Source organism: Chiloscyllium punctatum, chromosome 26, assembly GCF_047496795.1.
Source record: "Chiloscyllium punctatum isolate Juve2018m chromosome 26, sChiPun1.3, whole genome shotgun sequence".
In the NCBI taxonomy this organism is placed as follows: domain Eukaryota; kingdom Metazoa; phylum Chordata; class Chondrichthyes; order Orectolobiformes; family Hemiscylliidae; genus Chiloscyllium; species Chiloscyllium punctatum.
Genome location: NC_092764.1, coordinates 27,086,434 through 28,138,138, shown reverse-complemented (window position 1 = coordinate 28,138,138; position 1,051,705 = coordinate 27,086,434). Strand labels below are relative to the sequence as shown.

General features: G+C 39.9%; 1 protein-coding gene across 5 annotated transcripts; it reads right to left on the bottom strand.

Annotated features, from left to right (window-relative positions):
- Positions 1–103,046: 103,046 nt before the first annotated feature.
- On the bottom strand, positions 103,047–608,959 carry zfhx3b (zinc finger homeobox 3b). Of its 5 annotated transcripts, none has more exons than XM_072595978.1 (11): positions 608,387–608,959; positions 513,047–513,296; positions 446,942–449,646; positions 427,016–427,512; positions 305,515–305,746; positions 174,593–174,700; positions 137,873–137,997; positions 135,485–135,685; positions 117,515–117,635; positions 109,817–115,282; positions 103,047–106,364 (listed from the first exon to the last, which is right to left on the bottom strand). In XM_072595978.1, the coding sequence occupies exons 3-11, from the start codon at positions 449,598–449,600 to the stop codon at positions 104,818–104,820; spliced, it is 10,956 nt and encodes a 3,651-aa protein (XP_072452079.1). In that variant the 5' UTR covers positions 449,601–449,646; positions 513,047–513,296; positions 608,387–608,959; the 3' UTR covers positions 103,047–104,817. The 5 variants fall into 5 exon arrangements, with proteins under 5 accessions (XP_072452079.1, XP_072452080.1, XP_072452078.1 ...); XM_072595979.1 differs by lacking the exon at positions 513,047–513,296 and adding an exon at positions 507,383–507,436; XM_072595977.1 differs by lacking the exon at positions 513,047–513,296.
- Positions 608,960–1,051,705: the final 442,746 nt, after the last annotated feature.

Below are 1,051,705 nucleotides of genomic sequence, written 5' to 3'. Positions count from 1 at the left end.
AATGATTTATAATATACATATGAGGACAAATATTTGTGGAATAATAGCTATTCAACTTCGTGCCTGGCATTTTAGTGCTTTGGGCACTCACGGTGCATTATCTTAAAATAGGACATATACAATTTATATTTGTCATCAATCTTTTCCAATTTATTTTGCTGAGTGAGGGAGATAATGAACAAACCTTCTTTGATATTTCCATGAAGAAAACGTTCTATGGAATATGAAATGAAATCTAAAAGGAGCTTTTGCAAAATAGTCAAGATCAAAAATTATATTACAGGAACAAATATACATTCCTGATTTTGAAGTTGCAGCTCTTTACTGCTCAAACATCAACTTCAATTTGGAAGTCCAAACCAAGAAACTAGTGTTAATGATCATGGTGGACTGAAGTCAAATAGGTTTGTTCAACTTCACTTTGTCCATTGCTTTATTGAAGAATTATGAAGTAAACAGATTGACTCCTGCAGTAAAACGATGAACAGAAAAATGTTAAAGGAATGTATTTGGCATTTGCCTTCTAATATTTGAAACAGTAGCCAATGGTCTACAATTACAAGCAATAAATTTTATAGCATTAATGCCAACTCCCTATATTAGTCCATATTTTTTCTTATATTGCATGGTAACATTTTTATTTTATTTAGGCAATTTCAATTTGCCGAAGTATTTTGAACACCAATTCATAACTACATTGATTTTCTCCCTCCATATCTAGTCAATTCCCTAAAAAGCATCTGCACTTATTTTAATTCTTTTCATTTATCCATGCCAAATATGAACTGCTGAAACTGTTTGTTTGCAAAGTCTCTTTCAAACATATTAGCCTTTTCTAAAAAGTGCTGTGCCAACCTATACATCTGATTTAATTTGAAGACATGAAATTCTGCTTTTAAAATTTTTGTCTGCATTGTGAAGCCAAACTAAAAGTAAAGGCAAAGAGAGAAAGAACAAGAAAGCAGTTGAGGTAATCAGCCATGGCATTCTCTCCTGGTTTCCCTCCAACACCTCTACTGGAAGTATATGTACATAATGTTACATGAGAGCAGATTGGGCAAGCTTGCAATTGTTTTCTTGGTGATATAGCCGACTCAATGTCAAGGAACATCCTTGAGCAGATGCAACTTGGGTAGGGGATCAGGCTGCAAACAATGCCTGTGAAACAATGGATGGAGTCTTCCTAACACTGAATGACGATGGTACTGGTGAGAAAATTGGGAGAATCACGTGGAATTGGCAGTGAGCTTTTGAGAGCAAAAAGCCCCATTTTTCGGCCAGAAGGCAAGATAAGATTCTTGGTAGTGAGCAGTAAGAGGCCTATTTGCATGCATTAACATATAGTAACGTCCATATTATTACTACATGTCACATCAGTGACAGAGAATTTCTTATTTTCCCACGCACCAGATAACATTTACCTGTAACAATTCCCGACAGGAAAGTCATAGCTGGTACCTGGTACCTCCAGCTTGCTGCTTGCTCCTCCAGACTTCTATCAGTCACCAACATCTTAGGCCATGCTCCATGGGCAGCAACCACATGCACACCTGTCCAGCAACAATGCCAAGTCTCATAAGCAAAGCAGGGTGACAATTATCCTCTATCCAATATGTGGGGCAAATAAAGCAAACCATGCAGGGTAGATGCCCACTGCCAGCACTTGAGTGGTTTGCAAAACTGGGCTTTAAAGATGGTGCTGACACCAGGAAACTCAGGACATCTGAGTTTCTACCTGTGGTAAATGGGAGGATATGATGTACAGGGCAACGTCGGTATGTGGTGCATAAATAATGAAGGAGTTTGGGAACATAGTACAAAAAAAAACTTACTCTCACAAATGAAACCCTCCATGAAACCCATCAAAAATGTTCCATCAAATAGTCAATGCCATGAGGAAACAAAAGAAGGTTAGCTGATAAAATTTGTTTAAAATATTGTGTTTCTTCTTACATTTAAAGGGTATTTATTTTAGAGTTTGGGTTCTGAACCGGTATCATTTGGCTTTTTGTTTGTGTTTATGAGGGCATTTAAAAATTAACTTCTTGCTATTTCTAGAGCCGTGATACTTTTTAAACTGGTTCTTTTTATGATTCCTTCACGGGGTGTGGGAGTCGCTGGCTGAGTGAGTATTTAATGCTTATTGCTAGTTGACCACAAGAAGGTGGTGGTGAGCTACCTTCTTGAACTGCTACAATCCATGTGCCTGTGGGCTGATCTACAATGTTGTAAGGGAGTGAGTTCCAAGTCTTTGACCTAGCAGCACTGAAGGGACAGCAATACATGAGAGAGAGTGTTCCCAGGCTGATAGTAGGGATTGTTTGCAATGGGAGTCTTCCATGAGCATAGAGAGTAAACATTGAAGAGTATTAGTTTGCTTTCTGTTTGGAAATAGTGTTTTTTTTTGCTCAGGGACAAAATCCATATCTTGGAAACTTTTCAGTCTCAGTTACAGAGTCCTAAATATAATCTATCTGATCAGATTTCAGTCCAGGATCTGACTTGTCCAGTAAAAGCATCAACTGTGGTAATGACATTCATGAATTAAAGGCTATCTTCTTTTGATGGCCCGCTATCTTGTCTGTGAGAACACAATTCATCTATAATGGCCGCTTCATGATACTGCAAAAGAAAATTCTTGTTTACATGTCCAACTATATGTTGATCCACTGTGACGAATCTACAGTCTAGACTTTATTCAGGAGCCCAAATTGTTATCTAATCCTCTGCCACCATTAACATTTGCTAGAAACTGGTTTCTATGCTCCACATTGAGTTCTAATGGTGCAAGCTCACTGCCTGAGACCAGATATGGGCTGTTGATATTTATGATGTAACTGTCCATTTGTCTCCCTTCAAGTATTAACCTTCTTTTTCTAAATATTATATAGAAATCCTGAGTTTATTACTATCATTGTACTTATGTTAAAATGTGATACTGGTATATTTAGTTCTCACTGTAATTTTCTGAACCTACGTATCATTTTTATGGTACAGGTGGTCCTAGATTTTTCTCTGGCCAAACAGTCATGTTCCAGATGTGCATGGGATACCTGCAGAAGCTTCATTATAGCACACTCCAAAGGAAATGCCCAGGAAATTGAATTTTCCACTGGGCAGTTCCAATACAGTTGGAACCCTCCAAAAGTCTCCACTTAAATCCAAGCCTTTGGATTGTTAGACTATTAAATGCATAGCCTAAGGATAACTATTACACTGACTTTATTCTTGTTTCACACACTCCCAAGTACACCTCTCCAAATGACTTACTCCCCAGGCCGCAAGGTGACACACCCTCTCTCGAAACCAGAACATCCTTACCCTCTCACTAGAGCCTTCCCCAAAAACCTCTGCAATCCAAAGCCAAACCCCTCTCCACCAGACCTTTACCATGCCTCTCATCTGGATCTGACAATGTCACTCCACCACCACCACCAGACCTGATCCAAAACCCCCTCCCCCATATGGGATGGCAATCTTTGGTTCCCTTACTGGTCAAAAACCTATGTCAGCCCTGAATATTGCTTAGACCCATTCTTTGCTGGAAGTAAGTCTTCAGATCCACGACCTTTTGAGAGAAGAAATTCTTCCTCATCTCTATCTTAACTGGGTGATCTCTTACTCTGAAGTTATGCCTTTTCATCCAAGACCTTTCAAAGGCCATGGTCTAGCCCCCCCGAGGAATCTTCCACGTTTACATAAGGTCAACTCTCATTCTTCCAAAACCCAGTGAGTACAGGCTCAACCTGTTTAACCTCTCACCGTAAAAAAAAACCCTTAATACCTCAGACCAACTTTATGAAACCCTCCCTGGACTACCTCCAATGCCAGTCAGACTTTCCTTAGATAAGAGGCCAAAAACGTTCACAGCATTCCAGGTGTCATCTGACTCGTGCCTAGTATAGTTTTAGCTAAACCTCCCAACATTCCCTTTGAATTAAAGGTCAACATTCCATTTGCCTTCCCTGTTATGTGCTGAACTTGGCTTCTAGTTTTTATGATTCATCCACATGGACATCCAAATCTCTCTCAGCTGCAATTTCTGCAGTCATTCCTCCTTTAATAATATTCAGCACCTCTATTCTTCCTGTCAAAGTGCATACTTCATACTTCCTCACATTATATTCCATCTGCCAAGTTTTTGTCCATTCATCTAATCTGTCAACATACGTATGCAAACGTTTGCAGTTCATTTACAACATGCTGTGTTAATCTCCATTTGCCAATCTTTTGCATTATCACCTGGCTCTCTTTTAGTCTCCTTTCAAAAGTAACTAAAAAATGTACAGATGCACTTAAATAAAATAAAGATAAGAATAAACAGAAATATAAGAATTATTTTATAATGAGAGAATTGAAAACAATAAAGAGAACATAAATGAAATGAGCTATAAATAAACTTGATTAAACAAAAATAGTAAATAAAACTGATAAATTGAATGTGTGAAAAGATAATAAAGAAACAAAAATAATAGAAAATATTGCCTCCACTATGTATATTAATATATTACAATTCTTACATATGTATGCATATCTTCCAAGTTAGTTTTTACAATGATATCTTGATGCGTCATTTCTGTTAAACTTTGTTTTTTCCTCTTACAACTATGCCTACTTTACCACTTGTCTCGGGTGGGCTGAAGGACTAAGAGTTAATGATGATATTCGACAGCTGTATGACTTTGAATGAGTCCTGTAAATGTTCCTTTACAGGTTGAAGATGGCATCTGCAGCTTGTTTTTCTGTTGCGGTGTTTTCTGTATTAGCCAGCAGTTTTGTCTTCTGTAGCTGTTTTCTGCACCTAGCTGTTCGTTACTCTGTATAAGAGAGAGAGCTTTGTTCCAAATCATTGGACATCACCTTGGACCGGGATCACGAGTGATGCCAGGAACAACCTCAGCCTCCAGACCAGCTGTCAATTGAGGGGTCCCCAATGGCCAGAAGGGAATGAGGCTTATTTTCTTTTCTCTCTTTTTCATTATTTTTAATTACTTAATAAATGTCCCTTACCTTTTTCGCCTTTTATTATTACTCAATAAATGTTCATAGTTAAGCAAATTATTCTTTTTGATCCATCTCTCAGCTACATTTTACTGAATCTGAAAAGGGCCATTTGGTTTCATCCTGTGATCTGAGAAATCTTTGGTGATGAGGATAGGATTCAAGAAGATGTGTAAGAGAAGGGAAAAGCAACCTGATGCTCTGGAGACCTTCTATATTCCAAGAAGGAATGTGGTAGGCTCTTGGATTACAAGGTGTATCCAAGCAGTGCATTCTTTTCAGATTTGGTTAAGTATGGTTAAGAGAAGGCTAAGAGAAGGAAAATTGCTGTTGTCGAGCCTTCTCTTAACCATACTTAACCAAATCTGAAAAGAATGCACTGCTTGGATACACCTTGTAATCCAAGACACCAAACTATTTACTTCTTACATAGTTTTCTGTGGAGGATAGGTTCTATTGTGCACATGCATAGCTGACAATCCTTATACAATCCTCTAAGATAGGAAGATCTACACTACCTACAGGAGGTGCACAAAGCAAGATCAACATTAGCAGGATCAACATTATTTGAATTTAGAGAGGTTAATTCAGTCGTCTAATAACAGCAGGGAAGAAGCTGTTCTTGAATCTGTTGGTGCATGTGTTCAAGAAGTTCGAGTCAGTGATAGGAAGCTCAGTGTTACAGATCTTCAGCGCTACAGGCACAGTGCTGCTTGCCAAGCTGCCCAGCTGCAGATTTGCCTGCAGGAGTTGGCTGGTGGAGATGACGGCTTCACCAGTCATGCAAACATGCTTCCAACACTGCCTTTCAGTTGGCTTCAATGCCTTTGGTACACCATATGTCAGGGCACTGCTTGTTGGTGCTGACAGTCCTGGTTCCCCTGATTGTTTCTCCAAACCTGCAGCCCTCTGAACCTCAGCCCTTACTCCTGCTCTCCCCTCCCAGTCGCCTTGGTTTGGTTCTCAAATGATCTCTTCTCTAAGTCCCAGTGACAGAACCTCATGTCTAATTCTGTTTGCTCTGAGCATTCTCTTCCTTCTCCTTGTAACCCTAGCAATGCTAGTGTAGCTACTAGGTTATGTTGATCAAATATCTGGCATTAGTGTAATGAGGAAATTTCAGGAATGAGATGCTTTCCTCTACTTGAAAGCTTAATGTAGTCAATCAAACCTTTGAGCTCTTATAAGGTTGCTCTCATGTCTTGGGTATAAACCTGCCCTAAAGCCACCTTGACGTGGTGAGGTTCATCCTCCATAACGCATTACTGATTTACTGATTTCCCAATTCTTCATTTTTGCCATGTGCAAGATGTTTAGAGCCTTGATCTTTACAATGTTTTCCATGCATGCTCAACTAACTGAATCTGAGTTGGAAACCTTTATATTCCCTTGTGTTATAATCCTACTGCATTATAATGAATCGTTGTGCAGAACGGTTTCATTCCAATGACTTGAACTTTCACATACACATGTGGGGGAATGTTCCAACATGGCTGCATGTGGAATAACTCCCCCATTATTATTATTATTATTATTACTCTTTAAGTGCCCTTCTCTTCAGAGTTCTGTGAATCATGGGACTTGGTCGCGATGTTAGTGTTAGGAGTTGGTAGAATTTATTTACCTTTACCCTGCTCACACAACAGATTTTTTTGCTCATGTTTAGATAGTTTGGATGTGTTTGCTTGGCGCAGGAACATGTGCAAATTCATCTGGGGCCTTTCCTGTTTACACTGTGCATTTTCTACTTTCAGGGAGAGATGGTGGTTGTTAAATTTTCATGTGATACATCACCATTTACTCTTCTCCTCTGCACTACACTTTTCACCTCATCACTATAGATGACATTCCCCTTTCTTCTGGCATCCACTCTGTTTTCCTTTAATATCCTCTGGTTATCAGTCCTTTCATTTTTCTCCCTTGATATTCTTGCAGTTCTTTTGGATCCCAATTCCTGTTCATGTTTTCATGTTCACCCTTTACCTTACAATGGCCCTTATTTAATTCACCAGCTCTTTCTCCCTCTCCAGCACACCTGATTACCCCCATTGTGTTACTATCCTTAACATGTAGCTCCCATCCTTCCTATTCTCTTGCTGCTTGTTCCAGAGTAGATTCCCCTCTTTCGCATCCAGATTCCTACTTCTATTCCCCAAGATCCTTCCAGTGCTCCCAACAACCAGGTCCTTTGTGTTTCATTAACTTAGATTCCTTACCAGTTCCATCTTTATCAAAATTTTGAGGTAAGCTTCCTTTAAAGTTTACCCTTTTAAGAGTTAATCCCCAGCTGGTGTTAAGCCTCTTTTGAATTAAGCTCTGCTTGTTGGCCCTGGTCTTTTGCTGGCATCAGCAAGTTGACCAAATCAGCCTTGATACCTTACATTGTAAAGGTTTGCATAAAGAAATGTCTTGGTTATGAAGAGACAGAGGTTCTGATGAATTTATACTCAGTAGAGTTTAGAGATAACGGTCCATTCTGTAAGCCATATTCCTCATATATCGAGGAGCAGGAGAATCGATGTTTCGGGCATAAGCCCTTCTTCAGGCTTATGCCCGAAACATCAATTCTCCTGCTCTTCGGATGCTGCCTGGCCTGCTGCGCTTTTCCAGCGCCACACTTTTCAATTCTGGTCTCCAGCATCTGCAGTCCTCACTTTCTCCTCATATATCGAGTCAGGTCCATGAAATATGTGTTTCCCATTTTTGCCTGGCAAGATTGTGCCCATGAATATAATTTCATAATGGTTTGAAGTGTTAATGTGTAGTCATGATATACTAATGATGCTGACCAGACTGAAAGTTTCTGAGAACTTAACATCAAAACTTCAAGGTGCCATTGGCAAATTGAATTTTTGTTTCCGACTCAATCGAGTTCCCCTGCCCACCCTTCTAAACTCTTGGTAGGCTTGGCTGGTTCTAACAAATGAGTTTGATTCCACATTTTCTTCTTTGACAGGAAATATTTCAAAGGGGTTATCCTGATCTACTACCATAACTTCAGTCGGAGTCAAAGGGAAGAGTGTTAATGGTTTACTTTTAGCTACTTGTACCATTTTCAGGAATGTCTAATAAGGTTGGAGACTGGAAAAACCCTGTGTAAATTATTTTCTCCAAATCCATTTTTCTGAAGTTCCCCAGAGCTTGTCTTGCAGCCAAAACAGCATGACCTTCACTCAGTTTGATTATGAGCCTAACAACATTGCAGAAGACTTGTCTAAAGAAGTAAAATGTTGACTGCCAAAGTTGTCTGAAAGTGAATGAAAATTAGTAAACAGATGTGCACTTTGAGACTCCTTTGTCCGACATTATGCACCTTCCCTTCTGCTTCAAAGGGACACAGTTCCATCTGAAGAAATTAGTGGACAGGGAACACAAAGATAAATATTTTAGATAGAGAACACTCATTGCACCAGTACCTTTTGCTCTAAGTACTTTGTTATGTCTCACCCAATTCCTCCTTTCCTACTTAATGCTTGACACTCATAGGTACTGCACTATTAGAACTGACATGATATTGTTTTTTTTTAGGTTGACCATGAATTTCTTCACACATAAAAGAACATATTTATGCTACTACATGCATGAGTTGAAACACATGATCGTACTTGCTTTATATAGGCACAAACGTACAAATTTGACTAAAGTCCTTCCCAGACAAATGTGTTTGCCTGAACAGCAGTTACAGTGATCCTGTTTCAGTTAAATATCCCCAAGTAAATCAGCCAAAATAAACAGGTTGTCAGGATTGGAAAAGCTTTCTACTAAAAACTCCAATTGTGCAGCTGGTTTGAATTACCAGTTTAATAATGCAACAGTAATACAGTCAGCTGGATTGTAAACATGATAAAACAGGATACTTGGGGCCGAATTGTAGTAACAGCTAAAATACAGTTCTCAAAAGTTGTCTGAATAAATATAAAGTATTAATCAAGTTAGCCCTTCCACTTCAGGTGTTACCTTACTAGAAATATTTCGCATTCACCTCAGTTGTATTTAGTGCAACACTCAGTTATTATAGTCAGGGTGTGGTTCTGTCAGAAAATGTTAAGAATGTGTAATTATAGCCCATACAATATGGAAGCAATGGAAACCTTATATGTTACAGTCTGCTACCAGAAGTAATGATGATTTGTTTCATGAAGATCATTTGGAAGAATGGATAGGTTCATGTACCACTCTATATCATGCAAACTGAACGAAATTTAGTACTATCATAAATGGGAGTATTGGTCATAATATAATTTACGTGAACAGATATGATCATAATCCCTGTAAGAAAGACTTATGCTCTTGGCACCAAAATGATGGCCAGGTTGTGAATTTTAAAATTGCAAAAGATTACAAAGAATCCAAAGCGTACACCCTTTTCCTTTTTTTGCAAGCCACTCTACAAGATAACATTGGAAAAGATAAAATCCTCCACTTCAACAGGTGTAACTAAATGAACAACTGGTATTGAAACAACATTGCTTTTATCTTGTTTAGCATGCTGATTTGAATATAGAAATCTATAATATGAACTTTCCACCAGTACTGCTCCAGTAGTTGATTAATTCAGAATTATTGAAGGTCATAACTTTCAACCAGAACTTACCAACAGAAATGCTCACAATGTAAGTCAGAAATCTAATTTGACTCCACTGTTAGCTCAGTATGTATATCCATCAGTGGCGAAGGTACAGAACAGTAAGATAGAGTAATAAATTCAGTGCCTGATTTATGCTGAGCTAATTTATGAAAACTAGAGTGCTGTAGGTTGGAGCAGGCAGTGTTCACATGGATGAGTGTTTTAATGAACTTCTACATCCCTGGGAAAGCAAAAATGCTATATAATGACAGTTCAAAAAGTGTGGAAACACAAAATACAGCAAATGCTTTAAATCTGAAACAAAAATGGAAAATGCTGGAAATACTCAACAGCATCTGTGAAGTTAGAAACTGAGTTAATATCTTGAGGAGACAGCCATTTGTCAGAACTGGGAAAAGTTAGAGACGTAGCAGATTTTCAGTAAATACAGTCAGGGCAAAGAGAAGAAAGAAAAAAGGAATCAGCGGTAGGGTGGAAGGTACTTGTGGTTAATTGACAATGGTGATGCTGGTGCAGGGCAAAAAGATATGTCAATGCATTAATTAAAGGGACCATAGGTGGGTTCAGAAGAGGTATAAATTGGACTAGCAGAATCAGGATCACTAGCTGCCACCTGAAAAAAAGGGGGATAGAGGGTATGATGTGTAATGCAAAATGATGTAGAATTAATAAGCGATCTTGTAGTTAAGCATCCTTTATGGTTTAGCAAATTTCAAATTGGGTCTCAAACCAGTGTCCTCAACTTAAATCAAAGCAATTACAGCAGTGTGAAGAAAGAGTTGTCTGAAGTGGTCTGGGAAAATAGAGTGTGGGGAAAGTTGGTGGATAACCAGATATTTTAAAAGGCTCAGCAAAAATTTGAAATTTTTAATTAGAAGCCAACAGAGGATTTCTAAAAGTTAATAAAAAGGGAAAGAATTGATTAATGAAATAACTTGGCAAGAAGTGTAAGAACAAACAGCAAGATCTTTTCTGGGTGTTTAAAGAGAGATTAGCTAACGTTAGCGTGGGACCCTTGAAGAATGAAACTTGGAAACTAGCATTAGGGAACAGGGAAATGTCAGATAATCTAAATCAATATCTTGCATTGATATTCGCAGTCAATGACATTGTAACCATCCCAAAGTTAACAGAGAAGCAGAGTGCCAATGGGAAGAAAGGACATGTTAAAATCTTGATTTTGAGGGACATGTTTTTGGATAAACTAATGGGATTGAAGCCAACAAGTTGCCAGGTCTGCACCCAAGTGTTTGCAGAGATAGTGGAGGCATTTGTCAAAACGGAGAGAGATTCCAAAGACATGCAATACAGAAGTATTTGGGTGTTCTTGTATATGAAATAAAGAATGCTAACATGGAGGTGCAGCCAGTAATAAAGACGACAAAAGAAAGTTTAGTCTGTATTAGAAGGGGTTGGAATTTCAAACGAGGGAAATCATGTTATTACTGTACAGGGTGTTGGTAAGGCTGCACCTGGATTACAGTACTTAGTTTGGTCCCCATCTTTAAGAATGGATATATTTGGCATTGGAGACAGCTGAGAAGAAATTCACAAGACTGATTCCCAGGATGAAAAGTTGATTTATCATGAATGGCTGAGCATGTTAAGACATTATTTATTGTAGTTTAGAAGAATGAGGGGTGATGTTATTGAAAAATCCATGAGCATCATTGGTTTGACAGCACAGATGTTGAGAAGTTGTTTCCCTCAATTGGGGAAGTCGCAAATGATGGGATAGAATTACAGAACATGGGAACACTCATTTAAAACTGAGGTGTGGAACAGATTCTTCTCGGAGAGAATAATGAACATCTTGATTTATCTACCCCAGGTAGTTGTGGATGCTAGATCACTGGAAATATGTTAAGAAGCGATAGATAGATTTTTGAATTGTCAGGGAGTTGAGGGCAATGAGGAGCTGGGATGAAAGAGAAGCTAAGACCCGAGGCAGATCAGCCATGATCTTCCAAAATGGTGGGTCAGGCCTCAAAGTTGAATAACCTTATTTCTTATGTTTTTAATGATGTGAACTTGCTGAAGAGAGCATTGAGACTGAAAGGCTGTAGGTGCCAAAGAACAATTTTCCCTTTTTTTCTCCTTTCAGCATTTCAAAAGAACTATTCTCCCCAGACCACCCATGTCTCAGCCCAGACAATGTTTCCTTTCTCACAGCACTTTCATGCAGAAGCACAGGAGATGGGGCATTTGCTTTTTCATCAGCTCCCTTCCCCCAGTCCAGGACCCCAGGTACTCCTGCCAGACAGAACTTCTATTACCTTCAAATTAAGGAACTTAGTTCATTGCTCATTATATGATCACCTCTGCACAAGGACAACAAAATGCAGATTGAGCTTTGCAGAATGCTGTTCAGTTTGCAAGCCTGGCCTTGAGGTTCTAAATAATTGACACTTGAATTCTCCACTCCACTTCTATCTGTCTACTGTCTTCTACAGTGGTTGAACTAAAAAAAAAGAATTAAGCTCAAGGACCTGTGCCTTATCTTTCACTTAGGATACTGACACCAAGTCTGCAAAAGTTATGCTCCACTTTAAGGCATCTCCAGCATTCAGTGTGCTTGAGTTGACTCACTGTTAGAATTCATGATTCTCAGCTGTGTTCAAGCTTCAGTGCAAGAAATGACATTGTAACTTAGCTTGATGCTTCAGTACAATACTAACTTTTGGTCTTAGAGGCATCAGCAGTACAAAAGGAAGCCATTCAGCCCATCATGCCCATATTAGTTACCAACGATCTGACTACTCTAATCATTTTTTCCATTTCTTTGCCCTGGAAATTATGGCAATACAAGTGATTATCTAAATACTACTTCAAATGCAATGAAAGCTTTTGATTCAACCACACTTTCAGGCAGTGAGTTCCAGGCTCCACCACCTTCGAGGTGGACACTTTTCTCTTGAGCTCTCCTCTTAGCCTTCTACCTCATACCTTAAAATGTATGCCCCAGGTTATTGACCCTCTGCTAATGAACAAGTGTCTTCCTATTCACTCTATGCACCTCTATCTTGTTCACTCTCAAGCTTTGCTGCTTCCAAGAGAAAAAAAACCTCAATCTATTCACTCATTCCTCATAGCTCAGACAACATCCCAGTAAACCTTCTCTCCACCCTCTCTAATGCTATCACACCCTTCCTATAATGTGATCAAGATCTGCATAGAATATTCCACTTATGGCCTAATCAGCATTTTATCCTGTACCAGTACCATCCTCCTTGCTCTTGTATTTGATGCATCAGCTAATAAAGACTAGTACCCCATATGCCTTCTTAATTACTTCAACTAATTGCCCTGTTACCTTCAGGGATGTGTGGCTGTCACACCACAGTCTCATTGATCTATATTATTTTCCAAAGTCCTACCATTTATATTGTAATCTTGTGTATTGTTAGCCCACCTCAAATGCAGTACCTCACAATTTTCTGCTGCCATTAAGGGAGTACAAATCTGTTTCTATTTCTAGGACATATTAGATTTTACCTTGTTTGCCTCATTATATGGAAGCAAAAGATTCCACATCATCAAATGAAATAAAGCAGGTGCTTTCTCTTAATGAGCTGGTTAACACTTGTCCTTTCACCAACACCTGAGAAAACAAATGAATTCATCAATGTCATGACAGTCTGTGAGATCATATTAAATTTACAAAACATCAGAAGCTACATTCTCAGCAAGAATGGTTACATTCTAAAACAAGAAGATCACATTCTGAAGCTGGAAAGTCCGCATTCTAAACAAAAATGGCCACATTATACAGCAGGAATGGCTGCACTCTCGAACAGGAAATAGCCACATTCTAAAACAGGAAATAGTCACATTCTAAAACAGGAAATAGCCATATTCTAAAACAGGAGTGGCCACATTCTAAAACAGGAAATTGTCACATTCTAAAACATGAAATAGCCATATTCTAAAGCAGGAAAAAGCCATATTCTAAAATAGGAAATAGCCACATTCTAAAGCAGGAAAAAGTCATATTCTAAAATAGGAGTGGCCATATTCTAAAACAGGAGTGGTCACATTCTAAAACAGGAAATAGCCACATTCTAAAACAGGAAATAGCCACATTCTAAAACAGGAAATAGTCACATTCTAAAACAGGAAATAGCCATATTCTAAAACAGGAGTGGCCACATTCTAAAACAGGAAATAGCCACATTCTAAAACAGGAAATAGCCACATTATAAAACAGGAAATAGCCACATTCTAAAGCAGGAAAAAGCCACATTCTAAAACAGGAAAAAGCCACATTCTAAAACAGGAATGGCCCCATTCTAGAGCAGGAATAGCCCCATTCTAAAACAGGAAAGGTTACTTTCTCAGACAAGAAAGGTCACATTCTAAATGGCCACATTCTCAAATGGGAATTGCCACATTCTAAATGTACATGTTGCAAAACAGGAATGACTGCATTCTCAAATAAGTATGGCTGCATGTTAAAACAGGAATGGCTGCACTCTAAAGCAGTAATGTCCTTCTCCATTATATTTTCCTGTTTTCTTTCCGAACTAACAAAAAAAGTAGCAGAAGGTCCCTTTTAGTTGATTTTTGATGAAAGAATCAGCTCATCACCAAATGGTCACAAGACCAAAAGACCATAAGACATGTGAGCAGAAATTAGGCCATTCAGATCATCGAGTCTGCTCCGCCATTCAATTAGGGCTGATAAGTTTCTCAAAACCCATGTCCTGCCTTCTCCCCATAACCCTTGATCCCCTTGACAATCATGAACTTATCTATCTCAGTGTTAAATATACTCAATGATATGGGGTCCAAAACTGAGATATGGGGTCCAAAACTGCGCATAATACTCCAAATGTGGTCAGACCAGATCCTCATAGAGTGTCAGAAGTACATCCCTGCTTTTATATTCAAGTCTTCTCAAAATAAATGCCATCATTCCATTTGCCTTCCTAACTACTGATTCAACCTGCCAGTTTACCTTGAGAGAATCCACTAGAATTCCCAAATCTCTTTGCACTTCAGATTTCTGAATTTTGTCCCTATTTAGAAAATAGTCCATGTCTCTATTCTTCCTACCAAAGTGCATGACCTCACACTTTCCCACGTTGAACTCCGTCTGCCACTTCTTTGCCCACTCTCCTAACCTGTCTAAATGCTACCTGTCCCTATACCCATCTTCAAATCACCTGGAAACCGAGCCAAAATGCCCTCAGTTCCTTACTTAATGTATAAAGTGAAAAGTTGTGGTCCCAACACTGAGCCTTGCTGAATGCCACTTGTCACCAGCTACGATCTTGACAAGGAGCTTTTATCCTCACTCCCTGCTTTCAGCCAGACAGCCAAACTTCTATCCATGCTAGCACCTTGCCTCCAACACCTTATCTTAGTCAGCAGCCTTCTGTGTGACACCTTGTCAAAGGCCTTCTTGAAGTCCAGATAGATAACATCCATTGGCTCTCCTTGGTCTAACAAGCTTGTTACTTCCTCAAAGAATTCTAGCAGATTTGTCAGGCATGACCTTCCCTTGATGAAACTATGCTGACTTTGCCCTATTTTACCATACACTTCCAAGTATTCAGAAATCTCATCCTTCATAATGGATTCAGTATCTTACCATGGCCGAGGTTAGGCCAACCGGTCTGCAATTTTCTGTCTCTTGCCTTACTCTCTTTTTCAACGGGGGTGTCATGTTAGTGATATTCTGGTCCTCTGGAACCCTCCCTGATTCTAGTGATTCCTGAAAGATCACCACTAATACCTCCACTATCTTTTCAGCTACCTTCTTCAGAACTCTGGGGTGTAGTCCATCTGGCCCAGGTGACTTATCCACCTTCAGGCTATTCAGTTTTTCTAGTATCTTCTCCTTGGTGATGACCATCATGCTTAGCTCTGCCGCCTCACTGGCTTGAATTTTTGGGATATTACTTGAAGACTTGCATGTGAAGTAATTATTGTTCCTCAGCCATTTCTTTGTTCCCCACTACTATCTCTCCAGCATTACTTTCCAGCAGCCCAATGCCTACTTTTGCCTCTATTTTGCCCTTTATATATCTAAAGAAACTCTTACAGTCTTTTTTTATATTACTGGTTAGCTTACCTTCATATTTAATCTTCTCCCTACTTATTTCCTTTTTTGTTGCCCTTTGTTAACCTTTATAAGTTTCCCAATCCTCTTGTTTCCCACTGCTGTTCACCACATTATTTACTTTCTCTTTTGCTTTTATGCTATCCCTGACTTCCCTAGTCAGCCATGTTTCCCTCATCTTCTCTGCACCATGCTTCTTTTTCCTTGGGTTAAATGTCTGCTGTGTCTCCTGAATTACTCCCAGAAACTCCTGCCATTGCTATTCCATTGTCTTTCCTGCTAGGCTTCTCTCTCAGTCCCCACTCTTGCCTCTGCAGTTGCCTTTGTTCAACTGTAATACCTTTACCTCTGATTCTACCTTCTCCCTCTCAAATTACAGAGTGAATTCCTCATATTATAATCACTGATTTCAAAGGGTTCCTTCACCAGAAGCTCTCTTATTATGTCTGATTCATTGTACAACACTAAATTCAGTATTGCCTGTTCCCTTGTGGGCTCCACCACAAGCTGCTCCAAAAATCTATCTTGCTGACATTCCACAAATTCCTTTTCTTGCAATCCACTACCAACCTGATTTTCCCAGTCCACCTGCAGATTGAAATCCCCCATGATCGCTATAACATTGCCTTTCCTACACATCTTTTCTATGGTCCTGGTGTATCTTGCACTCCACCTCCTGACTACTGTTTGAAGGCCTGTACTATCCCACTATGGTTCTTTTGCTTTTGCAGTTCCTGAATTCTATCCACACAGATTCTATATCATCTGACCCTACTTTATTTCTTATGACTGATTTAATTTCATTTCTTACTAATGAGGCAACCCCACCCCTCCTCTGCCCACCTAATTTTCTTTTCAGTAGGATGTATATCCTTGAATATTCAGCTTCCAATCCTGATCCCCTTGCAACCATGTCTCCGTGATGCCCATCACGTCATACCTGCCAATTTCGACCTGCGACTCAAGCTCAGTTACCTTATTCCTTATGCTGCCTGCGTTCAGGTACAACTTGTTCCTAAAGGAACATGACCTGCTAATCATTTTGAGCATTTTCATCATTATGTATCAAAAGAAATATAACCTAAGCAATTCCAAAATGAACACAAACCACCAGATTATCAAGTACAGGATGTTACTAGTATAAAAGACAATATATCCCACTTTCTGAAGCTGGAGGCTTGATGGATTAAACTAAGTAAATGAAAAGAGGCTGTGAGTATGAATTATCCCATAAGTCTGCAAATCCTTTCGCTCACAACCAGTAGTTAGGAATCAGTCATGGCCAAAATGCAACTATTGGGATAATATTGCTCAGTTTTGCATCATATTATTTGTTGGTTCAACATATTAGAAAAATAAAATCAAAGAAGGTTGATTAAAAGTTTGATCTGAAATAGGCCCCAAACTGATACTTTTACAAAGTAACTCTTGTAATATTGCTTATCCTCTTCCCAGAGTTGTCCCCTAACTGAACATCATATAAACATAATTCCATGCATTTGACATTATCTCATGTTGCATAAGACCATCTATTTCTATCTCTAAGTTCACAGTCAAAAAGTAAAGACCAAAGAAAGATGTGCATTTATATTGCACCTTTCATAACCCAAGGGTGCTTCAAAGAGATTGTTGTTGTAGGAAACATGACAGCAAATCTGTACACAGCAAGCTGTCACAGCAGCAGTGTGCAGCTGAATCTGTTTCTTGTGCTGCTGATTAAGGGATAAATATTGGTCAGGACATCAGGGATAATCCCTGAAACCGACCTGAAAGAGAAAATCAGATATCTCACATGAAAGGCTGAACCTTTGACAGTGCAATTCTGGCCTAGATTTTGGTGCTCAAGGCTCCGATGAAACGTTCATTCAATCTTCTGACTCAAAGATCAGAAATATCACCAAACCAGTCAAGTCTGAAAATTAAAATAAATGAAATTATTATACATTTCTTATTCAACTATGGTTAAAGAAAATAGCAATTTGGTATTGTCACTGCAAATTATTCTTCCCTCTACTGATTCCAGTATTTCTTTAAAACTAGTCTTACCCTCAGACAAGATTTGCTTTTTAATCGTTTCACAACTGCATTCATTGCTGCTGACATTTCGAATTATTTGTGTCCACAGATTGGCTTTCAATGCAGCAAAGGATTTAGATTGCCACTGATATATGAAGCCACTTTTTGACAAATCCCATAAATGATGTCAGCTCTGATGTATAATAAGGTCAAGTCTACGTTTTTACAAATAAACTTTAACAGGTTTTATTAGACATAACTATGTATAAGAGACGTTAAAAGAAGATCTTTTCTGGAGCCAAACAGGCTCATGCTCCAGGTCTAAGTGATCTGGTATCATAATTATACATCTCCTCTCTTATGTTGGGTCACCATTCTTCGAATAAGGTCATGGTTAACCCTTCATGCCACATCTCCCTTCCAAATTAATTTCTCCCCAACATTTAATGGAATATTTCAAGGATCTCATTTTTTTTATCTATATGTACCAAGATCAAGTTGATGGTCTCTGTGCATGTCACCACCACATCAGGCATATGCACAGAGTTCATGAACATCAATTTTATGGCAGGAATTTTCTCCTTTCTGAGTTGGCAAGATTGATTTTGAGTGAGATGACTTGATTATAAATAAGTTCAAATCTCAAGAACGTTCTTCCAATGATGAGTTCAGAATCTTACCATCAGGTGGTCAGAATACCTAAACTCACGTTAACAAAAGACTTAACAATCTTGTTCTATGCAATCAAGAAACCTGATGTCAAAAAATCTCAAGTGGTAAAAAAGAACATCCCTTGTAGATCTCAGAATGAATCACCTTAAACATTTCATTCAAGTGACTCAGCATCAGCAAAGTACTAGCCCCACAATGTCATCATGATTGGTCTCAGGCCAACTCGGCCACATCATCAGGACTTCATGCATGCACTTTGAGCCTGAGGGGGTTCACTTTGTACTGAAGGGCAGCTAGACATCTTCCATATATATAGCACTGACATTGAGCGAGGCATCATCTGTGTCTTTGCTTACTATTTTTAGCAAGCATGGTCATTTACCGTGAGTTAGAGGTAGGACCCTCTATGGTTTTGCTTGTCAAGGATAAACAAGCAGCTTGTAACAGTGGTGAGCATTAAAGAGTAATTGTAACAGTCAGAGAGATGGTGGGCATGTCACTATATGGCACCTTGCTGTGTCATTGTTTGAGCTACAGCATGTGCCAACAGCTTACCTGGTAAACATGTAAACAAAATAATGGCAATATGTCAAAGTCAAAGGGCAGAGTGTTTAGTGAAAAGAGGGTAGATTCCAGTCTGCCAGGGGATACAACCACAGTCAATCAAGTGTCACTTCGGTGCTTGACTTACGTGAGTCTGGGAAAGTATGCACTCGCAATCCAAGGATTACAGATGGATCAACCTGGGTGCTGTTGAGAGATCAGCTGGGGGTTCGACTGTGGTTAGTCGGGGTCAAGACATTCAGGGGTAGGCCAGTCATGGACACTATTAGTCAGGGAGTTTGGTCCCTGGCATCCTTGGGAAAGCAGACATCTTTTATCCAAAGATAGGCTTCACTGTGGAAGTTCCGAGGGAACAGTGACAGCAATATGGGGAAACTGTAGATAGTAATGTGGAAATTCATAGTTAATTGGAGAGGACTGGGAGCTCCCAAAGTGGGGTTTCAAGCAGGTTACTGTAACACTGATCTCTACATTTAAGGCAATGACTTAGGAATTCCAAAATGATGGCTCTAGGTGCTAAAGTTGGCGTACCAATGATAATTCAAAGGTGCTTAACCAAAATAGGGCAAAGCTGAATGGTACTCAGATCCACAGCTGAATGGTACTCAGATCCACAGCTGAATAGTACTCAGATCCATAGGGACATCAACACCACCCCCCTGCAAGTCACTCACATGAATACGAAGTTTGGCCCTCATTATATTGGTTCCAATTCAGGAAGTTCACAATATGACTGAAAGTGAATGCAAATTAGGACGAGTAAGTTGCAGCTTTCTCCTCCATGGACAGACTTTGCATTTTTCTTTTTGGGGCCCTGAAAAGGGAAATTGCTTTAATTTATGTCTTCACTGATTTAGCAATGCTACTCATTTCCCTACAATTCTTATAACATGGAAGTCAGCAATTGACAATGATTATGTTCAACAAATTATGGCCTTGAGCAATCACAAAAATTACATTGTGCCCACTGATTGTCACCTTGTGATGTGATTTCAACAAACCTGATTGTAACAAGGAAATAAAAGGCTGGATCTGATATTCTGAATTGACAATGCCAATCTATAATAAGTACTGAAAGGCAACACACAGTAGCTGCCATATTGCCATGCAGAAAAGTAAGTCTGGAAGGACATGGTCTGGGAATGGAAGGGAGATTTAGGGGAGTTGCACTTTATGGGGGATTACTGACAGAAGACTTGTCCCAGTGAAACCCAAATGCTTTGGTCATCCACTATACATTTCTGTGATCTCCTTATGAAGCCTCCAGGCTACCCTCTGTATGGACATAACTTTCAGCTTGATTTTTAAGGCTGTAAGTGCTCAGGTGTCCCTTCAATAACTCTATATGATTTATTTGACTTTCCTCACAGATAATCTAACAGAGTTGAAATGTCTAATACCATATCTGCCTTTCTCATGGCCTTGCTCCTACTGAGAAGGAACTGGAGAATAAAACGGTGAACACAAGAGTCTCAGCAACGAGAATAGCAAACTTCAGCAACAACCTCTGAGAGAAAAACTTCAGGAGAAAATTCACCAAGGAGGCACAGAGGAATGTGAGAACCAGAGCTTATTAGCTTTGCTGCAGTTATCTACAAATGTTGGAATGGTAATGCCACAGAAGATTAAGGATGTTCCAATCCATCTCCTCAAAGCTTTGCCTGGAGGATGAGGGCAAGGAGGCAATTGAGTCTTTGTGGCTGTCAAAGTCACAGCTACTATTAATTTCCATACCAGCACTTGTTTTAGGGAGCAAATGGGAACACCCGACTGAATCAGCCAGTCTGCCACTCATAAGCACATCCAACATAATAATGACGCCATTTTCAACAGAGCCCTCCCCTCTATTACCTTCAAACAGCTTGGACACCAAGATTTTTTTATCATGGCTAAATCCATGCAAATGCAAGTTGCTATCAATTGTAATATCTTGCTTTGCAAACATCCTATCACCAACCAGCAGTAATTGTGAACAGGAAAGGAATCCACTTCCTAAATGTTCAAATCAGTTATGATCAGCGAGATCTTTTGGACGTCTGTGCTAAATATCCTGGGAACTGCCATGACTTGAATGTACTGGTGCACTCAGGGGTGTCTGCCTACACCTTTCCAAAGTGCTTGGTTCATAGATGGATGGCTGCAGGCAATCAAGGAGTGCCTGTCCAAGCATTTGTTGATGACCATTAATCAAATGATGCAAGGAGTAGAAAGATACAAGATACAAAACTTACTAGGGACAAGGCTGTAGGGCTACAATAGAATGAGCTGTAGGCTTCTTGAAATAAGGTTTAATGCCTGCTCTGCTCTGGCAGTGCTGTGTAGAATAGCTCAGGCAGGGTGTCCTCCAACACGGTGGCATTCTGTGTCCTACACAACTGGAGGCAAAAACTGGGGGCATGTCCCGGATGTGTAGAAAATGGAGAAGTGAAAATGATCCTTTAAGGATATGGCTGAGGCTGAGGGTCAGGAGGTTATCATTAAAAGAGCTTAAGAGGCTATCTGACAAGGATCCCAATGCTTCATTGAAAGAACATTTTTAAGTTGTTGCTTTGTTATTCTTTGCTTTTTTTCTCTTGCAGATGAAATGGTACATTATCCTTGCTAATTTGCAAATGATAACTTCAACTGAACCTTCCCTACGTCATTAAGAAGGAAAAAAGCATTAGTGGGACAATGTACTTTCATCACATGGTGCTAAAGTTATGTAGCTCTGAACTATCGTGAGGATATTCAGAATGAAATGAATGAATTAATGGCACAAATAGAGGTCAATGGATATGATCTTATAGCCAATATAGAGATATGGAGATGTGGTAACAAGGAGATCAAAGCTGTGTACTAAATTTTCAGGGTAATGTGAATATTTTGAAGGACACCAGGAAGGAAAGAATGGTGGGATAGCTTTGTTAGGACATTATGTAAGAAATAATCCAGAATCAGAATGTATGAGTCCATATGGATGAAAGTAAAACATAATAAGGGGAAGAAGGCACTTGGTGGGAGAAAACTATAGGCTCTTGAACAATAACTATACTGATGGACAGAGAATAAATTAAGAGATGTGATGGCATGTTACAAAGTTACACATATTACAAAGTTACATGTGTAACTTCAATCTTCATGTCAAAATCAAATTGGCAGAGATAGTCAGAAGGTAGAATTCCTAAAGTCCATTTGGGACAGTTTCCTAGAATAAAAGTCACAATAGCCTTATCAGATGGTAGGACTGCTCTCTTATAAGACACAGATGCGTGATGATGGCTCAACCTGAGGGTCACTACACCTCAGGTGAGGAGAGAGATTGAGGGGAGCCCTTCATGGTAATCTCACCCTTTACAGAAACTGACCGGCACCTATGGCATCACACTGCATTGCAAACCAGCCATCCAATCAACTGAGCCAACTGATGGTCGGGAACGGTTTAATAACCAACAAAAGATAACCATGAAGAAAAGAACAGGGAGAAAATAAATCATGAGGGTAGACTATCAAGTAATATCAAGACAGACACAAGTCCTCTTTGAAGACATAAAAAGGAGTGGAAAGGCCAAAGCAAATATAGGCCATTTGGAAAATGAGAGAGGGAAGCTTCTAGGATGTGACAGCAGAGGTAAATAAATATTTTGCACCAGTCTTCATAGTAGAAGACACAAACAGCATTCCAAACTACTAAATAATCAAGAAGCAAATAGTGGGGTGAAAATATATACAATTACTGTAACTAGAGACAAAGCACAAGGGAAACTAACGGGACTAAAGGCTGATGAGTACCCTGGATCTAATAGGATGAATCCTAGGATATTTAAAGGAACTAGCTACAGAGATAATTGAGGTACTGGTAATAATCTTCTAAGAATCTTTAGATTCCAAAGAAGTCCACAAGGAATGAAAAACTGTTTTCATCCTGATTAAAAACAAGAAGGAGACAAAAAAAAAGGTATGACCATGAGACCATAAGAAATAGGAATGGACGTAGGCCATTTGGCCTTTAGACCCATTCCACCATTGAATGTGATTGTGACTGATCCAACGTTCCTCACATCTGTTTTCCTGCTCTTTCTCCGTAACCCTTGACTCCTCTACTGATCAAAAATCTATCTCAGCCTTAAATAAACACAAGGCCTCTGCCCCAAAACCTCACCCTCCAACCCTCCATTCCCTCCCCACAGTTGTCTGTGGCAAGGAGTTCCATTGATTCACAATCCTCTTAGAAAGGAAGGTCCTCCTTAACTCAGGTTTAATACCACTATGACAGTCATTTCCTATCCTTAGAATAAGCCTTTACTGCACCAGTGCATCTCAGAAAAGGCTTAAAGCAGCACACACTGAAGATGTTGGAAGTGACAGGGATGTTAAATTAACTTAGATAACATTTTCTTTGAGAAGTTTGTAGATCTTATCAAACTTACAAAGAGCAAAATGGTAATTTATGAGATTAGACACAGCTTAACTGCACACAAATAAAATCATCCCCACTGTCTGCACATATCACAATTGCATAAATTGTAAATTGCAATTATTGTTATACTTCCACCTTGCTGAATAGAACAAGTAACAACAACAAAAATACTAAGGAGCTTTTTAAGGATCAGCTCCACTGTCTGCTCACACAATAGTGTTTTGATGATGTCGCTCATGTTCTTCCTTCTCTCTAAGATCTCTGATCCAAGTGGGAGGCACCAGCTTACTTCACAACTCTTGTACAGAATGAATTTAGTCAGGTCATTGTTTTTAACTTTTGCTGATTTAGCATTAGTTCAGTCATGTTCATCAGCTATAGAGGTAAGTAGTTACACAAATTGAGGACATGAATTTTTCTATGCATTAGAACTAGGTTTAACAAGTAGAAAATGATGTTTAAAGAGCATTCATGTTTTGTATTGTCCAAGGTCTTGAAATTCAGCCAAAGAATTAATTGGTTTCATGTATAAAAATACAAATCAAAGAATTACATATGTACATATTGAAGAATGAGATAAAGATTTTTGATCAGTAATTTAATCAAAGATATATTTTGGCCTACGCCCATTCTTATTTCTTATGGTCTCATGGTCAGAACTTAACCCCCATTTGAAGACATGTTAAAAATATTTTTGTAAACATTTGGTCATTCTTTATTTCCAGTCTGTTACATTATTGGCAGCTACGTAATGGTGATATGTTGGTGAGAATCCACAAAGTTTCAGATGTTACAATACTGCAATCCCCACCTCTGACCAAATGCTGGAGAGAAGTCACTGATGAAGCATTTGAAGGTGGTTACATCAAAGGTACTGATATGAGGAACTCCAGCATAATGTCCTATAGTTGAGATGATTGCCCATAAAATCATAAAATGTAGGAGCAGAAGCAGAACATTTAACTCATCAAGTCTGCACCGCGATTCAATGAAGTCATGGCTGATGTAATAATCCTCAACTCCACTTTCCTGCCTTCTCCTAATTACCCTTGATTAACTTACTGTTTTAAAAATCTCTATCTCAGCTTACTTAAGAAGCCCACCTCCACAGCACTCTGCAGTAAAGAATTCTATAGACGCACTACCCTCTGACAGAAGAAATTCCTCCTCACCTTTATCTTAAATGGGCAACCCCTTATTTTGAGATAAGCCCTCTGATCCTACACTCTCCCACATCAAGAAACAACTTTTCTGCATCTACCCCACCATCCACCCCTAAGAATTTTGTTTACATGATTCATGTCACCACTCATTCTTCTGAACTCCAATGAGTGCAAATCTAATGTACACAACTTCTCCTCATAAGACAGTACTTTCATAACAGAGACCAACCTCATGAATCTTCTCTCAACTACCTCCAATGCCAATATACGCTACCTTAGATTAGGGGCCCAAACTGCTCACAGTATTCCAGCTGTGAAATGACTAATGCCTTGTATAGTTTCACCAAGAGTGTCTTATTTTTATACTCAATTCTCCTTAAATAAAGACCAACATTCCAATTGCCTTTCCTATGGTTACTACCATTGAAGCAGTTCATCCTAAATCAAACCCTGCTATTTCCAGAATTGTATCAAATGTTAAAGTTTCCATTTGAGGGTAATAGCAGTATCCCAATATAGTTGACTTTTGACCACTGTTAATAGAAAACAAGGACCAGGTTTCTTCACTCAACAAGAATTATTATTTATTGAGGCCTGCCAGTGCTGGGCCACGCCAACCCCCCCAAGTCGTATCTGAGTGATATGCATCATGTGGGTGTCATCCACGTGAAGGGAAGTTGCGATCTGGAAAAAGGGGGCCACCTGGGACTTTTTGATGTGCAATTGATCATCCTGGGAATAGATACAGTGGAGGCAGAAGAATTGGGAATAAGCGATGTCATTTATATAGGAGGTAGAGTGGGAGGAGGTGCAGTCTACAGCTGTGGGAGTCAGTGGGTTTGTAGTAGATGTCTGTGGTTAGTTGATCACCGGAGACGGTGATGGAGAGGTCCAGGAAGGGGAGGGAGGTGTCCGAGATGGTTCAGGTGAACTTGAGGTTGGAGTGAAAGGTATTAGTAAAGTTGATAAACTGTCCAACCTCCTCATGGGAGCTTGAGGCGGCACTGACGCAGTCATCGATATAGTGGAGGAACAGGCGGTGGGGTGGTGCCAGTGTAATTGCAGAAGATTCTAATCTCCAGCATCTGCAGTACTCACTTTCTCCTCATGTCTTTCAATGGAAGCTTTCACTAGTTTGTAAGAAGTAATGAGTGATTGGAAAATGTCTCTGATTTATCATAGCTCATACTAACTGCTACAGGAAAGGTAAACAGCTTTTGTCAAGTTAAAGTGGAGTTTTTATAATGTAGAGGGCAGGGGAGAACAACAGCACATCCTTCTGTACCTTTCCTTCTATGTATCCCTATCTCTGTAACTTGCCTCCAGTTTCAATCTGCTCAGTTATAGAGTCATAGGGATATACAGCACAGAACTAGACCCTTCAGACCAACTCATCCATGCTGACTACATATCCTAAATAAATCTAGTCCCATTTGCCAGCATTTGGCCCATATCCCTATAATTTTTTCCATTTCGTGTACCCATCCAGATGCCTTTTAAATGTTGTAATTGTACCAGCCTGCACCACTTCATCTGACAGCTCATTCCATACATGCACCACCCTCTGCATGAAGAAGCTGCCCGTAACATAACCTTTTACATCTTTTCCCTGTTATCTTAAACCTATACCCTCTAGTTTTGGACTGCCCCACTCCAGGGCAAAGACCTTGACTATTTACCCTATTCATGCCCCTCATGATTTTATATACATCTAGAAGGTCACCCCTCAGCCTCTGACGCATCTACAGCTCAAACCCTCCAGTTTTGGCAACATCCTTGTACATCTTTTCTGAACCCTTTCAAGTTTCACAACATCTTTCCTACAGCAGGGAGACCAGAATTGCACAAAGTAATCCAAAAGTGGCCTAACCAATGTCCTGTACAGCTGCAACACAGCCTCCCAACTCCTATACTCAATGTACTGACCTATGAAGGCAAGCATACCAAATGCTTTCTTCACTATCCTATCTACTTGCAACTCCACTTTCAAGGAACTATGAACTTGCACTCTAAGGTCGCTTTGTCCAGCAACACTCCCCAGGATTTTCCCATTAAGTCTATAAGTCCTGGCCTGATTTGTCTTTCCAAAATGTAGCATCTAAATTAAACTCCATCTGCCACACCTCAGCCCATTCATCCATCTGATCAAGCTCCTGTTGCACACTGAGGTAATCTTCTTTGCTGTCCACTACTCTTCCAATTTCGGTGTCATCTACAAATTTAGTATGTTCACATCCAAACCATTTATGTAAAAGTCAAAAAGCTGTGGACCCAGCCCCGATCCTTGTGGCACTCCACTGGTCACAGGTCTCCAGTCTGAAAAGCAACCCTCCACCCTCTGTCGTCTACCTTCGAACCAGTTCTGTATCCAAATAGCTAGTTCACCATCTATTCCGTGTGATCTAACCTTGCTAAACAGTCTACCATAAGGAACCTTGTAGAAGTTAGCTGAGAACCAATCAACTTCACTTGCAAACAAATCTTTGGTTCTTGACAGAATGGAGGAAAATACTAAATATCTCCAAGAAATGACGGAGACTAAAAGGGCATATATTTAATGGTAAGGTCCTAGGGAGTGTTGCTGAACAAAGAGACCTTGGAGTGCAGGTTCATAGCTCCTTGAAAGTGGAGTCACAGGTAGATAGGATAGTGAAGAAGGTGTTTGGTATGCTTTCTTTATTGGTCAGAGTATTGAGTACAGGAGTTGGGAGGTCATATTGCGGCTGTACAAGACATTGGTTAGGCCACTGTTGGAATATTGCATGCAATTCTAGTCTCCTTCCTATCGGAAAGATGTTGTGAAACTTGAAAGTGTTCAGAAAAGATTTACAAGGATGTTGCCAGGCTTGAAGGATTTGAGCTATAGGGAGAGGCTGAACAGGCTGGGGTTGTTTTCCCTGGAGCGTCGGAGGCTGAGGGGTGACCTTATAGAGATTTACAAAATTATGAGGGGCATGGATAGGATAAATAGACAAAGTCTTTTCCCTGGGGCCGGGGAGTCCAGAACGAGAGGGCATAGGTTTAGGGTGAGAGGGGAAAGATATAAAAGAGATCTAAGGTGCAACATTTTCACACAGAGGGTGGTACATGTATAGAATGAGCTGCCAGAAGAAGTGGTGGAGGCTGGTACAATTGCAACATTTAAGAGGCATTTGGATGGGTATACGAATAGGAAGGGTTTGGAGGGATATGGGCCGGATGCTGGCAGGTGGGACTAGATTGGGTTGGGATATTTGGTCGTCATGGACGGGTTGGACCGAAGGGTCTGTTTCCATGTTGTAGATCTCTATGAATCTATGACTCTATGACTTGTGTAAATGAGAAACTGCATGAGATTAATATTTGCAGTAAAATAGTACCAGATAAATCAAAAGGCTTAAAATCAATTGCAAGAACCCATTGCTATAAAATAATTCACAACAGGTATTGAATTATTTGCTGTGAAATTCCGCAGCCATTCTGGTTCATCAGTTTTTTTTAAAAAACAACTCTTCTTTGTCCTTGTGATCCACAGTTTTTAAAGACATAGTTCTTACTTTATTACCTGCTGAACTAGTATCTTAGCAATTTTGGACTTATGTTTGAGAACTCTCAAAACACTTTGTGCTTTAGCTTTTGGCAGTCCTTCTCCTTTGAAATAATATTCAGCTCCTCTGTTCTTCCTGCCAAAAACAACATTTTTCCACATTATGTTCCATTGTCAAGTTTTCAAGTCATTAAGATATATTGTAAATAATTGCAGCTTCAGCAATGAGCCCTGTGGCACGCTACAACTTATTTGTTGCCATCCTGTAAAGGCCCCTGTTTTCCCCTCTATTAGTTAGACAATCCTCTATCACACTAACTCTAATAGCAGATTTTATTAAGGAGGCTAAGGTGTGGTACCTTATCAAATAACTTCTGAAAATTCAAGTATTTCCATTTCTTTTCCTTTGCCTATCTTACTTTTTACCTTTTCAAGGAAATCTAATAAATTTGTTTGACATGATTTTCCATTCATGAATGATGCTGACTCTATCTGATCGTATTAATTATTTCTAAACGGTCTGCTATTACATCCTTTATAATAACCTCCAGCATTTTCCCAAAAATAGATGGCAAGCTAACTGGACTATAACTACCTATACTTTTGGCTCCTTCCCTTCTTCAATAAAATTGCTACATTGGATGTTTTCCAATACTCGAGGGGTTTTCCAGCATCTAAGTTTTCTTGGAAGATCACTAACACTGGATCCTTTATTTCTGTAGTTACTTCTTTAAATATTCTAGGATTCATCCCATCAGTTCAAAAGCATATGTTGGCCTTTAGCCTCATTAGCTTCCCTCACACTTTTTCCAGTGGATAGTTATTGCCTGTAATTCCTCTTTCCTTTTTGCCCATTGATTGCTTAGAATTTTTGGAATGCTATAAGTGTCTTCTACATGAAGACTTATATAAATAATTTATTCAAAAGTCCATCATTTCATGGTTCCCATTTTTATTTCTCCAGGCTGCTTCTCTAACAGGCCTATGTTAACTTTGGCTTCTCTCTTAATTCTTATATATGTTAAGAAGCTCTTGCGATAATTCTTGATATTACTTGCCAGTTTGCCCTTAAAGTTTATCAAAGCCTTGTTTAGTATTTTATTGCTCACTTTTTTTTTCACTTTCCCAATCCTCTCATTTACCACTAATCTTTGCCACATTATGTCATTTTTTTCAATTTCATGTTATCCTTAATTTGCCTGATTACCTATGGTAGCTTATCTCCTTTCTTTCTCCCTGGAATATAACTTTGTCGTGAACCATGAAGTATTTTCTTAAATATCTATCGTTACTCCTCAATTGTCTTTGCTGCTAAATTCCTTTCCCAGTCCACTCCAGCAAGTTCTGCTCTCATTCGTTTACCTGTGTCTATGTTTTGTGCAGTTGTTTCTGAACGAGACTCTTCCTCTCAAGCTGAATGCTAAATGCTACTATATTAAGCCCATTGTTTCATTAGAAATCTTTGATTTTAGCATCATTTATTAAATCTGCCTCATCACATGTCATTGGATCCAAACTAGCCCAATCCCTGGTTGGATCTACAATGTATTGATCTGGGAAACTGTCCTGAATGCATTATATGAACTCTTCCTTCTGGCTACCTCTGCCAATCTGATTGTTAATATCTACATTTAGATTAAGATCAACCATAGTTAGTGTACCACCCTTTTTACATGCCCCCATTATTCACTTATTCTCTGTTCCACCTGAAGATAATTCTTACCCATATCTTCTTTGCTGATTTTTACCTCACTCAAATAGATTCTACATCTTCCAATCCTGGATCATTTATTGCTGTCATATTTATTCTATCCCATTCAAACAATGCTACTCCATCTTCATTTCCACCCTGGCTGACTTAAAAAATGTCACATAACTCTAACTAAACCTGAACCCAACAATTTTCTTTCAGGCTAGAAAAGGTGCAGAATATTCTCAAAAGGGAGAGGAAGCAGCAGGAGGTCAATCCAGCTCAGCACTGTCCCCATGACTTGTCCTACCTGCCTATCTTCCTTTCCACCTATCCACTCCACCCTCCTCCCTGACCTATCACCTTCATCCCCACCCCCATTCACCTATTGTACTCTATGCTACTTTCACCCCACCCCCACCCTCCTCTCACTTATCTCTCCATCCTGCAGGCACTCTGCCTCTATTGCTGATGAAGGGCTTTTGCCCGAAACGTCGATTTTCCTGCTCCTCGGATGCTGCCTGAACTGCTGTGTTTTTCCAGCACCACACTAATCTAGAATCTGGTTTCCAGCATCTGCAGTCCTTGTTTTTACTGCATTGGAATTAATGACAGAGGAAGAGAAAGGGATGAAATACTGAGGAGAGAATACAGAAAGTCAGGCAGGAATTGAAAAATTAGGTCATCAAGGTTAGTTATATCTGGATTACTCCCAGTGCCACGAGCTAGTAAGGGTAGGAATAGGAGGATAGAGGAGATGAATGCTTGGCTGAGGAGCTGATGCAGGGGAGAAGGGTTCACATTTTTGGATCATTGGAATCTCTTCTGGGGTAGAAGGGACCTGTATAAGAAGCACGTTTGCACCTGAATTATAAGGGCACTAATATACTGGTGAGGAGATTTGCTAAAGTTGCTTGGGAGGATTTAACTCGTAAGTTTGGGTGCGTGGAATACAGGGAGATAGTGCAGGATGAGATCAATCTGAGACAGGTACATTTGGTAAAGAAGCAAGTCAAATAGTCAGGGCAGGCAGGAACAAAGCAGAGAATGAGAATACTGATAAATTAAACAGTATTTATTTCAATGCAAGAGGCCTAACAGATAAGGCAGTTGAACTGAGGGCTTGGTTGAAAACATGTGACTGGGATATTATAGCAATTACAAAGACATGGCTCAGGGATGGACAGGACTGGCAGCTTAATGTTCCAGGAAACAAATGCTATAGGAAGGATAGAAAGGGGGCAAGAGAGGAGGGGGAGTGACGTTTTTGATTCGGGATAATATTATGGCAGTACTTAGGGAGAAGTATCTCCAGGGAAGTTATTTGTGTGGTATTGAGAAATAAGAAAAGGATGATCACCTTATTGGGATTGTGTTATAGACCCCCTAATAGTCAGTGGGAAACTAAGAAGTAAATTGGTGAGGAGATCTTTTATCTGTAAGAATAATAGGGTGGTTATGGTAGGGAATTTTAACTTTCCAAACACAGACCAGAACTGCTAAAGGATTAAAGGCTTGGATGGGGAGAAATTTATTAAGTCTGCACAATAAAATTTCGGATTCAGTCTGTGGATGTACCTGCTGGAAAAGGTGCAAAACCTGACCTACTCTTGGGAAATAAAACAGGGCTAGTGTCAGTGGGGAAGCACTTTGGGGCCGGCGACGACAATTCTATTAGTTTTAAAATAGTGATGGAAAAAGATAGACCAGATCTAAAAGTTAAAGTTCTACACTGGAGAAAAGCTAATTTTGATGGTATTAGGCAAGAATTTTCGGGGTGGATGTTTGCAGGTAAAGGGATAGCTGGAAAATGGGAAGCCTTCAAAAATGAGATAACAGGAGTCCAGAGGCAGTATATTCCTGTTATGGTGAAGGAAAAGGCTAGTAGGTGTAGGGAATTCTGGGTGACAAGAGAAATTGAGGTATTAGTTAAAAATAAGATGGAAGCATATGTCAGGTGCAGACAGCACAGATGGAGTGAATCCTTAGAAGAGTATAAAGGCAGTAGGAATACACTTAAAAAGGAAATCAGGAGGGCAAAAGGGGGACATGAGATAGCTTTGGCAAATAGGGCTAAGGAGATTCCAAAGGGATTTTATAAATACATTAAGGACAAAAGGGTAACTAGGGAGAGAATATGGCACCTTAAAAATCAGCAAGGCAGCCTATGTGTGGAACTGCAAGAGATAGGGGAGAGCAATTTGCAACAGTGTTTACTGTGGAGAAGGACAAGGAAGATAGAGGACATGGGAAATGGATAGTGAAATCTTGAAAAATGGCGATATTACAGAGGAAGTGGTGCTGGATGGCTTAAAAATGCATAAAGGTGGATAAATCCCCAGGACCTGATCAGGTGTGCCCACGGAAGCTAGGGAAGTGATTGCTGGTTCCCTTGCTGAGATAGTTGTATCACTGATAGCCACAGGTGAGGTGCTAGAAGACTGGAGGTTGGCAAATGTGGTGCCACAATTAACGAAAGGTGGTAAGGAAAAACGTAGGAACTATACACCAGTGAGCCTGACATTGGTGGTGGGCAAGTTGTTGGAAGGAATCCTGAGAGACAGGATTTACATGTATTTGGAAAGGCAAGGACTGATTAGAGATAATCAACATGGCTTTGTACATGGGAAATTGTAGCTCTCTGACTTGATTGAGTTTCTTGAAGAAGTAACAAAGAGAATTGATAAGGCCAGAGCAGTAGACATGATGGATATGAACTTCACTAAAGTGGTCGACAATGTTCTTCATGATTCTCTGGTTAACAAAGTTAGATCACATGGAATAGAGGAAGAACTAACCATTTGGATACTGAACTGGTTCAAAGGTAGAAGAAAGAGTGTGATGGTGCAGGTTTGTTTTTCAGACTGGAGGCCTGTGACCAGCGGTGTGACACAAGGATCAGTGCTGGGTCCATTGATTTTCATCATTTATATAAATGATTTGGCTATGAACATGGGAGGTATGATTAGTAAGTTTACAGATGACATCAAAATTGGAGGTGTAGTGGACACAGAAGAAAGTTACCTCAGAGCACAATGGGATCTTGATCAGATGGACCAGTGGGCCAAGGAGTGGCAGATGGAGTTTAACTTAGATAACTATGAAGTACTGCATTTTGGAGAGATAAATCAGGGCAGGACATACATACATGAAGGTGCTGTGGAGTGTTGCTGAACAAAGAGACCTTGGAGTGCAGGTTCATAGTTCCTTGAAAGTGGAGTTGCAAGTAGATGAAGGGCTTTTGCCTGAAACGTTGATTTTGCTGCTCCTCGATGCTGCCTGAACTGCTGTGCTCTTCCAACACCACTAATCCAAAATCTGGTTTCCAGCATCTGCAGTCATTGCTTTTACCTAGGATAGTGAAGAAGGTAATTAGTATGCTTGCCTTTATTGGTCATTGAGTACAGGAGTTGAGAGATCATGTTGTGGCTGTACAAGACATTGGTTAGGCCATTTTTGTGTAGTTCTGGTTTCCCTGCTAAAGGAAGAATGTTGTGAAACTTGAAGGGGTTCAGAAAAGACTTACTAGGATGTTGCCAGAGTTGGAGGGTTTGAGCTGTAGCGAGAAGCTGAATAGGCTGGGACTATTTTCCCTGCAGTGTCAGAGGCTGAGGAGTGAACTTATAGAGGTTTATAAAATCATGAGTGACTTTATAGAGGTTTATAAAGTCATGAGGGACATGGATAGGGTGAATAGGCAAAGTCCTTTCCTAGGTATAGGTTTAAGGTAAGAGGGGGAAAATTAAAAAGAGGCTTCAGGAGCAACTTTTTCACGCAGAGGATTGTGCATGTAAATGAGCTGCCAGAGGAAGAGGTGGAGGTTGGTACAATTACAGCATTTAAAAGGCATCTGGATGGGTACATGAATAGGAAGGGTTTAGAGGGGTATGGACCAAATGCTGGCAAATGGGACTAGATCTTTTTAGGATAACTGGTCAGCATGCACTAAAGGGCTCGTTTCCATGTTGTATATCTCTATGACTCTTTAGCTCTAAATGGCCCGAGTGGAAACTAAACTGATAATTGGTGATCAGATTATTGGTAATTCGTGTCACTTGATAGAATGGTTAGCCTTCAATTTCCCTTTAAGGGCAGTTATGTGGTAATTGTAATTGTCCTACCATTTTGTGGACGGAATGAAACTATGATTTTTTTTCCACTTTGGCAGAGAGATTCCAAAGTTGCAACTTTGATTGAGGTATGCCCAGTTCTGGAGTGTACCAACTGTACAGTGAGGTTGTTTTCAGAATCCATAGCCTTTGCTGTATTCAATGTACTCATAGTTTTCTGATGTCAAGTGGAGGAAATTGAATTTGCTGAGGACCAACATATGTGGTGATCTGATCCCTGATCTCTGGTTAGGACATCAGGAGATGCAGAAATGGATTATGCACTCAAAATTTTTGATTGAATATTTTGGTTGTGAACTCCTTTGCTTGTCTTTTTTTATTGCTGGTTTCTATCATCATTGAGGAAAGCAATGTTCATAAAACCTCTTCTCCTCATTAGATAAACTATCCATCAGCATTCACAAATGCAGGGCTTCAGTCTGACCCATTGGTTGTGGAATTGTTAAGTTGGCTAGAGCTTGCTGTTTCTACTATTTAGCATCCTTTGCTGTCGCTTCACCAGATGTGAAGTTATTCAGCTTGTTCTTCTTCCAATTCTGTAACATACTCCAGATGATATGTCTCTGGCCTGATAACTGCTTCCAGTGGTGATGATGCTGATTGCTGTGGTAAGGCTTGTTGCCAAGGCAGTCTCCTAGATTGCTTCTGCTGTGGTTCTGGCTACTTGTAACAAGAATTTAAGACCACATGATTTGTACATGTGCATAATCTGCCTTGTTTCTGTTACACAGATAATACATGACATGTTTCAAGCGGCAGCATTTTCACTGTTTCAAGTCTACTGGAACAAAATTACACAGCTAAAGAATACTGATTTTAATTAAGCAAACCAGGAATGTGTTCATCTCTGAAGGTGGGTCCATCTACATCTACCAGCCTTTCCTTTCATCCTAACTAGAATCTACTGTCTCTGGATTCTTGTTATCTCATTTCTGAAGGTTTCTCACTTTCCAGCCGTCCCTTTACCTGCAATCATGTGCCCCCATTTAGCTTTTGAAAGTTCATGCCCAATACCGTCAAAATTGGCCTTTCTCCAATTTAGATGGGTCATTACAATTCTGTGTATTGACTTTATTTACAGTCATAGAGTCACAAAGATGCATGAAAACAGTCCCTTCAGTCCAACTCATCCATGCCAGCTAGATATCCTAACTTACTCTAGTCCCATTTGGCACATATCCCTCTAAGCAAAAGTGAGGACTGCAGATGCTGGAAATGAGAGTTTAGATCAGAGTGGTGCTGGAAAAGCACAGCAGGTCAGGCAGTATCAGAGGAGCAGGAAAATCAATGTTTCGGGCAAAAGCCCTTCATCAAGATGAAGGGCTTTTGCCCAAAACATCGATTTTCCTGCACATATCCCTCTAAATCCTGCACATATCCCCTCCTATTCATATACCCATCCAGATGCCTTTTAAATGCTGCAGTTATGACAGCCTCCACCACTTCCTCTGGCAACTCATTCCATACACGTACCACTCTTTGTGTGAAAAAGTTGCCCCGTAGGTCTCTTTCATGTCTTTCCCCTCTCACCCTAAGTGTATGCCCTTTAGTTCTGGACTCCTACACCCCAGGGAAAATACCTTGTCTATTATCCATGCCCTTCATGATTTTATAAACCTCTATGAAGTCAGTCCTCAGCCCCCAACGCTCCAGGGAAAACAGCCCCAGCCTATTCAGCCTCTCCCTATAGCTCAAATCCTCCAACCCAGGCAACATCTTTGTAAATCTTTTCTGAATCCTTTCAAGTTTCACAACGTCCTTCCAATAGGAAGGAGACCAGAATTGCACGCAATATTCCAGACGTGGTCTAACCAATGTCCTGTACGACTGCAACATGACCTCCCAACTCCTGTACTCAATACTCTGACCAATAAAGGAAAGCATACCAAACACCTTCTTCACTATCCCATCTACCTGTGACTCTACTTTCAAGGAACTATAAACCTGCACTCCAAGGTCTCTTTGTTCAGCAATATTCCCTAGGACCTTACCATTAAGTGTATAAGTTCTGCCCTGATTTGCTTTTCCAAAATGCAGCACCTCGCATTTATCTAAATTAAACTCCATCTGCCACTCCTCAGCCCAGTGGCTCATCTGATCAAGATCCCATTGTACTCTGAGGTAGCCTTCTTCGCTGTCCACTACACCTTCAATTTTGGTGTCATCGGCAAACTTACTAACTACACCTCCTTTGTTCACATCCAAATCATTTATATAAATGGCGAAAATTAGTGGACCCAGCATCGATCTTTCTGGCACACCACTGGTCTCAGGCCTCCAGTCTGAAAAACAATGCTCCACCACCACCCTCTGTCTTTTATCTTTGGGCCAGTTGTGTATTCAAATGGCTAGCTTTCTCTGTATTCCATGAGATCTAACCTTGCTAACCAGTCTCCCATGAGAAATCTTGTCAAACGCCTTACTGAAGTCCATATAGATCACATCTACCACTCTGCCCTCATCAAACCTCATTGTTACTTCTTCAAAAAACTCATTCAAGTTTGTGAGACATGATTTCCCATGCACAAAGCCATGCTGACTATCCCTAATCAGTCCTTGCCTTTCCAAATACATGTAAATCATGTCCCTCAGGATTCCCTCCAACAACTTGGCCACCACTGATATCAGGCTCACTAGTCTATAGTTCTCTGGCTTTTCCTTCCCACCTTTCTTAAATGGTGGCACTACATTAGACAACCTCCATTCTTCTGACACCTCACCTGTGACTATCAATGATACAAATATTGCAGCAAGGGGCCCAGCAATCACTTCCCTAGCTTCCCACAAAGTTCTAGGGTACACCTGATCAGATCCTGAGGATTTATCCACCTTTATGTGTTTCAAGACCTACACCTCCTCTTCTCTAATATGGACATTTTTCAAGATGTCGCCATCTATTTCCCCAGTTTCTATATCTTCCATGTCCTTTTCCACAGTAAACACTGTTGCACAAAATTGTTTAGTATTTCCCCTGTCTCCTGCAGCTCCACAGATAGGCTGCCTTGCTGATCCTTGAGGTGCCCTATTCTCTCCCTAGTTATCCTTTTGTCCTTAATGTATTTATAAAATCACTTTGGGTTCTCCTTAACATTATTTGCCAAAGCTATCTCAAGTCCACTATTTGCCCTCCTGATTTCCCTCTTAATTATACTCCCCACTGCCTTTATATTTTTTGAAGGATTCTCTTGATCTCTGCTGTTCATACCTGACATATGCTTCCTTCTTTTTCTTAACCAAAACCTCAATTTCTCTCGTCATCCAGTATTCACTACATCTACCAGCCTTTCCTTTCATCCTAACTGGAATCTACTGTCTCTGGATTCTTATTATCTCATTTCTGAAGGCTTCTCATTTTCCAGCCATCCCTTTACCTGTAATCTATGCCCCCATTTAGCTTTTGAAAGTTCATGCCTAATACTGTCAAAATGGGCCTTTCTCCAATTTAGAACTTGAACTTTTAGATCTGGCCTATCTTTTTCCATCACTATTTTAAATGAATAGAATTATGGTCGCTGGCCCCAAAGTGCTCCCCGACTGACACCTCAGTCACTTGCCCTGCCTTATTTCCCAAGAGTAGGTCAAGTTTTTCACCATCTCTAGTAGGTACATCCACATACTGAATCCGAAAATGTTCTTGTACACACTTAACAAATTTCTCTCCATCTAAACCCTTAACACTATGGCAGTCCCAATCTATGTTTGGAAAGTTAAAATCCACTATCATAACCACTCTGTTATTCTTACAGATAACTGAAATCTCTTTACAAATTTGTTTCTCAATTTCCCGCTGACTGTTAGGGGGTCTATAATACAATCCCAGCAATGTGATCATCCCTTTCTTATTTCTCAGTTCCACCCAAATGACTTCCCTGGATGTATTCCCAGGAATATCGTCCCTCAGTACAGCTGTAATGTTATCCCTTAATAAAAATACCACTCCCCCATCCTCTCTTTGACCCCTTTCTATCCTTCCTATAGCATTTGTATCCTGGAACATTAAGCTGCCAGTCCTGTCCATCCCTGAGCCACATCTCTGTGATTGCCATGATATCACAGTCCCATTTTTCTAAGCAAGCCCTGAGTTCATCTGCCTTGCCTGTTAGGCCTCTTGCATTAATGTAAATGCAGTTTGATTTATCAGTCCTACATTGTTCTCTGCTTTGTTCCTGCCTGTTCTGACTGTTTGACTCACTCCTTTTCCTAATTGTACCAGTCTAACATTGATCTCTTACTTCACTATGTCCATGGTTCCCACTGCTCCACCCCAACCCCACACCTTACTAGTTTAAATCCTCCCCAGCAGCTCCAGCAAATCGCCCTGCCAGTATAATAGTCCCCTTCCAATTCAGGTGCAATCCGTCCTTCTTGTACAGGTCACTTCTACCCCAGAAGAGATTCCAATGATCCAAAAATGTGAACCTATCTCCTCTGTACCAGTTCCTCAGCCACATATTCATCTGCTCTGTCCTCCTATTCCTACCCTTACTTGCTTGTAGCACTGGGAGTAACCCAGATATAACTACCCTCGAGGATCTCCTTTTTAAATTCCTGCCTAACTTTCTATATTCTCCCTTCAGAATTTCATCTTTTTTCCTTCCCATGTCATTAGTTCCAATGTGTACAATGACCTCCTGCTGGTCCCTCTCCCCTTTGATAACATTCTGCACACTCTCTGAGATATCCTTCCTCCTGGCACCAAGGAGACAGGATGACCTTCAACATTTCCTTTTTGAATAGACTGAGATATTTTTCCTTCAAGTAGTATCTGCCAATTTTTTTCAGGCTTTGAGAGAAGATAAATCTATGTCTGAGGATATATCCTGCACTGAAACTTAGGTCACAACACAGTCTCATGGTTTTATGCAAAGCCTATGGTGAATTATTTTTCCAATGGAATGTTTAAATAAATATTGCCATTGATTCTCCACCTTGTATCAGCTGTTGATGTTAATAATGACAGCCATCAGTTTTTCTCAGCTGTATCATTATAGGACCCACTTGCTGTTCTGATTTTCAAACTGCCCTTTGCATTGCAATTGCAGACAGTTATTGGATCTTTTTAGGTAGAATAATGTAAAGGTGTCCAATACTACCAAATTACTTTGATTGGCATTTGTGGCTAGCCAAATATACCCAAACATGCAAGTTCCTGGCAGCTTGACATTCCTTTTCAAGTCAGACATATGACTCCGGATACCTCTGTAGCGATTGTACGTCATCCTGTCCATAATATGGTGGCAATTCCAACCATTTCTGCTTGACCACTAAGTATTCCTAAATGCCTTTTCATACAACACAGAATAGTTCTCCTTTTGGCATGTGATTCTGTTCTTCACACCTTTGTCTCTGATTCATTTCTGGTATCTGTAACATACTTTGGTACCTCTAAAAATTGTATATTGTATTGTTGAATTGTCTATTATATATATATGGTTAAATAGTTATCAGTCACCATAGTTGTCAGGCAGTATTCTTGCCAGTATGTCTGAATTAACAACTCAATTGTGTGTTATACTGAGCACACTCTAATGGATCCACCATTTGAAAAAGTGCACTTGGTAAAGTTGTTTTATTCTTGAGCAGGCTTTTAAAGATATGGCTAAACTTTATTTGAACTTAAGATATAATCTGTAAGAATAATATAGTCCTCATGGACTCAGTTTACTCTGTTCTGTAGACCTAATGTATATTTTGCAGTCATCACAATATTTAGAACGTAGTATTTATTTCGATTACATGGTGTGTTAAAAATAATTTTGAATTTACGTTAGTACTGGTTTCATTCCTTTAAAGAAAAGAATCATTAAACACCCAAACTAAAAATAAAGGAACATTCACTTTACAAAGTGAACAATCAATTTGGAGGAACAATAAAATATGCTATGAGAAAAGAAAGTTGAGGTTCAAATGCACATTTGTCTAAAAATCCATTTTCCATTATGGCTTTAATTTTATGCAAAGCAATAACAGGGTCTTTGTGTGTTCCAGGGAAAGAGAGAAAGCTGGAGATGGAGTCTCCTAACTCACTTTGATGGACATTTCCAGCACCAGAAATTCTGAGCAAAATGTGCATGATAACATCATTAGAAAGGTCAGCCCTAGTTGCGCTTGAGGTGACGCTGGTGAGCTCCCTTCTGGAACTGATGCAATCCTTGGATTGTAGAAACCTCACAGTCCCATCAGAAAGGGAGTTCCAGGACTTTGACTCAGTGACATTGAAGGAAGAGCGATATCATTCTACATCAAAATAATCTGCATGTTGTAGAGGAACTTACAAATTGTGATTTTTCCATGTATTGCTGCCGTTACGGTCTAGGTGTTAGAGTTTGGCAGGCACTGTCTAAAGTTCCTGGGTGAGTCATTGCAGTCCATTTTATACATGATACACACTATTCCCACAGTATGTTATTGGTGAAGATCACGTGCAAAGGATACAGTAGATGACGTAGATAGAAGCACAGATAAATTTCTGTCGGATGTGGAAAGATCCTTTGGGACCTTGGACAGAGGTGAGGGAGGAGGTGTGGGCACAGGTTTTGCACTTCCTGCAGTGGCAGGGGAAGGTGCCAGGGGGTGGGGGGGGTGCTGTGCTGATGGGACACGTGGATCTGACAGGGGAGTCGGGGAGGGACTGGTCTCTCTGAAATGAAGATATCTGCAATTATCTGTACTTCCATGCACGTCATCTACTCTATCCATTGCACATGATATGGTCTCCTCTACATCGGGGAGACAGGATGCCAACTTGTGGATCATCTCACAGAGCATCTTTGGGACACCCGCACAAACCAACCCCACTGCCCCGTGGCTGAACACTTTAACTCCCCCTTACACTCCACCAAAGACATGCAGATCCTGGGCCTCCTCCATCACCAAACCCTTACCACCCAATGCCTGGAAGAAGATTGCCTCATCTTCTGCCTTGGGACTCTGCAACCACATGGGATCAATGTGGATTTCACCAGTTTCCTCATTTCCCTTCCACCGACCTTATCCCAGTCCCAAGTGTCCAACTTGGCACCGCCCCCTTGAACTATCCTAACTGTCCATCTACGTTCCCACCCATCCGCTCCACCCTCCCCTCCTACCTATCACTTCCATCCCCCACCTTCATTTACCTACCACATTCCCAGCTATCTTCCCCCCCAGACCCAACCCGTCCCATTTATCTCTGAGCCTCCTGGGCCACAAGCCTCATTCCTGATGAAGGGCTTATGCCCAAAAGGTTGACTCTCCTGCTGTTCGGATGCTGCCTGACCTGTTGTGCTTTTCCAGCACCACACTCTCGACTCTGACCTCCAGCATTTGAAGTCCTCACTTCCTCCTAGAGCAGAATATATCTTTGTTGTCAAACCAAAATGCTCTGGGGACTTGGCCTCTTACTCCTGGACAATCAGATTTTGAATGTAGGTACTTTGACCTGGAGCAAGACATCCACCATGACATTGTTTGCAAGCACACTGAGGTCATTAAGCGCAGGGCTATGCTGCCTGAGCTTGGACTTTTGAAGGCACAGGCTCCCAGTGATTAACACCATTTTCACTCCCCTCACTCAGGCCTTACTTTCAAACCTCTGGGATCTGATTATGGAATGTCTAGATTATTGAGTCCAAAGGATTTATTGACTTTAAGGCCCACTGATTTCTCTAATATTATTTTTCCACTTAAATTAATACTGTGCAATTCTTCATATACACCAGTCCCTTAGTCTCCATTATTTCTTGGAGACTTTTGGTATTTCCCTCCATTGTTTCACTGTTGCTACCTTGAAAGCATGGACAGCATTAAGGATATATCTACAAAAGAAACTGCAGATTTTCAAAATGTTGGCCCACCAATACCTTCTCAAAGGCCAAATAGGAATGGGCAACAATTGCTGGCCTTGCTCAGATTCTATAAAATAATAAATAATGTTGTTTATATTTTTATGCTGTACCACTTTAGATGGTTTTGTAGAATTTTATGTATGCAAATAATTTTATGATTGTGCTATGAGGCTGGGAGAGTTTACAGATGCAGCATTAAGGGGGACATGGTGGCTCAGTGGTTAGCACTGCTGCCTCACAGCACCAGCAACCTGGGTTCAATTCCTACCTTGGGTGACTGTCTGTGTGGCATTTGTAGTTCTCTCCATGTCTGTGTGGGTTTCTTCCCACAATCCAAAGATGTGCAGGTTAGGTGAATTGGCCATGCCATATTTCCCATGATGCAATAGTCAGGGTTAAATGTAGGAGAATGGGTCTGGGTAGGTTACTCTTTAGATGGTTGGTGTGGAATTGTTAGGCTGAAGGGCCTGTTTCCATACTGTAGGAAATCTAATGTATTAACTGCATTTGAGGTCAAATTTCATTCTCAATTTTTCTAGTACATTATACACTTTTCCAAACAAAATCTGAAGAAACAATGGGTAGAATATCCAAAATAATGTGCAACCTGCTGATAAGAAGAATGAAGCTAATTAGCTTGCTTCAAAATATCATTGAAAGCTTCTTGAAAACTCAAACCTGTTACAAGCGGGGGAAACAACGTTTAAATTGTACAGAGTATTTCTCATAACCTGGTATCTTGGATGCTGCGTTTCATTTTACATATCAAATCTCAGGAAAGATATATTGGCTGTGAAGGGCATGCAGCACAGATTCCCCAGAGTGATCAGGTCGCTGAAAGGGTTATGACGACAAACTTGGCTTTTATTCCCTGAGTTAAGAAGGTTAAGAGATTATCTAATTGGGGAATAAAGGGATTGTATGGTGTTGTGACAATGACACTAATTCCTTTTTTTGTGGAGGAATTCACAATAAGGACATGGTCCTAAAATTAGAATTAAGCCATTTGGGAATGAAATTCTGGATACTTTTTCAGGCAAAGGGCAAGGAGAATCTGGGGCTATCTTCCCCAAGATACTACACAGGCGTAAACAATTCACTGGGCAACATCAAGAAATACTGGGACAGGTGGTTTCATGGAGCTAAGATACAATTGGCCATGGTCATGGAGGAATAGGCTCATTGGGCTGAATGGCCTGCCCATGTATTCAAATAATTTACAGCACAGTACACTCAAAGTGCCGAGTATCTGGGAAGTGTGAGTGAATGAATACTTTCAGGAAAAGTTTCCTAAGTACCTAAGTATAGAAAGCTCATTATAATGGGTTTAAAATGTTGTGACAAGTAATTTACAGAGGAAATCTATTCTCAATAAAATGCTGCTGGAAGTTCATAGCATATGTCTAAGCATATCAATGCTTTAATAATTGAATTGGTTGGATAGATGTAGGTATAATAGACATTTCCAGCATTCAGGACATATTATCAATACATTTCGTTTTTCTTGGTACTTGGCCCGCAGTCCAAGTTCAGGCCTTGAACTGCATACGTTTCAATAGTCTATTATCACAGGAATCTTTTTCAATCAAAGTAAGTGATTTGCCAAAAGGTCCAAATCAGGAGAGAATAATTCACTCCTTCTGCTCTCAGTGATACATTTTTACTTTTAGAAACAACTTATAAATAGAAAAATCATGAAATTTCTTCATAGAGATAAGACATTTCATCTCAAAATGGATATTTCACAAAGCAAAATAGGATACCAATTGTATGGTAAATTGATCCATAAGGTTAACCTGAAAAAATTACTTGCAACTACTCGATTCAGAAAACAGAATGAAAGAAAGCTTGTATAGATCCATAAAAGAAGAGTAAAGCCAATAAATTTATTGTAAATTTGTGAAGAAATTATTTCTTTAAAGTAAATAATATTGAAATATTTTAACTTTAAGATGTCTCTTACAAAGTCAATTTTGAAAACATCGAACAGAAAGCCTGGTTAGCAACTTGGACAGAAAATTAGCTCCTTCACATGAACTTGCAATTGTGAACAATTTAAATGAGAAGTGGTGACTAGCTAAAGTCACAACACTTATTAACAGTGTCAACTATTGTAAGCAGCATGTCAGAAAGTGAGATGTGCCAACGATGTGAATATGATACAAAAGTCTGGGCATCTGAGTCGAAAAGCATTCACTATTGATGAATGTAATACATACAACATTAAAAATAAGATTAACCTCAGGAATCAAATGGAAAAAATGCCAATGATTTTTCTTGATGTATTCATAATCCATGTATCTATTAAGATATTATTGATTATGTAGAATTGAAGAACAGAATAAAAGCATACAGCATTATGCTATGAGGCTGGGCGAGTTTACAAATGCAGCATTAAGGGGGGCATGGTGACTCAGTGGTTAGCATTGCTGCCTCACAGCACCAGTGACCTGGGCTTGATTCCTGCCTTGGGTGGCTGTCCTGGTGGAGTTTGTACATTCTCTCCATGTCTGTGTGGATTTCCTCCCGCAATCCAAAAAAATCTATGTTGTCTTTGACACCAAAATGAGTGTTGTTATGACCAGAAGAAACAGGATTATCAGCTCCTCGCTTTTTAAATTCTCTCAGTTGGTCACGACAAATATTTTTCTTTCTTATACGCTGCTATTACACAAACAATTGCAGTATAAAGCTTTTGGAGCCCTTGAGTTGCGAGATTGAAATATGAGTCCCAATGACTTAACTGGTGTTCTGTTACATCAGCAATTGCAAAGGTTGCAGATAACCCTGACTTCTTGATGATTTTTTTCCTCCAATTTGCTTTTTAACTTGCATTGGTTTTTGAGATTGAGAGAGCGTGAAAGAGATAATGTTTCAATATTCTTATAGTTACCAGTCTATGTTGCTTTCCCTCTCCTTTGTTGCTCAATGGCTGTTGTTGATATACAGTTTCTTTATAGATTTTAGTGTCCATGTCATCGTTTCATTCTAAACTGAATAGTTGTAGTCAACCTTTTATCTCCCAATACTTGAATTGATCAAGCAAGTGAGAGTGGGTAGCACGGTGTCTCAGTGGTTAACACTGCTGCCGTCCAGTGCCAGGGACCCGGGTTCGATTCCAGCTTTGGGCACAGTCTATGTGGAGTTTGCACATTCTTCTGTGTCTGCGCGGGTTTGCTCTGGTTTCCTCCCACCACCCAAAAGTTGTGCAGGTTAGGTGATTTGGCCATGCTAAATTGCCCATAATGTTCAAGGAGGTGTAGGATAGGTATATTAGTCAGGGGTAACTTTAGTCTAATAGGGGAGAGGAATGGATCTGGATGGGTTACTCTTCGGAGGGTCAGTGTGAACTTGTTGGGCTAAATGGCCTGTTTCCACATTGTAGGGGTTTTATGATAAGAGATAAAAGGTTGCCTACAACAATCCAGTTTAGAATGAAACAATAGCATGGGCACTAAAATCAGATACTGTATTTGTGCTATCACAATAATTGTTTTTGTCAACCATGATAATATCCTTGTAGGTTGTAGGTTTATGTTGTTTATGAGAAACTGAAGCTAATCTGGAATCACCCCGCAAAACATCTTCAATTGGAGTCCATTGTTTTCGTAAATGGTCCTTTCCTTAACAACACGAAAAAGGTCTTAGTGTTTGGAATGAAACGTGCAAAATTTCAGGAACCCAGCAATAGCTCCAAGCACATCAGACACAGCATAGCTAACTGCAAAACTAACCCTGTCTATTCTCCAGCAATACCCAACATCAGATGAACACCCTTTTCCTATACCATTTGTTTAATTCTGATGTCAGATATGTATGCAAGAAACAAATGTCTGTTTTGCCAGCAGACCTGACAACCAGAGAAAGAATAAAAACAAATTCTAGACATGAATATACAATCAATATACAATTTAAAACACCATATTACTAGAGTGGGATAGTATACAAAAGGTTGACACATGTCTTATATTCATCGAAATTGTTTTTGAAAAATAAATGGAGCACCATTACTCTAGTTTAACAAAATTGAGGTTTTAACGTTATCAGCTCATGTTAGTTAAATAGGGAAAGGAGAAATAACCATGGCTCAGTGGTTAGCACTGCTGCCTCACAGCGCCAGGGACCCAGGTTCGATCCCAGCCTTGGGCAACTGTGTGGAGTTTGCACATTCTCCCTGTGCCTGCGTGGATTTCCTCTGGGTGCTCTGGTTTCCACCCACAGTACAAAAATGCCCAGGTCAGGTGAATTGGCCATTCTAAATTGCCCATAGTGTTAGGCTCATTAGTCAGAGGGAAATGGGTCTGGGTGGGTTGCTGTTCAGAGGGTCAGTATGGACTTGTTAGGCCGAAGGACCTGTTTCTACAGAGTAGGGAATCTAATCTAAAAGCGTGTGACTTCTTTGAATGAAATTGTCAATTAGTGCTCAAAAAAGACTGTTCTATACTTGTATCCCATATCCAATAGGAATTTTATTAAGATACTTATAGATAGCAGCTGAACTTGAATCTGGTCTCAGCTAGATTTGGTTACAGAGCAATGAGTCAAGTGCTCATAATCTAATCAAGCACAGTCAGCATAGCTTCATGAAAGGGAAACTGTGCCTGCCTAATTTATTAGGGTTGTTTGAGGAAGTCTCAACTAGAGTGGATAGAGGGGACCCAGTAGATGTGTTAAACTTGGACTTCAAGAAGGTGTTCGACAAGATTCCTCACAAAAGTTATTAGAGTCCATGGTGATGGAGAATTGGATAATGGGCAGGAAACAGCGAGTGGGGATAAGGGGTTCTTTTTCAGTTGACAACGTGTGACCATTGGGGTTCAATAGGAATCAGAGTTGGGATCAGAACTGTTTACAATACATATTAATGAGTTGGAAGAGGTGAATGCATTTTAGCCAAAAATGTAGATGATGACATAAAAATAATTGGAAAGGCAAGTTGTGAAGACGATACAGTTTGCAGAAAAATATTGATAGGTTAAGTAAATGGCTAAAAGGTAGCAAATGGAGTATCATGTGGAAAAATATGATATTGCTTATTTTGGAAGAGAGAACAAAAGAACAGAGTAATATTTAAATAGAGAAAGGCTACAGGAATCTGCAACTCAAAGCAAAATGGGGATATTTGCACACAAAACACAGAAAGCTTCCACACAGATACAGCATGTAATAGGGAAGGTTAAGGGAATGTTGACTCTTTTTTTAAGGGCTTTCAGTATGAGTATGGAAGTCTTACCTCAACAGTACAAGGTGCTGGTGAGACCACATCTGGAGTGCTGTGGGCAGTTTCGGGATCTTTATTCAAGGAAAGATATCATTTCAATGGAGGCAGTTCAGGAAAGGTTCACAAGGATGATCCCTGGGGTATGGAGGAATTGTCTTGTGAGCAAAGGTTAAACGGGCTGGGACTCTACCCACTGGAGTTAGAAGAATGAGAGGTGATATAATTGAAACATACAGGATTTTTCAAGGTATTGACAGGATAAATACTAATAGAATGTTTCCCCTCATGGGAGAATTTAGGACCAGACAGGCATAGACTCAGAAAAAATGGATGCGAATGAAATGAAGAGGAATTTCTTCTCTCAGAAAATTGTGAGTCTTTGGAACTCCTTGTCACAGAACACTGTGGGCACACAAGTCTTGGATACATTTAAGGTTGAGATAGATGGATTCTTGATCAGTTGAGGAATGAAGGATTGCAGGAAAAACAACAGGAAAATGGACATGAGGAGTGTTGATGAGCCATGATCCTATTGAATGGCGGAGTAGGCCTGAGGGGCCGAATAGCCTACCCCTGTTCTTATATCTTATGGTCTTGTGACCGTATGGTCCATCTCACAATGCCACCCAGTCCCATCTTCCTTTTCTTCTTTTTGTTCTTCCTACATTCTAACGTAGATGATTGGTATGCAAATAGTTAGATAAATAATTGTTGGTGTTCTAACCTGTTCTCAAAACCATAACACAGTACAAAGTCATTTCTGAGTATGTGCAAATGCTTATTAGTGGCACTATGATCAGTTGAGGTATTTGCCTTATTTGCAGTAACTGTTAAGCTATTATACCCAAGAAAGGATTGTATCAAAATAAAGTATCAGCAGGATTACCATTTCTTTTTCACAGATTAAATACTGTTGTAAATGCAGCAAGAAGTCAAATAAGACTTAAACTCTAAGGACCAGTTTGATGTAATTTTTCCATATATTTTCTCAGATGTCAGAATTCTGTAAGGATTAAATTGTAGCACAGGTCAATGATTTAGTACGGCCTTGCAATCTTCCATTCTGTAGCTTGCACTGTTAATCATGTATAACAACTATTCGCCACATAATAACGTCTCCAAATGTACCAGTGGTCTATTTGTACAAGAGAAGACAATAATGAAGAGTAATTTGAATTAAAACACAGATTGTTCTTTTTCATATGATTTAACTGATTGGCAATTATCAAATAATTGTTGTTTAGAATTTTTTTTCTTTTCTAGTCCATTGGTTGAACCTTGCCATTTTTTTGTTGAAGTGTCATTTTTGTTGAGTTTCAAGGAAGGTGTCTTTCTATGAAACCTAGTGGGTTCTATCATGCTGCCATACCAAACACACTTTATTAACTACCTACTGCACACCCATGGTGCCCCACTCGTCCAATTCTATGACTTGCTGTCGTTGGAAGAATTCGTCACTGCTGGGATATCCCAGAACCGATCATCATCTCTGATGTTGACACTATTCTTAAAAGACACTGTGCACCCAGTCAAACATTGTCAGACCAGAGCTGCACTGCAAGTTTCCTGACATTTGCCCTGGAATCAGCAGAGAAAGGGAAAGTGGTTCTCTGCTTTGCAGATGAACACCTGGATCTCCCAGTGGACAGGGTGGTTCAGAAGAGTATATCCATTACCTCAAGGATGGATTGTAGATGCTGCCAGTCTGGTCTGAAGTTGTCACCTAGGTCGATGTGGTCCCAGCAGAGCAGGAAGAATGTCCAGCACAGCAGGGAGAAAGTCAATGACCTTCTCCTCTCTGCAAAGTTAAGTACCACTAACATCTCTCTGCTACTTCACTCACATATGAACTCTCACCAGTGCTTGTGATCCAATTTATCAGCTGGGTGCCTGTTCCTAACTGCAAATTGTCTATGCAGCAACAGCCCAATGATAGGTGCTGGTGCACTCCAAAGTGCAGCAGTAGAATGCAGAAGAATAGTGTAAATAGACTAGAGATATGCCATGAAGGCACAGAGAGGCTGGCATGAATTGGAAGCCAAGGTCTGTGCATATGTCCAGTATGTGACTGCTGCCCTGGAGCTTGCCCTGTGATGTTGGTGCTGGGTGTTGGGGTGGAGATCCAAAGATATAACAGTAGCTTAGGACCCATTTTGACTTTCATATCTGAAATGCTTGGTACGTAGTGTCTACCTGTACTCGGAGACAATAAGAGGTTCTGTATTAATGAGGCATTGAGGATGATAGTGAACCCTATTAATAGTATCCTTCACTTCCTAACAAGAATCTTGTCTCAATGCCTGGATCTCTGTTGAAAAATGCAATTTGTTTCTCCTGACATTGAGAAAAGTCTCACTGGAAATCTGATGAGATTCTTCCAGATTTCTCAACATTTTGAGCATTTTAAGATTCTGCTCCATGTTGTTCCACTAGATTCACATCACCCCCATTTCTAATCTTGATTAAGAAATGACAAGCATCTCAAAAATGATGAAGGAATTTGGGGTTGGAATTTCAGTCTGGGGTCTGGAACCTAAGCCCCATCATCAGGCTTCTAATGCTATGCTGTTGCTAGGTACCAGACCATAACCCCCTCAAAATATTCAGAAGATTGTCTGGACTCAAACCTTTTCTTATTTTAAAGGTAAATACAAAGTATTGCATCCCGGATGCAATTCAATTGGTCAAATTACTTGATGTTAAGGAAGACACAATTTATTCATACACTATAGTTAAAACACAATAAAAGAAAAATAAAATAATTGTCTTAGGTGTAACTGTATTGGAATGCTTAATAAAATCATAGATACAGTAACTATTACTAATTAACTGTTCCAGTTTGGTAACACCCTTAGCAAAAAGCAAATTCAGAAAACACATATAACTTCAGCAGCAGGGAGAGAATCCCAGCTTTAAGCTGTACTAAGTGAGGAAAAAAATAACTTCCACGATTTCAGGCCCCAGCAACAACTACTGAAAGTTAAAGCTAAAAGTTCTGGTTCTGTGGCAGCTTGACCACACCATTCAAATTGCTTCTATTGTTCCAACTTCAAAACAAAATCTCAAGGCCTCACAAACTGTTCACTTCATGAGCTTCCAACTGGACTAGACAGGTCAGATGCAGGACGGATGTTTCTGATGACTGGGGAGCCCAGAACCAGGGGTTACAGTCTAAGGATATGGGTAAACTATTTAGGACTGAGATGAGGAGAAATTTCTTCACCCAGATAGTGGTGAACCTGCAGAATTCATGACCACAGAAAGCAATCAAGGCTAAAACATTATATGATTTCAAGAAGAAGTTGATGATTGCACTTGCTGCTGAAGGGACCCAGAAGATATGGGTGAAAAGTAGGAACAGACTGTTCAGTTGTATGATCAGCCATGATCACAATGAATAATGGAGCAGGTTCGAAGGGCCAAATGACCTACTCCTCTTATTTTTTTATGTTTTAATTTCCTTGCAGTATGGAAAATGGGGAACAAATGGTCAGTGTCCAAAAGCTTAGTTATAGAGTTTTTGCTCTGCTCAAGCAAAGGTAACATTGTACTACATCTTGAGAGCACTTGGTTAGAATTTCCCAAAGTTTTGAATCAGCAGTAACAATACATACCACTGTGCTCCCAACAGCTGTGTACTAATGTACCTCAGTTTACTCCTCCCATTCTCAGATTTGATCATTTCCTTTTGTTCCTCTGCAGCCTGTTAATAAGCTCTTCAAGGAGCTCAACAGGCAGGTAATTGAAGGCATATGACTTGCCAACTCCTACTCTCTCTTTGAAAATTGCAGTATATTCTGGAGGTGTTGGAAAACTGACACACTATCTGGAAGAATTGTTTTTCAAAGTATTGTTCCAACATCTGTCTGATGGTCATTTGAAATTCCAGCTCTAGCAACTATTGAACCTTTGGATTGTATAAAACCATCCCAGGCTTTATGAACTGCAGATCATTACTTTAACACATGGTTACTTTTCTTTCTTCAGCAAGAAGGAGGTGATAGCCTATTAATCCAGAAACTCGGCTAATGTTCTACTACTTCCATTCTGACTGCCAAAGCAGATAGTAGAGTTCAATAAATATCGGGAATTAAGAATCTAATAATGACCACTGCTGATTGTTGGAGAAAGACTGACTCACAAATGTATTTTCAGGAAGGAAATCTGCCATTCTTACCTGATCTGGCTTCCTTGTGACTCCAACAATGTGGTTAATTCTTATCCTGCCCTCTGAAATGACCCAGGAAACCATTCAGTTGTATCAATTGCTCCAAACTCTGGGTCTATCTCCTGCATATGGATTGCAGCAGATCAAGAAGGCAACTCACCACCACCTCGTCAAGGGCAATAGTGCCCGTGTCCCACAAGTGGAAAAAAAAGTTGCAAAAGGATGAGAGGGACAACTTTTCTGTTCTCTCATGCTTGTCCTTTTTGTCTACTACAATGACATAAATTTACCCCAGACAATTTTCTCAATATGTACTATCTATAAATGCACAGCCGCGTATTGCAATTGCAACTATCATTGAGAAAGAGGAGATCGATAATATAACAGCAAAAACATCACATGCAAGTTTCCCTCTAATTTAACAACTCTAACAGGTATCTTCATCATTGTTAGACCAATATTCTGGAATTCCTGAGGATTTGAGAATAGGATTAGGGATCTCTTGCTGCAGTTATACAGGGGCTTGATGAGGCTACACCTTGAGTATTGTGCAGTTTTGGTCTCCTAGACTGAAGAAGAACATCTCTGTTATTGATGGAGTCCAGCAAAAGTCCACCACACTGATTCCCGGGATGGCAGGACTGACATATGAAGATAGACTAGGTCAACTGGGCTTATACCTACTGGGGTTAACAGGGATAAAGGGGAATTCTCATAGAAACATGTAAACTCTTGATGGGACTGGACAGGCTGGATGTAGGAAGAATGTTCTCGATGTTGGGGAATCCAGAACTAGGAAATACACTTGAAGAATAAGGGATAAACCGTTCAGGACTGAGAGGAGGAGGAATTCTTCACTCAGGGAGTTGAGAATCTGTGGAGTTCTCTACCACAGAAGTCCAGTTTGTTAGATATATTCAAGACGGAGCTAGACGTGGCCCTTGTGGCTAAAGGGATCAAGGGGTATGGAGAAAAAGCAGGAATGGGATACCAAGATTGCATGATCATATTGATGCAGGCTCGAAAGACCAAATCTCCGAGTCCCGCACCTGTTTTCTATGTTTCTATGTATCGAATACAACCATGACAAGAGCTGAGGCAGTTTAAGGATACAGTATTCTACCATTACAATTAGCATGGATAATAATTACCAACTTACAACAATGCAAAAATAATTAAAACAAAACAGAAACCGAGAGACTTCTGTGCATTTTGATTACAAGAGTACAAAGGGTAATTTGTACCCTTGCCAAGCTTCATCTGAAGACTGCACTTGTTCTTAATTCCTGAATGAAACACCTGAAATATTTGACAAACAAATCTGGTAATAATGCTTACACACTTTTTAAACAGGCCTAGCTTTGCAATTACTGTAAGAATTCTGTGCTATTTTATGGTGATCGATTATATCTGTATACCATGCAAATTGCTTATAAAAGTTTATATAAATTTCTCCCTCTCATTACCTTGCAGAGCAGTAACATTACAAACAGGTCTCATTAATGTTTTTACCTCACTATGTGACTAACTGCTATTGCAAAGATCAGGTATATGTAGCAAAAGCAAAATTAAAATCTAGCAGACATGGAGATTATGGCCAATCCTTCTTGTGTCTGGATTGTCAGAGACCAGGTGTACGACTGAAGTTGTGTGTCTTAACCCTGCGAATATCCTGACGCTCGACCAATGTGGAATTTCTTGGAAAGATTCAAATTCAAATGGGTAATTCCTGGGCTCTCTGTGACTCTCCATGAAAATGGCCTGCTACCCCACATACCCAACTCACCTACATGCCCACCTCCCCACTTCAATCACTGAGTCCCTTTACCCATCTATTCTCTTACCTACTAATGAATTTCATCACTTTCTCATGTCATTCACTTAACCCAAAATGTTTGTTCATCTAACCATTCACTTACTCATGCATTCACCCTTTCACTCATTCATCTACTCAGTCACACACAAACATTCAAATGGGATGTTTAAACCTACCACAATACAGCTAATGCATTAAAAGGGGGCATGTCCTATTTTCCCTGAACTACTCCCAATGGATGCTGCAGGCTTCTGTGAAGTTTGGCAGTGAAGATCCCGTTAGAAGTGAGCAGCAATATTAAGTTAGAGGGATTTATAAGTGCCGTGGAAATCTGATGATCATTGCTGCAGCTTGGAAGATCTTCGCCTATGTTATTGTTGAACAAAGGTGAGGAAGAGCTCGATTATAAAACAATTTAATGTCTAATAATTTGCTGCTGTAAATGAAGTTGTCTGATAATGAAGATATAAATCTCTACAAAACAATGGCACAGCAGAAAAATGATTAGCTGTAACTCATGTATTATTATGAAAGATTATGTGCCCAAAGCACCCAATACCTCGTGACAGTGATGCTTCACTGCGTTTTTGACGTCTGATGTATGATTGAGAGAAAGGTTGGCACTGAACAGAGTTGCTGGTTTAGAGCACTATCAATAGAATCCTGTAAAGAAAGTGCCTATAAATATCTGTGGCTGGTACAGGATCTCAGGAGGTAATATAAAATCTATCGTTGTGTCTCATATCGTCTAAAACTACATTGAAAAAAAGGCAAAGGGAAACATGCACAAACTGACAACTCAGTAATCAGATAATTTGTTAATGATTTATTAACAATTTATAATTCCTTTAAAGATTCCTTTAAAGCAGCACATTGGATGCTCAAAATGTTATCTGCAAATTCCCCCACATTGACAGGTATCCAACTTACCGCTGAAACTGTGTGTTTCTGATGTGTAATCACCACTCTGTCTTGTAGCTCTACTCAACAACATCAAAAGGAGAAGTTAATTGATCATGAGTGGAGATACAAAAGAAGCAGGCAAAGTATGCAGTTAAAATGTAAAAATATTATCAATACTCATTTTATGCAAGCAAGTGACAGAGTTGCTGGTTAACACTAGGGTTAACATCTTTACTTGCAAAGTACAAAAATGTTGCTTACCTGACATCAGATTTATATTACATTTTCCACTTTAATGAATTTTTAACAGTTACAAAAACATAGAAGATTTGCTGTGGCTGACACGGTTTTAGCTATTTAAGCCTGGTGACATTTGACATTTAAACATTCTGATCCGCAGGTGGTAAGATCTCTGAAATTCATCCAGCATCAACAGAGTTCAGTCCTTTTATCAGAACCTCTCTTTTACCTCAGGAGACTGGTTTAGAAAGAGCACGTCAAATTAAAAGCAGACGTGTTCGTGTTACAAAGTGCCTATTATACAACAATCCTACATTTTTGCAAGCAAGAGAAAATGTAGCTTCCATAAGGCCTACATGATCATTTTGGTTAGGAACTATGCAGCATTTTTTAAACACAAATAAGACAAAAAGCACAAATGGGAAAACAAGCTTTTTTTTAACAATTTGAGTGCATTATAGTTGTTCAACTGCACAACTTCTACGCCATTGGATTGACCATTTACCTCTTTACAGTTAAGAATCTAAGGGTTCTCACTTATTTTACACGTGTCAAGCTCAATACTGGACATTGTTTTCGGTATATCCAGTATAACACTGATGTTTGAGAATTGTAGCCTCGACTCCATTGGGACTGAAGCCTTCTCCATCAAACTTCCGACAGAGCTATAAAGTGCTGTAGCAGCATGGAGTCCGAGGAACCATAACCATAGCACAGAGTGAACTACAGTGATATGTTTCTCAGTGAGGTGTACTTGCTTATGACAGGTTCATTGACTCCACGGAAGCTACAGTATGTCTTAATAATGTTACATGTTTTGTTATTGATATCCATGCCAGAGTAATGCAAGTATAATGCATTGCTGCTTGAATCATTAGACTTGTTTCACCTTGATTTTTGTTCGTTTACAAATTCTATGAAACTTATTGCAATAATCAATATTTTCCTCATCTCTAGGACATCAGTTTGTTGGTGAATGACAGGCATGAACAGAATTGGAAAAAGGCTCATTCCTGTTTTATAACACTGCACAGTAGCTATTAAGTTACAGAATTTTCCAGTCAACAGGCAGTGCTCAATAAAATCACTTTAAATGATTAAATATGGAAGGGTCTGGAATGAGCCTAAGTAAAATATAACTGATTGGGACAGCTATTAAAAAAGTGCTAGTTTAAAAATTTAACTGCACTCCAATTGTAATGTCTCTGCCACTCCCGATTGCTTTTGCACACACACAATAGCTTTATCAGCTAGAGAGTGGACATACTCTAAAAGATGTGCTATGGGGCATGTCTAAGGTCATGACCCATTGACTATCTGGCAATTGCCCAGAAAGTTTAAACTTCAAATAGGCATAGACTAAGCTTTGCAGCCCTCTGAAGATGTCTACAACTCTGAGTTAGAGTCAGAGACTTAGACTGATTAAAGCATTCCCTAACTCTTGAGGAATATACATAAAACAAATTTCCCAACTCCCCACTGGAACGCCCAGTCATTCACACTGCCCCAGCCACAACCGGTCACTCGATTTTCCAATCATCTGACATCCACCCTGACACCCAAACCACCCGACCTGACCTCACAGCCCAAACCCCTATTTCCTACACACCTGCCACTTTAGCCACTTATCCACTCACCTGCCCCTGCCCTCCACCCACCTGCCACCCTACACTTCATGAACCTAGCAAACATCCCCCTTACCCACCCTCCTGCCAACCTGTCCTGCCAATCTACCTCCTCATCAACATACTTTACACATTGTCTTCCACCCAGTAGCTTATTAAAGAGAATTTGTGAGTTTTAAACTTTATTTCCTTCCTGGAATACAGTGCCATGAACTGTCCCCTATGAAGATTCTCTGCAGTGCTGTCTGCAAGGTTTGTTGCACTGCCTGAGCTCGGACAGTTACTGCATTGGAGTTTGGGCCTAAATAATCATAGGAAGGTAACTTTTTGTGTGATCCAGGTCAGAAATAGGGAGTCCAACCCAGATCGAAAGATTTGAAGCTAGCACTTGCAATGGGAATGATGCCAACAAATGAGTAAATGAGTTAAGAATGAACTGAGCTTATCAGAGCTGATCTTCAAAGTGTTCCATGGTAATTAGGAAATGTATTTGATTAGTGGTCAACTATGTGGGCACAACCAGGACCACAGACTCCAGTCTGACAGCAGTCTATGGTCCTAGTTACACCCATCTGATTGATGGACAGCTTGCAGGTAAACAAATACAACAAAAATTACATTGTTATAACTCAGCAATTCAGTGGAATAGGAGAGATTGCTTTTTTTTGAGATCAGGGTTATGTAAGAAAGTGCTTCAGAAAAATGAAACAATCTTTTATGTGGGTTAGTGAAGTTCAAGTTATTTCACTCTTTTAGAAGATAGTTGACCATGCCCAGTAATTGGACAACTGGACAATAACATAGCTGGTGCTGCTGTTGAAATGGAATAAAATCATCCTGTAAAAGTGAGCTACAATAGTTTGTAACAGCTTACATATTGCCATTGTGTGAGTATTTGTGACTGGTCTGCAGATCGTATGTGCACTTGCCAGCCATTTCAGAATCCATTGAATTGAAGTAGAAACTAATCATCTACAACCCTGAGGAACTGCCGAAAGAAAGAAGTAAAGGGTTGTTTATGACTATCCAAGAGACTGTGCAGTCAGTACAGCCACTAACCTTACCTGGCTATCCAATTGTGAAAACAGCAGGTGGACACAGTGCACTAACAGCCTCCTTGATGAAGTGAAAGTATTTCACACATTGTTCCTCAGAGAAGTGGAGGCAATAGATGTGCTCCCTGAAGTGCCACAGTAGATTTGGTCTCATATGATCTTCCTTTCTCTTCTATCGGGAGCTAATGCTCCCTCCTGACTTTGTTTTCGAATCGGTTTAATTCTTGTTGAGTGTGGTCTGGTTATTTTAACAGCTCTCCCATCTACGTCAGTCATAGACAAACTGTTCAGACCACACTGAGTTGGAATGCCCTCATTCTAAAACAATCAAAAGCATTTCAGACCCAGTTCAAAGTTATTACCAAAGCTAGGAATTCACTTGGGACATGCAAAAATTGCTAAAGAAAAACACAGTAATTAACCAATAGTCTGAGGATACACTAACTAACTTATAGCCCATGTGAAAGTTCTGCAGGATTCTTCTAAACTGCAAGATCAAATGTGCTAAGCAGCAAATTGATCATTTAGTAAGCTAGGTACTGAGACAAAATGACTTCACAAAAGCATCCTGCAACAAGTGTTGGTCCCTAATTTAAGTACTTTGCGAACAGTTTTGGAAGCCTTGAACACTAGCCAGTGCTTGATCCAGTGGGGCCAATAGCACATCTGGCACAGATAGGGCATTCCAGCAGTCCGTCAGGTGTTAAATTCCCATCTGAAATTATATTCAATTTCTAAACCAATAACTCCAATGTGAAGTAACCATCACACAGGCACAGTGGGTGAATTGGCCTCCTTTGTGCAGAAACTTCAATTATTCTATGATTTATACACATCAGCAAGTTTAGCAAAAAAAAAACAGCTCTTGCAGCAACAAAACTGAGTGAACAGAAACAAGCCAGGGATTACCAAGGCAATGTATTTTTCATCTACTGCAAAGGGGCATTAACAGCAAGATTGCAAAACAGGTTGAGCTCCAGAGTGAATGGGAATATAAATGGAATTAAACAATGATGTGGAACTTGTGCCAAGTGCACAAAATGAAACAGATGCAAATAGTGCGATGTTTGAAGGCAAGCCAACGCACAACAGCTTTTCTTTTTGCTAGGCTTGGCAACCTGAAGAAATCCTGAGGACGGAACTGATGGGCTTCAAGGCTGAATGGAAATGATTGTAGGTTCTTACATATCGAAGAACTGGCTCATTGAGAGATTGTGAAAAGTCATGTGGTGCTATGGCCGGGAGATTGGTGGGGGGTGGGGGGGGTGTTGGTGGGGGAGGTGGGGTAGTTGGAGATCCAAACCAACAATTTGTTTTGGTCAATAAAACTGTTATTTGTGGATGTGATGGCAGCCTGGGAATCAGTGGGGTGATGCCTCAAGCCTGCAAAAGAATCAAATCAGCCTATTTATTTTGAGACCACTGGTGAAGCTGTTTCAGACTAGAAAGTTCCAGAAGAATATATTAGATGAGTGCAAAGACAAAATATGATTGACTGACTGCTGTGAAGTAGTACACTTATGACTTATGTGTCAGGGACACATGGCAATATGGGTACCTGGAATGGCATTGCAATTATCCATAAGGGTACTTCACTGGAAGGGAAAAATGTTAGAGCTCCACTGGGGATATAATGTGGGGAGCAGTCATGCTGGTAGTGATTAATACATCTTGGCTCAATGTAATGGAGTACTTAAAATGAAAAGAAACTGGTACAAAATGATTTGCTGCAAAAGTCACGTCATGATAACATTAGAATGTAAGTCCCTTATCCTTGGAAGTTGCTAGATGGCTTCAGTACAGTAATTGCAGAATGACTGCCTTCATGGTAATATTGTATATGGAGTGTTTCAGGCAAACTTCAAAGGGCTAAGAATGTAAGCAAAAATCATGCCAGCAGATTTCAGAATGAGAAGCAGAAATGATTGGTATCCATCCAATTCAGTCGGTTGAAAATGTGACAAAGCAGTACTAGTGACAAACATTCTAAGTACATGTAATGAACATTATAAACAAAATATTCTAACCTAAAAGTATTTCCACTTATCAATAGCAGAATCACTGAATGGAGGAGAAGTGGTTAAAGAGAGGCAATTATGAGTTAATTTTTTTAAAAAAGCACAAGAAAGGATATCCCAAGAAGTGCACTGTTATGAACTTGACTCAATAGTTGACATATTAATAGAAAATATCTGAAACATGGACTGGTTTCACCTATCAGTTACAGTGAGCATGGAAGTTAGCTGCTTGTTGTACAAATGTTCAATACTTCAGTAAAGAGGAGAATTGGACATGTTTTTTAACAACACAGGAGCTAAAGTAAATTGGCATACTAGGTTAAGAGACAGATAAATTGAGACACAATGACAGACTTTTAAAAGAATACTTCAAGATATTAAGAATATATTCTCCAGTGAAGAAAAGTTTCTAAAGGGGGAAGCTACGATCAATGTTTAAGTAAAGATATCAGGGAATAAACATATTTTCTTCTTTTTAGAATCCCTACAGCATAGAAACTGGCTATTTTCCCTAACAAGTCCACAATGACTCTCCAAAGAGCATCCCACCCAGACTCACCTGCACTCCCCCTCCACTTCCTATGGCTAACCTATACACTATGGGCAATTTAGTATGGCCAATCCACCTAACCTGCATATCTTAGGACTGTGGGAGGAAACCAGAGCACCCAGAGGAGATTCGCACAGACACATGAGAACATGCAAACTCCACACAGACAGTCACCTGAGGCTGGAACTGAACCCTGGCACTGTGGGAAAGCAGTGCTGACCACTGAGCCACCATGCTGCCTGATGCAAAGATATATCTGTGCAAAGATGACTTGCAGATCAGATGATTAATCAGAAAATCAATAATAGCAGGGAATGAATAAAAGATTAGTCAGGAGGAATAATTTATGTATGAGCATATGAGAAACCTAGCCAAGAATGTAAAAACAGATTCAAAAAGACACAAATGCAGAAAACAAGTAACTACAGACTAATTGCTTGATGTCTATCATAGAAAAGGTATTGTAATCAATCTTGAAAGGGGTTAAATCTGTGCCCTTAGAAAATTTCAAGATAATAAAAGGCAATGTAAATGAACATGTTAACATGGATAGAAGATTGACTGACTGGTAGAAAACAGAGAGTATGTGATGAGTAGAGTCCAGAAGGGACCTGTGCTGGTAATTCAACCTTTTACAATTTATGTTAGTGACTTGCATTAGGGGAGAGAAGACTTGGTGGTCTTCTTTTTTTTAATCACTCATCGGACATTGACATCACTTGCTGGTTGGGCATTTATTGCATGCCCCCTAGTTGTCCTTGGAAAATTGGTGATGAACTGCCTTCTTGAGCTGCTGCAGTTCATCTGTGGTGGGTAGACCCCCACAATGCCATCAGGAAGGAAGGAAACTCTGATTTTGTTCCAATGACACTTATGGAACAGTGATATATTTCCAAGTCAGGATGGTGAGTGGCTTGGAGGGAAACTTGTGGGTTGTGGTGTTCTGATATCTGCTACCTTTGTCCTTCTAGCTTGAAGTGATCATAGGGTTAGAAGGTGCTGACTAAGGAGCCTGGCTGAATTTCTGGAGTGCAGTTAGTAGATGGTACACACAGTTACTAATGCGTATCAGTAGTAGAAGGAGTGGTTGTGGTGCTAATCAAGCGGGCTGCTTTGTTCTGGATGGTGTCAAGCTTCTTGAGTGTTGTTGAAGCTGTATCCATCCAGGCAAGTGGGGAGTACCCCGTTACACTCTGATTTGTGCCTTGTAGACTGTGGACAGGCTTTAGGGAGCCAGGAGGTGAGTTATTCATCACAGGTTTCTTAGTGTCTGACTTACCTTCTGGCTATTGTATTCCTATGCTGAAAATGTGTTGCTGGAAAAGCGCAGCAGGTCAGGCAGCATCCAAGGAACAGGAGAATCGACGTTTCGGGCATAAGCCCTTCTTCAGGATGCTGACCTGCAACACATTTTCAGCTCTGATCTCCAGCATCTGCAGTCCTCACTTTCTCCTATTGTATTTCTATGTATTGGTCAGTTCAGTTTCTGGTCAATTGAAACCCCCGGATGTTGATAGTGGGGGACTAAATTATGGTAACACCACTGAATGTCAAGGGTTTTGGAGTTGGTTATTGTCTGGCATTTATGTGGTGCAAATGTTACTTGATATTTTTCAGTCTAAGCCTAGATTAGATTAGATTACTTACAGCGTGGAAACAGGCACTTCGGCCCAACAAGTCCACACTGACCCACCGAAGCACAACCACCCAGACCCATTCCCCTACATTTACCCCTTCACCTCACACTATGGACAATTTAGCTTGGCCAATTCACCTAACCCGCACATTTTTGGATTGTGGGAGGAAACCAGAACACCCAGAGGGGACCTACGTAGACACTGGGAGAAGGTGCAAACTCCACACAGAGTCACCTGAAGCGGGAATTGAACCCGGGTCTCTGGCGCTGTGAGGCAACAGTGCTAACCACTGTGCCACCGTGCCACCTATTGTCCAGGTCTTACTGAATTTGGACATGGACTGATTCAGTATCTGAGAAGTCATGAATGGTACTAAATATCATGGAGTCATCGGCAAACAGCAGCACTTTTATACGATATTTCAATTATTTCCACTGAAAATGATCTTTGACAATGTCCTTTCAAGAGTATAGCAAGCTGAATCTGCAAGTTAAACCATATTTCACAGAATGGTGATGAGAACAGGACATTGCTATCAACATTTAATAATGAATGAACAAAAAACCCCCAATATAGTTCTTCCACAATAAAGGAAATGCCACTAATTTACTGAGAAACATCAACGCATGTCTACTGTGATACATATCAGTCTGATTAAGCTCGTCTCAACAAATAAACACACAATTGAATAATGTGAAGCCAATGAAATGTTAATAATTTTCAAGTGAAATTTAAATTTAAAGAAGAAACCTGTGCCAGCTTTATGCTCTGAATATGTTTTATGTTAATGGTAATGGCGTTGGACAGAACAGAATTGGTTGTCCCTGTTAGGCCAAGAAGTTGTTTTTATAGCTCCCCTCTGTATCTGCAGCTTTGTCGGCTTACGCTACATTTCTCCACTGAGATGTTTTCTTATCAAGGAACCACAGGTATGTCCCATGCACTCTAAATTTCAATTGTCATCATCTGGAAAAGGGAAAAAAATCAAGAAAGTGGAGTGGTGCAAAACTCATCATGAACATTATGTTATCAACAAAGTTCCACACCTATCCTTAATTCCCTTTATAACAAAAGCTACCATTTGCATTATTAATTACTAGTTGTTCCTAATTGCTAACTTTGTGATTCATGTACAAAGAATAAAACCAAATATGAACTACCTTGAAGTCATTCTCTTTACACTTATCTGCCTCCTTAAACCCCTTTAACTCTCAAGAATAAGGAGTTCACTTATTCTTTACGTTTCTACAGTTAAAATGATCAATGAAGTTGCCTCCAGTGCTTCTTCCATGCTTCAGTGTATGAGGAGTCATGAATGGTGCTGAACATCGTGCAATCAAGAGCGAACATCCCCACCTCTGACCTTATAGAGGGAAGGTTGTTAATGAAGTATATCAAGATGATTGGACCTCCGACACCACCCTGAGGAATTCCCGTAGTGATGTCATGGAGCTGAGATGACTGACCTCTTAACAGGTACAACGATCATCATTTTTACCATGAAATGACACCAAAAAATGGAAAGAATCCCATCTAATTCCCATTGACCCCAGTTGTGCTAGGGCTCCTTGATACCACATTTAATCAGACGTGAACTTAATGTCAAAGGCAGTCACTCTCAACTCACCTTGGATATGATATTTGGGGGAAGGGAAGGGGATAGCTAGGAAATTAAGCTTCCTTAAAACAGAGCAAGTGTAATACAACATTTTAATTTTCATCACATGAATGTGATCTTACTATCAGTTTTATCAAGCAGACTGTAAAGCTTTCTTTTCAGTTGGATGTGGAGCCACGAGGCAGAGAACACAGAACTTGTAAGCGTTGAGTTCCCACATCTCACAATTCCCCTTTGTGTATAGTTTATTACATATGTATTTTCTGTGTTTCCTTACCGAAGGAAAAATATACTTGTCAACGAGTGAGTGCAACAAGGATTCATCATATTGATCGCTTCTTTTAGTGGGATTGACTGATGAGAAGAGATTGAGGAGGTTGTATTCTCAAAGTTTAGATGAATGAGAGGTGATCCCATTGGAGTGTATAAAATTCTTACAGAACTTAACAGGTTAGGTCCAGTAAGGTAAAAACAGGTTAGGTCCAGTGACCTCTCAGAACAAGAGGTAGATCATTGAGGACTGAGATGAGGAAGAATTTCTGCACTCAGTAGGTCATGAGCCAATGTAATAAGTGTTGTCTGCACCGAAAGTATGTAATTGTTTTTCGCCTGCGTGGTTTCATATATGAAACTATCCTCATGTAATGTATCACTGGTGTTGACCTTTTCATTGCCCAGAAGCTCCTTCTTAAAGGCTTAAATTTATGTAGAGGTGATTACCAATTAAACTACGCTTTGAGAGTTCTCCCTCAGAAAAGTCAAACTCATGCCATTTTGCTGCGGTATCAGTTAAGCAGATCAATGGAGTCTTGATGTAGTAGTCAGTACAACATGAGTTGGAGTCTGTTAGTCAAGAAGTTAATTCTTACCACGAGCTGGCCGTTGACTACTTGCCAGATCTTTTCTGATTTTTCTCATGAGCCACATACAGATTGGATGTATCAATTCTACGAAGCCCTTTCTTGCTGATGGCACGCAAGATTGTTAAGAGTTCTTTTCTCTGGAGCATCTATAACTTGATCTGTGAAGTATTACTGCATATATTGCTTGTCTGAACCATAATTAAGTGCTTGCCTTCCATGTCTCATTTCTGAAGTGACTGAATACAGACAAATCACCAGGACCTAATGGCCTGCATCTAAGGATTTCATAGGAAGTTGTTGCAGATGTAATGGTGGCGACATTGGTCAAAATATTCCAGAAGGAAATGCATTCCAGGAAGGTTCTAAAGGATTGGAAAACTGTTGAGGTGACACCCATGTTCAAGAAAGGAAGGAGATAGAAATCAAGAAACTTACTGGGGAAGGGTGATTAGACCCAAAATGTTAGTTCTGTTTTCTCTCCACAGATACTGCCAGATATGCTCAGCTTTTCCAGCAGTTTCTGTTTTATTGTTGTTGTTGATCAAGAATCTATAGGTCAGTTAGCCTAGCATCTGTCATTGGAAAACGATAGAGTCCATTACTAAGGAAAAGATAGCAAGGCATATAGAAAGCAATCAAATAAAGTCAAAATGGTTTTATGAAATGGAAATCATGCTTGACACATTTTCTATAGTCTTTGAGGAACAATGAGAATTGATAAAGTGGGATTGGTAGTGCATTTGGATTTTCAGAAGGTATTTGAAAAGGTTCCACATAAAAGTTTATTGCACAAGTTAGGAGTACACGGTGTTGTGGATAATGTAATATCTGGATTGAGGATTGGTTAACACATGAAGACAGAGAATTGGGATCAATGGGTCTATATTGGGTTGGAAAGAACAGCTGTATGTCACAAAGATCTTTCTTGGGTTTCAATTTTTTGCTTTCTACATTAATGAGTTGGAGGGGAGGACAGAGTGTGGTATAGCCAAATTTCCTTACAATACAAAAATGAATGGGATGACATGTTGTAATTATGGATGGGCAAAATACTTGGCAAATAGAGTTTAATGACACTTGTGCACTTTGTATGAGATTGGAAGAATCAAAAGCCAGATTCCGAAAAGTGGAATCTGGATGTTTCTTTGCAAGACCTGAGGGTATAAATGTCTCAGACTCCATCTTAATTTGGGTTATTTGCAGCATGACATACTGATGGGACATTAGTATGCAGGTACGACAAGTAATTAAGAAGGAAAATGAAATTTTGCCCTATATTGCTGGAGAACTGGAGTTTAAAAATACAGAAGTCTGGTTACAGCTATACAGGGAATTGTTAAGACTGCACCTGGAGTACAATGTACAGTTTTGGTTCCCTTAAGTAAGAAAGGATAGATTAGCATTGGAAGGTGTTCATAGGAGATTCACTAGGTTGATTCCTGGGATGAAGGAGTTGCTGTATCAAGAATGGCTAAACATGTTAGGTTTTTATTAGATAGATTACAGAAAAATGAGGGGTGAACATATTTGAAACATCCAAGATTCTGAGGAGAGCTGACAGAGTAGACATTAAGAAGACAGTTTACTAGTGGGGAAATCTCAAACTAAGAGATATAGTTATAGAATATGGGATTCACACATTTAAAACTGAGATATAAAAAATTTCTTCACTTGGAGAATAGTGAATGTTTGAAGTTATCCATCCCAGAGAATTGTTAAGGCTAGATCAAAGAGGATCAAAGGTTACAGGGAGAAAGCAGGAAAATGGGATTGAAAAACTTATGAGGCCTGATTGAATGATGGAGCAGACTCAATGGGCTGAATGGCCTAATTCCTGCTCCTACATACATCTTTTGGTTTTAAGATTACTGAAAAGAGGAGAGTTTTGCAATTTTGAGGAATTGAGAGCTATGAGGAGCTGATATGAAAGAGGAGATGAGGCCTGGGGCAGACCAGTCATAATCTTATTGAATAGTGGATCAGGCCAAAGGAGCTGAATGGTCTATTTCTGCTCCTATTCCTTATGCTCTTATGTTCAACACAGGACTATAATCTTCAGCCTTGCGTGTTTGTGCAACTTCATTGGTAGAAATTTCTTCTAGCTTGAATGAATTTTGATTTTAATCCAAAATAATCTTGTTCTGTTTTCTGTAATCACAGAAATTCTTTCATATCCAGGATTAATGTCTAGTTGGCCTTCAATTAGGCCAAAACAGTGGAATTGCCTTCATAAATGGCCACTGTTGCTTACTGTAATGCGTGTTTTGCCTCCAGCAGGGTGTCTTTATTTTATCCAGCAATGCTTATGTAATGCCTCATAATTTAGGGAGTAGACATGGGTAATATGGTGTTGAAAGATCCAAAGATATTATTACAGCTCACTAACCTATTATATTCACAAGAAATTCAGATTTTGCGCTAATGTTAAATTATTTAGTTCCAAAAATAGCATGCTTCCATCAGTATGTCATGCTGCAAGTGACCCAAATTAAGATGGAGTCTGAGACATTTACACCCTCATGTCACATACAAAAATGCTGTGAGCATGTATCTGAAGAATATATCAATATTCTGGTTATCACATATGATATAATACTAGTCATAGGTTTACCAACATGCAGAATTACTTGTTTCCTTTTCACTGCAGCAAATTATTTCCTTTTTGTTCAATATCTCAAGAATACGTCTTGATGGTCTATGATTATCCTTTATAAATATGTCATCTCACTCCTAGCAAAGTCTTAGCAAAGCTTGCCTCAGGGTCCCTGTCAGAGGTCTGCTGAGCCGAACAGGTAAAGTGTCAAAAGTCACATGATACTATTTTGAGGAACAGCAGGGGTGTTATCACTGGTGTTCTGGTCAATACTTATCTGTAAATCACAAACATAGACTGCATTGCCATTATCAGATCATTGTGTGTGGGAGCTTGCCATGAGCAAATTAGTTACCCCTCATCAGTATTTCACTGGCTTTAAAATACCTTGGACTGTCTTGTGGTCATGCAAGATGCGACAAATGGAAGTTTTTCTTTCGTATGTCCTGAACATTCTTCCTAAATTTGGAAGATCCAGAAATAGAAACAACATTCTAATTTTGATCTAACCAGCCAATTTTATAGTTTAACATTCCTTTTTACCCTTTACCTTTATATATAAAGCTCACACTCAATAGGTTCTTTGTTGAATAAAACAACAGCTTCATCATCTTGTCATTTCATGTGTACCAGAATTCCTGTGGCTTCCCCAATCCAATCCTTACTTTTAAGTTTTAATTTTGATGGGAACTCTCATTGTGCAGTGAAATTTTGAAAGTTTGGTGGAAACCCTGGTGAAACAGAATTCTTTCCCTTCATGTGCAGTATAAATATTACATCTTGCTGTTGTGTTTTTAACTCCATATCTAGCATATCAATTTTCTTGGCATATAATTTTTTCTGGCGCCTTTCTCCCCACCTTGTTTATCTCCTTCTGAACTTAGGTCACAACCATAGTTTTGTTTTAGGTTGTGCGCAAATGTTGTTATTGTGTTGTCTTTCTATGTATACTTTAAGAGGCACATTAATCCCCCCAGGATCACTATTATTTACTGCTTAATAGGCCAAAAAATTTTCATGAACAGCAATCACAGTCACTTTAGTGAGAACTTCTTTTATTTTATCAATATATCCTTGACTTCTCAAATGCCTTTTGAAAATTCAAATGCACAACATCCATTGACATTTGTTTTATCAATACACTACATTGTTTCCTCAAAATATTCTATTAACATTTGCGGCATTAAACTTGCATTTAACCAATCAATACAGTGAATATTAAGTGTATCAGTATTGGAATTCAGATAAGCAGATGGTGCAGGATTTGATTCTGCTGTTAATTGTATCTTAATTATATTTAATTGAATGCAGATGATAGGAATTAACTGAGGGATTCACTTGTGTTCATACAAAGATGGATTATGGGTGCTGGGCTAGCAGGTTTATGTTCTATATATACATAGATACAACCTTTTTTTCTTGGGATTTGAACATTGCTGGAATGTTAATGGCTGATTCCTAAATCCCCTTGAGAAAGCAGTGCTGAACCATCTTCTTGAACCCCTGTTGTCTATACAATATAGTTATTCCTATAGTGGTGTGATGGAGGATGTTCTAGGATTTTGTTCCAGTTATCATGAAGGAATGGTGATATTGTTCCATGTCAGGTTAGTGAGTGATTTATAGGTATTGGAATTCTTATGTGTTTGCTATGCTTGTCCTTCTAAGTTGTGGAGATTGTGAGGTTCTGTTGGAAGAGCCTTTTTGTGTTGTTGCAGTGCATTGTTCATGGGTAAAGTGAATGATGGATGCTCCAGTTGGCTGCTCAATCAAATTTCCTGAGTGCTACTGGAGCTGTCTTTACCTAAGTAAGAAGAGAGTATTTCATCACACTCCTGACTTGTCTTGTGGATAGTGGACCAGCAGTAGGGAATTGGGTAAGCTACTTGACACAAAGTTCCCAGCTTATGCTTTTGTTTGCATAGTACTTATTTGGTTAGTCCAGTTAAGTTTCTGGCCAATGGTTCTTAGTGATGCTAGTACTACTGTATGGAAAGTGGTTGATGGACATGGTCTGGCACTTGTGTCATATCAACACATAACTGTATGGAAGCATATGTGTGTTGAGTTTGGCTCCAATTCTACCCTTCACCAATGGGCTTTCTCCAAAATAACAATTGGAACCTCATTATAATTTCATTGAACATTCAGTTTAGAAACTGACAACCAATATCATCTCCATCTCCATTCATATTTAGTCAGTGCACATGTAAGTATTTTTCTTGGTGTATAATTTCTTTTATGTCTTTCAGTTTACTTCTGAACCTATTCCAGAGCCACAGAATATTTTGGTACTTCTGCAGATGTAGGCCTTGTGTTGTGATTTTTCTTATTTCTACTTTATGAATCATTATAATCATGGGGATCATTGCTGTTTACAGCTCAATAAGAATAAAATAATCTCTAAACAACTGATAAATTTTCTTTAAGTAGAATCAATTTATCAAATAACAAGGAAACATGGAATTAAGAATCAAATAATGATCATGAAACTGTTGTCAATTGTCAAGAAAAATCCCATCTCCTTTCACTAGAAAGGAAGCTGGCCTACATGTTGACTTCAGACCCACAGCAAAGTAGTTGATTCTCAACTGCCCTCTAGGCATTTGAGGTTGGCAATAAATGCTGCCCTAGCTTGTGATGCACACATCCTGTGAATGAATAAAAAGAATTTGGCTATTATCTGTCTTAAATGTCTTTTATAAATTCTCAATTTCCACTGAAGTTTCTTTATCAATACAGTCTATTTGTATTTTGAGGGAGCACAACTAACATTTGCCATATAACTATTACAAACTGATACTGACTGTGTTCTTAAGAGACCAATGTCTCAAAATGACACGATTAATATTTAATGTTAGAATTCAGCCAGATAGAAGGGGATAAAACATTGCTGTTAACTAAACATTAATGAATATACAATTGGTTGCAATTATGTTTTAAAACATGGTTGAACCATCAGTTGATCATTTAAGGTTTCAGTTATGCCAACATATGAGTATGATTTTATTTTGTTAAAACAACATGAAATGATTAGATTTCCTACAATGTGGAAATAGGCCCTTTGGCCCAACAAGTCCACACAAACCTGCCTAAGAGTAACCCACCCAGAACCATTCCCCTCTCTAATACACCTAATGTTATGGGCAATTTAGAATGGCCAATTCACCTGACCTGCACATCTTTGGACTGTAGGAGGAAACCCACACAGACACTGGGAAAATGTGCAGACTCCACACAGACAGTCGCCTGAGGCTGGAATCAAACCTGGGACCTTGGTGCTGTGAGGCAGCAGTGCTAACCACTGAGCCACCATGCTGTCCCAAACCTCAACTGAGACTGGAACTTGAGTCCAGTGCCTTAGACCACTCTGCCACACTACCAACTCCAATGTTGAGCAATGTTTGCTGACAAGACATTATGCATATGAATGTGAACAATGAAAATCATAGCATGTTCCTATGTTGCCAGGGTTGGAGGTTTTGAGCTATAGGGAGAGGTTGGATAGGCTAGGACTGTTTTCCCTGGAGGATCGGAGGCTGAGGGGTGACCTTTATAGAAGTTTACAAAATCATGAGGGGCATGGATTGGATAAATAGACCATCTTTTCCTTGCGGTGGGGGAGTCCAGAACTCGAGGGCATAGGTTTAGGGTGAGAAGGGAAAGATATAAAAGAGACCTAAGGGGCAACTTTTTCATGCAGAGGGTGGTATGTGTATGGAATGAGCTGCCAGAGGAAGTGGTGGATGCTGGTACAACTGCAACATTTAAAAGGCATCTGGATAGGTATATGAATAGGAAGTGTTTGGTCAGATATGGGTGCTGATAGGTGGGACGAGATTGGTTTGGGATATCTGGTCGGCATGGATGAGTTGGACCAAAGGGTCTGTTTCCATGCTGTACGTCTCTATGACTCTAGGATTCATACAGTAGAATTCAGTTTTAATGATACTGTGTATGCCTAAATAGATGGTGTTGCTATGAGATCCACATTCAGCCCAGTTCTTACAAATGACTTTGGGTTCCACGAGAAATGTCTGTGATTTCATGACACTACCCTTTGCAAATGTCTGATATGTAAATGATGCATTTAGTGTATTTGAATCTACGGCTGCAAGCAATAACTTTCTTGGGCATTTTAATGAGCTTCATTCTGTGCTCAAATTCACCTTTGAGATCGAGTGGTCCTTTTTTCTCCTGTTGAGAAACTAGTCAAGTGGTTCTCACTACAATGTACCCACAAGCCTACCTTATATTTTATGTATATAGTCTATGAAGCTGTAGGTATCCCAACCTTAGATTGGCCTTTCCTACAACCTCCTAAAGAATGACTGAGTAATTTGTTCCCTGTACAAGCTTGATGCTGAAATAGGGTACATCATTGCTAACCTGAAGGATAATGGCCACCTTGATCAGAGAATTTCTCCCCGTATATCATGCAAACTTATGAATAGGTCAAAGGCTGTCACTTTTAGTACTGAATAGGAGCCAGTCTACCTCAGTCAATCTTAAAGATTGAGTTATAAGTGAAGTTAGCTGTTTTGTGTTGCCAGTATGCAGGAACAACACGACTGGGTGTTTCCACTTACAAGGTACTGCTATCAAGTCACAAAACCATTCTGCCTATTACACAAGTGAGTAATGTGGCAAATAAATTTGTGTGGCTGTGATGCTAAAATGTACACTGTAATTCCCAAAAAGTGATCAATTATATTAAATAGCACATCCCTTTGGTATGGTATGAACAGCACCCAACCAACCCATACTTCCAAATGCCAAGAGTTTGAAATTAGATGTGATTCTGAAATTAAACAGTATTTGCGGAATATTCCTGAGTGTATGGAGAACACAAATTTATGATTGTCGGTCATGCTAGCAATGTTGCCCACATGCACAGACGGGAAGCAATCTCTATTAAAATATAGAGCTGGCAAAAAGAAAATGAAAGAACACACACCAGCTCAATAACACAACTCCACAAAATAGACAATGGCCAATTTTTAGTTTGGTTCTCATAATGTTGTGACCAATCATTCGATCTGCCTGCTTTAAAATTTAAACAAATTGTGGCAGTTAACTGTTTCGATTATCATTATTATTCCCCATGGCAATCAGCACTCTGTTTGTTTATATAGTTTTCCCTTAATATTGGTAATTGCATGAATTGTCATGATGAGTAAAAGACAAAAAGCTTTGGCAAATTGTATTTTTGGCATAGTTTTACATCAAATGGTAAAATCCATAATTTCAACAGTTTAGAATTGGGAAAAAAAGAAAATCATGTGACACAACTCTATTTCTATCATTCTTACAACTATTTCCTTAGGATGCCTTTGCTGGAGTGACCAGTTTTTGATGAAGATGCTTCTCTGAATCATCTTGATGCATAAATCTTTTTATGGCAATTTATAGCCAGATAACTCCACACCCAAGCATAGGCATTTGGCACTATGAGACATTGATTCCCAGTTTAGTTTGAACCTGTTTAGTTTCAGTACATTTGGTGCATTTATATCTTGGTGGCTTTAGTTACTGCAAGCAGAAGCCATCAATAAAGGCTTATTAGTTCATTTCCTGTTGGGTTTTTAATTTGCACAGTTGTAGCTAGCATTCCATTAGATATCTTAACTGGCTATCTTTGGTAAATTTTAAGATGTGAAAAGAGGTAAATTGAATATTACTGCTTGGGCTATAATTGTAGGTAATTATCAGTATCACTGAAATAGTCTCAACAGCTGCATACAAAACAATTCTGCCCTTATTTTAAAATTCCGAATGTTTCTTCCATACAATCTGTTTTCTATTATATCTTGTGGTAAAGCAACTCGCTCAAAAACTGCATATTTTACATGAGAAATTTCCACATACTTCATGTAAACCTTCTCAGAATATTTCTTGGGTTTTTATGCCAGATATTTCATCCCATCAAGTTCTTCCAAATTAATAAGCAGCAAACAGACAGAGGGAGACACTGTCATTTCCAAACTTGTGATGCAGCAATAAAATGTTGAAGATTTTCACTTTTGGTATTTCCTAGTTTTCCTACTAAGTGTCACTATTTAAAATAAATACATTTATCAATACCTTTTTTTGTAGAGTAAATTGTTAAATTGCACAAACCATTTAATTCCACAGAAATCATTGAGTCCAAATACCTTCAATTATTACACAGGTGCAACATTAGAATTCTACCATCATTTGGGATGTTTTTAGGTAATAATAACAGATTCCATTGACATAGTTAGGAACCTAGCGAAAACAAAGTTCAACATGTTGGTAGAGATGGAAGTAAGAAACTGATTGTTGGAAGAATAGTGGTCCTGGGTCAATGGAAAGGTTATTGAGTAGTTTTCAAGCAAACTGAAAATAACAACCGGTTTGGCACCTGAAGTATACAGACAATACTGTGGAGGAATCAGTTTGAAGTTTTATCTATCCCTTGAGTGATTCTAAGTCACAAGTAAATTTTGCATGCCAGTTTTCTTGTAAAGAGTATGATTTGTTCATTAACTCTTCTTGAAGGTAAAGTGTTTGTTTGTTTGTTTGTTTGGTTTTTTTTGTAACTTATTCTCATAGTCTTCTGTTTTTGTCACAGGTTCAATGAAGAAGAATACACATAGGTCCAAAGATCTACAGTATTGATTTTAGATCTTTTTACATGGGGATGTAGTTCTAAATATATTATGTATCTATTAATGGAGACCAAAATACGCCACAGCTTTTTGATATTTAAAGCATTTTGCTGTATGAACTATCCATATTGTTGCTCATTTTAGAATGAGCTGTCTGTATAGTTGCTTATATGTAAAAAGAGGCCACCAGCCTCTACTTTTTTTTAATCTTAGGGATTTACTTTAATCTTGTGTGATAAGAAAAACTATTTAGTCATCTAATAATAAGAGGCTCTTGTCTTCAACAAGATGTAATTTATTGTATGATAGTGACTATGTACATGCTACACAGACATGATAAGTATTGTTACCTGATGGTAGGTCTGATTTCTCAGAAATCCTGAACTTTTCTTCCAGTAACATATGATATCATCAGAGTGGGTGGTGCTTAAGGCACTCTTCAATATTAACCTTTTCAGACCCCTGCACAAAATGTGAATGTGCAAGCAATAAAAGTAAATTGCTGCAAAGTTAAAACCAGAATCTGCAGAAGTTCTGAACTTTGTACAGCTGTATGTTTTGTGATCCAATTTGAAACATTTTTTACTTCCAATGTATTGAATATGAGCGTTTCACTTCCTAGTCACTTTCATTTTATGTAGGGTTCCAAGTTTAAAACATTGTACTTGTTGAAATAAATTGTTTGAAATATTTGAATTTTGAAATTGATGAACAACTCATAGATTCCTTCATAATGCATGCCATTAGATGAATACCTTCTTGAGAATTAGATACATACCAAGACAGGGATTAGGCAGAGATATGTATTGTCACTGATAATTGCAAATTGAAGGCTTTTAGATCCTATAAACTTTGTAGGGAAGAATTCAAATGTAAGCTTTTCTAATAAAACATGTGCTGCTGAAATGATATTTTGGTAAATGGTTACAAGCAGATAAATGTAAAACTCAGAAGTAATGTACAGAATATATTATCAAACTATGCAAATTTTTAGGCATGATGAGTTTGACTCGAGGGTCTTTCAACCTAATTGCATCAATGCTTATATTATTTTCTGTCACTTAAGAAACTAGGCATGAGCATCATGGCATTGAAGAATCCAATAGACATTAATTATAACTAACTATCGTGTATAAATATTACATTCCTCACACAAATGAGTATCTGAGCTAAACCTAAACTAATAGATTACTGGAAGCACAGTAAATGTGGAGTGTCAAGTGTCAAGTGATCCAAGCTAAGATGGAATATTGGATTTTATATCCTCAGGTAACACGCTATGATGCAGTGATACAATGATGAGCATGTCATGTCACCCTCTTTGAAGATGTCAAGGAGATACGGTTAGTAAGTTTGCAGATGACACCAAAACTGGAGGTGTAGTGGACAGCAAAGAAGGTTACCTCACGGTACAACAGGATCTTGATTAGATTGGCCAATGGGCTGAGGAATGACAGATGGAGTTTAATATGAATACAAAGTGCTGTATTTTGGGAAAGCGAATCTTAGCAGGACTTATTTACTCAATGGTAAGGTCCTGGGGTGTGTTGATGAACAAAGAGCTCTTGGAGTGCAGGTTCATAGTTCCTTGAAAGTGGCGTCCCAGGTACTCAGGATAGTAAAAAAGGCATTTGGTATGCTTGCCTATATTGGTCAGTGAATTGAATATAGGAGTTGGGAGGTCATAATGTGGTTGTGCAGGACATTGGTTAGGCCATGATTGGAATACTATGTGCAATTCTGGTCGCCCTGCTGTAGGAAGGATGTTGTGAAACTTGAAATGGTTCATAAAGAGTTTATAAGGGTGTTGCCAGGGTTGGAGGGTTTGAGCTGTCGGGAGAGGCTGAGTTAGCTGGGGCTATTTTTCCCTGGAGTGATGGAGGCTGAGGGAGTAACCTTACAGAGATTTACAAAATCATGAGGGCATGGATAGGGTGACTATCCAGAGTGGACGAGTCCAGAACTAGAGGCATAGAGGGGAAAGATTTAAAAGTGAGGTAAGGGGAACTATTTTCTCAGTGGTGCATGTATGGAATGAGTTGCCTGAGGAAGTGGTGGAGGCTGGTACAATTACAACATCTAAAGGGCATCTGGATGGATATCTGAATAGGAAAGGTTAAGAGGCACTTTGGACCAGGCCAGACCCCTCAAAACATTTCAAGAAGGTAGCCCAGACCCTAATTTTGCTAGTTGTTTTAAGCCGGTATAAAGAGGATACTACAGAAGAGAATCATCTAGTCAAACCACTTAGTTTCAAACAAAACAGAATTTATTTACAAGATTACTGAATGAAACACAAACAACATAATACTGAATAACTTAACCTCTCCGAAAACCCAACATGATGGGTTAATTATGCTGTTCCAAATACTTGCAACAATTCCCATAAATACCCCTTGGCACAAAAGGAAAAAATTAAATAGAGATTCTTACAGGCGAGAGGTCAGACAGAGTACCAGCCTGGAACTGCTTCTTTGGGTCCAGCAGCTTTTCCACATTACTGTTAAAAGCCAAACCAGAGAAAAGCTGAGCTGGGAGAACTGGCCACTCCCCTTTTATTGTATAAGTGTACTCTTTTAAAACTTGAAATCCTTCTGTCTAAGGCAGTATTTGTTAGCTATTATCAAATTGGCCCTAAAACCATTCAACCCCAGACTTTTCTGAGTCTGTGGTGTTTACGACCTCTCTGAAGAAAAGGCTAAGGACAGCATAATCTTGTTAAAGGAGCAGCTTTGTCATACCTCCCCCTTTTAAAAAAAAATGAACCATCACTATCCAAAGATGGTTTCATTTTAAAACCCCTTAAACCTAAATTGTTAGTATTCTAAGACAGACACACATACATTACATTAACTATAAATGTGCAAACATGCACAGCTACATTCTGTTTCAATCTGTTGTACTCCTGCTACTGAATTTCTCTGTCTTTTCCTCTGTTTCTGTCTGGTCTCAACAATGAGTTGGGAATCAAGCTTTCTTGTCCTGCCAGATGCACAATTGTCACACTGAATGGCTATAACAACTAGCTCCATCCAAACAGTCTGGCATTTTTTATTCTTCAATTTCTCCACAAGCTTCAATGGTTATGGTTGGTGTATATGTTTGTCTCAAATGTTACTGGGAACAGAAACACTGAAATGTTGTAATGCCAACCCCAAGCTCAAAGTCTCCTTCTCAACTGTCGAATGTTCAACTTCCTGGAGAAATATCCGACAGGTCTTTCTATCTGCTCGTCCTCTTGCAAGTGCACAGCACTGACACCCACATCACTTGCATCTTCCCTCTCTCTCTCTCTCTCATCCTGCAAATCTAAATGCTGAGCTATTACTGTAATTTCCTTTCCTTTCCTCATGGAAGGAGGAAGCTCTAACTCCAGTTTGTCTGCTAATTCCAGCAGCATGGCCTTAATCACCTTTTTGTAAAAAAAAAAAACACCCCCAAAGTCACTTCCACCCCCAGAAAACTCTTGGTGACTGAAAGAGCCACTGTTATTCCAAGCGCTGTTTAAATCAACTGAATTCAACACCCGGAACAAAAGACGCTAACACTTACCACTCACTGCCTTTGAGTCCAACAACCCGAATCCCAATTTGGAACTGCAAAGATCCCCCAATCCGTTATTGACCCGGCCAGACCCTCAAAATTTTAAGGTGGCCCATACCCTAGTTATTTTAAGCAGGTGTAAGGTGGATATTCCAGGAGAGAATCAGCTGGTCAAACCATTTAGTTTTATTTAAAAGATTACTGAATGAAACACAAACATCAGAATACCGAATAATTTAACCTTGCCAAAAACCCAACAGATCATCCTAACTTAATGATGCTGTTCCAAATACCTGCAACAATCCCTATAAACGCCCCTTAGCACAAAAGGTAAAATCAAACACAGATTCTTACAGGAGAGGAGTCCGAGAGAGAGTACCAGCCTGGAACTGTCTTTGGGTTCAGCAGATTTTTCCACATTACTGCTTAAAAACCAGAGAAAAGCTGAGCTGGAAGAACTGGCCACGCTCCTTTCATTGTACAAGTATTCTTTTTCAAATCTTGAAAGCCTTCTGCCTGAGGCAGTATCTGTCACTATTATCAATTTGGCCCTAAAACCCTTCGACCCCAGACTTTTCAGAGTCTGTGTTGTTTATGACCTCTCTGACAAAAAAGGACAAGGACAGCATAATCTTGTTAAAGGAGCAGCTTCATCACAGTGGCATATGGGCCAAATACTGATAATGGGACTAAATTAATTTAGGCTACCTGGTCTGTTTGGATGAGTTGAACCGAAGGGTCTTTTTCCATGCTGTACACCTATATAACTCTAAGTGTTGCTCCAATTATCTTATCATAGGTCTGCAGGGGAACTGATCCAAGAAAAGAATGACTTCTCAAATTCATCTTCTGATATTCTAACTTCATATTACTGCACTAGTAATCCTGAATCAGATATGAATGATCTAATGATAACAATTCAATCCCTAGTATGGGAATTGAAAATCTATTACTGGGTCAAAATGTTTGGATTGCTGGATCACCCAACATGTCCATCTGGTTCACTAACCTCCTTTTAGGGAAAGGAATCTGCTATCCTCATCAATAATCTTCATTCTTTGTGTGCATGCAGCCGGCGGGAATAATCTGAGCAGGCACAAGCAGATTGACAACCACAATAATCTTAAAGGACTTATGGAATGTGAGAAATAGACTGTGGTCAATGAAGGGAAACTCAACGGAAATCAGTCATTTGTAGTTTGACCGATGTGTAACTCCAGACCTGCAGCAATGTAGTTTACTTCCAACTGCTCTCGGATAGACTAATAAATCACTGAAAGTTGTACGCAAGAAAGTGACTTACCATCACTTTCTCAAAAACAATTAGGCTGAGGAATAAATGCTAACTTTGTCATCAACACTTGTACATCCTTGAACTTTTTTTTTAGAAAATACGGTAACATGTGATTTTTGCACACAGAATAGTTCAAAGACCTGGAAGAAGTTGTAAAAGTTGTGATGCAAATGGTTTTGAGATGGAGATCATCAGCTGTGTGCACCTTTTGTTTCTGTTATCATTGAAACTGGTGGTGATGTTGCTTGTTCTGATCCACATCCATCTCTAACCAGCCCTACTGCATAGTTGCCCTGGGCAATCTTATGCATGCCAATATCTCTCTTGGAATAGTACTGTCAAGGGTACAAGCATGCCACTATTTCATGAGTATCCTCAAAATCTCTACAACATATGTACAAAGTCTTTTAATTGACCCTTTTGACATCACATTCCTTCATGACTGGGGGTGACACGGTGGCTCACTGCTGCCTCACAGTGCTAGGGTCCAAGTTCGATTCCAGCCTCGGGCGACTGTCTATGTGGAGTTTGCACATTCTCCCCATGTCTGCGTGTTGTTAGGAGCATTAGTTATAGGGGGGTGGGTTACTCTTCGGAGGGTCGGTGTGGACTTGTTGGGCTGAAGGGCCTGTTTCCACACTGTAGGGAATTTAATCTAATGACTGATCAGCTTCCACTTTGGGCATTTTGAACCTGACAAAATAAAAATATGGTGATAGCAATCACTATTTCAATATGAACTTAAAACAGGAAATTTTGAGAGAGTAGGGTGGTGGTGCATTGCAGCGCAGCCAACAGTTTTCAGAAAATTGCAAACCTTGTGGGCAGTGAGTGTAAACTATTATTTTTAAACATTTGCTGGAAATTATCTAAGCAGTGAAATGAGTTGGTAAAGAACATGTGTGCAGAGAGAATCAAATTTCCTACAATTCTAGTTTCAAATACCAACACTTGTAACAAGGACACAGCTGGGCACCTGTTTGAAGCCAGCCTGTGTTTATTTAGTTTGCAGAGATTAAATCCTCTGGAGTCTTAAATCCAGGGTAGACTAATTAAAAAGATCTTGCTTCTTAAAATCACCCTCTGCCTTATTATTTGACAAAACAAATCACATTTAATAAACAGCCTGTTTTTCTTGGTGTACTGAAGAATGCATTGCATTGGGAAGCTTTTTCCAACTCAAGATAATTCCAACTGAAATATCACTCGCACACTTAATCACTCACTCTTACAAGTGTGTAAAACTATTCTAACCTTCAAGAGTGCTATTCTTACCTTGGGATCGAGGTAATCATGTTGAAATAAGATCAACATATTGAACAGAAAATCTAGGTGTTGGACTAATATATGCCTTCATACAATCACACTTCATTCATTGAAAGCAGCTGAGCATTATATTAAACATTATTTAAATTTTATATTATCAATAATTTTAGCTAGAAAAATTAAATGATCTATTTGCAAGTTAAGTAACACATATTCAAGTAGGAACTGATTAGCAGGCATACATTTTCTGATGTCCAGGTAAGACATCAAAAAACGAAGTCTTCAGTGCAATGTTACATAATTAACTTGGAGGTGCTAGTGTTGGACTGGAGTGGACAAAGTTAAAAATCACACAACACCAGGTTATAGTTCAACAGGTTTATCAGGTGGTTCCTTCATCAGGTGGTTGTAGCAACGCTCCAAAAGCTAGTACATCCAAACAAACTTGTTGGATTATAGCCTGGTGCTGTGTGATTTTTAAATTACATAATTGAAGTGCCCTTGGAACCATATTGGTTTGGGTAAATCTGCCCATGAAAGTTTCCTGAAACAAGCACAAACATAACTTAAATGCCTCAATTAGCATTCCTATCTTGCAGCTTGTGCCAGAGTTTGCTGCCTTCTGCCCTGTGGCAATGACCATCATGTTCTGATAGCACCTTCATCAGTTTACTATGCCTTCCTCATAACCATTTTGAATCCCAACCTCAATCTCACTTATCGATAACCTTCAGCCTAGATGTCAATATTGATTTCATCCTCATGTACAAATTAGTTTACTACACTTGTGTCTACAACCTCTCCCTGCTGTATTTCTCAGCCTGCAGCTCAACTCTTCTGAATCTGAATTGTGCTTTCCCTCCCCATCAGCTCAATCACCTAGCATACATTGAACTCTGGAATGCTATGTATCCTTCAATTTATGGTTTTGCCCATCAACGATCTTCTTAAACTGACTTTTATGATCATACCCTTGGCCATCTTCATTAATTCTTCTCCAAAATGCTGTTCAATGTCCATCCCTGCTGTCAAATGTTTACAGTCATAAGCTCAGCAAATATAACATCATCTACATTGAATTAATTAGCTTTTACTTTGGCAATAAAGTCTCTAATCATCTGCTGAGAGTTGACAAATTCTCTTCCAAACCAAGTTCCCAAAAATCATACACTATTTACATACAATTTGCTTACTGCCTGATGGTTCATTGCTATAGAAGCTGAATTTGAAAATGGTCCTCCATCAAAGAGGAATGGTAAAATACAATTGGTATGACAGACATTAAGAAGTATTCATGGTTTGGGTTTTTGAGAAACATGAGGAAGAAAACAGCTGTTGTTGTTTTGAGCATTGTAGCATTTTCCCAATTATTGGTTACAAAAGGACTTTTTCATTGATGCAAAAAGAAATAAATCATGAGAAAGATCACAAGATTATTCATGTAAATAGTATCATACCGGATGCAAGAAATTAGGACAAACAACAGACACAACAGAAACTAGTTAATAATAATATGTGTCTGGAGTAAGAAAGTGAGGGAAAATAAGGCCAGCTCTATGAATCATCTTTTTTTTTACCAATTGATTCAATTTTCAACTTACTGCTACATAGCACATGGAAATTTTCTATTAAACTTGTCATTTTAAAATTATTTTTTACTAGTGTTTCTAAACATTGTCATTTGCCTTCATACACCTTTAGTGGAATTTCAAACTGATTGAACCTCTCAATACTCCAGGGCCATTAGTACACTGGGACTCTGCTGGTATCTGCAGAAAATGTTTTTGCGGCTTTTAATGAACTCGTGACAGAACCATCATGCCTCTGGGTTTTGCCGGTCAATTGAGAGAGGGCATATAAGGTGACAAATCAGATCCATCAATGATTTAAAGGAACTAAGTCGTAGGTTAGAATAGCTCCAGTATCGGATTTCTGAAGGTGCAGCAAGTGCATGACAGGAGAGGTGAACTGGGATTGCTACCTTCCCTGGATTTCTAATTCTTAGCAGGAAGTCTGCTACAACATTGGAAGGACTGAAATGATCATTGCCAAGTACAAGAGGAAGAGATCAGCTTTCTTAATCAAGCAGGCAGAGGTGTAAATGTTCATAGATGTGAACTGCACAATTTCTGCCCTTTCAACAAGCACCAAGAGATTCAAGACTTCAGGAGTGCACAAGAAAATGAGTGACATAGCAACTTCAGGTATTAAGCCCCACTCTCTGCCCAGCATTCACCTGTGCAGCACTTTTCAGAATACTATTTCCACCTCAATACATGGCTCTTTCTCCAGGCATTCTCCTATCAGAATAGCCTTTTCCTTTTGCTATCTCACATTGTATCTCACAGTCATGATCCACAAATGTTGTCCTACCTTGCTATCTATACACTCTATCTAACACATACAATTCTTTGCCTCCTCTCCTTACAGATGAAAGAGCACAGAACTACAGAGAGATGCAAAGATTGAGGACAGACCTCCAATGATAATCTTGATGGCCACTGCTAATGCTTGCCCACTTGGTCCACAGAGGAGATTTTGTTTCAAGAGTTTGCAGAGATCAGCAATGCCCTGACAGGGGACTCTGAGTCTCTTTCACCATAGTGGTGAAAGCTGATCCACTGCTTGTGGATCCTGTATTGTGGGTCTTAGTTCCTTGGAACCAGATCTCTGCATCTCTCTCCTTTGCCATGTGGAATGGCATGTAGCTGAGGAGTTCTCCTCAGTTATTGTTGTTGGTGTTTCTATCTTCTTGTCATCAGATATGAAAGGTAGAGCCGTGTAAGTTACCATGGTGAAGAGAACATTCAGCAGAAGATAAATGAAGTACAAGTTAGGTGAACTGACTTCCAAGAAACTGGTTATCACCTCTCAAGTAGTGAAATGCTTAGGGAAGGAGAACTGTAAGAAGCAGACTCTCACCTAGTCAACACTATGCCTCTTTAATTTCATTGATCAAAGGACTCCCAACCTGTCAATATCACTGAAAGGACACTCCCCACTGTGCACTCACCTCAATGGGGCCCATGTATGAGAAATAGGCTAATACACTGTGGAAGGCGGAATGTTAAGTTGATTGTAGAAGCAAATTACTGCAGATGCTGGAAGCTGTACTGAAAACAACAAATGGTGGAGATTGCAATGGGTCAGGCAGCATCCATAGTGCGAGACCAAGCTAATGTTTCAAGTCCAGATGACTCTTCACCAGAGCTAATGGCGACAGTCTGTGTGGAGTTTGCACATTCTCCCTGTATCTCCCTGTGTCAGCGTCGGTTTCTTTGAAGTGCTCCACTTTCCTCCCATAGTCCAGAGATGTGAAGCTTAGGTGAGCTAGGCATGGGACATTCAAGTTTATGAGGATGGGGTAGGTCTGGGTGGGGTGTGCTTTAGAGGGTCAGTGCAGACTCAATGGGCTGAAATGGCTTGCTTCTATATTGTATGGATTCTATGATACCATACACTAGACACATTTTTATTTTTTAATGTAGATGAGTTTTTGAAGAAGTAACAAAGAGGATTGATGAGGGCAGAGCAGTAGGTGTGATCTATATGGACTTCAGTAAGGCGTTCGACAAGGTCCCCCATGGGAAACTGGTTAGGAAGGTTAGTTATCATGGAATACAGGGAGAACCAGCCACTTGGATACAGAACTGGCTTAAGGTAGCAGACAGAAGGTGGTGGAGGGTTGCTTCTCAGACTGGAGGCCTGTGGCCAGTGGAGTGCCACAAGGATTGGTGCTGGGTTCACAACTTTTTGTCATTTTATATAAATGATTTGGATATGAGCATAAGAGGTATAGTTAGTAAGTTTGTGGATAGCACCAAAATTGGAGGTGTAGTGGACAGTGAAAAAGGTTACCTCAGATTACAACAGGATCTTGATCAGATGGGCCAATGTCCTGAGAAATGGCAGATGGAGTTTAATTTAGGTAAATGTAAGGTGCTGCATTTTGGGAAAGCAAATCTTAGCAGGACTTATACACTTGATGGTAAGGTGTTGGGGAGTGTTGCTGAACAAAGTGCAGGTTCATAGTTCCTTGAAAGTGAAGTCACAAATAATAGGATAGTGAAGAAAGTAAAGGGAGTGTTGCTGAACAAAGTGGTTTCATAGCTCCTTGAAAGTAGAGTTGCTGGTAGATAGGATAGTGAAGAACGCTGTCCTTTATTGGTCAGTGTATTGAGGACAGGAGTTGGGAGCTGAAAACGTGTTGCTGGAAAAGCGCAGCAGGTCAGGCAGCATCCAAGGAGCAGGAGAATCGACGTTTCAGGCATGAGCCCTTCTTCAGAAAGCCCTTCTTCGATTTTCCTGCTCCTTGGATGCTGTCTGACCTGCTGCGCTTTTCCAGCAACACATTTTCAGCTCTGATCTCCAGCATCTGCAGTCCGCACTTTCTCCTACAGGAGTTGGGAGGTCATATTACGGCCCTACAGGACATTGGTTAGGCCATTTTTGGAATATTGTGTGTAATCCTGGTCTCCTTCCTGTTGGAAGGATGTTGTGAAACTTGAAAGGGTTCAGAAAAGATTTACAAGGATATTGCCAGGGTTGGAGGATTTGAGGAACAGGGAGAGATTGAATAGGCTGGGCTGTTTTCCCTGGAGCGTTGGAGGCTGCAGGGTGACCTTATAAAGGTTTACAAAATCATGAGGGGCATGGATAGGATAAATCGACAAAGTCTTTTCCTTGGGGTGGGGAAGTCCAGAACTAGACAGCACAGGCTTAGGGTGAGAAGGGAAAGACATAAAAGAGACCTAAGGGGCAACATTTTCATGCAGCGGGTGGTATGTGTATGGAATGAGCTGCCACAGGAAGTGGTAGAGCCAAGTACAATTGCAACATTTAAAAGACGTTGGGATGGGTGTATGAAGAGGAAGGGTTCGGAGGGATATGTGCTGGGTGCTGAGTGGTGGGACTAGATTGGGTTGGGATATCTGGTCGGCATGGACGAGTTGCACCTAAGGGTCTGTTTATGTGCTGTACATCTCTATGACTCTATGACTATATGGCTACCAACTTGTTGCATATTATCTGAAGGCCCGCACAGAAAATAGCAAATTTTACTCAAGTTACTTTTGGGAATGGAACAAGGAGGGAAATCAAAGGGAAAAATCAACCTTTGTAGTTTATGTAGACCTCCTGCTGACTGGTACCATAGGTGAGTATATTCATCATAAAATCCTATTGAGGAAAATACTCATGCTCGTTCATTATTTGTAGCAAACTCTCAAAATCACGAGAATATGTAGTTCTGAGACATGTACTTCCTGAGGGCAAAATTTTTTCACAGCAAAGTGAAATGCAGCCATTGCAGAATGCCCTAATGATTCATCAGCACTTCGCAAATGGCTAACAAGCTACTTAACCATTGAGCTCATTTTTCCACATTTAGTACATAGTGTGCACAATACATCTGCTACATGGCTCACCAACAATTTATCCATGAGGCCTTATATTTTTCAACGCAGATCAGCATTAATGCTACATTGACAATCTTTGATCAGAAAACACACCTACCTCCAAGTCATTGATAATCACTAATTTATGGCTACTGATATATTAAAAACCTGTAGCAAATGTATGAATAAATCATGCTTGTCATGTTATTTTATTAATACTATATGCCAACAGATACTATTGGCCATTTAAAATCTTTGCCATTTGATCTATTACAATGTTAATTCTTTTATGTAACATGATGAGCAGTGGGAATTTTTAGTTAAATATGGGGTCAAGTGACATACTCCAGCTTCTCTAGGCTCCACATTCACATACAAATATGTTTAAAATTTACTTTGTAATTTGTAGGCAATTCCAAGGCCTGTTTAAACCCCATGTTTGCCATGCATAAAGGCTCTAAAGCCTATTTCCAATCTCAGTAGTACAAGTGGTGTACTTGCAATTGGAAATGAGACTCCCACCAATATAAGACTTAATTCCTCAGGATATTGTCCTCAGGACAACCACCTTCAGTACTTCATTACTCACTTTCTCTACCTTATAAGATTGGAAGTTGGATGTGTGTTGATGATTGGACAATGTTCAGCACCAGGGGGGGTGATGGCTGAATGGAATTATCGTTGGACTATTTATCCAGAGAACCAGATAATATTCTGGGGACCTGGGTTCAAGTTCTGCCATGACAGTTGGTGGAATTTAAATTCAATAAAAATCTGAGATTAGGAGTCTAATGATGGCCATGAATTGACTGTCAGGGGGAAAAAAACCCATCTGGCTCACTAATGCCCTTTAGTGAAGAAAACTGCTATCCTTGCTGACTCCAGACACGCAGCAATTGATTGACTCTGTCGTCTGCACAATTAGGGATGGGCAATAAATGTAACACCCTCAACCTGTGAATGATTATTAAAAAAATGTGCAACTTCTCAGATACTGAAGTAGCCCCCATCTCTATATAACAAGACCTGGATAACATTCAGCCTCGAGTTTATAAGTGGTAATCCACTTCTCTTCTTGACTTTGATGTGGAGGTGGCAGTGCTGGACTGGAATGGACAAAGTTAAATATCACACATACTGGGTTACAGTCCGATAGGTTAGTGACCTGAAGAAGGGGTGGAGCTTTGAAAGCTTGTGGCTTCAAATAAACCTGTTGGACTATATCCCGGTGTCGTGCGATTTTTGACTTTCCCCTTGACATTGATATTATTATTGCTGACTCTCATGAACAACATCTTGGGGTTACCATTGACCAAAAAGTAGCCATATAAATATTGTGCTTCAAGAACTGGTTAGAAGCTGCAGCAAATAACTCACCACCTCACTCCTCAAATTTGGTTCACTATCTACAAAGCATTTGCCACTTCATTGGAACCAGCCCTGTAAAACCAGCATTGCAGCATAATTCCAAAGAGGTGAAGGTAGGTTGAAGTATGTATTATCATTGGCCTTTTGCTGTTTGTTGGTTTCAGTGGTTTTGAGGCAAATGCCATGCAGACTATTATTGGCTGTCTGACAATCCAGATCCTGCAGAGACAGCTTACCTGAGGTAGCTTTGCTTGCATGACAATGTCATCACAAAATGCAATCATCGAAATAGACAGCACACGATCTGTACATTGACTCTGTTTGTGTTGGCTCTCTGAAAAAGCTGTTCAGCTAGTTTCAATCCTCTGTACTTTCATTACACCTTTAAACATTTGAAAAATAATATTATTTTATCTATTTCCCTTCTAAAGGCTTTATGGATTTTACTTCTTTCTGGTGGAACATTCTAAGGCCCAGCAAACTTCCTTAAAAAGATCATTTTCCTAATTTCACCAGCTAACTGATTCATTGAAGAATGGAAGTAGCTCTCTTGTTATCTTACAAACATGGAATTTGTTGATGTTGTACATGGGTCTTTAAGGATACAAAAGGATTCATCTTTGATTGCATGCAATCAACAGTGATCCTGTGTTTAAATCATGAGGACCTGATCGGAGAGTGAAGTAGGATTTGTGGGAGATAGACCTGAGGCAAGTTCCTCCCTCCAGTCTGTGTAGTAATGTGCTGTCTTGATCTATAATCCGCAAACAGTCACAGAGAAACAGTACATCTTTTTCACGACAAGATTCTTCACATTACATGAGAAAGTGACTATCCTTGCACACACGAGATCACATAAACTCCTAAGGAACCTACACACTCAGAAACTCTACCACCAACTATCTTCTTTGCCCTGGCATTATAGTTTAATGATGCCCAGCATGATCCTACATGCTCTCCTTGTGGAGTCTATGGTGGTAGTCAATGCAAGTAAACCCTTTCCCATCAATCTCTATGACCTTCCATTGTATATCACCATTTCCATTTATATCATGTGCCATCCCCAGCCAATGTGATCCTTTTCCCCACTCCCACTCCCACCTATGCTTCAGACTTCCCACTAGTGTTGAATACACCTGTCCTCTATTGCTTAAATGTGTGGCACAGCAAGGTAAGGCTGCTGTGATCACCCATGTTGGCACTAAATAAGTGAGTGCTAAGAGAGCAAGTGAGCCACCCTGAGATGCAGCTCGGTCCAATCTGTGGGCAGGGTGCCAATTCCTGTGTGCAGTGTCTTTGCAGCACCATTCCAATGCCAATTGCCCAATGTACTTCAAAGCATAGGTGTAAAGTACAGAAGCATTTTGAAAATGGATCACAGAGGAGCTTGGAAAATTCTTGAAGGTTGGTACATTTCAAATACCAATGTCTGTGAATGAGGAGTATGTGCAGCTGATACTCATTCAGCATACCATGCGATGTTGTTGCCAGGTGTCCGAGATGGCAGCCTGGCGGAGCAAGTGGTGAGGTGGAATCACCAGTACCAGGTCTGACTTTCATGTTGGCATCTAATTTTTTTGCGGGGGGTAGTACGAAAGTAAGTTGCAAATTAAAATGAGGTGAGATGTGCAGTTAATGAGGCTGTTAACAAGCAATAATCCCCCTTAACATTCATCTCACTGTTTCTTGATGAGAATCTTGTCTTGACATCCAACTTAGTTGGAAAAAGCAGCTAGTTGTTGATTCAGACGATTTTCCCAGGTTTCCAGTCCTAACCCCTATCAGTCAGAGTCCTATAAGACTCTATCTCATATGCATGCTGATAACACAGTTTGCTTTCACATCACCTCGCTGAGCTGCTTCACTGTCTAAATGGTAAACAAGCTGTTCTGAAGTACAGTATGGATGTACAGAAAATTCCTTCAGCTAAGTGTTACAGACATCAAAGCCATTGCCTACAGACCACACAGCAAATATGTTTCCAGGTCTCCAACTCTTCTCAGCCTCTTTCTGCCAATTGTTGGAGGTTGAACCAGACAGTTCACCACCTTGGATTTACTTTTGACCCAAATTGATCTTGTGAGCACATATCTATGCCATCACTGAGACTTCCATCTCTGTCACATCATCTGACTTGATGGTTGAGTTATTTTTAATCAACCTATTTAGACACATTATGAAACATGTCTAGAGCAAGTGGGACTTGTAGCCAAATCTTCTGGCCAAGAGGTTGGGACACTACCAATGAGTCACAATAGCCCAGCTTCATCGAATTTTTTAAAAAAAATTATTCAAGCTATTTTTCTAATCAACTGTTTGAGAGATGTCATTAGACTCCTCTGGAGCAGTTGGTACTTGAACCTCCCAGTCATGGAGTAGGCTCACTATGATTGTATCACAACAGCCCAACATTATCTGACTACATCCGTGCCTCAGATCATCTCAGCTGATTGCAATGTACATTGGTTCCCAGTTAGGCAACAATCCAATTTTAAATTTCTTGTTTTTAAATTCCTCTTTGGCCTTATCCTTTCTTATCTCTACAATTCTCTTCCAGCCCTACAACCTTCAAAGACACACATACGCTCCTTATTCTGGTTTCTTGAGCATTGCTAATTTTAATTGCTCTACCAGTGTCTTCAGTACCTAAGGCCTTAAACTTTGAAAAGCTCTTTCCAAATGTACATACATCTTTCTCCTTTGGATACTTCTTAGAACCAACCTCTTTGACCAATCCTCGATTCCTGATGAAAGGCTTATGACCAAAATGTTGATTTTCCTGCTCCTTGGATGCTGCCTGACCTGCTGTGCTTTTCCAGCACCCCACTCTGGACTCTTTGACTAAGTGATTGGTTGTCCAGCCCAATAACTCTCAATGTGCCTCAACTGTCAAGTATTGTTGAACTACAATCTTGTGTAGTGCTATTCTACAAAGTTCAGGGTACCTAACAAATGCAAGTTATTGCAATTATATCACTGTGGTGCTTATACAAGCTTCAACACATTATCACTCTAACTTGTACAAAATGCCATGAAATCGCACAAGGATATCCCTGAGTACATTTTGATTGTAATTTTCAGCCTTTTAATGGGAAATAAAAGTAGCCCGGACTGTGAAACTAAAAGAAGCACAACCTGGATGGAGGCATGTGATTATGGGCCACTGTCCATCTTTCTGATGGGAAGTACTTGATTTATGCCTACAGGTCAAGAGCACCAGATTGGGATATAACCTTGGGAAGGTATGTTCAAATGACTTTGCAGTCATCATTTGAACTTGATAACTAATGAAAATGTAAACTTCAGCATCTCAACTTATTGCGTTTTCCTTCTCAACATTAAGAAAACAAAAACTAGCGCTACAAAAACTGAGATTGTTGGAAATTCTCAGCAGGCCTGACAGCACTTGTGGAGAGAAATCAGTGTTAACCTTTTGGTCCAGTGACCTTTCCTCAGAACTGGACGAAACAGGTGACAAACAGGACTCCTGGTGTGCAAAACTGCTGAAACAGCAGTGGTCTGAGGAAGGGTCCTGAAACGTTAACTGATTTCTCTCCACAGATGCTGTCAGATCTGCTGAGATTTTCCAGCAATTTCCATTTTTTTTGCTTTTGATTTCCAGTATCTGCAGTTCTTTGGTTTTTAAAAACAAAAGCTATCCATGTGATTAGTGAATGCTGTGGAAACTTTAGCTATTGAAAACTTTGCTGATTTAATTATTTTACAACAGCTTTTGTGAAACCAGAGATTTGCTTGATAATGGAGCTCATTGTTAAAATTCTTTAAGCAAACTTGGCATTTTAATATGAGGTGTAGTGGTTTTGGCTGCAGAATTTAATAATGTTATATGCATATATAAAGATGGTACCTTCTCTGCATGCTGCAACTAGAGGATAGAAGGACAGGGGTATATGGGGAGTCAGGTTGCTTTGAATACACCTGTGATGATATTTTATAACCTTTGCCCTCATTGAACTGGCTGATCTACAATAAAATATTCTCCAGTTAACCATGCACCAATGAAATGCATGAGCTACCATTAAAGATAGCATACAGCAGACTTCTGACATTTTCTTTAGCTAATTTCTAAAAATACAGAGATTTTTACAAATATTAGAGAATTGATGCTACAAAGGGACATTTAGGACTTGAATTGAATTGAATTGATTTTATTGTCATGTGTACCGAGGCACAGTGAAAAGCTTTGTTTTGCAAGCAAAACAGGCAGATCACAGAGTTAAGTAGCATAGGTAAGTAAATAATAGGTAAGCAATGGCAAAAACAAAACCAAAAACACAGGTACAGGCAAGTGTTAAGAGTTTGTGAGTCCATTTAGTATTCTAACAACAGTAAGGTAGAAACTATTTCAAAACCGGCTAGTGTGTATGTTCAGCCTTCTTCTCATTGGAGAAAAACATTGCCAGGGTGGGATGGATCTTTGAGAATGATGGCGGACTTTCCTTGACCTGGTAGATGGATTCTATTGATGTAATGACTTTCTATTGATGTAATATCATTTTACTTATTTTAATGATAGCAAAGATTTTTTATTAAAATTATCTGAGCAAAATATATTCTTGACTTATTTGATGCTGGATTATCCACTTGTGACAGGAATTGGTTACAATGTGAGTTACAAGACAGATGGAGATAAACACTTTCCTCCCCAAAGTGATATAACTAAAAAAGACATTTATTGAGGGATTTCACAGCAAGAAAATTCAAATCTGTCTTGGAAATACTTGGAGATAAACGTCTGGACTACCTTGTATTTCCAAATTCTTAACCACCTTTCCTGTACCTGATAATATGTATAAATGAGTCCATGTTATCCACACATGATACAAAGGCGAATTCCCATAGGATGCAATTGTGTAGACTGCTAGATGATATTTATCTTAAAGAGTGATGCATTTAGATTCTTGTGAGATTTCCAACATATGTGTATGCTTAATCACATTCTGCTTTCACTAATGTTGGAGACTTTACTATGCAAGCATATAGATTACCAATTACAATATCTCCTGACTGCAAAGGACCGATTGTTCTGTCTTATCAGGGTGTGCAGCTGGGATTAGCCTTGGCTCAATTTAAATCATTTGAACATCACCCCGATGTCTTTCATGGCTGGGTATTTTCAAAATTCATTGTCTTGACAGCTTTCCCATCTACGTATGTCTTTATTCTGTTCTCATTGATGGACCTTACTTAGTCAGACCTCTTTTTCTAATTGGAAAAAAACGGTTTATCTCTGCAATAGTTGTAACATATTCACCCTTTTGGATAGTTGATTCACTGACTGGCACCAGGGTCTCTGTTTCACTGTCACCCGTGGAACTTTAGAAATATCCCTAGCCTGCTGGACAACCTGATGAGTTAACTCCAAGTTTGATAGCTAAGACTACTCTTATTTCCTTACGAAATTCCAGTGTATGAATTGCACAGGAACATTGCACAGGAACTGTAATAGCAACCACTGTATTTTTTTCAAGTTTTAGAACTTTACCAATTCTATCTTAAAGCATCAGAACAGTGTCTGAATATATACTGCAAAGTTAACGGTGCAAAAAAATGTTACACTGAAACTCTGGAAATTCTGGTCTTGAAATAGATTCCAATCTGAAGTGGTAAAAGATTCCCTCACTGAAGAGGTAAAGTCATCATTTTGAACAGCATATGCAGTGCAAATCCAGTGTTGTGTCAACCAGGTATGCATCATGTTCAGGGTTCCATGTTTAAACCGGTGAGATTCTTCCTCTTGCACACTATACCTTTCTGATTCTAATTTTTGGAAAAGGCTTGTGTTTGCAAGTATGTGTGAGAGCTTATTCCGAAACAGAAGGGTTAAAGCTCCAGTCAGGCAGGAGCCAATAGTATAAACAGGATTTGAGCTGGCTAGAACCCAAAGAGCAGCTTCCAGTTTCAAACTATATTGTAATAGCACCCTAAAGTAAAAGGGAGCTGTGAAAAGATCTCATCAGATTGGCTACATTCTGATCAAGAGAATTGATGACTACTTAGATGTGTATATCACTCACGGTCATGTTGTGTTGTAGTATAATGAAAATCTGTTTTATATCTTAATGTGCTGACTATCCATAAAAATGTCACAGTCCTAAAAACTGCAAAATGGACTTGAAGTAGCATTAAAACTATATGGCAGTCTTGCCTGAAATTTGTTTCAAAGTTTGCCAACAAATCATCTGGTAATACATTTCTCATTTTTGATGGATGTATTTCATGACAGATTGACTTTACCAAATGCAATAATTACATCAATAGTTGAATTCTACACAAATTTCATTTTATAATACAATCAAAATTTAAATACTGTATCATCAGTGTTTGATGCTGTCAATGCAATGGAATGCAAGTGCTTAAAAACATACTGGCAAAAACATACCACACATATGTACTATCAGACATCTTTTAAAGCAGGTGCCTAAGCATACAAAATGCCACATTCCACATGGAAAGTACATAGAGTCATAGAGATGTACAGCACGGAAACAGACCCTTTGGTCGAACTCATCCACGCCGACCAGATATCCCAACCCAATCTAGTCCCATCCAGCATAAAAACACCACTGTACAAGTCTAGAACCTAATACAGGGGGTGCAAGTCCCTATTAACTAGACAAACAGCCATTTAATGGCTGTAGGAGACAATCTTCTTGCAAATGGACGACCTTTATACAGTTGGAGCTGGCCCCACGTTGTTCAGGATAACTATCTGCTTGCAACTGAATCAACAATTCTGAAAGACACTTGGAGTCTATCATTGAAAGACAGCTTTTTTAAAAAGAAGTGGACCTGCAGTGATGAGAAGGAGGAGTGTATTCAGTGAATTAATTCAGTTTGGCCGATTTGGAGGCACTTACCTGGCAATCCACAACTTAATCATAATCTGAGTGTTATGTAATAAATTTACAAATTGAAGTATGTTCAGTTGACCTCATTCTTTTAGGAAGAATGTAGAACATGAGGAGGTGGGAAAATGCCTATGTTTAACTGCTTTATATGGTGTTGTGAGTATTTTTATTTTAAATTGCATTGGGCTATTAATTTTGAAAAAATAGAAATTCAGGAATGACTAAAAGGCCTTTGAGCCTCTTGCAGTCTTCTAATGATAATATTTACACTGTTATTTCCTCTGGTGCATATATAGAATTTGTTATCCACTGTTTTAACAGTTCTTAACCCAATAATTGCAAAACAATTCTGATACAAAGCATTAGAGAACCTTCTTAATTGCTGAGAGCTCTTGTCATCTTTTAATAAAACAAAAAAAAGCGTAATTGGTTTGCATTCATGTAATGATCATATGTTTTACTGCAACTCATCACAATTATCATAGTGTTTCTTGTAGATTCTTCATAAATTGATTAAGTCAATTAATCTCTTCAAAGCATTGGCCAGATTTTATATGTATCTGCTAATATAGATACATGTTGTTAAAAAGAAACACACGTCAAGTCTTTTATCTTGTACTCATCTGGTATGTAAGAAACTGAACTTTGAAAGGGAACACTAATTTATACAATACGAGAAAAGAGTGCTGATTGCTGGGCCATGGTTGCCATGGAGAGTCTGCTGATTTTGTTAGCTGTCAATTTTAGCCAGATGATTGATTTTAGACCAAGCAGGTAGACTTTAATTGAGAGTATGGGCTACCTTAGTCAGTCAGTCAGTAAGTTCTGAAGAAGTGTCATACCAGACTTGAAATGTTTCTGTTTTTCTCTCTCTAAAGATGCTACCAGAGCTGTTGAGTTTCTCCAGCATTCTTTGTGTTTGTCTCAGGCTTCCAGCATCTGCAGTATTTTGCCTCCAATCAATGAGTTTCCATGCCTGGGTCTGTAGGGTCTTTTGGTGCAGTTGTAGTGTCCCTACTTTTGCAGCAGAAGGCCTAGGTTCGAGTCCCACCTGCTAAAAATGTATGTCATAGTATGCCTGGACAGGTTAGTTAAAATGTCTACTATCTATTCTGAGTTTAAACCACTAGCCAAGATTGACAATTAGCAAATTCAACAACATTTTCATACCATTCAATCTACCCTCTTCTCATGTTGTATAAATTGGGTGTTCTCATTCAAAGTTTGGCTTCTTGCATCCCAGTCCTAATGAGTGAAAGACAATCACCTTTGAATGTGTGTCTCCTTTTAGCAATGTTTAAATTCTGTACCACCAAGTAATCATTTGCTACTTAATAGGTTGCAGCCAAAGTAGCACTCATTCTGTCATATTTCAATTTGCTAAATAGTACCTGGATACAGTGAGGAAAGAATTTGACTTGGTGAAAAATCAATGTAAAACCATCAAACTTTTCCAGTGTCATTCTTGAATTTGAACCATATCACAAATATTAATTTGGGTGATTTTTGGTAACTTGACCTGAAGGTAGCAACGGCCTCATGAGTTTATTATTCAAGCCCAGTGTCTAGTTAAGGCCTCTTTTTGCCAAAATAAACAGAGTGCACATAGTGCTGGAAATTTTAATTACTAAAACTACCTACTATCCATCAGTGCCAACAGTAATGAAGAAGTTTGTAACAGCATTATTTGAAACTATTGCCAGCTGCACTCATGCAAGTCTCTGCTAAGTCTGACTGAACTGTTTGTGGGTATTTTAGTCTGTGTTGGCTGCCCCAGAAGTACAATATTTTAGATAATTACTTTTTTGAAACAGCAGGACATTGTGTATGAAATTCTCTACAAATAATATAAAAGTGCACTACTACGTAGTACAACCGTTTATAACAATTGGGAGAAAAGGAACACTGGAAATGACACTGGAAATCTAACACAAGCACATGTGCAGGAGCAAAACACATTAGCTACACTGAATTGAGGAGCAGTTTGTTTGATATCTCTGTTTTACTGAGACTGTAGCCAAGTGCCTGATGATACACCTTGTTGCTGAAAGCAACCTGGTCCTGCTTTAACATTAATAGGACTGACCATGAACTGAGTGTACTGTTTCCATGCCCAGTGCAAGTACCGCAAAACAGTTTGGAGCTGGACTCCTCTGCAGAGTCCAACGTTGTGTACAGGGCTCATAGTCAAAAAGTGTGGCACTGGAAAAACACAGCAGGTCAGGCAGCATCCGAGGAGCAGGAGAATCAACGTTTCGGGCATAAGCCCTTCATCATGGATTGTGTAGAGGGCTCATGGTAGGCTGGTCCTGGGTGAGTCCAGAAGTCAATCTTCTGTTGGATAGACTCTCGAAGTTCACAACCATGTCCTCTGCTGTACTGCCAGATTCCAAACTTACCCTCTGGTAAACTTGTTGGTCTTATCCTCTTACCCTTGCTCCTGTGTACTTAAGATCAATAAATCTCGTAGTGCAGATAGCTCTGACGACTGTGCAGAATGTCGATTTCAGACCTGGTGCTTGACTGACAGGCTGCCTTCTTCTTTTATGGATGCATTAGGTCTAAAAGTCCTGGAAAGGGAAGTGAGGGGCAAATGTTACATGTTGGTGGCCAGGGTTAGCTTAACACTGCTCACCGCAGCCCCACTTTGTCATGCAGTGTGTGAGAGGGAGTAATTGCAGTGAAAAACAAATTAGAGTACAAGAACCTGTAACCATTAGGAGAAAAGGAAATGCGAGAATGATACGGAAGGTATAACACCTTCGCAGTGACATGATTGAAATTTAACTGAGAAGCACAGTGTCCAAAGGGTCTGCCTCATCGAAAAGGCTGTAAATTAAAACAAGAACTGTGGATGATGGAAATCAGAAACAAAAGCAGTAATTGCTTGAAAAGCTCAGCAGGTTTGGCAGCATTTGTGAAGAGAAATCAGAGTTAACGTTTTGGGTCCAGTGACCACTCTTCAGAACTGACGGTAGCTAGAGAAAAGTTGTTTTTTATGCAGAAGGTTATGAGGCGGGGGCGGGGGCGGTGGTTTAAGGAGTAAACATTAGGTGGAGATAGAGCTCAAAGAGAGAGAAAACAGTTGGGCGGAAAAAGGAGTGGATAACAATCAGCCAAGGAGAATGAACATCTACTAGTAGGAACTATTAGCAGTTAACAATAGGTAGTAGTGTGTAATAGCAGACCATGTGATAACAAGGCCTGGTGTGTGGGGGTTGGGGTAAGGACATAGGAGAAGGTACCTCAAGCCCCAAAATTGGTGAATTCAATATTAAGTCCCAAAGGCTGTAGAATTCCCAAGTGGAAAATGAGACGCTGTTCTTTCAGTTTGAGCTGAGTTTCGCTGGAGCACTGCAGCAAGCCTGAGACAGAGATGTCCACGTGTTGAAGTGGCAGGCAACTGGAATCTCAGGGTCTTTTATTCTCAGAACACTCACTGCAGCATAGCGCCAGCTGAGATATTTCATTGCTTGTATTTCTGTGATATTTTGGAGTGATGGGGAAGGACAGCCAGCAGCCATAGCAGGCTGTCATCCTAATTCCCGTCCCTCCCACAAGGAGCCAATCTTTCTCAACGGGGCAGGGTGTGACCAAATGGTGGCCTTCCTCCCATCCCTGTCTACTCCCCATGCCTGTAATATCCTGCAAGAGGAAAAGGAGTGTGCTTGGTAAAAGACTACTAAGATATGTTTGCCAGGACAGAATCATGCAGACAGTGTTAAAGATAGTGGTGAAGTTACAGGGGTAACTGTGAGGTCAGTGTGCAGGCAGCACAAGCAAATAGTTCAAATCTGGTCTAATCATGTACAAAAGCAAAATACAGTGGATGCTGTATATCAGGAATGTAAAAAACAATTGTTCTCAGTACTCAGCAGGTCAGGGTGCCTATGCGTACCCACTGGGTTCTGAGGAAAGGTAATCAATCTGAAACAATGTTGTCTACAATGTTGCCTGCCTGCATATTTCTTTTTGGTTTCTACTGAATAATTGAATGGGTGATGAAAAACCAAGGTGAGGAAGCTGCTGAGAGCAAGGTGCACAGGTGTTAAACACAGCCAACAGGAGATGTCAGTTGAGTGTCCTACCTTCAAGGTCCAGCTTATTAATGTTCTAGCATTGCAAACAGGAGCTGGACACAATTCTTCTCAGGTTGGCATTCGTGGGTGATACTGGGCAACCTACCCTGACACCTTTCTGTCATCTATTTGAACAGCTGTTTCCAATCTCTTCATCTTTCACTTCAACAAAGTCAAAAGTCACACAACACCAGGTTATAGTCCAACAGATTTATTTGGAAGTACAAGCTTTCGGAGCACCGCTCCTTCGTCAGGTGGCTAGAGAGTGAGCTCCCTGATGAAGGAGTAGTGCTCCAAAAGCTTGTACTTCCAAATAAACCTGTTGGACAATAACCTGGTGTTGTGTGATTTTCAACTTTGTCCACCCCAGTCCAACATCATGACTTCAACCAGAGCAGTGAGGTGGGGAATGAAAGTGCATAACTGTAATTGCTTTAACCAGCCATTTGATGGTAAGAAGGGCAGAAGTCCGCTTAAATGATAACAGTGACATCTGATATTTTGAACCCCCTATTCCCCCCTCCCCACTCTGAGATCTGACAATAAAAATGGAAATGAGAATCCTCTCCCTTATTTTGAATGTGTCTCAATGATGTCTTTGCGATTTCACCTGTTCCCGTCTTGTGAAACTATTTTACATTGCAACTCTGTCAATAAAAAGAGACGTTCAACTGCAGTGGCCAAAGCTAATTTGAAATTCAGAAGTTCCTTTGGAAATTCAGGCCAGACTAGCACAAAAAGCTGTGAAACGGAACTGCTTTCACTGTGATAAATTGCAATTGGGGTAGAAAGACCTGAATGGGAGTTATCTACAGGCCCCCAAATAGCTGTCTCAATGTAGGATATAAGTTGAATAAAGAATTGAAATTGGCCTGTCGTAAAGGTATTTCGACAGTTGTTATGAGGGATTTCAACATGCAGGTAGACTGGGAGAATCAGGAAGATACTGGACCCCAAGAAAGCGAGTTTGTGGAGTGCCTCTGAGATGGATTCTTAGAACAGCTTGTACTGGAGCCTACAAGGAGAAGGCAATTCTGGATCTGGTGTTGTGCAATGAATCGGATTTGATCAGGGACTTTGAAGCAAAGGAACCATTAGGAGGTAGTGACATAATATGGTAAGTTTTAATCTGCAATTTGAGAGGGAGAAGGGAGAATTGGGAGTGTTAGTATTGCAGTTGAACAAAGGGAACTATGAGGGAGGAGCTGGCCAAAGTTCAATGGTACAATATCCTAGCAGGGATGGCAGTGGAACAACAATGGCAGGTATTTCTGGGTACAATGCAGAAGATGCAGGATCAGTTCATTCCAAAAAGGAGCAAAGATCCTAAGGGGAGGCAGGGGTGGCTGTGGCTAACAAGGGAAGTTAAGGACTGTCTAAAGATAAAAGAGAAATATAACATAGATGAGTGGGAAGCTGGAGGACTGGGAAACATTTAAAGAGCAACAGAGAATAACTAAAAAGGCAAAACGCGGAGCAAAAATGAGGTACGAAAGTAAACAGGCCAGAAATATAAAAGGAGGACAGTAAAAGCTATTTTAGGTATGTGAAAAGAAAAAAACAATGGTTAAGACTAAAATTGGGCCCTTGAAGACAGAAATGGATAAACTTATTATGGGGAACAAGGAAACGGCAGAAGAGTTGAATAGGTACTTTGGGTCTGTCTTCACTGGGGAAGACACAAGCAATCTCCCAGTGGCTGAAGGACCTAGGGTAATGGATGAACTGAACGGAATTTATTAGGCAGGATAGACTGTTAGGTCTGAAGGCTGATAAGTTCCCTGGACCTGATGGTCTGCATCCCAGGGTACTTAAGGAGGTGGCTCTAGAAATCATGGACACATTGGTAATCATTTTCCAATGTTTTATTGATTCAGGATCAGTTCTTACAGATTGGAGAGTGGCTAATGTTGTCCCTCTTTTCAAGAAGGGAAGGAGAGAGAAAACAGGGAATTATAGACCGGTTAGCCTGATGTCAGTGGTGGGAAAGATACTTGAGTCAATTATAAAAGATGAAATTACAACTCATTTGGATACCAGTAACAGGATAGGTCAGAGTCAGCATGGATTTACGAAGGGGAAATCATGCTTTACTAATCTTCTTGAATTTTTTGAGGATGTAACTATGAAGATGGACAAGGGAGAGCCAGTGGATGTAGTATACCTGGACTTTCAGAAAGCCTTTGAAAAGGTCCCACATAAGAGATTAGTAAGCAAAATTAGGGCACATGGCATTGGGGGGCAAGGTACTGATTTGGATTGAAAATTAGTTGACTGACAGGAAGCAACAAGTATGATAAACGGCTCCCTTTTGGAATGGCAGGCGGTGACCAATGGGGTACCACAAGGTTTGATGCTAGGACTGCAGCTGTTTACAATATACGTCAATGATATAGGTGAAGGCATTAAAAGTAATATTAGTAAATTTGCTGATGACACAAAGCTGGGTGGCAGGGTGAAATGTGAGGAGGATGTTATGAGAATACAGGGTGAACTGGAACAGGCTAGGTGAGTGGACAGATGCATAGCAGATGCAGTTTAATGTAGATAAATGTGTGGTTATCCACTTTGGTGGCAAGAACAGGAAGGCAGATTACTACCTAAATGGAGTCAAGTTAGGTAAAGGGACAGTACAAGATTTAGGTGTTCTTGTACATCAGTCAATGAAAGCAAGCATGCAGGTACAGCAGGCAGTGAAGAAAGCTAATGGCATGCTGGCCTTCATAACAACAGGAATTGAGTATAGGAGCAAAGAGGTCCTTCTACAGCTGTACAGGGCCCTGGTGAGACTGTATTTTGAGTATTGTGTGCAGTTTTGGTCTCCAAATTTGAGGAAGGACATTCTGGCTATTGAGGGATGCAGCATAGGTTCAAAAGGTCAATTCCCGGAATGGCAGGACTATCATATGTTGAAAGATTTGAGCGACTGGGCTTGTATACACTTGAGTTTAGAAGGATGAGAGGGGATCTGATTGGGAGGTATAAAATTATTAAAGGAATGGACACTCTGGAAGCAGGAAGCATGTTTCCGCTGATGGGTGAGTCCAGAACCAGAGGACAGTTTAAAAATAAGGGGTAGGCCATTTAGAACAAAGTTGAGGAGAAACTTTTTCACCCAGAAAGTAGTGGATATGTGGATTAGTGGTGCTGGAAAAGCACAGCAGTTTAGACAGCATCCGAGGAGCAGTAAAATCGACGTTTCGGGCAATAGCCCTGATGAAGAGCTTTTGCCCGAAACGTCGATTTTCCTGCTCCTTGGATGCTGCCTGAACTGCTGTGCTTTTCCAGCACCAATAATTCAGAATCTGGTTTCTAGCATCTGCAGTCATTGTTTTTACCTAGTAGTGGATATGTGGAATGCTATACCTCAGAAGGTCTTGGAGGCCAAGTCTTTGGATAATTTCAAGAAATAGATGTATAGAGCTCTTAAAGATAATGGAATCAATGGTTATGGGGATAAGGCAGGAACAAGATTGTGGATATCAGCCATGATCATAATGAGTGGTGGTGCTGGCTCAAAGGGCCGAATGGCCTACTCCTGCATCTATTGTCTATTGTTTCTTTTGACAAAAAAAGGGTTTAAATGTGCAGCATGATCAGGGAGTCAGGCTGGCAATCTAACAGTGCACTGTAATCGAACAGGGCATGTTCTTTGTTGGTGGATCAACTCACACACTGTGCTGGGCTTTGCACCAAAATACAGAACATCAGTGCAACCGATTGCTAAAGTGCACTTCATTGGACAGCCTGGGAACTTCATAAACTTGTTTTTGAATCTCTTCAGTGCTCAGAGTCCAGTTGCCTGTGCTTTTTCAATATTCACACTTGATCTGCTTGGAGACGCCCAGAGCACATCGTGGCTGTTAGTTTCAATGCATTGACAAAAGCTATAGTTCTCGTCCGTCAGCCATACATCCTACATACAGAAACAAAAACAGAGTAGGTCTGGCGGCATCTGTGGAGAGAGAGTACAGTTAACATTTCGAGACCAGTAACTCGACAGATACTGGTGTCAGTCTAGTACCAATCATTGTCATCTTAAATAGTCTTCCTTTAAATTTTGACTCTGCACTAACTTGAAGTAAAAAAAAGATGGTGTGATAGGCAGTAATCTTGAGAATTTGCATCTTGTTTAACTAGAAAATCTTTTTGTAAAACGACACAAAGACATTACTATGATCCAGACTTTTTTTTGACACAAAAAATCATTGGCTGCAAATGAGTGTCACTCTTGTTCAATCCATGATGGAAAAGTTCTCCATAGAGCAGGCACAGAAATTAGTATTTCTTAGTTGATGTTCTCATGGAACTTTATTGGTTCACCAACCTTGCCACTAACTCGTGTCACCAGGCGCCAGGGTGAGGTGCTCTTTCAGGCTTGTTTGCCCTGGCTTCAATCCTTAAGCTGATAATGATCTCCACATGGTAAACACATGTTGTATTGCAACATATTATTACCACATGGAGATCAAAGGATTGTTAGTATGACAAAAAAGGTCAGATTTGGTGCCCACTGGTAAAAATTAAAATATTTCTGCATATTTTTGACTTGCAAAGATTGGAGCTGACATTCACTACAATACCTTAATGATCACCATATGGTCAAAACAGGTGGGCAACTAGGCTTGTAATATCAGATACTGAGTAGCTCATCTAGTACTTTAGTAGTCTGAGCAACTGTGAATGTAAAGGGAAAGAGTTGATCTGTGTAGATTTAACTTTGCACATAAAAAAGACTGGTTGTAAATTATAGCAGAGCTTTTGCACCACAACAATTTTAAGTGTGCCATGCAATGCAGCTGATTTAATTATGAAGGGAAAGATGGGATTAACAGCAATTCTGCCTAAACATGGGGTCTGAAATACTGCTGCCACTGAGCACCAACTGCACATAAAGCAGGAGAATTTCAACCCAAATTGAAAGATGTGGCACACACTAATATGGCATGGTCAACTCACGTATACTCACATGAATAAAACTTTATTCTTCAGACTTTTCTGCAAACAGGCAGAGTGAATTGTTAACTTCCTACTACCCACCTGCACCTGCATGAAAATGGCAAGAATCGTTCACTTGTACTAGAGTACAATGGTGAGACTGAAGATCTTAAAATTTTGTTTTGAATAGGAGCAAGGATCTTTTTTTAAATGAGTGAATAACATAATCAAACACAAAGCTTTGCTCATACTGGTTTTTTTTAATGTATCACAATGAGCAAGAAACATACTTGATGAAGTATTTTCAAAGGAGTATATTCAATTACCATCTACAATCAACTTAACTATGACAACAAGGTTTGTGACAAAATTTTTTAAAGTTCGAAATCCACGTGGTTGTTAGTTTCCATGATTTTGGTACAGTTGAAATTTTTTTTCATTATTGTTACAGTAACAAAAAAACTAACAAGACTACATTATAGAAAAAACATCAAGAACATCATTTTTGGTTTAACTTGCTCTTTTTTGTACATTGCAAGGCTGGAGATACCTCTTTCACCTCAGGGTAATGTTTCCAAAGTTGCCCAAGATGTAAAAGTCAATGCTGTTCACAGTGGGCAGTTTCTCCACAAGAATGACAATAATCTTCTTTATTGTCCAAGAACTTAGATACATCAAGTATGCTGACTTGTGTTAATGCTTCTCTTGTCTTATTCTTTTTCCCCATGCCACAAAAAATGGACACTTTTAATGTGGCACCATTCTCATTGCTTAAAGCTTTGGCCACATTCATATATAGTTAAATAATTTTTTTTCAAAAAACTGCTCAGTGCTTTTTCCCAGCTCCGTGTTTCAGTACTGGTGGTGCCTTTAGATGCAAATATGTCTTGTCCACTTTTCACCTGTACGTCTTGCTACGTTTAACTGTAAAACTTGGGGTAGCCTGACCCACACAATTATTAGTCTTTGTAAATGGTAGAGTACAAGTGCTACTGAACAGACTTTGGAAACAAAGGTCAGAGTTCCAAGAAAATACAAACCAGAAAATTGCACCTTAAGAGGCCATGTCATAGTATATAAAGATAAAAAACATAAAACAAATCAGTATTTAAAATATAATGCTAGTGTTAAAATGTTAACAGTTAATATGAGGAAAATTATATATGATACAGAAACATACTAACATACAAATTAACAGTTAAATGCCGAATATATTTCATAGAATCACATCAAAAAACAAAACAAAAACAAAAACTGTACAACCTTGGAATAAAATTTTTCATCTTGTGGGAGCTATTTTTTCTTAACCTCATTTAGAAAAGAATTTGAATTTTCCACTTTTGAACGTCATCAGATATCTTTATGTAAAATAGGCCTACTTTTAAATGTAATTTAAATTTCTGTCACCTCTGAAACTGAAGTTATACTATCTGCATGTAATTATTACAAAAAAATCATTTTTGCACTGTGCACAAGCCTGATTATGAATATGTACAACAGCTTATTGACTACTTCAAAACAAAAACAAAAAAAAAAATCAGTCCCTGCAACAAACTCCAAGTTGATAGTTTGGAATGAACTGGAGTTCTGCAAATTTTGTTGGCTTTTGACATTAGTAAAAGCATCAGCCAAACTGAACCATGGAAAGGTGTATTCACAGTCTAAAAATGTTCCATTTGCAACAGAAAGATGAAAAAAGGAATATCAAAAAAGCAAGGGCTAAAACTGATTTATTGGTTTCCAGTAAAGCTTAGCGAAAAGCAAGGTATAAGCAAGCATCTATTGTGGGACTACAACATTTGCAGCAAAAAAAGACTTTTTTTAAAAAAGAGTTCAGACCTTTTTAATGCTAATGAATTTTTTGACATTAAATGTGACTACAGAGATGTACATAACACAAGTGCCCAAATAACAAAGACATTTTCTTAAAAGATCACTATCTGATATTCTTGGTAGTAGCAGTGTCTTCTAACCACCACTGCACTTATTCCACAATACAAGGACAAACCTTTAAGTAAAAAGTTTTTTTTTGGTATTTTTGTTTGTCTTAGGGCACTACTTTGCTTACAGAAGAAGCAATGGCAGTGACCTGGATATTACCATTCCTTTTTTGTTAAATTTTTATTAAATCAGAAGAACAAATTCTCAAGTATAAAGATGCCTCTTTTCATCTTTATGCACCAATGGTGAAAGTGTATGTCTTTGGATTTTGTTAAAGCGCGAGAATTTTTTCTCTTATGACAAAAGAAAAAATAATAATTAATCTCCTCCCTCCCTCCCCCCCCCCAAAATAAAGACCAGACTGCCGCCACACTACACAAAAAACAAATGTCTGCTTCATAGGAAAAGTTTCCATAGCATCTACAAAAGTAGAGAGGTAAGTGCACAAAGGTTACAGACACAGGTAAATAATCATTATGTTCCTTTAAGGTTCACAAAAAAATTGAAAAGGACCCTATCCACAAAAAATCTTTTAAATTTACTTTTTTTTCTTCCTTCTATAAAACTAGAGCAAACCACCTTCAAAGAGGAAGGTGAGCATTAAGGAAGGTTTCAAGGTTGGAAGGGGAAGGTGGGAAAGGAAGGAATACGACAGAAAAGCATAGACCAGTAACTTGATTCAATCTACCCTATAGGAATGAACAAGACAACATCAAAATGAAGAGCTTTCTGTTGGACAATACAAAAGCTAATGTACACAAAGGTTTTCAATCTACCATACTGTTTAGGTCATTTCCAATGCAACAAACTACTCAACACCAAAATGTTCATATCTATCATAAATACAGAAAGTTAGTTTTTCTTTTAAATTCGTTGTTATCTCAGCTACAAGTCCTCAACACTCTTGTGTTTTGGTGGCAATGGGAGTGCTTAATTATCCCTCAGATTATACAGCAGAAGAGCTATTCTTTGTAAATCCCCAGTAAGATGTGTTTAATATTTTAACTCTTTTGAATACTTTCTGCCCATTTGAAAAAAAATCTTCTTCTGGAACAAAAAAAATAAAAAACAGGATAAACAAATGAACAAAAGTAAAGTATGATTCTGAAAACAGAACAAGGTGTGAGCTATTGACCTGAGAATACAAGACATTACATTTTAGCTAGCCATTGGTATCCGAATGCTTACATAGCAAGAAATCTAAACTGTAAATGGTGGATTGTCATCCCATAAGGTACATGCTGACATCTGCTGTGCTATCAACTTAGGGCATGTTTGCACTGGGGAAATAAAGGGTTTCAGGTTCAAAGACCACTGTAATTAAATTGAGGCAGTTCATTGCTTTCTGGTTTCTGTCATTGCTCAGCTAACCATAGTACCTTCTAGCAACCAGTGTAACAGGTTTAGATGTTGCCAGCATATCAATATGAGACAACAATCCTGAAAGATTTTATTTTTTTGGTTAGAAGCTTTGGAATTGCAGTTAGTCTTTTTTGAAATTGGTTTGTTTTTCTTTATTAATCATATTGTCCATCTTCAAGCTTACAATCTGAAGGTGTCCATTCCTACACTAGTCAGACTACTGTCTCTGCGGCAGCTGGGGTCATTTGGACCCTCCAGCGGACAATCCAGGCCATCTGACTTCTGGCTGAGCTCACTGTCAGACTCATCTGAATAGCCGTCTGTTGGTATAGAGGTCTGAACCCCTGAGGTGCTGCATGAACTTGAGGTAACTGTTGAAGATGAGGAGAGAGAAGGTAAAGAAGAGGGCTTCCTGACTGAGGCTCGGGAAAGAATGTTAGGCCAAGATTTTATGGAGGCATGGGGGGACAGGCTGGAGGAGGGGCTGTCGTTAGAGTGAGTGGCAGACTGCGAGGTAGATGCGGTGTTAGGATCGGGGAAGCAGGCTGAGTGAGGTAATAAACTAGCGTGCTCTTTGGCGTATCTTGCTGCTCGTTTGATTGTTCTGTGTTTGTGCAAGGTTGACTCGAGATGTTGACTTAGAGCTTCATCCCCGCTCAGTGTAGTATCACAGGCCAGGCAGTGGTAGGTGCTGGTCGGGACACGAAGCACCGTCTCTTGCAGATTTATCACAGACTGACCAAAGAAACATATTGACTGCAGGTGGCTCATGGCTGTCTCTTCATCAGTGAAGACCATCTGACACTTGCGACAGACCAACTTGTACTGCACCTTTGGAACAATGAACAGGTCAAGCGAGTCCGTACTTTTGCTTTCTGTTTGTTGCCGTTCTTCTGGTTTGGAAAGGGATGTTTCTCTGGGAGCACTGGCTTGCTCTTCTGTTTTAGGAGATTCTTTGGCGGATTCTTTATCTGGGGAAGCTGTTAGTTGTGGGCCGGGGACTTGGCTTGGTTTAGGCTGCTGCTTTGGCTGTTGTTGCTGCTGTTGCTGCTGCTGTAGCTGTTGCTGTAATTGTTGTTGCAGCTGCTGCTGTTGTTGTTGTTGCTGCTGCTGCAACTGCCTCTGTTGCTGCTGGAGGGCATCTTGTAGACTTTGCTGATATTGCTGATATTGCTGCAGCAAAGACCCTGGTGACAGCCCCATTAGAGCTTGGGATAAAGCTGGGTTGTAAGGAAAGAGACCCTCCATCCCATACATTGGTTGGAGGTATCCTCCTTGAAGGGCTCCGGGAATTTGTGGGGCATAGTATGGAGAAAAGCCTGGCACAAAGTAGGGCAGAAACTGGCTGGTGAGCAGGGCAGTTGGATCAGAAGCCAGTGCAGTTTGTAGAGCCTGAAGCTGGGCTGGATCAACCACATACTCCATGCCCGGAAGAGGTACAGATGTGCCAGCACTGTTATCGTTTTTCTCCTTGTTTGCTGTGGGCATAGGATCCGTTTTATCTTTTTCCTTTTCTTTCGCCCTCTCATTTTCTTTGCTTTTACGTTGTTCGGGTTGCTGTTGCTGGGTAGCTGATGCTGGACGTGGGATTGTTGTGGTAGCCTGTGTTGGGGCCTGCGATGTCAATGAAGGAGGTTGCTTGCTTGGCAGTCCAGTAGTCGAAAGGCCAGGGGAGGGTACAGTTGAACCAGGAATGCCCAAAAGGTTAGGTTTGGGAGAAGTTAAAGCTAAAAATAAATAGAAAGAAGAAACATAAACCACCAACAGATCCACAAAAGCGCTGCCGAATACAAAAAAGGTTTGTTTATCCACTCAAACACTGCAGAATAGTTTGTTTTTTTCTTGCACAGTACGACAAGAATTTTACAAATGCAAGTGGATCTTTCATTTTTATAAGTTAGCTTTAAGGCCATCAGCAACAGACAATACAACTAGAAAGCTGCATAAAGCTACCCGACAAATTTTTGTTGGCCAGATTTTATGTCAGCACTATTGCCTTTAAAAGTTTACATAAGTAACCTATTTCAATTCACCTTGCATTGCATATTTCATCATTATCCACTTTTTTTCTGCTTTTTGAAATATTATTTTATTCCTATTCTTATCCTATAGCTTCTACTAATATGCAGTGCATCATTATCTGGATTAAATACACACTAGTGAGTTGTCCTCAGGGCTTGAAGCAATGAGGGGTGGCATTTGGAACTGCCCACCAAATTAGGTGAGACAGTCACACCATCGGAATGTCACTAGATTAGTAACCTTGAGTTCAAGGCGAATGGCTCTGGGGTCTTGCCACCAAATCCGACAGTTTAAATTCAAGTAGTAAATCTAGAGTATAAAGTTAGTCTAAATAATGGCAACTATCTTTGATTGTTGTAAATAATGTCCTTTAGGAAAGGAAATCTGCTGTTCTCAACCAATCTGGCTGACACGTCACTCCAGATTCATAGCAATGTGGCTGACTTTTAACAGTAATCTGAAATGGCCCAGCAAGCCTCTCAGTTAGGATTTGGCAACAATTGCTATCCTTGCCAAAGATGGCCACATTCCACGTTAGAATAAAGAAAAAAAAAACACCAATCTAAACTCTAGCCCAGCTAAAATATCTAGTTTGTGCCCAGTTGCTTACTGGTATCAACAATCCAATGTGGATAGAGTTGCAGGGAGGGAGCTTTACTAAACAGAGTGTTCAGTACCTCAAAGGAACTGGACATGTTATCATGACAAATCAACATGACTAAGCTGTTTGAAACAAAGTTCATAGTTGTGTTTATAATCACTTGTTGAAAAACTTTAATTTACTTTTAATTGTTAATGTACAGGTTAGGGAATACTGGAGCAACCAAATTAAATGAACTGGTTTGGGATTCCAAACAGATCATATGGTGACATTTTCTCCACCAAGCCAGAGCTCTGCTCCTCAAGGTGTTTGGTGAGCTCAGTTGGATGGTGCGTGATGCCAACAGCATGGTTTCAATGGGTTCAGCACTAGCTGAGGTTACCACAGAGGACTTTCCTTCTCAACCTCTCCCCTTGCCTGTGAATATGGTGACCCGGAAGTTAAACTGTCGCCAGTTGTCTCTCCCTCTCTCTCTCTCTCTCTGAGTCAGCAACCCTACGGTCTGGCAGGACTATAATTACATTACCTATCACCATCTCATGACAAACATCATAGCTCCGATGGACCTCATTCTTACCTATGCAAGATTATAGGTAAAAACAGGGTCCAACTGAGTTACATTGTTTGTCTTAATGGGGAATACTATGCAGCATCACCTGTGTGTCAAGCATTAGATAACCTGCAATATCAATATGAATGTCACCCCTGTTCCTCCATTAAGAGGTAAAAATAGGAGCAAAATAATAAATTAGAGCCCTAATTTTAAACAATTGCCATATCATAAATTCACATTTTTGAAACTGCTTCAATGGTAAGAGAATAATTTAGATCACTGAAGAACTACTAATTTTGGATATTTTGCTGTGTTAAACAGCAGAGTTTTCCAAGCAAGTAACAAGCTGATAAAAATGTGGGTCAGGACATACAAAATGAAGCCTGCTAACACATGTGGAATATGTATTCACATCTCACTGATAGTGGAAAAACTGTGCCTGTTATAGATCATTGGACATTAGGAATGTAACTTAGCAACGTGGTTGACTAAAATCGACATCTATGCAAGCCTGATGAGCAGTAAAATCCACTTAAATGCAATTTGTAAAAAAATAGTACAATTTAGTTTTGTTGCAAAGGGACGTGTAGCTGGATCTCAAAAAAATAGACTGGTTTCATATGGGTGTCTTGGCATGAATAATGTTAAAGTATGTGAAGATTTTAAACACAATCTGCTTATTCAGTTCCATACTCTCTTTAGTAAAAAACTTAAGAATTCCATTGTTCCAATTTGTACCCTTGAATGTCTATGACATTTTTACATAGTGCTGTGATGAAATCCCTGTCGTATACTCAGAATTAATTATCTAAACCTTAAAAAAAAGGTTGGATTCCATACAGGTATTATTCTCATTTTGCTGTATTTGGCATAAGGTTTTTGAACCTTAATTTCTTCTACTTTTCTCTTCTTTTAGATAAGATACTGAGAAGTTTGTTTCTGCTTCTTTCATGCAATATTGGGCACAGAGACACACTAATAAAATAAAGGAAATCTTTCGCAGGATATATTTAAGGTCTAAAGATCTATTTATAACTAAAAACAAATCTTACTCTTATTTCAGAATCTGTATAACAGTACCATATACAGTGCCGCAATTGAAACTGCAACAAGTTCCATTGACTTTAAAGGACCAACGAAAATCAGAACTGATAATGAGTTATTCGTGCAATATTTTATTAAAACATTATTTAGTGTAATAACAACATTTGATTCTATTAATAGAAAAAAATGAGTAACATTATATCAAAATACTTTCTTCTTTACAGCCTGTTCCATTTAAACTGACATTTTTAATGTCATTGATATGTTTTAAAATTGTAGATCCTATAGACATGATCCCGTACAAAGTATGTCAAATATCCTGCTATTATTAAATTAATAAACATAGATTTATGTTAAGTCTGTACCAGAGTCACTACATCATAAAATAATCTATGGGTTAGATTAATTGCTGATGTCACAAAACCCTGTCAGCAAGTCCGTTACTATCAATTTACATGCTGGAGAGATTATTTGATCAATGAGGTTTCCATTTCAGGATGATAACCAAATTTCTTTATGGTTCTGTTTTATTATGTATATGCATGGTAAAAGTGAAAGGGTAATATGCATGGAAGGGACACTTCCAATTTTGCATAGAGTGGATAAAGCACTGCAGGTCAGGATTGGTTGCCCAAACAAAACCCCTTTACTCCAACTTCAGAAAAGCATCTCACAATACTTAGTCTTCCACTCTCCACTCTATTCTTGGTGCCTTCCAGAGCAAGATTGCAAAAAAGAATCAAACTTGTATCAGTTTATTGCCTTGAGATTACATCTTCTGCAATCTGTTTTAAGCTTGTTGCTAGCAGGCTTCAAAGACAGGACACCTTCATCCTATCTGTTGGGCTAGATTTGACTCCAGGTGATACAAGTTAAATTTGTATGGTAGGCAAATATCAGATTGAAATCTACCAAAAAAAATCCATGCTATGTAAACTTAAACCAGTAATGCTACCCACCTGTGTTAGATGAAGTAAAGCCAGGTAAAGATGAAGGACTGCCCACACCTGGCAGTAATACAGGTGAAATCCCTGGCAATGTTGGGTAGGCAGTAGGAAGATTAAGAGCTTGTACTGGTGGATTTTCAAACAAGCCTTGCTGCTGAAGTGTTTGCTGCTGTGATGTTAAACCAAGAACCTCATTAGCTTTCTTAATACGGTCTAGTTCTTGTTGTGCCATGAGCCGACGGACTGTAGCCGGGTCAATGTATTCAACTTCTTTATCTAGCTGACTTCCAATAGTCTCCTTCACTTTGGAGATATGTTGCTGGGAGAAAATGTGGTCTCGCACAGATAGCCGGGCACTATACTTGATGCCACACAAAGTGCACTCTGATTTGGGTCCTTCATAAGTAGTCTGATTGATACCAAAGTGTTTTGCCATGTTCAGCTTAGATTTTTTCTCCTTTGCCCTAGCATTCTGGAACCAAACTTGAACAACTCGTTTTGGCAACCCTATTTCATTTCCCAAAACCTCACATTCCAACATGGTTGGCGTTCGATAATCATTAAAGCAAGATTTCAGCAGCTTTAGTTGGAGATTCGTCATCTGAGTGCGGAAGCGTTTTTGGCCTGGACGTTCATTGTCTATGGGCCTTGACAATGTATTGCTTCCACCAGGGCAAGGTGAAGAGGGATCAGCAAGGCTTGACGTTTCACTGTAATCAACAGTACAATCATTTTCCAACTCCTTAGCGTAATAACTAGGTGATGGACTGACTAAGCCAGATGATATCCTGTCTTCATTATCTTGTATTGTTGATTGCACAATCTTCTGAAGACCCTCTGCTTGATAAAGGATTGGTTTTGAATCAGTTAACATTCCTGTTGCACTGTCATTGTCTGCATTCGCCTCATCTCCAGTTGTAGTGTCAGTAATTGCTGTGTTGACTGAGGAACAATCATCATTATCAAGCCTAGTTTGGTCATATCCCAAGTTCACTGAAGAAATTGTAGGACCATCAAAGTCTTCAAGTCCCTCCATTTTGATAGATGATGGACTAAGAAGAGCTTTGGGTGAAAATTCTCCACTTTTGTTCACTGGTGAAAGAGTAGCAGACTGACTGTCACTGTTTATTGATGAAAGCTGGGCAAAACTGGTGCAATCTGTTGAATCTACCTTTAATAGATTTCCACCATCAGTATCACTTGACAAAACAGAGGACATGATCAAGCTGTACCCAGCACGTTTAGCTTCATGCCAGTGGCGTGATCGGATGTGAGCTTCTAGTGCTGTCTTAGCTTTAAAAAGGGCTCTGCAGAATGGACAGCGTCTATGAGCTTGTGCAGGACCAACAGCCCTAAATTGACCTTTTCTCTCCCTAGCACGGGTATTCTGGAACCAAACTTGAACAACACGTTTTTTGAGGCCGACTTCATGTGCAATGTGGTCCAACATTTTCCGGGTTGGATTTGAATCAAGTAGGTACTTCTGATAGAGGATTTCCAACTGTTCCGGGGTGATAGTTGTCCTTAAACGCTTATCTCTCTGAGGTTCATCGCCATTGTTTCCACTATCATTATCTCCAGGGCTAACGCTTGCTTTCTCTTCCAGTTTTCTTTTTAGTGTGTTCATAGCGGAATTTGGTGTAGAAGGTGAAGAAGCAGAGCTTGCTGGGATCTGAGGTAGAGTTCCAGAAAGTATCTGACTGGCTAGCAGAGGGTTAGTGGGGTCAAAAAGCATGAAGGGCATTTCTATTGGGCGATCTAAGAACTGGGGATGCACAAATTGATTTTGTGCAGATAGAAAATGAAGCTGTTGATGCTCCTGCCAAAGGTCGAAGGTAGGAAATGCCAGTTTGCACTGATCACACTGGTAATGAATCATCTGTGGAGGTAGGCTTCCAAGCTGTTGTGGTGTTGAAGTGTGAAGTGGATTTAAAGAAACATGAGGAAGCTGAGATGGGCTAGGAACGGCTTGGGGTACAGAGCACTGCTGCTGTGACTGTGAAGGGGATGAGAGCTGTGGAGTCTTCTGCTGTGTTACCTGCGTTTTCTGATCTGGTTGCTGCTGCTGCTGCTGCGCCTCAGGTTTTGGTTGTAACAGCTTCTCTTGTGAATGCTGCTGCTGTGTATCAGGAGATTCAGGCTGCTTTGGCTTCTCATCAGGTAACTCTGGGTTACAGGGGCCTTCCTCTTTCTCAATTGAGGTGCAAGGCATATTTCCAGATGTTACACTTGCTGTTGCCACTGAAGATGAACCACAGACAGCTGAGGTCATAGGAGTGCTGCAAGATGAAGCAGAGGGCCCTGACATCTCAGATGCATCCATGGAGTCCTCTGTCTGACTGTCATACTGACCATCATCATCTTCATCTTTATAGCACAGTTTTTTTTGGTGTTTAATGAGGTCAAAGATACGCTGAAATACCAAACTGCATTTCTTACATTGGTAATTCAAATTACTCGTGCGGATATAACGATCGTTTGACAGCTCACGGCGTTCACCTTCCTTTCCTTCACCTTGGTTTTCATAATTCTTGCGTGCCTTCTGTCGTGCATTTTGAAACCAGACAACAATCACACGGGTCGGAAGGTTCAGCAAATTAGAAAGCTGCTCAAATTCGTCATCTTTTGGATAAGCGTTCGCATCAAAGAAATCCTGCAAGACACGCAGCTGATAGTCAGTAAATCTTGTCCTGGTTGATCGATTGCTTCTGTAATACTCAGCCCTTGCAGGTTCTGGAGAGGGAGGCTTCGAATCTGCCTTAAGGTCTTCAAGTGATGTAACAGGAGGATTGTTGAAATTGTATGGGGAGTCTTTGTTGCGCTGTCGTTCTTTAAACAATGTATTTCGGAACCAGTGCTTTATTACTTTCTGTGGCAACCCTGACTTGTCAGACATTTCTTTGATTTGGTCTTCATTTGGTGAATTATTTATATCAAAGTACCCTCTGAGGATTTTGAGCTGTTCATCAGTGATGCGTGTCCGTGGCCGTTTGTTTTGCTGTTGTTGAAGTAGGTTCGGGTTGAGCTGCTGCTGATAAAGCTGAGCCAGGTCTGCTGGTTTCGTGTCCACCGGTGTTAGCTGGGAGGGTATCTGAGGGGGTAAAGACTGTAAAGGCATTGACTGCATCAGAAGAGGTGAAAAAATAGGCAAGTCCATTGGCATAGAGAGTTGAGAAATTGAGACAGAAGGTTGTGATGTTGAAATAGCAGGTGGTGTGTGAGGTGGCGCAGTTGATGTAAGATTCTGAGCAGGAGATGACTGAGGTGGTGCAGGCGGAGGGGGTGGGGGTGGTGGCGGGGGAGGGGGTGGAGGTGGAGGAGGGGGTTCCGGTGTTTGTGGCCTCAGGGGATACAGTTTATCATAGTTGTCTCTGTACTGTTTGGCAAACTGCTCAAGCTCCTCGAATGGCAAAAACTGCTGATGCACATGCTCTTGATGGCTCTTTAGGATTAATATATTAGAGAATAATTTTCCACATGTATCACACTCCAATTTATCCAGATTATCACTTAAGCCGTTTTTACTTTTCTTCTGAACTTTTTGTTTATTTTCATTGTACTGAATGACAAGTTCAAACCCAAAATTTTCAAGCAAGGCTTTGGTGGCATTACCCCGAGCATCAGAGGGAATTCGAGGAGGGAGCAGAGAAGATTCACTACCACTATATGCTGTTTGGTCTTTCCTTTCTTTGGATTTATGTGCCTCGATGGAAATTTCCTTTGACATCAACCCTTCATCAGATTTCTCGTAACTTTCTTTGTCTTTCTGCCCATCCTTGTCTTTGTCTTTTAGAACTGCTTTTGGCTTCTTGTCCAGCTGTTGGCTTTGTTGGAGCAAACTAGTATGTTGCTGTGTTAGAGAAGAGTGCTGCCCTTGTGGCTGAACCAGTTGGTGCTGGAGGTTTTGACTGTGGGGTTTCACATCTTCAAGTGAAGTATTTGTCCCCGGTATTGTTAATGTAGCACTGCTCGCTGGTACGTTGATTTCTGGGTTCAGCTGGAACTCTGTTCCAGGAATATAGAAAGGGAATAATAGCTGCTGTTGCTGGAGCTGCAGTAGAGCCTCAGTGGTCATGGGGAAATGGGGGAGTAAGGCTGGATTGAAGAGCTGGGGCTGGAAGAGAGCAGCTTGCTGAAGTTCTTGTTGTAGCTGAGCCTGGACTTGGGCCTGAGCCTGAGCCTGGGCCTGGGCCTGGGCTTGAACATGAGCCAATGTCTGCACCTGCTGCTGCTGCTGCTGCTGCTGTGGTTGTCGAGAAGTGATCATATCAACTATTTTTCTCTTGCTGGCATCTTTCTGTTCTAACGACGTGGCAATACTCGTTGCAACAGAGTTGCTAACTGTAGATGTTCCAATGGAATCAGCAATGATCTGGCTTCCACTCATTAAACCCAAGCTACAGGTAGCACTATATGTAACTCCACATCCACTGCCACTTAAACTAACATCAGCATTACCATTGCTATTACCACTTGGGCTTGGACTAGATGTTGACAATCCTAAAGTGGCATTACTGCTACTAATGGTGCCACCAGCACCTCCACTGCTACTAGCAGCTTCTAACTTTGCTGCTCGTGCTTTGGTCTGGTGTAACACTGATCTCATATGGATCTCTAGGGTTGAGCTTTGGCTGTAGGCCACATTACATGTATTACACTTGAAAGGTTTGTTATCTGGGCTACTTGTTGGTTCAGATTGACCAGTAGCAGATTCCTGAAGTGCCCTTTTCAGCTTGTGCAGGTGAGACACAGAATTATAATGGACAAGCAAGATGTTCTTTTGCGTAAATGACTCCTTACAGACTGTGCACTTATAGGGACGAGAGGGATCCAAGAATTTCTCCATTGTGAAATTAGGACCTTTCCTAAATGGCAGGGCCCGTTTTGGCTCAGAGCCAGAATCTTCTTGAACAGATCCAGAGTCACTTCCAACAGGGCTCTGCTTCTCATCTGAATCACTTTCCTCATCTTTATCTTCATCTGCTCCAAGAGTTGGATCTTCACTCAGAGATGCATCACCTAGGGCTATAACATCACCATTGATTGCAAGTCCACTATAAAGTTGCTGGATGTCACTTTCACTCAGTTCCAGGTGGCTTGTCTCAAGGTGCTTTTTCAAGGCTTGAAAAGTACGGAAGCTGCGCTGGCACAAACTGCACATAGTGGCAGCTCTAATTACATGATACTGAGAGTGCAGTTGCAGTTTCTCAATGGTCTTGAAGGCTAGGCTACACTGATTACAGCGGTATTTGTAGACATGACGATCTGATACAGGTAGTTGGGGCCTTTTTGCGTGAATCTCATTGAAATGGGCCTGAAGTGCAGTGGAAGTCTTAAACAACTGGTTACATCCTTTCTTCCAACACAGGAACCCAGCATCATCCTTCACTAAATTCTGGTCAATAGAAGACTTTGGTTCCATGCTACGCTCTGTATTTTCCGAAGGTACACTGCTCTTTTCTGGTGGATCTGATGTTTCTAATGAAAACAAATTTAATGAGAACTATCAGTGGGTAGTGTAAATTCTTATAAGTCCCACTTCTAATTTGTTTTTACTGATACAAGACTTGTCATATTAAATAAAAGTTTAGATTTACAATACCATTTGTGCATTGTACCTCTGAATACCAAGATACAATAAGTTACCACTTTAGTTAAGCACCTTAAATGTTTTCTGGTAATTTGAGTTGAATGATTTTAGAAACAGATCAAATTGATATAATTTACTAGTGTTTGCTTTTCTTGCCCTGAACCAATAACTAGTGCCATAGGTGTGAGGTAGTGATGTTTCTATTATATTGCATTCAGACTTGTATACACCCGCATTCTGGACTTCAATACCATACATTTCATTACATAAGTATTTACAGTACTTTAAAATTCATTTTAGTTTGCCACTGTGCTAGAAAGTAGTGAATTGGATATTCAGCTAGTTTTGAAGCACAGTTTGGTTTTTGCAATTGGCAATGATGTATTTGATGGAGTATTAGGTGCAAATAATAATATTAATTGCTAATGAGAACCTGCCACTTTTTTAAAGCAGCCTGAATCAATACCCATCAGGAAAAACATTTTTAAAACAGTGGTGACTCCATAATCTGACATTTGCCAAAGGTAGATTCTAATGGAATAACAAGCCTGGATGAACACAAATCAGGCAGCCCTCATTCTAATAAATTTAAAGAAATATCTACTTCATTTCCCACATTAAGGGATAAAATTTCAATAAGTACAACTAATTCTACAAAATACTTTGATGTTCAAATTCAGAATTGTTGGCTGATTATTTCATTTTGTATTGCCATTGAGATTCACTTCCTGCAGTCTGAATTCAATTACAATAAAATAAACCAAATGCCATTTCCGTGGAATAGGGGTTGCAGAAATTTAAAAAAAGGCATATTCTGTAGTGTAAGAGTTAAGTGGGCACATTATAAAATGAATGTACCCTTTCTAGAATGAAGGTGTCAGAACAAAATTACTGAACTGAACTGTAAAATTCAGATAATGTTGAAATCAAAGGTGCTGGAATGCTGAGGCTTACAGAAATCTTTGAAGACACAATCTGACCTTAAAGAAAGTACAGATTATGGGGTTCACACTGATAAACAGACATAAGGCTCTACATTAACTTTTACGGTATTGACCAGTGGAACAAGTTGTCAGTTAACTCATTTGCCCCCAAATCCTTAAATAATTGCCAGTGGAAAGAACAAGCCTCACTTTTGGGATGCACAAAACCTAAAGCAGGAAAAACTAACTCATATGGAACACTCATAACTCTTTGTTATTGTGGGAGTAATTGTAACTTTTGGATTGTAGTGTTAAAAGAGCAATACAGGAGCAGAAAGCCAACATAAATCCTGCATAAATTTTCTCTACTCTGACTAAGTTTTGGGACACAATCAATATTTGATTGGCTAAGAACACATTCTACACAGCAATGATCCATCTAATATCTGGACATTTTCATTTTGCAATGTTGCCCCAGAGGAATCCAAGATTAGAGCATTTGTCAGGGTACAAGTGACACAAAATAAAAGCAAAGTACTATAGATGCTGGAGATCTGAAATACAAACAAAGTGCTGCAGTAATTGAGCAGTTATGGCAGCATCTGTGGAGAAACAACTAACATTTCAAATCTGATATGACTCTTCTTTAGAGCTGGCTTCTGAAGGATAGTCAGATCAGACTCGAAACAGAACTTTGTTTCTCTCTCCCCACAAATGCTGCCAGACCTGAGTTCATCCAGCAATTTCTTTTGCTACATATCAACCTAACAGTGTCCCAAGGTGAAAGTGAAAATAAACACTGAGATTTGGTCCTGGTTTACTTGGGATTGTTCTTAGAAAGGGATCTAAACCAGAATATTTAGAAATTAATGTGTAGAATAGTTATCAATTTTGGGTTATTTGCTTGTAATGTTGCCTAATATACAAGTGACGGACACAGCTTGGCTGATAATGAGATGATACTTACTTGCTGCAGGCAAATGAGCAATGGTTAATGTAGAGCCATTAAACATTAATAATAAACAATTAATTCAATTTACAGCATTTAATCTTTTTCTTCTGAAAATGCACAGTTGTTCCATTCTATAGCTTGATTTGTGTGAATACAATGACAATACAAGCTACAGAATGATATGTACCTGGCAGTGCAATTTGAAATGGAGCAGGTTCCCATGCAGCTGCTATCATCCAACATACCTTGTAGTTTTGTGGAGTCCTCTGCATTGGAACTTGTTGCAGTCACTGCATGGCTTTCTCTCTCTGGAACAGTTGTAGGAAGAAACATGGTGCTTGGCATCATCATCTCTGGTGTGGTTACCTATACAGAAGAACTTTAATCGTTAGGAAGAAAGATCTAATTTGTTCAATCTGGTTTCAGCAGTATGTTGTTAGCTCAGTAACATTGTTTTTGAAATAATGTGCCAAGAATAAAAGTTTCTATGGAGACAAAAAGATCTAAACAACACGGAAGACCTGCACTAGACTTCATTAGTTATGTTTTCCTAAAATTCATATTCTGATTACTGACAATGATTTTATCACTTATTCAAAGTCCTGTGTTATAACTGGCTATAGAAGACCAGTTGAAAGTGCTACCTGACTTCAGAAAGGTTGCTATTAAATCAATCCTTCTTAAATATAACATAAATTATTATACATAACTTATAAACAAGAGAGCTTGACTGAAAACAAATTAGACACAATTTTCCTCTAACTTGAATATTCTGTTAAGCTAAATACATTAATAGTTTTCAATTTCATCTCTTAATTACATTAAAATTTCTCACTGTTCAATTAATTCCTTTTATTTGCTTTGCAAACTGAGAATTCTCAGTAGTTTTGCCCCTCGATGATCTGGTTCTTGCCATCTGAATATTTTTCTTTGATACTTCTAAGCTTTTAATGTGGTGTCCTATATACTCATCCTCTTTCTAATACCATTCAATATTCCCTCCACATTCTCTACCCAGTTCCCACCTGCCTCCTCCAGCCCCACCAACCTAGACCTTCCCTTCCTTCTTCAGATTGCAGAACATTATAATCCATGCTTGGCTTTATACAGGTTCATAGAATCAGAGATGTACAACATGGAAACAGACTCTTCTGTCCAACCCGTCCATGCTGACCAGATATCCCAATCCAATCTAGTCCCACCTGCCAGCACCTGGCCCATATCCCTCCAAACCCTTCCTATTCATATACCCATCCAAATGCCTCTTAAATGTTGCAATTGTACCAGCCTCCACCACTTCCTCTGGCAGCTCATTCCATCCACGTACCACCCTCTGCATGAAAAAGTTGCCCCGTAGATCCCTTTTACACCTTTTCCCCCTCACCCTAAACCTATGCACTCTCGTTCTGGACTCCCCGACCCCAGGGAAAAGACTTTGTCTATTTACCCTATCTATGCCCCTCATAATTTTGTAAACATCTATAAGGTCACTCCTCAGCCTCCAACGCTCCAGGGAAAACAGCCCCAGCCTGTTCAGCCTCTCCTTATAGCTCAAATCCTCCAACCCTGGCAACATCCTTGAAAATCTCTTCTGAACCCTTTCAAGTTTCCCAACATCTTTCTGATAGATTAGATTAGATTTGATTGCCTACAGTATGGAAACAGGCCCTTCGGCCCAACAAATCCACACCGACCCGCTGAAGCGCAACCCACCCAGACCCATTCCCCTACATTTACCCCTTCACCTAACACTACGGGCAATTTAGCATGGCCAAATCACCTAACCTGCATATTTTTGGACTGTGGAAGGAAACCGGAACACCCAAAGGAAACCCATGCAGATATGGGGAGAATGTGCAAACTCCACACAGACAGTCGCCTGAGGCGGGAATTGAATCCGTGTCTCTGGCGCTGTGAGGCAGCAGTGCTAACCACTGTGCCACCATGCCGCCCAAAGGAAATACATCTAATAAGTGCAGTGCTGAAGATATATGCATATATTGTTCCTATCTACACCCCTGACAGGCTCGGTAATATTGTTTAATTAGATTCTCTACAGTGTGGAAACAGGCCCTGCAGCCCAACAAGTCCACACTGACCCTCCGAAGAGTAACTCATTCAGTCCCATTTCCCTCTGATTAATGCACCTAACACTATGGGCAATTTACCACGACCGATTCACCTGACCTGCACATCTTTGGACTGTGGGAGGAAACCCATGCAGACAAAGGGAGAATGTGCAACCTCCACACAAACAGTAGTCTGAGGCTAGAATTGAACCTGGGACCCTGGTGCTGTGAGGCAGCTGTCCTAACCACTGAGCCACTGTGCCGCCCCAGAATTGCACGCAATATTCCAAGAGTGGCCTAACCAATGTCTTGTACAGCCATAACATGACCTACCAACTCCTGTACTCAATACTCTGACCAATAAAGGAAAGCATACCAAACGCCTTCTTCACTATCCTATCGACCTGCGACTCCACTTTCAAGGAGCTATGGACCTGCACTCCAAGGTCTCTTTGTTCAGCAACACTCCCTATGACCTTACCATTAAGTGTATAAGTCCTGCTAAGATTTGCTTTCCCAAAATGCAGTACCTCGCATTTATCTGAATTAAACTCCATCTGCCACTTCTCAGTCTATTGGCCCATCTGGTCAAGATCCTGTTGGATCCTGAGGTAACCCTCTTCGCTGTCCACTACATCTCCAATTTTTGTGTCCTCTGAAAACTTACTAACTGTACCTCTTATGCTCGCATCCAAATCATTCATGTAAACGACAAAAAGTAGAGGACCCAGCACTGATCCCAGCACTCCAATGGTCATAGGCCTCCAGTCTGAAAAACAACCTTCTACCACCACCCTCTGTCTTCTACCTTTCAGCCAGTTCTGTATCCAAATGGCTAGTTCTCCATATATTCCGTGAGATCTAACCTTGTTAATCAGTCTCCCATGGGGAACCTTGTCGAACGCCTTACTGAAGTCCATATAGATCAAATCTAACGCTCTGCCCTCATCAATCCTCTTTGTTACTTCCTCAAAAAGCTCAATCAAGTTTGTGAGACATGATTTCCCTTGCACAAAGCCATGTTGACTATGCCTAATCAGTCCTTGCCTTTCCAAATACATGTAAATCCTGTTCCTCAGGATTCCCTCAAACAACTTGCCCACCACTGACGTCAGGCTCACTGGTCTATAGTTCCCTGGCTTGTTCTTACTATAGACCAGTGAGCCAGACGTCAGTGGTGGTCAAGTTGTTGGAGGGAAGTAGTTTCTTTGCTTCCTTTGAACAGCAAAGAATATAGGCAATAATGGACATAGAGCAAGTTGGAAAGTCATATTCATCTTTGCTTGCACTATAGAAAGTCATGCTAGTCTGCAAGACTTGGCTTCACACAAATGTTGGTTTATCATCTTTTCAACAGGAGTAATGTGCCATATTTGGTACCTGCTTAAGTTTTAAGGTGACAATAAGCAATCTGCTAAAATGTGTAAAATTGTTGTCAATTTCCCTTTGGCATCAAAAGTTTTGTGCATTCAGAGTCATTTATTATTAATTCTAATGTCGCTGTCGAGCCCACCTGCAGACTTGGATGACTTTCCATAGAGCAAGCCTAGATGAATATGGCTTTCTAACTTGCCCTATGTTCATTATTGCCTGTATTCATTGCTGTCAAAGGAAACAAAGAAACTACTTGAGATAATTTCCCAGATAGTTTTGTCTATGTTTTCTCCCAGTCTCTGGAGGGCTTGCCACATTACCTGAGATTCACCTTCAAGGTATACTTGAACTCATTACTTCAGCCTATCTCACAGATGGTGTCCAAGTTGTGAATACATGACTACTTTAGTGATATTATCATTTATGATACAGACTATAGTTCCACTCCACTTGAGTTGGTCTCTTGCTGTAAGTGCATTAATTTTGGATATGTCTGCCTAACTTGGATACTTTGTCCTTCCATATAATGTCCACAATGTTGTAAATGCATCACAGGTGCAGCCTACCCAACTGCTTTATATACCTGCAGTACATAGTCATGTCTTACATATGGGCTTGTTGATATAATCCCAGATTTGTATACAACAAACTTTTAGTTGCACTTTGATGTTCTGTTTTCCTCCACAATCTCCTCAATAAACAGGCAACGCTGAACTTGCTCTGATCATTTTATTTGTTATAGTTCTGTCAATGCAACCGTTTCTGGAAATTGTGCTTCCAAGTTAGGTGAAGTTAACTATGGTAAAAACAATGACTGCAGATGCTGAAAACCAAATACTGGATTAGTGGTGCTGGAAGAGCACAGCAGTTCAGGCAGCATCCAACGAGCAGCGAAATCGACGTTTCGGGCAACAGCCCTTCATCAGGAATAAAGGCAGTGAGCCTGAAGCGTGGAGAGATAAGCTAGAGGAGGGTGGGGGTGGGGAGAGAGTAGCATAGAGTACAATGGGTGAGTGGGGGAGGAGATGAAGGTGATAGGTCAAGGAGGAGAGGGTGGAGTGGATAGGTGGAAAAGAAGATAGGCAGGTCGGACAAGTCCGGACAAGTCAAGGAGACAGTTACTGAGCTGGAAGTTTGAAACTAGGACCGAGACACCCGCACCAATCAACCAAACCAACCCGTGGCCTAACATTTCAACTCCCCCTCCCACTCTGCCAAGGACATGGAGGTCCTGGGCCTCCTTCACCGCCGCTCCCTCACCACCAGACGCCTGGAGGAAGAACGCCTCATCTTCCGCCTCAGAACACTTCAACCCCAGGGCATCAATGTGGACTTCAACAGCTTCCTCATTTCCCCTTCCCCCACCTCATCCTAGTTTCAAACTTCCAGCTCAGTAACTGTCTCCTTGACTTGTCCGGACTTGTCCGACCTGCCTATCTTCTTTTCCACCTATCCACTTCACCCTCTCATCCTTGACCTATCACCTTCATCTCCTCCCCCACTCACCCATTGTACTCTATGCTACTCTCTCCCCACCCCCACCCTCCTCTAGCTTATCTCTCCATGCTGCAGGCTCACTGCCTTTATTCCTGATGAAGGGCTTTTGCCCGAAACGTCGATTTCGCTGCTCGTTGGATGCTGCCTGAACTGCTGTGCTCTTCCAGCACCACTAATCCAGTATGAAGTTAACTATGGCCTATAAATATCATTGGCATTTATAGTATTTAGGTTATAGTCAGAAATTGGTGCAGGTTGCTGTACAAAGGCTATCTTCCTTAAATTAATAATTAGCCTGTAGTCAACAGCTACTTTTGAAAAACCATATTTCGTTTATTTTATCCTACTTGAAACCATTACACTTTATAATTTTGTTACATTACAACAGTGATTTCACTTTGAAGTTAATTCTTCATTGACTATAAAACATTTTCAATTGCGCTGTGGTCATTGAAGGTACTATATAAATGTAAGTCTTTTTAATTATATTAAAAGTAAACAAATAATCTTCACAGCATAGCTTCTCCATAAGCTAATCAACAGGGATGTGTGTTATGTTCACCAATATACTGGCATTGTGCTCCACCGTGTCTTGTAAATAACCAATAGAAACGACACTCATTATCAACAGGTGAAATATGTGGCAAATTTAGGGGTTAGAATCCACACCACAGGCCATTTAATAACTTTTTTCAGAGTCAATACCCTTCATTCTCAAATGCACAGTGGGAGACAAGGGGTTCTGATTATTGTGATGTGATCCACATATCTGCTTAGTAAATCTGAATTCCTCAGGTTGACTGTGTATTGATTACTTTCAGTCAGATATCACTAACAAAATTATAACAGCATATACAATGATACTGTGACAAAGAAGGATGGATCTGTTGTATCAGCAATTTTACTAGTTCTAAGGAACGTTTAATGTCAAGGAAGAAGCATTATTTGTGCAAAATTAAACCTCTTCAACACTTACTTATATCGTTATAAAATACAGAATTCTGCAATACAGAAGTCATTAACTGCTTAAACTAGTAAACATACAGAAGGTAAGTTTCCTAGTCTAAATTAATAAGTAAGATAACCTCTCCAGGCGCAAACACTTAAAGATTCATTGAATAATAATAGTCTTTCAAACTGCATAACTGCAAATGAAAACAAAGTTGGCCAAATAATATTTGGATATTCTACTGAAATATTGGTATTAGAATGTAAGCTTTAGCTGCCATAATGCAAAAAATGACTTTTGTACTTGAAAGGTGAAAGCCAATCATGTGTGAATGACAGCAAGAATAGACAAAAATTCATCAACTCTGTTATTACACAGAACCTATTTAATCATAATCAGTGATTAAGTTCAGAGAAAGCAGTGTGGCTGCACAGTGCTTGCCTTCACTTTCATTCAATTAACTGTTGAAAAATAATAATCAAGTTCTTTTGCTACTCTGCATTTTAATCAGAGAGGATGTTTTGCAATCATTAACCATTTTGTAAAGCAGCATCTAAAGAGTGGTCAGTCATTTGTCAACTGAGACTGAAATGGAGAATTTAAATAATTTTAAAATTATGAAAACAGAAGATGATATACTAAATGTGGTTGCTGAACTAAGTTTATCACATTGCATACTACGTTAATATGTTAACAGCAATTACTTGTAGTGGGTATCTGTAAATCAAAAGTGATATTTCTATTTGGGTAGCTCTGCACTAACACATATAAGCCATTGAGATCAGTAGGAGTGATGAGCTGCAGTCCCATAGACACAGAGATCATAGAGTCATATGCTCTTTCAGAAAGCCAGTGTAGATTCAAGGGCTGTGTGTTGTGTGTTGAAACCATTCTACAAAGCACACTATCCTCTTGCAGTACACATTAAGAATATTCAGGAAATCAAATACTGTCCTATGGGCCCTGTAGCCTGGGTAAAACTTCTAGCAGCAGCTCCTATCACCTGGTTGTTGAAGCTTTTGCTGTTCCCCTCCTTCAATATTTCATTTATTCAAAGAAATGAGTCAGTAATAACAATAATAACTATGAAAAGTCATATGTGCTTAATTTCTGTGAGCAAGGGAAAAAATTAGAAATAAGTAATGACCAAGCTCGGAACTGCCTTGTAAACAAATTAACTGTATTCACACAGAGATGCTTATTAAAACATGTAGGTTTCTTCAGGGACTTGATAGAGTTAATGCAGAAAGGTTGTTTTCCTTTGTGGGAAAATCTAGGACCAGAGGATCTAATCTCCGAGCAATGGTTGCACTTTTAAGACAGGTGAGAAATTTCTTCTTTGAGCGAGCAGTGCATCTGTGGAATTTGTTACCACTGAGGGCTGTTAAGGCTCAATTATTAAGCACATTCAAGGCCGAGATAGACAGAACTTTAACAGTAAGGGAATCGAGGGTTATGTGGAAAAGGCAGGAAAGTTGAGTTGAGGATGAACAGATCAACCAGAGCAGACTTGGTAAGCTGAAAGGCCTGCTTTTGCTTCAAAGACATGGCTTTATTATCCTAATACTCAGGTGATTACCTTTTTATTTTCAGTTTCCAGTCACCTCAGCCAGAATTTGAAACCCATCCATGAAGGTTTCCACTGTGGGCTTGTCCCTATATAGGGATTTGGATCCACTCAGCTAAAATCACACTGGAGTCTTATTTACAATATATGGTCCATTTGTTAAGACCTTCATTTCATTTCCGATGGACACAGTTGACACCAAAGTTAACTCCTCATTCTAAAATGGGACAGTAGTCAAAATTTTGCTTTTTAGGTGCTCATGTGATCCATCCAACACGGATTAGAACACAGAACATAGAACATAGAACAATACAGCACAGAACAGGCCCTTCAGCCCACAATGTTGTGCCGAACATTTGTCCTAGCTTAAGCACCCATCCATGTACCTATCCAAATGCCGCTTAAAGGTCGCCAATGATTCTGACTCTGCCACTCCCACAGGCAGCGCATTCCATGCCCCCACCACTCTCTGGGTAAAGAACCTACCCCTGACATCCCCCCTATACCTTCCACCCTTCACCTTAAATTTATGTCCCCTTGTAACACTCTGTTGTACCCGGGGAAAAAGTTTCTGACTGTCTACTCTATCTATTCCCCTGATCATCTTATAAACCTCTATCAAGTCACCCCTCATCCTTCGCCGTTCCAATGAGAAAAGGCCTAGCACTCTCAACCTATCCTCATATGACCTATTCTCCATTCCAGGCAACATCCTGGTAAATCTTCTCTGCACCCTCTCCAAAGCTTCCACACCTTTCCTAAAATGAGGCGACCAGAACTGCACACAGTACTCCAAATGTGGCCTAACCAAGGTCCTGTACAGCTGCAACATCACCTCACGACTCTTGAATTCAATCCCTCTGCTAATGAACGCTAATACAGCATAGGCCTTCTTACAAGCTCTATCCACCTGAGTGGCAACTTTCAAAGATCTATGAACATAGACCCCAAGATCCCTCTGCTCCTCCACCTTACTAAGAACCCTACCGTTAACCCTGTATTCTGCATTTTTATTTGTCCTTCCAAAAATGGACAACCTCACACTTGACAGGGTTGAACTCCATCTGCCACTCCTCAGCCCAGCTCTGCATCATATCTAAGTCTCTTTGCAGCCTACAACAGCCCTCCTCACTATCCACAACTCCACCAATCTTCGTATCATCTGCAAATTTACTGACCTATCCTTCGACTCCCTCTTCCAAGTCATTAATAGAAATTACAAACAGCAGAGGACCTAGAACTGATCCCTGCGAAACTCCACTTGTAACTGGGCTCCAGGCTCAATATTTACCACCTACCACCACTCTCTGACTTCGACCGGTTAGCCAGTTTTCTATCCAACTGGCCAAATTTCCCTCTATCCCATGCCTCCTGACTTTCCGCATAAGCCTACCATGGGTAACCTTATCAAATGCCTTACTAAAATCTATGTACACTACATCCACTGCTCTACCCTCATCCACATGCTCGGTCTCCTCCTCAAGGACTTGTAAGGCAAGACCTACCCTTCACAAATCCGTGCTGGCTGTCCCTAATCAAGCAGTGTCTTTCCAGATACTCATAAATCCTATCCCTCAGTACCCTTTCCATTACTTTGCCTACCACCGAAGTAAGACTAACTGGCCTGTAATTCCCGGGGTTATCCCTATTCCTTTTTTTGAACAGGGGCACAACATTCGCCACTTTCCAGGCCCCTGGTACCACCCCCGTTGACAGTGAAGATGAAAAGGTCATTGCCAACGGCTCTGCAATTTCCTCTCTTGCTTCCCACATAATCCTAGGATATATCCTGTCAGGCCTGGGGACTTGTCTATCCTCAAGTTGGCTTTTATCAAGGTGAACCCAGAATTTTACCCACTGATATCAATATATAAAATAATTCATATGAACATTTTTAATAATTTAATTAAATTGCTATGCTTGTATTTCTGACAGGAAATTAAGAAACTGTAAACTACCCGACACAAATGAATCTGCCAAATACCATATTAACTTATTTACTTTATCCATAGATATTGTTTAAATTAAAATCAAGAACTGAAATTGGTAACTTGAATAAGTGCATTAAGTTTGGAACAAAATCATGTTAGAGCTTTGATGTATGGGATGGAAACAAAAATGTAACACCATATGATTATTCCATGATATGCTTAAAGGGATTGTGTCTCCAGTGCAAGTATCCATTCAATACCCTTCTCTGTTTTCCTGATGAAGTCTTGTTGCAGTGTGAAACCAGGGGTATTAGTGGCTTTTTTCTACCTCACTAATATGATCCTTTCTCCTGTATGAGCCCAGGTGATTGATTTCAGCAAGCTACTTGAGCATGCATGGGATCACAGTTGACCCAATCCTCATTTACCATTCCCACCAGTACATTTTCCAGGAGGTTTCACCAAATAGTGATCAGGAGCAGTGGTTTGGAAAATTCTTTCATCATTTGTCATAAATTGCAGAAGTCCGTCTTCGAAAGTAGCCAAAGGCAATGAACATGTGAATGCCACGACTTGAAAGCTCCCCCTCCCAGTTATACTTTCACTATTTGCACTTCAGTGGTCACTGAAGAAGGCACACTGCAGCCTTTACAAGCTGCAATGGTGACAGTATCATAGGCTAGGCTGCTAACAACAACCACTTCACAAAGTGGAAAGTAAGCAGAAGTCTTCTATTGAATAGAGAAAGTCAAAAGGCACTCAAGTGGGAAATGGACATTCTTCAGTGTTGGCAGCAAACCTTATACATCAGTGTCTGAATTTGACAGTTTGGACTATATGGGCTCTGGTCGTGGTCAGAAAATAGACAGCTAGGGAGCCTCAAATCTCCATCTGTTACTGCCTAGTGGACAAAGTCCTCACCAGTAACTCGTTGTTCTGGTATCATTGGAGATATTCATATTGTTAAATCTTTATGAACTACATTCAGTAATGAAACCTACACATTAGGCTTGCCTCATTTGTACTATAGATTATTTTAGTTACTTATCATTGTATTTGTTGAAATAAAAGATAATGAACATACTGAAGAGACTAATAGGAGGGGTCTTGTGGTATAGCAGGAGCGTGCCTTTCTCTGGGCCAAAAGGTCTGAGTTCTTGTCCCACCAAACTTTAGTGAAAGGCTGGAGTATTTTATAAAGGCAATGTAATTTCTTGAATTACAATCTAGGTAGACCGACCTAACATAGGAACCTGTTCTTGTAAATCAATTCATGGCAGGTTTATGCACACTACTAAACTTAATGATCAATTAAATGATAAATAGAACAAACCCCTGCTGCAATTCCCACAATTGGCATCCAGTATACAATATCCTTATTTTAGTAAATGATTTGGACTGGAAGAGGTTAAGCATTTTTTTGAAGGTATTTGTCCCACACTCATTTACATTTAGGAGTTGATTTACTTAGAGTTAAAAAACTGATCCTTTAGTTATCAGCTGGCAACTACCAGAGAAATCCCAAGGTCACTTTTAATTTGGATAATTTAATTGGCAAACATAGTTCAAAATGGCTGTCATCTCACAGGGCTCCTGTTTAATGAAGCATGATCATCTTCATTACCTGCATTTGAGCAAGACAGACAAAAGAATACCTTTATGCATAGTATTTAAAGAAATAACATTTCTTTTCATACAGATTTCAGAAAACTAAAGTTTTTTTCAGATGAACAGCCTTGGAATTAGGGATTATTTAATCATGAATATGTGTACATACATGTGTTAAGTCGATAAATATGGAGCTGGAAAAAGGACAGCAGGTCAAGCAGCATCAGAGGAGCAGGGAGCTGACATTTCAGGTTGGAACCTTTAAGCAAGACTGGGGAGGGGGTTGAGAAATAAATACGGGGGGGGGGGGGGGAGCTGGGGGAATGGTAGTGGGATGGCAACAGATGGGTGCAGGTAGGAGGTGATTGCGATCGGTCAGTGGGAATGGTGGACCAGATAGGTGGGAGGAAGAGGGGCAGATTAGGTCAGGTCAAGGGGGCTGGGCACAGAGGGAGGGCTGGACCTGGGATGAGGGGAGGGATGTGGAGATTTTAAAGCTGCTGAACTCTATGTTAAGGCCATATGATTGTAAGCTCCCAAGGTGGGAGATGAGGTGTTTTTCCTTCAGTTTGTGTGTGGCCTCATTTTGATGGCGAAGGACGCCCAGATGGACATGTCACCAAGGGAGTGGGAGAGGGAGTTGAAATAGCTGGCAACCAGAAGGTGGGGTTCATTGGAGCATACGGACCACAGATGTTCCCTGAAATGGTCCCTGCCTTTGCACTCAGTCTCTCTGATATAGAGGAGATCACATCAGGAGCAGCAAATGCAATAAATCAGGTTAGAGTAAATGCAGGTGAATCTCTGCTGGACGTGGGGCTTTAGATGGAGGTAAGGGGGGGAGGTGTGAGGGCAGGTTTTGCACCTCATGTGGCCACAAGGAAAGATATCAGGTATGGAGGAGAGGTTGCTGGGGAGTGCGGACCTAACAAGGGAGTCATGCAGGGAATGGCCTGTGTGAAAAGTGGATAGGGATGGGGAGAGAAATGTCATTTTGGTGGTGGGGTCAGATTGTAGGTGGTAGAAATGGCGGAGGATGATATGCTGGACTTGGTGTTTGGTGGGGCGGAATGTGAGGACCGGGGGACTTCTAACTTTTTTGTGGTTGGGGGGGTTTGTTTGAGGGCAGAGGTGTAGGAAATGGATGAGATGCAGTTGAGGGCATTGTTGATCAGGAGGGAAGGACTCTTGAAGTAGAAGGAATCTGGGATGTCCTGGGGTGAAACTGCTCATCCTGGGAGCAGATCTGGCAGAGGTAGAGAAATTGGGAATATAGGTCGCATTTTTGCAGGAAGGGGGTTGGAAGGGGGTGTAACTGAGGGTTTGAAATACATGTCGGTGCTGAGTCGATCGCTGGAGATGGAGGTGAGAGATCCTGAAAGGTGTCAAAGATGGTCCAGGTGAATTTGAAGTCAGGGTGGATGGTGTTGGTGAAGTAGATGAACTGTTCAACCTCCTCTTGGCAGCATTAGGCAGGGCTGAAACGGTCAGCAATTTAGCGGAGGAAAACAGACTGTTCCACATATCCTACAAAGAGGCAGACACAGCTCAGAACCAGGAGAGTACCCATAGCCATCCCTCTGGTTTGTAGGAAGTGGGAGGATTGAAAGGAAAAGTTGTTCAGGGGAGGACCAGTTCCACCAAGTGGATGAGTGTGTTGGTGGAGGGGGACTGTTTGCGTCTGTGGGAGAGGAAGAAGCAGAGGGCTTAGAGGCTCTCCTCATGAAGGATACATTGTGGAGAGTCTGGATGTCCATTGTGAAGATGAGGTGTTGGAGGACAGGGAATTGAAAGTCGTGGAGAAGGTGGAGGGTGTGGGCTGTATCCCGAACATAGGTGGAGAGTTCTTGGACCAAAGGAGACAGGATGGAGTTAAAATAAGAGATGCGTTCAGTGAGGCAGAAGCAGGCAGAGACAATCGGTCAACTGGGGCAGTCAGGTTTATGAATTTTGGGTAGGAGATAGAAACAGGTGGGGTGGGGTTGGGGAACTATCAGCTTGGAGGCTGTGGATGGGAGGTCTTCCGAGGTGATGAGGTTGGAGATGATGATTTGGTGATGTGAGGTTAGATCACGATCAAGGGGATAGTAGGAGGGGGTGTCAACAAGTTAGTGCCTGGCCTCAGTGAGGTAGAGGCCGGTGCACCAAACTCTCACATACATGCTAAAGCTATATGAAGGCTGACAATCTTAAAACAGATTGATGGTTAAACTCCTCATTCTTCCAGCGCCCTACATATCCACACATCAGTTTGGTGAAACATACAGATATGAATTTAGTTTGGATTCTTAATCATAGCTGGAATGTGTGCAATTTCAAAGGTTTTATCTCTTTAGTTTATCTTTCCAAACAAATTAGCATCTGCCCTATGCTCCTCAATTGGAAAAGTGGGCAGAGAGGACTCTTCAAATGCTATCTGGATAAACTCAAATGAAGCATGCTTAAATATTACAGGAAGTGATAAATGACTGGCAGGTTCTCATCTGTTCCTAACATGACTTGCTGCTATTTATAAATGTTCCCAATGGAGAGACCCCTGTGATTTCAAGCCTAGATCTCTGAGCTAAGATTTCCATGTTGCTGAGATGGCATTTATTTAATTTATAATGTGAATAAAAGTTAATAAGTTAACAAAAATTAACCTGTTGCTCAATTGCTATTTCACTGGTCTAATTCTGGCATCATAAGGTTAAACTGAACTTCAATGTAAGAGCTGTGGCGCACGACGCACACCACCAGTTTTTAGTGAATCTATCCTCACTAATGTATTATTCCTACATATTGCTCAATGACTGCCAACAGTAGGACTATACTGTGGCTGTAAAACAATGAATCATGAAACTATATGGCATCAAACTGCTTTACTGTTGTGGTTCTGTTCGCCGAGCTGGGAATTTGTCTTGCAAACGTTTCGTCCCCTGTCTAGGTGACATCCTCAGTGCTTGGGAGCCTCCTGTGAAGCGCTTCTGTGCTGTTTCCTCCGGCATTTATAGTGGCCTGTCTCTGCCACTTCCGGTTGTCAGTTCGAGCTGTCCACTGTAGTGGCCGGTATATTGGGTCCAGGTCGATGTGTTTGTTGATCGAGTCTGTGGATGAGTGCCATGCCTCTAGGAATTCCCTGGCTATTCTCTGTTTGGCTTGCCTGATAATGGTAGTGTTGTCCCAGTCAAATTCATGTTGCTTGTCGTCTGTGTGTGTGGCTACTAAGCATAGCTGGTCGTGTCGTTTCGTGGCGAGTTGGTGTTCGTGTATACGGATCGTTAACTGTCTTCCTGTTTGTCCGATGCAGTGTTTTCTGCAGTCCTTGCATGGTATTTTGTACACTACATTAGTTTTGCTCATGTTGGGTATCGGGTCCTTTGTTCTGGTGAGTTGTTGTCTGAGCGTGGCTGTTGGTTTGTGTGCTGTTATGAGTCCTAGTGGTCGCAGTAGTCTGGCTGTCAGTTCCTGATGTATGGTAGTGTGGCTAGTCCTTTGGGTTGCGACATGTCCTCGTTCCGTTGTCTTTCCCTTAGGCATCTGTTGATGAAATTGCACGGGTATCCGTTTTTGGCGAATACTTTGTATAGGTGTTCCTCTTCCTCTTTTTGTAGTTCTGGTGTGCTGCAGTGTGTTGTGGCCCTTTTGAATAGTGTCCTGATGCAACTTCGTTTGTGTGTGTTGGGGTGGTTGCTTTCATAGTTTAGGACTTGGTCTGTGTGTGCGGCTTTCCTGTAAACCTTTGTGGTGAATTCTCCGTTCGGTGTTCTCTGTACCATCACGTCTAGGAATGGGAGTTGGTTGTCCTTTTCTTCCTCTCTAGTGAATCGGATTCCTGTGAGTGTGGCGTTGATGATCTGGTGTGTGTTCTCTGTTTCTGTGTTTTTAATTATTACAAAGGTGTCATCCACGTATCTGACCCAGAGTTTGGGTTGAAGTTGTGGTAAGACTGTTTGTTCTAACCTTTGCATTACTGCTTCTGCTATGAGTCCAGAGATCGGTGAGCCCATGGGTGTTCCGTTGATTTGTTCGTATATTTGGTTATTGAATGTGAAGTGTGTTGTGAAGCACAAGTCCAGTAGTTTAAGTATGCCGTCTTTGTTGATAGGACTCATAACAGCACACAAACCAACAGCCATGCTCAGACAACAACTCACCAGAACAAAGGACCCGATACCCAACATGAGCAAAACTAATGTAGTGTACAAAATCCCATGCAAGGACTGCACAAAACACTACATCGGACAAACAGGAAGACAGTTAACGATCCGTATACACGAACACCAACTAGCCACGAAACGACACGACCAGCTATCCTTAGTAGCCACACACACAGACGACAGGCAACATGAATTCGACTGGGACAACACTACCATTATAGGGCAAGCCAAACAGAGAACAGCCAGGGAATTCCTAGAGGCATGGCACTCGTCCACAGACTCTATCAACAAACACATCGACCTGGACCCAATATACCGGCCACTACAGTGGACAGCTCGAACTGACAACCGGAAGCGGCAGAGACAGGCCACTATAAATGCCGGAGGAAACAGCACAGAAGCGCTTCACAGGAGGCTCCCAAGCACTGAGGATGTCACCTAGACAGGGGACAAAACGTTTGCAAGACAAATTCCCAGCTCGGCGAACAGAACCACAACAACGAGCACCCGAGCTACAAATCTTCTACCAAACTTTGAAAACTGCTTTACTCTTACATTTTTTGACCAAATTAACAATATTTACCTTTGAAATCTGATGAACTCAATTTGATATGATAAACATCACTTTCCTGTTACTTGTTTTTAGGCTACCTGTAATGTACTAAACACATCACACTGTAATGGATTTTATGTTGTTGTATTGTTGTCTTGGTACTATAGTTCCCAGCGCAGATGACAGAAACAGCAAATAAACGGGTGAGTTCACAAAGAAGATGGCTGGGATGATCCATTTTTATTTACTAGTTTGTTCTGCCCACTCGTCTCAATGAACTTGGCACACTCACAATGGGTTTGTGGCTAGCTACAGAAGAGTCATATGCAGGAAGCAGTGAGGCTATCACAGCTGTATAAAAAAGTGAATGTTGCAGAGATTCATTCAATATTTTATAAATAGCAAGAAAAAAATTCAGCAGTTCTCCAACTTAGCTACATATTGCATTACGCAGCTTGGGGGTCGATGCATTGGTTGATCTTTCTAGATGCTAATGCAGTGGTACAAGCATCCTGCATTATGTATGCCTTTAGGCTGTAAGGTAAATGTACTTCACGAAGAAATACATTAGCTTTAAGGTGCACTGCACTTGTATTTTAGAGGTAAAAACAGCAATAGTGTTTTCAAATTATTAATTATCAAAGCTAAAATGATTTGCTGAAGAATGAAAATCCCAATGTAAATCTCAAAATCACAACCATTAATCAATTAATACTCTTTCAACTAAGGAATCTTGTAAAAGCAGTACTCTCTTCATTTTCTTGTTGAATGATTTCTTTGTCTTTTTGTAGTGTTTATTTTTTGAATATTGATACTGAAACTGTCTGCAATGTACAATCAGAGTCACGAAGGAAGGAACAAAGCAGGGGAAAAAATGAGTTCCCAGAAGGTTTGTATTATTCTTATTAAAAAAACTGGAACATTCTAAACATGTCATATGTGGTTCAGGGATATCATTTGAGGCCTTGGAGAGCTCACATGCAGGCAAGTGGATTAAGTGTACTGCATACTTTCATTAAAAGGAGTTGCTGAAGACTTTTAGTAATGCCGGGAGCTCTGCAGCATAAGCAGGAAACAGTAACCATAACAACAACCATATTACAGGCTCTGAAAATCTGATTGCCAAATCATCAACTAAGCTGCTTTTTCTCTATCTGACAAATACAATGCTGTATTACATTGAATGCCTACATGTATTTTCTGAGTTAAGAGGTCACTTACAGTGTCTCAAAGTAGCAGGGCTTCCCCTTTACAAGCACAGAATTCTTTAATATATTTATTTCGCATTTTCCTTTCAGTTCAAAGTATATGTTACATATATGCAACACCTTTTAAATTCCCAAACTCACAAACTACCTACTGATCTAGTTGCCTTTAGAGGTACTGACAAGATTTATCATTATTTTGTCACTTTGCACTAGTTCTTAAAACTTCACCTCACAAGTCATCTGAGAATGTCACCATATGACTGTATACCTGAGCCTTTTGTTTACAAAACACACTCATTCTGTCTGAGACTCCTGCATTGTCATTCGCTAATTGACATTTCCATTGCTGCAAAAGCACTTCACTGATTATTCCACAGTAGCTGCACAAAGCCCAATTAGACTGTTTTAAGTAAATCACTTCACACCAGAATATGCAGACCAAATAGCCATATTTCCATATATACAGTTTACCATTTAGCTACAGCGTTATAAAAACAATTGTACTGAAGCTCTGTCTTACAGTGAGGTAACAAAATCAGTGACAATTAATAGAAGGTGATTAATATAAAATTTATACTTTCTCAATTAGACAAACAAATCTGTTAACATTTTATTACATTTTCCCTTTTATGAACAGAACTGACTCATGCAGGTATATGCAAGCCTGAAATATGGAATTTCCAACAATTCTCACTGCACTGAGTTACCCACTCTGCAGCTCTGACTTCTCTTTACAGCTAATACTCTTAAATCTCCTCATTGTTAATATGAAATTGATAAATAGGTTTAGACAATCACTGTGATCTGAAACTGTCTCTTTTGTTGCTGTTGATGACTGACTCCTGTACTTGGCTAATCAAATTAACGTTGAGGTGGAACTTCCTGCTCCAGCCAATTAAGCACAGACATTAGATAGCACTGGTAAGGGGCACCTTTCATCTGTCTTTCTACCCTGAATCTTCCTAATTCTTGAGTTGAAATACAGGTTAATGGAAAAATGCATGTCTGAAACATTAGATATTGCATAATGTGGGTGTTGCATTACTGCAAATGCTTTAGTTATTTCAGATAATGGGAACATCTCCTCACTTCTAAAGTGCAACACCAAAGACAGAAATGTATCTTATAGTTGAGATTTCTGTCTTTGCTATTAAAGCTTTATGTTTCAAAGATTTATTATTTCAACCTACTGCACTAAACAGACATATTAATATAACCTGAGTATTGATGCATATGTATGAGCCTCTGGGGAGGGGTGAGAGAGGTCGAGACAGTTTGAAGTTACACATTAATTTCGCGTATAATGGTTTAGACACTTACTGCCACAATGAGTTTTTCAACACAGTCAGGTGCCACACTGTGCAAGTGAGTCAGGTGTAACTGTAGGTGGATCTTGTTGTTCAACATGTCCTGACAGAGAGGGCAGCGCAGCATGGGCTGCACGGAATGTTGAGATAATACATGCATCCTGATGCGGTTTACGTCAGTATTGCTGTACTTGCAGTATGGACATTGGTACATCTGTGGGAAAAATTGGGGAAAAACATAACTCTTAAACATTCTGCAACACTATTACAAATAGTTGCACACAGTTTAGATGACTGGAGGTGTTTAAAATCTTGTCTTTGCCTCAAAATTCTCTTTTCCAACCACCCATAGTTCCCCCATTCCCTCCATATCCAAAAGATTCATCCAACACCCTAATGGGGAAAGATGCTCCTGCTCTGTTATGAATGCTGTTTGGATACAAGCTTCCAGGAAGAACATGAGAAAATTTTGGTCAAATCTTTCCAAATATCTTTTTTTTGCTGGGAGACATCTAGATTTGTCTGCACCTTCCTTCAGCATCAGGTATCACCATTGCAATTCCTGTGTCACCCACAGTATGTTTTTAAATTGTTTCTCAATTATGTCTTACTGTGTTTTCCTTTTCTTTCATTTTCTTTCCTCCATTCCTAAAGGCACTTGCTCATGTTGGACCACAGTTTCCCAGGGAAAAATATTCTTCCTGTAAATTTCTCAACTCTAAACCTGAATATTCAAATATACTTCTAGCTGATCTTCCACATTCTATACTCCATAAACCTAAAGTCATCAAAAGATCTTAAATTGCAATAAGGTCCTTTCACTCATCACCCATTGCTGGTGGACCCAAACAAGTTACTGCATAAGAAATACCCTGAGTTTAAGATCCTTATTCTTGTATTTAAATCTTTCCATGGCCTCTCCCTATTTCTTTAATCAACTTTAATAGTTGAACCCTCTGATATATTTGTGCTCCTCTGATTGTCGCCTTTTGAGCATCTCTTCTCCCTCATTTCTCTGCTCAGAAGCCAGTTTGTTTTTTGTCAATTATTCGTTAAACCACAGGTGAGTGCTGCTTTACTCCAAATAATATGAGGAAGCCATAACTATAATCCTAATTCATACAGTGATCAAAAATGTATTGAACTCAAGTCTTGAATATACCAACATTGCAACACCGATATCGTCTGGTGTAAACAGTTAAAGCCAGCTCGTCAACTCATGTTATCTCAGATTCCTTCCCAGAATTTTCCATATTTTTCTTTAAATCACTTTTAATTTTTAGTAAATGAGTTACGAGCAAATCTAGTGACCTGTTAAGTAGTAAAGGTGGAAAGTATCTTGCACAGAAAATTGAATAGTGAGGTTCTGCCATTGTTGATTCAGAGAGAAATTTTGACTAGACTTTTGTGGAACTCATTGCTGTCTTTCAAATAAGAGGAACCTCGATTATCCGAATATTGGATTATCTGGCAAGATCACAAGGTCCCGATGCTCAGCTAAACTATGTTATCTGGCATTCGATTATTCAGAATTTGATTAACTGAACGAAATACTGCACGCCCGTATCCATTGGGTAATCGAGGTTCCTCTGTAGTTCCCTGGGACTTCACAGATCCATCTTAAGCAAGAGGAGCAGTGATCTCATGTCCAACTACATGAATTAATTGCCCATAATGTGTTAAAAGGTATTTAAGATAATTCTAAGATGCAAATGCAGTGAATACACAGTAAAACCACAAAATATTGGCGATGTCTTTCAAGTTTATCAGCATCCAAAAGGGAAACAATAATTCAAATTTGCACACCACAAGCTACCATATATTCCCATCCCCCACCTAAATCACTATGAATATGATGAATGGTCTACATGTAAATACCAACCAATATCCCTTCCCTCTCAGTTGCCAATGGAGTCACTGCATGCTTCAATATCCTTCTTCCAGTTTTCAAATTTCTCAAATGTCCTTTTCAACAGAATGTTGAACGATCGCCTAAATCATTTATGAGTGCTAAAAAGATGTCATGGTCAACAGTGGATGGCATTCAGGCTCCTCAAGAAGTAGGTACTTTGCCAAGAATGTCACTGTGTGAAGAAGGAACTGAACTAAGATAATTGATGTTGGGGAATGGGGAGTTAAAATGCATCAGACAAGCACTGCATAATTGACAATGGCTGCAGTTGGAACTGGAAACATCAGGCGCTGAAGCTCCTTCTGAATGAAAGGTGTCTGAAATGTCACATTAAACGACAACATGTAATAATTGTATGGTAAAAATAAACTTGCACATGGACTTTTTATATAGAAATTAATGAAAATGTACTCAGGCTAGATAGTTTAATTATTTTGTGTTAACTTGAAGAATAATGATTTCAGAGTTATGAGTATCTTTGAGAAATACCTGCTCTGTGTTTGTTTCTTCCGCTGTCCGTGGCCTTTTCGAAGAAAGAGGCAACTCCATGCTTCCTGGTAGCGATGGTCGTTTTGCATTTGCTGAGTCCTGTTGTTCTTTGTCTCCTATAGGTACTGCAAACAAAGGGAATTTAAGCCATCCAATTTAATGATTACATAAGACCATATCAATCCCACCTATGTGGTGTCAGCATAGAAAAAATAATCTACCAGCTGTGAAATGTAGAGGATCCACATGGAGATACAATATAAAGTTTGGGTTTTCTCAAAACAAACCTAAACATTTCTTCACTGGATGTGCTGAGATCCTAACTAATTTTGATTGTCGGCCGATATCTTTCAAATTAGGGCCAATTTCTTGTAGTAGATACAGTTTAACCCATGAAATAACGTAATTAATAGCAAAAATGAGGTATTCTGCAGCAAGCACTATGCTCAAACTTCATAAGTAAAGCATTAATTGAATTTAACACTTGATTTATTTATAGATATCGCAATATGAAATTGTCAAAAACAGTACATAAGTGCACATATACACTCACATTCATTGAACTGAATTATGAGACCTGCAATTTCACACATTGAAGTCAATTTAGTTTTTATGATAAACATGCTGCCAAAGTACTCCTCTCTCCTTTGCAGAATATTGAATTAATCAGATGTAAGAGTTCATGATAAGTCCTAAACTCAACCTGGTTGATGATAATCCAGATAGTAGTAATGCAACACATTGCAATTGGAGACTTGTAATTAGTAGGGCCTTTGGAATAAAGTTTCTGGGCAAGAAACTAGGTTTCAGTTGGATTGTGATAAATGATCACCCCCTTGGGAATACATGGCACCTAGACTTTGTGTTGCCAGCTCAGCTAAATGGCTTCAGCAGCCCTGTGTGATCCATGGTACACACTCATCAGGTGGCCCAGCAGGGTGTGTTCCAGCTAGCCAAGACCTCGGAAAGGTAGCCTGCCTCCCTTAAAGATTCTTGCAACAGCTGCTACTATATCTCTCTGTGAAAGACGTGACTGGAAGGAAAAGTACAACAAACTGAGCAACAGGCAGAAAACACAATTTCTGGGCTTTCTTATAAAGCACTGGAGGGATTAGTGATGGAGCGGGACTGGAGGAAACAATCCATTGTTTCTCAAGGCAGCCAAGAGATACTCTAGATGCAGCAGGAAGAGAATAGGAGCAGGGAGCCAGGGGAATCTGTTCTTAGAGTTCACCTGCAGTGTCAGGTGGAAACACTGATCCCCAAGATCAGTGAAAGTGTTGGTATCTAAATCTCCTGTTCGCTGTTCCACCAACATATCACTCAGCTTAATGTACCTTATCCTCATCGTGACACTCATCAGTCATCAGGAAATGTTTACCATTCGGATATTTCATTTTCTCTTCATACGCATAACAATGCTGCCAGCTCAAGTTACTTCCACGTATCCCCAGTGATTCTCCTGTCTCGGGTATGTCACTCAAACACTTTGCAGGCCCATTCACTGACATCTTCCACCTCTCCTACAAGAAATGGAAGTCCATTACTACAGAGAGGAGATGATGCTTGTGACGTGGGGCCAGCTGTTACTTCTTCTTTACTCACCGATGTAATTTTGTTGCCTATCCCTAAGTGCCTTTGAGATGTTAAATCTGGCATTACTCAGAATGTTAAGAATAACAGTATCTTCATGCCTTATGCCACTGACAAGCCTTTTGCAAGCTACAGATTGTGAAACTGTGGACTTCCTGCTTCTTGTCTATCCCCATTTCACTCACCCCCAATGCTCCTCTTCAGATGGCCAAGAGGGCCAGCTACTGCAGTCTCACGGTGAAGATTGAGAACAATTATAGACCTCTGATGAAAAAGCACCACAACTTGATTTGATGATCATAACCATCAGCTCAGACAGTGACACCTGCAACTAGTATACAAGATCCCCTGGTGATGAATCATCAGGTGTAAATGAGCTGCAACAATGTGGTATTCTCAGAAGCTGGGCCCACAGAGCTCAGAGTCACTCGACACTGTCCTGTGAAGCTACCTCAATCACAATCAGCAGCTTTCCATCCACTCTGCAGTCACTTAGGGTAGGCAAGGGGCAGGCAAAGGCACTTTTAAGAAAGGTGCCAAAATTGTTGTATGCATTAGTGAAGGTATTATAAATGTATTCTTGTTGTTGCCATTTATTTCAATAAAATGCTGTCTGTGAGACTGAAAGATGGAGAATTGCAGGGCATGTGAAATGGAGATCACATGTCAGAGGAACAAAGTCTGAGTACATCTACTTATGGATAACCTGCCTGAAACTAGAATGCATACGTCCTTCTTCTTCCTCCTAAAACTGCCTGTGAAGGTGACAAAGCCTAATGCTCATGATAGGGGCCATGGAGGTCGCGTAAATGATTGGATGCTAACAGAATGATAGTCTAAGTAGTTAAGGAGCATCTCCCTCTAAATATGCGACTATTTACAATCTATATTAATGATTTGGATCAAGGGACGGAACACATGGTGGCAGCCTTTGCTGATCAGAATGAGACAGGTAGAAAAATACATGGTCAAGAGAGGTAAAGAGTTTACAAAGGATATAATGGGCTGCAGTAATAGACAAAAAATTGGCAAATGGCATTTAATGTAGGAAATATGAATTTGTGAACTAGCAGAAAGAATACAAAAGCAATATATGATTTAAACAGAGGAATACTGGAGGATTCACTCAGTCAGAGGGATCTGAATGCACTGTGCATGGATACAGCGTGCAGTAACAGCAAATGATCTGGAGGGCACATGAACTGTTGTTGTTAATTGCGAGGCCAGTGGGATATAAAAATGGGAAAGTTTTACTGCAGCTGCACAGGACCCTGGTGAGGTCACATCCAGAGTACTGCATACAGTTTTGGTGTCTTTATTTGCAAAAGAAGCAGTTCAAAGAAAGTTCACTCAGCACATTCCTGGAATGAAGAAATTATCTTATAAACAGAGATTGAGCCTACGTGCATTGGAGTTTAGAAGAATGAGAGGTGATCTTGTTGAACCATAAACGATCCTGAGGGACATTGATAGAGTGAATACTGGAAAGTTATTTCCCCTTGTGGGAGAGACTAGAACTAAGAGACATATTTTAAAATAAGATGTCTCCCATTTAAAATTGAGATTAGAGAATTGTCTCTTAAAGATCTTTTAGTCCTGCAATTCTTTTTCCTGGAAAACATCAGAGACTGTGCCATTGAACTTAATCAAGGCTGAAAAAGATAGATTTTGATAGACAAGGGAGTTAAGGGTTACAGGAGGCAGACTTAAGTAGAGTTGTTCTTATGTCAGAGCTGAAAATGTGTTGCTGGAAAAGCACAGCAGGTCAGGCAGCATCCAAGGAACAGGAGAATCAACGTTTCGGGCATAAGCCCTTCTTCTTCATTCCTGAAGAAGGGCTGATGCCCGAAACGTCGGTTCTCCTGTTCCTTGGATGCTGCCTGACCTGCTGCGCTTTTCCAGCAACACATTTTCAGCTCTGATCTCCAGCATCTGCAGTCCTCACTTTCTTCTTGTTCTTATGTCAGCCAGCCTCAACCTTATCAAATGGCAGTGCAGACTGCAAGGGCCACATAGCCGACTCCTGCTCAGAAGTCCGATGTCCCTTTGATTCACCCAGAGTCACTCACTTGCAGTCAATTGCACCATGCATCATTGAGAACTGCCAGCCAAACCGATCAATGTGCTCTCTCCTTCTGTTTCTCTCTGATCAGTGAGAAAATAATAATATCTGCCTTCCTCCCATACAGGACCCCTGTCATCACTGGACTGAGAAATGTCACCTGCTCTTGCCTGGAAGGATTCACTGCCACTGAAATGGAAAGTAATAGTTACTTTGACAATGATGTCAGAGTTGGAAACCGTGGCGTTGGGAAAAGCACAGCAGGTCAGGCAGTGCCCAAGGAGCAGGAGAGTCAATGTTTCGGGCATAAGAATATAGAGAGGGAAGGGAACTGAGAGATATATGGGGGCTGAGGGTGGGGTTGGGGGAAAGGTAGGTGAGATGGCAATAGGTGGATGCAGGTAGGACGATGTTGCAATAGGTTGGTGGGGGAGGATGGAAGGAATAGGTGGGAAGGCAGATGGACAGGTAGTCAGATCAAGAGGTCTGTGCCGACTTGGAGGGTTGGGTCTGTTGCCCAACCTGCTATGCTTTTCTGAATGCCATGCTTTTTGACTCTGACCCTCCTCTATCTGCAGTCCTCACTTTCTCCTATCTTGTCCAGATCCTGGTTTGAAGCTAGAATTCAGGGTTAGGAGGTAGCAAAGTTTAAGGAAGTGGTCCTTGAAGACCCTTGGAATGGTATGGTCTTCTTTTGAGTGTTCTCCTCATCTCTCTGCAATCTGTGCTCCTTTTCCAAATCAGGCTGCAGTCTGAGAAGAACTGCAGCAAACTCCATACAGATAGTTGCCCAAAGCTGGAATCGAAACTGGTACCCTGGTGCTGTGAGGCAGCAGTGCTAACTACTGAGCCACCATGTTGCTCCAATAATAGGACCCGAAAGACTTACTCTTATAAAGAACAACTAGTTATTGCAGGTCAAATGTACTCTTCCGATGGTCTATGGGTAAATGCCTCACTTGATGTGAAATTAACTTGTACATTATTACGACAAGTTTGAATCCTGGTCTCTGCTGAATTAGCTGGTTCAAGAAATAACAAGTGAAGCACTATACTTATCATTATTTGAATATGAAGAAAGGAAATAAAGCAAGGATTCTACTTTTTTTCCATTATCCAAAAGGAACTGTCCTCTTACAAGCATTGGGAATATCCACCTAATATTGTTTTCACTTAATTTTTAGTCAAGATCAGTTAGCTCAGCAGATTTGGAGATTTGAACCTGTTTCTGTTTGGTCTGTATACATTAAGCTGTGTCTCTCCAAAAGATCATCAAGCATGAGAGGTTCAGAAATACATTTCTAATTGCTGAAATTTCAATGCATTATTCCCTAAACTTTGTAGTGGAGACCCATCGATCAAATCTGTAAAGTTCTTTGAACGTTCTAATTTTGTGTATGTATTAGCTATATTTTTTCAGTCTATTGCTGAAGTTCAACGGCCTGAACACTACAAGTTTTTTCTAAAGAATATTTTATGTACAATTTTAGATGATAGCACTTAAATAATGGAAAATGAAAATCATACTTTTAGTTAAATATGCAAAATTACAGAATGTATCCCCTGCGACCAAATCTCTAATTCTTTTGAATATCAGCTTGTCACCATATAAGCCAACTAATAGATTTGCCCCCAAGTTTTACTGAGAGGTAATTCCGTGGAGATATGGTACTCAGAGAAGGCAATTTAAATTTTAATGTTACAAGAATGTTTTATGAAACCCTTTTGCTGCTCATAAAATGGGATTATTTGCTAACTTCAGCATTGGTTCATTTTATAATGAAAAGGCTATATCCTAGGGCTCAGCTAACTCTGTTCCACAGCTTGGAGGCAAAGGTTTCAGTGGGTGGCTGAAAGGAGGACAAATGAGTAAGATCATTTTTTTAGAAGTGAAACCAGTATTCTAATTGTATTTAAATAAATCTTAACGCCTTCTTTCACATAATTTCTTAATTACTTTTGACACATATCATTTCTGTTCACCTGAAGACTAATTTGAGAATAGGCCAGACTTTTGTAATATGCTAAATCTAACATCAAAACAATAACCTGTTTTGACTTATTGCATCTAAATAGTTGCCATCCCTACTGTTATAATTTTGCACAATTAAGTACAACTAAAATCAAGCAGAAGCTATTTTTATCAACATGGCAGTCATTCAACACATGTTCACCAGTATGCTTCTGTTCTGTATTAACTTCCTGTTGGGGATACATTAGCCAATCATCTATGACTCAAGTTTGGGCTTTGATAATGAGGACTGGCAAGCTATCCAAAAGCAAGGTATGTACAGTAAGGGAGTTGTACAGAGTGGAATGCCTTAATAGGCTTTCTGCTCTGAGCCCTATCAGCAGATCCAAATGTTGGATGTGATCAGATACCTCTGCTGAGACTGGAGAATGAAATGAGGGCACTTGTGGCTTCTATTGTACAACTATTCACCAGATAAACTTACTGATCCAGCTGGAGACAACATACAACAATGTCAAAGAACATTGTGTGTTGAGATGAAAAATTCCTATAAAGTAGTTATGGGCCTTACTCTGTTTATCACTGCAAGTCATATTCTGGCTCAAGGAATGTCCTTAAACAACTTTAATGGAAGAGAACAAGCTTGTATGGGTGTATGCCATATATTGAGGTCATAGTTGAATTATTATTTCCCAAAACCAGAGTTCTTCTAAAGAATTACAGCTATCTTATTTAATAATTACAGGTTAAAATTCCGTCCAAAATGTGATTATTTAAGAGCCAAACATACAGTAGTTCTCATGTAGACACTGTGATTTACCACGGCTATTGACATAAAAAAAGTTATTTATTACTCTTCCAACAAAATCGAAACCATGAAAAACATAAACAAGCAGTTTTTGATAAATACATTTTTGAATGGTATCCAAAAATAGTATTATGGTGGGTAAAAGTAGTTTATGTAAAGTATTTTTAGAAATGCTGCATGTAAATAGACCATATACAAAGTTCCAACATCTGCACTGTTTGGCTTTTTACACCATGTGCAAGTTTATGTTTCACTGAGTAGAGCATATGGATAAGTTTAGTTAATATAATTTAGGAGTGAAGATTGTCTTTCACATTTATTATTAAAACTTTTAATGTTTTTGACAGCGCCATTAGACTAACATTCCTTACACTAAGCCTAGATTCAATTGCTGATGATCTCATTCTAGTTACCAAACTGCATAAATCAATAAAAAAGTTTCATTATCAAATGGGAAAATTTGAATTCAGAAGCGTACACTTTAAATCCTTAGAGATTTTTGTTCAAAAACCAAATGGCAATTTCTACACCAAAACCAACAAGTCTATTTTGAAAGAGATAAATATCTGATGAATTAGAAGTTCATCTATTAAGTTTGATTAATAATTAATAACTGCTTGATAAATTAAGTAATACAATTCAATGCTAGCTGTAGTCACATGTAGTAAACACAAGTACGCTTACGAAAGGAAACGAATGAAAGAAGTTTAGTTTTTAAGGTACTAGCTCAGATTATTCAAATAAGTACTGGAAAACTCAAACTTTTACAGTAAACCTGATGGCATTCTGCTAAGGAGTTAAAATCAGGATTTAAGCAGGCCTTATTATAAGTACTTACAAGAGAAAATAATTTGCAAAGTGTTGTTACGGATTCAGGATAAAATCTCAACCAACAAAGAAAATACATTAAAAATAGCACTAGCAGAGAACGCATCAAGATTGGTGGTCCCAGAAATGTAAAAAAAAAGGCAACTTTTCCAGTAGCTTCTAACTTATGTTGATTCCAAACAATGATTTATATTTCCAGTCATATGTTAATCTGCTTCTGTCCCTTCTGTTGCTTTGACCACTGCAGAGATTTATTGGGCAGCCTTACCCCTGCTGCTATATGGCCAGGTCAGCTGTACAGTAAAAGTCACACCAACTAATAGATCGCTTTGACCTTAGTTTAGTATGCTTTATTGGCTCTTTTCATGTCCAGGAGCCCCTATGACAGCATAAAAACACTTACATCAGGCCTTTTAAAGCAGAAATTCTGCTCCTCAACTTTCCCTTAGGAAAAAGAAACTGACCAAACATTCAGATATAATGAAATTCTTAATTGTTTTATTCTGAACAAATAAAGCATAGACAGGTACATAACATAATTGCTTCCCTCAACCCCTGCACACATTCCCTTCCCTCCCCTCCAGCCCACTCTGGCTGGATTTCAGAAATTAATCTCTGACACTTAACTGTCATCTATACAATTGGTCCATGTTGCTTCATACTTTCACACTGGCATAATTCAGACTCAGCAACTTTGATGTTAAGTAAATATAAAATAATTAGAGGTATATTATATGGTGATGTCTGTGGCACATGTTAACATATTTCTTTGTCCCAATTAGCAGATTGTAAATGGCATCTTTAACACCCTGTCTTACAGCAACACAGCCCACACAATGCAAATGGAAAGAAATTGGCAGTTGTCCAAGATTGCCAAAGGCATCATCAACAAATTACAGGTCCAAAAAGCTCTGTTATATGATAAGTGTGAGGGTGCAATGCAAACACAGCTGCTTTATATTGTGCAACAGGCACACTAGACCAGTCAGTATATGGATTACTGGAAAACAAACAAAAAGAAGTCCACTTAACTTGATAAAATAAAAACTTGGTCTATTTCTACGTTACATTTACACATTTTGCATCCAAAAATTTAGCTATAAAATGGAAATGCACTACACAGTAAAAACAGAACACATTGTTTATCTCCTTCTGGGCTGGTCAAATCAGAACCAGCAGGAAGATCAACAGCTCTTATAGTAGCTTTGTATTACTGTGATTGGAGCAGTTGAATTCTTAGAAATAAGAATAATAAAGTGAGCACAAATACGTAAGACTCTTCGATGATATGTTTTGTGTGAATCTATGGCTTCTGAATTGGTTAAATTGTTAGCAAAGTGGGTTACTGTATACTGCGAATGGCTACCAGCCTGAGCTTCTGGAGCCATATTCTTTGTGAGGAAAAAGCCTAGACTGGAAGACATTCATTGAAATCTACAAGAGCCATGCATTCAGTGATAGGCTCTCACAAAACATGGCTCAGATCACATAAAGCAGTGGTGTGTAATAACATCTTTGGACAGGTCGATGAGAAAATAGCTATCCTGAGGAACTTTGTGGCTCTTATGGTGCAGTGGTAGTGTCCCTGTCTCTCAGTCATGAGTCTCAAAACGAAATCATACCTGTTCAAGGGGTGTGTAATAACATCTCTGAACAGGCTGATTAGAAAAATACATATTCTGAGCAATTTGGGGGCACTTGCTGGCTTGACACTCACCGGCACTGTCCACAACTTGGATTCAAGTCCCATCGGCTCCAGAGGTGTGTAATAACATCTCTGAACTGGCTGATTAAAAAATATCTAGAGAGCTGGTGCAGACATGATGCTGTGACCATTGCTGTGGAGTTCTTATGATGCAGTAGTAGTGTCCCTTCCTCTGAACTAAGAGTCTTGGGTTTGAATTCCACCTTCTCCAGAGGTGTGTCATAATATACGTGGACAGGTTGATTAAAAATACCTACCCTGAGGATCTCCTGTAGAGGTGCCATGTGATGACTAAGCTCAGGCATAACATTCTCTCTGCATCTGGTGTCTTCAGCCCTGTTAGAATTTCATACTTTTCAATCTGATTCATTCTCGTCTTTCTAAGCACTAGTGAATACAATTGAACCAATCTCTACTCAAATGATAGTCCTGCCATCCCATTTATTCCACCTCTCTGTTTCCTATCTGTTATGCCAATTCTCACTCCTTACCAATTTATATTACCCCTATCCAATGTATTTTAACTTTGCCCACAAATCTCTTGAGGGACCTTGTCAAATGCCATCTGAAAATCCAAATACACACATCCACTGGTTTTTCCTTGTCTAGTCTACTACTTACATTCTCAAAAGCTCCAGTAGATATGTTAAACATGACTTACCTTTCATAAACCCATACTAATTTTGTCTAATTCTGTTAATGCTTTCCAAATGATCTCTAATCCAGTCCTTTATAATAGACTTTGGCATTTTCACTACATTTCATGTGTGTGTGTTGGGGGGGGGTGCTAACTGGCCTGTCATTCTGTTTTTTACTCTCTCTCCCTTTTTAAAATTTTAAATAGTGGGGTTACATTCGCCACCCTCCAATCTGTAGGAACTGCTTTAGAGCCTACACAACTTTCAAAGATGATCACCAATGCACCCAACATTTCCTGGATGACTTGTTCTAGTACTGGGGTATAGATTATCAGTCCCTGGTGATTTGTCAGACTTTAAACACATTAACTTCCCAGCATCATTTTCCTCCTAATACTAATTTCCTTCAATTCTGCCCTGTCACTAGAACTTTGGTTGTGACACCCTTGACAGCAGTAATATTGAAGAGTTGTGCTCCAGAATCAGCTGGAGATAGAACTAAAGTATTTGTGAAGATAGAACTAAAATATGCATTCAATTAATGTGCCATTTATTTGTTCCCCATTCTAATTTCTCAGGCATTTGACTTTTATAAATGTTTGATCGGACTTATCATAATCATAGTCGTTCTGGACAATGCTCTCTCTCTTAAACAGCTTAGTTACATTAACCGACATGTTTGGACATGCTAGAACATGCTTTTGGGCAGGTGGGACTTGAACCGTATGGTTCAGAAGCTCGGGACAATGCTGCGATGCTACAAGACCCCTTCTAAGTCAGTCAATGGACATATTCACAAGTGGCTGCCGATATACCTTTAACAAGAGAACAATAAATTTTATTTGACAAATAAAAATTCAGAAACAAAATACTACACTGTACAAGAACTATTGTGAATGAACTCATTACAAATTTCAGAAAGGAAGATTCAACACTTTTACCCCAACAACAACCTTACAGACATTCAGACCTCAGTGAATCAACACTACTGTCTCCACACTAAAGCTCCTTGTTCAATTGGTATGGCTGTAATCAGGCTTTTTTTTTCAGACAATTTATGCTTTAATCATCACTAATTTCTTTAGTTAATGCATCTTCCTGAGACCCTTACTGAAGCTGTCAATTCAGCTCGGTTCTTTAAATCCATGTCTTGCCCTCAGTCCCTCTCAATCTCCCTGGGTTTGAAACTTTAATCAACAAATACCTAGGAATTATCTCATTTGAGCTTTTGACAAACTCAATTCACCCTTAACTATTTAGTTACATATAGTGGGTGAGCTGTCAATTCAACATCAGGCACACCCTCCATATGATAGGCATGAACCTGGGGTGGGTGGGAAGCTAGTGTGTTGGGTGCACAATCTATTTTATGTGTTGTCCCCAGTCAAAACCTCCTGACTGGGCCACTTAATATCCAAAGTAGTGAAGAGGTGAAACCAAAAGGTGGTGAGGGATTCAGAAAGAAGAAACCAGACTTGAGTGGTACTTCAATTCCACCAATAACTAACGATAACTCACTGTAACTACACTGATTTTTAACACTGATAATATTACAGGTAACAAACAGATTTTCTTTTATTTCACATATTAATACAGGAAGCTGAAAAAGTTGTATAAAATAATGGAATAGGTGTACTAATCATTTATTTCATTTAGATGGACTAGGGCCGACCAGTAAAATACTTCAATTCAATATACTTGAATTATACAACAGCAGGAATAGGCTGAATGTTCAGTGGCTCCACTTTTCAAGGATGTGTTGAACTGTGTGCTGTCAACATGAGTCGTGTGAGAGAGAGCAGGCCCTGTCTGTACCTAGGGCAGAGATTGCATTTTATAAACAAATTAGTGATTTCACAGCTAATGTAATGTACGGCCCAAGTGAACCCCTAGGCTGTTTCTGAGATACTTGCAAGTGTCAGAATGCACAATAATTTTCATCCCTTTCTGAACTTGGTTTCTTTCTCTTCCAAGTTGACAGTTGGTAGATATGAAGTGCCTTGTCATGTTGCTCCCGGCATCATAATTGTGGGTTAGTGCTCAATGATCAAGCTGGTCTTTTCCTGCTCAGCAATTAGGCATGTTTACAATTCACTTTGGGTAATTTGCCAGAGTCAGGTTGGGTTGAGGTTGTTGCTGGGAGATTGGCCACATTAAAGCCATAGCCATATTCTATACCAGATCAGCAGACTGACTTGGCTCCTCAATATTTGGCTCAAGTTATTTTTTACATGTTCCTTCTTACATGTTTAATTTTAAATTTGGACCCCAGAAAATATTAATTGGAACACAAGTTGTTTGCATTCCACTGTCTTTACTTTTATACCATGTATAAGTTACTTTAATTGCTAGTGAAGAATGAAGCAAGAATTATTAATGGTACATTATTTTCTGTTGTACCTATTTACAAATTAATTTTGAATTAAAATAGGGAAAATGATTAAGATCACCTCCACTTATACTGACTTCAAGCACAATTAGAAACAGATTAAATATATACAGCTATATGAATTGTCAAAAATTGTAACTACAACTTCATGACTAGCTGAAGCAAGGAATGCATAAAACATCTGAACACAGGTCTTGATATTGATAAATACTCTGGAATTTGGAAGATGTTCAAAGAATTCTCATAAATAAAATGTGGACTACAAGTACTTCACATGGTTGCTTTTCTAATGCACACCAATTTAAGCTGCAAAATGTTTTAGAATTGGAGTTGCTTAGAATGGAATGCACAGAGTTTTCTATTATAAATCCCCATGCCCATATTTTGAATGGAAAATATCACCCTGATTATAAGTGAGCCATTGGGCTTTCGCAAAATTCTGAATCCATTCTATTTTTCCCATGTGCTGATGTTTCCCCTCATTGTTTCTGAAATTTCAAATTCCAAAAATAAGTGTTTAATTAAAATACAAAATACAAATTCAAGCTTTAAAATAGCATGATTACATATATCCACCAATTGTCTATTCAGTCTTTTCGTGCTTCACTAAGTCTCCCCCATAAACCTAGGCTTGAAGTTAATGTTTTTGACCAGGATCATGGTGATGTAAGTTGAACTTGGACTGTGTGGACTGAGCTTGTGCAGCTTATTTAATTTCAAAAGGTATATTGATCTGTTCAATTGATCATGCTGAAGAGTACTTTCTTTAGTTTCTGCCAGCTTCAACTCAATTGGGATTCAAAGTTAGTTTTGAAAGAACAACACAACATTACTGGAACAAAACATACCTATGTGCATGAAAGGAAGGACAAAAAGAAAGAATAACCATCATGACTGCAAACTTGCTATCAGCTTTGTTTTGTGCTCTATGCATCTTTAAATCTGATAGAACTGGGCAGATATTGGGGTTAGAGATATCTTTCTTCATAAATCGCAGAAGGTTGTTTTGCAGGTGCAACAGGTAATTAAGAAGGCAAATGGAATTTTGTCCTTCATTGTTAGAGGAATTCAGTTTAAAAGCAGGGAGGTTATGTTACCGCTATACAGGGTGCTGCTGAGGCTACACTTGGAGTACTGTGTGCAGTTTTGGTCTCCTTACTTGAGAAAGGATGTACTGGCACTGGAGGGGGTGCAGAGGAGGTACACCATGTTGATTCCAGAATTGAGAGGGTTGCTTATGAAGAAAGACTGAGTAGGCTGGGATTATATTCATTGGAATTTAGAAGAGGGGGATCGTATAGAAGCATATAACATTATGAAGGGAATAGGTAAAATAGAAGCAGGGAGGTTGTTTCCACTGGCAGGTGAAACTAGAACAAGATGGGATAGTCTCAAAATTACGGGGAACAGATTTAGTACTGAATTGAGAAGGAACTTATTTACCAAAAGGTTGTGAATGCCCAATGAAGTTGAGGCTTCCTTACTGCATGATTTTAAAGCTAAAAAAATTTTTTTGAACAGTAAAGGAATTAAGGGTTATGGCGAGAGGATGGGTAAGTGAGGCTGAGGTCATGAAAAGACCAGCCATGATCTTATTGAATGGCAGAGCGGGCTTGAAGGGCCAGATAGCCAACTCCTGCTCCTGGTTCTAATGTTCTTATTAAAGGAAATAACTTAATTTTCATATGAATCTGTATTTTGGTTGACACTTGGAAAAGACTAAGACTGTCGTTTACACTGTGAGATGGACATTCTATTTCAGACAATGATGAGATGGAAACAGAAAGACATAAATACAAAAGGAAACCAGATTCTTTTTTTATTATAATATATTTCTAATTTCCTGGATGTAGGTTTGTTCACTGAGCTGGAAGGTTCATTTTTAGATGTTTCGTCACCATACTAGGTAACATCTTCAGTGAGCCTCCGGACAAAGCACTGCTGATGTTTCTTACTTTCTATGTATGTGTTGGGTTTCTTTGGGTTGGTGATGTCATTTCCTATGGTGATATCATTTACTGATGTCTTATGGTACCACCCCCTGAGAAAAAGATCAGGAAATGACATCATCCAGAACCTCAACCTGAGCTACAAATCTTCTCAAAACTTTCTAATTTCCTTGCAACTAAAACCAATTTGTGGGAAATATTTGATGCAAAGCAAACTCATAAAACTGAAGCAGTTGTGTTCACATATAGTAAAATCTGCATCTTAGGCTTGGGCTGATGTTACATTCATGCTACATAAGTGCCAGCTTCAACTAAGCTTGTTTAAACCATCCGTGACATAGCTCGATTGGCACCCCATTCATTAACCTGTAACATACACACCTTCCACCAGCAATGCACAGAGGCAGTAGCGTGCATTGCATCAATCAGTCAGGTTCCTTTGGCAGCAGCTTGAAAATCCAGGACCCCAGCCACCGATAAGGATGGGACAGCAATTGCTTGGGAACATCACCATCTCCAACGGCCATTCCTTCCCTGTTTGGGTGTCAAAATCTGAGATTCCCTTCACTGTTGTGGGTGCACCAACATGATGTGGACTCTGGTGGTACAAGAAGGCAGCTTGTCACCACCTTCTCAAATGCTGGCCTTGCCAGCAAAATCCAGACTCCATGAAAGAATATAAATTTGACAATGGTGACTAAATCACACCAACAGATCTTGGTTTAATTATCCTTAGCCTGTAACCCTGCTATTTGTGGAGATTACAAGACGTCTCACTCTCTGTGTGCAATGTTAAATATGATTGACTAGTAAATTGCATGTGCTTCTCTCACTTGGCATTGTTCGTGGTTAGCCACCAGGGACATGGCATTGCTTAACTGAGTGGGGTATTAACAGCAGATTATGATGAGCAAGATGTGACAGGGGGAGTATTATTACAAGTAATTGCCACTGACAGGAAATGCATACTATGTAACTCATAATACAATAAAGATTAACATATTTTTACAAGCCTGCGGGATAGCCAAAACATTATAGACTGCATCTGAACAATTACAGCAAAGATTCAAGATGATCTGATTGCATATGGCGTGTTGCCCTGGTCAAAATGAAATCAAAACTAGGTAGAATGCTGCAGCAGTAATTGACAAGCGCTTATGGAATCACTGAAGAAAACTAACCATTTTCACTGATTTTCATGTTTCTGTTTGTTCTAATCAGAGTGTAGCCGGCAGAATGGAAAACTGTAGTATTGGAAATCTATTTATGATTTCAGTTCAATTCATGAGAAAACTCACACGATGAAGGAACAAATCTTTAAAATGAAACCATAAATTCTCCTTACTCAGCAATTTTTGAGCACAATTAATTTCTCACACCATTTTTGATATAGCCTTCAAACTATAAGATATACCTAAAAAAAACTAAACTCAAAGCAACTTGAATTTCTTCAAGAACAAGAGATCCATAACATTTCCAGAGCCTCTTTTCACAATGAGGGCACTGGTCTATATGTATAAATAATTTCTCTACATGGATAAGCTGACTAGTGCCCATACCAGGATTAGGCCTGAGAAGTCCATTATTCTAAAATAGCAGTACCAACAAAAATGTCATATTCCGTTCTCTAAAAATCCACTTTTGCTCAACAATAATTGTCCATTTTCACCTAATAAAAATAATGTATGACATCTGGAAATTTCAAATTATGGATAGAGCCCAGATTGAACATGTGTTGAGACATTGAAACAACTGAAGCCTTTGAATTTTATTTGCCAGGAAAATAAATGTCATCTAAGTACTATTGTATGTACTGGACCTATTTTAGACTCACAATCCACAAACACAAAGCATATTTTTTTCTCATCCTTACAACTTTGTCTCTCCTTTTTTGTTCCATAAGCGACTGTCATATGTGTGAATAATTAATGAATGATAGTGGAGGTCTGACTACCAGATGTGGCTGGAACAGGTCAAACAGGACAACGGTTTGGCAGAAGTTTAGTGTCAAGGAAACATATGCTGCAGGAATGCGGTTGAGAGTAAAACTGTCCATCTCCACTAAACTGCTACAGACTTTTCCAGCCTGAAACTGAAGAGCAAACTCAGAGATTACCATGTTTAAATTTAAGGTTGTACTTTAATTTATCACATCCATGCAATGTTGCTCCTAGTTCAGGTGCTCACTTCACATCCCGGATGGGCATATTTTGTAAGTCCTGATTTTGGCTGATTTTCCGAAACCCTGGCCAAAACTTACATATGTGTCTCTTGTAGCGGATTATAGGCACGTGTGTCTGTTTTTAAACTAATGTGCATCTCCTACCACCTGACACAGCAAGGTCAGAACTGAAGTTGTGGAAGAGTTTACAATCCTGTTTGTCTGCCAAACTGGAAGTTAATGGTAGTGATGGAAAAGCCTTTAAGGCCAAGGGACCATAGCTTTTTTCCATTGGTTTACTGGATCTATATTTCAAAGTACTAAATCAAAATAACGGGATATTTTTAAAGGGGTATTTATCAATTGCTGTTCAGCACTTTTAATTTACGCCGTGGAACACTATGATGTCATTGCTTTCTTGTGTAGCCTAACAATGACAGCAGAGATGGCTGCTCCTGAAGGTTAATTCTCATGATTATATGAAGTAATATTTACAGGCATCTCAAAAATTAGGAGAAAGCATAAAGTGTGCCTGAGAGCTGAGCCAAATGTAAATTCATTTTGAATGAGCTGCATGAGTAAATATATTTTTCACAAGTACATGCATAAACCTTTACCCAGATAATTTAGCTCCCATAACTGGCATCAGGAGGGTACATTCTTAAGACATCCCACTGAGTCTGGCTATTCACTTTGCCTATTTTGTAATAAACATTAAACAGATTACCAGATTTTTTGTATCAAGTTTCTGATTAAAGCTTGCATGCTTGTGGGGATGGGGACATATATTTTTCTTGTATCTTCCAACAACCACACCAAATCAAGTACTTCTACTTAAAGTTTCCATGGGTCAGTGGATTGGCTATCACACTCTTCACTTTGTACCTGAAATATATCTCATTCATCTATTTTATTGCTCAGGCAGGAAGGATTGAAGCTGACAGGACAGAAAACCATTTTGTCGCTAGTGCCTAGACCTCAAAGAGTTAAATGTAGGCTGATTAAATGACATTGCTTTTCCTAGTAGAGGGAGGTTAGAAAGCCAGGTTAACCACATCTGACCTCTTGCACAGCTCCAGACATTAAAATGTCAGTCTCAATCAAACATCAGGCGTCAAAAATGATTACATTGCAGGCCCGATTTTACCCACATGTACAACAATCTGCTGGAGCACCATACATTACATCAAAGCCACACAGGAAACCTACCCAGAAAACTACCACAGGAGTGTGTGTGTGTATGTGTGCGTGCGCGTGCATGTAGTGTGGTGGGGGGGGGGGGGGGGGGGAATTATTGTCTCTTTGGCATCTACATCAGTTAGCTAAAGTACTTTTGACAGGCACATCACATAAACTTCCATCTCTCAGTGAAAAAAAATCTAAGAGCCAATTAGGTAATTATTAATTCATGTCATTTTCCGTAAGTCTCGTGTTTTCAGCATTGGTGTCTATAATACAATACCGTAAACTAATAAACTTTTGTGGCTATAAATTTGCCTGTCTTTCTTGCACTTATTAATAATAAAAATTCACAGTCGCACAACAGTTTAACCTTTTAATCACTGACTCCTGTTATCAGCATGAAGATGCCAGATTTAATCCATTTGTTTATGACTCTCAGCGACAACTTTTATCTATGAATCGTTCAAGTTATTTTCAGAAATACAATGCACTTGGTTGCCGAAACAACCTAAGTAATAAGAAAGAAAGACAACTATAAAATTGAAATTGAGTTGGTCTATGCTTGCATTGACTCTCTCTTCATCTCCACTGCAGGAGTTTAATGACTGACAGTTCTTGGCTCGAAGATATCTTTATTTGGTCAACATGGAGGAAAATGACCAACATTATTTTTAATTCGTCCTGATCACATAAATGCTTTAGTGTACTCTATAAGGTGACCTGCATAGATACATTCTTCACTGTGGAAGACACCAGTAGCACACCAGAATTTCAAGAGAGCCAGGGGTCAGAGGTGAGTATAGTGGTCATCACCAAGGGGAAGGTGCTGAGGAAGCCCCCAGACTGGATGGATTACATCCCAAGGTTCTGAAGGAAATTGATGAGAGATTGTGGAGGCATTTGTGGTAATCTTTGAAGAATCACTGGAGTCAGGGAGGGTCCCAGAGGACTGGAAAATGTCTAATATAACACTGCTGTTTCAGAAGGAAGGGAGGCAGAAGACAGTAAACTTTGGGCTGGTTAGCTTGACCTCATTTGTTGTTAAGATTTTAGAGTCCATTACTAAGGGCAAACTTGCAGAATATTTGGAAACGTATGGGACAATGGGGCTGAGTCAACATGGCTTTGACAAGGGGAGGTCATATCTGACAAATCTGTTAAAATTTTTTGAGGCAATATTGAGCAGGTTAGACAAAGGAGAGGTAGTGGACGTGATATATTTGAATTTCCAGACGGCCTTTGATAAGGCGCTGTACAGGAGCCTGCTAAATAAACTAACAGCTAATGGTATTAGGAACAAGTTACTGGCATGGTTAGAGGATTGAGTGACTGGCAGAAAGCAGAAAGTGGGGATAAAGGGGTCTTCTTCAGCAAGGCAGTCAATGACTAGTGGAGGGGTCAGTGTTTGGAACACAACATTAACAATCTGGACTAAGGTACTGAGGACATAGGACATTGCTAAGTTTGCAGATGACACTAGAGGATAGGTGGAGGGGCAGGTAGTGTTGAGGAGGTGGGGAGGCTGCAGAAGGACTTGGAGAGACTAGGAAAGTGGGTAAAGAAGGGGCAGATGGAATACAATATGGGCAAGTGTGAGGTTCTGCACTTTGGAATGCAGAATAAGGCATAAAATATTTTCTAAATGGGAATAGGCTTCCGAAATCTGAAGTACAAAGGCACTTAGGAGTTCTAATTCAGGATTCTCTTAAGATTAATATTCAGGTTCACATGTCAGTTAGGATGACTAATACAATGTTAGCATTCATTTCGAGACTGCCTAGAATACAAGTACAAAGAGGTACTGTACGAGAGGGATGGGGCTGTATAAGGCTCTGGTCAGACTGCGTTTGGAATATTGTGAGCAGTTTTGGGCCTTGTATCTAAGGAAGGACGTGCTGTCCTTGGAGGGGATCCAGAGGAGGTTTACAAGAATGATCCTTGGGATGAAGGACTTGTCATATGAGGAGTAGTTGAAGACTCTGGGTCTATACTTGGAATTTAGAAGGATGAGGGAGGATCTGATTGAAACTTACAGAATACTGAAAGAGGGGATATAGAGAAAATGTTTTCAGTAGGAGGAGAGACCAGGACGGGGGGGGGGGGCAAGGGTTTAGAGCGAAGAGACAACCTTTCAGAACTGAGATGGGGACAAATGTCTTCAGCCAGATGTGCGGTGAATACGTAAAACTCATTGTTACAGAAGGCTGTGGACGTTGAGTCATTTATTATATTTTAAGACAGAGATAGATAGATTCTTGATTGGTGAAGGAATCAAAGAATGAAGAGCAGGAGAATGGGGTTGAGAAACATATTAGCCATGATTGAATGGCGGAGCAGACTTGATGGACCGAATGGCCTAATTGTGCTCCTATATCTTCTAATCAACCTTTTCAGAGATATGGATCCCGTGTGACTTGAACCCAGGTCTCCTGGCTTAGAGGTAGTGAAACCACCACTGTGCCAAAGGAGCTCCCCAAGGTTACCTGCTTATAACCAGGTTCATTAAATAGTGCTCCTGTCTGTACCACTTAAATGTGCTACTGCTTAATTGGTTTCTCTTGTGCATTAAGTGCTTATGCAGAGAGTAATACAATTGAAGCTGGTTAATGTAGTCAGATGTTACTTGATGCAGTTGTTTGGGTGACTGACCATTCCTGCATTTTATTTCTGCATTTTGGGAAAGCAAATCTTAGCAGGACTTATACACTTAATGGTAAGGTCCTAGGGAGTGTTGCTGAACAAAGAGACCTTGGAGTGCAGGTTCATAGTTCCTTGAAAGTGGAGTTGCAGGTAGATAGGATAGTGAAGGTGGTGTTTGGTATGCTTTCCTTTATTGGTCAGAGTATTGAGTACAGGAGTTGGAAGGTCATGTTGTGGCTGTACAGGATATTGGTTAGACCACTGTTGGAATGTTGGGTGCAATTCTGGTCTCCTTCATTTCGGAAAGATGTTGTGAAACTTGAAAGGGTTCAGAAAAGATTTACAAGGATGTTGCCAGGGTTGGAGGATTTGAGCTATACAGAGAGGCTGAACAGGCTGGGGCTGTTTTCCCTGAAGTGTTGGAGGCTGAGCGGTGACCTTATATAGGTTTAAAAAATTACGAGGGGCATGAATAGGGTAAGTAGGCAAAGTCTTATCCCTGGGGTCGGGGAGTCCAGAACTAGAGGGCATAGGTTTAGGGTGAGAGGGGAAAGATATAAAAGAGACCTATGGGGCACCTTTTTCACACAGAGGGCGGTACGTGTATGGAATGAGCTGCCAGAGGAAGTGGTGGGGGCTGGTACAATTACAACATTTAAGAGGCATTTGGATTGATATATGAATATGAAGGGTTTGGAGAGAGGGATATGGGCCGGGTGCTGTCAGGTGGGAATAGATTGGTTTGGGATATCTAGTCAGCATGGACGAGTTAGACCGAAGGGTCTGTTTCCATGCTGTACATCTCTATGACTCTAGGATATGGGAAAAATTGGCAGCTAGAAGACATGATAAAACACAATAATTTATTTCAATAAAATTTATTATACAACTGATCTGGTGGACTGGGGTGAAATTAAATGAACAAAGAGGCCTCGGGATAACCTGATCTATTATTTCAGGTCTGCAAACAGGAATGCAGCAACGACAGTTTTGTTTAATTCTATCAGATCATTCAGGCATCACTGGCATGGCCGATGTTTGTTGTTCAATCCTAATTGCCATTGAGAAGGTGGTGCTCAGCTACATGCTCGAACCATGGCAGGGTGGTCAGTTATCCACCTGCCTCTGACCTGCTCTTATAGTCACAGTGCTTATCTGGTCGGTGCAGTTCAGTTTCTAGCCATTTAAATCCTGAGAATATTAATAGTAGCAATGTCGTGATGTTAAGACTGTCAAATGTCAAAGGGAGATTGGTCCTTGAGTAGCACTTGTGTGGAACAAGTATATTACTTGCCAATTTTTATCCCATACCTGAATGCTCTCCAGGTCTTTCTGCAGATTGGCATGGACTGTTGTTGTATCTGAGGTGTCACAAATGGAATTGTATGTTGTTAAATCATGAGCGAACATGCCCACTTTTGGCCATATGATGGAACGGTCATTGAAGAAGCATCGGAAAATAGTCTGAGGAACTCATACAGCAATGTCCTGAAACTAAACCAAATGGCCCCCAGTAACACAACCATCTTTCTTGTGTTAGGTTTGACTCTAATCAGTATACAATGTTGATTCCCGTTGACTTCAATTTTACCAGGGTCCCTTATTTTGATGCCATACTTTGTCAAATACTACCTTGATGTCAGGGCCAGTCATTCTCATATTTTGGACCAAGGCTGTAATGAACTCAGGAACTGAGTGACCCTCGCATTTCTAAACTAGGCATCAGTATGTTTAATTACTGCTGTGTACGTGCTTCACAATAGCACTGTCAATGTCACTTTGGAAAATCTTTTGTCTTTGTGTTTTGTGCTGACGGATCAGGCAGTCGTATCATTGAGGATGTTGATATTTGCATAGTGTCCATCTCCTATTTATTATTTAAATGCCGACCATTATTCACAACAGGATTGACAGAGCTTTGATCGGATTCTTTGGTTGTAGGATCACTTCATTCTCTTGGTCACATACTGCTTCCTCCAAACCAAAGGAGTAGCACTTCCTCCAAACCAAAGGAGTAGCCCGCCCGTTTCTACCTCCTGCCCAAAATCCACAAACCTGACTGCCCCGGCCGACCCATTATCTCAGCCTGTTCCTGCCCCACCGAACTCATCTCTGCATACCTTGACAGGGTCCTGTCCCCCTTAGTCCAAGAACTCCCCACCTATGTTCGGGACACCAGCCACGCCCTCCACCTCCTCCATGATTTTCACTTCCCCGGTCCCTAACGCCTTATTTTCACCATGGACATCCAGTCCCTGTACATCTCCATCCCCCATCATGAAGGACTCAAAGCCCTCCGCTTCTTCCTTTCCCGCAGTACCAACCAGTACCCTTCCACTGACACCCTCCTTCGACTCACTGAACTGGTCCTCACCCTGAACAACTTCTCTTTCCAATCCTCCCATTTCCTCCAAACCAAAGGAGTAGCCATGGGCACCCACATAGGCCCCAGCTCTGCCTGCCTCTTCATAGGATATGTGGAACAGTCCATCTTCCGCAGCTACACTGGCACCACCCCACCTTTTCCTCCGCTACATCGATGACTGTATCGGCGCTGCCTCGTGCTCCCACGAGGAGGTTGAACAGTTCATCCACTTTACCAACACCTTCCACCCCGACCTCAAATTCACCTGGACCATCTCAGACTCCTCCCTCCCCTTCCTAGACCTTTCCATTTCTATCTCGGGCAACTGAATCAACACGGACATTTACTATAAACCGACTGATTCCCACAGCTACCTAGACCACACCTCCTCCCACCCTGCCCCCTGTAAAAACACCATCCCATATTCCCAATTCCTTCGGCTCCGCCGCATCTGCTCCCAGGAGGACCAGTTCCTAAACCGTACAACCCAGATGGCCTCCTTCTTCAAGGACCGCAATTTCCCCCCAGATGTGGTCGATGATGCCCTCCACCGCATCTCTTCCACTTCCTGCTCCTCTGCCCTTGAGCCCCACCCCTCCAACCGCCACCAGGACAGAACCCCACTGGTCCTCACCTACCACCCCACCAAACTCCATATACATCGTATCATCCGCCGTCATTTCCGCCACCTCCAAATGGACCCCACCACCAGGGATATATTTCCCTCCCCTCCCCTATCAGCGTTCTGAAAAGACCACTCCCTCCGTGACTCCCTCGTCAGGTCCACACCCCCCACCAACCCAACCTCCACTCCCGGCATCTTCCCCTGCAACTGCAAGAAATGCAAAACTTGCGCCCACATCTCCCCTTACTTCCCTCCAAGCCCCCAAGGGATACTTCCATATCCGCCACAAATTCACCTGCACCTCCACACACATCATTTATTGCATCCACTTCACCTGATGTGGCCTCCTCTATATTGGGGAGACAGGCCGCCTACTTGCGGAACGTTTCAGAGAACACCTCTGGGACACCCGGACCAACCAACCCAACCACCCCATGGCTCAACACCTCAACTCCCCCTCCCACTCCACCAAGGACATGCAGGTCCTTGGACTCCTCCATCGCCAGACCATAGCAACACGATGGTTGGAGGAAGAGCGCCTCATCTTCCGCCTAGGAACCCTCCAACCACAAGGGATGAACTCAGATTTCTCCAGTTTCCTCATTTCCCCTCCCCCCACCTTGTCTCAGTCAAATCCCTCGAACTCAGCACCGCCTTCCTAACCTGCAATCTTCTTCCTCATATCTCCGCCCCCACCCCACTCCAGCTTATCACTCTCACCTTGACCTCCTTCCACCTATCACATCTCCAACGCCCCTCCCCCAGGTCCTTCCTCCCTACCTTTTATCTTAGCCTGCTGGCCACACTTTCCTCATTTCTGAAGAAGGGCTTATGCCTGAAACGTCGATTCTCCTGTTCCTTGAATGCTGCCTGACCTGCTGCACTTTTCCAGCAACACCTTTTCAGCTCTGTTTGGCATGCAAGCTGTTCTGCGTTACTGTTTCACATCTCTTTTTCAGTTATGCACAGTGCTACTCCTGGCATGCCCTGTTGCACATTTTATTGAATCAAAGTAGTCCCTTGGCTTGATGATATTAGTAAATTGAAGGATATGCTGGGCTAAGGGGTCAAGGTTTGCTGTTAAGTACAATTCTGCTGCTGATGACCCTCATACCTCGCATATACCTAGTTTTGAGCTGCAATGTCTGTTGAAATCTATCCCATTTATTACTTGATAGTGCAACACAAAAACTCAAAACTGGCACCCTGTCTTCACAAGAATAGTAAGATGGTTACTCCTACCCATACTATCATGGACAGCTACATAGTAACAAACATAGTAAGAAGAGATATAGTAAGTATTTCCCTCTTGTTTGTGCCCTCAACGACTGCCACATATCCAGTCTGACAGAAATGTCCTTCAAGATCCAGATAGTTCAGTCAGCAGTGGTGTCACCAAGTGATTCTTGGTGGGCAGTGAAGTCCTCCACCCAGAGTATACTTATGCTCTTCCCAATCTCAGTGATCCTCCAAATGGTGTTCAATATGGAGGAATATCAATTGGTCAGCTGAGGAAGAGCAATAAATTGGAATTAGAAGGAGGTTTTCTTGATCATATTTGACCTGATGTCAGAAGACTTCATGCAGTCTGGTTTGAATTTTGTATTCTGATGGTGGAGTCTTGGCTGTAGGGTGTGATTTGATAAGCATGGTTTTGTTACAGGCTGTTGCATGATTAATCTGTGGGACAGCTTTTCTTTTCGCACAAGCCCTCACATATGACAATCTTTGCAGGAACAGCCAGGCCATGTGTGCCCTTGTTTTTTCCAGCGTTTTATCGATGACAGACAGCATGTTGAGTTCTACTAATTTAAGATTTTTCTTTAACAGGTTAGTGTCATTGAATGGCTTGCTAGGCCATTTCAGAGTGATACCGAAAGTGAACCACATTACTGTGAGTCCAGAGTCACTGGAATTAGTGATCCAGATAGACATTTTATGGCAATTAATGGTAGTTTCATGATCACCACTATCGATATTTTTTCTGGTCCCGCTCTCCTTTGGGTATAAACTCTCACTCAGTGCCCAGTTTTCTGGATGTTGAACAGAACCCTGACTGGCACGATGGTTATCCCTCCCAGCAAACTGTTGTGCACCTCATTGTTGCAGATGACAAGATGCCGTGCTGCGGGATAAAACAAGTATTCTTGTTTTGCTGAGCTGTGTTGCTCACCACAGATCTCAAATAACAGGTAATCGAGGATGATGGCTGGGTAAACAGGGGTCCTAGCCCACCTTATTTATCATAGGGATCCTTGAGCAGGGGCTGATGGATTCAGCCAACTGGGATCTGGAGCCCTGCTTGAGCAGAAAGGATCTTGGTGGTGGTGCATTCTTTCCCTCTGGTTTCACCATAATCAGACATTCTTTGTGACCCCTCTAGTTAGTTTTCACCTCAATTTTTTTTGATCAGTTAACTATAAATGCCATCAGCTGGCATTGTGGGATTTGAACTTGTGTCATTACCCTGTGGAGGGACCTCTGGATTAGTAGTTCAGTGACAATACCACAATGCCATCATCATTCTGATCACTGAATAATAATGTAAAATAGATTTTAGATGTGGGAAATAACAAGTAGTTAATAGCAAAGGGACAAAATATCCTGCATACAAGAATGGAAATCTTATTCTCATATTGATTAAATTATTAGTGCTTCACGTCATAAGAGGAAACCCTGTAAGAAGCAAATGGATCACTGCAAGTGTTAAGAGTTTTTTTCATGAAATGGAACACCAGAATTGTTGCATTTTGGGGTGTGGAGCAAAGTCCCATTCAGCTTAATGCAAGAATAAAAATAGTTACATAGTTTTAAGTAACTTCTGTAGAGAAAAAAAATCTCCCATATCTTTATCTTAAATTTTACCTCATTTGGATGAACTGAAGTTCTTCAATACAACACATTAGGTCCTGCACTTTGGCTTAAGTGGAGACATAACTTGCAACACATTTAGTTAAGGAAACCACTGACAACACAGTGGAAAGTCATTTTAGAGAATGAACAGCAGATCAAGTACTATGAGCAAAATTATTCCCCTGCCTTACCCCAACCTAGCATTATATAGCCTTAAGTATTGGTGAAAAAAAAATGCTGTCAAAGTTTTGCATTTTTGCTCATCAGAACAGAATCATAAGAATACCATATCTCAAAGGGACCAACAATTTCTACTGCAAGAAAAGAGTGTGCTAATTAGTTGGCAAGGTAACCTTATTATGACATGATCTGATTTTGGTGAATAATTTATAGGTATTATTTACATTTCCACCTTATCGTGGAACAAGGTTGAGGAAGGGTCACTCAACTCGAAACGTTAACTCTGATTTTGCTCACAGATGCTGCCAGACCTGCTGAGCTTTTCCAGCAATTTTTATTTTTGCCTCTGATTTACAACATCTGCACTTCTTTCGGCTTTTGTAAGTTAATTTATCGTTAATAAGTAAATTGCATTTGATCAGAAATGATAAATAACAAATTATATTTAAGAGGGAAATCAGGAGGGCAAAAAAGGGACATGAAATAGCTTTGGCAAATAGAGTTAAGGAGAATCCAAAGGGCTTTTATAAACACATTAAGGACAAAAGGGTAACTAGGGAGAGAATAGGGCCCCTCAAAGATCAGCAAGACAACGTTTGTGAAGAGCCGTAGGAGATGGGGGAGATACTAAGCAAGTATTTTGCATCAGTGTTTACTGTGAAAACGGATATGGAAAATATAGAATGTAGGTAAATAGATAGTGACATCTTGAAAAATGCCCATATTACAGAGGAGGAAGTGCTGGATGTCTTGAAACACATAAAAGTGGACAACTCCCCTGGACCTGATCAGATGCACCCTTGAACTCTGTGGGAACTAGAGAAGTGATTTCTGGGCCCCTTGCTGAGAAATTTATATCATCGATAGTCACAAGTGAGGTGCCAGAAGACTGGAGTTGGCTAATGTGGTGCCACTATTTTAAAAAGGTGGTAAGAACAAGCCAGGGAACTATAGACCAGTGAGCCTGATGTTTGTGGTGGGCAAGTTGCTGGAGGGAATCCTGAGGGACAGGATGTCCATGTATGTGGAAAGGCAAGGCCTGATTCGGGATAATCAACATGGCTTTGTGTATGGGAAATCATGTCTCACAAACTTGATTGAGTTTTTTGAAGAAGTAACAAAGAGGATTGATGAGGACAGAGCTGTGGACATCAGAAAAGCGGTTGACAAGGTTCCCCATGGGAGACTGCTGAGCAAAGTTAGATCTCATGGAATACAGGGAGAACTAGCCATTTGGATACAGAACTGGCTCAAAGGTAGAAGACAGAGGGTGATGGTGGAAGGTTGTTTTTCAGACTGGAGGTCTGATTGGGTTGGGAGATCTGACAATAGACAATAGTTGCAGGAATAGGCCATTCGGCCCTTCGAGTCAGCACCACCATGGCTGATCATCCACAATCAGTATCCTGTTTCTGCCTTATCCCATAACCCTTGATTTCACTGTCTTTACGAGCTCTATCCATCTATTTCTTGAAAGTATCCAGAGACTTGGCCTCCACTGCCTTCTGGGGCAGAGCATTCCACATATCCACTACTCTCTGGGTGAAGACGTTTCTCCTCAACTCTGTTCTTAATGGCCTACCCCTTATTTTTAAACTGTTCTGGGTTCACCCATCAGCAGAAACATGCTTCCTGCCTCCAGAGTGTCCAATCCTTTAATAATTTTATACGTCTCAATCAGATCCCTCTCATCCTTTTAAACTCAAGTGTATACAAGCCCAGTTGCTCCAATCTTTCAACATATGATAGTCCCACCATTCTGGAAACTGACCTCTTGAACCTATGCTTCATCCCTCAATTGCCAGAATGTCCTTCCTCAAATTTGGAGACCAAAACTGCACACAATACTCCAGGTACGGTCTCACCAGGACCCTGTACAACTGCAGAAGGACCTCTTTGCTTCTATACTCAATTCCTCTTGTTATGAAGGCCAGCATGCCATTAGCTTTCTTTATTTCTGCTGTACCTGCACGCTTGCTTTCATTGACTGATGCACAAGAACACCTAGATCTCGTTGTACTTCCACTTTACCTAATTTGACTAATTTCATCCATCCACTCATCCAGCCTGTCCAAGTCACCCTGTATTCTCATAGCAGCCGCCTCACATTTCACCCTGTCACCCAGCGTGGTGTCATCAGCAAATTTGCTAATATTACTTTTAATGCCTTCATCTCTATCTTTGATGTATATTGTAAACAGCCACGGTCCCAGCACTGAACCTTGTGCTGGTCACCACCTGCCATTCTGAAAGGGGCCTGTTTATCACTACTCTTTGCTTTCTGTCAATCAGCCAATTTTCAATCCAAGTCAGTACCTTGACACCAATACCATGTGCCCTATGGTCGGCATGGACGAGTTGGACCGAAGGGTATGTTTCCATGCTGTACATCTCCATGACTCTATGATTACTGGAGTGCCACAAGAATCAGTGCTGGGCCCACTACTTTTTGTCATTTATATAAATGATTTGGATGCGAGCATAAGAGGTACAGTTAGTAAATTTGCAGATGACACCAGAATTGGAGGTGTAATGGACAGCGAAGAAGGTTACCTCAGATTACAATGGGATTTTGATCAGATGGGCCAATGGGCTGAGAAGTGGCAGATGGAGTTTAATTTAGATAAATGCTATGTGCTGCATTTTGGGAAAGCAAATCTTAGCAGGACTTATACACTTGATGGTAAGGTCCTGGGGAGTGTTGCTGAACAAAGAGACATTGGAATGCAGGTTCATAGCTCCTTGAAAGTGAAGTCACAAATAGTAGGATAGTGAAGAAGGCGTTTGGTATGCTTTCCTTTATTGGTCAGAGTATTGAGTACAGGAGTTGGGAGGTCATGTTGCAGTTGTACAGGACATTGGTTCGGCCACTTTTGGAATATTGCATGCAATTGTGGGATCCTTCCTATTGGAAGGATGTTGTGAAACTTGAAAGGGTTCAGAAAAGATCTACAAGGATGTTACCAGGGTTTGAGGATTTGAGCTATAGGGAGAGGTTGAATAGGTTGGAGGCTGAGGAATGACCTCAGAGGTTTATAAAATTATGAGGGACATGGATAGGGTAAACAGACAAAGTCTTTTCCCTGGAGTGAGGGAGTCCAGAACTAGAGGGCAGAGGTTTAGGGTGAGAGGGGAAAGATATAAAAGAGACCTAAGGGGCAACTTTTTCACGCAGAGGGTGGTACATGTATGGATTGAGTGCCAGAGGACGTGGTGGATGATAGTACAATTCCAGCATTTAAAAGGTATCTGGATGGGTATATGAATAGGAAGGGTTTGGAGGGATATGGGCCGGTGCTGGCAGGTGGGACTAGATTGGGTTGGGATATCTGGTCGGCATGGACGAGTTGGACTGCAGGTTCTGTTTCCATGCTGTACATCTCAATGACTCCAAGACTCTAAAATAAATGTAGACACAGCTAAGAAATATCTTATGAGTTGACTTGGCAGTCCACTTAGCATGTGTGTCATCACACCCAGTCACAAAATCCTTAAAAACTCTGTTCCTCATAAAGAACCTCTGCTTCTCTTTTTCTTGGATTTAACCTGCTCCAAAGCCAACAACAGCATACAATCAAGCCAAGCTTCAAGTGCATATCTTCAGCAGGTTTTCACCAAAATGGCACATGTCATAGAACCTTCTCAACTCTGCTTATAATGGTGTTAATGGCATATATTTTACATTATATTTTGGAAGTGGAATTTCATCAAATATTTGCTACCTACTGAACTACTGGTATTTTGGTTGCAGCTGAATTAAATACATTTCCACCTATGGTAAAGATTGAATCTCAACGAGTCACAATACTTTTATTCATAAGGTTGTACGGTGAAAAATGAAATCCTGCCATCAGAAGCAATTCAGAATATCAAAATTGCCCAATAAGAGAGATACATGATTAATAAAGACTTGCTTTGGTTAGGTGTTATTCTGAGACATTATCCCAAGACTGGGATGGGACTGAGAATTTTGGCCCAGGCATTGCATTAAATTGTAAAAACACCTGGTTTCATGGAAAAATGTCAGTCAGGTACACTCTTATTAAGACATAATGTATTCTTGGATTAAGTTGTCTGAAGTGTCTAAAGTTTATTATTTATCCAGAATAGAAATATTGCAGCTCATTATTCTACCCTACAATGCTCCAGGCATTCTGCATTACTTATAAAGACAGCAGACTTTTCATTGGTGCACTGTGCTGATGTTAAAAACGCAAACAATCTAACCCTTCTGACACTTTCCTTTATGATCCTCAGCTTCTCATAAGATTTTAGGTATCATCTATTAGGTTAATTTTTGCTGCAGTAATCGGCTTCTATCTTTATTTATGGCTCTGTGCAAAAACTACCTTTGAGTGATTTAATTGAATGTGAAGGCTATGGTATATTAGACAGGTTTAATACTCATTAGTTCTGATTTTGCAGTCTAGGTAGGTCATCAAACAGGCACCAATGAATAAGATTCAAAAATCATACCTACATTGCATCTTCTTGCATTTTCCTCAGCCTTACCATTAACTTGTCAATTTATATTTATTGTGAAAGATGACAGTAGGGTTTTCAAGAGGTGGGTTGGAGTCTCAGTGGCTGCAACACAAGGGGATCCTGATTTTTAACAAAGGGACCCAATTTCAGATTCCAGTCTCAGCTGGTGTTCACACTAAAGATTTCATCCTGGGGACATTTGCCGATCTTAGCCATATTATCATGGAAGCAGAAGGAAAAATCTAACCAGTAGAATATGTGGTGTTTTCTTCATTCAAAGTATTCCATGTTGAATGGCTGGTTGACGAAGAGGCACAATCAGATGACAACTTTGGAGATATTTATGGATGTGGTAATCTATTCACTTACTCCAAACGCAGAGGGAAGGTGGAAGAAAAGGGAAAGAGGATGGGAGGTTAAAAATGCTGTTTTGCAATTTACAAACCTTGCTGTTCTGTTTCCGTATTCCACAGTGGATTTCTATGTTGAAAACATTAAGGTATTAGTCAGGAAACTGACATGGATTTAATTATGGTGCTGGCGAGTAAAACAAGGGTCTGGCTTATAAATCTTAGTAACGCCACAGCTGACTGCAAAATTAAAAATTTAATTTAGAGTCAAGATTCTGTGAAAATAAATTATTGATATCGTATAGATTTGATAATTGAAGAATTTAAAATAAAACCCAGTTAAAGCCATAGTAAAGGAAACTGTCTCCTTCAATTTTATTATAATTATTTAAATAAATAATGCAATACATTACATTTTGAAAGTCCATTCTTTCTGCATCCACAAATACACATGTGTATCACATTAAAGATGAAAATAAGTAAAAATATTCTCAAGCAGATTGTCCAAGATATCAGACAAATGATTCTAATGTGTTTCTTTTTAAAGCTTGCCTGACAGTGCGTACAAAATCCTTTATTCCTTCCTTCCTCAGATCATTTAAATAAAATGATTTGCTTAAAACTCTGGAGAAATTAAAATAAATGCTTTTTTAATGCATTATTGTTCACCTTTACATTCTATTTGCCCTTTCAGCTGTTTGTCCAGCTAGCTCATTGTATCACAGATATATTCTGCACATCCAGCACTCAGAGAAGGGAAAAAAAAATCTTGCTGTTCAAGTAAAGATGCGCATGACCTATTTTTTCAATTTCAGTAATTAGGGAGGCATGGGGCCTGAAGGAATTATTCATGAATGCAGGAGCCCTGCTGTATACATTTATGTTAAACATGTCAAAGCCTATTGAAATCATGCCTGCCAGCACTATACACCATAAACACACTTCCATGACAACTTTTCCTTGCTTGCAGTCCATTAATACCATCTTTAATAGCTATTTCTCCCTTCCTCTCTCTCCAACTCAAATCAGAAACGGTCCATTTCACTAATCGCACAACGTTAGGTGAGCAACTTCAACCTTTAGGCCATAGTTTCATAAATATTTTATTTTTAGTACAGGAACTTGTGGAGCAGAATAGGGCATAGAAACAATTAGACATTTTAGAATCAGTTTATTCTAGAAACTTATTATTAGCCAGTTAATCAATGGGTTTGACAATATTGCTTGATACTTGCCTATTGTCGGTATTACCCTTCATTTTTCATTTAATTCATTCACTTATTTTTCATAGTCTTCCATTAAACTGCTACTTCCTTATAAATCTGACCGTCATGATAGATGCTTATATTAATAGATTATAGTTGAGAGGTTGTTGCTCATTGCCTCTATATTTTGCTCCTCATACTACTTGCGAATTTAGCATAAAGAATGCACTGGATGGAGGAATTCTCATCATCTTTTATGGTTCTTTGCAAGGTGTTGGTAAATTGCAATATTCCATGGGCTAGGCTGAACTAGCTCAGAGGACATTATCTTCACTTCCACGTCTTCTAACATGTACCTCTAGTCAAAGGTTAGTTAGTTGATGACATGCACACTTTCTATACTGCATGTAGGGAAGACTAGTTATCTATGTACATTTTTAAATATTGTCTAATAGATAAGTGTGAACAAAATCTGAACTTGATCACTGAGACCCTCTGTTAGGGAGGGTTTGAGGGCCTTTTCTTTGCCACCGTCATGCAGAAAAGTATAAAAGTCCAGATGAGCTAAAAAATTCAATTATACCTCCAGCAAATGAAATATTTTGTTGCCTGCCTCAACTAAGTTTGATGTAATTTAAATTGTTCATTAAATTAATTTTAAGAAATCGGTTGCTTCAACAACTGGAAATAGAAACGACTACAACAAAGATTAAGCACGACATCCATGAGCTGTCTCAGCCTTGAAAAATACATGAACATTTGTTAATTATTGAGTCACCTGGCTAATTGGAATTTCTATATTACCAATCAAAAATGCAAGCTCAAATTTACTAGTAGCTTCAAAAACAACTGTCCCTCTGTTCTCATATCAGTGAAGCACCTCTGTAAATGTAATAGCAATGTTAAAGATGAGTTATTTGGCACTTTATAGAGCAATGAGTTCCTAGACAAACTAAACTGTAAACCTATGTTCAATGTCAAATTTCAACACATTTTTAAATTTTGTATTTATATGAAATTACAAAAACAAAGACATTCATCTAACTTGATGCTGAATTATAGTGCATACATGGCATTAAAATTACTTAGTAGTATGTAAAGTTACCCAATCTTCATAGTTGAAGAAATCTTAAATCACTGGTGAGGAGATATGGAACAGAATCAATGACTCTCAAATGCATATAAAATGAAACATATCAATTCTGCTCATTTTGCCTCCATTTAGTTAATAGGGTTTTGGAGCTGGTGTTTCTCAAATCACCTCCTTTCAAAGAAAACAAAGCTATACTATCATATAGGAAGGGCTTAACACACCTCAATTTCATGGTAAATTTTGACGTCAACAAAATTCCATGAAGTCTCTGTAATTCTACAGGGATTTGTCTCTTTGGAATGGAAATCATGATTTTACCAGAAGTATGTGTACTACAGGTGATTTTTGTCTGTGAAATGAGAGCCAGTAACAGCTTGGACACTAACCACCTTTTTATCAGGACATAGAAGTTATACTGATCCTGAAAAATGCAAAATTATAATTGCTCTTCCCATATCACTGAAAGGAGAAGAATTATGGATCACTGATCGCAAAGCATGAAAAACCAGAGAAGGTTTTGTTACAACTGCTGATAAGTACTCTTCATCCTTTCACACGCACGGTTAGCTTTGAAACAAACAATATTATCATGCATGCTTGTGGACTAAGCAATCTTGGTGGTCAAAATATTCCTAAGTGTATAAATACTGTAACCAGTATAAAATAAGGCACTGAATTGTAGGCAACACATTGTCAGAATGCAGTTCATGCTGTCATAGGAATCTTTGTTTTATTAAAGTCTTCTAAGGTGTTCCAATCCAGCTATTATTGCATATATTATGGAGTCATACACCTGCATGTACAAATATACTTACATGCACAATGAATTTGATCCCCGCTCCATTAGCTAGTAGAGCTATGTGAAATTGGTTACTTTGTTAATGATAAGAAACAAACACAGAGTACTGGAGAAACTCAGCAGAACTGGCAGCATCTTTGGAGAGAAAAAACAAGTTAATGTTTTGAGTCTGGAATGACTTTTCTGGGGAACTGAGGAAGTCATATCGGACTTGAAATGTTAACTCTTCTCTCTCCACAGTTGTCAGACCCACTGAGTGTCTCCATTAGTCTCTATGTATGTTTAAAATTTACAGCTTCTGCAGTGTTTTGCTTTAATTCAGTATGTTAATATTAAGAGTTCTTATAGAATAGATTAAAAAGCACCAAATGCCTGCACACTGAAAGACTATTGTAAGTCTTATCTCACAGAATTGTAAATAAACAATGTTATTCTTGAAGAAATTGTGTGAAATAGGTGTTATTTTGAGTAAATTCAGCACTAGTACAGTTAAATTTTTTAAACATGCCACATTTTTTATGATAAATACACATTTTTATGAGGAGACCATTTGGAGCAAATTGAGTGAATAGAAAAGCCAAAGTGTAACCTTTTTGTGGCTCACTGGATAGAAAATAACACACAAGTGAAAAGACCAAATACGGGTTGGTGTTGTTTAGTTTTATAATTCTTATTAATCTTTAAATGCCCACAAAACTTCATAAATCATTTCATTAAAGTAATGCATCATTTTAATAAGGTTTTATTCATTTTTATGGCCTGATAAAGCAATTTTCATCTAAAAGAATTACTGTGCAATCACAAAGCATTTTGTGTGAAAAACTAGTTATTATGGAAATTGCGTTATCAGAGAATAATTTTTCCTATAGCAAATTGAGGCCAGACACAAGTGGAATTTAATAGAAGTGTGGTGCTGAAGTAAGCAACCATATTACGGAGAATGCCAGGCTAATATTTTAGACCAATTTCAGAAGAATTATTTTTTAAATTGATTGGCAATATTAATGGAAACTGCCTTTACATGAAATCCCAAACTCTTTCTATTATGTTCCTTCGATTTGTAGTCATTCTTTAAAATTTTTTTTTAAACTGAGACCGCTACAGATTGCGTTGACTATGCAATTATGGCATTTAAAAAGGGTAATAGTTTCTCTGCACTTTTTCAAATGTGATGAATATTTAAATGTTTCATGAATAACTGATCATTTTAATTAATGTGGTTGTTTTCCATACTTTTTGATGTCACTGTGCCTATCTGTCATCATTATGCTATGATTGGTCCAGTAGCTTTTTCAGGTGATATGATATGGCAGTAAGTCTCCAGGAAGATTACTACCACCCATCAAAATAGAAGCAATTACAAACCACGTGTGGAATTGCATTTAGTGCTGGAAACCTTTGGGCTCAAATGAGTCCCAGTGTTCAGTTTTATTTGTGGGGAAAGCTTGCTGTCGTTCAGCACTTAATAAAAAATTAGGAACAAATATGTTCCAGAATAATGTCCTGAAATAATTATGTTGATTTGCAGCATAATGCTAATGGAAGTTTCAGTATGTCTTTGGGCTCATGCAATAAATTCCAAGGTCATTACTCTACCCACAACATAAAAAGCACTAAAAGATAACTTGGAAGAGTAAAATGCTACTTTGTCACCTGGCAACCTATCCATATGATAAAAGAATAGCCAAATACAAACTACAATGCAAAATACACTGGGCAGTCTGGATCCAAAGAGTCGGATCAAAGTTCTCTCACCTTTGCAAGTGCAGACCGATGTTATTTCAGCCATGACCATTTGTTCAGCCATTCATCTGTTTGCTTTGCTTAACATGCTAACTTTCAAGAACCTATTAGATCAAATTTGACCAGACACACTCAATCCAAACTACTGCACATTATTATGTATACTATGAGACCATAAGGCAGAAGAGTTGATGTAGGCTATACAATGAGATCGTAGCTGATCTGATAAACCTCAATTCAACCATCCTGCCATTCCCTACAACCCCTGATTCCCTTACTGATGAAAAATACATCTATTTCAGTCTTTAATATACTTAATGACCTTTAATATACTTAATATACTTGATAGTCCTCTGTAAAGGTAAAGAATTTCCTAGATTTTCTGAAAATCTGAAAAGATTTTTTCCTCAACTTTGCCTTCAATGGGGAATCCCTTATTCTGAGATTATGTTTTCATCCTACACTTTCCCAGAAGTGGGAAAAATTTTCTCCCACATCTACCCTATTAAGCCCCTAAGAATCGTCTATGTTTCAATGAAGTTGCCTCATTCTTCTAAACTCCAAATGAGACCAAGTCCAATCTACTCAACCTCTCCTCATAAAACACTCCCTGGGATCAATCTTGTGAACCTTCTTTGAACTATCTCCAAAGCCAATTTCTCTTTCCTTAGATAAGGGAACCAAAATTGCTCACAGCATTCTAGGTGTGGTCTAACTAATGTTTTCTATAGTTTTAGTTGGACTTCACTGCTTTTTATACTTTATTGCTTTTCAAATAAAAGCCAACATTCCATTTGACTTCCCTAATTCCTCCTGAACATGCATGCTACCTTTTTGTGATTTATAGTTTGTTTTGGCTTTCTTTTGAAATTCTTTCTACTGTGTAAGGAACTGTTAAATATTGAAGAAACAAAATTAAAAATGATGCATTTTACATGCTGTCAGGAGAGTTTTTAGATGGTCACATTTCTGTATTCGGTGGCATGCAAAGATACAATTTGGAGACACCGAACCACTCCTGATAAAAGTTCTCGATAATCCTTCCCAGGGTAAGGGATGGATACATTTAGATTGAAATAGCATATAATGTCCTACCTGTTTCTTTGATGGGTTCCTTCTCGCCCACACTGTCTTTGTCTTTGGTAGAATCTTCTGCTTCCTGCACGGACTCATTAGCACCCTCCACATCTTCATTGCTTTCTTCTGGAGAATGAGAAAAATGATTTTAAGTGTGCTTCTTCCAAGTTGAAAGTGGTTCATAATTCAACCTGAACGAGACAGTACCTGAACATGCGCAGAATGGAAATGTCTCACATAGGCTATATTGGGTTCTATTCTAAAATGCTGCAATAGTGCCTGAGATGGATCTACAGGGTGTCTAACCTGCTTTTGCACCTGAACCAGTCAACTTGGACTAAAATATATCCATCATCACTGACACTTTATGCATGACACAGTGGAATGGTTGACTTTAACTTACCATAGAAAGTTACAGAATACTTTAAGGAAAAGGGGAGTATGAAATATGTCCAAATTAATTTTAAGACTGGAACAAGAAACACACTATACCAGTAAACAATTGTTGTTTAACAGCTTTTTTAGCACAAAGGTAACGTTCCTACCTCTAGCCTAGAAGGTCCAGGAAACAGTCTTGCCTGCCCCAGATATATACCATAACGCATCTGAACAGGTGGATTAAAAATATCTCCAATTGTTGTTTGACTGACCTACTCATTTCCACATCTAACCTATAGGTGTCACCCTAAGCAAGCAGACTTTCAAAGTCAACCTGTTTCCCCAGAACACCACCACCCTTCCCCCAACGTGTGCACATGGTAATAATATAACTCACCGTGATGTCTGGATACCAGGTTTGACACAAAAAAAATGAAATGCTTTAAAAGGAAGATCTTATAATCCTTTCTGCATGCACTGTTTTGGACCACATTAATTCATCAAATTAATATCTGAGGTTAAGTGCAGGATTCCAATAGGCCGTCCCTGTGATGACTTGAACATTCACCTCATGATGAGATCCATCATATAAAAGATATTTTACCACCACTTGTCCTGCTGTGCTACATTGATTTTTAATAAGACTCCTTACTGAGGTAACATTCTACCTTAAGCCAATTTTGAAAACCCAAGTTTTATTTTAAAAGATCAAAGGAAGCAAAAAATAAATCAGATTTGGAGAGAAAGCTAAGGTACCTCACATACCAATATCATCAAAAGCTAATACTGTATGAAGTAACTCAGGAAGGTCAAAGATCAGTTTGGCATCCACATTTCATCTTTAGCTTAGGCCTGTAAAATATCTGCACAACAGACCCAAATGGGATATTATTGTCCCCTTCACTCAGTCCGATTACATTACACTCTGACCACAGTCGCCAAGCTCACTGTGCAAAGAGAAACAAAACATTAACTGCTGATTTTAAAAAAAAGCTTTTCCGTACTTGTGGATTTTAAGCGCTTCACAATTGTATCTTGAAAGTAAGTGTAACCTGCTTTTTGCAAAAAAAAGCTTTGTGGTTATCGAAGTGACACTCCTTGCGCCTTTTTATTGTAATAAAATGAGAAACGACATGCGCGACTGGCAGGAGTGCGCTCACAGACAATGAGAGCTGGCTCCCATGCTGTGATTCTTTCATGCATACTCTGGATTTTTTTTTGATCTTGTGCACCTCCCTCTCCACACATCTCCCGACTGCTGCAGCACATCTACAGCTTTTGCAAGCACCGTGTTCTCTGATTGCATGTATTCTGCAGCCTGAACAACTTTCTCCTAATAATACTGTATCTCAAAACTGTAATCTGAAGGATTGAGGCCTAGTACATATGTCCATAGAAGCCAAGCATGAAAGAGAAAGTTACTTTCAAAAGAGCAAATATAGGCTTTTAAGGTATCCAGCAGAAGGAATGTACCTCAAAGGTCTGAGACTTTTTTTGCTGGATGCATCTTTCTCAATAGTTCCTGGTATGTGTTTCAGTTCAAAATAAGAATCCCAGACATGCCTCTCCTTACATCATTACTAAGTCTGACCTTAGACTGACCCCTGGAGCTGTTAGACTAATCTAAATGTGAATGAGCACTTTGTGCCAATGCTGTGAAGGAGCCGAATCCAGCAAACAGCAAAACTTTACACATCAACTTAATCACAAACAGCAGTGACTGAGGGCCCCAGAACAATGACAATCCTCCACTTCCCAAAGAATGAACAGTTTCTTCAATGCTTTAATGTAAGTCCTTATTAAGGACAATATGCAAAGTCAGGTCAGGTCAGGTCAGGTTAGCTGATTGAGATTTTTGCTCATTAAGTTCTCCAGCTGTTCAGTGAGAAAAGAAAGTAAGTATTCTTGAGGTTTCTTGGTATTAGTTCTGAAAAACCTAGCAGCTGCAGCAGCCCCCCAGTATAGATGATCTAACCTGTATAAACATTATCAGATTGGTTCACTGGAGGAACCATACAGAGACTGCAGATGACCCAACGCTGTTTCAATTAAAACACTTTTATATTTCTCTCTCTACTGGTATTTCACACTGCAGCATTTGATTGCCTCCTCCATCAGTTTTATGTATGTGCTATTGGGTGTTCAGAGCAAGGCTAGCATTACATTATACACGGGGGGCTCAGTGGCCTGAGAAGTACCACACATGGGGTGAAGTATAGGGGGCGGAATTTTATGAAGCAATATATTACTGGTATTAGGGGGAAGTAAGAGTATCCATTATTGATTCAGCAGGATATTCTCTCTAAATTGAACTGCAAGTATGAGGAGCTTGTACAAATTCACACTAATTTTTCTGAGAAGCTCATTGGAGTCAAAGAGATAAACCATTGGAATTAGATGTGAGCTAATTTCATCTAAAAATCAGATATGTTTGAAAAGGTTTGAATTGAGGCCCAAGATTAAATCTATCATTATGACATTACCTGTCCCTTCATAAAATGGCAATATCTGGCACACAGCTCCTCCATGCATTTGCAATCTATTTTATGGCTGCCTTTAGCAAAAGGGTGAGTTCAACCACTGTGCCTATTTGCAACAGATGTCGCTTTTGTACGAGTAATGCACTCCCAATTGTTTGAGTTTCCATTGTGATAAAAGCAGTGTGCTTTGACTTTGGAGTTCCACAGCAGTGTGCCATGAGCTGGCAGCTTGCAGGATTCACATTACCCATTCTCAGGAGGACAGCAAGAGGGCGATGTTGAGCAAAATGACATGTTTCTGGACAAGGTGGGACCAAAGGTCACCACAACCTACTCCCATACAAGGTATGTTAATTTCATCATTGCGAAATACCTGTTAACAGATCAGTTAACCATCATCCCAGATGGAGTGCAGACTAGCAAGACAAATCAAAATGGAATAATACCTAATTTCACCACAATATATCGTGGTGCCTGGAGTCACAGTAGTGTATCTGCAAAGCTGAGAATTACATGTAGGAGGCATGATCAGTAAGTTCACAACTACAACAAAATTAGTGGTGTTGTAAATAGTGTGAAGAAAAGCTGAAGCCAACAGCATGATATAGATGGACTAGTCAGATTGAACAGTGAAAAAGTGTGAGGTGATCTATTTTCGGATGACTAGCAAGGCAAGGGAGTACACATTGAATGGTAGGACCTTAGGAGGTACAGAGGATCACAGGCATCTTAATGTGCAAGTCCATGGATCCTTGAAGGCAGCAGATCAAGTAGATCAGGTGATTAAGAAGGATGAACAGCAAGGATGTGATGATACAGCTCTGTATATAGTATTAGTTTGGCCACAACCGAAGTAGTGCAGGCAGTTCTGATTTCTACACTGAAGGAAAGGTGTGATTCACTGGAGAAGATGCAGAAAAGAGATGTTTCTTTGGGTCTCCAGCAAAAACTAAACCAGAAAAAACACTAAACCAGGAGAACTGGCCACTCCCATTTCATTGTACAAGTATTTTCTAAAAAAAAAACTTAAAAGCTTTTTCAAGTAAATATTTCCAGACACATTGGAATCGCTGCCTTTACGATTCCCTCTTGAAAAAAAGCCAAGGACAACATAACACTATTAAAGGGGTAGCATCATCACACCTTTAAAACATTTAACGACTATTTCGATGAACACTTGAAGGTTATGGTCCAACGGCTGGAAAATGGGATTTGAATAGATGATGTTTGATCACCGGCATGGATATGATGAATCAAAAGGCCTCTTCCTGTGCTGTAAAAATGCTATCATTGTGTGACATGGGTAGTCTATTTAATAAAGTGGTCACACTGCAGATTAAGACTCGACAGGTAGAGCGGAAATGGGTAATCCCTAAGCAGAGTAGAAAGACCGGTCTGGCAGTGGAGTCCCCTTAGTCTATCTCATTCACTAACTGGCATTGCATTTTGGATGCAGGTGAGGGCAATTCAAGAATCTGTTAGGGAAGGTGAAGAGCCAGAGGTTGGAAGGAGCTTGAATGACACAAATGGAAGAGGGATGGAGTCCTGAAAGTAGAATGTATGCAGCTAGGCAAGATATTGTAAAGCAGAACCTCAAAACATTAAGCTTCAGATCTCTCCACGTACAAAACCTAGAGACTAGAAATAGGAATATTGAGTAAATGAACACATGGCTGGAAAATGGTGCAGAAAGGAGGGTTATGCATTTTTGGGGATCTTTGGGGCCTGTTGTGAGCAGTTGACTTTACAGTCAGGAAGCAAAGACCAATTAATACCTGTATCAACAATCTATTTATCCTCTTTTATTGTCTGTGTGTATGTGTGTGCAAAAGGGGACTTTATAAGAGGATTAGAATTTTTAAGTGTTGTTATATGCCAATGGTTTATATCTGTTTATCTGTAATAACTTTTAATAAGGTTCATAGAAAGCATAAACCAGGTTTCTGCACTAACCAAGAATTATTATTTGCTACAAGTTATTAGACTGTAACAACAAATAAACAGATATAAACCACTGGCATACAACATTACTTAGTAAAATCCTTTTGCCTGCTATGACCCACTGGGATAGCACACCACAAATCAAGCCCCACTAATCCTGGACTTGTAGCAAATGTTGGGTAAATTGGGGTTTAATACTTTAACATTTGGTACGGTTCTAGGATCTATTATTATGCAACAAGAATGAGCTAATTAATAACTTTGTTGTAAAAGAACTTTGAGGGAATAATGACCATAGTATGATAGAATTTTCCATGAAGTTTTCCTTTTTCTTTTGTACTAGAAAAGTGGCAACACAATGGCTCAGTGATTAACTCTGCTGCGTCACAGCACCAGCTCGATCCCAGCCTTGGGTGATTGTCTGTATGGAGTTTGCACATTCTCCCCGTGTCTGTGTGGGTTTCCTCCAGGTGCTCCGGTTTCCTCCCACATTCCAAAAACGTGCAGACTAGGTGGATTAGCTATGGGAAATGTAGGGTTACAGAGATAGGGTAGGGAGGTGGACCTGGGTGGGATGCGCTTTGGAAGGTCCATGTGGACTCAATGGGCCAAATGGCCTGCTTCCTCACGGAAGGGATTTTCTTCTATGATTCTATGAAGTTTGAAAAAGATGTAATTCAATCTGAAACTTGGGTTTTAAACCTAAATAACAGCAAGTATGATGTTATCTGGAGGAGGAGCTGCGGTGAATTGGAAAATTGTATTAAAATGTATGGTTGTTGAGAGGCAATGGCTAGTTTTTAAAAAATTAATGCTTAGTTTTCAAAAACATACATTCCTTTAAGACAAAGAAGCTTTTAGAATTCAGAATAGGAGGGCTAAGAAATGTTATGAAATAGGAGGTATTAGAATATGCACATAAAGTAGCAAGAAACAGAAAACAGATTGTAAATCATTCTGTGGTAATTAAAATGGGGAAAATTAGTAAAGACAAACATGTGTCCAATTCAAGCACAGACAGAAAATTTAATAGAAGGAAATAGAGAAATGGCAAAGAAGCAAAATAAATACCTTGTGGCCACAATCACAGAAATAGACACAAGAAGTCTCCCTGAAATAATTAAGATTCATGGGTCTAGTAAAAGTGTGGAACTGAAAGAAAGTAGTATTCGTGAAAATAATTAGAGAAATTAATGGAAATTAGAGTTGACAAATCTAACCTTATGACCCTCAAGTATTGAAAGAGATGGCTATGGAGATAGTGGATGTATTGATGATCACCTTTCAAAATTCTATCAATTTGCGTTGGTGTCTACAGATTGAAAGATTGCAAATCTAACCCCACTGTTTAAGAAAAGATGGTGAAAGAGAATAGGGAACTGCAGACCAGTTAGCCTGATTTGACAGAGCCAATATGGAGATATGAAGGAGAAATCATGTCTGATGGAGGTTGCAGAGACATAACAGGGGAACAAATGGAGGTGGTATATTTAGATTTTCAGAGGGCTTTCAATAAAGTCCCACTCAGGAGCTTAGTAAGCAACATTAAAGTACATGGGATTGGGCTTGATATACTAACATGGAATGAGGATTGGTTAACAGATAGAGAGTAGGAATAAGTGGTTCATTCTCAAATTGGCACGCATTGAATAGTGGCGTATCACAAAGATCTGTCTTTGGTCCCTAACTGTTCACAATACATACATCAATGACTTACAAGTTGCCAGATAACACAAATGTGAGTTGTGAGGAGGATGCAAAGAAGTGTCAAGGGAATTTATTCAGGCTGAGTGAGTGAACAACAGCATACAGGTGATGTTGATAAATTGGTAGATATACATTGTGGCAGGAGAAATATCGGGACAGAGTATTTATTATATGTTGAGAGATTGGACTGCTGATGTTCAAAGGAACATACATGTCCTTGTTCACAAGTTACTCAAAGCTAGCATTCAGGCATGGCAAACGATTTAGAAGGCAAAAAGTATGTTAGTTTTATCCTAAATGGATTTGCATACAGGAGCAAACGATTTTGTTTCAATTGTACAGATACTAGTGAGACCACAGCTGGTCTATAGTGTGTGTATTGGTCCCATTATCTAAGGAAGGATATACTTGCTGCACAGGGAGTGCAGTGGACCAGTCAGATTACTAGGATGGTCGGACTATTTTATGAGGAGAAATTAAGAAGACTTGTCCTGTATTCTCTGAAGTTTAGAAGAATTGGAGCCAGTTTCATGAAAACTTAAAAATTTCTTCCAGGGATATACAGAATAGATGCAGAATATTTCTCCTGGCTATGGGGTATAGAGCCAGAGGGCACAGTATCAGATTAAAAGGGGAGCCATCTAGAACCAAGATGAAGAGGAATTCTTCACTCAGAGGGTGATGAATCTTTAGATTTCTCTAGCCTAGAAAGCTGAGAAACATCAGTCATTAAGTTCAAGACAGACATTGATAGATTTCTCATTTCCAGTTACATTAAGGGATATGGAAATAATGTGTGAGTATGAGATTGAGGTAAATGATCAGTGTGATCTGGAATGGTGGGGCAGACTCAAGGGGATGAGAGGTCTCCTTTGTATATCTAATTTGATAAGTATGAATTAGTAGTGGCCTATAAGTAAGGGTTGAAAAGTTAAAATTCAACAGGATAACCACAATCGGTTTATTTCTGGTCCTAATTATATTGCACTAAGTTCAAATTCAAACAGCATGAGTTAATCTTCTGGTTAGTTTCAAGGCTTTTGTATGCGTGATGGAGTGCAACATTTCCACTGATAGGAACCCAAAACAAGCTCACATTGATGCTAAACTTGCTGCATAATTGCAACTTAAGTCTTGTCATAAGCAGCATTCCTTAAAATCATTACGAAAAAATGGCCAGTTTTCAGATATCAAGTTCAAAAATCTTTGTGATGCTGTCGCTGGCAAGATATTCATACTTCACCTCCACAGTCTGGATTCATACAAGCTTAGGTGAACAGGAAGGAAATGGATTTGGACAGCCTCGATTTTAGTTTTGAGTTTGCCCAAGGACAAGACTACTCTAATACAGTATGAAATAGCAAATTCATTTGGGAGGGTCATAAATGTGGTGGGATGCAGAATAAATGTCACAGTGGAATAGCACAATGTCCTCTTTTGTGATTGGGAATGAAACATACACGTAGTAGCAGGAGTAGCATCTGACTCTGTTAGAGCAGACCTAGGAATGCTTGATGCTGCCTACGTTTGCCCAGGATGGGAATGGTAACTTTCCACAGCTCCAAGATTCCTCAGTACAAGATCTTTTGAAAATACTTTTTATAAAATCACAAACTGAATTGTTGAAAGGAATCCAAAAAGTAACATCAAAGTCTATTTATATGTTGGTCTGATCTTAACTCTGAGCAAGTGTGTGAATTTTAAATGTCTTGCAATGTTGCCCTCTGTTGAACCTTGCCCAATTTCTTTCTTTTGTACCTTTGGTCACCCTTACATGTCACATATTGAAATGTGAGTAGGAAGATTTTAATTGTTTTCATTACAACAAATCATTGATTGGGGGTTGGGATGAGGATGGTGGCGGGAATTTGAGTGAAAGACGTGAAAGAGAGAAAAGCAGAAAACTGAAGTGACTGGAAATTGGTGATTATTTCTTTGAGACATTTGTTCAAAATGGAGCGTCAGATCACAGATGAAAATGCTCAAATGTTGACAGATGTCGCCTTTTACACCAATACTTCGAAGTAACCTACTTTAATTACAATTTGGTCTAAGCCTCCTACCATTAATTCACAAGAGTACTTTCTTTATTTGCACTGCTTTACTGTTTTTCTTAGTCAGATCATTTACAGCTGAGTTAATCAGACATTTTGGAAAGTCTCAAAGAACTAAAGCAAGATATTTGAGTGTAAGCACACTAAATGAACTTCTGTCAAAACACTCAAACCAAATAATTTGATGAGAAGTAACCTTCATGAGTATCACATAAATTGGCTTCTTTTTAATATCAAGGTATTTAATTAATTTGTGATGCTGTCGACTTTGGTTGAATTCATGTTGCACTGGTTATGAACTTTGGCTCATAACTTAGTGAGTAATATGGGTCTGCCAGTGAATTCCAGAAAGGAATGAGCTTGTTGACTACAATTCAGAAATTGTGAGATCAAGCTAAATGAGTCATTTTCCAGCAAGTACATGTGAATGAGAAATAAAAACAGAAAATGCTGGAAATGCGATGCAAGTAGATGAACTAGTCTTTTCTCTTTAGATGCTCCTGCCTTCCCAAATGTTTCAGACATTCGGCATTTTTGATTTATATCTCTCCACTCACAAATCTAGCCAATCTGCAGACAGGACAGAAACACACACCAAATTGAAAAAAAGGAGAATTTCCTTTGTTCTACAGGACTTTTTCATCCATGTGGAATGTCTACTGGACTTGAGAAGAAACAAAAATCAATCAAATGAATTAAAACTTCAAAGCAGGATTGAAGAAAAAAATGAAATAGTCTCAAGTGTAAATTTTAAATATGTGGACATAACGGGCAGGCAACAGTGTTGTGTCTAGCATGGAGAGAAAGAAAATGTAAAGATGAGCCACTTTGACTCCTCGTACAGGCCTCTGTGTGAGTATTGCAGGAGAGTATGAGTATCATCACTTGGTTGGCCTTCTCCAGAAGATTCTGAGTATGTGATGCTCAAGATGGAGAATATAGGTGGCACAACAAGAGGGCACTCAAGACAAAATAAGACTACGGCAGTCATTTCCATGCCATGCAAGATCTTTGGGGAAGATGATGACGTGGAGGCTGAAATTTAAACAGTGCAAAGGATGCTGGGATTATTTTGAGGAAATTTTGTGAAGGTTTACATTTTTAATACATCAAGGCACATTCCAGGTACCAAAGCTGGCTGTCCCTCTAATTCCCCACCTTGCTCCCATTCTGACCGTCATGCTCACAGAATCATAGAGATGTACAACATGGAAACAGACCCTTTGGTCCAACTCGTCCTTGCCAATCAGCTATCCCAACCCAATCTATCCCACCTGTCAGCACCCAGTCCATATCCCTCCAAACCCTTCCTATTCATACACCCATCCAGTTGCTTTTTAAGTGTTGCAATTGTATTGGCCTCCACCTCTTCTTCTGGCAGCCCATTCCACACATGCACCACCCTCTATGTTAAAACGTTGCCCCTTAGGTCTCTTTTATATCTTTCCCCTCTCACCTTAAACCTATGCCCTCTAGTTCTGGACTCTCCCAACCCAGGGAAAAGACTTTGTCTATTTATCCTATCCATGCCCCTCATGATTTTATAAATCTCTATAAGGTCATCCCTCAGCCTCCAAAGCTCCAGGGAGAACAGCCCCAGCCTGGTCAGCCAATTCCTCCAACTCAAATCCTCTAACCCTGGCAACATCCTTGTAAATCTTTTCTGAACCCTTGCAAGTTTCACAACATCCTTCCGATAGGAAGGAGACCAGAATTGCATGCAATATTCCAAAAGTGGCCTAACCAATGAATTGTTCAGCCACAACATGACCTCCCAACTCCCGTACTCAATACTCTGACCAATAAAGGAAAGCATATCAAACATCTTCTTCATTATCCTATCTACTTGTGACTCCACTTTCAAGAAGCTATGGACCTGCACTCCAAGGTCTCTTTGTTCAGCAACACTCCTTAGGACCTTAAATGTATAAGTCCTGCTAGGATTTGCTTTCCCAATGTGCAGCACCTCGCATTTATCTAAATTAACCTCCATCTGCCCATTGGCCCATCTGTTCAACATCCCGTTGTAAATTGAGGTACCTTTTTTCGCTGTCCACTGCACCTCCAATTTTTGTGCCATCTGCAAACTTACTAACTATACCTGTTATACTCATATTCAAATCATTTATATAAATGACAAAAAGTAGTGCACACATCACCGATCCTTGTGGCACTTCACTGGTCACAGGCCTCCAGTCTGAAAAACAACCCTCTGTCTTCCACCTTTGAACCAGTTCTGTAATCAAATAACTAGTTCTCTCTGTTTTCCATGAGATCTAACCTTGTTAACCAGTCTCCAATGGGGAACCTTGTCGAATGCCTTACTGAAGTCCATACAGATCACATCCACCGCTCTGCCCTCATCAATCCTTTTTGTTACTTCTTCAAAAAAACACAATCAAGTTTGTGAGGCATGGTTTCCCATGCATTCTGATGAAGCTCAATATAAATTCAAGGATAAGTGTCTCATCTTTACATTAGATATTGTCCAGCTTCTACGTTCAACACTGCAATGAAAAATATTTGATTGTAACCTCTGCCCCCATTTTGTTTCTTGTCCTTTGGTGGTTTTGGTATATCTCTCTTGCAATTCTTTTATATTCCCTTCAATTTGCTTTCGGGCAGCAGTTGCTTATATTATGCCATTTACCATCTCCTCTAGATATACCTTTTACATCTACAGTTGTGCCTTTGGCCCTGCACCATGAACACTTTTGTTTTCATTTAATCTGTTCTGCCTTACCCTCCATCCTATCAGAGACCTTCCATTTTGCTCTCTTTTCCCACAGAGCTTCACTTGCCTAAATCCTATTACATTTTTAATTTTCTCTGAGTTCTGATGAAAGGTCATCAACCTGAAACATAAATCTGCTTCTTTCCCCACAGATATTGTGAAGGCAACTCGGCTTCTTTTCAGCGTTTTCAGTTCTTATATCAAGATTTGAGGATAAATTGCATCCTATAGCAGAAAATCTACGGCTGCATGGATTTCAAAACATTTTTAAAAATTCCATTTAACAATATGTTAAATGGCCAGTGTGCACCTTTACAGCCTTGGAGATACAGCCATACAGATACACCACATACAATCTGAAAGTTCATTTGGACCCGGGTTGAAAGACAATTATTCATATCTCTTCCGCAGGCTATTTTCTACACAATATGTGTAAAACACTAGCCCACAGCTGACATTGTTTAGTTACTTGAAGTGTGGTTAGGCTGAGGACATTAATGCTGTCATGAAATGCAATCAAATCAGGTTGAAATATTTACCAGTGAATTGGAAAATGCAATGGCACGGAGATGGCAAGGGAGGGAGTAACAGGACACCTATTTTCCATTATGATGGAAATATCAGTCCATTCTGAATATGTATAACTCAGAAAAACATATTGATTTTTCATTTGGAATAAAAATCACCAACCTGAAACTGTCAGATCCCTTTGTTAATAGCTCATCCCCTGTAGATGTACTCCACCACAAACAGATTTTAATTGCAAAGCATTCACTCGATAAACAATAAGCAAAAAGGACAAGCCGTCCTAGACACTTCTATTTTCGCGATTACATTTTAAACAGAAACAATGAACCTTCATCACCAATGCAAGAATCGCCCAGAATTTACTGGAGCATAGCATCTCACGGTGTAACCTGTTTTAGTTGGCTTTCCTCACTGGCCAGCTCAAAGAAAACTTTTGCGTTGCAGATTGCTGAAAGTGCAAGCTGATAATGGCGCAGAGAGGTCAAAGAGTGGCTGTGACCTTGGTGAATGAAGGGACCAACAGTCTATCTCCTTAACTAATGAGAAGGAAACAGGAATGACAGAGAAGGTAATTGAGTGAATTAGAGTCTTACTAGATACAAAGACAGAAATATAGAGGGAAATAAGAAAAACTGGATTAAAAGATTCACCTATCGTTCTGTAGCAAATTTAATTTGCTTTAATAATGCAAATGCAGCATATTCTTGAAACTTATGGGAAGATTCAGGGTGAGTTCTTGTTTTGTGAGGCTAATGGTGAAGTGGTGCAAATCGCCCAGCAATTTATGGCAATTCTCAACTCATGGCAGATCTCTTCATCATCATAAATTATTGGACAATTTACATACTAATAACTGTGTGTACTCTGAACTTGTTCTTATTTTCCCAGCATATTCTAGACCATAATTTTATATTTTTAACCATGATATCAGTTTTATTAGCCTTGCAAAGGCATTCAAAACATGGAGAAGTATATACATCACAAAATGACTGACCATTTCGTTGTCACAAAGAGCAACATTTGTTCAGCCATTTTCTTTGTTTTTTTTGGAATAATGTGAAGGAAATGAGTGTGTCTGGTTTAGAATAACAGTCTAATTTATTAAACACCATAACAGCCATGAGTATTTGCCATTTCACCAGAACATGCTTGTGGGATTAAAATAAATCAAAGCTTTATTTAAAGAAAGGAAACCTCTTGGCTCCTGTAATGGCCAAGAATGTACTTGTGCACCACTCAGATACTGAGATGGCAAAGTTTGTGGATTAATGTTTTTGTCCTTTGTCAAATCAGCTGAAGTTAATCAAGGCACTATTTGACAATTTACCAGTCGCTACAGTACCCACAAACTAGGAAAAGAAACAAAATGGCAAGTATTATCAGTCTTATGAGTTGTGACCTCCCGGGTTCAATTTTTATTTCTGCTGTGGTTAGAATTCACCGACATTTCACATCATGTATGGACATACATGAGCCTGAAATCCAAACTAGTGTCTTTAAGAGAAATAGGGAGTAAACTCGGATAGGGAAAATGGAAAAAGCTCAATTTTTCTCCAAAAGTTTTACAATAAATACAGTCATCTCGAGTCTTCCTACATAGGAGTGCAGATAAAAAAGTCAAATGTAGAAGTCAATGTATGTGATTTGTAAGCTTCTAAATCATAAGAAAATGGAATGTTTCATACTAATCTAAGCAGCTGATTCTCTTGACGTACAGTCTCCCAAAAGGTAACCTATTGTATACAACCAGCATCAATGCAAATAGAATCAAGGGCCTGATTATACAGTCCTGCATTGCCATTCACAGTCAACTAATGCTCTTGCTGTGTTTGTAATTTCTCATTCATCCATTCTCCTTTAAAATGTTCACTCTTTTACTGTATTGATTATTCAACGATGTTTGGCACAAATTGAAGTTTGCACTTGAGAATTTGTTATGAGGTGAAGATTAAGAATGCTGGTTGTATTCATTAAACAACATATGACGGCTGTGTGTAAGCCTTGCCAAAGTGAAGACAGATTCGACACACAAGGACAATAGTGACAAGCCAGCTTGTATATTACTGAGTCTACTTTTAATTGAAATGCCTGTAAGGATATTTCTCTTTGTGAATGCTGTTATCCATACATGCAATCTTGAGACTGAATTTTTTTCTGAGTTGGCAATAATTAATGAGAAAAGGAATGTGGGAGCTTCTAGTTCATCACTGCTTTAAAAATTCTCTTAATTCTTGGACATTTTTCTGAATTTGTTTGTCTAATCCACGGCTGAAACTGAAATCAAGAACCTAACGCCAATATGGTACCAAATTATCCACAGTCAGATCTCAGCATTCAAACAAGAAACAATTTTACGCAAATTCTCTGCATTTTCTAAGAAAGCTTGAAGAGTTTCAATATTTAACAACCCTACTTATGATCACTGTGATACTTTTTGAACACAGAGAAATGTTCAGTAATGCAGGCAACAGTATGATACTGTCATTATGCCACTGATTATATCAGTGGGAGAGATTTTACTGTTTTTAGAACAAAAGTATTATTTATACTCATTAAAAATAGACTCTAAACATGAGGAAAATTGAGGCCGCAACATATATAATAGTTAGGAAAACTTCTGGAACCTAATGTGGTTTCTTCAGAGTTGTACCTGAGCACACTCTGAGCTTACCAATTGCTTCTTTAAAAGGGTGTGCAAAATGTCAGATCAGTTACTGCCCTGTGCAGCTAGAGCAAATCAAAACATTAGTCAAGAGATATAAATCAAAAGTACTTCAGACCGAAAAAGGTTAAATTACCTTACCTAAGCTCCACTCTAACTATTAGTATCTGCCTTGTGGTGACCAAATAAAAAAAGACAACACTTCAGAAAACTAAAATGCATCTGAAGTTGCAGCCTCACCTCCCATGTATACTGTTTCCAGAGCAGAGATACTGTCTTATCTGATTGGATGTTTTTTCCACAAAAAGGAACTACATTCTGCAGGTAAATTTTCTAAGACAAATCTATGACAAAAATTACAATTTTAGAGTCATAGAGATGTACAGAATGGAAACAGACCCTTTGGTCCAACCCGCCCATGCGGACCAGATATCCCAACCCAATCTAGTCCCACCTGCCAGCACCCAGTCCATATACCTCCAAACCCTTCCTATTCATGTACCCATCCAAATGCCTCTTAAATGTTGCAATTGTACCAGCCTCCACCATTTCTTCTGGCAGCTCATTCCATACACGCACCACCCTCTGTTATATCTTTCCCCTCTCACCCTAAACCTATGCCCTCTGCTTCTGGACTCCCCGACCCCAAGAAAAAGACTTTGCCTATTTATCTTATCCATGCCCCTCATAATTTTGTAAACCTCTATAAGGTCACCCCTCAACCTCCGATGCTCCAGGGAAAACAGCCCCAGCCTGGTCAACCAATTCCTACAGCTCAAATCCTCTAACCCTGGCAACATCCTTGAAAATCTTTTCTGAGCCCTTTCAAATTTCACAACATCCTTCTGATAAGAAGGAGACCAGAATTGCACCCAATATTCCAACAGTGGCCTAACCAATGTCCTGTACAGCCGCAACATGACCTCCCAACTCCTGTACTCAATACTCTGACCAATAAAGGAAAGCATACCAAACGCCTTCTTCACTATCCTATCTACCTGCGACTCCACTTTCAAAGAGCTATGAACCTGCACTGCAAGGTCTCTTTGTTCAGCAACACTCCCTAGAACCTTACCATTAAGTGTATAAGTCCTGCTAAGATTTGCTTTCCCAAAATGCAGCACCTCACATTTATCTGAATTAAACTCCATCTGCCACGTCTCAGCCCATTGGCCCATCTGGTCCAGATCCTGTTGTAATCTGAGGTAACCCTCTTCGCTGTCCACTACACCTCCAATTTTGGTGTCATTTGTAAACTTACTAACTGTACCTCTTATGCTCGCATCCAAATCATTTATATAAATGACAAAAAGTAGAGGGCCCAGCATCGATCCTTGTGGCTTGTGATTTACTGTGCAGAAGACATCAGAGTTTTAACAATCATTTCATCGAGTTATCACTTCTTCCAGGGTAGTCAGCAAAAAGGAAATCAACTTAAATTGCATAGTATAGTTACTGTAATTTTTATTCCTTTAAATGTCTCCATTCTATTCTTCCTCCAGTTATGGCAGGGTTTAACCTGGAGACTTTAGATTAGATTATTTACAGTGTGGAAACAGGCCCTTCGGCCCAACAAGTCCACACCGACCCGCCGAAGCGCAACCCACCCATACATTTACCCCTTACCTAACACTACGGGCAATTTCGCATGGCAAATTCACCTGACCTGCACATCTTTGGACTGTGGGAGGAAACCGGAGCACCCGGAGGAAACCCACGCAGACACGGGGAGAACATGCAAACTTCACACAGTCAGTCGCCTGAGGCAGGAATTGAACTGGGGTCTCTGGCGCTGTGAGGCAGCAGTGCTAACCATTTGTAGAGCAGGTGCCGGTAACACTGCTGCTTTCTCCTTAACCAGAAAACATACACCAGTGGTGCAAGAGGTAACACATTCCTCTCCTACTGGGACAACTTGTTTTCAAGCCAAATTTGAGATTTGCTGCAGGAGTGACACAATAGCACAGTGGTTAGCACTGCTGCCTCACGGGACCAGGGTTCAAATCCAGCCTTGGCCAACTGTCTGTGTGGAATTTATATGTTCTATTTCTCCTGGGTTGCTTCCAGGTGCACCAGTTTCCTCCCACAGTCCAAAGATGTGCAGGTTAGATGGAATGGCTATGCTAAATTATCCAGTAGTGTCCAGGGATGCACAGGTTAGGTGGGTTAACTATGGTGAGGATGGGGTGGTCATTAGAGGGTTGGCACAGACTTGATGGACTGAGTAGCCTCTATATGCATTGTAGGGATTCTACGATTTCAGCTGGGTACTTTGATTTTCTCCCAGCAGCAACCAAATACTGCACTCTCTCAAAGGGAAGGTGTCAACTTGTCAGTGTCTGCATTCTATCACAGTAATTTCATCCTCTGATACCTATAATAAAGGGGATTATAGTTCATGTTATTCCTGTTGCTCGAAATGAGGTGGAGTAAGTGACTACCCTGACACCAAGACCACATTTGACTTCGTGTGGCACTGGAGAGTCCAAGCAAAAAGCTGCCTAGTTGGAATCGTGTTTGGAAAAAAGCAAAATGTTTGTGGTGTCTCTCTGCAGGAGTTTGTTAGAGATTATTCTCCTAACCAATCTGTTCAATGATGTTATTATACATTGCTAGAGTAGGTGGGATTTGAATCCTTGCCCCTGGACATGACAACTGAACCACAAGAGCCCTTAGTCCCTCACAGGAGTGTGCCAGTCCAAACCATTGTCAGCTACTTTGAAAAACAACCTTCCCTCCATCATAGGATAAAAGTGGGATGTTCATTGTCCTATGATTTACACACCTCAGATACTGAAGCACTATAAGACCTGGAAGATATCAAGGCTTGGGCTGAAAGCTGCAAGTCAAAAAGTGAGGCACTGGAAAAGCACAGCAGGTAAGGTAGTATCCTTACTTTGCTGCCGTGTGGTTGGAGGGTCCCAAAGCGGAAGGTGAGGCGTTCCTCCTCCAGGTGTCGGGTGGCTTGGATTTGGCAGTGGAGGAGGCCCAGGCCCCAGAACTTGCATGTCACAGGCAGAGTGGGAGGGGGAGTTGAAGTGGTCGGCCACAGGGTGGTGGGGTTGCTTGGGTGCATGTGTCCCAGAGATGTTCCTTGTAACATTCCGTGAGTTGGCGTCCTGCTTCCCCAATGTAGAAGGGACCATTTCAAGAGCAACAGACACAGTGGATGAGGTGTTTGGATGTGCAGGAATATCTCTGCCAGATGTTTTGGGCCCTTGGACAGAGGTGAGGGGGGAGGTGTGGGTGCAGGTTTTATACCTGGCAAGGGAAGGTGCTGGGAATGGAGGGTAGTTTGGTGGTGCGCGTAGAGCTAACGAGGGAATCGCGGAGGGAATGGTCTCTGCGGAACGCTGATAGGCATGGGGAGGAAATTACAGCTCTGGTGGTGGGGTCTGATTTTAGGTGGTGGAAATGGCAGAGGATAATACATTGTATCCGGAGATTGGGGGAGTGGAAGGTGAGCACCAGGGAGTTCTATCCTTGTGGTTAGAGGGATGGGGTTCAAGAGCAGAGGTGCAGGAAGTGGAGGAGATGCACTGGAGGACATTGTTGACCAGGTCGGAGGGGAAATTGCAATCCTTGAATTGGGAGGCTATCTGGGGTGTCCTGGAGTGGAATTGCTCCTCCTGGGAGCAGACATGATGGAGACGGAAGAATTGCGATTAAGGGATAGCTTTTTTTTTGTGCCACAGAAATCCAGGCAATGACCATCTCCAATAAGGAACAAACAATTGCCCCTTGACGTTCAATGGTGTTACCATTACTGAACCCTCCACTATCAACATCCTCGGGGTTACCATTAAGCAGAAACTGGACTGGAGTAGCTATATAAACACTGTGCTATGGGGCACATCATGGGGTAAGAATCTTGCAGTGCGAAACTTAGCTCCTGACTCCCCAAAGCATGTCTACCATCTATAGGGCACAAATCAGAGATGTGATGGAATACTCCACACTTGCCTAGATGGTTGCAGTTCCAACAACATTCAACAAGCTTGAAACCAGCTTATCTCATTGGCACCATATCCAAAAGAATCCACTCTCTCCACCATTGACACTCAGTAGCAGCAGTTTGTGCGATCTACAAGATACTCTGTAGAATTTCATCCAAGCTCCTTAGACAGCACTTTCTAAACCTTTGAGCACTTCCGTCCATCAGGACAAGGGCAGGAGATACATAAAAACACCACCACCTGCAACTTCCCCTTCAAACTACTCACCATCCTGACTTGGAAATATACCACCATTCCTTCACTGTCTCTGGGTCAAATCCCAAGAGTTTCCTCACTAACAGCATTATGGGTCTACCTATAGCACATGAGCTGCTGCAGTTCAAGAAGGCAGCTCATCACACCTTCTCAAGGACAACTAGGGACGGGCTAGAAATGTTGGCCTGACTAGTAATGCCCACATTCCACAAATGAATTTTTTAAAAATTGCCCCTCTCCCGACATAAAAATGGCTTTTAAATTGCGATGCTTCTTAACTCCCCCAGACGTCCCTACATTCTGCAGCCTATAAAAGTTTAACACACAATTTGGCTCATACCAAACCATTGAAATCTTGACTTAATTTGATTTTTTTCCCCTCAATTGTTTAAAGCGGTGTTTGTTTATTTGCCTTGCTAATACCACTGTGTCCTAACATACATTAACATGCACCTGATTAAAAACCTTAAAAAACAATAGATTAGTACTTGAAAAGCTTCAATGCTTTTCAAATCTGTAAAATCTACTTTGAGGCAGCATCAGAGACGTATGATAGAAATTGGCTGCATCTGCAGGCTACAAAACCAAAAGTTACTTCACTTTTGCTTTTCCACATCAGGTTCTTCAGAAGAGTAATCTTAACATATTATTCTCCTTGACTTAACATAGTCACACAGTGTAATGTAGAGAACCAGGCTACGGCCATGTGGGACCAGCCTCCCTTCCGTACTTCACTGGATCTGCTACCTCGACCAGCTAACACTGCTGAGAAGCAGATTGTCCTGGGCTGGTAATGACTTTATGGATCCCCATTAATTTATATTTAAGAAATACCAACTGACCAGAGAAGAATTGTTCATCTGTGTCTTACTGCACATCTCAATCTTCATTTCCTTATCCCTATTACTTGCATATTCATTGAGGTTTTTGTTTGATTGAAAGTTTATTGACTACAGGGTTCTGTTTTAAGTCTATGTTATCCTCAGATCTGCTGCCACAAAGCAGTCCATGGTACAGTGCAGTAGACTTGGAGAACATTCAGGTGTGCACTGATAAGCAGCTCGGAAAATTCCTAACACACAATGTAAAGTGCAACAACAAAAGGTCTAACCAGCTTGAACAGTATTGAATTCTCACCATCAATACGCACTGACCAGAAACCTATCCAGACTCACTTTCTGACTCATGAAATCTTTTCTATCATCTGCAAGACATTAGTAAGGAGCGTGATTGAATGCTCCCCACCTACCTGAACGAGTGTAACTCCAGCTACACTCAAGAAACTACACAAAATTCAGGACAAAGGAGTCCAGCTGACTGGCACTCTCTTCGTCACTTTATGCATTCAAAATCACAGAATGCCCAATTTGACCAAACTAGGATGTACCCACACCACAGACCACAGTAGCTCAAGACCATCACTTTCTCAATGCCAATTAGGGATAGACAAATGTGCTGGCCTTGCCAGTGAGTATACATCCCATGGACAGGTAGAAGAACTTGCCCCTTCATTTGAGATTCTCAATTAACAAAATTTCGGGTGAATTATTCTTTGAGGATTATAAATTACGTATAAGAAAGTGCATTTTAACGAAGAATGAGAAAAATAAAGCAGTCAGACAGAGCCAGAACTTCTTTATTTAACAAAAAAAAGTCTGATATGACAGACTGTGACATCAATTAAGATGAGGACATAGATGGGTTTCTAAATTAAATAATCCACGATAAAGCAGTTGAAAAACAATTGAATAAAACAGCAACACAATTGAAAAAAACAAGCAGATCCCATACAATATGCTAAAAGAATTTAACAACTGAATGAGGCAGAAAAGGCTGTAACAAAGATAAGAGAATAAGAGAAGGCAGGAAGATAACCCAAAGTTTAGATTTATTTTTATAAGCTAAAGGGTGCTTATGACCGGTTCATTCATAATTGCATTAGATGTAAAAAGATTAAGCTGGTTTGCATGTTAAATTCAGTTCCATGATACTTTAACCCAAATATTAAATTTGGTTCTACTGTGGTATAAACAGGCTAATTTGTGTCAAAATTAATAAGTAATAGTCTTTTTTTTAAAAAATGAGTCTAATAGTCAAATTTCACTATGCTACAAATTGTTCTTTCAAATTTTAGTCATTTTAATAATTATTTATTCATGATGTTATATGTTTTTTTATATATAGTGTCTATGGATATACACATTAATCCATTTATATGCAAATCTTATCTCAGGAAATTCCTGAGATAAGCACATTTTCACCGTACTAATTTGTTCCAGGGAACCTGTATATCTAGTCCCGTTATGTGTAAACCTAATCTGGATATAAGCAATTTATTTTGAAAATCTGTGACCTGCTGCATATGAAAGGTTTCCAGTTCAATGTACATTCTATATTAATTGGCCACAAATAACAAAGGGAGCCAATTTATTATGTGGAATCCTCAGTGCACCAAGAAACACTTTCAACAAGCTGCTCTTCCCATCCCCCATACTGTGCATTTGGATGCATTCAGGCTTTTGATATTGAGGGTGCAACATTCAGAATCTTAAATCCAAATAATGAGGTCAATGCACAAGTGAGGAGACTGCTTTCAATTGATGAGAATGGGATCGTGAGGGATTGGACACACTTTTCCCACCCACCCCGCAGATCGGATGCATACTTCTTTCTAACCAAAAGACCACCGGGGATTGTACATGATATGTACATTTCTTCCTGACCCCAAAGCAGAGCAAAAAGGATTGAAAGCATAGCTGCCCGAGTAGACCATGTGAGTGAGCTCCTATACTGCCCTCTCACTTTACTGCCAGGAACTGAATGGATGAACAAACAAGCACCAGCATTAGTAATCCCAAACATAAAAAAGAGCAACAAACAGAAATTGGGAAGGGGAAATGAGACTGCACACATTTACAAAATTAGAAACAATAGTCACTGATCCTACGTCAATGTCCACTAACTATCAAATTCAGAGTGTGAAATCTACGTTGACTAAGAAGATGGCTGGGTTCCTACACATTTCTCTGTGCCCTCCCTGCATATCAGATTGCTGAAACAAGTCCCATGATCAACACTGGAGTTGTTTAAAATAATCTAATTTGCCAAGACCCCCACTCCCCTATACTATTTCTTAATGATAGGTTCACAGAGCCATTTTGCTGAGTTTACCTTTAATCATTGTAATTCCCACGCAAGGACCTAACCTCAGTGTGTTTTATATTGTAGCCAATTTCACAAAACACAAAAAAAACTAATGCAATTCTGTTTTTCTTAATTGATCAAAGCATGATGGTTTCAATCAGTAAAAATAACCTGGACACAGTAGAAACATGGATGTGCTATTGAAATACCTTATATGCAACATTCAGTGCTTTGGAAAATAGGAAATTAACTTGATCTCATGAAAAGAATAATTATCTAGCTGTATCTCATGTTCCAAACCAAATAACCAGAAGCATATTTCTCTTAATTTTTAAACCTGTCATTTGAGTAAAGTATTGCTGAATATACAACTAATTCAACTACCTGATAAAATGCACAGGAAACACCATAGAATAAATAATGATTGTTTGAGTGATTGGTTGTCACCTGGCACACTTTAACCTAAAAAAAGGGCTAAAACAGTGATCTTTATGTGGTGTGCATGTATTTCTTTCTCTCCTTTTCCTAGTTCCATTTAACTGATGTGTTTACAGTGTACAATGGCTGAATACATTCCGGGTCACAGTGCAAAAAACAAGACTGGCTAATTGCATTCTGCACTTCACTCCTGCAAAGCTTCCATCTCCTACAATAACAGCATGCCTGAAGTGGTAGGAATATTCATCAAGCAGAAAAGGCACAGACACCTCCTTGTTATGATTCTGCAAGACCAAGCGCTGCTACCCCAAGGTCATTTGTAAACCTCAGCCATAACTAACAGCAAAACAAGTAGGTGACATGGCTCTTCTTCATGTATTAAAATTACACATCATCATACTGGCAAAAAAAAATTGATTTCCGAAAACACAGAGATAGGTCATTCGTAACGTGGATTAGGGTCAATGGTCTGGATGGAAAATAAACCAGTTTCTATTTCTTAAAATTATTACTGTGGCTTCATGATAGATCACAAAATCAAAATTAGAATGAACAATAATTTGACTGTTCATGTTATTTCTCAGCCTTGTTTTACACATGCATCCAAGCATATACTTTATGCACAGTGTGACACAAATCATGTGTACCTGATATCTTCAACTTTGATGTCATTACGACTTCAAGACCACATAATTAAAACAATTCCATGGGTCAAAGTATTTGTTTTGTGAATCAATAGGGAAGAGGAGCTGAAAGTTGATCAAACTTCAGTCATGGCAATTTAAGACCATGAAGCTAGACTGTACAGTTATTTCAGATTTCAAAAGATCTATGTATATTGAAACCGTGACAAATATTTGTGAATGTTAAGCTTTTTAAGAAAATCTGTTTAAACAGATGTGTTTGACATTTGTCACATAACTATGTCGAAGAAATGTGATGAAGAGATTCAAAAAAGGCCATGAATTGTCAGAAGGAAGTGCAAATCTGAACCCTTTTATGATCTGGAAAACACGAATGGTTAACCATTGCTGTTCATAAAATACATGGTGCAAATTTTTGTCATTTATTATTTACATTTGAAGTGCCACAGTTCATTTTTTGCATGAGGTATTCACATAGGACTAAGCATGCCATAGATTTTACGACTTAGTATTTGGAGGTGTATCAGATTTATGAAGCAGCTTTTGAATTTTAGCAGTTTATTTATTTTCAGGAAAGTAAAGCAGTATGCACAACCTTATATGTTTTACTGTTTATTGCATAAATATAGATATTACACAAACTATATTTTAAAAGGAATATGATTTAATACCTATTGATATCAACTTATTTTAATTTTTTTTCCTAGTCTGCGAAAAATCTACAAGGCATTTTAAACAAGGTAAAATAGCTAAGCCTAGTATCCAACAGGAAATTGAATGGCGTAATAAGCCAAGATGTTTAAATCTGTCTTGCTTCAGAGGGGTGGAAGGATCTGAGTAATTGCATTTCCACTCTCTCCACTTCTCTACTGCCACCAGCCCCCACACCCCCCACTACTGATAATCGTTTCAGCAGAGGAAGAATTCAAGCTTCCTCTATTCAACAAAGACTTCCCTGGAAAAAAATAATCTGAACTGACTGCAATTTTAGTCCTTAGTCTGCTGCATTTATCTATCCCAGCGAGGTCGCTGATGTCAAGTGCATGCTCTTCAATTCTTACAATTTTTCTGTTCATGACATTCATTCGCATGCGTGCCTAAACCACACAACTGGAAGTAGCCATTGTGTGAACAATTAAATATATACATCACTTAAGTAGTTTTTTTAAGGAAAGTAACCGCGCTGTTCTGAACAAATGCACCTATCATTATCTATTATTTTGCAGCAGAAAAGCTTCAATTCTGCACAATGTTTCATTAAAAGCTCACTCCCTCCTTGAGATTTTTACATGAACTTGTTCGAATACTACATGACCAAAGCCTGCCTTCCAAGTTTGTGATAGGAGTAGCATTTTTGTCTTTTCATTTTCCAGCTATGTCTAACACAAAAGACAACTTTATGGCTGTACACAACTGCAGCATCCCTTTGACAATGGTTGAACTGTGAATTTTGAGTCAATTTTGTACATCTAAAATGAAATCAAATGGAAGAGTTCACACATAAGGGATCGTAACCAAATGGGTGGCTGTAATAAAATCCAAACAATTTGTCAAATTGTCTTGCAGAAAAACTGAGCCTGGATGAAGTAATTGCATTAAATTAATGGGAGTGATATTTATTTTGCTATAGATTTTTAAATAGAACAGAAATGCTACAAATTGAACAGTTTTGAGAAAAATTCCTATGTCAGAAGCAAAATATGAGCTTTGTCTCATAGAACAATTGCAGTTGGATGAAATTATTCCTGGAAATTAGCTTTTTCCAACCTTTGTCTGATCCAAAATAGCTGCTCAACAAAGAAACAATCTCGGAATGCTGCATACCTGAAGTATCATTCTGACTTTGTGCAGAACAAAAACATAAATGAAGACAAATAGGTGGACATTGAAAATTAGATACATTTCTTTGTCAATTCATTTTGCTGGTAACCATTACATGACAAACATTAAAAGAAATCTCTGCTACTAGAAATGAATGCTGCGACATCTTGTGATTTTATAACTCATCCTCACCTCCAGAAAAACACTGATGATTTCAAAACTGAAATTCAATGATTCTCAGTTGGACTGTTTCTCTGAAGCCAAAGTCCCATCCCAAAGAAACATGAAATAAAATTGACAGAATCACCTTAGGTGCTTATAAAGACATTTCATTAGAGATGATGTACTCATGTCAATTTTGGTCCTGTACTTCCTCCTAAATGGATTCAAGATTATCTTCATTTTTATGTAATGAACAATAAACACCAAATAATCATTTTCATTTTGCAATAATTATTCAGAGCACAAAATAATTGAACTAGACAGAATTTCATGAAATGCCATTTTCTAGTGGTAAAATAAAAGATGTTTAAATATCTGACTTTTGTAACATAGGATCTAAGACATGCAGATATTAGGATGTTTGATTGTTCTAGTAGATAAAGATGGAATCTTATTTTCATGCAATCAAGGGAAATTGCAGGGTGTCTGTAAAACACGTTTAACTGTTGCTTCAACAACCCAATCCTCTGTGTCCTTTTTTAAACAGAGGCAAGTATTTTGTGCCACCTGTGATAAGAATTTATTTCTTTCAATTAGGCACACTTGTCCCCAGTCCCAGTTCATCAGCTCAGTGCAGCAAAGTCAATGAAAGTGCCTGTAATGAAGTAATCAGATGCAGCCTGGCTTCCTACCTTACACTGGCCACCACAGTAATAACACTTTGCACATAACTGAAAAAATTGCATTGCTCATTATGCCGGACAACATGGCAAAACAACTCAAGGAGCAGTATTAAACAGTAAACCAGGAAGAAATCAAGGCAGCATTAACAAAGAAAAACCTTACTGTGAAAGGAAGGGAAAGCATTTAAAAGGAAGTATAAACAATATGAAGAGCGACAGATGTGGGTGAAAATATTTCTGTTTGGAACATTAGGGTCAGAACTTCCACCATGATATGAGAGAAACAGAGGTAGGTGAGGGACACGTGAATTCACATTGGATATGTTTTGTTGATGCTTTCGCTTCCTGAAGCCAGAATTGGGGCAAAACGGCTACTTGAAGTAGCAGTAAACCAATTAAGGGAAGGTTAAAGACAATTGTCAGGCATCCACTATCTCCCATACCTGCAATGTCAGGTTGCAACTCCTTTTATACAGGGAGGTCTCCTTCACAAGCTTCTCATGCTGGCTGTGCTCTCTGACCAATAATTGGTAATTCATGAAAAGTCCCTGCTCGGCAACGGTTTTCAACACACTGTCATTCAAACCGTGATGACACTGTCCTGGCTCAAAACCTGCCACAGGTTTTAAACAGAGAGTTTTCAACAGATAGTGATTGTGACGGGGTCAGTGAGGTGAACATTACAGAATATGAGTTCCCTGAATGAGACTTTTAACCTAGTCCAATCAGGGAACCCTGGCTGACAGATAAAAAGAGGAAGGTCAGAAATCCTGTTCACTCTGAGAGCTGGCTCTGAGGGAGCCAAACACTTTCCATCTGTAAATAAAGGGTGACTTGGTGACGCGGGTTACTGGCATCTGTGGAGTTATTTAAGGCAGCAAATGTTTTGGAGTAATAGTTGTTTTAACAAAGATAATCACACATGATTTTTCTATTAAATAAATTGAAAATTAAGATGGGAACTGGATTTTAGTGCCATTATTTCCTACTTTAATTCTATTTGTGTGACAGACCCATGAGATAAAAAAATGAAATGGCATTTCTGACTACTTTCCCAGCTCCAGCCCCACACCAGGTCCTAGCTCCCAACCCTGCTGTGTTTTCACCATCCCTCTACATCTACCCCTCTCTGAGAATGAAAGATCAGTCCTCAGCAGAGGCCTCACCTTCATTCCCCTACACTCTCGGATTAACGAGTTCAACACCCGGCGAGACATCAAACAATTCTTCTGCCGCCTTCGCCTTCGCACCTACTTCTTCAGCCACAATTCTCGCCCACCCTCTGACAACCCCTTCTCCCACCTCCAACACACCCCATCCACCTGGACACCCCGTTTTGGCCTCTTACCTGCCCTCGATGTCTTCATAGCCAACTGCCGACGCGACATTAACCGCCTCAACCTCTCCATCCCTCTCACCCATTCCAACCTCTCACCCTCGTAACGTGCAGCCCTCCACTCCCTCCGTTCCAACCCCAACCTCACTACCAAAGCGGCAGACAAGGGAGGTGCGGTGGTAGTTTGGCACACCGACCTTTACACCGCTGAGGCTAAACGCCAGCTCGTGGACACCTCCTCCTACTGCCCCCTTGACCATGACCCCACCTCCCACCATCAAACCATCATCTCCCAGACCATCCATAACCTCATAACCTCAGGGGATCTCACATCCACTGCCTCCAACCTCATAGTCCCACAACCCCGCACCGCCCGTTTCTACCTCCTGCCCAAAATTCACAAACCTGACTGCCCCGGCCGATCCATTGTCTCAGCCTACTCCTGCCCCACCAAACTCATCTCTGCATACCTCAACACAGTCCTGTCCCCCTTAGTCCAAGAACTCACCACCTACGTTCTGGACACCATCCACACCTTCCACCTCCTCCATGATTTTCACTTCCCTGGTCCCCAACACCTTATCTTCACCATGGACATCCAGTCCCTGTACACCTCCATCCCCCATCACGAAGGACTCAAAGCCCTCCGCGTCTTCCTTTCCCGCCGTACCAACCAGTACCTTTCCACTGACACCCTCCTTCGACTGACTGAACTGGTCTTCACCCTGAACAACTTCTCTTTCCAATCTTCCCACTTTCTCCAAACCAAAGGAGTAGCCATGGGCACCCGCATGGGCCCCAGCTATGCCTGCCTCTTCGTAGGATATGTGGAACAGTCCATCTTTCACAGCTACACTGGCACCACCCCACCTTTTCCTCCACTACATCGATGACCGTATCAGCGCTGCCTCGTGCTCCCACGAGGAGGTTGAACAGTGCATCCACTTTACCAACTCCTTCCACCCCGACCTCAAATTCACCTGGACCATCTCAGACTCCTCCCTCCTCTTCCTCGACCTTTCCATTTCTATCTCGGGCAACTGAATCAACACGGACATTTACTATAAACCGACCGACTCCCACAGCCACCTAGACTACACCTCCTCCCACCCTGTCCCCTGTAAAAACGCCATCCCATATTCCCAATTCCTTCGTCTCCGACGCATCTGCTCCCAGGATTACCAGTTCCAATACTGAACAACCCAGATGGCCTCCTTCTTCAAAGACTGCAATTTCCCCCCAGACGTGATCGACGATGCTCTCCACCGCATCTCCTCCACTTCCTGCTCCACCGCCCTTGAGCCCCGCCCCTCCAACCGCCACCATGACAGAACCCCACTAGTCCTCACCTACCACCCCACCAACCTCCATATACATTGTATCATCCGTTGTCATTTCCGTCTCCTCCAAACAGACTTCACCACCAGGGATATATTTCCCTGCCCTCCCCTATCAGCGTTCCGAAAAGACCACTCCCTCCGTGACTCCCTCGTCAGGTCCACACCCCCCACCAACCTAACCTCCACTCCCGGCACCTTCCCCTGCAACTGCAAGAAATGCAAAACCTGCGCCCACACCTCCCCTCTTACTTCCCTTCAAGGCCCCAAGGGATCCGTCCATATCCACCACAAATTCACCTGCACCTCCACACACATCATTTACTGCATCCGCTGCACCCGATGTGGCTTCCTCAATATTGGGGAGACAGGCCGCCTACTTGCGGAGCGTTTCAGAGAACACCTCTGGGACACCTGGACCAACCAACCCAACCACCCCTTCAACTCCCCCTCCCACTCCACCAAGGACATGCAGGTCCTTGGACTCCTCCATCGCCAGACCATAGCAACATGACGGCTGGAGGAAGAGCGCCTCATCTTAGCCTAGGAACCCTCCAACCAGAAGGGATGAACTCAGATTTCTCCAGTTTCCTCATTTCCCCTCCCCCCACCTTGTCTCAGTCCCAACCCTCAAACTCAGCACCACCTACCTAACCTGCAATCTTCTTCCTCACCTCTCCGCCCCCACCCCCACTCTGGCCTATCACCCTCACCTTAACCTCCTTCCACCTATTGCATTTCCACGCCCCTCCCCCAAGTCCCTCCTCCCTACCTTTTATTGGCTCACTTTCCTCATTCCTGAAGAAGGGCTCATGCCTGAAACGTCGATTCTCCTGCTCCTTGGATGCAGCCTGACCTGCTGCGCTTTTCCAGCAACACATTTTCAGCTCTGATCTCCAGCATCTGCAGTCCTCACTTTCTCCTACTTTCACAATCAATCTCAATTTCAAAACCATGTAGCTACCTGATGATAAACACTATCAGTTATTCAGAGGGAATTATTAAAAAGTTAGATTACTGCCTAGCCAAGGTGTGGCAAAACGCAGACTTTTCTATTCAGGCACAAAAGTGAAATATTTTCTATCTCTTCAAGGACTATCATGGTGGACATTCTATACTACCATAATATGATTTTAGCAACACATCAGTGTAAAATGCATATGAAAGAAAATTATGGCTGAACCATTGATACTTTGGGTTTTGACAAAGCCTTTTCACCTTTTAGCTTCCTACCTTTGTAGGTTTTAAACTTAAGGTGCAGAAAATACCCTGTAAGTTGTAACACTCACCAGGAATCCAATGTGTTGTTTCTTTACCAGCATTTAAAACACAGGTAGGGTGAGCTCCATGTCAGTCAAAGGATAGATTCCAGAATTCCACTTTCTTCAAATTTAAAGGGATTTCAAAGCATTTCGATAATTATTGTTATTCATTAATTCGGGGTATGGCTTTTGCTGGCTGGGCCAGCATTTAATGGCCATTCGAAGTGGCGAAAGTAGTGATGAGCTGCCTTCTTGAACCACTGCAGTTCATTTGACGTACGCACACTCATCGTGCTGTCAGGGAGGGGGTTTCCGGATTTTGACCCAGCGTTACTCTGGGATTGGCAATATAGTTCCAAGTCAGGATGGTGAGTGAATAGGAGAAGGATTTGCAGGTGGTGGCGTTCCCATGTATTTGCCCTTGTCCATCTAGATGGCCGTGGGGTTGGAAAATGTTTAAAAAGCCTTGGTGAATTTCTGTAGTGCATCATGTACATGGAACATACTGCTGCTACAGTGCATCAATGCTAGAGAGATTGTGGATGTGGTGCCAATCAAATAGCTGCTTTGTTCTGGAGCATGTCAAGCTTCGAGCGTTGTTGGAGCTAAACTCATTCAGGCAAGTGGGTTGTATTCTACTACACTTTTAACTTGTGCCTTGTAGATGGTGGACAGACTTTGGGAAGTTAGGAAATAAGATGATTGCTGCAGGATTCCTAGTCTCTGACGTGTTCTTGTTGGGACAGTTCAGTTTCTATTCAATGACAACCTTGAAGATGATGATGCAGATGTCATTCTTCAACTTTAGCAGTCTGATTCTTTGAAAGAAGAACTCAGATACTGGAAAACAGTCTGGTCCTGAAGGTAAAATATTACCTGACAGTTGTGCCAGTTATTAGGCCTCTTATATTTATTCATGGCCTAATGCTGAATGTTTTGCTGCTAGTTTTGACTCCTGCACTTTTGTTGCAAAGAGATCCACAGCCAGTTGTATTGTGGAGCACAAGATGTTTTGCCATTCAGATTAGTTAGTGACCTGAAGTGTCAGCTACTTGCACCATTCACAGTGCTTTGAAAGTTGATGGAAGTGTTGGATAATAGTCCCCTTAGCTTTTAAAACCTCATCAATATCTTTGTTTCTGTTTGTTTATGCAGCTCTATTTTTTTGAAAGACACGAACAACTCTTGGTTTGGGATTCCCTCTTTTTCGAAACAAATCAAATTCTGAACTTCTCGAACTACTATCAGACTCAAGGAGCCGCCCGAATATTGGGATGGGAAACAACAGATTTTGACATTTCAGCAAGTCAGTCAAAAATATTCTCAACTTTAAAAAAAAATTGCAAAGTACATAAATGTAACAAATGCACTTGTCTCAGCCTTGATTAGGTTACTGGCATTCCTACCCTTTAATTAAAAGGTTATGGGTTCTGTTTCATCATCAGAACTTGAACACACCATTGAGACTGATAGCTCGTGACTATTGCAGCCTTGGACGTACCATCCTTTCGGTTATAAACTAGTGTGTTTGTTCAGGTGACATAAAATAAAATCAAAGGAATCCTTCCAAGGTGAGATGAGAGTTCTGAGTGCCTTGATGAACATTTTTCATCCAAGGAGCAGACTTGATGACCAAAAAGCCCACTTCTACTCCTACTTATGAAATAGATTTAAGCTGTCCATTGTGTTTTGTGTAACTTTGTTGAGCTGAAAATTACTTGCATTTTGGTCTGTAGTACAGCAATTGTGCTTTAAAGGTGCTATGTAAATGCTATGCCTGATTTTACCTTTAAATGAAGTTATATTTCCAAAAATCGTCATGTGTCAAATTATGCCAAATATTATCAATGCTAAAATATTAACTTTTGTAGCAAGCCTATTTGGATATATTTTCTATTAACTTGTTCAGAGATGCTATTACACACCTCCAAAGCAGTTGGGACTTGAACTCAGGCTTCCAGGTCCAGATGTAGCGATGCTACCATTGTGCCACAAGTGCTCCAGCATGCCCCTTTGGACTTTACATGAATCAATCATCTTCAGTTTCTTCATCTATGACCTTCCTTCCATCATAAGATCAGATGTGGAGATGTTTGTGTGTGGTAGCACAATGTTCAGAATCATTTGTGACTCCTCAGATACCATGCATAGAACTGGAGAGCATTCAGGTTTGGGAGGATAAGTGACAAGTTAAAATTGAACCACACAAATGGGGGGCAATGATCATCTTCAACAAGACAGAATGTAATCATCACTCCACAACATTCAATGGCATTGCTAATGCCAAAGCCCCCACTATCAACAGCATTGACCAGAAACTGAACTGGACCAGCCAGATAAAATCTGTGGCTACAAGAGCCAATAATGAACATGGAGTTCAGTGGTGAAGAATGCAACATCTGCCTCCCAGTGCCTGTCCACAGCTAAAAAGAACAAGCTTGGAGAATGATGGAAGACTCTCCAATTGTCTGGATGAGTGCAGCTCTAACAATATTCAAGAACCTTGATGCTTGACAACAAAGATGCCTGCTTGACTGATACCTAATCCACCACCTTGAGCATTCAGTCTGTTCACCACTGACGCACCGTGGCAGCAGCGCGTACCATTTACAAGATGCACCACTGTGACACACAAAGGCTCCTTTGACTGCACATTCTAAACCAGCGACGTCTACCATCCAGAAGGACAAGGGCAACAGATGCAAGGGGACACCACGACCTACAAGTTCTCCTCCAAGCCATGCATCATCCTGACTGAGTTCTATATTGCCACTGTTGCTGAGTCAAAATCCTGGAACACGTTTCCTAAAAGGACTGTAGGTGCTTTACTACACTCCAAAGACTACAATGGTTCAAGAAGACCACTCACTGGTACCAAGTCAAGAGCAATTAGGGATGGGCAATAAATGCTGGCCCTGCCTGTAGCATCCAGATCCCATGAATAATTAGGGGAAAAAAACAGAATGAATCATCACTGTTACTGAACTAGTATTTTTAGTTTGTTGCCATAACCTTGGTTGGAGACTGCCAGAGTAACTTGGAGAAATGGAGTGAATGGCTAGAATTGGCCATCTATGCTATATTTCTGTGGGTTCCACAGATCACATGACTGGAAATTGTGAGTTATCCTACCGGTTTATTATTTTTTCAAAATGCTCACATTAACACACTCTGACTGAAGAGATCTATTTGTTAATCCCACATCTATCCATTCAGAAAACACTGCCATTGCTCGTGCATTTAAAAAAAAATTAGGTCAAGAATCTTGTCATGAGCAACAGGATGAAATAAGTAATGGATCAAGCAAACTGTACTGGTGCACATAGCTTCCAACATAGAAACCATCAAAAATTATTTTGTCAACACTGAAGAATGGATGTTCTAGGTGGACCTTAACTGAAATGAACACAGATAGACAGGTTTCTAACCAGTCATGGAATCAAGGTTTATGTGGTAAAGGCAGGAAAGTGGATTTGATAATTATCAGATCAGTCTGTCCTCACCGAATGGTGGAGACTTAATGGGCTGCTCCATCTTATGGTCTAACATTGAGTTGAGTTAGGGCATTGGAGAACAAGTGTGTTTGAAATCAAAGGACTTGACAAGAATTAGGCAGAATATTTGCTAATGATTGCTGTTTAGTGACACCTGTCGATGAGTGGTCATGACTGAACATTGATAATCTGAACTGGACTTGAATGTGATGCCCTACTATATCTTTGATTGGATATATCTATTAATAATACTTATTGAGATAGGAATACTGGATTCGATGCTGCTGAGCCAAATAGAATACTAATTTTATAAACTGATATGGACATTTTGGAGATGATAAAATTCTGAATAACATCTGCTGAATTACATGAAACTAAACTTTGTGTCTAGTTTAAGGAAGGTTCCTTTAATTTGTATAAATTCCACAAGTCATTATGAATACCTTGCTCACACGTTTTCACATTTCAATCCAAGTTTAAAGTTGACACGTCAATTTTCCATTGCACTACAAAGAAAACCTCCCTCTGCAGATTCTGAGCAACAATGGTACTTAACTGCTCTGAGTCATTAACCTTTAGTGCAGTGTGGTGTAATGTGATGTACTACACTGAAGTCTACTGAAGGGGCCTATTGATCCAGCTGGTCTTTTCCACATAGTTTGTGCCTTCAAAGTTGTTTATGATCAATATGCAAATTACTCGCTGCATTGATCCAATATTAATTTTCAATTAGGAAATCCACAGGGGTCTTGAGGGTCAATATCTAACAATTCAAAGAAAAATCTTGAGCAGGTGTAGGCATCGACATTCTCTGCCACTGAACAGCTTACTTATTTCACATTTATTCTCTCATTTCCTTTTCATTCTGTCATACACACCTCACACATAAGGGGTTTTATTTCCCTACACAGACACCATTAATACTGTTGGAAAATCTAGCAGCACTATGCAGAGCTGTGAGTCCCACAGATGTTCTGGAATTATTGGTGAACAAAGAGCAATACTATCAAAATTAAACACTTTGGCCAACAATCTGAAAAGCTTTGGCATTAAACGCCGACCATGGTACTCTGAGATCCCTAAGCAACTTTCAGTGTTAACTAGTACATTTCTACCAAGCCTAATTGGTTTATGGATAACATTAATTACCGTGTTGCTCATTAATGGATGAAATCTTTATTGGCTCCATTGATCAGTGTGACTTGTTACCCAGCTTCCTAACCAATGGTGGATATAACAAGATCATTTATTGGCATATCAATTAATGTAATCAATTTCTGGCCAGCAGATGCCATTCGCTATAAGGCTTGTTTAAACATACAAGACAAAAGGTGAAGGGATACTGGTTTCAAATTCTGGTTTATCCACACACGTACACCTTTTAACTCATATCCACGGTTTCAAATTTTGACTTTTACAAATTAGACTGCACAGTCTAAATGTTTTATGTATCCAAAATAAATTTCAAACTATTCTATGTGAAGTGAAATAGCAAAATAGCTTTTTATGATGCAGACACAATAGTTAGTTTTATTTAGAAACAGCGATGTTTGAGGAATTTTGATGCAACCGCTTAAAAAATGTTGGTGTGCAGAAGAAGAAGCAGAAAGCAGACATTGCATAAGCTAACGGAAAGGATGAATGCGTTAAAACACATCAAATATAAGCATTGTCATATAAGTTACAAATATTGACTGCACTGGAGGGGGTAGTAGCAGTAAATTACTGATTCAATGATCACACCTATAGCCTGAGGGATAGGAAGTTAGTCTTACAGTCAATGTTAGTTTAATTATTGTTGGAAGTGTATTTAAAAAGTGATAAAACATTTCCACTTGCTAAGCACAACCTGCACGTTGTGATATCAGTGGGCACCAATCTTCGTTCAATCATTTGTCAATGGCTTTTACTGACAACCCATGTCCTCACACATTAATTAATGGGTAACAATGAAAAGCACGACAGGTGTAGGACAGTCACACACCAATGGTGAGAGTACCATAGGGTAGGGAATTACTATATTCTTATTAATATCCTTATTGCCACAATGATGTTTGTTATTTAACTGCATACATTCCAGATATCAGTTTGCACGTTTAACACCATCTAACCCATTTACACTATATGCCTATTTAAACATGACAAGTTTAACACAAAATGACCTATCCAAAAACATAATAATATGTTGCAATGCGACTGTTGAAATCTGATAATTTAGAAAAACAGAACATGTTAAAAGTATATAGCAGCTCAGACAACATCTGTGGAGAGAGAAACAAGAGTTAATGGCAGAATTCTCCCAGCCTGAATAATGTGGGTGATGGCCAGTTGGTAACATTTGGCAAGATTGGAATAATGAGATTTTAAATGTTGAGGAAAAAATGTTCGATTTTCCACTCAAGGTTTTAACGGCAAGACAGTAATCTCATCAAAGAGCAGCTAGAGTCTCTTGGAATGCATTAACATCATGTGATTACTTAACCCCGCCTCATTTATATGCAGTTTGCTACTTTACAGTAGTCATTGGTATTGGAACTGAAACACTTCAATATTGGAGTACACCTTACTTTGCAATACTGCTGCCAAGCCAGGAACCCATTTCATGCATTGGACCAGGGTGCTTCACAGAGCTGTTTGCTTCTTTCCTTCATGCTCACTCATTTTGCGCATACTTGGATGCTCACCAGGATCTCTATTTTGCCCTACTGCGCACTGCTACTTCATTCAGAACTTACATCTTCACAGTATTTGTGCCTTGCCTTTTAGTACAGACACAAAGCTAGTCAGCCTGTCATGTTTGCCAGCAATGATCAGTCAATGGAGTAGATATGTTGCTGTATGGCACCATGCCACATCCAAGTCATGCATGCACAATATGCCAGCAGTATATGTACATGGTAACCACAGCATGTGTTCCAACCAATGACCATGTGTCAAAGTCTAAAGGGAATATTCCTTGGTCAAGTCAATGGGGACTGCAATTAGTCAGGGATAGTTGCACAGTGTGTTTGTGTGTGTGCATGTATGTATATACACATGTGTGCGTTCGTATGCGTGTGATATGTTTGCCTGGACCAAGAAGCTGAGCCTGTCAATCAATTTGTGAATTACGCTATTGACTTCCGATGTGACACAATTCTGGATGCATTCTGTATTCTCATGCATTGATCAACTGTCTTGACTAAAGATTCTGACCAAAAACAAACTTGACCAGATCATTCAACATTACAAATTAATCCTAATTATGGCTGTCAATCACAAGTAATGTCAGGTCAGCTGTAAGTATTCACCTTGGTTCCACAACTGCAATCACCTTCCAAGGTTCAATAGCCTCTCCAAGGTTCTGGTCCTGCTCACTTCACATTTTGGTCTTCACAATGTTCATACCATTATCCTCTGTGAAATGCCATGTTTCTTTGGTAATGTAGGGATTGCAGTGCTGGTGGTGGTGGTGGTTTGGGGAGGGAGTGTTCTCATTATTGCTACCACATGGAGAAACTTCTACTTAATATGTGCTAAATAGTTCTTGCAGCATATATCTAGATCAGATCAACAATATGCAAGCTCCGTGTGTAGGCATCCAACAGGCCTCCTCATATCAAAACTTTGTGGATTCCATTTAAATATTATTTGTGTGTGCTGGGAGCGCTGAACAATCATATTACCGAGGGACTGTTTTGTGTCTTACAGCGGTCATATGGACTCACTGGAACTGTCCTCAAGGGATCCAGGCACAGAGGCTTCTGTCATTTTTATTGCTGCTACACTAATGGTTTCCACAGGAATGGACAAGGAACACATGCAACTGGAAGCCTAGGATCAACATCTGCATCCAGTGGATGTGGTACAGCCTCAATCAAAGGAACCCTTATGATGTAGGAAACACAGAGTTGCTCATCTTCCAGGAAATGTTGTGCAGCTGAGAGGGGGTCATAGGTACTACATTCTGTTCAGAGGTGGCGCTCAGATTGCCATGTCATGACGTCTACCTTGCACGCAATGCAACACCTTCTTCCACTGGAGTCAACGATGGCTGCAAGATTTCTCATCCACATTAGGTTCCCATGCAGGTCATGTTGAGGAATTCATTGCAGTACAGTACAGACAGAGGATTCTGCTGAAGTTCATAAGATCATAAAGTGTAGGGGAAAGAAGTAAGCCATTTGGCTCATCAATCTGTTCCACCATTCAATGAGATTCTGACTGATATGATAATCCTCAAATTCACTTTCCTGCCTTATCTCAATAACCCTTGATTCATTTACTGCTTAAAATCTGCCCATCTCAGCCTTCATTATACTTAATGATCCAATCTCAACAAGTTTCTGTGGTAAAGAATTCCACAGATTTACTGCCCTCTGAAAGAAAAAAATTCCTCCTCATCCCAGTTTTATACAGGAGACCCTAACTCTGAAATGATCCCACAAAGGAAAACAACCTCTATGCATCTACCCTGGCAAGGATCCTAAGAATCCTTTGTGTTTTCAATAAGGTTACATTTCATTTTTTTCAATTCCAATGAGTACAAGCGCACCTACTCAACTGTTCCTCATAAGATATACATTCACAGCGCTTGTAATAGGGGAAGCAGCATGGAACTTGCCAATAAATCTTACTTGTTACTGCGGTATGGAGGTCTTAGCATCACGACATAAATGGCCACATTCCTCCCCTATTAAGGAAAGGATTTACTCCTCAGTGGGAGTCAGGCAACAAATATTGGGCATGTTACTACTGCTTTGGCTCTTTCTGCCATGTTTGTTGTTTGCTCCTAGAATGAGGCAAATGGAGTGATTGAATGAAGTGAAAGTGGCTGGCACAGGTGTTCGTGCTGCCGCATCTGGGCGAGACATGGTGAAGTATACCATGTCAGTTAGTATGAACTGCAAAGAGCATGTGGGTTAGCAGTTTGGGTAGTTCAGAGCGACTGGGGGATGATGCTTCATACAATTGTGGGAGTATAGACCACACACCTTGCTGGCTGCAGGAGAGGAGCTATAGATTGGGATAAGGTTGCAGAGAGAAGATGTGACCCTGTAGAGCTCTAAAGGCCAGTAACATTCTTCCTGCGTTGCTGGGTCTTCCTCGGCACTGATCCAGGTGGCTTAGCCAAGTAGTAAAGATCTATGGGCTCTGAATGCCCACATTAAACTAACATCAGATGTGACTCGATAGAGTTCAGGAAACATGTGCCCTCCTGACTTTATTAAGGCAGAGTATAGTTTTTCAACTATTAACTGTGCTGAATATACTGTTATTATTATATAGAAAATGAAGCTTGTGTACGTGACTGTGGCATACAAGTTCACTTTACCAGAACTAGTTTTCCCTGTCTACTGAAGCTACTGGGCTGGAGTCACTGCCACAATGGGAACATTGAATATTTCATAATTTAGTCTCAATGCGTCAAACATTAAACATATGGAAGAACATTCAAAAAGTGACTTGGCTTTTGCTTGAACACTACCGTTATCAAAAAAGATTCCTGGAATCCAGAATATTAGAAACACCTAGCACAGATGCTACTTTCTTTGTACTATTTATAATTTGGATACTGAAATGACTTATAAATAAATGAGGTGGCATGGCGATCATGGTTAACATTAATGCCTCACGGTGCCAGGGACCTGGCTTCGAGTCCACCCTCAGGCAACTTTCCCAACTTTCTCTGATTGGATGTGCTTAGTTGCCCATCGTGTCCAGGGATGTGAAGACTATGGATTAGCCTTGGGAAATGTGGGGTTATTGGGGAGGGGGAATGGGTCTGGGTGGGGTGTTCTTTGGAGGGTTGTTGTAGACTGAATGGGCCAAAGAGCATGTTTCCATGCTGTAGGGGTTCTATGATTCTAAATGAAAATGAAACCAATTGTGCCCTTCTGCTTCCCATAAACAAATCTCCTCAGACCAATTCTTAACAATCAGTGGGACCTTTTTAAGATTTGTGCCCAACAGAGTTTACTTTTCTCAACGTATCTGTAAAAAGTATTCACAATTGCAGCAGTTTTTTATATATGCACCGACATTCACCGTTAGCTGAATACATTATATAATCTTTCAATTTAGTGGCACTGACCATGGCAGCTTGTATGAAAAACGTTTTTTAAAGTGTTATATTAAATGCCTGCTTATATACCTTCAGAAAGTTCAGAATTACTATTAACAACTGCAATATTACAAACTGTTATGAAGGGATCAGAAAGAAGCTCTGACAATGTTTGTTTGGGAGACTGAACATTTCAAAAGGCTGTCGCTTCTCATGTGTAACACCAACTTCCTTAAGCTTAGACAACACAGAGGCATATCACTAATAGCTAAGGACAACCAACTGCTGACATATGACCCCACACGTGCCTGACAAGTGGCACAATACCAAAGAAGGCGAGGTAACTGTAGTGGAAACAAAATCATCCTTTTCTGCTCTTCTGCCTCTCTTGCTGTTAGATACATAGCATCACTAACCTAATACAGTGATTATATTCCATTTCAATCCAAATATTCAACCGCAGAATTGCTGATTTACACACAGGTTCCTACATATCTTTAAATGGCCACTTGACGTAAGTTGATGTTACAATGTAGTTTTACACAACAGTTGTACTCTATAAAATAATAGTGGATTACAAATGCATACAATATCAAGTCTCTCTTGCTAACATCTACACTTACCCAAGAGTAACTGTTTTATTTTCCTTAGTAATCTTGGAGACATGAATTAGGGATTGCACCATTAGGATACTCTGGTATATAGGAATTCTAATGTTAGAATGTCTGTGGTTCTTAACTACTCTTTATTTTGTGATGACCCATGCCTAAATACTATCATGGTGCGATGTATTCCTGAAGTTTAAAACTGAAATGCAAGCATTTAAGGATTAAGATGTTTGGGCTTGGTATATCAATGCTGAATGAATTATCATTCACTCTGATATTTCAGTAATTGTTCAAATACAATATCACATTTAAAAATGACAGTACCTATGAGGGGAACAGAGATAAAATCTTTTAGCATGAGCTTGTTCAAGCAATTTCTGTATTGTGCACTTGTGGTAAGCCATGCTAGTATCCGGAGGTAAGGGTAAATTAAATTAAGGAGAAAAAACTCCTAGGAATTAAAACGCTGAAAGATGTAAATGGAGACAAAGATGCAATTACATTTATCTGAGTGCTACCTTTGAATGGCTACAGAAAACCTTTAAAATATTTAACCTTGTGTTGAAGGTATAATATAATTGTGCATAAAATGTAACAAGCCAATCACAATGATTGTCTGTGCACTTGAGATATTGTGTTTGAATAATTTCTGATGGGAACTGTACTAAAGGGCTGCAATCCCCACGTGCGAAAAACTGAATGCTGGAATTATCAAAACTCAACATCTTGCAAATTAAATGCTTAAAAGTTAAAGGACCATGTTTGGTAAGTTTAACAACTGCCTTTGATTCCTAAAACCACCTTTTTATTGAAGCAGTAAAAATCTATGTTTTATATCTTAGATTAGGAGAATTAGCTGGGTTGATTTAAATTTACTATGCAAGCAAAACCATCTTGCCATTTTGACTGATGGAATATGAGGCTACATAACAAATTACTTAAAACAAATTCTACATAATTAGAAAGCTAGCATTGATCAGCAACATTGTCTGCAAGATTATTTATGGCAGCTCAGTATGAAGGTGAATTTAATAATTCAAAGAATCTTGCATGCTCCTGTTACCTTGCCCAAGTGGCTGGTTTTTATGTTTGAGCATGACAATGAGTATCAACAGACTATTTGACAGTGGAAGGCTTCACAGTAAAGGGCAATCTTTTCTTCAGTGACATGCACTTTCCATTACATGACATAGTAATCGTTATTGTCAACTATGATGGACTTTTCTTTCATTTGGCAGAGGCCCTGAAGTATTGGATTGACCATCGCTGCAGCTGAAAAAACCAATGCAGCACAAAGTCAGGAACAAAACTAAAGCATTCTGTTGGACCTATGTGAAGTTTGCCAGAGCAGGGATGTTGTAGCTGTGATTGATGCTATGTCATCATTTTCCACAGTGTCAGTGACCAATGTAGCCGATCAAGTTGGCAATGTTTTAAAAGTAATAGAATCAGACGGCTCTTGCTGAAGTCAGTTTTATTTACGAGGATTTCAATGATATCTGGATTATAATAATTGCAAGCTGAACATATGAACAGTCATTTTAATGTCATCAGAAGAAACCTTCAATATACAAGCATTGATTTGAAGAATGCCCCATTTTTGAGAAGTGAAGACGGTTGGATAGTTCTGTGCTTTGTCACAGCAAAGGTGACCATAGGAGTACAAAATATAATTACAGAGGACATGTGGAGATCTGCGTGTGTGTGTGTATCTGTATGTTAGCAAAAGCCTGCATGTGAGTGTGAGACTGTGGGTGTGTTTGTGAATATGTATGCATGTGTGTGTGAATGTGTGCATATGAATGTGTGTGTAAGTCTGCATGTGAGTGTAATTCGGTGTGTGAATGTATTTGTGTCTGAGACAATGTATGTGTATGAGAATGTGTGTGTGAGAATATGCGTGAGACAAAATGTGTAAATGAGACAATGTGTATGTGAGAGAATGTGAATACACAGGAGAGAATGTATGTGTGAGAGAATGTGTGTGAGAGAATGTATGTGTGTGAGAGAATGTATGTGTGTGAGAGAATGTGTGTGTGAGAGAGAATGTGTGTGAGAATGTGCATGTATGTGTTTCTTTTCCATTTTTGGTTATCCTTTCTACTGCTTGATCTTCCACTTAATTTTTCATTTTGTTACTTCGCATGTTTTAAAATAAGTCCCACTTTTAAAGTTAAAGATAAATTTTCTCTTGCTGGACAAGCTGCAGTCAGAATACTGGAGTTTATTCTCCTTTTTGTTCCCAGTTTTCAGTCTTTATGTCCTCAACCTTTTTTTCAAGCAGTAAAGAATTGTTTACATTGACAGTTATAGCCACTGGCAAAAAATTTACAGCCTATAAAATCTTTTAATTCTGTCTCAAGTGATAGGAAACATGACTTTTTATCTTCATCGCATGTCATAGGGTTTGCTGACACCAGTCAGCAGATTTCTGCTTACAAATTTGGGACAGATCATTAAACCAACCTGGTACCTCCCACTGACCAACTTTAGTAGTGATTTATTTGTACTTCTTTCAAACTAGTCTACTGTACTTGCTCCTCTTAATGTACCTTTCTTACATGCTTGCTGGGTAACCTCTTTGATGAACACCTTCACTCAATCTGTAAGTGTGACCCCAATCTTCATGTCTTTTGTCATTTCAATCCACCATCTTGCTCTTATACTTCTACATCTGTCCCAAGCTCCCTCCAATGCTCTCGTGAAGCCTGTTGTAAATTGCAGGAACAGTACCTCATTTTCCAATTTGATACTTTACAGCCTTCAGGGCTCAACATTGAGTTCAACAAATTCAGACCATGAGGTCAGTCCTCCATTTTGCTTCTCCCATCTCTAACCCTGTGCCCCAGCCCTCTTTCTCTTGCTACAGTGTTCCCCAAGGTCCTATCTATTTTTTATGCTTTTTTGCTTTCAATCAGAGCTGACCTTTATTCTGCTATTAATAACTAATCTGGACCAATGCATTGTTTTCTTCTTCAGAATTATTACAGCCTTTACATTTTGTTCAATGATTCTTTGATTCCTAATCTTTCTTGCCCTTTGAACTGTCTTCGGCCTTCCCCTTTGCTCCACTTACCCTCCTCTGTTTTTCAATACCACAAAACTCATCACAGTTTCATTTCTCTTCAGTTCCGAAGAAGAGTTTTGTTCTGCTGAGTTTCTCCTGAAATTTGTTTTCATAATACCCTGTTTCTTTCCATAGATTATAAAAACCAACAAGAAAAATAAACCTGGAAATGTAAACCCTACACAAAAGTATGTATTAATACCCAATCTGCTTGGACTCAGCTATTAATAAACTAAGAATTTGCCTTTAGTAGCACAATGGTAAGGATTAGTATTTAATTATAATGTGAGATACCTTTATTAGGAATCACCTGTTGGCACTGGCACCCATCATAAAGAAGTTTAACACAGGAGTTCATACAGTGAGAATCTTGGAAAGTTCATGTTGTATTGTGTTCTTCCACCATAACACAGCCCAGTATAACTATAGACAGCTGCCTGGCATAACTGGAGAATGTATGGTCTCACATCTTGTGACATTTCCAATTTAGTTTATTCGATAAGTGCTGGGCTCAATTGCTCAGCAAGGATCATTGTTTAGGAATAATGAACAACCGGTTAAAATAAATTATTTTTGTTAGAGGAATGATATGGGAATGTTTGAAATGCTGTGGGTGTCATATTCAGAGTTCTGGTGATTCAAATTGTGTTTTTGAATAACTTTGAGCATCAAATGAAAAGGGATTTGTTACTTTAAATATAACTAAGTGATGTAGTCTTCACTAAGGCCCTGTTATCAGCATGGGTTACAATTTAACTCTGTTTTATGAACTAGCTGTTAGTCTGATTCAAGTCAGATCAAATCATCAGCCAGGGACTACCAAACCAGAAGTGTTGACCTTCATGCTCCAAATACAGTTTATCACAGATTTACTAGCCTACTGAAAAGGACTGAACACAGAGGACGAGACTCCTGAAACATTAATCCACACCACTTCGCCTGTCAATATCAAAATGAATGTGAGGTTAATGAATTTAAAAGAGCTGGAGATATTACACATTGAGTAGACTGAACTGTGTGATCTCATTTCTATATTTCAACATCAACAAGTGTCTTCCTTTAGGTCACCAGATCATCAAAATCTTCAGTTACTTGGGTTACAGAACTAACAAGTGTGCATTTTTATCCTAAATAGTTTTCTGGATTTGTTTTGGTTCCTATAAATGTAAGTTTTTTTTATGGCTCTGTAACCCAAATCTATTTAGCCTAATTTGCTACTGATCCCATATTCGATTTGCCTCTTTTCCTCAAGTTGTATCCTTTTGTAGAACATTTGAGCATTCCATCCTTCTTGAACTGAGAGTTTATCTTGATTCACTAATAATCACAATTAAATTATTTCTCCATTTTAGCATCTGTAGCCAGATTCTTAAACTGTGGTCACTTACTAGCATTTGTTCTTGGATTAAGTGGAAGGACCAGATAGCTCGGATTCAGCGACAGTCAATGAAAGTTTAAAGCAACATAACAGGGAGTGAGTCACAATGAGATTTAGCTGTGGACCCTCCTTCAACCAAGGAGCAGAAGGCCAAATGCCTTCGGCCAATGGTAAGAGCAGAGTAATGCATTTTATCTTCATCTTCTACTTTTATCTGTAACTCTCTCTGTATGCACTGTGGTACCACCAGCAGGAGAACTAACCCTGGATGCTAGGAAGTGCATTGAGTATAAGCCTTGACTTTACTTGATCTCCAACTTTTCTCCCCTTTCAGTGTTGAATCACCTAACTCTTTAACCTACAACCTTGTACAAAGACAAAAATTAGATTCAAAGCTCGCCAAATGTGGCAGAATGAGGCACATATTGTATGACTATCACTCAAACCCCGCCCTGATCATTTCTGTTTTTGCAAATAAAGATTAGCTTTAGTTACTATCATCAATGGTCAAAAACTTTGATCCATTGTCGGCAAATTTGGACAAGTGTTTGTAATACTGTTTTGCGGGTATTTTTTCACAAATCATAGAGACATTGGCTATTTCATAATCAGTGAAATCAATGCAAACATGCAGCATGCACATACTGAACACCCTGTGCTGATGTTTTGGGTGGCACGGTGGCACAGTGGTTAGCACTGCTGCCTCACAGTGCCAGAGACCTGGGTTCAATTCCCGCCACAGGCGACTCTCTGTGTGGAGTTTGCACATTCTCCCTGTGTCTGCGTGGGTTTCCTCCGGGTGCTCCGGTTTCCTCCCACAATCCAAAAAATGTGCAGGTTAGGTGAATTGGCCATGCTAAATTGCCTGTAGTGTTAGGTGAAGGGGTAAATGTAGGAGTAGGGGTCTTGGTGGTATATGCTTCGGCGGGTCGGTGAGGACTTGTTGGGTCGAAGAGCCTGTTTCCACACTGTAAATAATCTAATCTAATCTGATCGCCGTAATGGAAGCACCTGCAAAGATAATCTCACATGCATTGAACTAATCAACAGTATTACAAAGACCAGATGCATCCACCAGGATATTACAGTCATTTGCTTGAACCAATCCCAGACTGTTCCTATTTTTGAACTAGGATCAGGAGGTAGAATAGATTAGAGTGGTGCTGGAAATGCACAGCAGGTCAGGCAGCATCCGAGGAGCAGGAAAATCGACGTTTCGGGCAGGAGTCCTTCATTCGGCTTAATTTCCAGCACCACTCTAATCTTGACTCTAATCTCCAGCATCTGCAGTCCTCACTTTCGCCTCATTAGATAGACACTGGTGTCAGCATGATCATTGTTTTACCAGGAGAAAAGTTTCGACAAAACATGTCTTCTCTTAATTTTGGATGTTAAGACAGCTGTTGGCTTCAGAAAAGTATCAGTAGAGAAAGCAGCAAGGCTATCTTTATACACACATTACTTTGTGTGATTTAAAGTTCTATCTTGTATGATTCAAAATCTCGCTTCTCAATGAACATACTGAGAATATTTGCTGGGCTATATGTTCTTCTTTCTAATTTTAGAAACTTTGTCAGATTGCATTATCTTATCTAAGTTACTATTCTTCACATGAAAGCCTACCCAGTGAGTGTTACAAAAGACTGCTTCACAATGAAGCCTGACAAAACTCTGGCAGCCACCATTTATTTTCCATTGGGTGCGATTTAAAAGTGGAAACCCTAGATTAGTTTCTCCTCTCTAATCCAGTGACACTGGCAGTTGCACTTTCCTATAACCATCTGGACTCTTAACAAGCTGCTCCAGCATACAATGGTAATTGAATCTGGAAACACAATCTGGAATCTAGTGCATTTGCTCAATCATATGACATCTAATCCAGAATCCATATACAGAGGAGAAAACTGTGATGTACACCTATTTAGTTGTAGAAATGTTGAACTACTCAAGGAGCAGATCAATAGTGGAACTTGGGACTCCAAGTTTGCAGGTTGTGAGTTCAAGTCATACTTTGGACACTGAAACACATATACAGTGTGACATTGCAGTGCATTACTGATGGGTTGCTGCATTGCTGTAAGTACTGAGTTTTGGACAGACATTTAGTCAAAGTCCTATCTGATCTGTTGGATGGAAGTAAAAGCCACTAATGGAAGATGAAGTGAGTCAATAATGATTAAAAAAGAACCAAGAACACTACAGCACAGGGAACAGGCCTTTCAGCCCTCCAACCCTGCACCAACACATTTTGGTGCTTCCATATTAAAACTGCCTTCACTCACAGGATCCGTATCCCTCCAATCTCTTCCTATTCATGTATTTGTCCAGATGTTTCACCTTTTGGTCCTATTGGTACCCTGTTCAACTCTTAAATATTAACCAATACAGATTCTTGTCACTTAATTCTTCACTGTTTGTGCAATCTTGCTGTGGCAACTTAATGACTGCTAATTTCTACACTACAACCGTGACTACACTTCAAATATGCTTCATTGGTTGCAAGTACTTTGAGATATTCTGTTGTCACAGAAGACACTGCCTAAGTTATTTTTCCTGACTTTCTCCTGAGGGTACATTATTTTATTGAATGCTACAGTTTGTGAACATGATGAGAGAGTTAACTATCATTGAAAGCAATATTAACAGTAGACCGTAAACTGCTGACGATCAAAAGCATTTCCTAAATAAATAAGCCACAACCTTAACATGTTGGCTCCTGTATGGCTTTATGAACACTAGGAGAAAACAAAAGTTGCTAACAGAAAAATGAAATGGACCGCTACCAATTGCATACCAAGGCAGGGATGAGTAACAACCGTGCTTATTGTTTCACTTGGATTTAGACTCTGTGCAGAATTTTCCTGGTTTAGCCAAGTTTTCTTAGCAATGGCGCCAGGAAGAAGGCTACTTGGGAGGGTGCCAGGTAAGTGAGTCATCACATTCCAGCCTCTAGGAAATCCTACCAGTGATGAGGTACAGTAGGTAAGGGCTAGCTAACAGACCGCAGTAGGTAGATAATGCCATTATTTAAGAATCCAGTTAGAGGCAGTCTGGGGAAGATGTCGAGACCTTCGTGGAAGTGGATTGCCTCTCTCAGAGGCCAAAGCCAACAGTTTCCCGAAGGTAGCTTAACATCAGCTGGCTGCAGGGGAGTTGTAGAGGTCGAGAGAAACCTTTTCTAGATTGCATGACTTCACCAGATCAGGAGATCACAACTGGAAACGTGGGGGTTTCCTTTCTATATGAGTGGCTGAGCAGCTATGACCATAATTTCTTTTAAATAAATTGAAATCTCTTCTGAAGATATCTTAAAACAGTGGTGTCCTTATAGTTCCCCATCTACACCAGTTGTATCTACCTCTATCTCCATAAATGGTCCTGATCCATGGTTATTTGTTAAAGGGATAAAATCCTGCCTTGTGCTGGCACACTGCCCAGACTTGGTAATAGGCATTAGAGGTTAAAGTACCTTTACAAATTGGATAAAGTCAGTTTATTTAGCCAGTATTACATTTGGATCAAAAAAGACAAACCAGATCAAATGGGAATAAATATTGAGGATGCATCCTGAGTCCTGGAATATCAACACTCCAATAATTGTTTTCACAACCAGCAGCATTTTGTAGAAAACTTATCACTGCACGAAAATATCCCAAATGTATGCCTAATCCCTTGTTGACTGTTAACTGATGAATACAGAAATGACTGGATTTTACAAACAAAATGAGGAACTTAATTTTTTTTAATAGATAGAAGAATTAGACATTCATCCAAATTTGAAAGCCCATCAAAAATACCTAGGAGTGGGGTTCAACAACACTGGAAATATGATATACTTCCAGGATGGCAGTACTTTCCATATGGAGAAAACAAGCTTCTTTTATTGAGCACTTTTCAAAGGGAGAATTACCAACATGTCTATGATTCTGAAACTCACTTTCAGTGCTTGGTTGTTCCTGTCGTAAACTCATGATTTTAGCAGTGGTACCAACAAAAAAACTTCCTGTTGCAGACAATTTTTTTCCTCACACAGAGCTTTTGCAGGAATGAGAACCCATGACAGGAAAGCCAAAGTTGCCTTTCTCCGCAAAGGAAAAAACTTGAAGGGGACAGAAGTTTCTGAGTTATTAACACTCTTTGGGGAGTCCCTGTGCCAGAGGCCAAATTTATGGATGATGCCAATTAGGTGTTTACATTTGCATTTAGGTGCCCTCTCCCCAGATGAGAATTGTCTGAAATGATAATTTGTTTTTAGATAGTTTCTTTAACATAAAATATAAGAGGGAATGCTTTCCAGGAGCATTATCAAAAACGTGTGACACTGAGCCACCTAAAGAGATAAATCTTGATGAAAGAGATGGGTCTGAAAAAAACATTTTAACAGAGGAGAGGTACATATTCAAAAAAACTTACAAAGTGATTTCCACTACTTAAGGCCTAGGCAGTGAAGGTGAGGTTATCAATAGCGAAGCGATTAAAACAGGAATGACAAGAAGCTGAAATTGGAGGAGAGCAGATATTTTTGAGGGTTGTAGCACTGGAGCTATGTTACAGAGGTAAAGAGGGAGAGGTCATGAAAGATTTTATGAAGATAGATGTGAACAGTAAACATGAAATTCTGCCACCCTGAAACTTAATGTAGGCTAGCATCAACAGGAGTGGTATGTGAACTGAACTTGGTGTAATTAGGATATGGGCTGCAGAATTTGAATGAGTTCAAGTTTATGAAGAATAAAAGATAGAAGACTGGCATTTGAGTAGCATTTGAACAGTCACGCTTAAAGGTAACCAAGGCCTGATGACAGCTTCAGTTGTAGTGGAGTTGAGGGAGGGGAGGAGCAGTGCAACATTATGACAGTGAAAGTAGAAATGTGACATCATGTAGGAACAGACTGGGTACTTGATTTCTGCAAAACCCATAGGACTTGAAGATGATGGTATCCCAAAGAAAAGTGACAGGCAATGGTACATAACCGATACCTCTTGCAAAAATCTTCCTGAATTATTTGAATGAAACATGCTGTTTAATGACATTCTCTCTCATTTTGTCTCAAGAACATCGCTTGTAGACAATCAGCATAGGAAATCTGTGAATTGAGCAGGAAACAGTGAGCTCTGCTACTTGTGATTTCCCATTCTCCACTTGCCAATTCTGGCTAGCGATACATTTTTACTGATGAGGATTCCTATTCTTTTGCATCTGAAACTGAAAGCTAACAGCTTTAGTCAGCAGAATCTTCACAAGGTAAAAATAGTGAGATGACATTGAGACCAACAACAATATTTTCCAGCATCACAGTGTGGTAATTCTGTATGAAGAATGAGAAAGTAAAGTAAAAGTTGTTTTCTTGTTTTTTTATATGAAACTTTGAACTCTCTGCACTGACTAAGGGTTGTGCGATTGTGAATGCAAGATTACGTTAATGCTGTTGTCAGGTAGAATGTTCTAGTGGGGATCGAAAATTACAAGTAACAGAGTCCACCAGCTCCTATCCACTAATTTTAAAAAAATCTTACAAAATATGTCCATACGTGCTACTGACTACTGCCCATATAATTAACTAAAGTCAATAATTCTTCTGTCAAGGACAGTTAGGCCAAAGGGTGTGGCAGGATTCAGTAACAAGGGAAACTGGTTAGATCAGTGAATTCCACTACTGTGCATAAATAGCCTTCCGTCTTCTTAAACTTTTATTATAGATCAATGTTGCATCTTAAGACTCATTGATCTGCATTTACATCATAAGCATGATATTTTTAAAAATAGGAAACTAATTCCGCATTTAATACTTTCCACTAACGTACATTAGTTTCTTTGATTTTTTTTATTATTAATTTGATGCACAATCCAACCATCTAAATACCTCTTGAAATGATGCCTTTGACTGTTTAACATTATCATGGTTTATTAGCATTGGTGAAAAGCATTTGGGCATTCTTATAAAACAAAGCAGTAGTTAAAAATAATCATTTGTATACAGCAGGGACCTAGCACTAACATGAGGGTCCTACTGGCAATTTTATTTGCAGGATTTGTCCCTGGAGCACAGCATAAGTAGGCTAAGCAATTAAGAATTTCATGCTGATTGCCTACAGCATGTTTTCCTATGCTATAAAGATAATAGCATGGGCGACTGAGCCCTTTTTCTCCCCCTGTATTCCTATTAGTACAGTGCTGGATATCTAAAGCCAGTTTGCGCTTTATTAAAGTCGCACTCAATTTTAAACCTATAATCAAATTTGCTGCTCCGACAGCGTCACCCCTGCCACCTCAAAAGAACGTAAACGTGCCTTGATGACTCATCCGCCAACATCCTCAGAGCTGTTGAACGCATCTCAAAATGAAAAAGGAAAACAAATGATCTTAAGGAATCACCTAATTTGGGTGAATACCTAATCATCCCCACTGGAAACCATCAGGTGAGGCTTTCTGGATGACAATGGGGGGATCAAATACGAAAGGTTTTATCAGTGTGCTTGTCCAGAATTCTCCTCATGACCAACTTACACACACATACATACACAGAAAAAGAATATCAGCAAAGCTTCTCTATTTCACTGCATTTAAATTGCAGTCACATCACCTCAGAGAGTGAGTGATAATTGTGGCTAGCCAGTAAATTACAACAGCCTCCACATCAATTATAACCATCACGTCTAGCAATGAAGAAAATGAGATCTTGTGACAAATTTCATGAGCCTTGCTACCCAGAAGCTTTCTTTACATTCCACAGATAGCAATTCTTTATCAGTGAGAGGTAATGGGAAGGTACAGGGGGCGAGATGAAGAAAGCAACACGACGACAGTCATTTAATTAAAGTCGGGGAAAAATTGTAATTTATTTTCAGGCACAGCAAAGCTGAAATTAGAAGCATTTTGAATATTTTTTTGAAAAGATCAGATAATGTTAAGCATTCCTTTAAAATACAGAACAGCAGTTTGACTTGTTACGTTGCAAGCAATATCAAAGGAGCAAGGATTAAAATTGGGCATGTTGGAGGTAGGCAGAGTAAGTGGCTGGCTCCTTTTCATTAAAGAATAAAAGCACATAAAATTATAATCTGGAGGAGTATTTTGTAAAAGTCATATTCGGCACTGACAGAAATCAAAGTTAACACAACAACATTCTGACGAACAGCTAAAACAGTCAGAATTACTTTTATTAGAAACATGCATACATATAAATTTGATAGGAAGGAAAAGATCAGCAGATCCGTCAAATGTGATCCATACCACATGATATATCATGATTAAGCACATTCCACCACCAATCACCCAATCTCTGGGAGAGACCATAACCCAAAGAAAATTAAGGAAATCTACCCGAGAAAATTAAATCTAATCCAAGATAGCTGCTACAAAAGCAAAACACTGTGGATGCTGAAAATCTGTTATAAAAACTGGAAATACTCGATAGGTCTGGCAGCATCTGTGGTGAGAGAAACAGAATTAACATTTCAGAGCCATGTTTCTCTCTCAGTAGATGCTGCTGGAACTGGTGAGTATTTCCAGAATTTTCTGTTTTGATTCAGAAAATATGATGTTCTACTATTATAGTTCTTGTAGCTGCATTCTGTTCCAGTGAATATACAGTACTTTATAACAACCTCAGCAAATGTGAGACCTCTCTAATGAAGCATGTGAACTACTAAATTTTAATGAGAATGTTTTTTAAAAGTTTTTGTTATCAGCTCCAGACTTAGTGCTGTAGTCAGTGTTAGCCTCAGCGAGTATGCAGTACACAGAGAATAAAGATTGGAAAGGATAAAAAGGTTCACACTTGCTACATCTTACTACTCATTCCCACATTAAATCAGCAAGAACTAGTATATGTCTGGACAAACACAGAATAGATTTAATTAAATTTTGCTACCAAGTGAATAGTTTGTCGAGTATAGTTTGTGTAACTATTATGTCAGTTCCATTTTTACAATTTCTGAATAAAAAAAGGAAATGAGGCAATTACAGACTGAAACAAGTAAAATCTAACAATAACCACGATGTTCGGGACCTCAAGCAAATCACAGTGAGTGGAAAAGTGAAGAACCATTAGGCGACAATATTAGGAGAATTTGAGTTGATTCACTGCTTGGAATGTGGTCTGATCTTCAAAATAGTGAATGCACATTTTTAGACAAATGATGCAAGACACCATATTGTTGAGTGCGGTGGTGAGCAGGCATGGTGAATAGCTGCCCGCAAGTGTGCAGAACAGACAGATCTGCTGGCTTGATGCCAGCAATGAGCTCAATACAACAGCTATACTGGTACCACAACACACCAGCTCACACCCTCCCTTAACCTCTCACAACTGAACATAAAAAGAACATAAGAAATGGGAAATGTAGCTCATAGGGTGCCTTGAGCATGCGCCACCATTCAGCAAGTTTATGGCTGATCTTTGACCTCAATTCCCATTTCATACCTATATCCCTTGATTCTGTTACATTCCAAATATCTAACAATTTCCATCTTAAATATACTCAACAACTAAATATTCATAGCCCAATGGGAGTTCACAATCTAGAGTGAAGACATTTCCCCTTATTTCTGCATTGAACAGCCATTTTAAAGATTTGAGATAATACCCTTAGCTCCAGACATTCAAATGAGAGGAAACACCTCTGAGCATCTACCCTGTCAAGCCTTCTCAGAATCTTGAATACTTCAATGAGGTTATCTCTCATTCTTCTAAACTTCATTTACCAACTTAATTCATTTTCTTTGAACAAACTTTTGACCAGAAGAAATAATTTCGTAAACGTCTACCCTGTTGTTTTAAGATTTCTATTCTTCAGTGTCATGGAGTTCAAAATGTTCTCTTGGAAAATCCCGGAGAATTTCAGCAAGACTTCTCTCCACTTCTACTCCAACTGCTGGCAACAAAAGTCAACGTATCATTTCGTATTCCAGACCACTTGTTATAGCTGGATGCTAATGTGCTGTTTTTCTTGTAAACTCCTCTGGACATCAACATCTCCTTTTAAAAGGTCTGTCACATTTTCTCACATTATACACTACTCAATTTATGTCCCTTTGCTGTATCTAGCCTCCTCACAGCCTTCTTTTGTTCCTATATTTGTATTCTCAGGAAATGTGGATACATTGCACTTAAACCCTTCACCTAAGTCATTAATATGGGTTCAAATAGCTGGGGAGCCAGTATTAATACTTCTAGTAAATAATAATGGGTAGCCATCAATACTCAAAAACCTAGAATCAACACAAGCATAAATTAACAGATGTGCACCAAATAGTGGTGGATTATAAGCTATAAATTACACATTACAGTCCACTCAGTACATAGGTCATCATTCTCAGTTAAAGTACTTCAAAGCTCTGTCTCCTCATAAATACAGGTGGTGGTGTTCCCATGAATCTGATGCTCTTGCCCTTCTGAATAGTAGAGGTCATGGGTTTAGAAGGTGCTGTCGAAGGAGCATCGGTGAGTTGATCTGACATTATAAGTCACTCGATAATAGATTTTAAAGAATATGCATCCAGTGAATCAAAAATGTTTTTAATGTTGGTTGGAAGCTGAGATAATTGAAATGAGTATGTATCTGGTGCATTAGCTGCATCACAATCCAGAGGCATGACCAATTGTCTCACAATGCCCACACTTACTTTTGTTGCCATTGAATTCAGTCCACATTGTATTTTAGTTAAGTGATCACTAAAATTATATGGTGTCATATTTGTAATGAATGAATATTTATTTTAATTGGGTTAAAATCTTTATTAAATTGAAGGAGATATTTGATACTCATCTGTTAATTTATTTATTACTTGTATTAAATAAGCAATTTCAACTTCATTGTGATTGAAATGCATAAATGAAATAATTCTTTTGGGGAGCACAGAAGGATATAAGTATTATAAATTAATACTATTTTAAATGTGGTTTGTAAAATAGCCACAATTAAGCAGTAAGCATAAACTACCCAGCTTGTGATAAAACAGAAACAGACACACTGGGGTAGTGAGGAGAGCAAATCTAGGAGAAGCTTATTGAGCTGATACAGATAAAACCTGTGCAAGTGAAAAGCTTATGTTAAAATACAAAGAAAGGTTCAAAGGGGAAAACTCAAAGAGAGAAAAAAAACAAGAGATGAAAGGATGAGATGCACGTCAGGACTACATAAGTAAAATTAGTTAACAAAGTAACTCAGAGGTCCAACAAACTAGAGGCCTGTGCATTGTTGAACATAAATATGTCTCAGTTTGGAAAATAAAATTTATCCACTCCCCCGCCCAATCGCACCCCAATTCCCTCACATTATGTTGACAGCCAAGGTTATGGAAGCTGTTACAACCTGGATTTTCTGTAATTAGTGCATTATTACATGATCTTCTTTGGCTTATCATTCCTTTCAAAACTCCCATTTCACCCCTGGGAAGGCCCCAATGCAATTAAGAAGCACAGATTTAAGTCAAACCTAGATTCAACAATCTGATTTATTAACTTTCAGTCCCCTCTACCTCATATATTCTTTCATAAAAAGATCCTTTAAAAAAAGGCCAGTGATTTCAATTCTTATCTAAGTCCATATTTAAATGGAGATTGCTTTTTAATCAGGTTGTCAAATGGACAGGTTAATTTAATCAAAGCTACACTAATGACCAATAAATTTAGAGGATTTAGTTGCCTAAGTGCCCAAAAAGTTGGTCTTCTTTGATTACATGAACAAAGTGGTTTCCTCCCTTACCAAGGGGGTGACAGACAGATTGGGGAAAAGCAGGATGAACAGTTGGGCTTCCTTTCAAACTCTCTGGGTCAGGGTTGTCCATGTACATAGGTGATAGTGAGGACTGCAGATGCTGGAGATCACAGTCAAAATTAGAGTGTTGCTGGAAAAGCACAGCAGGTCAGGCAGCATCCAAGGAGCAGGAATATTGACGTTTCGGGCAGGTGCCCAGATGCTGCCTGACGTGCTGTGCTTTTCCAGCACCACTCCAATCTTGTCCATGTACATGATCAGCAGGATAACTTTCTGTTGAAAATGGATACTTGTGATCGGGGCCATAAATTTAAGAAGGATACTTAGTGCCGAACAGCTCATAAACTTTTTAATCTTCAGCCCCTGGGTAGACATCTGGCATAACCTCGCAGGTTGATTTCTAGCTGTTCAGATTTCAATTGGGAAATCATGGTAGCAGTCCCTAGTGGGATGCTGTGGGCCTGCAGCCTGAGCTAGGAGTACTCCTAATTTGCTACAATATCTATGGTTTCAGATATCTGCACATTTCTGGTTCATTCTGTTGCACTTCTGCCAACAGTTATTCAGGTGCATTTCAATATGGATTACACATTAATCTTGAATGAGGAGCATGTATTAAATGGTGCCGTGCTATAACAGGAAATAGGTACGTACATCAATAAGACTATCAGTGCAATGTTCGCAGATGATGGTAAAAAAAGCTTGGGAGTAAAGAGCTGGGGATGGTGATTTGTAAGTTTAAGGGTGTAATATTGTAGTATCTGGATGCTTCTGGATGATTGCTTTTAGTTTAAGTCAATGTATAACTGAAAAGGTGCAGAGTTATGGCAAGGTATACTCCTGAATTGGGAAGGTAAGTTATGAAGAAAAGTTGTTTAATCAGGGAACTTCATTCTCTGGAAAAGATGTTAATGATTAGACACTTCACAGAAATCATTACGATTTTCACAGACACAGGGAATTTGGATTCAGTAAAATTGTCCAAAAGAATTGAGGAAATTCAGTTTAATGTTCAAATGCCATAAGAAATGGAAATTATTGGCAACATCTTTTGTGATAAGGTGTTGGAATTGTATAACAAATTACCTACAGGGCTTGCCGATTAGAAAACCATTGTTAGGTTCTCAAAAATAATCCATTAATTCCTGTTAGGAAAGGGCCATTAGCTGGAGAACCACATTAAAAAAAACTGAAAGATTTGGATTAGACAGTAATTTTGAATGAAGCAATCTTTATATAACAGGAGTAGACTGCACGTTCCTAATAAAAACTGGCACCAAATTAAACATCACTTTATAGGAGCTGTTGCAAGAAAACATACCATTCACCAGTTTTGGATATGAAACTCTTATAAAAGAAAAAAAATCCAAAATTAGATTACCTACAGTGTGGAAACAGGCCCTTCGGCCCAACAAGTCCACACCGCCCCGCCGAAGCACAACCCACCCATACCCCTACATCTACCCCTTACCTACACTACGGGCAATTTAGGATGGTCAATTCACCTGACCTGCACATCTTTGGACTGTGGGAGGAAACCGGAGCACCCGGAGGAAACCCACGCAGACACGGGGAGAACGTGCAAACTCCACACAGTCAGTCGCCTGAGGCGGGAATTGAACCCGGGTCTCTGGTGCTGTGAGGCAGCAGTGCTAACCACTGTGCCACCGTGCTGCCCCGAAATGATCAATTCTTTTTCTTGTGTTTTCCTTTGGAGTGAATGCCGCAGATTATGCAAGTCATGAGGTTTATAGACAAGGTCACTGTTGTTTTTGAGGAAGCACAGCTGGAATACAAAGCCTGTCCACTGGCCAGATGTGGACTTTCACAGGTCTGCTAGCCTCCTGGATATGAACCATTTTGATTCTCTGTTGAGCACAAGCTGCTTATTTGTTTCCCCTATTTTTAGCAAGACTGCTGTGAAAGTTGCTCAGGTCAAAGCCCTGATTAAAATGCATTTTTCGAAAATATTTCATCATGAAGTGTGTGCATGTGTCAGACTGTGAGTAAGTGACAACATCAGGAAGGTATATCACTGATTAGCCAGAGGAGCATCAAAGAACATTCAAAATCCTATTGCTTTTTTTTAAAAGGTTGAATTTCAAACTCTTCAAACTAAAATTCCACTAATTTATTAAGCATTCTTTTTAAGCTATGCTCAACTCATTCAGTTGGGTTAATAAAGCACGGTTGAACATCCAAACTACCATAACAATTTGGAATTCCTTGCCTTCCTTATTATATCTAAGATTGCATGCTTGTAGACATTTTATTTTGCAATATGTAAACATAGTAAGTCAAATGGTATACATTATTAGAAGCCCTCTTACAATGATGCTCTGATGCTGCTATCAAACGATGAAAAGTTTGAAGTTAATGTAACAAATCATAAATTACTGAATGCAAATGATAAACCAGCCACAACGATGTGACATCTGTCAGTTAATCAGTCCAAGTCTGCTGCTCGGTAGGGACCTGGGCCACTCAAGCTTAGTATCTCATGCTAACTGTTCAAGAACTGGCTAGAAACCAAGTGATCCTCTGTCGTTCAATGCACACACAGTGTGAAAACAGTATGCAAACAACAGATACCACTGAGAGATTTCAAGAACATAATCTAAGCAGGATTAGTGATTTGTTGTAAATTGCTCAAACTTCACTCTTGTGGTTTATGATATCACCTGAACCCCTCGTTTCATTACAACCTTATAAATGCTCCCCGATACCTCCTATTCCTTGTTTAGTTTGAGCGTTAATGGAAATATTTCTAATCTAAACCAGAAGGTCAAAAGCACAAAGCTGTCAGAAAGCAGAACAAATGTTCACTCACTTGCCAGCAGTGACAAAAACAACATGGATCAGAGGAGTGGAAAAATAACTGTCAATGTCAGGTAACCAGCACTTACCTACTGAAATTAACAGAGAACATTAATTCTAAGATTTTAATTTCCACATAATCTGATGGAATGTATAAATGTAGTGGATGAACCTTCTGCTCAGCATAAAATTGTCAGTAAAGAAATATATCCACTTTTTGTTTGCTTTTTGTACTGGAAATAATTATGAAAATATAAACAAGGGATGCCTGACATAGATATTCTGCACACAGTTTTGTTTTCATGAAGATGCCTAGGTTTCAAGATGTAATAACTGCTTAGTATCTATTTAAGGGGCTGCCTAATAAAGTAAAAAACTGTATTTTACAATGCTTACTCGCACATATTGGACATTATATGATCGTCCATCATATAATACAATTCTCTGTTACGCCATGACTTCTAGAACTTAGTGCCTGGCTTGTTGCTCCCCCTGGAGTAGGGAAACCACATAAGAACCACTCTCATAGACTATTTGGGTGTCATTTACATAGCTGTAAACATTGTTGTTATTGATATGTAATATTTTAAAGTTATTGTTTATACTACCAATTCCAAACATTGATATGTTTTGATTAAAAACTTTTGAGAATAAAAGTAGACATGAAAAATGTCCAAGTTTGTCAACACCTAGAAGTAAAACAAAGTATGTCTCAGGTCTTGGGAACACTTTTACAGAAGTAGTTTTTATGAGTGCTTCACTTGAGAGATTAATGAGTCCTGTTTCCTTCAGATGCTCACCAACCTTTCGTGTATATCTATCTATAATCCCCATCTTACAGGTTCTCTTTAAGGAGAAATGTCTTCAATGTTTGCAACAGTCAAGGCACCTCAAAAATTCTGATGAAAACTAACCACTAAAATGCAGCTTTAAGATTGTCTGCATTGATTGCTCAGAGGCTTACATTTAACTCAAGTTTTGAAAGGAGGGTGTGGTGCTTCTTTTGAAGAATTTCTGACCTGCAGACAAACCAGTGGCTACACCCAATTTTATGGCATCTAACACAAATATGTTAATTGTTAAACATTTAGCCAATCATGATATGCCTCTAGTAATGAGTCTCTTCAAACAGCTAATGAGCCATTTAACTAGTATAGATTTTGAAAAGCTCATTAATTCAACTGTGAAGCGCACACAGGTTTTTAGCAATGCCCCAAAGACAATATCAAGAAGCAGATGTTTACTAACCTGCCTCTGATGTCTTCTGCAAGAACAGTTCCTAGATTTTTGCAGAGGCAGGACAATCACTCAACAGAACACAATATTACAAAGCATGGAGATATGGTGCTGAGTCATCACTGTCTCCATAGTTCAGAAAATTTGCTGGATATTTTAAAATCTGATGACTCTAAGGCTAGCACCATACTTTGGAAACAGTGTGAAAGTGAAGTATTGCCATGGTACATACAAGGGTAGAAATAAATGTCATAAATAAAAACCGAAAGAGCTGTGGAAGCTGGAAATTAGAAACAAAAACAGAAAATGTTGGAAAAGTTTAGCAGGTCTGGCAGTATCTGCAGAGAGAAACCAGAGTTAATGTTTCAGCTGAAACGTTAACTCTGATTTCTCTCCATAGATGCTCCTAGACCAACTGACCTTTTCCAGCAATTTCTGTTTTTGTGAAAGAAATGTACGTTGGACAAAAATGCAGCAGAAAATTGTCGACAACAAAGACATGTTAACAACAATTGGACAGTCATGAAATATAGGGTCAACTCAGAGGGAAAAAGACAAACTCAGGGAAATTGCTTTCCATCCCAAAATAAGTCCGAAGGGATTACGACCATATGGTCCAACATTTCATCTATCTGTTGGACTCAGTGTATTAGTTGCAGCCGAAGGGTTGTGTGGTGCAGTGGTAGTGACCACGCCTCTGGGCCAGAAGTTCAGGGCTGCAGCCCCACCTGCTTTGTAAGTGTGTAATAACATGTCCGAACATGTTGACTCAAAATACATAATAAGTCACAGCCCTGAACCTAGCCAGGAGCAAATACAATCTCACAGATCAGCTGGTCCAATGGCTCATGATTCATTGCAAGAAAAAAAACTTCCTGAAACCTAACTGTTTTTAGATATTTTTAATCACTCTGCTTGGGCATGTTATGACACGTAACAAGGACAGAACGCCCCTGGTGCTCACCTTCCACCCTACCAACCTTCGCATAAACCAAATCATCCGCCGACATTTCTGCCATCTCCAAACAGACCCCACCACCAGGAATATATTTCCCTCCCTACCCCTTTCCGCCTTCCACAAAGACCGTTCCCTCCATGACTACCTGGTCAGGTCTATGCCCCCCTACAACCCACCCTCCCATCCTGGCACTTTCCCCTGCCACCGCAGGAACTGTAAAACCTGCGCCCACACCTCCTCCCTCACCTCTATCTAAGGCCCTAAAGGAGCCTTCCACATCCATCAAAGTTTTACTTGCACATCCACTAATATCATTTATTGTATCCGTTGCTCTCGATGCGGTCTCCTCTACATTGGGGAGACTGGGCGCCTCCTAGCAGAGCGATTTAGGGAACATCTCCGGGATACCTGCACCAATCAACCACACCATCCCATGGCCCAACATTTCAACTCCCCCTCCCACTCTGCCGAGGACATGGAGGTCCTGGGCCTCCTTCACTGCCGCTCCCTCACCACCAGAAGCCTGGAGGAAGAACGCCTCATCTTCCTCCTCGGAACACTTCAACCCCAGGGCATCAATGTGGACTTCAACAGTTTCCTCACTTCCCCTTCCCCCACCTCACACTAGTTCCAAACTTCCAGCTTAGCACTGTCCCCATGACTTGTCCGGACTTGTCCTACCTGCCTATCTCCTTTTCCACCTATCCACTCCACCCTGTCCTCCCTGACCTATCACCTTCATCCCCTCCCCCACTCACCCATTGTACTCTATGCTACTTTCTCCCCACCCCCACCCTCCTCTAGCTTATCTCTCCACGCTTCAGGCTCACTGCCTTTATTCCTGATGAAGGGCTTTTGCCCAAAATATCAATTTCGAAGCTACTTGGACGCTGCCTGAACTGCTGTGCTCTTCCAGCACCACTAATCCAGAACATGTCTGGGGCAGGGGCAACTTGAACCTAGATCTTCTGACCCAGAAGTAGGGACACTGCCACTGCTCAACAAGAACTCTTAACACATCCACTGCCCACAAAAGCAACATTTTAATTAATCTGTTCAGATACTCTTCCATGATTATTCCACCCTGGAATGGGTCTTGAAAAACCAAACCCCTTGTCCCAGAGGCAGAAACAGTACCACCGCACCACATTATATTCATATAGATACATGTATACAACTGCCTTGACCACATAACTGCACCAACTTACATTTATGTAGTACCTTTTAACATAATGAACTTTACAGAGACATTATGAAATAAAATATGACACTGTTCTAGATGAGATTAGAGTGGTGCTGGAAAAGCACAGCAGGTCAGGCAGCATCTGAGGAGCAGGAGAATCAACGTTTCGGGCAAAAGCCCTTCATCAGGAATGACCTACTGTACTTTTTCAGCACCACTTTAATCTTGACTCTAATCTCCAGCATCTGCAGTCCTGACGTTTGCCACTGTGCTAGATGACGTGAAACTGGATTAGTGGTGCTGGAAGAGCACAGCAGTTCAGGCAGCATCCAACGAGCAGCGAAATTGACGTTTCGGGCAAAAGCCCTTCATCAGGAATAAAGGCAGTGAGCCTGAAGCGTGGAGAGATAAGCTAGAGGAGGGTGGGGGTGGGGAGAGAGTAGCACAGAGTACAATGGGTGAGTGGGGGAGGGGATGAAGGTGATAGGTCAGGGAGGAGAGGGTGGAGTGAATAGGTGGAAAAGATGATAGGCAGGTCGGACAAGTCCGGACAAGTCAAGGAGACAGTGCTGAGCTGGAACACAACATGGTTGAAGAGCTTCAGAGCAGAGGTAATGACCTGGTCCGGACTTGTCCGACCTGCCTATCTTCTTTTCCACCTATCCACTCCACCCTCTCCTCCTTGACCTATCACCTTCATCTCCTCCCCCACTCACCCATTGTACTCTATGCTACTCTCTCCCCACCCCACCCTCCTCTAGCTTATCTCTCCACGCTTCAGGCTCACTGCCTTTATTCCTGATGAAGGGCTTTTGCCCGAAACGTCGATTTCGCTGCTCGTTGGATGCTGCCTGAACTGCTGTGCTCTTCCAGCACCACTAATCCAGTATTTGGTTTTCAGCATCTGCAGTCATTGTTTTTACCTAGATGACGTGAAAGTCTGTCGAAGAAGCAGATTTTAGGGAGTCATTCAAAGGAAGGAAATGAGGTATAGGAAGAGAATGTTAGTGGTGCCTAAGCAACTGAAGGCCTGACCACCAATGGGAGAGCCATTCAAATTTGAAATGCACAGGAGACCAGGATTTGAGCGAGTCAGATTTCTTTGACAGTTATGCGGCTGGAGGAAATTACAGTGATAAGGAGGAATGAGGCCAGGGAAGAACTTAAATCAAGGATAAGAATTTTATAATCAAGACTATGCTCAACTGGGACTTATTGTCAGCAAATGGGACTTGTTGAAAGTTATGACATGGGCAGAAGACTTTCAAACAATGTTTTGGAGGTGATACCAAGTTTCTACTGTATGTGTGTGTGTGTGTGTGGGGGGGGAGTTGGGGGGGGGAGTGGGGGGGGTTTGACATATTTGCTTTGATGGAGGTTTGGTTAGCTGAAAGGAAACAAAGAGTTTGTGCTAATAGGATCAGTGCTCAAGCCTCAAATGCTTATACCCTGAATCAACAACTGGGAGCAAGAACTGGTTATCAAATTTTCTAACACCACCAAATTGTGCAACAGTAAATTATGAGGAAAAAGTAAGGAATATCCAAAGGAATTTTGATAAGTTAAATCAGTGGTCAAAAATTTGGCAGATGAAAAAGCTATAAAAGTAGAAAAGCAGTACATTATTTAGAGACTGCACAACTGTGTGGTAAAGCGGGATTTGGGTATTTTGGTGCATGAATTTCAGAAAAGTGATAATTTGTCTAATTCCTTCAATATTTAATAAAATCTCAACCAAGTCTATGTATTTTCTACATTGAACTCTCAAATCTCTCAGCTACACATGCTAATGAAAATCTTTTAAACTGGGCTCCTTCTCTAAATAACCTTCTTGAATTCTGAAGGACAGTCATATTAGACTTGGAATGTTGACTCTCTTTCTCTGTCTATAATGCTGCCAGACCTGCTGAGTTTCTTCAGAGCTTTCTGTTCTGATTTCAGATTTCCAGCATTTACATTATTTTGAATTTGTTTAAGAATTACTTACATAATTTCCTTAAGGAAGCAATGACAAATTAGTGCAGTTGATCATAAAGTATTAGAGGTTATGGAGCTATGTTGAGTCAAACCTGCAGTAGGACTGTGTAATATCACTCATTTCCTGAGAACGCAACACATCAATGGAAGCAGAGGTAGATTGTTTGTCTATTGAGTGAATCATTGGATAATACAATGACTTTATCCACTGGATGTTAGCATCTGATTGCATTCACATGAAGTACAGGCTTCTGAAAGTATGCTGAATGGAGTGTTACTTTAGTTTAATCAATATTAGCAGTAATTTATTCTATATATTTTTAAAGACTCCAGCATCAACCCAATTAAGGAACTTCCCCTTGCAGCATGACTGTCGAGAAGCCAACAGTGCTCAATTTGCTGACTTTATACTATTTCCAAAATTTGGTCTTGATAATGAACACTGATATTTGACCAAAACATTGCTTATAATCTTGACCCTATCTCTGTAAGACTGGCTTTCTGTTATTCAATTTGAAACTATTGGGTTGTCAAACTGAAAATTATGAATAGTCCATGGGTCAGTTGGTTTTGCAGGATACGTCAGAGGTGTGATGATGGCAGCAAATGAAAGTAAATGGCAATGTGAAAGAGTGACTTATAACTCCATAAAATAGGAGATCTTCTCGGGACATGAGACTTATTTTTTAATGCTTGTTTTATGCAACCTCCTGGAGTTACCAAAATTAGATTCACTAAAAATTAGTGATAACTGCAGTACTGCAGCACACTACTTATTCAGACAAATATCTTTAATACAAATGCCACATTTGATTAGGAAAAGTCTAATACAATTTTTGGATTTCACTATCTGGCACCGTCCCTCACTATTATCCAGCAATATCAAATATGACATCAACTGTGAACAAAATTCCTTCCCAATAGTTGCCTAGCAACATCCTGCCCAATTCCTTTTCTCGAGGTGACTTTCTTCTCCCCTTTCTACACACACACAAACACACCTTCTTCCTTCCTCATAAATACAGTTTAAAAGTTACATTAGCTTCTCAACTCAGTGGCCCTGATTGAACAAAGAAAATCAAATTGTTTCAGTTGAAAACTCCCTTCATTGTATGTTGTTACTGTAACATTAACAGTAAACACAAAGGTAAACTTCAAAAAAAAAATTGCAGCAAAATCAAACCTTCAAGGAACAGTTGGTTCTGCTTCATTCTGTCTGAGTACTAGCAAAACATTGTTACAGGATGATCAGTAAGTAAGAAACAGTAGCTAACCTTAGCATGTCTAGTCTTGTCAGATAACTTTGTAGTGACACAGTTTTCTCTAAGGTGCAACTGCAGTAAGTATATATACTATTGTAAGTACATAAAAATCACATTTTCTTGATCTTCTTACAAACTCTGATTGAATGCAGTTAATAACATCTACAGACAATTGAACTGTTTGACCACTGCACATAACCACAACAAGCTGGATTTTAGGTTGCATACATTCAACTACTGACCAGTCCACATCGCTCCCTAAATGAAAATTGATCCCTTGAGCTCAACATTCTCGGTTGACTCTCTAGGGTAAGAGACTTGAACTATTAGAGGTGGTTTTTCTTTGGATGAAGTTTCAAAATTAGACCCTGTCATGTGAATATAAAAGAGCCCATGGCACTATTTCAAAGAAACGCAGGGACATTAGTATTGGGGCCCAGGCCAATACTTAATTCTCAATGGACATCACATAAACAGGTGACTTGCTTATTAACAATTATCATTTGTGGGAATTTGCTGTGTGCACATTGACAGCTGCTTTTCTACATTGCAACAGTGACTGCATGTCAAAGAACCTAATTGGCTCAAAAGTGCTTTGGATTATGATGAAAAATATTGTAAGAAAGCATTTTTCTCTGATACGTAAACTACCTTGGGAGATGTGCCAGTGTGTATTCTTTTACATGGATCATTCAAAGACTTCTAAAATGTATTTCAGAAGAGCTAAAATTGCAGTTTTAAAAATAGTATTCCATTTTTGACTATGCTTATCTTTCTGATAAATCTGAAGTATTAGTTATGAAAGTTTTCAATTAATTTCCATTACTGGTAAAGCAATCAACAAGATACATGCACTAATCACACTTCACCTCTGTTTGCATTTCTGCTTCAGCTTGACCAAAGGTAGAAACAATATTTCTGGAAAGACTGCTCGTCATTTTGATTGCCTTTACAGAATGCATCATCCATGAGAACTTAGAATGTAAGGATGATGGTGTTCAATCTTTGATTTAAAAAAAGACCTTTAATGAAGAAGTCTTCTTTTTAAGTTCTCCTATACGATGTCAAAGTGTTGCCTTGTGCAGTCAGGTTCTTCACTCAATATTTCAGTTTCTGACAAGACTCAAAAACAGTTTTGAAGAACAGGAGGTTAATAAGAGAACAAGTCCCCATCAAGCAGCTGAGTCTAATTCAACTGACATTGATGAGAATCAATGTTCCATCGAATGCATTACTTGGCAGAAACAGAATTTTGTCCCCAAACCTAGCTAGTGAAAATGATGCCCTTCAACATTAGTGAGAGGTGAAAATAAAGGGAGACCAAATTCCAGTTTATTCTTTTTCATAGAGCAAATGGATTCCAAGCACTTTATACATTAATCAATCAATAACATGGACAGTGCATCAGCAACAAGGCAAAGTTATGAATGACCTTTTAAACAAAAGGACGCTCTAATGCTCATAAGGCTGCTCATAGCTTAGTGATTTTTTGGCTTTTATTCACATGATTAACCCTTGGAGGCATAGAAACCTTGTTGTTCTGGAAAATAATAAGACAACCATGTCAGTATTTTATTGAAAGTGCAATTGCATAGAATTGTTCATATTCTGATTTTTGTTTAATTAGTAAAATATTATTAAAGGTTTACAAGATCACTGGCATAACTCTTTGGGATAAAACTGTGGCTAGAAGTTCATTTTCAGTGAAGCATAACCTTTTTGACAAACTCAAACTTCTTCCCAAGAATTCACCGACCCAATACCATGGCCTTCACTGACATTTCACCCCAATCCCCTCGATGGTGAGACTTGTAAATCAGAGTAAAGACTGTGCACCGACCTTACACTCTATTAAACACAGGTCAGCCAGGTTTACTGCATTTCTCTCCTGATGTAGTCCATTTCATCCCTGCATATCACTGTCCTGAAGCACCTGCCTGTGGTGACTGAACTAAGTTTATATCTCATAATCATTTTGGGGAACATCACAACCTCAACTGTGCCTTAGAATGAGATTGGTAAAACATATTACTTAAGGGACTATTAACACTCTTGGATGGAAGGTACTCTTCAAACTTTTCAGGTAATTTGTAATGTCAAAAGTCATGTGACTGTCTGACACTTTGGGGCATTGAACTCAAAATTTCCACTTTAGTAACTTTCATGAAGATCTTTCATTGTTTACACAGAGATTTTATAGAGCAGTGCATAAGGGTATACCAGAAGAAATCAAATCAATAATATTACAGACTAATATAGTGTAAAAAAATCATTTAACTGCAGAGATGTCATCAACTAAGTGAATAACATAATTAAAATAGTACAGAATATAGTGCAAAAAGCCTTTTAATAGATCTGAATGTTCTTAAAAGCTCTTAAGCAAAGTGATTGGAAATAGTACAAATGCATGACCCTGGGAGAATTATGCAAATCACTGTCCTCATTCACATGTAAGGTAATAAAAGTGGGCCACAGTAATATGATGCAAAGCTGCTCATGTTATCCATGGGAAAGCAGGCAAAAAATGGATAGAGTTATTCAAGAAATATTTTAAGATGTCTCCTTTCTCCAGAACTTTGTGCAACATCCAGGACTAAGTCGTGACATTCAATATGCTTCACCTCTAGTAAAGCCGGGATAAATCAGCATTGTCAAGATTGAAGGAAAATGTCAAAGGATGTAAGGGTAAATTCAGCAAATCTCCACTCCTGGCATGAAGCTTTCCTCGACTCGATAACAAACTGGAGGCAATATTGCAATACTAACACCCAATGGTGCAAATTCTACTTCTGCCCAGCAAGGTTCCACATTTGCTCAATATTGTTTCTTTATGGATATTGTTGCTCATGAATTGGTATATCTCTATTGGAAACACAACCAAAAAGAAAAACTAATTTGAATGTTCAAAAGATATATATATATAGCATGAGTCTGGCACACAGGCTTAAATCCAGACTATCAAGATGGAATGACAGTGTTCAATGTGAAATTGGTTTACAAAGTGGCTATCCAATCCTTAGTGCACTAAGACCCAAAGCACAAAGTAGCGTCAAACTAGCGTCTAGTTTCTGGTCTCATCCACAAAGGCCACAGACTGGGTGATGCGGGATGCCAGAAAATTGTCAAACTGGTTCATAAAGATTTATTCTTCTACAACTGGACTGAAGGATTTATGAGATCAGAGATGAAAAATCTTTGCTTCAAACCTGATGGTTCTTGATGCATAAACTAGATACTGATGCAGAAAATGCTCTTTTCCTTGGTCTTATTGTCCTTCACCTTGATAAAGAAATAATTTTGCATGCAAATCAAAATTCGCAAGTTAAATGATTTTCTGCAAAGTATTGCTAAATTGATTACAGCTTTCAAATAGATGTTGAATAATTTACAAATGTTAACATACTGTTTTTAATACATATTTCAAGACATATTACAGAAAGTAGTAGATAAAATAAATGGGCTCTGCATGGTGAGGCAAAGATTAGGAGGGATGACCAAAAGCTTAGTTGAGAAGATGAGTTTTGATAAGAACTAGAAGGGTAGAGGTCTCGAGGGAGCTCATCCTCATAGGCATGCTTAAGGTAATTGAAGGTTACAGGCCAACTGATATTAATGAGAACTTGTAAATGGGGAGAACAAGTTGGTCCCAAGGGCTTTGAAGATGAAGGTGTTCCTACAATCGTAGTGCAAACAGATGATCAATATTCAACTTTCATCATTTATCTTTTAATACCTGAGACTTTCATGGACTAAAAGTTGTTTTAAAAAGGGACACTACTGACCTAAAATGGCTTCAGTGATCACCTGACAAGCCTCAGCAACCCAGATGGAACATACAAAGCTGGCTGCAATGCAGTTTCAACTTCAATCACTACAGAAGTACTGAAACTCAGTGAGACATAAAGAAAGTCACATCTCTTGCTTTACTTACACTTGTATGATGACTGTTGGAGATGAAAGGTTACCACCGACTATCCAGTTTGGAATGGAACAATGAAACAAACACCAGATTTGACAAAGAAACTGGATATCAGCAGCAGTGTTTGTGGAACAAAGGAGACAAACAGCAACATGGACTGATAACATCGAGCACACTGAAAACTCCTCTTGACCCCTCTCTCTCAGCCTCAAAAGTAAGAGGCCGGTGTAAAAAAAATAACTTGGAACAATTACGATTTACTGAGGACTCAATATTTGAAATTTAGCTCCTGCTGAAGAGATAAGACAACAGCAAATTGTTGGGACTCAGGTTATTCTCACAACTAAAAAACTCTCAGAACTTTGAACTGTTTTATCTTCCTGTTTGAATAGATGCATCCCTCTTTCATTTTAAGTTTTTTTAAATGTGTTTGTGTGTGTTACATGTTGCATTTTTATTATTTTTTCCTGAGATAGTAGGTTAATAAAACCTCTTTCTCTCACTCAAGAAAATCTTGTAATTAATTGTCTCCTTAGTTTTGCTCTTCTTAATTATACGTTAGTTGAAGTGTGACAGCTGTGTATGGAAAGGAGAAATAAAATATATTTGCTGGGCCCCTCCAAAAGGGAGTTTAAAAGGAGTTGCTGATCAGTACACCAGACCTCGTCATAACAGTGCATAGGTAAAAAGAGAAGTCTTTGCTGGAGATGATTTACTGAATCATCATTAGAAGTGGAAAACAAGTTGATGAAAAGTAATTTTTAAACAGACAAAACTGATGGGCGCAAAACGTGTGTAATAAGTAAACTTTATCTTCCAAAGAAAGGTGTCTTGGTTTATATCTCACTGACTGGCTCAGATCCAGATTGATATGGGTGGCAGAGGATGGTTTCCTAATATTAAATATTATGGAAATATGATCAAGAAATGAGATCTCTAAAATAAGTTTATTGGTTCAAGTCACCAGCTATTCAACTGTTTCATAAAAACAAAGTACTTGCTCCAAGAAAGTATTGGAAATTCTTGAAGAGAGATGCCTGGTGGTGTAAGAGGTTAGAAGAACATGAAAAAAATCAATTTTTGTTTGGTTTGCTTTGTGATTCAACATTTTTTTTGGTTTAAAGAAAGAAGAGGAATATGGAAGGTTGATTCTATTATATGGAATATGGAAAAGGTTACCGATTGATTGTATTATAAGATTAAATACAAAATATGACAAATCGTTATTTTGTTCAATTTTCATTAGTTTTGTTTAAGAATTATTTGTAAGTCTTTAAAAGTCTATTTTAAAAGAAGGGGAACCTGTTAGTGTAGCAAGTAATGATTAATGAATTGCTTGCATTGGTATAAAGAGAGAAAAGGTAGGAATGGTGTGTAGAAGACATTAATAAACTTTATCCAAAAACAAAGGAGTCTTTGTGGCTCTTGTGGCACAGTGGTAATACCATTACCTCCAGGTCAAATGACTTGGGTTCAAATCCCCCTGCTGTACAGATGTGTTACAACATGTCTGAACACGCTAATTTAAATATTAAAAAAGCTGTCTTTAGGGTTTTGTGGCACAGTGGTAGTGTTCTTACCTCTGAGCAGAAGGATCCATTAGATTATAAGAAACTGGAACAGGAGTAAGCTATTCAGTTTGAGCATGCTACACCATTCAATAGGATTGCAGCAGATCTGACGTTCCTCACGTCAACTTTCCTGTCCCTTCCCTGTAACTCCTGACTCACTACTGATCAATGAGCTATCTGCCTCAGCCTTGAATATACGTAAGGACTCTGCTCTCACAACTCTCTGTGGCAAGGAATGTCAAAGACCCATAAACCTCTGGGAGAAGAAATTCATCCTTACTGTTATACTCCATCTCCCTTGAAATACGGGCAAACATTCCATTAGTCTTCCTGATTACCTGCTGCATTTGTGTGCAAGCTTTCTGTGTCAGATCCATATTCAGGTCCCATCTGTTCTAGAAGTGTGTCATAACATACCTGAACAGGTTGATTTAAAAAAGGGTATGGAGTTTTGGTTTCTGTCTCACCGTCTGACTTGAATCTAGATTGTTAATCTCAGTTTTGATGGTCTAGGCATTGGGAACGTCAATAAAATTTTCAGGACAGCGAAGGAAGTTTCCAAATAAATGAATCTTTTGTTGTGCAAAACCTTAAGAACTTATGGAAATGATATTTGGGGTGGGCAAAGAGACAAAAATGAAATGCATCTGAAGACCTCAGTATGGAAAGAGCACCTAGTGAGTGTGCCATGTATCAGTGTTTTATTTAAATTCATTTTCAGGAATGTCACTGGCTGGCCTGTATTTACTGCCCATCCCTGTTTGTCCTTGAAAAGGTTGTGGTAAGCTGTATTCTTGAACTGCTGCAGTCCACCTGCTGGAGGTAGACCCCAATGCCATTAGGAAGGGAATTCCAGGATTTTGACCCAGTAACAATGAAGGAACGATAATATTTTTCCAAGTCAGCACAGTGAGTTGCTTGGAGGGGAACTTGAAGAAGTGTTCTCATGTAAAGACCAGTGTAACGTGGCCTTCTACTACAACAACAGTGAAGTACCTCCCCACAGGGAGGAAGTATATCACTGAATTTTTACTGTGCAGAAAGAGGCTTACCTTGTTGGGACTGGTCCTCTGAGCAAGCCTTAACCACACTTTCAAGTCGTGCCTCCCAGACCCTAGCCATTTGAAACATGAAGCAATTTTTTTTTCTCACCTTGCATTTAAACTGTGTTCTCTAGTTCTCAATCATTTTATGATCAGGCATAGATTTGCCTTGTGTAATGTGTCCAGCCGCTGCATGATTTTGTAAACATCTATCAAATCTCCCCTCAGCTTCCTCCACTCCAAGGAACACAGTCTCACCTTCTCCAATCTATTCCTCATGCGGGAAGTTTCTCACCCCTGAAACCATTCACATATACACCTTCTTCACACTCTCTAAAGCATTCATATTCATCCTAAATTGTTGTATCCAAAATATATACACCTACTGCATAGAGGTCTAAATATTTTTCTATATGAGTTCAATGTAACACTTCTGCTCTTGCACACTATGCCCCATTAATGAAGCCAAGAATATTGTATGATTTACACAAAACTTTCTAAACCTGAGCTGCCACCATAAACATACATACCCCATTTTTTTGTTGCTGTTAAAATTCCTGATAATAATTATAATCATTACTGGACAAGTTAGACTCCAGACTGAAACCTGGCTTGAAAGATCATTTTTAGACATTTTATTAAGGTAGCCTCTGACTGAAAAATATACCCTAACAATGAAGATTTTGGTTTTAAAAAAGTTTATTAAGAAAACTAAAATAAGATAAAATAACGTGACCCACTTAAAGAATTCAAAACACATGTGAACAATATAATCCTAATAATACCTTAACAGTGCCTTTAGAGAACTGCTTTCTCTATCATCTGTATGGAGGTTGATTTAACTGTGGTTTCAACTCCCAACCTGACAGTTTCCTTCTTCAGCTTGCAGACAACTGAGTCTAAACTTTCTAAGCTTCAACAGCCCCTTCGAGATTCTGACTAATCACTTCTGCTCTGGTATTTTCACTAAACTCTTTACACAGAGGAAACCTATTTTTAACAATCGAAAACTACCTTCTTTATGCATTCAGTTTCAGCCAAAAACCCTGCAGAATTGCTCAAACTGAAAATTTAAAAAAAAAACTTTTTCTCCCAATGTACAGGTGATTCCCCAATTCAAAATTAAAAGAAAAATCAATCCCTAACCTTCTGAACTGGTGCCTAACATAGAACTGCTTACCTTGTGCACTTGAAAAATTATCCCAATATAAAATAAAACCCATCACACTGAGAAAGTCTTTCTCTTATAACACATTTTAAAAGAAATCACCATGGCTGCAGAAATACTTAAATTAATCGTCAAATCCCATCAAACATGCATAAAACCCTTATGCCACTATTTCAAATTCACAAATCTAAAGTCAAAAATAAATGACATTATGAGATGTATCAATCAGACACCTTGCATCATATACCATAGTACAGGCAGCCTCTGGGTTGTAAATGGATTCCATGCTCAAGTACATTCGCAAATTGATTTGTACTCAGGTTGGAATACAACGCATCCCAACATAAAATGGCTGTTCCTTAAATACGAAGAAATGCTCACATGTTGGATCTTTAAAACCAATTTTAACACATCCCATGGGATCTCTTTTGCAAGTATAGGCATTCGTAAGTCAGTTGTTCGAAAATCAGGGATGGCCTGTATTAGTTGTGTCCTTATGGCTGCTTATACAAGTCCAAATATCACCTGAGGAATGGTGTAGATTTTGTGGGAAAGATGGAAAACCAGAAGGTTTTTCTCAAATGTCATTATGAGAGCTTTGGAACCAATCTCTAATTGTCTGTTTCTTCCTGCAGTCATTATAAATGACATTTGATTAGTTGTCTAAATTATAGAATGAATGACAATCGTCCTGTTACCATTAAATCCTGTGATTCAAAACCTAAACTAAGAGCTACAAATAATTTTCAAAGAAATCCAAAACGTCATACTGAATTACTTTGCTATTTGTTTGTGTGGTGTAACAGTAACATTGTTTAACAAATGCAAAATAATAGCTGCTTAGAGGTACTGGACGAGGAAAACAGAAGAGATTGCACAAATCTGTAAAAACATTTTACATTTTAAATCTTAACTGTTGCTTGACTGTAGTTCTCTTCTACTCAAAGCAACCACTAAATATACAAATACGGTATCATATTTTTTATCTCTTAGCTGAGAGTTCTGCAGCCCTTCCCCAGCTATTTCTGCAATCCACTGCCTGCAACAAAACAGCCACCGCGGTATCACAACTTTGCACAATTGTTATGACTTAATAGGATTTATTAAAAAAAAGGAAAGGGCTCTTAACAAATCAAGGTTTGAGACAATAGAAAGGGGCAGAGATTGGTGAAGCAAGTACAGATAGCCAGCATTTTCCTCCTGGCTGACTTAGGAAGTGAAGTGTGAAGACTGAGTGGAACGGACAGGCTCTGCACTGTGATAACTGAAAGGGAAGAATCAGGTTAAGAGCAGAAATTAATGCTATTATATGTTCACAATGGAAGCTGCCAAATTACTGTGACCAAGAGGAAGAAGAAGAAAACAAGATGGCGTTTCTTGTCCATTTTGAACATTCTCAGACAGTGCTTTCTTTTTAAAAATGCAACTATCAACATGTTTATAGTTTAAAAAATGAACTTTTGTGGTTTGGCTGGAAGGGAATTCTGATTCAATTTTGGGATCAAACCCCAAAACTATGGATCTCTGCAGAGACTCTCAAATCCACTGAATTGGTATTTTTACAGTACATGGTATTTTTAGTTAAATGTCCTTATAACCTGCTGTGATTACATCTGAGAAAAGAAACTATTTTAAAATGTCTTCCTTTTTTTAAATGAAAGACCAGTTTGCTTCCTAATTCAACTGTTATCATTGGCTATTGAAAAATTATTTAATAAAATATATTTATCAGAGTTTTGTTTAATCTTGTCACTTCAGCATGAAAACGCTCTATTCTGTAACAGGGTGATGGATCAAGTTTGTCATTAGGCAGAATGATCTGAATGATCACTCTGAAAACTATCTGGCCATTCCAGAGCTGATTTGAATATTTGAATGATTTACTGGCGACATTCAGGTTTTGGAACACCTGAGCTGAGTAGTGACACCATTACATGGTAGAAAAGATGCATTTGACCCCATAGTGCAAACTGGACACAATGCTAATCATAAACTGGCTTCCTTGTATCCTCATGACCACAGCTGGGGTACATTCTTGTTGTGGTCAAGAGTCCAGAAGAACGCACTAATGAGTTTTATGCCGCCCAGAGCTCTGTGAAAAATCTACATTTTGTTTATACTCATTATCACATCAGCTATTTTAAATCCTAACAAAAGATGTCAACCACCACCATCACACCCATTATCAAAATACAAAGATAGAAAACCATGATAGCATGTAACAACAGAAATCAAAAATATACTGGACTGAGTGACACCAAGTCACACCACTGAAGAATAGGGATTACTACTATTAAAATACACAAAGCTGCTGAACTACAATATGGGCAAATTAAAATATTTGTTTTCCACAGGCTGAATAGTATCTTCAATCACATGGTGTATCATCAAGCAAAATATGTGGCATTCAGTGAGGTATTCATCAATAAACGTAATTAAACTGAGAATGTCATGGTCGCATATGTTTTTGAAACCTCTTTGAATGTGGAAAGACGCTTTCTGCTTTCAAAATGAAGGTCCCTCCATAACAGGAAAGCTTCAAAAACACAGAGCCGTGCATCCTGAGTAGGAGCAACCTGAACTGGTATGAGATAAATACATGAAGTCTGTAACCATTGTTTAATGGTAAAATTCACTTCGCGCAATTTTTCAATACATCTGGCTGTCTTTTTTTTCACGTTAGTACAGAAAAGAGACTGCAGTCCTCAAAAGGTTAATGCGACACTAGTGGAATTCAGCAACATGCCTGAAATAAAGTATCATTGAGACAGCTTCCTTTATTATTCTGGAATTATCAGTTACATTGCATCAGTTTTTTTATTGTGTAGTGGGTGTGAGATTACTTGATTAAAGATTCATGGAATCATATTTTTCGTTGTTGCTAGGCTGCCTTATCAGTCAGCTACTTATTTATTTATTGCAAAATCAGGGTCAGTGGTGGCTGATGAGAAAAAAAAGGAAATTTGTGCATCATCTGACCTCATTGGTGCCATAAGTTATAGCTGGAGGTGCATTAACTGCTCTCAGCTTTCAGAAATCAAAAAATAAATTAGGGGAAAAAAAAAGCCCACAGAAAATGACATGCACAAATAACCAGTTTGTGCAACTGCAGCTGATTTCCAAGCAGTGAAATTATATTGTATATAATCTTTTAATGTATTTATAAAATTAAGGAAAAATAATAAAAAAAATGTCATTCAAAAAAAATGGAAGTCATATAAACCCTTGTCTCAAATACCCACAGGCAACCTTTATTGTAGTGTAAAATGAAGGAAATATAAAAGCGCCCCAGCACAGCTTACTCCCATCATTTCTGAAAGGTCACTGGGAGACAGCAGCGACCTTGAGCTTGCACCTTTGCCTGATTAGTGACTCAGTGGAGTGTGCCAATCTCTGGGGTCAGATACAGAGAAATGAAAAATGGCCTGATATAACCTTATTTTTATTCTAAGGCTTTGTCACAAAGCTGCTGAGAAACTAGGATGTATATTCAGCTTGATGTTTTCTGCTCCTTAAGGATGGTTTGTCAATATTCTTGGTAGGTGTGTATATTCAAATAATGCAATATGATTACACACAAAAAATTATGCCACCTCCTGACTTTAATCAATAACTGCAGGGACCCAAACATTATCTTCACTGTGTCCTCTCTATTATCCCAAATGTCTGGAATGTTTCGTTTTTTTCGCAAATGCAAGGAAAAAAGGAAACCATTTTTTGAAAAAAAATGGCTCAACATTTATTTTGTCTTTTTGATGTTCTTCATTTACCTTTGAAGAATTTATTTTCAAATGTTCACTGGTTGAAAAAGAACAACATGCACAGAATGAAATTCAATCATGAGAGATGCTACTTTTCACTTGGATTGCATAATAAGATTGGAAAATGTTGGGAAGTGAATTTACAGAATATTAAAATGTACTACATTTAAAAATATTATCTGCATTGCTACCCTTCCTAGTAAAGAGGTTTAAAATCTCTAATGGGCAATAAGTATCACATTACTCTTCAAGGGGATTTTTTATTAGCCCCATAATTTCTTCCACAACGCAACTGTATATATTACTATAAACTAAGTTTCAAATTGTCATATGCACAGCAGTCACTTGATGTACCATCACAGATTCGATGGGATGTAGGTCCATTTTCTGTGGTGTAGGCCTCATGGCGTATCTACAATTTTTAAAATTCTGATGGAGTGTCATCCAACCAAACATCTTCCTTGAGATCTTAAATATGTTTCCTCAGAAGTGGGATGGTGCATTAGAAGCCAACTGACACAGTCACCCCAATACTTGAACAATAAATGGAAAATCCAACCATGAGCATGGTGGAATGGAGTGGTGGCAGATGAATTTCAATTTGGAAAATGTGATACATGCATTTTGATGTAAAGAACATGCAGTGACAACAGAAAATTAAAGACAAAATGTAAATGGGGTGCAGGAGCAGATGTTTATGTATATGAGTCATTGAAGATTTGCCAAGTTAATAAAGCATGTGGCACCCCACACTTAATAGGAATATAGTGTAGAATAACATAGATACAATACTAAGTTTGTACAGGATGGTATTTTGCCCTTATGTGGAGTGTTGTGTCCCACTCTGAATTTCACATTTTACAAAGGGTGTGAAGAGATTTTAGAGACCACAGAACAGATTCACAAAAATGGTTCTCGGGATAATTATAGATTGGAGAATTTAGGACTGCTTTCCTTGAAGGAGGGAATACTAAAATGAGATTGGGCAGTGGTACTTAAAATCATGAAGTGTCTGGACAGAATAAGTAGGGAGAAACCACTCCAACTGATGCAAGGATCAAGAATGAGAGGGTACAAAATTAATGTAGCTTGTAAAAGAAACAAAATTATATGAGGAAAAGCATTTTAATGCAGCAGGTGGGTAACCTCTGGGATGTACTACCTGAGAATGTGATGGAGGCAGATTCAATGAAGGCATTCAGAGGGGATTACACCAATATCTAAAAGGTCGAAAGTGCAGGGTAATAGGAAGAAGTGGGAGAATGACACCAAGTGAAGTGCTCATTCAGAAAATCATTACAGACACAATGTGCTGAATGGCTTCCTTCTGCAATGTAACAATTCTATGATTTAAATCAATGAATCAATGGAATTAGGAATCTTCACATTTCGAGTTGGTATCTACTACTGGTTGAAAACACCAGTGTTTTTCAGCTGTTTCCTACTACATCATTTTTCTCATCTTCAAAATGCCAACGAGCCTTTTCTGTACTTTATGAATCTATGAATTCCTTTAATGAGAGCTTGGGTCTGGGATCCAAATGGCACCATTGCTCTGTTATGTATCAAAACAACATCATTGGAACTTCATGCATTTCTTTTATATTGTCATGAAATTCTCCAATTCAAATGCTCTTCTCAAACTTTAGAAACATTTCCAGCAAATTGTAATAGTTTCTAAACGTTTATTTGTGGAATATGTAAAATCTATACATATTTCGGGTAGGGTGGGACTGGGTGTTGTCCCAGAGCAATTCACTTTTAAAACAAATGGAATGTACCCTGTATCTTGCATCCTTTTGAAACAAAGTCCACTATTTTATTGTCTGCTTTATAAATATTACTTATATTGTTCTTCAGTATTCATATGGCAGTGTTTTCCATATATAATGATCAGGTTTTGAACCATAAGATATAGGAGCCATTCGCCCTTATCCAGTCTGCTTTGCCATTCAATCATGGTTGATATGTTTCTCAACCCCATTCTCCTAGCTTCTCCCAATAATCATTGATCCCCTTACTAATCAAGAACCTATCTATCTATCTTTTATTACAACTTGGAATCTATACACTCAACTTTCATTTAAATTGATCAATTGAATCCTGATTTGATTGTGCATGTAACTCATTAGGTTATTAACTATTTTTGGATTAAATAGTTAGGAAAAAAGTTATTTACATTTTCACTAATTCAGTGTAAAATTCCTAAAATGAATAGATATGTGATAAGCATTCCCACCTCAATTTATACCAAAGGTGTCTTAAAATATTATTCAGATTCGATAGTCATACCTCACTATCCAATTTTATATTTCATAACCTAAATGTTCTGGGGCTTAGTTAAATAAACACTGGATACTACTTTTTTTAAGAAACCCTCATTTTCTCACAATCATTACAGCGCAGAAGGAGGTCATTCAGCCCACTGTGTCTGCATGACATCTCTGAGCATTTGGATTAGTGCCAATCTCCTGACATTTCTCCATAATGCTGCGCAGAGTTTCTATTTAAATAATCAACTAATGACCTCTTGAATCCTCAACTGACCTGCGTCCACCACACATTCAGTTGCACATTCCAGACCTTAACTACTCACTGTGTGAAAAATACATTTCTCACCTTGGCATTGCTTCTGTTACAAGACACATTAAAACTGTGCCCTCTGGTTCTTGATCCTTTTGCAAGTGGAAACAGTTTCTCCTCATCTATCTAGGCTATCCTGACCCCTCATGATTTTCAAAATGCCCATCAAACAGCCCCTTAGACTTCTCTCCATGGAGAACAGTCCCAGCTTCTTCAGTCTATCATCACAAATGAAGCTTCTCACTTCTGAAACCACTCTGATAAACCACTTCTACACCCCAATGCATTCATATGGTTCCTAAGTTGTGTAGCTTAGAACTGCACCCAATACTCCAGCTGTCCCATATAAGCTTAATATACATACCTTTGTATTTTATGCCCCATTTACGATGCCTAGAATACTGTACATTTTATTAAAAACTCTCTTTACCTGTCCTGTCACCTTTAATGACAATATGCATGGATACACCTCGGTGTCTGTGATCCTGCACACCTTTGAGAAAGTATCCACTATTTTACACTGTCTTTCCATGTTTTATGTGCCCACACTTCACTGCATTGAACTTACCTGCCACCAACCATGCACTGCACTTATGTGTCAATGCCCTTTTGAAATTCTACACTATCCTCATCACAGCTTACAACTGACCCAAGTTTTGTGTCAGTTGAAAATCTTGAAATTGTCCCTGCACACCAAGATCCAAATGATTAATATATATCAGGAAAAACAAGGTGCCCAGTACTGATTCCTGGGGGAAATGCCACAAACTTTCCCCAAGCCTGAAAAATGCTATTCACCATTATTCTCTGTTTTCTAGCCTCCACCAATTTTGTTTCCATGTTGCTCCTGTCCCTTTTATTCCATGACCCATTCATTTCCTTACGCATGGCGTTGTATTAGAAATCTATGTACTCTACATCAACAGCTTTGCTCTCATCAAGCCCCTGCTACCTCCTCACAAAACTCCAGCAAGTTATTTAAGTACAACTTTCCCGTAACACATCCATGCTGGCTCTTCCACATTAATCCCCATTTTTCATCTTACAACACTGAACTTAGTTGGGGAGGGGAGATCTTCGAAGTAAGCAAATGGCTGGAATATCCTTCTCCAAGGTCATGATGGGTCAACTTATATCATGTGGACATTTCAAGAAAGCAGCTCATCACCACTTTCTGAAGGCAACCAGGGACAGGTATAAAAAATATCGGCCAGCTGGTGACACCCACTTCCCACGAGCAAATGAAAATCTTTAATAATGACTGTGTCCACTGATCTCACCCGAGGGATGCTCAGTATCAGGCTTGTGCAATGTGAGCAACATTGATGTACTCATATTTACCATTTAGGTAAAAAACTAAAACTGCAACATTTTTGGAACCACGCTATCAGAAAATTTAAAATTGCACAGATAGAGTACAAAATCTGGTCTAAACAGAATTCCAGATCTCAAAGGTGCTGAAAGTGAACAAATGGAAACAGGATCCTTTAAGGCGAACCATGTTGCTTTTTTATCCGAAAGCTACACTCTGTGAGCAACACAAGTAATATAAATCTAAGCACTTCAAACTTTGGAATGTCCTGATTTGTCAGAAACAAATACCAGATTGGCCTTTCCCTGGCCAATCTCAGATTCCAAGCATCTGGTTAACACAATGAAATCCCAGTCACTTGAAGAGAAAAGAAAAAGTGCGCTTGTCCTCAATTATCTTCTAGTATTGAAAACAAAATCAGACAGTCATCCAAACTGTCTGACTGATCTTCCCAATTTTTTTTTGACATTTTTACACCCTGCTCATGTTGAAAAATGCGATGGTCTTAGAAAATGCAAGTTCATCCATCACAAAAGTGACATTCAATGTTAAACATAACAGCTTATGTTTTGTTTAAAGGAAGCATAAAACATCTGCTGTAGATTGTGGACAAGCGACTGACAGTGGAATGGATAGAACGAGTTTAATTGCCTTTTTTCTTATTAACAAAGAGTCCATTGTATCGTGCATATGGTCCAAGTAAAGGAGTGGAAAAAGATGTGCACATAAAGCAAGCTGTTCTCACATACTCTCTAGACTGCAGGTGTAAAACCAGACTGAAGGTACTGGGAGACAGGAGTAAAAGCTTATTCGTTAATTTGAAGCTCAGCAAAACTATAAGGTCAGGATTGAGATGGGACATTTGGCATCAGGAGATTCAGGTAGGTCCAACAAAATTAAAGGTTTATCAGAAAAAAAAATTTCTATGACAACAAATATCCAAAATTTACAGAATTGTTGGCGCACAAGAGGCCATTCAGCCTGTCATGTGAGCAAATCACCAATAGATTAGTTCTCACCCTCTCTCTGAAACCCGACACATTTTCTTTCTCAGGTAAATTTCCAATTCCTCGCAAATGCCTCAACTGAACCTGCCTCCATTATACACTCAAGCATTCCAGATCTTAACCATGTACTGTGTGTGAAAGTTTGTCATGCCTCAGTTGATTTTGATCTTACCAATTATTTGAAATCTGCTTCTCAATCTTCCACCCTATCTATTCAATTGAAACCTGTCCTGATTTTGAATAACTCTATCAAATCTCCTAACAAGCTTCTATCCTCCAGGAAAAACAATGCCAACATTCCCAATCTATCCAAATAATTGCTCATCCCTGGAAACATTCATGTGGATCTTTTTTGCACTGTTTCTAATGTCATCACATCTTTCTTAAAGTGAGGTACCTAGAACTGGATGCAGTACACCATTCAAGGCCAAACCAGTGTCTTAAAGAAGTTTAACATCAACTCTTATATAAATATAACATGTTATGAATGTTGGAGATCTGAAATAGAAGCAGAGAGTGCTAGAAATACTCAGCAAGTCTATGGAGTGAATTAATTTCTGATGAATCTATCAGGAAGGCTTTTCACACGATGAAACAAAGGGATGAAACACAGCTTTAAAGTGTGTTTGCTTTAATGCAAGGAATGTCCAAAATAAGAATAACGAACTTAGAACATGGATCAGTACTTGGGGGTACAATGTTGTGGCCATATAGTGACGTGGGTTTCACAGGGGCAGGAATGTTTGTTTGATGTTCCAGGGTTTAGAACATTTAGAAAGAACAGGGAGGGTGGAAAAAGAGGAGGGGGTGCAGCATTGCTAATCAGAGAGTGCATCACAGCTACAGAAATGAAGGTTGTTGAGGAAGATTTGTCTACTGAGTCAGTATGGGTGAAAGTTAAGAACAGCAAGGGAACAGCGACCACATTGGGGGTTTTCTACAGACCATCTAATGGCAGTAGAGAGATTGAAGATGTCATAGGCGAGCAGATTCTGGAAAAATGCAAAAGTAGCAGCGTTGTTGTTATGGGTGATTTCAACTTTCCCAATATCGACTGAAATCTCCTAGGTGCAGATGGTTTGGATGGAGCTGTTTTTGTCAGGTGTGTTCAGGAGGGTTTCCTTACTCAGTATGCAGACAGACCGAAGAGGGGAGAGGCCATTTTGGATTTGGTGCTCTGCAACGATGCAGGACAGGTGTCAGACCTCACGGTAGGAGAACACTTTGGTGAAAGTGACCACAACTGCCTCACATTTAGCGTAGCCTTGGAGAGTGAAAGAAGCAGTTACTGAGGGAAGATATTTAATTGGGGAAAAGGAAATTATGACGCTATCAGACAGGAGTTGGGAAGTACAGACTGGGAACAATCGTTCCATAGAAAGGAGACTATTTAAGGTACAGTTGTTGCAAGTGATGCACAAATTTGTTACTTTGAGACAGGTAATAAGGGGTAAGATTAAGGAATCTTGGATACGAGAGCAGAGGAACTTCTCGTCAAAAGGAAGAAGGCAGCTTACGTAAGGTAGAGGATGCAAGGATCGAGCACAGCTTTAGAGGATTACAGACTATCTAGAAAGGAGCTCAGAAATGGACTAAGGAGAGCCAGGAGGGGGCATGGAAAAGGCTTGGCAAATAGGATTAGGGAGAACCCAAAGGCATTTTACTCATACGCGAGGAATAAGAGAATGATTAGGGAGAAGGTAGGGCTGATCAGGGATAGCGTAGGGAACTTGTGCGTGGAGTCTGAGCAGATAGGGGAAGCCCTAAATGAGTTTTTGCTTTGGTTTTCACCAAGGAAAGGGAACTTGTTGTAAATGAAAACTTACAGGAGCTGGAATACAGTCTTGACCAGATCAAGATTGATGAAGTTGATGTGCTAGAAATTTTGGAAAACATTAAGATTGATAAGTCTCCAGGGCCAGACCAGATTTATCCTAGGCTGCTCTGGGAAGCGAGAATGGAGGTTGCTAAGTCTCTGGCGATAATATTTGCCTCCTCACTCTCCACAGGAGTCATACTGGAAGATTGGAAGGAGGTGAATGTTGTTCCTCTTTTCAAGAAGGGTAATAGGGAAATCCCTGGCAATTACAGACCAGTCGGTCTTACGACTGTGGTTAGCAAGGTTTAGGAAATAATTCTGAGGGATAGGATTTATGAATATTTGGCAAAACATAGTGTGATTAAAGGTAGTCAGCGTGGCTTTGTGAGGGGCAGGTCATGCCTCACAAATCTTATTGAGTTCTTTGAGGAGGTGTCAAGACAGGTCGATGACGGTCAAGCAGTGGATGTGGTATATATGGACTTCAGCAAGGTGTTTGATAAGGTTCCCCATAGTAGGTTCATTCATAAAGTCAGGAAGTATGGGATACAGGGAGATTTGGCTATCTGGATTCAGAATTGGCTGGCTAACAGAAGGCAGAGAGTGGTTGTAGTGGTGAAGTATTCTGCCTGGAGGTCAGTGCTGATTGGGGTCCTGCAGGGCTCTGTTCTTGGGCCTCTGTTCTTTGTAGTTTTTATAAATGACTTGGATGAGGAGTTTAAGGGGTGGGTTAGTAAATTTGCAGATGACACTAAGGTTGGAGGTGTCGTCGATAGTATAGAGGGCTACTGCAGGCTGCAGCGCGACATAGACAGGATGCAGAACTGGGCTGAGAAATGGCAGATGGAGTTCAGCCTGGATAAATGTAAAGTGATGCATTTTGGACAGTCGAACTCAAATGCTGAATATAGAATTAAAGACAGGATTTTTGGCAGTGTGGAGGAACAGAGGGATCTGGGTGTGCAATTACATAGATCCCTCAAAGTTGCCATCCACGTGGATTGGTTTGTTAAAAAAAACATGGTGTTTTGGCTTTCATTAACAGGGGGATCAAGTTTAAGAGCCATGAGGTTTTGCTGCAGCTCTACAAGTCCCTGGTGAGTACACACTTGGAATATCGTGTCCAGTTCTGGTCGCCCTACCATAGGAAAGATACAGAGGCTTTGGAGCGGGTGCAAAGAAGGTTTACCAGAATGCTGCCTGGACTGGAGGGCTTGTCTTATGAAGAAAGGTTAAATAAGCTTGGACTTTTTTCTCTCGAGGTGTACAAAATAATGAGAGGAATAGATAGAGTCAATAGCCAGAGACTTTTCCCCAGGGCAGGATTGACTGATATGAGAAGTCATAGTTTGAAGATATTAGGAGCAAGGTATAAAGCAGATGTCAGAGGTAGGTTCTTTATGCAGAGTTGTGAGAGCATGGAATGAGTTGCCAGCTGTGGTGGTGGAAGCAGAGTCATTGGGGACATTTAAGCAACTGCTGGACATGCACACGGATAGCAGTGAGTTGAGGGGTGCATAGGTTTAGTTACTATATTTTACATTAGGATTAAATCTCGGCACAACATCGTGGGCCAAAGGGCCTGTTCTATGCTGTACTTTTCTATGTTCTATGTTCTATGACAAGCCATATTGGTTGGCATGGTGGCTCAGTGGTTAGCACTGCTGCCTCACAGCAGCAGGGTCCTGGGTTTCATTCCACCCTTGGATGACTGTCTGTGTAGAGTTTGCACATTTTCCCTGTGTCCGTGTGGGTTTGTTCTCACAGTCCAAAGATGTATAGGTTAGGTGGATTGGGCACGGTAAATTGCCCATCATATGCAGAATAGATGGAGTAACCATGAATAATGCAGTGTGATAGGATAGGGGTGTGGGTCTCGGTGGGATGCTCTTCAAAGGGCCAGTATGGACTAAATAGCCTGCTCCACACTATCGGGAGTCTATGATGCATACTGAAACTGAAAAGTTAACTCGGTTTCTCTCTCGACCCCAGTGAGTTCCTAAAGCTTGATTTTTTTTAGTGTCATTGCTGTTGTACTCTTTGCTATTATTGATAAAGCTTAGGATACTAAATGTTTTATTAACTGTACTCTCAATCTGTCCTGCCACTATCAATCACTTATAAGATCCCAAATTAGTCTCCTAGGTCTGGTAATGATTCAACTGGGAACCAGAAGATATTACTTAAAATTAGCTAAAATTTGAAATCCTGGGTTCGGCCTATTGAAATATGATACAGAAAAGTAAAACAATCTACAATAACTATCTTAAGCTCTGAACATCCAGACTTAACAAGAGGTAAGTATAAATTCACAAGCATGTGTAGAGAAACAAACCAGCCTGCATATCAAAAGACAGGTCAGACCAAGGCGAATCCAACAGATTTGTAACCATTCGCCTAAATGTTAGTAATCACAGAGTTACAAAAACGCTACCTTCCTCCATATTTTCGGAGGCACAGCCTTGAGGTGCCCTCAAAACCTGCTCCATCTTGGAAGTTGTCAATGCCTGCTCAACTGCTAGTGGTTCAATTTTATTGCCTCAGATTGCACTTGCCTGGATTCCCGACAATGTTCTTCTGCACCAATTCATGGGCACAATTCTGATTCTTTAGCCACTCTGAGCAAACCATCACTACTCAACAGTGTTACTTTTGGTCCAATGACCAACACCATAGAGCCATCATCTCCTGATGCCTTCTCAACATCAAATGTACCAAACTGCTGGGACTCTCCTTTGCTCCAACTTAAACCTCTAGTTACACTTGACGGCTCCTGGGACTTTCTGAGCCCTCACTGGATCATCATCCTGGAACTCCCTTGCTAATGGTAATGCAGCTGTAACTACACAAACTGGATGGTGGTGGTTCAAGAAGCCAGTTCACAACTGCCTTCTGAAGAGTAAGGAGAAATGGGAAATTTATGCTGGCCCAGCCAGAGATGCCCACATCCCATGAGTGGCTGAGAGAGTGTCAAGACTGCTACCAAAGAGAATTTCATCAGCATCTCTGCCTGCAATCCATAATCAAGGAACCATCAAATTCTGCCATGAGTGTTTATTAACATCATGTGATTATGTCTGAACCCCGTGCTGCACAATCTAATCACATTCGTCAATCTGAACTGGCCATTCGTCAACAGGCACAATGATTATCGTAATGAAACATAATCTAGTTTTATTTGGTTTTCAGTTTCAATTCTTATATTAATCCAGGAGGGATGGAATGACTCAATGAGTTAGTGCAGCGTCTTTGTGGCTTAGATATGAATCCTTACAAAAATGGGATATGAATCTCCTCAGTATATATCAGTCAAAAATGCTGCAAGTGTAATTAGGTGAGGAAGACCATGCATATGGGTTCCAACATTTAACATAAAATTCCCCATATTTTTAAATTTACCTTCAAAAACATTCACAAACCCTGAAGTACAAGAAACCTGTCTTTCTCAGCTTGATTTCAAGAAGGTACGTTATGCACATTTGAAAAGTCAATGCACCAACTCATTTGGACAGTGTATAATTGAGTTTCAGAGGACAAAACTGGGCCAGGCCTAAAAACAGTGTGGGGACTGGGATGTGGGAACAAGCCACAAACCTTGCTTCCAATGTGGGCAGTTGGCAAACTTTGTGCTGCTTGTCCATTTAAATGATAGCTGCATGGAGTCAGTGGAGCCACAGGACACATGGCCATGAAGATCAATGCCAGCACAGCCCCAAGGCATCTAGGTACAGTGCTTCAAAAGGTCCACTGATCTCACAAGTGGGTTCACTCAGTTGAGTACATCTTCAAAAGGTGCATCTTACCAACTGCACCACTTGACTCACACACTGTTCAGTGCATCAAGCTCTCATTCATTCACATACTGCCAATCCTTGTCAATTGCAACTCACAACTTACTATCACAGCTTCACCTCACTCTCATACACTTGACAGTGCTGTAAGGTATTCCCCCTCCCTCCATCTCAGAGCTATTCAACCATGGAAACACCCAAATCCATTGTACAACACTGACAAACCTCCAACGTTCTTGTAGGACAAGGTACTGTACATCTTAATGCCCTGGGCTGCCCAGCTCTGGAGGTGAGGGGGGGTTCCACCTCCCTAATGATACTCAGATAGCTGTGTTTATTAGCAATATAATACAATCCTGCAGCAAGCACCTCCACTCTTCGTAACCCACCTGACTCAACAGTGCCGGCCTGGGCAGTGTACAGGGGTGTTTCTTATTGGTCAGCTTCAGGCTGATGACATCCAACATTACACCACAGCCACTCTGGATTTCCACGTTAGAATTATGACTGATGCTGGGATTGCAACTCAATTGACAACACTTTAGAACTCTGACTCCATCCAGGACAATCAGTTGATAGACACCACATCCACATTCTACATCACTGACACTCAGTAGCAGCAGTGTACATCATGTACATGATGCACTGTAGAAATTCACCAAGGCTTTTAGACACCAGCTTACAAATCATGTTTGCTGTCATTTAGGGGAATAAAGCCAGCAGACACTAGGGAACATCATCATCTGCAAGCAATGTTCCCTCTAACTTATGCTGCCTCGCAGCTGGTAAAGGTCCATGTATGCCAATCAGATGCATGGGTCTTGGAGTATGGAGACTGGTGCCATTGTACTTAACTTGGGGCCTGCACAGTGGCAAGAAAAAATAGAGGAAATGTAGCTTTCAAGTTCCCCTCTTAGCCAATCACAATTCTGACTGGACATAAATTGGCACTGCGTCACTGTCACTGGGTCAAAATCCTGGAAACCCCCTCCAACGAACAACACTATGGGTCTACCCAGCGCAGCTGGACTGCATTGGTTCAATAGTGCAGCTTACCACCATCTTTTCAAGGGAAACGAAGGATGGGCAATAAGTGCTGTCCCAGCCAATGATGACCACATCCCATGAATGATTTCTTTTTTAAAACTGCATTATTAACAAAAACAACCAAGTTTTCTTTTTACTTTGCACTTCTGCATCTTTGTACCTGATGACATCACAGCGAATCTGCTGGTGAGCTCAAGGTCAGGTGACAACATTCTGTCATGTAGTGTACTGGAGCGTCAACTTACAATACAATCTACCTTTCAACAAACAGGCTCCTATTCCAATGGTTGAGTGAGAAAATGCACTTAGCAATGTGCAAGAGAATTTTCGTAACCAGTCTTTGGTGAATTTAGCTGATTTCAATTGAAGTGACATTAAGGTCACTTGAACTGGCTTTGAAGCTACTGACTTAGGAGTAAGAGGATCAGCCAAAGCTCCTGCTGGAAATTGTGCCTCAGTAACCATTTAGGACAAATGTAAACAAACTTGTTTAGGTGGTCTCCGATGGTCAACTGCCTTGCTTGTAGTTACAAACAAGCAGTCAGTTACATCAAAATAAATATCACCAGGAGCTCAGGCACTGTACATCCAAAACCCAGTGAAGAGAGAGGGACACAGGAAAAATGGGAGAAGCAAAATTAAAATAAAGCTGACAAATGGAAAATAATTACCTTCAGATGAGTTATTTACTATTGAGACAAACATATGAGGAAGCATCTTGGAAGATTATTCATAATCAAAGTGTTACAATTCTATTTTTTGGATATTTTTCATGAGATTTCTCATTGTCAGTCTGTTGTATTAGCGAGTTGACAGTGAAAACAAATGATCATGTGTTTTGAGATCTGTAGTGATATCTGGATGTAGTGCAATTTACTGTGACACTGAATCCAATTGGAGTTTATTTTAATAGAATACTTCATAATATTGGTAAATGTGTATGCAAAGCACTGTGCTGAAATGATTGTGCATATAAGACTGTATTAGAGCAATTTGCGCTAAATAAACTGAGATATAGCTTGTTCTCAACCTTGTGACCTCCATCATTCGACTAATATCAAGTCAAGTATCATTGACTCCATCTGGAGTCCAGACAACAGGAATGAAAACACAATAGCTGTAAAAACAGTAAAGTGCAATGATCTGTTCATGATAACAAAAAGAAAACATTCAAATTTATTTTTCACTGAAGAAACTCTATTTTACTCTCTTTCACCATATTTCCATAAAAATAAGATGTGAATTTTGTTGTATATTATCTAATTACACAATATATTGCAAATAATCCTTCCATGATTTTGTTTCATACATATCTCTCTCACTTTCTATTAAAGTTGGTGGCAATAGCCTTCAGTTCTAATCTTGTCTCCGCACTTCGGATCTCATTTTATGTTGTAACTTTTTAAATCTTTAAAATCATCTTCAAATCTATCTTATGGCGATGGTTCTGACATAGCCGCTATTACTGCTTGCAGTAGCTTTCATCTTTGTTTCATTCCTGCACCAACAGCCACTATTGCAAGGCCCAATACAATGATAAAATAGAGTATTACTTAAATATAAAATAACTGTGGAATTCTGAGGCGCACAATGATTTAGATGCTTGAATGTATGACCCATATATATAGCTGGTATGCAGGTACAGCATGTAATCAGGAAGGCTAATGGGAAGCTATCCTTTGTAATGAGAGAAGTTGAACATAAAAGTAATGTTCAAGTATGCAAGGCATTGTTAAGACCACATCTCGAACAATATCTCAGTTTCCTTACTAAAATAAAGATGTGGATGTACTGGAAGCAATTCAGATAAAATTTAATGGTTGTTCACTGAAATGAATGGGTTTTGTTCTGAGGCCAGGTTAGATAGACTAGGCTTGGAGTTTAGAAGAGTGAGGGTTGACTTGATTCAAGAGTATGATGGTCATGAATGGTCTTGACATGGAAAGAATATTTCCTCTTGTGGGTCAGTCCAGAGCTAGGGAGCACTGTTTCAAAATTAAGGATCCCCAATATAGGGCAGAGATCACAGAATCCCTATTGTACAGAAATAAGCCATTCAGCCCAGCAGGTCTGCACCGACCCTCTGAAGAGCTTCTCACCCAGACCCAGTCTCCCATCTTATCTCCAAACTCTGCATATACCATAACCAATCCACTTAGTCTGCACATCCCTGGACAGTATGGGCAATCCATCTAACTTGCACATCTTTGGACTGTGAGAGCAAACCAGTGCACTCAGCAGAAATCCACACAGCCACAAGGAAAACACCGCACAGCCAGTCACTCAAGGCTGGAATTGAACCCAGGTCTCTGGCACTGTGAGGGAGCATTGCCAATGATTGTGCCACCATGCTGCTCTTAATGAGGAGAATATTTTTCTATCAGACAATTGTGTGGCTTTGGAACACTATTTCTTGGAAAGCAATAGTGATGTGGTCAATAAATACATTTAACTCAAAGGTAGATTCTTGTTAGGCAAGAGAATCAAAAGTTAATATTGGTCGGTGAGAATGTGGAATTTCAAACACAAACAAATTTGTTATATTCTTATCGATTAGTGGAGCAGGCCTGAGGGGCAGCATGGTCTACTTCTGCTTCTATTTTATAAATCTAAATGTTCACACTCCCAAAACCATAATACGATCCCCAAACACCTTGCACACTTGTAGCCATGTCAAATTGTGGCCAATCCATATTTACATGTTGAGTTTAACTACAATTAAGATACAAGCCTTGTCACTCATTATTTCCTTACATTTCATAAAAATGGCATTTATCCAGGTCTGTTTTTGACTTGATCTACGACAAAGTCATTAGCTATAGGTCTGTGGTGCCTACAACCATGTAACCTGCTGCTGGAGTAGGCAAAGAGCTTTCTTAATACAGAGAAATCTTGATCATTTCACTCATATTTATCACACTACCTTAAAAGCATGGGGAGGCAATGGCCTAGTGGTATTATCACTGGGCTGTTAATGTAGAGACCCAGATGGTATTCTGGGAACCCAGGCCCAAATCTTGTTATGGCAGATGGTGGAATTTGAATTCAACAAATATATCGAATTAAGAATCTAATAATGATCATGAATCTGTTGTCGACTGTCAGGAAAAACCCATCTGATTCACTAGTATCCTTAACGGTCTTGCTGACATTGTCCCAGACCCACAGCAATGTGGTTGACTTTTAATTGCCCTCTGGGCGATAAATGCTGCCTAGGCAGCAGTGCCCTCCTCCCATGAATGAATAAAGGATTTGATATTTAAATGTACCTCTTCACACAACACAGTGATGCTGTATGCCACAAATTTAAGTACTTAGCATTTGCCTTACTTCACAACAGGTGGTAAGAGAAATGTTCCGACCCATACTCTCATCATTTGTTATTCAATACGCTGTCCTTTCAAGTGACAATCCAGAGTGCGCAGGTTATGTATTTGCTCAACATGGAGACATAACCATTGGAACATAAAAGAAATATTTTAAACATGCTACCATACCACGAATCTACAGATATCCAAGAAAAGGCATTAAAAATATAAACAGACTGAACTTCCTTTTGTGTTTCTATATTTACTCTTTGATGAGATGCTGCCTGATTTTCCTCAAACCTGTGACTAAACTGACACCATGTATTCCTAATCACCAGAAACAAGCATCCTGCTGGACATCAATGCAGAATTCAGGGCTGGAGTTCTGGTCTCCAAACACTAAGACTGTGATGCTGTCACGTATCACAAACACTAGATGGTCCTCATCCTCGCTGAGAGATGTAAGTGATTGCAAAGGTGGTATTTTTAGTGTCTATGATGGTATGGAAAACCAGCTTGGTGAAATGACTTACTGAAGTTGTCTTATGATTGGTTGATTCCCTACTTTGAATCTGATTTTTTGACTTGCAACCATCAAGCACAATCAGAAGTAAAACATTTTTTTTTCAAATTTTCAGCGTGAAGGAAGGGTGGGTGATTGGAGTTAAGGTACAGAAAAGCCACATGTTAGAGTGTCAGCAGGGACTCAAGGGTTGAATGCTCTTCTTTTGTTCCAATGTTCTGATATTGAGTACAGCAATAAGACCATGACCTTAAGAAATAGGAATGGAAGTGAGACCATTCAGCCCATCGAGTCCATTCCACAATTCAGTCATGGCTAATGGGCATTTCAACACCGCTTACCTGCACTCTCCCCATGTCCCTTAATTCCTTGCGAGATTAAGAATTTATCAATCTCTGCCTTGAAGACATTTAACGTCCCTGCCTCCAATGCGTTCCATGGCAGTGAATTCCACAGGCCCACCATTCTCTGGCTGAAGAAATGTCTCCTCATTTCCATTTTAAATTGACCCCCCTCTAATTCTAAGACTGTGACCACGAGTCCTAGTATCCTAATAAGAGGGAATACATCTCTTAAACTCTACAAAACTTAATATCTAGGGCTACAATTTTATTGATGATTGTTTAATAATAGTTTAGTTACAGTTAAATTTCGAATGGGATGTTAAAGTTTTTATGGAATATCATGAAGGGCCATTCCCTACTATAATTCATTTGACAAGTCAAAGCAAAAGGTAAGCAAGTGCTACATTCTAGTGCAGTGCGGGTGCCTGCCTGCAGTATGTTAACTTCTGAGGGCAAAGGGGTGGGAACAAAGATGGAGAAATCTGTTTACTATGATTACCATACATCATAAATGTATCGTTCTTGTTCACAGCATGGGCAATAAGTACCATGGTTTCCACAGGCACAAAGAAAGACAAATTTAGTCACTTTTTTTAAAGAGCCCTAGGTCCCCATTATCTATTTAGAAATACTTCTGTGCAAATGACACTGGAGGCTAAACAGCAAGGGATCCAAAATAAAACTTTAAAAATGACTGAAGTAATGGTTTATGCTTTCAATTAAATACATTTATCCTTGATAAATGCTCCTCTAAAAATATCTATTCATTAAACTCTTTGTGTATTTGGGAAATGTTCTGCACAAGTCAATTGGTTCAATTGCCAATTTGAAATTTGAAGATTTTAATTAACATTTGTGGTTGAAGACAAACTCCTAACAACACATGGCTATCTATCTCTCAGATTCTTGCCACGTTCTGGAATACACAGACACAAGGTCAGTCTGAACTATTCCGGCAAAAAAAAATCAAACAATTTCCTTTTGAACAGACGTGTTAGATTAAAAAGCATTTATCTGGACCACAGTTGTTTTTAATTTCAGGAGGAAAGCAGGATGACAAAATTTAAAAGATATTAAAAGTTAATTTCTTTTCTTTCAAAGTCCTCCAGGCAGAGATTTATAAACAGTCTCAAAGCGCTCTATTGTGGTTCTTACGCAATGTCAAAATAAGATTACTCAGTCGTCTGTGTACGCATATACATAACAAAAGTAATCAAAAACCTAAGAAAATTTACTTCACCTTTATGTTTATATAGCATCTTCTTTCCATCAATACTAAGTCCTATAGTTTTAATTACAAAGGGTGTGTTATTAAATCAAACCAATATTCACAAAAATAACTTTGAAGCAGTTTATAGACAGATTGAGTATGCAACAACCAAACATTTCTGATCTTGGTTTTTTTAAATAAGCTTCTTATTTTTGTGAAAGTTACATTTGTAACTTATGGCCTTGTGTGTGTGGAAATCAATTAGAGTGCTTCTGAAGGTGTGAAACACAATCAGTTCTTAGCTTCATGTGTGAGGTGGATGAGACAAATGGGTGACTGTGTAAATTATCATACTATGGTTCATTAATGCCCTTCAGGGAAGAGACTAGCTACCCCTACCCAATCTGCCTTTATGTTTTGCTAGTTCCACGTTATGTGCTTGACAGTACCCTCAAGGCAATGAGAAATGGGCAATAAATATTGCCTTGCCAGCATCAGCCACATCACTAGAATAAATAATGTCAAAATGTGCACACATTATAGATCAGTATAATGACATACACCACCTGGGATTTTGTCAACACGTGTTATTCTCCACTTCACAACTGAAACTGTGTACCTTTTCCCCTTTCCAATATTTTGCCATTTCTCACATGATTATAGTTAAAATTTTAAGTGCTAGCCGCATGCCTGTAAAATACTTTTCATGTAGCAATGGGAGAGCTTTTCACTGGTGAACTCTACTGTCAGCTGACAATACTGCATTTATGCAAGGCTGCTGTTCAGCTTCCTGGTCAAACAGGGAGGATCAGCAGCACCACTCCAATTTTCCCGCTCAAACATATTGCCATTAACATAAGACAAGAAATTAAATTTCACTCCTGAATATTTTTATATTACATTAGTTTCACTTCATTTTTCTGTGTATTCTCATCATTTGTGGAGCCTAACTTAGTCAGATGGCTACACGTGTTGGCATGTCTCATGGTTGACACACATTGATGATTACAGCGGAATTAGGGACATTTCCTTTATAGTTGAAGAAAAATCATGTTATTTTCTAACAGAAGTATTTGTCATGCTGTAGGTGAACTCAAAGCTCCATATGAGACCTAAGAGCCAATATGATTGAACATTAGAGTAAAGCAAATTATTTACTTTACACACAAATGCATAAAGCTTATAGGTCTGTGCCACTAGTATGAATCAAGTAGTGTGCAATTCTCATGTGCCACTGATGTAATCTTGAAAAATTTAAATGTTTTATACTCGTGAATATTCATGGATGCGACATTTACAAGTATGAACTGGCCATAGGCCGATATAATGGACTAATTGATATTTCCCATCTTGCCTAACCCATCACATCACATTTCCATCCCTTAGGAGCTCCAGAAAATCCTCTTCACCTCCTCCAGCCCAGTGCTTTTATAACAGCAGCAGCAGTTGCTCAGTCAATGGCAAACATTGCAAACTTGCTAGATTTTTGTTTTAAGTCTGGCTACTGAAAAGATCAGAAGTATTGAATCTAAAAAGTCATTCCCAACAGTGGTACAAGATTCCCAACTTGGTTAATTCCAGTTTTAACATCTCCTGAAAGTCAACATGGAAACCATCAAAGAAGCAGCTGATGGAGCTGTGGGCTGGATGAAGACACCATTAACTTTTTCCTGATGCACCAATGGAAAATGGAGGTAGCAGGTGGGGCATTATAATTCCATAACAGAGACTATCTATGATTAATTCCATGATTTCTGATTTACAAGTTTTATTACAGGCTTAAAAAAGCAGGATCACACTTTTTGTTTAATACTGACAGGTATTCTTTGTGAATACTTACAGAGTTAGGCAAATTCTAATTTGAGATCAGGGTTTGTGAAGATGAATAAGAAGTCACAATAACAATCAACACACCCTCCTGTGAAAAGCTACTAGCAGAGAGTGTTGACCTGCTGGTGGATAAAATTCCACCACAAATGTAAAAAATGACTGAATAAAATATTAAGAAATAAACACTACAGCAAGACAGACAAATCAAAATGAATGCTCTTGTAGTTTTGTGGAGAGCGTGAGTTCTCATTCTGGCTTAAACAAAGGGTTAAAGATAATCGCAGGACAACTTGCATTTTAATGCAGCAAAAAAAAACTGACTCAGGAATTAATTTCCTGAAAATCTGCACGCATGTACATACTTTAAATTAGCCACAAAAAGAAAGCTCCAATAGCATCAAAACTAGACACTATCACAGTTTCACTGGTGTTTCAGTTATTGAAGGAGCTGTTTCTAATTCTTAGGAAATGTCTGTCTGCTTTTCTTTCGTGCACGAAAGTCTATGTATTACGAAAAGTAGACAATGCTGCCTTCTCTCCTGCCAGCTCAATGTCTTCCAGGCAGACTGGGATTTCCTAAACAGATACCAAAGACGTTACGTTTCACTGATCAAGCACAGCAGCTGTCAGGGAGGGGTACACTGCAATTCAAAACTTCCAGTAATCCAAAATACTCATCATTATAAGTCCATTAAAACCTACACCAATCTCATTTCTTTGCACTTGGGTCAGTAATTAGAAATAGAAAAGGTAGCATCTGAAACAATAGTTAAAATTAGTACAAATCTGGTTATTAATAAATCAATGCATACCAGTGAAAACCCAACATGTTATTTAGCAGAGGTGAACTCTGAATTGTAAATTCAACAGTAAATAACTAAGGAGACAAAACACAAACATATACCTTGACAATAATGTGTTGCAATAACCATGATAGTGTCAGCACTACCACCTAATCATCATTCCAACACACTGACAACATTATTTTTTGCCAAGGTTTAAAAATTGTTAAATATTGATGTTACTCACCCTTACCCTCTTTGTAGCGTCTTAGACTAAATATGCATATCCGCAACTGAAGAGGGAGGAATGAAATATTGAAATAGGACACTGTTGTTCTCAGATCATCTGAAAAAGTATAACCTGACCAAGAACCTGAACTTGTTAATCTGTACTACTTCTTACCCAACAAAGCAATCAATTGCTGACTAAAGATAACCATGGAGAAAGTTAAAGCTGAGATGTGAATTTGACTTGGCAATAAAGACCCTCTGCTTAACTTTTGGGAAATTCTTATTCGAGCCAAGTTTGTTTATTACAGGTCTCCAAGCTATATCAAACTATTAGCAGTTTTACTTGACGACATCAGTAAATATTACAGAGTGTTACCAAATAAGCACTTTGCAAATGTAATTTATTTCAACTGAAGAAGTCAAAAGATCAATCAAGCCTTATACTCGAGACATCAACTGTTACTTTGATTTTAGAATATTGTAACTTCCACATTTCAAATAGGTGTAGATGAGCCCTAGTTTATCATGTCTATAATTGCTAAGCTATGTAGGCAATTTTTTAGTGTCTCCAAATAATTAATCAAAAGATTTCATTTTGTTTCAGCTGTTGGTTTTATCGCTAATCTTCAAAAGGTGGCAGAATAATACTACACTAGACTTTGAATGACATTTTAACTGCCAAATAAACTTATTAGTTTGTTTTTTACAGAGCAAGTAAACAGTGGTGGCAAGACTTATATATGTATAACAATAGTATATGTTCAACCAGTTTTTGTTAAATTACACTATCCAATCGTTCAATGGGAAAATACAAAGGTAATAATTGCTTTGTCAAATGTGATGGAAGTCATATCTTTAGGAAGTGATTATTTTTCCTTATCTCATTGTTGCTGGAAGGAGTTATCTGATCTCAAGACCATCCTTATAGGGACAACTGTGATTTAAAAAGAGGCTAAAAATGCCCTCAAAACTGGATATCAGTAAGGGTTAAAATTAAAATATGCTGCCAAAGATGTACTTTAACAAATACCAAAAAAAGTTTGTGTTCAAATGGAAATACCTGGTCCATCTTTTGGATGTATCTCCCTCTAGAAACCAGTAACAAAAGTATGAGTGAGGATTAAATTTAGGAATGGGCTAAGTTTACACAGTTGAGATTATGGGATGAAAGCAGGCAGCTTTCTGCTTGGTAAGAAATGACGCTGAAAACACAGCTCAAGGTCATACAGGGCACTTCACAGATCAAGAACAATCTGATTCTGTGGCACTCCTTCGGGCAGGTATCATGGAATCCCTGAAGTATGGAAGCAAGTCCTTCAACCCATTGAGTCCACACTGCCCCTCCAAAGAGCATATCACCCAGACACACGCCCCATACCCTTTAACCCTTTATTTCCCATTGCTAACCCTAGCATGCACATCCCTGGACACTATAGGCAATTTAGCATGGCCAATCCACATAACCCTCACATCTTTAGACTATGGGAGGAAGCCCATGCAGACACAGGGAGAACATGTAAACATCAAAAAAAGTTGCCTAAGACCAGGCACGGTGAGGCAGCAGTGCTAACCACTGAGTCACTGCACTGCCCACAAGTTGTCATTTAGGGGGGATTGTGAAACCAAGAATCAATATGCCCTCTCAGATGGGCTAATTCCAATAAAATGCAGATAAACAAATTAATACCCATTCAAGGGCTTCAACTAACCACTGTTGGAATTAAGCCAGCAGTATGCAGGGAACATGACAAGCAAACCCTTGAGGGAATACTTGTAGGTTCTTAGAAAATCCTTCTAAGGCACTCAGTGCCTGACTGAGGGACCTAGCATTAGGAAAGGAGTGTGGGGCCTGTTGAGGACCACCCTTCTGCCCTCGCCACTGATTCTCTTCTCAACAAACTCCCCTTCAATCAAATAAGGCATGGCAGCCAATGTTGATAGTAGGCCTCAGGTGGAAATTGTACCAGCGGTAGCCACCATCTTCCCAGTGGAACTCAGTATGGCTGTTAGTCTCTGATTGGCAAACAGTCTTGGAGGGAGGGGCATCTGCCCCCAGGGTCCTTGATCCCACTGCATAGCCAGCTAACTGCCTGATTTAGCAATGAGCACAGAATGCCTTCAATAAGATCGAGAGTAAGAAAGTCATTAAAAAACTATGAGTTACAGAGCTTTATAAATAGAGGCATAGAATAAAAAAAACAAGGAAATTACAATGAAACGAAGTCAAACTACTGAATTAGCCTTTATTATCATGTGCAGAGAAAAGTTTGTAATGTCGCCACTTTAGCGTCATCAAAAGAAAAACAGGATTTGGCCTCAACTGGACCAATGTTGCCAATTCTGGATGATGCTCGTCATGCAGATGGATGTTGCATGATTGAGAAGAGCCAGCCAGGATATCCTCAGAGAAAACCATGTTTAACTAATCTGCTCGGATTTTTTGATGAGGTAGCTGAGAAGATTGATCAGGACAATAATGTAAAAGCATAATACATTGGATGCCGGAAATCTGAAATGAAAACAGAAAATGTTGGAAAAGCTCACCAGGTCTGGCAGCATCTATGAAGAGAGAAACAAAGTTAATGTCTTGAGTTCAATAACTCAAGAGTTCCAAGGATGATACATACAGACTCAAAATGTTAACTGTGCTTCTCTTTCCACCAATACTGCCTGACCTACAGAGTTTTTCCAACATTTCTTGCTTTGATCAAGACAGTGCAGTTGATATGGTTTATAGGTTGTTCTGCTATAAAGCATATTTCATCAACGTGAATTCGTTGAAACATGAGTGACAAATTGGGGATGCTGTTTCTAAAGCATGAACTTTTAAAACGTGTGTTGGCTGTAACGAAGGGTTGCACAAGAACACAACTATCGCGTTATCATAGAACTGACTGTACAAGGACTTCCAGAGGCACTGATGCAGTGCCATTCAATAGGTTTGTGAGCAAAGTTGAATCTTTCAAGGAACGAAAATGATTCAGGAGAAGAGTGAAAGTAATAAGGGTGGTTGTTATGGGGGACTTTAACTTTCCTGATATTGATTGGGAAAGCTATAGCTCGAGTTCGTTAGATGGGTCGGTGTTTGTCCAATGTGTGCAGGAGGGTTTCCTGACACAATATGTAGACAGGTCAACAAGAGGTGAGGCCATACTGGATTTGGTTCTGGGTAACGAACCAGGCCAGGTGTTAGAATTGGAGGTAAGTGAGCACTTTGGGGACCACAATTCGGTGACTTACTCGAGTGATGGAGAGGGATAAGTGTGCATTGCAGGGCAAGAGTTATAGCTGGGGGCAGGGAAATTATGATGCGGTGAGGCACGACTTAGGATGCGTGGCTTGGAAAAGTAGGCTTCAAGGCAAGGGCGCAATTGATATGTGGAGCTTGTTCAAGGAGCAACTATTGAGTGTCCTTGATAAGTATGTACCTGTCAGGCAGGGAGGAAAGGGTCGTGTGAGGGAGCCGTGGTTTAATAAGGAATTGGAATCCCTTGTTAAAGGGAAGAGGGCGGCCTATGTAAAGATGAGGCGTGAAGGTTCAATTGGGGTGATTGAGAGTTATAAGGTAGCCAGGAAGGATCTGAAAAGAGAGCTAAGAGCAGCAAGGAAGGGACATGAAAAGTCCTTAGTTGGTAGGAGTGGGGAAAACCCAAAGGCTTTCTATAGGTATGTCAGGAATAAAAGAATGACTAGGGTAGGAATAGATCCAGTCACGGATAGTAGTGGGAAGTTGCGTGTGGAGGGTGAAGAGATTGGGGAGACACTGAATGAATACTTTTCGTCAGTATTCACTCAAGAACAGGACATTGTTGTCGATGTGAATACTGAGTCACAATTAATTAGAATGGACGGCTTTGAGGTATGTAGGGAAGAGGTGTTGGAAATTCTGGAAAGGGTGAAAATAGATAAGTCCCCTGGGCCTGATGGCATTTATCCTAGGATTCTCTGGGAAGCAAGGGAGGAGATTGCAGAGCCATTGGCCTTGATTTTTATGTCCTCGTTGTCTACAGGAATAGTGCCAGAAGACTGGAGGATAGCAAATGTGGTTCTCTTATTCAAGAAGGGGAGTAGGGATAACCCGAGTAACTATAGGCCGGTGAGCCTCACTTCTGTTGTGGGCAAAGTCTTAGAGAGAATTGTAAGGGATAGGATTTATGAACATCTGGATAGGAATAATGTGATCAAGGATAGTCAGCATGGTTTTGTGAAGGGCAGATCATGCCTCACAAACCTTATTGAATTCTTTGAGAAGGTGACTACGGAGGTGGACGAGGGTAAAGCGGTAGATGTGATGTATATGGATTTTAGTAAGGCGTTTGATAAGGTTCCCCATGGTAGGCTACTGCAAAAAATACGGAGGTATGGCATTGAGGGTGAGTTGGAGGTTTGGATTTGGAATTGGCTGGCTGGAAGAAGACAGAGGGTAGTAGTTGATGGTAAAGGTTCATCTTGGAGTGCAGTTACTAGCGGTGTTCCGCAAGGATCTGTTTTGGGACCATTGCTGTTTGTCATTTTTATAAATGACCTGGAGGAGGGGCTAGAAGGTTGGGTGAGCAAGTTTGCGGATGATACGAAAAGTCGGTGGAGTTGTTGACAGTGAGGAAGGATGTGTCAGGTTACAGTAGGATATAGATAAGCTGCAGAGCTGGGCAGAAAGATGGCAAATGAAGTTCAATGTGGGTAAGTGTGAGGTGATTCACTTTGGTATGAGTAACAAAAAGATGAGGTACTGGGCTAATGGTCGGATACTTGGTAGTGTGGATGAGCAGAGGGATCTTGGTGTCCATGTACACAGATCTCTGAAAGTTGCCACCCAGGTAAATAGTGCAGTGAAGAAGGCAAATGGTGTACTGGCTTTTATTGGTAGAGGAATTGAATTCCGGAGTCCTGAGGTCATGTTGCAGTTGTATAAGACTCTGATGCGGTCGCATCTGGAGTATTGTGTGCAGTTTTGGTTGCCATACTATAGGAAGGATGTGGAGGCACTGGAACGGGTGCAGAAGAGGTTTACCAGGATGTTGCCTGGTATGGTAGGAAGATCGTATGAGGAAAGGCTGAGGCACTTGGGGCTGTTTTCATTGGAGAAAAGAAGGTTTAGGGGTGACTTGATAGAGGTGTACAAGATGATTAGGGGTTTAGATAGGGTTGACCATGAGAACCTTTTTCCACGTATGGAGTCAGCTATTACGAGGGGGCATAGCTATAAATTAAGGGGTGGTAGGTATAGGACAAATGTTAGGGGTAGATTCTTTACTCAGTGAGTCGTGAGTTCATGGAATGCCCTGCCAGTAGCAGTGGTGGACTCTCCCTCTTTATGGGCATTTAAACGGGCATTGGATAGGCATATGGAGGATAGTGAGCTAGTGTAGGTTAGGTGGGCTTGGATTGGCGCAACATCGAGGGCCAAAGGGCCTGTACTGTGCTGTATTTTTCTATGTTCTATAATAACACGGTACACACAAAATTGGCCAGCAGACAGAAAGCAGAGTATAAAGGCTAATAGACATGGGATGGTTTGTATTGGAGCTACCCAAGGTTTTGACACTTGCTTTTCCTGCTTTATAGTGATGATCCAGACCTTGGTATGCAGGGCAAAACTTCAAAACTTGAAGGCATTGCAAACTGTGATGATAATGTAGAACTTCAAAAGGACATGGACAAGTAGATGTGGTGGGAGGATAGATGGCAGAAGAATTTCAGTGTTGGGAACGGTGAGATGATACATTCTGGTAGAAAAAACACAGTTATTGTGAAGACAAAGATCTGTCTTTTCATTGAGAATATCCTCCTCCATATTGTGTGGCACTACTGCCATGCTAAATGGGATAGATCTAGCAACTCAAAACTGGGTATCTACACAATGCAGTAGGCTGTCAGCATGAGTAGAATTGTATTCAAACACAAGCTTTAACCTCACAGCCTGGCATATTCCCCATTACCATCAAGTGGGGAGATCAACCCTGGTTCAATACCAGGAGTAGCGCCAGGCAAACTTAAAAATGAGGACTAATTGCATGCAAACTGCAGAAGGAGGAGATACTGAGAGAATCACCATCCTCAATGAAGGAGGATCCCAGCACATCAGTGCAAAAAAATAAGGCTGAAGCACTTATTCAGCCAGAAATGCATAGCGGATGAAACCATCTCAACCTTTTCCTGGGGTCTTCAGCATCACAGCCAAATCGATCCTTACCACATGTTCTCAATAAATGACTGAAGGCACTGGATTCCAGGTTACTGGCTCTAAAAGTATTACAGTAATAGTACTGAAGACTTGTGCTCGAGAATGAGCTGCACCACTAGTCAATATGTTCCTGTGCATCTACCCAATAATGTGGAAAATTGCTCACTATGTCGTACACACAAAAAGGACAGTTGGCTTATAAGTCATTTCAAAGAGCAATTAAGAGTCAACCACAGTGCTGTGCTTCCGGAGTCACATATGTGCCTGACCAGATAAGGACAACAGATTTGTTTTCCCAAGGAGAATGAGTGAACCGGATGAGTTTATATGACAAGAGACACTGGTTGTCATCAGACTAGTTTTTGGTTCCAGATTTGATTGAATTCAAATTTCACCATCCGCTTTGCCAGAATTTAAACATATATCCCCAGAAGGCCTGGATTACTAGTTCAGTGACATGAGCACTGTACCTCCACTTCTGACCTAAAGGTAGTTGCATTTTAATATGTGTAATTGCTTTTGTGAATCACAGATTCACATTGAGTCCCACCCCATTAAAATGGTCATAATTTCCAGAATTGAGCCTTGAGAACAGGCATCATTCGAGGGAAATTAGACCTTGTTTTCTCATAGAATCAAGGAAAACGGGGAGCAAAAGTGGAGTTGAAACAGAAGAATCACAAGATTGATGGTGAAATAGTTTGAGATTTTGCAGAGATAGAAGACATTTTTTAATACAAGTTTTCTTCCAAAAAGGCATTTGAGGTCATGTTTAAAAATGCTGGATAAAGCTGTAATCAACTATTGGGAATCTTGCTCTGCAGGAGAAAGTGAGGACTGCAGATGCTGGAGATCAGAGCTGAAAATGTGTTGCTGGAAAAGTGCAGCAGGTCAGGCAGCATCCAAGGAGCACTAGGCGGAACCCTCCAACCACAAGGGATGAACTCAGATTTCTCCAGTTTCCTCATTTCCCCTCCCCCCCACCTTGTCTCAGTCAAATCCCTCGAACTCATCACCGCCTTCCTAACCTGCAATCTTCTTCCTGACCTCTCTGCCCCCACCCCCACTCTGGCCTATCACGCTCACCTTGACCTCCTTCCACCTGTCGCATTTCCAACGCCCCTCCCCTAAGTCCCTCCTCCCTACAATCTTGCTCTGCATCCAGGTTAAGGAGCACACAACATATCTGCTTTACATTTCTGCCAATGGTTTTAAATATACTGAATTCAAGGTTTCATAGCAATCTCTCTGCCTTTCAAAACCCTTAACAAAATAAAAAGGAAACATATTGTGCGCTCTTTGATTTGTATGCTGTGCGTTCAGGAACAAGATCCTTTGGGTAAATTATCGCATAATACATGCCCATGAACTGGCATGAAATTCCCCCTAATATCTTTCCTAACAGCTTTCCTTTCCCATCTCCTTATTGTGGAAATTGGAATGGCCTTCCAGCAAAATATGATCTCCAAAGTGCAATTTTTATTGCTCTACACATTATGGTGTTTAGTAACTGGCGCAGTAAACACTAATTCTACGCACCCCCCCCCCCCCTCCTTCCACCAAAACCCCTCCTCCATAACAACGGTTGAGTTGCATGCAACCACTGCAACTTGATTCATTTTTAGTATTACAATCCGCCTGCTGTGCCACATACTTGTCGCATGAGATCTACTCTCAGTCACGCTTATTTGAACAACATAGGCTGAAATTAAAAACCAAAAGTTTTGAGATGAAAACATTAAAAAGAACCTTTCTTTCCTTGTAGCATTTCCATGAAGTTTTTGTGTTCATGATTTCTTTTAAAAACTTGAAAGAGCATGATATCTTAGCATTCACGAAAAATAACATCAACTTTAATTAGATCACTTAAGATAGAACCAAAAAAAACTTTTTTGTGTAATTCAAAATACAACTCAAACTTTGAGGCTGTTGGTGAAGAAGTACATTTCAAAATAACGGAATTCAAAAGTGTGCCTTTAAAAGGTGAATATTTCTGTAGGAAATTAAATTATTTATTATTGTGACTCCCCCGATAATACAGTTGAAGGCATCAGAATAGATATTCAAAATAGTGAGGATGAACATGGAAAGACATATGGATAAGAATTCTCAGCTGACACCATTTTCCGACCTTCTTCCTGTCCCAACAAAGAACTCTTTGAGGAAACTTGGCTTTGTTTTTTAAACCATTCAAAGGCCTCTTATTCCTGACATTCAGAGCTGCAACAATGACTTTATGTGTTAGACAAAGATGGCTGCCAAAGTTTTTGCAAAGATTAGCATAAAGTGTTGAAATGATGTGTCCGCCATAAAGTTCTTTTAAGAAACTGACTTTTTAAAAAAGAAAACCTCAAAATGCATAGAAAAAGATATTCCTTCACCAAAATGGAACAAAAAAGGACAAGATTGTTTTGAAAAACTAATGGATCTCAGTAGACTAAAATAAAACAAAAAAATGAAACAGCAGCAATTTTGTAAAGTAAATGAAGTCTCATTGAAACCTTCAGAGGATTGTGGCAACATTTCTAAAGAGACATAAAATCTTGTGTTAAATTGCAGATTTATTTTGAAGGATTAAACAGAACAGTTAGGCATCTGACTTTGCGATGCAAAACATTTCCCTAATTTTATGCTACAATACTCAGTCTTAAAGACAAGTAATTTCAGTACTGAAGCTCATGGCTTGTGTTTGAAGTCCTAATACAGAAAATGTCAGATAAAAAAGGCTTTTAAAAACTGGGTTAATTCCATTTACTTGACCAATAGACATGTGTCCCATAAATAGGTTTCTCACTCAGGACAGAAAAGGTACAACAAACTGAAACAAAACTATCACAGAGGCCACTACTCTGTCACCAAGTCACCCTTTATTCACACGTGGTGAGTCCTTGAGTCAGCTCCCTCACAGCCAACTCTCGGAGTGAACAAAACTTCTGACAGTCCTGTTTGTATTTGCTAGCCAGAGCTCCCTGATTGGATTAGATTGATAGCCCTGATCAGCGAACTCAAATTCTGTGAGGTCCACCTGACTGACCTCATTACAATCACTACCTCCACCCTCCCCTGAGGACATAGGCCGGTTCTTTTATAGTAGCTCCTCCTGGGGTGTTTTGGCACCAGGTCATGTGCCTCCAACTCTGCCTCTGATAAAGGACAGCGTTGTAATGCGCGGTAGCTCACCTCTTGTGCCCAGAACACTTCAGAAGAAATTCATTTTCTTCTTCACGTAGCAAAGGTGTTGAGGCCACGATATCCTGTCCATTTCAGGCTCTGAAATATCTTCAGTGCTTGGAGAATGAGAACCCCCTGGCACCCAAACAGTCAGAAAGGCTGTCGAGAAGCCGAGCACATTTTACTCCCGCTCTATTTGCTAGTTTGCAGTTTTCATGTGGTCCACATGCTTCATCGGGACTGTTGAACCAAAACGTCATATGTCGCTGGACCTAACCTCACGTTGACCATGTCTCTTATCCATGCAGGGCCTTTCCTGTGGTTCCTACACCAAACTTTATCTGCCAAAGTAAACTGTTTCTCTCGCTTGTGTGTAGCATTGGTGTACCTCAATCCATTTTATCCTGGTCTGGAAAGATTATATTTAACCTGGTGCAGTGTCTTCTCCCCATTAGCAACTTTGGAGCTGTCCCTGTAGTTGCTTGAGGAGTGGCTCTATAATCAAATAGGAATTGGAACAGTTTGGAACCTAGTAAAGCTCTAGGCCATTTATTTAAGCCTGCCTTCAAAGTTTAAACTCCTCTTTCTGCCAGACCATTGATGGTGGGTGGTATCAAGCTGTCCTGATATGCAAAGTACCATTCAACTTTGTGAAGTTCTCAAATTCTCTATTGGTAAACGGTGGCCAGTGACCAATATTACCAGGAGCCATGTATTGCAAAATATACGCACAGTTTTTCTATCATCATCCCCATATTTAACAAATGAACTCTGCACATCCAACCACTTTGAGTCAGCATCCACAACAACTAAGAACATTGAACCCATTGAAAGGACCTGCACAGTCGACATAGAACCCAGTCCAGGGTTTAGCCGGCCATTCACACAAATGTGAGAGAGCTGCTAGCAGAGATTTCTGTTCACGTTGGAACATTGGGCACTGTCTCATCAGTTTGGGTATGTCTGCATCCAATCCTGGCCATCAGACATTACTTCTTCCAACATCTCTGTTTTGGAAACATTGGATAACCCTTGTGGAGTTCAGCCAGTATCTGTCAGCGACCTTTGCTCAGGACAATCATTTTTGCTCCCTGAATTTAGATGCCATTCTCTATTATGATCTGGTCTCTAGTTCCAAAAGGGTTTCAATTCTGGTTGTGATAGCCTTTGGTTTCTCCCACCTTGAAACTTTGGTTGCAGTTTTGCCAGGACTGGATCTTCCTGAGTCCAAAGTCTGATATTGTTAGCTGTAACTGGAAGTGTGTCCAGAAAACATAATACCATTACAGACTCTTCCAGTGGTGCACCATTGCTGGTGTATCTGCCAATGGGAGGCAGCTCAATGTATCTGCATTCACTACTTGGCCTCTTGAATGGTGTTCTAACTGGCAATTACACATACCTAGCATTCAAGCCCACCACTGAATTCAGCCTGAAGCTATGGGTGATGCTGCCTTGTCCTCTTTAAATAGACATAGCAGGGGTTTGTGGTCCATTATTATTACAAATTTTACATCTGTAAAGGTATTGGTGGAACTTCCTGACTCCAAATATGACCAGCAAACCTTCTTTCTCTATCTGGGAATATTTATACTCTGCATTAACCAAAGTCCAGGAAGCATATGTTATTGGATGTTCTTCTCCATTGGGCCACCTATGATTTAATGTTATCCTAATGCTATACGGGGAAGCATTGCATGTCAATACCAGATCTCACTTGGGATCATAGTGTGCCAACACCTTCGAGAATAACAGCTAGTTCTTCACTTCCTTCAAAGCTATGGCTAGTGCCATGGCTGACTCCTGATGTAAAGATGCCAGGATGGGAGCCAGGCTACATATGAGCTTTCCATAATAACTCACCAATCCAAGGAAATACCTCAGTTCCAGTTCAGATGTGGAAGCCAGGGCACCTTTGATCACCCTCACTTCAATTTCCATTGTGTGTAGCCCAGTCTTGCCAACTCTGTAGCCCAAATAGATCACTTGGGGTGCCTGAAATTCCCTTCAAAGGAGTATACCCGCCTGGGAGAAATATCTAAGGACAATGTCCAAGTTCTCTAAGTGCTCTTTATTGGGGTTCCCTGTTATTAGCATGTCATCCAGATAAATGGTGACCTGGAGTAGACCTTGTAAAATGTTCTCTGTCGTCTGCTGAAAAGTTGCACAGGCTGATGATACCCCAAATGACAGTCTCGTATATTGGTACAAATCCTTATGGGTATTAATTGTAGCAAATTTCTGGTAATCCTCGTCTAACCACAATTGCAAATACAGATGTCCAACTTCGTAAAGGACAGTTTCCCTGCTGTGTGTAGAAACTCTCCACGTGAGGGATTGGGTACTTATTCAGCTGCTTATTTAAAATCCCCAAAAAGTAAACTGACCCATTGGGCTTCACAATCAGTGTGATCAGTGCTGCCCATTCTGCAAACTGGACTGGTTAGACAGTTCCTTCGCTTTCCATCTCTTGACTCCTGCCTCCTCTCCTTTTGCCTGTGAGGTAAATGGTACTGGACAGGCCTTGCAGAATCATTGAATTTCTTCCTGGTGAAGATGCAAGTCTTGGCCTTGGCTCCTTTGATAGTCCCTAGGCCTTCCTGAAAAACATCTGGGAATTTAATTAAGATTTCACTCAGGCAGCCATTTTCTAATCAAAACATGTTGAGCCAATCTACATGAATCTCTCTCAACCAATTTCATCCTTTTAAGCTTGGTCCTGAGGCTTTTACTACAATCAGTGGTAACTGAACCAACTGCTTCTCAAAAGTTACCGGAACTGACGCTGTATCCTTAATCTGTAAAAGGTTCTCTAGTATAGGTTCTCAGTCTAGACAAGGTCTTGCGCAAACTTATGGGTTGGAGTCCAGAGCGAAGTTTGGTGAAGACTGGTTCTGCGATCATTGAAATGGGTACAACAGTATTGACCTCCATTAGAACCAAGTGACCATTTATGCAGAAGTTTATTTTGATTCTTTCTGATTTGCAAGTTGTGAAGCAATTTAACTGTTCCAAACCAGACCAAGGCAGACGTTCCAGGTTGTGCAGTCTCCTGGATACCAGCCTATGAGTTCTCTTACTCAATTTAGGTCCAGTGGGACTCTTTCACTCTCTTGAGTCCACATACCAACAGCAAGTACAATGGCTTGCCAGCCCTGGATCCTGAAGACAATTTAACCACTTGGCTGAGGCTTGGTTTTGTTTTGGGGTTTTGCTGTAGGCTGACCTAGAGTCCCTCTGATCAGTTTATGTCCTGAGGCTATGTAATTGTCTTCCCTCAAATGGTGTTCCCCAAGCTTAGTCGGCCTGACGAGGGAGTCCACTTCCACTGGCATACCCTGCAACTCACAGGCTTTACTTGCCAAATTTTCCAATGATAAAGCCAGTCATTGTGTCTGTTTGAAGTCCAGTTTGGCTTCAGCTAACAGGTGTCTTTGCATGGTTACATCATAGATCCCACATACCAAATGGTCTCTCAGCATCTCATTAAGGGTTAAGCCAAAGTCATATACCTCTCCCAGTTGTTTTAATCTCATCAAGTATCCTGATACGAATTCCCCTGATTCTCAAATTGCCAAGTAAAACTGAAAGAGTCTCAGAATTATACGAGGCTTACAGTTGTAATATTCCTTAATTAAATCCATCAACTCTTGAAAGGTTTTATTCTCTGGTGCCTCAGGGAATGTTAGGCTCCTAATAACTGAAAGAGCTACAGGTCCACAAGCTGTCAGAGGAATTACTTGTTGTTTTTCATCTGCCTAAAGTCATTTGCCCAGAAAAGTAATGCATTCTTTCCAAATACTAGGCTCAGTCTTTGACAGCAGGATTGAACGAGTCAAGCTTCCCAAATAATGGCATGATACCAGAAATGCTTAGCCCAACACAAAGCCGAATGTTGCAAGTGAATTTCTTCAGAAACATGTTTTTCTCTCTGGCCACTGAAATAACTCCACAGAGGCAGGTATCCTGTCACCAAGTCACTCTTTATTTATACATGGTGAGTCCTTAACACTGATCCAGATCCCTCAGAGCCAGCTCTCAGAGTGAACAGGATTTCTGACATTCCTGTCCTTATCTGTCAGCCAGGGCTCCATGATTGGACCAGATTAACAGCCCCAATCAGGGAACTCATATGCTTTGAGGTCTACCTGGCTGACCTCATTATAATCAATTCCCAAATTACCAAAATTGCCTATCAGGATGAATATTTGGCATGTTGTGATGTGTTTACATCTTACAATCTACAATAGTTCTGTCTGGACTGAGGAAGAATATTAAAGAAGGCTGCTTTTGATATTTTCAACTTTGTTTATTCTATTGATACATAATTTCTGTAAAAATATGATAGCATGTGAATCACAATTAAAACATAAACTTCAACTAATGCAATCCTGTGATGGCTGTTACATCTGCCATTTTACAGAAAAGTGGGGTAGATATTACTTAAGCTCTTACCCACCTGAAACCTAAACCCATTTTGCAGGCAACATCTGGTACATTACTGCATCCATCATGTTAACTGATAGTTTGACACACAGTGAAATTGGTGACAGCTAACTATAGGCAAGAACAGCTCCTTCAAGTCAACATGTGGAAAGAAACATATTAAAGCAAACTCCCTTAATTGTTTAAAAGGACATGAAATGTACAGTCATGTCCTTTATGCTGCTTTATGAATCATTATGTAAATGCATGAGAGATGAAAAGGTTCTGATTGAAGATGTAATATTTGGTATAAAAAGTAATTGTTCATGTTTCAGGAGTTCTGTTTATTAAATACAGAAATTTTAGTGGGACTGGTGCTTATTTTAATATCTCTCATCTGTCATAAACAGAGTAGGAGACAGTTAGCATATAGCATTGGACTGGGCCCTACTTTACTATCTAATCTGCAGGACTGCAAATGTAACATACAGGTGGCCAGGGCACTCTTCCTGAACCAATGTAGGTCTTCTTTAAGTGTGCACACTGGCTCCAAAGACATCAAAGGGACCTCACTCGCCTACAAATTGAAAGAGAGTTGTGATGGCTTTCCTGCCAATCTGCTGTTGTTGGGAGGTGAATTTAGAGCTTGGGTCCCAAAAAATAAGCTTTCTTTTGTCAACTAGGTGAAGAAAGTTGAGTTGCACAAGGAAAACATCGACCTTCACTGTGATCTTTGACCACTATTCACAGCAAACCTCTTTCCTGATCACTGACATTTATATTTCTACTCTTTAGTGGCTGCCTCCAGCTGCCAATTTTAATGATCAGGCAGCCACTTCCGGACAGCCTCCAGCTATTACTTAATAAAATTATTAAGTTGGCCAGGAGCAATGCAAATGATCTCTGGCTGCTGAAATCAGCAAAGCCTTCCCACTGCTGCACTTGGACAAGCTGAACAGTGCTCAGCCCAAACTCCTGCACAAAATGGAAAATCACTTCCAGTGTATGATGGGAAAATAATCACATTGCCAGTAAACCTTTTATTTAATAATAGTAGGGAGGAAATTAGATATTTAAAAAACAAAGCTGGTTGAACAGCTGATGTTAAAGAAAAACTATTTGAATAGCTTAATGTTTGATTTCTCAAAGTGTTTACCAAGATGGAAATTGCTTACATATTTATCAATTTTTCACAGAATCCCTAGAGAGTGGAAGCAGGCCATTTGGCCAATCGTGTCCATGTCGACCCTCTCAAGAGCATCCCACTCCCTATCTTATCCCTGTAACCTTTCATTTCCCAAAGCTAATCCACCTAGCCTGCACAACCCTGGTAACTAAGAAAAACTTAGCATGGCCAGTCTACCTAACCTGTACATCTTTGGACTGTGGGAGGAAAATGGAGCACAAAGAGGAAGTCCACACAGACATGGGAAGCACACACAAACACCATACAGACAGAGGCTGGAATCAAACCCAGGTTCCTGGTGCGGTGATGTCGTAGTACTAACCACTGAGCCACTGTGCTGCACCAACTTCTTTGGTGCAGTGAACATTATTGACATTATTTTGCAGACATACTTGATGAACCAAATAGAACTTCCTGAGAATGCTTAGGGCAACTATGAAGAAACACACAGGGGACTGGAGGATTCCCTGGATATGTAAGGTTTTGCAGGATTAGAAGTAAGTCAATGTGGAAATCTGATCGAGAAGACAGCATACCCCTAATGCTTTGCACTAGCCCTAAGTAACATAATGAAAACTAAGTGAGCATGTTAAATGGCTGTAATAGCTTATTGCTATGAATTTCAGACGAGATAGTCTGACTTCTCACTTCCTTTGAAGTTTGTACAACTACAAAATATTTAGTGAAATTCCCACACTACACTTAAACTTGAAGGCCTTTTGAGAAAATCCCACATGAAAGCCTACAAATTGAATTACATGAATTAAATGTAACGAAAGATTTGTTGCTAGATAAGAAATTGTTGCAAGAGGAAGCTGAGCTTGTGGTTAGGAATGAAAAAGATGGCAAGTTCATTTCCCATGTGTTCTTGGTACATGTTGGCCGGATTTCACAGTGTGAGTGCCCAGTATGTGAATCCTGTCTACTGGGTGTGCAATTTTGAAAAATGTGCACGATGGTAACAGACTGAAGAAATGGTAATGTGTGTCACACAAGTGTCAGTGTTTGAATTCTTTTCATTAAATCTAGATAAATTACATGACTATCCAAAGCCTGTGTAAACATGTTAAATTTTGCAGATGACACTGAAATAGTGGAGGTGAAAAAGATTTGAGTTGTCCGGGCTTTTGCCCGAAACGTTGATTTCGCTGCTCGTTGGATGCTGCCTGAACTGCTGTGCTCTTCCAGCACCACTAATCCAGTATTTGGTTTTCAGCATCTGCAGTCATTGTTTTTACCATGTTATTGGGTAGACAAATGCAACAACTTACATGAGTATAATGCATTGGATGCTGTAAAACATCCGAAGGAGTTTAACAGGAACAAAAGCAATTAAAAAGTTCACAGAAAGAGACATCAATAAATGTGCTCAAAATCTGGATAAAAGAGATGGGTGTTAATGGAGGGAGCATATCTCAGACTTTTGCCCCATAGCAAGTGAATGGATGATTTCCAATGGTGGGGCAATTAAAATTGGCGAACAATGAGTGCAGAGTTCTCAAAGGTTATCAAGGTTCAATCAGACTAAGGATCGGGCAAGGGTCATACAGGGTTTCAAAGCTAAGAATTAAAATTTTCAAGCTGAAGCACCATTAGGTGAACAAACACAGAGGTCAGATTTGGAACGAGTTAGGGTATGGACAACAGAGTTTTAGATGAACCCAAATTTCAGCAAGATGGAAGATGGCTAATCAAAAAGAATAAAGACTAATGATAAGCACGGTGCATTGGCAAAAAAAAGTGACATTCAATCCCATGAACATGCATGAATATCTCTGTAGAACCAATCCACAACCTAGCCAAATATTTCTCCTCCTTGCCATCTCAGCAGTTAAACACCATGAGAAAACATTCATTGGCACCTCCTTGTCTCTCCACCAAAAGTGTCTGTTACATGGTCAAATCATAGCCAAATAAGGATCTCAACTGTCTAGGTTCCCACATGAGAAGCTGAGCAACCTTTCTGTGTATGGGGCAGTGCAAAGATTTACCTAATTCTGAGGGAACTGGGGGCAGGGAAGGGCTGGGGTCATCCTGCTGAACTTATGAATGAACCTCCTGATCCCTCTCTCCTTGTGAGCATTTAAGGGTCTCATCTGACCAGGGCTGTAATTAGCTCAACTCCAGGTGGAAAAAGGGTGCCAGCCTCACGATTGGTAACCCATTGTAGGTAAGCTGTCAGTGGTAATGCTGCTATACCATAATCCAGAGATGCAGGCTAAAGCCTTGGGGACATGGGTTCAAATTTTACCATGGCAGCTTGTGCAATTTAAATTCAATGAATAAATCTGCACTAAAAGTGCTAGTTTTAGTAAAGGCACTCGTGAAACTATCAGTGACTGTCATTAAAATAAATCAACATTCATTTTTAGGGAAAGAAATCTGCCATCTTTATCTTGTCTGGTCGATAAATAATTTCAGACTCACAGCAATGTACCTAACACTTAACAAACCTCTGAAATGAGTGAGCCATTCAGTTCAAGGGACAACTAAGGATGGGAAGCAAATGCTGGCCTTGCCAACAATGTCCATATCTCATGAGAGAGCAAAGATAAAGAAACATTGGGTGGGGCTGTGGCTGGGAGTAGTCCCTTTGTCTGAACTGATTTGTGCAATATAACAGGACTTTTCTAGGCCAGGAGCATGGTCTCTGAGAGCACCAGTTCTCCCACATTCCCTTGCTTTCAACTGCTGTACACATACTTTTTACTTTCTTGCTTCTGATCCTCCATCAGGGAACTGAGAATTGGCATTCTAGTATTAGACAGAGCCTCTGGACGTGCCAATGTCCAATTGGCCCACAGGTGAGTTCAGACATCACTGTCCCAGGAGGTGATGTGTGAAAAAGCCTATTGCGAGATCATTTGGTACTTGATGTGATAGGCACCTTTCTCATCAGAGTTGGTGCGGGGATGTTATTCATGATTGCCCCAGACTTTGAAGAGAATAGGAAAGTCCTGGCCTTTCATTTACATTGTGCTTTTCAAGACAACTAAACATCTCAAAGTTCTAAACAGAAAAAAATATATATTTGCAGACTAGTAACTGATGCAATGTGCAAATCTGACAGCAAATTTGCAAATGAATTAGATAAATGATCAGAGAGTCCATTTTATTAATGTTAGTTGAAGGAAAAATGCTTGCTGTTAGCTCAGCAGAACTGCCCAGGCTTATTTTTATAGCATTGTGGGATCTTATCCAGTGCTTCCTACATCACAACTGTGACTAAACTTCTCCAAGTGTTCTATTGGCTGTCAAGCATATTCAGATATCTAATGATTGTGAAAGATTTTATATAAATGCAGATCTTTCTTTTTCTTTTCTAAATGACAGAATGCATGGGATCTTAGTTCAACAGCTCATCCAAAAATTAGTGGGATAAAAAATAGAATTGGGAAGTTCATTACAGGGGATAGCTCAATTTGCAGAAAGGTTGATCTATTCCTAGCCTCTTGTTCAAATTGTAAAACAGTGAGCTTTGAGTTTCCAAAATTTACAAGCATTTTATGAAGAAAATTAAATGGTGGGCGGGCAGTTGGATGAAATATATATAGAAGAACAGCATTCCAAATTTTTGCATATTTATGCTTTTAAATAGCAGTAAGTATCCCCTACATATTTAAAGTCAAACAAGATTACAGACCAAAATCTGAATGCTCCAATATTTGCAGTTTATGGTTTAAAGGTTTCTTAACAAAAATTTCAGTGAGGAAATATCCTTATTAACATATCTGGAAACAATGTAGCAAAAATTATAGTTTCATTTTTTAAGTATCAATTTGACTGTTTTTAAGTTTCTATGCACTCGGATCTGTTGTGATTATTGGTTCACTGTTTAACCTGGAAAAGATCAATTCAAGTCAGATTACTAAAGAATTTGCTTTCCCTTCTGAAGGTGCTGACTTGTGCTGACGTATATGATTTCACAGTTGCCAACGGCTCTCAATTAGCCAATTTTTATGTTCGACTTGAGGTGGTGAGTGGCAGGATGTCTTTTTTTTTGACACTGGGAAGTATTACAGCCTCACACACATAACTTTTAACTATGGGTCACTGGATGCCAATCAGAAACAGGAAACCTGCCAAAGCAGCACCCCTTTTGCCTAGGGACACTGGGGTGGATTGCAGTGACTATTGTTGCTTTAGCTGATTTATGTGACTCAAAACAAAATGCAGTCTGAACGTTGGAATTTTCAGCAACGAAAACAAAAGCAAAAATTGTTGGAAAAACTCAGCAGTTCTGGCAGCATCTGTGGAGAGAAATTATAGTTAACATTTTGGGTGCAGGGACCTTTCTTCAGAAGGGTCTGTTCTTCAATTCTGAAGAAGGGTCACTGGATTCGAAATGTTAACTCAGATTTGTGGTGGCAAGGTGGCTCAGTGGTTGGCACTGCTGCCTTACAGCGCCAGGAACCCGGATGTGATTTCAACTTCGGGCAACTGTCTGTGAGGAGTTTGCACATTTTCCCCATGTCTGTGTGAGTTTCCTCTGGGTGCTCTGGTTTCCTCCCACAGTCCAAAGATGGTCTGGGTGGGTTGCTCATTGGAGGGTCGGTGTGGACTTGTTGGGCCACAGGGCTTGTTTCCACACTGTAGGGATTCTTAATTCTAATTTCCCTGCACAGATACTGCTAGACCTACTGAGTTTTTCCAGCAACTACTGTTTTAGTTTTTGTTTCTGATTTCCGCATCTGCAGTTCTTTTGGTTTTTTTGCTTGGTGTTGGAATTTTCTGGTCTGATTAGATACTGAATTTAGGCACTGTGGCATCAGAGAACTTTGCAGACCAAAACCAATAAGGTGAATGCCCACCAATGTCAAAGATCTTGCTACTATTGTTTGTTTCATATCTAAATATCAACAAGGTCCCTTTGAGGTAGGAACAAATCTCCAAAGCCAGAAAAAGAGGGAAGGGTAACCCAAAACTTTCTCACAGGGATAGGTTTTGCTAAAAAGCTTTAAAAGAAGAGAAGGATGGAGAAATGAAAGGGTTGAGGCAGGAAATTCTAAGGGAAGGCACTTCCACTAATTCTTCATATCTTTGACAGTATTAAACACACCTTGCACAACTAAGGATGACTGCTAAAGTATTACATTCCTGAAAACCAGAATTAGAAATCTACTATTGTAGATCTTTTATTTATTTTTCAAAGAACATAATCTGTGCAGAGGAAGAAAATATGAAAATGAGTTCCTCTGCTGAGACGTTAGTAAGTATGATCTGATAGCCTGATCTGATAGAGATATGGCTACATGATGACAGAGATTGGGACCTGAATATTGAAGGGGACATGGCATTTAAGAAAGAAAGGGAGCTAGGAAGGTGGAGGATGGCTCTGACAATTGTTGGTGTTTATGATCTGTACAATGAAAAGAAATGGCCAGGAAAGCAGAATATAAAAGCAATTTTGGTAAAGATGAGTAATGATAAAGGCAAGAAGTCAGATGTGCAAATAGTGTCCAATCCCCTAACAAAAATCACTTATAGGATGGAGAAATAATGTAAGAAATAACATGAGCTTGTCAAAAACATATAGCAATAATCAATGAAAATTTTAATTGGTATATAGACTGGAAAACTTTTAATTAATGAAATGTTATCGGAATAATTTCTCAAAACAGCATGTTCTGGAACCAAAGAGGAGTCTAAAGTACACCTGATACTGTGCACTGAGCTAGGATTAATTAATGACTCACAGCGAAGGTACCCTAATGTAGCTGAAGTTATAATTAGTTTGGGGAAGAGAAGAGTGGGCTCCAAATACAAACTTTAGACTTAAATAAGAGCAATTCGAAAGGCGTGAAAGCAGAGCTAGCTAAAGTGAACTGGCAAATTAGCTTAAACAATAGATCGAACCTAACATGGAACAAAAGTAAGTCACTCAGATCTTTGAGTCTCCCCTGCTGTTCAGTAAGATCATGGCTAATCATGCTCAGTAGAAATGCAGCAGCAGATCTTTAAGGGGAACTCTAAACAAAAAAACCAAAAGAACTGCAGTTGCTGGAAATCAGAAACAAAATCAGAAATTGCTGGAAAATTCAGCAGGTCATAGAGTCATAGAGATGTACAGCATGGAAACAGACCCTTCAGTCCAGTCTGACAACATCTGTGGACAGAAATCAGAGATAATGTGGGTGGCACGGTGGCACAGTGGTTAGCACTGCTGCCTCACAGCGCCAGAGACCCGGGTTCAATTCCCGCCTCAGGCGATTCTCTGTGTGGAGTTTGCACATTCTCCCCGTGTCTGTGTGGGTTTCCTCCGGGTGCTCCAGTTTCCTCCCACACTCCAAAGATGTGCAGGTCAGGTGAATTGGCCATGCTAAATTGCCTGTAGTACTAGGTAAGGGGTAGCTGTAGGGGTATGGGTGGGTTGCGCTTCGGCGGGGCGGTGTGGACTTGTTGGGCCGAAGGGCCTGTTTCCACACTGTAAGTAATCTAATCTAATAATGTGTAGGGTCACTAATCCAAAACGTTAACTCTGCTTTCTCTCCATAGATGCTGCCAGACCTGCTGCACCTTTCTAGCAATTTCTGATTTTGTTTCATTTAAGGAAACTTTCTCAATATACAGGATATAAACAATGCAAGAAGAAAGAACAATTCCGAGACGAGGATCCACCATCCATGGGTAACTAAAAGACAGCAAACATAAAGACAAAGCATATGATTGCACAAAGATTGATGAAAGGTCAGAAAATTGGATTGAACTTATAAAAGGGAAAATTAAAGAAATACAAAGGGGAAGAAATTATTAAGTACAAAAGAAAGCTAGACAGAAATATTGTCGCTGGATTAATAAACCAGAAACCTCGGTCACATTCCTGGTGTCCAGATTCAAATACCACCTAGCAATCCTACAGCAAGTAATTACAAACGTCTGTTCACCATTATTCTCCACTAATACCTGGAATGGGCAGGTTGTCATATGAGGAGGGGCAGGGGAAGTTAGGTCTGTGTCAACAAGCGAAAGTGAGGACAGCAGATGCTGGAGATTGGAGTCAAGATTAGAGTGGTGCCGGAAAAGCACAGCAGGTCAGGAGGAGCAGGAAAATCGGCATTTCGGGCAGGAGTCTTTCATCATCATCAATTTCCCGATGAAGGGTTCCTGCCCAAAACATTGATTTTCCTGCTTCTCTGATGCTGCCTGACCTGCTGTACTTTTCCAGCACTACTCTAATCTTGACTGAAATTAGGTCTGTGTCCACTGGACAAGCCCTATGAGTGATGGAGCAATCTTGAGGGGCTGGGTCCTACTCCTGTTCCTAACTCATTACATTTTATTATATCAAAAATATATAATTAATGTGAAGTGTTTTTAAAGGCTTCTGATGGGGCGAATAGTTACAACTTACAGCTTAAATAACTGCAATACGTTCTGAGAATTTAGACAATTTGCTGTTCTTATTTTCATCTTCTTGAACATGTATGCCCAGTGTACTCAAAACAAAAAAAACTGCTGCAGAGTTCAACACCAAAATCCAGATTCGCACCTAATGATCGATTTTAACACTGGTTCCTTCCCCTGCAGTCAAAACAGTCAATGTGCAGCTTCAGTCCCAATTAAATTACGCTAGTACCTCAAGTGTTAAGAATAGAGTTTGAGGAAGGAGTTATTCATCATACTTCACACATCAGTAAGCAGGAACAATTTAACTGCAGAACAATGACCGAAGCTCTTCAAATGACTCAGTGACATGCAGCCATATAGTTTAGAAAGTTCCATGTTCAATCTATGTTTGATCTGATTATTATCTAATCCTTTGTAGAATTGGTGGTGGCTAGGTCCGGGGAAGAAGATGCATTACAATTTACAATTGACCTCAGCCGCCTGGGTTGGAAGAAAGGGAATAAATCACCGAATTATTCTCACTCTTAATCACAATCCAATGATGCCTACTGGGAAGTGCAGGGCTGTGATGCATAAAGTGCGGTGACATTAATTGTTTAGGTCCACACGTACAGAGGATGATAAGTCAGATGAGATACTGACGGATTGCTGGTATCAGCACAAAGATACTGCAGCACGAGGTACATCTTCATGAGAAAAAGAAAACCAGAGATTGAACATCGCACAAGCAGGTCAAAAATAAATTGATATTTCAGACGACACCTTCTCCAAGTCCCATTTACTTATTGTAAAAAAAAATCCAAGATGCTAATCCATTGTTAAGCAAGCTCGTTTTTAATGTGCTACTCTTTAAAATCCCATGTGGGAATGTAGAGACTTGTTTTCCAACAGTGTGTTTAGTACTTCCAACAGTGTATTTACAGTCAAAATTTAGTAAACAAATCATCCCAATTAAAAAAAACATAATGATAGTCTTTGTATTATTAAAAGAATAAAACAAGCAGAAGCAATTTGTACACAGTCTTGAATCTCTTTTGTCCAAAACGTTACCTGTGAGCGATAATATTAAGCAGACGCTTGATAAGATGCTGGTTACGTGTATGGCCAAGTAGCAGATATTCTAAATGGTCATTACAAACCCCTGGGGGTGGGGGCGCAAGTGGACACAAATCTGTTCCAGACTTCAAATTTAGAATTTTTCTCTGAGAACCAAATGCTAATTCCAGGAATTGTCAGCTGGGAGCTCCTGGCAACAGCAGAGAGTAGGAGTAGTGCTAGAAATGGCTTTTAATTTATATCACACAGCAAAACAAAAACAGGACTTTTAAGGCCTGGTTTGAGTAGGCGATTAAAGTTAGTTTTGCCAACAAACAACTTACAGGAGCTGCTGCAGTTAAGGTTCACAGGCTTATTCTCTGTTTGAATGTTGTACTTACAGCATGATTTGTGGGGGTGCAGAGAAATATTCCGAACAATAATCATTTTCATGCAATCTGTACATCAAGTGCACGATTTGCAAAAGACACTTACCTCCATTTTGAAAATGCACTGTCAAGTCTTTCTCTCATTATTGTTCAGATAATGCTTCTTTGCTCTAGTGAATAGGAGGAGGCCTACACTGACAAACTCAAAACAAATTTAAATACTTCCAACAACCTAGTCTTAAGCTATGCAAAAAATAGCTGACAACCTGAGCACATGGTTGTCTTTTAGGACTGCTGTAATTTTCAATTTGTTACGTAGGTGAAAAATGCCCTGATATTCTTTATAAATTACCTTATAATTTCACAATACCTAACATGAAAAAATATACAATTTATGGGTCTATTTGCAAACATTTGAATACTCATGGTTCTCATCAAAAAGCATGAACAATTCTAAAACAGAACAAACAAGCTTTACATTAACATCTTTGAATGCCTTATGACAGGAATTTGGGGGTGTGGGGGATGGTACTAGCAAAGGACACAATTCATCACTTATCTATTTAATGCTATCCTAATAAATTACCTGAAATGTGCAGCAACAAAATAAATTCTGACAATGTGATTTTACCAGGCTATTCATTTTGGAGAAAAACAAGTCTGCTCTTGTTATTTGTTAAAAGAAGAATCTGTTTGTTTTATATTCTATTCTCTGGTATATTGATTCCCACAATTTCCTAGATGTAAAAAAGTGTGTTTTCTGAAAGAACATTTACCATCAGCAAAAGCAGTTTTGTAAATGAGTGGTAGGCACAGTTGCACAGTATTGTGGAAATGATATTTGGAGATGCAAATGTGGACTGAATGGATATACATCGGAGTACAATACTGTGCAAGTACTAGTTTTGAAACTTTACCAATCAGCAGAGACGTAATCTGGTTAGGTCTGTATTATAAGAACATCAACAACCCATTACTGATTACAAACAGTATAAATGGTACAAGGGCATCATTCGTAAAGTTCACTTCAAAACCCTTACAAGGGCATTGTGGAATACTCTTTGAACATTATTGTGTTTCTATTAGAGTGTCCTATTCTTCATTGACTTTCCAACCCTTTAGATCAACTGCTGAACTGATGTGCAATGATGGTCCTTCATTGCTAAATTAAGCCTCCCAGATGAGTTTGCCCTATCAGCACAGCGTACTTCAACTTTTCGTGAAAAATATCTTCTCATTTGCCTGTTGAGTACCTATTTCTAGTCAGACCTTGGCAAGAGACATACTTGTCAGGAATCATATTAGACAGTGATACATAGAAGTTATAAGAGCAAGATTCCTAGCTGACTATTGCAAAACTGCTGGACAGCCATGCATTCCACTCAACCTTTAGCGTTTTGAAATGTTCTAGGTCAATTGGTGAGATACAATCAGATCTGAGAACAGATCCCCACTGTGAGATCACGTTTTGCAAATTTACCTAATTGGTAGACCCACCTCAATCTAAAGGGCTCTTTTAGTCACAGAGTTTGCTTTGGGGAAGTGGTGATAGGATAAATAAAGGCCAACTGACTCCAGAAGCAGACAGTAGGCATCCACAGCACCTGGTAATTGCTGAGGTCTGTTTGTTCTTGTTTTAGAAGTTCTTACACTCTCTAGCCCTTATCCCTGACATGCTCTCTGTGCCAACTCATGCCCTCAGTCACCTTCCTTTGCCTCCTCATAGTCCCAATGCCCCATCATATTCCCATGCCAGCTCCATACTTACTCAACCAATGGATGCTACAAGCAGACATGTGGAAGAGAAAGAAGGCTTGTAAGGTTTGAATACAGCTCCTATTCCTGCGACAACTGATTGTGAAAAAAGCTCACCCATTGTGAACCCATTCAAAACTTAAATCTTATGAACTTAATGTCTTATAAAAGCAATATTCTATTTCTCAAAAGACAGTTAATCTTGCAATAATTTATTTAAACTGTCAATAAAACTGGAAACTCAGAAACCCCTGAAACTGATTATTATTATTTGAAACTGAACTATGTTCACAAAAAAAACTTGGCAAATGTCAATAAAGAAAGTACTAAAATTCATGTGTTATTTCTTTTCTAACCTACACCAATTAGCCTGTGTAATGGTATATGTGCTTCTGGGGGAAGAAACCTATGATTTTATCTTGGGTGACAGTCTCTTTGCAAACTGAAAGCACATTAGCAACGGGTGTGTACCATCTACAAGATGCACTGCTACAACTCACTTCTGTGACCTCTATCACCTCAATGGACAAGAACAACAGATACATGGGAACACCATCAACAGTAAGTTCCCCTTCAAGTCACATACCACCCTGACATGTAACTATATTGCTAGTTCCCCACGGTCAATGGACCAATGTTGTGAAAATCCCTCCCTATACCCCAGCAACTGCAGATGTTCAAGAAACAATATACAAGAAACAATACCTTTTCCAGGGCAATGAAAGCAACATCCATATCCCAATCAATGAATAATAATAATAGTCAGAAAGAGGTAAATCATTGCAAGGAAACAAAGTCCCACAGCTCTAGAAAAATATTCTGGGTGCTATAAGAAGGTTTATGTTAATATCAAGCACTACATTTTAAAAATATTCTATTTTCTTCTGATATCACGTGGTTAATTCAAACTTAGCATGTTTAGTTTGAGAATAAACTTAATAATGCTAGAAAAAGAGTTAAAATACTGAAGAGGCAAGTGAAGAATGTTTCAAAGCACTATACAAGATCATGTATACATTCAAACTGTGTTCAATCAAAATATTTCTACTAATTCTTGAGCCTGTCCAAAGAAATTACTTTGGTGCTGACCCATAAATCCAGGCCATCTTTGTTTTAACAAGCAAGAGACCTTTGGCTGCTTTATGGCACAGCCCCAACCACAAGAAATCTCGAGTACTAACTGAAATCATAATCATTATGAAGGAGGAAATTAAATATAATATCAGTAGAGAATATTTTCATAGCGGAAACCTTCTGAGGCCCATTGCAGGCCCACTCTGCTCGTAGTGCTTACTAATGTTTTGCCTTCTGATGGGGTTTGGTTCATTATCAAATTAATCAAATCAAGATGCCTGGGGAATGTGAGTCAATATTCCCTGTATGTTAGGCTGAAGTTCTTGCTCACAGACATTTGCCTAACTTGCACAGTTTTTACAAAAGGCAATATCTGACCTCTCTGGTAAAATTATTTTTAAAACCTGAAAACAATGATCTAGATAAAACTTAATTTGAAAAACGAAAGATGTTAACATTTACATGTTCCGAACAGTGTATAAAGGAAACACTAAAAACAACTGAATGTAGAATATATATGCATCCATGCTAAAGCAGCCTCTAAATTTTTGCCATTTGCATAAAACCACTTTTGGCCCAGGATATCCAGAGACACAAGTCCATAGTGGAGGAAATGTTAAACAAGAGCAAAATCTGTTTGTAAGATCATTAAAAAGTGATATCAACTACAATGTATTAACATTTTTGTATCTTTAGTACTCATTTTGGTAGACAGATATTACTCTTTAAGTGCGCTAACATGGAGAACCTCACAATGCTCGTGGAAATGCACGGTTTCAGTTGCTTCCTAATTATCTTGTTCATGTTTCTTTTTGCCAGCAGAAAAACACATGTATGTTTTTAAACATTTTAAGGCCAGGAAATTAGAGAACTGATCTCACTATTGATCAGAGATTTCTTCTTAAGAATATACTTTAATGACACAACAATTCAGTAGTTACTGATTCAAGTTAGCTATGATTAGTTTAAAAAAAACATCATTTGAAGAGTGGTCAAGCTACATGAAAACGATCAGTTTTCAAGCCTGCAATAATTACTAATCAGAACTTTGCTTCAGACATGCATCAAAATATTAAGAGTGATGTTAGTGACCCTTGTAGTTGGCATGTAGCCAGTTTCCAAGCACAAATGTGAGGAAGAAGGAGAATAAGAAGACTTGTAAATTAAGTAACTATCATTTACATGTTACAGTCAAATTTCTGAGTTTGTAAAGTGAGGGCTGTGCCTGGGATGGCAGAGTGGAGGGGTGATGGAGTTAGGGACTTTGGTGGAGATGTGTTAGGGATGAGCTTTGCTCAGCACCTGCAGAAGATAAATGTCATGTAGACTAAAGGCCATGAGCTATATCCAGCCTCCTGGCTGATTTTTTGGAGAGTTTATCTGGTGACATTGTGTAACAGTGCAGCAAAACTATGTCCTGCCCGGTCTTCAGTTAAGTAGAAAATCTGTGGGGAACCTGGGGCAAGGTCCAAGCAGAGATTTACGCATTTCTTAAGTGCAAACTTTTAAATATCCCATTAATCAAGAGGGTTAATGCAGCCGTCCGGCTGTCAATGTCTATGGAGGCAAGTGCATCCTGAACTGAGGCTCTAAACACCATGTTAACAGTAGCCTGTACAGCCCTGCCAGAGATTCTCCTGAGACACATTAACGGTTTGGGACAAGAAGTCCTTTGACTTACATAAGAGCAGAAAAGTTCAATTAAGACTGTCCTACATACTAACGTTCTATATCTACATGCTAGTAGTGGAGAAGGGGGTTGCAGTAGTGATGTGGACTGGACGAGTAATCCAGAACTCCAGGCTAACATTTTGGGGACAAGGGTTTGAAACCCATTGTGGCAGTGAAATATGAATTAAATAAGTATCTGGTATAAAAAGCAAATAGAATGATGACCATGTAGTTAAATAGGAGCAGAAGAAGAAATAATTGATTCAAAAGGATTCTTATCATCTTGGTTTTAAGACTGGATCTTAAGCAGTAAATAATATTAGTATCACATAATAGGACCTGGCTGTCAGGCTTAGCTGATGTATGTTGTCAATGTGTTTGAAAAATCTGATATTTCAATATTGGTTGCTGTTTGGTAATAAAGTAAAATGATATCTGCATTTATAGAATGCTTTTCCATTCAAGAGCTGAATAGTTCGCACAATGACTTATTCTTGAGAGTACAATGATTGTTCAGTTGTTTGTACATGCTTGCAATTTTACAGATAAGTCATTTTTTCTGGAATCTTCCCAAATTCTTCCAAGAGCCATTCTCAGCAAGGATGCCAAATGGGCTACCATTAACTGCTATCATCTGCATGAATTCCATCATTAATAATGCGCTATGACGATAGCAGTGTGAGACATAAAACTCAATCCAATAAACAGTTTAAGCTGGATGTAAAAAGCCCCATGTTAATGTTTAAAGAGAAGAAGAGGAATGTTCCAGTACGATGCTCAACATTAACCTCTTAAACAGTGCCATGAGAAAAGATTGAAAAATTGGCCATTTACTGCCGTGCTATTTGCAGGTCTGCGTTGTTTGAATACTGGCTACCTACCACATTTGCCTATACTTGAGAAAGTGCTATGGGGCAGCCTGTGAACACGACAGGTTGTAAATAAATGTAAGACCTTCCTTTCTATCTCAAGGAAATAGGGAGGACAATCAAGAGTCTCCTTGTTCAGTTCTCTGCCCAACGGCATTCATTCACCAAGTTATTCACTGAACCTCGTTGAAGTGCCATGACTTTTTACTGAGGATACACTGCAAAAGCTATCTTCAAATCTATATCAGCTAGAATGCATGATAATCTGATCTACAGGCTTCTTAATAGTGAACTGAACTAACCAGTACCATAAGTAATACTCTAACCAAGCTTTATATCTTCATTAGGTTTGTCAGACTAATATTACGAATAAAGTCTTTGAATCTACAATTCGTATTGGTAAAAAAAAATGTTTCAATATGAATAGGGAAAGTGGCCAAACGTTTTTTTTCACTTGTGGTGAGATCATCTGCTCAGTTTGAACGGTTTAAGGTTGGGTTGCTAAATACTGTATATGGAATCAAAATTGTCATGTCATAGTTTCCCCTGGACAGTAATAAATTTAAAAGGTGACTGAATTTCTGTCCAAAGGTCACATTATCTGTACTGTGTACTCTTAATAAGCCAAAATCAACAGACAAACTTCAGAGGGATATAAAATCAAGCCTGGTGCAGAGAGGGGCTCCAATTCACTATCAGTCTGTTTTTCACTATTTGCATTGATCAAATTCGACTGTCAATACTTGTGACACCTCTTTGACCTAGGAACAAGTAGTATACCTGCACGGTAATATCAATGTATATTTCAGGCTGTTGAATTTATGCACTTGCTAAGTTACCATGGTTGGAAAATTACAGAAACATACGTGGCTCATGCTTCCCCACCAAGGAAGAAAATTTGGCAGCCAGCTGATGTGCCATTTAGAAGCTTGCTTCAAAACCACACAGCATTCCTAATATGATGGACAAACTTCCAGTCAGACTTCTGCCCCTCATTGATTGATTCAATCTGATTAGTCTGTAGCTCCAACATTGCCAGTAGCCTACAGCTCCATAGTGGGACTCCAGGTCAGTTAACTCAATAGCCCCCTTGATCCAGGATCTAGCCATGTCCATGGGCTTCAGGCTAGGGAGGATTGGGCAACTTAGGTGGGGGTAGATTTGAAAGAAATGGGAATATGGAAGGAATGGGTATGCTGGCTGTTCAGGGGTTTCCTGATTGACAAAGGCACTCTCTATTGCCTTCTTCAGCACATTCAAAATATCAGGAATCAGACTCCTGGGCCAACTGGCCACATCAACCATGTTGACATAAGGAGGGAAGATGTGTTGGGTAGGCCAGAGGTTATTAAGGTGGACAAATCCCCTGGACCGGATGGGATATATCCCAGGTACTGAGGGAGGTGAGAGAGGAAATAGCTGGGGGTCTGACAGATATCTTGATGGCATCCTTAAATACAGGTGAGGTGCCGGAGGACTGAAAGGTTGCTTATGTTGTCCCCCTGTACAAGAAGGTTAGTAAGGATATTGCAGGTAACTACAGACCAGTGAGTCTGACGTCAGTGGTGAGAAAGTTGCTGGAGAAGGTACTAAGGGCTAGGATCTATTTATATTTAGAAAATAATGGGCTTATCAGTGATAGGCAACATGGTTTTGTATGGGGGGAGATTGTGCCTTACCAACTTAATAGAGTTCTTTGAGGAAGTGACTAAGTTCAGAGATGAAGGAAATGCTGTTGATGTCATATGCATGGACTTTAGTAAGGTGTTTGATAAGGTACCCCATGGTAAACTAATAGAGAAAGTGAAGTCACTTGGTGTGCAGGGTGTTCCAGCTAGGCAGATAAAGAACTGGTTGAGCAACAGGAGACAGAGAATAGTAGTTGAAGTGAGTTTCCCGAAATGGAGAAAGGTGACCAGTGGTGTTCCACTGGGGTCAGTGTTGGGGCCACCGTTGTTTGTGATATACATAAATGATCTGGAAGAGGGCACTGTTAGTATGATCAGCAAGTTTGCAGATGACACGAAGATTGGTGGAGTAGCAGAAAGCATAAAGGACTGTCACAGAATACAGGAGGATATAGATAGACTGGAGAGTTGGGCGGAAAAGTGGTAGATGGAGTTCAATCCAGACAAATGTGAGATGATACATTTAGGCAAGTCTAATTCTAGAGCGAATTATACAATGAACAAAAGAGCCTTGGGAAAAGTTGATTGGCAGATAGATCTGGGAGTGCAGGTCCATTGTACTCTGAAGGTTGCTGCACAGGTGGATAGAGTGGTCAAGAAGGCATATAGTATGCTTGTCTTCATTGGATGGAGTATAAGAGTTGGCAAGTCATGTTAAAATTGTACAAGATATAGGTTCGGTCGTACTTAGAATACTGTGTACAGTTCTGGGCGTCACATTACCAAAAGGATGTGGATGCTTTGGAGAGGGTGCAGAGAAGGTTTACGAGGATGTTGCCTGGTATGGAAGGTGCTAGCTATGAAGAGAGGTTGAGTAGGTTAGGTTTGTTTTCATTAGAAAAAAGGAGATTGAGGGGGGACGTCATTGAAGTTTACAAAACCATGAAGGGGTGGATAGAGACAAGCTTTTTCCCAGGGTGAAGGATTCAACAATGAGAGGTCACGCTTTCAAGGTGAGAGGTGAAACGTTTAAGGGGGATACATGCGGCAAGTAATTCACACAGAGGGTGGTGGGCATCTAGAAATCATTGCCAGCAGAGGTGGTAGAGGCAGGCACGACAGAATCATTTAAGATGCGTCTGGACAGATGCATGAGTAGGTGGGGAGCAGAGGGATACAGATGCTTAGGAATTGGGCAACAGGTTTGGACAGTAGATTTGGATCGGCTCAGGCTTGGCGGGTCGAAGGGCCTCTTCCTGGGCTGTAAATTTTCTTTGCTCTTTGTTCTTTATAGGCAAGAGCACCACTATATTGGTGTCAACTAAACTCTGAACAAGTTTGATTCACTGTTACTATTTATTTGCAAGTGGTGGATGAGCTGCTGACTTGAGTGCTGAAAATATTAGTGACAGGGTCTAATGAAAGCGAGAAACTGAAGAAAATCAAAATGGTGTCAGGGAAATTGATGGGACAAAAGGCCAATAAATCCCCATGGTTTAATCTACACCCCTGAGCATTTAAGGGAATGGCCCTAGAAACAGTGAATACATTGGTGGTCATTTTCAAAGATTCTGTAAACCTACAGATTTTATAGTTTTTACAAACTGGAACAGTTCCTATGGATTTGAGGGTGAAATGGGTAGTGGGAAGAATGCTAAAGTTCATTATAAAAGATTTAATAACAGAGCACTTGGAAAAGAGTGACAGGTCTGGACAGGGTCAGCATGAATTTAGGAACAGGAAATTATGCTTGGCAAATCTACTGGATATGTTCAGGGAATTGATAAGGGGGATTCAGTGGACGTGGTTTACTTTCAGAACCTTCCTTTCAGGAGACTTTTAATAAAAATCTGCATAACAGATTAATATGTAAAATTAAAGCCTATGGGATTGAAGGTAGTGGTTTGTACACAAAAAGTAAAGAATAGGATTAAACTGGTAATTTTCCAAATGGCAGGCACTGACTAATGGGGTACAGCAGGGATCAGTGCTTTGACCCCAGATATTCACAATATGCTTGAATGACTTAGATGACGAAACTAATTGTAATACCTCCAAGTTTGCAGATGATGCAAATTGGGTGGCAGGATGGTCTGAGGAGATATAGAGATGCTTTGGTGTGATTTAGACAAATTGAGTGAGTGGGGAAATGCATGGCAGATGAAGTATAATGTGGATAAATGTAAGGTTATCCACTTTGGTAGCAAAAACAGGAAGGCAGATGAATACCTGAATAGCAATAGTTGAGGAAAGGGGGAGGTACAATGGGACCTGGGTGTTCTCGTACATCAATACACGCAGTGAAGAAGGTAAATGGTATGTTAGCCTTCATAGTGAGAGGATTCAAACATAGGAACACGGACAAGCTGTTGCAATTGCATGGGGCCTTGATGAGACCACACCTGGAATATTGTGTGTACTTTCAGACATTTTATCTTTGGCAAGAAGTTCTGGCTATGGACAGAGTGCCACAAAGACAGATTTCCTGGGATGGCAGGACAGATATATGAAGAAAAGAGACAGGATCTGTTAAGGATATACTCACTGGAGTTTGAAAGAATGAGGGAGCATCACATAGAAACCTATAACACTCTCTCGGACTCGACAGAGTAAATGCAGGAAGGATGTTCCTGATGTCCAGGTAGTCTAAAATCAGAGTCACAGTTTAAGAATATGGGGTTGGGCCATTTAGGACTGAGATGAGGAGAAACTTTTTTACCCAGAGAGTGGTGAGCCTGTGGAATTCTCTACCACTGAAAGCAGTTGAGGCCAAAACATTGAATGATTTCAAGAAGGAGTTAGATACATTTCTTAGGGTTAAAGGGATCAAATAGTATGAGGAGAAAGCGAGTATGTGGTACTGAGTTGAATGATCAGCCACAATCATGTTGAATGTTGGAACAAGTTCAAAGAGCCAAATCGCCTACTACTGTATTTATTTTCTGTTTCAAAGTTTCCAGGTGACGAGGAGTGCAGGATAGAGACTATAGTCATGGTTAAAGTCCATTAACTACCATATATACTTATGTATAGGTCGAATTTTGAAGACAGTTTTTTCAAGCTTAAATTAGGGAGTTGACTAATACACAGGCACACATTTTGAGGGTCTGAAATTTAAGCTGCTGTTCGAAATACCGCATTATTAGTAAAAGTTGATCTGATCACCCAACTAATCCTGGGTAAAGAAGAAAAACACAATGAATTATAGTAAAGGTGATTATCGGATAAAAGCAAGAGACCGGTATGAAAATTGAACATGTCAAAGATTCGTTAAAATCCTGCACAGTCATACTGCTCAACATCGTCATGGCCTGGTATAATGGCACACTTAAAATTAAACATTTGTTAAATTCTGAATGTGTAAGTGCCTTGAACTTTCCCGCCAAATTCTTTCCATTCCATTTACTCTTGTAATGTTATGAACCTCAGCAATATTAACACATTTGTCAAAGAATTAAAGACATACCAGTATGTGGCTAATATGTCTCACTTTTATTCAAATATAATGGCACAATTAAAATGATCAACTTTTTAACGATATTAACTTTTGGGCGCAGAGTGCACAAACTGCGACAAGCATCGATAGACTTCATACTGGTCTGAATGAATGATTGAATCAAAACGTGCTGTAGTAAACCAAGTGTGGTAATTAGAGTTATGAATGAATAAAGATGTGATATAGTAAACAAAGAGCAATGAATAGAGTTATTGGTTTGAATGAATGCAATTTAATACAATATATTAGGGTCGACTTATACAGGAGTTTTATGGAAAATACAACATTTTTGGTGAAAAATAATGGGGTTGACTTATACATGAGATCGACCTATACACGTGTATAAATGGTCTTAGAGAATTCGTGATTGCAATATGTGTCTTAATTTAAAAGTATCTCTGCATTCAACCATGGTTGCGAGCACTATGCTTTCTTTTTAACTGTTCAGGATCCCCCTTAATCAACGAACTTCATTATACATGAAGGACAGGGTAAACTTTAACTGGGATCAGTGTCTGCTTTATAATAACTGTCAACAGAATAAGGCCTATCCTTGATAGAGTGAACATGTAGTTCAAATATTGCACAGTGTGTCACTGCCAATAGCTATTGCCATGAAAATCACATGGATTGAAAGGGACACACTCAAAGCCTTTTTTTGTCTTTGGTCCAGTTTTAGGAAGTACCAAGCAGTACAATGTTCATGAGGGTGCTTCTGGAAAAGCACAGCATGTCAGGCAGCATCCGAGGAGCAGGAAATTCGACATTTCAGGTAAAAGCCCTTCATCAGGGCTTGATTGATTCCTGATGAAGGGTTTATTACCGAAACATCGATTCTCTTGCTCCTCGGACGCTGCCCGACCTGCTGTGCTTTTCCAGCACCACACTCTCGACTCTGATCTCCAGCATCTGCAGTCCTCACTTTCTCCTTCTCCAATGCTCATGGCTTTGTAAGTGGATTTGGTTTGAGATAGATGAGTGATTAGCTCAAGATGAGTTCCTACTTTTAATGCGTTCTTCATAAAATAAAGTTTAAACTAACTCATTCCCTTCAGAATCCATATCAAACATATGCCACAACCTGAAGTATTTTGATAAGCTAAACGAGTTTACTAACCTGCAGCCTTTGGTAGGTCAAGGAAAAAGTATTGGAGAATCTTTGTGAGAGACATGATAAAAATCAATGGTACTTACCAGTCTCAGCAGCGGGACACTTGCGAATGGTGAAGATTTGCCCAAGGTCATCATCATCCTCTGGCAAACCCTTCTGTAGCCGTTGTAATTTGCGCAGGCTCTCACTTCGTTGGTGTTTCATGGATCGAACGTGCTGAATCAGGTTAAGTTTTGCCTTGGTAGAGTAGTTACACAGTGAACAATGGTAGTAACATGCCTCAGCCTCCACCGTGCTGTCATGTTGCTGCAAGTGCTAAAAAGAGGAGAAAAATGAATCAATGTTTAATAACACTGATAAAATACTACTATTTAATCATGTTTTAATGAGCATATTCTAATACTTTTACTTTAGAAGGCGCAATAGCCAAGGCAGCACCTCTACCAATCAAAGTCCACATGATAAACCATCAGCACGTTCTTTCATCCTATATATATGACGCAGAGGTGGGCAAAGTTAAAAAAAAATCACACAACGCTGATTTACAGTTCAACAGGTTTATTTGGAAGCACTAGCTTTTGGAGCGCTGCTCCTTCATCAGGTGACGAAGGAGCAGAGCTCCAAAAGCTTGTACTTCCAAATAAACCTACTGGAATATAAACTTGTCATGTGATTTTTAACTTTATCCCTATATATGTGGCTTCCTGCTTGAATCGGTATTCTTGTGAATTGTCCTGATGAGTACAAGATGAAAAACTTTGACAAAATGTCTCTGCTTTCAGCAACACTCAATATATTTTTCTTCTTTTTACAAATATATTTACTGATACTATCCATTTTATTTGCTTAGTTTACTCCTATAAAAGAGACACTGGAGATGGTAGAGACAACACAAACTATTGTTCTAATCTGTACAGTTATTGAGGCTATCTTACACAGGCAAAATTATATAATGTTGTTAGCAGACATTGTTTCTAATGCATAAGGTGTCAATTTATAGAATTCCACCATTATGAGCTACCAACTGATTTGATTGGTTGACAGTTCTAGGAGTCTTTGCAATGCCAAGAGATTGATGCTGTATGGACTGCAGATCAAGCATATCCAGAGGGGGACTATGGAAACTGCACCAAGCTCAGTTATGAGTATAGGCAGGAGGGTTTGACCTGCTTTGGGAAGGGATGAGTGAGTTGGCTGATGTGTTTTGGGAGCATTTTTGTGGGTAAGGAGGTACCAACTTCAGACGGAATACCACCAATATCAAAAGGGTACCACCATGAAGGAAGTGCTCCACTCTAAAATCCTTCCTTTTTTAATGCCCTTTTGAAACCATAATTAAGTCTGCCTCTACCACTTTTCTATTTGAGGTACAATCAGCATTTTATAAAGGTTCATGATAACTAACTTGCTTTTTAGACGAGATCCTTTTATTTATAAATGGAGGATCTCATTTTTCACATCACTTTCTCAAACTTCCCAGCCTCCTTGAAAAATTAATGTTTCTCTTCCTGCACCTCCTTTAGAATCTTACCTTTTAGCTTCTTTCACTTTTCTTTCTTTTTCCCACTAAAATGCATCACTTCATACTTCTTTGCATTAAGTTTCATCTTTGCATGTCAGCCTAATCCTCTAGTCAGTCTGCAGTGTCTTGATTCTCCCTCCAAATTCAGTATACTTCCTAATTTTCTACTACCTGTCAATTTTGAAATTGTGCCCTGCTCACCGAAGATTTTTATAGATCATGAAAAATAATAACTCTAATACTGACCCCGGGAAACTCTATACCTTGCAATAAATAACCGCGCAACACTGCACATTCCACAGTATTTAGCTAACTTCATGTTGAAAAACCACAATCATTCACATGCAGCTTTTCGCTTCGAGTAATACTGAACATTATTTCACAATTCCGATGCCAGAGAATTTGGTCTTGACTCTCGAGTCCTCCTAAACCAGTGAGTTCATCAACAGTCAAATATTGAAGCGTTCTGGCTTACCAACAGAAGCAATTAATGTGAATTTGGTGTTTAGTAGTTGTGTGGGGAGGCAGTAGTAAGTAAAGCAAGAACAAGTTAGATGCAATGGGAAACTTTAGGCTGGAAGCAAACGCAGGGAATTTCATTAACCTGTTGTGTAATTTGATAATGTGAATCAGGAATTCAGAGGTACACTGCTGGGATTTTTCAATCATTTATTTAAAGTTCAGGAAATCTTTATCTGATATTGGTACAATTTTAATTTTAAAGTACTGGAACAAAACTTGCCATTTGGTCTGACAATTCCCCTTCACATTTAAGTCAGGAATTTTCCTACAGGACTTTGAGTTTCCCATCAGTATGAGGATGAGTGAGAACTAGGCCAATTTAAGAGTAAAATCAGGCAACATTTTTTACACAGAGTAATGACAACCTGAACCTCTCCCCCAGAAAACGCTATAAACTCTGAATCAATACCATTAAAAAAAATCACACCTCTTAATTTCTATCTTCTGCAAGATCCGCATTGCTTTAGCCTTGAATCATTTTTGTAAACAGTGAATCAAAGAACTAATTTAATTTTTCAGCCACATCCACTCTTCAATTTAAGATTTGTGTCTAAAGCTCATTTTCCCCCTCATTTCTCACATACACTTGACCTCTTTGGCAATTGTTGCAATTTCCTGAACAGTTCTAAGTATATATGGTTGATTAGCTGTTTCAAAAGTCCTTTTACACTTCAACCTTATTTTCTTCTGTCGCTTTGTTGAAATATTCTTGCTTTATCCCATCATTTAAACTGCTGATCAGCTTGACCTTCTAGCTCATAATTCTAAACTGTTAAATGCTGTCTTTTCAGTCTGTTTTCCTCCAGCCTCCACCCATTCTCTTTGAGCTCTGTGAACATCCTTTTCGAATGTGCAACTTCAAGGTTTAATTGTATAATGCTTCATTTACTCCTGACTTACCCTTTATTTGCTCTGAACTTTACTTATGACCAGATTTGCCAGCTTCCCCAATGCAACTCTTGATATAATGTCCCTTTTAGGGTTTTGTGGCAAAGTGTAAATGTTCCTACCTCTGATACAGAAGACCCAGCTCCAAGACCCACGTGATACAGAGGTGTGCTATAATACACATGCAAGGCTGATTAAAAATAAAAATGTCTCTATTGGTCAGTGGTATTAGTTTAAGAACGGTTTCATTTTTAGTTCTCCCTGAAATTTGTTGTTCTTGCGTTTGTTCTGTTGAGTGCAAGATCAAGAATTTTAGCAGCATGTCTCTTTCTCAGCTATCCCCATGTTTTCCAAGAGCAAAAGGCTATTTATGTAACAGTGCTGTACCATCTAGAAATTACTGAGTTTACACATGCCCACTCTCCATTCAACCTTTAGGTAGTTAAAATTGTCCGATCATCTAAACACTGCTGAGGTCAGATGATTTCGTCAATTCCCTGGGAAACATCTGATCAATGTTGGATGTTTAGTTTCTCAGGCGGCAACAAATTCCCACTGAGTAAGTATTCCTCGTTTCCCTCATTTAAGTGCATCCCAAGTGACACAGAGTGTCCCTGAGGCCTCTTTGATGCCATGCCTTCCCAGACCTCTATGTTGCAAGATCATAGAATAAAATGACACAGAAGGAGGCAGTTTTAAGCATCGTGCCTGTTTCAGCTCTTTGAAATAGTTATTCAATTAATCCTACATGCTACCACATGTCACCATAGCCCACATCTCTCAAACCCCTATAAGATCCTGCCTTATGATACCCTTCTCAATCCCTCACCTCTTATTATTACTTACACTATGACTCATAGTAATTCAATGTTCCTTTCCTGATATACCTTTTATCAGATTTCTTTAAATATAAGTGGCTGTCTTGTATCTCTAGAAGCTTTTCTTCTTTTGCCTTACTAGTTTAAACACCTCTCCATCAGTCAAACTATATTTTGAACACATCTCAGACTCTCTCCTCTTAAGTTGAGGTACATCCAGTCAGTAAAATACTCTCCTTTTCAATATGGCTCTCCTACTCTCTACACCCTGCTCTCTCTAACTCATCCTTAGGATCAAACTGAATTCATTGATATACGGGTGCCTCACTGGTCGTTGCATGTGGCTTCAGTAGTTTTAGATCTAGGTTGCTCCTTTAAGCTTCCACCCTGAATTTACTTGACAAGCATCTGGGTTCAAAGTAGTCTAAACTAAACGAAGATTGGAATAGAAGCCACCATAATCAATATTAGATTAGAATTTTGGGCAGATGAGAGATTTAGAAAGGATCTCATCACACAAGTATGATTTTGGACAAGGAGACAAAGAGGGCAGTGACAGTGATACACAAGCATACGGAATGAGGAAGAAATCATTTTTGAAAGGTACTTGGCCAAAGGTGAAACCAAAAGAAATAAAAAGGCAGTTCCACCATCACCTGCTAATTGTCTGTTAACCAAAATCCACATGAGTCATTTAATCACAGACCACAACATTTTCTGAACAACATTTGTTCAAAGACACTTCTGTCAAGCAATTTGTGAAATGGAATTACAATTTAGGACATGTGATAGATTTGATGCAAATCAATCCCCTGATTACGCACTTTATTAATGTAATATTCCTGGGAACTGTATGTATCAGAGAAAATGCTACACAAATTAGCGAAAATTTTAATTGTGATCAAATGAAAATAAATTCCGTACTACAGCAAATATCTTTAGCAAAAATGTGAAAGTTTATGCATATCATGACTGAGAAGGAGGTTTTAACCTTGCAGAATTAGCATGAATATTTAAAACACAATAGAACATTGCCACAAATTCACACTCTAGCCAGATTTAAGGTAGATATCGTCTAAATTGTGGTGATGCTACATTTGTATTTCACATTGCAGTTATAATCAAAAATAGTAATGAGAAGAACTAGCATTTATTTATCACCTCATTAGGCCTTAAAAATCTTTTAAATGCACACATTGTTGCTATGAGAACTGATATAAAAGGACAGTAAAGCAGTCAAGATAGGAAATTATGAAGCATTGAAGAAGGTCTTTTTTTAAAGTCATCTCTTTGCTCTTCTTCAGGCCTTTACATCGCTACAAGCTAGTTAATAATCCACCTCACTAGTTGGAATAATTTACAAGTGATTGGTATGTCAGAAGTCAGAGAAAAAGTGGAACTTACTGTTCTGACGAAACCAGTTATTTTGTAGAAACAAAGTCTTGGGAGAAACATTTAAATAATGCATAAGAGTATCAAGCATCTTTGAGAAGGTGAAGAAACATGTTGTTGGGTGGAACAGATCGATGAACAAACAATTGGCAAACAACACAGCTGTGATTCATGGTATAAAAGACAGGAGAGATTTTGCGTGTTAATTTTATTTTGAAGAGAACTATTTGGGAACATTGTGATCCAGAATAGTATTCATAGCCCAAAATTAGACATGCACATTAGAAATTACACTCTGTGCATCACATGATTTTATCATTAGATGGAAACATAGCACAATGAACTTTAGTTCATTCTGACAATTTTCACAATTACTCATAGCTGACTAACAAGCCTAAATATTTTTAATAAACTTCTCAATGTTCTACAATATTTTGAAGAATTAAGTATGTCAAGGCCAGCACTTAATTTTATTGTAATTCTCTTTAAAGAGCAGTTTTAAAAATGTCTGCTTTGATCTTATACATCTATGCTCATGTTCATTAACCATTACCCAGTGCAGCATCTCATAAACATAGTGGTTGGTTATAGCTAGCCCAAGATAGCCTTCAGCAGAGTATCACCTTGAGGTGTATATAGTGTTTATAGTTGCATTGAAAATAATACGAGTTTGTTTGATCAATTTTTGTGTAGAGAGGTTGTGGGAGGTAGAAGGGAATTTTTTCAAGCACTTTTCAGTTAGGGTCCATTGTTTGCTATGGGTTCAGAATTACCACAAAACGATTGTTCAAAGGAGTTATATATGTAAATGATAAACTATTTATTCTGCCCAGGGTATGTGGGTACATGATTGATTCACATCCACTGCTCTCAAAATGTTATATGCGCAGTATGAAAAAAAGACATGTCACAGCAAAAATGACATCTTATGGAAGAAAAAAACAGTATTTTTGTAGGTGGTGAATTTGCCCATTGCTGGATTGCTGTACACTATACACATGTAGACATATGAACATTGGCCAAAAGGTATCCTTAAGATATGTGCAACAATGTAAAACTTCAAAAGTGCCCCATTGACTACTAAGAAGCTATTTATTATAGTCTGAGCAAAGCTTCTCTTCACTTTATTTCCAAGTCAAACTGTGAATCATATTGCATGAAGATATTTAATACAAGTCTTTTTTAAACAAGTAATGCATTTCTCTCTTTGCATAAACACATAAGAAAGATATAAAACACAAGAAAGATTAAAATATCATTAACAAACTTGAGGTCACGATGCTTTCTCTCTTCAAACAGACATAATTATTATAGCAGTTCCCACTAAATCCCTATTGCAATACTAACACATTCTTTCTTTATGATTTTCTTAACTGATGTTTCTTTCTTCCTCCAACATCAAATGCACATGGCTGAGTTTAAATCTGCAGTCATAGTTCTCTTGGATGAGGACACAGACTGATCAATTCACTTTCTCATTTTACAGACACTACCTAACCAGGACTTCATGCCAATGGATTTTTAAGCTTTGTTTTGTTACTGTGTTTGATACATTAATAACACTGGCAAGAAGCTATCATGAGTATTATGGAACGAAAGTTTAGTGTTGGCCAGTCATTTTTATCATAACAAGAATGCAAATTTGGCTGCAGTTTTGACTCTAAACGTTGCTGTTTAATAAGAATTCAGTTAAATAAGAATTCATTTAAAACACGACAATCTTCTAAATCAATATAGTATACATTTATCCCAATATAGTAAATGTATATTGTTTTGATCTATAGCCTTCTATACTGTATTCATATCAGAATATACAAAAACACAGAAGACCCTGGGGCTTTTCAGAAATCTACTGGGATTCACAGCCCAGCAAAGGTTACTTCTGCATGCTATTGAAGTAAAATTTTAATTTGAAGATAGCAAATGTAATTTGTTTGTACGTGCTCCCCCTTTACTAATTATAATATAATCATCAGGGATCAAAATGTATTAAATTAAACTCTGTGCAAGTGCTTTCCTTAACCCTCTGAGTACTGACACCTCATTTTGACACTCAAGCATTCAGTGCAATAAGGTAACCATTTTTAACTGTATCCACAGAAGGCCAACCTTCAATTAACTTTAATTTCTGATTTGATTACTTTTCTTCTCATTCCAGCTTCAATACTTTTGCATTATGAAAAGTACTTTTCTACAGTAATTGAGGCTTATTGGAATATAAGCACACTGCTCACAGGCAAATTGTCTCCAACTGTCAAAAGCAGACGGTTTAGATCATCAACTTACATTTCTGACATCTCTTTCATAGCCTCAGGACACCCAAAACATACACAGCTGATGGCATACTACTTAAGTTATAGTTACTGATATGATGTAAGACATGTAGCAGCCAATTTGTACATAGTAAGATCCCAGAAACAGTAATGTGATAATGACTAGATAATCTGGGGGCTATTAGTTGTAGATTGATGGTTAACTATTAGGTAGCATATAGGATCACCATACAATAATGTCTGAAATTACATTAATCAAAATTCACTTTGAAAGGCCACCAGTACTAAACGAATGATGACTGAGAAGTAACTTTATGGACTCCACTGTTTCCAGGGGTTGCTGTTGCGTGGTTGCAATTCCCTTGGGCTTGCACCACTGGTGTGATTTTTGCAGCATTAAATCCACTGGTGGCCTTTCAAAGTGAATTTTGATTAATGTAATCTCAGACAGTATGGTATGGTGATCCTATATGCTGTCTAATAGTTATCCATCAACCGACAATGAATATCCCCCAGATTATCTAGTCATGATCACATTACTGTTTGTGGGACCTTACTATGTACAGATTGGCTGCTATATGTCTTACACCATATCAGTAACCACAACTTAAGTAGTATGCCATCGGCTGTGTATGTTTTGGGTGTCCTGAGGTTATGAAAGAGATGTCAGAAATGTACATTTGTGATCTAAACCGTCTGCTTTTCACATGCTATGAAAACAGTGCAAACAGCTCTTGATTATGCATCTCCAAAATAAATTAGTGGGGGATATTGACAAAGTAATCAATTTTCACCAAGAGTTCTGGCATTCTGACAAACCTCTAACAAACCTACTGCCACTGTTTCTGTTGGGAGAGGTAAAGGTTGGAGCTTTCCATGAATATCTGAGACTATCCCCAGCCAAACCCCTCAGTGTAAGAGAGGTTAGCAGTAGATCAGTTCATTACTCCAAATGGAGTTTTCTAGTCTCCATTTAATGAGGTAGGATACCAACCTACTACAATGTGCTCAGTTCTAAAGTATACTTTTAGGCTTATTTGTAGTGGCTGTTATTAATATATAAAGTGATGCAAATCTTATTTAATTTGGAGCTGGAGTTGGTGAAATGTCTGCTTTGTGGGCTTCTTGATTTGATTAGATTCCCTACAGTGTGGAAACAGGCCCTTCGGCCCAATTGTCCATACCGACCCTCCGAACAGTAACCCACCCTGACCCATTTCTCTCTGACTAATTGACCTAACACTATGAGGAAATTTACCACGGCCAATTCACCCGATCTGCACATCTGTGGACTGTGGGAGGAAACCGGAGCACCCGGAGGAAACCCACGCAGACACTGGGGGAATGTGCAAACTCCACACAGACAGTCACCCAAGATTGGAATCAAACCTGGGACCCTGGTGCTGTGAGGCAGCAGTGCTAACCACTGAGCCACCATGCGAACAACAGTCAGGAACACTTATCAATTACACTTTATAGTATAGAGACCTTGTTTAAGAAGGCAGACCATAATATTTCATTTGTTAAGGATTTTATTAATTATGAATAATAATTTGTCAATTGCAACTGTGCAATGTTCATGCCTGTACCGTATCGGGGGGTGAAACAATATTATTTCATAATAACTCCAATCCCTCTGATTAAAGGAGAAACAAAAGTTGCCTGGATTTGATAAAGATCATAGTTGATACATACAACATTAATAAGTCAGTGTAGAAAAACAATGAACACGGTTAGATCTGAGGGAAATGACCCTGTAAGCTAGATGAGATTGAGTTACTTATAGTTTCTATCGGTATTGTATCAAAATTCACACAACATCAGGTTATAGTCCAACAGGTTTAATTGGAAACACTAGCTTTCGGAGCACCGCTCCTTCATCAGGTGGTTGCCCCGAAAGCTAGTGTTTCCAATTAAACCTTAAATTCCCTACAGTGCGGAAACAGGCCCTTCAGCCCAACAAGTCCACAGTGACCCTCCGAAGAACAACCCACCCAGATCCATTCCCTTACATTTATCTGTGCACCTAACAACACTATGGGCAATTTAGCATGGTCAATTCATCTTTGGATTGTGGGAGGAAACCGGAGCATCCCCACACAGACACGGGCAGAATGTGCAAACTCCACACTGACAGCTGCCCAAGGTGGGAGTTGAACCCGGGTCCCTGGCCCTGTGAGGCAGCAGTGCTAACCACTGTGCCACCGTGCTGCCCTGGTGGACTAGTGTGGAAACAGGCCCTTCGGCCCAACAAGTTCACACCAATCCGCTGAAGCACAGCCCACCCATACCCCTACATTTACCCCTTACCTAACACTACCGGCAATTTAGCATGGCCAATTCACCTGACCTGCACATCTTTGGACTGTGGGAGGAAACCGGAGCACCCGGAGGAAACCCACGCAGACACGGGGAGAATGTGCAAACTCCACACAGTCAGTCGCCTGAGGCGGGAATTGAACCCAGGTCTCTGGCGCTGTGAGGCAGCAGTGCTAACCACTGTGCCACCGTGACGCCCGACTATAACTTGTTGGACTATAATCTGGCGTTGTGTGATTGTTAACTTTGTACACCCTAGTCCAACACCGGCATCTCCAAATCGTATTTATTGTTTGTTATCTTCTTTTTAAAAATTGGTATTTTGAGAACACAGTATATTGCAGCTGTAACTAGTCTGTGTACTGGCATGGTCTTAAGTGCAACCCACGCACATCAGGTTCACAAAGTGCAGATTCTGCTGAATCAATGATAGAACTGAATCTTCCATACGAAGCTCCCTGAATCTGACCAAACATTCAGTGTCCCTTTTCCAAAAGTTCTCCTTCACTCCAGAGGAAATGTTTCAATTTAAAATACAACTACCCATCCACAGTATTGAATTTTCAGTACTCCTACACCAAGTCTCATCAAGTTTATCCACACTTTAGACCAGTTCTGAAGGCTCAAAGGAAGCAATCCAAACTCTATTCAGTAGAAGTAAAACATGAAGTATGGTATAAAATTGAAAATGCAAAAGATTTCCAATAAAGCATCTTTCTATCTGGGCATGACTTCTGTTTTGTTGTCTTTATCAAATGATCATCAGGAGGATGAAATGCAAAACAAACTTAGGCTCCTTTTGCCATCCAGTCTGGAATTTTAAAGTTCTAATCTTCCAGCGGAGCCACGTGTATTTCCACACCCTTCACATTTATACTCTCCTTTCATGTCAGGGTTTAGTGAATGGATCTTTATTTCTTGCATTTTATTTAAACCTATTTATATTGACTTATGTTTTATAAGTACTTGATTATTTTGAAGGCTTGAGCACAATGTGGTCACAATTTTTACAACCAAAATACAAATTCACAGCCTAAAATTAAAATGATCTGCAAAACCACTGGGCATTTTAAAGCATGGAGTTTATTTTTGCTGGGTATGTTAGGGTGGCAAGCCCTACAGTCAATTTTGTGACCCTTGCCACTTTGTGACATTATAGTTTAACATTGCTCTGAAATTTCCTCTGCATAACCAATCCATTCTGGAAAGCTACATGTGATCGCTGATCGAGAGTCATCTGAGGTATAATGAGATTCATGTAAGTCAGGATAATGCAATTCAACACATGACTCTGACATCCGTATGAGAGAAGACAACAGTCCAGAATGAGTGTGTGAAGGTCTTAGACACTATGCTGGAGAACTGTACATGAGCTGTACTTTATATACAGATGTAAATAAATGTACATAAAACGTAAAAGAGCTTTCGTTACTGATAAGAAGCAAGCCAGCCTCAGGGGCAATATATGTGCAGACACCCACAGCCAGAGATACTCTACACTGGTATCTCAATACACAGGTAGCATTATTGACTTCAAGCAGAAGACCAAGCATCACCTTAGTTCAGCTATTGTCATTTTTGACTCTGAGTGAGATGGATTTGGTTTCAAACCTTAGTCTCCGGATTTGAGCACAAGTTCCACATAGGCTAGCAAAACATTATAGTATCGATGGTGTATTGAAGCTGACATTACAATTTCTTCGTATGGGAATCAAAACAAGATCTTGCCTTCCTTGCCAGGCAGATGAAAATGATCCTTTGGCAGTATTCAAAGGAAAACAAAGGAGTTAGTGAACAGGCCGTGCTATTTGCAATGTTGTGAATGTACTATGACTCTGTGGGGCTGTACTCTTGCCCCTAAGTCAGCCGTTTGTGGGTTCAAATGCCAACACAAAAATAAAGGCTGATGTGCCAGTAAAGTGCTGCACTGATAAAGGTGAGGCATTAAACCAGGACCCTATCTGCCACCCCATATGGTTACAAGAGGGGTGGGTGAATCTGAAGGGAAGTGGGCGACTTATGACTGCTGTCCTGATCAATATTCCTTAATCAACACCATAAAAACAAGATTCTCTGTTCCTCCGTTTGTGGGAGTTTACTGGCACAAATTATCTCTTGTGCTTCGGACATTTCAACAGTGACTTCATTTCCAAAGTACTCCATTGGTTGTAAAATGCTCTGATATAACTGGTGGTCTTGAAAGGAGCTAGACAAATGCAAGACTTTCTTTCTTTTTCTCCAAGCCAACATTTCCTCTTGCCAACAAAACAGGCTAATTGGTTATTTTCTCTTTATTGGACATTATTGTGTGCGAAGGACAATTAACTGCAAGTGGCTTTACTGGCATATCAATTCACAGATTGCAAAGAACTTATGAGAAAACTATCCACAAATTCTTGGGCCGAGTTTTACCAGGAATGAGAGTGGCCATGAGTGTGTGGTGAAGCTGGTGTATGATTGATGCCATTGTCTGTGGATAGGGTGTGCAGGTGGACTTGTGAAATTGCTGTTCAAGATAGCAGGCTGGAGAAAGAAATAGTGAGCTGGAGTCACCAGGTAACTGCTTTAACATTCATGTCAGGAACTATCATCGTTGTCTAATTTCCATCTGCATGTAAATGAGGTGAGACTAGCGAATAAAGACATACTAATCATGCAAATATACATCTTGCCGTTCATGAGCAAGTTTCTCATCTCACTTTGCAACACATGGTTGAAGAATTGGACATTTTGCTGTCTGTGTCAAGAATCGCGTGATGGTTGGTCTCAACCCGTTTCCCAATGTTCTCACCAATGCTCATATTGTTTAGGGGCTGGGAAGGTTCTCATTTTTGAACTGGAGAATAAACTTGGAGCACTGTTATTATCACGTACCACTTACTGGCACAATAATTCTTTAGTTTACAGATTACATTCAAAATAACCTTGTTTTATGAAATTCTATCATGAGCGTCCTATTTCTTCACTTCAAAGCTTGAATCTATGTGACTTTTACAGACGACTTTAACTGACTTGTCAAAAATCAATACCAGTGAAATTCATTTTTTGGTACTGTTGGTTTTGTGATGCAGCAATTTACCAAGATAACTCAGCAACTTTACACTTGGCAAATTTCCTTGCTTCAGTGTCAATATCCACACCATTGAATACACTCAGCTCAACTACATTGACAGTGTTATTTGTGTGGATTAGGATTTACAGATACAGCCTTAGGAGCAATAAATCAAGTCCAGGCCATTATATATTTCTGAAATATTAATGCACCTCTGAGAATCAGCTTTTTAAAAATGTGTTCAAGGGAATGTAGGCATCACTGAGAAGGCCAGTGTTTATTGCACTTCTCGTGTTGTTCTGGAAAAGGTGGTGGTCAGCTGCCTTCTTGAATTGCTGCTGTCCTTGGGGTTAACAAACATCTTTTGTTAGGATTTTGCATTAGAATAGTGCTTGCGGATTTGACACGGAACCCCTGGAGGAACGGTGGTATTGTGATATACTTCAATGTCAGGATGGTGTGAGACTTGGACAAGAACTTATAGGTGATGGTTTTCCTATGCATCTGCTGCCTTTGTCCTTCCAGATGAAAGTGGTCATGAGTTTGGAAGGTGTTTTCTAAGGAGCATTGGTGAATTACATCTTGTAATGGTACACATTGCTGCAATTGGGCATCGCTGTTGAAGGGAGTGAATGTTGAAGGTAATTGATGGAGTGTCAATCAAAAGAGATTCTTAGTCCAAGATGGTATCAAGCCTTTTGAATGTTGTTGGATCTACATTCATCCAAGCAAGTGAAGATTGTTCCACCGCACTGCTGACTTTCACCTTGCAGATGTTTGACAGTCACTGGAGAATCAGGAGAATTCTTAGCCTCTGACCTGGTTTTGAAGCTGCTGTGTGATTATGGTTGGTTCAGTTCAGCTTCTCGTCACTGGTACCACTAGGATGTTGACAGTGTGGGATTTAGCACTGGTAGTACCACTGAAATCAAGTGGATGTTGGTTAGGTTTTCTCTTATTGGAGATGGCCATTACCTCACACCTCCCACTTTACTTCCTCCTTATCAATCCAGGCCTGGATGTCATCCGGATCTTCCTTCACCTGGACTGCTTCAGTATCTGAAGTGTCATGATGGAACTGAATATGAACTGCAGCTGAAGATGGATACAAATGCTTCAGTCTTGTCTATTACATTGATATGCTGGCCTCCCCATCATTGTGAATGGAAATACTTATGAAGTCCCATATCTTTTTAGTTGTCCATCACTGTTCATCATGTAGCAGGGCTGCAGTGTTTAAATCTGATCAACTGGTTGTGGGATTGCTTAGCCTCATCTATTGCATGCTGATTTTCCTGTTTGGCATTTCCTGTATTATAGCTTCACCAAGTTAATACTACAATTTTAGACACATTTGGTGCTGCTCCGGGTATGTTCTCCTGCACTCTTCATTCAATCAGGATTGGTATCACCGCCTCATGGTAGTGGTCAGGTGGGGCTCTACCAGGCCATGAAACTGTAGACTGTAGACACAACTGTACTGCTACTGATGGTCCACAGCACCTCATGGATGTACACTTTAGAACTGTTAGGTCTGTTTAAAGTCTGTCACAGTTAGCAGACTTTGGTAATGCCACACAACACAATGTAACCTCAATGTGAAGTCTGAACATTGTCTCCACACGAGATGTGCTGCAATCACACCTACTGATACTATCATGGGTAGTCAAATCCATGCCAAGTAGATTAATGAGGAAAATGTCAATAGATTTTTCTCTCTTGTTGGTTCCTTCACCCATCTCGCAGACCCAACTAAACAGCTAAGTCCTGAAGGAAATGATTAGTTTAGCCAGTAGTGTTGCTGTGCCACATTTTGTGATGGGCATTGAACTCCTCAGCTGAGGATGCATTCTTTGCTACTCAGTATTCTCCAAGTGTTGTTCAACATGAAGGAGTACTGACTCAACTGTCGTGTTGGGAGCGGCCTGTGCTAGTCAGCAAGAGGTTTCCTTACCATGATTGACGTGAGATTTTGTGGGGGCAGGATTCAAGATTCAGGAATCCCAAGGCAATTCCTGTGTATTATCTCCTGCTGGCAGGACAGCACATATCCCAGGTAAGACACTACATATCATACACTATCTGCAAGATATGATTTCATGTGTATGAGCATGTTGTTTGACTAGCCTGTGGGATAGATCTTCCAATTTTGGCATAAGCATCCAAATGTTTGGAAGGATGACTTTGCAGAGTCTGCAAGACTATATTGTTTCTACACAGGTTGATGCTGGTGATCAGTCCCAGTCCTTTGCATCCTTGAGAGTTTGTAGAAATTTGTTACAATTGCTAGATTTGCTGGATCATTTCAGAGGACAGTTATCAGTCAGAGATATTGCTGTGGGTCTGGAGTTGCAGGTAGGTTTGTAAAGATGGCAAGTTTTCTGCCCTACAGGGTAGTAGTGAACCAAATGGGTTTTAATGGCAATGGTCACCATCAGATTGGCTTTTAATTCCATATATTTCTTGGGTTCAACTTTTACCATCAGCCACATCCCCAGAACATCAGCCTAAGGTTCTGGACTGCTGGTCTACTGACATTACTACTATATCACTGGCTCCACTGGGAAACCTCACAGACTGTAAAGTTCTGCAGTCCAGTACCAGCAGGTTTAATAATTTATCAATATTTCTTCACAAAGCAAAATTATACATTTAACAGAAATGAAAAATTAATTTTTGTGTAACTCTATATTTTTAACTAAATTATATGCTCTTTTCAGGTATTGATGTAAAGTGATTTTTTTGTCACAAAAGATTTTTCAAAATTCTATTAATGTAATTTTATCACCTTATTTTGAAAGCTAAGTGTTACCGGAAGAGGGAAGATTGTACATTAGTAATGTAATTCCATTCATTTTCAACTGCTTTTGCTTTTATGTTTTGGAAAATAACAGGAAAACATATGATGAAAGGAAAAAAAATAAAAGCAGTATGCATTCTCTGCAGTTAAATCTTCTGAAAATGTTTTATTGTTGGGGATTTTGCTCCTTTTTTCTCAACTTAACCAAGTTGATGTGGAGAAGTAGAGGTCAGTTTATTTTCTATGAGAAAGAGGAAAATATGTTCAGTCTGATCATTCTCATTGGTTTTTTTGTGTACCTGAGGTTCAAACGATATTTGTGACACTAAATTGTACTGGGTTATTATGAGCGTTTTTTTAAGCAAATGGCAAGATCGCATCTCATCCCTATGCTCTGACACTGAATTATTCAATTAATGGATGGTAGTGAGTAACTGCTGTATATACATTCCAGCAACAATTCACTTCTACCTTTTTAAAATAAAAAAAAGTCTTTTATGGGTTGACAATGTAGAATAGATTGCAGGTATAGATTACGACACAGACAGGAGGGGAATACTTAGGCATACAATGCAAAAGGATATGATAGCATTGTAGTGCAACTATGTTGATAATAATATTCAGAGTTGGACAGGAAGAGATAGTGCATAATGGTACAATGGTAAAAAGGTGAAATTCATGGCTCTTAAATATGTGTAGTATTCAGAACAAAATAAATGAAGTAATGGCATAAATAAAAGTTAACGTGTTTAAATGTATAGCCATTATGGAGACAAGTAGATCAAAGCTGAGAACTAAATTCATAAGTATATGACTTTTTGATAGGACAGCCAGAAAAGGGAGATTGGTAAGGTAGATTTGTTAGTTTGAGAAGAATCAGGTTTGATAACAAGAACTGACGATGTAGGGTCCATACGAGTAGAGATAAGAAGTAAAAAGGGGAAGATGACACTGCTGAGAGTAGTCTAAGGCCTGCTAACAGCAGCTTAGCTCTCAGACAGAATAAATCAGGGGATAATGAGGTAATAGAATAAAGGTAGTACATTAATCATAGGTCACTTTAATCTTCATGTAGATTGGGAAAATCACATTGACAGAGGTAGACACAAGGAGGGATTCATAAAGTATATTCTGGACAGAGTTTTCTAGAACAATATGTTGTGTGTACAAACAATGATCAGGATATTTAGGATCTGGTAATTTGTAATGAGACAAGTTTAATAAATGATCTTACAGTAAAAGACCACCAGAGGAACAGTGATGATAACATGGCTGAATTTAGCATTCAACTTGACAGTGAAAAAAAAACTGACTTGGAAATAACATTGCTAAAATTAAATAAGAATGATTATATAGGGATGAGGGTAGAGTTGAAAAGGAGTTTTGCAGAAAAAAATTGACAAACAATGCTAGATCTTTAAGAAAATAATTCATGACACTCAACAAGGGTTTTGGATGTAGGTTTGCTTGGTGAGCTGCAAGGTATATTTCTAGACCTTTCGTTACCCTATTAGGTAACATCTTCAGTGGGCCTCAGGTGAAGCAATGCTGAAAATTCCTGCTTTCTGATATATAATTGGGTTTCTTTGGGTTGGTGGTGTCATTTCCTGTGGTGATGTTATTTCTTGTGGTGAAGTCACTTCCTGTTCCTTTTCTCAGACGATGGTAGATGGGGTCTAACTCAATGTGTTTGTTGATAGAGTTCCGGTTGGAATGCCATGCTTCTTGGAATTCTCATGTGTGTCGCTGTTTGACTTGTCCTAGGATGGATGTGTTGCCCCAGTCGAAGTGGTGTCTTTTTCTGGCTAGTTGGTGTTCATGTATCCTGGTGGCTAGTTTTCTGCCTGTTTGTCCAATGTAGTATTTGTTACAGTCCTTGCACGGTAGTTTGTAAAAACCCCACCAACAGAGCAGCTAATGAACTTGAAAGACCCTATACAGATAACGAGCAAATCTAATGTCATTTACAAAATACCGTGCAAGGACTGTATTAAACACTACATTGGACAAACAGACAGAAAACTAGCCACCAGGGTACATGAACACCAACTAGCCACAAAAAGACATGACCCTCTCTCACTAGTATCCTCACATATGGATGAGGAAGGACACCACTTCGACTGGAGCAACATATCCATCCTAGGACAAGCCAAACAAAGACATGCACAAGAATTCCTAGAAGCATGACATTCCAACCAGAACTCTATCAACAAACACTCGAGCTATACCACATCTACCACTCCCTGAGAAAAGGAACAGGAAGTGACTTCACCAAAGCTCACTCAACAAGGGTATATAGCAGTGATAAAGAAATAGTCTAGCAACGAGGTAAACTGCCATGCTTAACCAAACAAGTCAAAGATAGTATCAAATTGAAAGAAAAACATACTGGCAAAGAAACAATGTTAAACTGGAGGTTAAAAAAGTTAATAAAGAAGGAAAAAATAAACTACAAGGGACAAACTACCAAGTGATATGAAAATGAACAATAAGAGCTTGTATAAAAATATTAAAAGCAAGAGAGTGAAGCCACCGTGGTCATGCAGAATTAGTCTGGGAAAATAACAATAGGGAGCCAAGAAATGGCAATGAGTTGAAGAAATACTTTACCTCAGTCTTCATGGTGAAGGACACTAACAGTATTTGAAAAATATGAACTAATCAAGGGACTCAAGATGATAAGGATATAAGTAACAATAACTCTCACTAAAGAAAAATTATTGGGAAAATTAATGGCGGATGAGTTGCCTGGACCTCATGCGATGCAACATAACACTTGAAATGAACCAGCAACAGTGATAAATGTTTGCACTAGTAATAATCTTCCAAGAATCGTTAGATTAGAAAAAGGACCGAGAGGATAATTAAACTGCTGATGTAATACCCTTATGTTAAAAAGGGAGAGACAAAAAATAGATAACTATAGGCCAGCTAACATTTGTCATTGAAAAGATGTTAGAGTCTATAATAAAGGACTTAGTCGCAGAATCAGCATGGCTTCATGGAGGGCAGATAAAGGGAAATCAGTAGATGTAATATATTTGGACTTCCAAAAGTTGTTTGATATGATACTGCATATTGAAACAACTCCACAGAGGCTCATACCCCATTACCAAGTCATCCTTTATTTATACGTGAAAAGTCCTTGGCTCTGGTACAGCCTCATTATTGTTAACTCCCAGGTCAGAGAGTATCTGACACTTCTATTTTTATCTGTCAGCCAGAGCTCCCTGATTGGATCAGATTAACAACCCCAATCAGGAAATCATATTCTTTGAGGTTCACCCAGGTGACCTTGTTACAATCACTACACTCATAAGGCTATTTAATGAGATAACAGCCTTTAGTGGTGGAGGAGTATGTTATCATACAGAGTTGGGATTTTCAGGATGGCAACCTATAACTAAGGATCAGTGCTGGGGCCGCAATTATTTCCAACGTATAAATGACTTGGATGTGGGAAGTGAATGTACTGTAGCCAAGTTTGTGGATGACACAAAAATAGATGGAAGGCTCGTGGTAGAGACAACATAAAAGGTCGAAAGAGGGTTATGGGCATGTGAAGTGATTGGTCTAAAACGTGGCACATGCAATATAATGTGGAAAAATGTGAAGTTATATATTTTGGCAAAAAGAATAGCAGAGTTGAATGCTATTTAAACAGAAAAAGATGCAGAAAGCTGCAACACAGAGAAATCTGGGAATCCTCATGAATGACTTACAAAAAAAAAGATAATATAGAAGAAAAATGTATTGTTGGCTTTTATTTCAAAAGGAATTAAGTATAAAAAAGGGAAGTCCTTCTAAAACCAAAATAGACATTAGTTAGACCATACCTGGAATACTGTGAATGGTTTTGGTCATTTTGTCTAAGGAAACATGGAGGCATGTTCAGTCAATGTTCATGAGATTGATCTTGTGTATGGAGGGATTTTCTTATGAGGGAAGCTGAAGTAGGTTGGATTTTTACTTGAAGGAGTGGAAACCTTATTGAAACATATAAGCTTCTGGAGGTAATGCTTTCCGTTGCGAGACAGCCCAAGGGCATAATCTCTGAGTAAGGGATCACCCATTTAAGAGAAAGATGAGAAAGTCTTCTTTTCCTCTCAGAGGATGGTCAATAATGGAATTCTTTAGCACAAAGGCCGCCAAGGCTGGGTCATTTTTTAATGAAATGCTGAGACAGTTAGATTTTTAATCAGTAAGGGAATCAAGGTTTATGGCAATAAGGAAGGAAACAAAGTGAAGTTGAGAATTATCAAATCAGCAATGATCTCATTGAATAGTGGAACAGACTCGATGGGCGAAATAGCCTGTTCAGCTGCTGTGGTCTTACAGAAAGCATGCTGGTAGGTAAACAGGGATATTAGCTATAAGGGATTGTAGTATACATCATTATATCTAGATGCTTAAGCTTTGACGTTGAACAGTGTTAACCTGCTGTATGAATTATTAAGACATCTGTACAAAATTTCTTTCATCATTAAGTTAATACTTGTATTAAATTGTCTGAAATGCACCTACACCTTTGTTCAAATAACTAAAAATGGTAAAAAAAACCCACTACCAATAAAACAGCAGACAATGTAACTTCATATAAAGCTGTGAAGCAGCTTATAGGGTACATTCATATTTAAAGCTTAACTGCTTATTTTTCTTCTCAAATTCTCTTTCTGTTTCTAACAAGTAGATTCCTCTTATGTGTTAACTGCTTTGGGCATCTAAAAGTAGGCCAGTTTGATCAGTATATTTAAAATTTTAAATGAAGCTGTATTGAAGAGCAAAAGTCTTGCAAAGAGTTATCAAAGGTCAATGTGCTCTCACAAGACATTTTCGAACAGTGTTTTAAATGTTAAGGCTTCTAAGTTAACCTGGACAATATTTATAAAATGCACTACCTGGATGCATTTTTCTGAGACTGTCTTCTGGCCAAATAATTCACTTCAATATCAGATAAACAAACAATATTGTATAATAAGCACCAAGAACTGTGGATGCTGGAAACTTGAAACTAAAACGGAGTGTTGGAGAAATACAACAGGTCTGGTAGCATCTGTTGAGAGGAAAACAAAGTTAACTTTTTGAGCCTAGAGCCACTTCTCAACTCAGTTCTGTCGAAGGGTCACTGCACTTGAATGTTAACTCTGTTTTTCTCTCAATAAAAGCTGCCAGACCTGCTGTGCTTCTTTAACATTCTCGTTTTTTGAAATGACATTGTGTGTTGAGGAACGCCATGAAGAATTGCCAACATGGGGAATAAAACAGAAATCAACATAACAATTATCTGGAAAATTTGCTTTGCAAATCTTTTGTATAGAATAGTGCCATGCTATTATTTTCATTTTGCAGATACTTGTCCGAGGAATACAATCATTACATGCAGATCCACCCTGGAATTAACCCTCAAGGGTGTGTGTGTGTATATGCTGATGGTTTCATTACAATTTTCAGTACAATGCTACAGTGTGCACTTCTGTAGGGTGTCTGTGAAGGCCCTCCCTACTGGTAATGCTCCTATATTTATTTGAAAATTGTGTTATGGGGTTCCAGTGATAGCTTGCAAGCCATAATCTCACACCTTGTGTGTGTGGGGATATAAAGAATTGCTCAGCTTTCACCTTAGATTGTCCCCAACTGTACATGTTCAACCAACCGTTTGTTCAGCCAAGATATTTAGACTGATCGTCTGACATTTGAAACAGAGCCAAATGCTAATAAGACTAATCCATTAGAAATGAACCATTAAAACTTCTGTCTATAGGTCAAGTGGCTACATTGTTAAACCACAGAGTGCTGTAGTGCACGGTTATCTGACAGATCTAATATTTTATTCCCCATTGTACTGTCAGTGGCATGCAAAACTGGAGTCTGAACTGTGTCAATAGGTACCACTGAATCACATGCTGGTCTTTGAGAAAATGTGAAATAAAACTCAAGTGTTTTCTCTAGGGCTAAATATTGTCAATGGGTTTTATGGTGATAGATTGGTGCATCCACACTGACAACATATTCAGTAATGACTCAATGATCTGACCACATTTGTTGAAGCCTAGTTCCAAAGGCATAGCTTGGTTGCCACAAAAGGAAGCTGACTTTCGGCAGAAATAAAAAGAAAATGAACGATACAAGGTTATCAAGAACACCAAATTAATGACAGATCAAAAGGTACCCGAGATAGGCATTTTCTTTGTCAATTTAGCTGGGGCTTTACCTTGGATGGAATTTTACAGTTGAAATGTTTTGTTGAGTGAGATTCATGGTGCTGGGTCTGCCAAGGCTCATAATGACATTTCTCAGGCAACTGTCCATTCTACATCTCATAAATTATGCAAATTGACTCATCAGCACCCTTTTCATGCAACTGGGAATTGGGGGGGGGGGGGGGGGGGGAGGCAGGAAATACTCCCCATTGCTGAGGCCTTCCAATATTCATGCCTCTTGTGCCATGCTAATTGTAGTGGATTGTCAGGCATAGACTAACTAAGAGCCACAATTTTAAAATTGAAACTGAAATAGAATCAAGAGGATAAATAATTTTCCTCATCTTCAATTCTCAAGATAATACTGGAAAGGAATACCATGAGGCACACTGCAATGCACTTTGGATTAGCCTTAGAAATGAATAGCCTTCAAAATGGATTTGGAGATGCCGGTGTTGGACTGGGGTGTACAAAGTTAAAAATCACACAACACCAGGTTATAGTCCAACAGGTTTAATTGGAAGCACACTAGCTTTCGGAGCGACGCTCCTTCATCAGGTGATTGTGTGATTTTTAACTTCAAAATGGATGCCAATTACACTGTCACATAATGATGTCAGTAAGTCAACACTTACTGACTTCAGTAAATCTGACTTCACACATAGTGTTGTAAATATATTGAAAGCTTAAAAGATTATTTTCAACAAACTGCTGTTATCTTTTAAAAGCAATAAAACTAAATATTGAAAAAATCTGAGGTGTAAGATTTCAGTTGTGAGCTGTTGTTCACTTTCCAAATATTTCAGTGGCGATTTTCTTTAACAATATGAATCATAAAAGTCAGAAATTTCAAGCAATCATAAGACATCGAAGAAGTAGGCCCTAGGGCCCATTGAGTCTGCTTCTCAATTCCATGAGATCATGGATGACCTGATTATCTACAACTTCACTTTCCTCCCCCATAATCCTTGATTTCTTTACTGATTAAAAATGTTTGACTCAGGCTTCAACATTCTTACTTAGCCAGCCTCTACAGTGAAAAACAAATTTCATACATTCACTACTCAAGAGAAGAAATGTCTCCTGTCTGTATTAAATGAGTGATTCCCTATTCTGAGATTATGCCCTCTAGTCCGAGACTCTCCTACAAAAGGTAACAGCCTCTCAAAATCTACCCTGCCAAGTCCTCTAAGAATGTTTCAATAAGGTCATGTCTTACTCTTTCTAAACTCCAAAGAGTAACGGCAAAGTGAATTCATCACAGTCTTACCACACCATAATGCTGCTCTCCTTGCGGGGAGAAGACCGGGGATGGCTTAACCTGAGGGTCACTATGTCTCAAGCAGGGGAGAGGTTGAAAAGGAAACTCCTTCATGGTAACTTCAGCTGGTGCAGGAACTGAACCCATACTGTTGCCATCATTTTGCATGGTAGACTAGCATTCCAGCGAACCAACTGTACCTTATTATTTACCTTATTTATTCCCTACATTATGTCTCTTGATTTAGTAATTTTGGACTACAATTAGGGTTCTCTACCATAAAGGCTGACACAAAGTATCTATCCAACTTCTATGCCATTTACTTGCTCCCCATTCATATTTCCTCAGCTTCATTCTCTAAGGGGCTTATGTTTATTTTGACCTGTGTCTTCTTTACTGTATTTTTAAAGAAGTCCTTACTGTTCAATTTTTCTTATGATTTGATAATTTACTGTCACAGTTAATTTTTCTCCACCTTTATTATTTGTTAATCATCTTTGGTTGGCTTTTAAAACTTTTGCAATCCTCTAGCTTATTAATCTTTGACATTTTGTCTAATTTGCTTTCACTTTGATATGATTCTTAACTTCCTTGGTTAACTAGTGTCAGTTCATCCCCTTCCTAGATTCCTTCTTCTTCACTGGGATTTTTGTTTTGTGCATCATGAACCATTTTCTTAAAAGTCTGCAAGTGCTCCTCAACTGTCCTTGATGTGTAACTTCGTTCCTCGTTCACTGCAGCCAACTCTGCCCTAATTTCTTTTCAATTACCCTTATTTAAATTCAGCACAGTTGTTTCTGATCCAAGTTCCTCATTTTCAAATTGAATGCTAAATTGTACTATGTCATGCTCTGCGTTTCCGAGGGGTCTGTTACTCAAATCATTTATTAACCTACTTCATTTAATATAATCAGAACAAAATAGCCTGATTCCTGGCTATATTCACAACATGTCGTTCTAGGAAACTGTCCCAACACTCTAAGAATTCTTCCTCATGGCTACCACTAACAATTTAACTTTCCCAATTTATATGAAGATTAAGTTCACCCATGTTAAACGTGCTGCTGTTTTTACATGCCTTCATTATCTCCTGATGCACGCACTGTCCTTTGGTATATGTTGGGTGGGTCTACAGATTGGTCCCATCACTGTGTTCTTCTCTTTGCTATTTCTTATCTCCAAACATATGTTTTATGCATCTTCCAGTCCAAGGTAATTTCTTGTCATCATGCTTATTCTATACCATACAACGAAAGGTATCCACATCCCTCTTTTCAGCCTGTCTCTTTGAAAAGTCACGTACCCCTAAATATATAGTCCTCAACTTTGATCGTCTTGTAACCATGTCCCCGTGATGACTATAAGATCATACTCATTAATATGTACTGGTGCCATTTAATTCATTTATTTAGTCCCAAATACAGCATGCATTTAACAGCCATTTGCCATGTTCCCACCTTTTGACCAATGCTCTGCCTCTTCTCATGTTTGTACAATCTGTCCCTTCCGGTCCTATTCTGGGTACCATTACCTAAATAGCTGTCCTGTAATACTGTCATATACTTTTGGTTTGTAAGTCTATGTATCCCATTTCTACTACTGTATTGCTTTATTAATTAGTTTACTTCACTATGGTAGTGAAATACTGACCCCACTGTACCACTGATGACTCCACATTAGAATCTACAAATTTCACTGTACTTCAGTTTTTATTCCACCAGAACCTTTTAATATTTTCCTTTAAGTGTTTACCTTCCTTCGTCTTTAGTATACACAACTTGAATACCAGCAACAGACAAGCTTAAGTCACTTTTTGTGTAAAAGTAGGTTTTACTAACCTGTCCTTTCATACTTCTAATATGACGATTAAATTATCACCTTGTTGGTGATTTACTGAATGAAATGAGAGGCAGCATGAACTGTTGCAATTTGCAGCAGGAGATTACATTCATGGGTAAGGTGGGCGAGGGTCTCAACTCCCATGTGTGGCAGAGTTGCTTGACCTCCCTAAAGTCAAGTTGTATTGCCACTTAGAGATTTATTTCACAAGACAACCCCACAGCCATATAGAGAGCTGGAGTAATAAAATCTTGATAGGTAATTGGATATTGCCACTGCCTGAGTGACCATGTTTTCTGGGTAACGAAAAAAAAAAAAATTACAATAGTATAAAGTTCAATCTGCACTGATTAATGATTAAAATCTCACATTCAGCTAGGTTTAGAAAGCCTCCAAGACAACCACATAGGGGAACAGCATCATATCATATGTACAAAAAGCATATAACTTAAACTGCAATTACTATAAAGGAGTGACAGTATTTTAAGTAGCAAATAATGTCTTAGTACTGCAATGGGTTGAAGAAAAACTGCAAAGTTAAAACAAAATTAAAATGTGTTGGGTCAAGGTACTTCAAAATATGATGATAGTTGCAAGCATTATTCTCTTCATAATTTTGCTTTCTACTCCAAAACAAAGCAGATCTTCTCTCCCAGCCGGCCCCAACGATAAATTCCATGCATCACCTTTGCTCAGTCACAACTCAGCACTGCGCAGCAGGAGCACAATGTGCAATCCCGTTTTATTTCCATATGGACAGGGGTCAAACGTGTAGCATCCACTGGTTTGGCAAATGCTTGAACAGGACCTGCTGTTCATCACAGGCTTCAGGAAATTCCACTGAGGATGCAGGTGTGAAAGAACAATGCGACGGACTGAGCCAAAGCATGATGGGCTTTTACGGACTATTCTAAATGAAGCATTACTGGCTGCCCACTTCGAAATGCGTTTTTCATTATGGCCCTGAATTCTTTTTTTTTCACAAAGTTAAACTGATTTATCTTTACAGACTTCTTCAAGTCAGAAATAAAAAGAGGGAGCAGTAATCTGCTGCCAGAATCATGCAGCGCCTCCAGTGGTCCCAGTTTAATGGCACATATGGCTGCAGAATGGTGCAGAAGCTATAGCACACAGCAAAAAGATTTTATCTTCCTCCCACTTTTGATGCCTGACTTATACTGTATCAAACCATAATTTTACTCACTGTATGCTATGGAACAATCAGCTCTTATTTAATGCTAAAGACATAAAAGCAGGCTGTCTGAATACTTCTTAAACTTGACACTTTGCTTTTAACAAGTCAAGTTTAGGTTAAAGATTTTTTTTTCCCATATAGACTGCACCTAGTGCAGTAGGAGGTTTTAGGCCTAAGATACCAGTGTGTCTACACCTGTCTTTAACTAACATACACGCACTGCTACCAGGGCGAAGTGGAAGCTTTGGAGATTTCTAGTCAAGGAGATTCTCCACTCCATATCTGTCATGTAGGATAGTTTGTCCAGAAAATAGAGGAAGAAATAAAAGCCACATGGCACCCGGCTAAAGTTTATGTATTTTAGTTTGCAGATGATCTGTGGAATTTTTACAGTGAGTGTTTCTGGTGATTTCGGATAGTTTAGTAATATAACATATGCGTCCCTAAAGCTGTGAGTCATGTGTTGATGCTTAGATTGAAAGGCTCTGCCCCTATGTGAAAGATTCTGTGTTGCTGCTGGAATGGCAACGATACAAATACCCCTGCAGCCTTCCTTGAAGGACATGATGTGGAGGTTCTGGTGTTGGACTGGGTGGAGAAAGTTAAAAATCACACACCAGGTTATATTCCAGATTATACTAGTTACCTGATGAAGGAGCAGCACTCTGAAGGTTAGTACTTCCAAATAAACCTGTTGGACGATAACCTGGTGTTGTGTGATTTTTAACTTCCGTGAAGGAAGCTCATGATAAGGCACTATCATGCCAACCAGTAGGTACAGGAATACGGGAAACAAATGTGGACTTGAAAAATTATGGTGGGAGGTTTGGAGGACTGTGCTAGTTTGATGATGTGCCATTTTAAAAATTTGATTCCACACGACAGTGAGCAGCTGTGTGATCAAAGAGGTTGAGGGAGGGAGGTGGGCATGAAATTCCAACTTGTACGAAACAGTTGCTTGTGGTTCAGGAGAGAGCCAAGCAAATGCTTCCCAAAGTTCTCAAAGGGGCTTGTAGTTATCTGTACTCCTCTGCTTCTAAATTAAGCAAGGCTAAAGATCAATAGGGGAGGGAAATTAACATCTTAATAAACAGTGCCTGCATCAACAGATGTCTAATGTTCACAGTATTCTGCAATAACTCCTACAGAAAGACCCAATTTCACAATATGGGCTATCAGTTATGACAAGTAACAACATGGGAGCATAAGAAAACAAAAAAACAGTGGTTAAACAAAAGGTCAGGGACCCATATGCCAGGCGTATTCCAGACAACTGCCCTTGATCAACACTTCAATTACAATCGAGATTCACTCTGCATGTTTCTAGTGTAAAAACAGCACGTCAGGATTAGCAGCTTACCACACTGGGTACAAGTGGATAGGACAGTCCCAGTTTACAAGTTTGCAATTTTGCTTTACTGTGGGCTAATGCCAGTGACACTCCGGAGGCTGATTGTATGGCCTAAGAGAAAGGACTGAAACAAAAAAAGAAGTTGCTGGAAAAGCTCAGCAAGTCTGACAGCAAATTTGAAGAGAAATAATAGTCGACGCTTCGGGTCTGGTGACCCTTCCTTAGAAATGGTGGAAAGCTCAGTCAAAATCATCAGCTTATGTGAGGCTCATAATGGAAGGGGAGGCAGAAAGGTTTCAACAATAATAGCTTAAGATCCCATTTACTTCTTCAATGCTGAGCAGGTCGAAGACATCTCCTTGTTCCTAACTGACCTTGGCAGCGTCCACCTCCTGCAAAAGAGCTGTCAAAGCTCCTGAACTGCAAAGCCCTCGGTTCAGGCCAGGAGAACTGCCAGCCTGACCATGATCCTTTAAAGATCAGTGAACTGGGCACAGTCAGTTAGTGGGCTATCTCCCAGAAGATTGTTGAGAGGCTCTTGCTGACAACAAGAATGGGATCAGGAGCCCCAGTTGGGCCCTGACAAAGCCCACAGTAAATTCCAACCCAAGGGAGCTGCAGGTTGTGCTGAGTCTTTCCAGCATTTACTGCTTTGATTTAGTGCTTTGATTACATATGGATTGCAGCTAACTATGGGGTGTTTATTGCAAACATTATGGAGATGGACATTTGTTTATTTGTAATGCAAGGCAAGAAGGAACAGTCATTGCATTTAGAATTGAACAACTAAGAGGCTGACACGAGGCCAATACCTGAAAAAACAAACCTGTCCCCACAAATAAAGTTAAAAGGTGGCATTTACAATCAGTAGAACAGCAGGACAATTGAAAACCACTCCCTAGATTCTGAAGGTTACATTTAAGTTTTGATAGCACATAACAAAAATACAAGTAAAAAACACTTCAGTCTGCATTGGACCATTCTGGTACAAAACCAATGAAGTGTTGGAAACCTTGAATTAAAGAAACAGAAATCTATGAGACTAATGCCTTACATCAGCATATTTGATATACAGTACTAAAAGTACTGACAACAGGATGTAATGTTTGATTGTTTAATAAGATGCTATCAACTATCTTCTTAAATCTGTTGCCAACTTGCTTATAGAATGGTCACATTGTTTAAAAGCATTGTTTTAGTATAATCAGTGATTAATGGCTGCTTCCACTCAAAAATGCCAATAGCAAATATGCATTCAATTGTGAAGAAGGTTTTTCTTTGCATGTGTGATCCTTTTGTTTTAGACATCGTGAGGCAGAACTGAAATCAGCAAATGCTTTTCATGTAAAAGGCAATGGCTTCAAACGCCCCTGTTCATTACAAAGAAAGGAAAACAATAGAGATCTTTCAACTTTTTTTTGTTTGAAGCGATTAAATGCATTCCAAATAATGCTCATCAAATAACAATATACAATTATGTTTATGTCCTGCTGTCTCACTGTTATTAGATATTGAATTTTTGGGATTACACCTTGGTAATGGATATACAATTTTATTGCTCGTTTTGGACTCACAATAGACAAACAAAATCTTTAAAAAGACTAGATTTCTTCTTCTGCCAAAATGGCCCCCATACATAGAAACAACAATATTATGTGGTTGTGGGCTACTCAGCTGTATGAAGTTAAAAACTTTAGCCAGTCACTAAAATCTTCACAGTCCTTCCTTTTAAAAATGTGATGATACAGAATGCTCTGGAAAATGTTCAAAAGGCAGTAAAAATGTCAAATGAAGTAAGTAGAACCAAACTTAAGATTCGCAAAGTAAAGTGCTGTTTTTAAAGCTGCACACTGTGGTAAATCCCGGTTCATGTTTTCGGGTATTCCATAAGGATTTGCTCATTTACTCTGCTCCCTGCTATAGGAAGGATGTTGTAAAACTTGAAAAGGTTCAGAAAAGATTTACAAGGATGTTGCCAGGGCTGGAGGATTTGAGATATAGGGAGAGGCTGATTAGACTGCGGCGATTTTCCCTGAAACATAGGAGGCTGAGGGGTGACCATATAAAGGTGTATAAAAACATGAGGGCATGGATAGGGTAAACAGACAAGGTCTTTGCCCCAGAGTGGGGGAATCCAAAACTAGAGGGCATAGGTTTAAGGCGAAAGGAGAAAGATTTAAAAGGGATCTAAATGACAATTTTTTCATGCAGAGGATGGTGTGTGTATGGAATGAGCTGCCAGAGGGAGTGGTGGAGACTGGTGCAATTACAACATTTAAAAGGCATCTGAATGGGTATATGAATAGGAAGGGTTTAGAGGGAGATGGGCTAAATGCTGGCAGATGGGACTAAATTTATTGATGAATCTGGTCGGCATGGATGATTTGGACCGAAGGGTCTGTTTCCATGCTGTACATCTCGATGATTCTGTGACTCTATTTACAGTTTAGTTAAAAGAGTCCCAATTTGTCTTCAGTTACAATACATGGTATTTGGGCAGATATGGATTGTAGAAATTGAGTCATTCATTGTGAGTTCCTGTGGTGTTATGTATATGCTCAACAAGAACAAGCAGAGGAAAATCGCCCAATACTTCTTTGTTTTTGAATGTACCAATACCCAAGAGGCTAATCCAGGGACACAGGCAGTCATTCTGCCTCTTCAGCTTATTCTGCCATTCAATGAAATCTAGTCGATCCGTCATTGAGCTCCAAGTATACTGACATTACAATAGCCAACGTGTCAGAATTAAAACTATCCAGCTTGTATTTTTCTGTGTTGAACCATAATTCACAGGCATAACATTCTTTCCACACTTGATGCCTCCTAAAGTATTCTTCACAAAATAAAATCTTTGGATTGAGCTGCTACTTAGTTTATTTGCTAAGTTTATCTAAAGGAGGAATTAGTTAATACAATGGGCAGGAAAACTGACAAGTGGTCCTACACATTACAGCTCGTGCCATCAGTGGTGGGCCCATCTGCCCCTACCCTACCATGATGGGGAACCCATTAGACGGGCTGCTTACCTGTGGCCCAATCAAGGCCATTAGATGTGTGAATTTTAGTTCTATTAAGAACCTCGTCCCAGAAAAGCTCTCACTTAATGGCTGAATGATAGGGCTAGAGTCCAACAGGGGAGGAGTGTCTCGTTCCTAGATTCCCTGTGTGAATCAGAGGTTCCTCTCACATCCCACAGTTTTCTCTTGCCTTATCATTCCTCCCCGGACCTGCCAACCCAGCCTTTGGATTTAACAGAGTACGGGGGCATCGATAGCTCTGTTATCTTCTGGGCCTTCTTTAATATTAGCAGTGACCCCCCAATGTTGGTGTCGGTGGTGCAGGGCTGCTGACTTCCAACCAGGCATGACTTCCTCCTGGAGATAGTCAGAGGTCCTGCTCATTCTAAATAAGTTGTCACCACCTGAGAAAATAAATTGAATTAGCTAGTCAAGCAGAGGGAGGCCTATGTCCAAGTTTATGCTTGGATAAGGAGAACCCACTTTCATTACAAAACTTATCCCATTGTTCCTTTACTCTATAGACAAGTTGGCTAAAAAGGCATTTGGCACACTTGCCTTCATTGCTCAGTCCTTTGAGTATAGGAGTTGGGAAGTGAGGTTGTACAGACATTGGTGAGGCCTCTTCTGGAATACTGTGTCCAATTCTGGTCACCCAGTAATAGGAAAGATATTACTAAGCTGGAGAGAGTTCAGAAGAGATTTAATAGGATGTTGCCAGGCATGGAAGGTTTGAGTTATAAAGAAAGGCTGGATAGACTGAGAAATGTTTCACTGGAGCTAGGCAGTTGAGAGGCAAACTTATAGAAGTTTAAAAAATAATGAGCAGTATTGATAGAGTTCATGGTAGTTGTCTTTTCCCTGGGATGGTGGATTTCAAGACTAGGGGGCACATTATTAAGGAGAGGGGAGCGAGGTTTAAAAAAGACATGGGTTTTTTTTACAGAGAGAATGGCTCACGTGTGGAATGAAATTTCTGAGGAAGTGGATACAATTACAATATTTAAAAGACATTTGAATAAGTACGTGAATTGGAAAGGCTTGGAGGGATATGGGCCAGGAGCAGGTAGGTGGGATTAGTTTAGTTTGGGATTATGGTCAGCATGGACTGAAGGGCCTGCTTCTATGCTGTTTAATTCTATGATTGTACCAACGTGTACCACAGTTAATCTAACTCTTCTACTTTTCTGAAAGAAAGAATATAGAATATCCACCTCCATTTGGTTTTTTTAATCTTTCTAGACAAAGCCCAAGGCAATCAAAAATGGCCTCTCTTGCCATGAGACAGAGATATTCTTCTCTAAATCTCTTCAGGATAGATAACTGGATTATGCTTAAGTTGCTACACTCTTGTCCTGATAAGGATAAAATGAGATTTCAAAGATGTAGTAATTAAAATGCATTTCTGAAATTCTTGGATTGGACTTAATTCAGTTCCTGCAATGAAAAAGTATGATAAACTCTGGAGTACTTTTTATTTACAAGTTATGTGAGTGCAATGTGTATGTTCTGAAAACTGGAGAGGAACGTGTCATTTTTCAATGTCATAATTCACAAAAACAGCTTTGAACTGCACATTTTTATTCATTTGTGTTTAAATGAAATATCCCAAGTTACCACCTGTGTTTATAACTTTTCTGTTTGATGTCATTTGGGGGGGAGGGGGTCACACTATGCCGACTCTGGCCACGTGTTAAAATTCCATTTGCATTGCCTTCTGCTGTTCTTCCTCCCAAACCACTTTACCTTGAATCTGGTCACTGGACACTGTTGCAATTGTCTGGTGTTTCATAAAGAAATATTCCGTGCATAAGTTTCCTATATCCAGAAATTTCATGAATAACATTTTTCAGAGTATGTTAATAATTGCTGTTTTGATGAAAAGAAGCTATATCTACAGTGAGAAAATGGCATTATAAGGCAGAGAAGATCAGGTCTTCAATTACATATACCATTTCGATATACACAATATATAGAATCATGTAATTCCTTTCTGTTCATAAAAATAACCAACACTTTGTTGGCCACACCTGGGAAGTTTATAAGCATATCGTCTTATGGAATAAATCTAAGGACTTTCAGTGGGTGAGGTTTTTTAAAATTCACATCCAGAATTAAAGGCAAAGTGGCTAATTACAATAAAAATTGCTTCGGCAAGAGAAAAAAGCAAACAGTGATAAATGGAACAAGGATACACAAAGAAGTTGTTGTTGATCAAAGCTATCGAGCAGCTATTCAGCTCAACTATTCTCAGTCTTCATAAATAATAGGGAGAAGAGTGCTTTTACTAATATTATAAGATTGGCAGAACACATGAAGTTAATTTGGTCAGATGATGAATACAAGTGAATTTTAAAGCTTTCAAATGGAATTAAATAATCAGGAAACCAGGCTAACGAATAGTGAATGGATTTTAACACAGATATATAAATGTAAGGTATTGCACACTGCAACAGGAAATATATGCCAAGTGTCCCAAATGAAAGGATGTCCATTAACAAAGGTGGAAAAAGGAAAGCACTTGGGTGTGATTATTGATGAATCAGTGAAAGTTTCCAGTCAATGGAAAGCTGTTACCAACAAGGTAATCAAGTATTGGGATACATCTCAAGGACATTTTATTAGAAGTCCAAATAAATTATTGTGATTTTGCGCAGTTTAGATCTGCAACACTATCATTTTTAGCACCCTGTTTTCAATTAACATCTGTGTACATTTGGAAAAAGAACACAAATTTTTTTAGAATAAGTTGTTAAGAAACCCACATATCTGAACGTTCTTCCATTTGAAGAAAAAAGGATTGAAAGCCCACAAAATCTGAATTCTGAAACTTTGAACCCAAATGTACAACTTCAAACTGTATTAGAGGTGAAAAACTTTGCTCCCTACATAACAGATGATATGAATTTTCATCAAAAACTCTTAATGTTTAAGGAGCTCTCAAAAAGCTCCTTAAAAAGAACACACTTGATGAACAAAAACAGAAATTTCTGGAAAAGCTCAGCAGGTCTGGCAGGATATGTGGAGAGAAGTCAGAGTTAATGTTTTGGGCCCAATGACCCTTCCTCTGACGACCCGAAATATTAACTCTAATTTCTGTCCACAGATGCTGCCAGACATACTGAGCGTTTCCAGCAATTTCTGTTCTTGTTTCTGATTTATAGCATCTGCAGTTTTTTTTTCAGTTTTTATGCTTGATGAACATCTGGTTTGAAGGGTACAGACCATTTTATGGACCAAGGCGCTAAAATAATTTATAGCACAAAGTAGTTCTTTTGTTTAAAAAGTGATATATTCAAAGTTGAAGTTTCTTTGTTATTGAGACCATGAAAATGTTATCTTTGGAAAGTAGTTTTTTAAGATGCATTATTTCATGAAATGTAGGCATTACCTGCAAGGTAAGCATTTGTTTCCTATCCCTGGTTGGTCTTGAGCTGAATGGCTTGCTTGGTCATTTCAGAGGTCAGTTAAGTATAAACCACATTATGTTGTGTTAAGTCTCACGGCCAGAATGTCAGTGTGCTCATAATATCATTACTATATCAGAGTATATGACCTGAAAGTATAGATGTCTCAGTCTCCATCTTACAGTGGATCAACTGAACTACAATAGCTGACTGGACGTACACTGCTTTGTGTAATCTACTAATGTAATACTAGCTCAGGGACTTAAGCATCTGAGAAACAAAACATTTGTATATAATTGCTAGCTGTGATACACATTTGTTGGATTCTTCAATACCATAATGTGCTCACATGATTTGTTATGTTACAAGGGATAATATGAACATTGCTGCATTAGGTCAAATACCCTACTGTGGTCAAAAACCCATATTATATTGCTGGAGTTACATGTAGGCCGGATCATGGAGCAATGGCGAATTTCCTTCAAGGATATGAGTGAATTGGTTGGGTTTTTAGAATAACTTTAGATTTGAATCCATGTCCCCAGAGCAACAGCCTAGCTCTCAGGGTTATAACATTCAGATATGTCACTGCTTTCCCCATAGGCCGGGACTACATAATGGAGATAGACTCAGACTGATATACTGAAATTTTTCATGAATATCTTTGGGGGTCACAGAAAAATATTGCAAACAACCCCTTCTGTTTAGTATGGATTTTATACATATTACTTGCCGCATGAGCAGGTGTGTGTTGTGTGTGATGTTCTCGGAGTCTGTTTTGATTAGTGATTTGAGCAGGAATAGATCACAGAATCCATACAGTGTGAAAACAGGCCATTTGGCCCAACAAGTCCACACCAACCCTCCGAATTGTCACCTACCCAGACCCATTCCCCCACCCAATTATTCCACAATTACCCTGACTAATGCACATAACCCACACATCCCTGAACACTGTGGGCAATTTAGCATGGTCAATTCACCTAACCTGCACAGCTTTGGACCGTGGGAGGAAACTGAAGCAGAGTTGTGAGGTCAGACAAAGGTGCAATTCATTAATGTGTTGGGGGTCAGGGTAAAGACAGAAAGCACGCAAAATCTTCTTTGGAGCACCTGGAGGAAACCCATACAGACATGGGGAGAAGGTGCAAACTTCACACAGACCGTAACCTGAGGGTGGAATCAAACCTGGGTCCCTGGTGCTATGAGGCAGCAGTGCTAACCACTGAGTCACTGTGCCGCCCCTTGTGTTTTCTTTATCCAGGCCAACTGAGAGGGAAAGAGTCTGAAGCAGCAGTGGAACAAATACATTTAGTTTTAAATAACTATAGGGAGCCATAGGGAGCATGTCTCCAAAAGTAAAGTTTAGCTTTCTCTGTTCCAAACTCCCTCTCCTTGATCCTCTTGAAGCCTCCCATCAGGAAGCTGCAGACCTCAGCAGTGGCCTCTTGCCATTTCACATTCCATCCATCATCACAACAGCTGATAAAAAGATTCATTTTTGGCTCTTCCAAGCCAGATGTGTTTGTCCTTGCTCTCAACACCAAGTGGTAGGATAGCACCATGTCCGAGGTGCCTGCTATTGGATGAGTGCAGAATTATTAGCTGCAAATAAATGCTTCTTTTGAATGCTCTGCTTGCTGGTGAAATTTAAAATGAGGCCAGAATTCAAAATGGCTCAGGTCTCCTTAGCCACATGATAACAGTTACAGTACTGTGTCAGTCCACCATCCTACTGCAAAAACTTATTTGATGTTCCCCGGCATCTTCTACCAGTGTTTATCCTGGGATTCATTCAGTTTTGCAGAAGAAAATATCTTCCAACATCTTCCAAATAAAAGCCACTTATTCTGAGGCAGACATTCTTCATTTCCATAATTATTTTAATGAGTGCCTCTGAAGTAAAAACGAAGCTGTGGGATACGCAGCCTTACTGCACTTCAAAAAAAGTCAAACAGAAAGTTGCCTGCTTGCTAGTGAAAGGGAATAACAGCTCCTTTTATCTTTGAGCATCAGATTCATCGAAATTGTTTGCATTTCTGTCAATTACTGAGGGGGGACATCAGAAGAAATTAATGCACTTAGTCATAATGAGTGTTCATGCATGTATGGTGGTTAAACACAACCACCATGGAGTGGGTTGCAGAACCTCGCGCATTTACTGATGAGCTCAGTGCAAAATCCCGCCTGACATTTTTCAGTGCTTTCCTCAACAGATCCCTGTGTGTAGTCTTCTGAACCTTGTGCAGCTGTGTGTTGTGCAGATGTCCAGCTGCTAGCTTTACTTTCTCTTACCATATGAATGACAATACATTGCTTTTCTTCCACTTGTAGGATGACTTTTACATGGACAGCTTTCCAATAAAAGCATTCCCTTGTGTGGCACATTACCAGAATTGCTTGATGATAACTCAGTTTGGACAATAAACCCTGAATGTGATCGTTTCTCATTGGCTAAACTTTCTGAAGTAAAGTCACAATAGAGAGGGAAAAAGCAAGGAATTTGTACTGAACATGTCAAAATAGGACGAACATCAAAACAGCACAAAACTTTACATTGCTTATAGTGGAAGATGTAAGCTAAATTTAGAAATATAAGATCAAGAGGCCATTCAGCCTTACAAGCCTGTTCTACCATTCAATGAGATCATGGCTGGCATGTGACCAAACTCCAGAAACCTCCATTTGCCCGATTTTGGTAACAAAAATACAGTCGTCTCAAATTTAAAATTTGTAATTACTATGGACCAGGCCAGATCCCCTCAAAACGTTAGCCTGGACCCTAACTTTGCTATTTGTTTTAAGCAGGTGCATGGCAGATATACCAGGACTGATGCAGCTGGCCTAACCACTTAGTTTTAAACAAAAAAGAACTTATTTACAAGATTACCAAATGAAACACAAACAAAAGAGAACAGAGTTAACCTATCCAAAAATCCAACAGATTATCCCAACTTAATGATGCTTTTCCAAATACTTGCTACAATCTCCATAAACACCCCTTTGCAAAAAAGGAAAAATTAAACACAGGTTCTGACAGGAGAGATGTCAGACAGAGTGAGGATCAGCATGGACCGTCTTCTTTGGGTCTCGCGGCTTCAAAACTGACTGACTGCTTTCAGTGAACAGCCAGACTGCGAAAACCAAACCAAATCAAACCAGAGAAACGCTGAGCTGAGAGAACTGGCCACTCCCCTTTCATTGTACAAGTTTTTTTAAACTTGAAAATCTTACGCCGAAGGCAGTATCTGTTGGCTATAATCAAACTGGCCCTTTGCTTTTATGACCTCTCTGAAAAATAAGCCAAAGACAGCATTACCTTGTTAAAGGAGTCGTATTGTCACATTAGTGACCTCGGATATGTTGTAACGTGTAGAAAGTGATTCAAAACTTTGACTACCCTTTGCTTGCAGAAGAGTTTCAGCTAAATATAACTTGGTACTATGTTAAATCATACCCAGATGCTTATGAGATTCATTACTCTTTCACAAAACAATTTTGAAGACTGTCAAACTACTGGTCATTTATCTCATTACTGGTCAGTTATTGCAGTGCGCATCAGCATTTGCGTAAAAACCCTGTCAACTAACAAACATACAAGAGACCTTAATTAATCCAAGGTATGTGACACTGCAACTTATCTTCAGAAGTGTACATTTTTACTCATCCTAGACTTTTATTATTTCTGGTTATTCTAAGTGACCCTAATCATATGATATAGAACATCTTCTAAATAGGGTGATTTTGACTAATGAAGCAGCAAAGTGCCCTAGCACGATTCACAGTAAAATAAAAAGAGCCCCTCAAAAGGGACAGAGAGATGGTGGGCGGGAACAGGCAAAACAAAAACAAAAGAATAGATAGTAAACAAAGAGACAGTAAACATGGGCCACCACCATGCACAACCTCCAAGCTGAAGTAGAGGCAGGGACTTAACAGCAGTGGTTTGCCCACACATCCAGGCAAAGGATATAATGTGAAAACTAAAGCTGAGAAAGTACTAGGTTAGTGGCTTCAACATGCTCAGCCTGAATGTTACTGTGTGCAATGTTAGGGAGCAAACATTAACTACATTTGTTTGACATTCTGCCCTCTATTTTAACTGTGGCTTTCATTTTATTCTAAGTTGTGTAAAATCTCCATTAAAATTGCAGAAAGGCAACACTTTAAGTCTTCTTACAATGACCAGAAACTGAACTGGATCAGCCATATAAGTCCTGTCACTTGCTGATCAGAGGCTGGTAATTCTGTGGCAAGTAACTCACCACCTAACTCTCCTGCTGTCCATCATCAAGGCACTAATTAGGAGCACAAAGGAATACTCTCCACTTGACTGGATGGGAGCAGCACAAACAAGAGTCAAGAAGTTTGACACCATCCAGGACGAAGCAGCTCATTTGACTGGCATCCCATCCATCATTTTCAACAGTTACTCCTTTCACCACGAACACACAGAGATAGCATTACTCACCATCTGCAAAATGCATAGGAACAATCCACCAAGGCTCTTTTCACAGCACCTTCCAAACCCATAATGTCCAGCAACTTGGAAGGACAAGGGCAGCAAATGCATGACAGCACTACCACCTGCAAGTTTCCCTTTAAGTTATGCACACTTCCTGACTTGGAACTACGTCATTATTCTTTCACTGCACTGGGCCAAAATTCTGACACTCCAACAGCACTACGGATGTACTGACACCGCCATCATCTCAACAGCAATTAAAGATGCCTAATAAATGCCGATTCAGACAATAAAGCCCACATCCTATAAATTTATTTTAAATAAAAAACCTAATATTTCAAAAGACACCTCACAGTGTTTTTAAGTATAGACTCCAGGTAAACTTAAAATTGCAGAAGAGGATTAGTTATAGAAACTGCATACTAATATGGGATATTTCCCTTTTCCATGATTTTTATTTTAAATATTCGATCAAGAAACAAAAACAGATGCATATACTTTAAATATTGCCAATTTTGTGGCACAAATTTGAAGATTTACTAAGGTGGTTCATTTAATGCCCCTATAAAAAACAAGATACATAGAAAGGGAAATCTGAAACAAACACAGAAATTGCTGGTCAGTAAGCATCTGTGGAGAGAGAAACAGAATTCATATTGCAAGTCCACTACGACTCTTCATCAGAACTGAAAGGGACTGGAAAGGCAGAGGAGGAGTGAGGAGGATACAGTGTGGAGGCCCAGCGCAAGACAAAAGGGTTGTTAATTGTAGTGCAAGAGAAATAGAGATGTAAAATGTGTGTAAATTAATGTGTGAAAGGAAGAAAATAGGCCCTCTCTGCTGAGGACAAAGTAAACAAGACACAAACAAGTGGCATGGGGATCAGGAAAGGACTTGTAGGAAAATTGGGGAAATGTAGAAACAGAGAGCGATGTCATAATGTCAGAAGTTGTGGAATTCAATATTTAGACTTAGAAGCTGTAAAATGCCCAAGTTAATATGAGGTATTACTTCTCGAGTTTGCGTTGCATTTTGTTGGAATACTGGAGCAGGACCAGGAAAGAAACGTTTTCTGGAGAGTAACATGGTTTATTGAAATGGCAAGCAACCAGAAGGTTGGGGTCATTTCAATGGACAAAGCAGAGATCTCGCCAACGCACAGGAGACCACATTGTGAGCAGTGAATACTGTAGATTACATTGAAAGAACTACAAGTAATATACTGGTTCACCTGGAAGGTGTGTTTAAGGAGTTGGGCAGTGTAGGGGGAGGAAGCAAACAGACAAGTTTTACACATTCTGCAGTTGTATGGGAAGATACCTTGGGGGAGTGAGGATGTATTAGGAATGATGAAGGAATGGACCGGGGTATCATGGAGGGAATGATCCCTGAGGAATGGTGACAGAAATGGGGAGGGGAAAATATGATTGGTGGAGCTTGCTGGAAGTGACAAAAATGGTGGACCATAATCCTCTGAATGCAGAGACTAGTGGGGTGGAAAATATGTAGAAAGGGAACCCAATAGTTGTTCTGGGAAGGAGGAAAAGATATAAGGGTAGAAGTATGAGAAATGGCTTGGACATGGCTCAGGGCCCTGTTAACCAAAGTGAGGGAAGCATACTCAGTTGAGGAAACAGCAGGTCATGTCAAAAGCGGCCCAGTGGGCAGTGGCATTATCAGAACAGAAGCAATACAGATGGAGAAACTGGGAGAACAGATTGGAATCCTTACAGGAATCGGGGTTCGAGAACTGTGGGTGTCCATGGGCTTATAATGTGTATTGGTAGTACAGCCAATCCTCAGATACCCCAGGAAATGGAGAAGTTCAGGAAGGGAGGGAAGAGTCAAAGATGGACCAGGTCAACGTGAAGAAGGATGGAAATTGGAAGCAAAGCTGATTAATTTTTCCAATTTTGGATGGGAGCGTTCTAACATCAGTCCTCCATTTCTCTTACATCACTCCACCCATCCCCACCAGTGCCCCATCATGACCCTTGTTAGCATCTTGAATACGTTGGTCTCAGCAAAGAAGACCCATTTTTTTCCCCATGTCATTCCTTAAATTTTCATCCATTTTACATCTCTATTTCCCTTTCCCTTTTACTTTTGCACTGGGCCTCATAACAGCGGTTCCAATCACTTCTGCTCAGCCTCTTCCAAAAGTATAAAGACTACCATTTTCCAAACCCTTTCAGTTCTGAAGAAGAGTAATAGTCGGCTCAATATGTCATCTCTGTTTCTCTTTCTCTGCAGAAGGTGCTTGACCTGTTGAGCTTCTCCAGCATTCTCTCTGCTTGTTTAACATCACTCTCCATTCGGTTGACTGCCAGAAGGTACAGTTTTCTGTTTGGCTCATACATGTTGGCAGCGCTGTTCGATCTGCAATAAGGTCACACGTTCATTACAGGCATGTAAAAGCTATTGAGAGATCGGAATTCTGTCAATATTTTCTGCATCAAAATTAAGACTATTATCTTTCCCTTGCACCTAAGGCACGTGAACCTGAACTGCACTGAACCTTTCTTCATGATGTTGGTGAAAGAGTGTAACGGTGGCGCCATGGCACCTGGGTTGAGGGTTTTTGTACAGAAGCAGATTGCGGCACCTATCAAACTTCTAATGATATTTAAATAGGGAGAGGAATATCACCACAAGAACAAGAATATCCTGGAGGAACAACTTTTGTAAGCTGCTTTATTAAGCAAAACATTTTTAAGCTAATGTCAAAATGACAAAATGAAGAGAGTCTAGACTGTGTTAGCACCGTAACTGAAACAGATGGCAGATGCAAAGCATAGTCTTGTGCCCTGTCTTGACAGACCTGGCTTTACCTTGACCTTATTTATACCTATGTACTGATCACAATCATAAAGACAGCCTGTACTTTTCTTTATGCTGCTGTTAAATTGAGAACCAAGAAGTACGAAGAACAAAATTATATTGGGAGTTGGAATGATTTTGGCCCCATATTCAAGGTAGTTTATCTAGGTGTAAACAATACATATTCTTTCCACACTCCCATGTGCAAACTATGAGACAAACGTGAAACCCAGATATTGAGCCATTTTAGCTCACACATTTGTGTCAGCCTACCCTTCTTCCACTTCTACTTCCTTCGGGTTCTAGAGCTTCCATTTATTGTAACTTTACAGATTTACAAAGGTGTATTGATCATATTCTAACTTCTTATTTTAAATAATGAGATGAAAGGTCTTTTTTAAGAAGCGAGTAAGCACTGGCTGATTGTGATTCAGACAATGAGCCCCAGTACAATCCGTCAGCTTCACTGCATCTGAGAGCACAGACTGCGATCTCTGCCAAGAACTACTTCTGTTTCAAATTACTATCACTGTAGAACAACACATTCAGATGCTGCGACGCAGCTAGCTTAGTCAGAGCCCTGCTGAAACATTAGCGTCCTTCCTGTCAACTCACTGTGCTTCACAACGTCTGCCAAACAAGCAGCTGTCAACTCACTGATTCAAAGCTGTGGTAATGCAGCCTGCTGATTCTGTTCTGATACACTGCAAGTATTCATGAAGATACAAATTCAGCAACAGTACACAAGTACCAAATCCAAATTCCACTCAACTAGGGAGTTGGCAGGTAGCTTTTAAAAAGTACATAGAGACAGTCAAATAAAATTAACTCTCAGAGTTCTAGAGTATAGTGAGTATGCAGTACCTTTATTGAAGAAGTTAGAAAGGAACACTGGATGTGTTTCCTTTTGAAAGATTGCTAATATTCTTTTTTAACTTACTTCATAATAAAAATGTAATAACTGCCAACAAACGTCTCACGGAAATCAAACATTTAGTACTGATTCATCTGTTATTATTTTTAAAAAATATCAAGTTAGTTACAGTCAGCCTTGTGACTCAAACATTTCTTTGGACAGTAATCTATTTTGGATGCATATAGAAATGACATGCATCACAGTTCTAGCAGTTATTCCTGGTTTCCTATTAGAAGATTAGATATTTATATCTACATCAGTGCAGTTTGCCAGCATTAGCTAAGCTCAGGTTGGTAACACTCTTGCCTCAGGGTCAAAAAGTTGTGCATTCAAATTACAAACTAGGACTTAAGCGCCACAGTGCCAATACTGAGGGAGTGGCATATTGTGAGAGCAGCTGCATGAGATGTGAAACATCTATTTGATACAAAACCACTTCCAGCTGGATTAGTGCTGATTTCACTAAAAGAGACACTTTCCTACCAACAGGAAATTTGGAGAAAGCATAAATGTAACAATTCCAAATTGCTAATAGCAGTAATCTATTGGGTGATACTTTCACACCGGTTTCCTTTTAGAAGAAGGCATCATTTTAACTCAATGAAAACTGCCAATATCAGGATGAATGAGCTAATTGTTTACATCAAGAGTTTCTACTGTTCTCAACTGAAATTTCTGTTGACCACACTCTTTCAAAGCATGACCATAATGTAGGTTTGGCAGTTTCAGCCTGATGTTACAGTCCTCAAGGGGTTAATTCCATTCTACTCAGCTTCATGTTGCTAGGCTGAAACAATATTTACCTGATGGATCGCCAGTTCCAATCCGAAACTCTCCAGCACGCTCTATGGTTTTGCTGTCTTGTGCCTTTACATCATTTAATGAGGTTTGCTTTTTTGCACACCTCTGCTGGTCAGCAAGGCCTGATGTAGCACACCACAAACAGCATACTTCTGCAACTGGCCAAATTAATATGGAAGATACTATCAGCATAAAAAAACGTATTAGTCTCCACTGTGAATAAATTAGCAGTATTGCCAACAAGGTCAAGTGAACACCTTTGATAAACAGAATATTTGTTAAGGTGAGTTCTAGTGAAAGCAGATCCTAGCCACTGTTCAAGAGCCAGTTTTTATTTTAATTCTTATCATTTGAATACGACAAGTTCTTCTAAGCAAATACTGTGTCAGAATCTTTTGATTCTAGCTTTGGTTCTGAGACGCGTGAGTTTACATCAAGGCTGTGCTGTGTATCCCTTAGACTTCCAACTATGGCAATGTATGAAAGTGAAATCAGTAGTTTCAAACAGTTTACTTTTTTAACATAATTACAAGTGCAGTGGACATTTGCTGGCATCGTGCACATCATCATTTATTTATCATGTCCTGTTCACCAGCATCTGCACCAACCAATTCATTCTGTAAATCAATAATCTATTGACTATTGAAATGAGTAATCAGTAAGTTATCATAATTTCCAGCCTTTGGTTCCTGGTTTAAGAAAATACTATTTCAAACAAGTTTCACCTCATCCGGCTAACAGGGTTTTTGAAATTAAGATGAATCCCATTTATCTAGCTATTAAGTGGAAAACTAAATACAAACACGTTCTTCACAACTTTACAAGGGTGGATCGGGTGGGAAGTTTTAAGAAGACATGAATCCAGATGATGTCCCAACCAACCGAACAATGCTCAGCTGAGGTGTGTTTGGAACCAAAGTGGAGATCTACTAGTGGGGATAGAAGGCACAACTGGGCTATGAAATGAATAATTTGCATCAGTGTTTATCATGCACTGGGATTTTGCTAAAGCTATGGCAATAGGCAGGATGCTTGGATATTGAGCATAATAAAAATTCATAAACGGGACATACAAGAAAGGACGGCATTAGTGAAAAAGTGGATGTCATGTGGTTAGTGTGGGATGCAACATAGGTTGATGAGGGAAGTAAGGGCTGAAACTGTCAATCACATAATCCTCCCAAAATGCTGGGAACATGCTAAAGGACTGAAGGACTGCAAGTGTTACACACCCTCCTTCAAAAGAAAGGATAAAGAGATAAACCTGACAATGACAAGTCAGCATAATATACTTGTGGGAAACTGAGAAACAATAATCCATATAGTTGAACAAGCGTGAACTACAAGACAGTCTGCATGGATTTGATTAAGCAAATCATGTTTAACGAACATGATTGACTTTGATGAGATAACAAATAGAGGGCAATGCAGTTGATGTTGCCTAACAGGTCGTGCAAAAATCGTTTTATAAAGTACTACATATTAGGATCATTAGCAAAATTTAAACCCATGTGAAAAAAAAGCAGTAAAAGCATGGATACCAAACAAACCAAGGGAAGAGAATGCATATGAATGGTTGTTTAGCAGAGCAGGAAAAGTATGCCATAGAGTAAGACGATGTTCAAAATAACACTTGTTAATAACTTGGAGGCACAGAGCACAAATTTTGAAAACTACAAATGATAAAACCTGGAAGTGCAGTGGATCATAATAAAGATTGGAAGGGTTTCAAAAGACGATAAGTAGTTTAATGAATGGAAGGACATGTGAGGTGATTTTCATTTGGTCAAAAGAACAGGGAGAAACTGCAAATTACAATGCAGAATGTAGAATTTTAAGGAGTATATGTCAAAAGATGTGCAGGGTCAGTGGATTGGCCAGGCTAAATTGCCCTATTGTGTGCAGATTAGGTGGATCAGTCATGGGAAATGCAGGGTCACAGGGAGAGGGTGGGAATAGGGCTGGGTGTGGGATGGATGCTGTATGGAGGATTGATGGACCAAATGGTCTCTTTCCGCACTGTAGGGACTGTATGATTCTATATGAGGAGTGAGAGAGCAATAAACAAAACCATTAATAAAGTATACAGGATCTGAGCTTTACCTAGACAGAGAATACAACAGCCTTGAAGTTATATCAAAGTCTAAAACGTACCATTTCATTCCCTGATGGAATATTGTCAAGAAAGGACAAGAATGCTTTGGAGACAGTACAGAAGAAATTTTGCAGAATGGTTTCAGGAATGATACATTTTAGCTACAAATTTAGATTGGGCAAGCTGGAGTTGTTCGCCCTAGAACAAAACAGATGAAGGAAGAAGTTATAAAAGCTGTGCAACATTATGGCAGGTTTAGTTAAAATAAACAAAGAAACGCTTGCCTTATTACCTTGTTACTTAAGGACTAGGGTTCAGAGATTTGGGTAAGAGATGCAGGGTGTTTTCAGAAGAACTTCCCCACGCAGTGAGTGACAACGGCTTGGATCTCTGCCTCCAATCAATATCTTCAAAAGGAAATTGGGTAGGCACTTGAGGCATATAAACTTTCAAGGTTACAGGCATAGAGCAAACAAATAGATCTGACTAGACTGCTCTACGAAGAGTTGCCATGGACTCAATGCTCTGAATGGTTGTCTTTCCATGCCATTATGTCTCAATGACTAAGGCTTTAAGAGGAATTACAATTATGTGGATAAACTGAAGAAGCCAGAGAAGGCCAAAAGGAAAAATGAATGTCATTCAAATCATGAAGAATTAGTATAGACTAAATAAAGATAAATTGCTCTCAATAACTGGAGCATTGACAACCATAAGGCAGATTTAAGGTGATTCGCCAAATAACTAGAGGTTGGAAAAAGGAAAGCTATAGAATGTGTGGATAGGACTTGGAATGAATTGTTTGACTGAGTAATAGATAGAGATTGAAATGCCTTCAAGAGGGAATGAGATAAATTCTTCAAGAGAAAATAAAACCTGCAATGCTATGAAGAAAGATATGGAAGTGATAATAACCAGTTCGAATATACTCCAGGTCTTTCAAACAGCCAATGAGCGGAATGACTTTTCTCTGTGCTGCATTATTTTAACTATCTGGCCCATCATAAGTTGATCAAGATTACATTGCATACATAGTAAATTTCCTTGGTACTTTTTTCACTAATTTGATATCACTCCTAGAAGTCAATGAGCTTTTACTTGGAATTTAAAAAAAAATTAATGGTATGTGGGTGTCACTGATTGGGGTGGCATTTATTCCATATTCCCATTTGCTGTTGAAAACGTGGCAGTGAGTTGGCTTTTTGAACTGCTGCAGTCCGTTGATGTACATAAACCCATAATGCTTTTATGCAGTGACACTTTCCATCACTTTACTGATGATTGAGATTAGACAGATGGGGTGTCAACTAGCCAGGCCTTGTTGTTTTTTACGCATAAGACATAACCAAGTAATTTTCCAACTGTCAGGTAGATGCCAGTGTCATAGCTGTACGGAGGTCAGAAATCCTGAATGTAGATTATCACTTTTTATCTCCATTCCCTAGCGGTCAATCAGACTAATGGGGTGGGTGACCTTCAGTGCCACAGTGAGGAAGCAGGTGGTTAGGGAGGGAGAAAGAAGATTAGAGTCTGGAATTAGGAAAGAATGGATACAGTGTCAGGTAACGTTGGGAAAGCTGACGGATATCAGAAGTTGGAGGAAAATTGGTAGCCGGGGTTAGGGGAGATCTGAAAAGGAGTTCTATGGGAGACTCTGAGACAAAAATGCAAATGCAAGGAGACAAATAGAAAAGCTAAAAGGGGAGTTTGGAAGGAGGAGTGGAGGTCAGGGACAGAAAAAAGAAAAAGGGGCACGATGGACAGAAATAGTTTGTGATTTGGAAGGTTTTTCGAGGTTGGAAGTGGGTAGAGAGGAGTGTTTTACCTGATCACCATGAGTTGATAAAACAAGTTTAATGGCTCTAGCTGGTCAAGAGAAAAAGCATTTAACTGAATGGATCCAGCAGTCCTTGTTTTCCATTAGTAGCTGGACTCCCTGACCCCTGGGCCCAGACATTTCAGCCAACTTTAAATTTAAAATGGCAGCTCACTATGAGGCACAGTCTCTCACTTATAATAATTAAATTGCAAACTCACCTTCTTTGAGGAGGTTGATGCTGTCCCCTGTACAATCACAGTAAAAAACAGAGGTAGATGGATTGGAATTGGATTCAATATTTTAATATTCCCTATGACACATATTCAGCTATTACAAGAGTTTAATAATATTTATATATTCCAAATCAGACTAAGTACTAACTGCAAACTCGAGGGCACAATTGCATTTTTCTACCAATTTCTGTATTCACAAATGAAAGCACTTTTCATTCAACCTATAGTATATATAGATTTTCTTCTTGATTTATAACTGAAATGGCAAATACAAAAAAAAAGACATATTACCCATGAGTCCTAAAGGAGACTGCATAAATGTAGAATACAAATCTCGAAACTGCATTCAAACAATGCAAACTGAAGTCATGAACATGTAGCTGAGCAGGACAGAGTTTGACTGTTCTAGATTGAGCAGAAGAAGAGAGGTGAGGGAATCGCTGCTCAATAAAAGTACCAAACTTTGATGAAAGCAATGCATTTCATTTCTCGATGGGAAATGGGAGAAACACAGAATGCTTCTGCCAGCTGAAAATAACCTGAAGCAAAAGATCTAGATTTACAAGTCCAAAAGTTTTACCTGCTGAATGTACTGATCTGATCAAAGCCACATTAGCTTTTTTAAAAATTTTTTTGTACAATAACTTGCATCATCTTCTGTGGGTGTTTCAGAATATAGTCTACGCCATTTAACAAACTTATTCTTTTCCTTTCTACAAAATGATACGCGGTCATAAGTTTCTAAACAATTTTTAAAATCTTTATTAGGCATTGGATTAAGCCCAAGATTAACATGAACAACAATCAGAAGTCCAATGCCTCAATCATTCCTGATGAAGGGCTTTTGCCTGAAACATTGATCTTCCTGCTCCTCAGATGCTGCCTGACCTGCTGTGCTTTTCCAGCACCACACTCTCAACTCTAATCTCTAGCATCTGCAGTCTTCACTTTCACCCACTTTCATTATTCATCTGCTTCAAAGATAGAAGCTGCTGAAATGCTTCAATTTTCATTTTCTGAGCCAGATTTTGGAGAAATCAAAACAATCTTTCTTTCTATATAGTTTTAGATGTGTCATCACTGTCTTTGGTTCTATGGGATCCCAAATTGTGCGACAGAATAAGAATCTTCTTAAATATCTTGTCTTAATAAGGGCTTTTTCAGAACAACATTGAATTCAGATCATACTTAGTTAGAAACATTACAAAATTTGTAATTCAGTGTCTGCAATTTTTAAATTGAAAATTTTAATAAATGCTTTCAACTGCAATTACACTTGCATGATTGATCTTAAGGGTGCAGTTCATAGCCATACACTCTGTGACTTTAAACACATCTGCAGTACATTTAGCATACTTTGTTCTCTTCCTCCGAAAGCATTGTGTCGATTAAATATCAATTCTCAACAAGGAATTAGGCTAATGCACTCCTCCCAGGCCCCTGCCCATGTTGCTCTCAAAGCAGTAGATCTGGTGTGACCAATGACCTGACTAACACTTTCTCTAATTCACTCTGTCCCCGGGGAAACAGCCCCTCCATGCTCCTCCAAGTTAGCCTTCAATCCTGACAGCCCACTTGAGATTGATATTATTCAGGTAATTGGAATGTTATTAAAGAATAACAGAAACTGTTAAATTATAAACCTATGGCGCAGATATCATTCAAGGGCTCTAAGTTATAAGCATCTATTTTGTCATTAAACTAAAAATATGCACGTGCAACTTGTTCTGACAGCTTTGTTTGTAAATGTACATTCTGTGAGCTATGCATATCATGAAGTGGCTGATTTGACTCTTGTCTGCATTGAGTCTCCTCAACATAGGCACTATAATTGTTCCCTCACTTAGGAGGAGATAAGGTTAAGCAAGATTCTGATTCTTCACCATTACCTCGTATATGGCATGTACAAATGTAAGTTGGTAATAGACTCAGATGGATGAACTCTCAGGGAATCATGGGATATGGGTGCATGTCACAATGTGGAGTTGAGGCAGAAGGATCAATCACAATTTTGGCAGAGTAGGTCCAAGGGGCTATATGAGAGACTCTCACTTCTAGTTTTTAATGTCCTGATGTTGGGCTTAACTCTAGTGCTTTCTGCAGTTGAAGAGTCTAACATTATTTACTACCTTGGTCGATACATGAAGAATGCCCAGTCTCAAGCAGCTGCCAATTGAACTAGTCAGCAACATAAAAAAGTACCTGTGGCAAAGACAGGTAGGATTAACAAATGTATAAAGTACAGAATCTTTTAAAGAGTGTTTCAGTTTTTATGCAACTTAAGGAGTAACAGCAGTTTTAGAAGGAGGGTCTTAGGCCCATCATGTCAATGCTGCCTTTTAGCTCAAAGCACTCAAAGGTTGTCTTGCTACCTTGTGCTGTCCAAATAATCCTTCAACTTCTTCCATCTTGAAATATATCAGCATTTGTCATTTAAAGCTACAAGGATCTCTACCTTAACAATTCTTTGTGATGAAGCATTCCATCTTATAACAAGTTTCAGAATAGAGATGTTTCTTCTGACTTCTCCCTTTACTTTCCTGAGTTAAGTGAACACTATGTCACCTTACTATAAAGGAACAGGAACAATACAAATCGATAGACCAGATTGCAGGAAGCCACCAGAGCAAGACTGTATTGTTAAGGTTGAAACGTCTGGCCTGCAAGGAACAGCTACCTACCTGCACTGGAAGTGCATTGAGAATGTCTGTTACTTGGCATGGATACATATCTGAACTAAAGAGCACTGATATTGCTGTTGCAGGGATAGGAAGTGCTTTGTTGATCTTGCTGTTAAAAAGGAAGCATGCAACTGCGGCTTGTACTGAAGCTCAAACCTGAGCTGAGTAAACTTTATATTAGATAATGTAACAATTATCGAATATCTTTCTGAGCAATACAACCCTGTAATGTAAACAATACATAATTGTAAAAGGATCAATAGCTGCAATCATTTTGACCATGTTAATTGTAAATAAAATTGCTATAACATGTCAACCTCATTTCCTTTCTCTCAGCATCATCCTAACAGACGACCATGCCAGGTTCCCATTATGTGCTCGGAACTTTATAGGTTCTCAATCAGACCTGATCAATGTGTCGAGATAATGCATGGAGTAAGTAAGACTCTTTCAAAATGCAACTTTAAAATCAATGGAGGGGACAACATAATGAGTGGTGTCCAAAGCCCAGAGGAAACCGTACGCTGTGCTGTTTGCGATTATATTTTATCATGGGCTGATAAACAGATCACTTTTAATGAGTACACAACATATGCACGTTACTCAGGTCTTTCAGCCTCCCAGGAGAACTAAGGTATATTAGTGCTGTAAACATCTTGACTGGGTCAGCAGTTCTACAGGTGCAAGGCACTTAAACCTTAAAATAAAACAAAAAAGAAGCAACTTTTAAAAACAGAACAATCGTCACCATATTACATCAGGAAAAACAAAAAAAAGTGGTCATATATATCATTCCTCAGCCATATTTCAGTAATGGTCTTCCATGTTGTCTATGTGGGAAACGTCTGAGTGAATATTTTTTAGTCTGGGGGAACTCTGTATTGAAACACCTGCAGAGTCCCTCACCCAACTAAACATTAAAACAGTGCAATTTACTTTATAAAAATCTGCCACTGCTACCAAAAAACATTTCTCTTAAGAACAAAATCAGACAGAAAAGAAAGTACATGCTAAGAAGTCAACAAGTACAGGTATAAAGATATTTTCTGGGATAAAGGGTCTCAATCTGGAAAAATTCAATGATTAATTTAAGAAATATTTGAAGGTAATATTTTTGATGACTGACAGGAACTATGCATCAGCGACAAAAACTCTTCAAAATCCTCTTCCTTTGTAGGCTTTTCAAATCTATGCTTGTTTTCATCTGACCTTTCTTATCTCTCACTCTCTACAGCAGTCTTTTATCTAACTTTCGCTACTATAAAGGTCTTCCGCTTTCTGGATGATATAATCACATTACTTGATAATTCTGGATAAAGTATAAAAGGAAAAATACAGTATCAATAAGGGGGGGTGGTCCAACTGGTTAAAGTAAAATATTACACAGTGCTGTTTAATTTGCCAATGATATAAGTCACTTTCACAAACGGCAATGGATGCTAGATCAGTTGTTAATTTTAAATCTGAGATAAGCAAAAGCATTAAGGGTTATGGGCCAAAGCAGATATATTGAGTTAGGCCACAGATCAGCCATGATCTCCTTGCATGATGTAACAAGGCTTGAGAGGCTGAATGACCTTTTCCTATGTTCCTGTGAACTTTAAGAATTTTCAAATGACATGAGTCAGCAGAATACGCTGTGACATCACAATCTGGTAGCTAAAACTTAAAGGAAACTGCTAACTATTTAATCAATGAAACCACAAGCCAGTCTTTTATTGTGTAAATAAAGTTGATATATTTAACATCAAACATTTATTGTGCAAGGAATATTCTACTTGTTAAATGGGAGTCATTCAGAGTCTGGATTTTCCCTTAAGGTAGCTAGTGGTCCAAAGCAGTCCTGTGACACTGACTGCACTTGCAGAGCAAAGTCTGTAAAGTCACCATGTTGTGTTCAGTTTTAATTGCTACTTGTCATATTAAGGTAGCCATTTGCCACCTGGCCACTGGATTTTTATCCATTACACTCTAATGAGCGAAAAGATGTAAATTAAAAAAAGAAACTGGACCTATTTAGATAAAGACAATTGTGGTCTCAAGACCTAGGGCAATTGCACCCATTAGTCAGTCACAGACATACTGATGTGTAACAGACATTTACAAAGGCAGGGCTGTGATGCTGTCCAGCTGGGACCATTCCTGCTGTGTGTTGCGGGGGGTGAATAAAATTCACAAAAAGGGTAAGGCTACACTGAAAGGCTCTTGATTCTTTCACACTTTTCCCTTAAATTCTTGTCAAGAAGGTAGCCAGATAGATCACTTATTGAGAACTTTTTTTTTGCCAATTTTAAGTCAAGTTGCATGATGTGAAACAGAGCCACCCCATAATGACAGTACAATTTGAACCTGTGGTCCACTGTGATGTCATTTACAAGAGAGGGAAAGAGAAAACTGCAGGTCAAGTTAGTGCAAATACTTTATATATTTTAACGTCGTGAAACTTTGTTGTCAGTCTGCACAAATCAATACTGGAACAGTATTTAGATTTCCAAAAGATGCTCACCATTGTTTAACATCCAGGTAAGCTGCCAACAAGCAGTTGGAAAAACTTGCAGTACACTTTCAAGCTATTGAAAAATGGAAAATTGCAAAAGGTTGTGCTAATTTCATGCCACTGTTGCTCGTACAAAGTGAGAAAAAAAAGTGAGAATTTTCAGGTTGGGAAAGATCTAATTTTAAGAACTAGGAGCAGGAACAGGCAATTCAACCCCTTGGTTATATGTGTTTTATGTGAAGAGTACAAATAAATGTTTCAACCCAGTCATTGGAAGAGCTTGCTTACAAAGTGTTACTTTTGAAACTTGGGGTTCAGGTTGATGAAGATGAGCAAAGCAAAACTGGTCGGTCAGGAACTGGTTGGTCACATAATTCTCCATATTCTTCCCTATGAACTTTAACAGCAAAGAACATTGCTCAGTTTAAGCTGGACTGTCATGTTGTGATCAGCTTATTTTGTATTACTGCTGTCCACTAATTTCAAACCATAATCTAATGAAGAGTGAATGTCTGAAAGTGCAGGATACTGTGAGATGTAGAAGCCCGGATCATGTTTGAAAATGCACTGAACCGCCACAACCACTTCTTGTCAATCACAAGGCAAGGTGCTGCTACTTCAGAGTGGATGTCAATGATGTTGCTCAACAAGATCTCATTCCTCAGAACAGAACAGTAAGTCAACGAAATCGATCACTTTTGAAACAAAGTTTTTGAGGACAAATGATAGGCTCATTGGTAACAGTTATTTGTGACACATTCCAGCCTGTTCAATGAAACAGACACTGTTCCCTTTCAGGGAAAAGAAAACTGCATTTTCTTTCCTTCACACACAAACCATCAAACAGAAAGAGCGAACCCCCGCAGCAACCATTTAGTGCAATGACCAAAGAGGGAAGCAGGTTTTCAGCTCTATCCATGACCACACAGGGCCATCTCCCCATGGTAAAGGAAAATCTATTATTTAGCAGAGAATATAAATGTAACTTGTGTTATTCCAAGTACTCGTAAGAGAGGCTCAACTTTTCAATATTGCGATCAAAATATGGCTCGAGTACTTTGACCTTGCTTTTAATACGCCATTAAGGTATAGGAAAACAACACTGCCCTAAAAGGCAAATGACACTCAGCCCGACAGTCTGTCATGTCTGCCATTTGTCATACAAATGAGTCACCGGGACAATTGTTTGCACTGACTGCTGGGATTGGCATTAATGACAGATGTGGGTTATACTGTCAAAACTGAACTGCCTATTACAACTGCACACTTCTAATGATTAATAAGGTGCATTGAAATTAAAGTCAGCACAAGCAGCATTAGAAGAATGTCATTTGTCAATGACAATAAATTTTAAATTTTGATCCTGAGGAAAAAAACAGCTGCTTGGTTCACTAGCCAAGCGGTATAACTTGTTAAAATAATCAAAAAAAGGGGACTGGACAATGCTAGTTAGTGAGATGCAAGACTGTTCCTCAACTCTGTGAACTTTTCATTTGTGAACTCTTCATTTGTTTTAAAAATAAATCATTACCTGTACTAAATATAAAAACTGTTTCAAATTAAATCTATATGCACTGACATTCATGTTCATTTTGGGACTGGAGAAAAAAATTCTGCACCATTCTTACTAATTCAAAGCATATTTCCATTGCAAATACAATTATACAATCACTCGCTAAGTTCTGAACAGTTCCAATATCATTTTCATACAATGCATAAACATGAGTGCTTTATAAATTCAGAATCTTGAAATGAAGTACTGCTGTGCAAATGCTTAGGTTGGCATGCCACTTCTTTCCTGCTAACTTAGGCAACGTGCCTTACTCTTCTGTGACACAGGCAAGTAATGTAATCCTGACCAGTGAGGCAAAATGAAATCAAGCCCTCATCCCAATTAACAAAGCTTGCAAACTGATGGTGATTTACTCATTGTTGGGTGTGTCATACAATGAAAACAAGGGTAGTTATCTCCAACTAACCTTAGACTCTCTCTCCTCACATACACAGACATATGTAAATGTCTGATATTCCAAACCGCCAACATGTCATGCACACTTGAGAGAAGAGGTAAATTATGCCTTTTATGACAAATAGCTGTTTATACATTTGCACAGCAACAACCACTCAAAAGACACATTCATGTTCCTGCACTGATTTAACAGCAGGTTGCTGAAATGACTTCTCACACAAAGAACGGCCTGAGCTGCTCTCTGACCTCTTCCAAATGGATAATGTATTAGCAAAACTGTAACTCCAGCAGAATAAAATCACAACCATAAATGATTAATCTGAAAATACCAGATTCAATTTGGAATAAAATCCTGCTAAGAATAATTATTTGTTACCTCAAGCACAAAGTACTTTTGGAAAGGGTTGGAATAACTGAATAGTGGTGCTGACTGGAAATGTCAGAATTATTTCCTTTGTAATGTAATAATAACCACTGTCAGAAACTGGTACATTTGGAAAAGATTTTAACAGAGTGAAAGCAATAATTCCATAATTCAACATTGCATTGCATTAAACATGAACCCTGAAGTCAGTCCAAGTTGGATGCACAATGCACGACTATAAACCCAAAAAAGTTTTAAAAATTAATGTACAGTCAAAAGTTTAGGATTTGAGATAAGTGTTCAAAGATTTGATAATGAAAATGGTCACCAACTAGTTAAAATGACCTCAGCCCTATCTTCGAAAACTCCTCACCATTTTTTAAAAAAGGCTTCAGCAAATCATGTACATTTCTGAAGCCATTGTCAAATGAAATTGCTGATGCCACATCAATGCCATTTTCAGGGTGCTGAGGGGTAGCGAGGAATTGCTACCTGGTACCCGTGACAATTCTTGTATAGCCACAGGAAAGAGGCAGTATGCTGAAGACCTTGCCAGTTGACATAGTACCCACATGAGCATTGCTGGCTGCTTTAGACCAAGAGTGAAAGATTATTTTTTTCTTAAACTCTCATCCAGGAGTCTTGACCACCATTAGGAGACATCAGACGGGGCATGTATCTGAAATATAAACCGAGGTTGCTGGAAGAGCTCAGCAGGTGACGAGAAATCACAGTTGACATTTTGGATCCAGTGACCCTTCCTCAGAACTGATGGCAACGAGGGAAATGTTGGTTTGTATGCAGATGATAGGGACAGGAGAGGGGAGCAAGTAATAAATGATCGTTGGGGATTGAGCCCAAAGTGAGAGGAGACAGTTGGACAGACAAAGGAGTGGATAACGATCTATCTAGGAGGGTGCATAGCTGTTAATGGAGATTGTTGGTGGCTAACAATAGGTAGTGTGCAATGGCAGACTATGTGATAACCAGACCTTAGTGTGTGGCGTTGGGAGCTAGAGCATGGGAGAGCTCAGACCCTAAATATTGAACTTGATATTGAGTCCAGAGGGCTGCAGGGTCCCCTTGTGGAAAATGAGGTGGTGTTCTTCCAGCTTGCACTAAGCTTCGCTGGAGCATTGCAGCAAGCCTGAGACAGAGATGTTGGCCAGGGAATATGGTGGTGTGTTAAAGTAGCAGGCAACTGGAAGCTCAGGATCTTTTTTTGCAGGCAGAACATAGGTGTTCTGCGAAGCGGTCACCCAGTCTACACTTCATTTACCCAGTGTAGAGGAGACCACATTGTGAGCAGTGAATGCAGTAGACTAGAATGTGTGATATAAAGGTAAAGTGTTGCTTCACCTGGAAGATGTGTTTGAGCCCTTAGATAATGAGGAGGGAGGAAGAATATGGGCAGGTGGTGCACCTTCAGCAGTTGCAGGGGAAGGTGCTGTGGGGGGTTGTCAGGAGTGAAGGAAGAGTGGACCAGCGTGTCCCGGAGGGAACAGTCCCTACGGAATGCGGACAAAGGAGGGGAGGTGAGTATGTGTCTGGTGGTAGCATTTTGCTGGAGGTGGTGGAAATGGTTGTTGATCATCTTCTGGATGTGGACGCTGGTGCAATGGTTGGGAGGACAAAGGGAACCCTATTGCTAATGTGAGAGGGAAGAAAGGATTGAGGGCAGAAGTGCTGAAATGGGTCGGACCCAGTTGAAGGCCCTGCTCCCAACGGTGCTAGGGAATCCTTGACTGAGGAAACGGTGGACATTTCGGAGGCTCCCTTGTTGAAGTTGGCCTCATCAGAACATATGTGATGGAGATGGAGGAACGGGAGAATGGAATGGAGTTTCTCCAGAAAGGAGGGTGTGAGGATCTATAGTCTAGGGCGTTGTGGAAGTCAGTAGGTTTGTCGTGGATATTAGTGGCAAGTCTATCCCCAGAAATGGAAACAGAAATGTTGAGGAAGGGAAGGGAGGAGCCAGAGATAGACCAGGTGAAAGTGTGGGCAGGGTGGAAACTGGAAACAAAATAGGTGAACTTTACCAACTCCATATGAAAGAGGGAAGCAGCACCAATGATATCATCGATATATCGGAGAAACAGTTGTAGGTAGGGGCCAGAAGAGGACTGCACATATACCCCACAGGCCCCACGAAGATACAGGCATAACTGGCGCCCAAGTGCGTACCCATGGCCAAACCCTCTGACCTGAAGCAAATGACAGGAGTAAAAAGAGAAGTTGTTGCAGGTGAGGACGAGTTCAGCCAAGCAGAAGGGGATGGTTGGTGGGTACAGATGGTTCAGGGTTTTGCTCCAGGGAGAAGTGGAGAGCCCTGAGACTATCCTGATGAGGGATGGATGTGTAAATGGATTGCACGTTGCAGAGGAGGCGGCTGGAGCCTGCAAACTGGAAATTCCGAAACTGGCGTGAAGTGTCGGCGGAATCACAAATGTAAGTGGGAAGGGACTGGACCAGGGGATAAAAGACCAAATCGATATTGGACGCAATGACTTCTGCAGGGCAGAAGCAGGCCAAAATAATGGGTCTGCCCGGGCAGTCCTGTTAGTGACTTTTGGGAAGGAGATAGAAGGGTGCTGTGTGGGGATGGGGACGCAGTGAAGGGGAAGATCACCGGGTGAAATGAAGTCAGTGACAGTACAATGGCCTGATTGCCATGGTACGTTCATGGTCCAGGGAGAGATAGGAGGGGGTTTCTGAGAGCTGGCACTCAGCCTCTGCCATGTAGAGGTCAGTCCGCCAGACTACAACCACACCATCCTTATCGGCAGAGTTGGATCTAATTGCATGGAGTGCAGTCAGTTCATAGTGAGATAGGTTGGAATGAGTGAGGGAAGGACAGAGAAATTGAGGTGACCGATGTCACGTCTGTAGTTCTGAATGAACAGATCGAGTGCAGGCAGAAGGCCAGACTGAAGCGTCCAGGTAGAGGGGGAGTGTTGAAGCTGGGCGAAGGGATCTGTGGGATGGGGAGAAATGAGCACAGAGGCGAAGATGACAGAAGAAGAATTTGACATCATGTCATGCCCAAAATTCACTAAGCTGGGGACGCAGAGGGATAAAGCTGAGACCTTTGCTCAGTACTCTCAGTATCAGACAGCGGAAGGTTGGGAGAGATGGTGAATACCTGACAGGAGGTGGGGTTGGGGGAGGGGATGGAGTCAGAGGGAAGGGATGGGGAGAAAGGTTCCAGAGGGCATTGGCTATCTCTGAGTTGTTGGCCCTGAAACTTACACACCAGACCTTGTTATCACGCAGGCGAAAGTGGGTACTGCAGAGGCTAGAAATCAGAGTCAAGATTAGAGTGGTGCTGGAAAAGGACAGCAGGTCAGGCAGCATCTGAGCAGGAAAATCGATGTTCCTGATGAAGGACTTTTGCCCGAACCATTGATTTTCCTGCTCCTCAGATGTTGCTTGACCTGCTGTGCTTTTCCAGCACCACTCTCATCTTGTTATCCCACAGTCTGCCATTACACACTACCCATTGTTAGTCACTAACAGTCTCCAATAACAGCTATCCACTCTCCCAGCCAGATCATTATTGACTCCTTTGGCAGCCCAACTGCTCTTCTTTCTCTTTGAGCTTTATCCCCGCCTATCATTTGCTCCTCACTCTATCTTCTGCATATAAACTGACATTTTCCGTAGCTACCATCAGTTCTGAGGAAGGGTCACCAGACTCAAAACATTAACTCTGATTTCTCTTCACAGAAGCTGCCAGACCTGCTGAGCTATTCCAGAAACTTCGGATTTTGTTTCTGATTTACAGCATGTGTTCTTTCAGTTTTTAATTTAAGGGCACGTATCTGTTCTGATTGTTCCTTCAAATCTCCTTTTTATCAGTTGTGATTTCTGCTGTCTTACACCCTTGGGAGCTGAGATGTGGCCTTATCATTTGAAAATAGGTGACTGTTCCGACCCAGCAGTGACACTACCCTCGCTGTGCCTGGAGAGGATATTTCAAGGAGGGGGAGAGGAAAGGAGTCCTATGTCAGGAAACAGGACTGTAAATAAACTCCTTAAACATGAAGTATTGCCTGAACTTAGTTTTAGAAATTTCTGTCTTTAATAAATGATTTGAAAATAAAATTGACATTATTTGATGTGGATAAATACTGTCCTGAACAGGAGTTTTAAAATCCGGGTCAAAATACTATATGAAAAGTTATGACCTTAATCAAAATTTATGTTTGTGAAGAAAGGTACTACTAAATAGAAGCAACATTTCCAAATGATTAATTCATTCTGAAACAAATTGCCATGTACTAAGCATGGGGTGTAACTATTTTTCAGTACTACCTACCACAAAGGGGTCCTAATATGACTCCTTTAATTGCCTCCTCATTAAGAAGCTTGATCACATTCTTTTGCCAAAGTAAATATTTAACACAATCTCAAATTGAGAGCCTTTAATTTTATCACTGTGCCAACAGTAGGGTGTAAAGTCCTTGCAGAGAGCCCATTCTCAAAATGCAAATATGAAAGATTATAACACAGTCAAAATGAAATAAATAAAGGTAATTTGCATATTGCATTTGTTGTTCTGTCAGAGTATGTTTGCTGGAATTAATCCTGTGATAGATTCAATTCTTAGTCTTACTACCTTGAAACAAATCTTGAAGTTAGTAATTCTTAATATTTAATGCCTCATAATTGCTTGGAATCTAATGGGGCTAAGTCATAAAATGGGTATATTTTTATAAACAAACTCATCCATAAAATGCCACAAATTCATGAAATAATATACCATTTAAACTCAGTTTACCATTTAAAATTTCCTTTTTCTGCTATGCAGTTTAACATGGTCAGAAAGAAAAGCACATGTGAGCTGCTATACAATGGTGCTTACTCCACATTCTTTTGTCTTTCTCATTTGGAGGCAACTAAAACCATCAATGTGTCAGTTCTATTGATATAGTAATGTTTACTATCCAGTTCCTTACGTTTTATTGATGTAGCAAGAAAAGAATAACTGAAGCTGAAGTGCTTGGTCAGACTAGGTATTAAAAAAGATGGAGCAAGAAAATGACCCAAACCTTGATGTGTAAGTCAGCAGCATGAGTTATTGTTGGGGTGCTTTTGTTTTTGCTATAGGTATTCAATCATGGCTCACAGCGATTTTCCTCACACTATTTTTCCCTCCTCACTTCATTAGTTAAGCAAACAACCTCTTTGTTGTCCTTTTCATGTACTCTCATAGCAGGAGAGGCAAGGTTCCCGCTACTGCCAGGACCTTCTGGTGCACAAGCCTCTGGTACAATACTGAAAGCCCAAATGTACATGACTCAAGATGCTACAAGGCAGGAACTACCTCGCACACTGTCCTCTTAGCAAACTGAAATGTCTCCGAAAGGAAAGCTAGCACTCTCCTTTCCAGACTGGGTTCTGTTGGATGGGTGGTCAATAGGAGGTCCATCCTTTACCCAGCAGAACACTATAGGAGGCTAAGGCACCAAACACAGCCAATCTGGACACAGAGACCGGCTTAGGTCACTGCTGTCACCAGGTTCAGATGGGATACACAGCATTGCAGGAGAAAGGTCTATGATCTTCTGCATTATGTAGGTTAGGTGCCATTCTGTTTTCTCTGTTACCTTATACTCGCTCTATCACTGCAGACAAACCTCACCAACCCTCACTATTGCATGCAACTTTTACATTCAATGGCTGTTACCCCCCTCATCCTCCACATTTTGTTTTACTTATTCATGGGCTGTAGATGCCACTGGCTAAGTCAGGGTTTATTGCTGACTCCATATTGCCCAAAGGGCTGTTAAGAGTAAACAACATTGCTGTAACTCTGATGCCACATGTAGATAGCAGATTTCCCTAAAACAATGGATGACTAATTCTTTGACGTAACCACTAGCCCTATGCCTCTCTAACTAACTTCCCACTTTCCAAAACGCTATGCAACCCTAGGGGGCTGGCAGCCTCCGTGTAAGTTCAAAGTGGACAAGAGCTGAGAAACATAGCTAAGATCCATCCCACTCTGATTAATGAGATGGTTGTGTGCCCTTGGCAGGAATATGAATATCAAGGGTGTCCCTGAGCTCCAAAGTTATGTCCTGAAAAGGATTTTCTCTCGGTCTGAGGTCAGCTATGATAATATGATGAGGCTTGTGACTTGCCAATGCTGACTGTGAAGGGACATTAAGGCCTGGAAAGGCAAGTACAAGCTGCATTCACCATAGGAGGTGATAGTCTAATGGTATTATCACCAAACTATTCATCCAGAAACCCAACTAATTTTCTGGGGACCTGGGTTCAATTCCTGCCATGGCAGATGGTGGACTTTGAATCCAATAACAAAAAAAAACTGGAACGAAATTTTTGTCGAGAAAAACCCACCTAGTTCACTACTGTCCTTTAGGAAAGGAAACTGCCAATTGTACTTGGTCTAGCCTACATGTGACTCCAGACTCATGAAAATGTGGCTCACTTTTAACTAGACCATGATGGATGGGCAATAAATGCCTTAGTTACCGTAAATGAATGAGAAAAGGTAACTGCTCTGACTTTCAAAGAAGGTGCTGGTGTTGGGCTGGGATAGATAAATTCAGAAGTCACATGACACCAGGTAATAGTTCAACAGGTTTATTTGAAGTGATAAGCTTTTGGAGATGTCATCTGATGAAGGAACAGTGCTCCAGAAACTTGTGATTTCAAATAAACCTGTTGGTCTATAACCTGGTGTCATGTGACTTCTGACTTTATAATTGTCACCCTTGGCTTCTCAGGAGTGAAGGGGGAGAACTTCAAGCTCTACATAAATAGGGCAAGTTGGGCTTTTAATAAAATGCAAATGCATGCAAATAAGATACTTGATGCTTATCAGTGGAATTCTTTCCTCAGTGATGAAACTGCATTGCATCAGCTTTTTAATTCTCACTGTATTTTTCCCCATTTCTCATCATTGGTCATGCTGTTCAACACATGGGAGAACTTCACCTCAGACCCTGCACTAGGGTGAGAAAGTTGATGCTCCCACAACAACCTTGGAAGATCATCTGCCTCTGTGCAAATGAAAATGGAACATGGGAGGTGGGGAACAGGAGGTGCAAGTGAACAGCTAAGCTGTCCTTCTCGCTCCTGTTACTAAGGCAGTAAAACATTCAATTTCAATATAGAATCCCAACAGTGTGGAAACAGGCCATTCGGCCCAACAAGTCTATACTGACCTGATGAAGAGTAACCCACCCAGACCCTATTACTCGACATGTCCCCTGACTAATTCACCTAACCTGCACATCTTTGGATGGTGGGAGGAAACTCCGGAGCACCCAGAGGAAATCTATGCAGATACATGAGAATGTGCAAACTCTACACAGACTGTTGCCCGAGGCTGGATTTGAACACATGTCCCTGGTGCTATGAGGTAGCAGTGCTAACCACTGAGCCACCATGCCGCCCCACATTTGTGGATTTATTTCACTTTACAGATAAACAAGTAAAGAAACTGCTACAATCAGTGTGTATCAGATCACTGATGCAACATGTGATAGTGCCTAGGTTGGGGTGATCGGGAGGAGGGAATCACTGTAAGCACAAAGGAAGAGAAGTTTCCTCTGTAATTAACAAGCTGCCATCTAAATCACAGGGAAACGCAGCTTTGATATTTAAGATTTTTGAGGATGCATTTCTGTTCATGGTGGTTAATTAAAGAGAATAAAAGGTGTCCTCCTGTTTTTTTCAGAAGAATTTCACCCCCAGGATAACTTGACTGTAATTTTTTTCAAACTGCCTTCAATCTCCAGGAGCCTCTTGTTTTAAAATTGCTCAAAGCAGATTGGTGACTCTATGCAGCCATCATTTTGGACAGCATTCTTTGCTGAAAAACATATTAATTCTTCCTGTGGTGCACATTGTGATAGAGCAAAACACACTGCAGCTAATTCCAAGAACTTGCCAGTACCAATGTCTCAGTATGTAATAATTCTTTATTAATATATTCAGAGAGAAAAAAAACTAGCTACTGGGAAATACTACATGGATACTTTTGTATGCATTAGAGCACATCTTATCAAAAGAATGATAAATCAGGCAGAATTCTGCTTCAAACGTTTGCAATTGTGTATTGACCACATATTGTAGTGTTCCAGGAAAAGCTGATAAAACAATGTTGCATTCAAAAACTCACTTCTTTGTAAACACATTTGCCACTGTCAGCAGCTTCTCTTTATTGTACAAGTGTTGCCGAGTACTGAGGAGAATTGCCCCAAGGATTGCTACGACACTAATCAAATGGGTATTTGTATCTTACTAGGTCTGAAATTGATCAAAACAATCAATCGCAGATCAGTTCTACAAGGCCTCATTAGCTTTGTGCAAACATAGTTAACAAGTGTTTTTCAACCAGTTCCACAGCCCAGACGGAAATCATTCAATTGAGTTGGCTTTCCTGTTGTTGACAAGAAGTTACGTTGTGCTGCCATGGAGACCATTTAAAAATAGGGAAAATAGGTAACGGTTCAAACTTTTGTTAACAATTATCAGGTCCATCAGATATCTTTGTAAGTTAGACAAACACCGATCAATGCATTTTACTGCCTGTCACAGGCATTGAGTTATGAGTTAATTCAGAATTGGAGTGTAATTTGGTTCCATATTAAAGAATTCAAATTACTGCAATGTGCTAAATACGAACTCCCAATACAGTCAACAGCTTTTGATTCCTTTTACAATTTCAAGCGTGAAGAATGGAAAACAGGAAATTTTATGAATCACCAGTTTTACAAAAGATAAATCAACATTCAAAAGGGCATATTGGTGATAACAATGCTCTATATTGGTTGAAATTGTAAAGTTACTTTTAAATCAATCTGTTCAGACAAGTTATGACGCACCCCTGTGGTAGGTGGGAATTGAATCCAGGCCTTCTATCCTAGAGGTGGGGTTAACAACCACTGCACTACAAGACGTCTTGATTGTGATTTATGCCAAATCTGCAATGTTAAATAATAATCTAAAAAGCCTCAATTTCTTCTGTCTGTCAATCTTTTGATGAACTTTGCCACCCTTGATCTGTACTATCTCCATACCTTAAATGTTTACTTACAACATTTTGAGTTAAACTTTGGCCATCAGTTCTCAAAATACGGTATAGTATCTTCTGACTTTTGCTCAACGTATCTAGCAATACAATTCACCTTCTATTCACTGCTATATTGCTGATTCCCAGCACTTTGATATGTTAAGTGCCATGTGTACCATCAGATACCTTTCCGCTTCCTCACTAGTTATTTTTACACTATCCTTAATATACATAAATACCCAATTTCCTTCAAATGTTTTGCACTTGTTGGTAATGAATTTCATGTGCCACTGATTTGCCCATTTGTAGATTTTATCTTTGTAGTTTCCTTTTAGCTTTAACCAACATGACGGCCCTCCAGCTTCGTAACATATGCAAATTAATCATTTTGCATTGGATTTCCAAATCCAACATAGATCAACAACAGCTGGCACAGTACACTTAAACCTTCAATAGTCCTGCTATCAGTCAAATAAGGCTCTATGATTTTCAGGTAATTCCTGACCAAGTTCAACATTTTACCTTGAATTCCCCATTGATTTCTGTTTTATTGGCAGCATCTTGTCCGAATATTTACTGACGCGATTGAATAGCTGTCCTTTCACCTTTATATCCTACTTTTACTCTATTAACTGACAATAAGAGTCTTTTTAAAAATGATTTTAATGGCATGTTCAAATGTGAACCAGTCAGTACTACAGTCCTCAGGATAAATGAAGAAGAAATTAAAATGATAGCATTTTGCTAGCTGAACTAAAGTGAAGACTAAGATCTTCATGATGATTAAAACCTGTTAATAAAACTAAAAACAAAATACTTAATGACTAAATTGTCTGCAGTAATTATTTATCCCATCCCAACTCATAGCCTGTACAATCTAAACATAAATATTCAGGAGGGTTGCTCTTCTGAACAGAGGGATTTAGACATTTTTGGGGACTTTGTTCTTTGCAGAGTCAAGGGAATTTTATTTGGTAATAAAGCAATTACTTGCAATCTGGGAAAGTTTGGTCCAGATAAAAAGTGAAGAAAATATTCACTCCTGCATTGTCAAACAATGGTCAAGTACCAATTCTAATAACATATTATAATCCCAGTGATAAACTAATTCTTAACTTCTACTTTTAAAAATAAGCACTACATGCAGTCAAATAATTTGCAGAATTTGCTAAATTACTTGTTGTCACCTGATGCCTGAAATCGTCCCACAACTGAGGTGCTATTACTGCAACAGTAAACTATTTCTTTGTGCAACAACCAGTATTTCAACTGCTCATAAAGATAGTATTTGTTTTGAAAGTTAATTCTTTTTGTTTTACCTGTGCCTGGATTTTTGATTATGGGTCCTGATCTTGCTATCAGCAGGAAATGCAGATTAAGAATCCATACATGTAAGCATCATAGGCAATTATGGTAAAGGGGTTCCTGAGGCAGGAGGCCAACAGCAGCTGCTAGGAGATCAGCAGACCCAACGTCAGAGTGGGAGTTGGTGATCCAAGTAGGGGAAAGGAAGTGTAGTTCAAGGTGGAGGCAAATTTCTGAAACACTTTAATAAATTGTTTAATTCAACCATTCACCCCTTCACTGGACAGCCAGCAGCCTCAGCTGTAGCCCAATAGATAAGGCGAGTTTGAGAATGTTCCTGGCTGGATAGAGTCTGCCTGCTCCTCACCTGCAGTCAACTACCAGTCATGTTTTGGCCTCAGTTCAGAATGTGCACATTAAGCTTTCACCACCTCCCCGATAGCTCCAAAAGCAATTACCCAAAGAACCTAACCTCAAGGATCATAACAAGAAACTGGCATGTCAGCTGGTAGAGGGAAATTGCAGGCCCACCCACTTCTCGTGTTCCAACTCTACCTGAATGAAAGTTTGGCCCCTGACTTTCCATTCTATTTAAAGTAATGTGATCAAAAATGTAAAATAGAATTATTAACAAAGCCAGTGTAGAGGTTGCCTGTTCATTAACATCCTGGAAGCTGCAGATCTGTAAACTGCGAGTTAATCTACTGGTACAGCTTGATCTCTGGCAAAAAGAGAGAGATTTGAAGTTTTCACCACTGTGACAATGCTCAAGTAAGTTAAAAGATAATTCAGATATTCTTATACCACAGCTGATGGTTTGGGACAGGCTCCTACTGAGAATAGCATTGTCCAGCTAATCTCAAATTTAAGGATTTTTTTTTTCTCTGCTGAATTTCACACTTCCTCCAAGGTGGTGTAATTTCTTCAGTGCCAAGTACCTTTCAGTATTGTCTACTGATCATTCTTCAAGTGTAGGCATCTGTCAATTCTGACAACCAATGCAGGCTAATCAACCAGGGTACATGACAAACATATCCCGAGTGTGCCCTGATCGGACGTTCTTGCACAGAAGTTTCAGCAGAAGTCACCAAATAACAGCCATAAGCAAGAATCTTGATTTTATTTTTATTTCCCAGAAGCCAGGTAGTAAAGGATAGAACTGGAGCCAATCTTTTACACACTTTGATAAGCATTTATTTCCAGCTGTACACATTACAAATGTGCCTCTCCTACAACCATAGTTTCATTCTGTTCCAATTCATAGGAGTGCAAGTGCATCCCCAGTTAATATAAGAAATGATTTGGAGCCACTCACACACACTCTTACAGACATACTCCCACACTCAGACATGCATCCTCTCAGAGACTTAGACCACTCTACACTCTTGCGCACACATATACACTCTCTCTCACAGACACTCACAACCCCCCCCCCCAGACACATACACACACACTCTCACACTCACACATGCACCCCCTCACAGCCTTAAGGCACTCTAAACTCACATACACACACATATACACTCTCTCTCACACTCACAACCCCCCAACCCAGACAGACAGACAGACACACACATGCACACATATACATATATGTTTGTGGGGTAAATTCGTACTTGCAGAGTTACACAGGGCTTTGCTCAAAAACTGCATGAATCAATCTAAACATCATGGCACAGACAGAGAACACAGGGGGGGAACACCTTCAACATATTTGGTTAAAACAATGAGTGCAGATGCTGAAAACCAAATACTGGATTAGTGGTGCTGGAAGAGCACAGCAGTTCAGGCAGCATCCAACGAGCAGCGAAATCAACGTTTCGGGCAAAAGCCCTTCATTAGGAATAAAGGCAGTGAGCCTGAAGCATGGAGAGATAAGCTAGAGGAGGGTGGGGGTGGGGAGAGAGTAGCAGAGAGTACAATGGGTGAGTGGGGGAGGAGATGAAGGTGATAGGTCAAGGAGGAGAGGGTGGAGTGGATAGGTGGAAAAGAAGATAGGCAGGTCGGACAAGTCAAGGAGACAGTAACTGAGCTGGAAGTTTGAAACTAGGATGAGGTGGGGGAAGGGGAAATGAGGAAGCTGTTGAAGTCCACATTGATGCCCTGGGGTTGAAGTGTTCCGAGGCGGAAGATGAGGCGTTCTTCCTCCAGGCGTCTGGTGATGTCGGAGCGGCGGTACCAAAACTAGATTGCATCGATTTAAGGTGAGGGGGTGGGGGAGATGTAAAAGGAACCTGAGGGACAACGTTTTCATGCAGAGGGTGGTGTGTGTTTGGAATGAGCTGCCAGAGTGGTGATGGAGGCTGAAACAATTACAACATTTAAAAGGCATCTGGATGGGTTCATGAATAGGAAGGGTTTGGAGGGATATGGGCCAAATACTGGCAAATTGGACTAGATTACTTAAGGATATCTGGTCAGCAGGGATGATTTGGACAGAAAGGTCTGTTTCTTTGCTGTACATCTCTATGACTCTCATGTCCAATACAGTTAAACCTAATTCATGTACAATTTTGTACCTCCCCACACTAAGAACACTGAGGCCAAATGCATTGTGAACTGAGATCAGCTAAACCAGCACAGACTTATAGTTAAAATTAGGGTCTTCCTGCCCTCTCAGATTCTGCCATTTATTATTTGAAGCAACTGAATCAAGATTCAATATGGCTTCATTGTGTTCTCTGGTGTCCCAGTATAGACATCCTCAATGTGTGGCTGGTTACAATTAAAAAGAACAAGAAAAACCATTTGAAAATGTTTTCATCTTATTAATGTGGGTTGTGCAATACTAGCATGCAAACAAATCTACTATTTTAAGGGATTCATTTGTGTTTTTAAAATAAAATCCTGCATTACAACAGTAACTGAAGGAAGACCTATGAGTGTACAATTTAACTTATTTCCAAAATGTAACATTGAGTAAACATGTTAGTTGTAGCTCAAACCAACTTATTCTTTATTTAAAATTTGGAAAGTAATTGGACAGAGTATCAGCACTCAGAAAGAACAATGTTAAAAAAAACTTGCTTCTGCTGCGTGCGATTCTGAACATATTTGTCCTAGAGCTGGATATGATTAATAAATCAAAGAATGCTTGAAGGAAAAGAAATATACATAGAAACCACATATAAGCAAGTATTTGAAAAAGAAAATTAAAACAAAAAAAGTTACAAACCAACAATTGTTGCCAGGCATAGTTATTTGGATGTGCACATAATAATATAGGAACTCTACCAAGAGCCCGGGGCCTCACTGCATGTACAATAACCACAAACCTTTTGAATGACTCATGTATTTACAAACCAAGACATGTTGAAATCAAAGGAAATACCACACAACATAATTTGCATCAACATGTTAGAGCCATTACAATTATGTGCTAGGCCACAACAGGTGGAGCCATACATCCCTCAACTTGTACACTGCAAAATTACCGCAGTTAGATCACTTTGAACAACTTCCCTTATTGTAAAATAATTAAAGGGCAACCCATTATGACAGATCATTGATAGAGTAGAACAGCTTCAACAAATTTATTTGTTTGGATCACATTGCCAAACAGGAAAACACAGAAGCTAAGTTGCACTCCCAGCTTGGAGAATAGCCAAGGGAATGCTTCCTCAACTTGTTAAAATTTCTCAGCCCCTTTGCCCACTTCACCTTCCAGTGATGATACATTTTATATTCTGCAAAAGCAGCTGAAAAGCATATATCTTCATAGTTTTACCTCGGGGTATCACATTTCTGCTAGTTGGTTCACAATTGCAAGTTTGGCAGCCCAGGCAGAAAGTAATAAAATAAGACTGGAGGATATCAAACAAATTGATGGACAAGATTTTTCCCTGGGGAAAGGTGAGAGGGGAAAGATTTGAAAGGGACCTAAGGGGCAATTTTTTTACACAGAGGGTGGTGCATGTATGGAATGACCTGCCAGAGGAAGTGGTGGAGGCTGGTACAATTACAGCACTTAAGAGGCATCCAGATGAAAATATGAATAGCAAGGGTTTACAGGGGTATGGCCCAAATGCTGGCAAATGGGCTTTCTGGTCATCTGATACGGGATATCTGGTCAGCATGGACAAATTGGAGCGAAGAGTCTGTTTCCATACTGAATATCTTTATAACTCTATGCTGTGTTGCATGCTGTTCACACACTTTTCAGTAAATTGTGAGCAATGACTATTTAAGAGAGTTGACATGATAGCTCAAGCAACACCACCTTGCATTTATATCGAGCACTGTATGCTGTAAATCATCCCAAGGTTCCTCTGGTAGTGTGGACACACTAAAACTTATACTGAGTTGGAGAGGAATGATTCAGACAGGTGAACTGAAATTTGATCAACAGAATAGGTATTAAGAATATCTTAGAGAGAGGTATAATTTACAAGCATTGGTGGACCATTCAACATATGTTAATATTTAAATATTTTAAATAATTTAAAAGCTCTTTGTGTCTCTCAGCTGTCTTCTGTTTCATCAAAAATAAGCTGCTTTCTCATCATTGCCAACATTTTAATATACTGGTATGTCACTGCTTATTCTAGTTGTAATTGGTGCTGTAGGACCAGTATAAAATACCTTCATAAAACTAAGTTCTAAAGGTATACCAAGTCAAATGATCAAATTTACAGGTTTGCAATTAATTTCATAACAGATTGTAAAAAATGAATGGGTTTATTGATATCACAATGCAGGCCTGGACTCTGCCAAACATATATACTGGTACTCACCCTAAACACATATCCCTGATTAGACCTTTACTAAAGGGTTATAATGTTATCATATTCCCTCAAATGTCCTATCTGTATGGTTAAGGCACAATCACAAAACTGTACAAGGATACACATATGGGTCAGCAGCCTGGTTGACAATATCATTTCTGTGGTTAGTATACAAGAGTAAGGAAATACCCCTTTACACTTCGACCTGTTAAAAATGACAGTGAAGTTCATTGGCATTTATACACAAGTGCAAGGGCAAAGTCAGCTGGGGGCATCTACAAATCCAACAACCATTGCCTAATTTGTATAACTTCTGTTGTTAGCTTCACAAATGCCGCATTCAGCGGTCTGCCATATGACTACAATCAGCAGGGTTAAGAAATTAGCTATGCAGCAGATTTAACCAAAACTTGCCATAGAGAATCAAACCTTGTCATTTCAAGTACAAGTTCCCTTTTAATGACATGCTAAATTAATCACTCCTAATTAACCTCATTGACACCAAAATTTAACTAATATAAGTATGAAGTCTCATTCCTTCAGCTTTTAATTGATGTTCCGGTTTTCCAAAGGTCAAATTCACATTTTTTGCTGTAAAAATGACTTTGTCTTTTTACACATTTCCCACTTTTTTATTTTCATTTCTGTACCTGATTGACACTGAATTCACCCACACTAATTTACATTTCTTTCTTAGTACTTCTTCTGAGTCAACATTTTGATCATAAGCTCTTTATCAGGAATAAGGGGGTGATCCAAGCTAGCTGAGAGGTATATGAGAGAGATGGGGCTTGGGGAAAGATAGCTGGGAATACGATAGGTAGATGAAGGTTGGAGGTGATCGTGATAGGTCGGAGAGGAGGGTGGAGTGGAGAGGTGGGAAGGAACACGGACAGGTAGAACGGTTCAAGAGGGCGGTGCCAAGTTGAAGATTGGATCTGGGATAAGGTGGGAGGGGGAGGAGAAATGAGGAAACTGGTGAAATCAACATTGATCCCGTGTGGTTGGAGGGTCCCATGGTGGATGATGAGGCGTTCTTTCTCCAGGTGTCAGGTGGCTAAAGTTTAGCAGTGGAGGAGGCCCAGGACTTGCATGTCCTTGGCGGAGTGGGAGGAGGCGTTAAAGTGTTCGGCCACAAGGTGGTGGGGTTGTTTAGTACGTGTGTCCCAGACATGTTCTCTGAAACATTCTGCAAGTTGGCATCCTGTCTCCCCAATGTCTTCCCAGGAGACCATATGGGGGGGGTGTGGACCTAACAAGGAAGTCATGCGGGGAATGTTCTCTGCACAATGCAGATAGGGTTGGAGAGGGAAATATATCCCTGGTGGTGGAATCTATTTGTAGGTGGCGGAATTGGCAGAACATGATGCGTTGTATCTGGAGGTTGGTGGGGTGGAAGGTGAGGACTGGGGGGGATTCTGTCCTTGTTGCGATTGGAGGAGTGTGTGGGAGTCATGGGTTTGAAGTAGATGCCCATGTTGAGTCATGTCCACACCCCACACCAAGCCACCCTCCAATCCCAGCACCTTCCCCTGCCACTGCAAGAAGTGTAAAACCTGCGCCCCCCACCTTCCCCCTCACCTCCATCCAAGGTCCCAAAGGATCCTTCCACATCTGACAGAGATTTACCTATACTTCCACACACACATCAGCTACTGAGTCCGTTTCTCTCGAATGTGGTCTCCTCTACACTGGGGAGACAGGATACCAACTTGCAGAACGTTTTAGAGAACACCTATGGGACACGCACTAAACAACCTCACTGCCCTGTGGCCGAGCACTTTAACACTCCCTCCCTCTCCGCAAGTCCTGGGCCTCCTCCACTGCCAAACTCTAGTCTCCCGATGCCTGGAGGAAGAACGCCTCATCTTCTGCCTTAGGACACTCCAACCACATAAGATCAATGTCGATTTCACCAGTTTCCTTATGTCCCCTCCCCCCACCTTAACCCAGATCCAACCTTCCAACTCAGCACCACCCTCTTGAACTGTTCTACCTGTCCATGTTCCTTCCCACCTATCCACTCCACCCTCCTCTCCAACCTATCACGTCACCCCCCTTCATCTACCTATTGCATTCCCAGCCACCACCCCTTCCCCATTTATGTCTCAGACCCCTTGTGCCACCCCCTCATTTCTGATGAAGAGCTCATTCTCGAAACGTCGATTCTCCTGCTTTTCAGTGGCTGCCTGACCGGCTGTGCTTTTCCAGCACCACACTCTCGACTCTGATCTCCAGTATTTGCAGTCCTCACTTCTCTCAGTCTTGTTCTGTTTATTTCACAATCCTTCAATTTGCTTTGTTAGGGAGATAGACAGTTGCTTGCCTTGTTCATTCAGATGCCAAATGCCCTGGTCCCCTTGCTGTGCAATCATTAGTTCCCACTGATCTATGCAAATGCAGTTGTAACTAATGTCAGGAAGTTAAGATTCCTTGTGTTACCAAACTGCCCATAATCATAAGTAAGAACAATCTGAAAATCTGTCAATTTATATGCTGATATTTGTTTTGAATTATGAGTTAAAATTATTTGATCTCAAGGTTTGTGTAACAATGGGTCAATAACATTTCCTTCAGTGTCATTAGAATAATGAAGAGCAGAGAAAAGCAAAAGTAGAGAAAAGTGTCCACTCCCGTATCTATCCAGTGACTAGTGCTGGAGCATGCATGCATCTGAATGTGTGATAAGGACAAATCAGGTCCCTTTGTCCACTGAAAAAACATTCCGAGTCATCAAACAATGACCATGTCTCATAGAACTGTACCCAAAAATGTTTACTGAGGAGAGATGGGGAGGAAAAAAAAACAAAAACAAAAATTAAAGGAGGGAATCCTTCTAAACAAAATTTCCTCTAACCTGTCTGCCATTCAGCACTCTATATGGTAGGCATTAAACCAGACTTTAAAATTTTGATTTATTAGTACTTACTGTTTTTATACAGTGTTTATTGTACCCATGTTAATATTAAATACAGCAATTTCTGCCAGAGGTGCCAGCAGAGGCTTAGCTTATAGCACAACAATCCTTACATATGCTTTGAGCTTCCTAACTGCTGCTTCATTACTTGGAGCACATTAAACAACTGTGCATTGGGAGTAGAAAATGAGACTGTTAAACCAACCTGATATAATTCTCGTCAACAAAGGAAAAGTGTATGGATCAATTAAGCTTCCACAGTGTAGCAATGAAGCAGATATGTGAAGCTGTGAGACTTAGAGGAATTGACTGCAGAAGGCATTATTGGTCTATAAGTACATGAGAAGCTGCTTTAAAGACAAACTGAACTTTTACATGTATGTGTGGCAGAAGACAAGGGTGGGTGTGCACAGACTGGGGAAAACAATTGGATGTGGGAAGAGACAACTTGGTAAGATTTGTCTCTTGGATGACTTCAAGGCTTTTAATGCTCAAGACTCTTGACAGCTTTTACCATTAAGTGTATCGAATTTGAGGTCAAAACACAAAAACAGCAAAACATGAATGATTTTCCACAATATCTATATTTGCTATATATACTCACACTGTATTAACTAAATTCTGTCAATATCATACACACTGTTGTTACATGAATTGCAACAGCTCACCTTGAGATTTTCTAATTAATAAAAGTAACCCACAGCCTGGGCAGAGAATGTACTGCTGTAGAGTCTATGTGAACAGGCAGTTAATCAAATGACTAATAGATCACCTTGAGTAAATGTGTTCAATAAAATGTTACTCACAGTATATAATAATGCACTCTTGAAAGTAAAGTGAGTGTATCAGGAACACATCTGGAAATATTTCACAGCAGAAATGCTGATTTCCTGTGTATGGACCTCTTGAGTAAATACCTTCAATAAAACATTAGCCCAGTGTTCATCATAACAATAGCTCCCTGTAGTAAACTGCATTCCCCAGGAATGCTTCCGGGTGAAAAAAATGTCTCTGCTATAATTTTCTTCAGTGTAATTACACAGTTTTTGCTCTTAACACTCTTAAATATACTGATTGTGTTTTTAAAATAGCACTATACATGCAGGTATGTAAAATGTCTAATCTAACCTCAGAGCTTCTGTGTAAGTGCTCCCAAGCAACATAGCACTGGCACATTCTCCTGCATGACATGCTTTCATTAAAGCATCCCTCAGCTCACCCTGATCCCAGCCCAATTTTGGAGGTAATTCAAACCACCACTGAGAAAAACTTTTATCTTTAAATATTCTGATGCACATCGAACAGTTTTATTTCCTCACTGGCTTTTTCCACTCCTTCTGAAGGATTTTCATTGTGTTTCGATATTTTTAAATCAACCCATTCAGACATGGTATGACACATACCTGGGACAGGTGGGACTTGAACCTGGATCTTCTGGCTCAGAGGGAGGGACATTGCCATCATGCTATAAGAGGCCTTCAGTGGGCATTTAGGTGTTTTAAATCAACCTGTTCAGATGTGCTTTGAAGCTGTTAGGACTTGAACCCAGGTCTCGCGGCTTAGAGGTAAGGGCATCATCTCTATACGCCAGAAGGCTCCTAGATATTTGTAATCAATCTGTTCAGGGATGTTACAACACACCACTGGAGCAGGCTGGACTTGAACCTGGGTCTTCCGACTCAGAGGTCAACTACTTGAGTCCTGGATATTTTCCAACCAACCTGTTCAAATGTGTTATTGACTCATTTCTGGAGCAGGACCCCAGAGTTAGGGACACTACCACAAGACACTTACCACAAGTATCCTCAACCTTTCCTGATCAACATGATTCGGGATGATATTGCATACTTTCTGGAGCAGGTGGGACTTGAACCTGGACCTTCTGGCTCAGAGATAGGGATGCTATCAATGCACCACAATAGCTCTCTACGAGGGTGCTATATTTTCTGATCAACCTGTTCAGAGATGTTATAACATATCTCTGGAGTGGGTGAAACTTGAATCCGGGCCTCCTGGCTTAAAGGTAGAGACAATACCACTGCACCACAAAGATCTCTACAAGTGTCCAAAATATTTTCCAACCATCCTGTTCAGAGACATCCTGGCTCAGAGGTAGGAACACTACTTCTGCACCACTAAGAGCCCCTACAAGTGTCCTAACTTGCTGCCTTTTAGAGAAATCACCCAATTTTCATTTCTATTGCCACATCCACACAGCTAGTTTCACACTCAGACAACAACCTGCAAGTATGAACAGACAGATCAGGTGAGAGACCCACTCCTCCAGCCTGCTCCACCATTTAATAAATTTATGGCTTATCTGAATCTGGCCTCCACTTGAGTTCTGCCTATCCCTGAGAGATGAGGAAGTCAAAGGTTATCTCAATTATATTTACTAGATTATAGTTTACAAAGAACTTGGATATTTGCATCCAAAATAAGTCAGTCCTCATTGTGACCATGGTGACTATAAACATGGACTTGCTGCAAAGGTCAAGGGCAGTTTTCAGATGCAAGGAACCTACATGATTTCTCCCTCTCTAACCCAGGACAATGGGTCAAATGTCATTGATCCTATTACCACTCACTGAAATAAGTTAACTCAGCACAAAAAGAAGCCTTTGCAGATTTGTATGGCTTGCCAACTCAGGAGATAAAATTTAAGCCTTTGGGATTGTCTATATTACAATTTCTATGTAACTTTCACAAACTGGAAAAACAGATCTCATTAAGGCCTCTGTAAAGGAGATTGTTGATGTTGAGACTAATGGATAAATTTCTGGAAAACATCCTATCCATTATGGTAATATCTCAATAGGTTTGTATTTCTATTACCAGATAGCTGAATAATCAAAAAGATTCATCTAAACTTGAATCCGATTCTGGCATTGTGTTTGGCAATAATGTTCAATTACCATTTCTTCATATTTAATCTATTATGTGGTTATGTTTGACACAGAATTTAGTTGGTTTATTTACTTAACCTGAAGATCCAAACTTCCAGTTGATCAAACCTCTTAATTTTTTGGACGAATACCTAATATGATGTTCCAATATTTAAACAGGTTAATAAATGCTGGCACCAATAACAAGGGCTTTCAGAAATAGCCGAATGAACAGAATAAGAGATCCCAGCTCCTGAAAACCTCTCCGTGGGGAATTATTTGTATGTATAAACCTTCCATTAAGCGAACTCCATTTTAACAATGGGAAAGATGTCTGAATGATAAAAAGCTTGCATCAAAGTAACAGATTTGGATTCCAAGAAAGAAGAGAGTTATATTCCTAAAGATGAACTTATCAAGAGCTCCATTTATCAATCGAATAACAAAATATCATCTTTGAAATATTTCTTTGGATAGGAGGTTATCAATCACAAAGTGCTGCATGATAAATCACTGGGCTGAGCATGATTGGAGGGGTCCAAGCTTGAACTGTTATATAGTGACCTAGTCCAGAATTCCAGATGTCACTCAGGGTTGGGTAACTTTCAGCAGCGTCATACAGGGCAATTAATCTCTCTGAAAGAAAATGTCAGAAATCCAGCTGAGGATTGCAGGACCCTCCACACTGTTCAAACCTGTAAATTAAACTACAAACTTCATTCAACAGAAAGCACTTGGCCCATTCATCATCATAAAACAATGTTTAAATCTTCCATCTTTCAAGGTGCAGCTTATTTGAATCCAAGCACAACAACTGAACAAAGCATTAACACCCACCAAGTTTATAATTGAATGGGGGCAGTGGGGGTGAGGCTGAGGGTGAGGAGCTACCTGTTTGACTTATGAAACATTCTGTCAAAATGCTAGAGATGTCAAACTGCTCAACCACGCCAAAGTCATTGTTTCAGATATTTGTGACTATTGAATTGCTTCAAATGAAAACCAAGAGGCATGAACAGAAATTCCAGTTCGTCTCCTCGTTCAGACCTCGAGATTAACTGTGAATATCCTATACTGCTGAGAACCACTTGGATGGCTAAAAACAAAATCAATTAAAATGGGTTACATCGAATGTCCCTGTAATCCAAATTTCAGTCCTGAAGTGACAGGGGGTTTGAAGTTGTATCACATTTAAATATGGCAATGTTGCTGAATGGAAACAAAGTAAGTCTAAAATTAAAACATAAAAACACATTCTTGAGGTCAAAAGGATAGGCATTTTCTATCAAGGTATTGTGGGCACTGAAAGTTGATAGATGTATTCATTGTAAATCTGACAAGCTGAACCCATTTTATCAAGGTCTGATCTGAGAAGGGACCCTACAAAATATTTCAGAGATCAGTGGTGACAATAGAACATTCGAAGATAGCACACTTAGGATGCAAAGATCTGCAATGCTCCAATTCCATGACTGAAGTGTCCTTGGAAGTACTGATCTTCAAAACTTGAATTAACAATGACATGTCAAGGGAATGGATTGCAGACAACTGCTCTTCACACAGGATGCCAAACTCAAAGAAAGGCACACTAGCTAACATTTCACTTTTCAAATATTTTGTAACCTTTCAAGTGAAAATCACCATCTTTGCTGCTTTTAAGTCATTTTTAACACTGTCTCACCTCTCGAGCTCTGTAACCACTGCAGTGAAGGAAACAGACAGTAAATTAAACTCAGTGTTTTAACACCTCTGAAACTGAAATAAATTGTTTATATTTGCTTGATAGTTAAGCAGTTTTAGCCATTTGAGTACTCGAGTCGTATAGGTTTGGAAGCTTCAGCATTGAGTCATGCCATGTGATTAATTGATTAATCTTTGCTGGAGTCAAAATAATATGGATATTGGACCAAGAAAATTTGGCTTCAATGTCCCGACTATCATTAAAGTGGTTGAATGTCACTGAATATTATCACTTGAGTGAGGTACCACAGAGAATCTGACACATCAAAGAAGGAATGCCTTCTCAATCTGGAAGTAGCAACACAATGACAACTGTACAGCATCAGGTTTGTGTTATATGAAGGTCCTACCATTATATATTTAATTGAGACCCCAACTGACAGCTTGATCACAGGGCCTGATTTAAATGAAACAATTGTTACATCTGTGCATGTTTCCCAGCTTAGATCAGTACGCCCCAAACAAAGAGGGAGTCGCTTCTGGCTCAAGAAGGTAAGAGCTTTTTATTTTGTAGCACTCCTTGTGGGCCAGAAGGAGAAGCAGCAGGGGTGCCAACTCCCCCTCCTTCCATTACTCCCAACATTCGTGATCACTGAAGGAAGTTTTGGGATTCCCCTCCATCAATCACCGCCTTTCTTGCCATCCTGCCAGAACAAGTCATCTCTCTGTCTACAAAGTGAAGTCCTGATTCGTCACTCTTGCCCAATCGCTAGGGGTCACCAGTCTCTGGTTGTGGCCTCCTGTTGCAGATTTTTCCATCCAAAAGAGTTGCCAGTCTCTCAATTTGCCCAGCTGTTCACTGGGAAACAGAAGAAAAATAAAGAGTGAAACACAGCTGTTAATTTTTTTCATCTGGTCAGATTGGGGAGGAAGGACGAAATTACACGGACGCTTCGTAAAAACCATTACAGCACTATACACCCTACTGATCAATGGTCAATTTTAGTTTTGATAGTATTGGACACAACATTCAGATTAGCTTTGGTAACTGAGAAACCATCACTTTCCTATTTACAGCTTTCGGCTTCTGGGAAACATTACCTCATGTACTGAACTATCTGAAAAAAATGATGACAGTATAATCTGATATCTCAGGTCAAACAAGTGAAAAAATTTCTTTCCCTAACTGTAAAATCAGTAGCTTTCATAGTGGTGAATGAAAGCAACAAAGAGAAGGCAAGTTACCAGAACAAGGTTCCTAACCAATAATTCAGGACTATTATTGCAAAAAAAAATACAATAAAACTCTATTTTAGTTTTTATCCTGTTTTTAAGTGAAAAAAGAGCACATATTACCCAGCATACTCATTCTTAACTAATGCGCTCTGACCTAACCTCTGAATGCTATCAGTTTCCGATATAACATCTCTATTAGGTTGTAAAATAAGTAAATATACTCCTAATGACCCAAGTGCTTAATGATGCTATTGAACAAATCAATTCTCTCATTCCCTTTGTCAGTCGCAATCTCTCCTGCCCAGATTTAGCCCTTATCTAATTCTAACACTGAGGTAGCATATTAGTAACTTTGTAAACCTGGAACTTAATACACAGCCAATATTTGAGGCACAATTTCATAACACATTTAAATTTTAAAAATGGTAACATGATAGCTCTGAAGTCCAAAAATACTCAGTCCTTTATATAAATAATAATTCAGTTCTGATTGTCTTTCATTACACTGCATCTGTAGAATGCAGGTTGCTTAACATTAATTTGTCAGTCACTAACTTTACAGACAGTAGAAAAAAATTCATGGGATGCAATTATTGATCGCTGTACAAAGCTTTGGATTCAGTTATTTTACTTTTTTTTTGTTTGCTTCCCACTCCTCCCCCTCCTATTACAAAGGCAATGATTATGATTGCCCTTCATAATCCTGTCATACGTCAAGTCAGACCACAGTGGAGAGTGAGGAAAAATTCATATGATGAATCCCACTGCAAAATTTACTGTGAATTTCAACCCTCAGAAAGGCCATTTCTGACTACTCCTTTCATGTATATGTGCACGTGCGTGTGTGTGTGAGACACGATGTTCACATCAGACTTCCTTCAATGCTGTCTCCCAGGGCAACCTTGCAAAAAGTGACCAAAGGTTCAAACAAGCAATGTAACTGGCCTTACGCTCATTTAATGGAGGATGAGGATCTTGTAGTATATACCTCTACCTTCATTAATTCAGTGGATGTGGGCATTGCTGGGTGGGCCAGCATTTATTGGTCTTGAACAGGTGGTGTTGAGCTGCCTTCTTGAATTGCTGTAGTCCATTTGGCATAGATAGACCCACAATGCCTTTAGGGAGGGAATTCCACAATGACAGCAACAGTGAAGGAACAATGATATATTTCCAAGTCAGAATGTGCGTAGCTTGAAGGGAAACTTCCAGGTAGTGTGTTCCCATGTGCCTTCTATCCTTGTCCTTCTTGATTGTAGTAGTCCTGGATTTGGAAAGTGTTTCTTAAGAACTTTTGATAGATTTCTGCACTGCATCTTCTAGATGGTGCACACTACTGCTATTGAATGTTGGTGATGGAAAGAGTGAATATTTGAGGTGCCAATCAACTAGGCTGTTTCAACCTGGATGATGTCAAGCTTCTCGAGTGTTGTTGGAGCTACACTCACCTAAGCAAGTGGGGATATTCCATCACAGTCCTGACTGGTGCCTTGTAGATGATGGACAGGCACTGGGGAATCCGAATGTGAGTTATTGCTGCAGAAGTCCTAGACTCTGATCTGCTCTTGTAGCCACAGTATTTATGTGGCTCATCCAGCTCAGTTTCTGGCACTCCCAAGGATGCTGGCAGTGGATGATTCATTGATGGTAATGCCATTGAATATCAGAAGGTGATGGTTAGATTCTGCCAATTTGAATATGGTCATTGCTTACACTTATGCTGCGCAAATATCACTTGCCACTTGTCAGCCCAAGTAGTTGTTGTTGGAAAGGAAGTATTACCTTGCTAGTGGTCTACCCCTAAGAGACAACCTTGGCTATTTTGGGGTGTGGTTTAAATTGTAATTGCTGCTCTCTCATACCTTGGGCAAATTCCTCATGTACAAATCATAAAATCATAGAATCCCTACAGTGCAGTCAGAGGCCGTTTGGTCCATCAAGTCTATATTGACTTTCTGAAGAGAATTCCACTACCTCCCTATACCCATAATCCTGTATTTAATGTTGTTATAATCCACCCAGACTGCACATCCCTGGACACTAGAGGATACTTTTGCATGGCCAATCCACCTAATCTGCACATCTTTGGACTGTGGGAGAAAACCAGAGCACTCGGAGGAAACCCAATGCAGAAATGGGGAGAATATGTAAACTCCACACAGTCACCCCAAGGCTGAAATCGAACCTGGGTCGAGTCAGCAGTGCCAACCACTGTGCTGCCATGCCATGAGATTAGAGACCACAAACCAAAAATCCTTAAATGATTGGAGGATATTTCAGTGAAGTCCAAGCAGATTCTCACCTGTAAGTCCACAGCTCATTATATTATTAATCAGAAGCAGGGACTTGGGTTAATTTCATTTCCTCTCATGAACTCAAGACAGTGAAACCAATTCTAATGTCTCTTTTACCACCTTGGAAGATTCTGACTCACACAGCAGAAAATGTGTTTGAGGATAGGATTTTTTAGGTTGATATGTTTCAGTTTAACGTTTGATCACATGTGAGCACCAAACCATTGGATGAATTATCACTATTTTTCTCAAGGGCATATAGTGTCCTGTTTTGTAGATGTGAAAATCTAATTTTTAATATATGAATAGGAATTTAGCATCTTCTGGCAAATTCTGTGTCAGGTTAGTAATTCATGGACAGATAGAAGATAAGTTTTAAAAATGAATTTTGGCAATTCAAATGAACAATGATAGGGCAGTTTAGAGTGCTTTAGTTGAAACACATACAACAGCAGACAACCTAAAAATCTATATCATACAAAGATCTTAATACATACGTAAGCGTGTGAGCAAAATTATTTTCCGGCATTCTAATAGCAATGGAATCTGTTTATTTTACAATTAAAAATCAATATGTGTTGATATGTTAACATTAGATCAATGATTTCTAAATTAGTCAGAGAGCAATAAATAATGCATTCCATCATAGACATTGGATATCAGGCTATATTTTAGTGAAGAATGACAATAAAAAAACATTGCAGAGAATGACACCATTAGTGGAAAATGTCCATATATTCCATAAATCAGTTCCCGATGCTATAATACCAAATAGAAAATGACTTATTTGTGTAAGTAAACATAATTTTGCCCTCCCTAACCTTTCTCTAGCCAAGGCTGAAATCCCTTGCTTATTATGACCTTTTAACGATCAGTAGACCATACCGCTGACCTCTTCGTGTGAGCAATAGCTACCCTTTTTATTAATAAAGTGCATGAAAAATGTAATCTGCAGTCAGTATTGAAATACAGTTTGGTGCAGCAATTAAACAGGCACGGGGCCGAGGGAGCATCCTCATTAAGAGCAGAGCAGGGTCATCAGTCTGCAGCACCTATCAGGCAACCGGACCATAGGATCTCATCAGTCTTACAAAAGCACCTCTGCACTTGGCAGAATTAATGTAAGTATGAATGCTTTAATCACAGAACCGAGCATTTCATTATTAACTTTGGTGGGGGAGGGAGTTAGTGTGGGAGAAGAGGAAGGAAAAAATATCCTTTGTCAAGATATCTAAAGTAAAATCATTCATCACACCAATATTTTGAACTGGAATCTTTTACATAGTAAAACCACAGCGAAAACTGATCTATTAGGGCATCAGGGCTTTGGTTGCAGAGAGTCAAAGCAGGAAGGTGACAGGATGCTATGCCACATTCTTGAAATAAAACTTTCCGAGCGACCTGTGCTCTGGGATCATTAGGTACACTTGATAAATTACGCCATGTTTCTGCTAATGAGGTCTTCAGTTCATTGTTGGATACCAGTAGCCTCTCCCAATTATACAAACTGTCTTAACTACCCAAGCTATCAAGCACAGAAACTATTTCACAGATCTGTTTTTTTTGGTGGGGGGGGGGGGGGGGGGTTCGCGGGGGAGCGGAAGGGTGCCTTTGCATTGACAATGCAATTCTTCCAATAATCAGAAAATGCTTTACGATGAACATTCTCAATTAAGTTGGTAAAATGTGATCAGTTTATGATGCAGATAAATTGATGCCTTCCATCTCTGTACTCGAAGCTCAGCTTTCTTTTTATATATAAATACCACCAAATATTTGCTAACAAATGCAGTTTCATTAACAATGCATAATGTCACCGTAGAAGTCAAGAATTTGGTGAGTATAGGCTAGAATGACAAGTATCTTCAGACAAAAGGAAATCCTGTAATGGATTTAGGTGTAAAAAGCACAAAAAAAAATGCTGGAAAAAAAGTCAGCTGTTTGGCAGCATCAGTGTCAAAGGGAAATAGATCTGAAACATTTAATTCAGTTCTCTCTCCACACAGATGCTGCCCAACGTGCTACTTACTTTCAACATTTTCACTTTATATTTCAAATTTACAGCATCACAATATTCTACTTTTTGATATGGATTTGGTAACTTTTTTTGTCACTCAATCATCTGCTTTTGCACTAGCAGAATGGCTGCAGACATGTGCTAAGTAACATATTAAATATCTTCCCACCCTATTGTGCAGAATGTTTGGAGATGTCAGCGTCAGCTTTTCATCATCAGACAATTATCACACATTCAAATATAAAAACACAAACAAAAAGCACTGTTTTCTCACGAGAAAACAAAGAAAAAGTTCCCAGTGCTTTGGTGTTATTCCATATTCATTAAATAAAAATCCTGTGCACCATCCCCTGGGCAAAACTATGCTACCTGTCAAATGTCAAGTTTGCCCAGTTCCTTCGATGAGCTGTTAGTTAGCACATCTAATTGCACAAACAAAGCTCAGTTGATTTGCAATTCATCATTAACTTTAAGCCTGTTTCCCAATATTAAGAGTGAATACTAAGTCTGGGGAGGGCCACTCAATAGTCTTCTACTAAACCGTAGGCTGTTGTGCCTCTGTTTCATCAGCTTATTTCATTCATATACCAAAGAGCAATAGGACGAAAATCAGAAGTGCAATATTTTCCCCTCAATAGCACATATAAGACACACACGATACAGGAATATATGCGCATACACAAATGAAGAGACACACATGTAAACACCCAAATGAATGTGGGGATGGTGCTATCTGTGCACCTTTCATTAAATCATTGGAAGGATTGAGTCGCCATGAATTGAAAGGCTTGTCAGTGAGAAATAATTACTTCAAATGTGTCCTTTAACCTTTTTACTGCAAGAACTCAACAATACATTGCTGCATTTTAATCAAAACAGAACGGCCAGTTCACTGAAAACAGGCCCTGGGTGCTTTAGATATGCAAAGGGCAAAAGCCTAGACTTATACACAGCAGAACCATTTCTCATGAGGCAAAGCTGCATTTCATTTCAAATCCTGATGTTTGTTTTAATGTCACAATCTAATTTGTCATTGCATTGATCAATATTTTCTTGGTATTAAACTGCTTGAAAATAATAGCCTTGCTGTTTTCGTTCTTCTAAACAAGACATTTACATTTTAATCTTATGGATTTTTGGAAATAACTTCATCTGTTTATTTGTTGTGTGGCACTATGAAATGAGCTTAAAACTAAAAGGTAAAATTCAAAGCCATTTCTACTACATAGAAAACACAAAGGTAAATATTGTTTTTTCTAATTAGCTGGTCAGTGCTCCATCAATAAAAATGCTAGTTCAACCTTTGCCCTTAGCCAGCTATCAAATCCTTTCACAGGTAATGAAATCTCAGCCTCATTTTATTTGTTTTATTGAAAAAGAAGGCAGTGCGACTACATTGAGGTTTGCCATTGCTGCTCTTGTGAACTGTCAGATTCAAATCACCAGCATATTTATTCATTTCCTCCAATCCCTTGGAAAAAGTTGCAGTTAAATTTATGGGAAAAGTATTACAATGCAATTTAAAAGATCATTTCAATAAAAATCTTACACTGTGAATTTTGCTAAGGGCGTGGGGGGAGGACTGAGATGCACAATTAACTTGCCCCTGTTCCTTCTGACGCAGTCAGCATACAAATTGTGAATCTGATTGCTGCCTGCAGCCAGAGTTACGTTGAGTAGTTGGGCAGTGGATGTAAATCCATGACAGACTGGTAAGTATCCACGCAAACCCGCAGCATTTGAAACCAGCCTGCACCATCTAAACCACTTAAATAACTTTGGAACAGATGTTGGAACTGTTTGTGGAAGAGATTCCGAGTTGGAGAACGGGTTACTGTCTCCCAACAGGAGACAAAGGTTCTCCAATGCACCGCTGGAGAACTTGGTGCAGCTGAGGCACAGGAGGAAGGAGGCTCTCTGTCTACGAGAAAGAAGAATATTATCCACGAAGAGGCAGTGCAAGCAGTAAGAGCAGTTATCCCTCATAGTCAAGTTCAGCATTCCAGCCCCGAAGCTTGGAGCAATATTGCAAGAGGTTCAATGACCTCACACTGAATACATTTTAAAATGCTCTACCCCACCAAACATCCCACAAACTTCACACACTCTTCAATACGTCCCATTACTCACCTACTATTCCTGTCAAGTATGATTCATACATAACATCCACAGCTTCACCCCATCCTCACACACTGAGCACTGCCGCGAAACTCACATTCACTTCACATGGCTTGAACAGTCCATCAGCTGCTCAGACATGACAGCGACATTATCTAAACACTTTGCATCATGTTCATTGAAGAAGTTACTGTTTTCTTGCAGGACAAAGTGATGTATAACAGAGGCAGCAGGAGACAACTTCTTTTCCCCTCCTTTGAAGAGATTGCGCTCATTGAGTGAGGTGGTGGCAACAGGGTATTAACGGCTGAAGATGATGTCATTTTCATACCTTATACTTATTTGCACTTACCCCTCATCCCACAATTACATCTGATTTACAACGTGCAGATGTCAAAACACATACCTTTTGGCTTCTCTCCTCACCAAGACCTTGCACTTGGGCACATGGAAGGGGATCGGCATGAAGACTGCTATCTAGTCAGGAATGGACATTGCAGGTTCCAGGGTTTAGATCTTTCATTAAGAACAGGCAAGGCAGTAAAAGAGAGGGAGGTGTTGCCTTGTTAGTCAAGGACAATATAACAGTGGCTGAAAGAACTTTTGACAAGGACTCAGCTACTGAGGTGGTAGGGGCTGAGGTTAGAAAGATGACAGGAGAGGAGAGGTCACACTGCTGGGAGTTTTTTACAGACCTCCACACAGTTCCTGGATGTGGAGGTGAGGATCTGGGTAGGAGTGAAAGGAACAGGGTGTTCATTATGGGGGACTTTAACTTCCCCAACATTGACTGGAAATGCTAAAACTCCAGTACGCCGGATGGATCGGTTTTTGTTTCTAGTCTGCAGGAGGGTTTCCTGGCATAGTATGTCAAAAGGCCAATAACAGGGGAGGCCATACTGGATCTGGTACTTAGTAATGAACCAGGCCAGGTGTTTGATTTAGTGGTAGGTGAGCACTTTGGAGAGCGTGACCATAATTCAGTTACGTTTAGTTCAGCGATGGAAAGGGATAGGTACATGCCATTGGGCAAGATTTATAAATGGATCAAGAATAATTATAATGTGATTTGGCAAGAATTAGGATGAATAGAATGGGGCAGCAAAATGCAGGGGATCGGGACAATTGAAATGTGGAGGTGGATTAAGGAACAGATATTTATTGTCCTTGATAGGTATGTCCCTTTCAGGCAGGGAGAAAGTGTTAAGGTAATGGAACTGTGGTTTACTAAAGAAATTGCATCTCATGTTAAACGGCAGAGGGATGCTTATGTGACGTTGAGATGAGATGGTTCAGATGAGGCGATGGAGAGTTACAGATTAGCTAGGAAGGATTTAAAGAGAGGATTAAGAAGAGCAGGGAGAGGACATGAGCAGTCTTTAGCAGGTAGAATAAAGGAGAACCCTAGAGCTTTCTATAGGTATGTGATGAATAAAAGGATGACTGGGTTAGGAAAAGTGCCAGTCAAAGACAGATTGGGAAGTTGCATCTGGACTCTGTGGAGATTAGAGAGGTGCTAAACGAATATTTCTCATCTGTTTTCACTCAGAAAAAGGAGAATATTATAGAGGGGAGAAGAATAAGATACTGGATATTAGACTTCAGAGGATTGAGGTTAGTAAGGAGGAGGTGTTATCAATTCTGGAAGGAGTGAAAGTAAATAAGTCTCCTGGGCCGGATGGGATTTATCCGAGGATTCTCTGGGAAGCTAGGGAGGAGATGTTGGAGCCTTCGGCCTTGATCTTTGAGTCGTCACTGTCTACAGGTTTAGTACCAGAGGACTGGAGGATTGCAAATGTTATGCCCTTGTTCAAGAAGGGCAGTAGAGATGACCCAGGTAATTATAGACCAGTGAGCCTTACATCTGTTTAGGAAAAGTTTTGGAAAGAATTATAAGAGATAGGATTTATAATCATCTAGCAAGCAACAATTTGATTGCAGATAGTCGACATAGTTTTGTCAATGGCAGGTCATGTCTCACAAACGTCATTGAGTTTTTTGAGAAGGTGACCGAACATGTAGATGAGGGTAGGGCAGTTGACGTGGTGTACATGGACTTCAGTAAAGACTTTGATAAGGTTCCACATGGTAGGATGTTGGAGAAAATCAACGAGGTAAAAACAATAACTGCAGATGCTGAAAACCAAATACTGGATTAGTGGTGCTGGAAGAGCACAGCAGTTCAGCCAGCATCCAAGGAGCAGCGAAATCTGCTGCTCCTTGGATGCTGCCTGAACTGCTGTGCTATTCCAGCACCACTAATCCAGTGTTGGAGAAAATGCAGAGGTATGTGATTGAGGGTGATTTAGCAGTTTGGATTAGAAACTGGCTTTCTGTAGGAAGGCAGCAAGTAGTGTTTCATAGAAAATATTCAACCTGGAGTCCGGTTACTAGTGGTGTGCCACAAGGATCTGTTTTGGGATCACTGCTGATTGTCATTTTTATAAACGACTTGGACACAGGCACACGTGGATAGGTTAGTAAGCTTGCAGATTACACTAAAGTCAGTGGAGTAGTGGACAGTGTGGAAGAATGTTGCAGGTTGCAGGGGGACTTGGATAAACTGCAGAATTGGGCTAAGCATTGGCAAATAGAGTTAAATGCAGATAAATGTGAGGTGATTCACTTTGGGAAGAATAACAGGAAGGCAGAATTCTGGGACAATGGAAAGATTCTTGTTAGTGTGGATGGGCAGAGGGATCTTGGTGTCCATGTACATAGATCCCTGAAAGTTGCCACCTAGGTTGATAGTGCTGTTAGGAAGGCATATGGTGTGTTAGGTTTCATTTGTAGAGGGATTGAGTTCCGGAGCTGTAATACCATGCTGCAACTATACAAAATGCAAGTGCTGCACTTCGAATATAGTGTACAATTCTGGTCGCCCCATTACAGGAAGGATATGGAAGCATTGGAAAAGGTGCAGAGGAGATTTACCAAGATGTTGCCTGGTCTGGAGGGCAAGTCTTATAAGGAAAGGCTGAGAGACCTGGGTCCGTTCTCATCGGAGAGAAGAAGGCTAAGAGGGGATACAAGATGATCAAAGGATTAGGTCGGGTAGACAGTGAAAGTCTTTTTCCTAGGATGATGACGTCAGCTTGTACGAGGGGACATAATTACAAATTGAGGGGTGATAGATTTAATACAGATATCAGAGGCAGGTTCTTTACTCAGACAATGTAAGGGCATGGAATGCCCTGCCTGCCAATGTAGCCACATTAGGGGCTTGTTGTCACTCATTAGCCAACTCAAACTGTTATAGAGTCATAGAGTGATAAAGATACACAGCACAGAAACAGACCTTTCAGTCCAACTCATGCATGCCGACCAGAAGACCTCAATAAATCCAGTCCCATTAGCCGGCATTTGACCCATATCCCTCCAAACCCTTCCTATTTATGTACCCATCCTGATGCTTTTGAAATGTTGTACCAGCCTCCACCACTTCCTCTGGCAGCATACACGCATCATCTTCTGCACGAAAAAGTTGTCCTTTCGAACCCTTTTAAATCTTTCCCTTCTCACCTTAAATCAATGCCCTCTAGGTTTGGACGGGACCTTCTCTATTTATCCTAAGCATGGCCTTCATGATTTAAAAAACTTCAATAAGGTCACACACACACACCGCCACAGTCTATTCAGCCTCTTCCTGTAGCTCAAATCCTTGTAAATCTTTTCTGAACCCTTTTAAGTTTGGCAGCACTCTTCCTATAGCAAGGAGACCAGAATTTGCATGCAGTATTCCAAAAGAGGCCAAACTAATGTCCTGTACTGTCGCAACATGACCTCCCAACCTCTGTACTCAATACACTGACCAATAAAGGCACTATCCTTCTTCACTATCCTGTCTATCTGCAATTCCATTTTCAAGACACTATGAACCTGCACTGTTTGTTCAGTCACACACCCCAGGACTTTACCATTAAGTGTATAAATCCTGCCCTGATTTGCATTTCCAAAATGCAGCACCTCACATTTATCTAAATTAAACTCTGTGTGCCACTCCTCAGTCCATTGGCCCATCTGATCAAGACCTTCTTCGTTGTCCATTACACCATCAAGTTTGGTGTCATCTGCAAACTTACTAACCATACCTCTTGTGTTCACATCCAAATCATTTGTATAAGTAATGAAAAGCAGTGGACCCAGCACTAATTCTTGAGGCACACCACTGGTCACAGGCCTCCAGTCTGAAAAGCCTCTACAACCACCCTTTGTCTTCTACCTTTGAGAAAGTTCTATATCCAAATAGCTAGTTCTCCCGCTATTCTGTGTGATCTAACTTTGCTAACCAGTCTGCCATGAGGAACCTTACTGAACTCCATAAACATCATGTCCATTGCTCTGTCCTCATCAATCCTCTTCATTACTTCTTCAAAAAACTGAATCATGTTAATGTTTTCCCACGCACAAAGCTATGTTGACTATCCGTAATCAGTCCTTGCCTTTCCAAATTGCTGCACATAATGAAATACTGCGTTTGAACTTGGGCTTTTAGGTGCTAATCCTGCAAGGTCAACTCCAATATCCCAGATGAAAATCAGCACTGCGCAAAATAGGCAAAGACACGTGGAAAACAAGTACTAGAGGAATGGATAAAAATGTTTTTAGTTAAGTTTTGTGTTGAATATTAACTGGCTTGTTTGATGGATTTGGCTTGATAAATTCACTTTTAGCTCAGCATTGTGACTAAGAGAATGCTTAGATACTCAGTAACAAAGTTGTGGGCATATTGGTGATTGGGGAATTGCCAATGTGTTCCAATAGTAACTGTAGTTGGTAACAATCAGGACCGTCCAGCAAGAAAAAGACTATTGGTTGCCTCTTCCTCTCTCCTGTGCTTCATTCTCAAGCTTGTATATGGCAGGTGGAAACGACTGCATCCTTAAGGTGTCAAGGTTTTGCAAATTGCAGCATACCATGCTCCGGAATGTTCTACAGTACTCCTTGCTGTGTGGTCCAGGCAGTGGGGGTGTTGATGTTGTATTGCAATGATCTACGTTTTGACTGACAGCATGGCTCCCATTGGTTGCAGCTCCAAGTCATAAGCTATATGGTCAGCAGTCACTCATTGCTTTGTTCTGGTGTATCCTGGCAATTGAGTTTACGAAGGATTTGGGTGATAGCTATTAATTGATGTATGCAGAGGAAACAGCAGGAACTTGTGGAGAAAGAGTCAACTGATACAGTCAATAGAAGTTCGGCACAAGTGTAATCCACAGACAGTACCTTATACAGGTCTGAATGACATCGACAGATATGTGGCACTATCAAATGAAAAGTCCAATGAGGCCTATCTCGACATTGGGAGTATCTTGCTGCATCTTTTGTGCATTTTCCCAATGGAAAAGTAAGTTTCTTGCTAGGCTGCGGTGATGGATAATTAAAGAGGGTTAGAGCTTGTTAAACACCTTGTTACTGCTGCAAAGTACCTTATTAATATTCAGCTTCCCATCTTATCAAACGTGCCAAACAAGCTGGATGTTGAGAAAGCTCAGTGTAGAAGTCAGAATGGGTCCCTAGCAATTTCTGCTCAATGCTTGCTCCAAATTTCTTCATGTTGGACACTGGTCACCAACATCTCAGGACACATGCTTCCCACATCCAGGGATATTGGAATCCAACACATGCCTGTCTCTAAGAACCCTCATGACACATCTCTGATCAACTTACACGATGTTTCTGCAGTTCATTGCTGTCCTTAGACTGCACTGGCAGCTATCATTATCATGCTGCAGTAAGGACACTGAGCCCTCAGGCACATGCACCCAGCTCATGGACTAGACCAGGTTGCATCTCTGGCCTATCTACGTACTCTCATGATGCTCACTCCCTCTGAACCTATCCAGATGCTCACAGCATTCCTACCTTGCATTGCTTTTATGTGCTTTGCCCTCCTAGCCAGCACTCAATGGTGGCACGGTGGCTCAGTGGTTAGCACTGCTGTTTCACAGCACCAGGGTCCCAGGTTCAATTCTAACCTTGGACAACTGTCTGTGTGGAGTTTGCACATTGTCTATGTGGGCTACCTCCAGGTGCTTCGGTTTCCTCCCACAGTCCAAAGATGTGCAGGTCAGGTGAATTGGCCATGCTAAATTTCCCATAGTGTTAGGTGCATTAATCAGAGGGAAATGGGTCTGAGTGGGTTACTCTTCGGAGGGTCGGTGTGGACCAGTTGGGCCGAAGAGCCTGCTTCCACACTGTAGGGAATCTAATCTAATTTCTGTCTTGCCTTGCTGGTTAATACAGACACAAGCCAGAAAGCTTGTCACGATTGTCAGCAGGCCTTAGTCCACTCCAGGAGAAAGTCTTCAACCAAGGTGTTCTGGCACAGTAGGGCAAAGGCAGCCTCTGCTATCAGTCCAGGAGCTTGAACATGGTCAATCAGCCAGATAACTTTTTTTTTACTTATTCGGGGGATGTGGGCATCGCTGGGTGCCAGTATTTATTGTCTGTCCCTAGTTCCCCTTGAGAAGGTGATGGTGAGCTTCTTGAATCGCTGCAGTCCATCTGCTGTGGTAAACTCACAATGCCCTTGGGAGGGAATTCCAGGAGTTTGACCCAGTGATAGGGAAGCAATCGCAAGATATTTCCAAATCAGGATGTTGAATGGCTTGGAGTGGAGGTTGTGGTTTGAACAAACAGAATCGTTTGCACTTGTAGAACATCTCTGAATTTCCTTGCAATACCGACAAACTGGCATGTCCATAGTCAATGTCATTCTGCTCACTCTCCCTCTCGTGCTGTAGTACAAGGAGTATAGAAGCCAGCAAACAGTCTCAGCCAAAGCCTTCAACATATGCCACCTGAGCCCCACAGATGCTTTCTATGTTCAGAAATGTTGTTACACACCTCTGGGAAGGTGGGACTCAAACCATAGCCTTCTAGCTCAGAGAACGGGACATTACTACTGGGTCACAAGAGTCCATCTTCACCCTCCCCCCTATGATCTTCTGCTAACTCAACAGCAGCCAGTAACCTGCAAAAAATTGATTGTCTCAGCCTGCCCTGGAGGTATGCCAGAATATGTCTGGTTGAGTTGATTAAAATAAGTTAGCGCAATTAGGTAACAAATAGTGCATTAAACCATTACCTCTTGACTCGATATCATGGTCTACATGCAGTGCACCCTCCCAGCAACCATGCTGATCATTCCTCCAAAAAGAAGGCTTACAAGGCTAGCTCAAAGAAATGTGTGCACACATTTGGTGCCAAAATAGCACCGAAAATTATGGGTGCTATTCAAGAGAACATTTTGGCCTTAATTTTTAATGTAATGACATTTTTCTTCAGAGGCAAACGTATAGATTACAGTTCATTTCCTCTAAAGTCATCCTCTGTCACAATTTATTTGAAATTCCTTAATCATTTTGACAAGAATCGACAAATAAAAGAGAAGGATCTAACTCGTGACAGTGCTGAAGTGCAACCTATTAAGGCTCTAGAAAAGGGATACTGTCTCTTTAAATAACTCTTCCTTTAAATATACTTTAGGGCATGACAAAAATTTCCTCATTTCCTTTTAAGAGTGCTTCACTGAACACTGTAGTTCAGAGATCGATGCAGTGATTGGCAGCTAATGTTTTTCCCCTGTTATGTCTTAGTAAATTCAGTTTGACAGCTGTTCCTACTGATCAAAAATGGCAAAGGTTGTTTGATCTTGTATACAAAAAGCTGGAAAACAGCGCTGAAGAAATGTCTTAATTGCATTTAATGATTTAAAACAGCAAAAACAAGCAGGTGACACTTTTAAACATTGGTTGCATTTCCCAAACTTAACATTGCTTCCAAAGAAGGCTTAAGAAATCAAAACAAAATTGTGTCCAAACATTTCTGCATATTCCAGCTTTGATAGAATCCTGACACAATCAAATTCAAGTTACTTTGATTCACACCAACTATTGTCAGATCTCAATTCTGCTCTTGCATTCTGCATAGCATATAAAGTGATATTTGTAACACCCTGTCCCATTGCAACATTTTATTCCACCTGATCTGTTCTATTTGTGAAATGAGCAAACTGTTTGATATTGATTAGTTACGTCAGGGGCTGGTGTATAAGCAATGAAGCTGTGGATTAGCCATTCTGACCAGCCTCCTACAAAGGAATAGGAAGAGAATCAAATGATGTCCCATGCAATAAGAACACAGTTATGTTGAAAACTACAATACAGCATGAAGTGGTTAAAGTCAAGATTAAAATATGAGAATGGAAAGAATTTATTGTTGTGGAGGGAGCAGTGAATGGTTGAATTACTGACAGGAGCCAAAAGTTCAGCAAAAGAGAAGGCTTGCTAAGGTGCTTCGAGAGTAACTTCTGATGTCTTAGATGAAAAAAAGCAGGGTCATTTTTATGGCATTCCACAGTACAAGTCTGGATAAGGTGAACAATAGCAATTCAAGGATGTTAAGTATTTACACCATGTGATGTGCAGAGGAAATTCAAGGCAGAATCCCCTGGTCATTAGACAAACCAATTTGCCATCTTCAAATTTAAATTATCTGTTGGAATTCATCATGGTTACAAAGATTATCCGCCATATGAAATTGCATTCTCACAGACAGTTGGTGATGCTTGATGGAGTGGGGGCAGAGAGTAAACTTGTCTTTTTCTTCTGGGTTTGGATTCCAGTCAAGCTCAAAATGTACAATTCAGGTTTCTATTGCCTACTGTAAAGACACCTTAATAAAGTGTTAATATTCTGAACCAATGAGCTGACTGCATAAAATTCCCTACAATCTGGTAGATACAATAACTGAAATATTATTGTTACAGATAAAAGCAGAAGAAATGTCTGACGTAGGAAATAGGATTGTTAAACTGGGGAGTGTGTGGGGGGCTCCTTTAATGATGGAATTAAACTTCATTGTTGTGACAGAGTTTGAAATGATAGTTAGCTCTGCTGTATCTGAACTAGGAATGCTTGATGCTGACACTGAATACCAAAAATATAAAGATATTCCATTCCCTAGCACTGACATCCCTCAACTTAATAAGGATCATTTTCCCAAATTGCTGTCTTGTCATTTATTGAAATTCACTATTTCCATAATTTCAATTTAAAATATAGATTAAACTTTTAACAATGTGATATAACATATTTGCACTATTGATTTTGCAAATTATCTTATGTACTGCAATTCTTACTTTTCATCAAACAGTCAGACCAGTCATTATATATTTAATCACAAGTGGGGGAAGGGGTATGAATGACTTCAACATTAGTCACTTCCGTAATAATAGGTTTCCTTATTTGAGATGCTGACAGTAACATAGCCATTCACAAACAACCTCAGATTTCAGAGCTAAGAGTAGCAACAAAAGGTGAACATTGCTTTCAAATACAGTAGTCCCAGTCATTAATATTTGTATCATTGTTTAACAAAGCACAAATCTGTGGGTCTCTCAACTTTCTATTGACAAACTGTACATATCCAACTCCATTTAGAATGAGCACTAATCAGCAAACATTTGTGGAAAGTAAACAGAAAGATTTCCACTCTAAAGACAATTATTTTGGAGATCACATGAAAAACTTACTAATATTGATTGTAAATTCCTCGTCAGAGAGTAAAAGATTCAGCCACATTAAACGCGCAAGATCTTTTGTGGGCTAGAAAATTTCTTTCCAAATCATTTATTTATTCTTGTCTTCTGTGAAATCAGCCCATAGATCATGTATAAGCACATTTGTGGTTACTTTAACTTCATAAAGACTGTAGTAAAGTTTTCCCTTAAAAGTAAAGAACATAATTTACTAAGCATTTGATTAATATTCTAAATATTTCTGCAATCAGATTTTTGCACATATCTTGGTAAAATGCATCAGAAGGAATTGATTTGTAAATATTCTTAACCGGTTGAACCTCTTGTCAGTGTTTCAAGTGCCTATGGCACCAGTGGAAGTGGATCAGCTGCAAGATTTGTTGCTAAGTGTCATTTCGTTCCACCTACAAAGCTCTCAGGCTCAAATACAGGAACTCAGTCATTTCCAAGTATATTTTACATCAGCAGACAGCAAATTGCACAGAAAGGCAATTAATTAATCACCCAAACCAGTATCCAAGTGTTTTAAAAGAAGGCATTTAAATACAGTAAACAGACACTTGAGAAGACAATGTATGTGAGGGCGGAGTGGCGAAAGCATTTCAGGATTTCATCTTTGATTGCATTTTCTCTGTCCTTAGGGACCAATCTTCTCCTGCCCTAAGTCCCTTAAAACCCTTGGCTTGTGAAACACTTCCCTCACAGAAATAGGGCAGACTCCTCGCTTGGAGCTGGTATGGTACGTGGTTTTCTTTTAAATGGTCTTTTAACAAGCATCCGATTGAACCCTCAAAGGTCCACTAGTACCTTTTAAGCACTTGGTCAGGAAGAGACCGACATTTTCAGAATTCAAAAATATTTTCCTATTTTCAACCCTGGCTTGCTATAAAGAGGGAGTTAACATAGGTTTATTTGAAAAGTTCATGTTTTTAAAAACACTACTTTATATTATTAGGTTTCAAGATTACAACAGAAGAAAGAATTCAAAATTAAAAAATGCAACAGTGAAGTTTACTACTTAAATTGTGTTCCAAAACCTGGGCATTACCTTGCCTGAAGTGCACAGACATCTGGACACAGGATGCTTTAGGTGTTACAGCAGAGACATCACAGATTTTAAAAGGTAGTAGTATTTATTTTGTATCATGTCTCACCCTGGCATTAGTATTACAGCTGGTAGTTCTCAGCATCTTCTCAGCATCTACACTTGTAATTTTTGCTCATTATATCATTTGGCTGACGTGCTAACGGAGGCCAACTCTACAATAGAGGCCAACGGAGGAAGAGCAGAGACTGTATTTTCAATGGGACCAAAACTTCGCAATGAGGGCAACAGTTCTGTACCTTGAAATACACCTCTATTGTTTGCCTAACTCACTTAGGTTTGTCAGGGGAAAGGAGGGAAAGGAGAAAAGCAAATTATCTTTGGTATATGGCCTGGACTAGGAAGTGGACTGCTTCTGTCTATAAGAATGGTATATTGCCTAATAGGTGATACAGTGCAGTGACCCTTACTTAGTGAATGCTAATAATTCAAAAATAACAAATTAAGCACATTGTAGAATCAGTGACTTAAGTGTCTTCAAGTACACTATGCATATCTTTAACACAGCACCCAAAAATATAAAATTTATCTCAATCCTTTTCGACAACTCTGGACAATAAACTCCTTTCACCTTCATTTCTTATAATACTCCCCCTCTGTTTACCTAAGTACCGCCATCAGCCCCCAAGGAGCTGTCCACCACCGTATCTGTTATTAACAGCCCCATTAACAAATAGCATTACCGGTATCCTGGAACTTGTGCTAATATGGATGGTCCCTCAGAGAACCATCTTCTGTACCCAACACATCAAATAGCAACATCAGTGTAGAGGTCTTTGCACAGCAGAAAACTCTCATACGAATAAATAAGGGAAGATTGTCCGGATTTTATTGCTCTCTTTTCACAACAATTTTTGATACATTCATAATCAGATATGCAGCGTAGTCAATTTCACAATAGAAGATACTATGTTAATGACCATTTATTTCAGATCAAACAATATTTTCTTAAACCTAATTGACAGACATGTAGTTTGTATAAACTGGTCACATTTCTCTGTTAATCAAATGTATTCGCTTGTGTAAATTTCCATACTCTATTCTACATGGTTTTGATGAAATTAAACAAGTTTCAGCCAGACTATATAGTGGTGTAGAAACAAATAGAAATGACATAAAAAGACCATGTAGTTGTTGATAGCTCTATGAGCTTACACAGCAATTGACCGAGCTACGCAAGCGGAAAGATCTCCGTTCCAGTTACAGACAGAATGGCATTAGGAGTAATGTATCTGATACTTCACCACCTTCAACTTGGGAGGAACAAACCGACTATGAAAAATTTGAAAATGCTGTACCCCTTTAAATGTAGCCAAAGTAGTCTAACAATATGGATGGTATCCCATTAATCCAATGGAAGTGTAAACATTATTTATACATCTGACTACAGTGTTTGCAGTACAATAACCTGCTGCTTCTATAAAATGCATACGTGCGAAACCACTGAAGTAAGAGTTGTCTGACCTCTTTTAAGCATCTGTGTCTGTTAAAAAAAATGGAATTCACAAACCCCCTTCTGTTTACCTGCAAATTTAATGACCTCCTCTCTTAAATCAAATCACACGGTTCCTATAAAGGTACTGTATTCATTTTAAAAAAATTTAAAAGAATATTTCTTGATGAGAAAACAAGGTGTGAAGGATATTTTCCAGAGCAACAATGAAAACCAGATGACAATCTTTCTACCACAGGAGAGCTTTATTACAAAAGGATGTAATCTTCAAACACTTTTCGGCTGCTTAGGAGCGAAAATGGAGAAAACATGAGCACACAATGGTAGGTGATTTATAGACTGCAGGCATGCCGAGCGAAAGCAGCCAACAATTAGGCAAAAAATTGTTATTAATGCACGAGAAAGGACTAAGGCATTGCAAGGACACAAAATCCAGACCAAGAAGAACAATAAGAAAATAAATTAATCAACATGAAAATATTTGGAATATTTAAGACATGTTGGATGAAGATGGAAATGCACAATACAGAAATATTATACTGGTAATAATTTCAGGTCTTTCAAATACATATTTCCCCACTTCCCTCTTTTTTTAAAGGTGCTTTCATCTTCTCTCCCCAGTCTTTTCTGAGTAACGCAATGGGAATCTGTAATAAACTAACAAAAGGCACGGTTCTATCAGAAGGTTAAAGGGGAGACAAGAAGTGAAATATCATTCCAATCCTGAGCTACATGTGTGATATTCTATTTCTTTTACATCTGTGACTTTTCACTGTTATCCTTTTGCTAAAAAAAAATTGGGGGACACATTGAGAGATTAATGGGCAGATCACATTCCATACAGCTGTTATGCACATGAAGTGCAGCAAGCAACTAGTGTTATAACACTCTCCTCCAAGTGCTACCATTGCCCTACAGTGAGAGGTTGAGAGTGCATCCTTTGCAGAACAAAATGGCTTTTTTCTTACATGGTGAAATTGATTTCAAAGGAAATACACAGAAAGCTTCATTCCTCTACTGCCTATTCTGCCAGCTGGAAGAAAAATCATTGTTTTTCTTTTAAATCATGGAGCTTGTTTAAGCCACTTAATTCAATTTGGAAAGAAAAATAGAGTGCAACCTGAAAAAAAGAAGTTTCTCATTTAACTAAACTGACCTAGCAAAATGATTTTGATCTATAAGGCACTAGTTCAACTATATCTGTAGAATTACCATTCCATGTTCTCCCTTTATAATTTTGAAGGTTTGCAACTGCAACCTATCCTCCTTTCTTCTTCCTTGTCTTCCTTTGCCATTTCTCCAATTTTTCTTCCATCTTCAGATGGCACTTTATTAATTCATTTTCATTTAAAATGTGGTGCTGTTCCAAAGGTGCTGGGAAGTCAATACTAATTTGCCTTTTTTTTGTTTAATCTGCCAATTTATTGGTATACAGGGGGTTTTATTGTAGAGTTTAATCCTACATGCAGCCACTGTCTACAGACATACTTTGCAGGAGAGGTCAGTGGATAATAATTAAGGACAATACATAAATCAATCACTGTCCTCTGTGCACTGTAATTTTACTGACTATTACTGCTTTCACACTCTAGAACCATTTTAGATCTACTTTTCCTTTCTAAAAAAAAGGGAGGAGGGGGAGGAGTAGGAAACACAGAAACATCCAAACTACTCAGGACTTGTTTATTTAGCTTTATGTATACTGTGGAATATCTATTTTCTCTTCCATTACTTCCCTCACATTTTCTGTTTTTTTAAAGGCCACTGTATTATACCTCATGCCAATGGAACCTTAACATCAGCCTTGAAAATATGTGACAATGTACATGCCATTCAACAATGTAAAAACACAACTGTCGGATATAGATGTGAATACACTTTAAATTTTCAAACAAACTCCTCACTTAAATTATGGGTTGCTCAAAACCATAAGCCTCACGGATTGATAAACAGCAGCAGTTTAATACCACGCCCTTTAAGGCTTCCACTGAAAAATAAGTGGCTTTTATTTAATTCCACTGTGTTGAACTTCACACTGAGTACGCCATGAAAATCTTACTTAGAGACACTGAATTAATTACTGAATTTGAAGGGCCTGTGAATGAAGGCTGAAGGTTCAATAATCACCTTCATTACAGTAATGCCTTTAATAGTTAACACCCATTTACATGGTAACCACACAAAGTAGCACACCAGAAGTAAAATATTTTTAAAATGTCTACAAATGACATAAACGAGCTGGCATTAAATCAAATCAGCAGGATTTTGAACACTCAGGCTTCCTTTTTGTTTTTTTTAAAACTTTAAACATTCATGATCAATCCTTTAGCTTGGGGCTTAAGGCCGAAGTAAACTAGTTGTGAACAAATTAGGAGATCATAAAATTAAATTATCCTCATATTGTAAATGAACATTATTCTTAAAAAGTTATACGATTGTATGATGGTACAATTTACCGAACTGTTTAAAAGGAGCACTGTCATATTAAATATAAGTTATTTTATATTTGTCTGAAGAAATCAAATTTAGGAAAACAGTTCTCTCAATTTACTCTTCTGAATCAGTTTCAAATCTTAAAAGTTCTGTTAAAATCAAAATACTGTTGATAAACCTTAGCCTCTTTAACTATACAACCTATATTTCAAAAGGTTCCCTTTTTATATAAATGTAATGGTAATTGATATTTTGAAGTGTCTTTTTAACACTAATGAAGCTGAGATTGATTTCTTTTATCCTCTTGCTTAGGATTTTGATATAAATAGCAAACACTTGGATTTTAAGCCTGATACATTAAAATCTTCCACAAACAAAAATAAAGTGAGCTAAACATCTAGACTGTTACATGGAAACTACTGCTGTTCAGATTTAAGGATTACTGCTAACACAGGCAGCATTGCATCTGCTTTTTTAAAACTTCTTTACAATTTTAGGTTACCATTTAGCAAAGAGCTTCCCCGAATTAGAACAAGCCTGTTACTGTTCCACACTGTGGTTCATGTATGTTAACTGCACTTAATACAATACTTTGCCTGGAAGGATTGTGTTTTTCATTTACCTGGAGAAAGAGATCTAAAGTACAATTTATACATTCAATTAAAAAAAACTATAACACAGAAATGAGACAGAGTTACAGAACAGAACTTGAATTCAACGATGCTGATGACGTCATAAAGCACCAACAAAGAAACCTGAGTCATTTATGAACTCCCAGATTTCAGTATTGATTTAAGCACTGCTCTTTTCAATTTAGTTGAATTTTCCATTTTAAAAAAACTCTGCATTTATTTTTCTTGTGACCATTCAAAATACAGCAGATAGTGCACATTACAGATGATACAATAAAAAACTATAAGTGACATGGGATGTAAAGCCACAAATCATATGATTGATATGCCAATTTTAACATTATCTTTAGACAATAGATTGCCAGGATAATTCCTTAATTATTTGTTAGTAGGAAGGCAACTTGTTTTTTTTACAGTAAAAAACATCAATCAAAATTTTTATTTTGAAATGTAAAGGTGAATTTGGTACTCACTTCTACTTCTTAAGAGTTGTTAAAACGACACCATTTTACATCTACATCCTGCACTCCTATTTATCAAATTTCATGGTATAGGACTTAAATCGGGATTGCTAATCATTAAACTTTCAAACAGTTCACTCATATCTACAAAAAAGACATCCTGTAACTTTGTAACAAGCAAATGCCAATTTTGTGCCCTGTGTGTCGCATTGTCTTCAGTCAAGAGACTCATTATACACCCTCACTCGAGTCACATCATGAGGTTTGGAAGTAGTTTATAAAAAAAGTATAACATTGTCAGGAATTTAAGTCTCTAATCAACAAAGATATTATTTTGGCCTTAAGCTTTGCTGTTGCATTGATATCATCAGGACATATGCTTACTGCTTCCTCTCCCTACACACTTAATACATTGACAGAAAATAGGAACTATCCAGGCATTTAACAGAAAATAAAAGCATTTCTCGTGGCAGTCACCTAACTGTTTGAACATGCTATGCTGTTCCCATACACCATATTATTACATCAGCCCCACATGGATTTGGAAATCGGTTTATTTGGCAAAATCTGGTGAAAGTGAAACAAAGAATAAACAAAAGATAATCACCACCCCTTACTCCCACTTCAAATGACATTCTCAATAAACTAGGGATGCTAAAGGTGTACAACACACTACACTTTAGGAGTAATCAGTACTATGGCAAATGTAGCATCTCAAAGTAGCACTGTACCATATCTTCTCAGGAGTGATTCGGGATAGATAACATATGCAAGCATTTCCAGTGCCAATCATAGTAGATAAATGAATATCAAAAAACACTGCATTCTTTTGCTACCTTAAGGTTCCACATACAAGTTACAGAATAATGTCTAGACATCACCTCTGGAACTATGTTGACATGTAATGATACTGACAGACCACTAAGCTGCTCTCTCTCTCCTCTTTCACAGCTCAAGTTCCAAAGAGACAAAACAATGCCGACAACAAGAATTAGACAGAGAAATCTTTAATTTATGAGAGAAGTGCATCAACATGCTCATTAAAGTATGTTCTCAAAAAAGTTCCTATTATGAGTTAGTGACCTGATCTTCAGGCTACTTCTGTTTTTTTATGAGAAGATGTCACTGGAAGAGATGCTTTGAACACCATCACTGCCTTGGTAAAATACACAAGAGCTGTGTTTTATTGTAGTATAGTTCAGATACAACAATGCACTTATAATAAAACTGCTGCTTACTGTTTTCCGATTTTAATTAGCACTTTTATATAGTGGCACAGTCACAGAGCAGTTGTTCAGTTAATTACTGTCCTTCTTTCAGCATCAGTTTTATTTTTATAAAAGCCAACACTTGCAAAATATGGCAACTTTTTTTCTGTGGGGCAAGGGCAGTTGTCTGTAGAAAAGAATCCATTTATAGTAAACTGGAACCAAACGTAAAAAATTCTCATCAAATTCATTTATTTTAAGAACTTAATAATCTTTAAACAAAATACAAAGAAAACTAACAGCTTATGAGAAACTAGGTTCTGAGAAAGAACAAGATGCATATTTAATCTTTGATACAGGTCAATCAATACTTTACAGTCTATTCATTCACAAAGCAAGAGACAAAACAATAACAGTTACTTTTATTGGTAACTTGAGAAGTTGCTGATAATATTATGAAGCTACAACTTTTTCTCATTAAAACACTGAATCCTTTGAACCAATTTTTTGGGGTATTTGACTATCAAGAATTTGAACTTGTGGAAAAGTTTCAGCTCTCCAGCTGGGATTAGTTTATGATTTACCAACAGATCCATCCACTGCCACCTGCAAAACGCAGCATGGTGACCCAGGCTTCAGATGAAGGTGCAAAACACAGGACTGTGCTCCAATCAAAATTCTTTGATTGCAATATTTACAGCTCATGACAAGATATTGGGCAGCATTGATCATTTGCAGCAATGTGGTAGTGTGTTAAGTTTTAAAGAAAGACAGAAATTTTACAACCTCTTTTAATATAGCATCAATTCCACAGGTTTCCACACTTAACACTACTGCTTTGCTGTAATGTTGCCCAACAGCTTTCTAACTCACCTATGTGATTTAGCTTGTCATGTTACTTTCCTGTATTGAGTCTGCTTATCAGCAAATCTGCAGTCCATGATCCAGTTATCAGATCTGAGGAACAAACAGTCATGTTCAATGTGATGTTGCCAGTGCAGAGCCTGATCCAACATGGACTGTATATATGGCTCTTGTAGGGGAAGCTTAGTGGTGTTATTACTAGACCAGTAATCCAGAGACTGGTAAAGATCTGGGGACCTGGGTTTGAATGCTGCCATGTCAGATGGTAGAATTTGGATTCAATCAAAAAACTGCAAGTAAAAGTCAAATAATGGCTAGGAAACCACTGTCAATTGTCAGAAAAAACCTATCTGAGTTCACTAATGTCCTTGAAGAAAGGAAATCTGCTATCCTTACCTGGTCTATTCTACATATGATTCCAGACCCACAGTAATGTGGTTGACTCTTAACCGCCCTCTGTGCAATGAGGGATAGACAATAATTGCTGGCCCAGCCAGCAATGTCCACATTCCATGAATGAATAAAGAAGGAAAAAAAATACAACACTATGTTCCTATGTGTGACATTGGCTCTGTCATCTTTAGGAGAAAGTGAGGACTGCAAATGCTGGAGATCAGAGCTGAAAATGTGTTGCTGGAAAAGCGCAGCAGGTCAGGCAGCATCCAAGGAGCAGGAGAATCGACGTTTCGGGCATGAGTCCTGAAGAAGGGTTTATGCCCGAAACGTCGATTCTCCTGCTCCTTGGATGCTGCCTGACCTGCTGCGCTTTTCCAGCAACACATTTTCAGCTCTGTCATCTTTAGCCAAATCTATATGCAAACATACGACAGGCAGAATTGAATTTGCATCATGTCTTGAGTTTTAAACAATGATTCTGAAAATAACTTGAAAACTTTGCTAACTGATAAGCTCTAACATCATAAATTAAGGACATTGGAAAGAAAAATTGGAATTCTATTTCGATTTCCAGATTTCTTGCCAGTTGGACAAAAACAGTCGTGAGTTAGAAATTGGTTGTGATTTTCCAAATTTGTCTTCTAAGTGGGAGCCACAGCCATTGGGACACCCCTACTACCACCATTGAGAAAGCCCCAAGTCAAGTGTCTATCAGGAACTTAAATGGTGACCTAGCAGGCTTTATGGAACATCACTTCCTGGGACAGGAATGGCTCAGCTCCCCTGAAATGAGGAACCTGGGGCCCGCACCTCAGTAGCACACTGATGGAAGCCATAGCTACTTCTAGAACATCATGCCCTCAGCTCCCCAGGTGGAAGATTAGAGGCAAGAAAGTTTTGTCTATTTAGGAAGGGAGGTTCTGGGTTTGGGAATTTTGGGGAGGAAGTCAGAAGGTTCAGAAATGAGGGCAGGGGTTGATAGCACTCACCTGCTCTAATTCCAGTGACTCATACCAAAGACTGACAGTCTACCTGAACTAAGTGCAGCCCAGATGGGATGAAACCTGATGTCAGTTTATCTCCAGAAGGATATTTTATCTGATGTGGCAATGATTACATTATCCCTCATAACATAAGAAACTGGAAAAGGATACTGTGCACTGAAGAATCTAACAGATATTTATTACAGATATCTAATATATACAAACTTTACATTCACAAGGACTTTCGTGTCTGGGCTAACATTAAGCTCTCAGTAGTGTGTCACATTTCAAGTGATTAAGATGGAGTCTGAGACCACTCCACCGTCAGGTCACATGCGACAATACAGTGATCACATTAACAGCATGTCTCATAAAGGCACAGTGACATACTGACTGTGAGACCTAAAACAATGCTCTAAACTGGTAATTAAGTGATCATGTAGGGATGGTAATTGGCTGCACACCAGAAAGGTTGACCATGGGCTTTCCTGTCCAGAACACAATTTTTGAGGAGGGATAAAGAGGGTGAATATCTCTCCTGCGCTTACCCACCCAATTCCCTGCCCTTTCCAATGCCAACCCAGGTATGGGTTTAGCAGTGGAATACGGCACCTCAGTAATGCATCTTTCCCCGTAAGTGGAGTTTGTGACGTACTATCCCCTTTTCCACTGGTAAAATGTGCACATAATCATGTAACATAACTTAGGACCATGGGAAGAGAAAACAAAGCTCCCACCACCATACCCTTTAATATGCCTGCTGCTACATTGCTGTACTTTCTTCAGCATTACATCTGATGGTCAGTGAACCGCCTTATTAATGTATCTGTCATTGCTAGTAAAATGTATAATTACTGTAATTATCATCACTGACTGGTAAATTGTAAGAATTTGAAAAGGTCCAAGGTAAAATTGTTATCCTTTTATTCTAAACAATGCCCCATGATTTTGCCCCAAAATTGACTTAATTGTCATTTGATCCATTCATATGGAAAAGAAGAGTATTTAAACTGTACCAAGATTAGTTTAAGGTCTCCCAACATGATAGTGGGTTAGGCCATTGAAATGGGAATTACAGGTTGGATTCCTGATCAGTAGTAGGGTTGCTGCATTCCTGAGGACTAACCAGGGAGCCCTGTTGAAAACCATGCCTGTGGACAATGGCTGAGGAAAAGACTAACCTCGCTGTGGCACTACCTGCTTATGAATAGCCTCCTGACAATACTTAGATCAACATGTGAAGGCTAATCCCTTTTGTGGAAGGTTTCTGGAACCCTACCTTGGACAGGATACTAGTTGTGAATAGAAAGGAAAGAGAATTCCATCAATTGTCTTATCTCTAACTTTCCTCAAGTATCAGCAACAGGCTTTCAGAATTGATTATTCTGTATGCAAGATACTTAAAAATACTGAAAGATTTAATTCAGAACTACTCAATAGATTGGCCCTTTCCTTTTCCTAGCAAAGTATAAAGTCTCAAGTGCCTTGATCCACTTTTTGTGACAGCTGCATTGAAATTAACTAATTGTCAGCTTTAGGTGAGTGAAAATGCAATTTGTGAATTCTCAACAATGGGAATGCATGTTTTGCCGTTAATTAAAGCTATACTTTGCTTAAGTTGTATATCTTAAAAGCTTTACTTAAAATCAACCAATATTTGTCATACAAACCAATGTTCCGATAATACTCTGGGCACTTCAAAACAACATTAAACTTAGCGACAGCAAAAAATAATTGTACTGTCGAGAGGTTTATGAGGAAGATGCTAATCAGGAGCTTAGAAGTAGCATTTCCTTTCACAAAATACATACAATTGTGAAAACATACTTTGTAACCATTTTATTGACAGAATCTTAACTAACTCAAAACATTCTTGCAACTGGTTTTTATTTTATGCCTTTTAAATCATATCAGAAGTTCTGAAACAAAGAATTGTACTGATTTTTTTCTGGACTTCAGTCCCTCGAAGCTTTTTATATTTGTCCTATATTTTATTCCACGGACGGTTAATTATAAGTATACCAGAAACATAGCTGTGCTTTGCAGACATTTTCTTAAAATAAAGCATGCAGCATTTTCCAACCTGCCCAAGCTCATCCATGAACCTTGACAACAAGGCCAGTGGGATGCCAAGATGTTTAGGGGGAAAAAAAACCAACGTTTTAAAATCTGTATTCATTCTATGTACTGATTGTGAGGCCGAGACCAGGGTCAGGTCAGTCAGAGGGAACCTTGTATACAAAAGAGTGAGAAGCAATGGTCTAATGGCCCTAATCTGCAAGGTGTTAAGGCAGAATGTGGTTGAAAGTTTACACTGAAACCCCTAAGGAACAGAATATCACTCCACTGATGGAGACTTACTGATGCTCTTTCACATGTGTGAGAGCCATTATAATGACTGCTATTGCATGAAGTTTTTATTTTTGATAGTCTTCAATGTAGTCTTTGTGGTCCATAAGGGTTAGAGTGTGATTGTAGAATTCACAACATTCTGAAGTACGCATTGCTATTCTCTTTCACAGCCACGCGATCAAAGTATAATTCTGGCCAGCAGCTTGTTGGATTTAGCATTTTGAATGAGAACAGCTGCAACACTGATATTGATATACTGTACTTAATTCAGCTGAAATTTCCTGATTGTGAAAAATCCCTGATCCGAGTCTGTTATTCATTTAATCAAAAGGCTTTGTGTAGACCTCAAGTCTGTCAGGTCACATTTATGCCTTTGATGGAACAAAAGCACTTATTACATTCCTGGTGATGAGCTATACCTGTGTACTACCCAACCAAACACTGTCTTTCCTGACACCCTTTTCACTATACACAGTGTTTTCACTCAAACACACAACTACATCCTTTCCATGGAGCTGACTGGTAATTCTGAACAGATCCTGAGTGAAGGTCTGATTGCCTTCACCCTGGGTTCTGTGGTCAATGCACCTCATTTGACTGCATCTGGATTTTCAAAGCCCAGCATCCCCCTCCCGCAAGAGATTCAGCAGAACACACATATAACACAGAAACGCACTGGGCTGGATTTCACAAGACCCTTGCTCTCCTATCCACACCATCCCCGCAAGTACACTAGCTTAAAAAGATATTGGTGTAGAATACATCTACAATCTGATGGCTGCCCCACAACTAATTAACACTGGTGCAGCATTGAATATTTTAAGGCAAGGCCTACACTTTTTTTGGGCGGACTCCTGCTTTTATGAGCTGCCAGCGAGTTAGACAGGGAGCTGGCTGTCCCAAGCAGTGGCTAAAACTGTGATGCACAGACTGAAAGCAGGTCACCCTAAGGGGGTTGAGAGGAGAAGAATCGGGTGAGTGGAAGCATTGGAGTTCAAGAGGCTAAGGGGCACGCCAAAAGAGATGCACCCTCCCCATGCCAAATACCAATCAATACAGACTGAGCTGCTAAGTTTCCCACAGGCATGATTTATGTGGGTAAATTGGTGGTCGAGGTCAGTAGGTGGCCATTAATAGAAATTATTTAGTGAATTAATTGGAATTACATGGGGTTCAGATAATTTTATGGACACCCTGCCAATCTTGCATCTATTAGGCCTTTATATGGCTTCTTAAAACTCTATCTAGAATCTCTTTCTATAGGTTGTTACTTCTTCAGACTGGACAGAGTGTCAGTATTTTTATTAATGCATTTAACTCTTGCATTATTTCTTTAAAATTACAATGTGGGAGACTGACAAAGCTATAGACACATTCACAAATATCAAGTGTCACCTTTCAATTCAAAAGTGATATGTTCAAACAGTTTCAGTGACAAAACATTTCATTATCTTGCTGAGAAGAGAGACATGATGCCACAGGGCAAAATGCCAAAATGTCAAACTTCAAGCAATCACATGAATTAATACCACAAGAGTAAAGGGTGCTATAAGCTCCCCAAGCTCTCATGTAATTCAAGAAAGGAACAAGAGTTGAGCACATTCCTTTTGTTTCCAGAGAATGGGTTCTACGTATGAATGTATATTGCTTCTAGCAAATGTAAATAAGCTATGTTATAAGCTTGAATTATTATCTTAACTTGTTTGCTATGTAGCTATTAGTGCACTTTAGATTGTTCAGTAAATGCTACCCAGTTATGGAATCATATCCAATAATATTTATTTAGTTTTGGGGTTTGCAAGTGAGGGTTTGTTCAGCATGGTCTGTAGTGTGCCTATTATGAAGAACCAAAGGAAGACGCTGTTTGATCTGATCAGTCAGTCATTGGGATGTATAGCTGATGTACCTGGCATTGCATCAGGAATAGATTTCATGTGCAAAGTTGCTCAACTAAAGAATTCTTGTTTAGGCTAATGACAAGACCTGTTTGTGGAAAGCAGCCACTGTATAATAGCAGAATGGCATGGTTTGTTTAATGTGTTATTCAAAGTTTTGAAATTTCACTATCTGTGTTCAAAATTAGGTTAATGCAAAACACTGGAGAAATCTTACACAGGTTTAATGGAGAAAGGACAAGTTTGGAGAGGGTGGTGTGAAGCTGGTGATATTACTTCTATGGAATAAGTTAAAAGTTTTCCTCATCTCAGAAGTTTCAGCGACATTAGCTTCAACCTAAATTATTTCCACTTTAAAAGAAACCTCTTAATGATTGAAAATCTCATGGAATTGTACGATTGTACCATTTTGATTCACTGTGCCAAAGAATGCATAAAATTAATTAGAAGCAACCCACTTTGAAAATGTATATCCATTCCCTGTGTATGTCCAAATCATTTACAACCTTCACTTTCTAAAGGTGTTTATTTTAAACTATACGATTTAAGATATAGGAACTCTATTGTTCAACAGTTCAAACTGAATTAAGTACAACTACAAATAAACAGAATAAGCCAACTTTAGCAACTGTGTACATCAGGAAAAGGGAGAGGGAGTACATTAGAGATTTCATCTGTGATAGGACTTATGCTTGTACTCACTCTGTAACTGGCATCTGGAGCGGATTTGCTACAACAGACATTGAAGAACTAGATTACATCCAGTTAACTGAGCTCTAAACTGATTATGCATGTGCCAAACTAATGGATTACATTTGCAAGAGGAAAAATAACATCCAATCAATCTCAATTACTGCAGACCACACCAGCCCAGATAAACTTGAAAGTATCCAGCAACTACCCACAAAGGCACCTCCCCTCCCCACCAATCGTTCTGTGTATCAGGCTCAGGATATTAAGCCAGAAATAAAAGTAGCTGATGACAAAATGCCATCAGTGTTGCAACAAGCATTAAAAAGACTGCAACCCTTTCTGTACGTTGTCTCTCCCAATACTCACTAACTGGAAAAAAAAGCACTATGTTCTTCCAATTCCTCATTTGCCTCAATATTTTTAGTATTTCGAACAAGGTCTTTGATATTTTAGTGAAATAAACTGATGTTGTGCACATTATGATAGATGGAATGAGGTTGATATTCAACTTTGAGACTTCCAGATGCACTTCATCCCTAGTTATTCAGGATAAAGTAATTTTTTTAGGTAAATTGGGATGATTGGACAAGGGTATAATAGGTGTAATTCAGCCCCCATTTTTAAAAGTTATATTCTATCCATGAATTTATATTCTATTATAAATGACTTCTGTTCATATGAATATTGGGAACCTTACCTATGCAAACTTGACAGGCTATATAATTCCTAACATCTGGTAGTCATAGTGCAGCAATGCCTTTACTGGCAGAATAGTGAAATGACAGTATTGCAAATCTACAGAGGTCATCAATAGGAACGAAAATGGACAGGAAATGTATGCTGATGCAAGAATTTTAATATTACCAATATCAAATTAATTTGAGTTTTTACAGAAGGGACATTTTATACATGGTTGGCTAAAATATTGGTTTGACAAAACCTGAAGTTGCCCAAAAAATGATTGCTTTTAAAAGCGAAAATAAAAAAAACAGGACTTTGGAAGAATAGAGCACAGACATCTTAATTAGAGGCACAGGTTCAATTCCGGACATTAACACCTATAGAAGCTTGCTTTTCCCTCAATAGGTCAATAGTCCCAGCAAGCCACCAGGAGGAGCACTTCGTGCTGGCAGAATGTTCTGTCCACAGGAAAAATGCAAGGGAGGACATGAATGGTCTTGTAGAAGCCCAGAGAGTAAACTGTCCCACCATCTATGCAATAGGGGTGGTTAGCTGAAGGAAAAGAGAAGCAAAGACCCAAAAGAAGGAAATATAAGCTTTAAATAGTTGAGCTTTGGAATGCCTATACATTCAGCAATATCAATGATATTTTGTGTTATTTATATAGGGTATTTTGTGTTATTTATAAATCAACATAAGTAGTAGTTTGCAGGTTCAGGAACAAAATAACAGCACCAAACCTTTAAGTTTACACAATATTATAGGAAATTTCAATTGAAGTACATGTGTATACAAATGCACACGCAAATACAATGGAGAAGGAAGGCGAATACATGCTTCCAAATCCATGTTTGGGCATGAGGCAGTTTCCTGCTTATGTACTAACCTGTACCAGGAGAATGGCACAATATGAAACAATGGAAAATCAAGGTAGAGATAAACAAATGTAATCTGTAAGTCTTTTATACCAATACTGAAATAAATTATCGACATAAAATAAAATTTACTGAAAGAACAACTTTACACATCTTGGTGGAATAAATTCCTTAAACTTTTAGCTCCCCAAGTTTTAAACTGCCTTTACTAATTTTCAAATCCTGTTCCCAGTAGGAAAACCCTCAGCCTGAACTCTCACTCCCTCCCACAAAAATTCTCAGCTCTGCAAACCTGATGTGGAAGGAATTTCTCTGGAGCTTTGCATTTCTATTCACGGGGTGATGGGGAGTGGGCGAGCTCTAGGAATCATGGTGAGGGAACAGCTCCGAGGTTCCCGGATGCCAGAGTGGGAGGCAAGCCTCAGTGCACTGTCACTTTGTTAAAGTTATTATTACATTTAAAACAAGCCTCCTTCAACCCTCACCCTCACACATCAAAACGCACTCATGTCTTATCCACCTCAGGCCCTATACAGCTGTTATGCCAATCATGCCTCCACCCACTATCCTTTCTCCTTACATTTACTATGCCAAAACAGTGTCTCCATTGGCAGATATCAGAACCCTTGCTGTGATGAGATAAAGTTCTCAAGTAGAGATTGAAGAACTCAACAGCTAAACAAAAACCCTTGTCTCATGTTGCATGATCTAGGCCCATCTTTTGAATATGAAAGAGTTCATAGCACTATCTGAGAAACAATGAGGTTGGCCTGGTCAACGTTTATCCCTCAACCAATACCATGAAACACAAATATACTTTGTCACAAGAAAGGAGCACAGAGAAGTTAAAACGTTTGAGTCTTCAGCCTGATTTCTCAAAGTTAGTAGAAAAGCCCGTGAGACGTATTCACGTAATGTCAGAAATGGACAACCAATCATTTGCCTCCCTTACTTTTTCCAAATCACAAAATATTTAGTATGATAACATTACGTTATTCACTAATGAACAATCCTGAAAAAAGGGCATTCTGAAGAAGGTCACTTGAATTGAAACGTTAACTCTGCTTTCGTCCTCAGATGCTGCCAAACCTGCTGAATTTTTCCAGCAATTTTTGTTTTTGTTTCTGACTTACAACATCTGCAGTTCCTGGGGTTTTTGTTTGTTCAGCAGTCAAACTGGAACCACCTTCTTTCGAGAAACAGAAATGGCACCCAGCACTAGTGCAAAAATGTGAAACAAAAGTGAGCAGCAGTGGTACCCCTGGTCTGAAGTTACAGCTAGAGCAGACAATGGAGCAGCAGCATAGTCAAAACAGGAGAAAAGAAAGCAGCAGAGAAGGAATGGGGTAAATAAACAAGGCTGCATCACCCAATCTCAGGTGAGGACCAAAAAATATCACCAGGAAAAAAATCAGCAAACGTGATTGGACAGCCCAGTAGCAAGTGAAACCTTGATGCAGCCAAACTCTGAGGGTCTGTGAGATCCAACAGACCCAAGTGATAGGTGGAAACAGGCAAAGTGCGAGCCAAAAAGAGCACACCAGTAAGTGAGACCTCAAGGCCAGAAACTCTAGCCGTAATCAGAACTGGTCAAGACACAGGGCAGATGGGCCCAGATCAAGCAACAAAACAGGCAGAGAGCAGCAGCCAGTGAAAACTACCATTGGTGACCCAAACTGAGATGTTAGAAACTATTATTAAAGATGTTTAAGCAGGGCATTTGCAACACTGCAAAGTAAACAGGCAGGGTCAACATTATTTTCTGGAAGGGGAATCATATTTAAACAATTTATTGGTGTTCTTGAGGAAGCAATGTATGTTGGAGGTAAAGTGGAAGCAGTAATGTACTGTGCAGTCATCTGATTTGGTATTATATCAAAGATTATTGTGGAAAGTAAACCCTATGGTATAGAGACATGTTGGCATGGATGAGAGATTCAGTAGCTAACAGGAAACAGTGTAGGCATAAATCAGTCCATTTCTGGTTGGCAAGGATGTAATGAGTGGTGTGCCACAGGGGTCAGTGCTGGGGCCTCCACATTTTACAATTTATATATATGCCTTGTATGAAGGAACCAAATGTACAGTTGCTAGATTTGCATATGACACAAAAATAGGTAGGAAAATAAGTTGTGCAGAGGACAGAGAGACTACAAAGAGGTATAGAGAGATTAAGTGAGTGGCCAAAGATTTGATAAGTGGAGTATAATGTGGAAAAATGTGAATTTGTCCATTTTGGCAGGAAGAATAAAAATGAGATATTATTTTTAAAAGTGGTGAGAGATTGCAGAACTCAGAGGTGCAGAAAGATCTGGTGTCTTTGTGCATGAATTGCAAAAGGCAGGTACACAAGTGCGGAAATCATTGGGAAGCTAATAGAATTTATTGCAAGGGGAATTAAATACAAAACTCAGGATGTTAAGCTTTTTCAGCTTTTTTTATATCAGATCTGGAGTACTGTGTACCTTATTTGGTCACCTTATTTGGGAATGATGTAAATACGTACGAAGTAGTTCAGAAAGATTTACTGGATTAATCCCTGGAATGGGAAGGCTGTGTTATGAGGAAAGTTGGACAGATATCAGAAGAGTAAATGGGGACTTGACTTAAACATATAAAAACCTGAGGGGACCTGACAGGTAGATGTGAGAAGGATATTTCCTCTCATGGGACATTGTAGAAATAGTTGATTAGATTAGATTATTTACAGTGTGGAAACAGGCCCTTTGGCTCAACAAGTCCACACCGATCCTCCGAAAAGCAACCACCCAGTCCCCTATATTTACCCCTGACTAATGCACCTAGTACTACAGTCAATTTTGCATGGCCAATTCACCTGAACTGCACATCTTTGGACTGTTTAAAAATAACAGGATGTTCATTTAAGATGGATGGGGAGAAATGTTTTGTCAGACAGTCATGAATCTTTGGAACTCTTCCCCAAATCACAGTGGAGTGTTTGGGTATTTTTAAGGAAGATGTAAATTGATTCTTGATAAGCAAGGGGTTGAAAGGTAATCAGGCAGTTATGTGCTGTATAAGTTACAGTCAGGATAGCCATGATCTTCCTAAATTGAGTGGCCTGTTCCTGCTCCAAGTTCATATGCCCTTATGCCGTTCTGAAACAACCATACTTGTCGGTGAGCAGGGAAGTATGCATGGTCTTACACTGGTAGCAAAGAAAATGCAACCCTTCTGTGGACAGGTAGACAAACATGCAGGCCATGGTACCACTGACCATGAGCAAGCAAAGCATGGAATCTTTGAATATTCCACGAGAGAGCAAAGGAGCACATTCACTAAGGCACCATGAACCATAGTGGCCAGCCAAAGGAAGAAACACTCGTGCTTTCAGAGCTGTTCAATGATAGCATGGAGCAGGTGAGTGCCAGGATGCCACAGAAGTGACACAATGCAAGGTTGCAGGAAGATCTTTCAAAGATTTTGAGAGCATCCTTTTTCAAAATGACCCTGCTCTTGGACGAGATGTAGCAACAACCAGTGCAGAATCAACAGGAGCAGCATCAAATTCCAGAGAAAACACAGCCCAGAGAAAATAAGGAGTGAACTGAGATGACTGAAGTATCTGACCCCAAAGCAGGAGCCAGAGTCAGAGCATCTTGTGCCACCGAAAGCCTGAATAGGTGCCTCAAAGATGTTGTACAGCTGGAAAACGACTTTAGCATGGAGAGGGGGAGCTGCAGATATCTTTTTAATGTCACCAAACTACAAATCTAGTGGCTGAGGCTAATGTATTTGTACATTGGTTCAAATGAAGTGACCATGAAACTAATAACAATTGTTATAAAAACCCATCTCATTCACTAATATCTTTAGCAAAGGAAATGTGTCGTTCTGCTATTGTTTGGCCTTCATTTAACTTCAGACTCATAGCAATTACATTGATTCTTAATTACCTTCTGGAATGGCCTTGTAGGACATTCAGTTAAAGGGCAATTAGGGAGTGGCAACAAATGGCTTCCTGCTAGCAATGAAAAAATGAATGGTTTGAACGCAAAGGAACTGGAGAAAAGCATGATGAAATAGATAGGATGAGTTCTGTAGAACTATTCCAAAACATAAAAGCCAAAAGGGAGGAGATTCCCTCCAATCCAACCACAGAGAAAGACACCAAATGCGTCAGTCAAATTTAGCTGAATGTTAACTGAATAGGTTGGGAACACGACAAACCGTTCACTCCATTGGTAAGAGCAATGCATGCTTTCTGCTCTGGAGAACTTCCACTTGCAATATGAAGAGTCAATATTCACCTTCACTCTTAAGATGGAAGCACACAACTAGTGTCAATTCTGCTCTGCCTCCAGGGGCCAAGAACACAGTCAATGTTAAAGACTTGTCATAAGTGGTTAAGTGGGTTACAAGTTAGTAACAGAAAAAAAAAATTAACATGTTAATAATGAGAAAGGGTAAATATTCAGCAACAGGATGGATTTTTGCAGATGGGTAGAGTATAAGGCAGCAGCTATCAGTAAAATAGTTGATGGCATCATGTATGTACCATACTTTGTGGGTAGACAGACCTGCAGTGCGCACTTTCCCCTTACTCCAAGAATCTCCCTGGCTCTGTACATAAGTTATAATGTTCGATAAACAGTCCTGGCTTTCCATTTCCATTTCACAGGTGAAAAATAATTGATGCTTTTATTCTGGGGATGTTTGTTTCCACAGTAGAGGTATTTATTCTAACTAAGTTCTGATTATTTTAAAATACTCTATTTCCAGAACACATATTAAATATGGTCAGTTTAGCAATGGATATGATATCACTTCTGGGTTTTGACAAAAGGTCATTGACTTGAAACCTTTCTATCTCTAGATGCTGTCAGTTGTGTTGAGTATTTCCAGCATTTTCTGTTCTTTCAGCATACTCAGCATTTTGCTGGATGTAAAATCTTTATGTCTTCATACATTTCTTTCCAACATTTGTTGCAGCACCACCATCAGTGGGAGGGTGTCATTACAACATGACAGATTTCCATTTTAGATGGGTGGGGGGGTGTGGGGGCACACGTATTTTATATGAAAACAGAAGAATCAGGGAATAACATCTAATGTGAAAATGGGATCTAGAATATCCCATAGTGCCTGATACAAATGTCCTTTTGGCTCCTAAGCATGACTGTAGGGTCAAGAAAAGTATTAGGTAAATAAAAATTTCCCCACAAATTTTCTAAAACCTTTCCATTTAAAAATCCCTTTATGACAGGAAGACTTACTGTATTGGACCATACATTTCTGACTTCTTAATAACTCTTCCTAAAACATGAAATCACATTATTTAGTGCAGTACTGGAGTCAGTATTTCATTCTGGATTCCAGCAATCAGGCCTATAGAATGACATTTAAAGCATGTTAAATGATAGAGCTATGTTGTATGGCTCTCCTCTGACGCACTATGCAATCAAATTGTGCACAGAAACTGTTCCCAAAAACACAGCTGTTCTGTGATTCTATCTTTTTTTTTCTTTAAATGGAACAGCTTTACTGGCAGGAAAGCTGGACTGAAAAAAAAATTGTCCCAAAGCTACTGCCAAGTTGGGTTAACTACAAGTCTGTGCCTGACATTGAGTGGAAGGTAAGTGGAATAAGGCTGGTAGATTTATGGCCATTTGTACCTGATTGTTCATACTAAAGCCATTATGGAATGATTAGAGAAAAAGGTGAAGCTTTAAGTCCAGTGAAAATCAATACAACTGTCTACAGCAATTCAGCTGCCTGAGTCGAGTACCATTAACTGGATCTTTATCCCGTCTTAGGTTACAGCGAGCTGGGTACAGACTTACTGCATGCCTACCTGAATAGTTTTTTGAAATCAGGAGGTTAAGCCATCTTTCTCCACTTCCATAAACAATGATATTTGCTCTTGAAAGTTGCCACAGATTATATATTACACCCAATATTATGAAACCTGTGTAGAAGCTGTTGAAAACTACATCTTGAAGTTTGCCAGCACTCCCCACTCTTCTATTTCCCTCTCACTGTATCACCATATGTCTAGACCAGAGCCTTTTCCAAACTATGATATCATAATATTGACACCCTCTCAAACCAATACAAAAAGGAACCTGAAAGTAACACTAAATATCCTCAATCATAAAAAAAAATGTAATTAAGTTACTGATTTGGTATTGTGATTTGTTTCAGATCTCAATCACACATTTTTTGAAAAGCACATTTTTGGTATTCTCCTCACTGGAAGGCTTTAAAACACAATCTTTCTGTCTGGACATTTTTTGTTTCAGCATTTTGAAAAGCACATTTTTGGTATTCTCCTCACTGGAAGGCTTTAAAACACAATCTTTCTGTCTGGACATTTTTTGTTTCAGCAGTAAATTTCTGTTCATGAGGATAAGGAGGTTACAAAGGAGTTAAGAAATAAGGAATGGATTCTTGCTGAGGCAACATCAGCATCAGCTCAGGAGACAGCAAAGTGGGAAGTCAGCAGGAGACCTGCGCTGCCTCATCCAAGGAAAGGCCTGCCAACTCTAATCTCAATCAGGCGTTGCTGAGGCCAGAGGCAGACTTTCATCTGGAATGAACACCTTGGAAATCGAAGTCACACTCAGCAAGAGGCGCAGACCAATCAGAATACAGAAGTTCTTACACTCAGCAGCACCACTGAAGATGCTGTCACTGCTGCGTGTCAAGGGGTCTTTTGGAACAGAACAAAGAATAAAGAAAATTACAGCACAGGAACAGGCCCTTCATCCCTCCAAGCCTGCACTGATCCAGATCCTCCATCTAAACCTGCACCGATTTTCTCAGGATCTGTATCCCTCTGCTCCTTGCCCATTCATGTATCTGTCTAGATACATCTTAAATGACGCTATCGTGCCCGTCTCTACCAACTGCGCTAGCAACACATTCCAGGCACCCACCACACTCTGCATAAAGAACATTCCGTGCATATCTCCCTTAAACTTTTCCCCTCTCACCTTGAACTTGTAACAGGATCTCAACTAGTTCAGGTTAGACAGGCCAGCCTGAATGGAGATTTACCCCATCCTGAAGTATAGTTTAGAGGAAGTGCAAAGGGTGGCATTTGGTTATACCACCACCCCATCAGCCCTACCCGTCTTCGAATTCACCACATTCAGGAGCAGAAGATTCTGTCCTTGGTCAAAAACTAATTCCACTGACGCCTTTTACATTTATTCTCGTTTTCTCCAAGTCCTATCTTTTTAAGAGAACTAACTTTCATGGTGAATAATATCATAGATCAGGATTGGCACATACACGGAAACATGCAGCAAGTTAATTTCTATCCATTCATGTTTCTTAACTCTTTAAAGTTCTGTAAAAAACAATCATCCACACAGTGTGGTCGAGGACGTTTGTTGGCCTATTTGTAGAACGTGAGCTGTAAAGGAGAAATACAGCAACTGCTTCTGCAGATGAGTGGAAACTAGCTCTTAATTCATACCATGTGTGATCTTGAAAGAAGCTGAAAACAAACAGTTTGAACCTCTGGGATTTAAAGTGGGACTCAGCTTCTTTTGGGCAAAAAGCTGTCCCAGACCTCAAAGAGGGAGGTATTTCTGAGAAGTCTGACCTTACATTTGCCAGAAGAATAGTCTCCAAATGTGTAGTACTGCATATTTATATTGCCAGCAACAAAAATAAATTTAACATTAGTTATTTTTGCTGGAAGTTCCAAAACCTAAGACCCATATTTCTCAAGTTCTAAAAGCTGCAATTTCAAGACTCTAACATCTAGGCACAAACAAAAATGCAACAGTCTCCTGCAGGGTTCCCACCAGAAAGGCTCGCACTATAATTTTATATTTCACTCATCAGTCCTAGCTATGTCAAACCCATTCATCAATCACAACATCACACAAGGAACATTAAAGTTAAAGAGAGCACAGCATATTAGATTTTATGCTAAGTTTAAGCATTAGACATTTTTGTCTAAGGAAGAGAGATTAATCTTGATTAATGGCATCATCAGATTAATATTACTCTTCGCTATAGGCCAAGCTGACAGGACCTTTTTTTAAAATTAAAAATATTAGCATGTTCATTTGAAATGCAATGACATAAGCACTTGAACGTACAGAGAGACATTTAAGGTTACGGCACATGAATAGTGTCGAGGTCATCTCCAATTTTAATAATAAAAGGCCAACAGCTTCAACAACAGTGTATGATGATTCTTACCACTTGCCAAGAAATTGTCCGAGACAACCATATCAGACACATTTACCTGCCCTCCAAAAAATAGTTTTGCTTTGTCCACAAGTTTCTTTCTCAAAGTGATAAAGAACAAAACAGAAAAAGACAGGAAGGTGTAAGTAAGATAAGAAGTGAGGGTAAGGGAGAAGGAAGAGAGGGAAGCAATGGGCAAGGCCAGCAAAGGAGAAACAAGAGGGAGGTAAAGAGAATATTCCAAAGAGGGCATAGCCACAGGTAGAAATCATTGCACAAGGGACCATTACACAGCACAATTTTCTTGCTAATTTCTGAAAATCTAACAATGTGAAGAGAACTCCAAGTGGGAGCTTCTTGATTTTATAAAAACTGTAAAACTGTGGTTGCTGTAAATCAGAAACAAAAACAGAAATCTCCGTTTGGACTGGGTTCTGAGGAAGGGTCACTCAACCCAAAATGTTAACTCTGATTTCTCTCCACAGACGCTACCAGATCTGATGGGTTTTTCCAGCAATTTCTGTTTTTGCTTCTTTATTTTAAGTAGGCAAAATGGAGCATGAGAGGGGTGGGCCTAGATACATATCAGGCAAAAGAAAAAGGTGTATGCCACAAAAGTCAGTCTAGGCAAAGACAGCATTTTTACCCATCCCTTGTTGCCCTCAATACCTTGCAGCAGTTTGATACATAGTGGCTTGCAAGACCATATCAGAGAGAAGTTAAGAATCAAGTACACTGGAGTTACTGAAGTCACATATACAGACCAGATCATGTCATGTTAGTTTGGGCTTTCACATCTGACAATTTCAGGTTCAGTTAAATGAATCAACTTCTTTTCCCAGATTTTATTTGATCTGAATTAAGATTCTCAGTTAGCATGGTGGGATTTGAACCCATATTACTTGAAACTTGCATGATGGCTACAGGAATCAATTATGAAATGAGAGAGGAAATCCCAGCATCAGTCAGGGGAAAGGGCAGGTAACATCAAGAGTGATTTGGATGAGGAGGAGAGGATCAAAAACATAAAATTAGGAGAATATGACAGTGAACAATACATTTCTGATATATGTGCCACACTAAGTGCTATAGAGTACTCTCACTTGGACCCAAAAGCATAAAACTACATGGCAGACAGCAGAGATTCAAATTACCTAATTGACAGAGTGATTAGTTAACAGTCAGAGGTGACAAGAACAATTCAGGCTTGTGAGTTTGGGAATGGCAGATAGGTGCTGCTGTTACTGATCCACATAAAAGGCATTAGAAACACAACATTTTTTGGTCAAGTTTATGGGTGATGAATAAATCGCTGCAGTGGGATATGAGTCGATCCTGTCTGATTTATCAGCCAAGAAACTGCACAAAGAACCCCAAGCTAACAGCTAAATGTGGGCAGAACTAAGGCAGAGAACAGCCAATGAAGGTAAGTACAAGGTTTTACAAATTGCAGGAACAAATGTAGGTATGTTAATGAATAATTGTGAGATAGCTCACAAACAGAATGAAAGAGATCATGAACTGAGAGCAGCAATGACAAATCAAACAGAATCTTGAGGTAAACAACTGAACTGACTGGGATCTTGAAGCTATCATGTTCACACTGTGGTCAGACTGCTGGTTTAGAATTCACTCTGGTCATTACGGGAAATACCCAAGTCTTAGAAGTGGTGCAGAGAAGAGTCAAAGGGTGGACCTTTGATCTCAAAGGATTGAGTTGGAGAAAAGTTAGAAATCTTGGATTTCTCAGCATTGCAGGGAGGAAAATAGCGGGGAGTTTTACAGAATTGGGATATCAAAAAGCTAAATTCTGAACACAATTTCAAACTAAACTGTGTTTGCAGGGCAAGTAGATATGGGACTGTGGACAACAAAGAATTTCCTAGCTGGGGCCAGGAAACATCTCTTCTTAGAAAGAGTGTCAAATACACGAATTGTGGAGGTAAAAACTTAAGTAATTCAAGAGATAATTGGATGTGTGGAGCAAAATTATTGGTTCTTACAAAGGATTGGACCAAATAACCCCTCTGAACTATGCATATCTTTACAGGGCCCTTGTGGCACAGTGATAGTGCCCACAACTTACATCCAGAAGGCCCAGATTCAAGTCCCACCTGTCCCAGAGATGTGTAATAACAGCACTGAGTAGACTGCTTAGAAACTAACTTTCTTAAAATACTTAAGTTTATAATTTCTGCATAGACTGAGGGAATTTGTTAAGAGAGTCATGAAGCATGTGGATTGAACAAATATAATGTAACCAATAGAAGAGGCAGATATATGAGTGACCCACCTACCACCTTCTCAACAGCAACTAGGAATATGCAATAAACACTGGCCACTGAAGCACACACCCCATCAACAAATATGAGTGAAAAAGAAGGAGCAAGAAGCATGGAGTGAGTAGAAGAGGAAAGTGATGAGTTCAATATAGTACCTTATTTTTACCTAAAAAACATTGGTCTTAGCATTTACACAACCCAGATTATATGACAGTGGGAGGCAACATCTGCAGCTCATGTTTCATACTGGCTATTGAGTTGGGCAGTTAAAATGGGCAATCAGTCATTTGAAACCTGTTGAGCAATTGCCTAAGGGGCCAATATTAGAAAGTTTGATGTCCAGCACTGGTAAAATGGGTCAGCCATTTAAACAAAAAAATCTGCCCCACGGCACCCACCCCCAAATCCACCCTCCACCCCTCAACTACAAATACAAATCAACTCATAGCCTAGTTGCACCATTTGATCTGACAGCAGCTAAATCAAATTAATTTGTTCTCTAACTCTAAATACATCTAACTTAGACAATATTTATTTCTCATCTATGCCCACTTCTTCTAAGACTACTGTGCAAACCGATTGTACAAGAAACTTTCAATCAGTAGCAAAGATTCCAGATGCCACATTTTTGGATACGTTAAGCCATATCGAAGCATTCCAACTGTCTTGAAATAAGGGAGCCTTATTTCAAAGGTAAAAATGTCAACCTCAGAAATACCCTCCAATCCTAGCTATTTGCTTTAGTTACATTATGGGCAGGACTGTTGTCTACTTCATTTGGGCACATACTTTGGGAAAGTGTTGCTTTTCTTACCTTATATAGTTTCAAGCTGGCCTCATGCCTTGAGTTGACAGTGTGCAATCGCAGCTTTTCAATGCTGTTGGTGTAGTAGTCGCATGCGTTGCATTTCAAGTGCACTGGGTTCCCAATTGCCACACATTTCAGTCGCCACTCGTTGGCCTTGCCCCCTTCCTTGATGTGTGCTACGAGCTGGTATTTTTGCACGTGCTTATCTGTTTTACAGTGCAACTGGAAGTTGGCCTTGAGCTGGGTGTTATAGCGGCAGAGCTTACACTGGTAGGAGTCACCAATGACTGCTTTCCATTCCTCCTCGGGTAGGTGGCGCTCAATGTTCATGTGCAGGCTGAGTGTCTCCAGGTTGTCCGTAGTGAATCGGTTGCAGACCGCACACTGAAAAAGCTTCAAAGAAGGATCATTCGTGGTCGTAAACGTTTCGCCAAGGTTCATGAGTTCTTCTGACACCAGCTGCCCGCCTCCCAGTCGCATGTCAAGAGGAATCTCACCACCAACTGCACAAGACCAAAAATGAAAGTAAGATAGATTAAGGGATTGGTAACAGTCATAAAAAAAGATAAAAAGTGATGGTCATACACTAAAATATTGACTTGATAACAAAACCGTTGATACGACACACTAAAATCCTCTTCCAAAGCTACCATTGACAGTACTGTCTATGTTAATGAGGTCAAACTGACTCACCAATACCTGGGGATAATATTGGCATGGTGCAAAGGCTTTATGCAAATTTAATGGCAGATCTACTGTAACGTTCTACTGGTACAGACAATAGTGACAGAGGTATATTCATTTGTGCTGTTGATAGGAAGCTGCGTGTAAGAGTCTGCTTTAGGCTCATGTCCCTGAATACAAAACTAGCTGGTCAAAATTCATTTTACTTGTGATCAGTTATTAGCCTTCAGGGACAGTGATTTCTATCAGCTAATGCCAGATTAGATTTAAACTTTAGCTCCTAGAGGTTTTAAAGCTGAACACCCAGAGTACGCATCGCAAAAGGAAACTTGGGCAAAACGTGGCCGATCACACTCAAAACAACTTGCTTTTGTCTCTCTGGTATCAGCAGTTTTAGTAGTAACATCATTTTAGAGTGTAGTGTAAAAAGTATGACCAACTATTTATTTTAATTACTTTCAGTACCCAGGCATACTGATGACAGTGACCATTTGATGCAATGTTAAAAACAGCCAGGAACCCCCTTTTACATTTATCTCGACTCTATACAGCAGCTCTAGTCTAAAGCAATTCAAACAAATAATGTTTAAGAATATTACTCCATTATTTTTAATACACGGCAAAACCTTTATATCCCCTACTTTTCTGAATATTATGGGATTTATCACTCTCTTAGTGATGAGTTGGCCCAAATAAAATGTTGAAAGTACACTCCAAATCAAAGAGAACTGTGAAGATCCACATCTTTAATAAATATTCTTTTTATGAATTTCTAATTCATGTATCATTCCAAAATACTAAACAGTTGTCTTTTTTTATATATATATATTCAGTTATGGACAGGGCTATTGAAGGTCTCTGGAACAATCAATTTTTATTTTGGATATTTATCATTTGTACTTTCAGATTCAACATTTTTTTAATGCAATGTAAAAGAAGGGTTTCCTGAGGCAACACAAAGTATAAAATGGCAACTCAAAAGGGATCCTTCTCTGTTGATTTGCATAGACATGGGAGAAGGAGTAACATTCTCAATGTGTACAACTACAAAGTGAAAAGATTGGTAGCTTGGGAAAAAAAGGGATGAAGTTTTAAAAAAATACTCAATACACAAAGCAGTTTTAAATAGCTGTAGTGAAACTTGTGTTATATTTCAGCAACAGCAGAGAGGTAGAGCTAATTATCCCATTACCGCGTCAATACATCCATTTAACAAAGTTGTGTCAGTGCCAGTACGATGGGTGATCTCATCAGTGGAAGGTGAAAACCTCTGTGCTGTACAGATCTGTCTAACGCTTCTTACTACACAATCTTTAATACATCACTGACCAGATAAAACCAAGAGCTGACCTTGTCCAACTTACAGTAAATTTATAACAACTTCTTTATTTACAGCATAAAAGCTCTACAAAAGTGAATGGCACTTCCTAACTTCATAAAATTCCAATTCTTAGGAAGAATTAGCTTTAAATCCATCATGTAATTTATATTCTTAAATACGAGATTGTTAATATATGCTCCCTTGTTGCCAATGCCCCACCAGGTTTTCAGTCCCCCAGAAGTGATGTTCTCCAACCTTGCAATGCTCCACCTAGTGGTCTGGCTGAGAAATGGGTAAGCCCATCCAATTTTGAACAAAGGTCACAGTTTGAACTCAGATTTCTAATGTAATAATTGGTCCATTTGGATTGACAAGATTCCGTCAAACCCTGGCAAGGTGAACTCAAATTTGTCATTGGAAACAACCATTTAAAAGTAGCATCTCCAGTGGATTTACAAAACAAAATTGAAGTTCAAATGCTATCAGAGATCCTTGCTGTCATGGTAATTACTAATGATACTGAATAACACAGTCAATTTTAATCAAAATAAATAGAAAGGTGCAGTTTTGCGACTTGATTTGTGATAAGTCACTACTCCCTCTTTAAAATAACAGCTCATCTGCCAATAGGTCTCTGTCTATTTTGATCTTCCTCCAATTAGTAGAATAAGTGCAACATGCATGAAAGGGCAAGGATGATTTTCCCTCAACTTCCTTGTTTGGTTAGTAACTGGCTTCATGATAGTTTATGAACCAGCTCAAGTTCACTATGCAACTATCACTATGAGAAATCTTCCTAGTACTGCATGGCAAAGTGCCATCATGCTTCTACCAAAGATTGTGCTGGAACTGCCATGCAGACAAATACTTGCTCTGTCAACATAACATTTGGTTTTTCTGAGTCAATGCTATGATCATGGCAAATACAAGACTTCTCTGAGCTGAGTGCATAAGCTTTCTTCATTACATTGGTTTCAGGACCAATTGCCTTTAAAATTTAATCATCATGCTGGCTTTCTGCATATTAATCAGCACAGATAAAAAAAATTAAACCTTAACTTAAGCTGTAGTATTTAAGCTGAGAGAAGATTTTGGCTTCTGTTGTTCAAGCATGTAAGAGTAGTGATGCTCCTGTCATCACAAACTGCGCCATCTCGATTAATGTTGAAGAAATTCAATAAAAAGTGTAATTTCATATATTGTTGGCTCTGTGGTTTCTGCTGATTAAAATGTGTATACATGTGCTATTTGGTTGCTGTTTCCTTTCAACCAAATTAGTTAATGCATTTGTGTATGTGACAGACAGAATGTCTAACTATATTTTATAGCAGGTAACACAGTGGGATCTCCAGTGAATTCTTTCCCTCACCTTTCAGTGCTAGCAAAAACTTGCATTTGAGTTTTGAGTTTGACTTATTGTTGTCAATACTGAGATACAGTGAAAAGTGTTGTTTTGTGTGTTTATACCATACAAATTCATCAGGGTAGCAGAACAAAGTGCAGAATAGAGCATTACAGCCACAGAGAATGTGCATAGAAAGATCAGAATTAACTTTTGAAAAGTACCTTCAAAAGTCCGATAACAGCTTCATCTAAGTTACCAGTATATCCTTTACTCCTTTCTACCTTACATGCTTAGCTAGCTTCCCTCAAATGTAGCTACACTATTTGCTTCAACTACTCCCTTGGGTAGTGAGTTCTATATTCTTTTCACTCTTGGGATAATGAGGATTCTCCTTGAATTCCCTATTGGATTTACATGTTACAACAACAGAACAACTATGTCAACATCATCTAAATTTACTACAATTCTGAGCCTTAAACCTTGATATCACATCTGTTTCCTTCTATCAATATATTCAAATCAGCCAAAAAAATGATGAGGCAATTAAAATTATTCAGAAGTGAATGGGCTGAAGTGTTCAATGAGCAAAGGGGAAAAGGGCAATATTTCCAAGTCTGTCAGAAAGCACCCCCAATATGCATTTTATTTTAAAAAACTGAACTTTGTTTTACTTACACTAATGTGAAAACACTGATATTGCAAAACTATTAATAGCTCAACATACAAATCAGAAACAAAACTCAGCAATACATTTTCAAAGACACCCACACATATGAATATGATGGGATGCTACAAATTTCCATGACAGAGTAAGACAAAAACTGAAAAGGAAGCAGAAGGGAGACTAAACACAGGCAGAGATTCATTTTCTGGAATATTTTACTTGTGAAGTATTTATAAAATGACAGTTTGTCTAAAAATCCAAAAAATTTGCAGTATTTCCAAACATTCAACCCTCTAATATTATACATTAGTGAAAGGTATACAATTTATATCTGCACTGGTTTGATTCACTTGATTTATATAAAAGTCTCAAAATTTGTTTTAGTTTGCATGGTTCAACCACTATCATAGTAACAATGAAAGATTTGTATGCAAGAGGAAGGGATAGTTTGAGGCATATGTTGCAAATATCAACATATTACGGATCTTTGAACCTAACTTCCCAATGTTTTTTCCTTCTTCTTTGATCAGCCCTTGTCAAAATAGAAGAGAGGGCACAAATGAATTCAGAGGTTTGAGATATTTGTTCATGCTTTGGTGCTTTGCAAGCCACAAAGTTACTAAGAATAAGCTATGATTTTGATTATTACAGATACGAGACAGGAGAACAAGAGAAGAAATCCTGCAACCATATGTATAGTGGCATCAAAAAGCATAGTGAAAGAATTAGATTATAATTTGGCTACACACAAAAACCAGAACAATTTTTCCCCCAATAGTTATTAAGAGATATAAAGAAAGCTCTCTGAGCTCTAATGGCACATTATTGGTATATTGTGTGGGTTTCCTACCGAGTAGCTCTCTGGTCATGAGCCTTAACTTTAATATGTGTACTTTCTCTGCAGACCAAATGTGATCAAAGCTCTTGCTTTACTGCTTTTATAATATGGGATTTGTGCTCAATTTTCAGACTTTTTTTTTCATTTCCTATGTGGACAGAACAGGCAATCCTTGTTATTTAAAATATCAATAGCCATTTCTCTTTCACCCACTCATTGGAAACAACGGATAAATAATGTTCCCTTAGTAACATCCTTGTCACCAATGAACAGGAGAAGCAAATTAATGTTGCCACCAAAGATGACAAAAGACAAAATCATTTTTGATATTTTATGAACCATTGTGATTTATCAGTCTCTCATTTTGATTCTTACTTTCTGACTTCAAATTAATCTGAAGTTTCATTATTTTTGGTGCATTGACTTTGTGACTTGCGCTATTTGATTAAGTTTGGCCATAAGCAAAATGAAATAACTCCACAGAGGCTGGCATCCTGTCACCAAGTCACCCTTTATTTACACAAGATACTGAGCCAGTTCCCTCTGAGCCAGCTGTCAGAATGAACAGGATTTCTGACACTCCTGTTCTTACCGATCAGCCAAGGCTCCCTGATTGGACTAGTTTTACAACCCCGAACAGAGAACTCATATTCTATGAGGTCCACTGGCTGATCTCATTACAATCATTACATCCTTCCCCTTCTGAATATGAGGATATAAGCTGGTTTTTATATATATATATATATATATATATATATATGTGTGTGTGTGTGTGTGTGTGTGTGTGTGTGAGTATATACACACACACACACACACACACACACACCCCTCCTCCTGGGGCATTTTAGCACTGGGTCAGGTTTTCCAAATCTGCCTCTGATACAACAGATAGCTCGCCTCTTGTGCGTCACGGAAGAAATTCATCCTCCTCTTCAAGGCTGCAATATCCGAAGTGTCCATCTCAGATTCCAACGTATCTTCAACACTTGATGAAGAGGGAGAACTCATGGATTCTGGAAGAGTTGGGAAGGCTGTTGAAGAGCTGGGCATGTTTTGCTCCCACACTGTTTGTGAGTTTGTAGCTTTCACATGGTCCACATGCTTATTCAGGACCATTGCACGTACTTGAACTTTGTACATCACTGGACCTGACCTCACATTGACCATGTCTCTCACCCATGCAGGGCCATTCCCATGATTCCTTACATCAAACTTTGTCTCCTGAAGTAAACTGTCTTTCATGCTTAGCGGAATCTTGTGTCCAGGATTAATGTTCTTGATAGTGTTTCATGCTCTGTTTCTACCACTGCTCAGATGTGGGAATTTCAGAGTTAACATGGGGTGGACTACTCTCCCATTAGCAACTGTACTGGGGCTGCATGAAGGGTGGTCCTATAATCAAATAGGAACTGACACAATATGGTATCGAATGTAGTTACGGGTTGTTCCTTTAAGCCTGCCTTCAAATGGACTGCTCTTTCTGCCAGATCATTGAATGATGGATGGTATGGAGGTGTCCTTATATGTCAAATAGCATTCAATGTTAGGAAATACTTAAATTCCCTGCTGGTAAACAATGGCCTGTTATCTGTGATTAATACTCCTGGGAATCTGTGCATTGCAAAAGATGTGGGCAGTTTCTCTATTGTCATTTCTGGGTTTGACCTATGAAGTCTATGCTCATTCCGCCACTTTGATTGGGTCACCACAATGACTAAGAACATTGAGCCCATGAAAGGACCTGCATAGTCAACATGCAACTGAATCCAAGGTTTACATGGCCATTCCCATGAATGTGGGGTAGCTGCTCGCAATAATTTTTGTCCTTGTTGGCACTCTGGGCACTGCCACACCAATACAGCTAGTCTCCATCCAATCCTGGTCATCAGAGATAACTTCTTCTCAACGTCTTCTATTTTGGAAACCACTGAATGAACTTGGTGGAGTTCAGCCAGTATCTGGCAGCGGCTTTTGCTCAAGACAATTATTCTTGCTCCCCATAATAATATACTATCCTTGACTGTAATCTCCAGGTCCAAAAAGATTTCAATTCTAGTTGTTACAGCCCTTTGGCTGGTAACACCACCAGCTGTTTCAGTTTTGCCAGCACCGGATTTTTCTGCGTCCAAAGTCTGATATTGTCAGCAGAGACTGCAACTGTGTCCAGAAAATGTAAAACCATTACAGACTCTTCATTTGGATGTACCGCTGGTGGTGTACCTGGGGTTTGACAGGAGGCTGCTCAATGCATTCACATTTGTTACTTGGCCTCCCAGTGTTCCAACTAGTAATTATATACACTTAGTATTAGAGTCCAGCACTGAATTCGGCCTGAAGCTATGGGCGACACTGCCTCGTCCCCTTTAAGTAGAGCTAGGAGGGGTTTGAGGTCCATTATTATTACAAATTTATGTCCATAAAGGTATTGGTGGAACTCTGTCACTCAAAATATGGCTGTCAAGCCTTTTTGCTCAATCTGAATGTATTTTCGGTCTGCAATAGCCAAAGCCTTGGATGCATATGCTATTGGGCATTCCTTTGCACTGGGCCACCTATGAGCTAACACTACCCTGACTACCATATGAGCAGGCATTGCATGACAATACCAGATCTCGCTTGGGATCATAATGTGCTGACACAGTAGGTGATGATAGCTGTTTCTTCATTCCCTGAAAACTATGGGTTGGCTGGGGGGCTATTTCCAAGGCAGGCCCTTTTTTTAGGAGTTGATGCAAAGGTGCAGGTTATATAAGAACTGCCCATAATAACTCACCAAACCAAGGACATGCCTAAGCTCTGGTATGGACTAGGGAGCCAGGGCACATTTCATCACCCTCACTTTATCTTCCAAAGGGTGTAACCCGGTCTTGTCAACTCTGGAGCCCAAATAGATCACTTGGGATGCCCGGAAAACTCATTTTTCCCTCCTAAGGCATATACCTACTAGGGAGAAATGTCTAAGGACTATGTCCAAGTTCTCTAAGTGCTCCTTCTTGGTCTTCCCTGTTATCATCGAGACAAATGGCGAACTGGGGTGAAATACTCTCCATCGTCCATGAAAAATTGCACAGGCTGTCGATACCCTAAATGGCAATCTTGTATATTGGTGCCAACCCTTTTGGGTATTATTGTAGCATACTTCTGGGAATCGTCATCTAACTGCAATTGCAAGTACACATGGCTCACGTCCAGCTTTGTGAAGGTCAAGACTCCCTGCCAGCTATGCGTATAAATCCTCAATGTGAGAAACGGGTTATTTAACCAGCTGTGAAAAGTAGTTCACTGTTTTAATAAAATTCCCACAAAGGCAAACTGACCTGTCAGCCTTCACAATCAGTATGACCATTCAGCAAACTCTACTGGTTTGATGGTTCCTTCATTATACATTTCTGTCTCTCCTTTTGCTCATAAGGCAAATGGTTCTGGGCAGGCCTTACAGAATCACGGAATTGCTTCCTGGTCAACATGCAAGGTGGCCTTGGCTCCTTTAATAGTCACTAGACCTTCCTGGAAAATCTCCGGAATTTAAGTAGGACTTCACTCAGATAGCCATTTCTAACCGAAAAATGTTGAACCAATCTAGGTGAATCTTTATCAAACAATTTTGCTCATCAAGCTTGGGCCTGATCCTCTTACTACAGTCAGTGGTAACTGAATCAGCGACTCCTCCAAAGTGACCAGAACCAAAGTTGTATCCTCAATCTGTAAAAGGTTCCCCAGCATAAGTTTTCAACCTAGCCAAGGTCTTCACAAACTAATGGGTTGAAATCCAGAGCAAATTTTGTTGAAGACTGGTTCTGCAATCACTGAAACAGTTGCACCAACATTGACCTCCACTGGAACTGGTTGACCGTTTAAACTGTTGCCTATTTTGATTGCTTCTAATTTGGATGTTGCAAAGCAATTTAACCATTCCAAATCAATTGTGGGTGGACTTTTCAGTGTGTGCACTCTCTTGTATACCAGCCTATGAGTTCCCTTACTCAATTGAGATATAGCAGGATTTTTTGCAATCTTAAATCCGCATACCAGCAGCAACCACAATGGTTTGCCAGCCCGGACCCTGAAGAAAATTTTAACCTTTTGGCCAAGGCTTAGTTTTGGTTTGGCTTTTGCTATGGGCTGATGTCGAGTTCCTCTGGTCAGGTTATGTCTTGAGTGAGGGTAAGCAATTGCCTTCCGTCAAGTGGTGTATGCTAAGTTCAGTCTGACTGGGGTGTCCACTTTCCTCAGAATACTGTAACTCATATGCTACCCTTGCCACATCTTCCAATGATAAAGCCACTTATAGTGCCTGTTTGAAGTCCAGTTAGGCTTTAGCTAGTGGACACTTTTGCATGGTTACATCATTAATCCCACATACCAAACGGTCTTTCAGCATCTCATTCAGACATCAATCAAAGTCACATGCCTCTGCCAATCATCTTACCCTCATCAAATATCCTGACGTTCTTGAATTGCTGAGTAAAACTGATACTGTCTCAGAATTAGAGGAGGCTTATGATTGGAATATTCCTCAACTAAATCCATCAACCCTTGAAAGGGTTTATTATCTGGTGCCTCAGGGGAAGTTAGGCTCTTAATAACTGAAAAAGCTGCAAGTTCACAAGCAGTCAGGAGAATTACTTGTTTTTAATCAGTCCCAATGTCACTTGCCTGGAAAAAATAACGCATCCATTCCACATATGGCCCCAGTTTTTGATAGCAGGGCCGGATGAGTCAAGCTTCCTAAATAACAGCATGATGCCATAAATGCTTACCCCATAATAAAGACAATTGTTGTGACAGAATTTTTTCAGGAGCATGCTTTTCTCTCATTGCCACTAAAATAACTCCTCAGAGGCCGGTATCCGTTAGGAAGTTACACTTTATTTACATGCAGAAAGATTGATCCCATTTCCTCAGAGCCAACTATTAGAGTAAACATTCCTGTTCTTATCTGTCAGCCAGGGCTCTCTGATTGTACCAGATTAAGAGCCCCAATCAGGGAACTCATATTCTATAAGGTCCACCCAGCTGATCTCATTATAATCACTGCAATAAATATCAAACTAAATGAAACTCTACATGTCTATCTAGTCCTTATACATACTTTCTAATCAACATGTTCAGAGATGTTGCAACTCACTTCTGGAGCAGTTGAGACATGAACCCAGGCCTCTTGGCTCAGAGGTGTAGTCCTTATATTCTTCCTTTTGACATTGGGACCAAAGGAAATAACATTATAGAATACAGTTGATGTTACCTTTTGTCCAGATGTTTACGAAGTACTGAAATGTGAATTTGTTTGGAATCTTGCAGCTTTCTTTCCCTCCCAGCACCATTGACTAAGGACCTTATTTTTACTTAAATTTAATATAGATTTGCAGCTTGTTTCCAGCCAATAAGACCATTTAGGGTAGTGAGAATTGAGTAGCTTCATGAATCATAGTGATTCTCCGGTTAAGTATTTCAACTGAACTGAAAACAGTCTAAAAACATCAAAAGAGAGCACACTTAAAGGGTACGCAACCTGCTTTGAGATATCCACATTGAATGCTGACATGCATCAGTGAGACAAAAAGATTTTTTTTTAAATGAAAGATGACTCAAAAGCCTATCAATGATGAAACAAACGGCAGCTGAAATAATGCAGAGGGTTAGACAGTGCTGTTTTAACTTCTGGGGCTGGATTGAAAATCTAGGTCAGACTTAAGAGCTGTGAGTCTCCCATGTCTGCTGGTTGTGAAAGGGCAATATCAAATAAGCTGGGACAGTTTGCTAGCAATCTAGCTATAATTGTTAAATTCACTCAGGTCAACTACAATGTAGCTACAAATCATTGCTTGGTGATACAGAACTGGAGTACTGCTGAAACAGACAAATTTTGTAAAAGCTTTTGTCTTTCAAGTATCAGGATAATTTGCAAGAATATCAACATGAAGAGGAAAAAAATTATCCTTTATGAGTGAAATATGCTGATTAATTGACATGTGCTCATTGACAGGTGTTATCACCTTGTAGATTCTGGTAGAGATACCTGAGAATGAATGTGACAAGGGAATAGATGATAGTTGTATATTAATTAAAGGATCATCGAAAGGGAACTTGAATGCATGTCAACACGAAGAGCAAGTAATCAGTGTGTTTGGAATTTCTGAAGTGTAAGTAGCAATAAAACTCTGAGGAGAAAACAATATACCTGTTCTCTGACTAAGTATGGAACAGAAGATTTGAAGGAAAAAGATGGATGCATGGATCAAAGAGAGTTTATTGTATTGGTCCACCAGAGGTTTCAGGCCAGGGATGAATTTGTCACGCCAAAATCTTTCAATTGTGCAGTACTGGATTAGGTGACATACTCGCTGAAAATGTGTTGCTGGAAAAGTGCAGCAGGTCAGGCAGCATCCAAGGGTTTATGCCCGAAACGTCGATTCTCCTGTTCCTTGGATGCTGCCTGACCTGCTGCGCTTTTCCAGCAACACATTTTCAGCTCTGATCTCCAGCGTCTGCAGTCCTCACTTTCTCCTCCTAGGTGACATACTCATATAGTATGTGGAATAGCTTGGTTAAATTGGTTTGCAAACTTTGCATAATTAGAGTGAGAAAAACATTAAGGAATTTGGGAATGAAAGCATTCTAAAATCTTTAAGACCAATAGTCATTCCCTGCAAAGTAGCCAGAATCATCATTTTATTAACACAACTGCAATATACAGTGAAATACTGTTGTTATTGGCTAAATTGTTGTTATTGAGTAAATTGGCTAGATACCCAACAGAGTTGCCATTTTGAGTTCATCAAGTTGAACAATTATGAAACATCTCAAGGTAGGTGACATTATTCAGGAAGAAAATAAATGAAAAATGAAAATGGATCACTATGTTTTGAAACTTTGCCTATTAGGAAAAGTCAGGAACTTGAAATGTATTGATCTTAGTCGTGCTTCTTATGCAAACCTCTGTGATGTGTTCTCAAGTACAGGAGGGTTTGTAATCTTCCTTTTGGTTGAGGGAAGTAAATGTTGCCCTTGAGCTTAGGAAGTTAAAAATATCAGAGGAGTGATAAAGCATACTTTAGTAACAGCAATTGTCCACGTTATTGAGACAGTGGATATGGTGCTTTTCTTTGTAAAAAGGTATTCAGTGCAATACCAACCCAGCACCAATAAAGAAGTTACTATGGCATAAGTTACATTCAAAAAAAATGCATGAATGAAACAAAAACTCAGGATCAATGTCAATTTTAATCAATAGATTCTAGAGAACAGAAAAATCTCAAAAATGAAATAGGTGGACAGCAACAGTCAGCTGTCTGATTACGAAGAAAGGTGCAAGCACAAACAAACTATTAGAAGTGGTGAGAAAGAAGTTTGGAACTTTTACACCAAAAAAACTCGTAGTATGGAGATGCCAGTGTGCAGTGCTCCAAAAGCTAGCATTTCCAATTAAACCTGGTGTTGTATGATTTTTAACTTTAAAAAAACTCAACTGGAGGGGATATGATATTTTGTCAATTTGTTTGTCTTTGTTTTGTTTGTTTTACTTTATTATTGCATTGATTGGTGACTTATTTGAAAATGAAACAAAAGGAAATCTGTTATTATCTAGAAGGATCCCCAGAGTTGCCTGAGATGTAATGGATCTAGTGAACAGGTAGTGGTTAGGTACGAATTAAGGGATAATTGCTTGTGAATTAGATGTATAAACATGACAGCAAGTAATCAGTGTGGTTGGAGTTTGTGGAGTAAGAGTAGGAATAAACCTCCTACTAGAAAAGTCTATGCCTATGCTTTGTCTGAACGGCATTAAAGCTGTGGTATTTAATAATAGATACAAATATTGTTATGGAGAACACACAAGTTAGGTAAGGACTGACAATCAACTGTCAAACCTTGTTTAAATTTAAACTCAGCCTGACTGATAATCTTAAATTAGTTGGACAACATGTGATCAATAATATTGATTTGCTAAGAATTATACTGACAACCAATTTAAGATGGCCATTCAGGCCCACAATGTAAGCCATACATATTAATACACAGAGCCATTTTGTTTGCAGACAGAAACAAGAGCACATACACTGTGTTTGTTTCTGCCTCATTCTTCAAAGTTATTCCTTAACCAACGAGTCAACCTGCTTGGTTTAAATTTAAACAAAGCTTGGTGGTTAACTATTAGTAAATGGGGAGGCAGTAGTTTAATGGAAATATCTTTGGATAACCAATTCATAAGGCCAGACCAATCATCTGGCAACATACATTTGAATCCTATCAGTGGCAGATAGAGAGATTTGAATTCAAAGAAATATTGAACTTAGAGCTGGTCTGATGACACCATATAACCACTGTCAGATGTCAACAAAAACCTAATTGATTTTTGGAAAGGAAATCTATTATTACTTGGTCTGGTCTACTTGTGTCTCCAGACCCAAAGCAATGTCGTTGACTCTTAACTGCCTTCTGGACAATTCTGGTTGGGCAGTGAATACTGGCCTAGCCAACAACATCATGTTGACATATAATTTAAAAAATCTAACTAATGTATTCTGTCTGGCAAAATCTCTACTAGTCAATGTCAACTAATCAGTATGGACTTCCTATACAGTATAAATATATTGTTCCCCTTTATTTTATTGTGAATTGTCCTGATGAGTGATAGAAGAAAACTTTAGCAATGTGACTTTTATCCTGCAATGGGACCGTTACTGTAATAAATAATAACGGCACTAATATTAGGTTTTGTCATGATGCTGGATCAAAATTTATGTTTTAACTAAAGTTTTATGTGATGTCAGTACTGTGAAGCAGAGCATACTACACCTTTGAGTACAAATTTCACAAAAAGACACAAAATACAGAGTGGTGTTCACAAATCCAAACATAAGTGAAACAGACAGGATTATCCTGCACCATATAAATTACTGTCTGCTATTCTTTATGTTTAACATTGGTGAGCCCAATGACCCTGTTGATTAAAAGCAACAGATACATGAATAAAATCTAAATCTGTCAAGATCTTGCATGCTCACCACAGATGTGCAAGAGATGACAGTAGAACTTGCAGTTTGTGAAAGAGTTTGACAACTATAAGCACAACACAGCCTTGCAGACTGCTTCAGCATAAGTTCCAATGAACTGGGAATTACATTATATAAAGGGCTTACTGATATTACGCATCTTAAAATGTAAGCATTTTAACTCATATGAGAATTAAACAGATGGTAAAAATTAGTTACAGCGATCAATTTTTAATTGTGAAGAGGCACTGGTTAAACAAGCCTGTACAAAAACACATTGGCACTTATCAAGCAAAACACTGCAGGTGTCTACAATACAATATAATTAACCCTTTACATGCTTGCCAATAACAACATTTATTTTGGCAATTCAGAAAATCATTGAATGGGCCCCTAACAATTGCAAGCATTATTTTGTCAAAATCACCGTACACAGTTAAGATTTAAATGCCACACAGGCATTAATTTGTTTAAAATAAATGACAAGTTCTACATGGAAGCAATATAAATACAAGCAATTGTAAAGTAGGAACCTTTCAGCTATTTAGCACAATTATAATTTTGGGTATTTCTTATCTTCTGAACATCTATATTACTGTATAATTTTTACATTATTCCTAATTAAACTAAGGGCCACCTGAGCCTAATATTGCAACCTCTTCTAGCTTTCTTTCCCCCTACTTTGGCAATCTGCCACCATTGCCACAGGGGACCCAGCAAATCCAACAAGCACCGTTATTCCTATTACCGAGAGTTTCTATTACCAAGAGACTCTTTCCAACAATATTACGAAAAAAATAACAGACTCCAAATCCCACTACATGAGTTCAGTGACAGATGTCACAGGATTCAGCACAATGTGTTAAAATATGCTAGGGCACTCTGATCTTTTTTAATCACCTTGCAGGAGATTACATTTAATATATTATAATGTGCTCTGGCAGAATTCCAAGTCCAATATTCTTACAAGAACATGTTACTGTTAATAAAACGAGGATATGGAAGAATTGTCCCCCACTGAGAGCTACTGTATCAACAGAAAAAATTCTGCCAAAATGAAAGGACAATTTTTTTTAAACTGTTGTGAAAACTGGAAAGATGCATCATTCTCAATTTGTTCCAACAGAGAGGGGGAGGGGAAGGGACTGAGGCGGAGTAGGGGCTGGGTGGTAGTTTCAAATTGTTAATTTGGATTTATTCAGTAAATTTACATTTCTCTTTGAAATTCTGTCCAAAGTCTAAACTCTATCCTCAGACCAGCACCCACTTAATTGTATTAATCATAATGAATCAAACTACTGTGAAAGGTGTGTAGGTCATGGGTTTATTTATCTTTTGTTCTCTATTAAATACAACATTAATTCTGCAGTCACAAACAATGAACAAATGTTAACTGTGTCTTGGTTAATATTTAAAAAACATAACCCAACAAACAGGAACTCAAGTGACAAGACAACAGTGTAGAGCTAGTCCATCAATCAAGTTTCTCCTGGAATTTATCTTCTGGCAAACAAAATAGCTGTGATTGCTGGAATAGTGGCAGTAAGTTGTTGGATATATTATTCTAAATGCCAGCATTCCAATCCTAACTTGGTCAAAATGAAGGCAGCACCTAAATGTAAAGCCTATGTTATAGCTTTAAAAAATGCTCAAGGAAACATAATCAATATTTTAAACTTGAATATGTTCAAGAACTTTACATCAACATTTTTTAACATTTGATGAAAACTTCACAAACTTTCCTACAACTGATCTCTAATCAAAAGCTAAGCAATGGTACTTTGTACCCAATGTTTGGGCTCTGTATTCTATAATGATTGTGGCTTCACAGGTCTAGCATTGCAGCGCCAGACATTCAATTAGAGACCTTGAGTTTAAATCCTAGCCTCGATGCGCTTTACTGGTGCTCAGCCAAACTCCTTGATGGCACATAGTACTATCTTGTATTACATAGTGCTCCATCCTGGGGGAGATGATGAGAACAATTTGTCAGGATAATGCTTCAGCTTAAACTGCCGTGCCTCCAATTAGCCATGGCACTGGCAGCAGCCAGGCAGGTCCAATGCCTTTTGTCCTCCTTGCTATGATGTACTCCAAGTGCTTCTCTCCAGTATGAAATATCAGTATAATGATGAGTCAAAGGTTGCATAACTAAGCTCCACAGACCAATGGGATGCAGTGCTGAAAATTCACCATCCATCCCAACTTGTCTCAGTGGTAGCATTTCTGCCTCTAAGTCAGAATAAGATGGATTTAACTTCAATTTCAGTGACTGGAACAGATAATTCAGGTTGTCCAGTTTTGAAGAAGATCTGCGCTGTTAGTGGATCTGTCCTGTTGACGAAATCTCAAGCCAAGGGCTATTGACAGGTGGATGTTAAAGATGACATGGAACTGTTTGAGGAAAGGAGCAGAGAGGTTCTCCTGGCATACTAGCCAATTTCACTATATTTTGTGGGATTCAGTTGTGTGTAAATTGGCTATCATATTTACAATATTACAATAGTGACTACATTCCAAAAATACTTAATTGCTTGTGGAGAACTTTGGACAAATAGTTTTATCTAAGGCAAGTCTAATTTTTGCTGCAAAGTTGTCTTAGTGAATAATAATCAATGTTTATACATGTGCAAATGTTGTACAAAGGTTTGTGTGGTGCAGCAGTTGCGTCTGAGCCTGGAGGTTCAGCTTCAAGTCCCACCTGCTCCAGAGGTGTGTGATAACATCTCTGAACAGGCTGATGAAAAATAAATCCCAATGTTGTACAAGTCACTTGCACTTACCAAGAATGGACTACTTCTGCATAAAATCTGAAAGCATTTTGAAACTGTATACAGCCGAAGAAAACAATTTTACAACAGATATTAAATGCCATTATAGAGGTAGTTAGTGTGTGAATAATTTATATTTTTAAAATTGATATATAGCATTCTCCCTTTGTAACATAAAGACAAAATGACAAGTTTAAGTGATATTCACATCAACAAAAAAAATGCTGATCTTTCTCTTGGAGATGGTGGGTGTCAGTAATTAAAAACAATTTCTTAGATGCAGGCAATGTTAGCAAGGCTAGATTTATTATCCATTCCTACGTGCCTGGCAGATGATCAGCAAATCTTTGTACAAATATTTTGTCTGCTTGGCCAATTCAAAGGACCCTCATATTGTATTGTGTATTGTAGTAAGTTCACCCCAGATTCTCATGGTTTGCCCAATTCTGAATACGATCGCTTCTGTGCAGTATTATTAACTGTATTTATACATCATACAAAGATGTGTATCTAGTATAACATTATTTATCTTTACTTGTCTTTCCTCTGAGGAAGGGTCACTCAAAACACTGACTCTACTTCTTTCTACAGATGCTGCTAGGCCTACTGAGTTTATCCAGTAATTTCTGCTTTTGTTTCAGATTTCCATCATCTGCAGTTCTTTGTTTTATTTCCTTATTGCAATAATACTTATGATGTTGAGGCTTTCATAGTGTTCAGAACAAGGCTATCATTACAAACTTAGAGAATTTGGGTTATTTATTTTGGAGGAACATAAACTGAAAGAGATTCAGTTCAGTTGTTTCAAAATAAAATGAAAGTAGGTTTGGACAAGATATTCAAAATAATGATATTAATAAAACATGTTGATAAAATACATGGATAGAAGAAAGTCCATTAAATGTAAGTGGTTACAGGGTCATAATTAGGCCAAGTTCAGTCCATATTTCTCCTGAATTTAAATTTTACCATGTGTCATGGTGGGATTCAAAATGCTAATCCCAGAACATTAATCTAGGGTTCTGGATTGCTCGTCCAGTGACATTAGTTATGCCCACCCCTCCCTAAAATGTGAAATCATACTTCCTTTCTGACAGTATGGAGATATTTTAAAATCAACCTGCCCTAGGGGCCAGGTGGGACTTGATCCCAGACATTCTAGCGCAGATGTAGGAACATTGCCACTGCACCACAAAGAATCCCTCTATACTACTCTGCAACACACTACCAGCAGACACGTTCAAGTGAAGGTGTCCTGCAATTTGTTCTGAAGATATCTGTAAACTTCCTTAATCAAAGTACACTAACATTATAAGAAGGCCAGAAGTTTAAGTAAGATTCTACATGAATGAATAGTGAGCAGCAATGTAGTGGAACCCTACAGAGTTGGAGAGGAATTACAAACCTATTCTCCTGAAACCAACTGCAGGATTTCCCTTTTTGTTTGCCTATCCATATACCTAATATTTTCAAAGGTGAGGAAGAGGGTGAGTTGAGATGATGTGGGAAATGGAGGAGATACTGATGGATCTAGATGGTTCTTCAAATCCTTTTAATCAACTGGTTTAGTTTGATCTGAGCACTTTACTGAATCATAAGTTAACACTTTCTCACTGATACAGATATGTTGGGGAAGACCAAAGGGACATGTCATATTGTCTGTGCTACTTCGAGTACGCTGAAAGGTTTTGTTGATCCTTCTAAATCAGAACTGTGAGCAAATTTTTAAATGAACTTGCCACTACGCAATCTGCAATAACATCAGGCTTCCTTCACACCAAGGTCTACTAACTGATGTGTGCAGTTTCACTCAAGGAAAGCCTTTGAATTGACATCAATTACACCGTCCGATGACATAAATTATTCAAATTCAAATTATCTACCATTGTAAAACCGGTTTAGCACCTGTAGATCTGCTTCATTTCAGAACAATTGGGTTCAGACTGTTTACTCAAGTCCAAAATCTAAACATCATAATGTTACAAAAAACTCCTCACTAGAACTATTACTATTTTTTTCAAAATGAGTCAACAATCTTCCATTAATAACTTATTCTACATTTTATAATGCTTATGCTGATGATACTTGCCACAAAGCTTCCCCTCTCCTTCCAGTTATTTAGTAACTTGCCTCAAAACTTAAGTGAAACTTGAGTGTTATTTTAAAAACAATAAAGAACATGCAGCGTCATTCAGTCTCATAACAAAATCAAATTTTGCATTAAAATTAATGGGCAACCTGTTGGTAATGGTGAAACAGCCAAACACACTGCAGACATTCTGGATGAAAATCTCAGTTAAACAATAAAAATTGGTCCAACATTGCTCTTAATTCAATTGTGTTTGATCTTACTTTAAAACCCGGTAAACATTTCTTTCTAGTATCCTCTTTACTGTTCACATTATGTATTGTCGTCTATCTGGGGACAAGTATGCCAGGCTGATTTACAGTTTACAGTTAAACTGTATAATAGAGGTCATCATATTCCTTCATAATGCAGACCACAATTTACATCACGGCTTTTTATTCAAAGACCATAAAATTTCATATTTTTACGAGAAGTTTAACACTTCACACTCTGTTTTAATATTTTTTACATGTAAGTGCTGTCGTGGACATGGTCCAGGGCAGTTATCACAAAATTATTTTTGAAATCCGCCCAATTTAAGGAATAATGATTATCAAGCTGCCAATCAGACTAAGTGGTCATTTTTCAGTGTAAGACCTCAATGGAATCAAATGTTTCATAAGATTACTTTTCCTATAACTGGCGAACATTTTTTACTGCTTTACTGGGATGTATCACTGGCAAGGCTTACCTACATGAAGTTGGTAATGGACACCTTCTTGAACCACCGCACTCTCTCTAGTCAAACTATGTTTACAATGTTTTCTGCAGTGGTCTGATATAACATTTCAGAGGACAGTTAAAACAATGAATCTGGAGTCACATTCAGGCCAAATTGGGTAAGAATAGCAGATTTCTCTCTTTGAATGCTATGAGTAAATCAGGTGGGGTTTTACACCATTGCAGTAGTGTTGTGATCATTATTATTGAGACCAGCATTTCATTCCCGATTTATTAACTAATCAAATTTCAGTTCCTCAGTTGCCATGGCGGGATTTGAACTCATGTCTGTGGAACATTAGTACAGGCCTCAGTACGGCTGGTCTAATATCTATCTTCACTGCTGTCATTCATGGACATTAGATTGTGTGGTGCTTTAAATTTGAAGACATACATTTATATACATATGGAACAATAACTAAGGACCATGTGGACATTATTTGAAATAAAGTTATTATTTATTACCTAGTGCAGGTGCAAGGGCTGATACTGGGTTTGAGGGGTCCAGTTGGAATCCGCCCAGCATAAACTGTGTGTCAGTTGTGTTTTCCAGCTTCAGGCCAGGGAGATTCATATTCTGGGCCAGGTAGTACTGGTAAAGCTCGGCCTCTGCAGGTGCCAGGTTACTGAGGCCTAAGTGTCTGTTGTGCTGAATCTGGTTCATGTTCTGCTGGAGTAGCATCATGTTGTGCATGTGCTTCTCACTGGTCATGTGAATGCGCAGGTTCCTGGCTACATTCGTCTCGTAGTCGCACACCTCACACCGCCAAGTGGGTTTGGTTTTTGGTTTGGTGGGCGAGGAGGCCCCGCAGGTGCTCATACTGGCGGCCGCTGCCGCGGCAACGGCTGCAGCCGCCACAGCTGTTCCAGCAGTGTGGCTAAAAACTTGGTCGCCCCCGCCATTCTGTAGGTTCTGCATGTTATTGAGATGCTTGTCGGACTGCATATGAATACTGAGATTGCCTTTGGTTGTAGTGGAATAGTTACACACCTCACATCGGAAAGGCTTGTAACCACATGTATAGCTCTCGCCCCGGGCCAACCGAGGGTGAGGTTGCCCAGATTTGCAATACACACATGAGCCACCGGATTCTGGGTGCTTTTCCTTCATGTGGGCCTCCAGCGTCTGCTGGTACTTGTAGTGCCAGTTACACTTTGGACACTTCAAGGTCTTGCATGAGTTCCGAGAATGCATCATGGTCATGTGCCCACCGAGGGAACGGGAGGAGCCCAGGACCGTGTCGCACTTCGGACACTCAACGCTGCTTCCGGATGAGCATTCCCCACCCCCCAGGTCGCAGGGAGTGCTGGCATGCTGGTGATGGGAGGTATAGTTTCCTTCCTCGCCATCGACAGGTTCATTTGGTTCAGGAGCTGTGGCACTGTCTTTATTGGCACTTTCATCTACAAAGTCCGTCCTACTACTCTCAGTATTACCGACACTGCTGTCACCACTTGCACTGTCGTTTGACAAGCTCACTGCATTCCTCCCGTTTGCACCATCGAAAACAACAAAGGAAGAAGTAGAAGAAGAAGAGGTGCCCCTTGGAGAAGGGTTTAGCACATTAGGCATTAAAGGAGATTTAGAAATGCTTTGGTTTGAGAGAGCGAGTTCCTTGCTGCTACATGCATCAGCCTCAGGGTCTTCCTGGGGCTCATCATCATCCTCATCCGACTCGTTTGTGAACAGTTCCTTGCACTCCTCATCTTCCTCTGCTTGCTCAGCAGAGTCCGCCTTTTCTATGAGGCTACTGTCAGCGCTAAACTCTCCACTGGCTTTTTTCTTCTCAATTTCCATCCCCAAGTCCTTGCTCTCTGGCATTTTGGTAGGCCCGGAAGCAAGGTGGCCCAGAGGGACTGAGGTAATTGGGGTCTTTAGGGCCGAGCTTGTCAGCCCTCCAAGGTTCAACAGAGCACTTTGTGCCAGAGGGATTGAATGAGGCTGTTCAGCTGCACTCGTGTTACCTTCAGAGTCTTTTAATAAAGCCAGACCAGCCTGGACAGCCTCATCACCATCAACATGGATTCCACTAAAAGTACCGTAGAAGTTCTGACCAGGGCCAATGAGGTTAGCTGTGGAAACTAAAGGGTGTTGAAAGTTTTTGTTTTTTGGTTCCAGAAAGCTTATAAGAGGTTCCTTGTCTTTGCCTATCCCTTGGATGATAGCAGACACGTTCTTATTACTTAAGAGCTTGTGCTCCTCTTCACTAAGGGTCATTCGGTGGTCATGCACAGCATGCGTTACAAATGACCTCACATATCCAAAAGACAACTTGCACAAAAAACACATTAAAATCGGCTTTCGTTTGCCATAGAGCACGAAACTGTCAAACTTAGACAAGTCCACATTGTTTGGGACATCTTTGGATACACAAGAGTTTTTGGCAGAGCCATCACTGTTCAGGTAATCCTTGTTGCTTTTGTGTCGCACATCAAAAACACGGAAAGTGTGCAAGACAGGACTGATGCCTGTCAGTGCTGAGGTATTTGGGAATGTCTGGTCAGAACCAAACCACTTCCCAAAAGATGAGGCTATGTGAAAAGTGTTGATGATCTGTGGGTAGACAGAGACGGATGTTGCAGAGGTGGACTCCCCTTGCTTGTTCCCAGCATTGGACATAGAGTTCATGAACAAAGCTGGGAGAACACTACTGCCACTGGACCCTCCAGACTGGATACTTTGCATGAGCTGGTTCACATTCTCTACGATGTAGGCAGAGCCATCTGCCTGATAGACAATCTCCCCAGTCAGATTCTCCACATCGCTTTCCTCTGCCTCGCTCATTTCACTGTCACTTTCCTCCTGGAGGAGCTGAGGATGGGAGTTCGGGCAATGATGTTCCATGTACTTTTGTAAACTTGAGAATGAGGATGAGCACTCGTTGCAGCTGACCTCCTTTGAGGACAGTGAGGGGTGTGAAACAACAGCCGCTGCAGCAGTCTCTGAGCTGCACTCGTCGAAGGATGTCCTCAGGTTCTCACACGGGACGCAGTTCTCTCGTGCAGACTCCATTGAACCAGCTTTATCAGAGACCTGGGGGTTGGATTCAGTCCATTCCTGATGCTGGGTTGCACTGCACCCATCCTCTTGCCCAGTGATGGTAGGGGAGTCACAGGTTTCCATAGTGATGGCTACATGAGCGTTTCATTGCAACCAGTCCGGCAGGGGCCTAAAAATTGAAACAAAATAGTCAATAAATGGGTGTACTACACAAAGATATAAACTCTTACGTCTGACATATTGTTACCAAATACTTTAGGATAGATTGTCCTTGAGAGGGATATAATTCCTCTATATTTTACAGAGAACCTCGTATTTACAAGATTACCATTCCATCAAATTCTCAGGCTTGAAGTATTGTTGGCAATAAAAGTGGTCAAATGTAGAATTCATTCGTATGAAATTTCTCTGTGCACTATTTTAGTTGGGGTATAAGCTACAATCAAGTAAAATGTGCTCATGTTGGACTTAAAACACCAAATAGAGGAATGTCCTACAAATAGGTTAAATTCCTGTCCACTAATTTTGCCAATGACTTCTAAGCAAATAGCATTAAAATAACTGTGAACAAATCAGTTAAATATTTATTTCATCAGCTCTTCAAAGTACATCAAATAATCTATACAAACTTAGCATACAGACTTGATTAACACTGTTTTTAAAGGATGCATTTCTACTGGCGGACAGGTAGGGCCAGGAGGAACACATTGCAATTGGCCTTTGACTTATGTCTTAAATATTAATTTACGCGGTTGTTGGCACATCATACTTGAACCACTTTTACTCAGAACACTTGACAACATGGGTGGCACAGTGGCTCAATGGTTAGCACTGCTGCCTCACAGCACCAGGGACCTGGGTTCAATGCCAGCCTCAGGCGACTATCTGTGTGGAGTTTGCACATTCTCCCCATGCGTGAGTTTCCTCCAGGTACTCTGGTTTCCTCCCACAGTCACAAAGATATACAGGTTAATGTGAATTGGCCATGCTAAATTGTCCATAGTGTTCAGGGATGTGTAGGTTAGGTGCATTGGTCAGGATTAAATGTACAGCAATGGGGAATGCATTTGAGTGGGATACTCTTCTGAGGGTCGGTGTGGACTTGTTGGGTCAAAGGGTCTGTTCCACATTGTAAGGATTCTACGATTCTATGACACTCATATGTTCCACTATCAACAAGCTTGGGACATTTTCAAGTACTAAAGACATTTTGAAAGTTTAACAAAGTGTGACACTTGAGGAATTAAACATGCAAGACTACTTTGGGGCAAGTGATCCAAAAGGGAAAAATTGCCTAACAAAACAGAATATAATATATGTATATATATTTACACTAAGATAACAGTAGAGGAGTAGATCAAGTAAATCACAAGAGAGATTTGGTTTTAAAAATGTCAAGATTCCAACCATCAACAGTTTTCTTAGTTATTCCAGAATGCGGGCATTGTGTCCAAAGTAGTTTTGTCCTGAGTGGATATAAAGTTTGTTTATGTCACTAACATTACTGATTGGTATTGGATTGGTACTGTTGGATCCTTTCCGCTAACAGAAATGACAGTGTGACGAACTAGTGAAGCAAACTTTTACTTAACCCAAGTTCAATCAATAAACCTTAGTCAAAAAATTTCCACTTTGAAAACCAATCCAGCAATAAACTAACTGAAAGCTAGGAAAGTCTGGGATTCTGTGCACATCACTCATCAAAGCAAGATTTTAAAAAAGCAACAAAAAGCAAGTATCTGTAATGCAATTACAAATTTTTTAACAGTCTAAAGCGGATTGTCTGTAGTTCTATGTTGCAGAAGGATTGGAAGACTAATATTGTTTGCCCACAGAGCTTTACATTGACTGACATCTGCTCAGCTACAAGTGCCTAAAACTGTCACTAATTATAAATGAGATTTATAGTGCATACATTCAATAGCATGTATGACTTTGCAGCTTTGCAATAGAAGGTGAATATTCTACTATCGTTGTTTGAATTAGGCTGCGGAAGATTTCAAGTGCATCAGCAGTTTCTTTACTGATGGAGGTGAATAACATTAACCCCCTTTTAACTTTAACGGAAGAATCAACAAATGCACATCTTTATAGCACCTTTAATGTCCTCCAGGTGTCTCAAAGTAGTTGACAGTAAATGAATTCCATCTGAAATGTAATGACCCCTGTTTTGTGGACAAAAGACATCAGCCAGAATGCCTCGAGTGAGATCTCAATGAAATAAGATGCAAGGTAAGCTATTTTTGGTGACATTGGTTCTGAGATAAATATTGGCGAGTGCACTCAAAGAACTCTTCTTTTCTTCAAGTGGTGCCATGGGATCTGTTACATTCATCCAAGCAGGCACACTTGCCTTAATGTTTAATTCAAAAGATGTCACCCTCAGCTTTGTGCTCTAGACCACAACACAAAAGGAGGCCATGTGGCACTTGAAGCCAAGGATGACTCTTTTCATGAGGAGTCTTATTTGCTCCTTCTTCACACCTCTCCTTTCTTTTTCCAAATATTTGTTTACTTTCCTTTTGAAGTGAACTATTGAAAATGTAGCCACCAGCCTATCTGGCAGATCATTCCATATCTTAACAACCTTGGAGTTAAAATGGTTTACTTCATGTCGTCCGTGCTTCGTTTTGCTTATCACCTCAAATCTCAGCCTTCTGTGTATCATTATTTCAACCATTAAAAATAACACATCTTTATTTGCTGTAGGAGTTTAAATGCCACTTCTTGGAGGCTTTTATGGCACATTGGGAGTATGCCACTTCTGAGCCAGAAGGCCTGGGTTCAAGGCCCATCTCTTCCAGAAGTGTGTAGTAACATCGCTAAGCAGCTTGATTAGAAAATAGGTTAAAAAATGCCTCTCCCTCTTAGTATTGTCTGCATTAAGGAGAATAACAGAGGTATTGGTAACTCCTCAGCCCTGGAACCTTCGTCAACTTCTTCTGCATTGTCTCCCAAAGCTTCATGTCACTCTTAAATGAAATTGAACAGAATATATTGTAGCTGTCAATGAGTTAATTTTAGTTATATTGGTTTAGCATTACTTCCTTTTGTAGTCTTCTATTTCTATTTATAAAGCTCAGGGTCTCCTATGCTTTCTTAAGTTCTTAATTTGGCTGTCATGCCACCTGCAAGGATTTGAGAACAAAGAATCGCAAGTTTTTCTCCAACATCTTTAAAATTGGATCATTCATTGTATCTCATTCTACCTATCAAAATACATGACTTAACATTGTTCTGTGTTGAATTTTATTTGTCATGTAGGTTGAATCTCCCAGTTCCAAGTTTTGCATCAGCTGCAAATTTCAGAATTCAAATTCATTCATTTTGAAGCTGTGCCTTGGTTCCTCATCTCTCCTACTGGTGGAAAGATCTTCTCCATATCCACTCCATCCAGACCTCTCAGTATTCTGTAAATTTCAATCAGATCTCCCATCTCCCTCTTAAACTCCATTGAGTACAGACCCTGCGTCCCTAACCGCTCCGAATATGACAAGCCCTTCATTTCTAGGATCAATTTTGCCAACGAAATTGAACAGGATAATTTTAGTTATATTGGTTTAGCATTACTTCCCAGCTTTTGTACTCTTATATCCCAATTTATAAAGCCCACAGTCTCCTACACTTTCTTAATGTCTTCATTTAGCTGTCCTGCCACCTTTAAGGAATTGGGAACTATGTAGTATTTCATCAAAAGCTTTTTGAATGTTCACATGGACATTATTAACAGCATTGCCCTCATCCACCCTCTGTTGTATTATCTAAAAACTCAACAATGTTCATCCAACATTATTTTCCCTTACATTTTCGCACTCACTCTCCCTTTTTAGTCTATGTAACTGTTTATCTTCTTGAAGGTTACTGTTTATTTTAAAACTTTCCTATTACCAACAGTAAATTAACTGGCTTGCAATTGTCAAATCTTTCCACCTTTTAGTACCACCCATATATCTGAGCAACTGGAAGATTTACGTCATAATTTTAAATGGAAGGGTAGGAAGCTGATCGGATTCAGAAAAATAAATTTCACCCAGAAGTTGGTGAGAATCAGGAATGCATTGTCAAGTGGATGATAGTCTTAAAAAGTTGGTGGATGAGCACTTGAAATGCAATAACATTCAAGGCTATGGATCAAGTGCCAGAAAATGGGATGAGTGGAGATAGGTCAGCAGAGACCGGATGGGCCAAAGGGCTTCTTCTGTGCTTTATGACTCTACAACTTGAATTCCTAATTCCATCAGCAGTCTAGGATGCATCCCATCTAGTCCTGGTGATTAATCCTTTTGAATTACTGTCAGCCTTTCTAGGTTAACTATTTTTATCTACATTTATGTTTCTAATAATTCAAAAAATTCATTTAACATAGCTTCATTTTTGGGAAACAGTGCAAATTAGCAGTTTTGTCATTCTGAGACAACTTTGAGGAACCCAGCCATAAAGTCCAGAGAAAATTTGATTAATTCTATTTGATAAAAAGACCCAGCTGAGTGCATTGAATTTAGCAAAGGTTATAGACCTTGACAACATCCCACCTTATAGTACTAAAGAAGTAGCTGTGCCCCTAACCAAGCTGTTCCCTTACAGCTACAACACAGGCATGTAATGGACAAAGTGGAATGGAGCCCAGGTATGCATTGGATTCCACAAAATGAAGAATGAATCCAGTTTCCGCTCCTCCGTTACCATCAAACTATTCTCAATTATCAAAAAAGTAACGATGGGTGTCATCAGTAGTGTTTCTATATGACATTTACTCAGCAATAACCTGCTCAGCGATGCTCAGTTTGGCTTCCTCCAAGAAGATGTTGCTGTGCATGGCCCTAAGACATCCACAGAACAGCAGGATAAATTACAGGGAATGGTGGAGGTAAGAATAACTGCACAGACGTCACTGCAACATTTGATGAAGTATAGCATCAAGGAACCTTGACAAAAGTGAAGTCAATGGGAATCGGGGGAAAACTTCACGAGATGGTATCATACCTATCCCAAAGGAAGATGGTTGTGGTTGTTGGGATGGAATCATCTCAGCCCCAGGAAATCTCGGCAAGAGATCATCAGGGTAGTGTCCTAGGCTCAAACATTTTCAGCAGCTTGGTCGATGAGCTTCCTTCTAATTTAAGATCAGAGGTGCCAACTGATGCTTGTACAATGTTCAGTACGAAGGCCTGAACAATAGGCAGGCTTTAGGTAGTAGTGTAGCATGAATGTTTCACAATTTCAGAATTGGGTGACAACTATTCCAAACAAGGCAGATTAAAGCCATGGCTTTTTAATATCCAATACCATAGCCATGACTGAATCTGGGAGCCAGAGTCACCAATGACGAGAAACCTAACCAGACCAGTCATATAAATACGAAGACCTCAAAATTAGGTTACAGGCTGGGAATTGTGTGGTGAGTAACAGCCTGTCTACCAATTATATGCTCTTCATTTTCTTGGATGAGTGCACGTCCAACACCACACAAAACGCTCAACACTTTCAGACAAAAATTCTGCTTAATGAGTACCTGTTCCACCCCAGTAAACAATCCCTCTGTTCAACAGCAGAACACAATGTCAGCAGTGTGAACCTCCTGCTTTATTCAGTCATCTTTAGTTGCCCTTGAGTAAGCTCAAGATGGTCTTAAACCACTGTTGTCTTTTACTGTCGATCGACCTACAATGCTGTTAGGGAGAGAGTTCCAGGATTTTGACCAGCGACACTGAAGTAATAGTAATATATTTCTAAGTCAGGATGATGTGTGGCTTGGAGAAGAACCTGAGGTGGTGGTGTTCCCACATGTTTGTTGCTCTGGTCCTTCTAGATGGTAGTGGTCATAGTTGTGGAAGGTGCTGTCTAAGAACCTTGGAGAATTTCTGCAGTGCATCTTGTACATGGTACACACTGCTGCTACTGAGCATCAGTGTTAAAGGGAGTGAATATTTTTAGATTTGGTGCCAATCAAAAGAGCCACTTTCTTGAATGTTGCTAGAGTTACACTCATTCAGATAAGTGGGGAATAGTCCATCACACTCCTGATTTGTGGATTGTAGATGGTGGGCAGGCTTTGGGGAATCAGGAGGTGAGTTACTCACTGCATGTCTGATCTGTTCTTATCGCCAAGTATTATCTCATAGAAAATCCATTGTACCATCTTACCATAACTCCTTTGACAGCACCTTCCAAACCCACAAAATGTATGACCCACAAGGATAAGAACAGCGTATGCAAGGAAACACCACCATCTTCAAGATCCTCTCCAAGATGCTTACCATGCTCACTTTAAAATATATAGTAATTTCTTCAATGTCTTCAGGTCAAAATCCTGGAATGCACTGTGAGTGTGTGTCCACAACAAGGAAGGCAGTAGCTCAAGGCAGCTTATCACTATAATGTCAAGGTAAGTTGAAGATGAGATGTGAATGCTGGTGGATCTAGCTAATGATGCTCACATACCACAAATTAATAAAAGAAAGCTACCACTACTATGAACCATACTAATACTTATAAATAAATTAGATTCCAAGGGCTGAAGGGCTGAAATGATTACAATTTGATTGTTAATCAACTGCGGGGAGCATGTAATGTGACGAAAGTGTTTTCTGTCAGGGATATTATCAGTAATATGTATGTGTACATAGTTTCTGTTGATTCAAATCAGTATATTATTCTGATTCTTGGACCAATGTTTCAGGAGTTCAGAAAAAATGGTCGACTCTATTTTACATGTTAAGTCAAATTAGTTCAATAAAAGGTCATCATCCCAATAGACACTGCACGCAGTGTACAGAGAAGTTAAATGCGAAGATACCACAGGAACAGATTTCACATCCTTGGATTGAAGGCCCTGGAACTTAGGAATTTTCTTAAATCTTCCCCAAAGATAGTGTTACATCAGTAGAAATTGAAATCGGTGCTCCATTTTACAGCATCTGCCATTTCTGTACATTGTTTGAGGTGTTCCAGTCATTAAAAAGCTGGAAACCTGCAGAAACATCCATAAGCAGAAGAGGCATTACTCAAAACACTTCAACTTCTCAACACTCGTGAACTGATCCGAACATCTTTTGCAGTTTTCATTTCCCCGATCTAAAGAAAAATACTGTACACTTCACTTGAGAGAGATGTAAATTCTTTTCCAAATTAATGTCTCACCAACAGGATGGAGCTGGAACAATCACATATTAATATTATGAATTATTAACACAGAGCCTTCTTATGAAGTGTGAAACTGCTACATTAAATATTTCTCATCCTAATACAATCCATGCTAACTACATTTTAATGTGCCCCTGATGTTCACCGACAGTGACCTGAAAGGCTTTAAAGCTTTTCCTTGCTACCACTCCGGTCATATGAGAGTTAATAACCTTATTGAATAATCAATGCCATAAATGCCTCTCAATTTACAGGAAAACGTGGTCTGCTAGGACAGCTATTGATAAACTGGCATGTCTTTGATCTTGCACTGGGAGCCAGTTTACTGAAACTGTGTACGGCACTTCTGAGGCAAAGGCAGCAGAGAATTTTAGAGACTTACAATTCATTCTCATCATCTTTTCCTTTTCAGCTTTACTGTTTCCATTGAAATTTTACACTGACTGGTCCAACAATGAAGGCATTGGTCATTTCAATGCAGTTTTTTTTAAAAGACCCTGATCCCACTGCTCTCATCTCCTGAAGGAGTTTGGATATAGTTCTATACATGCTATGTCCACTCTCAGTTGTTCATCTAGGTGCCCACTCTTTAATCATAAAACTGATGCCAAGTTCTCTATAATTCACAGCATTTGAATACAAATTTAATGCCTTCCTACATCAGCTCACCTAAAGTTAGTTGAATTAGCAGGTTCTCCTGTGCTGGGTAGCACATATACACTCTAGTCTGAGGACTTATCAAGAAGGTTAAAATTACAAACAATGTTGCAGAGATAAACCTGTCAACACCACTGCAGACAGGCTACTTGTAAGTACAGTATTCCCACCAAGAATATAACTGAAAAATGTCTTAATCAAAACTTTTTTTAAAGTGCCTTGTTTTTTTTTAAAAGGGTAAGAAGTATGATGATTGCAGCTCCATGGGCAAAAGAATTATTGCCATATAGCTACTGAACAGAAGTGATCATTTTAGATTTTTATTTTAACTTGAACTTCTCTTGCTCAGCCTGTAAACTGTCCCAGTTCTTCCATGAAGTGTTAGCCAATGGAAATTTTGGCAAATCACTCACCCTCTCAGCTCACCTTTCAATTTCTAATGGTTATATTCTGAGAATATTGTTGCAAAGCCTTTTTTTGCATTAACTGACAAACATGACCTGGTACCATGCTGTTACAGGATAAAATCTATGTTGCAGTTGGGCATAGCCCAAAGCACTTTCCTATAGTCTGTCACGTAAAACAGTCCTTGCTCCAACTCTATATCCATAAATTGTCAAATAGACAGCTCTCTGGTATCTTCTTTTTAATCTTTATTTCCTCACTGAATTCTATGGTTACATTTCAAAAATATGAATCACTAACTCCTTTCTCCAGATGTTTTCTGATTTCTCCAAATTCACTCAACATTCCCCAGTGTTGCTTTGTTTCTGTGTTTTAATTTTGGAGGTGGAGCTTGGGCTATGGGGAAGATTGAGAAAAAAATGAGAAAAGGAATGAAAATGAACAAACATGAGTTATACTATTTCTCCATTAGTGAGTTTGCCCTCCTTTAGGTTGACGACCATTATGTCATTTTTCAGAATTGCAGATACTGGAACTAACTAGAAGAGAAAGTCAAAAAGGAAAGTTGAAATAGATTGCTTGTCCTATTACTCTGGAGCAGTGTGCATCGGAGTGCTGACATTCTTCTTTCAAACTAGGGTTCTATCCTGTTTGAATGGTTTTTAATTCTACGAAGGCATGCTACGCAACACTGAACTTGCAAGACTTTAGTTTGAGCCCCATCAGAAAACACATCCACAGTAGTCATTGCTTAAAGGTCAACAAGAGTACAAATGGGTTGTCCCACAATAACCTCACCATATGGTAGCTTTAACCATGCGTATGAGCTGTCTATGGGGAAGAAATGAAGGAAGACAAAATGCTATATGCAGAGTTGTTTCCAAGAAAAGTCTCTTTCAAAAGGCGATCTAAAAAGTCACAACATAACTATTTTTTATTAAAGATAACACAAATTAAAAAGATCACTGCTTGTTCCAGTTGCTAGGGATTTTCTTTTTATTCACTTGCTGTCTGGCCAGTATTTATGGCCCATCCCTAGCAGTCTTTGAGAAGATGGTGGTGAGCTACCTTCTTGCAGTGCTGCAGTCTATATGTTGTCGGCAGACCTACAATGCTCTGAGGGAGGAATTCCAGGACTTTTGACCCAGTGACAGTGAAGAAACAGCAACGCATTTCCAAGTCAGGATGGTAATTGGCTTGAAAGGGAGCTTGCAAGTGGTGGTGTTCCCATGTCTCTGCTGCTTTTGTCTGGATAGAAGTAGTCATGGGTTTGGAAAGGTTGCCTAAGGATCTTTGGAATCTCCAGTAGATTACAGCTGACTAAGCCCAGTTAAGACAATAATCTCAATGATCTACTCACAGAACATTACCAGGTAATCATCTAGAAATATGCACTGACCCATCCAGGGCACATGTTGCTTATGTATGCATTGAAGGACTTAATGACAGGATCCACAAAATGTAAAATGTTAAAAGTAAACTTCTCAGCCGCATCCATATTACTTAATTTGAAAGGATATCCATGCTACATGCTGACAGATAATGATGTCCAGAGAACAAGAAGATTAGAGTAATGTAGGGAGACTGATAAGGAATGTAAATCAAAATGATCACATCTGATAAAAGCATGCTGTCCTCCCAGTATGATGTCCAGTTTTCATCAAAAACAGTTTATTCTAATCATCTGGCACTGTAACACAAGTCCCCAGTCGGGGGCACTATTCTGTAAATGGCTACTCAAGGAGAAGAGATTTTGCTACCTTTGTTTCTACCCATCAATTATTGCAACTGACTGCATGTGTAACCAGATGAAGATTACTGAAGTGTGATGTGTGGCAGGATAAGAACCACTAGCCAAGTAGTCACTTCAAACCAAAAGCTGTTTAAAATGCCAAATGTATTCCAGTTATTCATGACTTTCAACAGGACAGATTTACAAGCTCAAGTTGAAAGCGTTTTGTTGGGATGCACTCTCCACAATACTATAAGATATAGGAGCAAAAGTAGGCCATTAGTCCCGTTGAGTCTACTCCACATTCAATGAGATCATGCTAATCTGATAATCCTCAAAAAACCATCAGAACTGTACATGCTGGTAATCTGGAACAGAAACAGAAATTGCTGGAAAATCTCAGTAGGTCTGGCAGCATCTGTGGAGAGAAATCAGAATTAACATTTCAGGTCCAGTGACCCTTCTTCAGAACATCCTCAATTTCACATGCTTGCCTTTTTTCCCATAACCCTCAATTTCCTCACTGACTAAAAATCTGTCTATTCCAGCCTTGGATAAAATTTATGACCACAGTAACCCTCTGTGGTAAAGAATTCCACAGATTTACTACCGTCCGCCAGAAGAAATTCTTCCTCAGCTCTGTTTAAAGTGGGTGACCTTTTAATCTGAGATTATGTCCTCTGATCTTAGAATCTCCCAGAAGGGGGACCCACCTCCCCTCATCTACCCTGCCAAGATCCTAAGAATATCATAAGTTTCAATAAGGTTTCAGTAAAACTTTTTCAAAACTTCAATGAGTACAAATCCAACCTTCTCAAGCACAAACCACCAAAGGACTGCAGACACTGAAAATCCGAAACAAAAACAAATTGTTGGAGAAGCTCAGCAAGCCTTGATGAGAAAGCAGATTTAAATGTTTCAGATCCAGTGACCCATCAGAATCTACTCAACCCCTCCTTCTAAGAAAATCCTTCTCTACCTATAATCAACTGGTGATCCTTTACTGGACTGCATTTTGAAAGCTCAGGGCAACTTTTTACTTGATTACCACAAATAATTTGTGTGGATGGGGCTTCTTTTCATGGACTGGAAGGGGTTATTTCCCAAACTGAACAGAATAATATCATTTTCCCTTCTTATTTTCTGAACAAAAGCAGAATTTACAATCAACTCTCAACCCCTCACTAAGATGTATCTACATTAATATAACAGGTCAATGGAAAAGCCAACTGGTGATTCTCAGGACTAATGCCAACTGTTTTTTTCTCTCCCCCAGTTTCAGAGCATTCTGCGATACAATCTGTGTGCTGTGGGTTGTTTACAATGACTGATGTAATGCTGATTCAGCAGATGACCTACATGCTAACCACTGTATCTTAATGATATAACACACCAGTAAGGCACACTAACTGTTAGCTGGAACTTTTGTCTCAATTTTGCAGCAATTCTTCTACACAGTCCAACTTCACTTAAAAGTAAAACATTTAAATTGAGGATGTGTACAAATAATTACATGTTATCTTGATGACTTACTGAAGCAAAACTAAAAAGTATATTTTTGTGCTGATTTGAATCTGGACCCAATTTCAGTTCAACCTTGGTCAAGACTTTGCTTTAGAGTCATAGAGATGTACAGCATAGAAACAGACCCTTCAGTCCAACCTGTCCATGCCGACCAGATATCCCAACCCAATCTAGTCCCACCTGCCAGCACCCAGCCCATATCCCTCCAAACCCTTCCTATTCATATACCCATCCAGATGCCTCTTAAACGTTGCAATTATACCAGCCTCCACCATATCCTCTGGCAGCTCATTCCATACAGGTACCACCCTCTGCGTGAAAAAGTTGCCCCTTAGGTCTCTTTTATATCTTTCCCCTCTCACCCTAAACCTATGCCCTCGAGTTCTGGACTCCCCGATTCCAGGGAAAAGACTGTCTATTTATCCGATCCATGCCCCTCATAATTTTGTAAACCTCTATAAGGTCACCCCTCAGCCTCCGATGCTCCAGGGAAAACAGCCCCAGTCTGTTCAGCCTCTCCCTGTAGCTCAAATCCTCCAACACTGGCAACATCCTTGTAAATCTTTTCTGAGCCCTTTCAAGTTTCACAACATCTTTCCGATAGGAAGGAGGCCAGAATTGCACGCAATATTCCAACAGAGGCCTAACCAATGTTCTGTACAGCCGCAACATGACCTCCCAACTCCTGTACTCAATACTCTGACCAATAAAGGAAAGCATACCAAACGCCTTCTTCAAAATCCTATCTACTTGCGACTCCACTTTCAAGGAGCAATGAACCTGCACTCCAAGGTCTCTTTGTTCAGCAACACTCCCTTGGACCTTATCATTAAATGTATAAGTCCTCACAGTGACACAAGCAACAACAAAGGTATTTCTAAACCAACACATTGTTAAATGCTCTATATTTAGAAAAGTTAATAGTGCGAAATTCTTCTTTTAATGAAAAGCTGGAGACTGTTTGATTTTCTTTATAACAAATGGCCCACTTTATATAAAAAACATTTGAGCTGACAATCCGATTTTTTACAATGAAAAATCCTAATTTAACATTTTTTAAAAGGAATTTCCTGAGACTACCATTTTATAAAGTTTCATAAATAGTTCTAAACATACTCTGCAACAAAATTTTATTTCGCTGAACAGATCTTTGGACAGCAAGATATAAAAGACATTCAAAAACAAATGTTCTATGTAGATGGGGACACGAAATTTGCAAAGGAGTTTCCTGTACATAACGCTTCACAAAGGTTGATTAAACTCTATGTGGGTTTGAGCATGTGCACTTATCAACAGAACTTTCTTGCAGTGTGTGTATTACGCTTTTGTGATGTCATGCTATAAGATAGTGTTAGGGAAAAAGAATCCTACGTGCAGTGACATTGTAGCTATGATTGTGAAGAGTTCCCCTATTTGGGATCTTTAGCAAATATACACTCACATTCTAAAAGGATGCATTAACAACTTCACTGTTCAAGATGACCACAGGAACTCATCCAAGTTTGGCAACCTAGAGGCTGGAGTTTGTGTGGGTATGAGTGGAGAGAGACTGGGTTTCATCCTCCAATTCCATTATATGCCAAGCAGAATAAAAAGTGAATTCAAAACAGTAAATATGTGCATAAAACATAGTACAAAGAGAAACTTTGAAATCATGTTATTTATTCCCTGGCATATGTGGGATGAATGAAAAGGGAGGAAAAGTGCAGTCATACCCCCAGGCAAGCTCAGAAACCTGTCTCAGTTCACGCTGTGCACTGACATTTTGCAGTGCCATTCAAAGTGGGAACATCCAAATTGGAGAAAGGTTCTGAATTAAAAACATGGAGCCCATCTGAATACTTATTTCCATCTGCCTATTTGTCAACAGTCTGCTATAAAGCTGCTTTTATGACCAACTTTTTCTCAAAAGTTAAATACTTCTATCACACAGAGAGACTTTCCATGGCTCTGGTAATCAGTAGTTTGTACATCCTGACTCCAAAGTGGAATCAAGCAAAATCGCAGAAGGCCGTCAACGATTAGTTGTCTAAGCAACTCTAGCAAATTAGACAGCCTCATACCTCCAACATGAACAGTCAAACCAGCTGAGTCACTTTTAATTTGGCATTTATCAAATAAAACGTGTTGTTCACAGAGAATGAAACATTCCGGGAAATTCTTAATAGAAACATAAAAATAAAGTACATACAATAAATACAGAAGCAAAATACAAATCCATCATCCTGAAATATTAACTGTTTCCCATGCCACTGCTGTTACTTGAATTAATTGAACCACCCAGTGTGAGAGCAAGCCATTCAGTCCATTGAGTCCACACTGACCCTCCAAAGAGCATCCTGGCTAGACCTACGCCCCCTGCATTTCCCCTGGCTAATCCACCGAGCCTGCACACCCTGGACACGAAGGGCAATTTAGCAAGGCCTATCCACCTAACCTGAACATCCTTGTACTAGGAGAAAACCAGACCACTCGGAGGAAACTCATGCAGACACAGAGAGAATGTGCAAACTCCGCACAGTCATCCAAATTTGGAATAGAACCCATACTGAAGACAACAAATGTTGGAGGTCACAGCAGGTCAGACAGCATACTAATGTTTCGAGTCTAGATGAATCTTCATCAGAGTTCTCTCTTCATGTATGCTGTCTGACCCACTGTGATCTTCAGCACTTTTTGTCTTTACTACACATACCAGCATCTGCAGTAATTTGTTCCTGGAACTGAACCCAGGTCCCTGGCACTATGAGACAGCAGTACTAGCCACTGAGCCACTGCACTGCCCTGCTGAATACTTGCTGAGCAATTCCAGTATTTTGTGTTTTGATGCAGAAGCCACCATTTTTTGGTCCTTGCTCTGAACTCCATTCCCTACTACTGACACTACTCTCTGCTTAACGTTACCGGCAACAATCTGAGATTAAAGCAGCCTGCTTGCAACCTTGGAGCCATATCTGGCCCCTGAAATGAACCTTGTCTCATATTCACAACATCATTAAGATTGTACTCTCACGTCCTCATATCACTGAACTCATAGCTGTCTCACTTGGGGTTGCTAATGCCTTCCCCTCATTCATTCCTGTGTTACCTCTAGATTTAACATTAGATAGATTTTTGGATATGACTAACACCAAGAGGCATGGATATACTACAGGAAAGGGGCACTGAGGAAAATGATTAGCCTATATCTATTGAATGGCGGAGCAGTTTCGATGGGCTGAATGGCTTTCTCCTGCTCCTATGATCCAACATACTCCTGCCTGATTTGTTGTATTCTCGCCCCTGTTAACTGGAGATCATCTAAAACTCTGTTGTCTCTGTCTTAACACACATCATGTCCTGGTTATCTGTGATTTCTGCATCCACTAGTCTACACTGTCTCCTAATCAACCAGACTGTTGATTTGAAAATGTTCATCGTTGATTTTGGATCACCCCGAGGTCCACACTTCCTCCTTATCACTAAAATCTCAAGATCCACAACCGTCCCAGCTACATATGCACCCTTAATTCAGGCCTCTTGAGCAATCATAATTTTAATTGCTCCATCACTAGAATTACATTTTCAAGTGCCCACACACTCAGACCTTCTTCTTCTTATGTTTCTTCACTTCTTGCTTTCCTAAATAACTTGCTTTCCTACTTTAAGATGCTCTTTAAAACCTACTTCCATTACTTAGTATCTCCTATGTGAATTGGTGTCATATTTTGTTTCACAATGATCCTGTAAAGAATCTTGATAAATTTTATTGAAGATGTCAAAAAAATGATGAGGGCAGAGTGGTAGACATTGTTTACTTAGAGTCATAGAGATGTACAACATGGAAACAGATCTACTGTCCAACTTGTCCATGCCGACTAGATATCCTAAATTAATCTAGTCCCATTTGCCATATCAAATATTCCATATCCCTCTAAGCCCTTGCTATTCATATACCCATCCAGATGCCTTTTAAATGTTGTAACTGTACCAGTCACCACCACTCCCTCTGGCAGCTCATTCCATACATGCACCATCCCCTGCATGAAAAAATTCCCCTAGGCCCCTTTTAAATCTTTCCCCTCTTACCCTAAATCTATGCCCTCCAGTTCTGGATTCCCCCGCCCCAGGGAAAAGACCTTGTCTTTTTACCCTGTTCATGCTCCTCATGATTTTATAAACCGCTACAAGGTCACCCCTCAGCCTCCGACACTCCAGGGAAAACAGTCCCAGTCTATTCAGCCTCTCAGACTGCCTTTGATGAGGTTCTGCATGGTAGACTAATTAGTAAAATTAGATCACATGGGATTGGTTGCAGGAGACAAAGAATAGTGGCAAAGGGTTGTTTTATGGAGTGGAGGCCTGTTACCAGTGGTGTTCCACAGGGATCGGGTGCTGGATCCACTTTTGTTTGTCATTTATATGAATGATTTAGATGAGAATATAAAAGGTATTATTAGTAAGTTTGTGGATGGCACCAAAATTGGTGGTATCGTGGACAGTTATTGAAGATTATAGAGAGATTTTGATCAATTGGGTCAATGGTCTCAGGAGTGGCAGATGGAGCTAAATTTGGATAAATGCAAGGCATTGAATTTTGGTAAAAGGGCAGGACATATACAAACAAACATAGGTCCTTGGGTAGTGTTATAGAACAAAGCGATTTAGGGATTCAGGCTCATTACTCTTTGAAGTTTGCATCACATGTAGACAGGGTGGTTAGAAGGCATTTAGCACGCTTGCCTTCATTGTGCAGAGCTTTTGAGTGGAGGATATGGGAGACATGTTGAGGTTGAACAGGATGTTGATGAAGTCTCTTCTGGACTATGGCATACAGGTTTGATTGCCCTGTTATAGGAAGCTGGAGAGGGTTCAGAAAAGATTTACAGGATGTCAATGGGAATTTGAGTTAGAAGGAGGGGCTGGATATTTGGGACCTTTTTCAGTGCAGCGTAGGAGGTTGAGGGGTGATGTTACAGAGGTTTATAAAACCATGAGGGGTGAATGGCAGATATTTGTTTTCCCTAGGGTGGGGGCATATTTTTAAGGTGAGAGGAGAAAGATTTAAAAAGGACATGAGTGGCAACGAATTACATAAACAGTGGTACATGTGTGGAATGAACTTCCATAGGAAGTGGTAGATGTGGGTACAATTTCAACGTTTAAAAAACATTTGGATAAGTACATGAATAAGAAACATTTGATTGGAGATGGGCCAAGCACAGGAAGGTGGGACTAGTTTAATCGGCATTATGGTCAGCATAGACTGGTTGGACCAAAGGGTCTGTTTCTGTGCTGTGTCATGTAAGTTGCTGTAGTAGTAGTAGCTTAAACATAGGCCAGTGTGCTGCCATTCCATTTCTAGCTGTTGTTAGTCAGAGAAAGCCAGTGAAAAGTCAAACAGCAATAATACCAGTCCTACATATTTGGTAACTATATCTTATTAGTGTAAAAGCCTTGGCCAGAGAGTTAATTGCTCAAAGCTGTAGAGACACAAGATTGAACTGCGATGAACTGATCCAGAGGCTGATGGATCTATCTTGGTTGTTGATCTGTTTCTTGTTTGTGGAGGAGTTGCTTACCATAAGGCTACTGGATTTTTTCATCTATCTGGATTTGCAATCACAAATTATCGATGCAACACTCAATAATGTCCTTACAAAGACAGTACACCACTGCAGTCCCATCTACATGAAACGAGCACTACAACAGACATTGCACTGTATTTGTGATTACATAACCTGTTTGAAGTCAATGGTTATAACACTGAGCATCAGCCAACCTTGTCCTTACAATAAAGGAAACATAAAACAGCAGAGTTCTGATTGGATCAGTGCCACTGTCAATGTTTCTGGGAGTAGTTGAAGAATTTAGTTTTGAAATATTTTGTTCTTCCAAAATCACAACTGCTACTGCAAAAGGAAAAACACATTTCCTTATGATATAAGGGCAATAAAGAAGTCACAAAGTGTGGAAATTAGGGGTCCTGTAGTGATCTTGACATGATAATTGTAGCTAAAATTTTAAAGCAGGACATGTCATGAAAGAGTTAGTTTGACAAAATTAAAACATTTAATGATCTCACTTGTATCAATGCAAATAGTTGACTGCGCACTCAGTGAAAATGGTACTTCTGGCTATACAGTAAAAGGCATTACACCAGATGTCACTAAAAAGCTTTTCAAGTTCATTAAGAGACTCTTAGCTCCAGGCATACCTATTGCTCCTTGGTACAGTGCTCTTGAAATGGGAGCAGCATCTCTACCGCTAATGCCATCCACGGCTTATAGATTAAAAGGTTACCATTGATTAATGTTCCACTATAGACTGTGTAGCATTTCTAGTCAAGTGTAAAATGTTCACCATTAGGTGATATGCGAGTATGATTACCAAAAACATATATGAAACCTGGATTATCCTCGTTACCTTAAGCTCATTAAGGCCAGCATCAGAACTGTAAGTTTCCCATTTTGATTCCTCAAAGCAAACCCCAGCCATTCTAATAATGGCAAATTAATGCCCTTTTGTCGAATGCAGCACTTGATTGTTTCACAATTTCAGAAGGGTTGTCCTCAATCTTTCATCTTCTGTTACAAAAACCAGGATTTTTAAAAGTATTAGCACAAGCCCGGCTTTTTGCATCTCAGTGAATCTTTCAGAGTTTGTCAAGATTCTTCGCTTGTGAGAATGAAAACAGATTTGATGGTCATGAGAGCACTTTTATTAAAGCAAAAACTTTAAACATTTATATCCCTGCATGCAACAACCCCACAAAGATTTCCAGGACACTGCAGAAGTAGAAAAGATGAATCGCTGCTAACTATACTCTGTCCCACTCATACAGTGATGATACAATGGTTTATTTTAAGAAATTAACAGCAGCCCATTAAAATTCTCCATCTACAGTGTGCCTTATTTTCCCCCGGGGTAACTTTATAGAAGAATTTCCTAAGCTGCTTCGCACTCAGGCATTTGCTTGAAAACCCTCTCTTGTCTTTCAGTCAATACAGGAAAGCAGAGTCAATTCTTACTTAAGGAGGCAAAAGTCAACCTGCTGGTCGATCATTTGTACGTCTGTGAACATGGATTCCCGTAAAATCAATGATCTTCAGTTATTGCTATCAGTCTGTTTTTAAAATAGACTGGAAACTGTTTAAGTTCATACATGCAGTCAATGTGCCCAGGGCAACATCACTCACTTTTCTTCTATCCATCCATTCCTCCAGCTATGACAGTCTGCAGGCTCTTACTCAGACAGAGCTTGAATCTATAATTTTAAGATTATACTAAATTTACTTCACAGGATCACAGGCAATCTGATTTGTGAGGGCATCAGATTTTGAAGAACTGACATAGGTTACACTTCAACATCATGTCTCAGTACACCGACCCATCTCAGCTCCTGCTCAAAGTTATTTCAGGAAGCTGTATAGTCAAATATGTTATAATTCAAACAGCCATGTTTTTAATAGTTACTGAAATCTTTTCCAAGATTAGATCAAGCACTGTCAGGGAAAAGGTGTTCCAATGTATATACATGTGATATTCAAAAGGGAAAAGCTGGATTTTCTAAAAGCGCACTTGATTCATTTTACATGAAACTGGTGCAGCAATTTTACACTAATATATACAACAGAATTATGTCCTATATTCATCCAATATTGTTTAAACATCTTCTAGCTCAGTCACAAGTACACTGAATGTACCGTTTACTGTTTCACATTCAGTAAAAAGAAAAGGTTTGTGTTTTAAATGACTCTGAACGCAACATTAAAAAGTGGGGAGAAGGGAGAAGAACCAAGGATCATTAAAACAGTATATACGTAAAATAATATGATTCACACATTAACTTCTTCCAAACAGAAAGAATGCTAAGAAAAAAGTCAACATTTTAAATCATGGACTGGTTTTCTCTACAGCCTAATAAATTGCAGTCCCCTTTCTTGCTGTCACATTATGCCTCAGTAGTTTTAAATCTGCATTCTCAAACAGCTCACATTTAGGACATGTAGAAACAAGTTTGCTGTATGATTTGGACAGTTAAGGCAAGCTGTACTGCTTTTAAAAACAGTGTAAAATATAATGAAGTGCAACAAAAATCCCTTGTAGAGTAGACACTGCCACTAGTGCTCATATTAATGATCTATTCTTGTCACATAATTTAAAGGTTTGGACTTCAAGCAGACAAAGCAAGCTCTGTGGGATTGTGTGTCCCACTGGCATAACATGGCGGTGTCATGTAGGCCTAGACAGCTCCTCCTGAGTAAAAACATGCATAGGTTATGACTTCTAAACCCTTCCCTTCAGCAGAATATCTTCCTTCATTGCCCCCAGCTAATTCAAATGCTAATAGACTATTTCAAAACAATCTCTCAGATGCATCTAATTTCAGGAGAGGTGGAAGCTTCTCGTATTAAGAACAGAGTGCTTCAACCAACAGCATTCCAAAGTGACTCGTAGAATGCAGCACAGAGGAGGTGCTGCCTCCATTTCTGGCGAATTAAATATTAACAGCTTTAGTGTGTAATTTTAATCATTAATTAGCACCGGGCTAATTACGTATGTGACTCACATGAACGCAGGACATGTTGCTGGTGATAAACCAACATTGAAGAAAGCATGAAATTGTAACTGCTCTCCAATTAGCTGGAAGATGAAAGCAGCCCCTGTGGAGTTTACAGGTAGACTATTAGAAAGGTCCTTTCACGTTTTCTGCATATTGCCCCTGTTCAGACAATATGGCACTGGAGCCAATTCAAACATAGGGTTAACGGGCAAAGAACAAAATGCTGATGGCTCAGAAAACATGAGAGAACCAGAGGTTCAAGCTCAACTACCTTTAGTTGTTCTGGTCTCTCAGCTCATGCAAGCAACCAGCTTTCTGCGAATCAGGGTGCGGCTCTAAATCTCTCCTTTAAAACTTGAGAGGTGATAAAGGGTGTATATTATAATATCATACTGCAGTGAAATCACAGGTGTCCTTAGCCTATAAAGACAGTAATTTTAAGGAGGTAACTTTTGACATTTATTATTTTTATTTATGTGCTTCTGGATTATGATTTTTGCAATATTTTACACGATAACAGAAGACTCAATACTTGGCAGGAATTTCTCTGGTTTATTTGGCAGCAGCTTTCATCGTTATTTTTTCAGGTGAAACAACTGTCAAAGTTTGTGAGCAGTCATCGAGAAATGATATCAGCAAAATAAAGTATGCCACTTTTGAACAGCCTTGAAAATATACAAAAAAAAGCATTATTTTCCATTTCCAAGAACAATCAAAAGATTTTGCTCTAAGTTATGAATTCAAGGGGAACAGAATAAAGTCTGATACTGGTGTTAGGTGAATCCAATCCTAATTAGGGGGCTGGTTCACAATATTGCACAAGGTGCCTTAAAGGCAATTTCAGCAAAAAACAGCAGTGGTTGGGTCATGATGCTCTGTGCACTAAGTGTTGGACAGGCAATGTCAGGGACAACAAACCCCTCAACCCATCCAGCAAGATTAGGTACTAATTAGCCTCATTACTAAACTCATCTGAAGGCTGCTGGTTAACCAGAGGATGGGAGAAAGACACTGGAGATCCAGTCTGTGCAGCCATGAAACCTGCAATGGCGAAAAGGACTTTAATTGGGGGTCAGGGGCAATCAATTGCAGTTGGCGGTGGGGTAGGTGGGTGTTGAATAAAAGAGTGCAGGAGCAGTATTCAGCAGGCAGACATTTACCCACTATCCCTGTCCCAGACTGGGGCAAATGGAGGATGCCCCCATTCCCCTACCAACATTGGGCACCATATCTCTGTCAGGAAACCAGGCATTTTTCTCACTTGCCAGGAAGGCAACCAATCAGATCCATAATGGGTTGAGGCATCAAGTAACCATTAACTGATCGCCTAAGGGCCTTCACTGTTGGTGGATCAAGAATGTCATCCATAGACCTTCTCACCCAGAGGTTAATTCTTTAGGTGGTGAAAAAGGGGGAGAGTATCTCTCCTGAACAATCCACCACTTACATACCCTTTTCTTTTGCCTTCTTTGCCAATTCCAGGAAAGAGAAAACCACTATCACCAACTTTCAATCCAATGTTCAGACCCAGTTTCTTGGAACCCGGGTCCAAGTGGAATTGGAAAAATTAGTTACCAAAAAGAAACTCTCTGAAAAAGTAATCAAGTTCAGCAGTTAAATATGAATAGATATGAAACAACAACTATAGGAATTTCAGATTTTTTTGAAGACACGCAATTTATACTTATTCAAAAACAGCATACAAGGTTAACCCTTACTGGCTGAGTAAACAGGTCTGACTTCTGAAAAATAATTATGATTGAGAACTTGGCTATTGAAAGCTGGTAAATTTTACACTTACATAATCTTTTTGCTCCCCAGATTCCAAAATACTCTTGAGAGCCTGAAACTGGTCCTACTTCTGAAATTCAATTCAGTTTAAATACAAGAATATTTGACCCACTTCAATCATGTGCTGATCTAATTAACAGCCTAAGTTCACTTTATGCTTTTAATATGGTAGGTGCACATAAGTATTCGTAGAGGAAAAATGGATGCCAAGCATTATTGCGAGAAATGGCAGAGATTTTATGAAGGTGAAGCAAGGCTAGCTATTTGGAGAAGTTTAGGGAAAAGTAATATCCTGAATGTGTCAGATCTACTATCTACATGACAGCCAATCACTGGTTTGCAACTGCGATTTTTCACCTGCCACATCCACAATTTTAACTTCAGCACAATGAAGACATGCAGACAACTGGCTAGGTTGAACACAGGTGATAACTCTCAACTGAAAGGATCTGGGAGCAGTGGACCTTTCTCATCTTCAGCACAGCAATCATTTATTAAGGACGGAATTATGTGAGGAAGAAGAGGAAATAACACATTTTGAAAAATGCGTGTGTTAGCAGTGAAACTGCAGAACAGAGTTAGATTCTGATGCAAGCCTTCTTGATCATAGGTTTTCCATAGAAACTGACTAGGCATTGCAGGCTATGCTTTTAAACCACAGCCACAGCCTTTCTTTCATATAAACTTCCTTAGACTAAAGTGGAAGTGAAATATGCTAGGTTTGTCCTATTTAGAATTTGGTGTAAACACACTGATTTAAACCTGGAACTTTCATTTGAAAATCTAAATACCTCTATAACATAGATGATCATCAGTTGTCCTGCTCACTTGGCAAAAGGGTGCCAGTGTTGGCAGCATGTCAACACAAACAAGCTTTGCTTTGCACATACTGATTAAAAAGACCAGGCGCTTTCGACACTAATGAGTTTATTAGCATAAACAGCTTCACAAGCAGCAGGAAGCGAGCAAACTTCTAGTCTAAACAAAGTAGGAGTGACAATTGAAGCTGCTCATAAGTACAGTGAGAAAAGCAGCTCATCACAACTCAACTTTCTCTACAGACAGGCTTTTCACTCCTCCAGCACTAAAGCATACACAGAAATAGAGACTCAAGTCTGCTGCTGCTGCGTCTGGCATTTGGTAATCACTACTTTTAATCTGGAAAAGTGACATTGTTCAACTGATCTGACAATACGTTGATGCTTAGGCCTAGTGCTGCTTAGGGCTCGCCCATCAGTCAATGCTGATATGTAATTAGGCCTTATAATATATACAAACAGTAGGTGACTACAAGGGGGCCCAGTGTCAGGAGATTGATTAATGTTGCTAAACACAAAGGCTTCCATTCACACCATACCTTTTCCCAGTTCAACAATTAAAAGGCACGGTTCTTTTACTGATGGGTTGAAAGAATGCCAAGTGGAATTTTCACTGTAATTTGCCAATGAATCATCCCCAAAGTTATTGCACTGTGCAGGGAAGAGAAAAAAGTGGAAGAGCATAAATGTGAAGAACAGATATATGGAATAGTGTTGGTTTTGAAATGGAAAATGAGAGCAGATTTTTTTTTTTGGTTGGGGTGGCGGGGGAGCTGCAGGGAGTTAGTGATATGAATGGAAATAAGGTCCAAAGCTTTAGGTACTTTGAACATGGAAACAGTATGAAAGCTGGCAAGATAAAAAGGTCACTTAAAAAAGAGAAAAAAAAGAGAAAACACGATTGAATACTGTGGAGCATGACAGTGAATTGAATGCACTCAATTAAGTTTGTTTGAAATAGCTGCCATTTCTTTGGATGAAGTGGGACTCAACTAATGTGCACTTCAGATGCTAGAATTAAAAAAGTAACTGAAGTGCATTTTAAAATGCTATTTCTGGGCTCAAATTGGTCAGATGAAAAGGGCTAACATAACAGTCTTTTCAGTGGCTAAGCACAGGCTTTCCTACTCACCCTACATATATATATATATATTTTACACACACATACAGTACCTTATTGGGGGTCTGAACAAATACTTTTCTAGCAAGAAAAAATACTGCTCAGAAATACTGTGAGTAATACTAAGCTCTCATTGTCACTGCTTCAGCAGTGTAACCTCAATTTTTTTTTAAAAAGTGTAATAGCATTCTCAGGGAAAGAACAAAGGGGAGAAAGCAAAATCCAACTGTGTGTACATTATCTCCTATCCAGTTTCATTCAATGCATCACAAATCTCACTGTTCTATTTCTGATCTGGTTTAGCTCTATCTCTGGCACTCAACGATGCAAAAGCAGAACACTGCCATGCAAAGGAATAACTACATTTTACTTATATTTCAAATGAATCTCAAGGCACTTCCTCTTTCACTTAGGCACTATACTTCATCCTGGACCCAACAGCAGTTTCAACAATTTCAGATCTGAGGAGCAGCTCTCACATTTTTGAACAGCAGTTGCTGGTAATAATTCAGTTTTCTACACTTTCAGGTCAACCAGAATCAATTTTGTTTGTATTAGCATTGCTATTTTGTGCCAGCATCTCTTTGTCAATTAATTATTTCTGTTTCCAAACTCCAAGTTTAAAACAATGCTTACTGCTACACATCTTTTGGAATAGAATGAGTTTTGCAGATTTAACATCCTTTGTTGCTTTCGGCTTCCAGCGTGATGTGAGTACCTTGCTCCAAATTTTAAGTTTTCCTTAGACTGAACTAAGTCTGACCGAGTCCTCATTCCAGCAAAAAGTCTGAATCTTATGAATTCTGATTTCAATGTTTCATTGTCATTGCTTTCCATTTATCTGTAAGGTTCATTAATAAAATAATTTATGGATTGCCCTGGGTGCCAGACTGTTCTGTTTAGCATTACTTGTACAAGCACTGTGTCTGCTTTAATATTGAAGTAACAATCAAAGTCTTTTAAAATTTCATCAAAAGTGTATGTGCCTTATTAATATTTTGGGGATTTATAATGTTATCTGCTTTGGCACCTACTAAATATATGATGTTCAGCTTCAGATTTAGTGTAAAATATTTGAAGCAATCATGTATCTTAAGCATTATTTTCTCCAAAACGCTCAATTTTCAATTCTATTTCACCTACCTCTGACATTGAATCTTTTTTTGGAAATATTTTTTACTCCTCCATTTCTTTTTAATGCCTTTATTTATTTATTCTTTTAATGTTGTTTAAATATGTGGTGTCTCAACGCTGTTCGTAATCTGCCGTCTTCAAGCTTGTGTTCTTGCATGGAATCAATGTTCTTTAAATACTGTTGTTTTAAAAGTTTTTTCAGACTTTTAAAAAACTGTTTTAGAGCAATATTGTATAATATTCCAATAAAGTTTTAAATTCAATTAACTGAGTAAAGCTTTATTACTTTGATTCTTAAAAGACAGGAATACCCCAGGTTGAATAACGTGGTGGTTCTCACCTTCTGGAGGCCTTCCTGCCTTCTGCAGCTAAAATAGTAATCTCCCCTTCTTCACAAGTGAAGTATAAATTGTCATGCCTTTCACAGCCCAAAACACACTACTCTTGCACAACACAGTACTGTAAACAATCACCTGAGGCTACCAGCTACAGAATTCTTCCTGCCAAAATCTTCATTGAAATAACGAGTGTCACAATCTTCTAAAAGTTTCAAAGATCTTCAAGCTTTCTTCTTCCATTAGACTCTGTCTTCAAATCTTTTAAATTTGCCTTTTTGTCCCATTACTTATGACAATTGCATCCTCAGTAATAAATTAATTTCTGATCCTTGTTTGGTTTGCTACAGTTTTGCTTCATGGAACCACTTCACGACAGTGACGATGCTCATTTTTAAGATTAAGTATTCCCTTTCATTTCCTTCCTAGCCTGGTCTGTTGCACCTTTAGTATTGACAGCTGTTTCCCCTCTGCCCTCACCGAACTCAACACTGATTCCAGAGCACCTAATTGCTTCCATAAAGCCTTCTTCTCCAATGTGTTTCATGTGCTGACTGGCAGTGTTTTTGTAACGTGGTCAGTGAGTAAACTCACTTCTGAATTTCTCTTCCCCTGGGTCAAATGGATTCTCTTGTCACTATAAGGTATTTCAGCAATAGTGCACACCGCTGATTACCATGTCATGTCAGGTTCTGGCTACCAACCAATGGTGGGTACCACTTGTTTTGGAGGTAGTTCATTTCCACTATCCTCCTTTCTGTCTTATTTAATCAACCTGTTCAGCTATCTCACTGCAAATTTCTGGAGCAGGGGGTCTTTAATCTGTCTTATATAACAAGGGTCTAGTTTATTGAGTAACAGGAATAATTTCAGAATAGGGTGAGCATTGACTAGTTAAGCACAATTAGAACTATCAGGACCTAAAGATTTCATGTCTGTCCCCATCAGTGCTTCATACCAGAGTGCCTTATTCTCCTCTCAAAGACTGTGTTAAATTATCAAACTGGGTGGAGATAATGCTATTTCTATATTAATGTTTTCACAGCCATCACTTTATACACCAGCTGCTGCCAGCACAACACTCACCCGAGGACTAAGATCATCACTAGACAAGAGGTATGTGATGATGAGAGGTCAGCAGCAAGGCAAAGGAGGTGGTCTCTCAGTCAGCCCACCTCCTTCCCTCAATTAAGTACAGACTGCCTTTGAATGGGAAATGTGTTTGAACTCCCTGGAAGCCCCCAATAAAGTTTACATGGGCTTACCTCGTTATGCTCTCCTCATGTTGAACCCCTTGCCTAACACCAGGTTGTGACCAGAGGCAGTGGGGCGAGGTCCTTAAATAGGTATTAATACCTCACTTAAGGCATCAATTGGAGACTTAATCAGGTAGAGGTTGGAAGGCAACAAATTCCTCACAGGACTGATTAAGTTACCCCACGACCAAACTTACCATGAAAAGGGCATAAAGTTCCACCCATTGAGTCCATGAAGCTACGTTCATCAGTAAACTGAAGAGGATAAGGCAAAAAAGAATCGATTTCAAAAATTGCTGTTCTGGACATTATTCTTCTGTTATAATTTTACTTATGCTTCATACAACTGGTTTCTTTTCACAAATTCTGAAGGCTCTCAGTGAAAACATCATTTTCTCTTAACAACTCAATGATTAAGATGGGGATTTCAAAACTAGATGGCACATTTTGAAGGTGAGAGGAGAGAGACTTAAAAAAACAATGAGGCAATTTTTTTACACAGAGGGTGGTTTTGCGTGTGGAATGAACTTCCTTAGAAAGTGGTGGATGCGGGTACAATTACAATGTTTAAAGGATATTTGGATAGACACATGAACAGGAAAGGTTTGGAGGGATATGGGCCAGGAGCAGACAGGTGGCACGAGGTTAGTTTTGGATTATGTTTGGCATGAACTGGTTGGATGGGAGGGTCTGTTTCCATGTTGTATGGCTCTATGACTCTATAATTCTATAATCAAACTGTGCTGAACCATAATTTTTACGTTCCAAATCAATCATCATTGTTGTTTATTAACTTTCTTTCTGCTTCTCAATAGTTTCATGGATGATCTCAAAGTTCCTTAAAAAATGTTTTAAATATTCTAAGATCATAGTTGCTGCTCCTACGACTTGCCGAATGTCTATTTTCCAAGTGGATAAAGTGAAGAATGACAATCAAACGTTGGTTTTCATGTCATATTCACAGCATATTTTTTTTTAAAGCTGAAGTGAGTTAACTGCTTTAGTAATGACACCATTTCTGTAACAACCTGTATAGAGATCCACAACTTTGGAATTTAAGTGTTAGAAACTGGCAAGATCTTGCATAAGTGAAAATAAAGATTTTAAATTTTTCTGCATAACTGTGGAAGAACACATCTGCAAAATATGACTATTTTTTGATTACAGTAAGGCAATACTTCAGCAGAGTTAATGTCCATTGCAGTACTTCCACTCTGCAAAGCTGACTGTAACATTGGTACAGTGCCTCTCTGAAATATTACCGTGTCAGTGGATGCTCTATTCATGAAAAGACATTTGGACACTTTTTGTCCAGGGAGAGAAAAGGACCAAAATAGCTATGTAGCATGCATGCATGTAGCATTCAGTAACATTTTAAACATTGTTTACAAATGCAAGAGCCATCACTCTTTCATAAATACTTTCAATGTACTGAATGTTAAAATGGTGCTATTTCACTGCAATTTTTTTAACCATCTTACTTTAGGTTAATTTTACTGAAGTAGCTCATAGTAAATTAATCTTCAGCATAAAATGCACATTTTTAACCATAATTCAATTGACAACTAAAACAATCTAAATCTCACCTTGAATTAAAAAATAACAGATTTAAATGTTATTCATGAATCTTACTCCTCAAGATTTGATAACATCAGCTCTGCATCCATCATTTAAAACATTAAATTAACCTAATGATGTGCTACTGTCCTGTAATGCACTCTGACGAGAGTTATCCTGCATGAAACACATTATAGAAAAGTTACTGAGTGAAGCGCATTATTCTGAGAATAGTAGGCGCTAATCAATCAACATCATTTCTATATATGTTCCTTTTAAGTTAGTTGACACTATTAATTTTTGAATGGAAATTTCATTGCACTCTGCTAGCCATATCCCAACTTGTATTGTGTACTATTCACCCTCGCCCCCTGCGCTCCAATCTACACTGGTTCCAAGGTCATCACTGTGTCTAATTTAAAAGTCTCACCCTCTTGTTCAAATCTCTCCAGGGTTTCAAACCTCCTTATCTCTGTGTCCTCCTCCACAACCACTCCCACTCCCTGGTACTACTCGCCAACCCAAAGATCTTTACTTCTCCAATTATTACCTCGCGTGCATCCCTCAACCTCCTTCCTTTGAGGAAGAAGCTTTCTCCACTACAACATACTGCATCACAGATTAAAGTCATGTTAAAAATGGCATAATTTACATGGACTACATCATTATGTAAATCAAAATTAGCTACATGATGGTGAGCAGACATTATTTGCAAGCAAAATGTGGTCAAAAGAAATAGGAAGAAAACATATATTATTACAGCAGTGAAATGGTTAAGTCACATTACAAACTTACTGGAACCTCCACTTGGGAAACACTCAGACTCTGTCTAGTCACAATGAGCAGCTGATGAACTAAAGCAATTTAATTTTCATTGATCAGAAATGTAGATCGCTGGCTTGTAATGATGGGAAATTCCATTAAAAAGCCACATACACTGCTTGTATGCAAGCATTTTGAATTCTTAATGCTGTTCTGAAATGTGTGAAAGAAGTTTGAAAGTGGTGGGCTTTTAATGAAAAATCAACATTATTTATGGCTAATGAAAGAAGTTAAACCAAAGTGATTTAAAACATGGTTGTTTTCCACACCCCCACTCCATACCTACTCAGTTTCTCACCCTAGCAAATTGTAGGGCTTTATTCTTTCATTTCATTTTGATCACAATATATTTAGGCTCTATTCTACAGCTGAAAGATTATGTTTGAAAATACACATTTATCATTTAATATTCAAAGTCATTAACATAATGTCTGACCAATCAGCACAAGAAACGTTTCGCTGATGGTTGGGAAATGCATAGGACATTGGGCTCCAATATAGCATCTGTCTCCGCCAACCAAGAGGAGTAATGTGATTGTCTTCAAGCCATCATTTCACCTCTGGGATTCTACTCACTGGAGTTTAGAAGAATGAGACATAACCTCATTAAAACTTATAGGATTCTTCAGGGGCATGACAGGGTAAATGCTGAGAGGATGTTTCCCCTCATGGGAGACTCTACAACTAAAGGGCATAGTCTTGGAGTAAAGGGATGCCAGTTTCAGACTGAGATGAGTAGAAATTTCTTCTCTCAAAGGGTTCTTAGTGTTTGAATCTTCTTGCCTCAGAGAGCTGTGGGCACAGAGTCCTTGTGTACATTTAAGGTTGAGATAGACAGATTCTTAATCAGTATCAAGGGTTATGGGGAAAATACAGGAAAGTGAAGTTGCAAAATGTTGGATTTGTCATGATCCTACTGAATCATGGAGCAAGCTCAAAGGGATGAACAGCCTATTCCTGTTCCTACTTCTTAAGTTCTTACAGACAATGACTATGCTAAGGGGTCAGTGCATCCTATGTAATTGGTTCTATTATCTGTAAGCTCAAATACACAAACTGATTCACGTCTTCTCTGTAAAAGGACAACCTTCTTATTTCTGGGCTTTTCATTCCTTACAAGTAGCATTTGCAAAAAGATAGGTTGGAAGCACTTTCCTTTATTTAAAGGGCTGTGTGACCATCCCCTACATGAAAGCTACTCAACTAATGCTTCACGAATCTACTGTGGGCGAGTGTGTCAACATTATGTTCTCCAAATGTAGCCAAGTACCTCCAAGTGTCGTTAAAAACATGAAGGTAAAAACAAGGACTGCAGATGCTGGAAACCAGATTCTAGATTAGAGTGGTGCTGGAAAAGCACAGCAGTTCAGGCGGCATCCGAGGAGCAGGAAAATCGACGTTTCGGCAAAAGCCCTTCATCAGGAATATCCCCTCTATTCCTGATGAAGGGCTTTTGCTCGAAACGTCAATTTTCCTGCTCCTTGGATGCTGCCTGAACTGCTGTGCTTTTCCAGCACCACTCTAATCTAGAAATTAAAAACATAAAGCAACAGTTACACAAGACATTATAGATCTTGGGTTTGGGTGATACTGAAAATTACAACAGCAACCCTTCATCAACACAAGAGCACACGCTGAGCTTTGTGGTGTTTTAACAAATGCTGCTTTGCTTTTATGCACAGCAAGACTTCAAAATCGTGAGAGAAAATAGTCAAAAACTGGAGAATCTGATTGAAAAGTGCCACAATATGTAGGAGCAGATATTGCAAAGAACTAACTGCATTATGGAGATGACTGAGAACTTCATAATCAAAAATGCATAAGACTGAACTTACTCAGGGAGATACATGAAGGCAGTCTGAGCCAAAATGAACATGTTATCAAAAGGCATTGAAACAGAGTCACACGTGAAGAAATCCTTCTCTTCAATTTTGGATTTATGCTTTTATGGAAGTTTTACTGGGATGCAAGTCAACTGTAGATTATCTATCTTGAAGAAACAGTGATGCCAAACATGAAATACATAAGTGAAATGCATTTCAGGCAAACAGCTATTTGAAGGAAGAAACAAAAAGATTTATATAAAACTGGAAGACTCTCTTTGCCCATTTCCCTAGCTGTCAAAAATCAAAAATCTCTGATAGAATGAATCAGAGAAACATACACTGACCAGAACCCAGAAATCGAAAATAAGGGCAGGGGTAGGCCATCTGGTCCTATGGGTCCACTCTACCATTCATTATGATCACAGTTGACCATCTAACTCAACTGTTCCTGGTTTTCCCCCATTTCCTTTGATCTCTTTAGCCCCACGTAATATATCCAACGCCTTTTTGAAATTACAGTGTTCGGCCTCAACTCTTTCAGTGGTAGTGAGTTATATAGGCACAGCACTTTCTTGGTAAACAAGTTCCTCGTAAATCATTGACTCCATATCCTTAGACTGTCACTCTTGGTTCCAGACTCTCGTGCCATCAGGAACATCCCCTCCTGCATCTAACCTCTCTAGTAGAATTTCATAAGCGGATATAGGTTTGCTCGCTGAGCTGGAAGGTTCATTTTCAGATGTTTCGTCACCCTACTAGGTAACATCTTCAGTGGGCCTCAGGAGAAGCACTGCTGATAATTCCTGCTTTCTATTTATATGTTTGGGTTTCTTTGGGTTGGTGATGTCATTTCCTGTGATGTTATTTCCTGTGGTGAAGTCACATCCTGTTCTTTTTCTCAGGGGATGGTAGATGGGGTCTAAGTCAACGTGTTTGTTGATAGAGTTCTGGTTGGAATGCCATGTTGCTAGGAATTCTCATGCGTGTCTTTGTTTGGCTTATCCAAGGATGGATGTGTTGTCCCAGTCGAAGTGGTGTCCTTCCTCATCTGTATGTAAAGATACTAGTGAGAGAGGGTCATGTCTTTCTGTGGCTGGTTGATGTTCATGTATCCTGGTGGCTAGTTTTCTGCCTGCTTGTCCAATGTAGTGTTTATTACAGTCCTTCCACGGTATTGACAAAACATCTGGAAATGAACCTTGCAGCTCAGCGAGCAAACCTACATCCAAAACCTCTACCTGAGCTACAAATCTTCTCAAAACTCTCTAATTTCATAAGGTTCTATGAGATCCTCCCTCATTCTTCTGAACTCTAGCGAATGTAATCTTAATTGATTCAACTTCTTCTCATATGTCAGTCCTGTCATTCCAGCAATCAGTCTGGTAAATCTTTGCTGCACTCCCTCAATGGCAAGAACATCTTTCCTCAGATAAAGAGAGCAAAACTGCACACAATATTCCAGGTGTGGTCACACTAAGCACCTAGAGAACTGCAGCAAGACATTCCCACTCTTGTACTCGAATCCTCTTGCTGTTAAGGCTGACATAGCATTTGCCTTCTTTACCGCCTACTGCACCTACATGCTCATATTCAGTGACTGTGTACAAGGACACCCACATCATGTTGTACATTCCCTTCTCTCAATTTATAGTTGTTCAGATTATAATTTGCCATTTTGTTTTTACTACCAAAGTGGATAACCTCTTATTTATCCACATTATACTGTATCAAGCATGCATTTGACCACTCACTCAACTTGTGCAAATCACACTGAAACATTTCTGCATCCTCTTCACAGCATACACTCCTACCCAGCTTTGTGTCATCTGCAAATCTGGAGACATGACATTACGTTCCAGCATCAAATTTGTTAATATATATTGTGATTGCTGATCCTATGACTGATCTATGCGGTACCCAATTAGTCACTGCCTGCCATTTGGAAAGGTCCTGTTCATACCTATTCTTTGTTTCTTCTTTGGCAACCAGTTTTCTATCCATCTGAATTCACTACCTCAAATCCCACACACTTGAATTTCATACATTAATCTCGTATGTGGGATTTTGTTGGAAGTCTTCTGAAAGTCCAAATGAACCATATCCCTTGGCTCCCCCTCATCAACTCAACTGACTTGATTTATCAAGCTTGATTTCTCTTTTGTAAATCCATGCTGACTCTATCCATTCCTGCCAATGTTTTCCAAGTGCTCTGCTATTAACGCTTTATAACACACTCTAGCATTTTCCTCACTACCTACATCAAGCTGACCAGTTTATCCTTCTTAGTTTTCTCTCAACCTTGTTTTTTAAATAGAGGGGTTACATTAGCTACTTTTCAATTTGTAGGAACTATTCCAGAATCTATACAATCTTGGAAGGTGGCCATAAATGTGTCCAATATTTCCAGGGCTACTTCCTTAAATGGGGTGGCAATTATTAAGCCCTACAGTTTTATCGGCCTTCCCAGTTTTCCTGATTCTCCAGGGATGGTGAAAGACCAGCTGTGTATTTCCAGCATTTTCTATTTTTATTTCTGGTTGCTGGCTTTTACAATATTTTGCTTCTGGACATCATGAAGTGTGCACACCAACTAAGGAATTTTTAAAGTATTGGGACTATTGAAGGAAACATGGTGACCAATCTGAACACAGCCTGGCCTCATTAAAGGTCCAGCCAAACTAGGAATGTAATGATATTGGTTAGGGATTATCTTTGGTCAGAATACCAATAAGTATTGCACTGCTCTTCACCTTAGTAAGTTTTTTTTAAATCCACCAGGTCATAGAGTCATAGAGATGTACAGCATGGAAACAGACCCTTCGGTCCAATCCGTCCATGCTGACCAGATATACCAACCCAATCTAGTCCCACCTGACAGCACCTGGCCCATATCCCTCCAAACCCTTCCTATTCATATACCCATCCAAATGCTCTTAAATGTTGCAATTGTACCAGCCTCCACCACTTCCTCAGGCAGCTCATTCCATACACGTACCAACCGCTGCGTGAAAAAGTTGCCCCTTAGGTCTCTTTTATATCTTTCCCCTCTCACCCTAAACCGTATGCCTTCTAGTTCTGGACTCCTCGACCCCAGGGAAAAGACTTTGTCTATTTATCCTATCCATGCCCCTCATAATTTTGTAAACCTCTATAAGGTCACCCTCAGCCTCTGATGCTCCAGGGAAAACAGCCCAGCCTGTTCAGGCTCTCCCTATAGCTCAAATCCTCCAACCCTGGCAACATCCTTGTAAATCTCTTCTGGACCCTTTCAAGTTTCACAACATCTTTCCAATAGGAAGGAGACTAGAACTGCATGCAATATTTCAACAGTGGTCTAACCAATGTCCTGTACAGCCACAACATAACCTCCCAACTCCTGTACTCAATACTCTGACCAATAAAGGAAAGCATACCAAACGCCTTCTTCACTATCCTACCGACCTGCGACTCTACTTTCAAGGAGCTATGAACCTGCACTGCAAGGTCTGTTTGTTCATCCACACTCCCTAGGACCTCACCAATGAGTGTATAAGTCCTGTTAAGATTTGCTTTCCCAAAATGCAGCACCTTGCATTTATCTGAATTAAACTCCATCTGCCACTTCTCAGCCCATTGGCCCATCTGATCATGATTCTGTTGTAATCTGAGGTAACCCTCTTCGCTGTCCACTACACCTCCAATTTTGGTGTCATCTGCAAACTTACTAACTGTACCTCTTATGCTCGCATCCAAATCATTTATATAAATGACAAAAAGTAGAGGACCCAGCACCCATCCTTGTGGCACTCCACTGGTCACAGGCCTCCAGTCTGAAAAACAACCCTCCACCACCACCCTCTGTCTTCTACCTTTGAGCCAGTTCTGTATCCAAATGGCTAGTTCTCCCTGTATTCCGTGAGATCTAACCTTGTTAATCAGTCTCTGATGGGGAAACTTGTCGAACGCCTTACTGAAGTCCAAATAGATCACATCTCCTGCTCTGCCCTCATCAATCGTCTTTGTTACTTCTTCAAAAAACTCAATCAAGTTTGAGGTCTGGCGATGAGTCTGTTTAATAACTCATCCAAACAAAGGCACCTCCAATAGTATAAAGTTAAAAATCACACATCAGGTTATATCCAACAGATTTATTTGGAAGCACTAGCTGTTCCTTCATCAGGTGGTTGTCTGGCACCTCCAAATCATGTCCAACAGTATAGTATTTCCTAAGTGTTGGACTGAAATGTCAGCTTAGATCTTAGGTTTAGAAACCACAAACTGTTTCTGTCCCTACTGCTCCCCACTAGCTGACAAAACCTTAATCAATTCCTATATTATTTCAAAATTGGGCTTTCCTTCACAAATTAAAATTAACATACACTAGTTATAAATGCTAAGTGACTCTTCCATACATGGTAAATGCTACAGAAATGTAAACTTTCATCATCTCATTATGTTATACTAAACAAAAAAATACTTTAATTTGATGAAGACAATGTCCCTTTAAACCCTTCACTTATTTGACTATATACAGTAAAATAGCCAAAGTGTAATAAACGTTAGCCCATAATTTTGAGGAGAACAGATCAATTGTATTCTATGCTCCTGTGATTATAGCGCACAATACAGAATCTGAGGCAAAAAAAACAAAGAACTGCGGATGCTGGAAATCTGAAACTAAAACAGAACTTTCTGGCGAATCTCAGGGAGTCTGGAAGCATCCGTGGAGAGAGGGCAGTCAACATTTTGAGTCCAGTGACCTTTCTTCAGAACACTGGAGAACTGTGGAGCTTTCTCTCCACAGATGCTGCCAGACCTCCTGAATTTCTCCAGCAATTTGTGCTTTTGTTTCAGAATCTGACGCATTCAATACAAGGGCCCCAACCAAGCTGCATATATAAAACCATATAAACTTTCGATTCAAAAATATATGCAGGCTCAGCTAAAGCAACAGGAATATGAGAAAGCCAATATGGAGATGACTTTGTGAAGAAAATGGCACTATCTCAATACCAGTAAAAAACACCTGCTCCAGTATTCAAGCATATTGCTCCAGAATTTCAGAAAAACATCAAGAATTCTTATTCTGCATAAGATTCTTGAAAGTAGATAACATCTATGGCCACAAGTCCTTCAGGGAGTGGTCCATGTGTCATGTCCTCAAGGCCTGTAGGAAATGGGAATGGTGATTCCTGTCAGGTGATTCTGAGTGAACAGTCAAATTAATATGGCAGAACTTTTAACTCAGCAACAACACACAGTTTGACGGGTAGGGAGAAACATGTTCCCTGTCGGATCCTTCCTGCATGGAGAAAGTGAGGACTGCAGATGCTGGAGATCAGAGTCGAGAGGTGATGCTAGAAAATCTCAGCAGGTCAGGCAGTACCTGAGGAGCAGGAGAATCAATGTTTCAGGCATAATCAATACTTCAATTCCTGATGAAGGGCTTATGCCCAAAATGTCAATTCTCCTGCTATTCGGATGCTGCCTGACCTGCTGTGCTTTTCCAGCACCACACTCTCGACTCGGATCCTTCCTGCATGTTCAGAGTCTCAGCATCTCCAAATGCTGTTCCCAAAGGACAGTTTAAGACTTTTTTTTTGCAAAGAAGGTCAGGAAAGAGATCCAGTGGTTTTTCTTAAGGTTCGCTGTAACAGCTCCATAACTCAGGACTCCATGCCCTATGGGTTGTTCCCAGCAATCCTCACCAACATAAACATTAACTGCGCCCAGAAGAACATGCTCTCTGTAAAAGGAACACATTCATCTATATCTTCCAGTGAAAGAGTTGTCCATGATTGAATGTTGCAGACTTGCATGTTCCAAGCTCTAGGACGATATGCAGAGGCGCACACTAAAGTTTATGTCAGTTTTATCTCAATGATGCAATAAGAAAATGCCACTCACGCTGTCCTGTCGTATACACAAAGGGGCTGGGAACTGTTAAAGGCCCCTCCCAGCTATAGGTTTGATATGCCATAAACATTGAAAATACTTGTTATAACTGTAAATTATTTAATAATGTACAGAATTGGAAGAAAAGGATTATGTTTTGCACTTCATGCAATGCCAATTTTAAACAGTCATGTCACGTACATTTATAAATTTTACAAATGAATTATAATTTTGAGAAAAAAATAAGAGTAAGAAAACTTTTTTAAAAACAAAATAGTCTAACTATAACAGTATGTCACTCCTAGTTAAACTGGGGGAAAAAATGAACACTTGCGACTAACTGACTCTATTTGAAATTAGATAGTATGGTCTCTGCTCAATAGATTGCTTCTCCTCCCTCTTTGCTCTCCACCAACCACACCCCCCCGGCCCCTCAACAAGCCCTAACATAAAAGCCACACTGACTACACGCTTCATTGAAAATCTCCTGCAGAAGTGCTTAGGGAGAGGCATGATCTCATCAAGTTTGGAAGATAATGTGAAGATGAATACCGTGTTTACTGCTGTGTTAAGTCACTAGAAAGAAAGAGTGGTGAATGGGAGTGAAAGAGGCTAAAACCACTCTTTTGTTTCTTGAGCTGCAGGTTCTCGCAGGCTTTGTTTTACCACAATGAGCTCCTGAAAACTAATTTTACACAACCTTTTGAAGAGAGTGGTTACTTAATCTTCTTGATTATAGATGCAAAGCTATGACAGTGAAGGGCTCTGCTGGGTATGGTGTCTTCACATTCCACTTTGAACTTTGCACTTAAAAATTCAAACAGGGTTTAGTTTCTGTGGGGGTCCCACGATTCATGAACATCTAAAATCGTACCTGTTATATGATCTTGATGAACTTGGAAATAGTTTAACTGGAAACCTTTTCTTCCTTCTGTTTGACCTACTTAGGTTGCATTTATCGTCCCGCAAAACAAAAACTAACATCATGCTTTTACTAAAAGTTATTATCTGTGCTCCATTGCCCAACAAATTCCTGCAATTTCAACTGGGACATTCACCGTTATAGCTTATATTTTAAACACACATAGCAATATTTTCTACTTATTCTGATTTATAGCTGTGAAAATGTCCAAAACTCAAGGACAGAATCTTCAATAAATAGATTGTACATGAAAAGAACTAAAAGCAGGAAGGGCATGCAAGAACAGCAAGACCCATTCATCTCTTTCAGCCAAAATTAAAATGCCAGGCCACCCCGGAGAAATACGTTCCAGTTTAGATTTAAAGAGTAAATGTTATTGTTTCATTCATTCCTTCACAATTAGAACAGCAGCCCCAAAATTCCTGGTGATTTGACAACACTATTAGGTCAAGGGCAAAAACTAAAATTGTCATCGGCTCCAGGACAGAATTCCAGACCAAAACTCAGGGATTGGTTAACTGGTGACTGTCAGTGTGCACCTTTGGCATCTACCTTAATCCAGCCTGGCTGTGAGTGGAAAGTCTACTACTAAGGTGAAGCACGTATGCAGGTGACATTCAAGTAATGGGTGGGCTGAGGGGATGGTGACTTAGTCAGGTAGGGTGGTATGAAACAAGGGACATTACACCATTGGGAGAAAGTGAGGACTGCAAATGCTGGAGATCAGAGTCGCGAGTGCGGTGATGGAAAAGCACAGCTGGTCAGACAGCATCTGAGGAACAGGAGAATCAACTTTTCGGGCATAAGTCCTTCATCATGAATGGGTCCACAACCACCTGATGAAGGATTAGCACTCCGAAATGCTAGTGCTTCGATATAAACCTGTTGGACTATAATCTCGTGTTGTGTGGTTTTTAACTTTGTACACCCCAGTCCAACACCGACACCTCCAAATCAATAAACAATTCAAATGTTTCCTTCTACTTGTTTATCAAACATTTGCTTTCTGACAGGAACATGTGCTGAATGCTCTTTAGAAAATGATAATTACCAGCTGAGCAGGGAACAAACCTGAGCATCATAAATAGTACTTGTTTCACTGGAGTTCTGCAGCTACCAAAGCAACTGTCCTCGCGCTCCCTATCCCTCTCAATGAAGATGGACCAGGTAAAACAAAACTACTTCTGATCAAACAAAAATGGCCAGTTCAACTCCTAATTATCTTAATGAAAACATAGCATTTGACTCAAATATTGTTCACGTGCACCTCCTAGCAGTTAGCTGCAAAGCCATATTAATGCTAATACCCATTTAGGGAGAAGAGCCTCAGAAAGCTTTTGGGCAACCATATGAGGACAATGAAATTGTACAGCCTGGGAAGTTGTGATCTGCTAAGACCTTGTGGAACAATTAAAATAGGATCAAGAGAAAATTCTTATCAGCAAATTTTATTCAACAGTACCTACAATGCTCACACCATATTCCTGTGCGTATTCAATTCACGCAGATATTAACATAAGTGGGCTAACACCTACATAAAAACTGCGTACATTAAAAAAATGCGAATACATTAAGCACTCATTTCAACTCTGATGAGAATTTCTAATCTTACATCTACTAATAAACAATCTACCTTTTCTCCAGCAGCTACAAGTTAATGGCCACAAGGGAGAATATTTCTTTTCCAGCAATTTTGTTAAGTAAAGTCAGCCGCTTAAAGATAACTTAGAATAATTCTTCAGGCTTCATATCCACCTTATGAGCTGATCTGCACATTCCACGCTGATTACAGCCATCAACTGGCATGCATTCTATATCCAAAAACAAAGTTAAAAGCTGTCATTAAGTAAATTTAAGAGTTCAGTTGTAAAAAGATATTCTTATATAAACTAATGCCTTGTGTCTGTTCATCTGGCAGAAGATAAGTACCTTCCTCCTAAATTGGCAGTGGATGAGTTTTAGAAATTTGTTACAACACCTGCAAAATATAAATCATCAGAGTGTTGTGGCTGGCGAGTCAGGAATTGAGTGAAGCATCACTCGGGAAAATTCAGTACACATGAAGAACAGCATTTTACTAAACCGCAGCATACCAGGCCCGACCCGAAGATTTTTCCTCTCTATCTCTTCTCTTCAGACTTCCCACAATGTGTCCTGCAGATGTTGCCATCAATGCATCCGTCCAACTCCTGGTGGAGTTATTGAAAAGCAAGCATGAAGCACAATCATGTACAGACAAACCCACAAAGACACACAAATGCAACAGTTTGTGTGTATGCTGACAAACACACACTCATTTAGCTTACCCACAAACATGATTAAAGGTTTACAGCTTAGCACACATTTAGCAGGAAATAATAATGGCAACAAATTTGATAATGAAAGGGTTGCCTTATATGGTGGATTGAGAACAACAAAAGGTACTGGGACCACTTTAGACACAAACAGGGCAATAGCAATACCCTCTGCTGCGTCCCCTCAGCTCCTCACACCTACCAAACCCTCTTTGTGGAACCCTAGCCACCAAATGTCTCCCTGCACATCAATAATACTCTTCCTTGACTGGCTTACCAGGACAGTCACATCATCATGGGGAACCTGGGCCTAATCAGCAAAACTCGTGGCCTTCATCGTGTATCAGGAGCCCAGAAATCCAGTGTTGCAGTTAATGGGCCAATGCAAATGAAATGTATGTCTATAAAATAACAAACCTCATCCATACTTACAATTTAATAAAACTTCCAACAGTTGCTTGGCAGTACAGAACTTGAATATTGCTGAAAAAGCCACATTCTGACAAAGCTTCTCCTCTTGCAATCGTCAGGACAAATTGCATGAATTCCAATTTACAAGGAAACTTACAATAAAGTATGAGAATGTTGATTGGTTGGCAAGTAACCGCTGACTGCTAGCGGCATTGTGATGGAGAATGCACTAATAAATGATGACTGACAGTTAACTTCCAAGCTTTGTTTAAATTTTAAACCAAACAGGCTGACTCCAATTGGTCATGGCATTACCCTGAGAAATGAAACAGGGAAATCACTGTTGCCTGACTTGTTGAGTTGAAACAGATGCAGTGTGTGCACATGCTCTTTATGTCCACAAAGTACAGAGCCTTGTCTATTATCTTACTTGGCCTCTGCGACAAGCAAGTGAACAACACTGCAAGCTTGACTGACAGTTACAAGTTGGATGTCAGTTTAATTCTTCACACACTCAGAATTATTCAGCAAATGCTCTGCAATTGTGGAATTATATCGAGTGTTGGACACTGTTGTGAATTTTACAAATGTGGGGCTGGTTTGGTGCAGACAGTTCCTTGTTTGTTGCAAATGGCCATGGGGCTATGCTGTTGGGTATAGTCTTTCATTCTTAGAGATGTACAGCCTACATACCTGACATCACACCCTGCTGAAATTCATATCCCTCAGTAATCATTTGTGTGACAGATCTTTTTGGCTTGAGGAAAGCACCCTGCTAATGGTGAACGCTTTTGCATAGTAGTAATGTGAAGCATTACGTGTTGCTCATATATATACCTTAGCCTTCCAGGATAATCTGAGAAAGACAGGGTACTTTCCAGGGCCAAGACTTTCAGCCTGGTCATGAGTCTGTGTGATAGACCTGTGCAAAAAGACCTGATCAGCAATACCAATGGCCAATCAAACAGCATAGCCCTTTGACACAGTAATGTCTGCACCCAATCAGTCCACTCTGGAAAATTCACAACACAGCATCCAACATTAGATGTGTTTCCACATATGTACAATATTTGCTGGATGTGCAACAGTCATATGTCCCACTGATTTAGGATTGTCAGTTCAGCTCTCAGTGTTGCATATCAGAAGTTACATGTATGAATAGACAAGGTCCTCTTTTCTGCAGATGAAAAGAATGTAGGCATACACTGTGACAGGTAAATGAAACAGGTGATAGCCATTCACTGGTTCATTTCTCACTGACCAATCAAACTCAACCTAACTAAATAAAAGATTTGAACATAACTTTGCAGCTGACTTCAGACAGCATTTATTAGCACATTCTCCAAAGCAGCACCTCTACCAGAGTCCACCTGCCAACCAGTGAACGCTCTATTCTTATCCAGTATAAATGTTGTTTCACCTTTACATTATTTGGAGATGCCGGTGTTGGACTGGGGTGTACAAAGTTAAAAATCACACAACACCAGGTTATAATCCAACAGGTTTAATTGGAAGCACTAGCTTTCGGAGCGATGCTCCTTCATCAGGTGGTTGTGCCTCCTGGTGAAGGAACGGCGCTCCGAAAGCTAGTGTGCTTCCAATTAAACCTTTGGACTATAACCTGGTGTTGTGTGATTTTTAACTTTGTACAGTTTTATATTGGTATTCTTGCAAATTACTCTGATGAGTACAAGATGAGAAGCTACAACAAAGTACGTCTTTTTCAGCAATGTTCAAAAATTGCAGCACTAATTTTGTATTAATTTTTTTTTGAAAATATACACTAATAATTTTTTTCACATAACAACAATGGATGGCATCAGGATCCATGGAGTTACTCTTTCATCTAAATATTTGGAGCAGACAAGGATAACAACCGTAAGGAAAGATGTAGTTTTTGTGCCCTCTGGCTCCTCTATTGTGTCCAATGAGAGAACAAAATATAAGTCTAATTATAAACCGCAGTAAAAATTTAACGCAGTTAAAACTCCTGACTTCAACATCCAAACAGCTGTTCTTAAATACCTCGCTATTTTTAGATAATAGATATATTTTTTCTTAAACTAAACGCCAGCCCCAGAAAAACAAAGAGTCAATTCAGCTTGAAGGTTGTTTCAAATAAAAATAAAAGATCAGAAGCTGTAAAAGCAAAATATTTTTTCAACCTTTAAGTAAACTAATTTTTGTGTAATATCCTTGACAGTATAAAAGAACTTTTCAAATGGCTTCTTTATATAAATAATAAACCCAAAGATCACCTCACTTATTGCCTTATTTCCTCATCATTTTTAAAAGTAAATCTTATTCAGTTACACTCAACATTTACACTAGTTGTTTGGCTGTCGGTAAAGTGAAAGGGCAGGAGAATGGGAAGCCACCTTCTCAGTCTTGCGTGAGTTCGTAAAACTGCATTGTATGAATTCAACTCTCTTGCTATTTCTGCTGATACACACGGCCTTAAGGCTCTCTTTATTTGTAAACCACAACACAGCAGGCATTGCTGGAATATCCAACACGATGCCTCCCTGCTTTTTTTTAAAGAGCTCAATGATAGGAACCTTTTAATCTTGGTGGTTTTGTTTACCTGCTGCATATTCATTTCTATGTTTTCTCTCTTCTTTCACAATTCTATACTAATGGTTCTGTTACAATGACAAACTACATTACTTTCTTCCATTTGATTTCTATTACAAAGGTCTAAGTCAGCAAAGCAAAAGAAAAAACCTTTTGAATTTCAGAAGTTGAAGAAAACTAAATTGAAGACAATCCAATAAGTTTATTTGTCCAAAGACTCAGAATGCCAGGAGCCAGTGGCAAAAAAAAGTCTGCTGTTGTCACGCACCACTTAGGTGTGTAGCCAGAGAAGGAACAAGGCTTTCCCCTCTGTGAGCAAGCAAACTGAGGTTTGTAGACTCTCTGAGCTATGGTTTTACAAAGGACAAACGTTAACTAGTGGTTATAGTGAAATAAGAATTAAGGAGTTCTATTTGCTCAGGTATGATGAGCTGAATGGCCTCATTCTGTGCTATAACCACTTCATGATGCTATGAGTTGCTTCCATGCCTCTGTACTCTATGGAGTACAAACTTCAGAGAACCCCAAGACAGCTCTGTGGCAATGGTAGTTGGAGATCCAAACCTTGTTGGAGTGCAGGCCTGACTGAAACAAACAGACTCCTTGTGGTAGGCGAGTACTGAAAAGCAAAACAGAAGGATTTTAGAGCCCTCATGCATGAATCACAAAAAGCTAGCATTGAAGTTCAGCAAGTAATAGACAAATGGAATGTTTGCCTTTATTTCAAAGGGAAGGGAGAATGAAATTTGGGAGGTTTTATGAAAACTTTACAAGGCATTAAGTCACAACTCAAATAGTGAGAAGCTTTGGGACGTAATCTAAGGATGGATATACTAATATTGCAGGCAGTCTAGGTAAGGCTGTTACCAGGTATGGAGAGACTATCTTATGAGGACAGGTTGAGTAGGCTGGCTGTGTACTCATTGGAATTTATGACTCAGATGTGACCCTTTTGAAATATACAAGATTTTTTGGGGACTTGACAGTGTAGATGTGGACAGGTTGTTTACCGTTGTGGGAGAGTCTAGGAGCAGAGGCATAAGCTCAGAATAAGTGGTCACCCATTTAAGACATCATCAGGAAAAGGTGACAAGGAAACTAGAGTGAGCACTTGACACATTCAGCTCAACGCCTCCTCCCAACTATCTCCATGTTGAAAAGCAAGAAACACATCAAGGCATGATCCGTAGGCACCAGCCACATGGACCCCTATCCATGGACACTGGCAGTTGGGAGTTGGTGCTGGAAAAGCACAGCAGGTCAGGCAGCATCCGAGAATCAGGCAAATCAACATTTCAGGCATCAGCCCTCCCGATGAACAGCTTTTGTCTGAAACGTCGATTCTCCTGTCTGTTTGTAATTTTTATTAATGACTTAGATGAGGGAGTCGAAGGGTGGGTCAGTAAATTTGCAGATGATACGAAGATAGGTGGAGTTGTGGACAGTGAGGAGGGCTGTTGTCGGATGCAGAGGGACTTAGATATGATGCAGAGCTGGGCTGAGGAGTGGCAGATGGAGTTCAACCCTGTCAAGTGTGAGGTTGTCCATTTTGGAAGAACAAATAAGAATGCGGAATACAGGGTTAATGGTAGGGTTCTTAGTCAGGTGGAGGAACAGAGGGATCTTGGGGTCTATGTACATAGATCTTTGAAGGTTGCCACTCAGGTGGATAGAGTTTGTAAGAAGGCCTATGGAGTATTATCGTTCATTAGCAGAGGGATTGAATTCAAGAGTCGTGAAGTGATGTTGCAGCTGTACAGGACTTTGGTTAGGCCACAGTTGGAGTACTGTGTGCAGTTCTGGTCGCCTCACCGTAGGAAAGATGTGGAAGCTTTGGAGAGGGTGCAGAGAAGATTTACCAGGATGTTGCCTGGAATGGAGAGTAGGTCGTACGAGGATAGGTTGAGAGTTCTCGGCCTTTTCTCGTTGGAACGGCGAAGGATGAGGGGTGACTTGATAGAGGTTTATAAGATAATCAGGGGAATAGATAGAGTAGACAGTCAGAAACTTTTTCCCCGGGTACAACAGAGTGTTACAAGGGGACATAAATTTAAGGTGAAGGGTGGAAGGTATAGGGGAGATGTCAGGGGTGGGTTCTTTACCCAGAGAGTGGTGGGGGCATGGAATGCGCTGCCCGTGGGAGTGGTAGACTCAGAATCATTGGCGACCTTTAAGCGGCATTTGGATAGGTACATGGATGGGTGCTTAATCTAGGTTAGAAGTTCAGCACAACATCGTGGGCCGAAGGGCCTGTTCTGTGCTGTATTGTTCTATGTTCTATGTTCCTGCTCCTCTGATGCTGACCTGCTGTGCTTTTCCAGCACCATCTCTCAACTCTGAAATCCAGCATCTGCAGTCCTCACTTTCTCCATGGACACTGGCATCCAATGTGTGTACCTGCCTTCAGGAAGCCTCAAGGCATATCTCTGATCCTCTTTCAGGATGCTTTGGCATGTTAATGCTGCATCACAGACTGCACTCGCAGCTATCATTCAATGCTGTAACGAGGTCACTGTGTGAACTGGGCACACATCCAGCTCATGGAGCAGGCCAGGGTTCACCTTTGGGCACTATGCTTGCTCTCACAGCCCTCATTCACTCTGAGTCTACCGGATGCCCACAGTATTTCTGCATTGCCTGTTTGGAGAAAGTGAGGCCTGCAGATGCTTGAGGTCAGAGTCAAAAAGTGTGGTGCTGGAAAAGCAGAGCTGGTCAGGCAGCATCCGAGGAGCAGGAGAGTTGACGTTTCGAGCAGAAGCTCTTCATCAGGAATGTGAGGCTATTTCTGTAAGAAGAAATTATGCTCGAAATGTCAACCCACCTGCTCCTCGGATGCTGCCTGACCAGCTGTGCTTTTCCAGCGCCACACTTTTTGACTGCACTGTCTATTTGTATTTTGGTGCCTCAGCCTGAGATACCAAAGTCACATTAACATTGTCCTGATACACCATTTAGAACAACTCCAAAGTCAAGAAGCTTGTCATTGTTGTCAACAGGCCATCAAGTGAACAGGAATAGCATTCGCTCAGAGATCTCAGCACAGTAAGTCAAGGACAGTCTGCAATACCAGTCCCATCCTGCTTGGCCTGATCCTCGTGAGGGACCCCTCTGCATAAGGGACAAGGAGCTGAGTATGGAGGACAAAGAATCTATCAGCAGAAACCCAATCCAGGAATGAGCAACAACTATGACCAGCAAGGTCTCCCATTACAAGGAAAATGTCCTTTTGATTAAATGATGCAGATTTCTGAAAGAGAGAAGGCTTAGGAAGATACTGTAACATTACAGTCATGGTATGAAAGAAATGCCACATTGAATTGACTTTAGTCACAATCGGGTAGGTAAAAACAATGACTGCAGGTGCTGGAAACCAGATTCTGGATTAGTGGTGCAGGAAGAGCACAGCAGTTCAGGCTGCATCCAGGGAGTAGTAAAATCGCGTTTCGGGCAAAACCCCTTAATCAGGAATAAAGGCAGAGAGCCTGAAGTGTGGAGAGATAAGCTAGAGGAGGGTGGGGGTGGGGAGAAAGTAGCATAGAGTACAATAGGTGAGTGGGGGAGGGGATGAAGGTGATAGGTAAGGGAGGAGTGGATAGGTGGAAAAGAAGATGGGCAGGTAAGACAAGTCATGGGGACAGTGCTGAGCTGGAAGTCTGGAACTCGGGTGAGGTGGGGGAAGGGGAAATGAGGAAACTGTCGAAGTCCACATTGATGCCCTGGGGTTGAAGTGTTCCAAGGCGGAAGATGAGGCGTTCTTCCTTCAGGCTTCTGGTGGTGAGGGAGCGGTGGTGAAGGAGGCCCAGGACCTCCATATCCTCGGCAGAGTGGGTGGGGGGGGAGTTGAAATGTTGGGCCACAGGGCGGTGTGGTTTATTGGTGCAGGTATCCCTTGAGATGTTCCCTAAAGCGCTCTGCTAGGAGGTGTCCAGTCTCCCCAGGATGCAGTACAGGAGACTGCATCGGGAGCAACGGATACAATAAATGATATTAGTGGATCTGAAGGTAAAACTTTGATGGACGTGGAAGGCTCCTTTAGGGCCTTGGATGGAGGTGAGGGAGGAGGTGTGGGCGCAGGTTTTGCAATTCCTGTGATGGCAGGGGAAAGTGCCAGGATGGGAGGGTGGGTTGTACGGGGGGTGTGGACCTGACCAGGTAGTCACGGAGGGAACGGTCTTTGCAGAAGGCAGAAAGGGATGGGGAGGGAAATATATCCCTGGTGGTGGGGTCTTTTTGGAGGTGGTGGAAATGTCAGCGGATGATTTGGTTTATGCGAAGGTCGGTAGGGTGGAAGGTGAGCACCAGGGGCGTTCTGTCCTTGTTACGGTTGGAGGGGTGGGGTCTGAGGGTGGAGGTGCGGGATGTGGACGAGATGCGTTGGAGGGCATCTTTAACCACGTGGGAAGGGAAATTGCGGTCTCTAAAGAAGGAGGCCATCTGCTGTGTTCTGTGGTGGAACTGGTCCTCCTGGAAGCAGATACGGTGGAGGCGGAGGAATTGGGAATACGGGATAGCATTTTTGCAAGAGGTAGGGTAGGAACAGGTGTAACCCAGGTAGCTGTGGGAGTTGGTGGGTTTGTAAGCAAGCTAATTAATGGCACAAAGAGAAAGCGAGAATAACATGTGCTCTACTTTACAGCATTTTCCTTTTAACTTCTTTGTCATCCCAACTGCCCACCACCCTCCAACCCCATCTCCTGAACTCATGATGCTGGATATGATTTCACAGTCCCCAGCTAATCCACCCACTACCCAAAACGTGGACAACATACCAAGTAGTATACTTTAGTCAGTAAGATTGAACAAAGGGTCTTTGAGGGGCGTTGTAGCCGAGCCCAATTCTGCCTTCACCCAACATCTACATATACACTTAAGAGCTGGCAAGTTACTGGATGTTATGAGTGCTAGCTCCCTTTTATCCATCCACAGTCAGGGTCATTGACTCTTATTGTAGCAGTCCACCTATACCCACCAGCAGCTCAGCAATCACAGAACAGAATTGTCCAGGTGGTGTTTTCAGCAGAAACCTTCATAATGAATCACTAAGAAGAGCTGTAATTCAATAAGCCAATCCACATTACGCAGGAACTATTTTTGCGGTTTATTGGGATTTCAATTACACCAGCCATTTCGAGGGAGCTGTGAGTACTAAAGAAGTGTAATAAGAAGATCATAAAGTGGATGAATTTTGGGAGATTATTTGTGAATCAAGATAATGAAAGTAACCATTGCATAGCAAGTAGCTATGGAAAGGCGAGAGACAGACTTTCAAATAATGGAGACTTTTCCATCCCATTACCTGAGTCCTGACGTCCACTCAGAAATGGAGGTAACAACACAAAATAAAGCAGTTTCTTGTTTGTTTCTGCCACTTCCATTTACTGTTTAAGTTGTAAATGGACCTAATTCCTTGTGGATGGAGCTCTAATCTGAACTGTCGGCAGTCTCATGAATATAGGGAGAGGAAGCATTGTTAATCAAAGATGCTATGCTTGGAATACTGGATATGACCTTGGTTCAGGATTTAGAATTAATTTGGGTAGAGATGAGGAACAGCAGGGGAAAGTTGTGGTCGTAATCAGTAGATTCCCAAACAGTAACCACAACTTAGACAAACTTTAGTTGCTTCTGATAAAAGGGACAGCAATATTTATGGGTAATTGTAATCCACTTATGAACTGAAAAAGTTACTTTGGTATTAATAGCCTAGATGAGGAGCTTATAGAAAACTTTTGAGAAACTTTCTTAGTTCTAGAACCGGACAGAGAGCAGGCTACCTTAGTCTTGAGGTTGTAAGTGGTGTGACAGGGATTAATTTATGACCTCAGAATGAAGGCACTTCTAAGTATCAGCAATCATAATATGATTGAATTTTACATCCAGTTTGAAATGGAGAAGAGTGGATCCAAGACTAACATTTCAGACTTATAAAAGCGCAACTATGTGGGTGTGAAAGCGAAACGAACTGAAGTGAACTTGAATATTTGGCAAACAGATAGATGAGTAGAGATACAGTGCATTTAAGGAGAGATTTTAGAATATACAGAATAAGTAAATTCCAGTTATTAACAAAAATTCCAAGGTGCAGACCTATATACCATGGCTAACTAAAGAAGGAAAGCATTAAACTTAAGGAAAAATCATATAATTACGCAAATATGAGTACCAAGTCAGATAACTAGTTAGAATACAAAGACCAGTACAAAATGATTAGAAGATTAACTGAACAAATAAAGTAGAGCATTCGAGGACGTTAGCTGGAAATTAGTAGCCTAGAAAGCTAACTGGAAAATGGATAGCACTTGTTGCTCTGTGTGTCTGAAAAGAAAAAGAGCAAATAAAGTGATTGTTGTCTTCTAAAGGGCAAGAATGGGGAGTTTATAGTTAATTGTAAAGAAATAGTGGATAATTAAATAATTTGCTTTTGTCATCACTTTAGAGGATACAAACAAATCCCAGTAATGCTTGTAAATAAGGAGGATGAAGAGTGAGAGTGAAATTATAATCACTAGGGAAGCAGTACTAAGCAAACTGATGGAACTGCAATTGGTAAGTCTCCAGACTTATCTGCCTCCTGACAGACTTCATGGAGTATAATGTGGGGAAGTGTGAAACTCTTCACTTTCTCAGGAGAAAGAAAAAAGCAAAGCACGACTTCAGCAGGGAACAACTGCAGAGTTCGAAGGTGCAAAGGGACTTAGGTATTCTTGTACATGTGTCACACAAGATGTAGGCACAGCAAGTGATTATGAAGGTGAATGGAATGTTATCCTTTATTAGGAAGAGGAATTGAATATAAAAGGATGTTAAGCTTCAGTTATATTGGGCAACGGTGAGTATCTCAAATACTGTCTGTTGGTTAAGTCTCCTTATTCAAGGAAGGATGTATATCTGAGGAAGGCAATTCAAAATAGTTTTACTAGATTGGCAACTAAAATGGGCTAGTTGTCTTATAAGGAAAAATTGAACAGGCTGGGCTTGTCTGCAGTAGAGTTTAGGAAAATGAAGGCCAATTTGATTGAACTTCATAAGATCCTGACTGATTTTGAATCATAAAATCCTATTTAGCCAATTACGTTTGCACCGATGTCCAAAGAATATCCCACCCAGGCTCACTCTCACCCTGAAACCCCACGCTTCCCATGGTTAATCCACCCAGCCTGCATATCCCTAGAAACTACAGGGCAACGTTTGCATTGCCAATTCACCTAACCTGCACAATTTTGGACTATGTGAGGAAACCGGAGCACCCAGTGGTAATCTACACAGACAGAGGGAGAATGTGTAAACTCCCCACAGACAGTAACCCAAGAGTGTAATCAAACTCGGCTCCCTGGTGCTGTGAGACAGTAGTATGAGCCACTGTGCCATTGTGCTGCCCCTGACAAGGTGGATATGGAAAGGATATCTAATCATCTGAACTAGTCGAGAACTCAAAGACTCTTCTTAAATTTTAAAAATGACTATTTTAAGGTAAGACAAGGAGAAATCTTTTCTCTCAGACAGCTGTGCAATTTTGGAACTCTCTGCCTTAGGAAGCAATAGAGGAAGGGAAACTAACTATTTTTAAGACAGAGGTAAATAGATTTGTGATAATGAAGGGAATCAAAGGCTGAGATAGATGGGGAATATGGAGTTCGGAGCACAACCATATTGACCATGACCTAAGAGAATTGCAGAACAGGCTTGAAGGGGTGAATGGCCTACTTCTGCGCTTAATTTTTAAATCTGTGCAATCCTAAAAGGGTTCATTCATTTAGAACTGCAATACTATTTACCACCCTCAAGGTTTGGCTACTGCCAATTCCAACTTTCCAAAGCCCCATCAATCATGGGCAGTTCAGGTCAAGGATGCCGTTTGGAATGATGTTTAACAGTATTCCTTAGCTGTGGTCAAATAAAACATTTGGAACATTTGGAGACATTTTACAATCAACACCTTGTGACTATTTTAGTCTTAAAGGATTTCAAAATGCTTGTTCTAGTTGCTTATGAACTCACATTGCTTTATGTTTCAGAGTGTTGTTTCAATCTGCAGAAAAAGATGCAATTCAAAGAAGCCTCAAAAAGGCAGCCCTACTACTCAGTGAGCTACTTGTGGCTCTCTCTGGCAGCCTGTGTGTTAATGGGATGTAAGCTGAGGGGAATATTGTATGTTTGCCCCCATCAACACCAATGGCAGCTGCTGTAAAATCATAAAAAGCTAAAATGATTCGCAAGATGCCGCAAACCTCTATCTATCTGTTGAACATCTGTTTCAAAATGTGCCTTAGCAAAGCTTCCAGACTCACCATCAGACAAGTACATCATAAGTTAGACTTTATTTTACACTAACTGGTGAGACTCACCAACATCTACCACAGAAACAGAAATCCTCAGCAACAAGCTAAACAATGACTTGAACTAAGTAGGAATGCGACCAATTGCGCTCAGAACTGAAATTATGAGCAAAATTAAGGTGGCACATCCACATTTCAATAAGAGTGTTCAACTCACCCTTCAATGTAATTCTAACTTTTTTCTTTGTTCTCCTTTCGCTTCTAGCTTTCCACAATCTTTCCCTCTTGCAATGCTGTCCACATTTCTCTGAGCTGTGAGCTAATGGTCAGTCATTAAGTTCTGTACCAATACACCCACTGCCAGGAGGTACAAAGAAACAAAGCCTCATCTATGATTCATCTATGATTTTGCCTTTCTCCCAATTGGTATTAAAAGCCTTGGCTACATGAAATAGTGCACAAAAATAACAATGCTTTCCTATCTAATCAACATTAACTCTGCTAAATTTCAACACATTAGACATTTTCTTGAGGAAAATGCTTTGGTTTAATTTCTATCTTTCTTTCTCAGCTTCAGTGTATGAATTGGTGAGTGTATTTCCAGAACATTCTAAAACATTAGTATCGCATTCTTCTAACAGTGTCTGTTGTTCAACTGGCAGTGGGTGGCTTATGTATTGCTTCCCCTCTCCTGCCTTTCCGTACACCAGATATAATACCCTCACCCTTTGTACTTGACATCATATGAAACAGGATTAGCAATAGGCCATACGGCTCTTGAACCCTACTCCATCATTTGATAAGATCACAGCTGAGTTAATTGCGGTATTGACTTCATTTTCTTGTCTGTCCCTCATAATCTTAACGTCTTTTATAATCAAACATCTATCTGAATCGGCCTTGAATATTCTCAATGACCAAATCCCCACTGTTCTCTGTGGAAGAGGATTCCAAAGACTGGGGTCCCTCTAAGAGAAAAAAAATCTTCTCAACTGTCTCAAATAGGAGATCCTTTATTTTGAAACTGTGCATCTCATTCTAGGATCCCCACAATAAATGAAACATAATCCCAATATCTACCCGATAAAGCCTCACTCCCCCACCCCACCCAAGTTTCTTATATGTTTTACAAGATCACCTCTCATTCTTCTGAATATCAGGATTTGAGTACAGAACTAAAATTTTGTCATAGTACAACACTTTCATCTCAGTAATCAGCCTAGTGAGCTTCCTCTGAACTGCTTTCAGCACAAGCATATCCTTCATGAAGTAAGAAGACTAAAATTGTACACAGCAGCCCAAAGGCTGTCTCAGTTCTATTCTGTTACAATTATAGCTAGACTTCTATTCTACTGCATTCTCCCTTACAATAAAGACTAATATTCCATAGTAAAACATGTACAAGGACACCTAGATCCCTCTGTTAAGCAGCATGCATTTCTCTTTCAATTTCAATAAAATTTGGCTATTCTATTCTTCCTGCCAAATTGGACAACCTATTTTTCTCCTGCATTATGTTCCATCTATTCAATTTTTGCCCACACAACCTATCAATACATCCCTTTGCATATTTATTTAACATCCTTACCTCAGCTTGCTTTCCTATCTACCTTTGCATCATAACCACATTTGGCTAAATTATAGCCTCTCACTTCAATCAAGACATTAATATAGATTGTAAATAGCTCAGGCCTTGATAGCATTCTGCTATTTACAATTTACTAACCTGAAAATTACCCATTTGTCCTGACTCTTGCATTCCTGATGAAGGGCTTTTGCCCGAAACGTCGATTTCAAAGCTACTTGGATGCTGCCTGAACTGCTGTGCTCTTCCAGCACCACTAATCCAGAATCTGGTTTCCAGCATCTGCAGTAATTGTTTTTATCTCTTGCTTGTTAGCCAATCCTCTATCCACAATAAAAATCTTGCACAAAATTGTTTTACGTGACACCCAGTCAATGTTCTGCTTTAAATCCAAGTATTACGACCAACGTACTATCTCTTCAGGTTTTTTTTTATTCAATTGTGGGCTACATAACCCAGCCCTAGCTGCCCGTGAGAAGGTGGTTATGAGCTGCCTTCTTGAAACGCTGCAAACCACCTGCTGTGGCTTGACCCACAATGCCTTTAGGGAAGCAATTCCAAGATTTTGACCCAACATAAGGAAGGAATGGCAATATATTTTCAAGTCAGGATGGTGAATGGTTTGGAAGGGAACTTACAGATGGTGGTGTTGCCATGTACCCTGTATCTGCTGTCCTTGTCCTTCTAGATGGAAGAGGTCTTGGGTTTTCAAGGTGAACGTCTGCATCTTATAGATAATACACACTGCTGTCACTGAGCATCAGTGGTGGAGGGAGTGGTTCTTTTGGATGCAAAGTGAACTGCTTTGCCCTAGCTCATGTCAAATTTCTAGAGTGTTGATGGGGCTGCACTCATCCAGACAAGTGAGGAGTATTATATCACACTCCTGATTTGTGCTTTGTAGATAATGGACAGGCTTGGGGTAATCAGGAGGTGCGTTACCTGCCACAATATTCCTAGCCTCTGACCTGCTTTTTTAGCCACTGTGTTAATGTGGCGAATCCAGTTGAGAGTATGGTCAACGATAACCCCCAGGATGTTGATAGTGGGAGATTCACTGATGGTAACACTCTTTAATATCATAGGGTGTTGGTTAGATTGACTGTGATTAATGATGGTCATAGTCTGGCATTCATGAGGCGTGAATGTGACTTGCCACTTGTTCAAGTCTTGTTGCATTTGAGCATGGACTGCTTCAGTATCTGAAGAGTCAAAAATGGTGCTGAACGTTGTGTAATCATCAGTGAACATCGTCACTTCTGACCTTATGGTGGAAGGAAGGTCATTGATGAAGCAGCTGAAGATGGTTGGACCTAGGTCAATACTCTGAGGAACTTCTGCAAAGATGTCCTGAAGCTGAGATGACTGACCTCAAATAACAGTGATGTGGAAGTGCCGATGTTGGACTGGGGTGGACAAAGTTAAAAATCACACACCAGATTATCGTCCAACAGGTTTATTTCGAAGTACTAGTTTTTGGAGCTCTGCTCGTTCATCAGGTAGTTGTGGAGCAGGATTTTCTGATGAATTCAGGAACATAAGACACAGAATTTATAGCAAAAGATCTCAGTGTCATGTAAGTGAAACTATGTATTGAACAAACCCAGATTGTTGTTAAGTCTTTCATCTTTTAGAATGAGTTGCAGGTTTCGGTTCATAATGATGACCTAACAGCAATCTTCGTTTGTTCAATATATTGTGCCAGCTGCATGACACTCTAATCTTGTGCTATAAATTCTGTTTTATAATCCTGCCCCACAGCTACCTGACGAAGGAGCAGCGCTCTGAAAGCTAGTACTTCGGATTGAATTATAACTTGGTGTTGTGTGATTTTTAACTCAAATAACCATTATCATCTTCCTATATACCAGATAGGATTCCAACCAGCAGAGTGTTTGCCCCCAATACCCATTGATGCCAGTTTTGCTCAGGTTCCTTGATGCTACACTTAGTCGATTGTAGCCTTGATGTGAAAGACTGTCACTTTCACCTTACCTCTGGAATTTAGCTCTTTTGTCCATGTTTGAATCAAGGCTGTAATGAGATCAGGAGCTGAGTGGCTCTGATGAAACCCAAACTGGGTGTCATTGATTTAAGCTACTTATCTTAAATCCTTAAGATGCAGGCCATTAGGTATAAGGATTTGTCAGCTTTTAGGACCATCAGTATTTCTAGAACATTTTCTCATGTGGTGGTTTTATGTTCCTTCCTCTCTTTTACCTCTTGATTTTCAGCATTTCTTCAGATGCTTTCTGTGTCCTTTACTACAAAGACAGTTGGAAAAAACTTGTTCAAAGTTTATTTCATTATTTTTCATTTCCCAGTATTAATTCCCAATCTCATCCTAAAGGGACCAACACTTACTTTACCTACTCTTTTTCTTTATATGTACTTGAGAAGCTTTAACTGTCAGATTTTTATATTTCTTGTTAGTTTTTTCTCATTACACGATATCTCCCACTTTATTATTTAGCTGCTCCAAAATAGAGAAAGACACAACTCGAAGCAAATTATCTATATTTGCCTTGAGTGGGAGACAAGCCCTTCATTCCTAAGTGGTCGGACAAGTTGCACTAGTTCAGCAATTTTACAGATGAACTTGTACTATATTACAGTCTAAAGGAGGTTTTTCTCAATTTGAAGAAAGGTATATTAAAAAAGACAAAAAAAAAATCCACTTCCAACTATGCAAATCAAATAAAGCCAGGTTTAAAATCAAAAAAGCTGAATATATATAAATTAAACTAAAGCTGCTCTAATTAACTTTTTCAGAAGACTTGAAAAGCACAATCGCGGCACTTAGCACTTTCCACTGCTGCCTAAGGGCATCACAACTGCTCCTATGCAATTACCAGGTCTCACAACCTCATAATGCTACAGAGTTTATTAAAGCTTATATTGAAAGCAGCTTTGTAAAAACAATTGTCCAGCTCGAGAAATGACGTTATGTTCCTGAATTCATCAGTAAATCGGCTGATTTCTTCCAAAGTATCTTTCAACCGTCTTTGTGCTTTCAAGCCTGTCCCATCAGCCACCATCCTCGCCTTGGCAGCTGAACATGACTTGCCACAGCAAAAGATTACTTAGAAAGGGAATCTATCTTGACCTTTGCTGACATAGTGAAACATTCCTACGTAAACCAAGATAGGGCAATAAGGAGTGTAATTAGCTGCAGGCCAGTAATTACAGCTCAAAATTGCACTGGACAAATAATGCAAGGATTACCACTGGGACCTTGAAGGATTTTAATTCGCAGTCCAAGGCAAATGTAGACAAAAACACTCTATCACTTTTATTTCATCAGCTTGCTGTATGTAAATCAAGATGTTCTGTACTCCTCACAGATAAAAGCAGCAACCCAACGTTAAAGTTTTTGTACTATACACATCTGTATCGAGGGAGACAATAATAGGTCTTGTTGTTCCAGAAGTGACACCTGTTTGCTTCAGTGTGACTGTTATCACTTTTAATTACATGCTTCCAGCAACTCAGCATTTTTGTGTGTGCTAAGCAATTCTCAGTGACACCTAACAACTAAGTGATTCTTCAAACTATACAGAAAACCACTCCTACGCTTCTTAGAGAGAAAAAAGCTCCACTTTAACTGTGCCTAACTGATTTAATTCAAAACGTAGCTCAACTTCTCATATCAAGGAGTCCTTCAAGCTTACTCTGGCCTTGAATAGATCATAGCTGATCTTCTACTCAACTGCACCATCCAGCATTATCCCCATGTACCTTGATTCCCCTAGGTATCTAAAAATGAATCGATCATTGTCTTCTGTATAATCATCAAATGATCATTCACACCTCTGTGGGAAAGAATTCCAAAGATCCATCTCTCTCTTTGAGTTTGCAAATTTCTCATTTTAGTTCCAAACGGTCAACTCCTCACCTGAAGACTGAGACTCCCCAGTTCTCAACTCCACAGCTAGGTGAAAACCCTTCAACTATCAAGCATATCAAGTGCCTGAATACTTGTACCTGCTTCAATGTAATTACTTCTTATTCTTCTAAACTATAGAGAACATGGGCCTTTTCCACATGATCTCTCCACATAGGATAATCCCTCATCCTGTCTTGTGAAATCACCTTGCATTCCCTCTCAGGCAAACAAGTAATTCCTTAGATAAGGCGTCCAAACCAGTATGCGGTACTACCGATGCGTTCCCTCCAAGATTCCCTTCCTCTTATACTCTAATAGACCCTTATAATAAAGGCTAACATAGCACTTTGCTTGCATAATTATTTGCTGAATCTCCATTCTCAGCTTTTGTGATTCATTGCAGTTGCATTTCACCTTGTCCCAAGTTAAAAAGATTGAGAAAATACTTTTGACTTGTCCTTACATGAATGATTCTGCGGGACGATAAGAAAAAGACAGAATAAGGTTCACTTCTAATTCTCCCATTGGTTAGATAACTTTCCAATGCTCAGTGCCAGGGCTCACACATGATGTATGTTCATGAGCAGAATAATAGAACCCTGGCTTTAAAACTAAGATAGCTTTAGGAGGACAAAGTTACTCAAGAAAAATTAAAAAGTGAAAATTGATTAGTGAGCACATTCCATTTTCCTTTTCATCCTCTCAAATACTAAAAAATTTCCACCTTTTATTCCCCAAAAAAGGAAGAAAAATGTAAGAAGACACATTAACCATTTCATATTTAAAAAATGTTGTCTCAGTGATTCACTATAATAGTAACAATTCCCTGCAGTAACAGGTTGGATGATTTCATTGAGACAAAATTTAAGAACTTTCATCTTGCTTAATTTTGTGTTGAGTATTTTAAATGAGTAGGAGAAAGTGAGGACTGCAGATGCTGGAGATCAGAGTCGAGAGTGTGTGCTGGAAAAGCACAGCAGGTCAGGCAGCATCTGAAGAGCGGGAGAATTGACGCTTTGGGCATAAACCTTTCATTAAGAAGGGCTTAGCATTTTTATTTCCTGAAAGAAGGGCATATGCCTGAAATGTCAGTTCTCCCGCTCCTCACATGCTGCCTGACCAGCTGCGCTTTTCCAGCACCACACTCTCGACTCTATTTTAAATGAGTGACAACATGGAAGAAGTGAAAGGATGGCTACATTCAGAATCACATCATCTGTCTAATTCAAAACAGTACTGTGTAGACCAGTGTTCAGCTCAGTCTCTAAGCAGCGAATGAGGGTTGAGCCACGTCCTCCAATTCAAACACAAACAACAGTATGATTTCTTTAATTATGATATAGCTATGGCTTCTTTTGAACTTAGTGATAGCTTTCAAAATCCAAGAGAACAAAGCAAGTGTTTTAGGGAATACATACTTATGTTGGATTCTTGGGGCAGAATTTTCAGGTAAGAATTGGCAATCAGGAGACCTGAAACACAGAAGCACATAAAATAGCTGGAATAGACCATTCAGCCCTTCAAGCCTGCTCTGCTATTCAATATGATCAGGGCAAATCATCCAACTCAGTATCCTGTTCCTAATTTTGCCTGGTCTTCTTTGATCCCTTTAGTTTACAAACTATACCTAGCTATAAACTAATTGCACATTATAAGCTAACCTCCGACCAAGACTGCTAGGGATTCTCCTGGAAGTCCAGATTCCTAATAGGCTTGAAGATAGATAAGGCCAGAGTGGACAGGTTAAAAGATGCAATTCCATTCCCAAAAAAAAGTCAATTCAGTACTTCCCATGCAATCACTGGATCATCGATATAAATTTGTATCTTCTGACTTTAAAGAATACGCTCACTCTCATCTATTATCCATTAAATAAATGGAACTGATAAGCCCTATTAAAATAATGAACAGCTATAAAACTGGTAGAGAGGCAATAACCTAATTGCATTATTGCTGGACTGTTAATTCAGAGACCCAACTGAGGTTCTGTAACTTGGGTTCGAATCCTGCAATGGCAGATAGTGGAATTCTAATCGAAGAAAAATCTGGAGTTAAGACTCTAATGATGATATGAATCCATTATTGATTGTTGGATAAAACCCATCTGGTTAACTAATGTCCTATGAGAAAGGAAATTGCCATGTTTACCTGGTCTGCCTACATATGACTCCAGATCTATAGCAATGTGGTTGACTCTTAACAGCCCTCTTGACAATTAGGGATGGGCAATAAATGTTACGTAGTCAGTGATGTCCACATCCTGTGAGCAAATAAAAACGCTCTCCAAGTAAACAGAATCTTCAAAGCAGTTATGTCTAGGCTGTCAAGCATTTATAAAACCATTAAACAGTTGGATTATAGCCAAGAGCCCATAAAACATTACAAGTAAACAAACCTACTTCAGAACTGCTCTCTCAACAGATATCGAGATTAATCTTTTATAGTTTTTATGGAATTAAAACTTACATATTTTCATACAAGGCTATGTTTTCAATACTGTGAAACATAGTCTACTTTTTTATTCATTAGGTGAGCCTTGTTAACTCATCTGAAGAAGATTCTTACACATTTACAATGCTGAGCTTCTATTTGACACTTGCTAATTTGTAGAACTAACAATCTGGCTAACACATTGTTGAAGAGGTAGTTTGATCTTCTAATCATAGAACTGTCATAATTTCCTGACTGAGCACAAATAAAACTCATGCTAGACCATGTTGTGATGAACTGTAAAAGACTCAAAAATATTTTACTTCCCTTTTAAGTACATTCTGTTTCCAACAGTGATTCAGATCCTCATGCAGCTGGTGTAAAACTTGATAGCTGCTAATATCTAGCTGCCTCCATGAATGTTAATCAAGAGCACACTTCATTCTTAATCCTTAGTGGGAGTGGCTGGGTTCCATGGTCTGATCCATCCTCCACCCTTGTGAAAATGCCAAGGGCAGAGATAGAAATGAGACCATTTTCTCCCCCTCCATTGGACTGCATTTGGGTCTATGAAAATTTGGACCTTGAAATCCAAACGTTAATCTGGAGCTATAAAAAAATTAACATGACTCTTAGTTCCTATTATTGATAATGTTAAACAAAACTACAATATATACAAGTTAGTTATGTAATATTCATATATATATACATATTCAGTGCTTTGAGGTTTAGCATATTCTAATATGCATTGTTGCACAAGGAGAGCAAGTTGAATGATGACATGTTTGTTGCTCCAGGACATCCTCCTAATAGGACAAATGGTTGAGAGGTAGCAGCCATACATCAATGTCATATGGAATGTCCACTGGATCGAGGACCAGGCTTGGATGAAAACTCCAGGTTAAAATTGGCATGCTAAGGCTACCCTGCAGCCTCATTTACCAGGGACATGCCTCACGCATGATACAAATTACCATTGAGCAACCTAGTCCATTTATAACTCAACCATTCCTGACCAACTAGTCACACGCATATATTTCTAAAACTTGTAATCACAAGTTGCAGGCCATTCACACCTTACACCACACCTTGAATGAATGGTCATTTAAATGGGTCTGAGAATGTGGATTTGCATGGATCTCTCCAGAGGCACTTCTCCAATTCAATGTAGGTTAATATTGTCTTTTTAACAGGTAATATTGCTCAGATGATGGAAAAGGGAGGAAAATAGCCCAATACATATAATTCAACAAAATGTGTTTTGCTAGAAAATTGAGTGTTGAATGGGCAAAAAAGACTGTAATGTTGAAAAGCAGAGGAATTTAGGGAGGGATGGTAGGGTGGGAGTGGGTGAGGACAGGCATTATGGTTGAAAGGCATTATGAATTGTACCTCACGGGGAACAAATCATTAGAAAGCTACTAGAACATGAAATTTAAAGCATTACTCTGTTGGTAAACCTTAACATTCTGAATCAGATGATTGTGGGCTCATATTCCATTCAAAAGCTTGAGTACAGGGATTTATGCAGTACTGAGGGAGTACAGCATTGTTGCCAAAGCCAGTGTTTCAGATCAGACGTGAAACTGAGACCCAATACCTCTCTTAGGCAAAAGGTGACCCTCAGGTTACCACCACCAGCTGTTGCGCTCTAATGAGAGAGTAACATTATGGTCTGGTCAGACGTTGGTGACATCACCTTACCAATAAATGATGGTTAGCAGTTAACTTATAAGCTTTGCTTAAATTTTATACAATACAGATTGATTCTAGTCAGGACGCTGGCCTGACAAGTGAACCATTGAGGAGCTGTTTAGATGTAGTGTGTACCTACATGTCCTTAGTCCACAAAAAACAGGGACCCGTATGTTAAAGAAGTAGTTTCAAGAACACACGTGAGCCACACTGCAAGACTGGCTGGCAGGCAATCCTAAATGCATTGTTAATGTCATTCTTCACACACTCAGAATTATCCAACCAAGTGCAGAATCACGGCTGATGTTAGACATTGTGTTGTGACCTTTACAAGCACGGGCTGGTTGCATTTGGCCAATATCATGATTCTTGTGAACAGTCAAAGGGATAATGCCATTTAATATTATCTGCAAGCCTTTAAGCTGTACAATCTGCACTATTGGCATCATACCAACACTGAAATTCACACACCACATTACTCATTTGTGTGATAGGCAGAACATGTTGTTGGCTTGACTGCAGAATCCTGCGAGTGGTGAACATTGTTCATTGCAGAATAACAGTGTGAAACTGTTCACTTCACCTGTTGTTCAAACTTTGGGATACCTTACACTTCCAAGATAACCTGAGGTAGACTGTGCAGTCTCCAAGACCAATAGTGACTGCGCAAGGCTTTTCATGAGTTTGCATGATATATAGCACAAAATGACTTGATCAGGGTGGCCATTATTCTGTAGATTAGCTACGGTGCACTCTGTTCCGCCACCAATTCTGCAGAGTGAACAAATGGCTTTGGTCATCATCGATAAGTTTGTCAATAGGCTAATCTTGAGGCAAGAATCCTAACATGTATAGTGATCACTGAAGAAGGCTTACAATAAAAAACATCCAACTGGCTAATTCCTCAACAAGGACATTGAAGAAAGGGAACTCAACTGACTGCTCTCATGCTGGGATTTCTGAAGTTCCACACACTACAATGGCTTTATTGGAAATATTATAAATAAGTCCACCATTTGTTCATGTTGCATAAGTGATGCTGAAAACATATCAAAGTTATCTTGCAGGGTAATAGCTACCTGACCATTTCTTGCTGAATAATGTGTAAACTCATAAAAGGGCCCATAAGGTGGTTGGTCCTTGTCCTGAAAAATGCCTTGTTTTACCTCTAATTACCATGTACCATTACCAACAGTAAGATACCTCAAAGGTTTGAGCAATAGATGAAGCTAGTTGCTTTATGTTGCTGATATGCAGAAGCAACACAAGTGCTGTTTGTTACTAACAGAATATTTCCTTTAAGTCAAAAAGCCATTCCACCTATCACACAAATGCGCAATTTGATATATGAATTCCAGTACTGATGTGATGCTATATAGATAGGCTATACTACCCAAAGACTAATGGATCATGTCAAACAATACACCCTTTAGCTGTTGAAAATAGGCAAAGCACTGAACAGTCCGTAATTGCAAAACTCACAACACAGTGTCCCACTTTAGATCTGATTCTGCAATTGGACATTTGTTGTATAGTTCAGATTGTCCAAAGAATTATGCTGACAACCAATTTAGAATTGTCAGTTGGGCTCGCAGTGTGGTTCACCTGTCTTAAAACAGATTACTCTGTTCTTTGCAGACAGAAAGAATGTGCACACATGTTGTTCTTGTCTCAACTCAACAAGTAGCAGCCATTCATTTGCTCATTTCTCAGGACAACGTTCTGATCAATCAGAGTCAATCTGTCTGGTATAATAATTCAACCTGGCAGTTAATAACCAATCATCATCAGCTGGTGCATTCCCATGGGAAATCTCTACCATTCAGAGTCGACTTGCAAACAATCAGCACTCTTCTCTCACGCAGCACACATGCTGGTTTTCCCCTTGAATTGAAATTTTTGTGAATTATCCTGATAAGTGTAAGGCAAAAAAAGCTCAACAAATTGTGTGTTATTTCAACAATGCCCAATTTCTGTAGTATATAACAACTATTTATTCTTCAGTCAAGATCACTAAAATGTAGTTTATCTGGTCAGTGTTATCATCTATTCAGAGTTCCTATGTAGAAGTTAGCTTCCATGTTTCCCACATGCCTACAGTAATTGTGCTTAAAATTCATAATTAGCTGTAAAGTACTTTGGAATATTCTAAGGTTACAACGCTCTCAATGTAAGATTGTTTATATTTGAGGCATAGTTTATTCCTACATAAAATGTGGGTGAGATCACAGATGAATGACTGTCAGTTCTACATTATTGAGATGTTATTGATGCAACTGAAAGGATGCAGCACAGATTCACTGTGGGATGTTGGCATTATAGGCTAGACGGCATGGTGGCACAGTGGCTAGCACTGCTACCTCATAGCGCCAGAGACCCGGGTTCAATTCCTGCCTCAGCTGGCTGTCTGTGTGGAGTTTGCACATTCTCCTCATGTCTGCATGGGTTTCCTCTGGGTGCTCCGGTTTCCTCCCACAGTCCAAAAATGTGCAGGTCAGGTGAATTGGCCATGCTAAATTGCCTGTAGTGTTAGGTGAAGGGGAAAATATAGGGGAATGGGTCTGGGTGGGTTGTTCTTCGGAGGGTCGGAGTGGGCTTGTTGGGCCGAAGGGCCTGTTTCCACACTGTAAGTAATATAATCTAGACCAGCATTTACTGCCCATTTCTAATTGCCCCCGAGAGGGTGTTGGTGAGCTGTCTTTTTGCACCATACAGTTTTTGGGTGTAGGGTCACCACCACTGCTGATAGAAAGGGAGTTTCAAGATTTTGATCCAGTGACAGTAAAGAAATGGCAATCTGGTTCCAAGTCAGAATGGTGTACAATTTGGAGGGGAACTTACAGATAGTGGTGTGTTCATGCATCTGCTGCCCTTATTCTTTTATAAGGCAGGGCTGAGGGGAGTAAATGTTGAAGGTGGAGGATGAGATGCCAATTAAGTGGGCTACTTTGTCCTACCTGGCACATAAGAAGATGGTTGTGGTTGTTGGAAGTAAGTCATCTCAGCTTCAGGACATCTCTGCAGGAGTTCCTCAGTGGAGGGGCCTAGATCCAACCATCTTCAGCTGCTTCATCTAGGACCATCATCAGCTCCAAGGTGGGGATGTTCACCAATGTTCATCAATGTTCAGCACTATTTGTGACTCCTCAGATACTGAAGCAATTCATGTTCAAATGCAACAAGATATGGACATAATCCAAACTTCACCTGACAAGTGACAAGAAACATTTGTACCATATAAATGCCAGGCAATGACCAATAAGAGACTATCTAAGCACTGATCCTTGACATTCAATTGTGTTCCCATCACTGAATTCCCATTATCAACATCCAGAGGAGGGTGGGGTGGGGAGGGGGATTTGCCCTTGACCAAAAATTCAATGGCACTCACCACATAAACACAGTGGCTACAAAAGCAGGTTGGAGTTAGGAGTACTGCAGTGAGTAACTTATCTCCTCACTCCCCAAAGCCTGTCCACCATCTACAAGACACAGGTCAAGACTGTGATGGAATACTTCCCAGTTGCCTGGTTGGGTTCAACTCCAAAGACAATCCAGAAGCTTGACACCATCAGGACAAAGCAGCCTGTTGATTGGCACCACATCCACAAGCATCCACTCCCTCCATCACCAACGCTCAGTAGCAACAGTGGGTATTAACAATAAGATGCGCTGCAGAAATTCACCACAGATCTTCATTTAGCACCTTCCAGAGCTACAACCACTTCCAACTGGAAGGACAGGACAACCATCTACAAGTTCCCCACCAAACCAGTTGCATCCAAACTTGGAAATATATCGCCATTCCTTTAGTATCTATAGGTCAATATCCTGGAATTCTCTCCAGAATAGCATTGAGGGTTGACCTGCAGCACATGGACTGCAGCAGTTCACCACCACCTTCTCAAGGGCAACTAAAGGCACACAATAAATGCTGGTCCAGCCAGCAATGCCTATGAGTGGAATGAAATAAATTAAACTCAATAACTCTAGTCGTTGCTCCTGACTGTCATGCCATAATTGCTTCCAAAGGGGAGATGGATTTGGTTGAGCTTGTCTGTGGCACCCCTGTACCAAACCTTACTATGTACACTCAGTATATGGAGTTACACATCAATGTCCTTCGGACAAAGGACTGAATGTGCACTAGTTGCTGTAGAAGCAAAGAATGCATTCTTTTTGGAAGAGGAATAAAAAACAAAACCAGCAGGGACACATGCAAAAGTAAGCAGAGTTTAACTGGCAACATTTACAGCTGCAGTCAAACTGTTTTAAGTTAACAGAGTAAATAGTCTAAATTACAAACATCTTTTTCAAAATTAAATGGAGAATTTGTGTAACATGCTCGAGGATGACGTCTAGAAATTGATTCTAGATCACTGAACAGAGACAGCCACACCGCCTCAAGCAGTGCCTTGGCCGATCTGCTCCAATTTCCAGTCAAATGTAAAAGTGCTTTTCTCTCCTACAGCTCAATGCCAATGTCAAAATTTGGCACTGTGCCAATCCAGCTTACTTTCCAGTGTTCCCACGTTGTCAATGCAAAAATACGCTGCACTCGAATCAAGGAAATCTAGTGATCTGTTTATTTTGCTCAGCCTCTTCCCATTTACCCATGTATTGCTGTTGGAGGATGGTGGGTGGGGGAACAGAGAGAGAGATAATCAAAGGATTTGCTTTTTATTTGTGATGTCTCATAACTGCGTTGTAGTCTTTCTGATAGAAGAGCATGTCTATTACATATGGTCCTACTTCATTTTAACCGAGACACACTGATGTATTTACTTGGATTTTGTCCACAAAGTGGCTCCCAAGGTTCTACACCTGCCACTGTAACGGAGCTGATTTGTGAAAAGAACACTGGATTTCTCCATTGATTTCACTTAATAGGTAGCCAGTGGGACCTTTTGCCAATTAACATTTCTTCCTGGTTAAGTACTTACAGTTTGCCTTACCCTGTAACCAATGTCTCAACTATTCAACAAATCCAAGTGAATTCACAAAAGTCACTACAATGAGTACTTTCAATTGTGTCTGCACTGACCGAAATAATCAATCATTTACCTGGGGCAGTTTGAACTCCAAAATATTTCTGTATTGAAAAACCCATTTCTTCTCCTACTTATCTGCATGAGATTCATAAAGTACATGTTATATGGAGTTAATTAAATGAAAAGCCACCTACATTTGTGACCATAATTTCAACAGACATGGTAATTAATAGAACTCCAAAATATCTGTACTATTTTGGGATTAGCAAACCATACTTGTGAAATATAGAAAAACTCCTAACATCTCACTTTGAGCTGTAGGTGATAATCTTACAATTGTGTGTTTTAGACACCAATTCAACAATCATTGGAAATAGTTTTACTCTTAAATACAGCTACGTAGGGCTGAATCTTATATATTTTTGATGAAGTGTAAGATGTGTAATGTTTTTGGGAAGGATTTTCACTGCAAGATTGAGGAAAAGACTTCTCTGTATTTTAGCAAAAGCACCTCATTATTTACTTACTCCACCCACGGCTTTCTTCGGGTTAAATTCTAGCTTCATGTTACCATGCTCCATTACCTGAAAATCTATCCACTCGCTGGATATCTGCTGAGAGACCAACATCCCTGAACCTGTGCCATACTCAAAAGGTTGCTGTGCACGGGTGAACGCTGCATTCCACAGCTGCCCTCCTTGGTCAAGGACTGAATTTGAACATTTCAGAGAAGGGGAAGATGGCACAGGATTTTCCAATAGAAACCTGGAGATCCTGGTGGACAGAGGGTTGGAAAAGAGGGCATCCTCTTTCCTGACAGCCAGGAGAGGAGGCTAGTCTGAAGAAGCCACCTGGCTCAGTGATGCTCCACGGTGCAGAGAAATGGCCAGCAGTGTCACAAGAAGATCAATGACTATCTCTGCTCTTCCAGGGTAAATGCCACAATCTTCGCTCGGCTACCTCACTCTTTCTCTGCTACTGCACCCACTTCCCACCAATGCTCACATTTTGCCATTCTCATAAATGCATGCAGCATCTTCCCTCATTCACTACCATCTCCCCCCACCTCCCACACCACTAACGCTGCATGGCCTCTGCACTACCTCCTCAATTACCAGCCTCACCAGCCTGCACCAGGATGAACAGCCATGCCACCCAGTTTTGCCTCACTCAACTCCTCTCTTTCTCTCATTCCAGGAGAAAACAGCCCCCCAATATGTAGTAAGGGCCCTGGATGAGTAATAGGATACTTTTCAGCCTCTATGAGAAGAGAATCCTGGCCCTTTCAGGGGAAGACTGGATCTGCTCCTTCATTGATGCCAAGTCATCCATATCTTGCCAACTGAGTGAGTGCCACTCAACGCATGTTCAGTTTCAATCATTGCACACCACTTCTATCCTACTGGCCAGGACATCTTCTCTCTCTTCTGTTTCGCAAGTAGTGCCATCATGTCCACCACCTCCATGGAGAAATGACTTGTTCCAACAGAAGCCACCTTCTCGATCTCTGAGGACAAGAGTACTGAGACCTCAGAGGAAACATCAGTGAGGCTCTCTCCTCCACCAGCCAGATACAGATACCTCAGCAGAAATATTAGCCTTTGAAAATTTGGAAGCAGAAGCTAGTGGGTGCCTCACTGTGACAGCTCCTCAGCTGACTGCCAAAGAAATACTTCAAGCCACAGGCAGACAGAGGACAAGCGCCAGGCAGGAGAGGAACCTCTGGGTGTTGAAAATCCATGCACAGGGAGGAATGGAGGCGGCAGACAGCTGTGTGCCACTGGTTGTCCAGAAGCTGCAGCAGTGCAGCAACTCATTGTGACTGTCTGACTGCCTCCATGGGCAGCTTGGCGGCTACCATGGACAGCCACGTTCAGCACCCTCAGCATCTTCATTAGAGGTTCAAACACCAGCACTCCATTGCCACTACTTTAGGATTGAACAACAGAGGAATGGGAGCCCTGGTGAGCAATCCAGATGTCCACTTCCTTACAGGGAGACATGGCAGTGCCACAAGGCACCCTAAGGCACTCAGAGCCCTCAGACATCTTCACATGTGGCCATGCCCTACATCTCCACTCTGCAATTTGAAGCTGAAGAGGACTTGCTTGACAGCAGGAAAATGCTTCTCAGTTGGTGCTCCAAGCCCACTTTTACAGTTTGATGAGAGCCTTAATATCCAGATCCCCCTTCTGATAGCCCTTCCCATGAACCCCATGGGCTTCAAACCTCTCCAGGCCCCTACCTGTCTACATGAGCCTTTACCTGCCCACCTATGCCTTCAAACCCTGACATATAAAGTGAGCATGCCAAGTGTCATCATATACTGACCTCCCCCTTGGGGCCAGGGTGCTCCTGACTATGGACAAACTCCCTCCTGCATGGTCCCCTTCTCATCCAGGTTTTCCCCATACCCCTTTACAAATACTATTGCAGTCCTTCATAATTTTAAATTCTCCTTTTCCCCAGCCTGTAGCCCCCATTCCCAAAGAATTGGTTCCCAAGTCTCCTTCCCATGATAGCAGACCTCATTTAATCCACAAACCCAACCCCTCCACCATTTTCCGGTTTCACTGGATGGACCCAATAGACTAACTGGGCAGGAAATACCCAGTCGCCTCAGTGGTGCCTATGTCTTTACCTGGCACTGTTAGCCTTGCACCTCCGGTATGAAGCCACAGGACTGGCCCTAACTCATTGGTTTTGCCGTATAACCTTCTGTTACATTGTCCAGGTGTGCAATTGAAGTAGCACACTGCCTTATGCAAGACATATGCCCCCGGGCTAAGGCCTGCTGACCAGCAAGAAAAAATGCCCAAGCACCTGATTGTGATAACTGGCACAGCAAGGCATGGATGTTGTGGGCATGCAGGTAGGTACTGGCAAAAAGGGCAAGTGAGCAACCTTGAAATGCAATCTTGTCTCATTCAGTGAGCTCGGCATGTATCCCTGGTCTCAAAGTGTCCTTGCAGCAGCCTCTCAATGCTAGACGCCAATGTGCCCTGCAATGCAGGTCTATGCTTCCTGAATGATCAGAATGATCAAGTGGATCACAGAGAGGGAACACAGTGATCATGAAGGATTGGCTACTGTCAGCTGCCAATATACACAGATAAGGGATGCATAAACATATCCTGAGGTACTGCTGGTGCTGAGTAAAATGGAGGCTCCTCTCTGCCAACGGGTAAGCTGAAGTCACCAAGTACCCATTCGGACTTCCAGTCTCGACACCTGGTTTGTTCGGCACATTTCTGAAGCTGGATATTAATGAGGTGAGTTGTGGGGTTGATAAGGTGTTTAACAAACTATAATCCTCCTTCATTGACAACTCATTGCTGCCAAGCGAGACACTCCCCTTGTCAAATGTATAAAAAATGCAGCGAGGTCAAGATAAGCTTCAATGGACTTCTCAACTGATTCTACCACAAATCTCACCATCACCCACACCACTAAGAGCCATATACAATTTTACCCTTATTCCAAGTATTTCTATTCCTCTAAATTTACACTTTTTGGTTTATCTTTTCCTTATGCTACCCCTGAAAATAAAAGATCACATACTTTTCCCTGTTAAATTTAACTAGTAACTGCCACTGTATCAATTCCCCTGAGCTCCTCCAATGCAAGGAGAACTAGGGTGAGAGGAGAAAGATATAAAAGAGACCTAAGGGGCAACGTTTTCACACAGAGAGTGGTAAGTGTATGGAATGAGCTGCCAGAGGAAGTGGTGGAAGCTGGTACAATTGCAACATTTAAAAGACATTTGGATACGTATATGAATAGGAAGGGTTTGGAGGGATATGGGCCAGGTCCTGGCAGGTGGGACTAGATTGGGTTGAGATATCTGGTCAGCATAGACGGGTCTGTTTCCATGCTGTACACCTCTATGACTCTAAAGAGACCTTGGGGCACAGGTTAACAGCTCCTTGAAAGTGGAATCGCAGGTAGATAGGATAGTGAAGAAGGCATTTGGTATACTTTCCTTTATCGGTCAGAGTGTTGAGTACAGGAGTTGGGAGGTCATTATGCGGCTGTACAGGACATTGGTTCGGCCACGTTTGGAACACTGCGTGCAATTCTGGTCTCCTTCCTATCGTAAGGTGTTGTGAAACTTGAAAAGGTTCAGAAAAGATTTACAAGGATGTTGCCAGGGTAGGAGGACTTAAGCTATAGGGAGAGGTTGAATAGGCTGGAGCAGCTTTCCCTGGAGCGTCGGAGGCTTGAGGGGTGATCTTACAAAGGTTTATAAAATCATGAGGTGCACAGATAGGGGAAATAGACAAGGTCTTTTCCCTGGGATCGGGGAGTCCAGAACTAGAGGGCATAGGTTTAGGGTGAGCGGGGAAAGATATAAATGGAGACTTAAGGGGAAACGTTTTCACACAGAGGGTGGTACGTGTATGGAATGAACTGCCAGAGGGAGTGGTGGAGGCTAGTACAATTGCAACATTTAAAAGGCATCTGGATGGGTATATGAATAGGAAGGGTTTGGAGGAAGATGGGCCAATTGCTGGCAGGTGGGACTAGATTGGGTTGGGATATCTGGTTGTCATGGATGAGTTGGACTGAAGGGTCTGTCTCCGTGTTGTACATCTCTATGACTCAATAGGGTCTTGCTAGTGCAAAATATTGCAAATGCTGAAAATCTAAAATAAAAGCGGAAAGGGCTGCAGATGAATATCACATCTGGCAGCATTTGGAAAGAGAGAAATAAATTAATGCTTCAGATCCATGACCTCTCATCAGATCATCTGGAAAGTTAACTCTGTTTTTCTCTCCTTGAGATGTTACCAGCTTTGCTGAATACTTCAAGCAGTTCACGTTTGCATTGCATTATATTTCTGTTGTCATCAAATATTTGGTCGTGTTCTTATCTCACAATACCCAAATCCAAAATGCTTCATGACTATCGACATTTCATGGACTATCTGGGTTACCATGTCGGCAAACAGTTGCAAACTGTCTGCACAAAATCAATGGAAAATGTCAAACATAAACAGTCTGATGAATGACATGTGTCTGGAATAACAAGAAATACTGTGTGGCATGTTATAGGGGACTAAATGACATGGGCTATGGTGAGAAACGTGGCAGAATCACATGAGCAGTGTGGAAAGATCTATCTCAACACCAGGAGCAACTTTTAACTAAGTCGTTAACTAATGGGCACAGTCTGTACACAGTTTGGGAGCTTGGCCATGGTCAGTTGCCTATTCAGACTGTGCATAATCAAGAAGCATGTCTAACTACAGTCCAGGCAGTGCGCCACAGTCAGTCCTATAGGGCCATCACATGCAGTCAAAGAAACCGCAGAATGTCAGTCAGGAAGCTGCAAAGACAGCCGTCAGGTGTCTAGTCAGTCATGTCAACTGCTGCTTTTTGAAGTCAGTAGGTGATTTAGGGTGAATGGAGTCCTGGGAGCCTGTGTGAGATGCTTCAGCAAAGTTCAAGGGGTCACAATCGGAGAAAGGGTGGACTCATTGCCGAATGGAATTAGGGCATTGACGGCTGGTGGTGGCGGATAAGGACAGCGGTGAGGGAAATTCAAGATGAATGGGGGCCTATAAAACAAAATCAAATGGCATTGCAGTATATTGGAGGGGGGATGTTTATTGGCAAAGATCACCACCATAACCTCCACAGGGGAAGCACAGAGCACTAGAGTGGACATCATCAATGTGCCATTTTGGGATTTGGGGTAGTAAGAAGAGTTGGTGGTTAAATTTAATCTGGTGGCTCTCCACATTCGGGGAGGTTGGATGAAAATACACATAGTCAGGGCAATATGAGGTAAAAGGGGACATGCAGGCTTGGGGGGGTAACCTGGCAACAAGATGTGGCCCCATGCTGATGGTGTCCTCAGAGCTACATTCCCTGCCATCACTTGCTGTTCAGTAAACACTAACTGCAACTGGCAAATCCCTGGGACAACACCCAAGGAAGCTGGAGTCAGGGTCACTGTGATGGGTGAAAGCACGGGCTCCATGTCTGCTGGACACTTGAACACTGAAGTGGTAAATACTACAAAGCATGCACTTGCAAGCTCCTACGTAATATGCCTTGCATCATTTCATCATCCTTTTGCAATGCATACAGAGTGAACATGCTTAGGGTTCAAATGCTGGTCAAAAGTGGTTTGCACCATGCCACTGGCCTTTGCAAAGTGAACCCTGGCAACTCAATAATGTAGAAGTTCAGGGGAATAATTTAAAAAGAGCTGGACGCTAGTCAGAAGTGATCCAGAAATGGTGAACCTTGCAGGAGTCCTGTGGGAGGTGGAGGCGATCATTTCATCATCAGTCATGTCATGATGGACTCTGCTCAAGTGATGATAAGGTTCATGGTCGTTGTGGGTCCGGAACGAGAAGGGTTTGGAGAGCAGCAGATACTCCTTTTTGATGTAATGTGCTGTTCATTCAGCCAATAGGGTAACCCCCATTCTGAGCCTGAATGATCATAGAACATAGAACATAGAAAAATAGAGCGCAGTACAGGCCCTTCGGCCCTCGATGTTGCGCCGACCGAAGCCTACCTAACCTACACTAACCCAATAACCTCCATATGCTTAACCAATGCCCGCTTGAATGACCATAAAGAGGGAGAGTCCACCACTGATACTGGCAGAGCATTCCATGAACTCACAACCCGCTGAGTAAAGAATCTACCCCAACATCTGTCCTATACCAACCTCCCCTTAATTTAAAGCTGTGTCCTCTAGTAACAGCTGACTCCATACGCGGAAAAAGGTTCTCACTGTCAACCCTATCTAAACCCCTAATCATCTTGTACACCTCTATCAAATCGCCCCAAACCTTCTTTTCTCCAATGAGAACAGCCCCAAGTGCCTCAGCCTCTCCTCATTCGATCTTCCTACCATGCCAGGCAATATCCTGGTAAACCTCCTCTGCACCCGTTCCAGTGCCTCCACATCCTTCCTATAGTATGGTGACCAAAACTGTACACAATACTCCAGATGAGGCCGCACCAGAGTCTTATACAACTGCAACATGACCTCAGGACTCCGGAACTCAATTCCTCTACCAATAAAGCCCAGTACGCCATATGCCTTCTTCACCGCACTATTTACCTGGGTGGCAACTTTCAGAGATCTGTGTACATGGACACCAAGATCCCTCTGCTCATCCACACTACCAAGTAGCCTACCATTAGCCCAGTAATCCATCTTCTTGTTACTCCTACCAAAGTGAATGACTTCACACTTAGCTACATTGAACTCCATTTGCCACTTTTCTGCCCAGCTTTGCAACTTATCTATATCCCGCTGTAACCTGCCACATCCTTCTTCGCTGTCCACCACTCCCCCGACTTTCGTATCATCCGCAAACTTGCTCACCCAGCCTTCAAGCCCCTCCTCCAGGTCATTTATAAAAATGACAAACAGCAATGGTCCCAAAACAGATCCTTGTGGAACACCGCTAGTAACTCCACTCCAAGATGAACCTTTACCATCAACTACTACCCTCTGTCTCCTTCCAGCCAGCCAATTCCTAATCCAAACCTCTAATGCACCCTCAATGCCATACCTCCGTAATTTTTGCAGTAGCCTGCCATGGGGTACCTTATCGAACGCCTTGCTAAAATCCATATATACCACATCTACCGCTTTACCCTCGTCCACTTCCTTAGTCACCTTCTCAAAGAACTCAATAAGGTTTGTGAGGCACGACCTGCCCTTCACAAAACCATGCTGACTATCCTTGATCACATTATTCTTATCCAGATGTTCATAAATCCTATCCCTTACAATTCTCTCTAAGATTCATAAATCCTATCCCTTACAATTCTCTCTAAGATCCATGGTGATGATACCCTCGTTATTGGGGGGTGGGGGGGGGGTGGGGGAGGGGGGTGGCTGTGTGTCTCACTAACTGGATAATTATGGACAGCCCGCAGCCACAGGAAATGACTTTGCCAGAGCTCAGTTCCCAAAATAGCACACTTGACCATGAGCCTTGCACCCAACCGCTGGTGAGATGATAGTTTCTGTGACTGCCTTCCTAAAGAACGTGAAGGCAGCTGCTAGAGGACCCAGGCCTTCAGTGAGCCTGGGAGCAGCAACAGGTCACTGGAGGTCAAGAAATACCCAGCCCAGGCAGGGGTCACAGCACAGGGCCCCTCAGGATGCATGGGCTCAGTAACTTCTGGGGATAGGCAAAGCACAGTGTCAATGCAGGCTCTGTATGACCCAGGACATTGTGACAGAATGGCATTGATTGCCGGAATGGGTCCTTTGGATGGGAGTGAGAGGCTAGTCTATCCCGGTGGCTGTGAAGGTGACAGCAGTTTTGAACTTCTTTAAGACTGGCTCCTTCCAGAGAGTGAGCGACAGGGGATCTGTCTGGGATCTCGCACACCAACAAGATCCCACTGGTTCAGTTTTACTTCATGATGACGAGGACAGTACTGCAATCTGGCGGTGTGATTTAGAAACATTGCTGGCTTTCCTCAACTCCACACACATGGCATTGAGACAGCTGTATCACATCACTGTGGAATTCATCAATAGGAAGCAATTTTATTTGCTCAATATGCAGGCAATCTGCAATCACTGTTGCCACTTCCTGAAGATTTGTGCCCACCACCCTGGCAGCTGCCTCAACTCTGGTATCCCTGGTGTGTTTGAAGGTGCAGGGATCTTGCGAGGCTGGTTACTGGGGGAAAAAGGACTACCCACTGCGACTATGGCTAACGACACCATTGCACAAGCCCCTGTCTGGCAGGGAGGGGAGGACAGTTATAATGCTGCCCATACTAAGACTAGGGCCTTGGTGACGCAGACAATGGGGCTGCTGAAGATATCATTCAATGTGTGGGTTGGTCCAGAGGAGCCCTCCAGTACGGTCCAGGCAGAAAATGCTGCATTAACTCTGCACAACTGGAGCAGGCAACGAGGTAGTGTGACAGATGCTGAGGAAATGGTGGAACAGGAACAGTCTTCCGAAGAAGACGATGACAAGGAAAGTGAGTGGATGGAAACTGTCCTCTGCATGGTAGAGCTGAGCTGCTACATGCAAGAGAGGACCTGAGTGATACCCAGTTCTAGCTGGTGACAGCTGAGTGCAGAAAGCAATCATGGACTGTAAAATGTCACTGGTTGGCATTTGATTTGCATTGTAGGGGCAACCTGCAATCTCTATTTGTTTTGATTTATATTTACGTTTGGTGGTTGAAGATAAAAGCTCATGTTTGAACTTGTCTGATTGCTTGGCTGCATCTGTCAACGAAAAGGTGCGGGTGACAGTGAGATTGGGACAAAAATGGGGCCCAGAAAGGGTGTTTCGATGGGATGTAGTGAAAGACAAGTATACCATGTGACCCTGGTGATTATAAACAGCGACGATGGTGAGAGAATGGGGTTTTATGTGTGAGCAAGTGTCAGCCATGCTGGCAATTGGCTGTCAGCAGCATGGTTTTGTGCCATTATGTTGCTGGTGAGGGGGCGAAGCTGGATTGCCAATGCTTGTCCGGGTGCATCATGGCCTTTAAAAGATGGCATAGGCAGCAGAAATGCTGGTGTTTCAGAGGATGTCTGCTGAGTGGCAACTTGCTTTGATGAGCAATAGGATGGAACTAGATTTGAGCAAGAGCAATGACCACAGGGATAGAGTAGTTTACAAGACAAGTTTGGTAAAATATGGTAAGAAATCATGTTGGGTCTCACAGTGAATAACCCTCCATGAAACCTGCAAACAGCCAAAAATAAAAATGACAATTCAGCCATGAGTTGTGTTGACAGATTCAGCACTTGAAAGCAATACAAACTACCTCATAAACAAGAGTTCCATCAATTGAGCTAAACTGACTCTCTAGCTACTGCGAGAGCGTTAATTACATAACCAAAATGTCAGTTTCGACATGAATGAATAAGGCTATTCTTAGAGAACCCAAGAGTTCCAATCTACTGATTTCACGTGATTAAATCAACAAATGAGCTTCTTTCCTACTAAAGCAAGAAAAAACTGCTATAGGATTTCCACAATCTGAAAGCCTCAGTGGTTAAAGACACAAGGTACACAAACAGTTAACAAGGAGCCAGCCCACCATGGAACTGACATTAAGCAATTGATAAAATATAAATAGACAGTATCTGATCTTCTTTGGGTGGTATCTAAAACCCACATCTGTTCCTGTTGGTGTGTTTGAATTAATAAACCTTACTGTAAACCATTTACTAAATGGACTACTGTACCTTGTATAAATATCTACAGTGGAGACACATACTTTGGCTGCTTCATGGTTAGAAATTGTTACTATTTCTATATAGGTCACATTGGATAAAAAATATCGAGAAGCAGAATTTGTCTTTGACTGTGTGGAAAATTAAAACTTCCCAAGATAAATGTATCACAGTTTACAGAGTTAATTCAGATGGGATCAGAGAATTCCCAAGTTCAATTCATGCACTGAGGAAATCTCCGTCAAGGCACCTGTTTTGGGTATTACATTCAGCTTAAATAATGCAAGGAGATTAATTTTAGTTTCTCTTGGCAAAATGACATCCACCTCCAACATGTCCCCATGGCCTTGTTCACAATTGCTACTCAGTGAGCCCCTATAGAAAGCACACAGTTAGGCATCATATTCTGTTGCAATATGTCAAGGCTAAAAATGGTTAGGTTCATGCATGAAGAATGAGCATTTGGTTGAGGTGAGACCTGGCAACGCTCTGGAACTGCACTATTAAAAAAGTCAATGCAATTCAGGACAGCGGGTGAGAGATAGGGGTATGGGGAAAAGAGAAAAAGTGAGCAGGTGGTGTCCATCCAGTACAGTGGATCAAACTCAGCTCATGCCGATAAAACAAAAGTCTGTCTGTAAAAGATCTGAGTTTCACAAAGCTTTGAGCTGCAATACAAAATATTCCCAAAATACATGCTAGTTGGTGTTTGCAACCAAAGGTCAAAGAGATGACTGGTGCAGGAATTGAGAAAGTTGTCACATTGTGCATCAGAGGTTACTCTTTTGTGATTGGAAACAGTGGAGTAAAGGTTAGTTCTGCATCTGTCTAAGCTATACCCGACTAGAAAATGCTTGACATCGATTTGGATTGCAATAAATTAAAAGCACACCACTTTTAATTTGTGAGCACAAAATAAGAAAAAAAAACATCAAGTATGATTATAAAGCCCAACAAGTGAAAGTAACCTTTGTTTTAGACATTTCCTTTGTCATTCAAGACTTTCATCCACTATGAGTGCACACCAGTAGTTCCAGCATATGAAGGAGATTAATTCCTGCTCTGACTTCCAAGGATTGGAAAATCATGGTTGGTATATGTTGAAACTGATGGATGAAGTGCTCTGATAACAGAGCAGGGTCAGAAAATGACATCTTAGAGAGCAGTAACATTATTCCTTGAATTGAAAACTAAGCAGAATTATGCAATTTGTTTTGATTTTTAACGCAATTCAACAGACTAGGCTCAAAGTTTGTCTGAATAAAAGGTGAAATTATGAAGATATTTTGTTGCAGACTCATTTTTAAATGCATTCAGACACTAAATAAACATTGTAAGAATGAATCTGCAGTTAATTCTTGGCTCAGCAATCACTGCTTGAAAGAACTTTTACACTTTATAGAACTTCCTATGCTGGATACAATACTACAGTTCCAGTCTGGGAATTCTTCCAACAGCCTAAGGATATTCCTTGTTCTAACAACCTAAGGTAAGCACAGGCTGTGATCCAACAGGTGGAGACGCCACCACAGCTCGTGTGGACAGGTTATAAAAAAAAGTTCCCCTCTAATCTTATTCAATTTACACCACAAGTAAACTAAACCAAAACAGGTCTTAAGGTTACAAAGGTTTGTGTGATCATGAAATAGCCAAGGCAGAAAATCAATGCACTAGAAAAACAGCAAAATCTGCTGCAATGGGTGAAGCTTACAGGGGTTTACAATGAATTCAGTCCTTGACATGTCAAGGTGACGTCACCAGTCAGTATCATCATTCCTACAGTAGGGAATCTCATCTAATTTAATCTAATCTACAAATGATCACCAAATGTCATTTGGGTTGAACTGCACGAAAGATGATTTTTATCAGAAATAACATAGCAGGAAAAGCCAGGCAGACATACAGCTGTCCGAAAAGCTATATCTAAGAGTGAAGCAATCTTCTAAAAGATTATCTTAGCTTTTAAAAGTAACAACCACAAAATTTGCTGTGCTAACCACATCCAATTTTCATTTATTTAGCAGGTCAATGATCAAAAAAAGTCTCCACAGCTCGCAGACTTTCCGTGATCTAACTAACATAGGTTAATGAAGATGCTGCACACATTTTGCTCTAACCATTTTGAATAAGGCAGGTACGGAACTGTTGGAATTTTGGAATTGTAAATGAAGGCACTCTCAAACATGAGTAAATAGGATTTTACTTTTAAATTGCTTTTTATAACTTATACTTTGACAACATAAAAATTAAGTAGCACGTCATCTATTTTCTCAAACCTTTAGACTTGGCTATGTAAATGAAAAACTGAGCCATTGATGACTTTTGAACAGTTATGAGTCAATTAGCATTTTTTTTCAATGTGGTATTCAACTGTACCAAATTGTTTGTACTGAACAACAATCGTTAAAAACTGTTTGGCATTGACTTGTACAGGTAACTCAACAGATTTTACTGCTATTTTCTGAAATAGTTCAGAACTTAGAAAATACAAAATTGCGATATTTAATTGGAACTGTACACAGCAAAAGCTTTGAGAAGCAGTAAATCTCTAACAAAAATATACTATTTTAGAGTTAGTGATTTTGTGACAGTCGAAAATTATGCAAGAACTAGTTCAAGTCATTTGGTACAAACTCTCTGGTGCTATTAGCATCCAACAATTCCAGGGAACAAACTCTTTGGGATTCACAATGAAAAAAGCAAATATGAATTTATAAACAAAATCAGAAATTGCTGGAGAAACTCAGCAGGTCTGGCAGCATCGGTGAAGAAAAAGGAGAGTAACCATTTTTGGGTTCAGTCATCCTGCTTCAAAACAGGTTCTGAAGAAGGGTCATTGGGCTCCAAGCATTAACTTTGTTTTCTCTCTATAAATGTGCTGGACCTGTTGAGTTTCTCAGCAATTTCTGTTCTTGTTTCAGATTTCCAGCATCCATAGCCTTTTGTGTTTTATTTTCCCACAAAACCTGTTATTCACCATTTTTTATGTGTTGTCTTAGTTCAATCAAACCAGCTATGGCCACCGATGAGCTCAAATGAGATGGTGAGACCAGGTAAAGTGATGCCAGCTTTTGGAGACTAACAGTTAAGGAAACAACCATTAAGAGTTGAGGTTTGCATATTATTTGATTCCCTCCCTGACTTTGCTCTTGGAGGAAGCACCCCACTGTGCTGAGCAAGCCCTGCTGCTTGCTGCTACTGATACAGTTGCACTGAGATCAGCAAACATGTCCTTTGAGGAAATTCTGTTAACATTACTACTCTCACACAGCAGCACAGAAAGAATCACACTGTGCCACGGTACTGCATTTTCCTAAAATACAAAGGAACTACCCACAGTCTAGCACAATCTTCGATCCAAGGATATATGATAAAAAATACAAACCATGTTAATTAGTTTTAAAGTAGTGAATTTTGACTCTTTTCACGCAAGGTACTAAATTCGGTACAGACAAATGTCAGCAGTTACTTTTGCTGTGACCAATGTGAATCAAGTCAAAGGGCTATAGTTCACCCATGTAAGATCTCCTGAATAAAGCCCTTTGAAGCCCACTGAGTCGGCTTTGTGGCCTCTAACCAGTTTGTCCCAAGGGGGCCTAATTCTGATCTGTAGAGCTGCCTGCCCTGACACACTCATCTCAGGTGACCAGGTTTCCTGCAATTTTTCCGGCCTTGTCTCTAAAAAGCATTCATTAAAGGGATCCTATTCCATGCACACTGAAGAAAATATTGTCTTGTATCGTCTTAATGGGGAATAATTATAAGGTACGTATTCACAATAGAGTACACCAGAGGCATGAAAAAAATACACACATAGGGCATGGAACAAAGAGACCCATAATTATCAGTCTATTTTTCCCAATATAATAGATAGAAGCATTTGGTTACATGCAAGGATTAAAAGTCACCTTTTTTTCTTTATTCTTATTGTTATACTGTGTTGTTCGGGTGTTGCATTGGCTTTAGTTATACACAAAGGCCGTTCTCCAACAGAAATAAACAAAATGGAAACTTAAAGTCAAGGACTGAGGACTGAATCTGGTGGTTAACACCTTTATTTAATCCTAGGTTTACACCTGTCCCTTTGTAAAGTTGTACAGCAGATTCTCAGCACCTAACATTTTATCCAAATATTTCTATAATTATTGTATTACACTACACAAAAGGTCACAATTGTCGGTTAGTGCAAGACTATTTGCTGCTGAAGCAGAAAAGAATATCTGATCCCAGTCAGACCAAGTTAGAGAATACTTCCACACAGACACTTGTGGTTGTTTTTGTTCTGTTGCACCTCTGCCTGGTGCAGTTCTCGTTCCTTATAAACCCAATACAGTACAGCCTTTCACTGTTTAATTGAATTTCACAAATTCTAACAGCCATGTGGTAAGGAAGCAGTCCACCAAACATTGATTGCAATAGCCTTTGTATGTCTTACAGGTTTGAGATTATTGATGGAGAGATATGTAGTTGAGAATTTGATAACCTTTTATTACATAATTGTTGGATCTTCACAAGAAAGATAATGACCCAAGAAATACTAGCTTAGTGATACAACACAGCAGCCAGTTCAAATCAAAATATTCAGTTTGCGAAAAGGTCCTGGCAGTGACTTGAGAAGTGAAAGAAAGTGGTGGCCCTCCAGAGAGTGAGAATGGGAAGTTCATAGTAGATAATGAGGATATGGCAGATGAGATGAACAAATATTTCGTTTTTGCCCTAACTGTACAGAATACAAACCAAAAAGGACTAACAGCTCTAAGTCAAGAGGTAAAAAGCAGAGGGGCACTTGGTGAAATTACTATCACTAAGGAACTGATACTTAGCAAACTGATGGAGCTGTCATCTGTCAAGACCCTGGGTCCTCATGGACTTCATAGTAGGGTCTCAAAACAGTCAACCAGTGAGAGGTAGTAGATGCACTGGCATTCATTTTTCTGAAATTCACTAGATTCTGGAATGGTTCCATCAAACAGGAAAGTAACAAACGTAAGTCATCTGTTTAAGAATTGAGGAAGGCAGAAACAAGGAACTATAGACTAAATAGCTTGACATTTTTCGCTAACAAGTTGTTAAAATTGAACTTTAAGAAGGCTATAGTGAGGCAATTAGAAAAGCTGAAGGAAATCAGGAAGAGACAGCATGATCTTGTGAAATGAAAATTATATTTAGCCAATTTGTTGGAGCTATCTGAAAGAGTAAAATGCACTATGGATAAATGGGTATCTATAAACATAGTCTACAGCTGCCACATAAAAGGTTATTGTGTAATGTCGGAGTTCATCGCAAGGAGGATAACACAGAAGCATTAATAGAAGATTGGTTGGTTGGAAGACAACAGAGTATACATAAATAAGTCTTTGTCTGATTGGCAGAAGGAAATGAATTGAGCCCCACCGCGATCTGTGCTGGGCCTTGCTTTTATAATTTGCAACACTGACTTAGAACAGTAAAGGGGTAATAAGTACATCGGCAGATGACATAAAGATAGAAAAGAATGTTGAGAAGAAGACTTAAGGAGGATTTAGGCTGTACAGATTGGTTGAGAGAGTGGGCAAAAATCTGCTAGATGGAGTATGATGTGGTACAATGTAAAATTGTTCACTTTGACAAGGAGAATATAAAAGCAAAGTATTAATTAAATGGATAATGACTGCAGAATTCTGATGTGGAAAGAGATCTTGGTATTTTAGTGCATGACCCACTAAAAATAAACAGATAGGTACAGGAAGTAATTAAGTAGGCCAATGGAATGCTATCCTCAATTAAGAGAGAAATGAATATTAAATAAAGATACTATGCTTTAGGATTATACAAATCAAGGTAAGACCACATCTTGAATACTGTGTACAGTTTCGGTCTCCTTATTTAAAGAATGATATAAATACATTGGAGATGAATCAGAGGTGGGTTCCTATATTGATCCAACATTCCTACAGGTAGTTTTATGAAGAAAGGTTGGGCAGGTTGGGTTTGGTTTCACTGTTTAGAATTAGAACTTGGAGGAGTGGGGGAATAGACTGATTTAAGTGTATTAGCTCCTGACAAGATGGAAATGATGTTTCCTCTTGCAGATGAGTCCAGAACTCTTGGGCACAGTTTTTAAAAAATGGGATCATCCATTTAGGGCAGAAGGTATTTGAAGGAAGTAAATATATTTTTGTTGGACAAGGAAATTAAAGGCTGTCGGGTAGTTGAGAATGTGCAATTTGAAAAACACACAGATCAGTCATGACATTATTGAATGGTGGTGCAGGTTCAAGACACCAAATGGTCTTCTTCCCCTTCCACTTGTTTACAATCCAAATCTACAGGAAGAGCATCTTTATTTGTACAGCAATATGAAGATTCATCTGAAGACTGAGATACACATCGGATTTAAAACATATAATAGAACATAGAGAAGTAGAGGTGACTATTTGTGGTGTTGTGCTTTTCCTGAGACAGGTAATGTATCTCACTCTGCTGGCTCTTTCTGAACCTGGAACTCCTGTGAGATTGAACCTGTGAGATTGTTCGCTGGCCAAGACAATTCGGATCGAATTCAACTTCAAAAAGATGGAAAAGTGATTAAAATGGTCCAATTTCAACTGGACGAGAACAATGCCACTATATAACAAAAGTTACCAAAGCAAGACACAAAGGGTGTACCCATGTTAAAGTCAACATCTATGCACAATATTAAACTTTCACCACAAGACAAATTATGGTACAACCAAAGAGGTGAATACAATACTGAAAATTAGAAAAGGAACCACCAAAGCTGCTTCACTGCACAGGAACTCCATTAGCAGAACTCACAATCTAGGGAGGAGCTACTTGTAAAAGCTCCAGGAACACAAAGGACTTGAAAATGATTAAATATTTTTGAAACAAAAAAAATTGCTTCAGCAATCAACAGACTATACAACAGCAACTTGGATACGTATATATATTTATACATATATACAGCATTTGGCATATTTCACTTCTTAAGGAGTTTATGAAAAGGAGTTGACATGTGCACTATTATGTTGTTAATTAGCAATTTGCTGCTAATTGAATAAAGTTCTCATTATCAATTCTATCCAACCACTTCTTAATGTAAGTACATTAAAGTAAGTCATTCCATTGTTTTACAAAGTATGTTGATGCACTGCTGCCCTTTCTCACTTTATGCCACTTGGGAAATTCAAAACTGTTTTAGTTTGCTTTAACCCAAAGTTAGCTGCATAAAAGTTGAACACCAAATCTGGTTACTACCATGTTAAAAGCAGGTAATTGCCAAATTGGAAGCTAATGAGGCCATAAAGCTCCTTATGTGAATCCCTAGAAGTTAATGTGAAGGACATACTGGTTGCTGGACCCTACATTTGAAACTCCAATAACAATGCTGCCAATCTATACTTATGTAAGTAAAAATCCTAAAACCGGTTGTTAAATTGATCTTTTTCACACATTCATGAAGATCATTTCCAAAGTCAGACAAATCTATTGGTTCTAATTTAACACTTTGCCAAATAATCTGGCTGCAAAAAGAGTCATGGGAGGCAAACAGCATTTAGACACCAAAGAAATATCATTAGTCAATTAAATCAATCCTATGTAGAGTATATTTCAAAAGGTTCTTTTTACACTTGACTAAACACTTAATTGCAACAGTTCCATGAAGGCACGAAAATTTCTTTTAACTGTTTTTTTATCCTGGCTATGCCAGCTTTTCTTACCCATTCCAGCTATTCTCAAGAAAGTTACAGCCTTGTTGATCCACTGCACCCCATGTGGTGCAGGTACAGCCACAGTACTAATGTGCAGAACTTTGACCCAGTGGTAAAGCAACAATGACAATATATTTCCTCATCAGGAAACATGTGATTTAAAGGGAAACTTGCAGGTGGCAGTGTTCCTACATGCTGCTACACTTGTCCTTATAGGTGGATAAGGGTTGTGAGGTTGAGGTGCTGTCAAATAAGCCATGGTGCCTGATATATGGCACCAGTGATGCTGTGAGCAAATAGACACGGTGCTGGACGGGATGCCAATCAAATCAGTTGCTTTCTTTAGGATGAGATTCTTCAGTGTGGTTGGAGCTTCACTACTCCAGGCAAGTGATGAGCTCTCCATCACACTCCTCACTTGTGCTTTGTAGGCTTCAAAAAGTCAACAAGTCACCACTCATTGCAGCACACCCAGGATTTGATTTATTCTTGTAGCCATGGTGTTTATGTGTTACCGGGGTTTATGTATTTGTATGAAACCTCCTAAGGTTTCTTGTTAGGAACGACTGAGGATGTTGTTGGAGAGGATTTTCTTGGTAGCACTGAATGTCAAGGAGCTTTAGTTTTTCTTCTTATTGGAGATGGTCATTGTCAAATAGTTATAAAGTCATACAGCACAGAAACAGACTCTTCAGTCCAACTTGTCCGTGCCAACCAGACATCCCAATCGGACCGCGTCCCATTCACCAGCATTTGGGCCATCTCTCCCAAAACATTCCTATTGATATACCCATCCAGATGTCTTTTAAATGCTGTAATTGTACCCACCTTCACCATTTCATCTGGCAGCTCGTTCAATACGTGCACCACCCCCACTGCGTGAAAAATTATCCCTCAGGTCCTTTTTCAATCTTTCTCCTCTAACCTTAAACCTATGCCCTCTAGGTTTGGTATACCCTTCCTAGGAAAAAAGGAAATTTGTCAATTCACCCTATCCATGTCCCTCATGATTTTATAAACCTCTATATTGTCACCCTTCAGCTCCACCACTCCAAGGGAAAATGTCCCAGCCTGTTCAGCCTCTCCCTATAACTCAAACCATCCAGTCCAGGCAACAACCTTGTCAACATTTTTTTGCACCCTCTCAAGTTTAACCACATCTGTTGCATACAGGGACAGCCACAATTGCATGCAGTATTCTAAATGTGGCCTCACCAATGTACTGTACAGATGCAACATGACATTCCAACTCCTATACTCAATGTTCCGACCAGTGAAGGCAAGCATGCCAAAAACTTTCTTCACCACCCTGTCCAGCTGCAACTCTACTTTCAAGGAACTATACACCTAGGTCTCTGGTCAGCAACACTCCTGAAGGCCTGACCAAAAATTGTATTGGAGATGCAAATATGTGATACCACTCCTGTTTGCCTCTCAGCAGACCAAATCTGATTGTTGTCCAGGTCTTGCCACACATGGACATGGACCAGTTCAGTAGCTGAGGAGATGAAAGTGGAACTGAACAGTGTGCAGTCACACCACCTTTGACCTTACATTGGAGGAAAGGTCATTGATGAAACAGTTGAAGGTGGTTGGGCCGAAGAGAGTACCTGCTCCATTCCTGATAAAGGGCTTTTGCCCGAAACATTGATTATCCTGCTCCTCGGATGCTGCCTGACCTGTTGTGCTTTTCCAGCACCACTCTAATCTAGACTCTGGTTTCCAGCATCTGCAGTCCTCACTTTTGCCTAAGAGAGTACCCTGCATAATTTATGAAACTATGTCCTGTGGCTAAGCTGACTGGCCCTCAACAATCACAACTAATTTCCTTGTGTGCTAGGTATGCTCTCAGCAATGCAGACTTTCCTCCATATTCTTGTTGGTTCCAATTTTACATAGGTCTCTCAACAATGCACACAGTCAAAGCCTGTCTTGATTCTGACCTCCTGAAAAGGTTTCAGAAAAAAAAATACAAGGATGATGCTGGTATTGGAGGATTTGAGCTGCAGAAAGGAGGCTGAATAGGCTTGGTGGTTTTCCCCTGGAGTGTTGGAGGCTGAGCAGTGACCTTATCAAGGTTTACAAAATCATGAGGGGCATGATAGGATAAATAGCCAAGATCCTTTTTTCCAGGGTAGGGGAGTCCAAAAGTAGAGGGCATAGGTCTAAGGTGAGAGGGAAAATATTTAAAAGCGATTTGAGGGGTAACTTTTTCACACAGAAGGTGGTGCTTGTCTGGAATGAGCTGCCAGAGGAAATGGGGGAGGTGGTACTATTGCAACATTTAAAAGGCATCTGGATGTGTACAGAATATGGGCCCAGTGCTGCCAAATGGAACTAAATCAGTTTAGGATGTATGGTCATCATGGACGAGTTGGACCAAAGGGTCTGTTTCTGTGCTGTATAATTCTATGACTCTAATTCATCTCTTCTGTCCATGTTTGGCCCAAGATCACTTGTTGACTTGTCCTCTGTTAAGTGTTTATAATGGGAGTTCTTGTGATAATTTCATTGGTGAATGTGCCCGAATAAGATCTGAATGGATTGCTGTTGCTGTGAAAAGATACAATTTTTTTGTGCAAAACTGGCGAGTCATCAACTGTCCCCATGTACTATCCATAGTTACATCTCACCAGTCCGTACCCATTCTACCCACCACCCAGACCATCAACATTTGAACCTCCATCCACCCAATGTCACCATGACTTTACACCTTTCATACACCCCAGATTTTCACCCTGAGGTCACACAATTTCTAAGGGCATTAAAAAGCAGACACACAAGAAAAATGTTTAAGAAGTACTAATTAGCTGATGATCGAGAGGAGGCTGCTGGAGTAGTGAATGGTCAGATTGTGTACATTCTGTTTTTGTGGGTGAACATACCTGGGCAATCCTTTACACTGTTGGATCGATGCCAGTGTCACAGCTGTACTGGAGCCACTTGGCCAGTGGCATGGTTATTTTTGAAGCACACGTCATCAACACTACAGCCACAATGTTATCAAGGACCAAAATTGCCCATGTGCACTGAGATGCCCAGAATGATGGGGCCTCAAGGGGAAGCAGCAACAGATTACCTACTTGGATCTTCTCACTGAAATTATTTAAAATAGGTTGTGTTTTCCACCAAGGTACCAGGTTCCCCCAACATTGAACATGAGGTGTTGATGGAGCCTCTATGGTCTTTTACAATAAAATGTTCAGTCTGCAAAATGATTTGACTATAATGGATAGTGTTCGGCCTCCCTGTGTGAAAAGATGGTTTAAGTTTTTTAATGGCAGCATTCTTTCCTCACTGAAATCATTCACATTGCATATTTACTACTAATTTACAACAGTCATGGATGGTATATACTAATAAAGGTTACAGGTGATGATATCATGTATAAAGATAGATCATTACAAGTCATGTACTGTATTTAATTGGAGATTAATCCAATCATGTGTTTTCTAAAATGGAGCATGCTGCAATTACAAAGTAAGGAGCTTGCATATGAACTCTGAACTTGCAACTACAGAAAGAAAAGAGATCTAAAAGTCTTGCTTGTCATTGACAAGCAGGGATTTCACAGAGTTAACATGACCATTCTTGCCAAGGATGATCACAAACAATCCAGAAACAATCTGGAAGATCATTTTGAAGAACAACTTCAGGATTAACAGGATCTACTGACTACATTGACAGAAGATGCTGCAGCAAAGGTGCAAGTATAACTTCTCCAAAAACAAACTGCCTGAGAGGCTCATTGAGTGAGTCATCACCCCTACAACAATTACAGCCTTTGGGAGGGAGGCTTCTAGCAGAACAAAGAGCCAGGCTATTGATGCATTAGTTGAGAATTGATGCAAGTATGAAGCAATAACGATAGGGTAACAACAAACTATGTGCTTTAGATGCAGCAATCACTTATGCTACCATCAGCAAATCACACCAAAACAACAAAAATTGTAACAGATGTGGTTTGTTGCACCTACCTAAAAACTTTCCAGGCTTTCTCGAAATCTGTAAAGCATGTGGCACAAGGGACATTGGGTATACATGTGCAGGAACTCTGGTTCCGTTAATAACATATGTCCTGAAAAGGTAGGACAACACACATTAAAAACTCAAATCAACATGGGAGCTAGTGCCAACTTATTTCCACTGTGTATCTTGAAAGACATATACCTCAACAAGTAATACTTCATGGTACAGCCTACAACCTCCATTTCACAGTGTATAATGGATCACCAATTCCATGCACTGGCACAATCCCAATCCACAGCAGTGGGATTGGCTTCCCCACTGGTATACACCTTCTACCTGGTATATACAAATGGCCCAATAGGGGCACGACTGCAAAGATCCTGCTATTGTCACAATTCATCAAGTGCAAACCACACCGACTGTGGTGGAAAAGATCATGTGACTTATCGAATAAGTAGGCATACTTTCTTTTCCAGTCATGGGATGAGAGTGTTGCTGGTGAGGACAGAATTTATTGTCCAACCCTGAATGCCCGGACAGCAATTAAGAATCAACCACAGCTTTTGCACATTCTCTCTGTGTCTGCATGGGTTTCCTCCGGGTGCTCCAGTTTCCTCCCACAGTCCAAAGATGTGCAGGTTAAGGTGAATTGGCCATGCTAAATTGTCCGTAGTGTGAGGTTCTTTAGTCAGGGGTAAACGTAGGGAAATGGGTCTAAGTGGGTTGCTCTTCGGAGGGTCGGTGTGGATTTGTTGGCCTGAAGGGCCTGTTTCCACACTGTAGGGAATCTAATCTAATCGAATCACATTGCTGTGGGTCTGGAGTATATGTCACCCAGACTAGATAAGGATGACAGTTTCCTCCTCTAACTTTCATGGTCAGAATTTGTTTCTTAATTCCAGATTTTTTTGGATTCAAATTCCACTACCTGCCAAGATTCAAACCCAGGTCCCCAGAAAATTACTGGGGTCTCTGGATTAACAGTTTAGAAATAATACAGGATTTTCGTTTGTCTCCATGACTCACCTTCTCTCAGCCTAGTTTAAATACCTTCTTATTTCTCCCTTTTTTTAGCTTTGACAAAGGGTCAGTTAAACTCGAAACTTCAGCTCTTTTCTCTCCTTACAGATGCTGCCAGACCTGCTGAGATTTTCCAGCATTTTGTCTTTTGGTTTCAGATTCCAGCATCCACAGTAATTTGCTTTTGTCTCGGGGAATTAAGGGCTACGGGGAGAATGCGGGTAAGTGGAGTTGAAGTGCCCATCAGCCATGATTGAATGGCGGAGTGGACTTGATGGGCCGAATGGCCTTACTTCCACTCCTATGTCTTATGGTCTTATGGTCTTATCCAGTGTTTAACTGACTGCCACCTTTCTTCCAGGAATGCCTACCCTGAAGAAGTACTGCTCTTCTCTCCGACAGGATTTTTGTTTGTCTCCATGACTCACCTTCTCTCAGTCTAGTATAAATACCTCCCTATTTCTCCCTTTTTTTAGCTTTAACAAGGGGTTAGTTAAACTCGAAACGTCAGCTCTTTTCTCTCCTTACAGATACTGCCAGACCTGCTGAGATTTTCCAGCATTTTCTCTTTTGGTTAGAAATAATACAGTCTGGATTTGATGTGATTGGAAATTTTAAGGGTTGTTTAATCTTATATCACGAGGATGATATAACCCTATTTATTGATCCTCCAAGTAAGTGTACATTTGGGAGAAGCTCTGAAGGGAACTGTACAACATAGGGATAAATCATATTATTGGTGAGGTCAAACACCAAACAGATTGGGATAGCTCTGTATTTATAATAAAACTGGCAACATAAGCAAATGCCTAGCTAGATCCAAGGCACCTCAACCTGTCATTCAAAACATGTTCACACCAAATACTGAAATAATAATGAAAGCAAGACTTCTTTTTCCCCAGCTGGATGCAAATCATCGATGCTGGTTTGTCCAAGAGTTCATGACACTTAGGATGGCAGTTGGATGGTACTGATTCCCATATATACCATTTGGGCTATCAGTAATTAAGATATTTTCCATCAGCACATGAAGAGGTTTATTAAAAATGCACCTATATTTACACGTACAGCTAGAGAAATCATGGTCATGGGTAAAGACAAAGGCAGAATGTGGCCATTATCTTCACTCAATGTTGACAGCAGGACAATGACAAGGGTTAGTATTTCACAGCAAAAAATGTCAGGTCAATATCAGTCAGATAAATATTTCCATGTCCATTTATTCCACCCATGTATCCCAACTCAATCAAAGTTAGATTAGGGCAGTAAAAAATGGCATTCCTATAGGATAAAGAGGAACTGTGACCATGCCTCATATTCTAATATTTCCTCTCACAATATCTACCCAAATTCATGGATATGAGACTGGCTAAAGAAGGGCACTCCCTATGTGTGGCAAGACAGCCACCAACATATCTTCAATTATCTCCAGCAGACTCTGTCAGCAAAAGTCTTGCCAATTGCAGTAATATGACCTCAAGAAAGTTACAATTCTCGAATAGAATATGTTGTCAAAGTTCTGGTTGTGTATCTTTGCCACATGAAAAATCTACTGCCTTTGGATCAAAAGCACTATCATTAATACAGGATTGTCATTCCAATATAGAAGACATTAGTTCTGGCATTTGGCATCATAGAGTTTCACACATACTTATTTGGCAAGAAATTCATCATCACAACAAATCATAAGTCATTAGAAATAATCTGCAATATGCCACTAATGAATGCACCACCACATCAGAAGCATATACTTGCAAAAGCGCAAGGTTATGACTTTGAAGTCAAATAAGGCACATAACAGGGTGATTTCATCTGACACTGAAGATTAATCAACTCAACAAAGGCTAAGATATTCCTCTTGATCAGCACACTGAGGATCTGGACTTTTTAGCTGATGACATTCTCAAGATTGATCAATTACATTTTAGCCAGAACCAATATGAACAGCTCCAAATGGCTGTTGCCAAAGGGAAGTAGCTAAAGAGATGCAAAATGCCATTCTCCAGGGATGGCCTGACCATACTAAATAAGTATTTGAGATGATTCATTCATTTTGGTCATACATAGATGAGCTTGCTGTATCATCATAAGTCATTTCCAATGGCAAACAATTCCTAATATCAAAAGCATTGTGACAAGATATCATGTCTATGTTACACCAAAGACACATGGATATTGAACACATAAGGTGGCTAGGGTGAACCAGGAAATCCAATGACTCATGAATGCATGTGAGGCATATTAAGATTATCTTCAGTAGCAGGGAAAGACTCTACATCCATGCCATGTTATATCTATACCTCAGACAAAAGTAGAACAGATCAACTTACAGTGCATGGGAGGATTACTTCTCTAAGTTTCCATTGTTCAATGACTTAGTAACATAACTAACATGATCACTATTGACATAATGAGAATTATTTCCAGTTTATTCAGTGTTCCGAATCGGATAGTATCTGAGAACTTGCTGCAATTTAATTCCAAACCATTTTATGATCTGTCTACAAAGTTGGAAGTGACACATATCACATTGTCACCCCATTGTCCATATTCAAACAGTCAAGCAGTACATATAGTAAGCACCATTAAATCCGTGATCATGATATGTTGAGAAACAAATCATGATTTTTACTTCTCATTCCTGTATTTTCATACAAAACTAATGGAAAAGGGGTTGCGATTGCTAGCAAATGTTATGCTTGGAAGGAAGTATGAATGATCATGTCCAGTAACTAACTGTCTAAAAATTCTAGCACATAAGCCTTTAAAGACAGACAAGTATAAAAGAGGTATGGGATGACTGAACAAGTACAAAGCTACAAAATCTGCTCAAAGGGTCAAGTTAGCAAATTAAAACAATACAAATTCAAATATCTGCATACCAGCAAGTTTCTAAAAAATCTAACCATCTCAGAACAGGTAAAGTCATTGCTGATCACAGTGCTACAATGCTAAGGGATGGAAGCCAGCTCATTGTACAGTATATCACTGATGCACAAAGAGAGTGAGGAAGGACCCTTTGCTGATGATATTGTGATGGGATGTTGAGTGACAGCAACCAGAAGCAAGATCACCAAACTGAGATCTCTAGTACAGTAGAGATCAATGCATACCGTTTCAGAACAAGTATAAAATCAACTGATTAGGATGAACTGTCAAACCTCTGAAGCATTATGTTGAAGTTTGAAATTGGTTAGTCTTTTAAACTGCTTGTATGTCAACTGAATTGATAACGCATGCACTGATTTTTTGGGATAAGATTTTAATTTTGGAAAAAAGGGATGAGTATACCTTTAAGAGATTCAGTATGTGGATGTACCCACTAGAGAAGGTGCAAAACTTGACCTACTCTTGGGAAATAAGGCAGGGCAGGTGACTGAGGTGTCAGTTGGGGAGCACTTTGGGGCCAGCGACCATAATTCTATTTGTTTTAAAATAGTGATGGAAGAGGATAGACCAGATCTAAAGGTTGAAGTTCTAAATTGGAGAAAAGCCAATTTTGACGGTATTAGGCAAGAACTTTGGAAAGCTGATTGGAGGTAGATGTTCGCAGGTAAAGGGACGGCTGGAAAATGGGAAGCCTTCAGAAACGAGATAACAAGAATCCAGAGAAAGTATATTCTTGTCAGGGTGAAAGGGAAGGCTGGTAGGTATAGGGAATGCTGGATGACTAAAGAAATTGAGGGTTTGGTTAAGAAAAAGAAGGAAGCATATGTCAGGTATAGACAGGATACATCGAGTGAATCCTTAGAAGAGTATAAAGAAAGTAGGAGTACACTTAAGAGGGAAATCAGGAGGGCAAAACGGGGATATGAGATAGCTTTGGCAAACAGAATAAGGAGAATCCAAAGGGTTTTTACAAATATATTAAGGACAAAAGGGTAACTAGGGTGAGAATAGGGCCCCTCAAAGATCAGCAAGGCGGTCTTTGTGTGGAGCCACAGAAAATGGGGGAGATACTAAATGAATATTTTGCACAGTATTTACGGTGGAAAAGGATATAGAAGATATAGACTGTAGGGAAATAGATGGTGACATCTTGCAAAATGTCCAGATTACAGAGGAGGAAGTGCTGGATGTCTTGAAATGGTTAAAGGTGGATAAATCCCCAGGACCTGATCAGGTGCACCCTAGAACTCTGTGGGAAGCGAGAGAAGTGATTGCTGGGCCACTTGCTGAGTTATTTGTATCATCGATAGTCACAGGTGAGGTGCCGGAAGACTGGAGGTTGGCAAACGTGATGCCACTGTTCAAGAAGGGCAGTAAAGACAAGCCAGGGAACTATAGACCGGTGATCGTGACCTCGGTGGTGGGCAAGTTGTTCGAGGGAATCCTGAGGGACAGGATGTACATGTATTTGGAAAGGCAACGACTGATTCGGGATAGTCAACATGGCTTTGTGTGTGGGAAATCATGTCTTACAAACTTGATTGAGTTTTTTGAAGAAGTAACAAAGAAGATTGATGAGGGCAGAGCAGTAGATGTGATCTATATGGACTTCAGTAAGGCATTCGACAAGGTTCTCCATGGGAGACTGATTAGTAAGGTTAGGTCTCATGGAATACAGGGAGAACTAGCCATTTGGATTCAGAACTGGCTCAAGGGCAGAAGACAGAGGGTGGTGGTGGAAGGTTGTTTTTCAGACTGGAGGCCTGTAACCAGTGGAGTGCCACAAGGATCGGCGCTGGGCCCTGTACTTTTTATCATTTACATAAATGATTTGGATGTGAGCATAAGAGGTCCAGTTAGTAAGTTTGCAGATGACACCAAAATTGGAGGTGTAGTGGACAGCGAAGAGGGTTATCTCAGATGATAACAGGGTCTGGACCAGATGGGCCAATGGGCTGAGACGTGGCAGATGGAGTTTAATTCAGATAAATGCGAGGTGCTGCATTTTGGGAAAGCAAATCTTAGCAGGATTTATATACTTAATGGTAAGGTCCTGGGGAGTGTCGCTGAACAAAGAGACCTTGGAGTGCAGGTTCATAGCTCCTTGAAAGTGGAGTCGCAAGTAGATAGGATAGTAAAGAAGGCGTTTGGTATGCTTTCCTTTATTGGTCAGAGTATTGAGTACAGGAGTTGGGAGGTCATGTTGCGGCTGTACAAGACATTGGTTAGGCCACTGTTGGAATATTGCGTGCAATTGTGGTCTCCTTCCTATTGGAAAAATGTTGTGAAACTTGAAAGGGTTCAGAAAAGATTTACAAGGATGTTGCCAGGCTTTGAGGATCTGAGCTACAGGGAGAGGCTGAACAGGCTGGGGCTGTTTTGCCTGGAGCGTCGGAGGTTGAGGGGAAACCTTATAGAGGTTTACAAAATTATGAGGGGCATGGGTAGGATAAATAGACAAAGTCTTTTCCCTGGGGTGGGGGAGTCCAGAACTAGAGAGAATAGGTTTAGGGTGAGACAGGAAAGATATAAAAGAGACCTAAAGGTCAACTTTTTCATGCAGAGGGTGGTACGTGTATGGAATGAGCTGCCAGAGGATGTGGTGGAGGCTGGTACAATTGCAGCATTTAAGAGGCATTTGGATGAGTATATGAATAGGAAGGGTTTGGAGGAATATGGGCCAGGTGCTGGCATGTGGGACTAGATTGGGTTGGGATATCTGGTCGGTATGGACGGGTTGGACCGAAGGGTCTGTTTCAATGCTGTAAATCTCTATGATTCTATGATGTGACCTATGGCTATGTACTCCATCTTGCCTCAGGTCATTTGACACTTTACTGGAAGAAAGCTGTTCTGTTGTACCTTAATAGATTAAGATAAGCGCAGACACTTGAGTACGTGAGGAATGTAATGTTTTCACATATTAGCTAGTTACAATAAATGGCAATTGAATTCTTCAACTCAATAATATCCACATCTATTTTCAAATATTACTGGAGTTAATAAAAGTATTGTCACATCAGATAACACACTCTGTCAGAGGCAAACTCGCACTGCCCATCACTAAAATTCTGAAGCAAGGATATCACAGATGACAACTATTTGCCAGCCTTTTATATTTAAAGTTACAAGTTAACTATTAGCAACGCCATTCACTTACAGTTTAAAAGTTATGAGTTCAGATTTGCTTGCTACTTGCATAGATACCCAGCAGTTCCTTTTGCAAACTAGTAAGCAAACGTTTGGAAAAAGACAAGTCAGTGGACGGGGCAAAAGCTAAACAGAAAATTATTAAAAATGTTTGATTTTGGAAATGTTAAAACATGTGAAGCACAATTTACATATACCCAATCACCGAAGTAGCCCATTGCATAATTTCCTGCACCCAATGGCAACAGGAAAATACCTCCAGGTAAATATCCCTGCAATTTCACATTTAGCTACGTAAATAAATGAATCTTATAATAGAAAAGATTGTCTTTGTTGTCACCTTTGTACAATGTGGAATGGACATATGTATATATTGCATGATCATTTAGGGATGTAATATAAGGCTAATTATGAACAAAATGAATAATGAATACAAGTTAAATGGTGGATCACCTCCTTATATACAAAGAACTGATAAAGGATACATATCTCATTGTGCACTGTAAATTAACAAAACAAGAACATTAAAAGGAGCAGGAATAGGTCATTTAGCCCCTCAAGTCTGTCCTGCCATACAACAAGATCATAGTGGGTCTGCCCCACTATGGCAGCTTTCATGGGAGCCACTCATAGCCCTCAATTTTCCGATGTATAAAAAAAATTAATCCACTCTTTAAGTACCGATCTTTTCAAATACTTTCACTGATCTAGGCTCCACAACTCTCCAGGATAAAAAGAATTCCAGACATTCGTTACCTTCTCAGAGAAGAAATTCCTTTTAATCTAGTTTAAACTGACAGTCCCCAAATTCTGTAAACATGCCCCCTAGTTTGCAATTCCCCAACTAGTGGAAATATCTTCTCGACTTCTACCTAGTCATGCAAAATCTTGGATGTTTCAATAAGATCACCTCTCAATCTTCTAAATGCTAATCAATACATGCCTAACCTGTTTAAATGTTGTTGATAAATCAATCCCTTGATCCCAGGCATCAGCCTAGTGAATTTCTTTTGAACTATCTCAAATGCTCATATGCATTTTCTTGAAGACAGGGTTGTAAACTTCATACTGTATTCCAGAAACTGCCTCACCAACATCCTGCGCAGTTGCACTAAGACTTTCTATTTTGAAACTTCAACCCCGGGCAAAAAATGAGAAATCCCATTTGCCTTCATAATTACTTGCAGCACCTGATTGCTAACGTTTTGTTTCATGCACAGGAACACAGATCTGTCTGTGCTGTTCTTTTTTTGGGAGTCTCTCTCCATTAAGTAATAGATTGTTCTTTCCAACCTGCATAACCTCAAACTTATCTACATCAAACTTCATCTGCTAAGTATTTTCCCACTCACTCAACTGATCTATATCTACTTGTATATTCTTTATGTCCTTATCTCAATATGCCCTTCTACCTATTTTGTATCATCAGCAAAGGGTGGACATGTCACCCCTCCTCCAAGCCATTAATATCGACAGTGAATAATTGAAGTCAATCCTCATGGCACTCCAAATCTTTCCAACTTAAAAAAAACATATTAATCCCAAAGCTCTGTCTTCCGTGTGTTAACCAATCCACAATCCATGCAAACAGTACCTCCAATACCATGAGACTCTATTTTGCATAATAACCCTTCATGGACCATCTTAGCAAATATCTTCCGGAAATCAAAATATACTAAATATGTCACTTCCCCTAATCAACTCTGCTCATTATATTCTCAAAGAACTCTAGCAAATTTGTCAAGTATTATTTGCCTTTCATAAAATCTGTTGGCTCTGTTTAATCATGTTTAGGTTTTCTCAATATCCTGCTATTTCTTCCATAACAATGGTTTCTAGAATCTTCCTAATAACAGATGTTAGGTTAACTGGTCATATTCGCCGAGCTGAGAATTTGTGTTGCAGACGTTTCGTCTCCTGTCTAGGTGACATCCTCAGTGCTCCAGCATTTATAGTGGTTTGAATCTGCTGCTTCCGGTTGTCAGTTCCAGCTGTCCGCTGCAGTGGCCGGTATATTGGGTCCAGGTCGATGTGCTTGTTGATTGAATCAGTGGATGATTGCCATGCCTCTAGGAATTCCCTGGCTGTTCTCTGTTTGGCTTGTCCTTTAATTGTAGTGTTGTCCCAGTCGAATTCATGTTGCTTGTCATCTGCGTGTGTGGCTACTAAGGATAGCTGGTCGTGTTGTTTCGTGGCTAGTTGGTGTTCATGGATGCGGATCGTTAGCTGTCTTCCTGTTTGTCCTATGTGGTGTTTTGTGCAGTCCTTGCATGGGATTTTGTACACTACGTTGGTTTTGCTCATGCTGGGTATCGGGTCCTTTGTCCTGGTGAGTTGTTGTCTGAGAGTGGCTGTTGGTTTGTGTGCTGCTATGAGTCCAAATGGTTGTAGTAGTCTGGCTGTCAGGTCAGAAGTGCTCTTGATGTATGGTAAAGTGGCTAGTCCTTTGGGTTTGTGGCATGTCCTCATTCCGTTGTCTTTCCCTTCAGCATCTGTTGATGAAATTGCGGGGGTTTTTGGCGAATACATTGTAGAGGTGTTCTTCAAGCCACTATAAATGCCGGAGAAAAGATCACAGAAGCGTGTCACAGGAGGGTCCCAAGCACTGAGGATGTCACCTAGACAGGGGACGAAATGTCTGCAACACAAATTCCCATCTTGGTGAACAGAACCACAACAATGAGCACCTGAGCTACAAATCTTCGTACAAACTTTAACTGGTCATATGTTTCCTGCTTGTTATGTCCCTCCCTTCTTGAAGAGGGGTGTCACATTAGTTTTCGAATTGACTGGAACCCTCCCAGAATCCAGTGAGTTCTGGAATGTTTTAACCAAAGTCTTCACTATCTACGCAAAACCACTGATGCAGACTATCAGGTCCAAAAGACTCGTCTGTCTTCAGTCCCATTTGTTTGTCAAATAATTTGTTCCTCATAATAGAAGCTGTTACAAGACGTTTCCTCCCATTCGTGACTTGTTTAACTGTAATCTTTGAGATGTTCATAGCATCCTCTACCTCTACCTCTACAGTTGGCTGAATGTTGGCTTGTGACACTGAGTGATGCCAACAGTAAGAGTTCAATTCCTGCACCAGTTGAGGTCACCATGAAGGACTCTCCTTCTCAACTTCTGCTCTCACCTGAGATGCAGCAACCATCAGATTAAACTACCACTGGTCATCTCTCTCGAATGAGAGAACAGCCAAATAATCTGGTAAGACTGTGGCGGTTTTACCTTTTAGTATCCTCTGCCATGAAGACCCTAATTTAGCTACTCTCTTTCATTTTACACATTGACAGAAGCACTGACTGTTTATTTTTACATTTCTTGTCAATTTACTGTCATTAACAATTCATTAACTATTAACTTTTTAGTCACCCATTGCTGATTCCTAAAGAATTCTCAATTATCTGTCCTACCACTAGTTTTCACCACTTTGTACATCTCAGTTTTTTATTGAACACTCTCTTTGACTTTGTTAACCATCTATGGTTGATATTTTCGCACTAAGTCCTTCGTTTTAATGGAATAAATTTTTGCTGACTGTTATGAAATACATATGCCACTGCTCAACTACTGACTTTCCCCTTCGTCGATTTTCCCAGCATTCATAACTCTTTCTTCCTACCCCTGTAATTACTCTTATTTAAGTTGCTCTTCTTCGAACTGAATTTGAAATTTTACTTTGCTGTGATCACCTTCATCTGCTGGACCCTTAACCATGTGATCCCTAATTAATCCTACCTCATTTCACTTTTCCAGATCTAAAATCACCTGTTTTCAGTTGGGTTCTGCAACATACATGCCAAGAAACAATCCCTGATGTACTTGACAAATTTGTCTTCCACGTTACCCTTGTCCATCTGATTTGTTCAGGCAATATACAGACTACAATGACCCACAACAATTGTAGTGTCCTTCTTACATGCCTCCATTATTTCCTTTGAACTACAGTGAAGCAACCCTTTGGTGATCTAATGCCTGTGAAAAATGTTAGTACGTCAATATTTTCAAAAATTCAATGTTTGAACTGATTTTTCTTTAAATTACTGCTCAAGTATGAAGGAATAAAATACTGCTGCTTTTGAAAAGAAGAATTGGAATGAAAAAAGGAATTTGCTTCAGACACAGTGTGTTATGTAATGGGTTAACCAAATACACAGGTTCTTTGTTAAAATGACATTTATTAATTCAGAAGTTCTCATTTCCACTGTATGTGGGACTTATTTAGCCAACATACTCGTCCAATTTACTTCAACTAATGTGGTTAGATTATAAATTATCATTATACTTGCATTTTAATGAGCAATGAATATTAATGATTTACAGTTATCCCACACCTATAAAGCAACTTTTTAAGACCAGTTGAGAAGCTACAATATGTCGGTTGAGTTCTCATTACAAAATCAAGGTAACACTTGTTAGTAAGAAACAAGAGTAATAACACAACAACACAATGAAAAGTAGAAGTTAAAATAAATTAATGACTGTGAACACAGAGAGCCCACCTTAAGGTTTCAGTTATATGTTCCACTTGTAAGTAGGTTATGGGCTGACTTCCCTGAGCTGCTTATCAAGCTGTCAGAATGAGATGGGCCCCAGGCTTACTGCCTTCACTATTGAGCGCAGAACAATCACCTGAATGGAAGTGGCGCTCTGCCTATCCTTTGTTTGCCCTAGGCCCACTTCTCTTTGCCAATGTTTGCTGCACCTGAGTACTTATAACCTGTACCACAGATTAAAATAGAATTTGGCACAGGGCCTACTTCAGCACAGCACATGGCTCAGAAAGTCTTTTCTTGTACCTTTGCACAGAAATAACCATCAGCGTCAGAAACCATTTTAAAAAAAAATGTGCTCCATGCTTCAGCAAAAACCATAGCCATTTCTAAAAATGTAATTACTGATCATTATAAGTCACACACACACAACAAAACAGAGCTGGTAACCAGCTATAGAATTTGTTTAAATAACCTGGATTTACCATCCTTTCCAGCTGGGCAGAAAGTAAGACACAGGATACTTGGCACTACACTGCAAGAAAGACAACAACAAGCACAAACTGGCTATTGAATTCAGACAATTTGGCAGCAAGTCAAATTTTGTGAATACACTTCTGTATGGTAGAAAAATTAAAATTAGAAAAATTAGCACATTTATAAGGATTTAAATTTCCCATTTCAGACAAGTTAGTGGCCTAAGTGAAGTCAAGTTCATATGGTATACCTTTTCCAGCACTGTGACAATACATGGGTTTAGGTAGGATAATGATTATAATATAATTAGTTTTTAAGTTAATTTTTGCATAACTGTTTAAGTTATGAATGTGGATGACAAATGGTCTTTCACAGGTTATAAAATAGATGATTTTTTCCACTGAAAAATAAACTTCCTGTGTAAATACAGAGTTTGGTTTAGGAAAATTATACGCGGGAAAATGTGGCCAACCTCTCTAAAATTCCTAGTTGAAGGAATTTTAAATCCCATATGGTGAATGAAAAGAAGAACTTTCTGAGCTACTTAAGCTGCATAAGACTGAACTGAAAGTTTTTCCTTAGGGTTGACCACATGACCAATGGTTGTTTTGTGGACTGGTGAAGTCATGTTCACCGTGACCCTAGTTTCACTTCCTTATTTCTTTGCTTTCCTCTTCTGTTATGCTATTTGCCACAAACCAGAAGCATAGGCCTGTAAGTTTAATAATTCACAAGAAAACTGCTGTGATTTAGAAATATATTTGCCCCTGGCTGAAAACTGCATTACCACATCATAACAAGGAAAAGAGATGGACCAAATCGGGACAAGATAGAAGGCACCAAGGCATGTGCTGCTTGTAAATGAAACTGTCCTTATAAAGTTAGTCTGCATGCTATAGCACACAGCATCTGAAGGTATTTTTTGGTACGCAACACTGTTGCCTGAACTAATGAACTTCAGAACTGTAAGAGTTAAAAGACAAACTTTGAACTGCTTCATAGCAATGTTAACCCAATACTCCCAGATGTGAACTCAGCCACACAATCAATATGTGATGCTAACATCTGTGTATTTTGTTTACCAACCTTTCCCAACCATGTGAAATATCATCTTTCCTTCTCTCAGGCAACATCTTCAACTGCTGTCAAATATTTCTCCTGTCAATCATGCAAGAGATACTCAATGGAATTCTGACCTAAATTTCTGTAACTTTCAATTTTCCTCTTTGTACATAGAAAGTATTCTCAGAAAAAAAGCCAGCTGTACAGATACCTTTTTAACTTAAACTTATACAATCATACAGGCAGTGGTGGTCATGAATATAGGAGTCTGCAAATATCTACAACAATGGCAGGGAACAAGGTATCTTCTCATGAGACGTAAATACTTGGTCCTCAGCTGACATTCTTCCTTCTTCATTTTTGGATGTTATGATTCTGTCACATTCCAGTGCATTATTATCTCTGCTGCTCACTTTCCTGCAAACACTGCTTTCCTAGAAGAATAGTTCAATTACTTTGACCATTAATTCTTGCTGCATCTCTCATAAATCTCAATGTTTAAGTCAAAAAGGGCGTGTTCAATATGTCGTTGACATCCAATATGAACCATCTGTATTGCACCTATGGAATGGGTGCCATGTAGACTTCATCAAGGGGGCTTGCTGTATGTTGTAGATTATTTTTCTTTAAATGTGAGAGAATAAAATTCTAGTGACCTCTTTATATCAGGATTCACCATACAAATTAAAGCTCTGACATCTCTTATAACAAAATGTGGCCTTGCCGAGGTTTTACTGTACTCTAAAATAGAAGTGCATTAAAGTAAGGGAATTCAGCCCAGTATTAGATTTCTTATAGTTGATGTTGGCCATTGAATCATATGATCCAATGATGGTCTCAAAACCCTGAAAGTTCACATAAACACTTAATCAAACAAAGTTCCTCAGAATGGCATGGTTGGAAGTCAACTGCTTTTTATGCTCACTCTGGCCAAAGCTCTCTGACCAGGCTCTATTTAAAACTTCGATTTAAGTACAAACATACTTCAAATTATTTTCAAGTGTTTATAAAACTAAAGTGTAATTGACGGACTGAGTACTGAACACCTGAAAATGTTCGTTTTTAAGCTCATTTTACATAGTTATTATTTCAAACAAAAATATGAAAACAGAATTGAGTTATGGTATGAAAATTTTAGCATAGCCTGGTTTGTAAAATGCAATATAGTGCACTGATTTCAGGGCTGATTATGCAATATACATGTACATGATGAACAGTACTAAAATACTACACTCAGACAATTGTTTTGTTAACAAGGTTTCAGATGGGGTTGTTACCCTCCAACTTGTGTGCAATTGCAGTTATGTAACATTTTGCACATACACTCTACCAGAATTTAATAATCAGCATACTAGCCCTTGCCAGGGTGGAGCTTTTTTTTCAAATTGGCTACCATTTCCCTTCTTTCTGCACGACATTCTGAAAACATACCCGTTTTAAGATGCATCTCTTAGCAAGAACAATTATGTGACTCATATGGCAGAAAGTCAATGTACTCCCTTAAGTCACACACTTTCACTGTCTAATCAAAAAGTCAATCTCCCTCTGTCCTCTCCAAGACAACATCACAGCAAGCAAGCTGATCTGGAAGATAGAGAAACAGCGGGGAATCCGTTCTGGGAACTGATTTCACCCGTGAATTTCCTGTCTGGCCAGGGTCAAAAAGATCAAAGACCTCCACAAAATGATAAGACAACCCTTCATGGGTCTTACTGCCATAAGAATGAGACTGGGTTTTACCTCAATTCCATGACATTTAATGTCAAGAGTGATGAACAATGGTCCTGGTGGATTAAGATACTCAGAGGCATCACAACTCAAGTTTGTAACAAATGCATTTCCAATGAAAATACTTCATTGTACTATTTTACCTGTACACATTGTAAAAATATAATTATAGAAATTCAAAATAATATCAAGGCTACTGAACTATCATATTTGTTGCTCTAAAAATGTCAGTCATTTCAGGTCCAAGTCATTTAAAAGTAATCATCAGGTAACTAGCACTGAAGTCGGGAAATCTGGGGAAAAAGTGAAATTTGCCAAATCACAAGGGCTGAAGTAGACAAACTGTATTTCATGTTCTGATTTTTTTTTAAGTCTGTAATTGACACAACAACATGTTGGTGATATAAACCAGAAGCAGTGGAGCAATAGGCTGCTTTGTATGATGATACTGTTCACCTGTAGCTGTAGAGAACATGATATAAAATTGTAAGTTTCCTTCGGTCAGATAAATAATGAAGACTATCAGCAGAAAGTTGCACAAAGCAATGTGGTTTTGAAAAATCTGTTGTTTGGAGAATGGAATGAATCTTGCTGTGCTGGGCACAAGCTATTTTTTTTTAGGAAATTGGGCATTTGCCATTGACACCTGTATATGTTTCTCATTTAACAACCAACTTTTGAATTCTGCAAACTAAATGCACGTTAGTTAAATGCTGCACAGCTTCTTAAGGTCACAGAATGTGAATTCAAATCCCAAAAGTTAGTCAGTAAACAATTAATTTGAGGTTTCCCTAAAGGACTTTGTCTATTTGCAGGTCAGCACTGCTAAGCAAAATGCTGGTAAGCTAAAAATGGCAGAATTTGTTAACTGCAGATGTTACCAATGTCAGAAAATAACTGGACCACAACACTTAATTACCAAACAAAATGCAGGTCAACAAATGGTCATTATGATTGTTATGAAAATTAGACTAGTGCAGTGCTGGAAAGCACAGTCTGGCTTTATGCAATTTTTAAACTCAATATTAAAATTAATTTCAAAGGAACTATCTAATCTAAAAATGTGCAGTTTGGGTAGATTAGCCATGGGAAATGCAGGGTTACAGGGATGGGGTAGAGGGTTAGGTATGGGTGAATGCTCTTCAGAGGGTCAGTGTGAACTTAATGGGCTGAATGGCCTGCTTCCATGCTGTAGGGGTTCTATGATCTGGCTGCACAGAAAGAATAGCTGAGAGAGAGGTTAGTCAGCTATAGACCTCGTGTCACAAGTAGCACTTCATTAATTCAGAGGATGCTGCTATCTATTACGTGGTTCCTATCTAATCTTTTCACAATCATCCACAATATTATCAGCTTCCCTAGGGGAGTGGGGTAGTTCACACTTCCCTCTAGCCATTGAGTTCCTAGTGAATAGCAGACACAGCTAGTGGATAGCTCAACTCCACATCCACTGATCCTCACCAAAATCAACACAAGCAGCACATAATCCAGAACAGCAGATTCTACACATGCTTCCTTTTTGATTTCCTTGTGAATTTCACATCTCAGAACGAGGTTCATGAAGCTGTGAAAAAAAAGTAAATGAATCAGCTGCAGTTACGTTCAATCGACCTGAATTAAATACTGACTTGCATTTCCCTGCAGATTTAATACCCTAGTGACCTTGGGAGATATGACAAGGAGAATGACAAGAAACACAATCCGAGGAAGAGCACAGGCTTAGATCTTTCCCACCCATCTATTGGCATTTGACTCTTGTGGTATCCATTGAGACTAGGGAGTAGGTCAACCAGCTGCTTATTCAATTGTAAGATGTGGGGTGGGGGCAGGGCAGGTTGGTGACTGTGGAACAACATGTGAATTAAAAGCAGTTACTTTGCTAAAATCACCAGACAAGAAATGCATTGCAGTACAGAAGGTGTTAAAAATCCAATAAAAAATATAACATGACAGAAACACTTCAAAATATTAACAGAAGACAAGACTATTATTTTGGGTAAAAATTACCCCATGGAAAGGTCTCCATTTGAAATGTGAACCTATCTCACTTTGGATGTTGATAAATTGTGGTGCACTTCAATCATTTTCCTTCTGTATTTCATGTAAATAAGACAACATCAACTGGGTTAATATTAAGGCTACTTTCAGATAGTGCTACATGGAAAAGACAGCTAGAGTGAAAAAGTGCCCTTGCCCAAATGCTATTAGTGTCATTCTACATCAAATGGGCCTAAATCACCGGAGTTCATTTGATCCAAACTGTCAGTATCCAAATTACTATTGGCTTCTCAATAAGAATCTGCAATATACAAAGTGTTTACTGGTGCTGCACTGGTTTTTTGTCTACTCAATAGAACATTATTGACATCACAATAATGCCGTAATCCAACACAACTAATGCAAACTCCTTTTTCTTCTGGAGCACTTACATCTCTTCCCGAGTACGCCATTTTTTCCATGACAATTTACTGTTAGACTGAAGGTTATTTCCCCTCTTGCATGGTCAACTGGCAGCTTTAATTGTTAATTTATCTTCATTTTTATTGTTAAAAAAATCAATAATGTAAAATACAGCCTAAGAATTCAGTACTTTTAATATCTTAATTAAACATGCTCAGACAAATTGAGAATTTGCAATGGGCTAAAAAAAACAGGTTGAAGAGAAATGCATCCTTTACTTGTTATCAAGTGAGTAGAACATAATGACTGATAGGAGCACCATATTTGTAACAAGAAATCTAGCCGAGTTTGTGAAGAAATGTCTTTGGTTCAAGTCCGCACACAATCCTGTTAAAATGTTGACAGCATTTCTGGGGAGTGAACTCTGCTTCCCAAATGAAATCTGATCAGTGTGACTAGTGCTGGTGAGCTGGGAAATAAGGGTATACAGCAAAAAGCAGTAATTCCTTTTACCCGAAGAAGCAGCAAAAGAGGAAAAAAGGCTAAAATAACTGTGGGATTAACACTTTGATCTTTTTTTAAGTGTCTCGTGTTCACTTTCCACTGAATGTGAAGAACGCTTTACATTTAATCTTCAAATACTGTGATAAATTAACAAGACCAAAGAGCACAACACATTGGTCTGACTTTACAAACTCTTTGTGGTTGTGCAAAAAAAGGTCATCTCGGTCAGATTTTTGCATACTAGATGCATGTATTTGTTTTCACATTATTCCAGAGTCTGCTATCATTCACACCCTGTATAAAGCCAGCACAGGGCCTTCTCTGTGCTCCCTGACAGATACTAATGGCTGCTGGCCTCTGAGCCTGTAACCAAACTGCCTGCTCCACATTCCTGGCATTAATGAAGACTTTTACTGAGGCCTGTACCTCTGCTATGTAAACAAAATGGTCAAATCTCCTCCTTTAATGTTACTTCAACACAATACTGTCAAGACGTAAACAACTTTCATAATGGACATGCAACAAGGGCTCATTCAGATAATAAAATATACAATCCCAAGATAACATATGGCCATCAAACCCATCCCCACAGGACAGCACACAAAACAGGCTTTCAGGGTCATTTCATCATGAGTTTCTTTAGCAATACATTATCCTTTTCATATTCTTAAAAATCATACAGCTCACCAGTGCATTGCTTGAAAATGGCTATACAATGTCAAATTCATTGTATACAATGAGTGGTTTAGAAATTTTGATTCAATCTATTGCTTTAATGATACAAGTGTGCCATCGTTACTATTTTATTTCATTATAGCCACATACAAGCAGAAGATACTGATTCAATCCCATATTTGCTACATTGTAAATAGAATATCTTGCCTTTTTGGGTAGTGATAGGTGTATAAATACATGAAAGGACACGTATTACAAGCAGCAGAATTATCCTGTTCATTGATTTTAGCTCTGGGGTATTACAGAGCGAACTTGATTTATCTAGAGATTTTTCCAAAGCTTATTCCCGACTTTTAAACCTAAACGAGACTTTAAAGGCTTATCCACAGAAGAATCTATTAAATACAGCAACATTTGAACCTTTAGTGTGAGCATTTAAAGATAACCATCTTCTTTTGTGATCTAACAGCATATTAACATTACTACTCCTGCTTTCGCTGGACAGACCCACTATATACATACACACACTAAAAACAAACTTACCAGTTCCCCTATGTCATTAATTCTACAGTTTGCCACTAGAAAGATATTGATTCCAACTGGCAGTGTCTGCTAAATGGGCACAGATGTGCCAGTGCTACTTTCATGCAGAATAAAAACTCATCAGTGTTGCAGATCAAATCTATCCTTTCGCTACTGCAATCTTATCTCTGTAAAGCAGTAACAGACAGTAACCTCAAAACTCATTATAAACTGGAAGGATCACTGGTATCTGCTGGTTACATTTTTGACCTGAATTTCATTTAATACTGTAAAATGTTTACTACAAAATATTACAGTAAACATAAATAGAAATCCTCTCCTCTTCTCAACATCTTCACTTTTATTCCCAAGATTCTGTTGCTATCTAGAATGACACTATACTAAATCAAGCACAGATACTAGACAGGTATTATTCACATATACAATTGGAGCGGTAATGGTTGACACACAGGCAGATCTTCAGATTTACACAGATATTATGAACACTGTTATTGGTTGTGCATGCTCACATAGTTTAAAAATTATATGTATTCATTTGAAAAATGTTTTACTGTGTACTTTAAAATACCCAGTCATAACATTCTGATGCTCATACTATGTATTTATCTGGAAGCAAAGTCAAATGCAATGCAAGAATCTTGGTTATTATTCAGCCTGGAACTACTCAACAAAACAATTATGCTTACGCCAAAGCCAACTTTCTGACCTTTTAGTTGTGCCTCCATCTTTTGGGAACACTCATCATTCATCCCATTGCAAAGTCTGCACCCCTTGCTTCTGATTCTATCTACCTCCTCTTCCATTCTCCCAGTTTAAAGCTACCTGTTTGAGTGTTGGCATTCTATTTGATGCTAAACTCACCACCCATCGTTGGTACAGTTTTCATCACAAAGGCTGCCTACTTCCATCTCTGTAACTTCGCCTGTCTCCAGCTCTATTGCTGCCCATCAGCAAAAGAAACTTATTCAGCCATTTGTCATAACCAAACTGCACCAATCTCATGCTCTCTTTGCAAGATGTCCAGCTTTCACCCTCCATAAACTTTAGCTCAACCAAAGCTCTCCTGCCAATATTGTAATTAGCACCAAATCACCCTTTTTTCCTATATCTCAAATTTAAAATTCTAACCAGAGTTCGAGTCATTATTGAATACCACCTTCTTTCCTTCAATGTATTTTTGTCCAATTAGATTTTGTGGTCTTTCAGATACTTTCATGCTAAGTATGAAAGTACCAATTGTAAAAAAGACAGAAAAAAAGCTTGGCAATTATTCCACAAACTTTTATAGTCAAAATATATTGTTTGTCACAGGGTTTATATTAAGTATTTTCATATTCTTATGCCAATTCTCAATCAAATCAGAAATCAGATTTCAGTGCAAATAGAAACGCCCATTATTTCACCTCCAACATTTCTGACTTAGCAGGGATCTTGCTGGGCACACAGAGAAGAAGACAGACAGCCTTACTGAGATTTGAATTTGGCACTTCACAAGTGGAGCCCACCCCTTCCAGCATGTATTTCTTTGGGCTACCCCTTACAGAGACCTTTATTTTACAGTCCCCACTGGGTGTGTATTCAGCAATGTATGTGGAAATTTGACTTGGCTAACCCACTGCCTTCCCAGCCAGGCTTGACCTATAATATAGCAGGAGAGGATGTGGCGGTGGGGGGGAGGGTGCTGATTGGGTTTGCTGGCTTCCCACTTAAAGCAAAATTAGTTGCCAATTGCATTTGCTAACAAACCATGTATATGGAATAGTACATTGGCCGCACTGTAAATTGGGTGGCAGGATTCAGAAAGCTTTTTTTAATAATAACTGTGGAAAAGGCAGAAAGGAAGGTGGGGTGCAACATTTAGGGGAGGTGCTTTGGATTTTGTGCGAACCCCTCCCCCCCCTCCCTTCAAAGATGTACCACTTCTCCTTTGTTTCTCCCAGTCTGGATCTCTCATTCAGGAATGCTGGTAGGCCAGGCGATGAGAGGAGTCACACAGCCTTTCAAGGAGGTCTTGAGCTTCCAGCTACACCAATCGCCAACCTTCATTCTCCAGCTCTGATCGCTAAGTTGTTGCTTTACACATTTGGAGAGCCTCGTTCCTTCCTTAGCACAGTTCTCTGCCTACATCTGATACACCCCTAACCAATACCCCAGTAGCTTTGGCTCTTTCCTGCCTTTTGAGTAAAATACATTTGAGGTGCTGTGCTTAAATTTATCCAAATATTGGGCTTATATATGCAAGGGTCAATATTTTCTACTTCCCAGATAACTATTGCTGCTAAGCTAACTTCTGCTGAATTCACACAAATTTTGAATTGAAGAAACATCATTGTAATATTTTTGGTTTGCCAACTCTGAATTTGGACTTAACCCTCCCACTTCATTTAGGGTGCCAATAACACTCAGAAAAACTTCCATCATTTTCTAAAACACCAAGTTTATGACGAGCAGAACATCTGGAGATACATACAACAACCCGGACATTAATGAATAATCTCCCCAGTGTGTTTTACATTTTACAGTGGAGGCTTATAAATACACATAAAGCAATACATTTGTTGAGCCACTGACGTACCAGTCAGTAAATGCCTACCTCATTCTGTCTTGTTTGTTAATCAATCAAGACACCAATCAGTAAAACCTCACGTTCTAAGCTATTGTGCGCTGACTGCCCTGACTCCTCTCATCTTACCGCACCAGAAACACAAGCGAGTTCAATGATTTTGTTAATTGCACACTGCACGCAACATTGCCATCTTAGAAAGATGTCACATTACAGAATCAGACTTTCCATCTTAATATATCTCAATGCTTATACCTCTTTACCAGCATCTGACAAAAAGCCACTTCACCAAGTGACAAAATGGCTTCTGAAAAACAAAAGACTCAAATAAAATGTTCTTGAAAAATATACCATAGAATGCATCCCTCAAAAGCTTGTTCTGGACATTTGTAATGCAATTACAATCAACATGCTTACGCATTTATTAAAACTACAGCAAAGTGTTAGGAACAGACTAAAAGCAGATGATCCATCTTGTCTTACCACACTATCCCAGTTCTACACAGAGACCTTGTTCTTTTCACTGCTTTTCAAATGCTCCTAATGACAGAAGTCATACTAGAATAAGTAGATTCTGAAGTTGTCTGAGATTTACAAGATTTCTTTGCACCTACACAGAAGAACCAGCAGGTGATTTAAAAGGCTTGTGGGTATTGCTTTGAAAAGGGGAAGGTCAGCAACTGATTTAAAGGCCATAATTCTACCAGAAAGGCATTGAAAGGCCCATTGTTGTCAGAAATGTGACTAAGAAAGGCCTGATACCAATTCAACAGGCCTGGTGGAAAAACAGTTTCAAAGCAGAACATCTGAGATTTTCGTAAATAATGAGCCCTACTATAATTTGAATGGATGCTTTGATAACCCAGAGAAGTTCAAAGGATGTCACAAACTGGAACTAAAATTTTATCAATTACAATCACCTGCACCACAGACCCTCAAGATTAATATATCCTCAGCTACTTGGTATTTTTTAATATTCATTCATTGGATGGCACGTCGCTGGCTGGGTCAGCATTTATTCTGATCCCTAATTGCCCAGATGTTAGTTCAAGAGTAAACCATATTGTTGTGGACCTGGTGTCACAGATAAGCCAGACCAGGTAAGGATGGCAGATCTCCTTCTATAAAGGACAATAGAGAACCAGGTGGGTTTTCAGACAATTGACAATGGTAGCATAGTTAGCATCGGACTAGCTTTTTATTCAAAATTTTTATTGAATTCATATTCAATTTCTCCATCCGCCATGGTGAGATTCAAAGCCACGTTCCCAGAATATTAGTCTGAGACTCAGATTACCAGTCCACTGACATAACCACTTTGTCATTGTCTGCCCCAGGTTTTCAATAAAGTTTAAACAATTAATAGAATTGTTCAGGTTCAATTTCAAAATGCTTCACTGTAAAATGTGAATCAAAGCCTTTTGAAGATCTAATGATTGACAGAAGAGTATTACAAGCAAAACAACAAGGAATAAGAGTTGGTCACTCAACCCATCGAGCCTGCTCCACCATTCAATAAGGTCCTCGATGATCTGGTTTTAACCTCAACTCTGCATTCCTCCATATTCCCGATAATCTTTCATCCCCTTGGTAATCAACAATCCATCTACCTCTGCCTTAGAAATATTTAATGATTCTGCATCCACAGCCTTTTAAGGAAGAAAATCCAAAGACCCACAACCCTCTAAGAGAACAAAATATCCACTCCTATTTTAAATGGGTGTCCCTTTACTTTTAAACTATGACCCCAGTTCTAGATTCCTCCACCAGAGGAAATATCAATTCAACATCCACAAGGTCAAGTCCCCTCAGGATCTTACATGTTTCTATTAAGTCACCTCTGATTCTTCTAAACTCCAGAGGATACAGACCTGGCCTGTCTAGCCTTTCCTCATAAGACTGTCTGCTCGTTCCAGGTGTTTAGTATACCTTTTCTGAACACATTATGATCCTTCCATGAGTATAGTGACAAGAACTGTATAACACACCACATGCCATCTTACCAATGCTCTGTATAACTGAAGCATAACCTCCCTACTCATGCATTTAATTCTCCTTGCAGTATTAGCTTCCTTGATTACTTGACGTACCTGCATACTAACCTTCTATGATTCATATCGTCAACCTTTGTAATAATAAACTAAGTATTAATTGCAGAAGACCCAAAGAAGATTTTACAAATTTAACATTTTATAATTGATAATGAGTTAATTAGTACATAACAAATACTATTGAGAGGAAACTAAGTTGCCATTAACAGACACATTACAGGGTGAATGAACTGTGAAATGAATAAATGAATGCTAAAACATGTTTTAAAAAGAACCCTCAGAACATCCACTTTTACAGAGTTCAGTATGGTCCACATGGTTGTGTTTCCTATGGGCTATGTTCTCAAATGGCATAACCAGCTTGCCAAGTAATTAAGATTCAGGTAGGGGCTAAAGTGCAGAAATATGGACCTCACCATTTGCCACATCAGCAAGTTCTTCAAATTCCATTTAGCCATATAATGGGTGGTTTTTCCAGATGGACATTTTTTACACTGCCCATTTATAGGGTATGGCTTCAGTATCAGAATTTTAAAAATGTAACTGAAATGACCAGATCCTAACTCATAACTTCTCCAAGATACACATTCAATATTAGATGACTGGCATCAATTACTACTTCAAGTCAGTGTCATGAACAGCTCACCAATTGGATGCAAAATTGGCTTGACAGTAGGAGACAGAGTGGTGGCTGAGGGTTTGTTCAGATTGGAGGCCTGTGACCGGCGGTGTGCCTCAAGGATTAGTGCTGCGCCATGGCTGTTTGTCATTTATATAAACACTTTGGATGAGAATATGGGAGGCATAGTTAGTAAGTTTGTGGATGACATCAAAATTGGACACTGAAGAAGATTATTGAAGAGCACAATGGGATCTTGATCAACTGGGCCAGAGCACCGAGGAATGGCAGATAAGAATTTAATTCAGTTAAATGTGAGGTGTTGTACTGTGGTAAGATAAATCACAGCAGGACTTACACAGTTAATGATAGGGCCCTGGAGAGAGTTATCCAACAGAGAGACCTAGGGATGTAAGTACCTAATTCATTGAAAGTGGCTTCACACTGGTAGGTACATGATGCTGGCCTTCATCGGTCAGAGCATTGAGTATAGGAGTTGGGACTTCATGTTACAACTGCACAAGACATTGGTTAGGTCAAATTTGGAGGACTGTCTACAATTCTGGCCATCCTGCTATAGGAAGGATGCTATTAAACTGGAAAGGATGCACAAAAATGTTACCAAGACTGGAGGGTTGGAGTTATAAGGACAGGTTGAATTTGTCCTTACTCCTTGGAACATAGGAGGCTGAGGCTCTATAACGGGTGACCTTATAGAGGTTTATAAAATCATGTCATGCATAGATAAGGTGAATAGACAAGGTTTTTTACCTAGGGTAAGGGAGTCCAAAACTAGAGAATGCAAGTTTAAGGTGAGAGGGGCAAGATTTAAAAAGGACATGGGAGAATGGTGCATATATGGAACAAGCTGCCAGAGGAAGTGGTAGAGGTGGGTAAAATTACAACATTTAACAGACATTTTGACAGGTACATGGATGGCAAATGTTTAGAGTAATATGGGCCAAATACAGGCAAATAGGACTGGTTCAGTTTAGGAGACCTGGTCAGCATGGATAATTTGGGCTGAAGGGTCTGTTTCATTGTCATATAATTCTGTAAACAAAATGTCTTGTTCATTTTTATGACACTGGAGTACTTCCTTCCAATTCAGTCAATCAATCTATTTCACCACCATTCAAGTATGTACATACTGTGAATGGAAGATAAGCTTTATGATATTGGATTAAAATCACACCTATTGCAGGTAATCAATACATAGTATTCTGATCTTCAGCCAAAGTTCCAGTAGTTATTGATAGCCACCTACCAATTTATCATAAAACTGCAAGTCATAAATGGTTGTCTAGTTTGAAAAGAGAAAGTTAAACTTTAGACCTGATCAATACCAATCACACGACAATGCAAAACATAGCACATACACTGAGTACCAGTCATCTAGCTATAGTAAAGGAACCCCTATCAAATAATAATGAATAGCAGAGATGTGAATGGTTAGTTTGCTATTTGTTATATGGCTGCTCACAAACTAACAAGTGAATGGAGCATATAATTAGGTAACAGAGTTTAGCATACTCATACTTTTCCATAGACCATCAATAATTCTAATCCATAAGGGCAAACATTGTATGCAATATTCAGAAAATAACCAACATTCATATCCAAAAACAACATGTGACAATAGCTATTTGTGAAATGCTTCAGATATGTTTCTTTTTCATCAGAAGACCTTATTTGACACTCAGAATCCATACAAGACTCTGAATGACTTGAAGTGCAGCCTGGTAGAAATGCTTTTGACACAAAAAGCAAGAAAGCAGAAAGGTGCTATTTTGGTAACAACACTGAAAATCTCTTCACCTCTCCAATTCAAAGACACTCCTTAAAACCTATTAATTTGACCAAGCTTTCAATCACTCACCACAAGATTTTCTTCTTTGGATCAGTGTTAGGTTTTGTTTGATCACAGTCTTCTGAAGCACTTTCGGGCATTTCCCAATATTTAAGCTGCTATGTGTTGTTGTGCTGCAGTAGTCCTCATCTCCATCATACACAGTACTGTAATGCAGTTTATCATCTCCTCTCTATTCCTGTGATACATTGTAATCTATTCAATCCCATGATATCATATAATACAGTACATTCTATCTATTCCTGGAATGAATTATAAACAAGATTGTATGGATGAAAAAGACCATTTCACCCATGATCCACGCACACCAGCCAACACTGACTTTCTTCACCACAGTTTCTGATTCTTAACTTTAGGATTTTCATCTACACCTCTCTGTGCAGAGGTCTTATAACCACAATTAAGATGTGGAGGTGCCATTAAGATGTTGGACTGGGGTGGACAAAATCAGAACTGACATCACACCAGGTTATAGTCCAGCAGGTTTACTTGAAATCACAAGCTTTCGTAACACTGACCCTTTGTCAGGTGAAGATCTCACCTGATGAAGGAGCAGTGTTCCAAAAGCTTGTGATTTCAAATAAACCTGTTTGATGATAACCTGGTGTCATGTGCCTTCTGACTTTTACCGAAATTAATGTCTTGATATCCACTACATATTCGACTTTTGTTTTATGAACCTGCAGCCCCTGTTCTACCCCTTGAATTTTAATTTAAAATAATTATCTATATTTTCCTTTCTTGCACGCATTATGATTCCAGTTGATGTTATTATTGAAACCTGGCCTGATTTTGTTGTTAGCTTTAACAAGGCGATCTTTCACCGACACACAAGCACGCAATGCTGCAAATTTAATTTAAACAAGTTTCCCACGCACAAGAAATGAAAATCAAACTACAATAAAACCAAACTATGTACATACAATACAAATGTAAAGATTTCAGAGCATATAGAGCCAACAGCGTGCCTTTACATATTCACACTCGACAGAATTCCCTTCTCTGACACATCTGCAAGGGTTTAACGTAACACGTGCTTTAACTTCTGTCCTGAGCATCTGATAACCTCCACCTTGAGTCTTCACACAACTGAACACAGACTAACTCAGCTTCAAATAACCCCTTCAGAGTACAACTAAACATTTCCGGTCTGCAATTTTAAAACATTAAGGTAATCTATCTCTTCACAGTTATAAACTCTCTCTCTTTTTAAGAAGCAATTGTCTGATACAGCCACCTACAGCCATGACTTCTACAGATTGCCCAATCCAAAAAGACTTTCTTTAAGCTATGAATACTTCACCTAAACCAAAAAAAACTTCCAGTTGAAACCTAATGAACAACTGTTTACTCTGTTCACTCCTAAAAATGTTTCCAAAGTCAACAAATTGCCAATAGTCTCAATAAACTGTCTTTCTCAGATTATTATTAGTTACAAGAAATCACCATGGTTACGTAAATATCAACAAATTAATAACTAAACCACCTTCACACACACACAAAACTCACATGTCACTAGCTCAATCTGAACTGGAAATAAGTGATATTAACATATAGATATATCACTCAACGCATTTTCATTACTGATCAAAAATTATCCCCATCCTATTTCTAGCATTAAAAGCAGGAACACATGGATGTTAAACGTAGAATTACATAGCAACCAAACTTTATATGGACACCACATCTCTTTACGTCCTTGATACCTACTCTCAATAAAATGTGTACGATCACATTTTCTTTTCTGGGTTTATGAATGATTTTCAAGTTATACTGTTGCAGAATTAAGCTCTACTGAGACAATCATAAATTCTTGTCCTTAAAACAGTTTCTACTATATTGTTGACGATGTAAATTTCAAAATGATATCCAGCCAAGGTAAGAGTCATTGTCTCCTTCCTGTGCTGTAGCTAGTTTGAACAGCTTTGTATAATTTGGCACAGCTAAAACCAGTGAGGTTGTCAGCACATCTTTCAGGTTTTCAAAAACACTTTGCTACTCTTGTACCCACTCAGATTGCCTGTACTTCTTCAACAACTTTGTTAAAGGTGCAGCAAAAGTGTTGCAATTCAGAACAAACTTGTGATAAAATCTGATGCCAATGTAACACAAATTTTCACGCCGATTAGAGGTCCTCTCTCCACAGATGCTCCCAGATCTTCTGAGTTTCTCCAGAATTCTCTATTTGTTACAAAATTTCGGGAATGGGAAAATCCAAAATAGCCTTGCTTTAATTTCTCTTGGCCTAGTTTTAGAGTGTGGTCCAAATAAGTCACCTTTGTCTTTGCAAATTCATTCTTAGCCAGAGTTACACCAATCAAACTATTCAGTTAAATAGTGTAAGTGTCCTTCACAGGTTTAGCGAAAAACAACTGAATTGTCAACATAAAAAATCTGCCAAGTCCTTCAGTGACTTCTTTGGTTAAATTTTTGAAATGTTACTGGTGCATTTTTCATTCAAAACAACATGATGTTTTATTTCTTTGGCTCAGTCAACAAAAGGTACCAAAACCCTTTTACAAGTCTATTTCAGGTTAAACATGGGCAAGGAAGCCTCTTCCTGATTACCACTTACCATCCTCCCTCCACTGGCGAGTCAGTATTCCTCCATGTTGAGTAGCGTTTGGAGAAAGCTCTAATTGTGGTAAGGACACAAAATGTACTCCGGTGATGGATATCAATGTCCACCACCAATAGTGGTTCAGCAGCTGCATTGCTAATCAGGCTGGTCAGGTACTAAAGGACATAGCTACTAGGTTGGATCTGCAGCAGGTGGTGAGGAAACCAACAAGAGGGAAAAACATCCCTCATCCTTACTGATGTACTGGCTGCAGGTGCATCTCACCAAGACAGTATCAGTTAGAGTGAACACTGCACAGTCCATGTGGAAACAAAGTCCCAACTTCACATTCAGAATACCCTTCACCATGGTGTGTCACACTACCTTTGTGCTAAATATTACAGACTTTGAACAGATATAGCAACTCAAGACTGGGCATCCATGAGGTGCAATGGGCCATCAACAGCGGAATTATACTCCAGAACAATCTGCAACCTCATGGTCTGGCGTTGCCCAGTCTTAAGCATTATCATCAAGCCAGGAGTTCAATGGAGAGTGCAGGAAGGCATGCCAGGTACAGCATCAGACACACCTGAAAATAAAGTGTCAACCTGGTGAAGCTACAAAACAGGACTACTTGCATCTAGATTAGAGTGGTGCTGGAAAAGCACAGCAGGTCAGGCAGCATCCGAGGAGCAGGAAAATCAACATTTCGTACAAAAGACTTTCATCAGGAATAGGGCTTTTGCCCGAACGTTGATTTTCCTGCTCCTCGGATGCTGTCTGACCTGCTGTGTTTTTCCAGCACCACTCTAATCTAGACTCTGGTTTCCAGCATCTGCAGTCCTTGTTTTTACTGAGGACTACTTGCATGACAAACAGCATAAGCAGCAAGTGATAGACAGAGCTAAGAAATCCCCACCACCAACAGATCAGATCTAAGCTCTGCAAACCTGCCACATCCAGTTGTGAATGGCAATGGACAATCAGTTCACTGGAGGAGGAGGAGGAGGCTCCACAAATATCCTGATCCTCAATGGTGGAAGAGCCCAGCACATCAGTGAAAAAGATAAGGCTGATGCATTCACAACTATCTTCATCCAGAAGTGCCAATTGGATGATCCAGTGGTCCCCAGCATTACAGATACTAATCTTCAGACAATTAGATTCACTCCACATGATACCAAGAAGCACGTGGAGGCACTGAATACAGGAAAGGCTATGGGCCCTGACAATACTGGCAATAGTGCTGAAGGCCTGTCTCAGAACTTGCTGTTCCCCTGCCAAGCTGCTCCAGGACAGTTACAACACTGGCATCGATTCAACAATGTGAAAAAGTGTCCAAATATGTTCTGTATACAAAAAACAGCACAAATCCAACATGGACAATTACCACCCCATCGGTCGACTCTCAATCATCAGTTAGGTAATGGAATAAAATTCATCAACTGTGCTATCATGTAGCAACTGCTTATCAATAACCTGCTCAGTGACACCCTCTTTGGGTTTTGCCAGGTCACTCAGCTCCTGATCTCATTACAATCTCGCCTCAAACATAGACAAAAGAGCTGAATTCCAAAGGTAAGGAGAGAGTGACTGCCCTTCCCATCAAGGCAGCATTCCACCAAGTATGGCATCAAGGAGCCTTAGCAAATCGGGAATGAATGGATATCAGGGGCAAACTCTCCAGTGGTTACAGTCATTCCTGGCAGATGGGAAGATGGCTGTGGTTATTGGAAGTCAGTTAGCTCAGCTCCAAGACATCTCTGCAGGAGTTCCGCAGGGTCTTGTCCTAGGCCCAACTATTTTCACCTGCTTCATCAATGACCTTCCCTCCATTCTAAGTTCAGAAATGGGGGATATTCGCCGATGATTGGACAATGTTCAACAATCATTTTGTGACTCCTCAGATACTGAAGCAGTTCATGTTCAAATGCAACATCCAGGCTGGGGCTGACAAGTGTCAAGTAACTTTTATATCACACAAATGGCAGACAATGACCAAAAAGAGTCAATCTAACTACATGACAGTTAATGGTGTTACCATGACTGAATCCCCCACTGTCAACAACCTGGAGGTTACCATTGACTAGAGACTCATCTGGATTCACCACATAAACACCATGGTTAAAACAGCAGGTCAGAGGTTAGGAGAACAAGAAGAACAAAGAAGAACAAAGAAAATTTACAGCCCAGGAACAGGCCCTTCGGCCCTCCAAGCCTGAGCCGATCCAAATCTACTGTCTAACCTGTCGCCCAATTCCTAAGCATCTGTATCCCTCTGCTCCCCACCTACTCATGCACCTGTCCAGACGCATCTTAAATGAATCTATCGCGCCTGCCTCTACTACCTCTGTTGGCAATGCATTCCAGACACCCACCACCCTCTGTATAAAGTATTTGCCGCATGTATCGCCCTTAAACTTTTCACCTCTCACCTTGAAAGCTGGACCTCTTGTTATTGAATCCTTCACTCTGGGAAAAAGCTTATCACTATCTACCCTGTCTATACCCTTCATGATTTTGTAGACCTTAATCAGGGCCCCCCTCAATCTCCTTTTTTCTAATGAAAACAAACCTAACCTACTCAACCTTTCTTCATAGCTAGCACCTTCCATACCAGGCAAGATCCTCATAAACCTTCTCTGCACTCCTTGTGGTAATGTGGCGAGTAACTCACCTCCAAATTCCCTAAAGCCTGTTCACCATCTACAAGTCAGGAGACTGATGGAACACTCTCCACTTGCTTGGATGGTTGCAGCTCCAACAACACTCAAGAAACTTGACAACATCCAGGACAAAGCAGCCTGATGGACCGGCACCAGCTCCATTAGCAGTGACTCCATCCACCACTGACACTCAGCAGCGGTGTGTATAATCTACAAGATGCATTGCAAAAAATCATGGATGATTTCCCTTTACACTACTCACATTCTCTCTCACTTCTATACAGTTTAAGTGAACAGTTGCTTCAATGCCTGGTCCTGAGCATCTCATGGCTTCTTCCTTGAATCTTCACATAAATAACGATAGACTAACTCAATTTCAAGTAACCTCTTCAGGGTTCAAACCAACAGTTCTGAGCTGGACTTTTAAAATTAAATTAATTGTGCTGAGGCATTCTGTTTCCTATTGGTTCTAAACTATTTATCTTCTTTTGGAGCAATTATTTTATACATCGAGCTCTAACTATAACCTCTGCAAACTGCCCAATGCAAAAACATTTTCTTCAACATGTTCACTCAAGCCAAATGAGCAATTCCCAAATCTTCTAACTGAAACCTAACAATCTCTCTGTTTGCTTGTAAAGATGTTCCCAATGTAACCAAATTGTCATTATGGTCTTTTGTTAAGGAAGAAAACATCATGGCTACAGAAATACCTACAGTTTAATCATTAAACACCATCAGACACACAGACCAAAACCTATACGCCACTAACTCAAATCCAACGCAAAAATAAACAGGATTAAACATGTAAATCAAACCTTACATCATACTTATAGTGCACCAGGTAGTTTTTCACTTTTTGTGCATGAAACTGGCCACTGGTGAGCATCTTCTTGCCATTTGTTCCAAGCATGAAACCATTTAATTAAAGGATTGAGTCATTTAGTTGAAACTAAAACTATGAAATATGAACAGTAAATGATTGCTGTAGTACATCTCAACCATTTTGGTTCTGAGTTTACACTGAAACAACACCTAGGTAGATGTTCTGTTCCTACAATCAATGGTAGCCTGGATTAGCTAAAACCTGCTTTGCCTTTTATGGATCCAGGAGGAATATTCCAAGTTATTGGTCTCTTCAAAAGTATATTATAATAGTACAAGGAGGACAGACTACAGGCACTCCTCAGCAGTCAAACATCAGAATACATGGACAGAGTAGACACATTTGGGATCATTAATAATTCACAGATTTGTAAAATCAAGAGGCCTGTCACCAAAAGACAGGCAGGCTGTGTAAAGAAAAGCTCTTTTCAAAATGACAGCAGCTGAAGCCTCTGCTATGTTGAGGCTGTAAATCTACTGACCCTACTTTAAGGCCATCACTACTTAATTACCACCAATTTTGACCAGCTCAAAATCATCCCACACCTCTCAGACCCATGCTTTCAAGACCTGTCTCCAGTTTTCCTCATTACCTTGACAATAAAGATCAGTCTAATGGCTCTGCATTGTACTGCCTCTCATGCTTGAATGTCTTATTTGTCCCTCAGACACGAGAGCAGTATACAAGGTGTGGGCTGACCAATGCACTGTACAATTTCATCATGACTCTCTGTAACTTGTGGTTAAATATTTCCCTATTCTATTGACTTTGTTGATTGCTATTTTGCACTAGTTGAAAATGTTGAGTTCTAAGATTATCAAAACTCTTTCAACTGTTTTTAATCTGTGCCTAGTAAATCTTTACAATCACACCTGCAACAAAACCTGTCATACTTCAGTCCAATGTGCATTATACACAATAAGGAAAATGCAACAATTTAACATAAAACTACATTTGTGTCCAGAGATTATACATCTGTGGAACAGGTTATTCATCTGATTTGCTCTGTGACCTTAGGTACATGCAAATAATCTGGCATGTTTGTCTATGAAACAACAGTGACTAAATCTTTTCATTTGTTGTGAACATTTTGGAGGTGCCATGGGAGTTAACAGATGCTAAACTACTGCAAGACTCCTCAAAATTGGGAAACCTAATGCAGATGGGATGAACACTTCCCCGAGTACATCTTGCATTGTCTGCAAGTGCAACTGTTGTAAAAGCTTTCCAATTTGTCCCCTTCTCATCACTCTAGACTCTCCAGCATAGACATTGTGGAGAAGCTCATTTCTCTTCTAGATATCCTACAATTCTGCAGTGTGAATAGCTTCAGGCTATAGGTATATGATCATTTTCAAAACTGTTTAAATTTCACACCTGCCTCCTTCACACACACTTCCTTCACACTTCATTCCCTCGTGTTTGTTTGAGGGGGTCTACCACTTCCTCCACTATTTAGACATCCTTTGTTTCATTAATGGACAAATGCTTTGATATGAACGAGATTATTCTATGTCTGATCTTTACGTATTTATTTTGTTTCTAATCATATTAATAATTTCCTCCGTGAACACAATCATTAAATTATCCCTCTTTAATTAAGATTTTGTCCATCTTCCCAAATACAGTATTATGTAGTTGGTACCAACTTTTGTTTTAAAGCATCTTGTGACAATAAAGGTACTATATGAGTACAGTTGGTGTTCGATTTTATCTGTCCATTTAGTATTTCAGGGTAAAGGGTCCACACTTGAAAAGCAAATTGTATGTTCATCCTGCAGATGCTAACTGATTTAATGTATTTTTGAGGCATTTTCTAGTTTTCAGCACACTTTTTATCTCTTTCCTTGTCACTGGAACCCTTGCTCACTGACGAGTTACAACCTTGCCACACACTGCAGAACATTCCTTTATATTCTTCATATCTTGTTTCAGCCCAGCAACCCCATGACACTCCTTAACATTTACAATAACATAAATGCTGGCTAGAGCCGCCCATCATGGGAGCGTGTGAGGGACCCAGGTACATCACAATGTACAATGTCAACAATCTTCTGGGAAAAATCACACCGTCTCCCCTGTGACTCTCCAGCTTTTCCTTCCATTCAGCGAATGAAATGTGCATGTTTAAGATTGCCGTGACTACCATTCACTACTATGTCTTGTGTTGCCCCCTTTTACTACTTTGGTAAAAGTATAATGAAGTTCAAACAGTTTTTTTTTCAAATCTCACTGGTCATGATGAGTGCTGTACCACTTTCTAAGTCCATATTCTAAGTTCTAAAATGTATCAAGAAGGAGGTGTCCACCATAAAGGATAATCCAGATTGCTCTCCAATCATTCAGCAAACCTCATGAGATTAGATCTTGAATTCAACAAAGCTCTTTTGTGTTAATGATGTCTTGCTACCTTAAAACTAAACTGGAGATGAAATGCAAGATCACCAATTCAACTGTCACTTCTACCCTGACTCCTAGCAAAAGAGTGGTTCAATAGTTCTACTCAGTGCAGCAGTGACAATCAAGTGATGCATTTGCCATGTGCATTTACAAGTTGATGAGATATTACACACAGCCTAGGTTGATGTATTTGAAGCAGGTAAAATTCTTACTTCACAAATAAAGCGTGATCTTCACTACTGAGGGAAAAGGAAGACAACATAAAGGGTGGTAGATGTTTGAAACTCTCTTCCACAAATAGCTGTGGATGCAGGATCAGATTTAAAATCTGACATTGATAAATTTTTGTTAAACAAATATATTAAGATAAATGGGCCAAAGGTAGGTAAGTGGAGTCAGGACACTGATCAGCCATGATCTCATTGAATAGCAGAACAGGAGTGAGGGGCCAAATGGCCTACTGCTGTGTCTATGGTCCCAGCAAAAAAAATGATTACAATTACAGGTAAGAAAGTCTTTATAACGCGCATTTCAAAACGTCATGATTTCTCAAAACACGATGGGTATATGAATATGGGCCGGGTGCTGGCAGGTGTGACTAGATTGATTTGGGATATCTGGTTGGCATGGATGGATTGGACCGAAGGATCTGTTTCCATGCTGTACATCTCTATGACTCTATGACTCTATTTGAATATTTATCTGCTCTCATTTGAATAAAACTGCTACTTATGGCAGGTGAACAGTCTCTCAATACTGAACAGAATCATCATGACTCTAGGGTAGAGGTAGAACCAACAATGCACTAACTCAGAAGCGAAAACATGACCAAACATCCACTGTCATACAACTGCACTGCTGAACAAGTATCGAAACATGGGACTGGTACATTCTGTGCAGAAGTAAAAACTTCACTAAAATTTCTTAAAAGGAAAGGTGCCAGAGTTTGTAGTTCTAATTATGCCTTAAGGTCTCAGTTAATTGACAGTATGTTTGTTTTTATTCTAAATCTATCTACTCTCTTTTAATGATTCACAGTGATTCATTTTAAAATAAAAGGATAAGTGTTGATTACCTATCTTTAAACATGATTAGTTTAATATTTAAGTCTTGATTTGAAGCTTTCATTTCCTTGGATCCACATCCAAGTCGAAACTTCCAGTTTGAATTTACTGGTGACAGAAAGAAAAGATATACAATCAAAAATAATGATCCTGTAGCTGCAGGCATGAAGTACAATGTAGAGAATACTGTTTCAACTTGTTTCTCACATCAGCAATTTGTACTGTAAGTGGGCAAGACTCCAAGCACCTTGATGTGGGAGGGAGAGAGGCCGAAAAGAAATCAAATCTGACAGAATAGAAGATACTTAGAATGTGATAAGACTTAGAATGTGATGCCTCACATAGATATGTACTGAAAACAGAAAGTATTTATAACATTAGATATACCTAACAGGCAGGGTATATGTGGTGAATACATTTTTGTTGGGTATAGAGGTGTAATTCAGTGTGTGAATGGCTACACTTGTTAGAAAGAAATGGAATTCTCCTGTGCACTTCCAACCCCATGCCACTCTCCCCTGGCCTTTTTGTCTGAATATGCAATATGAGTTTTCCAATCTACATGGGGGCATGGGGGGGGGAGGGGGGGGGGGGGTGCAGGGGGTTGGTGAACCAGATTTCATCTCAGTCAGCATTATCATTTGCTGGAAAATGGAAAGGCCAATGAGGAGCCTGGAACAATACCTGGAAATATCATTATTACAGGTTTCATTGTAATGTAGTTAGGTGTTTAATGCAGTCTAATCATTATGGGGATCTTTCCCTTTAAAGTAAATTGATCCGTACATTGAACAGCCTTATTTGTTTACATGGATTACAGTGCTTTTCCAACAGAGAAAGAAAGTCCTCTCAGGCCGTGCCATCAACTATTTGACTGTGATTTAACTACAGAGAGAAACTACAGAGAGTTAAGAACACAACCAAGTCCATCACACAAGGCAACCTTCCATCCATTGACTCCATCTACACTTCTTGCCACCTCAGAAAGGCAGCCAACATCATCAAAGACCCCTCCCACATCGATTATACTCTCTTCCAACCTCTTCCGTCTGGCAGAAGATACAAAAGCTTAAACACACGTGCCAGCAAGTTCAAGAATAGTTTCATCCCTGCTGCTTTGTTGCTGAATGGACCTCTCAAATTTCAAATCTAATTTGATTTTTTTTGGTACAATTTTGTGTAAATTTGAATTCCTCACTTTGTTCTATCATCTCTGGCCCACCTGTACTGCACACAAAACAAAAGACATCACAGTACCTAGGTACATGTGACAATAATAAATCAAATCAAAATCAAATGGCTCTGGCTGATATATATAAAAATACTGGTTTTGAGACTTGGAAAAAAAATCTGTACTTGTAGGAAAACTATACACTTTAATAAAAAAAATCCACCTGCTAGCTACCTTACATATCATCAGAGCCTTCAGAGCAAAACCATTGGATTTCAGGAAGTGAGAACTCTACTTTTGAAACTGAAATGAGCATCTGTTGTTATTTTTCCCCTTCCCAGAGAGAACCATATAATTTGGATGGCAATGGACAAATTGAATGGTTGGCTGAATATCAAGTGCTACTGCATTCAGCACATCAACATTTTATGAATAAGTTTCAGAAATTTATAATATCAGATTGCCACTTTAGTGTAGTTCCTGGTTTATTGACACAAATCCTGAGAATTACAATAATAAAAAACAATATACTGCAGCTGCTTGAAATGGGAAGCAGAGAAAATGCTGCAGAAACTCAGCAGGTCTGGCTGCATCTGTGGAGACAGAAACAGAGTTCATGTTTTGAGTCCAGTATGACAGTGCAGAGAAGAGTCATACTAAACACAAAATGTTAACTCTTGTTTCTCTCCCTTTAGAAGCACAGGTCATAGAGTCATAGTTGTACAACATGGAAACAGACCCTCCTATCCAACTTGTCCATGCTGACCAGATATCCTAAGTTAATCTAGTTCCATTTGCCAGCATTTAGCTCATATTTCTCTAAACTCATCCTTTTCATAAACACATTCCGGTGCCTTTTAAATGTTGTAATTGTACCAGCCTCCACCATTTCCTCTGGCAGCTCATTCCATACATTCACCACCCTTTGCGTGAAAAGGTTGCCCCTTATGTGCCCCATAAATCGTTCTCCTCTCACGGTAAACCTCTAGTTTTGGACTCCCCCAACTCCGGGAAAAAGACCCTATCGAGGCCCCTTATGATTTTATTAACCTCTGTAAGGTCACCCCTCAGCTTCCGACACTCCAGGGAAAATAGTCCCAGCCTATTTAGCCTCTCCTGATAGCTCAATACCTGGTAAAATCCTTGCAAATCAAATCTGAACCCTTACAAGTTTCACAACATTCTTTCTATAGCAGGAAGATCAGAATTGCATGCAGTATTCTAGAAGGAGCTTAACCAATGTCCTGTGCAACCTCCTAGCTCCTTTACTCAAGACATTGACCAATAAAGGCTAACATACCAAACGCCTTCTTCACTATCCTGTCTACCTGCAACGCCATTTTCAAGGAATTGTGAACCTGCACTCCAAGGTCTCTGTGATCAGCAACACTCTCCAGGTCCTTACCATTAAGTGTATAAGTGGGATAAAGAAATGAGAACTCTACTTTCGAAACTGAAATGAGCATCTGTTGTTATTTTTCCCCTTCCCAGAGAGAACCATATAGCTTGGATTGCAATGGACATACTGAATGGTTGGCTGACTATTAAGTGCTAATGCGTTTCATCACATCAACATTCTATGGGTATAAGAATGATTTATCTTTCTGATTTATCTTTCCTGATATATCTTTCCAAATGCAGCACCTCACATTTATCTAAATTAAACTCCAACTGCCACTCCTTGGTCCATTAGCTCTCTAACAACTTGCCCACTACCGATGTCAGGCTCACTGGTCTATTGTTCCCTGGCTTTTCCTTTTTGACCTTTCATAAATAGTAGCACTAGGTTAGCCAATCTCCACTCTTCTGGCACCTCATCTGTGGCTGTCAATAATTCAAATATCTCAGCAAGGGTCCCAGCAATCACTTGTCTAGCTTCCCACAGAGTTCGCGGGTACATCTGATCATGATCCGGGGATTTATCCATCTTTATGTGATTTAGGACGTCCAACACCTTCTCCTCTGTAATATAGGCATTTTTCAAGACCTTTGAGCTTTTATATCAACAATGATATGTCGGATTTTTATGAGATGGTGAATTTCCCCCCAAAGAATGTAAAGTATTTTCCATTGACAATAGCATGGAATCGGAAGACTGTACATAGTGCATACAGGGTAAGTAGCTAAGAAAGATATGTGGATGGCATGGAGGTGTATGGGTGATCTGAGAGGGCAAAAAGGATAGATTCTGTCTAGGGTGTCATCTAAGTTGACCTGGATGATACATGTAGGATGGGTGAAACAAAAAAAGGTGAAGAGAGAGACTTAGGGAACCTTGAAACATTCTTAGGAATTCAGACACTGTGCTGGAGAACTTAGGTATGCCTTATAACTGGGCCACCACCACATTCACCACCACATTCACCACATCCCTAGTGGACGGCACGGTGGCACAGTGGTTAGCACTGCTGCCTCACAGTGCCAGAGACCAGGGTTCAATTCCCGCCTCAGGCGACTGACTGTGTGGAGTTTGCACATTCTCCCCGTATCTACGTGGGTATCCTCTGGGTGCTCCGGTTTCCTCCCACAGTCCAAAAATGTGCAGGTGAGGTAAATTGGCCATGCTAAATTGCCTGTAGTGTTAGGTAAGGAGTAAATGTAGGGGTATGGGTGGGTTGCGCTTCGGCGGGGCGGTGTGGACTTGTTGGGCCGAAGGGCCTGTTTCTAACTGTAAGTAATCTAATCTAATCACCTCCTCACACACTCCAGTGCAGCTTGCAAACTGCACTGGTGTTAGAAGATACAAAAATGGCATGTCAAATCACACATGGGTCTGCTGTGCAGTTTGTGTGCCACAAAATTACTCAGGTTTCCCAATCCTGAGGCAAATTCAGTCCAACATTTCTCAGAAGTGACTTGAAGCAGTTCATAATCAATAGACTGTTAAGAGGTCTAATGACTGTTGTTACGTACGCAAACATTAAACCAATTGAATTGCTCAATTAAGCATATAACAAATTTCCAAAGTTGAGTACATGAACGAAAAATGCACCTTGACATATGTAATGTGAATATTTTAACAGTTATTTAAATGCAAATTGTTCCTAGTAGTTATGAACTAATAAGGCAGTGTCTGCTCATGGAGTTCTGAATACTTTTACAATACAAGCCTCGAGGCAAAACGTCTAGTAATTTACCTCCTTGTCATCTAATATTTACTGTCAACAAAATTTCAAAATAAAACAAACATTTGTTAAGCACCTAAGTTTGATTTTAAAAAATTAAGTCATTTTCCAACAGATTAAATAAATGATGGTACTATAGAGGTGACATTAAGCATCCTATATCCAGATAACTGTAAATGGAGGAAATAACAACAAGAAAAGCACATCAGATTTCATTCCCTTTAAGGAGAGTGCTTCAACAACATACAATCTTCTACATTTGTCAATGAAGGGCATAATTAGGTCATGTGAGTAAGTTAAGTGTCAAATGTCAGTAAATATAATTGTACAGTACATTTACCACCCTATCAACAGTAAGTTACAACCCACAAATTCCAACAAATCACATTTGTACATTTCCAAAGCAGATACTCATCAATAGATCCTCCCCTTACACTTTGTCTTTTTTCAAAAACAAGTTATTGGGTTACAGGTTTTCCTCCTGTTCCAACAAAAACAACAGCATGCATTTGTAAAACACATTTAACGCAGTAAAGCATCCCAAGGAGCTTCACAGGGTCATTATCAAATAAAATAATTGACACCAAGCTACATCAGCAGATATTAGAGAAGCTGATACAATACTTGATCAAAGAGGTAGGTCTTAAGGAGTCTTAAAGGCGGATAGCATGGAAGGGAGGGTAGACGCTTAGCGAAGAATATCCACATCTTAAGGCCTTTGCATCTGAACACAGGGCTACCAACTGTGGAATGATGAATAAAGAGATTCGCCGTATAAAGTTACTTCTTTTAACCTTGTTTCCTATAATGCCTGTAATTTAGTAAGACCAGAATGTTCATTGGGCACAGCATCACAAGGTTTGTTATAACACTGTTGAGAGCAGAACATCATCTGATCTGATTGGCACCATTTTGGCATGACCTGTGCCATTCTCAGGTTTGAGGCTGTTCATAGCCTCTAACTTGTGCTATCTCTGCATGCCACAGTGCTGTCCAAGGTCTTCACCGGGACACCCAGCCAACAAGCCCCAAGGTGCCCCCTAGAGGTGCCACCTGCATACAACACAGTTGCTGGTCAATAGCATTCCCTTTTCCACCCCCACCATGAAAGACTGCCACTGGGCCCAACATAACCTCAGTAGGCACACCCTCCCTGACAGTGGGGCAGCAAGCCACTCTGGAGCTCAGCAGACCCTCGTGTTCTCCCAGCCTATAGGGCACTCAAGACTTCTGACTGCAAGACAGAGACGGCAGGCAGACTGCAAACAATAGCACAGCATGGCAAACAAACTTCATCGAGATCCACAGTCACCACAAAGATTGGCCTCACCAAGCAGTAGCCTGAGTGAGCCCTGGAAATGGCAGCAGCCAGAAAGGATGGGCACTGCAGCCCCACAAAAAGGAATCCACTAGGGTGCTGTCACAATGCAGCCAGGAACAAAATGAGGGCACCAGCAACCCAATAAGCCAAGATCTCCAACTCCTGGCACAGACCTTAGTTGCAATCCCCTGCTAATACCAGTTCCTCAGTCAGGAGAAGGTTCCCTGCAGGAGATTCAATAAGTAAAATGATTTGTTCCTCTTTTATATGAGCCTTCTTTCCATTTATTTGAATTTACTTGTATTTTAACTTACATTCTACTTATTTTTCTGCTTAGGAAGTCCCAAAGAAACCTAACTCCAGACTCAACATTTATTCCAACAGGAGCCAAGTCTTTAAAAATCACGATTTTCAGGAACGTAACACCAATTTTAAGTGGGAGCACCCTGCATCAGGAAAGCTCAAGGGAGCAAAATTGCAAATATGTAAAGTCTCAGGAGAGTTGTAGGGTTCGAGAAGATACAGAGGTGAGAAAGGGTGAGGACATGAGTGAATTTCAAAATTTACAAACTGAGTCACTGCTTAAGCTAATGGGTATCAGCAACTAAAGTGTTGAAGATTGAATGGTACCTTGTCCAAATTAAGACACAGATAGCTCAGTTTTGAATGACCTCAAGCTTACAGAGAGTAAAATGCGGGAGCTGCAGCTGGGAGTGTATTGGATAGGTCTAGAGACAAATAGGCGATGATTTCAACATTAGATGAATTGACATAGGAGCAATGTTGCATAATGTTCCAAATATAGCAGTAGACCGGCTTAATGGTGGCGCAGGCATGTGGTTAGAAGCTCATCCTGGGATCCAAAAGGACACCAATTGATCAAATTTTATTTCAGCCTCAGGCAGTTACCAGCGAGAGGGACAGAGTTAGTGACTAAGGAATGGAGATTGTGGCAGGGATGGAAGACAATGGTTTCAGCCTTCGCAGGACTGTGTTTAGTTCCTCCAAAGTTCTGTACATTACAGTATGTTTGGGGCAATAACAGAAGATGCTGGAAATACTCAAGAGATCTGAGTGGTCAGAAATTGAGATAACATTTCAAGTCAGTACATCAGATATAATTTAGGCAGCGAACAGTGATCACCTAATAACCTTCAGTAGTAGGTGTATTTCTTTTTCCCAATCTTTAGCCAAAGAGCATGTGATTACTATGTTAATTAAAGCCAGCTCGCTCAGCAAAGAATGTGGATCATTTGTGGGACTTTCTGAGTCCAGTATTTTCACAGTTCCACCGCATAATATCATAAAGTTGTTGAGCCATTCAGCACAGAAACAGACACTTCAGTCCAACTCATCTGCACCGAACAGACATCCCAATCTGACCTAGTCCCAATTGTCAGCATTTGGTCCATATCCTTCTAAACCCTTCCTACTCATATACCCATCCAGATACCTTTTAAATGTCATAATTGTGCCCACCTCCATCAGTTCCTGTGGCAGCTCCTTCCATATACACACCACCCTGTGCATGAGAAAGTTGCCCTTGAGTCCTTATGAAACCATTCCCCTCTCACCTGTGAGCTATGTCCTCTAGTTTTGGCTATCAGATGCATTGCTCACCTTCATGGGAAAGGCACAGATGACTGTGGAGGAGTTCGCAATGATTATTCATCACCAGAGCCATAAGCTGCCCACCCAGTTAAGCAGCAATGTTACAGAGCATCACGTGATCATTCACAGAGTATGGAAAAAATGCACTGACTGCAACATTAGTTATATAGTAAGCTAAACATTACAAAAGAGACTTAATTTTCATATTGCTCTTTGTGGGAAGTTGCTAATAGAAATTAGCTGACATTTTGCTGCATACAGCGATGACAATATTTCAAAATGATGTCACTGGCACTTTGAGACATCAGTGGTCTTGAAAAGCAGTAGGTAAATGCAAGTCAGCTTCCATAACTGGATTAAATTTGTCATGAACAGAAACCCATTCTGTTATTCTTCCAACACAACTCAAAAATCAACATTTTTGGATAAAACATCTTTTTTGCAAATCTTTATGCTGTCATGTTCTAGGTCGCTTGTGCAATTCCTAGTTGACTCATCTCTTCTCCAGAAGAATCTAAAAATATGACCAAAGTGCATTGTGATTTACTTAACAGAATGTTTCCATGTTCCACTACACATACAAAATTGGCTCTTAAACTTGGTGAGGTTGTGTCTAAAGGTCCAGGTAATCTTGCCTTCCTGAAGACATCTCCCTTTAATTGTCCTGTCATCATAAAATTTGAACTTGTCTGTTCCACAGACTGTCAGCCTGAATATATTAACATTCCATTTAAGAAGCTCCAGCCACCAAACCCTATCCCTTTGAATTAATTTCTGTACAAAGCCACTGACATAAACAAAGCAAAACTCATCCAGGGCAGTCTCCCTTATTAAATATGCTAATATGCCTAACCAATTACATGTGTTCATCAACAATGCAACTGGAATAATGGCATATCCATTGAGACAGGGTTGGCTGAAGCCTCTGCATTGAAAGAAAAATGATAAAATAGAGAAATTACATTATTTCCAAAAACAACTTCCCAAATCCAAAGATTTCTGGCTATGAATAATCATAGAAAATTCTGTGTAGATTCTTGCCAATTAAGATGCCAACTTTATATTTTCAGCCGCTGTATACTATGCCCGAAGGACAATTGTTTTTCAAATCATACTCGTTTGGTGCAAATGGATGCTGAATTCAATAATGACTGAGTGATATCATGTGAACTGTGTGCTTACCTTTTTAACATAGCAGTTATTTGCAGAATTTATAAGTATCTATTAGAAATATTTGTGCAGACAGTTTCTCTTTCTCTCTCTCTCTTTCTCTCTCTGTGGTAAAGCTAATGCAAATTGTTCAGTATAGATTTTAGATGACCTACTACACAGTATAAAAACTGTTATAAAGTGAGATAAATTGCACCTGTTACTGATCACTGGAGGGTTTGATGAAATTCTATAGCTACACAGAGTATGTGTGTTTGCACAAGAAATAAATTGTGTGCATTCACATTATATATTTGCAATTACAGCTGGTTCTGCCCCAGCTGGACTAGTTAACTAATATTTTTACAAGGCCAAAATACTTGTAACCTTATAAATCGGTATGTCTGGAACAGACATTGTTGTCTTTGAGATCATTTTAAAATTATGATTTTGTTTTGATATATCTGACCATTAAATCTATTTAAAACTAAAATCTTAAAAGAGCCTCATACAGGTTTGTAGAATGTCTCCAGTAGTGAAGGAGGTCAAAGTAATATGTATTGAAATCATGATGAGTCAAATTTGAATAACCCAAAACGTCAGCAGTAGCCAAGCTACCAGCTATTCATGTTGGCAGAATGGGATATCTAATGGACGAATGCCTGTGAATAGTCCAAGGGCCTACTGGTAACTCCAGATTAAGCAAACTCGTGCATTCTTGTCATATAACCAGAACAACCAGCATGGAGTTAGGCAAGGTTAATTCAAAACAGAGAAGGTTCCCATTTCTGGTGAAATCTACAGAAAACGCGAGTCACCCCAGCAACATGCAATGCCACAAGGTGGTCACCAGCCATAAATGGATGGCAGCACCAATCCAACAAGGTGGTACTGTCTTCTGCACAGTCAGCCATGAGGATGTGGCAGTTACAGCAACACATAGGAAAGTACAGCACAGAACAGGTCCTTTGGCCCACAACATTGTGCCGAGGATTATTCTTGATCTAAATTAAGATAACCTAACCTACACACCCCTCATTTCACTGCTATCCATGTGCATGTCCAGCAGTCGCTTAAATGTCCCTAATGATTTTGCTTCCACCAGCACCGCTGGCAACGTATTCCATGCATCACAACTCTCTGCAAAAAGAACCGACCTCTGACGTTTCCTCTGTATCGTCCCCCAAATATTTTAAAGCTATGACCCCCATGCCAAACAATCCTGTCCTGGGAAAAAGTCTGTGGCTATTGACTCTATCCATGTCTCTCATTACCTTGTATACCTCAATCAGGTCACCTCTCTTCCTCCTTCTCTCCAACGAGAAAAGTTCGAGCTTAAGAAAAGTCTGAGCTCACTATTGATGATTGGCTACAAAATGCTAAGAGACCCTTTTAACGCAGATCAAACAGTATTGTTTTACTACCTTTTACCTGATTGTTCTTTAATATTTAAAAATGAGATTTGAAATGGTGAAAAACAAGGCAAGGACATGTCAGTGGCGTGGGTTGGGGATTATCATCATTACAGATGGCAGACCATCTTTCAACTTACTGCGGCAATCAATAAAAAACAACAGTACAGCCTAATCATTCCATAAGCCATATTCGCAATGAAGAAAGTGTGGTAGATGGTGACGGAAGCCACAATTGCCAATTGTTTCCGCCATGCTGGATTCAAATGAGCTAAGATGTACCAAATGCTGAGAATGAGGAACAGTGGGGTATGGCCAACCAACCTGGAAATTCCATAGAAAACCATGGACATTAACGTCAAGGTGTTCAATATCATGTACTGCTTAAAGCAACTGAGGGGTGAGGTAATAGTAAATGCTGTACATTCTTCAACCAAACAGCCGGAGGAAGCCAAAGACTGAACAATTGGATGAATGTCCACATACTCATCTGCCTTTTCCCCAGTTGAAGCCACAAAGACTGTACAGAGTAGAAACACAGAAAACATGTTTGACTACACTGGCAACATGGCAAACTGTATCACAACTAAACAAGAACAGCACCCTAAGCTGACAAGGGTGACGGAGTTTCTCCAAAGCATAGTCTTAACACTTTTCAATACCTTTTACTGTACAGGGTCAGGTCATTGTAAGGTTTGAACAAAACATAATAATTTTTTCACATATTTACAATGACACAGAATCAAAGAATTGTTACAATGCCCAAGGAGACCATGCTGACTTTACCAGTTCTATTACTGATTCCAACATCCTGCCTTTTCCTCCTATCCCTGCCTACACACCACTTATATCCAAATAATCATCAAAAGCCATCTTGAATGACTCAATTGAACTTGCCCTCACCAAGTGTCTAGGCAGTGCATCCCACACCCTAACAACTCGCTGTGTGAACTTTTTTTCTCATATCACCCTTGCTTTGCCTACATTCATTTTAAATCTCTGCTCTCTTCTTTCTTCTCTTACAAGCAGGAACAGCTTTTCTCTATCTACTCCATCCTGCCCAGTCAGGATTTTGAAAACTTCTATCAAATCTCCTCTTAGTCTTTCTCTCTCAAATGACAGCCATTCCAACTCCCTGGACCTATCCTCACAACTGAAGTTTGTCATTGCTGGAACACTGTCAGTGTGTTTTCATTTGTTTTTTGTAGCATATTTGCAGGCAAACTGTATTTCATAGGAGCCTCCTCAGCTATTTCAAAGCTGTTTAACATGAGCACAGAATCCCCTGTGATTTGACTTGTTGAGATTTTATTGTACATTTTTGAACAGCTACCTTATGCTGGGGGAGGGATCTACTTCAGTCAGCGCATTTGGTTACAGGATAACTAGAATATGTAACTTCATCCTCAATATTCTAAAATACTATTTCCATTAGCAACCCAAATATAGTTCACTTGCTTCCATTTTATACACTTTAGTGCCCGTTTAACACGAGCCGTAACCTGAACAACTGGAGAATGATGATTTACCATTATTTTTCAAAGATTACAGTATACTGGAACATCTAAAGCAAATATTTTGAAATTTTAAAAAAGGCTTGAATGAATAAGTAATGTTAATGATTTGATATCTAACAGCTCAAGTTGAATTATTGTTCTCCCAAAAATACAATACTGTACTAAAAACATAAATAAAAAGCTGAATGAAGGTGGTGAACAAATCCAGTTCCAACTATGTATAAGAAAACCCAAGAGAAAATTAACATTAGTCCAGGGCATATGACAACAACTGAAGCCCATACATGTCAAAGCTAAAATCTAACCAGCTAAAATCTCACACAATGTTGGTAATTTTAATATAACTCATTTTAATCTCCATAGGTACAACGACCAGCTTAAATTTAATTTTTAATCACAGCTTTGACAACAATGGTGTGAACCAATGATCACAAGAAACGACAAAAAGATACACTTTATATTCTTTTGAGTTCTGTTACCCAGACAAACACAGAATTCATCAACATATTGCATGAATTCACAAGTCCACAAACATGGGTACAAGTTGCAAAATGTATACTTTTCATTTCATATTATTGCACAATATCTATTTCCAGCTGGTGACGTAGACTATGTTTTCACACTACAAAAAGAGACTGCTCTAGTTACAGTGACAGGGTCCCTACCCCTGGAACAAGAGGTCTGGGTTCAAGTCTTATCTACTCCTGAGGTGTGCAATAACATCTCGGAACAGGTTGGTTCAGAAAATATCCACTCACAAACTGAAAAATAGAAAAGGAATTTCAATCAAAATGGTGTGGAGAGTTCAAGTTGGATAGGATTACAACAATCTTAATTGGTCTAATTTAACCAATTTCATGAAACTGCTGCCCGAAGTAAAGCAATATAATCTGTGGGTTGGTCTTTTTCACTCCCTAAATGAACAAATCTGTCCTTCTGGTCATCTTGACTGATTACAAAATGTTGCAGACAATCACTCTTTTCTTTATAATCAACAACTTCCCAATTTAATTAAATGGAATCTTTAACTCAATTGTGTACACTAACAAACTGTATAGGTTATCAAATGGCACCACCCTTAAATGGAGACAGGATTAGAGTTTAATATAACCACTGTAGCCCAGTTTATATCGTAAAAAATGTATCACCTGGACAGAAAAGTTACTTGCTTGAAGAAGCCACTATGATTTAATATCAGGGATATCTGGTTGTTACTGATGTACTTATAAATAGTACTATAGATATTGTCTAGATATAGTAGAGAGGCCAATGTTTTTGTCTGAAGCAGATAATATAATTTAGAGGTAATTCAATTGATAATAGTAGTTCTCAACATTGCTAGCAAATCTGGGTAAACATAATACAAGCATTGGGAGAAGCAGAAATGGAATGAAAAATAATACTTTTGGCTTTTAAAAAATCAAATTTAATATAGTGACTTTAAGGGCTCTGTGACCTTAAATTTTAAAAATGGCTGCCATCACTTGGACAAGGTAGTCAGCCTGGAAGAGAACTCAGGTCGGACAAGCTGCCATTTCCTAACATGTTGACCCTTCTTGACAGCTTGTGCAACTACTTGATAGCTCTTAGCACTCTTGATGGTTCTCAACACTTCCTAGCAGGTTGTGCCACTTCCAAACAGGTCAAGACTGCATGACAGCTCTTGATGTTTCTTGATCGTCCTTGACACTCTCTGACAAGTTGAACAGTTCCAAGAAAGTTCACGCACTTTATACACACAAATTTGCCCACAAGGAATAATTCCAAAATTCTCCAAAGCTTCCTGCCAAAGTTTCTTTGACCACCATCTGGAAAAGAATTATTGAACCCAAATCCAATGTATGCTTGACCCACAACCCCAATGTGTTCTGGGACCACATTCACAGGAGTATTTCAGCTCTTCATATTGGTATCCTGCACAACCAAAAGAAATGCACCGAGAAAGTGCTGCTCTCACCAGGTCTAATCTCCATACTCCGGGTTCCAGACAACAAGGACTCCAAAATCCGACCTCAGTGGAGGAAGCTGATTAATTAAATGCCCAACTGCCTCCATGAGCCACACACACTACACGATGAAAATGAGAGGGTTCGGGGAAGGGACTTAGGATTTCAGACATCTGCAGCCATTTTTGCTATAGTTGAGAGTGTCTCCATCATGATAAAAATCCTGCCTGTGTTTTGTTTCTATCGAAAATGGAGGGTGCAGGTTTCAAACATCGACCAATCTGAGCAATGTCAACAAAAGCAACAGAAGAGAAGCTAGTTAGACAAACCAGTTTGCACTTCCACAGACCACGCACAAAAATTTTCATTTGATCCTACAATGTAGGCTGATGCTCATCCTTGATGTAAGACTTCTCTTTGTGAAACATGATGGGCTCTGGGCTCCTACAGATTGTATACACTGCACTAACTGTATTTACCTACATAAGCCTCCATTCCCTTTCCTGAACAGATACTTATTTAATACTCATCTAATATGGTCTCCAATTGTACCACATATCTGTAAAACTGGGGAGAAAAATTGTTCAAGATTATTGTTTGAAGTTTTTTAATGTGAAGCGCGTGCTTTCCAGCTCTATGCCGTTAGTTCAACTTAAATAGCATTTGTGCAGCTACTCATTTACTCAAGCTACTCAGCCTTAAAAAAAGATAATGTCCAATGGCCTTTTCTCTGCTGAGAAAAAAAATGTTCAATTTATCTTTCTTCAGATTCTGGAGCTCCAATTCCTGTTGGAGTTAGATGAACAAATACAATGCCATCCAGATTTTGCTGCTAGATCTCAAGGCTGACAGATTTTCAAAGAGAATTTTGAGATAAAAACTGGAATAAATCACGCCTTTGATTTACCTGTTTGAAGATCCGTATGTTTGTAATTGCAATGGAATGCTATTTCCATCATCACAGCTATGTTGTCAGTAACACCACCTCCATGAACTTCGTTGACTTCCATTCTATAAAATTATGGCACTATTAAGTAATGTCTGTTCAAATTCTAACTATGAGTTTAAGGCTTGACTGGGTGAGGAGGTGTGAGTTTGGGAGGTGACAAATGAGCCCCAATTACAAGGTTTCAACTACCTGTATTATCTACAAGATGCATTGCAGCAACTCATCAAGCCTCCTTGAGGCTTCCAAACCCATGAGCATTCCCATTAAGAACAATGGCAGCAGACACATGGGAGCACTACTACCTGCAAGCTCTCCTCCAAGTCACTCACCATCCTAACTTGGAACCATGTCACTGCCTCTTCACTGCCTTCGTCAAAAATCTAAAACTCCCTTCCGAGCAGCACTGCATCAGATAGACTGCAACAGTTCAAGAAGGCAAATCACCATTATCCTCTTAATAGACATCTCTCAAATTAAAAAGTGAGAATAAATGTATTTGACCTGACTCTATTTCACAAACTAAAATTTCTCTGGCCACTATCATGCAATAGGGGGGGAATTGAATTGAAACTTACAGAGTACTGAATAGCCAGGACAGAGTTCATGTTGGGAAGATGTTTCCATTGGTAGGAGAGACTAGGACCCAAGGGCACTGCCTTAGAGTAAAGGAAGACCCTTTGTAACAGAAACTTCTTCACCTAGGGAGTGGTGAATCTCTGCAATTCACTGCCACAGAAAGTTGTGGAGGCCAGGTCATTGAATGTATTTAAGATGGAGATGAATAGATTATCAAGTATCAAGAGGTTCAAGGATTACAGGAAGAAAGCAGGAGAGTAGGGTTGAGAAACTTATCAGCCATGATTGAATGGCAGGGCTGACTCGGTGGGCTGAATGGTCTAATTTCTGCTCCTATGACTTATGGTCTTAGGGTCTAATACTAGCTCTAAAAATAGACCGCCAGCATTTGAAACATTCACAAAGTAAATACTACCATTCTAAGTGGTAAACGGCATGCTAACTCAAGAGGTTTTTAACTCAATAAAAGGATGCACATGTACATTTAGACTACAAAGTGTTAAACAACAATCTACTTTGAGGGTCTCTTATTTCCACTGCTTTTACCGAACTGCAGATTCCGCAGCAGACACATAGGCCACTGAACTACCAGTCACCGAATGGTGAGATGGTTAAAGTTTGCTTCTGTCAGTTTCAATAAATACACAATGTATTACAAGGCCTTCCCAGCAAGCACAGTCAATATTTGGCAAACAGAATGCTTGCAAAAGCATTGGACCCTGCTGTGGTGAAGTTCTGAACAAGGTGAGATCTTCTCACAACACAGAGGCAAGAGTTAGATCGAGTACCGCTTAATTTTAAACACTCGTGACTCCATGGAATTTTTGACCAACCTGCGATCCACTTTTTAATGGAACATTTGTGACTAAAAAACAATTTAAATCGATAACTGAAGGCTGTTGCCTTATGACTATGATCCTAAATACACTAGCTGTGGTACTAGAAACCTAGCCCAGAAAGCAAAGCACCAATCTCGTGCTGCGTTTATTTTGTGATTATTATAATAACTACTAAAGACAGCTTTAAATAATCACCAGCCTGGTGGAATGCATGTCACTTGCTGTCTGCAGACAAAATAGGCAGCCCTACAGTAAGTTCAATTCAGTTTACCAGATTCAATACTAAAATTCCCTTTTGAAGCGTTCTTTTTAATATTCACATGTTCCTTCATCCAGAATTGTGTTGTTAGAAGAGCTAATCCAATTATATATTTCACGCTCATCCTTTCTGGTACAAAATATAGCCAGATTGGGAATGTATTTGAAATATGTATTTAATTATTTAGCAAGTGAATGCAGGGTGATACTATCTGGAAAATATAGTGTGGGTCTCCAGAGATTATACACAAAGATATACAACGCATTGGTCAGGCTCCACTTCGAGCACTGTATTCAATTCTGCTCACTTTGTAATGTAGATATATCTTTCTTGTGACAAAGACTATGTCAATGTTAAAGGGAATGAGCTATGAGGAGCGATTAAAGAAAATCAAGCTATATTGTTTGTTAAGAAGGTACTTCAGTAATTAAAGGGGTAGGAATAAGACTTAAGCATGTAAAATGTTCACAAGCACTAATCGGGGAGGGGGTTTAAAAAAAACAAAATATCAGTTCATACAAAGTTAGAAAAATAGAACCAAAGAATGTCAAATAAATTATTGAAAAACATAATGAGTCTAAAATTTGGAGTCAAAAAATGACAAAGGTGCTCAGAATGAAATTGTGAAGGCAAGACCATTAGGATGTGCAAAATACTGCTGGATATAATACAAAACAATATTATGTTGAGCTACTGTAAGGATGAGCTTTGATAGGCTGAATAGTTTTCTTCTTATTTTTAATTTTCATTATTTAGAGACCAAGATTTCCTGCATGACAAGTTCATTTCCTTCCTCTCATTATTTGGTTTTATTCTGTTTGACTTTTATGCTGGTGTGGGTAAAAATTTCTTCGAGATTTCTCCCACTGGCTTCTTGACAAGCAGCTGCAATCCCTGTCCCCACACTGAATCAAGCCAATCCTATACGATTCGGAAAAGAAATTTGCAGGCTTGCAATTTTTTAAAAAACTACTCTGCAAACTCTACAATCTAAATAAAAAAGTAACTCTGTTGCACCACATTGCAAGTTGCAGCTAACCTGGAGAAGAATCTCAAATCTACAATTTCAGACACATATCATAGTGGAAGTTTTAATTTTGAATGAGGCAATATGTCTTTATTTCCTGTGTTTCTTGTCTGCTTTGGGTCTGTGCCCAACTCCCCCCACCCCCCAACTCCAACCATCAACACCAAACGCACCCCCCCCACACCCCCCGCCACCTCAACTGATCCACTCCCAACTGTACACCCCCATCTAAATTATTCCATGCTTGCAGCCAACGTCAGTGGTAATCCGTGCCCTACAGCAGCTTCTGGAAGACTTTTGCTCTGCTACTCCAACACATTGTGGTGAAAAGACCAGGCTTATTCTCAGCACCTCCACACAGTGATGCATCTAATCGAGAGCTGAACAGAAGAGGAAATTGAATCAGCAACCTCCACTGATTATAATCCAAAGTACTTTGCTAATCTCTGGTTAAATGTTTAAAATCTTTTCAGTGGGGCAGTAACCCTTTACTGGATACTATTTACAATGCCACTCTCCCCCAAAAAAGCAGAAGTTAAACATTTAACATTATAGACACCATAGGAGTTTCAATTCAATTAGTAATTGTAAAATGGTCATATTGAACCAATCTGTATTACCTTTACCTCCTTTACGCCACACTAGAATAATCTGGCTAGAGACAAAAGTCAGTCAGTGCATTGCTGACTCCTAATACTAAGAAAAACCGGAAGCAGATTTACAAATAAAAACGCCTATTTTAAATTAAATTGTCAGCATTATGTTCCACTTTCCCAGTCTGCTATTGAAGTAAAAGCATTTCAAATAGAAAGCTGCATATGTGTTTTAATTTCCAAGATATTGGTCGCAGTCCAACAGAATCTACTTTCAACAAATAACAGAAATTGCTGACCAGGCAGATAAATAAAATGTTGAAATACAGCTCAAATAATGCCTTGAACTGTCCTGGAATATCAAGGACTAATACAAGTCAAACTAAATACTTTATTAAAGTTAGAGATGATTTTGATTTTGAATCTGGATTTTGTTTCCTCAAAGCCTCAGCTGCTCAAAGCTGCTGAACATAAAACTAGGCCCATTTTACTCTGCAGCTTGAGTCAACAGTATCTGCTGAAGGCAGCCTGTAGACACTTGCGAGACTGACATTTGCACTTTGTGAACTCCTTCCCCTAACCCTTCCTTTCAGAAAACTGCTTTGACTTCCAATGAAAAACTACTTCTCATTATGTTAAATAGATGCTAACCCTGTCCTCCTGAGAGAGGAAAAAAAAGGCCGCTGCAGATGTTTAAAGCTCTCTCAGCCCATCCTCAGTAGAACAATTACATCAATTTGCATTCCAGTTGAAGCTGGATTAGTAGTGGAATGCCTTTTCCAACTCTGTGCGGGTGAAAAAAGGAGAGGGGGGGTGGTTGAAAGAGATTTTCTTTCTCTGCTTCATTCCTAAATCTGAGACGCTACACTTTCATGAAACAATTGCCTATTGGAAACAATTTTCCAGTGCACTAAATACTTATCAAAGTTAAAAGGGGAAAACATTTCTAAAAAGCTAAGTGGACGTCAGGATCATGGTGCATTACCAAAGGAGCGACTCCTGTTGCTTTGATCCTTTCTGTTGCTACAGAAACAGACTCGCTCCTTTTTTTGTTAATCAAAACCAAATTATTTAGGAATGCGGCAAGACAGGTTGGAGTCTTGGACTTTTGTCTTCATAGATTTGGGAAAAAAAGTATGAAAGAAAAGAAAAAAATTAAACAAAGATTGTCTTCTGGACATGAAATGATAATGAGGCAAAAGAACCAAAAACATACTTTTTGCATTTAACTATCTGAATGTCCAAAGAATATATATGTATAAAACAAAGCAGCAGGACTGAACAATATGCAACTCTATTCAAATGCTGTATGGCCTTCATTTTAAAGGCTACATTTGAGTAACATGAAGTCAAACCCTTACAAAACCCATATCTACTTCTGATAACTCAGCTGGTTATGCTAGCTCAGTGTAGTCAAACTCTGTGATAGTTTCACTGGATAAATGTCATTGAGTAAAAGTAAAGTAGATACATACACAAAATATAATAAAGTAGATGAAGTAATAACTTTTGATGTTAGAGGATTCTACAAGCTTCTACTTATTTAACTTATTCTACTTATTATGGAATATTGCAATTCGGGTCTCCTTCCTATCTGAAGAATATGGTGAAACTCGAAAGGGTTCAGAAATGATTTACAAGGATGTTTCCAGGGTTGGAGGATTTGAGCTGCAGGGAGAGGCTGACCAGGCTGAGGATGTTTTCCCCGAGAGTGTCAGAGGCTGAGGGGTGACCTTTTAGAGGTTTATAAAATAACGAGGTGTGGTTGGGGGAATCCAGAACTAGAGGGCCTGGGTTTAGGGTGAAGGGAGAAAGATTTAAAAGGGACTTATGGCATTTTTTTCATGTAGAGGGTGGTGCATGTATGGAATGAGCTGCCAGATGAAGTGGTGGAGGCTAGTACAATTGCAACATTTCAAAGGCATCTGGATGGGGACATGAATAAGAAGAGTTTAGAGGGATATGCGCCAAGTGCTGGCAAATGAGACTGGATTAGGTTAGAATATCTGGTCGGCATGGACGAGTTTGACCAAAGGTCTGTTTTCATGCTGTACTTGTCTGTGACTCTGTAACTATATTTTGCTTAATATATGGTGTATTGTATGTACTTAACAACGAAGGCCCTAGTGGTATTAATCACTAGATTTTTAATCCACAGACCCAGCTAATTTTCTGGGGACCTGGTTTCAAATCATGCCACAGCAGATGGTGAAGTTTGCATTCAATTTTTTAAAATCTGATATTACGACTCTAATGATGATCATGAAATGATTGTGACTCCAGACCCACAGCATGTGGGTTGATTCTTAACAGCCCTCTCAGCAAAAATGCTGGCCCATCCAGCAATGCCTACATCCTATGAAAAAAATTTTAAAAAGAGTTGCAGCACAATATATTTGTGCACCTTGTGCCACAAAAGCCTCCCACCTTAGAGACAGAAGGGGAACGGTGTGGTTATTCACTTTCTGTCTCCAATGCTATACATCCAGATAACCTTTAATCTGACCCTTGAGAAACACCTTAAGGTATAAAAGTCCCAACGTAGGAAATCCTGCTGATTAAGAAAATGGCTTTGAGCCATTTCGAAAATAGGCAAGCTCTCTCAAATGGCTATATGAATGGTAGGTTTTATTTTGGACAAGATAACTTTGAAAAGACCAACCATTGTACTTTAGCAATATTAGCTTAACTATTAGTCCACTGTTTTACTAAAAGTCTAATAGACCGTCCTTGTTCCATGATATTATCCTGACTTTCTATACTTCTCAGCACATGTTTGATTGCTTTATTGTAGGCAAAGGAATTGGCTCAAAGACAAACAGTTACTGTGTGTTCAGTGGCTAAACTTCCTTCAAGCAAGCATATTTCTCCCACACAACAACTAAAGTTTAAAAACAAATTTAAAAGTCTCGACAGATCAAAATTTTAAAAATTCAGAAAACAGAGCTGATACTCATATTCTAATTTTTTAGAAACAATATATTAAAATTGGCAAACTTTCTGATTCTCAAAACTACACTAGTAATAGTGCTTCCCTCGATAGTTCAAAGAAAGAACTTCACAAGTTGACACCTCCCTTTTGCAGAACATGCTATGTGATGGTTTCTAGGTTATATTTATCCTAATATCCCAGCAGGTTTTAGGTGAATAGAGTCATACAGTACGGAAACAGATCCTTCAATCCAACTCACCTGTCCTGTCCAATCTTCCCGAACTAAACTAGTCCACTTACCTGTATTTGGCCCATATCCCTCTAAACCCTTCCTACTCATGTACTTATTCAAATTTCGTTTAAATGTTGTAACTATAGCTGGATCTATCATTTCCTCTGGCAGTTCATTCACATACAAACCATTCCCTGTATGAAAAAGTTGCCCCTCAGGTCCTTTTTAAATGTATTTATTATCACTAGGCCTCAGCAAACAAGATATAGCTGCAGCATAGAATTTAACGCTCATTTGAGACAGCATCTTCAAGTTAGATTTGCTCACTCTAACATTGTAAACATGGTTACAGGCAAATTAACACAATCACTGAAATGAAACACTAATGATGTGATCATACTGCTGTGTGATCCAATCCTTATAGGAACAATTCTTGTCTGTTGGACACAAGTTAAAAAGTAGTTTACTAATAGTTCATACAGATCACAAGGCTTTCGTTAAATTTCCAATACATTATCAAGGACTGAAAGTACTTAGCAGGAAGATGCCCTGTCCATGTGTTAAGGCACTCCTGTACATGTAATTAATCAAGTCACTTTCATGTACAAACATATATGCCTTATTTTGACATTTCTTGGTTGTTTCTAATGCAGTTCAAGCTTTATTTCTATGTAAAATATAATCTTGATCCTGCGATGAGATCAGCAACCACTGTGCTGCTCGACAAAAGAGGGTGAATGAATTAACAGGCACATTTGTAAATTGATAACCTGTTTAGGTATAAAATGGGCAGTTTGGCACAATAGCATATGAAAATGGTATCAGGGCACAACCAAAGTTATGCCTGTCTGAATGAGACAGCGTAGAACCACAGTCAAATTGAATTAGAGGAAGAGAGAGCTTCATTTGCAGACAGAAACCTGGATGGAACGTGCAAATGGGACACACAGTGACACACCACTCTATGTGTGCTCCAGCACATTTGTGTTAGGTGATTTGCCAACAATTTTAAAATTTAAGCCATTTCATGGATTAAAACTATTTCACATGCATTCTGCACAAAATGTAAATTGAACACAAAGGGACGATCAAGCAATTTAATGATTTTTTACATTTTGTTTACTTGCCAACCTCCCTCCTAGGTGGAACACAGTAGGCAAAAACAAAAGGGCTTTTCTTTGTCATTAACACGCTGTTCTCCACTGTCTATTCAGGTCTTGCCTATGAGAGGGTAAAACTTTTCTTAAAACAAACACTGTTCTGCTAACACCTGTACCATTTGCACCTTTGATACAAATAAACAAAAATATTTCATATAGAACTAAACCAAAAGAACATTGTGATTAAGGATTAACATGTGAGAAACAGAATGTAATTAGGTTGATCTTGATGAAATACTAGAGGAGGAAAGCAGAAGTTGTCTCAAATGTATGGCAAATAGCACTCAGTTTATGGTGGCATTTTCACTTTATTTACATTGACAAGTAGAAGACAGAAAGTAAATATTTTGCCAAGCAAGTTAAAAATTGACAATTCTAAAGCAAATTTTTTAAAAAATGCTTTTATAAGCTCCATGGTGAAGTCAGAGAACTGCACTTATCCACAAATATAATTTGATTTGATTTGATTCATTATGGTCACATGTACCTGGGTACACTGAAGATTCTTTTTGCATGCAGTACAGGTAGATCATACCATACAGAGGGTAATAGAACAGAGTGAAGAATACAATACTTACAGCTGCAGAGAAGGTACACAAACAGCAAGAACAACACTAAATTTAAAATTTGAGACATCAATTTAGAAGTCTCATAATGGCAGGGAAGGAGCTGTTCTTGAATCTGGTGGTATATGTGTTTAAGGTTTTTTATTGGTAAGAAATTTAGTTATAAGGAAAATCATGTAACAAATATAATTTTAAAGGTCGACATGTATTCCTAATTTACTAAGTACCAGTAAAGTTGTATATAGTTAAGTATATGTGGGTGATCAGTTTGTACGATGTGCAAGCAATCTGAATAGGCTGAGGCTACCCATATATATGTGCAAAGCAATAAGGAATTCAAATATTGGGACTCATCCCCTTCATGTCTATTGTACTGTATGTATGCAAACCACCATTGAAACAAAATAAAACAAATAATTACGGATTCTAAAGATTTGAAACAAAAAAAACTGAAACTGCTGGAGAAACTCAGCAGGTCTGGTAGCATCTGTGCAGCAAAAATAGAGTAAATATTTAGAATATTCTGTAGAATGGTTACTGGACTCAAAGCATTAACACTGTTTGCTCTCCACAGATGCTGCCAGACTTGCTGAGTTTCTCCAGCAATTTCTGTTTTTGCTTGTTCCACTGATTTCCTTAATTTCCAAAGTGCTAAATAGCTGATGTCATTTCAGTTGGTTCTACGGCTGTCTGTTATAGAAACAAAGCATGGGAAATAAAAGTTGGATGATAGTGCGGGCACGAGACAGCAATAGCAGTCTATACAAAATTTGCTGAATAAAGCCCATTCTATAAACATACAATTTACCAGATACTGTGTATTTTGCCAAGTGCACTTTATAACAACAAACCTCACAAAATTGTTTCAGGAAGTCAAGCCACCATCACTGCGGATGTTCACTATACTTCAGTTGTGAGCTCTGGGTCGATTTTTGTAACAAAACGTGGGATGTATTGATCCTGTTTTGAATTTGTTCCAGATACCCGCACTCCCTTCGTTCATCTAACCAACTGTACCTTTTAATTTAATATATAACATGGCACAAAAAGAAAAGTTTAAGCTTAATACAATTAAGGAACATTAGCTTTCAGAGTGGTCCTCCTTCATCAGGTGGTTGTTGATGAAGGAGCAGTGCTCTGAAAGCTAATGCTTCCAAAGAAACCTGTTGGACTATAACCTGGTGTTGTGCGATTTTTAACTTTGTACACCCCAGTCCAACACGGGCATCTCCAAATCATGACAACAATCAAGGAAGATATATATAAATAGGTAGAAAGAAATTGTAAAAAAAAAGTACCCATGTACAAGTATATATGTGGTTGGGACATCTCAACAGCAAGCACTTATTGCCCATTCTTAGTTACCCTTGAACTGGGTGGCTTGCTTGGGTATTTTAATGGACAATTAAGTATAAACTACATTTCTGTTGGTGTATATTTACACAAAAGCCAGACCAGGGAAGTACAACAGATTTCTTCTTGAAAGAACATGAGTGAACCACTTTACTTTTTACAATAATCAATAACAGTTTCATGATCATCATTAGACTTTTAATTCCAGATTTTTACTGCATTCAAATGCAACCATCTATACTGGCGTTTTGTGTTTTCACTCAAGAGATGTGGACATTGCTGGCTGGCCAGCATTTTATTACCCATTTCTAGTTGCCCTTCCGAAGGTAGTGAGCTGCCTCCTTAAACCACTGTAGTCCACATGATGTAGATTGACCCACAACGCCCTGAGGGAGGTAATTCCAAACTAGGTTCAAACTAACGATTCAAACTAGGATCCACTTAACACTTTCTATGTTTCTGGAAATACTAGTCCAGGGACAATATCACTCCCTCATTATGTCCAAATTTATAGCTAAAGTCAATGACAACAGCATTAAGCAAAAACCTAGATTAGTACTTTAACTAATCAGAGTCATAGAGTTATACAGAATGGAAACAGACCCATCTGTTCAACTCATGGGACTCTGAACACTTTTCCATAGTGCAACTATGCACTGCTTGTGGCACAGACACCAATGTAATTCGTGACAAAAAAAGTATGTTTAATTCTTTGTTTAAAACCTGCACTGGCAACATCTGTTGTGTATTGAGCTTTCAAAATGTACAAGCAATCAGGCACCAACCAGCTACAGGAATCTTCTGTCTAACCACAGCACAGAGAGAAAAAAAAGCACACAATTCCACTTAAGAGAAGTGCAAACTTCACAAACTGGACTCTTTACTCAGATTACAACTCACTTCTCAAAAACAAAAAAAGGGAAAGAACTGACAGGAACTTCTGAGCAAAAACCTTGGCACAGTCAGGCCAGGAAGATACCCAGGGATCAACAGAATTGGCTACTTTGTAGCTTTGAAACTATTAAAGAGATGCATTTGTTGAAATCCTGGAAAATATCACAAAACCCTTCCTTCAAAGTGGCATAATTTGAACACTTGCATTTTTTAACAAGAATACTCAGAACATAACAATAATTCAATCATTATGTGTATAGTTGCCTAAACAGTTAAACTTCATTTCATTTCAGAATCCTCAATCTTGTTTTGTGTGCAGCCTTACATCAATAAATGTTATTTTAGCACATTTTCAGAAAAAAAACTATATCTCAAACTAAAAACTAATGCTTTGAATCTTGAGGCTAACCAGACAAATTGTCCAAATATAAAGCACACACAACTATAAAGTATCAGTGAAACATCCAAGTCTCCAGATTTTCGAAACACAATTTAAAATTCCAAATTGGGTTCCCCCAATAGAGAGAATAAAATTTTAAAATATGAACAAAATGTACCCAGAAGTGTGGGAGGAACCAGCCCTTCTTGTATCTGAGGTACAAATATGCTCAGCTCACTAACTTGGCAGCATAACAATAGCCCGATGTAATTAAACCAGCTATCAGTTGTTAACATTTGCATATAAATGCATGCACAAATCACTGTAAAACAAGCCACAGCAAGTTAGTCTATTAGCATACGCAAATGCACCCCGCACAGCCCTGTAGGTAGGTCACAGCATCGCTCAGTTTGAGTGAGTGAGCCGACAAGCTTCACACAGGGTCAAAGCTCCATCTGTCAGGAACTTGAAATACAAATATTAATGTTCTGCCTGGAAACTGGCGCAGGCCACGACTGGTTCCTCATGCAAAATTTTAAAAAAGTTTTTTTTCACCTATCAAGTAACATCATGCTTGAAATAAAATGTGAAACAATCTTAAGGCACCCATTCTTCTTCACACTAGGTGTCTGTAAACGTATTGATGCTCCAACTGAGTGGAATGCCACGCCACCCAATAACAAGATGGATTTGAGGGAGAGGACGAGTGACTCGCGAGAGTTCTCACGTTGTATTTTCTATCACTGATTTCAGACACTATTGAGCTTCCTCCAAAAATGGGAGACTTCATTGATTTGTGAATGCGTCCAGTCTCGAGGGAGGCAAAATTAACCTTTACCTTGCGTTGGAAAATGATAAAATAAAATACAGAAACGCAACCCTCGAAACAATGCAACAAAATTGACAATGCAGAATGTGCAGTGATCACTGTTAAACAGGGAATACAAGGTAATTTCGCAAAGTACTTTGTTCTTCGAAAGATTAAGAATCAGAGGCGGGGCACACTCGATTTAATTAAACATGCACGCTCGCATCCACGGGTTAGGTTCCAAATCTTGTGTGGAAATCAGGAAAAGTTTCAATGTAGGGAATTTACCTTACTCCTTACACTGATGGACAAGGTGACCCATATGTAACATCCTCGTAGCAGAAGAAAACGTCAACTCGTTTTTCTTTCCAAGAATTGTGCCAGTCCTGCTGTGTTTCTCCGGCACACTCTGATTTGGTCTCAGAATTCCAGCATCTGCAGTTCTTTGGGTATGTTTTTAATGTCTATTTTGTGGGATTTTGTCTCAGTTGTTCTAAAGTTGTTTCTGCCCTCTAGCCTTGACCTGTCTCACCACTTCAACTCTCCTAGGCTCATGGCCCCCATGCTTAATTCAACAACCACCCCATCCTGTACCCACAGTGGTAAATCTCAGGAACCATACACATTTTGTTTTAAATAAATCACGTTTAACAGTCTAATACAGCTCTAACGCTGATAGTAAAAGAAAAACAACATATTAAACGTGATTCACTGGTTATAAAAACAAATTAGTTTGAGTATTCACATCAAAGACAGCCAATCCTTTGATAGTCTCTTTAACCTGCCAATCACATTGTCAATTAAAAAAAACCGAGTTAATTTTTGCTTCTGAAACTCAAACTAAAAAAATTCTAGGTGCTGAAATCCAAAGTAGACAGGCAGGAGACTGGAAGAACACAGCATCAGGTGCAGAAGTCAACGTTTCAGGTATCCATTTGGGGTACTCTGACACTCAGCCAAGCATTTGTAATGAGGTAATGACAACTCTTGGAGAAGTGTCAATAAAGAACTTGATCAACTGCAGGACAAGGTGCTAATTCTTTTCCTGTCTAAACCCAAGCATTCAAAGCGTTCCAGCAGAGAGATTTTTTAAAAACTCTCAGAAGAGATGTGACTTTTTATATAAGTTTGAAAAACAGGGCAGTTAAAATAAACTTTAAATCGTCACAGTTAACAAGAACTTATTCACCCTTCAGAGGTGTTTACATCTACTTTTTCAATCTGTGTCTCCCAAATGATGGGTGGGAATGGATGCAAATATGCCACCCCATTTCCAACAGATCCAGTTTTCATTGGTAGGGTTAAGGGGTGTGGCATAATTCAAACAGGAGGGAAATCCAACATAGCCAGGGATTTTGAACCTACTATTGAACACAAATAGATCTGATTTTGGCTGTGTCTCCCACCATGTGGGAATCACAGCCAAAATCAGATCTATTTGTGTTCAACAATAGGTTCAAAATTCCTGGTTGTGTGGGATTTCCTTCCTGTTTGAATTATGCCACACCTCTTAACCCTACCAATGAAAACTGGATCTATTGGAAATGGGATGGGATTTTTGGATCCATTCCCACCCATCATTTCAAAATGTTCTTGGTGTATTCCTAAATCTGTGAAAATTGGGCTCATCATTTCAACTTACTTACAATAAATAGTTCAGCTTCAGGGGTGACACAGTGGCTCAGTGGTTAGCACTGCTGCCTCACAGTATCAGGGTCCTAGGTTCAGTTCCAGTCTTGGGCAACTGTCTGTGTGGAGTTTGCACGTTTTCCCTGTGTCTGTGTGGTTTTCCTCCAGGTGCTCCGGTTTCCTCCCACAGTCCAAAAGATGTGCAGGTTAAGTAAATTGGCCATGTTAAGTTGCCCGTAGTGTTAAGTGCATTAGTCAGAGGGAAGTGGGTCTGGTTGGGTTACTCTTCGGAAGGTCGGTGTGGACTGGTTGGGCCGAAGGGCCTGTTTCCACACTGTAGGGAATCTAATCTAATTTAAGTGTACGTTATGTGGATGCTAAATTATACCCATTAGGTTTAACTCGATATATATAGAATACATAATTGATAATGGCCACATATATAAAACATCTACATACACATATCTGTAATATTTATATTATTGGTTTGAAGTTGTCTGTTTGTAATGTGTGTGTGTCTTGTAAATGAAAGCTTTTAAGTATGCAAAAGTTAAGCTCCAGTTCTATTTTTCATCATCTGACTATGTAGAACAGAACACAGGACTTCTGATTATCTCTCAGTTTACTTCATCTCCTTTCCCACACATCTTTCCATTTTCACCCAGTCAACAGAAACCTAATATGAATCAGAAAATCTCATGTGTAGAGGTCCACGGTTGATGTAAAAGATTCAGGCTTCATGAACTCACCATATAGCTAGAGATACAATGCAAACACAAATAACCAAGTAGGCCTAGAGCTTCTAACTCAGCAATGGAAATGTACCTTTTTTTAAATCCATTAGTCAAGCTTGTGTTATAAAATATGCAGGTACACAATGCAATTCTATAGCTGACTGAGTTGAATCTTCCTCCTGCCATAACTGGTTCAGACACATTTTACCTCAACTGAGCAACCCAAGTTATTGATTAAGTGCAATTAGATTGTTCAATTTCTCAAATAACAAACAATTCAAATTGTTATCAACTATGCATTTTTGTCTGGGTTCCTAAGTATTCCGAATCTTGTACTTCTGAATTCCATTTTTTTTTCAGAGAGAACAGTTGGGGACGATGTTGTAAATCAGTAAAAGGCAACAAAATGTGGGGATGAGGTGGAGAAGAGCCAAATGCAAAGAGGGGTTGTGAGAACAAATAATGAGGGGGATTGCAAAAGGCCAGGGGGAAAGTGGAGGAAAAAAAGTGATCAGTTTCTAATGGGTAACTGCATCACTCCTACTTCCAGGACATTTTAATAACTTAAAAACGTTGAACAAATATCTATGCTTTGTCTAAAAAAGGATGATACAGAACAAGCCAAATTTTAGTTTTATCAGAACCCAAGGGCACAATGTCATGATAGAGCACTCACTAATTATCTACACATCATAACTATTTAAAAGACAGACAGTAGATGAAATAAAGGTTTGCATATGGCCAGTGCTAATATGGACAGGCCCTGATGATAGCTTTTTTTTAATATGGTCATTACAAGAACTGTTTTAATATTGGTGCTGAATTAATTAGGATTTCAGGAGACTTGCATCATGAGTTGCATTCTGGTACTTACTATGCTAAATCCAACTTCTTTATCCTGACTCGACACTAGATCCATCTTTTTAAGTGTCTATGAATGTACTAGCTAGAATAGGTGAGTTGAATTCCTGGAATCTCAATTAAAAGTGCCAATATAAGAACGGCTTTTCAAATGAGCTAAAATTCAGTATTAATAACTCATAACATGTTATCCAGGGAATAAGAACACAAATTAAAAGTGTCACCATTAAAACAATACCAATGGTACGTAACGATGGATTTCAATTCTCAATATGTCAGAGTTAATTTGCAGGAGTGTTGGGAGTATCATAGTGACACATGCCAGTCCACTTCAAGCACTCATCATATTTTATGCATTAGCATTTTATTATTGAACAGAAGAGCAACAAAAGATCAGAAATTCTATCCAGTATACTTAATTTTTGTTTCTTTGTTCATTATTTGTTTCCCTCCTTTTTCATCTCCTCGACCCCCTCCACTTTCCAGAACTTCAGAGCTCAATGCAACAAGTTAAAAAAACTACGATTAAAGGATGTCATCAATACCAGATATGAGAAAACAGACAACAGCTACCTGGGATAATCATATGCCTTCCTTCCCCTATAGGGAGTGGCTGCCTCTGCTCAGTACCTCCCTGAAATAGCATAGCTGTGATACAGAATTCACTCAGTAGAGAAACATGGTTCTTAACCACCACACAATTCCTGATACATGCCATTTCTAGTTTAGGTCATCAAATACTTTTAAAAGAGGGAGAAAAACATATCTACACCAGCTTTCATTTCAGATCTTGGAATATATCAATGCACCACAGTTCAGTGCATTTCAAAGCAGAAGAAGTGAGAATAGTGCTAAGGAAACATAATCATGGCCAGAAAAATAAAGAACTGGAACCTATAATAATGCTGCAAACTGGCCACATGAACACTAAAACCACGTTAAATGCGGGGGAAAAAATTGTCACAGGCCAGTCTGAAACTACATGGGTCCTTTGAGACTATGATGAATATTTCTGTACCAAGGTCAAAAATCAAGAACAGATTTAAGTGTTTATTTGGAAAACACTGAGTCCTGGGAAAGTTGGCTTGTCCATTATCTGTAAGTGCTTCACAGCATCTAGTATTAAACTGATATAAAAGTAATTTATGCAGCTGTTAAACAGAAAGCTACTTACGCAGTTTTCAAAAACTACAATATTAATTTGGTACGCCAAGATTTAAAACAGAATCTTTTAATTCGGTATTTTCAACATCTCATTTCTAAAAAAAAAATTAGCTGAGCTCCAATTAACTTTCCAAAAGCTTTATCATATCTGATACAAATATGGCAGAAACACTTCCAAAGCGTTGGTCAAGTTACTTCCTTTCTCTCTATATGGCAGTTACATTTTTAAATGCAAATCAAGCTGAAAACAATCCTTGTTTGAACTAGCCTCTGTTCTCAACCAGTACCTGGTTTGTTTTAGGTGTATGTGTACAGTTCAAAACCTGCTTAGCCTAGCTTCTTCCCCTATACGAGCTCAGTTACAGTCATGATCGATATTCCAGCAGAATGCCAACCCTGAATCTGAGCAAATATAAGCTTCACACAAACTAAGGGCTGCTTCAGCCTATGCTTGTTCCCACCCATTCTTGGCCTACATTACTCATTCTTTCCCAGTACATTTCAAACAAAATAGGACTGTGGACAAGGCTTCAGTAATTTCAGCTCATCGTCCTCTACTGTTTCATTTCTGTTTAGCTCTTTAGGAGCTGACATGGAAAGAAGAGAATGAGTGACTCCACTCATCAACAAAGGATTAGTACTGCACTGCTTACCTTCTTCTCAGCTACATATGATGTGTTATTAAGTTTAACTATTCCTGATTTATTTTGGCAATATATTCATTAATTATTGTATATTCATACTACCTTACACAGATAAGAGAACAAAAAAGGTCTACTATTTACAATAATGAGTACACTGTGATGTAGAGGATTTAGATTTGATAAATGGAAGGGAAGACTAAATAGAGAACATAATTCCACATCCCCTACAGCAACAACCATAGCTACAATACCAAACACAATTATTGTACCCAGCTTCGAAGCTTATGCAAATTTACACGAACATACATAATGTGCCAGCAAGCATTTCATTCAAAGGCCTGTGTTAAACAATGTTCAAGCGAAGGTTAATCTGAATCATTCTGCTTTGCTGCTCAATTCAGCTTGCCGTGCAAAGCCTGACATCTACAGTTCTGTCTGGCATCGTCAAGGACTGCATCATTTCCCACGTAGCCATTGAGCAAGCCTTCTCTTTGCAGCACAGGTATCTTAGTACACTCACGGTCCTTTATTCCTGGCTTTGGTAATTCGTTTACGCTTTTGACTCAATCAATCTACCATGTGTATACGACAACTTGCTTCTTTGACTCATCTAAGTATGGAGGAACTCCGTTTCTCGCAATTGGATGCAGAATGGCCAAATAATTGGGAATCCTGATCAGTGGAGGTGCCCCATCTATTTACTATATTATGAGTGCTCAGTACATACAAGGCAGAATTGGGCTACCATTTACTACAAGTTTGGATAATAGAGAACTTACTGCATTACGTTTATTTGGCAGATTAAAAGTAAAACACATTTAATAATACTGTGCAACAGCAATGAAAAATTAATAAGAAAAGGTTTTTTGTTTTTATATTCAATAAGCAAATTAAAAACTCTAATTTATTGTAATTGCTATTGAAAGACAGAAATATTCAAGGTGTAATCAATTAGAAATACTTTTAAACAGCAAATGCAAAAATATCACATTTGCTGTCCCAGAAATGCCTCAAGGCAGATTTTAAATTATTTTATTACAGTACTGAACATTTACTATAAACAATGTGCATTTAAGTTCCAATAGCACATGTTTAAATATAGCTTCAGTTTTGCCAAAAAAAAATTAAACCAAGCTGTTTCTGTAACGATTTAATATTGACTGTTGCTTCACAGATACTCACAATACAAAATATTCCACCAATGAGCCACTTATGGCTGTTTTCACTTGGTGTCCTTCTCTTCTTTTGGTAAGAGAAGGCACCAAGCGAAGAGTAACTGGCTCACTTCTGTCAAAGGACAAACAGCCTCTGAAGGCATTTAGGGTTTGCATCAGTTTCTGACACCACTGTGCTTTTCAAATACAAAATAGCATGGAGCCCCTCCCCATACGCATACACAATCATTGTCAATTTAGAATTACAAGCAATGTATTGGTAAACACTATTGTTCTTAATGGCTGTAGACAATCTGTTTCTTTACTATGGTACACAATGCTGAGATGAAAGCCTAGCCTCACTTACAGTAGCCTTTAATTTGCGAGGGGCTCCAATTATCATTTAAAGACATAAATTAGAGGAGTAAAATGGTTACATCTCGCTACCAACACTGCGGGTCAACGGATGAAAAACAAAACATTTCCCTTCATTTTCCATTGGTTTCTCTACTAAGGTTGTCCACATATTTGCAAGTGAATTGTTCTATTGTGGATGAGTTTAGGGGTTTAATGGCTTTAGTGCATTAAAAAATGAGTCCACAAGCTGAATTAACATACAACAATACAGACACTGAACGGCCACTGATCTAATCGGCCAGTGCATACCCTAACACTAAATCACAGTCTTAGGAGACATCTAAATGACAAATGGAAACTATCAAGCTCGAGTAAAAAAACAGATCCTGTTCAGTTACAATTCGTCAATCATCTATGGGTATCAAAATGTATATAATTTATTTTAACAGCAAGTGTCAATAATTGCAAAACAGTGCCCTAATGAAGCAGCATTAACAGCAACTTGTCGTCTTTAATTTTTAATGTCATTTACTTTCAGGTTACATAATGAAAGAACAACTGAAAATAGATTGTATACTTCGTCTGGGCGGGAGTGAATCAATTTCATTTTGCGTTTTTTTGTCTTGTTTATTAAGAATATTACCTGTATACATTGCCATTCCGTTTCTTATCATGTAAATGGATATACTTTACGGATCACTTACATTGGTTTGGAGATGCTTGTGAACAAACTGCACTTTAGCATGTGAGTCCAATTTCTAAATATTGTAGATCCAATTAAATACGCATCAAGCAAAAAAAATCTAGCGTGCTGTATTGTCTGGGCCGACGATTCTCAATCTGGGACCTTCGCTAAGTATTACAGGGTTAGGGTTACTGATTTAAAAATAGGTCTGGCTAGGCATCTGCAACAGAGACCTGAATGCGGACGTGTGTGAGGGTGCAGAACCACAGACACACACACACAAAATGCAATGCAATTAAAGTACAATATTACAGTCTGAAAAATATAAATAAATAATTGCTGATCACTACCTTGACACCTCCCCTTTGGGCTGCCCTCCCCACCACCTCCACCTCGCACCCCCACCCCCCATCCTCCATCCCTCCCCTCCCCTGTCGTTAACTAGAATAACTGGTCCGGTGTGCGGTGCCTTGCACAGTCAAAATGCAATGAAATCGGATCCTCGGCGGGGACCATGTTTCTGGCAGAACTTCCGAGCGATGTGTCTCTGCGCAGGCAAACACCTGGCGGGAGCTGGGGCGAACGGTCGGGCGGAGTGCTCGGCTCCTGACCCTGCTCGGCTCATCCCTCTTCCTCCAGCCCACTCCCCTCAGCCCCGCAGCCTCCAGTCGCCGCCGTGCACGCACCTCCCGGCCGTCCGCGCACGAACTCGGGCTGACCCGGCCGGGAGGGCAGTGGTGAGGGGGGGGGGGGAGGGAATGGAGGGGTGGGGGGGGGGGAATCAGAGACAGGTCCCGTTCAAATCTCCAGCCTAATCACTCAAATACAACATTCAATTTCCAACAACAATCCGAGCTCGGCATCCACACGATCTACTGAGACCTCATATACGTATATTCTTTAAAAAAAAAGACAATGTGAGGGAATCTCGTCGGATCTGCCGACTGAATAAACTTTGCGCTCTTCATTGATTTTTTTTGTATACAAAAAGTAATAAAAATCGCCTTCGGTCTGATATCAGATGCCCTGAAATGGTGTGTTCCTCGTACAAATGATCTCAATGACTGACTGATGTGTCCTCGTTCCCCATTGAGCCTCGATTATCTGTTCCATCTCATCTCGCATCTCCCCTCCACTTCACTTCTGCTCTCCTCTCAGTCCACTCCGTCTATTTATTTCTTATTTCTCTCTACCTTCCTGAGTCTCCGTTTCTTCAGCGAGTCCACCTCATGGTTTTTTTTTGTAATTATTGTTGTTGCAGCCCCCCGACCCCTTTCCTCCCCTATCGCTCTCTGATGAAACCTGCCCCATGTCCCAGTCTCCCTGATGGGAGTCGATCCCATCTTTTTTTTTAGATATCTATATATATTTCGCTGCCTTATCTCGTCTCAAGCTCTCTTCTCTCCTGCTGCACTCCCTGTTTTCCTGTCCTGGATCTGCCGACAATACACCACCGTCCTCCTTACGGTTGTTCTCCCCTTCATTTTCCCTTGTTTTCATCTTCTCCGTTTCGTCTAGCGCCCTTTGCCCTTTTTCCCTTCCTCCCTGCCGTTTTCACTTTCCCCTCCGTCCTTCTCTCTCTCCCACTCACGCTCCCTTTCCTCTGATCCCTGATTCTTTCTCCCTATCTCTTTCATTTCCTCCTGTTCCTCTCTATCTCATTTCGCTCTGATCCGCTTATCTCTTGCCTTGCCCTCTCTGTCACTCTCACTGAGCTTTTCCCCCCATTTACTTCTCCCTTGGCTTTCAATCGCTCCGTTTCTCTTCCCTCTCTTCCTCCCTTCTCTACCTCCGGGATTTCTCCTCCGATGTGAGCGCCGCTCGCTGACTCTCCGGCTCTTTTTAAACACATTCTCCAAAAACCGATCGATCACATGTGACTCTGAGAATCCGAAAATAAAGTCAACACGGGATCAAGGCTTTCCTACATTCAGCTTCTCCCCCCTCCCCTCAACATCCCTGGAACTGAGAAAGAATGAAAACAAAATCCCGAAAAAGAAAATAAAAAAATACTGAGAGAGAGAGAAACTCTTTAACCCCGCCGTCTTAACGATCCCGGGACTCGAGGAGGAGGAGGGAGAGAAAAAAAAACAAAATGAAGAACTTGGAAATCCAACCTCTTTTAGCCAACCGCATCCCAACTAACACATCCAGGGACAGAGAGAGACCAAACGGGACGGAGAAAGAAAGCCCCGAGCCCGGCCACAGAAGCAGACCGAAATCCCCCTCGCTCCCTTTCCCTCGGAGAAAGACGGACCCTCAACGCCGAGCTCCAAGCTTCATCTCCCGGCTACGACCCCGGGCAGCTGCCGGCACTTCCAACCCTCAGTCCCGCGCTCGCATCGCGGCGTCTCCATCAGCCCAGCTCTTATCCTCTCAATCACCACTAAATAGATAGCTATTTACTTCAACAGACCGCTCGCAATCCTAAAACATTGCATTAAAAAATGACCATAAGGGGGGTCGAGACTATGTTGACGGCTGGTCAAGATCAGGTTGGTGCGGATGTAAACACACAGGTAAAAATAATCATAATGAACTTCAAGTATTCAAAGTTCTGCTCGGATGCGGTTGTATTTATCATGACCATTTGCAAATAATAATAATGAAAAAGTACAAGTGGGAGGAGGGGGGGGGGAAGCTTCAAGCTGACGGAGGGAGAGAGAGAGAGAGAGAGAAAGCGAGGGGCGCTGGCGATTGACTATAATTAACACATCCACAAAGAAGCAAAGCAAAGTGGCAAGAGAGAGAAAAAAAGTTGAAACTTACGATTTTCCACCGTCTGCTGTTTGTAAAAAGAGAATGGTGTAATCCAGATCAGCTCGTAAAGATCCCATACAAAGAGTCCTCAGGGCCCGGCGACACTCGCATTAGGACAGGCAGGACATTCCAGGAGCAAAAATTTCAGCGATCGCGGTGGAAAAGAGGGCGAAACTCGCAATGAAAAAAGTCGATGGATCTTTATTCTGCTAATTAGTTTCCGTGCAAAAATGGCTGTGATTAATTCAGTGCGCATGTGCTTCATTACGAAGGCACGACGGGAAGGGCTAATTAGCGACCTCGGATCAATATTCAAGTGACGCTTTTCGGAGTCAGCCACAAAGTCAGGAATATAGATATATATATATTTATAAAATGAAAAATACTGACTGCTACACAAATGCAAGCGAGAGAGGAGGAGGCGGAGGGGGCAGAGGAAATAAAGAATCTACTGTATATGTGTAATAATAAGGCGATCTGCTTAAAACTCCAACCCCTCTGCATAGATTCATTAATTCCAGTTCTGATTAACAGGGGTCCCTGCTTGCTCTTCCCAAGACGTTCAGGTTTTTTTTTGCTTTTTGCCCCTACAAATATTGAGCGATCGTTTTATGGGCAGATGATCTTTCATTTCTTCATCCTTTCTTTTTATCAATATAAAACAAATGATGTTTTAATTGCATTAGGTGGAAAAATCATAAGTGCAAGCGAGGTTCCTGGAAGGTTATAATTTTAGGGGTTTTTTTGGCACCAGGTTGCAAATGCGAAGTGGTGACATTCCAAGATCTTTACCTTCTAAGATCTTTAGCAGAAAAATCCTTCTATACAACATTTTGGAATCAATCTTTTTGACAATTAGTAAATTTCCCAAGACTAACCTTTTAAAACTGTTATAACATTTCCAAACACAGAAGCTGCATTACTTTTAAATTGATTAATAAACTATATTTTCTCCACGTTTTCAAAACTTTACGTTTGAATGCATAGAACTGAGAAACACACTTAAGAAACTTGCGCTCGAGAAGGTAAATTCCTTTCTGTTTCGCGACTTCTAATGCCGTATTTAATTTCGCAACAACTACATTTAAGATACCAGCGCAATATTTTCGCCTTTTTCTAATTAGATTAACGTTAATTCCCCAACAAGTTTTTTTTAAAAATGCTACTTCCATTGTGTATTACCAAGAACTGCATCTCTGTAGACAGCAATTTTTTTGCTAATTCACATTTTCTGTGTACTGTTGGCAACATCTACATTGTCAAAACAGATAATATTGTAAAATCTGTCCAAATATAATGTGAACTGAAATGACAGAATATTTTGGATTCCATATGCTTCTTCCAACTTTCCCGCTGTCCGCATTTGCCTTGAGAGAGTGGATTGTTTGAGAGGGGAATTAAAAAAGGGGGCAAAAGCATTGCGAAAATCAGAATTCGGAAATAAACATATCAGATACATTTACTAGAAGCAGGATCAGGGAAAACTGGGAATACACATTCGGTTGCTTGTACGGGTTATCGTCAGAGTTTTTCTCCAGCTACAATCGCTAGAATTGGAATTGAAAGTGTTTTAGTCACTGTATTGAGCGGATGTAACGGAATTTGTTGCGATCGATCGCCGATCTTTCGAACAGTTTTCAGGCTTGTTTGGGAGTTAATAAAATGAAATCAACCAACCACACAAATAAAAGCCAAGAGTTTCAACGCAACGTCGAATGCTGTATGAATAGCCAATATCAACAATTATCCACACTTCTGTAATTATATAAAACCGCTGGAATCAATAGCAGCTATGTTTACATTAAATGTATCATTTTCTACGTGTTATCAAATAAAAGACCGGCAGCAAGCTACTGCGGCTCACCCGTGGTGAATATACTTGGCCATGCATTATTGTTTTGCTCTTTCTGTACATATTTTCCCCAAATCAGCCCTGCTAAGTTACTGCTAAGTGTTTTTTTTTTGTCAGTCCTTACACCGATTTAAAAATCAGCAAATCTAATGTTGAGCGTGTTCTTTGACAGAAGTACGCGTTGAGGAAGAATGTTTTCTTGTGTGACCTATTTACAGTGCATTATTATCCGCGGAAATATTCTTGAGCTTGTCCCAGTCAAGCTATACAGATCAGGACAATCAGTCTTAAATCCATATCAAAGTGACCAATTGTTAGTTTCCCGCAAGCTTCCTATTCCTGTTTGTATATATCTTTATAGTTAATGCATTTCAATATATGTATAATATGCCTTGATGAATAAAACATGAATTGCTAAGTCAGAGGTTGTGTGTAGACAAAAAAAACCCCTCAGATATTTGGGATTGCAGTTGCTCTTAAAGCGACATGGTGCTAGATTCTCTGGGCAGTCCAGGTCTGGGATTTTAGGACACCGCAGTGTTTGTTTGGGATAGATCAGTGGGGCCTGGGGTCTCTCTGTCTCTCTTTCTCTGTTTTCTTTCTGGATGAAATGATAGTGGAGTTGAATGAATGAAGGATGGGTTGACGGTAGTTGTGTCTGGCTGGGGTTTTGCAGGTGCAATGGCAGCGCCCTCTGATGTTCAACACTGACCGCCCTAAGCACTTCTCATCTCTACTTCCCAACCTCCTCCACACCCCCAGCTGTAAATACGTACATGCAGAAAACAACAAATCTAACATCTTCTCATAAATACGCCTGACTAGCTGAGCTATTACAAGGGCTCAGATTAGGAACGGGGGTGGGTAGGGGTACTGACAGGGAGAGAATAGATACATTTGATTACCGAAAAGACGCATCCAAATAGAAAAACCTTTCGTGTCGAAATTATTTGCAATGTCTTTTCCGTTAAAATAACTGTTGAAGTATCCCTTTATCTAATCATTGTTTAATTTGTATGCTTGTCCCACCACGTGCCCCAAACGTTTAGATCGACACACGTTTCCGCAACTTTCCAAAAATTCGTTTGAAAAACAAAATGCGTTTTTAATTCATGTTTAAGGAAACTCAATGTTGCGATCTTAAAACTATGTTCTACGTTTTAGAGCAAAGTTAAAATTCTTGCGTTGTGCAGGTTCTCCACCAGCACAATCCCGATTCAGTTTGCGCGTAAAGGCGAGAAACGCTTAATTAATAAATAATCTCGACTTTATTAATTAGTACAATCTTAGTTTTATTGTGTGAGTCTATGTTTTTGATCAAGTCAACGAATATTTCGTCCAAACGAGACAATTACGTTTTTGATATTGCGCCTGCGATGAAACAGTTTACTCAAGTTTAAATGCCCCCTAACACTTTCAGCAATTTGACTTTGATGTTCTGCATTAGTTACATCGAATATTAAAGCTGCAAATTACCGTTTGCATGTTACACAGCGAGGTATGGGAACCAAGTGTTACCCCTAAAGGGTATTTGCAAATTGCAAATATTCCGTTATTTGGTGTGTGTATGTCTAAAACTCAGTGCAACAATAAATATTTGTGAGATTAAAAGAAAAGCCGACTGAGGTTTGTTTTTTTTCAAACTCTTTGTTTTAGGCTTTGATGTCAACAAAACAATATTGGCAATAAGATTACAATGGAAATAAACCGGCAGTATAGAGCACTGATTCCCATTAACAACATGATGTATGAAGCGCATTTTAACATTTCTGTCAAAAACAACGCTTCACTCCTCAAATGAAAAAGAATACATCTTAGAAAACATTTATCTCGAAATAATTTATGCAAATCATATTTAACAATTTCATCATGAAAAAAACACGCACCATTGCTAGCTTTTGTCAAAAAAAAGGAATTCGGCAAAAATGAAACTTTGATGGATAAAAAAAAGTCCTGTTTTTATTTCTCACTTTTAATACACGGGATGCACTGTCCTAAGCAGCTAATACACAGAAATTGTCTTTATTCCAATTCATAACGTTTATAATTCCACTCCACAGGCAATGTGTTTATTTCGAAGTTTAAGAAACAACTCCACACCGGAATCTAATAACAAGCAAAAATCTTAACAGATTTGTAGAAGGACTAAGATTTTTCCGAAAAAATATTAACAATATCATTCCATTCGGGTTTAAATGATAAGAGTTCAGTGCTGGGCAGTAAAACGCGTGGCCATTCCTAGTTTATACATCTTTTCAACATGAATGCAATCGACTGAACTATTTCAATGAGTTTGACCTGCGATGTAACGGCTTGTATTGATAGTGGACAGTGGAACTCCGACAGATATAGCGGAGATTTGATTCGCTACAAGTCCCGAAGGTTGCTCGGAGTTTCCTTAGTGATGCTAATACATCGCAGTTTAACGTCTTGCTAGATATCATAAATACTACAGTACTTACAATATGGTTTTATTTATGTTTTAGGAAGGAGCGCATTTTGGAAAGCAAAACTAACAGTACAATAGACGATAAGGAATAGCTGCTCAGTCCAAAGGACTAGGCATTTTATAAAAGGCTAGGTGTTTGGCTCATACTCCACTCCCATGAGCACAGACGGAAAGCAACGCTTGATAACACGAGAAACATACAACCGTATGCACTGGCGCAAACGATACACACACACACAAACTGGAGAGAGACCCCCTTGCAGTGCCATGGATTCATGTCCAAAAAAAACCGTGTCCAATTCACGGATAGTTTGTTCAATATTTGGTGTGTATATGTACAGTATTCTATATCATGCATTTAACATCTGTACCGTGCATATAAGTTATCAAATAGCTGCATGATTAATTTTTAATAAAGGCAATAGATATCCCCAATAACCATTATTACTAGTTTTGCAAAAACTAATGTTATCTAGTGCAATTCCAAAAAAAAATCCAGCCTTTCCCCTATTTCCTTACTGCCATTGCGATGCAACGGTGGATGGGGAATCCTTCGGCCGTGCCTTGCTTGTAACTGTTTTTATTATATACAGTCTTCATGTTACTGTAGACAGGCCAACAGCCACAAGTTCCCTATAGAGTTAGCGTAAAACTTTCATTTGTATACATTGTGTCGCCGTCAGGCTTGGCATTTAGAGTTGCAAGAATTATCATACAATCAGTTATACTGATAATTGTAATATTGTCTCCATTAATTATAAACAATGTCGCACTGTTATTTATCGATATAACATTGCCAAATTAGTTTGGAACTCCTGCAATGTTTCCAATTACAGAAGCCTTGCTATTTGGTTACTGGTTGAAGAGCCAGAAGAAAATGTGATGACTAGGAATTTCCTATAATTTACAATCATTTTTCAATGTGGTTATCATTTTATTGATGTGCATGTTTACCCTTAGTTTCGATGTATTATGTTTTAGAAACAGATGTATCAGCTAATTTTCTCATTATATATGTTAAGTCTCATACTCAGATAAAAAGCACACCATTCACATTTATTGAACAAATATAATGATGCATAATTGCACATGTTTAGTATCAAACAGGGATTCTATATATTAAATTCAAGATTTATAAATCGACAGTGCATTAAATATAACAAATATATTCGTTTTTTTTCTTTTGCATTTCTAAGTAATATCAGGCTGCACTGATCTATTACCCTACTGATTGTTCTGATTTATTAAAATCATATGTTGACATTCAAACTTTTTTTCCCAACCCGCAATACAATATGTGGAACTACAGATAATTTCGAAGTAAGCCAGTGCAACTTGAGTTCTGAATGCAAAATATTTGGCTAAAGATAATTGGCAACGGTTTTACATGCTGCAGTTTGCAAAGCACTGACTGAAGTTTGCTGACCTGTTGCCCTAAAGGTCTATGGCGTCGGTGGTTTCACGGCAGCAACTGAGAGGCTCAGAAGAGGGATTTTCCCTTCGCATCGACCTTGCAGCCAACCACCGGCTCACCTGAATATATCACGTGACCTCCCGGCACTGGGACCTCGTGACGTTTCCCACTGACAGGTGACGTGCTTTCGATTGGGAAGGTTGTCAAAAAAGGTGCTGTTTGCAAAGATTTGTGGGGATTGTAGTTCAGAACGTTGCTCCAGTCATATCTCGCTGGAGAGCCCTTGCTCCTAAACAAACTACAAGATGCAGAGGACAAGGCACCGAATGTTTGGAAGATGCAACGTAACTATTAGCATCTATCTAATCTCCAGCTGGAAAGAAATATCATTTACACACAGTATCAGTTACTTGCTACTATGCATTGACAGTTCATTCACTGCGCATTCATTACTTTCCTTTGCAGTCCTCATCACCTGAACATATTTTGTTATTTGCAGCTCTGAGGTTTGCCACCACTCCGAAGGGCATTAACTTTCATTAAACTACTTCAATATACACATTCAATACATTACAGGGATGAAATAATGACTTTTAAGCTCTGAATATTTAAAACGGATAATCAAATATTGATAAAGCTCATCAAAAATACAGATCTTAAAGTCAGAAAGCACGGAATATTTCAGCGCGTGTATATCAGAAAAGACATTTTTTTTTCCTGAAATAAGCAAATTATTGCCAGGTCGCAGTTTGATCCTGGCAAAACCATTTCTGCAATTTTGAAAATAGCTGCAAGCGGAGTTTTGTGCGACCGCTATACTGCGCGGAACAACATCAGATTACACTCGAAGATTTCGAAACTATGTAGGAGTAATTTTTCCAGTTGATTAACTACCAATAGTATCCTCCTGATTGCGTACCACGATGTCACGTTACGAAACATACTATGTCCCTGACCCTTCAACTGAAATGCTGAACCTGATTTATGGAGCAGTCAACACGTTAGAGAACAGTTTTCACTGTGACTTGCTAATTGACATCAACACGCAACAGTCGCCAGTGACTGACATCTAAAGGCTTTGAAAACAAAGAATGTTGCAGACTGATATCACAAAGGAGAAAGCACCTGACTCCCGCTTAGAAATATGTTCAGTTATAATGCGATTCCTCCCTACCTTGATACTTGTACAGTGAAAAACAAGTGAAAATACTTACAATTTATAGATACGTAACAGTTATAATCCATTGGTGTGTTTACACAAAGACTGATTATTTTCACGCTTTTATTCCCCTGGTTACAGAAGTGACTGCTCTCAGTTTGATCTTGACTATGGTCTCATAATCTGGACTGGAGCTGCATTTGTGTAACAATAAAAAAAACGCATCCTACTGGAGAGGGGGAAGGGTTCTGCTTCCTTCTTTCCCCTTAATTCAAAGTCACTTATTTGAACACTCAAAAATATTTCAGACACTGAATTCAGCCTCAGCTGCACGATTCTATTGTCTAGTCTGAATGACTGGGTAATTCAACTCTGTTTAGATGAAATGATCAGGTTGTAACCGCTGTTGTCTGTCATCGCTTATAATTACGATTTGCAATTTTTGTTGAAATGTATCCAGTCACACCTGCAGGATGAATAATCAGGAATAGCATCAGATTGTTGGGACTAGTACATATTGTTCCTGTGTTCAGTTAATATCAGCCACAATTGACCTCTCCATTTTGGACAATACACTAGAATCACATGACCGTGACTGTTTTTGAGTAGTTTGCCATTTCACATACAATATGGCAACTGGAGTCTGAATCAGAAGTTATAGGACCAGGCAACCTGCAGAAATGTTCAAATCAGACCAAACCTAAACACTTGGTTAGATGGATGTAGAAGATCCCATTGTACTACTTGAAAAAAAAAGTAAAGGTTCTCTCCTGGTATTCTGGTCTAAATTGATCCCTGAGCCAATATAATGAAATAATAAACTTAGTGGCGACTGTATGAGGGACCTTTCTGCAGGCCGATGAAATATTACATTGGTCTGATAAATGACACTTCAAGATAGTACCTTTCCTTGAAAGTACTTTGGACATAAATGACACTATCTAAATGTACATTTTCCTTTGAACTTTCATTCATTATTGGTGTTTTGAAAGAAGCTGCCTTCATGACCTCAGGTGACCCCAAAATGTTTCCCAGACAATGATGCAATTTATAAATAAAATCCAGAAAATTTGGCAAATTCTTGGGCTGTGCCTATGGAGAGAACAGACAATTTAATATTTCAATTGTTTGAATCCATTATCAGGACTAGAGGGGAGAATTTCTAAATGAACAAGACAAGTGTTAAAGGAGAGGGCAAAGCTGTACAGTTTGAAAAAGTGTTGTCATATTTGTATCTTGGAAATATATTTTCTAAAGGGGTTTTCTTGTTCCCCTACAGAGAAAGTTAGCAGAAATAACTGCTTATGTTGTTTCATGGGATTTTAACCCAACTCAGTTACACTGAGGATATGGGTGGGTCTCTGTCGAAATTACTTTGAGCAAAAGATCCATTTAAGAAATCTACTTGCATCCTTTTCTAAACAAATATAGCATATGATGGAATAGGTATTTACAGGATGAAATATTATTTAAAATGGGTCTTAACTTCATCAAAAATTACTTGGCAAATAGATCATTTAGTTTACAAGCTTACAGCATGATAACTTAAACTGGATCAAAATGCTGCACCCTGTCACTTGTGATAGGCGTTATGCTGATAAAAATGACAAGTGGAATTCCCAATGCAGAATACAAAACAATCAAACATTTTCATGAAGCTGCTGCCCCTTTCAAATATTTACAATTTAATTAACATTTTAATTTGATTAAAATTTTGCACCCCATAAATGAATGAGTGTGCTATAACAAACTTTAACTTAAAGGTAAATTGATATGTTAAAGGTGCTGCTTTGTATTGGCACCTAGTACTTAGGATCTATTCAGCATTATTTTAAACAAAATACTAAATTACATATATAGTAGAAATCAAATGCGAGTAAGCACCTTGCCCTGTAAACTTTAAGAGTCTCAGTAATTTTTAATGTCATCCATGGTACATGTGAGGGCTTAAATGATAATAGCATGCTCAAAAGTGAATTTTTATATAATATTAAGCTTGAAGTCATTTTAAATCCAGACATTTTTTATTCCATTAAACTACAGTGAATACTGTAAATGTTAGCCTTTCCAACAAGAAGACGAGTCTGCATTTTCTAGGCATCCTTAGTAGCTTTCAGCCAGTGGTGTGCATTTTCCCACAGGAAAGCAGCTGCTGCTGGCTGTACAAAGAGCCTGGACTGGAAAGGGTCTATTAATATAATGGTATGCAGTTCTATGTGTTAACAATTGGATCAACACATCAAGATGAAAAGCAATTTTGGTGATGGTACATTTGCTTACTGGTTTTGAAATTGTTTTTTCACAATGGTACAGAAATAAGATTTTTCAGCATGCAAAACCACAGACCATTATAGCATTAGAAGCTTTTCACTGCAGGATCCTCAGAGGCTGCGAGTCGCCTTTCAATTTTGCTGGTATGCATCACTGAGGGAACAAAAAAATCTTAGGTACACTGATATCAACTGTAGGCCACCCAATAGTATGATTCTCCAGAGACTTCTTTTTTAGGTGAAACCATAAGGAATACACTCCCACTGAATCAGTCTCTGGAAATAGTCAACAAGAATCTCGAATAGCTTGGCAGGAATTCAGTGATGATTACTGAATGTTTGTTTAAATCTTTCTGTTTTCTTCGTTCAGAGTAATGGTTGAGGTTTCAGCATATATTCTGGAACACAGCAGAAGACAGGGCTGCCAGCTTTCCAGATCCTTATTAGGACTACAGATTAGGACATATTCAAATCCAGTGCACCACTTAAATAAGATCGCACTCTGGGACATCTTTCAGTCCTCTCCTGGCTTGCAAAGGATAAAATAGAATCAAAAGCTAAATGGCAACACAACATAGCAAAACACATTTACTTTGCAGCTTGTATCATAATCTTCTCATTCAAAACAAAATCCAAACATTTAAAGTAATTTGATTATGATTTACCCCATTTTATGTTCTGAACCACTCTGTTCTGTGTCACTTTGTTATCAATAGGTGAAACATCACAGTGATTCCATTTTTAAACTTGTACCGAGTGCCATTTTTCTTTCTGAATTCTTTCTTCGAAATATGTCTGTCATGTTTTCGTAACCTTCCTAGACAGTCACTTAACAAAAACAGAAATGTCTGGAGAAACTCATCAAGTCCAGTTGCACCTGTGGAGAGAAAGCAGAGTCAATGTTCCAGGTCCAGTGGCTCTTCTTCAAAGTCACTGGGCAATTTGATTTGTCATTGCAAGCATTGTCACTCTGGATTCAGGTATTGGGAGGCACCATGGTGTTATGAAAACACCCAGTCATCTTGCTTGAGTCCAATTAATGTCTAGAACTTAGGTGGAACATCAAAGGGGATTAGAATGAGAAGATTCAGCCAGTCCTTTGGTTTCACTGAATGATGCATCAACATAGATCACCACTGCAGAGAATCGAGATCGCCAGTTCAGAGTTGTACCACATAGAACATAGAACATTACAGCGCAGTACTGACCCTTCGGCCCACAATGTTGCACTGACCAATGAAACCAATCTGAAGCCCATCTAATCTACACTATTCCATTCTCATCCATTTGCCTATCCATAGACCATTTAAATGCCCTGAAAGTTGGCGAGTCTACTACTGTTGCAGGCAGAGCATTCCATGCCCCTACTACTCTCTGGGTAAAGAAACTACCTTTTAGATCTGTCATCCCTCAATTTAAAGCTATGTCCCCTCGTACTAGTGATCACTACCTGAGGAAAAAGATTCTGACTGTCCACCCTATCTAACCCTCTGATCATCTAATAAGTCTCATTAAGTCAGCTTCAATACTGTTAGAATGCTGCGTTGTTTGAGGTAGTATCCTGTGGAAAGATGCTCAATTAAGGCCTAATTTGTCCTTTCAGGTGAAAATTTTAATAAATCTATTCAAGGCATACCAGGGGAGTTCTTCTTGTGTTGAAAAGTGTGACACTGGAAAAGCACAGCAGGTCAGGCAGCATCTGAGCAGCAGGAGAGTTCCGGTCAGAAGCCATCCATCAGGCATTCCTGCTGTGCTTTCTAGCGCCACACTTTTTAACTCTGATCTCCAGCATCTGCAGTCCTCACTTTCCCTCAAGCTCTTCTGGTGACAATGCCAACATTATTCTCTAAACCACAATAAGCAAAAAGAGGATATCAAATTCTTTACCTGATTGCAATTTGTTGAATATTGCACTGTATGAATTAATTGTTGCATTTCCTGCAAAACAACATGATGATAATTCCAAAGCACTCCATTAGTTTTAAAATTCTTTGAGATGTCCTTAGGTTCTAAAAGGTGTAATGGAACTAACTTTTTTTTTGTCTATTCTCACTGGGGAAGGAAAGCTTGGTTAAGAAAGGGTCAACATCAACAAGACATATTGTATCAATATATCTAGAATCATGAGAGGGATTGATATGTTGAAATGGGATGCTTTTCGCATGGAGAGTCAGGAAACTTGGCCCTTGAAACAGGATTACAAGGTTAAGAATTTGAAGTTTCAACATAATTCAATTCAAAATTGGTATTCAGAAATGAAACGAGAGCGAAGATACCATCGGTCAAAATGTTTTAGAATCATAGAATGTCACAGTAGAGATGGAAGCCACCTGACACATTGTTTCCATGCCAGCTGTATGCAAAATCTTCTACACAGTCTCTCTAAGGCCTTTACATCCTTTGTGACACTAGATACTCCAGTTGGGGAAGAATGGGTGTTTTGTGGATAAAGTTCCTTTATAACTTCCTTGCTTTTGCATGATGAGCATTTATTGCTGAAGATCCTAGTTCCTGTTCAAACACTTTCCTAAAGTATTCTGTGCATCCTGCAGATAATAGATATTGCAGCCACAGCACACTGTTATAGAGTCATTGAGGCATAGAGATGTACAGCATGGAAACAGACCCTTCAGTCCAACCTGTCCATGCCGACCAGATATACCAACCCAATCTAGTCCCACCTGACAGCACCCGGCCCATATCCCTCCAAACCCTTCCTATTCATATACCCATCCAAATGCCTCTTTAATGTTGCAATTGTACCAGCCTCTAACACTTCCTCTGGCAGCTCATTCCACACTCTCTGTGTGGAAAAGTTGCCCCGCAGGTCTCTTTTATATCTTTCCCCTCTCACCCTAAACCTACTCCCTCTAGTTCTGGACTCCCCAACCCCAGGGAAAAGACTTTGCCTATTTACCCTATCCATGCCCCTCATAATTTTGTAAACCTCTATAAAGTCACCCTCAGCCTCTGATGCTCCAGGGAAAGCAGCCCCAGCCTGTTAAGCCTCTCCCTATAGCTCAAATCTTCTAACTCTGGCAACATCCTTGTAAATCATTTCTGAATCCTTTCACATTTCATAACATCTTTCTATTAGGAAGGAGACCAGAATTGCACGCAATATTCCAACAGTGGCCTAACCAATGTCCTGTACAGCCACAACATGACCTCCCAACTCCTGTACTCAATATTCTGACCAATAAAATAAAGCATATCAAACGCCTTCTTCACTATCCTATTGACCTGCGACTCCACTTTCAAGGAGCTATGAACCTGCACTCCAAGGTTTCTGTTCAGGAACACTCCCTAGGTGGAAAGAATGGGTGTTCAAGCCATCAAAATAAACAAATGAAGTAACATTATAAATCAAAGTAATAGTTAGTATTTTTCAAAGAGTTTTTTTAAAATTAGAGGTTCAACCATTATTGTGGATTTAGTGGTTAACTTGAACCTCACCACCATAATAAAGACTCAGCATGTGCATAAAGAGCCATGTCATGGAATTAGAATCTGAATCTGTAAGTTTCTCAAGATTTCCTCTTTTATCTTCTCTTGTGTATAACAATAGATTAGATTTTCTTATGTTTAGATTAGATTAGATTGTCTACATGTGGAAACAGGCCCTTCGGCCCAACAAGTCCACACCGCCCCTCTGAAGACCATGGACTATCCTCTAACAACAATCCAGAAATAATCATGGTACAACTGTCTCACTGACTATGGAGTCTTCTATTCTTTCATGGTGTATGGACTTCGCTGGAAAGGCCACAGAATCTTTTTGTGGGAGATGCTGGATTTCCTCTTGGTATCAACCTTTTGCTGTTGCCTGAATTGAGTAGCATGCTTACTCGTGACAGGTCAGCTAAAAAGAATCACTCATTGTTGAAATTGACAACTCAAGTCTGTGAAAATTTAAACTACCATAACTGATCTTGTTCATGGCCTTGGTGAGACTACACCTGAAGGATTGCATACAGTTTTAATCTCCTCATCTGTGGAAAGGTGTTCTGGCTATATAGGAATAACAATTTATTAGACTGATTTCTGGGTTGGCAGGACTAATGAATGAAGAGAGACTGGATTGATTAGTACAATATTCACTTGAGGTTAGAAGAATGAGGTGGTATCTCACAGAAACCAATAAAATTTCAACTGGAAAGAATAAAAGCACAAAGGATTTTCCTGATGACTCAGAGTCTAGAATCAGAACTCACAGTCTAAAGATACTGGTTAGGCCATTTAGGTTTGGGATGAGGAGAAATTATTCACCCAGAGTCTGGTGAGCTGATAGGATTCTCTGCCACAGAAGACAGTTGAAGCCAAAACATCAAATGTCTTTAAGAAGAGCTAAAGGGATCAAAGGATATGGGCAAAACAGGAACAGTGCTCTAAGTTGGATGATGAGCTATGATCATATTGAATGGCAGAGCATGCTCAAAGGGCTGGATCTTGCTTTTTTTTAAACTATGAAATCTAGTTTTTGCAATTTGAGAAACAGACTATGAAACAGGTAATGCTAAATCAATAAGTGTTAGTGGTTAGGTTGTGGTTATAAAATTGTGTCTAGTTCTGGGCAGTAGGAATGAGGTAGCAGTTCGACCTCAGTAGGGATGCCAATTACATGGAAAGCTTACAGAAAAGATAAATTAAAATATGAATAGGGTCAAGAGACTTTAATTAGAATCATAGATGAGAGGAACTTATGTTCTATACAGTGGAACAGATCTGAGAAACAGATCTGATAAAAAGTTTTGTTGCAATAGACAGTGAAAATGTTGTTCAGGTATATCATGGCACAAATTGAAGTCTCACCAAAAGACCAAAGGGAGAATTGATTCTTTGAAATGCAGAGTAATGATAAAACATGGAATTCTAAACAAAAGCAAATTATGGACATAGAATCAATAGGGGTAGTTAATAAATATTTACAAAATTAAAAGGAATAACGTGGGATAAGGTTAAATAAATAATTTCATTTATGCAGCATATTTCACAAATTAGTATATTTTAAAGAATTTTACAATCAATGAAATACTTTTGAAGCCTAGTCGTTGTAATGCAGGATTATTGGAATATCATCTAAGAGAATGGAACTGTGAGTAAATGAATAGATTTTTCATGTTACCAATGCAGATCTGATAGACCAAATGATATTTCGCAAACATATCTTAAGTGAAAAATCATTCAACATCAGGTTATAGTCCAACAGATGAAGGAGCAGTGCCTTGAAAGCTTTTAATTAAATCTGTTGGACTAAAACCCCAGTGTTGTGTGACTTTTCACTTTGTCCACCTCAATCCAACATCGGCATTTCCACATTATAGATCTTAAGTAGAAGGTGTAGGGAAGGAATACTATTAGCGGAAGGCAAACTCCTTCACTCAGTACCATAATCAAAGAAAAACCTACACAGAAATCTGAGTTAAAATTGGGTTTGAACTTGTTTCTCTAAACTGTTAAAACTAGATTCTTAAAACCTTGCATTTCCCATTGAGATTTTCCCTTTCATTTTTTCAGTATTTTTTTCCCCTTTGGACTATATTTCATCACATATATGTATCTTTTTCATTATAATTCTGATTCTTTTACTGTAGACACTTGAAAGTTTGAAGATTAGTGGAAAAGAAGGACAAATTACAATGGGTGAGGTTTTTACAGTGCATCTGTATTCAGGAATTATAAATAACACATTTATGATTTAACTACAAATAGGGCACAGAGGAGCCTTCCTCTCAAGAGACAATCATTGATACTTAGCAATCTCTGTCACACATCACTACCCTCTTGAATATTCAATATCTTATATTGAATATATGACTAAAATCATCAGCTGACAACTTTCATCATCTTATGATCAATCCTATTGGTGTCTAAGGACAATTTCCTTCAATTCATCATCAGTTCAAAATTCTCAACTCACGCTGCTCCCCATCACTTGCTCCACTTAATCCTTAGAAAAATAGGATGTATAATGGACCAGGCTTTATTACATGCAATACTTCACCAGTGACATCTCATAATGTTACCTGTTATTTTTAATACACCCAAGAGCATGTGAACAACACTAGTCCAGAATTTCAACTTCTGTTCAGCATTGATAGGGAATGGTTCAGTGGGAATGTCACTGGCTAGTAATTCAGAACCCTGGGCTGACGTTCTGGAGACATGACAGAGAGAGGAATTTGGATTTAATTTTAAAAAAATCTGAAATCTAGAGGCAGCCTAATGCTGACCGTGTCACCAATGTCATAAAAACCCATCTGGCTCACTAATGCCTTTTAGTAAAAGACCTTACCTGATCTGGGCTACATGTAACTCCAGGCCCACAGAAAGGTGGCTGACTCTGAACTGCCCTCTGAAATGGCAAGACATTCAGCCCAAGACAGCCATTTCTCGAAAAATTAATTTTATTACAGCTGTCACTCAGGCTACGGGTTCACTGATTACTACAGAGAGCTATTGAAACTAGGCTGTTAAGAGAATTCAAGGTTTTAACGTGATTGTGAGGGAAGTGGAGTTGAGGACTATCAGATGAGCCATGAATGGTGGAGGAGATTTGATGGGCTGAACGGCTTACTTCTGGTCCTATGTTTTAAGATCATATTAATAATTTGTTGATGATCATCCAAAAATTGTATTGTGTTCTCACTCCTGTCACAAAATATGTTAAAGCCACTCAATCACAATTCATATCATTTCTCTGCATTCTTTTAGGAAAGAAGAGATTTGTGACATTAATTTGGTATGGAACCAAACCTTATTTCCAAGATCAGCTGCATTTAACAACAATAGCAACACTTTGTATTTACATAGCACTTTAATCATAGCAAACATCCCATTGCACTTCACAGGAGCCTTATCAAACTACCTTATTCCTCTGAACCACAAAGGAGAGTTCTGGATAGATAACCAAAAAAGCTGATCAAATATGTAAGCCTGAAGAAGAATCTTAGTGGAAGAGAGAGAAGCAAAGTTGTTAAGAAAAGGAATTCCAGATCTTGGAACTCCAGGGAACTGAGAGCATCTAGTGCTGGAGCAATGGATATTGGATGTGCTGAAGAATTGGCTTAGCAAAATAGTATTTCTTAGCTTCTAGTTTGCATCTTTTTGATTTCCCCCTCCCTCTTATCAGGAGTTACTGCCTTTGCTGTTTGAATTCATGCATCGCTAGACATCGGAGTGCATCTAGGAAAACTTAACAAACAGCAAAAGTCACAACTGATCTTAGGGGAACCTATTTGGGAGAGGTCACAGCGCAGAAACAGATACGTGCGTAGGTTTTTAAGTACAGCCTTGCTTTAAATCTACAGTAGTGAGTTGAGTTGGTTCTTTATTGTCAGTATTTTTTTTGAGATATGTCTCTGGAGTCATAAACATTAAATTAAGCTGGAGCAGTGTTTTGTGGAGGAATAAGACAGTGCTATTTTCTGGGTCTGTAGATGGGAAGAAACAAAAATGGCCTTTAGTAGAGTGATATACTCTTCTTGTGGGATATGGGAGTTTAGGGAGAGTTTTGGGATACTGAGGATTATATCTGCAACAGATTCTATTGGGTACGAATCCTATCCGGTCAAATGGATCAATTGGAATGTCAGTTAGAGGCAATGAGGAATTTACAAGAGCAAGGGGGTGTGATGGATGGCAGTCATAGGAAGGAAGAAAAGTCATGGATACAGTCAGAAAGATGGGTTAATTCCAGGAAAAGTTAGAGAGGTAGGCAGGCAGTGCAGGAATCTTCTGTGGCTATCACCATTTCAAACAAGTGTGCTGTTTTGGAAAATATAGGGGGTGATGGATTCTCAGGGGAACGTAGCATGAACAGCCAAGTTTCTGGTACCAAGACAGGCTTTAATGTAATGAGGGGTATGTCGGGTTCCAAGAGATCAATTGTGTTCGGGGACTCTCTCGACAGAGGCACAGATACATGTTTCTGTAGCTAGCAGTGAAATATCAAAATGGTAAGTTGCCTCCCTGGTGCCAGGATCAATGATTTCTCAGAGAAGGTGCAGAATGTTCTCAAAAGGGAGAGGGACCAGCAGGAGGTCATTGTACACATTGGAACCAACAACATAGCAAGGGAAAAGGATGAGATTCTGAAGGTGGAATATAGAAAGTTAGGCAGGAATTTTAAAAGGAGATGCTCGAGGGTAGTAGTATCTGGATTACTCCTAGTGCTATAAGCCAGTAAGGGTAGGAATACAAGGATAGAGAAGATGAATGCATGGCTGAGGAGCTGGTGTATGGGTGAAGGATTCACATTTTTGGATCATTGGAATCTCTTCTTGGGTAGAAGTGACCTGTACAAGAAGGATGGATTACACCTGAATTGGAGGGGGACTAATATACTGGCAGGGAGATTTGCTAGAGTTGCTCAGGAGGATTTAAATGAGTAAGGTGGAGTGGGGTGTGGGGGTGTGTGGGTGCGACCCAGGGAGACAGTAAGGGAAGAGATCAATCTGAGAAAAGAAGTGAGTCAAGCAGACGGGGCAGACAGGGCAGGCAGGGACAAAGCAGAGAACAAGGTAGGACTGATAAATCAAACTGCATTTATTTCAATGCGAGAGGCTTAACACGGAAGGCAGATGAACTCATGGCATGGTTAGGAACATGGGACTGGGATATCATAGCAATTACAGAATCATGGCTCAGGGATGGACAGGACTGGCACCTTAATGTTCCAGGATACAAATGCTACAGGAAGGATAGAAGGGGAGGCAAGGGAGGAGGGGGGCGTGGTGTTTTTGATAAGGGATAGCATTACAGCTGTACTGAGGGAGGATATTCTCAGAAATACATCCAGCAAAGTTATTTGGGTGGAACAGGGAAATAAGAAAAAGTTGATCACCTTATTGGGATTGTGTTATAGACCCCTAATAGTCAGTGGGAAATTGGGAAGCAAATTTATAAGGAGATTTCAGTTATCTGTAAGAATAATAGGGTAGCTATGGTAGGGGATTTTAACTTTCCAAACATAGACTGGGACTGTCATAGTGTTAAGGGTTTAGATGGAGAGGAATTTGTTTAGTGTGTATAAGAAAACTTTCTGATTTAGTATGTGGGTGTATCTACTAGAGAAGGTGCAAAACTTGACCTACTTTTGGGAAATAAGGCAGGGCAGGTGACTGAGGTGTCAATGGGAGAGCACTTTGGGGCCAATGACCACAATTCTATTAGTTTTAAAATAGTGATGGAAAAGGATAGACCAGATCTAAAAAGTTGAAGTTCTAAATTGGAGGAAGCCTAATTTTGATGGCATTAGGCAAGAACTTTTGAAAGCTGATTGGGGTAAGATGTTTGCAAGTAAAGGGACGGCTGGAAAATGGGAAGCCTTTAGAAATGAGATAACGAGAGTCCAGAGACACTATATTCCTGTCAGGGTGAAAGGAAAGGCTGGTAGGTGTAGTGAATGATGTTTGACTAAAGAAGTTGAGGGTTTGGTTAAGAAAAAAGAAGGAAGCATATGTCAGGTATAGACAGGATAGATCGATTGAATCCTTGGAAGAGTATAAAGGCAGTAGGAGTATACTTAAGAGGGAAATCAGGACGGCAAAATGTGGACACGAGATAGCTTTGGCAAATAGGATTACGGAGAATCCAAAAGGTTTTTACAAATACATTAAGGTCAAAAGAGCAACTAGGAAGAGAATAGAGTCCCTTAAAAATCAGTAAGGCGGCCTTTGTTTGGAGCCGCAGGAGATGGGGGGGATACTAAACAAGTATTTTGCAGCAGTGTTTACTGTGGAAAAAGACATGGAAGATATAAAATCTGGGGAAATAGATGGCGACATCTTGAAAAGTATCCATATTACAGACGAAGAAGCGCTGGATGTCATGAGACACACAAAAGTGGATAAATCCCCAGGACCTGATCAGGTGTACCCTAGAACTCTGTGGGAAGGTAGGGAAATGATTGCTGGGCCTCTTGCTGAGATATTTGTATCATCGATAGTCATAGATGAGGTGTTGGAAGACTGGAGGCTGGCTAACGTGGTGCCACTGTTTAAGAAGGGTGGAAAGGACAAACCAGAGAACTATAGACTGGTGAGCTTGACATCAGTGGCGGGCAAGTTGTTGGAGGGAATCCTGAGGGACAGGATTTACATGTATTTGGAAAGGCATGGACTGATAAGGGACAGTCAACATGGCTTTGTGCGTGGGAAATCAAGTCTCATAAACGTGATTGAGTTTTTTGAAGAAGTAACAAAGCGGATTGATGAGGGCAGAGCGGTAGATGTGATCTATATGGACTTCAGTAAGGCCTTCGACAAGGTTTTCCCCACAAGTGACTAGTTATCAATGTTAGATCTCATGGAATAAAGGGAGAACTAGCCATTTGGATGTAGAACTGGCTCTAAGGTAGAAGACAGAGGGTGGTGATGGTGGAGGGTTGTTTTTCAGGCTGGAGGCCACAAGAATCAGAGTTGCATCCAATAAATTTCATCATTTATATAAATGATTTGGATGTGAACATAGGAGATATAGGTAGTAAGTTTGCAGATGACACCAAAATTGGAGGTGTAGTGGACAGCGAAGAAGGTCAACTCAGATTACAATGTGATCTTGATCAGATGGGCCAATGGGCTGAGGAGTGGCAGATGGAGTTTAATTTAGATAAATGTGAAGTCTTGCATTTTGGGAAAGCAAACCTTAGCAGGACTTATACATGGAATGTTAAGGTCCTAGGGAGTGTTACTGAACAAAGAGACCTTGGAGTGCAGGTTCATAGCTCCTTGAAAGTGGAGTCGCAGGTAGATAGGATAGTGAAGAAGGTGTTTGGGATGCTTTCCTTTATTGGTCATAGTATTGAGTACAGGAGTTTGGAGGTCATGTTGCGGCAGTACAGGATGTTTGTTAGGCCACTGTTGGAATATTGCGTGCAATTCTGGTCTCCTTCCTATCAGAAGGATGTTGTGAAACTTGAAAGGGTTCAGAAAAGATTTATAAGGATGTTGCCAGAGTTAGAGGATTTGAGCTATAGGGAGAGGTTGAATAGACTGGGGCTGTTTTCCCTGGAGCGTCGGAAGCTGAGGGGTGACCTTACAGATGTTTATAAAATCATGAAGGGCATGTATAGGGTAATTAGACAAGGTCTTTCCCCTGGAGTGGAGGAGTCCAGAACTAGAGGGCATAGGTTCAGGGTGAGAGGAGAAAGATATAAAAGAGATGTAAGGGGCAACTTTCCATGCAGATGGTGGTGTGTGAATGGAATAAGCTGCCAGAGGAAGTGGTGGAGTCTGGTACAATTGCAGCATTTAAAAGGCATCTGGATGGGTATATGAATAGGAAGGGGTTGGAACGTTATGGGCCAGATGCTGGAAGATGGGACTAGATTAGGTTATGAAATCTGGTCGGCATGGACAAGTTGGACAGTAGGTTCTGTTTCCGTGCTGTACATCTCTCTGACTCTAATAGTTTCTCTTTCAATGTTTTGGATAGATGAACACTGCAGGAAGATGAGCAATGTCAGCTTGAAGGGGCAGGTTGGCAGCAACTGGGTTTCTTGGAGCATTGCTTGTGATGAAGCCCCTCCTTGGTGTATAAGAGAGTGAAAGGAATAATGCTGAGGAGTGCAGTCAACATTGCTCAATATGATAATATCACATGGACCCAGGTCGGGGGAGCAGCTTTGGATTTCAGAGGATTCACCTAACATTGAAGCCTCCTCAGTAAAATATTGTACCTAAACTGCTATCATGTAATAAACTCATATTGTTTCAGGAAAAAGTCTCTTCTCATTAGACTATGAAATGGTTTTGCTCAGCCACAGTGGAGTAAATAGATTCCCACCCTGAAAAAGGATTGTGACAGCAAATCAGTGAGATGGATCTTCCACCATTCATCTCCTGATATACCTTGCTCTGCCTAGTGAATCTTTAGGTCAGACCTTACTTTTTACAAGTTATTTCCAAGGAACAAACTATGAGGAGACTACACTTCATCAAGTCAGCTATTGCTGATCTATGCAACCTGTTACAGCAGGACTGGCTGCAGCCTGTTGGACTGATGGTGTGCTGACAAGTGCAGCTCACTCTCTCCACATCTGTCAAAGTCATCAGCACCCTTAATGCTCTCGCCAGAGGCTCTTGCTGCAGAGAGCATTACCTACAGTCTTTTCTTTTCAGCTGCGTTTATTGTCAATGCCATTGCCAGGTGACTGCGCAACTGCCCATTCAGAGAAACACAGCTTTGTAATGCCCCATTAATGTAAGCTGATGGAACACCGCCAGGAACAACGATTGCCCATGTCATCACATTGCAATGCGGAATCAAACTCCTGAGCATTGGCTTACCGAAATCTACTATTCAGAACACCATTGCAATCAGGCGGAACAGGTGTCCCCAGCGTTTCAATGTAGGCGGAGGAATTTTACTAGAATGAAATGTGATCAACTGAAGTCAGGCAAAGCAGAAGTAGGTCATGAATCCACTAGAGAGGAAGAGAAAGGAGGGAAGGAGGCTTACAATTCTTGGAGGAGTGGGTGCAAACTGGGTGATCCATGGGCACTGTTTGCAAATAGACTGCAAAGTCCTACTTACCTGTGAGTGCACGGATGACATCGTACATTCCTGTGCAGATGAAAACTCTGTTGTAATGGTGTGATGTCACCAGTGCCATCTGCACATGTGCAGTTGGTGGCAACATGCATTATTTCATTTGTACTTTCTGCCCTACCAAAATTGGCCTTGATTGCCAGTCCATTTCAGAGAGTAGTTAAGAGTCAATCACAATGCTGTGAAACTATAGCTACATGTAGACCAAACTACATACGTATCTAAAGGACATTAGTGAACCAGGTGGGCTTTTATGACAGTCAATAGTTTCATTGTCATTTTTTTACCAAGACTAGCTGTCAATTCTAGATTTTCAAAAAAAAAATTAGGTGAATTTAAATTCCACCAGCTACTGTTTGAACCCATGTCCCCTGATCATTAGTCTGGGCCTTTAAGTTACATTGCCATTTTGCTACCATCTCCCTCTCTACAGTGCATAGCTGCATCAAGCAAGTCATTAATGCCCTCTTCGCTAGAGTCAATGAGTATAGTACTTTCTTGATGAATGTCAATGGCAAGAATAAGAGATCTCTGAGATTTGCAGCACTGGCTATCTCATGTTGTGATCAAGGTCTTGGAGACTTGACTTTGCGGACTGCTTTCACCTAGGCGTCCAGCTTCCAGAAGATAAATTGGCTGTTTAATTTAACAGGAAAGATTTTCATTCTGTTACTATTGAATTGATGTGTGATCACAACCAATTGATAACACAAATTTCTAACAGTTCACCAGCAGTTGTTACACCGTCATCATTTGGTGACACCCTCAACATGCTTCCACTCATCCAGGAACACTACAAGGTATGTCTTTGGAGATGAAAAATGACCATGTTGACAACATAGATTAAAAATTGTAATGACAGGAAACTACAGATAAAAATTACAAATGGTTGATGTTAATTCCAAATACAATGTCAGAGTATCTTTTTTCTTCATCAAGCAATAAATCCCTAGTCTTCTTTTCTGAAAAAAAAAATTAATAACTCTACTTCTCCTGAAAAGCTTTATTTCCACTTTGGCTTCAATTGAAATGGTGGTACGCTGCTGTGTTAAATGTGAAGACCCTTGAGATATTTATGGTTGACCATTTCTGGGAGCCTGAGTCTCTGAGGGCTTGCATGCATTCTGCAACATTTCAGCAGATGCTGAAGAAGTCTAACCTAGGCGGTAGACTGGAAATGGAGATGATGTTGGTTAACCAAGTGACAAAGAACCAAACGTACTGACAAGCAACAGAGGCCAAAGCTTGGAGTAGCTGTTGTGCTACTGTCGCACCCACTGCTGTATGGGAGGGCAGACTGGAGACAATGAGTGATGTCTTGAAAGCACCCATCCACGTGTTCCATCTATCTGTTACAGCTTGATGTCTACCTCCCAAAGCAGGAGAATAAGTTTATGCCAAGGATGCCAATGCAGCTTCAAACAAAATTGCAATCATTGTCTTCAGTTCTGTGAAACCAACCACAGAATTCTAGATTTGGACATAGTCTCTAAGGTAAATTTCAGAGATACCTTTCAAGATGACAATATGCAGGCTGGAAGTGGATTGATGTTTACTTCCAACCATGATGACGAAACTTCTCATTAGGCTTTCCATTATCTGCTATCATGTTTTGTGTAGGTCAAGCAGTTCTCTTCTCTTAATCCATATCTGTGCCCTGCTCAGCAGAGATGGAGTGGTCTCTTCTGCTGTTCAGTAGTATTGGGTGTTTCTCCACCTTGTACTGGGTGGTCACTCAGGAGAAATGGACTGTGTGATGTTGGCCTCTCAGAAAGATTCTTCTCCCTTTTGGTATTTTCTTCAGGAGGTTATAGCTATTGAGAATGAATGCCAAGCAAGAAAAGATGCACTAAATTTATATGGATTGCACTGAGGGAACAGTGGCAGACTGCAAGCATCACTTTCCAGTTTAACGTAGTCGGGCAGCATAATTACCCCTATGGAGAAGGTCCAAATAATAGATAGATCCACCCCTTGTCTACACCCTTACTCCTGCTTCAAGTCCAAACAAACACAGACGTTTCTGGCTTCAAAATATCCTATACTGATAGCTCTTGCATTCTGCTGCAGCTCCAAAAATCCAACAGGTTGGGATTTTTAAAAACAATTGTCTCTGCTTGTTGTAAAGTATCCACTTACTCTTATCCTTGTTGGCATTGCTCTTTGTTTTATCCTATAGAGAAAAATCAGTGCATGCTTTGTGGAAAGAAGAGCGCATCTTTGTGGAAATGATGTACTGGTGCTAGAAAATAAAAGACTTATTTGGGATACCAAGGTATAGAATTGAAAGTAAGTGTGTGGAGTGTGAAGTGAGAAATCATCCTTACTAAAAGTGACTGTGCATAGCCTAAGAAGCTAGAAGAAAGTAATAGGTGCCAAGAATGAAGTAAGGCAGATGGGCAAGTATATATTTGAATTGAGATTGAGAACTCTTATAGAGTTGTGAATGGTGGTCAAGGATGTGATGCATGGCTGAGAGATGTGGGGAAGGGGAAAGAATCATTATCATGCATTGTGAATAACGTTGGAGACAATAAAAGCTATACTCACCGTTGTCATTCATATGTGGTGATTGAAATCCTTCCCGTAGTGGATACAGGTCCTGAAGAAAATTAAATTTGAGTTCATAACTTTAGCAATCTCTCTGATGGACTTAGCTTTTGGCATCCTCCTGGCATTGTTTGGGAAGAGAACTTCACTCCGCTTCCTGGTTGATTCCTGATCCGATCTACTGGGTTCTCAGAGAATCTTTGAAACTTTCCGACAACAGTGAAAGCTCATCAATAACAAAACAATTTTGCTTTAAGATCTATCTCTGGCTGACCTACCATCTACATTTCTCCAGAAGTGGCCACTTTTCCTGGTGGTTCAGAAAACCAGAAGGGAATTCAATGGTATACCGTGAGCCAAGACCAAGAACCAAGAAAAATGCTCTGTGAACCATTTTTCGCTGCAGCTCCTGTATTTTGAACTGCGACCCACTCCAAAAAAGCTCAGTGTTAAAATCAGGCGTTTCCTTTTTCCTTTGTTTGCTTTAATTGGATCCAGTCTAAAAATATAATGTATTAAAATGATGACAGGCAGTTTGCCACAATAATATTGGCAAAAGGTTTTGGTTATTTCATTGTGCACACTCAAAAGAATTTCCTATCTGTCTGGCTGATGCTTATTGTGGGCCAAATAGCAAACATATGACCTAGGGAACACACCCAAGGAATATCTGAACATCTAAATTTATTAGTTGCTTGATGTAAACTAATGCCAATAATAAACATGAACATGCTTGGGAATCTATAATGTTAGTTCAACAGCCTTTCTGTCACTTTATACAGCATGGTGCAGGAGCAACCCTGAAGAGATAGAATCACCACTTTTTCATTCTTGAATGCTTAACTGAATGCCTAACATAGTAATAGCGAACAGCAAATTGATAAATAATATATATGCCATTAATGAATTGCTGGTTCTGTCTGACTAGATGTTATTGCAGCCTTGTAATTCATAATTAGATTTGCTCTCCAATATTTGAAGCTACACACTACAGAAGTAAATTTTGGATAAGCTGTTTGCAACTGAATGATAAGCCCTCATTTACATAAAGCACCAAGGCATTTCAGTTCACCCAGACAATGTTATTCCATTGCTTTGAATCCCTATGTCTTGCAATAGCAGGTTGCTTCAAGCTTATGCTCTCATCAAACTTTAGCTTTCAAGGGTCCATCTTCTTTCACTTCAGTTTTGTGGAGTGATTTTATTGCATACTTCTCTTTCTATTCACTGCAGATAGGGATACAGCAATCATTTTGTAACTAACTATCCTATTAATGAATCATTAATTAGTGAAGCATGAGGTAATTGAAATGTAAAACCCCTCCCACAATGTTCCAATAAACATGCTTGGAAGCCAAATTTAAAAGAGTCTGTAACAAAATGCACGAGTTAATAGTAACTCATTAAACAGAAGTGACTTTGTAGGCTTGTGCACATACCCAAGAATTTCTATATAGTGAAGTAGCTAGAGCCAGATGATAAGCAGAACTTCAAAACTCCACTTTAAGGATGCTTGGCTTAGTGATCCTTGACATCATTTATCACATCCCAGAGTCATTAGCCGATGACAGAGGAAAATGGCAACACCTCCTGTGGGCTGGCACATCCCATCATGGTGACTAAGGGTTGCAACAGCTTGATAACTAATGTCAGTGGTGAAAACAGTAACACACAGTGGCGCTTGGTATTTTCATGTGTGACATCTGCTGCAGAACCTAATATCAAAATGTTACAAGGTGTTTAATGCTATCACTAACAGCACAGGGAGAGGTCATATGATGATGACAGTCATCCAGTACACTTTATACAAAGGTATTTCCCTCAGCATCTCCCTTTTCATTAAAGAAGCAACAAAATAGCATGCATGATCATCTGCAGTCTTCCTTATTAATCCATGGGATGTAGATGTGGCTGGCTGGGACAATATTTACTTCATATCCTTAATGCCCTCGACATGGGTGGTGGCAAGCTGTATTCTTCAGCTGCTGCAATCCTCTTAAGAAAGGTGTTGATCTCACAATAGTGAAGGAAATGGTGATAAAGTTCCAAATCAGGATGCTGTATCAGCATGGGGTATTTGCAAGTGGCAATGTTCCCATGCATCCACCGTCCCTGTAAGTTTAGATGATGGAGATATGGGTATGAAAGATGCTGTCAAGGTAGCCTTGGTGAGTGTATCGTGCAGATGGTGCACACTGCTGCTATTGTGTTCCAGTGATGAAGGGAGTGAATTGGAGTTATGGATAGGTTGCCAGTCAAGTGCGGTGCTTTGTCCTGGATGACATCAATCTTGAGTATTGTTGGTGCTGTATCCATCCAGGCAAAGGAAGAGTACTCCATACCAGTCCTGACTTATGCCTTGTAGATGGATAGGTATTGGGAAGATTGGAGGTAGGTTATTCATTGTTTTGTTTCTAGCCTATGGCTTGCTCCCATAGCCACAGTATTATATAGCTGGTCAAGTTCAGTTTCTGGTCAACAGTAACTCCCAAGATGTTGATAGTGGGAAACTTAACAATGTCATGCCATTGAATATCAAAGAAGGTTAGATTCTTTCTTGATGGAGATGGTCATTCACCGGCAATGTGACACAAATATTACTTGTTACTTATCAGCCAAAGTCTCGATGCTTCATAAGGACGTAGACTGCTTCTCTATCCGAAAAGTCATGAATGGAGCTGAACATTGTGCAATCATCAGCAAACCTTCTCACTTCCGACCTCATGATAAAAGGAAGGTCAATAGTGAAGCAGCTGAAAATGGTTGGACCTAGGACACTGCCCTGATGAACTCCTGCAGTGATGTTGTTGAACTGAGATGATTGACCTCCAAAACAATCAGTTATCTTTCTTTGTGTAATTCATCCAGTAGAGAATTTTTCCCCTGATTCCCCACTGACTTCAGCTTAGGCTCCTTAATGTCTTTTTCAATCAGATTTGGCCTTAATGTCAAGGGCAGTTGCTTTCACCTCATCCCTGGAATTTAGCTCTTTTGTTAATGTTTGGACCAGTCTGTATCGAGGTCAGAAGGCGAGTAGGTCTGGGAACGCAAACTCAGTGTATTGCTGAGCAAGTGTCATTTGATAGCACTGTTAACAATTCCTTCCATCACTTTGTTTAGAATTGAGAGTTGATTGATACAGCAGTACTTGGCCAATTTCACATTTATCTGTCTTTTTATGCACAGAATATTCCTGGTCAATTTTCCAATTGCTGGTAGATACTGGATGCTGGAACAGATTCGTTTGGAGCTTGGCTAGTTCTGGAGAACTAGTCTTCAGATTCTATTGCCAGAATATTGTTAGAAGGCCCATCACCTTTACAGTATCCAATCCTTTCAACTATTTATTAATATTATGAGGAATGAACTGAATTGGCTGAAGACTGGCATCTGTGATATTGGGGACTTCAAGAGGAGGTCAAGTGAGTTATCTACTTGGCACTTCTGTCTGGTAATAGATGAAAACATCTTGTGCACTGATGTGCAGGGTACCACTTCCTTAACGATGTATATATTTGTGAAGCCTCCTACTCCTGTTAGCTTGTTTAATCATCCAACATCTTTCATAACTAAATGTAGCAGAATTGCAGATCCAGGATCTGATCCATTGGCTGTGGGATCACCTGTCCTGTCTATTGCATGCTGCTTCTGCTGTTGGCCTTTGAGTAGTCCTGTGTTGTAGCTTTAATGGGTTAACACCTCATTTTTAGGTGTGCCTAGTAATGCTCCTGGCATGTCCTTCTGCACTCTTCATTAAATCAGGGGAGACTTGATTTCCAAATTAGATGATAAAAGTAGCGAGAGGGATATTCTTGACTGAGAAGTTACAGATTGTGGTTGAATACAAGTCAGCTGTCATTAACAGCATTCCACAGATCAGTTCAAAATCTGACCCATCCAACACAGTGGTATTACCACACAATCTGGTGGAGAGCATCTTCAATGTGAAAATGGTCCTCTGCCTCCATAATGACTGTGCAGTCACCCCTCCTATCAATACTGTCATGGATGCAACATCTGTCACAGCAGCTGTAGGAATAATCACCACAGTCATTGTGGACATGAAGTCCTGTCTTCACATTGAGGATAACCTCCACCATGTTTTGTGGAGCTAGCACTGAAGTATCATTTTAGGAAGGACATGAAAGAATTATAGAGTGTGTAGAAAATATTTGCAAGAATGCTTCTAAAGATGAGGGACTTCAGTTATATGGATCAATTGGAGAAGTTTGGCTATTCCTTTTGACAAGAGAAGGGCGAAAAGATATTAGATAGAAGTTTTCAAAATCATAAGAGTGTCTGTGCACAATAAACAGAGAAAAAATTGTTCCCATGAACTGGAGGATCAAAAACCAGAGTTCAAAATGTGGTTGGTAAAAGAACCAATGGCAACATGAGCAAAACCCACTTCACTCAGTGAGTGTTTCGAGTCAGGCTGAGCATAGAGTGGTAGAGGTTCAATCATGGCTTTCAAAGGCTATTAGGCAGTCCCTGAAGAGAAAATATTTGCAGAGAAAAGGTGCAACATTGAAACTAGCAAAATAACTTTTGTATCCAGGAAGTTTGGAAACAATGAGATGAATTGCTTCCATTTGGACTGTGACCATTCTATGATTCTAAGAGCATCTGACCTATTGTACCTTTGTTGGAGTAATGCAAAGATAATCTATTGCTCTGTTCTCTTCTTAAAGCCATTGTCGGACTCAGGTGAAAGCTGCTTCTGTGCTCCAATGTCTTTGCACATTCTTAGCAGTGAGCATGAGTAGATGTTCACATTCTGATGACAAATTAGACAAGAACTTTACTAGATAATTCATGAATCCAACAAAGTGTTGCATCACTTTCATATCTGTTGATCTCTGCAGCCCTGCTACAGTTCTCACCTGGTCAGGATTTAGTCATTTTCCGGTTAGCACATACCCATGTGCCTGATAATCTTAGACCATTAAACCATAAGAAATAGGAACAGGATCAAGGCATGCAGCCCCTCGAACCCATTCAGCATTCAATAAGATCATGGCTGATCTGATATTCCTCATATCCATTTTCCTGCCCTTTTCATAACCTTTGATTCCCTAACTGATCAAGAATCCATCAATCTCAGCCTTAAACATACACAAAGATGCTTCCCCATAGCTCTCTATGGCAAAGAGTTCCAATGGCTCAACTCTCTGAGAGAGAAATTCCTCCTCATCTCATTCTTAAATTGGCACACTTTTATTCTGAGACTATGGCCTCTGATCCTAGACTCTTCCATGAGGGAAACATCCTCTCAGCATTTACCCTGTCAAGCCCCTTAGGAATCCTATATGGTTCAACGAGATCACCTCTCATTCTTCTAAATTCCAGTGAATAGATTTCCAACCTTTTCAGCCTTTGCTCATAAGACAAGCCCTCTATAGCAGATGTCAACCTTCTCTGAATGGCCTTCACAAAATGCTATCTTTTCTTAATGCTGGGAGTTTTGCTTGTACTGATGAGGAGTTTTGGACTCACACCTGTGACGAGAAACTGTCACATTGGATTGCCTAGGATGATGCATTGAAGTTGTCATACACAGTATATTTTTCAGATGAGAGGTTTGTCTCTTATCACTGTTGTTCATTATTGTGCTTTAAGTAGTCAACTCTCTGTTAATTGTTGCATTTTAAATTGAACTTTTGCTGTACAATACTTCTTGAAGAGTTTTTTTTACTTTGGGTATTCACATTTGATTGAAGGAGTTCAGTGGCTGATTTATCTTTGAGCCAATGAAGATGCTGTCTCAAGTGAGGTCTTGTAAATTTCCATTGTTGCATGGTGCAGATAGTACATATAGGCTTTTAATAAAGCTATCCACAGATGATGTTGGCAGCTGCTATTGAAGCATGATCTCGATAGGGTCAAAATTTTCTTGAATTGAAATATCAATGAAAATCTAATATGAAATTGTCAAGCATCATTTGTTTCTTATCAATCTGTCTTCTATGTAACACATAATATTATTCCCTTGTTGAAGAGTAGTGTTCTTACTGGTCTGCATTTGAGTTCGTGTTCAATCTAAAGTTGTTCTAAATTTTAGGATTTATGATTTCCACATTTACCACTTTATTGATTTATAAAATGAACCTAATTGCTTAATGTTTTATGGTGAAACATTGCAATAGGTGGGAGATTTGCTTTAGATGATTTTTTTTTGCAATAGCTGAACGTTAATAGACACTTAAGGTTGTTGGCTATTTATTTGGCTTGGATGATTTCAATGTCCTATGAAAGTATGTTGTCATAGTACTAAACCTAAAAACTATTAAAGTTTCTGTTGTTTTAAAATGCCATTTTCAATATAAATTTCAGTTTTCCTTTTCCATGATGTCTCAAGGATTTCAAAAATATCTGTGGGTAGAAACTTACACAAAACTGAGTCAATTAATAAAATTCAAAGAAATGTTTTGACTGTATCATGGAGTCATTTGTGCCATTTCTTTTTGTCATTTAAGGTATTTTTGCATCAAATTTGATACTGTGTGGTCAGATTCATGCTCTTTTTATTATTTCTGATTTGTTATTGGAGCAATAAAAGTTGATAATCTTATTTGCTGAATAAAACTCACTTTCCTGCTCAAATGATCATAATAGCATACATTTTACTAATTTCGCTGTTTGAGCTCTGAAACTTTGATATCCAATAAATGATTTTTATTCCCAACTTTTTAGTCAATTTACTTCAGTCCTATTCTTGAAGACTTGTTTGTTGTTAACTTTGTCTTCTAATGAATATTCACTGACCTCTCTAGTTGCTTGAAATAAATGTTTGTTTCCCCTATTACTGGCAATAAAATGTTTTTATCCACCCTGACAGATGCTATTGAATGTTCCTCTGCAGAAATTTTCTGTTTAGAGGTTTGTTCCTCCTTAATTGCTGCTCAGCTTGGTGGTTTTTACTGACTGCCACGAGCTGGTATTAAAACTGTTTTGAAAAAGTAATTTTTTAAAAGTACTTCTTTACTCCAAATAACTTCAGGTTCAGTTTCTTGATCTTTTTTACCACTCTCCATGATTTTGTAGACAGTGGATCCCATGGTGTCACTGTCTTGTGTGGTGTGGTTTTATGTCCACTCCCATGAAATTGGGTTCAAGACAGACTGATCAGAGAGAAGAACTGTCTTCAGATATAAGCTTCTTTTGCAAGTATATTTGTTGCATTTTAAGGCAAAATACTACAATACTGCAATGCTATAATACTGCAACAGTTGACTTGCTGCCAACATCATTTGTATTTCAAATCGGTTGGTAGTTACTAGGTAGCACAGTACATTAGATCATCTGACTTACACATTCCTGCACTTATTGACAATGATCCACTGTCTTTGGTGATCAGGACACACAAATAATTTTTAAATACTGTCAGAGCTGCTAGCTTTTGCAAGAGAAATTTTAAAATTAATGTGCTTTTATTCATTGATGTTTTAAAAAAAGAAAGGCTATCTTGTTGTGACACATTAAAATTCTTCAATGACTTACAACATCTTCCCAGGGGTGGTTCATAATGGGCAATAAATGCAGGCCCTGTCAGTGATATCCATATCCCATGAATAGATAAAGTAAGAGGATACTGTCAGGCTTTTTTCCCCATAGCTGGAAAGTCTAGAACGAAGTGTCATAGCCTCAGGATAAGGGCTATTTGAAATGTCAGAAGTACAGTTCACCCTTAGTACCATACCAAATTGTAAGGAACTTAACTAGACAAGGCACATAAACATTATGGTTACAATAGCAGGTTGACTGGGTATTCTGAGGCAAATGATTCGCCAAACCATCTACAAGGTACAAGTCAAGAGTCTGATGGAATACTTTCCACTTGCCTGGATGAGTGCAGCTCTCAAGACCTTCAAGTACAAAGCAGCTCAGTCAATTGCCACTCCATCACCACAATAATATTCTTCTTTTCCACGACAGGTTCAATGTGGTTGCTATTTTTACCATTTATAAGATGCACAACAGCTTTCCATCAAGGTTTCTTCAATAGCACCTTCCAAACCTGCACATTTTAACCACTTAGAAAGATAAGGACACTAGACACTTGTGAACCACTGCCACCTTGAAGCTCCCCTCCACATCAGACCATATCTAGATTAGTAATGTTTTGCTGACCCTTCATTGTTGCTGGGTCAAAACTCTCAATGTCTTATCTAGCAGATTATCTTCACCACATGGATTGCAGTGGTTCAAGAGGGCGGCTTGCTTCCATTTGTCCAGGGTGATTAGAGATGGGCAATAAATACTGGCCTAACTAGTGGTACTTAATTCTCATGAATTAATGAGCAAATTGACGAGAAATTTCTTCACTCTGAAGATTATGCATCTTGGAATATTCACTCCAAAGGATGATCAGTCCTTGAATATATTCAAAAATAAGATCAATTAATGTTTGAATAATTTGACAATTAAAGATACTGAAATAGGACAAACAAGTGGAGTTGAAATAAAAGATGCCTGCTGTGATCTTATTGAACTGTATAGGCTGGCTCAAGGGGCCAGTGTAAAATGGAATAATAGTTTCCAGCATGTTTTACTGAACAATTGGATGGTACTCAGAGAGAGGGACCTTTTCTTTCACTTGTTTGGTTGAGACTTGGAAAAAGAGAATTGGACTCAATTCATCGAAGTAAGATTCACACAATTAATCTGAATCGTTGACAGTGATGTTGGCAGGTCACATCCTCAAGTCTCCCTCTCCTCTACATGGAGAAACACTATTTTGACTGCTGTAAGCTGAATAATTGAAATTAGTTTCTGCTGTATGCTGTTTACACAGAATTGGAAACTTAGACATTGACGTGTTTACTTGCTTTTGAAAAGAGCATCATCTTAAATTTTAAAAATCATGCAAAGGAGTCCTTCCTAAACAAGTTTAACTCTACTCTAAATCAAAGCTGCACTTCTTTTTTGGCTATTTATATTGGCTGATAGTGACAATAAACAACAAAGCACTTCACTATATTTCTTTCTTTCCTTACCCATACCCCACAAAAAACTGATAATAAGGACTGAAATCAAAAGAGAAAATGCTGGAAAATCTCAGCAGGTCTTGCAGCATCTGTAAGGAGAGAAAAGAGCTGATGTTTCGAGTCTAACTGACCCTTTGTGACAAAGGGTCAATTAGACTCAAAACGTCAATTCTTTTCTCTCCTTATAGATGCTGCCAGACCTGCTGAGATTTTCCAGCATTTTCTCTTTTGTTTCAGATTTCAGCATCGGCAGTAATTTGCTTTTATCCAGTGAAAGTAAGGACTGTGCATTTTGCTGCTGGCCTGTACTGAGATAGATGATCTCAGACAAGAAAACAGAGTTGTTCAATTAGCCCAAACATCCTTCGGTTTCTGAGAGAGAAAAGCACGGCATCCTGTAGCAACGCATGGTCTAATGGTCCTACCTAGTGTCTTTTCAAAAAAACACGCTTATCTGGGTGGGTGACACAGATTATGGCTGTTTTCATTGCACATTCCTAATTAACAAATGGAAATGCTTTGTCTGAGGGGAAAGATTAATGCTGAAGATTGCACACAGACTGGTGTTAGACCGTGGTGGGAGCAAGGTTAAAAGAAGCAGCAATATTAGAGAGGTCCCAGAAACAGGCAGACCAGAGGTGGAGCTGTGTGGGACCTCAGGAATAGGAGTAGTGAGGTTAAAAGGAGCAGGAAGAGTGGGAAGGTCCTAGAAGCAGACAGACTAATGGTGGACCTGTGTGGGTCTTGGGAGTGGTTGTAGTGAGGTTCAAAGGAGCAGAGAGAGTGAGTGTTCCCAGAAGTAAGCATACTAGCTGCAGAGATGTTTCAGTAAAATCAAAGTGTAACGTCCAAGAGAACACATAATTGGTAACTGTTCTGTGTTACTTTCCTTTTCTTGTGACTGGATATTTATTTAAGTTAAGACTGTAAGAACAGCTTAAAGACTTTACATAGATAATTAATATTCTAGAACTTCAAAGCTGAATTTCTTTGCTTGATGAAGTGAAGGGATTCTTTTCATATATTTGATATAAACAAGAGTAGGATTTTTCTAGTTCATGCCTGAGTCGGAGTAACATTAAAATGAAAACAAAGATCCAAATGCTGTTTCATTACGATATACTTGGAAGCTTAGGCTTATGATCCTGTACAATGTGGGAAAGCCTAGATGCTCCTAGCTGTCTGGAGTTAAATAGGTTGCATCTGAGCAGGAATGGGATCAATATCCACAGGAATGTTTGCTAATGCTGCTGGGGCAGATTTAAACTAGTTTGGCAGGTGGATGTGATGTTGTTCAGAGGTGAGAGGAGCTGAGTTTGAATTAAAAAAAAAGATTGCAAATAATATACAGATTGGGCAAATAATATACAGATTGGGTAAGAAAGAAATGAGTTCAGCAAGACTTTTGGGTGGCATAGGAGTTAACACTGCTGCCTCACAGAACTAGAGACCTGGGTTTGATTCCAGCCTTGGGTGACTGCCTGGAGTTTGCATATTCTCCCTGTGTCTGCGTGGGTTTCCTCCGGGTGCTTTGGTTTCCTCTTACAGCCCAAAGGTGTGCAGTTTAGGTGGATTGGCCAAGATAAATTGGATTAGTAGTGCTGGAAGAGCACAGCAGTTCAGGTAGCATCCAACGAGCAGCGAAATCGACGTTTCGGGCAAAAGCCCTTCATCAGGAATAAAAGACCATAGTGTCCAGGGAAGTGCAGGCTAGATGGATTAGCCATGGGAAATGCAGAGTTACATGGATAGGCTGAGTCTGGGTGGGATGCCCTTTGGAGGATCGGTGTGGACTCGAATATCCTCTTTCTGCACTGTTGGGAATCTATGAAATGGAATATATTTGAATTCCATGAGCCTGAGAAACAAGACAAATGGGACGAGAGCACAGATAGACACAGAGGAGTGTGGGATCATAGCTATGACCAAGACTTAACTGAAAGTTGGACAGGTTTGGTAGCTCAACATTCCTGGTGATAGGATATTCAGATGAGATCGAGAAGGAAATAGAAAGGGGAAGTGGGGTGTGTGTATGTGTGTGGGGAGTGCGGGGTGGGGGTGGGGAGGTTACAACATTTTTCATGGTATCAATTATTGAAGAGAAGAGGAATTATATCTTGGAAGGATGATTAAATGAGAAGTAAAAAGCACAGAAGGAGTAAATGTGTTGTTGTGTATGTACAATCAGGAAGAGATTAAGGATCAAATAAGTGATCAAATTTCAAAGAGATGCAAGATTAATTAGGCAGTAGGAGCATGGAAATTTAGCTACCCAAATATTAAGTGGGATAGTTTGAATGTGCAAGATAGGGAAGGAACAAGGTTTTGAATTGCATGCAGGAGAACATTTTTAGCTATATGTGGAAAGCCCAACAAGGGAGAGGATATTCCTGGACCTAATATTCAGAAATGAAGTCTGGCAGGTTAAAGGCATATCAGGAGAGAAGCATTTTAGAGATAGCAACCATAACTCAGTTAGATTTAGGATAGTTATGGAAAAGGATTATGATGGGTTGGGAATAAAATTTCTAAACTGGAGAAAGGCTAATTTTACTCCGATAAGTTATGTTTTGGTTGAAGTGGACTGGGAACAACTACTTGTAGACAAAACTATGTCAGAACAGTAGGAGGCGTTCAGAGAGAAAATTGTGAGACCATAGGGCAAACATGTACCAGTAAAGACATAGGATGGCACCAAGAATGGAGAACCCATAATGTCAAGGGACATAAAGGTCAGGATATGGCAAAGAAGAGAAAACTGAAGGCTTCGTATGGCAGACCCCAAGAGGAGTATAAAAAGTGCAGGCAGGAGTTTAAAAAGTAAATTAGGAAAGTTAAAAGAATGCATGAGAAAGTATTGGTATGTCAAATAAAGGAAAGCCTTGAGGCATTTTAAAAATATATAATGAGAAAAAAAATAAATAGGGTAAAAGTAGGGCCCATTGGGGACTGTAAAGTTTATCTGTGTGTGGATCCAGACATGTGGGCATAGCCCTCAATGAATACTTTGTATCAGTCTTCAGAATTGAAAGGGACAACAAGTATTGATATCACGGTGGCGCACTATCAAACACTGGAAGAAATTAACACAAGGCGAGGAGGTTCTCGTGGGCTCAACAGCTCTATAAATGAATAAATCCACAAGCCTGGATGAGATCTAACCCAGGCTGTTAAAGGAGGCAAGGGAGGTGATGTCAGAGATCTTGGCAGTAATTTTCAAATCATCTCTGGCTGCAGCTTATGTGTTTGAGTACTAGAGTATTGTAAACATGGTCCCATTAATAAAATAAAAGGGAGGAAGGGATAGTCCAGGAAATTATAGGTTGATAAGTCTAGGAGTTTTAGGAGTTATTAGGAAGAATTCTGAGGGACAGGATGTATTTGTACTCAGAAAGACATGGATTAACCAGAGATAGTCAGCATGGATTTTGAAGGGAAGATTGTGTTTGACAACTTAAATCAAATGTTTTGAGGAGGTTTTCAGGAGAGGGTAATGCAATTGATGTGGTCTATATGGACTTTAGCAAGACGTTTGAAAAAATTCCCCATGGCAGATGGTTGGGTAAGTAAGCGCTCATGGAGTCTGGGGTGTTATATAATGGATATGAATTGGTGAGTAAAACTATGCCAGACTTTTTTTTTGCATTCTTTCACACGACGAGGGTGTCGCTGGATGGGCCAGCATTGTTGCCTATCCCTAATTGGCCAGATTAAGAGTCATTGCTATGGGTCTGGAGTCACATGGAAGCCAGACCAAGTAAGGATGGCAGTTTCCTTCAGTAATGAAAGTTAGTGAACCAGATGGCTTTTTCCAACAAGCAGCAATGATTTCATGTTCATCATTAGACTCTCATTTCCAGAATTTTATTGAATTCAAATTTCACCATCTACTGTGGCAGGATTCGAGCCAAAGTCCCCACAACATAACCTGGGTCTCTGAATTAATATCACTAGGTACCTCACTATTGTTGATCTCTCAAGTTTGGCACCAGTCCCCAAATGTTCGTCAGGAAGATTTAGACGGCTAATTAGATTCCTTTTTCTCTCATTATGATATGATGCTTCAATAATTACTAATTAGATACTTAATTTATTTCTCTCTTAGTGAATTTAAACATTAGTGAAATCCTGTGCAGATAGATTTTATTTGACCCTATAATTTAGTGGCTGGTTGGCAAACTCTTTGTTTATTTCATGGCACGTTATGGATACGGCAAGTAGTTCTTTCCTATCCCTAATTGCCAGTGAACTGAGTGGCTACTAGAGTCATATTGCTGAGGTGTGTAGAACCAATTGAAGGTAAAGACAGCAAAAGGGTTAGATTTATTGAGAATGATTTTATGGTCATTATCACTGAATCTAATTCTTTAAAATTCCAAATGAATTAATGGAATTTAAATTCCACCAACTGATGTAATTGGAGCCTGTGTGCCCAGAACATGAAAGTGAGCTTCCTGATTACTTGTCCTGTGACATTACCACCAACTCCCGATAATGCATGTAGTCAGAAAACTATTTGGATCGAGGTGCCATGAGGGGTACAAGCACCTTGACTTTTCATAGATCTATAATTGACACAGATCCTCTGTACTTTACAAAGAGTTAATGCCTTAAGGAAGGAAGCAGAGAAAAATTAAAGTGAGGGAAAAGAATCAGTATTTAACGAGTAGTAAACATTCAAAATTTTATAACATCCTATTGAATTTTATCCAAAAAGCTTCAATGAATCTTGCAGATTTTTAAGGAAAATATTTGATCTGTTTCATTGCAAAGTTCATGGATTTATGACTCAGTGTGAATACCAATCTGGCATATTAAGTGATTTAATTTTTATATATCCTTCTATCCTTCTTTAGGTCTCCTAAGTCACACAGCAGTCTCCAAAAAGACGGAAACCAGGCAAAGTGATTCCAGTACTGTGCCAACTCAATTATATAATTGAATTTTGAATACCAGGGGTTGATATGCCCTAAGATTTCCCTCTCCTGTTAAAGAACTATGCCTGCATTTGGCACCTTTTCAAACAGCCCAGCCGAGATTAGGAATGCATAGTGTTAAGAACATTCTGCGGCACAGCATGTTAGCACACCAACACATGGTGCCATCAGGCCAGTGCCTGCTTAAAAATTAATATTGAAACATGCCATTTAACAAATATCTAATTTCAAATGCAACATCTCTGGGACCAGCTGGTTATCAGTGATGATCAGAGACCTCCGCTGCATGTATAAGTGGTGCATTTCCCCATTCTGCCACTCACAGCAATGCAAGCAGAGGGAGCATGCAGACATTAAGACCATTCCTGAGCAAATCTTTAGGCATAGAGTTCATTCAATACCATTGATTGGGAACTTGTTGAAGTATTTTGAGTATAATATTTAGTCTGTGACATGTTGTATTAGTTTTAAAAACAGAAGATTTGCCCGACATCTTCTGAATTTTAATGGACACCATATTGGCTGTGATTTGGAGTTTGTTTGGACTCGATACATATTCGCTGTTAATATATGTAGAAACAAAGAGTTGCTGTGAACTGACTGCACATTTTGAGGACAAGTTGCACACGGGCAGTTTAACTTCCTGAGGAATTGCCAAATTATATAATTTAAACTTCTAATAAAATATATGATAAAAAATATACATATTACAAACAAATATATTGTTTGGTGATTAAAATAAGAAATAAGCTTCTACTATGTACTGCAGAAAAAAAGTTTAATAATAAGATACCTGGGAGTGATTACAAAACAGTAATTCAATCATGGGGTTCAGATGACAGTTATAAACCACTTCAGCTTCACTCCTACAATTTATGCTATAATTTGAACCCCTCCATCAGATTACATCCTTGTAATCACTCCCAGCTATTCTGATTCTCTATCCAGCCTGACTGTGTTCCGATGGATTAACCCTTTCCTTCCCTGACTTACATTAACACCAAGTTATTGTAGAGTAAAATTGTTCCTTTAGCCTGGGTCGAAGGATTGTGCATTTGCAAAAAGAGTTGTGTCATAGTGACATCAAGTCACTTGAAGTTGGAGCTCAGCTGTGTGGGGCTTCAAGTAAAATATTTTCCCCTGCCATTCTCTGTATATAGTTATGTTCAATGGAGTCTGCTACTAGTCACTCAGAAGAGTGTAGTCCTCACATTACTGCAGACTAGCAACAGTGAACAGTCCAATGGAACCAGATGGGAAGAGCCTGAAATGAAACCGGTGATAGTAAACAAGAAGATAATCCAGTCATGCAAACTCTGAGCTCAAAGTGCAGCTCAGTGATGGTAAGGGCTGGTTAGCAATAGACTTTGATGTGTGCCTAGGAATTGAGCAATGTAACAGTAAGGCTCTAATTCCTAATTATTATGATTTTTATTAAGTGGAGATGCTTCTATTCCTTTAGCCATTCTCAACAGAACAGATATTAATCAGTCCCAGCACTGTAAGAAATGAGGTAGACTTTCCAATCTTTCCATAACAAAAGCTGACAAAGAAGGACCCAAAGCAAGCAGTGCCGGCTTCCAGAGGGTATTTCAGAGAGTGGTCCATTATAGAAAAGGAAACCAGAACACAGGTTGGTTATACACTGCAATCTGAAATTTTGGACTTGCTGCACCTTTGGTTTCAGGGGATGATGTTCCTAAAAGGATTCTGGGTAATCCAAGATGGAGGATGGAAAAAATTTCTGGCTGTAAGAGCTGCTCCTTTTTTTTTTGAGGTATTTTATGTGTTGGAGGTGATCTCCTCGAATTCCAGGAGCAGCAGTTACTGTTTTATATACTGTTGCATTGTTTTGGAACTTGAAAAAAAGTCAAAGCAACAGCAATTTAGAGCAGACAAATGAAGCACATGGTGAGGACAGTGCAGGAGAGAGAGAGAGAGAGAAAAAAAAAGAGAAAAAAAGAGAAAAAGAAGGAACCTGCACAGTTACCACCTTTGCTGTTTGAATTCATGTATCGCTGGACATCGGAGTGTGTCTGGGAAAATTAACAAACAGTGAAATTCACAACCAATCTTAGAGGAACTGTTGGGTGAAGTTCACAGCACAGAATCAGATAAGTTAATTATTGTTTTCAGTCTGTCCAAGAGAAAGGCTGCAGTTGTGAGTATAGTGGATTCTTTCTTGATTATATGTTTTTGGAGATAAGTCTCTTGATTAAACTTAAAATATAAGCCATAGCTATTAATTTAACCTGGGGCAGTGTTTGTAGAGGAATAAGACAGTGTTATTTTCTGGGTCTGTAGATTGTGAAAGAGCAAAAATGGCCTTTGTGGTGATATGTACTTCTTGTCAGATGTGGGAGTTTAAAGAGAGTTTAAGGGTGACTGCGGATTATATCTGCCATAAATGCTGTTGGATGCAAATCTTATCAGATCGAGTGGATTGGTTGGAGAGACGGATAGAAGCGATGAGGAATTTGCAACAGCAACAGTATGTGATGGATGGCAGTTAGAGGAAGGGGGAAAGTCTCAGATACAGTCACATAGATGGGTTAACTCCAAGAAGGGTAAGAAAGGTAGGCAGCTAGTGCAGGAGTCTTTTGTGGATATACACATTTCAAACAGGTATGCTGTTTTGGAAAATGTAGGGGATGATGGATTCTCAGGGGAACGTAGCATGAACAGCCAAGTTTCTGGTATTGAGACTGGCTCTAATGCAATGAAGGTACGTCGGCTTCCAAGAGATCAATTGTGTTAGGGGATTCTGTAGTTAGAGGTACAGACAGATGTTTCTGTGGCTAGCAGAGAAAAAGCAGAATGGTGCGTTGTTTCCCTGGTGCCAGGATAAAGGATGTCTCAGTGAGAATGCAGAATGTTCTCACTGGGGAGAGGGGCCAGCAGGAGGTCATTGTCCACATTGGGGCCAACGACATTGGAAGGGAAAAGGTTGAGACTCTGAAGGGAGATTACAGAGAGTGAGGCAGAAATTTAAAAAGGAGGTCCTTTAGGGTAGTAATATCTGGATTACTCCCAATGCTACGAGCTAGTGAGGGCAGGAACAGGAGGATAGAGCAGATGAATGCATGGCTGAGGATCTGGTGTATGGGAGAAGGATTCACATTTTTGGATCATTGGAATCTCTTTTGGGGAAGAAGTGACATGTACAAAAAGGACGGATTGCACCTAAATTGAAAGGGGACTAATATACTGGCAGGGAAATTTGCGAGAACTGCTTGGGTGGATTTAAACTAGTAAGGTGGTGGTCGTGGTGGGGGGAGCCAGGGAGATAGTGAGGAAAGAGATCGATCTGAGATGGGTACAGCTGAGAACAGGAGTGAGTTAAACAGTCAGGGCAGCCAGGGACAAGGTAGGACTAATAAGTTAAACTGCATTTATTTCAATGCAAGGGGCCTAACAGGGAAGGCAGATGAACTCAGGGTATGGTTAGGAACATGAGACTGGGATATCATAGCATTAAAAAAACCTGGCGCAGGGATGGGCAGGACTGGCAGCTTAATGTTCCAGAATACAAATGCGACAGGAAGGATAGAAAGGGAGGCAAGAGAGGAGGGGGAGTGTCATTTTTGATAAGGGATAGCATTACAGCTGTGCTGAAGGAGGATTTTCCTGGAAGTACATCCAGGGAAGTTATTTGGGTGGAACTGAGAAATAAGAAAGGGATGATCACCTCATTGGGATTGTATTATAGACCCCCTAATAGTCAGAGGGAAATTGAGAAACAAACTTGTAAGGAGATCTCAGCTATCTGTAAGAATAATAGGGTAGTTATGGTAGGGGATTTTAACTTTCCAAACATCGAGTGGGATTACCATAGTGTTAAAGGTTTAGATGGAGAGGAATTTCTTAAGTGTGTACAGGCAATTTTCTGATTCAGTATGTGGATGTACCTACTAGAGAAGGTGCAAAACTTGATCTACTCTTGGGAAATAAGGCAGGGCAGGTGACTGAGGTGTCAGTGGGGGAGCATTTTGGGGCCAGCGACCATAATTCTATTTGTTTTAAAATAGTGATGGAAAAGATCGAAAACTTGAAGTTCTAAATTGGAGAAAGGCCAATTTTGATGATATTAGGCAAGAACTTTCAAAAGCTGATTGGAGGCAGATGTTCGCAGGTAAAGGGACGGCTGGAAAATGGGAAGCCTTTAGAAATGAGATAACAAGAATCCAGAGAAAGTATATTCCTGTCAGGGTGAAAGGGAAGGCTGGTAGGTATAGGGAATGCTGGATGACTAAAGAAATTAAGGGTTTGGTTAAGAAAAAGAAGGAAGCATATGTCAGGTATAGACAGGATAGAACGAATGAATCCTTAGAAGAGTATAAAGAAAGTAGGAGTATACTTAAGAGGGAAATCAGGAGGGCTAAACGGGGACATGAGATAGTTTGGCAAATAGAATTAAGGAGAATTCAAAGGGTTTTACAAATATATTAAGGACAAAAGGGTAACTAGGATGAGAATAGGGCCCCTCAAAGATCAGCAAGGCGGCCTTTGTGTGGGGCCACAGAAAATGGGGGAGATACTAAATGAATATTTTGCATCAGTATTTACTGTGGAAAAGGATATAGAAGGCATAGACTGTCGGGAAATAGATGGTGACATCTTGCAAAATGTCCAGATTATAGAGGAAGATGTGATGGATGTCTTGAAATGGTTAAAGGTGGATAAATCCCCAGGACCTGATCAAGTATACCCGAGAACTCTGGGAAGCTAGAGAAGTGATTGCTGGGCCTCTTGCTGAGATATTTGTATCATTGATAGTCACAGGTGAGGTGCCGGAAGACTGGAGGTTGGCAAACGTAGTGCCACTGTTTAAGAAGGGCAGTAAAGACAAGCCAGGGAACGATAGGCCGGTGAGCCTGACCTCAGTGGTAGGCAAGTTGTTGGAGGGAATCCTGAGGGACAGGATGTACATGAATTTGGAAAGGTAAGGACTGATTCAAGATAGTCAATATGGCTTTGTGCGTGGGAAATCATGTCTCACAAACTTGATTGAGTTTTTTGAAGAAGTAACAAAGAGGATTGATGATGGCAGACCGGTAGATGTGATCTATATGGACTTCAGTAAAGCGTTCGACAAGGTTCCCCATGGGAGACTGGTGAGCAAGGTTAGATCTCACTGAATACAGGGAGAACTAGCCATTTGGATACAGAACTGGCTCAAAGGTAGAAGACAGAGGGTGGTGGTGGAGGGTTGTTTTTCAGACTGGAGGCCTGAGACCAGTGGAGTGCCACAAGGATCGGCGCTGTGCCCTCTACTTTCTGTCATTTACATAAATGATTTGGATGCGAGCATAAGAGGTACAGTTAGTAAGTTTGCAGAGGACACCAAAATTGGAGGTGTAGTGGACAGTAAAGAGGGTTACCTCAAATTAAACAGGATCTCGACCAGATGGTCCAATGGGCTGAGAATTGGCAGATGGAGTTTAATTCAGATAAATGGGAGGTGCTGCTTTTTGGGAAAGCAAATCTTAACAGAACACTTGATGGTAAGGTCCTAGGGAGTGTTGCTGAACAAAGAGACCTTTGAGTGCAGGTTCATAGCTCAAAGTTTGGGAGACGATTTGTAGCTCGGGTGCTCATTGTTGTGGTTCTGTTGGCCGAGCTGGGAATTTGTGTTGCAAACATTTCATCCCCTGTCTAGGTGACATCCTCAGTGCTTGGGAGCCTCCTGTGAAGCGCTTCTGTGCTGTCTCCTCCGGCATTTATAGTGGCCTGTCTCTGCCGCTTCCGGTTGTCAGTTCGAGCTGTCCGCTGTAGTGGCCAGTATATTGGGTCCAGGTCGATGTGTTTGTTGATAGAATCTGTGGATGAGTGCCATGCCTCTAGGAATTCCCTGGCTGTTCTCTGTTTGGCTTGCCTATAATAGTAGTGTTGTCCCAGTCGAATTCATGTTGCTTGTCATCTGCGTGTGTGGCTACTAAGGATAGCTGGTCGTGTCGTTTTGTGGCTAGTTGTGTTCATGGATGCGGATTGTTAGCTGTCTTCCTGTTTGTCCGATGCAGTGTTTTGTGCAGTCCTTGCATGGGATTTTGTACACTACATTGGTTTCGCTCATGTTGGGTATCGGGTCCTTCGTCCTGTTGAGTTGTTGTCTGAGTGTGGCTGTTGGTTTGTGTGCTGTTGTGAGTCCTAATGGTCGCAGTAGTCTGGCTGTCAGTTCGGAAATGCTCCTGATGTATGGTAGTGTGGCTAGTCCTTTGGGTTGCGGCATGTCCTCGTTCCATTGTCTTTCCCTTAGGCATCTGTTGATGAAGTTGCGCGGGTATCCGTTTTTGGCGAATACATTGTATAGGTGTTCCTCTTCCTCTTTTTGTAGTTCTGGTGTACTGCAGTGTGTTGTGGCCCTTTTGAATAGTGTCTTGATCAACTTCGTTTGTGTGTGTTGGGGTGGTTGCTTTCATAGTTCAGGATTTGGTCTGTGTGTGGTTTTCCTGTATACCTTTGTGCTGCATTCTCCGTGTAGTGTTCTCTGTACCATCACGTCTAGGAATGGGAGTTGGTTATCCTTTTCTTCCTCTCTCGTGAATACTACTGCGACCACTAGGACTCATAACAGCACACAAACCAACAGCCACTCTCAGACAACAACTCACCAGAATGAAGGACCCGATACCCAGCATGAGCAAAACTAATGTAGTGTACAAAATACCATGCAAGGACTGCACAAAACACTACATAGGACAAACAGGAAGACAGTTAACAATCCGTATACACGAACACCAACTAGCCACGAAACGACACGACCAGCTATCCTTAGTAGCCACACACGCAGATGACAAGCAACATGAATTCGACTGGGACAATACTACTATTATAGGGCAAGCCAAACAGAGAACAGCCAGGGAATTCCTAGAGGCATGGCACTCATCCACAGATTCTATCAACAAACACATTAACCTGGACCCAATATACCGGCCACTACAGCGGACAGCTGGAACTGACAACCGGAAGCGGCAGAGACAAGCCACTATAAATGCCGGAGGAAACATCACAGAAGCGCTTCACAGGAGGCTCCCAAGCACTGAGGATGTCACCTCGACAGGGGATGAAACGTCTGCAACACAAATTCCCAGCTCGGCGATCAGAACCACAACAGGTTCATAGCTCTTTGAAAGTGGAGTCACAGGTAGATAGGAAAGTGAAGAAGGCATTTGGTATGCTTTCCTTTATTGGTCAGAGTATTGAGTACAGGAGTTGGGAGGTCATGTTGCGGCTGTACAGGACATTGGTCAGGCCACTGTTGGAATATTGCATGCAATTGTGGTCTCCTTCCTATTGGAAAAATGTTGTGAAACTTGAAAGGGTTCAGAAAAGATTTACTAGCATGTTGCCAGGGTTGGAGGATCTGAGCTACAGGGAGAGGCTGAACAGGCTGGGGCTGTTTTCCCTGGGGCATCGGAGGCTGAGGGGTGACCTTATAGAGGTTTACAAAATTATGAGGGGCATAGATAGGATAAATCGACAAAGTCTTTTCCCTCGGGTCGGGGAGTCCAGAACTAGAGGGCATAGGTTTAGGGTGAGAGGGGAAAGATATAAAAGAGACCTAAGGGGGAACCTTTTCATGCAGAGGGTGGTATGTGCATGGAATGACCTGCCAGAGGAAGTGGTGGAGGCTGGTACAATTGCGACGTTTAAGAGGCATTTGGATGGGTATTTGAATAGGAAAGGTTTAGAGGGATATGGGCCGGGTGCTGGCAGGTGGGACTAGATTGGGTTGGTATATCTGGTCGGCATGGACGAGTTGGACCGAAGGGTCTGTTTCCACGCTGTCCATCTCTATGATTCTATGACTCTAATACTAACCTGCTCTTTTTCTCCATGGGAATAAGTCATTTCTTGAAGAAGATAAAGAAGAGTTAGCATTCTTCACTTATTGCACATAAACTGCCTCTGGGATACAGCAATAACAACTGTAGCCACAGTTGGGTGAAGAAATTTCTCCAAGAGAGCATAGCCAGACCACTGCTGAGAAGCAAGTAAGTAACCTTGTCCTGGTCCAATCAGTAATAAGAGTAACTGAAGCTTCAGAAATTTCTACAGCCAGTAGCATAGTCACAAAATCTTGAGATGTTAAGAAATATAGAGTTGGAAGAGATCTTCAACCATTCAAGGAAGAGGTCTTAGAGTTTCAAAACAATTTCAATTTCAAGAAACTTTAGAAAGGCTGATATCATGCCTGTATATACTGAAGCCAATCGTAAATGACAAATCTGTGCAATCAGGTACAAAGAACATTAAATTGGACTTGAAATATTAACTCTGATTTTCTCTCAACAGATGTTGCCAGACCTGCTGTGTTTCTTTAGCACTATTTTTCGTTTCAATTTGAGCTTGAGATGCCAAGTGGAAAGCTTTAAACCTCAGCAAAAGCTCATCAAGAAGAAGCACAGTACCTTCAAGTAGCTAATAGGAAGCCAGCCAGAGAGAAATAAATCTTTAAGTTGAAAGCTGATGTTATATTCAACCTGGAGAAATTGTTGACCTGCACAGATGGCAGCTGAAGTCTGATATTGAAACCCATCAGCGAGCACAAGAGACATGAGAGAATTTTTTTAGCCAAAGCTTACAAAATCAAATTATTGAGCTCAAAATGATACAGAATGCCATTAACTGTAAACTTGAACATAGGAATGAGCTTCAGTAACTCAGAACTCATTAAGAATTGGTACCATCTAACTACCAAAATGAGACTACTGAATTAGAAATCCAACTGGAGCAGTTAATCAACACAATCAAGTCTAGCAGGCTGACAATGAGAAGCTTGAGAAGGTTAACATAAATCTTACACTCAGCCAACTAGAGTTCTTATCCAAGGAGAATAATAAAAAGATATTGAAACAGAATTTTCAACAGTAATTCTTAGAACGCCAAGATTACAATGAATACTTAGTTGATGAAAACCTCTGCAACAGTTCATGTGCAATGATCAAGTCTTCCAAAAAGAAGTGCTAGAGAGGAACAACAACAGTCTTTAGCCCCATACTTAAGCTAGGGATTTCTTGTGGAAGGATGTTGTCATCCCAAATAGGGTCTAAAAATCTGAGAACAGCACAAGTGTTTCTTATCAGTGAGTGCATACCTACTACTCTTAGAGTCACAGAAGTCTATGGCCAGGAAAAGGACCTTTGGCCCATTGAATCTGCACCAGTCTAAAACAGCCACCTAACTATTGTAATCCTGGTTTTCAGCAACTGGCCCATAGCCCTTTATGTCTTGGCATTGCCTGTGTACATCTAAATACTTCTTAAGTATTATGAGGATTTCTGTCTCTAGCACCCCCACAGGCAGTGAGTTCCAAATACCCAACAGTCTCTGGGTGAAAAAAAAATCTCTCTTCATAACTAAAACTCTCCAGCCCAGGAAACATCCTGATAAATCTCCTTGGACCCTCTCCAGTGTTATCCCACCCCTCATATAACATGGATTCCAGAAATGGACATAATACTCTCGCTGTGGCATAACCAACCCTTTATACAATTGTACCATCACCTTCCTTCTCTTAAACTCTACTCATTAGTTAATCAAGCCAATTATCCCTTAACCATCTTATCTACTTGTCCTGCTACCTTAAGAGACTAGTGGACAAGCACACTAATGCCCCGCTAATCCTCAGTGCTTCTCAGGGCCGCACCATTCACTTTGTGTTCCCTTGCCTTGTTTGTTCTGCCCAAGTGCCACACCTCGCACTTATCCGGATTGAGTGCCATTTGGCACCGATCAGCCCATCTGACCAGCCTATCTATATTCTCATGTAATCTAAGGCTATCTCCACCACTTACCAGCCCACTACTTTTACTGAACGACATAAATAATTTGCTGATCAGCCCTCCTGCATTCAAGTCAAAATCATTTTTATATATCACAAGCAGCAAGGCCCCGAGCCCTATGGGACTTCATAGGACACAGACCTCCAGTCACAAAACGATCTTCAACCATTGCCCTCTGCTTCCTGCCACTCAGTAAATTCTGGATCCAATTAGCCAATTTTTCTTCGATTCCATGGGCTCTTATCTTTTCTATCAGTCTCCCACGTGGGACCTTATCAAAAGCCTTGTTGAAGTCCAACAGTTTCCTCATTTCCCCTTCCCCCACCTCATCCCAGTTCCAAATTTCCAATTCAGCACTGTCCTCATGACTTGTCCTACCTGCCTATCTTCTTTTCCACCTATTCACTCCACCCTCCCCCTGCCCTATCACCTTCATCCCCTCCCCCACTCACCTATCGCACTCTATGCTACTTTCTCCCCAGCCCCACCCTCCTCTCACTTATCGCTTCACCCTTCAGGCTCTCTGCCTGTATTCCTGATGAAGGGTTTTTGCCCGAAATGTCGATTTTACTGCTCCTCGGATGCTGCCTGAACTGCTGTGCTTTTCCAGCGCCGCTCTAATCTAGACTGAAGTCCAAGTGGCTATAATGAATGTAGTGGCCCCTTCCACACCCCTCGGTACCACTTTGAAACTTCAATCAAGTTTTGTCAGTCATTATCTCCCCTTAACAAAAACCACATTATGCTGGACATGACGCCAAATTAAACTAATGCCTTCTGCCTGCCTTTGGTCCATATTCCTCTTCTTTTTTGCATATTCATGTGCTGATCTAAAACTCTCTTAAATGCTCCGATCATATCTGCCTTCACCACCCAGCCCTGGCAATGCATTCAGGCACCTACCACTCTCTGTGTAAAAACCTTGCCCCTCACACTTCTTTTGCACATTCTGTCTCTCACGTTATATGCATGTCCCATAGTATTAGACATTTCAACTCTGAGATAAAGGTTTTGACTGTCATCCCAATCTGTTCTTGATTAATCCCTGCCCCTCCAAATGCATATTAATTCTGTCCTTCAGAATTGCTTCCAATAGTTGCCACACCACTGAGGTTAGACTGACTGGCCTGTAGTTCACTGATCTATCCCTTGATCTCTTTTTGACTAACAGTACAACATTGGCTGTCCTCCAGTCCTCTGGTAAGTCTCCTGTGATGAGAGAGGCATTGAAAATTGTTGCCAGCACCTGTGCTTTTTCCTCCTTTGCCTCACCTAACAGTTTGGGATCCATTTCACTCAGCCCTGGAGAGTTATTTAATTTTACGCCTGCCAGACTACTCCGAATTCCCTCTCTGTATATGCGAATTTCTTTAAGTCTACCAAAGTCCTTCTCTATATCCACATTGTTCCTCTCAGTTGTGAACGAGAACACAAAATGTTCAATTCAAACTCTACCTACAACCTCTGGTGTCTCACACAAATTACCACTGCTTTCCTGAATGGACCTTATTCTTCTCCTCATCATCCTTCTGTTCTTATTGCACTTGCAAAATAACTTAGGATTTTCCTTAATTTTACCTGCCTATATTCTTTCATGCACCCCCCCCCCCACCGCCCAACCACCTCCCCGTCTCACCTCCTCCCCCCCCACCCCACCCCACCCACCCCACCCCCATCCCTTTTAGGTTTGCCCTTGTACATTCTGGATGCCAGTAGTGTTTCTGCTATTTTGAACTATTGGTATTTGCCATTAGCTTCCCTTTATCCCTTTATCCAATCCTTTAAATGCCTTGATATCTAGGGATCACAGGATTTGTTAGTCCTTTGTCTTTATTGGGTCTGATAGATATTTTCCTAAAAGTAACTTCTCCTAGTCCATTCTGATCAAATCATACCTGACCTTAATACAGTCACCCTCCCTGAAGTTGGGAACTCTGATTTTGGGTCAATCCTTACCCTTTTCCATAGCAACCCTGAATCTAAAGGATCCACGATTGCTGTCTGAAAAATTATCTCCCATTGATACTTCAACCATTTACTCAGCTTCATTACCTAAAACTAAGTCCATGACTGACCTGTCTCTCTTGGGCCTTTAAATATTGGTTTAAAAAGCTTTCCTGGATGCATTTTAGGAATTCCTCTCCCTCTAAAACTTTCACATTATGACTACCCAGTTAATGTTGTGGAAGTTTAAATCCACTACTGCCACTACACGATTACTTTTACACTTTTGAAATTTGCCCACAGGTTTGATCTTCTCTTTCTCTCAGACTGTTTGGGGGTCAATAGTGCATTTCCAGCAATGTGATTGCTCCTGTTCAGTTTTTAAGTTCTACCCACAGGGCTTCATCTCAGAAGCCTGCTAAGGTGTCATCCCTCCTAACTGCTGTTATTGATTAATACTGCAACATTCCCAGCTCTTTTACCTCCTTCACTGTTTTGCCTGAACACCTTATATGCTGGAATGTTGAGCTGCCAATCCTGCCCCTTTTAACCATGTCTCAGTGATAGCAATTACATCATACCCCTATGTATTAATTTGTGCCCCTCAACTCATTTTGATTCGACCAACTAAACGTTTTCCATTCTGCCTTGTTCATCAGCACCTCTCCAATCTCCACAGGGTCCACACACAACCTCCGACTTTGGTCTTTGACTGGCCCTATTCCTACCCTAGCCATCCTTTTATTCCTTACATATCTATAGAAAGCTTTAGGGTTCTCCTTTATTCTACCTGCTAAAGACTGCTCATGTCTCCTCCTTGCTCTTCTTAACTCTCTCTTTACATCTTTCCTCACTACTCTGTAACTCTCCATCACCTCATCTGAACCATCTCACCTCAACGTCACATAAGTCTCTCTCTTACGTTTAGTTCAGTGATGGAAAGGGATAGGTACATGCCACAGGGCAAGAGTTATAGATTGGGGAAGGGCAATTATAATGTGGTTATTCAAGACTTAGGAGGCATAGAATGGAGTAGCAAAATGTTGGGGATGAGGACAATCAAAATGCACAGCTGGTTTAAGGAACAGATATTGCATGTCTAATAGTTATGTCTGTCTGGCAGGGAGGAAGTGATAAGGTAAGGGAACTGTGGTTTACTAAAGAAATTGTATCTCTTGTTAAGCGGAAGAGAGAGACTTATGTGACGTTGAGGTGAGAATTCTCTGGGAGACCTGGGAGGAGATGACAGAGCCTTTGGCCTTGATCTTTGAGTCATCATCGTCGACTGGTTTAGTACCAGAGGACTGCAGCATTGCAAATGTTGTGCCTTTGTTCAAGAAAGGCAGTGGAGATGACCCAGGCAATTATAGACCAGTATATCTGTTGTAGGAAAAGACTTGGGAAGGATTATAAGAGATATAATGATTATAAAGATTATAAGGATTATAATCATTTAGCAAGCAACCATTTGATTGGAAATACTAAACATGGATTCGTCAAGGGCAGGTCATTCCTCACAAACCTCATTGAGTTTTTTGAGAAGGTGACCAAGCATGTGGATGAGGATAAGGCAGTTGATGTGGTATACTGGACTTCAGTAAAGCCTTTGATAAGATTCCACATGGTAGGCTATTGGAGAAAATGCAGAGGTGTGGGAATCAAGGTGATTTTGCAGCTTGGAATAGAAACTGGCTTTATGTAAGAAGGCAGCGAGTGGTGGTTGATGGTAAATATGCAGCCTGGAGTCCGGTTACTAGTGGTGTGCCACAAGGATCTGTTTTGGGACCACTGCTGTTTACCATTTTTATAAACAACTTGGACACAGGCATAGGTGGATAGGTTAGTAAGTTTGCAGATGACACTAAAGTCGGTGGAGTAGTGGACAGTGTGGAAGAATGTTGCAGGTTGCAGGAGGACTTGGATAAACTGCAGAATTGGGGTGAGAGGTGACAAATGGAGTTCAATACAGCTAAATATGAGGTGATTCACTTTGGGAAAATAACAGGAAGGCAGAATACTGGGTCAATGGAAAGATTCTTGGTAGTGTGGATGTGCAGAGGCATCTTGGTGTCAAGTACATAGATCCCTGAAAGTTGCCATTCAGGTTGATAGTGCTGTTAAAAAGGCATACGGTATGTTAGGTTTTATTGGCAAAGGGATTGAGTTCCGGAGACGTGATGGCATACTGCAACAGTACCAAATCCTAGTGCAGCCTCACTTGGAATACTGTGTGCAGGTCTGATTGCCCCATTAGATTAGATTACTTACAGTGTGGAAACAGGCCCTTCGGCCCAACAAGTCCACAACGCCCCGCCGAATCGCAACCCACCCACACCCCTACACCTACCCCTTACTTAACACTACGGGCAATTTAGCATGGCCAATTCACCTGACCGGCACCTCTTTGGACTGTGGGAGGAAACCGGAGTGCCTGGAGGAAACCCACGCAGATCGCTGATCAATATCTGCTCACTGTCAATCCATTTGGGTTCCACTAGGGCCACTTAATTCCTGTTTTCATGACAGCCTTGGTCCAAACATGATCAAAAAATGCTGAACTCCAGAGGGAGGTAAGAGTGGTTGCCCTTAACATCAAAATTAGTGTGATGCTGGAAAAACACAGCAGGTCAGGCAGCACCCAAGGAGCAGGAAAATCGACGTTTCAGCCAGGAGCCTTTCATCAGGAATGAGGCTGGAAGCCTCGGGGTGGAGAGATAAATGGGAGGGGTTGGGGCTGAGGAGAAGGGAGTCACTACCAACGCCACACGTTCCGTGACTGCCGCCCCCATCGCAGCCCCTTCTACAGCAACTTCCACCCCTAAAGATTTCACCTGCACCACACGTTTCATCACTTCCACCCCATATGTCATCACGGATATCATGCGTTCCGCGATTTCCGCTCCCCTAACTGCTGTCATTGTCACTTTCACCCTCCACCAATGCTACTCTCCTGCACACTGCCAGCACACCGCCAGCACACCTCCCCACAGATCCCACTGTCACTATCCCCGGCCCCCCAGAACCCCGAGGGGAACATCACCTCTGCAAATGACTACACCCCATTCCCCCTACCATCACGCCCACTCCAGTTAGAGGCTCTGCCCCCCCAACCCCCAACTCCACACCTATACCAGGGTCCTAGCTCCCAGTCCTGCCAAGGTTTCACTATCCCCCCTGACCTCCCCCTCACTGAAGATGAACGATCAGTCCTCAGCAAAGGTCTTACCTTTATCCCCCTCTGTCCACGCTTCAACGTATTCAAAACGTGTCATGACTTTGAACACTTATTCTGCCGTGTCCGCCTTTGAGCTTATTTTTTCAATCAGGACTCTCTCCCACCTCTGAGGACACCTTCACACACCTCCAACACACTCCATCTACCTGGACACCCCATGTTGGTCTATTTTTGGCCCTCAATCTCTTCATTTCCAACTGCCACTGGAACATTAACTGCCTCAACCTGTCTACCCCCCTCCCCCACTCCAAATTCTCACCCTCACAATGCGCAGCCCTCCACTCTCTCTGCTCCAATCCCAACCTTACCATCAAGCCAGCGGATAAAGAGGGTGCAGTGGTGGTTTGGCGCACCAATTTCTACACTGCTGAAGCCAGGCACCAACTCAAAGACATCTCCTCCTAGCGCCCCTCAACCATGACCTCACCTTCCCATCACCAAGTCATCATCTCCCAGACCATACACAACCTCATCACCTCTGGAGATCTCCCACCCACAGCTTCCAACCTCATAGTTCGGGAACCCTACACCGCCCGATTCTACTTCCTTGCCAAGATCCACAAGCCTAATACCCCAGCCAACCCATCGTCTCAGCCTGCTCCTGCCCCACCGAACTCATCTCCACCTCTCTTGATATTGTCCTATCCCCCTCTGTCCAGGAACTCCCAATATACGTTCAGGACACCACCCACGCCCTCCACCTCCTCTAAGACTTCCATTTCCCCGGCCCCAATTCCTCATCTTCACCATGGTCATCCAATCCCTCTACACCTCCATCTACCATGACCAGGGTCTCTAAATCTTCCATTTTCTCCTCTCCCGATGTCCCCACTAGTACCCTTCCACTGACACTCTCACTCGTTTGGCTGAACTGGTCCTCACCCTCAACAATTTCTCTTTGAAATCCTCCCACTTCCTCCAGGCAAAAGGGGTAGCTATGGGCACCCACAAGGGCCCCAGCTATGCCTGTCCCTTTGTCGGCTGTCTATGCCTGTCTCTTTCCCACCCCGTCCCATTTATCTCTCCATCCCCGAGGCTTACAGCCTCATTCCTGTTGAAGGGCTCCTGCCCGAAATGTTGATTTTCCTGCTCCTTGGATGCTGCCCGACCTGCTGTGCTTTTTCAGCATAACTCTAATCTTGACTCCAGCATCTTCAGTCCTCACCTTTGCCCTTAACATCAAGGCAACCATTTGAGGGAGGGTGGCATCAAGAAGCACTAGCATAACTGGAGTTAGTGGAAATCAAGCGGGAAATTCTCAGCTGCTTGGAGTCATACCTGGCCCAAAACAAGGTGGTTGTGTTTGTTGGTAGACCATCATTTCATTGGCTGTATATTGCTTCAGGAGTTCCTTATTGTAGTGACTTAGGCCCACACCTCAACAATGGTCTTTCCATAAGGTCAGAACTGCAATATTTGCTGATGACTGCATAATGTTCACCACCATTCGTGACTCACCAGATACTGAAGCAGTCGAAATCCATATGCAGTAAGCTCTGGATAATATCTAGGCTTGGGCTGCTAAGTAACAGTTGCATCACTTAATACCAGACAATGATAGTCTCCAACCAGTGAGATTTTAATCAGCCGTCCTTGACATTCAGTGATATTACCATTGCTGAATCACCCACTGTTCACATAATGCGGTTACCATTCAATAAAACCAAACAGGATCAGCAATATAATTACAGTTGCTGTAAAAGCAGGTCAGACGCGAGGAGTTCTGCAGTTAGTAACTCACCTCCTGTCTTCTTAGTACCTGTCCGCCACCTAGAAGGCTCAAGTCATAAGTGTGACAGAATACTCCTCACTTGGCTGAAAGAATGCAGCTCTGAAACGCTCAAGAAGTTTGACAGCAGCACAAAGCAGCCCACTTGATAGGTACCCCATTCATCACCATTAACATTCACTCCCTTCCCCACTGGTGCACAGTGACAGCAAAGAGTATTGTCTAAAAGATGAACTGAAGCAACATACCCTACTTCTCCAACAGCATTTTCCAAACCCTAGACTCTACTCACCAGAGCACAGAATGAGAAGATGCACAGGAACACCATCAACTGCAGGTTTCTTCCAAACTGTACACCATTCAGATTTGGAACTATATTGCAACACTGTTCCTTCTTTGTTATGGAGTCAAAGTCCTGGAACTCGTTGTTGTGGTTCTGTTCGCCGAGCTGGGAATTTGTGTTGCAAACGTTTCTTCCCCTGTCTAGGTGACATCCTCAGTGCTTGGGGACCTCCTGTGAAGCGCTTCTGTGATCTTTCCTCCGGCATTTGCAGTGGTTTGAATCTGCCGCTTCCGGTTGTCAGTTCCAGTTGTCCGCTGCAGTGGTCTGTATATTGGGTCCAGGTCGATGTGCTTATTGATTGAATCTGTGGAGGAGTGCCATGCCTCTAGGAATTCCCTGGCTGTTCTATGTTTGGCTTGTCCTATAATAGTAGTGTTGTCCCAGTCGAATTCATGTTGCTTGTCATCTGCGTGTGTGGCTCCTAAGGATAGCTGGTCGTGTTGTTTCGTGGCTAGTTGGTGTTCGTGTATACGGATCGTTAACTGTCTTCCTGTTTGTCCTATGTAGTGTTTTGTGCAGTCCTTGCATGGGATTTTGTACACTACGTTGGTTTTGCTCATGCTGGGTATCGGGTTCTTCGTTCTGGTGAGTTGTCTGAGAGTGGCTGTTGGTTTGTGTGCTGTTATGAGTCCTAGTGGTCGCAGTAGTCTGGCTGTCAGTTCGGAAATGCTCTTGATGTATGGTAGTGTGGCTAGTCCTTTGGGTTGCGGCATGTCTTCATTCTGTTGTCTTTCCCTTAGGACAAACCAAACAGAGAACAGCCAGGGAATTCCTAGAGGCATGGTACTCATCCACAGATTCAATCAATAAGCACATCAACCTGGACACAATATACCGACCACTGCAACGGACAGCTGGAACTGACAACCGGAAGCGGCAGATTCAAACCACTGCAAATGCCGGAGAAAAGATCACAGAAGCGCTTCACAGGAGGCTCCCAAGCACTGAGGATGTCACCTAGACAGGGGACGAAACGTCTGCAACACAAATTCCCAGCTCGGCGAACAGAACCACAACAACGAGCACCCGAGCTACAAATCTTCTCACAGTCCTGGAACTCCTTTTCCATCAATACAATAGGCGGCCCAACATCCCAAGGGCTGCAGCGGTTCATGAATACAACTTACAAACATGTCAAGGGCTATAAATGCTGACCAAGCCCTTGACATCCAATTTGGAAGAATGAACAAAAAACAAACTGAGAATTCTGCTGGAGTTTAGTTGTTCAAGCGCAATAGATTTGCTGGGTGGATGAGTGAGTACAGAACAGGATTCATAGTGTTATAAATTCATGGTTCAATGTTAAGGGTAAAACAGGATACTAAGAAAAGAGCTTAGTGGGATGCTCAGAGTAAAGAGAGTTATAACTTTATTCTGGGTACAGCTACCGAGCATGTGCTAAGCAAAGTATTTCACAGTAATGTAAGATCATATAGAACTCAAGCTTAAGTCTGCAGGGCACCACATAATACTGCAGCCCTCTCCTATTATCCTTTGGATGCAGTTATGTTCAATAAAGGCTGTTGCTCTTCACCCATAAAAATATAGATCTCACATTACTATGTAATAATTTGAATTTATTTTGCATCTTTATGTATCTAAAATTTATTGTATCTCTTCTTCACTCTAACTTTCTGCACATAAGTGAATATAGTTGGTATATAAATGCACCAACAATTACAGAAAACTGCAGAAATGCTACCATCCTGCAGAAAGTCAAAATGCAGAATAATTTAGAACTTTAAAATGCGTAACTGTAGCCCACTGGTTTTTATCCTTGGGTTGGGAATGTTCCTTTATAGTCTAATCTGTGGAGGATAGGGTGTGTTGAAATCTGGTGACATGTTTAGAGCCTTACATCATATCTCAAATTGCCAAGCTCACGGTGAGATTGAAAATCAGCTGCCAATTAACACCTGCTTCTTGAGATCCAGCAAGGGGCAGAGTGTTCAAAGTGTTCAAGAAAAAGAAATATAAGCCCAGATCCTCTGATCACAATATTGTGAAAGCTGAGACTTTCCCTGGACTTGAGGGCTACGAAAGCATTTGACATTCTGGGGAGCTGATTTACAGTGGAACCCTGAACCTGGGATCCCTTGCTGATGTTCCTGTCTAGACATGTCAGCTTGTAAATTCAGTCTGTGTGCCTGGTGCTTGCCTACTGCTTACCATGATTTATTAGTATTGTTCCAAGCAGGTGGAAAGTCTGCTTGGAATATAGTCTTTTAAAGTGTCAAGGCATTTTCACAAACCCTCACCCACTTCCTCACTCCTGACACTGTGTATTCCCTCCCTCAACCTGAATTTTGCTCACCTCCCCCCCTCATGATACTGTTTACACCCAGCATCATTGCTCACACCCTCCTGACATTGTTCATCCCCTCCCGACACTGTTCGCCCTAGTCCTGATGCAGTTCACCCTTTGCCAACACTGATCTTCCTGACATGGAACACCTTAAGCCTCCCTCCAACACTGAGGTGAGGTGCATACTGGCGCTGATGGTGGGGTTTGTGACATGTTGGATTGAGGAAGAGAGGTGTCCATTGTTGGGAATGGTTCATTGTGTCACAAGTGCAGTCGTGGGGTGAGCAATATTGGGTTGACATGAGTGGGGATGCTAGAATTGAAAGCATTTAGTCTGTAGAATCAAAATCAGTCACAGTTGCTAAACTGAAGGAAGACCCCAAGGACCATTAGTCTTAAGTTCTTAAGCCTGCAAAGTGGAGTGCTAAATCTGTGCCATGTCATTATGACCTCCTAAGTCACTTCAATGATGGAGCCATGCTGCAGCTAGGACAGGAAGGTCAACTTGTAAAAAGGTTAGGCTGCAGCTTTGAATGTGATCAGTGTTCCCCTCGGCCAGTGCTTGGAAGATCTTGGCCAATATAAAGCAGTCAACATTCCATTTCACAATTATCTGCCTGGTGTCCATTAGCACAACATTGGGAGAACGTGTGTTTATACACATGCAGTCACCTTGCATTAAGTCAGCCAAGGGTCAGGCTGCCTGTCATTGAGAAAAATGATTAAAGAGTACAACTCTGATTCTTTCAAATGAACCAATCAGAACTTGTGTGACAACATATTAATACCTGAGCAGGAAATGAATTGTCTAATCACAATCTTGGAGCTATTTATGTTAACAACTGTAGGCCCAGTCACTGTGTCTTATTTTCTACTGAAGCAAAAATGCTAATTACAGGGTACAGTTCTGAATACCATTACAGACTAGTTACAGGCATGTTTAACACATCTGAAGTTGCATAGTAAACCATAGCCAATATATTTTATAGGGCAATGGTTTGCTTAAATGCTACACACATCAGAAACTATTCTATACATGATCAATTCACTCAATATTTATGAAGGAAAAGAATCCCAAGGGATAAACTACATTATTGAAGTGAGAATTCCTGATTCTTACCTGATGTTGTCTTCTAGCAGTAGGAGAGAGAACTGTGTCCTTTTCCTTTCAAATGACTCTTTTGATAAGAAAAGTGAAAAGGTCCACACTTCAAAGTGCAGAGGTCAAACGTGCGTGGTGCAGCAGGATGGGACTTGTGCAGACTTCTCTTTAGTTCCTTTCTATCCTTTCAGCAAACACCCTGTGTTTTGTACTTTGGTCCAGGGGAATACCACCAGTTCACAGGCAGTGGTTGTATGTAAGCAGTAAACCGGATCAAAATCCTTCAGTTTAGCAGTCGCTTTCAAACTTCTCCTGCTTGAAGCAAGATATTCATATCCTTGAATAAGAACAAGAAATAAGAAGAATGAACAGCACCTCATTTTTTTCCCAAATCAGATATAAACACATAGCAATTCAAACACAAACATTAATATTTTAAAATGTAATTGGCAAGTACAAACAGAACGTGTACAGCAACATCAACACTGTTACTTCATATGTAGCATTTACGTGAACTTTTGTCTTTATCTTTATTTATCTCCTTTGCAGTGATATAGCTCCTGACCTATGTGCTGCTGTTTGCCAAACTGGGGAGTGCATGGAGAGGCCAGAGTTATCTCAGTGGATTCTCCCACAAGTGGCACATTTTAAGTCAGCAGGAAAGGAAATTTGCTTCCAAGGGACAAGTTGGGGTAAGTGCTGCAGTCTGTCCCCACAGTGACACATTGTACCACCAACACACAGCAAAGCAGTAAGGGTTTCTCATACTTAATGGGGATTAACCTCCTCCAGAACATCAGCCAGAATTTACAGAAAGGGAAGACATACACGTTAGCACATCCTTATTGAGCTTTTCCAGCTTGTTAATCCATTGAAAATAAAAATTTATAGTTAGCTTAATTCCCATTGTTTCAATCACATCATATCCCAGCCAGGATAATATTATTTATATAAGTTACCATTGTGCCTTTCAAAATTACACTTCAACATATTATCTATAACAAAACACTGCACAACAAAATTAGAAGTCTAAATGAACTGTACATCACAGTATTATTGTTATTTATTTATTTATTTTCACTTATAGATAGAGCAAGGGATAATACATTTCAATGATAGATTTCACAGGTGGCCCTTTGGACAATAAAATATTTATGTCCCACATTAAAGTTTGCTTCGTCTAATGCTGCTGATTTTGTGCTGTGATTATTTTGCATTTAGATGGAGCTGCATTTCTAGCGTTGCAAACACTGATGTCATCAGAAAGTGAAAGAGATTTTGCAGTGAAGATATAATCACATTACAACCATTACTAAATGTCTATTACAGCAGCATGCTCTATATATTACTGCACCACATCAACAGGAATAAAGGCCAGCCCAAAATATTGGGAACATGCAGTCTCACAATGCAACAATTTTAACAGCATGACTTTGGAGATTACTACACCACCTTCATTCCTCACAAAATATTGACAGATGTACTGCATTCCTAACTATTTCCTACAATGCAGGAATCATATTCTATAACTAACATCAGGTTTATTGCCATATTCTTTTCCATTTATAAATTCTGATGATGTACCCAATTGTGTCATTATAAGTTCCTATTAAAAGCACAAAAATATTCCCACAATAAATGAGGTCCTGATCTCAAACTGGGCCCAACAGGGAAATACTGAGTGGAAACAAAGCATCGCCCCACAGGGAAATATAAATATCTGACAACAGGCTGACCCAGACTGGCCTGTGCTCTGCACCTTCAAATATCAGGCTCAAGAACAATATTTAATAGACGGATTTGGGTGCAGGTGACCAGTGCAATGCATTGGAAGAAAATCAAACTAAAATCTAACGTAGAAATAGATTATTTTGTCTTCTGAAATCAACCCAGAACTAAAATCAGAAGTAAAAGCTGCAGTCATGAAAGTGAACGGGCGAGATATATTAAACTTCAAATGGGCTGTTTTACAATATCTCCCAATGTCAAAATTACTCCAGGGCCCTGATGCTTCTTTTCTCATTCCTGTTAATTTTGGATATTTCGTTGACAACATCAGCAATGAAAAGGGCAGGGCAGGGATGTTTCTGCCAACATCTGTTACAAGTGCCCACTGGGATCCACAATTGGGATTCAGAGTTGTGCTCCCATCAGGAGAGGTGCCTGGCCTCTTCCCAATTCTTTGGGTCAGAGAAGGAGACCAAACTGTACATTGTACCAGAGTTCCATATCCCAATCCTGTAACTTCACTGATTGTACCAATCAATGAATCAAAGTGCACCAAACATTTTTAGCTACTCCTTTCCCATCTAAATAAATCATGTCATTATGATTTACTTATTTAAATTCTGTTCCCCAAAACTTCCTATGTTTCACCTTGTGGAAGTACTTACAAAATAATACTTGTTCAATCAGATTGTTTAAATCACTGAACATTTATTGAACTGACTGGCAATTATTTTCAAAACAGTTCATGTATAATTGGTGATTTGTTTCTGAAGATACTGACACAGCGCTAGAATATAATAAAATGTAAATGGATCAAATTTTTATTTCTTTCTAGTACAGAATAACCTCATTAAAATGTAGATCAAATTATTCAAGTTGTAAACTGCTTTGAAAGAGTCACTTAAGATATTTTATTTAAGCATACTCACCATTGAGAAAGGAAAATTGGGTTAATTTTAATATGGAACACAAATAAAATTGATTCCAAAAATCAAAGTTGACATTGCACTGCCAAGGGATTTCTCCACTGTCAAAGGTGCCCATCTTTCAGATGAGGCATTCAATTGAGTTCATGATAACTCTCTAAGTAGAAGATCCTCCATCACACTATTTCAGAGAAATGCAGGGGGTATTCAGTATCCAGGACAATGCTTATCCTCAACCAACAAAAAAGATCATCTGCTAATGGTCACATTACCTTCAGGGGGAACTTACTGTGTGCAAGTTGGCAGTCTTGTTTCCTATGTTTTCATTGGGTGACGACAGGGCAATCTTGATTATCCGAGCGACATGGTCGGAGAGTTTTTTTTCAGATAACCGAATGTTCGGATAATACATTTTACCCAAGCATAGGGACCTTGAGATCTTGTTTGGATAATCTGAAATTCGGATAATTGATGTTTGGATAATTAAGGTTGTACTGTACACTGCAAAGATACATCAGTGGCTGTAAAGCACTTTGGGACATTCTCTGCTAATGGACAGCTCAATATAGATTGAAGTCTTATTCTCATAGCAGGTGGTGTGAGTGATGGCACTCATTGGCCTGCATTTTGTGTGGGAGCAGGGACAGGTGGAATAAAAGTTGAGATGAGCTATCCTGAGCTTGGCCAGTTCACCTTTCAACCAGGGGCTTAGGGCTGTCAATTGGCTTGAGGTGGGTCTTCTGCCCCAACCCCCTTCTGATAGGAGGTGGCTCCTCTGAGAGCTTCTCATCAATCAAATGACGGAGAACTCTCTTGTCTCAACAGACCCCACAGGGAGCAGGAGACACTGATGAGACTGAAGGCAGTCCCCTGAGGATGAGAGGCTACGAGGCCTAGTGAGTGCATAGACAGATAAAGGTGGTGGTAGGGGTGGGGGAGGGGCAGGGAGATGGGGGAATGTGCAGGGATGGATTAGTAGTGGGCATTCCCCCCCCCCCCTCCCCCCCCCACTGGTTTCGCCTCTGATAAATGCTCAAATGGGAAGCAGCAACCCAGGCAAACCTCTTGGCATCCAGGCTTGCCAACTTTAAATGGTCCATCTGGACTCGGAACCGGCCTCACCTTCTTTGGGTAAAATCCGAGGAATAGCAGGAGGAAGCTCTTAAGTGGCCATAGCCGGTAATGGTCCTGAAGCACTGCCCATTGTACCAATTTTTTGGCTTCCCTTTCACCTGGTATCCTATCCCCAAGGGCAGTGGGAAGCTTTGCCCATTGTCTGAGCCTCTTCAGGACTGGGAGACTTGAATTATTTTCATGGCTGTACCTTATTTCAATGGATCCACCAAGATCTTATGATAATTGAGGGGGTAAGTTAAGAAAGTCAGTGATCTTCTGTGAAGTAGAACTAGAAACAATCATGAGAAAGGACAGGGAGTGAGTGTGAGTCACTGAGTGACTGTCAAGGTAGATGATTGCCACAAGACTAAAACATCAAACTCCACAAAAATATTGGTGAAAGATTTTGTTTTGCAGGATGCTGGGAAACAGTCTCCATCTGGCCCTGCTTTAATATTTTAAGAAGCCTTCAGGTTGGAGACAAGGTTACGAACCCACTTGAATTGCCCCGAAGTCTCCAATTCCTAAAAACTAAACTCCAAGGTACTGCTGTAAATATCCAGGAGAAATATCATAGATGTAAAACTGAAGTGCGGTAAGAAATTGCCCTTGTATCTCTCTGTACTGAACAACAGAATGGATTTCTATGTTCTACAGATGGAGACTATTTAAAGTGTTCGCAGATTATTTGTTACAAGTTCCAATTCCATAGCAATCATGTAACTTGTGCTGCTCATGACCCAGACTTCAATTTATTGACAGCATTTCCAAACATCTCAGAGTAAAGTTGCTCTTAAGAGAATATCTTCTGTGAAGATCTGAACTAATCCTTGTAATGACTGATATTGTCCAGGACACATTCATTTGACATTCAATATGAATCCTGAAAGATTGAGAGATAGTCTTCTGAACGAATTTTGTACAGGACAAAGTCTCCTGCATGGTTAGGATGGGATACTCTTAGTGGAGCTTGCGCAGGGTGGAATTATCACTGTAGTTGCCTCTATCATGTCTCATTGATTGGATATCATTAGAAATGTGCGCTATGTAGTGTCAAGAGGAAACTTGCCAATGCTGGGACAGAGAATCCTGACAGGGCTGAAGCAGGGATACCATTGCAGACCAGAAAATCCACAGTAAGTACTGAAGGGACCAGAGATATTTCAAAGATTGGAGGAGGTGTTCTACTCAATCAGACCAGGTTGTTCGATAGATAAGTGTCGAGGATAGAATGCAAGAAGAAGCTGCTTCTCAGTGCCTCTGACCACTTACACCCTTGCCACCCTGGGGCTGCCACGGTTACTCAGGTAGATGCCATCAAGGTCTTCCTAAAACCAGATATCATTTATCTGCAATGGAGGTGGGGCATGGGGGGAATCCTCAGTGGCACAGTCAGATGGCTGTAGGCCTCATTGCACTATTCTACTGTTTTTTTGTTATTCACAATCAACCTGATTTTGGATGGGAGCAGTAAGGAAAGCACAGCTCCCACTCTCACTCGTGCTATTGAGCAGCCGAAAGCACTTTGGTGCATCACAAAGGTAGCAGCACTAAGCTAACTCTTAGTCACTGCCTGTGACAGGAACTTCCAGGAGTTCAGATCTTTCATGGAGTAAATACTGTCCAAAGTGTCACCTCTAATTCTCCGAATAACTGAGTGCTCTGATTAAACTTTGCTGGTTCTAAAGCCAGCAGAACATTCAGCACATTTCTCAGGCTCCATGTTCATGAACCTGTTCTGTGCCCATCCCCCACTCAGTAAGTGCCAAGTCAAAGGTTGGACCAGAAGTTTATTTACATGACCTGTCTTTTAAAGTGGTAAGAACATGGTTTCAAACAGCAGAATGACCTTACTTGACATTTTAATTGAATTGGCCATTTCTTATATTCTACTTTATGCACATGAATTCAATGTAGCAGTATCTCAATCTGTCTGTGTCAGCACTTACATCTAGTGAGTTGTTTCATGAGTTTTATTTTAATGTATTTAAATTTAGTCAAATTATTGAAGCAAATCTTATATGGCCTATTTGTTCACTATGGCTCATGTTTAAGTATAGTTAAACTCTGACAGTTCGGGAACAACGTATCAGTGCAAGCAAGTTCCAATGTATGCAATCTTTTTATCATGACAGCACAGAGATCTCTTATTGTGCATCATGTACAGTTGTTGTATAATCGACTTGCACCTCGGCTGATAGCAGATTCATGGAGAAAGGAAGCTACTGAAATTCTGAAGTTGACATGTACAACTCAAATTATTGAAAAACATCAGACTGCGTTTTACTGACTGCAAAGATATGTTATGACACAGATGACATACAGTCACAGAGGTGTGCAGCACAGAAAAAGGTCCTTTGGCCTGTCACATCTGCACCAGTTAAAAACCAACCAGCTAACTTTCGAATCCCATTTTCTAGTAGTTGGCCCATTGCCATGTATGTCTTGGCATCACAAGTGCACATCTAAATATCTTTTAAATTTAATGAGTGTTTCTGCCTCTACTACCCTTAGAAGCAGTGAGTTCCAGGTTCCCACCACCGTCTGAGTGAAAATATTTTTCTTCACAGCCCCTCTGAACCTCCTGCCCCTCACCTTAAATCTGTGTCCCTGCAGAAGAAAAAGCTTCTTTTTGTCTACTGTTCTATGCCTGTTATATTTTTATACATCTTAAACATGACTCCCCTCAGTCTTTTCTGCTCCAAAGAAAACAATCCTAATCTATCCAAATTCTCTTCAGAATGAAAAAACTCCAGCCCAGGCAACATTCTGGTAAATTCCCTCTGCACCGTCTCCAGTGCAATCAGATCCCTCCTATAATGTGGATTCCAGAACTGGAATACTCTAACTCTAGGACATGCAGAGGAATATTGACTTACTTACACACACACACACGTACAGCATTGTTCTTGATTTATCCAAATCTTTTTAACCTTCTCATATTTCTGCCCATGAACCTGGTCAACAAGGTTTCAACACACATTTACTCTCAATGCTGAAATGAGGGTTGAAGTACGTTCATATTTACATTTTGTCTTGTTAATCGACAGATTCCACTGAAGGTTGGCAGAACAGTCCACTAGAGAATGGATATCAGTAATAAGGCAGCCTCATTAATCTCTTTATCATGTTCAATTACAAGAACACATAATGAGCTTTACTATTGAGAGAAGAAACAATGGTAGATGAACATTAACTGAAAATAAATCCATCAAGTGACATTGTGATTGCATAATCTCCAAATTATAGTTGCAGGTTTGTGGTGGTGGGGGGGGGGGGGGGGGGGGGGGTGGGCAAAGGCTGTTATATGCATCTAAATCTGAATGAGCTTATTCTTTTGTTTAATAAAGGCCATTCTCACTTGCAAGTTTGTCAATTTATCCCATATTGTAAAGTGTCAAGGACAAAGTCCTTGTGATCCAAGGCTGTAGGATACCCCCGAAAATCATCTAAATGATAAATGTTTAGGAAAATAGCAGTAAATAATAGGGCAGCCAGTTTCCTTGAACTATGCTGAAATGCTTTTGACATGTTCAGAGAGTTAGAGCAGGAAAATAGCAATGGGTAAGTTAATTTTAGTATGGGGGAGCTTGGGGAAAGACAATTACCTCACTGGGTGCAAGTTAATGACTGCTTGCTCAAGACACAGTAGCATTTCCTTGGGTTCATTACCATTTCGCCTGACAATTTTGAATTCCAATCTTAAATTAAAACTTTCAGATCAGGTCTAGAGAATTTCTAAGCACGAGTACAGATGACATTTATATTTACTAAAACTACAACAATTAAAATTCTTTCCCTGGCAGCTTTGCCCAAAATGTCCTCCCAAAGATGTATAGGGTTGCAGGTAAACGATAGAAATGTAAGTTTTAAAATTATTACATTAGTCAACCAAATAATTGTTCAGATTAGTGTCTTTTTAAGATGGAGTGCTTCTCTGTCTGTGATGCCTTTAATAGATGTTCACAGTAAAAACTTTGAGCAAGCTTTTAATACTTCAACTATTTTTGCTCGTTAACGCAAGCTACTGACATAACACTACATCTTTGGGTAATATTGATGTTAAATGTTTTCCTGGCATTACCATCTGTCACCACAAAGCATTTAGAAGTCCACAGAGTAAACTTTTGGCTTATAATTTTAGTACTAACAAACCTGTGATTATTTTTGGCTGCTTCTGCTTACAACATAGTTACAACATAGAGCCATCAGGGCACACTAAGGATCTGGCTGTTAGTCACTCGTTTTACCATTTTAGGAAATAATCTGTGATTAAAGACTAATGCAGTTAGACTGTGAAGAATATGGATATCTGATCTGCATACTCAGTGACCCCTTTCCCACTCTTGTGCTTTAATAACCCGTTTATTCCACAGGGTACAGAACCTGAAAAGTTTCAATTTTGATGTAAACTGCTTCATTACACACACACACACACACACACACACACACACACATATACACACACACACACACACACTCGAGTGGACAACATAATCATTTCACATTGTCCTATCTAGAATCAGCCTACTTTTGCCTATTTAAAAACCTGTTTCAAATCCAACAGTTAGAGCCCTTCCAGGATCTTGTGACTACTTTAATTAGATTCCTTTGGGAAAAGCACTTGAAAAAATACAGGACTAATAAACACTCCTCTATTTCTTTTAAACACAAATAAAAATAAGTCTCTATTAGCAGAGTGAGCACGAACGCTTTATTATCCAAGGCATATTTTTGTCATCCAGTGTCTGTTAACAAGCATTCTGTGGTGGTTGGATTTGTTACTTATGGGTTGTGATTGTTTCAGGAGTCATTTTGACTTCAGGTTTCCTAAAATAATGCAGTGGAGCATTAGGATTATTTCTGTTATTTTAGCTCTAACCTAGTGGAATAGGAACCTTCCAGACATATTGCCACGATGCATGTGGTCTTTAAATTAAACCACAAAATCACACTTAATGGGGTAGAAATTAGTTATAGCCCATCTAAGGGCATAACCAATAGTATGCAGTTACATTGTTTGGGCGAGCTGCCTGGGGAAACATGACAGGTGCTGGCAGCTCGCCCATTTTAAGTAGATTAATATCGGGCTGCTCCCTTGTCAGCAGTGCTGAGTGGAGGTGCAGGGCTACTGGTGGGTATTGTAGAGGGTGCAGGAGTAGTGGCTTAAGTCACAGTTACTGTGGAGGGATAGAGCCCACCTCTGGTCCTCACAGCCCCATTACAACAATTTCTGAACAAACTGCACCTTCTGGTGTTTGAGTCAGCTCTGCTCAGTTTGGTGGAGGAGTTTTAAGAAGAAGACTCCTGGTTTCCAGATGTAAATAGGCTAATGTCTGATTTAGATGCTGCCAGGGATGCTTTGAAATGGCCCAACTCAATATCAGGTCTTCCAGGTGGTCTTGGGAAACATTCTTTATAAACAGATGCAGTAGACCCAATTCTTTGTTTTATAATCTATTCTCAGTTTACGGATCTCATCATCAAAGTTAATATTTATTGTCTGTTACTTGTTGCCTTGAGAAGATAGATCTTTAACTACAACAGTTTGTATTGGGAAAGTTCTCCTACAATACTGTTTTGCAGAGAGGTCCAGGGTTTTCATCTAGTAATCATGAAAGGACAGTGCTGAATCAGAATAATATGTGACTTGAAGTTGCTGACAATCCCAAATACTTGCTGCTCTTGCCTTTCTAGATGATAGACATTATTGTTTTGGGAGGGGTGACCAAAGAAGCATTAGTGAGTTACTACAGAGCATACCCTAAGAATCCTTCATATCACATCACTGTTGTGTACACTTGTGAAATACTTTGAAGTGTTAAAGGAGTGTTGCCAGTTTTACGAAAGCTTTACTTTAATTGAAGTGTGAATCTACAGAGTAAAATTTGAAATTGTAGACTGTATAAAATTAGTTTTATGATGAAATTAAGTTACCTTTCTGTTAAAATACAGCATCTGTTATTTCAAAAATGTGTTTTCAGTCTTTGACATCCTGAGTAATTAAATTTTACATGGAAAAATTTTCCATCTGTGCTATTTTTATGAGATCAACAAAGGATAGCATCTGCATGGCATTCCCAGCATGTGGAACAGGTGCAATACAATAAAAACTTGAACAAAATGTTCATTATTTACAAGTGAATAAACAAATGTCAAATTTAAATATACATTCCTAATTATCGTAGTCTTTACACTGTGCTAAAGTATTTTACATGAAGATCATGGGCTGCTGTAAAGTTTAGATAGGGAAGATGACAACCTACCATCACACTTTAAAACAGTCTTTAAGACAAATAATGGCACATACTCCAAAAGCTTTCTTTGCCTCTCAACAGGTGCAACAGCTTATTCAGAATGAATAACATTAAAGTAGTCGTAAGTTAAGACGCCACCTCGAACATGTGTAGATCAACTGGCACTTCGAGGATGAGTAAATCTATGGGATCAGATAGCCTTCCCCTGCTCCCTGTTAGTCTCTCTGCACTTGTGTGAGCAAACATCGACAGCATGCTTGTGGGCAGTTTGCCGTCTAAACCATCTGCAATAAATTAGCCATAAATAAAGCGGGTGTTATCTCGATTCATTGCCTCAAATGCTTCCCTACCTGTTGGGACAATGGGCTGATCAATAACAAGTAGCGCAGCTGTGCATGAGATTGTGGGGCTTTACAGAGTATTTAGTATCGATTAGATTGCCCTCTGCCAACAGAAATGTGGTGTGAATGACAAGTAATGGAAGGAAGGAAATCAGTAGCCAGTGGCAGCCTCAGAGCAGCTTGGAGATATTGAATGGCTGAACAGAACCGAGTAAAATAGTAATTCCCATACATTACAGGACTATAATCTGCTTATAAAACTGAGTTTAGCAATGGCTGTCACAACATTTAGGTTTGCCATTGATGTTCTTGACCTTCATTTGATATTATGAAAGCAGCTGCTGTTAAAAATGTGAAATTACATTGAAAATCCCACAAGTTGTGGATTCTGCATGAATGCTTTGAAAAAGGAGGATGTTTTTTGACATTAATTTTAACAGTGTCATAATCATATGTCTATACTATCCAGCTGACTGAGGTACTTGTTTCCTTCCAGTGAATATCTTTGTGTGATTTGGATAAATCCAGGTTTTCTCTAATTCTACATGTGAGAGTTGTGTACAGAAAAATATCAATTGGCTGTCCAATTAATAACTGCCATCTCAATTATCCACTAGTTGGGCACAGAATGGAACTATTGATGAGGCATTTTCTCATCATGCAGATTCTTTTGTTATTTTATTTTGAACAAAGTCACATACAGGTGGCTTTTATCATCCGTACTTTATTTTCAGTACAGCTGATTGGCATATGTAAAATGAAAAGTTTACGAATTTGTAATTAATTGCCTGTTTCTACAACCCTTGACAGTAATCACTTTTTTAAGGCAGATAATGAAAGTTCCCGTGTATGTGTAAAAAAACAATTGAAGGTGGGACTACTGGATGAACTTCCATTAATGATACAGTGCTAAATGGTATTTGTCACTTCATAGATTATGATGCAAAATGTTACAACAAAGGACTTCAATGTTTTTTAATGAAAGTTCAACCCTAACAATTGTCGCAATATGGTAAATTGGTAAATTTGACAGTCTTCATCTGTAAATGGTTTGACAGTCTCAGTTTGAAAGATGAATGGACATGTAAATTAAGTGGACATGATTAATACATCAAAAACATGCTATGGGTCTAAGCTGTAGCAACAACTGAAATGAAAGAAAATTGTATGTAGCTGGTTTAGAGTTCTTACAACTCAACAATACCTCAGCACATTTAAATATTTAAGTGATACTTTTTATAATGTTAACTCTTCATAAACTCAAAAGATTTTCACACTGTGAGTATTCCTCTTTTCAGCTGGTAGTTAATGAAGGAACAAACTTATACTTTTGAAGGTTTGCATAAAACATAATAAATTTCAACAGTTATTGATTGCTGTTTTAAGGTCTGAAGTAGTGAAGTGTGTGTTGTCTGTCTTTCACAGTTAAGTGTTGACAGCATACTGAACAAACTACAGCTCACTAAAAGATGACATGTTTGAGACAATACATCTGAAAATCTTCCGAACAAGGCAAAATTCAACTTTAAAGAGGTAGATGTCCTCCATAATGTAACATCTGCACAAATTATCTTATGCAATGCTCTTAAACAAAGAATGAGGGGTGACTGCCTGTTCTGGTGGTTCAGGAGCTGAGAACAGACAGCTTGATCTCAGCTGAGTCTTTCAATCTGTCTACTATCTGTAGTTCTGTGGAAATGTACAGCTGGAGCTTTTCGATGTATATAATCAGACTCAACTACTGTTGGGATTAAAACTTTTATTTGTCTGGTCTTTTCCAGTCTACAGAAATAACTGACTTGGATAAACCAACAGCAATGGAACTAATCATTGTTAGCCAGTCACACACCCACTCTTTCATAAGGACTTCCATGAGTCCTTAGTGTCTTTCCAAGTTTGAAGAAAACTACCAGTTAGAATTTTGTGATGGAATTCTATACAATGAAATCCCAGCTTCATCAAAAAAGAACACAAGAAATAGGGGTGGGATAAAAACAGAAATTGCTGGAAAATCTCAGGAGGTCTGGCAGCATCTGTGGAGAGAAATCAGAGTTAACATTTTGGGACCAGTGACCCTTTTTCAGAACTTCTTTAGAAGTAGGAGTGAGGAGTTAGCCATTTGAGCCCTTAGTCCTGCTTCATCATTCAATAACATCATGACTGATCTGACTGTGCCCTTAACTCCACTTTTATGCCTGCACCTTTAACTATCCACTGGTGAAAGCTCTGTCCCACTCAGCCTTGAAAGTGTTCAATGATCTGAACAACACTGCTGTCTAGGGTAGAGATTTCCAAAGGGCATTTTTAAGGAGTAAATTAAAGGAGAAGAGAGATATAGGGAGGCAGAGGGAGCAGAATATCAGGGCTTAGTCACAGAAACCATTGATGACTTGCAAGACTCAAGAAACAATGCTTCATTTAATTCAGCCCACAAATCTCATCGGAAATTAGTCTGTTGATATAAACTGACTTTAAATTCATGGGAGCAGAGCTCCAAACTTGCAGCTTTATAACACATTAATTACAGTGCAGAAATGTTTCTTTCGAGTAATGTGCCAATTGAAAAAGCAAGGAATCTAAAATGACTTGAAAATGTTTAGTTAATCATAGCGATTGTGGTTAAACAATATCAGATGAATGGAAGTTTTGAAATATTTGTTGAGATAGGATGAGTGACACACAGCAAGCTATTGAAAAAGTGAGTGAAAAACCATTGTTAGCAATAGATCTTCCCTCACCAGTTGAATCATGCTTGGGGCTAATTATTTATGTCATATTTTATTCATCTGTTCTACAACTGATAGCCACCGAGCACATTGTCCTTAAACAAGCGGCATTAAAATTTATTACCTGTTTAAGATTTTTACCTTTATTTTCCCATCTTGTAGAAAAAAACAGGAACAAACCTCAATCTGCAATCACAGTATCACTTTATTGACTGTTGTATGCTTGTACAAATGATTGTTTCCTCTCTGAAAGGTCACATTAAACTGTTTAAGAGATTAGTAATATTTCTGGAATCACTAGAGCAACACATTAATTTCACTTTCCATCAAATGTTAAAGTTGTTTTTATACAGTACATATCGTCTCCATACTTCAACCAGTAAAAGGACATCTGTACTCCAGCCAAGCACAACAAGTTGACTACCTGTCAGTGCTTCTGAAGCAGTATATTTATCAAGTTGAAAAGCTGCTCCTGATCAATTCTATCACAAACCAGTATTGGAAAACCAGTTCCCAAAGGGTTAATCCTTATAGGGCTAACAAAATAAGTCATCTGCTTAGCAGCTATTGTTTTTGTTGGCTTATAGAATTATCATATAAATTTTAAATTTACTGTGGAGGCTCATAGCCAGAGGTGGTGCATCGGTAAATTAGACTTACAACCAAATCATTGACCATCGTATCAGTGGTACATTTAGGTCAATGTCAGGGTTAAAGGTCACAGAGGAGTTGACTGATAATAGAGTGCTTGTGGACATTGTCAGATTGCTCTAGTGAAGTACTGGGGCAGCTTGGGCCTCAGGGTATTTCTTTTTATCGAAAGACTGCTTGTCTCATAGGTGATGCAAGTCTGATAGAACCTAAATACCTTTTGATTGTAACTGTGAAATCAGTTCAGTGGTCACTAACAATTTGAAAGGCAGTTTATTGACTGGTTCAACAGAGGCAGTTATTGACTGCTGTGTTTTCCCAGCTGAGAAAGCATGTGGTGTATGCCAGGTTACTGAGGTATTGTTAAACATAACAAAGCTTTATTTAAAGAAAAACTCGAATATAAACTTTATCAGTTCTTGAATAGGTATTACTGCCTCACATTTATCAATTAAATATACTCAGAACAATAGTCTTTAGTACAGCAGTTTTCAACCCACAGAAATTTCACTCAGTTCAGATTAGTGTGTATGCGCTACATGGCTAAATGTTGGTCAGAGTTTTACTTCCTGTGTTATGATCCCCACAGAGACCGATGACTTCACAAAGTCATTCAAACTTCAGGTAGTAGTTGCATGTAGGAAGGCAAAACTTAAAAGCAGAGTAGGCCATTTGGCCCTCTGTGTTTGCACCATTCAATAGATTATGGATGACTTGGTTGGGGTCTCAGCCCCATCTTTCTGTCTGTACCTCATAATCCTTGACTCCCTGGTCTATCAATTTTAAAGAATATCAAATTTAAAGAAATATTGTCCACTAAATTCTCAGGAAAAAAATTCCACTCTGTAATGACCCTCTAAGAGAAAAAAACCAATTCTCATATCTGTCTTAAGTTATGTTCCCTAGTTTTAGACTCACCCACATGAGGTGCTATCCTCAGGGATCCAGCTATTCAATCCCCTCAAGATCTCCTATGTATCAACAAGATCACCTCTTCATTCTCCTAAACACCAATTGGTATATGCCTAAGCTGTTCAACCTTTCATCATAGGGTAAATCCTTCAACCCAGGAATGAGACAAATTAACTTTCTCTGAACTGCTTCTAAAGTGATTATATATTTTTTCAAATAAGGTGACCAAGGTTGTATGGTTGTGGTCCCACCAATAGTCTGTACATTTGTAGTAAGGTTTCCTTATTTTTATACTCAGTTCCTCTTGCAAAAAATGCCAACATTTCATTTGCTTTCTTAATCACTTGCTGTACCTGCATTCTAAATTTATACTGTTCATGTAGTAGGGCACCCGGATTACGTCATTGAATTCTACAATCTCTCTCCATTAATTTTTTTATTTCTCCTGGCTTAATGGATAAGTTCAAATTTACCCACATTTTACACTAATTGCCAATTTTCTGCCCAATTCCTAAACTTTCCCAATCCACATCCGTTTATATGCTTTTCCAGATTCATTTATTAATGAAAGAAGGCAGAAAGCAGGAAACTATAGGCCAGTTAATCTATAGGGAAAGTGATGGGATTCATTATAAAAAATGTTGTAGCAGAATACTTGAAAAATCATAATGTGATCATGCAGAACCAACAAAGCATAGTGAATGAGAAATCATGATTAACTAATCTATAAAACTGTTATGATGAAGTAACATTCATCATGGATAAAGGAAACCCCACAGATTTGCTGTACTTGGATTTCCAGAAGGCATTTAATAAAGCTACATACCAAGGATTGCTACACTAAATACAAGCACATCATGGTAGGGGGGTAACATATAAGCACGGGTGAAGGATTGACCAGAGAGTAGAGATAAATACATCTTTATCAGATTGATATGCTGTTACTGGTAGAGTGCCATTTGAATCAAAGCTGGTTCATCAAGTATTTACAATCTGTATCAATGACTTGAATGAAGGGACAAAATAGATGGTAGCTAAATTTTCCAATGAAACTAAAATAGACAAGAAAGTAGGTCAACAGGTGATAGGGAATCTGGAAAAGCATATAAACGGATGTGGATTGGGAAAGTTTAGGAAGTGGGCAAAAAATTGGCAATTAGTGAAAAATGTGAGTAAATTTGAACTTATCCATTAAGCCAGGAATAAAAAAAACATTAATGGAGAGAGATTGCAGAATTCAATGACATAAAGTAACCTATGTGCCCTATTACATGAACAGTATAAATTTAGTATGCAGAGGTACAGCAAGTGATTAAGAAAACAAATGGAATGTTGGCATTTTTTGAAAGAGGAACAGAGTATAAAAATAAGGAAACCTTACTACAAAAGTACATTTGCTTTCTTTTTGGTCTGCTGAGATGTTTGCAGAGTCTAAGGACTTTTGGAAGATTACAGTCAATGAATCAACTATCTGTGTTGTCATCACTTCTTTTAAGATCCTTGAATGCTGGCCATCCATTTCTAGGGACTTGTCAGCATTTATGTCCAATACCTTTCCTAGCACTGTTTCTCCAGTGATGGTGATTATTTTAAGTCCATCCCTTGCTATCACCTCCTGAATTTCAATTATCTTTGAGAAGTTTTTAAAAATCTTTTATTATAATAACAGATACAAAATACTTGTTCAAAGGATCCATCACTTCTTTGTTTTCCACTACCTGTTCCCCAGGCTCACTCTCTGGGGTACCGACACTAACTGTAGTTATTTTTTTTATTCAAATACGTGTAAAAATTTACTCTCTGTTTTTACTTTATTAGTCTTCTCTCATACTCTGCTTTCTGTTTCCCTTTTATATTGCTGTCATTCCTTGCTGGTTCATATAGTCTGTCCAATCTTCCAACCTACCACTACTCTTTGTAGATATGTCCAATAATTCTTTCAATTTAGTGGTTTTCTTAACTTCCTTGTTTAATCACGGATAACACATCATTCTTAGAGAGCTTTTTTTTTATCACTCAGATAAATGTTTGCTCAGAGTTATTAAATATTTCTGTACGGACCCATGTTTGAGTTTCCTAATTCACTTTAGCCAGCTCTGCCTCCATAGTCACATAGTTTCTTTTATTGAAGTTTAAACACTAACACTAGACATGGACCCATACGCTTTTGTTTCAAACTGAACATGAATTTTTATCATGTTTGAAGCAGCTTAGTGGTTAGCACTGCTGCCTCACAGTGCCAGTGACCTGGGTTCAATTCCACCCTTGGGCCACTGTCTGTGTGGAGTTTGCACATTCTCCCTGCATCTGTGCAGTTTCCTCCCACAGTCCAAAGATGTGCAGGTTAGGTGGGAAATTGCCCATAGTGTCCAAGGATGTGCTGGTTAAGTGGATTAGCCATGGGAAATGCAGGACTACAGGGATTGGGTGGGATGCTCCTCAGAGGGTTGGTGTGGGCCAAATGGCCTGCTTCCACAGTGTAGGGATTCTGTGATCATGGTCACTAAGAGGCTCCTTTGCCATTAGGTTATCAATTAATCAATTCCTATTGTACATTCCTCGGTTTGGGATAGCCTGCTCTTTTATTGGCTCAAGAGTGTACTGCTTGAAGAAATTTTCTTGAAAATACTTTATGGGCTCATTTCCCAGGGTACTTTTGCCTATCTAATTCTCTCAATCTAGGATAAAATAACCCAGGATTATTTAGGTACTTTTCTTACATGTTGCATCCATTTCCACTTATATGCTCTCTCCTACAGTATAACTATTGTTAAGGTTAGTATATAACCTCATGTGACCTCTTATGTTTACTATTTCTCATTTCTATCCAAAATGATTCTGCAACTTGATCTTTGTAGCATGTTACTTAACTGAGGAGGGTTTACAGAACTGAGAGGTATAGAGAGATCTGGGTGTCCTGGCACATGAAATCTTGAAAAACATGTGTGAGAAGACAATGAATAGAATTTTGTTGTTTATTGCACGAGGAATGGAATATAAAAGTAGGGACATTGTGCTGCTAGTGAGGCAACATTTGGAATAATAACTAAATTTTGATTATGTGAAAAGGATGTAAATGTATTTGAAATAGTTCAAAGAAGATTTACTTGACTGATACCTGGGATTGGGGGATTATTTTACGAGGAAATATTGGACAGGCTGGCCTTGTAACCCCTGGAGTTTAGAAGAAAAAAAGAAGTACTTTTTGAAGCATTTAAGACCTTGAGGGGACTTGACAGAGTGGAAATGGAAATGATGCTTCCACGCGTGGAAGGGACTAAAACTAGAGGAGGTAAGCAGTGTCCCATTTTGGGCAGCAATGAAGAGGAATCTTTTTCTTCGCAGGTTTGTGAGTTTTCAAAAGTCTCTTCCCCAGAGAGCCATGAAAGCAGAACCATCGAATACTTTTAATATTTATAAGAAGAGGTGGATAGATATTTAACCAATAAAGGAGAGATTACTGGGGGTATTGGGTGGGGGGAGGTGGTTGTGATGCCATAGTCAGATCAGTCATGACCTTATTGAATGGCAGAAAAGGCTAGAAGGCTGAATGACTGACTCCTGTTCCTAATTTTTATGTTCATAATATTACTTTTGAGGTTTGCTTTTTAATTTAGTTTCTAGCTGCCCATATTTTCTAAGCTAAATCTGTTTCCTACTCTTATCTATACTATTGGTACCTATAAGGATTAGGACTTCAGGGATTCCATCCCATTCCCCCTCACCAATCCCTGAACCACCACCATCATCACCACCCCAATCACCACCACTGTATGTTTTTTCCTAATCCACAATAAGTTTCCTGAACCTCAGCACTGTGCAGGCAACATAGCCATCTCAACTCTTGGTCAGAGCTGCAGAGAAAAAGAGAATTGGGTCTATCCTGGACTATAACTATGTTCCTGTTAATTCATCCCACTTGAGTCCTGTGGTGTTCTGGTCAGTTTAATCATCCACTCTCCAGTCTCCACTCTCATCCAAACAAGGTGAAGAAACCTCAAATCTTTTGGAAATTTCAAAGAAAGGCATGTCAAGATTTCATATTATAAGATGCTTATTGTGATAAATGACTAAAAGCATTATTATCTAAACACAATAGTAGTTAACTTGCTCCTTAAACCAAAGAATGAAATACCTTTATTGTTTTCAGCTGAAATAAAAAACAAACCTTCACAGATTGACATGACACTGTTCTTTCCGTAACAGTATCTATAAGTCATGGAGTGAAAAACCTATTGATCTGGCCACTGCAGATAGAACACAGAACATAGAAAACAGAACAGTTCAACAAAGGAACAGGTCTTTTGGCCCACCATGCCCATGCTGACCATTATGCTAGTCTAAACCAACTGCATCTGTCTGTACATTGTCTGTATCCCTTTCTCCCTGCTTCTTCATGTGTCTGTCCAAATGCTTTGTAAATGTTCCTATCGTCTCTGCTTCTATTGCTTCCTCTGACAGCACATCCAAGGAACCTACTACCCTTTGTGTAAATAACTTGCCTCACACAATTCTTTAAATTTTCCCTTTCTCTCCTTAAACGTATGCCCCTTAGTATTTGACATTTCCATTCTGGGAAATAGACTCAGAAAATCCACTCTATCCATGCCTCTCATAATTTTATTTACTTCTATCAAGCCGCCCTTCAACCTGCAATTCTCCAGTGAAAACAATCCATGTTTGTCCAACTTCTCCTTATAGCTAAAAATTCAAATTTAGGGAACATCCTGGTAAACCTCTTCTGCACCTTCTCTAAAGCTTCCAAATGTAGTCTCATCAATGTTTTAAACACCTGCAACCTAACTTGCCACCTTTAATTCTCAAAATCCCAACCGATGAAGACAAGAATGATGTACGCTTTCTTAAACACTTTGTCCACTTGCATTACCACTTTCAGAGAGTTACAGACTTGCACCCCAAGATTCCTCCATATATCAAAGCTCCTAACTGTCCTGTCATTTACTACATACTTAATTCTTGAATTTGACTTCCCAAAATGGATCACCTTAAACTTGTCTGGATCAACCTCCATCTGCCATTTCTCTGCTCAACTTTCTAACTAATCTATAACCTTCTGAAACCTTTAACAACCTTCCTCAGTGTCCACAGCTCCACCAATTTTCAGGTTGGATGTGAACCTACAAATCAGACCACCTACATTGTCATCCAAATTACTTACACATATTACAAACAACAGAGGTCCCACCACTGATCCTCGTGGTGGACTACTGATCACAAACCTCCAGTAAGAAAAACACACTTCCCCAATTACTCTCTGTCTTCTATAGCCAATAAAATTTTGTATCCAACTTAACAACTCATTATTGATCCCATATGACTTAATGTTCTGGATCAGCATACAATGAGAAATGCTTTAGTGAAGTTCTTGCAGACAATATCCACTGCTCTACCCTCATCAATCATCTTCATTACTTCCTCAAAAAACTCAATGGTAATTGTGAGACACTACCTCTCTGGCAAAAGACATATTGACTATTCCCAGTAACTCCATTCTTTTCCAAATGTGAGTAACTTCTGGCCCTAAGAATCTTCTCCATTAATTTCCCTAACACTGATGTAAGACTCATCAGCCTATAATTTCCTGGATTATCCTTGTTGCTCTTCTTGAACAAAAGAACTGTATTGGCTATTCTTCAGTCTTCTGGGATTTGATAGACAAGTGACCTTTCCAGGTCATGGCATGTTTGGATAATTGAGAATACAGCATCACTTATATTTCCACATCCCATCATGCAGACTCTGATTATAGTTTTAAATACTATGTGGTTGAGATCACTTAGTTGAGAACAAATTGAAAATTGAACCAACCTTTATTTCTCATTGCAATGGCTTTACACCCAAAGAGGTGGTATGCTCACCACAGATGGACTGATGGAGTCACAACAATTTGCTTTGAATATGATCCAATAATTTTAGTTGCTGGCATGTACTGAATTGATTAAGTTAACTGATAAACATGGGCAGCGACACATGGAATTCTCGCAATTAAAAAGAAAAAGAAGACTTCTTAAGTAGAGATAACAGACAGCACATTTAAAGGAAGTGTTGCAGAAATTTCCAGTTGCTGCATGAAGGAATAGCCCCTGTAACATTGACCATTACCAGGTATTGATTTGCAAAGCAAATAGAAATGACAGAATATTCATGTAATCATATTCTACTGTTACCATTAAGCCAGGAAATCAACCCTGTTTCAATGGACAGTAAAGGAGGACATGTCAGGAGCAGCACCAGGAATACCTAACAATGAGATGTTCCCTTGGCAAAGGTACTATATAGGACTATTTGCATGCCACATTCCAGAAGCAGCATAAAGGACATTGGCAAAGTGATCCCACAATCAACAGACTTTATCAAAGCTCTGCAGCCCTGCCACATTCAATCGAGTGCAGTGGTGGACGATTAAAGAAGGTGGTAACTCCACATTGTTGTTCCCTAAATGATGGGGAAACCCCAGCACATTAGTTCAAAATACTGATTCCTGTGATAAAGGGCTTATGCCAAAATGTTGATTCTCCTGCTCCTCAATGCTGCCTGACCTGCTGTGCTCTTCCAGCACCACACGCTTGACTCAATGCTGCCTGACCTGCTGTGCTCTTCCAGCACCACACGCTTGACATCAGTTCAAAAGGCAAGGCTGAACTATTGGCACCAGTGCAACGATGAAGATAGGTTGTTGGAGGTCAATCGCTTCAGCCACAGGACATGACTGAAGGAGTATGTCAAGTTAAAAGGAAAAGGCACCCCATAAGGCTGCTCTTCTTTAAAGAGATATGACTGGTAGTGAGGAGGAGAAAGTGAGGACTGCAGTTGCTGGAGATCAGAGTCAAAAAGGATGGCGTTGGAAAAGCACAGCAGGTCAGGCAGCATCCAACAAGCAGGAGATTCACTTTTCGGACATAAGCCCTTCATCAGGAATGTTGCAAGGTGGAATGGGGCTGAAAGATAAATAGAGGGTGGGAGTGCGTTTGGTCGGGGCAAGGTAGATGGGAAGGCAATTGATAGATGCAGGTGGGGGATGAATGTAATAGGTCGATGGGGAGGGTGCAGCGGATAGTTGGGAAGGAAGATGGAGAGATGGGAAATGTCAAGAGGGCGGTGGTGAGTTGGAGGGTTGGATCTGGGATGAAGTGGGGATAGGGGAGATTTGGAAACCAGTGAAGTCGATGTTGATGCTGTGTGGTTGAAGAGTCCCAAGGTGGAAGATGAAGCGTTCTTCATCCAGTCGTCGGATGGCTTGGATTCGGTGATGGAGGAAGCCAGGGACTTGCATGTCCTTGTTGGAGTGGGATGGGGAGTTGAAGTGGTCAGCCACAGGGCAGTGGAGATGTTTGGTGCGCATGTCCCAGAGATGTTCTCTGAAACATTCCACGAGTTGGCGTCCTGTCTCCCTAATGTAGAGAAGACCACATTGATAGCAGTGGACACAATAGATGATGGGTAGATGTTCAGGAAAACCTCAGCCAGATGTGGAAGGATCCTTTGGGGCCTTGGGTGGAGGTGAGGGGGAAGGTGTGAGCACAGATTTTATGCCTCTTGCAACGTCAAGGAAAGGTGCCGGGAGTGGAGGGTAGGCTGGTAGGGGCGTGGACCTAACAAAGGAGTCAAGGAAGGAATGGTCTTTACAGAATGCAGACAGAGGGTGGGGAGGGAAATATATCTCTGGTAGTGAGATCTGATTGTAGGTGGCGGAAATGGTGGAGGATAATGCGGTGCATCTGGATATTAGTGGGATGGAAGGTGAGGACTCGGGGGGAGGCATCTGTCCTTGTTGCGGTTGGAGGGGACAGGTTCAAGGGCAGAGGTGTGGAAAGTGGAGGAGATGCGCTGGAGGGCATTGTTGATCACTTGGGTGAGTTTAACCTGAGGGTCACCACACACGAGGTGAGTGGCAGTGTTGAGAAAACAGGACCTTCATGGTAATTCTACCCCATAGAGGAATTAAGAAGATGTTGTTAGCATCACTCTGCATTACAGACTAGCTTTCCAAGCAGCTGAGCTAACCAATCTCTCGGGATAGTGTCCTTAGCACAACCATCTTCAGCTGCTTCATCAATGACCTTCTCTCTGTCATAAGGTCTGAAGTGGGGATGTTCACCAATGATTGCACAATGTTCTGCACCATTTGCAACATCTCAGATACTGAAGCTTTCTACATGCAAATGCAGAAAGACCTGGATAACACCAGGCTTCCATTGATAATTGGCAAGAGACCATCATATTTGTCAAAGACAAACAAGAAAGAAAGTAACCATCTCCCAGTCACATTCAATGGTATTACCATCACTGAATCTAGCACTGTATCCTAGGGGTTACCACTGACTGCAAACTGAAACTGGACCCGACATATATGTACTGTTACCACAAAAGTAGTTAAGAAGCTAGGGATCCAACAACAGTAACAGTATCTGCCCAAAGCTTATCCACTATTTGCAAGGGAAAAATCAGGAGTGTGATGGAATCCTCTGCACTTGCCTGGTTGGCTTCAACTTAAGGAACTTTGCATCAGCCAGGACAAAGCAATCCATTGGGTTTACACTTCCTCCATGATCTTCAATATTCACTCACTTCGCTACCATCACACAATGACAACAGTGCTATCTACAAGATGCACTGCAGTAAGTCATCATGATCTCTGACTGCACTTTCCAAATACATGACCTATACAACCTAGAAGGTCAAGGGCAGCAGATACATGGAACACCACCACCTTCAAGCTCCATCCTGATTTGGAACTATAATGCCAGTTTTCCATTGTTGTTGGACCAAAGTCCTGGAACTGCCTTCCGATTAGCACTATGGGTGCCCACAATGATTTAAGGCCATCTGTCACCACCTACGCTCGAGCTGTTTGGAATGGGCAATGAATGTTGACCCAGCCACAATGCCCAGTCCCACAACAAACAAAAATAGTAGCGACAGAATAAAACTAAAATTTTCTTCTAAGAACTAAATATTGACCTAGATTTCCACTGTCATTGAAAATAACTTAAATAGTACAATCAAAGAGTTCCTCTATGAATTATAAGTACAAAATTGTAAATTAATTTATACTTAATGCTGTTGTGATTTTATTATACATGAAACAGCTAAAATCTTTCTGAATAGCTAGGAAGGACAGTCAATGTGTGTATTTGCCTCTGCATCACCACTACAGTCCAAATCAGAATATATAGCACTTACACATATTCTATCACCTATCGCTGCCCATTTTTTTTTGTGGATTCCATTTCTTCATATTCCTCAAAAATATTATTAACATTTGATGATCTAAATGTCTTTTTGCATCAGATTTCCTTTAATCTGAAATAAAAGCAAAAACCATGTCTTAGCTTGAACCAAACATGAACTTATTTTTCAAACATCCTTTGATTAAAGAAAAATAAAAAAATCATTTGTGTTTATAAAGCTGTCCAGAAGATTTAAATCTGTTTTACTCAATATGCCTTTCCCTTTCTAATCTTTTTTTTTTCTCTTCCACTGCCCCTCCACACTCCAGATTAATTTTACCATCTCGGGATTAATTTTAACATCAATTATTTTTCATTGTAAATATTTTAATCCAAATTAAATCCACATTATCATGTCGGAAGTCCAGATGGTTTCTGCCATTCATTCTTAAGACAAATAATTTAAAAACCATCAGATAGAAAAAAGAAAATGAAGTCTAATAGTGCTTGCATAAAGAAATAAAATCAAATATGTTATTAACTTGCAATTTTCTATGAATCTGGCAGTGATTTTGAGGTAATTCTTATTGGTATTAATGTTGCATTATAAGCATATTAATCCTAAATAAATCTGGATTAGTTTTGTCCTGCCCTGTCCAGATGTAGTGTGGCACTAAAAACATTCTTAGATTGTGCATAATAAAGCTGGTGAAAAACTTTCCTAAAAGCTATATTTAAATTATCTGATAATAGGATAGCAATGTCCCATTGGCTGACATCTTGGCTTGGAATTTACCAACAATTTGTACCACTATCTGTGGAGGGCATTTTCATTCCAATGTAAGAATTCTAGCAAATTATGGTGCAAGAAATTCCACACAGGCAAATATATAAATTGATGTCCTTCTACATAATAGAGGCAACTCCAAGCTTTTTGAATTACTGCCAACATTGTTTTTTGTGAAAAACAGAAATGAGCTTGCCTGGGGATTGTGGCCATGGAGCTATATCGGAGGATCAGGTTGAACAATAGTCTTACTTATTGGCGATTGTCACCAGAATTGCAGTTGCCATAAATTTCTAGCCACAATCTACTTCTACTATTTTTGAACTTTGAGCATATCCTTTGCCTTCATACAAATATAAGCAAAGCAGTGCAGATGCTCGAAATCTAAAATCAAACAGAAAGGCTGGAGAAAATCAGCAGGTCTGGTTGTATCTGTGAGGAGGGAAATTAAGTTAATGCTCCAATTTGAATCTTCTTTGGAAGTTTATATCCATTTTGTTGAAACAAAATCTCCCCAAACTCTGCCATTCAAGTTCACTGGAATCTGGTCAAGAAACAGAGCTTCCAAAAGAAAATGAATTTAGAGGCTAGGTGATTCAATGTTTAAGATGTTGAAAGGGGTAATGTATCTGGGGCTGAAATTGAGGGTGCCAACATTTTTATTTTTAGTGGTGCTTACACACCAGCTGCCAATCATAAATTCTCAGTTCTGCATGTTAGGTCCATTCTTGTCCATTAACTAAATACTCATCACACACTGGAGATTCCTTTGCTAAAATGCAACTAAGTGGTTGTGCCAAGAAGTTCAAACATTTTGCAGTTCTGTTTTGTGTCTGTTAATTCTTGTGTTTTCCACCGATGTTGACAGTGATTTCAGAAAGTAAAATGCAGGGGAATGGGGCTTTAAATATTTACTTTAATTCCTGAAGTGCTGAATATCTGTGTGCTTTGTAAAACAGATGTGAGTTCCAATGAATTGCATGCAACTCATCTTTTCAAAGAAAATATGAATCCAAATATTGTTTTACTTCCTCCTTTAAGTTGCAATCTGACATCATTTTGACATTAAACTTACTGTTGCTTAAATAATGGAACACTAACTTGGACAAACAAAGAATCGTAATCCTGAACATCTTGAGGTACTAAGATTAAAAAAATGTTTGTAAAGTTCACTGTTTACACAGACAAATGTTAATCACTGTTAAAAGAGGAAGTCATTCAACATCCTAATTTTAGTTAATAAACCTATCACGAAATAATATTACCATCAAAGTTGTTACTCTGTCCCTGCTGCCCATTGGCACATACATATTTTTTTAAAAAGTGCTTGATGGAGGCGAGAAAGTGGAAAGAATGGAAAGGAGGAACACTGACTTAATTGCTACCTCTTGCATGTTTTTTCATTATGTACAAAATTCAAGCTAATCTCAAAACTTTGAGGTTGGTCTGTATAACTTGAAGGGGTACATAGAGAGAGCAGTTGCTAATAGGCACAACTATGTTGTGATACATACCAACCTGGAAAATTGCAGCCCTGATTATAACAAACCTAAGCATTAACAAACAATGCTTGAACAAGGCAGACTTGGCTGAAACAGGGTTTTCCTATGAAGTATCAGGTCATAATTTAAATAGAGGCTCTTATGTGAGAGCATATAGAGGAAGTTGGCAGAAATATAAGCAGAAGAATTACATGCACTACATTTAAAACAAAAAAAACTTGTCAGGGTATATGCCTGCAGTGGAGTATAGTATGAGCTTTTCAGTTATAAAATAATTTTTTCTCTGGGATCACAAACTTTTCAACATGAGAATTAATGCACAAAGCATTTTGTAAAATAAGGTACCATTACAAAATATACATCTTGCATGAAACATTAGACAGACGCTCTTAACAAAATGGGCTTTGCAAAACAAGCATATTTCATGCTTCAGCTAAAACATACATGTTGATGCAAAGGACAGCATTTCATATTCAAATATTCTCCAATAACCACTCACTGAGTTAGAAAGTGAAAACCTGTTCTCTATGATTGACATTAAAATATTTCTAAATGCTGAAAATTCATTTCACCTCTTCAAACATGTCTGTGTTTTCTTCCCTTTATCTTTAAATATACAGTTTTGAATAAGCTGAAGTAGCTTTCTTCTGTGCTTAATCATCAAGTTGCCAACTAAATAAACAACAATTACTCTAGTTCTTTCTAAGTATCTACCATATCTGTAATGTGAGAATAAACATAATGAACATTTTAATAACCTTGCCATTTAATTACTTCAATGCGTAAAGCTGCAGCCCATATTGCTATCACAGCGCAAGTGGGCAAAGTTTTTCTGACAAATAGATCCTTAAAACTACACAATGTCAATATTTTACAATAAGTTGGTGTGCACGCAATGAAAAGATGTCCTTCGCAAAGCAATCCACTGAAGTGAGCTTCAGACCAAAAAGCTTTTCATGTGGTATGAAAAGAGTTTCCTTCATACTTCATAAGTGAATAGAACATCTGGGTTTTATATTTTATATATTATTACAAGTGCCCTACCCTACAGTTAACTGTGCCATACATGACTACACTCAGGTTAAAATTGCTCAGTTAAAGTGTTATCCAACAATGGTAGTGGGTCTTAATAACGTCTATGTATCTCAAATATATCGTGAATTGAACTATGTGTAGTTTGAAGCTTAATTCCACCCAGAATGAGTATGCAAGTTTTTTTACAATTTACTTCTGAAATTCCACTGGCACTTTATTTGTGACCACAGTACATAGCTATTTTAGAAATTTTGATGTTTAAAGGAGACATATCTCACCAGATGACCAGAGTAAGCCATTCAGCCATTCCAGTCTGTTTGTCATTCAATTAGATCAAGGCTGATATGTACCCCAACTTCATTGATCTGACTGAAGTTCTGTATTTCATGATTCCAATGCGAACAAGGAATCTATAGATCTCAGTTATCCCAGCAGCCACAGATCTCTGAGGCAGACAATTCTAGATTTCCACCACATTTTATGTTCTTCCTGATTGTCCTCCTAAATAGTCTAGCTCTAATTTTAAGGAGATGTGCAACATTCTTGATTTGCTCATCAAAGGAAATAATTATTTGGTATCCACCTCAACAAATGCCTTAAATTTCCAAACAGTCTGATTAGATTACAGCTCAACCTTCTATTTTGGAAGTTATGGATGATTGAGTGGTAATCTGACTGAGCTGCTGTTGTGGAAACTAGCATTTCAGTGTTGACAACAGACTACCCATAATTAAAGAAGAAAAAGGACACAACTCATTTTTCTTTCAGTTTATCTGTAAAATAACATAGCTGACACATTAGACATCAACTTTATACTTCAAGTTTGCTGCCAAGTAATGAATTCCTTATTAAAATAGGGCAGTGGAAAAATAGTCTTCTCATAAGGGATCTTGCTCCAATAATCCTACTCAGTTAATGGAACTCACCACAACTAAGAAATATACATTTTAATATCTCTGATAACTGCTTTTGATAAACAATAGGAGAGAGGGGCAGCTAAAATATCTCTTGCCTCAGGGCAAGTTGACTTGGAGCACAGTTTCTGACAGGAAAAGGAAGTGCTGATGTGAGTCCTTCTGCTGTCACTCCATGTTACAGAGAAACTTGTCCTGTTTAATGTTTACAAAGAAAATGTTAATTTCATACACAATTTGTCTTGCAAAGTAAGCACCACGCGCTGAAATATACTGCAGTACTCTCCTGAGCTTCAGCAACAAGATGGATGCTGGGACAAACCTCACAAGAATATGCCAAGGCCCTCCACTGTACACTGCTGGTCCACACTGCCTCAAAATGTGTGTAGCACATTAATCTGCCACAATATGTTCGAAGACCTCCATCAAAACAGCATTGGCCAACATAAACAGTTCAGATAGAAATAAATGACAAGAGTGGATTCATCCATGAACACAGATTTGCCAGCAACTCAAATCCATTCAAAACTAAGAGCAATAATAATCTGCCTGATCACCACAGTTTATTTAAACATCTGCAAAAATAGCAGTGCCCTCTGTTCAGTTCATTTTCAAGACGTGAAGGCCTAGTAGTATTTTTGCTGAGCTGTTAATCCAAAGACCTAGGTAATGTTTTGGGGACCCAGGTTGGAATCCCCCCACGGCAGATGGTGGAATTTGAATTCAATAAAAATCTGGAATTAAGAGTCTAATGATAACACATTGTCAATTGTCAGAAAAACCCACATGGTTCACTAATGTCCTTTAGGGAAGGAAACTGCCATCTTTACCCGATCTGGCCTACAAGTGACTCCAGACCCACAGCATTAGTGGTTGACTATTAACTGCCCTCTGGGCAATTAGAGATAGGCAATACAGATAAAGGCCTAATCAGTGAAGTCCTCATCCCATGAATGAATAAAAAAGAAAACTATTTATAGTCCAACTTTGCGGGATTACAAGGTGTGCCTTCTCTAGATTTAATTATTGCTCAGAGTCCGGAAACAAATTCCTTGTGATATGACAAACAAGATAAATATCTCATAGCTAAAGGTCACCTAATTCTTTAAATGATTATTGTCCACAGCATGTAAGACTGGCTCATTTCGGATAGAGATGTAATATCCAGATGACTCAATTTTAAATGCAAACATTCTCTGGATCACATCAGCCAGAACAGTTCTGTTTCTTTTTCCCTTATTAAAATGAAGTCATTAGTTCTGCACTTTAAGAAGAACTTTAACAAGAAGGTATTATACTGAGTTATACTTTCCATTGTCTTTAAGGTACTTTGGATTTTGGAATGACTCCATGGAAGCCGTTATCCCACTACCAAGTCACCCTTTATTTACATGTGCACAGTACATGGATTCTGACAACTCAACGCCAGTCCCTAGAGTCAGAAGAATCCTTGACACTCCTGTTTATATCATCCAGACAGCAGGTTAACAACCCCAATCAGGGAACTCATATTCAATAAGATCCATCTGGCCAACCTCATTCTAATCACTACATCTCTACCCCCTTGAAATCCAGGGATGAGGGCCTGTTCATTTTCATGTAGCTTCACCTCGGAAGTTGTCATCCCAGGTCTGGTTTCTCCCACTCTGACTTGAAGACGGAAGCGTGTACTGGAGCGTAGCCTGTCTCCTGTGCCTGGAGCATCTTGGAAGAAATTCTTCCCCTTCCTCCGGTGGTAGTGGTATTGGACTGTGACATCGGCTGCATCTACCTCAGACTTCCAGGCTTCTTCGATGCTAGATGGAGAGGGAAAACTGAGGGGCTGCATATGTTTTTTTTCTCCTGCCCTGATTGCAGGGTAGCAGCTTTTATGTGGTCAACATGTTTGTTCAGGACCGCCTGAACTTTGTACGTCATGGGACCTGACCTTGTGTCCATCTCACCTGGTGCCCAGACAGACTCATTTCCATGGCTTCAACACTAAACTTCGTCCCCTGAAGTAATCTATCTCTCTTGTTTAGAGGAGTCTGGTGTCCAGCATTGGTGTTCCTGATGCCATTTTGCCCTTCTCCTCAAGTCCAGAAATATCAGGTTTAACCTAGTGTGGAGTCCTCTACCCATCAGCAAATCTGCCAGAGCTATTCTTGTAATATTGTGGGGATGGTCCTAACAGTAGCTGGGACAGTTTGGTATTGAGTGAAGCTCTCAGCTGTTTCTTTAAGCCTGCCTTCAACATTTGGACTGCTCCTTCTGCCAGACCATTGGAGGTGTGGTCCGAATATGCCGAATGCCCTTTGACTTTAGGAAGTACTCAAATTCCCTACTGGTAAATAATATCCCATTCTTGTCGCCACTGAAAAAAACTACATGGAAGCCAGTATCCCATTACCAAGTCACCCTTTATTTACATGTGCACAGTGCATGGATTCTGACCAACGAGCTCAGAGACAGACCCTAGAGTGAGAGGAATCCCTCTTCCTCCTGTTTACATCTGTCAGCCAGAACTCCCTGAATAACCCATGTTAACAGACCAAGGAACTTATACTCAACGAGATCCACCTGGCCAATACACTACAGATTTCAATGTAATTTAAGCCAAACATTGATTCTCTAAGTTAATAAAATCAATATTAACTTTTACTTTAATGGGTCAAAGAAGCACAACAACTCTCACTGACTGAAACAACCAATGACATTTGGCCTTGCAGAACAGTTGCAATTGGCCTGTCTGTTTGCTCACTCATTGCTGTGGTTGTTGACTGTCTGCATAGTAACTGTTTCAATAATCTGTGCTGAGAGTTACATGTGTTATGAGGGATATCCTCTGTATAATGAACAGTGTCAACAGCTGTTTCCCTTACACTAGAATAGCACTTCCTGTACAAAGAAACATCAACTAGTCGACAGTGATGTAACCATTCTTAACTTTCAGCATTTAAAGTTAAATAAAGAGGATGACTAAAGTTACATGCAAAAGACACAAAAGCATATTTATTGATACCACTGACCCGAGCATACTTCATGAATCAATGGATTTTAATGTACGTCTTTACTGGCTATTACACCACACCATCTCATAAATATTAGGTTTTGATTACTGCCATCTTCCTAATAGTTGGCCAGCATAAAATGTCCCAAAACGCAGTCTGAAATTTAACTTAACTGCCTAATTGGATTTGGATAGAAGTAGGGGCAGTTGCATTCAAACGCAGTCAATAGAAATTTGTTTGGGCCTGTTTTGCATGACAATAAACCTCCAACGGAGAGGCCCATGGCAGAGTTAAAAGTATGCCTCATTAGCAAGCTGCCCATGTGAAGTATGCCTTCAAATAGGCAGCTACCATTTTTGAAGCGCAAGGATGGTAAATTGCTTGCTTTGTTGGCAGTAGATCAAGGGTAAGTCCTTGGAGGATTGTTGGAGAGGACAGTTGTCTGGGGTTAGGGGAGAGCAATCACAGTGAGTTTGAAGTCAAGGGAGTATTTCCACTTCTCTTGGATCCACAGCAAAGTTAAAACAAACATCTCAAAACAGTAGCTTTTGCCAGCCACCACAATTTAGGCACCATGAATGGTATCGACCCAATACCTACCCGATTCATTACAATCAATGTTCTGTGAGGATACAAGGTTTAAGATCTCTAATATCTGTTGTCTAACCAATCTTACCAAATTTTATTTTGAAGGTTTTGCAGGCACTCCAGTGTCACAAGATAATGATCCCTGAAATCAGGCCTTGCTGTATATGCAACAAAATCCCAGTCTAATCTGATATTTTCCCATGAAGTGCCTGGGAAAAAGGGAAAGGGAGTACTGCTTCTTTCCATCTCTGCGCTCTCCTTTTAGTTTCTCACTGCCATTCTTCTAGACATCATCTGAAAGGGAACTGAAAGTCCCAGCAACAGAAGAAGCTCATTTTTAAAAAGCCAGAATAAATCTAAAGTTTATTTAAATCTGAAGTGAAACTCCCAGCGGAAGAGAAACAAGTTTTGTTTAACTCCAGTGGCAGTGCAACTGAGTCCTGTTGAGGTAGGAAATGAAAGACAATGGGAGGCAAAGATATTTTACCAGCCACAATGCCAGTTTCCCATCCCAATTCCTGGAGCCAGCTATTCAAAGGAGACGATCTCAAAGTCTGACCATTTTACCTGCCCCCTTGAGATTAGCAGTCATTAAACTCTTTAAGAGTCTTGTTAAGGACAATTTAAGAAGCTGACAAATATTTTTGAATTTGCATGTTTGGAAGTAGGCATCCAACAGCAGACCTGAGGGAAGGGTTGGTCTTTCAAGATGTTCAAACAGGCCCTCCTTTGGCAGCTTCATGATAGGTACAACTAAAGACTCTGCCCATTGATGTATTTTCCCTATTTTTTTGTTCATTCACAGGATGATAACATTGCTGGCTAGGCATTTATTGCTTATCCCTAATTGCCTACAGGCATTTAACTGTGACTCACATTGATGTGTGTCTGGAGTTATGTGTAGGTCAGACGAGGTAAGGATGGCAGTTTCCTTCCCTAAAGGACATTAGTGATCCATATGGGTTTTTCCAATAATTGACAATAGTTTCATGGTCATCATTAGACTTCTAGTTCGGGATTTTTATTTCATTCAAATTACACTATCTGCCGTGGCAGGCTTGGAACTCGGGTCCCCAGAACATTACCTAGTTTTCCTGATTAACCGTCCAGCGATAAACCTACCTGGCCTTCACCTCCCATATTTCCCTTTATTTCCCACATCATGTCATGTCATTAGCCATAGCAGTAACGTGAATGCTTTTTCTATTTTCTATATATTTCTTATATCAGCACCCTCTCAATTACTTACATCCTTCTGCAGCCTACGGGTTCATGATGCATTGAGCTTTGAGAAACTGCCTGCTGCCCTTACTTGTACCAAAAGCATATCTCAATAACAAGAAGGACTCCTAATCAAAATCCCAAAGCACAGTTGTTTCCCCCTAGGGCTGGCTTAGAAAGCTGAGAACAGTTGTCCTTGCTATTTCCTATGCCTGATGCAGCCCTAGCTGTTTCATATCATTTAATCATTACTAATGTTTTCACGTTCCAACCTTTGTAGTGTCACTGAATGATATAGTTCAGGAGGAAGCCATCTGAACTATCGTAGCTGTGGCGGAACTTTGTCAGAACTATCCCTTTTTTTCACTCTGTCATGGGATTTGGGTGTCAGTGGATGAACCAATAGTTATCGACATCCTTTAATGTGGTCCTGAAGGTTGTGGTTAACTGCCTTCTTGAACTGCTGCAGTCTGGGGCAGGATAGGGACACTGCATAGTGCCATGAAGAAGGAAGTTTAGAGTTAGAAAGGAATTTGCAGCTGGTGATGTTAGCATAAATCTGCAATGCTTGTTCCTTCTAGGTAGTAGAGGGAACTGATTTGGAAGGTGCTGTCAAAGGAGCTGTGATGAATTGCTGCCTTGCATTTTTACAAATGGTGCACATTGCTTCCTCAGTGTATCGTTGGTGGACAGAATGAATATCAATGATGGTGGACAGCACATGTATCCTAATGAGTCCAATTTTGTGAGGGTTCCTTGATGCCACATGTGGTCAAATGATGCCTTGATGTTAAGGGCAACCATTATTTCCTCACATTTAGTTCCACTTCTGAAGTAAGGCTGTAATGAGGGCAGGAGATGAGTGGCCTTGGTCGAACCTAAGTTGCTTGTCAGTGAGCAAATTATTGCTAAGCAAGTGCTGCTTGTTGACAACTCCTTCCATCACTTTGCTGAGAGTATACCGAAGAGGTGGTAATTTGCCCTTCTTTTTGTGTACAGTACACAGCTAGGCAATTTTCTATATTGTCAGGTAAATGCCAGTGTTTAACTATGCTGGATAGAACAGCTTGGCTAGGGACACAGCTAGCTTTGAAACTTCAGAACTATTGCCTGCATGTGATGCTGGAAAGCTCAGTAGGAGGGCCGAGGTGGGACATCCTCTTGGCAATTCTGGCTGAAGATAGTTGCAAATGCCTCAGCGTTTTTCTTTTGCAATGATGAGTTGGGCAGTCCCATTCTTGAGCCTGGGGATATCTAGGGAGCCTCTTCATTCTATTAGTTACGTAAAGGTCCACCACCATTCTTGGATGGACATCATCAACTGCAGTGCTTAGATCAGATCAGTCAGTGTGATACCACTTAACTGTCTGTCACTTGCTACTACTGCTATTTGATGTGAAATCAGTCTTGTGTTGTCAAACCTTTTTCGAGGTATGCCTGGTGGTGCTCTTAGCATGCTGTACCACACTATTCATTGAATCAGAGTGTTCTCCTGGCTTGATAATGTTGATTTAGGGATATGCTGGGCCATAACCTGGTTGGTGCTTTTTTCTCACAATGTCTCATAAATGCCCAGTTTTGAGTTACAGGATCTGTCCATAATCAGTCCCATTGAGCATGATAGTAGTGCCACACAACACAATGGAGGTTTTCCTCAATGTGAAGATTGGGACTTTGACTTCACATACTGTCAAAGGGAAGATGCATCTATGACAGGTAAATTAGTAATAACAAGGTCAAGGGAGTTTTTCCCTCTTGTTGGTTCTGTCTGTCACAGATCCAGACGAGCAGCCATGCCTATTATGACTTGACCAGCTTGGTCAGTAATGATGCCACTGAATCATTCTCAGTGATGGACATTGAAAGCCCAATCCAGATTATGTCAAGTACTTATGCTATTCTCTTGCAAGTGTTCCTTTCAAGTGTGATTCAATATGGAAGAGCAGTAGTTCTTCAGCTGAGATGAGGTGGTAGGTGCTAATCAGTAAGAAACTTTCTTGCTCTTGTGTGGCCTGTTACCATGGCCATTGGTCCATACCAGCTGCTTTTTCTCCATTGCTTTTCAAATCTTTCCTTTTGAAGCATATCTCCACTTCTATTTTGAAAGTTGAAACCAAGACTCTTTCAGGCAGTGCAATCAAAATCATAACTTGTTTATTTAAAAAAAAGCTCCTCACATTTTCCCTGGTTCTTTTATCAAGAAACTTCAAGTTGTTTCCTCCAGTTACTGGCTCCTCCTTTGATTGAAGGGTTTCTCTCTAATACTCTATCAACACCCCTCAGTGTCCAGCGCATGAGGGTGGTGGTGGAGGGTTGTTTTTCAGACTGGAGGCCTGTGACCAGTGGAGCTCCACAAGGATCGGTGCTGGGTCCTCTACTTTTAGTCATTTATATAAATGACTTGGATGCGAGCATAAGAGATGCAGTTAGTATGTTTGCAGATGACACCAAAATTGGAGGTGTAGTGGACAGTGAAGAGGGTTACCTCAGATGACAACAGGATCTGGACCAGATGGGCCAATAGGCTGAGAAGTGGCAGATGGAGTTTAATTCAGATAAATGCGAGGTGCTGTATTTTAGGAAAACAAATCTTAGCAGGACTCATACACGTAATGGTAAGGTCCTAGGGAGTGTTGCTGAACAAAGAGACCTTGCAGTGCAGGTTCATAGCTCCTTGAAAGTGGAGTCGCAAGTAGATAAGATAGTGAAGAAGGCGTTTGGTATGCTTTCGTTTATTGGTCAGAGTATTGAGTACAGGAGTAGGGAGGTCATGTTGCGGCTGTACATTCGTTACGCCACTGTTGGAATGTTGCATGCAATTCTGGTCTCTTTCCTATTGGAAATATGTTGTGAAACTTGAAAGGGTTCAGAAAAGATTTACAAGGATGTTGCCAGGGTTGGAAGATTTGAGCTACAGGGAGAGGCTGAACAGGCTGGGGCTGTTTTCCCAGGAGCGTTGGAAGCTGAGGTATGGAATGAGCTGCCAGAGGAAGTGGTGGAGGCTGGTACAATTGCAACATTTAAGAGGCATTTGGATGGGTATATGAATAGGAAGGGTTTGGAGGGATATGGGCCGGGTACTGGCAGATGGGACTAGATTGGGTTGGGATATCTAGTCGGTATGGATGGGTTGGACCGAATGGTCTGTTTCCATGTTGTACATCTCTATGACTCTATGACCCTATGACTCTAATAGTCCCTTCATAGAATTATGAGCACCCCTAAGGCCAACAAGGAAAAAAGCAGAAGCTAAAAATACTGTTATCAAAAAACTAACAACTAAAATATCTCGCAAAGCCGATTTCATGTGTGTGATATTATCAACCAATTGTGCTGTTTTGCTGATTTGTGCTCACTACCTTAAAGGGAAATGCAATTATCTTGCACTGATCAATATCATGATGGCATATTCTGAAATAAAATGGTGCAATGTTACAAATATTGTGCCCCTTTAATCAGTAAATCTGGATTTAAGTGTATTTATTCAAACAGGTAATCTGACCTAAAATAAAGTGAAGAACAGATTTCAGTATTGTGTGCGCTTAATTCTCACTTTAAGGAATCCAAATATATACACAGGATATGTTTCCAATTACTCCAATGACCCTGTGAGGGAGTTGCCAATCCTAACATTTATTTCCAGGGTCTGCATTTTGTGCTCCATCAGTCAAAGGTTGCAAAATACAAATGTTAGAAAGGCCAATAAAAACGAGTTGATGTTTGATGTTACTGTGTAAATAATGCATCAGATATACTGCAATAATAATATGCAGTTTTACCAAAATAGACCATCTATGATGATCCCAAACAGATCAGGCCTGTCCTGCTTTTGTCGTCAAGATTTGTCACCTGTTATATGAATAGTATTTGACTGAATAACAGAACACATTGTTGCGGCAGCATTTATTTTAAGATATACTTTCAACCATTGTTTATTGGAGTACAATCAATAAAGGTTTAAATAAATATTAACATATTTAGGAATTCAATCACTTAACCTGGTGGCTTGCATCATGACTACAACTACAAAATCTCAGTGAAAATCTATGAACGAAAGGATGAAAAAAAGAAAGGAAGGAAAAGCAAAATAATGGAAATAATAAAGAACAGAATAACAGAATGGAACTAGATTTTAAAAAACGTCCAAACATGATAAACAATTGAGACGACTAAGATTGAGAAAAGAAAATGATAGATTAATAACAGACAAAGCAGGAAACAAAGACAGCAGGGGAAGAAAAAAAGGTTGAAACAGGAAAAGAAATGTCTGATATATAATTCCAAGGTGACCAGCTGAAAGTATGATTTGGAGATGCCGGTGTTGGACTGGGGTGCACAAAGTTAAAAATCACACAACACCAGGTTATAGTCCAATAGGTTTAATTGGAAGCACACTAGTTTTCGGAGCACCGCTACGAAACCACTTGATGAAGGAGTGGCGCTCTGAAAGCTAGCGTGCTTCCAATTAAATCTGTTGGACTATAAGCTGGTGTTGTGTGATTTTTAACTCAGCTGAAAGTAGTCCTTCTTGTTTCCCAGAGTGCCAATTTACCTCAATGCTACCTCAATTAGAATGGGAAACTGAAGATTCAAAGATTTATGTTGCCCTAGATCTGCTATTCCCAATTTCGTAAACTTGGCATGAATCACAGTAAAAAATATATATTTATGATCACTTCATATCATTTTGCTCCAACTCAATGTGATCCCTGAGTTAAATAGTCAGACTGTAAGGTAACAAAGTTACACAGTCATAAAGCCATACAGCATGGAAACAGACTGTTTGGTTCAACTAGTCCAACCCAACCATGTTCCCTAACTAAACTAGCCCCATCTGCCTGCATTTGGCCCCTATCCCTCCAAACATTTCCTTTTCATGTACTTATCCAAATGTCTTTTAAATGTTGTAAGTCTTCCTGCATCCATCACTTCCTCTGGCTGTTTTTTCCACACACTAAGCACTCTCTGTTAGCTTTTTAGATCTTGCTACAGGAACCATGTTATCACATTTTGGTTGTGACTACTATTCAAATAGCTCAAATGAATTTGGAAAATTAGGTCTATTAGCTTCTGTTAAAAAGAAGGAAAAATTGTTTGACATTCTTTGTTAACTACCTTGTAACCGACTTTTAATTAAATCAGTTGTATGATTAATATATAAAAAAAATCTTTGTGCTCAGGGTCAATAGCAACTCTTCTGCAGTGAAAGAAATTCAGTTATACAACAATTCAGTGATGTGAAAAGAACGGTTACCTTGTCCAGCTGGTACCAATGAATAGAACCAATTACATTACATATATTTGTAAATGTATGAGATTCTTTCAAGAACTATGCTTGAGGGAGAAGCTTTCTTTTTAGTCTGACCATGGAACATGTTTAAAAAGAATTTGAAAAATGTCAGTGCTACACAGTATTCTGCTCTCCATAACGTAGCTCTCTCCATTCAGGTTAAGTGATTTGGCCATTCAAAATTGCTCATAGCGTTTGGAGATGTGTAGGTTAGGTGCATTAGGAAGGGGTAAATGTAGAGTAACAGGGTAGGGGAATGAGTGGGTTGCTGTTTGGTGGGTCAATGTGGACTTGTTGGGCCAAATGGCCTGTTTCCACACTGTAGGGATTCTATGATTTATAATCATGCCAATAAAGTAAATCTCAATTATTGTCATGCCTATTTTGTTACCTGAAATTGGTCTGAACTTTCTTGGATCTTTTGAAAAGTCTGAACAATGCAGTGAGCTACTTTACTTTCTCAACAAAAATAAGTTTTTGAGCACGTTTGTTAAAATTTAATTCATCAACAAATGTTAAAAAACAAATTAAACAAATCAACAAATTAAAAAATGACATTTTTTAAATGAAAAGACTGATATTTAAAGTTTTGAACAATTGTAAAACTGCCACTATTTTGCAAGTTTGATTCAAAATATTTAAAATCACAAACAACATTCTCTGGCATAGTGACTGTAGTGTATGACCTCCATGACCTCTCTCTTGAGCCTTCCACACAATTGACCACACCATCTCCTCCATTGTTCAGCTCAGTGGAACACCTTCAGTTGACTGTGCTGTTACATAACGGATTGGAGATGAAATCTCTCCAGTTTCTCTTCCCACACAACTATATTTTAAATACACCAAGTTCTAGCCTCCTTCTCATCTGCAATGTTGCCCCTTGATCATATCAAAAATACATTAAATTTGAATCTACACGTATGCTGATGATAGCGGGCTTCATTTTCCCCCAGTCTCCAAGCCAACATCCAATCATAAATGAGGACCAATCTCATCCTGTTAGACATGGAAAGACCAACATCATTGTCATCTGCCTCTACCACAAACTTTACACCCCTGATATCGATTTAACCCTTTTCACTGGCCATTTAACCAGGGAGAACCAAATTGCTTGAAGCCACAGTAGCCAATTCAACGCTGAGTTGAGCTTCTAACGCTCAAGTGGCCAACAGTAAAATATCTTACATCCGTCAACATAATGCTGACTGCTTCTGCCTTCAATCCCGCCCATCTGCTGTTGTAACTCTTTGCCACCTATAGATGCGAATGTTTCATGATCCTCCACAAATTCCAGGTCATCCAAATCTCTGATGCTTACTTACAATCCCAAGCAAGCTCTTCTTAACTAAAATTCTTGCCTTTCCTGTCATGCTCTAGCTTTAAGTATTAAAATTTTCATCCTCAGATTTACGTTGATTCATTGGCTTGTGTCTTTCTGGCCTGGAGTTCCAGTTGGTTGCATTTTTCAAACATATTTTGAATGAAGCTTGAGTTTGTGTGATCTCATGTTGTTTCAAACACCATTGGACTAGAAATCAGCTCTGCCCACCTAACTGGCCATGTTTCAAGAATGAGTTGATGACTAACAAATACAGAGAATGCTAGAGAAGCAGAGCAGAATACCCGAAGTGTCAAACTAGACTTGAAACAGTAATTCTGTTTCTCTCTCCACAGATGCTCCCAGACCTACTGAGCTTCATTAACATTCTCTGTGTTTGTTTCAGAATTTAAATGGATAGATGAATGTTGGGAGTTTGTGCTAATGGTGTTTAATTGCAGAACATCAGCAGGAAGTTTAAAAAAAATTAATAGATATATATATATATTACTAATTTAGAAAGAACTCTGCTGCTTCAGCAAAATGTAAGTATCAAGTGGCCACATGTATATTTTAAAAGTCATTTACAGTAATTTAAAATTGGGTTACTCACAGGTAATAGATTGACATTGAAGAAATATGCTTATTTTTCAGTGATAAATCCATTTTCAGTGATGTTAATCAAACGGCACGTAGTTAGCAGTCAGGAAATAATTTGCAAAGCAATTTTTTGAATAATATTTTGACATTTTAAAATGCTGCTCAACTGTCCTGGTTCACAGAAAATGTTATGTTATTGATATGTAAATATGTTGGAGCAGAAACTTGCAAAAGAGAAACATCTCAAAATGGATGTGACTTGTAACTGACATGGCCTCAACACACAGGTAAAATGGTTCTACTTCTTGAATATTTCACAATTCTCACATTGTGCGGCACACTGCTCAGTTGTGGACACTGTTAAACAGTGTTGGTCTAAGAGCAGGCCCTTTGTTTACTCTCTAGAGCCTATTTTAGCAAGGTTGTAATGACGTCAGGAGCTGAGTGGCCCTGGCAGAGCCCCAACGAGGAGGCAGTAAGCAAATACTTTTGATAGCATTGTGGATGAAACTTTCCATCATTGAGGGTAAACTGATGGGGCAGTAATTGGAATGGTTGGGTTTGTCCTTTTTTTGTGTGTACATGACATACCTGGGCAATTTTCCTTGCAGTTATACCTTGATATGATCACAGTTGATAGTAATACTGTAAAAGTCAGAATCAGACTGAAACCTGTCTTGATTGACGATCAGTTTTATTTATGCTATTGTGTTTCTGTGGGGGTGGCAATCCCTACACATATTCACACTTTTAACAAAAGAACTTAAGTTTATGACTCAAAATGAGAAAAAAAGCTATACAATTGATTCTGTTATAACACATGCTTCTTCAATGCAAATTGCCTTTATTGCAATTGAAGAATTTAGACTGTTATTGGTAGAATGCGAACTTTCCTTACCTGCATTGGCTACAATGCAATTCCAGACCTATTAATTTAAACGCCACAACTATTGCATGATTTTTTTATAAGGCAAGATCACATAAGAACGGACATTTGGCGCTATATCAGAACCAACCATATTTGAAAGACAATTTGGAAAGGTGTTATCATAATTAGTGAAAAGAAATCTTGAACCTTTTTTTCCCAGCACATACTTTACAGACACTCAACACCAGTAAGGTTTCATTCCTTTCTTTAATTCAAAATTTCTTTCAGAATTGATAAGGGGACAATGGTTTGATTTAAATAATTTCCTGCATATTCACTAGATGTGAATTTCTCTGGTATTATTTCTCCTTGAGGCATAAAGACAAGCCAATTCATTGACTATTTCTACCTTTACTACTTTGAGAAGGTTGAAAGACCTTAAGACTTCATTACAGCTCCAATGCCCTGGACTTCCCCAAACACAAGCCCTTCTGCTGGAATAGATATTTTCTTCTGAACTCAGGCTGCTTGTAATCAAAGTTCCACTTGGTAAGTACCCCAGTAATTATCTTTAGGTAACCTGCTAGTCATTTAACATGGGTCGCATACAGTTTTGGAACGGTTGTGTCTTTAGTTTACTGTTCCAAATGACTTCTTGAAACTTTCCTAAAAAAATCAAACTTTTAAAGGGCTGAAAGCCAAAGCCTCATTTATTTCTACTTTAGAATCCAATTTTTTCCAAAATAATAATATTTTAAATAGTAATATTGTAGACTTTTATCAGAGTCTTCATCTGTTTATGTTAACCTAAAACCTGAAATTCCCTCATCAAATCTTTGTGACTCTCCAACTTTAGAGATGTACATTTGAATTTAGTTTTTTTGAGTAAGATCTTGGCCATTTGTCCAAAAATCTTATGTGACTTGTTGACAGCAATGTTCCTATAAAATGCCTTATGATGCTTTTCTCTTGTTAAAGGTACTATATTGCTGTTGCTAAATCTGATTGTTGTTACAAAGGCATGGAGGGACTTTTCTTACCATCATACACTTGTTTCATATTTGCACTCTTTATCCTTAATTGAGGATGGCACTCTCTAATGTTTCCACTCCTAGGAACATAGGAAATAGGTTCAGCACAATACCATTTGCTCCTGCTCTGCCATTCAATTTGATCATGGCTCATGATGCAACTCAGTACTCTATTCCTGCTTTCTCACGGTGCCTTTTGATTCCTTCAGTCCTAAGGACAAACGCTTTCTTAAACATTTAACATTATTGCCTCAACCATTTTCTGTGGCAGAGAATTCCACAGACTGTCCACTCTTTGGTTGATGAAATTTTCCCTAATCTCAACATCATATTCTCAGTATTTTTAAAAAAAGTCAGAACTTCAAAGTGCAGAAGTCAATGGTGACATTCCCTTCTCCACTCGTGTTGACATTTTTTTTCCTCCCCTCACACTGTTTCTGGACAGGAATGTTTTCTGCGAGATATTATGACCTTGGTCAAAAAGAAAAAGGAAGCATACATAACATTTAGGAAGATAGGAACTGACAAAGCCCTTAAAGTATATAAGGAAAGTAGGAAAGAACTTAAACAAGGAATTAGAAGGGCTAAAAGGGATCATGAAAAGTCATAGAGTCATATAGTCATAGAGATGTACAGCAAGGAAACAGACTCTGCAGTCCAACTCATCCATGCCGACCAGATATCCTAACCGAATCTAGTCTCATTTGCCAGCACTTGGCCCATATCCCTCTCCTGAAGAAGGGGTCATGCTCGAAACATCGTTTCTCATGCTCCTTGGATGCTGCCTGACCTGCTGCGCTATTCCAGCAACACATTTTCAGCTCTGATCTCCAGCATCTGCAGTCCTCACTTTCTCCCATATCCCTTCAAAACCTTCCTATTCCAATACCCATCCAGATGCCTTTTAAATGTTGTAATTGTACTAGCCTCCAATTCCTCTGGCAGCTCATTATATACACACACTAGTTGCCCCTTAGGTTCCTTTTAAATCTTTCCTTTCTCAGCCTAAACCTATGCCCTCTAGTCCTTATCCGGACTTCCCCACCCCAGGGAAAAGGCTTTGTCTATTTACCCTATCATTCCCCCATGATTTTATAAACCCCTATAAGGTCATCCCTCAGCCTCCGACACTCCAGGGAAAACAGCCCCAGTCTATTCAGCCTCTTCCCGTGGCTCAAATCCTCCAAACCCAGTAACATCCTTGTAAATCTTTTCTGAACCCTTTCAAGTTTCACAGCATCCTTCCAATAGAAGGGAGACCAGAATTGCACGCACTATTCCAAAAGTGGCCTAATTAATGTCTGTACATCTGCAACATGACTTGCCAACTCCTATACTCAATGCTCTGTCCAATAAAGGAAAGCGTACCAAGCACTTTCTTCATTATCCTATCTACCTGCGACTCCAGTTTCAAAGAAGTATCAACCTATAGATCCATAAAAAGCAAGAGGGGAGCCAGAAGGGTTCACCCACTCAAGGACATAGGAGCAAATCTATGTGAAGAGGTCGGTGACTTCCTAAATTAATATCTTGCCTCGGTATTCACCAAAGAGTAGGTACTGGTGGAAAATGATTTCAGGGAAGGGAGTGTTGAAATTCTAGGCCAAATTGCTATTCAAAAGGAAGAAGTGTTGTGCGTCTTAAAAAGGTATTATAGTAGATCATTCCCTGTGTCCTGATGGGATCTATCCCAGAGGATAGGGTGAGGCAAGAGAACAAAGTGTTGGAGTATTGACAGATATCTTTGTATCCTCTCTGGCCACAGGTGAGGTCCCAGAGGATTGAGAATAGCCAGTGTTGTCCCATTGTTTAAGAAAGATAGCAGGGATAATCCTGGAGATTACAGAGCTGTGAGCCTCATGCTGGTGGTAGGGAAATTATTGGAAAAAATTTTCAGGGACAAGATCTCTGCAAATCTAGAAAAAATTTGACTTATTAGCAATAGACAGCATGGTTTTGTGTGGAGGAGGTCATGCCTCACTAACTTGATCGAGGTTTTTGAGGAGGTGACAGGGATCATTGAAGAGAGAAAAGCAATTGATGTTGTCTACATGGACTTCAGTTAAGCCTTTGACAAGGTCCCTCATGGTAGACTAGTATAAAAGGTGAAGTCACACATATATTAGGGGCAAGTTGGCAAGATAAATACAGAACTGACTTAGTCATAGGAGACAGAGGGTAGCAGTGGAAGGATGCTTTTCAGAATGGAGGGTTGTGACTAGTGATGTTTCATAGGAATCAGTACTGGGACCTATGCTTTTTGTGGTCCACAAAAATGATTTGGAGGAAAATGTAGCTGGTCTAATTAGTAAGTTTGTGGACAATACATAAATTGGTGGAATTGTGGATAGTGAGGAGGATTGTCAAAGGATAAGCAGAATATAGATTGGTTGGACCCCCTCCACGCCAGTACATTCTTCCTTAGATACACGGCCACATAATACTCATGATATTCCAAATGTAGCCTGACCAAAGCTTATATAACCTCAGCAGTACATTCTCCTAACATCCTCCCCAATATCTCTGAAATTATCCTTCACTCCTTCCCACTCAGAAGCTCCAATTAAATGCTGACATCTCTTCAGGTGATGGAATTCAGTAAGTAGTGATAGGCTAGCATTCTGATCATTAAAAAACATATCACCACAAGAGTTCCCAGCCACAATGTGCAGCAGGATTTTGTTCCCTGGAGCATGAGCAGCATCAGGTAGGATCTGTAAGCAGTGATGAAGAGCAGAGCTGGCATTAATTTTTCTAGACAAGCTGACACTGACTCCAAAATGCTACTGTCTGTGTCAAGTGCAGTAAGTTGATGTGATTTGCAATTGAAGGATAAGCTAGTCTGGTAGCAGCCTATAACATGGCCTAAAACCATCTTATTGCATCAAATGAAGTTGGCAAAGCATAGATGTCTTCCGACATTAACATTATCTGGTTAATGCAAAATATTATTTTAACTTGCAGTTCAATGCCTTTTTAAGCAGCACTCATTGATAATCTCATAATGATGCTTTGATTTTAACTTTTTTTTCTGGATTCTGAGCTTTGCTAACAAGGTCTCACATATTACCCATCTGGAGTTATCCACAGAAAAGGGTGGTGTCCCTTGTCCTTGAATCATTGCTGCCCCTATTGTGATGGTGCTCCCACAACTGTGCTAGAAAAGAAATTCTCAGAGATTGATCAATGGCAATAAAGGAATTGTAATAATGGACCAAACCTCTACTCACTTCATGCAAGTTCACTTACATAGAGTTAAAAGTGGGTTCATTTCACTTTCAAAATTAGGATAGTTTGTAATCTGGAGGTAATAATATTCTTAATCCAGTTATTCCTCAACAGCATATTTGTAATTTAGGGTAATTAACTAATTTATTGAATTAGTCAATGGGTTCGCTGCCAAAAACATTCATATTATTTTGAATGTTTAAAATTCATGTAGGATGTGATTTTCAATTCTTTCTCAAATGTATTGGGGTAGTACTACCTTCTGCATGATTAGTTGCCTAATCCTTTTCCTGAGATAAAGTTCGTTGCTCCATCCAATGGCAGCATAAATACCTTTGGTTTCTTCCAAGCATTTGCAGACAAATGTTAATGCTTTTATCTTAATGGGAATCCAACATGTTGAGCACTTGCACTGTGAATTCATTTTCTAAAACAATTCCATTCCTTCTCTTTGGCTGTAAACTGCAGGTGTTCCTTTGACCATTGGAGAACTTTAACAAAATTCTTATGCTCCCTTTCATTGACATTTGAAGTTCTTGGAAACTGTAACAACTTTAATCTAATGCTGAATGGCTTTCCTTTTGCACACAAACTATCCAGCCTGCAAATAGTGTTTTACTTCCAATTATTTCACTTGATATCCAAATCTAATCTGACCAATCTGCCTACTCACACATCTACTGCCAATCCAAAAGATCTAATTATTCACACACTCAATACCAGGTTAAGCTATTGAAGGGCATAAGTACTGTTCTGCTTGGGTTTAGCAGCTGTCTGTGGATTTGCCATGAGATCAGCAGCTGATTAGCCTCACTAGTATTAGGTTTATCCTGCACTGCAGTCAGAACAGCACTGGCATCTTTTGATCCTTTCATGAATGAGAGTATTGATCTTAGTTTGCCAACTTTTGGGGTTGTTAGGCCTTATGTTTTACCAGCATGTTACAAAGCTTCTCCCTCAGAGGCCAAAATTAGTGTTGCCGCCAAAACAATCTTACTGTGCTGCTCTAGGCTTGGATCATATGTGGACTGTGCCGCAAACGTAGGGCCCTCTGGTGGGAAATATTATACAGTCGATATAAAGTAAGCAAAAGATGATTTAAAATTTGTACAATTGAGTTCAAATTAGATATGAATATACATCTTCTATTTACAAACCCCAGACATAAATTTTGGTGCTTCATAAGCAAAATGGGGGCATAGAAAGGTCCTGTATCATTTAGCAAAATCTGGCACCCCAAGAAAAAAAAATCTTCAATCCAGAATTGGACCAGACATTTCTCAAGCATCAGGTTGCAGTAGGTATCAGGCTCATTGTATGTGACAATGAAGGCTTAATGTTAGTTTAGGACAAGAAGTTGGCCTGCATTATGGATCCAGCCACCAACAAAATGGTAGGTAAATTCAATTTTTACTTGAACTCTGGAAGTAGGAGGGAACAGAATGCTCTTCCCAGATCCACAGTGTTCCTAGCCAGACATGATTGATCCTCTTCTGTTGTCCTTCCTTCCTGCATCTGTGTGAGCCTTACCGCAGCACCTTTGTCAGTGAGGCATGCAGCCTGAAATTGAAGGCTCTATTTGGATGGGCTGCCACTGGGGACACAAGTTGTGCCAACAGCTCTTCCTGAATACAAGTTGAGCCTATCTGTGGTAACCTTCTGGGAGGCAAGGGATGACCAATAAATACTGGTTTAACCAACGATGCCAGCATTTTTGAATGAACAATAAAACATTTTTGGCCTCCATTTTCAGGACCACACAGTAACAACAGCAGCAAACGTATCTGAAAAGTGCGCCCACATAAAAATCCGCCCCTTGAAATCTGAAAGAGCTTTTCTTTTTTTTAATCATGTACAATATTCAAACAAATCTTGGACCGTTGACCTGAATAGACTCATCTTGCGTGCATTGTGTGTTACTAATATAATGCCACAGAAGGCTGTCTCTCTGAATTTGCTGCAACAGTTTCACTTGAGCAGTTATAATAAGCTGAAACGCAGTGTAAGTAAATTAGTTAAATGTGACATTTTGAGTCTAACTCATCCCAAACTAAGCTGCTTTGAAAATTAGTCTCGGTGTCTGATTTATAGCTATCTAACAATTTGTGAAATTTTGCTCATGTGGGTCAGACATTATGGCTATTGTAAACCTCGGGTTCGATTCCTATTTAAAGGATATTTTTCTTTCTGTAAAATCCTTTCCACCACTGAGTGTTTCTGCAGTCTTGAGAAAATGAATGATTGTCGTAGGTGGACCCTTACACTCACCAAAGTCTGGATGGGCAATGGCATTCTCTTAATCTATTCAGACAAGACTGGCTAAAAATGCAGTGGAGCTTAAAAATGTCTGAAACACCAAAGGAAGCTCTAAATTGTCCAGAGCTGCTGCAGTGCTTTCCTATGTATTTTGGACCCCAGGTATGCTCAGCAAGAATAGACCTTACGGCAAAGGTGACTTATTACACTACAGGTTTGCACTTACATTGCCCTGAAAACTCACCCTCAACATTACCTTCGTAAAGCCCTTCTCCAAATCTCACTCCTGTAAAATGTTCACATCTTGCATGTACCAAAAGCATCAATGAGTTACTCAGCTCATTTAGAGAACTTAGAATCTTAATCAGCCATTCTGGGAAAAGTGCTCTGATAAGTTCACTCTGTTTAGTTTCCTTCATGTAGAATTTTCAGTATTTAATTTACTGCAGAGAAACAATGAGCACAGCACACAATTATTTCACATTTCAGACCGTCAGTTATCATTTTCACTTTGCACGAGTGCAAAATGAAACTTGAGCTATGAAATTGTGCCCATACTCACAGAAGAAACAAAGCAAAATGTACTTGTGTGTACCCTTTCTGCCATTGACACATTTCCAATCAGAAAGTAACTGTCTCCAGGTCCATTTAAAAAGTAACCTCTCCCTATCTATACTTTTACCTGTGCAGAACAATAACTCCTGCCAGGTGGAAGAAGCATTAAACGGCGGCAAGGTGGCAGCAGATGCAATAAAAATATAGTCTAGCTATTCTGTTGTAATACCATTTCCTTTATTTTTCTTTAGGGACAGACCAATGCAACCTTTTGACAATATCTCAGATTTCAGGTACATAAACTTTCTGTAATCAGAGAGCAGATACCATTTGATAACAAGGAACTCAATGTTTTCAGTACAAAGCCATCTAATAAAAACTGAACCACCAAAAGCACTTCAGTCAATCCCTGACCATGCTAACTTGGTAAATGTACTTTTTAAGAATTCAGTCTTGATGGAAGTGAGGTCAAGCGCAAACCATTAAAAATACTTTCTTTCACTGCTGCACCACAAGGAACACACCTAAAACCGCAGACTTCAATGCAATTTATCAAATATAATGGGACATATTTGAATTCAATTATGTGTGTGTTTTGTGTGTGGGATTTGTCGGGCTAGTAAGACATCCAGTTCCCTCCAGCACTAGTACTGGTGCCCAAGAGACAACTCTTAGAGGGGATTGTCTGCTGGTGTTGCCTTGTTTCCCCACATTCAGCACAGGAGCCATGGGAACATCAAACAAACAGTACTCAGAGTCAGCTACAATGCAGCACTCCCCTAGTATTATGCTGCTGCATCAGCCTAGATTATTTGCTCAAGTGTTGGATCACAACTTTAATCCATTACGTATCAACTCAGAACCGAGAATGTTTTTAACTGAATCAAACTAGCTCTTGGCTAAAGTGTACCTAGTGGCTTATCTTCCACCAGAATGAACCCCTATCACTGTTTGCTGCATAATTGTCCTGTGACTTGTATCACAAATCTGGATCAATTTTAAAGAAAAATGTTTTGCCAAGATTAAATGATGGTGAACTACTGAAGGTCAATCGGCAAAGAACCATACAAGTTATTTATTTATTCTTTCATAGGATGTGGGCATTATTGGCTGGTCCAGCATTATTGCCCTTTTCTATTTGCCCCTTAAGAAGGTGTTGGAGTGTTGCCTTCTGATGCAGTCCTCTGGTGCAGGTGCACCCAGATAGTAGTTTGGTAGGAAGTCGAGGAATTTTACCCAGATATGGTGAAGGCATGAAGATCTAGTTCCAAGTCAGGGTGATGAATAGCTTGGTGAGGTACTTGCAGGTTGCAGTATTCCTGTTCAACTGTTGCCCTTGTCCTTCGAGATGGTTCACATCGTGGGTTTAGAAGGTGCTGACTCAGGAGCTTCGATGTGTTACTGCAACACATCATGTAGATAAAGCCCTCAGCTAATAAAATCGAATGACAGAAGTTGAAAATTGATAGTCTATATTTGATCAATACTGTGACACCTACTCACTACGAGAAACAAATACAGCAATATTTCTCCCCTTTTGGTTGTGAGCATTCCATTACAAGATCAATTTGAACTAATAATTCAAAAACTGGGCCAAAATATACACACGTTCCACATTCATTCTACTCATCCTGGGTTGAAAACATGCTTTAGCAAAGATGGCTGAACCTATTCTTTGGGCTGTGTCAGCTTTTCATATTTTAATCTTCACTGCCAAGTTCAATGATGCATAAAATAGATTTCTTCATCCTTACAGGTTTGATTTCTGGGAGTTTGTTGAGTGATAAGTTGAGATTTGCCTCCTGTAGAGTGTCTGGAATCGCACCCTGTACCTCCCTCTTTACATAAATCTGATTGGACTGGTTGAAGGTTGAAAATTGGTTTTGTTCATTTGATCTCCCAGTGGCTCAGTCTTTTTTGACCTCACTGTATATGCCTCTTGCGGGATGTGCTTCCTTCACTTTTCCCTTCTTTTTGGGAATGGCCGACCACACCCAACCCCACCCTCCTGTCTTCAGTTCTGCTTCCCTGGAATACTACTGCCATCAGGTGGATGCTCAGCTTCTGCCAGATTCATCTGTGGTTTCTCCATTGAGTGATGCCTCACCTTCACTTTCCCCTGGTTTGTTTAAGAACTCCTTGAATCCTCTATAAAACCTATCGTGAAGGGATTTGTTAAGAAGATATCTGTCCTGTCATCTTTTATCATAGCTCTTCCTGGCCCTTTCAGGCCTTCATTTTGCTATTTGCCTGATGTATGACACACTGGTTCAGTGGTTACCACTGTTGTCCCACAGCACCAAGGATACGGGTTCAATTCCAGCCTCGGGTGACTGTGTGTGTGGAGTTTGCACACTCTCCCTATGTTTGACTGGGTTTCCTTCAGGTGGTCCGGTTTCATCCCAAAGTCCAAAGATGTGCAGGTTAGGTGAATTGCCAATGCTAAATTGTCCTGTAGTGTCTGGGGAAGTGTGGTAGCCATGGTAAATGTGATGTTACAGGGATAGGGTAGGAGGCCCTTTGAAGGGTCAGTGGGCCAAATGGCCTAATTCCACACTGTAGGGATTCTATTTTTTGAGTTCTGTTCTGACTGCTGTTACTAGTTGAACTATAATCCTGTTTGATTCAATGACCCATCCAGAGATTCCTCAAACCTCAAGGGCTTTTCTACCCTCTCTAGGTCTTCTAAATCTTTCTTTGTTCCTCTTCTTTGCTGACATTTGCTGATTTAACTCAGGTCTTGTTCCTTCAGTAACTTCAACCCTTTGAGAACACCTCCATTCTCTCTGTAAGAATGATCCTGACCTTCTAGTTGCTTGCCATTTCAGTACACATCTTGTTCTGCAGTTAAATAGAACAAGAAGTCATAGTTTTAGACTAAGAGGTGGCAGATTAAAAACAGACTTGAGAAAAAATTATTTCCTGCAAAGGATTGTGAATCTGTGGCATTCACTACCCCACAAAACAGTGGATGCTGGGACATTGAGTAAATTTAAGGAGGATATAAATGGATGTTTAATGAATAATGGGTTTAAGAGTTATGGGGAGTGGGCAGGAGAGTGGAGGATGAAAGTAGATCATCCATGATTGTATTAAATGCTGGAAATAGGCTCGAAGGTCTGAATACCAACTCCTGCTTGTAGTTCTTATGTTCCAACATATCTACCCAAGGCTTGCTGCAGTGCACAAATTGAAGGAATACCACTTCACTTTTCCTTTAGGCACTGTACAGTTCAACAGGGTTCAATATAGAATTCAAGAACTTCGGAATACGAACACTCCTCTATTTTGTTTACATGCCCCTCCAATGTTGATTCACGTGCATGGGTTTACTCTCAGCAGAGTTGATCTATTTTCTGCTGTTCAAACCTACCATTAGCACCTATTTTGTACCAATATATCTCCTCTACTATCATTAGATTTTCTTTTGACTTTTGTTCTGGGCACCTTACCTCCTCCATCGATCCTCCCCCCCTCCATCGCCGACATGAAAAAAAATCGTTTTCCAGCTCTCTTCAGTTCTGAAGAAAAGTCATATCAAACTCCAATTAATTTTGCTTCTTCCGACACAAATGTTACCAGGTTAGTTAAATTCTCTAATGCTTTCTGGTTTAATTTTGGATTCGGTGACGACAGCACTTTTTAAAATTTGTTTATCTCACATTAGTTTCATGAGTTGAAGTCAATCTGGTCAAGTGACCGGTGTGGACAGCAGAAGTCAGTGTTTTCTCCTTTCATAAAACCATTCTTTTCCAGGAAGATCCCAGACATTAAAATCAGATGATGGAAGTTAAAAATTGATAGTCCACATTTTACCACTGTTGTGACAAGGCTTGGGATGCTGATCAAGTAAGCTACTTTGTACTAGATGATGTCAAGCTTCTTGAGTATAGTTGGAGCTGCACTTATCCCTGGCAAGTGCGGAGTATTCCATCACACTCCTGACTTGTGCATTGTAAATTATAGAAAGGTTTTGAGGAAACAGGAGGTGCATTAGTCGCCTCAGAATTCTCACCCCTGGTCTGCTTTTGTAGTTTAATATTTGTATGATTGATCCAGTTCAGTTTTCGGTCAATGGTGTAGTCGACACCATTGTATTTGTGTTGTTGCCTCCAGATCTCCACAACAGAAGAACATGAAACTGACAAGGTGATAGTTGGTCTTGTTCAGTCCAGCATTGGTTTGCGTAGAGCCCCTCATGTAGCTGGGATGTGATGAGATTGTGCTGCACAATGCTGTGGTTGGCCTGCAGTGGGTGAACCTGTGGGAAACTGCTTTAAGAAAAGACCTGCACATGGTGATACAGGAGATTGGTGCAAGGTATACCTTTTTTTATGTCCTCATTATTAATGAGTTGATGAAGAAGTAGATGAAGTTTCGGAGTGTAAATTGTTGGATGGTATGACAATTTACAAATTGTCCCAGATATGTGGTAAAACCAACAATCCATAATCAAAGTCATGCTATAGACATGCATTATTCATACAATTGTTTGGTGGGTAGCCATTAGCGTGCATCACTTATTTATTTCTTGATCAAGTATCCAAGGCCTTGAAATGTTGGCAAGGAACACTTGTGTACAAATACTCAACACATTCACTTAAGATTTCTCTCTGGTATTTCAGTGGAGGCGTTGAACTATTTAAAAGAAATGCGTTGTCATTTCTGTTAAGTTAGCTGAGCGAGGCATATCAGACAAATGCATTAAGCATTTGTATGCTAGAATCCCACAGCGTCACTTCAGGGCTGTTCTTTTAATAAAATGAAAAAAAAACTCTGGAGGGATTGAAGTGATGACAAACCAGAAAAGCCAAGCTCAAACAATAAAGCAATCTGATTTTTTTTCTAAAGTGTGTTGTAACACACCAGTACATGATATAAGCCAAGAATTTTTATGGCTATATATGTATACACTACTGGCAATGTATACCACCAATGAACTTAAAGCTAAATCAGTGCATTTTGTGGATGTTGTGAGTTCATTTCAACAGCTGCTGTATAGGAGACGATGAATCATGACCTATGTCTGTGTGTCAACCTTAAATTGACTTATCTCATGGAACAGAGACCAACAAATTATTAATAGGACAGTGATGCCCTCATCTACTGTACGGGAAAGAACTTTTTCAATTTTGCATTTGTACCTGAAGGCTCTCGAGCCCATCCCCCACCCCCTCGGGTGAAAATGTCTGCATTATTTGGCATATGGACCATCTTGATTTAGCCTAAATGCAGTAAGATCACATAGCTGTAAAGTTTACAGCAGGAACTGAATAAGAAACATTTGATAAAAGCGTGCCAGACAAATAGCAAAAAAAAGTAATAGACTGCAGAGGCTGTGTTATGACGGTTCTAAATCTACCATAATCCCTTTAGGAACTTGCCAAATTAAATGCCCCAGCATCCTTCTTCCTAGTGTCAGTTGCTTCTTCCCATGCTTTATAAGGAGCTGTCTTCTATGATGGATCAAAAACACTGGGCAAAACTTTCCCATGCCACCATCTTTCAGAATATCTGCACAGCACAATGTTTATAGTGGCGAGCACTAATGGGAGATTTGTTTTAATTTGCACAGCCTTGTGTTTAGAATTAACTATCACCCACAGGCAGTCTTTTCATGCCTTATTGTCTGGGTGTGTTGGACCCATTCACAACGAGATGCATACATGCAGATACACAAAGCATCTTAAATGTTTACTATTCTATAAAGCAGCCCTAAAGAGAGCTTCAGTAAGTAGACTGAACAATGAGAAACAAGCCAGGCAGCGTGCCAGCGTGGGCCTCCTGCCAAGCCACATATCATTAGCCCAGGCTTGCTATAAGCAAGGAAATGAGAAACACATGTTGGGGAGCTGGGGTGAGCCGTACGGGACTCCGGGTCACTGACAGTCAGCCTAAAGCTTTCCTTTCCTCTGCCTCTGCCCGCTGATGTCAAATGTCAATGTGATTGTCTCAAGTTCTCAGGGCTTTTTTTAAAGTAACTCTTGAGTTATGATTTTCACAGTTATGGGAAAATAACAACCTTGTTTTCTGTTATGCTTTATAAATTCCTCGCCACTCCTTCAAATAGCTTGTGCAAGTGAGATTGGAATGCTCAAGAAGGACTCGGTTTCGTATGTGAACTGTACTGTATTTTTTAAATATAATCAGCTCTGCCTTATCATTAAGTTACACAGTAGGCTCTTTTTACTTGGGCTATGTTTTATACAGGCCACAACATGCATGTAGTTTTTCTTTTTGTGTGTCTCTGTGTTAATTTTGGCTTGTCGGAATACAGTCAGCAACGATGTATCTATAACAGTGCTTGCTTTATTTCCTTCTAAAGCTGGATTCTATTGACATTTGACCTTTCAAGCATTCCATAGATAGTGCAAGAACATGATAATTACTGACTGGTGGTGAGAAAATCAAACAGAAAGGACCCAGCTTTCCACTAACTGTTCTAAATATGCCATTAAGCTCAGAGATATAAATCATTGAACATATTTAACAATAACACGGTTTTTTGCATCAAGCAGACTTTCCTTCATGTGTGTCCATGATCAGCATATTAATAACGTCTTGACCAACAAACATTACTTTGAAGTCTGAGCCATTTTTGGCATGACTAAATCCACACTAGCAGTGCACGAGAAAGAAGATTCACCTAACAAAACAAGGAGAAACTGTGACTGGAAATGTAATTTTGACTACACTTTTCCGTTTCCCCTCCCCAACACCGAAAGTTTTATTTTGATTCAGCCTTTTTGCAACAATTTCAAATTGTAGACAAGCAGTTAGAAAAAACTAACTTCTATCTGGAAAAATGTTTGCTTAAAATGTACTAAACACCAATTGAATCCATGTTTCAGCAACCTGTGATGCCCAGTTAATTTCTGCTGGATTGTTAAAGCAATTACACTTGGTAAGAAAATGCTGGTAAAGTAAATATTACTTCAGCAAATATCTATTAACTCAAATAAACTTATTCTCCTGTCTGTACTTATCATTTTTGATCCCTTTAAGTTGTTCTAAAGTCAGTGTCTATTTTCCTATCAGCCTTTGTCAAAAATCAGCTACTTCAATACCATATTTCACATAAGGTATGAACATGTAACCATGGTACTTCAATGAGTTGTACAATATGTACACATTTCATGATGACACTTTCCTCTCCTGTAGTTTTTAAGGGTCATGCATCAGGTAATTGGCCAAGCACCATGAAATGGATGCTTTGATAGCAAAGTGTGCTGATACTAACGTCTGTGTAGAAAATACAAATAGACTATTGTTCTTCCCACTTTGATCATTTTCTTTTCCTTGCCAAATTGAAACAAAGATAATACAGTCATTACCAAATACCTACTGGAATGCTGGGTAAGGTAATGATTTATGATAATTTTGTAACTACATAAATAGAAAATTACTCTACTGGTCAGGTTGATGTTTCGACTGCACCATCTAAGCTGAATCAAATTGGTTCAGTTAAATCTGAAGACTATGGGAACTGGGTGGTGCAGTGAATTGGTTGGCAGCAATTGGTTTCAAATTGAGCAGACTAAGGAATAGAATTGTCTCTTCTCTGATGACTTTAGAAGATCCATGAGGCATGAGTATGGACAGGTTTCTGTTTTGTGTAGATGCTAGTACAAAGTAGGATGGATCAGTTGCTGTGAGACCATTCAGCTATGCAAGCTGTGAAGCATCGGATAGGCTTGTTAGACTAAGATGAGAGATGGTTTAACTGTGATATCTCCTCGAGTTAAACAGCTGCTGACAACCATTGTATTAATTCAATCATGAAGTGTTCCACTTAATATAGATACTGGGCTGGTTGTGCTAGGGCTCATGGAGACATGCCCAGGTGTAAGTTATTGACTGAGAAGAAAAGTGATGTAGACAATTTACCTTGGACCAAGTTGTGATGTAACAGAGTGCGCGCTCGTCCAAAATGTAGGCCTCAATGTTTTACCCGTAAAAACTAACAAAACAACATCAGCTATTCAGTCACTCTGATTTGCAGGACAACTTTCATAGATAAATTATTGTTAGAATAGAATTTACATTTCTATAGTGAATTATGCATCTTGAAGAAATCTCAAAATACTTCACAGATAATAAATTATTTTTTAAGTGTCATCATTGTTGCCTGTGATGAACACTCTGTATTTATCTTTTCAAATGGTTTATCTCCTTACCCTACACATTGTACTCTGAGATATCTGAAACAAAAACAAAAAATACTGGAGAAACATAACAGGCCTGGCAGCATCTGTGGAGAGAGAAACAGAATTAACGTTCTGGGTCTAACATGACTTGTTCAGAACTGGATTACTTTAAGATATCTAGCAGGTGGCTGGCAATGTTGCTCTATAATCAACCACTAGGTGGTGCAGGAAAGTGACTCAGGGCATCTCAACCGTTGACTTTCTGACCATGTGCATGAGGAAACATTTTGCCTCAATTGAATACCCCATGAAGTGGCTCACATCATAAACTCGTGATGGATTTAGGGTTTCTATTGATCATTGCTTCAGCAAGTAGGAAGATTTTTGAAATTCCATCGGTCTTTAGTTGATGGTTTTAACTGTCCAGATTTTGGATTAAAAAAATTGTGGTTTGACAATGACCAGATGTTTTCCTAGAATATTATGCAATGTGGACCTGACATGTAACATTAAAAAGAAAGCTTCTCACTATATTTCCATTTAAAAACGGGGGTCAGTTAGATCACTTGACTAGAACATGATGTTGAGTAAAACCAACAGCATGGGCTCAGTCTCTGTTCTGGTTGTGGTAGCTCATGGAGACCTGCCTCCTCACTTTATCCCATTCTTGTGCTATCGGTCCCTTAAGCTATACATAACCAATTGTCTGTCTGTCTGTCTCTCTCTCTCTCTCTGTAAAGCAGAGAAGACCTATGGTTAATTATGTACAATGGATCCTTAGCATTGCCATTTAAAAGTGGAAGCTGGTACTTAATACAGGGGACTTCTGATAGCAACCAAGAGGTCATTCAAACCCACTGTGAAACATTGCCAAAATTGTGGATAACTTCAGAAGATTATCATTTTTGCTAGCAAACTAATTACAAAATCTCAACCAGTGCATGAATAAATCTTTGGGAATCTACCTGGTAATGGCCTCCATGTAAATCTAGTTTTATGTTACTGGAACTTGACAATAAATATTCAAGTATACCTTAAGAACAAAATTTTAAACAAAACTGCTGACAATCTCAGATCACAGATGGGCAGGGAGACAAAATTGGCACATTGATTAATCACTTACAAAATGTTGATACTACTACCCTGTTTTGCAATAACTATTATAAAAATGACTTACAGTGAGCATTATAAAAAAACATAACCCAAACCCCTGAATGACCTGTGTGTACAAATTAACCAAATTTTGCGAACATTTTTGCTTTCTTGTATTCTTTCCTCCAACAGTGGGACAGCTTCATGCAAATGAGTTATAATTTTCTACAGGCCTTTGAACAACAAATTGTTTCACTGTCAGTAAAAGCATGCAGTGCAACCCTGGTTTTGAGAAGGGTTTGCATTGCCCTATAACAATGGCTGTGCACAGGATAACCCTTTGAGAGAAGCTGTTCCATTGGACAGAGACAATACAATAATTAGGAGATTTTTGCTTGATAAGCAGGCAGTTAAACAACTCTGTGAAGAGCTGAATAGGGAACTTCAGTTGAGCTGCACTAAAAAGTTATCTTGTATCAGTAAACCAAAAAGACAAAACAGCATTGACTGTTTTGCCCTGAATTATTTAATATTCCTAACACCTTTTCTTTAAACATATCAGCATTTCAATCTAGGTTCTTGCACTTAAGGAGAAAAATCAGCCTGTATCACAGATATTAGTGTCTGTCATTATTAACTGATCAGATAATTGAAAAGATGGAGCTGAAGCCTGTCAAAGCCAGGTATATTACAGAGAGGGACTGCAAACCATCAGGAGTCTTAGTTGAGTACAAACTTGAGACAAGAAAATCTTAAGTGAGGTGTTGAGATCTGAATTTGGGTGTGCCAATTTAGTGTTTGATGCTTAACTCAGTTATATGTAACATACCAGCTGTTAAGGAAAAACTTCTTATTTTCTTCGAAAGGGAACCTTCTGGATTAGGTGCCTGACCTCTGCTTTATGCAAAAGTTTATTTCCTTCAATAGTCGTTCCAGCTGCTTTATGAGATAAGGTGGATGTTTCCTGCTTTGACTGCGTTAATGAGATCTATTTGACAATTTCTGTCACTGTATTTGTGGCATTGCCAAAGTTTAGAATTATAAACGATTTTTGAATTTTGTGTGATTATGTATGCATATTAACTGTTGTTCGGCTTCAAAATGCTGTTAAATGAACCAAATAATTATTAAAGATCAACTGTTTTAATGATAATGACTCCAAAGGGAATGGAGTCATCATCATTCCAAAAACTCTCACATATTTATGGACTCTTGAATTACAATGCTGCTAATTGTGGTTTTGTGTATCTCATAATTTCCCAGATGGCAACAGCTGGCACTTTACAGTATTTGCTACCTCCACCAACATGTGGCATTGGGTGAGACTTATTTGAGAGAGATATTTGTGATGATTCCTCTTTTGTCTTTGCTTTGACTTGGGCGTACCTAATGACTAATAGCAGTAGATACAACACTTATAAAGTATCTAAGTTCTGAAAAGACAACATTTATTGCATGATAAACTATATTCTGTCAGACATAATTACCAGGACTTAGGGAGCAGGTAAAGATACATTGGCTCTCTTTGAAAGGTAGAGTAGAACTCCTCATCTCCACCCACAGACTGTGTATGAGATCAGTAGAATGGGTGCAGCCTACGTAACTCATTCAGAACCACTACTTTAGGTGACACTGTACTGTGTTAAAAAGTGTTTGAGTTTTGATATATGGCAGCTTAGGTTATAATCAGTTAACCTATTCCATTGCTCTTCTTGACTAACTTAACATTACATGGTGTGGATTGAATTTCCAAACTCTTTTTTAAACTGTCAACATTGTTGGTGCTGCACGACTTTTGTTTTTAAACTTTCGGTCATGTCTGGCTAGTTTTCTGACCAGACATTGTTGAATTTGTGAAAATCGTGATGATATCAAGTAACATTTTTAAAAAAAATTATTGATGAATGTTTAAATTATATTTTTATTTCTTTCAATACGATTTGCGTACTCCAATGATAAAGATGCTTGTGGTACAACTGGCCCCAGGTATTGTTAAATACCTACTTGACTGAATGCAATCTTACACCAATTACTTTAATTCTTCTGTCTCTCTGAGTGTTTAGCATTACTTCATCCTTCACCAGTTCCAGAAGAAGAGGCTGCCATGTCTGGTGGGTTGTAATGCTCTTTTAGGGATTGGTTTAGGCTCTGACCTCAGCCAGAAATGATAAACATTCATAGGAATTGGCTGGTCTGTTTGCACCTTGGTAACATTTGAGAATTCTCCTCAGTCCAGTTGAACACAACCTAGCACACACTTATCAAAAGCATCTTGTTGCTTGTGGCAGTAACACAACTCTTTCAGATTACTATAGTCAAAACATGTCCAGTACCCTGTGAAAGGATCACTATGAAGGGTTTTATACCTTGGACAATGTCTGAGATATTGTTCCTATTCAGGAAAACACATGTGTGCCAAGAAACTGGGCCAAATCAGTTGTAAAATTGGAAACGAAAACAGAAATTACTGGGAAAATCTCAGCAAATCTGGCAGCATCTGTGGAGAGAAACCAGAGTTAATGTTTCAGGTCCTATGACCCTTCATCAGATATAAAATACAGAAATGTGCATTTGATCCAAGATAGAGCAAATATAATTGTAAGGCTTTCTGCCCAAAAGAGGGCATCTGTTTGAACAATTGTTCCATGTCATTGTTATGCAAATGATGCCAGGGGATATCTCCTATGTTCTTCAAGTTGTCGGTGCTGATCTAAGCACTTAGTTTTCCTCAACAGCCCATTGCAGATCATTTCACCTTTTGCTTGATACCTAACATGGACATGTCATTGGAAAGAATCTTCTTGATTTGTCTCCTAATAAGTTTTATTAAACAGTTACTGTTTAATATGGAAACATAGGTGCAGCAGTAGGCCTTTCAGCCCTTAGAGCCTGCATCACTATTCAATACAATCATTCAAGTTCAGTATCCCACTCCCACTTTCTCTCATGCCCTTTGATTACTTTAGTCTCAAGGGCCACATTCAGTTCCCTCTTGAATATATGTAATGAACTGACCCTGTGGGAGAGAATTCCACAGGGACACAATTCTGTGTGAAGAAATCCTTCCTTCAGATCCTGAATAGCCTATCCCTTATCTTTAGACTGTGACCTCTAGTTCTGGACTTCCCCAACATTGGGAGCATTCTTCCCACATCTAGCCTGTCCAGTCCCATCAGGACTGTATACATTTCAAAGAGATTTCCCCCCCCTCCATTCTTCTAATCCAGTGAATACAAGTCCAGTCAATCCAGGTCAGTCCTGCCATCCTAGGAATCAGTCTGGTGAACCTTCACTGAACTCCCTCAGTAGTAAGGATGTCCTTCCTCAGACTGGGAGACCAAAACTGCACACAATACTCAAGGTGTGGCCTCACCAAGCCCCTGATACCCAGCTATTCAACCCCTCAAGCCTGTTCCACCATTCAATGGGATCATGGCTGATCTATGGCCTAACTCCACTTACCTGCCTTTAACCATATCCCTTAATACCTTTACTTACCAAAACTCAGATTTAAAATTAACAACTGATCTCGCATCAACTATCATTTGTGGACAAGTGTTCTAAACCTCTCCCATCATTAATGTGCAGAAGTGCTTCCTCACATCACTGCTGAATGGCTTGGCCCTAATATTTAGACTCTGCCCCCTAGTTCTAGATACCAACAAAACCAATGACCTATGTAGCTTTAAAAAGACCCTTGCCTATTGTTGAAATAGGTGTTCCTATTGGCAGGCAGTTGGTTAATCTCAGACAAGTGCTGAGTGATTGTCATGAGGATAGGGAATACAGCTGTGTTCCTCTACACGCTGCTAAGACAAGAGTTATACTGCATACTCTGCAAACACCAAATCATTGTTAGATGGCCTCCAGGAAAGCTTTCCAGGGCTAGTCTGAGTAATGAGGCCACTCTTGTGTTCATTTCCATCTGGAACTGCCCGGTATCAATGCCTGGCTTTTGGGTTAAAATGACAACAAGCTATGAATGGAGTAAGTCAGACAGCAGCTTCTGAACCGAGTGCATATGCAGCCAAGTCTGCAATTCAAAATTACTCATCAGGTTGCCCTGCTTCTACCTACAGTGTGGCCTCCTTGACAAACTCTGGATTGGAATCAACATAAGTTGAATAGGATGACCAATTGGGTTCTTGAGGCTGCTAAACAAATAGAGGGCACCCTCTCCCTGCCCTGGCTGTGTTTCTCCCTGGTCTTGAAGAACTTCCAGTCAACATGAAAGTTCTGCTCAGCACCTGCTGAGTAGCCTAATTGAATATTTGACTTAGCAGCATGTAGTGTTTGGCCAGCATTCAGACATGCAGTAGTATGGTTGACTCTTAACTGCACTTTGCAAAGGTATAGGAAGCCATCTAGTTCAAGGGAAACTATGGTTAGGCGACAAATGCTGATCTTTCTGTCAATGCCTACATCCAATCAGAAACTAAATGAAGGAAAATACATTGTTGATTGTTCTGCTCACAGATGTCCCAAAGCTACTGTCGAGGACAACTTGTCAGGACGGATTTCTAAACATTTAAGTTGGTGCTCAGCAGCAGGCAAAACTTTTGTGGGTAGCTATAAAAATGGTGAACAGCAAGGACCATTCCTTTGACTGCAAAATCCAGGACAAATGAGGAAGTGCCAGTATAAATTCAGCTTCAATATCATTTCAGGTGTATGTCCTTCAAAGATTTTCACTCTTGGAACAGACCGAACAGGGTAATTAGGTGCAGCCCAATAAATATGAGCACAACGTTTGCATTCATAATCCAATCTTGTGTAAAATTTTCTTGTCACTTCTTGACAACATACAGGGTAGTAGCTAATTCACGCTCTTTCCCCACCTCACCCCCTCCCCCCCACTCCCAACCCCAATCTTTCATACCCCTTCGCCCCTCCAACACACTGCATCCACCTGGACACCCCGCGCTGGCCTATTACCTGCCCTCGACCTCTTCATTTCCAACTGCCGTCGGGACATTAACTGCCTCAACCTGTCTACTTCCCTCCCCCACTCCAACCTCTCACCCTCACAACGCGCAGCCCTCCAATCCCTCTGCTCCAATCCCAACCTCACCATCAAGCCAGCAGATAAAGGGGGCGCAGTGGTAGTCTGGCGCACTGACCTCTACACCGCTGAAGCCAAACGCCAACTCGAGGACACCTCTTCCTACTGCCCCCTCGACCATGACCCCACCCCCATCACCAAACCATCATTTCCCAGACCATACAGAACCTCATCACCTCAGGGGTTCTCCCACCCACAGCTTCCAACCTCATAGTCTGGGAACCCCACACTGCCCGGTTCTACCTCCTTCCCAAGATCCACAAGCCTGACCATCCTGGCCGACCCATTGTCTCAGCATGCTCCTGCCCCACTGAACTCATCTCTACCTACCTCGACACTGCCCTATCCCCCCCAGTCCAGGAACTCCCAACATACGTTTGAGACACCACCCAGGCCCTCCACCTCCTCCAAGGCTTCCGTTTCCCTGGCCCCCAATGCCTCATCTTCACCATGGATGTCCAATCCCTCTACACCTCCATCCACCATGACCAGGGCCTCCAAGCCCTCCGTTTCTTTCCTCTCCAGACGTCCCCAACAGTATCCTTCCACCAACACTCTCATTCGTTTGGCCGAACTGGTCCTCACCCTTAACAATTTCTCCTTTGAATCCTCCTACTTCCTCCAGACCAAAGGGGTAGCCATGGGCACACGTATGGGCCCCAGCTATGCCTGTCTTTTTGTTGGCTACATAGAGCAGTTGATCTTCCGTAATTACACCGGCACCACTCCTCACCTCTTCCTCCGCTACATTGATGACTGCATTGGCGCCACCTTGTGCTCCCACGAGGAGGTTGAGCAATTCATCAACTTCACCAACACATTCCACCCTGACCTTAAATTTACCTGGACCACCTCTGACACCTCCCTCCCCTTCCTGGACCTCTCCATCTCCATTAATGACGACCGACTTGACACTGACATTTTTTACAAACCCACTGACTCCCACAGCTACCTGGATTACACCTCTTCCCACCCTACCTCTTGCAAAAATGTCATCCCGTATTCCCAATTCCTCCGCCTCCGCCAGATCTGCTCCCAGGAGGATCAGTTCCACCACAGAACACACCAGATGGCCTCATTCTTTAGAGATCGCAATTTCCCTTCCCACGTGGTTAAAGATGCCCTCCAACGCATCTCGTCCACATCCCGCACCTCCGCCCTCAGACCCCACCCCCCCCAACCGTAACAAGGACAGAACGCCCCTGGTGCTCACCTTCCATCCTACCAACCTTCGCATAAACCAAATCATCTGCCGACATTTTCACCACCTCCAAACAGACCCCACTACCAGGGATATATTTCCCTCCCCACCCCTTTCTGCCTTCCGCAAAGACCGTTCCCTCCATGACTACCTGGTCAGGTCCATGCCCCCCTACAACCCACCCTACAATCTTGGCACTTTCCCCTGCCACCGCAGGAACTGTAAAACCTGTGCCCACACCTCCTCCCTCACCTCTATCCAAGGCCCTAAAGGAGCCTTCCACTAATATCATTTATTGTATCCGTTGTTCCCGATGCGGTCTCCTCTACATTGGGGAGACTGGGCGCCTCCTACCAGAGCGCTTTAGGGAACATCTCCGGGACACCCGCACCAATCAACCACACCGCCCCGTGGACCAACATTTCAACTCCCCCTCCCACTCTGCCGAGGACATGGAGGTCCTGGGCCTCCTTCACCGCCACTCCCTCACCACCAGACGCCTGGAAGAAGAATGCCTCATCTTCCGCCTCGGAACTCTTCAACCCCAGGGCATCAATGTGGACTTCAACAGTTTCCTCATTTCCACTTCCCCCACCTCACCCTAGTTCTAAACTTCCAGCTCAGTAACTGTCCCCATGACTTGTCTGGACTTGTCCTACCTGCCTATCTCCTTTTCCACCTATCCACTCCACCCTCTCTTCCCTGACCTATCACCTTCATCCCCTCCCCCACTCACCTATTGTACTCTATGCTACTTTCTCCCCACCCCCACCCTCCTCTAGCTTATCTCTCCACGCTTCAGGCTCACTGCCTTTATTCCTGATGAAGGGCTTTTGCCCGAAACATCGATTTTGCTGCTCGTTGGATGCTACCTGAATTGCTGTGCTCTTCCAGCACCACTAATCCAGAATCTGGTTTCCAGCATCTGCAGTCATTGTTTTTACCTCATACCTTATAATGCCAATTCTAACTTGATGCTGAAACTACTGAGTCAATGGATTATCTGTTCAATTATTTTGCAGTATACTTGTGTGGTATAGTACTGGCTGTACAGCATGTGGCTTAATGGTTCCCTACTGCTCCGTTGTGTCTATGATCAGTTTGTATAATTAATGCTACTGTTCCTTTGTAGTTGCAGCCATAGAATGTAAATGGAGCACTTTGCTGGCATCATGCCCTCTTCTTATTCCTTGGCTTTTGTAGACTGGAGGCGTTTTGTGTCAAGTGAGGCCCAAGCCCATTCAATTCTTAAAACAAATGGGTAGGGGTTATGTTGAGCATTGTTCACCTATAAGTACTTTAAATTTGCGAAAGGAACTATGCAAGCAACTTGGGACCCTGAGTTGAAATACAATCAGTTTTGGATGTAAGTCCACCCACTGTTCAGCCTTCTCTTTGAATCCATTTGATTGGTGAGACAGAAGCATCAGTAACCTTTGTCTTTCATCATTTTGCTCAAAATTCAAAAGTCACCTCCATGGGGTTTTAGTAATGGAACAGAAAATTTCATAAAACTTCAGTGGATGTAGTACTGTTTCCAAGGAAGGGTTAAGCATTCTGATAGGGAGGATTTCCGTATTTGATTTGAACTTTTATAATCAAATACTCCAGTCACAGTAAAGCTCATCACTTGAAATTTTTGTTACAATTCAGAGAGCAGAAAGGTTTTGTCAGCTCTGATCAAGCCAAGAGGCAGGCAGTCTTATAGGGTATTTTAGGAATGATAGAAACCTTCCTCTTTTTGATTCACACAGAGAAAATGGGAAATAGTCCCGAGGGCTGAAATTCCCCGTGGGGGTCGGTAGGCTTCGACATGGGAAGAGTCAGGAACATGGTAGGGCACTTGCCTGTATGATTCCCAGCTGCAGGGGATCTTTACCTGAGATAACCTGGGAAGTAGATCAGCTGACCCATTCGCACAGTTGGGACACTGATCTGCATATTTAAAGCCCCATTTAATAACCTCTCAGGTCTTTCACTAGCAGTGGAGCAGCCTTCCTCAATGTGTGAGGGCTATTGGCTCTGTTGGACAGGGGTGGGGAGATAGAGCAGAGCATGGATCAACACAGGTGGAAGACACGGTGTCCCAGTCTCTGCATCAGTGACCCAATCAATTTGCTGAATTGATCTTCACACTGCTGAATCCCTTACTTACGCAGCCTCTCTGAGGCCACTTCACTTTGAGGCATTTACAAGGTTTCTGACTTGCTTCTGTGTGGTCTGCATCTCTTAAAGGGGCTGCTAAGACTCTAATGCTGCTGATTCCCCGATTGGCCTGCAGGCTTTCAGAACCTTTTCAACAGTGAACTCGGAGACAATCAACAAGGAAGCTAACCTGGGAAGGCTGCAAAGCTGATATTGCTGACAAAATGTATGAGCTGGGGACCCTTATTTGGTCCAGACATGGGGTCTTCTAGGAGAAAGTGAGGACTGCAGATGCTGGAGATCAGAGCTAAAAATGTGTTGCTAGAAAAACGTAGCAGGTCAGGCAGCATCCAAGGAGCAGGAGAATCGAAGAAGGGCTTTCTGAAGAAGGGCTCATGCCTGAAACGTCGATTCTCCTGCTCCTTGGATGCTGCCTGACCTGCGCTTTTCCAGCAACACATTTTCAGCCCAGACGTGGGGTCCCAAAGTCTGTGGGAAAATACAGCCTTGTAAATCAGAAGGTCACAGGCTCAAGTTCACTCTAGACACTTTACGCACAGAGTAAGGCTGAAACATTGATGCTGCACTTTGGGGATTATGCATAGTCAAAGGTGTGCTGTTACAGATGAGACGTTAACGTGAACCCAGTCAAACTCTCTAACACCAGCGACTGCCACTTCTGGAGACCTTAGCTAGCTGTAAAGCACTTTGGCATGTACTAGGGTTAAAGAAGTGCTATATAAATGCAAGTCTGTCTTCCTTTTTTTCTTTTTAAAGTCCAGTTGTATTCGCCTGTTTTCTTTCCCTCCATATTGATAGTGGCAGATTTGAGAAGCTGATGAAAATTAGGGAAATGAAGAGGAGTGGTTCCAAAAAGCAGGAAAATGGTTATTATAACATTCTTGAGAGAAAGGACCTATTTCCAGATGTAGGATTTTATCAGAAATCTTTTCTCAATATAAACCAAAGTGATGATTTTTCAAATTAAAAAAAAACGTGCGTGAGAAAACCTAATTTTCAACCTAGCACACATATGATGTTTGTTATTGAATGAATTTTCACTTTCGAACCTATAAACAGCTTTAGGCCAAAAGGTTATCAGCTCATTTCAGTTGGATAAATTATCCTCCTCACAGGTGCTATTATGAACTCTTTATTTACACAGTTATTGAACTGTTACACTAGGTTTTGTCTTTATGATGTATGTGTTGCCAAGCTCCAACCCTTTACTGCCCATTGTATTTGTTGAGAAGGTCTCCATACTGGATACATAAGGACAAGTGAAGACTTTGGATTCAACTTGTTCCTTTAACCAGTCTGCACACTTATATATGCTTTAAAACATCTTGTGTCTTTTAAACAACTAGGAGATCAACTTTTATTGCTCAACTGTTGTTCTACAACTTAACTACAATTTTTTGTTGTCTGCTTCTTTCTTCAGTGATAAAGTCAGAGGTAAAAAGGAAGAAAAGAATCTTGCAATTATACATCTTCATCCTTGAACTTAGGATGTCCCAAAGCACATTATAGCCTATGAAGTACTTTTGAAGTGTGGTGACATGGAAGCCAATTTTCACAACAAGATAATAACCATATGACCATAAGATGTAGGAGCAGAAGCAGGCCATTCAGCCCACCGAGTCTGCTTCCCCAATCAATGTGATCATGGCTGATCTGGTAATCCTCAACTCCACTTTGATGCCTTTTCCCCATAACCTTGACTCCTTTAGTCTTTAAAAATCTATCTCAGCCTTACAGATACTTAACAAACCAGCCTCTATATCCCTCTGTGGTAAATAATTCCATAGAGTCATTATCCTCTAGGAGAAGAAGTTCTTCCTCATTTTGTCTTAAGTATGTAACTCCATGTTCTGAGATTATGGCTTTTGCTCCATCTGCCCTGCAAAGTTAATTTAGAGTCTTATATGTTTCACTAAGGATGGTTCACATTCTTCTATGTTCCAATGAGTACAGGCCCAATCTATTTAATCTCTCCTCATAGGACAATCCCTCTACACCTGGCATTAGCCTAGTAATCGTTCTCTACACTGCATCCAGTACTGGTATATCTTTCTACGTAGAAGGCAGTAAAACTATTTTTGTTACTTATAATGGTTGATTGATAGATTTTGAACAAAACTTGCTTGCTCTTCAAAACAGTGGCATGTGACCTTTTACATTTACTTGAGATGGCAGATAAGACCTTGGCTTAGTATCTCTACTAAAATTTGGCATCATTGTGGCATTCCATCAGTACTATATTGATGTGTTAGTGCAGATTTTGCACTCAAATCGCCAGAGTTCGTTACACAACACTCCATAACTTTCTGATTCAAAAAGAAAGTGTCAGTTACTCTTCCAGGCCCAAAATAAATAACCCATACCTGGCTTGATTTGATTTACTATTGTCATAAGTACCTCAGTACTGTGAAAAGTATTGTTTTGCATGCAGTACAGGTAGATCATAACACACAAAGTGCATTAGGGTAATGGAACAGAGCGAAGAATACAATGTTCCAGCTGTGGAGAAAGTGCACAAAGAGCGAGATCAACATTAAATTTAAAATTTGAGAGGTCCATTCAGAAATCTGATAACAGTGGAGAATAAGCTGTTCTTGAATCTGTTGGTATACGTGTTTAAACATTTTAATCTTCTTCCAAATGGAAGATGTTGGAAAAGATTATAACAGGGATGGGAGGGGTCTTTGACGATGTTAGCTGCCTTTCCAAGGCAGTGAGAAGTATAGTTGGAGTCAATGAATGGAAGGTTGGCTTGTGTGATGGACTGGGCTATGTTCACAACTCTGTAGTTTCTTAAGGTTCTTGCCAGAGCACTTGCCATACTGTGATGCATCTGGATAGAATACTTTCTATGGTGCATCTATAAAATTTGGTAAGAGTCTTTATGGCCATGCTGAATTTCCTTTGCCCCCTGAAGAAGTAGCGATGTTGTGCTTTCTAGAGAAATTAGTCTCTCTGGAAAAATGAAGTATACTACAAGATATTCCAGCCAGTGATGTAGGCAATCTAACATGTATTGCTTTTGATCCTAACCCCAAGCAAATGCAAAGGGTTAATGGCAGGAAGCGTGATTACTATAAAACCACGCATCACAGCTAAATGGTGAATAATACAAATGGAATTGGCACCGTGGCAAATCGTACCCTGCAAATGACATTCAAGAGCCCTGCCCAAATTTTGTGAGGAATGGGCAAAGGTTGCCACCAGTGACATGGATGGCAACAGAGGAAAGATCAAAGGAGAACACTTCTGCCTTGTAGCATGCTTTACCTTTCCAAGGAGGGTAATTTTGTAGAGGATAGGATGTAAATATTGCAGAGAACATCACACTAAAGAAAAGGATGTAGCATGGTGGAAGCAGTGCTCTAACTGTAAAAAGCAAATCACTTTGCATATACTAATTTACCTTGAAAGAAGAAATCCATGCCCATAGGTATGGCTGCTGGAGAGATGTCAGCTGATGTTTCTGATTAATCACTTTACACTATACCACAAATTGGAATAATCAGACTTAAAGGTATTGAATGGTTTGTGACTATTATAATTAGGACCACAAAAAGAGGGCAAGTGAATGCAAATTGTCAGATAGACATTGGTACCTCATGCAACATAATGTACTAGATGGACATGTGCAAAGTGCCTGATGATGGTGACCTGAAAATAAGCCCTCCAATGTGATGGTGGGGCAATGTGACAGAATGAAGCTCATGCCATTAAGATAAATAAAGTTGAGAGCCCAAAGCAATGGAAAGAACAAACATCTGGAGTTCCAGATAGTGGGCATTAAGCAACATCCAGTCAGCACAGCTGAAGCAAATCAAAAGCTTGGAATAGTAACATTTGAAAATGCCAGAAAAGATTTGCAGCATTTTTCAGGCCACTGAGCCTTTGATTCTTGAACAGGTCCTGTGAAATTACCAAGTTTTCTTTAATGGATTCTGGATGTCTTCCAGGCTATGAGCCAAGTACTGCAAAATGGGATGAGAGTAGATGATAACTAGCATAGACACGATGGACCAAAGGGCCTCTTTCCATGCTGTTAAAACCTCTATAACTCTCAATGAATATTATCTTGAAGTGGATGAGAGGGTAAGGTCAATACAGCATCTGCTGAGGAGAGTTCCAGCTGTCCTGAAATCCAGCCTGAATGACAAAATAGAAGCGCTGGTAAACAAGGGAAGTTGGGAAGTCATGTTGAGTTTGTATAGGACATTGATGAGTCTCTTCTGGAATACTGTGTCCAGTTCTGGTCACCCTGTTATAGGAAGGATATTATGAAGCTGGAGAGGGTTCAGAACAGATCTATCAGGATGTTGCAGAATATGGAAGGTTTGAGTTATAACGAAAGGCTGGTTAGGTCAGGACTTTCTTCCATTGGAGCAGTAGGACGTTGAGAGGGAACCTTGTAAAATTTTATAAAATAATGAGCGATATAGATAGAATTAAAATGATAGTTGTCTTTTCCTTAGGATGAGGAATTTCAAGCACATTTTTAAGGTGAAAGGTGAGCAATTTTAAAAAAGGCATGGGGGTATTTTTTTTACGCAGAGGATGATTCTTTTATGGAACTAGCTTCCTGAGGAAGTGGTGGATGCGGGAACAATTACAACATTTAAAAGACATTTGGATAAGTACATAACGAGGAAAGGTTTAGAGGGATATGGGCCTGGTACAAGCAGGTGGGACTAGTTTAGTTTGGGATTTTGTTTGGCATGGATTGGTTGGACTGAAGAGTCTGTTTCTGGGCTGTATGACTCTCTGACTCCATGTCAGCGCTTAGATATTGGATTAGCAACATGGTGGAAGTGAAAGAAACCTGGAAAGTGAGAGTTTGCATTGATCCAAAGGCTCTCAATAACACCTTGATGCAATCTCACTTTCCTATGTCAACTATCAAATAAATATTGTCACAACTTGTGAAGGCAAAGATCTTTCTGCTTTCAATGCCATGGATGATAAATGGCAAGTGAAGCTAGATGAAAGCAGCAGTTTTCTAATTACATTCTGAATGCCATTTGGGAGCTACAGATGGTCGTGCTTGCAGCTGTCATTTCCACTATTTCAGGAGAATATTAACATAGACAGAACAAGATCATCAGTGATCTTCCCAGAGTGGAAGCGATTGTGGATGATTTGCCAATAAATGGATGTGAAGTCAGAATGGAAGAACTAGCAATATGACTGCTAGAAGGATCTGAACAAGATGAAGCTGAACAAGAAGATGCAATTGAAGATGATTGAAGCCAATTACTGTTGGATCCTGGATCCTCACAATCTGTGAGCTTTAGCAGAGTTGCAATGGCAAAAAGATTGGAAGGCACTGCAATAATTAGCTAGCTTCATGAACAATCCAGCAAAGTTCTTGGAGAATTTGTCATCAGGGTGTGAATCTTCATGTAAGTGCACTGCTAAGGATGTGCAATGGCATTATGGCATGGAAAAGAAGCGACCTACCAGAATCAATTGCTAGTGATGACAAGAAGGTACTATAATGTTAATAATGAAGTCATATTGCACTATGATGCCAGAGAGACAGGGCATAGAGCAACTCTTATTCAAGAAGAACACCCAGTTGCATTTGTATCTAGGGTGTTAACATAAACTGAGCAAATTGAGAAAGAGCATCTGGCTATTGTCTTTGCTTACAAATATTTTAATCATTACCTATTTCAGAGAGACAAAATAACAGTGGGTCTGACCATATGCTGCCACTTAACATTTCCCCAACTGCTTCTCTCTGTTTCAAAGTAGTTGCAAAGAATGTTACTTTGTTTGTGAGATGGTATCTGGATGTGACATGCACTCAAGGCAAACAGATGTACATGCGGCAACAGGCTTCTGAGAGCAGCCACACTCCTTTGGAGCACATTTGAGGATGCTAAGGTGGACCATTAAAACTTTCAGATTCAATGAGAAGCAGTCATCAACCCAATAGAGACATTGAAAGACAAGCATCTCACTCAAGTCAAGTAAACTGCACATGGAAATACAACGCTTGATGCCCTGCAGGAAATAGCAACAAAGGGATACCCCGAAGGCAGGTCATACCTGTTGTTGCAAGAATATTGAATGGACAGAGATGAGGTGGTAGCCCAAGATGGCATCTTGTACAATGCTAATAAAGATATCCCTAAAGAGATGAGAAGAGAGTTAATTAAATACATCGGAGTATGCAATCAAATATTTAATTTTCATCTGAAGAAGTCAAAAGAAGTGGTCTACTGGCCACAAGCAAAGAGATTGAGAATCATATTAGTCAGTGCAGATTTTGTATTGAATACAAAGCTATGCAAGGTCAAGAGCTGCTGTAATACATGACTGTCCATCCAAACCAGGGATAAGTTTGGAATGTACCTCTTCACTCTGACAGAAACTGATTATCTTGTCACCATTTATTACTATTCTAACTACTGGAAGTTAGAGTAGCTGATGTCAATGACTAACAGATTGTGGTATCCCTGAAATCTCATATCAGTAATAACTACATTCCAGACATTGTGATGAGTGACAATGGCTCTCAAATCAGATAAGAAGACTTCAGACACTTCACAAAGGATTGGGAATTTCAACACCAGATCCACCTCCCACACTATTCCAGTCAAATGGAAAGACCGACGTGACAGCAAAACTCGAAAAAATCATAAGACAATGGAACAAATCCAACATAAATTTGTACAAGGCAATCCTTTAGTGGAGTAAAGCATCTCCTGAAGGCATAGAAAGTTGTCCGACTAATGTTATGCTGCACCAAAACTATTCCAGTTGCAGTGGAAAAAGAAACTGTTGAATCTAGAAGTAGGCACAAGCCTGTGTGACCAAATCAAGACAAAATGATTGAAAGCTATAACTTAGAAAACTTGGAGGAGTGGCAGTGATATTTTAACCACAATTCCTTCCTCATGATAGGTTTGAGAGGGTTGTTTGCTGAACTGTGGGACCTGGCCTATGAAGATACCTATGTTTAATTCAACCACTACAGTTTTGGGTATCTGATTGACAAGCTCTGGAGAGGTGATTTAATATTAGAAATCTGACCTTATTATGTTCAAACTTTATTACTTCATTGTAAACTATTACTGAATAAAGACTTTCACACAGGGTTGTTCAACGGAAAAAGCATGCCAATGCAAAATGATATAGCTTGAAGAAACAGACTAACAATGAAATCAGAGACTCTAAAGTTAAGGTTAATATCCATCATCTTGTATTATACAATGTGCTCATTCAGCTGCAATTGTATCTTTTATCTTTAATACTTCAGTCATTCAGATTATGAACGACCAATGTCCACACATCAGCTGCTTACATCTACATTTGCTAACACCATGCTGCTAACAGAACCTGAGACCACTCAGTCTGTGCTGTCAGGAGGAAAATGACAATTTTACCGAGACAAGCGTGGAAAATGGTTAATAGATAACTCACCTACCATCTTCTGAAAGAATAACATACTACAATTAAAGCACCTTTGTTATTGCAGATACCAGCAATGTCCCTCTCTTACACATGAATATACCGTCGACCTACAGGGCCATCAGTTAAAAAGGAAAGTGCTACCATCTGCATCAACCAGGTATCTGAAGACTTGCAGCACATAATTGTGAGAAAAATGTGGCCTCCAGTGGGATTTAAATTTGCAGTGCTAGTGGTGCAAGTTTGTGTTTTCTCAATGGAGTACTTGAGTTGTGAGATCTGCTCTGGTAATGAAATTGTGTTTGGACATTGCACCACTTATTAATCTTCAATCTCTGACTGTCTGCCTGCTCTTAATCACAAGATAATCTATGCTTTTTTTATCTTAAGATGGTATTTTAAGTAAAGGGCCTTAGCATCTCTGTTTATTTATTGAATTCCTCCCCATTTAAGCTAAAAAATGCATGCTTTATATGCACACCTAAAGAAGTTCAATAGGTTTTGCACTTAGTTTGCAAGAGAACTTACCTTAGTGTGAATTTTGATGACTTCATTTTAAGATTAATGTTTTTAATACCTAATCTCTGATGTTTTAAGTCTGCTTTCCTTGCTGAATCCAACCAACTCACAATTAAAGTCTCTTAATTTTGATTAAGAACAAATATTTCTTTCCTTTTCAGTTTTCCTTGTTTTGCACCATTGGTCTCCATAAATGGATCCCACCTAAATTCAGCACAGATATTTAAATAGACATACCATAGATGCTAAAAATGATTTCAGGTAAAGAAAAAGAAACATACAATATGGCTAAGATTAGTGGTGAACCTGAGGACTAGAAAAAAATTAAAAATTGGCAAAGACAAACATAAAGAAGAATAATAAAGCGAGGGGAAAAAAATGTTGAGGGTAAACTTGCAAGTCAAATTAAGACCAATAGTAAGAGCAATATAAATAGAAAAAGAGAAGCCAAAGTGAACACAGGACCTTTAGAGAATGAGACTGGGAAAATAATAATGGGGAGCTAGGAAATGGCAGTGGAGTTGAATAAATATTTTGCAGCAATCTCCACAGTAGACAACACTGATTGTATTCCAAAATTACTAAATAATCAAGGGGGAAATGGAAAAGAGGAAATAAATACAATAACCAACACAAGAGAAAAGTGCTCAGGAAACTATTGGGGCCAAAGTCGGATAAGTTCCCTGGACCTGATGGGATGCATCATAGAATATTAAAGCAAGTAACTGCAGTGATAATGGATGTACTGGTAATACATTTGCAGGAATCCCTAGACTTTGACTTGGAAAACATGCCAATGTAACACATTCTTTTAAGAAAAGGAAAGTGACAAAACACAGGAAACACAGGCAAGCTTGTACAATTTCTGTTATTGGGAAAATGTTAGAGTCTGTTTTTAGATTAGATTACTTACAGTGTGGAAACAGGCCCTTCAGCCCAACAAGTCCACACCGACCCGCCGAAGCGCAACCCACCCATGCCTAACACTACGGGCAATTTAGCACGGCCAATTCACCTGACCTGCACATCTTTGGACTGTGGGAGGAAATCGGAGCACCCGGAGGAAACCCACGCAGTCACGGGGAGAATGTGCAAACTCCACACAGTCAGTCTCCTGAGGCTGGAATTGAACCTGGGTCCCTGGTGCTGTGAAGCAGCAGTGCTAACCACTGTGCCACCATGCCACCCAATAGGATATGATATGTTATATAGGATATGATAGCAGACCATTCAGAAATAAATAATATCATGAAGCAGTGTCAGCATCACCCAATGAAGGGGGAAATCATGCCTGATAACTGTACAAGAATTCTTTGAGGAGGTAACAAGCAGGGTAGATGAAGGGAAAGCAGTGGATGTAATATATTTGGATTTTCAGAAGGCATTTGATAAGATACACCTCAATAGGCTACTTCATAAGATAAAAGCTCATGGCAGTGGAGGTAGCATATTAACATGAACAGAGGACTGAATAATGGAAGACAAAGAGTTAGGATATGAGATGCATTTTCAGAATGATAACTTGTAACTAACTAGTAGTGTGTCGCAGGGATCAGTGCTGGGACCACAATTATTTACAGTATATATTAATGATGTTGATGAGGAAAGTGAATATACTATCTCCAAGTTTGCAGATGACATAAAAAGAAGTGGGAAGGCAAGTGGTGAGGATGACATAAAGAGTCTGCAGAGAGGCATAAACAAGTTAAATGAGTGGTCAAAAAATTTGGTAGATGGAAGATAATGTGGGAAAATGTGATGTTATACACTTTGGCAGGAACAATAGAGGAGCTGAATATTATTTAAGTACAAATAGACTGCAGACAGCTGTGAAACAGAGGGATTTGGGAGTCCTTGTCCACGAATCTCAAAAGGGTGTCAAGCGAGGCCATTAGGTATATTCTGGGCTGAGGTTGCCAGTCATTTAGTCAGTAAGGAAATCAAGTGTAATGGGGAAAAGGCAGGAAACTGAAGTTGTGGATTATCAGATTAGCCATGATTCATTGAATGGAAGAGCATATCTGATGGGCTGAATGACCTACTTCTACTCATATTTTTATGGTCTTAAGATGGATCAGGAAGGAAAAGGTGCAATACTATGCCAACTCAAGAGCACACCAACAGAACATGTCCATGCCTGCAATGGACTGAAGCATGTACCACATAATTATTTTTAGCCTGGTGCTAATGACATGGATAGGTGCTTGCTCCTGAAACAGTTGAACATTGTCTGCCATGGGTTAAGAGAGGAGTGGACAGGTGTGATGATTGCTTGTAAGGGCAGCCATGATGTAAGAAAGAAAATCAATAACAATACAGTGTGGTAAGTTCAGTTCTGCAATGTGAGTCTTGACCAAGTTTTTTTTTGATAATCCACACTTCTTCATTTGTTGTGGTTTACTTGTCCATTCACACTCATCAGCGAATTAGATGCCTAGAGCAGTAAAGTATGCAAGATACTAAATCACATGTTTAATATGAATTGCACTTGAGTTCAACAATGAAAATTTACATTAAACGTGGGTCATAATTGTGAGACAATGTCTTGAGAAATAAAAGTCTAAAATACATGTATTGAATCTCCCCAACACTTTAAAATGAAATTGCTTTGCTGCAGAAGGCTGATTCACAGAAGGCTCAATATTTTTCTTTGTTTTTATCTACAAATTATGCTTCAAACTATTGTATCTTTCCCAGTTCCATCCAAAGTTTGCTGATTTGATTCTAGGGTTACAATGTTGTCAACAGGGAAATGTCCATCAGTCTGGCCTCTCAGACAGAACTGGCTACAGGAGGTTGCCAGAGAGTGCACCAATTATCTCAGAATCACTTTGAAGGACCCGTGATCTTCATGTTTTACTGTAAACTTAAAATGGGCATTGCTATTGATCTGAGCTGGGAATCGAGAGGGTTCAAATAATCCTAAATTTGAGCAAACTCCTTTTACTCATCTGCCTTGGTGCTTATGAAGAACATGCCACAGCAGTAAGCTACACAGGTAGAAAAGTGACAGACCCAAGTCGATGTTGTTCAAAATAGCAGCACACTGTGCAGAATAGCATATGATCGTTTAATATATAAAAGGTCTTCTTTACAGGTTTCACAAAGGCACTTTATTCCAGCTGCATCAAAGCACAGTTGGCTATGACTCCACTAAATGTCTGACTTTGAATATCAAGAAGAGAATCTAAGCCATACTTCTGACACTAAAAGAATGAATTGAGCTGGCAAGAGCTTTGGGGGATGAGTCTAAACACTTTTCTTATCTGGCATAATATCTTTGACATGTTTCTGCCAACTTCAGCTTAGGAAATCTATATATACATATTGTACAATGTTTCCAGTTGTATTTACATGAGACTCTGTTGTTTGAATTCAATTCAAACCATAGCTAAAGGTATTTCAACACTAGAAAGGCAGCAGTATGTTAAACCGCTGCAAAATTGAATCCATACAATGACGATCTATTCCCAGAAGACATCACAACATGTTGTGTATGGCTAATGGGGAAAGTTTTAAATATAACAAAAGGCTTTTTATTGGCAGATTTTTTTCCACAGAAAATAGTGCTCACAAAACTGTTAACAGCTGGTTCACACCAGTGCTGACCACACCCGGATTTTGTCGGGTCAGTGGGACAGCATTTCATTTGAAGAATCTTGTCTTGTCAACTCTCTATTTTATCAGTGGGAGCCTTATGAGGTCAGAAAACCTCATGTTACACATTGTCCCAACGATTAGAACCCCATTCTGGACAATATCAAAACAATAAGGTCTAGCAATTCCACAGGGCTTAGTACTAGGTCCTCAACATTAGTTGATAAATATTAATGATTTCAACTTGGAGTGCAGGGCAAAATTTGCAGAACCAAAGCTCAGTGGTATTGTGAATGGTGAGGAAGATTGTACTAAATTTTAAGAGTACATAGACCGTTGGAATGGATGGACAAATAGCAGAATAAATCTAATGTAGTGTGAAGTGATATATTTTGGTGTGAAATGAGGAGGGGCAAGTTTTGTTTTCAATTTGTTCAAGTGAGCAGGGTGTCACTCACTAGACTTAGCATTTATTGCCTATCCCAAAATACCCTGGTGAAGGTTGTGGTGACCTGCCTTGTTGAACAGCTGCAGTCCTTGCAGTCTCACAGTGTTGCTCAGACTGGAGGTCCAGGATTTTGACTCAGCGACAGTGACAGAATGGCAATAAAGTTTGTCTTAGAGTGGTGGTGTCCCCATGTATCTGCTGCCTTTTTACTTCCAGATGATAGAAATTGTAAGTTTGGAAAGTGCTGTGTTAATGCAATTCATTGTGATACAGTACACGCTGTCACCACAGTACGAATAGGTAGCGTTGTTGAAGGTGATAGATGGGGTTTCAATCAAGTACACTGCTTTGTCCTGAGGTATCCAGAATCTTGAGTGTTATTGAAGCTGCACTCATCCAGGTAAATGTATTCCATCAATTGTACCTTGAGGGTGAACAGACTTTGGAGATACAATAGATGAGTTACTATACAATTCCCAGCCCCTGACTTGCTCTTGTAACCATTGAACTGATGTATATTTTTTCTTCATTTATGCAATGTAGGTGTCGCTGGCTGACCCAGGAGGTATTGCTCATCTTTGATTTGATCTGATTTATTCTCATCACTTGTACTGAAGTACAGTGAAAAGGTTTGTTTTGGGAGTAAACAAGGACATACAGATCATAGGGTGCTTAGACAGAGCGAGATATACAAAGTTACAGCTGCACAGGACGTACACAAAGCAAGATCAACATTAGCAAGAACAACATTATTTGAAGTTAGGTTTATTCAACAGTCTAATAACAGCAGGAAAGAAGCTGTTCTTGAAAGTGTTGGTACATGTGTTTAAGCTTCTATATCTTCCGCCTGACAGAAGAGGCTGGAAGAGAGCATTACTGGAGTGGGAGGGGTCTTTGATGATTTTGGCAGCCTTTTTGCAGCATTGAAAAGTATAAATGGAGTTCATGGATGGGAAGTTGGCTTCAGTGATGGTCTGGGCTGTGCAGACAATTTTCTGTAGTTTCTTATGGTCCTGAACAGAGCAGTTGCCGTACCAGGCTGTTACGTCCCCAGATAGAATGTTTTCTATAGTGAGGGTCCTTCTGGACATGACGAATTTCCTAATCTGCCTGAGGAAGAAGAGACATTGCTGTGCCTTCTTGACCGTTGCATCTACATGGGAAGTCCAGGACAGGTTGTCAGTTATCATCACTTCAAGGAACTCAACACTTTCGACCCTCTCCACCTGAGCTCTATTGATGTAGATATGGTCCGGTCCTCCTCCTTGCTTCTTGAAAGAAATGTCCAATTCCTTTGTTTTGCCGACCGTTGAGATAGAGGTTGTTTTCATTGCACCACAACACGAAGCCCTCCATCTCCTTTCTGTATTCTGACTTGTTGTTTGATATCTGTCTTACCGTGGTATTCTCAACAGCAAACTTGTAGATGGCGTTTGAATGGAATTTGGCTGTACAGTCATGGGTAGACAGGGAGTACAGTAGAGAGCTGAGAATTCATCTGTGTGGTGTGCCAGTGTGGAGGGTTATCGTGGGGGAGGTGTTGTCTACCTTCACTGATTGCGGTCGGTGGATTGGGAAGCTGAAGATCCAGTAGCAGAGAGCGGAGCTGAGGCATGGGTCCCGGAATTTTGAGATGATTCTGCAGGGGATTATGGTGCTGAAGGTGGACCTGTGACCAATGAGCAGGAGTCTGATGTAGGTGTCCTTGTTGTCCAAATGTTACAGCGATGAGAACAGGGTTAGGAAAATGATGTCCTCTGTAGACCTGTTTTACCCAGTATGACAAATTGTAGGGGATGGAGGCAGGCTGGAAGGCTGGAGTTGATGTGGGCCATGACCAAACTCTCCAAGCATTTCGTGACTATGGAGGTCAGAGCCACAGGGCGGTAGTCATTAAGGCACATGGAATTTTCTTTGGTGCTTGGATGATGGTGGTCTTCTTGAAGCAGGTGGGGACTTTGGCTTGTAGCAAGGAGAGGTTGAAGATGTTGTTAAATACCTCCGCCAGCTGGTCTGCACAGGATCGAAGGGAACAGGACCGGTCGCATTTTTCGGATTTCCTCTCGGGGGAAAAAGTCTGCAGCAGTGACAGAGGGAATAGGTGCGTCTGGGACAATTGGGGCAGGTGACACCAACCCCCTGGCATTCTGTTGAACTGAGCATACAAAGTTTTGAGCTTTCCCTGACCTGAGTGGCTTGTTAGAGTAATTTCAGAGTCAATGACATTGCTGTGGATCTGAAATCCGTGAGGCCAGACCAGGGTAAGGACAAAAGATTTCCTTCCCTAAAGAGCATTAATGCAGTTTTTTTTAAAGACAATTGACAATGATTATTACATATTTGTCAGTATGCTAGCTTTCAATTCTGGATTTTGATTGAATTCAAAATTTTACCATCTGCCAAGATGGCATTAGCCATGTTTTCTGGATTACTAGTCAAGAGGGATTAGCATAATGCAACCTCCTTCCCTGATTCAGTTCAGCTTCTGGCTAGTGGAAATTCCCAGGATGTTGATTGTGGGAAACTCTGCAATGGAAATACCATTAAGTGGCAGAGGACAATAGCTCGAATCTGTCTTGTTCGAGAAGGCTATTGTATGGCACTTGTGTGATACAAATGTTTTTTCCCACTTTCTGCCACAATTTCTGACTTCCCGCTTGTAAGCTCAGGCTTGGATATTATTCTGGTGTTTCTGCATTCGATTTAAGCTGCTTCAGTACGTAAAGGCTTGTGAATGATGTTGAATGTTGTGCAGTCATCGGCGATCATTCCCACATTGACCTAATGATGTAGTGAAGGTCAGTGATGAAACAGCTGAAGATAGTTAGGCTTAGGACACTACCATGAAGAACTTCTGCAGAGATATCCTAGGGTTGATATAATTGACTACCATGACCATCTTCATTTGTGCCATGGATTGATTCCAACCAGGAGGGTGCTTCCCTCCGTTCCCCTCCCAATTGCCATTGGGTCCAATTTTTTGCCAGGGGTTCCTTGTTGTCACACTCAGTCAAATATGCCCTTGATGTCAAAAAATAATCACTTACACGTCGCCCTCAGAATTCCACTGTTTTTGTCCATTATGAACCAAGTCTGCAATGAGGTCAGGAACCAAATGGCTCTGGCAGAACAAAAACAGAGGGTCAGTGAGCGGGTTATTCCATTGTAAATGATATTTGATAGCACTGTTGACAAATCCTTCTATTACTTTGAAGAGTAGACTGATAGCACAGTAATTGGCTGGATTTAATTTGTCATTTTTTTTGTCACACAGGATGTACGTGGACTATTTTCCACATTGTTGCATCGAAACCAGTGTTGTATTGGGACAGTTTTACGAGGATGCATCTTTTTCCAGAGCATAAATGTTTCATCCCAATGCTGGAACGTTATCAGGGCCCACAGCCATGGCAAAGTTCAGTGCCCTCAGCGACTTCTTGCGATCAAATAGAGTGAACTAAATTGGTTGAAGATTGATATCAGTGAAGCTGGAGATCTCAATGCTGAGATGGATCATCGACTCACCACTTCTGGATGGAAATGGGTCAGCCTCATTCTTTACACAGATGTGCTGGTCTCCTCCATTATTGAAGATTGGGATATTTGGCCAACTCCATATTTTCCCAGTCTGTGGACTCCTGAGCTCGACATGAACTCAGAAGAGTAGCAGACAGTGGGTAGACATGAACACCTCCATGGCCTGCTGCATGGACAGTTAGGTTCTCCAATCTGTCTTTCTGCCCCACCATATGGGATGGTGATAGGTCAGGAGTGTGGCACTGAAGTGCAATCAAATCTTTAAAGCAACTCCTTTAAAAACAAATATGGTTTGCAAATGGAATACTGAGAGTAAACATGAAAACCAGTTCCTCTTGGCTGGAGGAACTATATACTGCTTGGTATCTGGTAAATCTACTTGAATGTTTATTGTATGTAAGTTTTGGATGCAACCCTTTCTATCCCAGGTCTCCAAGGGAAAGAAGGAGATCTCCCTTATAGAGAACTCTCTACTGGGGATGCCCGCCATTGTAAAGTAAGACATTACCTCGCAATGCACATGCTCATTCTGAACTGCTGTCTGCTCACCAATGACAGAGTCATATAATCATAAAATTATCATTAATTATGATGAATCTCATTATATCACATTAGCTAGGAAGTTAGCTGGGGTCAGGGCCCAGGGAATGGATTGCGTGGTGGGGACCAAAAGCAATAGACCGAATTCTCACGGCTCCATAATAATGGACTTGGAGCTGGGTGGGGAGAAGGAAAATAAGAGAAGCAATTCTGGGACACTGGATACTGAAGTTGCTGGGGAATGTGTCCATGTGCAGGCCATGTATCAGACATGGGTTGCCTGGTTTGCAGAGTTGGGCAGCCAAATACATTGGAGAAAGTGAGGACTGCTGTACTTTTCTAGCACTGCACTTTTTGAGCCAATTACATTGGCCAAAGCCCAATTGGGGTAATTTTCCTATTGCTGAAATGTGAACGGAGGATTGAGTGCATTGAAGGTAGAATCCCTGAAGGGACCTTGGGAGTGCTACTGGAGCTAAAACCTTCATGTCTCATTGATTGGCCACTGCGGATGAAAGGTTGCATTTTGTGACCATTCCAGATCCAAGCAGATTGCTGTGCTGGTCCAGGTTTTGTTTGTTTTTTTTCTTGCTGTGCAGGCCTTCAATGGTACCTCCATACCGAGGAGGTTTCAGGGTCTCCAAGCTGCCTTAGCAGCATCAATCGCTCTCATATAGGTCTGCTTGGTCTCCAGAGCTGCCAAACATCTGATTGGACCTGCAGCATCAGGATGGCAATGGTGAGTATGAAGGTAGCCAACTAGAAAGCCACCTACAGAAAGATTCCTGAGCTAGTCTTGCTGCCAGCAGGTGTGGGTTCAAGAGCTGCATTTACTCTTGATGTTAGCATCCTGAAGCTCATATAAAAGCTCCACTCCAACAGCTTTGGCCTTCTCACTATTTAGTTGGAGGGAATTTCAGCTCATCACAGTCTAACCTGACAATTTCAGAAGTTAGTGGAGGAGTCAAGTGAGTTGGCAGTTAGGGACAGTTGGTCATCATCAGCATTCATGTGATTAGATTACTTACAGTGTGGAAACAGGCCCTTCGGCCCAACAAGTCCACACCGCCCCGCCGAAGCGCAACCCACCCATACCCCTTACCGAACACTACCGGTAATTTAGCATGGCCAATTCACCTGACCTGCACATCTTTGGACTGTGGGAGGAAACCGGAGCACCCGGAAGAAACCCACGCAGACACGGGGAGAACGTGCAAACTCCACACAGTCAGTCGCCTGAGGCGGGAATTGAACCCGGGTCTCTGACGCTGTGAGGCAACAGTGCTAACCACTGTGCCACCATGCCGCCCACGTGCTTTCATCCCAACATTGTGTTCAAATACTGCTGCTGAGGGGTATGTAAACGGAAATGTGACGAAACCAAGGGTAGGTGCTTGAGAGATGTCAGAGGAAGAAAAGCTATTGAAAGTGATCCTCTGACTATGACTGTACAGATAAGAATGGAACCTCTTTCCATGGGGTGGCACGATGGCTCAGTGGTTAGCACTGCTGCCTCACAGCACCAGGGACCCGGGTTCGATCCCAGCCTTGGGCGACTGTCTGTGTGGAGTGTGTATGTTCTCCCTGTGTCTGTGTGGGGTTCCTCCCACAATCCAAAGATGTACAGGCTAGGTGAGTTGGGCATGCTAAATTGTCCATAGTAATCAGGGACATGTCAGTTCAGTGCATTAGTCAGGGATAAAATGTGGGGAATGGGCCTGGGTGGCTGCTCCTCGGAGGGTTGATGTGGACCTGTTGGGCTCAAGGGCCTGTTTCCACACCGTAGGGATTCTATCTACAATATCTATGTACAGGAACCAGATGAATATAGTCACACTGACTTAGACAGGACTGTGCATTAACATGTTGGTAGCTGTAGGCAGTTTAAGAAGGACAAAAGTGGATAGTTTACCTTTGTCATAGTCACATAGCTTATGATTTTAGACTTTGACAAGACCTGCTCTAGTTCAGGGGAAAGGGCAGAAACGTGATTGGAACAAATCAAACATGGTGTTCCTGAAAAGAAATTGACATGGATTTGTGAACCAATGACACCTTCAAGGATTTTGTGGAAGTTAAGGAGGCTGGGGACGGAATGAATGTTTATATTAACAGCGAGGTTAGTGAGGAGAGGTTTGATAATGGAGGACTGGATGGGAGTGGAAAGAGCGGACAGTTAACAATATTCACCAACAAAAGACCAGGAATAGAAAGTTAGGTGGTGAGCAGTTTATCAGGAAGAGGGTCAAGGGAGCTAAAGTTGGATCTCCTGGGATAGATTAGCTATAAAGGACATGAAAGGAGATAAGTATTTGAATTGCTGTTTATAGCCTTACTTTAGAAGTTTTCGAGTCGAGAGAGTGGTGCTGGAAAAACACAACAGGCCAGGCAGCATTCGAAGAGCAGGAAAATCGAGGTTTTGGGCTTAAGCCCTTCATCAGGATTCAACCCTGATCTCCAGCATCTGCAGTCCTCACCTTTTTCCTTTCGAAATTTTAGGGGTTGTTAAGATATTTATAATGGCAAACACATTCAATAAAGTGGAAGAAGCAATTTGCTCTGCTGGGAGCCTTCAGGACAAGACAGCACAATTTCAAAACTTGTGATGAAAACAAAAAAAAATGCTTTTTCCACATAAAGTGCAATGGAATTCATGGAATCATCAAATTATTACAGTGCAGAAGGAAGCCATTTAACTCATTGATCTTTGAAACAGCATTCTCCTGCTTTCAACCCTGCACTTTCTTACTTTTTAAATGACAGTCTAACTTTCTTTTGAATGTTTTAGTTGATCTTGCCTCTTACTCTCACACTGCGTCCTACACTCTAAGAAAGTCCATTCAGAACTTTAACCACTCACTGGGTGGAAAATATTTTTCTCTTATCGCTTTTCTTATTGTGTCAATTACCTTTAAATTGACGCTGTCTCATTTTTTTTTCTGATTGGGAGCAGTTTCTCCCTATCTATTCTGTACAAACACCTCTGAAAACCTCTTTCAGAACTCTTCTCAGATTTCCTTTCCACATAGCAAACAGTTTTAACTTTCAGAATATCAAACAGTACAGCACAGGAACAGTTCCTTCAGTCCACCATGTTGTTTTTCTTATATAATCATATCTGCCTGTACATGGTCCATATCCCTCCAATTCCCTGCCTGTTCATGTGTCTGTCTAAATGCATCTTAAATATTGCTCGCGTAAGTACGTCTACCACTTGGTCTGGAAGCACTTCCTTGGCACCTACCTACCTCGGTGTAAAAACACTTGCTTCACAGATCTTTTTTTTCCAATCTGTCTTCATAACTGAAGTCTTCATGCCCGGGATTCTTCCCAGGAATTTTGAAATTCTTTTGGACAAAGTTTTATTTTAATTAGGTCAAACTACCAAGGATATGGATTCAGATGGACCAAAGTATATAAGGTGCTGATTCCTTGAGACCTAACTTAATGGCGCATTTTTCTTTATTCATGGATGGGATGAGGACCAGGCTAGGGTCAGCATTTATTGCCCATTCCTAATTGCCTAGAGGGCTTATGAGGCAGTAGTGGAATCTCATATTCCTATTCCCACATTCCTATTGTTATTTGGATTGAGTGCAGAGCTGAACTTGTATCTGAAAAGCTGCATCGAGTTTCCTCAGGAATGTCAAATTTATGTTAATTTGACTGAACTTGGGCTCATCAAAGCCTTTTTTTGAAAGATGGCATGTTTATCTATAAGACTAACATGTGGAAGTGTGACTTGATCTTCGGCACAACATTTCCCACTGCTGTGGCAAATCTGTGGCTAAAATGATAATGCACTCTTTCAACATGTTTTTAAATAACTTGTCGGTCGAGTGGAAACTGCTGTTGGATCTTGCAGGCAGGTAGAATTGATCAGTATTCAACACCTTAAAAGAAAGGAAACATCTTTACATTTAATGCTCACAACTTTTCCTTTTAATTTTGAGCAATCCAATCGGTTGTTTCCAGTATATGGCAATCCAGCACTAGATATGTATCGTTTTAAATGTTAAGCTTCCATGGATTGGAGGCATGTATTGAATCCATAGTAATCTACCAGAGGTTAGGAGCACATCAATATTCAAACTTTGGGAGAAGATTTGTAGCTCGGGTGCTCGTTGTTGTGGTTCTGTTCGCCGAGCTGGGAATTTGTCTTGCAAACGTTTTGTCCCCTGTCTAGGTGACATCCTCAGTGCTTGGGAGCCTCCTGTGAAGCGCATCTGTGCTGTTTCCTCCGGCATTTATAGTGGCCTGTCTCTGCTGCTTCCGGTTGTCAGTTCGAGCTGTCCGCTGTAGTGGCCGGTATATTGGGTCCAGGTCGATGTGTTTGTTGATAGAGTCTGTGGATGAGTGCCATTCCTCAGTGCTTGGGAGCCTCCTGTGAAGCTCATGGCACTCATCCACAGATTCTATCAACAAACACATCGACCTGGACCCAATATACCGGCCACTACAGCGGACAGCTCTAACTGACAACCGGAAGCGGCAGAGACAGGCCACTATAAATGCCGGAGGAAACAGCACAGAAGCGCTTCACAAGAGGCTCCCAAGCACTGAGGATGTCACCTAGACAGGGGACGAAACGTTTGCAAGAGAAATTCCCAGCTCAGCGAACAGAACCACAACACATCAATATTTTCCTGTTCATTGTTTAAAGTATGTTTCATTTCTGGTGTCCTGCAAATGCTCCCACTCTTGCTTTGATGATCAATTTTAGTTTCAAGTTTTACCTGAATGTTAGCCCCGAACCTAAAATTTATCCGAAAGTGTTTATGTAAGAATGATCTGGCAGCATAAAGTCAACAAACATGTCCTCCTCTTTAGAAGTCTCAGGTTTCACACCCTCTAAAAGAGTAGCAGTCCAATCCTCAGGTCAGATCCTGACTGGCAGAAGGATTTTCAGCAAGTGCTGATGCCCTACAGGTTTCCAAAATTGTGGGGGTTGGGGGAGTTGGCTGGGGGGGGCTGCGGGGAGGCGGTGTTTGTGGGGGGCGTGCAGTGCAATGCAACCAATGAGCCAGCTGGGTTTATTTCATGCACACGTCTTAGTCTGAGACAGTGGAAACTCAGGCAAGGAGGGTATGTGTATGCATGAGAACAGGGATAGGGAGATCCAAACAGCCAAAATAGCGAAATAGAGACAGAGGAAGGAAAAACCAATACACAGCTAGAAGCAATAGCAATAAAGAGACACAAGGACCAACGCCGTGCAAGAACACTGATTTTTATGTATCACAACTACAGCAAGCATTCACATAATCGACTTCACCAAGGGCCTCTAGTAAAATTATCTGCTGCACCTTGTTTTGTTTAAAAAGATATGCACACTTATAGAGTTGCTATTTGAATACTACTTGAATGATTATGGAACTTTATTAAATTATGTAGAGATTTATGGTTGAGAACTGACAAGGAACTTATCCTCTGGAACTTTACAGCAAAGGCTGTGATTCCTCTGCAATCCAGGGAGGCCACAATATAATCTGTACTCCTATACTGGAATCAAACCTGATTTTTCCACTACAGGCATTTCATGAAAGGACTGTTGCCCCCACATTGACATAATTCTGCATTATCTTTCTTCATTATGTACACAAGTGATAACTTTGCAGACAAATCACCTCTTCCACTTTATGGGATGTGTAATCTCATATGTGTGTATATTGGAAGCTATTTTGGAAAATTCAGTTTCAAAATGCAGCAAAAGAAAATAGTCCCAAGTGTGTGGCAAATAAATCATCCAGTTGCAAATATGGAGGTGTGCACAAGGGCTTGTTCAAATCCCATGTCTGGATGCTGTTCAAATTCACAGTAAGAACCAGAAGGGTTTCTCAGAGCTGGTAAGATGGGAAGTTGGGAACTTATAGAAAGACAAGGGACGTTGCCCTTCAATGAACAATTTCAGTTGTGTTTATCTATACCAAAAGTCTTCAGACTGGATGTTAATAATGTTGCATATGGCAGATGAATATGTATGTACTAAGTACTTGCAGCTGACATAAAGCATGCCAAATGTGCATCATTTTCAACCACATTCCCACATGTCACAAGAATCAAACTGATAATTTGAGGAAGAATGACATGCCTAAAGTGTCACAAGTCTTTAGCTTGATGTGTCATTTTTGACAATTAAAATTACATTTTTATGTACAAGTGCACTATTAGATTTTTCCACTGTCGACCTGCCAGCTTTGCCTGAGCCTTGACTCTTATTCCCTGAATTTTCAGATTCACAGATGGAATTCTTCCAATGTTTTTGTCCCAAGTCTCAGGTGAAATTTAATTGGATTCTTGGAGTGAGAGATGTGTAGCAGAATTTTAAACCACTCTTTGTTAAACCCAGTACACTGATGAAATCTTCTGACCAATAGCCTTAAAACTCAACTAATAGGGTGTATACAGGAGAATTCTACCAATGAAGTATGTATTTTATTTCAAAACAGAAGCTTGCACAAACAGATGTGTTAGCTTTATGTGTAGCATTTTTTTTAGTTGAAGTTTTTTTATGCAATATTGGTATCACTGACAAACATTTATTACACAAAAGATTGCATTCGATCCACGTAATTTATTGCATGACTTACAACGGCACTGTTAAAGTCAAGCCGTAACTGGCTATGTTAAACCATCTCCTCTTTAAAATATTTCAGAAATTCTATTATAAGCCACATGAAAATTTCTGCAACATGCAAAAGGAAACCTCCCAAGGATCAGCTCTGTGCTCAGGGGGTTAAATATGAAATTTATTTTTTCGCAAAGACCTTTCTTATCATGTTACTGTCAGCTCAAAAATGACATTTTCCTGATCTGATCCTGGAGAGATAGCTCTGGGATTTTATTAGCTGTGCAGATACTGACTGCTGATCAACCTATGGAGACCCATCAAGGACTGTTTTCAATCATAATCCCTGACCCTCAGTAACTTCCTCTTACCATCTATTGACATTGACCTTAAAATGCAGTAAGATAAGATAACAGATCCTGTTGTGTTTAAGAAATGTGTCGTCTTATGGAGCTTGAAGAACTGATGCCTCATTGCTTAAAATGCTCTATTAAAGTATATTTTAGCCAATGAAATTAACACAAAACTGATGGGAAAAATCTAGGCTGGTATTGTTACATCTTTCAAATTTTGACTAAATATAAAATTGGGATCTTTGTGTGATTATTTTGGCTAAGATTAGGAAAGAGGTCACTGCCAGGTCCCCTACAGCAGTTCATTACAATTTTCAAATTCCAATTCCCTGGCCATTACAGATAAATCTCCCGTGGAGGTGCAGAGGCTTTTAAATATTTTCACTTGCTTATTGCTATGCTGTTGACTTAGCAGAGATTGTACAGCCATGTCATTAGCTCAGTATCACATTGAAGTAAATGAAGAGGCGGAGTCAGACATCGTCACACAGTTTAAATCCAAATAATGCAGCTGCTGTATTTTCTGTTTGGACACTTCAGGAGGGAACGTGTTGCTTGAAAGGATAAAAATAATGAATAGATTAACTCCCAGAAGGGCCTCTCCCGAAAGAAGTGGAATCCCTTAGTCCTGTTTTCTTGAAGGGGTTATTTTGAAAAGTCACTTTGCCAGATCGAACTGAAATCTGAAATCTCAGAATGAACAATGGTTTATGTGACTCCCATTAAATCAACCTTCATTTGAGTGCTTGCCTGCAATCTTCTTTTCCAAGCATTTTTATTAAACATTGGTTTTCATTTTGCTGTTTTGTATTTTTTTAATTTTTAAGGCTCCATCTACATTTAGTTTTACAATATTGAATCATTTAATGGCATATTAGGCGTAATTTATGTAAGATCATTTTCAATAGCATCAAAATCAAGAATTGACATATCGTACTACAAGGTAAACACAATGACTGCAGATGCTGGAAACCAGATTCTGGATTAGTGGTGCTGGAAGAGCACAGCAGTTCAGGCAGCATCCAAGGAGCAGCGAAATCGACGTTTCGGGCAAAAGCCCTTCATCAGGAATAAAGGCAGAGAGCCTGAAGCATGGAGAGGTCGATTTCACTGCTCCTTGGATGCTGCCTGAACTGCTGTGCTCTTCCAGCACCACTAATCCAGAATATCATACTACAAACCATATGGGACAGTAAATACTCATAAAACCTGCCTACCCTTTTGAGTTTCATTAATCAAACCAGCAGATTGTGGAGCTGCTCCCTTATTAGACAGACACAATTGGTGGTGAGTTAACCTGAGGGCCACCATACCTTAGGCAATTAGAGAGGTTGAGAAGGTGACTCCTTCATGGTAACCTCAGCCAGTGATGAGAATTGAACCCACACTGTTCGCATCATGTTGCTTTGCAAACCAACCATCCAGCCAGCCAAGATAAACTGATCCCGAATGTGATCAGCACATCACAGCAGATTGCATTCAACAGGGGCAGCACAATGGCTCAGTGGTTAGCACTGCTGCCTCACAGCACCAGGGACCCAGGTTTAATTTCTGCCTTGTCTGTGTAGAGTTTGCACATTCTCCCTGTGTCTACGTGGGTTTCCTCCCTCAATCCAAAGATGTGAAGATCAGGTGCATGGGCCATGCTAAATTGCCCATAGTGTTGGATGCATTAGTCAGGGGCAAATATAGGGTAAGGGAATAGATCTGGGTGGTTTACTCTTCAGAGGGTTGGTGTGGACTTGTTGGGCTGAAGGGCGTGTTTCCATACTGTAGGGAATCTAATATGGTTGCCCTGACAGACATGCATGGAGGTTCTGAAAATGCAAGAGTTCATTAAATGTTGATTGTATTTTGAAAGGAAAATGGAGTATGGAATCTGATAGGGATCTGAGTGACATGGGCCATAATAGGGTGTTTGGCAGCACAATATGGTCAGCCCAATGAAGCCCATCTTGACAGCAAGATCATCATGCTCTACCTTTTCTGTTTTTCATAAACGGTGCAGTGAGATTCTCCGAGGACAGCTGTGAGATGCTAAATGATGCTCTTTATTGATGGTTAAATGCCTTGTTAATGTTTAATTAATATTCAAAGCCCCGCCTTAGCAAAACAAGCTAGATGTCAGGAAAACTCAACAAGAAAATCAGAGTGAGCATTGGCAGATTCAGCTCCACCACTTACTCCAAATAACCTCCATGTTGGACACTGGACACCAATGTCTCAGGACATGCTCCATAGGTACTGGCTACTGTTATGGACCAGGCAAAACCTCCTCAAAGTATATTAAGAAGATAGTCCAGACCCTATGTTTTTCTTATTTTAAAGGTAAATGTAAGACATTGTATTTTAGATACAATTCAATTGGTCAAACTACTTGATGTTAAGCAAAACACACTTTATATTTAATACTACAATTAAAATAAAGATAAAATAAAAATAAAACAAGCTGATGAAGGTATTAAAAGTAGTATTAGCAAATTTGCTGATGACTCAAAGCTGGGTGGCAGGGTGAAATGTGAGGAGGATTTTAGGAGAGCTGAGTTGGACAGGCTAGGTGAGTGGGCAGATGCATGGCAGCTGCAGTTTAATGTGGACAAATGTGTGGTTATCCACTTTGGTGGCAAGAACAGGAAAGCAGATTACTACCTAAATGGAGTCAAGTTAGGTAAAGGGGCAGTACAATGAGATCTAGGTGTTCTTGTACATTAGTCAATGAAAGCAAGCATGTAGGTACAGCAGGCAGTGAAGAAAGCTAATAGCATGCTGGCCTTCATAACAACAGGAATTGATTATAAAAGCAAAGAGGTCCTTCTGCAGCTGTACAGGGCCCTCGTGAGACTGCACCTGGAATATTGTGCTCAGTTTTGGTCTTGAAATTTGAGGAAAGACATTCTGGCTATTGAAGGAGTGCAGCGTAGTTCACGAGGTCAATTCCCGGAATGGCGGGACTATCTTACGCTGAAAGATTGGAGCGACTGGGCTTGTATACCCTTGTGTTTAGAAGGCTGAGAGGGGATCTGATTGAGACATATAAGATTATTAAAGGATTGGACACTCTGGAGGCAGGAAGCATGTTTCTGCTGATGGGTGAGTCCCTAACCAGAAGACACAGTTTAAAAATAAGGGGTAGGCCACTTAGAACAGAGTTGAGGAGAAACGTCTTCACCCAGAGAGTGGTGGGTGTATAGAATGCTCTGCCCCAGAAGGCTGTGGAGGCCAAGATTCTGGATAGTTTCAAGAAAGAGTTGGATAGAGCTCTTAAGGATAGTGGAATCAAGGGCTATGGGGATAAGGCAGGAACAGGATACTGATTGAGGATGATCAGCCATGATCATAATGAATGGTGGTGTTGGCTCGAAGGGCAGAATGGCTTACTCCTGCACCTATTGTCTATTGTCTATAATTACCTTGACTGTAACCCTATCAAAATAATACATATATCACCTATCACTAATTAACGGTTTCAATATAGTAACATCCCATAAACACATCCTTGCTAAAGGCAAATTCAGTAAAATAAATTGTCTGACATATAATTCAGCAGCTGGAAGAGAACCCCAACTTTTAGCTGGAACAGAGAGAGGAATTAGATCTTCATATCCAACTTCAAGACCCCAGCAACTGCTGAAAACTAACACTGAAAATCCTGGTTCTGTGGTAGCTTAACCCTACCCAGTCAAGCTGCTCCTATTGTTCCAAATTTAAGAAAAAAAAACCCAAGGCCTCACAAGCTTTATTGGCTTTGAGCAGGCCATTTGCCACCTCTGTCTCAACTTTCCTTCAAAAAAAGTACAGGACAAAATGCACCTCTAAAAGCTATAGTATTGTCATACTATACATACCCCATGTCCAACATAAGCCACTCTCTAAAAACCCTCATGGCACATTTCTGATTCGCTTACAGGTCATTTCTGCACTTCATAGCTGCGTTGTGAGCTGCGCTGGCTAACTATCATCGTAATGCTGCAGTAGGGATACTTTGGGCTCAGGGATGTGCACACAATTCAAGGACTGAGTCAGGCAGCATCTTCGAGCTCTTTACTTGCTATAAGAGTGTTCACTTGCTTTGACTTGCCTGGACGCTCACTCCCTTGTATTGGATTTTTGTGCATCTCCCCCAAGCATAACAGGCTCATATTACTGTTGTCTTGTCTTGCTATTTAGTGCAGCTTCAAAGCCTGGAGGCTTGTCACAGTTGTCAACAGACCTTCACTTCAGGGTTCCCAGTCATTAAGTCAAGGACAGCCTTTCATACCAATTCAGGACCTGCTTGGGATGGTCAGAATGAAGATGTGGTGAGGAAGGGGTGAGGAGCTGAATGAGGGGCACACCACACTGTCAGTGCTTATCTGGATGCACAATGGGCTTTTAAAGCTTGAGGGCGTAAAGGAGGTCAGTGAATTCTGTCAAATCCAGTCAGTGGCGATGTGCTCCCTGGAATGATGGGGTGGAAATTGGATGTGTGAGGCACTATGCTGGTGTGGTAGGCAATTAATGAGGTAAGGTTTTTAAGAGAAGATAAGAAAACTTGCGAACCCTCATGGCAGGAAGCTGTTCAAAAAATGCTTCACAACTCTCACTTTGTGAAAAAACATGACATTCGGCTAGTAAGGTTATTTCTGGATTAGTGGTGCTGGAAGAGCACAGCAGTTCAGGCAGCATCCAAGGAGCAGTGAAATCGACGTTTCGGGCAAAAGCCCTTCATCAGGAATGTTATTTGCTCACTGAGACAAATCTAAATGTTTGGGAAAACAAAATATTTCCTACATTCACTTGGGATAGAGGGGTTATCGTATGACCAAGGGTTGACCAGATTGCTGCATCCACAGGAATTTTAAAGAATGAGAGGTTATTCTTTGAAGCACATAGGATCCTAAGGAGACTTGACATGGTGGATGTTCAGAGGACGTTTGTTGGCGTAACAAGAATTAGAGTGCACTACTCAAAAGGGATCTACCAGTGAAGAAAGTAATGAGAAGGTTTTTTTCTCACTCTCTGGAGTATCATCTTCTCTGAGAACACCGGAAGCAGGGTCTTTTGAATATTTTTAAGGTTGAGTTAGATAGATTCTTGATTGATGAAGGAGCCAATGGTACTAGGGGTGGACAGGAAAGTGAAGTTCAAGCCACAATTTGATCAACCTTGATCTTATCAACTGGAAGAGCAGAGTCAAGTGGCTGACTGGCTGCGCTGCTGATCCGAACTTAAACGTCTGTACGTAGGCTCATTTCCAGCATTGATTTTATTTTCACTTCTTTACCAGCTGTGAGTAAAAATTGGTGGTGTTTTACTTGAATGTAAAAAAAGGTCTTTCTTAACACATTTTCTGTTTTCCCGAATACAGAATTCTGATTCTATGCTTACCATCATCAAACCTTTCTGCTCCTCCAAAAACTTGAACATTGTTGTGAATAAATACTTTTAAAATTGTTTGCTAAATCCCAATTATGAGATACTTATGCAGAATCATGCAACAGCAAATGAGATTTGACAAATGGTATTTTAGTTTCCCATGAGTCCTTAAAAAAATGTTTGGCATATTCAATAACATGGTAAATATCTCAACTTGTTACTTCTGGTGGGCTTGAAAATGAATACATGGATACACGGTGGCTCAGCAGTTACCAGTGCTGCCTCACAGTGCCAGGGAACTGGGTTTGATTCCATCCTTGGGTGATTGTCTAGTGGAGTCTGGACATTCTCTCCATGTCTGCGTGGGTTTCCTGCAGGTACTCCAGTTTCCTCCCACAGTCCAAAGATGTACAGGTTAGGTGGATTGGCCATGCTAAATTGTCCATAATGTCTGGGAATGTGCAGGCTGGGTGGGTTAGCCATGGGAAATGTAGGGTTGGAGTGTAGGAGGCTCTGTCTGGTTGGGCTGCTCTTCGGAGAGTCAGTGTGGACTTGATGGGCTGAATGGTCTGTTTTCACACTGTAGAGATTCTACAATTCTAAGTTATTAGGAGGTCCATCAGTAGAAATTATCTTGTTTGCAATGTTACTACCTAAGCAACTAGGCCTGTCTGTTCAGTTAAGCTCATACTGTTTCTTCAAACAAACTTTATTATCAATAAGCATATGGTAATCTTGTAGCAGACACTTTGTCCCTAGCTGGTCTAGTTCCAATCTTCTAGCACAGTCTCTCTCTCTCTCATATGACTACTGAGATCAACGTTATAACATATCACCCAGGTTGATCAGTATATTTTTGAAATCCTATCTCTACAGCAGCTGAAAGAAGGCAATTACACTGGACTTAGCAAGTCAAATTCAGTAAGAGGTGTTTTAATTCTTTGACGAGATCATTGGAGCATTTAGTCCCCATCTCTGACTGACCTTAGAGTGAACAGCATACTTGACCATTTCAGAGGGCAACAACACACAAAACCAAACTTTTCACTGTATCTCAGTACATGTGACAATAATCAAATCAAATAAAATCAATTAAAAATCAACCATATTGCTGTGGGGCAAGTCATGTGTTTGCCTGACCAAAGAAGGACAGCCATTTTCCTTCCCTAAAGCACTCTGGTAAACCAGATGGCATTTTATGGCAATCAATGATTTTATTTCAAATCTCAGCTTGCTCTGATTAGTGTGATGTATAAACTGATCTTCAAAAATCCGTAATAAGCCCTCAGCTTTTCTTTGCTGACGTTGATGATTGGGCTGAAGGAATCAAGAGTTGTATATTCAAGTTTACAAGTGATGCTAAGCAGGTGTAGCATGTTGTGTAGATGAGAACAGGAAGTTACAAAAGTAGACCAACTTGATGAGTCAGCATACTATAGCAATAGAGCTAAACATGAAGATGTGCAAGGTCATCCACTTTTGATCAGACAAAGATAAATCAGAAAAATGTGTTAGCTGAAATCACAAAGCTAATGGAATGCTGGTTATTATCTCAAAGAGATGTACATTCAATGATGAGGAAAAATACAAAGATCTGGCCAGGCTTGGGTTGGGCATACTGTGATCAGCTTAGGGCTATGAACCTTAGTAATGATATAATAGTTCAGAAAGGGGTACCCCAAAATCACCAGAATGATATCTGAATCTTAAAGGTTATATTATGAAGATGGATTGTATAAATGCTGGCATTTCCTTGAATTTAGAAGAGTAACCTAATCATTGAAATTTGATTCATTAAGAAATTACATAGGGGAAATGCAGCCAAAGTATTTGCTTTTGTTGGGAATCCCAAACAGGATCTCAATCTTAAAATTAGAGCCAGGCTGTTGAGGACCTAAACCCAAAGCTCACTCACCAAAAGGCTATAGATGATAGATCACCTGAAATTTTCAAGGTGTAATTGATGGACATTTGTTAGGTGAGGGAATCAAGCAGAGTGAAATTAAAATGGGTAAAATGACTAATCAGGGATTAAACAGAATCTAGCTGAATGGCAGAATAGGCTTGAGGGCTGAATGGTGTACTCCTGTCCCTCCTTTTCTATCAGAAAACTACATTGAGCATGATATCCTCTGATTTAATTTATGCCAAAGATGTGCAGATTAGTTGGATTGGCCATGCTAAATTGCCCCATAGAATACAGGCCAGGTGGTTTAACTATGGTAAATGTGAGGTTATGGGACTGGATGAGATACTCTTCAGAAGGTTGGTGCAGATCCAATGGGCCGAATGGCCTTAACCTATGCTAAAGGGATTATATATTGATTTAGCACTTTGCATTTTACTTGGTTAGTTGTCCGGTGCTCCATAATTACTCTGGATGTAAGTGATGCTGCTTGTTACAAACTCAGATGATGAAACCTTGTCAAGCATATTCTTCAGGCTTGACCCAAGCAAATGCATCTCATTAATTTGATCAGCACACCTATTCTAATTTTTAACATTTATAGCAGAGAAATTTTGTTGAGAATGTGTAATTACCAAGTTTTAAAATGCATTTTGGGAGATGCACTTCTTACTCATCATTGCATTTGAATTTATTGTTCATTTGACGGTATGTTACAGGTGCATTGGTTGTTCATCAGAAATCACAAATTAATAATTAACAATGAAAAATAATTATATTGCAAAAACTTGGTGATAGTAAACTGAAATTATGAGCAATGTAAAATCCCCTTTAGTCAATGTGCAAGCACCATCTCGTGCATTCTGACTATTTCTTCAATTTTAATAAACCTCCCTTCGTTGACACAATATGTACTGAACATGATATGGTCACAACAGTTATCTTTTTGTCACTTCTGGAGGTCAAGATTATTGTTGCATCATTGGAATTGAACTGAATTCAGTTTGATATTTAGTAACAATTAGTCAATAAGATCACTTGACTTCAGGATCAGTTATACCTCCCTCTCTTGCCAAGCCCAAGCTGGCAAGAAATCTATATATTCTTCGAAGTCCAAGAGAATCATTGCAGTGTAAGCCTAAGCTATGAATTTCAATTCCATACCAGTACGATCACATTTCTTTCAGGGGCTGGTCTCATTAATATGAGGCAAGAAGTTAGGGTAGAATCAAAGTTTGTAATTGCCTGGCCTCTTTAACCTTAACTTTGCATTGTTACCTTGCAAGTAAGTTGGCTGTTTCTTTTGTCTGTTTCTGACCAATTTAAACCTAAAATTGTCAAGAGTGTAGTTTAACCATTTTACTTAAGCAAGCATTTTGTGCTCGAATAGTCAACTGAAAAACTAAACTGGAACCACTGAGTGTATGATTTCTGGAAGAGCTCCCTCTAGTCTCATGTTACATTAGTACATTGAACTCCATAGAGTATTAAAAAGAAAGAATGAAATGATTGCATTTGTAGATGTATTTATTAAATCTGTGTTATGACACAAGCCTTGGAAAGGTGGAACGTGAAACCAAACCTTCTGACCCAGGAATAGGGACAATACCACTGCACCACATGCTTGCATTTATACAGGACCTTTCATCACCACAGGACATCCCCACAGCACTCGCTGTTCTAATGTGCAGAAAACGCAGCAGCCAATCTGCACACTGGTTTGCCCAGACAGCAATGTGATAACATTGAGATAATGTTGCTATAATGTTAACTGAGGGGCAAATGTTGGCAAGGTGCTGGGAAAACCTCTTTGAAAGAGTGCCAAAGGACTTTGCTCATTCACCTTCAACAGTAGACGGAGCATTGTCTAAAAGATGCCAGTTTTGACAGCACTGCACTGATACACTGATTGCACCTGGTCCATAAGTGAACTTATTAAAAATTTTAGCTGAAATAGTAGAAGGTGAAATAAAGAAATAATTTTAAATAATTTGTTTAAATGTGTGACATCTCAATGTGGATTTGAAGACTATAGCTTAATCTGAACTGTTTCTGGAAACTGACCATCCTAAATTTTCTTAGTATCATGAATCTACAAACAACTTTAGTGTTGCTTTTGATTTGCATACAGATTTGAATCAGACAGTACATTTTTTGTGGGATACACATTGCATGCCATGTGCATTCTTCACTGGAGCGCCACTGTTTGCAGTGGAAAAGCCCTCCAGCCAACCTCTTAAAAGTGAAGTAACCCTTCTAGATTGAGGCTGTTATATTAAACATAGCTCTCAATACACACACCAAGATCCCATACTAATGAATTTAGCGTCAATGATTTAAAAAAATACATGGAACAAAACAGTATTTGATGCTTTCATTTTCGTGGAATTGGTTAATGTGATGGGAAGAAATATCACAGGCATCAATGAGAGACATGCAAGTGTGAGGTTCTACCTTTTCTGTCCTAGATCCAAAGTTTCTTTGAAAACCAATATCATGTAAAAGGAATCAGGTGATCTTGGTCATTTTTGCATTTCACTATGTGGGAGTTTGTAGTGTGCTTATTGGCTGACAGGTTTCCTTCATTACAGTGGTGACCACAGCTCCATGTGAGCACCATGTGACCAATCTTGTGCTGATTCTTGGTAGCCAGGTGTTACAGAGTGTGAAGACAGATTGAATACTTCAGGTAAGAGAAAGTGAGAACTGCAGATGCTGGAGAGCAGAGTCGAGAATGTGGTGCTGGAAAAACACAGCAAGTCAGGCAGCATCTGAGAGGCAGAAGCGATGTTTCAGGCAAGAGCCCTTCATAAGGTATTCCTGATGAAGGGTTCTTGCCTGAAACGTCGATTCTGCTGCTCCTCAGATGCTGCCCGACCTGCTGTGCTTTTCCAGCACCACACTCTCTATTCTACTTCAGGTAAAAGTTTACACTTCTAGGAAGTTTGCCCAGCAGCCTTACTGCAAACTGTCAAAATTCATCACGTGTAGCCACTATAATCCTATGTAGAACCAGGCCCTTCGGCTCAACCAGTCCACACCGATCCTCCGAAGAGTAACCCACCCAGACTCCTTTCTCTCTGACTAACGCACCTAGCACTATGGGCAATTTAGCATGGCCAATTCACCTGATCTGCACATCTTTGGACTGTGGGAGGAAACCACAGCACCCAGAGGAAACCCATGCAGACACAGGGAGAACATGCAAACTCCACACAGACAGTTGCCAGAGGCTGCAATCGAACCTGGGACCCTGGTGCTGTGAGGTAGTAGTGCTAACTACTGAGCCACCATGCCATCCTTAACTGAGTCACCATGCTGCCCCTAACTGAGCCACCATGCCGCCCCTTTGTTATGAGCATGGGCTTCAAAGTGGTAATCAGGGAAAGTGATCGCCTACTGACATTATTGCTTGGCAGTTAATTGAGAGACAGCGATGGTGTTATGGCAACCTGAGTTTAAATCCCATCATGGCAGACAGTGGAATTGGAATTCAATTTAATAAAGCTGAATGAAGAGTCTAATGCTGACCTTGAATCCATTGCCAATTGATGGAAAAACCCAATTGGTTCACTAATGTCCTTCAGGGAAGGAAACTGCCTACATGTGACCTACAGCAATGTGGTTGACTCTTAATTGTCCTCTTGGGTAATTAGGGATTGGCAACAAATGCTGCCGAGCCAGCAATGTCCTCATCCCATGAAAGAGTTAAGAGAAAAAGATAGTTTACAAAAGTGCTTGACAACTATAGGCTAGCCATCAGCTTAAGGAAGACAGACATACTCCACTAATTCTGACTATATACCCTGAGTAACTATTAATGATATAACTCAACAATCTGTAGACAAATGTACCTATCTTGACAATGCAATCTCCAAAAAATGGCTGCATTGATAGTGCAGTAGCCAACAGCTTTCCCAGTGCAAGCTCAGAGTTTGCTGATTATCACAAGCAACTGAAGGAAATACGGTATTAACCTTACAACAAGTGCTGCTGTGTACCTCTGTGAGACTTGAGCTGATAATTTCAAAGATAGTAAGCATTGGGCAGTTGGATGCATTCCAAATGAGATGCATTCACATGGGCAAGAAATGGACGGATAAAGTATCCAACACTAAGGTACATCAAAAAGCAGAAAAATCTGGAATTGAAACATTCATCATCAAAGCCTGCTCAAATAGAGTGAACATGTAAAATGTGTGACTAATGATAAAATCCCTGAGGTGGTTATGCATTCACAACTTAAATTTGGATACTGCCTGCAAGATAGACTGAGATTAAAGGGCTCTGAGAAGGCAGACCTCAGGAAATGTAGCACGTTCAAAACAGACCAGGGAAAAAAATGTACAAGAAAGAGCGACATGGAGAGCTATCTCATGTAGTGGCATTGTTTCCTTTGAATGGCAAAGAATACAGTAGCAAATCACAAGATGCAAGGTGGAAAGATTGGAAGTCCAAACAAAATCAGACAATTCATGACTGTACTGTGGAAAATCATGCAAGTCTGCAAACAGGCTCCATAGCATTTTAAAACATACCACAGATGACTCTGGCACACAAGAAGCAACCACGTTTGACAATGAAGAGGAAAAAACTCAGAATACAGCAAAAAGGGAAGTATTTTGGCACATCCGATCTGAGTTGGTTCTTGAAACAGCAGTTATGTTCATCCCACTTCCCTGTCTTTTCCTCATTTCCTTCCAAAGATTTTTTTCCCCTCATCAATTTTTAATCTAACTTTCTTTTGAAGTGAATCTATATCCACCAATTTATCAGGCAGCATGTTCCAAATCTAAACAACTCGTTGTATAATAAGTTTATCTTCATGTCACCTCTGGTTCTTTTGCCAATCCTTTAATTCAGTATCTTCTGGTTCTCCACTCTTGCCATTTGAAACAGTTTCTATTTATTTACTTAATATAAACCCTTCATGATTTTAAACATCTGTATCAAATCTGCTCTTAGCCTTCTTTGCTCTACGAAGAATTACCATCATCTTCAGACTATCCACGTAATTGTAATTCCTCATCCTTGAAATCAGTCTAATAAATCTTCTGTATTGTTGCTAAAGCCTTTGTGCCCTTCCTAAAATATGGTGTCCAGAAGTGGATACAATGGTCTTGCTCTTAGATTCAGGTAGTACTGTAGTTGTTCCACTGTATCATCAATTGGTATTTTAATAATGTTCATCCATTGTTCAGTCATTCAATAATTTCATGCTTGTTGTCCTACCTCATATTCACTTTCCCATTCAGTCTCTGTCTCTCAATTCCCTGAATACCCAAAGATCTAATTGATCACTGTTTTAAGTGTTCACAATGACTAGCATCCACAGCTCTTCGGCTGAGAGAATTAATCCTATTTAGAGGACATAGGTTTGAGGTTGTGTTGTCTGGTTGAGTCAATGGATGCAAATTATTACAATAACACAACTGTTGTACTAGGTATGGTCACCAGGAGCAGAGATAAGTGTGTGTGATTCACCAGTAATATTATCAGCTGCCTTAATTAACTCCAGAAAAACAGCCCTGAGCCCTTCAAAAGTACTACGGGTGCATTGCTGAAATTTGGCAGCTGTATAAAGGCAAACCGCTGCAACTTAAATCAAATCATTCTTAAATAGCACGCATAAGCATTATGATAGATTTATTTTATAAACAATTGCTAATCTTATCTAAAATATTCCTCATACATGAAACTTGGACTTCATACGAGCGAGAATTATTTCATAAACTTTTCACTACACAGCAGATAGTAATTACAAATCTAAGAACCAAAGCAATGCATATTTGTTCCAGTCAACCCCTGCTGCATCTATAGTAGTCAGTAATCTCCATGGGGATAAGCTTTCACTTTGATGTCTATGTTGTACTTTTTTTTTGCTAGATTCCAATAACCAGTAAAGGCCAACAGACAGACAACAGGCAGTGAAGGCCTCACTGGTAACAACTGGGATGTAGGTTAGCCTGAGGCAGTGCTTTAAGACCACAAACCTCTTCATTGATTTTTGTTCTGATCATTCCATCTCTTTCAATGCAGGCAGTGCTATTTCTATTAACATTTCTGGTTACGTGCGCTTCCTTCATCTGGTTGGAATAATCCTTGAACACCACATTCCAGTGACAAGAACACACATTTTTGAAATAAAAAGTCCCCGTTAGACTATGGCAAATCTGCAGCATGTCACATACTTGAAACTATTATATTTTGTTGCTTTTTCAAATAAAAAAGCTGTCAGTGAAAGTACATTAACCATAAGGCTGCCTGCAAGTCCAAGGAATTGGACAGCCATCTCCTTGCACTGGACAATTTCATAATCTTTTAATTTCTGGCCAAATATTATCATGATCAAAATTCAGAAGTAGCTGTACCACTTTATTGTTAACCCTAAACTACAGAAAATCTATAAGAAATAAATTGAACTTTACTCACAATTTAGTTTTTCTAAACTATTCCTTTTACTATCTTTTTCCTTTCAATTTAACGTGACTTAGATTAGATTACTTACAGTGTGGAAACAGGCCCTTCGGCCCAACAAGTCCACACCGCCTCGCCGAAGCGTAACCCACTCATACCCCTACATCTACATTTACCCCTTACCTAACACTATGGGCAATTTAGCATGGCCAATTCACCTGGCCTGCACATCTTTGGACTGCGGGAGGAAACCGGAGCACCCAGAGGAAACCCACGCAGACACGGGGAGAACGTGCAAACTCCACACAGTCAGTCGCCTGAGGCGGGAATTGAACCCGGGTCTCAGGCGCTGTGAGGCAGCAGTGCTAACCACTGTGCCACCGTGCCGCCCGCTTCTTTCTGCCTGACTGACATTTTCCATATTCCTGCTCTATGTCGAGAAGAAAGAAGACACCTCTGATATACTTTTTATTCATTGACTTACTTATTTTTAAAATCTTTTTCTTCCTCTCCAATTTTGAAATTGGAAATAATGACCAAAATTGTGTTTTAATCGCTGGAAAAACAGATACAAAACCAAATCCAACTATTGGAAATCAGAGAAGTTAAGGTACATATGGTCAAATTAGATCAGGCCAGAGGAGACTTTATACACTAATGTAGGGAGATTTGCCATTGACTTCACAATTCTAGAATCTGGCTTTGAATCCAGTTCAGCCTTATGCAGTTCATTAGTGATCTTCTGTTACATAGGCATTTTTTTCTTTGGGACAATATTGGTTTGGTGGTGGCAGAATGGCAAATTTATATTTGCAGAAGACTGTATTTTGAATTGCTGTGGAATATGAGGTCTGTTGGAGTTTACTTTCAAAATAGAGTTCTTAGATGGCATGACAGTCTGACATACAGCATTTTTCAAAGGATAGGATCGTGATTTTGGGTGCTGAATACACTATCACATAGCTATCATTCGTATGCTGAAGAGATATTTTCTATTGTTGCTGCTGAGTTAAACTCTTGAAAAATAAAGGATAGTCAAACCGAGGTGCTCATGCAGTGACGTCAATTTGCCATTGCTTGAGTGAAGTAAATTAAGTACATGAGAAAATGTCTGGACATTCATGGCTGCCGTCTGCTTTTGAAAATCATCATCCAGAGGTAGTTAGCACCTCAAGGCATCACTCAGCTCCAGTAATTGAATACTGAACTCACCCCTAGCCCAAAGAGCCCTTTTATATAGAATTGTGTTGTTCCACTAATACTGTTGTGTCACAGGATATGGACCCAGAAATGATTGAGACATTAGGTTTCTGATCAAGGATTGAATATCCATTTGGTCATGTTGCGTTGACGTATGGGTGGATGAGGGAGAAAGCTTTTTTATTGTCGGGATGTAGGTGTCACTGGCAGGGGTGACATATGTTACCCAATTCTAATTACAGTTGAAATTATTGGCTGTCTAGGCCTTTTTCAAAGGTTAGGCAAGAGTCAACTATGCCAGCCTAAAGTCACTTGTAGACCCAAATTTGTAAAATGGCTGATTTTCTTCCATAATGAACATTAATGAATCAGATGATTTTTATAACAGTTAACAATGGTCATTAGCTTTTAATTCCAGATTTTTATTGATTTCAAATTTCACCATCTGCCAAACTGGGATTCAAATCCATGTACACCAAACCTTAGCTTGGGTCCCTGGATAACCAGTCCATTGATATTACCACATACCTAATTGCTACCAATGTTCCTTTCCAAGCTGTGTCAATTATTAGTGGTAGAGGATAGAATATTGATTAGCCTTAACAAGAAGAGACACTTGTTTTACAAAACATGAAGTCATTTATTGCACAATACCAACTAGTAAAAAATACATTGACTATATAGGCACTATTATTTTAAATCATCTGGAACCAGGTATGTCACTTTGATCCCATTGCGATCTTATGCAAGATTGACTGATTCTCAACCCAAAGACTATCTGACATCATCAGATCAGGTGGGGTGTAATGCAAATTCAACAATAACTCCTTCAGAACCACTACCTTATACAACAACTCTCTTCTTGTTTAACAGTTGTGCTATTATCCATGGCTCTCAGCTACAGTGAAAATATTAATTGGAAGCAAAACAAATTTTGCTTTAATAGAAGATCACTTTAATATAAAATCTTGAGCAATACCATAATCCACAATGTCCTTGTTGATATTATATTAGATATATTGATATGTAAACGTATTCCTTTCAAGTCACCTGTAGATTTAATTTGTAGGGTACATTTGGTTTGAAGATTGCATCTTTTGGTTCAATGAATCCAACTAATTTTTTGCCATCAAATTTTCCAGTAAATAATAAAGGTTGCAGGTAAATGTAGCTAATGAAACTCTTCATGCAAATTGTTGGCACTTAGCATTTTGCATAGAAATTTATATTTTCTTCTCTGGTCCAGTGCAGAATGCTTTAATGAAACTAAGTGCTGGGCAATCACATTCCTCGTGCAATGAACATACTTAACATGCCAAATTACATGCTAATGATGCATAGACTCATTTGAATTTTCATTACGTTAAAAAGCTGTAAAAATTTGAGCAAAAATTGGAGAAGGAAAAGAGCAAGGGGCATAGAACCTTAAACTGATGAGAAATAGTTGCCCACAAAGAAGATTAAAGTTGATTTAATACAATGGTATTTTTCACAATTTCTCCCCTCTCTCGCACGACTAGGATTAATAAGTGTGACTTACTATAGGCGAGAGGTTCACTTCAGGTGGAGGGCCATGAAGGAGACCTGGGATTAATCAGTCTCCTGTAATTTGACCCTGCTGCTTCTCATAATATCACAACATCTATTTCTCTAGCTGTAGTACCCTCTGGGATATAGCAATGGTCACCACGAAAGAAGTGAATATCATATTACTTATGCTTTACGTTAATGCCAGTTGCTAATTGTTGGCAAACAGATGTGATCTAATCTATGAATATACAAAAGGAATATGCGCAAAAAATGCTCCATACAAGGCACAAGTTAATCAGTTATGCTTTCTCTAATGCAATTAGTGACACAGCTAAGATTGGAGTTATATTAAAATGTGAAAAAGGGAAATTTAATCAAAACCAATGGAGACAACAATAGACACCAAACAAATACTGTAACCTCATCATCAGAGGTAATTAGATACTATTGATGGTTTCATTGTCTATTTCCTCAGGCAATACTGAGGAAGCAAAAATAGCTAGAATGCAAATACCAGCATAAACAGATTTTACAGGAATAAACCTGCCATAAATCACACTTGTATTCTCACACCAAGGCAACCATTCTACTTATAGTATACAACAAAAATTGAAATGATTCTTATCCCTTGAGAAGCAGTATATGTTGTTTAATAAACAATGGATGGCTCCCACATTGTTTAGATAAAAGCTATCTGAAAGCCAATTTACAATGCTCACATCAGCACGTACAATTTTTTTCTGAATTTGTCTATTCATCAAGTAAAGGATTGCACTGGGAATGTAATACTTTTGGCACTTAGTTTCAGAAATGAGTATTTCCTGGCTACATATTGTAAGAGTCCAATGCAAGGGATAGCTCGCATTTGGCTGTGTTGGTTGCTGCTTTCAGAAAAGCAGTCTCGACTCTTTGTAGTAATTATCGTTTTGTAGCTCTTGTTGCCTTCAATGACTTGGTAAGTGAGCCTCATGTCAAATTATAAAATGTCTTATGATATAGATCCACCATTATTGCAAACTAAAATTTAGAGTTGACAATAAATTGCATCTAATTGGGACATTAATGCAATATACTTATATGTATAGTGCATGTGTGTGAATTTGACTATACTGTGCACACAGTATATAACTTTGCCTTTGTTGGCAATCTACCACAAATCTACTTGGTGAGGCCACCAAGGTTTTAAAAGATTAACACTGACAAGCACAGGAGAGTTGTAAAGTAGTTTTGTGGCACTATAACAGCATATTATAACACACCTCTGCTGTTGCAAATCTGGCTGTGGTAAAGCCTGACATTCCAACATTCCTGCCTGTCACATAAGTAATGCATTTCATCCGTTTCCAACAAGTCAAGGTTGATGAAAATGTAGAACGCAGTTCTCTGCTGGGAGTCCAGCTCACCCAAAGCCACCTTTAGGCATGAACAGCTCCCTCAAAGATTAGCATTCAAGTGCACTGATCAACTGGATCAGCTGTGATGCAGAAAAAAAGGCTGAAATGGGAGGGATCGAGAAACAGGGTTAAAAAAACAAGGAAACTGTCTTGTTTAAACAGTTTAACATTAGAAGACCAGCAGAATGTAGCCTGGAGTATAAATGAAAGAGCACTGAAACCTTCAATTCTCTGTATTATTAAACTTTCACCTTCTAATAGAGGTCAAGAGAATGCTTTCATGGCTGTTTCCTCCTTGGAATGTGTTTTTGTGTCACACCGAATGGCAGTGAACATTTTCAATACACAGGAAACAATAAGCATCAGTCACCAAGGCATCATTTAATTCTTGGTCTTTTATGGTATTACATTTATACATAGAACTGGGCAAGGTAGGAAAATATTTTATGTATCGAAGTAAGTATCTAAATAGCAATTCTAAAAGTTATGTTCCTATATTTTCTTCCTGTTGTGAATGTTAGTGGTAAAATGACTGAATACTAGAGTAGTTGCTTGCTTGTAACCAGTCACATTTATGACAGTAACAATTATAGACAATAACCAATAGCTGAGTGGGGTAGGGTGTGGGGGTTTGGTGAAGAGTCCATAATCCAGAAGTCCAGGTTAATGCTTTGGGGACGTGGATTCATATCTCACCATGCAGCTGGTGGAATTTAAAGTCCATTAATTAACAATTTTGGAATGAAAAGCCAGCTCAGCAATAATGCTCATAGATCTATCATCAATCATCTTAAAATCTCACCTTGTTTGTTCATTTCCTATGGAGAAGGAAATCTCCATTCTTTACCTGGTCTGACATATATGTAACTGCAAGTCTATAGCAATGTCGATGATTATTTTCAGCTCTCAAGGGCAATGATAAAGGGACTGTCAATGATGGCCACATCCGATGAAAGAACAAAAGGAGAAAGTTCTGATTTACCATAAAAAATGGTAGAATTTTTTGACATTCATTGCAATTTGTGAGCAACCAATTTCTCATTAACACTAGAAAAGAATAAAACCAATTATCTTCCAATTCCTTTCAGTTCTGAATATGAATCATACTGGCCTTGAAATGTTAACTCCGTTTCTGTTTCCACAGATATTGTCAGACTTGTTGGATTTCTAGTACTTCCTATCTATGTATTGGATTTGTAGAATCTGCAGTATTTTGCTTTAATTCTCTTTAAAATTAAGTTGTATTTTCTTCTTCCTTTCATCCCTCTGCGGCCCATCTCACCTCTGTTAACTTATTACATTCCTCCTTCATGCCCATTAAGTTACATTATTATGAATGAATGTTTTTACTGGTTCTGTCTAAAATGGTCGTTCAGGCTTTGTGGTAGAATTCGTCTTTGTGCTGTTATTTTGTAAATTGACACAAATTAGCATCATGAGACTGTTTGGTTTTCTTTGTCACTCATAAATATTCCACTTTAATATTTGTATTTTTAAGTCTCTATCATAAAGTAGTGACAATTCATTGGAAATCTACTCAGTCCTCAGTGAAGTTGAGCAGCAGTGAACTTTGTATTAGAAGCAAATTGGCATTGTAGAAAGTTTACATGGTCATTAAAATGTGTGCTATAATGAGGCAAAATTACAATCATGTCACTGTATCAAGCAATTAATGTGCATCAGGCTTATTTCTTACAAGAAACAGCATTAGTTGTGCCTTGAAAAATGCAGGAAAGATGTTTGACATGAAGGGGTAAAACAAGTTACAGTATATCTTTCAATAGTTGCAGGGCTGTTAGAGTTTTTTCATAAGCCGTCCCTATACTTCCCCTGTATTGCTAGCCAGAGTGCACCACTCCACATTAAGAAAGGAGTGTCTCCATCTATGGCCTGTCATTAGTGTGTCAGAATGGCTCACAGGTTGATATTTAACCTGTTTGGCAAATCATGCATCTGCTCGAGTGGATCTTGCATGTGGAACTTAAAGCTCAGAGGTAGGGACGGTAACCACTATCCCACAGAACCTCCTCATCATTCACATTGGGCCAATGGAAAAATGACATGCATCCTCCATACTGCTTTCTAACATGGGTCAAAATGTGTGGTGCTGGAAAAGCACAGCAGGTCAGGCAGCATCCGAGGAGTAAGAGAATCAAGGTTTCAGGCATCAGCTCTTCAGGTTCTCCAGCATCTGCAGTTCTCGCTTTCTCCTAGCTTTCTAATATGTATAAGCCTTGGATTAGGTAAGTGCCTGACTTCTGCTTTTTCCATGCACTGATAGGATGTCTGAATTCTGGAACGTGCAATCTACAAATTGCTTGGAGAACTTAGCCAAACCACTTTCAGACCTTCCACCTGTGAAACTGGCAAGCAACTCAACCAAAGGAACCAAAAGAGGAGATAAGTCGAGGATATCAATTTCTCAATCAGTATGATCATGATGCAATGTGACAGCAGAGAAAATGTCTATATTTCAAGATTCTGACAAGTTTTATGTGTATATTTAGCATATTCCCACAAAGGAAATATTGTCTATTCAGTTACATCTGGAGTGGCTCAGTGATTAGCACTGCTGCCTCACAGCACCAGGGACGCAGGTTCAATTCCACCCCCAGGTGACTGTCTGTGTGGAGTCTGCACATTTTCCCTGTGTCTGTGTGGGTTTCCTTGCGTAGTCCAAAGATATGCAGGTTAAGTGAATTGGCCTTGGGAAATGCAAGAGATGGAGTATGTCTGAGTGGGATGCTCTTCAGAGAGTTTGTGTGGACTCAAAGGGTTTTTTTTAGATTAGATTAGATTCCCTACAGTGCAGAAACAAGCCCTTCAGCACAACAAGTCCACACCGACCCTCTGGAGAGCAACCCACCAGACCCATTTCTCTCTTACTAATGCACCTAACACTATGGGGCAATTTATCATGAGCAATTCACCTGACCTGCACATCTTTGGACTGTGGGAGGAAACCGGAGCACTCGGAGGAAACTCACGCAGACAATGGGAGAATGTGCAAACTCCACACAGGCAGTCGCCCGAGGCTGGGATCGAACCTGGGACCCTGGTACTGTGAGGCAGCAGTGCTATCTACTGAGCCACCATGCTGCCCCCTCCACATTCTAGCAATTCTACATTTTATTTGTCTTCCTTATGGATTGGAATCTGATTTCTCCTCCCCACATGCACTGCCTCCTCCAATCTATTTCTGTGCTGTTCCCTGATCAGCTTCATAGGTGTCCCTCCTTACATGCAGAGAAACTGTCAAGCCATCATTCCATCTGCTGATACAACAGATGAGAATAGGGACCCTGCCACATGGGAACCTTGAGAGCAACCTGCCCTTTCAAGTGTTCTGACACAATATGTGTGAAGACCCAATATCCTATTTTATCACAATGTCCCAAATGCGGTTCTCAACCAAGCAGGACTCCTACATAGATTTACAGTCAGTTTTTAAAAACTGCAGCACACGGCTGGAAACTTGGAAGTACGTTCTTCTTTTATCTTCCTTCAGAAAAATAACACAACCATTACTGAGATGTTCAAAATTAAAATAACTATCAGGTTTTTTTCTTTGATGTATGTGAAATAAAGCTTCTTGTAAGGAGTAGGCTGTCTGTCAACTGGAACGACACATCAACATGATTGATATGCATTAGAATCAGCCAAGTAGGCAGTTCCTTTCCCAACAAGCTCTTCAGTAAAGTTCCATCAAACGTTCTTTATTATTCTTTATTTAATCATGTTTTAGTCACCACTCAGCCTTATGTAACTTTAAAGGGTTTACTAGAACCGTTCACAGAAATTACTTGGGAAAACATGTGCATGAATGCAAGAAAGTAATTAGCACTGGCACAGTTAACCATATGCATATTGCACCGTATGAAGACATGTGAATGTGTGCAAAACAGGAGACCAAAAAGAAAAGGAAGATTCAATGACTGCCAGAATAGGCCATTATATGAAATATTAAAAATGTGGCTTTGATCACATTAAAGATTGAAAATCATTGTCAGACTATGGTTTTGAGAGTGCACACTGGCACATTGTTAAAGATTAACAATAGTGAGTCACCTCAAGAGTCCAAAGGTATGACACTTACAGGTGACACTCTGACCATAACAATTTATAACTAATTGATTGTAATGGGGTATCATCTGTCATTACATGACAGCTCTTGTTCTAACTATATGTACCTTAATCTACTGTCTTTAAAGAATGTTATTGTACTGGCGAACCAAGATATATGCAAGTGAAGATGACACAATTTTCTCAAAATTCAGAAAACAATTGCCACGGTATATTGAAACCAAGATTGGAAAGCAAATGCTGTAAATCTATGTGTATTCACATAGCTGTGTATTGCAGGATTGAAAGAATGAATGTAAACATGCAAATGTATGAGAAATTACTGCACACATGAAAACTGGTTTAACTAGTGTTAACATCCTATGAATGAATGAAAAATATCACCTCTCCTGTGTCTGTCCCCTTCTTCTCCGCAGCCTCAGTTTCCTCAGTGCATTCTAATCTGCTTGAGCTAAGTACTGGATTAAGCCAGCACAAGAAAATCATAGAATCCCTACAAACAGCAGAAAGAGACCACTTGGCCCAATGAGTCTGCATGACTCTTTGAATGGCACCCCACCCCCACAGTTACCATGGCCAATCTACCCAGCCTGCTCATCTTCGACTGTGGGAAGAAACCAGAGCACCAGTTGGAAATCCACGCAGAAACAGGGAGAATGTTCAAACTCTATACAAGGCTGGAATCAAACCCGGGTCCCTGGTGCTGTGAGGCAGCAGCGTTAACCACTGAGCCATTGTGACATGCAATTTAGTAGGAGGGCATTGTGATTCAGCTTTCATGACCTACGTTATAAAGTGTTGCTAAGTTTCAGTTAAATTAGGTCTGGAGTTATGTTGATTCACAAAATTTCATTTGTTTGGCCAAATTCAAACCAGGTACTTTTTTAATGTCTAATATGAATGATTGTTTCCAGGGGCAAATCTTTATTCTATTTAAATTGAAGTACGGTGCTTTGTCTTTATGATTTGGCCATGTGAGGTGGAATGACATGTCCTCAATGTAACCATATTTTATCCTTCCTAATAAGCTCAAAAGAAGGAAGTGTCCAGATCAGGCAAAAGTGATAAGCTCCCTTCCCTGATGGATGTTTGTGAAGCGCTTGATTTTTTTTAAAAAAGGCAACCTGCAGTTTATGGTGCTAGCACATAATTACCATGTTCAGTGAATTCAATTACACAACTTGCCATGATGGGATGGAGTCTGAAAAATGAGGAATGATTGGCAACACTTGAGTTTTCAATCTAGAAAAGAAACACGTAAGAGGTGATCTTCCAGAGGTATACAAGATTGATAAGGGTATAGAAAAAGTTAACCTGGAATATTACTTCAAAGTAAACCGTGAAAGTAGAACCAGGGGACGCATGTTCCAAGTCGCAGAAGGTAATTTCAGGTCTGGTAGCAGAAAATACTTCTTCACATAAAGAGTGATCAATGTGTGGAATAAACTTCCAGATAGTGTAGAGGAGACATAAATGCTGAAATCACTTTTAAAAAAAAATTAGATGTTACAACGTGGTTTTGCTTTCCTTGGATGGATGAATTAAAATTGACTGAACTGCTTTCTTCATTGACAATTATTTTCTGATCTCTGGGTTGATGATTCAGCACCATACGATATATACCACCAGACCTCCTTTAGTGCAAAATATTTCATTATATTGTATGCTTGGGACTGACAATTAATCACTTTACGCTCCTAATGAGCTGACTATAAATAAGAACTGAATTCTTTCAAATGTTGGACTGACCACATTTTGAATGAGGATATTTGTCAGGCTACAAATGAGAAATCAGGTTTATTATAAACCACAATCAGAAGGAGCAAATATCATATTGCAGCTGAAAAGACAAGACACTGTGGTTAACTTGATGCAAAAGAAATTAGTATAGCAACAGCAGCTCAAAACTTCGGCATTCCTTGTAAATTGGAACACACACCAAAAGAAACAAATTCACTTGCAGAATCAGACATTTTGTGGAGTATTTCCATTCACTTCAGTTTGTCATCTGTCTGCTAAAGCAGAAATTCACTAAAAATGGATTTGAGGAAAAGCATCTAATTATACTCAAGGCTGTGAATGTTGACTTGAGACAAGGGTAAAATCAAAAAGTTACCTCTGTAACACTAAAATACTTTATGTGACTCAAACTTAATTTTCAGCCAAGAATTTGATCTCACAACTGCCTGATCTATTGAGGTGTGTTGATGAGCTTGCCCATCTGATGTTAAACGGCTGACACGTCAATGATAGAATCTCTCAAAAGACTGTGAGGTTGTTGCAAGGTCCTTACCATCAAGTGATTGGAAAACCAACTGCGTCCAGCATGAATGTTAGGAGTTAATTGAGGTTTGGGATAGGGTTCTGGAGTCCAGAACGGATAAATGCCAATAACCTCATTGGCTGGACCTTTGGTTTTGTATTGATTTAATTAGTGGCCTGGTAGAAGTCATGGTATCCTTATCAGACCTTCGGGATTAACATTGCAATTAGGTCCCTGATGGAATTCTTGGATCTTGATGTCAATGTAGACCCCTGTTGTCTTGGGTGGGTGGATGAGTGTGAGTGCAGTCCAAAAGGAAAAATCAGTTCAGGACAGTCAAGATTTAACTGTCAGGAACTGGTATTGAACTGGTCTCCACTGGATTCTACTGGAAACAGCTGAGGTAAATCTCCCGCTCCACTTAGACAGCCTACACTCTGTTTCTGCTGGCTGGGGCATAGGGAGTTAAAAGAAACCTTAGCCCCTACCTCATAATTAAAAGTGGTATGTGTAGTAACCGTTAACTTGAGAGGATTTTTCATAAGAGCCATAGATTCCTTAAACCATCTGCCTGCAATCTACCTTTCTCCCCAAATATAAAATCCACCCTCTGGTGGGCTGGCAATGTTAAATGATTTCTGTCTCCTTCTTGTAGCCAGGTCATAATATTAAGCGTTTCTGTCACATATATGCCTTTTAAGGTAGTCCACCTAGACAGAGGTGACTCATCCATCGTTTGAAGTGACATTAACACATGATACAAATAAAGTGTATTTCAGCTGCACACACGGAACCTGCCTTTCCAGCAAAGAGTAAATAAATGAAAGTGGCCACCAGCTAGCCAGCTACCAAAATTCCATCAAGAAATATTAACAATACAGAGCCTTTCATGATTAAAAAAAAGACATCTCATCCATCAAATTCATATACTATGAATCCAGTTTTGAAGTTCAGTCCAATAATGCAGAATTTCACAAGAGGATTTTTCTTGCTATTCAACATGGGGCAAGTTAGTTTCTGAAAATCTTTTCTTTCAATTGGCTAAATTTTGAAGCTCCCTTTTCACTGTGTTTCAGAGTTCACTATTCTTGCTGACTTTCATTGTACAAAAACCATTCTGGATGTCTTGCTGAATCTTGTGCCGACTGCAATGGCAGCAGACAACATTTTCTGAGGTAACCAATCACTCCTGCCCCCAGATACTTCTCCAAAAACACAACGGTTGCACTTTTGATTACAACAACTGTCCTTCGCCCAATTAATTATGTTGCATTTGCTTCATAGGCAGTAGTTAATGGGAGTGATGTGGCTGTCCCTGGCTGGAGCCCTATACATTGTCTTCTTTGGGAAAGGCCCAATGAATTAAGTGCTACTTAGGTAGTCAACTGGAAAGCAATTGAATGAACACAGAGAATGCTGGAGAAATTCTGCAGGTCTGCCAGCATCTACTTTTCAAGTTCATTCTGGCTGCTTCCTCAGAACTGGACAGCAATGGGCCTTCCCCTGGATCAAGGATCCAAGGGACAGAAATCTCAGAGGCTGGCGATATATTAAACAGAAGAGCCAACAGGGAGTAGATGGCTGCCACAGGTCCGACACCCTCCCAAGGCCCAGCAGCATTGCTGGATCCCAGGCCACAAGTGAGTGATAGTTGGTGGAGAGTCATGAAATGGGTGTTGCCAGGGAAGGGGGAATAGCAGCAAGGGCGTAGGGTAACTCTGAGCAATTCTTGATTTTGGGTCTTCCGGTCAGATACCGAGGGAGGGAAGCAGGACCTCACACTGGAGCCTTTCAATAAACCTAGTTGATTGGCTTATTGAGCTGCCTGCCTGCCTGTCTGGCCTGGTAGTACCAGTCTCAGTGGCTTGAGATCCTTATGTGGGCAGTAATAGGCAATTTTACGACTGTAATTAGTGCCAGGGCAGGAAGGTTTTTCTGCCATAGGTCTTTCTGCCATGGATTTAATTGCGATGGATTTGGGAAGGTGACAGGGCCGTCAGTACTCTCCAACCCAATTCAATGGCCCTGCCACCAAACTTGACACGGGAAAGTACATTAAGTTCTGCTTTGTGGAAGGAATAACATATTGAAAGAATTTTTACTGCAATAATGCCCTGCAACTATTCTATATGATTTGACAATTTCATAACTCAGCAGCTTAAAACTTGAACAATGATAGGACAGGGGCTGACTATACACATTGCACTCAGTGCAGAATATATCATTGCAGTGCAATGATACCCAGAATTGTATCAATAAATGCAAATCAGGTCAAAACGTTTTATGGACTTAACTAAGAACAAGCTATGTCCTACCACATTCTGATATTGTGTAATTTGTACTCGGAATGGTACTTTACAGTACTACCTAATGTCATGTCTGTATTCAAGCCATTCTGATGGGAGCAGGTCATGCCTTTTCTGTTGAAACACTCTCTTATCAAAGGCTTGAACACAGACCAAAACAACAGTGTTATGTCGAGCTGATCATAAATCAATAGGGTCATTTACTGACTTGATACATTTTTGTTTAAAGGCATTTGGGTGTCAGAACAAGTACTTCTTCAGTTGCCAAGATGTAGAAACCTACAGGCTATGATAATTAAAGTTATGCAGAACAACAAATTACTTCAAACACTATTGTAGAAGTCTTTATTGCTCTTGCTGTAAAGGGATTAAGCACTAGGCAATAGCTTAGTACTTCGATCCATTTGAAGTTTCTTGTTTTAACATAGAACCAAAACACTCAAATATTTGTCAGTTGGGTTGCTGTATGGAGATATAAGTTTTAAAACAGCCTACAATATATGGGTTTTAGCTGGGTAGGAACATTTGGTTCACCAAATTTTAACAAAATGATTGCCCAACTTGACAAAAAAAATTATATTCTTCAAACTAGTTAGCAAGAAAATGTCATTTTATGATTGCTTTTGCAAGAGATAAAACCTGAATTATGTGTTGAATATTAGAAACACATTTAGAAAGGACATTGCTTGTTAAAAATTACACATGCAACTGCAGTACAATTTGTAAACCTGATTAGATGGGACGTTTTATTAGAATTAGCGTTGAGCAGATATAGTTTATGGATTGTTGAAAAGATGTTTGAAAACACTTTTGATTCTTTTTAAAATGTTATTTTGGGATTATTTTAAGCAAATATTGCTCTGTTCTCAGAAGAATATCTTCTATCAATTAGCTGATGGTTATCTTAATTGCTAACATGCATGCAGAATAGAAATTAATCTAGAGATTAAATCATTAAATAAATGTAACTTACTTAAATAGCAGTGTTGTGATTACCAATAATATTCAGGAATCAAAGTATATTCAATCCATTCCCTAATTCACACGCTTCACACAGATTAAATCATTAAAGAAATGTAACTTACTCAAATAGCAGTGTTGCGATTACTGTAATATTCAGGAAGCAAAGTATATTCAATTCATTCCCTAATTTACATGCTTCAAACAAATTATTCTGGGCCATTTATTTGTGCTAGTCAATGATTACTAAATGTATGAAGTTTCAAAGCATTGGGCTTCCCCTCTGTAAAATACATATTTCAAGGACAGTTTTGTCCACTGTGTGGTCGTTCTTAGATCAGTTTTTTTTCCATTGCTGCAAATCTTTCCAGATAGGGATCTATAGGGCCTGTTTAGATTAATGTGGTGGAGGAAAAGCACTTGGGAGTCAGAGGAGAAAAAAGCTAATTTTCTTACACAAGATCTAATTTGTCGCATGATAGCAACTATATACAAGTTACAACAATATGATGTACATTGTTACTGAGACTATGTGGGCCTTAATGCTTCAAGATCCCGCCAAGGCTGTATGACATCATATTGGGTGGTTCTTACGGCACTCTTCAGTCTGAATCCTTTTGCACTCTTATAAAAGAGCTCTCTGGCCTGCTGTCAGGAATCTGTTCCCAAACAATAAAACTGATCTCTTCTCATTGCCTGGGCTTAATGCCCATCCATCTGGTGGTTATGGTGGGGGAGGGAGGGACATTGAATTCAGAGGGTAGTAGACAATGACTCTACTCGGATTGTCCATGGTTGGAGGGCTCTACCAAATGAAGGCTTTCATCAGGTATTCATTGCAACTTAAAGACCTCATCCAACCAGCCATTGGTATTCAAAGAATCACAAGGATGTAGGACACCCAAGTGGGAGCCTGTTTTCTGGTCGATTTCCAAGGAGGGGGCTTGACTAATGCTTAATGCGGCAGGCCATCCCCAAAGAAGACAACAACATGGAGCTTTTGCTGGCTGTCTAAACGCTGGCTGTCTAAACACTGGCCAATTGCACTGTCACCTCCATTAACATCAATTGGAAAATCTCACTGGTTTCCCTTCCAATGGCCTAAATAGGTCCTGAACAAACTGAATTACATACCCAGCATGTTACCCTGGACAACCAGTTTGGGTACAGGATGAAGTGTGAAAACTGGAATGCCAGCTGTTGGCACAACATCTGCACAATATCAGTGCAGGCTCACAATGAAGCTCTCGGTCTCTGGATTCAATGATAATAAGATGCATTGGGATGTCTAGCAAGGTTGAAGTAACATTTGGATGAACAGTTGGATTTAAAGCAGTGTTTATTCTGAAAATTTCTTTCAATGAAATTAGGCAATTTTGCTGGTACTGGGATTATAATTCCAGTGTGACACATTTAATCATCTGTTACTACTAGCAAATTCATTCCAGGTTTGGTGGCAAACCTTCTTAATAGACAGAGTAGGGAGGAGCACTCCTGTTGCTGTCAGTTGTACACTTAGGCAAATTAATTGAGAAACCTAACTTGTAGGTTCAAAAATTGTTTCAAAGTATGCTGTTGCTGAGTGCAGCCATTAGGATAACCAATCTTGCGATGTGTGTCTCAGACAAGGGTCAAAAACATGTGGGTGACTTTTTTTCTCTTTGCCAATATGACACACTGCTCATAGGCTCATTGCTCCTTCTTCCAGACTGGGGTGCTTAATAGTCCAGGAAAAACTGAGCACTGTGTCATTGCAATGATAGATCTTCATATTTTTTTCACCAACAACAACTCCTATTCATAAAATACCTTAAAAGTTCATTCATGGGATGCAGGTATCACTGAATAGGTTAGCATTTATTGCCTAACTTAGATGCCCTTGAGTAGGTATTGGTGAGCTGCCTTCTTGAAACACTACAGTCCATTTGGACCCACAATGCTACTAGGGAGGGTATTCTAGTATTTTGACTAACAGTCACTGAAGAAATGGTTACATATTTCCAGGCCTGGATGGGGAGTTACTTGGAAAGGAAGTTACAGGTGGTGGTGTTCCCATGTATCTGAAGGAGCTCCCTAAGGAGCCGTGGTGAACATCTGCCGTGAATCTTGTGGGTGGCAAAAACTACTGCTACTGAGTCCTAGAGAGAAAGTATATTTGTAGATGTGGTGCAAATAAAGTGGGCTGCCTTGTTCTGGAAGTTGTCAAGCTTCTTGAGTGTTGTTGAAGCTACACTCATCCAAGCAAATGAGAAGTGCTCCTTCAGATTTCTGACTTTGTGACTTGTAGATGATGGGAAGGCTTCAGGGAGTTAGGAGGTGATTTACTAGGATTCCTAGCCTCTGATCTGGTACTATAGCAACAATATTTACATGTTCAATAGTAATCTTCAGGATATTGACATGGGGAGAGGGGGAGGGGGCGTTCAGCCACGGTAATGCCATTGAATGTCAAGGGATGATGGATAGATTCTCTTTTGTTGGAGATGGTAAGGCAATTGCATGGCAGAGATGCTCCCTGCCCTCAGTCCAAATCTAGATGTTGCAATTGGACAGGGACTGATTCAGTGTCTGAAGAGTCACAAATGGTACTGAACATCTTACAATCATCAATGAATGCCCCCACTTCTGACCTTATGATGGAAGGAAGGTCATTGATGAAAGGGTGTCACGATGGGTCAGTGGTTAGCACTGCTGCATCACAGACCCATGGACCCAGGTTCAATTTCAGCCTCGGGTGATTGACTGTGTGGAGTTTCCATATTCTCCCCGTGTCTGCATGAGTTTCCTCCCACAGTCTGAAGATGTGTATATTAGGTAGAATGGCCATGCCAAATTGCCCATAGTGTCCAGGGATGTGTAGGTTAGGTGGATTAGCCATGGTAAATGCAGAGTTACTTGGACAGGGATAGGGGTATGAGTCTGGGTTGGATGCTCTTCAGACAGTCGGTGTGGACCTGTTGGGCCAAATGGCATGTTTCTACATGTAGGGATTCTATGGAGCTGAAGGTGGTAATGCTTAGGATACTACACTGGAGAAATTCCTGCAAAGATATCTGACAGCACAAAGGACTGACCTTTAATAACCACACCAATCTTCCCATGTGCCAACTGTATCTCTAACCACCAGAGAGATTTCCTCCTGATTCCCACTGACTCCAGTTTTGCTCGTGCTCATTAATGCCACACTCAGTTGTCTGCAGCCTTGATGTCAAGGGCAGCCACTCTTACTGCTCCTTGCTAGAACCAAGGCTTTAATGAGGTCAGGAGCTGAGGGCCCTGGTGGAACCTAAAACCTGGCATCACAGAGCAGGTCATTGATGAGCAGGTGCTGCTTGATAAAACTGTTGACACCTTCCATCACTTTACGAATGATCAAGAGTAGACTAATGGGATGATAATTGGTCACAGCGAGTTTGTCCTACTCTTTTGTGTACAAACCATACCTGGGTTATATTCCACATTATTAGATAGCTGTCTGTTTTATCGCAATACTGAAACAACTTGGCTGGACTTGCAGCAAATTCTGGAGCACAAGTGTTCAGTACAATTGCCAGAAAATTGTCAGGGCCCATAGACTTTGCAGTATTCAGTGTCTCCAAACATTTCTTGACATTATATGGAGTGAACTGAATTGGCTGAAGACTAGCACTTATGATCCTGGGGACGTCAGGAAGAGGCTGAGATGGATCATCCACTTGACACCTCTGGTTGAGCTTTGTTGTGACTGCTCCAACCTTATCTCTTGCACTGATATGCTTGGATCTTCCATCATTTGAGGATGGGGATATTTATGAAGTTCCCTCCTGTAGTGAGTTGTTTAATTGTCCACCACCACACTTGACTGCATATGGCAGGACAGCAGAGCTTAAATCAGATCCGTTGGCTGTGGGATTGCTTTGCTCTGTTTAGCACTTAATGCTGTTCAGTACACAAGTAATCCTGTTTGTCAGCTTCACCAGGTTGACATCCCCTCTTTAGATCTGTTTGGTGCTGCTCCTGGCATGCCATCCTGCACTCCCCATTGAACTAGGGTTGATGCACTAGCTTGATGATCGATTGGGGGATATGTCAGACCATGAGGTGTCTTGTTTTGGAGCAGGGTTTGGCTGCTGCTGATGGCACACAACATTTCATGAATATGCTAACTCTGTTTGAATTCTGTCCCATTTAGCCGAATGACAGCACCACACAACATGAGGTCATGCTCAAGATGAAGATGGAACTTTGTCTCCACAAGGACTATGCAGTGGTCACTCTTACTGATACTGGTGTGGACAGATGCACCTGTGGCTGGCAGATTGGTAAGGATGTCACCGAGCATATTTCTCCCTCTTTATTTTTCCTTCATCACCTGCCACAGATCAGTCTAACAGCTATATCCTTTCAGATCAGAACAGCTCAGTAAGCAGTGGTGCCGCCAAGATAGGCTTGGTGATGGACAATGAAGTCAACCACCCAGGTTACTGTCTGCTCCCTTGTCACCTTCACTGCTTCCTCAACATGGAGGAGTATTGACTCACCAGCCAAGGGGAGGCGGTACATGGTATTCAGCAGGATGTTTGCCTGCCCATGTCCGATCTGATGCAATGACATTTCATTGGATCAGAAGTCAATGTTTTCTAATCCCAGTTAGAAATCCTAAATTCAGGACATGTAATTCTTAAGTGGCATTGATCTTTCTTTATGTTTATGTTTAAAATGTACTTTTTAAAAAAAAATGTCTCTCATAGCTAAATGAACCCATGTTTAGCTACTTAATATCATTGATAAAAGTCACAAAAGATGACATTAAGAATGGTTTGTAACATTCTATTCAATGCTGTGCCATGGTGCTGAAAATGTTAGTTCATTTGTGTTGTGCTTTTCCATTAGATTTTAAATTGTTTTTCATGCTAGAGAAGCAAAACAGAATAAAATAGCTGAGGTCTATAGTGATTGAATCGCAAGAAATTAACAAAGTCTGTGAAACTTGAAATTGCACATGCCCGTGTCTGTGTGGGTTTCCTCCGGGTGCTCTGGTTTCCTCCCACAGTCCAAAACAAATGTGCAGGTTAGGTGAATTGGCCATGCTAAATTGCCCATAGTGTTAGGTGAAGGAGTAAATGTAGGGGAATGGGTCTGGGTGGGTTGCTCTTCGGAGGGTTGGTGTGGACTTGTTGGGCCGAAGGGCCTGTTTCCACACTGTAAGTAATCTAATCATCTAATCTAAAATCTAATCATTTGTGTCTTTTGTTTCCCTCATTGTTACATAATTTCAGAGTGCCTTTGTTATTCTGTTAACTTTGAAATAAAACTTCTTTCCTGTAACTCCCTGCATTTGCAAATAAGTATGAAAAAAATGTCTAGAAAAGTTTTTAAATGACTCAAATTGAAATAAAACAGTAAAATGCTGGTTAAACCTGGTTGACAGGCACCATAGGAAGGTGATTATAACAAGGTAATCAACACACACCTGGAAACAGATCTAAATAGCAGTTCCAAACTTGTGCCAATGCTGTGCTAATGACCTGAAGTTATAAACAAATCAACACAATGTTCGCACAAAAGGCTCTTTACCGGCAGAGATTTCCATGGCCTTGTAGTTGCTGCATTAAATGCAAAAGCATCTCTTACAGAATTTAGGGCAAAGTGTTTTACTTTTGCCTCAGCAGTGAGCAGCTCTGGGGGAAAAAAATATACAACCACGAGGGGAGGAGACAAGATGGGCCTGGATAGTAAATTATGTGCTATTTCCTATCAGCCAGCCTGAGGGAGAATCTGAGTTCATTGGAAGCATGAAGCAACATTTTTCTGCCTTAACAACTTTGACTACTCCAGCTTCTCTGCATGAAATGACAGTATCAACAGGAGCAGCACATGCAGCAGAGAGAAATTTGACATCAACTTTAGATCCACATTACATTCTCACTTTGCACAATGCCAATTGGTGCAGTGTTGACACCTTTCATTTTGTTCTCACACTTACCACCTGAAGCCTGAAACAGAATGAAATGAGCAAGGAAAATATCCATGATTGGATTCAAATAGATTTTACTTGCCCTCTTCTCCTCCCCACCGTCCCCTCACCAAGTTGACAAGTAGGCAAACTCTCGAATACTACAGGGTATGTTAGTTCCTTTCTCAAGTTTATTTGCCAGAAACAATCAAAGTTTCCATGGTAGCCATACTTACAGGAAGGACTGGTGGTCACTCTCACTGCAACTCAATGTATTCTTCAAGCTGGACTTCCCACTGGGAAGACTGCAGCATGGATTTGATCCTATCTAGCACATACAGAAGTTAATGATTAATAGACAAGCATAAGCTTGTCTTTTCACAGTGGACGCATCAAATAAACTCATGGTAAATCAAAGCAAGTAGAACCAACTACAGTGATTCAAATGGTAGATGCTGACCTCCTGTGATGGCCTTCGATGATTACATATTTCAGCTCCTTGAAATCTACAGGAAGAACAAAAAGCAGGGAGATGAAACAAGTGATCATTGCGTCATCCACTTGACAATGCCAGACTGATTCAAGAACGATCTCCTGGTGTTGGAAGGAGAGAACATCTTACCACAGTAATCATTCCCAATAAGTTTGGTGGATGGTTTGCCAGCGTGAGTGGCTGATAACTTTCTGGTCCCAGTGCTACCAGAGGAAGAGATCACTGCTGAAACTGTCCCTCTGTCCCAGTGGAGAAAAATAGATAGCAGGTGAACAGGGGTGAGTTCTCAGAGATCCAACTCTGCTTTCTAGCCAAGACCAAATCAGGCTTCCCTGCTGTGCTGGGCTTCCAACAATTGCTGACCTCCTCCCACTGGCCAAAGCTATGTTGCCAGCCTGTCATCTGGGAAATAATCTTTGTGTCCATTAATTGATCATTTCAGGCTCTCAGTTTGTGCATGGAGAGACAGATTGTCCATGGCCTTGCATGTCATGCATTGAATAGAAGCCAGGGCAGAGTTGGCGGTTTAGTAGATGCCAAGATTGTTGGGGGAGATGTGTGGTAGGTGATGAAAAAATCACTTATGTAATTTTAAGATCCCCACCCACCATCAATTTTTTTTCTCATGGTGTTACACAACCAAGTGATTAACCTTTTACTTTTTCTAGTCTTCCAACCTTTTGCACCTCCTGTAATTTTAACTGTACTAGAGTTAGGCTGCTTGTGTCCATGTTTCAACTGGTCAGGTGCTCTTGGTTGAAAACCTGATTTGGGTTTAGCCTGTGAGGGCCATTTGAAGGTTTACAACTATTCAGAGGGAGAACATGGTCACTGACACAGGAGAAAGCATATGGACTCTGACAAAATGGGGGCAGAGAGAGGAGGAAGAGGGTGAGGGTGCAAGTGTAGAAACACTTTGAGCAGAGTCTCCATTTCATCTGCCCTTGCGCTATCTTCTGTCTCATGACTGTCCTGCACTCCCCTGCTAGGGGTGCACGTCCATACACCATTTACAATTCGGTGCAACATCAAGAGCCAAAGGACCTATACTGCGCTGTAATGTTCTATGTTCTATGAAACACTAACATCACGTTGCATGTTATTAAAAATCACTGATAGTTCAATGAAACACAGAACTACAATGGCAAAAAGGAGGCCTTTCAGCCCATTGCATTCGTGATACTATCCAATGAGCATTATGACTTTATAGAATCCCTACAGTATGGAAGCAGGCCATTCAGCTCATCGACTTTACACCAACCCTCCACAGAGCATCCCTCCCAGACCAGCCTTAACCCTGTAAATCTGTATTCCCATGGCTAATCTACCTAGCCTGCACATCCCTTGACACTATGAGCAATTTAGCATGGACAATCCACCTAATCTTCATATCATTGGACAATGGGAGGAAACTGGAGCATCCAGAGGAAACCTACACAGACAAAGTAGAATGTGCAAACTCCACACAGTCACCCAAGGGTGGAATTGAACCCAAGTCCGTGGCATCGTGAGGCACCATGCCACCCATTTGTTTGCCTACTCCACCACACCTTTGCCCATAAATTATATTCAAATAATAGTCGAAAGACCTCTTCAATTGGCTCTGCTTCCATCACACTTCCAGAGAGCATCTTCTGGACATGAGCTACTTTAGAAATCTACTCTGGCTCTTTTTATAAACAATTCACCTTTTTTTTCCATGTGACTACTACCTCTAGTCCAAATAATTGTTTCTAGAAGTTTCTCCACCACTGAAGTTAAATTGATTGGAGTGTAATTCTGGACTTATTCTTACAAAGTATTTTAACCAAAGGTGTAATGTCTACACTTCTCAAGTCTCATTTGTTTAGGGAAGAGTGAAATTTCATAGTCAGTGCCACTATAATTTCCACCCTCAGTCCTTTTAATATGCTTGGATGGATCTCATCCCGTATCAGTGCCTTGTCAACTTTAAGTAGCAAAGTACTGGCTCCTTATCAATTTTGAACATTCCCAGTGTCAGAGCTTCCTATTCTGTCATCATGGTCTACCTGGTATCATCCTCCTTGCATTTAAGCCTTCAACCAAGCCTCTTGTCTCTATATCTAAATCCATATTTTGGTCCCTAATTGCCTTACTACACCACTTCTTTGTTTTTAGGATGTGGGCGTTGCTGGTTATCTAACATTTGTTGCCCATCCCTAGCTGTCCAAAGGGCAATTCAGATTCAACTACATTGCTCTCAGTCTGGAGTCACATGTAGGCTCGACTGTGTAAGGATGACAGATTTCCTTCCTTGAAGGACATTAGTGAACCAAATGAGTTTTTACTACAATCAATAGTGGCTGGCTTTTTGTAAATTCCAGATTTTTATTTAATTGGGATTCAAACCAATGTCCCCAGAATATTTGCCTGGATTGCTGGATTAAGGGCCCAGTGACAATACCAATATGCAACAACCTTCCTTTGGTTTGCTATCCATTTACCATTAATGTGCACATAGAAGACCTTGGGATAACCTTTCATGTTGGCCATCAATCTTTTCTCCTAAACCCCCTTCACATCTCAAATATGCTTTGCCACTTCCTATCTGAACATTCTGTTTTCCTCTCAGTTCTCAAATATATTTAGTGTTTGACACCTGTCATAAACACACTATTTCTTCTCTGTTTTAATTTCTGGCTCATTTTTCATCCAGCATGTTTTGGATGTGTTTTCCCTCCCTTTCTCTTGCAGTACCATGTGCGAGGAAAGACTTAGAAGAAAAAAGCAGATGATGTGTGGCTTGACGTATGGTGCAGGAGGGAGGGCTTTTGATTCCTGGACACTGGTGCTACCTTTGGGGAGGTTGGCACCTGTACAAGCCAGATAGATTTCATCTGAATAGAACTGGGATGTAGTTTCTTGAAGGGCATTTTGCTTGTACTGTTCTGAGGATGTGAAATTAACAACAGTGTGGGAACCAAGGGAGGTGAGTGAACCTTACCTTTACTAATGCTTTTAATGGGTACCTAGTGAGTAAGTACCACAGCTTCATGCTCTTGCATCTCCTTGAAAATAATTTCATAGCAAGATGTACGTGTGGCACATCTTCCAGAGAGGCAGAACAACCTGGACAGCAACTTTCTAATTTCTTTAATCAATTGCAGATGCTGAAAGTTACTGTCTGATTTACTTATTAATAATATTGAGTCCTAATAGACCTCATTGCTATTTTTGTCATAAAATCCAGGCACTTATAAAAAACTGCTGCGTCATTACATATTAACAACATAATTCATAAAATCCAAGCCCTGCTAGGTTTGTATCAATATTGGGTGGCCCTTCATAACCTGTCACTGGCTAGTTATATATTGTGGTGAGGATGAAGAGGTGAAGGCAGTGAAGGATATCAACATACTTGAGAGAGGACTCACCAGAAAATAAATGATCACTATTTTAATCATCAGCAAATTGACATATTTATAGTTCTTTTATCCTTGGAATGTTCCTTATGTTTTTTTTGTACCTCCAGTGAAATGTATCACACTGTAACCTTGTAGCAGGTTTTGTCCCAAAATGTGAAACTTCAAACTAAAAACAAATTAGTTCACTTCGTTTTAGTACCAAGGAGGCCACCAACACAAACCAAATCCCAATCTATTGTTGACTGGTAAAAAAAAATTGCTATGAGAATTTATATGAATTTTCACACCCCAGAGTGACCTTTAGTCAGCTTCTTTCATTATCACTTATTGTTACTGATGGTATGATTGCAACTTATGAGTACGATTCTATTTAAAACTGCCAAAAGGTGCACTTGAAGGTTACTGGACAATTAGAGTACAAAGATGCTTATAAATGTTTGTGAAAAAAAACAAAGAAGTGTCTTAATTTGAATTCATGCATCCAGTGTACAAACTAGGTATAAAATACAATGACGCAGTCTGTGTTCTAACACACTTAACCCTTTTTTTCTCAAGCTTACAACAATGACTACACATCAAAAAGACTTGCTTGACTGTAAAGCACTTTGTGACATCTGATGATCATAAAAATATAATTCATATACTTCAAAAAAATACCAATTCAGTTAAATCAATCCATTTGCTCTGGAATAAATTTGACAACTGATTTATTCAGCAAAAAAATAACTAAAGTTCACGAAAAGTAAATAAACGTAAAGGACTCTAGGATAATATTGACTTTGGTTGACAGTGCAAAATTGGTAGTAGTTACTTAATAAGTTGCTCATTTTATATCTTTGCAGATTTTTAATTCCATTGACTTCATTATCTCACAAAGCCATGATCACACCAGACTTTAGTTCCAAGCTTCCACTGCAATAATTTGGACAAATTCATTTTCTGCTGATATCCAAATTCAAACTAAATAGAGTGCAACGCAATTGAGAAATTTTGGTGTTTAATTATATTAATTGAAATGTTAGGAAATGAATCATAAAGACTTTAACATTGACCAGTTAAATTAGAATAAATTCCATGTGATGGAGAATAAGAGACATTACTTAAAATTATGTAGCATTAATGACACAGGAACAAACCATTCTGCCCCTTTACCCTTCAGTGTTTATGCTCTACATGTGTCTCCTTCCTCAGCTGGATGATTGGGTGCAGTTCAGATCATCACATTATGGGAAGGATGACATTGCTCTGGATGGTGTACAAAGGAGATTCACTCGGATGTTGCCTGGGATGCAACATTTCAACCATAAAGAGAAGGTGGATAAGCTTAGGTTGTTTTCTTTGAAGCAGAGAAGGTTGAAGGGGGATCTGATAGAGGCAGATGAGATCATGAGGGATGTAGAAAGTGTGGATAGAAAACAACTGTTTCCCTTAGTCGAAGTGTCAACAACAATGGGACAGTATTAAAGTGAAAGGCAGGAGGTTTAGAGAGGATTTGTGCAAAACCTTTTTCACCCAGGGTTGGTGGTCTGTAGTACACTGCCTTGGAGGGTAGTTGAGGCAAGAAACCTCACAATCTTCAAAATGTAATTGGATGAGCACGTTAACATTCAATGTTCTGGGCCTGGTGCAGGAAACTGGGACAATGTGGATAGTAGTGTATTTTTGAACCGACATATTCAATGGGCCAAAGGGCCTCTTCTGTACAGTATAATTCCATGATTCTATGATCCACCCTTCTTCATCAAACCTTATTAATTGATTCCTCATTTCTCTCTCCCTCATGTGCTTACCTATTTTTTTCTTTAATCCATCTACACTTGTTGCATCAAGTACTTGTGACAATGAGATCCACATTCTAACTGCTCACTGGGTAAGGAAGATTCTCTGAGTTCCTTTTCAGATTTTGTGACTGTCTGTTCTTTTTTTACCCCTGAGCTCTGGTCTCCCTTACAAATGAATACATCCAGTATATGCACATTCTATCAAGTATTTTTCTAATTTGAAATCTGTATTAGATTATCTCTCAATGTCACCTGAAAAAATATTTCCTCTCATTTCTGATATTATTCAGTATAGTGTGTGTAGTGCCGGACATCTAAAGACATCACAGACCTGTTACTGCTGAATCTCATGTGGTTGGCAACAGACCCTCCAAGACGTTGGATGCATAGTGCTTGGGAGGGCCATGCAACTATTGAGCACAGAGATGTCTCATTCGTAATCAGAATTAACCAGTCAAATTGCCCCACCAATTAAGAACGACCGTGCAACTTCACCCACATAATCAAGAAAGCGCGATCAACCTCTCAATACTTACCATGTTTGGACTGAGTGGGGTTTCCCAAGTTATTTCCAACATATATTATTGACTTGGATGAGGAAAGTGAATGCTTTATAGCCAGATTTGTTGATGACACAAAAAATAGGTGGAAAGGAAATTATTGAGGATGACACAAAGAGTCAACATAGACAAGTAACTATGTAGGCAAAAACTTGACAGATGGCATATAATGGAAAATGTGAAGTTATGCACTTTAGCACAAAGAATAGAGGAGCTGTACATTATTTAAATGGAGAAACACTGTTGGAAGCAATAGGGAATTTGGGAATACTCATCCAAAAAAATCATAGAAAGCTGGCATCCAGGTTCAACGAGTAATAAAAAATGTTGGCCTTTATTTTAAAGGAGCAGAGTATAAAAGTATGAAGGTTTGATAAAACTATACAACGCACTCATCAGACCACAGCTCGAATAATGTAAATGGTGATGGTTCCCTTAGCTAAGATAGTATGTATTGGCTTTGGAGGTAGTCCACAGAATGATTATGAAGTATAGAGGAGATGGCTTATGAGGAGAGGTTGAATACATGGGATCTGTACTCATTGGAATAGAGACGACTGAAAGACAACCTTATTAAAACATATGAGATTCTTAGAGGATATTACAGGGTAAATATGGAAAAGGTTCGAAAGGACCAGATGGCAAAATCTCAGAATAAGAGGTTGCACATTTAATACAGAGATGAGCAGAAACTTTGTCTCTTAGAAGGTTGTGAATCTGTGGAATTCTGTGGAGTTGTTGTGGCTGCATTGTAAAGTATATTCAAGGTTGAGATGTGTAGATTTTTAATTACTAAGAGAATCAAGGTTTATGGGGAAAAGACAGGAAAGTGGAGTTGAGGATTATCAGATCAGGCATTATCACATTGAATGGTAAAGCAGACTCAATGGATTGAATGGCCTACTTCTGTGGGTCTGTCATATGAGCTTATGATTCCACAAATATTTTAGTACCCTTTCCAATTTACATACATACCTTTTATATGGTGGAGACCAGAACTGTTCTCTTGGCTGTTTAATCAAAGTGTTACGCTAATTTAACATAACTTTAGGATTTCTTTTCAGAAACAAACCTTCTTTCTTTGTTTGCTCTTGATCAAAAATCTGATTTTTAGCTGATGAGGGCCACTAGGAAGGCCAGAAAGGGCAGACTTGTTGACTGAGATGGGAGGCCGCATGCAGGACCCTGACAAATTGGAGAGGGTACAGATAGGAAAGGGCAAGGCTGCAAGAGATGCTTTGAGCAGAATACCCATTTTCATCTGCTCTCTCTTTATCTTATCTCTCATGTCCATCCGGCAATCCCTTGCTAGTCAAGGGCTAGAAACATTGCTGCATTTCAGTGAAGCACTGAAGCCACTTTAAATGATATTAAAAATTCAGATACAGCCCACTTTATTTATACCAGCCCTCCAATGAGTTTTATGGTTTTGTGTCTTTTCCCTATATCCCTGCATATTGTTTCTATGCAAATCATAATCCAGTGCCCTCTTGAAGGCCTATTTTGACTCTGCTTCCACCACACTTTCAGGCAGTACTTTCTAGATTTGAACCACTTGTTATGTCAAAAAGACTTTTCTCACATCACATTTGCTACGTTCATAAATCACTTTAAATTTGTGCCCTCTTCTTCTCAATCATTTTGTGTGTGAAAGAAATTTCTAGCCATCTTCTCCAACTAGATCTCTCATGATTTTGAAAACTTCAATCAGATTTCCCTTTGTTTTTGTCACAACACTCCTTCACATTAACTACACCTCACCACCACCACCAACCCACCTCCCCTGCACCCCCCCACAACCCCCTGCCACCAAATACAGGGTCATTTGCAAAAATTGTAATTCTGACTCCTGAGTTATCCAGTTGATGATCAGCACTAACCCAGTCCCAATTCCTGCAGAACAAAAGCCATTTGCTTCTAAGGCAGCGTGTCACCATCTTTCTTCCCAAGGACAATCCCACAATAAAACAAAAACAATCAAACAGAACAGCCACGCTCCTTTCACTTGAAATCTCTAGATTATTTCTATTTATAAGTGTTTCATTATCAGGGTTACCACATCAGCAGGTCATGCTTGGATTAACTAAAGCTAACCATATAAATGTTGGTGGAATATGGACATGAGTCTGAGATGCTGACAAACTGAAGCAGAAGAAAACCAGTTGGGGCCCTGTTTCTCAGGAAAGACGTGCTGGCATTGAGGGAGGCCAGAGGAGATTTATAAGAAGGATTCCAGAGATGAAGGGATGGTCAGCTGAGGAGCTGTTGAGAACTCTGAATCTATACTTGATAGAATTTGGAAGGATGAGGCAGGATCTGATTGAAACTTGCAGAATACTGAGAGGCCTGGATAGAGTAAACATGGAGACAATGTTCCCACAAGTATGAGAATTTCGGACCTGAGGGCACAGCTTCAGTGAAGGGACGGCCCTTTAGAACGGAGTTGAGGAGAAATTTCTTCAACCAGAAGGAGGTAAATGTGTGGAACTCTGCCATGAGGGCTGTGTAGGCCAAGTCATCCAATGTATTTAAGACAGAGATAAATAGCTTCTTGATTAGTGAGGTAATCAAGGGTTGCAGGGATAAGGCAGGAGAATGGAGTTAAGAAAAGTGTCAGTCATGATGTTTTTGGCGGAACAGACGCGGCAGGCTGAATGGCCTAATTCTGCTTTGATATCTTGTGGTCTTACTTCCTACCTTTTATCAGCCTGAGTAGTTACCCTTAATTCCCATGCCATTTAGCTTGTTCTCTGATTCACCATTCTTTGACCTTAGACATAAGTCTACTATGCAGTACATTATTAAAAGGTGTTTTGAAATTCTAAAGTACTTCATCACCTTTTACTATTGTTCCAGTTACTTTCACAAATAATTCAATCAAGTTTAGTCATATTATATGGGCATGTCATCTTATAATGCTGTACAAACTATTGCTCTGGGGAAGATTACTGCCACAATCTTTTTTAACTACAAAACTACGGGGCCTGCATGGTCCACTGTGGTAAAGGCGGACCACTTCCTGATCGAACCAGAGAAGTCTCATCATACTTAACAAGATACAGGTTGAAATTCTTCCCTCCTAGTGATACATGAACAATAATGAATGAGGTCAATAAATATGGTGAAAGTGGAAAAGAAAATGAGGTTCTTGAGGTGGAGAATAACTTGGCGGATTCAGCTTTCAAGCCTTAGATGGCAAGTTCAGAATCTCATCTTTGAGTGATAAAAAGCTACCTTTCATGCATTTGCGTCTCATTAACACCCCAACCCAGACTGTTAGCATCACATTTCCAATCTTCCTCTCCTCCACTGAGAAACTGGACAGTGTAAAATATCAAACAGTAATAACAGAGTTGTGATGTGCCTCATCTGTGCCCATTAAATCTCACACAATGCCTCTGTGAGCCATCTTGCTTCTCGTTGTGCAGAGCACAAAGTCCCTCCATGGCCAATGGCCATGAATGTCCTAGACCCTTAATTCATGCAATGCAGCATTGACAAAACTTCATTATGCTTGTTTTCAGACTAAAGAAGCCACCACTTCAGGATTTCAAGTATCTACTTTGGACGTGAGGGGCAGCTTGGATTTGTATATTTCTGCCAGGGCGTATTTCATAAACCTACAAAGGACATTTGCACTGACATGGAATCAGGAATTTTATTGCACAATGTCTTTTGTGATTACATATGAACATATAAAATAGAGTAGAAATAGGTAACAAAGGCCTTTTACAATTCTCAATATAGTACATTGAAACAAACTGTCCCTTGAGCCTGTTCCATCATTTAATAAGATCATGGCTGATCATTTCCTTTTTGGAATTCCACATTCCCATCTCGAGTCATAGAATCATAGAGCTGTACAGCACAGAAACAGACGTTTCAGTCCAACTCGTCCATGTTGACCAGATATCCTAACCTAATCTAGTCCCATTTTCCAGCACTTGACTCATATCCCTCTAAACCCTTCCTATTCATATACCCATCCAGATGTCTTTTAAATATTGTAATTGTAGCAGCCTCTGCCACTTCTTCTGGCAAATCATTTCATATATGCACCACCCTTTGTGTGGAAATGTTGCCCCTTGGGTCCTTTTTAAATCTTTCTTCTCTCACTTAAACCTATGCCCTCTAGTATTGGACTCACCCACTCTAGGGAAAAGACCTTAGGGATTCACCCTATCCATGTTACTCATGATTTTATAAACCTCCATAAGGTCACCCCTCAGCTTTCAATGCTGCAGGGAAAACAGTCCCAGCCTATTCAGCCTCTCCTTATAGCTCAAACTTCTAACCCCAGCACCATCCTTGTAAATCTTTTCTGAACCTTTTCAAGTTTCACAAAATCCTTCCTAGAGGAGGGAGGCGAATTACACACAGCATTCCAGAAGTGGCCTAACCAATGTCCTGTACAGCCGCAACATGACCTCCCAATTCCTGTACTCAATAGTATGACCAATAAAGGAAGGCATACCAAATGCCTTCTTCATGCATCTGACTTTCTACGACTCCACTTTCAAGGAACTATGAACCTGCACTCCAAGGTCTCTTTGTTCAGCAACATTCCCAACACCTTACCATTAAGAGTATAGGTCCTGCCCTGATTGGCCTTTCCAAAATGCAGCACCACACATTTATCTAAATTAAACTCCATCTGCAACTCCTTGGCCCCTTGGCTAATCTGATCAAGGTCCCATTGTACTCTGAGGTAACCTCCTTGGCTGTCCAGTTCCTTGTTTCACAAGAACCTATCCACCTCCATCTTTAAAAAATATTCAATGACCCAACTTCCACTCCATTCTGAGGCAGTCACACAATCCTTGGAAGGAAAACTACTTCGTCTCATGTTGTCCTAAAAGGGTGATCCCTAATGTTAATACATAGATGCTGATGTTGGACTGGGGTGGGCAAGTCAGAAGTGGCATGACACCAGGTTGTTTTCCAACATGTTTATTTAAAATCACAAGCTTTCAAAATGCTGCTCCTTCATCAGGTGAAGTCAGTGTTAAAATAGTGTCTCTTAATTCTGGACTCACACACAAGAGGAACCATCCTTTCTACGTTTACCTTGTTAAGACTGTTCAAGACTCTATTCAAGTCACCCTTCACTCTTCTTAACTCCAGTGATAGAGGTGGACCTGAGAGTCTTAGGCTCTGGCCTCTTCCCTGTGCAAGTTCCTGCTTGAAGCCGGTGATTACATAAAAGGAGGGAGGGAGTTAGTTGGAGAAGAGCGATTAAAACTTTGTGCAGAAAGAGAATGAGCTAGTGCCGGGTGCAATCAAAGAACAGCACAGCAAAATGGACTTTTCAGCTTTGGTTGCTCATTGGTGTCTCCCCACCAACACATGAGCAGCCTTGATGTTTCCCAGACACATCCACTAACTTCTCCTCTTCAGGAATGAGGAACATGATGGTAATCCCCCATCCTGCATCCCCCAACCCCTGCCGGTCTTGGCCCTCTTAGCCTGGTTGTGGGCCTGTTTGTCCTGCAGTGAGATAGAGGAGGTTTGACCATTTTGGAAGTGAAATGAATATAAGAACAGTTAGTGACATGCTGGAGTGATAAAGGTGGTATGGAGCTCCCAGTGAGCAAGGAGAAAGCTCAGAAAGCAGGAAGGGTTCGTAGGTATACAGGATAATGTGGGTCAGAACCTCTGAGTAGACATGGTGCATGTGATGCTGCTATTCACCACCTGTGGTGGCTGAGTTAGAGTGAGTGATGGTCCTTTGTGTGTGAGATAACTGAGACAAAATGGTGTCACTCCCCCTTGCCTAATAATTACTTTGCTGCTGCACTGCTTGCCATTCCTTTAGCCTTAGAGACAGCACTGTTCTCCTTCCAGGGTACAAGGTGGCTGGGTTTGGTAACATGGTTTCTTCCTGTGGTCAGCTGAGAACAGGACTAATTGTTTGTCCATCACTTCGTCATAAACGCCTCAGGTTTGTACTCCAGGATGTGGAACGTTCATTTATCTCATTTGAACGGATATGTTCACAGTGTAGAGATGAGCAGAGCGGAGTTAGGAGTCATACCCTCCTTCATTGTCTGGAATAGAGTTTAACTACTTCAGCTTTAAATATTGCATCAGATACTCGGAAAGCAGATGTTCCTAGCAATGGCAAGCACTCGGTCTCACTTTCCACAAGATTCACTGTGTAAGACACCAAAGATCTCACTTGCATAAATAGTAGGGGAAAAGTGGTACGTTTGTGAGATAACTTGCCCTGGACCATGGCGGAGTAGATATCATGAAACTTACTAGCCGCCACACTTGTAAATGGGAAAATTCAGCTGACAGTTTATTGCTTGTTAGCAACTAGTTACAGGTTACATTTATATGGTAGATGCTGTTTCAGAGACTTTGAGGCAGACCAGATGTTTGGTCTCCCTCTCTCGAAATGCTAAACAGTTTTGCCCACAAATCCAAATGGCATCATTGTAATGGGTGGTGCTTGTAAAACACCTAGTATTAACCCTTTCAGGACCCACAAAACTTGATCTTAACTTTTTAAGAATCCATGCTGATATATATTTGTGTTCCTTTTAGTTTCTTGATGTAATGCCAGAAAACTTTGAGTATGGCTTCCATTATATTTCCTACCACTGATGCTAAAAGAATTAGTCTATAGTTCCTTGGATTGGTTCTTTTAAATTTTAAATCTAGATATCACAACAGATATCCACCAGCCTATGGCACAACTGCTTACACACATAATATTGCCTCATTGCTTCCATAACTTATTTTCCTATATGAACAAAGGTCCCAAAAGTATGTGCAATATCTCATCATAACTGCATCATGAGATATAAAATTCTATCTTGTATTAGATTCAAAATAATCAGAGTTTACAGCACTGTTGAGGCAATGCAGCTATTTAACCCATGCCATCTGCCTGAAACAATTATTGACCAAGTTCAACATTTTTAAAAGTTTATTAATATATGTATCCATTTCCTTTAAATGTTGAAATAGATTCTACTTCCGCTATTGCATCTGGAACTCTGTGCCTTAATAACACAATACATTAAAAAAAACGTTACCATTTCATTCGTTCATGAGGAAGTTTGAATATGAAGAAAGACACCAAAACTTTCTGAGAAAAATGGAAGTGAAAAAGTGATTGGATCAAAGCATTTAACATGATGGAGAAATGGGTCAGAGGAGATAGAAACCTTTCACCTTTTATCACCTTAGGGAATCTCTTCTGCACCCTTACTGTGGCTTTGAGATCTTTCCTAGAGCAACTTTGTTCAAAGCATTAACTACTAACCACATGTGACTAATTAGGAATCCAGATGTGGCTAATTGCACTTCTGATTAGTAAATAAAATATGACTAATGGACAAAATAATTGGGCTTGTGATCTCAATACAGTACTTGTTTTTGCATGTTGCATGCAAGTCTACTTTAACATTTGTTTATGTTTGTTCATAAAACAGTAAGATAAAAGCTGGTGGGATTGTATTTTTCAATGCTCAATGTAGTTTGGTTCTTTGAATATTAAAAGGTGACAGATATGTGTTAAATAAATATATACATCTGAAGCATATTTGCAAGAGCATAGATATTGAAATTAGTGCACACAATTAAAAGTGTATATATCTGTAGCTCATCTGCATTAGGTTCCTAGTTTCTACTGGATAACACTTTTAGAGAAATGGCTAACATTGTATCATTACGGTTGAAGAGACGTACTGAGGCAAACATATTTAAAGGAAGCCTTTATTTAGAATTTAATTCAGCAAACATTAGCCACAACAGCACCTTTTACACTTCCAGTACAACTTAGATTTTGGTTTACAGCAAAATCTAGTAATATCTCTTCGTCTCCCTTTTCAAAAAGAAATGAATCTCTTGGTTCATTTATTGTCATTCACTCTAGTTCAGTCAGTTTATGATACAATGACAATTATGTTTACTTTGTTTATTTTGAATTGCATCTCATCGTCTATTGTGGATACAAGGGCCACAATTATAGTTAAATAACTGTTAAGGATAACATTTGCCAATTCATCAGACTGCCTTTTTTAACAATGCTTGATCTAAAATAGAGCTACTGGATCTTCATAACATATAAAATTGTATAAATGTTGACAATCCCATCTTCCTTCAAATAAGATGACTGGAACAGAAATTTAGGATTTGTTTTCGCTTTGAAAACTTTAAGTCACAACAGGGGTCCAAACCCAAGGTAAAAAATGGCAATTAAGAAGTAAGAACAAGATCATGGTAAAAATATTAACAAATGTACAATTCAAATTTGGCAGGATTTAATACACTAACCTAACAGACAGCAACACATGACAGAATATTAACTTGAAAGATTTTACGATCCCATCTAAAAGCTAACCAATTTACTGCAATTTTATGGTCATCTCTACTCAGATCACTTGCCTCCTGGGGATTAACTTTTTAACTGCCAGAGTTTTTGAAGTTTAATATATTAAATATTGCTTCATTCTTGGCAAGTCAGTATTACAATATCAGCTGTATAGATTAAGCTGATCTAATCTCCTGATTATTTTGGTCTCCAATATTAAACAAACTTTCTTACTTATTTCCTTGATTTAATTATTGCCATTAAAGGGGATCTTTGCCATGGGAAAGCCAACAATATGTTATAACTATGTTCTACAATAAAAAAATGATTTGCGCACTCTAGTATTGCACTCCATGTCATGTTTCAGGAATGTTCTAAAACAATTCATATACAATGACTTGGTTTGAAGTGCAGCAACTATGCTGGCAAACATTTTATACATCATAAACTCCAGCAAAGAGATAATGAGTGTTCAGTTAAAATCTTTTTGATGTTATTGACTAAGGAGAGAATGTTGGCCTGGGTACACGAACTACTCTTCTCTTTCTCAACCAGCAGAACAGGCAGATTTAACATCTGAAGTGCGGCATTTTGGCAAAGCAATAGGATTTGAATTCACAACCTTCTGATCAGGAATAAGAGAGTGAGCCCCAAAAACATAACTATGTTGTGAAAATGTGACTGTTTAAGTGTAGACGAGCTGAGCAGAAGATAACTCTCATTAAAATGGCAACAGTTGTCCTTTTTAACACAATCCCTTTCACTAATCTTGTGAAACAATAATGGACCATGGTATGTAGACACAGTTTCTAGTCAAGCTTATTTGTTGCCTCACCATTTTGCCCACTTTATTGATTCCTGATAGGATGACTCCTTGTTAGAAGAGCAGTTTGATACCTTATCCATTTGTGAGTCCTGACCGTTGTAGGGTAGCAGATTGCTGGACTTCAAGATCACAACTGAACCCTCTCCTGTCTACATCTAGTGGAAGTCGATAAATAGAGGGCTCTTATAGCAGTTTCCCTACTTCTGAGCTAGAGGCCTGGATTTAATCACACATTATGTGTAATGACATAAATTATATAATCTCCACCTGAACAAGTGCCTTCAGTTCCAATCATTGACCTGTAGTGGAGAGGATACAGGAGGTTTCCAATGGAGGAACCGACAGCTATGGCTCAGTGGCCATTAAAAGTGGGTGTCTACCCTTGGGGTATGGAGTAATCCATCGACACAAATGTGACCATCTTCCCACGTTTCCACATGGAGCCCACCGCAGTGCAGCCCACATTGTCACCCTGAAATCGAAGTGAGCATGCAAACTGGGTTTAACAGCTCTTAACACAATTCATTTGGTAGCAATTGCTCAATGCAGTCTGAGCTGGCTTTTACAAAACATTTCTTGAGTTTGAGGAAATGAAATGAAAATCAATTGCATCAAATTGTGGGTATGCCCTTCTATGATTCGAAATCTGACCTCCAATGAAAATATGTCCCAATTTGTGGAACAGGTGGAAGAAATAAACATGGCCTCAAAATTCAGGCTAAACTATTTTGACTGTTACTCAAACACTTTGTTCATTTTGACTTAAACCCTGTCAGGGTTATCCTTTTTATCCTTTTGTTCTAAACTCATCAACTCTAAGGATCATCAACTTTAACATAACTCAGATGCTCTCACACCAGCTGTGTATTTCTAATATTTTGTTTTTTTTTATCTGAACAGCGTCCATTTGTCTGGTTCTGCTCTGTTAACTCTCTTCACCCAATTTTATAATAGCAGAGAGGTTTTAAGCAGATTAATGCTTCTTTATCTAATATAAGCAGAGAGTACCTGGTGACATCTGTCCTATCATTTAGTTTAAAACTTATTTCAGTTTTTCTTTGTAGTCCTTACACTCTTCCAGGGCTATCACTACCTTCTTGAGTAAAGGAAAGCAAATACAGGAAGCAGAAGGGCTGACCTTTCTTGCTCAAGTACCAGGCTGGATCCTAAGGGAAGGAGGAGGACTTAGTTTTCATTTCAAGTTAATTCCAAAAATTATTTTTGAATCAACCAATTCAGACATATTATGACACTGCTATGGCAGATCGAACTTGAACCAGGATCTTCTAGCCCAGAAGTATGGACAATCCCACTGCAAACTAAAACCCCTGAGATTCAAGTTAATTCAATGCTAGTGAATAAACTATAGGTATTAATTGTATTTAATTTAATGTTGTGTTGGGCATGAACTATAGAAACAGTATGCTGTTATGCAGAGGAACATATGGAAACTGTGGTTCTTGGTAAGTGGGTGCCTAATGTCTACCTCTATAAATAAACACTTATGAAAGTATATGAAAATTGTTTTTTTTTTAAGATTACTTACAATGTGGAAACAGGCCCATCAGCCCAACAAGTCCACACCAACCCTCCGAAGAGCAAGCAAACCCCCCCTCCCCCTCCCTTTTACCCCTTCACCTAACACTACGGGCAATTTAGCCTGGCCAATTCACCTGACCTGCACGGTTTTGGACTGTGGAGGAAACCCACACAGACACAGGGAGAATGTGCAAACTCCACACAGACAGTTGCCTGAGGTAGGAATTAAACCCAGGTCTTTAGTACTGTGAGGTAGCAGTGCTAACCACTGTGCCACCAATCCTTCACTGACTGGGTTTCTTGAGTATCACAATAAATACCATATTTTTTAACCTTCAAGCCTTCCTGGTAGTGGAAAATGTATTAGATGCTACTGAGGTGGATACAAAATATTGGGATTACTACCTTTTGTCTAAGTGCAAAATTATGGGGTCCTTTATTGGACCTAATGGAAGAAATTCGTAGGCATGTGATTTTCATTAAAAAAGTAAGAATAACTTAGAATTCTGTCATTCACAAGTGGTGAATGCTGTTTTAATTACAATATGAAATCCGATAAGACTAATTTATTTTCATAGATTGCTACACTAAAGGATGAAAAAATGCACTTAAACAAATTGATTTAATGCTGACTCAGTCAGATAACTGGTATTGCTAACAGCAAAGTGTGAAACAAGTTGACCACTCTTGTTAACTTGTAAATTAAGTGTTCCTAAAGCCATTAATATCACATGATCAAATTGTTGAGAATGAGTGGAGCCAGATATGGCACCTAAATTCTCCAGTGGGAGCTTTGCACATGCCCAGGACCACTCAGCCTTGTAGTGTTAGAAAGTACAAGAGTGAAATGGGATGCAGTTGATGAACATAATAGTTCAGAATATAGGAGAGCATTTTTGAATGTCAAGTCTAACCAACTTAACTGTGATGGTCATTTCAAATCCCATTGTACTTCTTAGACATACTCATAATGGCAGTGCACTATGAATATAATATTCATTATGTAATCTAACATAGCAAAAGCAGGACACTAACAAACAAGGTAGAAATAAAGTTAAAATTTGGGATTGCTAAATGTGCAGTTGCATGCACTGAAACTTTGGCAGAATCCTGCTTGTCTTCCTCCTGGGAATTGTAAAGCATTTGCAGGTCAATAATCTGCTATTATATTACATCTGTTTTCTGTTTCTCATTGATATGAATAGGTTTGAAATTGAGGAATAATTTTCGCATTGCAAAAATCTGCCAGCCAGCCCATCAGATCATTTGTATAAAAAGGAACAAGAGACTGAAGTCTCCACTGACTAAGTTTAAAAAAAAATCAAATACACAAACATTAACACTTTCCAATCTGAATGGAAATTGTCTGTGAAATCCTTTTAAAAGTGTTGGGAAATTCCTAAATCCTTTGAATTAAATAATGTTTCAAAAGTTACACAGAAAATTCCAATCATTTTGGAAGATGTTGATGGGGTAGTAATGATATGTAATTTTTCTCCTGAGTAGGCTAGTTTGATTTGGAAAATTCCCAAGGTTGGAACATCAGAATAGTGCAACTTCCATTCATGAAAGCTCAAATGGTCATAGTAACAGCTAGAGACATTCTTTTCAACTTTACTGAAAGCAGGTTGGCTTCTTTCTAATGTTAAAGAGTTAGATATTTAAAGAACTTGCCAGTTTTACACACTACGTATCCAACTATCACAGACATTTACGTTTCCAGCACTGAATTCAAATGATCCTGTTGAGTCCAGGTTTCCATCATGTGTGAGTCACAGCTCAACTCCTTTCCCCTACTTTTGAAAATGGGATCTGTTAGATATGGGGGCAACACTTCCATTTCAGGTCATTCCTACCTTTTTTTTGCATTCTATATCTGTGAAAATTTGATCTAATATCTGTGGTCTGGTAAGTCAGAAGCCCAGACTAATGCTTTGGTGACACGAGCTCAAATCCCACGTTGGCAGTTGGTGGAGATCGAATTCAATTCATATATCTTAAAACTAGTCTTAGTACTTATGACCATGACAGTACTTATGACCATGACAATTACCATTGAAATTGTACAAACTATTTCAATCACTAATCATCGTCAAGGATGGAAATCTGCCATTGTTATCTGCTCTTGTCTACATGTAACTCCAGACCTGCAGTAATGTGGTTATCCCTTAACTACCCACTGAAATAACCGGGCAAGTCAGTCAGTTCCAAAACATCAGCAAAAAATGCCACAAACACATCATGAAAGAATCATGAAAACATATTGAATATAGATCTAGAAACTAGTCCCCATTAGCAGCTGATACAAAGGAAGAAGTCACATTATTAGCAAGGAGCAATTCTAGGAAAGACAGGAAGTGGGAGGTGGTACACTTTAATATCAACCAAGGCTTCTTCTGAGTTAGGTACTTGTGGATTCAAACTCCACTTTAGAAACTTGTGCACAAATTCTGGGCTTATGTCATATGCCACGTTGCATGGAGGTGCAATTTTTACAATGGGATGTTAAATCAGGGCGTGTCTGTTCTCTGAAATATAACCATAAGACCTGTGATACTACTAAAGGGGTGAGTCTTAGATGAATATTTATCCCTTAACCCTAACATCACTAACAGATTATCTTGACATTGCTGCCATTACAATGTTACTGTGTGCAAAGTCACTGATGTGGTTTCTTGTTGAAACAGATGTCTTCAAGTTTACTAACAACACTAACTATTTATACTGCTATTACCTGTAAGACTTACACATAGTCTGGAGTCTATTCTTACTTAATCAACATGGACACTGTTGGAAAAAAAATAGAAAATGGCAGAAGAGTGACAATGAGGAGCTTCCTGATTATTCTGGATCCAGACCAGATCCCCTCAAAAATATTTTAGAAAGGGAGTCTAGACGCTTACTTTTTCTTATCTTAAAGGCAAATATAAGGTGTCTCAGATGCAATGTGACTGTCAAACTACTTGATGTTAAGCAAAACACAATTTGTTCAAATACTGTCATTAAAATACAACCAATAAGAGGAATTTAGAATAATTTAATGAATTGGAAATTTAACAGAATAATGCATACAGTTCCGGTACAGTAACATCCCATAAACACACTCCTTGGCAAAAGGCAAATTCAGGCACAGATTCTTACATTTAGTTCTCCAATCCAGGAGGAAAAAACATCAAAGGAAGATTCAGAGAGAGTAGCAGCAGTTTCACTGAAGCTTCCAACTCTTTTGAGACCCCACCATCTTCTGCCATTACTGAAAAAAACAAAACTGAGAAATCTGAATCTGTGAGAGCTGTTCAGGTTGTTAAAAAAAACCCAAGACCTCCCAAGCTGTTTACAGAAGTCACATTCAATAGCTAGTTCAGTACCTCTGCCTTACAACCTCTCTGCAAAAAAGCCCCAAGACAAAATAACCTCTTAAAGTGACAACATAATCATGCTGATTTTGAGAGCTAGAGGTCCCATTTTCTAAACCCAGGTATTGAACAGTGAGACAAGATTCTTGTTAGTGAGAAGTGAGAAGTCTATCTGTATTAAATAGCATGCATTCACATGCTCATGATTCTACCATCTCATCTCATTGATATGCAGTTTCCTATTTTTCCCATCCACCAGATAGAAACTTGATGACCACAATTCCCAACAGAAAAGACATCGCTGGGTGCTTGTACTTGGTGACTTCAGTTCACCACACTCCTTCAGTCCTCTGTCAGTCACCAACATCTCATGCCACACTCCATGAGCTGCAAGTGATCCATCCTCAACCAGCAAGGACTCTGAATTCTCAGTGGCAAAGTGGAGGGCCAGTTACCTACTGCCATGTTTGGAGCAAACAAAAATATCATGAAGGGCAGATGCAGACTACAAACACTTGACCAGGTACGTAGTTGGACTTTAAAGACAGCGTTGGTGCCAGGAATCCTACGAGGTCTGGCAGTGGCTGATACTTCCTCCTGTGGCTAGTGGGGGCCTACATGAGTTGCTGTATTGGTAATCTGGCAAGTTTGAGTAGATAGTACAAGAAAAGTCATTAAGGTTATGAAGAGAAACCCCCAGGGAAACTTGCCATAATTGACACTCAGCTGACTGCTCGGAAGATTCAGTCCACAGTAATTGCAAGTAGACTTATTATTAGTTACTGTGATGACTGGTGCTAGCTGGAACTAGACACTGAGGTGAAGTGAGTGTTTTACTTTGACATTTTACATGTCTTAAAGTTACAGATCTCGTACTGTTACGGCTGAAAGGTCATGCTGGTGTTTCTTCACCCCAAACAGTGCTGTCTGCCTTTGTAAATGGATGTGTATGATTTGTCATTGATGTCTACTGTCATCTTTAGGAGAAGACATCATATGTTTGATATCCCATTTCCTGCTCATGCCTTAGAAAGGTGTTGAGTGTGTTGTAGACTGTTGTTGGACACAATTTGTGGAGATATATTAAACTCACTGACTGTGGAGGTTAACGTGTGAAAGTGACAACTCTTAACATAAAGGCAACATTTGACTGAGTGTGGCACCTAGAAACCCAGGCCAAATTAGTGTCAGTGAGAATCAGGGGGAATATCTTCTCTGGTTGGAGTTATACCTAGCACAAAAGGCAATGGTCATGATTGGTGGAGGTCAGTTATCTCAGCCCAATGACATACCTGTAAGAGTTCCTCACAGCAGTATCTTCGGCTCTATATCTTCAGCTGATTCATCAATGATCTTTCTGTCTCCATCAATCAAAAGTGGGGATGTTCACTGGTGATTGCGTGAAGTTCATTATCATTTTTAATTTTTCAGTCCATGACCAAAATTTTAAAGACCTGGACAATGTTCAGGCTCGGAGAAATTGAACTCTGCAGATGCTGGAGATCAGAGTCAAGAAGTGTGACACTGGAAAAGTACAGCAGATCAGGCAACATCTGAGGAGCAGGTGAGTCGACATTTTGGGCCTAATCTTTCATCAGGTTCAGGTTGACAAGTGGCAAGTAACATTTGCACCACAAAAGTGCAGACAATAATCATTCCAACAGAGAAAATCTTGCATTCACTGCATTACCATCACTGAATCCCTCACTATCAACATTCTGAGGATTAGCATTCAGAGCAAGTCCACTGCACCATCAAGAGTCTCCACAGTGGAAAGCCAGGTTGCTAGAAGCTGACAGCCCACATGTAGTTGATTGCTTCCAGGTCCCAAAACTTGCCTGTTGAGGCTGAGTCCAAATGGGGTCCAACTGGAAAAAAAGGAAGTCCTTATTTTCTTCTTTTTGAAGGGTAAAGATTGTAAGTAAAGGAGTGTCAGGGGATTGGAGGCAAGGGCAAATGTTGGACATTCATGGGGCATCCCTGGCCTGTTATGCAGACTTCATTTTCTCCAGCAAGTTGCCCTCCAAACCACACACAATCCTGACTTGTTCCTTCACTGTTGCTGGTACATTCCAGGAATTCCTCTCCAACAGCATTTTGGGTTCACCTACAGGACATGGACTGCAGTGATTCGAGAAGGCAGCTGATCACCACCTTCTCAAGGGCAACTTGGAATGAGCAATACATGTAATTGCTGTCCCAGCCAGCAATGCTCATGTCCCATAAGTGAACAAAAAAAGATTGGGAAACTGTACCTTTCTTGCCCACGGGGGATGCAGGTGATTGGGACATGGAGTGTTCAGGGCCTTAAATAGAAATTAATTGATCACTTTCAGGGTATTAATTTCTGGTGAGGCAAGAAAGTCATTCCTGGATCTTTTTATTGCAGAGATGACAAGGAGGGATTGTATTTCCCTCCAGGACAAACTCGTCAAATGATTTCCCTTTTTGCCATCTCTATTGTGAGCTCCAATAAAGGGGAAAATTTTCCCCAGATTGTACTTAAAGATGTGCCAACATGAAGGGGATAATTACAAGCCTAATGTGAGAGATTTTGGACTGTGAATAGCAGAAACCTTTTCAGGCTGAAGGTTGTATCACTGCCAAATGTGCTACTGGAATTAATGAATGAAGAAGGCTCCATATCAATGTTTAGAAATAGGTTGGAAAAATAACTGGAGGATAAAGGAATAAAAGACAGAAACAGGCCAAAAGAATAGGTGTTGTTTGGGCCTTACCGCATAATTGTGCATTGCAATTTCCATCGAATTCAACAGCTAATATGCTTAATGTATTTCCAACTATTTAATATAAGTGTTTTTATATGTTCCTGTGTTAAATTAATTAGCAGCAGCATTAGCAGGACAGAGTAGTAATTTTCACTTTGTCCCAGCATTATAAGAGTCAAAGATTCACAGGTGAGTTTGTGTTAGGCACATTTATTAAAAGTTATGAAACCAAGGACAACAAAAGGGAGTAATCTATGGATTAGCTATGATTTAGCTGAATAGTTGAGGTGCTGAACAGTCTACTCCTGTTTTTATGTTCTTCAATTGAAATGTTACATGTTACATAGGATGATGTAACATTTCAGAGTCCAACCTGTATCAAGGTCATTGCCATGGATAGGATATACTTTGGATAAATCATCATTTCATTAAAAGAAAAATACTTTTAGAGATGTGACTGTTCCTGGGTCCTGTCTTTATGTTTGGAGATAATCTTGCAATACTTATATTTCTCTTTGGTATTAATGGCACACCTATCCTAAAACACCATGGTCCAGTTACAGGCTACTGCCTTTGCATGGAAAATTCTAATATCACTTTCACTGGTATGGGGCACAATTGCCCTTTTGTCTCTAAATAAGCCAGTAGGACAGTCCTTCTCTGAACAAATTGCAACAGCACCCAGAGATGAAAAGTGGCCCTATCATTTAGTATAATTATTGCAATTCAATCTTCCCCTTCATAATAGAGACACTGGAGTTGACGTATTATGCACAGCATGGCCATCTCCTCTGCTTTGCTGAGAGCAGTGTTGTTGTCTGAGAATATCCAGGTCAAGTGGGATGAGATAATTGAGCTGGGACCAGCTTGACCCCAAGTAGTAATACTCTATGAATGTAATCTCAGTTTAGGACATATGTGTTGCTGCAATTTTGGTTTAATCAATTTATATGAACTTAAAATATACAGAGTTGAGAGAAAACCAAGCAATAATTGCAAAAAACACCATTTTTCTTTGTTTTCTTTCCTTTGTAATTTGAAACAATTTATATAGTCATATGCAAAAAAAATCTATTGCATGAAACATCGTCTCAGATTCAGTTTCTAGAAAGAAATCAGAATTATTCCAGGCTGCTACCATAAACTGGACCAAAAGCTAATGAGAACTGATTATACTTCAATATCAAAGGGGAAAAATATTGATGAGTAACATAGGATTAGGAGTAAAGGTTATGACTCCTAAAATAAAGGGGAGTGTCATTGGCATATAAAGTAATCATATGAAAGATGGTGAGTTATAAAGAGGTCATAATGTCACAGAGTGAATAAGGACCAACGTGTAAAGATCTGATAGCACTTATTAAATTAAAATAGATGACAGACTTAGCCTGTTTTGCCTCTTTGTGTTTGCAAGAAATAATGCTAATAGCAATATGAATCGGTGAAATATTACTGATATTTGTTGTGAGATATTGATAATGGCTACTAAGACTTTACAAAACATATGGGCCAAACTATAAATAGTAATATTTGACTGCTCAATTTTAAGCTAACATATTCTCATTCCTGGAATTGATTAGGGGGAACAAATGTTCATATATCAGTGGAGGCATAAATTGCAGAGTCTCAACCTGTTGACAATTCTTTACTCATTTACTTTTTAGTTGAAAGACTAAATTAATAGCACTGAGGTATAACTAGGTAATAGGTTCTACAGTTTTGGTGGTATTTTACGTATTTAATTCCAACTTTTAAACAGAGATTACTGGATATCTAAGAAGCAGTAAGAAAAGAGTTAAGTAAATCTAACGTCCTAAACCTGTAGGCCAATTGCAGACAGGAAGAAAACCCTTTTAGCTGCATCAATTGAATGACAACACACTTGCAGAAGAAAGAAAGAAGTTGCATTTATATAGTTTTCACAACCTAAAGATGTCCTTAAGCACTTCGGAAGTGTAACTATGATTATGTGGGTACAGGGCAGTCACCCAATTCACACACAGCAACACTGTAAAGCTTTGAACTAAATTCTAGGTATCTATTATTTTGTAGAATGGTAAAGCTGTATCAAAAGAGCTGGAAATGCAGAGCTGTTCTTCTGATTTTGTTTAGATTACTGACCTACAGACATCAGCAAACTCTAATAATTGCCACATGCCATGTCTCGATGCAATGTGATCTGTTGTCAGTGCATCCTCACTGTAATTCACTTTTTTCTCTTTTGATGCCTTTTCACTTTGTGTTGCCAGGTTCCACAGAATGCACAGAACTATCATAGTGCACCCTTTTTCTCTGGCTGAAATTATACTTGAGCATTCCCCCATACATGACACTGTTGTGGAGGAGTTTACTCAACCCTTTGTGTCGGAGGTGCAACTATTGGATAACTTCTAGGATGGAAGGTTGGAGGGATGTGGCAGATGCGTTGTAGAACAAAGGCATTGAGATAGCTGCCAGCAAAACAGCTGCAAACATGCATCATTCTTTTCTGATGATCGCACGCAAATTGCACATTGAAGGATAAGAAGTCTTTACTGTTCATCTGAACAAATAGCTCATCAGTGATGCATTATCAGACATGAAAGTGTTGAAAATCATAATTGTCACTCATTCTGTCTGTTGGCATCCATTATGAAGGGGATTACCTAGTTTGCTCCATCAGAGTCTCAATGACATCTTCTTAAAGTGGGTGATATGGGTAATGTCCACTGTGGCCAGCCTGGAAAGAACTAGCAGTAAGAAAATGAAGAATCATGGTCTCTTTACAGATATAAGAATTAGGAAAAGAAGAAATCATTTGGTTCTCTAGTCCAGCCTGCTCCACTATTGAGTAGAATCGTGATTGATCTGATTGTGGTCTCAACTCCAAATTCCCAAACATCCCTTCATAACCTTTGACCCCTTTAATCAATATTCAATTTCCCTCTTCCTTAAAAATATTCACTGATGCTGCTTCCACTATTCTCCAGGAAAGATTCTCCTAATCTTCTTCTTAAACTGGAGACATAGAACATTACATTACAGTGCAGTACAGGCCCTTCAGCCCTTGATGTTGCACTGACTTGTCATACCAATCTGAAGCCCATCTAACCTACACTATTCTATGTATGTCCATGTGCTTGTCCAATGACGACTTAAATGTACTTAAAGTTGGCGAATCTACTACTGTTGCAGGCAAAGCATTTCATACCCTTACTACTCTCTAAGTAAAGAAACTACTCTGACTTTTGTCCTATATCTATCACCCCTCAATTTAAAGCTATGCCCCCTCGTGCTCGCTGTCACCATTCTTGGAAAAAGGCTCTTCCTGTCCAACCTATCTAACCCTCTGATTATCTTATATGTCTCTATTAAATCACCTCTCAACCTTCTTCTCTCTAATGAAAACAGCCTTTCCTCATAAGACCTTCCCTCCATACCATTCAACACCCTAGTAAAGCTCCTCTGCACCCTTTCCAAAGCTTCCACATCCTTCTTATAATGCAGTGATCAGATTCTTCTTAATCTCCAGTTTATGAAGAAGATTAGGAGAATCTTTCCTGGAGAATAGTGGAAGCAGCATCAGTGAATATTTTTAAGGAAGAGGTAAATTGAATATTGATTAAAGGGGTCAAAGATTATGAGGGGATGTTTGGGAATTTGGAGTTGAGACCACAATCAGATCAATCACGATTCTACTCAATAGTGGAGCAGGTTGGACTAGAGAACCAATACTCCAAGTGCGGCCACACCAGAGTTTTGTACAGCTGTCGCATAACCTCATGGTTCCGGAACTCGATCCCTCTATTAATAAAAGCTAAAATACTGTATGCCTTCTTAACAACCCTGTCAACCTGGGTGGCAACCTTCAAGGATCTGTGTACCTGGACACCGAGATCTCTCTGCTCATCTACACTACCAAGAATCTTACCATTAGCCCGTACTTTGCATTCCGGTTACTCCGACCAAAGTTAATCACCTCACACTTGTCTGCTTTAAACTCCATTTGCTACCTCTCAGCCCAGCTCTGCAGCTTATTTATGTCTCTCTGTAACATACAACTTCCTTCGTCACTATCCACAACTCCACCGACCTTACTGTCGTCTGCAAATTTACTAACCCACCCTTCTACGCCCTCATCCAGGTCATTTATTAAAATAAATTTCAACAATGTTCTCTAGTTTTGGTCTCTCACACAAAAGGACAAATTCTTTCAGCATCCATCCCGTAAAGTCTTTTCAGGATTTTATATTGTTTAGTAAGATCATTAAATTGAATACAGGCTATCACAGATATCAGTTGAGTAAACCTAATCTGAACTGTTTCTAATTTATTAACATTCGTTTGTAAATAAGGAGACCGAAGCTGTACACTGTACTCCAGATGTGGAAATACAACATAGCTGCTATTACCTTCCATTCCCTTTGACAGTCATTGGCAACGCTTGCTATCCCCTTGTTTCAGCAGACAGCAAGGCCTGCTCCAAAACTCTGTAAAATCACAATGTCCTGCCTGGTGAAGCACAGTCCCATTTGGCACTGCTGCTCAGGAATATCCAAGGATCTAACTTTGGGCCAGTGGCTCCTGCAATCACTTGTAGCCTTCGAACAGGCTCTGCTGATGCTTATCCCATGAGTTGATAGTTTCCATATCAGAAGGAAGTAAACCAGAAACTTTGGACTGCTTTGAAAATGCACTACATGTGATACGACTCTGATCACAGTGTCAACACTGTGCTGGGTAAATTCTTTTCAATATTCCTTTCAGTCATATACATCAGTCAACATATGAAGCCAATCCCGCCTGACTTTTTCAATAAGTTTGTTGCGAGGTGGGATTTCTGTCAGTTAAACATCATATTGGGATTCTAATAATGTCAGAGGCCCCCCTATTTGAATTTAATCATGAGCAAGCTGCCTGATTCCAACAGGTGCACTTGCCAATCACCCCAGGATTCAAATGGAGTTTGTCAGCTTTCTTCCGGGAATGGGACAATATGTTGACTTTCATAATTTTAGATGCTCACCAACTTTCTTCTTGCTGAGGAAGTTGGGTTCAATTTGGGGTCATTGAACAAACTGTGAGCTTCATGTAACTTAGGGGAGGCTTGACTTCTCATTAAGCATGGAATGGGAGGAACAAACATTTGCATTAAGATGTGACACAGTCTCACTGTACACTTAAAAACACTGTTTAATTGTTTTCTAAAAATAAATTAAATTTAATTTAACAGAGCTGCAAATTTTAAACATTAAACAATTAACAAGAGATTTTTCGTGTTATGAATTTCATTTCTATGTATATAGTTGGAGTTGCATGGTGACTCAATGGTTAGCACTACTACCTCACAGCACCAGGGTCCCAGGTTCAATTCTAGCCTTGGGCAACTGCCTGTGTGGAGTTTGCATGTTCTCCCTGTATCTGCATGGGTTCCCTTCGGGTGCTCTGGTTTTCTCCGACAGGCCAGAGATGTGCAGGTCAGGTGAATTGGCCATGTTAATTTGTCCATAGTGTTAAGTGCATTAAGGGAGTGGGTTGCTCTTCAGAGGGTCAGTGTGGACTTGTTGGGCCGAAGGGCCTGTTTCCACGCTGTAGGGAACCTAATCTAATATTTTAAAATTGATATTAAATGCCATGTATATCAAATGTACTTTCTATATCAGTCTAGCATATACCTTGAACATCGAACAATGCAATAGACATAGTGTGAGATCATTTTAAGTTTCATTGTTGATATTGTGAATATCAAATTCCTGAATCATGTGTTCAATGTATAATGTTTCGTTTTTAAAAATAAAGTTTTACAGAAGGAAAGAAAAGCAATTAATGCATCTTGAAGTCTCGTGCACTTAAAAGGTTGGGTCCAAAAAATGATAAGTGATCTTAGGCCCTTGTAATTACATTGCTCACAGTAATGAAAGCCCTGGGAAATAATATATTTTGGGAGTTCAAATTAACTTCGTTAAAAGCAGTCAATAACCTTTAAAAACTTACAAAAATTATTTATTTCATAGAATCCCTATAGTATAGAAACAGGCCGTTTGGCCTAACATGCCTATTCCCCTACCCTATTATTCTACATTTCCCATGACTAATGCACCTAACCTACACATCTCTGAAAACCGTGGGCAATTTAGCAATCCCAGGAAAGGAAACCAGAATATCCAGCAGAAACCCACACAGATGTGGGGGGGGGGAAGCATGCAAGCTCTGCACAGACAGTCATCAAGGTTGGAATTGAACTTGAGGTCCTGACTCTGTGAGGCAGCAGCACTACCCCTGAGCCTCAATGCTGCCCCAAATTTCATCCAATTAAATAAGATAGTGTAGCTCAAGGAAACTTTGCAAACTCCAGGCAGTGAGCGGTCTGCAAAGGTCTTGAGAATGATGTGTACAGGTCATGGAAAAAGAATTGCAGCTAAAAAGAAGTCCTAGAATCCATTGATAGCTAAATGAAGATCAAAGTAGGTTGAAGTAACTCTGAAAACAGTATTTGTTTGATACAGCTGACAGCATGGGAAGACAGTGACAGGCATAGGTCATTAACACATTAAGCCTGAAATACCCCTCAATTAGACTATGGCTGATCATCTACCTCAATGCTACTTTGCTGCATTACTTCCATTTCCCTTAATATCATTAGTTTACAGAAATCTATCAATTTTATTCTTGAACATGCCCAATGATTGAACTTCTACAGCTGTCTAGGTAGAGATTTTCAAAGATTCACCACTCTCTGAGTGACATAATTCCTCTTCATCTCAGTCTTAAATGGCCCACCTTATCCTGAGATTATATCTCCTGAGAAAGATTGAAGGTTAGGGAATTTCAGTGACAGCTTGGAGAAGCTGGCTGTTTAATGAAAACTGAAATTATACAGGCATTTAGAAGCAGAGAAAAAGTCTCAGAAGCCCTGGAAATCTGGTCTTGGGAGATGAAATTGCATTATCATGATGTCAGCAATTGTTGATGCAGTCTGAGTTGGAGAGAGCTTTGAACATTCTTCAACACTAGATCTTTGAAAGTGAGCAACTGTAATTGGTTTGCAGAGACACAGTATGAATGAGATTTGTGTCCTATAGTATCACTAACATCTCAGTGGGCTATGTTTTGACCACATCAGCCATTTAAAGTGCAGTCTGTTGGTGCTAGAGTACGGTTAGTAACTCATATGTGCCTTGTGCAAACCATGAATATTACCTAAATCTTGATTGTAAGTCATTTATAATATGCACATATTTTGCGTCACATAGATTCACAGCATAGCAAGAGGCCTTTTAGCCCATTGTTTGTACACCAATCACTCTAGTCCCATTTCCCACCTCTTGTAGCCTCGTGTCCAATGGCATTTTAAGTGTTAATTTAAATGCTTCCTAAATTTTGTGGTGGTTCCCACCTCTATTACGCTTTGAGGCAGTGAGTTCCAGATGCCTATCACCTTCTGGATGAAAAAAAATTTTAAAATCCCCTTTAAGCTTCCTGCCTCTTGCCTCTTACCTATGACCTCTGTTTATTGTCTCCTCTTCTTAGCTACACTATCTATGCCTCTTGATCTATACCTCAATCAAGTGCCCCCTCGGTCTTCTCTGCTCTGAGGAGCCTATCTAGTCTCCCTTCATAACTGAAACACTCCAGCTAGTTAACAAATTGGTGAATATACCATGTCTATAGCAATCATATTTATCCTAAAATATATCAAGCAAGATTATACACAATATTCCTGCTACAGCCTAACTGCCATTATATATAGCTTCATCATACCTTCCCTGTTCCTGAATTCAGCACCACAAATAACACAGGCAAGTATTCCATTTGTCTTAATCACCTGTCTTATTGTCTTCAAAGATTGGTGGAGATGCTCACCAACGTCCCGCTGATCCTCTATACTTTCATTGTGTATTCCCTTGCCATATTAGTCCTTTCAAAATGCATCACTTTACACTTTACTGGATTAAATTCCATTTGAACTGTTCTGCCCAAGTGACCAGCTGTCTCTTGAGTCCTGTCATCCTATTCTTTCCTTTGCATTATTTTGACCACCAGTTTTCATGTAATCTGTGAATTTATTGATCATACATCTTACATTTATGTCCAGACCATTCACATACACATACACCACAAACAGCAAACAACTCAGCATCAAAACCTGCGCAATGCCACTGGACACAAGTCTTCAGTCACAAGAACAACTTTTAACCATCACTTTCTGCCTCTTGACACAAAGTCAGTTTGCCCAGTTGTCCTGTATCCCATGGGCTTTGACCTTCTTGACCAGTCTCCCCAATAGCTTGTCAAACGCCTTACTGAAGTCTATGTAGACTACATCAATGACACTATCCTCACTCACATACCTCGTCACCTCAAAAAAAACCTCAGTTAAACCCGTCAGATATAATGTCCCCTTGAGAAAGTCATGCTGACTATCCTTAACTAATCTTTGCCTCTCTTAATAGAGATTCATTGTGTCCCTCAGATTTTTTTGCACCTGTTTAACTATCACTGGTGTTAGACTCACCGGTCTATGGATCCCTCATTTATTGCGACTGCTCTTCTTTAAGAATTGTACTACATTCACTGTCCTCCAGTCTACTGACACCTCACCTTTGGCCAGACAGGACCTGAAAATTACTGGCACCTGCAATCTCTCTTCTTGACTCCCACAGCAGCCTGGGTTGCATCTGATTGGAGCCTTTGAAATGATCCAGATTTAAGCCTGCTAAAACTGCTAGTATATCCTTCTTCTCAATTGTAGTTTGTTTAAACATATCACAGTCCTTTTCCTTGACTTATAGGCCTACATCATTCTTTCTCGATAGTGAATACTCATTACACACTCAAGGTACTCATTTAAAACCTCACTTCTGTCTTTCCACCTCCACACACAATTTGCTACTTCAGTCGCTAATGGGCCGTAATGTTTCCCTGGTTATCTATTTGCCCGTAATATGGTTATAAACTGCCTGTGGATTTTCCTTTATTTTACCTGCCAGTAATCTTTTCTTGCCTCTTTGTCACTTTCCAAATTTATTTTTTAAGCGAACTCCTGCACTTTCTACCCACTTCAAAATGTTTCAAGTCCTCAGTATCTACCATAAGCTTCCTCTATTTTCCAAATCCAATCCTGTACATTCTTGACATCCAGGGTTCTATGGACTTGTTAGTCCCAGTTCTCACCTTTATGGTAATATGTTGGCTTACTTGTTCAGGAAACCTATTTAGTTATTATTCCTAATGTTGGTTTTGTATAATAAAGATTTTTTGCTGACATTTCAATTGAAATCTTGCCACTTACTGTCTTAGCTTTTGTTGTTCCATGAATTCTAACCTTAAAAATTTCAGGGCCTACCAAGGCAAGCCTTAAGTCAGAAGAATGAGGGGGAAATCTCATAGAAACCTATAAAATTCTCACAGGACTAAACAGAATAAATGCAGGAAGGATGTTCCTGATGAGAGGGGAGTCCAGAACCAGCTGTCAAAATTTAAGGATACTACAGAGTATGCCATTTAGGACTGAAATGAGGAAACATTTCTTCACCCAGAGAGCAGTAAGCTTGTAGAATTCTCTGCTGCAGCAAACAGTTAAGGACAAAACGTTCAATGTTTTCAAGAGGAATTAGATATAGTTCTTCAAGATAAAGGGATCAAAGGGTGTGGGGAGAAAACAGCAATAGGATACTGAGTTGGATTATCAGCCATGATTGTTTTGCATGGCAGAGAAAGTTCAAAGGGCTAAGTGGCCTACTCCTGCTCCTTTTGTTTTTATGTTTCTATGCTAACAAAGGCCAAACTTATAATATTTTCATAACTGACATCATAAAGTTGAACAAAAAAAATGCTTCAGCAAATCAGCCTTCCGCAACACACTATCTTAGTGTTCTGCTGTTCTAACAGGCTGTAAAAGAGATAGCCACATTGCATAGCAACCAATGGGTGACAGCAATGAATGTTAAAATAAATTCCAGTGAGTTTGAAGTACTTGGAGCGCCGGATCTATTGATAGTTAGAAGCTGAATTAACATCAGATAGTCATTAACCTTGGGGTACTTCAGGGATCTTGTCAATTCAACTGCATATGTTAATTCAGCTCCCTCATGCTGTCAAGCCTAGTTAAGTGGAATGAACATCTTATGTGCAAAACCTTGCTAAAGATTTAAATGGCTCAGCACAAGATGTATCTTGGAGAATTGCAAATGCCCTGTCTTAGCTTATAACACAGAAAGTGAATGAGGATGGTGAATTTTGTATCTTACAGTTGAGCCTTGCCATTAAAGTATCACAAACTGGCCAGTTTGGCAGAAATGGCTGTCTGCATGTGTGGCTATAATGGAAATCCTCTCAACTATCTATATGGCAGATTTTGACTTTGGTTGGCTACCCCTGGATTATGGGCCAAATACCTATATCTACAGGAGGGCTCAGAGAACTATGGCTCATTGACATGCCATGAACAAGCAGACACCCTAAACAAATGTCTTCTGCAACTTGCCAGCTACAGGCCAGCACAATAGCAGTCTCGCTATACTAACGTCACAGGCAGTACATAGGTGCAGAGGATGGGGAAGGACCCACATATATGTTCAGTGTGTATCATTTTCAAGACACACTGCAGTGATCAGAAAGATTGCTTCAATAGTATCTTCCAAATCTGTAACTCTACAGTTGAGAAGAACAATTGCGACTGATCAACTGATGCATGGGAACACCACTACCTGCACGCACTCCTCCAAATCATGCATCAACGGCTTTGAACTATATCACGGCTCCTCAGCGTCATTACATCAAGGAACTGGACCTCTTACCTGAACAAGACTGTAAGAGTACCAAAACCCCAGGGGCATCAGTGATTCAAGAAAACAGCTCACCACCACCTTCTCCAGGTCAATTAAGGATGGATGATAAATATTGGTTATGTCAATGCTGCCCACAATATATGAAACAACAAGAAAATGTCAAAAACTGGGGTGCTGGGGCCTAGAGCAGGAACTTTCAATGTTAATAATACTTGTGCAAATTGCCGAAGAGCATTCTTACTCTTCCAGGCCCATAAAAATACTTTTTATTTACTTCCCCTCTCTGAATTATTGCACAAACTTAAATCAGAATGGCATGATTAAAATGAGCTATTATGTTGTGTGATCAGGAGATGAAGTTCACTTGTGTTGAAAAGAAGGACAAGAGTTCCAGCTGCTAAACCTTAACATTCCAGTGGTCCATGGCCTATCGGCCCAAAGCTATTACAAAGTTCCAACTTCACAAGAAGATTTTATTGGGCCCAACAAGAACATAATCACAGTCATTGCAGAAGGTCAAGACTTCCTGTAATGAGGATCAGCTAAAAGAAAAAGCAAATTAAATCAGCTCCCATGCAACAAAGAAAATTAAACTTTAGATTATGAATTTTAATTCTACAAGGTTTGGAGTTTTGGTGACCTGCTTGTTGAAGTTTCACCTTTAGTGAAAGCTGTAATTTATCTCCTTTACTACATAAATGTCATGAGCCAGAAAGAAGTTACTTGTATTGGGAAGGTTTGAGCAGCTTCATGAGTGCTTTGTGTCAAAGTTACAATATCCAACAGAGTTTAGATTTTTTAGACAAAATGGTGCACTTGGCTACAATAATGTGGTCTTGCCAACATTGCCTGGCATAACAGATCCATACAGGCCTGCTGTAGCACAAATGTTTCCTGGGAAATCATGTGGAGGCATGGCAAGGAAATGTTAGGACAGACTGTTCTTGGATGTTGGGTTGTCAAAAAAAAACTCTCACAAGATGATGACAGCACTTGAACTGGACTACTGCTTCTGTGGCAAGATGGTCTATTTGTAGAATAAAGGGTAGAAATAATCAGCCCAGAAAGCAAGGTGAATAGATAGGATTAGACAATTTTTAAAATAAAAGCTATTCAGTCATAAGATGTGGCTGGGCCAACGTTTGATCTTCATTTCTAATTGCTCTGGATATGCAAGCAAAACTTTGATTAATTAGTATGTGTGACACACTACTACATATTTATGCTATAAAAAAGCTGTCAAAATTAAATCAATTTGTATAAAATCTTAGGAAGTTGCCAAGTATACTGTTCACCTAGAGTACTGGACAATAAGGAAACTACCTGAAGGACACACAAATGATTTCAAAATTGGTACATAATTTAAATCTGCAAGCAGCAGTTGTTTTGCTGTTGTAATAAAAACAGTTATTTCTTTATTATTTAATCAATCCAAGCTTAATGTAGGCTCGCAGCCACTAGCTACAATCCCAGCTGCATCTGGTTTATGCTAAATGACCACATGTTGAAACTAACCCAGTGTTGACTGTTCATAAGACTTTATGACTCTGATTTACACTGAGAGCAATGTGACCACAATGACTGATGTGCAGACGCTGCCAAGAAAGATCCAGAATATTCTGTGTAACAAATATTGATGAATCTTACAGACTTAATTAAAATCAAGCTACAGCTGGTTTTCCCCTCTTACTGTTTGTTAGAAGCTTGGGCAGCAGGTTATAAAGGCCATTATAGGTCTGTATCTTATTTTCTTTGTCTAGCCACATTGTTCATTAATGATAGATACTTTTGTGCTTGCTTTAATGGAAAAAATCTGAACCTGTGACCAAGACAGCATCATCTCTTTTCATTATGGTTTCCATCAATAACATTCATAATTAATGAATTGCAGGTTCAGACTTGGCAGAATTGAGTTTATTCATGGCTCTTAATCAATATTATCTGACCATATGTGTTTCATTATTGATAGTACAAAGCCAATTTTCATCCCTTTGGTTAAGTTAGTGAAAAGCAGTTGACTATCTCCTCTTGTCCCAACAAATGCATTGCTAACAGCTCTTTGACTAAGCTGTTTTGGTGTCAGGTATCTGGTGCAGACTCAAATTGCAACAGTTTTCTTTACCAAAGTATTAATAACATCTTTAAGCTATGCAATGCAGAATCTAAAATAATTAATATGGTCTGTTATACACAGCTGCATTTCTTTATGTAATCCCAGAGAAAAAAAAGGGAACTCAGAGAAGACTACCTTAAACCCCATGGGAACATTTTATGCAGTTGACTGACTATTCCATTACTTGTCAAGGTTCAGTTTTCTTTTTATACAGAACACGTGCTTTGTTATTAAGTTATTAAAAGACGTAAACCTAAATGATTTATGATCTATTGTTTAATTTAGTCCTGATTCTAACTTTTCACTGCAGTCTGGAGAAACACAAAGTATTAGTTGGGGATTTCTCTGATCTGTACAACTGGATGCATTTTCCACAGTACAGCCAAGGCTCCAGTAGAACAGTGCTCCACTGAAGAGTGGATTAATTTTAAATGCATAAAAGTAACTTTTCCATATGGGGCACAGGCTGTAACTTACATTTCTGTAGTGTTCTTTATGCGCAGAAAGATCTCTCAAGGTGTTTCACACTAGAATAAGAATGGAGAAATGATGAATAATGGAAATATGAAGGGCTGGATTTTATTCCTCACCTCTAATTGCCCTGGAGTCAAAACTTTGATTCATTACGATGTACGACCTACCATTACATGCATATGTTACAAAAACAATGTCAAAATTAAATCAATGTATGGAATAACTTGGGAAGTTACCAAATAATTACAACATAGTGGCCAGACCTACATAATCTTAGGAGTGACCCTGGGTCAATCTGTGTGCAATGAGAAAACTATTCGACCCCTTAAGACTGCCCTACTATTCAACCAGATCATGGTTGATTTGCCCTAGTCCTCAACTCCTCTTTCATGTCAGCTCAGTAAAGCCATCAACTTCTTGATATTTCAAAAATTTACCTACATCCCCTTTAAATACATTCAGTGATCCAAAGTCAACATCTCAGGGCTGGAGTCCTCACTTTCTCCCTGTTTTCAAATACTGCCTCCTGTCACAATCCTCCTAAATTTAGCCAGATGTAATCAGTTAAAATCATATGTCAGATCAATGCAATGTCAATTTGGAATCCATACAATTGTTAGATAATTCCAGGACCATTGAAATTAGATTGTTTATTTGCTGGCCATTTTTGCTAACATGATTGATCACGTACTATTATTGCATGGCAATTGTTTGTGTCCAATACTTCACTTGGAGTGGCCTGTGCTGTGTGATCAGGCAAAAGAAATACTTGCAAATGAGTGCATACATGTACCAGGCTCTCATCTTTGGCTGAGAGATGTTGGGGAATAATGTCAGCATTCAACTTTGTAACAATACTCGTTGCATTGGCACCAATATTAAAATGACATAGCGTGAGATGTCTTTCTTTAGGCTGATTCATCTTGCCTCAGAAAGTGAATTACTTACAGTTCATTAACTGTAGTTATGCTACTCTTGTTACACCTATATCATGCAGACACAGATCCTGCAATGGAACTATCCCTAAATATCAGCATAGAATTCCTGCAGTATGGAAGCCATTTGGCTCATTGTGTTCACATTGGCCCTCCTACACATCCTGGACATTATAGGCAATTTTGCATGGCCAATCCATCTAACCTGCACATCTTTGGACTGTGGAATGAAACCAGAGCACCCAGAAGATACCCACACAGACACAGGAAGAATGTGTAAACTCCAGGCAGACAGTTGCCTAAGGGTGGAATTAAACCCAAATCCCTGGGACTGTGAGACAATAGTGCTAACCACTGAGCTTTTGTACCACCCTATGATGTACAATATGACTTTATTATTTGATTGTTACATTATACAGCATCTTCTTACCAAGACATATTTTTCCACAGTAGCTAAATGTCCTTGTGGTACAAATATATGTTCGAGGACCCTAATGTATCATTCATCCTACACCTGGTTTTAACCCAGGGCAAGATTAGTGTAGGTTTTGGAGTTCTCATTGAATCGCTCATGAGGTTGTTTTAACACCACAGTCTGATTTGATAACTTTGTGTTGCCAGCCTTCTAGATTAGAGTTCTAGGTCTAGGAGAGGAAATGTGAACCAGAGTTTGACAAGCATCAAAAGAACATGGGAATATGTCCTGCAGAAACAGTGTGTGTGTATATAGCAGGGATGAGGGAGATGAGAGAGATCTAGCTTGTTGCACAGATGCGGGATGGCAGTGGGGCAGGAAAACATCCCAAGGATTCCTTGAGGGGCTTAAGCATCACTTCTCCACCACTTGGCCTCCGAGGAATCCTTTCATACATTTTGAAATACCTATTTGGTACCTTACACTAATTTTCACCAATGGTTTTGTCACTATAGAGCCTCCTGCGATTTTAAATTAAAGATATATTTCCTGATTGCATTGACATGCATCACTGGATCTTTGCACGTTTTATTCAGACATTTATGTTTTCATTAACCTGCAGCCTCTGGCAGTTAAAATTTTCATTGGCATGAATGCATTGTACCTGAGACAAATCCCCGGCCACCATTTAACCACTCGCCCGATGTGAACTGGCAAGGTTAAAATCAGGCCTTCTGTGTCTAAAGACATTATGATTTGGCATCTTTAGTTCTCAGTTAGGAAGTGATGTTGGAGATATGGAACTTTGCAACCAGTGACAGTATGAAGCAATGACAAGGGCACCCCCTGTGCACCGTCATAGCATGTTTGATTTCCAGACATTATATCCTCTGGCCTCCCATTAGAGCAACAGTGCTAAGTTAGTGTAAATTGCTGCAGAATTCAGGGCAAATTTTATGCAGTGGGCTTGCCCACAGGGAACTGGATGGAGACTGCCAGAACTCATTTTCCTTGTGACCCTTGTCAGCCACTAGAGAGAGAAGAATTTCTTTTTTGCTTTCTGGGCTAGATTCAAACCCAGATCCCCATGGTATGGATTCTTTTTTTACTAAAATTTTAGAAATCTGTATGGTTTCTATTAGAAGTGACAAACAAAAACTACCGTTTTATTTGACTAGGAATATTTAAGCTCTGCCTGGGAGAGCACGAGTATAACACTGGCTGAAAGATGCCCTACTCCCAAGCATAAAAATAGAAAAATGATGTTGTACATTAGAAGCAGCATTATAATTCAACTGCCAAGCTTGAAACATGAGTGAATACAATTCTGAGTATTTTCCAAGGAAAAAAAAAGCATGACACAAAATACATTCAGCTTTATGAATATTTAATGTCTCTGTCCCTACATGGACCCAGTTTAGCATACCAAACCTAATTATACTTATAACTGAAAGATGTTCGTAGTTTTAACAATATGACATGCCTAAGTGTGCTCCAAAGGTAGGGGTAGAATTAGTGGAACATGTCTGTTGACATTGCACATGTTTTGCATCCTTAACTGAGATAATCATAACTGAGATAGGCATTCAACTGTTTTATTCTCTTTTAATTAGTTAATTTTATTCCAAGATAAATCCACATAAATCTGGAGGTTAACTTTGTTAGGATAAAATATCAGCACCTGGCATGGACCACACATCTTGGCCGAATGTTTAGTATTGTCCTGCCTATTCAGAGTAATATTTACACATTAAGTCTATACATGGTGGCATTTTGGCAGATCGTAAATGTTTCATAAAATCAGAGACGTGAGAGGATGCACTCCTTGTCAGTGTAGTACATTCAACAATGCCAAATGCTCTGTTGGAATGATTTACAAATCCTCTCTCAAAATGTAAATCATAGAAATGCTGCCAGGTTGGAAGCTCTAGTCAATAGTCTGTTATTCGGGTTACACTCTATTAGCAGTTGACATGCTTGTCTGCCTACAATGTTGATGAGTGTTTCCTTAGCCCCACGAGTTGGCTAGTGACTGTAGTGGTCCTCACATGGAAAACAGTACTTACAGTGACCACATTTTCACTGATTTGCAAGTTAGAAAGCTAAGTATAAAGCAATGATTATGCATTTTGTGTGGTTGCGGTAGAATAATGCATTTTAATGTTAAAAAGGTGGTGTAGATGCTTTTCACAAATTCTCTCACAATTTCTTCATGAATTATTTTATTTCTCTTAAGGATGATTGATATTGTGTTTGCTGTTATGTACCAACAGTAACAACTTGTATTTCTCCCACTTTCAATTTGGTATAATATCTCAAGGGACATCACAGGAGCACAGTGAGACAAAAACAGATTTTGAGCCAAAGGTGGCAACTTTAGAACAGGTGACCAAATACTTGGTTGAATGGGTGCATTTTCAGCAGTGAAGGGAGACTCAGAAAAACAGAAAGTGATGGAGGATTGAAAAGGATACTGAGAAAATTCCAGAGTGTTCCAGGACCTAGATATCTGAAGATATGATCATTAATGCAACAATAATATCTAAAACAGGAGCGGAAGTTGCTATTGTTACAAAATGCAATGTATTTACTTTGTGGTATAAAAGGAGATGCATTTTCATGGCCTGGTCAAGGGTGGATAACTCACAAGATGGAAAGCCATAGACACAACTCCATTTCCAACTGTTTTATGTTCAAGACATTTGTTTTACACAATTTAATTACAATATACAGAAACCAGATCAATCAGTTGTTGTTCCCGACAATTGAATCTGCTGATGTTTCCCTGAAGCCTCACCATTTATACATCTCTAATAAGGTGTTCAACATTCTTCCAATTGCAATTTAAAGCTTGGGACAATCATCATTTATTTTAACCCTTGCTGTGCTGCTGACAAATCGTCTCATCATGGTATCATCTTGCTGTCCAAAAGTAACTCATCAACCAGTGGGACTCCTTTATTTGATCTAAGCCCAGTGCTCAACATTTGACATGCTTTCATCAAGTTGAGAACAAATTCACTTGATTAATGGCAGCATGCAACAAAAGAAAATGGAAACACAAGAGCGAAACCAAGAGCTGGAATTTCATGCTGGGGTTCAAATTGTACTTATGAACTCTCACAATTTACAATGACAACTGAATCTCTGCAATAAGATGAGTGGCTTGAATCACTCCCAAGTACTTGGAATGCTGTATATAATGTAGACAAGATGTTGAATATTATTGCCATTTTGTGTGATCCTGACCAATCAATGAAGTGTGGAGGAAAAGGATGAAGATGTAAAATTCTTTGTGCAATAGCCAATTTGAGGTGATAAGTCAAATGATAGTTTCAATACTCCATACGTTACTCACAACATCAACCCTATGGGAGAACATTACTGCATGTCTTCAGAATCTTTACATTCTGTTACAAAATAAACCATTGCAGACAGCTTGGTTCAGAAGGGAGTTTCAAGAGGTGAGTCTGTAGTGGATGGGAGTTTGTGATCAGAAAAGATGGACCAGTCAAGTGTTTTTCTTTGTTACACTCTTGTGGCATTTTGAGAGTGGCAGCTTCAAACCCTTTCAATTTTTTTGCAGTCTTATGGAACATATCCAGTCAAATATTTTTTTCAGGCTTACTTTTACATCTACGAAACTGAACTGGAAAGCATGTTGCGATGTTAACACAAAACAAATCCATGGCAAGTAAATGTTTCTGTTAGGAATGCATGGTTATGATGTATGGTCCACAAATATCATTGGAAACATCACTGCCAAAAAGTACACCTTGTCCCAGTATATCTGCAAGGTCAAGGTTTATAAGATTTTTATCAGATTAGTTGGATCATTGCAAACTATTTTCTTTGGGCAAAAACCTTTATCTTTCTTTAAATTATTAATGTTTTCACATGTTTTATGTGTTATCGCTATCTCTTTTGAAATACCAATGATGTGTTCTGCTTTTTCAATGACCCAGAAAACAATCACTTTTTAAATGGTCTAAGCATCTTTCGACAGTGCTAAACGCAAACATTTTTGTCATCTGGGACTAGCAGAAGAAGTGTTGATGATTTGACAATCACTAAAGTAAAATTAATAATCATGTTTGTGAGTGATACCAGTGATTCTTCAAATCTCCTTTGATTGGTGAAGTACTGAGCACACACACAAATCCATAATAAAGGATCACCTCTCTCTTTTTGTGTCGGACTTTAAGTAAAAGTATTATCCTGTAATTGTTTTTGTGTTGTTTAAAAGAAGAGTTATTGAGATAAATTCTGAATTGAGCATTTCATTTTTGGCATATTTCAGCAGCATTGCCCTCACTGCATTAATGGTTAAATTTTCTGCCCCACCCTTTGCCACTCAATCGTATACTGTGTGCTTATCCTCTCATATATTACTCATATCATAATTTTTGACTTGCGACCAGAGGCAGTGAATGCTTTTGGCAAGGTTCAGCCATAATCTCCCAAAAAAAAAGTCCAGCAGAAGGCACTATTGAGAATATTTGTGAATAAAAAGACTTTTGTTCATGGCCAAGCACTGAAAGAGACTTTCTTTAATTAAGTAGATTAAAAAGTCTTCTTTGTTTGTAAGCAATAATCATGGTAAGGAACATCACAGCTATATAATGAGAGGTAATGGCATAGTGACTGAAATAACAGCACAAAGGCTGGTATCCTGTCACTAAGTCATCCTTTATTTTTCGTACATGATACTGACTAGCTAGTTCAGAGCTGGTTCTGAAAGTGAACATAACCCTTGACATTCCATTTTTATCTGTCAGCCCAGATTCCCTGATTGAACCAGATTAACAGCCCCAATCAGGGAACTCACATTGCATAAGGCCCACTTGACTGACCTCATTCTGACTACTACAGTGGCCATGTTACTGGATTTGCAATCGAGAACTCCAGGCTAATATTCTGGGGAAATAAAACAAACAACTCCAAATACTTGAAATCTGAAACAAACAAAAACAGGAATTTCAGGAGAAACACGGCAGATCTGTCAGTATCTGTGGAGAGAAAACAGAGTCAACTTTTTGAGTCCTGGGACAGAACGGAAGAAGGGTCGTTAGATTTGAAATGTTTGCTCTGTTTTCCCTCCTTAAATTCTGCCAGATCTGCTGAGTTTCTCCAGCAATTTCTTTTTAGGTATTAATGTTCTGGGGATATGGGCCCAACTTCCACCATGGTAGATGTCACATTTGAATTCAATAAGAAAATCAGGATTTATAAATCTAGTCTAATGAAAACTGGGAAGAGAATCTGGTATCTTTACCTGGTCTGGTTTACATGTGACTCCAGATCCATAGCAATGTGGGTGACTCTTACCTGCCCTCTGAAATGGACGAGCAAGCCATTCTTTTATGAAGTGTTGACAAAGGAATGAAGCTGGACAGACCATCTGTCATAAATGTTGGCAAAGGAAGTAATAATGGCAGCCTTGTTGATCTTGTAAAGTATTCTTTTCCAACATATGGGGGTACTTTTACAAAATGCGAAGTGTTTTCTCAATAACCAGTCAAGCAACAGCTTAACATTGTCATACACATGGAATAATAACTTCCAGATAATGTCTAAAGCACCACCATCCCTATCCCTAGGTAAGTTCTCTCCCGTTGGAAGTGGCATGCAGTCAGGAAGGAGTTGCCCTGGGAGTCTTCAACATTGACTCCTGACCCCATGAAGTCTTATGTTATTAGGTCAAAGATGGGCAACAAAACCTCCTGTGAATTACCACTGACTGCTTCTTCCCCATTCTCTGTCCCCTTTGCCTGACGAATTCATACTCCATGTTGAAAACAGGTTAAAGGGTTATGGAGAGTGGGCAGGAAAGTTGAAGCCAAGCTGAGATCAACCATGATCATATTAAAGGGCAGAGCAGACTCATAAGGGTGAATTGCCTACTCCTATCCCTGGTTCTTAGGTTCTTACATGAGGATGATGGAAATGAAAACTGAGAGAGATGTGATGGATTTTTATCAAATAGTTTATATTATACACCAAAGTCAAAGTGACACCTTATGTTTTTGTAATAGATGACTGGCTGAAGTGAACAGACCAGGAAGATTTCCGATTATATAATATGTGTTGGGCTTGTTAAGCTCAGCTGGGCTGGCCCTCAGCGAGGTACAAATCAGACAGTCTTTTGGCTGCCAGACATTATCCATTGATCTCAAAAGAACTTGTGCATCAGGCAATGAGAGTTCTGGTTTGGCAGTGATTCCCCATTCTTTTAAACAGTGTGGAAGATTTGCTGTCAAAACTCATGTGAACAACGTTTGCTTCAGTGAGATAATATGGATTGCATGGAAAATGAAACCAAACACTAAAAACCAATGAATGCCTTCATAAAATGAGTTAGATAGAAACAAGGCAATAAAATTTTGCTTCCAGTGTTACTGAATTAATTGTCTATCTGCTTAAAATATTAAGGCATACAGTTATTAATCTGTTCAAATCATTATTTAATTTTGTTGAAAGTTAAATGTTTCAAATTAACACCAAGTTGAACTAACATAGAATCATAGAATTATTACAATATGAGAAAAGGGCCTTCCTTAAGAGCAAATCACCTATTGCCAGTTGATTGCCTTCTCCCCATATAACTGCACATTCTTTCTCTTCAGATATTTGAAATATTTAGCAAATATAGAGGCATTTAGGCAGAGAAGGAGGCCATTCTGTCCATTAAATCTACACCAGCTCACAAACAATCCAATCTTCGGAACCCAATTTTCCATGGCCTAGTCTGAATTCCGAGTGCTAAAAAATAGTATTCGGCTGGGTGGTTCACTAAATTAAGCATTTTAAGAATTTTCTTATTTTGATACAAATCATAAGTTTTAATAAAATGTAATTTTTACTTGAGTTTAAAGGATTATTTTGGAACCTTTGTGTTGTGAACTGCAGTTGTTCATCCAACTTCTCTTCACGTATTTCCAGAGGGAGCTTTTGGTGAGACATGTGTTTGGATACCTGCTTGATAGCACTCACAGTATTCTGACTCAGAAGTTCAAATCCCACTTCAGAAAGCTGAACCTAGAATGATGAATGATTTATTTATTGCCGCATGTATCTAAGGAGATACAGTGAAAAATGTTCTGTCGCCACAATCTGGCGCCATTTTGAGGTATAGCAAAAATAAAACAGAATACTTAAATAGAGTTAATTTCATTGGTCGTGGTCCGAGCAAGATTCCCCAAGACTTCTGCAAGGTCCCTGCTCTGGGCCTAGTGTAGACAGGAGTCCATGCTCTGCCATTGTTGCAGCTGATGCCCACAACGATTCCAAGAGTCCATGCATCGGGCCAGGACGCCAGAAGGCCTCATCCCTGGCACCAACTCCACTCCAGCCACCTCATGACAGCAGAAAGATGAAGAAAAGAAAACAACAAGATGGAAAGGAGAGAGAGGAAAAGAATGCGGCTGGCCTGGAGCAGATGGGCTCGGCCTGAACACTACCTGCTCCTCGTTCACCAGGAGATCCCGGGCTGGGGTGCAGCCATGTTCGGCTCTTGCTGGGGTTGTTGCCGCCGGAGACGCCCCCCTTCACTCACATCTCTCCAGGCTTTCAAAGAAAAGAAAATGAAGAAAAATTTTTTTAAAAGAGCCAAAGAAGAAAAGAAAAAAGAAGAAAAATAAAAGAAAGCAGGAGGAAGGGGACAAGCCCTGGGCTCAGTTCTGCTAACCAAGGCTGACATTCCAGAGTAATGAGGGAATGCCACTTTGAGGATACTGGATAAGGATGAGTTAGTCGAACAATGCCCTAGCTACCCATTTAGTTGCAATGAAGAATTCCATGTCACAATTTTGAAAAGCCAAGAGGTTATTCCTAGTGTCATTGCCAATCAATGTCCCTCAACAACACCATTTTAAAAAATTGCAGATTATCCAGTCATTATCACATTGATGTTTGTCGGACTTTGCTCTTTGTAAATTGACTGCTGCATTTCTACATTACAACAGTAATTTAACACAGCACTTCAGATGTAACTCCATGGCTGTAAAGTGCTTTAGGATGTCCTAAGGTAGTTAAGTGAATGCAAGTTCTTTTGTTATTTTTTCTTTTGCTCAGTTCTGCTCCAGTATCAATCAGAATATCCATCTGGCTGGATGTTAATGCAATGGAAAGTAGATAACAAGATGGCTATGGAACAGCGATCTTGCCCAATGGCAATTGAACAATTTTATCTCTCATTTGGGCCCTGTGCTATTAGGGCTTGTTTTAGTGGAAATTTAAAGTGGAATTTTAATCTAAGAACTTGCCTGGTTTAGGGATCTATTTCTAAAATCACAATTGCCAATTTTTGACTCTAACTGAGGCAGTCAGTGCACTCCAAAGAGTCAGAGAGCAATGTTAAATATGATTGTTAGGTTGAATGTCTCATTGTCAGTTCAGGTTCTCAATTTTAGCTCCAGTCTGCCAATTTCCTGAAATTCAGGAAACTTAGTGATTACAGTGCATCAACAGTGGATGGATTGAGGAGATGAGTGTCTTACATCTCCCATTTGGATCCAAATGTTTGCTTGAAGAACAGCGATTGGGAACCCCATGCTCTCTTCCCCGAGAGACTACCAATACATCCGAGGCCTCTGAAGTCTCAGCTCCATGGGTTTTATTTTATCTCTATCAACTAACCAAATAGATCCTTCATCTGCCAGTTCCCAATCAGACATTTAATTTCTCCCTCACCATGAGGCCTTTGAACCATTCTTTCAGGCCCTTGCCTCTCCAGGAGGTGTTGGATGTCACTAAACTGGACCCCAGGCTCATATCAGGACAAATAACTTCGAATCTCACCATGGAAGATGACGAAATTTGAATTCAATAAAAAAGTTTGGAATTAAAAACTAGCTTAATGGCAACCAGGTAACCACTGCCAACTGTTGTAAAACTCATCTGGCTCACTAATGTGAAACCTGTCAACTTGCTGGCTAGGCCAACTTGTATTACCCATCCCTAATCCCAAAGGCCAGTTCAGAGTCAACCACATAACTGTGGTCTGGAATGGCATGTAGGCCTGACTGGGTAAGAACAGCATACATACATTCTTTAACATACATTCGTAAATGATATAGATTTTTCCCCAAAAAATTGATAGAGGTTTAATGGTCATCATTAAACTTTTAATTCCATCACCTGCCATGGCAGGCTCTGAAGCCACATCCCCAGAATATTACCACAGCCTCTGGATTATCAGGTTTGGCAATAATACCACTGGATCATCACCTCCCTCATGTGACTCTACACCCACAGCGATGCGGCTGACTGTTAACTGGGATGGAGAATAAATGCTGGTCTAATGGACTGGCAATGGCCTAATGGTATTATCACTGGATCATTAATCCAGAGACCCATGCAATGTTCTGGAACCTGTCATTCCGCTATGGCAGATGGTGCAATATGAATTCAATAATCTGGAAATAAGAGTTTAATGATGACCATGAAACTATTGCTGATTGTCAGGAAAAAGTAATCTGGTTCACGAATGTCCTTCAGGGAAGGAAATCTGTCATCTTTACCTGCCTGGCCTATATGTGACTCCAGACTCACAGCAATGTGGTATCTACCCTTCAGGCACTCTGCCTGTATTCCTGATGAAGGGCTTTTGCCCAAAACATCGATTTTCCTGCTCCTCGGATGCTGCCTGAACTGCTGTGCTTTTCCAGCACCACTCTAATTCAGATCTGGTTTCCAGCATCTGCGGTCATTGTTTTTACCTTGTTGATTTTAACCCTACTGCGAATCCTCTTGCAAGGATGCCTGCCTTGAAGAAGTTTTCCTCCTCTCGCTACAAGAATCTCAGGTTGTCCCTCTCCCACTGCAACTCCCAGGTCATTTACTTCACCAGTTTTCTCATTTCACCTTCCCCCACCTCACCCCAGTTCCAAACTTCACGCTCAGCACTGTCCCCATGACTGGTCCTACCTGCCAATCTTCCTTTCCACCTATCCACTCCACCCTCCTCTCTGACCTATCACCTTCATTCCCACCCCCACTCACCTATTGTACTCTATGCTACTTTCTCCCCACCCCCACCCTCCTCTCATTTATCTCTCCACCCTTCAGGCTCTCTGCCTGTATTCCTGATGAAGGGCTTTTGCCCAAAACGTCAATTTTCCTGCTCCTTGGATGTTGCCTGAACTGCTGTGCTTTTTCAGCACCACTTTAATCTAGATCCTTGACTCTTAACTGTCCTCTGGGTAATTAGAGATGGGCAATAAATGCTGGCCTAGCCAGTAACGCCCACATCTCATGAATGAATAAAAAATGAAAAATGCCAGCATCTTATAAATGAATATTTTTTTTTAAAACCCTTAGCCCTCAGATTAGTCTCACCAAGTTCCTAACCTTGGTCACACCTGCTCGCTTCTGGAGAACAAGTTAGTTAGTTGGTGCACACTCTGTGGATTTTAAAGTCTATAGCATGCTCAGGAATCCAAACCCCTGAGGTTCCTTCAACCTTCTGACTGAGCTGTTCCAGGTAGGTCACCTAAGGAAAGAATCAGCCTTTAGGGATCTGAGTAACTATGGCACCAGCAGGAGCATTTGGCTTCTGATCACCATTTCCTATGCTAGTGGCTACACCAAACAAATTGTATACATGATTAATAGTGCCCAGTTATCCATGATGCTGAGGCCTAGTGACACTGCACAACCATAAGTGGGAATCTCAAACTAGCAAGGAAGTCAATTCTTTGAGATTGGAAAAATTGCAACCTGTGAGTCTAAGTTTCCAAAGTTCATTTTCTTCTCCTCATGACTTTTCCATTAGTCCCAGCAGGCATTGCAGAAAAAGAAATGGCAGATTTCCAGAAGAGCCCGATTTCAACATCGTTAGACTGATTTTACAGCTTCTGAATCCTTACAGAATTATTTAAGGCAGCTGAGGCAAAATTTCAGCTGGTCCCACCCAGATAGGTTTTCAATATCTGGCACAATCAACTGAGAAGGTAGAAGATATTTTTAAAAAGGGAAATATAGATCTGCATCAACTTTAAACCACAAAATTACTTTGATCATTCCATGTTGGGGAATACAAATCAATATAAGCCAACTTCTGTTCATGAGCTCTGATTAACATATTTCAGTGCAAACTTTAAGACTGAGACACATGAGAGGCTTTCTGAACTCTGCTGCTTTGATTAGACCTGAATGCAATCCACATCAACCAGTTCTATTCAGTAAGAAGTTTGTAGGTTTTATTATGAAGGTAACAGTCATAGAAAAACATTAGTAAGACATAATTGTTTTGTGATAATAAATTGCGAAAGACTATTCCAACGATTCAAATATTAGATTCAAGCACCCTCACTACAAGTCACAGCAGAAGAGAACATGTTAAACCCAATATGTACAGGTGATTTATTTATTTAGAGTTAAGAAAGAATAAAAATACCCTGTATCAGGCCACTGGATCAGTTACAGGATATTAATTAATACAACACACACACTGTGTGTTTTCTATTAATCCATTCCTCCTTCTCTATAATCAAAATTCATCAAAAATCCCCCCTGGGCCAAATAGGTAATAAAGAAAAATCACAAAACATGGCAGCAATTTAAAATTTCATTTGAGCTATGAAGACTGAAGATGACTTCGCATAACTTTTAAGTTCAGCAACTGATTGATTGTCATGTTTTGGATGAGATGTTAAACTAAGACCCCATCTGCCCTCACAGTTGGATGTAAACAATCCCAAAACATGTCTTCAAAGAAGAATAGGGAAGTTTGCCCAATTGTTCTGCACAATGTATTTCCCTTGGTCAACATCTAAAATATGTTCTAAAAATAACATTTAAAAATCTGGTCAATATCACATTGTTTACGGGATCTTGCTGTGTCCTAATCGGCTGCTACATTTCCTGTGTTACAACAGTCGGAATACTTCAAAAGTCTTTCACTTGATTTAAAGTGGCTTGGAAGTTTCTGAGTTTTACAGGATTTTCTATCGATGCAATTCTTCCTTGCTTATATTTTGCACAGAAAATTCTTCTTGCTTTTTAAAGTGATGTCACATTTGTTGTGATATCATCAGGAACTACTTTCACAGATCAGAATTAATTTCTTTTGTTCGTATCTCAAGATACATTTGCTGTGAGAGTAACTGAAAATAGCTTGATCCCAGGATTCATTTTCCTCGGATTTGATCTCATGGTTTAATACTTCATCTCAATCTCTTGACAAGATTAATGCTTTTTTAGTAATCATTGCTGTCTAATATTCTCTATATGATGTATACAAATTGTTCTATTTTCCACTGATGGACTGTGGATTATCACTCAGTAAACTTTCCATTCAATTATCCATCCGTGAGTACATCTGTACCTTAAACATGTGAAAGACTAACTCAACATTATCAACATTGAGAATCTTTTAAATGTTCATGATTCCAATGGAATAGATAATTTTCAAATTCCTTCAAGCAGAAGAAAGGGAATGAAACTTTCTGGCACTCTGAGCTCTGCTTTTGTTGTTTTGTCACTACTGCCTTTGGGCAGTACTTTGGGTCCCCTTTGAGAATCACAAGTTTTGTTGTCTCAGTGATTGAGTACAGGTGACACCACATACCTAAGGAGAAATAAATTGCAGCTATTTTTGAGAGGTAAACATGGGCCTGAGCAGGTTTCAACATGATGCAAGAGTAAAGCTGAAGATGAAGTCTACCTCAATTTGGAGCTACTTTGAACTTCAACACCTGACTCTTAAGAACCAAAAGAACTGTGGATGCTGTAAATCAGAGTCTAGATTAGATTCCCTACAATATGGAGACAGGCCCTTCAGCCCAACAAGTCCACACTGACCCTCTGAAGAGTAAGCTGAGCAGGTCTGGCAGCATCTGTGGAGAGAAAAGAGTTAACTTTTCGGGTCAAGTGACCTGAGGAAGGGTCGCTCGACCTGAAAACGTTAACTCTTATATCTCTCCACAGACGCTGCCAGGCCTGCTGAGCTTTTCTGGTCATTTCTACTTTTGTCTCTGAAGACCTCAAGTTTAGTGTTAATGCCAAATGGAAACTGAAACTGCAATTCAGTGATGCCACTGAAACAGGGTCACTTTCTTGAACATACTCGTCTAGCCAGGAGGCTGATTGGCAAATTTGGCTCGCTTGCAGTGGAATTTTTAATTCACACTCTGATGAGGTTTCTTTAAGACAGATGAGACATATGCATAACCATTATAATGACAGGACAGGGCAAGTGGATAAAGTGGTTAAGAAGCATATGGTGTGCTTGCTTTTATTAGTCTAGGCATAGAGTTTAACAGCAAGGATGTTATGCTGGAACTGGAAAAAAATGTTGGTTAGGCCACAGCTGGAGTACTGTAGGCAGTTCTGGAATCAACATTTTAGGAGGGATGTGATTGCACTGGAGAGAGTGCAGAGGAGATTTACCAGGGCTGCCTGGCCTGGAGAGTTTCAGTTATGAAGTGAGATTCAATAGAGTGGTATTGTTTTCCTTAGAGCAGAGAAGAGGGGACATGATTGAGATAGGTAAAATTATGAGGGATATAGACAGGGTGGACTGAAAGAAACATTTACAAATTGGTGGAGAGATCATTGACCCAGGTCATAGGTTTATGATAGGGAGCATTTAGAGGTGATGTGAGGAAAAGCTTTTTCACCCAGAGGGTGGTGGGAACCTGGAACTCACTGCCTGTAAGGATGGTAAGAACAGAAACCGTCTTAATATTGAAGCAGTATTCAGATGTGCACTTGGGATGCCAAGTCATACAAGGCTATGGTCCAAGTTCTGGAAAATGGATTAGAGTATTGACTGCATTGACTGTCAGGGACACAATGAGCCAAAGGGCCTTTTTCTGCATTGTAAACCTGTATGACATGTATCCATTGATACATGTAGTTTCACTCTAGTGGCCTGTGATAACATCAGTGTTGCCCCTTGACAAAACCACCAAATACTATCCTCTAAACCTGCCTCTTTTATAATGCTAATACATTTTACTAAGGTACCCTTCAAATTTGGGCATGACACAATATTTGTGCGAGGCCCCAGGGTACAGACCCTTGATGAGTAGTGCAATCACTTCTAGCTATTCATTCTGTGCTTGAATGAATCAATGATTTACTCCAACAAAGTGAACATGCCTTTCATATTTCAAGGAGTGGGGGCTGGGTAGCTACTCTTTGAACAAACTGTCCTCTTCTGTATTATGTTCACTCTCAGGAGACCAATGTGAGTTCCATAGACTCTGTAGGCAAAAGAGCTGAAATTATCGCAGCACCTTGAAAAAGACTGCAAAGTGAAAATATTGGCCGAAAGTTGTAAAATTATAACAGTCAATGCCAAATAACTGACCTGGTCAAAATATAAGCATTGGGGCAAATATTAACTTTTTATCTCCTTACATATAGGACTCAGGTATTTAATAACATGCGCAAGTGTGGAAAATTTGAACAGAGGAGGCATTTCCATGCAATAGATTTTCAGTCTTAAAGCGAATGAATAGAAATGCAAAAAAAATCACACATCATTGTTACTGAATCAGCAATCTGATTTTGGATTTACTTTATACCACTTCCATTTATATAAGCCAGCAATACCAGTTAGGAGCCTGAAGGTATCATTAAGAGTAGTGTGGAGTTGATTCTAGAGGCTATATATTGGTGTGCAGACAGGGCTGGATATGAATGAATGCGTCAGAAGATACTGTAGTCTGATCTAATTAGGACCAGCTGTTTTACCAGTCACACCCTTGGGCTTAAATTCAATAAATATGGAGAAAAGCTTCAGCCATGTTGTTCAGCTGTGCTGTAGGATAGAACTAGCTAAGTGTCGGTGTTCTTTATGATGTTTGTGATCCTTATAACGTATGTGGCTTCAGCCAAATGGGAACATAAAACAAATATTCACTACAATTTTTTTCTGACTTTAAATGCTACAATATTGTTCCTCAAATTACAGAAATAACTTTCATTTTGGAATAGTGCCCAGAGCTTCTGGGCTAAAGGTATTACAGCACAGTCTCCCTCAGTTTCATAAACACTGGAACAATATTTTGATGATAAAACCTTAATAAGCTGTAAGTACTTCTATGTTAAATATGAACCTTGCCTATCTTGACTGATTCTGTAAGAAAGCATATCTAAATAAAATACTTTAAGACAGCTTACTGGCTCCAGTAGATGGTAGGGCTTTTAATCAAGAGGAAAAGTCAAATCTCATGTTGATAAACTTGTCTGCTTTCACTGGGCAAGTTTCAGCAGTTCTTGATAGGGTCAGATCTATCTGAGCCTGTAAAAACCCACCTTCTGCTGCTTTTGATTAAGAATGGTATTAGCCTATCAAATCATCACACACAGCAGTAAGAAGTAGTAGAAATGGGGATGGGCACCAAAAAGGGGGAAGAAGTTAAGGAAAGGAGCTCTGCAGAGAGTGAATTTGAACATGTACATAAGTTTCCTAGGTAGAAATTATTTAAAAGAAAATCACTTTAAAGACTTAATGTACCTTCAGAGAATTCCTGCTAGTAAAAGGTGCACATTGCATGTTATTCATTGTTCTCATTTAACTTTATTGCAAATGAAGATCAAAATGTTTTCTGAACACAATCTTATTTGCATTGAGATAAATAATAAATGCAGGTGTGTTTGATCATAGATGACATTAGACAAGTATTGAAGGCATTTATGGACCGTAATTATAAATCAATAAACAATGGTTATTCAAAAGCATATGCTTCAATATTTCTGATATTATTCTGTACTCAAGAACTTGCAAAGTTCAACGGCTGTAATTTACAAGTCTATCAAAATACGAGTTACATTTTCTCTTCGTAAACATCTGAGCTAGAAGTTCTTCCAGAAATGCATCTTGACCAGTTTCTGATCCTCTCTCAACAGTATCCATTCGGGACATTTTCCATGGCTTTCACTAAACTGAAAATGATTTAATTCAAAGGTCAGATTGAAAATAACTTCTTGACTTTTATGGTTCTTTTGCTGATAATCTTTAGCTTTTCACTACAGCGATATGATAACTATTAACTTTGCCTGCTTTTCCTATGTTTAGACCTGCTGCTCCTGGATTATTTATTTTGTAGCTTGGGCTACTTTTCCCCACAGACTTTGCCACTTTTTGAATTGAATTTAATTGAATTGAATACCACACCGAACAGAGAGAATACCACACCGACCAGAGATTACCACACGGAGCAGAGGGGACACTGCACCAAGCAGAGAGTACACCACGCCGAACAGAGAGGACACCACAACGAGCAGAGAGGACACCACACCGAGTAGAGAGTACACCACACCCAAACAGAGAGGACACTGCACCGAGCAGAGAGAATACCACACCAAGCAGAGAGGAAACCATACCGAGCAGAGAGAATACCACACCGAGCAGAGAGAATACCACACACAAATAGAGAGTACACAACACCGAGCAGAGATAACACCACACCGAGCAGAGAGTACACCACACCGAGCAGAGATAACACCACACCGAGCAGAGATAACACCACACCGAGCAGAGAGTACACCACACTGAGCAGAGAGTACACCACACTGAGCAGAGATAACACTGCACCGAGCAGAGAGTACACCACACTGAGCAGAGAGTACACCACACTGAGCAGAGAGAACACCACACTGAGCAGAGATAACACCACACCGAGCAGAGAGTACACCACACCGAGCAGAGAGTACACCACACTGAGCAGAGAGTACACCACACTGAGCAGAGATAATACCACACCGAGCAGAGAGTACACCACATGGAGCAGAGAGGACACCATTATCAGAGAGCAGTATGTCTCAGTATATGGTGAAGTCCCCATTATCAGAGAGCAGCATATCTCACTGTATGGTGAAGACCCCATTATCAGGGTGTAGTGTGTCTCACTGTAAGGTAATGGCCCAATTATCAGAGTGCAGTATGTCTCACTGTATGGTGAGGGCACCATTATCAGAGTGCAGTATGTCTCACTATATGGTGAAGGCCCCATTATCAGAGTGCACTATGTCTCACTATATGGTGAGGACACCATTATCAGAGTGCAGTATGTCTCACTGCAAGGTGAACGCACCATTATCAGAGTGCAGTATATCTCACTGTATGGTGAAGCTGGCAATATCAGAGTGCAGTATGTATCACTGTATGAAGTCCCCATTATCAGACAGCATGATGTCTCACTGTATGGTGAAGGCCCCATTATCTGTGTCCAGTATGTCTCACTGTATGGTCGGTATATGAGAGATGTTCTCTCCAAAATGGGCTTTGGGCATGGAATCTGCAATTGGATCAGACTGCTCTACACCAACATTGTCAGTGCAGTCTCAATCAATGGGTGGGAATCAGATAGCTTCCCAGTCAGATCTGGATTCAGGCAGGGCTGCCCTCTCTCTCCTGCCTTGTTTGTGTGTTGCATAGAGCCATTTGCCGAGTCCATCAGGAAGGATGTGAGCCTGAGAGGGGTGACTATTCCTGGCAGCGGGGGCCTACAGGTTAAGGCCTCCCTGTACACGGATGACGTCGCCGTTTTCTGCTCGGATCAGCTGTCCATGCGCAGACTCATGTGCATCTGTGACCAGTTCGAACGGGCCTCGGGGGCCAAGGTAAACCGAGGCAAGAGCGAGGCCATGCTCTTCGGGAACTGGGCCGACCAATCCTCGATCCCCTTCACCGTCAGGACCGACCACCTGGGTATTTGGTTCGAGGGGGCTGGGGCGTGCGCCAGGTCATGGGAGGAGTGTATCAGCAAAGTGAGGCAGAAACTGGGCAGATGGAAGCTACGGTCGCTCTCCATCGTGGGAAAAAACCTGGTCATCAGGTGTGAGGCACTGTCATTGCTATTATACGTGGCACAGGTCTGGCCTATTCCCAGAACCTGTGCCGCTGCAGTCACCCGGGCCATCTTCCAGTTTATATGGAGGTCAAAGATGGACCGGGTCCGAAGGGACTCGCTGTACAACGAGTCAGTCTGGGCAACGGGGGAAAAAATACACCCAATGCCACCCTCACCCTGATGGCCACCTTTGTGTGTGGCTGCATCAAGCTGTGCATGGATCCCCGGTACGCAAACACCAAGTGTCACTACATACTGAGGTTCTACCTGTCCCCGGTGTTGCGAAGGATGGGCCTGGCCTCGCTGCCGCGGAACGCTCCGAATAGTTGGACCGTTCCGTACCACCTGTCCTTCATGGAGAAATTTATGAGGAAAATCACCTTTGACCACAAGTCCATCAGGAAGTGGTCAGCACGTAGTGTCCTTGAGACTCTTCGGGAAAAGGAGAGGGCGGATCCTGTCGAGCAGTTCCCTGAGCGGACTGTCAAAGTTATTTGGCAGAATACCTCATCGCTAGAACTTTCCAACAAGCACCAAAACATGGCTTGGCTGGTGGTGAGAAGGGCTCTGCCTGTGAGATCCTTCATGCACGCCCGGACTCTCTGCCGCACCGCACGCTGCCCTCGAAGCGGCTGTGGAGGGGGACAAGACTGTCACACATCTCCTTGTGGAATGTACCTATGCAGAGGAAGTCTGGAGAGAAATGCAGTGGTGCTTGTCGAGGTTCGTCCCGAGCAGCGCCGTGACGCGGGACTCCGTGCTCTACGGCCTGTTCCCCGGGACGCACACCGAGACGAACATCAACTGCGCCTGGAGGATCATCAACTCGGTGAAGGACGCTCTCTGCGCGGTCCGAAACCTGTTGATCTTCCAGCTGAAGGAGTTGATCCCGACTGAGTGTTGCAGACTGGCACATTCCAAGGTCCAAGACTACGTGTTGAGGGACGCGCTGAAGCTTGGGGCAGCTGCCGCCAAGGCGCGGTGGGGAAAGACCACCTTGTAACATCTGCCTGCCTAAAGAAGAACAGGGGCCCCATGCAGACGTTTTGGGCTCTGCTGATGCCTCAGCCAAATATATGGGCATGTGATTGAGAAATGCACAAACCTGTATATAACAATGATAAATTCTGATCTGTGTATGTAAATGTTGACATATGTATGGCATGACCAAATGTACAGACCATCAAATCATTTTATGAATAAAGTATATTTTTGAAATTAAAAAAATGGCCCCATTATCAGAGTGCGATATGTCTCACTGTATGTTGAAGCCCCCGTTATCTGAGCGCAGTATGACTCACTGTGTGGTGATGACCCCATTATCAGAATGCAGTATGTCTCACCGTATGGTGAAGGCACCATTATCAGAGTGCAGTATGTCTCACTGTATGGTGAAGTCCCCATTATCCAAGAGCAGTATGTCTTACTGTATGGTAATAGCCCCATTATCAGAGTGCAGTATGTCTCACTGTATGGTGAAGGCCCCACTGTCAGAGTGCAGTATGACTCACTGTATGGTAATGGCCCCGTTATCTGTGCACAGTATGTCTCACTGTATAGTAATGCCCCTTTATCAGAGCGCAGTATGTTTCACTGTATGGTGAATTCCCCATTATTAGAGTGCAGTATGTCTCACTGTGTGGTGAAAGCCCTAATTACCAGAGAGCAGTATGTCTCACTGTAAGATAATGGCCCCATTATCAGAGTGCAGTATGTCTCGCTGGATGGTGAAGGAGATATTATCAGAGCACAGTATGTCTCACTGTATGGAGAAGGCCCCATTTTCAGTATGCAGTATGTCTCACTGTCTGGTGAAGTCCCCATTATCAGAGTGCTGTATGTCTCACTGTATGGTGAAATCCCCATTATCCGAGAGCAGTATGTCTCACTGTATGGTAATAGCCCCATTATCAGAGTGCAGTATATCTCATTGTATGGTAATGGACCCATTATCAGTATGCAGTATGTCTCGTTGTATGGTGAAATCGCCACTTGCAGAGTGCAGTATGTGTCACCGTATGGTGAAGGCGATATTATCAGAGTGCAGTATGTCTCACTGTGTGGTCATAGCCCCATTATCAGAATGCAGCATGTCTCACTTTATGGTGAAGGCCCCACTGTCAGAGTGCAGTATGACTCACTGTATGGTAATGGCCCCGTTATCTGTGCACAGTATGTCTCACTGTATAGTAATGGCCCCTTTATCAGAGCGCAGTATGTTTCACTGTATGGTGAAGTCCCCATTATCAGAGCGCAGTATGTTTCACTGTATGGTGAAGTCCCCATTATCAGAGCGCAGTATGTCTCACTGTATGGTGAATTCCCCATTATCAGAGCGCAGTATGTTTCACTGTATGGTGAATTCCCCATTATCAGAGCGCAGCATGTGTCACTGTATGGTGAATTCCCCATTATCAGAGCGCAGCATGTGTCACTGTATTTTGAAGTCCCCTTTATCAGAGCGCAGTATGTTTCACTGTATGGTGAATTCCCCATTATCAGAGCGCAGCATGTGTCACTGTATGGTGAATTCCCCATTATCAGAGCGCAGCATGTGTCACTGTATTTTGAAGTCCCCATTATCAGAGCGCAGTATGTTTCACTGTATGGTGAATTCCCCATTATCAGAGCGCAGCATGTGTCACTGTATGGTGAAGTCCCCATTATCAGAGCGCAGTATGTTTCACTGTATGGTGAAGTCCCCATTATCAGAGTGCAGTATGTCTCACTGTATGGTGAAAGCCCCAATTACCAGAGCATAGTATGACTCACTGTGAGGTTGTCCTGTTTCTGCAGGAGTGTGGGATACCGCACCTCAGCAGTTACAGGTGATGGTCGAGCTTGTGAGCCCATGGGCCGTCAGTGTGGTCTGGGGGCAACGATAGCTGCGTTTCTGGCCTGGATATCCTGTTGCGGGGAGGCAACTTCACCATCTCCGAAGTTAAGGAGGTGGTGGGCGGGCGCCTCCTCGTCGCGGACGTTAAATACAGAAACGCTCCCGTGAGACTAATCAACGTGTACGCCCCAGCGGGTAAGAGTGAACGGTTGGCCGTCCTGCAACAGCTTCCACTGCTGCTGGCTACGTCCAGGCTGGTCATTCTGGCCGGAGACTTCAACTGCATCATTGATGCAGATGGACGATCTGGTGGGGGGGACAGTAAACCGGACGCTACGTCCAGAGCCCTGATGGAAACGGTCAAAGACGCCAAGCTGCACGACGTCTTCAGCACCCCTGCAGATGGAGCACAGCGTAGATACACCTGGTCACGGGCAGACGGGTCTATCCGCTCAAGGATGGATTACCTGTTTGTGTCCCGAAAGCTCTCGGTCAGATCCACCGACATCAAGCCGGTGTTCTTCTCTGACCACTGCCTCCTGCTGGCCGACTGTCACCTACAGGACGAACAGCGGGCGGGCAAGGGAACGTGAAAGCTGAACACTAAGCTGTTGACCCCGGGAAACATCGAAGAGCTCAAGAGGGATTACGCAGGTTGGAGAACCGTGAAACCCCTCTTTGAGTCTCCAGCGGACTGGTGGGAAATGGTAAAAGGGAACATCAAGAGGTTCTTTATCCTCAAAGGTGTCCAGGAGGTGAGAGAGAGGCGTGGAAAACTGTCCCAGCTCCAGGAAAGTATGCAGAACCTGCTCCTGCTGCAGACGATGGGGGTCGATGTCACGGAGGACCTCAAGGAGGTGAAGGGCCAGCAAGCCTCGCTGTTTGCCTCGGAGGCCTCCAGGATAATCTTCCGGTCCAGGGTCCACTCGGTGGAGCAGGACGAGACGTGCTCACGTTTCTTCTTCCAGAAGGTGCGCAAAGAGAGCTCCGTGCTCAGCAGCCTGAAGAAAGAAGATGGCTCGGTAATGTCATCTCAGGCTGACGTCATGAGGATCAGCAAATCCTTCTATGCCAGCCTGTATGACTCGAAGCCAACCGATAGCGCGACCTCCCAGTCGTTCCTGTCCTCTAGCACGGAGGTCCTAGATGACGGAACACGAGAGAGGCTGGACCAGCCGCTATCTCTGGATGAGCTGACCAAGGCCCTCGAGTCCTTCGAAAAGAATAAAACTCCCTGAAGCGACGGCTTACCGGTCGAGATTTATTCCGCTCTTTGGGACTAGATCGGCCAGGACCTGCTGGAGGTGTATGTCAGTATGCTTTGGGCAGGTACCATGAGTGAATCCATGAGGAAAGGCATCATCACCCTCATCTACAAGCGGAAGGGGGAGAGGGAGGAAATTAGAAATTGGAGACCGATCTCACTGTTAAATACAGACTACAAAATCTTGTCAAAGGTCATCGCCAACCGGGTCAGGTCTGCTCTGGGATCGGTGATCCACCCGGACCAAACCTGTGCTGTACCGGGCAGGAAGATCTCTGAGAATCTTGCACTCCTCAGGGATACGATCGCCTACATGCAGGACAGGGGGTGGACACCTGCCTCATCAGCCTGGACCAGGAGAAAGCCTTTGACAGGATATCGCATACATATATGAGGGATGTCCTCTCCAAAATGGGCTTTGGGGAGGGAATCGGAAATTGGATCAGACTGCTCTACACCAACATTGTCAGTGCAGTCTCAATCAATGGGTGGGAATCAGATAGCTTCCCTGTAAGATCTGGAGTCAGGCAGGGATGCCCCCTCTCACCCGCCTTGTTTGTGGGTTGCATAGAGCCATTTGCCGAATCCATCAGGAAGGATGCGAGCCTGAGAGGGGTGACTATTCTTGGCAGCGGGGGCCTACAGGTTAAAGCCTCCCTGTACATGGATGACGTCACTGTTTTCTGCTTGGATCCGTGCACAGACTCATGTGCATCTGTGACCAGTTCGAACGGGCCTCGGGGGCCAAGGTAAACCGAGGCAAGAGCAAGGCCATGCTCTTCGGGAACTGGGCCGACCAATCCTCTATCCCCTTCGCCGTCAGGACTGGCCACCTGAAGGTGCTGGGTATTTGGTTCGGGGGGGCTGGGGCGTGCGCCAAGACCTGGGCGGAGCGGATCAGGAAGGTGAGACAGAAACTAGACAGATGGGGGCAACGGTCGCTCTCCATCGCGGGAAAAAACCTGGTCATCAGGTGTGAGGTACTCTCAGTATTGCTATATGTGGCACAGGTCTGGCCTATCCCCAGGACCTGTGCCGCCGCAGTCACCCAGGCCATCTTCCACTTCATTTGGAGATCAAAGATGGACTGGGTCCAAAGAGACACAATGTACAAAGACCGGTGCAATGGGGGAAAAAAACACGCCCAATGCCACCCTCACCCTGATGGCCACCTTTGTGTGTGGCCGCATCAAGCTGTGCATGGATCCCCGGTACGCAAACACCAAGTGTCACTATGTACTGAGGTTCTACCTGTCCCCGGTGTTGCGAAGGATGGGCCTGGCCACGCTGCCGCGGAACGCTCCGAGTAGTTGGACCGTTCCGTATCACCTGTCCTTTGTGGAGAAATTTATGAGGAAAATCACCTTTGACCACAAGTCCGTCAAGAAGTGGTCAGCACGTAGTGTCCTTGAGACCCTTCGGGAAAAGGAGAGGGCGGATCTTGTCGAGCGGTTCCCTGAGCAGACTGTCAAAGCCATTTGGCAGAATGCCTCATCGCCAGAACTTTCCAACAAGCACCAAGACATGGCTTGGCTGGTGGTGAGTAGGGCTCTGCCTGTGAGATTCTTCACGCATGCCCGGACCGCACGCTGCCCTTGAAGTGGCTGCGGTGGGGACGAGACTGTCACACACCTCCTTCTGGAATGTGCCTATGCAGAGGAAGTCTGTAGAGGAATGCAGTGGTGCTTGTCGAGGTTCGTCCCGAGCAGCGCCGTGATGCGGGACTCCGTGCTCTACGGCCTGTTCCCCGGGACTCACACCGAGATGAACATTAACTGCGCCTGGAGGATCATCAACTCGGTGAAGGACGCTCTCTGGGCGGTCCGAAACCTGTTGATCTTCCAGCTGAAGGAGTTGATCCCGACTGAGTGTTGCAGACTGGCACATTCCAAGGTCCAAGACTACGTGTTGAGGGACGCGCTGAAGCTTGGGGCAGCTGCCGCCAAGGCGCGGTGGGGAAAGACCACTGTGTAACATCGGCCTGCCTAAAGAAGAACAGGGGGCCCATGCGGACGTTTTTTGGGCTCTGCTGATGCCTCAGCCAAATATATGTGCATAAGATTGAGAAATGCACAGACCTGTATATAACAATGATAAATTTTGATCTGTGTATGTAAATGTTGACATATGTATGGCATGACCAAATGTACAGACCATCAAATCATTTTATGAATAAAGTATATTTTTGAAATAAAAAAAAAGTAATGGCCCCCATTACCAGTGTGCAGTATGTCTCACTTTATGGTGAAGGCAATATTATCAGAGCACAGTATGTCTCACTGTATGGTGAAGGCCCCATTATCAGTATGCAGTATGTCTCACTGTATGGTGAAATCCCACTATCGGAGTGCAGTATGTCTCACTGTATGGTGAAGCCCGCATTATCAGAGTGCAGTATGTCTCATTGTATGGTGAAGCCCCCAGTATCTGAGCACAGTATGACTCACTGTGTGGTGAAGGCGATATTATCAGAGCGCAGTATGTCTCACTATATGGTGAAGTCCCCATTATCCAAGAGCAGTATGTCTCACTGTATGGTAATAGCCCCATTATCAGAATGCAGCATGTCTCACTTTATGGTGAAGGCCCCACTGTCAGAGTGCAGTATGACTCCCTGTATGGTAATGGCCCCGTTATCTGTACACAGTATGTCTCACTGTATAGTAATGGCCCCATTATCAGAGTGCAGTATGTCTCCCTGTATGAGGAAGGCACCATTATCTGTGCACTGTATTAATGGCCCCATGATCAGATTGCAGTATGTCTCATTGTATGGTGAAATCCCCACTATCAGAGTGCAGTATGTCTCACTGTATGGTGAAGGACCCATTATCAGAGAGCAGTATGTCTCACTGTATGGTAATGGACCCATTATCAGAGAGCAGTATGTCTCACTGTATGGTGAAGTCCCCATTATCAGAGAGCAGTCTGTCTCACTGTATGGTAATGGACCCATTATCAGAGTGCAATATGTTTCATTGTGTGGTGAAGCCCCCATTATCAAAGTGCAGTATGGCTCATGGTATGGTGAATGGGGCCCCATTATCAGAGCGATGTATGTCTCACTGTATGGTAATAGCCCTATTATCAGAGTGCAGTGTATCCCACTGTATGGTAATGGCCCCATTATCAGATTACAGTATGTCTCACTGTTTGGTGAAGCCCCAATTTTCAGAGAGCAGTATGTCTCACTGTAAGGTAATGGCCCCATTATCAGAGCGCAGTATGTCTCAATGTACAGTGAAGCCCCCATTATCAGAGTGCAGTATGTCTCAGTGTATGGTAAAAGCCCCACTATCAGAGTGCAGTATTTTTCACTGTATGGTGAAAGCCCCACTATCAGAGTGCAGTATGTCTCAGTGTATGGTGAAGGCCCCATTATCAGAGTGCAGTATGTCTCAGTGTATGGTGAAGGCCCCATTATCAGAGTGCAGTTTGTCTCACTGTATGGTGAAGGCCCCATTATCAGAGTGCAGTATGTCTCAGTGTATGGTGAAATCCCCATTATCAGAGTGCAGTATGTCTCAGTGTATGGTAAAAGCCCCACTATCAGAGTGCAGTATTTTTCACTGTATGGTGAAAGCCCCACTATCAGAGTGCAGTATGTCTCAGTGTATGGTGAAGGCCCCATTATCAGAGTGCAGTATGTCTCAGTGTATGGTGAAGGCCCCATTATCAGAGTGCAGTATGTCTCACTGTATGGTGAAAGCCCCACTATCAGAGTGCAGTATGTCTCAGTGTATGGTGAAAGCCCCACTATCAGAGTACAGTATGTCTCAGTGTATGGTGAAGGCCCCATTATCAGAGTGCAGTTTGTCTCACTGTATGGTGAAAGCCCCACTATCAGAGTGCAGTATGTCTCAGTGTATGGTGAAGGCCCCATTATCAGAGTGCAGTATGTCTCACTGTATGGTGAAGGCCCCATTATCAGAGTGCAGTATGTCTCAGTGTATGGTGAAGGCCCCATTATCAGAGTGCAGTATGTCTCAGTGTATGGTGAAGGCCCCATTATCAGAGTGCAGTATGTCTCACTGTATGGTGAAGGCCCCATTATCAGAGTGCAGTATGTCTCAGTGTATGGTGAAGGCCCCATTATCAGAGTGCAGTATGTCTCACTGTATGGTGAAGGCCCCATTATCAGAGTGCAGTATGTCTCAGTGTATGGTGAAGGCCCCATTATCAGAGTGCAGCATGCCTCACTGTGGGCTGCCTATCCAGAAGGCAAAGACAGCTGCAGTAGGAGGAGGCACAGAGCAGAAGCAGGCTTATATGGTGCATGAGGAGCATAGAGCTCAAAGAGCTGTCACAGGAGTCCCAGAGAACTCCAACCACAATTCCTGTGGATGGGTGAGTTACAGTGTTGTCCCTGGATACAGTGATTGTACTGTTTCCAGATTCTGAAGTGCAACTGAGGCCTCCAGAAGTGGGTAGTAATCCTCTTTAAATGGCTGCACGGGTAATGGCAGTGCTGAGCTTCAGTGTGATTGATTCCTTCTCGTGTTTGATGGGAAACCTGCGTGGGACCTCTCAGACATGCACCCTTTAACACGTCAGAGCAGTTACTGATGCCAACTGTGCAAATCTCACATGTTTATTACATGCTGTCAAGCCAATGTCAGTTGTGCAGCCTGAGCCCTAAGGTGCACTAACATCATTGCCCTCCCCCTGTTCTCTCCCAGGTAAAGGTGCAATTGAACTGCACACACTTGGCACTGAAAGAGCCATATTACAACACTGCAGAATTCATCTGCATGAAGGGCTTGCATTTCATCAATATGTAGCTCATCTGTGATCACTGTTACCACTTCCCCAAGGTGTGTGCCCACTACCCTGGCAGCTGCCACGTCTCCTGCATTCTGCAGCACCCTCACATACCTGGTGCATTTGAGGATCCAGGTACCTTACAATGCTGGTTGCTGGGAGACAGGAGTTACTCACTGTAACCATGACACAATTACAAGATCTCCCTGACTGATGTGGAGTGCAGGTTTAATGCTGCTCTTGCCACAACCAGCACTGTGGTGGAGCAGAGCTATTGAAGATGAGGTTCCACTTCTTTGTCTCATCTAGCAGGGCTGGGGTTTCATCTGGACAGTGTGCGTGGCATTATCCTGGCATACTATAAATTGGAGCAGGCAATGAAAAATGTGCAGGATGCAGAGGAGCAGGGAGAATGGCAACAGTTTTCTGAGGAGGAGGAGGAGGATACTGATACTCTCCATGACAGAGTTCAGTTATGGCAGGTGCTTCAAGCTAGACAGAACGTCATTGACACATTTGACTGTCCTAATAGAAGGCAACTTGATACAACACACAATGACAAATGCCATGAGTGTGGTAGGTAATCAATGAGGTGGGTTTGGTAAGATATATTGGAAGAATCTACTTACCCTCATGGTGAATAACCCTACAAAAATCCAGGGAAAGTGGACTTTAAAAAAAAGTTCCAGCTTTATGTCTTGCCCTATTCTCTTACATACAGATTTACATATCCTTGGACAGAGCAAAATACCTTCAGAAGACTGATAGACCTATGGAATTCACTTTGTCTACTCAATCTACAATTGCAAAAATTCCATCAATTCTCTAACATGGCTTACCTAAAAGAAACCGATGTTGATGATCATTCCTTAAACCACATTTTCTAAATTCTGACTAATTTTACGATTAATAGATTCAAAGAGTTAATTCACTTCTTACATTATATTGATTTTAGAGAACAGCACTAAAAACAACTCTTATGAAAGCAACAAGCCTACAGAATTCAAACAAGACAGGTCGTCAAATAATAAATATTTATGCAAATAGAATTGAGACATCAGAGCTTCAATGGCAGTATTACCAGATCCTCGAGACTGCAGGCAGTTCAATAGTTGCAGACAGTTAAATGAATACATCCTGAAAGTTTTCTTTATGTGAGATGTGTCAAGCCACAACAGCCAAGTGAAGGGGTATCTAATACTCAGCTTTAGACCCCAGCCCTATTTCACTGGTGTTCAGTCAGAGGGTGACTTACAGCATTGTCCAGCTTCAAAATAAAAAGAACGACACAGTCACTCTCATTTATCAACAACAAAAATACCTTTAGACTATTCATTTCAGCAGGTATTTTAACTCCCCTTGCCCAAGCAAAATTACTCAATGAGGGTTTTACAAAGCTACAGATTAATTATCCACACAGTACCAATTCTGTGGATATTTCAGGCAGGAAGTAAGGTACTGGTCCCAGTCAGGAGCAATGTTTGCAAATTGTGGTGCTACGCATCAACATGTTCTTGACGGCCTCTTGACAACATGGGGGTGGGAATCTCACCAGACCTGCCTCAAATGAAAGCTGCTCTGAAGTCTTCTTTTTATCTCGTCTTCAACAGTCTCCTGGATCAAAGATGACTTTCTTCCGTCCTGGGCTTTTAGAACATAGAACATAGAAAAATACAGCGCAGTACAGGCCCTTTGGCCCTCAATGTTGCGCCAATCCAAGCCCACCTAACCTACACTAGCCCACTATCCTCCATATGCCTATCCAATGCCCTTTTAAATGCCCATAAAGAGGGAGAGTCCACCACTGCTACTGGCAGGGCATTCCATGAACTCACGACTCGCTGAGTAAAGAATCTACCCATAACATCTGTCCTATACCTACCACCCCTTAATTTAAAGCTATGCCCCCTCATAATAGCTGACTCCATACGTGGAATTTTGTCCGAGTAACTAAATTGCCCAATGCTGAATCTGCCTCAAGTAGTGTTAATGAGGTGTTTAATGGGATCTCCTCCATTTGAGTGTTCATAGTCAATTTTCTCCTGGGCTTTGAGATGCTTTGTTGGTAGCTTTATAAATGGTTCTTCTCTAGTTTGGGCAGTCTTGGGTTAGTGAGTTGGACATCCTTGAAGAGTTTGTTCTGCCCTCCTGTTAACCACTTGCCATAATTCTAACTTGGAACAGAGAGTTTATTCTGGAAGACTTGAGTCAGGCATGTGGACAATCAGGGCCAGACGTATGCAGTTGCTTGACTGTCAGGTGATGTGACCCTGAGAGCGAGCATTGATTTTGGACCACCTATTTTGCAAGAAGATTCGCAAGAGCTTGCCAAGGCATTGCTGTGGATATATCTCAAGGGGTTTTGATGTGCTCATTGCACACTGCCAATGACTCTGGCACATACAGCAGAGCTGTTAACACTGCCACCTTGTAGACAATGAGCTTGGTGCCAAGTTGGAGGTGTCTGTCATCAAACACTCAGTTCTTTAGATGGCCAAAGATTGTGCTGGCATATTGGAGGGTAACATTGAGAATTTCACCACAGTGAGAGGCACCCAACGTGTGGGGGGTGATTCATAGTATCCTGTGACTCTCAGTGGATCTTGATATTTGCTTGCGGGGGAGGCAGTGTTGTGTGGTGAGAGCAGGCTGGTCGAGGACCTTTGACTTCCAGATGCTTAATCCAAGTCCCATCTTTTGTATAGCTCCTCCAGTCAATCAGTGATAGTTTGGAACTCAGCCTCTTGGTGCATGCACACATAGGCTTTGTCTAAACACTGTAGCTGCTGTGAAGTATGGAGGAGCACAAAGGTGGAGGTGAAGCTTTTGTTTATAGGGCCGGGGGAGGATAGGTTCTTCAAGTAAAGTCATATCTTCAGTCAGAGCAGGCCTAACCCACTTTCACATCCTGACTAAATTGTCGCTTTCATACTCATGCTGCAGTCAGTGGAATGGGGCCTTGTAACAAGGCTTATGTACCAGCTTCGTTTCCACCCCCCCAGCTTGGGCCCAGTTAGTCGCTCAGATTTCAGGCTCAAAGGCCCAGGAATTAAAAGGATGACATCAGCTAGGTTTCTTGCCCACAGCCTCATCACCCTCCCAAAACCTGCTCTCAAGCTTAAAAACTCCCCACTGTCTCCAAAATGGCAAAGTTTAGTGCAACTGGTAAAGAGTTAAAGAAACAGTAAATTTATGTAACGCTGCTACACAGACTCCGGGAAAATGGGAAACTGCATAAATATGGAAAAATCTGTCAGACATCGGAATCAAATGTAATTATCAAACAATTTTTTGTATTTGGCAGCAGCTGCATATGGAAATATTTAATCCTAAGATTTAAAAAAGCTCTTCAGTATTCTCCCATATGTAAAAAATCTTTTCAATTAATGATAATTTTCTTCAGTCTAATGTCAACCCTGTTTTACTTATTAACAGAGTGGCTGGGGTTTTTAGTGTCATTACTAAATGACAGAGCAAACGTAACCAGGTGGGATAACGATAATGGGTTTCAAGGTTTTGTGAGTTGCTGAATCTGAATGGATTGCTCTGAGACCCTCTTGGTAAGTGTCCTGTACCATATCCAACCACATGCTTAATGTGGTGATGTGGTGGGAGTGTAAAGGTACCTCATTATAATTTAATTTCTGATTTTATATCCGTTCTTCCAAGTTCCACCACTTCTTAATTCCACTAGCTATCCTCATGCCAAAATACTTTTAGAGGATATAATCCACGATAATAACATTTTTTTTGCCTAAGTAGCATTTTTTTTCTCTGTCTTGGCAATCACGAGCTCTGCTTTTTAACTGAGTAAACTAGCCCAGTGGAATCACATTCTTTTCAAGGATATTTACAGATTTCCAGATATGTGTGCTGCCCTCAGAATTTGTCTTTTCCCTACTTCATCAGTTTATGAGGCGTTCTCACAGCAATCATCTGCATTCTGTATGGAAGTGCGCCGACAGCTTCCTGTTGCCTTTCATTTCACGAACTTGCCTTAGTAACTCAGTTAAAAATTGGAGTTTCAGTTCAATGGATCGGCACTCAGTCCTCTGAATATTGCATAGGTGCAGCATTTTCTTGGTGCTCCTAATGGACACAGCAGTTAGCATAAAGTACAACAACAAGTTGAATTTAAGTAGTGTCTGTTTCATCGTGAATCATCTCAAAGTGGCTCACAAGAAAATAATCAGAAAGAAATTGGTGCTGAAGGAGAACATCAAGTCTTGTATTGACTTGGAACTGTGTTGGGAGTTGGGTCAAAGGAAGGGGGAATTCACCTGAACAAATCTGGAATAAGTTGAATTGTCTGCAGGAGGTATCAGTTTGTTCATTAACATTTTACTTCCAGCTTTGGGGGCCAATCCACTGCAGTGGATATGTTGAAAACCTGTATCTCTATACATCAGAGGTTGGAAGATGGTGACCTCCCAGTTACCTGCTGAGACAATTCAAATTTAGCTACCCATCATGGCAAAAAACACTGAATCATTTTGATTCAACTTTAACAGCAAATGAAATATAATCGTCTTCATAATAATAGCTTGAAACATTCTTATCCTATGCGTGCAAACTCATTGTTTGTCTCTGATAAGGCCTTCATGTGTATCACAGCAAGTGCTGTTTTTGATAAGGATACCTCTCAGGATGTATCATCAGCAGGACTCATGTGCTCTGATCCGCATGCTCCCATCAGCTAGTTATACAGCCTGTTATTGTGGTTCTGTTCACCGAGCTGGGAATTTGTCTTGCAAACGTTTCGTCCCCTGTCTAGGTGACATCCTCAGTGCTTGGGAGCCTCCTGTGAAGCGCTTCTGTGATGTTTTCTCCGGTATTTATAGTGGCCTGTCTCTGCCGCTTCCGGTTGTCAGTTCGAGCTGTCCGCTGTAGTGGCCGGTATATTGGGTCCAGGTCGATGTGTTTGTTGATAAAGTCTGTGGATGAATGCCATGCCTCTAGGAATTCCCTGGCTGTTCTCTGCTCAGACAACAACTCACCAGGACAAAGGACCCGATACCCAACATGAGCAAAACTAATGTAGTGTACAAAATCCCATGCAAGGACTGCACAAAACACTACATCGGACAAACAGGAAGACAGTTAACGATCCGTATACACGAACACCAACTAGCCACGAAAACACAGACTCTATCAACAAACACATCGACCTGGACCCAATATACCGGCCACTACAGTGGACAGCTCGAACTGACAACCGGAAGCGGCAGAGGCAGGCCACTATAAATACCGGAGAAAACAGCACAGAAGGACTTCACAGGAGGCTCCCAAGCACTGAGGATGTCACCTAGACAGGGGACGAAACGTTTGCAACACAAATTCCCAGCTCGGCGAACAGAACCACAACAACGAGCACCCGAGCTACAAATCTTCTACCAAACTTTGAACAGCCTGTTATGTTAGCAACTGGTGACTGACACTTCAGGAATGAGCAACCACAGATGGTGGTGGAAAAGAAAGCAGTGGAGTATCTGTGTGGGAGGAAGTAGTCTTCACTAAGCTCTGCTCAGCTGGATGGTGATGCTGTAGAAACATAGAAACCAGGAGCAGTAGGTATTCAGCCATCCAAGACTGCTCCACCATTTAACATGAGAATGGCTGATCCTCTAACTCAATGCCATATTCCTGTTTTCTCTCGATACACCTTGATGCCTTTAGTATCAAAAATGTATCTATCTCTTTCTTGAATATACCTAGCGACTTGGCTTCCACAGCCCTCTGTTGTTGTAAATTCCACAGATTGACCACTCTTTGAGTGGAGAAATGTTTCCTCACCTCCATCCTAAATGACCTACACTGGATCCTAAGACTGTGAATCCCGATTCTAGGGTCCCACAATTGAAAAAGAGAATCAATGAAAAGCAGCAGAGAATGTGCAACAGATTGGCATGCCGAAACCCTGGACTACAATTGCAGAGAGACTGCAGTCAGTCTTTCTCCAGCAGGAGGACCTTGATGTTGCAGAACAGAACATCAAGCACAACAATCAAATCAATCTATCCATACCTTGACTATGGCTGTGCAGAGTCTGGACACTAAATTGTCAACCACCTTAAATAGCAGCGTGACAGATAGCCATGGCTTCTGAATGTGTTTGCACCATCAGGCAGAATGGAAGCAATGAAATGTGACAATGTTGATAGTCCACTGAAAACCTTTTCATTTCTCACCTATTGACTGACCCCTTGTTACTTCATATTTCAATGATCCATTATGCCCCTGTACAGCTGCAGCTGCAGCAGTCTTTGGTGGGGCCCTGGGGCACTCCAAAACCAAGTAAGCATCAGCCAAAAAGGTCTCAACGTTCATAACAGTGATCTAAACAGCCTGCCTCCACCTCTGCTCAAGAGGGAGAATACTTTAAGCTGTGAAGATTCTGTTGTTTACTTGAACTTCAATAACTTTTACTCTTTTGCATGGTTTTCCAGTCTTGGCCATTCTTTGATACTGTGTGACCAATTGTCTTTAAACCTGTTTGATGATGAATGGGAAGACCTGAACTGACAGGAAACAATGGAAGATGTATAAGGGTTTGTTGTCACAAGACTTATTAATTTCAGTAGTACCAGGCTTTTGTGGGGGGTTAAGAGTGGTGTTTGTGTGCTGGTTGGTACAGGAAACATAGGCTTTGTATGTGTTTCTGAGATGGCTCCACTAATGTGCCCTGAATATGAAACCATTCCAGACAACAATGTGAACAGCTTTCCCTTTTGTATCTTCTGTTTTGGATTATCCAGATTAGATCTGAGCTCTGTGTCTTGGTCCTCCTGCTGTCCTCGAGCAGTGTGCAGCACATCATGACCGTCGTGGACAACCTCGTTTGCATAAACTGAAAGGCACTCCAGATCTGTCTCAGCGCCTGAAGCTTATCTTCAGGATGCTGATGGATTGTTCAATTTTACATATGGCAGTCATCATAGCATTGATGGAGTTCATTAGTTAGGTTCCTAATAGGTATCATCAGTCAAGGTCAGATTGTACATCATCTCTGACTTGCCGTGCTCTAAGTGTAACTGCAGGTTTAAGGACACTTTACAAGGATATTGACAGGAATGGAGGATTTGACCTATATTGAGAGGCTGAATAGGCTGGGGCTGTTATCCCTGAGTGCCAGAGGCTGAGGGCTGATCTTATAGAGGTTTATAAAATCATGAGGGTCATGGATAGGGTGAGTAAACAAGGTCATTTCCCTGGCTTGGGGGAATCCAGAACTTGAGGGCATAGGTTTAGGGTGAGGGGGGGAAAAATTTAAAAGGGACCTATGGGGCAACATTTTCATGCAGAGGATGGTGCATATACACATGAGCTGCCAGAGGAAGTGGTGGAGGCTGGTGCAATTACATTTAAAAGACGTCTGGATGGGTATATGAATAGGAAGAGTTTGGAGGAATATGGGCCAAGCACTGACAAATGGGTGTAGATTAGGTTAGGATATGTTGTCAGCTTGGTTGAGTTGGACCGAAGGGTCTGTTTCCTTAGTGTACATCTCCATGACTCTATGACTCCACATCAGGATCTGGGATTGCCAAAGAGAAAAATAATATTATGGCACTCTCTCTGGAAATCTTGTGTCGACCTGCCCAAATACCTGATGGTAGTTGCACTCAAGATGCACACTGATGGAGTGGAAGCCTCAGCAGTTGACCTAAGTTTCTGGTTGATTTAAGAATAAGCAACATTCCATGTATATGCAGTCAATGACACTCTGTTACCGTGGAGATCCAATCGGAGCTGATCACTGAGCACTCACCCACACTGACTGGGTGTTATCACAGTGACATTTGCAAATCACTGGCCCTAGCAAACAGCCTACTGGTTGACTTTTTTTTCCAGATGTGTGGGCCAGTGCTTCAGAGATACTGGATATCTCTCTCTGCCAGAGATGTGCGGGATTCAGAGAAAATAAAGTGGAGAGTGATGATGACTTTGATGAGCACTGTTAATGGCTAGCAATCAGGGCTGCCTCTAACTGGTTGCAAAGGTCCACCACCAACTCAAGTGACAATTGGAGTAACACTGTTGCTTCCAAACGTTAAGAAATAACATGCTTGTGAACCCTGTGTCACTCCTGCGAGGTGCAGCCCTCTGCCACTCTCTCCTCTGCTGTCCTTCGAATAGGTGACTGCTGTTCTTGCTTGTATTTATCCTCAACCATGATCCACTATAAAGCTGCCAGGGTGCCAACCATCCTACAGTGATTCAGAAAACTTCCAAAATACAGAAAGTGACCTCTCAGTAAAAGTCCCGTTAACAAACCCGTTTCTCCCTGACTGGTAAGGGAGCAGCTGTGAGTGCTGAGTTTACTGGAGCAATTCCATCAATTGGATTCAGTACCCTCAGTAAAATGGTTAAGCCACAAGAATATTGTGGCTGCCGTAGAAGGTCAGTGGCTGGGAATTCTGTGGCAAGTAGCTCACCTCCTGACTCCCCAAAGCCCATCCCACACAACGTGCAAGTCATAAGCATGATGGATATTTTCCACTTGCCTGAATGAGTGAAGCTCAATACACTCAAACAACGCAGCACCATCAAGGACTAGATGAATCCCACCCAACTAGTACCTTAAACATTCACTCCCTCCACACCTCCTGGAACTCTCTCCCTTGTAGCACTGTGAATGCACCTCCACAGCAGTTCAAGAAGGTGGGTCATCGCCATGGTCTCGAGGCATTGTTAATGTGGAAGGCAATAAATGGCATGTATTGTCAGCACTGGCCACAAAAATCTTTTAAAATTGTCATTGTGTTCTTTGGTCTTGCTTTTGTTGACAAGCTTCAGGAAGTGTTAGTTTGAAAGTGAGTTGAAATATGGCTTCACAAAATGAGTGATTAGCACGTGTTAACAGGCATCCCACCTCCCCGAGGGGCTTGTGCACAAACAGTCGAAGGTACTCGAGTTAAATGCAGAAGTCGGTGAATTGGAGCCAGAAAATTAAACAGTGTCTTGAAATATACACAAAGAACTGGAACTGTAAAGAGGCTTGGGAGGGGGGAGGTGGGGGAATTCCAGAGTGTCGGGCTGAGGTGACAAATGTCACGGCCACCAGTGGTGAGGTGAGGGAATCAAGGCTGCACAAAAGGCCAGAGGTAGAGGAACACAGCATTCTTGGAAGGCTGTTGGGCTGGATGAAGTTAAGGTGATAAAATAATGCATTTCATCCAGCGGGCACTTTGTTGTATCCCACTCACAGCCTGAGGCCGAGGAAAGGGTTAAAATACATCCACAACCTTTATGGAATGTGCAAGTATTTAGAGAGTAATATTAAATAGGTCGAATCTCATATGAGTTTGGATTACAGCTTAAGTACAGCAACAGAAGAAATAGTCGTATCAAATTCACAAAATGCATACTTTTTAAAAAAAAACACCCGGAGAAACATGCTGTTTGCAATATATTTTCAAATATTAGACACTGTAAGGAGAGAGGAAGGCAGTGCAGTAATTGCAAAGGAATTTTAGCCTGTGCCTATGTGAACTTCAGTTCCTACTTTTTGCATGTACTTATGGTAACCAGAACACTAGTTGTCACTCCCAGTTTTCTCTGACCGCATGTCTTTTCCTGTCTGCTCTGGTGCATCTCATGTAGACCACAAAGCACTGCAAAAAACACACAACATTGAAAACAGATGGGAATGGTAGCCAGCTGCTGGTGTCTAAACAAGGCACTTTCATTTTAGCAAACTAGAACAGCAGCCAATTACTGACAAGAACAGCTTCTTACCCCCTTTAAAAAAACCAAAGAAGTGCACTGGTGGCCTACTGAGAAAACCATGAAAGCGCTCACAATATTTGTATGAGTATCTTATTAATTACAAAACTCTTTTCTAGTTTGCTGCAGTTAATTGGTGTGCCTTTATCAAACCCATATCCCCTAGATGTTGGTGAAATAAGGTCAGACTGCACATGACTGTGAAGAAGGTACGTTCTTACAGAAAGCCAAGCTAAGTTGCGTGGGTTATTAACTTTGTTTAAACAATCTTTGGTTTCGGGAAGCAAAAACATTGTAGCCACCAAAACACAGTCAGTTTAATGAGAAAGCAGTTTCCAATTTACTGAAGAATTCTTGGGATATTTTTGGTGGTAGTTTTCATTATCCGAAAGACATTTGCTGCAATAGATTCACCTACTGGTTGGAAGCAGACACTACAATTTAACTTGTGTGAGCAACTACAGCTCCGCCAGAATTTGTTAAAAAAGGCACCAAGAGTACATGTAGTATTTCTAGATTGTTACATTTAAAATATTTCAAAACATTTCTACAAAGCCTTCTTACATTAGCACCTCCATGGAAGCTGTTAGCAAAGTCAAGACAATGTGCACGTATTATTTATAGCACAATCCAGTTCATGAGGCTGAGGCAGAAAAGATACATTAAATATCTATGCTGTCTACTTATCTAAATTATTTTTGACTTGCACTAGACAAATTTGTCCATGAGTAAGTGCTGAGGGTGACCTCCTAAATCTTCATTTTGACCCTCTCAAGTGTAAAGAACATGGGGTCAGAACAACTCTCACTTTTCAATTGTTAATGTAAGTACCGACATTCAGATCAATACTTCTTCTGACACAGGTAACACTTAACTGCACGTGCAGCAAGTCTGCATTCCACAAAGCTCTTGATATTTCTGTGCTATCATTAGCTACAGATACACGAAAAATTCTTTATCAATCCAGAAAATGTAAAAGCTAATGAAAATCACGTAGTGAGTATTAACTTTGGGAAACCATTATAAGGCAATCAAAATTTTATGATATCAGGAAATACAGATGGATATGAGTGACAATGCAAAATGAACAAATACTAATTGCTTTACTTATGCAAGTCAAATTGTGAATTAGTGTACTTTAATTGCTATTAAAGTTTGGCACAATAGCTACAATTTATTAAAGTGACAATATATTCAGCAGCAAGTCCATTCAAAATGTACTTCTTCAAGTTATTGAGATGAAAATTTAATGGTCTCAATTGGTCATGTGATCACTTGTTTAAACATTTGAATAGAAGCATAAGTAATAAGTTAGAGAGATTCAGCATGTTTTATTTTTTTAAAAATGCAGTTAGGGGAAGGCAGTGACATAATGGTAATGTCACTGGACTGCTATTCAAGAAGAGACAAGATTAGAGTGGTGCCGGAAAAGCACAGCAGGTCAGGCAGCATCCGAGGAGCAGGAAAATCAATGTTTTGGGTAAAAGCCCTTCATCAGGAATGTTTCAGGCAGTTCCCACTTTTGCCTGATATTCAAGAACTCCAGGCTACTGTTCAGTTTGAAGCCCACCAGGACAAACGGTGAAATTTGAATTCTGTAAAAGTCTAGAATGTAAAGTTAACCTAATGGCAACTTTATAGCCAGTGCTCTAAAATCCCATGGGCAATAAATGCTGACTTAGCTAATGACGTGCACATTCCATGATCAAACAAAAGAACATTATCACTTACGTGACAAATTAGTACCAGAGAACAAGTGTGTTACAAATCTGCAGTGTTCTCAGATATACAAGCTAGTATACTTATTTCCCCAGTATACTGAAGGTCAATGGAAAGGAGTTGATCAATTATGTATGGTGGAAGTCCAAAACAGTTCTGACAATATCATTCATGCTTTCAGATAACTGGATGGCTCTCATCATCTCATTTTTTGAAAGAAATGGGTGGCTGATTAGAATAAGGCATGTGTGAAGTGTACTTACAATCTGATAAAGACATGTGTAAGTGATTGGGAGATGAATAGGTTCACAGACTGTTACACAACCAGACATACGATGACGTTCAACACTCTGGAGAACTAAAAGAAAACCTTCACAAATTTGAAATGTTTCTAAAAGATGCATCAAGTCATAGAAATAGCGACTCTGTTACCTGACCAAATTCATCAGGTTCTTGACTAGTTGTGTAAAAGATACCATTGAGTGTAATAGCATTAATTCAATTTAAAAAACTGATGGCTTCCATAGCATCGGCCCAAATTATGTCAAAAGTTTCCTTTACCATGTTTTGTAAGAAAGCAAAATTTAGAATCAGCAAAATTTAGAATCAAACTACAACTACAAACATGATGTAATGCATTAATTGGACATATGATTTGTACCTCACTGATGCCCTGTGATTTTGGAGGTGTGGGGTACTACTGGATTTAACATTGTTGCAATAGAGGAATTAAAGGAAAACTTGCATTGACATCACACCTTTCATTAACTTCAGGCCAGTCCTAAGTTTTTTTGCAGCAAATTATGTGTTTGAAGTATAGACGTTGTTTTAATGTAAGGAACACAACAACCAATTTGTTAAAAGCAAATTCCCACACACAAAATGACAAGGTATTTCAAATGATATTGCTGAGGGTGATCTCTGATCTGCAAAATAGTGTCTGAGCATTCTTTTACATCCAACTAAGAAGACGCACAGGGCCTCAACTTAACATCTTTTCTGAAAGATGGCTGAGGGAAGATTAGATTACATTACAGTATGGAAACAGGCCCTTCGGCCCAACAAGTCCACACCGAACCGTCGAAGCGCAACCCACCCATACCCCTACATTTACCCCTTACCTAACACTACGGGCAATTTAGCATGGCCAATTCACCTGACCTGCACATCTTTGGACTGTGGGAGGAAACCGGAGCACCGGAGGAAACCCACGCAGACATGGGGAGAACGTGCAAACTCCACACAGTCAGTCGCCTGAGGCGGGAATTGAACCCGGGTCTCTGGCGCTGTGAGGCAGCAGTGCTAACCACTGTGCCACCGTGCCGCCCACTGTGCCACCGTGCCGCCCACAAAACGGTGTCAGATGGATCAGAATCAATCCGTGGAAGAAGTGAAGCAAATACACTAATTTTGCTGTATGTCTTAGGCCCCAAGAAAGAGTAGCCCCAAGGAAATAGGAGCTGGTTGCACCTAAAATGAATACTTTCACAACACAAAAAACAGAGCAGGAAAATTTCATTAATCAGACAAGCTACTAGAGCTCATTAAGGCCACACATTTCTACAGTATATTAAACACGTACAGCACTGAGGAATATTTGACCCTGACATTGTCTTAGTTATAATAATGCCTACGAGTCCATGAGTTCCCTCTGCATAACAAGGTTTCATCTGAAAGTAGAAACAGTAATATTTACAGCACGGAAGGTGGTCATTATTAAACACCGGAGGTTAAATGTTTCGTTAAGTGCAGGTATACACTTTTCAGGCCAGTTTTACTGCAACACATCACAAAACTCTAACCCATTGATTAAATGTTCACATATTTATACACACAATTTTGTCCTAGTTATCTTTTAATTAATATATAAACATCACCTATTCCTGAGATCCATGTAGTCTCAGGCATCCTGCCAGACCCTATGAGACAATAGCAGTCATCTCTTGGCTGTGTCACTGTAAAGGGTGATCCCACTTATTCCCACCTTCCTCCACCCCTTAGTCCGTAGTCCTGGTGGTATGGTGTTTCAAATTTATTTCACTGTGATGAGGGTTTCTGCCTCTACTGACTTTGAGAGTAGGTTCTAAACCGCATTCATGGGTGAAATATCTTCTCAACTTCCTTCTGAGCCTTTCACTAATCACTCTAGATTTATGTCGTCTGGTTCTTGACCTCTCTGTTTTAGAAAATAGTCCCCCCCTAGCAATTCAACTTAGGCCCTACATAATTTTATCAATACAGTCTCTACTCACCATTTTTCCCAATCCAATCCTCCGTCACAGAAAAAATTCTCCATTCCTGACAACACCCCCACAAGTTTCTCTGTACCCTGATCACATCATGCTGTATGACCAGAACCAAACACAGTACTCTAGCTGTACACTAACTGGTGTTTTTTTAAAAAAATACAACCATAATCCTCCCTGCTCTTACAACCTTGGCCAACAAAGGAAAGTATGTGACCTCTTGCACACATTTTGTGTTACCTTCAGGGATTTCTGGCCATGCATTTCAAAATACCCCATTCTCTATACCTTAAAATATCCTACAATTTATTGCATATTCCAAAATGCATGATTTCACACTTTTCTGTATTGAATTCCATTTGCAAACATTCTGCCTGCATGACTAGTCCATTGTCAAAAAGTGTGGAGCTGGAAAAGCACAGCAGGTCGGGCAGCATTCGAGGAACAGGAGAATCGATGTTTTGGGCATAAGCTCTCATTCCTGATCCTCCTCCTACTCCCCGGATGCTGCCTGACCTGCTGTGCTTTTCCAGTGCCACACTTTTTGACTCTGATCTCCGGCATCTGCAGTCTCCACTTTCTCCATGACTAGTCCATTGATAACTTTCTTGCAATCTACATCCTCATTATTGATGTTTTATCTGCAAACGTCATAATCACGGCCTTTACATTTAAGTTTAAAGGATATTGCAGTCATAGAAACTAAAGTTGTTGCAGACTGTTTGTAATAGAAAGCACAAAAACATTAAACGACAGAGAGAGAGAGAAATGCAGCATTTGGTGTTGGAAAGGGGGAGGGGAGCAATTTCAGCTGCCAGTGCACATCCTGAGAATGGATGGGAGCAGGCGACTGGAGAGGTCACTGTGCCAATGACATGCTCGAGGACTGCTCTGCAGGAAATATGTACCTCATTCGATCTATATTCAGCTGGTGCACTGAAATACAGTGGAGATGTCATGAACCTTGACTGCTGAGGATAACAATGGACTCCTGGGAGACTTGTCTTTATGGGTTAAATATTTGTTGGATGGCGGACTGCCTTAAAGTGAAGGTACTGTGAAAGCTGCCTGGGAAATAAACATTGACTTCCATAACCTGGTGCTCAATGTTGCAAACAAAGTGAGGCATTTTGAGCGTGAAATCCTTTCCTGTTTATGTAGGTGATGGGCACTGGGTGAGGAAACAGGTGGAGGCCACATAGAATCTATAACCCTGTGCAACACCATAAAATCATACATATTGCTCCGACTGCTGTCGGTTGTCCAGTGGGAAGGAAATGACCTGCTCAAACAATGAGCCTGTGAGTTGCTTCATGTTATCTATATACAGTTGATACCTTTATGCTTACAGTGCCCCTAGTGGCAGCTGGAAACAATTTGGATGTGTAGGATTTCAGTGGAGTATGACTTTTGCAGTCACTGCTGATGATGTTCTTAGTCTGGATGCAGCAGGTAGCTGATATCCACTAGGGCCTCCCTGGTGAGTAGATACCACTATCTCCTTGGAGCTGCTTTCAGACAAGGAGAATTATGTGCCTCTTAGTCTATATACTGCAGGGAAGGATATTGTTAAGTTCCTGCTTTGTGATCCCTCTGTTGGCCTTTCTTCCACCAGGGATGTAGAGCTATTCTTATACTAGTACAATGGCTGTAAGAGTTGGAATGAAATAAAGACAGCCCCAGAGCAATAATTAGAAACGGTAGATGAAAATTTTGGAGGCAATAATGGAATAATGCTGGAGAAACATTGTCAGCAATGGCCTGAAAATGTGGCAGTCTTACATCAGGTATTGTTCAGCTGACTTCCAGATGGAACATAGCACCTGTCAAAGCTGAATGACCAATTGCTATGAGTAACGCACGCTGGGTTCCACAGTCCAGCCAAGATTTAATGAAAACTTTGAAAACATTGGAGGGAAGGTACTTGCCATTTGAAGTGTTCCCTTTCTAATTTAACTGCCAAGCAATCTTTCCTTCTCTCAAAGCCTTACACCTCCTGTTAAAAGGCCTTAGACTTCTCTCCTCTTTCTTATCCATCCACGAGCTGCCCTTTCAAGCTCTGATTGACCCTAAGGTTTCGAGAGTCCATCTGTCATCCTTAATTGATAGCAACCCTCCCTCTGACTATTAATTAGCTATCCCAAGGATAATCAAGCAATGACTGTACCCACACAGGATGGGGCTTAGAACTCACAATTTAGTCAGTTAGTGCGGGGTAAAAAGGCTCACAAGGAAAATCCTGCACCGAGTCACATTATTCGTTTCAATGCAGCTGGATGTTCCTGAAGTTGGCATAAGCTGGATTGAAAAGAAATGGGATCAGCGAGAGGAGGCCTAGCAATGCAGAATTCTGTTTGGTTTTTTGATTGGGTTTGCTCAACTACCACCTGAAAAATCGAATATCAATTTCTCGTTGTGTTCCTGTACAGAAGGCCTCGGGTGACATGATCAACTCCAGCCAGCACTGTCTGGATGTCATTACAAGTGATGTTGCCTCAGCTGATGACACTACTCTCTGTAGAGAGGTTAACTTGCTGTTTGAAAGACAAGCCAATGACTGCATCACTAGGGGCAGTTATAGGTTGGGTTGAGTAGTGAGCAGACAAATGATTTGTTATCTTCAGCACTGAAAAAGTGAAGTTAATAACTCTGTTTGGAAAGGTACAAGGATAGATTCAATAATCCTGCACTGCTAACAGAGGGCCATTCTTAAAGAGAGGGTCTCAGAAAAGCAGACTACGTTATAGCTTTATCTCCATACCAGATCCCCTTAAGCACAGCTCTCAACTGGGAGCCTTGTATCTTTATCCTTGGGGAGGAGCAGAAAAAAAGGATCTAAAAGGTGGCAGAACGTTGGGAATTCCAAGAACTTGCCATGATTGACAAATATAATAATGCAAAATTCTATAAGATCACTGATGAAACTTCATTCTCATTTTTGTTAGACCACAGAAGAAAAATATCTTTCACTCTTTGACTCAGGAGCGTATAAGGCATGTGCTTCTGTGTCATTGGAAAGCAACATCTTCAATGTTTAAAAGAGTAGACATACAAGAGTTGATAGCTCCTAACTAAGACCACCTGCCTGTAACTACTCCCCCACCATCCAATATTTCCTCATTAAAATCAGGTTTCCTATTACTTTCTGATCAGCGCACTGAGTGGTTTCATTGTTCATGATTGTTAACAACTTGCAAAAGCAAGAAGTGAGAGCAGCATGTATTCACAACTACCCTGAGCAACAGATGGAAAATAAGATTGGTGCCAGTAAAACAACTGGCCTATCAGTTCGGTGTGCCACCACTATGATGATAGCTGCCTGAACACGTTTACTGGAACCTCGCCTTTTTAAAGTTAAAATGAGAGCTACAGCAGGAAAGAACATCAGCAGGGCAGCAAGAAAAACAACTGTTTTAACCTTTCCCTCCTGTTCCTCCCTACTGTTTTTACTGGCACAGAATCTTCTGTCAGGGGCTATGCAAATGAAGCTGAATTCTTGTAGCATTGAGGAGGAGGACATAATGTATCTTTTATCACTCACAACATATCTTCTGTTAAATGGGATCATTCTCATTTTCCGAAGTCTGTAATATTTCAATTTCCCCGAAGGCATGGAGAGTGAAATAAACAGGTACTTGCTGTACCCTGTGTGTTATTAAACCCAACGTGATTATTAAATGTTCTAGACATGTGCCAGTTTCTTGGTTAGTTTGAAATAGTAGATCAACAACATGGGGTAAGGGCAGTTTAATCAAACCTAACGACGCAGTTTAATTCTGTTGTTGTATTACACATTTCCCAGAACCGTCCGACTGTGTATGGAAGATGGAAAATATGGAAAGGAATTTTCCATTTAGCAAACAATTCTGTTGCAAAACTAATCTGGATGTCGTAATTGTGGTTTGAAGACATGGAAAGGGATTTATTAAAAATCATCTGTGATGTAAGGAGATATATTTTCTAATAGATTTACATTAGCCACAACCGACCCTTTCACAACACTTACCAAGTACCTGAACCTCATTACCTAAAAGGAAAAGGGCCACAGACACATCGGAGCACCACCATCTGCAAATACAGGCAGCCTCCGGGTTGCAAACACGTTCCATTCTGGACTCTGTTTGCAAGCTGGTTTGTACGTACGTCAGAGCACAATGCAGGACAGGACAACACAAAAGAGCTGTTTGTAAGTACAGAAAATGTCGGGTCTTTAAAATTACACCGCTGTATGAGATTTTGGTCGTAAGTACAAGAGTCCATAAGTCGGACATTCTTAAATTGAGAACCCTCTGTACTCCTACATACCACACCCATCTGATTTGGAATGATATCACTGATCCTTAACAGTGATTGTGTTAGAATACTTGAACTCACTCCCTAGTGGCCCCATGGAAGCACCTACATTACGTCCATTGCTGTAGTTCAAGAAGGCAACTCACCAGCACTTCTCACCATGATGTTTCTAACCCACAAATGAATGAACTATAATCATGTTTAATAATTCACACAGAAAGAGATTTATGTCTTTGCAAAAAGATCAACATACAAGAGTACTGCTTAACCTTCAAATGAGCTTCAGTACAAAATAGATTCCTGTATATCCCTAATATTCCTTCAAAGAACTTAAGTAATCAACTTGCAATGTAATGCTTCTATGTGTTACCTTCTCAATTGTAGTGGACTGTGTTTTTTGCAGTATCTTGGATTTCATTGTCAGCATATTGGTGAAAATATTGTTTTCACCAAAGGTAAAAAATCCTTAAGACAAGATATTTTATTTCTAGAAGCAAGAGTTTTAATTATTCTACAATTTTAATGACAAAACTTCCCAGTTTCCTTTGGATTTAACTTTTTATACCTATGTGTACCTTTTAGGAGAGGACAGGAACTCTGGGCAGAATCCTTGGGCCTGCCTGCACCTTTCCGAACTTACGTGGGTGGGTTAATTGGGTGGAAGGCAGAATGTCAGTGTCCCAATGATATGTTGACATTTCACCATTAAGTTCTCAGCAATATTTTCTATAATATTTTTTGCTGCTGTCCGGATCTCTGAGGTCCTGGAAGCAGAAACCATTCATTGACAACCAATTGACAATATTGGTTTCCAGCATCTGCAGCCCTTGTTTTTACCCAATATTGCTAATGCATACAGTCATGAAATGTGGAAAGAATTTTGATTTTCAGAATCTTTTAAGCAGGTTAGCATTCCCATCTTACATATTCTGCATTTGTTAGCATGCTATCAATACTCATTAACATCCCAGTCTGTTGGGATTACTTTCATGGGTGCAATCATGCTAGCCAAAAAGTAAACACATGTTCTTGAACCCAGCTATATATGGATAAGATACATATACCCTGGTAGACTAGATTTTCTCCAGGTTTGTTTGGATAGAGTCAAACTCCAAATGTGTATTTGTTTCCTTGATATGCTACTGTACAGAACTGAAATGTGTTTGTGAATAATATAGACACACACACACAAAGCTTTTTTATGAATAAAGTAGATTCTTGACATAAAAAGAAAAATGCAAAGTTCTTCACTAGCTTGGTTCCTTCATAACCAAGCCATTTCTTTACACAAACTCTTCCAGTGTAAGAAGTGAAACCTCATCGGATCAATCAGCTCATGAGGATACTCAGTAATAAGTGGTTTTGCATGTTTTAGTTAATTGCTTCAACTGCAAGGGATGAAGGCTGACTGGATCTGTGAGTTTGCTCAAGTGAGGCAACCGCATTGGCTGATACCAGAAAGTCTGACCGGTACAGGCAAGTGAGACTAAACTGAAAAGGTTTCTGAAATGAAAAGAGGACTCAGCAGAAAAGGCTCACAGAAAGATGGACTGGGTGGGTGGGGAATGGGAAGGAAATGCACTGGAAGAATTCTGGTATGCCAAGTTTTAGGGCATTACGAAAGAGGGCTGTATCAAATGAAGGTGACCTATAATCTGATTGCTTTCAATGAGTATGACAATGCAAAAACTAAGGTTGTGGATATCTTGCATGTGACTGCATCAAGAAGGGGGAAATCAATCATGAGTTGTGGAGGGTGCACCACATATTGTTTAGGTGGCAACAGGGGAGGCTTTCATCCAATACTCAGCAGCCTGAGAAGGGTCCAAAGGGTGATTAGCTTATGTCAAGATCCCAAATGGAAAATTTACACCTTATTCCTGATGTATCTATACAGATCAGCAGTTCAATAACAGACTTCTGACTAAATTAACCAAGCAGTTGCACTCGTATCGCTGAGCTGAAGAGAAAGAAAAAGGAGGAGGAAGCAAAGATAATAATGAAGAAGCAGGAGGAAGTGAAGAACAGGACAGATGAGAAGAAGAAGAAGCAGCAGAGGGGAAGAAGAAGAGTAGGAGAAGAAGAAGAAAGAGGAGATTGATGAAGAAAAAGGAGATAAAGATGGACTCCATAGTCAGGAGACTGCAATTGTGGATGAACAAGCAGCACATGAAGAGAGGAACCAAGGTTTTTATTGTGCAATGTTGGGTGATTTCTTTAAGAGACAGAGTTAGGTGTGGTAAGTTGAAATCCATCTAGCATTCTCAATAAGCCCATGTAGAAATAATAACCAACAATTTTGTCCTAGCAACACTGAGGGTCTTGTGGTCCCACTTGTTACTACTGTAGTAACTGCTGTGAACATGTTTTCTCAAAAAGATCTGAGAGAAGGTGTGGTGCAGTGATAGTGTCCATACTTCTGAGACCATGTTTGTCCCACCTGCTCCAAAAATTTGAAATAGTAGTTTTGAACAGATTGATGAGGAGAATATCTCCCCAACTCCAAGCCAGAAGGTCTGGGCTTAAGTCCACAGATGCATAGTACCCTGAGCATTGATTAGAACCTATCTTTCGGCAACTTGGACATGAAGAACAGCTGTGTTATGGTCAGTAATGTTACTTGGGTAAGTGGGATTTTAAAAATTAATTGGATGCCTGAGCCTCTGCAGTCAATTAAAAAATAATCAGCTTCATTGTCCAGACTATTTTAAAAAAATGTTTTCTGGTAACATAAAAGCTGCTAGCTGCACTTGCTGTACCAAACTTTCAAGGCTTTTCAGAGTCATTCAGCCCTTCCATCATCCCTCAATATGGGCTATACTGGAGTTGGCCTCAAAAATGCAGTATTCTCCTCCCGGAGACCATCTGAGCTAGGCGGAACGGCAACCATGACAGATGTGCTGCATAATAGAAAATCCTGTCCATATTTCTCTTGTATCCATTCAGAAAGCATTACTCTATCAAGGTTAAGCAGATGAATGCTATTTTTATTTGAATATTTTGATGCAAAGCAAATGACAAAAACACCAGGGAAAACGTTTCAAGGTTAAAGGTTGTCACCTTCTTGACCTCCCTCATTAAAACTTTAATCTCTCAGGTTTTTTTTCCCTTCAGTTCAATAACTTCTCAAAACATTGTCTTTCATCAATGTACCCCACCCTCCCAACACCCCCACCTTAATTTGCCAGCTCCTGTTGATCCTGTAATGTGAAATGTCTAAAAGCTGTTTTATCACGGTGAAGATTTTGCAAGTGTGGATGTTACCGATTTTGCAATGTAATGTACTATTTTCCAACAAATGTTTCAAAGGTTGTGGCTAAATTCTGAAGTCCGGTCACGTAAGGTATAGGGACAGAGGGGCCACAGATAGACTGTATATTTCTATATAAAATAGACACAGCGCTATCTGGTGCAGTTATATGATATAAAATATCATATCATAAAATATCTGAGCCCCACATCTTTGACCAGATGGAATTTGCTTGACTAGTCATATATTCACTTTGTCACTTGTATAAAAATATTACATATCTGCTTTGGAATTATTAACCTTTGTTTATTTTCGAGCTACCACCCACCAGTGTCCCTCAATTTCTCCTGCTTATTATTACCAGGATATGAGTCAAATATGTAAGTGACTTGACATTTGCAAGTGATCATGAAATAGCCAAAAGAGCCTTTTTAAAGTTTAAGCATTCTTCTTAGGTGAAAGCTTTTTTTTTCAAATGGGAACAATGAATTTTGACTGAGATTGAGAACTGCCAAACATATGTTCCTCATCAGTCTGAGCCAGCCAATGACCTTCACCAACTAATTTCTTCTGAGAAGTGAACTGAGGTCACAGTACTGAAAGGCAATGGCTCTAAGCCATTGATCCCTGGTTTAACTTTCAAATTAAAGACTGTGACAAATTCATGGAACAAGAAAATACTGCTGACACCCCATAATCTTTTGCAAATGGCAAGTGCTTTCTGATTAAGTGATGGCTATTCCACTTCTGCAACTCTTTCTATAGCAGAAATTCTTGAAATAGATGTAGCAAAGGGAATTCTCAAAATCCTGGAAAACAATCAATAGGGTGTGGTGAGCTCTCTGGGACATCAAACACAGCAAAGCAGAAGAGGAAGTACCCACGGTGGATTTAACACATAAATTGCTAAATTAATACATCCAAGGACACCATGAGTTCCTAAATGCTTTGCATTACAGGCCACTGATGACAAATAACAGCTGATTCATGGATTATTTAGCTTAAAGATCAGTCCATCAGTTTGTTTGACAATAGTTCTCTGATTAATTAAATATGCTTAAAATACACTCTTCATGTCTGATACTGGTTCAGCCAGCCATCCTTAGCATTAGACAAACAGACATTGATGTTTTGCTCAACATTTTATTACTAGACCCATAAGTCCAGAAAGGTTGCAATGAATCTGAACAATAAGGTGGGTTAAGTTACTTTCATTGTAAAATTGGTGTGTTAAATGAAAATTAAAATTTTTCAATGTTATGCACTTCAATGAATTAGGGTACATCCAAGGTTACACTCAAGTGACCAACAATTGGGAAGCAAGAGAGATTAGGAGAATACTGCTCATGTATGCACTCATGTGGGCATCATCCTTGCATATTATGCAAGGAATGAAGGAAAAATTGGACGCGATTGTAATGGACAGTGAAGAAGGTTACCTCTGAATACAGTGTGACCTTGATCAGATGGGCCATTGGGCCAAGGTGTGGCAGATGGTGCTGCATCTTGGAAAGTCAAGTCAGGGCAGGACTTAGATGTTTAATGGTAAGGTCTTGGGGAGAGTTGCTGAACAAAGAGACCTTGGATGCAGGTTCATAGTTCCTTGAAAGTGGTATTGCAGATAGATAGGATAGTAAAGAAGGCATTTGGTATGTTTTTCTTTATTGGCCAGAGCATTGAGGAATTGGGAGGTCATGTTGCAGCTGTACGGGACATTGGTTAGGACACTTTTGGAATATTGTGTATAATTCTGATCTCCCTCCTATTGTAAAAATGTTATAAAACTTGAAAGGGTTCATAACAGATTTACAAGGATGTTGCCAGGATTGGAGGGTTTGAGCTATAAGGAGAGGCTGAATAGGCTGGGGCTGTTTTCCTTGGAACATCGGAGGCTGAGGTGTGACTAGATAAACGTTTATAAAATCATAAGGTGATGGATAAGGTAAGTAGACAAGGTCATTTCCCTGGGGTGAGGGAGTCCAGAATTGTAGGGCATTGGTTTAGGATGAGAGGGAAAATTTTAAAAGGCACCGAGGAGCAACTCTTTCATACAGGCTGTGGTGCATGTATGGAATGAGCTGTCAGAAGAAATGGTGGAGGTTGATACAATTATAACATTTAAAAGGTATCTGAATGGGTATATGAATAAGAAGTATTTAGAGGGATATGGGCCAAGTGCTAACAAATGGGACCAGATTAGTTGAACATACCTGGTTAGCATGGATGAGATGGACCAAAGGGTCTGTTTCTGTGCTGTACAGCTCTATGACTCTCTGACTCTAAAATGCAAAAGTGATAAATTAAATTTGCAGATGGCTGCAGATCATAATAGATGGCATAAGTACATAGAATGGAAGGCCATTCAACCAATGAGAAGAAGATGAAACAAGTTTGAATGGCCATTCTATAAGAGCTATATATCAGGCCACACACCAGGAGGTGATGCAAACCTGTGTTTGCAAGTGTCTGGATTGCTGTGCCAAGGTAAGCAATGAGGAAGAAGAGGACGTGCACATAAGTCAGTTGTATATGTAAGTCACATATGTGGAGGAAGTGACAATTGATAAACTTAGCAAATTATACATGCTTAAGTCCTTCAGAATATTTAACATTGAGCAACCTACTACAAATGAGGCAGTAACAGAAAATACATATATTTTTGAATTAGGACAGCAGGATCAGAAAAAGTTATTCAGAAAGAAAGACTCATTTCTACAGCATCTTTCGCAACCTAAGAATACCCCAAAGTGCTTTCCAACATCTATAGTTAATTGCAAAATGCAGTCTGTGTTGTAACACAGGAAATGTGGAAGCCAATTTGTGTGCAGCAAGGCCAACGAACAGCGTGAGAAAATAACTAGAACAGAGATCCAGGATGAGCTTGCCAATCGGATACATAATTGGCTTACCAGCAGGAGACAGAGAGTAATGGTGGAGGGTTGCTTTTCAGACTGGAGGCCTGTGATCAGCGGTGTTCCACAGGGATTGGTTTTGGGTCCTCTTTTGCTTGTCATTTATGTGAATGATTTGGATGAGAATATAGGAGACATGGTTAATAAATTTGTGGATGACACCAGAATTGGTGGCATAGTAAATAGTGAAGAAGGTTTTCTAAGATTACAAACAGACCTTGATCAAATGGATCAATGGGCTGAAAAATGGTATATGGAATTCAATCTGGATAAATATGAGGTGTTGCATTTTGGTACAACAAACAGGGGTAGGGCTTACACAATTAGTGGTGGGGCCTTGGATAGTGTTGTAGAACAGAGAGTCACAAGGGTGCAGATATATAATTCCGTGAATTTTGCATCACATATAGACAGGTTGGTTAAAAAGGCGTTTGGCACTTTTGCCCTTATTGTTCAGTGCTTTGAGTATAGGTGTTGGGAAGTAATATGCAGTTGTACAGGACATTGGTGAGGATGCTTTCAGAACACGGTGTGCCCTTCTGGTCGCCCACTTTTAGGAAGGATATAATAAAGCTGGAGAGGGCTCGGAAGAGATTTACCAGGATGTTGCCAGGTATGGAAGGTTTGAGTTATAAATAGAGGCTGGATAGGCTGGGATTTTTTTTTCACTGGAAAGTAGAAGGTTGAGAGGAGATCTGATGGAAGTTTATCAAATAATGAAAGGTATTGACAGAGTTAATGGTAGTTGTCTTTTCACTAGGTTGGAGGATTTCAAGACTAGGGGTACATTTTTAAGGTGACAGGAGACAGATTTAAAATAGACATAAGAGGCAAACTTTTTACACAGATGTTGTTTCTTTCACTCGTGGAATAAACTTTCTAAGAAAGTGATAGATGTGGGTACAATTACAATGTTTAAAAAACATTTGAATTGATACACGAAGAGGAAAGGTTTGGAGGGATATGGATGAGGAGAAAGCAGGTGGGACAAGTTCAGTTTGGGATTAGGTTCGGCATGGACTGGTTGGACTGAAGGCTCTGTTTCTGTGCCGTATGACTCGATGACTCTGTGACTCTATCTGTTTTAATCAGATTAACCAAAGGCTGAAGATCGGCTTGGATAGGAATAGTATTCCAGTTCAAAAACATTGAAAATTTAGTTTCATTATTTATATATCCAGTTAATTATTAGAATACTTCAGTCAGCTCTCAAAAGCCCTTTTGCGGACAAAGCATTTTAAATCATGTAGGCTTTACACAAGGTCATTGTCCACGTCTAAATTACACAGCATTTTTATTCACTCAGTCCATATCTTATGTTCTAGCATTAAAAAAGATAGCAATTTATACACAATCATTAAGGAGATTTTGCTAAGACCATATGCTTAATCCAGCATTCAATGCGGGATTCCTGTGTCTTTCCATCAGGAGAAAGTGAGGACTGCAGATGCTGGAGATCAGAGCTGAAAATGTGTTGCTGGAAAAGCGCAGCAGGTCAGGCAGCATCCAAAGAGCAGGAGAATCGACGTTTCGGGCATAAGCCCTTCTTCAGGAAATTCCTGAAGAAGGGCTTATGCCCGAAACGTCGATTCTCCTGCTGTTTGGATGCTGCCTGACCTGCTGCGCTTTTCCAGCAACACATTTTCAGCTCTTTCCATTAGGACCCTGGAGTGGAGAATGCATCGTGGAGCAGTCCTGTGATTAAGGTGGTTCATGGACCTGCAATCCAACTACTTATTCCATGGTGCTGTGGGGTCTGTGGACCATGACTATGTTGGTTGTGTGATATTGTACCTTCTTTCAATTTTATTGAAAACTTCTACGGTTTTTCGGTTGCACTTCAGCCTCATCTTTTGGCACCTGGTATGGACAGGGGTGTGGGCAGGAGGCAGGAGGACCTGCTCATGGCCCTACTCCTGGGTCTGGCTCAAGGACCTATCAACTGGTCTGCGGGAAGTGGAAGAGGTTGTAATTTCCAACTGCTTGACTCTGTCTTCCACTTCTCGGTGTACATTTGGTTGTACTTGCAGGGCAAGCTCCAGTGTCTACCAATACCTTTGAAGCTTTTAGAGAAAGGTGGGCACTGTGGAGCCTGGATTATATTATCTCTCTTTCTGACACAATTTTGATTTAGTCCCCACACTTGATTGTGTGTTCTGTTATTGTTCTCGCTGTTTGTTAATTGTTGTTTCAGAAAATCATCAAAGTGGCATTGGGTTTGTAAGGTTTAAAATTAGGGGTATTAGTTTCTGGGCAAGGAAAAGTGGACTCTAGTGTCTAAAACAATAAATTTGCAATAATTTTTCAGTCTTTTGCTACCTAATTCAGCATATTGATATTGATGAATAAAACAAAATGGGGTGCCTAAGGGATGAAGTAGGATTAGGAGTGATAGCTGTTCTACGTGTTAACCTTTCCTTTCAAACTTTGGATACAGAAATAGGTTTCTGAAGCAAACTTTCCCATTCATCCCACCCCTGCCCCAGACATCTTTCTGAGGTCTTCCCAAGGTCACCTCTCCAAATTCCAGCCCCTCGCCCACCTCTACCAAAAAAGGAGAAGTTTAGGTAAACAGTTGTAACAGTGGATTCACAGATTTAGGAGGTCCCCTGCCTGTGTGTCTTCGGCCCAGGAACAAAAACAGAGCCAGAATTAAGAGAATTTGAATTATGAACATGAAATTGTTATTATCTGCTTGAAAGGGTGATGGTAGAAGATTCTAACTTTCAAATGGCAATGGGTATAAAGTTAAAAATATGAAGTTTTCATGCTGCTGGGAAAGAGAACAAATTGAATTGCTCTTCCTTTGATACACGGGATAACTAATTATTGGAAACAGAAGAGGGTGTTTTAATCAACCTGTGCAAGTAGACATCCAGGAAGGGAGCGCAGTGCCCATGTGCTGTTGCATACAACATACGTGAGATGAAACCCAAAACACAGAACATTTGCCTGAAATATGGAACAATCATGTAAAATTTGGGACAGTTGTTCACAGGTGGTGGGTTACCTGTGGCTTCCTTTGCTATAAGGTTCCATGATATCAAGGCCAAGTTTACATTAGCAACAAGCTTCCTAATGATAAGTGCAATGACATATGTGTCATTGTTGCCTGGATTGAAAAACAAACCCTTTCATCACAATTGTTTCTTCCCCTTCAAACCATCATCATCCTAACGTAGAAATCTATCACCATTCCGTCAGTGTCACCAAGTCAAATTCCTGGAATTCTCTCAGGGGGTGGCATAGTGGCTCAGTGGTTAACACTGCTGCCTCCCAGCGCCAGGGACCCAGGTTTGATTGGACAATTGTCTGTGTGGAGTTTGTACATTCTCCCTGTGTCTGCATGGGTTTCCTCCAGGTGTTCCAGTTTCCTCCCACAGTCCACAGATATATAGCCAAGGTGAATTAACCATGCGAAAATGCAAAGTTACATGGGTAGGATAGGGGTCTGGTTGGGCTGCTCGTTTTAGGGGTGGTGTGGGCTCGATGGGCTGAGTGGCCTGTTTCCACAGAATATGGATTCCGTTGGATATAGGTTTGCTTGCTGAGCTGCAAGATTTGTTTTCAGATGTTTCGACACTATACTAGGTAACATCATCAACGAGCCTCCAGATGAAGCACTGATGGTATGGCCTGCTTTCTATTTACATTTTTAGGTTTTCTTGGATTGGTGATGTCATTTCCTGTGGTGATGTCATTTCCTGATCTTTTTCTCAGGGGGTGGTAAATGGGATCCAAATCAATGTGTTTGTTGATAGAGTTCCGGTTGGAATTCTGTGCTTCTAGGAATTCTCATGCATGTCTCTGTTTGGCTTGTCCTAGGATGGATGTGCTGACCCAGTCAAAGCGGTGTCCTTCCTCATCTGTATGTGAGGATACCAGTGAGAGAGGGTCATGTCATTTTGTGGCTAATTGATGTTCATGTATCCTAGTAGCTAGTTTTCTGCCTGTTTGTCCAATGTAGTGTTTGTTACAGTTCTTACATGGTTTTTTGTAACTTACATTAGTTACATTGGAATCTCTCCACCCTTCAGGCTCTCTGCCTTTATTCCTGAATAAGGGCTTTTGCCCGAAACGTCGATTTTACTGCTCCTCGGGTGCTGCCTGAACTGCTGTGCTCTTCCAACACCACTAATCCAGAAATTAGTTTTGCTTGTTGTCTGTGGGGTCTTTCAAGTTCATTAACTGCTGTTTTAGTGTGTTGGTGGGTTTGTGGGCTACCATGATGCCAAGGGTCTGAGTAGTCTGGAGTCATCTCTGAGATGTCTTTGATGCAGAGGAGAGTGGTTAGGGTTTTTTGACATGTTTTGTCTGCTTTTTGGGGTTTTCTGCTGAGAAATCGGTGCACTGTGTTCATTGGGTACCTATTATTTTTGATTACGCTGGATAGGTGATTTTCCTCTGCTCTGCGTAGTTCCTCTGTGCTACATTTTGTGGTGGCTCATTGAAATAATATTCTAATGCAGCTTTGTTTGTGGGTGTTGGGATGATTGCTTCTGTAGTTCAGTATTTGGTTCGTATACCTGTAGATGAAGTCATAGAGTCATAGAGATGTACAGTATGGAAGCAGACCCTTCAATCCAATTTGTCCATGTCGACCAGGTATTCCAACTCAATTTCGTCCCACCTGCTAGCACCTGGCCCATATCCCTCCAAACCCTTCCTATTCATATACCCATCCAGGTGCCTTTTAAATGTTACAAATTGTACTAGCCTCCACCACTTCCTCTGGCAGCTCATTCCATACACGTACCACCCTCTGAGTGAAAAGGTTGCCCCTTAGGTCTCTTTTATATCTTTCCCCTCTCACCCTAAACCCTTTCGTTCTGCTGTCCATGCCCTTCATGATTTTATAAACCTCTATAAGGTCACCCCTCAGCCTCCAATGCTCCAGGGAAAATAGTTCCAGCCTATTCAACCTCTCCCTATAGCTCAAATCCTCCAACACTGGCAACAACCTTGTAAATCTTTCTTGGACCATTTCAAGTTTCAGAACATCTTTCCGTTAGGAAGGAGACCAGAAGTGCACGCAATATTCCAACAGTGGCCTAACTAATGTCCTGTACAACTACAACATGATCTCCCAACTTCTGTAATCAATACTTTGACCAGTAAAGGAAAGCATACCAAATGCCTTCTTCACTATCCTATCTACCTGTGACTCCACTTTCAAGGAGCTATGAACCTGCACTCCAAGGTCTCTTTGTTCAATAACACTCCCTAGGACCTTACCATTAAGTGTATAAGTCCTGCTAAGACTTGCTTTCCCAAAATGCAGCACTTCACATTTATCTAAATTAAACTCCATCTGCCACTCCTTAGCCCACTGGCCCATCTGATCAAGATCCCATTGTAATCTGAGGTAACCTTCTTTGCTATCCACTGCACCTCCAATTTTGGTGTCATCTGCAAACTTACTAACTGTACCTCTTTTGCTTGCATCCAAATCATTTATGTAAATGACAAAAAGTAGAGGACCCAGCACCGATCCTTGTGGCACTCCACTGGTCACAGGCCTCCAGTCTGAAAAATAACCCTCCACCACCACCCTCTGTCTTCTACCTTTGAGCCAGTTCTGTATCAAAATGGCGAATTCTCCTTGTATTCCATGATATCTAACCTTGCTCACCAGTCTCCCATGGGGAACCTTGTCGAATGCCTCACTGAAGTCCATATAGATCACATCTACCACTTTGTTATTTCTTCAAACAACTCATTCAAATTTGTGAGACATGATTTCCCATGCATAAAGCCTCCCATGCATAAAGCCATGTTAACTATCCCTAATCAATCCTTCCCTTTCCAAATACATGTACATCCTGTCCCTCAGGATTCCCTCCAACAACTTGCCCACCACCGACATCAGGCTCACTAGTCTATAGTTCCATGGCTTGTCCTTACCACCTTTCTTAAACAGTGGCACTACGTTAGCCAACCTCCAGTCTTCCTGCACCTTACCTGTGACTATCAATGGTACAAATATCTCAGTAAGAGGCCCAGCAATCACTTCATGAGCTTCCCACAGAGTTCTAGGGTACACCTGATCAGGTCCTGGGGATTTATCCACTTTTATGTGTTTCAAGACATCCAGCACTTCCTCCTCTGTAAAATGGACATTTTTCAAAATGTCACCATCTATTTCCCTACATTCTATATCTTCCATGTCCTTTCCCACAGTAAATACTGATGAAAATACTTGTTTAGTATTTGCCCCATCTCCTGCGGCTCCTCACAAAGGCTGCCTTGCTGATCTTTGAGGTACCCTATTCTCTCCCTAGTTACCCTTTTGTCCTTCATGTATTTGTAAAAACCCTTTGGATTCTCCTTAACTGTATTTGCCAAAGCTATCTCATGTCCCCTTTTTGCCTTCTTAATTTCTCTCTTAGTATACTCCTACTGCCTTTATACTCTTCTAAGAATTCACTCGATCTATCCCGTCTATACCTGACATATGCTTCCTTCTTTTTCTTAACCAAACCCTCAATTTCTTTAGTCATCCAGCATTCTCTATTCCTACCAGCCTTTCCTTTCACCCTAACAGGAATTTACTTTCTCTGGACTCTCGTTATCTCATTTCTGAAGGCTTCCCATTTCCCAGCCATCCCTTTACCTGTGAATATCTGTGCCCAATCAGCTTTTGAAAGTTCTTGCCAATACCGTCAAAATTGGCCTGTCTCCAATTTAGAACTTCAACTTTTAGATCTGGTCTATCCTTTTCCATCACTACTTTAAAACTAATAAAATTATGGCCACTGGCCCCAAAGTGCTCCCCCACTGACACCTCAGTCACTTGCTCTGCCTTATTTCCCAAGAGTAGGTTAAGTTTTGCACCTTCTCTAGTAGGGACATCCACATTCTGAATCAGACAGTTTTCTTGTACACACTTAACAAATTCCTCTCCATCTAAACTCTTAACACTATGGTAGTCTCAGTCTATGTCTGGAAAGTTAAAATCCCCTACCATAACCACCCTATTATTCTTACATATAACTGAGATCTCCTTACAAATTTGTTTCTTAATTTCCCTCTGACTGTTAGGGGGTCTATAATACAATCCCATTAAGGTGATCTCCCCTTTCTTATTTCTCAGTTCCACCCAAATACCTTCCCTGGATGTATTTCTGGGAATATCCTCCCTCAGCACAGCTGTAATGCTATCCCTTATCCAAAACGCCACTCCCCCTCCTCTCTTGCCTCCCTTTCTGTCCTTCCTGTAGCATTTGTATCCTGGAACATTAAGCTGCCAGTCCTGCTCATCCCTGAGCCATGATTCTGTAATTGCTATGATATCCTAGTCTCATGTTCCTAATCATGCCCTGAGTTCATCTGCCTTCCCTGTTAGGCCTCTTGCATTGAAATAAATGCAGTTTAATTTATTAGTCCTACCTGTTCTCTGCTTTGTCCCTGCTTGCCCCGACTGTTTGACTCACCTTTGTTTCCAACTGTACCAGTTGCAGATTGAAATCTTTCCTCACTATCTCCTTGGTCCCACGCCCCCACCCACCTCCCCCAACCTTACTAGTTTAAATGCTCCCGAGCAGCTCTAGCAAATCTCCCTACCAGTATATTAGTCCCCTTCCAATTTAGGTACAATCCGTCCTTCATGCACAGTCACTTCTACCCCAAAAGAGATTCCAATGATCCAAAAATGTGAATCCTTCTCCCGTACTCCAGCTCCTCAGCCATGCATTCATCTGCTCTATCCTCCTATTCCTGCCTTCACTAGTTTGTAACACTGGGAGTAATCCAGATATGACTACTCTCAAGGACCTCCTTTTTAAATTCCTGCCTAACGCCCTGAAATTTCCCTTCAGAACCTCAACCTTTTCTCTTCCAATGTTGTTGGTTCCAATGTGGACAATGACCTCCTGCTGGCCTCTCTCCCCCATGAGAACATTCTGCACTCTCTCTAAGACATCCTTGATCCTGGCATCAGGGAAGCAACACACCATTCTGATTTTTCGCGGCTGGCCACAGAAACGTCTATCTAGACAGTCTCCTAACACAATCAATTGCTTGGAACCCAACATACCTCTCATTATATTAGAGCCAGTCGCAATACCAGAAACTTGGCTGTTCATGCTACGTTCCCCTGAGAATCCATCACCCCCTATATTTTCCAAAACAGCATACTTTGCTGGTTTGAATTTCGCCATTGGCTGTTCACTCTACTGCAACATCTAGAAATGGCAGTTTGTTGTTGTTTTCCTCCTCTTTCGTGATATTAATGCCAGTAAGGGTATCAAAATTGTATCTAAATTCCTCTAAATTGTTTCGCTGAGTGATGACAAAAGTGTCATCCACATAGCACGGTGGGCGGCACGGTGGCACAGTGGTTAGCACTGCTGCCTCACAGCGCCTGAGATCCGGGTTCAATTCCCGCCTCAGGCGACTGACTGTGTGGAGTTTGCACGTTCTCCCCGTGTCTGCGTGGGTTTCCTCCGGGTGCTCCGGTTTCCTCCCACACTCCAAAGATGTGCAGGTCAGGTGAATTGGCCATGCTAAATTGCCCGTAGTGTGAGGTAAGGGGTAGATGTAGATGTAGATGTAGGGGTATGGGTGGGTTACGCTTCGGCGGGGCGGTGTGGACTTGTTGGGCCGAAGGGCCTGTTTCCACACTGTAAGTAATCTAATCTAATCTAATAGCAGACCCAAAATTTGGGTTGGATGGTTGGCAGAACTCCAAAAGCAATCATCCCAACACCCACAAACAAAGCTGCATTAGAACATTATTTCAATGAGTCACCACACACTGCAGCACAAAGGAACTAAACAGAGCAGAGGAAAATCACCTATACAGTGTGCTCAAAAATAGCATTTAGACAGGCCAAAAAGGGGCGAAGCCACATTAGATTTGGTACTGGGTAATGAGTCCGGCCAGGTGTTAGACTTGGAAGTAGGTGGGCACTTTGGTGATAGCGATCACAATTATGTTTACTTTAGTGATAAAAAGAGATAGGTGTATACCACTGGGCAAGAGTTACAGCTGGGGGAAAGGCAATTACGATGCAATTAGGCAAGATTTAGGAAGCATAGGATGGAGAAGGAAACTGCAGGGGACGGGCACATTAGAAATGTGGAGCTTATTCAAGGAAAAGCTCCTGTGTGTCCTAGATAAGTATGCATCTGTCAGGCAGGGAGGAAGCTGTAGAGTGCGGGAGCCGTGGTTAATGAAAGAAGCGAAATCTCTGGTCAAGAGGAAGAAGAAGGCTTATGTTAGGATGAGATGTGAAGGCTCAGTTAGGGCACTTGAGGGTTACAAGGTAGCCAGGAAAGACCTAAAGAGAGAGCTCAGAAGAGCCAGGGGGAGACATGAGAAGTTGTTGGCGGATAGGATCAGGGTAAACCCTAATGCTTTCTATAGGTATTTAAGGAATAAAAGAATGATGAGAGTAAGATTAGAGCCAATCAAGGATAGTAGTGGGAAGTTGTGTATGGAGTCAGAGGAGGTAGGGGAAGCACTAAATGAATATTTTTCAACAGTATTCACTCTAGAAAATGACAATGTTGTGGAGGAGAATACTGAGATACAGGCTACTAGACGAGGTGGGATTGAGGTTCACAAGGAAGAGGTATTAGAAATCCTGCAGAGTGTGAAAATAGATAAGTCCTCTGGGCTGGATGAGATTTATCCTAGGATCCTCTGGGAAGCCAGGGATGAGATTGCCGAGCCTTTGGCATTGATCTTTAAATCGCCATTGTCTAGAGGAATAGTGCCAGCAGACTGGAGGATAGCAAATGTGGTTCCCCTGTTCAAGAAGGGGAGTAGAGACAACCCTGGTAATTATAGACCAGTGAGCCTTACTTCAGTTGTCAGTAAAGTGTTGGCAAAGGTTATAAGAGATAGGATTTATAATCATCTGGAAAAGAATAATTTGATTAGGGATTGTCAGCATGGTTTTGTGAAGGGTAGGTCGTGTCTCACAAACCTTATTGAGTTCTTTGAGAAGGTGACCAAACAGGTAGATGAGAGTAAACCGGTTGATGTGGTGTATATGGATTTCAGCAAGGCGTTCGATAAGGTTCCCACAGTAGGCTATTGTACAAAATGCGCAAGAATGGATTGTGGAAGATATAAGACCAGAAGACCATAAGACATAGGAGTGGAAGTAAGGTCATTCGGCCCATCGAGTCCACTCCGCCATTCAATCATGGCTGATGGGCATTTCAACTCCACTTACCCGCATTCTCCCCGTAGTCCTTAATTCCTCGAGACAACAAGAATCTATCAATCTCTGCATTGAAGACATTTAGTGTCCCGGCCTCCACTGCACTCTGCGGCAATGAATTCCACAGGCCCACCACTCTCTGGCTGAAGAAATGTCTCCGCATTTCTGTTCTGAATTTACCCCCTCTAATTCTCAGGCTGTGTCCATGGGTCCTAGTCTCCTCATCTAACGGAAACAATTTCCTAGCGTCCACCCTTTCCAAGCCATGTATTATCTTGTACGTCTCTATTAAGTCTCCCCTTAATCTTCTAAACTCCAATGAATACAATCCCAGGATCCTCAGCTGTTCCTCATATGTTAGACTTACCATTCCAGGGGTCATCCGTGTGAATCTCCGCTGGACACGTTCCAGTGCCAGTATGTCCTTCCTGAGGTGTGGGGACCAAAACTGGACACAGTACTCCAAATGGGGCCTAACCAGAGCTTTATAAAGTCTCAGTCGCACAATGGTGCTTTTATATTCCAACCCTCTTGAGATAAGTGACAACATTGTATTCGCTTTCTTAATCACGGACTCAACCTGCATGTTGACCTTTAGAGAATCCTCGACGAGCACTCCCAGATCCCTTTGTACTTTGGCTTTACGAATTTTCTCACCGTTTAGAAAGTAGTCTGTGCTTTTATTCTTTTTGCCAAAGTGCAAGACCTCGCATTTGTTCACATTGAATTCCATCAGCCATTTCCTGGACCACTCTCCCAAACTGTCTAGATTCTTCTGCAGCCTCCCCACTTCCTCAGTACTACCTGCCTGTCCACCTAACTTCGTATCATCTGCAAACTTCGCTAGAATGCCCCCAGTCCCTTCATCCAGATCATTAATATATAATGTGAACAGCTGTGGCCCCAACACTGAACCCTGTGGGACACCGCTCGTCACCGGCTGCCATTCTGAAAAAGAACCTTTTATCCCAACTCTCTGCCTTCTGTCAGACAGCCAATCCTCAATCCATCCCAGTAGCTCACCTCGAACACCATGGGCCCTCACCTTGCTCAGCAGCCCCCCCGTGTGGCACCTCATCAAAGACATTTTGGAAGTCTAGATAGACCACATCCACTGGGTTTCCCTGGTCTAACCTACTTGTCACCTCTTCAAAGAATACCAACAGGTTTGTCAGGCATGACCTCCCCTTACTAAATCCATGTTGACTTGTTCTAATCAGACTCTGCTCATCTAAGAATTTAGAAACCTCATCCTTAATAATGGATTCTAGAATTTTACCAACAACCGAGGTTAGGCTAATTGGCCTATAATTTTCCATCTTTTGTCTTGATCCTTTCTTGAACAATGGGATTACAACAGTGATCTTCCAATCATCCGGGACTTTCCCTGACTCCAGTGACTCTTGAAAGATCTCAACCAATGCCTCCACTATTTCCTCAGCAACTTCTCTCAGAACTTTAGGATGTATCCCATCAGGGCCAGGAGATTTATCAATTTTAAGACTTTTTAGCTTTTCTAGCACTATCTCTTTTGTAATGGCAACCATACTCAACTCAGCCCCCTGACCCCCTTTAATTGTTGGGATATTACTCATGTCTTCCACTGTGAAAACTGATGCAAAGTACTTGTTAAGTTCTCCTGCTATTTCCTTATCTCCCATCACTAGGCTTCCAGCATCAGTTTGAAGTGGCCCAATGTCTACTTTTGCCTGTTGTTTGTTTCTTATGTATTGAAAGAAACTTTTACTATCGTTTCTAATATTACTGGCTAGCCTACCTTCATATTTGATCCTCTCCTTTCTTATTACTCTCTTTGTTATCCTCTGTTTGTTTTTGTAGCCTTCCCAATCTTCTGATTTCCCACTGCTCTTGGCCACTTTATAGGATCTCTCTTTTTCTTTAATACATTTTCTGACTTCCTTTGTCAGCCATGGCTGTCTAATCCCTCCCCGGATAATCTTTCTTTTCTTGGGGATGAACCTCTGTACAGTGTCCTTAATTATACCCACAAACTCCTGCCATTTTTGCTCTACTGTCTTCCCCGCGAGCCTCTGCTTCCAGTCTATTTTTGTCAGTTCCTCTCTCATGCCCTCATAATTACCTTTATTTAACTGTAACACCATTACATCCGATTTTGCCTTCTCTCTTTCAAACTCCAGACTGAACTCTACCATATTATGATCGCTGCTTCCTAAGGGTTCCCTTACTTTAAGATCTTTTATAAAGTCTGGTTCATTGCAAAGCACTAGGTCCAGAATAGCCTGCTCCCTTGTGGGCTCCATGACAAGCTGTTCCAAAAAGCCATCCTGTAAGCATTCCATGAATTCCCTTTCTTTGGATCCACTGGCAACATTATTTACCCAGTCCACCTGCATATTGAAGTCTCCCATGATCACTGTAACCTTGCCTTTCTGACATGCCTTCTCTATTTCCCGGTACATGTTGCGTCCCTGGTCCTGACCACTGTTAGGACGTCTGTACACAACTCCAATTATGGTTTTTTTTGCCTTTGTGGTTCCTCAGTTCCACCCACACAGACTCCACATCCTCTGACGCTATTCAGTGCCATAGATTTAATTTTGTTCTTAACTAACAAGGCAACCCCACCCCTTCTGCCGACCTCCCTGTCTTTTCGATAAGTTGAAAATCCTTGGAGGTTTAACTGCCAGTCCTGACCCCCCTGTAACCAAGTCTCTGTGATGCCTACCACATCATAATCATTCACTATGATCTGTGCCATTAGATCATCTGCTTTGTTATGAATGCTATGAGCATTCAGGTAAAGTGCCTTAATGCTAACTTTCTTATCATTACAGATATTGGAAGTCATATGATGTCCTAACTTATCCTTGCTTTTTTCTGCATTCCCAGTCTGCCTCAATTTTAAATCCGCCTGGAAACATGCTATCCTGCTGCTTATCTTTCCATTTAACGCCATACTCCCTGTCGCTTTCACTTTCCCTTCCCCCCAACTCAGAAGTTTATAGCAGTTTGGATCAGTAATTGGCTTGCTGAAAGAAGACAGAGGGTGGTGGTTGATGGGGAATGTTTATCCTGGAGTCCAGTTACCAATGGTGTACCGCAAGGGTCGGTGTTGGGCCCACTGCTGTTTGTCCTGGATGAGTGCGTAGAAGGGTGGGGAAGTAAATTTGCAGACGACACTAAGGTTGGTGGAGTTGTGGATAGTGATGAAGGATGTTGTAGGTTACAGAGAGACATAGATAAGCTGCAGAGCTGGGCTGAGAGGTGTCACATGGAGTTTAATGCGGACAAGTGTGAGGTGATTCACTTTGGTTGGGGTAACCGGAATGCAAAGTACTGGGCTAATGGTAAGATTCTTGGTAGTGTAGATGAGCAGAGAGATCTTGGTGTCCAGGTACACAGATCCTTGAAGGTTGCCACCCAGGTTGACAGGGTTGTTAAGAAGGCATATAGTGCTTTAGCTTTTATTTATAGAGGGATCGAGTTCCGGAACCATGAGGTTATGCTACAGCTGTACAAAACTCTGATGCGGCTGCACTTGGAGTATTGTGTACAGTTCTGATCACTGCATTATAAGGAGGATGTGGAAGCTTTGGAAAGGGTGCAGAGGAGATTTACTGGGATGTTGCCTGGTGTGGAGGGAAGGTCTTACGAGGAAAGGCTGAGGGACTTGAGGCTGTTTTCGTTGGAGAGAAGAAGGTTGAGAGGTGACTTAATAGAGACATATAAGATGATCAGAGGGTTAGATAGAGTGGACAGGGAGAGCCTTTGTCCAAGTATGGTGACAGCGAGCACGAGGGGGCATAGCTTTAAATTGAGAGGTGATAGATATAGGACAGATGTCAGAGGTAGTTTCTTTACTCAGAGTAGTAAGGGTATGGAATGCGCTGCCTACAATGATAGTAGATTTGCCAACTTTAAGTACATTTAAGTCGACATTGGACAAGCATATGGATGTACTTGGAAGAATGTAGGTTAGATGGGCTTCAGATTGGTATGACAAGTCGGCGCAACATCGAGGGCCGAAGGACCTGTACTGCGCTGTAATGTTCTATGTTCTATGTTCTATGACAGGTACCCAATGAACACAACTAGGGTAAAGTGAGGACCACAGATGCTGGAGACCAGCGTTGAAAAGTGTGGTGCTGGAAAAGCGCAGCAGGCCAGGCAGCATCCAAGGAGTAGGAGAATCGACGTTTCGGGCATAAGCTCTTCTTCAGGAATGAGGCTGGTGTGCCAAGCGGGCTGAGATAAAAGGTGTGGGGGGGGTGGTGGTGGTGTGAATTTGGGGGAGGGGTGCTGAGAATACGATAAGTGGAAGGAGGTGAGGGTGAGGGTGATAGGCCGGAGAGGGGGTGGGGGCGGAGAGGTCGGGAAGAAGATTGCAGATCAAGACGGCAGTGCTGAATCCGGGTGTTGGGACTGAGATAAAGTGGGGGAGGGGAAATGAGGAAGCTGGAGACAGTCCATTGATTTCTCAGCAACAAACCCCATAAAGCAGACAAAACATGCCCAGAAACCCTACCCACTCTCCCCTATATCCATCCCTACCCACTCTCCCCTATATCAAAGACATTTCCGAAATGACTGCCAGACTACTCAGACCTCTTGGCATCATGATAGCCCACAAACCCACCAACACACTAAAACAGCAGTTAATGAACTTGAAAGACCCCAGACAACAAGCAAAACTAATGTAAGTTACAAAATGCCTTGCAAGAACTGTAACAAACACTACATTGGGCAAACAGGCAGAAAACTAGCCACCAGGATACATGAACATCAATTAGCCACAAAATGGTATGACCCACTCGCACTAGTATCCTCACATACAGATGAGGAAGGACACCACTTTGACTGGGACAGCAAATCCATCCTCAGAAAAGTCAAACAGAGACATGCATGAGAATTCCTAGAAGCACGGAATTCCAACCGGAACTCTAACGACAAACACATTGACTTGGATCCCATTTACCACCCCTGAGAAAAAGATCAGGAAATGACTTCACCACAGAAAATCACATCACTGACCCAAGGAAACCTAAACAAATAAATAGAGAGCGAGCCATACCACCAGTGCTTCATCCAGAAGTTCACCAATGAAGCTACCTAATATGGTGACGAAATGTCTGAAAACGAACCTTCCAGCTCAGTGAGCAAACCTACATCCAGAACCTCAACCTGAGCCACAAATCTTCTCAAAACTCACTAATATGGATTCTATAATTCTTCTGAGGACATTGAGCGTCAACCTACAGAATGTGGACTGCAGCAGTTCAAGACAGTAGCGCACCCTCACCTTCTTAATGGCAACTGAGGATTGGCAATAAAATGTTGGCCAGCCAGTGATATCCATTTCCCATGAGTGAATATAAGAAAATGTAGTTTGAAGCATAAATCAGCCTGGAGACACTGACATTGTGGGTTTGAAACAGAGCAGGATGGCGAGAGAATATGGGCAATCTACAATGGCAAGATATTGACATAGGATACATTAAGTTACACCGTGATTTCCATCTTGCTAAGCCACCTTACTGTACACAACAGAACTAGTTGATACCTGGGTGTCTTGTATGGTGGTAATGTCACTACCCCTGGACCAGAAGAGCTGGCTTTAAGTCCCACCTGTTCCTGTGGCCTGAAACAACATCTCTGAACAGGTTGTTTAGAAAATATCTTGAACTAGTTGGTACACTCTAAGGCTGGTGCGATAAAGCAAGGGCCCATATTTCATCATGCATTAACTGTTCATTTCCATATACTTGAAATAAAGTTTGAGGTAACCAACTTTTAGGTTATTGTTATCTGGAAATTTCATGACACGGCAACAACCTATGCTCTTACAGGAGATTGACTACATATAGAATGAGTCTGCAATAGGGCCAAGTGACCAGAAACACAGAAATTAGCAATGACTCTCAAGTCATAGAAGTAATTCTTGGAACTGCCCGATACCTGGAACAGCTTTACAAGTGAACAAGCCTGGCAATTGAAATCAGACAAATTATTCTGATCATAAATGCCTATCACCTCTTGAGAAAAGTACTTGACTAAGTCACAGGTATCACAGAAATCTCTACACCAAATCTGAACATTAATATATTAAATAAAGAGTACAGCGCAGTGATGAATGCAACACGTGGGCAGCCAAACTCTTGCATGATGTGAAAAAGGCACCATGTTGCTTACTCATTTCCAAAATTAGCATGATTGATGAATTGTTATTTAGGGATAAAAATGCCCAATAAAACAAAAGGCAAAGCTTAACAAATATTGATAATATTTCATCAATAAATATGTTTATGACAGCCACACTGTGTTAGTGATTATTACATTCCTTTTCATATGCATTCCCATATTAGAGAGATTATCAAAAAAAGGACAGAGAAAAATTACTCAATGGGTAGATTGGCTCCAGTTCTAGACAGGAAGTCTTGAATATGAATATGTGGCATTAATCAGCAATGCCATAAAGCTCATGTTTCAGTAATTTATTTAAAAAATACACATTATGCCAGTAAGTTTAATATTGTTCAGTTCTTTTTGTGACAACTCATCCTGTAAACTGGCTTATAGCTGACTGATCAAGTCATTTCAGTGGTTAATGAAAATTACACCCTTACCCTGCTCCAAGTAGTCTTGAATTTGTTGTCAAATAACCACCTATTTATTTGTTGTAGGCTGTGTCTTAAATTTTATAGCCAAAATTAATAATGCATAAGACATTCTCTGGGGCCAAGCAAGTGTCCCACAACAGTCATTTTGTTTTATTCTTTTGTAGAACAGGATGTTGTTGTTAAGGCCAGCATTTGCTGTCCATTCCTAACAGACCTGGTTAGACCATTTCAGAGAGCAGATAAGAGTCACCTGCATTCCTGACCAGTGTCACGCGAGGCAAGGCTGTGCACGGATGGTAACTGATACATTTTTGTTCATTCACTTTTAGGATGTGGGCATCACTCGCTGGGACAGTGTAAATTGCCTGTCTTTAGTTGCCCTTGAGAAGGTGGTAGTGAGTTGCCTTCCTGAAACATTGCAGTCTGTGTGCTGTATGTGCACCCACAATGCTATTAGGGAGGGAATTCTAGGATTTTGACCCAGTGACAGTAAAGAAACAGCAATATATTTCCAAGTCAGGATGTTGAGTAGCTTGGAGGGGAACTTAAAGGTGGTATTGTTTCTCAATATCTGCTGCCCTTGTCCTTCTTGATGTTAATGGTTGTGAAGTTCGAAGGTGCTGTCTAAGCACCTTTGGCAAATTTCTGCAGTGCACATAGTACACACTGCTGCTACTGAGCATCAGTGGTGGAATGTTTGTGAGTGCAGTGCCAACCAAATAGGCTGTTTCACCCTGGGTAGTGCCAGGTTTTGAGTGTTGTTGCAGCTGCACCCATCTAGGCAAATTGGGAGTATTGCAACACACCCCTGACTTCTTCCTTGTAAATGGTGAACTGATTTTGTGTAGTTCAGGAGATGAGTTACTCACTGCAGTATTCCTAGTTTCTAATCAGCTCTGTAGTCGCTGTATTTATGTGACATGTCCCGTTCAGTTTTTGGTTAATGGCAACACTCAGGCTGTTGTTAGTCAGGGATTCAGTGATGGTGATAAATTCAATGTCAAGGGGCAGTAGTTAAATCATCACTTATTGGACATGGTCATTGCCTGGCATTTGTGTGAGGTGAATGTTACTTGCCACTTATCAGTACAAGCTTGGATATTGTCCAGATCTTGTTACATTTGAACATGGACATCTTTACTATCTGAGGAGTCATGAGTGGTGCTGAACATTGTGCAGTCATCAGCGAACAGTCTCACCTCTGATCTTATGATGGAGAGAAGGTCATTGATGAAACAGCTGAAACGGTTGTGCCTCAGACACTACCCTGAGGAACTCCTGCAGAGATGTCCTGGAGCTGAGATGACTGACCTCCAACAACCATGACCATCTTCCTATGTGTCAGGTATGACTTTAACCTGCAGAGAGGTCTCTGTGATTTCTATTGATTCCAGTTTTGCTGGGTTACCTTGATGCCAAACTCGGTCAAATGCAGCCTTGATATCAAGAGCTGTCGTGCCTCCCGCTGGAATTCAGCTCTTTTAGATTAGATTAGATTACTTACAGTGTGGAAACAGGCCCTTCGGCCCAACAAGTCCACACCACCCCGCCGAAGCGTAACCCACCCATACCCCTACATCTACATTTACCCCTTACCTAACACTATGGGCAATTTAGCATGGCCAATTCACCTGGCCTGCACATCTTTGGACTGTGGGAGGAAACCGGAGCACCCGGAGGAAACCCACGCAGACACGGGGAGAACGTGCAAACTCCACACAGTCAGTCGCCTGAGGCGGGAATTGAACCCGGGTCTCAGGCGCTGTGAGGCAGCAGTGCTAACCACTGTGCCACCGTGCCGCCCATTTTTGTCTATGCTTGAACCAAGATTGTAGTGAGGTCTGAGTGGTACTGGTGGAAGTTGAACTGGGGTATCACTAAGCAGGTTATTGCTGTCCTGCAACAGCTTAGCATGTTTGGGAGCACAAATCTTCAGCACTAGTGATGGAATGTTGTCAGGATCCATTGCCTTTGCAACACATGGAATGAACTGAATTGGTGAAAACTGACATCTGTGATGGTTGTTCCTCTAGCGGAGGCCAAGATAGATCATCTACTCGGCACTTCTTGCTGAAGATTATTATGAATGCTTCCACCTTACCTTTTGCACTGAAGAGTTGGGCTCTTCCATTATTGAGCATGGGGACATTTGTGAAGCATCCTCCTCCAGTGGTTGTTTAATAATCCACCATCATTTACAGTTGGATGTGGCAGGATTACAGAGTTTAGATCTGATCTGTTGGTTGTGAGATTACTTAGCTGTACCCATCACTTGCTGTTCATGCTGTTTTGGCGCATAAATAGTCCCGTTTGGTAGCTTCACCAGATTGACACCTCATTTTTAGGTATGCCTGGTTCTGCTGTTGCCAGGCCATCCTGCACTCTTCATTGAACCAGGGTTGACTCCTGGCTTAACTGTAAATGTAAAGTGCATGAGAGTGAGGGACAACTCTCCCAATTTTGGCACTAGCTCTTAGATGTTAGGAAGGAGGACTTTGCTGGGTCAACAGGGCTGTTTTTGCTGTTGTCATTTCTGGTGTCTAAATTGATGTCAGATGGTCATCTGGTCTCAGTTCTTTGTTGGCACTTTGTGGCGATTGATGCAACTGTGCCATTTCAGAGAGCAGTTGAGAGTCAACCACATTGCAGTGGCTCTAGAGTCACTTATGTGCCAGACCAGATGAGGATGGTAGATTTCCCTCCAGGAAGGACATTACTGAGCCAGGTGGATTTTTTTTTCCCTGATGATTGGCAGCGGTTTCATGGTCATCAGTAGACTCTTAATTCAACTATTGATTGGATTAAAATTCCAACATTTGCTGTGGTAGGATTAAACCCAGGTCCCCAGAACATTACCTGAGTTTAAAGATTAAAAGTCCTGCAATTATGCCAATAGGTCATTATCTCCCCTGTCTTGGTCACTATTACTGAAACTAGTTTCATATTTTGGATTTAGTCATCGACTTAAAATTCCAATAGTGGCATTTGAACTCATGAACAGCATTACTCTGTATCACAAATCAACCACTATGTCACAATCATCGAGACTACAGTCAGATATAAAAGGTAATGACCTTCCTTCATAATAAATTTAAAGGTCAGTAGGGATGTTAAAGCAGTCATAAATAGGGGAGTTGCACCAAACAAAATTAAAGCACAATGTCCACCAATCCATGCAAGTATTCCTCAAACCTGAACTTGCAAGGTGTACCAAAAAGTGAGATTGAAGATTGTGACTATTTATTGTTTGCATCCATTGTACATTGTGCTTTTGTGCTGTCTATTTTGGATTTCAAAGAAATGTGCATTTCATGGTTACCTTGTGTTCTGGAGATGAAAAGGGGATTTAAATGAAAAAAAAACTTTGATCTTTGTCATTCCAATAAGCATAGCAGTTTCCAGGAATCTTTAAGAACAATGTGTTTCTCTATTTTTGACAACTGGCAAGGGACCTCTGATTTTAGCTGAGGGAGAGAAACAAAAGAAGTTAAAGGGAGCAAATGCAGGAATCCAATATGGTCAGATTTACAGTAAATAGTCCAAGTGCCTATTCCCCAATATTCTCAACCAAACCTCCCTCTCCAATTACCTGTGGTGCCTGCCTGAATAGGAATGGAGGACTTCGGAGCAAAAGTAGATCTTTCATCCTTTGAGCCTGCTTTACCATTGAATGTTTGATCTGATTATGGTCTCAGCTCCATTTTCCACTACTTCTGAGTCACTTGTTTATCAAAAACATGTAAAGACTCCGTCTGCATTGAGAAAACTAAAATTCTGTTCATTTCTATCTTAAAAGAAAGACCTCTTATTTTTAAATTATATCCTCTCATTGTGTTCTACTGCACAAGAGAAAACATCCTTCCGTATCCACTCTATTCATTTCCCTTAAGATCTTATATAATGCGTCTTTCTCTCAAATATGTGATTAGTATTTGCTGTTTGCAAAGGGAGTTTGGAATGTCAAAAGCAGTATCAAGCCCACATTTTGAGAAAATATCCCTCATCTCTGAGGACCTAATCATCCACTTTGCAAAAGTTGGAGGAGTTGCAATTCTCTTACTGCACCTGGACCTATAGCAGTTGAGTTCTCTTTTGCAGTATAATTCACTCTGTGATGTAACTCCAGCCTTTCCTTCCAATGATATAATGCCACATGTGTAGGAGGGAATGTAGTGAAGGGAAACATGAATAGATTTGGATCTCATTGTTGGCAACATTCCTGCACATGTGTATTTCACTGTTGCTGAAGAAACAAAAACTAATTTAATATGGCATTATGTCAGTCAGAATACATGGAGCAGCATAAATGAATTTGGGAATAAAGCTAACTTCTTTATTATATTTCACAGTCTGTCAATCAATTGAAAAGCACAGATTGGACTTGTCCAATCCCAAAAGGTTGTAAGATGGACAATAGGGCTCCGGCATATCTGGAGAACTGAAAGAGCACTTTGCCTTTCTCAGATTGATGTGGAGATGCCGGTGTTGGACTGGGGTGGACAAAGTTAAATGTTTTATGGATTGACTGCCTGCAATGACTATCTGCAGGTTGTGTGTTTTTTGAGCAAAAAAATAGAATGTATCTGCAAATCCAATTCTGCAAATGCAAATTTACCCCATAGACTTATATGTGTGTTTGTGTATGTGTGCGCGTGCGCATGTGAGGGAGAGAGCATGTTAGTGTGTGCATTTGAGTGTGTGCGTATGAGTCTGAATGTGCGTGACAAAACGTGTGTTTCGTGTACAGTGTGTGTATTTGTGTCACAGAGTATAAGCCTGTGTGAGGTTGTGTGTGCAGTGAGTGAATGTGTGTGTATCTGAGAGAGAGCGTGTGTATGAGAGAAGGTCTACGTGTGTGTGTGTGTGTATGTGTGTGTGTTTGTGTGTGTGTGTGTGTATAGTGCAAAGGGGTCACCTGTAGTGTGACATGAACCTAAGGTCCTGGTTGAGGCCATCCCTATGGGTACCGAACTTGGCTATAAACTTCTGCTTTGCCACTCCAAGTTATTGCATATCCCGAAATCTATCTTGGAGGATGGTCACCTGAAGGATTGCGTGCATGTGAGCACGCGTGCACACACGCACAGTCCAAGGCGTGAATTTGCATTTGCAGAATTGGATTTGCAGAGACATATTTTTGCTCAAAAAGCACACAACCTGCAGGCAGTCAATCCATATGACATTTTATAAACTTGTACTTTGGAAATAGAATCAGTTTGATTCAAGATTGGGATACAGACAGACTCTAACCTCGCAACTTTAGTACATTGTCTAAGCTGAGATATCACTTTTTAAAAATAAAACCTTAAAGTTATCTCGAGAATGTCACTTAAAAGAAATTCTGGGATTTATGTGTTAATGAACCAAAACTTGAAACCCATTCTAAAAAAATTAAAGACTTAACAGCAATCTAGGTTTGTTCAATATATTGTTTTAATTGCATGACACTATGATATTTTGCTATAAATTCTGTGTCTTATGATCCTGCCCCACTAGTTACCTGATGAAGAGCAGCACTCTTAAAAGCTAGTCCTTCCAAATAAACCTCTTGGTCTATAACCTGGCGTTGTGTGATTTTCAACTTTCTTATATTGGTTTGATGTACTAACCAAACCAGTGAGACTGTGTAGTTGGGGCATGACTAACACATATTCTGTGAAAATCATTTTCAGTTTGCTTTCGAAAGGTGCTATCAACAGACAGGAGAACAAAGAGGATATCAGCTAAAACAGTGAGCTGTCTTTTTATGCCAATAATAAATTTATCATATTCTCTGAAAAAATTGCAAAGAAACAGAATAAGTATCCATTTAGGGGCAGATGGAGAACCTGAGAAACCAGAAAGAGAATTGCAAGGAACCTCTCGGGGAGATGTTGCGACGTTAGCACTGTAATAAGAGACAGGCTTGTGATGCAGAAGACTATGTACTGTTATCATTGAATGAGCAGAGTGTATCATCAAAGATCTGCAAGTAAGCAGCTAGTCATTGTGTAGGGCTATACTGTTCTGTTGCTTGTAAGAATTACAAAAAGTGCATTTAGTAATTCAATTTGGAGCCTGAAAATAACTTGAGAGTGGTGTGTTATTTTTGCATTCTGGAACAAGACTCAAAGTAAAAGTGTGAGTTAAAATGGGGAACTGTGACAATTTAAGTTACAAATCCCATGCGGGATAGAATTTTAAGATACAGACGTTGCTCCAAAGATGTCGGATTCATCTAGAGAAGTTCAGCAAGATCACTGAAATAATGGCACATAAAAATGACCTCAAAGTTGTCTACATGTATCAGAGATTCTGTATTTGAAACATTTTCAGAGTGTGCCCAAAATGCACTGATCAGATCTGTGTATTAATGTATAGTCACCATGTGTATTGGCAATGGAAAGGCGCTTGGGTGAAAGATTAATCACCATAAAGACTGAAGGACTTTCATGGATAGACGACACCACCAATGCTCTTGCCTCAGTGATGTGCCTCAATGATACTAGAGAACCATTTTTACTCAACCTTTTGTAAACTTGCTCATTTAAAACCCTCTAACAAGCACCTCTTAAAGTCAACTGAACCATCCTAACTGAGAAATTACTAGTTTTTACTCTTATTACTTGCCTGCATCAAGTTCCAAGTTCTCATCTTGTGTGAGACACTCCAATCGACAGCCAGCCAAAAACTATCAAAATTTGTGCGGAATGCAGCTACGTCAAAAATTAAGTTGATGAGTTGGACAGATTACTTACAGTGTTGTTGGAGTTACCATGGTAACATCAGAATTTGAAATTATGTTAATAACCTTAACTTTCAATATTTAGGATTGTTTAAAGGAATCAAGCTTAAAAGAAATGTTACTGATGGATTTTTATTGACTGAAGGAGAAAAGCAAAGTTCATTTGAATGTATTTCCATGGAAAAGCCCATGTCTTTGATTGTTTTAAGAATTAAGGTCTAGGAAAATGTAGCTGCTTGGTTATTTCAATGTGTTAGATTCCAATGTTAACAAAAACAATATTCAAATATTAAGACAATACAGGGCTGGTCTCAGTAAGGAGAATGTACTATATACTATGTTAAAACTACTGTAGGAACAGTAGCTATGGATCCTGCGGTAAGATTTTGAGTGTTAAATGGGTGTAAATACTGGAAGCACACTTGCATTGTTCTTTGTATGGGGATCTAATGATGGCATCAGACAAAATGGATTTCTGTGGATGAACTTGTATAATGGAAGAAATTGTGCATTGCAATATTTGGCATGAAACTCGTGCAAGTCAATTATGTGCAAATTTGTACAGAGAGACAAAAAAAAAGCTACAACTGCCAAAAGTTGCCAAGAAAATCAGGTCCATTTGTTTAACTTGAATAAGTTCCACATATGGATTGAAGTGATATTCCATGTATAGGATGAATTAGATTAAAACTACTTTTGTCTAGATTAGACTGACATTTTCTTCACCACCTTAAAGACCAAGCAACTACACTTCCAGGGAAATGTACAACAGTTGGGATAAGTCATTTAGAGAGTGGCTAAACTAACTGTCCTTTGCTGTTCACATTAAAGTAGTACCTAAAACTGGCATAATCTACTACCATTACTGTCTTTGATCGAATAATTTATTATTTTTTTTCCCACTGCTATTTTGTCCCTATCCAAGAACACAATTGATATGGACTAGGCCAGACCACTCAAAACATTCTTCAGCAGGCAGCCCAGACCATAACTTTGCAATTTGTTTTGATAAGTGTGCAGTGAAAATTACCCGCTATGAGTTAGTGAAGTTGACACCCAGGTTTTAAAACAGAAAAACATTTATTCACAAAATTACACATGAAACATAAAGAACAGAATAAGGAGCCTCTACAGAACTCAGTCTATCCTGACTAGACTTAATTATGCTGTTCCAAATTTACACAACATTCCCACTAAGCGAACCTCCTTAAACACAGTAAAAAAAAGGAACAAATGCTTAAAGGTTGAAGTTAGAAGGGCAGAAGGAGAGAGAGAGTTTCCTTACAGCTCACTGTTGAACTCCTAACTAATTCTGGACTGAACTGCTCAGCTAGAGATCTGACCACTCCCCTTTCATTATACAGGTCACCTCGAAAACATGACCACTTTGGCCTGAAGTCTGATCTGTTTGCATATAAACAAAAAGGCTCTCAATACCCTTTAATTTCTGTATCAAACCAGTCTAATCGGCACCAAAGAGTGATTTATGACTCCTCTGAACAAAACCAAGGACACTGCATCCTTGAGAACAGGAACAGCTTTTAGAAAAAAGGGACCAGCTTTGTGACATTTCGCTCCTTAAAAAAAAGAACCATCACTATCAAAAGATGGCTTCATTTTTAAAACCATTGAAAAACAAATTGGTTAGTAGTCTAAAACACACTTATACACTATAACTATAAACATACAAACATGCACAACAACATGCAAATTCAGGCCATGGCACATCCACCCTGAACACCTCCATATCTCAATCGAGGCCTCAATAACGCATCAGCAATCATGTTTTCGCAACCTGCCACATGCGCAATTCTCAAATTGAATGGCTGCAACAACAAGCTCCATCTAAACAGTCTGCCATTTTTATTCTTAATTTTTTCCACAAAGGTCAATGGGTTATGATCAGTGTATATGATTGTCTCAGATGCATTGCTGATAATATAAACACTGAAATGTTGTAATGCCAGCACCAAGCTGAAAGTCTCTTTCTTCACTGTTGAATATTTCTGTTGATGAATGTTCAACTTCCTGGAAAAATACCCAATGGGTCTTTCTATCCCTTCATCATCCTCCTGCAGGACCACTGCACCAACACCCACATCACTGGCATTGATAGCCACCTTGAAAGGCTTTGTGTAATCTGGGGTGGCTAATACTGAGGCAGTGGTTAAGGCTGTCAAATGTCTTTTGACAGTCCACTGTCCACTGAAACTTCTTGCTCTTTTTTAACAGTTCGGTGAGTGGAGAAGCCACACTGCTAAAGTTTGGCACAAACTTTCGGTAAAATCCACTCAATCCCAGAAACCGTGGTAACTGCTTTTTCATCGACAGTGTGGAAATTCCCCAATTACTTTTGTTTCTGCATCTCTTGGGACCATTTGTCCATGTCAATTACGTGGCCTAGGAAGATGACTTGGGCTTTGGCAGATTTTAGCCCAGTTTATCACCAAGCCTGCCTTCCGAAGTCAATCGAACAAATCTGATAAATGCTGTAAATGTTCCTTCCATGAGTGACTAAAAACCACCAGGTCATCAATGTAAGCAATACAATTGGGTAACCCAGCAATGACCTCATTAGTCAGTCTCTGAAATGTGGCTGGAATGTTTTTCATACCAAATTGCATGACTTTAAACTGATATAGTCAAGATTAGAGTGGTGCTAGAAAAGCACAGCAGGTCAGGCAGCATCCGAGGAGATATAGTCCATTTGGTGTTACGAAAGCCGAAATTGCCTTTGGTCTCTCTGAGGAGAAAGCGAGGACTGCAGATGCTGGAGATCAATCAAGAGTGTAGTGCTGGAAAAGCACAGCAGGTCAGGCAGCAACTGAGGAGCAGGAGAATCGACGTGCCGGGCATAAGATCTTCTTCAGGCAATTCCTGATGAAGGGCCTATGCCTAAAACATCGATTCTCCTGCTCCTCGGATCGTGCCTGACCTGCTGTACTTTTCCAGCACTGCACTCTCGACTTTTCTCTCTCTGACAGAGGTACATGCCAGTAGCCTCTGAGCAAGTTCAACTTAGAAATGTAAGTTGCTTGTCCCACTTTTTCGACACAGTCCTCCAACCATGGAATTTGATATGCGTCAGTCTTTGTAATAGCGTTGACTTTGCAATAGTCCACTCATAACCGTTGGGTACCATCTGACTTTGGCATCATGGCTATAGGTGAGCTCCAGTCACTGTAACTCACTTCGATTATGCCATCTTGGAGCATGTGCTCTACCTCCTTCTGAACCTGTGCCAACTTGAGAGGGTTATGCCAATAAGGATGTTGCTTAATTGGAATAACATCTCCGATATCTACATCGTGCATGATTAGGTTAGTACTTCCCAGTTCATTTCCACATATATCGCCATGTGATAGTAATAACTCTTTCAGGTCATTTCGATTTTCTTGTGGAAGGTAACTCAATAATTTATCCCAATTTTTGATAACTTCCTCAATCTGATTTGAGGAATGTCCAATTCAGAATCCTCTGAACTTTGTTCTTCCTTCTGTGCTGTAATCATTAACACCTTCTTCTCTTGCTTTCCTTCCCTATCAAAATACCATTTCATCATATTCACATGACACACTCTGTGAGATTTCTTCCTGTCTGGAGTCCTTATCAAGTCATTCACCACACTCAATTTCCTCTCAGTTGATAAGATCCACTAAACCTTACTTTTTGTCAATTTACATAATGATTTGGATGCGAGCACAAGAGGTACAGTTAGTAAGTTTGCAGATGACACAAAATTGGAGATGTAGTGGACACAAAGAAGATTACCTCAGATTACAACAGGATCTTGACCAGATGGGCCAATGGACTGAGAAGTGGCAGTGAAGTTAAATTCAGATAAATGAGAGGTGCTGCATTTTGGGAAAACAAATCTTAGCAGGACATTTTAACTTAATGGTAAGGTCCTAGAGAGTGATGCTGAACAAAGAGATCTTGGAGTGCAGGTTCATAGCCCTTTGAAAGTGGAATCACAGGAAGATTGGATAGTGAAGAAGGCATTTGGTATGCTTTCTTTTATTGGTCAGAGTATTGAGTACAGAAGTTGGGAGGTCATGTTGCGGCTGTACAGGACATTGGTGAGGCCACTGTTGGACTGTTGCGTGCAATTCTGGTCTCCTTCCTATCGGAAAGGTGTTGTGAAACTTGAAAGGGTTCAGAATGGATTTACAAGGATGTTGCCAGGGTTGGAGGATTTGAGCTATTGGGAGAGGCTGAACAGGCTGGGGCTTTTTTCCCAGGAGCATCTGAAGCTGAGGGGTGACCTTATAGAGGTTTACAAAATTATGAGGGGCATGGGTAGGATAAATAGACAAAGTCTTTTCCCTGTGGTCGAGGAGTCCAGAACTAGACGGCATAGGTCTAGGGAAAGATATAAAAGAGACCTAAGGGGCAACTTTTTCATACAGAGGGTGACATGTGTATGGAATGAGCTGCCAGAGGAAGTTGTGGAGGCTGGTCCAATTGCAACATTTAAGAGGCATTTGGATGGGTATATGAATAGGAAGGGTGCTGGCAGGTGGGATTTTATTGGGTTGGGATATCTGGTCGGCATGGACAAGTTGGACGGAAGGGTCTGTTTCCATGCTGTACATTCTATGACCCTATGACTCTAAAGGCTCACCTGTTACTGGAAGTAACACCAGAACCTTATCCCCAATTGCAAAATTGCGCATTTGTGATTTCTTATCCGGTTCCTGGTTCATTGTATGCTGTGATACTTCTGAATGCTGTCCATCCAATTCTCCAGCTCTATTTAATTGTTCTCTAAAATTTGAAACATAGTCCAAATGGCTGGTCTCTGAATTCTGACTTATTAATTTCTTCTTAATCAATTTTAACGGCCCTCTTCATGCCCAAAAATTAATTCACATGGACTGAATTTGATCAATTCATTTGGTGCATCTCTGATTGCAAAAAGTACAAACAGAACTCCATTATCCCAATCACCTGGATAATCCTGACCATAAGCCTCAATATGGTCTTTAGTGTTTGGTGCCATCTCTCTAGCACTCCCTGCAATCCTGGATGGTATGCAGTAGGCTTGAACTGCTTTTACCCCAAGTTATCCATAACCTCCTTGAATAGGTTGGATGTGAAGTTTGATCCCTGATCTGACTGACTCTCTATTGGTAGTCTGTATCTAGTAAAAAAATTAAATACTTATTCCACAACCGTTTTGGTTCTGATGTTGTGTAATGGGATTGTCACTGGAAATCTAGTCGACACATCCATTGTTGTTCATAAATACTTATTCTCACTTTTTGTTTGAGGTAGGAGACCTACACCATCAATCAAGACTCTTGTGAAATTTCCTCAAATGCTGGAATAGGTGTTCAAGGTGCAGTTTATATTACTGCCTGTGGTTTACTGATTAGCTGACATATATGACAAATTTGGTAAAATTCAACTACATCTTTGTGTAGTCCAGGCCAGTAAAAATGTCTTTGTATTTTAGCCCATGTTTTCCTCACCCCAAATGACCTCCAAGTGGTAGCTCATGCGCCATTCACTGCATCTCCTTTCTGTACCTTATTGGCAAAACAACTTGATGAATCTCTGCCCATTTCCTATCTGCTTGAATGTGTAATGGTCTCCATTTCTTCGTTAAGACATCATTTGTTAACTAATAACACACTGGGATGCATTCACTCTCCTTCTCTATAAATGCCCTTTGATATAGCAGTTTTAAGTTCTCATCTTTCTGCTGTAACTCAATAAGCATAGCAGAGTTAAAGATACTTGCATATTTACCGAATTGCTCCTGTTCTGTCCCACTTATCTGGTCAAAAATAGTCTCTGATACAGCTGTGTCAGCTTCCTTATCTATGCCTTTTTCTCTCCCCTGCTTCAACTTGTGCCTCTGTAACTGGTGATCACACAATCTGGGAAAATTCCTGGATAAGCATCCTTCATTTCTTCAGTTGCCTGTGTTTCCACTGGCTTTTCAACTAGAGTAGGCAGCACACCTACCAGCGAATCAGCGATATTATTTGTAAGGACAAATTGCATTCCTGGAGCTGAGAGTTTGTCCAGTACTCCTACCAGACATTCTCCCCTCGTCTCTGGACTCTCGCCTCACTTTACATAATTGAGCACTTTTTGTCTCACCATGAATTCCTGTTACCAGTGCCATTTCTAGTAATAGTCCCTCTGGAGTACATATCTCCTCATCCTTCATCATTATCTACTGAGAGGATCCTGTGTTCCTTAATATTGTAACCTCTTTACCTGTTACTCCTGGCCTATGTGAATAAACTTTACCTTTGCATGTATATTTTTTAAGCAGCTCTGGCACTTCCTCCTTAATCAACCTCTGATTGTCTTTTACACTCTGAGGCAGTTGTCTAACTTCCCTTGTGCTCTCTGTTACTAGTCCATCAAAACTCCCAGGCTTGTCTAGTTTTCCTCCATCTGGCTTTCTCCTATCCCACCAACATGGTGATTTTGTGTGACCCACTTTATTACATTGAAAACACCAGAGCATTTTAACTTTTTTTCCCCCTCAAGGGTTTCATTTTTTACCCTGTGATAAGTTATCCTAATGATCTTCACTGAGATCTACCTTTCCCTTTCCACGTGAGGATTTCTCTTTGCCCTATTTTCTATCCCTCATGGACTGAAATTGATTCTGCAAGCCAAACCATGTTTTATGGATCAGCTCATAATCATCAGCCACTTCCGCTGCTAACCTTGCTGTTTTAGCTCTCTGCTTTTCCACGAGTTTGCACTACTTCAGGCAGTGAATTTTTGAATTCCTCCAAAATAATTACCTCTCTAAGGGCATCATAGGTTTGCTCAATTTTTAAAGCTCTTATCCATCTGTCAAATTTACTCTGTTTAATCCTTTCAAACTCAATGGAGGTTGGACCAGTGACCCTCCTTAGATTCCTGAAACATTGTCTATCGGCTTCTGGTACAAGCTCATATGCACTTATAGTGGCTTTCTTCACCTCCTCATACTCCCTAGATACCTCCTCCAATAGTGATACGAATACCTCACCTGTCCGACCTACAAATTTTGTTTGGATCACAAACTCACATTGCCACTGGCTGCTGCATTTGTTTAGCTACCTTTTCAAATGAGATGAAAAAGGCTTCTACATTGATCTCTTCAAATTTAGGCAATGCTTGAACATACTTAAACAGTTTCTCACTGGGCTTGTTGACACAATTTATAGATCTAACTTAAGAAATGATATGCAGATGTAATATTTGATTTGATATGATTCATTACTGTTATGTGTCACACAGTACAGTGAAAAGTGCTGTACTTACAGGCAGATTGCACTATAAAGTGCATCAAGGTAACAGAATAGGGTGCAGGATACAATGTATGCAATTTATACAGTATTACATGCAAACCTATCAGTGAACACACAAACATATTCTTCAGGGATAACCTGATCGCTAATCATAGAACCATAGATTCATACAGCACAGAAACAGACCCTTCGGTCCAATTCATCCATGTTGACCAGACATTCCAATTCGACTTAATCCCATTTGCCAGCATTTGGTTTATATCCCTCTGAACGCTTCCTATTTATATATCCATCCCAATGCCTTTTAAATATCATAAGTGTACCCACCTCCATGACTTCTTCTGGCAGCTCATTCTATACACATACCACCCTTTGCACACAAATTTTACTCTTCAGTCCTTTTTAAATTTTTTCCCTCTCACTGTAAACTCCACCCTAGAATAAAGCCCTTAGCTATTTACCTATCCATGGCCCTCTGGGTTTTATAAACATCTATAAGGTGACCCCTCAGTCTCTGATGCTCCAGGGAAAAAGCCCCCAGCCTATTCAGCCCCTCCCTGTAGGCCAAATCCTCCAGTTCTTGCAATATCCTTGTAAATCCCTTCTGCACCCCCTCATATTTAACAACATTCTTTCTTTAGAAGGGTGACCAGAATTGCCGGCAGTATTCCACAAGGGGCCTCACCAATGTTCTGTACCACTGCAAGTATGCCATTCTACTCCTATTCTCAATGCTATGACCAATAAAGGAAAGCATGCCAAATACATTCTTCACAACCCTGTCAAACTGTGTCTCCACTTTCAAGGAACGAATGCACCTGCACCCCTAGGTCTCTTTGTTTGGCAACACTCCCCTAGGTCCTACCATTAACTTTATAAGTCCTGCCCTGACTTGCCTTTCAAAAGTGCAACACCTCACATTTATCTAAATTAAAATCCATCTGCCAATCCTCAGCCCATTGGCCCATTCGATTAAGGCCCTGTCATGCTCTGAGTTAGTCCTCTTCACTGTCCACTCCACCACCTATTTTAGTGTCATCTGCAAACTTACCAACCATGCCTCCTATATTCACAGCAAAATTATTTGAAATGACACAATTAAAATGACAAAAAACAGCAGACCCAGCACTAATCCTTGTGGCAGATGATGACTGGTCACAGGCCTTCAGGCCAAAAAACACCCTCTGTCACCTACCTTCAAGCCAATTTTGTGTCCAATTGGCGAGCCCCTCGTGGATCCCATGTGATCTAACCTTACTAACCAGTCTACCATGTGGAACCTGACCGAATGCTGACCGAATTTATCTACCATTATGTGTTTTAAGATCTCCAGACCTTCCCTTTCTGTGAATAAACATTTTTCAAGACATCACTATTCATGTCTGCAAATTCCCTCGCTAACATGTCCTTCACCACAGTAAATACTGATGCAAAATATTCTTTCAGTATCTCACCCATCATCTCTGGTTCCACACATAGATGTTGATCTTTAAGGAACCCTTTTCTCTCCCTGGTTACTCTTTTGCCTTTAATGTATTTATAGGATCTCTTTGGATTCAACTTAATTTCATTTGCCAAAGGTATCTCATGTCCCCTTTCTGCCCTCCCTCTTAAGTATTCTCTTACTGCCATTATACTCTTCTAGGGCTTCACTTGATTCCAGCTGTCTGTACCTGATATATGCCTCCTTGTTTTGACCAGAGCCTCAAATTCTCTAGTCATCCACATTCTCTACACCCACCAGCCTTGCCCTTCACACTAACAGGAACATGCATTGTCTCATTCTTCAAGGCCTCCTGTTTCTCAGTTGTCCCTTAACCTGTGAATAGTCTCTCCCAATCAACTTTTCAAAATTCCTGCTTAATACTGTGAAAGTTGGCCTCACTCCAATTTAGAACTTTAATTTTTTGATCAGTTTTATTCTTTTCCACAACCACAATGGGATTAAAACTAGTAGAATTATGATCCCCTGCCTCTAAGTTCTCCCCCACTAACACCTCAGTCACTTGCCCTGCCTTATTTTGTAACAGAAAGTCAAGTATTGCTCCTTCTCTAGCAGGTACATCCACACATTGAATAAGAACATTTTCTTGTATACTCTTAACAAATTCCTTCCCATCCAACCCCTGAACACTATGACAGTCCCTGACTATATTTGGAAAATTAAAATTCCCGGCCATTACAACTCTATTATTCTTCCATATATCTGTGAGCTCTTTCTATATTTGCTTCTCAATTTCCCGTTGATTATTGTGGGGTCTTTAACACAGTCCTGACAAGGCGATCATCCCTTTCTTATTTTTAAATTCCATCCATATGATTTCACTGGACAATCTTCCAGGAATATCTCCCTAAGTACAACCATAATGTTGTCCCTAACCAAAAATGCCACTCTCCCTCTTCCCTTGCCTCCCTTTCTATCCCTCCAAAGCATCCTCAACCCAGAACACTGGGCTGCTAGTCCGGTCTGTCCCTGTGCCATTTTCTGTAATACCTATGTTATCCCAGTCCCATGTTCCCAATCATACTTTAAATTCACCTGCATTATGTGTTAGACCTCTTACTTTGAAGTAAATGCTGTTTAATTTATCAGTCTTGTTCTCTGTCAAGCCTTGACTATTGGACTTGTTCTTCTTATTTACTGGACAAGCCTTAATTTCTTTTCCAACACTTTGGTTACTAGTTTAAAGTTTATTGGTTTAAAGCCTCCCAAGTAGCACTAGCAAATTTTCTCTAAAGGATATTGGTTCCCTTCCAATTCAAATGGAACCTGTCCCCTTTGACAAGTCATTTCTACCCCGAAGAGATCCCAATAGCCCAAAAATCATCTTCGCTGCCACGAACAATGTTATCATTTTTAGAAGTCGTATTACAGAACATTTTTAATCAATTTTGTGTTTCTTTGAGGACAGTTGCTGCTGAATGCCAAATAAACCAGTTCTGAAGAAGGGTCACTGGATCTGAAATGTTAACTTTCTTTTCACTCTCCAGATGCTGCCTGAGTGTTTCCAGCATTTAATGATTATGTTTCTATCATTTTGGCATCTACTAGAATTCCAAATCAGACAATGGGTGGGTTGGAATCAGTGTTGAATTCTATCTGCTCTGCCTCAATGCTAATCTCAAGAGCACCCTGAATGCACTTGTTTGACAATCTACATGTTCATTGCATCTCTCTAATTCCATTTAGCATCAATCTCTCATTGTACTGTTGATGCAAACCTTCTTACAACTGGACAAAATCAACTGAACAGAATTTCACTTGAGTGCTAGACGGAAGAAGAGACTCTCGTTTCATTTCATCCAGATCCAGTTCAAGTGAAAGGATAGTGATCTAAAGATGTGCATTGCACTGGCACCTGTGCTAATATTATTGGTTCCCAGCAATGAACTTCCACAGTCTGGTGCTGACAAGGAGACTGCTCATTGGATCATTAGATCATTAACCAATGCTACCAGTTCACGTCTCACAATTTAGAAGTGGCAATAGTACTCAATCTATTTAACTACTTCTGCACACAGTCGAATAGGCTTGATTGGAAGGATGTGGGTTTTAACGTATTTTTCCACATGACCCATTCCCAGTCATAGCTTATGCTACTCAACTGGGTTTGGTGGTTCCCTACAAAGGGATAATAGGAATGTTCCTCAGCTTCTCTTACACACCTCTTAGTCAGTTCAGCAACAGCTCTGCCTTTGACTTACCCGCTGTTCTTTTTTCTCACTCTTTGGTTGGAGCATGTTTTGGAGTATACTGCAGAGAAAGATGCATGGAGTCAGGTTGCGATTTGCAAAATTAAAACTAAATGCAAGTTTCTCATTTGAAGTCCATGCAATTTATCCCACATTGAAAATTTACATGAAACAAATCTTACCTTCACACTTGAAGAACAGATTTAATGTGTTGATTAAAGCCAAAATACATGATTTTTGAAAGCAAATGAACAATATTTAACAATATTTAAAATTAATCAGTCCATGTCAGAATAGTTGCAACTATTACCACTGTAACTAGGTAGTAGTATGGTGCTTATTCAAATATGCAAATGACATAGTGTATGAGAGGCAAATTACATCCCCTGTGCCCTGTGACGATTCATACAACACAAGCTATAGATTTTGGCCAGGTCACTGGGGAAGATGCTAGAACAGGCACTTATCCACAGGGAGACATTTTAACATCCTAGGCTGCTCTCATACACCTCCTGGCAGCTGATTCAAGAATAGCATGTGGAAATCCCTGAGAACAGACCGACCTCCTAAACTGACACCTTCTCCTTGAGTTGGAGAAAGGAATATGTCTTCAAGATGTAGATTTTTTTTAAAAAATTGAAGATTATGGGAGAAATATGAACTTACTTTGTTCCTATAAAAGGGAAAGATAGGACAAGTCTCTCTGACCTCCTTTATTCATTTGTGCCTTCGGACAATTTCCCCAGTGACAATTTCCCAACAGATGTAAATCTGGATTTATAAATGAGTTTCAGTATTGCCACACATAGCACAGAAGAAATCTCCTGAAATGGTCTTCTATATTTGGCTGTCATTTTGTTTTCATTTCTCCAGCCATATTACAAATAGTCTACAGTCTTTACAATCCTTGTTTCCCATAATTCCAAAATATGGAGTCAATGTGTATATTGTAAAGAAAGCAACTCTCCAATTACCACTCTTAGTCTAAACTTTGGCTCTCCAATAGTTTTCTTTTAAAATATATAACTCTCATCCTACCTCTGACAAACTTTCTTTTTCAAATCCCTTTAATTAAATTTCATTCTTCCCACATCACTGAAACCACCTAGTTTTTTTTAAAATCAATTATATTCTCTCAGAATATAACCATGATTCATTACACTTCCGAATTATCTTGGACTTCTCTACTCCACTGGACAGAATTGACCTGACCATCCTCCCTGCAATCTATCTCTTTATGTATCCCATGGTCTTTCTCATGGTTGGTGGCAGGGTTCTCTTGTCAAAGTTCCACCGTGGTTTGTCCTTACATAGTTAATATATCCCGAGAGGTTGCTCTGATATCCAATCTTCTGTTTAACCATCATCATTTACAGACAGAGGCAAAGATTGATTAAGTAAGTGGGGGAAATTTACCAAATGGAGTATCGTGTATGGTTCAATAAATACCATGGATACTGGAAGTTTGAAATAAAAGGAGAAAATACTGGAGAAACTCAGAAAGTCTTGCAACATTGTGGAGGGAGAAATACTTAATATCTTAAGTCCAAAGGCTCTTTGGAACTGTCCTGAAGTAGAATATTTGTACTCAAACAGGAACCAGCTCACCAGGGTGATGGGAACCTGAAGTATAGTTCCAGCGGACAGGACGATGAGAGTAGAGAGGGCATGGACAGGACTTTACAGTCACATGAGTGTGCTGGCAGACAGCAAGCTGGTTTAAACTGTGTCTACTTCAATGCCAGGTATATCTGGAAAAAGGTAGGTGAGCTTACAGCATGGATAGATAACTGGAATTTCGATGTTGTGGCCATTTTGGAGACATGAATAGAGCATGGTCAGGAATGAATGTTGTAGGTTCCAGGGATTAGATCATTCATTAAGATTAAGGAAGGTGGTAAAAGGGGGTGGTGTGGCCTTGTTAGTCAAGAACAGGATAACAGTGGCTGAAAGAACTTTTGATGAGGACTCATCTACTGAGGTAGTAAGGGCTGAGGTTAGAAACAGGAGAGGAGAGATCACACTGCTGGGAGATTTTTATAGGCCTCTGCAGAGTTCCAGGGATGTAGAAGAGAGGATTGGCAAAACGATTCTGGGCAGGAGTGAAATGAACAGGGTGGTCATTATGGGGGACTTTAACTTCTCCAACAGAGACTTGAAATGCTATAACTCTAGTACGTCTGATGGATCAGTTTTTGTCCAATGTGGCAGGAGGGTTTCCTGACACAGTATATCGAAGGGCAAACAAGGGGGGAGGCCACACTTGATGTGGTGCTTGGTAATGAACCAGACCAGGTGCTTGATTTAGTGGTAGGTGAGCACTTTGGAGAAAGTGACCATAATTCGGTTACGTTTAGTTTATCAATGGAAAGAGCAAGAGTATTGATGGGAGAATGGCAATTATAATGCAATTAAGCAAGACTTAGGATGCATAGAATGGGGTAGCAAAATGCAAAGGAGGAGGGCAGAAGAAATGTGGAGCTGGTTTAAGGAACAGATATTGCGTGTCCTTGATAGTTATGTCCCTGTCAGGCAGGGAGGAAGTGATAAGGTAAGGGAACCATGGGTTACTAGAGAAATTGCGTTTCTTGTTAAGCGGAAGAAAGAGGCTTATGTGATGATGAGACAAGATGGTTCAGATGAGGCGATGGAGTTACAAAGAGAGGACATGAGCAGTCTTTAGCAGGTAGAATAAAGGAGAATCCTAAAGCTTTCTACAATTATGTGAGGAATAAAAGGATGACTACGGTAGGAATAGGGCTAGTCAAAGACAGAAGTGAGAAGTTGTGTGTGGACTCTGTGGAGATCGTAGAGATGCTAAACGAATATTTCTCATTGTTTTTCACTCAGGAAAAGGAGAATATTGTAGAGGAGAAGAATGAGATACAAGATATTAGACTAGAAAGGATTGAGGTTAGTAAAGAAGGCGTGTTATCAATTCTAGAAAGAGTGAAAGTTGACATGTCCCCTGGTCCAGAAGAAAGGAAGGAGGTGTTGGAACCTTTGGCTTTGATTTTTGAGTTGTCACTGTCTACAGGTTTAGTACGAGAGGACTGAAGGATTGCAAATGTTATGCCCTTGTTCAAGAAGGGTAGAAGAGATGACTAAATAATTATAGAGCAGTGAGCCATATGTCTGTTGTAGGAAAAAATTTGGAAAGGATTATGAAAGATAGTATTTATAATCATCTAGCAAGCAACAAGTTGATCGCAGATAGTCAACATAGATTCGTCAAGGGCATGTCATGTCTCACAAACCTCATTGAATTTTTTGAGAAGGTGACCAAGCATGTGGATGAGGGTAGGGCAGTTGACATGGTGTACATGGTGTACTTCAGTAAAACCTTTGATAAGGTTCCACATTGTAGGTTGATGGAGAAAATGCAGAGGCATGGGATTGAAGGTGATTTAGCAGTTTGGATTAGAAACTGACTTTCTGTAAGAAGGCAGCGAGTGGTAGTTGATGGAAAATATTCAGCCTGGAGTCCGATTACTGATGGTGTGCTCCAAGGGGACCACTGCTATATGTCATTTTTACGAATGACATAGACGCAGGCATAGGTAGATGGAGCAGTGAGTTTGCGAATGATACTAAATTCAGTGGAGTGGTGGACAGTGTGGAAGAACATTGCAGGTTGCAGGGGGACTTGGATAAACTGCAGAATTAGGCTGAGAGGTAGCAAATGGAGTTCAATGTAGATCAATGTGAGGTGATTTGCTTTGGGAAGAATAGCAGGAGAGCAGAATACTGTGTCAATGGAAAGATTCTTGGTAGTGTGGATGTGCAGAGGGATCTTGGAGTCCATGTACACAGATCCCTGAAAGTTGCCACCCAGGTTGATAATACTGTTAAGAAGGTATACGGTGTATTAGGTTTTATTGGTAGAGGGATTGAGTTCTGGAGTCGTAATGTCATGTACAACTATACAAAATGTTCGTGCAGTTGCACTTGGAATATTGTGTACAGTTCTGGTTGCCCCATGACAGGAAGGATATGGAAGTATTGGCAAAGGTACAGAGGAAATTTACCAGGATGTTGCCTGGTCTGGGGGAAGGTCTTATGAGGAAAGGCTGAGAGACTTGGGTCTGTTTTCATTGGAAAGAAAAAGGCTAAGAGGGGAATTGATCGAGGCATATATGATGATCAGAGGATTAGATAGGATAGACAGTGAAAGTCTTTTTCCTAGGATGGTGATGTCAACTTGTATAAGAGGGCATAACTACAAATTGATGGGTGATAGATTTAAGACAGACATCAGGGGCAGGTTCTTCACTCAGAGTGGTAAGGGCGTGGAATGCCCTGCCTGCCAATGTAGTTAACTCAGCCACATGAGGGGCATTTAAATAGTCCTTGGGTAAGCACATGGATGATGATGGCATAGTGTAGGGGTATGGGCTTAGATTAGTTCATAGGTCAGTGCAACATCGAGGGCCAAAGGACCTGTTCTGTGCTGTATTACTCTGTGTTTTATACTCTATGTGCTATGTTCCTTCCTCCACAAATGGTACCAGATTAGTTGAGCTATTGCAATATTTTCTGTTTACAACGTGAGCTTGCCCACTTTGATGGGCAGAATAATGTATTGGTTTGCCAGCTTTCTATACTGTGTGAGCTGCTACTCATGGCAAAGGATTCTGGCAGCATCTATTTCAGTGTAAGAAAATACTGGCCTGGCTTGGTCGAGTGTCATCATTAAAACCCACAGACAGATCTAACCTCACACCTTTAATACATTGTCTGAGCTGAGTTATCATTTTTTTTACAAAACCTTAACATCTTGAGAAGATGACTGAAACGAAGTTCTGGGATTTACGTATAAATATCCGCAATCTGCAAGCCAATCTAGAAGATGAAAGAATTAACAGCAATCTAGGTTTGTTCAATAAATCATTTCTGTTGCAAGACACATCTTTTGCTATAAAATCCGTGTATAATGGTCTTGCTCTATAGCTACCTGATGAAGGAGCAGTACTCCGAAAGCTAGTGCTTCCAAATAAACCTGTTGGACTATAACCTGGTGTTGTGTGAATTTTAGCTTTTAATTAAGCAGTTGATTTCAAGGCTCTTGGCTGTGCAGTTGGCTGACAGGACTGTGTCCTGTTTCCTTCTCAATAGTGACTTCATTGGCTGGCCTGTCTTTGAGTACTCAGAGCAAGAGAGAACCTTTTTGTTAACTGTAATGCAGGGGTGTCTGCTGGCTGCCTTCAAGCTGTGATCTTCATAGCATGGTAGTCCATACCAACACATTAGCTCACTAACAAGCTGTTTTCTGTTTAGTTTCCACCATGAACAGAAACCCTATAAGGTCATCTCATTTTGCTGCCCTTCAACTGATTGTGAGTTAACTTAATCTAGTTTAACCCTTTCCCTTATTTGAGGAAGACTGAGATCAAGGCAGGTTTTCCATGAAGAATGAAAATTCTTGATTGTGAAGTATATTTCGGTTACCTATCTAGTATCCCTTATATTGGAGAGTTGCTTGCAGCATACTTTAATCTTAAGTACTATGTCTCCTAGGCTAATGTTGTTGGCTAAACAAAGTTAAAAATCACACAACACCAGGTTATAGTCTAACAGGTTTATTTGGAAGCACTAGCTTTCAGAGTGCTGCTCCTTTATCAGGTGATTGTGGAGAATAACATTGTAAGACACAGAATTTATAGCAAAAGTTTACAATGTGATGTAACTGAAATAATATATTGAAAAAGACTCAGATTGTTTGTTAAGTCTCTCATCTTTTAGAATGACCATATTGGTTTCTCAACCATTCACATTTAATAGGAGGGCACTGTCTGTGACAGTAATGTTTCGTTGCTCCACAATGTTAAAAAGGATTTATATATTTTGCTGCCTGTCCTGGTTTGCTGTACTCATTTCTCACGTCTGACATTTGTGGTTTTGTACCTTAATTGATGTTAATTAAGGAGAATACTTTGTTCTGGATGTTAGTAGCAAGTTTCTTTAGTGTTGTTAGAGCTTCACTCATCCAGGGAAGTGGACAATCTTGGGGGAGTCATGAGGTGAATTATTCAGTGCAGAATTCTCAGCCTCTGATCTGCTGTTTTAGCCACCAGATTGATATGTGTGATTCAGTTCAATTTCTGGTCAATGGCAAACCCCGGGATGTTGATAGTAGAGGATTCAGTGATGGTAATACTATTGAACGTCAAGAATCAATGTTCTCTTTTGTTGGAAATGATCATTGTCCAGCAGTGGAATGGCGCAAATGTTACCTGTTACTTATGAGAGCAAACCTGGATTAGATTACTTACAGTGTGGAAGCAGGCCCTTCAGCCCAACAAGTCCACACCGACCCTCTGAAGAGCAACCTATCCAGATCCATTCCCTTACATTTACCCTTTCACCTAACACTACGGGCAATTTAGCATGGCCAATTCACCTAACCTGCACATCTTTGGACTGTGGGAGGAAACTGGAGCACCCGGAGGAAACCCACGCAGACATGGGGAGAATGTGCAAATTCCACACACACAGTTGCCTGAGGTGGGAATTGAACCCAGGTCTCTGGCACTGTGAGGCAGCAGTACTAACCACTGTGCTACCTTGTTGCCCATTGTCCAGGTCCTTCTACATATGGACACAGGCTACTTTAGTATATGAGAAGTTGCAAATAGTGATAAACATTGTACAATCATCAAAGAACATCTCCACTTCTAATAGAGGGAAGGTTATTGATGAAGCAAATGAAGATGGTTGGGCCCAAGACACTGCCCTGGGGAATTTTTGTAGAGGTATCTTTGGAATGAAATGATTAACCTCCTGCTTCTTTTCCAACAGGAGTCTTTTTTTTTTGGTTTCCCATGGTTCCTTTTGACATTTTCTTGACAGCCACTTTTTGATTTTTGGTATTTCTTCATTCTCACTAAATCATTTATTAGATGATACTGTTCATATCGTAACCATGTTTTCTGTATTTGTTTTAACATATTAGGTACTTGGGTTAAAAAAACAGAATTAAAAGAATTCACCAGTATGCTCAAAAAGAATCAATTCACCATTAAACTTAATAGCACAAATCACAAGGAAAGCATTAAATTCCTTGATACCACATGATTAAAATTGGCATAAGACAACAGGCAACAGCGAGGAACAAAAGCATTTTTCAAAGTAACTGACACATACTTCTGCATACAAAAAAAATCATCCGAAGCATCCTGTCTGAGGTGGCAGATACGGTCTTACCATCTCAAGCATGCAAAAACTTGAACATTTTAACCGGATAGTTATACCTTGTTTGCTGAATCTCAGAATGCAGTCTCAGATTTAAATTTAAGCATGAACATAATGCCCTTGCAGTAGGATCAACTACATCCTTTCCAAATATAGTGGCATCTGAACATATATAAACCCCATATTGATTTGCAAGGAATTCATTACTTCAGTTATTTGAAGTTTTCTTAGATTCCTCTTCATTGACTATTCCCCACTCTTGAAATCTTTTGTTCCCTCCAAAATCCACTTGTAGCCTCCACCTCTTCCAGGCACCATCTCCACACACGTTACTCTTCCAGGCTCCATCTCCCTCCACAATACTCTTCCAGGCTCCATCTCCACACACATTACTCTTCCAGTCTCCATCTCCCCACATATTACTCTTCCAGCCTCCACCTCGCCCCACAATATTCTTCCAGCCTCCGTCCCCCCTCACAATACTCTTTAAGCCTCCATCTCCCCACACAATACTCTTGCAGCCTCCACTCACCCCACAATACTCTCCCAGCCTCCAACTTGCCCTACAATACTTTTTCAGCCTCCATCTCACCACACAATATTCTTCCAGCCTCCGCTCACCCCACAATACTCAGAAACACCTGGATCTGTCAAATGCTTCCTGAATCCTGCCTCAGCAAAACATAGCTGCTGATCCAATCTTAGCAAAAGGCAGCTATTGAATCCCTACAGTGCAGAAAGAGGCCATTCAGCCCACCGAGTCCACACCAAACCACTAAAGAGCATCCCACCCTATCCCTATAACCCTGCATTTAACATGGCTAGTCCATGTAACCTACATGTCCCTGGGCACTATGGACAGTTTTGCATGGCCAATCCATCTGAACTCCACATCTTTGAACTGTGAGAGGAAATCAGAATGCTCCATGGAAATCCATGCAGACACGAGGTGAAACAGTCACCCAAGTCTGGAATTGAACCCAGGTCTGTGGTGCTATGAGGCAGCAGTACTAACCACTGAGCGATGGTATTGATGACTACATCACAACTACCACTTACTTTTCATTTATGGGGGTGACATTTCACTGGTTGTCCCAGGGCAATGGGGATTCCAGGAATAATGCGCCTCCTGCCTTGATGTATTTTCATCATTGGTTTGTAGGGAGTTGCTAACTGTCCTATAGCAGTTCATCTCTTAACCAGCTCAGAAATACTTTTTCCATTCACCACCTTCTTGCTTCTTGTTGAGGATTACCATGATGGCTCGACTATAGAGTTCTTAAATCATCAAGTTTTCTTGAGTGTTGACTGAACTGTGTGAGCTGGCAGGCAGCGTAATACTGAGACTGAAGATCTGCTGCTCATCATCTGTAGTATAAGAAATCAAACTCAGTTCCCAAATTTGCCTACCATGTCTAAGGACACCAAGCTTCTATGGCATATGAGGCACTGCTCATGAAAGTTGCTGTGACCAACCTCTTTATGGGTATAAAATTACACAGCATGCTTGGTCTGGTGGCTGAGGAAAACTCCTTCTTTATCTAGACTCAGCACAGTAAAGTGAATTGGTGGCAGTAAACTACCACAACTACAAGTTGCAATGTTTAGTATTCATATCACAATGCAACTTAATAAGAAGGCATTCATACAATATGGCAACCAGTGTTTGGGAAGAGAGAATCCATTCCACCCTGAAGAAAGGTTCTTTTTCAGACAAAGGGACTCTTATTACCTTTCGGAAGTCAAAGTCATGGTACAGTTGAAACACGAAAAATGGCAGCAGCTGCATGGGAGCAGCAGACAGTGCAAGCAGCAACATCAGTAAGAGACAAAGGGAAAACAGTGTGGGCTACGAAGAGAGTCAAAGCTAGTCAGAAACTCCATTTCGAATGATTACAAGTTTCAGGAATAAAGTTTAATATCCCAGATGGTAAATTGGAGGAAACTTTGCAAAAATGATACAAAGACACGACAGAGAAGAAACAGAAATAAAAAGGGAGTTCTCACCTCTCAAAACAAACATCAACACCATTTTGAGTAGACTCCATCAGGTATTGCTGCGACTGATAGAGGAAAGACTAGAAGGATAATTTGTACTGGGCTGGTGGTATTGGGAAGGCCACAGACTTTATTAACAACGAGAAAAGGGTAAGCTTAAAAGATTTGCAAGAATCATGCAGAAGGAGCAGGCTAAAAGAATTTTAAGACTTCTAGAAGATTTAGACACTCAGGATTTAAACATCAATTTTTTTTCATGAAGATTTATTATTGCTACAACCAAAGAAGTTTATTTTAAGGCATGTGTGTTTAGACTTTGAAAGGTGGGAAGTATGCATTTTACTTGTGCAGAAGTGGGACAACCTTTAGTATGGCTGCAGAAGATAGGAAAATCTTGCAAAAAGTGTAAACCATCATTTTTATTTTGAAAAAAGACAGGAAACCTCCCGACAAGCTGTACAGAGATAAAGTATTGCCATTTATTACAATTTGAAACTTGCAAGAAGTAGCTTGCAAGTTCTCTCCACTCTGGAGGCTCCCTGCCTTCAGTCCTAATGAAGGGCTTTTGCCCGAAACATTGATTTTCCTGCTCCTCGGATGCTGCCTGACCTGCTGTGCTTTTCCAGCACCACTCCAAATTTAGACTCTGACTTCCGGCATCTGCAGTCCTCACTGTTGCCTAGAAGTAGCTTCATGCAGCTCAATGGTGAACAAATTTTAATCCTTACTGGAAGAATTCCATTCAGTATTGCTGAATAAGTTTATTCAAACTAGAGTCGGGGAAAGGAAAGACAGCATTATTGTGTTACAGAAGTATTCAAATTTTAAGACAACAGAATTTAAACAGTACTGATTAATGCAAGGTAAGAAGCACAAAAACAATAGATTATAACAGGAATGAGATGCTACAGATTTAAATCAACTTAAAGAGTAAATAAAAACATCGAGTAAAACAAATACTTCTAAACATAATTTCAAAAAAAGATTCACTGTAAGATATGGGTCAAACAGATAACAGAATTGGACTTCTTTGATAAAATATTTCTACCCATACAGTAATGCTTCAAAATTAAACAACAGATCTGAATGTGAACAAGTCAATATCTTATTTCAGTCAGTCGTCCAGCAGATAACATTATCAAGTGTCAAAATATCAAAGAAGGTACACATAGTTTTTATAAAGTTTTAAAAGGCTCTCAACCTGAGAACAAATAAAATTATTGAATGAACAAGATTCAATTGAAAGTTTCAGTTATCAGGGGAATTCATTGACAATTTAATTAATGACATCTATGGTTTAGTGGAAAACTATGGCTAATCAGCTTTGAAATCAGAATTCGTAAAGCACAGAATTGTTGTTGGATTTATTGATTAATCTTTTTCTTGTATTCTGAGGAGGATTTACTTTAGGAGACAGCTATTAAAATTATATTGAAAGCAAAAATCAAATCCTCAGACAGATCTTGAGAGGGGTAGAAAACTCTACCTCAGGAGAACAACAGAACCCATTCATTTTCTAAGGTATTGATACTCCAAAGAGGCACATGAATAGTCAACACAAAGAGTAAGGGAAATAGGAGAAACTACAACTCAATGTCAGTGCTAAGGAACAACAAAGCCTGGCAGGGACAGGTATATACATGTCAGAAGATTGTTACATCTGTAATACTGGAGGTCGCTTCCAGAAGATGGATAGAACATAGAACAGTACAGCACAGAACAGGCCCTTCAGCCCACGATGTTGTGCCGACCACTGATCCTCATGTATGCACCCTTAAATTTCTGTGACCATATGCATGTCCAGGAGTCTCTTAAATGTCCCCAATGACCCTGCCTCCACAACTGCTGCTGGCAACGCATTCCATGCTCTCACAACTCTCTGTGTAAAGAACCCGCCTCTGAAATCCCCTCCATACTTTCCTCCAACCAGCTTAAACTATGACCCCTCATGTTAGTCATTTCTGCCCTGGGAAATAGTCTCTGGCTATCGACTCTATCTATGCCCCTCATTATCTTGTATACCTCAATTAGCTCCCCTCTTCTTCACCTTTTCTCCAATGAAAAAAGTCCGAGCTCAGTCAACCTCTCCTCATAAGATAAGCCCTCCAGTCCAGGCAGCATCCTGGTAAACCTCCTCTGAACCCTCTCCAAAGCATCCACATCTTTCCAATAATAGGGCGACCAGATCTGGATGCAGTATTCCAAGTGCGGTCTAACCAAAGTTTATAGAGCTGCAACAAGCTCTCACGATTCTTAAACTCAATAACCCTGTTAATGAAAGCCAAAACACCATATGCTTTCTTAACAACTCTGTCCACTTGGGTGGCCATTTTAAGGGATCTATGTACCTGCACCCCAAGATCCCTCTGTTCCTCCACACTGCCAAGAATCCTATCCTTAATCCTATACTCAGCTTTCAAATTCGACCTTCCAAAATGCATCACCTCGCATTTATCCAGGTTGAACTCCATCTGCCACCTCTCAGCCCATCTCTGCATCATGTCAATGTCCCGCTGCAGCCTACAACAGCCCTGTATACTGTCAAGGACACCTCCAACCTTTGTGTCATCTGCAAACTTGCTGACCCATCCTTCAATCCCCTCATCCAAGTCATTAATAAAAATTACAAACAATAGAGGCCCAAGGAACACCACTCACCACAGACTTCCAGGCAGAATATTTTCCTTCTACTACCACTTACTGTCTTCTGTTGGCCAGCCAATTCTGTATCCAGACAGCTATGTTCCCCTGAATCCCATTCCTCCTGACCTTCTGAATGAGCCTACCATGGGGAACCTTATCAAATGCCTTGCTGAAGACCATATACACCACATCCACAGCTCGACCCTCATCAACTTTTCTAGTCACATCCTCAAAGAACTCGATAAGGTTTGTGAGGCATGATCTGGCCCTCACAAAGCCGTGTTGACTGCATTTAATCAAGCCGTGCTCTTCCAGATGGTCATAAATCCTATCCCTCAGATCCTTTCTAACACCTTGCAGATGACAGATGTGAGACTTACTGGTCTGTAATCACCGGGGATTTCCCTATTTCCTTCCTTGAAGAGAGGAATTACATTTGCCTCTCTCCAGTCCTCAGGTATGACTCCAGTGGAGAGTGAGGATGAAAAGATCTTTGCAAGTGGCGAAGCAATTGCATTTCTCGTTTCCCAAAGCAACCAAGGACAAATCTGGTCCGGGCCTGGCGACTTGTCAATCTTAATGTTTGACAAAACTTTCAGCACATTAGCTTCCTCTATCTCTATCCATTTCAAGCATGTACACCTGCTCTTCAAAGGTTTCATTCACTACAAAGTTTGTTTCTTTCGTAAAGACAGAAGCAAAAAAACTCATTTAGAGTTTCCCTTACCTCCTCAGACTCCACACACAAATTCCCTATGCTATCCCAGATTGGCCCTACTCTTTCTTTGACCATTCTCTTATTCCTCACATAAGTGTAAAATGCCTTTGTGTTCCCCCTAATCCGTTCTGCCAAGCCTTTCTCGTGCCCCTTCCTGGCTCTCCTCAGACCATTTTTAAGCTCCTTCCTTGCCTGCCTGTAATCCTGTAGAGCTGAGCTTAACCCTAGCTTTCTCCACCTTCTGTAAGCTACCTTTTTCCTTTTGACGAGAAACTCCACCGCTCTCGTTATCCAAGGTTCCTTTATCTTGCCACTTCTTGCCTGTCTCAAAGGGACATATTTATTCATCACTTGCAACAACTGTTCCTTAAACAGTCTCCACATGTCTATAGTGCCTTTACCATGGAACAATTGCTCCCAATCCATGCTTTCTAACTCATGTCTAATTGCATCATAGTTTCCTCTTCCCCAATTAAATATCCTCCAATTTTACCTAATCCTCTCCTTCTCCATAGCTATGTAGAATGTGAGGCAGTTGTGGTCACTATCACCAAAATGCTCTCCCACCACAAGATCTAATACCTGCCCCGGCTCGTTTCCGAGCACTAAGTCTAGAATGGCCTCTCCCCTCGTCGGTCTGTCAACGTACTGAGTTAGGAAACCCTCCTGAACACACCTTACAAAAACAGCTCCATTCAAATCTTCTGCTCGAAGGAGGTTCCAATCAATATTGGGAAAGTTAAAGTCACCCATTACAACAACCCTACTACGTCCACACTTTTCCAAAATCTGCCGACCTATGCTTTCTTCCATCTCCCTGCTGCTATTGGGGGGGCCTGTCGTAAACCCCTAAAGAGGTGACTGCTCCCTTGCTGTTCCTAATTTCCACCCGTACTGACTCAGTAGGCAGATCTTCCTCGACAATGGAAGCTTCTGTAGCTGTGATACCCTTTCTGATTAGTAGTACTACACCCCCTCCTCTCTTTCCCCCCTCCCTATTCTTTTTAAAATGCTTTAAACCCTGGAACATCCAGCAACCATTCCTGCCCCTGAGAAACCCATGTCTCTGTTATGGCCACAACATCATAGCACCAGGTACTGATCCATGCCCTAAGTTTGTCACTTTTATTCCTGATACTCCTTGCGTTAAAGCAAACACACTTTAACTGATACCTTGGTTCCTTGCCAAGAAAATCTTTCCCACTAGCTGGTCTACCTCTTGCTATTGCCTCATCTGCATCAACTCTCACCTCCGGTATACAGCTCAGTTTCCCACCCTCCTGCCATACTAATTTAAACCCTCTCGAACTACTCGAGCAAACCTTCCACCCAGGACATTGGTCCCCTTCCAATTCAGATGCAACCCGTCCTTCTTGTACAGGTCCCACCTTCCCCAGAAGGCATCCCAATTATCTACATATCTGAATCCCTCCCTCCTACACCAGCTGCGCAGCCACGTATTAAGCTGCGCCCACTTCCTGTTCCTCGCCTTGCTATTTCGTGGCACCGGTAGTAAACTAGAGAACACTACTCTGTTCGTCCTGCTTTGCAGCTTCCATCCTAACTCCCTGAAATCATTTTTTATATCTTCAATCCTTTTCCTGGCTATATCATTAGTGCCACTATGTAACAAGATTTCTGGCTATTTGCCCTCCCCTTTTTGAACCTTATACACCCGATCGGAGACGTCCCGGACCCTGGCAACATACCTTCTGGGAATCCCGATCCCGACCACAAAATCTCCTGTCGATTCCCCTAACTATCGAGTCCCCTACCACGAGTAATTTTCTATTCTGCCCCCTTCCCTTCTTTGCCACAGTGTCAGGATCAGTGCCAGAGAACTGACTGCTATGACTTTCCTCTGGTAGGTTATCCCCACCAGCATTATCCAAAACGGTATACTTATTGCTGAGGGGAATGTCCACAGGGGATCTCTGCACTGTCTGACTGTCCCCTTTCCTCCCCCTAACTGTAACCCATTTATCCTTGTCCTGAGCCTTAGGAGTGACCAACTCCCGGTAACTCCTCTCAATTACCCCCTCAGCCTCCCGAATGATCTGTAGTTCATCCAGCTCCAGCTCCAATTCCCTAACACGGTTTTCAAGGAGAGTATAGAAGGAAAGCACAGTTACAAAGTTGCAAATATGGGGATGTTCACATATAGGAGAAAGTGAGGACTGCAGATGCTGGAGATCAGACCAGAAAGTGTTGCTGGAAAAGTGCAGCAGATCAGGCAGCATCCAAGGAGCAGGAGAATCAACGTTTCGGGCATAAGCCCTTCTTCAGGAGGGCTTATGCCTGAAACGTCGATTTTCCTGTTCCTTGGATGCTGCCTGACCTGCTGCGCTTTTCCAGCAACACATTTTCATGTTCACACATACAAAGGTCAAAGCAGTAGAGCTACGTATATTTGAAAAGATACATGTAAGAGATTAAATGCCTACATTTAAAAGGAGTGCAAAGGCATTCTTAGAAGAAATTAGTACTTTAAGCAAAATTACTAACTCAACCAACTAAAGTTGGATTATTCACATCATTGGAGATTTTGTTGATTTTAAAACTGATACAGTAATGAGTGTCCCCATCTGACTGATCAGATACCACGGCTGGAGAAACGAAAATTACAACCTACAAAGATTAAACTAGATGATCCAGGTAGAACAGCATCCAGTAACACAAACAAGGCACTCCTCAGTTTGGATCCTCATGCATATCTTATCCTCAGCAGTAACACAGCAACTGGTTAAGAAACAAACTGTTGTCAACCAACCTGGAAAGTCAACCAGTGGAAGATTTGCAAATTAATGGCAGAAGCCAAAAAGAAGAAGGGACCTAATAAGAAGAATTCTGTTTGCAAAAGAATTCCATGCTATCAACAGGAAGAAAGTTACAGCTTTTACATGACAGGTGGAGAAGATTCCTATTCTTATGTTCCCTGAAGAACACTGAAAGTTGTTGTCTCACAAAGTAGAATTGTCAATATTAATGATAGATATGGTACTGAGTAAGCAACAATCCAAATGACAAAATTGAGGATGTGAAAATGTCTCATTCACCAAATGACAGGGCCAAATGAAGGTGTCCAACCTAATCATCAAACTGAAATAAAACATTTATGTACATCAACTCCAACATTGCAGCAGATTGAGAGTAAAGATTTATCTGAACAAAAGAGAGATGAGCTGCATACAACTTTGCAGATACTGGGCATTGTCAAAAAGAAGAAATTGTCTGGCATGAACATTCAGGAATGAAGAAAAAGACTTGTTCAAATTAAAAGCGATTGCTAGTCCAAAAATCCAGCAAAGAAGTACTTGTTTTAACATCATAGCGATCTTCCATGATGGACATTGACAAGATGGGCATCTGTCCCAGATGATGATATCGACATCTACCTGGCTTAGCAAGGAACAATTCACTTGCAAAAGAAATTCAAGAGATTAAGGGTCCACTAGAAAAGGAAGTAGACCAACTACCAGCATTTGAAGAATGACGTCCTCAATGAAACACATCTTAGAGACAAAGGATTCTCCAGAGAAGAACCAGAATTAAGGTTAACTGTTATCAAACCAACGAGCTGCAATCTTCTAATTCTGAAGGGAATGTGTTCTCGAAGAATTGTACACTTCTAGACCACCTGCATTAGTGAAGTCAAAGACTTGTGGGAGGATGGGCTAGTGGTAAATGTAAAAGTAGTTTGAATGCATAAATGTTAATTGTGGGAATAAGACCTGGGAGGAGTGGAGTTGTGGTGTGAAAAATAATGGTTCTGAAAGAGGTAGGACAGAAGTTGCATTGGCTATCCGTATTCTGATGATGTCACATGTTCTTTGGCAGGAGAAATAGTTAGCCGTGGGTGAGGTCCTGCTGGAAACATATACATCATAGCTGGCTGCTGAACGTTGTTGTTATGTCTGATGAGTTAATATTGATTACATCTATTGCTATAAAGCAAACTTGTAATGTTTGAAAATAACCTCTTCTTGTTAAATCTCTCTAGTGGTCTACTCTTGATCAATGATAATTAGACAGGTTCTTCGACTCAGCACAGAATGGAGGATTGTTTCTCAAGACACCAATGGTTGCTAATCAGATCCCAATACAACAGAGTACCTACTATGTACAATTTTGGTCTCTTTGTTTTCAGGAGAGATATACGTGCAAATGAGGCAGTTCAAAGACAGGTTCCTTTGGCTAATTCCTGTGAGGAAGGGCTTGTTCTGTGAGGAAAGATTGTGAAGGTTGGGCCACATTTATTGAAATTTCAAAGAATGAAGTGTGATTGATTATGAGGGGGATTGATAGAGCAGATGATGAAAGGATTTTTCTCTTTGTGGAGGAAGCTGAAACCATGAACACTGTTTCTGGGTTGAGCTTCTATTTTTGGAACCTATTTGTATGTTTCTTTGGGTAACTCAGGGCTTGGTGTACAATATTGCTATATTTCCCCTATCTAAGAGCGACAATAGTCTGACTAAGATGTTTCTGTAAACCTATTTTTATTTACACTATAACACATGCTCTAGTGTGAGGTTTAACCTCTCTGGTACAAATTATAGCTGCTTCCTAGAGTCATAGAATCATTGAGATTGACAGCACAGAATAAGGTCCTTAGACCCATCATGTCCACGATGGTTAAAAACAACCACCTAACTGCTCTAATTCTGTTTTCCAGCACTTTCCCCATTACCTTGGATGCTTTAGCATTGCACATGCACATCTAAATACATCTTAAATCTAATGAGGGTTTCTGCCTACACCATTCTTACACTCTGAGTTCCAGATTCCCACCAGCCTCTTGGTGAAAAAAGTATTTTCTCGAAACTTTCTGCCCCTTTCCATAAATCTATGTCACTGATACATCATCAGAGATCAAAATCTCATTCACTGCACTTTCAGAGAAAGGAGTCTTCCATTTAAAATGGAGCTCAGGAGAAATTTTATCTCTTAGAGGGCCATCATCTTTCAGCATTAACTATCTCAAAGAACAGTGGAGACAGAACCAATGGACACATGGATTATGGGGGCAGGCAGAAAAGTCAGTTTAAGGTAACAACCCCGACCTTGTTATACATCTTATCTGATGATCTTATTTGGCTTCAGGTGCCAAATAGCAAACTCCTGCTCCTGTTTCATCAAGTTCATATATCCATTGTTGTAATTATCCTTCACCTTCCTCCCACCCAGAGCCATTCCAATTGTCCTTTCGCCTTCCCGGTTGGGTGTATTTCCAGCAGTTGGGCCATCCACCCATACCATAATCTCTGCTGATGATTAATCAGAATAGGGCAAAAATCAATTTTAATATGCTAAAGATGCTTCCCCCTTCCTCTAGTTGAGAATACCAACAATCTTAAAGTCATTGGTAAGAAGTTGAACAAACAAATTATGTAACATTTGAACTTCTTCTTGTTCCTATCTAACTGAATGCTTAGAATACTGGGATCTCTGACCTTTTCATGCTCCATTTCGTAAGGGCAAATGATGGTTTAGTTTTTCTTCCGTCTTAAAGTGGGGAGCTGGTAATGTCACCTGACAAGCATTTCAGAACCTCAGGCTAATGTTCTGGAATTGTGGGTTCGAATCTCACCATTGCAGGTGGTAACATTTGAATTTCATAATAAATCTGGAATAATACTTTTGCCTAATGCTGACTGAATAACCACTGTTAATTGTGAACTCATCCAGCTCACCAATGCTCTCTAGGAAAGGAAATCTGCCATCCTTACCTGGTCTGATCAAGTGACTGCTGACCCACAGGGACATGGCTGAATCTGAAATGCCTTCTGGAAAAATAGGGATGTGCAAAAAGTCCTACTTTCATGAACAGTTTAAAACCAACCGGCATATACCTTCCCACACTTCATCTGGCACATATTGCACTACCATGAAGCCTTCTGGAGAAATCAAAGGCAGATGGTGGAGGAAATAAGAATATATGGGGTATGTCTGAGAATATTGCGAGAAACATTGGTTTAAATGCCTAATTACCATATCCAGGCATGGATAATTTTCTCTCTTCACATTGCTAACATTTTGTTCCAGCGTTTCACCACCATCCCCAACTTCACAACCACCTTCGTGTTAGCTGGGCGCCTCTGATTATGAGTGAGCTAGATATTGCTCTAACTTGAAGTGAAGCATTTTATTTTATTATCAGCAAAACCCTTTCCATGTTCAAAACTATAGCCTCTACCTTGGTCCTGTTTGAGACTGAAGCACTCAGTACACACTTCCCAACTCTTATTCAACTTCAGGCTAATCCCTATGATTCCTGTGCTCTAACTAAAGTCCAGGTTAGTGATTTCCATCTCTGTCACATTGTCCACCCATCCTTAACCACAGTTTGAACTTCTTCATGGACACTTAGAGCTGCCTTTGCCAATACCTTGCTTACTCCTAATTATCATATGTTGCAGTACCACTGATAAGTGTCTTGTGGCTTGATTAGAGTGCTGCCAACAATCCCTTTCTTTCTACTCTTTGAACACTAAAACATGAATTCAGGTTAAAGAGCTGCAACAAAAACAATATTAAATGGCAAATGGAATCTTGGAGGAACAAGTTTAGGAGTGAACTATAGTGTACATGGCAGAACCCTTAGGAACACTAACATATAGATGGGTCTGGGAGTGCAGGTCCACAGTTCCCTAAAAGTGACAACACAGGTGGCCAAGGTGATTAAGAAGGCGTATGGCATACTTACCTTCATCAGCCTGGACATGGAGTACAAGAATTGGCAAATCATGTTGCAGCTATATGAAACCCTTTTTAGGCCGCGTTTGGAGTATTGTGTACAGTTTGTTCACCACACTACCAGAGGGAGTGGAAGCTTTGGAGACAGTGCAGAGAAGGTTCACCAGGATGTTGCCTGGTCTCAAGGGCATTGGCTATGAAGAGAGTTAAAACAACTGCGATTGTTTTCACTGGAAAGATGGCAGCTGAGAGGAGACCTGATAGAGGAATACAAAATTATGAGAGGCATAGATAGGGGTGGATAATCAGAGGCTTTTTCCCAAAGTTGAAGTTTCAATTTCAAGGGGGCACAGTACAAGATGAGAGGGGGAAAGTTTAAGGGTGATGTGTGAGGGATGTTTTTCACCCAGTGAGTGGTAGGAGCATAGAACACACTGCCAGAAGTGGTGGTGGAAGGCATGTTGACGACATTTAAGAGGCATCTGGAAGGCTACATGAATAGGAAGGGAATTGAGGGATATGGACTGAATAAGGGCAGAAGGTTTGTTGTTTAGTTTCATTAGGGCATGATGATTGACACGGGCTTGGAGGGCTGAAGGGCCTGTTCCTGTGCTGTACTTCTCTTTTGTTCTTTTTAAATTTACAAAAACGGAAGGTAAACTTATCGAAATCAAATAACAATAACATTATCTAGGTGGTGATGCATCCAGAGATAATCTCACCCACTTGTTTCCCTTGGGACATTTCACAAGGTTGCCTCTTCTCCACACAAAGATTATGCAATACTACAGATTCAACTAGATACCTAACTTTTATTAAACTTAAATTTTTGAGAATTTGCTTTGCTCTTAGATTGAGATCACTGTCAAAAGTTCTTGGAACTTTTTCAGAAGTACCTACACCATCTTTTATTTTGTGGCAATTCATAACATTAACAATTGTAGAATCTACTGAATACAGTGATTCATTTGCTTACTCAGCTTGAAATTTAGTGTTTAATTTCAAAGAAATTCTGTACCTTCAGAACTGTCTTCTCCAAGATGTTCAATCCTACATTCAGTATGGTCCATCTCTGATGTAAATCTCAATGGCAATTTTTTTTCCTGCCATGTTTTCCAAATGTGAATATGAATTCTTAGTACTGTAATGTGGTTTTAAATTCTGCAATGTCTAAATGCTACTTTACTTCAAAAATCTAATTTTTCAGCAATACAAAGTTGTTGGTTTTAAGACTTATAATTCTGATTTAGTCACTGCACTTTTAATTCTTTGTTTAAATATTTTTTCAAACATTTAAACTCTCAATAATAGCAATGTCGCAGTATTTTCTTTCTGCACTAATCTTTTGAACCTTTTTTTTACTGAAATTGCATGATATTCTTACAACAAAGTGTTAATTCTGTATAATGTACAGAATTATCGCTATACAGCTTACTGGGAAGTTTCTGACCTTTTTTTCCAATCACAATGGTAGTTTCCTGCCTTCTGGAGGTTTTCCCACCTTGAACAGCTGAAAACATAACGTACAACTTTTTGAATAAATTTCTTTGACTGTTGTATTTATAAATCGTTCCACCAAATTACAAACTAAATTATGAGTATTCTGGCCTTATTAAAATATTAAATTTTTTATATCTTCTTCCAAGTATATCTTCAGAATCTTTTCAATCACCTACCATAAATTCATTCTATGGCTTTTCTGATACAGCGCCCTCAGTGAACGTAACTGACTCTTACTCTTTTACCCACGGTGTCTTGTGAAGCTTACTCTTGATTGGGTAATTACTGTGATGTAAGATATGATAATTTATTTTAGGACTTAGATTTTAAACTAGCAACAGGTGGGATTTAGTTTGTATGTATGCAGGGATTTAACGATAAACTCGTCAGTAATTCCTGGGGTGATAATGGCAAATTGTTTCCATCAGGAGACACTTAGGATCAGTCAGATTACAACTCAAAGAGCATTAGCTGACTTTCAGTTGAAAGAATTTTTGGTTTTGTGGAAAAAAACCATACCTTGGAAAACTTTTTATTTTATCTGTTGGTTGAAATTGGATTATGGAACAGTTCCTCCTGAAATGTGGTAATTCAGAAATTAGGAAGCAGGTTACCTCAGTGTGATGTTTTTAGTTTGAAAGTTTCAGATCATAAGTGTTTGGTTAGTGCCTTGAAGAAGTTATTTGAAGCTGAGAAAGTCTAGGCTCAATTGTGTGAATACTCAAAAAAGAGGTTACCAAACTCACGACACTGGGACTTGAAAAAAACAATTTTGTTAAAACTATAGATGTGTTGGAGAAGCTAATTCGCTTTCGTGTTTGAGCACTGTAACATGATGGTGTGGGATAAGTAGAATTGCATTTTGTCAAGTATTTTGAAATCTTTCAAATTACGTTATATATACATAGTTTGGCACTTTGTGTAATAAACTTTTTTTTGCCAATTATGTAGCGTTGCTTGTTTGTGTTTCAGTAAAAGACATTATTAAATTAAAAAAACCTATTAAGCCAGATTTCAGATGTGTTTTCTGGTAATAACATCAGCTGGGATCATAACAGTTTTTAAAATAACAGTACTGGTATAGGGATTACTAATTGTACTTACAGAGCTGCAAACTATTCCCACAGACCCTTTTTCCGGAAGGACTTTAATTTCCCACAGTGACTAAATATTAACTCTCTCCCTAACCCCACAGATGTTCTTCCACATCTTACCAGCTTTCTGAGATGAAACTTTTCTCCTGTAATGTTTCTTTTGCCCTACTCCTGCTTCCACAGAGCTGCTGACAACTTGATTGTTTACATGCTTTCCTGTTTGACTATCTGTGCCTTCTTAGAGCTATAATGTCTTTGAAGTGGTCAGCTTACTTTTCGCATGAATTTTTTTTGCCTGGATTGAATGGATATTTTTCACCATTGTTACCTTGAGGTATTTATGCAATGAACCACTTTACTGATAACCATGTTGCATGCTTTAGTATCAACCACTAGTAGCTTCCAGTTGAGGTAGAATGCTCACATCCATCCTCTTTTCTATGCTGGGTCTAAAGGCTATCCAATTAGCAATGGTATAAGATAAACCACTATTGAGTCCTAATGAGATGAGGCAATAACATAGCCAACAAGATGCAGTTTATTGTATGATATCAATGTATTGATGTTATTTTGACTAGCTCAACTGAATTGCAAAAACTATCAGGAGCCAGAATCTGTCTCCTTCAGATTTCACCCAAAGATCATGTGACATTAGATTGTTTGGAAGTTAATGCAGTTTCAACGTTAACTTTTTTAGATCCATTACCTTATCAAGATTAATGCCATCCATGTGTAAACTTCAGCTGCTCTGAAATGCTGCTATTCAAATCCTGTCCACAATAGATTCATTTGTATCCACATTGACCTCCAAGTGTTCTATCCCTAAAACAATCCTTCTGTTTTTAACAGACCACTTTTGTGGTCTTCATACACTCTTTTTAACCTTACCTCAATAATCTCCTCTGACCTAATTTCTCAGCCTTCTCCAATAATTCTCTGAATTTTTTGTGCATCCCACAGTTCTATTGCTCCTTATTTTCTCACAGTGACTTCAGCTGCTCAACCTTACTCAAGGGAGTATGTTCTCTAGACCCACTCTCTGTCTCTCACCTTCAAAAAAATCTCCTGCTTTCAACAGGACATTGGCTTAGCTCTTTATTTTTTTCCATTGCTGGTTTGTGTCCATAACCTTTTGTTTTATTACCTTAATGGTGCTACATAAATGCAAATTATTGTTTTCAGAGATAGCAATAAAGTGAGCTCCGAGCATCAGAATGCTACTGACCATATTACACAAGCAGTAACAAAACCTCACAACAGCAGACAACAAAAGAGAAAGAAAACATGTCAAATATCAATATGCATAATAATTGAAACTGAATTCAATGTGCTGAGTGCTTTTCAAATCATGTATTTTAAAACTGTACTGTTTCTAAGACTTAGCACGTTGCTGATTTAAACATTTAATTTTAAAATAGAACTAAAACATCTCAACAGCTAATTATAAATGTAGCCATAAATATTGCATCCTGTACAGTAAATTACATTTTGTCCAAAATGTAATCAGAAATATTAACTGATTTTAATATTTCCAGTTATAAGCCCTTATACAATAGATGCATTATCAGTGCTTCAGCATTTTATAAAAGCCTGCTCCAATTGCTAGCATTTTGCACAGATTGGAATTTTCATCTCTGTATGAAGCTCAATCTTGAACATTTTTATATATAGGCTGCATCTGCAATTAATCTTCCCCAGTGCAAAGATTCACTGTCTTCAGGATTTATGACTAGGTCCTGGACACTGTAACAATATTGTGGAGCTGAGTCCCTGATAGAAGTGTGCTGCTAATTGGATCACGGCAGCTAATCAGCGCTCTGCAAAAAAAAAATCATCCCACTGGCTGTGTCTGATAAAATGGATGGCTCTCCTTCCATACCGAATCAGAGAATTGAATCCTGAAATCAAATCCAGCTCCCGATTAATATCATAAAGGTTACTAATGCTCCTGTCACAAACCCAATCTAGGTGCTATGTGTTGAGTTGATCTTGTATTCAAGCATGATTGCTCAACTGAAGGAAGGTGATAACCTGGTTTGAGAGTGCCAGGTTGCGGGTGTACTATCAACACTGTCTAGACAAGTGTTTCCACTGTAGGCCATAAGCAGTACCACAATTGCAAAGAGAGCTAATTCAGGCTGTTTAACACACAGCAAATCAGAGATTTTTTTTTGCATTCTTTAACACAAGCACTGCTTCTGTATAGTCAATTGTTGCAGAGACACACTGGTTTCCCAGCACGAATGGACTAGACAGACCAATGAGCTTTCCCCTTTGAGTTCCCGCGAGTATCAGTGCTTTCCTTTTCTTCCTTTCAGGAATTTACAAACATTCGCAACAAATCAATAAGGCTATTGATTATTCATTGTACAGTGCGTTGTTGGTGTTAAGCTGGCACAGAAAGCAAAGGCAGCTCCTGCAAGCCAGCCGCATCCCATCTGGTGACTGGTGGCACAGAGAAAGGAGAGAAAAGCCAGAGAGAAAGAGCGTGAGAGAAAGCCAGATGAGTGTGAGAGATGGCAGGGCATCTCCGCAGGCATGGGAACTACGCATTTCTGCTACGTAAGGGTACGGCAACATGTAAAAGAACTGACTCAAAGGAACAGGAGGTAGCTACTACGTAACAGAGGTTTCCTTGGCTCTGTGACAAGAAGAGCGGTAAGGTAATACATGATTGCTGTTTTAATGCTGTGACTATGCAAACGTCTGTGATGCATCCTCTCATTTTGCAGTCGTGTAGCGGCTCGAACGTGAAGGAGAAAAAAAAAGGTTGTGTCGCGTTCTTGTAAGTAAACATAACTGCATGCTAAAAGGATTGTAAGCTCCTGTTAGAGACGTGCTAAAAGATCTTTTGAATAGGAATGGAAGCGGGAGGCACAAAGCATTAAGAAGCCGTAGCATGCCAAATGTTTTATTTTAAAAACGGAAGAGGGAGCGAGAGAAGAGAGGAGAAAGCACAGCTTGGCCCAGTGCCAACCCCAGTGAAATGAATTATAGTGTTGAATAATGGTACACCATTGATCCAGCCACTTGTTTCAGAGCTATGATTGTCCCTGAGTCTTGACAGGAATTTCTGTGCGTGTGTATTCTGGGGCTGCAGGAGAAAACCAATAAGTCACTATTGCTGACGACACTGTGAGGGAGGAGAGGGTTGCCAAGTGAGCATGCCCAAGTTGAAGTGGTATTCTACTGTATAAACACAGGCATTCTGTCTTCTCAAAGAGAATTTCTCATGCCCCAGTTCCTATTTTGTTATCAACAGGTTTACATTCCCCCAGTCTATCAAAGTTTGAATTGAAAAGGGGCCAACCCTCTCATGTTTTATCCATAGCGGAGTAACTTTTCACAATTTCTGGCAGAAGCAAATCTGCTATACACATCAAAGTCAGGGAAACAGCATTATCATAACAGGAAATTGCATAATAAAGGCTGGCATCAGGGAAAGACATCTGCCAATTGTTATAACATCAGTGCTACTCACCTTTACAAAGTCTGGGTCAAGCATGGAGAACTGTATTGTCAAGGGGAGGTAGAGACTATGTGTGTGTGTGTGTGTGTCTGTGTGTGTGTATGCACATCTATAATGCATGCAAGAAATTGGCAATTAAACATAGCAGCCACTGCTACAATACAAGGCTCCAGGAAAGAGAAGCTGATCTGAATTTATAATGCAGAGACTGAATTAGCATACTAACGGGGTTGTGTCACCGAAAGCATTCAACAGACACTCGCCTGCCATCAGCCTTTGTTTTACTGGATGCTGTTGAAGTGAGAGACGGCTGACTGCGCAGAGGCATCTGTCTGGTCTCTGTGTACAAACGAGGATTCATTAGACTTTTACTGAGATTAGAATGACACACTTCACACGTAACCTCGCAAATATAGTAGAAGCACAAGCATTGCCTCATTCCACTATAATTGAAATATTTTATGTGATAATAGTCATTTACAATTGTTAAACGTGACGCAAATATTTCCCTTTGAATCTAAATTGTACAATGGAGCTCATTTGCTGTTTGCAAACCTGAAAAGAAAGGTCTTGTGTGCTGAATTATTCCAGTGTTGTTTAAATGATTTTTCCTACTGGTCAACTGGGTTTTCATAAATCTTTTTTAAAAATTTAAGAAAAAGACAAAACTAAGACTAATTAAGTGTTTTCCTGATAGAACAATTTTACTGTCAATGAATTTTAATCAACAAAACGGTATCACTGAAGAATACAAAGTCTTCATGGTAGTGGCCTGGTGTAAAGATGTTAAAGAACCCTATAGGCAAATGGAATTTATAGCTCTCAGTGACCTGACCCGATTACCGATAGATTCGTGGGTTATTTTGATGCAATAAATCCCTGAGAATCTGGAAGCTGGGAAATTTCCTGACTGTTTCACAGCTCAGTCTCTGGCAACTATTCAAGCATGTCGAGCATTCTTCTGGTTAAAAAGAAACTAATGCTGAATTTGATAAATAACATTTAAGAGAAAGCTTGTAAATGGCAAAAGAACATTTGTTTTTTAGATTTTTAATATGAAATCAGTATGCATTACTGAGCATCTGTTCGAGCAGGAAGTAGGCACATCTTGAAGACATAGTCCTTTCATAAGCACCAGCTTTTACAATAAAACCTTGATTTTCATCTGAGTTCTCCACTTTCTGGGTCATGGAGTCAATTGCCTTCTTTTATTGGCATTAACAGAGAACTGCTGCCCATCGTAGTCCAGGATCAATTGTCTCGCATCCTAAATTCATGATTTCTACATGAGGAATTGCAGCACCAGAGCAGGGCACATTCACGACCACCATTAACCCCAAACACCATGTCCCCGCCCTCCTGAAATCCCCTAGATGCTACCAGGTCATAAATTAATCCTGAGAGTTCCGGATTATTCTTTTTAATAGGCAGTCCGATCCACTCCACACTGCAACAGTGGATTAGCTCCCCTCTATCATTTAGTGGGAAGATTACTGAACTTGCATCCCACAACGATGTGCCTCCTGGCCACTGGAAGAGAGAGAGAGGAAAAAATGTACCAGAATCGTTACCTCTTTGGTCGCTTTTAATGGGGCATTACTGACAGAATTTAGTTTTGAGACTTAAAGTCATAGAAGTCCTCAAAAAAATTCCCAATAGGCACCCCAGTCCACAGATATCTCCCATTGGAAAAATCGGACACTTTATGCAGCAGTGAAGCTTTTTTCTTCACCTTCACAATTGCTTCTGACAAACGTTGGAAGTTTGTAAGTTAATTGTATGCAATGTTTGGGGCTTGAGCCGTTCGTTTTCAGTTGAATGAAAGCTGGTAAATGGTAACCACCAGAGCGGAAGTCCATGAAATATGAATGGCTGTAGTACACGGAGACACAGGGGCTAAAATAACAGCATGGCCCATCATACATACAAAACAGCACAGGACAGATTTGTGATCCTGGTGTCAAATGTTTGCATTGCGGGAATGCATATCAGGAATTTGGAAGCAGGGGTCAGAAGGGCCCATGGAAGTTTATGCCATTTAGTTAATAGACAGTAAATCCTCTGGAGCGTGATAACCTCTGGCCTTGAAGTTGCAATGTACATGGTTGGCAGGTGAAACAGCACTGGGGCTGTGAATAGGTAAACTCCATCTTTTATAATCTTAAAAGTGTGAATCAAAATTACCTAATCTGTATTATAAATCTGCATTTCTAAATATGCCAAACTACAATCTAGTAGCTGATGGATGGATGGAATGTTGAAGGAGGAGAGAGTCAGCTCTTTTTGAAAATTTAAAACAATTAATAAAAGCTCAGCTAAAATCTTCTTGTCTGGGTAACTGTTCTTCAAATACTGACACCTCGTGTTGGATTAGGGGAAGGAGATAAACAACTGGTAGCTAAGGTGGGGCCCCTAGCAGTAAGGACCCCTCCACCACCCCTCTGGAATAGAATCATTTCATTTCACACCTGAAACCAAGACGAGAGGTGGCTCTACAGTCACCAGTTACCACTGCTGGAAGTCACAGGAAGGAGGTGAAGAGGAGTCTGCGATTGGGTACAGGCTGGGTAACAGTGGAAAGCCTTCCCCATCCCAATCTCCAGATAAAATAGTAGGCATAAGCTCATTGACACTGGAGATGAATCTGCATTTTTTGAAGTGGGACAATGTTGCTTTCTCATAGATTTCGCTCACTCTTCAGTAGAGCTGCCTACAACTGAATCTGCAGAAATAGAGTGAGACCTCAGTGGGCAAGCTGCACTTTTTATTTCTAACAGGATTAAAATTTTCTTTCAAATTTTTAAAGCATACTTCTCAATTGCACATTGAATTTTAACTCTGCAAGCTTGTAGATGATTATATCATCAATGAGTGATGGCTCAACCTTGCCATTGATCGAAGAGTGGCGGATGGGGTGTAATTTAGATAAATGCGAGGACCTGCTTTTTGGAAAGGCAAATCAGAGCAGGACTTATACACTTAATGGTAAGGTCCTGGGGAATGTTGCTGAACAAAGAGACCTTGGAGTGCAGGTTCGTATTTCCATTAAAGTGGAGTCACAGGTAGGTAAAATAGTGAAGATGGCATTTAATATGCTTTCCTTTATTGGTCAGTGCATTGAGTATCGGAGTTGAGAGGTCATGTTGCGGCTGTACAGGACTTTTGGAATATTGCATGCAATTCTGGTGTCCCTCCTATTGGAAGGATGTTGTGAAACTTGAAATATTTTCAAGGATGTTGCCAGGGTTGGAGAAATTGAGCTGTAGGGAACGTCTGAATAGGCTGGGGCTATTTTCTCTGGAGCACTGGAGGCTGAGGGGTGACCCTATAGATGTTTATAAAATCATGAGGGGCATGGATAGGGTAAATAGACAAGGTATTTTCCCTGGGGTGGGGGAGTCCAGAACCAGACAACATGGGTTTAGAGTAAGCGGGGAACAATTTAAAAGGGACCTGAGGGGCAACCTTTTCACCAAAGAATGGTGCGTGCATGGAATGAGCTGCCAGAGGAAGTGATAGAGGCTGATACTATTATAACACTTTAAAAATATCTGGATGAGTATATGAATAGGAAAGGGTTAGAGGGATATGGGCCAAGTTCTGGTAAATGGTACTAGGTTAGGATATCTGGTTGGCATTGACGAGTTGGACCGAAGGGTTTGTTTCTGTGCTGTACATCTCTATGATTCTCTGACTCTACGATTAGATTTGATGGTATTTTCTGCCACATATGTTGCTGTGTTTAAAACACCCTTCAAAGAACATCTTAGCTATTTTATATTTCGAACTGAAAACAATGAAAGAGTCACCAGATATAGCTTAATTTAAATTCCTTTTCTCAGAATTTCTTGAAAACATCAGAAACTGTAGCTAGACTTGGAGGTCACCACTGATGTTGTTACCTAGCCAGGTAATGAAACGTCTGGATATCAAACCTACGGCTCAGCGAGCAAACCTACACCCTAAACTGTAAGCTGGAACAAACTTTTCCCACAAATTTTCAAGTTATGTGACAGAAATACCTCAGGCAAGCATGTTTGGCCAATTCCTGTTGGTACTAATGGTACCAAATGATCTTCATTTGGAAGTCTGCCATGTGATTTGAGGAAAGAGAAACTAAAACAGTTTTTTCTTCGCCTTTCTATTTGCCCAACTCTGAAGTCTAGCTCAGAATTATGATTGGGTTGGAAAAAGATACATTTTGGCCAATGAAGGAGAAAACTATACAAAAAATCTTTTGGAAACTCTATTGCAAATCATGTGACTATGTCAGTGATAATATAACTTATTTGCAAAATACATTTTAAAATTCTTTCTCTTATCTCAGTATGATATGTAATTATACAAGTCAACTTGAAACGACTTCCTTGGAGGAGGAAATTACCACAGATGCTGGAATCTGTACTGAAACAGGAAATGCAATGCTGCAGTCCGGCATTTGTTGTTTTCAGTACAGATTCCAGCATCTACAGTGTGATTTGCAGCACTTGTTGTTTTGAAAAAACTTCCTTATTTAAACTTATCCCAAAGAGGTACAAAAAATGATGTCTACAAGTATCAGTGTTTTGATTCCAATCGGCAATGAAAAATGTCACATGAGAAATGGACAGGTGAGCTCGACAAGTGAGTTTGAATCAGTTTTACCTGACCTGGAAAGTTTGAGAAAAATAAAACAGCCAAACAATTGCAAAGCATTGAACAACAAAACTCAGGAAAAGAAAATGGGAAAAATTTCAAAAGGATCTGGGTGACAGAGCTGACAAATAAAAAAATTTCAGTTGGTCACTAAATGTTTCAAAATTGTCCAATCTAGGATTATGTCTATCTAATTAGTTAAGGCATAGTTCGATTAAGGCAGACTAATAAATGGAACAACAGCAAAACTGGGTCTGTGAGAAATAACATATCTTTCTCTTAACAGTTTTACTTTTGATTTTTCCTCTCTTTGCCACAGGAAAGGCACCTTCAGATTTGCCAGAAAAAAGACCAACGTCCCTTCATATGGAAAATCATGAACATGAACATGTAGCTGATTATTCAGTACCACAGTTTCTGGAGTTACAATGCCTTGCAATTGCATTTTACAGAGAGTGAAATATTGGGTCAGAACTTGAGTTCTCTTCAGAATCAGCAGAAATCTGGATGTCCAGGTAAATGACCGAGCAGGGCATCATCAATATAAATTGACTGCTCCAAGTTGAAGAAACATATTGATGAGATTATATTCATCCATTATGAGGCTGTGTATCTTTTAACCATGAAAATGAGATACTTAATATTAAAGGAAATTTTAAGATTCTGTGGATAGGTCCCCCAAACAAAATGGGCTGAGATTGACTTTCAGAATTGGCTACTTCTTCTGAATAGTTGTCAATGAAATTGCTTAAACACCTGAAATAGGCTTTCCTTTATCTCAAGTATCACACTTAGCACAGAACAAGCATCTGATGATTTCTTCTGTTTGTCAATATTGAACATTGTCAGGCGGCTGATAAATCTGATAACGGGGGAACGCTTGATGTTGGATAACTTGAAATTCCTTGACTAATGAAAATTTTTATATTTTGTCACAAAAGGAAAGTGAGAAGGCAATGATTGTAGCTGATGAAAAGTATATAGTATTCTGAACTGCATTCCGAAATGGAGAAAAATCAATATTAGGCCATGTGTGTAAGAAACTGAACATTCTTTCCAGGTTGCCAATAAAGTAATGACAGCAGGATAATTCTAATATTCTGTCAAACTGAAGCAAAGATCCTTAATTTTGAATAAATAATGGTGTTGGGAGTTTAAATGATGTTTAGTATTTTAATTAATGTGAATGAAAATGAAGAACAATGCAACATAATTTAGCAGGTCAGGCAGCATCCAAGGAGCAGGGGAATCAACGTTTCGGGCAAGCTCATGCCCGAAACGTTGATTCCCCTGCTCCTTGGATGCTGCCTGACCTGCCGCGCTTTTCCAGCAACACATTTTCAGCTCTGATCTCCAGCATCTGCAGTCCTCACTTTCTCCCAACATAATTTAGCAGGCAACTTAACTCCTTGCCTTTAGAATATCTTTATATTTGGAGTCCACACATGAGGTCTGACCCATCTCTCATTGCGATCAAGCATAAACATGTTCAAAGTTTTTAACAGCAAATCTACTGCTCAGGGGTAAGAACTATTCAAGATCTTTGGCATCCAGAACGTGAATTATTCCAATGGATGCCTATCTGTAGAGTAAAACACTTTTATTGTATTCTTTTGAAGTATGAAACATCTGGTTGGAGCAATCCAGAAAATTCATGGCCAGAAATGGCTGCACAAATAGACAAACAGCCTATTTGCCATGAACTAAACTAACAAACTCTTAAACAAGTCATTCTACCATTCATCACAGATTTTTCTTCTGGTTTTGTACTTGTGCCAGGAAATTACAATGTCGATCAATGTAGGGGAGTGGCTAATTATGATGCTGTAGGCATATTGACTATGCAGCAAGCTTGACAAACCAGCAAGTCCTGCTGACACAATGGGACTAAAAATGGTATGATTGGACAAACAGTTACCAAGATAATCTTTGTTGAAAACTAACTATTATGACTGGGCATAAGTACAAAGTATCATAATCAACCCAAGGAAGAGAAAGAATATGCAGACTTCAGTTTCCAGTCGGATTGAGCCCTAAATTAACACAAATACAAGATGATAGGGCATGTGATGTGTCGAAGGTGAATGAATGGGAACTTCAGCTCATTGTCAATGAGCTAGAAGCTGAGCTTTGAACACTGCAATGCATTTGGGAAGGAGAAAGTTACCGGGATAATATGTTCCAAAAGGCAGTCATACTCCTTTGGTTAGGGTAGTCTGATTTGGTCAGTGGTCATGGACAGAGCTGTATGACTATGAAATAGGCAGGTAAGGTGACCAAGGGATAGAAATGGAGGAATCTTAGTCCCTACAATTGTTCAACAGATTCAAGGTTCAGAGAGCTTGTGAGGGTGAGCATAGGGAAGGAAGTTGGATGAACAAACTGACCATTACACAAGTGATATGGGAATTGAGTAAAATAGGAATGTTGTGGTTATGGGGAGCAGAATAAAGACATGGAGATGTACAGCATGGAAACAGATCCTTCGGTCCAACTCATCCATGCCAACCAGATAACCTAACCTAATCTAGTCCCATTTGCAAGCACTTGGCCCATATGCCTCTAAATCTTTCCTATTCATATACCCATCCAGATGCCTTTTAAATGTTGTAATTGTATTAACCTCCACCACTTCCTCTGGTAGCTCATTCCATACATGTACCACCCTCTGCATGAAAAAGTTGCCCTTTAGGTCTCTTCCATATCTTTCCCTCTCTCACCTTAAACCTATGCCCTCTATTTTTGGACTCCCACACACCAGGGATAGGTCCTTAGCTATTTGCCCTATCCATACCCCTCATGATTTTATAAATCTCTATAAGGTCACCTCTCAGCCTCTGACACTCCAGGGAAAACAGCCCCCACCTATTCAGCCGTTTTCTACAGCTCAAATCCTCAAACCCTGGCAACATCCTTGTAAATCTTTCCTGAACCTTTTCAAGTTTCACAACATCCATCCGATAGGAGGGAGACCAGAATTGCACTCAATATTCCAAAAGTGGCCTAACCAGTATCTTGTACAATTGCAACAACTCCTGTACTCAATGCTCTGACCAGTATAGTCAGGAGAATAGACCTAGCTGTTTGCAGTGGAGAGTGACAGTCCAGAAAGTTGTGTTGCCAAGTGTCAGAGTTCACAACAGCTGGTTGAAGCCAGAAAGGAATTTGCAAATGGAAGAAAAAGATCTGTGTGAGTACCAATGAAGTAGATAGGACTAAGAAAAGGTGTTCTGCGTAGGAATTATATGAAGCTAATGAATGTTCTGACCTAAAGCCATTCTCCCACCCTTTCCCCACAATCCTGTGTGTCATTTCCAATTAAGTAATCATCTAATGTCCTCTTGAATGTCTTGGTTGAATGTCCCTCCATCACATTCCAGATAAATATTTAACAATGGAAAATGTATCTAAAGTTAGAATTCATCTATTCAAATGTGCATTCTGCGGAATTGAAGGTGAAAATAAAAATGGCGATGAACTGATCTGTTGTCTCTGTTTCACTGTGGAAGACTTTGAAACTTCCTGAAGAGACTTGATCAGCAAGTGATGAAAGGGAAGGAGGAACTTAAAACAATTATTGGACCTAAAGGCCTGTGCATTTGGATTTTAAAAGTAATAACTGCAGAGATAGTAAAGGAATGGGCTATGATTTCGAAAATTCCCAAGATTCTTGAAGTTTTCCAGCAGAGTTGAAAAGAGCAATTATAATGCCTTCACACAAGAAAAGAGGGAGGCAAGAAACAGAATACAATAGGCCAGTTAGTGTGAGATCTGTCAGGGAAATTGCAGGAATTTGTTTTGAAAGGAAGTTACAGTAAGATACTCAGAATGTCTTAACAGCATCAGGCAGTGTCAACATGGTTTTATGAAAGGCAAATAGTCTTCAACATTACATAACAGGCAAAGTAGAGAAAGATCAAATTATAGATATTGTGTACTTGATTTTGCAAAAGTAACTTGATAAGGTGGCGCATTGAAAGTTATTAAACAAAGTACGGGCTCATGATGTAGGTGGTAACATAGCATAGATAAAAGTCTGATTATCTAACAAGAATCAGGGAGCAAGAATAACTTTTTTAGTGTGTTAGAAAACTATAATTGTGTTGGGACCCCAACTATTTACAATCTATTTTAATGACTTAGAGAAATGGATTACATTTATCGTAGTTAAATTTGGTAATCACATGCAGATAGGTAAGAAAATAAGTTGTTCAAGAGGAAGAATCTGCAAAGGGATATAGATGGAATAAATGAGTGGACAAAATTGGCAGGAGCAAAATGTGGGAAAATCTGAATTTGACCACATTAGCAGAAGAATAGAACCACAACATATTATGTGAATGGAGAGACATTGTAGAACTAGGTGTTGCAGAAGGATCCTAGTGTATGAACTACAAAAAGTTAGTATGCAGGTACAGCTGGTGATTAAGAAAATAAATGGAATATTGATGTTAATTTCAAGTGAATGGAATATTAAAGGTGTGGAAGTTTGACTGCAGCTATACGGGGTCTTAGTGAGACTTCATCTTGAATAGTTTCAGTTTTTTTGTATAATTACTATCGAAGCAATTCAAACAAAGCTCATTCCATTCATTCCTGTGAAAAGGATCTTATCTTATGAAGTAAGGCTAAACAGGTTGAGTCAATACTTCAGAAGAATTAGAGGTAATCTTATTGGAATATCATGAGGTAAAGAGAAAATGCTGGAGAAACTTAGCTGGAGAAACTCCACACATCTGTGGAGAGAAAATCAGAGTCAACATTTGAGTCTAACGTGATGAATATAACTATATTTCTTTCTCCAAAGATGCAAAACCTGCTGAATTTCTCAAGCACTTTCTGTTTTTCTTTCAGATCTCCAGTATCCAGAGTACTTCACTTTAATTTAAGATTCTGAAGGAACTGAATAGAATGGATACAAAGATGATGTTTTGTGGGGAGTGTTAGAATGAGGGAGAACAGTTCAAAGATGAGAAGTGTCCATCTTAAAATTGAGAAAAGGAGGTTTCTCAGTGGGTTGTTTGTGTCTGGAATTTTTCTTCACAGAAAGCAAAGGAACCTGGATTATTCAACTTATTCAATGCTGAGTTGGATACATTTTTGATAGCCAAAAGATTAAAGGGTTGTGTGCAAAGGTAATGGAATGGGATGAATCAATCAATAAAGTGGAATTGAGAGCACAATCATATCAGCCTGCATTTTATAGGAAGGTGGAGCTTCATTGAAGGGCCAAATGGCTGACCCATATTCGAATGTTCCCACAGGTATTGGAGTTTATGGTACAGAAACTGCTCCATACAGTATTTGTCCTTCTCTAAACCAACAATCTGTCATTCTCTCAGTGTACCCTGATATTCCTTGCTCCCTCCATGTACTGATCTAGCTTCCCTATTCATTGCCAGTATGAACACCCCTCACAACTACTCAGTTTGGAATAGTAATGAGAAATGAATAGTTCTATCTGTGTTTTGGATCATAGAATTCCTACGCTATGAAAGCAGGCCATTCAACCCATAGAGTCCACACTGATCCTCTGAAGATATGCCACTCAGACCCAGATCCCTACCCTATGACTCAGCATTTCCCATGGTCAATCCACCTAACCCATACGTCTTCGGACCATGGAAGGAAACCAGAACATCCAGAGGAAACCATGCAGACTAAGGGAGAATGTGCAAACTCCACACAGACAGTCACCTGAGGCTAGAACTGAATCCAATTTACTGGCACTGTGAGGCAGCAGTGCTAACCACTAAGCCATCATGCTGCCCCAGTGGAGATCAGTAGAGTTCTCTCAGGGATCAGTTTTGGGACACAGATATTTATTAACATTTTTGAAGAGGAGATTATGAACAAAATATTAAGAATTACAAATAATTTTCTGTTTATTTGAAAACAGGATATTTTAGGGCGAATGGGGCAAAGAGATCTGAGGACATTGATCATTTGGCAAATGAGTAAACATGGCACTGAATATCGGAAAATATTGTATGAAAGTAATTAGCAAATTAAAGACATTCAAAAAGATGATTTAGGTATCCTTATTAATATGGCAATAAATGCCAAGGTCATTGCTATGTATAGCATAACAAAGGGGGACTACAGTATTATTTTATGTGGCACCATTGAGATATTTGAGGATCTTGTCTAGTTTGGCAAACTGAGTTCATAAAAAAAGAGGCAGGCAAGAGAAAGGGATCAAAGAAGAGCCACAAGGATGGAGCAATGTCTTAAATCAGTGAACTGTGAAAAGAGGCTACGGCATCTAAATCTGTTCTAACCGGGCAAGATGGAATCAGTGGGGTGGATGGCTTTTATGTCAAACCAGGAAATGAGAGCTGGAGGATATTATTATTAACTAAGGAGACTGCAAACTAAATCAAACTGCAACCTGGCATGTTGAAAAAAGATTCAACTACAGGCTTTGCAAGGAGAGTCATTCCTGACTCAAGTGACATATTGGGATCCTATTCTGTTAATGAGGCAGGAAAAATATGAACGTGGAGGTGAGGAATACAGTTGGAACTAAGCAAGCTAAATGAATTAAATTGCCAAATTCTCATTCCTCCCATTTTGATTGTGCACTTGGTATAAGAATTGTTTTCAATATTAGGCCCCAAAATACATGTTTCTTCTCTTTTATTGTACATATTAATAAAATGAGGACAATGATCAACTTAAATCATTTTTAGTTAATCCATTCAAAATGACAGGGGAAGCAACATTAATCATGATGAATGTGTTTATTTAGTCACATATAATTCTTATACAGTTGTGTTTCTTTTAATGAATTAAAATAGAGAAAACACCTAATTGGAACTATGAATATGGAGGAAACCTGGTACTTGATTTCCTCTATTCTCCATTAAATGTGATTTTAGAATTCTGCCTGCATTTGGTATTTTAAAATAGTCAGGTTTGCTTTTCAAACTTGACTGCATTTCAAATTAGATCAGGAAGTGGGATGGAGTTTAAATGGCAGAATCATTTTACAGTTTCTATGGGGATAATGGTAATGTGTGAAAGGAAAAGCAAAAAGGTCTTTGTCCAGACTAATTCTTTATGTAACTGATAAAGCTTTTCTGGTTTAATTTGACTATTAATACCCTTGCCACTTCCACCCTCATTAATAATATTCTACAAATGTTATTGGTATTTTTTCAGAAATATTCTCTGCTGTTAAAATAAGCTCATGTTTTTTCTCTTTGTTTGCTTATCTTTTATATTTGCAGGCAGTTATTACCGTGATGTCTTTCAGTTATGTGGCTTGTTTATTAGTATCGTTAATTAATTTTGGTACTTTAAAACAGCTCTTGGTGAGCAATCAGGTCCAAAACGTTATAAGTAAAGAGGGAATCCAATTTACACCTACAAAGAAGTGGCAGCTTGAAATTACAGAGTCGAAGCACTGTTGCTGACACAAAAGACCCATTCATATAGAGCTAAATGGAGTCACTCCACATGACTTCAGTTTGTTTCATTTAACATAAGATCTACATTTTTCCACATGCGAGGAACGATAGAAAAGTATTGGCCCACGCAGGTACTTTGGACAGTTGCCAGTGGGGTGACCACATTACCACACTAGCAATCGTCTGTTACTCAGAACTGCTTAACATGCATCTAAAAAGGACTGTAGAGCAATTCAAAGCCAATTTTAAGTACTGCTTACAGTGAATTTATCTTGGTAATCTTCAATCTGGAATAACGTTTGCTAACTTTTTGAATTCAAGATGAAATCACTCCAGATAACTTTAGAAGAGAGTAATAAACTGGAATACAACATGAAAAGGATTTGGAACGACAAGAAACAGATTTCAATTCATGAAACTGAAAACCTCTCAAATTAAACTCAAATGAGGTTACCATGATAAAACAATATTTACAATTCATGCAAAAATGCATGAAACTCTTTCTTTGGAATTAACACCTTAAAGATACGTTGTTATTGTTTTTGTCTGGTCAGGAGGTTCGGACGTGTACCTTGAAAATATAAATCTTGGCCTTTGATAATGAACCACTGCTTTATCTTTTACTGGACTGGGTGAAACTAGTCTGTCCAATATCTTGGTTCAGAGCCTGCAGGCTACTCTGGGACACCACTTCTCAGTTGGCAGTGTTGAGATAAAAGTAGCAAGTCTATGAAAATCCATTTGTTAATCAATGACTGTTAATGTAGAATTGTTAAGGAGAAGCAAGTCATCCTAGCAAATTTAATAACAGTCTCTTTTGAAAGAAATCAATGAATAGATCAACAAAATTCACTCAATTTTAGTACATATGGATTTTTAGAAGTCAATGAATAAAGTATTCAAAATTTCACTTTTATAGTGTTGTATAGTGTTAGATAAGATGCAGTGACGTGGATAGAAAGTTGTTTGACAAAGAGAAATCAAATATACTAGACTATAGTTTGGAACAAGGCAAAAGTGAGGACTGCAGATGCTGGAAATCAGAGTGCTGATGAAGGGCTTTTGCCCGAAACGTCGATTTTCCTGCTCCTCGGATGCTGCCTGACCTGCTGTGCTTTTCCAGCACCACTCTGATCTATACTATTGTTTGGAACAAGTTGTGCCTCATTAAGTTTGTGACACATGTAGATGATTTGATTATGTGTTAGGAAAACGATTTTAAATTTTACTGACAATATAAATGTTAGAATTTTGACAAACAGCAAGGAAAACTTTACAAACTTCCAGAAGACACAAGTTAGTGAAAAAAAATCAGAAATCGCTGAAAAAACCCTGCTGTGAAGAAGGGTCACTGGACCCAAAATATCAACCTTTCTTTCTCTCCATACACTGCTGCGTTTTTCCAGCAATTTCTGAATTTGTTTCTGATTTCCAGCATCTGCAGTTGTTTGGGTTTTTCTTTTACACAAGTTAGTGGATTGGAAAAATGGCAGATGAAATGTAATGTGGGTTAGTGTGACATAATAGATCTTGGGCATGAACAAGAAATGAGGTCAGACACTTAAATGAGAGAAAAAAAGAACTCCAGGTATTGGTGAACAAGACTCTAATAGTTACAGATATATTGTTCACTTAAAGTGCAAGCAGGTAAAGTTGCAAAATGGAGGCAAGAGTGTGGTGCTGGAAAAGCACAGCAGGTCAGGCAGCATCCGAGGAGCGGGAGAGTCAATGTTTCTGGCAAAAGCCCTGATGAAGGGCTTTTGTCTGAAACATTAATTCTCCCGCTCCTCAGATGCTGCCTGATCTGCTGTGCTTTTCCAGCACCACACTCTTGCCTCTAATCTCCAGCATCTGCAGTACTCACTTTCACAAAGTTGCAAAATAGATGCAAAGATGTAGTGATGGAAACATTAATTGGGTTACAGAGAGAAAATGCAGTGTGTTTTTAAAGAGCTGTAATAGAGTGAAATATTAAAATCATTTCCTTGTTTTGGGAAATCAGTAAGTGGAGTTGATGTATGGATAAGAATATGTGCACAAAGTGGAACTTGGTGTCCAATGACTTTAGTGCATTGGAATTGTTTTTAATATATTTTAATTAAAGTAAGGTCTTTGTGATATTGTAATTTTCATTCTTTATTATTATTTCTATGTAATATTTTAATGAATGAGCAATGTACCTTAAATGAATTTCTGTATGGACAATAAAGTGAAATTGAATTGATTAGAATTATTGCAAAGTATGTGTGAAAGAGAGGTAAAGGGCCAATTCTTTACAGTTGATTGTTGGAGTATGGAATGTATTTTCACAAGCAATGGCTGAGGCACAGGTCATTGTTCAGTGAGTGTTTGTCAGTATTTAAAGCAGAGAGAGGTGCTGTGTATAGGGAGACAAATAAAAGGCAATGGGGGTTCTGTATTGCAGAGTTGGGACAAACAAAATGATTCATTGAAGTATACAGAAGCACTGTGTACTTCAATATTACATGCATCAGTTAGGTGGTAAACAAAAACAATATTAATGAAGCTTTTAAAAACAGAAATGTGTTTGCACAAACTAATTTCTGCCCTGTACTCTTAGGAAAGAGTTAACTCAAATATCACTTTTTGAAACATTTTACTTTACAAGCCCTACCTTCTTTTAACATACAACTCATTGAAGTTAAGAGTATTATTTCAAAGCTAAGGAATTTATTTAATGAATTTAAAAAAGGTGTGGATTTTAAAACTAATTTAACAAAACTTGCACGTAATTAATTTTGAATGTACTATATTCGTTTCAATAATACGTGGCACATGGTGGATCTTATTTCAAGCATTCTAATTCTGCTTTGCAGAATGAAACATTGTCTCCTGAAGTCACCTACATGAACCCCTCACCCCATCACCATAACAAGTTTATAGCTAATTTACAAATGTGATCACTAGTGTTTCTGTTTAACTTGAGAAGCTTTATAGGTTCACAAGGGTCCTTTGGCTCATTTTACAACAACACCAAAGACATACTCACTATAGATGAACTAATTATTACACTGCCTAAGCAATAATATTGTTTGTTACACCCTTGGGCTAGAATCCTGTGACGTGACTGGCTAAATAAACATTAGTTAAATTGCATAAAACAGCTTCACCTGCTAGCTCACTTCAAGCAGTCAATATCTTACGTAGGATCAAACGGCAATGCAGCACATGGTTGTTGCCATTTGACACCACCCATCTAGAGTTCTGTTAATATGGAATGTTATATTTGGAAGTGAATCTGGAGTTGATTTAGAGCCGTAGCAAAAAAAACCTGTGATAAAAGTCCTGAAGTTTGAACCCTGTAGTAAATTTTCACCTTGATTAACAACCTTTTGCTAAAACAGGCATTCTCTTTTGAGGTCCAGTATATTTTGTGATACTTAGTCTCAAGTGCATAACTATATAACCCCAAATAAATAACAAATAAACAAATAATCAAACTATGACAAGGAAGAGAATAGTAAAAGGAAATGTTGATCTTTAGAGGATGAAAATGGAGAGTTAATAATTAGAAAACCAGAAATGGCAGAGATACTAAACTCATATTTTGTCTTTATTTTCACAGTGGAAGATAATAATTTATTCCCTGATGCTGCAATTGCTACAGAGGAACTTGTAACTAAGTAAATTGATGGGACTAAATGATTTTGAGATGCCGGTGTTGGACTGGGGTGTACAAAGTTAAAAATCACACAATACCAGGTTAAAACTCAACAGGTTTATTTGGAAGCACTAGCTTTCAGAGCACTGCTCCTTCATCAGGTGATTGTGGAGTAAAAGATCGTAACGACACAGAATTTATAGCAAATGTTTACAATGTGATGTAACTGAAATTATATATTGAAAAAGACCTGGATTGTTTGTTAAGTCTCTCGTAAAGGCAGATAAGTCCCCAGGGCCTGATGGCCTGTACCCTAGGGTATTAAAGGAGGTGGCAGCAGAGATAGTGGATGCATTAGTTATGATTGTCCAAAATTCCTTCGATTCTGGAAAGGTACCAGTGGATTGGAAACATGCTAATATGACACCCTTATTCAAAAAAGGAGATTGACAAAAAGTAGGAAACTATAGACCAGTTAGTTTGACCTCTGTCATGGGGAAGTTGCTAGAGTCAATCATAGAGGAAGAGATAACTGAACACTTGGAACAAAAAAGCTCAATTCCCCAGTGTCAGCATGGTCTCATGAAGGGTAAGTCATGCTTGACAAACTTGCTTCAGTTATTTGAGGATGTAACCAATGAGGTGAATAATGGGGATCCATTAGAAGTGATATAATCTAAACTTCCAAGGTGCAGCATAAAAGACTGATCCAGATGGTTAGATCCCAGGGGGCTAAGGGTTGAGTATTAGCTCAGATAGAGGATTGGCTGACTGACAGAAAGCAGAGGGTCAGAATAAATGGGTCCTTCTCTGGATGGTGAACTGTAACTAGTAGCCTACCATAGGGTTCAGTTCTCAGACTTCAAATATTCGCAACCTATACACATGATCTGCAAACAGAGACAGAGTGTAACGCAGCAAAGTTTGTGGATGATACTAAAATAGGTGTGAAATCAGGCAGTGATGAGGAAACAAAGAGTTTACAGTTGGATATTGACAGGTTAGGAGAACGGGCCAGAATCTGGCAGATAGGGTTTAATGTAGATAAGTGTTTATTTTGGCTAGCAAAATAAAAGGGAAAATGTTTATTTAAAAGGGAAGCAGATTCAAAGTGTGTCAGTGCAGAGGGATCTGGGCATCTTTGTGTGCATAAATCACAGAAAGTGGGTATGTAGGAGATGCATATAATAAGAAAAGTAAATGGAATTGTAATATTTATTGCAAAGGGACTGGCTGATAAATATGGTGTTGTTGCAATTATATAAAGCATTGGTGAGACCATACCTGGAATGTTGTGTCTAGTTTTGGTCTCCTTGCTTGAGGAAGAATATGATGGCACTGGAAGCAGTTCAGAGCAGATTCACCAGGTTGATTCCAGTAGTGAAAGGGGATCGTACAAGGAGTGGTTGAATGGGTGTGTGTGTGTGTGTGTGTGTGTGGGGTGGTGGGGGAAAAGACAGGATCTAATTGAAGTATATAAAATGCTAAAGGGGATTGAGAAGATGGATGTTGAACTGATGCTTCCCCTTGTGAGACAGTCTCGAACAACAGGTCACAGGTACAGAGTGAGAGGAGTCAGGTTCAAAACTGAAATGAGGAGAAACTACTTGCTCTCAGAGCATTGTGAATCTGTGGAACCCATCACCCTAGAGTGCAGTGAAGGCAGAATCAATCAATCAACAGATTCAAGAAATGTTTCTGATGAAAAGTGGGATAAAGGGGTACGGTGAGCAGGTAGGAAAGTGGAGTTGAGACAAGGATAAGACCAGCCAAAATCTTGTTAAATGGCGGAGTGGGCTCGAAGGGCTGAGTTATCTACTCCTGCTCCTAATTCCTATGCTTTCCCATCACAGTCTTGTGTTCAACGCCACTCCAGAGGTTTGGACACAGAATCAAAGTTTACCCTAAAGTATGACTCCACTGTTGGAAATACTGGGCAAATGTGGGGACTGCACGTGCTGGAAACCAGAGTTTAGATCAGAGTGGTGCTGGAGAAGCACAGAAGTCAGGCAGCATCCAAGGAGTGGGAAAATCGACGTTTCGGGCAAAAGCCCTTCATCAACAGCATTCACCTTGGTGCTGTCGGATCTTTTGGAGGCAGGAAAATTGGCAGGACCTGGAAACCCCAGAGGCAGACCACGAACTGCTCGATTGGAATGAATGGCCTTAGGAGCTTACACTTTGATAGGAAAGATCAAATTCACAAGAAATTAAAATAAGGCTTTAAGATTTATTAAGCTTACATTAGAGATTGGAGGCTGCAGGAAAACCTGCTGAGTTCCGGAGATAAATATTTCCAGGTTGGGAAAGGAAAAGGTTTAGAGAGAAAAATCATTTTGAATTGATCACTGGAGACCTAAATGTTAATGTATAGAACTGTATATTTCTGTGAAATGGGTTTGTTGGCAGCCAAAATTAAATCGTGGGGGAGAGGGGTTAATCTGTCCTGTAGCTTAATATATTATTTGCTCACTAAGATAATGTTTAATCAATAGAACTTTTAATTTGTTATTGCAGTAAAGTCTTAAAATGTGAAATTTTGCTATGTCATTGGGCAGAAATATACGGGGGCAGTGGCGGTGGTAGCAGGGATATATGCTGGTAGATAGTTCATCCCCATACCAGCTGAAGAAAGGTTAGCTGGAAGCTGACTTGTCCATAGGAAGTCATCCTGGAACAGTAATGTGCTGCAAGTGGGCTAATTGAAAAGTTTTCAGCCTTAATCAGTAGCTCCATCACACCCATCAGTGCCAGATCTCAGAGGTGAGTGCTGCCAGTAGTGTAGAAGAGCCCTGGTTAGAATCATGACTGCCACCAAAAGATAAGTCTTAGTGTTTTACAATTGCTCTTGAGAAAGTGCTGGTGGGTTGCTGTCTTGAACCACTCCAGTCTATTTGGTGTAAGTAGACTAACAATGGCATTAGGAGGGAATTCCAGGGTTTTGACCCAGTGACACTGAATTACAGGTGAAAGAAGTCCAAATCAAGTTGGTGAGTGGCTTGGAGAGGAACATGTAGGTGGTGGTGTTCCCAGGTAACTACTGTCCTTGACCTTCCAGATGGTATGCGTTTGGAAGGTGCTGTCTAAGGATCTTCGGGGAATTCTTGCAATACATCTTATAGCTGGTACATATTGCTTTTGCAGAGGATTATTAGTGGAGGAAATGGATGTTTGTGGATCAAGTGGGCTGCTTTGTCCTGGGTGGTGTCAAACTTCTTGAATGTTTTAAGGGCATGTATTCATCCAGGTCAATGGGGAGTATTCCATCATACTCCTGACTTGTGCCTTGTAGGTGATGGACAGACTTTGAGGAGTCAGTCAGGAGGTGGGTTACTCACTGCAGGATTCCTAGCCTCTGACCTACTCTTGCAGCCACAATAATTATATAGCTAGTCCAGTTCTGTTTTTGGTCAATGATAACCCTCAAGATGCTGATAGTGGAGAATGCAGTGATGTAATGCCACTTGATTGGTGATGCCAACACATGTGTAGCGCAAATATTTCTTTCCACTCATCACTCCAAACCTGGATGTTGTCAAGGAGGTAAAAACAATGACTGCAGATGCTGGAAACCAGATTCTGGATTAGTGGTGCTGGAAGAGCACAGCAGTTCAGGCAGCATCCAAGGAGCAGCGAAATTGACGTTTTGGGCAAAAGCCCTTCATCAGAAATCGTTGCATTTGGACTTCTGTTTCAGAAAATGAGAAATTTAAAATAGAACAAAAACAGCTCTGTGCTGATAAAGCACCTTTCATGGTGATCAAGACATCCCAAAACTCATCAGTCAGTGAAGAACTTTCAAAGCATAGACACTGTTGTAAATTAGAAAGATTTAGCAGCCAACTTTCACTGAGTGACAAAAATCATTGGTGGCAATGCAAATTGTAAAGTAAATTAAAGATTATTTGGAATTCACTAAAAGTAAATATTTATAATATTGTAATTCATTTGTCATTTTCTACATTACTTTAAAAACAGAGTCTGGGATAGTTCAAGTTGGGTGTAACTGGCAGTTCGGCTGAAACTTTGATAGAGTAGAATTTAATGCTCAGAGCAGTGGGCTCCTCAATCAGCTGGGGAATCATTGATGACTCTACTGTGTGCATTCCTGGGACCCTGGGTACTCCCTATCCCCACCAATTGGGATTTCATTCCAATCAAGCCTTTGTTGGTCAGCTTCTGGGGTTTCCAGGTCCTGCAGATTTTCCTGCCTCCAAAGACTGCTAGCAGCACCAATGTGAATGGAGGCCACTGCTGGGACTGCAACAGAGCTGCAGGTTGTTTAGCTCAATTGGCTGGATGGCTAGTCTCTAATGCAAAGTGAAAGCCAAAAGTAATGGATCAATTCCTACATTGACTGAAGTGGTTAGGAATGACCTTCCTTCAACCTCCTCCCTTGTCTGAGGCTTGGTAATCATTAGGTTAAGCCACTAGCTGTCTCTTTCTAATGAAGGAGGAGGTCGATGGTATCTTTAGTAGAGGGGTCAACATTAGAGCCCTGGAACTCACAAGTGTGGTAAACATTGGCCTAGCCAGTGAGGCCCACATTCAATGAAAGAATAAAAGAAGTGCGCTGAGGTCGTCAAGGCCAGTGAGGGAGCCATGGTGATGGTAGAAGGAAAAGCCAATTAGGTGTAAAAGGGCAAGATGATAGGCTCTCAAATGGGTCAATCCCTGCCCAGATAGTGATCTGTCCTTTGGCCCAAGTGTGCTATAGAGGACAATCCCACCAGGTCTCCAGCAATGCCCACTAAATCTTAGCAGATTTCTTATTCCATGACCTGGCTCCCACTAACTGCTATTTGTTGACTAGGAAGTGGCTACTTAAGTCTTCAATCTCTCTTTGGGTGGAAGACTATTCTCCATCCTTCCTGTCCTGCATTTAATTGGGGAGGAATGGGAAGGCAATGTGCTCAACAGCCCAAATTCACTTTCCCAATTTTATGGCCTTGCTGCTCCCAGGACACTTCCAGTGAAGCATAAAACTGCACATACTGTACTCCTTTTCCAAACTGAAACTTTTGCTCAAGAGTTTGCTCAAATTCATTTGCACATTACCAATAAAAAATCTATGGACCAGAGCAATCAGGCAGTGTTTCATTATGGTAATTTGGTACTCTTTTTGTTGTTGCAAAAAGTACTCCTTGACCTATTTAGAAGTGGTGGCCTGGTATCAATTCAGTGACAAGCTGCATGTGGATTCATTACAAAAAAAAATTTTACTTAGCATATCTACTTTCAGCCATTGCAAATTTCAAACAACTAAAATTGACTGAAAAAATGTACAACACCGTGAATCATGCTCAGTTGGCAGCTACTTTATAAATGAGACCTTTTGTAATGTTTAGATACTTTGAGCTAGTTTATTGGTGTCCTTGTGCCTGAACAATGCTTAATTTGAAATGTCTCCTTGAAGGCCTGAATAGGCTCAATTAGCAAAATCTGACCAGTTTGATGAATTCAGATTGGGCTGTGCTTAATTTTGAGCATTGGCCCAGCTTCCACTGTGGTGACTTTTTAAACAAAGCACAAATTATTGGAGAAACTCACTTTCCACTTGATATTTCTTTGTTTTGTATTTGCTAGCTGCTTTGGGCTGCATTATGTTGAATAAAATGAACAACACAACCGAATAAAAACAAGAGGCCTTTGTATTTTAAAGTAGGATGTAAACCTCAAGAACATTAAGGCTGGAATTAGATCGTATTCAGTGGGAAACTGCAGAGAGACAGCATGGCAGGGAGGGAGGATTTGAGTAAGTGGAACATAAAAACATTTGGCATTACCCTATTCTTTTGGAAAAATAAGGATTTATATTGCTATTTTCCACTAATCTGCACTCAAAACCACTTGCATTATTGTTGAAGTGACAGTTTAATTAGATCCTAAGTGATGGAAAAGATGTCTGTATTCTACAGATGTCAGACTAATTCAGTACAAAAAGGGTTAATTTTCTCTAGCATAGACACATGTTTAGGTTTGGACAAAATGCCTCCAGGATGGCATTAACCTCTATTTAGGTTTTGCACTGTGCTATTTTCATTTTATTGCAATCAATAAAACATTACAGCTGTGTGACATTCTCTGAGCAAGGAACACATGAAACAAATGCTGTTCAGTAAAAGACTTAAATAGAAATATTTTTTAAATGTTGTCAAACACCATACAAAAGTGAGGCTCTAAAATAACTTCAAATCAGCTGGAACTCAGGTCTGTGCTGAAAGCAGTTCAGTCAACATGAGTCCCAAAAGAAGTAAACGTTGCAGGTAAGAGAACTTGTGAGGTTGAACCTCATAAATCAGACCGGGTTGCGCCATCTGTGGACAGCAGACCGTATCCCAGAGATACATATGTTCTCCATAGTTCATCAAAGTCTCGCAGAAGCCTCTTTTGCATTAGTTTAGTAGCCTAGAAAAGTGGTTGGCACCTACATAGAAATTTATGAGAGTCATTGACCATGACAAAGTGTATTTTTATTATAAAGGTAAACAGAACTCCTCAGCAGTGAGAAACACTCTGGCTATTACACTCGCAAATGTCTTTGATTCTTGTAAAAACACTTGTGCGCAGACTTCCTATCACCAACAAAAAGATTTGATTTGGTATTATTATTTCATTTGGCTTCTGTCCAGAGAGGACAGGATAGATTTAAAACATAGTCTCCAGGTCGTTTGTAGCCAAAACTAACACAGCGTTGGTGGACTGATGACCGAGCAGGGGTGCCTGCTGTCTTGTGCCCTGGAGGTGTTATGATTCAATAATTTTATTCATTTAAAAGACTTAGAGAGGGTCATTAAGAACAAAGGTGGAATCTCATGTAAAATGAGTTTGTGCTAGCTCAAGGGGAAAAAATTCCTTTCACCACAGGACTAGGTGCTACTGGTAGGCTTGAGAACTACACTGAAACCTTTTATGAACGGTGGAAAAGCAAATATTACTCATTGTAATTGAGCTGCTTCCCTTTTAGCCTGAGAAAGTGAAAAAAGGACGGTGAGTAGCTGCCGGCCACATCAAATTTAAGATGCTTGCTTAAAAGATTATGGAGCTGCCTATAGATTACAAGAAAGCAATTAGCAATAATAAATTACAACCTTTTGTGTCAATCCATAGATCCAATATGCATCGTACAATCCTTTCAAACTCTAGTTGTTCCACTGCTGCTGAATATACTTGCCTATGTTGGCCTCCTTCAGTTATGTCCCTGGTGCAGGAATAATCATGTGATTGATTCCCCTAATATTCAGTAGGTGCTAAACAGACCCAATGGTTTGAAAGTTCTAGTTTTTTTTGTGTTCACTCCGCAGACCTTCCAATGTCAAATAGCAGTACAAATCTCTAGAAAAATCCGAGATTTGTCCACTGTTGCAATTATAATACATTTCTCTGATCTTTACGAAATGCATACACTCACAGGATGGTCAGACTGGAACTCTCTATTGTTTGAAATTGAATTTTCACAGTTTCACTTAACAAAACCATTAGCAAACATTTAACAAAGATACAACTATTTTCTCAGTCTTTTAATGAACTTTGATTACTTGTAGTTTATGACTGGGCACACTATAGAGGTAAAAACAATGACTGCAGATGCTGGAAATCAGATTCTGGTTAGTGGTGCTGGAAGAGCACAGCAGTTCAGGCAGCATCCAAGTAGCTTCGAAATCGACGTTTCGGGCAAAAGCCCTTAATCAGGAATAAAGGCAGTGAGCCTGAAGTGTGGAGAGATAAGCTAGAGGAGGGTGGGGGTGGGGAGAAAGTAGCATAGAGTACAATGGGTGAGTGGGGGAGGGGATGAAGGTGATAGGTCAAGGAGGAGAGGGTGGAGTGGATAGGTGGAAAAGAAGATAGGCAGGTAGGACAAGTCCGGACAAGTTATGGGGACAGTTACTGAGCTGGAAGTTTAGAACTAGGGTGAGGTGGGGGAAGGGGAAATGAGGAAACTGTTGAAGTCCACATTGATGCCCTGGGGTTGAAGTGTTCCGAGGCAGAAGATGAGGCGTTCTTCCTCCAGGCGTCTGGTGGTGAGGGAGCAGCGGTGAAGGAGGCCCAGGACCTCCATGTCCTCGGCAGAGTGGGAGGGGGAGTTGAAATGTTGGGCAACGGGGCAGTGTGGTTGATTGGTGCGGGTGTCCCGGAGATGTTGCCTAAAGCGCTCTGCTAGGAGGCGCCCAGTCTCCCCAATGTAGAGGAGACCGCATTGGGAGCAACGGATACAATAAATGATATTAGTGGATGTGCAAGTAAAACTTTGATGGATGTGAAAGGCTCCTTTAGGGCCTTGGATGGAGGTGAGGGAGGAGGTGTGGGCGCAGGTGTTACAGTTCCTGCGGTGGCAGGGGAAAGTGCCAGGATTAGAGGGTGGGTTGTTTGGGGGCGTGGACCTGACCAGGTAGTCGCGGAGGGAACGGTCTTTGCGGAAGGCGGAAAGGGGTGGGGAGGGAAATATATCCCTGGTAGTGGGGTCTGTTTGGAGGTGGTGGAAATGTCGGCGGATGATTTGGTTTATGCGAAGGTTGGTAGGGTGGAAGGTGAGCACCAGGGGGGGCACATTATAACAGATCTTAGGTGATAATAATTAGCCCGGAACATGTAGCAAACAACGATCAACTGAAATTGAAACATTTACTGCTAAAGACTATGCTAATGCTATAGCATTATGATTAGTCGACTGTTAAATATTGTGCAAATATTAGTTTCAACCTTTCCACTGTGGATCTTTTCCCTATCCAGAACTCAGCTCTTTTCTTTACCACCAAATTAACACGACTTTGCTTTTTTCTTAATCTGAATAAATCTGTCCACATGTGTTATGGTATACCTCTCTCGCAGATAGCACTTGAGTCCAGGCCTCCACTCATGTCCTCCAGAAATCTTCAGTGATTGTTAAATATTTCTGTTATTATTTATTATACTAATAAGTGTAAGTGATTTATTTGTCTGTCCAAATAATATTTGTCTTGCATTGGTCCATTGCAGTTGTGATATGGGCATTCAAATATAAGGCAATACGTTGTCAAGGCCATCAGTCAAAAGTCAAAATTGCATAAGAACAGGACTATATGGAATTTTTAAAATGATGCAATGCACAAATATACAGCACAATAAGATTCAAAAATATTCAATATTAATCTTAACTTGAAGCACGAAGACATAATGAGATTAAAAAAGCAGTAATTCTACTCACCAAAGTAGTTTAAATGACTTCTTACTGTAATACACCAACAAGCTGTGGTTACTGAATCAAGTGTCAATAATCTCATCCATACAATATAGATTATATTACTGGACTAGTAATATGAGGAATAGGAGTTCAAATCCTATCAAAATGCATTTGGAATCACAATCCTCTTTTTTAAATCTAGAATATAATGTTTGGAACATAAAAACTACACAGCTCCATTATTATATTTTAGGGGACACAACCTGCAGATTTACCTAAAGTGAATCCTGCTCCACATCAGTGTGGTTGAATTTGAATTGCCCCCTGAGTTGACTTAGTAAGCTAATTATTTGCATCAATCTGCCATTCAAGAAGAAAGCACAATACCGCAAATAGGAACTGGTAATGATTGCTTGCCTTTTCAGAAACACTTCTTTGTTGAGAATGAATTTTAAAGAAAGCTAAAATTATTTTAAGGAATGTTGGGTACTGGAAGTCCTGTGCAGGGATTTATCTATGAATCTAACAATACTGTAAAAATACTTGCCATGTGATGTTGATTGGACATCCCTAGCTCAGTTGGAAGTGGGCAAAATTATTTTCAACCAAATGGCAACAACTCACTTCGAAAGGCTGCCTAGGAGTTGGAAAAATGCACCCATTTGGGGAATTACTCCTTTGCATTTGGAGTAATGCATGAAGCCTGCATGAAGATTAGCTTTGCACATGGTCCTTATTGTCTGGGACAGCTTGGTGCAGAACATTTCAAAGGTGTACCTAGTATTTCTATTTAATCAGGCATTGAATTCCTCACCTTTTGAGTTATTGGCCTTTTGTTCACCTACAGGCAAAATGAAGAAATATTGTTGTTTGCTGCTGTTTGTCCCAGTTTTTTCATCGTCATTTGGTTGAAGCACATGCAGTGTGTTTTCCACAAACAGTTAGCTCGTGGAGTAGGTGTGATATTAATGTAGCACAGTGCCACGCAGCAACATGTCCACCCTCTTGACAAATTACAACTGACAATCATGACAGAGCCACAGTTTATTTTTAAACTAGTATGAGAGAGAGTGTGGTCTCCTGGAATGATAATCAGAATTTGTTTGCAGTTTGAGAGCTTTACAGTAGGAGAAAGCTAACATTATAAAACATTACTGAGATTTCATTTAGAGGAATCAGCAACTTTTATTTGGTTTAGGGAAAAGCACGTAGCTTGGAGAACTTTTGATTTCAGATTGTGGAAGTCCTGGTTGTAGTAACAGTTTCTCTCGGAGAATAGTTCAGAAACAGATTACCTTGGTGTAAGGGTATTAGTTTGGAAGTTGTACACTGAAGAGTTTGTTTAAGACCCTGAATGGGTTACTTGAAGTTGAGAAAGTCTTGTCTTAATTGTGTGAATAATCAAGAAAAAGGACTATCGAACTCTCAAGACTCTATCAAGACTCGTGGTTCAAAGAAATAGATAGATCAAACTTTTAAGGGTATAAGACTACATTATAGGAGCAAAATTAGACATTTAGCCCATTGAGTCTGCTCTGCTATTCAATTATAGCTAATCTCAACTCCATTCTCCTATCTTCTCCCATAACCTTAGATCCCTTTTAATCAACAACCTAGCTTTCTCTGTCTTAAATACCCAAATCACTTGGCCTCCACAGTCTTCTGTGGCAATGATTTTCACAGATCCACCATCCCCTGACTGAAGAAATTCCTCCACATCTTAGTTCTAAAGTGTCGTCCCTTCACTCTGAGGCCAAGTCTCGGATATGACGAGTGGAAACATCTCCTCTGTGTCCACTGAATCTAAGCCTCACAGTGTTCTGTAAGTTTAAATGAGATTTAACAGACTTGATTGAGAAGCGAACTCTTTCTGGAATCTGAGCACTCTGAACAGATGGTGGTGGGATAGACAGGATTGTACTGTTACCATGTGTTTTAAAATTTTCCAACTTGTGATATTTGTAAATAGCTTGGTTTATTGTATCTTATCTTCATTTCTTCTATGTAATAAACTTCTGTTCATTGTTTCAACCAAATTTGCAGCATTGCGTGTTTGTGTTTCAGTGAGCAACCACCTCATTAAATTAAGAAAAGACAAAAATTGATCAATCAAAACTGATTTCTGTCCAAAATCTGACTTCTCCTACAATAACATCAGCTGGAATCATAATGTGGGTGCTCATCACTACGTGCAAAGTGGCCCTGCCAACAGCCTTTTAATGAAAGATGCCAATACACTCAAAATGCAGTCTCTGAATTGCAGAATTGCTTTGTGATTGAATCAGAAGTGGGTATGAGGGAGTCATGAGGCTGATACATGTTCAATGTCAATATCCATGATTAGGAGATAAGATTATAAGAATAAGACCATAAGAAAGGTGAACAGGAATAGGCCATTTGGCCCCCTCCAACCTGCTCCACCTTTCAATAGAATCATGGCTGATCTGACATTCCTTACTTGCCTGCCTTTCCTCTATAACCATTGATCCCTTATTCACAAAAAAAACCTATCAGCCTTAAATCTACACACTGATTCTGTCTCCATTTCACCCTTTGCCAAGGAGTACCAAGCCACACAACACTCAGAGAAGGAAGTCTTCCCTATCTCAGTCTTAAATTGGAGCCCCTTTTTTTCTGAGACTATGCCTTCTGGTCCTAGACTCGCCCTTGAGGGGAAACATTCCTCAGCATTTACCCAGGCAAGCATGTTATGAATCCTATATATTCCAATGAGAACTTAGAATCCCTACAGTGTGGAAACAAGCTATTTGGCCCATAAAGTCCATACTGACCCTCCAAAACGTAACCCACCCAGACCTCTATCCTATAACTCTAACATTTACCCCTATCTAATGCATCTAACCTCTAATCTCTGAATACTATGGGCAATTCAGCATAGCCAATTCACCTAACCTGCATATCTTTAGACTATGGGAGGAAACTGGAGCACCCGGAGGAAACCCACACAGATTGTCACCCGAGGCTGAAATTGAACCCATGTCCCTGATGCTGTGAATAATCGAGGGAAAGGTGGTTGATAGAAATAGATAAGTCAAATTTTTAAGATCATACATTATAGGAGCAAAATTAGGCATTTAGCCCATCAAGTCTGCTCTGCCATTCAACCATAGCTGATCTCAACCCCATTCTCCTGCCTTATCCCATAACCTTGATCCCTTCTAATCAACAACCTACCTTTCTCTGTCTTAAATACTCAAATGACTTGGCCTCCACAGTCTTCTGTGGCAATGAGTTCCACAGATTCACCACTGTGCCACCCTCGAGGATGAGGTCACCTTTCATTTTTCTAAACTCTAGTGAGTAGAGTCCAATCTGTTTAGCCTTTGTTCATAAGCTAAACCATCCATTGCAATGATCATCCTAGTGAACACTTTCTGAACTGCCTCCAAAGAAATGATATCTTTCCTGGAATAGGGGACCAAAACTGCTCGCTGTACTCCAGATATAGTCTCACCAGTACTTTGTACAGTTGCAGTAACATGTCCCTTCTCTTATGCTTCAACCTCTTGAAATCAGGGCCAACATTCCACTAGGCTTATTAATTGCAGCAGGTAATGGTATAGTAGCTTTCTGTGTTTCATGCACAAGTAACCCCAAGTCCCTTTGTGTTCCAGTTTTTTCCAGTTTCTCTCCATTTAAATAATATTCTGTTCTTTTATTGCAGCTTTCAAATGAACAACTTTGCATTTTTCCCATTTTATACTCTATGTGCTAACATTTTCCCCACTTACTTAACCTATCAATCCTCTCTGTCAACTGTTTGTATCCCTTTCACAATATCCTCTCCACCTATGCAGCGGCTGAGGGAGCATATCTGACATTTTGAGGACTGCTGTCTTTACGTAGAGCCCTGGAGGAGCAAGTGGTAAACTGAAGTCTGCTCTGACTTTCTTGTTGGAAATTTTCACAACTCAGTTTCTATCTGTGTGGCTGGGATAATAGGAAGCTGCAGAGTGTTGAGATGTGGAATAATGATCAGGCGTGCACCACTCACCAATGAGATTCTCATATCGCTATTCAGAACTTGATGGGAGAAGTCAATCTTTTCTCCTGATATCAAGAACTTCATTTCTACTGATCTTACCCTATTTTCCCAACTCAGTTGCCAATGCGTATGTCATTCAGGGACTGGGAAGATTCTGCCCAGTGTGTCATGTTCAGCACCAGAAGAGAAAGGGAGAAAGAGAGAACATCAGTAAAGAACAGAAATGTAGTGTGGAGCAACATGGACCTGACAAGATTTGTCGCAGAATCAAATGAGAAAACCAGTGAAGTCTATCAGGAGCATCTCACTCCACCATTTACTAAGCAATGCATTCAGTTTCTCACTAGACAATGGGGAATTGTCAATTAGGAGAATAATTTCTTGTTAAATACTTTGTGAACAGACTAACTCATCTCATTAATGTTCAGCTTCGTACCTCACCAAATGCATCAGAGAGGCTAGACATTGAGGAAACTAAACATGAACTGTGTGTGGTCCCCTCACTGCAGCATTACAATGATAGAAGCCAGCAGCATCCTGTAAGAGGATCAGAGCTGTGCCATGAGGGCTCTTAAAGGCTGGCATATGTTGAATCAGATACCTGACAACATCAACTCACTTCTTGCTCTAACAGACTTCCATATTGAACAGCGGGCACCAACATCTCAGGGCACGCTTCATGGGCACCAGACACAGGCACTCCATACCCATGGCCATCAGCATCTAATGTGTGCCAGCTTCAAAGAACTCTCATGGGACATCTCCGATCCTCTTACAGGGCCCTTCTGCATTTCAGTGCTGCATCCTGGGGCAACCATTATTGTAGTGTGGCAGTGAGGACACATTGCACTTAGAGACTACACATCCAGCTCATGGACTGGACCAGACTACATCTCCAGCTCATTCACCCACTGTCACAGTGGACACTCATTCTGAGTCTACCTGAACTCACAGCATCTCTGCCTTGCAATGTCTTTCTTTCTTTGCTTTTTTAGTGCTTTGCTTACTTAGCCACAGACAGCAGGCTCATTACTTCCGTCATTTCCTGCTATTTAGTGCACACACAGAGAAAGGAAGCTTGCCATAGTTGGCTGCAGGCTTCATTTAAGTCAAAGGGGAGCCTGGCTTAGTAAGTCAATACCAGCCTATAATATCAGTCCAGGAATTTGGAAATAGGCAGATATTCAGAGTAGATAGTCAGAATTCTCACTGAATGCTCTTGATGCTTTCTGCCCAATTAGAATGTTTTCCTCTGAAATGAGAGAGAGGCAGGTCCTGCTGTTACTTTTGGTGCAGGTGGCAAGGTGAAGTGAATAGGCAGCCCAGGTGGGTATGCAGCTAAGGGACGATGTGACAGGCAACAGAGAAAGTAGTACAGCATGAGTCTTGGGACTAGGCGAATATATTAGCAGAGATAATGAGTGAATGTGAGATGTTACAGAGAAGATGGTGGCGCTTACACCAGACTAGCAGGATCTGGAGTTATGTCCACCATTGCTGGTCCCACATGGGCACCACACCATACTCCAATGCAGTGAGAAAATGATTGAGGTCTTGCAGTGCAAATCCTTCTAAAAGACTCAACGAAAGTTGGACTCAGCCAAAAGAAAATCAGTCTATAAACACTCAAAAGTGAAAGAATTCAACAGAGAAATACATCAAACAGACTTCAATGGATGTAAATTATTTGAGATATCCAGTGCAGTGAAAGCACAAAGCAAATGCATGTTTTTCTTTCTTTCTATTGGTCAGTAAACTCAAAGCATTGCACACAATATTTTCTCTGCCAATTAATTTGGCTGCATTTTCACACAGAAATAATTTGTTGAAAAGTATTCTGAATAAATATAGTCATTTTAACATCATGGATTTAGAAGTACAACTGCACTTGACAGTAAACATTTTCCAATTTACATTACATGTATGGAAATTTCTTAATAAGCCCTTGAAAAATAATTGGCTGTATAGAGATATACTGTGTTGCCAGAAAGCTGAAAACTAGAAAAATAAAGCTTACCCTGAGTGTTCTATGATAAGTCTCCAGAGAGACTAATCCTGCTAAGACCAATCCAGTAGTGTCGACAGACTCAAAGGGAATCCTATTGATTGACCTTCCCCTTGCGTAGCACACGACTGCTGAACTAAAAGGGAAGGAAAAGAGGAAAAAAGAATTCAAATTTATAAGGTACCTCAACATCTTTGGCAGAAACATGCCAAAATGTTTCACAGACAATACATGTCTTTGCAAATAAATTATTCTTGTTCTGTGGGGAAGGTGAGGAACAGTACATAGGGCTTCACAGATCGTCATAAAAATATGATTTTGTTTTAAATATTAGATATTAAGAAAAATAATAAAGGAAAGTAAAAACAAACTTGGCTTTGTGCCTTAGATTAGATTCCCTACAGTCTGGAAACAGGCCCTTTGACCCAATGAGCCCACACCACCATCTGAAGAGTAACCCACCCAGACTGATTCCCCTACCTCACATTTACCCCTGACTAATGCACCTAACACTATGGGCAATTTAGCATGGCCAATTCACCTGACCTGCACATCTTTGGATTGCGGGAGGAAACCCACTCAGACACAGGGAGAATGTGCAAACTCCACACAGACAGTTGCCCGAGGCAGGAATTGAACCCAGGTCCCTAGCATTATGAGGCAGTAGTGATAACCACTGAGCCATCATGCATGACGTTTGGATACCCCAAACTGCCTCTCAGCCAATTTTGTATTTTGTGAAGTGAATCTAGTAAGTGCACAGCAACATCTCAGTAATGAGATTAGGGAACAGATAAACAGACTTTCTTGGCTGTGATGTTGCTTGTGGGGTATGTATCAGCTAGGACATAGGGAGGGTCTCTAACATTTCCTCAAATAATATTTACAGACCTTCATGGCCAGATCAGTTGGTTTAATGTCTCATCCAAAAGAGGACACCTCCAAAATGTGACACTGTTTCTGTACTGTACTGGCCAATCACCGAAGATTATGTAGTTGAGTGTGGCTTGAATCCACAACAACGCAGAGGTGAGACGTCTATTTCTAAACCAAACTGACACTTTTCTCAAGTTGATACAGTTGACTTTGTTAAACATACGTTCAACTTTGGTTAGACTGCACTAAGACTTACTATGAACAATTCTCGCCTCCATGTTAGGGATAGGATAAGGAAACGGAGAAGATGATGCAAAAGAAGATTTACTTGGATGATACTGAAATTCAAAATTTGTTGCTATCAGGAAAGATTGAATAAATGAGACTCTTTATTTAGAAAAGACAAGACTTGATAGAGAGTCACCCGATAGAGTAATTTAAGATGATAAAATGTCAGGTTAAGGATAGAAAGTATGCTTCTTGTGAGGAAGATCAACATTGGGGAACATAAATATTAAATTGTCACTAATAAATCAAACAGGAAATCCAGGAATCCAAAAAATTCAGTTCTGCAGAAGTATCATATTGGATGCGAAACATAATTGTCTTTCTCTCTCTGCAGATGTTACCAAACCTACTTAAGTTTTTCTAACAGTTTCTGTTTTATTTCTAAAAATTCAGGAGACCTCTTTCACTGGAGAATGGTTAGACAGTGACATTTGTGATGACAAAAACTTGTTGAATCAAACAGTAGAGACGCATTAACAAACAGACTGGATAACCATGTGAGAGAGGGAAAAATAGATATATTTATTATTGACATTCGATGGAGAATGATAGCCAGATGCACCTATGGAAGATGAACGCTGCTATGGACAATTGGACTGAATGGTCTTGGCTCCATGGAATGTGTAGTACAACATAAAGGTAAGAAAATGTTCAAAAGATAAGCTTTTCCCTTGCTTAAGTTACTGATATATCATTGTGACTGTCTGAATGGAATATGACTTGGAGGTGCCGGTGTTGGACTGGAGTGTACAAAGTTAAAAATCACACAACACCGGGTTATAGTCCAACAGGTTTAATTGGAAGCACTAGCTTTTGGAGCACTGCTCCTTCATCAGGTGATAGTGGAAGTTAAGATCATGCTCACAGAAATTATAACCAAAGGACTCCAGTATCATGGAGATGTGATACAGTAATCTAAGATTACTTAATGTATCACATCTCTATGACATTGGACTCCTTTAGCTATAAGTTCTGTGAGCATGATCTTAACCTCTACAACAACCTGATGAAGGAGCAGCACTCGAAATAAACCTGTTGGACTATAACTGGTTGTTTTAAACTAAATGGAATATGGTTTCTATTACATGGAATTCATTACAAGTACTTTGGAATCTTTCTTCATGATGCTCTATTATTGTTTAGCTGGTTGTTTTATGATGACAGATTAAAATGATTTTTTTATTGCATAAGCTTTTGGAAATCTATCAGACTTTCAATGTTTCGAGGTTCATATTTCAAATTATTTTTCTGTGAGTAGCAAAAACTTATGCCATTAGGTGTGGTTTTCGACTCCTTTAATAATTTGCTCTCAGTGTCACTTTCTAACCAGTCACCGAGACATAGACAAGAATAGGTGGGGGTAGACTCCTAACATGCTACCCACAACTGTTTGCTCCATTCATCAGTTTTTTGGGAAGACTTGAATTTCAGGATTCACCTAAATTTAGACTGTGACAATTACCGATACTGCAATACCTGCATCCCCTACTAATCAAAGTCAGACGTGTCATGACATCCAGTTATAGTCCAACAAGTTTATTTGAAATCACAAGCAGGTGATGAAGGAGCAGTGCTCCAATAGCTTGGGATTTCAAATAATCCTTTTGGACTATAGCTTGGTTCATGTGACTTCTGACTTTGTCCACCCCAGTGCAACACCAACAGCTTCATATCATACCGACTAAACACATAGCTGAAACGAATTTAGAAAATTTCAGCCAGACAACTGGAAAGGCTTCTGCCATTCCTCATATTTGCCACATGCTTCTAGGAATTGAGTATAAGTCAATCGGGTTTCTACTACAAAAGCAGACATTAATTCTGCTTATCATTAACATGGAGTAACTATTGTTTACTTATGTTTTGTACATTATAGAAAACTAGTATGTGCTATGACACACAAAATGCAGTGTCATTTAGGGGCAAACATTCTGATGTACATATTCCCAGGATATGTCATAAAATTGCTCAGTTCCAACCAATGCTTTTCAATCCATTCAATGTTAATGGTTGAAAAACTTGCGTATTTAGAATGGGCAACATCATAGTAGGTGCTCTGCTGCATGTACATTACAATGTTTATCCCATTCTTATTTCAATGTAACTCTTACACTTCTTTATTTTTTCTAAGGGGAGATTGTCCAGTCCGATGTAATTTAAGATCAATCTAATTAAACAACAGAAAGGTGCATTGTTGTGACATCCAAGTGACACTAGAGACCGAGGCCATTGATAGTCCAAACAAGACAATGGTTTATTTTCAAGCAGGCACACAGAGGGCAAAGTAGTTTGTCACACACATGTGTACACTTTACAATTCTGCCAGGTAGTCAGAGATCCTGATTAATATATGACCACAAGTCAACCAAAACTATTGCAATGCATTCTATGTGAAACTAGACATGTCCAGCCTACAAATTCTATAACAATTGTATCCTTTCTAAGGTTATTCAGTACTTCAGTGTGACACATTTCATGATAATCATGCCTCTTCATGTTCATAACAGTTCTTCCCTCTGCCTAGTTACAGTGATTAGTTTCTTATAATGATATACAAGTTTCCTTTGTGATGTTAAACAGATTTCCAGTCTGTTTAGTGCAATTGTGTTGCTATGATGTTATATGATTTCCTGCTTTACACATTTTTTTTGTTCCTGTCACCCTCGATAATTCTTAACCAGATCGCTGTTTCAAAGTAGGTATGTCTTGCCTCCTGCCGATACTTGCAGACATGTGTTACCCCTACTAAATAGTTAGCTATTTATTTCCACTTCCTTGCATGTCTGTGAAGAATGTCATGTGATATTTATTCAATAAAATGCCATACATCCTGATATACAAGTCAACCTTTGAAGCCTCAAAAATCCTTCTAACAATGAAGATTGATTTGTACACTGAGCATCAAATGTGAACCACCAGTATTGATGCAGATGGCAGCCATTTTGAAATGTGATAAAAAGGAAAATTCAGAGTAATTCAACCTGACATGTTTTGTTCAATGCATTAATTCTAAAAGGAGACAATTAACCACAATCAAAAATATTTTTTAAACTGTCAAATTAATTGTCTTCGGCATCTGACAGGAAGATTTCCTTCAAATTCATTCTGAGTCACTTAGGGTATCATTGTAAGGATCCCACAATGGATTAGCTTTGGTAATTATGCTTTCAGAGTCACCCTGCCACAACATTTATTTTCTCCAGCCATTGATCTGGATATACTGCATTTTTGAATGATCAGATGATGACAGCTTTTGCATCAATAGAATCCCATGATTTGATGATGAAGCTACACAAAACCTCAAGAGTACCAGCAAGCACAATTTCACTCATTGTGTATGATTCTTCTCTATTAACCATGCAGATATTCCATTTGATATGATCAGGATCCTTGAAAGGCTCATTGAGACACATATCTGAAACTTGATCCACAAACATTTGATCTCCTTAGATAACTATTATTTGGATGTTATTTCTTCAAAGCATCTCTTTGTATCATTGATTGTATGAGATCTGAACATGTCCAACATCAACAAGCTGTATTCATTTGCATAGACCATCAGGATGTCTATTCTGCCCAATTGGCATACACCTTCACTACATCCTTTCCCATCAAGCTGGACATAGACAAAAGGAACCTTGATTCTCAGCATGGTTTTACATTTGCAGATTACAACAGTCTTTAATTCATTCTGTTGGTCATGCAGGCCAGTATAGCCACTAATCTTGTCTTCTTATGCCCTGTAGAATCATTTTTGAACCATTTAATTCCACAGTTCAGTTAACAGGCCTTTGAAAATTCAAAAGCTTTTCATCCATGTTGCTGATGTGGCATAATGGGAACTCGTGTTTAGGCTGTGTCTTAGGAATCACTGGATAATGGTAATTTTGGCTGAGACCTGCTCACTAGTCCCTAAGCGACCCATGTCTTCTTCCATAACATTGGACATTTTCATTCCATAAAGGGCTACATCAACTAATTGTTGCTCTAGTATCTTTGCAACACTTGCCAGTTGAGTACAGCAGGAATGATGTCTTAGTGCAGCTGTACGGGTCCTTGGTGAAAAAATACCTAGAATAGTATATGCAGTTTTGGTCTCCTTATCTAAGAGAAGATATACATGCCATTGAAGGAGCAGTGTGAATGTTCACCAGACTGATTTCTGGGATGGCTGGTTTGTACTATGTGGAGAGATTTTTTTGACTGGGCCTTTATTCACTGGAGTTTAGAAGAATAAGAGGTGATCTCATTGAAACACAATTAATAATCTGACAAGGACTGTGTGGACTGGATGCAAGGATAATGTTCCTCTTGGTCAATGGATCCAGAATGTGAAGTCACAGTCTCAGAATAGATAGTAAACCATTTTGGATTAAAATGAGGATAGATTTCATTGTTCAAAAGGCATGAGCTTCTGGAATTCTCTATCACAAATTGCTTCAGAGGGGAAGTTGTTGAAATATATTTAAGAAACACTGAAGTCACTGAAGTATTTAAGAAACAAATAGGCTTCTAGAAGCTCAAGGTATCAAGGAGTATGAGGAGAAAGCAGGAGTTTGGCATTGGGACAAAGACTGAGCCATGATCATATTGAATGACAGAGTAGGTTTGATGGGGAAAATGGCATAATTCTTCAATTTCCTACCTTTTATGTTTAGCTTAAAACCAACTTCATACTTCGTTTTTTTTGGTGGAGATTACATTTCTGTTCATTGCTTATTACCTTGCAGCAGTTATGCAAAATACCTTCAAAGGGACATGCTCATGATGTCATCAGCATATCATGACAGGTGACCTAATGGCATCGAGCTCTTGATGTCTATCTGAATGAGATCTGTTCGCATGCAGCATGACATGCTGAAGGAAGCATGGTGTCATACGTTTGAATTGCAAGGTTTTGTGATTGTAGTATGCTTATGTAGATACCATGTGTTACAATAAAAGTTGGCAACATTCTTCAGTACTACATGATTCACATCTCGTCTTTAGGTGATGCGTCCTTACAGGCTTACAACTAACATTAACAGCCAAGAAATACCATCAATTTAACAATTGACAAAAGCACATTGTTACCCATATAAAGTGATTTTCTAAGCTGGAGATACATACTTGTGTACAGTGGTTGGTTGATTCTATCTTTTTTTTCCTTTAGTTCAATGCCAGAGCTGGTGTGAACTCCCCCTAGTTGCATAAAGCTGTCAACACAGATCTTCACCTTTTAAAGAGAAAGACTGGCACTCTGCAAAACCTCCTGAAGAGGTCAGAATCATGAAAAATAAGGTAAAATAGATGCAAAAGGACCAGAACAGCAAACCAAGTAAAATAAAGGGAACAAACAAACCTGCACTCTACTTCAATAAAACAAAGAAACATAGATCTGCAACAAGAAATAGAGAGCAAGCATTTGACTATGGATTGAGCAGTGAATGACATCTTTACTGAGTTACAGCTATTTAAGTACACATTTTAATTCTGAGGATGATTAAAAAAAAGATCCAGAGAAGATCTGGAGAGTGTGTGAGGACCAGCTCAACATATAACTCAACTTCTGGATTAGTTGTTTATGTTAAATGGTGGGTGGAGTGGGGGGGGGGTGGGCAGGAATCCAAGAGTATATAAATGACTTTCTTGTCAGATGCCACAACAAAAGGCATGAATGTGATTTCTCTGAAGAGAGGGTAATTGATAAATACAGTTTGTCTCACGCACTCAAAAGTTGTCTGAGACTTTCTTATACCTGCAAAGCATTTGACAGCAAATACCATCAGTGTGCGCAGAAATTCTAGTTTCAAAAGTCAATTCAGATGCCAGGACAACAGCCAGGTGACCAAAAAACTGGTACATTACCACAACCCTGGCACCATAGGAAGGTGACAAACAAATCAACAAAGTGAACAAACCAAAATGCAACCTTTGGAAGATGACCAAGGCTTTCATATTGTCTACCTAGCCTCCAATGTTGGTGGTATAAGACGAGCAGCACCTTTAATGACTATCAACATCATAAGCCAAAAGGCAGGTCAATAGACTCTGAAAGCCAGAACCAATGCAACCACGTCAACACATCTGCATTATGTATAGTAAAGGACATGTAACCTAATTAGTGGCACTCCATGTTACAATGTATAATACACTATCTCACAACAAACAATGGATCATCAATTCCATGCAGTGGCACAATCATACTGTGGTGTCAATATGTCTGATGTAAAAATATAATCAAAATAAACACTACATGGTTTTCACAGTGTTTGTGAAAAACTCAGACTTTTAAAATATTCTACCTGGTAAATATATCGATGGCCCAGCAATGACAGAGTGATGTATGCAAAGAATACAATGCATGTTTACAAATACGATCCCTGGATTACATTTAAACAAAGAGAAGATGTTATGCAAATCAGACCTGTTTCCTCCAGAATTTAGAAGATTAAGAGGTGATCTGATCAAAATCTTGAAGATATTAAGAGGAAAATGCAAGGCAAATAAAGACAAACTATTTCCACTGGTTGGGATTCCAGAATTGGGAGGGGCACAGTCTGAGAAGGGTCAGTCCATTAGAAGAGATGTTAGGAAGCACTTCTACACAACAAAAGGGTGGTAGAGGTTTGGAACTCTCTTCCACAGAAGGCAGTTGATAATAGATCAATTGTTAATTTTGAATCTGAGACAGATAGAATTCTATTAGGCAAAGGTATTAAGGGATATGGGCCAAAAGCAGGTATCTGGAGTTAGGCCACAGATCAGCCATGATCTCTTTGAATAATAGAATAGGCTCGAGGGGCTGAATAGCTTATGTTCCTAAGTCATGAGATTTAGAACACACCCATGGCAGGGAGGATGAAAGAGCCACAGGTCATTCATCTTCAAATTCAAAGGAGAATGAAACAGATACACCACCAGTGAGTAGTTAGAGAAGTACCACAGCGACACACTGGATAGACAGTGAGTATCAGAAACCCAGTCACCAATACCTGAATGCGAGAAAAGGTTTCTCGATAAAGGGCCTATGCCCGAAAAGTCGATTCTCCTGCTCCTTGATTGCTGCCTGACCTGCTGTGCTTTTCCAGTGCCACACTTTTCAACTACTAGGAAATGATTATAAGATATGCAACTAGTTTAGGTCATGTGCAATGATACTGATAGTGGTTTTACATTATGAATGACAAGAAAAAAGCTCAAGCCAATGTGTGATATGCCAATCTTGCAGGGAGTGAGGAAGAATACTTTGATGATGGACTGTGTGACAGCATTTAATGGCAGTAACCAGCAGCCAAATCAGTGAGAGTAGCTGGAGGACAACTACTCCTCAGGTCTGACTAAAATGGTGAAGAATGTTGTACCGTAAAACAAAAATTGGTGTTGAAAGATGACAGAAGATTTGAAAATATGGACTGTCTATATTGTCCTTGTACTGAACAATCCCAGTTCATGTCAAGACTTTGGGACTATCTACTGAAATATAACTATGCACAAGAGGATCAACATGTTGGGAAAGTATACTATTTTGTTAAACTCTTGTAAGAGCTGCTGTTGCTCTTGGGACTTCTGTGAGGGAATATGTATGAAGATCTATTCTATTAAGAAGATCACAGGTTGGCCAAGATACACAGCCTTGCACGGATATTTGACTGCTGCTTGTTTCATTCCCCCACAGACATCTTAAATATAAGCCCGAGGCGAAAATGGTCAGTGGTGCTGTGCCCTTTAAAAAGCATAGGGAAAGCATTCTGGAAAAAAGCAAGACCTTTTAGCTTATCACAAAGGTCTGAAACAGACAGATTATTGAGCTAGTAGCTGTAGGTCACCTGGGTGTTTGTCTGGTCCAAGCAATAAATTAGTGTACAGGGCACCATTTCTTTGGAGAGTTTCTTCAGTGATTCCCACCTTGTTGTACTCTTTGCATCAGTTATGTGGGGGCCATGTTGTCAAAAATATAATCAATATAAACACTACATGGTTTTTCACAGTGTTTGCTACTTATTTACAAGAGCTGTAGGCATCTGTAAATCAATTTCTTGCGAGGCAGAAATTTGTAGAGCAGTAAAGTTTAGTGAATGGCACATCTGTAATTATTTGCTAAGCAATGCCTTCAAATAAATGTTAATAGTTGATACTTAGCAAAATAAAAACTACATTCTTGTTAAAATCTCCAGCATTGCGGTAACTAGATGGGCCTGTATGAAATCTGTGAACTCAATTAGCCAATGACTTGTTAAAAATCACATGTAGCAAGTTAACAACACGTTTGCAAACAGGTGAAAAAAAGTGAAGGGCATTGTGAAAAACATTACAACAATAGCTTGGATTTATATGGGGCCTTTAACACAATAATTAAAGACTGTTCTCAGATTTTGACATTGAGCTCTATGCATTGATATTAGAGCTTTGAACAAAAGCTTGGCTAAAGAGACATTTTAAAAGGAGAAAAGAGAGCGATAGAGACAGAGATTTAGGAACAGAATTCCACAGTTTAGAGCCTTGGTAACTGAATACAAAGCTGCCAGTGATGAAGCTGAGGCTTAACTGGTGTCTGATGTAAATCCGTGAGTGTAGGGATGATGGGTGAATAGAATTTGGTAAAAGGTGACACTAAAGTTTTGAACGACATTAAAGGTATTCCTAACACAACCAACACCGAGCCATTAGAATGGCTTGCCAACCTGAGAATGGCTGATTTGTTCCTAATTGCTGTTGAATGGCAGTCAATACAGTGCAGCAGATAAAATTGAGTGGGACTTAGTGCCTGAATAAGTAACACACATAACCCTTTTGAGGATCTGATGTGTGTGGAAGGTGAAGGATGGAAAGTTTGTCAGGATAGCATTGGAATAAACAAATAAACAAGTGAAAAAGGTCAGAATGAGGATTTTAGTATAAGATTGGCAAGGGTGGAGATTATTGATGTTATATCTGTGAAACAAGATGGATTTTAAAATAGCAAGAGTATGGGGTTTGGAAATTCGCCTTAAGGTCAAGTAGGCAAGATGAGGTGAATAGAGTGATAGGAAGCCTAACAATAATACAATGCTATAAATACATTACATGGAGCTTTCAAAAGTAATGATTGAATTCGATCATTAATGAACACAAAAGACATATCCTCCTGGCACTTTGGAACATTCTTAATGTTGGTGTGAAGTTCATGATCTAAAGTTACTTGCTGTATTTTTTCATAAATATATTTTCATACATATACCATGTTACTTGCATGTGATACAATTCTGACAAAGATTACACAGGTCATTTCTAACTATTTTCCACTCCACAAACAAAAATGTTCTTTTTCCTCATTCTGTTGAATATTGAACATGACACAATGGGAAACATAATGATAACTTTGATTGATCACTTCTCAGAAGAACCCCTTGGAAATCTGAATCAAAATATAGATATAATTGAAGCTTATTTCTTATTACTTCAGCAAGAGCAAGAAAGAATGTTCATCACACTTTCACTAGAATAGATTTTGCCAAAAAGAATAGCTGTGGATGATGATGTGACATATTCCACAGGATCTCATACGGCATAATAAATGGATTATTATATGAAAATAATTTTAAACAATAGTATTTAAAAGGGTAACAATATAATTATTGGAATTGAACTTTATGCTAGTTACAATCTTATTTTTATTGACATAAAAGAAACTTACGGTGGATGCTGGAATCCTGAAACAAGCATGGAAAATGCTGGAGAAACTCAGAAGGTCTGGCAGCACCTGGAGAGACAAACTGGCATGGTGGTGCAGTGGTTAGCGCTGCTACCTCACAGTGCCAGAGACCTGGGTTCAATTCCCATCTTGGGTGACTATCTGTGTGGAGTTTGCGCATTGTGTCTGTGTAGGTTTCCTCCGTGTGTTCTGGTTTCCTCCCACAGTCCAAAAGATGTGTAGGTTAGGTGAATTGGCCATGCTAAATTGCCCGTAGTGTTAGGTGTAGGGGAATGGGTCTGGGTGGGTTGCTCTTTGGAGGGTTGGTGTGGACTTGTTGGGCCGAAGGGCCTGTTTCCACATTGTAAGTAATGTAATCTAAAAACTGAATTAATGTTTCTACCCAATATGATTCTTCTTTCACTCTGAAGAAAATATTGGACTTGACACATCATGTCTGTTTCTCTGTTCACAGATGCTGCCAGAGTTGTTGAGTTTCTCCAGGGCTCCATTCTGCATTTCTTTTACTGTGCAACATCCCAGTGCTTTGTCTTTATCATAATATATTTTAACACATCTTCAACTCATAGAAGTAAAAGTATGACAGATGCACAGGGTTGCAGGAGAAATGTGATGTAACACATTGAGTCCTCTCTTTACAGCAAGATAGCTGTGTCTGTAAACAGCAATATTGTCCTCATTAACCAGGATTTCTTTCTAAAAATTCTAAACTCATCTTGATTTCTATATCCAATCTCAGGTAATGCTTATTATTTATTATGTTTTCTGATTGGTTATCCATCTGGCTTCCTTTTTATTCCTTTAGGTTCCCCAATTTTTAAAAGAATTCCTACCCTCTTGGATGATTTCTACCTTGTTTCAGTTATATTGGTCCTCATTTGATCATGTGAAATTTCCCAGGTATGCCATTCTGTAGCATCCAGACACAGACTGATTCAGAATTCCTAGACTTCGAGACACCGAAAGCAGATAGGAGTCCCCCGTCCTCCTTCTGTACAAGTCCTTTCATTCAGATCCCTTAAAGTATAAAGATGCTTATTATTGTAAATCTTGCGATGCAGAGTTTTGTTTAATCACTCGTGGGACATGGGCATTGTTGGTTGGGCAACAGTTGTTACTGCCCACCCAAGAGACTAAGAGTCAACCACATTGCATTGGGTCTGAAGTCATGAGTAGGCCAATAAACCATTTCATTGATTTGATACAATTCAGTGACTTGCTAGATCACTTACAAGGGAAATGAAACTGAATTATGTTAGTGTGGGGCTGGAGTCACATCTAGTCCAGACCAAACAGGAATAATATGTTTCCTGTACAACAGTGAACCAATTATGGCCTTGTGACAAACAAACATATTTGTAGTCATTTGTACCATGGCTAGTCTTTTATTTCTTGAATTTTTGGACTGAATTGAAATTCTCAAATTGTTGTGGTGAGACTTGAACTTGCACTAACTTTATTATTCATCCATTCTCTTGCATCAATAGCAAAACAGCTACATTACTGTATGCAGGAACGTATGATTAAATAAATCTTCAGACCATTTAAAGATTGCACTAAATAAATATGGACAAAATTGCACAACATGCTCTGCCTAAATGTAAATGCTCCTTGATGAAAACCGTGTATCTGGCCGAGGTCCCTGTTTGGTAAAGTAGTGGCAGCTCTAATATTTTGGTATTATTCTCTGTCACTGCTAGTGATGGCGTTATTAGTACAGATGGAAATGATAGTCATTTGATGTATATTTACAGCCCCGACCAACTCCCATTGTTTGTAAATAATGCATTCCATAATCATTGTTAATCATTATTACAATTCGTGCAAGAGTTCAGAAATCAAATACAGATATTGTAATTAATCATTCATTTAAAGACCTTGCTTGCTCCAAAAGGCTCATCTCTTTCAATAAAATATGTTGAAACAAGGTTTTATTATTTTACAATTGAGATGACTATACATTTTCGCATGAAAAAGAATGTGGTTAGAGAAGTCTTCATCAATTTGGAATTTTACCATTAATGGATTTTGTTAAGCAAACTATATATTGTAAAAATAAATGAAATACTGTGGATGCTGGAGATAGGAAATAAAAACATGAAGTGCTAGAGAAAAAGACAAAAACAGAGTTAATGTTTTGAGTCCCTAACTCTTCTTTGATACAGTTCTGAAGAATCATGGGAATTGAAACGTTAACTTTGTTTCTCTCTCCATAGATGCTGCTATATTTCTTCGACATTATTTGGTTATATTTTAAACCACTGAATCATTGAATGATACTTTCAGTCTGAACCATATGCCATGCAAGCAGTGTGGGCTTTGATCAAGCTGGGCAGTATTTTATGCCAGGAGAAAGTGAGGACTGCAGATGCTGGAGATCAGAGCTGAAAATGTGTTACTGGAAAAGCGCACCAGGTTAGGCAGCACCCAAGGACCAGGAGAATCGACGTCTTGGGCATGAGCCCTTCTTCAGGAATGAAGAAAGTGTGTCCAGCAGGCTAAGATAAAAGGTAGGGAGGAGGGACTTGGGGGAGGGGCATTGGAAATGCGATAGGTGGAAGGAGGTCAAGGTGAGGGTGATAGGCCAGAGTGGGGGTGGGGGCAGAGAGGTCAGGAAGAAGATTGCAGGTTAGGAAGGCGGTGCTGAGTTTGAGGGATTTGACTGAAACAAGGTGGGGGGAGGGGAAATGAGGAAACTGGAGAAATCTGAGTTCATCCCTTGTGGTTGGAGGGTTCCTAGGCGGAAGATGAGGCGCTCTTCCTCCAACTGTCGTGTTGCTATGGTTTGGCGATGGAGGAGTCCAAGGACCTGCATGTCCTTAGTGGAGTGGGAGGGGGAGTTGAAGTGTTGAGCCACGAGGTGGTTGGGTTGGTTTGGTTGGTCCGGGTGTCCCAGAGGTGTTCTCTGAAACGTTTCGCAAGTAGGCGGCCTGTCTCCCCAATATAGAGGAGGCCACATCGGGTGCAGCGGATGCAATAAATGATGTGTGTGGAGGTGCAGGTGAATTTATGGTGGATATGGAAGGATCCCTTGGGGCCTTGGAGGGAAGTAAGAGGGGAGGTGTGAGCGCAGGTTTTGCATTTCTTGCAGTTGCAGGGGAAGGTGCTGGGAGTGGAGGTTAGGTTGGTGGGGGGTGTGGACCTGACGAGGGAGTCACGGAGGGAGTGGTCTTTTCAGAATGCTGATAGGGGAGGGGAGGGAAATATATCCCTGGTGGTGGGGTCCGTTTGGAGGTGGCGGAAATGATGACGGATGATATGATGTATATGGAGGTTGGTGGGGTGGTAGGTGAGGACCAGTGGGGTTCTGTCCTGGTGGCGATTGGAGGGGTGGGGCTCAAGGGCGGAGGAGCGGGAAGTGGAGGAGATGCGGTGGAGGGCATCGCCAATCACGTCTGGGGGGACATTGTGGTCTTTGAAGAAGGAGGTCATCTGGGTTGTACGATATTGGAACTGGTCCTCCTGGGAGAAGATGCGGCGGAGATGAAGGAATTGGGAATATGGCATGGCGTTTTTACAGGGGGCAGGGTGGGGGGAGGTGTAGTCTAGGTAGCTGTGGGAGTCGGTCGGTTTATAGTAAATGTCCGTGTTGATTCGGTCGCTCGAGATAAAAATGGAAAGGTCTAGGAAGGGGAGGGAGGAGTCTGGGACGGTCCAGGTGAATTTGAGGTCGGGGTGGAAGGTGTTGGTAAAGTGGATGAACTGTTCAACCTCCTCGTGTAGCGGAGGAAAAGGTGGGGGGTGGTGCCAGTGTAGCTGTGGAAGATGGACTGTTCCACATATCCTACGAAGAGGCAGGCATAGCTGGGGCCCATGCGGGTGCCCATGGCTACTCCTTTGGTTTGGAGGAAGTGGGAGGATTGGAAAGAGAAGTTGTTCAGGGTGAGGACCAGTTCAGTCAGTCGAAGGAGGGTGTCAGTGGAAGGGTACTGGTTGGTACGGCGGGAAAGGAAAAAGCGGAGGGCTTTGAGTCCTTCGTGATAGGGGATGGAGGTGTACAGGGACTGGATGTCCATGGTGAAAATAAGGCGTTGGGGACCGGGGAAGCGAAAATCATGGAGGAGGTGGAGGGCGTGGGTGGTGTCCTGAACGTAGGTGGGGAGTTCTTGGACTAAGGGGGACAGGACCGTGTCGAGGTATGCAGAGCTGAGTTCGGTGGGGCAGGAGCAGGCTGAGACAATGGGTCGGCCGGGGCAGTCAGGTTTGTGGATTTTGGGCAGGAGGTAGAAACGGGCGGTGCGCGGTTGTGGGACTACGAGGTTGGAGGCGGTGGATGGGAGATCTCCCGAGGTGATGAGGTTATGGATGGTCTGGGAGATGATGCTTTGGTGGTGGGAAGTGGGGTCATGGTAAAGGGGGCAGTAGGAGGAGGTGTCCTCGAGCTAGCATTTAGCCTCAGCGGTGTGGCCTAGGAACCCTCCAACCACAAAGGATGAACTCAGATATCTCCAGTTTCCTCATTTCCCCTCCTCCCACTTTGTCTCAGTCAAATCCCTCGAACTCAGCACCGCCTTCCTAATCTGCAATCTTCTTCCTGACCTCTCCGCCCCCATCCCACTCCGGCCTATCACCCTCACCTTGACCTCCTTCCACTTATCACATTTCCAACGCCCCTGCCCCAAGTCCCTCCTCCCTACCTTTTATCTTAGCCTGCTGGACACACTTGCTTCATTCCTGAAGAAGGGCTCATGTCCGAAACGTCGATTCTCCTGCTCCTTGGATGCTGCCTGACCTGCTGCCTGACCTTTTCCAGCAACACATTTTCAGCAGTATTTTATGCCACCCCAGTGATAGCTGGAGATGATGGGGAAGAGGTCTAGTTGTGTGGCAAGTACATTACCCCTCCACCTGCTTAAGTCCAATGTGGGAAGCCATAGAGATGGTGACTTTGTAAAGGTGCCAATTGAGAGCCTGGATGCCCATTTGGGCATCATATCCTACTGCCACATGTGACGATGCTACTTCTTTGACAAGGTTATATTGTCCTTTTTTTTCAGAGAGGTCATAAACACACCTGAAAAGATGGATTTTAGGGCCAAAGCTAACAGAAACTGCCTCAAGCAAAAGGCATTTAACATTTTTAAAAAACTTGTACAATGAAAAGGGAGTGGCCAGTTCTGCCAGCTCAGCTTCTCTCTGGTTTGGTTTAGTTTTAGCAGTAGTATTGTGAACGCTGCTGTACCCCAAAGAAGCAGGTCCTTAGGATCCAGGCTGCTTTTTTGAAATGTTTTGGGGGTGTCTGGCGTGGTCCATAATACACAACACTCAACCAGCAATGTGTGGAGCAGTGGGCAGTGGCCATGCTGAAAGCTAGGATTAGGTTTGCTCATATATTCAGTGGTGAGGGAGGAGGGGAGGAAATGTATGTGTGTGTGTGTTTCTGTGTGCATTTTGGGAGTGGGTTGGGGTTGGCATCTGCTAAGGACCACCCTCTGATATTTTTTCTATTCCGCTACCACTCCTACCCCCTCACTCACCTACATCCTGGGTGCCTTGATAGTTTTAATGCTCTGGATGTTTAACCAGTAGCTGCCACTGCCCAAGGCTAGCATTTCTTGGCTTTGGGATTGGGATTTCCAGCCGTGGGCTCCAAGATTCTGGAGAAAACCCACTACTGGTCGGTGGATACTTTATCAAGGAGGTAAAACAGAGCCTCTATTTTTGTCTCTCCACTAAATTGCCCCATTGGCGAACTAGTTAGAGGAAACACCAAATAAAAGATATCCTCATTGTTAAGAACAAAATGGAGAAAATAGCAAGAAAAAACACCGAGTTATCAACCTTCCCACCAAGGTTCATGCTATATAACATTTGTTATCTAAGCTATTCATTCATGAGCAATTGCTCTAAAGCGTATCTCTAAGATAATCAATAACTGACTTTAGAAAGAATTGGCAGTGGACTCAGTTTGATATACTGCAATTACAATGTTACATTTTTGCTTATATTTAATCAAAGCAAAAATAAATCTTTCCAGTTTTCCTAACAGGCACTTTCATTATCTTCCCAGATATTGCACTGCAAACATGTAACATCTAAAATTGGCAACAAGATGTCCTCTATTCCTTGCCATGGTCATTTTGGCTTTAGGTTTCAAAACAATTAAATTCCTTTTTAAGTCCTTTATTGTCAGAGTAGCATAATGTTGAGACTAAGTATTATATTTGTTGGTTGCTGGCTGACAACATCTTTCAGGCCCATTTAAAAAAGTCTTACTGCTGCTTTGATGATGCAAAATGTCTTTGCAATAACTGCATGAATGCTGGTATCCCATTACCAATTCAACCTTTATTTACGTGGGAATAATATATGACACTGACGTAGCTAGCTCAGAGCTGCTCCGAGAGTGAACAGAATTCTCGACACTTCTGTTTATATCTGTCAGCCAAGGTTTCCTGAATAGAGATCCAACTGGCTGACCTTGATCCAATTACTGCAATCTTCAGATAGAATGTATATCTGGATGATCAACAAAAATAGGATCAAGAAGGCAATGGGATGCATGCATACATTCCTGCATATATCTCTCAAACTAGGAGGATGTATTGCCACCAAACTTTGAGCACATTTCCAACACCCTGATACATTCAACAGTAGTACTAACGACTATCTTACTAGAAGCAAACGCTATGCATGGAGACTGGGTATGGACCTCATAACATACAAATTAAAAGTATAAAACCTCTGAATAATGAATATATCTTCACCTGTTATAAGTGGATAAATGGACTTTGTGTAACACAATTTCCACTAAGTTAACAATAAAGTTTGAGATACAATTGATTTATTTCTTTTATTCAGTGGTCTTTGTTTATCAGAGTGCATGTCTACTGTCTATGATACTTTCAGTTAAAAATCACACAACCCCAGGTTATAGTCCAACAGGTTTATTTGGAAGGACGGGCTTTCAGAGCGCTGCTCCTTCATCAGGTAACTAGTGGGGCAGGATAATGAGACTCAGAATTTATTGCAAAAGATCATAGTGTCATGCAATTGAAATGCTTTCTTGAACAAACGGAGATTGCTGTTAAGTCTTTTATCTTTTAGAATGGGCTTCAGGTTTCGATTCGTGAAAATGTAAATCTCAGAACTTCTTTTAAGTCACATTCTTGAGATAACTAAAGGTTTTATGTAAAATAAAGTGTCATCTCAGCTCAGACAGTGTATTAAAGATGTGAGGTTCAAGTCTGTCTGCATCCCAATCTTGAATCAGACTGGTTCTATTTCCAAAGTACAAATGTATAAAATGTCATATGGATTGGCTGCCTGCAGGTTGTGTGCTTTTTGAGCAAAAATACAATGTCTCTGCAAATACAATTCTGCAAATGCATATCTACCCCATGGGTGTGTGTGTGTGTGTGTGTGTGTGTGTGAGTGCGCGTGTGAGAGTGTGTGTTTGTGTATGTGTATGCTTGGTACAGTATGTGTGACTGTGACAGAATATAAGTCTGTGAGAGGGAGTGCGTGTTGGTGTGAATGTGGGGGGTGTATGTGTGTGTATCTGAGATAGCGTGTGTATGAGAGAGAGGGTCTGCATGAGTGTGAGTATGCAAGAGTGTGTGTGTCTGTGTGTGAGACAGAGTGTACAGTTTAGTGGGGTCACATGTAGTGTGACATGAACCCAAGGTCCTGATTGAGGCCATTCCCATGGGTGCTGAACTTGGCTATCAGCCTCTGCTTGGTCACTCTACACTGTTGCATATCCCGAGGTCGGCCTTGGAGGATGATCACCTGAAGATCCGAAGCTGAATGTCCCTGACCGCTGAAGTATTTCCCGACTGGGAGGGAACATTCCTGTCTGGAGATTGTTTCATGGTGTCATAACATTTTAAATTAAACAGATTGGTGATGTACCATGAGCAGCAGAATAGTTGTTAAGCAGTTACCTGACATGTTAGCCTATGTGGAGCAAAATCTAAGATGACTTAGGAGGTGTCACTCATAACAGAGAAAAATGCTATCCTTTGGCTAAGTAGATGCCAGCTGGTCTGCTACTCTCCCAGCTGCAGAAAGATGCCTTACAATGAAATAATAGTGAATGGGAAGAGAAAGAAACAGTACATTATGGCATTCTGGGCAATAATAATAAAAGGACGATATAAATGAACACAAGAAATGGATCCCAAATGCAATGGGTTCCAACTAAAGTCTTTATCTCTTGGCAGGGTTCTGACCTGTGACAAAAATACACCTATGTTTCTGTTAATGCCTTTGTGTCTTCATGTCGTGCACCATTGTTTTCATTCTAGCACAATTAGTACCATGGAAAATGTAATGTTACACTGTCAGTGTGAGCCAGTGTAACCATCATTTCGTGGCACATTCTATGCAAGCTTCCTGGTGTTTCCTGCAGTTATACTTTAGTTACAGAACACTTTTAGAAATATTTCTTAAATAGCACCATTCCTTGAACAGTCTCCTACTAAAATTGCATCTTTTAAAAGTTGCCACCATTTGTAAATTCACAAACTCACTCCTGGAACCTTGCAATCTTGGATTTTCTTTGGCTCTTGGCAACAATTTAATCCTAATGCTCAAGTTCAGCTACATTTTAATCAATGCAGACAAGCTGTAATAGTTCAAACCTGTTTGACAAATGTTTCCATAGTCAGTAGAAACAAAAGTGTAAAGTTTAGAAATTAGTTGAGAGAGGTGGCATAAAATAGCTGTTATCAGTCTTTCAGAGTACAGAGTGACTAATATTTCATCCCATTAATAAAAGTGCATCCAGTTATCAGGTGTTGTACATACTGGTCACCCAATAACATGCCAACTGCTTTTGCATAAAGAGGAAAAGTTACACAAGAAGAAATTCTATCCTGATGTATTGGAATGTTACGTGAAAATGTCACTTCAAGATTAAGGAGAGGAATTAGCAGGAAACAACATTTTTAATTATTTTAAAATAATGTAAGATTTGCATTTGTAATACAATAGTATAATCAAAAAACGATTATCCATTTTGAACTCTGACATGTTTGTATCATTTTTGGAACACCAACATTAAATAAAAATTCTGAAGTGATTTTTTGCCCATCTTACCACACTAATAGTTTTGGTTCAGTTAGTAAGTTGTTCTTGAATCCCTTCATTTTCAAACTAGCCTTGGACTCCAAAATTCTGATTTCTTGAGATGCAATGCCTGAACTCACTGACCTTATTTATTGTAAAGTTAACTAAATGTCAGGACAACAATGTATTTTCAAAATCAGCACATAAATACGGATTTCTGACTCTTAGAGATGAGCAAATTGTCTCCTACTGAATCTGAGCCAAATCTAGCCGAAATCAGGAGTGATATCTGGGACAAATTCAAACTGGAGAAATTAGTAATGCTTCCTCAAGTACAATTCCGAAGTCAAAACTTAGCTCAACTTGAATTTTCCACTTTACCATTAAAATAATGTTCCTCTTAATAAAAAAAAATCAGGCCTATAGATTCTGTCAAATATCCAAAGTTTGTATAAACCTGGATTTTGGACCTAGATTTGCTCTTATCCTGCCTGGAGTGAAAATGGGCAGGTAAATTGCCAGAAGGGTAGAATGTGGTTTCAGCTTTAGTCCCCTCCTCAACAGAAGTCCTCAATAAATTCATAAGCGCCCGCTCATTGACGTGGAAAGATAAATGATGATAAGACCCAAATGGCCCCAAATGCATTGCATTTGCATTTTGTTTTTGTATTTAGTACAGATACACAAATAGCCACAAAATATCAGCAGATTGGCAAGGAAACAGCGTACCATAGGTCTTGCTACGTTAGTGAAAAACTGAATGAGGAAAGCATTTGATATAGCATGCATGCATGCGTTGCTCCTTACAATTCAAACATAGTGAGGACAAGAACCCATGCCTTTGACTATTGTCAATATAACTTATGCAAGCTGAAATATTCAACTTGCCATAGAATGAAACTTACAGTGCTGCTCTAATAGGAAATCAATCCAAAACAGGAAAAATAGAAAATACAGGATTATCTATAGCAGCAATAAATATATTTCCAATGTTTCTGCTAATACAGAATTAATGGACTGGAAAATATATTCCAAAATAGTTTAAATTGGAAAAACTGGATGGAATCTTCCAAGGCCCTGAATGACTTGGGCTGAGGTGACAACCATGGAGAATTGTGTGAGAAAGTCATGTTTTCCAATGAAGTCAAGATGACTGCACACACCCTGTGCCCATAGATGCTGACATCTAATCCCCTTATACAGTCTGTCCGCTCCCTCCTGGCACATTACCCATCAACTTTTAGCACCATTTCACACTTCACAGCTCACTGGCACATTTCAGTGTGATACTGCGGCAAGGAGACCTTGCAAGGAATTAAAGGACTGGACCAGGTTCTTCCTTTACTCACTTAGCACCTACCTGGCTATAGACAGCACCCCTGCCTGGTTTTGCCTTGCCTTTTGTAAATCTTAGAATCTCTACAGTACATAAAGAGGCCATTTGGCCCATCAAATCAGCACTGATCATCTGAAGAACATCCTACTCAGAGCCAGCATCCCCCCCCACCAAACCACATAACCCTGGCTAACTAAGAAAACCTATATACCCCTGGACACTATGGGCAATTTACTAATGGCCAATGCAGCTAACTTGCACAACTTTGGACTGTTGGAGGAAACCGAAGCATCAGGAGGAAACCCACACAGATTCAGAGAGAACATGCAAATTCCTCACAGACAGTCTCGCAAGGGTGGAATCAAACCCATGTAACCCAGGGGTAAGCAGCTAAATGTCAGGTGCCCAATCACCCTTTTTCTTTCCTTCTGCCCTTTTGTGAGTTGTTTTCTCCTGGAATGAGAGAAATGGCAGGATTAAGTGAGATGACAGTGGATGTCACAGCTGTCAGTGTTGGTCTCAATGAAGGAAATGTTCAGGTGCCCCAAGTGAGTGAATAGTCAGCACAGATGCTTTGCAGTGTTAATAATATTAGGGTGGTGGGGGAGGGGGAGGTGTTAAGTCAGTGACAACAAGTGAGAAAAGCTGTTGCATTCAATAATGAGAGTGTTCGAGAATGAGCCTTGGTGGGAGATGGGTGGTGTAGCAGAGGCTGAACAAGAGTGAGCTGCAGAGTTGATGGCATTTACTCTAGCAGAGAGGATAAGGTCATTGACATTCTTACTGTACTACAGGGTATTTCTCTCTGATGACTCAGATTACACTGACCCAGGGAGCAACTTGGGCCAGTTTGGTCCTGGAGGAAGTGAACAGCTCTCCTCTCTACCACCCCATACACTGGGAACACTGAGTCCCTATTCACAAAAGGTGGAAGCAGGGCATCAATTTGTCCTTTTCTGTCAAGTCCAAAGCAAGTGACACAAATCATGCAGAGCAGCTCCAGACTGACAATGCTTGATTGGATCCACAATCAGCTTTTAGATGGCACCAGCTTCAAGTGCAGGGGTATCCGGGCAGTGGGGAGAACTTCTAACTGTAGTAAGTGGAAGAATTGGGCTAGTTTAGGAAGAGGTAGGCACCATAGGTGTATGGTAGACAGTTAATGAGGAGGGTTGGTGTCAATAACATGAGTAGACTTTCTAGGTTTTTTAGAAATCTTCCATGAAACACACAAAAATTACACTTAACCAAAATATGGTAAGATTCAGCCCATTCTATTTTAGTGTTGCTTTCTAAACTTCTGTAGTATTTAGTCATTTCTGTATCCGGTGAAGGGAGGATCAGAGTTTACAAACTATCTTTTGATTTGAAAGATTTTCAATCTATCTATAGATTTGTACATGTTCTCATGTTAGCAGCTTTTATTCATGCTAATTCATTGACTTTTAATCAATTTCCACTAATTATAGGATTCTTTGTAGTAAAATAGACTAAGGTACTCCTTAGGAGTATCAAACAAGACCTGACAACAAACCACAGAAAGAGGTGTTAGAAAAGCCGAACAAATTTTTGGTCAAGGAAATAGTTTCTTAAGGGTGGAGAAGGAATTTTAGAGGCGTTGAGATTCAGGGAGAAAATTGTAGATGTACAAGAGGTCAGAGAATATTTATTATAAAGGGTGGCACAGTGGCTCAGTGGTTAGCACTGCTGCCTCACAGCACCAGGGTCCCAGGTTTGATTCCAGCCTCAGGCAACTGTCTGTGTGGAGTTTGCACATTCTCCCCATGTCTGTGTGGGTTTCCTCCCACAATCCAAAGATGTGCAGGTCAGGTGACTTGGCCATGCTAAATTGCCCATAGTGTTAGGTGCAATCGTCAGAAGAAAATGGGTCTGGGAGGGTTACTCTTCAGAGGGTCAGTGTGCACTGGTTGGGCCAAAGGGTCTGTTCCCACACTGTAGGGAATCTAATCTAATTTAAAAAAAACAACAAAACTACTTTTTAAAATCTTCTTTGAAGAAAAGGTTTCCTCACTTCTGCATCTTATAATCTCTAATGCAATATAAAGGTATAATTATACTCAATTAAGCTGCTGGATTGCACAGACTCATTGAACATTTTCTGTCTGTAATTAGCCAAATTAATTTCATTAGAAACTTGAACTCTAATCTAACCAGGAGAATTTCAAACACTTTTTTCTACAATTTCCAAATGTGCATATACTGGAACCTTTAACATTGCTTAAATAAAAAACAGCCAGTGATACACAAGTTATCTAACTCTACAAATATTTAGATTGGAATTCTATGAGGAGTTCTGTATTCACTGTCAGAAATTTGGAGCAAGTTTATTTTTTGCTCCTGATGTGAACTAAGCATTATATCAATTAAGGACAAGCATGGGAACATACTTGTTCCGTAGACTGGCATCCATTGGGAACTTGACTGAAACTGGCACAATATGTTTCATAGTCTTAAAAGAAATCTCAAAGAATTGGAATGTAGAATGGGAATGAAGCAAAATCCTACTCCTCTGTTTAAGTTGCATTAAAAATCTCATTCCCACAGGCCACATTTTAGTCAAATCTACAAGTTAAAAATTAAATGTATAGAACCAAAAGATTTACAGGAAAGCCAAAATTGAGAGGGGAATTAATTTATAAAGAAAGAAATTTCACCAAAAGTCATTTGAGATTTTAGAGCACATTGATAAGTTTCATTCACTTTTAAATTTCAACTGCTCAATATTAAAGAAGTGATGCGTCAGTTCTTCCTATGTTTGGAAAAACTAGAAAAATAATCCATCATTCAAATTCTACTTTTCTGTATTTAAGTACCACTGATAACATCAAGTTGCGGCTTCATAGTTTCATTGTAATAGAAGCACGAGTGGGCCATTTGGCCCGTTGAGCCTGCTCTGCCATTCATTTAAATCATGGCTGATCCAACCATGGTCTCAGCTCCTCTTACCTGCATAATCCCCATAACCCTTAATTCCCCAACCATGCAAAAACCCATCCAACTACATCTTGAACATATTTAATGAAGCTGCCTCTACTGCTTCCTTGGGCAGAGAATTCCATAGATTCACTACTCTCTGGGAAAAGCAGTTCATCCTCCTTTCTGTCCAAATCTACTCCCGGTAATCTTGAGGCATGTCCCTAAGTCCTAGACTCACCTACCAGTAGAAACAATTTCTCTGTCTCTATCATATTTATCCCTTTCATAATTTTATATGTTTCTATGATATTCCCTCTCATTCTTCTAAATTCTAGCGAGTATAGTCCCAGGTGGCTTGACCTCTTCTCAAAGGGTAACTCCCTCATCTTCAGAATCAACTTGTGAACTTCCTCTGCCCCACCTCCAAAGCCAATATGTCCTTCCTCAAGTAAGGAGATCAGAAATAGGCACAATACTCCAGATGCGGCCTTACCAACATCTTACACAATTGCAGCACAACCGTCCGGCTCTTAAACTCAATCCTTCTAGCAATGAAAGTCAATATTCTGTTTGACATCCTAATTACCTGTTGCACCTGCAAATCAACTTTTAGCAATTCATGTACAATTCAGCTTCTGAGTGTTTCTCCCAAAAGGATTGTGGAATATTCCAGATAACATAGAGGCAAGAATACTCTTGAAGAAAATGCATTTTGTTTGGGAAATTCTTATGAAGAAACAAACAATTTGAAAGGTTACAAAAAAATCCATGCAATTTTGAAATTCTTCACATATTTTTGTGATTTCTTAAATCGCGAATGATGTCACATCAGACCAGAGCGGTTTCCACACATGGTACAAAAAGGGAATTTAACATCTTCTTCTGGCATGGATTTTGGTCCATTTTATGACTTGAATAACGCAGGAGTTTGTGCAAAGACAGTGAGATGCTGATATTAGTCAAATAGAGCTTTGCCATCCATTTTCAAAAAGTTAGAAATAATACTATGTGCATTTAATTAACAGTTTTTCCATTTTGAAAGATGCTGGCTCACATTGGGGTTTAAGAACATAAGAAAATAAGAAACAGGAATAGTTCACAGTATGTCCCATTCACAAAAGCAGGACAAATCCAATCCAGCCAATTACTACTCTAATGTCTACTCTCAGTCATCAACAAAGGAATGAATGGTGTAATTGATTGTGTTATCAAGCCCAATTTATTCAACAACAACCTGCTCGTTGGTGCTGAATTTTACATCTATCAGGACCACTTTAAGCTTTGGACCCAATTTCAGACTTGATCGAAACATGGACAGAAAGAACTGAATTCCAGAGGTGAGATACAAGTGATGGACCTTAACATCAAAGCAGCATTTGACTAAGAAGCCTAAAGCACGGAAATAGTGGGGAAACTCTCCACTTGTTGGAGTCACATTCAGCACAAAGGATGATGCCAGTGGTTGTAGGAGGCAATCAGCTCAGCCCCAGGACTTTGCTGCAGGTATTCTCTCTGGCTGGATCCTGGGATGAACCAATTTCTTTAATGACTTGCCCTTCCTTATAAGGCCAGAAATGGGGACATTCCTTGATGATTGCGTAGTGTTCAGTTCAATTTGGAACTTTTCAGGCCTCAGGGCAATGCATACCCACATTAAACAAGATCTGTACAACATTCAGGCTTGGACTGGCAAATAGGTCTTGTGCCACCAAATGCCAGAAAATGATCATCTCCAACAAGATAAGATCCAAACACCTTTCTTTGACATTCAACAACTTCATTATTAATTAATTTTGCTAGCAGCTACTCTGATTAAGGGCTTGGGATTTAAAAGAGGCCTTGCTGACCCGCTACCAGGAGGCCACTTGTAGGCAATGGCCAGATTTTGGCCTCAGCAAATCCTGATAGCATTATCAAGTTGACACTTTGTTGTGTCCAATCACCCTAGTTGGTAGCATACTGTCAGATTGTCCCACCGCTGGCAAGATTGCTGGGTGGTGGGATCATATTGGGGAGTTGCTCTGATGCAAGATTCTCTAACTTTGCTCCTGTTACCTCTGTCTGACCAGGAAATACAACCATACTTCAGCCAGCCTCTGTTACCTCAACATAGTATCCATCATGATGGTGTCCCGAACAAATGAGCAGGCAGTGCAGAGTTTGTGGTGTTGGAAGTTGATGTGGGTGACAGCGAGTGAGGTAAAATGGTGTAGGCAACAGTGAGAGTCATGGAACATGAGTCTTGGTTTGCAGTGGGTGCAGTTACAAAAATGGAGTGAGTGTAAGATATCAGAGAGAAGATGGTGGCACTTATGATGTCAGGATGAAGAAGGTCATTTGACCATCTTCATAAATTGCTGGGCATTCCTCCAAATGGCTGCGACAACACTGACTCCAGTGGAAACTGTGGATCAGGTCAGCATAGTCTCATGTTATACTCTCCTCTGTGGGTCCTGGGGAAAGAGGACATCTCATGTCTGCTCCAGGTCCTTACAGCGTGACAAATTTCCTTTGTCTGTCACGTTCAGGGCAAATGTCAGTAACTGTGCAGCATAGCTATGGAATGCCAGTGCTTGCCCAGATGCACAACACTAAAGATGGCACTGGTTCCAGAAACACCAGTCAGGGTTATAGCAGTCATGGCAAATTGTTCTGAGAATGGTGAGTGGAAAGAGAGGGTATAATTGGATGTGAGGAGAAACATGGGTACGTGATAGGTAATAAATGAAGTGAATTTAGTAAGATACAGTGGGAAACCTTATCATGCCTTGCAATGAAAAGCTTTCCAATAACCTAGCACTTAGATTAAAACAAAGGTAAGATTCAACTTATTGATCACAGGAGGATTACATATTTTTATTTTATCATTGAACATCTGTGGAAACATGCACAGATACTTACAGGATGCTCGGAAGAGCAATCTATCCCTTGTGTACATCATCATACATTCTTGCCAATTGGCTTGAATATATTTACTCCTGAGATTTCAATATTGAGCACAAGGGAGTGTTGCACTATTTGGTGCTAACAACCAAGTGATAATCCATTAAATAATTTCTGCGTGCTTTCAGGTCGGTTTGGAGATTCAGAAAATATTTAAGACTTTGGTGCGAGATCAATCTTTTCACAAACATTTGTATTGACTGCATATAAGACAAACTGGTGCCACACTTAATTGGAAAGAAACATCGAGGCTTGGTGGTAGAGAGGGAAACGCAGCAGGAGCTATTGCCACATTTTGAAGTCAGTAATGACAACTGAAAATTATGTGAGACTGCAAAACCGGGGCAAGCTGTGATAAAAAGTGATATGGAGTCTGCTGAGGAAAGATTTGGATAGATGGTCAAAATCGTGGTCAACAGGGCAGGTTTAAAGGAAAAGGAGGAGAGGTTTAAGTAGGCAATTTCACATTTTAGGGAATAAGAATTCAGGAATAATAAAGACAATTGGAAGACTGGAAGGATATTTGTTATCATCATTTAATAACTATTGCTAGAATCATATAGGGATCTGAGCGACGTGGCTATTAGTGATTAGTGGCAGAATTGGATGAGGGGCTCAGCAAGGCCCATTTCAACATCAGGAACATCTTGCTCCATCTTTTATGATTTTCGCACACACCATGGTGAGTTTCTCATTGGCAGCAGCAAGTTGTCATTTAAGGGGGTTTCATGCTTATAAATTGCATTGTTGACAATCCAACATGCCACAGCAGTATTCAACTTTCTGTCTGACCAAATTCACCAAACAAACTAGACTGTGGGAAACCTGGTATGCAAATCAGGACAGGTACCCAGCGGACTCAGCTCACCACTTGATCTGAACTCCTTCCGCATTGAGTCTGACCAAAACTGCAGCTCAGCACATAATCCAAGAGCATCAGCCACATCCTACTCCTCATCCACACATCCAGCATGTGCTAACAGAGCTACTGTTAAATTGTTTTGCACAGATCTCTGACATTTCTTAGACATAGTGACTTCTAAAAGTCAACAGAGCGAATCGCGTCAGCAAGCTTGTAGAATGGGACCAGGCTGCATCTCAAAGCTGCTCACTAGCTCTCTCAGCCCTTTACCCACATGCTCATCACTGCCTTCCCTGTTAGCATGCTGATGCTTCAGTCAGAGCCAAAGGCTTTCAATACGGCTGTAGGGAGGTGCTCTTTAGCAAAGACACAAAGACAGGTGTCTTGTCATGATTGTCAGCAGGGAAGTGTTTGGTGGCTGGAAAACCTCTTTAATGTATGGACACTGAGACATCAATCTAACACCTACAGCATGTACCAGATGCCTGCATGGCAAACATACAATTTAATTCAAGGGGCTGTGTCAGTAATTGGTGGGGGTTAGTCCTCAGTCCACTTAAGGGAAACTGCTGTTGGTCAGGGAGTCCTGGTATTGTCAGTGATGGGTAAAGTCCAAACACTGTCCAGGGGCTTTGCTGTTGGATGCTCATAGACAGGGGATCAGTCCTAGTAGAGTTCAGGGAGTGTGCGGTGGTCGGTCATGTAGGGCCAGCACAAGCAGTCAGAGGAACTAACTGGGGCCCAGTGCTCACAGTGTCCACTGCAAACTGCATTCCCTGCAGTCTGCTACAATGAAAACTGCCATGTCTTGTACATCCTGGAGTGCCCTTATCTTTCTGGTGCGTTTGAGGGCCCAGGTACTTTACAAGGTGGGTTACCTGGAGACAAGGTAACAACTGTGGCTCATTACACCATTGCAAAATCCCTTAACTGACGTGGTATGCAGATTTAATACTGCCCGTGTTTCAACCAGGGCCATGTGGAGTAGGAAATGCGGCTGTTGAACGTGTGGTTCCGCTGTTTGGACTGGTCTGTTGGATCTCTGCAGTATGACATGTGCAGAGTGTGCCACATCATCCCAGTATGCTGTGACCTGCACAATTGGAGTAGTAGATGTACTGGATGCTGAGGAATTGGGATAGCAGCTGCAGCCTTTCAACGGGGGGAGGTTGCAGCCATCCATGAGAAAGTAGCTGTCCTTGTTCATGACAGAGCTCAGCTCCATTGGACACTACAAGCCAGACAGGATGAGAGTTGGCTGCAGCAGAAAGTCATGGGTTGTAAAATATTCATTACTCACAATACAGAAATCCAGATTGGTTTGTTGGGTGAATTTCAGCCTCCATTGGTTTTATTTGTGTTTGCTTTTGCTTTCTATAAATAAAATCTCATGTTTGGAATTTTCCAATTGGTGCCTGTACACGATGTTCTCTGACTAGACAATGACAAGATGTGGGTCTCCAGTGGCCTTCAGGGACAGGTTAGTGCTGACTTGGACAATAGCTACTGGGAGGCAAAGTATATGGTCTGCTGGTTAAACTGCGACTAAATTAAGATGGTTGTGTGTGTGAAGGAGTGTCAGCTGTGCTAGCTGTGTGTTGTGAGCAGTTTGGCTGCATGCCATTATATTGCTTGGTGAGGGGCAATGATGGATTACCAACATGTGTCTGAAGACACAGTGGCCTTAGAAAAATAACCCTGATGCAAGAGGCGCTGGTCCTTTGGCAGATACCTGCTGAGCAGTGAGATGTTCTGTGAATGACACATTGCAAGATGGGGCCAGATTTGGACATGAGGGACACCATCGGAGTGGGGTAGTAGTTAGTGAGGTGAGTTAGGCAAGATATTAGGAAAACTGGCTAGGCCTTGTAACTGAAATTACTCCAGAAAACCAAATGCAACGTAGACGTGACCAAAAAGACATAAGATGCAGCCCCACCTAAACGGCATGAACTATACACAGTTCCATTTCAGTCAGCAGTTAAAAAATGAATGTACAGATGTTTTCTTTTAGTGTAAAAGAAAGGTGTTTTAATCTTGATGTCAATCTGAAAACTGTCTGAGATAGTGTTCCTGGTTTAGTGTAGCCCATTGTGCAGGAACCTTGGCTTCCAGGATCATTTAACCATGGGATAAACCCTGCATCAGTTCCCTAGCAACAGGAATGTCTGTTTTGATTAAGTCAGAGGGCAGAACAGGTTGACATGCGATTCCAGATCAACAGTGGTACCGTGTCTATTAAGCTTATGAATGAGTCAATTGACAGTCAATATCCTGCAGCCTTTTGCAATTTAGTAGTGCTTCATGGGGAGATGGAACACACACTGGTCTTCCATGCCTTTGGAATTGTAGTCCCACCCTGGAAAACGTGTCATGTTTGTCAGCAGCATCCTGGAGTGGGAGGTCCCTGCTATCCAGACTCTGTGCCTCGATTGAGGAACCTGGTATCAAGCAGAGAGGGAGCATCTGATAACCATTCCTCTGCCTTTACTTCGAACCCCCCCCCGCCACCCCCCATCCACTACTCTGTCATGACCTCAACATCACAATTTCCATCCAATCTTCAGTCACCTGTGGTGTGGGGACACTTCATGATCCTTGAGTTCAGTGGCTACAGTGTAATCAGCATCCATCACCTGTTGTGTCAGGTCTTAAAAACCCCCAAAGCAGTCGTAAAATCATCTAACAGAGCTGCTTCCCATAAATAACATCACGTAGGAGGAATAAACTTATTTGGAGAAATGTGTAGAAAACAAATTCTTAACAAGGTAACATAAGCTCCGGATCAGTATCTCTCAGATCACCAGGTATAGCTGTGTAAAGTGTTAACATGCTACAAAAAGAGCTCTGCAGAAACCTAAGCTTGAAGACCTAGCCTTCTCCTCAGCCAGTCTGTCTTGAACCCAAACTCTCGGATGTGAATCAAAAGTCACACAACAAAAGAGGCACCAGTGACTATGATGAGCTGCCAGCCTCTGATTGGCTGACAGCTCTCAGCAGGTGACATCACTACCTCTGGGGACTTCAATCACAGGGAAGACCTGACAGTGGCTAATTAAGTGGCCGAAGTGTATCTCATTCTGTTCAACATCTCACATGAATCTGGCAGGGGTTCCTTGCTAGTTTTTCATCAAGGTGTTGAGGCCCCAGCAGTCCAACAGAACTAATGTAACTTTTGCTAATAAATAAAATATATTTTACTGTATTGAGATCACTTAGTGTAATGTACAATTTAAAAAGTAAAATAGATGCATGCTTGGAATTTAATCTCAATTTAAGGCATATGGGGTGTCGCATAATGAAATGTAAGTCTTTCTAAATGCTGTTTCATTCACTTGTACAAACAGTAGTAACTGCGCTGATATTATATAGAGCACGATGCAAGGTCTCCCAGTTAAAAATGCATAAAATGCAAACTATTTTGGAAGTAGCTGGATGTGACTTTTTGAGTTGGTTAAGTATAATGTTTAATAATGTATGGAGTTGACACAGTGAAGGACCAAACAAAAGTGATTAAAAAAAAGCTCAGAACAGAACCACAACAAGAAAACAGAGTACAGAGCCCATTCTCCACCATATCACTCAAAGCCTGCTTGGACAATCAGTTTGCAACTTGCCATTTATTTGAGTCAACTTATAGTCTACACATCTTCTGTCAGCCATGCATTGAACATATATACATGTATCAGTTTGAAGTGACTGAGAGCAAGAATGATTTTCAATATTGCTTATTTCTAGGTGTTCACATTATACATATAATAAAAAGGTTCTTGTATTTTCTGCTGCTCAATATAGACTTCCGAACGTATGAGACATTTTCCCGACTTTATGTCACTTTTTGAGGACTGAAGGATTGATTATTGCCTGCTTCACATTCTGTTCCATGTTTACATTTTTCTTCAGTTTTTCATCTTTCTTTATGCTATTTCCTGTTTTTAAAAAAAATCTATTTTCTAGACCCACTTCCCACACTTGCATTATATTCATTGGATCCATGGAATCTGAAAGTGCAGTTTCCTTCATAATGGCTTTGCCCATTTTCCTGCTCATTTTTTATATCTAACATTCTTTTTCTCAGAAACTAATTTCCTTCTAAAATAATTTCAAGTAAAAACTTAGCATGATGTGTAGCTATCAGAATAAAAAAAAGAGTTGAATGCAAGAGAATAAACAAATGTGTCTTTATAACTTTTATAGAGGTCACAATTCGGAGTCCACACAAGAAAATGGTTGAGTTTTCTGCCCTCTTTTTCCTCTTCCTCATTGTGAGCCCCTCCTCTTCCCTCAGACCAACCCAAGTCCTGGTTTTCACCAGCTGCCTTTGCTGTCTGATTATAGCCTCATCGATTGGGAATGCTACGACGTGGTGGTAAAACATTCTGCTAATTAAGCCAAACACCAGAAAAGCTCATCACGCCTCATAATCTGTTAAAGTTGAGTGACAGAGAACTCCCAAATTCCATTATTTAAATTTTAAAAATTATACTTTAACTCTAAAGGTGAACATGAAACAACAACTATTTACAATTCTAAATAAAAGCAAATTACTGCGGATGCTGGAATCTGAAACCAAAAGAGAAAATGCTGGAAAATCTCAGCAGGTCTGGCAGCATCTGTAAGGAGAGAAAAGAGCTGACGTTTCGAGTCTAACTGACCTTTTGTCAAAACTTTGACAAAGGGTCAGTGAGACTCGAAACGTCAGCTCTTTTCTCTCCTTACAGATGCTGCCAGATTTAAAATTTTAAGCCTCCTTTTTCCTGACTGCTTGGTATCTGTCTCCAACTCTATATCAATCTACTGTTCTAATAACCACCTGTATTAAAATTACATCAACTTAATTTCAAAACCAGACAGTGGCTGTCATCTCTGGTGTCCTCCTTTCTGTAGTGATCTCATGAGGTCGTCTTTGATCTTTTGCTGCAAAGGTGTTTTATGTGAAAAATGTACCTTTAATAGAGAGTGTTTTGATGGCAGATACTCTGGCGATGGCAGTTGGTTGCTGTCTATTGCTAACTCTCAAAATGTCTGCTTCTTTATACCCCAAACGTGGGATTGTCTCATTGGTTTGATGTTGTTAAAAACAATAAATTCAAACTTGATTGGGTTTTAGTATCCTGGGGCATCATTTAAACTGATTGGTTAGAATTGAATGGTGGTCAAAACAACTGGAGTATCTAGTTTACAGCTAAATGTTACATATTTTCAATTTTCCTGTACACTCTGAGACTGCCAGTCAGTCACAAGATAGGTGTCTGCAAGCTCTCAGTGCAAAACAGCTTTTACTCTCTCTTAAAGGTACAGTACCTTTAACTTCAACTTCATAACAGGAAGCAGCCACATTCCACAGAGTTGGCATGGCCAAACACATATTGGTTGGATCTAAGAGTACAATTGTACATGCTTCACACTGCTGAAGTTCCCATAGTTTTTCCAGTTGCCTCAAATCCTGTCTCAGTTCCCTTAACAAGTCATTGGAGCTTATACATTTGAACTGATGCAAAACATCAAAAATAGACATTTGGAATATTAATAAGGGGTCAAAGTCCAAACTGACACCAATGAAATGCAAAAACCTTTCTATGCAGATTTTTAACCATCCTCATTCCAACAACAGGCACTGTCCTGACTACAGATTTAGGGTTTCTTCGTACATAGCTACAATTTTGGTGCCAAATGTTTTTTTTGTTTAGAAGCAACAAAACTGGTATTGTGAACACACCACAAATTTTGTTTGATCAGTTGATGACAGAGTGTCTCTAGATGATTGTTTTACACCACTTTCCAGTATATGTTTAGCCTGAACTTGCCCAACTGCACAACTCCCTTAACAATAATCAATGCTTATACTCAAAATAAAACCAGGCCTCTGTCAAATGATCATTCATTTGTGAGAGATCAACATAGACCTGGATATTGTTGAATTGGAGGATTTGAGCTATTTTCCCAGGAGAGTCGGAGGCTGAGTGGCGAACTTATAGAAATGTATCAAATCATGAGGGACATAGATAGAGTTAATAGCCAAGGTCTTTCCCCAGGGTAGGGGAATCTAAAACTAGGGGGCATAGGTTTGAGGTGAGAGGCAAAAGACTTAAAAGGCACCTAAGGGGAAGCTTTTTCACACAGAGGGTGGTGAGTGTATGGAATGAGCTGCCAGAGGAAGCGGTGGAGGCTGGTACAATTACAGTATTTAAAAGGAAAGGTTTAGAGAGATATGGGGCAAGTGCTGGCAAATGGGACTAGATTCGTTTAGGATATCTGGTCAGCATAGTTGGGTTGAATCGAAGGGTCTGTTTCCATGATGTACAACTCTATGACTCAATGTCGCTACAATTACAAACAGCAAACTTTCAACTTATTACTCAATTTTTCCACTCAAAGTGGAATATTGTTACGGAAAATGCACTCATCTGAAACCAATGCTGTCCTATGTACTAGGAGTCAGTCATATTATTCTGTTTACATTAATGGTATATGACTGCCGAACTAACCACTATAATTGGTGTGGGTCAATCCAGTGGAAGTCCATGGCTCAACAATCAGAAACACAAATGTGAAAAAAGACAGACAGACAGGATTGAACTGCCTGTCACCTCATGTTATTTGAACACATTGAAAATATACTCCAAAAAGAATCAACTCCGAGTCATACCAAAAGATCATTTTTAATGACCCACAATGATTTGGAAGGACATACACTAGAAAGATTTTTTTTTACAAAAAAACAGATCCTTCCTCCCAAGAATCATGAAGAAGAACAGAATGCATAGAATGCAACTGTGTTAATAATAAGCTCAGAATGAAATGAATTCTGGTAACCCTCTCGTGCAGTAATAGGTATGTCTTTGAAGCTGACGCTATCATTTCTCACCATGAGAAGAATGGGGTGTGAATTATGTGTAATATATTCATGCTAGCAATACATGCAGTGCCTACATCATCGGTAAGTAAACCGATGGGTTACTCTCAGGATTTAGAATTTCTGATGAAACTGCAGAAATGTCAGTGCAGCTGGAATATAGCCAATCAGTGTAAAGCTGAGGTGACCTTTGCACTTTGCTACTTTAGTATGACTGCTATCATCCGCAAGAAAAAAACCACACGCTTATTTTATCAGCCATTTAAAAAAAGGTGAAGATAACATTCAAAGATGAATGACACTTACACAACAAAGAGATAAAGTGTTATAATTCAAAATAGTAGATGTCAGAGTTTTGGAGAATTGGTTTGGATGGCTAACTATTTAACATAACAAGCTTTTCACATGGCACGCAACCATTCCTTACATGAAACTATATACTTCCATTTTTTAAGAAATCAGATTTTTTGAAACTCTAGAATAATTTTTCAGTATTTGTTTTCAAAATAGTGCAGCCATGATTTATTGAATAGATTTGGTAAATAAAAGAAGCTAATTTAGAGAATTATGATCCCCTTAACGTGCAAGCACACAGTGGTGCTTTGTGTTGTGGACTCAGTATCAGATAGGTACACATATTTAGTTTCAACTGGGTAAAAGGTCAGATAATTCTCATTTACAATAATGCTCATTATTCACACAAAGTGTTCCAGTTTTAAGAATACAGAGGTCATGATTTTCTTTTTCTTAAACATTGTCTCATATTAACTGCTAACATATTGTTTCTTTAATAATGACCTATTAACTATCCAGTACTAGTGGCACTGCACTAACTGATACCTAGAGATTCTAATTGTTCAGATCACAAACAAAAAGTGATTCCCAGAAACATTGAGATGACAATTGCAATATGGTGATTCTAAATATTACATTGCACCATATATGGACTCGGAAACAATCTCCATGGTCAATAAGAGATTTCTTCAAACCAGTCCTTCTTATATTTATTACTTTTTACTCAATGGATCTGACTTAGGTTAGTATTCAATTTATTTCAAGTTTTTTGGATATTTTTCTTAATATAGTCAAAGTCATAAGGATAATAACATAAAAGACAAAAGGTCTTCTGTTTATTTGTGCTATGAAAAACAAGTGAATTTAAACAACTTGCTTTGAGTGACAGAATACACACCAATTGAAGTATGTGTGTCGGTTTACGTATACACACATGCATATATGTCTTTGCTCACAATGATAAAACATATGACTGCATTATTACTAAAAGACTTACTTGACTGTATACTAAATTATTCAAACGGTAATTGCGTTTTTTAAAATTTAATTTTTGAGTGACCTTTGGTATTGGCAGGAGCTGGAGTTTCATTTTCTTCAAATGGCTAAAAATTAAAATAAAAATTGCCTGTCACAGACTATATGTTTAATTACTAAATGATATAACTGTGCAATGCAGGTAATCGCTTTAAAATAAAATTTATACCAGATATGGCTAGTTCTTTTTTTATTTTTTCTGCACACAACACTGTGACCCCAGTTTTCTGGGGATTAACCAGACTTGGTTAAATGTGTATCTCATGTCAGAGTGGCCAATCAAGACAGCTGGGCACAATGGGAACTGCATGAATGCAATATTAATAAGGATAATATATTGGGTCATCCCCATCAGACTGCAGGTTGTTTGTCATTTATTTACCTAATTTGAGCAAATTGTGAAAAGGAGCAATTTTAGAATTATGCCATCTGAAGTGCTTTGCTTTTTAAGATTCATGGGGTGGGGGGCTGGTTTGGGTGGGTGATGCTGAAGATAGAAAAGAGACGACACACACACACACACACACACACAAAACTATAAATGAAGTGAGGACACTCAGGTCAAAGCGATTCCAAAGCCACCAGACTGCCTCCCTCCCCTGGTGCCTGTGGACAACAAAAAAAGGAAATGACTTTTCAAGGGTTTTTTTAATGACTTTCCTGTGCGCAGAGATGACAAGGACTCTAAGGGAGGCCAGATGACAAAAGGAAAGAAATGAAGTGTGGAGTGTTAGGAGGCAAACAAGGCGAACAAAAAAAAGAAAACCTTGCCAGTTTCGCACCTCATCACTGTCTCAGCACATGGGCTCCGGTATTGATTTTTTCCAGAGCTGTAATATAGCAGTCATGTAAAACACAAATGGTAAATGTCACACTTTATTTGTTCAAAGGTTCAAGGATTGTTTTTAAAATTAATAATAATCCCAACTAATGTTAAATAAGACTATAGATAGCAGTGTGACTCTGATGCCACTGGGTTCGGACATGTACTGGAGAATATGCTTGACAGTTTGAACTACTGTTGAGCTCAGAACATTTAAAACCCATGAACAGCTTCCAGAGAAGAAAAATAACCATTCTCCGACAAACTAGCTGCATGTCTTTTGTTAGGCACAGAAGTCGACTGCTATGGAAAAGAACTGGAAAAAAAGAGAAGCGGCCAGGGATAGTAACATTTAGATTTTTGTCTTAATGTTGAGGCAAGGATTTCGTCAAATTTGTCTTCACAAAATCTAAACAAATAGTGGGTGAAAGGCCAAGCCCTTATACTGTAACATATCATTTGTAAACAGTGTGCTAAACTCACTTTGGCTTTTTAAATTGTTTACCATCTTTCTAATAGTTGATCAAAAGTGGTACAAAACCATCAGGGTCACTCTGGATTAGTACTATGAGGAAGATACAATACTGTAGGGGATTTATATTGGAATGGTCCAGGATTTACCTAAATTGCTTGATCAGGAGATGGGCCGCTACTTATGTCTTTCTGCAACCCCATCAATCTGCGATACTCCAAAATTCTGGTAAAAAGTAATTTGAGATGTTTGCTGTATTGTAAATAGTAGCAAATAAGGGTGCTCAGTAGTGGCAAAGATCTGTTAAAGTACCTCATTTATCACAAGCACTTATTTTGTCATAGTTTTATGTTGCCATGTGGGAAAATGGTGCTTCCAAAAGTCTAGGAGAAAAATGCCATCAATAATTCACTATGTAGAACTCATGTATTAAGTGTTCTGGTTTTCAGCACTTTCTCAGTCAGAATTAGAAGACAAAAGTGTCATGTTCAATTGTTCAAGAGATGTCATGCCACCCATTGTCATCTCACTTAAATCTCACCCATTAGGCTCCCCATGCTTGACGAAGAGAGAATTCTGGCACTCACAGGAGAAGACCAGGGCCACTTCTGTGGAGTTGCAGAGGCATCACTGTCCTGCCAACCAAGTGCCACTCTCCATTCCACTGCAATTTACACATTAACTCTGCTGTCAATATCATTCATTGCACACCACTTCTAACCACTGGTCACAATGCTTTCTCTCCATCGTTTCTTGCAGGTCCATCACTTCTACGGTTGAAGCAACCAGTTCTCTCAGAAGCCTCCTTTTCAAACTCTGAGGATGAGAGTACCAAGGCTTCAGTGGAAACCTCAGCAAGGTTGCCTCCTGTACCCAATACCATCCCAGAAACTGACAACTCACCCACACTCTAATGGGAAAGACATTCACTAAGTTTATGACTGCTTACAACTTCCATGCACAGCTGACTGTTCTTAAAGCATGATCACCAACCAACAGGAACAACAGTGAAATCAGTTGAAAATTCCAAAGCAAAAGCACACTGTAAGAGATGAACATATGTAACGAAGCCATAATTTGTACTTGGAGATTGGGTTCACATCAAATGCCAAAATGCGACCATAAGATTGTGTAACTCTCCAAGGATCAAAGCAAATCAAGCTATTGCTTGGTACTGTAGCAATTTCAGGGCAATCCCCTGCTTTCAAAGGAAAATGGTTTTCTTGGAGAACTGGTCAATTTGGCATCTGATTCCTGACGAAGGGCTTTTGCCTGAAATGTCGATTTTCCTGCTCGTTGGATGCTGCCTGACCTGCTGTGCTTTTCTAGCACCACTCTAAGCTTGACTCTGATCTCCACCATCTGCAGTCCTCACTATCGCCAATTTGGCATCTGTGCAGGCAGGATTTTCCAGCAGGCCTGACACTTCTTTCAGGGGACAGTGCTCCTCAGAGGTATAAGATAACTAAATCAACAAACTGGCACCTGACAGACATTGCATCGAGGGACAGGCATAGAAATGCTAATGGACACTATACTGTGAACAGTGGAAGGTAAAAACAATGACTGCAGATGCTGAAAACCAAATACTGGATTAGTGGTGCTGGAAGAGCACAGCAGTTCAGGCAGCATCCAACGAGCAGCGAAGGGCTTTTGCCCGAAACATTGATTTCGCTGCTCGTTGGATGCTGCCTGAACTGCTGTGCTCTTCCAGCACCACTAATCCAGTATGTGAACAGTGGAGCCTATCCAATTGATGGGATAACGATTTGGTCAAATTAGAAAACAGTTTGGGAGGCTCCATGAAATCAGCAACATTAAAATTTGGGATGGTGTCGACTCTTTTTGTCTCCATGGCTGATGTGACTAAGCTGGCCTCAGCAATCACTGGAGATTCTTTGTAAAATGAAATTACCTGAGGGGTGGAGCCGGCCGGCCCCAAGGCTAAAGGCAGCAGGAACACAGCTATCTGCGTCTTTTTTGCTTCTTGCACTCTTGTCATTCTGAGCTTGCTGCTCCTCTGGTCACCAACTCCTTGGGGCTGAAGACATCAAACACACCTGCAACCTCGGACTTTAGAAGTCCGCAGCAACACCTGAAGGGGAGAGGGAGTTCCACTGGACAAGCAACAAGTCCCTCAGATACCATAAGAACTCTGTGTTGGCCTGGGACGCTCAAACTCTGGGGTAATTGGTTTGGCATGGGGGGGCGGAATTTGTGTAACTTTTAAAGTATAAGTACCCCATAAATTCTGTAGAGTTAAAGATTTATGTCGTGTCCGCTCCAGTTTTCTTATCTTTCATAGCATAATGTAGAATATAGGTTTTATCAAGGTATCATACAGATTGGGCAAGTTGAGATTTTCTGTAATAAAGTTCACTGATAATTTTGAACACATATTTGGGTCTGTCTGTGCTCCTTCCGGGTACACTGTTGGCTGAGTTCACAGCAGATTCCAGACAATAATTCCAGTATCTGGACCAGAAGATGATCTGGGCAGTTCGAACCGCCCACTCAAGGCAGATTGCTGGCCATGATAAGCAGCTTGATCCCTCGTTTTATCTCTTGGCGGTACTGCCTGAGTGGGTAGGTACTGGGTGGCCGTTGTCCCACCAACAAGAGAGGGAATTGCCCAGGCGTTGGTGGTGGCTGTGATTGCTGTGCAAGATAAGGTCCGACTCGCTGGTCAGGCTATAAACAGCGAGCTTGGCTCAGCGCGCTCTCCAGTGGAGTGACCCTAGTGCGGCATTCCAGGTCTTTGAAGTTTCAGAGCCTGCTGGACAGAGACTACCACAATAATCGGTGGACCGCCAGACACCAGTCTGAGTGCGGAGCAAAAGGATAAAGGCCCTCCTACAGTACCAATCCTTATCTGTTGAATGACAACTCAACATGGAAAGTGAGATGATTGATAACGAGCAAACCAGGATAGTGAGGATATATTTTTTTTCTGATGCGTGTATGTGATGTTGATTATCCGGCCCATTGAGCTGAACACTACAGAACCACCAGATTGAATTTCAGGTCTTGGTTTTAACATATTCCAACTGTTGTGCCATGTGACACATGACATCACATCCTGTTTGACACAGGATACAAATTATGGACATACCTACTTCCAGTCAATGCTACGAAGTTATTCTCCACACTTTAAAATACTTTAAAAGAAAGTATTGTCAATAAAGTACCTGTATAGTCATAGAAACGGGTGTACCATCTCCAAGGCACAAAAACTCAAGAAAAGACACTATTTTTCTGAAGAACTGGAAAAGTGAATTCTGACACCAGAAGCCCCTCACTCAGTCCCCACCTACACAATTGTAAATATAAATGCCAGTGTACACTCTACGTTTTAAATTTGTAGCCTCATGATCTAACTGCCAATTTGCTGGAATGTATTAAACTGCATGGTTGATATAAGAATCCAGACATTTAGATCACAACTCAGATTTAAATAGAAATTGGCAGGGATACACGTCCAGAAGACATCCCTCTGAAACCTGTGCATTATCCAACTTGTACATCTTTTAACCACACATTTAAAAACGTATATATATGAAAGATAATCCTCCTAGGCTTGGAATCATAAGAGCCATAAATCATATACTACTCATGACCGAAACTCCATAATTCTTCATTTTAAGTGGCTGCAGGAAGAAAAGTCGTCTGAATCAGAGTATTTCTTGAAAGTGGGACAATAACATGATAAACAATGTTTTATAGTTTCACCAAGGCGGTATGATGCAAGAGTCCCAAGAAGCTATGTTGGAGTGGAACCCATGCCATAATTTCCTGGGATTTTACATTTTCCTTTCCAGTGACAGAAATCTCTCGGATTCGAAACATTGAATGGTTCTAGAATAAAAGGAGACCATTCCACCTGTGGTAACTGTGGTGGCCCTCTGAAGGAGAAATTCACCTTTGCCTTTTCTCACAGGCTTGTAAACTTTTCTTTTCTCATTCCTTTTAGAAAGTCTCAGATACTGCTTTCCAGATAAAACTGAAAGAACTGCAGGTGCAGAAACAGAAACAAAAGAGAAATTGCTGAAAAGCTCAACAGGTCTGGCATCATCTGTGGAGAGAAATCAGAGTTAATATTTTGGGTTGAGTTCTGAGGAAGGGTCACTAGGCCCAAACATTAACTCTGATTTCTCTCCACAGATGCTGCTAGACCTGATGAGCTTTTCCAGCAATTTCTGTTTTTGTTTTTGCTTTCCAGACCCTAACTACATACTCTGTGAAAAGGGTTTCCCTCATAGAATCATTGATCTTTTATCCAAGGACCTCAAAAGTTTGTCTTCTAATTCTTGATCCTTCCACCAATGGGATCAATTTCTTCCAATCTACTGTGTAAAATCCCACATAATTTTGAATAGACTATCAAATCTCATCTCCATCTCTCTTGTTCAACGAGAACAATTCTAAATTCTTCAATCTTTCCACATAACTGAAGTTTCTCTTGAATCTTTTCTACCTCCTTGCTAATGTCTTCACAGCATTCTTAAAATGTATATTCAGAATGCAATGGATACAATACCCTAGTTGATTCTAAATCCAGGTTTTATGCAGGTTTAAAATCATTTCCTTTCTTTTGTACTCTATGCCCTATCGATAAAGCTCAGGAAGCCAGATGCTTTACTAATCACTTAACCTGTCACTATCATCAACAATTTATGTACGTATATACAAACAGATCCCTGTGCTCTTGCACCTCCTTTAGAATTGTAGCTTTTATTTTATATTTTCTCTTCACATTCTTCCAGATGAATTACTTCACATTTGTCTGCATTAAATTTAATCTATCTCTTTACCACTCATTCCTTCAACCTGCATATACCCTTTTGAAGTTCCACACAGCCCTCTTTGTGGTTTACAATTCTTTCAAGTTTTGTAGCATCTGCAAATGTTGAAAATGTGCCCAGTACAGACATGTCTAGGTCATTAATATCTATCAGGAAGAGCAAAAATTCTAATTCTGATCCCTGAGGATGTGCACTGCAATACTTCCTCCAGTTTGAAAAAACATCTATATCCTACTGTTCTCCTGTCATTCAGCCAATTTCATATCCATGTGGCTACTGTCTCTTTAATTTCATGACCTTTAACTTTGCTTACCCATCTGTTCTATGGCATGGCATCAAATGCCTTCTGGAAGTTAATGTAGACCACATTAACAGCATTCTCCTCATCAACCCTCTATTACCTCATCAAAAAAATTCAAGTAAGTTAGTTAAACATGATTCATCCTTAACAAATCCATCATTGGCTTTCTTCAATGAAACCTGCAATTAATTATGTCTCAAACTGACATTTCGAAAAGCTTCTTCACCACTGAGAACAAGTCTACAGTTACTGGACTTAAATTTGCATCTTTTTTGAATAAGGGTGTTCAAAATTCACCCTTGAGCCTAAGGAAAAATGGAAAATTATTAACTTGGATTGCCTCATTCTGTCTTATTTTCTTCTTAATTTTAAATATTGAGAGCCTATTTTGATACTTGAGGGTTATAGTGAGTGGGGTGGGGGTCAGTGAGGCCACAAGAAAATCAGCTGTGATTTTATTGAATGGTGGAGCAGGCTTGAAGAGCTAGATGGCCACTCCTTCACCTAGTTCTTATGTTCTTATAAACACTTCATATTTTTGAATTATATGCTCTTTCACCTTGAAATGCACAGGACCATTTTTCAAAAAGACATAAAACATTTATTCAATACCTCACACATACGCTTGTCACCCTGCATAATTTAGCCCCACCAGCCCTGTTATTATTTATATACCCACAGAAGACTTTGGATTCCTTTCAATATTAGCTGTCAGTATCTTCTCATACTCTCTCTTGAATTTTCTTATATGTTTTCTGGATTCCCCACTGAATATTCTATATTTGACTTAGTTCTCAAATGTATTATCCATCTGACATCTATGTAACATATCTTTTTCAGCTTCATTCTATTCTCTTTCTCTTTTGTCTGCAGTGTTTGTATAAGTGCAGGCAACTAGCATGTTGATAATGGACATGCAAATATTTTCTTTTTGCACCAGAGATAAGGAACACAATCCTGTACTTGATATATAAATTTAGGAAATACAGTAACTATTATTTTAAAACAATGAATACATGGTAAACAGAATTTAAATCCTCTTCTTCTTTCAAAAGGCACAACAATGATAAATACATAGAAACATAGAAAATAAGTGCATAGGCCATTGGGCCCACTCCTCCCTTTAACATAATCACAACGGATCTTTTATCTTAATGCCATACATGCACTCTTTCCTCATATCCCTTTACACCTTCAGCCACTAAAAATCAATCTAATCTCTCTTAAATATATTCAGTGACTTGGCTTCCACAGCCTTTTGGGGTTGAGAATGCCACAGTTTTACCACACTCTGAGTAAAGAAATTTCTCTTCAACTCAGTCTGAAATGGTCTATTCTCAGACAATCTTGCAATGAAGGCCAACATATTATTTGGCTTCTTAATTGCATGCTGCACCTACACGCTCGCTTTCAGGGACTTGTGTACATGGACATCTAGGTCCCTTTGTTCATTAACCTTGCCCAATCTTTCCTCATTTAAGTAGTATTCTGCCATTCTGTTTTTCCTACTGAAGTGAACAGTTTATTATTCATCCATGTTTTCTGCTATGTATTTCCCCACTCACTCAACTTGTCAAAGTAGTCATAGAGTCATAGAGATGTACAGCATGGAAACAGACCCTTCGGTCCAACCCGTCCATGCCGACCAGGTATCCCAACCCAATCTAGTCCCACTTGCCAGCAGCCAGCCCATATCCCTCCAAACCCTTCCTATTCATATACCCATCCAAATGTCTCTTATATATTGCAATTGTACCAGCCTCCACCACATCCTCTGGCAGCTCATTCCATACCCATACCACCCTGTGCATGAAAACGTTGCCCCTCAGGTCCCTTTTATACCTTTCCCCTCTCACCCTGAACCTACGCCCTCTAGTTCTGGACTCCCCGACCCCAGGGAAAAGACTTTGCCTATTTACCCTATCCATGCCCCTCATAATTTTGTAAACCTCCATAAGGTCACCCCTCAGCCTCCGACGCTTCAGGAAAAACAACACCAGCCTGTTCAGCCTCTCCTTATAGCTCAAATCCCCCAACCCTGGCAACACTCTTGTAAATCTTTTCTGAACCCTTTCAAGTTTCACAACATCGCTCCTCACCACTCACAATCCTACTTCATTTGGTGTCATCAGCTTACTTGGAAATAATGAATAGTTGGGCTCCATGCTCTGGTCTATGTAGCATTCCATTTGGCACCACTTCCATGCTGAAATGATCCATTTACTCCTATACTCCTTTAGCCTGTCTGCTAACCAATTTTCAGTTGGTTTGTCAAACATGGTCTCCTTTTTAAAAATCCATGTTGTCTTTGTGTCATAATGATGGTATTTTCTAAGTGTCCTGTTATCACATCCTTCACAATGAATGCTAGCACTTTTCCTACTATTGATGTTTTGGCTAACTGGTCTGTAATTCCTAGTGTTCTCCCTACCTGCTTTTTTTCCAAGAGGGTGGTTGCATTTGCTGAGGTCATTCTAGAATCTACATAATTTTGGAAGGTGACAACAAATACATTGATTATTTGCATGGCTACTCCCTGGAGATCCCTAGGATGTAGATTATCAGGCCCTGGCATTTGTCTAGAGTTACATGTAGTTCAGACCAGGTAAGGGTGGCAGATGTCCTCCCCTAAAGGGCATGAGTGAACCAGATGATTATTTATTACAATCAGTGATGATTAAATGGTCACCATTACACAATCAGTGATGATTACACGTCACCTAACCTGAACATCTTTGAACTGTGGAAGGAAACCCACACAGACACGAGAAGAACATGCAAACTCCACACAGACAGTTGCCCAAGGTGGGAATTGAACCCAAGTCCCTGGCACTGTGAGGCAGCAGTGCTAATCACTGAGCCACCATGTCACCCAATTTGTTTTACCCATACTTACATGATAATTTTGTATAGTCTGAAACAAATAATTACATGCAGAGTGTTCAGTCATAAAAGACAATGCAACTAGGCTTGGATTATACAGATTAGCCATGTTGCAGCAGCATACTTTGAGCTATAAAGCAAGGAGAGAAAGCAACATTAACTAATAACAGCAAGGATATTAGAAACTCTTCTCTCTCTCAACATCCCCAAAACTCAGGCATCAGTGAATGAAAAGCACTTTGAAACAACAGATTCATTGGCATGGACCTCTGCCACTTCGTTATTACAGAGAAAAAAGTGCAATGGATAAACAGTTAGCTTTAGGATTCACTGTCACAACTGAAAGATTTCAAAAAGCTGTAAACCGTAATTACCTTTTCTTCCTGTCTATATCAGCTACCCCTCCATCTGTCTTTTGTAATCTTTTTAGATGTGTAATGGTGTTTGTGTTCGTTTTCACTTTTTCAGCATTGTAGGTAATAAAACTCCTCTTTCTTTCACTCAAGAAAACCTTGGAAATAGCAGTTTTCCATTTTGAATTAGTTAATAAAGTTCAATCAAAGTGTGATAGCTATATATGTATAAGGTTAGGGTTAGGTTAGGGTTTTGTGCATATAGAGAGAGCTATATATGCATGAAAATTAAAAAAGAATTGTTGACGAATAGGCAATTAAAATATTACTGACTTATTTAAGAGAGGCATTGTTTTAAGGAAAATCTTCCAAAACTCACATTATCTAAGAGGAGCGGGGAGATCCCAAAGACACTCTTTCATGGTACTTTATGCTAATAGGCGCATGTTCGAGAATATCATTCTTGTGAATGTCAACAAAAAATAGTGCACTCATTGCAGATAATCCTGAACTTATCAATACTTATTAATGTGCTTTCTCAGAATAAGTAAAACATTTGAGTTTTGACAGTAGTGATATAATAATGCTTAAAATAAAATCTTTAGTATTTGGATAGGATTTCAATCTGTATGGATTCAATAACTGTCTATTCACTTCTTTGGCCTGCAGGAGGTTACTAGTAGTATGTCCATTTGAGTGCTATTTTTATGTCTGCACATTTATACAACATGATCAAATCACGACTGTTTCCCTCAATTATCTTATTAATGTTAACCTTGGCCGTATCCTGCACTGTGGCCTTTGATTGAGATTTCTTCATAAAAATATAGGTGTTTGTGTATGAGATGTAAAGGATAACACATATCCCAAGAGTTTCCCAAGGCTGTAAAACATCAAGACTTTGGAGAAATCCATAAACTTAGACTAAAACTGAATTTACGAACGTGGTTGAAACTTCTTGAAATCTCAAAACAGATTGTTGTGAATTCTGTATCCTCCAGGAGATTCTTCAAGGCTTCTTCTAATTGACAGGAAAATGGTTGAAAACCCTTTTCCATGTCTACCAGGTTTTAAAGTTGCAGTGGTTGTTTTGGAAAAACTCTAAGAAATTCCTGGTAAGCATGTCCACAATATCTTTGCTATTGTATCCATTTTATTGAAGAGTTGTGTATACTCACTCTAAATTATTCATTAATGAGTTGGAACTGACGGAGCAAATGAGGTCTCCACAGCAATGTGGAAAATATTGTCACTCAAGGCTGTGATAGCAACACTAGCATAATGTTACATTTCTGCATCATACTTGGTATTACACAGTACTATTTTAATATTGATTAGTTGGTACTTAATTATTCTTACATTATATTTAAAATGTTTTTTTTCCCCTTCTTTCTTGAAAGTGCTGATTTATGCTTGGGGACAGCATGAACAGCAGTCATTTTCTGGCATAGGATATGCAACTAGCTGTTCTTCAAGTGTTAGTGTAGGAAGTTTGATCATAAGTGAATTACACCTATGCTAATACTTCCTTCACCTAATGTTCATACATGCATTCCCTTAACTGTAAATTGGAACAGTAGCTATGGTTGCTTTTCTTCCCCTCAATCCAGGAATGTGGAGACCAACGTTTGCTTGCTTCCAGCTGCCCAGTTATCGTAGCAAACTGGGAATCAAACTGGAACCATTTACTTTGTATGGCACAGTTAACTTTAATAACTGGGACACCCAGGGAGTTTCTCTTCTGTGTATTCAGAATATTAATGCTTCACAAACACAATGTTGCAGTGCAGTGTGAGACAGTTCCTCTGTCAGACACAATTAATGGAAGAACATAGGTTGGCATTCTATGGAGGTGAACAGTACTCTGCTGTTGTAAAACACGAAACTCATAATCCACTTGATTAAACTAGCATTAATGATTTAAGAGTTATCTAGTCTTCCTCACATGAAGAGTCAGTTCTATGTTTTGCATCCCACCCTTGCTATCCTTTGTCTGTCTCTGGAGATCCCAAATTTGACCTATGTTATTAATCCTTCTGTGCCGTTCTTAAGCCTCCTAATGCTAATGTATCAAGTATGATTCTTTCAGTCACACGCGAAACCTCTGACCCAGAAAACTCAGGATCATGAAGACTGAATACTGCAAAGTAGTCTGTGCTCAAAATGTGGAGCTTCCTAGTTTACAATTACCAGTATAAATGGAGTGTGTTAAGGCATATTGTCTGTTCATTTACCATGAATGGGCAGAATTTGATCCATTTTTTTGGGCCTTTATTATATAAGGTGTAAAAATCTTGTAAACCTAATCCAGAATTATTCACATAACTTAGCAACCAAGAAAGCTCTGTTATGAAATCGGCTCGGTAACTATGATACAGGCCTCAATTTAACAGAGTCTGATACATTTCCGCTTTTCAATGTGCAGCCCACCTATAGATTAGCTAAAACAGCAGACAAATACCAGACATCTCCATAGCTTTCAACGACTACAGTATGTACCTCTGCAGAGATAAACACAGGCATTAAAATGCATGTGTACATAAAGCAGAACCCAAAGAGTCTGATAACTGATTTGAAGCCATAAGTAAAGTTTGTGTCATCCTTATTTTTCATGTGTTTGTTATTATTAAACATTAACAAAACCTTTCGTCCTTAACAATGATATCTATAGTGCATAGTCTCAAGAACCTTTATTTGGGCAGTGCTAATACTACAAACCTCATTACCTTTTCTAACTAAATGTTGTCATCAATCAAAAGTCGGTGCATTTTATTTTACTCGTCACAGTAGTTACAGGGGCAGATTTACAGTTCAGATCAGAGCACTTTCTTCAATCACTCATACTTTTTAGTTTTAGGAGCTGCGGATAAGCATTATTAATAGAAGAGAACAGATAACAGACATAAGATCTAAAAATTACCAACTATGGTTCAACAAAACAAGAGTTTTTAAAAAAACTACCTTGCTTTCTCCTGTATTTATGAAGAAGATTTTGTCTCACTGTTTTCCTGAAAGTAAGACCCAGAGAATTAAATGTTAAGGCCAAACCAAACAAACTGAAGAAACACCCTTCACATGGAATTGTGTTGATCTTTAGATTTCTTTGCTTGTGTTTTATTCTATCCAAATACTTCTGTTGAGTTAGCAACAAAGAATTTTTAAAAGTGATGCTGTGAATGTATTAATATCCCCATTCGACCAATACTATCAAACTGGGCGATCAACCTTGGTTCAATGAAGAGAATGGGAGGGCACACCTTAAAATGACGTGTTGATCTGGTGAAGTGGTAACCTGCATGCCAAACAAGGAATATGGCATTCAATTGCCAGGGCTAAGCAATTGCACAGCCAAGAGATCAGATTTAAGCTCTTCAGTTCTGTCACATCCAGTTGTCAATAGTGATGGACAATTAAACAACCAGTAGGAGGCAGAGGGTCCACAAATATCTTCAAATTCATTGAAGTCAGAGAAAAGGCTACGTCAGTGTAAAAGGCAAAGATGAACTGTTTGCATTGCCTGCGGTCAAAAGTGTTGAGTGGATGATCCATCTTGGCCTCTTCCTGGGGTCCCCAGCATCACTGACTTTAAACAATTTGACTTGCTCCACTGATATTAAGAAATAGCTTCAGGCAATGGATACTGCAAAGGCTATAGGTTCTGACATTCTGACAATAGTACTGAAGACTTGTGCTCAGGAACTAGACAAACCTTGAGCCAAGCTGTTCCAGTACAGTTAAGACACTGACAGCTCCCCCACAATGCGGACAATTCCCCATTTATGTCCTGCACACAAAAGGCAGGAAGTATTTAAACCAATAATTGTCCCATCAATCTATTCTTCCTCATCAGCAAAGTGATAGGAGGGATCATCGAACTATGATCAAGGAACATTTGCAAATCAATAACCTGCTCATCAAGACTCAGTATTGCATCTGCCATGGCAACTTAACTCTTGATCTCATTACAACTTTGGTCCAGCCCTGGACAAAAGAGTTGAACTCCAGAGTGATGTCCCTTGGTGTCAGAACCATAGTTGACAGCGTACAGCATCAAGGATCCTCAATGAAACTGAAGTCAATGAAAGTCAGAGGAAAAGTTTTCCACTGGTTGCAATCATACTGAGCACAAAGGAAGATGTTGTTGTTGGAGGTGAGTCATCTCAGCTCCAGGATGATCATTGCAGGTGTTCTTCAGGGTAGTGTCAAAGGTCCAACCATCCTCATCAATGACCTTCTCTCCATCATAAGGAGGAGCTGTTTACTGATGATCGCACAACGTTCAGCACCATTTGCAACATCCCAGACACTGAAACATTTCAAGTCCAAATGCATAAATCATAAACCAAGTCTAAGTTTGGGCTGATATGTAGTCAACAACAATTGTTCCACATAAGTCACAGACAAGAGATTCTCCAACAAGAGAGAATCTAACCATCACCTCTTGACATCCAAAGGCATTACCATCACTGAATTCCCACTATCAACATTCTTGATATACCAGTGACCAGAAAGTGAACCAAACCAATTATATGAATATTGTGGCTACAAGAGCAAGTCAGAAGCTAGGAACTCTGTGGAGCTTAAGTCAACTTCTTTCTCCTTTGTCTGCCCACCGTTTACAAGGAACAATTCAGGGAAGTGATAAAATATTCTCCACTTGCCTGATGGTACAGCTATATTAACACTCAAGATGCACTGCAGTAACTCACAAAGTCTCCTGTAACAGCAGCTTCTAAACGTACAACCTCTACTATCTAGAAAGGCACATGCAGCAGATGCTAAGCCCACCTTCACATATAAATTCGTCTCCAAGCCATTCACCAACTGATTTATACCTATATTGGCATTCCTTCACTGTCTCTCTTCTTCATGGCATTGTGGGTATTCCTATACCCCACAGGCTGCAGCAGTTCTGGAAGGCAGCGCACAATTATCTTCTCCAGGGCAATTAGAGATGGACTGTTAATGCCGGTGCAGTCAGTAAGCCCTACATCCCATGACTGCATTGAAAAAGTCTTAATTTCTGGGATTAGAATTTGAGTGGTGTTATAGTGACAGATAATTCCATCTATAATCTTCAAAATCATTAACAGAACTAAAATGAATGGGACAAATGGAATGATTGAGGACTAAGTGGGGAGGCGATGTGTATAATGGACAACAACATGACAAGGAACAAAGTCAATCATATTTTAACAAAAATTGCAGCTTAAGTGTTGCTTTGCAAATAAACACAAATATTTTTATATAGGTACTGTAACAGTTATGTAACCATTACTCTAATTTTATATAACACTAAACTGACCAGGCTAGGGTGGGGTCAACAACTTAAATGTTACAATATAAGGGCAAGAGAGTACAATCTCTATTTTTAGCTAATCTTTTCTAAATGAATTCAGTCTGCAAAATGTGAGGTGTCTAGTGGAAAAGAACAAAGAGCCCAAAGTGGTCTTGAGCAATGCGTACTTAACTGATGTGAAGTGGGACATTATTGTTTTTTATTCCCATTTCCTCCTCCAAAATAAAGGGATGGATTATGATACTCATTTGAAATATCAGGGCTGTCCTACAATCAGTGGCAAGGGCATATAATATTCAGTGTAAAATAACCTAACTGTGTGTGAGTGTACAAACAGGTTGCTTGCAGTCACTTTGGCCTATATATATATGCATCAACACTGACACTCATGATATCATTAACAATTCAACAATGTGTTATTATCGTTTATATGTTGGTGGTGCACTGAGTTAGAAGGGAGAGGGAGAAAAAATTTTTTTTTCCATTCTTGTGAACTGCATGCTTCAAAAAAGTGCAACCTCATTAAATTGTTAACAAAACTCACGAGAGATGGCATGGTTGTATATTTATGCCACTGTTATGTTTTTTCAAAATCTGTGCAATGACAATACTCTGACAACATTCCCACTGGGATCTGAATACTTTTTAAAAATGTATCTATTTTGCTCTGTTCAAACTGATTTTAAAACCTTGTTATGTGAAGTGAACACATTACATTTGTAGAGCAAGAAATCTGCCTACTACTCTAGATCCATTCCCCATCCCCAACAAGCATAATAATCACCACTTGTGGGCTATGAGATCAGGCCACTTGTGGCATGCAATTTATATGAGGTCTTGCATACATTCTTCATCTATCCAATTAGAGGCCTCCTATGCTATGTACATTCCTGACATATATTAATATTTCAATCTTTGCTACTTTTGCTCAAATTTGATGTAATCATGCAAACCTGATGTCTGCTTATGTATCCATTTCTTTCCTCCAGGACTCTGGATATAGATCTTTTATCTAAAATTAAAGGCAAAACCCAGATGGTGCAGTGTTGTGCCAAAGGGTTCATCCAAAGATCTAATTCCTTTGTCAAAATAATTTCCACTGTTCCTTCTGCCAGTATTTTCATTCCCTAATGCTTAACTGCCCAGAGGCAATTTTATTTAAAGGAAATTACCCTTTAATGTGAAACAATTGCCCCAGTCAAGCTGAAACACAACAGATTAAACATAATTAGCTAAAACATGAAATCACCATATAACATTAGGAAGAAAAATAATAAAGCATGTGAGTGAATGATATCTTATGCATGACATCCAGATATAGATTTCCATTTCACCAGTTAACTCACATTATAATTCTGTATTTAAAAGTAGCACATATCAGTAAACTTTATCATCCCCAAACATCAATCAATTTACTTAATATCTGCTACAAAATCAAATTGGTTGAAATACTTTTTGAACAGTTAATATATTGATGCACATCAATAATAGTAAACTGTTATTGGCAAATCTGTCTAAATTATACAACATAATTTGAGGTTACGTTATATTTTGTGATCTCATTTCAGATTTCTTAGCGTGTTTGCTTAACTTTAGCAATTCTCTTGGATCATTTGCTTTAAACCATACCCTTTTAAATTATAATGTGGTGAAGAAATATGATGAACTTACACAAGTTAAGAGTGAAATGCAATCCATTTTGGTAGGTAAAGTAGTGTTGGAAGACAGGATTTAGTCCAGCAGGAATCCACTGTCAAACTGTGTCGAAATTTAATATCCTGATAAAATGCTGCAAAGTCTCACTGCATCACATGACATCTCAATTCTGCATATTCTTTAATTTGGGTTTCCAGAGCAAAGGCTGCCAATTCCTATACTTTAGGTTCAAGTTAATCTTGCATGAGGTGATGACTGGATGTCTACGTTCAGTACAAAACTGGTAACATTGTCAAACAAATTTTCACATTACTATTTCAGATGCCCAGATGACCAGAAGCATATAGAGGGAAGATCGAATACAGACTTTGCTGGCAAAGTCATCTGTTTTCCCTCAGGGAAGTGTTTTGTACATCAGAACAAAGGACCAAATTTTGATGTTGCATGATTTCAGTTTTATGGAACATTGCTTATTTAAGTTATAATTTTAGAGACAGTATTTTGGGCACAAATGCTAAAATAGTTATTGCAAAGGTGTTATTTTTTGATTAGATTTCCCACTAACATTTCAAAACTTTCCACAAGTAGCTATCAAGCTTCTCAGTCAAATTGCCCTGGGAGCTGAGTGTATATTCTTTCAGATGTCTAACAAGCATCGAACACGACTGAGGTTTATAGAGACATAGAAATCAATAGCATGGCTTCCACAAGGCATATAGAGAGATTAGACATCCCAGGAAAGCACAGGCAGATGGATAAGAAAGTCATGACTGAGAATACCCTAACAGGTCTATAGGTCTGGCAGTGATCCAGCCCAGATAACCTCCACTTGCCCAGTCAACCAGATACTGTGGAAATACCAAATTTGTATTTTTATTCAGCTGCACTCAGTGGCCTAAAGGGATCAAATTTAGCGACATCTAAATCATTTGGGGCTTTTGTGTTATAGCAGCTGGATGACTAGAAGTGAAAAGGCGTTGGCAATAGTATGACATTTTAACCTGGAGACTATTACATTTCCAAAGGATACACCCTTGACCTGCTGCAAGGTCTCAGGCCACTTTGGTCAATGCTTTTAGCTACTGTCTGTTCTTTATTAGGAAATTGACTCATAATTCAATCCAGGTTCTCATCAATATTATAATGATATTAAAGTCTGTGAAACACATTATAACTTGTCAGTAAAACTGATCTATTATTCAAAGATCTATTAGCCTGCTACACAATGCCATAAACTGAGAACAAATAGGGATGGTGCTGTCATAAGGCAGGACATATTTACAAAAGTTAAGAAGTACAGTTGTACAAGCAACTGTTCTGTGGTATATGAATGATCACCTGAAGTCAAAGAATGTAAAGTTCAGAAAAGTTTTCCATTGTTTCACACAATGTTTTGAAGGCAAATGAAGTAGTGTAGGTTTAAATATCTTGGAAACAGAATATTTCTTTGGCAATGAAATCTTCATCAAAGTAAACATATTATGTAAAATTATTTTTGTAAATATTTTAAAAATTGATTGGAACAAGAATCTCTTACAAACAACTTTCAACTTTCCAGTTTCCCTCCATTGTCTTGATATACACACAATATATAATGGTTCAAATTCCTTTGAAAATGACCACCAAATACCTGCAAGCAAGTTTCCTAAATGGTTGCAGGACAGGACCACAGTTGCCAGAGATCAAGAAGTGGAACATTGTGTGCTTCTGATGTGACTTGAGAGTTCAAAGCTTGGCATTACATGTGATTGAAGAGCTTTTAAAGGATTATACTGCATGTCAGTCCGATGATAAAAGCAGCAAATAGAGATGCTTCTGTATTGATGATACTTCCTGAAACCACTATAATAAATGATACTTTTCCCTATTAATTTTAGCATTCAGAAAAGTTACACAATGTTTTTAGAGGATTTTGACTTAATAGTATAGAATTAATAAACAGCCTTGATCAAACCTTCATAACAATAATTATTAAAGGGAAACAATCTTTAAATGAGTATCACAGATTAGATAATTCACATTTTTTTATTGGAATTGTAAGAATTGAAGCACCCTTAATCTGCAAAGTTTAGCTGCAGTTTATGCTGTTTTAACTTGAAAATCACCAAATACTTCCTCATGAAAGAAAGTACTTGGTCAAACTTTTCTCTTTTAGATTAGATTACTTACAGTGTGGAAACAGGCCCTTCGGCCCAACAAGTCCACACCGCCCCGCTGAAGCGTAACCCACCCATACCCCTACATCTACATCTACCCCTTACCTAACACTACGGGCAATTTAGCAATGGCCAATTCACCTGACCTGCACATCTTTTGGACTGTGGGAGGAAACCGGACCACCCGGAGGAAACCCACGCAGACACGGGGAGAACATGCAAACTCCACACAGTCAGTCGCCTGAGGCGGGAATTGAACCCGGGTCTCTGGCGCTGTGAGGCAGCAGTGCTAACCACTGTGCCACCGTGCTGCCCACATGTTTTACAACATTGATGCAAACCATGATGCAGCTTTAATATTGCATATAATGCTACTCTAATTAGATTAATTAGACTCATGACCAACATTTTCTTGAGAAAAATGTTATTTTTAAATATTATGACAAATGTTTTGAAATTACACTGAACTTCCTAACTTCACACTGCAGCACTTTGAATGCTCAGAGTAAGTGGGTGTATAACAAAACTTAAACTTTGCAAATTCTTTAATGTAATTGTCATCTGAACTAATTATGTAAGTTGATGGTGTTCATAAGATCCAATATTTACAGTTCAAACACATTTTGAACAGCAAAAGTTACATAAATTTCTACGCAACTGTCTATAATAAATTTCCCTTTCATCTTCATTTCCATTAGTTTCAGTATAGGTTGGAATCAAGTGGGTCAATAATGGGTGGGCAAGATATACCACCAGTTTGTTGCCTGAAAGATGAAAGTTAATACTAACCAATCAACATCTCAGCAAATAAAGAAAGATTTCCATTTGTATAGCACCTTTCAAAACAGTATGAAAGGTGCTGTACAAAACACTTCACAACGAATGAAGCATTTTTGAAATGTGGTCAATATTGTAATGTAGGAAATCCAGCAATAAATAAATGTACGCAGAGCCATCCCCTACAAACTGCTATGATAGAGACCAAGAGGGTGGAAGGGAAGGTAGCAAACTGGTCACCTACTTTATTTCATGTGCCCCACCAACTTTAAATATGTTGACAGGTTGCTGTAAACGTCACTCCATGTCTATGGATTATAAGAATAACTACCCCACAACTGTACTAATATCTGCACACTGTATCAAATTAGTAATATATGCAAGCAAATTAAATCTATAATCTAGATTCAGGATTCAGTGTCATTCTCACTGTTTAAGATGCACTTTTGCAGTTTATAACACCATCTGAGGCCCTTGATTGCATTACAACCTCATAACTCCTTCTCATATTTATTATTCTACACTTAACAAACCTTAACTAGAATCTGTATTTACAGTATACAAATATTGACTGCATTTGAGGGCCATACCAATAAATTATTGACAGAAATGCCTGGGAGCACATTATAATGCTGAAGGCTGAGGGCATTATTGTGCACTAAACATCACTTCTGTAACCCGAGGGACAATGGTTTACTTTATAGCTTGAGCACTACAGGCAATATTTGATTTATTATACTCTTGGACTGAATTTATTTGTAAAAACAGGAAACCTTTGCACCCTCTTTGCACAGGCCCTGCCCTTTGAGATGTCAGCTGGCAATAGTCTCTGTTCTATCGCTTGGCAGCATTCTTCTCTGAAGACTATTTCTAGCTGACATCAATTAGTAGGATGCAGTTATGATTACATCCATGCACATGATGGCAGTTCAGGCAATGAGTGTTCAGCTGAAGACAGGATTAAAAATAATACATTCCAAGTTTTGAGCAGTCTGAAATGCTGAAATATAACGGACCATGTATTAACTTTCTGGGATATTTTAAAAGTTTTTATTGCAGGGGCTCAATCTCTTAAACATTACACAATTTTTGGCCTTCTAAAATTTAAAGAATAATTTGCCTTTGGTATGAATTTGAAAATTACTGCAAAATCAACGGCATTTGCATAGCATTGTATGGTAACAGACTGGGATTAATCTCAGAAGGAAAATTTAACGACAGGCCTGAAATAATAATGATTTCTAAAAATAGTGACTGCTTCCTGTTCAAAGACATTTGAACCTTTTGTTCATCTCTAATTGACAATATGAGCACAAGGGTTTATTTAACCCTCTCCAGTAAAAAAAAATCCTTTGGAAAGATAATTGCAAGAGACTGCAGGTTATTGCTAAAAGTTGGTCTTCGACTATATGTATCAATTATTGAAGGATGAATAGTAATACTCTGGGAGGATTATACTGGATAGACCCTAAGCATTGGGCAGTGATCACAATGTGTGATTTACCTAGGGCTTTCTGTACTGTACAATACAATCCTCAGCAAACTTACAAGTCAAAATTTGTTTTGCAGCATAACCTCCGAGAAACAGCTGGTGCAGAGCTCCAACTGAGTGTTAAAGGCTGTGTGGTCCCTTTAAATCTGTGGATTTTTCTATCAAGTTGGATGCATCTAGCTCACTGAACTGTAAAGCCTGAATGTTGTATGGAAAATTGCTGAGGAGATTTAGGTGAGTTTTTAACTTAAAAACTCAGCAAATGAAACAGTCTCCCCACTACCCTCTTTCCCAGTCTCCAAACTGTAAACTCCCTCATCTCCATATGTCAAGTATCAAAGGGGAAAAAGTTTCAGCAGCAGTGGATGAACCGATGCCTATTGATTGAAATGCAGGGACACATTTCCTTCTTCAGTGGATAGGCAGAGAGTCTGAATTTGACAAAAAGCGAGGGATGGCAAAATTGGGAGAATGGCCTCCAGGATTTTCAAATGCTGCACAGGAATGTTGGTGAAGGAAATGGAGAGGAGAGCAGTTGTGTGGCTACAAAGGACCAGGAAGCCTTGCAAACACATGATCAAAAGACAGTGGAGGCAGGTAGCCTTGAAAATCAATGCCAAGAGTCATGTCCCAAGGAGCTGGATGCAATGGTGCAAGAGGTTCAAGTTCACATGAGTCGTCACTCACAGTGAATGCATCTTGAAATACCATCTCCCCCCCATTTGTAACCACGAGCCACATCATTAGCCAGGCATAGAATATACAGCAAGAAGGTGGTCATGTGAAGAGACAGCATCACCACTTGATTGCACACTTGCAGTCATTGGCTCGGATGCCTGCAATACACATGTTTTAAAGAATAAATTAGAGTTGGCATTTGGATATGATAAGAGACTGGGCAAGAATGCATTTCCATCGGGTTGCAGGGCAAGGAAAGCGCAGATGCCAACTCAATGAGGGATGAAAGCGCATCTAAATGACTCTCAAATATCACTCTAAAGAAGAATGGAGCACTCCAGCAGTAACTTGGCACAAGACTTCACACAGATATTGGATCCTTGCCAGTGTGATAATAGGGGACAACTCTGCTCTCACAGCTGTGCATCCTGCTATGATGCAAGAGTTGACAACTTTTCAGCACATGCAGCAGCCATCCATTGTCTGACTGCTGCAGATAAAGTTCAGAATGTTGTCTTGTATGATCATTTGTCAACATGCAGGTTCGGAGGGCTGCCATTAAGGCCTGGGAGAACCAGTGCTAAAGAAGGCTTGCAGATGTTACAGCAGTCTGGCAACCTGGCTTCCTTTAGCTTGCTAGGATTGCTGTAACTCCATCTCACTCCATGGAACAGGAGTTTGCTGTTTTCTCTCAAGATGACGACATACATAATTCCATCTCTCCCACTCTGCCAGCTCCCCCTTTGTTATTTCATGTTCACCAGACTGCACGGACTGCTGCTGCCAATATTGAAATGATGAAGTCCACAGCTGACCCTCCTCGGCCCAGATCTAATCAAGGTCACTAGTTGCAGTCTCTACTAGTTGCAGACTTTGATGAACCATGTTTCGATCACACAGGTAGCAGTGTTTTGGAGCACTGAGACAAAAAAGGGTACATGTTAGGCACAAAGGGAAAGCACAAGGTTGAATTGCTTACCTTTGTATGTAAGATGGCATGATTTTACTTAAAGGTTTCAGCCTTGAGGAATCCAGGTGCATAAAGACACTTTTACAGTGACTGATCATAATGTTTCTGCTTGCTCTGTACAGTTGTGGTTTCAGTATGTCACAGAGTTCAGTGAGGATTTTCTTATTAAAGCAGAGGTATTTCACATGTTAAGCCTCGCTGAGTTCCAGTCAGGAGGTAGTATTCGCGAACACCATGGCTGGAAATAGCCTGTTCCTGAGACCCTCTCTTCTTCTCCCTCTTTGAGCAGCATGTCCTGCTCTTTTTGACCTCTCCTCATTCTCCAGCAGATGCTGTATTCCAAGGGCAATGCCTCGTGTGTATTCATGTCTTGGAGAATTTGTGTTATGCAGAAGCCTTAAAGTCATGGCAAAGTCCTTGGGTATTAAGCACATCATGCTCAGCTGCCTTTTGTAAATACTATGTAAGGTTAAAAAAAATTGTACAATTATAGCATTATCTAGGAAAGGAAATTTGGAATTAACCTCTAAATACATGTATGATGGTTTAAGTAGCAGTGGTAAAAACATTGCAGAGTTGGAGGTAATGAAGAGAACTTCCTTCCAGTTGCTTACCCATTGTTCAGCTGTGAAAAATTAAGGTTGGGTGTGGACTAGATGCTGAATTCTGAAGTGGTACAGCTGGTATCAACTAAACTCTGCTTGCCGATTGCCACCATGTTCTGCCTAAGCTGCAAATTTCAGGCAAATGCTAGCTATGTATGTGCTATTTCCTCATTAAGCTGGCATTCAGCACAATTTGCTGCAGAATGAAACCCATAATATTCAAACAATAGACGTTATTCAGGCTAATTTCATACTTTTTTTGAACATGATTTGTATGATAATCATATTAAAGCTACTATCTTGTCTCTAATTGTGACTAGACTAGACATCTCTTGAACGAGTGAAATGCATGTGATATTCTGTAAACATGCCACAGTTCTGTTATTATTGACTATTACTCTCCAGATATATATTTGGCTAATTTTAAAATCAATAGGCATTAAATAATATTGACTGGGAACGCTTATTTAAAATGCAACCCCTTGCCCCAGCTTCACTGTGCAGTAATATGATATTGTCACTTCTCTGACCAGCAGTATGATGTCAGCCCTTACTGTTTATCAGAAAAGGGCAATAATTTTCTAGCAAAAACAAAATTAATAACTGAATTGGAACCAAGTAGGTGCTACAGTTTCAAATATATTCACTGCAGATAAAAAAAATCCCTGCAATTAAGTGAGGCAAATCTGAGATGAAATCATCATGAGAAGGTTTTATGAAATACTATACTCTTCTTTATGTAATATGTGCTAACAAAGTACTTCCAGCACCTCTTTTTGTCAGAGATAATTCAATTTTTTGGTCAACTGCAAGCATTAATTACTTAATATCCATTCAAATAAGTCATAAAATATTGACAATATACTTTATATAGGACATTTTAGTGGTACTGGTAGAATACGTCTATTCCAAATGCATCTTAACAGACTTCCATTTGTATCATTTCCAAGTAATAAGCAAGCAGCTCGGCATTTATTTCTGTGCAAATGGATGGCAGCCATAATAGACCAAACTGCAGAGGAAAAGAGTTAGAATGGAGGTTTTCCTCAGAGAACTGTCTTCCTTTGCTTCTCTGCCTGACCTTCCTTCTGCCAGCAACATAAATCTGCTCCACCTGATAGGAGATGGGCTTTTTAGAAGCTCTGACTGTTCTTTAAGGAAACACTTCTATGAACTCTGGCACAATAAATAACACTACCTGTAATATGTCTTTGGAAGAGTGTCAAGTCTTACTCTGCTGCCATGAATTTTTATTTTATCATTGAGGAGATGAATTCCAAGCACGTCACTGTGGCTGGGTTTCTCTCAGATCGTGTAATATGAAAGACAGAAGGCTGGAATGTGGAAGCTAGATCAAAATATGAATCAGATGACTTATGGAAGATATAATTATGCCCCTAAATTTAGCACTCACAACACTGTAAAGGATAACATTACTTATTCTGTGAGTTTCCATTTTTTAAATATTATTGATTATTAACACGTAAAATGAATTGTATAGAATACAAAGTATACCAATGATTAAAAAAAAGACTGAAATTTTTTCTAATGTGATATGTGTTATTCAGGTCAGATTGGTGTTATGTTGTGTATATTGTTTTTATCTTGCATTCATGATTTTGTGCCTAAACAAACTAAATAGATAAAAATTCTAAAGATGCTTGGGAAAAAAATACATTCTATTTTCATTTCTTGTGTTCAAGCAATTTTGTATTCTCTATGTGGACATTCAGAGGTGCTCGTATTTGGCCAGAATACCAGGGCAATCCATTGTATTATGCCCATCCAGTCTCCCTTGATCAGGACAATAATCTGGCCACCCAAATTGGATGTCTTTATTATGTAAACAAGGTACTGCATGTAAAAGCTATGGAAGAAGTGTGTTATCTTGAGTGTGGCTGTACATATCAGAGAAGAGAGGAAAATAAAGCATGAAAATTGTAAACAAAATTGTAACATATGATTTAAAACCATTACTGGACCATACCAGCAGAAGGAAGACTGTGTGGCTTTCAGACAAAAGTCTAAAATATTTGTCTGCAAAGCTGTGCTAGAAATAAATTTTGTTTGTGCCCTGTAACTCAAACACACCTCCACATCTCAGAGGCCCACTGTTTGTATAGAACACCATAGCTATATGCATTTCTGTATGAAAAAAGGAGTTCCACTGAGAAACATCCAAAGCTTTAACAGGCACAGTCGAAGATGTGATGGTACTGGACCAAAAGTTCTTAAACTAAAAGTTATAATGACAGGACAGAACAGCACATAAAGGACTATGAAAAATTAGTGTACTTTTAACCCCTGACAAAAATGTCAAGAATCCATTCAAATGATGTGAGTATTATGTCCACAGTGATTAACACACGTTACTACTTATTAAATTACGCATTCAGATAGAACATTTGGTTGTTTAATTAAAAATATCTTAACATTCAAAATCATGTTTGAAACCACAGCACCCATTTAATACTTTAAAGTAAAAAGCATCATTGCCTTAAAAAGGATTTAATTATTTTTCAACTCTTAAAGTGAAACAAGTTAAGGCTCTCTCATGTACTTTCGATATTTTGTTCATTTGTCTTTCTTCCTTTTTTATCATGATTCTTTTATCATTCTCTGACAGCAATTGCTTTCTATCTCTTCTGTATTTTTCTTTCGCAGTTGTTCTCTTATGGTTTTATATTGATATTTCTCTTTTGGTCTTTTCCATTTAGTGCCTTTTAGTGTGTTTCCTTTCTCCAGCTTAATGATTTTTTTTGCTGTATTAATTCTGTTAACTGCTCATTGCTCTTTCTCTGCTGTGCCACTAAATACATCAAACTTTGCACTACTCTCTTTGTTTAAACAAGTATACTTGTTTCCTGATTGTCCATTGTGATGGTATTTTGCACTAAAGTACTTTAAATAATGTACAGCTGTTTAAATAAACCTGCCTCAATAGGTGGAGATAGATTGCAAAATTAACCTGAAAGAACACCAAACCTGAATTTAAATGGTTAGGGCACAAATATTATGTACATGGGGAAGTGGCAAACCAGTCACATCGCACAAATCCATGGTGATACCCCAATAAGTTTCATTTGAAGAAAATATTTCTGTAACAGTGATGCAATTGCCCTTGCCAAATAATTCAGAAAGTTTCTTGTTTTTGATAAACCCTGAAATGATTACATCAGTTACATTGCAAAATGTATGTATATTAATCGGGTGTAACCTCAATGTGGTACATGGGTCTTTGACGTTCACATAATGGAGCCAGAACGGTGCCTTGTAGTTAGAGCCTTGGGGGATTAGAACTTAAGTAACCATAGACCAGTATCAAAACACAAGTTCTGTCAATCTAAATTGTGAAGACATTTTGAACTGCAAAATATATTTGGAGGAGTAATTTAAAATGGAACAGATTTTTATAGTGAATGTTATACACATTTATTCTGAAAATCAATCAAATTTCATATTAAGTAAAGAGAAAGTCTTTAAGTGAAGGGAGTAGTTACATTAAGTAGTAAGACTTCTGCTTGATTAGAGTCGTAGGTTTTCAATTGCACATACTGGTGGTCTTTAAACACAACAGAAACTGATGATGCACTTACTGTGCCTTATAGATGCACAAGCCATTGTTGAGGCACTTTGTTTCAAAATAGCCCCTGCTGAAAAGGATGACTCCATCTGGCAGCAGAATGTTACAAACCTGTCTTATCTTTGGAAAGGGCTCATTAAGTCATTGGAGCAATCACACTCTCACTGTCATGGTCTTTTCCCAAGTATCCGATGGTCTCAGTTTAGTGGACCAAAGCTAATATAGAAATTTTTATACATAATATATAAGCTAAGATCAAATATCAACACTCCTGAATAAAATATATTTTCTGTATAAATCATCATTTCAGTGGAGAAAAATAAAATATGTTCTGTTCAGGGTTGTCTGTTATGTAACTAAAAATAATAATCTCATGATGATAGCTGGTGACAAAAATGCAATAGCTCTACTGGCTCAAATATCCTCTTCTTAAAGCTGGAGTATTGCTCCCCAGTGATCTGTTTGTCCATTTCATGAATTCAGAATCAACCAACCAGTAATATATGCTGTGCTCATCTCCCGTCAAAGTACAATCCCCAGATAGTTTGGAAGAATAAAAAAATGGTGAGGGAAAAATGAGGACAAAATTACAGAAATCTCAAAGATGCTAGCAAAATAGTATGAACTGCAGAATAATGATAACTACAGTCTAATATTAAGTATATTTTATTACAGATAAACTGGTGGCAAACTCATGAAAAAGAGAGGCTAGACTGTGCATAAATTTTCAATTGGTATAACTGCAGCTTGTGAAGGTCTTCATGATTTTGTGCTGGTTGCAAAATGAAGTACTCTATGCATTTCATTACAAGTGTAGCAATTCTCTTTGGCAGCCTGCGTAGTCCAATTTTAAAAACATTAAAAAGTGTCATACAAAATCACCCATGAGTAAATCACCATTTAACACTTTAAGTACCAAAGCTCTTCTGTAGTGCTTGAAACATGATGGTTTTCTACAATCATGTTTATCTGGCGGAAAGATGAATTGCCGCAAATGGCTTATGAATTAAAAAGGCTCGTGGAACCACAGATCATATCTTTGTTGACTGGCAACAGATAATGTAGCGCCATTTCATTTTTCATCTTAATGCATCAAAGCTACCACTTGCAAAAAAGGGTTAAATGAACCAAGCCATTTTGTTGACAATTTACATTCTGCAGAGACAGCAACATCTGAAAATGCACAGTGTTTGCCCATTACTATCATCTTTCTCCCCACACATAAGTGCTTCAATAAAAGGCCTGTCTGGGCAACAAAAGGAGTGGCTCCTTTCCCTGGATCTTCATTTTAGTGCACATGTGACATTGTCTTGCTCATATCAACGAAAATGTTAGGGTTGTGTTTTATGTGCCTATTCTCATGTATTGTTTGGTGTATTATTTTTGTTAACACATACCTTCAAGGCAAGGACAAAAATACCTCCCATAGTGATTTGTGGGACAGGACAGTTGTTTAGAAAAGACGGTCATTGTGCCATTAAAAAAGAAATGAGCTGGCAGGACACAAATAATACAAGAACATCACAAAATCTGTTGGATGTGTTTGAGTCATTTGCATTGCCAAATTATACAGCAATAAAAAATAATTACTTAATGGATTTAATTTTCTTCATTGTGTCCCTTAATTATTCTATCCAAAAACAGTTACTTTGTAGGGCATATTCCACAGAATGGTAGGGATCTTTGGTATCCCACAAAAGATGAATTTAGATAGTAACTGCCTGCAGTCAGCTTATCTCAAAATGACAGATGAACCTCACTTGTCCATGGGATGAAGTTTGGCCAGTAGAGCAAAAACCAATGATGGTTCATTCCTTTTCATGAAAGTCGGACAAGTACAAAACAATCTGCCAATTCTTTGTCTCCTGTTTTGTGCTATCTCCAAAATACATTCGACCTCCAATAAAGTCTTGTATTTTCATTGGATTTAACTGGACGAAAGGGTGAAAACCAAGGCTACTTGCCCACAAATTCATATTTTTATCAGTGGCAGAATCTAGGACTGAACTAGTGCTTGCATCTCAATATTACAGTGCCAAGTGTTTTACATAGTGCTGCTGTGAAGATCTTTAGAACAAGGACCCTTTGAGCCTGCTCTGCCATATGATACAATCAGGGCTGATTTCATCTCAGCCTCAATTCCACTTATCTGCCCACTCTCCATAACCCTTCAACCCATTACTACATAAAATTCCATCTATCTCTGCCTTAAATTTATTCAAGATCCCAGCATCCACCCCACTCTGGGGTAATGATTTCCACAGATTCACGATGCCTTGAGAGAAGTAATTTCTCTTTATTTCTTTTTTAAATCTGCTATCCCTTATTCTAAAACTATGACGTCTCATCTGAGATTGCCCCACATGAAGAAACACCCTTTCTATGTTTACTTTGTCATTCCCTTTAGCATTTTTGGACTTCAATTTGATCTCCTCTCATTCTTCTAATCTCCAGACAGTACGGACCTAAACTGGTCAATGTCTCTTTTTAAGACAAATTCCTTATCTCTGGAATCAAACCAGAGAACGTCCTCTGAACTGCTTCCAAGACAACTGCATCCCTAGCAAGAAAATTTCCATTTAGACTTATACTTGATTCTTTTGAAATGCTGCATGCTTCCAGCAGCAATGTTAATCAACATTGTTGTTTTTTATTTATAAAAATTACCATTGAATGATTAATAATCCATCAAGATTTTACTACTGTCCAATTTGGATCATGAAATGTGTAAGTGAATAAATTCTTTTCAAAATAGACTGGGTAAAACATACTTTCCAACTGAGAGGTCTTTGTCTTTTCGCCATGTGAAAGTACTTTCTATTTTCCATGAAGGTCTTCTCTCCCCTCGCACCCCACTTCTGCCTGTTTACATTCTATCTGCTGAAGATGGACAGGAAGGAGGCTCCCAATCTCAGTCATTGTTAATCACAATGCATATACAAGAAAGCATGCAAGAGCCTAGACTGAAGTATCTCAGCCGTTGTTGCTGTATGCTACAAATATTTCTTGTGTGGTATTGCAAAAGAGGCCGCAGTGAGTTATTTCAATTGAAATCATATTGAGCCATATGTAAAATGAGTGCCCAAGTCATTATTACCAGTTTTGTGCTATTGCACAAGATAATGCATCTGGCTACGAGAAATGGTCTTTCTTCAGTTGTGCATATCTGCTTCATCCCATGGCCAAAATTGGAAATGGTGCTAGTGCAGTCTTTCCACACTATGATGCTGCACTACCTTAATTAGCATTTTAAGAAACAGTAGCAGAACATTTGCCAAATAAATTAATGCAAAGTCATTAGGGGAAAATAGGAATATCGAATGAGATGTATGACAGTCAGGTAGCAAGTATTAATTTCAGTATGCAAGCTTTTGGTCACATTATACATTTCCCTGGAAATTTAAGTAGTTGTTTAGCCTCACCAGAGGGCCCTACTGAAAATGAAATACTTTAGCTAAATCAGGAAGCTCAACGGTTTTTGCCAGTGATGGCTTAAGTGCTTCGAGCTATATGATTCACTATGGCGCAGAAATACATTTATTAAATAGAGGCATTAGGGCAGTGATGACTAAGAGGTGCCAAAGTTGCAAACTTAAGCATACTGGTGTTATGGGAGAATCTGAGTTCAGAAAAAGGCGGCAAAAACCCACTGTCCAGGCACAGCCTTCTCATCGATTATTGCAATCAAAATGCATATTGAACATTTGCTCAAAAGCTCTGCATGTATGAAGAATAATTATTTACCAGGGGGGTTTACCACAGTCGTCTGCCAATCAAAGTCTTCCGTTGTGAATAGCTCACACTTAATCATGGCTGTGACAGTCCTTCAAACCACAGATTTGCTTCCTTTTTTTTCCATTGTTAGATTTTGTTTTTGAGGTTGTCTATATGTTCAAGCAGAAGGAAAGGCATCAAAACTTAACACACAAACAAGATGAATCTTTCCACTGCTGAAATTGTGTTTCCTTTTGGACTAGTTGACGACATGTTTTAAACAACACTCCTGTTCAGTGCCTCACTCTGGACACATTTGCAAAGTGCATTGATGAAAATGGAACTCTTTTATGACTTGTATTCTCTCAAGAAAACAAACTAGATCATTGGGATGTCCTGTGATAAGACTTGCTTAACACACCAATTAATGGGACGATGGCAGGAAATTATTTCAACAGCTATTTCTAGTATTAATCCTGTTAAAACCACAACTCATACTCAGTAGATGCTGTCCCCTTTCAGTGCCATTAAACGGCCAAAGCATGTGTTAAGTGCCCTATTGATGAGAAATGGCAGTACATCAATCTTGTTCTAAAGTTCTCATTTTCAATTTTACAAACGTGTCTTTGATGTGAGCATTTTCCAAGTTGTAAATGTTGAAACCTGTCAAACATCTGAAGATTTTTGTTACCAGCAACATTTGCATTGAGCAAGCTCTTCTAAATAACTGTCAGAAATAAATCGCTCCAAAACTTTGATTCAAATCAAAGTATATTTACTGCTGGAATTTGTATGAGTTGCAAGCGATGCATTAATTGCAGAAGTACAAAAGTCTCAAGTACAGTCTCTGGATTTTTATTTAAGTATTTGTTCCAGCTCCAGAGTGGCAGGTGTGATTGGTGACTGGACAGAATCATCAAAACACTGCAGTTTCCTTGGTGCCAAATCTAGTAGCCAGTATAGCATGCAATATATTTTGTGCCCTCTAAGCACAAAACAAACAAATAATTTCAACAGTTCTCTTCTGTAACTGCCACTACTCCCACCATTCCACTCTCCTTTTATAGCCAATTTTCTCTACCAGATTTTAGTATATCTTAAAGACTTGATTCCTTACCCCTACTCATGGGCACTGATGATACTTGGTTTCTCTGAAAATGATTATTCATGTGCAAACCTGAACTGGCAACATCTACAGTTACTCATTTGGAGGGGCATCATAGGTTGGTCACATCCACATATTACTTGACATTCGTGGGTTCAGCTTTATGGAAAGCAACCAGTAGCAATAGCCCCACGTTATGTTCCCCACTGAGCCATGAAAGTAAACTGTTGCGCTTCTATTGAGCAATTGAGATCAAATTACCCACACAGAACAAGAATAAAGTTGAGGGATGCCTTAGCCTATTCAGTTGAACTACTCACTGGACAAAACTGCAGCCAAGAAACAGTTTTAGAGAAGCTAAATTCCAGAGGCTACCTGTTACTAGGACAAATCCTTTGGCTATGACATTCTCAAATGCTCTTGGGTGGATTGTTCCATCTGTTGGCAGATCCAGCACAAAGTCAGAGACCAGATTGAAGCAAAAAGATTCATCACACAATTGAACATGACCAAAAAAAAGTTGGCATAACACGATAGATAGGCACAGACTCCCAAGGGAAGTGTTTTAGGAACATCTCAACCATCACCTCTGACAGTGCTGAGCTCAGGACCTCCACTTGCAAAGATCTGACTTATTACTTTTATTGATCCTAATTTCCTCCTTAGAACAGGTATCCTTCTGGTCTTGGAAAATATCCTGAAATAGAACTCTGTGTCAAGTGGGGGAGGGGAATGACTTGCTGTCATGTGGGCATTAAGGAAAGAACAGCCATGCTGTACGAAAGGAAATCAATAGCAATGCACTGTGGTACTTATACTATTTGTGGGTCAATAAAAGAAGGTTGAAGTTCCTTTAATTCGATTCTCCACAAAGTGTCCCTTTGCCAATCGTTAAAGTTTAGTGAATAACACTTGCACAGCACAGTATACAGGTCCATATTACCATCCACACTGTCAATATTAAGCAACATCTCAGTAGTCAATTATGATTTCCACAGTAGATGGTTTTGCAACTACTTGTAAAATTTGCAGTACAACATCAGAAAATGTACTCTAGCATAGCTACAAAGGCTCACTGAATGAAGGATAGAACCAACTGTGGATCAACTGGAATTGCTCTCATATTTTCAAATTAACAAGACCAAGAACCTTCCTCAAACTATCAGGCTGAAAACTAAATGAGCAAGTTCAATAAACTGTGTAAATATTCCAACTGAATCTCTGCATTTTCATCGTTCTTTACAGCTTTTATTCAATACAAATTATGTAGCTAATCTTTCTGGATATTGAGAGTTAAAGTCAAAAGGTTTTTCCAAGGTCAATGACACATTAATGTATTGATTGCATATTAAAGTGTCATGTGATTAATATACCTTTAGAAGTAATTAGTGTTACAGATCTCTGATATGTCTACACTTTAAATAATGTATCCCCAAACACAGATACCATGTCAATCTTATTAAGTGAGACTACATGTCATATCACATGAAAACTCATTTGGAAACTGGGCAAGATGCCTGCTGAATATCTAAAAAAAAAGCATTCCAAATTAGTTGCAGTGACATCCTCATTCTGTGGAAACAGCTAAATCGTTATTTGGCATAACCGACAGTGGCTAAGTGTTGCTTGAATAACAATAGGGATGAGCAAACTATCTGTCTTCATTCTTGCATATTTATTTCACCAACAAAATTGTCCATCATCTTTGCTGCAGTCACGGATTGAGGTCAGGGAAAGATATTTTCTTTCATTAGCCAGAAATACCTTTGAATTCGTTGTCAACATCACAACTAGAGAAAGTGACCTGTACACTTTAAAATGTTAGGGTCAATTTTAACTGTACATATGCACTAGAGACTGGTTTGGTAGGCATTGAAAATCCGCAGGCACCTTGCTGCTGTCTTCAAGTTCAATATACCCTTCTGTGAACAGTTGCCTGAAGCAACTGGGATCTTTTCTTCAACATAAGGGGCCTGATGATGACTGCGGTCCACAGCTGCAACTCTAACTGGTGTTAGTGTGGTCTACCCATTTACGGAAGATAACAGGAAGAGGATCCAGGATTAGAAAGATGAAAATACAGATAAGCCTGCTTTTATTCTCCATGTCAAAGCCAGGAGAACCAGGCACTACAAGGAAAGTCTTATCATCTGGAATTTGAACCTATTGCTATTATGCAATAAAATTCTCATTAGAACAAGTGCTTCTTCTCATTCAGCCTCACTAGTAGTTCATCTTCTACCACTGTTAACCAAATGGGCCCTTACACCCAACGGAGAAAGCTAGAGTAGGACTCTTGTGGTGAAGTTACAGTGTCCCTATCTGTGAGCCTGAAAACACAGGTTCAAGTCTCACTTGCTCTTGAGAGGTGTTATAATATATTCTAACAGGTTGATGTAAATATCAAGAAAGGAGAATTAGTGGCAGCACTCTATCATGAACATTAGGCTGGTGGTAATTGATTCTACAACAACAATCTTAGCTTTAATTAAGTACATTTTCCCCAAAATAGGTAAGTGAGAAGTGTGTGCAGTATAATAATACAATTGTATTTGTGATCCTTCTTGTACCACATTTAGCTTGCACAATGTCAACTCTCTTGCTTACCTTTACTTTAATTTGCATTTGTTTTATTTAAGCAACATGTTTAGGCCTAGGGTCGGTAATATTTCACAAAAGTTACAAATCTGTTGCTTTTTCTCATGACCTCTCCATCAGATGGCTGTGCAGTTGGGATCTTAGAGTTAATCTGTAAGCAGGGAGGTTTACACAGCCAGAGGCTGAATCAAATTGCAGCTCAGAAACTTCAAATGCAGGTCGTGGAAGGAAGGAAGGTTTTCTCATGTCAAGTATTGATATTTTATTTGTAGCCTTTACTGGAGAGTTAAAAAAAAATCAGCAACACATTTACTATTGAGGGACAATTTCCATCTACCTGCTACTCTGTTAGTGCTGGAAATTGCGATCATCGGCAGATGATTATTTTTTAAAATCCCCATCTGAATCTCAACTGACTTGATTTTTGAGCAAATTGTGCCCAGAGCTCCAGCGCATAACCTTTATTGAGCTCTCATGTCACCTTCTGAACTGCAATGCCATTTTTGTGTATTAATGGATAGAGTGTATGGTATTGAACACCAAATGACCTTTCCAAGGCTTCTTCAATGGGTTGGGTGAAGGTTGCGCTAGGTATGATTTCATTTTTCATAAATTGTTTCTGAAGCTGAGAGGACCATTAATGCTGCTCCTCGTCCTATTAAACTTTTCATCCAGCAACTGTCCCATGCCTGCTCCATCCCCACAGCTGTTTCTCTAGCTACTTATAGGAGCATCTAAATTTCCAATTGTTCCACGAAGAGCCAACTCCCTCTGAAAGTTGCATGAGACAAGTGATACACGAGCATGAAAATGGCTCAGGCCTTCTTCCAGTTCAACTAGAAAGTAGGAGCAAGGGAAATGTGATTCAGCCTTTCATTTACTACATTCAGTTGCTCCATGAAAATTGACCCAATAGTATCAATTTTCAAATGGCATGCAAACAGGGTTATAGCTTTGAAATTGCATTGTAAAGTTGCAATGTGAATGCTTAAAGAGTTTACATGATATTGCATTGTCCATCATGTCAACTGATGTCATATGCCTTTGATTATCACAATGAAATTTCTGAGCTTCTGTGTGAGAAAGGTTTCCTAGCCATTACAATATTCAGTTTTCAGCAGAATGCCGCCATTATTATCACTAGATTGAAAGATCTAGAAGCTACTTTTAAATGGCATTTTTGATCATTTAAACTTTGGTTCACCAATTTCTGTGGCATTTCTCTAGCTACTGATGTTTAACTACTGCCTGTAAACTCAACCTTTGATGATTTTGTCTCCTTTAAAATACTCTGGTCCCCAATGCTGGTCATTACCTTTGTATGGCCCAGAGTTCTACTGGACCATACAAGAGATTTAAGCTTGAAAATTCACAGCAGACAGCTAATTTACTCATTCAAAATCAGGAAGGAATGAGTCACATAAACCACTATTGAATCCTGCTCTCCTTTGGCAAAACAATTCAGTGTTCCAGGAATCACCTCGAAATGAAAAAATGTAATTCCCAGTTTCTCTTTGCCATGGCCACCTGTCTTTTTAATTGCCTCTCTCTGTCTCTCCACCCTCCACTGCAACAACAAGTGTGAGTGGCTTATGAACTTCTTTTTCGCTAGAATTGGGGCTATGAGGCCAGATCTCTTTGGCACTGCTCTCTTTTCACACAGAGCTACAGGCCAAGCTTCCCGTAAGAATCCCCTTCCCCTCACTTTGAGCTTGCATTTTTTTTCTCATTTCCCTCCTCTTTCCCTTTGTGTGAACTAGGAAGTTCCTCTTGTTTATGAGACTCAGCTCCTCTCCTCTCAACCTTCTTCCCTATTGAATCATTGACCACTTAACTTCCCCTCCTGGTTCACATACTTGCTAACATCAGTAATGGTTCTCTCTGCTCAGGTACTGTCCATCAAATTTTACCACCCCAGCTCCCACATCAAAATAATTACCTTTCACCCCTCTGTTCTCGTGAACTTAATCATCTCAAACTTCTCTTTCCTCTCCAAAATCACCAATCATCCTGCCACCTCATGAATCCATGGCTGCATTTGCTGCCATCCTACATTTGAATCTCTGGAATCAGGTTCCCCCCTCCCCCCCCCCTCCCCCATCAAAGTCACAGATGATTTCCCATGTAGATGTGACCTTGGTAAACAATTTCCCCTCTGCCTTCTTGATGCAGCCTTTGCCACCATCATTCTCCAATATGTTCCCTGTGTCCTTCGGTTGGAATGCACTGTAGAAATCTTATTATGATTTACTCAGGCAAAGGCCTTTGCTGATCCACCACTGATTCTGGTGTCCTCCACAAATCTTTCTCTGACCTCTTGCTATTTTTCACCGACTGAATGCTACTTGGCACCATCCACTGGAAAGAGTACACTAGGTTGCATGCATATAACTCCAATGCATTAATTAGATTTTCATTCAGATATCGAACTATAGACATCCAACACTCAACCCTTCGAGTCCGCTGGCTCTTTTTAGGAATAATCCAACTAATCTTCCCAACCTTTCTGTCTGTCCCTTTTGGGTGAGTTCTACTTTACCCAGCTCCACCTGTTTTGACCTCATGTTAGTTGTCAGTATGTTTTTTGTGCTGCAAGAGCTGAGATTAAATATTAGCAAGGCCAAAGCTGTTGTCTTTGATCCCCAACAATGCTACCCACTGGCTCCATTCCTCTGACCAAAAATGGTCTAAGCTGGACCAGATCAATTACCACTGCCCTTGACCCTGAGGTGAGCTCTGAGGCACAACTCCAAGACCATTTCTTTTCATCTTCATGATATCACCAGTTCCCACAAATAACTCAGCTCTTCTGTTGCTGAAACTCTCATGCACATATTTGTTAGTTTTAGATTTGACTATGATTGATCTTCTGGCTAGGCCCACATTTTCGACCCTCCACAAACTTGAAAACATCGAAAAATCAGCTACACATATTGTAATCACACTACTCATTAATACTATTTTCACTGACCAACTATCTCCCAGTCAAGAAATACTTTGGTTTTAAAATTCTTATTTGTTTTTCCAAATCCCACAACTATCTCACTTCTGCTCCAGTGCGCATCCCCTACTTTAATTATTCTGACATTGGTGACTGTGTCATTTTGCTGTAAAATCATTATTTGCAAATTTCCTCTCCAAATATCTCAAAGTCTCTCTCAACCTCGAAGACCCTTTTCAAAACTTCAGCAAAGTTCCGGGCTAGTATGTGGTTCAAAGTCAAATGTTGTTTTGAATTATTAGGATGTTACACTGCATTAAATGTGATAGATAAATGTAAGCTGTTGTTGTACATATTGAGAAAGGAGGAGTAAGTGAGGACTGCAGATGCTGGAGAGTCAGAGTTGGGAGTGTGGTGCTGGAAAAACTCAGCAGGTCAGGCAGTATCCGAGGAGCAGAAGAGTCAACATTCTGGGCATAAGCCCTTCATCATTCCTGATGAACAGCTCATGCCTGAAATATCGACTCTCCTGCTCTTCAGCTGCTGCCTGACCTTCAGTGCTTTTCCAGCTCCACACTTTTTGATATTGAGAAAATGTAAGTTATAGAAAATGTATCCTTGAATAGGACACTCCCAGTAGCTTTAAAGCACTGTATATCTGACTACATTAACTCAATAATAATTGATATTTTCCCCATTATTCATTGCTATGTTTTTCTCCCCAGATGTCGGAGAGTGTCGCAATTTTTAAGACGTAAATTGCTTCCTATATTTGTCCTTTCATAACCACAAACTTTAATTGATTCTGCTGGAAGGCAATGTGTAAGAGGAAGTGGGATATAGAGCCCCATTGAGAGGGAAGGACTAAAACAGAGAAATAGAGTCATGAGAGAGGTGCAAGGAATGCTTGACTAATAGGGTTTAGCAGATGTGATTGTTGCTTAAAATATTTCATCAACACCCAATACTCATGAACTTTCAACCATAAACCACTACCACAAAGTACAACTTCGGTAAACTTAAATGTTCCCTTAGAATCATCTTGAAATGGGAGCATGCTCAGTAAATACTTTTAGATCATTTTGTATTTTGGCCATTACAGTGTTTTAGGTCTGTACTTTATTGGAAAGAAATCCCACTTTAAGGGAATACATGAAGAGAACTTTTCCAGTTGAAAAGTTGAGAGTGACTCTCCAATTCTGACTAACCTGACATGAGCTTTTTCACGTTTTAGCAGTTTATGTCACTATGAATATCAGACATAATGTCAACCAATTGCACTGTAAAATTAGCAGCAACAACCCCTAATGGATTTTCACATAATTTTGGAATCTAGCCACACATGAGTTGGAACATACATGATGGATGGTTTAAGGAAGGGGATATGAATATGATTCCATTGGGACAATCTGTGTGTTGTTTCAAATTCGAACAGTTCTTGTGTACACTGAGAATAATCTGGTTTATAATAAGAGATGCACCTATTCAATGTCAGAAAATGAATATAACAATGCAATAGCTTTTTCTAATGGATGATTACGAACAATTTTTGGTTGATTGTCTATGGTTCATGTCAAGAATGGGGGATGACAGAGTAAGAAACAGAGGCTTATACCTCCTCAATCAGCTTTTCCTCATAATTAGTCGATTATAATAACCAGGTTTTGACTGATCAATTTTGTTAGTGTGATTAGGGACAGATGGATGCCAATGACCAGTTACTAAATCTTGAAACATTATGCACTTAACAAGGATTTGGACTTGGAGGGAGTAGAGAGAAGGCTTACAAGAGTGATACCTGGACTTTAGTAATGAGGAGAGATTACACAAATTACACCTTTTTTTTCTAGAAATTAGAAGGTTAAGGGGTGATCTGATTGAGGTCTTTAAGAAATGAATAGGAAAGGAAGTTTAGATAAAAATAAACTATTTCCATTTCTTTGAGTGGGGGTGTAGTTTGAAAATTAGGGCTAGGCTGTTCAAATGGCGGTGAATGTTGGTTCAGTTGTTAATTTTAAATCTGAGATAATTTTTGTTGAGAAAAGGTATTAAGGGGATTGGACCAAAGGCAGACATATGAAATTAGATCACGGTTCAGCCATGATCTGAGTGAATGGTGGAAGAAGGGGCTGAATGGCCTGCTCTATGCAGCTACATGCAAAATGTGGTTATGCAGTGATTATGATATTAGACTAATGATCCATAAACTTGGGTAAACAATTTACTTTGGGAGGGGATGGTGTTCAATTTCCACCTTTTGGATTCAGTTTTTAGAAAGAATTGAGATGAAATGCTTGCATTACTAAAAAAGTACCATAAAGCTGTTGGAAAAATACAACTGCTTTATTATAATGCTTTAGGGTAGGAAATCTAAATGTCCTCTGTTGTGATGTAGCAAACCTTACAATTGTATTAACTAATTAGAAATTGATCAAAGGAGGTCCAAAGGCAACCAACTTCTCAAGATAATAAAGGATAGACAATAAACTTCCTGAGAATAAATAATAATTATAATAAAAACCTTTAAACAATTGGGACAAGCACTGCAAATACCATATTGTTATAAGGACATTTTATTTTCTCAGAAAGGTGCTTTATTTCCCTGTTTTTCACCCTCACATTCCACACTTGAATGAAGTGCCACAAATTTTCATATTGTCAAACGATTATTCTTCTCCAGTATTGCCTGTTGTAATCAGTTAACACACATTCTTGATCAATCGATTAGATTCCCAACAGTATGGAAACAGGCCCTTCAGTCCAACAAGTCTACACTGACTCACCAAAGAGTAACCCACCCAGACCTATATATTTGCACCTGACTAATGCACCTAACACTATGGGCAATTTATCATGGCCAATTCACCTGACCTGCACAAGTTTGGATTGTGGGAGGCAACCCACGCAGACATGGGGAGAATGTACAAATTCTACACAGACAGTCACCCGAGGCAGGAATCAAACATGGGTCTCTGGCACTGTGAGGTAGCAGTGCTAACCACTGAGCCACCGTATCATATCCTTATCATATTTAACTGTTCAAAAGATTGCCCTGGACTTTTGAGAATAGATGTTGGCAAACCAGATATATGACTGAGACACTAAGCAATTAGTTTGCTAATTGCCCTGTATCTGCAGTGAAGAACTGGAAGGATAGGATCGAAGACTGTAGATCAGAAGATCTCTCAAGAAGCAAAAACAAAACCTCACTGAACCCTGTAGAAATGTGATCCCTCAATTGTTTTTTTCCTATTCAGAACATCTATTTGTTTTGTTTGTTTATATCTATCTGCATGGTTGTGAAGAAGTTGAAGAATTGCTTGGGCTAGAAGTTGATAATTGATGTTTCATTTGCCTATGGTTAGGACTGATTTATTTTAATCTTAATTTTAATAAAAATTTCTTGTTAGGGTGAGAAACCTGCCTAGTGTTTTCTGTTAACCCGAATTCATCAGACTGGAAATTCAGGTACCTTGAGTAATTTAGTTAAATTGTTAAGTTTTGCAATGATCCCATGAGTTTTTAAAAAAATATTTGTGGAACATGAGCATTTCTTGCCTGTTCCTAATAGCCCTTTAGAAAATAATGGTGAGCTGTCTTGTTGAACCATTGCAGTCTATATATTATAGATTGATCCATAATGGTGGAAGGAGTGGATATTTTTGGGCGTGATGCCAATCAAATGGGGTGTTTTATCTTGGATGGAGTCAAGCTTCTTTAGTGTAGTTGGAGCTGCAGTGAACCAGACAAGTGGGGAGTATTTCATCACACCCCTGACTCCCCAAAATCTATCCATTATCTAAAAACCACAAGTCAGGGATATAATGGAATACTTCCCACTTGTTTGGATTCCAAGCCTCTGACCTGCTTTGGTAGCCACTCTATTTCTGTGGCAACTCCAGTTGAGCTTCTGATCAATGGTGACCCCAAGGATGTTGATAATGGGGAATTCAGTGATGATAACACCAATAAATGTCAGAGAGTTTTGGTTAGATTGTCTTTTATTGGTGATGGTCATTCCTTAGCATTTGTGTGGGGCTTAAGTATCAGCACACCTTTGATTGGGTCATGACAATATTCATCCATTTAAACTGTTATGATAATACTGAGCATACGTTATTGATAATCAACTCTCGTTATCAGATGTTAACATGTGAGACTTTTATAGACTGAAGGTCTTTATAAAGAGGACAAATAATAAACTAAATGGCTGCTGTGATTACCAGCCCATAGACTGAAGCATGTCTCGGGAACCTATATCAAATTCATTAAACAGGCTGCCTTGAAATTATCACTTAATTCAAAAAGAGTGAAAGCAGATTAAGTCAGCATTAGGAAATTTACATCTCCTACTAAATTCACGATTGATAGCTTTATATGTTCGAAGATGAATGATTGTTTGTGGAGTATCTAGTTTAAAAAGAGAATGGAGCTAAACTTGGGAATATACAAATGAACCATATTGTTTAGCAGAGAGAAGAAAACATGGATCCGTAACAACAGACACTGGAAGGTTTGATTTATTTCTCTCTCTTTCATCTTTCTTTCTATCTATTCATTATCTTCTCTCATAAAAAGTGCACAGTGAAAAAACAACTTGGGAAAGCAACTATTCATGAACTCTAGGATTCTAGAAGTCTTCACTACTGTTGAGAAAACACGTCTGTAGTTAAAAGGTTGCAGATTCCAGTTTCACCCTTATGGTTCTAGGACACTATTGACTTTAAACTGCATCTGTTGTTAACTTCCTGCTTGTACTGGAGAGCTTCCCATCCTACCTTTTAAACTTATTACCTGTACTTTTCTGTAGCATTTTTATTATTTCCCCTTGGGATTAGCAAGAAATAAGATTCTTCTTTCTTTCAATCAAGAGATCCTTGAATTGTCTCCTTCATTTTGATCTAATTAAGTACATTTTAATTTAAATTTTTTAAAATTGTGACTGACTAAGAAGGAGTTGAAAAGAGCTGAGATTTATCTTCCTCATCTGCTCATAACAAAACAAGTAATTGGTAATCTCTGTTGTGTGATCGGCACATCTAAGAGAAGAATGTAATAGCCAATAGGAAGACAGATACATTGAATCAAAACAGTCGCTCCTTTCTTTTTGAAGGCTCAATGAGCTTTCCTGCACATACCACATCAAATAAGTACAATACTTAACAACAATAAAACCAAAACAAACTGCAGATGCTGAAAATCACAAGCAAAATCAGAAATTGCTGGAAAAAACTCAGCAGGTCTGGCAGCATCTGTGAGGAGAACTCGTGAGTTTACATTTTGGATCAAGTGACCCTTCTTCAGGACAAAATATTACAATATTTTATTTGCTCTCTTCTTGCTTGCTGAGTATACTGAGTGGAGCTTCCACAATGGATACTGCAGGATTTTCAAAATGCACTTACATTCATCACAAGCTTAATAAATAATTGTTATCCTGAGACTGACCCTATTTACCACCAAGGCTATTAACCAATAGCAAGCCAGAGTGGGTAGCAGGAAATAGGATACAGATCAGCCATGATCTCAAAGTGGAGCAAGCTTTAGGGGTCAAATTGCCAACTACTGTTCCTATACTCCTATCAGAAGACTTTTATTTGTAGAGCTTAATGAACCATATCATGATTGAGGTCGTGGTGGTGGGGGGGATGTGAGCATGTGGGAATGTTGCTGGATAGAGATAACTAGAAAGGGAGCTAGTGGTAAGTTAGTCACTTTAATTTTGACATCACGACATTCTCATTTCTTCCAGATGGAAGAAGCCAATGCTTTTCCTTCTGTTTTAACTGGATTTGCTGTAAAGTGTGGGTTTTTTAGATTGAGATAGTACATTTCACCCTGACTGACAGATAAATAAAAACTACTTGGAATTCATTTTGAAATTAGTATGCTTTCATTTTACGGAGCGGCGGGCACAGGCAATATAGGTTTTTATTATACTATTGTTATTTATCTTGACTGACATAAAATTCGAGTTGCTTGTGCTTATTTTAAATTTAGTTTGTTTTAACTTGACTGGCTATGAGGTGCAAGCTGTTTGGATTTTATTTAAATTACTTGGTCAACTAGCCAAAGCCTTGTGAAGTGCAGACTTTGCAAGTTACTTAACACAATCTCTGGCAAATAAGCAAGAGACGTGAAACAACTACCTGACTCTTTGCCCCTCCTCCCTCCCTAAGCAGCATATTGATGAATCTGCAATCTGGAAAGCAGCCAAAGGGGCATAGATCAGAGCAGGTCATGTAGTAAAAGACAAAATCTCTTAACCTCACCTATAAAGATCAAAATGTCCCAATACCACTGCTACTCCTACCCAAACCCTCCAGCTTCACTAAGAAAAATAGTATATCTGCCAAGCCCACCTCCTCATAAATCTTTTTTCAATCAAAAATGCAATTGTGAACTGACAGATCAAAAATTACTTCCACTACTGATGATCCTAAGGCTAGTATTATTTAGTCCCAAATTAAAGTCATATAGCAATACTGCATGTATTTTGTTCCTATTTTTGTTCACGGATACTTGCACCATATCAACCGAGCAGTTCACCTGAATCAATTTACACTGCCACCCGACAGGCTACTACCCTTCAGGATATTCCCAACTTTCTCCTCTGACTGTGAAACCCCTCTCCTAACTCAGCTATACGCATCACTGCAGTCCTCTCTGTCCTAATAACAACTATATTGTAACAAAAAACATCTATTCTCAGAATTAGGTGGGCTCATAATTACAGTTTTGTAACTTACTTTCAGTGCTGGTTATGAATCAAGTTTGTAACTCAAAGATATCCATAGTTCAGTACCTTTTCATCATTGATTATGCAGAAATAAGACAATTGGTTCAACTGTCCATAATAGTGCTTACGTTCCCCATGAATCAATTATTACATTGAAATAAAAACTCTCAGCTCATGTTTCTATTTTCCCTGCAGAAAGTTTATAAGAATTTCTATGAAATGTGCTGAAGTTATGAATAGGAGTTGCATACTTAGCAATGTCATTGGTACTTCTGAGTATCATCAATATCACAATGAAAATTATACAGGTAGTCACTTATTATAATAATACATGACTATGTAATACATGGTTTAATAATTACAAAAATAATGCATGAAATTAGTATCCACTATTGCATTCTTCATTAATGCCTACTGACTGTTGTCAAATAGCTGCTAACATCACTTATCATATCTGCTATAAAGTAAGCATTTTTTACCCAGCTAAGTATACGTTAGCTTTACGTTAATGTGTTTTCTTGGTCTAAAAGTAATATTGCACCTCTCTGATGTGCCATTCTATAATATACTATTTCTATTACCATTAACAGATTAGTTTTTTGTCCTGCTCATACCTAACATTGCCATTCATTGTATCATTTGAAAATGAATTGTTACTCCATGTTATTGAGCAGACGTTATATTGTGTCTGTGTACATTTTTCACAGTCAATAACACTCCTATAAAATTGTTGATCTATTCTACAGTTTTCTTCATTCCAATGCCATTACTCAAGTGTTAGCTGGGATGCCTTATGACTAGTGATCAAAAACTGCTGTAATTGATGGAAGGCACTGTATGAAGAATATAGGGAGGGAGGTGGATGGGAGGCAGGGGGCGGATGACAATGACTTTTAAATAAATATTGGCATCAGTGTGCTCTCTGAATAAAGCCTGTAGTTTCCCCTTTTTATTTCATAAACAAAAGAAAAGGAATTTTGCTGACTCTAGTTTTAACATTTGGTTCAATAGTTTAAGTTAGTATGGCACATGTGAATCATGTTCGTTCATTTTACTAGTACCAGTGCACCACTGAACTCATAAGATAATAATAAATTTTCTAAGTAAGAGGTGTTCCTATTCTTTACTGTGTTGCTGATATCAGTATGCTGCCACCGCTTTGCTGTTTGTTGAGATTCCACACCTCATTCTTTTCAAAAAGAAGCAAGGAGCTTTTATTTTTGAGCTCAGTTGAAATGATTGTAATAGGTTATTGCTGCATAGACTTTGCAGAGTCTATACATTACAAATCACTGGTCACAAATGCCTATAAATATATGCTGTTGGAACATGAATTCTGTGTGCTTGTCACATCAGCAAGACACTACCACTTGAAACTGATGAGCTTCCACTTTCTATTCAATTCAATGAGAAGCAAAGCTTATTAAAAAAAAAGCAACAATTGTACACTGAACAATAACTTATAATTTAAATGTCCCAACCTTTTATTCCCTCTTTCCCTCTTCCTGCATTTTTTCTTACTGATAAGTTTGATTGTGCCTATCCGCAGCTATATGGAGCACTCTGTATGAACAATGCATGTCTTCCAAAATCAACCTTTTTGTGACGTTCACACAGCAGAGATTTATGTAATTTGGCTGAACCAGAAGTTTCTGCATGTGATTGTGCATCTGAAGATCAAGCAGAGAATATGAACCAAATAGAAATGGATTATAAGCAATAAAAACGGTCAATTTACCATTTAAACTGTCAGTGTTATTGAGAATTATCTGTTCTCAAGAACAAAATTCAGATTTGTGATTAGAGGGATAGTTTGAACTATTTGTTAAACTGGGATCATTGCCACATCCCATCTCCAAGCTGAGTGTGGGTACGACAGGCATAACAAATCAACATGCTATAGTTTTTTCTATTGATTTCAAGGCATTGAATACACACCAATACATAAAAGCTATGGTTTAGTTTTAGTTTATTATAAGTTTAGGCAAGAAAATATGCACCACTAAAGGAATGCTACTTCAAGCATCCTTGGCACTCTATAAAAATCAAATGAAGTTTCAAGTCTCACTTGGTGACATTGGCTTTTTGTCCTCTTCTACTGTTTCAGAGTTTAGCTGAGCATTCTACATTAGAATATTCATCAGCAAGCTGTTAAAGCTGTATTCGATCAATAGAGGAACAAAACATAATTATGAAACCTGGATGCTATTGCCCTCATAAGAAATTAAAATACTTCTCAAGTGGACTTCTAGTGTATCTGATGACCATAGGCAGATAACATTACTGTTGGGGTTATTGAAAGGTTAGGTTTAGTCCTGGGTAAACTGCACCTGTTGTAATAGATGGAAATTATGGGTGATTTGAAAAAAAGCTTAGTCATATGAAAGGAATGTAAGAATGGCTATTTAGTGTAAGTGTGAACTTAATTAGGAAAAGGTGGGCTTTCCAAGTCTCTGAAAGCTTACGAGTTTTTTTAGGGAGTAAATAACTGTACAATTCTTAGCATAAGGATGGCTTCCAGCAATTAACAAGCCTAAAGTAATTTTTGAAAATGTCAGGGTCTCATTTAGCAAAAGGATAAATAATATATGAGGCATAATTACTGTCCTGAGCTGCTGTATGGTTTACTAGTGTCATTAGTAAACTAACGGTATAATATCTTCATGTCACAGTTTAATTATATGTTGTAATTAGTTTCAGCAATGGATTCCAGCTAGTCAGATCCCCTGAGCTAAACAAAAGGTAATGGAACTTTCTGCAGGCTGCATTAATCAATTATGAAAGTGTCTTGGGTTATTTGATGCTTGTTTACATTAATTTTATGCAATAAAACTGCTGAATCTTATCATTAGCGCTTAGGTGCAAGGCATTGCTGTAAAATTCATCCATGTAGTGCTACTTCTGTGTTGCTATAGAAACGTGATGGTCGGTTCACATGGAAACATATCTCAGGTCCACTATTAAAATGATGACTGTGAACTGGAATGCTCTGTGAATGTCACACTTCAAGCCTGTGGAAGACATGGGCCTGCTCTGACATAACCTTAGAATCTTTTTAAAAATGTAATCCAAATTAATTTCAGCAATTTAAGATGGCCAGCAAAACTGTTTGCACAAGAATTTAAAATCAAATAGAATACAGCTTTCAATTTGCCAACAAAGAATCAAATAAATAGGCAAAGATTGAATTGCTACTCAGAATCTTGGCTTTGATTGATCTTTCATCCCTTTGATGAATACACCAGTTGTGTCTCCCAAATTGTCCCAACTATTCTCCTTTGAGACTAAATGCAGCAGAATATACATATCCCTGTTGAATATCTATAGCTATAGGAAATTGCACATTAAGCAGTGAAATCTGCATGTATATTACAAGTAAGAAAGACCATGGGCACTCATGAGTGAAATAAATTCCAGATTCCCCTTCATAACATACAACCTTCCATGTATCCCACATATTTGAACAAAAGACCATGTATCAGCCTAATTTTAAAATAAAACATTTATTGAAATGA

Excerpts from the sequence above, each read along its gene's own strand:
- zfhx3b (XM_072595978.1), bottom strand. The coding sequence starts at position 449,600 with ATGGAAACCTGTGACTCCCCTACCATCACTGGGCAAGAGGATGGGTGC. Across the intron at positions 305,747-427,015 it reads CCAGCTTGAAACTATATAAG|CACTTGCAGCAACATGACAG; the intron begins GTAAGAAAAGCA and ends TCCTCTTTTTAG. Across the intron at positions 117,636-135,484 it reads TTGAAAAACTCATTGTGGCA|GTAACCACACCAGAGATGAT; the intron begins GTAAGTGTCTAA and ends TCTTCTGTATAG.